Source organism: Rhinolophus hipposideros, assembly GCF_964194185.1.
Source record: "Rhinolophus hipposideros genome assembly, chromosome: 3".
Taxonomy (NCBI): domain Eukaryota; kingdom Metazoa; phylum Chordata; class Mammalia; order Chiroptera; family Rhinolophidae; genus Rhinolophus; species Rhinolophus hipposideros.
In genome coordinates, this window is record NC_138049.1 from 82,643,317 (window position 1) to 83,796,749 (window position 1,153,433).

The following is a 1,153,433-nucleotide window of genomic DNA, read 5'->3' on the forward strand; positions in this document are numbered from 1 at the left end:
TTTTGTCCCCAAAACTGTTTCTGATTAGTTCATTCACTTATTCTTTTCTTTAGTTTTTTTGATGTTCAGTTGTATGTTTTTTGTTTTTTGTTTTTTTATAAATTTTGGTTTTTAACCCCTTGTCAGATATATCATTGGCAAATATCTTCTCCCATTCAATAGGATACCTTTTCATTTTGTTGATGGTTTCCTTTGCTGTGCAAAAAAAAGAAAAAAATTAGTTTGAGGTAGTCCCATTTGTTTATTTTTTCTCATTTCCCTTGCCCAAGGACATATACCAGAAAAATTACTAAGATCAATGTCTGAAAATTTACTGCCGATGTTTTCTTCTAAGAGTTTTATGGTTTCAGGTCTTACATTTAAGTCTTTAATCCATTCTTACTTTATTCCTGTATATGGTGTGAGACAGTGGTCCAGTTTAATTTTTTTGTATCTATCTGTCCAGTTTGACCAACACCATTTTTTGAATAGACTGTCTTACTCCACTGTATATTTTTGCCTTCTTTGTTATAGATTAAATGACCGTATAGGCATGGATTTATTTCTGGGCTCTCTATTATATTCCATCGATCTATGTGTCTGTTTTTATCCCAGTCCCATGCTGTTTTGATTACTATAGACTTGTAGTATAATTTGATATCAGGCAGTGTGATACCTCCAATTTTATTCTTCTTTCTCAAGATTGTTGTGGCTATTCAAGGTCTTTTGTGGCTCCATATAAATGTTAAGATTCTTTGTTCTGGTTTTGTGAAAAATGTCATAAGTGATTAAATAAATAAGATGTGGTACATATATACAACTGAATATTACTTGGCCATAAAAAAAGAATGAAACCTTACCATTTGTGACAACATGGATGGACCTAGAGGGTATTATGCTAAGTAAAATAAGTTATACTGAGAAAGACAAATACCATATGCTCTCACTTACATGTGGAATCTAAAGAACAAAATAAATGAACAAACACAACAGAAACAGATTCATAGCTACAAAGAACAAATTGATGGTTGTTAGAGGGTTAGGGGGGTTGGGAAGCTGGGTGGAAAAGGTGAAAGGATTAAGAAATACAAATAGTAGTTACAAAATAGTCATGGGAATGTATAGCATAGAGACTATAGTCAATAATATTGCAACAACTATATATAGTTGCAGGTAGGTACAAGACTAATTGGGGAAAATCACTTCATAACTTATATAAATGTCTAACCACTATGCAGCATACCTGAAATTATTATAGAATGATATTGAATGTTAACCATAACAGAAATAAATAATTTTAAGAACTAAAGTAAAATTTCTAATTATTAAAAAAAGGAGAAAAAGACTTTTTTTCAAAAAATCAACTAAGAAAATTCATTACCAGCAGACCTACATTATAAGAAATATTAATGGAAGTTCTGCAGGTGGAAGAAAGATGATATGAGCCAAAAATTTGAAAATGCATAAATGAACATCTATGGAGATAATCCAGGATATATAAAGACCTCTTACAACACAGTAAGATTTAAGAAAAACTCTAATATAAAAAATAGACAAAAGATTTAAGCAGATATTCAAATTTATGGATGGCAAATAAGTACATGAAAAGTTGTTCAATATTTATTAGCCATTAGGGTAATAGTAATTAATTAAAGCCACAGTGACATATTATTACATACTGATTAAAATCACTAAAATTAAAACAACTAAAAATATCAAGTGTTGGTGAGGAGGTAGAGCAATTGGAACTCAAATGCAGCTGATGAGAAAGCTATAAAAATTTTAAAAACATTTGGATATTTCTTATAAAGTTCAAACCACACATTCCATATTACCCCAGATTTTACTTTAGGGCCATGAAAACATATGCTCACACAAAGATTTGCATATGAATAATCATAGCATGTATATTCAGAAAATCACCAAACTGGAAATAGCCCACATGTTCACCAACAAATAAATGGCAAAAAAATGTTCTGGTATATTGGTAAAATTGACTGTTACTCAAAAGAAAAAAAAATAATGAATACTGATACATGCAACAGCCTTAATGAATTTCAAAATTATGATGCAGAATGAAAGAAGCAAGACATGTAAGACTTCATACTGTTTGTACCCATATACATGAAGGTGTAAACAATTCGAATCTATGATGAAAGAAAGCCTATCAATAGTTGCCTGGTGTTTGGAGTGGAGGTGATGATTATTTGGGAAGAAGCACAAAATAACTTTCTATGGTGATGGAAATGTTGTATAATCTGACTGCCATGCTACTTACATTGGTATATAACTTATCAAAACTCATCAAAATGTATACCTAACATAATTCATTCCATTGTATTTAAATTATTATCTCTTAAACTGAATTTTAGTTTAGCTGATAAAAGAGATTTTATTTTATTTTATTTTTAATTCTTTTTCTGTTTTTAAATTAAAGTTTATTGGCGTGAAAATTGTTAGTAAAGTTACATAGATTTTAGGTGAACAATTCTGTATTATGCCATCTATAAATTGTGTGTTCACCACCCAGAGTCAGTTCTCCTTCCATCACCATATATTTGATCCACTTTACCCTCATCTACCCCTCTCCCCCCTTACCCTGTGGTAACCACTAAACTATTGTCTGTGTCTATGAGTTTTGTTTCTCATTTGTTTGTCTTGTTCTTTTGTTGTTTTTGGATAAAGGAGATTTTAGAATTTAGGAGTCTTAAAGAAATACTAGCTTGGGTAGGACAATTATATGATTGTCTTCATTTTACAGATAGGGAAAGTTTCTAAATTCTTTAACCTTAATTTCTCTAAGGTCAACCAGCTGATAGAGCAGAAGTACTAATCAAGAATTTAGAGGTTACTAAACACGTAAATTACAAGGAAACAATTGAAGATGTATTAGTATTTTTCATAATTTTGTGTAGAGTTATTTTGTGATATATAGCTAATTAATTTATTGCTATTATCAATTTCTTATTAATCACCTACAGTACATTTCAGAAAACCCTTCAGCAGCCGTCGAATCTTGAAATAAATAAAAGTATTTAACTAATGAAAACATTGCCATAGCTAATATTTTGGTACTTAATCTTTTGTGAGCAAACTACAGCTGCCTCATGGACAAAATCCAGCCTATTGCATGTTTTTGTAAGTAAAGGAACATAACCACACACATTCATTTGCATAGTGTTAATGTCTACTTTGCATTATAACAGTAGAATTGAGTATTTGAAACATAGATTATGTGATCCACAAAACCTAAAATTTTATCTAGCCCTTTACAGGAAAAGTTTGTCAATTCCTACTATAGAAGAGTTTTATACATATTTTTCTGTGATACAGCATATTTTGTAATATTTTCTAATATATGCAGTGATGACTTAAGAGACAGTATTGTGTCAGGATTGACAGTCTAACCTCTAGAACCAGACAGCCTAATTTTGCTTCCTAGCTTGGCCTATACCAGCTATGTGAACTTGGGCAGATTACTTCAACTCTGTGTCTTTCAGGTTTTTTCTCTATAAATGGTGACTATAACACCTAACTCATAGAAATGTTGTGAGGATTTATCGAGTTCATGTACATTAGCTATGAAGAGCAGTGACTGACACACAATGTCCAATAACTGTTAGCTAATATCATCACTGTCATCACCACCAGCATCAACTTCATTCGAAGTATGAAGAACAGGTCAGATCAAATTTCAAAAATTAAACGTCTATTAAAATATATTATAGTGATGATGATGAAGAGAAGAAAGACTTAAAATTAAGATAATATTTTTCATTTTTGAATATATTCTTCAATTTTAAATTTATTATATTTTAGTTTAGATACTTTCATATATGCCTTTTACTTCCTATTAGATTTTATGTTCTTTGATAACTCCCAAAGTTTAGACCAGTTCTATTTATGCAATGGTTATTCAATATTTATTGGCTGACCAACAAATGAATGAATAAAGTAACTGTTCTGATTTATAGTACAGAATACTGGAAATGAAACATCATTCATGTTTAACAGAAAGTCAATTGGAATAACTAGCTCTTTTTTTATTTATTTATTATTTTTTTTTAAATTATTTTTTCAATTACAGTTAACATGCAATATTATGTTAGTTTCAGGTGTACAACATAGTGATTAGACATTTATATACCTTACAAAGTGATCACCCTAATAAGTCTAGTACTCAACTGGCACCATACATAGTTATTATAATATTATTATTATTTTAATTTATTAGTTACAGGTGTACAAGACAAGGTAATACTTAGACGTTCATCATTTATATCCCTCACACTGTGAACCCCCCTCCCCCCATCCACTATCCCTCCGACCTCGCACGGAACCATCACATTATATATATAAAATTATAGTTGGCATTCATTAATGTTTGGCTTCCGGTGTACATGACTAGCTCTTTTTAAGGACGTTTCCCAGATATTTAAATCCTTTGGAAGCATTGAACTGGGCTGTGACATACAGGGGCTACTTCTGTTGTATGTATTAAGATACATTATTTCATATTACTGTATTATTATATATTAGATAAGGACCTTACCATTAGTAATTTTACTGAATTCAAATTACAGCGCTATTTAGAAAATGACTGTTGAGTTTTCTTCTTAGAAAGCCATTAAATGATGATCATCTCATTATATCTCTTAAGTTGATTTTTCATCAGTACTGTTTCTTATTTTGCTACTAATTTGAAAAGGCAAATTGATAAATTCAATCCATTTCTAAAAAGGGCTTTAAAACATTTTGTTAAAAACTGCCCTACATGATGAGAAATAACAATTTTCTTCTTTTTCTAATGAAATAAAATAGACATCTTTCCACTATTCATTTTGGTAATTTATGCTCAAAGTTCATGGAAGAGATATTTCCATAAAATATTTGGCATTAGTAGAGGACAGTAACTAGCTGATTCATATACTAATTCATAGAAAGCTACTCATCATATGAAGTTAATCTTTTAGAGTGAAGATTTATGCTGGAATTGTTACCCACCTGGGAGCATAATATGCCTTCTCTCTATATTCCTGCTTGGATAGTAAGAGTATATTCATATTGATTTGCAACAGTCAATGCCATAATAACATGAAAGTTCACTCTTTTGTATAAAACGATTACACTTTGAAATAATCTTTTGAGAAAACTGGAAGTCACTGAGGTGAATGTTCTTTGAGTGTAATGTTCTGTGCTGATGAAAAAAGTAAGTGACCGAAGCTTATAGTTTCAAAAATATTCTGTGTAGTAAAATTAGAGACATCTTCAATACTCTGGTATTTGCTTACTGATGGAAAAAAAAGATAGCAAGCATATCCTTCTTAAGCCGACACTGAGAGTGTATGGAAATAACTGCTATAAAGATCGAAAAGGCTGTGACAAATGGTACTTTATTATTTGAAAGTAGGAAGCAAATGTGTGAGTATAAAAGAGAGACTTGAGAAATGTCTCTTTGAAAACTTTAAAACTATATAAATAAAGTCATAAATACATATGAAAAGAATGAGCAGAAAATTAACAAGCTAATTTAAAAATAAATGTCAGAGCCTATTAGTGAGTGTGTGTGTATATATGCATTACTCTAAGAAATGTAAGGCTCTGTACATTTCTGTAAACTGTACAGCTGTAAACTGTAATTTAATGTTATTAATATGTTAATTCTGAAGTGTTCACTCCATTTGGATATCAGGTCTAGGTACACCTATACCTATGGATTTTAGAATTGTTCTACTTCTAATAGCTCCAATTCTAAAATTCTCCAAAAGCAATCTCCATCACTCCATTTCTTAGCTTATTGCATGTCTGTTCTTTTATGGGCTAGAAGCAGTCTTTACCTATCCCTGTTATTCTAATTCCTGAGCCTCTTTCTACCCTTTCCTGACTTCTGTTCCTTGAACCTGGATTTCCCCCATCATCATATTTTTTTCCCTTTGGTCTTGGGCTCAAGACCTCTCTTGAGATTACCATGAAATTATCTTTTCTTACTTGAGGAGAACCTGGTATTTTCTTCACAATGTTCAAATTGGTCTCTGTTTGACTTCTTGTTACATTGTTCTCAATGTCTTTTCAATCTTCTTAATAATAGTAATAGTAACAGTAATAATAATAACAATAATAATAATAATAGAAAACAGTTTTATAGTGCCCACAATGTGCCAGAGAGAGTTCGAAGGACTTTACATACATTTTCTAATTTAACTCTCATAGAAACATGAAGATGTTCAGGTGGGAGAATTTTAAAAAGAAAAATTAGCTTACAAATGCAGGAAAAGTAAGTACTTGTGGTGTTTCATGTGACCTTCTGATCCACTATTTTAAAGAAATGCTTCTGCAAAATCAATTATCTTCTCTCATTAACCTAATTCAACAGAAGCTTTACAAAATATAATTCCTGAGTACCTTATAAAATATAACATTTGATCAGACTTCTGACATTTTTTCCTTTCTTCTCTAATACTGCTTTGATTTAGTTCTTTTACCCCTTTTCTTGCACCCTTAATACGGGTACTCTACAGTTTATGCTTTAACCCATGGGATTGAAGCAGATGTCACTCATTAATGCATGCCATGCCCTCAGCCTTCCTCTGACTCAATGTGCATTCTGACGGACAGTTCACACTCTTCTGAGCTGTCTGTGTCCCACTTCGAGTGCATAGTTCTTTCAATATTCTGCTTCAGCACGTTTTGAATTGGCTAGTTCACACGTTTTGAACCTCTGGGGCAATCCTCTACCAATGGGTTATGGGAACTGGTGGCTAAAAGCTCTGGCCTCTAGCTTGTAGGTAAGCAAATCTAGGGGATAATTTTTAAGCTTTTTATAAGCTCCTCTGTATTATTTACAGCAGTCACCTTGATAATGCATCTTTATATTGGCTTTTCCTTCTTCCCTGTTCAACTTTCCCTGCTCCCTCTCTCTACTCCCGGGTCATCTTCCAAATAAATAACATGCATTAATCTTTGTCTTAGATTCTGCTTTCAGGAGAATGATGCAAAACTAAGATAAGCAGATAATTGTTTTGTGAGGCCTAGCACTTATTGAATTGGGGGGGGGGGGCTGCTCTTTCAAAAAAATAATAAAAAATGTTAGCTTTACAAATTTTACAAAAATATGTGACCCTGTGAAGATATTCTTAGGGATCCCCCATGGCCTTGGCAGGGGCCCATGTAAGTGATGGGCCCAGAAGTTTAAGCATCATTAATTTCTTGGTGTACATGGACACTCTTTGTCTGCTGCTTTTCTCTCTTCACACTGTCTTCCATAGCAGTGTTAGCTATTATTTCTATGTGTATTTTATCTGATTCTGAGCTACAGATATACATAAATAATGACATGCTGGACACACAATTTTGGGTATTATCTTGGGACTTCACACATAATATGCCCAAACTGAGTACATTTTCTTTATTGAATGCTTTTGACCCAAATCTTAATATTTCGTCCTCCACCTCATAATTGCAATTAGTTTTACAATATTCTTTAAATGATTCATCTCATTTATGGTTGAATCTTTTATAATTGAGAATAAGTTTCTAATACCTCTTGTCTGGATTTTTAAATTTTCCTAAGCATAGATTCTATCCTAATTGAGGTCACCAGTTACAATGTCCAACCCATTAATAGAGTCAGCATACTGATTCTAATCATGGTATATATTCATTTGCTTATATATATTTAGGTCTTCCCACTGCCTAAATTTAAATATCAATCTCCAATCCTATCTATCATCTATCTATCGATCTATCTATCTATCTATCTATCTATCTATCTATCTATCTATCTATCTCTCTCTCTCTCTATCATCTATCTATCTATCTATCTATCTATCTATCTATCTATCTATTTATCTATCTCTCTCTCTATCTATCATCTATCTATCTATCTATCTATCTATCTATCTATTTATCTATCTCTCTCTCTATCTATCATCTATCTATCTATCTATCTATCTATCTATCTATCTATCTATCTATCTATCTATCTATCTGCCTGTCTGTCTATCTATCAATCTACCTACTTACCTATCATCTGTGTAAAGCTGAGCTGACAGAAAAACATTTATGAGGCAAGAAACAACAGAAAAGGGGAAAACTAGAAAAGTTAAGTGTTTGCCCCAATCTTATATGATTGGTAAATAGATTTAGTATTTAACTTAGCCATTCTGGCCCCAAAAGAGTACCTTTCATTCTTAGGCTATTCTACTTTCATTAAATACCACTGAAAGAGAATTAGTTATTTCGGAGTCTATCAGAAGAAATTATACAGAACATAGGATTTCCAGACAAAGGGACAAACATACTAAAGAGATAATCAACAGCTTCACCATGAGATATCTAGCTATGTATTTCTTTTTATTTTTCCTGATTGATATTTGTTGGGCTTCCTGTATCTGAGAAGTGGTACCTTTTATTAGTTCTGTTTAGGAGTTTAAAACGTGTTCGGTGAAGTTAGTGGGGCCAAGTATACTAGAACTTGATTAGACTACCTAATTGTAAGGATAAGATGATTTGGCTGACTACTTGAGTAAGGGAGTAAGGAGAGTTATTGCTGCATTCGAATTGGCCTGACTTCTGGAACTTGTCCAGGCAAAATATCTGAGAGTTTTCTATATCAGAGGTAAGTGAAGCAGGAAAGAAAGACAAACTGAGTTTGTCTTAGAGTTTAAATCCTCTAAGAAGGTTGTCAGAGGAGGAATGGGAACCTAAGAAGGAGTGGAATAAAATTATTAAAAAGGACGATTCTAGGAAAATTCATGTTCAATGTTCTACTAAGTACAATCAAATATCACTGGTGGGGGTCCCTAAAGAACCTTTGAAAGTATCTATGAAAGAAAAAAATCATTTTTAAATATACACCAGATCTAGGGAACAGAAATTCATCTTAGAAACTTACCAATCTGTGTAAGGATGTTCCTTCCACTTAACTCCCTCTTCCTGGTTGGACCTGGTTTGAAACCACAGTTAGCAGTATCAGAAAGAGAAAAAGAAGTAGGATGAAACCTCTCTACTTCCACATCAGGTGGCCAGCCAACAGAGGTGTAAAAGAGAAAAGGAGTAAATTTATCAGTAAGTCTAAATCAAAGTTTTGATTATCATTGAAACTGTACATTTTTAATAATCACTTGAAAACTGTATTGAGTTTTAAATAACTATAAGTTTTTCTATTGCCTAACACTGATTAGAAAAGTCATAATGTACAAGCAAAGGGATACTGAGAAATAAAACAAAGTTCCTTTTACAAATCAATCCTATGAGTTCTTATTCAACATACCAGTTGCCTCTAAGCCATTGAGTCTCAATTTAATATATTTAAACTTGACATTAAAACCGACCTATTTATTCAACTGCCTAATCAACATCTACAAGATATTCACATACTGTGGAAGATAAAATTCTTCTCTAATCTGGAAATAATTATTTTTCTTTAGTACGATTGGAGCAAATTTTGTCATGTGTCCACCTCTGGACCGATACCATTAATCAGGAAAATGTCAATTACTGATTTGCTTAAAATTGGAATCCTGTACCTGGCAAGGAAGAAAGTATTAACATGATTCATTATGACTACTTATTATCAATTTTAAAAGTGAAAATGCAGCCAGCGTTTAAGAGTCAGATGGGTGAGGTGGGGAAGAGATAAACATAGAAATCAAAGCAGCATTATAACAGCAGGGGGACTGGTGAAATGGATGCTAGAACTATCAACCAGGTTCACAAAACTATTTTCCATTAATTTTGAATCCACTAAAATTCTGCCCACTTCTCCTCCTATATTTTTCTGTACTCTAAGTACTTCTCATTCCATTCACCATTAATATATTAGTCTAAGCTACTATCAGCTCTTGCTTTACTACAATTCCTTGCCTTTTACCTCAAACTGTTGTCCTTTCTTTTTGTTTATTTCTTAAATTTATCTTCTGCTGTAGTTATTGCCATTGTAGGATCCATTCCTAATGGAAAACATGTTGTGTTGTTCCATAAAAATTAAGGAGAACTATATTATCTAAATTATTCCCCTTTCTCTTCATATTTTACTACATTTTTCACCTTAACTGTATTAATATTCCATTCTCTATCTCTTGGATTGAGTCATATCTATACATAATACCCTAGTGGTTTCTTCCTTATGATTGCCCTTCTGTGACTGAAGCCAGCCACTTACTGAATAAGAGTGAGGGGACAGTGTGGAGGGAAGACATCTGGTGACAGCCACAGCTTTAGTTCAGGATTGTTGTCTGGAGCCTGAATCTCTTACCTCCATTATCCTTTAAGACATGGCCTCCCTAGGTTGTTTACATTCAGTTGGTTAATATGATACATAATAAAGCCTCTTAATTCATGGGGTCTTTATGTTATAAAGTAACTGTTTTTCTTCTCTACTTTGTTGTAATTAATTCATTTTGTCAATCTCCTTTGGTAAGAGCTTGTCTCAAATTGAAAAACAAAAATACTGATGGTTACTGTTGTCTCTCTTTCAGTTCTAATTTGCTCTGCATTTTAATGTGCCAAAGTGAGGCAATATCCATATTTCTTCTATGACTTACTATAACTGTATTGTAGAGAGTCTCTGGACAGATCTTTTAGGAACCTCATTGATATTTTTAGAGACATCTTAACCATCTTTTACCCCATGTATCTAAGGAGATACATATAAGATCTTTGTGTTCATCTACGTTTTGTTTCAATTCTCAGAGTACTTGACAGTTTTTGGTATAATTTATGCATTTAGGTTGTGAGCTCTTTTCTGCTTCATTAAAGAATGGTTTCTTTGTATATATTGTATTCGTTTTATTTATTTGATAGGAGTTAATGGAAGTAAAGAAAGTTAAAATATTCTGATGTTGTCAAGTTTAGACCTGTATTTACCATTACTTATTAATATCAGTTATTAAGAATATTTTTTATCGTTCTGACTTTTTTAGTAAATATAATTATACCTATATACAATATTTAGGCTCTTACAATATTTATTTTATCTTTTTGGAAACAATTACGGACCCAACTTTTTCAATCTCGATTCATAAAAATCTTCAATGCAATTTTCTATCTTACTGATAGCACAGCAAAGTGTCACAAATAAAATACTATGCAGGGAGTTGTACTTAAAATGTGGCTTCAAAATCCCGTTCTTTTCCTTCATTAAAGGTTTTTACATGTATTTACTGGGGTAAAATATGACGAGATTTATAGCTAATTCATGTAGAAAAATGTGTAGTCTAGCTTATAAATATTTGAGACAGTGATAATAGGAAGATATATAGAGAATATCATATCATATTAGTGGTCAGTAGTTCTTTTTACATTATTATACTATTGATTATAGTAGCCATGGAAAAGAAGAAGGTATTTGCCTTTTCAGAAATATAAGATGAATCCTAATGTTTCCCTTTTCTACATGTGTATATGTTCCTTGTGTTCTCAGGATTTATATTGAGAAATGGCATGTACCATTTTTGACATGCAGAACTTATATGAATATCTTAAATCTCTGTGTTCCATCTGAAAAAGTTATCATTTATAGCATTTTCTGTATATATTCAATTTCTAAATGTAAATTACCAAATAAAATTCTTTGTCATTTAACTTTGATGGAAAAAAATTAGATCTTTGTTCTAGTATGCTTTATTACTGTTTTTGGTAGAAATATATTTTTCTCAAATGGCTTCTAATAAGGATACATGACTGAGTTACCAAAATTATTTTATTATAAGGTAGTTTTGATACATGGATTCTAAAGGTATAGGAAGCTCCAGTGTGATTCTTATTTAATAACAATATTGTTGCTAACATCTATTAGAATATTACAACTAATAAAGTGCATTCCTTTCTGTAAGAGAGGAAGTATGCTAGCTTTAAGTTTACAGGCTTGATCCTACTTTCTGCTCAGCTTTTCCCCCTTTACAAGAACCATCCCTTCTCGCATTACTAACATGCCAGCTTGGTCGGCCTGTTGCTATGGTTTCTCAGCAGTCCCTGGCTATGCCCTTTTGCTTGAAATTATGCTTAGGCATGTCCTCATAGAATTTCATCTTTCTACTATGATTTTGGTTGTTCTCAGTTTTGCATAGCACAGTAATCCATTTTTCCACTGAGCTTATGTGATGGCAGCAGAATTGAATGTCTGAAAAATTTGGTTGGCTCAGGATTTATGGGGACTCATTTTGTTAATGGGAGACCTTATACTTGTAATATTCCTTCTGCTCATGGAGTCGAACAAAGGACATGATCCATGAAGTTGTTTTAATGCCCTCATGAATCTGCAACATACTATCTACCTACGAAGAATTTCAATGGTGACATATCTGTTGGTGTCATCTGAGGGCTTACCCTTTGTTCATTGTGACATGGTGGAAGTACTGACTTTTAGAAGCACCTCGGCCTCACAGTCAAATCACAGGTGTCATACTATTCCCACCATTCTATGGTCTACTAGTTTGACTAGGAGCATTTTGCTCTGCCGGTGTCATCTTTTGTCAGCTAGTCTTTCTAAGAACATGCTTGCTTTCTTTATTTTGTTCTCTAGTTTCTGAATGGCATGACGTTTAATGATATTTACCAAAATCCTAAAATTCAATAATCAGTTTTTATTTTTGGATTTCCAATAAAGTATTAAGCTCTTATGCTATGATGCAGTTTCCCATTTTAATGGATGTCAGACTCATTATAATTATTAATGTTATTGAATAACAATTGAATAACTCTTCTCTGAGTTTGCCCGCATTTTCCTCTGAAGTGTGTACTTTAATTTTCAATGAATCACTTTCACTTTCCTGCAGAAAAAATTACTAAACATTTATTAAAGTAAGAACCCTTAAAAAAGAGTCAAAAGAAAAGAGAATCTTGATATTGATTTTTTTCAATAAAATCATTCATTTTTAAAAAACTTTATTTTCCCAAAGTTAATTTTTACATGATACTCTTGGCAATGGTAGAGAATGAAGAGAAAAAAACAAACAAACAAATAAAAACAATGATAACTGTTTTTATCACTGTTTGTTATCACAACAGTGATAACATAGGGCAAATAAATTCAAGCTAAACAATGGTATTACTAGTCTGGATAGGATAATTAAATTTTATATAAAGTTATACACTCACATACTTTGCACATGTACATTTATATTAAATACTTACAAATGATCTGCTAAGACATTTCTCTTACTCTCAAATACATCTCCAATTCACGCTCAGCCACTCCCCAGAAGTAGCTTAGAATTAAATTTACAAAATTAGTTTTAGATGTGGACAGGCAAAAATCACAATTCCTATGTTCTTTAACTTGACCATGACCAGGAAGTATAATTTCATTATTGGTTTATAAAACACCTTGAAGGAATAATGAACTTTTGACATAGGTAATTTGAGAGGATGGCCCATAAGCTAGACAGTTTATTCTGTTGAAGAACAGTTAAGGAAGAAGTTATCAAATATTTACATATTACCTAAAAATTTAAGTTAAACGTAAATGTATTCTCTACCTTTGCACCATAAATTTGAGATTCCATGTAAGTCCATTTGTTAATCAGGACAGAGTTTTCCTGAAATGCTGAAAAAATGGTATTAATATTGTCAAAGATTATTGATTTTTAACCTCTAGAGAATGTTATAAGAAATTACATTTATTAGGATATTTATTATGTTAAATTATAATTATTCACTTAAAGTTTTAAATCATGTTTCTATAAAGGGTTTATTTTCACCACAAATTGGTGATAAATTAATTCAATTTAGCTGTAAGAAAACCCATCTATATAAAAAGACAGTACAGAATTTCTTTCAGGTAAGAACATGGCTAACGATCTATTTCTCCTCTAAAATATAATTACTAGTAAAATACCAAGATAAATAAAATAAAGATGGCCCTGAAAATGGTACAGATTGTCAATTTTTGATCACATCAGATTTTGAGAATATTCAACTGGATAAGGCCACTAACAGAGGACTTCTAGAGCTTCTAGATTCAAAGTCTAGCATTGATACTGCTACTGTTGATGGATTCCTGTTAATAATGCTACTTTGATCATGTATAACATTTTGTATTATTTTGTATAAATTTCCCTGCCTTTGCTAATTTGAGTCTAGGTGGTGTATAACACAAAATTTAGAGTCAGAAGTACTGGGCTGACCTTTCATTCTACCACTTGCTTCCTCTAATGGCCTCACTTCAATTTTCTGATTCTCTGTTTTATTATCTGTAAAATGAAGGTGCATTTTGTAAAAATAAAATGGGGGACATTTTTGAACTATAAGCTAATAAAACAAGTGTTAATTTAACAGTTGTGGAGGCTTACCTCATGTGTTTCTGAGGATGGCGTGTATTATAAAGTTGAAATTGCTTTCTGCAAGAACACATGATAATGTTTATTTTACTCTAAATATGAAAAATATTCTGTTAGTCACTACAGAAAGTGTATTAAATTGAGATTAATGAATATAACTCTTTTAAGAGAAAAATACCTTTTTTTCTTCAAAAATTTTTCTTTGTCCTTTTGCAAACCATATTCTGCTTCTACTTCCAGGCTCACAACATAACTCAATACTTTCATAGTTTTTATTATTTTACCTTAAACACATTTCTCTTCTTGAGAGTAATCCATAGTCATTACAATGACATAAAATATAAATAAGTGTAAGTAAGCTGAAAAAATAACATATTAGAAACAGTATGAACTAGAGTGAAATAGCTATAGGCTCAAATTCCAATAATACTATTTTCTCACTCCAAACTTGGGGAAAATTACTAAATAACTTGTGCCTCTATTTGCTAATTATATGATAAGAACAACAATATCCACTTTTTCAAGATATTCTATGAAAGTGATATAAGATAACACATGTATACTATCTTCCATACTGTATGACATATGAGTCCTTAATAAATGACAACTTTTATCATTATAAGACTCTCATTCCCCATGTGACTATTGTTAATATTCTTATTTCTTTGCTTAACAATTTAAAAGTAGTTTTTAGTTATATAAAAACAGAAAAATTTACTTTTGAAAAATGCTTTAAGGCTATTGATTCTCTAAACCTTCCTTTCATATTTCATGCCTGCTTAGTCTTCTAGTTTACACTTTCAAATACTTGGTGCTTAAATAACAGTTCCAAGGTATTTTTGCTTTACATATAAGCTTTTGTTTCTTAATTTCATGTTCAAAATGTAGAGCCCAGAATTAGATATACTATAACTTAAATGGTTGGACTCATAATTATTGCAATGGACCTAATCTCTCTTTGTCTGGATCATATGTTTCTATTAATAAACCTTCTTTTCTAACTTGCACTTTTATTCTTACAACCACAAGAGGGTGACTTCCAATTAAGCTTGAATTCCACCTAAGTGTTCTGCCTGCCATCCCTCAGAAAGCTGTCAGCCTTTTCTCACCTAACATCTATGTTTTGAAATTGCAAATACAAAAAAATATTGTTAATAAACCTTATCTGACTTGTTTTAGCTAATTATTCTAGCCTAATTTTATATATTTTTATTCTGAAGCTGTAATCAAATATTTTAACAATTGTTCTGTTTTGTAGCATTGACTGAATGTCTTTTATATATCTTAGAAATATTTTGACTTTTAAAAAAGTTAAATAGAATAGAGCCCAAGTACAATCCTATGATGTACCCCTAGAGCAATTCTTTAGATTGACAGTATGTAATTAATAAATACTCATTTTTAGAGGGTTTCTCAAATAGCCATTAATCCACATACTTAGAATATAAGCTAGTGTATATTTCTTCACCTTATCCATAATGCTATAAAAATATTTTGCTGAATATAAACTAAAATAAAAACATGCTATTTATAGAACAGTCACTTCATCCATTGGTCTAAAGACCAAATCAGGATATAGTAAGTCAACATAATTTTTACATATTTTTTAGCAAGAACAAAGTTATCAATATTATTTTTGTATTCCTTACCAAATCATTTATTTAATAATCCATTGTGGAATTTTTATCTTGATTGCAATCATATTGATTTGACATGATAGATTTTAAATTTTATTAATTTTTTTCTATTCAGTAGTATTTCCAAGTATTTTTATTGCCCCAAACATCATATTATCGTTTTCATTTTATACAATATCAAATATATACAGCATCAGCCATGTGCTAAGCCCGGTGGTGAGGCAGTGTTGAACTAGATAAATGATAAATAAGTTCCTTTACCTCCTGAAATGTTATTACAGGTATTTAGATAGACAAAAGCACCTAATACATACCAAAAGGAAATCTAGAAGGAAGTAGATTTGAAAGTAAATAACAGATTGCTATGTTAAAGAATAATAGAGGCAGTTTTTCATAGAAAAATGGTCAAACAATGTTTATTTAAGGGAGGAATGTCTTAGATTACAACAGGCCAGCTAAGTGAACAACCAAGAAAAGACTATTTCAGGCAGGGAACAATGCAAAGATCCTAGACAGAAAATATTTTATCTTTTTTTTGTAGTGGGCTAGAGATCCAGGTGACTAAAATGTGAAAAACAAGGGAAGAGTGGCATGAGACGAAGCTGGAGATGTAGTCAGGGGTCAGATCATGAAGGGGACAGAAGACTTATGACAAAGAGATTAGATTTTACTGTGCAAACGGAAAGTCCATTAATAGACTCAAAATGGGCAGTGATACAGGTGTGACAATTAAGTTCACAACCTCATCCTAGAAAAAGTGCTGCATACCTCGTTGCTAAATATCACTATGGTCCCCTTCGAAGTACTCCCCTTGGGAAGCTATGCACTGATGCCAGAGCCTAATCCACCCTTTAGAGCAATTTTAGAACTCTTTTTCTGGAATGGCCATCAGAGTTGTCATCCTGTTACCCTTGATGTCCTGAATGTCATCAAAATATCTTCCTTTCGATATTTCCTTTATCTTTGGGAAAAGAAAGAAGTCATTGAGGGTCAGATCAGGGTAACAGTTATTCATTTACTGGCTAAAAACTCCCTCACAGACAGTGCTGTGTGAGCTGGTGCATTGTCGTGATGCAAGAGCCATGAATTATTGGTGAAAAGTTCAGGTGGTCTAACTTTTTCACACAGCCTTTTCAGCACTTGCAAATAGGAAACTTGGTTAACTGTTTGTCCTGTTGGTACAAATTCATAATGAATAATCCTTCTGATATCAAAAAAGTTTAGCAACATCATGCAACAATTTCACAAACTTAGTTGTCCGACCTTGTATGATCATCATAGCATTTCTAAGTAATTATTCTGACTACTGTGAACAAAAGTGATTGGTAGAAGGCATAAGAACATAAGAAAGTAGACTAGTTTCGAAGACTTGTAACATTCCAAAAAAGATATAATGAATGACTGATTTCAGTTCTATTTGCCCAAGAGAAAACATACACCGGTTACAGAATGACATGGATGGATCTTGAGATTATTATGATAAGCAGAATAAGTCACACAGAAAAAATTGAGAACCATATGATTTCACTGATATGTGGGATATAAAACTGAAAACAACCATGGAACAGACAAATTAAGACAAACAAATAAAGAAACAAAAATTCATAGACACAGAAAATGGTTTAGTGGTTACCAGAGGGGAAGGTGAAAGGGGGTGGTGAATGAGGGTAAATAGGGTCTAATATATGGTAATGGAAAGAGAACTGACTCTTGGTCGTGAACACACAATGCGATATATGGGTGATGTATTACAGAATTGTGCACTTGAAACCTATGTAATTTTACTAACCATTGTCACCCCAATAAATTTTAGTTAAAAGAAAATTATTCATAAATATGCTAAATGATCAAGATACTGAATGGTCAATTTGTGAAATTTATCAATTTACTGGAAAATAGATTCATAAAGTTTAGAGATGTTTTGATCGAAATGGATAGTATTAATAAACTGAAATTTTCTGAGATGTTTTAGTCAAGCAATTTAAGTTTTAATTTGTTATTTTCATATTCAGTTTATTTTTTATTTATTATGAGCCATTTCACTCTGGCAAGACAACATCTAGTGTATTCTTGATTGTTTTACTATTCCTTGGTTTGGGAATGAGACTGTCCCTTGTATTTTCCATGACAAGAATTGGGCATATATTCAACATCGGGACTTTAAAATGAAAGAGTGAATTTCTCCCTTCCAATAAATTTATAGGCACAAAGTCATCAATAAGCTCAATCAAGTTACTGTTTCAGAATTTCTTAAGAACTGAAATGTGAATCATTCTTAAAATAATCATTTAAATAAACTTCATCAACGAATTCACTGCAAAACAGATAAAGATTTAGCTACATAAAACTACTGTGAATCATCTTACTGACAATTAAAAATGCCGAAAAATCTCTTGAAACCATCCATGTACTACAATATGCTGAAAACAATATAAACATATAATATAAATGCATTGGAGTAAATTTGCATTTTTTTGCTATTGGATTTTTATGAATGGGATTTTAAACAATTGGTTTTAAATTAATTTTTAAATTTTAAAATAGAAGGTTTTGTTAAATTGATCATTTGGCTTGAACTCTGATAATAGCAAGATACATAGAATGTAGTGGACATGATACTCTGATTAGAGGGACAACAAGATTTGATGCTAGGCTGGATTCGAAGGATGGGAAGAAAGGAGAGTTCAATAGTTACTCCTACAATTTTGGGTTTGAAGACATGGTAAGTGCTAGCACTGTTCACTGAGATAAGAAAATTGAAGGCACAATTGTGTTTGCTGGCAAGGGGAAGGAATATTTCCAAACTGATATTTTCTGTAACTAGGAATGTTAATATAATAACCATGTAAAGATGTTAAGCAGAGCCCACTAGGATCTAACACGATATGACTAATATGGAAATGAAAATTTAGTAGTCATCAAAATATGGATGACAATTAAGACCAAGGATGGGAGATGAAGAAAGAGACACTAGGATTCACCCCTGGGGTTCTCCAACATGTAGACTATATACTAGAAGTGATAAAGCTGGAAAGGAGTTTAAAAGGAGTAGCCAATGAGATGTGCTACTGTCAAAAATAAGAAAAGAGAGTTTCTCGAAAAAGGTAGAGTAGTCAATTGTATCCTTTAAAATAGTTTTATCTACACAATCCTCTTTGACTCACTTCTCTTTTTTTTAAGGTTTCCACTTCATTATTATTCATACTTTCTGTGCTTTATACATACATACATACACACATACATGCATGCATATGTACACACATGCAGCATGCACATGTGTGATTGTATCTATATTCTATTCATTCTTAACCATGAACTGTTAAAGGGCAGGTACTCTGTCATCTGTATTTATATGTCCAGTGCAGTATGTGGAAAATACAAAATACTCAGAAATATTTGTTGAATTGCATCATATTATCTCTAATAAGAACTTTGTCTCAGTCACCATCAAAATACAAATACAAATGCTGGTAAAACTTGCAAGAACATATTGTATATTCAAGCTTAAAACAAGAATATATTTTAATTCCTACTGGACATTTTAATCTTCACATCTGAAATCCAAGTCTACCTTTCTTGGTTGAACATATATTATTCCCTTTTTGTTTATCTCTAAAGTTCTTTTTTTGACTTTTTATGAACATCGCTTCAAGGCACACAGCTAAAACACAAACACTGAGCTCAGAGCAAAAAAAAAATAGCAAAAAGCTAATTGTTACACCAGCTAGTGATCTGAAACTGGGACCTGCATCTGTAGTGCTGAAATTGATTTTACTCATCTTTGCATATGTCATAAAGATCAGCATGCATTTCAAACTATTACTTCAGATTTTGTTATGAAATGTTGGAAGGTGTAGTCTGTGAGAATGATGGGTTTTCTGGAAAGCTTCTCAGCTCATGTGCAAATAGAAAAGGCCGTGTGTAAGCTCTGCAACAAAGCTATAAATCTGGCATTGTACCATTATCTGAGCAAAAATTCTAGAGATTTGTTTATTCCTGAGATTGAACTACTCACTGAAACACTTGTTAAAGAGAAAACCAGAGGCCCAAAATGGTCTCACTTATGCCAAAGCCCATGATACCAAACCAAGTTTTAACAATTGACTGAATTGCCATTACAACCTCTCCCAGAAATGTAATCTTAATCAAAGAGACTGGAATTTTCTGGTCAACACCAAAGAGGTAATCTGATAAGTGAGACTTCTCCATCCTCCCCATAGGAAGAAGAGCAATCTTCATGACAAAAACCCTTACTTACAGTTCCTTCCTTCCCCTCTCTTGCCCACCAGCCCAAGATGTCCTGGTCTAAAATTAACCCTTTCTTTTCTTTTGTTAATGGCTTCCTTGCCCCACACTTCTGTCTATAAAAAAACATATTGTACAATGCCCTGGGAACTCCCTTAGTATTGCTAGATGGGATGTTGCCTGATTCATGAATCACTTAATAAAGCCAATTAGATTTTCAAATGTACTTCCTTGAATTTTGTTTTTTAACACAATGAAATTGAAATGAGTTCCATTCCTCGAGCTAACATAATACAATAATAGAAGAATTGGAATGAATCTTTAAATCAATAAATATAATCCAAAGGATACCTGTTTAAATTGGCTTAAATCCACATGTGATAGATTTTGTACCATTTCAACCTCACTTGTCAGAGTTATATCATCATAAAACTGCAGAAAATCAGCATTAAGATGATTTTTAAAAATTTTTATTTATATATTTACTCCGTTTTATTTTTATTAAAATATAGCTAACATACAATAGTGTATACCATAGTTATTCAACATTTACATACCTAAAAAAGTGATCACCATGATAAATCCAGCAACCATCTGACACTGTACCATCTGACACTATCACAATATGGACTACATTTCCCCAAGACTTATTGATTTTATACCTAGAAATTTGAACCTCTTATTTTCCTATACCTTCCCCCCGTTTTTAAATTTTTCAATTACAGTTAACATTCCATATGATTTTATATTAATTTTAGGCATACAGCATAGTTATTAAACGTTTATATAATTTAAGAAGTGATCCCCCTGACTTGTCTAGTACCCACCTGGCATTATACATAGTTATTACCTCTTATTGACTATATTCACTATGCTTTACTTTATATCCCCATGACTACTGTGTAACTACCAATTTGTACTTCTTTTTTTTTTTTAGATGAAAGCATTATTATTGTTATTTTTATTTTATTGGTGAATATGGGGGAATAGTATGTTTCTCCAGAGCTCATCAGCCCCAAGTCATTGTTCTTCAATCTAGTTGTGGAGGGCGCAGCTCAGCTCTATGTCCAGTTGCTGTTTTCAATCTTTAGTTGCAGGGGTCACAGCCCACCATCCCATGTGGGAATTGAACCAGCAACCTTGTTGTTGAGAGCTCACGCTCTAACCAACTGAGCCATTCGCCCACCCCTCCAGAAGCTGAGCGGAAGCTCATTGTCTTTAATCTAGTTGTGGAGGGCGCAGCTCACTGGCCCATGTGGGAATTGAACAAGAAACCCTGTTGTTCAGAGCTTGTGCTCTAACCAACTGAGCCATCTGGCCATCCCCAATTTATACTTCTTAATCTCTTCACCTTTTTTACCCTGCCTCCCAACACCCTGCCATCTATCACCCTCATGTGTCTAGTACCCATCTGACATCATACATAGCTATTACAATATTATTGACTACATTCCTTATGCTATATCCTATATCCTCATGACTACTGTGTAACAACCAATTTGTACTTCTTAGTCCCAAACCCCTCCATCTGTCAACCATCAAAATGATCTCTGTATCTGTAAGTTTATTTCTGTTTGTTTGCTTCTTTATTTTGTTCTTTAGATTCGACTTATAAGTGAAATCATGACATTTATCTTTCTCTATCTGACTTACTACACTCAGCACAATACCCTCTCTAAGTCCATTCATGTTGTTGCAGATGGTAAGATTTCATTCTTTTTATGGCTGAGTATTATTCCATTGTATATATGTACCACCTCCTCTTTATTCATTCATCCATTCGGGGCACCCAGGTTGCCTTCATATCTTGGCTATTGTGAATAATGCTGCAATGAATATATCGGTGCACATGTCCCCTCAAAGTAATGTTTTGAGTTTCTTCAAATAAATATCCACATGTGGGATTACTGGAACCCTTTGGGTCCTTTTTTGTCTCTTGTTTGTCTTCTTTATTTTAAATTCTGTTTTATCCGGTGTAAGTATTGTTCTCACAGCTTTTTTTGTTTGTTTGTTTAATTTCCATTTGCATGACATATTTTATTCCATTCCTTTACTTTGTGTGTGTGTTTCAATCTGAAGTAAGTCTCTTGTAGGAAGCATATGAAAGGGTCTTGTTTCCTTATCCATTCAGCAATATATGTCTTTTGATTAGAACATTTAATTCATTCACATCAAAAGTAATTGTTGATATGTATGTAATTATTGCCATTTTATTATTCATATTTTTTTAATCTTTTTTGTGTGTTTTGTTTTCATCTTAAAGAAGTCCTTCTAACATTCCTTATTATATTGCTTTGGCTTTTTCTTGTCTGGGAAGCTCTTTATCTATCTTTGTAAATGATTACTTTGCTGGGTGGAGTAATCTTGGTTGTAGGTCTTTAGTTTTCATCACTTGGAATATTTCCTGCCAATTCCCTTCCAACCTGCAAATTTTCTGTAGAGAAATCAGTTGAGAATCTTGTGGAAACTCCCTGTATGTAACTAACTGCTTTTCTCTTGCTGCTTTTAAAATTCTTGTTTTGTCTTTAACCTTTGGCATTTTATTCATGATGTGTCTTGGTGTGGGCCTCTTTGGTTTCATTTTGTTTGAGACTCTCTGTGCTTTTTGGGCTTGGATGTCTATTCCCTTCACCAGGTTAGGAATACAGTCTGTCATTATTTCTGCAAATAGGGTTTCAATTCCTTAAACTCTCTCTTCTCCTTCTAGTACCCTATGATGAGAGTATTGGTACACTTGATGTCCCAAAGGCCACTTAAACTATCCTCATTTTTAAAATTCTTTTTTTCTTTTTGCTGTTCTGATTTGGTGTTTTCTGCTACCTTATCTTCTAAATTGCTGATTCAGCCCTCTGCTTCATCTACTTAATCAACTGTTGATTCCCTCTAATGTATTCTTCATCTCAGTTATTGTATTCTTTATTTCTGATTGATTCTTTTTTATGTTTCCTAGCTCTTTTTTGAAGTTCTCCCTGAGATCATTGAGCATCCTTATAACCAATATTTTGAATGCTATGTGTTCTAGAATCCTGTCTCCACTTTTTAATTATTTATTTATTTATTTATTTATTTATTTATTTATTTATTTATTTATTTTTAAGTTCTTTTTCTGGAGTTTTGTTCTGTTCTTTTGTTTGGGACATGTTTATTTGTCTCCCCATTTTGGCTGCCTTCCTGTGTTTGTTTCTATCTATTAGGTGGGGCTGCTATGTCTCCCGGTCTTAGGAGAGCAGCCTTATGGAGTAGGTGTCCTGTGGGGCCAAGTGGCAGAGCCTCACTGGTCACCTGAGACAGGTGTTCCAGATATGTTCCTTGTGTGGGTTTTATGTACCCTCTTATTGTAGTTGAGCATTGGTTGGTGTTTGCACATGAATGGGAGGGATTGACCTTTAGGTTCATTAGTTGTGAGGACTGGCCATAGCTACAGTGGAGAGCTTTGTTGCAGGGGCTGACCCGATGGAGCAGGATTTACTTTAGCAGGCCTCTGTTGCCTGCTCAGTTGGCCCTTTTTTGGTGTGTACTCCTTGGAGGTGCCAGGGAGGGTAATGCTCTAGCTTGGTCTAAAGTTTGTCACCAGGTGTGCCAGCCCTGGGCCTCTTTGGAGGAGACCACTGCAGTCTAAATTTAGCCCCAGCCTGTGTCCTACTTGGGGTACCTGACATGAGCTATAAAGCAATCTGCAGATGGCCACTGCCCACATTTGGCTTGGAGGTACCTCAAAGGCCAAGCAGTGAACCAAAACCAGCCGTCACTAGTGCCCAGATTGGAGATGCTCAGCCAGAGGTAAGGGACACACCTAAGCCAGATGCTGATGTTTGGGGATTGTGAACCTTTGAGCGATTTTAGGAAAGTCCACATCATGAGGAGTGGCAGTCTGTTTTTTGGAAAAACCACTGCAAGTGCCTTGGGTGGGCCCACAATTTGAGTGGGGTGGGGTCTTAGAATCATCAGGGCAGGAGGAATGGTGTTAGCCAAGTTGATGGAGACTCAGATGTGGCGGCAGCCTGTGTCTGTAACCCAGAAAGGGGGAGGACTCAACAAAGAAACAATGGCTTCTGTCAGTTCTTCTGCCCTTGAGAAAGCTGCCCCTCCAGCCCTTGTTCTGAAACCAGACATGTCAGTTCCTCTCTGTATGTCCTTGTCACCTTTCGATCTGCTGCCCCAGCACTGGAGCTCTGAGCAAGTGAGACTGTCAGCAACTAAGTCCTTGTGTGGACCCTTTAAGAGGAACACCTGGGATTGCAGCTGCTCTCATCTCACTCAGCCACAATCTCCACTGGTTTTCCTAACCAGACGTATGGAGATTTTTCTCTCCAGCATTGAAACCCTGGGTTGGAAGCCTGATGTTGGGCTGGGACCCCGCACTCCTCTGCAGGAGACCTCCGCAGCTGAGCTATCCCTTCTAATTTTAATGATCACATGCATGTGTGGGACCAGCTTGTTTCACGTCTCTGCCCCTACTACGAGTTTCAAGGTGGCTTCTGCTCTATGTCTGTAGTTATAGGGCACTGGTTAAGCTAGACTTCAGGTGATTCTCAATGATGGTTGTTGGGTAGTTTAGTTGTAATTTTGATGTGGTTGTGACATTAGGTCAGCAGTGTTTATCTATTCTGCCATCTTGACCAGAAATCTTAAGTAGACTCTTAGAGGTCCTATCTGAATCAAAGGAGGAAGACCATAGGATGTGAGTCAACACTGGGGCAAGAGACTGTGAAAAGCTGTGTTCATATATCAAGTTACATTGTTTTTCTACCAAACTACATGCTTTTCCAGGAAGAGATGAAAGCTTTTATACCAATTTCATTCAGTACCTTAAAGGTTTCCAGTAAATAATAACCTGATTGTTAGGTGATAGCCTGCTTTTAATTATACTTGAAATTCATGTAACAACAACAAAAAACTTTTCATATGGCCTTGTTATATATATATATATATATATATATATATATATATATATATATATATATATATATATATATATATATATATATATGACTAATAACAGCAGCCTATAAGTATATTAGGTTGGGGCTAAAATAATTGCGTGTTTTGCAATTACTTTTAACCTTTTAAACCGCAATTGCTTTTGCACCAACCTAAAATTAAAATTGCTCCTCAGTGGCTACCTACACACTGAGAGGAGTGGGAAAGAATGCCAGGGGCATATTGTTGAGAATTTAAAAATTAACGTTTGAAAATGATCAACCATAAAGAACATTATTTCACATAGTTATTTTTTTTAAATATTTGAATGGTTGATATTATCATTCTCTATGAATTTTGCAAAACAAATGGAAAGATTCATTCAAAGTGGATGAAATAGAAACGGACTTTTAGTTCATTATCTTTAAAGTATGAATCACCTGTAATAACTCCCATTAGCACTAATGGAAATTTGGGTGTGATAAATCCTTTTGATGCCTGAAGAATATACCACAACTCTTTTAAACTGTCTAGTGCTTTTACCCTTGGGTCTCTCAGAAGTGATGAGCCATCAAATATAGTGTTCCTGGAAGGAAGATAGGTAAAGTATCTCCAATTTTCTGTCTTTGCGTTTAATAGTCATTTTTTTTCCAGAAGTACGTACATATCTTAATAGTCCCTCCTACACAACTATACTTCAGAGAAGCTCAGGGGAAAAATATGCTCAATCACATGAGGGGGAGTATGGTAATTACTTATGATAATCTTATAAGACTTTTCTATAAGTATTACAATTGGTTATAAAAGGGGTTAGAGATCTTTGTAGCTATAAGTATATAATGTCTGTTTAACTTTAAAAGTGATCATTTGCTCAATTAACTTAAAATTGAAAAAAATCTACCAAGACAAAAGTCATACTTTAGTGCATCCATTCTTTGTTGTACAGGGAAATTAAATATAATCTAATTTTCACTCACAGGTTAGGACTGGGTCTATAAACACAAACTACTTTGGTTAATTTGTCAAGTGACTAACATAAAAATGACCCATAAGGAATTAATTTGATATGCCAAGAAGTGTATTAAGGCTGACAATTTAGAATTCCTTCTTTTTGGATACACTATATTTTTTTTTCCAATTTTTTATTGTAATAGAATATACCTAACGTAAAATTTACAAATTTAATTTTTTAAGTATACAGTTTGGTGGTATTAAGTACATTCATATTGTCATGCAACCTTCACCACCATCTATTGCCAATCCATTGCTCATCTTACAAAACAAAAAGCTATACCTATTAAATAATAACTTTCAATTCCTACCATTCCTAATCCCTAGCAACTACCATTTGACTTTCCATCTCTATGAATTTGACTACTCTATGTATCTCATCGAAGTGAAACCATACAGTATTTGTATTTTTGTGACTGGCTTATTTCACTTACCATAATATCCTCAAGGTTCATTCATGTTATATGTCAGAATTTCCTTCATTTTCAAGGCTGAATATATTCCATTGTATGTGTGTCACATTTTGTAATCCATTTACTGTATGTGGACATTTGGGTGGCTTCCACCTTTTAGCTATCGTGAATAATGTTGCTATTAATATGGGTGTCATATATTTCTTTGAGACCCTGCTTTCAATTATTTTAAGTATATATCCCGAAGTGGAATGTCTGGATCATAAGGTAATTCTATTTTTTAGAGTTTTTAAGGAATTCCTGTACTGTTTTCCACAGCAGCTGCACAATTTTACATTCCTACAAACAGTACACAATATAGTTTTAATTTCTCAGCATCCTTGCCAACACTTATTTTATGTTTCTCTAATAGTAGCCATCCTAATGGGTATATCATTGTGTTTTTGATTTGTATTTCCCTAAGAAGTAGTCATGTTGAGCATTTTTTTTAATAAGGACACACTAGGTTTCTAAGCTCCTTTATTTTCCCAACAATTTTTATACTTCTAGGGAGCTCCACCTGGCATACATGTTGACTTTAGCTCTGTATTTCATTTCTTAACTTTTCTTATGTCTCCAGTGTTTATTTTGAGACTTTATAATTTCAGAGTTTGCTGTAGTTCATATTTAATTGTTTCAGCTTTTCCCAATATCTAGAGGTTTTATTCTGTGATAAATTAAATGGTAATACTATAAGTGTAATAATATCATGGTATTTGTCTTTATTGATATAGTTTTTTACTAACAACCATAAAACACATTTATTCATAAATTTAATAAACTAAATGTGAACTTTTGATCTTTCCTAATAAACCTTCCCCAGTTCAATCTTCCTTAATGTAGCATCTCAATTCCTCCAATGGAGATCTATTTAGTAACATAATTAATGGATATCAGACATAGGTCAGGGCTTTGAAATTAGAGTGATTTGTTTTCAGTCCTTCTTTCAGAGCTTAATAAAACTAGGTATGTAGGAAAGTCATTAACTTCTTCTAGCTTAAGTTGACTCTGCTGTAAATGGGGATAGCAATGGAACCCATTTAGCTCTTATTTTGATTATATGTGTGGCACTAAGCACTGAATAAAAGATAGACATATTTAAAAAAATTTAAAGAAAGTTCTCATATAAGTTATTTTATTGCTGTCTGTATAAAAATATTGATATGTTTAAATTTTCTAACATTTTAGAATGTGTATTTCCATCATCTTCCTCCTCGAGAGAGATAATTTCCAGTGTTGAGGAAGAACAAAGACAATTTATCACTTTACATATTCCAATATTGTATCATAAAAACATAGCATCATATTTTTAATCAAGATAATGTTACATATATAAAGAAAAAATAATTGAAGTGAAGATATCAGTTAAGAAGCTGTAACAGTATTTCAAGTGAGAATTAAAAGGCCTAAACCAAAGAGATGAAATGGAGAAATAGGGGTATATCTGAAAATCAGGAGTAAACTCAACAGTATTTGGAGGTGATTTTACTTGGGAGACAAGGGAAAGGAGCATTCACTCGAAGCGTTTGCTATCATGTCTAAGTGTGCCTCTCACTTGGTAGTGCTCTAAAGAAAATAGACAAGAAAGGTACACTGACAGTTTTGGGAGAGATGGAAATGCACTACTTTTGCCCTCAGTGAGTTTGACATGCTGAAAGGATTTCTGGGAAGAGAAGTGCAAGACCTAGAACCTGGGGATGTTTCAGGGACCAGAGAATAGATTTGACATTATTTAATAATGAGCACTGAGACCATGAATGTACATGAAAGATAGGAAAAGTAAATACGAGAGAAGCAAAAGATAAGCCAAGCAGAGATTATCTTGTGACAAATTTAAGTGATAAAGAATAGAAGCTGGAAACAAGAGAAACAATTGTCAAAAAGGTCCAGGTGGCATCAGGAGGAAACACTGTCAGGAATGACAAGAGAAAAAGAGAGAAGAGAGTTTCAAGACAGAAGTGAAAAAAAATAATAATACAATGATAAAAAAAAAACCCTGAAAGACGTGAGGATTGATAAAAGATCTTCGAAATCAGTAACCAAACTGCAAAGAAGTTCAGTAGAGATAGAAGGAAAGTGCATGGCATTTCATACTCTCAATTTTTATTCATTCCATATGTACCAACCTTTATTGTTGCTTTTGAGATACTCTGAATAATCCATTCCCTGGATTATTGGATAATAACTGGACACCTTTCAAAATTACATTTCTTCAAGAAACTGAAATAACCCTTCAGATTGCTAAAGTTCTGTTTAAGAATACTGTGGCTCTATGAATATTCCACACATGTATGCTCTATTTGCCGAGTCGGGAAAATTTGAGTTAAACAGTTAATCACTTATTTATTTTAGGCAAAAATGATGCCCAAACTATTATAGTGTAAGAAACATTACTGGAAATTCTTGTACTTGGTAAGGAACATAAGAATATTCAATAATGTACACAATATATACACACAAATACAATTGTTATACATACTCCTTTTGTATATTGGCTCTTCTTTTTCCAAAATAGCCAATTTTAATAAAAATACACGAAGTAGACTTGGATACTCTTGGGCATAGCGGAGAGATGGTAGTGCCTTAGATATAAAGGAGTAATGGGCAGGTAATTTAAGGATGAATAGATGACAAAGTACTGAACCTTTAGGAACACATGGCAAGCAAGATTATTCTGGGAATCTACATGCAGATTCAAGGCAACTTTGGGAGTTTTAGGAAACAATCGTCAGCTGTTATCAGCACAGAGCAGACTGGAAATTTCAGATCATCTTTAGTCCTTGCCGCATCATCTGAGATAATGTGACCTGGAATGGCCCATATTTCATACTCTAATTTAGCCTGACCTGAACTTTAGTTTGTGTCTTAAGAAACAATAGATTAGGTGGATTTGAGTCTAATCAGTTTTAAAATGAGGATTGACTATTTCTAGTCAAAATAAAGAAGTCTTGCAGGCCCAACTTGTTTACTAAAAACTTTCATAAAAATTCTAACATCAAAAAGTTGTAAAAATTGTACTGATAGTTTAAGTAACAATATCCATGACTAATTAAATACAAAATAAAAAAATTGTGGAATTGTCTCAGTCTGTTCAGGCTGCCATAACAAAATAGTACATACTGGCGGCTTAAACAGCAGACATTTATTTTCTCATAATTCTGAGGATACTGAAGTCCAAGAGTAAAGTGCCAGCTGGGTTGGTTTCTGGTGAGATCTCTCTTCCTGACTTGCAGATAGCTGCCTTCTCATTGTGTCCTCACTCAGCCTTTCCTTTGTGCACTTGGGAAGACAGAGATGGTGTTTCTTCCTCTTTTTATCAGTACATCAGTTCTATCAAATTAGAGTACCATCCTGTTGACCTCATTTAACCCCAATTACCTCCTTAAAGACCCTCTCTCCAAGTATACTTGTTTTGGGGGTTAGGATCTCTACATATAAAATTTGGAGGCTAAAATTCAGTCCAAAACAGATGTGATACATCTTCTACAGAACTAGAATGGGAAGTTTCAAAGATTAGTAAGTTCTCCTTTATATGTGTTGTTAAGTAAGACTCTGGATAAAAGAAAACTACCAGTCAAAATACATTTAAAAAAAATTCAGTTGCCTAGGCAGACTGTTACCATATAATTCATCTTTAGTCAAGCATACAAAAGTACTGATTTGTATCGATTCTGATACAAATGGTAAATAGATAACAGCAATCCTAGATTTGTGTTAAGCAAGGCAGTGGTAGTTAACTTCCAAGTATTTATAATTGAGTCTCTGGCTAAGCAAGCAGTCAAATAAGAAAATTTCATGATGTGAAATCATACTTCCCAAATATGAATAATGCATTCTTTCCAATTAGGGAATAGTATTTATCCCCTTTAAAAGCATCATGTGTAGGAACATTCCTCTATATTAGTATGTCAATTCATATTAATCTGTAATTTTAAAAGGTATTTTAACGTTTACTTTTTAATAAAGTTATTGTTCCCAATAAATCAATCAGGTGACTAAAGAGCTTAAAAACAAGCTAGAAAATATTTATTTTAAAGGCAATCCCATTTACATGTGAACTTATTAAATATATTTAGTGACAATAAAATGATATTTAAATGCACTAACAAAGCTAACAATTTTTTTTGTAGAAAAGTCAGTATTCAAAATGAATACAGAGTGTTTGGTTTGTAATTCCAGTGGCCAGAGCAGTTTTCTAGTAATGAAATTATTTTTAAAACAACATGTTATATTATAAACTTATACACATACAAAGTCATAAAGAGAAAAAACAAAGCTATCTATTAGCCCATCATCCAGGCAACCTACACTGATTTGTTAAAATGAAAGCAGAGTCCATTTAATTAGAAAATTTAACAAAGTTTCCCAAAACTGTACCCATTTTCTCTTCCAGTCATAGCCACGTTAAGAATTTCCTATCATATCATACATAAGAATATGTCAGTTGGAACCATACAAAATTATTAATTGTTGACCAGTAATTTTATGTGCCTCAGAATAACACATGTGCTCCTATAGCTTGTTTTTATTCAATAATCTATTTTACAGTTCTTTCTATATTAAAAGATATAATACTGTATTTAGACTAAAAGTTATGCAGATATGAGATTTAATTTAACGTTTTTTTAATGAAAATTTATGGTTCTGTTTTACTACTGTAACCTTTATAGATGTATCTTTATATGTATACATATATATTTATAATTAAATATCTAATAGTGACTCTGTAGTATCAAAATGACATACATTTAAAATTTTTATAGAAGCACTTAAATTATTCCTCAAATTGTTGTGTAGTTTGCACTGCCAAAAACCCACAATTCTCCCTCATTGTACAGACACACCTTTACCAGAACCAGTTATGACTTATGATTGGTAAAACTCAGTATCGTGTTTCTTTTATAATGAGATAAAATATTTTTATATGTATTCATTTATCATTTGTGTTTCTATTTGTTTCAATATATTGCCTATTGCTACTTTTTGCCATTGCTACTTTTTATTTTTTTAGTGATTTGTATACCATTGATTTTCATAACTCCTTGTGAAGACAATTAATTAGTGATTTATTTGTCATATATCTTACAATTTTTCTGATTTTGTTTTCCACCATTAAAGTCACAAATAAATTTTTCCAGATTTGTTTTTAAAAATCTTGCCTTCATTTTCACTCAGAAATCTTTGATTAATGTGAAATTTGCTTTGATATAGAGGTGAAGTTGATAGCTTTATATTTCTTTCTTAAAAATCTGTTGTTATTATTGTAAATGACCCATCATTCTTGTTAGCACAGACCTGGATGGATTCTTTCATTGTTCTACATAGATTTTTTAACTTGATAGTTTCATGTTTTCCAAATAAACAATTATATCACAGATAATGGTAATTTTGGCAGATGAAATACTGTGATAAAAAAAAAAAGTAGTATCATATTAATTTAATGATAATGATTGAATTCTCTAGGGGAGAAAATTTATAAAAGGTATAGATCTAATGATTAACCCTTGGAGATCACCAAATATCCATTTACATTTAATATTGAATAAAAGAAAAGAAAAACAAAGTAGAAGTTTTTCTCATAGAGGTAGGAAGAGAACCATATGAGTATATTGTTGTATAAGTCAGAGAACTTGAGAAAGTGAAAGTTGAGACAGATTAAAACTGGCAAGAAAATAAATTTGGGTTCAGTTACATTCAGAGTTAACATTATAAAAGATAAATGAAGGAATGGTATGATTAAAGGATGCCTGAGTTGGTAGATTATTCTTTCTAGAAGTTTGAGATGAATAAAGAGAGAGAGAAAAAGAAACACAGTGCAAACTGTCTTTGAGTCAAAACTAATGATGTTTTTAATCTGGATCAAGACTTGTGCAATTTTTAAGGCAAAAGAGAAGCCAGAGGAGAGGCGGTGGGTGAAGGAAAGTTTGAGCGAGGAACGACTGACAGAGCGGAAATTCAGAAGTCAGGAAGGATTAAGAGCCATGGTATCACTATAATTTTGAGGATAATAAGGGTAAACCAAGGACAGAATGCCAAACTGAAATATGTTGTATTCCACTTCGGGGAATCAACTAATGTAAACATTAGCTGAAAGACATCTAAATTGATTCAAGTATGAATGTAAATAAATATTCCAACACAGTCCAAAAATATCAATTTTACTTACTAATTATCCATAACTTTCATGAGAAAAATAACATACAGTTAAGAGAAAACATTGGAAGTATTGCAAATGGGGATTTGGCAAAATTTAAACATACAGTTCTGCCAATTAAGTTCAGGAACTTGTTGCAACAATGTTGCTATCTTTGTGATATCAGAGGGATTATTCATTATGAATTTGTACCAACTGGACAAACAGCTAACCAAGTTTACTATTTGGAAGTGCTGAAAAGGCTGCATGAAAAAGCTACACAAAAATGACCTGAGCTTTTCATCAACGATTCATGGCTTTTGCATCACGACAATGCACCAGCTCACAGAGCACTATCTGTGAGGAAGTTTGTAGCCAGTAAACAAATAACTGTATTGGAACACACTCCTGACTCACCTGATCTGGACCCCCATGACTTCTTTCTTTACCTGAAGATAAAAGAAATATCGAAAGGAAGGCATTTTGATGACATTCAGGATATCAAGTGTAATACGATGACAGCTCTAATGGCCATTCCAGAAAAAGTTTCAAAGTTGCTTTGAAGTGTGGACTAAGCACTGGCATTGGTGCATAGCTTCCCAAGGGGAGTATTTTGAAGGTGACCTTACTGATATTCAGCAATGAGGTATGCAGTACTTTTTCTAGGATGAGTTTGAGAACTTAATTGTCTTGGGATAAACAATTTAAATAATTTAAATTTCCCTATATTCTATATTAGGGCATATTTACTTTACTTTGATTGGATGGAAAACTGATTTTTTGCTCTATTCCTGAACATTTCAAAGTAATTGACCAAATATATCTCATTAGTCTTTCCCTGAGCTGTAATAATTTAAACAATCCTATTTGTACTTAAACACAAAGGAATATTCAATCTAACAAAGACATGTGCAAGATTAAGGGCCAATGTATTTTAAGAATTATTTTTCCCCAAATCTCTTTGGCATTTAATTAAGTAAAGAAGACAACCAGACAATGAGGAACTTGGTAGTATTATCCCTTACATTTGACAATGCTTGCCATAAATTTAAGCTTTTTCCTGAATTAAAATTGCAGTTACTTTCAATTCTCCAAAAATCAATATAAATTATTTTGGGAGAACACTTGATCTCGTTTTAGTTTATGCATCCTTTGAAAGAGACCATGAGAAAACAAGAAACATTGATATATCGAGTATATGAAACTTCATCCTTTTATAATTTTATATTTGAAAATAAAATATGCTGCATTTATTTTTGAGTGTTTCTTTATATCAAGTTCTTGAATGTAAAGTAACTCTACTTTTGGTCTTTTATAATTTTTATGAGTTAGAGTTTTAAAATATAATAAAATGCCAACATCCTTTCTCTTGAGGCTGCAGCTTTCATGAGGACAGAGAGATACATTGCAGACCTATTAAAGTCAGTCTTAACTTCAGGAGTTCTTAAGAACCTTTTCACTGAGAAACAATATTTTTAAAAATAATGCAGCATTCATCTTTTACCCAAAGCAAACTTAGATTTTTTTAAATTAAAGTTTATAGGGATGACAATTGTTAGTAAAGTTACATAGATTTCAGGTGTACAATTCTGTAATACATCTTCTATACATCACATTGTGTGTTCACCACCCACAGTCAGTTCTCTTTCCATCACCATATATTGGATCCCATTTACCCTCATCTCCCACCCTTCTCCCCCTTTACTCTTTGGTAACCACTACTCTATTGTCTGTGTCTATGAGTTTTTCTTTCTTCATTTGTTTTTCTTGTTCTATTGTTTTCAGATTCATATACCATGTATCAGTGAAATCATATGGTTCTTGACTTTTTCTGTCTGACTTATTTCGCTCAGCATAATATTCTCAAGATCCATCCATGTTGTCGCAAATGGTACATTTCATCTTTTCTTATTGCAGAGTAGTATGCCATTGTGGTATATATATATATATACAACTTCTTTATCCAATCATCTATCGCAGGACACTTTGGTTGTTTCCATGTCTTGGCCACAGTAAATAAAGATGCAATAAACATTCGAGCACATATATCTTTATAGATACATGTTTTCAGATTTTTTGGGGTAGATATCCTGGAGAGAAATTGCTAGGTGATATGGTAATTCTATTTTTAATTTTTTGATGAACCTCCACATTGCCATCCATAGCGGCTGCACCAGTCTGCATTCCCACCAACAGTGTCTGAGGGTTCCCTTTTCTCCACAGCTTCTCCAACACTTGTTATTATTTGTCTTATTGAAGATAGCCATTCTAACTGGTGTGAGGTGATATCTCATTGTGGTTTTTATTTGCATTTCTCTGATAATTAGTGATGCTGAACACGTTTTCATATGTTTATTGGCCATTTTTATGTCTTCTTTGGAGAAATGTCTGTTCAGGTCCTCTGCCCATTTTTTAATTGGATTTTTGTTTTTTTGTTGTTAAGTTCTATGAGTTCCTTATATATTTTGGATATTAGCCCTGGAAGCGTTGTTTGCAAAAATCTTCTTCCATTTGGTTGGTTGCCTCTTTATTTTGTCGATGGTTTCTTTTGCTGTGCAGAAGCTTTTTAGTTTGCTATAGTCCCATCCATTCACATATTTCAGCTTTTACTTCCTTTGCCTTTCGAGTCAAATTCATAAAATGCTCTTTGAACTCAAGGTCCATAAGCAAACTTAGATATTAATGGTAGTTTTCAGATAATAATGACAAAGCAATTGGGCTTTATTTTTTTAGAGGACTAGTTCAGCTTAAGAGTTCTGTTTATTTTGTAAGAAATGTTGAAAACACATTGCTCTGATTGATAATCTCCATGAGCCTCCTAGGAACTTAATATGCAAGATCAGTTTCTCATTAACAAAGGATGTTCCACTTTTCATTTTAAATGTGTTTCATTATTTTCACGTATATGATGTTAATATTATAACACTTTGTCTTCCCTACTGAAAAGAGACAGTTCAGTGGTGGGCTTTTTCATTTTTGCCTTTGATCTTTATCTTAAAGAGTTCCTTGTAGAAGAAGCTTACTAACTTAGAGCCGTTACCTTGACAAAAATCAGGAAGAAAACTGAAAGTAGAAGAGAAGATAAAAGAGTGGAAATAAATAAATGCAGAGTTATATAGTTTTCTTTAATAATAAGTTCTCAGGAGTTCTTCGTTGAACAGACTGTGCTGGGAATGATAGGAGTATTGTAGATGATATTACTGCAGCTTATAAACTTCACAAGAAGGAGAAACAGCCTACTTTAGAATTGGGCCACATATGCCAATGTGTGGATGTGGGAAGTGCAAATAATGAGGACAAGGAAGAGAGGACAATACTACATTTCAGGAGTGGTGAACTGTTTAAATTCTTTCTTACAACTCCTATTCACCAATATCCAAACTAGAAACCCAGTTGCTCTTATCTACAATAGACAACTGGGAAGTATTGGTAGTGAGAAAACAGACAAAAGAAATCATCCAAAGCATGAGGTGAGGTGAGGTCAGGATGGCTGCTCCAAGGTAGATTTTAAAATTAAAGAGAATAATCTTTCAACTCAAAGATCTAATAAAAAGATCAACCTTGAGAATGGAGCTCAAAATAAATGCTTGGATTTTATGTACCACAAAGTTTGTTTAATAACCGGTAAATAGACAACAATAGAAAAAACGGAAATAGAAAAGGAAATGGGATTATATGATATACTTTGAAAAAATTATTTGCAGTCAAATAATTCAGTGTTGTGAATCCTATATTTTTTTAATATTTACCAACAAATGAGGCTAATAATCTTCATTTCTTGAAATATATTATTGACATTATTCCCTTGGTTAGTTTGTCTTTCTAAAAGTCTAGCAACTAGAGTAAATTACTTCTCTATGATACTTTCTTCTTTTTGAGTTAACAATCTAAATATTGTATTCAAATTTATATGGGCAACCCATTCTTTCAATAATGTATATGAGTTAATCATATTTTTCAGGAATCAATCATTATTCTTGAAATTATGAAGATATTGAAAGTTAATTTATCACATCATGAAGTAATTCCTATCATATACTGAAAGAAAAGAGAATAAAGAACTAGGACAAAACAAAATTTCTTGAAATTATATCCTTCTATCAACAAATAATCTTTAAGCACCAATTTAATGCAAGGCAGTGTGTCAGGTTCTATAAAATGTTAGAAAATGCAGCTCCAACTCTTAAAAAATATGGCCAGTGATCCAGTTCTAAGTCCTATTTTTTTCTGACCTTGACTGTTACCATAGATCTCTAACTGTTCTTTCTTGTTCCAGGTTTTCTCTTTTAAAGCCACCTGAGTTTTCTTGTCACATCCTACTGAAAAGTTTTCTTTTTAAAATTTTGTCCCTGAACTCATTAACATGTAGCCTGAGATTTTCCAATATGTAATTCCAGTCGGCCTCCCAGGTTTATATTTATTGACATCCTTTCCATGCACACTACACACTTATATCACCAAAATACTAATTTTACAAGAATTTTTTGATTTTGTAGGTATTCCTTTGACCTGTTATGTCTTTATCCATTTATAAATGTTTTCTTGTCAATAGAATTTAAATTAAATCCCATCTCTTCCAAGAAGTCTTCCCTCATCTCTTTCTACCTTGGAGGAAACATTTCCTGTTCTGTATCCAAATGCCACCTAGCATATTATGGTATTGTTTCATTCTTCTCTTGCATCATATTTAATTGCTTGTTTGTCTCCCCCTTGCCTTGAAACTATTTCAATTGTTATTTATTCTTATTATTATTTGGTATAAATGTTTTCCTTTGAGGACTTCAAACCCTTTTTTCAGGGATAAAAATATTATGTCAGTGAATAAATGCCTCTCCCTCTAAGTCAGACATTACATAAAGGCAGGACCACATTGTAGTTACCTTTGCTATAAACAAGAAATATGTGTAATTGATTTAAAGTTAATATAAATAGAATTGTTTTCAACAATTAAATAGAAAATGCTTCAGAAAGAATTGTTATAAAGAGGGAAACCTGAGGTTTGCTATGCAAATTAGTACTAAAAGTAAGACTCCTTTGAGTGATGTCACTTTGTAAGTTTCATGTTTTGTTGGTTATAATTCATATTTCAAATTATGAATGGACTAAAAGTTACAAGAGTAAGAATAATTTCTGGTACAATAAAACTTTATCAAAGTAAATGTTTATTTTACAACAAGTCACGGGTTGTTTAATCCTAGGTGCTTTTGTTTGAATATTACTGGTTCTGGCTAATGAATGAGAAAGTATTAGAGAGAAAATGAAGGAACACAAAGTTACGTCGGACATAAGAAATACTAGGATGAGAATGACTCACGGTTTATCTAATTAAATGTTCTAAACACACTGATGGCAGGAACCTTTGCCCGGAGGGCAATAATTCTTCATGACAATAATATGTAAATATATCAATATTATCAGTTTATTTATTTCTGATAAGTAATTATAAATCATCCGTCTATGTATTTTTCAAATCTTCCTTGAATCTAATTTTTTCATCTTGTATCATGGTTTAATAGATTCCACATATTGATTCAAGCCAATCAAATCCGATAATATCTACCAGTATCTATGATAAACCAGCCTCTATTCTGAGCAATGTTATACAGACATAATAGCCACCTATCTTAAGAAAGTTAGCTAACATAAACACTGTTATAAAATAGTGTAATGAAACAGTGGCAATTTTACACAAAAAGTATTATAGGAGCCCTAAAGAGGAGCACTTAACCTGCGTTAAAAGGGTTAGAGATGGCTTTCAGGCAGAACTAAAGTCTGTAAGAACATCTGAAGTAAACTTAGTCAGTTTGAAAAAGAGGAGAGATGGACGAAGAAATGGAAATTTCAGGCAGAGGAAAAAGTGTGAGTAAAAGCAGAGAGAAATATGAATCAGCAGTGCTGGAAACTATTGACAGAGTTGCTCAAAGATAAAGCATTCTCAAACTAATGTCAAAGGAATGACCAGTATTTCTAAAATCTTGGAATTTGGTGAATTAAATTACGGTTGCTTTTTCTTTTGAATTAATTTTCTTTAAAAAAGTCTGGCCTTTTAGAACAAAAACAGTCATAGTAAGTGTAATGCTGATGATGTATAATATATAAAAATACATAATATATAGATTACATTATATAACCTATAATCATATACAATATATGTATTATATATAACATACATACTGTAATACATATAATACATAATATGCATAACATCATATATAATACGTATATATTAATATGTAATATAATTAATTATAACATAATTCTATATTATAATATATTATATATAATATATATAATACATCACAACATTTGTTGAAGGCTTATGTGCCAGACATTGGGCCGAGTACTTTGCATCTCTCATCCAATTTTATCCTCACAAAATCATTTGAGGTAGTGTTACCAACCCTATTTTCCAGAATGAGGAAATATAAACAAAGATATAAAATTACTTGTCCAAGTTCTTATTGTTATCAAGAATTGGAATGCAGATAATTTTAGGTGACTTTGCTGAAGACTTAAAGTTTCTCACTTTCACCTTGAGATAATAATTAACCTTTCACTAATTGCATTTTCAAGCAAAGAACTTTTTAAGTGACAAGTTTTCCGTTCTAAGGAATTGCTTGTCATTTGCCCTGTTCTCCAGAATAATGTGGAATTTGCAATGGAAAAAAGAGCAACCCCAGTTGTCACTGATTTTCTTTGAGAAATAATTATTTTTCTCCCCAAAGTTTTTTTTAACTCTATCCCACAGTTTATCACTTTGTAAATTACTATTATTCGTTCAGTCATTCAGAGTTAGATCATGGTTATTACAGTTTAAAATCTGTATTCTCTTCTTTCTTTGAATTGGCAAATTTCTCTCCAAAAATAATGAAATTTTTTCTTTCTTTATCTTTTTTTTTGTTTGTTTTGTTTGTTTTTTTTTTGGCTTTTACAGAGATTTTGTACCTAGTACTAAGACAACATCAATACTATGACTTGCTGACTTTGATTAAATTAACTTTCTATTCTGAAACTACCCCATATCATGTTTCTCCCTTGGGCTCACACAAAATTAGTATTACTTTGTATTGTCCTTAACTTGTTTTGCTACCTTTAGAAACTTCAAATTATATTTTTGAACTTGAAGATAGAACTATGTCAACAACTTTAACAAATTCCCCTTTGATATGTTATAGTTAAATCATATCCAGGCCCCCCACAAAATCCTTCCTTCCATTTCTCAGTCTTTCTTAATTAAATCAAGAATATTTATTACATGTGAGGCCTTTACCTTCTGCTACAGGTTTGTATTATTTTATAAGGTATTTTGGTTTTGGAACTTGAAATAAAGTTATTTTTTATTATATGAATAAATTTATAATTGTCTTTCAATAGTTGATACAAATTATGGCACATGATGTAAAGAAATCCTAGTTGAGCTTAAAAATATCCAACTTTCCACTTATCCATAGCCCAAATCCTTAATATACTATATCATTAACCTGAATTATGTATCTCTTTTGACTAGGGGCTCTCAATTGTTAGCGTGAAAAGCAATCACTTGAAGAACTATTAAAGTGAAAATTATCTTGCTCCAACTTTAGATGCTTAAGAACATCTGTAACAAAGTTCATTATATAATACTAATGAAGAGAGATCCTCAGGCTACACTTAAGAATCACGGCACAAAGCTGACACAAAACACTCACTTTCACAGAGCTATGCTTTGGCTAGGGCGGTACTTTCACACATCGTCCCTAGAAGCTCACATAAGTTATTTATTTTGAAACAGTTTTATTGATATATTAATTTATATGTAGTAAAATGCATTCATTGTAAGAATACAATACCATGATTCTCAGTAAATGTATTAAATTGTATAATCATCACCATGCAACTTTGTTTTTTTATTATTTTTTTAATTTATTAGTTTCAGGTGTACAAGACAAGGTAATACTTAGACGTGCATCATTTATATCCCTCACACTGTGAACCCCCCTCCCCTCATCCACTATCCCTCCGACCTCGCACTGAGCCATCACATTATATATATAAAATTATAGTTGGCATTCATTAATGTTTAGCTTCTGGTGTACAATGCCATGATCAGGCATCCACAGTATCCCTGAGGTGGTCTTCCAAATAGGACGCATGTCCATCGGATACCCAACAAAATCTTTACAACATTATTGAATACGTTCCCCAAATTAATTTTAAAAAAACCCTGAGGCCATCTTGAAGTTACCAGCTGCTTCCTAATCCCTTCACCTTTCCCCTTATTCCTCCCCCCCGCCCATCTAACAACTCTCGGTTTTTTCTTTGTGTCCCCAAAACTGTTTCTGATTAGTTCATTCACATATTCTTTTCTTTAGATTCCGCATATAAGTGAGATCATATGGTACTTGTCTTTCTCTTTCTGACTTATTTCACTTAACATAATGTTCTCTAGATCCATCCATGTTGTTGCAAATGATAAGATTTCTTTCTTCTTTATGGCTGCGTAATGCTCCATTGTATAAATGTACCACAGCTTCTTAATCCAGTCATCTACCGATGGGCATTTCGGTTGTTTCCATATCTTGGCTATTGTGTAAAGTGCTGCAATAAACATAGGAGTGCATACTGATTTTTGAATTGGAGTTTTGGATTTCTCCGGGTAGATGCCTAGGAGTAGAATTACTGGATCATAGGGTAGTTCCATTTTCAGATTCCTGAGATACCTCCATACTGTTTTCCATAGTGGCTGCACTAATCTGCAATTCCACCAACAGTGCACTAGCGTTCCCTTTTCTCCACATCCGTGCCAGCATTTGTTGTTTGTTGATTTATTGATGATAGCCATTTTGACTGGAGTGAGATGGTATCTCATTGTGGTTTTTATTTGCATTTCTCTGATGGTTAGTGAGGTTGAGCATTTCTTCATATGTCTTCTTGCCTTCTGTATGTCCTTTTTAGAAAAATGTCTCCGCAAGTCCTCTGCCCATTTTTTAATTGGGTTGTTTGTTTTTTTGGAGTTGAGTTGAGTAAGTTTTTTATAGATTTGTGATATTAATCCCTTATCAGATATATCATTGGCAAATACCTTTTCCCATTCAGTAGGATCCCTTTTTGTTTTATTGATAGTTTCCTTTGCTGTGAAAAAATTTTTTAGTTTGATGTAATCCCACATGTTTATTTTTTCTCTTACTTCCCTCGCGTGAGGCGATATATCAGTGAAAATCTTACTCCGGGTAATGTCCATGAAGTTTCTTCCCATGCAACTTTAGGATATATCTATTAGTTCCAAAAATTTCCTGATGTCCTTTTGCAGTTTGCTTTCTGTTTCTATATATTTGCCTTTTCCGAACATTTCATATAAATGAACTCATTCACTGTGTAGTCTTTTTTATCTGGCTTCTTTCACTTAGCATAATGATTTGTGGTCTATTCATCCTATGGTATGTATCTGTGGTTTGTTTCCTTTCATTGATAAATAGTATTCCATTGTGCAGATTTACCACATTTTAAAAATACCTATTCACCAGTAGACAGAAATTTGAATTGTTTCAAGTTTTTGGCCATTATGAATAATACTGTGATGATTTATGTATGAATCTATGTGGACATAGAAATTACCCAATTTTTGGTAATTTCCCATAATTGATTTTTAAAACCAGATGTCCAACAAATATTTTATTTCCTTAATCAATGAGATATTAAAATAATTTTCATTCCTCAGAGATTATTTGTGCATATTGCTTATGTTACGTTAAGTACACAGTTTATGAACCATGTGCCAGAAATCAGTAGTTGTCTAATCTAGACTTCATTCTTCTTTCCTTCCTAAATAACAGAATTTCGATTTTTTTTTACTGGGTACATTGTCACTGACTTCCCAAATTCCATTGCAGTTAAATGTGTCATGTGATTAAGTTGTAACTAGAATTGTAACTAGATGCTGTTTGTAATTTCTGGGAAGGCTTCTTAGAGAAAGTTTACTTATGCTTGGAGAGACAGCCACCCACACGTATACATTTTATGCTTCTTTCAGTCTTCAATGATGATATAATATCTGGGATGCCAGCAGCCATCTTGGGCTAAAGTAACCTAGAAGATAGAGGCATATGCTTGGGTAGAAGAGAAACTAGAACTTGGGTCCCTGTCACAGTGGAGGGAATAGTTCATAAGAACATCACTTTTGACACCAATTGCAAAGTCAGGAGACTCAAAGTACAATCTTACGGTTGGATAATTTGCTAGATGGACTCACAGACCTCACTGAAAGCTCATGATTATGGCATATTATAATTAAAAACAGATGAGAACCAGCCAAAGGGAGAGGCACATAGGACAGAGCTCAGGAAACTCCCAAACACAGAGCCTCTAGCCTCCAACTGCCAGTTTTTTGTCTTGTCCTGATGGAGTTGTAGATACAATTAATTTCTTAGCACTGATGTGTGACAATATGCATAGAGTATTGCCAACCAGGAAATTCACCAGAACCTTGATGTCTGGCGTCTTTTTAGAGATTCAGTCATGTAAACCTTTTTGAACACCCATGTGGCTGACTTCACTCTTCAACTCCCCTGGAAGTCAGTGATAACACATAACCCAAAGTCCCCATCTTAAATCATTATCTGGTCTGGCCCAATGTCCCCAACCTAAATCACATTCTTGTTGTGGCACAAAGCTCTCACCCTAACTTACATTGTTACATATGACTGGCTCAAGGCCCTGAGGTGAACAAAGACATTTTTATCAGGCAGCGTGTTCTAAGAGCTTTAAATTACCTCCCTGGAGTCAAAGAAAAAGGCCAGAGTTCTCTTTGGGTAATATTAAATTGTTTACTGCAGAGACTGTCTACTATAGAGATTTAGAACAGTCTCTGATGACTACATGAAGCAGTAGTAACATACGTGGAATGCCTATCTCCATGCTTTCTTAACATGAGAGATTTTCATCTTATTTATGCCCCTATTGTGGAACAGATTTTTTTGCTATATTCAGCCAAACATCATCCTAAACAACCAACTTGGAAACATGTAACATTAGGTAGCACAGAGAATAGAATACACTTTATAACTTCTTACTAATAATATATAGAATCTTAATAAGAAAGAATGATTAGTATATAAAAATATGTTTTATCAGAACTTATGCAACTGTTGTGATAGCATGAAATTATATAATTATAGGATAGCTATCTAAATGTAAGAAAGTTATGTAAAAAATAACTAATTAAAGAATGGGTATCGACATTATAGAAGGGAGATATAATGATTTGCCCATGCATATTGAAATATCAATGATGTAAACATAGAGGCTATTATTTTACTACATTTTATGTTTTGCTTACTTTATTTCCAATAATCTGCTTTTGATATCAAAATATATATTTGTTGCAATTGATATTTTGTAACCAAAATCTAGCACACATATGTCAAAAATATCAGTTTTGTTTACAGATCATTTTTGTATTATTATGAATAATATAACAAAATTTAGCTGATCATCTATAAAATTTTAAGTTAGAACTTAATTTCCAGAGTGAATTGAGATGAAATGAGAGGGAAAAAGTCACAATATATACTATGTAGTATTCGCCCTAATTTGAATGCCTTTAGAAGTTTTCTAAAGTAGAAAAGTCTAAAAGTAGAAAAATTATGACTTAGCTAATATCAAATTTGGCTTTTAAATGAAAGTTTTCTCCCTATTTACATTACAACTTTCATAATTATTAAATTACTAGTGTTTTTCTTATTAACTAAAAATATTTCATCCACTAAATTTTTTTCAAAACATTTATGTCAGAAATGCTTCTCAAATTTATTATATATTGTGTTCACTTAGTAAAATAGTGAATGTAAGTAAATATTTTCACTTTTTAAGGCAAATTTTTAGTTTGGGATAATTTTAGGCTTACAGAAATTTGCAAAAATAGTAAAAATAATTTCCATAAACCTCACATCCAGTATCCCCCATGTTAACGTCTTATCTTACTAAAGTACAGTTTTCAGAAGAAATTATATTGTTACATTACTATTAAATGAACTCTGGACTTTATTTGAATTTCACCAGTTTTTCCATTAATGTCCTCTTTCTTTTCCAGTATTAAATTCTAGGTACCACACTGCATTTAATTGTTATGTCTCTCCCCTCTTCTCTGGTCTGTGATGTTTTCTAAGTCTTACCTTGGTTTTCAAGGCTTTGGCAGTTTTGAGGAGTCCTATACTGTGTCCTGTAGAATGTTTCCTTATCAGGGTTTATCTGATGTTTTTCTTATGGTCATTCTGGGGCTATAGGCTTTCAGGGAAGAATAACACAGAGGTCAAGTGCTTTTTTTTTCACATCACGTTGGGGCTACATGCTATCCACATCATATTACAGATGATGCTAAACTTCATCACATTGTTAAGGTAGTATTTGCTAGGATTCTCCATTCTAACACTATTGTTTTTCTCTTTCTCTATTCAATTATTTGAAAGCAAGTCATTAAGCCCAACCCACCCTCCCCGAGGTGGCGTATTTATAAATACAATTTGGAAATCTTCTGTAAAGAAGACTTGTTTTTTTCTCACATTTCTTTAGTCATTGTGAAGTTGATGGCAAATTGTTTTGTCTTCATTTTAAGTGTTATACAATATGATAACTTTAGAATATTATATGGTGTGTCAGGGTTCTCCAGGAAAATAGAACCAGTAGGATATACTTTTACAATAAATAAATAAATATATATATATATATATATATATATATATATATATATATATATACACACACACATACATATAATGTGCATATATATACAAATACACATACACATATAATACATATATAATATACATATACAAATACACATACACATACACACATATACATATACATATAATTAGAGACAGAGAAAGCATTATTTCAAGAAATTGGCTCATGACATTATGGGACCTGGAAAATATGAAATAGGTCAGGCCAGGAGGCTGGAAGAACTTGGGCAGCAGTTGATGCTAAAATCTTGAGGCAGAATTTTATTTTTCAGAAAACTTTGTTGCTTTCAAAGCCTTTCAACTGACTGGATGAAACCTATGCACATTATCCAGGGTAATCTTTACTCAAGGTTAGGTGATTGTAGATGTTAACCACTTTTACAAAATATCTTCACAGAAACACCTAGATTGGTGTGTGATTGTATTGCTGGGTACTGTGTCAAGATGGCACATAAAACTAACCGTCATGCATGAACTGTGGTTTAAATTTACGGTCACACAAAGGAACATTGGTACTAGTTGTTGTTTTTTTTTTTCCTTCTAAAGTAAATTTAAATCAACTTTATTTTCTATCATTTGCCTTTTTAAACAAATGGCCCAATCAAATGAAATAGGTAGAGCTGTACAACCACTTGGGCAAACAAACTTCAATCATTTTCTGAAAAAGATAAAGAATAAAAAAGACAAGATCTTACATCAAAGCCTAGGTATTCCCAAAGCAGAGCGTGAGACAGCAGCTTGTGTGTAGTTTATTAGATAATATAATCTTCAGATGCAAGAGTGACGGACAGATAAGGGAACAGAAGAACATAGCATGTGTCTACTGAGGTGCCCTATGCCCTGAGTGATGGGTACTCAATCTCATAAGGAGTCTCAGAATTTATTTCCATTGCCCATTGGTCTAGGGTAGCCACCCTGGCTAACACCCCAGTGAGTTCCAAATGTGTTCCTAAGGGACTGGGACACAAAGTGAAAGGACCTGTGCAGGCTCAGGTGAGGTGCTGTTATTAATAGATTAACCCTACAGTAAACTAGGTAAAACTTCGGCATTAGCTGGAGCAGTGCCTGGAGTGAGAGGTCGAGTGAACAGGTTATGAAGAGGTGCACAAGGAGTGTAATCATATTTAATAAAATTATCGACTTTACTGTCAGTAGAAAACCTATATCATTCAAAATATCCTATAATTTCTCACAGACGAACACATTCATTTCCTCATTAGCTTTGATAGGCTTAGTTCCAGAATAGACAAAAAATGGTTGGAGATATATGTGTTTTTAAGTGTTAAAAAATAATTTTCTCCTAGACATCGATGATTCATTATTTCAGCCTTGGGGATGGCTTCCTGATTGAGGCTCCTGATTGCAAGTTCTCTCCATTCAATACCTACTGCCTCCTTCTGTCAGACACATCTGTTTATTCCATTCTTTTTGAACAAATTGATGCATCTTACTGCAGAGTTTTTGATAACATTAGAACTAATTTTGAACCTGAGCATATTGCTTTCAGCATTTGGGTAATTCCCAGAACATATTTATCAATTTCTAGTGCTCTTCTCTCTGGGACATAAACTATTTTATTTTCTTGATATCGTGTTGGTAATGCCCATGGCCTATTGAATCACAGTGCCTCAATATAACAAAATTTCAAAATCATTTACTTTAAAAATTCATTAATCTTCCTTGGCTTGACATTATGTGCATAATCCGTTGGTCATAAAGGTATCCTGCATATATATATATATATATATATATATATATATATATATATATATATATTATTTTTATTTAAAAAAAACTTAGAATGTGAACAAACCTTTCAACAAACATTTTCTCTAAATTTCAACAAATATTTTCTCTGACAAATAATACTGTAAGAGAATAGCTCCTACATATAATTGTCAGGCAATGGCAATTAGAATGAAAATCCTTGAGTCCCTTTTAAATACAGAGGGTGCCAAAAAAAAGTATACACATTTTAAGGAAAGTAAACTGTTAAAATTGTAATACTCAATATATACCGATAACAAAAGATGCATAGAAGTCACATTTGACTTCTGAAATTACAAGAGGTGCTTGTAGAGGTTACTATCAGCGTCCAGACACTTCTAATTATGGCAAACTACTGCTTGAGCAATGTTGACCAACGCATCCACTTGTATACATTTTTTTTGGCACCCAGGTATTACTGCAAAATTATAAACTATAGCATGTATCTTTATTTGTCCATCTCTTGTCAAGTGGGTAATTTTTTTCTGTGAAATATTTTTAATTATGTTTGCTGAATTCTTCATGACCTCATCAAAATAACTGTGAAATGTTTCAGGGAAGTGTCAGCATTTCAGATAATTGTCTGATTAATAATGGCAGCAACATCCACATGTATCTACCATGTCCCAAACATTGTGCTAAGTACCTCACATATATTACCTCATTCAGTCCACACAAAACTCAATCAACAGATGAGAACACTGAGGCTTGTATGATGACCTAGCTTGTCTAGGCCAACAGAGTCAATTACAAGAGTAAAGTACAGGTTTGTCTGTGTCCATAATCAATGTGACAAGCCTAATTTTGGAGATCCTTCAGAAGCTGACACCAACCTTAAAATATTTTTCATTTTGGCTTGACACATATCATTCCACTTTAATATTTTGTATATTTCTCACATCTGGGCTTCTAAGCTTTATAACTTTGACAAGAGTTTCTGTAACTTTCTCACATCCCCAATGTCTCTCTTAATTTAAACATACAGTCTTCTTTCTTTTTACCACAGTGAAACATGTATCTTACCTCCCTATTACTGTTAAAATACTATTATGACTACCATTCCACCATTTCTTTATTGCTTCTGTCTCCCCGAATATACTTTGATTTGAATCCTTCTCTTTCTTACCTGTAAGCTAAATTTATTTCTTTTCTAGTTCCTTCTTTTCCACATAAAATTATGCTTAAATGTCTCCCATTTTTTATACTATTTTGAAACTAATGATATTCCATTTTGAAACTTTTTGGGATTGTAATAGTGAAGAAAAGGAGACTGAGCCTTTATATTAAAATATCTCTGATTCTAGCTGTGTGGAACTGATAAGGGCTGAGGCTGGGAGGCCAGAACGAACAAAAGCCATAAAACCAAAGTGGGGTTCATTAAGAGAGGGAAGTTGAGGGGTATTCTAGATTGAAGACGTAGAATGGGCAAAGGAGGACTGGTCCAGGCATGTCAAACAGATAGTAAAGTCCTTAACCTTTATTAACACACACAAAAATTAGACATATTTCATGAGAAACTTCAAATTCTATCCAAGGAGGTAGAATTAATTTCAAACACCTGGCATTCAAAAGCTAAAAATAATTCTGAAAATACTGTAGTGTAAACAACAGGAAAATAAAATACATAAATTAATAGTGGATGGAGCAGTATACAGGCATGATACAATAAAATATAATAAAACAAATAATTCCAAAACATCACAAATGATGGACCTGGAGTTTGATAGTCCTCACAGAATGGTATAATTTTGTGGCGGATCAAAAAGAAGTACTTACAGTCACATTCCCAAAAGGTAGAAAATTTCTAAAGTTCTCAGAAAAAAAAAGATTTAGTATTCAAAGGTCAGTTTCATAAAAGTTTATATTTTAAATTAAAATTCTAGGGGCATACACACCAAAATGTGAAAATTATTTCAGTTTGTGATACATTTAAATGCACTTAATTTGTGTAAATCACTTGTACATTCAAATGGTTGACCTTTTGTGACTAGATCAATAGTGTCAAGGTGATCAGCCTCATTTTCTGGATATCAAATTAGCTTTCCAATTAACTATTTTAACTCTTAGAGAGTTAATCTAAGAGAATGAAGAGCTATTGTACCTTGATCTTTGCTACTTACATATTTCTTTTTCCTAAACTTGTGTTTGGATACTGACCCCAATGCCTTAATTTGAACTGTGAATACAAGTAGAATCCAACATTTGAATATTTGATTAATAGATAAATATATCAACTTATCAACACAAGCCATGTAATCACCTACTCACTATTAAATTCACCAGAAATTCTCCCCTGTCTCTGATTTGGAACATGGCAGAAATTTTCCTTTTTATCACTTGGCATTTGTTAGTGTATTATTTATTGAGCACCTAAAAAGTAATAGCAGTATTAACCAAGCAGTAACACAGAATTTTGTGAAATTATATTCTAGTGGGTAGAAATTCACAATAAGTAAATAAGTGAGTAAGTAAATAAATAACTGAAAGAAAGGAAGGAACAAAAATAATCAACAAATGAATGAATGAATAAAACAATGTAAAATAAATAGTGTAATTTCTGATTATTGAAGCTGCTAGGAATGAAATAACTATGGTATTATAGAGAAATATGTGGAAAGGAAAGTTAACATTAGATTGAATGGTCAGTGAAAACCTTTCTGAAGACATGATTATTTTGAGGCAAGACCTGACCAATAAAAGTGATACCTACTATTAAAGACCTAAGTAAAGAGATGTATAAGAATTAAAAGCTAAAGCTATAAAACTCTTATTAAAAAAACAACAAAGGAATAAATCTACATGACCTTGGAATTGGCAAAGGATTCCTAGACATCACATCACAAGTACCATACAAGCAACAGCAACAACAAAAAATAGATAAATTGGACTTCATCAAAATTAAATCTTTTGTGCTTCAAAGGTCACAAGAATCATCAAGAACGTTAAAATACAACATACAGAATGAGAAAAAATATTTGCAATCATATATTTGATAAGGAACTTGTATATAGGGTATACAAAGAACACTAACAACTCAACAATGAAAAGACAAAATAATTAAAAATGAATAAAAGATAGTCATTTATCCAAAGATAACATGCAAATAGGAAATAAGCATATGCAAAGGTGTTTTGATATCATTAGTCATCAAAGAATTGTAAAACAAAATCACAAGGGGATGCCACTTCACATCCACTAAGGTGGCTATAATAAAAAAAGTCAGATAATAACTGTTATTGGCAAGGATATGGAGAGATTGCAACCCTCACACACTGCTTTGGGAATACAATATGGTGCAGCCACTTTGGAAGACAGATTGATAGTTCCTCAAACAATTAAACATATAATTACCATAGGACCCAGCAATTCTACTCCTAGGTTTGTACCCAAGAGAAATGAAGACATATGTCCACATAAAAACTTGCACACAAATGTTCATAGCAGACTTATTCATAACAGTCAAAAGGTAAAAACAAACGTGTGTGCATGTGCATGTTATAAGAAGTGGTGAGGAGCGAGAGCGAACCAAATAATGAGTGCTGACCTCCTGGCTTAGTTTGGATTGGAGGAGAGAGCATTTGTTGTTGAGGAGCAACTCTGCCTGGTGGATTGGAGGAAAAGGATTCTGAGATAGCCCTTCTCTTTCCCAAGTTAGGAGAGAGAAAGTTAATCTCAACAGGATCTAAAGGGTTTGGACAAACTGAAATTTGGGTAATTTACATAGTATTATATCATGAACTAGACTCAGACAAAATTATCTTGAATTTTTAACTCCTCAGCTCCTCATTCCAAAAGAAAGATGATACAAAGGCATACCTGGAGTTAATTTGTTTCTGCCATCTATTTGTGGACCGATAATTGGTCATACTAAGGGAATAGAAGTGACCCAAAGTCAAATCATTTCAGTCTCTTCCTCAGTGCCTGTCCCTGGGGAGCGGATGTGGTTATAACACTGAAGTTGGGGCTTTTTAAAGGTACATGTCAGCCCTGGAGATTCGGGCACATATCTTAGATGTAAAGGATGGCTCACCATATTGACTGACAGATTTTACTGCACTGCCAAGCCACTATTCTCAATACATATGATTCATAATATGAGTGAAAATAATGTAATGTACACTTTTGTTGGTAGAGGATCTGCATTAATTTTGGAGGAGCTGGTACTGAGATTGTGGACAATGTAATATAAATCAACATTAGCTACAAAGCCATGATGAGGTTTCCATGAGAAAAGAAATAATAACAATGCCTTGCATTTGTATTACACTTGACAAATTACCACATGCAATCACATAGCTGAGCTCATTTAATCTTCACAATAGCCCTGTAATCTAGGCAAAATAGCTATTATACTGTTTTAAGATTTTTGCAAGTCAGGATAATTCATGTATCAAAGTTGACTAAGTAAATAAGAAAAACCTTATTGAGTGCACATCTACTGCTCTAGCATACCATAGCTGTTTCCTGTAGCAGGTAGGATAAGAATGGAGGAGATGTGCGCTGTATTTATTACTGGGCTAGCAAGAGCCTCATCCCTTCATTACAACTGGCATTTTCTGTTTTCAGGTCTTAGGATTCTATTAAGGCAGCAACCTAAGGAAGGACATCCTAGGATAACTCTCAGAGGTGCTAAATAAATAATCAGAATCTTATCAAGGCAATGGAATTTCTAATGTCTCGCTGAATTTTTTGAAGTCCACAGATACAGTCATCTTTAAACCACTAGAACAGGGTTCTAATGCCAAAATTCAGCACTGGTACTAGGCTTTTTTGTGAATTAAAGAGACTTACTGAGATTATGAGACGGTCAATGAGATATTGAAGTTTAGGAAGAGCTTCATAAGGTAGTCTTTAAGCAATTAGTTAATTAGTGTGTGTGTGTTTGTGTTTAACCTTTGTTGCTCTTTCACAGTTGAATATAAATAAGCAAAAATACCAACACTCAACTGTAAATTTCATTAATAATTGGCTTATAAGCAACAGGTAGATGGCATTCTATAGATGCTATAATAATTTCTAAATCTATTTTTGAAATAAGTAAAGTAAATTAATTACATTTTCCTCATTTATCACTACAGGTCTTTTTCTTTGCTACAAATCTAACTGTAGAAAGTACTATGAATTGACTGCTTTCACTGGCTCAATAGACAGAATTAACATCTTAGTTTAGCGTGTTTTTTAGTATTGATTAAATATTTATTACTGAAACCAAGAATGTTTAGAAGACATTTAGAAGGCCACATGCATATTAGGTTGTTATTCGGGATTTTTTGATATACGGCATGTCCCCCTCTTTTGTTAGCCAAAATGGCATAAAACATTTACCTTAGGACACATCTTGCTAATGCATGTACAAAATAAACTGAGATTGAGCACAGATGCTCACAGACCCAGTTCAAAGCTGTGGCAGTTTGATGCTAAGAGGCTGAGTGTGCTTCCAGTGAAGGAGGTTGGCAGAGCCACTCTCACAGCTGGGGAGGGAGAGGCACACTGCCTCATAATGGCTGCTGCAAAACAAACTCTGAGTGCTATTTTCTCTTTTCACCTTTTTTCATAAAAGTGAAAATTCGCCTCAGATTTTTTTTTTTTTCTGTTAGCAAAAACTGGTACAAATACAAGTCTTTCGTTAAAGTGAAGTGATGTAAAACAAACTTCCAAAAGCAGGGATACCTGGATTTGTTGCCCCAGCACTGAACATGTATGTGCCTGGCACATAGGAAGAGTTGAACGAATGTGTAGTAAGTGGAATTGAAGGCAATAAATTACCATATTCAAGAGATTAGAGGTATGATGTTCAATTATAAACATTAAAGTATTCCAACTAAAACTAAATCCAAAAACAAAATCAAGTAAGTAATCATTAATGGTTAGCAATATATAACTACATATCTGTGCAAATCTTTTCCTTTCCTTTACAGCCATAATTTGAGTATCACCTTGTAAATGGTAAAATCTTATTGAAAAGCTAGGATTCATTCAAATTTTATTATATATTGTTTACCCTAGCAGACAGTGTGTTTCTTAATACTGAAAATTGTGACTGATCTGTGGATACAGTTTAGGCTTCTCTGGGTTAAGCTTCTATGGCAAAATTTGTTTCCCTCCACAGATTACCCGATAGGATAAATACACATATAAATTGCACATTGGACTACAATTCTAAGAAGTCAGGGACTGATTTATTTTGTCACTATTGTATATCAAAGGCCTTGTATATATTTGGTATATAGGAGGCACTCAATAAATATTTGTAAAATATTAAATTATAAAAATATTAATACAATTTTGTAGTTTATATCATCCATTGTAATAGTGTGTATCAAAGGTAAATCACTATGCTATTACATTTATTTAGCTATCATACTGTGTAGGAAAGTGAATCATACGCTTGGAAACAAAACAAAAGAAATATTTTACAATAAAGTTAAAACATATGGAATTACTTAAAAATCTTATTTGAACAGATGTTTTGGCATTTGCTAAGTATAATGTAAATAGATTATTTTTCTTTTTTAAAACTGAAGTATAATTGGCATAAAATAGCCTATTAGTTTCAGGTGTATATCACACTGATTCAATATTTATATACATTATGAAATGATCACCACAATAAATCTAGTTACCATCTGTCACCATGCATAGTTACTACACTATTATTGACTATATTTCCTATGTGCATTACATGCCCATAACTGGAAGTTTGTACTTCTTAATCCCGTTCACCTATTTCAGCTCAAACCCTACACCCTTTGGGAAACACCAGTTTGTTTCCTATATCTGTAAGTCTATTTCTGTTTCATTTTTGTTCATTTGTTTCATTTTTTTAGATTCCACATATAAATGAAATCATACCGTCTTTGTCTTTCTCTTTCCGACATATTCCAATTAGCAAAATACTCTCTTGGTCCACCCATGTTGTCTCAATTTGCAGGATTTCATTCTCTTTTATTGCTGAGTAATAATCTATCTATTTATGTGTGTATATATATATATATATATATATATATATATATATATGAATGTAAGAACACACATATATATATAATAATGTAAGAACACATATCTAATATATATATACACACATAGAGAGTCAAAAAACTGTATACACATTTTAAGAAAGGAAAAAAACTATTAAAATTATGCTGATGGTAACCACTTTGAGCACCTCTTGTAATTGCAGAAGTCAAATGTGACTTGTATTCACCTATTGTTATTAGTATGTATTGAATATTATAAATTTAATATAGGTTTTTTCCTTTCTTATAATGTGTATACATTTTTTGGCACCCTCATATATATATAAACCATTATATATATATATGGTTTATATATAAATAAACCATACCTTCTTTATCCATTCATCTTTTGGACATTTAGGTTGCCTTCCATATTTTGGCTATTATAAATAGTGCAGCAGTGATCATAGAGGTGCAAATATCTTTTCAAATTAGTGTTTTGGATTTCTTTGGATAAATATTCAGAAGTGGGATTGCTGAATGATTTAGTAGTTCTATTTTTAATTTTGTGAGAAACTTCCATACTGTTCACCGCAGTGGCTGCATCAATTTACATTCCCACCAGCAGTGTGAAAGATTTCCTTTTTCTTTCACATTTTCACCAACACATATATATATTTTTTTGTTTTTGATAATAGCCATCATTACAGGTGTGAGGCAATTCATTGTCGTTTTGATTTGCATTTATCTGATGATTAGAAATGTAGAGCATGTTTTCATGTGTCTGTTAATAGAGTATTTTTCTTTTACCCACTTTTAACAAAACTGGCTAGGGCAAAAAAAAAAAAAAAAAGGAACAAGGAGACCAAAATCAATTATTTTTGGATTCTAAAGGATTTATTTCATTACTCCTGGGACATTGTTTAGTCAAAAATCTGGGAACGCTTCTCCATTGTGCTATATATTCCTTTTTTTCTTCCCTTTTAATCCCAAGACAAGCAAACAGTATGCACAAAGAAGAACTGATATTGGGGCACAGAGTTTAACCTTTTGAAAGTGAGCTAAGCAAAATGCTGGCAATGGTTAGTCATGTCTCCCTTTTGTGTTTCTATTCCGCGGTTGAAACTTGACTGGAGCTTCAGGCTCTTTGTTAACCTTTGTTAACTATGTTGCTAATGACCCCTACCTCAGGCACAGCAACACTGCCCAATGTGAGAGTTGACACTTTGCTACCATTTGATTGCCTCACTTCAGGGCTAGGAGGAAAATCAATCAAACCGATATTTAGAAATAGAAAAATAAAGTTATAATTTGCAATGCACCATCTCTATACCACACAAATGCTCTTTGGAATCGTACAGAACTAACATAACAGATTTCTTAAACGTAAGGAAAATTCTTAAACTCGACTATTTAATATCTCAAGCAGACACTAACAGGACTTATAAAATCTCTGTATTTGCTAAATTTGATTTTAAAATAGCTAAGTAAACCTCTTAGAAATGCAAACTCTCAAAATATTTTTAATTTTCTTGTCTTTTTTAAGTTTTCCAGCCTCATATGACTGCTTTTGCCTTTCACCCAAGTTGCTAAGATAGTTTGCAACTGGTCTCCATGTTAAAAGTTCTCAATTACAAAGTGTCCCAAATATACATAGCTTATACAATAATTTTCCTCAATATTCAAATTAAGGCATTACAATTATTCCAGAGGCTACTTTCGTGGTGATAGACTAGATAGGTAGAGCAGACTAGATGCTGGACAGCCTGAAGTCCTGAGAAAATACTTTTGGGAACAGAAAAATAACAATCCTTACACTGAGGGAAGTTAAATGTAAGAACACATTCTTTTTCAGAGAGTGTGGAAGTAATCTGGGAGCTTACTCCTGGAAAGAGTAAGAAATAGGAAACAAAAAAACTGGGAAAATTCCACTGGGCCCAGGGGATCTATTTGAATTACTACACTAGAAATTACAGACAGTGACAAGCTGCAATCTGGAAGGGTGGAGTGTGATGAGTTTCTCCATGCTAATTGGGGACTAACAATGGACACCCTCAAGGATGTTCAACTTCCAAAGCAACAGCCAATGATATGTCACAGAGAAAATGAAATAAAATCCAGGGATCTATCAGATACAGAGAATGTGGAAACAGAATAATGTACAAGAAAAGGACTAAACGATTGGTGGTTTCTGATGCTCAGTGAAACATGGAATTCAGAGCAATGTCTTTGTATTAAGATTTGCTGTTAATCCTATAGCTTTTGATAGGTGTACTTACCTTTATGAATACAACTATATACACATGGTTTCATTTAAAAAACCATATTGTATTTAGGTATCTATTAATGTTTTATATAAATAAATAATTTTTTTTGAATTACATAGTTTGTAATTTAATTTTATTGTCATTTCATTGTATATGTTTTCTGACATATAATACACAATGTTAGTATCAGCGCTACACAATGAAGGTTCAAAGTGCTTCCCGAAACCACACTTTTAATCAAAACCTAGAATCGTTGGGGCCCTTGTTAAAAATAAAGTTTTCTAGGGATCTCTAAAAAAAAAAAATTATGATATGAACAGAATCTCCTGGGAAAATATTCATGACAAAAAAGGAGGTCTGCATCTTCTTTATCCAATCATCTATGAAAGGACACTTTGGACACTTTTGGTTCTATGTCTTGGCCACCATGAATAATGCTGCAACGAACATCGGGGTACATATATCTTTACAGATAAATGTTTTCAGATTTTTTGTGTAGATATTCAACAAAGGGATTGCTGGGTGATATGGTGATTCTATTCCTAATTTTTTGAGAAACCTCCATGCTGTTTTCCATGGTGGCTCTACCGACTTACATTCTCACCAGCAGTGTATGAGGGTTACTTTTTCCCCTACAGTCTCTCCAACACTTGTTATTACTTGTCTTGTCGAAAATAGCCTTTCTAACTGGTGTGAGGTGGAATCTCATTGTGGGTTTGATTTGCATTTCCCTAATAGCTAGTGAAGTTGAGCATTTTTTCATATATCTGTTGGTTGTTTGTATGTCTTCTTGGGAGAAGTGCCTGTTCAGGTTCTCTGCCTATTTTTAAATTGGATTTGTTGTTTTTTTGTTGTTGAGTTTTGTATGAGTTCTTTTTATTTTGGACATTAGCCCCTTATCAGAAGTGTTGTTTACAAATATCTTCTCCCATTCAGTTGGTTGCCCCTTTTTCTTGTCGATGATTCTTTTTGTTGTGCAGAAGCTTTTTAATTTGAAATAATCCCATTCATTTGTTTTTGCTTTGCTTTTATTTCCTTTGCCTTTGAGGTCAAATGCATAAAATCCTCTATGAACCTAAGGTACATAAGTTTGGTACCTAGCCTTTCTTCTATTCAGTTAATTGTTTCAGGTCTTATATTTAGGTCTTTGATCCATTTTAAGTTAATTTTGTTGTATGGTGACAGAAGTCTACTTTTTTTTCTTTTATACGTGGCTTTACAATTTTTCCAGCATCATTAATTGAAGAGGCTTTCTTTTCTCCAACGAGGTTTTTGGCTCCTTTGTTGAAAATTAACTGCTCATATATATGTGAGTTTATTTCTCGGTTCTCAATTCTGTTCCATTGGTCTGTGTGTCTGGAATATTACTTGGCCAGAAGAAAAGATGAATACTGACACTTGCAACAACATGGATGAATCTTGACATTATCGTGCCAAGGCAAATAAGCCAGACAGAAAAAGATCGAGAACTATGTGGGATATAAAACTGAAAAAACAAACAAACAAATAACACAAATAAACAAACAACAACTCATAGACACAGACAACAGTTTAGTGGTTAAGGGGGAAGAGGGTGGTAGAAGAGAGTAAAAGGGATCAAATATATGGTGATGGAAGAAGAACTGACTCTGGGTGGTAAACACACAATGCAATATATAAATGATGTATTACAGAAATGTATACTTGAAACCTATATTATTTGACTAACCAATGTCACCCCGATAAATTTAATAAAAATTTAAAACTAAATATATAAATGAAACATCTTAGTTCAATGATGAAAGGAAGGAAGGAAGGAAGGAAGGAAGGAAGGTTGGAGTATAGCATTGTGACTGTCATGTGAATTATTTTCCAGTCTATCTCCTTAGGATTTTTTCTGAGTGTGAAGATGAGGTTAAGCAAATCCTGAGAGTCATTTCATTGACATAAACTTATCTGGTACAAAGAAGAAAGGTGTCCTCAGTTCCTTCAATTGCTTTGTGCAAACACAGTCACAGAAATGCAGGTAGCTGGGTTTTTTTGACAGTAAGAGAGAAATGAGTTATGAGTGAACAAACTGTAGCAGATGTTACAGACAATGGTGGCACTACCACAGGGAAACCAAGAGGATTATCTTATGAAACCTATGTGAGAATCACAATTCAGAAGACAGCCTTAGGAGTGATTGAGGTATGGTGATTCCTGCATTCCTTGAAACAACCCTTTATTCTGTTAAGGATTTTCTTACCTCTCAAGATTTCAGCCTTTCTGTGCAATTCTAGGATTTATATTTCTATCCCTGATTTGTAAAATGTATTTTCAACTGCATAATAACTGCTCTACCTGTATGACCTATTTGTACCTTAAAATCAGCATGACCAAACCTAAATTTATTACTGCAGCTCCAAATGCAGCAACTCCTGGTGACTTGCATGTTTTGATTAATAGCACACGCAGTCTTCGTCTTATCCAGAATAAAACCTCTGAGACATCTTTGACTCTTTCCTACACCCACTTGGTAAGGTGAAAAATCCTCCGTTATCTCCTGAATGCCTTTTACTTCCCTATTCTGCTATTTTCTCTTCCATTGCCATCTTTTAGTGAATACAATTGATGATGACAATCACTGTGACTATTTGCTGAGTGCTTACTGACTAGATGCCAACAGAGTACCAAGGGCCTTTCATGACTTACCTTATGCAATCCTCAACAAATCTAGACAGCAAATACTATTCATATGATTTTGGTTTTCCAGATAAGGAAAATGATCATCTAAGAGATTTAATTATCTGCGTAAAATCACCAAACTAATAAAAAACAGAGTCAGGAGTTGAGCAACGACAGCCTAGCTTCAGAGCACAGAATCTTACCCATGTGCTCATCTGCCTTCCACAGAGATGTGTTGCTTTTATAAAAGAACAATTTAAATAGTCTCCTGACTGAATTCTGTCCTTTAACAGTCACTCTCAACATTAATTTATCCAAAACACTGCTGTCAGAAAATGTGGTGATAATGTGAAACTCCAATAATGTCAGCCTGACATAAAATGTTCAGTGGCTATCCATTACGTAAACAATGAGGTAAAATTCTCCTCTCTGCAATTCCAGAACTTTCATGTTTTAGCCATAATCTATAGTTTTCACCTTACTAATTTATATTTTCCTGCATAACAATTCTTAAGCAATCAAATTTTTTCTGACATTGTAGTTCAATTCCTGTCCTTCTATCTACCATGATTGCCACCCTATTGATTCCCTATTCAGTCTTTAAAGATATTTTAAAATAAAGTCTTCATGATTAATGTGTTCCCGAGACAACCTTTGTAAAGGGGCACTATATCTCTTCGTCCCCTGTTGTACTTGGTCTGTACATCACTAAAAACGATTAACTTACTTTCATGGTAATCACTTTTGTGTATGGGTACTATTCAATTTATCAAAGAGAAAATTCCCCTAGCATTTGGAACTTGGCCTCACTAGTCATTTCCATTTTTATTTTACACATTATTAATTAGTTAGCTAATTAATTGAATGCTGAATTAAACTGAGTTGACTGAAAGGTAAAGGAAAGGTGTTTGATGTGTGTAATAACTGAAAAGAGCCAAAGAGCAGCAGGACCAAGGGAAATGGTAACATTTAAAAGAGGATGGAATCATGAGTGGAATATGGACTCCAAAGCAAGAAGGGACAGATCTGGGGTGTAGCCCTACCCTGGTAGAGTCCTAGGCAATGTAAGTTGTAGGCTGGAGGAAAAGTGGAATCAATGACTAAAGCTACCAGTATGTTTTGTGGCAGCACAAAGAGTGTTAGGATAGAGATGTTTTGAGGGAAACAGAAATATGTGACATTCACAAACATCGGATGGCTCAATTTTATAAATAAATTGCCAACAAAGCCATCTTCTGGGGTTAAAGAAGAAAGAGAAAGATGACCGAAAAAGAAGGGAACAAGTTTACAGTATTTCCTATGGGGAAGGAGACTAGAATCCAACAAAAACGGAAGAAAATATTTGATCTGCAGCAAGGAGATCCAGCTGAGGGAAGGTACAATAAATTCTAGTGAACCTACTGCACATGATTTACTTACTTTTATCCACAGTACTTAGATGTTAGAGCAATTAAGAAACATTATTACATAGCACTGTAAAATTGCACAGAAGCAGTTAATATTGAAGTTTTTTAATAAATAATGTTTTGTCTATGTGTGTGTACACACACAGAGTCAATTTTGGCACTATGTAGCTGTTAATTCTATGAAAGTATATTTTATAGAGGTAAGGTATATATCTATAGATATATTATTAAATAGGTAATGTAATTAAATTATATACTTTAATTAACCATGACATATGCACATACTAATTAAATGCCAAATTACAGATAAGAAGAGACTGTAACTCACAAGTTGATACTTTTTCTAAGAACGTGTTATGTTAATATTAAAATTCAGCTGTTTGTAATAAAAATACATATATTTGACTAGGATAATAATGATTCAAATAGCTCAAAAGGTGACAATTTTTCTAGAATACAAAGCCATCTTCTTAATGATAACAACTCCCACCTGAATAGACTGGACTAGAATTTTGATCCCGTGTTCGTTTTCTATCTTCTAAAGTCTTTCCTTCTTTCAATTTAACATACAACGTTTGTATGTGCTTCAGTGTTTACAAAACTGTTTTCTATGTTACAGTTACATCTTTTGTCCTAACTAACATCCACCCATGCATGTAACAAACACTGATCAGACGGTGCCATTGAGCTCTGCTTTTCACCATCAAATAAACAGTGTCTTTATACTATAACATTTATGAAATGTTATAGTTATAACATTTATGAAATGTTATAGTTGAAACGAACTTCAGACTCTTAGCCCTTGCCCTCTTCTTTATCATGGCTTAAATCAGCTACATCTCTGCTTTGTCCCATCCTATTTTCAGGTAGACAAATTAAGAAATTTTCTAGTTTTATAGCACAATAAATCGACCTAAAATGAACCGTACCTTAATTCTACTCTGACTTTGGGCCCAAATTCTATTAACTAAATATCTGTCCTATAGATTATGTCTAATTTCTTGTCTGTTGTTCATTTTTTCAATCTTTCATTCATTTGTATTGGTGCACTTGACAGCCACTGAACTAAGCCCTCGGGAAACAAAGATATACAGGATCCCCTGCCCTGAGGAGCAATAGGAGAGAATATCTTCCAGTTTTTCCGGGCCCATGCCCTGCCTTCATGTTATAAACTTGCTTGTCCCATTTCTTCCTCAACCCAAACTAGAATTTTGACAGTTCTTAAATTCCCAGTTGAGGTTCCACAATCCACCCACATAAACTCTCCACTGGTCTGCATTGATGTGCTTTGATAATCCTAATTGGAATCCTCATCCTAGATATTCACCCTGACCACCAACCAATGTCATTTTCTTGCCCTTTCAACCTACATAAAGTCAGAACCTCAGCACTTTCCCAAAAATCTTCAAAAAATACTCAATAATTCTAGCAATTTGTAGACCCATCTCTCCAGGTCTGATTTTCTGGAATACTTTTCCATTGTTTTACTTTTAACCTATTTATTTCTTTAAATGTAAGGTTTATTACTTATAAAGAACACATAGTTGTTTTTTGTTTGTTTGTTTGTTTTTTACTTTTTATTCAATCTGACATTCTCTGCCTTTTGGTCAGCAAGCTTAATCTTTTCTCCTTTAATGTTCTAGGTATGTTTGGATTAACATCTGTCGTTTGCATTATGTTTATCTTGTGTCTCAGTACTTTATTCCTTTGATCTTCCTAGTTTGCCTTCTTTTGCATTAAGTGGGTGTTTTTAGTGGAATATTTTAATTCATTTTATGACTTTTTAATTATATTTTTGAGTTATTTCTCTCAGTGGTTGCTCTAGGGCTTGCGATATGCATTGTATCATAATATTCTTCAAATTTATACTTAGTTGTCGTAAAGATATAGAAATTTTACTCCTACATAACTCTTATTCCCCCACCATTTTGTGTTATTACTTTTATATAAATGGTCTATATATGTTACACATCCAACCATACATGTTTTAATGATCACTTTATATAATTTTACTGTCTTTTAAAGGAGTTGGAAAAAGAAGAGTAAGACTATATTTTAAAAGTTTGTTATATTAACAAACTTATTCATCAGGTCCCATATTCTAATATTTATTTCAAATATAGAAAAGTTATTTAAAATATTTTATTGTTAATAGCAAAACCATTCATAAACATATTACGAAAAGGAAGTAAACAAGGAAGGCTTCTCTTGGATTCCCGAAACATCCTTCATTGTTGTTCACTTATCTCTTGTTATTCTTCGTCAGGCTCTTAAGTCTTTTTCATCGCCCAAAAGGAAAGTTCATTGTATAAATAATAATTCTTGTTACTTTATATCATGACTAAAGGAACTCTCTGTCCAGACCATCGTATTCTTCTAGAACTTTAAAAAAAAAAAATAAATGAATTTTTTTGGATGACATTGGTAGTAAAATTATACGGGTTTCAAGTGTACATTTCTATGATATATCATCTATATATTGCATTGTGTATTCACCACCTAGAGTCAGTTCTCCTTCCATCACCACATATTTGACCCTCTTTTTTCTCTTTGACCATCTGCCCTCCCCTACCTTAGAGCTTGTTTTAAAGTATTTACCATCTTGTTTTGCCAAATTATTTTGCCTACAAATAGAACCTGGTTAACACTGTCCTTGAGTTCATATAATGAGAATTATTTATTAAAATCTGCCTGCTGTGTTCTAATTAACTTTCTATCTACAATTCTCTACAATCTTTGCATTCTTTACATCCACTGGTGATAGAATATTTAAGCACTTTTGTTTGTGTGCTTATTTGTTTCCTGTTTTGCTCTGAAAATATCAGAATTTTACATTCATTTATTTTATTTTTGATAAATACTATAATCCTGGGTTCAAAGGTTATTTTCCTCCTCTAACCATTTAAATATGTCATACAATGATTTTTGGCATCTATACTTGCTTTTGTTGCTTATTTGAAATAATGAGTCTTTTTCCTCTAGCTGCTTTTAAGGTTTTGCTCTCATCTTTGATTTTCAGCAAAATGAACATAATGTGCCTAGGTGTGTGTCTTTTAACCTGATGTAGATTTGTGGAGCAAGCAGAATCTATGAGTTGGTATCTTTCTTCCTTCATATTTGAGCACTTTTACCATTATTTCTTCAAGTAAGCTTCCATCCCATTCCTTTTCATTTTTGCTTTTGGGATTCCAATGATATGTATCCTAGATCCTATCAGCATGCCCCACATGTCTCTTATGACCATTTGCCCTGTGTCTCTTGTACTTTGCTCTATTTTTTTCACACATGCGCGTGCACACGGTCTGACAATTAAGTTTGCGAACTTGTTGCAATGATGTTGCTAACCTTTTTTTGACATAAGAGCGATTATTCATTATGAATTTGTACCAACTGGACAAACAGTTAAACCAAGTTTACTATTTGGAAGTGCTGAAAAGGCTGCATGAAAACGTTAGATTACCTGATCTTTTTGCCAATAATTCATGGCTCTTGCATCACGACAGTGCAGCAGCTCACACGGCACTGTCTGTGAGGGAGTTTTTAGCCAGCAAATAACTGTATCGGAACACCCTTCCTACTCAGCTGATCTGACCCCCCATTACTTCTTTCTTTATCTGAAGATAAAGGAAACATCGAAAGGAAGACATTTTGATGACATTCAGGACACCACGATGGTAATACAGGGTAATACGATGACAGCTCTGATGACCATTCCAAAAAATATTTTTAAGTTTTGTTTTGTAATGTGGTTACGAGTATATGACCGTCAGATCACACTAATTCAGACAAGGGTTGCTTTCTTGCTGTATTAGAGAAGGATACTTTGGGTTGCACATAATCCTAGAACATGATTCCTACTCTTATGTTATAGTCTTTATTTTTACAGTATGGCCTTTCGTCAATTTAAACTGAAAGCCTGGTGGGTTTAACAACGTCTGTCCATTCTGGTAGGGCTTAAACTCCAATCTGCATCTAATGGTTTCACCATTTTGCACCATTTTGCAGCCTCACAATCTCTTCTTTCTTTTGTAGTCTTTGATAGATGTCTTCCACTAGTTTTCCTTTTTTTTTTTTTTTTTTTAGAGATCCACCTTTGTAATCACAGCTTAGATGCCATTCAAAAGTGAAAGCTCTGAGTTAATTTTACAGATAATTTTAGGGCTAATATTGTGAGATTTCTGATACTTGCCTCCAACATTTTTTGGCATCCCTGAGCCACAATCTCTGTCTTCATTCAGAACACATTACTATTTTTGTATTGTTTTGTTTTGTTTTTTTGAGGGGGGGTGGTGAGGGCTAGTCTATTTACCTAAGCTGAAGTTTGTAAAAAGTCCTCCCAAAGAAATCTGGGAGGTATTCACTGTTAACTGTGTTTTCTTCTTTGTTCTAGGGATCAGAACTTTCCATTGTTTGCTGAATATTCATTTAAAGAGTTGTAAATATGTAGCTTGAATAGTTATTTAGCATGGGAGGGTTTCAATCATGGCTATAAATCAAAGTGGTTCCCCATTTTTTCTGGGTTTATGTCTTCCTCATATATTCCATTCCCCATGAGATTTACTCCCACACCCCATACCAGGAATTAAAGCAGCTTCTTCCTAATATTAATGGTCTGAATCACTGTCTATTGCCTATTGCCAAACCCACTGTACATTATCTACAATTACTTTTTCAGTAAACACACAAGTCTTATCTTGATCTCTACTTTTTCTGCTTTTCTCTTCATCTCACATTATCATTCCCCATCCTACCCAAGATATCTGTCTATGCATCAGATCCTACCTGCTCTAAATCTTTGAAACACATTATTAATTAAGTACTTTCTATGGCATTTGCCTTACAGTGAAAACTTTTTGATAATTTAGAACTTGACTTCCTAAAACAGATGAACTTGCCTTACTTGAAATTGAAGCTAAAAGCAAAATGCATAACCAATGTTTCCATTACCTAAGTTATATGTAACATATATTTTAACTTAATTGATAAAAGCCACTTAAGTGAAATAGAGAGAGTAAAGGTCACCTTGCTTTGTAATGATAAATGAGTGAGAAATGAAAAGAATTCAGTATAGATTACTCTTTGCAGATGTTGTTCTGTGAAGCATAGGCAAGAAATAGGTCAATAACTATAGCATTCAGGCCCTGAAATAATTAATTTATAATTTTTCCATTACTTAATTCAATTAATATTTATTGGGTACTTAGTACATATCAGGCACTGAGATATTGTGATGAAAAAGAAATGCATAAGGACTTGCCCCAATGGGACTTACTTTGAGTAGAAGAAGAGAGAAAATAAATAAGTAAAACATGAGATGCTCATAAGTACTATGGAGAAAAATAAAGTGGGAAAGGGCGATAGGAAGTAGGGAGAGGTGGTGCAATTTTCAGTAGGGTGGTCAGGTAAGGCCTCACTGATATAGTGACTTTTAAGCAAAAACTTCAAGAAAAGGAGGGGGCATCATTCCTATTGAGACCTGTGGGAAGCATGTTTACAGCTGAGCAAATATTGGAAGATATCTAAATGCTGATAAGAGTCAGTGCCAAGAAACAAATGGAAGATCTGAAAAAAAAGGTAAGAAAATTGAGAGAGTGAGATCCTTGATGTGGTGTACATTGATGGGAAGCAATATACAAATCCAACCGATTGATCTTAGAGAGAAGGGACAGACCAAGCATGTATATTTGATTTAATAATAATAACAATAACACTTGTAGATTGCTTCCTATATTCTAAACACTGCTCTCACCTTTTTAATGCATTAACTCAGTTATTCCTCACAAAATTGCCCTAAAGTAGGAGTTATTATTCACATATTACACATGAGGAAACTGAGATCTAAAGGGTAACTTGTCCAAGTTCACAAGCTAATAAGTGGTGGAATCATATGAAAAATCCAGACATTCCAGAAATAATTAAACTTTTGAGAGAATAGAAGTATGAGACAAATGTTGTGAGGGATGTATCTTCAGTGAATAGCAAACCACAATGGGAAGAGATGATGAAATGCCAGGTCTTGTAAGTGCACATCAGATTTTATCATTGTTGTTCACCACGTTGTCTGTTCCCTTCTAAACAGAGCAAATGACTTCTACAGACTGATTTAAATAAATGAAGTGTCATTTGAACAATATTTCTGTGTGTTTATTTGAGATAAAAAAGTCTCAAATAAATTCTCTGCAACCAAGGTTTTAAAATATTAAAATGCTACATAAAGTGTTTCATTGTGCACATAAAATAAAAATTGGATTAGAAATGAATTAATTGATGGTTCACTGAGCAATAAAGTGAATTAAGTATTGATCCTGAATACTTTAAGAATGGAAAACTAATTCACATCTAAATTTGATGCAAGGTAAACCTCACATAAGAAGTAGTCTTTTATTAAGAGAAATAATATGAAGATTAATAGAAATAATTCTTAGTGTAATGAGTGCTAAACAGGCATGAATTAGTTGAGATAGGACGATAGTAACGACCGTAACAAAAGATTGATAACATTTTCAGGATTAGATCAGGAGTTGTCAGGAGAAATTCATGAAAAATCTGCTTTAACCAGCTTTACATTATTTTGTATTTACTGTAACTTCCTCTTGCCCAAGATGGTGACAATGGTAGAAACCAGAAAATGGATCATCTTGAAATCCATATTTAAAAGCTTGAACAATTGGAAAATATAAAGGTGGGAAATGGTGTAATCATACTTGAATTAAAAAGAAAAAACAATCCCATTTGATTTATACATACTAGATAAACTGAAATGAAGGGACTAAAGCTGGAAGGTCAGGGAAGTATTTAAGAGGTTATGACAAACTTCAAGGAAACGTGGTGACAATACTAATTAAAGCAATGACACCAGTAAGTTGGAGAGGAAGCAATAAATATGTAGCATATTAAAAAGTAGAGCTTACAGAATCCATGGCCAATAAGAATGGGGAGGTGAGGGACATGAGAGAATCAAATATGATTACTGGGATTTTGTACAACTGCATGACTGTAGGAATGCTAAAAATATCTTGTGCTGTATATCTTATGTTTTCTTTGCAAATCCTCTCTGTTCTCTGCTCTATGAAGCTGAGCTGTGTAAATTGTTTTATACTCTCCCTTCCATTTGGCTTCTGATTTAGATTTCACACATAGTCAGAAGAAAGGAGGAATGAAAGAGTGAGGTCAGTATATTTCCTTGGTCCCTCCCCTCAGAGTCACTTCAGGCCATGTGTCTTCTCAAGGAAGTCTTCTCAACTTGATCCTCTCCTAAATCCCAGTAAACAGCTTTTTTCTTAGGCTGAAAGAGAATACAGGGTTACTAACAGCTATGCTGCTAATAGCCTAGGATTGTTACACTGTTTATTGTGGCCTTCCTATATGCCGCAAAAGCTCTGTGAATAACCTATTTGAATATAAATATTTTTAACTTTTTTTTTTTTGCTATCCATTTCTTTTGGGAACCTGACTGACATGGTTCCCAAACCATTCAGTTTTTTTATTTTAAAATTTTAATTATAGAATTCTGCTTTCCATCAAGATGGAGAAACAAGAACCATTAATAAATTTACCCTCTTGAAGAAACAATGAAAAACATTGGAGAACAGGTAAAAATGGGCAATGATTCCTGAGAGATAGGAAACAAAAAAAGGTGAGCTCTATGATTACTCCATCATTTTGACTGCTGTGAGGAAGCTTCTAACCCAAGGTATAAGGACAGCACCCAGCTGGAGATGGAGATGACAGTGCAGAGATCAAGGAAACTAGAGTTCGCAAGACAGAGTACCAAAGAGGAAAGCACTACACACAGAGAGAAATCCAGAGATCAATAGAGGATTTCCCTCCAGTATTCAATAAAGAACTGATCAGCCCATGGATGTGAGAAAACTATCCATGGTCTAGGGAAAGAACCATTTAGAAGTGTTAAAGGTAACAGTGCTCAGCATTCAGGAGGACCAGAATAGTGGTCCCAACCAACCACATCAAAATAAAAAAAAATCATAATTTACAGGGTACTGGGTAGAGTACTCAGGTACTCTCATCCCAGTAAGGAATGGAGAATACATAGTCTTAGATTTAGCAATGCTTCAGAACTACCTAACAAATCAAAGAAGAAAAATAAATAAGCAGGAAAAGAGGAAAAAAATAAATGGAATATGGAAAAGCAGAAAAGAACGAGCAAGAAGGTAGACCTGAATTCATACATATTGATGATTATATTAAACATAAATGGTGTACTTATTCCACTGAGAGTTTGTCAGAAAGAATAAAATCACAAGACAAAATTTTATGTTGTATACAAGTACCCTAACTTCAAATTTTAAAAATGTTAAAAGTAAAAGTTTGGAAAAGATCAACTATAAAAATCTAAATCATAAGAAACCTACAGTGGTAATATTATATAAGATGGACAGATATTACAGGGAAAAAGAAAAATCATTTCATAATGATGAAAGATCAACTTAGCAACAGGCTATAAAAATCCTAAATGTGTATGTACTTAACAACTGAGTGTTAAAAAACTGAAGAAATATTTATAGAACTTAAAGAATAAATAGAAAATTCTACAATTTCAACTCTCTTCTATCAACAATTGGTAAAAGAAATGGAAACAATATTAATTAAATATCTTAGCAACATTTTTCTATCTATTCATCATATATATTTATATTTATTATCTCTATTTGAGATATATATATATATATATATATATATATATGCATACAGAGCGTACCAAAAATGTATACACATTTTAAGAAAGAAATACTATATTAAAAATGTAATACTCGATACATACTGATAACAAAAGATGAATACAAGTCACATTTGACTTCTACAATTACAAGTGGTTACCATCAGCATCCAGACACTTCTGATTACCGCAAACTATTGCTTGAGCAATGTTGACCAAAGTGTCCACTTGCATACAGTTTTTTGGCACCCCCAGTATGTGTATATATATATATATATATATATATATATATATATATAACTCATATATATACGTATAACTCATATATATATATATATATATATATATATATATATATATTCGATATCACATATATGACTAGATTAGTAGAGCACATCACATTCCACCCAACAACAACTCAGGGAACATTAACAGAGATAGACCTTATACTTAGAAATAAAATGTATCTCAATAAATTTAATATGATTTACATCATATGTTATTTATCACAACAAAATTAAAATAGAAATAAATCGAAGAGGAATACTCCAATAATCTTCAAATACTTGGAATGTAAACAACATACTTCTATATAATTCATGAGTACAAGAAGAATTTTGAAGTAAATTATAAATAACTGAAATTAAATAGAAATGACAACTCAACATATACAATTTGTAGTGATAATATTCGGTAGCATTCAGTTAAAGTATTGCTTAGCAGGGTTTATAGTTTTAATGTTTATATTATAAAAATAAAGATTTTAAAATCAGTAAAATAAATAAAAACTTAGAACATGCACTTTTTAAATGAAGAAACACAAATAGCCAGTAAACATATAAAAATCCTCAACCTCATTTGTCATCAGGAAATGCAAATTTAAATACTCTTTCATTAAAATGCCTAAGATTAAAAGAATAACAATATCAAGCGTTGGCGGGGGTTTGGAGTTTAGCTGGAAGGAATATAAAATTGTACAAACCACTTTATAAATGTGCTGTCCTTTTCTTAAAAATTAAATGTATATTTTCCATTTTACTGAAAAATTCTACTTATAAGAGTATACCCTATAGAAATGAAAATGTATGTCCATACAAAGAATTGTACATGGATCTCAGACCAGTTTTTTTCATGATAATAAAGTAATAACTCAAATATCCAACAACAGGTGAATGAGTAACCAGTGGTATTATTCCAGTGGTATAATGGAATAAGAGCATAAACAGGAATAAACTACTAATATATCAACCATATGAATAAACCTAAAGAATTCTATGTTGATAGGGAGAAACCAAATACAGTGAATTATGGAATGTATAATTAAATGAATATCAAATTGTAGAAAGGTAATAAACCCATCAAACTGTACATTTAAAATGAGTGAATTTTCTTGTATGTAAATTTTACTTCATTAAAGTTGATTTAAAACAACAAGAAAACATTGAAATGACATATTTGAAGTGTTGGGGGGAAATAAACCCTGCCACTGTTGAGTACCATATTCACTGAAGTATCTTTTGAGACTAACAGCAATAAATACTTTCAAATAAGTACATACAAAATATCTGTTTTAGCACAAATACTGATGGACATCAGAAGCATGGTGGCATGAGGGATCCCCAGTGATCTCTCCCCTTGAAGTTACCACAAGTTGAATAGCTATAATTCTACAAAGGATTCCCTGCACAACACACAAACATGTCTGAGAGATCCACACATGTAAACATCTGAAGGTGAGCAAATCAGGTCAACAGGGGAGGAGGGAAAGGAGAACAGAGATGGGTACTGTGGATGCAGTCCAGAGCTCATGCAGAGGCAACTGGTCCTGGGAAAGGGGAAGATTCAGACTGCAGGTGCATTCTCAGTAGCCCTGTGCATTCCTGCATGAGTGATCAGCATATAATATGGTTGAACCCAGTGATGGAGCCGAAATCTCAGGGTAGAGACTGAATATAGAAGAGTGACAGCTGTGGTCTAGCACCCCTAACTGCCAGGCAGAAAACAAAGCCACACAATCTGGCTGGCTCGCCCAAAGCTCTCAGAGTTTGCTTCTCTTCTGGGGCCCAGAGCTAGCAGTGGGCCCCAGAAAAAATGTAGTAAGGGATGTTGGGGTAAAGAGCAAATTATCTACAGCCCTGAGAAGTGCAGAGACAGTTCCTGAGCAGCAGATGTACACTGTGGCCAATCCCAGTGACAAGGGTGGAGATACAGAGGTTAGGCAGCTGTGCTCTGGCAGTCACCATTACTGGGAGTAGAACAAAGACACAAACACATCAGCTGCCTCTCCCAGCCCACCCCGCCCCCACCCTTCATGACTGATCCCAGAGGGAGTACTCGGGACATTATGCAGCACAACGCTGTGTCTGGCAAGAGGGAAAACACTGCAATTTCAGGGGCTTAGAACTTCATCATCCACCACATTCTCCCATAGGTGTGGTGCCCTGAGACCCAGATGACATGATCAGAGAAGAGATACCCACCACCCCCAGGGAATCTACCCCTGGAGAACAGAGCAAGAGAAAATAAAACACTCCAGAGCCATCTAGTGAGGGCAGGGAGGAAGTAGGAAGACCTCTTATATCAACCTGTTGCAGAGCTCAAACTCATCAATGCCTAAAAGGAAAAATAACGCATCAAATACCATGAATAACCAAGATAACAAGGCAGCCTAGAAGGAAAATGAAAACTCTCCAGAAAATAAACTTAAAGACATGGAAATATGTGACTTAAATGAGAGAATTCAAGATTGCAGTTCTGAAAAAAACTAAATGAGATGCAAGAAAACTCAGAGAGGCAGTTTAATGAACTAAAAACCAGAATCAATGAACAAAATGAAGACTTTACCAGAGAGATTGAAATTTAAAAAAATAATCAAGTAGAAATTCTGGAGCAGAATAAATCAATCAAATAGATGAAAAATGAAATGGCGAGCTTAAAAAATAAGAAATAAAGATGACCAGATGGAGGAAAGAATTAGTGATATCAAATGTAGAAATCTAGAAATGATGCAGATGGAAGAAGGGAAAGACTTGAGAGTTAAAAGAAATGAAACAACTCTACAAGAACTATCTGACTCCATTAGAAAGAGCAATATAAGAATAATGGGTATACCAGAAGAAGAGAGGGAAAGGGCATAAAGAATCTATTCAAACAAATGGTTGACGAGAACTTCCGAGCCCTATGGAAAGAACTGGATCCTCAAATCCAGAATCAAACAGAATACATAATTAATTGAATCCTAATAGTTCGTCTTAAAGGCACATTATATTGAAGCTTTCAAAAATTAATGACAAAGAAAGAGCTGTCAAGTCAGCCATGGAAAAGAAGATGGTAACCTACAAAGGAAAGCCCATTAGATTATCGTCAGATTTTTCTTTATTAACTCTACAAGCCAGGAGGGTGTGGAATCAAATACTCAAACTATTAAAAGAGAGAAATTACCAGCAAAGAATAATATATTCTGCAGTTATCCTTTAGGTATGAAGAAAGAATAAAGATCTTTCCAGATATATAGAAGCTGAGGGAGTTTTTCACCACAAGGCCTGCATTACAGGAAATACTAAAGGGGGTTATTCTACCTGAACCAAAAGTATACAAAACTATGAGTAAGATGACTAACAGAGAAACAGAAACAGGAAATGGCAACCTCTATTCAGAATGGGGCGCTTAAAACTTGAATATAGCATAAAGGTTAAAAAAAAATTTAAAGAAGAAAAAAGAAAAAGAGAAGAACACAATTTGCTACTGCGACTTGGAAAAAACTGTCAGCATAAATAGGGATAATTTGTGACAGCAAAAATATAAAAGGTGTGGGGATAAAGATCTGAATTTTCAAAGGGGAATGGAGATAAGATACATGTTGAAGAAAAAGACTAGTGCATATATGAAACTTTCTTTTACATAAACTTAATGGTAATCACTTAAAAAATCCAAAACTGAGACACATAACATATAGAGGAAAGAGAGAGAAAAAAAATCACACAATACCACCAAACTAAAATAACAGACAGAGATACAAAGGCAAAGGAACAATGAACACACTGAGCTGCCAGAAAACAAGAGATAAAATGGCTTTAAGAAATTCTATATCAATAATCACCCTAAACATAAATGGAATGAACTCACCCATAAATATGCAGAGTAGCAGATTGGATCAAAACAAAACAAAACAAACAAACCAAAAACAACCAACCATATGCTACCTTCAAGAGATGCATCTCAGTTGCAAAGACAAATAGAGAATCAAAGAAAAAGGGTGGAAAATATGCTCCAAGCAAATGGCCTCCAGAGAAAAGTTGGTATAGCCATAATTATATATGACAAAACAGACTGTAGGATAACAACGTTAACAAGAGACAAAGGTAGACATTTCATAATGATAAAGGGGACAGTATGTCAAGAAGACATAACACTTATCAATATATATGCTCTCAATCCCAGAACACCTAAATATATAAAGCAACTACTTACAGAACTAAAGGAAAAAAACGACAAAAATACAATTATAGTAGGGGACCTAAATACACCATTGACAACTATATAGATTATCCAAACAGAAAATCAATAAGGGAATATCAGCCTTAAATGACACATTAAAACAAATAATTTTAATCAACATTTACAGAACACCCGACTATACATTTTTTTCTAGTGCACATAGAGCATTCTCAAGGATAGACCATATGTTGGGATACAAAACTAGCCTAAACTAATTTAAGAAGATTGAAATCATAACAAGCATATTCTCTGACAATAATGCTTTGAAATTAGAGATCAACTGCAAAAGGAAAGCAGGATAAACCACAAATATGTAGAGATTAAATAGCATGCTACTACAAAATGACTGGGTCAAAGAAGAACTAAAAAGAGAGATAAAAATATACATATAAACAAATTAGAATAAAAATACAATATCAAAATTATTGAGATGGTGCAAAAGCAGTAATAAGAGGGAAATTTATATCATTACAGGCCTATCTCAAGAAACAAGAAAAATCCCAAATAAACAACCTAACATTACATGATAAAGAACTAGAAAAAGAAGCAAATGTGAAACCTAAAGTTAACAGCAGGAAGAAAATAATAAAAATTAGAGCAGAATTAAATGAAATAGAGAACAAAACAACAATAGAAAGAATTAATGCAACAAAGAGCTGGCTCTCTGAAAAAGTTAATAAAATTAACAAACCCCTGGCTAGGGTCACTAAGGAAAAAATAGAAAAGATACAAATAAACAAAATCAGAAATGAAAGAGAAGAGGTTACAACAGATTCCACAGAAATACAAAGAATCATACAAGAATACTATAAAAGACAATATGCCACCAAATTCAATAACTTAGAAGAAATGGATATAACCTTCTTATAAGTCTAAGGATGGATTCATGAACTAGAAAATCTAAATAAGACAATCAACAGTAAAGAAATTGAAAGAATCATCCAAAACCTTCACAAAAGCAAAAGTCCAGGACCAGATGGCTTCACTAGTGAATTTGACCAAACATTCAAAGATGATTTCATACCTGTCCTTCTCAAACTCTTCCAAAAAATTGAACAAGAGGCAATACTTCCCAACTCATTTTATGAGGCAAACATTTCCCTGACACCAAAACCTGGTAAGGATACACACACACAAAAAAAAACTACAGACCAATATCTCTGATGCAAACAGATGCAAAAACCCTAAACGAAATACTAGCAAATCGAATACAATAATACATTAAAAAGATTATGCGTTACAGTAAAGTGGGGTTCATTCCAGGAGCACAAGGATGGTTCAACTCGCACAAATTGATCATGTAATAGACCACATAAACAAAATAACAGATAAAAATCATGATTATATCAATACATGCACAAAAAGCATTTGACAAGATACAGCATCCATTTACGATTAAACACTTAATAAAATGGGTATAGAAGGAAAGTATCTCAACATAATAAAGGCCATATATGACAAACCCTCAACTAACATCATATTTAATGGTGAAAAATTGAAACCTTTTCCTCTAAGATCAGGAACATGACAGGATGCCTCCTCTCACCACTATCATTCAACATAATATGAGCTAGCCAGAGCAATAGGGCAAGAGAAAGAAAATAAAAGGCAATGAAACTGAGAATAAAAAAAGTCAAATTGTCACTTTTTGTAGATGACATATTCTTTATATAGAAAACCCTAAAGACTTCACAAAAAAACTATTAGAAACAGTAGATATTTATAGTAAAGTTGCATGATATATCAATGTACAACAATTGATGTAGTCCTATATATTAATAATTAAATTTCAGGAAAAAAATTTCTTTTGCAATTACAACAAGAGAATAAAATACTTAAACTTAACAGAGGATATGTGGGACCTATACAGTAAAAACTATAAAACTTTAATAAAAGAAGTTGAATAAGACAGAGAGAAATGGAACGATATTCCACGTTCATGGTTCGGAAGAATCAAAGTAGTTATAATGGCCATATTACACAAAACAATACACAGATTTAATGTAATCCCCAACAAAATCCTAATGGCAGTTTTAAAAAAAAAATAATAATAATAATAATCAGATTTGTATGAAATCACAAAGACCCTAAATAGCCAAAGCAATCATGATAAAAACAAACAAACAAACAAACAAACAAAACCAAAAAAACATGGTCAGAGGTATATGACCACTTTCTGACTTCAATTTATACTACAAAGGGACAATAATGAAAACAGCATGGGAGTATCAGAAAAACAGACACAATGCCAATGGAATAGAATTGAGAACCCAGAAATAAACATATATATATATATATATATATATATATATATATATATATATATATATATTTATATTTATATTTATATTTATATTTATATTTATATTTATATATACAGATAATTGTTGATAAAAGGAGCCAAAAACGTGCAATGGAAAATGAAAGCCTCTTCAATATACGGTGCTGGGAAAATTGGAAAGCAAAAGAATGAAACTAAACTGTTATCTGTCACCATAAACCAAAATTAACTCAAAATGTATCAAAAACCTAAACATAAGATGGAAAACAATAAATTGCATAGAAGAAAACATAGGTACTAAACTTATGGACCTTGGTCTTAGAGAAAGTTTAATTAATTTGTCCTCAAAGGCAAGGGAAATAAAAGCAAAATAAAAAATAAAAAAAATTTAAAAAAATAAATAAATAATGAAACTACATCAAACTAAAAAGTTCTGCACAGTATAATAAATCATGAACAAAACAAATGCGCAACCAAATGAATGGGAGAAGATATGTGCAAACAACATCTCTGATAAAGGGCTAATATCCAAAATACATAAAGAACTTAGACAACTCAACAACAGAAAAGCAAACAGTGCAATTCAACAATGGGCAGAGGACCTGAATAGACATTTCTCCCAAGAAGACATACTAACAGCCAACAGATACATGGAAAAATGCTCAACTTCACTTGCCATTAGGGAAATACAAATCTAACCCACAATGAAATACCACCTCACACCTGTTAGAGTGGCTATTATCAACAAGGTAAGTAATAACAAGTTGTGGAGAAAAAGGAAAGCTCATACACTGCTGGTGGGAATGTAAATTGTAGAAATTATATGGAAAACAGTATGGCGTTTCATCAAAAAATTAGGAATAGAATTCTCATACGACTCAGCAATTCTTTTTTTTCTGAGTACTTCCATATTTTGAAAACATTTATCTGTAAAGATATATATATATATATACCCCTATGTTCATTGCAGCATTATTCATGGTGGCCAAGACATGAAAACAACCAAAATGTCCTTCCATAGACAACTGGATAAAAAAGATGTGGTACATATATACAATGGAATATTACTTGGCCATAAAATGAAATAGTCATTTGTGACCACATGGATGGATCTTAAGATTATCATGTTAAGCACAATAAATGATACAGATAAATTTGAGAACCCTATGATTTCATTCATACATGGGATATAAAACAGAAAGCAACAAAGGAACAAAACAAACCAACAAGTGACATTCATAGACACAGACAACTGTTTAGTGGTTACCAGATGTTAAGGGGGGTAACCGGGTGGTAGAAGAGAACAAAGGAGGTCAAATATGTGGTGATGGAAAGAGAATTGACTTTGAATGGTGAACACAGAATGTGATATATAGATATTATAGTATAGAATTAAATACTTGAAACCTATGTAACTTTACTAACTGTTACCCCATAAATTTAATAAAAATTGAAATAAAATAAAATAAAAAAAGGAAATACTGATGGGATTTTTCAGCTAGAAAAAAAATATTCCACATGGAAATAATGTAATGTGTGATAATATCAATCAAGCACAGATGTAGTAGCCTAAATTTATATTCATACAATAAATTAAATATGATTCAAAACATTAGAAAAATAGAACTAGAATTGTCAAGACATATTAACAAAAAATTGAACTAGGAAATTCAATCTTAATGACAATTTTAACATAATTTCTCGAGCTGATAGAGTAAACTGATAAGAAAAATCATAAAATGCAAGTGATTAAAATAAATTTGACATAAGTGATATGCATAGAACACTGAAACCATCAATGAAAATTCACACTTTGTAAGAATACGTGAAATCTTACTGAAAAACCATAAGCTAAGTGATAAGGGAGCCTAAACAAATTTCACAGTATTGGATTAATTCAGAGTGTGCTTTCATTTTTTCCTCAGCTTTATTAAGATATAAATACATATTGCGTAAGTTTAAGGTGTACAGTGTGATGATACATGTATGTATTGCAAAATGATCACCATAGTAGCATTGGTTAGCATAGCCATTGCTTCACATAATGCCAATTTTTGTAATGAGAATTTTTAAAATTTGCTATCTTAGTAACTTTCAATTATATAATACAATATTGTATAAGATAGTCACATGGTGTACATTAGATTTACAGAATGTATGCATCTTGTAACTGGAAGTGTTTCTTTAACCAGCATCTCCCTATTTCCCCCACACACCAACATCTGGCAAGCACCGTTCTACTCTCCTTTCTTATGAGTTCAGTATTTTTTAGATTCCACATACAAGTGTGATCATACAGTATTTATCTTTTTCTGTCTGGCTGATTTCACTTAGCATAATGCCCTCAAGGTCCAGTATTTTGTCCCAAATTGCAGGATTTCCTTTTTTTAATGTCTGCATAACATTTGATTAAATACATATTTGTATTTTTTGGGGGGTGTGCCATAGTGGAAATGGATATAAGAGGCACCGTGAGATGCTTAGGACAGGGTCCTGCTCTGCCAGGTACTACTGGCTGAACTTGAGCTAGTGCTTAACTATTCCACTTCCCATCTCTCATCTTTATTTTTTAAAATTTATTTTCATTGATAGTCGACATGCAATATTATATTAGTGTCAGGTGTACAATATAGTGATTCGATGTTTATATACTTTAGGAAGTGAAGAGCCTGATAAGTTTAATACTCATCTGACACCATACTAGTGTCAGATGACACCAGTATCTGACACCAGATACTGATACCACATATCTGACACCACACTAGTTATCGCAATATTATTGATTATATTTCCCTTCTGTATTTTGCATCCTCATGACTATCTTTATAACTGGCAATTTGTACTTCTTCATCCCTTTTACCTTTTTCACTTACCTACACAACACCCCTTTCATCTGAAAAATATCAATTTATTCTCTGTATCTATGAATTTGTTTTGTTTGTTCATTTATTTTGTTTTTTAAATTCTATATATAAGTGAAATCATACAGTATTTGTCTTTCTCTGACTTATTTCACTTAGCCCATCCATTCTAGGTCTATCCATGTTGTCTCAAATTGTAAGATTTTATTTTTTTATGGTTGAGTAATATTCCATTGTATATATGTAGCACATCTTCTTTATCCATTCATCTATCAATGAGTACTTAGGTTGCTTCCATATCTTGGCTATTGTAAATAATGTTTCAATAATCATAGTGGTACACATATCTTTTCAAATTATTCTTTTGATTTCTTTAGCTAAATGCTGAGAAGTGGGATTGATGGGTCATATGGTAGTTCTATTTTTAATTTTGTGAAAATCCTCCATACTGTGTTCCATAGAGTCTAAGCCAATTTACAATCCAACCAACAGTGCACAAGATTTTCTCCACATTCTCACTAACGCTTGTTTGTTGATTTCTTGATGATAGCCATTCTGACAGGTGTGCAGTGATACCTCATGGTGGTTTTGATTTGCATTTCCCTGATGATTAGTGATGTTGAACATCTTTTCATATGTCTATTGTCCATCTATATGTCCTCTTTGGAGAAATGTGTATTCAGGTCGTCTGCCTATTTTATAATTGGATTGTTTGTTTTTTTTGGTATTAAGTTGTATGTGTTCCTTATATAATTTGGATATAAACACCTAAGCAGATACATCACTGGTGAATACATTTTGTCACTTAGTATGTTGTCTTTTCATTTGATGATGGTTTTCTTCACTGTGCAAAAACTTTTCAGTTTGATGTAGTCCATTTCTTTTTTTTCTTTCTTTTGTTTTCCCTTGACTGAAGAGACATATCCAAAAAAATCTTGCTAAGGGCAATATCAAATTGTTTACTATGTATGTTTTCCTCTACTAGTTTTTTTGGTTTCAAGTCTTACATTTAAGTCTTTAATCCATTTTTGGTGTATTTTTGTATATTGTGTAAGAAAGTGGTCTAAATCCATTTTTTTTGCCTGTGTCTGTCCAGTTTTCTCACCATTTATTGAAGAGACTGTGTTTTCTTCATTGTATATTCTTGCCTCCTTTCTCGTAGATTAATTGACCATGTAAGCATGGGTTTATTTCTGAGCTCTTTGGTCTATTTGATTGGTAGATTTTTATATATTTTATATTTACCAAGACATTGTTTTTGTGTCTTGGCTAATGTGAATAGTGCTGCAATGAACATGAGGGTGCAGAGATATCTTTGATTAGAGATATTATTTCCTTTGGATATACACCCAGAGGTAGGATTGCTGAATCATATGGTAGGTCTATATTTAATTTTTTGAGGACTCTCCATATTTATTTTCATATTAGTTGTACCAATTTATGTTCCCACCACCAGTGGATAAGGATTCCCTTTTCTCTACATCCTTGCCAACAATTGTTACTTCTTGTTTTTGTGATAATCACCATTCTTCTAACAGGCATGAGGCAACTTATTGTGGTTTTGATTTCATTATCCTGATAATTAGTGACATTGAACATCTTTTCATGTACATATTTGCCATAGGTATGTCTTCTTTGGAAAAATGTTTATTGAGACTCTTCACCCATTATTTAAGATAAGACTGCTTGGTTTTTGCTAATATGTTTGTATGGATTTCTTATATAGTTTGGTCCCTGGGTGGGTAGGACTGGCTCTGGACCTTGGATTATTGGGGCTGGAATCAAGCCCCAGGGCTGTTTCAGTTTTCATAGCCAAGATTGAATACTCTAGACCCAGCTTTGGAGGCATGGATGGCCATGTTTCTTACCAGGTCTTTGGATGAGCTGGACTGCTCTCTGACTATGGAGATGAGTATGGATCTTTTGGGGTTCTCCTAAAACATAGATGTGAGTGTCTTTCACTGGGTCCCTATGCCAACAGTAGCTTGTGAACTTAGGCTGGGAGGCAGTATAGGGCCCTTTTAATATAGGACTGCTTTTGGACCATGGTTGTGCTTTGAAGGACTGGAATCTAGTATAGGTCCCTTCTGGATCTCCAGGAGACAGAGCCAGCAGTGTCTTCTGCTGGGTCCCTCTTCCAATAGGATTGCCAAGAACTTCTAGGAGAGACTGGAGACTAAGATAAGGGCCTTTCAGCATCTCCAGGGGTGCATATGGGACTGTTTACCACCTGGATCCTCAGGACTGCTCTCAGACTATCATGTGAGGGGGCTGGTATTGCATATGGGTCCCTTTGAGGATCTCCAGGGTTATGGATGGTAGTGTCTCCCACTGTGTCCCTAGAGACTGTTGGCAGACTGCTGCTGTGAATGGGTCGGAGTCACATATAGTATCGTTTCAGCATATCTGGGGGCAAAGACTGGAGTGTCTTCTGAAGGATGCTAGGCCAGTAGAACTATTCATAGGCTGTGGCTGGGAAGGGCTGGAGCCCAGTTACAGGGACTTTTCAAAAACATATGCATATGTTTACTAAGAAACAAGCAAAAGGATGGTCATAACAGAAAGATTTGAACAGCTCCAAGCTGAACGCCTCAAATGTCCGTCAACATCAGAATGGATAAATAGAGGTACACTTAAATAATGCAATATTATACAACAATAATAATGATTGCTCAGTTGCTACAGTAGTCAGCTGAAAAGTCTTCATTTAGAGTTAAAAATGATTGGGTTGTCAATATACAACGTTCAAATATGCCAATTGAGTGCAAATTGAAGACCATTTATAAAGATACATAATTTATTTGTATGTTAAATTATTGTTTATTTCTCTCACACTACTATTAACAGTGAACTACATACCAAGTAAGTTCATGAGCAGTGAAGCTTATTTTTTGACTTAGAAATATAGCATATCATAATGACAGCCTTCACTTGAATACAGTTATTTGTATATACATTATTTTCATACATAGCTGAGCTTTATTTCATTTTTAATAAAAGGATATACTAGTATTGATGATATAGATATGCATATATATGTATATATATATGTATATGTATACATACAACGTATATATGTTACTTTCAATGGGATATGAACTCCTTAAGGTAGAAAACTACTAATTTCTCTTTTGTATCCACTCATCACTTAGTGCAAATCCTTTCATATAATGAGCTTGCAATGAAACACAATATAGTTTGTGTTCTTACATAACCTCTTTACATTTGACTCTAACACTTAGGACAAACAAATTGCATGATGATTAACACTATATAGATCGTGAAATAACTAAACTCTAGGACATTGAGCAATTCATATACTCAAGAAAAGCAGGGCATTTTGAAAAGAAAAAAATCTAGGGGAAAGATCTCTCTATATTGCTAAATTATTATTTTTTGCTATAAAAATGTATTCCAGCCTTCTCTCCAGTGGATGCATTGTGATTTCTCCTGGCTAGAATTGGCAGTAACCTTTTATTTACTTCTCTTGCTTCTCATTTAAATATCATGAACTAGACTATCATTCCTGATTTTACTACATTTTATTGCCTATGGGCTTCTTTTCAACTCATTTAAAAGGCATTATGCTTTGATAATGGACTGTCTGAAGATGGAACTAAATTATAATTTTTTAAACTTCAATTTAATCAATGCCAGAGGCTACCCAGGGATGTGCGGTTTCTCATGAAAAGTTCTACTCTAGTTGAACTCTTTATATATTGCTCTTTATTGGAAAGTTTTCAGAGTATATATACATGAATATGTGTAAATAAATATGTAAATATATTTGCAAAAGTAATTTTCATCATTGTAACTAATTAGCATTAAGATAGTGTCTTTGAATTTATTTGACTTTATTTATAGGATGAACTTACAAGAAAGCAATTTTTAGCAGTAAGAACACAGGCCTTAGGATTTGGCAGATCTAGCTTTGAATTTTTATTCATCATTTTTTTTTTTTTTAGCTATATAACCTTGGTGACATTACTTAACTTCTCTGAATTAGCCATCTGGAAAATGATGATGACAAGCTCTATGACTAAGGTCTGCATTAGATAACATTGTAAATCACTAGCCTTCAAAAACATTAGTATTCCCCCTAGAGAAAATGAGAGAAGCTACTAGTATAAATATAGATCCTGTTTGGTTATATTTTTTTCCTTTTAGCACATACAACAACCAAAGGAAAATGACATGCTTACCCAGCTACTCAATCAACTTATGAGTAACATAAAGAAAAAACAACAGCAAAAAACCTCTCAGCTTCAGTGAGAATATCTAAACTAATGATAGATCTCCTGGTAAAAGTATAATTAACTATGAATTTTACCATGGATTTAGCAAGTATGTTTATTTCTGAAGGTATATAGGTATACATTGCTTGATGGATTTAGCACAGCTTTAAAACAAATATAAAGGAACAACTTAGTTATTTCTGAAATATATCCAAGATGAAGTCTATTTCCCCTCAAGTCTCTTCCTTCTCAGTTCGTTCCCATTCAGTAATGATGACACCATCCACAAGTGGTTGCTCAAGCCACTTATCTTGGATTAATTTTTGACATTTCTATTTCCCTCACCATGCCATATCCAATATAATATTAAAGCCTTTGTTCTCTATCTCTAAACTATATCCTGAATATGTCATTTACTCTCCATTATCGTGGTACAAGTCACTGCCATCACTCATTTGAACTATTATATCAGTCTCTTGTGTAAGATATTGGCTGCAATAACAGAAACAGACTAAGTAACCATTGCTTTAAAAAGTTAGTTCTTTCCTCCCTAAGATAAAGAAATGTGAAAAGTAATCCAGAGCTGTCATGATGGTTCTACGAAGCTGTTACAGAATGAAATTCCTTCCTGTTCACCATGTAGGTGGGATTCTCAAGTTCTCGGTCCAGAGTGATTGCAATTGCTCCAGTTATCACAAACAGCAATATGTAGGAAAGAGGGCAGAAGGGCAGAAGGGTGTGTTTCCTTCCCTTTAAAGGGACTATCTGAAAGTACCTCTGAAAAGTCAGTTTGCATAATATTGGCCAGAAATGAATCCCACGGCTCACAAGTGACAAGGGAGCTTGGAAGACATCTTTAAGTCAATGTGACCAGCTAGCAGTTGGGGTTCTGTTCCTACCTAGTTTTTGTCTACCTCTCTCCATGATGTTGCATATGCTCCCATTATGCCTCCAGTTGCCTAAGTAGATACTAAACTATATTGCACTTCATGGTCTTACTTAGTACACACTATTTCCTCTGCTTGGAGGGTTCTAGCTCCATTCCTCCCCTGGATAATTTCTTATCTTTCAGGTTTTACTTTAACATCATTTCTTTGGACAGATCTTCCTTGATAATCCAATCAAAATTTCCTCCTTCCATCAACCCCCTGTTACTGTCTCTCAGAGGACCAAACTTTTTTCTTCATAACAACAATTACCAGTGACATTTATTTATCTGTTTGTTCCTTTTTCTTGTTTGATTTCCGTCCATCTTATCCATTAGTCTAGAAAGTCTATGAGGATGAGGAATATGTTTATTTTTCATCAATGTTCAATGCCTGGTAAATAGTAGATGCTTGATAAGTATTACATTAAAAAGAAAAAGGAAGAAAAGGAAGAAAAGGACGGAAGGGAGGGATTAAGGAAAGAAGATTGAAAAAAATAAATTGTTTGAAAACCAGGGATGCTAACAACTTTATGGAATGATTGATGGTTCGACTTTCATCTTCCTATTAGGTACTTTTCTATTTTTCTTGTCTCACAGTTTACAGTTCAGAAAAAAACTACATTCAGTTCAACAAATCCTCATTGATATGAATAATTTAATCATAATTTGAAAACTATCAGAATGAATCCTAAAATGTTCTGATTTGACATAATGTTTTAAAACCCAGATTCACTGGATTCAGCTCTCCAAGTGAAAATGAAACAGAGTGAATCCAAAAGTTTTAAATCATGTTCAACACTGCCTCCCAAGAAATACTCTGAATAACTTTTGGAATCATATTTATGGATAAAGACTAACAGACCTCTCTGCAAGTCTAGGCACAAAATATAGGGATTAACTTCATGGATGCTTGTAATGTGCCCTGTCTGCTGCTGCAATTGTTTGTAAGTAAAAATACATTAAAAGGCCTTTTGCCTGTGCAGTAATGAGTATGAAAGCATTCTCGTGAATATGAAATCAGTTATTTTCCCTAGAAATCAATCTAATTGGATTAAGTGTTCCTGAATGTGGTATGAAAGTTTGTCAGTTTTAAACATCTCTCTTAAACTTGTTTTGTGTTCAATTGTCAATAGTAATATCTTGTTTTGCCTCTCCCTGAATGATACTTTTACCTTCAGTAATGAATAAAAAAAACACGAATTGAAACCAATATTCATCTTGAATAACATGAGATTATTCTCAGTGTTTGTAGTACCTTGATTCATTTTATTTAAACATTTTTCTGTCATATAATGTTGGTGCACCATTTTGATTTTTCTTTCTTTTTTTCCATCATTGATCTGGTTTCACTTGTTCTTTAGGTTTGTTTTGTAGGAAATTTAAATTCCTCCTCATTTTACCCTCCACAAGCCATCTTTGAGACTTTAGTACATTAAAAAGAAAAAAAAAAAACTTATGCCAAAGAGCACTTCATAAACATTAGTGAAACAATGCACTGCCAATATTTTTAGCAGAGCTATATTTTATTTTTAATGAAAGGATGTATTAGTATTCATTGGAGAATACTAATTTCATTGGAGAATACTAATTTGGACATAAGTTTTCAGCTCAGTCACATTTCCATTAGGCTGCTTTGTAGAAATATATATATTTTAACGGAGGATTTAGCAGGGAATTTTAAGAAGGAAAAGGCATTTGAAAGCCATTACCCCACTACTAGAAAGCAAATACATTTTGATATAATGGTAATCATCACACATGAAAATTATTTTCACCTAAATAGAAGACAATAGTTCAATGACTAATATAATTACCAGAAAAGATACTTAGTAATTCATTTGTCTAAAAATATGCGTGCTGTAGTGGACATAATGATACCCCACCAGAGGTGTTTACGTCCTAGTCCCAGGACTCTGTGATTATATTAAGGCTGCATTGTATTAGTTTCTTAGGGCTGCTGTAACAAATTACAACAGTAACTCAACACAATACAATTTTGTTTTTTTATAGTTCTGGAGGTCAGAGTTTTAAAATGGGTCTGGGAGGCTGCATTCCACCTGAGAGTACTAGGGTAAAATCTGTTTCCTTGTCTTTTTTAGCTTCTAGAGGCCACACTCATTCTTTGGCTGGTGGCTACTTCCTCATCTTGGAAAGAAGCAGAATAACAGCTTTAAAAATCTCTCTCTCTCTCTCTCTCTCTCTCTCTCTCTCTCTCTCTCTCTCTCTCTCTCTCTCTCTCTCCCTCTTTCTCCTCATTTTCTTTTCCTCCCTTTCTCTACCTCCTTCTCCATTCATTTCCTTCTCTCTCCTCCCTCTTTCTCCATCTTTCTCTCTCTGTCCATTTCTCTGTCTTTCTCTGACTCTCCTGCCTCCATTTTATAAGCATTCTTGTGATGACATTGGGCCCTTACTTGAATAATCAGGAAAATCTTCCCTTTTCAAAGTACTTCACTTGATCACATCTGCAAAATCTCCTTTACCATGTAAGGTAACATATTCACAAATTCTGGGGATGAACTTGCCTACCATACTTGCAGATGAAATTATGGTTGCTAATCAGCCAACTTCAAAATAGGGAGATTGTTCCGGATTATACAAATAGGCCCAATAAAATTACAAGAGTTCTTGAAAGTATAACAGAAAAGGAGGCAGAAGAGTGAGTCAGAGTGATGCAATGTGAGAAGCACATGATCTGCTAAAATAAGACCCGGTCTTATTTTACTATAAGACTTATATAATATATAAGTTATATGAGTTATATATATATAATATAAGGTATATATATTATATAAGACTTATATAATATATAAAATATATATTCCGGTATAATATAATATAATATAATATAATATAATGTAAGACCGGGTATAATATAATATAATATAATAAATATAATATAATATAATATAATGTAAGACCAGGTCTTATATTTATTTTTGCTCCAAAAGACGCATTAGAGCTGATGGTCCTGCTAGGACTTATTTTCGGGGAAACACGGTAGTTGCTTCACTTATTATTTAAAAGACTTGAGTAGCTCTGGCATCAGAAAAGAGATGACCTGCGTTGATGGATTTCTGTTAATAATCATTGTCTTGCTTTAAATATCATTCAAGAAGAATATGGTAACTACGGTGACATTCAATGCATTTGACATTTTTCAGCCATATTTAAGTCAAGTGCATGATCTTTGAATCGGTATCAGTAATCCCAGGCAATCAGAGAAAACATCTGCTTCTGTAATTCAATGATACCCTGAAATAGTTAAATTTAGTTAGGGAATGGTCTGTAATCCACAAGGTACATATCTTAATTTCATGTGCTACATTTTGAATACTCTTTTTATATTATATAGTTTAAGTGGTATTTAACTAATGCTAGTACTTAACAAGAAGTCCTGAGAAGACGGATGACACTTTCTTATCTTGAATAAAGTTTATCCATAGTGATGACCTTTACAGTAGCATTGGCTATAGGTACGTATTATAAGAACTGTTTACATTATTCACAAGTACTAGGAATTCTGTGTGTGACATCATCACTAGCCACATTCAATTATGTAATTTTTCACATTATGTGGTTCTCAGGTGCACAGAGTCTTGTGCCCAGTTTCCTGTATTTGAATGTTAATTATATTACATATTAAGTTTGAGACTTTGGGCAACTTAAACTTCTCATGCCTCATATTTTTTTTTATTGTAAAAAGGGGAAGATAATAATAATCCCCATTTCAAAGTTAATTAAATGAGCTGCAGTTGTAGCCAGCATCAAAGATGGCCCTGTATAATTGATCCCTGCCTTCTGGTATTTACACCCTGGTGTAGTCGCAGAAATCAGCTGATATTTATGTGAATATTATGTGAATATGCCTTCAAATGACTATAGCTCTTTTGGCTATTCCATATAAATGGATTCATAGATTATGTAAATTTTTTGCATCTGTCTTTTTTAACTTAGCATAATGTTCTCACAGTTCATCTGCATTGTAGCATGTATCTGCACCTTATTCCTTTTTATGGCTGAATAATTTTCCATGTGTGAATATATACATTTTGTTTTTCCATCCAATAGATGATGAATATTTTGGGTGTTTCCATCTTTGGATATTATAAATAGTGCTGCAAGGAATATATGAGTACATGTATTTGCTTGAGTACCCATTTTTTAATTCTTTTTGCATATATACTTAGGAGTGGAATTGCTGGGTTATATGGTAATTTTATGCTTACTTTTTGAGAAATTGTCAAAGAGTTTTCCATAGCAGCTATACAACATTACACTCCCGTCAGCAATGTATGAGAATTCAAATTTCTCTACATCATTGTGAAAATTTATTTTCCTGTTTTAATAAAATAATAGCCATCATAGTAAGTGTAAAGTTGTGACTCATTGTGATTTTGATTTGCATGTTTTTAGAGATTAATGAAGTTGAGCATCTTTTCTTGTGCGTGTTGGCTATTTGTGTCTCTTCTTTGGTTAAATGTCTATTAAACTCCTTTGCAGTCTTTTTGTTTTGTTTTGTTTTGTTTTGTTTTTAAATTGGACTGTCTTTGTGTTGTTGAGTTGTGAAATTTCTTTGCATATTCTAGATACAAGGCTTTTGTCAGATATATGATTTGGAACTATTTCTTCCCATTTTATTTTATTTTTTTAAATTAAAGTTTATTAGGGTGACAATTGTAAGTAAAGTTACATAAGTTTCAGGTGTAAAATTCTGTAATACATCATCTATATATCACATAGTGTGCTCACCACCCAGAGTCAGTTCTCTTGCCACCACCATATATTGGATCCCTTTTACCCTCATCTACCACCCACTCCCCCCTACCCCTCTGGTAACCACTAAACTATTGTCTGTGTCTATGAATTTTGTTTCTTCATTTGTTTTCTTGTTCTTTTGTTGTTTTCAGTTTTATATACCACATATCAGTGAAATCATATGGTTTTCTACTTTTTCTGTCTTATTGCACTCAGCAAAATAATCTCAAGATCAATTCATGTCGCAAATGATAGTATTTCATCTTTTCTTATGGCAAAATCTTATTCCATTGTGTATATATACCACATCTTCTTTATCCAATCATGTATCGAAGGACACTTTGGTTGTTTCCATGTCTTGGCCACTGTAAATAAAACTGCAATGAACATCAGAGTACATATATCTTTATGGATACATGTTTTTGTATTTTTCCCCATTTTGTAATCTGTCTTTTCATTTTCTTGATAATGGCCTTATCTGAACAAAATTTTAAAATTGAATAAAGTTCAATTCATCTATTTTTTCTTTTGTTGCATGTGCTTTTGGTGTTTTATCTAAGAATCCATTGCCAATCCAAGGTCATGAAGATTTACCCCCATTTTCTCCTAAAAGTCATGTTGCTTTACATTTTATATTTAGGCTGTTGGTCTATTTTGAGGTACTTTTTTTCAATATGTGAGACAGGTCCAACTTCATTCTTTTGCACTCAGATATCCAGTTGTTCCAGCACCATTTGTTGAAGAGGCTCTGTTTTCCTCTTTGAATGGTCTTTGAACAGTTTTCAAAAATCATTTGACCATTGATATATAGGTTTCCTTCTGGACTTCTAGTCTTTTTCACTATCTATATATTTATGTATATTCTAGTACCACACTTTTTTGATTACTGTGGCTTTGCAGTAAGTTTTGAAATCAAGAAGTGTGAATATCGTCATTTATTTGTCTCTTTCCTTTGTTGTTTTCAGTTTTATAACAAAAACTCATAGACACAGACAATAGTATAGTGGTTACCAAAGGGTGGGGGGAAGGGGAGTGTAGATGAGGGTAAAAGGGATCAAATATATGGTGATGGAAGGAGAACTGATTCTGGGTGGTGAACACACAATGAGATATATAGATGATGTAATACTGAATTGTACACCTGAAACCTATGTAAGTTTACTAACACTTGTCACCCCAATAAACCTTACTTAAAAAAACAAAACAAAAAACAAAAACAAAAGAAAGGAAGTGTGAGTAATCCAATTCTGTTCTTTTTCAATGTTGTTTTGGATATTTGGAGTCCTTTGCATTTCTCTATGAATTTGAGGATTAAGTTACATTGCTGCAACAGTGCTCTTAGAAGATTAACAGAGATGACATTGACTCTGTAGTTTGCTTTGGGTAGTATTGCCCTCTTAAAAATATTAAGCCCTCCAATTAATAAATATTGGATGTCCTTCAATGTATTTGGTCACTTTAATTTTTTTCAGTAATATTTCATAGTTTTAAGTGTGTAAGCCTTTCATCTTCTTGGTTAAATTTATTCCTATGTATTTTATTCTCTTGCATGCTAACAAAATGGAATATTTTTCTTAATTTACTTTTGAGATTATTTATTTCTTGTGTATAAAAACATTTCTTGTGTGCTGATCTTAAAATTGCAAATTTGTTGAATTTTTTATTAATTCTGTTAGGTTGATGCAAAAGTAATTGTGTTTTTTGCAATTATTTTTAACCTTTTAAATCACAATTACTTTGGCATCAATCTAATAGTAGTTTGCTATGTTATTTGGGATTTTCTACATGTAGGGTCATGTATCCATGAATATATATAGATTTAACTTCTTCCTTTCAAATTTGAATGTCCTTTATTGTTATTCTTGCCTAATTTCTCTGACTAGAGCTTCCAATATTAAGTTGAATAGAAGTGGTGAAAGCCGACAGACTTGTCTTGTTCCTGATCTTAGTGGGTGTTTAATCTTTTGCCCTTCATTATGATGTTAGCTTTTGTTTTGTCATACCTTTTACCTTTTATCATATTAGTAAAGTTCTTTCTATTCCTAGTTTTCTGAGTGTTTTTATGATAAAGGGGTGACTGTTCCCAAAGTTTTGCCATAGTAAGATGGCAAACATTTACTGTCCTTAAACATTTGCCACAACTTGTACCATACAACGTTTGTCCCATGTTCCATTACTTCCATTTTCCCCTTAGTTTTTGAACCAGGCAACTAAATGCATTTAGGAGCATGCAGAGCACATTATGATATAAAGAAACATGCACTTTGTCTACGGTTTCCAATAAACTGGATAAAAGTTCCTTGAAGACAGGGTCAAAACAGAAATACAGGGATGTCATGAAATGGTCAAAACCTACGAGTATACACAAGATGCGTGAACACTAAACAGTTTCTTCTTATTTTCCTTCCATACCATTAATATAGAACTACAGTTATTACTAGTATCTATTGAAAATATTTTTTTTATTCCTATAGCTCATTTAAAAAAATTCTTTAAATATGGCTAATTCTGTAGTAAATTGCTGAAAATTTCATTTTTTAAAGGAAATAAGTAAACCAACATAATTATTGGTATTACATATTTGTTTAGAAAAAAAGAGAGGTAAGTAGATAATATGTTTGCTTTTTCAGTGAGATTTGTGAAGTTATTAAGGACATATTTGGTAATTGGTGGCCAAATTCATGATTTCAGTGCATTTTATAATATAGGCCACATAATAAAAGTATGGGCTTATGCTCTCCATTGCTAACTAGTAAACTGAGGTTTGGATAAAATACTTTGAGGTTATTTTAGGTAATATCTAGATTTTTTAAAGTTTTAAAAATTTTTAAAGCAATTATAGATTTATGGAAAAGGTGTGAAAACAAGACAGGATAATCTAAAACTCCATTCATCTAAATTATACAAATGTTAATATTTCACCATATTTGCTGTATCATCTTTTTCTGTTTCTAAGTCTCTTTCTTTCTCTTCCTTGGTATATACATATATATTTTTATAATTATTTGAGAGTAAGTTGCAGACATGATATCCCTTTCCCCCTTAAATACTTAACTTTGTACTTTCAAAAACAGACACTCAGTTATATAATCACAATACAGTTAGCAAAATCAGTGAACTAAAACTATAGACCTTACCACATTTTTCCAATTATCCCATTACTGTCCTTTATAGTATGTAAAAACAAATAAAATAAAAACAAAATCTGGCCCATGATTTAATCTAGGATTGTACTTTATGTTCAGTTGTCATGTATTGAGATAATATTCATGTTCCTTATTAGCTCTTTGCTGGTTGGTCATGGTAGTCTATCACCCAATATCTTACAAAACGTCTTTATCTCTGATTTTTTATTTTGTTCTCTCTTCACTGTTGGGTTGATAAAATCTTGTCTCTGGAACTGGTTTCTAATTTCATTACCATTCTCTCCAAATGGCTTGTACTTACTTTGTAATAACTGTTTTATACAGTAGGATTTCACAGTGATTGTTTCCTGCATGGCATTATCATTTAATGTGAAAGACCAGAATAATAATAAAAAAAAATTATAGCAAGTATCTGCAGTATTTTAAAGCCTTTTATGTGAAGGTGGTCTCTTAAAATACTATTCCAATATTAACTGTTCTTTCCATGAGTGTTTAAAAACTAATACAACTGAAATTTATTCCACTCTTTCTTCCCTTGTTTTAGTCATGATATAAAACAATGGCTTATACATCTGCCTCTGTGGCAAAAGTTTTAGTGTACTTGAAGATTGTTTTTATTACCCCTTAGCCTTCATCTATTTATTTTATACTGAATACGACAGAGCTCAGATCTTCATTTGCTGTGCATGAAAACATTATATTTTACTGATGTGATATTTTTACCTTAATATATTGATCTCCAGTAATAATCAATATGTGAGCTACAATTCAACAATTCAAGGATTTAATTTGAAGAAGACATTCAATAACTTTCACCTTGAAACAATCACTTCATTCGCGTTTTCTGTAATGCAGTAACTGTTCCTCAGCAGCTATCAAAGTCAACCAAAGTGTGTTAGTGTAGTGATTGTCCGTAGAGATATATAACAAGATGAACTTTGTCGGTTTTCCAAACAGAGATAATTTCCACATCAGAAATGGTTTATTTGAGTTGTTAGGCCACTTTAGAATAGGAACAGCTTTGTTCTTGGTCTTCCTTCCTTACATTTGTGAAGATTCAGAATAGCAATATTCCAAACAAAATACTAGTAGGCTTTCAACCAATATCAGTCCTTTCTCTCCTGCTCTCCTTGAATTATACATTTGTGTCTGTTAAAATTCAATATGATAATTAAAAAAAAAAACTTTTCCAATTAGAAAACTTTCATATGTATATACGAAAAAAGTTCTATGCATATATATGTGTGTGTGTATAAATACCAGCTTTGAGTAGTGAATATTCATTTTGTGCTGTAGCGTATTAGCATATAGCATAAATTTTGGCTCTGAACTCATTACCTATGAGAGATTTCTCACTGCTGTGCTACTGTTGCTATTGGTTGTTGGCACAGCCAAGTCCTAATTCTCTTTTTTTCTACTTGCAACCCTAAAATATATCATAAAAGTTATAAAAGAAGCTGGAGCAATTTCATTTGTTCAGTTAGTGAAACTAAAATCAAAACATTAAAAAAAACACCTTCTATGTAATGGTCTCTGTCAGACTCTTCAGTAGATGAAAATGAGACATTCAATATTTTAGTCCTTCATTATACTCTATCCCAGGCACCAAGACATTAGAAAACTTAGTGTAAAGGATCAGGCTGTTACAATTTTATTAACCCTTGATTTTTATTTGAGTGGCTTCTAATGAACCCTTGGAGTAAGTAGTCAGGCTAGTGACATATCCCTAAAGTTGATGAGAACTCTGAAATAAAAACTGTGTGTTTTATGTAATATTATATGTTGGGTAATTTTTTTGTTAGTGTGCAAAGATAAGCCTGATTAAATACCCTTTATCCGGGCCTTTCTTATAAAGGTTTGTAAAAGTATTGAATACACAGTTTGTGCATTAATTATAGGACATAGTCTATAATGCATGCCTTATTTACCCTTCAGAACCAAGTTTGGTTGGTGCAAAATGTTCCATAATATCCCATTGTTGAAATAATAGTGCAGTAAATGGAATACCATTAAAAAACAAAAACAAAAACAAACAAAAAACAAAAACAAAAAAACCAAAACACCTTTCAGGACTAGAACTCGTGTTTAAAATGAGATAAATCTTTACCTAAGATATACAAATCAATTCAGTGGTCAATATGGTTAAGTTATTTACACCATTAGAAAAAGAGGCGGGTTTACCAGTAGTTATAATTTATTCATGTTTAGACATATGATACTATCTATTCAACAATTATCTATAGAAGGCTCTCAATTTATTTATATTTATGTTTATAAAATGTTTGTGTTAATAAAGTTATGCTGAGGATATCCACTATGTAATTGTGGTAACTGTAAAATATTCATATGTGAAATAAGCGGAGAACACATGGTGAGATAGAGTCAGCTATTGAAAATATAGGGATGTGATGTAGGATAAATGTATGTGCAGGGCATCTTTATTCACACAGTCATATCCTGTTTGAAAATGCATTTCCCCCTTTAAAGTGCAGTTTAGCCATTTGCTGAGAGTTTACCTGAGAAAATAAAATTATAAATATTTTTTGGTAATAATTAGGAATATAAAAGTTAGCTAGCTAATTCACCATATTTATAATGACATGAATATCTAGAGACATTGTATAATAAAGCCAATCCTTGGACTACTTTCCATGGTATCTTCTTTCTGCACCTTTAATCATGGAAAAGAGGACTATGAATAGATAATGTAATTGCTGTTGCTGGACGTAACAAGAATTACTGCATGTTTTTGATTCATGAAACTGGGTTTGTGCATGGCCCCATAAGCACTACATGCTTTTAATCTTTTGGTATGATGCAAAGCAAAATGTGATTACAATTACTGCACAATAATTTTTCTAATTTATATTCATTCCAAAGTGTTTACAATTTATTAGTTGTGTTTGGCATTTTATCCACCCTCCACTACAATAGCTTCTGGCCACCTCTCTGAAGATTGGCAGCATTCCTACTGTCAAAAAATAAAATTATCAATGAATCATAGTTCTCACAGCTTATTTCATAAACTTTTAACCATCTGATCATAATTGTTAGCCATATACTCCCTCATCATTGGCCCTGTGGTAGCATACTCTCAGCTTCCAGGTAGGATGAACAATTTCTGGTGCCAAAAGAAGTCATGTTTGTTACTTCTGGGTTACTGAACTTTCCTGTCTGTGCCTTAGTTTCCACATTATAAAACAGAAAGTAATACTTGAACCATGTTTCACAGAGTGCTTTTTTGAGGACAAATTGAGATCATGGATGTGAAGTCACATAAAAAATGTAAAGCATAAGTAAAAGATAATCTCCCAATCTTATCCTGAAAAATAAATAAGGAAAAGATTTGACTACATTAAGAACCTGGAAAAGTTTCAGCATGCTTTATTTGTAGGAAAGTTAGCTCCCATTCTTTCACACCAAAAATGGTGGGGGGAGAGGCAAATTGAATAAAATGATTGTTTATGAAAAGAGACAATAGTTTTGTAACATTTGAAGCATGCAAGCTGCATTATCACCTCCCATTGTTAAGAGAAGGATGGGAACTGCCTCGAGTGTTGATGATACCTGCAGCATCTGACTCTCCTTAAATAAAAGTGAGAGAGATACAAAGTAGCTCAGCAACGGTACTTGGTGAAAGACTATCACATCTAAAATAAGGAGAAAGGGGAAAATTAGAGCAACTGGGGTTACCTGTTTAACTAGTCTCTTCCTTTTTCCACATGTCTTCCTAATTCCTTCACTAATTGTGGCTAATTGTGTTCCTTTTCAGTTGTAGAATTCAGCCCTCTCCCGGAACCCCTCCCATAGATAGGGGTGGATTGGGAGAGGAGGGATGGATGGGAGAGAAACCAGAATCAAGTCAATACCCCAGTGATCCTACGCTGGAAGCGTATTGCTACAACACGATCGCCCCAGACCCGCTCTATTTGTTTATCAATGAACATCCTACAGCGTCCCCGAGATGTAGGTCAGGCTCTTTGGAAACACAAGCCGCCGATCAAACGCCGTCTTCTTTATGTTTCCAGACTCGGTGCGCTGCCGATTCCTGCACACTGGAGTGCGTCTGAGCCGCACGAGGGAGAGGAGACACCTGTGCCTTAGGGACTCAGGTGAAGTCCTATCTACCTTCCTGAGACTTTCCCTGGTGCTTTCCCTCCCGTCAGCCTTGCACTCCTCATCCCCATTTTCCCTGACGTCTTGGACCCGAGCTTCTCTGCTTAACGGGTGCTTTTCCCGCTCTCTACCCCCTCTGCACCTCTGCTGAAGACACAGAGGGCTCCACACAACTGGGCATGCCTAATAACCTGCGAAGGCTTGGTCTGCAAGAAGAAAGCGTTTGCACCTTCTGTGCCCCCCTCCCAGCGACAGCTGCCTCCTGCCAGTCAGGCGATCCGACGTGCGGCTCTGCCCAATGAGAGCCCGCGGCCTTCGCGGGGGCCCCGCCTCTCACAGCACCCCCACCAATGAGTGGTGGGTAGAGGTGGGACGGGTCCTGTTCCCGCCTCTCCAGTTAAGGCCGCCTGTGTGAGCCGGGACTGCGCGATCCAGGGACGACTGTACCGACCGGCAGGTGTGGGCGCTGGGCCGTGCAGCCCGACGGCTGGAGTTGCAGGTGCTCGGTGCATGGGCCAGTGAGGACGCGCGGAGATCCCCTCTCCCCGGCGGAGGCAGAGCAGCGCGGGAGCCAGGCGCTGCCCGGCGACCCCGCGTCCGAGCGAGCGGAACCTTGCGCTTCGCCCGGGGACTGTCCGAAGTCCGCGCTATGGAAGAGGAGAAATATTTGCCTGAGCTGATGGCAGAGAAAGATAGCCTGGATCCATCTTTTGTGCATGCCTCACGCCTTTTGGCGGAAGGTAGGACTTGCCTCTATAGATGGGCACAAACCGCCGGCCGCCCATCGCACCCGCGGCTTGGTTAAGGGGAGTGAAGTTGGGGAGGGACGACTGTCTCCTTCGTAGAAACTGTGCCCCTGAAGATGCTCGCGGACAGAGCATCGGAGCTCGGGCGGACAGAACCTATTCTTGGGGCGGGCAACAATGCTCCTTTTAATTTGGGGGAAGATCAAAGCTAGGAGATCTAATGACAGTGGTTATGTGACCTTTTAGAATCATTGATAGAGACACCATAAAGTGTAACGCGGTTCACAGGGATATTTTCACTTCGCAGAGGAAAGGGCAATCCGTTTAGAAGTAAATGATCACCCACGTAGTATTCTAAGAGCTTCTTATTTACATATCAGCATTTCTTTTCCTGCATTTGGGAAGTGATTCTGTTACCCTTTAGTCTAATTACAGTCTTTGCTATGGAAAGGCTTAGAATTAAACTATGCATGTTCGTCTATGTGAATGTGGCAGAGGCTAAAGTGCTTATCAATTTATTTGAAGTGCGATGATTGGGTTACTCTGCGAGTTGCTGGTCTCTGGGAACACTACACAATTGATCAACTGTTTTACCAAGTGTGCATTTTCTTTTGTGTACCTGTAGTGTTAATGGAGATTTCATCCCCAGAGAAACATATGTCTTGTCTTTTGCATGGCTTTGAAAGGTTATTTAAACACACACACAGACACACTCACACACACACACACACACACACACACACACACACACACAAACTTCTGTATGACAGAAACATTAGCCAAATTACATCATTTATCTTGAAATATTGCCTTTGGACTGCTAAAGATTTTCATGATATCTGTAGTAACATAGTACCTTAAAAAAATCTCCAGGCTGTTTTTTATTAATCCTTCATTATTAATGAATCGTTTCATCATTAATTTGACTACAATGCAGTTTTGTAGCTTAGGTTGTTATGGGCTTAACCTATAGCAGAACTAAAAGTGACAAGTTCCTCTTCCTCAGCCCTTCAGCATTAAAATAAATGTTTTCTTTTTTGAGACTTATGTAGTTGTACATGGAAGGAAAAATTCTGACCCTCCATGTATGATTCAAATAGGCATTCTGTCTAGTTCAAGATTATATTGATAGATTATTATTTATAACAATAATAATGTGTAGGTGTTTTTCCTTTTTTCATACTAAACAAGTAAAGGATTTATAATCAAAATATTGAACGTGTGAAACAAGTAAACTATTTTTCAAGGAACGAGTTGGTTTTGTGGAGTATTTGGGAAGATAAAATGTAATTATGCTTACTACTTTTTTGGTTACTGAATTAAAGCAAATAAAGTCGAAAAGTAAAGTCAATTAAAAAATTAAACTCTCTACTAAAAAACTAAGATAATTACATCAATACATAGGAAAAGTAATGAGTTAATAAATGCTCAGGATTGTTAAAAACGATTAAAAATGCAAGTAGGCCTTCTCAAATTGCTTACTTCAATATATTTTCCAGAAGTATCTTCATTTAGCTGTTAATATCTTTAAAATGCAAACAATACACTACAAATTGATGATTTTCTCTAACCTGCTCATTGGAGTTCTCTTTGGGGCTGCAGGTTCAGTGATTAATTCATCTTTCACTAATGAGAGTTAGTGTATTTTTGAAAACGGCCAAGCTAAAGAAATGCATGTGAGAAAGTCTTAATGGAGTGCAAAGTATTTCTGCGACTGGTGAAACAGTCAGAGAAGGCTGTGCACCTGGTTCTTTAAGCATTTTATCTTTCCCAGGAACTTGATTTCTTGATACTTAAGAACATGTTCAGATGTACCTTGTAATTTAATTTTTTCCCAGTAGGGGGAAGCATGTTCTGCTTTTGTAAAGCCTTAGGAAGAAAAGCTCCTAAATAGAGAGAAAATAATCTAAGTAAGAAACAAAGAGAGGTGTCCAAATTTCAGAGAAATCATAATGAGGAAAAGAGAATGGAGGAGGTGATGATAAAAATCTTGAAGGGTATAAAGAGGCGCAAACAGATGCATAAAGTTTAAGTTCGTTCTCTCATTGCCTGAGGCTCTTTATGTGTGCTTATTAAGGAGGGTAAGGTGAGTATCCTTTGGACTCTTTAATAAATCTTAATGTACATTTTACATTATAGATCTTTCATTACCTTTTCAAAGGCCATTTATTAAGATTTCCAGGATTTGGTTCACATCTGTATGAGAGAGTATTGTTGAGATGATTTTCCTTCTCATACCTGGAAATGCACTGATTGAAGGCAGCGGCTATAAATAAACCTGACATAGATATTCATTTGGAAGAAAGGTGCACACTGAAGTACATTTTAGTCAGTACTGTGCAGACAGTCTCAAGACTGAGTGAGTAATAAAAATGATCCAGATGATTCAGTTCTTCGGAATGATTTTTCCGGAAGCTTACATATATATACCGGAGTGCCAAAAAATGTATACACATGACTTGTATTCATCTTTTATTATTGGTATATTGAGTATTATACTTTTAATACAGTTTTTTCCTTTCTTAAAATGTGTATACTTTTTTTTTTTGGCACCCTATATTTTTGTGTGTGTATTTGGCACCCTATATATATTTGCATATATATATATGTATGTATGTATATATATATATATATATATATATATATGCAGTGATATACACCAATAAGCTTTCACAATGATTTGTTTTGCTTTTGTGATTAATGATAGATGCAAATTAGTGCTCTATTGTTATTATTATGTTTAGAATTGGAGGCCATGGTTAAAAGTACTAGTTTGTTGGTAATTTTGCTATGTGTGTGTGTGTGTGTGTGTGTGTGTGTGTGTGTGTGTGTGTGGTTTGTTTTATTTCAGTTGTTGCTGCTGTGTGTGTGTTTTCAGTAGGAATGATTCTGAGAAAGCTAATGAAAGAGCCCAGACATTTTATGAATTCGATTGCTATTTAGAAAAGATCTTGAATAGTATGAAGAGTGTTTATAATATGTTTGATTAAATTAAATGATTTTCCTCCTGTGATTATCATATTTAATTATCCATTTGTTATGGAGGGTGTTTTTGCATATGATGAAACAGCAAACTCAGCATGATCCTTCAAGTTCCACTCAGCCTCGGAATTTGCTTGCCAGATGAAATTAGATAAGGTTATTTATATCTATGCTACTTCTGGTAAGTGCACTAAACTGTGAATCCAGATACCTGGATTTTAATTCCACTTTTGCCCCATGTGAATCTTGATAAGCTTTCCTTCCTTGGACCCAGTTTCCTTGTCTCACAAGTTAAGGAGTTGGACTAATGATCTATATATTTCTCCATAATTCTAATTAAGTCTGGGGCTACTGCTGATGCAAAGGAGTTGGATTTGTGTATTCAGAACACCAAAATTAATGGCTGAAACTTTTTTTATTCTTTCCTACTTTAATGATTAATAATACATTTATTGCACTAGAATGATATTTGATGCATATACATTATTTTGGGTACTGAGGACAGATTTATGTTCTTAAATCTATAGAACCATTATCTTCATAATAGTTCAGGGCTACAAATGTATATATAACGAAAATATTCTTGTTTGCTGTCAAGCATGCCTGTCCGCTGACAGACATAGATCTGTTCAAATTTATAGATTCAAATATGGTGATTCTATACCTTTAGGAGGATTAATAAATTTTTGTCCAATTGAGAGTATTCCAGGTGCTCTGATTGGCAAGACTTGGTAACCTGAATTCTTCACAAATTTTGGTAGATTCATTGTTTTGTTTGCATGATCACATGATGAAGCAAAATATTGCCAAATATCTCAACAGTGGAAATATTTCTTTTTAGAAAGTCTAGGTGCTACTTTCTAATTTTAGTGAAAAGCTTGGCGGTCCATCTAGGATTGGCCTTCCTGTTTGCAGATATAGATGCACTTTTGATACCAAAAGAGAAACAGGGATTAACATTTATCACAAATACTGATTTCTAGTGACTTAACTACATTTAGATTCTCAGTAAGGATCATTTTTTAATTTAGATTGTGTTCCTTAAAATATTTTCCATAAAGCTTAGGAAAGATATTGGTATAATACCTTTAAATTTATAAAATTAGCTTCTGATAAAGTAACATTCATATGACTTTTCCTTTAACGTAATTCTTTTTTCTCCTCTCAGTATCTTTGGCATAGTCTTATTTACATTTCTTCAATAAAGAACAAAATTGTCAGAAAAACTAAATTTAAGGTGTCTTTGATCTGCTATTAAAACACATTTACAAAATCGTGGGAAGATTCTGCTTAAGCAAATAAAATACTTGGCACAGAATGTTGATACTTCTGCTTACTATGAAATATAGGATATATCATTTATTTCCTTTCTGATTCTCAGTTTCTTCATCTGTAAAACAGACAAATTAACATCTACTTGGCATGGTTCAATTAAGGTAAAAAAATGCTGTGTGTGATAATATAAGCAGTATTTTATATAAATAGAAGTTTTATTCAACTATAACAAAAATATAAGAAGAAATTATACAAATATCAGATGATGCTTTTAATATTTTCCTTAATATTTTAATGGTGTTTGTGAACTTGACCTCAACTTGAAGCTTGATTTTGTAAGAAAATAAGCACTGCCTTTTTGAATCACGGCTGAGTGACATTTGAACTCATAAACCAAATCATGAAATACATTGTTTTACAAAAAATGATTCCAATGAGGGTTTTTAAAATATCACATTCCCTTAGTCAATGGTTACTTGTCTTGATTTTACTTGAGCATGATTAGCTCTGGTTCTGTGTATTTAAGAGAAATTATAAACCTCCTCAGTCCTCTTCATAAACCCATATTCCTTTACTCTTGGAAGCTGATTTCATCCTGTTTTTGGGGGCGGAAATGGATATATCTTTTCTGACATTCTTTAACCTCCTGCCACCTAAAAACTTCCATCCTCATTCCCACTGTCTTTCATTCCCAAAGGATGAAATGGTTCTTTGTTTTCAAGGCTGACTTGTTCACCCATATTCTTAACTCTAATGCTCATCATCTCTTCCAGACTGGTTCTAAGTTATATCCTTTTCTTTAGTATCTCCAACGTCTTCCCTATGTACTTTTCCCTTGTAGCAGCCTGTTGCCATGACCCAACCCGAATAATTTAAAAAAATTAGCATACTTGTTTCACTTACCAAAAGTAATAAAAATAACCTCTCTTGACACTTATCCTCTTTTGTTTCCTTCAAGCTTTTGACAATACTAGTTCTATACTAGCTGCCTCACTTTCTCAATTTACCTCTTCAGTATGACCTCTGTCCTCATCATTTTCCTAAAAACAGTGACTTTTGTGACAGAATCATCTCCCAATTGCCGAGTCCAATAAAATTTTTCTGACCTCTCATCAGGTCTCTTGGCTGCACTTTACTCTCCATCGTTTTCCAGTGTTTTGGCTTCTCCTTTGGCTTCCAAACACTACACACTATTTTATTCTTTTCTATTTCTTACCCTCACCATCCTCCATCCCTCTCCACCCCACCTGAACACACACTTTGCTATCAGAGTGATTTATTCAAAATCAAAGTGTGACCATGTAAGACTTTTAATGACATTTTCCTTTAGCAGGCCTCCTCTGACATGTCAGCAGAGAGAGAGTGGGCACCACCTTGAAACTTCCAGATGGAGATGAAAGTCCAGACTCTCCACTCTGCATCTACTGACACCACTTTGTTCAAAAGGTGGAGGAATCTTTTGTTACTGCTCCCTGCATGGCCTCTAGTGACACCAAGAGGAGTGTGGAGGCCTCAGTCCCACTGGAGCATGCTGAAAGTTCTAGCAGGAGTGAGACTCCTGATACCATGCTGGCTTGAGGGAGAAGGGTGCCTTGTTACTTCTCATAAGGCTGGAAGTCCAGGATCTCCAAATAGGCTCATTGCCACTGTAGGAGGTGTCCTTACCGTGGGTGGAAATGAAATCCCTCGTCCCTTTTCAGTCTTCTCTGATTCCACTCAGGGGAAAAGGGTGCCTCTTTACACAGCTAGGTGAAGATGGAAGTCTAGACTCCCTACTTAACCTTTCTTGACAGGGGTGAGCATGAAACACGTTTTGTTGTTGTTGTTGATTTGCTTTTTGTTTTTTTCCGGTGTTGTTTAGCTGGAGAAGGATGTTTGTTGCTAAACGTTTTCTATTTTGCTAGCTTGCCCTTTTTTTATCTAGTCTTTTGGCCAAAGAAAGCAGGCTTTTCTTGAGGCTTTTATTTATTTATTTGTTTTGTCTGCTCTTCTATTGATGTTTATGGATTGCCAGCTTTTCCAGTACCCACTTTGGCATATATGAGGCACAAGAAAAACTAGGGCAACCACTGTTGCCGTATAACTCCTGGGTCTTGTAGTATCCAGTTAGTCTGCCTTCTTTTTTCCACTCTGTGGTTTGTTGATATATAATATCCTGTCCCCAGTCATTTGTGTATTTTAATTTATTTGTTTATGACGTTTTCTTATGAATGCATGTTAGGCCTTGTACATTAATATTTCATTTACTCGTTATATAAGAATGAGCATAACTTGGATAAATCCAGGTAGAGAGTGGACACACTATTTTTCACTTTATTTATCTTCTTTCAAAGAGATTTTGTGACATGGTATCTGAGAGTGGGAACACTGTGAGGTCTGATCATTATTCCTAGTTTCTGTTTAACACATTGTCTATATTGAAGCATTTTGTTCTCACAGGAGCTGTAAAAAGGAAGGAAGTTTTAGAGATAGTTTTTAGAAACCCTTGGAAATAACTCTGTAGTGTCATCAGCTTTTGTTATGTCCTTATTTACTTAAACACCTGATTTGATCTCCTTTTTTTTTGTCTGGATATTTAACAAATGTATCTTAATTGGAATTATATTCTGACGCCAGTTTGATTTTTAAAGCTATATGCAGAGTAAGTTTTAATGTATTCATAGATTGAAATATAACCGTTTTTCTCACAAAAAATGGAGAATTTCAATAAAATAAATATGATATGGAAATATATATTTTTTTAAAAATGAGTACTGATTAATAGCTGATCTCCCAAATTATTGTTAGTAAATACCCATGTTATATGACTTCTTCATTTTTTTTCAAATGGAGAGTTCTGAACTGATTGCATGTTTTATTCACCAAAAACTTGAGAAGTCATAGCCAGGCATCCTGTTGCTTAATTATTATTAACTATTTTGGGAAACAAGTCATTTATATCATGTCCTCCATTGCTCACCTTTGACTCATGAACACTACTTTCAAAAAAGATTTTGCAGTAAAGAGAGATAACAAACATTCAAGAACACCTAACTGACAAAATGTTAAGTCATTTACTACAGATACCCTTATAGGCTGGCTACAGTTTGGGGGATGAATCCCAGTGAGCTAAGATTCTATTGTATTTTATTGTGTAACACAAATGTCCTTGAAAGTGTGTTGGTAACACCTGTTTGTAATATGTGCTATTGGTATATGAAAATGTATCAGATTTTTATTGATATATGAAGAGGTATCAGATTTATTAGTTTTAAAATAATCTGAGGAGGATACAACAGTATCCTCATAAGATAAATAATAAGGCATGGGAAGATCTGGATTTTACAGACTGATGATTTCATAGGAATTAAGAGAAGGTCATGACTCTTGTTTTTCATGGTAGTCATAGATTCTTCATCATCATCATCATCATCATCATCATCATCATCATTGCTGTCAGTATTTATCGGGAGATTACTCTTTGTCAAGTACTGTAGTAGACACTTTGTATGTATAACCACAATTAATCCACCCACCAATCCTATGAGATAATTCTTAACATTATGTTTGTTTTACAAATGAGAAAAAATAAGAATTAGAGAAGTTAATTTATCTAAAGTCACACAGCGAATAAATTGTATAGCCGAAAATCAGGCTTTCTCACCCAGAGACCACGAGTAACCATTACGCCATATTGCCTCCTGCAGGATAGACACAACTTTAATTGAACTTTGAAGGAAGGCTAGGTACTAATATGCAAAGTATATCCAGGAGATCAACTTGGTTGTTGCCATTAACTTCCAAACTATGTTCCTGAACGCATGCCTTGGATGATTTATTACACAATATTGTTAAATAAGTATAGTATATGAAAGGCAAGTAAATTTATAAATAGGGAAATTTACCTAAGTACACAATTGGAGTAAGGATTATCGGGACAGTCTGACTTTTTTGTGTCTTATATTGAATGCTGTTTCTGAGATAGTTTGGTGACAAGGTGGCAAGGAACAGGACAATATTCCAGGCTATTTTTGTTGTTGTTCCAAAAATGGAGAAATTTGTGCGATTTGCAGAGGCATTTTTCTTTCCATGTTTTTCAGAAAGCTGCATATATTTGTTGAATTATTCTAGGAAGGAAAAACAACTATTAATCCTCTCATGTCTTGAGGCAGTGTCAGTTTTGTTTAAAATTTAGAAGTGAGTAGATTTCACATATGGTCAGAAGCAGAAAACTTGGTATCATGGCTTGATTTAAATGTTATCTGTAGGTTCTGAGGTTTTAGGGTTGAATAACTTTGAAACAGATTGGTTGGCATTATTATACCATTATCACACAGGACACAATCGATGCCCTTTCATTTAAAACATTAAATATTTGATTTACTTTTTGATAGAAAAGCAGAATGTATGTATTTTTTCTAGATGTGGATATATTTTGCAGATTCATATAATTGTGTATCAGAAAATGATGAATCATGACTAAAACTCAGGAGAAGGAGGCTCTGTGACAGAAACTTAGTAAAGAGGCTGAAGGAGAAGAAATTTATTAATTTTCAGAGAAAAAGGATAACTAAAGTAATAGCTACATTTATTGAACATGCACCCTGGCTCAGGTCCTTCCATTATATCAAAAAGGAAGCTAATGTCTCTTTTTTATGTGAAATGTTAAAGAGGCAGATTAGAGGGTAGCACAGTAAATGTGGATTTTTTTAGGCAATAAATCAGAGGTTAGGTAAATGTCCAATTATAATGTGAAAGAGCATCAAAAAGCAACCATTAAACACTGAAGCATTAAATAATATTGAAGAATATTACTTGTTTAAGGAAATACCAAGATCGTGCTTTGAAAAACTTTTATAAGAGTTAAATACCTGTTATTGCAGAATCGTTTTTTTTTCTTTAAAGTAATTTTCTTCAGGCAATTTATGGGATTTGATGTTTTAAAAATTTGATTTATAAGCACCAATCCACTCATTGTATAGAAGAAGACAGTAGATGAATGAATGCATAACAGAATACATTTCTTATATTATGTTTAGATATGTAAATAAGTGGGTAAACTTAAGTAATTGTTATATTAAAATAAAGATTATCTATGTCTACAGATGACTTTAAGTTTTCCTTTTTGGAAGGCAAAAGTTAGAAGCTGTCCTTTTATTCCCCCAAGATCTGATGAATGAGAGAGCATTTAAGGAATTGTGTGAAAATGAAAGAACATTTGGTGTGCTGAGGGCAGATGGCATCTTATTATGATATTGTTTTGGAATGGAATTCAGGATGATAGATGGCTATACATTAAGCTAGTATTCTGAAATTAGTGCAAAATTGGAAATTTTGTCATATCCATATAAGGAAAATCTGGTAAAATAGAGTAGTATGATAATGAAAAGCCATTTAATGGAATTAGATGAAGTTGTACGTATTTATAATGAGATGCAATAAGCCAAATGGTTTCTGGTTGAGTAAAATGAGGTGTGTGTGTGTGTGTGTGTGTGTGTGTGTGTGTGTGTGTGTTTATGTGTGTAGCATATACTAGACATAGGTAGTCAATAAGAAGCAATGCTGACTTGGTCCAATTGGTTGTTATGATCTGTACTCTGTATTACTATCTGAGACTTAGAATTAGGTTGAAGAGAGGAAAGGAATTACAGTCAATTAAATAAACAATTTCCATAGGGTCTGCAAAATGCAATGATAAGGAAAATTGGTGATTTTTAGGTGTCTCGGGTAGGGCATCTAAAGAAGTCTTCCAGGATCATGGAAGGCTTCAATAGGGAGGGGCATGTTAGTTGAGATATAACAAATAGGTGGGATATGGCCAGGATACAGTGAAGAGGGGTTATAATCCAGGATAATTATCTATGGATACAACAATGAACAGCTCCTAAACCTGAAAAGAAAGGTAAGATGTATTTGGATAAGCTGAGTGATGTGATTTATAATAAGACATACATATTTAGCCTTCTTCCCTGTTTTTGGCACAGACCCCCTAAAACACTTGGAATTCCCGAAGTGCTGAGAGCTATATGGGCTTTTGTATGTTAATGAGCTGAGTTTTGGACACCACAGAAGGATGGGTAGTGTTTGCCAGAATAACTAACCATGTTTGTAGAGGGTTGTCATTTTCAGTCCTAGCCCCCTGAACTCCAGGAAGGGGAGAGAGGCTGCAGGTTGAATCAATTGCCAATGGCCAATTATTTAGTTAACATGTCAATATAATGAAGTCTCTCTCAAAACCCCAAGGGACTGGGTTCAGAGAGCTTTCAGGTTGGTGGTTGGTGAACACATGGAGATTTGGAGAGAGTGGCCAGCTCAGAGCAGGAAGTCCATGCCCTTCCTGCCCTCAACCACTCCAACACTCCCCACCCACTGCCACCCTATGCATCTGTTCCATTTGGGTGTTTCTGAGATATAGCCTTTGTAATAAACTGGTAATCTAACAAGTAAGATGTTTCTGTGAATTCTGTGAGCTGCTGCAGCACATTAGTCAAACCCTAGGAAGAGGTCATGGAAACCCCTGGTTTATAGCCTGTCCATTAGAAGTGCAGGTAACAATCCAGACTTGCAGCTGGCATCTGAAGTATAAAGAAAGGGTCGTTGGAAGCCCTAGTCTATAGCTGATTGGTCAGAAGCACAGGTGACAACCTTAGCTTACAACTGGTGTCTAAACTGGACAGTGGGAACAGTCTTGTAGGACTGAATCCTTAACCTGTGGAATCTCATGCTGCTATCTCTCAGTCGATAGTATCAGAATTGACTTGACTTCTTGGACATTCTGCTAGTGTCAGAATTGCTTGGTGTTGTCTGTGATGTTTGTGGTGGGTCCAGAAACCCAAAGGATTAAGTATGCTTGGAAAGTACAGTACAAGGGAAAACATCAAGAAAAGTGGGTCTAAAGAGAATGGAAGATGCTTATCACACATATCTTGTATACTGTCTTAAAAGGTTTGGACTTCATGCAAAGGCAATGGAAAATCATTTAAATGTTTTAAAAGGGGGCAAGTGTGATATCAGAGTTTTAATGAAAGGATAATGTGGCTGCACTTTTGGGGAAAAGGATTTGACAGCTAATAAGACATGGGCAGGCCATCAGATAGTGAGAGCAGTGATCCGGGAGAGAAGTTATGGTGACTTGAATTCAAATAATGATAGTGCAGATGGGAAGTGGACAGAGCTAATAGACATTTAGCAACTGAAATATTGGGTAGAGGGGATGAAAACTGGTCAAGGCTGTTGTCTAGGATGCTCTTGGTAATTGGTTTAATGGTGGTGTCAGTAATCGAGATAGGAATTAAAAGGAGGTTAATGCTGAGTTCATATGGACAAATGTACATTGAACGACTTATAGGGTGTTGAAGCAAAAATGCAGGTGGAGAGTTGGGTCTGGCAAAAGATCTGTGCTGCAGGTAATGGTTTAGGTTTTATTAGCATATGGTTGGTAACTGACCTTGGGTGTAGAAGAGTTCTCTCCTGGAGAGCAAATGGAGTACAACAGGAAGGAGGCTTAGTATGAAACCCCGAGGAACATCAGCATTTAAGGGAAGGACAGGAGAAAAGTAGTTTGTAAAGCTGACTCAAAGGAGTTTCCTAGAATGCAGGTAGGAAAGATGAAGTAAGTTCAGTGTCAGGTAAGTAGAGTATTTGAAAAATGAAGGATTTGGTTAATATTTTCACATGCTGCAGATAGGCCAAGTAAGACAAAGATCAAACATTTCTAATGGATTTGGCAGCAAAGAACAAATTGAGAGAGGAGTTGGAGAAAATCCCAGATTTCTTCCATGTTGAGCAGTGAATTGTGAGACCATAAGATAATGAGGTTGGAAAACTCTTCCAAGAACTTAGAATTCCAGAGGAGGAAAGCTCTGAGAATTTAATTTGTTGAACTGTATGAAATCAATAATATTTAATCATTTTGTCCTACAAAAACAGCAATTTTGTATAGCTTTGTAACCTATAGAAGGGAACAATAGAATGAGAGAGGCATTTAAGTGTAATGGTTAACAGCATAGACACTTGAACTGGACCCCCAAAGTTACAATTTTGTTTCTATAGTTAAAGATCTGTATTATTTGGGGTGAGTTACTTTAACCTCTGTATTCCTCTTTCCCTCGCGTATAAAATGAGGCTACTATTAGTTCTAAACTAACAAGAACATGACAGCCATATATTGTTTCTTTTGCTTACTTTAAATTACAATGCAATTCTTTGGCTGCAACATCCTCTCTGCTCTCCCATTCCCTTTTCCTCCTTGCTAATGTTCTTAGTGTGATATGGAACATGCTTATTCAAAACTACATCTCATATAATAAAATTGTAAAATTAATCTCTATCCTTTTCTAGGATTGTCTTTGAACTTCTGAGGCTTTCCTTATCCCAAATCTATTGCATACATCTAATTTTTCCATTGACAGCTCTCACTGACTTGTTGGCATAAGTGACTTTGTTGATCACTGCCACTTCCTTGATACATTTTCCCCTTGAATTTGTGATTCTACAGCCAATATAGAAATTTAATGCCTTCATTCTGATCAATGAAGCTATGATCCACACTGAGCATGAAATGGGTACCTGAATTTGTTATAGTCTTAGCTCCTTAATGCTTGTAGTATGACCATTTCTCCATACTGAGTAACAATATTATGTGAAAAGATATATGTATTATCTTTCATGAGACTGGAGGAAATACTGACTTTGTTGGATCTGAAAGGAAAACATGTGTGAATGCAAAATTTTAATTATGTATTTTAAGGTCAAACATTATTTTATGAAATATTTGTGTGTGTGTGTGTGTGTGTGTGTGTATTATTTCTACTCTGAATTGTGTTAAAAAAAGGTTTGAAAGCTACTTGTATAGTATAAACTGCATAGTAGTTGAAATCAAAACACTAATGTTTGAATTATCTGCTGCTTGGTTGCTTTGTGACTGTGGGCAAATTTCTAAATTTCTTTGAGGCTTTGTTGTCTCATTAATTAAATAGACTCTTATTGACTGCCTCATATCAACTGGTCATTTCATGAATTTCATGGAAGTGTATGTGCAATATTTATTCAATGGTAGAAATCAATATGGATTCTTTTGTTACTCCACTTTGGTTTTCTTACTTTAAAAAAGAAAGAAAAAAAAGAGGCAAATTTTATGAACAATGAAATGCAGTTTTTAGGTATACAATTTGATGAGTTTGATAATTGTGTAATTGTGGTATAATCTCGTCTGAACAATACTCTTGGCAAGATGGAGAACATTCCCATTAGCCAGAGACTTTCCTTGTGCTCCTTTCCCATTAATCTGTATTTTCTTTGGCAACTACTGTTCTGATTTCTATCATCACAGATCTCTTTGACTATTCTCCAACATTATATGAATGGAATAATAGAGTGTATACTTTTCTTTCTTCTTAAGTTCAACATATTTTTGAAAGTCACCCATATTGTTTCATTTATCAATAGTTTGTTATTTTTTCATGCTGAGTAGCTTTTCATTGTATAAGCATGTCACAATTTGTTTATCCAATTTCTTGTAGATGGACATCTCAGCTGTTTTCAATGTTAGCTTAGAATGAAAAAGCTGCTATGAAAGTTCACTTACAAGGTTTGTGTGGACATACGTTCTCTGTACTGAGAGTGGACTTGCTGAGTTTTAGAGTGTGTACAGGTGATTAACTTTATATTATATGGGATTGCCAAATAGCTTTCTAAAGCGGTGGTGCTATTTTACTTTCCCACCAATGACATACAAAAACTATCTTTTTTTACTTCCTTCCAATATTTGAAGTTCTCAGTTTTTTTAACAACAGTGGTTTTAGTGGTTTCCCGTGGTAACTTACTGTGGTTTTAATTTACATTTCCTTGATGACTAATGATGTTGAACATGTTTTCATGTGCTTTCTGGCCCTTTGTATGTATTCTCTTATTTGAAATGATTGGTTATAATGTTGACAAATTTTAATTAAATTGTTGGTCTTATTTTTTGTTGTAGGAATTGTTTGTATGTTCTGGATTTGCATCCTTTGTCAAGTTTATATACTTCAAATGTTTTCTCCTGATATGTACCTTAGCTTTTAATTTTCTTAAATGTCTTTTATTTTCAGGACTGACTTTTAGAAACATTTTTATTTTTCAATTACAGTTGACATAAAATATTATATAGATTGTAGTTGTAAAACATAGTGATTAGACGTTTATGTAACTTATGAAGTGGTCACCCTGGAAAGACTAGTTCCCACCTGACACCATACATAGTTATGACAATATTATTGACCACATTCCCTATGCTGTACTTTACATCCCTGTATTTTTATAGCTAGCAATTTGTATTTCTTAACTATTCCCCTTTTCACCCATCCGCCACCTCCCTCCCGTCTTGCAACTTCAAAATGTTCTCTGTGCCTATGAGTTTATTTCTATTTTGTTTGTTTGTTTATTTTGTTTTTTAGATTCTACATGTGAGTGAAATTATGTTGTATTTATCTTTGTCTGTCTGACTTATTTTACTTAGCATACTACCCTCTAAGTCTATCCATATTGTCTGAAATGGCAAGATTTCATTCTTTTTTATGGCTGAGTAATATTCCGTGGTATACATGTACCAATGTACCTCATCTTCTTATCGATTTGTCTATCGACGAACAGTTAGATTGCTTCCATATCTTGGGTATTGTAAATAATGCTGCAGGGAACATACAGATGCATATGTCTTTTCAAATTAGTGTTTTGGGTTTCTTCACATAAATAACCAGAAGTAGAACTGCTGGGTCACATATTAGTTCTATTTTTAACTTTTTGAGGAGCCATCATACTGTTTTCCGTGGTGGCTGCACCAATTTGCAATCCCACCAACAGTGCACGAGGGTTCCCTTTCCTTCACATCCTCACCAACACTTGTTTGTTGATTTATTGATGATAGCCATTTTGACTGAGGTGAGGTGGTATCTCATTGTAGTTTTCATTTGCATTTCTTTGATGATTAGTGACATTGAACATCTTTTCATATGTCTATTGGACATATGTATGTCCTCTTTGGAGAAATGTCTATCCAGGTCCTCTGTCCATTTTTTAATTGGATTATTATTGCTATTATTATTATTATGATTCTTTGGTGTTAAGTTTTATGTATCAGTATCAAACTGCACTACATGGCTAGAGTAATCAAACCAGCATAGTACTAGAATAAAAACAGACACAAAAGTCAATGGAACAGAATAGAGAACCCAGAAATACACTCACACTTATATGGTCAATTAAACCATGACAAAGGAGGCAAGAATTTATAATGGAATTAAGACAGTCTCTTTAATAAATAGTGTTGGGAAAACAGGACAGGCGCACAAAATAAGGAAACTGGATCACCTTCATATACAGGAATAAACTCTAAATGCATTAAAGACTTAAATGTAAGATGTTTAAGTAGGCAGTAAGCTCTTTGACATCATCCTTAGTAATATTATTTTGGATATGTCTCATTGGGCAACGGAAACAAGAGAAAAAAATGAACAAATGGGACTACATCAAGCTAAAGAGGTTTTACACAATGAAAGAAACTATCAGCAAAATGAAAAGACAACCTACTGAACTGGACAAGATATTCAGCAATGATACATCTGATAGGGGGTTAATATTCAAAATACAAAAGGAACTCATACATCTTAGCCTTTTTAAGAGCAGAAGCTATTAATTTTTTAAAAATCTAATTTATCATTTTGTCTTTATAGCTAGTATCGTTTGTGTCCTCTCTAAGAAATCTTTGTGTACCTCCATGTCACAAAGTTCTTCTCAATATTTTCTTCTAGAGGCTTTATGGTTTTAGCTTTTAAATATAGATTTATAACCATCTAAAAGTAAGTTTTGTGTATGGTGTCAAGATAAGGTGAAAGTTATTTTAGATTTGAATATCCACCTGTTCCAGCATCATTTGCTAAAAAGATTTTCCTTTAATGACTGCCATACTTAAAAGTGTTCAAATATATAGTCTAAACAAAATGAACCTATAGTGTTTAAATGCATAAAATATAGAAAAATAAAGATCATAGTGTTTAAGTATATGTGACCTACCTTTCAATATTGACCATCCACATGTCTATTCCAATACAAAAGGAAATAATGATTGCCTTAGAATCATTAAGCATGAAATGTATTTATACTGTCCTTTTAAATTATATATAACTATATGAAAGTTTTTCTATTCCTCATAATTTAGAACATAATGCATGAAGAAAATATGAACACAGTTTTCTTATTGTGACTGAGGATAAGATCAGCCATTCTAGAGACTTCGGTGTTTAATGAATTTGACAAGTATAACATTCTACCAATAAAGAAGTAAGATATTTGCTGTTAATGAGCAGTAGGAGTATCTAGTAAAACCTGAACAATTTCACTGTCCTGAGTAGCAAAGTAGGTTGTTGTATCACAGAATAGTAGGGAATAGTTTACATATTAAGCATTTCAATTAGAAAAGACCATATCATTTTAGATAATAGGTTGTATGATTTTTCTATTTTTGCAAGAAAAAGCAACATATTGTACAGATTGACAACCTTATGCTGGGTAAAACTGATACACCCGTAGACGAACAACTGAGACCTGCATCCGCACCTGCAGTGATAGCCCACTTATATCTCTTGATCTTCAGCGGCATATGAACTGCCAGCATTGCTATCACTCTGAAATGCGACATAAGGATTTTGAAATTGACCAAGGGCATAAGTAACTAGTGGCTTTGCATTAATTCCTAAAACATGGGTACCGAACCATCATTTAGTAAACACATAGGTATTCATCATGTCAACAATAATAACCAAAAAGAAGATTAAACAGTGATCCAGACTGACAGAATACATCAGTGCCGGCATCTGACAAGCTAATTCTTGGGGCAGTGTGTTTACACAGGCAGGAAGGTTACTCCCCGAAGGAAAATGATTGTGTAATGGGGTTTAGAAGTAGGGGATGCAGTGGACAATTTCTGTTAGTGTTTGGACAGGAAAAAAATGGATGTAGATGCCATCAAATGAATATAGCGTGGTGAGGTACTGGAATGTGTTCTCATGGAGGTATTTAGAACTTCTTATAGAAAGTTATGAGAAAGGAAAAATAACTATTCTGTTTTCCTCAAGAGATATTTATTGATATTTCCTTGGAAATGGGCGTTTTGATTAGGTGACCTATGAATATCCATTTTATGTTACATTTTTAAAAATTCATAGTATTGGAAATAATTACTTATGTTACCATAAAGGAAAACTGCTCTTGAAATTTATGTCAATGTGAAATGTTAGAATGTCTCATTTGTATTAAATAATCACCCATAGAGATATTTACATCTCTGAAAGAAAAATAAATATATATATAATATATGTGTCAAACTTTTACAATACTAGATAGTCTAAGATCCACAAAGGGTGATAGGAGAGAATAAAGTCTCTGATGCATCTAATGTTGACACAGTAGCTCATTTTGACTACTCCTAGTTAGAAATGGAAAAATAAGTACAACTTTCTTAGGCACAATTCTCTTTCTAGTCCCTAATGACTGTATTATATAACTGGTATTTGAGAGGATTCTGTAAGTTTGTTTTGACTTCTTGTCACCTACCATTGTTCACCTGCCTGGAGCCAAATGGATCAGATAGTTCACCTGACACTTTCTGGTGAGAAATTAGCATTAAAACTGAGAAGAAGCGACCACTTAGGAGGAAACGTAAACTCCGGAATTGTGGGTCTGAACCACAGACTGGACGAAACTGATGCACAGAATGAGAGAGAGTTTCCTGAATTTCCTGTGACCCTCCAAGGAAGTTGTGCAAGGGATCCGGCTGACCTTAGTTCCTTGAGAAACCCCAGAATTTTTGCAAGATATGCACTTTTCTGATAATTATTTAAGATGGCTCCAATTCTTTTATTTTATTTGCAACAAAGAAAACTTTGACTTAGAGAAAACAGAATTGGTTTCAGGATAATAGCCACCTCTTGTAATAATGTTTTAGTTTGAGTTCCCCTAAAAGCACATCCTGAGATGAGGACTTGAATGTAGAATCTTAACGTGTACTAACACTGATTGCCAGCACTGAAATTAACTAAAATTCCAAAGCAACTGTATCAATCTCTAAAGAGTTGGCATTTTTTCGTTTGAATGCTGGTGAATCTAATTATAGTTATATCAAAATTTGAGTTGCCTATATTAATGGGGATGGAAATCCCCATTAGGGATTGGAAATCCCCCCTTAGGAGTTGGAAATAAAAGGAAAAGAATATAGCTATTAAGGTTGTCCTGTTCTTTGTTGACATCTACATTGCTGATGGCATTTAGAATATATATATATATATATATATATATATATATATATATATATATATATGTATATGTATATATATATTTGCTAAACTTATTTAGCAGATTTATTTAATAGATTTGCTAAACTTATTTAGCAAAAGGTGCATACTGTCTTATAATTTTCTCCAGAAGTAGACCTTGCAACAAATATTAGACTGCAATTAATTTATTTTGCACTCAAGGTGAACTCAAGAAATGGGGACGTTAGATATACAGGAAAGACAGCCAACAAAGTTTTTTGTTTGTTTGTTTTTTTCAAACAAGTTACTAGTGTAGGCAGTTGATAATTACATTGAGACTATTTGGGAGCCAGGGTAAAACATATACAAGCTAAGGGAAGAGGAAGTTAAGGTATTTACAGCAAATCCTTTTAGCTGTTGGTGGAGAGCATCTCTTAGAGAGCATTATTTCACTGACACAACATGCTGCTTACTTGGGGACCAGTAAAACAAAAGCAGGCTCTGACAGCCAGTGACAGCTCTTAGGCAGGAGATGTACAGAAGATAGCTGTTGAAGATGGACAGATGTACCTTCAAGTTAAAAGGCTGAGCAGAGGTAGAGAAGCAGAGACACTGCAATGCATAGGTTGCTATAATATAAGGTTGCTTTGATCCACTTTTTGACTGTCTAGGATGGACAAAACATGCGAGTGTCCCTCGCAAGTCAGAAAAGAGTCAACTAATTAGGAAGAATGATGGTTTGTCTACCCAGCCTTCTCTTACCCCCTCAACAAATGGATAAATGTGAACTAGGTTTGGAGAGTACCTCCCCTGAAATATTTCTGTATGAATGAACTTTAGAATAATGCTGCTTTTTATTGAACTGAGGCAAAATATTGTAGCTGCTTGATAACAGCCTGCCACATTACAAATCACCACTTGCAAGGTTATACAAGGTGCCCTTAGAAAAAGCTAAGTGAATTACTTCAAATAATGTGTTTGTATTCAAAAGGAAAATAGCTGGTAGTTTGGGTCTGACAGTTTTTTCTTTTGGTTTAAAAAGGCCCATTGCCATGCTCTGCCTTTCCAGTTGCTGCTGGGAGCTGAAAGCCTGCAGTGAACAGGTGAATAGAAGATATTCCTAATTGAGAAAGAAAATAATTTTTGTGCAACAATCACAAGGTCTCTTATTTTACTATCGTAATGTTTATAGACTTTCAGGTTGGTTAAACTAAATGTAATTGAAAATGTAACATTTAGCTAATTCATTTCCTTAATTCTTCTTCAATTATTTTTCTTGTTAAAAAATATCACATACTTTTTATTCCTTTTTTATGTGTTAAATCTGGTAGAGTCTATTTAATTTAATTACCAGTCATATATCTCAAAAAATGTCTACATGCAAACATATGTATGTGCATTCATACATGGCATAAAAGGGAGGTACACACACACACACACACACATGTCCCACGTCCTACACACATGTGATTTTTTGCTAAAAGAGTGATTTGTAGGAATATGAAAGGATGAAGGCTACAATAAAGGGAAAAAAAAGATAATATCCGGCATACACTCTTTAGTATTATCCATACCATAGATTCAAAAAGCAAACAAGTTGAATTTGAAAATCACTATGTAAACAAATAAACTGTGTTTTACTGAAATGATTATAACATCTGTATTAGAGTGAATAGAATAAAGAATTGTGCATATCTTTATTTGTGTATTAGAGTTTTTGATGAAGGGAATAAGTAATGAGTAGTTTTGGTATGGCATATCCCTCCAAAGAGAGCCATTTGGCAAGTTCCTGAAACACTGATAATTCCGATTTTTATAACTGGCATTAAAATTTGGGACGTAAAGGAAACAGTAAAATTTCCAGATAGTGTTTTTTTTCAAACCATGATATGATTCAATCACTTCTTATTTTCACTGATTTTTTTTACTACCCAATTTTAGATGATTATGTAAAATAAAGTCTCCTTTCCATTTCTTCTGCTTTATATACCCACTTTCCTTGTCATAGTTACTGAGTCAGAGTTACTTAAAATGAGAAATACTATTTTGTTGATTTTTGTTATTGCATTATGTATGTCACTATATATGTGTTTTCTGAGGAAAAAAGCTTCCCTTGGTGCTTTTATTTGGTAATAGGACAGTGATGCCTTACAGTTTTCATCCTCAGGGTTCAGATTATATAGCTCTGAAATTAAAGCAATTTATAAGTTGCAGAATTGTCAACCACTCATCTTAGTGCATGAATTAGTTATAAGTGTTACTCTATGGGCAAAGATATAAACCAATGAGTAAAGAATGTTTAATCTCAAGGCTTGAGAAAACTTTGCACGTTTTTGTAAATTATTGAATTTGAAGTAGTAATTAACAGAACTTAGTAAAAAGGCATTATTATTTAAACAACCCCTATGTCATAAGCAAAATAAGCCATTTGTTATGTACACTTGTAAAGAGATTCTCAAAATTTAATGTTCTAGAGCTAATTGAGGAAAATGTCTATATTTGAAGTGGTTTGAGCAGTGCAGTAATATTTTTAAATGGCAAAATATTAGAACAATTGCTATTAATTATTCTAGTTGAAATGAAGATATTATCACTGCTAAACAAAAATAACATGCCTTCATTGCAGTGGACATTAATCATGTGCCAGTCATATTTATTTGACATAATATGCTACAACTCATTTTTTAAAAATTTAGTTGATAATTTATGTCATGGAAAAAAAATGAGTTGACATTCCTATAAGCCTGCTGGATCCTAAAAATACCTAAAAATGATGTTGGGTTTTTAATCATGAAAAAGAATTCCACATCTTGTGCTGAATTATGCATTTATAAGAAATAACTTATAAAATTACTGTAGAAAGTTAATGGGATTTTTTTCTATGGACATTTTGTAGCACTGAATGTGCTTTTTAAAATTAGATTAAAGATAATATACTTACTTCAAGTGATGTAGGAAACGCAAATACAAAATTCTGAGTTGCCAGTGTGCCCTTTTTTTGAATTTTCTTGGCAAACAGTTACCAAGCAATTCTATGATGGTATATGAATATTAGGCTTCCTTTATGTAGTTTTTATGTTTATACTCATAGTCAAATTTTCATCTCTTGCTTTTTGCTCGCATGCCTGCAACTTTTAAATGTAGGCATGATGCAATGTCAATGTGACATAGGTAAAACTGAGCAAGGCACCAGTTTAAAGTATTTTTGATTTTAGAGAGAACATTTTTTTTTCCTACTAAGGTTAGTTCATTGTAATAGTGGTGTGCATATACTTATACTTTATACTTTTGTATACTACACATTCTAATAATTCAACTTAGTAGATATTTGTTGAGTATAACTGTGATTCAAGCACTGTACTAGATGCTAATAAACACAGATGATAATGCAATACCTGCTTAAAATAAGTCCCTCTACCCCAAATAAATAATAATTTCAGAATTTCACATAGTAGTAGGTATATTCCATTTTGAGATTTCAACAAACCTTTGTGAAAACCTGTATTTCAAGTTTTTGAGATTTTTTTTTTAGTTTTTAATTTTTTTCTACTTTTGTTATTTAAATATGTAGAGTAATACAGAGATGCTTGATTTTGCTGATAGTGATAGAAATGATTAACATGGTAACACAGCCTCAAATGGTATGGCTATGTTTAATGTAATTTCATCTGAAGTTAGTTTCACCTGGTGATTTACAAAACTATGACTTTTTTATAACGTGAATGATGAGATTAAGTTCTGGAAATATGCAATGGACCCGAGTCCTCATTTCTGATATCTTGTACTAAGAGTATTGTATTTCCAGAGCTATTCAGATATTTCAATCTAAATACAGGGTATGTTGTCTGCTATTTCTTGATAGAATAAACAAAATAATTATAGAAAAGTCAAAATTTTCAGTTTTGAAATAAACATACCAAAGCCGTAAAGGAAAAACACTAGTATGTACCTATGCCTTTCAACTACAGACATTTATGGGGACTTTGGCTAGAGGAAAAAATTTCATTGTTACATACATGTTTTCAGAATGATCATTCAATTAATGGGCTTTTTAGTACCCCTAATATGAGATAGTGATAAAGAGCTTAGAATTAATATTTAGTAATATAAAATGAATAAATTCCAAAATTTTTACATATTGTCAGCCAATTGCCCATGGAGCAGATGCATAATACATGCTTTTAAAATGTTATTTCTTATGCTCTAATTTGATTTATTTAACATGGTAACAAAAGACATGGCTTGCTTTCTGCTTCAGGAACCACTTGCTGACTAACTCTGCCATTAACAGGAAATGCTTCATTTGTCTCACTCAGAGGTCTCTTCACTTTTAGACAGCATTAGTAGGATTGTGAAGAACGTCTCGTTAGTTATGTCATTGTGCATAATGATTTTTGGTATAATTTAAGCAAGTAGTAACACATTTCACATATTGTAGAATGGCTGCTCTCTACGTAGTTGCAACTCATTGAGACAGGTGGGTTCTGTCAAAATTGAAAACATGCTAAATGATCGTGCTAATTCTGATCTAACTCTATACTGGTGAGTAGTTCTATGGAGGTAGAACACAGGCATATGTGGATCAGTTCAGACTAGAGAAGCTGACAAGGGCAAAATCATGAAGAAATTTATGACCTCATTAGTTGAGTATCTTTTCGGTAAAAAAAGAACAATTATAGATTTAAATAGAGAGTAAAATTATTATATTTGCTTAAATATGTTTAAATACTACTTAAATAAACAACTTTAACATATTTGTGGGGACAGAGCAGAGTCCCTGGGAGCAGTTTCCAGGCTCTCGGCTTCATGTGGAAAGGTACTGGCTCAGGTAGTAGACAGCCATCAGCTGTGACTAGTTGGCCATCAGCTGTTACCGGTTAGCCGTTAACCACTGATATAACTGCTGTGCCTAAATTAGCAAGCGCGGATTGTGGATTGCGGATTGCAGAGGTGGATGGCAGTTGGCAAGTGAGGTTGGTTGGCAGAGAAGCAGACGGCGGGTTGCGGATGGTGTGGCTCCTGCTTCCTGTGTCTCCAACCCCGCCGCCAGCGAGACTGTAGTGGTATGACTCCCCTCTCTATGGCCCCGTGGTGTTCCTTTTTGGCCTCACCATCTCCTGTGTTGTTATGTGGGGAGCGGGACCAGAGACCCTGCATTACACCCTGTATGACAATATTCATTTGGAATCCGTTATATTTTCACAATAAAAGCTATCATTATGGATTAATAAAAGCAAGTATATCTGTTTAATAATCTAGGATTAGATATGTTGTCAGTGAGTAAATTTCAGGAAGATAGAATGCTGACTGTGAGAAAAGAAAATAAAGCCCTGGAAACTGGATATTGGAAAACAAAGGCTATACTAAAGCTATTGTGAATTGTTACTAAGTTACATTTTTGTCTCATAAAAAGTATTTCTTAATTGTGCCTGGTTCTTCAATTTTTATTTAGGTATTATGTTTACTCATTATAATTAAAATAAAGGTGAAAGCAATAGAAATGGAAATGCTCAGACCTAAAAATTGAGGAAAACGTTCCTATAATCAGTGTTAGTAGAATGCACCACAGGGAGATTGAAGCTGTACTTGAAGTGATTTCCCATAGAATATAGTAGCTTCCAAGTTTGATACGTTCATCTACAAGTATCAGACTTAAAAGAGGTCGCTGAGCATTTCAGGTAAAAAGGCCAGATGCCTTTTCTTTGGACAAGAGAAGAGAAGCAGAGATCAAGGACTAGGTGAATAACTGCTTGAAAATAGTGGGGAATTTTTATTTTCTTTGAAGCACTAAAGAGTGACACACAAGTGGTGCTGTTTTAGGAAGAGTCACAGGGTAGCCGCCAGGGTGTTCCATTCAATCTAAATACGCAGCTTAGCTCAGACTTCTCTGACAATCAGATTTGGGTAATGAGACCAAGAATTGTATTTGATAAGGAGGCCATTCTTCCCTTGTATCTAGAAGCACAATGTACATACATCTGAGTTTGTATAAGGCCAAAGTTCATCTAACTTCATTTGAGCCTCTCACAGGGCTTTTTAAGATTCATAGTAGTATTTGCATGTTACTGATAACAGAGCCAAGGTCCATGCAGTTAGGGGCTGGCCAAACTTGACTCGAACCCCAGACGTTGCTCACAAGAAGCCTAGATTCCAAGAGTAACACTCCAAGGCCTGTCTGACAGCAGCTGGGAGGCCTAATCATATACCCACATTGACATGTCACAATGTATACCCTGTATAATGTCCACCACTTAGAGCTACTTGAAAATTAGACTTCACATCCAATATGATCCTGGTATCAATATTGGAACATATGAGAAATTCTCACTGAATTCTGGAATTAACCATGATTATTTTCAGTAATTCCCAAATTTTCTACAATGACTATTTATTTCTTTTAGAATCAGAAAAATATTCTTAAAAGAAAACCTGATCATGCTTTGAGTTGGTTCTTCTAATAGGCATAATTCCTCGTCTGTTGTTACACATCCATTTTCCCTTCTTCATCTATTAGAGCACAAGACTAGTTTCTCTCCTTGGCTGTGCTTTGGTAACTGGGACCTTGAGAAGGGATGCATTTCCCTCATTCCTCAATTTCTCCTCTGTGAAATACAGGTACTGCACCTGATCACCTAAGATCCATTTCGGAACTGATGCTGGGCACTTTTCAGAATGCTACCATGTATTTGCAGCCACCCTGATGGGAACATGGGCAGAACTGGAGCTTTCTGCCAAGAAGCACCAGCAAGAGCACTGCTTACTTCCATGAATTGCTGACTAATTAAGCCTCCTTCAGGCTTGAGGGCAAGCCAGGTCATCTCAGGCATTACAAGGTGAATAAGTTTCCTTTAATTGGGTTGGAGATAGATGGAAGTTTATGCTTGTGGTAAAAAAGCAAGGCACTTGCTCCATGGCTATTGTGTTAAAAAAAAAAAAAAGAAAAAAAAAACTTGTTAGAGGCTAGGTTGAGTGAGAGGTTTGCAACTCTTAAAGTAGGTCAGGAAAAGAGGGAAATAAGTGGCTGAAGATAGCAATTTAACTTGTAAGCAAGCAAAATGTGGACCAACTCTTATTGAGTGTAGGAAATAAGCCAAGGGTTGAAGTAGATAAACTGCCTGAAGGTTTTCTGGCACTCACTTAATATTCACAATGAGTTTTCAAAATAAATATGAGTTATTAAGGGACAAATAAGAATTAGTAATAAATGATTCAAATGCCTATTGTGGGAAGGTTAATTGCCTAATGTCGCTATAAAATTAATCTGCTTTCATAGTTATTTCAAATAGTCTCATGCTTGATGGTTTTAATAAATCCAAATAGACAATATACAACTTGTAAAACAGAGAAAGCATTAGCGTATGAAGCGTTGCTTACATGCTAGTCAATGTTCTAGTGCTTTACTTTTCCTTAAATGTAACAACCCAGTAATAGGGTTGATAATTGGGACAGGAGCAGTAATAACGATTGCTTTTCCTTGCTTACCTTATGTCCTGGAGAATGCTAACCTCAGGGGTTACGGCGGTGACTGAGGGTGTTGGTGTTCAGATCCCAGTGACAGTGTATGCACTCTGTGTTACCTTGGAAAACGTTCTCATCCTTCTGCACATCTCGTGTTCTTCTTCTGTAAAATGGAACTTCTATCTGTCCTAACATTTTAGGTAATTTTGAGGATAGATCCATATGAATCCCTGATAAAGTACATGACACACGGGAAGCGCTTAATGAAATAGCTGCTGCTGTTTCTCCTCCCCTGTGGCCTTCTGATTATTCCTTTGCCCAACAACCTGAAAAGGTTGATATTATTTTTGCCCCATTTGGGGCCGCTGAGGATTAAAGAACACAGATAACTAGCCCAAAGATCCACAGTTTATATGGACCCCAGATTTTCTGTCTCCATATTGCATATTATTTCTCCTCTTGTGCAAAAGGGACATCCTGGATAAACAGAAATGATTATTTTGGCCCCATTCCCTTGACTACTGGATTATAATTGCTGCCCCTCTGGCAGTGTTTGAGAAAAAATAAATTATTCAAAAGTAAATGTAGGTAAGAAACTGGGCAAAACAGTAATGGGTGACAAGTTCCCTGGATGTTGCAGTCTGGAGTCAGATAGCTGGGCTGCAGTGCACCCTTGTCGCTGGCTGCTTAAAGCCTAAAATTCTCCCTTAGCCCTGAGATTAAGTTTTTTGTGTTTTTTTTTTTTTTAATTTGTGTCAGTGAAGAATTTTATTAGTTAAAGATTCAGTTTACCTACTTACCACATCATGTGAAAGTATGGAAGGTGGTTGTACCTGGGAGAGTACAGCAGGATACATTGTATTCTGAAATGCAGCACCAAGGATCTAGGAATGCATTTTCAAAAGGGCTTGATAAGGATTCACAGGCAAACAATGACTATTTCTATAGGATTTTTTTAAAAAAACACGAGGAATGAGTAAATACACTATTGCACAGTTGTTAAGAGCGTTTAAAAGAAAGCAAGCGTGAACGGCCTGGATTTGACTCCCTGCTCTGCAGCGACTGACTGCATGGGTTAGTTGATAACCTGCATTTCTTAGTGTCTTATCGGTAAGATGGAGGTACCAGTAGTATTTCCTTCATGATGCTGCAATAGGCTTACATGAATCAGCACTTAGAGTAGTGTTGGTGCTCATTTAGTATCCAGTCAATAGTGGTAGTTGTTTATTTTCCCTTGAGTATAATATGGACCTCTGAGTCCTACACCCAAACAGTACACATTATAGATTAAATAGAACACTCTGGGCTAGCCTGGGAAAATAACTAACATGCATTATTTCTATGAGAGTGTGTGCTCTAGATTTCCAATTATGGACGTATGAGAGGTCTTTGTGGAAGATGATCCATTTGTCAATTGGAAACTGCCTGTATGTTTTTCTCATTTTGTAAAGTGCTACCATATGAAGCGATTACATTTGCATGGCCTTGAATGAAGTTTGCCTTAGCTTAAGTCTCAGGATTCGGTCATGATTCACATCCCAGACTTCAGTTGTCATGGGTACAATAACAATAAACTTTTATCACTAACATGTATTTAGGACTTATGATATGTCATGTAATCTATTAACACTTTACATGCATTATCAATTTGACAATAACTTTATAATAATAATATTATTATTTTATAATCCATCCATAAACCATTCCTTCAACTGCTTTCAGAGATAACGGAGAATATTGCCAACTCTCTATAAACCCAAACTGCCCATTGCAGTTAGAATGAAATGCAATGTCTAAATCATGCTCCCCCTTTTCTGGCCTTGTCCACCTTTCTGGTCTAATTCCACACCATTTTCATTCCACTGCACTGGTTTCCTTTGTCTTTCTTGACTGGCTATTGGCTCTCTCCTGTGGTATGGTCTTTGTGCTGTTTGCTTTTTTGGGAAAGCTTCACCCCCAGAACTTTGCATGGCTAATTGCATCTCATCATTCTTTCCTTACCTCAGTGTCTTTCTGTGGCCATTGTAAGTTGTCTTTTCCTCACCCTCTTCTGTCCCATTATCATCTTTTATTAGATACGTTTGTCACTAACTCACATTTATTTACTTATGTATATCTTCCTGCCTGTCTCTTTATGCATTGTAATTCAATGACTACAGAATCCTTTCTCCCTCTCCCTTCACTCTACCTAGAGAAGCACTTGGCATATATTAAGCATTCAAATACTTGCTGAATGAATGAGTGAGTGCAGTTTAGAAAGGTTCCAAAATGTGTCCATCATTTTGGGGCTAGTGATATGACAGAACTCAGTATATTTGAATCCAAATATACTCTCTCTCTTATCCCTCCAAATATACTGCTCTCTAAGGTAGTAGGACATATATAAGGCATGAATAGCAACTAAAACAACACTATAAAAGTTATGATGTAATAGATTTTTGACTTTTGTTTTATTGTGTCAACCTTTTTGCAAGAAAGAAATGTCTTGCTTTACTTCTAATTGAACCTTTACTTCCAGTGTTTATGAGTTTCTGTCAATAGTGATGTTCTCGGCCAGTCATTTCAGTCCCTGTTAAAACTTAGAATTCTTGCCTTTGCTATCCTGCTTGGCTGCCGACTAATGGGAAAATTCCCCAAATAAAAGAAGAACTCTGACATCTAGTCTCCATGGTGATGTGTGTGGAGGGAAAAGAACTCCCCACAGTTATATCAGAAATAGCAAAGTTTTATTTTTCAGAAAAATAATGCTAATTGCAATAGTTTTTAAATCCAACATTCAAGTAATTTAAAATCATTTAAGGAAAGATGGGGAGGCATTTGGATATCGGGATCAGGTGGAAATATAGACTCCAGGGACACAAACTGTTATTGCAATCATTAGTACAATTACAAATTATTACAAGATATTTTTGTAAGAATTGCTATACATTTTAGTGATAACAGGATTATTTTTGTCTTCCTCCTCCTCCTCCTCTTCTTCATGTGTCATTTTTTTATTCATATTACAGATCATTTTTTTAGGGGAAATAGGACCTGAATGTCAAACACCTTTCAAGTTGTACATCTTGCAGTTTTATTTGAGAGAGAGAGTAAGAAACAGGGAGAGAAACAGAGGGAGACAGAGGATGAGAGAGAGCAATTACCTTAATGATTTTTTTGATCCCCAAAGCAACAGTATCTCAGTGAGGGTCTCAATGACCAAGCTTTGTTTCAACCAGTTCTTCCCAGAGGAGGGATCAGAGGAAAACAAGGTAAATATCCCACAGGTGACCATAATTTTAGGGGAATGTGCACAAATTTTGTATAATTCATATTTAAACACATATAAAGCAAAACACCTATCCAGATTAAAATGTGAAGACAATCTTGATATTTGAAAGTATTACTCTGTACCAAACACTATACTAGAAATGACGTTGGGGAAATAAAAGTAGAAAATATTCACTGGTCTCAAAAGTCTCTGATGAAATTTCGGATGCATAAAACAAACAACAATTATAAAGCCAGAACATTATTTTTAAAAAGAATGTTAGATATGTACTGTGGTGTGTGTGTGTGTGTAAATATTTTTTTTTTCTTGGAAAAAGGAAGGAAGGAAGAAAGGAAGCCATGGACAAATTTAAACAAAAGAAAAACTACCCAGTGTTTCACTCTGAGGCTATTACTGATAATATGTTTATGTATGCCATTCTACTCGCTTTATAGTATAATTTGCTTTTTTCATAGTCACGATCATATTTTATATACACTTTTTGGTTTGTTGTTTTTGCTTAACATATTAAGTACAAACCTATGATTCAGATTCAAACTATCAACAGACAAACCAGGAGAAGAGAAGGGGTAACTTGAAAATTTTACGAAGCCTTCCTTTGAACTGAAATTTTAAGAAACTGAACATTTTAACTAGAGAGAAGAGAAAGAACGTGCATATTATTTGTTTCTTTTAACTAATCAAAAGTACCATCAAAGTTTAAAGTCACTTGAACTTTCTTTGTAAAACTTTGGAAAAATTAAAAATAAATTCAGTAAATAAATATTGAGTTGATTCATCTAGAGGAAATTAGGCATAATGATTAATGCAAAGATATCCTACATAGTCCCTGGTCTCAAGGAGATTATAATCAGTTTGGTTGGAAATAATAAAACTGGTAAAAAATAAATCCAATTTCTACAAAAAGATTTAAACAAGCTGTTCAAAGTAATGAGAAGGCGTACTAGATAAACTGCCTAAAGGTTTTCTGGCACTAACTTAATATTCAGATTGGTATTTATTGCTAAATGAATGAAAATATTTAAGTCTGAAATCGGAAATGATTTTTTCCAAGAGTTGAGATAAAATTGTTTTTAACAGATGAGTAGAGAACAAAGATGATATTCTGCCTGGCATGATGGTAGAATGAAAACATAGAGACCCTCAGAGTATGAAGCATTGCTGCAAACCCATCGACCGTGAAATGTTCTCCTAGAGTCAATCTAGCACTCATAATATTGAGTGGTATCATTAAGCAATGAATATGCTCTTTACTGTTTGTCAAAGCCTATTAAAAATATCAAAACCTGAAGGGAAGGACACATTTCTAAGAAATTTATTACACCTCTCCTCTTATAAATTCAGTCAATAAATATTATTATGTTGAAGTACTATGCCAAGAATGTTCTCCTCCTTGGTAATAGGTAAGCCATTCATGTTCACAAATGTCCCACTTTGAGATAATATAAATGGTAATGGAATTGGATTTTAAATTACTTTGAACATTTAGTCTGTAGGATTCATATTATTCTCACAATTTTAAACATAGTTTAGTCTCTTATCTTTAAAACTACATTTACTCTTTTTTGTCTTAATAATTGTGCATTTGAAATAAAAAAGGTGATGCCATGCATGGGCGCAGGAAACATCATAACTTTTTGTTGGCTTTGAAAATTATTTCCGTCATATGTGATTAAGTCAACTGTAAGGTGTTAGGGATATAGGTAGGTAAGAGTTTTAGTACCCGGAGTTGTTATCGAGTAGACATCCTCTAACCCATTTGTGGGGAAAATGATACTGCTTCATTGCCATCTTCATTTATTAAAATCCCTGAGATTTCTTGGCTTTCTACCAACTTAATATTTGATTTATTTAATGAAATATAGATCTGCATAAGGGTAGGAACTTTGGACTCAGACTCTAGAGGTTTGATTCTTGGCTCTGTCAATTATGATCTATTTAATTTAGGGCCAGTTGTAATCCTCTCTTTGTCTTAGTTTCCTTATTTGTAAAAAGAGGGTACGTATTTCAAAGGTGAATCATGAGAATTAAATGAGCGAATAGTTATGAAGCTACTTATAAAATACATGATAGATGATATATGTGTTTCTTAAATGAATAAAGACTGGACAAACATACTAAAAGTGCCAATCAACTTGCCATGACATTCTTTTAGCATTTTAAAGAAAACTTTAAACTTGTAGGGAAGTTGTAAAAGTAAAAATAGTATAAATTCATGTTTTTAATATGTATCATGTCTCTTTACCTCTAAGTAGGGTATGACCTAAGATTAGGAATATTGTATTTCATAACTACAATTCAATTGTCAATATCAATAATTTAACTTTGATGCAATAAATTTATGTGATATGCCATTCTTAATACACTTGTATCACTTGACATAATAATGTCTTTTATAGCATTTCTTCTGCAGTACAGGATCCAGCTTAGGATTAGGTATTCCACTGAAGAGAGAGTTATGTCTCTTTAGCCTCCTTTATCTACAACATTTCCATAGCCCATCTTTGTCTTTGATGACTGACATTTTTGAATAATACCATACCACTATCCCCTTAAAAGGAACAAACAAAACTTCCTTATTTATTTATAATTAATATTTTTTCTCACTTGCAACCAATAAGCAGTCTGTGAGACACTTCAAGATCCCTTTAGATTTATTATCCATTGATAATTCATGCCTGATACAATCTTTACTATGATGATTAAAAAACGATCGTTTCCCAACTCAAGCACTGTCTCTGCATAGACCAGCCAGCCCCTAGCATTCTACTGAAAGCCAGAGTCTCCTCCTTACCTCCGCCATTTTTTTTAATTGGAACTCTATTTTTCCATATTTGAAATGAAAATACATACAAATTTCCTAAATTAGATTGTAGAATATCTCAGAAGTTATTTATTTAAAAGAATTATAAGACACTTGTCTGATTACACTTAGACAAATCAAGGGTAGTTGTATTATGAAGTTTGCATTTTATGGTGTTATTTACAGGGAATATCATCAAGAGAGGGTATTATACACACGTACAAACAAGTCTAAACATGCTTTATAATTGCAGTATTTCATCAACAGTGGCTGATCTAAAGAAAGTGCTTTGTCCTCTTTTATAGATAAACCTTTATTCATCTGATAGGAGAGTCAATGTGCATTTTATATTCCCTGGGGTTTACTTTTGAAGGTTTTCTGAATGGCAGACCATTGCCCTTGGAACTACTTCCATTTATCATTTTAAGCGATAATGAAAGGATTTTCTTCTAATTTAATTCTAGTCCTCAGTGCAAGAACAGAGCGCTACAGTTAATAAAAAGATAATTAAGAGACAATATGTGGGTAAAATTGGTGCCTCAGTGGAACTTCTGAACATTTGAGAAAGCTGCCTCTTTAAATGTGAACTTTAATTAAATAAATTTATCATATTAGTTATTGGAGGCAAGGCTTTTTAATGGAAATGTGCAGCATGGACTTAATCATTAGTGGTGAGTGGAAGAGCATGCTCTTTTCATAAATATGAAAGTCACTTTTCTGGATTATCCACATGGAATAGAAGGCCTTTATAGAAAAATAAAACATATGTAGTGGTTTGCATGTGGAAAGCAAGGTGACAGTTTTTAATTTAGGTTAAATGGCAGCCTGCATCCCACAAACTATAGGGGGGCAACGTGAAAAATTAAACATTCTTTTCAGTTCTATTTTATTATAGTATATATTTCCTACATTAGTAATTGTCAGGTAATTTTATTCTATGATATGTTTATAAGTTGGGGGAAGAGAAAAATAAAAAAATATTTTCATAATATTGCATGTTTTCTTTTTTTTAATTTATTGGGATGACAATTGTTAGTGAAATTACATAGATTTCAGGTGTACAATTCTGTATTACATCATCTCTAAATCCCATTGTGTGTTCACCTCCCAGAGTCAGTTCTTCTTCCATCACCATATATTTGATCCCCTTACCCTCATCTCTCTCCCCCCACCCCCTTACCTTCTGGTAACCACTAAACTATTATCTGTGTCTATGAGTTTTTGTTTCTCATTTGTTTGTCTTGTTCTTTTGTTGTTTTTGGTTTATATACCACATATCAGTGAAATCATATGGTTCTCTGCTTTTTCTTTCTGACTTATTTCGCTTAGAATTATACTCTCAAGATCCATCCATGTTGTCACAAATGTTCCTATATCATCTTTTCTTAGAGTAGCCATTGAGCACACAATTATCAAATAAGATTTTGATACATTAATATGTGTGATTTATGACCAATATCTTGTAGTAGTCAATACATTTCCTTAGAAACTGACATTTAAAAATAACTTTCAGGTTAAGGTATGCTCTCAGTACTTTTTAAAATATACTTTACAATATACGTTCCAAAATCTACTGAGGGAGGCATACAAGTTGAGACCTTCCTTATATACGGATTTTCTGTATTTTTGACCACTGTTAGAACAAATTTTACACGTTACAAATGAATGTGTAATGACATTCACATATATAAATGATTATGGCAGTTAAACAATAGTGGAACACATACACTGAGAAATTTTACACATTTAACTTACCAATTACTTTAGAAAATTTATGTAGAAATGGCTGAATAGATGTTTAAAGCATCTTTTAAAACAGATTTTTCAGCACTGAGTTATAAAAGATTGATGAGACTGATTATTTTTCTACAAACATTTTTTCTAAATGCACATGATTAAAATGTAAAGGATTATTTATCCAAGAATATAACATTTAAGAATGATAACATTTAAGTTAAATTTGTTCTGTCTTCTCTCACTATCCCAAGTTCTTAAATTTAATTGTCCCCTTTCTCTTTTGAACAAAATCTCTACGCATCTATTTTAGTAAACTTCAGTTTTCTTGTGGTTGTTTTCCTATTTGCAGGTGCATTGGAACAGCATGCTTACTTTGTAATTATCTGGTAATATATCTTTTGCCCTTTGGTGTTTCCTCAAGGTAAAATCAAGCAATCCAATTGAATTTTGCACCCATATTTTGAAGTTGAAGACATAATACCATCAATAAAAATGACCCTAGATCAAACATCTTGCTGGGTCCAAGTAAAAAAAAAAAAATGTCCTTTCTTTGTACTAGTAATTTAATATAATTCTATTAGTTACCCATGCTCTTGTGTTAGTAGCTACCTGTTGTGTTTTGAATCATAGAGATAAATGGAAGTTAAATAGATGCTGCAACTATAATTTATGGCAATTTGATTAAATTTACCCTGTGACCACAAACCAGCTATAAAGTAGGGCTAACAGCTCTAATGTAGGCCAGTAACTAAGAATTATTAATTTATGAGTAACTTATTTACTGGTGAGCGATTCTATCTGAAAACAATTTAGAGATTGAGATTTGAAATAGTATGTTTGCTTCAGAATAGTATTTCATTAAAGAAGATATAAAGGAAGACTCATTTTGTAACACTAAGAAAATTCTTTGTTCTCACTGAAACTGTTGAATTTGAAAAATGGTGCTATTCTCTATAGAGTCCTTAAACTAGGAAATTAATGCCTACCTACAACGTCTTTATTGACAAGAGGATGGTAGTATTCTAATTCACTACAGTCATTCAGTAGTATAAGCAAAAAATTTTTAAAAAGTAAAAAAAAAATAAACACTGATATTATACCTCTTCAAAGTGCTTATACAATTTGCTCCTTTTTGCAGTGGTGATTGCTCTGTGTAGTAGGAATTAAGGTATCATTTGCTTTCTTCTACAAAGGAGAGATCTGCGACTATGAGAACCTAAAATGAAGTGGTAGTGAGTGGAGAGCAAGGTCTAGAATCCACATGTGCCAGATCCAGAAAACCTACATTCTAAATAACTTTGTTATGCACAATATAATATCTGTAAAATATTTAGTGCTGCTACTTTCTCTAAGATATTCCATATTATTTTTGTATAATTTTGCAAAATTCCTTTTTCTTATAGAGCTAGAAACTTCTTTTTTGTGTTAAATGACTTCAAATTTAAGAATTTGCTCTTTTTAGTGTAATCTGTACTGTAATAAAGGATAAACTTCATAGTAGAGTTGTGGCCCTGGTGGGTAGATTTAAAAATGTACCAGAAATATTAACCACAATACTACTCTTAAGCAAATAAGTTAGAATGGAAAGAGTTGCTATTTTAGAGGAAATTTCTTTCCCTTCTCTCCCTGGAGACAGTTTGTGTGGATGAATGTGTGTGGGAGTTGATCAGATAGACTTCATCTTTATAAGGAGTGTTGATAAAATTATTTCACCCAAATCTTTTGGCCTAGCACTCAGTGGTCTACACATTTCCTCAGAATAACTTTTAAAAATTCACTGTCAGGTAATTATTCAGTGTTCTCACTTTGCATGACTTGCTTCATAAGTTCATTTTCTTTTAGTTAAAAAATGTTTTATATTTGATTAGTATGTTTGATTGAATTGAAATCAGTTGAGGGGTTATGACACTGTAATCCTCTGCTCTACCAAATTAAGGAAAGTATTTAAAAAATCAGAAGTCACTAAGATAGATTCTTTTGATAGATAGATGATAGATAGATGATAGATAGATAGATAGATAGATAGATAGATAGATAGATAGATAGATAGATTTCCCTGAAAACTTCATTAAAGATACATGAGGGTTCCGTTTTCTTTTCCTATTTTGTCAGCATTTGAAAATGGCCCTCTCTATGTAGATTCTTCTGAGAGCTGACTTTGATTAAATGCCCCATATACTATGCACTGAAAAGTTTCTTACACCCTTTATTTTGTAAAGCAGGATATTTAAAGTTGTATGCTGTAGATTGCACAGGACAAGACCAGAATTCCTTTTATATATCCTTCCAGTCCAGTTAAGAAAATCTGGGAAACAACACTTGAAAAATGGACTGTTAGCAGGAGAAAAGAGAGAGGTGTACAAGTTTTTCTCATAGAAGTGACTCAAGTTTATTTTAGCTAAGAAAATATATTTTCTAAGGTACAAAATCATGTAACTCCAGATAGTTTATAAAATCATGTAACTCTTTAGTTTATATAACTAAAGAGTGAAAAAAGATCTTGTCCCCTGGAACTCCTTAGGCTGGCTGTGACTCTGTGTCCTGGTTCTCTGGCTGTTGAAACCTCCCTTGTCCTCTTTTTGACACAGTTCACTTTAACAGGAATCCCTTATTTTAAAATACATTCCTCCACTTTGACGAAATACTTCCATGGATCAAACAAGTTAATATTAGCTTATGGGAGTGGTTTTAACATTGATTTTTATACAGCCAATAAATACGTTAATAATTGTAAATTCTCCAATTATATATACACTCCAATTGTATATATTCTCCAATTATATATACATTCTCCAATGTATATACACACACACTCATGCTAAATAATATGTGTATATATACATACATATATATGTGTATGTATGTATATATATATATATATATATATATATATATATATATATATATATATAGTGACTGCCATATTTCTAGAAATTCTTCTCAACAGATATGTATTGACACATAATTTCCCTCTATTTTTTCTTTAAAATATAGATTGACTCTTTTAATGATGTAAATAGACATTGTTTGAACTGATCCTTGCCAATAGTTATTTCAATAATCACATATATTTAAGCCAGAGCTTTGTTTTCAACTGAAAGTACTCAAAGTAGAAACAAATAAAATCAAATGTAATTATTTGATGTTGGGTTTTCAAAAGATTTTAGCAACCGTTTTGAATAGAAGAAGGACATTTGAAATAATATTCAACAAAGTTCTTTCAGAGTAGTGAAACAAAGATTTTCTTTGTGTAGCCTGCAGGGGGTTAAAACCATTCAATTAGAATTACCTTTGTAAGATCTCTGAGCAACAGAAATGACATTTATGAGATTAAAATGCTAGTAAAGCACCCGAAATGTGTTTAAAAATGTGTGTTTAAAAGTAGCAGAGATTAGTAAAAACAAAGAGAATGTAGCAGACCTTCTTTTCTTCATCAACATGTTGAAGAATGTTTTTGAATTGCCTTTTCTACCGTGTGTTCAGATATTTAGTAATCGTTCTTCAAAACCCCTTCAGCTTCATGAACATGTTGGCTGTGTTTTTAGTTTTCTAGTATATGAGGATCTTGGGAATAAGCCATAGAACTCATAAAATACAGTAATTCCCATCTCCTCCTGCACAGAAAGTTACCTTTACGTCCTTGGTGTGAGCAAGGGTGGACCTTGCTATGTGGTCCTGATGATGGCGGCCCTGGGTTCCTGAGGTGCAGGTATTTACCTGGCTGACTCTGCCCATTGTTTCACTTAATAGGAACTGCTGTAGAAGCAAGTGCTGAAATAGGGCAAGGCAAATGCAAACTGCTGTCTTCCATAGAGATTATGTTCCAGACTCATGATTTGGATGCAGAAAGGCTTAGCTCAGACATCTGTAATGGAGATCTTTTGAAACAGATTAAATTTATTGTTTAATCTATTTCTACTTAATCAATCTGCTGTGAGACGTTGAATTCATGCCATGGTGACTCAATTCACCTCCCTACATAGATAAGGATATTAGAAATCAGAAAAAAAACACGTTTCTTCTTTATACCGGAGCTGTGCTTCCGCTGTGGTCCAGCCCATTGTTCTTAATTCATTCTCAAAATAGTCTTTTAATTGCCACTTGACAATGCCTGTGTGCTTTCTTTATTACCTCATAATGTTGATACTTGTTCAACTTCTCTGACTTTCTACCTTCGTTGTTTTTTAAGACAAACTGAGACCATGGAGAGAAGTAATAGGCAGATAGATTTCAATTTCCCTTAATTTTTAAAAACAATTTACAGTTGCCTAACAATGGAAGGAGCCATTTAAAAATAGCCAAATCCCACATAACTTTTCTTGAATTTAGGTAGGCTCTTTATGATATACTGGAGGTGCCAAAAATGTATACACATGACTTGTATTCATCTTTTGGTATCAGTATATATTGAATATTACTATTTTAATAGAGGCTTTTTTCCTTTCCTAAAATGCATGCATGTTTTTGTCTGTCTCTCTGTCTCTCTCTCTCTCTCTCTCTCTCTCTCTCTATATATATATATATATATATATATATATACACACACACACACACACACACATATACATACATATATATATATGTATATACATATGTATGTATATATTTATATACATATATATGTACACATATACATATACAATATATATACATATACATATATATATGTGTGTGTATATATATAGAGAGAGTTTCCTAAGATAGAAAAATATGAAATATTTCAGCTTGTATTTAGAGTAGCTAGCAAAACCCAGCACAGAAGACTGATAAGGCAAACAAAGCAAGAAGAGAATAATTTCATGTATAAATTTAGATGGAAAAATCCTAAATAAATTATTAGTAAACTCAGCAATCTTTTTAAGAGTAGCAGATGACAGGAACAAGTAATGTTTTGTTTTGTTCCGGGAATGACAGCATGATTCAATAACTGGAAATATGATTCATATAATTTATTACACTAATTGATTAAAGGGGAGAAGAAGGCGTGAGATACTCTTGAAATCTATAAAAAAGGCATTCAAAAACCTAATAGATTTTTAGTACACTGTGCACAGGATAATACCTTAATCTGTTAAAGACTCACATCCACCATTTAGTGAACATTTGTTGTATCAAGTTCTTGGCTTGACATTTTGCACACCTCTTTACCCAGTCTCCCAGCAGTTTGGTGAGTTCAGCAATGATATCTCTACTTTATATATGAAGACCCAAAGAATTATGAACTGAGATGTGGGGGTTTGAACCCAGAGTCTCAAAGTTCATACTTTCCCATTAGTCTCTTATTACAGCACTTCTATGTTTTTTTGTAGTTAAATTTTTTTTTCTATCCCATTCGAATTAGTTGGATTTTTTGTGGTTGTTGTTTTCAATTTTCAGGTAGTTCTTATGTCTTGTTTCCAAGTCTGCTGAACATTGTGCTATTTTTCACACTTCAAAGTTAAGGTGATATATGAGAAAACCACCCTGGAGGGTGAATATCTCAGTATAATCACTTGATGTCTGCAGTAGGTTTACAAGCCTGTCTGGCAGTGTGATTGTTTTCAGTTTAGATTCCTATGTTGAGGCCACTGAATCTTAGTGTGTCTACTATATTTGGAGCAATTTTGCATTATAAATTTGAAATTGACCCACAAGCACTTATAACTGCATCATGTCAGTCTTTTTTCAAGAGGTTCTCTGTTCATTCAACATATAGGGAGTGAATGTTTTCTGTCCTTAAACACTACAGTTTTTACAAAAAAATAAAAATCCCATTATGGTATATAGCTATTGTGTTTTATTAGAGCAACTTGTACCATGACCAAACAGATAGCAGTGAATTTTATATTTAGGCCACTGTGTCACTTCCATTTAATTTCAGACTCTGAGGCTAAACTGATGCAAAGCTCACAGGATGGGAAGGCGTTTCTAAAAATTGATCTGAGTACATACACTGTTGCTTCCATACCTTTTGTCATCCTGTGAAGGTTATGGTTGTGGCACATGACAAAGTATATAAAAGCAAAGAGGCATGTCCTGCGGGCATAACATGCAGGCCAGCTTCGGATTGGATTTTAAATTGTGTCAATGCCATAAGGGCAGGTGTCTTTAAAGAAACAAGAAAAGCATTGGTTTTCAGAAAGAGTACATTGTTCAGTTCTGTACTTGTGAGAATGTAATTTATAAAATAGATGTATTATTTTGTTTTTCTTCAGTGCTACTAACATTGACGTTCTTTTGGAATAAAATTTAGTCAGTTAACTCCTAAGGAAAAAAAGCTCTTTTTAAGTAAGAGTTTTCTTAGCTGTTATATCAAATGCCCTCCTATTTAAATTCAGTAAATACCATTTCTTTAAAGTTTTGGTTTTCAACCAGAGCTTTTGTATTAATTCTTGATGAGCATGTTCTTCTGTATCTTTATATGATGTATAGTCTCGTCATTATCTTTAGTTTTTCCTCATAAAGTTACCGTGAAAATACAAAGAAGTTAATAAAGCTATTTTTGGCATGCTTCCTCTTTAGTTCATTGCAAATACTGGCTTTGAGCAGTCTTATTCAGGATAACTGAGCGTTGTTGTAAAAAAAATATTACACAGAACTATGTGGACTATTATTGGTTTAAATATAATTTCCAACCTCAGCTGGTTTACTTAGTCATCTATTTTATTTTTTCCTTCTATTTTCAGATGAACTATTTTATGCCTTCAGCACTTTCCTAAAGTTTATCTAGAGCTTCTTACTTGAAATATATGGCCTTACATATTTTGTCACAAAAGAAAAAGTAAAAAGAAAAAAAAAAAAAGACAGTTATTGGGGTTTTCTATTAATTTTTGATGAGCACCTTCTTCTGCTTTCTTATGTGATATTTAGTCTCATCATTATATTTTGTTTTTCCTGATACAGTTATCATGAAGATACTAAGGAATTCATAAAGTAACTTCCTTCCAAAGAGTACAATGTGGGAAGGGAAGAAAAGAGTAACTTCACAGTAAGGAAAGCTCACAGATGCTATCTCCTCCGCTAGGTGGTCAAGGTCAGCATCAACAATGCTAAGTCATGTTGATAGTATGTATCCTTGTTATAATGTGATGAGAATGTCATTTTAATTTGTGGTCTTCCTCCCAAAAACACATTACCCCAGTCTAATCATGAGAAAAACGTCAGGCAAATGCCAGTTGAAGGATATTCTGCAAAATGGCTGACAAGTATGCCTCAAAACTGTCAAGGTCATCTAAAACAAGAAAAAAGAATCTGAGAAAATATAGCCAAGAGGAAGCTAAGTAGAGATTGAAAACCAAGTGTAATGTATTTACTACCATAGATGGGATTCTGAAACAGAAAAAGGACATTGGGCAAAACTAAGGAAATCAGAAAAGAGCATGGATTTAAGTTAATAATAATGTATCGGTTTGGATTCATAAATTGTAACAAAAATACCATACTAATATACAATGCTAGTAACTGGAGAAACTGGCTATGTGATATATGGGAACTGTCTGTACTATCTTCACAACTTTTCTGTACTAAGTCTATTCTAAAATAAAATATTTAAAAACTTAAAAAAATATATACCTGGATCTTCTGGGTTGACAGTATGCCACATCTGTGCTTTCAATGTCTGTATTAGAGAGTGTGTGTGGGTATAAATGTTTTTGATAACTGCCTGAAAGTAATTTACTGACCTAAAGACACTTCACCACTACCCTAAATACTTCAGCATGTATTCTTAAGTACAAGGATATTCTACGAAACAATACCACTATCACACCTGAGAAATTCAACATTGATTCAGTAATATTTAATTTATATAGTGTATTTGTAAAGAATCAAGATTCATGTTACATTTGGTTGAAATGTCTCTTTAGTTACCTTGATACTATGAGTTCCAACACCTTTGTCTTTCATAACATTTAATTTGTTTAACAGTTCAGTCCACTTATCTTATTGTTTTACGTTAAACTTTTTTGGCAAAATACTACATAGGGGATGTGAATTTCCTATGACATCTCAGTAGAAGGCACATGATTTCAGTTTGTCCTATTATTGTTTCTGCTAAGTTTGTTCACTTGATTAAAGTGTTGTTGATATGAGGTTGGATCATTAAGTTCGTGAACTCATTCTAGAAAAAGTGCTACATACCTCATTGCTGAATATCACTATGGTCACCTTCACAGTACTCCCCTTGCGAAGCTATGCACTGACACAAGCATCTAGTCCATCCTTCAAAGCAATTTTGGAACTTTTTTTCTGGAATGGTCATCAGAGCTGTCATTGTATTACGCTTGATGTCCTGAATGTCATCAAAATAAATTCCTTTCAAAATTTCCTTTAACTTTGGATAAAGAAAGTAGTCACTGGGGGCCAGATTAGGTGAGTAGGGAGGGTGTTCCAATGCAGTTATTTGTTTACTGGCTAAAAACTCCCTCACAGACAGTGCTGTGTGAGCTGGTGCATTGCTGTGATGCAAGAGCCATGAATTATTGGCGAAAAATTAAGATTGTTTTCGTCTTTTTCATGCAGCCTTTTTAGCAGTTCCAAATAGTAAACTTGGTCAAACTTGGTTAACTATTTTCCAGTTGGTACAAATTCATAATGAATAATCCCTCTGATATCAAAACAGATTAGCAACATCAGTGCAACAAGTTCGTGAACTTAACTTAATTGTCAGACCTTGTATGCTAATTTAAAATAATAATTTCCCCACTGTAATAATAAGTAATGTATGGGATTGTCTTTGAATGAGTCTCTCTCTCTCTCTCTCTCTCTCTTCCTCTCTCCCCCTCTCTCTGTACTTTTATGATCTTCTTTATTGAGGTATAGAGAGTGCTATACAGTAAATAGCTCATAAAGAACTCTAATGCATATGTTATTGTTTTCTTATGGTTTGTCAAAAATAATAAATAATCAAGAAGTCTTTTGAAAATGAATGAGTGGCCTATGCCAAGACGATGAACAATTTTGATGATTACTTCAAAAATACCAAAAAAATCAGAATGTTTTGTCTGTCATTTCTGTAGCTTCACAAAATATTTTCAAAGTATTAACTTGGTTTTCACATTTTGTAAATCTCTAAATTACAACATGAAGAGTTGTGGTATGTTGATTTTTTGAAAGAGAGTAGATGTGGCAAGGCATGGAAATTCTTCACTGATCTTGCCATTTATTTTGTTAGGTTTTAAATGGGCTCAGAATGTTTTTCTATTTTCATCTTTTAAATGAATGTCACTGAAAATGTTGTATTATTCCATCAAGTTCTCAGGGGAAATTTTGCATTTCCACTGCCTTCCTGGCAAAATCATTGGGAATATTCAGTGAGAAAACACAAGATAAGTGCACATAATATCTGATCCCAGAGGAAATAAATATAACTCTGGGGCCAGAAGATAGAATTAAAAACCAAACAAAATTCTATGTAATAATTATCCTCAGAAAGAATTGAGATGATAATGTAACTTCTGCTTTCCGGAATGCTAAAATAAAGGCAGAATATAGGCTGGCAAATAGGCAGGTTAGGGAATATTGGCAGGTTGTGGTACCAGTTGCCTGAACATCAAGAAGCAACGGAGAGAGAAATAAATGCAAGACAGATAAGGGGGAGGGCGGGTTGGAAGGTAGAAAAAGAGCAGCATTTCTTTAACAATTTACTACACTGTCTATTAAGTACGTGGTCATCTTTAAATTGAGAAACTTAAAATAGAAACATCATATGAGCATTATCTAATGTCTTGTTATTTTGAACTGGCCCAAAACAACCTAAAAGAAATGTAAACATCATCAGTTTGTAACATTATAAGCATTCTATAATTTCACGGGGCAATTTGTGTGAAATCTTTTATTAGGTGTTCGAGATTACTGACCAAACTACTTACAAATGAGGTAAACTAACATTTAAAAATTATCATTTTAGTTGAAGTTATTATTTTAGTTGGGTTTTGGTGCAGAAGGAGAACCTCATGGAGCTTTACCCTGACCCAGAAGCTCAGCTTTAGTCTTTATTAAATCTATTTTAGCCATTAGAGATGGTCCTAGATAATGGTTTCTGTGACAGTATTAGAAGCTCTGCTGGATGATTTATTTTCAAGCATTGCTGTGAACCGGTCACCTCTCTCTGCCCAAGTCAGAGAATGTGGCAGTCAGTATCAAAGGAGCGGTACGGATTTTGATGATGTTAATGCCTATTCTTTCCATTGAACATGTTGTCTCTGCTCTGTATTTATTGAGTTGGACTTTCCAAACTAGCACTTTTTACTTTAACTCAATATTTGGGAAGCAATATTTTTTAAGGTTGAGCTATGATGAGAACATTGGTATAATGTAATGATGCTTGTCTTTTTCATTGTGTCCTCCGTACCTGGCATATAAAAAATGCAGAGTAAATGTTTGTTGACTGAATTAATAAATTATTTGATTCATTTGCATTGATTTTTACATAGGCAAGCTACTTAATGTTCTCAGCAAAGTGTGTTGTAGTTAGTAATAAAGCTGTATTTCCTGAAGGAGTTAGAGGGCCTGTGGGAGATGGACTGACTTGCCTAAGGTCACCCAACTGATATATAGCAGACCAGGACTCAAATTCAGTCTGTGTCTGGAACCCTTTTCTCCAAACCTAGGTGCTAGTTTAGGAGATTGGTGGTCTAGGGTTCTATCTTAATGTCGCTTTGTATAAGTCTAAGTATTTTGAGTCAGACATCTAACTGTATTTTGTGCATTCTTTCATAGTGGCAAAATTGGAAATTTGGAATACATACATAATTTCTAACATAACTTTATCTTCCTCCAAAATTATAGAATTATATAACAGATAAACCCATGTTTAATTATTCTACAGTGCTTACATATATGTGGTGTGAGTCATGATACAATCCTCTGTTTTGTTCATTATGACTTGCTCTAAATCCAAATATAAGGCATTTATCTCCAACTTATTTTCTATCCTGGCAATTTTGCGTAACAAAATGTTCCACAGTAGAGAACAACTTTTCTCCACTCCTGGAGTTTGCTTCCTGTCGTGGATTTTAGTCCATTGGGATAACCCTGAACCTCTTGTGGACTCTGCCCCTGATGTGGACAGATGTATCTGTGAATGCTCTGTGCAGCCCCACCTACTTCATCCTGGGAGAGCAGAGCATAGACAGAGAGCACACAGCAGGATCTGCTTTCCCGGGGGCAGACTCTTTGTGAAGCTCCACCTGGGTTAAGGAGCATATTTAGCTAACAGACAGACCCAAATGGCATTCTCCACCCTGACCCCTATCAGCAATTAGGTGACATTTTGACCTTCATTTATAGTCTTTATTTTAATGCTCATCTTGATTATAACTGAGCATAGAAGAAAGGTGCTATTTTTTGAGGATCTCAAAGAGATCCCAACAGGACTTGATTTCATTATTATTATAGGCAATTAACAACCTGGAACCTAGTTTCCCGGGTCACATCTCACTTTTTGGGATTAGATTTTTGAAACTGCTATTTTATAAGATGCCATATATTACGTTTAAGTGTTAAAAGCTCAACAACTGACTGTATTGGTTGGATGTGAAAAATTGAAGCTTCAGTTTCTGTGATATTGATAGCGTTTAGAGAAAACTCTATTAAATTTCCATTTTATCTTTTCAAGAGTCTAGAAATATTGAGGCACTAATGGGATGGAGGACCTGAGAGGAGACTGTAGGATGATGTGTCTATATCGCTTACTTATTCGTTATGCATGCTTTCTTTCCAGTAGAAGCCAGATTTTGCTTTGGTATCTGAGCCCCTTTCATACATCTCTGTGCTTTCTCAGGAAACTACCCCTCTCACTAGCTTCAAGGGTGGGTCGCAATTGTTCTAAATCAGTCCTATGATATTTTCCTAGCAACTGTGGGCAACATAATACAGTCCAATGAAACTAAAATGAAGGACCATGGTCCTGGTTTCAAGAGGGGTTTCTTTCTCTTCTTGTAAGATGTGACAAGGAGCCATGCCTGTTAAGTGTTTCTCTTTGGTTTGATGATGGAGCAAAGAAAGTCAAGTTCTCTATGACCTAGTTCTATTTTGTAGGTGGACTCCATTCTCTGGTGGCTTGCTGTAATTCTTGGCTTCTTAATATGTCAAGATAGTCCATTTTCTTACTGAAACCCATTTGAGTTTGTTTTCTGTTATTCTCAGATAAAACCAAACTAACAGATCCTTGTAAGATGTTTTGAGAGGAAAAATTTTAGAATAGGAAACAACGAGCAAAAGAAGATAGGGGTTTATTTACCTGTTTCGATCTATGTAGGTGTGTATAAATGAAAAAATATTCCAGACAGTGCAGTCATTGGGTTTCAGGTTCGTGTGTTTTAGGTACCTGTGCATGTTTCAAATAAATGTGTGTATGTTTCTGGTGTGTGTGTTTCAGGTATGTATCTTATTTCAGTGGAAAAGTGGCATCTTTTTCTGCTTTGGACGTAAATTCCTTAATTTCATAAGTGGGCCATGGCTTGGTCAAGTGAATATAACAATTTCATTCTATACATATTGGTATTGGGTAGAATGAAAATCATTCTCAATTGCATGGAGAGAGGATGATTAGACTTATTTGTTCAACAGCTGTTTATTAAGTGACAATGTTTACTACATACTATTTTGAGCACTGAAAATAGAGGTCTTAGCAAGCCAGTTTTCTTCAAGGAGCTCATAGTCTGCATAGGCACAAATTCTCTGATATTACAGTGTTATAGTATCTGTAATATACATGTCAGTGTGAAATTTGTTTATATAAAAATATAAATTTCTCCCTTCTAAGAATAATAATTTGTTCCACTAACATCTTTTTTCTTAACTAAAAATAGTAGTGTAACCCAGATGCAACAGTGTAACCACCCTCATCGAATATAGCAAATGAACACATGGGGAAGGTAAATTACTTACAACATATTAATCTAGGAAAACCTGCGTCAATTCATTGCTATGAAATATGATAAATTAATGTTTATAAGAAATATCTCAATGGTGCTTCATAAGAATTCATTAGGAGGCAATCAAGACAGATTGATGTCTTGAGCCGTTCATCATCACTAGGTAAACCATTTCTTCCACTTTATCTCAACTAAACACTGCAAGTTAATACTTTCAGAGAAAGCCAATTTTTCGGAAAGCAAAAACAAAACAAAACACAAAAGATATTCAATATGTTCTTTGGAAATTAAATGTATTACCAACAATATTTTATCATTTTTGCCAGTTAGTTTTCAGCTGCACCTAGATATGCATAATTTATTAGACTTGATTCAAAGTACTGTTGGTAATTTTATTTCCCTTATTGTTGAATATTCTTCACATATTTGATATTGCTATTGATATTGATATTACATTTGGACCTCTCAAACAGTGATTGGATCATGAGGCATGACCATATGAGGCATGGAATTTCTATGACCTAGAATAGCATTTGCATTTGTGTTAACACAACAGCTAGTCAATTACAATCATTACACATTTTATATGAGCTGCTGATCATTTGGTGTTTAGGGTCCTAGGCTATTCAGGAAAAACAAAATAATTAAACTAATCAGACCCTTAACTTCTGTAGTTATTAAATGTGACAGTATCATCTGATTTAGTCAAGCTGAACACAGTTTGGTTTTTAGTTGATCTCTGAATTATGAATAGATCGTTCTTTTCTCTTACATTATTCAACTGTCTTTTGGCTTGTATTGCTGTTATTGAGAACCTATCTATCAGTCTATCTCATGCTCCCCTCCAGTAAAATTCCTTTCTTCTAACTGCTTATAATATATTCTCCTTATCTTTAACTTTTATTTCATGTTAACATAATCAGACACGTGAATTTGTTTTCATTTATATTTCTTGGGATTGATTGGAATATTGATTGTGTGGATTGATATTTCACCAATTTGGGGGAACCTCTTAGATATTATTTCTTCATCGTTTGCTCTTACTTTGTTTTCTCTGTTCTCTCCTGGCACTCCAGTTAAATTTATATTAGACCCATCCTCAGCTTTCGATATCTCTTATAGTCTCATGTATTCTTTTTCTTTATGTTTCTTTCTATAAAGTCTCCAAGTTCAGCAATTCTTAATTTAGCTACGTTTGTTTTCTAATTTCGTTGTTGAATATATTCTAAATATTTTTTTCAGATCTTTAAATGTTGCCAATTTCTATATGGTTTTTAGTTTTGAATTTTATCTCCGTAAATATTGGATGTCAGTCTACATCTGATAATTTTCACTTCTGTATTTCTTATTAGTCTGTGCTTGTTTTCTCTTGTCTAGGTTCTGTTCGTAATGTGCTATCTTTATCTACGTGCGTGATTTTCATTGTTGCTGCCCGTTGTTATTACAAATTACTTGAAGAAATCATTATTTTTCTAGGATGATATCTTATTCCAAAGAGGATATTCTTTTGCTCTGTCGGTGCCCAGCATACTAGAGATTCAAAAATCACGTTAATCATATTTCAGGGCCTGAGGTATTTCTGGAATATTCAGAAGACTAGCAGCCTGCCTGCCATCCACTGAGGGCTGCTTTCTTTTGATATACTCTTATTCCTTTTGCCCTTTACCCACCCTTAACTACATATAATGTCTCTGTAGCTGGAAAGACAATCAACATGCCAGATCTTCCTTTTGCTGTCTCTTCTGTGTTGGCAGATGCCCAAGGGCAAAAGCAAACCCAAATGCTAGACTTCCGTCTTCAAATTTCATTCTTTTCTTGGATCATAGCCCAGTAATTATTCTTTCTCTTTTGTTAGTCCTTATTGCTTTTAAAATTTTATAAGTATTAAGTCTAATAGAAGGATTGATTCAAATTATCCAATCTGCCATTTGTGAAAGCAGAATCTCTCCTCTAATGCCAATGAGTAATTTTAAAACTTCATTTACTTAAACTTTCAATATTCTATATTTTGATGTTTTATGGTTCTATTGCTATATATATATATATATATATATATATATATATATATATATATATATATTTTTTTTTTTTTTTTCCCCTTTGGCTTTTAAAAAGTAAGTTCTCATGATTATGAAAAGCCAATTGTGTTTCCATGTTACCTATTTTAAACAACTTGACACATTCTTTTAGAATCAAACTGTTCTAATCAAGACATCAGGTGGTCACTCTCCTAAATGTCATTTTATGAACATATCTCCAAATATTCTACCTAGTATTTCATTCTCTGCTCCCTTGGTATTTTGCTAATGCTTCTTAACACATTTACCACATTGAATTGCTAATTATGTGTTTGGGAACAGCTCTTCAGTAACAAAGAGTGAATATCATTAATATTTGTATCCACAGAGACTACCACAGCTTCTGGATTTAGTTAAGTTCACAACCAGTATTTAAATAAATTAAAAATACAAGTTTTACTTCTATGTCAGAAATGTTAATTGAGAATAATCAGTGATATGATATTTGATATAGGTATATACTCCCTGAATACAAAAAACACAAACCAGTTGTTAAAGGATCCTTGCTTTTTCAAGCTTTATTTTTTCTTGCCGACTTTGATCAGAAAGAATCTCATGTGACTTTAGTGTGTGATTATAGCTTTCTGAGAGAGAAAAATTTCCTTTTGAAAACAGCAAAGACATTTCTCCTTCTGCATTATTTAAGTACATGTATTATTCTCTTTGAATTAATTCAGTGTTCACAATAAATAATAATGTGGTAGAGATGTTGAAGACAATAAGCACATAGTCCAAATTTTGTTCTTTGACACCTTATTTTTTTCATCAGATCACTCTTTTTGTGAGGATATAAAGACCTGCAGGCCATATAATTTCGATAGTCTGTTAGTTCACCTGCTCTTGAAATCAGCTCCTATATGTACTGTTAGAGGATTTGGGTCCCTGATTTCAATAACAGTACTTGGCTCTCCAGAGACTGAAAATTAAAGATATCTGAAAGAATTTGTCCAGGTGCCTACTTCAGGCTCTTTATATCCAGCCAGTATTTAGGATTCCAGGCTCTAAACCTACTCAACTCTATTTTGCTTGAAACTTGTTCCTCTTCATTTGGGAGAAACTCTATAAACTCTGAATAATTTGAAAAAAGAAAGAAAAAGAAATATGTTCAAATTATTTGAAGATAGTGGATCAAACCTTAGTTATGTGACTTTTTTGCTTTGTTTCCCAAGGCCACCACATATTGTTCTTGACTTTTTCTGTCTGACTTATTTGCTTAGCATGATAATCTCAAGATCCATCCACGTTGTCACAAATGGCAGTATTTCATCTTTTCTTATGACAGAATAGTATTCCATTTGTATATACACCTCAACTTCTTTATCCAATCATCTACTGAAGGACACTTTGTTTGTTTCCATGTCTTCATCACCTTAAATAAAGCTGCAATGAACATAGGAACACATATATCTTTACGGAGAAATGTTTTCAGATTTTTAGGGTACATACTCAGGGGAGGGATTGCTGGGTCATATAATTCTGTTCGTAATTTTTTGAGGAACCTCTACACTGTTTTAAATAAGATCCCAATTTAGTGAAGATGAAATCAAAATTATAAAAAAAAAAAAAACATTCAATGTTTATTCAGTATGGCTTAAGTTACCTAAGAAAACATCAGTTTCTTATTTAAATATTATATATATTATTTTTGAAAACATATTTCCTTTTTTACTCTGTTTGGGAATGGCTTCTTCACATTAGCTAGTATTTCTTTTCATGTGGAAGAATCTTTAGTGACCTTACAAACAGACTGCTCTCCAATTCCTCAGTCATTTCTCTCTGGAAAAAGGAGGGACTTACATGTTGAGGAAGGAACTGAACAACCATAACCCAGCCCGTCTCCGCCTTCTAGAGATAGTTACTCTCCCATCGGAAATATGTGGTTTTCTTTGCTATTCTATGCTCTGGAATGTAATGGGCCACACTCCCCACCCAAGTGAGGAGATGAAGAAGCATAGCATGTGAATTGGTGAAGAGATAAGGTATGCTGAATTCTAGGGTTTAGAATTGGAAAATTCACATGCTTGTGTAAGTAGATATTATTGAATTTCTACTTTATCAGTAATTACATGATATTTTGGTCTTTGTACTAACTCATTTTTATTTATCAACTGGTTTTGAATTTCCATAGGGATAAAGAATGCTGTCTATTGGAAACCTCTTAGCTTTCTAAGAGAATAATGACAAGTGCAACTAAATTGTTGAGATTTTTATATTTTAGAAGTTACTTTTTTCATTTATATCTTGATTTGTGTGTATATATCTTACCTTAAATTAAGTTAATGAATAAACATTATCAGTAACAAATGAAGAAGAAAGTATTTTGGAGGTTGTTGATGAAAGTGATGAAAACTTTTAGCTGTTCAAGTTTGAAAGAAGTGGAACTGAGTGAAAATAAGAGGAAATGTATTTTTGTGATCTGTTAGGGAAGGGAGGAAAATTTAGTTGAGAACTACCTATTTGTAAATTAAATTTTGCCACTCTGGGTCAAATCTGTATGTGACAGAGACTGGCTAGATACTGCTCAAGCCAATTTCCTCTTTCTGGGCAATTAGAAAAAAGAAAAAAAAATACCTTCTGAGTCTCCCTTTCAGATGAGCTGCAGTCGTGTGAATGAGTTCTAGCCAAAGAGATGTGAGTGAAAATGATGTCAACCATTTCTAGGCATGCTTCTGTTCCTTTTGTAATACCTCTAATTAGCTGCTTTTCTGTATTATGTCCAGGATTTATTTTTTGTTATCTGAGAAAGGAGTGGTCTGCTAAGATCTCACTCAGCCTTTACCACCAGTCAACATTAAAATGGGTTTATAGTTCATGTAAGTTACTAATTCTAGGCAGTTTTATTGTCTGAAATGTCATATTATTACAGCTTTCTGGGATCACAGTCCTATTTAGTACTAAAAGAAGTCCATAGTATATTAAAATTTCATAGCAGCCTTTATATAATCATTCCTGCCTTTATATAATCCATTTCTGCATGATGGAATGTTATAAAATGGGTACAGTGGAGTTCAAAAAAATAAAGCAAATCAGGAATCACAACAATAATATATTTTACCCAAGGAAATTTTGCTATGGATGCATTTTCTGCAATATGAATCAAATCTCAAAAGTAAACAAGTGAAGCATAAAGGCATAAAACAGTGTTTGAATCTATAGAGAGAAAGATCTGCAAAAGATAGAATATAAGGCTGTCCCGTTTGCCATGGACAAAAACTTACAGTTTGATAGTTATTTTCTAAATGCATTTTATACTTAAACACCAAAGTGTTTCATCATTGTGTGAAATCTGCATGGCTTTGCTGTTTTTTTTTTCCTAAGTATCAACTACAGCTTGAACTTTGTAGTGCATTAGGGCATTATTAAGAAAAGTTCATTGGCTTGTTGATCTATACTGGGGCCTGATTTGTCTTCTATCTTCAGAGAATAATTCTGGGAGAGTTTCTTAACCTCATGTTTCAAATTACTGAAATAAAATTAGTGATTATGTTACTTATTGAATGAGACTGTTAATTTAGCTATTCATGTTCAGGCTTCTATGATAAAATAATTTATCCTGTGAATAACTCTTAATTGGAAACACATGAAGATATATGACATTTCTAGAAAACAAATTATTGGCTGAAGATTTTAAGAATACAAAAATAATAAGCTTTTTATTTTTCCATGGTGACTACCACATGTTAAGTGTTTGTCAGGAATTTATTAGTAGAGACTTTTTTGGAACATCATCTCTATTTTCTACTGTTCTACCCAATAAAAGTAGGTAGTCTGAGATTCTTTGATATTTTGATATTTATCTGGTAAATTTTCTTACCAGATAAATAAAAACCAAATTATTTTTAGTATTTAGATATTAGTTCTATATGGCACTTTGTTTAATATTCTCAGTATCTAATGGTAGGGTGTGTGCGTGTGTTTGTGTGTTTCAACGCACAGGCATGTGCATGATTTCATATACAAATGGGGTATGTAAGACCTTATGTAGTACTTTGAGGAATGGTCTGTAAATCACCGAAAATGAAGCTAATCCACTTTCACAAAATAATGTAACCTGCCTTTATCAAACTCTCTTTGATTCTTCTCTTCAAAGCTCTTTCCCTTTAGGATGATGTTCTCATATACCAGGAAAGAGAAGGGTAGGGGTGAGAGATGTTCAAAAGCACCTCTTCCAACCATGTCTTTTCTAAGTAATCATTTACTACTTCTTCCTGTCAAAATTCAGTATCTTTTAAAATAGTCTTTGCGTGGAATTCTCAAAATATAGAGATGGCATATGTTTATCAATATGAAAATCAATAGGGGTTACGCATGTCACAGACAGCTTACCCTCATGTAATGTTTAGATGGCAATAAAGTTTTGTGTATTTAAAAAATAATTCATTAGGTTTTTGTTATGTATACTTTTTATCTGTTGCAAAAGTTGGTTTGCATTTTAAATCTACTTTTATATGGATTTTTCACTTTGGCTTTAGGCAGTTTGTAAGATAAGTTGGTAGAGTTTTTATCCACTCACCTTCAGGGCTTAATAGGTATCAGGTTTTTTAATATAAGGATATTGGCTCCCATTTATTTCAAAGTCCCTGAGTTTATGGTGGGAGAGACAGCAGTCTTGCTAATCAAAATTGGCCTTTGAATTTGTGGATAAAATAGACATTTACAACACATATTGGAGTACATCTCTGGAAAGCAAATTATACCACTTAAAATAATTATTTTTTTGGTTTATTTCAGGCGTACAAAACAACAAATGATTAACCCAAATCATTTACACCCCTTACAAAGTTCTAACCTCAAAAGTCTACTACCCATCTGACACCATACATAGCTATTACAATATCATTGCCTGTATTCCCTATGCTGTACTTTACATCCATGTCTATATAAATATATTAAAATAATTAATTTTGATATTATTAATGCATGTTTATATATGTACACATAAGGTCAGACATTTAATTCGTGAACTCATCCTAGACAAAGTGCTACATACCTCATTGCTGAATATCACTATGGTCACCTTTGAAGTACTCCCCTTGGAAAGCTATGCACCAACGCCACTGCCGAGTCCACCCGTCAAAGCAATTTTGGAACTTTTTTTCTGGAATGGCCATCAGAGCTGTCATCATATTACCCTTGATGTCCTGAATGTCATCAAAATGTCTTCCTTTCAATATTTCCTTTATCTTTAGGTAAAGAAAGAAGTCATTGGGGGCCAGATCAGGTGAGTAGGGAGGGTGTTCCAATATAGTTATTTGTTTACTGGCTAAAACCTCCCTCACAGACAGTGGCATGTGAGATGGTGCTTTGTCGTGACGCAAGAACTATGAATTGTTGGCGAAAAGTTCAGGTCACCTAACTTTTTCATGCAGCCTTTTCAGCACTTCCAAATAGTAAACTCGGTTAACTGTTTGTCCAGTTGCTACAAATTCATAATGAATAATCCCTTTGATATCAAAAAGGTTGGCAGCATTGTTGCACCAAGTTCTCAAACTTAATTGTCAGACCTCTTATGTGATACTCTAATTTTTATATTATGGCGTACAGAGTCATTTAAAAATTGTTTTATTCACTGATGTGTCCCAATCATCTTAAACAATGCCTATCACATAACAGACACTGAAAAATGTTTGTTGATTATACAACATAATGTGTGAAATATGGATACATAGATAGAAGTTTGACAATTGCAGCTGTGGAATTATTTAAACTTTTTCTATTGTGCTCATTGCTTACTTGTGTTTTTTTTTTTTCTTTTTTTCTGCCAATAACATTTTTGTTACTTCTATAATATATGTATACTTTATGTATGTGTGGGTAGATAGATAAGTAAATATGGTTACATGGAAGTTTTTAAACTTGGTTTGTTAAATGGTACATACTATACTGCCTGTGTCCTGCCTTGGGTGTCTGGACATGGATAAGATACACCAATAACAGTGTGTCTACATATGAAGTTAGAACAGCTACACTTAGCAAGTCAGGAGGGGAAAAATCCCATCCTTCCATTCATCCATCCATCCATCCATCCATCCATCCTTGTCTATGTATATATGTGTCTATATATGTATCTATCAATTATTTGCATGTATCTATATATGTATTATATAATACAACTCTTCTTATTCATACTTGAATATGAATAGACCACGTAAGTATGCATGTATATACATATTTGTATCCTAAGAATATTTTTAAACGAAGCTGGGAAGATTGAGTAGTCTTAAATATATCTTAATGTCTTGGAGATAAATGAGATCAAGGGAGTTGCCTAATTTCTGTTTTCAGGTATGGACAGATTATGAATTTGAATTAGGAGATCAATTATTACTCAAAGTCGGTGTCAGAGTGTGAAGAGCACACTTACTATAAAAGTAACAACAATATTCCCATTCATTGATTACAAAATTTGGAAAACAGTATAACTATATTATGAAATACTATGTCTAACTATATTAGAATGGGTTGTACTAGATTGAAATGTGTAATCAGAATAAGCACAGGCCCTATAGTTTCTTTTTAAGTAAAATAATTTCTTAATTTCTTTTAATTAATTTTTAAATAAATTGATTTATTTTAATTTCTTTTTAAATAAATTTCTTTTTAAATAAATACAATTTCTTTTTTAAATAAAAGTATTTTCACATATTGCTTGGAAGCTGCATCTTAAAAAAACAATGATTATTGAATGTACATTTTTGTAACTATGTAGTTTATGACCTTAAAGGTCATTTAAAGATGACTTTTTGAATATATGCAAGAAAAAATATTTTTGAAATGAAGAAGATACATTATACATTCCCCAAACATTCATGTCATTAATTTTATGAAAGTGCATAACTTTAATTGTGTAAACATTGACATGATTGAACATTTGCTGTCTTTCATAAAAATATCCCCCTCCCCTACTAGTTTAAGGCATTATGCACAAACTTGTATAATAATGATCAATGTTTTAAGGTCATAGGGTGAAATATTTTAGTCTTGTAATCCATTTGTTCAAAGCAAAAATGAAAGTTTGATTCTCAATTTAATTTAGTTTTGTAAGAAGAGTGTATTTTCCCATGTGTACCTCATTGTCTTCTATTATTTATACTAGCTAGATGTCATTTCTGTGCTTTCTTAAAGTATCTTGGTCATTTTAACATGAACTGCCCACAATTGTTCTAAGCGTCATTTAAAAATTGCATCTTTAAAAATTCACAACACTTCTTAACCTTTCAAAATGTCTTTTCAAATATCTGCCACATCTGCCACATTTTAATTATACCTTTTCTGTTCTATTTTTGTATACGCTTCTTTCATTTGTTTACATAAGATTATAACTTTTATCCCTATACTAAAATTGGTATTTATAAATTCATGGACTTTGTCTCTACTAGACAAACTAGAGGGCTTTCATGTTTATTGGTCTGAAAGACCAGGCTCAAGAAAGCTCATTTTTAATGCTTAGTGTGATAAATACTTGAATTGGCAAATAGATGTCTTACGGGAAGAATAAACTCCTTCAGGACCCATTATTTTTAGAAGCAGCGTTCTTAGACTACTCAAAAGGAACAGTTTCTCTAAATGATGGTGATATATTGTATATGATACCAGTTAGAATTCATGCTGATTTGATTGTACCACAGTTTTCCCTCAGTAAAATACAGGGTTTCAGAAATACAGTTTGATCTATGTTCACAATTGAGTTTGCAAGTTTTAACTTGATATTATGGTACATATCTTTATCACATTTGCCTCAGATTTTGATGACATTTTAGGAAAAACATAACACTGTTAAATTTGCTTATATATCCAAGGGGCCTTGAAATTACCTGCATATGACAAATTCATTTATTATAATCTAATACCCATTTTTTGAGGGACATCTTTATGTTCTGAATCCTTGTTCTTATTTTTTCCCGTAAGATTAAAAGCTTAAGTAGTTGCTTTAATTATTGTACAAATTTTTTCATCATTGTGCTTTGTATCTTTCATGATGAAATTCATGAGGTTAAAGCAGATTATATAATAGAATCACCAACCTTGTACCTTCCTTATGACACCTGGGCTAGAGGGGCCCCTGCTCTGAACTCTATGCTTTACAGAAGCCCCAGTGGTTCTCCTCTGGTCGTGCTTTTCACGTGGGGCAAGTAGTCTCTACAGCCAAATGGTTCTGCCCATATAAAGTCAGTATTTCTACCCTCAGTGTTCTAGAGCATTCTCTTAGCAGCCCGAACCCCCAAATCCTTTGGCCCCGAGCACACTTCTAGGCCCTATTTAAATATGTTCCTTGGGTCCATCTTCCTGACAGCAGACCTCACTGCTAGTGTATGAGCATTTGGCCTGAAGGTTTCTAAGATGTGGCTTTATGCCTGGGACGTATGATTGAAGCTTGGCAATATAGTCTGGGTGTCCATCTTCCCATGGACTGACCACACCGTAGATGTGCATTCCCTGAGCTTAAAGATTATTTGCAGGGAATGTATGTGGGTGGAGCTTGGTGGTATGGACTGGATATCCATTCTTCCAAGTATAGACCCACACCAAAGACGTACTTACCCCAAATCTAAAGAGTTCTAAGACCTGGCTCTGTGCAAAAATGGAGTTTGGTGGTGTGGAATGGATGTCCACACAAATGTAAGCATGGCCTTTAGCAGTACTAGCTAAAGCTGAGACTGAGTCCTTCTCTTCCGTACTATTCTATTCTGGCACAGAATTTAGAGTTGTATTTATCTAAATTCTATCAGGCCATTCGACTAATTGAAGAGTACTAATTAAGAAGTAATCAGTACCAACATTAAATAAGATGGTCGGTGTGTCATGGTAGAAGAATAGAATGTATTTAACAGTTTGTTAACTTGGGTTATAACTTACTAACTTTTGGACTTACGATGTAGGGGCTTCTTTTAGCACTACCACCCCAGACCCTGTAAAAGGTAGCAATTGGGCTTATAAGAGTTTCCAAATTCTATTTTCTAAAAGCAACAATCTCTTTTTTTTTGAGACTTGAATTCTTTTTATTTATAGAATTTTTAGACCCTACAGGGAGCTTTGAGGTCATTTGGTCCACTTGCCGACATAGAATGGAAAATTGTTTTGTAGACTCCATGACAGATGCTTATTCTGACTCTTTTTAAATATTTTCAGACACAGATAGCTTATCAACTTACACCGTAGTGCTTCTAATTATTTCATTTAAATTAAAAAGGATAATTTCTAATGTTCAGTCCTTTATTTATTTATTTTTTCTCTCCATTTGTTCATATGACATAGGGTTCAGTATCCGTACTGTGCAGCCTAAGCCAGGAATCAGTGCTGGGCCCATCTTGTCTTCACTGAGACTTTTCTCTGGGAATAAAAATTCACTTGATCTTGGTTAGTTGAACTGTGTACACTTAATGTATTTTTCATACACCCCATTCATTTTTACGTTCATTCAATGAAGATTTATTGAGTGTCTAAGGCCCAAGGGCTTTTTTACATTTACATAGCTCAGAACAGATTCTCAGAATGCTGTCATTATTTCACGGTATTAATTTCAATTTTACTATAATAAGATAAAATCAATCTATGTTTTATAAGAAATGTGTTTATTTTTCTAGGGGAGAGGTTTTGTTTAATAACTAAGCAATTTCACATTCAAGTTCATCCTAAGATTTATTTTATTAAAAACTTGGCTGATGTGGAAGAATAATGTAATGATACTTCCTCTCCCAAAGAATCTATGTTGGGAAATAAGGTCGATAGATTGTTGAGAGAATGTAAATGTTAAAATGTATTTGATACAGAAAATCCTGCAGAATTTACACAAAAATGTTAAAACTAATAAAAATAGTTCAGCACATTTTCAGGATACAAGATCATACAAATATAAATTGTATTTCTATATCAGCAGTGACGGATCCAAAAATGAAATTGAGAAAATAATTTCATTTACTGTAGCATCGAAAAGAATAAAATACTTAGGAATGAGTTTTAAAAAGAGAATTGTAGGGCTTGTATGCTGACTATTATAAAACATTGTTGAAATATATTAAAGAAGATATAAATAGAAATTCATCCCATTTTCTTGTTTTAAAAGGCTAAATATTATTAAGGTGACAATAGTCTTATACTGACCTACAAATTTAATACAATTCCTTACAAAATTCTAGCTGCTTTTCTTTCAGAAAATGATACACTACATCAAAAATTCATATTGGAATCCAGGGATCTAAACAGTTAAAAGGATCATGAAAAAAATGAACAAATTTGGAAAACTCACACTCCATGATCTTAAAACTTACTACAAAGCTGCAATAATCAAGACAATACGGTATTAACATTATGACAGACAGATCAATGGAATAGATTTCAAAGTGTAGAAATATACCTTCATATTATGGTCAATTAATTTTTGACAAGGGCACCAAGAACATTACATGTGGAACAGTTTTTCAACAATTGGTGGTGAGACAATTGGATATCCACATGCAACAGAATTAAGTTGAACTCCTACCACACACTATATACAAACACTTACTCCAACATGGATCAAAGATCTGAATTTAAGAGCTGAATTTATACAACTGTTATGGGAGTAATTCTTTGTGGCCATGGGCCGGGAGTGGTTTTTAAGACATGACACAAAAGTTAGGCTACAAAAAAATAAATAAATTGGACTATATCAAAATTAAAACTTTTATGGTGCAAATGACACCATCAAGAAAGTGACAAGAACACACATAGGATCGGAGAAAATATTTGCAAATGACTTGTCTAATAAGGGACTTGTGTCAAAGAATATAAAGAACCTTTACAACTCAATAATAAAAAAGACAATCCAGTTAAAACCGGGCAACAGATTTAAGTAAACATTTCTCCATAGGATATGCAATTACAAGTAATCACATTAAAAGACACTAACTTCATTAGTTGTTAAACATACAAATTAAATCCATCATCAGATGCAACATTACACACACTAAAATGACTAAAATAAAGATAGACAATAACAAGTGAAGATGTAGAGAAATTGGAAGCCTCATGCATTGGTAGTGGGATATGAAAATGATACAGTAACTTTGGAAAGCAGCGTACTGTTTCTTCAAAATGTTAACCATATAGCTACTCTGTGGCTGAGTAATTCCACTCCTGGGATTCTATCCAAGAGAACTGGAAACATATATCCACACAGAAACTTATACACAGATGCTCAAAACAGTATCATCTATTTTATCAAAAACATAGAAACAACTGAAATGCCCATTAAGTCAGGAATGGATAAACAAATAAATACATCTGTACAATGGAATATTGTTTGTCCATAAAAAGGAGTAAAGTATTGTGCATGTGATAGCACAAGTAAACCTTAAACATTATGCTAAGTGAAAGAAGCTAGGCACAACAGGCTACAGATTGTATGATTACATTTATATGAAAAGTTCAGAATAGGCAAGTCTATACACATAAAAAGTATTAATAGATCAGTGGTTGCCAGGGGATTTTTTGATGAAGAAAATATTTTAAAATTAGATAGTTTTGATGGTTGCACAGCTATGTCAATATATTTAAAAAATACAATTGTAAACTTTAAAAGGGTGAATCTTGGAATGTGTGAATTATATCTCAATGAAACTTGTATACATATATATGTATGCATGAATGTGCAATTCAAGGAATTCTATCTAACCCACCTACCTTGTTGTAAATGTACAAAATAACTATTTTTGTAAAAGATTGTTTTGACTCTGGAATAGCTCATCTTTTACCACATCTTTTATCTTCAGGAATGAAGATTAAAAGTTCCAAATATCTAGATAGTCCCACTAAATCTGTGAACAGCTAACCAATAAATGCTGTGCAGGATACAGTGCCTTAGGTTGTCGCTCATCCTATTGACTCTTCCTTTAGCTATAGTTCTGATGAGTCTCCAGTTTAGGACTGTATTATGAGGTGGGTGTTTTCTCCTACAGAGAGATTCATGTAGTACAAGAGTATTAATAGCAAACATAGTGTACAAGTAATATTCTAAGTAATTTTGTTATTACCATTATCCCTCAAAACAAAAGTGTGAAGAAGTTATTATTTCCATTGGATAGATGAGGATATAGAACATAGAGTGGTTAATACACTCCTCTTAAGAGTTAAGAGGCCATACTCTTAACCATTACAATATAGAATCCAAGCTACAGGAAAATTGAATATTCAAACTGGAAAAGAGATAAAGTCACAAAAAGAAAAAAAACACACCTCAAAGCAAGTTAATAATCAAATATACAATACAGGTGCAAATAACTGTATTGAACCTGTCTCCCCTTATAGACACCTCATTCTAGTTTTGCATTATAGACAGACTTAACACATACCAGAATTGGAAAGGAACTTCAAATTCATTAAAGAAAAATGATCTTTTACAGCGAATGAAACTTAGAACTAGAAGTGTGAATGGACTTGTATAAATCCAGTAATAAGATAGTGCTGTATCTTGTAATTCCTAGTTTATGATCATGTATATTTGATAATATTGGTAAATTTTAGCTGCCTGTGTTCAGCATGGGGATAGTGATGAAACATGAACTTCATGTTCTAGAAGGCTGTCAAAACAATAGCGTGTAACAAAGAGAAATTAGAAGCTTTTAAATTCTTGTTTATATCTTCATGTTTTTAAAATTGGAGAATGTATCTGACAGGGTAACAAGGGGTGTGGAAAACAAGTGATGAAGTAGAAAGAAAATAACAAACAGTTACACCTTATCGGTTCCTCCTAAGGGGCTGGGGTACAGTTGTGTCTTTGTTGAGGAGAGAGGTCTTAAGATCTAAATTTCTGAGTCCACAATTAGCCACCTGTTCCCACTGCATGTTTCTGAGTGAGGCATGAAGAGAGATTGTTTCCTGGGAGTTGGCACAAAACACTTTCTAGTTTATCATATGATAAGGTATGCCGTTTCTGACACCTGTGGAATCTTTTTGCCCCCAAGCCTACCTTGAGATTAAATTTAGACTGAGTGGCAACCAGATACTGGCTCCTTCCCTTTAGAGTGAGGGCTTGAATTCATTCCTCAAGGATTCATTGCTTTATTGGTGAGGAGAAGTAGAGAAAGACGGACTCAAAAAGAAAGCATTTCTCACTGAATCTGAAGAAGGGCAAGCAAAGACAAACCCTTAGTGTACTTTCTGTCCAGTACCATACTATGGTGGTTAGGGACCCATTTATGTAAGATGAGGCCAGTCTATTTTTTCATATCAGTTACATGGGAATAACTGAAGAGAGGAACAGGAAAAACAAATAGTGGAGGGATGGATCCAAGAGGGTAAAAACATCATCTTTAAGTCCTAGAGAGACTTTATTTCCTAATATGGCGCTCAATTGTTTGATCTTGATTCGTTATAGGAGCTTCTGTCTTTAGAGTTAGGTAAAATGATTGGCGTCAAGGGAAAAGCTTGGTAAATTTTTCCTAAAGCTTAGAAATCACTATAAACATGAAGCTCGTAAATTATATACTAATTTTCAAAACAACACAACAAGTAAGAGTGAGTGTATATGTGCATAGAAGGAATTAAGATATTCCATATGTATACATATATACATCTTAAATATATATATATACATATATATATCTTAAATATATCTTAAATATATATACATAAAATATCTTAATTCCTTCTCTATACATACTATTGTCATAATTGTATATTATTTGCACATATTATATTATTATATAAGAACATTGATGCTAAGGAAGTTGGGCTTCCAATTTATATTTATACCACTCATAAATACTACAAACATATTTAATTAGTTTTTCAATTTGACTTTGATAAGTTTGACCTATTGAAATATACAGATGATAAATTAGGAACGGTGTGAACAACAATAAAATAAAGACTATGCATTATGCTACCTGCAATTATTGTTACTAGATAATTAACAATTGAAGGCAGAGTGTTACTTCTTCTTCTCCTTCCCAATGATTTATACACAATGACACTCTCCGTAACATTTGCTGAGTGAATGGAAGTATTGGATGAAGAAAGTGTGCCCTGGAGCATGTGAATGTGAAGCAGGTGTACCCATATTTAAATGCCTTCTGCCATTGACATATTAGTATTTTTTATCTCCAGTGAATAATAAGTTGCTCACCTTAATTCAATTCAGGAAAATCGATTTTTAAACACAAGGAATGCTTAATGCAATTAGGCTTTTGATCCTCTTGAAAATAAATTAATACAAATTCAAGCACATCTGGGTGTAGTATTTCTGTAAAATTCATCTAAGTGATGAATAAATGCTGATTTAGATAATTATCACAGTGAAGAGTAGGCTCAAGAAAAGGTCTTATAATTTGAACCTAGCACCTTGAGCTGCTGCTGATTTTAAATGTATTATTTTCTTTTTATTAAGCTAGCATATCTCAATGAATCTTTGGCAATTGTAAAATCTCTCACCCACCCATAAACATAAGACATATGTTCTGCTCATGGTAATAAATATGGTTGAATATGAGAAAATCAGAAATAACTTAGTAAAGACTGCAGACTGTTCCCTGTTACCATTAGTAATTCATTTTTAAAAAAATCAGACATATTGAATAAAATGCTGAGAGCTTATTTTTCCAAAAAAATTATAGTGCATGTCCACTCAAAAGCTTCAACTAATATCCTAAAATGTAACCAAAATTACAGTTAAATAGCAACATATAAGTAATAAGAGATATTTGATTGTAAAATGCTAAAAATATCACTTAATGACCACTGAATAATAAGGTTGTTAAAAAACAAAGTTGCTTTGAATGCTTATTGCCTCTTAGATGTTATTCCCCCTTTTTTTTTTTTTATAGTTTTCAAAACATGTACATGAGACCAAACCATTGCAAATTAGAAAAATATCGGGTTGCATTTTGTGGAAATGAAGATGAATTTTAAGTGTTGTATTTTTGTCTTGTGGCAGTAAATGTAAGTTTTCCATGTAAACAACAATCTAAAAATCATTGTATTGAAAGTCACATATATTCTGTGAAGTTTTGTGTTAAAAAACAAGAGACATTCTTTTAGAAAAAAATTCTTTGGACAGACAGTCTGATGAGTAGGCCTGATTTTGCGTTTATACTTGGAAGTTATCTGTTGTAATGAGTTCTGGGAGTAAAAAAATAATAAAAATGATGTGGTTTCTGATCTCAAGGAAGTCACAATTTAATGGGGAAAACACTTGTAAGCAGCACATTACAAAGTAATAAAACTGCTGTATTTAAACAGTACAGAATGCTAAGGTAGACCTGGGATGGGGTAATTATGCAACATGAGTGTTCATGGTGGGCCTTCATTAAATAAAGAGTTCTCCTTCCATGGTCAGAGGAAGGAGGAAAAATCATGAGCAAATGCCTGAGGACTTTGAAAGCACAAGGTTTGCTTACTGTACGTGTGAGGACAGAATGCCGTGTTTGCTTCAGGATGGAAAGAGATAAACTAGAAGGTGGTAAGAGACAATAAAGGAATGGTTGATCAATTTTTAGTGACAGGAAAAAAGTTAAGAATTTAACCTTCAGGCAGTGAGAAGCAGGTAAGTGTCAGAGTAGTCATATTCATTCATTCAATAAAGACAATTTGAAAGCTCAGTATAGCCAAGAAATAGAATACGAATACCACGTATCACCAGCAAAGGGGAATGTATAATGCTCAAGTCTGTGTTTTACAAGGACAGCTTAGATGTGAGACATAAGTCTTCAAGGAAAGTAATTGAAAGGTTCCTGCCATTGGTAAAAACGTATGACAAAGGGAACAGAGTAGTGGCAGAGCACCTGGAGTGGAGAAGCTGCATTTGAGAGGAGCTCCAGAGATGCAATCAACAGTACTGGATGGCTACTGCATGTAGAAAGGTGAGGGGTAACTAATATTTAAATAGCTAAGATTGGCGCTCTTGTTCTTGGTTGACTATGAATATTGTGGTGGAAGGAAACACAAGGAGTGAATAAGCTTTAGTGTTGAGTTCAGGTTGAAATGTATGAGTTTCATTTGTCTTGGACGAGTAAGAGGTTGAAGAAGAGATCTAAAACTCAGGAACGTAGTTTGCCCTTCGTGTCTGAAAAGAGGAGATTGTAGATAACTGTGAGAGTGGATGAAATCAACTGGATATGAGCTTAGTTCCGTTTACGTCAAAGAAAGTGATTTATTTCCTAGTATAGGAAGAAAAGGGAAAATGTTATCAGATTGAAGGAGCTGAGTACAGGTCGATCTCAAGGCGTTTAAAGCAGAGTTTAGGAAGGCAATGAACCAGAGTAACTATAGTAAGCTTCATACTGTATCCGCATCCTCTCCACCTATTATCTCATAAATCTACTCCAACAAGTGACTGAAATCATCGTTAGAAAGATCACCAGCATCCTTTACCTTGCCATGGCTTCAACAGTCAAAATTCAGTTTTCATTACAAGGCTTCTCAGCAGGATGAGTCAGTTGATTTTTTTTTTTTTTTTTTTTTAATTTTAAGGCATTTTATGCATGGGGATTTTGTCATCTTCATTCTTTTGGTTTTCTTCTTCATCACTGGTTGCCTCTTCTTACTTAATTTGTTGAATCCTCCTTCTCTTCCTTTCTTTTATTCCCTGGCTTCACTCTTTGGTAATCACCCTCTCTCAATTCCAATCCATAGCTGTGTATTAGCATGAACCACATGCTGATGACTCAAAAATTTTTATGTGAATCCCAGCTTTTTCCCTGGGTTCCAGAATTAAATACCCAACTCCCTATTACACGTTTCCACTTAGATACCACCTATATATAACGCAAGTAAAACTCATAGTTTTCCTTGCGAAGCCTGCTCTTCTGCCTATCATTTTTCATGTCTATAAATACGGCTCCTCTTCAGCTGCTTGCTCAAGACAAAAACCTAAAAGTCATTGTTGATTCCTCCCTTTATCTTACACTTTCATTCCAATCTACAATAAACCACTACCATCAGAATAATCCAACCAATTTTTAAACCTCCACCTCTATCACCTCTAATTCATTGTATCCAATCTGATCTGGTATAACTGCCTCAATAACTGGTCTCCCTGCCTCCACTCTGGCCATCCTACATAGAACTGCCAGAATAATCTTTTAAGAACACAAATCAGATTAAACTCTTCAAAATCTTAGAACATGAAAAATTCTGTATTGTGATGTATTAATTATCTATTGCTGCATAATAAATTATTTCAAAACATAACTACTTAAAGCAACATTTATTACCTCACCGTTTCTGGAGGAAAGTTCTTTGGGAGAAGCTTGGATGGATGGTTCTAGCTCAGGGTCTCTGGAAGAACTTGCTGTCACCTGAAGGTTTACTGGGGATAGAGCATCTGCTTCCGATGCAGGTACCTTACATCACGGTTAGCAAAAAGCCTCAGTTCCTCAGAACATGGAACTCTCTGTAGGGCTGCTTTAGTTTCCTCATGACAAAAACGGATAATTTTCCCGAGACACATGATCCAAGAAAGAGAACAAGGATGAAACCACAAAGTCTTATATAACCTAATCTCAGAAGTCATACACCATCATTTCTGCCATATTTTCGTCATTACAAAAATTTTACTATACCCACATGCAGATTACCAGGCCTTACCTCCTCCACTTCATCTCACACCATTTTCTCCCGTGTATACACCACTCTAACCACACTGCCCTTGCTACAGTTTCTCAAATATGCCAAATTCCAGTCTCAAATGCTTTGCACTTGCTATCCCATCTTCCTGGAAAACTCTACTCTAAGATGTTCATGAGTTTACCCCCTTACTTAATTCAGTTCTCTGATCAAGTATTAATCTGTAAGGAGCCCTTTCTTAATTACTTCTATCTAAATATCACACACTTCTCACCATGTTCTATGCCATTATCTTGCTTTGTTTTTTCTTCAAACTATTATGCCCATCCCGATTAAATTATAGTTTACTTATTCATTTATTTTCTACCTCATTTGTCTATAAAATTCAAGAGGGCAGGGATTTTTCTCTGTTTCACCATAGTGTGTCCAGTTCCTGGAATGGAGCCTGGCACAGAGAAGACTCAGTAAATAGTCACTGAATGAAGGTGGTAGGTAAGAAGGTGAATGATTGATGTCATGATGAAGAACCTGAGCTTTGGAATTCAAATCCCTGCCTCATTATTTTGCTAGTCCTTCAACCAGGAAATTAACCTTCAGGTTCCACTTTTGTATAGTGAAGGTGATAATTGTGTACTATCATCTTGGGTTAATATAAGGTTTAAATCACACAATGCATATTAATCACTTGGGAAATATCTTGCACCGAGTACAAAGTTGAGAAAACTCAGGAGTGGCACAGAACTATCTGGGTTTTCCAGTGTATTGTGTTGCCTTTGTCAGAATGATGTACTATGGAATTATGACCTGCAAAGTAGAATATCGATGTAAGATTTTTCTACTACATTTATTATAGGGCATGATTATAATTGCTCAGCAAGCAGAAATTTGTGTCCTATATGATTTTATTGTGTGCAAATTTGTGTGTGCCTAACTTTCTAAGAACTAAAATCAAAACACTGAATGCGTTCAGGAAAGGGGTCCCAAACCTGGACATCAACTTTAAAACTTAAGACTTTGTGTCTGACAATTAACAAGTTTGAAAAAAATAAATAAACTTGATCCTTCTGCCTTATGTGAAGTGCCACTGCTTGGTGTTAGATGACAATACTGTCCAAAAGGTTCAAAATATTTTTTGATGATGGTTTTAGCAAATTTATGCCATGCCCTATTCTTAGTATCACTGTGGCATCATTGTTCTCATTCTTTTCCATTTTTTCCTTATTTAAATCAATATGTTGCCATTTTTAACATAACCATAATGGTGTTAATCTGGTAAAGGAAACGCTGAGCAATAAGTCATGATGCGCCCTCAATAATTAACAATCTACTTAAAGACAAGGTGTAATCATGTGAAATCTAATAACATTGGCTGTCATGATCTTTGGTTTTAATAATGGAAAAGAGTCCAATGAAGTCTCATGTGCAGCCCCCGAATGGAAGTAAATAAGAAGATAATAGCTAATATCATACTCTTTATTATGTGTGAGGTACTGTTCTAAGTGATTTGCATAAATTGACTCATTTATTCCTCATAACAACTTTATGAGGATATTATACCTATTTTAAAAGTCAGCAATGTGACACAAAAAACTGAAGTCAACTGATTAAATGAACTAGCCCATGTGCAGAATTTGACCATTGCCTAGCACATAGAAATTTTTTTTCGAAAGCAATATTTATCATCATTTTTATGCCAACTGTCACACAACTAATTAGTGACAGAATACTATATCAGGAAGTCTGTGATCACAAGAATATACCAGGACACCCTTCATAAGATCTGATTACAATTTCAGGGTGGAATTGTGGGTGGGAAGAGGGAACAGATGAAGCCCATTATGCTTACGTGACTTTTCCAAGATCATAGAGTTAGGATGTTGCCTTGTGTTGGGACTGAAAGGTAGTACTGACTGAATATGTAATACAGGAATTAAGTGGTAGGAATTTATGAAGAGAAATCCCTGTGAGTTTCTCGACTCAGTAATTCCATAGGAGAGAGGAACTGTGAGCTGAGACTTTTACTGACTAGAATGTGGATAAGCAGTCAGGAAAGTGGGCAGGGTGGGTGTGATCTTCACAGTTTAAGTTGGTTTAAAATGAATTAGTAGCAACTAAAATACTTAATTCTCTGTGGTTAGTCTTGTTGAAAACAAATACTTGGATTATTTCATCAAGTGTAGCAGATTCTGTTTTAATCATCAAAATAATTACTTGTGTAGGTATTTGATATTTGCAAATTTTTGCTTCCAATTTACTATCAATGGATCTGAAAGAGTTAATTATGCCTTCAGTAAAACGATACATATTATTCCATGTTTAAAAAACAACTTCCCATCCCTTAAATGGTTTTGGAATTACACCTATATCCACTAGACCTTCAGACCTGGAGTCTGAGAAATCCATTATTCACAATCTCTTATGCTAGCATCATTGTTCACCCATAAGGTAACCCTCCTCATCATTTAAGATTTGTTTTGTAAGGACCTACCCAATTCATTTTTCTTTGGTGAAATACATAGGTTTAGAGCATAATTTCCTCTTCTACCTTGTTAATCACTGGGCTAGGTACAGGGGCTGTGAAAATGAGCAAAATAAATCTCCTGCTCAGAGATTGCAGTATAGAGGGAGACCAATCTGAAACAGTATAATATCAAAACAATGTGATAGTTATTGGTAGAGAGGTATAAACAAAATTCTAATTCCCATAATGTCGTTATCTGATAAATTTACTTTCTTTAAAAAGAAGGAACGGAAGCTAATTAATTTGCTTAAGATTATGTAGCAAGCAAGATACAGAGGGTGATTTTAGCACCCAGATTTAGTTCCAAAAAAAAACAAACAGAACTCTAAGAAATTTTGCATTAGTAGAGATTGTTGGTTTAATAATTAATAATACAGAATATTAAATAATTTTAAAATAAAATGGTATTTATCATTTATTTCTGAGTTGGAGTTGAGGGAGCTTATAATAAAATCATGTTCAAAATAAATATAAAAATATAATAAGAATTTTAAAAAGTTGGAAAGAAGGTGAAAAGTAAAAGAATTACATAAGAAATCCTTCTCCAAGGCAAGTTAGAACTTAGCTCTGATACTCTTAGCTCTGAGCTTCCTAGAAGCAGTTAAGGCAAAATGGAAACCTGAATTACACTCTCCCCAGAAAATATTTATACAGTTGTCCCTTGAACAACATGGGTTTGAACTGCGCGGGTCCACTTATACATGGATTTTTTTCAATAAGTACTGTAAATGTATTTTCCTTATGGTTTTCTTAATAACATTTTCTTTTATCTAGCTTACTTTATTATAAGAGTACAGCATATTATACATATAACATATAAATATGTGTTAATTGACTGATTATATTATAAATAAGGCTTCTTGTAGACAGTGGACTATTAAGTTGGGGGCGTCAAAAGTTACACGTGGATTCCTGACTGTTCAGGGATTTGGCATCCCTAACCCCTGTGTTATTCAAGGGTCAATTGTTCAAGGACCAATTTCTACATGGTATTTTTAAGCAAAGTCTGGCTCCTTTTCTTTTCATTTTTGTTTATGTTGTTAAATGTAAAGCTACACTGAGTAGTGCCTTTCTCAAATTTTTAATTCCTTTTCACCCTATTGTTTTCCTTCTTGTATTTATAATATGTTCCATTAGCTCTTCGAACTCCTGTTTATTTATTTGGAAAGTGGGATCACTGTTACTCCACAGGGTTTTGATGCTAAAAACAATTATATATGTCAAAGTACCATTGTTGCTTCTGCACCCATTCTTTGAGACTGAAATTTGGAAATATATGTTTCTGATCAATATCAATGAAGTAAAATTTGTGCTAAATCATTCCCTCATATTCTTGTATTGATGTTAGGTTTTTGTTTTATGACAAGTAGTTGTTATTGATATTTTTGCCCATTCATTCTGGACTTAGAAATGTTAGAATCCTACTGTATAATAGCATACTGATCTCTGAAATTTCATGTAGGGGATCTTAAAAGGAAGATGAAAATTATTTTACTTTGTTGCACTCTTTCATTCTATTAGCACTAATCATTAAAGGTTTGGTTCTGTAGTCAAATACTAAGAGCAGAAAACATTTTTACTTAGAAGCTAAAAGAATATAATTTGAAGGTAGAACAAGAAGGGTAACATTTGATCAGTTATATTATGTAAATATAAGTTGTTTGTGTTCCATTTATAATAAGGAATTCTAATCACCGGGCACTTGAACATCATTTTTATTACAAAGTCCCTTCTGAAAATGTCCATAAATAAAATAACTTTTTACAACCTCTTATTGACTTTTGGTTTTAGATGAGCATAAATTGTCAAAACAACTCAATACTGGCATCATTTCCTGTTGTTATATTTAAAGGTCACTTACATTTTATTGACAGTAACTGGTTTTCTTCTTAGTCTAATTCCATATTCTTTGCTTTGATACATTTTACAAGTATACATTGCATATATACATTGCATTTTCTCTCATTACAATTATACATTACATATATACATTGCATTTTCTCTTATAATGCAATGAAAATCATCTTCAAAGTTTACCTGGTAATTAAACGTATTCTTTAAAATCTCCCTAGAACTAGTGGTTATATTTACACATGTTTTAAGTTTGTTCCTGCTTTGTGTGTGTTGTAGAATTATTAGTACCTGGAATTGCATGAATTTCACTCTCCATGAAGAAATTAGGAATAAAGAGCTCTATGTAATTTGCTTGACTAGGAAGATATTTAGTATTCTTTAGTATACAGTTCTAACAAGTTGGGACATTATGTTTCTTGGTTAAATAAATAAGTGTACATAGTGTTGCCAGGATAAATGCTAACTAAATATGACTAAAATAAACCAAAAATTAAATAGCAACAATTAATTGCAAAACTAAAAAATATAATCAGGTGAATATTCTAAGCACACACACACACATACACGAGCACGTGTGAACTCAACTTTATTGCTAGGACCACTTAGCTAGGGGCTATCTTTTGTTCTTCTCTCCATCCCCTTGTCACTTCCTATCCATAGTTAGGATAGGATGTCTTACATCTAGATTTATCCCAAGTCTAGTTACTAGTGACTCTTCAACCTCAATTGTATAAGTGAAGTTTCCCTCATTATTCTCTGGCTTTACCTATTTCCCTTCTATATTCAATCCTCTACACGTGAAGTAGACTATAATTCAGTAGTATTTATTGAATTCATGAAATAATAAACTCATCGCTCTCATTGATTACCCTGATAGAATAACTGACATACAACATCAAGTTCCTGGATCATGCAAAGTATATTATCTTTGAAATGACTCAGCAATAAGTATTTATTTCAGAATGATTACTTAAAATATGCAAATTTTATTTTCATAGAGAATTTCATTTATTTTAAATACCTGATTTTCCCATCGAACCAGATAATTTTGATTTTTCTCATTGTGTATGTATAATTATATGTCAACTATGTTTAAAAATATGAACCTCTATAATGTGCTAATTGCAAAATTAACTATCACCATATGATCCAGCAATCCCACTTCTGGGTTTACATCCAAAATATTGGAAGCCATGTCTTGAAGAGATATATGTACATGCATGTTCATTGTAGCATTATTCACAATAGCCAGTACGTGGAAGTAACCCAAATGTTCATTTACTGATGAATGAATAAAGAAACTGTGGTATATACATACAACGGTATGTTATACAGACTTTAAGAAGGATGAAATCCTGTCACATGATACAATATGGATGAACCCCAAAGACATTATGCTAAGGGAAATAAGCCAGTCACAAAAGAATAAATATGAAATATATTCCACTCATGATGTATTTGAAGCAGTCAAAATCATAGAAAATAAAAAGTGAGGCCTGGGAGAGAGGAAAAAGAGAAATGAGTACTTAATGGGTCTAGGATTTCAGCTTTGCAAGATATGCCAGGGAAAACAAGATAAGTCCCTGAAAATCTCAGAAGGGTAAAAGAAGTATCAAAAATTTCAAAAGGAAAGTGTAGAAATGAACAGAAAAAGCAGTGGACGTGGTAATTCATTGAACTCTATTTCTTGATGTAAAAGTTATTGGAATTAATCATCTATTGATAAAATTGCAAACATCTAGAAATGTCTAAGGTGGTAGTTTTGTAGAGAGCAAATGATGTCAGACAAATTCAATTTATTTTTATTATAGAGTGACAAAGGGAGAAACTGTACGTTTACTAGATTGGGATTTGAGTAGGCTTCCCCAGTGTGTCCCACGTTACAATTGCCTCAGCAAGCTAGGAAGTATGATATCCTCTAGGTGCATATACCCGAAGGGCAGTGATCAAAAGTTCATTGTCAGTATCAGAGGATATAATGAATATTATTTCTTTGCATTTGTCAGAGTTCTGTATGTAATAATTACATAAGGGATTGAAAGACTTCAATAGAATGTTTCATGGTTTAAACAGACAGTCAATTCAAGTTACTTGTCAATATTCTGGAGTAGAAGAGTAAGAATCTGATGCCATCATACTAAGTAGAAATTATAGACATAATGCATATAACTGCTTTTCAGGCAGCTCAGGGAGATTATAGCATATAACTGAAAAAATGATTATAAATGACTGTATGAACTATGAAGTGTTGCATTTATTTAGGCATTGTTTGAGTAAGCAATGTAATCTAACTTCAAAAATATGTATATTTTTTTTAATTCCACATGGGCCAAATGAATAATATGCTGAAAAATTCTACCTGAACTGCTACAGGGATTTTACATAAGCAATGGGAAATAATTTTAGGAAAGATGCTAATTAAAAATAAAATAACAAAAAACAAAAATTGTTAGATGCAATGTAGTATTTCTACCAACCGAAGTAGACCTTTAAAAAATAGTTTCAAGATGTAATGTAAATTAATAATTTCCATGCCCAATAACTATCATCACATTATTTTTGCTCCAAAATAGCAGAAACAAAATGTTTTTTGTTTTATATCTAACAAAAACTAAAAAAACTGTCACATTCATATCTTAATTTAAGAAGTGCTTTGAAATAGTATAATTGGCCAAGAGCTAGGAGGGAAGAAATCTTTATAGATGATTTTATGGTAATAATAACTGAACAATAAACATAAAAGAAATAAGGGAAATGAATATTGCAAGATTCTCCAAAACACTGATTTTACGTAGTGGATTCCATGAAGTGACTCTAGTTACATACATGCTTCTCACCATTTTATTCCTACCTTGTTAGACCAAGTACTCATCATTTCTCAGCTAGACAGATACAAGTTAGGTTCCTTGCTTGTTCGCTTTCTGCTATGATTGGTTTTGCATATTACATCTTGTGTTACCTTTACAAATAAAATTAAAATATCGCTTCCTCCCTTCTGCACCAAAACCTACCAGTGGCTTCCCATTACATTCACAATACAAAGCAGAAAATGTCACTTATCCTACAAGGTCTTAACATGATTTGTCTTGTAACCACCTATCAAACCTCTTCTCTACATTCACTGCTCTTCAACCACATGGGCTTTACTGCTTCTAACTGTTCCAAGAGTAAGTGAAGCTGCTTCTCCAACAGGCTGTAAAACTTGATTTCTTGATCTTCTCATGTTTTATTCTTTCTCATTATTCAGGGTTCTGCTCAAATATCACCCTGTAAATATAAAGTAATACCACAACTTCTTGGGCTCAACTTTCCTTTATATTCTTTATAGCTTTATTGTATTTGTTTACCCCCACACATAAGTATGTATGTGCACATGTATTCAGCTTCTTTTTTATTTTTAATAAACCTTTATTGGAAAGGTTACAAACTTTCAGGTGTACAACATACTGATTAGATATTTACATAACTTTCAAGGTAATCACCCCAATAAATCTAGTACCCTTCTAGTCAGGGAGATCACTTTGTAAATTATATACATTTCTAAACACTATGCTGAACACCTGGAATTAATATAAAAAATATTGAGTGTCAACTGTAACTGAAAAATTAAAAAAGGGGGGGAAGATAAAGGGGAATAAGAGGTTGAAATTTCCAGGTGTAAAACAAATAAGTCATGGGGATGTAATATACAGCATAGAGAAATATAGTCAATAATATGTGATAGCGTGTACAGTATCAGATGGTTGCTGGATTTATCATGGTGATCACTTCTTAGCATAGGGAATAAAATCAATAATATGGTAATAACTATACATAATATCAGGGGGTTGCTGTTGAATAACTATAATGTGCACCTAAAACTAATGTGATATTGTATGTTAGCTATATTTCAGTAAAAATCTTAAACAATCTAGTACCCGTCTGTCACCATACACAGTTATTAAAATATTTTTGACTGTATTTCTCATGCTATGCTTTACATTGACATGACTATTTTGTAACTACCAATTTTTACCACTTAATCCCTTTATCTTTTTCACCCATCCCTTCAATGCCCCTCCCAGTGGCAATTATCAAAAAATTCTCTATAACAAAGAGTCTGTTTCTGTTTTGTTTCTTCATTTATTTTGTTATTTATGTTTACCATATAAGTGAAATCATATGGCATTTGTCTTTCTCTGTCTGACTCCACTCAGCCCAACACGCTCTAGGTCCATCCATGTTGTTGCAGATGGCAAGATTTCATTCTTTTTAATGGCTGAATAATGTTTCATTGTATATACTGCCATGTACCACATCGTCTTTATCCATTCATCCATTGAAGGACACCCAGGCTGCCTCCATGTCTTGGCTATTGTAAACAATGCTGCAATGGACATATGGATGCACATGTCCCTTTGAAGTAGCGTTTGGGTTTTTTTCAGATAAATACCCACAAGTGGGATTACTAGGTCCTTCTTTGTCTCTTGTTATAGCTTTTTGTTTGTTTTTAAGTCTATTTTGTCTGGTATAAGTATTACTACTCCAGCTTTTAAATTTTTTTTATGTCTATTTTCATGAAGTATCTTTTTCCATCTTATTACTTTCAGTCTGTGTGTGTCTTTCAATGTGAAGTGAGTCTCTTGCTGGCAGCATACTGTAAGGGAATTGTTTTCTTATCCATTCAGCCACCCTATGTCTTTTGATTGGAGCAGTTTAATCCATTTACACTGAAAGCAATTGTTGATAGGTATGTAGTTATTATTATTATTATTATTATTATAGTTATTAATCATATTTTTTATCTTATTTTCTTCTTAAAGAAGTCCCTTTAACATTCCTTATATTAATGATTTGGTGGTGATGAACTCCTTTAGCTTTTTCTTGTCTAGGAAGATCTTCACCTGTCCTTCGATTCTAAATGATAGCTTTGCTGGGTAAACTTGGTTGTAGGTCCTTGCTTTTCATTACTTAGACTATTTCATGCCAATCCCTTCTTGGCTTGAAAAGTTTCTGTTGAGATATCAGCTGATAGTCTTATGGGGTCTCCCCTGTAGGTAACTCACTGCTTTTCTGTAGCTGCTTTTATGATTTGCTCATTGTCTTTCACCTTTGTCATTTTAATTATGATGTATCTTGATGTGGACCTCTTTGGGTTTGTCTTGTTTGGGACTATCTATACTTCCTGGGCTTGTAGGTCTATTTCCTTCATAAGGTTAGGGAAGTTTTCTTTCATTATTTTTTCAAGTAGGTTTTCAATTCCTTGCTCTTTCTCTTTTCTTTCTGGTACCCCTCTGATGTGAATGTTGATATGCTTGATGTTGTCCCAGAGGCCAATTAAATCATCCTACTTTTTTTGCTGTTCTGATTGGTGTTTTCTACTACCTTCCAAATTATTGATTTGATACTCTGCTTCATCTAATCTACTCTTGATTCTCTCCAATGTATTATTGATTTCAATTATTGTATTCTTCATAATTCACTTTGTTTTTTTTTAAATATTTTCTATCTCCATTTTATGTTCCCCATCTCTTTGTTGAAGTTCTCTCTGAGATCACTGAGAATCCTTATAACCAGTGCTTTGAACTCTGCATCTGGTACATTGCTTGTCTCCATTTTGTTTAGTTCTTTTTCAGGAGCTGTGTTCTGTTCTTTCATTTGGGACATTCTTTGTCTCCCCATTTTGTCTGCATCCCTGTGTTTATTTCTGTGTATTAAGTATGGCTGCTGTGTCTGCTAGTCTTAGTAAAGTAGCCTTATGTAGTAATTGTCCTGTGAATATGAATGATAGCATTTACAGATTTAAACCTTCATATGACTTTTTGTGACCCCCTTTTTAATTGCCTTTAAGTTTGGTTAGAATGTAAAATAACATGGTATTTATCTTTACTGCCCTATCTTAGACAATGGGTTCTTACTCTTTCCAATTAATTTTTTTCCATAGGAATAGTTCTAAGTAAAAATAAAACATATAACCTTAAAGTATGTTTTCTTCTATTCATTGATCCTAGGAAAGTTACATTTGCTTAGATATTTTAAATAGTTAAAGGACATATTCTTCCTCTATTTTGTTTGAAGATGTTAAAAAATAAATGCATCCTATGCTTCACAGAAGACAATCACATCTTCAAATGTCACTTGTTTTAGCTGACAGAGATCATCTCATATACAGTAGCAGCATTCAAGTAGCTGTTAACTAGGTGCTGTTTCAGACCTTTTATCAAGTTTCTTCAAAATCTTACTTAATAAGAGAAATAGTAAGAACAATTAATGTATTCGATGATGACTTCTCATTTCATTTATTGTTTTGTGACTTTTTTTCAGAAATTGAAAAATTTCAAGGTTCTGATGGAAAAAAAGAAGATGAAGAAAAGAAATATCTTGATGTCATCAGCAACAAAAACATAAAGCTCTCGGAAAGGGTATTGATTCCTGTGAAACAATATCCAAAGGTACTGCATTATATTATTTGTTCTTAGAGAATTCAGAAAAAAAATGATAAAAATAAGACTTGATTATTTTATTCATTGACTGTTATGAAAGAAATATGCAAAGCTTCATTACATTAGTACACATAAATATATGTGACTGACATAGAGGATAGAAAGTTTTTACAGTAGGCTCACGAGAGTAGTTTTCAACTGAAGCATACAGCATTTTTGTTATGTGAATATGGGAAAAATAATCAGATATTTTAATCACTTTAACATTAAATGGTTCGACACTTTGTTCAAATATGCACACTCACTTGATTATGTTTTGCTTCTTGTTGATATATATGTTCTTATTATAAAAGTGAGTAGAATTAATGATACTAAATGTAGTATCATTAGGTATAGCATTAGCTTATCAAGGAAAGCAATATAGTCTTTTTTACACCCTTGAATTATAATCATTAGTCGTCTGTTGTTAGGGTTCATTTAAAAAAGTAATTATGATATTGTTCTCTTGAAAGTACTTTTTCACTAGTCATTTTATCTTATGAGGTTTATAATACCAGAATCAGAATGATAAAACACAGCATTTAATGGTATGATTCCATCAGTTATATTCATAGGTTCCAATGGGTCAAAAGAGGTTTTTAGATTTTTTAATGAATTTAGTAAGCTAAAAATGGAAACTCAAATATTCAGGCAGATAATTTGCTTTCTGAAGAGTGAATGTGGAGCAAGGACCATGTAATTATCCTAATAATAAAGATTACAGGAATAAATGCTTCAGTTTACCAATTGTCTTCTAATATGATAAATTTTAGTAAATATAATTAAGTAGAATGTTGTGTTTATAATTATTTCAAACAGGGATAGAACTGCTGCAGCCTACCAAACCATGAAATTTAACTTTCAAATGAAGTTTTTGGGCATGCAAGTTTCTGAGGTTTTTGTCTGTGTTTTTTTAGTTAGACTTACTCTATTACAAGAAAGGTGCATTCAATAGATAAAATTTTTAATTAAATTTTATTTAATCATTTTCTTTTATGAATATTAAATTGGGCAGCCATAGAAATGTACATGGTTATTTTTACATAGTAATGAAATATGGTAGAACTATGTTGGGATATTAAGAAAAATGAATCTTTTTTAAGGGACATGATTAATTAACCCATTATAGTCTAGAGTACAAGTTTTTTTTTTTCTTTCAATAATGTATTTAAATATTATATAACTTGGTACTATTTCTTGGAATAACACTTTTCTGTTCTCTGGATGTGGAAAATCCAGTGACAAACTCAATATGTTTCTCAGTTAAAGACAACTCTGTGTATTTGACCTAATTCGATTGTCAAGTACGGGAAGGCATTTAAAGTCCTGATGGGTCTTCAAGTGACAGTATGTGTGATTTTATGCTGAATATTACAATAGTCTATATTTGATTGAAAATGATGAATGTTCAAACAGTATTTGATGACATCTAAGTTTTGTCTGAGAGTTAATAATTTATAGTAAGATGATCAAATAACAAAACTGCCTATTCATATTGAAATACTCATAGATCATGTTTCACTAGCAAATAAATTATCGTACCTCTTAGATTTTTTCGAATCATAGAATGCTTAGGCTGGTACTAATTTTGAAAATGACAGAATATATAAAACTTTCATTTTACAGATGAGGTAACTGGGAGATTCTGAATTGCTCAAAGACATATTTGATACAGATAGAAATGCTTAGAGAGGTTGCTGTAATTCTAATTCTAAATTCTTCATTGTTTTTGAGCCATTACATTTCTTAACTTGACTGATAATGCTCACAGATTTGTATTATTTTTTCATGTAAAATATGGAAGAATGTGAAAATTGATAGCTCCTAATGATGAATAGTGTTATGATATTATCAAATAATAATGTGTGCCTTTTATTTACCATTTTTAATTGATGGATAGAATGCTAAACCACTTTAATTTATTTTTTAAAAGGATTTGCATTTCCTACATAAGGGAAATCCTTGAACACATTTACACATAAAGAATACTGAGAAACAATAGAATCATTTATTAAGTTGACCTGAATTTGTTTTTGTACTCTAATAATAAAATTAAAATCAATCTTTTGAAAACTATACTTTATTTCAAAAGTGGGGATTTTCTTTTGCTGAATGATTATTGTCTGCTTCTTACAAAAGTATCGGTTGGGTTTAATTTAGATATGATCACTAAATGTGATCCTTACTTGATGTACATTATTAGTAAGCTGTAAAATATGTGGTATGATACTATGAACTATTGATCAGAGCACAACAGTGTTTATGGATTTAAAGTTTAATCTTTTATAATAAAATGTGATTTATTCCTCAGGCGGTACATTGGAAGAAGATCTGCTTTTCACAGTGTTTTAGAGCTATCCTCTTGATGCCTGCTGTCTTTTTGAACTGTAATTAATGTGGTAGTGACATGGCTCTCTCTCCAATGAAAGGCCAATAAATAACTATGGGAATTCATGAGTAAATGACCTTCTCCTGACTTACTACATGACCTTTTTGGATAGATTTTATTTCAATTAGTCTCCAATTTCAAGTTAATTTGCTGACTTAATTGAATAATACTTGGAATTGAAAGAAGTTTAAGATTTAGAATTATGGAAAGTACGAGAATGCTGTTCAAACACATTAAGAGTGATTTATATAGCTTTAGTGCTTTATGTTTAATCAGTTAATTTAGGGAAATATGCCATATTATTAAATTATTTTAATGAACAGTTTTTCTTACTTGTTTTTAATATTTTTTGTAATCATATTAGTAAAGAAATAGGCCTTGTATATTGTTTGCATTTGCAAATGTTTTAGAATCAGAGCAATTATTTCTTGATAATCAAGTCTCCAAGGAGGCAACGCATGGCAATGTATTCCTCTATAATCCTAAGAGATTCTTGCAGAAAACCCCCGAGAGATTCATGCAGAAAACTCACAATCTTTAACATTAACTCTTTCTCCCTAAATCTACACCTACTATATTAAGTAGTCCAATATACATTTATTTTTTTTAATTTTAATATCTGTAACTAGTATGCATAATCAGAATAATTTTACAGTCTCCACCAGGCAGCCAGCAGTCATACCACATTGTTTTATGTGTAAACTTTGCACATGTAAACTTGGTCATGGCTTCTTATATTGAGTTGTTTGTAGTGTTGGAAATATGTGTATTGAGATTAGTTGCTGTTTAAGATATCTTTAAAGATTGCATTATGATGTAGTGTTGACATACAAAGCTATAACATATGTAAAAAAAGAATAGGACCATAACTTAGGGTATACATTTCATATGACTGAAGACAACATTCATTTTTGGAAGAATTAGAAAAATGGTCCTCAGTAAACATGTGCTTAACAGGACCGAAGAAACAATGATACATGTAAATGGTGGGAGGGTATTATGTTTTGTTACTGCTAGACCTGCAAAAGTATTGCCTATCACAATCGTGGGCAAACTGAGAGAGCATTAGAGGATGGGAAGGTAAATTTGCAGGAAGAGATTTACTTGTTGCCTGCTACTGTACTTATTTGTCATCCTAGGCAATTCAGCCTCTCAAAGTCTTTTGTTTTTTTGTTTTAATTAAAGTTTACTGGGGTGACAGCTGAAAGAAATTAATGAGACTATATAAAACTCAATGTCTTTTAAAAATATCTTTTTGATGTTGCCTTCAGAATCCTCTGAAATACATCCAACCTTTTTAAAATTAAATTTGCCCCAAGGTCCACTTTTTATTTCTTTCCTTGAGTTACTCCCAACTTTTTAAAGCAATAGATTGCCAGGAGTATAAATCGGCCCCAAATTTGGCCCCTTGTAAGATCAAACAAAGCCATGTTCCACCATGCTGCTTTGCACATCAATTCCTTATGTAGATTAATGCAGAAAATTAAAGTTCCAAAACATGTTCAGAAGCACCACACTCACTATATATTTCATCTTCCTCTGCTCAGTCCCAGAGAGAGGGGCTGCTTCTGTGCCTGGTTGGAAGCAATCTCCACAACGAAGCATGTCATCCCGCAGAGCTGGTTTCCTTCTTTATACCTTAACATGAAAATCCTTAATAGGTGTTATTTTGTCTAACTTTATAAGTAGTTTTCAGATCATTTAAGAATAGTTCATAGAAACCAAAGATATTAAATGTGGCAGCTATGACCACTTGGAAACACCTTTCGATTTTTCTAAGTAATGTGGTTATTCTAAAGCAGGGGTGTCCAAACTGCGGCCCGGAGGCCAACTGCGGCCCGCGATCCATGTTTTATTGGCCCGCAGCAATTCCAAAAACATATTCAGTTTACTTAAATAAACCAGGTGAGGCAATACGTACTTCACCTCCAGTGAGTGACCCGGCTGTTTGTGTATTTTACTGCAAATGGCCCTTGGTGAAAAACTTTGAAAAAAGTTTGGACACCCCTGTTCTAAAGCCACCCTATAGTTTACATCTTAAACCCATTTCATCTTTATCAGAGAACATTGCATAGGATCACTTTTCAGTTTTCTTTATTTTTTTTTGATTATTTATTTATTTTTTTAAATTTATTGGGGTGATAATTGTTAGTGAAATTACATAGATTTCAGGTATACAATTCTGTATTACATCATTTATAAATCTCATTGTGCGTTTACCACCCAGAGTCAGTTCACCTTCCATCACCATATATTTGATCCCCCTTACTCTCATCTCCCACCCCCCACCCACCTTACCCTCTGGTAACCACTAAACTATTGTCTGTGTCTATGAGTTTCTGTTTCTCATTTGTTTGTCTTGTTCTTTTGTTGTTTTTGGTTTATATACTACATATCAGTGAAATCATAGGGTTCTCTGCTTTTTCTGTCTGACTTATTTCGCTTAGCATCATACTCTCAAGATCCATCCATGTTGTCACAAAACTTTTTATATCATGCTTTCTTACCGCTGAATAGTATTCCATTGTATATATATACCACAACTTCTTTATCTATTCATCTATCAAAGGACATTTTGGTTGTTTCCATGTCTTGGCCACCATAAACAAAGCTGCAATGAACATTGGAGCACACGTGTCTTTATGTATAAATGATTTCAAATTTTTTGGGTAGATACCCAGCAGAGGGATTGCTGGGTCATATGGTAATTCTATTTCTAATTTTTTGAGGAACCTCCACACTGCCTTCCATAATGGCTGCACCAGTCTGCATTCCCACCAACAGTATATGAGGGTCCCTTTTTCTCCACAGCCTCTCCAACATTTGTTACTGTTTGTCTTGTTGATGATAGCCATTCTGACTGGGGTGAGGTGATATCTCATAGTAGTTTTTATTTGCATTTCTCTGATGATTAGTGATGTTGAGCATTTTTTCATATGTCTATTTGCCATTTGTATGTCCTTTTGGCCCCATTTCTCCTTTTTGGAGAAATGTCTCTTCAGGTCCTCTGCCCATTTTTCAATTGGGTTGTTTGTTTTTTTGCTGTTGAGTTTCATGAGTTCTTTGTATATTTTGGATATTAGCCCCTTATCGGAGGCACCATTTGCAATAACCTTCTCCCATTCAGTTGGTTGCCTATTTATTTTGTTGTGGTTTCTTTTGCTGTACAGAAGCTTTTAAGTTTCATATAGTCTCACTTGTTTATTTTAGCTTTTACTTCCTTGGCCATTGGAGTCAAATTCACAAAATGCTCTTTGAACCCAAGGTCCATAAGTTTAGTACCTATGTTTTCTTCTATGCAGTTTAGAGTGTCAGGTCTTATGCTTAAGTCTTTGATCTCTTTTGAATTAATTTTGGTACATGGTGTCAGATAGCAGTCCAGGTTCATTCTTTTGCATGTGGCTATCCAATTCTCCAGCACCATTTATTGAAGAGGCTGTCTTTCCTCCATTGTATGTTTTTAACTTCTTTGTCAAAAATTATCTGTCCATATTTATGGGGTTTTATTTCTGGGTCTCAATTCTATTCCATTGGTCTATGTGTCTATTTTTCTGCCAATACCATGCTGTTTTTATTATTGTAGCCCTGTAGTACAAGCTAAAGTCAGGCAGTGTGATACCTCCAGTATTGTTCTTTTTTCTTAAGATTGCTTTGGCTTTTCATAAGATTGTTTTGGCTTTTGTGGATCCAAACAAATCTGATGATTTTTTGTTATATTTCTTGAAAAAATGTCATTGGGATTTTGATGGGGATTGCATTAAATCCGTATATTGCTTTGGGTAATATGGCCATTTTAACTGTTGATTCTTCCAATCCATGAGCATGGAATGTCTTTCCATTTCTTTGTATCTTCTTCAATTTCTTTCAAAAATTTCTTATAGTTTTCAGCATATAGGTCCTTCATATCCTTGGATAAAATTATTCATAGGTATTTTATTCTTTTTGCTGCAATTGAAAAAGGAGTTGTTTTTGTATTTCTTCTTCTGAGATTTCATTGTTAGCATATAGGAATGCAATGGACTTTTGTACGTTGATTTTGTAGCCAGCAACTTTACTGTATTCGTTGATTATTTCTAATAGCGTTTTGGTGGAGTCTTTAGGGTTTTCTATATATAGCATCATGTCTTCTGCAAAGAGTGACAATTTATCTTCTTTATTCCCAATTTGGATGCCTTTTATTTCTTTTTCTTGCCAGAGTGTTCTGGCAAGAACTTCCAAAAGTATATTGAAAAGCAGAGGTGATAGGGGACAGGGCTGTATTCTTCCTGAACATAGAGCAAAGGGCTTCAGTTTTTCAACCTTAATTATGAGATTAGCTGAGGGTTTGTGATCTATGGCCTTTTTATGTTCAGTTATTTTTCTTCTATACCTATTTTATTAAGTGTTTTAATCATAAATGGATGTTGTATCTTGTCAAATGCTTTTTCTGCATCAATTGATATAATCATTTGATTTTTGTCCTTTATTTTGTTTATGTGATGTGTCACATTGATGGATTTGCGGATGTTGAACCATTCTGGTGCCCCGGGGATTAAACCAACTTGGTCGTGATGAATAATCTTTTTAATGCATTGTTGTGCTTGATTTGCTAGAATTTTGTTTAGGATTTTTGCATCTGTATTCATCAGAGATATTGGTCTGTAGTTATCTTTATTTTTGTTGTCCTTACCAGGTTTTGGTATCAGTGTAATGTTGGCCTCATAAAATGAGTTAGGGAATACTTTCTCTTCTTCAGTTTTTTGGAAGAGTTTGAGCAGGGTTGGTATTAGATCCTGTTTGAAGGTTTGGTAGAATTCACTAGTGAAGCCATCTGGTCTCGGACTTTTGCTTTTGGGATGGTTTTGGATGACTGATTCAATTTCGTTACTGATATCCATCAGTTTAGATTTTCCAGTTCTTCATGGTTCAGCCTTGGAAGGCTATATGATTCTAAGAACTTGTCCATTTCTTCTAGGTTATTGAATTTGGTGGTATATAGTCCTTCATAGTATTCTTGCATGATCCTTTGTATTTCTGTGGTGTCCGTGATAACTTCCCCTTTTTCATTTCTGATGTTGTTAATTAGTATCTTCTCTCTTTTTATCTTAGTGAGTCTAGCCAAGGGTTTGTCAATTTTGTTAATCTTTTCAAAGAACCAGCTCTTTGTCACATTAATTTTTTTCTATTTTGTTCTCTATTTCATTTAGTTCTGCTCTGATTTTTGTTATCTCCTTTCTTCTGCTGACCTTGGGTTTCGCTTGTTCTTCTTTTTCTAGTTCTTTAAGGTGTAACATGAGATTAGTTATTTGGGATTTTTCTTGTGTCTTGAGATAGGCCTGTAATGATATAAATTTCCCTCTTAAAACTGCTTTCCCAGCATCCCAAAAATTTTGGTAGGATGTATTTTCATTGTCATTTGTTTCTATGTCTCTTTTGATCTCTCCTCTAATATCTTCTTTGACCCAGTCGTTCTTTAAAATTATTTTGTTTAATCTCCATGTATTTGTGTTTTTTCCTGATTTCTTTTTGCAGTTGATATCCAATTTCAAACCCTTGTGATCAGAGAATATGCTTGGTATGATTTCAATCTTCTCAATTTTGCTGAGGCTGATTTTATGTCCCAATATATGGTCTATCCTTGAGAATGTTCCATGTACACTCGAAAAGAATGTATAGTCTGATATTTTACGATGAAGTGCTCTATATATGTCAGTTTTGTGCATTTCATCTAAAGTGTCATTTATGGCTGCTGTTATTTTGTTACTTATTTTCTGTTTGGACGATCTATCTATAGCTGCCAATGATGTATTTAAGTCCCCTAGTATAATTGTGTTTTGGTCAATTTCTCCCTTTAGTTTTTTAGTATTTATTTGGTATATTTCGGTGCTCCCTGATTGGGGACATAAATATGGATGACTGTTACGTCTTCTTGTTGTATATTCCCCTTTACCATAATGAAATGTTCATCTTTGTCTCTTGTTATCTTTTTCACTCTGAAGTCTGTTTCATCTGATATCATTATGGCTACACCTTATTTTCTCTGGGTACCTTTTTCTTGGAGTGTCAATTTCTACCCTTTTACTTTGAGTCTATCTTGTCCTTGTAGCTGAGATGTGTCTCTTGGAGACAGCATATGGTTGGGTTTAGTTTTTTGATCCAATCTGCTACTCTGTGCCCTTTTTTTGGTGAGTTCACTCCATTTACATTTAGGGTGATCATTGATGAGGATTTCCTGTCATTCTATCTTTAGTTTTCTGGTAAGGCTATGTTTCCATTGTTTCTTTTCCTTTTTGTTGTTGTCTATTATTTCCATGTGATGGTATTCTATGATATTTCCCTCTGTTTTTTTTTTTTTTTTTTATTACAGTATATATTTCAGTTCTGTATTTTTTTAAGTTTATGTAAAGGAAAGTTTGATATTTACAGTATTCCATTTTGTTCAGCACACTTACTTTCTCCATTCCCATATTCTGATTCAGGCCTTTACTCTCTCCCTTTTTATGTTTTGGTTGCCACAAATTGACTCTGTTGAGTGTGGTCAAAAGCCTCCTTTAGTATTTTTTGTAGTGCAGGTTGTGTACTAGAAAATTCCCTCAGCTTCTGTATGTCTGGAAAGGTCTTTATTCCTCCTTCATATCTAAAGGATATCTTTGCCGGATATATTATTCTTGTCTCATAATTTCTCTCTTTCAATAGTATGAATATTTGTTTCCACTCCTTCCTGGCTTGTACAGTTTCTGCTGAGAAATCTGATGATAATCTAATGGGCTTTCCTTTGTAGGTTACCGTCTTTTTTTCCCTGGCTGCCTTGAGGATTGTTTGTTTGTCATTGATTTTAGACAGCTTCCATACAATGTGCCTTGGAGAAGGCCTGTTGGGATTGAGGAAATTAGGTGTCCTATTTGCTTCTTGGATTCGAGGATCCAGTTCTGTCCACAAGTTTGTGAAGTTCTCATCAACATTTTGTTTGAATATATTCTCTGTTCCCTTCTCTCTTTCTGGTATGCCCATTATTCTTCTATTGCTCTTTCTGATGGAGTCAGAAAGTTCTTGTAGAGTTCTTTCATTTCTTTTAAGTCTCAAGTCTCTTTGTTCTTCCATCTGTGTAATTTCCAGGTTTCTGTCTTCGATATCACTGATTCTTTCTTTCATGTGGTCAACTCTACTACCTAAGCTGGTTATTTCATTCTTAATTTCTTCTATTGAGTTCTTAATCTCCAGAAATTCTATTTGGTTCTGTTTTTAAAATTTCAGTCTTTTTCATAAAATGCTCATGTTGTTCTTTGATTGTGTTTCTGAGTTTATTAAACTGCCTTTCTGTGTTTTCTTGCATCTGATTCAGGCTTGCATCAGATCTTTTTTTAGAACTGCAATCTTGAAATGTCTGTCATTTATGTCACATATTTAGATATCTTTAAGTTCTTTTTCTGTAGACTTTTCACTTTCTTTCTGAGCTGTCTTGTTGCCTTGGTTATTCATGACAATTACTGATTTATTATTTCTCTTCCTAGACATCTGCAGGAGTGGCTTCTGTAACAGGTTTATAGGAAGAGGTCTTTCTTTTGTTTTCCAGTACTTGTTGGTAGAATGTTTTATTTTCTCTCTGACTGCAGCCTTTTTTTTCTCTCTCACACGGTAGTGCTGTGTTTTCTCTGCACTATTCTAGCTTCTCACTCAATGGGGGGATTTCCTGGGAGTCGGGCTTCTCCTCTGTTAATAGTTCGCCTGGGTTACAGGGTGCAGTGTCCCTGTGGGTATGTGGAGAGGTTTTGAAGTTCCAAAACTCTTCCTGCACCAGATTCAGAGCCCATATGTTTCAGCAGTTCTGTTTACTCCTGCATGGATCTGCCCAGATAGGTGGGGCCAGGGCGGGGTGAGTTGTGAGAGGTGGCCCAGAGCAATGGCGGCGACGACTACCACAGCCAGTCCGGCTTCCACAGCTCCCTCTCCTTTGCCAGAACTACTTGGGCTGCGAATCTGTGTCTGCGGTCCACAGTTCTCAGAACAGCAAATATTTTGTTCTTTTGATCTGACACTGTTACTATTCTGCTTCTAGCACAGGGAAGATGGGGGCGGGGCGAGCTCTGGGATGGTAGGGAGGGGGCGGCTAGTCTCAGTGCCTAAGGCTTCTGTTCTCTGCTTGGCAGTGAGGGCTTAAACCACCGTTTTCAGCCTTCTTCCCTCAGTCTTTTCTCTGAGGTCTCGGCCGTGAGCGTTGGGTTCAGTCGTATTATATGCTGTCCCCTCAGCCCTGTGGGCCATAAGCGGAGCCCTAGCAGTCCAAGTTCTTCCCTCTCCCGCAGCTGTGGTAGTTCCGGGATGCAGCAAGCTCGGAGCCCTGAGCTAGGTCTGCGTCCTCTACCCACGCGGTTTTGTCTCCGCACTTCTCCCTTCCCTCCTCCCCCGCTCACGTGATTCTCCCACCTTTAGGTGTATTCAGTAGTGGGCCTCTTCGTCTTGCCTGTCTGCTGTGAAGGGAGTTCTTTGTGGAGTTATTGTTGTTTGATTAGTTGTAAATTCCAAGGGAGCTTTCCAGAGGCTCACCTCACATCGCCATTTTGATGAAGTCTCCCAGTTTTCTAAAGGAAATGGAAGAAAGGATTTGATGAGATTTATGATTTCAGTGTCATTCATATCAGTTTCCTAGTTTCTCACCTGTGAATTTCAATTTCAGTTGAGAAAATAATGACACTCAGATTCACATTGCCTACAAGAAAAAAAAATTCCAAAGTGCTTATTGATTACATTCTCTCCAGGAGAATGACACCTGAAATAATCCTGGTTTCTAGCAAAATTTAGAAATTTGTAGTGATATTATATCTAGTACTTATCTTTTCTGATACTTCTTGTATTTAATGCTCATTCCATGTATTTAAATATTGTTTTTCCTTTAGATACTTAATTTTTTGTGTGCTTTCATCTCACATTGACGTATGAGTTTCTAATTCTGAATTATGTGTATTCTCTCACATACTTTTTTATGAGCTCAACACCTCCTCACATGATATTTCCTCATACTTTCTGAAATAATCTCTCCTTCTTTTCTATATCTAGAACTCTTGGAGGATTTTCACTCTGTTTTAACCTTTTGTTTCCACTCTGGCATTTTATTGCATCTTTATCCTCAACTGGAAAGCTGAAAACTTCTTCAAAAGTATCTTTAAACTGACAGTTCCTTTTGAAATGTGTCCAAATCTGTATCTTTACTCCAGGGTCCCTTGAGAGCCAAAAGATCTCCCCCCTCACATTCCTCTAATTTTGCTGTTCTTTACTTTTTTACTTGTTCATTTATTTATTTAATTCAGTGAGCCTTCAATAAGTTTCTCTGTACCCATTATAGCACAGATTGCTCTGCTGTCATTTCTTTTGGCCGTCAGTGGAAATGGCTTTGAAATAGATAGATCTTTAAGAGACTAGAGAAGAAAGATAAATCACTCTTAAAATCAAGTGGTAGTATATTGCCAATTGAATAATGGATTTCTATATTATTAATGTCTTTGAAGGACTTAGAAGCAAGTGAATTCTATATAAAGTCAAGTACTTATATGTTTATAACTCTAGGAAGGATATGGGAAATAAAAATTAATGCATTGCCCACCCAGAATCATGTAGGTAAGGGATTATTGTTAGTTGGATTACTAATTTCGGGCCTGACTACACCCAGATTTTTGAAAGAAATGTAAATCCATGTAGAAAAGTTGTGAATGAATGTCTTTTATTTACTTTTTCAAATTTAAGTCATTTAAAAAAAAAGTAACATTTAGATTTCTATCATTTTGTAAGTATTAATAATTTCCTTAAGAATGTATGGGTTTCATAAGAATGTCACAAAAATAAAACACTACAACAATCTCAGTATGAATATTAATGTAAAAACTTAAAAATATTTCCAAATGTTGTGTATCAGTGTTCATAGCACCATTATTTACTATAGCCAAATGGTGGAAACAACCCAAATATCCTCAACAGGTAAATGGATAAACAAAATGCAGTATATAGATACAATGAAATATTATTCAGCCTTAAAGAATAATGAAATTCGGATACATACTGCAACATGAATGAACATTGAAAAAATTATGCTAAAAAATAATCCAGATACAGAAGGACAAATATTATATGATTCTACTTATATGAGGTACTTAAAGTGGCAAATTTATAGACACAGAAAGTGAAATAGAGGTTACCAGAAGTTTTTGTAGAGGGAGGAATGGATAGTTATTGTTTAATGGGTATAGAGTTTCGGTTTGGGATAATGAAGAAGTTCTGGAAATGGACATGGAGATGGTTGCACAACATTGTGAATATACTTAATGCCATTGAATTGCATATTTAAAAATAGCTAAAATGGTAGATTTTATGTATATTTTACCACAGTAAAAAATTATGTTATAAAATATTACAAAATATATTTCAACAGCACAAACAAGCAAAATAAATTACACTGAATGTTGTTTACTTCAGGGATGCAAGACTGATTCAATACTTAAAAATATATATATTAAATATATATCATTTAAAAATAAATATATATATATGTATATTTATATATAATTTGCTGAATTTAAGATCATTAAAATCAATTTTCTATTCCTTATAAAATAAGCATGAACACATATTATAAATAAGGATGTATTTAAATCACTGTGAAGAAACCATTTATTCAATAAATATTGGAGTGATAACTAGTGAGACATTTGAGGGCAAAAGAAAAGGAAGACTGAATTTCTAACTCATCTTTTACATTAGCGTATATCTCAACTGGGCTTAAAATTAAATTAAAAAAAGAAAAAAATGATAGAATAACTTGTGGGAACTTTATTTCATAATATTTAATTGAAGGAAAGCATTTTTAAGATAGATGGAAAATTCTGAAGTCATAAATAAGTTATTAAAATATTTTACAACATAAAACTAAAACTTCTGTAGAAGCAAAAATGATGATTGCCAAAATCCAATGGCACAAAAAATACTAAATTGGTGTGACTATTTGAGAAATGTTTAAAACACATGACAGAAAGTTCATTTTCTTTGTATACAATGAACTCAATTTTTTTAAACAAGAAGCCAGTAATATCAATAGTTATCACTCATGTACTGTTGAAGCACAACATTAAAAACAAATAGAAAAAGACCGTGCATCTCATTTATTAGAAAAATACAAGTTAAGATAAATATGTAATACTTCTGTTCTCTGTCAGACTAACAAATAAAAAAAGTTTGATTATAACCAATAATGTTGTCAGGGTATGGGGAAAAATAGAACTCTTAAGCTTCAGCCATTGAGATTCAACCATTGTGGGGGAGCAGTTATCAAAAATCAATGAAAATCACAAAGGCATGGGATTTTAGAAACAGTTGATTTATTTTAGAATTATGTATTTGCATACATAGAGCTGTATTATTAAGTGAAAGTATAAAATATTACAGTTCTTGTTGAGTATAAAAGGAATACACACACACACACATACACCCACACATATACACACACACACACACGCCCTGTGTTTGTAAGATGGTAGATAGATAAATATGAATTAACTTAGTTTGAATTAACTTAGTTACTATTAACATGTTGTTTTCTTACTAATAAATATATTTTAAAGTAGTTTGGGCTAATTGAAAAATTTAAAATAGAAAAACTTAGTTCAATTTAGATTTTTTCCCCTAGAATCCAGGAACAAATACTAAAAACTTAGGATCATTGATTATTTTTATGTATCAGGCACTTCATGTATTTTACATGTGTAAACACATGTAATTGTTCCAAAAATCCTAATAATTTCATCCTTCCTATTTTATAGCAAAAGAAACTGAGTCTCTTCAGAGGACCTGACTTGCCAAAATCACATGATTAGGAAATTACCAATTCGAGCTTCCTATCCAGCCACTCTGATTTCAGAGCTTGTTGTCTTTACCTCATTACACTCCACATTTCTATCATTATTATGTAAGCAGATGACCCTTAAAACGTAGAGTACAAAATTTGACCCCAAATATGACTCCTTAAAATGTGTTATGAACTTAAAAACCAGATGAAAATTATGTCTTCATGGAAAGAAATCACACTTCTATTTCTGATTTAAGGGTAAATAGAAGTGCTTAAATGAAGAGTATAGACTAAAACTCAAGTTTAGAAAAACAACTAAAACTCAAGTTTAGAAAAAACATCATAAAATAGTCCTTAAATCTAGGATCTCACACTTGGAGAATTAAGATTGTTTTGAGTACCCACCACATCAAAACACGGAGCAAAGCACAGTGAACCACTCTTTAATTCCCTTAAGAACACTATGACTGACTGTTATGAAGAAGAAGATAAGGTTTAAAAACATTTAAAGAATTTTTCTAAAGCCACGCAATGTACCAGTTTGCACCAAATGTATCTGTTTGCACCAAAGCTTCTCCTCTTTTCATTAGATCATTGTTATAATTTGCTTTCTTTTATTCGCAGAGGCATTTCTGAACACAGACGGCTAAGATTGCAAAGGCCCACAGATGGAAAGGCAGATGTATCACTCCTTGGGTGTTAAGTGAGGCAGAAATAATAGACTCATTAGTTGGAGTGTATCTCATAGGTCCTATGGTCTAATCTTTTACCCAATTCAGGAATCATTTCTACAAGATCTGTGATACTTATCAGCCTGTATATGAATATCTCTAGTGATTAAAGAGAAAGTTCACTGCATTATAAAACAGCTAGATCTAATATTGAGTAGATATTGTTGTTCCTTTTTTTTCTCATTGAAATAAGTTGCCATTGGTCCTGGGTCTGCCTGGTGCATCACTGAAGAACTCACTTGAAACATTTGAACTATTAGTGATGTGTTGTTTTCATTTGGTTTTTGGACACCACAATTTATTTTTATCTCCTATTACAAAATTGATTCTACTTCTCAGCTTCCTCTCCTGGTCTCTCATCTTCCACATAAGTTCTTTTTTTTTTTTTTTTCCACATAAGTTCTTAACATTGATGTTTTCCAGGGATTGTCCATGGTGCCCTCTCTATCTGTACTCATACTCCCTTGGTAATTTTACCCAGGGCCTTGCTGTGTATACCATATAAGCTGATGATCTCTCTCTAAGACATAGATATGGAGCTGCCTACTGGACATCACCACATGGATGTGTAGACATCTCAGCTTCAATCAATATTCTTCTCCCCTCATGCGTCCTTCACCTTAGTTTACCAGTCTCAGTTGTTGGCAGTACTGTTTCCTTACTTGGTTGGGTCAGAAATCCTAGACTACTCCTTGACTTCTCTTTTTCTCATACATCCTATCTAACCTGCAAGGCAAACCTGGTAGTCTTATCTTTAAAAACACATTGACAAATGCTTTCATCGCCTCCACTGCTATTACCCTGGGCTCATTCATCATCGTCTTTTACCTGAATTACTGTGATAGCTTCTTAACTCATCTCTGATTCTCCATGTGCCTTCATCTACCCTACCTAGGTACTCACAGTCCCTTTACGTTTCTCTAGTTTTTCTCTTTTTTTTTCATAGAATGTATCACCTTTTGAAATATTTTTGTAACTTACTTGTTATCTTTATGGTTTCTCTACACAAGAATGTAAACTGCAAAATGCCAAGTCTCCTTTCTTGATCGGTCATGAATCCCAATCACCTAGAGCAATGTCTAGCACGTAGTAGTAGGTGGTTAATAAATATCTGCTGCATGAATATAGAATAATTATACAGCCTCTTCTCTAAGACACTCTCACTGGAGGAAATGCAATTACTGTACAGTGGATCCAAACAAGAATATACTGATTCTTATCTCTTGCTTTTTCTTAAGGAATTTTCAGAGGACCTATCACAATTGCAGCAGTAGTGACATCACAGGTCCTCTGAAAGAAACCACAGTATCACTGTCCTCAGTCAAAGCCTCAATGATATTCTAATCTTGGCAGAGAATGTCCAATTACAAGAAAAAAGCAATCACAATGAAAACGTCACTCAATTTTAATGCCTAGATAATCAGTTACTTTGCTTAACCAAATTTTCTAATTAAAATGAAATTAAAAGGTTAATTCAGAAATTACTTTGACTCATTTCTGAATATCATGTTACAGTTTTTATTATACAATTATCCATTTTTAGTGACTGCAGTATAGTGAACATTATTTGACCTTTTACGAAAGAGCCTATGAGGTCTCCATATCATCATTCTGAATATTAATTCCAGTTAATTCATTCAGTCATCTAGGAGATACTTGGATCTATATCCAAGTATAGCTCCAGCTCATAAACGTGTTCATTACGAGCTGGATTTCAGCTCATAAATGTGAACATTAAAAAGTTGCTTTTGTTGGTCTCAGAAAGGTCTGTTGTACATTTAAGCAATTGTCCTAATATGGCTTTATACTAGGATGACTTGAGAAGCTTTGAAATTGTGTTAGTGTACACAATATTTACGTAATAAAAGCCTAAAGTCAGACTGTCTTTAACAATTTTCCTTAAACTTTATAGGCGAAGACGTGAAAAGAGGCAAGGGTATAAAAAAAACACCACTATTTGAAAAACAACAGAGAAGAGAAAGAGAGAGGGTATTGTTCAGGGTGCAGGATTAAGCAGAACTGAGAGGTAAGATCAATGAATATTTATCTTACTCTCAAGTCCTCTCAATAGAAAACCTTAATTTATTAGAATGTTTTTGTAACTTGGTAAGTTTTAGATTTGCCCTCTTCTGTACCATTTCTGTGTTTTGGAAAGGGATTTTTAAGAATGTAGCAGGATGTAGAGTTTCTTAAGATGCTAAAGAGAGCTCTGAAGAGACAGAACAACATAATGGGAAAATAATAGAACTTTGAACCAGAGAGACCTAAGTGGCAGTCACAGCTCCATTTTCATTCAACAACGACGGTGGTAAGTTCTGTTAAAACCTTTATCCTCAGTGTTTTTTGTTTTTTTTTCCTCAGTGTTTTTCAGCTGCAACGTGAGCTAATAACATGCCATGAGGCTTCATCGGGCATACATGAGAATATTTGTACATACTTGACATGGTATCAGCACATGTTGTAAGCTTGTACAAGAATAATCACTAAGTAAATGTTAGCTTTTTACTTATTTTTTTTTCACTTAACAATAACCTTTTTGGCAGGGAAGCACCTATTCTGTGCCACACTCTGTATGTATGATAAAACAGATAGTTGCAATTATTTCCCTAAGAGTTCTGTAACATACAACATCTGTAACCCTTTCTGAAAGGGACAAAATTAAGACATTGATAAAAAAAGGGATGAAATAAATGAAAGGTTGATACCGATTATATTGGTGGTAATACACTTTTATTATTTGTTGACTACTATGTATTAAGCATTTTTTCTGCGATTTTCTATTATTACGTAATTTAATCCACTTAATATCTCTGTGGAATAAGTATTATGCAGAGAAGGAAATTTAGACACAGATAGTTAAACTTTTCAAAGTGACATAGACATTTCATAATGCATCAAGACTGAAGAAAAGAAGAAAGCTTAGGCATGAATGTTATCTTAAATAATCACCGTGTTTATTTACAAATTAAATTTCATCTTTATTTATTTAAACAATAGTTCTAAAGTATTTGCATATACTCCACCTTCTTGTTCAAATCTTTGCCATTTGGGATAGAAATTTTTGAAATGTCATAAATTGGAAAATAAATATTATACATATCATATTGAATTTTGAAATAAATATGTTTATACAAACCATGTTGTTATTGTATTTTTGCATACTAGATCTTTGACTCATAATTATATACTGCTTTATATCCCTGCAGTATATTTTGCTTATTTCCTGTGTTCCCATCTGAAGACACATCTTTTAGAGATAGAAATTGATGCTGCCTCTAGTTTATTTCAATAACGGCATGTATGAATTAAATGACAGTGAAATGGTCTGTGTTTTAGTTAGTTCAATATTTATTGAATAGTTCCAGAACTGTCCAACAAATATTGAAGCTTCACGAAATTCTGCATTATCTTTTGTACCAATAGTAACTTTGTTTCACTTATATCTAGGCTGTATAATATGAAATTAGAAATGATAATCCATATTGGTTTTAGCTTACCTCATTTTAATCTTCTTTTTTAGAGTATGATATTATATTTAACCTAAGAAACTATTAATTTCATGGTGTCATAAAAAAGCTTCAAAATTAACTTTTTAGAAGGGTGACTCTCAGTGCCAAGAAAAATCTAATAAAATATTTTTTATTTGTTTTATGACTTCAGCAGTAGAGTCTAACAAAATGCTTAGAGGACTATTTCCCTTTCTGTGCTCTGACTTACTGCAGTTAAAATAGATTGCTAATATTAGGTCAAAATCAGAATTCATATTTTAAGGTAAAATTTTAATGAAGAAATTTTGATTTCTGAAGTGGCCAATATATATCTGAATTTTCATCAAATAAAAAACCCTCACATTTATGAACTTTTTTGATAGTTTTTATTTCTGTTGGAATCTAATTTTTAAAGTCTTGAAATAGGTTTTGATTTTATAGTTCCATAGTTAATCATGCAGTTGACTTTATTACTGACATTTGGTCATGTATCTCATTATTCCATCTTGCTTTAGTTCAATCTGAGCATACTGAACTCTTCAAAGAAATGCTTTATTGTAAGATTCAATGTAGTCTTCAAAAATTCTCTCTGAAATTGACTATTAAAATGTAACTTCTGGGTTGATAAAAAATATATATGTACAAGACAAAAAACGTACATAGTTTAGTTTACCTTTGGAAACATTTTTCACATGTTTATCATTTTTATATGTGTATCATAGAAGACTTGAAATTATTGAAAACTTCTTTAGAAACAGTGATTTTGTACCTAAGTTATCAGATATAATAGGATCAATGGCATTATTAAGAACTTTTTACTTTTTTGTTTATGACTACACCCTGGGAAACGTATGGGGAAATACATTAAATTAACATACAAAATTCTGCTGCCAAAAAATATATTGTCTAACTAGAGATGTTGCTGCAACCCTATTTCTCACGTGTGAGGAAAAGAATGAGGGTGTTTTGGCTCTGAAATTATGATGGGTATTTCTCCCCAACACACACCAGAGGGATAGAGCACTCTAGTCTTCAAAAAAAAGAAGATTTTTGAGAAACTATAACTTCCCCCTACCTCCCTTTTCCATCCTTCCTGCAGGATGACTATATGAACTTTCGATTTTTTTAAACTATGGGAGACAGATCTGGGAGTAGCTTATTCTGTGTGTTATAAAGCAATCATATGAGGAAAATTGTTTTATATTGTATGAATAGTGTTCACACATTAAAGAAAAATTACAACAATGAAGTTGAATAAAATGATGCATGCATATTTTGCTATTCTGGGCATTGTTGGGAACAGAGCTAAATCTAAAGCTAGTGGCCTTAAAGTCTACATACAAGGCAGAAGGCCTATGCTTTGGGATCTTGGCTCAGATTCCTTTTATTGCTCTGTACCAATCCCAGGTAATTCATCATTGCCTGCCATGGTCTTCAGAACCACGTAATTTCTGATGACTCCCAAATCAGTATCTTCAGCCAATGTCTTTTCTTGATCTCCAGATTTATATATCCAATACTGTGGTCATTTGACTGAGATGACATCTTCACCTAAATGTCCCTGAGGCAGCTCAAACTCAGAAAGATCAAAGCCAAATTAATGTTCTTTTTATTAGAATCTGCTCTTAGTTTTTGCTTCTGCTTTGGTGAATGGCACATTATCCTCCTTGTTGCAGTGATTGCAATTTGAAATCTGGGTATCATGTTTGAGTCTTGCTTTGGCTTTACAGTCACCTAATCTTGTACGTGTTTACTTCCTAACAATAGCTCAAGTCCATTCACGTTTCTCCAGCTTCACTGCCATCCCACTTTCGCAAGCTTCCATCTTTCTTGACATACATTTTTGTAATAGTCTTCTGTCTGGTTTTGCAGAATTTAGTCTTTCTCCTGAAATATTCTTTATAAAGGATCTTGAGTATTTTTAGATAATGTCATCCTCCTGCATAAGACCCTTCAATGTTATTCCACCTTCTCAGTCTCCATGAACTTCTTGTATGATTTGAATAGTGCCACTCTTCCTTGAATCCAGCTAGTCATTGCTTCCATCTTTTGGTATAGCTGTGGCATGACTAGGCTTCAAAACTCAATGCTTGTGTTACTAAAATCTAAATAAAATAAAGGCATGTAGTCTAATAGTTTTAAAACACTTATCCTTCAGTTGATATTCTTCTCTTCAATATCATTTGTGAAATTCTTATTATATTATATTTTTCATACCTATGATTCTTTTTACCCCTTTGTCTATGAATCTTTCATTCTTTTCTGTATTTTTTTCCCTCCACTTCTTAAAATGGGTAGGAGAAACTGAAGGGATTCTAAGATAGGAATCGTTCCACACAGAGAAAATTAGCAGAGATAGAGAGAAAATGTAAGTCAGAACACTTATTTTTTTTCAATATATCTAAAACCAGGGCTTCTATTTGCTATTTTTACTTAAAATTCAATATATTCTTAAAGTATTCTGGCAAGATATGCTATAAAATCACTATGGTGAAGTAATTTTACCGCTTTTCATTCCCATTTTCTTCGTGCAAATCTAGGTTTAAAAAGTAATGCTACAGACTAAATAAAGCAGAAAAAAATCGGAATGGAAGGAGATACTGAGAGAGAACACAGAATCCTAGTGACAGCTGGGTAGCTCTGTGTCCCAGGAGCCCAGACATATTTGTTTTACCTCTCTGCTAACTTTTCCTCACCTAGCACTCACTTGTACCTAAGTTTTCCTCGACAACCCCTCATGCAGCTTCTCATTAAAGCCATCAGTACCCTGCTTGCCTTCCCTCATTTTGTCTTGTCCAGAAAGCATTATGGTCATTTTACTACTAGGATGATTAACCTAGTGATAACAAATCTGCTGCTAGTGAAAGAAAGAAACCAAATACCCAGGATTCTATACCCTAATCTCATTAAGAGAGATCTGTTTTGTGACTTCCGAGCAGGTGCACGGGAGATGACAAAGTAGGATGGCTATGAACCATGTTTGAGATTGTTGCCTGTAAAATCTTACTGTTAAGGCTCTCGTCAGTCTGGACGGTAGATTTGTGGTGGTAACAAAAGAATCTCCCTTAGCTTATACTCAAGCTCAAGAGAACTGAGTCTAATTATGCCATGCACTTAAGAAAAGGCAAAAAAAGTATTCTTCATTAGGATTTGAGAATGAGAAAAAAAGTGACACCAAGTAGTGTTGAGTGGGTCTGACAGTAGCTGCTCTAAGATCCCAGCCACTCTGTCCAGTACATTATGATGTAGGCATGGTCTTCAGTGAAAGCACTGATCATCTTTTATTGTTTTCTCCCCATGTTTTAAATAATGTCAACAAAACAAATCTTGGAATGAATGTTTCTCTTTAAATGCATGCTCCTTTGAAAACGGGGAACCATTCTGCATAGTTATTATTCTTTGCTTTTTTCCCCCCTTAACAATATGAAGACTGACACCTCTTATCTTTTCAAGAGCCATGCATTATGCTTTTTATCATAACAGCACAATCATAGCACAATGAAAAAAGAAATTGCTCTTTGGCTATTTGTCATATGCATGGATTCCAAAAATGTGACTCTATACTTATTTTTTTCTTTATTACTGACCAGATTTTATTTTTACAATAAATAGGCAATAAGGACATTCATCTTTTACTCAGTATTAAATCTGTATAAGCAAATTTGGATTTGGAATTTGAGTGTGCATCATGTTCTGTTTAAAACATTAAGCAAGTTATTCCCTAATGTTCAATTCACTCATACTTTATGGTAATGAATTTAAGTCTTGGAAGAAGAGTGAAACGAATCCTTGAGATATGACCTTAAAATGTGAAGTTTAATGTTTATCCCACTGAGCAAGCTATAAACTGTGAAGTAATGTTTCAAAATCTACATTACTCTCCATACCCTTCATTCCCTGTGAGCCTCACAGGGGCCAAAACCTCCATGCTGTCAGGTGGATCCAGAACTCTGTATCTTCCCCTGCTGTGTTCATGAAATCTAAATATGCATTTTAAAGAGCGTGTAACAGGCTGAAGGTATTAATTTGTTTATTTCAGATCTGAGTTATGTTCCCTGAGGTTGCTTGTCATGCACAAGTTACTTCTCAGTCATTCCTAAGGAGTAATGTATGTGTGTGAATGACAACCACAGAACAGCCTGCAACAATTTGCGCCAGCCGTCTCCATGGAGCAAGCAGGTGGCAAAGGAAGAAAGGAACCCCAGAGAAAAATTTAGCCAGGTCAAGATTTCCATCATCCTCTCAAATTATATTTAGACAGTCTTCTACAAAAATTCTACATCTTCATCTGTTTTAATAACCTGATTAAGTGAGTTGTCACATAGCACAGTAAGAAGTGGTTTTTTGGGCTCAATTATATATATTTATCTAGTTAATGTATTATTAAGTAAATTAAGTTAACGTCTTTTCTAAAGGAAGACACTCAACCCCATTTGTCATAATATGCATGAGAATTAACATTCAGTGAATTCTTATTGCATGTCAGGCACTGTACTATCTGCTTTACTTATATTATCCCAGTTAAGCCTCACACAAGCCCCATGTGGTAAACACTACTATTATTCTCATTTTGTAGATGAGGACACTAAGGCATAGAGAAGCTGTCAAGGTATCGGTTTAGGTCTCAATCTCAGGCAATCTGACTCCAGAGCCCATTCTTATTTTAGCTGCTCTATACTGTTGTACTTAATTTCCCTCTCTTTTTCACCCATATAATTCATATTTGCTGCATAAAATATGTCTTTTGGCAGATACTGCCTTTTTGCTGCATGTGTTGCATGCCATCTTTATTTGAAATTATACATCAGCACTGATTCTTTGTTAGGCTAGTCTACTTACATTTTTTTTTAATTTATTGGGGTGACAATTGTTAGTGAAATTACATAATTTCAGGTGTACAATTCTGTATTATGCTACAATACTTGAGTGTGTGTGTGTGTGTGTGTGTGTAGTGGGCATGTGCATGCATGCTGTACGTGCACACATGCATGGGAGAACCATTTTGTTGTGCTAATAGGGACTTCAGTTCACCACCAACAGATTGACTATCCTGCTGCCACTTGCTTCATATTTGTTTAGTTAACTTGTGTCTCCGAGATTTGTGCCATTGTTCATCGTAGATTATACAGGCCTGAAGAAGATTAAATAGCATTTTTCTTTTCTATAGCTTTAGACATCTCTTTCTTCTTACTTAAGATAAATTTTAAAGGAGGCTCTAATTATCACTGAAGAAAAAATCTTAAATCGAGAAACAACCTTATTGTTTAATTTTCAAAAAAGCAGCATTTGAGGAAGAAATTAAAGAAAATTAATTTAAAAAAGAAAAAAGATTAATTCTGGGCCTGTGACTGTGAAACAGAAACAGATGGGTTTGATGTGACAGTATATGAATCCAGTTTGTTTTTCATGCTAGAGGAAGGAAGGGAGGTTAATATCTGTTGACTGAATAATAAGAGACAAGTTCTGACAGTTCTAGTAAGTTCTTATGTCCAATTTAGAGATGAGGAAACCAAAGCTAAGGGAAATTGATTAAATGTCTCAGGATTACATCAATAATATGTGGCTAAGCCAGAATTTGAGGGTCTGAGGCCAGAGTCCGTATATGTCCCCCTCCCTGCACCCTGTTGCAGGAAAAATCCCTGGGGGAGGCTGAGTGAAAGTTACAAGTGAAGCTGAAAGAAAGATTGTCTTAGGAGAATTGAGATCAAACTTAAAATCAAGCATGAATTATAAAGAAGGATTATCTTTGGTTTTTAACCTGATGTAAAAACAAGATAAAAATCTGTTAGTTGCTTACAAAACTATAAATTAAAATCATTAACACATTGATTTGACATCTCCTTTATAAATATTCACTGGGTGCTGGAAATATAGTCTTCTGTGACAAGTCCTAGACCTGAAAGGACTAACAAAATTTTTGTGGGAAAAACGACTTAAAAATTGAAGCAAAGTATACAAATAAGTGAAGAGAGAGGAACCATCATATTTTATTTGGGTGCTTGTCCATTTGGATCAAGTATTTTTCTAAATAATTCAGATTTCGATCTTTAGTGGAATATCATTTAGAAAGAAAGGACGAAATTATGGTTTGATGCTTAAGCACTGAAATAGAGTTGCTCTGAATTCAAATACCTCTCTACCACTTGCTAGTTGCATGCACACAGGCAGATATTGTTCTTTCCATACCCATGATCCATGGTCATCTCTAAATCAGGGAGACAATAGTACTGACCTCACAGGGTTTGCTTTTCTTTTGTTATTTAAAAAATAAATGAGATAATGCATATCAAACACTTACTACACCTTTTAGACGGTAAGTGAACTTCCAATATAATCTATGCTATTGTAAAAATAATCTGTTAAACATGATCCCTGTATCTACTGCCACCTACCATATGGTGGCAGCAAAAATATCAGGGCCATTACTGAAAAGAAACATTTACTCCTAATGATGAGACTAGAATATGGCAATAAATGAACCAGCCCAACATGACTGGGTTGTATGTCATGTTGCCCCTTGACTTTCTAAGACCCCTCCACTCCATCCTAGTTCTGATCACTTTTTACCATGTATTTAAAGTGAAGAAAGGAAGATTACTCTGAATTCAGGGTGTACTACTTACGAGCACAGAGTTAAATGCTTTACATCTGTTGTCTCATTTAATCCTTTTAACTAATTATAGCATAGACACTATAACTTCACCCATGAGAAAGAAAAATTGAGTTCAGTTAGATTGGATAGATTGCTTATCATCCACTGTTAGTTGTAACATATTAGATGTAAAAGGTTAGAACACAGCTTTGTCTAACTGCATAGGCTTATATGGAGAAAATGTTGGCAATAGGTATCCTTGTGTCACCAAGTTTCTGGTATACCTTGAATTGGGGTTATTATTATTATTTTTTTTAATGTGACTTTTTTAGTAAGTTCTTACACGCTGCACCATGTTATACTTGGCTATAAAAGAACTAATGTTTGTTGAATTTTTCTAAAGTTCTTTATTTGTATTACATCTGTTAATCATCACAAATGTATTCCATAAGTTTATTTAGTAAATATGTATAAAGTAAATTACTGGGTGTCATGCACTGTGTTAGGCCCATGGAACTACAAATAGCAGTAGTCATACTTGTTTTTTTAACGCTCACTTTTTCTTGAAAGAGTTTTTAGCTTGAGAAATAGACCTCTGCCTGCCACTACAGTAATGTGTGGACAGAGCCTGAGGCTGAACTGCTGGGTGGTCTAGAAGCAGAGAGATAGACTCTGCTGTGAACACCAAAATAAGGAAAGGCTCCTCAGAGACTCTGAAAGAGATTTAAGACATTTAGAAATTAACATATAAAGAAAATAGGACAGAAAAAGGGCAGTGATGAAGGAGTTAGAGTCTTCTAGGTGTTACAAGTGAATGCCCAGAGGCCTTTCTGTTGTTGCTCTGATGTTATAAGCAACCCTGAGTGCAAATGAGAGACTTTTGGGTGTTTCCTTTTTTTTTCCTCTTGTTCTACTTCTTATAATGGACCTTGTGCTGACTTACATCTCATTGCACTATAAATCTCTGTGAAAGGACACCATCTTGTCTCCAAGACTCATAGGCTTCTTGAGGCTAAGGACTGTCTTTTTCTTCCTTATTTTTGGTGCTGAGCAGAGTGCCAAGTTCATGAAGGACAGTCAAGAAGGATTGTGGTAGATTAACTATGAGTATTTACCTGGGGTGCCAAAAATGTGTATACATTTTAAGAGATGTTATCTATGTATTATTTTTCAAGGTTGAATTGAATTATGGTAACAATGTGTAGTATGATGTTCACTAAAGATGGCGTTAATAGAATGAATGTTAGCGTCATTCATTTATTACAATTTTATTACAGACTTTTCCTTTCTTAAAATGTGTATACATTTTTTGGCACCTTGTTCTTTATATTGCTAAATAATATTACGGGCCTTTTTCTTTATATTGCTAACTAATAAGAACTAGAAGAGTAGTCTATGGTCAGAGAATAGACTGCTTAAAAAGAGGGGACCAGGACTTTGGTTTTATTTAGATATTGGCTATAATCACTTAAAAATTTGACCAAACATAATCTAGTTACAAACAACTTTTTATTAATTTCCAAAGTCAATTTATGAAGTCAGTCTGTTCTATGTCAAGACAAAAGTTATCTTAACCCATTTTGACATAATAATATTTATAATTCCAGTTTGTTTGCTTCAGAACACTTAACTTTTTTTTTTTTTCTGTGTCTTGTGGAACACATACATATATCCTTATTTATTTGGTCCTAGCTCCAAATAGATAACACTTGTAAGAGCTTTATGTTATCCTTTCATATGCAGACATAATAGTGCTGAAATGAATTAAGTAGTCACTGGCTATTTGACCTCCTCAGATACCAGGTATTGGGAAAAGCAAAGAACCCTTGGTGTAAAGAAAAAAGATAATGTTTTCAGCATTATGACATACATACATACCCTTCCTAACGAGACGCTGTAAGTGGTTTAACAATTACATTTATCATCCCCTGCAGCCACTGCACTTTCTATTTTATTCCAGGGAAACCTCTCAGAAGTGTTGGCAATTCCTAGCGTTTAAAAATTATTTAAGTTCTTTGATATTACACATCCCTCTTCTAACATATGATTACAGTAAAAGAACTTTGAGTAATAGCTTCTTTTTTGGTGTTATATAAGAGACATAGCTATAGCCTAATTTGATTTTTAAAAGAGCAAGAAGTGCTGATGGAACTGAACAATGTGAAATTAAGCAAAGTCCAATGACCAGTGACTTATGGGAGGTGGGACATTTTCTCTCTTTAAAAGATATATTGATAATGTAATTTATAAAATAAGAAAATGCTAGCTTTCTAAACATTACTGTTATTTGGCAGATTTAAGCAAGATCTTCTGCTGAGTAGAGCATTTCTAGAAAAAAAAAAGCTTGCTTACTTCAGTTTGGGCCATATCCAAAGTCTTTGAATCCCTAATATTGGTTCTCCTAGGGAATTGAGGCAACACAGTACACAAACTGCTAAACTCATGAGACTAGGCAATTCTGTAAGCAAGAATTTCTGAGAGACAACTGAAACGTAATTTCTCAAGAGGAACAAATCTGAGGGTTAAATAATGTGAATGTCCTTTTGTAAGTCTTATGTTGTAAGCATTTTTGATAGTAAGAGATCTAAATAACGGAGTATAACTATAACTGCTGTGAGTATGGACTTGGGCATAAAAATGTAGTTTCTTACCGTGGGAGCTGTTCATTCCAGATCACTCAGTCAAAGGTTGGGGCCCCTTTGCAGGAGCCTATTCTTACGTCATTTTTGTTAAACCAAAAAATTTAACTTATAAACTAAGACCAAGTGGACTTCATTCTAGGCATGCAAGTGTAGTTCAGCATTTGAAAATCAAGAATGTATGTAATCCATTATATCAGCAGACTAAAAATGAAAAATTACCAGATCCTATCAATAGATGTAGAAAAAGCATTTGACAAAATCCAACAATCATTCATGATAAAAACTCTCAGTAAACTAGATATGGAGCGGAGTTTTCTCAATCTGATAAAGACTATCTATAGGAAAAACCTACAGCTAACATCATACTTAATGGTAGGAAATCCAAACTTTCCCACTAAGATCAGGTACAAGGCAAGAATGTCCCCTCTAACCACTCCTACTCAACACTGTAGTGTAAGACAAGTAAAAGAAATGTAAGATGTACAGATTAGGAAGAAAGAAATGAAACTGTCTTTATTCACAGATGACATGATCATCTATGTGGAGAATCTAAAAGAATCGACAAAAAAACTCCTGGAACTAATGGGCAATTATAGGAAGGATACAAGGTTAATGTACAAAAGTCAATTGCTTCCCTATCTACCACAACAAACAAGTAAACTTTGAAATTAAAATTGTAATACCATTTACATTACCAACCCCAAAATGAAACACATAGATATGACTTATAACAAAACACATATAAGATCCCTATAAGGAAAGCTACAAAACTTTGCTGAATGAAATCAAAAGATGCCATAAGTAAATTGAGAGATATTTCATCTTTGTGGATAGGTAGACTCAATATTCTGAATATGTCAATTCTTCCTAACTGGATCTATAGGTTCAATGCAGTATCTATTGAAATCCAGCAAGTTACATTATGGATATCGATAAACTTAAAAAAAATTACATGGAAAACTCAGAATAGCCAACACACTATTGAAAGACAAGAACAAATTTGGAATACTAATATTACTTGACTTCCAGACTTGCTATAAAATTACAATAATTAAGACAGTCTGGTACTGACAAAAGAATAGACAATTAGATAAATGGAGCAAAATAGAGAATCCAGAAATAAACCCCATAAATATAGTCAACTGATTTTTGATGAAGGAGCAAAGGCAATGCAATGGAGCAAAGTTAGTCTCTTCAACAAATGGTACTGGTACAACTAGACATCCAAGTCCAAAAATTAACTCAAAAAGGATTATACACCTCAATATAAAATGCATAACCATAAAATTCCTGGAAGATAACAGGAGAAAATCTAGATGACCTCAGGAATGGTAATGAATGACTTTATATAAAACATTAAAAGTATGATCCACAAAAGAAATAAATGATAACTGGATTTTATCAAAATTAAAAACTTGTGCTCTGCAAAAGATAATATCAAAAGAATTAGAAAACATGCCACAGCTGGGAGAATTTATTGTGCAAGACACATCCGATAAAGGACTCTTATTCAGAATGTAAAAATAACACTTAAAACTCAGTAACAACACAAACAACCCAATTAAAAAATGGGGTAAAGACCTTTGCAGACATCTTACCTAAGACGATATACAGGTGGCAACTGAACATGTGAAAAGATGCTCTGCGTCACACTTGCATGTTATCAGGGAAATGCAAAGTAAAACCATAATGAGATAGCACTACACACCTAGAAAGGCCAAATCAGGAATGCTGAAAACACCCAGTGCTGGAGAGGGTTTGGAGTAACAGGAACTCTCATATCTTGCTGATCGGAAAGCAAAATGACACAGCCACTTTGGAAGATAGTTCGGTGGTTTCTTAATAACAAAATATACTCTCACCATATGAAACAACAACTATGCCCCTTGATATTTACCCAAAAGAGTTGAAAACTTATGTCCACAAAAGCTTGCACAGAGTTGTCTATAGCAGCTTTATTCATAATTGCCAAAACTTGGAAGTAACCATGAAGATATTCAGTAGGTGAATGGATAAATTGTGGTACATCTAGACAGTGCAATATTATTCAGCACCACAAAGAAATGAACTATCAAGGTTTGAAAAGACATGGAGGAAATTTAAATGCATATTACTAAATGAAGGATGCCAATCCTAAAAGGCTTCATGCCTTATAATTCAAGCTGTCTAACATTCTGGAGAAGGCAAAACTGTGGAGACCATTAAAAGGTCAGTGGTTTTCAGAAGTTGGATGGGAGGGATGAATAGGCCAAGCACAGGATTTTTAGGGCAGTGAAAATGCTCTGTATGATACCGTAATGACAGATAGTTGTTATTACACATGGGGCCAAACCATAGACGGTACAACACCAAGAGTGAGCTGTAATATAAACTATGGACTGGGTGCCTATGATGTGTCAGTGTAGGTTTATCGATTGTAACAAATGCACCACTCTGGTTGGGCATGTTGATAGTGGGAGAGGCTATGTGTGAGATCATGGGCGTTTGGGCAGCCTCTGTACCTTCCTCTCAGTTTTGCTGTGAACCTAAACCCATGTGACATATTTATTCTGCCCATAATGCATTTGACCAAAGTACCAGACAAGACCAAGACTAACTCTCAAGGAGTCCATGAGTACAGTCTTAACACTGTGCCTAGAAAGAGGACTAGACTATTTCTAAACAGCTCCACTGACCACTACAAGAGCAATACGGGGCATTGAAAAACATCCAAATATCTGTAAGTAGGGGAAACAAGTGTTTAGTCTCATTAACAATGAAAGTAATGCAAATTAAACAGTACTCAAGTTTCAGGTTTTTTTTTTTTTTTAAGTTGGCAATATTAAAAAGAAAGTTAATTTCCAGGTTTGGTAAAAAATGTACAAATATGTTCATGCTTGGTTGGTAAAAATGCAAATTGGAAGAACGCTTGTTTGGTAGAAATGCAAATTGAAAAGCTGTACTAATACATTTAAAGGCCATTTAATGAAAAAAGAAAATAATTAGATAAGGGCAAAATGGTGAGTATACAAAGTTCTTTGTCATAATCGCTTTTTTTATGATAGAGTTTTTAATGAAGAAATGAGGTTCTGAATAAAGTACTCTCTTTGGCAGTATCTTAACAAGATCATAGTCAATGAATATGAATCATTAGTAAACTATGAAAAAACAAACACACACATCCAGATGAGAGTGTAGGTTGCTATGGATTTGCTAGGAATTCCTGTCTGTCATTATTTCTGACTTTTTACCATGTCCTAAAATCATTAATAGAGTACCCTGGTGGTCTAGTGGTTAGGATTCGGCGCTGTCTCTCATAATCGCTTTTAAAGTGAGGAGAAAATATATGAATAGCCAAGATGTTTAGGAAATTTGATAAATTATGATATAGCCATCAAAAGAAAGTTATGAAATTCTTAAAAGTAATACTGTAGGTATTTATTTATTGGCAAAGTAGGATGATGACAATGTATTTTTAAATGTAAAGAGTAGGTTACATAATAACTTATGTGGAACTTTTTGAAAAAATTCAGACAACCACGTTATCACATTTAAGCTGTAACAATGGACACCAAAAAGATAACTGATTTTTATTTTGTTATTTTAAAATATCTATATATTTTTAGGTTCAGTATTAATATATTATTCACCTTAATAATCATTCAGCATAATCAAGCACCCCTCTTGAAATCTTTGGATTTAACTTTTCTCTGTCTAACCTCGCTCCAAAATTATATTTATTATCATGGCCCCAAATATGACCCATATACACTATAGACACAAGAAAAATTGATTCCATTTGCTTCCATTTACTTCTACTCGCTTTTAGTATATCATTCAATCATCTCAAACATAATATACAACACTATACTACATAAATATTATTTCTCTCTATTCTTATTTTTGATTATGGCACCTCTGTTCTTTCAGTTGCTTGATCCAGATACTAGGTTGTTAATTCTTGACAACCTCTTTTTTCCTTAACTCTCACAGTGATTCTGCTTCCTCAGTATAGTTGAATTTGTCCATTTCTCTGTACTTATTCTGAGAAACCACAATCTTATATGTACTAACTGAGGTAACACTGGCCTCCCAGGTTTTAGTCTTGTCCCTCATTGTCATTGATCTTTCAATGCACTCAGGTGATCTTTTAAAAATATAAATGCAATCATGGATCCTGCTTAAAACAAATTGGTGGCTTCCCAAGGCAGTATGTTATTTTTTTAATTAAAGTTTATTGGGTTCCTCAAAAATTAATAGAATTACAACATGACCCAGCAACCCTCTACTGGGTATGTACCCAAAAAATCTGAAAACATTTATCTGTAAAGATAATGTTCATTGCAGCTTTATTTATGGTGGCCAAGACATGGAAACAACCAAAGTGTCCTCTGATAGATAATTGGATAAAGAAGATGTGATACATATACACGAAAGAATACTACTCTACCATAAGAAAAGATGAAATAGTGCCATTTGCGACAATGGATGGATCTTGAGATTATCATGCTGAGTGAAATAAGTCAGACGGAAGAAGTCAAGAACCATATTATTTCACTGATATGTGGAGTATAAATCTGAAAACAACAAAGGAAAAAGAAAGACAAATGAAGAAACAAAAACACACAGAAACAGACAACAGTTTAGTGGTTATCAGAGGGTAAGAAAAAGGAAGGTGATAGATGAGGATAAAGGGGATCCTATATATGGCGATGGAAGACACTATATTCTTAATGTCTTACGAGGTCTGTTACATGGTGTCCCTTCCTAACTTTATGGACATGCTACTATTTCTCTTACATTGTTATCAATCCACTGTACATTCTGTCAGGCACATTCTCATCTCAAAGCATTTATATACCCTGCATCTTCTTACTGGGATACTCTTTTTACTCTACCTTATGGTATTCTATGATGTGAGTGATATGCCTAAGAACTGCTTATCCTTAAGGTTTTAGACCAAATGTTATTTTTGCAAATAGTTTTAGACCAAATGTTATTTTTGCAAAGAAGACTTTCTTAAGTCCTCCAAACTAAATTAGTGGTGTCTGTCATTTATCAAATTAGAGTAAATATTGATTGGTAAAAGGAAACAAATCTAAATAGCTGAGTAAATTTGTAAAGAGCATGTAGCTATTTCACATGAACCCAAATCCCCTGAAATTACATATTCAGGTATTAAGGGAGACTGTAGATAATGTTATTGAACGATTTTCAATTCTTTTGAGAAAAACAAACATGAGTATTTGTGAGAATTCTGAGGCACCTGATGTAGGTAAATGGCTACTACTTTTTATAAAATATAAGAGAATAGAGTTTCCAAACTACTGACTGGTTGATTTGCTATCAATGCTGAATGTAATCTTAAAATAATTTATTTAAAAGATACATATTTGTTAGCATATAGAAGAAGAAAGAATGTGTGATTAGAAATAACAAGCATGGATCTCTATATGTAAATCATGTCAAACTAGCTTTTTAGGCAAGAAAATATGGTAGACTTAACATTCTTATTAGTATTAAGGCATTGTACTAATTCCCTCATGATATAAAATAGAAATATGGTACACAGTTACCTGGTTGTACTAATGTGCCTGGTATTGAATTGTCAGTTTTGGAAAAAACACGTTTATCGGTGTGCTTTAGAAATTCTATGTTCACTACATTTATAAATGGCTTGGATGAGACACTGAGAACAGGGTCATCTCACTTGGTTGTTGTTTCCAACTGCACAGGATGGCTGTTGTGTTACATAACTGAATTAAGAGGTATATTTTGTATCTTAAAAAGGACATTTCAAAAGTATAAATATAAGAACATGTATTTTGTTCCTGACACATGTCATGAGTACTGTTGACATGCATCCGTAATGTAGGACAGTATGCTATTCAGAATAAGTGGGTCAGTAATCCTCTTCTACACTACTTAGACTCTTAGAATATCACACTCTGTTGTAAGCCTGACATTCTAAAATAAAGGAAAAAAAATAATATCCAGAGATTTAACAGAAGACAATTACTATTATATGAATGAGAGTTGCTCAAAATCACCTCAAAAAAAGAGTGCATGAAACTTAACCTTAGAAAAGAGAAGACTCCAGGGGAAGGAAAACAAGAAGAAATAAAGAAAAGAGCAGTTTTTAGATATTTGAGGTTGATACCTGGGAATGGAATAAATGTGTTCTCTAAAGTCCTTGTGGTATATCTAAGACTAATGGGTGTTAAATACAGAGACATTTCAGCCCAATGTAAATGATGTGAGTGATATTGACTCTTGTCTTGAAATTGTAAAATATATGCATTAAAATAACTTACATTAATATTAAAATAACTTGCCTCTTGTAAAAACAATATGCCATATGTATTTATTATTTTAATGTAACAAAAAAACAAAGTAGTCTTTCAGAAAAGGAAAGCTTTTATGGGAGATATGTAGATGAGTTATGAATTACACCTATTTGCCTAATCACAATAAATTTGTATCACAGTGCTATCGTATAAGTTTTAATATCAGCAGATTGCAACATCAAATATATGCAGAAATTTTGCTAGTTTTTTTAAATGTATTTTCCCGTTTTTAAACCAGCATAAGTTACTTATGTGGTAATTAGCTTAAAAGTAATCCAGTTTTTGAGCTTGAAATTTCATACATTATTAAAACAAAAGTGATTTTAAGACTCAATAATTTACACAAACTTAATACTACTGTTATCCAATAGTATAATATACTTGTGATTTAGATATTAAGTAAGAATTCTCTGTTACTAATCATTAGAGCAAAAATAAAATCAATCATTTAAAAATGGAATGGCATGTTATATTATGGGTGCATATATATAAGTATATATGTATGTGTATGTATACACACACTGTGTGTATATATATATACATATATGTTTATATATATGTATGCACACACATACATATATATTCACTCTATCTCTGTCTTTATATCTTTATGTATATTTTAGTATTTACCTATAAATATATTTATTATATACTATGTATTTATATAACGTACATTTTACACATTTGTACATATGTATGTGTGTCCCCTGTTTCTCCAAAAATAAAACCTAGCCGGACAATCAGCTCTAATGCATCTTTTGGAGCAAAAATTAATATAAGAGCTGGTCTTATATTGCATAAGACCCGGTCTTATTTTACTATAAGAGCTAGTCTTATATTGCATAAGACCCGGTCTTATTTTACTATATTTTACTTATATTAATTTTTGCTCCAAAAGACGCATTAGAGCTGATTGTCCGGCTAGGTCTTATTTTTTGGGATACACGGTATATTTATAATGTTTTTCTATAGATATATTTAACCACCTGCTTGATTGTAATATGTAGATATTTAATTACAGGACTTCAGACTGCAGTTCTTTCACACAGTATGAACATATAGATAATAGGAGCTTTAGCCTTCCTCTGTTTCCTCCTAAATTCATGGACATAATTTATCCTGACTTAGAGAAGTCCTATTTCCTCTTTAACGTGAAATTTCTTCAAATATTCATGTTGCATTTTCCATTGTGGTGTTCTAAATGTTTACTTAAGTTTCCAGTTTTAGTGATGTTTACTTAAATATAATTATATTGATTATGTTTTAGATGGAAATAAATCCATATTTACATATAAACAAATACAATAGGTAGATATTTAGAATAACTAATTGTGTTTATGAACACTAGTATTAAAAAGTTCACTTTTGTCAAATATTTCTTTGGAGGCTCCATCCTGAAGCTCATGTCCTTTAAAATGATTTTGTGTTCTTGTAACACATGTATAGTTTCTGGGTGTTTTGCATGTCTAGTTTGGAAGTTAAATCAAATTATAATTTCACGTTAATAGAAACATATTTTCAGACATATTTTTTGGATGTTTAAACATAGAAATGGAACTACCTTTACAATTTGGGCTAAATGCTCATGTCTACAATTTGAAATTTATATTTCAGGTATAACCTAACTTACCCCCATACAATAGTAATAATGGTAGTAAAATAGGATCACTACCTACTCTGCAAAAAAGTGTGAATTTTCACTGTCTCTGTTCCCTGGTGGGATGTATTTTCAGAAAAGGAAAGCACAATGTTCACAGTTAAAAATTAAAAAAGCTTACCCACAGGTAAAACTACATCAAATAAGCAATAGCATAAACTTTTAACTACCTGAAACTATATGACTACATAGATAGAAAGGCAAAATATAAGAATCAGATCATCATACCTGAAATACAGCACCAAAAATTTTCAATATATGACCATCCAAGTATATGTGAATACAGTTCCCTCCTTATCTACTGTTTCCCTTTCCATGTATTAGTTACCTATAGTTAACAACCTTCTGAAAATGTTAAATGGAAAAATACCAAAAAATAAATAATTCGTAAGTTTTAAATTGCATGCTGTCCTGGATAGCATAAATAAAATCTCGCACCATTATACTCCTTCCCACCTGGGACATGAATCATCCTTTTATCCAACATATCTATGCTGTATATGCTACCCACCCATTAGTCACTTAGTAGCTGTCTCCTTTATCATATTGGCTATCAGGGAAAGAGAGAAAGACCACATTCACATAACTTTTATTACAGTATATTGTTATAATTGTTCTATTTTAGCATTAGTTGTTAATCTCTTACTGATTCTAATTTATAAGTTAAATGTTATCATGGGTATGTATATGTGTATAGGAAAAAACATATATACATAGGGTTTGGTATTGTCCACAGTTTGGGCACTCACTGGGTGTCCTAGAACTTATCCCCCACAGATAAGGAGGGACTACAATAAAATAGCATCCCCTATAAGTAGCTATAGCAGACACTGATTGTACTCTAGTATGTGCCAAAATGATATCCTACTTGAAGTACCTTGAGAATGCTATTTGAGGGATTTTTCTCAGTCCAAACACAGGTCATGTCATATGCGCCAACAAGTTAATGACTTTGTTAGCATCTCTTGGACAATGACAGGTGGCAGTTGGGGATAATTACCTAGTTTCTTCACTTGTTGGGTGTGACTCTGAAGGATGGTCTGTCCTGTCTCACAGAGGTTCCCAGACGGATTGCGCCACAGTGGCTTACAGCAATAACCTGATTAGTAGTAGCCTTTTCTTGGCTTTTTTACATTCCTTTTCTCAATTCCTGAAGTCACCTTCCAAATAAACTACTCACACTAAAACCTTTGTTTCAGAGTCTGCATTTAGTGTGATCCAACCTAAGACATTGCATATTGACCCTCCCAAATGTTCTCATTGAAATTCATGTAAATACACCCAAATAGATGTGAGGTTGGAAAGTTGTACACTCAGAGAATATTAATCACGAATCTTTCAGGCTACAAACACATCTATACCCATCAAAACACAAATAGAAACTGAAAACCAAATAACAGTCTGGAAGAAGGGAAGCAATTTTTCATCTTATTCCCATGTTGTGTACTCTGCGTAGACATTGGCCTTTGACAATGAGAAACTGACCTACAGTTTACTCACTGCTATTTTACAGTATCTTATCAGATCAGTCCTACTTTCCTGCCCTCACCAGTATCTTCTTTTTATAATACCCAGAAAGTAAGTGTAATCAGAAAAGTATAGAAGTTAAACAGAAGGGGAAATAGTATAGATGTAAAGAGCCCAAACACCTATGGTTGTCATTTTCCCCCTTACTTTTGGTGAGTTAAGACATATGGATTGTTTAAAATTACACAGAGAGATTTCCCACTCCATACATTGTTTGATAAAGCATTAGGAAAGGAAACATTTTTAGCCTAGGAAAATCACTAAAATACATGCTTTAGATAAAATACATTCAGCAGATCAGCTTTCCTTCTAACTTAATATCTGAGGGTAGAATTATTTTCATACCATGTAAATGAAAGACATCAAAGGAAATCCACCTACACTGAATGTTAGTATGTGACAGAGTAATGTGTAAGATAGAATAAATGTGCAGAAAAACATACAAGTAAATAAAAAATATGTGTAGTTTTATATACATATATATATATGCATATATATCAATATTGGCTATATAAAAAGATGAATATCATGAAGCCTATGACACAATTCTTTAAAAAGATAAAATTGGGGCATTTATTATGCACAGGAAAAAATATTTTGAAAAATTGATATGCTATAGTAAAACAAAGAAAAATTAAAAGCACCTGTTACACTGAACTTCACTTGTATTTTGTTGAGAAACTTGTGTCCATCAGGCAGGATCTCTCTCATCTGCCTTCTCCTCTAAAACCTAAGGATAACTTCTTCATCTGTCTCACATAGGGTGAACTGTCTTCCGTTCTGCTTAATTCCAAATCATCATTTTTTCCTAATTGTTACATTGTCCAATAAATAATCTCCTCTAGAGCGTTCTCTTAATAATATTGTTTATCAACATCACCTTTTCTATAGGCTTTTTCCTCTTAGTCAATGAGATACTTCAACCTTTCCCATTTTAAAAAAAGGAAGTATACATTTAGCTACTGTCTAGTGTCTTTTCCATTTCTCATTTTAGCTTCACAGAATAAATCTATTCTCACTATGTTTACTTCTACACTGCCATTAATTTCCAAGTTCACTCCATTTTGGCTTTTATGCTCATTTCTTCCTTATTCAGAACTGTTCCACACTCTTGAAAATGTTTAGCATCCCTTGATCCTGTGAATTAAGTTTCAGTAGTTATGACAATCAGAAACACTCCATATATTTCCAAATGTCCCCTGATGTAATGGTATCTTCCCTGATTGTGAATCACTGTTCTTTCAGAACTGCTCCTTTTTAGGGCCTCAGTGTAATTGTAAATGCCAATAGAATTTTTTTGTATGCAAGACTCCCATGCTGCATTGCACACAATTAAACTCATTATCCTTTTTAGAACTTTATATTTCTTTCAATTCTAAATCAGTGCAATTACCAGTTTCTCCTTATATTTCTCTCATTTTCTTCTTTGTTTTCCACCCCTCTATCTGCCCCTAAAATATCAGTGTTCTTCAGTTTCATTCTTAATTCACTGCATATAAAACTCTACTCTAGTGGTCCTTGATGCTCTTGGTTTTAATTAGTACATCTCTTTCAGAATCTATTGACAGCTATGGTGTTTTTGTCCCAAGAAGAGGTATAAGTCGGTGGCAACATGTATATCACACGAGCACAAGGAATCATTTATGTATCAGAGGGCTTACGGTTTCACTGAAGCCCATTAATGGACTTTTGATTAAGGACTCATGATCATCTACTCTCTTTACCTATTGAAAAACATATATATATATATATATAGTTTCTCTCCATGGTTATTACAGAAGTTACAGAAGTATCCTGACACCATCCCTGCCTCTGGTCTTGCCCCCACAAATGCATCCTTCATTCAGCTGCCAGAATTATGTACCTAAAATGGAAATCTGTTTGTAAAATCTAAGGTCCTTAATATCACATAGGATGTTTCCTATTATTTGTGTGCTATCCAGTCTCTCCTGCCGTATATCTTGTAATCTCCTGCGTATAAAATCTTTTCATGGTATGCTTGCTATGAGCCTGAAACTGTATCAATTATTTCACTTTGTTTTTCTCAAAAATTGGATCATTTTTAAGTATTGCTGAAAGATTTAGAATTCAGAACACTTGGATCTTAAGAGAAATGTGGAAGAAAAGTAATATTGAAGGAAAAGATTTCCTGGAAAATTGTACCTTTGTAATTTTGGAATAGTATTAATAGACCATAGGATTATTTTTAATTTATATCCAGATATTTAACATTTTCTAACTGAATGTTTGGAAGTAAATAAAATAAGCCAGGTGAAAGAATATCAGTTGTAAAGGTGAAATCTCAAAAGGCAAAGTCACAAGTTGGAACTGGCATTAGGGGGCAGTAGCAAAACTGTCCATATACAGAGAAACTGGGTTAATTCTGTCTAACACAGCCCTATGGTTGGCTGTTGTTTAGTGAATGGTTTGACTCAGGACATGTCCCTCTAATAGTTTAATAGCCAATGACCTTCTCATTGTTCTCATCAATATCAAATAGCTCTGATTAAGTGTATATTGTACTGATGAAGGTGCTATATAATGAGAACTATGCAGATTGAATATTTAGGACATGGGGCCATAAACTGCAGTCTCAGAATATATTTATGTTTCTTTCAGATTTGTCATATGTAAATGATAAAAACCTTTTTCACTCAAATTAACAGTCTTTTTTTATAAATAATATACATTCCCTCTCTTGCCTTGCTGCTGGCATCTATTAAATTTCTTTTTTTTTCCGAAAATTTTTGTCAATTGGTCTTTGAAAAGTAGTAAAATCTTAAGGTAAAAGTTTAAAAATGCTATTTTCAAATTGTTTTCCATCTTAAAAAAATGTCAAGCAATTTCTTTTCAGTACTGCCTATTTCAGGATAAAAAGAGCAGCATTGTATTGGCGAAGGGAAAAGTGCATAGCTAACAATTACGTATGACTTGCCAGTGGCCACTTGATACACTGTCTTGGAATAATTTAAAATATTCAATTTTATACTCTACCTGTAAAAACTTGCTGACAGTTTAATAAGATAAAACATCAAAGATACAGTTTTGTTTATATTTAACCTTATCTTTTCTTGTAATGGCAACACATATAGTTTTTGGTGAACTATCTGTGTTTTCCTTAAATTTTTCTTGAGGGAGTAATCTATATAAGTCATATCTTCAAAATATAATGCGTTCGTAAATTCTAGTTCACAGTCAGTTTCACAGGGAACCATTTCTGGGTTTAATCAACCTCGTAGATGATCTTGACAAGCTTCAGTTATTCTGTTCTTCCTTTGGTTTGGCAACAGACAGCTATTTTAGGATTAAGTGAAAATGCAATATGAGCAACTCACTGTAGAATCACATTTTTTATTAACGTTTGAATTGGCCACAGTTACAAGAGAACATTTTTGCCTAAATTTTGCATAAGTAGAAATTTATAGGCCCACTTCCTTTACAAATAGCAAGAATTTCATATAAATCACATTTGATAGTATAATTTTCTCCTGAAATATGGATCCTTTAAAACACCAAATTACTCTTATTAATATCGGTTTTATTGCAGAAGTGGCACTGCGTATTCAACTTATCTGATTAGTCAGAAGAGCAGGTGCATGCCAAGGGCTCAATTGTTGAAAAACAGATGTAATGACAGGAAAAATGAAGTTGTCAAGATCACCTAGATGGCTGAAGAGGAGTATATGATAATCTTTATATATAATATTGAAATCAAGAAAACAGAAGTGTATTGAATGTCTGTGCGTGCTATTGCTTTGACTCTAAATCTTATTCAGAACATGGTGATCAGTCATGGTTGTGCTCCTAGACCATAGGAGGGTCAGCCCATACATCTATCATTAACATCTGTCAACTGTGAGCCTGGGCAATGAAGGAATAAGAAGTGTGTAAGGGAACAAGGTCGCAAAACAAGCATGCAGAGCAGCAAACATGGGAAGACAATGCATTGTGAGTTTTTTGGTATGATTTTAAGATTCCTGCTAAATAAATCTCATCGAACAATAATTAAAACACTTAGAGGAAACTTTGTTCATTTAACTTTCAGAACATCAAGGATATGAACTCAAAGATTTTAAATAATTACTAAACAAACCGAAAAAGCAGAGAGCCATATGATTTCACTGATATGTGGCGTATGAACCAAAAACGACAAATAAATGAGAAACAAAAACTCATGGACACAGACAATAGTTTAGTGGTTACCAGAGGGTAAGTGGGGAGGAAGGTGGTAGATGAGGGTAAAGGGGATCAAATATATGGTGATGGAAGGAGAACTGACTTTGGGTGGTGAACACACAATTTGATTTATAGATGCTGTAATACAGAATTGTACACCTGAAATCTAGGTAGCTTTACTAACAGTCGTCACCCCAATAAACTTTAATTAAAAAAAAATTACTAAACCTTTAGTCAGAATTTCTAAAGTGACAGCCCATGAATTATTCATTCAATCCTCATAGAGTTTAAGAAACAGGAATTAGTGGATATTTAAAATCTTGGCATTTCACATAGAAAAATCTGTTGTTTCCTAAAAATCAATTTATGGAAAAATTAGAAAAGAGGGTAATTCTGGGCTTCTATAGCCTACTAAGGTCATTAACCAGTTGATGAGAAATGGAGATTCTTTGCGTTAGATGGGATATACCCCCTTTAGTTTGCCCAAGTCTTCAGCATTCCCTGTTGCCAACTGACACTGAGGCCAAATAACAGTTAACAATATAAATTTTACAGTACTTTTTGATTAATATAATACCTGACTTTTATACTCGTTATTAATACCCAAATTGGTTCTGAAAATCTTTTATTTACAATTCTGCCTTAAATAAGACTGAACTTGGAATTACATCACCGAACATGAGTTATCTCCAGAAGATTCTCTCTTAGATGCCAGAAATCTAGAACATATTCCAATCAGTCTCAGAATCTGAGAATTACATTGGTTTAAGAATCAACTAATTTTCATGAACAAATCAGACCAAAACGAACCATGTTAATCTGCATCTCATGTTAAATCAATAAAGCGACGTTTAGCCTCGAGAGGCGCAGACCAAACAGTACGAATGGGGTGGAACACATTCATTTTAATATTTTAAATCGGGAGACCTGGCCAACTTTGCAGGTGCTGTTACATATGTCACCAGAGAACTAGGAGCTTTGCCTCAGGGAACAGACCAAAGAGTGTGTGTCTAAATTGCTGTGCTTTTATTAAAGTGCTTGGCAGGCATTTGCCAGGCAGAAGCCAGATCTGAATCTGAAGTGATTGTGGCTGTTCACTGTGGTAAAGAAACTGAGCTAACCACTCACTGACATTTTAACATAGTGATCGTCTTACATTGTAATTGGTTTTCTAATGTTGTTTTTCATAAGGGAGAAAAAAAGTTAAAGCCTTACTATCATAAAACATAATTTCAAGAAACCAAATCTGTTATCTAAGCAAAATTAAGCACTATTTTTATAGTCATACAAAAATAGGATAATCTTGAATAAACTGTAATGGATAAAAACATATTTATATAATTATAGACTAGTGCTGAATATTTAGTTATAGTGATGTGGGGAGAGAGTCCCAGAGAGCAGTTTCCGGGCTCTCGGCCTCACATTGAAAGGTGCAGGCTCGTGTAGTAGATGGCCGTCAGCTGTAACCAATTAGCCATTGGCAACTGATATAACTGCCATGGCTGATCTAGCACGCGCGGATTGCAGCTAGCAAGTAGGGTTGGCTGGTTGGTCAGCAGAGAAGCAGACAGTGGATTTCGGATCGTGTTGATCCCACGTCCTGTGTTTCATCTGGCCGCCAGCCAGATGGGGGTGCAGAAAGACCTCTCGTTGGAATACTGGCAGATGTTTGCTCTTGTATCTCAACCAGCCACCATCGAGAATATAGCTATAGACTCCCCTGTCTATAGCTTCGTTGTTGTTCCTTTTCTGCCTCACCATATCCTGTGTTCTTGCGCTGGGAGCGGGAGCTGAGACCCTGCATGACAAGTGAGTTCCTTATATTTAAAAGAATGTATATTCTGATTGGGAATCATTTAGTGAAACTGCCTTTTATTACGGTATATGATTTGAACAAAATTCTCTGCTGGCTTTATTTCCATTTTTTATGTGTAAAATAATGTCATTAGATCCCGTAGTCTACAAAAGTTGACAAACTGTAGCCTGTGGACTAATTCCATGACCTGTTTTGGTAGTTTTATTAGAACACAACCATACCCAATTGTTTATGTACTGTCTACAGCTAATTTGTGTTACGACATAGTTGAGTAGTTCCAAGAGACGCTATGGTCTGAAAAGCCCAAAATACTTACTTTCTGGCCCTTCATAGTAAAAGAAAAATTGGACTATGCATTAGACACTCAACTAATTTTCATGAGCAGATCACACCAAAGCAGGCCATGTTAATCTGACTCAAAACTATTTGTATCTCATATTAAGATGCATGATTTCTGGTTGTGATGCTGAAATTTATGGAAATTATTTAAATTCCGTTGGAAGGGAAGAGAAGAAAAGGCTTCAGCCTTTTTAAACCCATTACAGTTGATGGCTTAATGATAATAGTACTATCGTGCTGTGTATTTCTACTAGGTATCTTCCTGGAAACAAAATCATAATGGTCAATAGGTTAACATGGTGATAGATGCTTCATTTTAAATCAGGCTCAAACTGTAAAAAAGTTCTCATCAGTACATTTTGGTTCCTTTCAGATACTCAGGTTTCAACTCTGGTGGCTGCCAGCAGTTAATTAAATGTAATCCATTAAAGGATTGGTTCTCAAACTTTAGTTGCACCAGAATCACCTGGACTCCACCCTCAGAATTTCTAATTAAATAGGGCTGGGGAAAAGGCAAGACTTTTCATTCCTGATAAGCTTCCAGGTGATACTGATTCAGCCGCTTGGTCCAGCGACCTCACTTTGAGAATCACAACTTTAAGGTACTACTTAGTGATGAGAAAATGAGGGATGTCCTACTTGACATATTCACTTGTACATTTTGTTATAAGATTGATTTTAGATGACAAATGGATTAATCATTTAAACAAAGGATATAAACTTTAAGACAACAATAAGGACTTGAATGGGAGTCCTGGTTCTTTCATGTATTCATCAGCATTCTTTCTGCTACCAAACGTTCTCAAATATTGATACATATAAGGATTACTTGGGGAGTTTGTAAAACATTTGATTAGTAAGTTTCATCAACAAAAATTCTGAATTTAGCGTATAGGCTAAATGTTAGAAATCTGAATTTTAACAAAAAGCACAGGGTTTTCTGGAAATAGTAATGTTAAAAATAGTAATCTTATTACTTTTATAAATACCACTACTAATTAACGCTTGTTATGTTCCCTATCAGTATCTTCATGATAATCCATAATTAAAAATATATCATTCTGATCATTTTTTAAGGTGAAGAAACTGGTGAATTTAGAATTTAAATAACTTGACTGAGATTATATACCTCAGTTCAGTGGCTCAAGTGTCTGATTATGAGCCCATGCTCTTGAATACCCCACTATGCACTGACCTTTGGACCATTCTTAGTAAACATGCTGCAAACTACCAGTAGGTCTCCAACTTCACTGTCTCTTAATTTTCTCACCTTACCATGTCTCTAGTTACTCTATAAAGGGTATGATTCCACCATGATATTGACCTTGAGTTCTCATGACTAGTGATTTCACAATATTTTTTATATTGGACATAGCTGGTGCATTCATATATCATACCAATCTTTCTTAGCCAATGGGTCAACCACTTTCTTCTTGGCTTCCTTTTTGCCGTCTTTCACAAGGCACTTGTTCTTGCCAATGACCATAGTGCTGCTTAGAAAGCCAAAAGACAATGGATTTAATTTTTAATGCTACTTAATTTCAATTAATTTAAATAAAGTGACTAGTGACCATTATATTGAATAGCACAGTTCTAGAAAGTACATTAAACAGACATTTTTGGTCACTTTTTTTAATTAACATATTTAAAGAATATTTTAAATTTAGTTTTGTCCTTTTTCAACTTGGAAGTGGTTAAGATATTTGTCATTAAAAAGATTTACATCTTCTTCATTAACGGCTCCCTTTCTATTGCTATTTATGTTTAACCCAGTGTATCAAAATCAGAGTTGCTTTATATGTTCTATGTCTAATAATTTATTCTTTTTTTGTTCCTGTGTAATATTTTCTATGACTGCAGTTTTTCCACTTTGGAACATCCCCTTCTGTAGTTGTGATGGATGTTGTCAGAGTACTCCAATATTGAACAGTTGAAATCATGACAGTTGCCTAGGAGAATGCAGTGTAATATGTCTTCCATAAATCTTTATCAAGTATATAACTTGTTGTGGGGTTTTAATACAGTTATAAATGTAGGAAATTTAAAGCCATCATTTTACACTGTTTTAATCCATAAAACAGAAGAGTAGTTATTTTAGCTATCTGCAGAAAAATAGAGTAATTTTAACAAGGCTTGGAATAAATATATTGAATAAGATACACATTTTTCAGTTGAGTCTGACATCCAACTTCATGAATAAAAATTGTCCTATTTATCATGCAGTGATAGTCACATATACAATATTTATCATGTCTATAAGGGAATAAGTTATTTCTTGTAACTCTGTTATGTTACTACATAGTAATTATATAATATAATTATACTCATCATGATAGGTAACATAAGCAGAATATAACTAATTCAAATTTGTCTTTAATTTTATATTAATATGTATGTTGGCTGGGATATGTTTTTAAAATGTTGATGTTCTTAATGTAGCTTTGTAATTATTTTCATCTGGGGGAAGTTACTAATTCTGTCATACTTATAATTATCTACAATAAAGATATATTTAGAAAGGTATCAATTTTAAATGTATTAAGCTAAATGAAAAACAAAATTAATGTAGTTCATTTATTGAACAGAATTGAAAGGCAGTTATTTTAAGTGTCTGGGATACTTCCACATTCTCGATAAAAGACATTAAGAGAAATGCAGAGTCTTTGGCTTAAATATAGTCTAACTCCTAAAAATTATCTCTCATACATTTATTTCCCTAAAATACTTATTAAAACACATCTTAGAAGAGAAAATTGTACACAATGAATATTTGAACTCACAATCTATGTATATCCAGAATCACAAAGATCTCTTTACCAAGTATAAGGCCAAAGGAAGTAGGCTGAACAATTCACTAACAGGAAACATTGCAGAAAACCTATGAGGTAGTTACTGATAATATCCCCATTTAACAGTTGGGGAAATGGGAGTATGGAACAATTTGATCAAGATCCTACAGGAAGTAAGGGGTAGAGCCATGATTTGAACCTAATCTTATGAGTTCGTGGTCTTAACCACAATTCTATATAAATAGTGAAGTGTCCTTGCCGTGGGCAAAATTGTAGACTAATAATAGGGCATAGATTCATAAGCACTTAAATGCAAGAAAATTACTAGTTGTAGGGTAGTCCCACATAAGCTGATATAAAAATAAAAAAGTTGTCAATTCTATAAAAGATGGGAAAGGTATAAGACAGAAACTTTTTTTTTAATTTTATTTTTTAATATCAGTGATTAGTTATTTTCAATGGCCTCTCAACATAACCCATAGTACCTAGAGTCTTCTAGGCACATAATTGCATGATTGAATAAATGAATTAATCAAACAGTTAATGAATGGATCAATTAGTGAATGAGAGACTTTGCAGAAAATCATAACCAAAGTGTTCAAGGATCTTGAAATATTATAAGGAAACTAGAAATTTTAGGCTTGAAAGATAAAAATAGCCATTTTACTAGTAAAAATCCCTCAGATAATTGAAGACAGGGTAAATTTGTCCTGTATTGCTCCAGAAGACAAATGTAGTAAAAATTAGTAGAAATTCCAACACAGTGAATTTTGACACAAAAAGAGAAAGAATTATCTAATTGCTGTTCCCATTTATATCTTGATTTTTGAAATGTAAGAAACCTTGGTGTCATAAATTTTTTTCAAATCGCATATATTTTACTATTAATTTGTAAGCTATTAATACATTTGTTAGGTTAGAATAAGGCTTTTTTTATTTAACCAATTCAGAGATAAAATTGGCCAGTTTTAAGTGCTTCATTTGTCTCTCAAATACTTAAATATTTTTATGTGTAAAGGGGAATTTAATGTTAGAGAACACAGTCATTTTGGAATACAGTTTGGTAATTTCTTACAAAACTAAATATATTCTTACTATACAACCCAACAATCATATTTTTTGGTATTCACTTAAAGAGGTTGAAAACTTATGTGCACTCAAGATCCTGCATATGGATGTTTATCACAATTTTATTCATAATTGCCAAAACTGGAAAGCAACCAATATGTCTTTCAGTAGGTGAATGGACTATGGTTCATCTAGACAATTAAATATTATTGAGTGCTAAAGAGAAATGAGCTACCAAGCCATGAAAAACCACGGAGGAAACTTAAATATATATTACAAAGTAAAAGAAGCTAACCAAAATCTCTATGATGCCAAATATATGACATTCTGGAAAAGACAAAACAATGGAGACAGTAAAAAAAATCAGTTGGGGTTGTGGTGGAGGGAGGATTAATTGGTTGATCACAGAGGATTTTTAGTATGGTGAAAATACTGTACACAATACTATAATAATGGATACATATCATAATATATTTGTCCAAACACATGGAATGTACAAGAGCCTGAATAGTCAAAGCAATCATGAGAAAGAAGAAGAAAGCTGGAGGCATCACACTTCCTGATTTCAAACTGTGTTACAAAGCTTATAGTAATCAAAATAATATGATATTGACATAAAAACAGACACATGGTACAATTGAAACAGAATAAAGATCCAGGAAATAAGCCCATGACTATATGGTCAATTAATTTACCACAAAGAAACTAAGAATTTCTTTTGGGAAAGGAAAATCTCTTCCATAAATGGTGTTGGGAAACTGGATAATCACTTGCAAAATTCTAAACCTGGACTCCTGTTTCACACCATACACAAAAATCAACTCAAATAGGTTTAAATACTTGAACATAAGATCTGAAAGCATAAAACTCATAGAAAAAAACAGGGAGCAAACAACTTGGCATCTGTCTTGGTGATGATTTTTTGGATTTGACACCAAATGCAAAGTCAACAAAAGCAAAAATAAGTGGGAATACATTAAAATGAAAAACTTCTGCATAGCAAAACAAAGCATCAAAAAAATGAAAAATGAAAAAAAATTAGGCAGAAAATTTGAATAGACATTTTGCCAAAGAAGACATAAAATGGCCAACAGATATTTAAAAAGGTGTTCAACATCACAACTAATCAGAGAAATGCAAATAAACACCACAGTGAGATATTATCTCATACTTGATACAATGCCTGTCATCAAAAAGACAAGACATAATGAGTATTGGTGGGGATGTGGAGAAAAGGGAACCTTTGTGCACTGTTGGTGGGGATATAAATTGGTTCAGCCACTGTGGAAAACAATATGGAGGTTCCTTAAAAAAATGAAAAATAAACTACCTTATGACTCAGCAGTTCTACTCTGGGTATGTGTCCAAAGGAAATGAAATCACGATATCAAAGAGATATCTGTACTCCCATGTTAATTGCAGCATTATTCACAATAGCCAAACTATGGAAACAAAGTGGATGAGTATGAAGGAAAAAAATTATATATATAAATATTATCTGGCTATGCTAAAGAAGGAAATCCTGTCATTTGTGACAATACAGAGGGGACCTGGAGGTAATATGCTAAGTGAAATTAGCCAGACAGAGAAAGATAAATACTGCATGGTTTTGCTTATATTGGAAACTAGACATAAATAAATAAATAAATAGAATAAAGTCAAACTCAGAAATAGAGAGTAGAGGAGGGATTGCCAGGGATTGGTGTGTGGGAGAAAGAGGGAGAGGTTGGTAAAAGGGTACAAACTTAGCTATAAGAATAAGTTCTGAGGCTCTCATGTAAAACATGTTGACTAGTTAAAACTGTGTTATCTAACTGAAATTTGCTCAGAGACCAGAACTGAAATGTTCACACTTGAACAGATTAAAGAAAATAAGAATAAAATCAAATGTTGAATATTTGTTTTTTTATTTCATTTGAAAGCCCATGCTCCTAATTGAGGTTCAATATGTAAATTGAGGGAACATTAATAGCAAACAGAATTATGAATATTTCTATTTTAAAAACACTTCCAGCATGCCCACAGTCATTATACATGTCTTAGATTCTATTTATTAGTATCTTAGGTTTTGAAATTTTAATTGTATCAAGATAAGATGACTCCCTTCTTACTATATCACTACTCTAAACGCTACCAAATGAAATTCCTCAACTTATAGTTAAACATACTTCTAATTACCATATACCTCCTCACCATTTGTGAAAGATGCCGCACGCCTATTTTATGACTTATTCATTTAGCCATGTAGACGAAGGCTATTTTTTTTTCTTTTCTCTTTTTTATTAATTAAAGTTTATTGGAGTGACAATGGTTAGTAAAGTTGCATAGGTTTCAAGTGTACAATTCTGTAATACACCATCTACACATCACATTCAGTATTATTTTATATTAGTTTCAGGTGTACAGCATAGTTGTTAGACATTTATATAATTTAATAACTGATCCCCCCAATTAGTCTAGAATCCACCTCACATTATGCATAATTATTTCAATATTATTGACTATTTTTCCTATGCTGTATTTTACATCCCCATGACTATTTTGTAACCACCAATTTGTACTTCTGAATCCTTTCACCTTTTTAACCCTGCCCCCCAACCCCTCTCCCATCTGGTAACCACCCGTTTACAGATCTATGATGTCTGTTTCTGTTTTGTTTGTTTAGTTTGTTGTTTATATTCACATATAAATAAAATCATATGGTATTTGTCTTTGTCTGACTTATTTCACTTAACATATTACCCTCTAGGTCTATCCATGGTGTCACAAATTGTAAGATTTTTTTATGGCTGAGTAATATTCCATTGTATATGTGTACCACATCCTCTTTATCCAATCATTTATTGATGGGCACTTATGTTGCTTCCATATCTAGAATATTGTAAATAATGCTGCAGTGAACATAGGTATACAAATATCTTCGAAATAGTGTTTTGGATTTCTTTGGATAAATACCCAGAAGTGGAATTGCTGGGTCATAAGGTAATTCTGTTTTTAATTTTGTGAGGAACCTCCACAATGGTTTCCACAGTGGCTGTACCAATTTGCTCCCACCAACAGTGCTCGAGGGTTCCCTTTTCTCCACATCCTCCCCAACGGTTACTGTTTATTGATGATAGCCATTCTGTCAGGTGTGAGATGACATCTCATTGTGGTTTTCATTTGAATTTCTCTGATGATTAGTGATATTACCTTTCCATGTGTCTATTGCTGTCTGTATGTCCTCTTCGGAGAAATGTCTATTCAGGTCTTCTGCCCAATTTTTAATTGGATTGTTTGTTTTTTGGTGTTGTCTTGTGTGAGTGCTTTGTCAATTTTGGATATTAACACTTCTGATGTATCATTGGTGATTCATTGTTCTAAACCTAGGTGAAGTCTGGCAGGTTCTTTCTCTGAATGGGAGTCCTCAAAACAGCAGCCTCAAGGACTCCAAAATGATGATAGAAGGTGAGGGAATCTGTTTAGCTCCAAGAAGAAAGGGAAAATTTGAGATGTGAAAGGAGAAAAGTCATTCTTAGTATATGTATGAAGCAAGATATGCAGAGGTCTATAGATAGTAATTGATACATTATGTTACCTTACTTGTTGTTAAGGTGAGGGTAGTAATGAATACTCTTGAACTATGAATAGAAAATTCATGAATCAGAGAAGAAGAGGGATGCAAAGAAACCATAAAGACAAATGTACTGATAGGTAACAGACTAGACTCACACTAAGGTATTCTTAAGCAAACCAATTTTTATGGATATCATAGCTTATGTGGCTGTTTATAAAACTCAAATATCATTGCTAAAATTAATCACAATGGACATTGTTCTTTGTAGTATGTAATACTGACCTACATGCTCTGATGAGGAAAAAAAAAAGCCCAGTCCTTGACCTTAAAGAGTTGCTATCTTTAAACAAGGGCACACACATGAAAATTTAAGAAGTACAATCCAGTATGATGGCTGCAGGGACAAACAGGAAAATGTGGTAAGGAGGAGGGTTCAGGAGAGATTTCATAATAGATCTGAATATTAAGTTGAGCAAGTTTCCATTGAATTGTGGAGATTACATTACAGGAAAAAAGATGAAGTAGGTTTTCATAGTAAGAAAATCTAAATCTTTTTAAGTTCATAGCACAGAGTTCAAAGTGTTGTAAGCTGAGAGGAACTCTTAGAGTGGTGTATGACTACCAAGTCATGCCAGAACTATGTGTCTACTATCTTTAAAAAAGCTTGGACTTTATCTTAGAGGCCATACAGAGTCATGGACAACCTGGACCTCATAGGAAGTTGCAAGTTGCTTGAGATTGATGTTCAAGTTGGATGTACCAAGTAAATATTTACTTGGTAACACTTGAAGTCAAAAAGATGAACAGAGTCACTCAGGTAGAAGCAGAAAACCACACTCAAATCCCTGTGGATACTGATATTTAGAATTTCCAACTCATTACAGTCAAGTGAGATGAGAACAGAGATGTGTCTGTCAAATTTTTCAATTTGGAAACCACTTGTAACCTTTGTCAAAGCAGTTTAAAGATGCACACACTGAAAAGGGCACGTACAGGGAGAAAAAAAATCAATGCACCATTGTGATGGTGTTTTATGTACATCTTATCAAGGCTCAAAGGGCAGTTGTTTTACAAAGAACGTACATAATCTGTTTGTATTTTCATTGATAAATGCAAATCTGCTAACAACAGAGCATAACAACAATAGCAAAGGGACAGTGTTCTTACATGTCCATAGGATCAACATGACCTGATGTTGTCAAATAGCAATGTAGGATTTACACGGCTAAACACAAGCATATAAAATGAATCTCATTAATAGGTACTGTCAATGATAAGATTCAAATGTCCGCCTTTATTGCCAAATGCTCCTTAAAAAAATAAATACAAATTGCAGCAAATGTAATTTATTGTGTGGTATAAAACATAAAAAAATGGTATCCATAATTCTAATGCATTAGGGATCTGGCTATATTGTTTTAAAAACAGAAAGCAAAATTAAAGGTTCAGAAAAAATTTGTAGCATGTTTTAAATTTTTTTTTAAATATATATGATCATGGCATTGTACACCAGAAGCCAAACATTAATGAATGCCAACTATAATTTTATATATATAATGTGATGGCTCGGTGTGAGGTCGGAGGGATAGTGGATGGGGGAAGGGGGGTTCACAGTGTGAGGGACATAAATGATGAACGTCTAAGTATTACCTTGTCTTGTACACCTGAAACTAATAAATTAAAAAAAAAGTTTATCCTCAATTAATCTGACGATGCTGATGAAACTGACCTTGTTTAAAATGGCATGGTCACAGTAATGAAAACTGGTGTTTCAAGAAAATAAAGAGTAAGGACAGACTGACTTAGAATCTGCATAGAAATAGCCTCAGAAAATAAGATCTTTGCTTATTTGAAAAAAAATAATTTATCTGGACTTTTGAAAATTGTATCTTTACCAATCACTTGTAGAATGCAAGCCGATTTATACATAGATATTTTCCCCCTCTGCTTGATTCTGCCATTATTCTGTTTTTTCATGAAAAACCATGTCACACTTGTAACATTAACTTAGTTCATCAAAGTGCTTAATACAGTGGCATTTGGTTTTTATCTTACTTTTGCTCTTTGTCTTTCTGACCTTGGAAAAGTTTTTTGCCCTGTCTAAGCTTCAAGAAAACTTCATCTGTAAAATCGAGATAATGGGAGCACCTACATTAAGCAGCATATTCTAATTTTGACATCAGGAGCAGTGAGCCTTGGGTGAGCTGCAGCATTAGTGTGTAAGGTACTGACCAGAATATACACGTTATCATTTAACTCTCTTCTCCAAGGCCTCATGTCGCAGATAATCTTAATATAAAAATTAATTATTACTTATATTTAAAGTCATCTTTTCTTGTAGTAAAACTGACTTTTGAATAGTAATCAAAAAATTAATTTTGGAATGGAGAATTTACATCTATTTATTACTATTTGTAAAGAAGGGAGAAACTGGTAATTCAGAACCATTTTAACACTTCAACTTGAACTACTCTTTTTTAATTAAAATTTATTGGGGTTACAATAGTTAGTAAAATCACATAGGTTTCAAATGTACAATTCTGTAATACATCATCTATATATCACATTGTGTGTTTATCACCCAGAGTCAGTTCTCCTTCTATCACCATATATTTGAATCCCTTTACCCTCTTCTATTGCCTCTCCCCTTTTGCCTTCTGGTAAGCCTTAAATTATTGTCTGTGCCTATGAGTTTTTGTTTATTTGTTTGCCTTGTTCCTTTGTTGCTTTCAGTTTTATGTTCCACATATCAGTGAAATCATATGGTTCTCAATTTTTTTTGTCTTCTTTAGCTTAGTGTAATCTCAAGATCTATCCAGGTTGTCTCAAATGGCATTATATCATCTTTTCTTATGGTAGAGTAGTATTCCATTGTGTATATATATATACCATATCTTTTCTATCCAATCATCTATTGAAGGACACTTTGGTTGTTTCCATGTTTTGGCCACCGTAAATAAAGCTGCAGTGAACACTGGAACATATATACCTTTACGGATAAATGTTTTTAGAATTTTTTGAGTATATACCCAGGAGATGGATTGCTAGGTCATTCTATTCTTAATTTTTTAAGGAACCTCTGCACTGTCTTCCATAGTGGTTGCACCAATCTGCATTCCCACCAACAGTGTATGAGTGTTCCTTTTTGTCCCCAGCCTCTCCAACACTTGTTATTATTTGTCTTGTTGATGATAGCCATTCTAACATCCATTTATGATTTAAAAACTTTGTAAAATGGGTATAGAAGGAAAAAAAACCTTAACATAATAAAGGACAAATATAACAAATTCTTAGCTAATATCATAATTAATGGTGAAAAACTGAAGCCCTTCCCTCTACGTTCAGGAACATAACAGGGCTGTCCCCTATCAACATTGCTATTCAACATAGTGTTGGAAGTACTCGCCAGAGCAATCAGGCAAGAGAAAGAAATAAAAGGCATCCAAATTGGGAGTGAAGTTAAACTGTCACTTTTTGCAGATGACATAATGGTTTATGTAGAAACCCTAAATATTCCACCAAAGAGCTAATAGGAACAATAAATAGTATAAAGTTGCCGGTTACAAAATCAACATACAAAAATCCATTGCATTTCTATATACCAACAAAATGTCAGAAAAAGAAACTAAAAAAAAATTTCCTTTTGCAATTGCAACAAAAAGAATAAAATACTTATGAATAAAGTTAAACAAGGATGTGAAAGACCTATACACTGAAAACAATTTTTAAAAAGAAATTGAAGGCCCAAAGAAATGAAAGACATACTGTGTTCACAGAATGAACCACTCTAAGATTGAATGATTGCAAATATATTGAGAACTGAGAAATAGTTATTAGCATATTGCAACCGACTTGCACTTATTGTAGATTTTTGTTTGTTTCTTTGTTTATGATTAATAAGATTGAAGTGGTTGAGAATTAAGAATCTGGAACGTATGTGTACTAGTTCAATTCTCCTGATTCCTTGTCTGTGAGGTGGGCATAATAGGACTGTTAATGAGTTAATATAGGTAAAGTGCTTAGAATAATGCCTAGGATATGAAAATGCATATAAAATATAAGTAATCATTGTCATTGTTGATAATACTAAGTATACAACTTCTGTCACTTAGATCATAATATAATTAAATATTGAATGATATTCATGCAGAGTTTTTAGGGTTTTAATTTTTTTACACATTTTATTCTATTTAATACACTTTACGATTGTTATTATCACTGTCCCATTGCTCTAATGAGGAACAAACAGGCTGAGAAAGGTTTAGTGACTTGCTCAACGTTACAAAACTATTACATTGTACTAGTAGGTCACTGAGACATGCTGTTTCTCCTTTTAGTCAACTCAGTTAAAGAAAGAAAATCTCAACTATCATTTATTTTCTGTTATGGAAAGTAAATATTTCTTGCAAATAACATTGGATTTGGTCATTGAAGCACTTTATGAGCCATAATAATTCCATGGAAAGGGAATCGCTTTAAAAAATTTTATTTGCGTTTATTGTTTCAAACTTTATTGAGGTATTATTGACATACAGCATCGTGGAAGATTAAGGTGTACAACGTTTAGCTTTAATACACTTATGTATTGCAAAATGAATGCAACCGTAGCGTTAGTTAGTTCTTTCATCACCTCACATACTTTTTTTGTGGTGAGAACACTTAAAATCTACACTCTTAAAAACATTCAAGTCATGTGCAGCATAACAACATTTCAGTTAATGACAGACCACATATATGATGATCTCATTAGATTATAATGATGCTGAAAAATTCTGTCACCTAATGACCTCATACATGTCAGAACATCATAGTGGAATATGTTACTCAGGTGTTTGTGATGATGCTAGTGTAAGCAACCCTACGGTGCTGCTAGTCATGGAAAAGTATAGCACATACAAGTATGTACTGTACATAATACTTGATAATAAATGACTATGTGACTGATTTATATATTCACTGTACTATACTGTTTTTCATTATTTTAAAGTATACTCTTTCTACTTACAAATAAAAGTCCCTGTAATACAGTATGGCCTATTAGGCTGGCAGCAGCCTTATGCATCTCCCATTTACTGCGTCTCTTGATTGCATCACTTTTTCTTATTTTTAATTTAATCTCATGTTATTTTATAGATTCAGTGCAGCCTAAGTACAGTGTTTATAAGGTGTACAATAATGTACAGTAATGTCCTAGGCTTCCACATGCACTCACCACTCATCACTGACTTACTCAGAGCAACTTTCAGTCTTGCAAGTGCCGTTTGTAGTAAGTGCTTTAGGTAGGTGTACCCTTTTCCATCTTTTATACTGTATTTTACTGTACCTTTCTATGTGTAGATATCTTTAGATACATACATACCATTGTGCTACAATTCCCTACAGTATGGAGCACAGTTACATGCTTTCCAGGTTAGTAGCCTAGGAGCAATAGGCCATGCCATACAGCCTCGAAGTGTCGTAAGCTCTAACATCTAGGTTTGTGTAAGTGCACTCTATGATGTATGCTAACTTCTCAGGTAGTTTTTCTCAAGTGATAAATACCAAATATCTAAGGGATTTTATGGTTCCTTAAAAGTCTCTAGAGAGTCAAATGTCCACAATATTACTCAGTTATGAGCAGAGAAGCTGTGTAATTATTTTAAAAGAGTCATTTGGAGAACTATGAAAAGTTGATAAGGTTTGTTATCGTAAACTAAAAATGACTTCTCATGATTCTTTGAAAGAGTAGAGTAAAACAAATCAGTATGTTTATTATGTTACTCTATATTTAATATTATGCCTAACTGTATATTTCTAAAATCATTTTTACAAAATAAAATTATTTAAGTTAAGTTTTCTCAGGGATTCATTTTATACATTCACACACACACACACACACTCACACACTAGATTAAAATTATATTCTCATCTGTCATCAGCAATTCAAACATGACTATAACACTATTTGTCCTCTTCTTTTAATTTTAGATCTTGGTTATCCTAAATTTATATAGATGTCAGTATATCCCAAGAAGTAATTGTTCAAACAGAGCCTGAATATTATGACATATCTGCTTAAAGAGTGTCCATTCCTAAAGAGAGGATTCTTCTAGCTTTCAGTATGTAGTGTACCATTCTTCTCATGGCACAATTCATTTGGCTTAATTTCCAAGTGAGATATCCACTGATAGCTTCATGGGCTTTAACCAAATTATCTCAAAGGATGTTGGATTCCATGTATTAGAAATTGTACTTAAAAAGTAAGAGCTAGCTATATAGATAAGGTAGGTGTGTGGATGGATGGATAAACAGATGAATATAGAAAAAACCATCACAACTTTGTCTCATGTTTTAGTTTTCCTGTGAAATAGTTCCACTTATAGTAGTCCCCCCTCATTCATGGAGTATATAGTCCAAGACCCTCAGTGGATGTCTTAAACTGCAGATAGTACCAAATCCTGTATATACTATGTTATTCTTTTTTCCATACATAAGTACCCATGATAAAGTTTAATTTATAAATTAGACAAAGAGAATGAAAACAATATATAATAATTAAGGAACAATTATAACAGTGCACTATAATAAAAGATACATGAATGTGGTCTTTCTCAAAATATCTTACTGTACTATATATATACAGCATGGATATGCTGAATAAAGAGAGGATTCATTTCCCAGGTAGGATAGAGTGAAATGGTCAAAGATTTCATCATGCTACTCAGAGTGGCACACAATTTAAAACTTACAAATTATTTAGTTCCGGAATTTGACATTTAATATTTTGGGACCATGGTTGACCATAGGTTACTGAACCTGCAGAAGGTGAAACCACAGATAAAGGGGCTATTGTATATAAGAATTCCAGTGAAAATTGTTGTTTGAAGATAATTTTTAAAAATATTTTATTTAAATATAGCTAACATACAATGTTATATTAGTTTCACGTGTACACAATAGTTATTCAACATTTATATACCTAAAGAAGTGATAATAAGTCCAGCAATCTGACACTGTACTATGCTTTCACAATATTAGTGACTATATTCCCCTTGAATTCTCATGGCTTATTTGTTTTATACCTGGAATTTTAATCTCTTATTGCCCTTCACCTTTTCTCCCCTTTTTAATTTTTCATTTATATTAGACATTTTATATTTTATATTAATTTCAGGCATACAGCATAGTAGTTAGACATTTATGTAATTTAAGAAGTGATCCCCCTGACTAGTCTAGTACCCACCTGGCATTATACATAGTTATTACATCTTATTGACTATATTCCCTATGCTTTATGTTACATCCCATGACTATTTTGTAACTACCATTTTTCACTTCTTAATACCTTCACATTTTTCACCCTGTCTCCCAAACGCCCTCCCATCTATTACCCCAATAAAGATAATACCCATCTGACATCATACATAGTTATTACAATATTATTGACTATATTCTTTATGCTATACCCTACCTCCCCATGACTACTTGTTAACAACCAATTTCTACTTCAAATATCTTCCCCTTTTTCACCCATTTTGAACACCCCTCCCGTCTGGCAACCGTTAAAATGTTGTCCATATCTGTGAGTTTGTTTCTGTTTTGTTTGATTATTTTGTTCTTTGGATTCTATACATAAGCAAAATCACATTGCATCTGTGTTTCTTCGTCTTACACGCCCCTCAGCACAGTACCCTTCAAGTCCATTCATGCTGCTGCAGGTGGCAAAAACCCATTCCTTTCCATGGCTGAGCAATATATGTACTACCTACACTTGACCCATTCATCCATCGATGAACACCCAGGCTACCTCTGCATCTTGACCATTGTAAACAATGCTGTAATGAAAATATGGATGAACAGGTTTCCTTGATGTAGTGTTTTGGGTTTCTTCTGATAATTACCCAGAGGTGGGATTACTGGGTTCTTCTTTGTCACTTGTTATAGCCTTTGTTTTAAAGTCTGTTTTGTCTGGTATAAATATTGCTACCCAGGCTTTATTTTTTTTTTCTTCATTTCCATTTTCATTTTCATGATATATTTTCCCATCTTTTTACTATCAGTATGAGTGTGTCTTTTGATCTGAACTAAGTCTATTGTAGGAAGCCTATGTAAGTGTCTTGTTTTCTTATCCATTCATATCACCTATATTTTGATTGGAGCATTTAAACCATTTACATTTAAAGTAATTGTTGATAATGTAGTTATTGCCATTTCCTCCTCCTCCTGCTGCTCATCCTCCTCCTTCTTCTCCTTCCTCTGCTTTTTTTTTTTGTTTGTTTTGTTTTTGTTTTTGGTGGTGAGGAAGTCCTTTACCTTTTCCTTGTCTGGGAAGCTCTTTATCTGTCATTTGATTCTAAACGATAGCTTTGCTAGGTCAAGTAATCTTGGTTGTAGTTCCTTGCTTTTCATTACTGAATATTTCCTGCCTATCCCTTCTGGACTGCAAAGTTTTGTTGAGAAATCAGCTGACAATCTTATGGGAACTGCCCTTTAGGTAACTAATGCTTTTTCTCTTGCTGCTTTTAAGATTCTGTCTTTGTCTTTAACATTTGGCCTTTGAATTATGATGTGTCTTGGTGTAGGCCTCTTTGGGTTCATCTGGTTTGGGACTCTATACTTCCTGGGCTTTTATATATTTCCTTTGCCAGGTTAGGGAAGTTTTCTGTCATTATTTATTAAAATAGGTTTTAAATTCCTTGCTGTCTCTCTTATCCTTCTTGTACTGCTTTGATGTGAATGTTGGTACACTTGATGTTTTCAGAGGCCCCCTAACCTCTCCTCATTTTTTGGATTTTCTCTCTTTGTGCTCTTCTGATTGGGCATTTTCTACGACCTTATCTTCTAAAGTGCTGATTCAATCCTCTGCTTCATCTAATCTGTTGATTCCCCCTAATGCATTCTTTATTTCAGTTATTGTAGTTTTTATTTCTGACTGGTTCTTTTTTTTTGTTTTCTATCTTCTATCTCCATTTTTATGTTTCCTTTCTCTTTTTTGAAGTTCTCTCTGAGATCACTGAGCATCCTCATAACCAGTGTTTGGAACTCTACATCTGGTAGATTACTTGTCTCCATCTTGTTTACTTGTTTTTTCTGGAGTTTTGTTCTATTATTTATTTGGGAAATGCTTCTTTGTTTCATTTTGGCTGACTCTCTGTGTTTGTTTCTAGGTAGGGCTGCTATGCCTCCAGGTCTTAGTAGAGTGGCCTTATGTAGTAGGTGTCCTGCGGGACCTAGTGGTGTAGTCTCCCTGGTCACCAGAGCTGGGTGTTCCAGGTGTTCCTTGTGTGTGTTCTGTGTGCCCTCCAGTTGTAGTTGAGCCTTGATTCCTGTTTGCATGTCAATGGGAGGGATTGTCCTCAGGCTGATTGGTCCTGAGGACTGGCTGTGACTATAGTGAAGGAGCTATTGTGCAGGGTCTGACCCTACAGAGTAGGGTTCGCGTTAGTGGGGCTTTGGTGTCTGTCCAGTCTGCCCTTTGGGTTTGTTGTTTTAGAAGATGTCTAGGTAACACGTTGGCCCAGTCTGAAGCTGGTCACTGGGCCTGCCAGACTTGAGACTCCCTGGGAGGGGACCCAGTGCATGCCAAGTTCAGGTGCATCTTGTTCCCTGCTCTTGGGCCACCTGGCATGAGCTACAAAGCAATCTGCAGATGGCTGCTACCTGTGCTGTGCTTGGATGTGCCTTGAGAGGCCAAGTTGTGAACCAAGGCCGGCTGTTGCTGGTGCTGGGTTTAGGACTTCTCTTCCAGAGATATGGGACATGCCAAATCCAAATGCTTCTTGTTTGCTTTTGTGACCTTTGGGAGATTTTAAGAAAGTCCACAGCTTGAACCAAGGTAGGCAGTTTGTATGGAAAAGCCACTGGAATGTGAGTGGGTTTTCCCTAAGGGTTGGGTCGGGCGTGGCCTCAGGAAATAACTGGGATGGGGAAGACAAAAGATAATAGCCAGTTTGATGGAGACCCAAATACAGCATCCATCTGCGTCTGCATGCAGGGAGGGAGAGCCCTCAATAAAGAAATAATGCTTCCACCAGCTCCTCCATCAGGAGAAAGCTGCCCCTCCAGCTCTCACCCTAAAGCTAGACAACTCATTTCCTCTGGGTATATCCCTGGCACCAGTCTAGCTGCTGCCCCAGTGCTAGAGCTCAGAGCAAGTAGGTCTATTGGCGAGTAAGTTTGTGTGTGTTCCCTCTAAGAGGAGCACCTGGGAGTGCAGCTGCCTTTGCCTTATTCAGCCACAATCTCTGCTGGTTTTCACAGCCAGAAGTTATGGGGAATACTTTCCCCAGCATGAAACCCTAGACTGTGGAAGACCTGGGACCCTTCACTCCTTGGGGGGGGGACCTCCACAACTGAGATATCCCTCCTGGTTTTCAATGGTCACACATAGGTGTGGGACCAGCCTGTTTCATGTCTCTGACCCTCCTTCCAGTCTCACTGTAGCTTCTTCTGTATGTCCGTAGTTGTAGGGCTTCAGTTCAACTAGACTTCAGGTGATTCTCAATGATGATTTTTCTGTGGTTTAGTTGTAATGAATGTGGTCCTGAAAGGAGGTAAGTACAGCATTTACCTACTCTGCCATCTTGACCAGAAATCTGTTTGAAGATAATTTTGATGCACTGGCTTCTCTGTTATTCTAAACATGTTTGTATTGCACCATTTTGCTAAAGGCATGGAATCTGCTGAACTTTTTGTTGGACAGTCATGTTTGTCACCAAAAAGTGGTCTATATTAGTGAGATGAAAACACACCGGAAGCTTACAAACTAATTTTAGGATCTTTATTAGGTTTTGATACCACCTTTTAATTATCTAACTCTTTTCATTTTTTGAAGGGATCATTGTATAAGATATGGGGTTGATTTAATTACTGTTTTCTGTTGCAGTCTTCTATTTTACTCTTCTCCTCATGGGAACTCAATGAATAGATTTGCTGGTATATAAATCCCAGTGCAGATTTCTTATTAATTCAATGTTGAATCTTTTGTGCTCAAAGAGTTTTTCCTAGTTCTATTGCTCCACTGTGATATTTAATTCTTATTGTAGAGATATAGATGACTCAAGCCACAGGAAGGCTCAAACATACAGTAATCATTTGCTCCATCAAAGTTATTTTATATATGTCTCTCTTATTTCTGTGGAAATCAATCAGATTTAAGGAGTATAGAAAATGTCTTTCCAATCTTGTGAATAAATATTGCAAATGTAAATGCCAAATTTAGGAATATTTGCTCGGTTTATCTGTAAACTTTCACATTTGTAATTGAGATACATTACTTAAGTGATATTTAAGTGAATAATAGATGTTTCCTATTTTTTTTCCTTGTTTTTCTATTGAGGCACCTTGCCTTTATTACTTCTCAGGTTTAAACTATATTCTTAATTATTCACATGACAATTACAAAATGATTTCTAATAAATCAATGCTCCTTAAGGTATGGTTCATGGGCCTACAGTATCAGCTTCACCGGAAAACTTATGAGAAATGCAAATTACCTCTACCCAACTCAGACCCCCTGAGTCAGAAACTACAGTTGGTGTTCTGCAGTCTGTTTTTTAACACATTTCCCAGTTGAATCTGATACGGCTAATGTTTGAGAACCACTTTAATAAACCATCTAACTTACCAGAGAAAAATTAGGTATGAGATCTGATATGTCTGAATTGCCTAAACATATTCTATAATTATACAGACTACTTGTTGGATCGCTCCATCAAATGATTTTGTATAAGGTATACTATGACAGGCTACACATAGAGCAGCCATTCAATAATATTTGTTGAATGAATGAGTGAATGAATGAATGAATTTTGTGCAGACCTAGTTCATGTAAGAACTTTATTTCAGAGTTTAAAGAAATGATTCAGTATGCAGCATATTTCAATGCCATTGTCTATATTTAAGGGGAGGGTTACTACTTTATACATTTTTCCTAAAATGGTAATAAACATAGATCTATTTGTGAATTTTAGATGTGTACATGGATATTTTAACTTCTAAAGGAAGCATAAAATATCTTCAAAGTATGTTGTATGAAAAACAGAATTAAATTGCAGCAATTAATCTGGTCTGAACTTGGATGTCATAAATTGTCAGCAATTGCTATAGTTCTTTAGCTATAGAAGAGTAGCTTCACTTAGAAAAATAAAATCCTTACTTCATATATTTAATGATGTTATTACAAGTATCGACTATACTTAGAAGCAAGTTCTAAATTTTAACACAGGAACATTAGTTCAGCATGCTATTCAAATTCACTTTACATTTTCTTTTTTAACAGTTTTATTAAAGTAAAATTGACATACATACAATACTCTGTACATATATAGCATTTACAACTTAGTAAGTTTTTACGTATACTGGGAGTACCAAAAAAAAACCGTATACACATGACTTGTATTCATCTTTTGTTATCGGTATGTATTATCACAATTTTAATACAATATTTTCCTTTCTTAAAAATGTGTGTTCATTTTTTTGGCACCCTCTGTATGTACACCAGTGAAACCATCAGTGAAATCAAGGTAATGATCATGATGACTTTCACCCTCCAAATTTTCCTGCTCATAAGATTCCATTGTAATCTCTCACTCTTACCCTCATTGGTCACTTCATTTCTAGGTAATCACTGTTCCATATTCAGCTACTCTAAATTAGTTTGTGTATCCTCAGATTTATATAAATGGAATCATACAGTATGAGGGTTTCTTGCGGGGGGTGCTAAGGTTTCTTTTTGGCTTCTTTCACTCAGCATAATAATTTTGATATTCCTCCAACTTTTATCAAGTATAAATAAATCATTCGTTTTTGTTGCGGACCAGTACTCTATTGTATAAATATATCTCAGTTTGTTCACCCAGTGGTTTATTAATGAACATTTGGGTTGTCCAGGTTGGGTTATTACAAATAAAACTGCTATGAACATTACTGTGCAAAGCTCTGTGTGGGCACAGATATTGATTTCTCTTAGACAACTAAGATTTGAATCGAAGGATCATATGGTAGGTATGTGTTGGCATTGTAAGAAACTGTCACATTATTTACCAAAGTGGTTTTATCATTTTATATTTCCATCAGCAGTGTAAGAGAGCTCTATATCATCACTGACACTTTGTATGGTCACTCTTTTTATTTGCAATTCCCTAATTACTAATGATGTAGAACAGATTTACATATGCTTACTTGCTATCTGTATATCTTTTTGACAACCTGTTCAAATTTTCGGCCTATTTTAAAAATTTTCTCCCAGTCTGTGACTTTTTATTCTCTTACACTGTGTTTTCTGGAGAGCAGACATTTTAATTTTGATGAAGTACAGTTGCGTTCATATCTAAAAACTCTTTTTTCTAACTCAAGATTATGAAGGTTTTCTCGTATATTTTCTTTTTTGAGTTTTAAAGTTTTAGGTTTCACATTAAGGCATATGATCCAGTTTTAGTTAATTTTTATAAGTAATGTGTAGTTTAGATAGAATTTTTTCTTTCTTCCTTCTTTCTTTCCTTCTTTCCTCTCCTCTTCTTCCTTTCTCCTTTCCTCCCTTCCCTTCTGTTTTCTCCTCTTCCCTCCTTTTCCTTCTCTCCTCTTCCTCCTCCTCCTCCTCCTCTCTCTCTCTCTCTCTCTCTCTCTCTCTCTCTCTCTCTCTCTCTCTCTCTCTCTCTCTCTCTTTGCATATAGATATCAAATGTTTCCAGCACCATTTGTTAAAAAGACTACTATCCTAGCTCCACTGAATTCACTTTAAACTTTTGTCAATAAAGCAGTTGTCCATATTTGTGTAGATTCATTCCTGGACATTCTATTTTGTTTCATTTGTCTATCTTTTTAATACCTTTATAATAAGCCACAAAATAAGTAGTCTTACTCCACTAACTTTTTTCTTTTTCACGGTTGTATTGGATATTAGTATCTTTGAATTTTAATGTAAATTTTAGAATTCAGTTGTTAATGTCTATTAAAAAATACTTGCTGGGCTTTTGATTAGGATTACATTGAATCTGTGGATAAATGTAGATGATTCAGATTTGGGAAAAATTGACATATTAATAATATTGAGTCTTCTGATTCTTAAACATAGTGCATCTTTCCATTTATTAAAACCTTCTTTCATTTTCCTCAGCAATATTTTTTATTGCTCTACATATTTTGCGAGATTTACACCTAAGTATTTCATATATTTTGATGCTACTTTAAATGATATTTTTTAATTTTAGTTTTCTATTGTTTGTTGCCATAATGCAAATAGATTTTTTGTATATTGTCTTATATTCTATAATTTTGCTTACTCTCACTTATTAGTAATTTTTTTTTTTTTAATCCATGGGCTTTCTACATAATTGATCATGTCATCTGTGAATAAAGAGAGTTTTGCTTCTGCCTTACAATCTGGATGCCTTTTGTATCTTTTCTTTGCCTGATGTCACTGGCTCGTACTTTTAGTACAATATTAAGTAGAAGTGGTAAAACCAGACATCTTTGTACAATATCTTTTATTTCATTATGTATGATATTAGCTGTAGGATTTTGGAAGATGCCCTTTATAAAACTGAGGAATTGTCCTCCTCTTCCTTGGTGATCATTTATTCCAGGAATAGATGTTGGATTTTCTCAAATATTTTTTTCAGAATCTTGATGAGATGATTGCAATAATTACATACTGTAATTATTTACATACTGTGTTTCCTGTAAAATAAGACTTAGCCGGGCCATCAGATCTAATGTGTCTTTTGGAGCAAAAATTAGTATAAGACCTGGTATTGCGTTGCACTAATGTTATATTATATTATATATATATATATATATATATATATATATATATATATATATATATATATATATATAATATTATATATATTATAATATTATAGACTGGTCTTATATTAAAATAAGACTGGTCTTATATTAATTTTTGCTCCAAAAGATGCATTAGAGCTGATGGTCTGGCTAGGTCTTATTTTCGGGGAAACATGGTAGTTTCTCTGCTTTAGAATATTAAATTATAAATTATATTGATTAACTTTTAAATGTTAAAACAAGCTTTCATTTCTGGAATAAACAACCCTCAGTCACCCTTTTTATATATTGTTGGTTCCTATTACCTAAAATATTATTTAGAATTTTTGAATTTATGTTAATGAGGCATATTGATTTGTAATATTCTTAGATTATTATTTTCTGTTTATGGTATCAGTAATACTGGCTTGATTGAATGTGTTGGGAATTACTTTCCCCTCAAATTTTCTGAAAGAGTTTGTGTAAAATTAGTATTATTTTTTCCATAAATGTTTGATTGCATTAACCCGTGAAGCCATTTTGACTTGATATTTTATTAATGTGAAAGCTTTTAACCAAAAAAATAAACACCTTAGTTGATATAGGACTTCACAAATGATCACTTTTTTTGATGAGAGTTATTAGTTTGTTTTTCAAGGAATTTATCCATTTCTTCTATGTTATCAAATTTATAGCACACCATTGTTTGTGATATGCCTTTATTTTCCTTTAAGTATCTCTAGATTCTGTAAATGATGTCTCTTCTTTTATTCTTGTAATTGATAGGTTGTATATTTCTCTTTTTTTCCTGACTACTGTTTGTAGGTTTATCAATTTTATTGATTTTCAACAAAAATGACCTATTTGTTTCATTGATTTTTTTTTCCTATTACTATGAATTTTTGCTTTCTGTTTCATTAATTTCCATTCTGACTTCTATTGTTTATTTTTCTGTCTGTTTGTTTCTTTGGATTTATTTTGCAATTCTTTTTCCAGTTTCCTAAGTCGGAATATGAGGTCATTGACTGTTTTGTTATCGGCACAAATTGACGTCAGTTTCATTTAAGGACTCCTTTCATGAGACCCCACAAATTCTGATTTGTTGAGTTTTAGTTTTTATTCAGTTTGAAATACTTTATGTCCCTTTGGATTATATTTTCAACCGTATGTTATGTAGAAGTATTTTATTTGCTTTTCATATGTTTGGGATAATAAAGAGTTCTTTGTTTACTGATATTAGTTGCATTTCATTGTGATTATAGAACAAACTTTAAATGACCTGAATTATTTTAAATGTAATGAGACAACATAATGTCTAACTATTATGTTGCTTTGTACACAATACCTAGACATTTACACCCCTCACAAAGTGATAATGCCCCTTCCCCAAGCTACTACCCCTCTGACATCTTATATAACTGTTACAAGACCATTTACTCTCTTCCTTATGCTATACTCCACCTCCCATGACCGTACATATTTTTTTCTTATAGTTGACGAGAATATTATGCTAAGTGAAATAAGTCAGACTGAGAAAGACAAATACCATATGATCTCACTTATGTGTGGAATCAAAAAAGAAAAAAACAATAAATGAGCAAACAAAACAGAAATAGACTCAGAGATATTAAAAAACAACTTGGTTGCTAGATGGGATGGGGGAGGGGTTGGGAGAGAAGGTGAAGGTATTAGAGTAATTTAGTAGACACAATATTGTCATGGGCACATAAATACAGAATAGGGAATATAATCAACAATGTAAAGATTATGTAAGGTGCCAGATGGGACTTATCAAGGGGATCACTTCATAGACTGTGTAGATGCATGACGATTGCTATTTCTTTTTAATTTTTTGCTCTACAATGTTTAATCTGTTGCTCATCCGATGCAGCGTATTTTTCATACTAGATATTTTAGCTTTCATCTCTAGAAGTTATTTGGGTATTTTTAAAGTCTTCTAAATCTCTAACTTTTTTGACGTATGGAATACAGTATTATAACTGTTTTCATGTCCTTGTCTGCTGATTCTATGATCTGTGTTAGTTTGGGGTCCATTTTATTTGATTGATAATCCTCCTTATAATGGATCGTGCTTTCTTGCTTCTTGGCATGCTTTGTAATTTTTGATTGGATGCCAAATTATAAATTTAACTTTGTTGGGTGTTGGGTATTTTTGTATTGTTTTGGATATCCTTGAGCTTTTTCTTTTTCTTTTTTTCGTCTGAGTTTTTGTTAAACTCTTTGGAGACATTTTTGATTCTTTCAGGTATTGCTTTAATGGTATGTTAGGCAGTCTTGAAGCAGTGCTCAGCTCAGTAAAAGTCAATTGTTCTCCACTACTGAGGCACAACCTTCCTGGAAACCATGTCCAGTACTTGTGAATTTTTAGTTTTTCCATACTGACTCATAGAAATTAGAACTATCCCCAGCCCTGCCTAAGTGCTACACCGTGTCCTTGAATCCTTTCAAATGGTTCTTTCTTGGCCTCAGGTACTTTCCTTGCTTTCATCTGCTAATCAATATTTTCCTGAATACTTGAGGGGAATCCTCTGCTAATCTCTGGCATTCTTTTTTGGTATAGCATTCTCACATCAATACTATCCTGTGAATTCTAGTTGCCTCGGTCTTCCTGTACTCTCAGCTTTATCTGTTAAACTCAAGGAATTCACTGAATTCTGCCTGGGGTTCCTCTCCCTACTTATTTATTCCCTAGAGATTATGTCAAGCAGTAAACTGAGGAAGACTTAGGTTTCACGTCATCCATCGCTCAGGGAGCTGTCCTTTATTGCACATTAACCAGTATCTTGGAAAAAAAAACTTTATTTCATGTATTTTTTCTAATTTATTTTCAGTTGTTTCAAGCATGAGGGTAAATCCAATTCTGGATTCTCCATCTTGCCTAGAAGCTGAACAGCCAGTTAACTTTAACTCTGATATTTCACTGGTCTTTCCCTTCTAAAAGTATTTGTTCAATATATAAGAAAACCCATATTTGAGACATCAAAAAATGTATATCATTTTCCTGTCTTCATTTGCTTAACTACTTTTGGTATACATTGTCTTACGCAATGGCTCAATGTTTGCCCAGTATTAATTGGTTGAAGTTGACTTTAAATGGTCTATCTCAAAATTACATTCCTTCAGCTGTAGGTAGTGAGGAGTTTCATTTTCACTTGCAGAAAAACAATGATTGCTAGTCCATCTTTGTGCACCTCATTAAATTATACTGGAAAAGGTTAAAAAATATTGACTGGATAAATTTAGTTCAAATGGTCAAACATTATTTTGCACTTGTGTTATCTCTGCCTTTGTGCTTGGTTGTTATTCTGTTAACTGACATCCTTGGATTATTATGTTTCAATATTATTTGTAGTGGTTATTGATTATTTTGGAAAAAGTTGAATCAAAACAATATACATTTATTTTCAAATTATCAATTGTTGAATCACATAATTTCTAAAAACAAAACTAAGTAGGGATATATATGTGTATATATATAACATATATAGATATACATTATATTAACCACTCAACTATAAATATTTAAATGTTGCAGTAATTTTTTGAGAATCCCTCTAATTATATTCAGTTTGTGGATTTATTATTTCATAAGGTTAAAAGATCCTGCATTTTCAGGCCCTATTAGATAACTGTTAGAATATAGTGCTTTACAATTATTTTATAAATATAATTGGAAAAAATAAACATAGGCAGATATTGATTTATTCGTTATTCTAATTAAAGAATATTGCTGAATACCTGAAACAATAACACAACTAGTACATTTCCTTACATTTCTAATCTTCAGATTCAGGGAAAATATATTAAAATCAGAAACTCCATGGCAGGGTTTTAATGCTTCTGTGTGCCTTTTGAGACTATGAAAAGATTGTGTTATGTTAATATTATTGTTTCTGTGACTTTCTGAAGATGTTTGGAATAAAAGAATAATGTAGAAATAAAGAAGAAAAGTCATGTTCTTGTATTGAATTTTAGGTCCTTAATTATGAAATTTAATATATGAGAATTAACATGCTGCTAGTTAATATGTCCCAAACTAAATTCCCAATATTTTACCCATCCCCAAAATTTTCTTTGCTCTTGAGTCTTCCATTTGCTCAGACCAAAACAACTCTGATTATTCTTTCTTTCATACCCCTTATTTGTTAGTCAAGAAATACTGTTGATTCTACCTTTAGTGCATATCAAGAATGCAACCATTTCGCCACGGCTGCTGCCCTGGACTGAGCCTCTATATTTCATGCCAAGATTATTGGAAGGGCCTCCTAACTCATCTCTTCCCTTCTCTCCTTGTGCCCCTACACCCATTCACAAGAAAACAGTCAAAGTGATCCGTGTTAAGGATTGTGTTAGATTGTAATAGATTGTGTTAAGGATTGAAGTCTTCATCCTAATCATGCTCTTGAAGATTTTTAGTAGCGGAGTGGTATTTTATTCTTTTAAAAAAATAATTGCGCTGAAAACCATGCATATTACAGATTTTAAAAAGAGAGAGAATAAGTGTGATGAAACTAGTTTGGCAGGCAGTCCAGTGTGCCAGGTAAGAGACAGAGGTTTTTGGGTTAGGGTGGTGACAGGGGAGATAGATAAAAGTAAAAGGAGGTTGGAAGTATTTAAGAGATAAAATCAGCATGATTGAGTATTGCTGCAAAAAGATGTTTCAAGAAGAACTTGTATGTTTGGACTTTCTACATGGAATGTAGAGGCTTTTAATATTTTAAGGAATGTTGAAGGAATTGTCAGCTGATTGTGAGCTCTGGTTTAGAGATGTTAAATTTAGACACTTGAAGATCAAAATTGGAGATGCTACTGGCAAATGGAAATTCACATGTGGAATATAGGATAGGTGCCTCTACTAAAGATGTAAATTTGGTGTAATCCTCACATAGATAGTAATTAAAATCATTGGTGTAGATAAAATGACCTATTGAATGAGAAAAGAGAATGTCTAGACTATAGTTTGTCCTGTTTTAAATATGAAAATGCTAAACTTTTCTTCCCCCAAATTAGGACCTTCTTGCACTAATTTATATTCTATTTTAAGAGTGTAAACTTTCTCTTCCACTGGTTTGTAAATCTGGCCTTTCAAGATAATAGTCTATGTGAGGAACAGACAGGCATTGAGCCTGTCTATTTTGTTATCGATCAGGGTGATACTGATGACAACCATGAGGAGAAATCTTTTATTTTTTTTAAAGCATACGCTTGTTTTTGATATTTACTGACTTCTAGATATGAAGAGGAACTGTTATTTGACTAATATGTGTAAACTTGATATAGCCCCTGCTTTTCTAGAATCTTAAATAATTCTCTTTAACTGTATAAAAATTTTTCATGTTTTATTTTGGAGTGGGGGGAAGGAGTGAGAATGATGCCGATGAAATTATAATATTTGGAGAGACACAACAAAAGAATATTTTAGCATATCTTCTTTTGAATCTGAACCTTAATGACTTGACTCTACTTCTGATGCTGAACAAGTGCCCTGTCTTTCTCCCTCTATTTACCCACATTCACTCCAGATGCCAGATACAGATTCATTTTCTTATGTTCATTACATCTTTGTTGCTTTCTTGGTACAAATTTAGCAGGGGTCTTACAAAGAATTGTATAATTGGCCTGATTCTTTCCTGGCAGAAAGAGTCATGCTTACATAAATACAATTGTTCCATTTATGTCTTATCATCATACATAGTAATAGCTGGGGTACCTTGGAGAAAACCAGAGCCCTATGGTCTAGGATTTAAGAGTGTCAGTCACTCTGTGTTGAAATGGATTTAGAATCTTTACAATATGAATGGATACTTTTTACATCCGTTTATAAACAGAAGTTTCTCTTTATATACAGATTTGGGACCTTATCAAGGTATTCATTTGTCTTTTTTTAAATTAAGAGAATGTCAACCTTATTTTCAGCTGTTAACCATGTTTTTAAAATGTGGCTCTGCCCTTAATTAGCAATCTAGACTATCCGAATTCTAGGTGTTTTTCAGACAATATAACCTCAGACTTACTGATATTTAATAACTATCAGAAGTTTGGTTGGGGGAAATGGCATTTATAGAAAATTTCTGAAAGCCTATCCATTCATGTAGAACCTCTAAATTTTATCCTGGGATTTAGTGAGCCATCGGGAAACTCATGTTTTTGCATGTTATTCTTTCTCTGGACCTTATCTTACTTTAACTAAGGTCAGAGAAGTTTCTCCATTTCCTTATTTTTATCCTGTTTTATAATACATATTGTTGAAAGTTGCTTTATGGTGTTTTTGAATGAGTTGTGCTTAATTAACTGAATAAGAGATGGTGAACCTTAATTTGTCAGTTGCTTATAGTTGAATGAGATATATAAATATGTAAATATCTACTTACACAAAGACGAATGCTATGTAAAATGGGTTATTCTTGCATTGATTTCTCAATATTAAATTGCCAATGGCTCTTGAAAAATGTACCTGCTTGATTGCCCATGGTGGTTTTCGCTAAATAAACAAACATGTGAATGAAAGCTAGAGGGAGGACACTGGATACTTCATTTTATCCTTATTTATCATTCACATTGCTTACAAAGTAACTGCTATTTGATCCTAAATGTAGAACTTCTTTTTCTGCAATGAAAATTAAATGATTTCCTTGCCTTTCATTGTTCAACGCATTTTTCACTTTTGCCTATAGAGTCAGAGAAATGTGATTAACATAAAGGACATTTATAAATTCATATGTATTCCAAAGAACAAAGGTTTTAGGAAAACGTAGTAGGAAAGGTAGAATTACAGTGAAATACTGTGTTCCCTTGAATCAGTTAGGTATTTTTTTTTAATTAATAAACTTGATTTTTTAGAGCAGTTTTAGGTTCACAGCAAAATTGAACAGAAAGTACACAGTTCCTGTATAACCCCGTCAGGGAGGCAAGTTTGATTAGCATGAAATATCTATTTTTCCCACAGGTAGAGGCCAGAGTGGAAATAAAATAAAATAACATACATTAGTTCTCACCATTCCAGCTTTATAGGAAATTTTCTTTAGAACACAGGAAAGTTGCTCTGTGTAATGTTTGACTCAGCTGTGACCAATAATTTCTGATATAAATCAGAGTGGAGAGAAAATGTTTGAAGCTGATCACCTATTTTGAGATGTTTATGTTTTTTTTAAAAAAGTGATTGTCTATTACTAGGTTGTGTTCATCAAATTATTCTCAGGAATAGGATTTTATAGGGCTTTTTGTGGTTACTGTTGCACAGTAAATGCCATTTGGGTGAGTCACGAGGTGGAGTGTCGGGTCAAACCCACATCCATGGAGTCTGGCATGATGGAAACGAACAAGGGAGTCTCATGTTGCTGGAAATTACCAAGAACAACTGGAATCGGACAGACAAACAAACAAAAGCCCTGGAGAACAAAAGAAGCACAAGTTTAGGAAATGCATAATTGTGAGAACAGTAACAATAGGTCTAGCTGTCGAGTAGAATAATTTTATATGATCTTTGCATTGTGCTCCCTACGAAAACCCAGCTCTGTACATCCGTCTAAACGATCCTTGATTTACAGAGTTTCCATTAATCTGGAACCTGGATAATAATTATAATTAGTAATATCTAATGAACATTGATAAGCACTGTTCTTAATGCTTTACATATAATCCTCATGACAAACCATAGTGTTGTTATCACCTTGCTTTATAGGAGAAGCAGTGGGAGTATAGGGAAGTTAAGTAATATGTTCACAGACCCAAGAAGCAGAATAAGGATTGGATCCAAGTCAGCTGGTTCCTGCTTCTATAATTTTCACCTCTGTGTTCTGCTTCCTGATGATATAAGATGATTTGTAAATCCTGGTACCTTTTCTAGTGAAAAATTAGTATCTATTATTAATTGGTAATTTTGACAGCTGACTTGCAACCATAAATTGCAATCATATGAGCTATTATGTAATTGTAGAAAAACACATTTTATTGAAAAGAGAATGAAAGATGTCACCAACTTTCATTTCTCTAAAATGAGTGACTTATTAAGTTAATTTGATAAATTTCTGTTAAATGCCAAGGGAAATAATAGTTTCAAATTACTATTACTTTGATTTTCTTCGTGAATAGCAGAAAGGTAATTAAGTATTGACATTTCATGCTAGAATTATTAGAAAATTAAATTTTTTTATGTATGTTGTACAACCTATCTAAAATACAGTATTTTGATGCAATTATATTATTAGCAGCTATGTGTTATGAGCTCAGCAACTTTTGAGGCCAATTCTAACTCTAAGTTTTTATGATCATACTCAAAGGTCCCCACCTTGATAGTATGACGTAAATGCATGATCAATGAGATCAGACTATCACACTTTTCCTTTTAGAAGGGTGTTGTACTGTCTAGTCTTCCAAACAGGCACCCAGATAGAATTAAAACTGTGTTCCCCATGGCAGAGCAGCAGCTGAATTGCAATGAATGATGTGACGTGTTCTGCCCTTCCCAATTACCGTGTCACCCAGAGGTTGTGAGAATGATATCATGCCTGTGGTAACTTTATTTCTCATAGCAGGACCTGCCATGCTAACCCTACTGAGTGATATGTAATGTGTTGGTCAGTGTTCTTTGTGACACTTGCTAAAAATCATGCACCTAAATATACTTCAATAGTATAGTGATGTTTCTCCCTTCATTTATGTGAGTTTGCAATAAGATTGAAGTCAGTAATATAGAACTTTTGAGTTCCTTGGAGAAAATTTCCGTTTAAATACAGGCTAATATTTGTAATGTGCATTTCATTTTTAGTAACTTCTATTTCTTTGAAAATTCAGACTCAGGAATATTAAAAATGGTACCTCTGTCCTCTCTGACACATAAACATGTTCAGGTCTCTTTGAAGCATCACGACTGACTGGTTCCTGTAGCCACTGGAGGTAACTGGCAGACACAGCACCACTCGATTATACAACTTGTACACCAAAAGGGGATTTGCTTTGACACTGAATTATTTGCTGATAAAATGCACTTACTGTGCCAAACACAAAGTTGTTGACTAGTATGTATGAGTAGATAATGGTTGTTAATTTATTTTGCTTTCTTGAGATATCTACCTTTAGAACCAGCCTTCCCCGAGGCCTTAAAACTACCAGCTATAAATGGAAGTATATGATCCCATTAAAAATTTCTAAACTTTCAAGGATTAATTTCTTGAGTATAGTTAAGAAGCTATTTCCTGTATGTATATATATATACGTATATATATGTATATATATACGTATATATATATACACACACATATATATAATGGAATACTATTGTGCCATAAGAAAAGATGAAATAGTGCCATTTATGACAACATGGATAGATCTTGAGATTCTAATGCTAAGCAAAACAAGTAAGTCAGAAAAAGCAGAGAACCATATGATTTCACTGATATGTGGTATATAAACCAAAAACAACAAGAGAACAAGGCAAACAAATGAGAAACAGAAACTCATAGACACAGACAATAGTTTAGTGGTTACCAGGGGGTAAGGGGGGTGGGGGGTGGGAAATGAGGGTAAGGGGGATCAAATATATGGTGATGGAAAGAAAACTGACTCTGGGTGGTGAACACACATTGTGATATATAGATGATGTATTACAGAATTGTACACCTGAAATCTATGTAACTTTGCTAACAATTGTCACCCCAATATACTTCAACTTAAAAAAATAAATAGGCTGTTTCCTTAAACAGTTCTTGTTGATCTTGTGGATATACACTCACGTACCAAATTATTTTAAAAATAACTTTCTGATTATTCTTGTTTTACTCCTGCTTTTGTTGTTGTCTTTGCTCTACTGTCATTTCTTCACTTCTTACTCCATATTCTACCAATCCTAGGCATCTTTCATACATTTAGTGACGCTTTTTCTACCTAGAGAAGTTTCGTATTCCGAAGTCCACTATCATTCTGGCAGACGTTTTCATCCAGGTGGATGTCCCAGTCAACATGAAGACTTTGTAGTTTCTTGAGCATCACTATTTACTCTAACTCAGAACTCTTATCTGTGCCCTGAATATGAGTTTTGGATTTTGCCTAAACCTAGAACTTCTCCACCTCTTTTCTTTTTGACTTTTACATGCACATTACACAAAAAATCGTCCTTGAAAAACATAATCACTGCAAAGAATGAAATAAAACATAGACACAGGAAACTGCACAAAAAATGTATAGTTTCATGAATTATTATGACTGAAACCTTTTATTTACCACTTAGATTAAGAAATAGAATTTTGCTACCATCTTTCTGCGGATCCCATTTCAATCAAAACCACCTGCCTCCCACCAAATTTAACCACTGTTCTCACTTCTATAATAATTTAAATTTATTTTACACTTATTACTTTCTCATTATTCTTTATAGTTTGTCATTCAGTGTTAATTCTTCAACACTAAAACCTTGCCCATTTTTTTTTTTGTTTGTTTCCTTTTCATTCCTGTCTTTTTATTACAGTTTAATTCTTGAGGAGAACTATTTGAGTTTTTCTCAGCCAGATGTTTGCATGCTTCTGGCACAGTCTAACATGTTCCTCTGACCCCTTTATTTTTGCAGATTGGCAACTAGACCCAGAAACTTTATCAAACTCGGGTTTAAGGCTTTTAGTAGGGCCACACCTATTGTTTTTATGATGTCAGCAGTTGTTGATACCCAATGCCTGAACTTAATTCATTGGGGGATACACATTAGAAATTTGTCAAATATATCAATGCTTTTTATTTATTAGCTGGAATTAGATTATAGTAAATGCTCTACTTATCTACTATGTGGCATAATATACGCTTGATTCTTTCAGTTAATGTAACAGTTTTCAAGATAATGAATTGACTCCCTATGATTTGTCAAAGTTGACAAATTTATATATTTTAAAGTATCTTCATGAACTCTTGGATTAAAACATATTTGAAGTTCAAGACCTTACTGTACATTACAGTTTTCACCCTTGTTGAAGTTCAAATTATTCCATCATAGGTTAGTGGGAGTTTTGTTCAGTTTTTTAAGTGGGTTCCTGAGTTCCTTTGATATCAACTTAGTTGTCTTTGATAACTTTCCATTATTTGCTATGGCAAGAATTCTGGTATTCCATATTCATCTTGTTGATTTTCCACTCCACCTCACCCCCAAATGCCATTTGTCCCATAAGCTCTGATTTGTTATAGTGGAAGATGGTGTACAATACCAGTCTTGGTGCCACTGATACCCATGTGTTGGTCATTGTTTCTGGGACTTTTTGTAGACAGCACTGAACCCTGGACAGAGTACTGTACTGATGTATAAATATCTCATGAGTTCCCACTGATACCCTCAATTCAAACCAGGACTATGGGATTTTTACTTAAGTTTTTCTATATAACACCTATATAACTTCCACACCACAAATGCTTGTTCTCCAGGAGTATCCCGTATAGTAGATAGATTCTAACATAAACTATTTTAGAATCTAACATAGGGTCCCCAGTGACCCTACCTTCTGTTATTCATCTTACCTGTACATTCCCTTTGCCCTTTACTGAAAGACTTGCGTCTAATCAGTAGAGTATGGCAAAGGTAATAGGATGATACTTTTGTGATTATGTTATGTACATAAGATACCATCTTTTAGCGGACTTTACTGACTTACTGGCTTTATTAAGTAAGTGACTATGATGGGGAAACCACATGGCAGGGAACTATGGATGGCTTCTGGGAATGGCAGTTGGCCTTTAGAAGCTCAGGGTGGCCTGTGGCTTACAGGGAAAACAAAACAAAACAAACAAACAAACAAAAAAAAAAAAAACACGCCAAGCATGAAGCTACCAGTTTTATGGCTGCAGAGAACCGAATGCTGCTGACAACCATGTGACTGTATAAGAGGATATTTCCTTAGTCAGGCCTTCAAAATTAGAAGCGAGTTGTGGCCATCCTCTTAACTTCAGTTTTTGGAGATTCTATGAGGAGGATTCACTTAGGTTGTGCCTGGGATTAACTGAGATAATGTGTATCGTTTTTGTTGTTGTTGTTTTTAATTTTAATTTATTAGTTTCAGGTGTACAAGACAAGGTAATACTTAGACGTTCATCATTTATATCTCTCACACTGTGAACCCCCCTCACCCCATCCACTATCCCTCCGACCTCGCACCGGGCCATCGCATTATATATATAAAATTATAGTTGGCATTTATTATTGTTTAGCTTCTGGTGTACAATGCCATGATCAGGCATCCACAGTATCCCTGAGGTGGTCTCCCAAATAGGATGCATGTCCATCGGATACACAACAAAATCTTTACAACATTATTGAATACCTTCCCCAAATTAATTTTCAAAACCCCTGAGGCCATCTTGTGGTTACCAGCTGCTTCCTAATCCCTTCACCTTTCCCTTTATCCCCACCACCCACCCCTGCCCATCTAACAACTCTCATTTTTTTCCTTTTTGTCCCCAAAACTGTTTCTGATTAGTTCATTCACTTATTCTTTTCTTTAGATTCCGCATATAAGTGAGATCATATGGTACTTGTCTTTCTCTTTCTGACTTATTTCACTTAACATAATGTTCTCTAGATCCATCCATGTTGCTGCAAATGATAAGATTTCTTTCTTCTTTATGGCTGCGTAATACTCCATTGTATAAATGTACCACAGCTTCTTAATCCAGTCATCTACCGATGGGCATTTCGGTTGTTTCCATATCTTGGCTATTGTGTAAAGTGCTGCAATAAACATAGGAGTGCATACAGATTTTTGAATTGGAGTTTTGGATTTCTCCGGGTAGATGCCTAGGAGTGGAATTACTGGATCATAGGGTAGTTCCATTTTCAGATTCCTGAGATACCTCCATACTGTTTTCCATAGTGGCTGCACTAATCTGCAATCCCACCAACAGTGCACTAGCGTTCCCTTTTCTCCACATCCGTGCCAGCGTTTGTTGTTTGTTGATTTATTGATCAATAAACAGGCTGATTTGTTATGTACGTAGCAACAGGAAATGAATATATCCCCATACTTACTCACTTGCTTTATCCTAATTACAGATGCAGTAGTCTTAAAATAATTCTAATAGTACCTACCAGCATGATTACTGAAAACAGTAAAAAAAAAATAAATAAATAAAAATATGTTCTTCCCTTATTTTAAGATTTTTAAAAATAGTTGTACTGTGCCTACATTGTCAGAGCATACAACCATTATATAATATATTTTCTTCCTTTTAACTCATGGATCCCAAATTCTACAAGTACCTACCTATCTATATCTGACTACCACTGCTTATTTCAATGGCTCATTGGTTATTTTGGTTATCCAAAACAACCTTTCGATTGGATTCTTTAGGAAGTGGCTTTCAAGCTAAAAAATTGCTGAGTATGAAATCCTTGCCTCATGTTTCTTTTTCCTTGAATACCTGAAACATGTTACTACATTATCTTCCGGTATAAAGTTTTGCTATTGAAAATCCTGATGATAATCTCATTTTGTCTTATTAGTAACTCTTTACTAGATCGCCAAAGGCTTTTTTTTTTATCTTTAATTTAAAGTTCTGTAATTTTATTAAACATATTTTAATGTTAATTGTATTTGGTTGATATTCTCAGGTACCTGTATGCACTTTTAACAATGTAACAGCTTCAGATGTTTTCTTTTTAATTTCAGGAAAATTTTCTGGAATTATAATTTTTAATATTTATTCCACACCATTGCTTTGGTTTTCTTCTTCATATGCTACTGAAAATATGGTCATCACTATCCCCCTCCCACAGTTTCCTAAGAGCTTAATTCCATGGACTTGATACCTTCACAGCATTGTGTGTGTGTATGTGTGTGTGTGTGTGTGTGTGTGTGTGTTTAATACAAGATTTTATATCACTTAATTGTTTACTTCTGTGGATCCAGCAATTCAAATTGTGTATTAAATCTAAAGGAACTGAATTTTCTATAACATGATTTTCCCTTCACCTTTCCTTTGTTTTGAAACTCTCTTTACTTCCTTAACACTAATGAATCTTCCCTTCTCTTTTCAGATCTCTTTTCAGGTCCCTTTGATGCTATTTTCCTTCCACTTTTACTCCCCACCCTCCCCCCACACACACACAATGCTGTGGTGATTCTTAACCTTTTTTCCTATGCTTTTCATATTCTCACCCTATATGTTCTTCCTGGTTTCATCCGTTGAATTCATGCCTTTTTTTTTATTTCCCATCCATATTCTTCATTGCTTTAATGCAGAACTTCATCTTATCTGGCTAATATAGTTTTACCTAGCAAGCCTCAGGACCTTTTGTTCCTCAAATAAATAACATAACTAATTCCTGTACATCTTAGTATTCTTAACATCTCAAACATAGGTCCTTAACAGGTCCTTAATATAAGAATAAATAGGTATGAAAGGATACTCTTTTAAAATCCTAAAGAATAGAGTAATATTGATATTTTAATTTCCAGAAACTTTATAACATGCAGATAATTTAATGATGCCACTTTATCATTAGATGTTCGAGTTTCACTTGTATGCACTTAATTGTTTTGTTGTGATGATTTGTATAAACACTAATGTTAATTCACATGTGATAGGATTAAGAATTTGCTGAATCATTTCTCTTGAAAGAAAATCATTGTAATTTAATTTGTCATGAAAATGTTGTTTCTGTAATGGGTGAAATCTATTTAATGAACTATTTAATGGGAGTGATTTTCTCAATTGAAGCAAACTTTGAGAAATGTGAGAAACCATGATTATAAATCCACACAATACTTCATTAAAACTATTTACAAAAAACACGTTTTTTATTTCTAATGGTGCAACATGAATAATTTCATGTATTTTTTCTTTAGTACTTTTTATTAGTTCAGAATAGTTGTATTGATTCCAGTGAAACCTTTAAGCAAATACTACCTCTTCTACTTCTTGTCATTCTAATCATGCTTTGGAGATAGCCGCATAAAAGTCTTTCATATTTCCAGAATTTGGTTGTGAGTTCAGATCTGCAGATTCTCCTGTCTATCTATTGTACCTGTGGACAAAAATACCACAGGGTTTTTCTCCTGGGTACATACAGCAATGTATGTATGTACTTTTTCTCTTTACTGGCACCAACGTGACAGCTCTGCTCTGTTCCACCTAGAAATGGGGAAAATGTCCGTCACCAACTCTGGTGCACCTTTATCAACAGATGAATGTACAAAAATCTCTTTGTATTTTTTATGGGGTCTTTTGTTCTTTAGAGGCTCAAAGTCAATCCATGAATTTAAGTAGGGGCAGACGTTAAATCATCTCCTTCATTTTCCTTCTCTTTTTCACAAATATTCCCCTCCTCCTTTAGCCAAACATGATGCAAATAAATACCAGAGGTAGACGGGAAGACTCTGCAAAACCCATTATGCAATATCTCTGTAGATTTGCACCTTATAGGACCATATGGACAAACACAAATGCATACTAATTGGAGGAGAGCAAGAAAGGAATGACAGAATATTTGGTTTATATCCTTCTTTCACATTATAAAAATTAAGAGTGGTTCTATTTACCATGGAATTTGGTCTGTGATTATATTTAGTATTTCTACATCTTTTTGGTGTTCATTTTTATCTTTTTCTTATTGCTTCCAATGGGACAATGTAAAATTTGGCAAACAACTGACCCGATGAAGTACTTTGGTGATAGAAAGTGTATTACAAGCCTACAAAATACAAGCCCCTATAACAGATAGTTTACCTCTATAGCAAAAAAAAAAAAAAAAAAAATCTACGTTTTTCAGGATTATTTTTATTGCAAGTGGCAGAAATTCAGTTCCTCAGTTTCAGTGTCACACAGTTCTATTTGAGAATTTTCAGGGAATTATTGTTTCCCCACATTTTTGTCTTTGACAGCATGTTCTTAATTTTTTTTTTTTTATATTTCCTGCTTTAATAGGAGATTTAATATGAGGATTCTGGGTCTTCTTATACTTGGGAGAAAGAATTGGAGATTCAATTCTGGGATGTGGACGGATCAGCTGGGACTCAGGAACAACTAGCAGACAGGACTGAGACAACATGAGAGCACACTATTCATCTCCTGTCCCTGTTTTTCTCTACATTTCAGCTCCAATCTCTCACACTATACACAGGCTTCCTACACATGGCAGGAAATATGGCTACTTTCAGCTCTGAGTTTAGTATTTAGAGCTTGTACCAGAGGATAGGCTCTCTTGCCCAATTCTATTTTTAAAGAATCCCAAAGAAACTACCATGACTGGCATGAATGACATCATGTGTCTACCCCTGTACAACTCAAGTATGGGAAGGTAGGTGGGTAATGAATGAATATAAAATAATTCTTCCAAAGGGAGAAGTCCGATGTAGAATAAAGAGGGAGAAGTGTGTTCACTAGACATTCTAATGTCTATTCTTTATCTTCCCTGTTTTTCAATTCTGACCAGGACAAAGCACATACTATGTGATGAATAAATATACAAAATCTTTCTAGCAATGTTGCTATAATATGTAGTAAATTTTGGTTATTACACACACACACACACACACACACACCCCATACTGTTCATTAGCTTCTTCAATAAACAAAGGATTTTTTTTTGGCCCTATTTCTTGTCTGAAGATGTATTTTAATAATCTTTAATGGTTCTGTTTAGTAATTTTTCTTAGAGTAGAAATCAGAATGGCTGGGCAATTTCATCCACTCACAGTCTTGGAATTCCATTAACTCCCTCTTAAGAGATGAGTCCAACATGGACTCAGTTGCCTCTTAAATTAGTTGTTTTAACAATAGATTACCAATTCCCTTTGAGTATACAATTATTTTCTTCATTCTAAATTCTTAATTGAGTACTCTCTGATGTTATGATTTATCTCAATTTTGCAATTTAATTTCTTAAGTTATTTCCAACCATGGCAATAGCAGTTTCTATTTATTATTGACATTATGTTTATACTAGGTGTTTAAATCTGATTCTCCACAGATAAAGGAAAAAGAGAATAAGTAACTTTAAATGTATATCGATATATTTATATAATGTTTTCTTTTTTCACCCCAAAAGTACAAATATCTGTTAATATCTAAATCTTCTCAAAAAAAGGAAAAGCCCTGATAGTAACTACAAATACAAAAATTTCAATCTAATTATGTAGTATTATCCTACTAGTCATGAAGATATTTATATAAAAATGTGTTCTGCCATGTTTCCCCAAAAATAAGACCTAGCCGGACAATCAGGTCTGATGCATCTTTTGGAGCAAAAATTAATATAAAACCCGGTCTTATATTACTTTATATTATGTGAGACTCGGTCTTATATTATAGTAAAATAAGACCGGGTCTTATAGTAAAATAAGACCGGGTCTTATATTATAGTAAAATAATTTTTGCTCCAAAAGACGCATTAGAACTGATTGTCCGGCTAGGTCTTATTTTCGGGGAAACATGGTAGCTTTAATAACTTGTTGAAATGCTTTCCTGCTTAATGCATTTAGCTGATTTTGGAAGGTCCCTGACTTCCTTGATCTTCTATCTTACTCAGTTCTAGTTTTACATTTCCATTTAAGAAGCTTCAATAAATTATCATTCCTCCAAATTACTGACATAGACAGAATATGTTTTTCATAATTTTCAAATGTAGTTCTAAGATACAACATGAATATACAAGAACAGTATTCTTTTCCATTGTATACTATTAGGGAAACATTTTGATCCTCTTTGTCCTGCAAGAATGAAGCCTTACTTTTCCTCTAGAAGCTTGTCCAAACCTCTTCAACTAAATACAATCTCATTTTTCTTTGATCCCAGGAGACTTTATTTTTACAATCCTTTTGCTGTTAATTTACTGTATTCTTCAGCACTCTCCGGGATAAATGTGATGGCCATGTATTAAGTGACAGCCTTGTTTAGGGATCTTAAACTTAAAAATATATCAACTTCTTATTGATTCTTTATGACTGTAGTATCAGTCAGATTCTCAAAAAGAAACAGCGTACTCAAAGTTGATGATTGACAAGTGTTTATTGAAGGTGATGTTTACAAAGTATGGTCCGTGTTAAGGGAAGCTAACAAGGAATGCGGAGCTATTTAGGGACAGTAACAATAAGTAACTGTGCCTCTTCAAAGTCTAAAGGGCCAAGGAAGAGAAAGAGACTTTAAACTTTAGAAGAAGTTGCCAGACAGGAGCTGTGTCCTGTAGTAGAGGAACATAGTCACTGCCAAACTCATCTGCAGCGAGATTGGTGCCAGGAAAATAAGCCCTCTACTTTCCCTGTCCTACTTGCTCTCCAATTACTTGAGTTGTGTCTCATTAGCCAAATGAAAGGGCTAGATACGCAGTAGCTACCAACATGATTTCAAATTCACATTCTGGAGATTATTAATTTGAATGAAGCCGTCCTTTTTTAATCAGAAGCCAAAGAGAAAGAGCATGGAGACATTAGTTTCCAGCAGCTCTGGGATACAGACAAGGTTAGTCAGTAGATCTGAATGGATCAATGGAGACCATCCAGAACAATACTAGTTAGTATATAATATCTCAGTCCAGTTTGTTACTACAAAATATAACTGCCAACATGAGGTCCCTGCTCAAGTTTTCTCACATGCTTGGGTGAAGAAAACAATATGCTACTTTATAGAACTTTGGGTTCATTTATACGTCTATAAAATCTATATGTTACCTCTAAATGAATCCTCATAATTAGGGAGACCATACTTTCTTGAATCCTCTTGACATAATTTCATCAAAGCTTGGATATATTACTTAACACCAGCATGTCAGCACTCTGTCTGTAAAATAGTATCTCCTCATAGGTTTGGTTTTAGAGTGAAATAAAATAATAAATACAAAACGTTTAGCATGGTTTTTCACGCATCACAAACATTCAATAAGTATTGGTTGTTATGTTTTTGGCTTATATTGAGGAATGCTACAGTAAACTAAATTATGAAACATATCACTGAATGTATTACTGTATAAAATTGAGAATATCTCAGTTTGTAAAGCCTTAAAACTTAATTTCACATGTTTTTTTTTTATATATTTTAAATCTTTATTTATTTATAAATATACACTTTTTTATCAGGAATGTCACAAATTTTACATCTCATTATCTTTCATTTAGCTTGGCCACAAGAAAGCTCATAGTTAAACGTGCTTCTATCTCAGAAACCTTGTAGTATCTCCATGTTTATACGTCTGTAGGCACTCATTTTAAAACTTTTATAAAGTTTTATAAACTAATTGTATGATTTTATTGGTAAAAAATGTCTTTAATGGAGTTATAAACATATATAAATGGATACGTCTTCCAGAGACGTGAATTTTAGGTACGTGCAGACTTGAGAAAATGTCTTATCTCCATTCTTCTAGCATAAACATTAGGGGTACAATTAATATTTATCAAATTGGATTAGATATAATTCTGTTAATGACACTAATTCTGTATTTTCAAAGTTCTGTCGGATGAAGGAAATGGAAGTAAATATTTGAAGCAAGTTGGATTCAATTTTCACTCTTGCTTTGCCAATGAAATGCCATTTTTTTAATTGAACACTGAATCCAGTACTATTACAAAGATTCACAAATGTTGTAGTTATTTTTCTAAAACTATGCATGCAGCATTTCATTTGTCTTAGATTTTTCTGCAATGACAAATATAAAATGCAATTTAATTTTTAAAATTCTTGATAAATGGTGATACATGATTCCAGGCTATACAATAGGGCTAGACATGCAGTAGCTGCCAACATGATTTCAAATTCACATTCTGGAGATTATTAATTTAAATTAAGCCATCCTTTTCTAATGGTTGTATTTTATAAGAATGATTAATGTGTCAATCCATAAATAATAGTATTTCATATATATATAATTTCAAATATATATAATATATATAATTATATATAATTTCAAATCCATATATAATAGTATTTCAAATATATACTTTCCACTTAAAATAAGACAGAGAAAAAAACATACTAATTAAAATTGTAGTGAAACATATGTCCTTAAACAGAGAAATCCGAGACCTACATTATTCACAGTAGACAATTATGGATCATAGTGAGTTACTGTTCATGCTTAGTTCATGATTAAAGCAATTGGTTTCAGATATACTGCACAGATTTTACAAGTAGACTTTGCTACATTGATTATCATCCTTTTGTACCAGTTGGGAATACAATTTGGCTATGGAGAAGTAAGACATGATAAAGATTTTGAGAATAAATTAGTTAAAAATATAGCTGGCTTCTCTATGAGCAAGTCCTCCAACAATGACATGCAAAAATGTTCCCTTTTAGTAGCAAATGCAAAAAATATTGATTGTCTCTAAAGTATGTCATTTGCCATTTTGCATCAAAGCACTTTAAAACCTTTTAACACCACGGAAGTAGAAACTAAAGTACATTAAATGTACTTTCTGTGGTATAATTTTCTTCAGAATATTAGATCTTAGGTATAAAATAATGATTACATTCCATGCACACTTTCATGAATTTAGTAAATTTTTCTTTTAGTTCCTGTCATGACTTCTATGGTATAAATAATCACAAATAAGTTTTCCTTTTCACGCTTCCCCGGATAATGTATAAATCAGAATTTAAGATGCTTTGCTTTTAAAAGTTAAGTCATCAGCACTTTCATCATTTGGGGGCAGAATTGTTAAAAATTCTTCAGCTACATAGAGATGAAATCATATTTGTGGATTTTAAAACTTGATAGTTTAAATAATCAAAACTACATTACAGGTTTAATAATATAAATATGTTCTAAATCTCCGATAAAGCTTTGCACATCCAATAAATATGTTAAGAACCTTGACAATACATAAAAGAAACTACACACACACATATGCAACCCAAAATAACATTATTTTGTATTATTATTTATTACTTGTATATTACTTTATGATATTGATCATAGGATACTAAAGAACAGTCAGAAATTTCTAAATTTCTCAATTGGAATTTACATTTAGGTTGTTTTATGTTCATGAAATATGTCAAGGTGTTATGTAGTAACGCTAAATTACAACACTGCTGAAGACTACTGTAGGTGATTTTACATGCAAATATTCTTAGCAACACATTAAGTTATTTTGCTGAAAAATAGCAATACCATTATAATTATGTGATGTGCATTTTCAAATGTATGGTAAGGTGCATTTTCCCTAATGTACTTAGATAAATGTTGTATTTCTTAGTTTCTTTTTAATCAAGGAGGCACTATGTCTGTTGAAATTGCGTATTACCAAATGTATTCTTTTTGTGCCCCAATCATATTGCCTTGTGGCATATTATGTCTCTTACTAGAACATTACTTACTCATTCATCAATACATTCCTTCCTTTAATTAATAGAGTATCTACTACCGTATTTCCCCAAAAATAAGACCTACCTGGAAAATAAGCCTTAGCATGATTTTTTAGAATGCATATGTGGAAAGGTATCTGGAAATTGCCTCTGTGACATAAGCCAATGTTGGTATGGTATCCAGGTGACAGCACCCGATTCTTAAATTCATGGTCATTTTTTCCCAATTATTTTTGCTCTTAAAAGCATTGAGACGTTGAGTATTCTTGTACATGTGTTAACAGTTCTCAAGGGAATGTACCTAGAAATATGATTGCTAAAACATAGGTTAAGTACATTTACAGATTTACAAGACAATGGCAAAATGTGTGCATCTATTTACATTTCCATAAACAGGGTATATGAGTCTCCCTGGCTCCATATTATGGCCAATGTTTGGTTTCTGACTTCTTCATTTCTATCATCATAGTGTGTGTAAAATGATATCTCGTTATAGTCTTAATTTTATTTTTGTTTAAATTCTAATAAGGTTGAGGTTTCAAAACTTTTTTCCTTTTGCCATTCTGTTTCTCCAATGATATATTCATGATTTTTATCTATTACCTTGTCTTTTTCTTAGAGTTTTAGTTGGATTTTTGTAAACTGATGCTTTATTGGTAACACGTAATGTGAAGCATCTCCAAATTTGTTATTGATGTTTTTACTTTCTTGTTGGTGTATTGTAATGAAAAAATATTCTTAATTTTAATCAAACTTTTATTTTACAGATTGCATATTTTTATGTCTTGTTATAGAACTCAGACATTATTTTCCTATAATTTTCCCTTACAAATTCTAAAATTTTACCTTTCACAGCTAAGCTATAAACCATCTATATTTACTTTTTTCTTATGTTTTAGGAAGTAATTTTGTTTTTCTTACTCTGGGTAGTCAGTTATGTTACATATTTTGTAATTCCTTCTTTCCTTTGTATATTAATAGTGTTTTATTATTGCTGTAACAATTAACACAAACTTGGTGGCTTAAAACACAACAAATTTATTATTTTACATTTACAGAGGTCAGAATTCTGAAATGGTTCTTATGGGCTAAAATTAAGTTGTCATTAAGGCTGCATTCCTTCTGGAGGCCCTAAGGAAGAATCTGTTCCTTGACTTTTTCAGTTTCTAGAAGCTGCCCTTATTCTTTGGTTCATGGCTTACATCTTCAAAACCAGCAATTGTATCACTCCAACCTCTGATTCTGCTGCCCACTTCTTTCACTTATGTGGATACTGGGCATACCGGGATAATCCAGGATAATGCCATGATCTCAAGATTCCTAATTTAATCACATTTGCAAAGTCATATTTGCAGGGTAACATATGTACAGATCCTGGGTTTTAAGCCATAAACATCTTTAAGGGGCCATTATTCTGGTTTTGAGTACAAATCTTCTTTTGGGTTGAGGAAGTTTTCTTCGTTTTTCAGATGATGTGAGTTTTATAATGATTGGATTTGAATTTTACCAAATTATTTTGTGTTCAAATAAAGCATTAACTTTTTTCTTCATTATTTGTTAATAGGTGAATTACAGTTGGGGATTATAGATTTTAAATCACCTATGTACCTGTGACAAACACAATTTAATCATGTATTTTTAGTATATACAGCTATATGGTTTTGTGACTATTTTGTTGAGTGGGATTTGTTTCATAAATGGATTTACTGTATAAATTCCCTTTTCTCTTCTGGCTTTTGTGTCAAATTTATACTAGCCTGCTATTTTCTCTGGCATAGTCTGCATGGAATGATACAGTCTGTGACAATCCTTTGTACAACTGCCTGGGACCAGTATTTCATAGTAGGGAATTTCATTATGATATATTAAAATATTTATATGTATTTTCAACTTTCTAATTTCTTTTTTCCCATTCTTAATTGATATACTATTTACATACAGTGAAATGAACAGGTGTTAAGTGTAGAGCTTGATGAGTTTTGACAAAAATATACTGTACTTTCAACAAAATATAGAACAATTTCATCACCCTAGGTATTTCCTTCGTGCCACTTAACAGCCAGTTCAACCCCAGCTTCTTTTCTCAATAGGAGACCACTGTTATGATTTCTAAGATCATATATTATTTTTGCCTCTAGAATTTTGTGTTAATGGAATCAACCACAACATACTCTTTTGTATCTGGCTTCTATCACAAAAGCATATGAGATACATTCATGCTTTTGTGTCAATAAGTGACTAATTCATTTCTATTTGTGTATAAATTTGTTTACTCTTCTTGGAAGGGCATTGGTTTATTTCTGGAGTAATGGTGATTTTAAATAACGTGTCATGCACATTCTTGTGCAAATCATTTTGTGACCATTGGATTTTATTTATTTTGCTTAAGCACTTATATTCAGAATTGCTAGGTCATACTGGGGCTCATGTTTAAGTTAATAGATAATTTATTTATTGGAAAAAAGATAACTGTCAATCTTTGTTCCAAAATAGTTGTTTCACTTTGTGCTGACAACAATGATTGCTTCAGTAATTCCCCGTCCTCATCGATATTTGATATTTTGTTTTAGTTCTAGCAATTTTGATATATGTGTGTGATTAATTATTGACTTGGTGGAGTTTTTTGTAGATTGTAGATACCAGTCATTTTTCAGATGTATGCACGGGGAGTATTTTCCTCCACTCTGTTGCATGTCTATTCAATTTCATAATGGTTTTAGACCAGCGAAAGTTTTAGTGAGTGCTCTGCTTCCTAGTTAAGTAACCTTTCCCAGCGTAAGTTTGCAAAGGCATTTTTGTATGCTTTCTCCCTAGAATCTTTATGATTTTAGCTTTTATATTTAGATCTATGCTAGATCTCAAAATAAGGTTTGCTTAAATGTGGGGTAGGGCATAAAATAGTTTTTGTTTTGTGCATATGAATATCCCATTATTCTAGCACCATTTGTTTAAAAGACTTTACTTTTCAAATTTATTGCTTGGCACGTTTGTTGAAAATCAAATGAACCATTTAAGTGTGGTCTTGCTGAACTTTATATTATTCCATTTATCTATTTGCTTATACGTACATAATCCACACTCCAGTACAACATTGAATAGATGTGGTAAGAGCCAATATCATGTTTATCCTGAACTTAGGGAAAGGCAGTTAGTTTCTCACTATTAAATATGATATATTTCTTACTGTAAGACATTAGATTTTAAAAAAAGGGGGGGAATCTCTGATTTAGAAGGCACTCACTTAATTTTATTTATGTTTGTTCTTCATGCCCACAACATATTTTTGATGCATTCTAAGTCCTGTGTATTTTTTTAAATCAATCAATGAATGATTATCTGAATGATTTGATTTGGCAGTGTTCCTTTTAGTAGATAACATCATACTCTAATAACTGTTTATAACCATGTTTCAGGACGAATAAACAAATTGGATAGAGCCCTCAGAAGTTTATATTTAGACAAACTGTTTTGTATATGTGCTCTATCTGTAGTATTTTAAACTTTTAGTGTCCACATTTTTAATATGCTGATCCTAAGAACAACTCTTTAACATAGAAAACATAAGATTGAAGAGAAGTTGAATCTCTGTTTTCCCAGTCATGAAATTTTCAATAGATTGTTATGGGCACAAACAATACTTAACAAACATGAATTTTAAATTTTATTTTAAAAATCAACTTAAAATATAAACTTCTTGCAATTTTGAAAGTGCATAGACATGTTAAAATTATTTCTTATTTTCATAATTTGATTAGAGAAAAAAAGCCTTTAGAAATTTTGTAAATCATATTTTTACTCCCTAATTTCTTTGTTAAAGAAGTGATTTATTTATTTAATAATACTAAATGATAAGTTTAACATATTAGTAATTTTGACATATGTTTCGCAAGGGGCATCCCTTTTAAAATGGATCCCAGATTAGATGGCTAAATGGTTTCTTGTGTGTGTGTGTGTGTGTGTGTGTGTGTGTATGTGTATATGTCAGCTCTTCTCAGAGATAGTTTGAAAAACCAGTAACCCATCAATTATCCTTGATGCAAATTATTACTTTTCTCCACCTTAAAACAGACATTCTATTGATTTTGTTTTCTAGTTCAATTTTGTGGGGAAATTGCTTGGACCAAGAGGAAACTCCTTGAAGAGGCTACAGGAAGAAACAGGTGCTAAAATGTCTATCCTGGGCAAAGGATCAATGAGAGATAAAGCAAAGGTACTGAACTTTGATATTTAAAACATACAGGAGGTTACCTGTACCACTGATGGCCAAATTTACAAGCACATCTCAACTGTGCTCCCGTCATATCCTATGAACTTCACCTTCTGGGACCACTCTATTATGCTTTCTGATGTCTCCTCTATTTTCATAAAAAAAATCAATTATTGGCTTTTTTTCAGAACATCTTAATTCTGTATTTTTATTCCCTTTAGTCCTTTGTGTATGACTCTGTCAAATCTTTTTCTTAAGTGTCGTCTGTGGAATGTTTCTACATGTCGATGTTCATTTTCTTTAATTCTCTGATTGGATCCCTTTTCTTTCTTCCACTGTATCACCAAATCGTATCCATTATATCCTTTTCTCATTTTATCTCTCTTCTCTATTTCACTTTTATCTTCTTACCTGAAGCAATTGTAAATACTTATCTGCAAATCTAAGAGAATTCCACTTATCTTTTGAAATATTTCAGTGGTATTAGACAACTCACCTGACCCTCAAAGACCAAAAAGCTAAGAAATATATCAACTTTGATGTTTGAAATGGTTTATTTCACATCTGAACTATATCATTTTTCCACTTTATAAAATGATACCGATTTTCTCTGTGTTTGAATTCAGTGCTTTGGAAGAATAACAACTATTTATAGGGTTTTATTCATAAAGGATCTTTTAAGATTCATTGAGAAAGGGTGAATGTATGATGGTATTGTTTGACTAGACCATACTTTTGTGTGACATCTTAAATGAAGAAATGTATAGTGAGATATGTCACAGAACTGATGAATGTTGCATACATAAAATATTTTACCTACATTGTACTAAGTCCATAGGTGGAATTTGAGGAATACTTTCTATATGGGTGCTTTTTAGAATGGATCGATAGTCAATTCTATAAATAGCAAAAGGGATGCTTCTTACTAGTCTTCTATTTTGGGTAACTTTTGGTTACTCTCTGCTGTATGTAATTTTAAAAGTAAGTACCTTCTTGCCAATCTTTGCTTATAACTCTACATATTCCCATTTATCTACCACCTGATTTATTTGCTTACCTTCATAGCAAAACTCACTGCAAAGTTATTTGCAATCAGTTGTTCTCATCCATTTGTAATCGTTCTCCACCTCAGTCCTCATGACTAGCTCCTTTTCCTCTTCCAGACCTTCAAGCTCAGGGCTTACTCTTCAGACTCTTTCTTCCCTTCATGATTTTATACCACCTCTGTGCTTCTAGACCCCAAATTTATGTTTACCATCAATATCTCCCTTATGTAATTATGCTATATGTCCATGTGGATGTCTATGTATTTGTGTGGGGAAGGGAACAGGACTTTATTGGGGAACAGTGTGTACTTCCAAGATTTTTTCCAAGTGAAGTTGTTGTCCTTTCAATATTAGTTATGGAGGGCGCAGCTCAGCTCCAGGTCCAGTTGCTGTTGTTAGTTGCAGGGGGCACAGCCCACCATCCCTTGAGGGAGTTGAACCGGCAACCTTATGGTTCAGAGCCCACTGGCCCATGTGGGAATCAAACCAGCAGCCATCAGAGTTAGGAGCATGGAGCTCCAACCGCCTGAGCCACTGGGCCGGCCCAAATTTAATGTTTTTATTTGTGTGTTTTTCTTTCTGAAAGTAGTGAGTAAACATTCCTTTTTATTTAGTTACATCTAGCCAATAACTCTGTAAGTAAAGAAAGGAAACCAAAAGCAAAACAAAATAAAATACAGTAATATCTAAGGTAACACTGGTAGCAAAATCATACCTTATATTGATGATTTCATTCCCATATTGTTTTGATTCTAGACTATATGAACTCATATTCTACCTAAAAACATCTAGGAATTCTTTTTTTTTTTTAAATTAAAGTTTATTGGGGTGACAATGGTTAGTAAAGTTACACAGAGTTTCAGGTGTACAATTCTGTAATACATTGTGTGCTCACCACCCAGAGTCAGTTCTCCTTCCATCACCATATACTTGACCCCGTTTACCCTCATCTACCACCCTCCCCCCCTTATTCTCTGGTAACCACTAAACCGTTGCCTGTGTCTATGAGCTTTTGATTTTTATTTGTTTGTCTTGTTCCTTTGTTGCTTTCAGTTTTATATCCCACATGACAGTGAAATCATAATGGTTCTCGACTTTTTCTAGATAATTTATTTTGTTTAGCATAGTAATCTCAAGTTACATCCATGCTATTGCAAATGGCATTATTTCATCTTTTCTTATGGCAGAGTAATATTTCATTGTATATATATACCACATTGTTATTCAGTCATCTATTGAAGAACACTGGTTGTTTCCGTGTCTTGGCCATCATAAACAAAGTTGCAGTGAACATCGGAGCACATATACCGTTTTGGATAAATGTTTTCAGATTTTTTGGGTATACTCGTCTACTGAGGAGAGGGATTGCTGGGTCACATGGCAATTCTATTCTTAATCTTTTGAGGAACCTTCACGCTGCTTTCCATAGAGGCTGCACCAATCTGCATTCCCACCAACCGTGTGTAAGAGTTCCTTTTTCTCCACAGCCTCTCCAACACTTGTTACTATTTGTCTTGTTGATGATAGCCATTCTGACTGGGGTGATGTGATATCTCATTGTGGCTTTTATTTGCATTCTTCTGATGAGTAGTGATGTTGAGCATCTTTTCAATGTCTGTTGGCCATCTACATGTCCTCTTTGGAGAGATGTCTATTCAGGTCCTCTGCCCATTTTTTAATTGGATTGTTTGCTTTTTGGTGTTGAGTTGTATGAGTTCCTTATATATTTTAGATATTAGTCCCTTATTGGAGATGTTGGAATTCTTGAACAGAAGTTAACTCTTCGATTGTGTTGATACAAAGTATTTTTAGAGAAATCTAGAAAGTAAAATATACAGGATATTTGCAGTATTTCAAAATAGCTCAGGAATTTAACTGGCAGTTTAGAAATTTCTTTAAAGTCGAAGTTCTTCATGTACCATATGGCCAGCTGGTTCTAAATAACCATGCATTTGTTGGCTTCACTAGCACTTTGTTCTGAGGCTTCTTCAGGGGTAACCTACTGGACATTCAGATAGAGTGTTGCTGTTTTCAATGATGCTGATGGCCAAGACTGGTGAAGGAGAACAGAGAAAATAGTGGTTCTACAGCCTTATCTTTGAAGAGAGTTAGGAATGACCATATTATCTCCAAGAAAGAAGGTTAGAGAGGTTAGAGAAAACCAATCAAGGGCTGAACATGCCCAGAAAACAGGAAAGTAAGAGCAGGAAATCATGAACACCAATTTCTTGCCTACTTATTTGTTGTCCTTAAATGAAAATCACAGATGGCCGTGTTAAATAAATCATGTTGTAAGGAAAGGTATTTTGTCACTTCTATTAATAAGCTTGGTTGAAATTATGGCATGTAGGCTTAAAACATACTAGTGAGTTAAATATATGTTAAAAGTGAAGTGCTATTTGGTAGCAATTTATTTGAAAATGTGTGATAATTCTCAAGGCAAGTCTGTTCCTCTTTGATGTGCTAACAACATGTGCAGTTTCTGTATTATATCTTCTGTATTTGGTGATGGCTACTTTAGTAAATCCTTTCTGATTTCATGGCAAGATTGATTTTCATCAAGAATAAAATCAGCTAAAAACCTTCAAAGTAATGCGGCTGCCTGGTGGGCAATGCGAGTGTGAATCCCACACCAGTCATCCTTTTCTCATTTGGCTTCTGGGCTGTGCCTCACATCAAACAGCAGGGGAGTCTTTCAGATCCTGAAGGGGCCAGGCCATGCCCACCGCTGTCAGTCAGGCTGGGATTGCTTTCGTTTCCATTTTTAAATATCCCTAACAACAAAGCAATTTGTAATCCCACAATGTCAACAGCCTAGACACTGATTTTAATTTTAGCTTTGTCCTTAATAAACTGCTCAGCAGATCAACAATATTTCTTTCTCAACTTTCCCTCCTTCAGAAAAGATTGCCTAACCTATCTTGACTTCCAGAGATAGAGGAATAAGCATAATACTTTGCTTAAATATCACTCAAAGAACAAGAAGTATAACATAAATTACAGATAGGTGAGATTTTATTTTTGATTTATTCATTGCATTCTTCTGTTTCTCTGATCTGAATTCTGAAAAATTAGAGTAACAGACTAATAGGTCACACCTGAACAGTAGCACATGCGATAAGGAACATTTCATTACAAATACATTTTTTATGAGGACACAATGAAACCTATGTTTTGATGGTGAACCAATGAAAGGTTATTTCAACGTATGCTATATTTGGACCAAACAATTAAAATAATTAGGTTTGAGTGAGAGTGAAATACATCATGGTATTGTGAAAAATCATTTTTCACCTTAACATCACCAACACTTTTATGTGTAATTTGTCATTCTCTATGCGGTGCTTTCATCTTAGAATAAAAAAGAAAAAAGCCATAAATCCATTCTTCGTAGGCTTCAATGACAAATCATGAGGTAGCATTTTTTATGTATTGTGAATCAAAGTTATATATAATTTGAAATCATTAATATCTTCTAGTCTAATTTTATTCATAGTAGAGATATTTATTTTAATTTTTTGTACTTAAGATTTGCTGTTTGAAAAATTTCAAGGATCTATGTCTCAGCCAAAAACCAAGGCTGATTTATTTACAAAAGTATGTATTTTAATATTACTAGTATAGTAATTTTTCCTCCATTGTCACTTGTCACTCAGTATTTATACTGCACCTTGGTTTCCTACGACGAGTAAAATGAGAGAATCACAGAATCAAGCTATCTCACACCATGTTGCAGGGAATTTTTATGTATCAAAGTATTACAAATAGAATGTATGAAGACAGAAGTTTCTAGGCATTTTACATTTTATAAATCAGAATTAAAACAGTGTATTTCGTTTCTACTACTGAGGAAGGCTTCTCTCTTTTTGTCCTGAGCTATATTTTTCACCCAAAATATTACAACCAAAATTCAAATGAGATACAATCAATATAGAAAGGGACCATGTATGTCTTGGAAATATTTTAAATTTTGCATTCTGTGGCAGTTTTAAAGATGGCTGCAAATTCTTTGACTTTTTTTTTTTTTTTTTAAGAAATAGATGAATAGGGTCTAATTCTTTTCCCCTTGAATCTGGATACTTTTAATGACTTGCTTATCACAGATAGACTGCAAGGGAGGTACTGTTTCATGCCTTCTTAGGGTTGGTTGGAAGACAGTGCACCTTCTGCCTCACTTGCAAGCACACTATATCTTGCAGCTCTACACTGCCTTAAACTGCTTCTGACAATCCTGAGGTTGCCCCTGAAAGGAAGTCAAAGTTACATGGAGAAGCCTTGGATAGGTACTAGTGGGAAGTCCCAGTTGAGCCCAGATTTTGAGTCATCCTAGTCCAGGCAACTACACATGCAAGTAGAGAGCTTTCCAGTTGTTATGAGCCTGTACACGTTTGAGTGGTCACTGGCAGCTTGAATTCTATCTGCATCTCTTGACTCAGGGAGCAGATACAAGTTATGCCCACTGTACTCTGTCTAAATCTCTCACCCACAGACCTCATGCACAATAATAAAATGGTTATTTTAGGCAACTAAGTGTGGCATGCTGAGTTATGCAACACTAGATTAGTGGAACACATTCCTACTACTTGATATATAAGATTAAATGGTTCTCAACATTGTTAGCAATTTTCCAAATGCTAGACTCATTTTCTTGCATGTCTACTGCCCTCTCATGGCAATTACTACAGACTTGGATAATTTCTGGGGTTTTCTGTGGACTTGTGTGTTTGGTATTTTGTGTTTTTGTTTTATTCCTTACACGTTATTTTCAATTTGATCAAGCCTATTCTCAAATCAAATGATTGAAGCACATGCCAGATTTTTATTTCAAAGTTCCCAGTAAGGGTAAGGCTTCCAAGAAAGGCAACTCAAAGATTTCTTCGTGGTGGAGGCATTTTATGAGACACTAGACACCAAAAATAGAACATTTTAGTTAAAAAGTATTAGGCTAGTCATGAAGCTGGTTTAAGGTCTTTTCACCTTTGAATGTCTGGTTTAATGTCATATGTTCAGGGTTAATTGGATAGGTAATTCTAATTTCTTTGTTCATCTTCTTTTATTACAACCTGACAAAGCAAGTACTCCGACATTTTAAGAGGAATGTTAGATGGATCCCAGAAGGGGAAGTAAATTGTACCATACCAAACGTACTGCCCCAGACCACAATGGGGACATTTGTTTAAATTAGTCCCTCTTTTTGACCAAGTCCGATTGTTGAAGTTTTGTCTTAGTCAAGAAAGGACCATATGGAATTTTTGTGCTGAGAACATGAACCAAATTTGTCACTTTATCAATTATTTCTTGTATTTCTTATAGATTGTGGAATTTAGATATGCGATCAAGTTATGGAATATATACACCATCAAGATTACCTACAATAGCTGTACCATTGACATTATTTCTTTTTTACCAGTTTCTTATATTAGGGAATAATTTCTAAGCAGAATCCCACAGTGATTCAGTTTATTTATGTACGTTTGTATATTATTAGTATATTTTATATTATTTAGTACTACATGTATAATACATTTTACATATTTAGGAGCCTATCTCTCTCACTATATATTTTTTTAAAATATTAATGTTTGCTTTATTATTATTATTTTTTACATTTGATTATCTCTTTTCATTGTCACATGCCCCATAACCAAAGCAATTAACCTATCTGAATATAATATTAATATAATTGGGTATTAGAAATGAACATTTCCTAAATAGCTTTATTTTGGTCATTGTAAGACATAATACATTTTACATTTTATGGGTAAATTTAATGTCAAACTGAGTGTGAATTGTTATCTAAAATGTCAAATAATAATGATATTTAATTTCTTTGAAAAACATTTGTTGAAAAAGTTATTTGTATGTTTTTAGAAAGATGCTGTTAAATGTTTGCTTTAAATTGTTGAAACTTGACCCTAATATAAACCATGTTCTTTGAGGAGAAACTTGGACAGCTTGTTCTAATACAGCTTAGGGAATTTCGAGATACCAGAATTTAGGTAGTTAAGAGGATAATGGGCCCAGAGTGGGAATGCTAAAGAGAAAAACCCTGCACTTAACTCAAGTACATTATCAGTGCTAATTTGGTTTCTGGATTTCATTAGTTGTACTGATGTTTATTTGGCTTAGTATTCTGTTGTCTCCTTATTGGTTAACTTTGCAAGTCATTTAAAAGTTGAATAGTAGTTTTCTCAGTTACATATCTGAACTTTTCCGTGGCTGAGGAGAGTTGTCATGAATACTTGAAAATGTGTTTGAGCTCTTGACAACTCTTGATAAAAAGGAGAGAGGTCTGTTTTCTGGTGATAGTTAGTGATGCTGACCAGAGCCCACAGAAAGAAAAATAAATCACCAGCTTCTCAGCCAGAGTAGTATTACTGAGTTCACTTTTGCTTTCTCTATGTATTGGTTCACCCAGAGTAAAATCAAAATGACTGAGGAAAATGAAATGCCCAGGATACAAATGAAATTTTATGTGTTTTGCTATGAACACAACTGATTGCCTCACTTGACTTTTCATAGCCCAGACAAAGTTTTGTACACTTCCAGGGATGCATTCACAAGGCATTCTCTGTAAACTATGCCCCAGTAATACCTAGGCTTCAGAGGTATTTAATTGTTAATGTTTACAATTCTAGCATCACTATGGAGTTTAAAAAAAAAAAAATGTGGTCCTTGATTTAGAGAATTTGGAATGTCTCCAAATGCTTTAATGTTCATGTTTCTAAGCTAATGTCCTGTATTTGCTTCTTTTTTTCTTATGGTAGGCTTGCTGTATTCCTTTTGTAAGTTTTGCATATTTTGAAAAATACTTTATTTCTGTCATGTGGCACTTTTATGCAATGTGTTTTCCAGTCTTTCTTAATTTTCTTCTTTTCATCTAAATTTTAGAAAAAAATAAAACTAAAGTATTTTAAAAATCAGAATATTTTTCCAGCTTTTGAATCCTGATTAACTTTTGTATATTTTAATTAATTAAGTTTTTATTTATTTTTAACATTTTAAATGTATTGAGGTGACATTGGTTAGTAAAGTTACATAGGTCACAGGTGTACAATTCTGTAGTGCATCATCTATAAATCCCATTGTGTGTTCACCACCCAGAGTCAGTTCTTCATCACCATATTTTTGACCCCCTCTTCCCTCTTCTATCACTAACCCACCCCAATTACTGAATATGACTGAAATGTGTGAAAAATGTTTATTTCTTCAGTAGCTCCACCAATATTATATTTACTTAAATAAAACTCAACAATCATCCCTACCAATCCAAGAGCACAAACAGTAAAGAATAAGTTAATAAGCAAAGAACAGACATATCCTACTTTGTCTTGAAGTTAATATTTTCAAGATTTTTTATATATTTTAGATTTAAAAGTTTTATTCACACTTTATTTAATAATAAGATTCATACCCTGGGGTGCCAAACAAATGTATACACATGACTTGTATTCATCTTGTGTTAGTATATATTGATTGCGACGACTTTAATAAAGTGTTTTCCTTTCTTAAAATGTGTATACATTGTTTTTGGCATCCGCTGTATGTAAATCTAAGTATGGGTGTATGACTTCACGATAGAGAATTTTGGAATTACTCATCAAAAGTTAAAGCACAGGGTCTTTATGTCATCTTTTTCATGAGTGTATGCGTCATGGGACTACACATTTAGAAAGTTAGAAAAGTACTGCTAATATATTTGTTGTATATTTATTCTCTTCCTCTCTCCTATTTTTTTTTTTTTTTTGGTATGGTTTACTTGACATTAGTAGCATTTATTCTATGAAAGACTCTTTTGTTAGTTATTCATTTTTCATTCTGCAGATAATCATTTCTACATTAAGGTTTAGGAGAACATTTTTCCTGCAATGCCTTATATTAAGAAACCAGAGTTCAGAAGCAAACTGGGATTCTGATTCCCTACTCAGAGAGATTAGATTTGTTAGATAAATGAAGCCATCTGCATCAATTTAAATAGTTCTACCAAATTGATTCATGAAGTATCTAATATTTCCATGTAATTAGCAGTGGCATTTTCAAAACGCTATAACTGAGAGGAAAATTTAACCTTCTCTGTAGAATTGCACACTCTGGGGTTGATACTTTAGAAAATTATATTGTTCTAAGGGAATACTCACCAAAGAATTACATCAAACTTTCAGCAGATGCTGCAAGATCCCTGTTTTATTGCTGGTGCACCAGAGTGGTGATATTAAAAGTCTTCATCTCCTCCCTCGCATCTGTTGTTAAAGCAGATTTTCCATTTCTCTGCTCTGACAGTTTAGTGGTGAATCGCTTTGTGGCTATTCTAAAAAAAAAAATAAAAAAAAAAATAAAAAATTACTGCCATCTCTTTTCTTTTATCCTCTACTGTAAAATTAAACTCTAGTCATTAAGTTCAATTTTGTTGGGACTCTAAGGAGTCTTTTCCTCTAAAGGAAGGTGAGGGGGGGCTTATTTCAGATGACAGAATCTGTTTTTCTCTTACTCAAAGAATTTTATTTCTTGATAAAGATATATCTACATATGCACATTAACTTAAAAATTCAAAACTTATGTGTGATATTAATAGAATTTTATGTATGTCATTATAATCCATGTGTTACGTATTTCATCTAATTGCTTTACCAAGGGAAATGCTAGAGATTGATTTATTAAGAAAAGCCACAAGTCTATTATTAATAATATGCCATACTCGCTTCTAATTTATCTTTGCTGCTTAGATTTCTGAACTTTTTCTCCTTTGTGCTACATTAGTGGTACTGAATGCAGATGACTCACTCAGCTATTTTATGTAATGAAAGATAGACATATGTAGATAATCTGGAGAATGTTTGTCTTTCATGAGTGTTACAAATTAATTTCTAAACTTAATTATGTTTCCTCATAATTTTATTTATTTACAAATATGTTGGTCTTTAGAGTAGATGGTAGGCATAGTTTATTCAATGAGAAAATATTTGATATATTTTGTTAAACAGTTTCATAACAAGGATGTTAGATAAATTGGCCATATACAAAAAGTTATTTGAAGATTTTCTTCAGTGCTATACATCATCCATGTTGAAAAATCAAACAAAAAAAAAACACAACTCCTCTCTCTCCAATATCAATTAATATATGCCAGTTGTTCATATTAATGTTGACAAATAAGTAATTATGGCTATTCCTAATATTTTATTGTACCTGTTACTAAAATTTGGTTATGAACTTTTTATATTATTAACATTCTTAAAGTATAAAATCTGCTATCAAAAATTATGTTTAGGTAATTATTAAATAAAATTTCTAAAATTTTAGGGACTATTACCCATACTTAGTGGAATTATACAATAATTTGGGACCATGGTTAATTTTTTTAAGTATTGTGTAACTCATTGCTTTAAGGATATAATTTGCCAGACCCATGTGCACATAAAAATAGTACCATTTTTATTGTTTGTTCAAATAACTTAACAGAATTCTAGTTGTAGATTGAAGAAGGTAACTTTAAGACACAAGAGAAAAATAAAAAGTTATTACCTCTCAATTTTGGTTATCTTGAAGATATTGCTGTTAATGCCCTAAGGCAGAGAGTCTTCTGAGTTATCTCATGTGTTCACAAGCAAATTTCCACATTCTGCCAAACCAATTAGTTGAGAGTTGAATATTATTTAAGCAGGTTATTTGCTAATATCTTTAACAAAACAATTTGTAAATAAGTGCTACTAGTTTGATATTGCACATACACACCCACATGCATACAAACTGATCTGATATTTTTCTTAAAGTATGATAAAATATACGACTGGAAGGTATATGACCAAAGATATATGGTAAATGTAATCATAGGGGTTTGGCAATTAAGTTTGTGAACTCATCCTAGAAAAGGTGCTGCATATCTTATTGCTGAATATCACTACAGTCACCTTTGAAGTACTCCTCTTGGGAAGCTATGCACCAAAACCAGCACCTAGTCTACCCTTCAAAGCAATTTTGGAACTCTTTTTCTGGAGTGGCCATCAGAGCTGTCGTCTTATTACCCTTGATGTCCTAAATGTCATCCAAATAACTTCCTTTCAATATTTTCTTTTTTCTTCGGGTAAAGAAAGAAATCAATGGGGTCGAGATCAGGTGAGTAGGGAGGGTGTCCAATATATTTATTTGTTTATTGGCTAAAAACTCTCTCACAGACAATGCAGTGTGAGCTGGTACATTGTCATTATGCAAGAGCCATGAATTGTTGGTGAAAAGTTCAGGTTATCTAACTTTTTCACCCAGCCTTTTCAGCAGTTCCAAATAGTAAAATTGGTTAACTGCTTGTCCAGTTGGTACAAATACATAATGAATAATCCCTCTGATATCAAAAAAGGTTAGCAACATCGTTTTGACTCTTGATTTGGACTGACGGAACTTTTTTGGTTGTGGAGATGGGCTAACTCTCATTGTGCACTTTGACGCTTTGTTTCAGGGTCATATTGGTACACCTATGTTTTATCACCAGTGATAACTTGGCGCAAAACATCTTCTTGCCTCTCCAAATGGTCTTGGCAAACTTTGATTCTCCTTTGCTTTTGTTCATTAGGTAGCTGCTTCATGACTGTTTTTGCCCACACCTTTCTCATGTCACGATATTCAGTTAAGATTTTCCTTTGCTCTATCGATGTTTACTTGGTCTGCTATGCTTCTGACAGTCAACCGACAATTTGGACGCACAATTTGATGAATTTTTGCAATGTTTTAATCAGTTCTGCTCATTACTGGCCACCCTGACCTCTCTTCATCTGTGACTTGTTCTATCCCCTCAGAGAAACATTTAATCCATTTGTATGTTGCCATTTTCTTCATGACATTAGCCCCATAAACTTGGACTCACATGTCCCTGATTTCACTTCCACTCTTGCCAAATTTAACAAGAAATTTAATGTTTGTTCATTCCTCTAATTCAAGCTCAAACATTCTTGCAATGGCACACAAACATGCACAACAATAATAAAGAACGCCACTCAGGAAGACACTGCCACACGTCCACATGAACTTTACTAAGTTGTTTGTACGGTGCTGCCAATGTAAGTGCATGGCCATGAGTTCGCAAATTTGATTGTCCAACCTCATATATGGAAATTAGTGGCTTTAGAGTAAATGTGGATTTTACATTGCATAACTAATCATATACTAACCAGAAGAATATTGCAATTACTATATGTAAGCACAAAGAGTCCACATAAAACAAGTAGTTCATTTTCAGGTTAACCAGATAATAAGGGTCAGATCTGTCCACATACTAACAGATGACATTTTATGGTATTTAGTTCTCAAATATTTTTCATTGAAATACCCTGTTCAAAGAAGAATTACTAATAGCCTTAAGTCTTATCCAGGTTTGATCTTGTTCAGCTTAGTATTCTTTGAAAAATATGGTGTTGTACAGTATATTTAAAAATAAAATATACATTATATATATATCTGTATTTCTCTAATTGATATTTAGATGAATACTTATTCAATTCAGTTGGAACTACAAAAAATCAGGTGACATTTTCTTATGGTTTTGTGAACTTCTTAATGTCCTTCAACACAGTGTCACCACACAAACTGCTGCATTCCAGAATTGATCCCTCACTCTCTTCATGTTACAAGGGGCAAAAAAACTGTTCAGTAGGCTTCTTATTTCCAAAGTGAATAGTTATTTTTTAAGTTACAGTGTACTAGAAATTACTGTGTATCTGTTATTCTAGACTATTCATTATTTTAATTAAAAAAATATATACTTAGTACTTCTGATATGGAAGACTTTTCATATGTGCTTGACATACATCAGTAACTTTAAAAAAAAGACAAAAATCCATACCTACTTAGAGTTTAAATTATCTTTGACCTATGTGGATATTAAAAGAAATAAGTAATATATGCAGAGAGAAAATAAATAGAGTACAAATAAGATAGAGAAAACGAAAACACGCATAAAGATATCAACACCTATACCAAAACTAAGTGAGAATTATCCCCCCAAACACCGAAGTGCAAGTTGGTAGGAATAAATCAATGACAGCGACTAGATCCTTATGCTATCACCATTTGTGGGTAAAAGCAGAAAGAAGGCAGTGTGATGTCTGGTGCCATAGAAACAGGAAAGTCCCCAAATAACAGTATTTTGTCAGGTAAATCTAAGAACAGAAACTAAAGGTGTTTTCATACTTTTATTCATAGGTGAAGTCATTGGATCCACTTCAATGTATGAAGGTCTTTTCTTTCCTAAAAAAGTCTGGATCCTATGAAGTCTTGAAATTCTAAGACAGAGCCACACATTGAGATAAACTGCTGGGAATATCCCAGACTTAGCAAGGGAGGAAACAAAAAAAGAGAGAAAAAAAACGGGCAAAATAAATGGGATATTTAAATTAAATGGGCCTTTGAGAAGAGAAGACTGATCTAAGAAAGCAGGAAGCTGTAATTTTTATCTTTTTAGAAAAGTAACAAAAGAGGGAGTGGTAATGCTTCCTCCACATATTAAAAGTGAAGATAATCTCATTTCACTTAAAAATAAACAAACAGAAGAGGATTTTATCTAAATTTTATGGGAAGTTATTTCAATAAAAAGATGGTGAAGCTTCAAAATGAAAGTGAAAACAGAAGGATATGCACACAAAACAAGTAAAATATGTAATTTTATACTTATTGGCAAGCTAAAAAAAGAAAAAAGTACTGAAATAGCTCAAAATGATTTAATTGGGGGAAAAGAGAGCTTCATAAAGAGAGATGATGGGCCTGATCAAAGAATTATAAATAAAAGTAAAACAAATTTCAGAAACACAGGCAAATCCACCAAATGTACAATAGGAGTTCTCAAAAAAGAAAATCAATGCAAAGAACAGAATAAAAAACTGTAATTGAATTAAATTTTCCTGGAACTAAAAGCAAGACTTGAAATTACATATAAAAGTGCTCACCATGTACTCTGTAATATTGACCATGAGGTATTAGATGTGTTCTAAAAAACACCATCAACCTTTAACAAAAGTCTTTGTGCATGAAGGCAAGAATACCTAGTTACTTATAAGGGAGAAAAAAACAAATAAACAAACAAACCACTAAAAGCAAATTACCTCAGCAGTTTTTGCCAGAGATCATCCAGTAACTTATATAAGATATTTAAGGAATGATGTCTGAGACAATAAAATTTAAATCTTCATTAGTATAGTATTTTGGAAGAATTTTATGTCATTTCCAGACTGTCTCTTAACGTGTCAAACTGGGACAGAGGACCCATCAGAATTAAACTTCAGTTAAATTAAGTACATGAATTTGACAATGTTGCCAAATTTTGAGGGATTTTCTCATTAGTTTATTCTTTTGATTTTTAGATATGGGAGTGATTAATTTTTAATATATTATTGGTATTTATATATATTTTTTAGTTGGATTATTATTTTTCTGGATTTTTTTTATATGTAGACAAATGGAGAGAGATTTTTCTGAATTATTTGTACTGATTATGTATCCCAGGTTTCTATTTGTTATTGGTACTTGTGAGGATCATGACAAATACTTTTAATATACTTTAATGGGTTACTGTTACAAGAAATTTTACACTGCCACAATAGAGACAACTTTTACATTAAATTATATTACAGGGCTACAATTAAATAGAATGATGAAAAAATAAAAGCTCAACGCAGCAATTCTTTAGAGCCCAGAGAAATTAGTTTCCTTGATAAACAACTCCAGAAGATGATGAACAGAATTTACATAACTAAACAAAATCATTTGATCTGTAATATCACTATTAAAGATTAATGCTATCTCTTTGAGAAAGATTGATAAGTCTATATATTAACTTGATAAATTGCTGTAGTTATATTTTTCCTTCAACATGTATCTGTGGTGAATTATTTTAATTTTAAAGTTATGACTTTAAGCATATGTGTGTGTGTGTGTGTTAACATGACACATATGGTGATGTGTTACATCATATATGTGTGTATACACACACACACACAAACACACACACGGCAAAAGTGCAGTAAGTTATGGTTTCCTTAGCAAAAGCATTTTGTGGAATTTTCATAGTCTGTGTTTTAGCTACCTGGCGTGTGCTTGGACATAGAATGGAATATGATTTTACAAAAGTAATGCAATGCATATATTTAAGAATAGTGTAATAAATTGTTAAGAATATTTATTTAGTTGACCTGCTTTTATCTCTACCTTAAGATCTGGTTCCTTTGTTTATTACAATCACAGGTCATTACTTAGTAGTAGTATTCTATGTAGGTGTACTGACATTAAGAGTTATACGAGATGATGAGCAGATGGAGTAGAAAGTAAATTCCATTCTTAATTTTTATGAGAATGATACTAATATTTACTAAAATAATATATTGAAATTGTATGTATACATAACTTATCTATGTATTTTGTTATATAAGGAGAACATGTTCAATAAATTATTCTTAGAGAGGCATATGATCAAAAAAATTCAGAAAATAATGGTCTAGTGCCTTGAAGATACAAATAACTACATAGATGCTAAAAAATAATGACATAATTTTAAAGAAAATAGAATATAAGGGGAAAAATATTTCTGTCTTTTAGCAATATTTACATTTTACAGAGTAAATTCTTTGCATACTTAAGTAATTTTAAGAATTACTGAGATATACAAAGAACAATGATTAGATCAAATATTATCAAATTTATTATGATTATAGTCTTACTCCAACTTCATTCATTTACAATATATTCATTGTAAATATATTGCTGACTGAAATTTAATTCACATAATGGTGTAAAATGTTATGGAAACCTTACATTTACATTTTTTCATGTTTTTTGTTATTTTACTTCAGTGGTAATTGTATATTAATAAACATAGTTTTTCCTTGCTCTCTAACAATATCAGATAGTTACTTATTTAGGCATTTCAAAGAGAATAATCACAAAATTAATAGTTTTTGAGTAAAAACATTTTTCAAAATAAAGTGCTATTTTGGGTCACATTTTTACCATTAAACAAGAAACAAAAATGTTGATAATGTCAAGTATTGAAAATGAAGACTGAGAATCAAAGTTGTCTTTATGATCAGTTTAGATTCTACAGCATCCGATGTTCCAAAATCCAGCATTAACTAAAGGCCATTTCACTCTGGAATGGCTATAAATTTTGTTTTGTACCAATTCCACAAAAATATATAAGCACATGCCCAGATTTTTTCTTGATATATATCTAACTTTCTTGATAAACTAATATTGCTTGACAATCTGACATACATTTCAATAAGCCAGTTTTTATGAATCTTTATTACATATAGATTAGCAAATAATTTTAAAAATAAGTTATTTTAATCTTATTTAGACCTAGCTTAAGATGAAATGAAAAATATTGTTTTGGAGGTATCTCATTTTTTCCTCCATGTTCTAAGCAAAGCATCCTCCAGTATTTCCAGGGTTTTAAAGGGTTACGTCTTTCTTGGAATTTAATTTTAATGATGGCTTTATGCTACTTAATTTCAAAAGTTGCTGCCAGCTTTCTGAGAGCTATCAACATATTATTTCCTACCATATGACATAATGAGATAATAGAAAAACAACAAAACTAAGAACTTGACTTCTGTAATAAAGCAAGTATTGTGTGATAGGATAAATTTTTATACTGTACACACTATGGAAAGATTACATTGATGACATGAGAATCCAAAAATTTCTTGAAGTGGATTTTGTGTTGAAGTTTCATTGTTGCTTATGGTGAATTCAAAATTAGAAGCTGAGGTAATAATACAAAAAAAGAGGATAATAAGTTTTGCCGAGATGAAATAAGTAATACAAAAAAATTCTAATGAAGAATTATTGAAAATAAGAACTGAAAATAAAGTACTGAAGTTCTTCAGTACTGAAGAACTGAAAATAAAGAAAGCAACATTTAGGCAATAATCTGAATTTTCTTTATAAAGATATCCTTTTTTTTTTTTTTGAAATATAACACAAATAATTTGCCCAGAATGTCTTCACCTAGTAAGAAAATCAATATAATATGTTACTTCTGGTTACCTAGAAACTGAAATACTGGAAGATAAACATATTCTCTAGATTTACTGTTTCAATATAGACAGATTGGTTAACTCAAACAGTCCTGTAGCCCTAGGCAAACCTAAGGATGCTTTAGAAAATGATAAATTCCCACTGCAGTTATCTAATTAAACATTTTCACTTTGTGAAGATTAATTTATTTACCTACCCCAATGGACAATGTGTTCCAAAGTGAAATCCTGCCGTGTTTCCCCAAAAATAAGACCAGGTCTTCTATTAATCTTTGCTTCAAAAGACATATTATGGCTTATGTTCAGGGCGTGTCATCCTGAAAAACCATGCTAGGGCTTATTTTCCGATTAGGTCTTATTTTCGGGGTAACTGTAACAGTTTATTGAGAGCTTTTCTAATACCTGATCTACTACATGAGCACATTTTGTTTTTTTCTCACAGAGAGAGAGTGTATGTGTAAAACTGATTTTTAAATATCGTTGATCTGCTTTCTTCAATGGCCTATCCTCCTCCAATGGACTATTTTGTTGCTTATCCCTTTGGTGCATTGAAAAGTTTCCTTTTCATTTTATGGACTCTAATTTTGTTTCTCTCAAATAGGACTGAATGAGTGTTGCAAGAATTATATGATGTGCTATGTTAACCCATTTTAGAATTTCACTTGTTTCCATCTACATCTTAACCTTCAAAATATAAGTGCAGTATGTTAATGCATTTAAGGTGACATCATTTTGGTGACATTAAAAAGTATGAATGTGCCTTTGGTTGGCAAGTCGAAGACTGCTATTGGTCATGACACATTATCCTGTCACAGACATGCTATTTCAATAGATTGAGAACCTCACACCTTCTATATATACAAATCATAAATTGTTCATTGCTCCATTTTATTTTCTTATAAATTGATGCTATTATTCATAGCTAAATTATGAGTTTTACAAAGTGCACTTCATAGTTCTCCCTGTTCAAGTGTTGGCAAGATGCATTATATTTTGAATTAAGGTAGATGGTATTATTGGGGAGAATTGTTTATTTTCTTATTGTTGTTCTCCTTCATGTTTATATTACTTTTTAAGTTTGAGTAAACACATTAAATATCTTTATATTTTTTTTAGTTTCAGAAGTCAGTGAAAAAAATGAATGATGTAAAATTTTTCTTTTTTTTACATTTCTAATTCTTTTTTTGGTCTTTATTTTTTTAATTTATTGGGGTGACAATTGTTAGTAAAATTACATAGATTTCAGGTATATAATTCTGTATTACATCATCTATAAATCCCACTGTGTGTTCACCACCCAGAGTCAGTACTCCTTCCATCACCATATATTTGATCCCCCTTACCCTCATCTCCCACCCCCCATTCCATTTACCCTCTAGTAACCACTAAACTATTGTCTGTGTCTATGAGTTTTTGTTTCTCGTTTGTCTTATTCTTTTGTTGTTTTTGGTTTATATACCACATATCAATGAAATCATACGGTTCTCTGCTTTGTCTGTCTGACTTATTTTGCTTAGCATCATACACTCAAAATCCATCCATGTTGTCACAAATGTTCCTATGTCATCTTTTCTTACCTCCTAATAGTATTCCATTGGACTTCTTTATCCATTCATCTATTGAAGCACATTTTGGTTGTTTCCATGTCTTGGCCACCGTAAACAAAGCAGCAATGAACATTGGAGCACACGTGTCTTTATGTATAAATGTTTTCAAATTTTTTGGGTAGATATACCCAGGAGAGGGATTGCTGGGTCATATGGTAATTCTATTCATAGTTTTTTGGGGAACCTCCACACTTCCTTCCATAACATCTGCACTGTTTGCATTCCCACCAATAGTGTATGAGGGTTCCTTTTTCTCCAGAGCCTCTCCAACACTTGTTACTACTTGTCTTGTTGATGATAGCCATTCTGACTGGGGTGAGGTGATATCTCATTGTGGTTTTTTATTTACATTTCTCTGATGAATAGTGATGCTGAGCATTTTTTCATATGTCTATTTGTCATTTGTATGTCCTTTTTGGAGAAATGTCTCTTTAGGTCCTCTGCCCATTTTTCCATTGGGTTGTTTGTTTTGTTGTTGTTGAGTTTCATGAGTTCCTTGTATATTTTGGATATTAGCCCCTTATGGGAGGCACTGTTGTGAAAATGTTCTCCCATTCAGTTGGTTGCCTCTTTATTTTATCGATGGTTTATCTTGGTGTGCAGAAGCTTTTAAGTTTCATATAGTTCCATTCGTTTATTTTAGCTTTTACTTCCATTGCCTTTGGAGTCAAATTCATAAAATGCTCTTTGAACCCAAGGTCCATAAATTTAGTTCTTATGTTTTCTTCTATGCAGTTTATTGTGTCAGGTCTTATGCTTAAGTCTTTGATCCATTTTGAATTAATTTTGATACATGGTGACAGATAGCAGTCCAGTTTCATTTTTTTCCACGTCGCTGTCCAATTCTCCCAGCACCATTTATTGAAGAGGCTGTCTTTTATCCATTGTATGTTTTTTGCTTCTTTGTCAAAAATTGTCTGTCCATATTTATGTGGTTTTATTTCTGGGTTCTCAGTTCTGTTCCATTGGTCTACGTGTCTGTTTTTCTGCCAATACCATGCTGTTTTGATTATTGTAGCCCATACGTATAAGCTAAAGTCAAGGAGTGTGATACCTCCAGCATTGTTCTTTTCTCATAAGAATACTTTGGCTATTTCTGGTCTTTTGTGGTTCCAAACAAATCTGGTGATTTTTTTGTTCTATTTCTTTAAAAATGGATTTTGATGGAGATTGAATTAAATCTTCATATTCCTTTGGGTAATATTGCCATTTTAACTATGTTGATTTTTCCAATCCATGAGAATGGAATGACTTTTCATTTCTTTTTGTCTTCCTCAATTTATTTTAAAAGTATCTTACAGTTTTCAGCATATAGTTCGTTCACATCCTTGGCTATGTTTATTCCTAGGTATTTTATTATTTTTGCTGGAATTGAAAAAGGAGTTATTTTTGTATTCTTCTGAGATTTCATTGCTAGCATATAGGAATGCAATGGACTTTTGTACATTGATATTATAGCCAGCAACTTTACCGTATTCGTTGATTATTTCTAATAGGGTTTTGGTGGAGTGTTTAGAGTTTTCTATATATAGCATCATGTCATCTGCAAAGAGTGACAATTTAACTTCTTCATTCCCAATTTGGATGCCTTTTATTTCTTTTGCCTGATTGTTCTGGTAAGGCTTCCATTACACTATGTTAAAAAGCAGAGGTAATAGGGGACAGCCCTGTCATGTTCCTGAACGTAGAGCAAAGGGCTTCAGTTTTTCACCATTAGTTATGACATTAGCTGATTGTTTGTCATATATGCCTTTTATTATGTTAAGTTACTTTCTTTTTTATGCCTATTTTATTAAGTGTTTTCATCATAAATGGATGTTGTATCTTATCAAATGCTTTTTCTGCATCAATTGATATAATCATATATTTGCTGATGTTGAACCATCTTTGTGCCTCGGGGAAGAACCCCAATGGTCGTGATGAATAATCTTTTTAATGCATTGTTGTATTCGATTTGCTAGAATTCTGTTTAGGATTTTTGCATCTGTATCCATCAGAGATATTGGTCTGTAGTTTTTTTTGTGTGTGTTGTCCTTACCAGGTTTTGGTATCAGGGTAATGTTGGCCTCATAAAATGAGTTATGGAGTACTGTCTCTTCTTCAATTTTTTGACAGAGTTTGAGCAGGATTGGTATTAGATCCTGTTTGAAGGTTTGCTAGAATTCACTAGTGAAGCCATCTGGTTTAGGACTTTTGCTTTTGGAAGGATTTGGATGACTGATTCAATTCCGTAACTGGTGATCGGTCTGTTTAGATTTTTCAGCTCTTCATGGTTCAGCCTAGGAAAGCTATATGTTACAAAGAAATTGTCCATTTCTTCTAGGTCATTGAATTTGGTGGCATATAGTCTTTCATAGTATTGTTGGATGATCCTTTGTATTTCTGTCATGTTTGTGATAACTTCCCCTTTTTCATTTCTGATTTTGTTGATTAATGACTTCTCTCTTTTTATCTTAGTGAGTCTAGCCAAGGGTTTGTCAATTTTGTCAATCTTTTCAAAGAACCAGCTCTTTGTCACATTAATTTTTTCTATTGTCATTTTGTTCTCTATTTCATTTAGTTCAGCTGTATTTTTGTTATTCTTTTTCTTCTGCTGACCTTTGGTTTCATTTGTTCTTCTTTTTCTAGTTCTTTGAGGTGTAACATGAGGTTATTTATTTGGGATTTTTCTTGTTTCTTGAGATAGGCCTGTAATGATATAAATTTTCCTCTTAAAACTGCTTTTGCCGCATCCCAAAAATTTTGGTAGGATGTATTTTCATTGTCATTTGTTTCTATGTATGTTTTGATCTCTCCTCTAATTTCTTCTTTGACCTGGGCATTGTTTAAAAGTATGTTGTGTAATCTCCATGTATTTGTGTTTTTCCTCCTTTCTTTTCGCAGTTGATATCCAATTTCAAAGCCTTGTGATCAGATAATATGCTTGGTATGATTTCAATGTTCTTAAATTTGCAGAGGCTGATTTTATGTCTCAATGTATGGTCTATCCTTAAGAATGTTCCATATATACTAGAAAAAAATTGTATAGTCTGATGTTTTAGGATGAAGTGCTCTATATATGTCAATTATGTCCATTTCATCTAATGTGTCATTTAGGGCTGCTATTTCATTATTTATTTTCTATTTGGATGATCTATGCATAGCTGTCAATGATATATTTAAGTCCCCTAGTATAATTGTGTTTTGGTCAATTTCTCTTTTTAGTTCTGTTAGTAGTTGCTTGGTGTATTTCAGTGCTCCTTGATTGGGGACATAAATGTTTATGACTGTTATGTCTTCTTGTTGTATAGTCCCCTTTACCATTATGAAATTCCATCTTTGTCTCTTGTTATCTTTTTCACCCTGAAGTCTGTTTCATCTGATATCAGTATGGATACACCTGATTTTCTCTAGATACCATTTGCTTGCAGCATCAATTTCCGCCCTTTCACTTTGAGTCTATGCTTGTCCTTGTAGCTGAGATGTGTCTCTTGGAGACAGCATATGTTTGGGTTTAGTTTTTTGATCCAATCTGCTATTCTGTGCCTTTTTATTGGTGTGTTCAGTCCATTTATATTTAGGATGATTATTGATATGTGAGGATTTCTTGTCATTCTACCTTTAGTTTTCTGGTAAGGCTGTGTCTCCATTGTTTCTTTGCCTTTTTGATGTTGTCTATTATTTCTGTGTGTTGGTATTCTATGATGTTTCCCTCTGTTTCTTCTTTTATTATAGTACATATTTCAGTTCTGGATTTTTTTCTTTTTTTTGAGTGGTTACCCTTAAGTTTATGTAAAAGAAAGTTTGATATTTAGAGTATTCCATTTTCTTCAGCACGCTTATTTTTTCCATTGCCATATTCGGTTCAGGCCTTTAGTATCCCCTTTTTATGTTTCGGTTGGCACAAATTGTCCCTGTTGATGGTTATCAAATAGCCTCCTTTAGTATTTCTTGTAGTGCAGTTAGTGTATTAGAAAATTCCCTCAGCTTCTGCATGTCTGGAAAGGTCTTTATTCCTCCTTCACATCTAAGGAACATCTTTGCTGGATACATTATTCTTGGCTCATAATTTCTCTCTTTCAGTAGTTTGAATATTTGGTTCCACTCCTTTTCCTGGCTTGTAGAGTTTCTGCTGAAAAATCTGATGATAATCTAATGGGCTTTCCTTGCAGATTTTTTCCCTGTCTGCCTTGAGGATTCTTTCTTTGTCATTGATTTTAAACAGCTTCCATACAATGTGCCTTGGAGAAGACCTGTTTTGATTGAGGTAATTAGGTGTTCTATTTGCTTCTTGCATTCGAGGATCCAGTTCTTTCCACAAGTTTGGGAAGTTCTCATCGACAATTTGTTTGAATATATTCTCTGTTCCCTTCTCTCTTTCTTCTCATTCTGGTATGCCCATTATTCTTCTATTGCTCTATTGCTCTTTTTGATGGAGTCAGAAAGTTCTTGTAGAGTTCTTTCATTTCTGTTAAGTCTCAAGTTTCTTTCTTCTTCCATCCATATAATTTCCAGGTTTCTATCTTGGATGTCACTGATTCTTTCCGCCATCTGGTCAACTCTACTACGTAAGCTGGCTATTTCATTCTTAATTTCTTCTATTGAGTTCTTAATCTCCAGAAATTCTATTTGGTTCTTTTTTAAAATCTCAATCTCTTTTGTAAAATGGTCATGTTGTTCTTTGATTGTGTTTCTGATTTCATTAAACTGCCTTTCTGTGTTTTCTTGCATCTCGTTGAGTTTTTTCAGAACTGCAATCTTGAATACTCTGTCACTGAAGTCACATGTTTCCATATCTTTAAGTTCCTTTTCTGGGGACTTTTCACATTTTTTCTGAGATGTTGTTGCCTTGGTTATTCATGGCAATTACTGATTTATTGTTTTTCTTCCTTGTCATGTACAGGAGTGATTTCTGCAACAGGTTGATAGGAAGAGGTCTTTCTTTTGCTTTCCAGTACTTGTTGGTAGAATGTTTTATTTTCTCTCCGACTGCAGCCTTTTATTCTCTCTCCCATGGTAGTGGTATGTTTTCTCTGCACTATTCCAGGTTCTCACACAATGGGGGTATTCCCTGGCAGGTGGGATTCTTCTCTGCTAATACTTCTCCTGGGTCACAGGGTGCATTGTCTGTGTGGGTATGTGGAGAACTTTTGAAGTTCCAAAGCTCTTCCTGCACCAGATTCAGAGCCCCTATATTTCAGCAGTTCTGTTTACTTCTGCAGGGATCTGCCCAGATAGGTGGGGCCAAGGCAGGGTGAGTTGTGAGAGATGGCCCAGAACAATGGCAGTGACCACCACATAGCCAGTCCTGCTTCCATAGCTCTCTCCTCTTTGCCGGAACTAGTTGGGCTGTGAATTTGTGTCTGTGGTCCACAGTTCTCAGAACTGCAAATATTCTGTTCTTTTGATCTGACACTGCTACTGTTCCACTTCTCGCACTGGGTAGGTGGGGGCGGGGCAAGCTCTGGGAGGATAAGGAGGGGGCAGCTAGTCTCAGTGCCTAAGGCTTCTGTTCTCTGCTTGATGTTCTCTGTTTAAGCTCATGTGAGGGCTTAAACCACCGTTTTCAGCCTTCTTCCCTCAGTCTTTTCTCTGAGGTCTCTGCCATGAGCTTTGGGTTCAACCGTGTTATGTGCTGTCCCCTCAGCCCTATGTGCCATAAAAAGAGCCCTAGCAGTACGAATTCCGTTTCCTGCAGCAGCAGTAGTTCCGGGATGCAGTGAGCTCGGAGCACTGAGCTAGGTCTGTGGCCTGCTCCAGCTTGACTCCGTCTCCAACTTCTCCCTTTTTCTTCCCCCTCTAGGGCGATTCGCCCACCTTTAGGTGAATTCAGTAGTGGGCCGCTTCGTGTTGCCTGTCTGCTGTGCAGGGAGTCCTTTGTGGAGTTATTGTTGTCCGATTAGTTGTAAATTCCAGGGGAGCTTTACAGAGGTTCACCTGTCGTCGCCATTTTGATGACGTGCCAAATTTTTCTTTTATAAAGAGGGAGTTTGCAAAAATTAACAACTGTCCTTTAATATTAACATGACTTTATTCATAAATCCAAATTTGACAGTTTTATCAAAAGATCTTTAGTTTTCCAGGGCAAATTAGATGGGACAAATTTTATCTTAAGAATATGATTAAGAATGGCCCAAAGACAATATAAGCAAATAGTTATCCTAATGAGTATAAGCAGTGTTCTAAATTAGACATTAAAATAAGCATTTTCCCAGAGCTTCATTATCTTTCAGAGAAAGAAGTAAATTCTATTAAATCAACTGGACATACACAATGGTAGTTTAACCAAAAAACTTGTAAGCATAAAATAGGGTTAATGAAAGGACAAAGATATGTGTAACCACTAAGATTTATGCAGTGAACAGTCATTAAATTTGATTTAGAAGAAAAAGAATTTCTGTTCCTATTCAGAATTATCCAAATCTTTAGCTCTGTTCTGTTCGTGAGGAAATCTTTAGCTCATGTTCTGTTCTATCTCCCATGATACCTAGACTGATGGACACCAGATTAAGTAAACAGAAGAATCATTTATTAAATTAATTTGGAATTACTTAACAACTTTCTTTATTTCAAAAATATTTTTACATTATTTAGTAATTTGCTTATTAAATACTACAGATTAGAAGGCATATGTTAAAATTTATTTAAATTGTTATGCTCTAAGTATTGTTTTAATAATATAGTTTGTTAGATTACTGAGTTATGAGTTTTTGACCATATGTATAATTTTTTTCTAATGTCAACTATTTATAAGTTCTTTCCTAAAATTGAAAATAATTTATCTGACATTACTGAACTTTAAGGACAAAGACACAATAAGTTATTTAAGTTAAATGGAGAGTATCATGTAATCTATTTTAAGGTAAATCACACTATGGTCATTGAAGATGCTGAATTACTATGGTATTTCTTTTCAGTTTTTATAACTGTGATACTTCTAGTGGAAATGAGCACTAGCATTTTAGAGAGATTCATTTTTAAGATTAATAAGTACTAGAATAAAATCATGCCTATCAAAACTTGTAGTTTTAATATTACAGTTATGAGAAACAAATTGATATATTAAAATATTTGTGATTTTACCTTCTATAATTATATACCTCAAATCAAATTAGTTTTGAACATGCTTGCACTTGGGAAGTATTTGCTTTTTGTTACTTACCTTGTAGCGGGGAAGAAGTTATAATCTAAAACGTTAACCAAAGTTACCCTTCTAAATTAAATTTAGACCTATTAAGCTCACGGTCTCTGAACACCATATAAAGCAAATTTCAAATTATGATTTCTATGGATTTTCCTTTTGGTAAAATGAAAAAAGGAAAAAAAAATAAGATAATCCCATTTGGTAGTGGTTGTTCAATTTGTGCCACTCAGGTTAATAGACATAGATTATCACCAGACCAGAATATAACATTTTTGCATAACATTTCCTTTCTTTATTTTCTATTTCAGAGATTTTGAAGAGAAAATAAGTGGGTTTCCCTTCCTGTCAAATAACAGTCTAATTTGTTTGAATACTGAGGATTAATGGAAAATAAAAATATTTCATTTCAGATTCACATTTCAACTATGAAATTTTGTGTTCATAATTAAAATTTTATGATATATGTTCCTTTTGCTGTCCCTTTTCATAATTGTATCATGTTTTGGTAACAAGTCTGCTTATTCTATCTTGTAATTTAATCAATTCCTATCTAAAGCTGTTTTTACCTTCAGTAAGAATTCCAGGGTGGCAGTGAAAAATCACCGTCATATGACTTTCAGCACAACTTCTAGGTGTGATCTATATTGTTGGCTTTGCTTTCTTATGTTAGTACAGTTCATTTACTCTACCTTATAAAATAGAAAACAGCGATGGAAAGTGAGAAGAAATTAGAGAATGAAAACTGCTTGGTAGAAAAGAAACAGATAAATTGGTTCTACCAATGTATAGTTGTTTTCACTTGATTCTTTTGCAGTAATTTGTCGAATATTTCTTCTTGGGACATATTCTTTAAGGAGTAAAATCTGAGTAAGAGAAACGAAGGCTGTACTCTGACTTCATATAATGTTGGGGTGGGAGACACTGCCTTAAGATTGGTAGCATAGTATCAAGGCTGACATTTATGAGAACACAGTTTACAGCCAGCATCTCTTTGGATTGCTCAGTGTCCAGGAATGTTTGGACAGTACACATCACTGACTGATCATTACCTATGCTCTACTGGCTCTTAAGTATTTTCAATACAACTCATTTTTTCTTTCATTTTTTTTTTAATTTATTCGGTTAACATTGGTTAATGATATTATGTAAGTTTCAGGTGTACAACTTTATAACACATCCTCTGTATATCCCATTATATGCTTACCACCCAAAGTCTAGTCTTCTTCTGTCATCATATATTTGTAAATGCCACTCTTGATCAGACATTCTCTAGTACACATACATATATACGTACATACAGATATAATATTACATATATATGAATGTGTAATATATAATTATAGTATATGTATAATTTTACACATATTTTTTCTTCTTATCCAAATACTTTATTAGGCCTTTGCCAAACCCATCAGTTACTGAGTATTTTCTGAACACTTATTATATAGTCAACAATATGTTCAGTGCTCTTGTATTTCTTCTAGTATGACCAGAACTAAATTTTCTATACTAGCACATGGGTGCAAATAACTGAGTCTCCCAAATTATTTCCAGAAATTATTGATGTGATGACACATTTTAGAATGGCTGAATGTGAATATACCACCTCATTCTATCATTTAAATATTACTGGTTGAAAGTTGTAATTCCCAAGAATAAGCAGTAGAACTACTGGAACCACTGGAGTGTCCAAGGGTAGAAAGTGACAGAAAAAGTAAAGATCCTTTCTGAGAAGGACTCCTCCTTAACTGTCACTATTTGTGTTCTTTGTTTCTGGGTCTGGCTGTTTAAATAATTAATTGAAAAACATACTTGAAAATCTAAACCTGGGTGAGAGATGAGCATCTTGAGGGAGTTCGGAAGATAAGCTAATGACTTTAAGCATACATGGTACGATGTGTCTTGGCTTGACAATGGAATGAAATTATTGAAGTCATCAGAGCAAGTTGAAAAATCCTCAAACAATTTAGCCTTTTTGATTTAAGAGGAAATACTTATTGTACTTACCCTAAGAGAAACTCAGAGACGACAATTAAATCTATCTAATTTTTTGATCTGTGGAAAATAGCTCTGGCTGTCATTATTAGGATTGGAAAATATAAAGCCTTTTTTTCTGTTTTCAAATACTTTAAATTGAGATGAAACTGCTTTTTTTTTGTCGTCTGTGTAGGCTCCCCTGTGTATCTCTGAGTACCTGATCATGAAAACTGGGATAGAATAGGTGAGTGGGGACATAAAGCTTGTCAGAGTTTTGTCTGGAGCTCTGGAAATTGTCACTGAACTCGAAGGAGGATCACAGGACCTTTGGATAAAAGACTAATTATGAAAAACTGATTTGATACGATGTTTTTACTAGAAAGCAGACTATGTGGTACTAATTAAGTACAGTGTAGCAGGGAGGGAAAATACCACAGCAGACATTATCAATGCACTGATGACTCCACTATGTTTTCTTTACATGTTGGAGAGCTACGTGGACCAAGAAGTGGGTTCTGAGAGGCTGAACCCTAGTTATTTCAAGTTGTGTGACCTTAATCAAGATTTCTACACCACTAGGCCTCAGAGACTTTATTGTAAAAGTCAAATTACATAAATATGAAATTCTTCTAGCTCTGTAATATTGTCATAGACACTCTATGTGTTTTCTAATCTATAATTTTAGCAGCTTTAAATATAACTGAATTAGTGATATAATAATGATTTAACTATGTACGTTTGAAAGATACAAGAAACAGGAAATAATCACTGTTTTAAATGTGCCCCTTATGTTAGTGTCAAACACATCCAACCCTAAATGCATTTCATGGTTATAATTTATCGTCATAAATGTTTCTAGCATTCCTGGAAAACATTAGTTGTGTTTTTTTCAAAAACAGGAAACCCACAGTCATAAAACAAGATTGGGAGACTGAAGGAGAATATATTTGCAAATATCTCTTTGTTTATTATTAAGAATCTTTCTAAATGATGCTAGATCTTACTGTTCTCCTGTGTAATATGATTCATACATTTCATTAAATATATGACACTTTTATGACCAGCTATCAAAAATTATTACATTCAAATGAAAATATTTCATCTATCATCTGACTAGACAGAAGTCTAAGGTTTTTCAGTTCAGGAAAGAAGTAATTTCAGAATCCAAATTAAGTGTTGATGTTAGCTAAGAATGAGAGATTGTTCAGTTAATCTTTGTTATGCTGGTAAAATTAGTTACGTCTCATGTTGCGTAAATTACAATTTTAGGTCTTTCATTACCATATGAATTAAATTGTCTCTACTTTTTCTGTCACTCATACTCTAGCGAATAATGTTATAAAATCTGCAAAAGGAAGGAGACGTAGCATTTTGTTATATCTAAACTTTCAGATAGCCTTACTGTCATTTAGTTATTCACAGAACAATTTGGAACTTACATTTTGACAAATTGTGTGTGGGAGTCTCTTGATAAAACTAAAACCTCAACTAGAATATTGAATAAAAGAAGCCACACCAAAAAGAACACTCCTTTTGCCCTAGGAAAACATGAAACAAGAACATTCTGTACCCTTTATTTACAAGAAACAATCAAAAAGAAAAGAAAGTATAATTGATTCCTATTAAACATGTTTAAAACGAATATATTGAAGACTGAGGAAAATGTACAGAATTCATTGAACATAGAGATACCACCTAAGAATTATATGGAAAAATAAGTAGTACTTATTTTATTATTACACATTATCAATTAGTACATACACCATGCATTTAATCCTGTTTTATCAATAATCTCCTAAACTATTAATCATTAGTGTCATTCCTATCTAGCTGCAAAAATTCACTTACTTTTCAGATCTTTCCATCAAAACTCTGTCCTGAGACTCTGGTCACACATAATGGCTTTGTAACCTAGGAAACAAGTATGCAGAGAAGGAGAGGGAAATACTTCTTTTCATGGCTGCTAGCATCTCTCTAGCCTGCTCCTAATTTTGAAACCTCGTTCTTATACTTGCTGCATCAGTGATCTTTGGTGAAGTCTTTACTATTTTCCTGCTCAGATCAGTGGAGGTGTTAATCGCATGGTGAGACTGTGTGAATGGTGCCTCAGCGTGAGGCATGTGCTGCCAGCAGATAGTGCCAGCCTCACTGAATCATGGCAAGATGTAGACAAGACAAAATTTGTAAAAGCACGTAGACAAGTGTCTGTTTGAAGGTCACTCCATAATAAATAAAAGCTGTGTCGTTGTTATACTCCTGAGAAGTTTGGACATTTGAAGTAGAAGGGGCAGCACAAGTGGAACCTGTCATTAAGGATGGGTTAAAAATGACTTCAAGCAGATTCTTGGGTGACAACTTTGAACAGAAAAAAGAAAGGGCTGATTAGAAATATAATGCATCTCTTGAGTCGCTTAGGAACATTTTGGTGAGGCAGAAGGAAGACAGATCTTACTGGAGGAGCCTCAGGTATTTTGTAGGTGTTAAGTATAGGCAACCCAGAGATTTTGGCCTCTTGCTGTTTAAGATATATTAAAGATACAGATTGGGAAAAATGGCAGGCAGCATATGTTGACTCACTCTACACCGTGCATTTCAAGCCCCTTTTGTCTGGAGGCAGAAAAGTTGCCTTTTGCAGACTCCCTTGCAGAGTGTGAGTCCAGTTCCTCTTATCACACATTCCTCAGGAGCTCTGAGTAAAGGCAGCAGTGGACATGCGGGCTGGACATTCTGGCAAGAGCAGTGTGATGGATCTGATGTGGGGGGCTGTGAAAGGGCTTCTGGCCACCCTCGTGAGTGTGATCAGAACTAGGTGGTGGACAGCAGTGGCAGTTTCATCAGGACAGTCCTGCCGTGTGGCTGCTTGCTGCTCATTGGTTCTCTGCCCGTTTCAGAGGATCACTGATGTAGCTTTCAGCTGCTTTAAAATCCCTTTGTCAGTAAATCACCTGGAACTCTGGTAATGAAGTCTGGAGAAATTTGTCATATTATCTACCTATCATCTACCTATCTGTCTGTCTGCCTGCCTGCCTGCCTACCTACCTACCTACTTATCTATCTATCTATCTATCTATCTATCTATCTATCTATCTATCTATCTATCTATCTAGCTATCTAGCTATCTAGCTATCTAGCTATCTAGCTATCTAGCTATCTAGCTATCTAGCTATCTAGCTATCTAGCTATCTGTCATATCTATTAGGTTGGTACAAAAGTAATTGCGGTTTTTACAATTATTTTTAACCTTTTAAACCTCAATTACTTTTGCACCAACCTAATTATCATCTGTCTACTTATCTATCTTTTTATATACAGACATAGATACGGTTGTGTTGACTATTTAAAAGTAGATATTTGTGTGATAAATTTTCACTGAAAATGAAAACCTGATTTAGGGTTTTGATTAATTGAATTTAGTATTAATATGCACAATATCTGGCTATAGCTTTTTGATGAAATTCAAAGCTAGAATCCTCCCCAAACAAACTGAATGTGATATATTGAGAAAAATAATTTATTTTACTAAATATTTGGATCATATTTTTGTTTCTCCTTTCAATAAGTCTATTTGGAAATTAATCTTTTTAGACTGAATCATCCAGATTATTTAAATAATGATATTGACTTGGAAATTAACCGATATATCTTGAAATTAAAATAATTTATTTTTAAGAAACAAATTTTTGGCCCCCGATTGTTCTTTTCCTTATTGCTTTCCTAAAATGCTCCCAACCTGTCCTCCCATCCTAAACTCCATTCCATCATAACTACATTCTTCTTTGGTTATTTCTCTATCTATGCAAATCTATGTTTTCTATTTTAGTTCATTAATACTCAACAGACGCATCATTTGTACCTTTTGATCAATTAATTACTTCTAAATTTATGCTAATGCTACATTTTATAATACAACAAGTTTATTGCATTATCTTAATTGAAGCTATTCATTAAATAATGTAATAATAATAGTAACTGATGTTTATTATGTGTTTGTTATGTGTCAGGGTCTGATGCATTTGTGTGTGTATAATTTTGTTTAACCCTCACAACCTTCTGCACATGTAAAAATTGAACCTTAGATGGGTTTAGAAATTTAATCATGTTCACTAACTAGTAAATGGTAGAATAAGTATGTGAACTTTGGCAGTATGCTTCAGAACTTTTATCCTATACTGTTTAATTTTCATAACAGTAATAAATACTAATAATATAGATAAGTAGGCTTTGCTATATTACATTATACTAAATGCATCATTTTTGGATCGTTTTTCCACAACACTGTCCATTCATCTCTTCAGCTAATATTTATTGAGGATTTATCACGTTCCACTAATATTCTGGAATGTAGATGCTGGAGATAACATGCCTGAACAAGACCAACAATTCTCCTGCTTTCACTAACCTTAAATTATATTTAGAGGTGTAGTGAGAGCAAAAGAAAACAGACCAGCAAGCCGATAAACAAGAAAGCATATCAGGTTGTTATAAGTGCTATGCAAGTAACTGAAATAGGGCGATATGATAGGAATGCTCTACTTAGGGTCATCAAGAAAGACCTGCGTGACAACATGGATGGATCTTGAGATTATAATGCTAAGTGAAATAAGTCAGACAGAAAAAGCAGAGAACCCTATGATTTCACTGATATGTGGTATATAAACCAAAAACAACAAAAGAACAAGACAAACAAATGAGAAACAAAAACTCATAGACACAGACAGTAATTTAGTGGTTACCAGAGGGTAAGGGGGTGGGGGGTGGGTGATGAGGGTAAAGGGGATCAAATATATGGTGATGGAAGGAGAACTGACTCTGGGTGGTGAACACACAATGGGATTTATAGATGATATAATACAGAATTGTACACCTGAAATCTACGTAAATTTACTAACAATTGTCACCCCAATAAACCTAATTAATAATAAAAAAAAAAAGACCTGCGGTTTGGCACTGATGGCTGAGATAATTAGCTCACTAACAAGAAGGAGTCAGGGGAAGAACATTCTGTGAGAGGGAAGAGTTAATGCAAAGACCACAAGGAAGGCACTTCCTTGCTGTGTTTGAGACACTGAAATAAGTAGCCCTGGAATGTAATGGATAAACTGGGAAGTGTTACAAGATGAGGTCAAGGGCATGAGTACGGATTGAGATCAAGTCGGAGGTTTAAGCCAGAAACAAGAGTTTGGATTTTACTCTAATTGAAATGGGAAGACTTGAAATAAATATCATTTATATTTCAAAACAAACTCTTTCTGTTTAGTGAAAATGTTTCTGGGTGAACCAGAGTGGGAATAGGGTAACTAGTTAGGAAATTGCTACAAAGGTAGTGAGTTGGAATAGGAACAAGAGAAGTACATGACAATTTAGTGTGTTTCAAGAACAGAATCTGCAGATCTTACTATTACACGTGATGTAGTTAGTGAAGAAGAGCCAATAATAAAGATGACTCCGGGACGCTTGGTGTAATGTGAACCATAGCTGTCTGGTAGGGCTGTGCTAACAAAGTTTAGTTTTAGGTGACTTGTAGTCATCCACCATGTCAACAATGGAGTTGTTATGAGTCTAAAGATCTGGGGAGCAGTCAGTTCATTGGTTCAAGTCAAGAGGCATTTATTAGATGCCATGTTCTATTTGCTTATTTTATGTGAACACCTCCTGCCACTTTTTTCCTTCTTGTTTATGTTAATATTGTCCTAAATCTGTTTCTAGGTCATTTAAAATCTGTGCTACTCTTAGAAACAGTTTTAGCAATTTGAACTATATTTGCTGAACTCATTTTCTCATAGTACATTTGAAAATGTATATAAAGAGACTGCAGATAGTGAACTAAAACAAATAGTAATAATAGTATATAGCTAACATTTATTAATCACAGTATGTGTCAGATATTACTACAAGTGCTTTGAGAGGTCTGTTAAAAAGTAACTTCTAATAAAAATAGGAAATCAAGATCATGAGATAAAGAAGGAGCAAATATGCTAGCCAAGAGTATTAATGGTATCACTGTCGTTAACCCAAAATGAAGTTAAGTTTCCTGTAACATATTTGGTGTAATTCTTTTGGTCAGAAGGAGAAAACATACTGGTTTTTCAAGGGAGACAAATATTTTCTTAGTACAATATACTGAAAGGATTTTCCCACATGGGATACTATTTAGGGAGAATTGTCTTGCCATATTTCTTCAATTTTAGCATGCATGCATTTTACCCTTCTACATTTCTAGTAGAAATGAATATTACATTGTTGAAAAAACCAAAAAAAAGCAGCAGGATAGAGGTGCCATTATCCATGCATGAGCTTCAGAAATTGCAGAATGGGGGTTTTAAAGAAAGATCTGGGTACAATAGTGAAAGACTTTTTAAAGAAATACTGATTCGTCAAATATTCCTAATGGCATGGAGATTAGGTTGTGTGGTGGGATAGACTATATCAATGATCCCAGTTCTCCATCCATCTCTATATTCACTCCCTTTAATGTACCTTTGCAGTGCCCTTCTATGATGGATATGTGGAACTGCCCCACACCTTGGCACTGGCCTGTGTTTTGACCAATGGAGAGTTTGTGTGCATGTTGTAAACAGAGACTTGAAAATGAGCTTATTCTCTTGCATATATGTCATCAATATGAGAATATTCTTATGGTAGCCTGCTGGATAATGAGACAGGTGTGGAAATGAAGCACACGACCAAAGCCAACCTTTATCAGCCAATAGCCAGTGAATCCCCACCATCTAAATAAACCCAACCAGTATCAGCAAAGCCATATAGCCAACACCCAGCTAACTGTAAATGCATGAGCAGCAAAGGTTTATTGTTTTATACCAGGGGTGTCCAAACTTTTTTCAATGTTTTCCACCAAGGGCTGTATGCGGTAAAATACACAACCAGGCCATGCACTCAAGGTGAAGTACGGATTGCCTCACCTGGTTTATTTAAGTAAACTAAATATATTTTTGGAATTTGCTGCGGGCCAATTAACAATGGATCATGGGCTGCAGTTGGCCCGCAGGCTGCAGTTTGGACACCCCGTTTTATACCTTTGAGTTTGGGGAAGTTTGTTACTCAGCAAAAGCTAACTCATACTTATGAAAAAAAAGCAGATATCAATGATTCTGAGTTGAAAAATGATTTAGAAAATTCATACTCTGAATGTGAAAAAAATTTGAGGACTACTTGAAGCAATTTGTTTTGCTCTTATTCTAATATTATACATTTGCATGAGATATATGATTTAAACAAATCTGTCTAAATAAGTGTAATAGGGCTCTGTCAATAATATAAAAGAAAAAATCTGAGGAAGAAGAAAGCAATAATTTCAGTTTAAATTACAGCATTGTTTTTCTTTCTTTTTTTTTTTTTTTGGTCTCTTTTAGTGGTGCATTGAATATAGTTGAGTCTTACAATTGATAGTATATATTATATGCAAGAACATGATTGTATCATTTCCTTGTTTGATTCTTACCCTAGAAAGCAGAGGCTATCTCATATATATATCATTGGATTAATCATACCTAGCATTGTGACTTGGACATAATTAATTCAATAAATATTACCCAAACTGTTTCTATAGGGCAGAACATTATTTATTAAGGCGCATGCCCTCCAGTACTGTCTCCTTTCACATGATTGAACGGCTTCAATGTTAAAGTGACAACTTATCAATTATTTACCGATTATTTCATCTACTTTTAATATAGAAGCATGATATGTAGGGAGAAGATTTGGGATGTTGGCTGAGAAATTTATTTTAATTATTTTAAGATATTATTTATTGGACATTCACTTTTAACGTGAATGGAAATCAATTTAAAAATGCATTCTCTCATGAAATGTTTATGTTGATTGAATGTCACTAAAATACATAATTGTTTACTTTCAGATGTTATTTTCATGTGCCTTGTGTTATGACTTTGTAATATTGATTCTTGGTATACTGTTCACAGTGAACAATATCACTGGATTTTTCATGACAGGTTTTGTCAGCATTACAGGAAGAATTATAAAATCCATTTCTACCTGACTCATTCTCATTCCAGGTGCTCCTTGAGTTGAGGATTTGTGATTCTGAACAGATGGCAGAATCCTGTAAGATCAATTGTAATAATTTCCTTCCCTTCTTTGTACGTTTTTAGAGGGAAGTATAAGTTATCAAAATGTAACAATCATAATATGCCTGCTTATTATTTAATAATGAGCTCTTGATTAGAAACCACAAAGTGAGGACCTGTGTGGGTAAATCAAAACACACAGCATCTTAAAATGAGAATCTGTAATAAGAGGGATAGATGTGTTTGCTTTTGGCATAGTGGAGGTGGAGTATTTAGGCCTCAATTTTCCTTTTTTATAGATTGTTCTTCATTATTTTTAAAAAGGTGCATTTCAAAAACTCATTATTTGGGGTGTGTGCTGTGTAATAGTTCAACAAAAACTCATACATTAATACCTTAATGAAAATAGTAAAAACTATTGGTCATCTTTGTCCTTTGTCATATCTTCCTATGTATTTTATTGATTTATAATTATCAGTGAAATTTTACATATACATTTGGGTGTAATTTTCTTTCATAAAATGTTGCACATTGCATAAAAGCCTAAGAATAAGCTATATTAGAAGTGTTGTTTTAATTTTCAAGAAAGACTTTCATGCCTTTTTGTAAGAGGTTTAGGGATTGCTAAATTTACCATAAAGTTAATTACATAAGATTTGAAAATCTCTACTTTCCTATTCTGTGAGTTCATGACTTTTATTTTAATGCAGAAAGATTGATACAGTTGATCTGGATTACTTCTGAGGAAAAATGATATAAAGTTCAGAAGTCTCCAAAATGACAGCTTTGCAGGTGGTAATTAATGAATTGATGTCTTGGTTTTTATGCCCTTCCCCTCTTCCACACTTTACAACATACCAGTCCTTCCAAACCATTACAATTCTGAAGCATTGGCAACATTCTTCCTTCTTTGATTTTCACCTTCTATAATTTTTTTCTTCATTTATAGACACTGTCACATAGTAGTTTCCATGTTACAATTTTATTTTGTCATTTAATTATTCCATATATATTTTAAAGTAAAGCTCTAAGCTTCTAGATTACAAAGGTTTATTTTAAAGTGTGAATTTTAGAACAGTTCACCCAAAATAAGAAGCTGTATTTAATGTGTGACAAAAAGAAAGTATCCCTTTTTTAGGCTAGGCACCATGTGGTAGGTGGCTGTTAGTCCGAGAATGTGAACTCTGCAGTTTTATTACGGATGCCTACCATCTTTATCTTTCCCCGAGTTGAGAATAATTATGGTGATGAATAATTATGATTGCAATTTTGTAATTATGTGGGTCATATACTATATTCCTGACAAGAAGGCCATGAGGCGGGAATGATCACTCTATGGTACAGAGGAGGAATCGGCGAATTTTCAAACAGTAAATAACTTGTCAAATGTCAAGTTATAGCTGTTGGAAGGCAAATGTGGGACTTAAAATCTGATGCGTTTAACTGCAGAACTTGTGTTCTTAGTTCACTATCATGCCATCAATAGAGCCCTCTACGCTGATAAAAAAAAATAGTTTTGTAAATCAGATTGGCGAATCATTATTTTAAACTGGAAAATTTAAATTTTCAAGTGAAGATTCTCTGTTGAACTGTCCTCCTTCAGAAACTTTATTTATGCTTTTGTTGTAATACTCATTAATGTGGCTTTCAATATTGCATTTCATGTATTATATACATTCTCTTGTTGAATCTGAGGGACAAGGGAAGTTTTCAGTGAAACACTCCATACAATGTGGGCTCATTTCTATCAGTTTCAACTATAAGAGATGAACATTTGATGATTCCATCTCCTAAATCACATACTATATGCTACTTAGAAATGGAATTCCTGGCCTTTTTGAGCATTCTTTTGCTCAGGGGTCCACTCCAAACCCTGTGGATTGTACTTTGTCTCCTAATAATGCCACCTTTGATCCTTTGTCCCCATTTTGCCTTTCCTTTGCTTGGGGCCCACTCCAAACTATTTGGAGTCTGCTGTGCCTTTTAATGATGGCCCTTGAGCCACTGCTTTCTGCCTGGGCCCTCTTCTATCTCTTTAAAGTGTACTTTTTATTCTAATAAGATGTTCTTTCACTACTTTTAAAAAAAAAAGAAATGGAATTCCTCTCTGCATTGATTACAGTTAAGATTTATAGACTTCTGATAAAGATAATAGATAACTATTGAGCACTATTATATTTTTTACTGCTCACAAAATTCCAGTGAGATGTAGTTACTATTAGTAACTAATTGTCAATAAGGAAATTAGTCTAAAATATATAAGGAGGTTACTCAAGGTCATATAACTAGGAAAAGACAGATTCTTTTGTTTGATAACTTTAGGCTTAAAAAAGTTGTTAATAACTGGCAAAACCTGAAGCATTTGATACTTTTTATTGTACCTTGCCAAAGCAGATTATACCCAGCTAAAATCTATATTTTATTTTCTATAAGTGACCCTGAATGCAAGCAATATTTTGGCCTAAATGAGAACTTTTGTGATGAAACAAATAGTAAAATTATGTGATATTTCAATCAACATGCATTACTTTTTTAACTTTTTCATATGAGGAGCTCGATTTCTATATATGATCAGTGCTTGGCATTTTATAATATACAAAATTAAGAATTCATTTCTGAACGTCTAAGTATTACCTTGTCTTGTACACCTGAAACTAATAAATTTTAAAAAAATTCATTTCTGTTTGGTATTTTCTTTAATTTTGTAGATTCTCTCTTGGATTTTGTCATTGTACAGCAGAGTTAACACAACAAACATATTCTAGTTTTATTGTTTTCTCAGCATCAAATATGCCTAAAAACATCACAAACATATGAAGACATAAAATGACAGTGTTTTGGTATTTTTAACATGTGATATTGAACATTTGACTTAAAGAAAAGCTTCAACAAAGACTATGCATTTACTTTTCAGCCACTTACAGTGAATTTATTTGGTATTCCCTAAAGAGTGGATGATGTGTGTGTTTGTTCCTTGTAATATTGCTGTATGAGTTAATGGTTTTCTTCAGAATGTTAATTATACTTTGTTTCGCTTCCAATTTTTGAGTGGTAATTATTAATTCAACAAATTTAAATTGCATGAAAATATAAGCATGAATAAAATGTGGTTGGTGGCATAAATTTTCATACCTCTGATGGGTTAGGAAGAGAAGTTTCATGCATTTTTTTAAAAGTGCGTAAAACATGTACATGACAAAAAACACAATATGTAAAAGCTATAAAATCTTTCTCTGGCACTTTGAATAATGTGACAGAGTAAACTAAACTAGTCATGAGGGCTGTCCCAAAAATATAATTGTAAAATCTGGAAAAAGTACTTAAAAAGCAACTACTTACGGTGCCAGAAGATATATACATATAAGGAGAAGCTGGAAGAGAATTAATTCTCAAGAAATTGCAACTGTAAGTAGAAAGAATCATGACTTTGTAGCTTTCTTGTTGAGTATGCTTCTCAATTCCTATGGCTGTAGTGGAAGAAATGGCAGCAGAAAGACAGCCTGTTATATTAAGGCAGCAACCTCTATTTTGTATTCTATTTATATAGATATGCAAGTTTTATTTTATTTAGTATTGCCTCGCATAACTTTTTATTTCTTTAAATGTTCTTGTATCCCTATGTTTTGGTTGGGTTTCTTATAAATATCACAAAGCTGGATTTGTTTTAACCCTATCTGACAACTTCTGCCTTGTAATTTGGGATTTTATATTATTTATGTGTACTGATATACTTGTTATTTATGTTTATGTGTTATGATATACTTATTGTTTATGTTTACTGATACTTTCTACTATCATTCTTAGTTATCTTGATTTCTTTAGCTTTATTACACTTATTTCCTTTCTTGTCTTTTAAATTCCAATTAAGAATATTTTATCATTCATTTTTTCCAAACTGTGTTTGAAAATTATATTCTCTATATAAAACTTTATGAGCTGCCTTTGAAATGTTTGTTATGCGCACTTAAAGGATAAAGTTTATCAATATTTTTACTGCATCTATGAGCAATAGAAGGAATTAGGACACTCAGTACTGCCTACTACATCTGTATTTTATGGGTTCCAGTATTTCAGTTCTCTGTGTGTGTGTGTGTGTGTGTGTGTGTGTGTGTGTATGTGTTTGTGATGTGTTCTAAACCATAATTTAGGCATTATTATAATTGTTGTTCTTGTTACTTTTATATAGTCTATATTCCATTAGATTTACCAATATGTTTGCATATTTCACTACTCAGTCCATTTGTATCCCTAGCCTTCATTTTGAGATCATTTCCTCCTCGGAGTATTGTTTTTAGCAATTTCTTTGGAAAAGTTGTTGACTTGGTTTTCATTCCCTGAAAATATTAACCTTATTCTTTATACAAGATCATTTTTTACATATATATTATTATATTCACAGTTTTTTATTTTCATAATTTCAAAGTTGTTATTCTATTTCTTTCGGGCTTCAATTTTTGCCGTTAAGAAGTCTGTGTTATTCTAAATTTTGTGTGTAAATAATAACCTTTCATTTCTCTCTGGCTACTTTTCAGATCCATTTTCTTTTTATTGTTTTTCTATACTTTCACTGTTGTATATCTAAGGAGATTTGTTTTATTTAACCTGAAATTGATTCATTTTGATTTAAGTCATTTGTTAGAGATCCTCAATCTTTAAAGTATTTCTTCTTCCTCATTCTATTGTCTCCTTTGGACAAAACAATTAAACATATGCTAGGTTGTCTCATTCTATACTTCATTTCTCTTAATCGGGCTTTGAAATTTTTTACCTCCTGGTATCTCTCTGTTGCATTTGGGATACTTTCCTCAGTGTCTAGTTATCTCTTCAGCTGATTCATCTTTTTTTTTTCTTCTTCAAATTGAGGTATAATTAGCATCAACATTAGTTTCAGGTGTACAACATAATGCTTTGATATTTGTATATATTGGAAATGATCACCATAGCATGTCTTGTTAACATTGTCACCATATATATTTTTTTTCTTGTGATGAGAACTTCTAAGATCTACTCTCTTAAGCAACTTTCAAATATTAAGTACCATATTGTTAACTATAGTTGCCATGCTGTCCATTTTATCTGCATGACTTATTTATTTTATAACTAGAAGTTTGTATCTTTTGTTTCCTTCCATCCACTTGGCCTACTCCCTCACAACCCCACATGTCTGGCACCCAACAATCTGTTCTGTGTATCAATGAGCTTAGTTTTTCTTTTTTCTAAATTCCACATATAAATTATAATATGTAATATTTGTATTTCTTTGTCTGAGTTATTTCACTTTAAGTAACATCCTCAAAGTCCATCTATGCTGTCACAAGTCGCACATTTTCATCCTTTTTATGACTGAATAATATTCCATTGTGTTTGTACATGTGTGTGTGTGTGTGTGTGTGTGTGACATCTTCTTTATCCATTCATCCATTTACTGAGTGTTAAGTTATGCTTTTCTCATTACTGATTTTAAATCAATGCTCTCCATTACATCTTTTGCCATAGTTACATGAAAAAGTTTAATATAACTTTTTATGGAGAGGTTGGTGCAGAGGGCTATACGGTTCATTCTATGAATGTTGTATTATAGATAATCAATACTAATAAATATAAATCTTAGCTCAGTGAACCTGCCAGAATACCTATTACTTTATTCACTGACAATATCTGGAAAAATTATTGTCTCCAGGGTAAAATTTTAGGTGAAATTAATATATTATCTTTCATATGAATAAACTGAGCAAAGTTCTAATACCCAAAGAGTATTTTAAATGATGATATAATGTATAAGAAGACTAGTGACCTAGTAAAATTATCAAGTGTTCTGTCATATTAATTTTTTAAATTATTTTATTCCTTCTGGATTTGGGAATTTCTTCTTTAATGTGAATTTGTTTTATTGTTTTTCTCTTTATATTTTAATATATTCAATAAATTAAAAGTATAATTTCACAAATATTTGAAGGAACCCAATACTTTGCGATAGTGTTATTATGATAGACAAGGACTCTGTCTTAATTTAAAGTATAACTACATGGAAAGGAAAATAAGTTAGCAAATCAGTTGAAAAATATGTGTGATTTATTCAAAATGAAAATGGATAAGATTTTATACACATTAGGTTTATCAAAATTTTACATGTGAATAGATGGTAGGAAGTAGAAAATATACTAAATTCTCAAAATGTTTTTTTAATTACAGAAATTATGAAATTTTAATTTTCTCTGTATTTCCACTTGTATAAGTTATAACATAATTTTGTAAATCTCATATTTTTAGTTAATATATAGGATATAAAAATAACTATAACAAAATTAAATAATAAGAATTTTATTTATGCTGTATTTTCCTTGTGTGTACATTTGTGACTAATGTATAATTATAGAAAAAACAAATTAAATGAGATTTATATAATAGCTATTTGTGTTACTTTATTTGTAACTTTTATTGAATCAATGAATTTTTTTAAAAAATTTATGATTTTTGTATTGCTTGATTACATATGGTAATTTAAAGTTTCAGATAATTTGTTTTAAAACAAAGTAATATATTTAATAAGTTAAAGCAGATGTGTGTATAAAAAAGTAAAATTAGGTAAAATTATGATTTTATAACTTTTATTAACATTGTTATAATATGTATAGACGTGGTCAAAAAGGTAGGAATTTATGATATTTAATTAGTAGATTTGCAGATACATGTTAATCAGAAAATTTCCACAATTCTAATTGAGTAATAGATATTTAAAAATAAATCTTTGGGTTTTATTATATTCATTATTTCTAGCAATAACAATGTACCAAGAAAAGCACTCACATTCAGTATAATCATCTCTTTTCACACATGATCCATTTTAATAATAGAAAATTTTGGATACTCTTTAAGAAAAATATTCAACACTTTTGGTTGAATTTTTAAAAAGTAACTCTGGTGACTATGATTTTTAATGCCCATAAAAAAGGGAACTTATTTTTAATGCCCATAAAGGGAATTTAACAGCAAATGAATGGTTTCAATAGCTTTCACTTTCTGATTATTCAATGAAAGTGCTCAAACTATTCTGCAAACATCTTACAGAGATCAGGGAACATTACACATCTTAAGCTTCATCTAAAGTGGATACAGTGCCGTAACATGCTGAAATTTAATTTCTCTTTGATCTCCTTTGCAACTTCACTTGCTTCATTTAAGTAATTTCTCAAATAGCCTTCTTTCAGTAAATGCCATGCTAGATAACACACATCTCTTCAACCTAAATATGAAATAAATGTGTCAGTGCATAAAGAAAATTGAAACAAAAATTCAATAACTTTTCACCTCTGAGATTTATTCACCCCACTGTCATTTTAATTCATCTTCAGAATGTGTCATTAATGTTTGCACAGATCCTGTTGGTCATGTTTTGTGGAAAGGACAAATTTTTCCATTGGTATTCAACAAATTTAAAAAGTACCATGAGTAGAGCATATAAATTACTTGCATTAATATTCAAAAGTGAATGCATTTACCAACTGTCAAAAATTTAACATTATTAAGACTGTAATCCATGATACTGTCACTGAAGCTTGCTTTGTTATTATTATTGTAAATGTGGTTTTCTGTCATTTTTTTCCCACCCTGGGCAATGTCTACTCCTCTTTTTTGTATTACTATCTCAAAAGTATCTCTTAGCTTGAAAAATATTTTAATTTTTCTAGTGCATTTATTGTTTCTAACCATGGTGTCTCAGTAAGCCTTGGTATATAACAAACAAATGATTGTAAGACCTTCAATTTTATACCATCAACTTAAGTAATAGATTTCCTCAGTGATCCTCCATTCATAGAAAATAATGTGTTTACCTCTTTTGATGATACTCTGGGTATATTTGATTATTACAAAATGGTGATTGACATAGCTATTCACTGAACTAATCCAATTGCTTTTCACTTTTAAAAATTGTCTTAATTAAACGGGTTTAATGAGTTTTATGTCACTCATGGTCTTTCATACTGTTGAAGTTTTCAATAAGCCTCTCTCATTCAGGTTTTGAATTTAAATAATTATATAAAAGACGAAATGTATCTCATTTAGAGTACCACTATATGCAGAAAAATTAAACTATTTGATGATGAAATATACCTATAATTTAGTTTTAAAGTTAATTACGATTACTGTATCTCAAACTGAGTTACTTTGTCAAACAGTAATTCAAACATTGATCGTATTTGATATTAGGCTCCAATATTTCCATCCAAAGCATTTTTCTTAAAAATGCAATGCATTTGTTCCGAATACCTAATGATTTGTGAATGTGCTATTGTCATTTGTCTCTATAATACCATGCATGTCTTGTGGAAGGGTACTGTTTATCTTTAGAACATAGCAACTGAATAACATTGGAGTTTGGGAAAAGAACGTAAAACCTGGCCTTGGTGTTAGTTGGGAGAACTAACATCATCCTTGAGAAATCATTCTCCAGAGTCAGTGATGTACCGACAATATTTTGCCACGTGTAATGCGCACCCGCATTTTTGGCCCAAACTTTAAGGGGAAAAGTCTTTTGCTCTAATTTTTTAATTCAAAATTTTATTTGTTCAGCTGCGTACTTGTTTTTTTGTATTATAAAGGAATTTTAGCATTTATTTTTTAATATTATGGTACAAGAAATTTTATGTAACAAATAATTACAAAACACAAAAACAGATGCAAGGTACAAGAAATTTTACGTACCATAACAAATTTATGATATTTACGCATCAGATAAGGCCAAGAACTCTTCCTTGTTGCAAGTTAGTTTTAAGTTCAACAAAACTGATTATCGTATTCCAGGGTATTATTTTATAGCATACAGATATTAATAGCATACAGATATTGCTATTGATTTCTAGAGTTACACTTTCAACTCATAAGCATAAATAAAAGAATTAAAAACATTTATATAGATACGGAATTACTATTACCCATGTGTAATACGCATGCTTATTTTTCCCTCATAAATTTGGGCAAAAAAGTGTGCATTATACACACCAAAATACAGTATGTTGCCTCTCAATTACCCTAAAGGCTTTGATTAGGCTTCGAAGGAGTCACAGCTAGTTGAATCCTCAATGTGCTAGTTTAATGGATTGGTGTTTAATTGGAAGAAGGTCCTAAATTGCAGTAAGATAGTTTTATCAGTGGAATTAGATGGGATTGTCAATATCATTCTCACCAAATTTGCAAAACAAACAAGTATAGATAAACTTGAATAATGGGCTGCATTTGATTGATTCTTTCAATTAAAAATTTTGACAGCCAATTTCAAATTGTCATTGATGTTACTTATGAGCATTTAGCAATATATGTGAGATAGTTCTAGAGATTTCTGTTGACTAGAAGTTGAAGAGAAGTTAAGGGTGGGACAGCCTATCTTACTGTGTTTTCCCAAATATAAGACCTAGCTGGACCATCAGCTCTAATGTGTCTTTTGGAGCAAAAATTAATATAAAATACGGTTTTATTTTAATATAAGACTGGGTCTTATATAATACAATGTAATATAAGACCAGGTCTTTATAATATAATATCATATAAGACCGTGTATACTATAATAATATAATATAATATATAGTATAATATAATATAATACCAGGTCTTATATTAATTTTTGCTCCAAAAGATGCATTAGAGCTGGTGGTCTGGCTAAGTCTTATTTTTGGGGGAAACATGGTAGCTGATATTTACAAGTATGTACCCTCCCATCCAAAACCAATAAGTTCACAATTATTTTATCTCTACTGTGATTTAAAAAAATACTAACAATAAAATCGGAGAACAGTTTTAAAACTACACTTTAAGAGGAATGTAAGCAATGTAGAAGTCATCAGAATGAAAGTCCAGGATAGTGACAGCTAAAGAACCATTTTAACTCAGAAAACAAATGATAGAAATATTCTAGCTTTTAAAAAATATATGTATATGTTTATTTATTTAATAGTTAAAAGGCTATTATAGAAGAGATACTAAAATCCTGTGTGACTCAAGGGAGCAAAAATAGCAGCTGATAGAAGTTTAAAGTTCTAGATTTCAACTTCATGTGGAGAACTGTGTAAGAAATAGGGGTGACTTGGATTAGAATAAGTTGGTTTTTCAGAGGGAAAGCATTTACAATTTTTCTGTCTATTAACCATTCCTTGATATAATTCAAAATATAAAGTGAATACCTAGTTTTCTAATAAGTTACAGAAAAAAAGATTTTTAGCAAAATTGATTATAAAGACATTTAGAAATGTAGATATAATAGCCAGATATCACTTATAAAACTAAGTTGGATACAGAGATGTAGAGTTTTTCATTTTTATTAGATAGATAGATAGAGAGAGAGATGATAGATAGATAGATAGATAGATAGATATCTGTGTAATCAGTCTTGTCATTAGTGTCTTCATTAGCCAATTTGGTGCTATCTAATAGCTTTCTTTAGCACATCATTTTTATTTCCATGTAATTTACATGTGAGATACAGCTCCTTTTGAATCTCTATGTGATGTTCTAATTGGAAATTACATGCCAAATCACAGATACCATTTTACAAGGCATTAAAAAAAAATTTAAGAATTTGCCCTGTAAGCAGATTTACCATAATACTATTGCTTTTAAAAATGATCTTTAAAAGGCTGTTTACGTATGCAGTTGTGAGATCAAAATCCCAGAAATATTATAGTTGTGCTCAGTTTTTGCCTCCTTTCTTTTTTAACCAATATTACTAGGTGACCTATAAGTCTCTCAAGCTAGTATGCATTGATGGAAGTCTTTATAGGCAAATGTATCTTTCACAAGCAGGAGTTTTTTGGTTTTTGTTTTTTTGAGGCAATTGATAAAACCCATATAATATGAGAATTTGAAAGAGATGTGTTTAAGGCACCTTTATTTACAGATAGATAATAGTTGTAAAGAACGGTAGTAAATCAACTTAAAACCAGACAGAGCATTTCATAAATTGCCTGCTGATTTCTTTTCCGTCAGAAGCATGGTACTAATCAACATTACCCTCCTTACATATCCCCCAAATCCTTTCCTAGATTAGAGAATTAAAGTCCAATTCCTCAATGATGACTACAGGGCCTACACTTTCAGATTCGTTCTAATCTTCTACATCCGCTCATGTTACACTCCTTGCACACCTACCTTGTGAATGTTGGCAGAAGCTTTTGCTGTTTTTGACTAAGTGTGTGGTTTCCATGACTTTGCTGGTGGTTAAGGCTGATCATCTAATTTGTTGTTCAAACCTAAACACTTTTGAAATTGAAAGGAAGTACTATTAATTATTAGGTAAAGGCAATGGTGTGAACTTGGACTTCCCGAGCAAACAAGTTAGTGAGATTACATTGGTGATATTCTTCTTGACCCACTCCCTTCTCATTTTCAAATCCCATCAATTGGGCTTCTAACATAATACTTTGTAGGTTATGAAGGTAGACATTGCGTGTGTTGAAAGTTAAAACAAAAATAGTCACTTCTAGCCTGAAGGAGTCTTTTCTAATGTATTGAAATATTTTATTGGCAATTTTATCACTGGAAAACTGAACAATTATTGCCATTCTAATCTCAATTAATTGCCCCTTTTGCAGTTTCACAAAATTTTATGGCTACTTTCACAAAATTCAGGGACAAAGTTTCCTTTCCCCTAAAGAGAATACATATACATATCCACTTCGAAAATATCTTGCCTGTTTTTAAACTTTTTACCATGGTCTACAAAGCCCTATATTAATTGCCTAAATCTTCTATTTCAGAACCCATTTGCTTCTACTTTCTATGTTATTCTCAGTGCTCAAGTCAGAGAATAGCATGTTCTTCAAACATGCTAACATTTTCCTGCCTGAAGACATTTTCTGTTATTCTTCCCTTTTCCTGCAATGCCTCTCCCACCTGCCCACTCTCCTCCAGTCTGTGCAGTCCAGTACCTTCTCCTTACGCAGCACTGAGCTCTGAGAAGACCCCCTGACCACCCTATCCAAATAATGCTCTCTCCCTTTTAGGTCCTCCCACCCTTCACTTTGGTTTCTTTTATTGCACTGATGATGTGAAATTATATACACATTTTTGCATCCTTTTATTACTCATTTCCTTTCACAAGAATCTAAGCTCAGTGGGCAGACTGACTTTGGTTACTGCTGTGTCCCCACATTGGACTAGTGCTCTTAAGGTGGAGGGGACCAGTAAACGTTGCTATGTGAATATACTCATATATGCCCAGGAGTAAACTCCCGTAACTTTTCTTCTGACCTGTCACTTACCAGAATGTGTTATGTGTAGACGCCTTATCTCTCCATGTAGACAATGAGCTCTCTGTAGTCAGGGACCACCCCCAAAGCTCACAGCACAGAGTCTTGGCATGAAGGTGGGTTTAAAATATTTATTACTTAAATGAATTAACATACATGTTAGTTAGAGCAGAACGATCAATGCAATCTTTCCTAATGCTTACTTTGCAGAAAAATATAGTTTGATTCAAGAGGGGAATGATAGAGGATTCTTAAATAAATGATAGATTTCCTTTTACCAGAGCTGGCCTCTGGAATAAAAACAATCCACCGTTAATCCATCCTGGCCCTAAAATATTCTTTTACAGATGAGTTCTATCTCAATCCTACTGCCATCCAAAATGTGGTCTTTAAGACTGGAGAGGCTATACCCTTGAGTTCCTCCTCTTTGCAGAAATCCTCCCTGGAGAATTAACGCATTGTTAGAATTTCTGTGACCATTGAGAACAGGGATCTTGTATGTTATGTGGTACCTTTCATTTAAGGACAGTTTCTCGTGTCCTAAAAGCCATGGCATTCCTGCCAGCTATTTTCTCTAAGAGCTGACAGTGAGGTAAACAGCAAAATATCCTGCAGATCAGAATCCAGCCTCTAGATTGACTTCACTCATTTTTGTTGTGTAGGATAAGACATGATTATTAAATGTGTGGTTGATAATTATCATGAGTCAATGTTTGAGTCAATCCATTTGTTTAAGATTTTATGTGGTTTATTCAAAATAATCTTCTGTTTCCTTAAAAGTTGAAATGCGGGTAACTGATTATGGATCATAAGTGATAAAATCAACAGTATAGTTTCAGTTCATTGTGTATAGTCAATGTATGTGTGTGTGTGTGTTTTTCACAGAGCCTTAGCTAGCAATGTTAGCACCTGGGCAACACAGCTAAATATATGGTCACTTCAAAAAACCATATATACATATATATCTTGGTTTGTTTTTGCTTTTGTTTTTGTTTTGTAGTTGAAAGAGTGGAGGGCAGTTGTAGCCCTCCTGTCTTTGACCTGTGTTCTCTGACTGCCACAGCCAAGGACACGTTTGCTCTTGGGCTGGCACTGGCAGGGAAAAGGCTATGCTGAGAAGACTTTGGATTAACATTTTGGAGGCTCTATCATAATTTTTATATCCATCCACTATCAGTGCTGTGGGATAAACACTGGTTCTTTAAACTATTATGATTGCACTTTTCCCTTCTGTTCAGACAGCATTCAAAGATGCTTGTTGCCCTGAAGTAAAGAGTGAGTCTAAACCCCATTTAAACAAAGGTGATGAGAGATTTTCAGATGATGCCATGAAAATAACACTTATTAATGTTAGTGAGAAAAGTTCCTCTTCTGGAGGAGATGTTTTCTGGGTGATATAAGGCAAGATGTACATCAACAAATAAAAGGTGTAAGGAGGTGTCCAAGTACAGCTCTTTAGCTCCTCTTTCCATACTCTTCCTTTCACTGTTTCCTAAAATGTCAATTTCACAAAGGTTAAGAAAACATTTTGAAAAGGGCTTTCCACATCCAAGAGAAATGTTTTAGTAGCTCTAGTGTCATATGCCCAAATTCAGGTTCCAGGTAAACAATGGCTCTTGAAACTTGTTTACAAAATGGCGCAAGTACACCCTTCCTCTGATGTGCTTTCTTACACATTTCTGGTATCTCTATTGCAGGGTTTGTATTTTCTAGTCCTGATAAAATATTCAGTAAGTCCGTAAAAACAATGCAGAGATGATCTCGTTAGGGGTATATATTTATAATATATATTTATTATATTATATATATATATATATATATATATATATATATATATATAAAGTTATCATTCCTTACTACAAGTTTAGTCTTTTCAGTGTCATTGATTTCTTTGAAAATGCAAAAATACCATCACTCCCCCCATCCTTTTGTCAATTGTATAAGAGAAATTTTCCTCTTAGACATTGTCAAATATGTTTTTTACTAAAACAGTGAAGGACAGAAAGGGAAAATGATCATGTGATAAGATATTGCAATGTCTAGAAGATCAAATTCCTATATCCTCCATTCTCACTGGAAAGTGTTTATTATCCAAGTAAAAGAAAACTTATTTATTTGATTAAAACAATAAATACAAAAGTATATGGTTATTATACATCTTACTTTCATTTAGATATGATCTAAGAAGCATCACTTAAGTGTACTCTGCCCTAATCCACACCTCCACACCTCCATCTCTCTCTCTCTCTCTCTCTCTCTCTCTCTCTCTCTCTCTCTCTCTCTCTCATACACACACACACACACACACACACACACACTACCTACAGAAACATGTACTCCCTGTTTAATGTGATCCATGAACCAAATATTCTGAGGGGGAATACCATAAATATTGATAATATTAATAATATAATGCCAAATATTAATGATACAATATTATTTGGAAGATGTTACAGTTAAGATTCTATGGAGCAATCATTTCTGCATTGCTGGCTCTGTGTAGTCTAGGTGAATATATTTGATCTGACCTTGCAAGAACAAAGGTCTGTAGGGGTTTGAAAGAGGAATGATGATTTCAGAGAAAGGTGAGGATTTTATCCATTAGTGATTGGAAAATAGTGTCTGCAAAGGGGATGGCAGAAGGTGAAACTGGCGAGCTAAACCAGTGCCAGATTAAAACGTCTGCAATGCCATGTTGAAATTGTTGAATTTTAGTTAAATGGGAAATCAGCAGAGGCTTATAAACAGGAACTAACAAGATCTGGAAACCCTTTTTCCAGAAAGCTGAAAATGGCAACAGTATGTACTTCTGCTCATGGCATTTACTGACCTTGAGTCTATGCTGTACATGTGGATGTTCTTTCACACTGATACCAGATATATTGTCAGTGGATCGCCACTTTATAGGTTCGAATGGTGTTTGCTTCTCAGTCTGGTTGCGTGGTGAACAGCATAGTGCATTTGTCCAAAGTAAAGTTTCGCATATCATGTCTTCAAGGACCCCATGTATCTGTCTGCTGCGGTTGCATTCCCAGGGGCAGCAGCTCTACAATTTTGCGGGAACTTCTTTAGCAGCTGTTGTGGCCTTTCTGTTGTTGTTTTTCCTTCTGGCTGTAGCCACTCCACCCAGGGTCAGAAGTGTTTTGGCAACCTGTTGCCATCTCCTCTCCAAACATGTCTGGTTGCAAATGATGTCCTCCCCCCAATTGATATTCCTACTCTAAATTTTCTGTCAGGGCTGGCTTTGACCTCTTACTCCCTCCCAATTGGGATTCACTAGTATTTGCTTTTCCATTGTTGGTTTGCAGTGACGACTTGCTTTTTTAGCATCATGAGGCGCAGAAGCAATTCTGGAAATATCTCTCAGGTTAAAGATGATTTTACTGAGATCCTCTTAGCCAGCTCACTTGTTGTCTTCACTTCTTAATTGGCTCATAGGTTTCTTTTCAGCACACCTTCTTCCACGTCCCTATTCCAAATTCAAAAGATGCCGGTCTCAGGCTTGAGGAAGTCTTTTCTTCCTGGAAAATGCATCTCCTTGAAATGGAAAACAGAAAACACCCTGAGAACCAGCATGCTAAGTAAAGTGATTCATAAAATACTTTCCATTTTAACCCATATTCTTGCTAAACATCTTTTGTTTTGCTTACTACTTTAGTTGGTGCATAGTCAGAACATTTTGAGTCTTCATTAATTCTAGACTACGGTGACTTCTAGGAAATAGGCCTTGTCTTCTTGCATTACTGAAATATTTTCATCAGACATAATCCCAGGCAGTCTGAACATTGTATTTCATGGAGGAGCATAACGAATGCCATAATTTGTAGTGGAATCACCTTCTTATATCATCAGTATCCAGAGCACTGGGAACTCTGCAGTCATACAGTGCTCAGTGCTTGAGAAGGGTTATTGAATGATATATACCATTTCTGGAATAGTAAATACAATTATGCATATAAAGCACTAAACACAGGGCCTGGTAAGTACTTACTGGTAATCATCCATATTTCTAAAATCAAAATTTTGTAGAAGTCCATTACCAGTGATATTGTTTTCCCTTTGTAGATCTAGCTCCGAAAGCTCTTAAGGGTTGTTTTTTTGTTTTGTTTTGTTTTGTTTTGTTTTGTTATGAATTCGTTTACTTGCTTTTGTTTTACTTAATGTTTGGGGATTTTACTGAGATATACTCTAATGTGAGTCTTTTTCTCTTCAATCTAGGATGGAATTAGGTGAGGCCTTATAATCTCCAGACTATGGAAATTTTTCTTCTATTATTTATTTATTTTTGATCTTCCTTATGTTTTCTCTTATGGAATTCCTATTATGTACATGTTAGCTTTCCCAGATCTATCCTCAATGGCTCTGATATTTCCTTCATGATTGGTATCTATTTATGTAGTTTTCTTTACATTTACTCTTTCTGGACAAAAATTCTGATTTCAATCATCCTCTGCATATTTTGTTTATACAATCACATTATATATATATATATATATATATATATATATATATGTGTGTATATATATATATATGTATATATATTAATTTTTATTGAGGAATATTGGGGAACAGCGTGTTTTTCCAGGGCCCATCAGCTCCAAGTCATCATCCTTCAATATAGTTGTGGAGGGCGCAGCTCAGCTCCAAGTTCACTTGCGGTTTTCAATCTTAGTTGCATGGGGCACAGCCCACTGTCCCATGTGGGAATCGAACCGGCAACCCTGTTGTTAAGAACTCGTGCTCTAACCAGTGGAGCTACCCCATCCTCTCCATATTTTGATCTACTGAATTGTTTTGGTTTGAGGTCCCCTAGAAAAGGAGACTGAGTCAAGATTTAATTATGTGAAGTTTATTTGAAAGTCGATCTGTGGACACTTGGTAGAGGAGTGAGGAAGTAAATTAAGAAAATGATGGAAACCTATGTGATGTGCATTCTCAAACAACTTAAACCTGTGAGCAACTGAACCTTATCTTCCTGGGGCACTCTGAGAAAGAAGAGCATGCAAGTTCCCCCATCTATGGGTTGAGGAAGCTGGAGTGTTTATAAGCCAACGCTCTCCAATCACTAGCTGAGAGTGGCCAAGCAGATACAACCTATTACATACTTATTCTCACCATAAACAATAACTAGTCCTCCAGTATGAGTTCTTGACACCGCCATTTGTCACACAGAGTTCATCCTAACTTTGTCTGGTTATTAGGGGTGACCATCTGTGTTAGCTAAAGGCTTCATCCAAAGGAAAACCAAACTTCTCTTATTTTGTAACAGGAAACAGATTTGCAACTTGGAGCAAGATATCCATCAAAGTTAGGCTCCTAGCCTCCCACAGAATCTGGGAAACAGGGATGTTATCTATCTATTTTGATGCTTACATTTCGAAGAGATGGTGTCCATGTCTTTGAGAAAGACATTTCTATGTAATAAAACTGACACAAGGTCCCTACATTTCTATGTGATAAAACTGACAAGAGGCCCTATATCTATCTTCAAAAGGACTTATTTCTATTTCAAAGAGAGAACTTACTTACAATCACATGTTTTCTAAAACAAGTGCTCTGAGAAAAAGGAGAGAGAAAAATCTCTTATTTTCAACAGAGAAAATTAAACCTCTTATTTTTTTAATTTGTGTTTGTTCTTACCTTGGAAAATATGTCTTTTAAAACTGTAAAGTTTCGTGCCTGCCATTTTATCCTCTCAACTGCTTCCTAAAATATGTTTATTCAAGTGGTCATCTTTTGTTTTCCGCAATTCAATTGGCATGCTCAAATAGTATATGTTCAAATGTTCCGCCTGAGTTTTCCGTCTATGGCTGCTAGGATTGCATGTTGTTTTATTTGTCATCTTAGATATGATTGTTGAAATTAACTAGTGAAGTCCTTTAACCACTGAGTGGGAGACAGAGGGACTCCCACCCCTATGGGCCTCTGGTTCCTGGATCCCCTAATTTCTCCTGCCTCAGAGTCAAAGCATGTTCAACCTACTTCTTGGTTTCTTCTCAGCCTTTGAGATCAGGAAGAACCATTACATTCACATGTTCTTCCTCCATGATGACCACAGAGCTCTGAGTGCCAGTTTCTTCCCAGAGTCTACTTCCGTCTTTCTGGATCCACTGGTGTTCTTGCAGTGGCTCCCACAGTGTTCTACAAGAGCTTTTCCATCCCTGTAAGTTCCCTGGACTGAACCTGAACAAAGCCCATGTACATCCAGGTGCATTTGTTAAAGAAGAGACTGGAGAAGCATATTTAGGTAATTTGTGTTCCCCGATTGTTCTATTCCCACAAAAGTAAATGTTTGTGAGTATCGTAATTACTAAGCAAATTACTTTTAAATAAATGTAGGGACACAGGTATTTCATATGTAAATTCAGGGGGATGACCTATAAATCTTCCTTTAAGTTCCATCTGGTCAAAATTGCTTTTCTCCTTCAGTAGTGAAATAGCCCTTTTATTCTATCAAGATGCTCTTTTAACTGTTGTGCATAACACACCTTCATAATTTGAGAAGTTACATCATCCTTGATATAACCCAGAATGTATGATTTAATTGTTCTGAATCGAGGTTCTTACCTTTGGTAAACCCTCAACTTCCAAACACAAGCATAAAGAAACGTCTGTTTGATAGCATCCACTGCTCCATTTTTAAAATATTGACTTACTTTTAAAAATATCATCCTTGGTTCCATTGATGCTTTTGGTATTTTACCCTCCATGAATCTGGATAGTGTCAGAATTGATGTGCCCAATGAAAATATTTCCTTCCCACAGCTGACCAGTTGGAAGAAGGATGGCTGTAACCTAGAAGTGTTATTGCCACATTCAATTCAAAGAGCAGGGATTTGTCGGTGAAGGTGACAAGAATCTGAGGTGCTCTTTAGGAGCAAGCCTTGATTCTCTATCATGTGTCTATGTATATCCATTTGTACAAATATCTTTTGTGCAGATAAATTTTGGAAAACTAATTTATACTGGCATTAAAGAATTTTCACATGTGTATTTAAAAATGCTTTTATATTGGTGATTCAGACAAATCCCATTCAGACCAAGGTATAAATAATAAATGTGTGTTTATTTGAATTCCTTGATGGAGAAAGCCATGCAGACAATAGACTTATTTATTTCTGAAGAGGATTTATGTTAAAAGAATGTTCCCTGTGGCATAAAGAAGAAAAAGCCTTCAAAAAGCACTCCAGTAAATTATAATTCTGATGATAAAACATGACAGTCATAATTGCTAAAGTAAAATCCAAAGTACAAAGCTTGCAAGTACTCTGTATCATGTGTTTTCAACTTAAAAAAAGTAGTTTGTTTCTGTCACTGGAAGAGCTACTCCTGGGACAATAACCTAGATCTTTGAATACATTAACTCTTTCTGTTCATATATAACTTGGTATATAGATTTAAATCATAAATATTTAGCATAATAATATTTAGCAATAATCATATTTAATTAGTGTTTATTATGCTATTACTGTTATTACTGTCATCGTTTTACAGGAGAAGAATTATAAGCCCAAAATGTGAGGTCACCTGCCCAAGTTTTCACACTATTAAAAGTGGAAGAACTGGAATTTTAACCCTGGACATCATGAATATAACCTGGGCTGTTAATTTCCATGATACATGGCCTTTCAATGTCATATGGCCCATGTGAACTGGACAATAAATTTATGATTCATTTGAAAGTTAAAATTCAAGAAAGTACACGTGGTGATGTAAATATTTCCTTATCTTTCTAAAACACATGAGATCTTTGGTTTAGAGTATTTTTAAATATACATTCTCCTAAAGTTATACATTTAAATTAACTTATAATAATAAGTAATCCAGTATTGTACTGATTCATTCTTGGTTACATCTCATTGAAACAACACTTAATTTGAAACTTTTGCAATCATGTTATTTAAAGTGAATTAAATGTTCATAATAAACAATGAACATATGAGTGTGGCTTTGGAGTCAGGCCTGCAAACCAAATTCAAATCTCTTACTTCCTGAATAACTGCAACCAAGTTACTAAACTCCTCTGAGAGAAAAGAAAACTTTTTCTGAGTCTTTATAATGTGCCAGGCACTGTATTTGTTATTTGTATACATTACCTTATTTCATCTTTACATGAGCAATCTAGTTTCCTTATTTTATACATTAAGTACCTAAAAAAAAATATAACTTTTTTCAAATACTATTGATAATAAATATCAGCACTGTTAATTCAAGTATACATCTCACTGACTCCAAAATCCTTTTTCACTTTTCATCACACTCTGCTGCTTCCAGTGCTTATCAAAGGTTCTATGAAGATTAAATTATATAATATGTATAAAATATGCAGTGGCAGCTTCATTACAGATGCTCAAAGATTAACATGATTAGTTGCCATTTTGAATTTTGATTTTTCTTAGTAATGTGACTTAGACACTATTTGGAAAGTAGCATTTTCTAATACTAAAGTTCTAAGTAGTAGGGTGAAGATGCCTTTGAAGGAAAGTCACACAGTGAGTCATAAAATTTTGAAGCTATAAGAAACCTAACACATTGTATCTACTGTCTATTGTTTCTAGTTTAGTGAACTCGTGAAAAAATATCCTCTTTCCTGATATATTTATACACAAGCAGGCCTATGTTGATCTGTAGTGGTTGAATGGGATGAAGGAGAAACCTCATTTTGCTCTAAGGTGGTCCATAAATCACCTGTCTGGAACCCTTTTGGCTTCATACATCACCATTTGAAAATTACCTCTCTGGTAACCTCCTCTCCTTTTTCATATGAAGAAACTGAAGGGCACCTGAGCAAGATATCTACTAATGTCTGACGTTAGTAGCAGAGCCATGAATAGAAGAGACACTCCACTTAGTACCTCCTAAGTCCTGGTTCAAAGCACTTTCCTGGACTCATGGCCACATAGGAAAGTATACAGGAAAGCACTGGTTGGTATTTGTTCATAGGATTTTTGAAAGATTTGTTCCTATACATAAGAGTGACAAAAAATAATTCAGTCTCTAAGATGGTGGTCATTGATGCACAATTATTACTACAGAGTTTTCAATCACTGGCATCTTTTCTCTGGACTCTACTTAAAAGTTTGCTAAAGTTGATTCCTGGGTGCAAAGAGTAAGCACTATATTTATACAGCTATTGATTCTGCTGAAATTGGAATAGCTTAACAAGAACTAATGCAACTGCCAATCCCATTATCCAAAAAGAAAGCAAGCAATAGGAAGGACTAGATAATAGAGGCCGTTGTCAAAAAGTTTGCTTATTCTAATTTGTTTATGAGCAGCACCAGAATACCTTTTAGGATTACTAGCTTGTTTTGGTTTCCTTATAAAGACTGTGTTTGTGCTTAAAACCACAGTGCAAGTACTTAATATGATGCAAATTGCAATTGCATCATTATTTGATTAGAAAATAATCACCAAATGTGCGTATATGTAATATATATGTTGTTATTCATTTAATAGGAGACATATTGAATATACTAATAATTTGGAGACATTTTTCTTCAGCTTAAAGAAAATCATGTTAGTAATTACAATTCACTCCATTCCAAGGTCTTAGGATAATAAGTGTTTGAGCATTTAAAGAAACCCTTAGAATGACTGTTAAAGATATGGGTTGATGATAGAAGAAAAAAAGCAGCATGATTTTCACTCTTAAATACTTCATTTAACAAAAATTTATTGAGTATTTTTCCTATGTCCTATTCAGATAAACTTGCATATACAGAATAATTTAGGAAATGAGAAAATGATGAAACAGACACGTATAAAGATTAATCATGAAATGGAAAGATGATGCTATAATTGATCTAGGAACAAAGTATTGTGAAAAAATGGAGTTAATTTAACTACAGAAGCTATTTATTATACAGTAAAATCTCTGAACCTACAAGTTTTTGGTCTGGAAGTTTTTTTTTGGTTTATTTATTTATTATTTATTTTTATTATTTTTTTAATTTATTGGGGTGACAATTGTTAGTAAAATTACATAGATTTCAGGTGTACAATTCTGTATTACATCATCTATAAATCCCATTGTGTGTTGAACACCCAAAGTCAGTTCTCTTTCCATCACCATATATTTGATCCCCTTACCCTCGTTTCCCACCCTTCACTCCCCTTACCCTCTGGTAACCACTAAACTATTGTCTGTGTCTATGAGTTTCTGTTTCTCATTTGTTTGCCTTGTTCTCTTGTTGTTTTTGGTTTATATACCACATATCAGTGAAATCATAGGGTTCTCTGCTTTTTCTGTCTGACTTACTTCACTTAGCATCATACTCGCAAGATCCATCCATATTGTCACAAATGCTCCTATATCATCTTTTCTTACCTCCAAATAGTATTCCATTGTGTATATATACCACAACTTGTTTATCCATTCATCTATCGAAGGACATTTTGGTTGTTTCCATGTCTTGGCCACCGTAAACAAAGCTGCAATGAACATTAAAGCACACGTGTCTTTATGTATAAATGTTTTCAAGTTTTTTGGGTAGATACCCAGGAGAGGGATTGCTGGGTCATATGGTAATTCTATTTGTAATTTTTTGAGGAACCTCCACACTGCCTTCCATAACGGCTGCACCAGTCTGCATTCCCACCAACAGTGTATGAGGGTTCCTTTTTCTCCACAGCCTCTCCAACACTTGTTACTATTTGTTTTGTTGATGAAAGCCATTCTGACTGGGGTGAGGTGGTATCTCATTGTGGTTTTTTATTTACATTTCTCTGATGAATAGTGATGCTGAGCATTTTTTCATATGTCTATTTGTCATTTGTATGTCCTTTTTGGAGAAATATCTCTTTAGGTCCTCTACCCATTTTTCAATTGGGTTGTTTGTTTTTTTGTTGTTGAGTTTCATGAGTTCCTTGTATCTTTTGGATATTAGCCCCTTATCAGAGACACTATTTGCGAAAATCTTCTCCCATTCAGTTGGTTGCCTCTTTATTTTGTCAATGGTTTATCTTGTTGTGCAGAAGGTTTTAAGTTTCATATAGTTCCATTCGTTTATTTTAGCTTTTACTTCCATTGCCTTTGGAGTCAAATTCATAAAATGCTCTTTGAACCCAAGGTCCATAAGTTTAGTACTTATGTTTTCTTCTATGCAGTTTATTGTGTCAGGTTTTATGCTTAAGTCTTTGATCCATTTTGAATTAATTTTGGTACATGGTGACAGATAACAGTCCAGTTTCATTGTTTTGCACGTAGCTATCCAATTCTCCCAGCACCATTTATTGAAGAGGCTGTCTTTCCTCCATTGTATGTTTTTAGCTTCTTTGTCAAAAATTATCTGTCCATATTTATGTGGTTTTATTTCTGGTTTTTCAATTCTATTCCATTGGTCTAAATGTCTGTTTTTCTGCCAATACCATGCTGTTTTCATTATTGTAGCCCTGTAGTACAAGCTAAAGTCAGGGAGTGTGAACCTCCAGTATTGTTATTTTTTCTTAAGATTGCTTTGGCTATTCAGGATCTTTTGTGGTTCCAAAAAATCTGACGATTATTTGTTCTATTTTTTTAAAGAATGCCATTGGGATTTTGATGGGGATTGCATTGTATCTCTATATTGCATTGGGTACTATGGCCATTTTAACTATGTTGATTCTTCCAATCCATGAACATGGAATATCTTTCCATTTCTTTGTGTCTTCTTCAATTTCTTTCAAAAATGTCTTATACTTTTTAGCATATAGGTGTTTCACATCCTTGGTTAAGTTTATTCCTAGGTATGTTATTATTTTTGCTGCAATTGCAAAAGGAATTGTTTTTTTCTATTTCTTTTTCTGAGATTTCATTGTTACTATATAGGAATGCAATTGACTTTTGTAAGTTGATTTTGTAGCCAGCAACTTTACTGTATTCGTTGATTATTTCTAATAGCTTTATGGTGGAATCTTAGGGTTTTCTATATGTATCATCACGCCATCTGCAAATAGTGATAATTTAACTTCTTCATTCCCAATTGGATGCCTTTTATTTCTTTCTCTTGCCTGATTGCTCTGGCAAGGACGTCCAACACTATGTTGAAAAGCACAGGTGATAGGGGACAGCCCTGTCGTGTTACTGAACGTAGAGCAAAGGGCTTCAGTTTTACACCATTACTTATGAGATTAGCTGAGTGCTTGTCATATATGGCCTTTATTATGTTAAGGTATTTTCCTTCTATACCCATTTTATTAAGTGTTTCAATCATAAATGGATGCTGTATCTTATCAAATGCTTTTTCTGCATCAATTAATAAAATCATATGATTTTTGTCCTTTATTTTGTTTATGTGATGTATCACATTGATGGATTTGCGAATGTTGAACCATCCTTGTGTCCCAGGGAAGAATCCCACTTGGTTGTGATGAATAATCTTTTTAATTCATTGTTTTATTTGATTTCCTAGACTTTTGTTTAGGATTTTTGCATCTGTGTTCGTCAGAAATATTGGTCTGTAGTTTTATTTTTTCTGTTGTTCTTACCAGGTTTTGGTATCAGGGTAATGTCCCAATACATGGTCTATCCTTGAGAATGTTCCATGTACACTAGAAAAGAATGTATAGTCTGATGTTTTAGGATGAAGTGCTCTATATATGTCAATTATGTCCATTTTATCTAGTGTGATTTAGGGCTGCTTTTCATTATTTATTTTCTGCTTGAATGATCTATCTATTGCTGTCAATGATGTATTTAAGTTCACTAGTATAATCGTGTTTTGGTCAATTTCTCCCTTTAATTCTTTTAGTAGTTGCTTGGTATATTTCGGTGCTCCCTGATTGGGGGCATAAATATTGATGACTGTTATGTCTTCTTGTTGTATAGTCCCCTTTACCATTATGAAATGTCCATCTTTGTCTCTTGTTATCTTTTTCACCCTGCAGTCTGTTTTATCTGATATCATTATGGCTACACCTGATTTTCTCTGTGTACCATTCGCTTGGAGTGTCATTTCCCACCCTTTCACGTTGAGTCTATGTTTGTCCTTGTAGGTGAGATGTATCTCTTGGAGACAGCATATGGTTGGGTTTAGTTTTTTGATCCAATCTTCTACTCTGTGCCTTTTTATTGGTGAGTTCAGTCCATTTACATTTAGGATGTTTATTGATATGTGAGGATTTCCTGTGTTTCTATCTTTAGTTTTCTGGTAAGTCTGTGTCTCCATTGATTCTTTGCCTTTTTGTTGTCTACCATTTCTGTGTGGTGGTATTCTATGATGTTTCCCTCTGTTTCTTCTTTTGAAACAGTATGTATTTCAGTTCTGGATGTTTTTTGGGTGGTTACCCTTAAGATTATGTAAAAGAAAGTTGATATTTAGAGTATTCCATTTTCTTCAGCATGCTTACTTTCTCCATTCCCATATTCCGGTTCAGGACTTTACTCTCCCCCTTTTTATGTTTTGGTTGCCACAAATTGTCCCTGTTCATGGTGGTCTAATAGCCTCCTTTAGTATTTCTTGTAGTGTTGTTAGTGTATTAGAAAATTCCCTCAGCTTCTTTATGTCTGGAAAAGTCTTTATTCCTCCTTCATATGTAAAGGATATCTTTGGTGGATATATTATTTTTAGCTCATAATTTCTCTCTTTCAGTAGTTTGAATATTTGATTCCACTCCCTATGGCTTGTAGAGTTTCTGCTGAAAAATCTGATGATAATCTAATAGGCTTTCCTCTGTAGTTTACCGTCTTCTTTTCCCTCTTTGCTTTGAGGATTCTTTGTTTGTTGTTAATTTTAGACAGCTTCCATACAATGTGCCTTTGATAAGGCCTGTTGGAATTGAGGTAATTAGGTGTTCTATTTCCTTCTTGGATTGGAGGATCCAGTTCTGTCCACAAGTTTGCAAAGTTCTCATCGACAATTTGTTTGAATATATTGTCTGTTCCCTTCTCTCTTTCTTCTCCTTCTGGTATGCTCATTATTCTTCTATTGCTCTTTTTGATGGAGTCAGAAAGTTCTTGTAGAGTTTTTTTTCATTTCTTTAAGTATGAATTCTCTTTTTTCTTCCATCTGTGTAATTTCTAGGTTTCGATCTTCGATGTCACTGATTCTTTCCTCCATGTGGTCAACTCTACTACCTAAGCTGGCTATTTCATTCTTAATTTCTTCTATTGAGTTCTTAATCTCCAGAAATTGTATTTGATTCTTTTTTAAAATTTTAATCTCTTTTGTAAAATGCTCATGTTGTTCTTTGATTGTGTTTCTGAGTTCATTATACTGCCTTTCTGTGTTTTCTTGCCTCTTGTTGTGTTTTTCAGAACTGCAATCTTGAATTATCTATCATTTAAGTCACATATTTTCATATCTTTAATTCTTTTTCTGGAGACTTTCACTTTCTTTCTGAGCTGTCTTGTTGCCTTGGTTATTCATGGCAATTACTGATTTATTATTTCTCTTCCTAGACATCTACAGGAATGACTTCTGTGACAGGTTGATAGGAAGAGGTCTTTCTTTTGCTTTCCAGTACTTGTTGGTAGAATGTTTTATTTTCTCTCCGACTGCAGCCTTTTTTTTCTCTCTCACATGGTAGTTTATGTTTTCTCTGCACTATTCCAGCTTTTCACACAATCGGGGGTTTCCCTGGGAGACAGGCTTCTCACCTGTTAATAGTTTGCCTGGGTCATAAGGCGCAGTGTCCTTGTGGGTATGCGGAGAGCTTTTGAAGTTCGAGAACTCTTCCTGTACTGGATTCAGAGACTGTATGTTTCAGCAGTTCTGTTTACTCCTGCAGGGATCTGCTCAAATAGTTTGTGCCAGGGCGGGGTGAGTTGTGAGAGGTGTTCCAGAGCAATGGCAGCAACCACCACCACAGTCGGTCCTGCTTCCGTAGCTCCCTCCTCTTTGCTGGAACTAGTTGGGCTATGAATCTGTGTCTGTGTTCCACAGTTCTCAGAACAGCAAATATTCTGTTCGTTTGATCTGACACTGCTACTCTTCCACTTCTCATACCAGGCATGTGGGGGCAGGGCGAGCTCTGAGAGGGTAGGAAGGACGCAGCTATTCTCAATTCCTATGGTTTCCGTTCTCTGCTATGCAGTGAGGGCTTAAACCACCGTTTTCAGCCTTCTTCCCTCAGTCTTTGCTCCGAGGTCTCTGCCATGAGCATTAGGTTCAGCCATGTTATATGCTGCTCCCTCATCCCTATGGGCCATAAGCGGAGCCCTAGCAGTCCGAATTATTCCCTCTCCCGCAGCTGCGGTAGTTCCTGTAATCAGCGAGCTTGGAGCACTGAGCTAGGTCTGCGTCCTGCGCTCCCACGGCTTCCTCTCCACACTTCTCCCTTCCCCCCTCCCCCTTTCGCGTGATTTGCCCACCTTTAGGTGAATTCAGTAGTGGGTCTCTTTGTCTTGCCTGTCTGCTGTGCAGGGAGTCTTTTGTGGAATTATTGTTGTTTGATTAGTTGTAAATTCCAGGGGAGCTTTACAGAGGTTCTCACCTTATGCCGCCATTTTGATCACCTTTCTCCTGGAAGTTTTTTAATCATTTTAAAAGTTGAAATGGGAATTATAAAAATATGGCAATGTACAAAAATTATAGCAAAAAGAACAGATATAATGATGTTGTGGAACAAATACCACTGACTTTTTGTTTATAAAATTGAGATGGTGGGAGCTCAGTCAATATATCATGGACATTTTCTGAGAGAATATATATTTGGTTAATAAATATTTCAGTCAGTTAAGTAAATGAGATTAAGTCTTTACAGACTCTTCTATAATTGGATATTTAATAGAAGACAACATTTATATGACATCACATATTATGTTCACATCTAGATGAACACATAGATATTTTTAAAAAATGATGAATAGGATATCAACTTGGCTATTCAGGTGTTCTCTCTACTGGTAGTGTTGGTGATGGCATGCCATTCAGGAGACTCCGTAAAGACAAAATACCAAAATGTGGCACAAAACCAGACATATAAATCAGTGGAACAGAATAGAGAACCCAGAAATGAATCCACTCCTATATGTTCATTTAATCTATAACAAAGGAAGCAGTGGGGTAAAGGCAGTATATTCAATAAATAATGTGGGGAAAACTGGACAGATACATGGAGGAAGAAAATGAAACTGTACTACCTTATACCATATACAAGAATAAACTCAAAATGGATTAAAGACTTAAACATAAGACCCAAAACCATGAAACTCCTAGAAGAAAACATAGGCAGTAAACTCTCCGACATTGCACTTTGTGATATTTTTCCTGATTTATCTTCTCGGGTAAGGGAAACAAAAGAAAAGATAAACAAATGGGACTACATCAAGCTAAAATGTTTTGCACAGGAAAGGAATCCATCAATAAAATGAAAAGACTCCCTACTGAATGGGAGAAGAAATCTGCCAATGATACATCTGATAAGGGGTTAATATCCAAAATGTATAAAAAATTCATATAATGCAACACCAAAAAAAATCTGCTTAAAAAATTGGCAGAGGGTCTGAATAGACATTTCTCCTAAGAGGGGATGCACATGGCTAATAGACATATTAAAAAGTGCTCAATATCACTAATTCTCATGGAAATGCAATTTAAAACTACAATGATGTATTACCTCACACCTGTCAGCATGGCTGTCATCAATAAATCAACAAACAACAAGTACTGGAGAGCATGGGTAGAAAAGGGAACCCACGTACACTGTTGCTGGGATGCCAAATCGATGCAGGTCCTGGAAAAAGGTTTAGAGTTGCCTCAAAAAATTGAAAATAGAAATACCTTATGACCTGGCAACTCCACTTCTGGGTATTTATCCAAAAAATCCAAAACACTAACTTGAAAAGATACATGCACTCCTATGTTCATTGTAGTAGTATTTACAATAGCCAAGATATGGAAGCAACCCAAGTGCCCATCAGTAGCTGAATAGATAAAGAAATTATGGCACATATATACAATGGAATATTATTCAACCATAAAGAAAATTAAATCTTACCATTGTGACAACATGGATGGACCTCGAAAGTATTATGCTAAGTGACATTAGTCAGACAGATAAAGACAAATACTGTATGATCTCACTTATATGTGGAATCTAAAGAACAAAATAAACTAGAAACAGACTCATGGATGCAGAGAACAAACTGATGGTTGTCAGAGGGAAGGGGGTTGGGGAGCTAGGTGTAAAAGATGTAGAGATTAAGAAGTACTAATTGGTAGTTAAAAATAGTCACAGGGATGTAAAGTACAACAGAGAGAATATAGTCAATAAGGTTGTAACAACTATATATAATTCCAGGTGGGCACTAGACTTATCAGGTTGATTGCTGCATAAATTATACAAATGTCTAACCACTATGCTGTACACCTGAAACTAATATGAAATAATAATGTCATCTGTAACTCAAAAATATAATTAACAAACACAACTAAAGTTTACATACACTTAAGTACCTGTACCAGCAACACAGCTTTATTGACTAAGAACTTCACCTTTGGTGTGAGATTACTTGGATTCTAATCAAACTTATTGATTCAGTTCTGTGTAATTCTTGATAAGTTTCTCTCTATGTTCCATAGTCTCCTCATCAATGAAATGAGGGCAATAACATTATCTAGCACAAAGTATAGATAAAATTAGATAACTCATAGAAAGTACTTTGTACACCTGTGACCTAAGAAGGCAAAGTTATGAATACCAAAGAATACCAAGGTTATGACCTCTATTCCATTTCTATTATCATTGTAAAAAGAGACTTGAAGAAAATACACTGAAAATGCTGAAAGTGTATTTTGAATTGTGTAGTTAACCTTTTAAAAAATATTTACAATTTGTGGATTTTTTTCAAGTTTTCTTCAATAAACATGCTATTTTGAATTATGACAAAAGTTTCCTTATTGTCAAATTATTTCCAAGTCTTTTGTAGAAGGTGAAATGCAAATGATAACTCCTATGAGAAATTTTCCTTAAAAATCCTTTCAGCAATTAAATGCATGAATGCATTTCCAATTAGACTCTATTTAGTGCCTGCTATTTTCTATAAAATAACTAATAAAAACTGATATGTTTTATTTATATTTTACCTTATAGTATAACATGGGTAGAATGGGGATATGCAAAAGTGGATTTGATATTTCCTAATGACTTTGTTTAAATCTGTTATGTTTAGCAACTAATTTTACTTAAAATTATTAACTTGTGATTCCTTTGTAATAATAGCGAAAAACCACAAATCATTTTGTGAAGCTTGGTGGTTAAAGTAAATAACCTCAATGAGATAAATGTACATTTTTCATAGAAGATTAAATATTATTAAGTGACTCTTTTAATCATAAACACTCTTTTAATCATAATTTTGAATCCTGTAAGTAGATTCACTTTCTGGTGTGTGCATCTTACATTCTTTTTATGTAATCACTGTAACCCTTTTCTGTGCCTTTATTAGATGTTGATTCAATCACCTGAAGTGTTAACTTTGGAACTGTATATCTCAATTTACACCCCGTACTTTTTTTAGCATTTCTAATTTTCTTAATTTTTTTTTCTTTACTCTTCTTGCTGTTAATGTTCCGTGCTCTATGTAGTGTAACCTCCCAGGGTACTGCGATCTTTGTTACAAAACATGCAAAATATAATTGGGCAGAAACATGAAAACCCTACTGACCCATTCATAATCAACTTATTAGATAATGCATTTGTTGCAAAGATAAACATTTTCCCAAAATATATTTGGAATTCTTTGATAAGAAATAGCATAATAGATTGTATTAAATTACTATAAATACACTTACTGGTGTCCAGGCACTTCTGTTGCTCAAGTGGCTGTGGTGTCTGCCTATATTCAAATAAAACTTGGAGCTTTGTTACAAATCCAACTGGGAAGTATAATATTGTTTTTGAAAATAAAATCTGATCATTCTGACAGACACTGCCTACCTGTTCATAGCAATTCAATTTAATAACCAAGTGTCATTTTAACCAGCCCTGAATGAAGACTGAATGGCAGGAACAACTCATTGTCACCCAATATCCATTCTCAATTTTTCCTCTCATAGAGGAAGCTCTCCCATATTAGATAGTTTTCTAGCCACTTAGTCTGAGACCATATTCACAGCTCCCGCATCACAGGCCACCATGTGACTACTTTTGCCAAACAGATGAGAGCAGAAATGATGTATGAATCCTCTGGTATATGTCCTTGAATATAAGATTTTTGCTGTCCACGTTTTCTTTATCCTTTTCATGGAGTGGAATTCAGAAGTGATAATGGACCTTCTCCTTCATCAACTCACATAAGAACAACATCGTAGGGGATCACTTGAGTTTGTAGGAACAACCAGGAGCCCTGGATAACAGGACAGAGAACAACCACTTGTTCCTCTAGCTACGTTCAGCTTATACTTCTGCTTGAGAGAGAAATAGCTCTTCTAGTTGTTTGAACCACATTTATTGTGGTCTCTGTTGAAACAAACATTACCTTAAAATACTACTTGAGAAAATAGAAAGTAGTATTTATTATAATCATAATAAATTTGTAATAGCATTTTATACTATACAAAATGGTCTTCGATTTTCTCAAAACACACAAAATCCTGTATGGTAAGTAATGTTATCTTAATTTCACAGGTGAAGAAACTAAAGCTTAGACTTTTGCTTTGTCAAAAAATCACCCCAATGAGTGAGTTGACGTATAACACACCTTTAATGATATAAGATCTTGTTTAGAAAATAACCAGTAATAACTCATGACAGGTTCAGTTGTGTTAACTTTTCTTCTTTGAAGTCCTTTTTACTGCTGTCACCTACTTTACTGAGTCCTGGCTGGAATTCTAACACTTGACCTCTAGGAAGTTGCTTAATCTCTAAGGACCTCAGTTTCCTCATCTATTTATATAAAAGTTTATAGGAAAGGTCAAACATGTTTTTAAATAACAAGCTACATTATTCATTAGCATCAGCCTATTGGCTCAACTGCAGACATATTATCAGACTCATTTTATTTGAGAATCTTTAAAAATGTTACAACTCTTACTTGAATTCCATGCCTCATAATACACAGATCTTATAAAATTTGGCTAACAAGTGCCCCTTAATAAAGAGCTGGAAATTAGCTTAGGAGGTATTGAGAAGGTGTTAAGATCAGGAAACCTGTGGTTTAACTAACCCAGCACTCATGCACAAAAAAAGCTCACTCTACAGTTAAAAAACAGCTTGCATCCCGCAGAACCAAAACATGAAAGAAATATTTGCTACACACATGGGTGCATATTTGTTTCATCAAACACTGCTTCTCTTCCCCAAACTGACAAAATTCGGCACTAAGAAAAACCCTTATAAGTAAAGACTCCTAGAGATAGAAAGTATGCTTAGGGGAGTGGAGAGTTAAAGTGTTAAAGCTAAAAAGTGTTGCTATTCAAGAACTTTGAGTAGGTGAGGGAAGTGCTGGAAAGCAGGCATACCTTCCCATCTCTGTCATGAATCCTGCATGTATTGAAATGATGGGCATTTCTAATCAGATAAACATGTTAATATGAGGCATACAATTAACCTGTATGAAATCAATAGCAAATTAGATTTTATTTGTCCATTTTGTTTACTCATTTCACTTTTCCAATTTAATTTCCATATAAAACTAAAAACTACTCCTTATTTTTTTTTTTATCCTTTGAAGTTTACTGAGACAACTGCTAGTTTATTGGGGGTCAAGAAAGTTAAAACTGACTCTGGGTGGTGAACACACAACGGGATTTATAGATAATGTATTACAGAATTGTACACCTGAAATCTATGTAACTTTCACTAACAATTGTCACCTTAATAAACTTTAATTTAAAAAAAAAGAAAAAAGTAAAGAAAGGTAAAACAATATTCTTTACGTTAATTTTTAAACCAAATTTTGCCTCCTTGAATTTGTAAAATAATACAAATATGGTTGCAAAATGAGGTGGGTTTGAATCCCAACTTTGCCAAAGCTTCTTCAAGTCTTTGGAATTCAGTTTCCTAATTTAAAATATGTGAATAAAGTGCAAGATTATTGTGATATTAGAGATGATGTGTGTAAAACACCAACCACGCATTAGCAAAATATATGGATTATACACTGATTTGTTCTGCGTCTGTACTTTTTATCAGGCTTCAATAATCACCTGGCACACTACTACAAAAAGACAGATCCAATAGAAATGCGTTGCTAGTTCAGCTGAGAATATGTAGCTTATAGAGAATCAGTGCCAACAAAACGCTTAATCACTATCCCTTCAATATACTCCTGTTGGCCAAAATGAAGGAGCAAATGATAGAAAAGGTGTGGATGTGAAGCTCTATGAGAATTTGGGCCAGTGGGAAGGTAGGCTGTGAGATGAACCTTTGTTTTGCATACTTTAATGGCAAACAAATAACCTTTCGCTGCTTCCTAAAAAGTGTTTTCCTAGAAAGTCCTTGATTTCTTAAAGAATGGTGATAACCTTTGGTTTATGATCTGTAAAATATTACTCATCAGACTCAAAAATAGTCCTTTTCTTTCAGAATGTAGTTGTGTTCACTGATGAGTTAACAGCATTTCTATAACGTCTTTTCAGGAATTTAGCCATTTTCATTTAGCTGATTAAAATCTGTTGTAGATGATAATTATCCCAGGATTCCTTTTTCTTTTTAATCATTCACTCAAAAATGATTTTAAAATCTTTAAATCACTTGTACCAGATTCTTATTTCTCAGAGGGTTTCTACTTATGGAAAATTTACTTAGATTATACCCTTTTGTCATATTCTTAGTAAAAGTTAAATCAATGTAAAATGAGTAGATTTGTATTTCTAAATATAACCTCTTTCACAGGAAGAAGAACTAAGGAAGAGTGGGGAAGCCAAATATGCCCACTTGAGTGATGAACTTCATGTATTAATTGAAGTGTTTGCTCCACCTGGGGAAGCTTATTCACGTATGAGTCATGCATTGGAAGAGATTAAAAAATTCCTGGTGCCCGTAAGTGTTTTTTTTTATTTTTTACCAAGTAATTTCTCATCAGTTTCTATTTCTTTTAAAGTGCCTTTGATCTTCACTGAGGTTTAGAAGGAAACTCATATTGAAAACTAGTTATTGTGAGTTTTTTTTTAGAGGTACAAGATGGGAAGAATTTATTACACTTATTTTTTAAAGTTAAAGTTATAGGAAACAGATTTATGAGTGTTTTCTGCAAAATCAGGGATTCATTTATAAAATAAATATTTGACTTAAATTTAAACTGAAATGCATATTATAAATTATGCTCAAATTGTTGTCACTTTCCAGGTTACCCATCAGAAGCATTTGCACTTAAAACAGTATATGTTTCAAATACAATAAATCTTTTCACTAGGAATACTATACACCTATTTCCTTCAGTTTTTTTTTTCTTTTTTCTTCAAGATTTTTATTAAAAATAGAGCTAACATAGAATATTATATTAGTTTCAAGGGTACACCATAGTTATTCAACACTTGCATACCTAAAGAAGTGATCACCATGATAAGTCCAGCAACCATCTGACACCATATCACACTGTCACAATATTATTGACTATATTCCCTATGTGGTACATTAAATCCCCGTGACTAATTTGTTTTATACCTGGAAATTTGGACCTCGTATTCCTCTTTACCTGTCCCCCCACCTCTCCCATTCAAGCAGCTTACCCACTGAGTGGGATCTGCCCCAGTGGGCTCTGGTGCCTGTTGACACTGCCTTTTGGGTGTGCCACTTCTGGGACTAATTAGGTGGTGCTCTGCTGTGGTATAAAGCCAATTTCCAAGTATGATGGTTCTGGGGACTCTTGGGAGAGTTTTCAAGGCAAACTTAGGTCACCCACTGCCTGTGATTGCCCAGAGACTACTTGGAAGGAGCTACAAACCTATCTGTGGTTGTTTGTTATCTGTGCTAAAGTTGGAGGCACATGGCCATGCTGTCAACTGAGGACAGCTGCCACCAGTAGCAGGCCTGGAGTAGCTCCGAAAAAGCCAGGATACCCCAATCCCTGTTGCCACCTGCTTGCTCACTTAAGGTTCAGCCACTAATAAACCCTCATGCAGTATGCAAGTTGGGTGAGGCAGGGTTTCAGGGAGTCACTAGAATGGAAAGAGTTGGGGTCACCAGGTTAATGTAGACTCTGGTTTGGTGCCAGTGCTGAACCTGGAGCTACTCAGCAAAACTCTCAGCACACTGAGGCTAGTCATTGTCTGCCAGGGGCCTGTGAACTCTGAGTTTTCCAAGAAAGATGCGGGCAGGGCTGGCTGCTCACTAAGAAAGTGTTTTCAGGGTTAGGGGAGTTGTGTGGGGCAGGGTCCATCGGTGTTAGCAGGGTGGAGCAAGTGGAGCTCACCAGACCAATGCAGACTTAGATTTGACCATAAGCATAGAGGGGAGCTCATCACAGGAAAGATGGTACACCCCTGCTGACTACACGGGAAGGGGAAGGGCCCTACAAGGGAAAATGGCGACGGTCCTCCAGCCCTCACTCTGAAGTCACACACCTCAGTCTGTCTTCCACATGCCTCCAATGCTCCTGGAGTCACTGACCCTCTGCTAGAACCTAGGGTTGAGTGCCTACAAGTGAATGAGTCTGTGCGTGGGCCCTTTAACAAGACCTGGGTTTCCTGCAGCCTTCTGTCCCACCCAGATGATCAGAATCCCCACTGTTTTTCACAGCCAGATGGTATACGGGCTCCTATTATGGGCACCAGTACTCTGGGCTGGAACCCTTGTGTGGGGCTGCAGTCCCTTACACCTCCATTGCCAACATATCCGTCCTGATTCTCAACTGCCACAGGGAGGTTGGGTGCCTCTGTTTTGTGTGTCTGCCCCTCCAACCTATCTCGACCTGGCTTCTTCTTTATATTCTTGGTTATAAAACTTCTATTCAAGCTAGATTTCATATGGTTCTCCAGGTTGATTATTCTATAATTTAGTTATAATTGTAATGTGATCTTGGAAGGACTCAGACACAGTGTTTATCTACACCACCATCTTGGATCTCTTGAAAACTAACTATTCATAGAGTTGATGTGACCATAAAATAAAATAGAATACAAAAAACACCTAGCACAGGACCTGGCATGTTGCCACATAATGGTTGTTTGACAACAGTATTTGTCTTCAATACAGTACATGCTATGAACCACTCATAGCCATGAAGAATAAGACAATTAACACATAATCACAAATACACAATTTGCATTGTATACATTTGTGTCTTAATCATTGGTAATTAACATGTATTATTGGAAATTTTTAATTAATAAAGAAACATTTGCATGTATAGTGGGAAGCAAAAGAGATTTGATATGTAATATTTGTAACAGGACATTGATGTTATTTGAAAATATCAAACATATTTTATATGATAGTATGCACGGTCCTGGCTCATTATCAAACAAAATGGAAAATAATCAATATTAATAGAACTAGGTATTTGTTGACATCAAGCAAAATTGAAAAAAAAATACTCATAGTATTATACGAAAGCAACAGAGAATATTTAGTTAGTAAGGCAGTAAATTCAGGATTGCATACTAAATAGAATTATCTACTAACTTGCTAAGAAATTGAAGAAGATTAAATGACTGCAGCTTTCCTAAAGGTTGACAATTTGGAAGAGGTCATTCAAATAGAAATCTTGGCATCTGGCTTACAGCAAGGAATAAGATCATCAGAATAATCAGAAGAGAATACTGAATAAGGTTTTCTGAAGTACCTGGGCGAAAGTCTTTGGCAGAGAGAGCGGTGTAGCGGAAGAGAGGAGCTAAAATTAATACGTGCAATGAAAAACACAGTAGATTTTTAAACTAATCAATAAACTCAGAGGAAATGGTGGATAAGATTCATTGATTGACGGTTGATTTTGAGAATGGGAAAAGAAAAAGAAAAAAAAAACAGAATTTCCAAATGTAAAATATCAAGATTTAAGCACATTATTTATATGCCCAGTTTAAAATTTTCTATCAAGACAAAGTTATAGAATAATCCTAAACAACTCTGATTATCCCCTAATTTCATACACACAAAGAATTTCTACACAATTTATTATCTGTTTTTTTCCTTTACAACTCCCTAAATAGATCCCAAATTTCTTAAGAATCAGGATGCTATGTTCTCTCTTGTTTTTGCTTCTGAACTAAATATCTAGTGCTATTGGATAGACAGTTTTACTGTATTTAGCTCAAACAAGACCTCTGATTATACAAGGGTATAGAAGAAGGATAGGACTGTATACGTTACTGATAAGATGGCAGTATACAAGTAATTTAAATTCCCAGAACTTCAGCTTATTCATCTTTAGAAAGAAGATAATTGTAACTGACTGATTTCAGTCACAGTTATTGTGACTATTAAATAGGGTAATGCATATGAAAGAACATAGAAATTATAAAGTAATATATAAATGGATATATTTAATTTATTTTACTGTTATAATACGTAGATAGTGTCTTGAAATGGCTTTTTGAGGTGAAAATGTAAGACAAATACTATTTCATTGCTACATCCGAAGTGTGTTCAAAATATACGGTGAATGTTTAAATAAAAACGTTTATACAGTAAAAGACACATTGCCATTAATCCCCCTCAAAATACTTCCCTCGCTTCAAACACACTTATCCTGTTGTCCGTGCCACTTTCTGAAGCATTGTAGAAGTCCTCTTTCATGAGTATCGTCAGTTGTGCTGTCATGGCTGCCTCAGTGTCCTGAATCGCTTCAAAATTTTTGCCTTTCATGGTCATTTTGACTTGGGGAAAGAGCTAGAAGTTGCAAGGTAACAGATCCGGTGAATAAAGTCGATGAGAACACACCATGATATTTTTAATTGACATAAATTGCCCTACCAGAAGCTATTTATGACACAGAGCCTTTCCACTGTGGTTAAAAACTATGGTGAATGCTGCTGCCAAGTTCCATCCAATGGAAAGGCAGGGATCTTCAATATGGGAAGCAGCACATCGAACCTTAGTAGCAGTGTGTGACAAGTTTCAACTTGTTGCAGTCAGTCAGGTGTGAGCTATGGTTGAGAGAAGGTGTGTTTTAAAGTGCGCTGTAAATCATCCTCCATCATGACAGTGCTTCGTGTCACACATCACTTCTGGTATACAGCAATTTAGTCAAATTAAAACATTACGGGGTGTCATCATCCATCTTGTTCACTAGATCTGGTACCTTGTGACTTCTGGCTCTTCCCCAAAGTGAGAAAGATTCAGGATATTGAGGCAGCTATGACAGCACAACTAAAGACATTCATGAAAGAGGACTTCCAGAACTGCTTCAGAAAGTGGCAAGGACGATGGGATAAGTGTGTTCAAAGCAAGAGGGGTATTTTGAGGGGGCTTAATGGCAGTGTCTTTTACTGTAATTTTTTTATTTATTTAAACTTCCATCATGTTGTTTGATCACACTTTGTACGTATTGGACGTAGGCTATAGGCTAGATTAACCTTATTTTATTATAAATGGCAGTAATCATCTTCTTATACTTCATGATACTTGTGATCATTTCATTTATATATTCTCCACTGAAATATAAACTCTGTGAAGGCAGAGCTAAAAGTGTCTCTCTTGTATTCCCATCATTTAGTATCTTACCTGGCACAATACGTAGCTTTTGATAGTTTGACTGATGAAATGGCTGACCAAATAGGTCCCTCACAAAGGGACAGAATAACTCTTCGGGTCAGATTTGGGGAATAATACCTCACCAACAAAATGCTCTTTTATAGATCCAGATGAAGACCAAAAATCTTACCTTATCCAGTGTCACCTGTTCCTTTCTATCTCTGGGCATTTATCTCTACTTATACAACTGCTCTCTTATTGTGCTAGCTTCTGTTTATCCAATACACCTGGTTCTTTCCAACACTAAGGGCCTTTGAAGATTTTTCTCCAATATATTGACATGGCTGTCTCCTTGCCATTCAGGTCTTGGATGATATGTTACATTGTAGGAAATGCTCTCTTGACCACACAATCTAAAATAGCCTCTCTACATTTGTACAGTTCTATTATATTTTGTTCACAGTATCACTGGCCACCAGGTTTAACATTACAATCATTGTCCCATCATGCCCTAGTTCTCTTCACTTATTTATTTTCCTCATAGCTCTTGTCACCTTCATATACATATATATCTTATTTGTTTGTTGTAGGTTTCCCTGCTGATATAAATGTCATGAGGGCAGGGATTATTGTTTAGTTTCTCTGCTTTAATTCCCCATTTTGAACTATGCCAGGCACATAGGAAGTGCTTAATACATATTTTTTTGTGAATGAATAAATGCTTGAATGAATAGGCTTTTACAAAATAAATATTCTGATATCTCCCCATGTTGTATTAGCAAATTTTACAATCAGTAAAAGTCCTTCTATTTGATAAATTTTTCCCATTTACCTTGCTTGCCTCGGTACCAAGCAAAGGATGCCATCTGTTTACTTCATCCATCACCACAACCACGAGTCGATAAATGAACTGCCAATCCTTTACTTATTATATGAAGTCACTTGGTGCACCAGATTTCTTTTGACATTTGATATTGAAGTCCACAGAAATGCTAACATTTTGGGACATTAACATTATGAGTATCCATCATAGGTGAAGAATTATAGCCTATGAGAGGCTTGCTGGAACAACATAGAAAGCGAATGAACTCTGGAGTTCCACTGATATCTAATTCCTCTACGAAAGGAAGTGTCTTTCCATGGTTAGAACATTCTCCTTCTTCCCCTTCCTGTATGCTATGCAGTGTTTATATATCTTGCCTGTTGTCCAGAGGCTGTAGTCATCTAAGACTGCCAACTCCAGAACATACACTTCTTCATGAAATGTCTGAATGCTGCCAGATGTTTGAAAACAGCAGTTTCAGTACTTTAAATAATTATTAAAGACAAAAGAATTATCATTGCCTGAGGAGAATTTCCACTAGCTGTCTCCACTCAGTCACAACAGTTTAATCAGACCAAGTAGAGTGGCAGGTCAATAAAACGTCAATAAATTGTACCTTACTAATTTTAAATCTTTAATGCTTTGTGCAGATGTTATATTAAAGTTTTCCTTATATTTGCTAATTTGTCTTATGGGTTAGGAATGTTAAATGAATTATTTGACAATGACTGAGGGGTATAAAAATCTTAAACTAATATATGTCTTAATGTTACTGTCCTTTTCTTCCCTTTACAAGCTGTAAAGGGGTAAACAAATTCATTATTATATTTTGTAATAATTCTTTCTTTTGCAGTTCAGGCACTAGGACTGCCACATATGGTTGTGCACGTTGTACTTTGCTAATAAGGGAGCAACGTGTACATCGTAGTTTGTGAATAGGACCTTTGGTATCCCTAAATACAACTCCTATTTTTCCAACTCTAATCAGCAGATTAACTTACAATAATGACACTGTATTTCTCTTTCCTAAATCGGTGGACTCTCACCTTCAATTAAATTTAATTAATAATTCAATTAAATAATAATTCAATTAAATTTAATTAATAATTCAATTAAATAATAATTCAATTAAATTGAATTAATAATTCAATTTAACTAATGCTTAATAATTAACACATGATTGAAACATGATACATTGTATTCTCATAATTAGAACTTCTGAAGCATTCAGAATAATTCTGCCCATTGAGTGTGAGTTTATACATACTTTAATCAAAAAGGTGAAAGGAGAGGTTTTCCAATCGGAAATTAGATTTAAGTCACAGATAGCAAATTGATACTTTGTTACCTCCTTCTCAAAAGTTAGTTATCAACAGAATTAAGAAATTGCAATACTCATCTACCAAGCTCTTCAATGGCCTCGATTCTTTCCCAGAACAGTATGCTACATAATACTTTAATAGGACTCAACAGAACTTGAAAAGTATTTGTCACAATTGGGTTAAACCTCTAAGTATCATCACTAGAGGTTTATATCATTGAAAGAAAGACATTCATAACTCTGAAGGGTCATTCACAAGTCCCCATGTTTTGTTCCTTCTAAATGGCAGGAAGGGAAACACTGTGAAGCATTTTTTTGTCTTCTGTAGCAAAACCAATATGTCATGAAAGAATATATATATATCAACACACACACGCACACACATAACTATGTAAAGTTTTAGATCTGTGTGTTGTGTGTGTGTGTGTGTGTATGTGTATGTATCTTTTGTTAGTCTCATCAATTTCACATATAAGACTTTAAGCCAATTCAACACAGGAAAAAAAAAACAAAACGTATCATTGCAGGTTGTTTATTTCTTTCCTGAATTAGCTTGGATGTATGTGTTGGTGACAGCCATGATTCTTGAAAGGGGCAATTAGGGCATATTATATCATTTTAAGTTTGAGGTATTGGAAATCTATATAGAAAACGTACCGAGAGTATGACTATGGAGCAAAAGTAAAACCCCTTTTCTCTTTATGGTAAAAGCAAATAAAGGACATTCTTGCTGTCTGTTCTTCAAAGACTGTAATCTAATCCTAGCTCTGAAATGGGAAAATTACACTGACTGCTAATAGAAATCATATGGGAAATAAGCAGATTCAAGGAAATTAGAAAAGAAAAGCAGGGTATTTTCAGCCTAGAAGATGGAAGAAGACTTAGACTTTCATACACTGAAAAAATAAAATGGGGAAAGATTTGGAAGATGACAAACATAAGACTATATCTCTGAAATGCATATCATAATTTGATAAGAAGTGAATATTTGGTCAGAGTCTTTTATGGAGATGAATATCTAGGGGAAACCACATATTAAATAACTCCCCTCACCCCCACACCTGCAGGCAAAAACAACAATGATAAATGGCAAGAGTCACAGGATGGGCAATGACAGATGCATTTTGGCTGGCTGATGGCAGGAGTTCAGCATGTGTTCTAACAGCATCCTACAACCAATCAGTAACAGTAAAAAAAATGAAGTTAAATGCAGAGAGGGAAACAGGATTTATAACCTGGATATCATTTCTTCATTGTTGTGGTTGTTGTTAAATAGTTTTCAAGAGTTTCCTTGCCCTGCTATCTTTAAAACCAATTAATTCCCTTTTCTTTCCCATAATTAACCATATTCTAATAGTGTGATAGCTAATAGCACTAGGGACAAAGCCACATCTATTTACATAATTATTACTTGCTCAAAAATGTTTCCTGGATTTCTATAGCGCTACTCTCATATTCTGATTGTACTTGGAGAAATTTATAATCATCTAATATTGAGTATTTCTTCTTATCTGATAAGATGTGATAGATAATACAGGTCTAAAATTAGATAAAATTATTAGTAGTTCTTAGGACAGAACTAATAATTATTATTATGTAATTAATTATATTGTGATAACATAATTTATTATTATTATTATTATTATCATCATCATTGAATCACAAAGCCCCTTTAGCATTGCTAATTGATTGAGATAACCTAGAAAACAGTTACAATAAGCAATGCATAACTAGTTGAGTGTGATTTTTCTACAAACCCTAATATATGTGTCTTCTTACTTCTCACCTGAATAGATAATCAGATGTTAACTTTATCAGTCTAGGGACAGGATGTGGTCATCTGCTTTCTATCTTAAAAAACAATGTGTCACTAATCATCTGTGGTCTCAATGGATGCCAGTGTTCTAAATTCTCCAAGACTACTCTTTTCATGAGCTTTTATTGTTTTTTAGATGCCAGCATGATTGTGTGTCTATCAGCACCTTGATTCCATCTTCATGAGTTACTTCTCCATTAATTGACATTATAATCAAGAGAACTTTGCAATACCATGTGCAGTCATTAACATGAAGGTTTAGCAGCATTCCTACAATGTTATCTATGTTGTTAAAGACCTGTGGTTCCTAAGGATAAAGGTTTGATCTCCAAGTCAATAATCTACCTCTTAACTTTATTGGATTCTTGTATGAGGGAATCTTAGAGGATTAACTAGAAATGTTACATTATATTCAAAACATTTACTAAATGCTAATTCTGCACTTGTCCATCATAAACATATGCCAATACTGGCCTGCAAATGCTTTTATGCATGGAGGTAACTCAAAAAGACTCATGATTAGTGAAGAATTTGGTACAACAAGGCATCAAGACAGAAAAGAAGGTCAATAGTCATAATCTGTTAAATAAAGTATATAATTTTAACTGAGTAAATAATTTAAATAAGTAAAATAAATGGTACCAATTAATGCAAGGCAAAATTTTGTTCAAATTAAATTCAAGAAATATTTCTAACCATCAATTATATGCCAGTCAAGATTCTAGGAATTTGTGTTACATCGACTACTGCCATTGTAGAATTTAAGAACCAGAAAACTATTTTCAATATTTAAAAGATAAATATTATGGACAAACATTTGAGAGCGAATAAAATGGGAGAACAGAATAGATAATAAGGACAATATGGACTAGGCAACACGTATCAAACAGAAAGTGATACTTCTAGAATCAAGAAAAATCAATTGCTGACAGGAAAATTATCCCCTCTCCAGCACCTTTATTTCCCTGGGCAGGTTTTCTGACTGTTCTAGCTCTCTCTGGATGATCTTTTTTTCTTTTGTCTTTTTTTTTAAAATCTCAACTTATGTGTACATCTTATGTACCTTTAGTGACACCAGTCCTCTAAAGTGTTTGAAAGTACAACATGGACCACGAATGCAAACCAGACAGGCCACCAAAAACTTGGTGAGAACTTGAGAAAAACCTTGCTCTTCTCCAGTCTCCTTTTTACCTTCCCAAAATTGAGGGCTAATCATTCTAGTCCTTAGCCTCTTGCTGGCCACGGAGAATAGGCATACCCAATGGTGTCAATGGTAAATTTGTACTTGGATGAATTCTAGATATTTGCAAGCCAAACTCTCTCCACTCTATCATTGCCATTCTAGAGTTTTCCAACACAGGGTTTCATGTACTCAGTCAGCCCACAGGTAATAAAGGCCTATACCAGGCCGTGGTCTTACTTGGGTCTCTCAGAGAACTTGAGTCCTTACATACACAAACTTCTGAGGATCCTAGCCTTTATTTCACCCAAAATGAGTTAGTGAAAGAGGGAAGGAGCTGCATTTAGGTCACTATCTTCCCAGAATTACGAACGTCTTCCACAGTTGATTTAATGGGTTCTCTTTATATTTAGCATGTGGAAAAAAGCATCCGAGATAACTTTATAGGCACTAGAGGTCTTAAATTTGAACTCTGTATATCATGTGACACTTCTAAGATGAGTATTTTGTTTTGTAATAAATCAAAACTTACATATTTAAAATAAAATAATAAAATATCCTCAAGAGAAAAAGAATAGTATTCTATGAATATCTACCTCTGTAAAAACTAGATAAACAGCCATTTCCATGTTTTATACAGGTGTTGTTAAGTTAATGTGCACAAATACTAATGATATTGTGATAAACCTATTTGCAAATTCAGACCATTCACATAAATGATAAATGTCAATAACAATTTCTATTTGCCATTAAAAGCCATTCTAAGAGTAATATCAATTTTAATATATTTTCAATAGAAAAATTAAAATGCTAATGGCTGATTTTTATTCTTTGTATACTCTTTACCTGATTTTTCTTTAGGGAAAGAACAGTGACATTTGTTTTGAATCTATGATCTACTAGGCATTCCGATAGGTAGCTTGTAGACATTACCTTTTGTTATCTTCAAAAAAAGTCTGAGATGGATGTTTATATTTGTATCGATGAGGAGATTGAGGCTGAGCAAGATTGTATAGCAAAATAAGTAGTTTAAGTAGCATGACATAACAGAGCCTACCTGTCTTTATAGCTCACAGTTTTCTCACAACAGCATATTGCTTCCCACATTAGATAATAAAAGAATAATAGAATGTCTAAGATTTGATCCGTTTAGATATCTATATTTAATTACAACACCAGTGATAAGTGAAACAAACTAGATTAGAATACACATTAAATATCACCTTTGCATATTTCCATTTGGTATTTACCATCAGATGTTTGGGTTTCTAATTTTGGTTAGAGATAAATATGATAAATAATTACTAGAGGATAATAATTTGCTGTTGTTGGAAGCTGATATTACAAGCTGATTTTTTTAAGTCTTCAAATCCTGATGTTAGGCATATATTTCTCTTACTAATGATCTCCTTCCCTATTTTCATACAAAAAAACTAGATTATCTTAGTTTTTTGTATGAAATGGCAAAAACAAGAAAGGAGAGGGTAAAAGCTAATGTAATTCAATAAATTAAAATATCTGGTGTTTGAAAGTATACTCTGACATGTAAACTGTGAAGATATAAAATTTTAATTAGCTTGTGAGAAATCAAGGCTATCTGGAATTTTTTTGTTGTTTCTAACATTAATTAAGAGGAATGGATATTCAAGTTTCTACAATAGTGAATAAAATTATGAGATTATTTAAAATGTGCTTGAGACAGACTGAAAATATAGTCATTTTAACTAGTAAATTTCACTTTATTCATGTCAACAAGAAACTTTTCTCCAAACAAGTAACATGGATTGAAATGTTGAATTATTGAGATACAATGGATGTAATAGTACCATTTTTGATTAATTAATCACCAGATCTGTGACACTATAAATATATAGAGAAAATAACATCTGGTATTTCTATTTATGTAATTAGTCAATTGTTATTGATAATGAATAACTGTTGAAACTGGTTCTTTTTCAGTGTAAACTTCTTTTGAGGTTCTTGAAAACCTATTTACTTTTAGATTGCTGTTATTTCTCCAATGCCCTTTGTTTCTTCACTTTTTTCTTTTTCTCTGTTCTGAAGTTTAGAATATTAAGGCTTGGCTGCTATAATATGGAAATTGTAGTTACTCGGTTATAACAAGAATAATAGAATCATAGAATTTTAAGAGACTCTGTATTGTTTTACCACATCTCTCATCTAGGAGTCCATATTCTCCAACTAGTATTTATCTTTGTGTAGGTCAACATACATTTCGAGCACACAGATTCTTGTAATAATTTCATCCAACCTTATTGTTCCTGTCTGTTACCCAAGACACATTGAAAAGATAGAAATCACCATCTGGTATTAGCATATTTCCCCAAAATAAGTTACACTTTATGTTGTTCTGTCCTTTCCTTCTTAGTCCTAATCTACTTCTTATTTTAGAAATTAGAGAAATTTGAATAAAACACATAAGCAAAGATGGATATCAGAATCAGAATGGAATTCTTTCAAAAGTGAAAGGAGACCTTCTAACAGGTACAAGGTGGATAACTACTCTCCTTCTTAAACCCATAAATAGAAAAGTTACAGCTAGGATAAAGTTGATGTTAAAGTAGTCCTCATGCAAAGTAGAAACATCTTATCCCAGATACATTTTTAACTGTGAAACCGACCTACTGTGTAAGAAATGAATAAAAGACCCACTGTATAAAAAATATTCTTTATTTAAAGTGTACTGAATTATTAGAATTAACTATTAGCTAGCAAGTACACAATTTTGTGACACAAGGTGAGTAGCCCTTTCTTTAGAACTTAGATGTCCGAAACAAATATGGCAAAATACAGATCATACCTATAAGATTGAGAATATCAACCTTAGGCTCTATAAGCAAAGGGTCTTGTTTCTAAACATTATTTAGACACCCTGCTACCCTGTGTCGACAAAAGGTTGCTGCTACCAATCCAATGCCAACAAAGGCATTCCGATAGGTATGGGGTGCTGTGAAGGGAGAAACTGAAGGAAACAGCTTGAGTGAAACAGCTCCAGTGAACAGCTCAATTGAAACAGTTTGCAAACTGGTGAAATGCATTCTTCAACAGAAAGGGAAAATGAGCTCTAATAAGACAAAGAGGAGGCAGGTTTATATAGAGAAAAGTTCCTGCCCCTGGTTTCTGCTTGGACTAATTTCATGTAAATGAGGACTCCAAATCCACAGTTTGATCGCACTGTCCTGATTGGTCAGAATCACTTGTTCTGATTGGTCATTATGGGATCACTCTGAGTGGTTGATAAAAATGGAGTTGAGGATATAGCTGCTCATCTTCATTGGACAGGACAAGTCTCAGTCCCATTGGTTAAAATACAATACCAGGAGTTTCTTTATGAGGGTCAGCTCAGATGGCAGGAGCACAGGTGTGGTAGCTCAGTCTACTGCTCAGTCTGCAGCTTTTCCCTAAGAATGCAGTGTGTGTTAAAGACCTCAGTAAACAATGGCTACTAGACTCTGATTATGAATCCGGGCTCTATTAACCACAAGAAGTCCTGGACAGTTATATTCTTTCTCAGGGTTGACACTCAGAATTAAATCCAGCCCACGTTGTCACAGAAAACATTTTCCATTTTAAAGCTTTTATCCCCACACCTATAAAGATACATTCATATCATTGTAGAGCTGAAATAATTTTTAAGCTCAGAGCAATTAATAGGTTCCCAAGGCAATTTAAATATTAATGGTTGGGAAGAAAATACTTGAAAAATACTTCATGTCTTGCCAATCCCCTAAGGAATATTCAGAACTATGGAGTTCCAAAGAGGATAGTCTGAAAATCATCGGTGGAATCCAACCGGCATTTTACTAATGAGGATATTAATGACTAGTATAGTTACTAGTCATTAATAACTATACTGTCCAAGGTCAGCCATTAATAACTGAACTGTCCAAGGTCAGGGAGCAAAAGAAAGATGGGTCGGATGTCTCCTCATCAGGGAAATTATAAAAAATGAAGGCCCACCTGCTATAACATCTCTTGTACTCTATTGGAGAGAACTAAACTTGCAGGTGGCAGTGGTTGTGTAATTAGCATTAGGCTCCTCCATGTTTAGAGCATCCTACATGCCTATTTCTTATCATATAGACAACTCTGGACTTATTATCAATCAGTAAGCATTAGCCAATATTGTTTTTAGTGATAAAGCAGGTGCAGTTTTTCCTGCTCAGTCTTAGATGTTCATTAATTCAGCAGTATCTTTATAAGTTTGTTCCACTTGGAGACCTCGTCGTTGCTTTCACTTTCTTATTTTCAAGGCAAAAATGCATTTCATCCTTGGTGAAATCACTTTGAAGTTCTTTGAAATATAGGTAAGGCATGTGTGACAGAACTTCTATGGAAGGGGTAGAAGCAAAAAAATAACATGTTGAAATCATACAGTTCCAGGCACTCTGGAATACTCTGTCATCTCTAACAGCAAGCTGATGCCTCCTTACATTATAATGTGTTCATTCTTACAGTTAGTAGCAATGGTAACTAATGCAAGACATTAAAAGATTTAGAAAGTAGAATGTAGAAGGCAAAAAGGGACTGTCACAATCGTGAGTATCTATCATTGGCTGTTCTCAGGAATAAAAAACAAAATAAAATTTGAAATGACCATTCTGGAACTTCAGGGTCCTCTTACCTGAGTGACAAAGTTACAGAATTCACCAATATTCCACACACTGTGGAGAGATTTGTTCTGTTATAGTTAGACCCTTTTATTTACAATAAAAAGTGATTTGTTCTGATTAGATCATAAAAGCCTGTGTGGAGGGAAGAGGGATTATATATTTTTTATAAGTGAAGAGAGAAAGAGAGGGAGAGGGTGGAAAGTAGAGGCAGATTCTCATGAAAATCTTTTTATTTTTATTTTTTTTATTTTTACATCCCTCACACCGTGAACCCCCCTCCCCCCACTTAATTCTGAACTGTCCAAGTGAACCCCCCTCCCCCCACTTAATTCCTCTCCACCATTCAGGATTAAATTATGTTACCAATATTGCTTTGGTTGTTTTAGATCAGATCTTTCTCTGCATTTCTTTTAAAGAAACAATATATTACAGATGCTGCTAAAGACTTTTAATATATTATTTTCTGCTCCTTACTCACTAGACAGAACCACTACCCAAAAAAGTTGTGTATCATGGAAATCTTAAGGGCCTCACAAAGAAATACATCCTGGCTGCCCCAGGCACAGTAGGGAATCTGAGAAGTATCTTTAGCCTTAAAACAATCCTCCTCTGTCTGTGTACCTGTTCACTTCTCCTGTTCTTCCCGACCACCTTCTTTACCTGCTACTTCCCTTGTCTTCTACTTCACAACTTCTCATCACTTCTAATCAATGCTTTGTGACTCCTCAGAACTTTGGTTTGCTATAAGAGGTCTCGCTCCCTCGCCCTCCTGGCCCTTAGAGCTCTCCTCTCAGCTATACTCCCTCCACTGCCCCTGGTTCTCATTCTTGTATATATCTGTGCTTACTGATTCCAGGCATACAGCTTGGAAAATTGTCTTAAATATCAAAACTTTCAAATAAATCTGATTCTTTTCTGCCTCAAATTTCATTGATACACACACACACACACACACACACACACACACACACACACACACACACACTATTATCAGAAGATACTTCTTCACTTTTCCTCCCTTCTTTCTTTTCCTTTCTTTACTTTTTAAAATTCAGAAATTTTAATTTGTCTATTTATTTTTGTAAACATAAAGGAAAGGAATATATCCTTGTCTAACAATTCAAACATAGTATAAATGTTATAATTATAACTTCATATGTGTTGTTATATTTGTATGACTGAACAGGATAATTTTTAAATTTTAAAAGAAAATAGCAGAAACTCTCTTTTCTTTTAAAATATGTACCAATTAAAAACACATAATTTTTATAGATATTCATAACACTATCCCAATCATTTAATAAATGTATATTAGGGATTGTTTGATAAATTGCCCAAATATGTTCTTAATATTGCTTCAATTAGCTTCATTTTTAGAAATAATCAAAATATGGATGAATAAATATCTGATTACACTACTATTTAGGGAGATGTTTTCTTTAAATACAGGATAGGAAGGGACAAGAAGAAAATAAAATGTCTGAACTAGGAATATTCATCTTTATCCAGTGGCCGCAGAGTCTCTTAGGTCTCTCAAAATCCACCTTCCAAAAATACTAATTCAGAGTTAGAATAGTTATGGGGTCCTCATGAAGCTAGGAACAATATTAAGAATTTGGGGAAAGAATTAAATTTGTGAGGTGATGGATATGTTAATTAACTCAGTGGGGATCCTTTTACAATGTTTATATATATCAAAACAAGACATTGTACCCTTTAAATATTTCACAATTTTATTTGTCAAATACACTTCAATAAAGCTGGAAAAAAAGAACTATGTTATTTATAAGACAAAAAAAAAAAAGAATTGTACTGTTGCATCATATGACATCATAAGGACTTTGGCTTCTTAAGATACTGTGTCATTTGCATTTTCTATTGCCAGGTAGATCACTAATCGCTTTAGGATCAGGTGAAACCTCCAGATACTCCCAGAAAAATATACAGGCACATTAATATTTTACACAAAAGTCCAGGGTATTCACTTCATGGATCCAAGATTAAGGGCCTTACACTAGAAACATCAAACTCTTACATTGGGAGAAGGAAATATTAAAAATGCATGACTGAAATTCATGAAAATGCTAAACTTATTCTATATTAGAAAATTAAATGATCTATATTGAAAAGCACAGGTCATTTTGCCTCAAACTACTTGAAGATAATTATAATAGAAAAGTAGTTTTTCTTACAGTTACCTTCTTAAACGAATGAATATTTTATCTTACGATAAGGTAATTTCAATACCAACTATACTTCATTACCTTTCAGCATAATTCTCATTTCCAAATTTAATGTAGGCAGGATACAAATGCTATATCATTTATAGTATATTTAGAATGTATTTTACTCGGAGACGTTTTCTGCCCAATATCAATCATAAGACTTTGTCTGATTGAGCATGAATAAGATTCTGTATGTACTGAATAAATATGAAGCTTTACTGTCAATTGCCAACTGGCCCTAAACTTCTTATCTAAGTAATGAAATCAGGAAATGTAGCTCTTTATAAAAACTATATACACAAGGGTGAAAAACTTGACTATGAGTTGTCTGTTACATTTTTGTTTAATTTATTGCAGTCACTCAAACTTCCACTTCCAATTAAAGTGATTCTCTAAACATTATCCATCACAGTATCAGTAGTCACATTGCTCTCTACTCTCCCCTGAAAGAAAATGCCTTAACATCCTCTAAAATAGGAATACGTTATCACAGTGCAGAATATTCATATCCAAAAATTGCATCTATTATTTATTTCTGATTCTTTGGGAATAAAAATCATTATATAATATTATAATGAAAAAGAATGCTTCCATTTATGCTTCACTAGAGTGAATGTTTTAGGATATCAGATTTTCCATTACCCCATATGCAACAAATCTTTAAAATATCTACTCTCCCTTGCTTTGCACTCTTCATTTACATGCATTGTACAGGGAGTTATAGGGGGGAAAAGTGCGGGAAATGATGTTGACCTGAAAATTAAACATCTCTTCAAATCCCATTTAACTTTTATTATCTGAGTGTAGATACTCAGAAACTGGGAAAGAGCAGGACGCCTAACGTCCTTTTGTCCTATTCCCGGGTCTGGCTCTGGGCCATACTAGCTGCAGTCTGGAATCTGAGTTCCCTTGCCTCTTTTCAAGACCTTTAAACTTGACACCCATAACGCTCTGATGGAGTAGGTGGGCAGATATTTCAAGTGCCTTCAAACTGGCCTCTGGCTCCTGGCAAACCGTAAACCCTCGGAGAGGGGTATAGAAAAAATCTCTGAGCTTTTGTCACTTGATTTCAGTATTTTCCCTGTATGTTTTCTGTCTCAAATCTAGTTAGCCAATATCAAACTTTCCTTTTCCAAACAACAACAAAATTTAGCTTACTCTCTTCATCCAAGTGCTAAGATAAACAAATTCTCCATAATGTGCATTGAATATTCATGAATTACATGTATAACGCAATATACAGTGAAACGTTAAAATACCTAGATATCTGTAAATATCCAGACGTTTACCCATGTGTAGAAAATATAAAAATACGCATATTTGACTAAAATGTTTTTATCCTGTTCTATTTTTGCCTAAACACCTGTGTGGAAATCTGCTTAAGTGGTTTTCTTTTGAAGCACATTTCTGCCACCGCTGTTTGGCTCAGTCATCTATTATTTATGTTATGGTTCGAATGTCAGATTCATTTGAAAGCTAGACCAAGACAATGATTGCTTAATTTATTTTTTTAAGATAATTCAATGTCTGTAAATCACATTAGCTAGTTAAATTCCTCGGAGTTACTTTAATAAAAAATCAAAATCCAGTCAAAACAAGTAATAATAGGCTGTTAATTTCAAGGAAGAAAACACAATTTATCTTTCAGAAATACTCAATCTACCTTTAGAAATGAAAATGTGATTGATTCCTGTGCTAGTGCAGATCTAAAATGCTGGAGAGATGTGTGAATTGACAACGGCTTTGCTATCTGCATGTGTTTCTATCCTCTTCCCTTCCTGAAGTCAGAAATCAGAGCTAGATTACACATTACAAGCCCCATGCTGCCTGATGCCACTACATACAGTGTCACCCTCAATAAATATGGATTGATGGAAGTAGCCTCTTACAATGTGAAAAGGTTTAAAATTATTTAAGTGAATATTTGCATTGGTCAGAAATTCTTCTACAACAATGTATGTGTATGTCATATATATGATGTGCATGGGTTTCTAAAGAGCAGCATTATTCCTCTAATGCACTAATTTTGATACAATGAACAGTAAACTATCGACCTTTTAGCTTCATTCTTGCTGTTCTCTATAAGTGAATCCATGTGGTAAATGAGCTGCACTACCAGGAGGTTCGATATTTTGTACTGCAGTATATTCAGAGGGAAAGGAGTACATTTATGGATCTATAGTCTATCTATCTTCAGGCATCTTCCATTTCAAAAATGAAGTGGAAAACAAAATTAAAATTGTCCATTCCATCAGGCATACAGTTTGAGGTTCTTAAAAGCTGTCTTTATTTATGAAAAAGCCCACATACTTAAGTATGAAAGAAGAAACAAAATTTCCTCAGGCGTATCCTTTAACAGTGCTAAGAAATTATTCTAATTTATAAATCACAGATGCAATTATTTAGAAGAATTATTTATTTGGGGTTTATCCGAGCTCATATACAGGCTTTCACATCACAAAATGTGGAGGATGATGGGGAACCTGTAACATCTGCAGCCTATGTACCCCAATCAGACTGCATTAGAGAACCTCCTTCATTTAGGTGGAGTTAGAATATCATTTCCCAAAATATTCTGTGGAATATTCATTCTACACAGTGGTCTATGGGAAAAGAAAAAGTTAAAGCGTCCCTACGGACAATTAAGTTTAAAAAATGTTGCTTTCATTATTTCCTTCTTAGAGATTCACAGCTGGAACTACCTCTTTACAGGCTCTGAGAAGTCCTGATGTGATAGATAAGCTAAACTAAGGTTTTAAACCAGGAGTCACAATATTTGTTTGGTCAAATATCCCTTTGTTCTGGAAGTTATCTCACTCATTCTTAACATACTTTAGAAAACATTATCTTGTATCAAGATCTTATGGAAAGTGAGTTCTTACAACAATGGTATTTACTTCATCCTGAAATTTCTGTATTCTCAGGTGTTTTCTTAGATTACCAAAACACCATTGTTTATTTTTCAAAACATATTACATAACACTAAATGCCAGGATTTATAACCTTTAACCATGTCTTTATCTTAGGTAAGGAAGTTAACATGAGCTATTCTCTGCTTTTGCATATATTTGACTGCACCAATGCCCCCCTCAGCCATGTTTACTGCCATGTTTTATTTCACTGCTTGGTGGTAACCAACTCAAGTGGTATTTGATAATTAACAAGTCTGCTATTACTTTTGTGTGAAGGTTAGAATGATTAACAAACTTGCCTGGCAATGCAATGGAACTGCCCTTCAGATCCTGCCTGAGTTTATAAACTCAAACCCATGTCTGCTCAATTCCTATCAAAGCTTAGTTGTGAGACATAATGTTTATTAAAGATTGCCTATAAGATATGCTTGTCTTTAGGTCATAAATTATGTTTCCTGGTGTTTTCCATGGAGCAGAGCTCCTAGTAGATTCTCTGCAAAGAACATACTCACACATACATGCAGACACACACACACATAGATGCCTACATACACGTCTGTATATGATCAGTGTCCTACACAGCAATGTGCTATTCTATTTATTCTATGGCCTCTACATAGTCTGTTTTCAACACTGCAGCCAGTATGATCCATTTTAAACTGTAAATCAGATCACACTAATCCTGTACCCAAAGCCCTGCAATAGCTCTCTTCTTCATGCTGAGTAAAAATTAAAGAATTTATAATGTCTTTCAAGACCCTACAGGATTGGACCACCCACAGTTTTTCTTTGACCTCATGTACTACGACTTCCCTTGGCTCTCCCTGCTCTCCCTGCTCCAGCCACTCTCACCTCACCTTACAGTGAGCCAGTCAGGCTTGCTACCATGGTCAGGCCTTTGAACAGATTTTTCCTCTGTGTGAAATCCATTCCCTTTGCTTCAGCATTAGACTTCCTCACGTTTTGCAAATCTTTGTTCAGATATCATTTTTTTCCAGTGAGTCCTTCCTAAAACTCCACTTAAATTCATCTTGTTTCCCCTGCCAGCACTCCTGAGTCTCCTTACCCTGTTGCTGTATTATCATTTTACATAGGTTAATAACCTTCTACATCAGAGGATAACTTGCTTCCTTATCAGGCCTATTTTTTATTGTCTGTCTCTATTAGAATGCAAGATCCAGTGACTTCTGTCTGTCATATTGACTAACACTAGAGCTAAGAAATGTGTCTGGCTCGGAGTAAGCACTCAGTAAATATTTGTTGCTTGAATCAATGAATGAAAGTTTATTGTAGGGCTGTTGTCTCAGCATAATATGCTGCTTCTCAAAAACCAATAGGGGAAATACCTGTCAAGTTTCTCTTTATCCATGATAATGCCCACTTCCAAGTTGTGCACTGACTTGAGTTCAGGCCTGGAAAAAGTAGTAAACTCACCACCAGTTTGGTATTGTTTCAAATGCTGGTTTTCTTCCTTAATCTGAGCGATACTTGTTAGAGTCCTTGAACAACTAATTCATGCGTTCTTTGGGAGAAATAGTGTGGAGTGTGCTAATTCCGTTTTACTCTGAAGTGGAATCTCAATATGTTTTTTCTATTATTTGCTTCATTAAGATTAAGGCTTTTGGCTCAAATTTGCTCTCAAATGTATACACATGATTTGTGTTTGTCTTTTGTTATTGGAATATATTGAGTATGACAATTTTAATACAGTTTTTTCCTTTCTTAAAATGTGTGTATTTTTGGCACTCTGTATAATTCCTATCAAAAATAAATGTATGTAATGGGAAGAAAATTGGTCATTTTCATGGAGCAAATTTGTTAAAATGCCTAGAATAGCTTATCCATAGCTGAATTTGGGGGTTTTATGGATACATATTATTTCTTGTTCAAAAGTTGCAGATCTGACTTTCATATTTATTTTATAAAACCCATTGGGGTAAACTGCTGGTGTTTTTATTGATCTGAGGTTCAGTGTGTCTATTGCTTCTGAATTATTCCACTTTGCTTGACCACAGTTTTGTGGAAAGCATCAAACCACACATAATTGTGATTATTAACAATCAGTAGTTGAGTATAAAAACTCCTCCCTGCATGAATGCTGTTTTTCCCTGTGTTACTTCTCAAGTATAAATTAGAAAAGCATCTTAATATTCTTATTTATAATTGTTCCCAAAATCAGTAGAATGAGATCAATGCTTATGATATTTCTAATTTTTTTTAAACATCCAAGCTTGAACATTTTTATAATGGTAAACAACCTTTTAGGACATGAAAATCATCACGGTGCTTCAAGTAGTTTTTTTAGGAAACATCAGCTCATAAAAAGCTCAAGATTTTTAGCAAATATATATTTAAAGTGAGAATTTCTTTTTAAAATACACATTCAATGAAAATGTATTCATGTTATTTTGCCTCTGAAATTGACTTAAACAGTTAAGCTACTTTCAAAATTATAAAGACAATCTCCAAGAATGCTGTCCAATATTATGTTTCCAATGGGTATATTAACATATCCTTTTTCTTTAAATTAATATTTGCAGCATGATATAACAATTAGAAAAATAATGAGTTAGTTTCTATTAATAACATTAATGTGAATATTTGCATCACTTGCCTAAAACTTTGTGTGGCCTGCAATTTGAAATATATGAAAATTCAGAGGGGAAATAAAATATATTTTTATTCTGGAAATGTAATGACTTAATACAAAGAAATGGATTAAATTAAGCTTGCAAATGAACTAAAAGTATGATTCTAAGTTACAGATTTTTTTTTTTTTTCTTACCCTGATGGAGAATTTAGTTGGTGCCTGCTGATTGTTCTGGGTTATCGCAAAAGTTTTTGGATGAAGCTACCATAAATCTTTTCTGGAATTGGGTAGTCTTGCTAGCTGTGTCATAACAATAGAAGGATATAGGTTTGAAGAGACTGGTACAGAGGGACTAGACGATATCCAGAGTTGATAGTTAAAAGGGCCACTTTATAGCCAGGAAAGATAAGTAAGGAAAAGAAAATAGGTACTCTAAGCCTAGGTGCAGAAGCAGACATCAGAGTACAGGATTCAGCTCTGACAGAAAAATACATTAATAGAAGGTCTAAAGGAGGATGTCCTCCAAGCCCTGGGGAGCACCACAAAGAGCCATGGTGCAAGGTGGCTGAAGAACACAGAGAAGCGCTGGGCAGCATGGGTCAAGAAACCAAGCACGGATTCTGGGCTCTACACTTCATCCAACAGTCTTGATCATGACAGATGTAGTGTTTTCTGAGATAAGAGCTCTTTATGTTTTTTTTTTAATGAAGTCAGAACCAAGTCTTTATTCAACTGAAAAGGAAAAACATATCCCTAGCTGGACTATAGAAATGAACCAAGAAGTTCCTTATAGTGGCATTAAACATATTTAATATTTTATCATAGAGCTAAAATTTACTCTTTTATTAGAACTTTCTGTTAATATAGCTTCCATGGATTGAAGATTTGACTTTTGTGGTAAATCTAATATTGTATTGTGTTTTACCTACCCCATAACATCTTCATATTTTTCCTTAGACTTGGCAGAGGCTACTTTTACACTTTATGTTTTATTTTCAGCCCTGGTATGTAATTAAGAATAGTAGAAGTATCAAAAATCTAGACTATATAATATCGTGAAACCCTTTATTGACTTTCCTATTAACTTTTCCAATTTCCCTGCAGAAATTGTTTCTATCGATATTTTAATTTCATGTGAGTCGAATGACAGGAAGTAAAGAGATTTCAGCAGATGGTTGCCACAAACTACATACTGCATTTCAGAATTGGGCTACAAAACTCTGCAGCTTGGCAGTGTGTGGTGGATCATTTTACTGCCTGTTAATGCCAAAAGAAATCTGGCTATGTGTGTTTTTTCCATTTAATTTATTCTCTGACTTTATTAAGTGCTACCAGACTTGATTTACTTGAGTCTGATGTATCCATAAAATTTAAATTCAAAAACTTTCACAAGTCAATATTTTCCATTTGCCTTAACTGAAATTTCATCGCATCTAAGATTAAAGTTTTAAAGAAATTACCGGTAGCTTTAAATATAACTTTAAATATTCTTTTCAATATGCAGTCCTTAAATGCAGGTATTTGAAAGCATTGGCAAGTGATGTGGTTGGTGACTAAGACTACAGCCTTATAATTTTAACCCAAGTCAATATTTCCATTCTTAAAGAGCCCATCCAGTAACTCCCTGTGCAGTAGGAAGCGGTGATGTCTGCTAAGTGTAAGGATGGAGATGCTGGGTCTGAAGACTGGGAAGATGTAAAAATCTTTTAAATGCTTGTGGACAATAGGAGACACTAGGCAACCACTAAAAAACTGAATGGCTAGATGCTGTTTGAGTGACGTCAGCTGAAGTTATAGTAGTAGTGTTGCAGATGTAGGAATGCGTCTTTTGGCAGCATTGTCTGTCCCCCCAGCTATCCACAGCAACCTGAGGATGGATGCTAAGAGGCAGAGCTTTGAAGTGACCCAGAGTCAGGTTTGTGTCAGGTGGGTTTGATGTAGGGACAAGAGCCAAGATAATTGAAAGCATTGTCAAGGGCAAGGTTTTCATTACAGATTATCGGGTCAAAGCTCAACAGAGGACGGAGGAAAGACAAGACATGAGAGCTACCATAAAAAGGAGAAAATAGAGTACTATCTATATTTTAAAAAGGAATAAGTGCTGTAGAAGTAAGAATTCCTTCGATAGAATAGAAATAAAGTTATGAGCAAGCACGGTGCTGCTTAAATGGAATATTTCAGGTAAAACAATACTAGGTAATATACAGGTAATGCAAAGTCAAGAGTGTGGCCATTAGAATGGGTCATTGAAATGGAATAGGAATAAATACCACTGTGATGAGAGCTAGGAAAATAGATGAGATCTTCATATGGCTATTTGAAATCATTTATATTAATGAATCTTTTGTTTTAGAATAAAGCAAAACTTAAAGTCACAAATGATTGAGGTTTCATCTAGACAGCTGACAGACAACAGTATATGAAGAAACGTGGCCAAATGGCCTTCTCTTCAAGAGTGCAGGCATTTTTTATCCCACCACACAAGAATTTAGACCTTAGAAGCAACATTGATGAGGATTAAAAACAAACAAACAAACAAAAAAAAAACTATTTGTGACCTGATTATCAGAATCGAGAGGTACAAAAACAGCCTACACTAACTGGATTGCAGAGGAGGAACAGCCAGGCTTTGGTTATGAAAATGAAAATTGTATCCACTGAGAGATGGAGAACATAGTGTATATATTGTTCTGTTCTGTCTTTTGTTGTACGATGGAATAACAGAGTGAAATGGTTTAGATGTGAATAGAGAAGTCAGAGGCTGGATTAAGGACTAGAACCAGTGAGATGAGGGACTAGTGTCCCTGAGACTGGGGTAAAAGGTACATTCTAGTAATGATGATGATGATGATGAAAAACACTAACAACAGCTGCATGCTTGCTATGTGCAGGGTGCTGTTCTCATCCACTTAACTCAGACCTCAAAACAATCAGGTGACGTATTACTGTTTTAAATTTTACAATGTGGTTGAACTGAGGCACAGAGTTGTAGAGACATTGGACACACAGCTAATATGTGAAGAAGCCAGGAAGATTGGTGGAGTGTACCTTTGTTTGCAGTAGGAGTATGGGGAGAATGGTGAATTTACCTGCTCTCTGGTTTGGTTTTGTTTTTTAAATACTAGTCTTGTTAATCTCTGATGGACTTGTCTTGATGTATGTGTGAAGACAGTGAGAGGGGCGTTGGGGGTGCTCTGTGATCTGTTCCCTGAGTGCTCATGGCAGCTCTGAGAGTGGTTGTAGCGGGCAGCAGCCTGCAGGAGCAGCAGCTGAAGCTTTTTGAGAGGACGCTACAATACGATGACTGTGATCCAGGATATCAAGGAGATGGAAGAGACAGGCAGTTTTGATTTTAATTCCATCAGTGAATCCCTACGACGTTTAACAGGTTATATGTTATGATGTTCTTTAAATATACTAGTTGATGCTATACAGTAAAAGTCATTCATCGTGATTCATGAGAAGCAGAATTACATACAGATGGTCTCTGATTTACGATGGTTTGACTTACAATTTTTCGGCTTTACTATGATACCAAAATGATATTATTCAGTAGGAAAAAAATGTACTTTGCATTTTGATCTTTTCCCATGCTAACACTATGTGGTACAGTATTCTTTCGTGACGCTGGGCAGTGGCAGTGAACCGCAGCTCCCAGTCAGCCAGGCCATCCCGAGGGTGAGCAACTGATATTCTGTAGTGTAGTCATTGTGTTAGATTATTTTATCCAACTGTAGCTAAACTAAATAATCTGAGCACACTTAGGGTGGGCTAAGCTAAGATATGATGTTTGGTACGTTAGGTGAATTAAATGCCTCTTAGACTTAAGATATTTTCGACTTAACGATGGTTGTATCAGAATGTAACCCCATCATAAGGTGAATAGCATCTGTCATATTAGAAAAGTGCATATATTGGCATGTTGTGCTTTGAACATATAATACCGTACTAGCATGTTGATAACATGAACTCTAGAACCAGACTGCCTGCATTCAAATCCTTGCCCCTTTGCTTACTAGCTATGGCTACGGAGTAAGTTAACTGTTCTGTGAGGAAGCGTCATCATCTATAAATTGAGGATAATTGTAGCGCTGACCTCATAGGATCTCCCTGTACATTTAGATAAGTGATTGGCACCAGACACTTAAAAGTACTCAATAAACATTAGTGATTATTATTTACATTATCATCTTTTTTTCTATGTACATATACATGCAAACATATGCTTACTCCCACCCCGACCCCACCCTCCAAACACATACACACACACATTTATGGGCTGATTTCTTAGACTAAAATAAACTAGTAAGCACTGAAGACGGTGCCAGAACTTGGCAGGTGCTTCCGGAAACAGTGACATACCACAGAAGCACGTGTTGTGCCTGGTGACACTCTGAGATGCCTGTGGAGTCTCCCTCTGCCAGGATATTTTTCTGTTACTATTTGACAGACCTTGGTTTTGTGGCAACTTTGTCTTGTTTATGCACTGTGGTGTTTCCACCACCATCTGTTTCCTTTTCTGGCCCCATTTATTTTTTCAGTTTAGAAACTTGTCGTAGGTCTTCTTTAAATTAGTTGCTCAGAATTTTCTTTCCTCTCAGCAAAGTTAACCTTCCTTGGGTTTTATTTGCTTGTGGCCCATGCCCTCCTCCCTTACTCTTTCTGAGTCAGCCTCTAAATCTGTCTCAGACTGCACTTGTATATTCTAAGAAGGCAGAGGGGTCATGGCACAATATTCTCCAACAGTATCAGCAAATCGTTTTGATTTCTAGAGCAGGGGTGGGTCATATGCTTTCTGCTTTCCTATAGAAGAATGACTTTCATGAACATGAAGACAGAGCTTCATTTATACAATTTTATGGCTGAGAGAAATTCTTAATCATTCTAGTGGCCTGTTTTTTTCTGTTGGTGGCTGAAGGTCATCATTGTCATCAGACACGAAAGCAACTATATCAAGATGCTACTGATATTAAGTGAAATTTGCACCTCTCTCAAAGTTGAGCTGGTACAACAGGAGTTTGTTTTTAGACAATTTAAAAAATTGTAATGATATTTCCAAATTTCTATGTCTCTCGATCGGTTTAGATTGTTCTAAGGGGGCATGTATATTAGTGCACGTGTGGAGGAGGGATGGCGGCAAGTCCCAAAATACTTGTCATGCCAGTCTTTGCTTTTCTAATGTTTATCAGTATGTATACCAAGGACTTACAGTATTTTTTACAACCCACAAAATGGTTTAAAAAGTCACAGGAAACTAGTCAGAGTCAGAATATAGGCAGTCTGTCTGAGTGGTATCACTATGTTCCTCATTTTAACAAAAGAAACGATAATAGTCCCCATGCCTTTCTCTGGGTCATTGTGAATCTCTAGTTACCTAACATTTTTTATATATATATGTATGTATATATATGTATGTGTGTGTGTGTATATATATATATATATATATATATATATATATATATACATATATATGTATATATAAATACACACATATATATGTATATATATATGTTTTTAAAATCCTACAAAATATCACATTTCATGTTTAATGAACTATTTAAGACATTTGGGAATTTTTTCAGTTGAATCATATATGAACAGTTTTTTTTGTTTGTTTTTTTTTTACCTTTGAGTCAGTGTCATTATTATACTCACATTTTTACAAAGATAACAAAAGAAGTAAATTCTAAAGTATGTTTTAGAGCAGGCAGGAGACCAATATTGTTGCAACACAGGTCCCATGAACACCATGTGAATGAAGAAGACAGTAGGAGATCTAACACAGGTGTTGTGAGATTAAATTGGCAAAATAATTAATAGAAAGGCTAAACTATTTGATGTACTTGATTTGTTTAGTTTTATTAATGACAATTGCAAGTCATGGTGACACTTTGGGAACATGTGAAATGTACTTTACATATTAGGCTGTGATCATCATTATATAATTTTCAGAGTTCTGCTTCCAGTATGTATTGATGTATAGGTAGACAATTGTACTTGGTTTGAGGATATAGTGTAGAATACAGGAGATAAATGGGAATCATGGGATAATCGATGGACTTATAAAAAATAGCTTAAATTGTATTTATTAATTTTTAATTTATGTTCAGTGTATTCAATGAATAGTCTTAAAAGTCCAAAGTAAGAAAATAAAGAATATTGTCATGGCAAGATGATAGAAAAAAGATTAGGTGGAAGATCAAGAAATGTTTTGTGCTTCTAGTCTTCAGTGTATTGACACCAAAGAAGTTATGTCTAGTCCAGTCGCCCTCATTCTGCTTCTGATTTGTGTATCTCCCAAATTGCCTTTTCTATATAGATTTTAACTGAAAAGCTCTCCTAACCCTTTAAAAATACTTGGCTTATGTCATTTCTCAAAAATGAAAAATGGAACAAAGTGCTCAGCAATGTACTCTTCTAATTAGTTGTAAGTAAAAATGAACTGGAAAATATTTATGGAGTCTTCTGGATTTTACCTTAGTCATGATTAACAAATTACAGACAGTATTACTGATGGCAGTTACATAATTATTCTCTAACAAGTTCTGGTAAACCGTTTGGTCCTTGGTCTAAGAAGTGATTTTCTTTGATTATACAGATAATGTTTTACTTCACTTTGCCAAGGTTATCTGAACTGTGAAGCTATAATTATAGAACCTCTCTAAAGTGTTTTTTGAACTTTAGTGACAGTATGCCAAAAAGAAAAAAAAATCCTCAACAAGAGAGTGAGGGATTACTTATGCTGACACTGATATGATAAATACCTTTTATTCACTTCAGGTTAAATTGTACATTTTAAACATAGCTGTAAATAGCTCTGTCAAGGTCACTTGATGGCCAAAGACCCAAGATTAGTGTATCCTATAAAAGTGTTCAATAATTTACATTGTATGCTGATTTTCTAATCCTGCCTTTGAATGTCTTAAAGTGCCTTCCTGTCAGACTTACACATTTAAAGGAATTGGATGAGTGAACAATCAAGATATTAGCATGGAAGGATGCTGTACAAACCCCCTATATTCTTGACCATTATGTTAGAAGACAAGTTTTCAAGTATCATCATTAAAAAAAAATGCTTTTGATTAAAAAGAATAGCAGCGATACTAGACTATTTCTAGCACAATGCTAGTATGGAAAAAAATGGTAATTTTTAAAAACTAAAATGTGCTGTTTGCATGTCACTTAAAAATGATTGATAGATTATGAACTATAAATTATCCAGTCACTCCCTCACCCCCAATATTTTTGAGAACCTCTTTAAAGTCACTCCAAAGACCTCATCTCCAAAGAGATTTACTTCCTATTTTCACATGGAGCCATTTGTCAATGTCAAGTCTACCTCTTTAGAGCAGCAAAGACACTTGTCTACAGTAATTGTTTTAGTATGAAAAATTTGCCCCCAATATATGCTCATTGATATGGAATGAAGAAATTTCTTTCTTACTAATTCTTCCCCATTTTTGAAGGATACTTACTGTCTTGTACTCAAAGAAAAGAACTATGGAACACAGCAGAAATAGCATGAATTTATGCCCAGTCTTCAGGCCTCTTCATGTCTCATGCTCCTCTGTGGTGGGGGGAAATCCAAAAACACGTACAATTTAGCTTTCAATATTTATGCATGTCTGTGGTAATGTTACTTCTGTCACCCTTAATTTGTGTCTGATAAGTATTGCCTAATCATTAAAATTATATTTGTGAGATTTCATCACTGTAAACATCACTAGGATTAAATTGACAACATAGAATATTTAAGCTTATTATATACCCATAAACAAAAACAAAGAACAATTAGCCAACCAAATGGCAGTGGAACTCAGATTCCTTCTCTTTTCTGAAGGGATGGTTGACATTGAGCCTCACCTCAAGGAAAATCAACTTTAAGAAAATCACTTAAAATCCTCAAGGGATATCTTGTCTTACACATTCTAAATCTTGTCCAGACAAACAATCCTTCTCCAGAGAGGGCAATAAACCAAAAGCTAGTGCAGTTAAAATAATTAAAGATTGGAGAATTTCATAGAAAATATACACTTTCCTAATACTCGATGTTAATTATATTAACTCAGAATCCAGAATCACATAAACATTATTGATTGATCAGGGAAACAGATGGTAGCTCTATCTCTATGAGAAAAAAAAAAAAGTCTAGAATTAAAAGAGTCTTGGAACATCTGGAATGTTAACTTTTAGTGAGCATTTCAACACTCTACTATCTTAATTCAGGAAATTCATTTCCTAACATCTGTTTCAGAAAGAAGTTGGTGATATCAGTAGTGATTACTATAGGATCATTTACAACAGAGTAATATATTGAATTTTCAACATCAGCACTTTCTGTTAAATAGTAAGCCCCTCAATTCTTGGAGTTGTACTGTATCCAAGGAAAATAATTAAGATGCGACACAGAAAGTCTTTTTCAGCAGTATACCAGCTATCATACAATAAACTTTACAAAGACAACTATTCTCCAATAATCAGAAATTTTTAGTAACACAGCCACCCACCTTCATGTTGATTTTGCATTAGGCTTAAAAAAAAAAGAGAATTAACAACAATCAGTGTATTTGATGGCTTTCAGAACTTTCAGCTGTAATAGAATACCACATTTAGGTTTTGAATATCGGGCTGATAAATTTTCTGCTAACTCAAGAAAAGCATTTTATTTATTTATTTTTTTTTACAATTAAACTAGCGATGTAATATTGCCTATTTCTATTTCAAATTTAAAACATGAGATAGAAGAATTGTCGATAAAACAATTTATAGGTATTTTGCCTTTAAGAAGATATAACTTTAACCTGGAAATTAGTGACACATGAGAATATAAATAAATCATTGGGAGTATGAGTTATTCTTTTAAAATTTAATCTAGATAATTTTACGTAAATGTACCAAAATTATTTGTCTTGCCTATAAACATAAATCTGTAAAATTATAATTAGTGATTATGAAGTGCTTACCATGCATTATTTCTAACTTAATCCTCACAATGATACTTTATGGCAAGAATTAGAATCTCTATTTTACCAAAAACAGAGCATGACAGAGTTTAAGGATGGCATAATTTAGTAAACTTGCTCAGAGGATATATAGATGGTTGGATATGTTAGCCTTACCTATTGCATTCTTCAATTACCAGGAATGACACTTTGGGAATGTAAAGAGAAGGCCATCAAATGACAAAAGTACATAAATACGTGTAAACATTATACTATATATAGACAGACTTTTATTAAGTTTTTCTTTAGCTAAAAACAAAACAAACAAAAAAGCCCCTATGTTTTAAATTATGCCCAATGCAATTATTTTTGGTTATAAATATGTAATAATGTAAGTCACACGGATGAAATAATTAATAAGACAGACTCAAAAACCATTTAGTTACCTTCATTTATCATTACAAATTCCATAATTGCTTGAATGATATATAATTTGCATTTGTTACAGTCATTTCCCTTCCCAGAGTAGTTTCTTCCCAATTATTTTCACAATATCAACTACAACTGAAATGTCTGCCTCCCTAGGCTTTTGTTTCTTGAATATTTTTCTTAGGTGTAATATTAGAAAATATTTTCCCTTAATGTACTGTAAAAATAGCCATGCTTATCTTTTTACAGCTACCATAGACTTAATTTTCTTATGGTTAGTAACACCTATAAAAAGGTTTTTTTGTTTCTAACTAAAATCACAGTGGACCTGTCTAGCTGCCATATGCCAGTTGTTTTTAAAAAAAAGTTTAACTGAGAGCGATAATAAGATGCATCTTTTTTTTTTTTTTAAATTGGGGAAGGGGAACAGGACTTTATTGGGGAACAGTGTGTACTTCCGGGGCTTTTTTCCAAGTCAAGTTGTTCTCCTTTCAGTCTTAGTTGTGGAGGGTGCAGCTCAGCTCCAGGTCCAGTTGCCGTTTCTAGTTGCAGGGGGCGCAGCCCACCATTCCTTGCAGGAGTCAAACCGGCAACCTTGTGGTTGAGAGCCCGTGCTTTAACCAACTGAGCCATCCAGGAGCTCAGTGGCAGCTCAGCTCAAGGTGCTGTGTTCAATCGTAGTTGCAGGGCGCTGTCCACCATCCCTTGTGGGACTCGAGGAATTGAACCGGCAACCTTGTGGTTGAGAGCCCACTGGCCCATGTGGGAATCGAACCGGCAGCCTTTGGAGTTAGGAGCATGGAGCTCTAACTGCCTGAGCCACCGGGCCAGCCCCTAAGATGCATCTTTTATCATGACTTAGTATAGTAATGTATACAAACATAAAATAATACATGTCTTTACTGTTTGTGCTGTAGACCGAAAATACACATTTTCCCATTTCATTATTTAAAGTTTTGTCAAGACCCACTACATTGAATTTTTTATCCACGATTGAGATGTGACCCACACTAAGACCACGATTTTTAATTCTGTTAGGGATGCTTGGATGAAAAGCCAGATGCCACATTTTCCCTTAGCCTTTCCACTCCTGTTTTGCTCCCTTTCACTGAAAAGCACATTCATTCATTAACAATACCTCTATCTCATACTACAGAACTCAACTCAATAAATATTATTGAGCTTTTCATTTCTGTTAGGACTGTGCCAAGATCTGGATCCATCAGAAGGTCAGTTTCTGTGCCCTGGAATTTAGTAATGAATTGGGCATTGTCATCACTAGTGAAATTAGATCACCTTATATAGTCTTCAAAATTATTACTTCAGGGCTGTTAGGCCCTGTTGAGATTTTCTTTGCCAATCCATATTAACTGGCAGATGAGCACCTGCCTCAATTTCGCAGTTGGCTTATAATAGATAGTGATAGAAATGGACAATTGTCAGCTGTCTAATATCAAGTGATAAGTTGCAATAGACAAGACTGCCGTATTTTAGCTGGAAGCTTTGGTCAGTCTTGATACTTGATCCCATTAATTTTGTTTAATATATAATTAAAACAAGAGTAGAATTTTAAGAGACTGGGTGTCTGTTAGATTTTTATCCATTTGCTCACCCCAGATCCATTCTCCTCTCTTTTCTTCTCTGTTCTAATACAGGAAGGCTGACCCCTGAATCTTATACTTCCCTCAATTCCTAGCACTCTGGCTTAGGTGGGATGCCTGATATGGCCAATGGGAGGAAATATCAAAGATGCAGAAGGTGGGAAGGGAGAATAAGAGGTCTGGATTTTCACCCTTGTGTTCTCCTTAGGAGCTACGTGTCTAGCAGTAGCTACATTCCCCTGGGACTAAACGCCCACTGAGAAGTCCCTCCTCCCTGCTTCCAGCAATCCTGTAGCTATTTCCTCCCCTTGTCCCTTCAGTACCTGTGATGGTCTGTCTTACCTTGTTGCTAGATTCAAGACGGCTTATCTCTTGCAGCCCACACATCTCCAAATAACACTTTCATTAAAAAACCATTCATACGAACCATCTGAGTGAATTTTTTATTCTTGCTAGGATTTGACAGAGACAGTATGTTCTTTTTCCCTTAATTTTAAAAAAAGGAGGCTTAAAGCACCTTAGGATAAGCTTGAATTTAGGATAGCTTTCTGCTATCCTGAAAGCAGTGGAGAAAGACTGTGTCCTATACACAGGTCTAGTGTCAAGTACAACAGAAGCATGGATGACCTGATGTTTTAACTCATTTGCTTTTAACCAGTTTTGAACTTGTTTTTGTCTTCACCATTTTGTCTTTAAATGTGAAAGGAGAGGGAGAAAAGGGTAATTCTGAAAGGTGGATTTGGTGCAATTTTATATGTGATATTTTTTCATTATGCTATTGCTAAAGGAATCTAACCTAGGTGATTACTCTAGCAGACATCAATGTGGACCTACGTTATAATAAGCACAGAAGTGAATCATCAACATGTTTATAACGTTGCTGTTTTAAATGTGGTAGAGCATATTGATTCTGTGATCTTTAAGTCTATTTCTGAATTGCAGCTGGTATCTATGCCTGGTACTGTTATCTACAAGTTTATTTCCTAGTACCTCTATAAAAGGATTCGCTTTCATCATCTCTTCTCTGTTTCTCCCTCCCTCCCTCTTCCTCAGACTCTCCTTCTACCTCTCCCTCTCACTGTGAGTTTGTGTGAATGTGTACTGAAGCACACACACACACACACACACACACACACAGATAAAACAGTAATGTGATTTATAGAGGCAGATTTACCAGTTCTTTATTTACTTAGGTTGTGCCATTCTGTGTGCAACTTCAGTGCTTTTTCTAAGTGAAAAGTCATTTTTCTATGAATTAACTGCTACTGCTTATTATAAAGGGATTATAAATGGATTCCACGTATTGATCTAACTATTCTAGGAATTTTTTTATTTTTGTGTGTATTTTGCTTGATGATAACAATTATTTTTAGGCACACCGAAAAAATTTATATTTTTTGAAAGGTGTTATTTGGCTTAATTTTATATGGACATAATAGAAAGAAAATTAAAATTAAGGAAAGACATTTAAATTAAATCCATGGAAATTTGGTTTCCAGGGAACAGAGAGAAACACATTGCTAAGAAAATGCTTCTAAATAAATGAAATGTTTCATGCAAATATTTCTATGTGCACTTGGGTATTAAATTCAGTCAAAAATAAAGATGTGGTTCCAGTGTATCTTTTGTATCTTGATACACAATATAAATAAAGCTTGTAGAGATGGAGAAACTGGTAGGGAAGGAGAAGTGGTAATATATCCTGCCTTCTGGATAAGCTTAGCACATTGTGTAGTACAATAAATATTTGAACATAATTATTTACTTGTGAAAATATTAACTTTGTAAATTTTTAAACAAATGGTATTTTAAATAAGGCAATTCTGTTTTATTTTCATGAAATGCATTCATCTTAAAATACAGTTTTAAAGTATTGAGATGTTTAGTGACCTTTTTAATTAATAAAATATGACCATTTAAAATAAACTTTAGTAAGATAAATCTTCTTGTGTATCTTTTATGATCTATAATGTTCCATATAGGTTGTTTAATATGGGTAATACATTCATTTTTTGAACATTGATTTATCTGAATACTATTATTAAAAATCTTTCTGTTATATTCTCATATTTCTAATATAAAACAGTTTTATTACTCCATTAAACATTTAATTGATAGCTACTCCCTTTACCTGTGATAAATTATAGTTATTATGTACATCAATGCTAATAAATTTAAATATATAAATAGATGTTTTTGCCAGTAATGTGACGATGAATTTTTGTCTTTGTTTTTTAAAATCATCATGAATCATATCACTTATAATTAACAAAATGGGTTCAGAGAAAGTGCCAGGAGGAAAAAGGGGAGACCTTCATTCTAGGTTGAATATGAGGGTAACAATACGTTCTGCTTCTATTTTTACTAGGAAAGTACTAGAATGTTTCTGCACTGAGGGAAAATCTAATTTTTCATCTACATAGTCTTTGACAGCTGTTGTCTTTCTTCCAATATCTAATGAACCAGTATTCCTTTAGTTTCTTCCTAAAGTTTTGTAATCACCATTAAGGAATCCCATCCATCACATTGGTTCTTTAAAGAAAGGATCTTCTTGGAGCCTAACATCCAGCTTCATTTAAAAGTATCAAAGAACAATATAAGACATGAGGAAGATAATTTACAATCATATCTACTATCCCTTTTTGTAAGTTCTTAATTTCTAAACTTCAGTGGCACTAGTTAAGGCCATTAGAAATCCATGCATTTTTTACTATCTTCATTCATTCATTTGTACAAAAAGTATTTAAGATTCTACTCTGTGCCAAGCACTGGTGATGGAAAATATCAGTGTGCAAAACTTACAAAGTTCTCTAAGCTGATGGAGCTTATGTTTGAACAATTGCAGAGGGGTGGGGAGGAGAGTGATAGGACATAAAAATACTGTAGTGGTTGTAAACATATTAAGTTGTCTCTGTCAGTTTTCTCTTTATTTTCCACTTCTATTACCAATCTACTAGTCTGAGCATTCATCCTTTTTTCCTTTCTTTAATTAAAATTTATTGGGATGACAATAGTCAACAAAATGATACAAGTTTCAGGTGTACAATTCCATAATAAATCATCTATATGTTGCATTATGTCTCCAACACCCAGAGTCCGTTCTCCTTCCGTCACCATATATTTGTCCTCCTTTACCCTCTGGTAACCACTAAACTATTGTCTGCGTGTATGAGTTTCTGTTTATTGGTTTTTTTGTCTTGTTCCTTTGTTGCTTTCAGTTTTATATCCCACCTATCAGTAAAGTTACATGATTCTTGATTTTTTCTGTCTGACTTGTTTCACTTAGCATAATAATCTCAGCATCCATCCATGTTGTCCCAAATGGCAGTATTTCATCTTTTCTTATGTCAGAATAGTATTCCATTCTGTATATATACCACATCTTCTTTATCCAATCATCTGTCGAAGGACTCTTTGGTTGTTTCCATGTCTTGGCCACTGTCAATAATGCTACAATGAACATCGGAGTACATATGTCTTTACGGATAAATGTTTTCAGGTTTTGGGGGGTATATACCCAGGACAGGGATTACTGGGTCATATGGTGATTCCATTCATAATTTCTTGAAGAACCTCCACACTACCTTCCATAGTGGCTGCACCAATCTGCGTTCTCCACCAACAGTTTATGAGGGTCCTTTTTTTTCCACAGCCTCTCCAAAATATGTTATTATTTGTCTTGTTGATGATAGCCTTTATAGCAGGTGCAAGGTGATATCTCATTGTGGTTTTGATTTGAGTTTCCCTAGTAGCTAGTGAAATTGAGCATTTTTTGATATATCTGTTGGCCATTTGCATGTCTTCCTGGGAGAAGCTTCTGTGCACGATCTCTGCCCATTTTTCAATTGGATTGTTTGTCTTTTTGTTGTTGAGTTTTATGAGTTTTTGTATATATTTTGAATACTAGCTTCTTATCGGAGGCATTGTTTGTAAATGTCTTCTCCCATTTGGTTGGTTGCCTCTGTTTTGTTGATGGTTTATTTTGCTGTGCAAAAGCTTTTCAGTATGAAATTACAAAAGACCCTGAACAACCAAAGTGATCCTAAAAAAAATAAAAAAATAAATGAAAAAAATAAGGCTGGAGGTATCATAATCAAAACAATAATCAAAACAGCATGTAATTGGCAGAAAAACAGACACACAGACCAATGGAATAGAATTGAAACCCCGGAAACACATCCACATAAATATGGATAGATAATTTTCAACCAAGAAGCCAAAAATATACAATGCAGAAAAGAAAGCCTTTTTTATAAATAGGACTGGGTAAACTGGAAAGCCACATGAAAAAGAAACTAGACTGCTATCTGTCACCTTGTACCAAAATTAACTCAAAATGGATCAAAGACTTAAATATAAGACCTGAAACAATAAACTGCATAGAAGAAAGCATAGGTACCAAACTTATAGACTTTGGGTTCCAAGAGGATTTTATGAATTTGACCTCAAAGGCAAGGGAAGTAAAAGCTAATATAAGTTAACTATATCCAACTAAAAAAGCATCCATTCTTTTACAATTGAATTATCACAGTGCTTTCCTGCCTCTGTTCTCCCATTCCATGATGTAGAACACTTACTCATTACTCTTCCCAGAGCAACAGTTTTACAACATAACATTCTTACTTAAAATATTCTCAATAAGGAAAGCTCAAACTCTTAAAAATAAAATACTTCAGAATCTGTTCCAGGTTTTTTATTTTCTGATATAATTCTGCTTAAGATGAGGCAGTAATACCATCCCACCATAAAAACTGCTCATCCTCACCTCCAAAGCATATCCTGTTTCTTTTTACTGGAAACATTTTTCCTGACTCTATAGCTTTCCTAAATCTTTTTTTCTAATGTTATTTATTTAGAGCAGGATTAGGTTCACAACAACATTAAGAGGAAGGTACAAAGTTTTCCCAACCCCCCCTATTCCCACATATGCACAGCCTCTCCTATTATTGGCATCACTCACTAGAGGGGTACATTTGTTACCAAGAATGCTGCATCAATGTAGTGTAATCATCCAAAGTCCATAGTTTAACCTTAGGGTTCATTATATATTTTATGCGTTTGGATTAAAGTATGATATATGTCCATCTTTGTAGTGTCATACAGAGTATTTTCACTGCCCTAAAATACTCTATGCTCTGCCTATTTATTCCTTCTCCACCACATCCTTGGTAACCATTGATCTTTTAATTGCCTCCAGAGTTTTGTCTTTTTCAAAATGCCTTATAGTTGGAATTGTACAGTATGTGGCCTTTTCATGTTGGTTTCTTCACCTAGTAATAAGGCAGTTAAAGTTCCTCCATGTTTTTTCATGGCTTGATAGCTCATTTCTTTTTAGTACTGAATGATATCCCATCTTCTGAATATACCACAGTTATTTATCCATTCACCTACTGATGGACATCTTGGGTGCTTCCAAGTTTTGGTAATTATGAGCAAAGCTGCTCTAAACATCCATGCGCGTGCAGGTTTTTGTGTGGATGTCAGTTTTTAACTATTTTTGAGTAAAAATCGAGGAGTGTGATTCTGCGTCATATAGTAAACATATGTATAGTTTTATAAGGAACCACCAACTGTCTTCCAGAGACAGTTGTACCGTTTTGCATTCCCACTTGCAATATATGATAGCAATATGTGTTGCTACACATCCTTGTCAGAATGTGGTGGTGTCAGTGTTCCAGATTTTGGTCATTCTAATAGGTGTGTAAGAGTATCTCTTGTTAATTTGCTTTCCCCTGATGAACTATTTTGCCGAGTTTCTTTGCACAGCTTATTTGCCATGTGTCTATCTTCTTTGCTCTGTTAACATTTTGGCCCATTTTTAAAATTAGATTACTTTATCATTGTTGGGTTTTCTTTTCAGTCTTCACCCAGATCAAAGATTGTCACTGCTTTATTGGCTTTTTTTAAATTATATAAGTTTAAGATATACAATATTATAATTTGACATCTGTGTACACTACAGAATGATTACGCCCAATGTTATTGTTGAGTTTTAAGAATTATTTGTATGTTTTGAATGAGAATTATTTGTCAGCTTTGTCTTTTGCAAATATTTTCTCCCAGTCCGTGGTTTATCTCCTATTCTCTTTACATTGTCTTTCACAAAGCAGGATTTTTAAAAAAATTTGATGAAGTCCAGCTTATCAATTATTTCTTGTTGTATCTAAAATGGCATCACCATATTTCTAAGGTCATCTAATATTTCTCCAATGTTATTTTCTAGGAGTTGTATTGTTTTGCACTATACATTTATGTGTCTGATTCATTTTGAATTAGTTTATGTGAAATATATAAGGTCTGTATCTAAATTCATTTTGTTGCAGGTGGTTGTCCCATTGTTTCAGAACCATGTGTTGAAGAGCCTATCTTTGCTCTATTTTTTTTGCCTTTGTTCCTTTGTCAAAAATAAGTTGACAATATATTTGTGTGTTTATTTCTGAGTTCTCTATCCTATATCATTGATCTATTTGTCTGTTCTTCTGCCAATATCATACAGTCTTGATTACTGTAGCTTTATAGTAAGTCTTGAAGTCAGGTAGAGTTCGTTCTCCAACTTTGTTCTTCACCTTTATTTTCTGTTGACTCTTCTGTGCCTTTTCCCTATTCATATAAACTTTAGAATTAGTTTGTCAATATTCACAAGGTAACTTACTGAGATTTCGATTGGGTTTGCATGGATTCTATAGATCAAGTTGGGAAGAACTGATATCTGGGTAATATTGAGTCTATTGCATGGACTATATCTACATCTATTTTGTTATTCATTCATTTCATTCATCAGAGTTTTGTAGTTTTCCTCATAGAACTGTTGTACATATTTTGTTAGATTTATACCTAAGTATTTCATTTTGGAGAATGCTAATGTAAATGGTATTGTGGTTTTAATTTAAAATTCCACTTCTTCATTGCTAGCATAGAGGAAAGTGTTTGAATTTTGTAATAGCATTGCATCCTGCAACTTTGTTATAATTGCTTGTGAGTTCCAGATTTTTGTCAATTGTTTTGGATTTTTTACATAAATGATCACGTCATCTGTGAACAAAGACTATTTTATTTCTTTTAAGACTATTTTCATAACTTTTATTTCCTTTTTGTGACTTATTTCATTAGCTAGGACTTCTAGTACAATGTTGAAAAAGAGTGGTAAGAGGGGATATCCTTGCTTTATTTCTGATCTTAGTGGGAAAGTTTTGAGTTTCTCACCATTAAGTATGATGTTAGCTGTAGGATTTTTGTAGACATTCTTCATCAAGTTTAGGAAATTCTTTTCTACACTTAGTTCCCAGATTTTTGTTCTTGTTGTTATTTATCATGAATGCACATTGAATTTTGTCACATGCTTTGTCTGTATCTATTGATATGATCATGTGATTTTTGTGTTTTAGTTTGTTAGTGTGATGGATTACATTAATTGATTTTCAAATGATAAATCCACCTTGCATACCTGGGATAAATCCCATTTGGTCATGTGTATAATTCTCTTTATATATTGTTGGATTTAATTTGCTAATATTTTATTGAGGAATTTTTGCATCTATGTTCATGAGAGATATTGGACTGTAGTTATCCTGAATTGTAGGATCTTTCTCTGCTTTGATATTAGGATCACTTGGTTTCGTAGAATGAATTAGGGAGTATTCCCACTTATCTATCTTTTGAAAGAGATTATAGAGAATTGGTATAATTTATTGCTTAAATGTTTAGGAGAATTCATCAGTGAACCTATCTAGGTCTGCGGCTTTTTGTTTTAAAAGGTTATTAGTTACTGATTTAATTTTTTTAGTAGATCTAGGCCTAATCAGATTGTTTCTTCTTGTGTGCACTTTGGCAGTTGTGTCTTTCAAATAATTAGTTCATTTCATCTAGATCATCACATTTTGGGGCATAGAATTGTTCATAGTATTCCTCTGTAATCCTTTCTAATGTCTAGGGAAACTGTAGTCATATTCCCTCTTTCATTTTTTATCTTAGTAATTAATGTCCTGTCTCTTTATTCTTTAGTTAGGCTGGCTAGAGGCTTATGAATTTTATCCTTTCCAAAGAACCAGGTTTTAGTTTCATTGATGTTGTCTATTGATTTCTATTTTCAATTTCATGATTTCTGCTTTAGTTTTCATTCTTTCTTTGTTTCTGTTTCTGTTTAATTTGCTTTTATTTTTCCAGTTTCCTAATGTAGAAACTTAGATTATTGAGTTTAGATATTTCTTTTCTACTGTATGTATTATCCGATATAAATTACCCTCTAAGGACTGTATTTGCTGCATCCTTCAAGTTTGGATAAGTTATGTTTTCATTTCATTTATGCCTGCTGGATCTGTCTGTTTTTTATAGTAAATTGAGGTTTAACTCTTCTGTGAAACCTTTACATACCATTCTCTCAAAGTGATGCAACACCTCTGGAATACATGCTAATCTTATTTAAGTACATTTTTGTTTTATATTTTAATTATTTTACTCTAAATGTTTAATCTCATTTGAGTCACCACTAGATTAGAAATATTTGAAAACAAATAGTGAGGCTTATACTTACTATTTGCCCAGCTTCCAGTACTGTAAACATAGAAAACATGCAATAAAGCATTAATGATTTGAATTGATTGCTTGGCATGGTAGAATGTGTACTGGAAGCATCTGATCAAAATGGTGAAGTTAGCTGACATGGCAAACAATCTCTACTATCTTACTCTTACTATATATATCTACTATCTTACTATATATATACATGTCATTGAAAAATTGGAGGTAACAAAATTTGAAAGTAAGAAAATGAAACCCTAGTTTCCAGAAGTTAAGAGGGAATTCACAGCACTATGTAGGAGTGGACCCATGTAGCTTATGAGTATAATAAAGCTTTCCCTATATAAGCCATAAAGGTTGGAGTTTAATTCTTTTTAGAGGTCAAAATAAACAAAATAGGGCTCTTGAATCTAAAAGTTACCGAATCTGAGCTTCCTTTATACATATAGTTACAAGGCCAAAAAAAAAATTCCCACTGGAAAACTATAGACTTGTTCCAAGGCTTTGAGTGCAGAATCAAATGGAAACACTGTGATTTCTAGACTTATAATACAAAAATGTGTGTGATTTCAATTCTTGCCCTATACACATATAGCAGAAATTCTTAAAGAAAAAAATTAATAAAAGCATCCAGTAAGATAAGGGAACATAAAGTACATCAAAACCCCAAATCAGTCAACAATAAAATATTACAAAACATATGAAATATATATGCAATGATATCAAACAACAGTCAGAAGTAATAACAGCTAAAGAACCATTAATATTAGAGAAATCTGAAAGATACTTTAAAATAAGAATAGTAAAGTCGTCAAATAAATAAAAGAAATATGATTCACACGGCAAGGAAAAAAAACATGATAAAAAAGAGAATGCTTTGCAAGAGACCCAAATACAAATTCTAGACAATAAAATGAATTGAAATTAAAAAAATAAATAAATAAACAGTTTCAATGGGATGAGTAAAAAAAGGTGGACCAAACACAACTGAGGAGAATGTTAATGTACATAAAGATGGATCTGAGGTGATTGCACAGAATGCAGCATCATGAGATGAAGAGAAAATCTTGGAAGAAGGAATGAGAAGTTCCTGCACATTTCTAGTAGGAGTTCAAAGAGAGAGTCAAGAAAATGGGGCAGATGCACTATTTGAAAACATATTGTCTGATAATTTTTCAAAACTGAAAAGAAAATTAAGTCTGACAAAAATAATTAGAAGTCCTAGAAGGACACATTATACATGTATTTGTCATACTATAGAATATCAAATAAACATTTTAAACTAAAATTCTTAGGGAACGTAGATTAACAAAGAAATAAAAATTAAACTGACAAACTTCTCATTGGCAAAGCTAGATAAAGAATATAAAGAATTAATATTTTTAAAACACTGACAAAATAATTGTTATTAACTTTTAGTTCAATTGACAATCAAGAATTAGAGAATAATAATGATATTTTTCAGCTCTATGAATAGCAAGAGTTTACCAGCTACATATCCTCATTAAAAGGACTACAAAAATACACTTTAGCCCAAAGTAAAATTAACATAAAAGGAAATAATCTGATGCAAGACACAAAGAAGAGTCCAAAACTGAGAAAGTGTGATGGTCAAATGTAAATAATTATTGATTCAAAAAGTAATAATGATAATATAAGGGGTATGGTTAGAATAATGAAGATTAAAATATAGGATTATACTAAAATGTAAAATGAAAATTGAATAACAGTTCAGGATCAAGTATAAGAGTATTTAGGAGGGAGAATAATGAAGGAGGCCCTGCGGGACAGATTACAGATATGAATGAATGTTATCCTTTTTGGTATATTTTGGAGTCAGTTTACATGTAAACTATGTAATGGAACATATAGTTTCCAAATTATTACAGGAGGAAAAGAAAGAAAACATGATCAATCTATTAGAAGGCAAAAATTGGGGGAGGGTGGGGGGAGCAAAGAATAAAAAGTAAAATCCATGTCTATACTGTAATTATGTGTCAATATACATATTTAAAAACAATGTTGACTGAAAACAATGAGTTGCTAAAAGATTAGCAGAGAATACATCATTTTTTTGTTTATGAGTACATAGGCAGATGATAGAATATACATAGATTACAATTTTAAAAACTTAAATCGGAAGAATACACACCCAAAAGAAGGAAGATGTAAAATGGAACTGGAAAACTGGAAATTTTCACTTTAACATTATTATTGTATAATGTACACTGAAATTAATACAATAAAATTGTTGTTCTCTGATGTGCTCTACAGTTAAATATTTAGAAAGTTACTCCTGAAATTCTCTGTAGTTAAATTTTGTTTCTAAAAATAAAGATGGGGATGAAGAGCTATGTGTTCTAGTTCCATCTTTGGCCTCAAATAAGTGGGTTTTTACTTACTGGTCCTCAGATTTTATTAATTTTAAAATTAGTAAATTGCACTAAATTGTCTCACAAGGCTGAATCAATCTCAGTACATTGTGTAGAATATAAATAATTTTGAGGAACTAGCAGCATTAAGACAATTTCACTCAAGGGAATTTGCTCTCTATTTATAGGATAATATGCATAATTTTTGTCAGAGTATTGGAAAACTTCAGGTGATATAATCTGTGACTTTGATTTTGTAAGTACTACAATATTAAGCATTTGTGTTTATTCTGCTGGTCTCCAACACAATGTGTTGTTCAGAAATGCCCTCTGCAGAACTCCCTAATTGGACATATCATCTGCATTTCTCTAGTTGCCCCTCACTTGCTCTCACGTCTTCTCTTTGCTAATTCCCACTGAGTCATCCTTTTGCTACCTGGATAGTTCTCAGTCATTATCTCCCTTCCTACCTTGTCCTAGTTGAAGATGGAATTGGCAGAGGAGAGACTGTCAATGGCAACGGGGAAAAGAAAGATAAATACACATAAAGAATATTTCTCATTCAAAATCCACTGACTTTTGCTAAATTCCAGGGATGATGACATTCATTCAACATTTACTGTTTCACTCCATCTCTTTAGAGGCCTGTTCATTAACTCCAGTCCTCAAGAGTTGACTAAATTCCTTTAATGAAAAAATAGTCTTAGCAAACAATAGAAGTAGACGTATGATATGCCCACTAGTTCACTCAATCTAGGTTTTTCTCAATCTCTTGAACCTGAGATAATTCCTGAATTCCAAGTTTCTATTCCCTAATTTGGAATTTTGAGTGAATTTTCCCATTCATAAAAAAATAATAAGAGCTCAGCCTTTCACAACTTGAAGTTAGACTTCTTTTAGTTTCTAATACAATGAATCCTCACATTCTTAGCCAGTTTTCTGTTAATCAAGACTAAATTTTAATAAGTAGATTTGTACTATGCAGGATTGCACAATTTATAGAGAAAACAGAAACTGTCTCTTTAATTAGATAAAAATTGTTGGATGTGTTTTGGTATGTCCTGGCGAAGAGATTGTGATGAATGTGTGCATTCTGATGGCTTGTACCAATGTGATATCTCACTTTACTGAGAGTCAAGAACTGACTGTTCTACAGTGCTTTCTCAAACACATGAAATTATATTTAAAACTCTTTATTACTAAAGAAAGTGGGCATATAAAACTACTGAAAATAACTTCTTTGATTTTATCTATATAGCTATTAATATATCTCTGTGATCAATATATATCCTTAAAATTTCAATCCAATTTTAAATCCAACATTCAATTATTTTTCTTTATAGTATTATTCTTTTAGCCGTTGTAAAACTTCTTACCTTTATAAGATGTTCAGTTAGTAGAAAGGTTCAGCAAATGACTATTAGCTATTTATGGATCTGTGATCACACACTCTAAATCAACTTTAATTTTCTCTTATTACATGATAATATATAAAGGAATCAAGCCATTTTTTCTCATAGTGATTTTCAATGAAAATGCAAAGGGGTGGTATTTCAGGCATCACTTTTTATATTTTTATTAACAGGTCTTCATTCCATTTAAAAGATGTATAGAAAAATACTTGATTGTTTATGTTTAGCATGATTTAATTTTTTGTTGATTCATATTATTATGTCAAATTGGGGAATGTTTATTTCAAATATGCAAAAGAGTTTCTCGTTTGAGACAAAAACTGTCAGCAGATATTTCTATCCACTTGAGTATAAAAATTGCATGTGTTAATTTTTAATTATCTTTCTTTGAGTACAGAATACATTACTAGGTTTGACATTGAAATGACACAAAACTCTATTGAAGACTGATACTTAGCTTCCTTCAGGCAACTCATGAACTAACCTGTTTTAGTTAACTCCCCCTTTATTTGTTTTCATTATGAGTCTCCTTTTTCTCCTATATATATTCTCATTAAACTCACAGATATTAGTCATCTTTCTTTAAGTCATTTATGGAGTCTATAATCACCTTCCAGTTCATTCAGAAAGCCCTCCAATGGCACATAATGGTGGAAATTACTCTCTTTGTACATTTCCTATAAGAATTTCCAATTTTAAGAACTTAGCCATCTCTCAGCATTTCTGTTTCCATTGCATTTACAAATAGAAATGGCAAATCTATAAGGATGTTAGATTTAGAGAGAAGAGAATTAAGAAATCAAATAATCTTGATCTTTTATTTAATGGATGAGAAGACTATGAAACCCAGAAAAAATGACATGTGTAAGATTATGCAGAAAGTTAATACAAACAATGGCTTCATCCAACAAATTTGAAAATATTTTATATCTATTTATAGTAAATGTAGATTAACTTTTCTGCATTTAAATATTTGTTAAAGGACAGTTATACCCTTTTTAGTTTGTTCGTTTTCTGCTTATCATCAAATTTAAATTCACAGTATGGTTTTAGTTATATTTCATGATGATATTCAAGAATTTAATAACATCAAAAAATTCTGCTACTTTAATCCATTTCAATAGAAAATTGTATCTCTCCCTGTGCCACATTCCAAATTGCTAAAATCTTTCCTGTATCTCTGGAATTCCACTCCTCCCGCCACCACCCGCCACTTCTCCTCAAGTTAAAAGTGAATGATTGAGGAGGTCTTGTATAATGTACACTGCTCTCCAGATGGTAGAAAATGGCCTTTAGGCAGACTCTTATTATATTGTTATTAAGATGACTAACTGATGGAAATTAGGTACTGTAATAACATGTTGTCTAAGCCAAATTCATGCAGATAGAAAAAATGATGTTACCGTAGCTTTTGACTTTAGTCTACACCCACACAAGTTAAAGACAGCTATGAAAAATCAGTATGAAGATTTTGCTTTTTTAAGGTGTAACTATCAGTAAAATTAGAATCATCTTCCAAAGTTGTTTTTCTGATAATTACTTGAGACAAAAAAAAAAAAAAAGACTTTACACACATCTTATTCAGATAGAACATGACACCAACTGGGTACTTTTAACATTTAAGATTGCTTTTTATACTTATTTTAACACTTTTAAAAATAAACACAGTGGAATATTGCAAAATGATGTATAAGACAAACAATGGAAAATAAATGTCACGGGTATGTAGAATTTGTATCACTTTGTAAAGGTTTAATTTAGTGAGGATGACTTAATATACTATGATTCTAGAATATTTTAAAAATAAATACCTCCGAGAAACAAACTAACAAACAAAAAGAATAATATTCAACAGTACTTTTGAATTAAGTATTTCAATAGAACTATCAGAACTTCATGTCAGAAAGCATTGCCATTCACCAAGGTGTTCTCTGATGACAGTTGTTACACACTTAAGCACAGAACCAGCATGTGTTCTAATTTCTAATCCCCCATGACTATTTTCTTGATGGCTTTCCACATTAGCACTTCTTCACACTCTATTTTCCGGTGACATTGACAACTCTTCAGGAGCAAAACTGCACCATATTCACCCTCGCCATAGATTGGTATTGTACTTCATTACCTGATGAGGAATGTTTATCAATCATCCTTAGGGAGAAGACATTTTCTTGTAACAGACTTGTAATTTTCATGTAATTGTTAAAATGTAATATTTTGTAATAAGTAGTATGATTTACTTTTCAATTTCACTACCAAAGAGCTGCCAGTGGTCAGCTTTTTACTGGTAGCAATGGAAAGAGAATAAGAATGAGAATAAATTTTATGGCCCCACAAGCAATCCTACTTTTATAACCTTTCCAAAGCATCATGAAATCTATGTTTCAGCTATAAATATGATATAGATCATAAATTATCTTTGCCTGAATCATAAAGGTAGAAATAGCAAGCATGACAAAACTTAAGAAAATATATATGCCCTGTATGAATAATTGTATATCTTATAGTGCAAAAATATAATGATCTGCCTGCAGTTTTGTTTTCAATCCATGTGATATGGTAGCTAACACTTCACGAAAATGTATATTTGTTATGCTTATATGACCTTAAAATATACCAAAAAATACATTGTGAGTAGAGTCAGATTAAATAAAATGAAATCATTGTATGAGATATTTGATCACTATGAGTAACAATATGCATAATTTAGAACTTAAAATATTCATACCTCAACAGAATGGGAATTATACAAATAACATACTCATATTTCTTCTTCACTAACCTGCTTTCACATAGCAATTTTATAATTTTACCATGAAAATAGCATTTTTCTCCTCTGGGGATTAGAGAATTGTAAATAAGGAAGAGGAAAAAGGAATGATTTCCTCTAGAATTCATTCAGCTTTGCTTAGTATTCTACACTAATAAGTTTTAGGGAGTACAATTACTATAAAAGTATAAATTTGAATGTAGAAGACAAAAAGAATTGCTGTATTATATACTGAATTTGAATAGGCAATCAAAATGTGAATTGTTTACAATCACATTGTTTTCCGTGGGAAATTTCCATTTTTCTGAGGAAGTTTGAGCATTTTGTATAATGAGGTAAACACAAGAACATGGTTTGCTCACCAATCAAGTAATGAGTGAAACCTAGCTTTTATTTCCTCTGACACCAGAAAACATCTAAGTGTAGGGAGTATCCAACACTGGGCAGAGCTCAATGAGGAAAGGTCAACAGTGTCAATCCCTTATCTGTGAAACAAACCCACTAATTAGCTGCTCTCAGAGCCTCCTTTATTTGTGACATAGAACTATCAGATACTACAATTTTATAGTTGATTGAAAAACTCAGCTATAAGATTTAAAATAATTTCCTCATCCTTGTGTGTTCCCATTTTTATTTTAAAATAAATATCTCATCCTTGTGTGTTCCCATTTCTGAGCAACAGATGTACATGATACAGTGTTATGTATTACAACATATTTTCATCTATTTATTGTGAATAGAATTGACGTGTGCTTTCAAAGTGATGGATTATGAATGGGGTCACAGGACTCCCTTGGACCACTAAATTGTTAGGGTGTTCAAGGGACACAGATTGCGGAGTTTGGGCAATCAATTCTTTAACGTAGTCACTTAAGGAAAATTTACTTTTGAAGTGGGGGGATGTAGTTCTTTTTCTAAAAAAAAGGTGTGATAGCCCCAAGATGTTCGACTTGGAGACTTACAAGGAGATATTTTCTATTCGCTATAAGGCTCCGGGTAACAAGCACCACTGTTTTGAAGTTGTTAGTACCTCGTGGAGTGTAGATCTCTAAATTCCATGCATAACATCGGTGTGACTTTGTGTTTTATAGGGAAGCTTATAATTGAGATATTTATGTTTTTAAGGGTAAACATGATAACTTCTTCATAATAATAACCCCAATAGTTAACATATAGCAGTCATTTCATTATTTTTTTGTAAAATAAGTCTATAAACTTGTTATGTACAAACCTAGTGTTTTACATTTATTATCACTCATCCTGCTAACAATTCTATTAGGTAAACTATGTTTTTATTATTTTTGTTATTGCTGTTGCTTTTGTTGTTATCATCTTGGATATTTTTAGCACATTTTCCTTTTGCCCAGCTATTCATTGACAAAGTCAGTAATCTCAAGTCTGTCCTATTCCAAATTTTAGGTAATTTCTCCTGAGCTCAATGTGTCAATCAGATACTGTCAACCAGATACTTCTGGAAAAAGCCCCAGATGATGGTTGATAAGGATGATGATGGTGGTGGTAAATGAAGTCAGAAAGCCAGAGACTTGTTTGAAAACCTTCTCCACAATTTTTATTTATACAAACATTAGCAATGACTTAAAAATAAACAAACAAACACAACAACAACAAAAACCCACAGACAAGAATCCAAGAAAATGGTCGTTAGTCTGCGGCCATTTGTTTTTCTTTCAAGCTTTTCTTTCTGGACAGCGTCCTCCACCTTCTTAGCTCTGACTCCCACATACTTGCTGACAACATCAAAAAATATTGCTTCCATCACCATGGAAGCAATATTTTTTGATGTTGTCAGGAGAACTGACTCTGGGTGGTGAACACACAATGGGATTTATAGACGATGTAATACAGAATTGTACACCTGAAATCTATGTAAATTTACTAACAATTGTCACCCCAATAAAATTAATTTAAAAAAAAATATTGCTTCAAATTCTCTCCTGAGTTTCAAACCCATAGACTCAGTGCCCATCCTACTTGATAACCAAGAATTTCCATGGCCAATAATCCCAAATTTCTGCTACCTCATAAGACCTCACAAATATCATACTTGAGTTTGCTGCAGCCCCTAGAATGCAGTGATTTGGACTTGAGCATCATTTGGTAGTACCACTCTTCCCGGGTTTGTATTTCCAAACTGGTACTTCGAGCCTACACTTGCTTGCTGTCCATCTCCTAGCCTGTCATATAGTTATTACTTCAGGAGAAACTTCTATACCTTTCCGATCCATTGTCTTACTAAAACGCTTATACTCTACTTAAAAATCCTTAGTAAATCCCTTGCCCACAAGATCAATTTCTTGCTCATAAGAATGGTACATTCACAAACTGCTTCCAAACTATCTTACGAAGCCCATTCCCTACTCCATCTAAGCTCACCCACTCCCATACTATAATCTAGCAATAATTAATACTTCTTATAGTTCTTACAAAAATGATAAATTGTCCCTTCACACATATGGTTCCTCCTGTCACACTCCTTGCCTCTTTTCTGTTACCCAGAATTCACTCCCCATGTTACTTCCTTCCTTCATTATAATTCCTATATACCCTTGGGCATCCCTCTGTAAACCTATGGTAGTTTAATATAAAACCAAAGTGCATTTTATAATTATTTCTGCATATATAATTATGTTTACAAAACAACCCTGTGTAATTATAGACACATCAAAACAACCCTGTGTAATTATAGACACATCATTTAATCTACTATCAGTTGTCTCTTTCTTAAAAAGGCAATAGTATTACTGCCTACTTTATAGGTATATGAAGATTGGAGGTACAATACTTGCAAAACAAAATGCCTGGCACACAGTAAGCACTCAATAAATATCAGAAGTTATACTAATGTGCTTATCTCTGTTAGAAATTGTATTACTCCAAAAAACTAATAATTTCTTGAAGAAAATATAATATTTATATTTGTAACTCAAGAGATCTCTTCATTACTGGCACGTATCATGCATTCAATACATTTTTACAAAACAGAATTATTATTCTTTAACACTTCTGACACTTCTGTGTCACTACTTTTGAACCTGCTTTTTCTTTGTAGGAAATGTGGATTGTACAAATATCGATGTAAACTGGGTAATATTACTATTAAGTAGTGATTTAAAACAGTTTGCAAACGACTGTACACAATACATACCTGTTAAACAGAACATCTACTCAATTGTTCCGCCATTTGTTGGAAATTTTAGTCATCACTCTTCCAGCTAGCTAATTTTGCAACTACTAATATCAACCACTTCAATTACAAGCCTAAATGTTGTTTGAGGCACATTTAAAAAAAAAAAAAAAGAAAAGAAAAGATGCTTATTTAAGTCAAAGAATTAAATGGCTTAAAATTAGTAATAATAGTTTTAAACCCAAGCCCATATAACACCCTTGGTTTAATTAATCCACCCCATTCATGTCTGACGATCCTACCTAAATACCACTATGGAGTTAAGGAGAGTGGTTTGATTGTAATTAGAAAAGCAATGAGTGGTTATTGACTACACAGGAAGGATCCTCCACCTGGTCTGGCTTTATTTCCATGGGTCTGATTTGTCTGGGTACCATGCTGCTAGGCTACAATAAACAGGCTAGTGTCTCAGAACTGCTCTGCTTACTTCCACCATGGACCTCCATCCTGTCCACAAGCCTATTCTCAGCTCAGCAGACCTAGGATCCCTTGAAAGCATACATACTATCATGGCACTTCTCTGTTTAAAACTTTCCAATGATTCCTAGTTTAGTTGGAGTAAAAGCCAAAGGTTGCTCTAGCCATCCTGGTGTCACTGATGTTTCATAAATAAAGCAGGTATTCTCCCACGACAAAATCTCTGCCTTTGCTATTTCTGTGCCCAGATCTCTCCATTCTCCCATGAGTCCTAGCTCACAAGTCACCTCATGAAGCCTCTTCTGATTTGACCCTATTTAAAAATTGAAATCACTACTGCCTTTTCTGGCATTTTTTGTTTTCTTTCCTTGTTTTGTTTTGTTTTTAACCTGGCACATATCTCACATATTATTTATATAGCAGAATCATGATATATTTAATATGAAATATAGCACATCAAAACATTTATTTTACATTTCTATTTGTTGTCTATCACTCTCCCATCACTAAATTTTTAGCTCGCTCAGGCAAGGGTTTATTTTCTGTTAGTTTACTCCTGAATCTCCATTGGTGATACATTATATAGGCTCTCAATAAATATTAAATGAATGACTTAATAAGTTGAGAAAGCAAACACAAGGATAATTAAGCTTAACTATTATGTTCCAAGTTGTAAGTTATCACATATTTATGTAGTCACTAGTAATGATAATCAAATGCATGATAACATATATTTAGCTACTTAGAAGTAATAAATTAATAAATTCTAATTTGAATAGAATATTAATAATATAATAATATAGTATAACATAATATAAATAATATACTATAAATTAGTATTTAAAATATCATAATTGAAATTTGAAGACCAATATTAGACTTCAAAATATAATGCTCATCACAGTTTAAGGATTAATATTCATACTATAAAAGGAATATCTAAATTTTTTAAATCAGATTTATTGTAGTATAATTGATTTAAAAATTGCACCTACTTAAATTGGACAGTTTGATGTTTTGGCATACGTGTGCACCTATGAAACAAGCAATACACTCAAAATAATGAATATTACCATCATGGGGGTGATGGTGATATTCATAGTCTTTTGTAAAAACTCCTTCCTCTCAACTATCCCCTTGGCACATTTACTGTCCCCAGGGTGACACTATAGATTAGATTGCATTAAACAAATAAAACAATTTGAGGAGAATTGACCACTTAATAATATTGAGTGCTCCAACACGACATGTTATGTCTTTTCATTTTCTTATGTTTTCTTTAATTTCTTTCAGCAAAGTTTTATAAATTTCCATGTACAGTTCTTTCACATCTTTTGCAAGATTATCTTTTTTCATATTTTGGATGCTATCATAAAGAATATGTTTTTGTATTTTCAATTTCTAATTATTTATTGCTAGAATAGAAATACATTTTATTTTTCTGTATGTATTTTAATCCAACAGCATTCCTGAATACACTCATTAATGGCTTATATCAACATTTTTAGTAAATTCTATTAGATTTCTTATATAGATGAATAGGTCATCTGTGAACAAAGGCAGTTTAATTTTTCATTCCAATCTGCATGACTTTTGTCTTTTCCTTACCCTATTCCATTAGCCAGAACTCCAGAACAGCACTGAATAGAAGTGGTGCTAATAGACTTGTCTTCTCCCTGAATTTAAGGAGAATAATTCAGTCTTTCACCGTTGATATGATGTTAGCATATGTTTTTCATATATTCTTTTCGTCAGCTTAAGCAAATTTGCTTCTATTCCTATGTTGTTGAGGTTTTATTTTATTTTTATTTTTGATCAAATATCCCATACTCCGAATTTCTGAAAGAGTTTGTGGAGAATTAGTATTTATTTCGTAAATGTTTGGTCAATTATATAAATGAAGACTTCCAGATTTGGATTTTTTTCTGTTGAAGTTTTTAACTATAAATAGAAAAAGGGCTCTGTGAGCTACCTATTATCTGTATCATCTTAAGTGAACTTTGATAGCTTTTGTCTTTCAAAGAGTGTGTGTATACTTCATCTAAATTGTTTAAGTTTTGGCATAAAGTTGGTCATGATATTCCCTTATTATACTTTTAATATCTCTAGAATCTGTATTGATGTTACCTCTCCTGTTACTGATATTAGTAATTCATATCTTCTCATTTACTGTTCAATTGTTTCTAATTCTTATTTATCGTTGGTGTTCGTTTTGGATAGTTTCTATTGCTATGTGTTCAAGTTCATTCATAGTTTTTTCTTCAGTATCTAATCTGTCATGATCCTATCTAGTGTATTTTTCATTTCACACATTGTAATTTTCATCTCTAGACATTTAGGTTAGGCCTTTATCCCCTGTGTCTACATTACTGTTTCATTAAATGGAATACAGTTTATAAAAGCTTTTTAAGTATCTTAGACAGTTAATTCTAACATTTGTATCCATTCTGGATCCGTTTCAATTCATTGATCCTCCCCTCCCGATTATTGATCAGATTTTGCTTTTCTTTGTTTATCTGGTAATTTTAGATCAATTGCTAGACATTGTAAATCTTGCCTTATTAAGTGCTGATTTTTGTTGTTGTTACTGTAAATATTCATCAACTTTATTCTGGAATGCTGTTAAGTTATTATAAACTGTTTGATTCTGTCATGTCTGCTTTGAAAAATTATCAGACAAGACCAGCTGTATAATCTCAGGCTAATTATACCCATGGACACAAGACCTTTTTGAGCATTATACCCAATGTCCCGTAAATTAAGATTTCTAGTGTAATTGGTAAACATCCATTCCTGGTCTAGTGTGAACAATCTAAACCATTCCCTCTAGTCTTTTCTGGTTTTTTTCTGCTTTTTTTCCCTTGCACCTACATAATTTGCATTCACATAAGCACTGAAGAGAACTGTGTTGAATACTCAAAAGGGGTCCTCTTCAGATTTTTAAAGTTGTCTATTTTTGTAGCTTTTTATTACTCTTTCTTGGGAGCTCTAGCAATCTTGGTCTCCCTGGATTTTCAACAATGTCCTCCACCTAGGAAATTTTCTGGACTCTGTCTGGATTATTCTTCTCTGTTTCATTGATTGGAGACTTTCTCAGTCCAGTAATCATAGAGCTTACCTTATTTATTTCCCGTCACTCAGGGATCTATCTTTAGTTTCCTGAAGTCCAGTGCTTTGAAATTATTGGAGTTTTTTAAGTTATATTTTCTACTTTTTTTTTCTAGGTAGGAGGGTAAATCTGTTCCCAATTATTCCATCTTGGTTTGAAACAGAAGTTTCTGCAAATAGATTCTTAAAAATTATAAATAACCAAATAGAAAAATGAGTAGGCTATTCAGAAAGGTGGAGATCCAAATGGCTAATAAAAAAAGTTATTCATCATGAGGTACAAATTTTTACCCATATAGATGGAAACTAAAAAAAGATGATGACTTACTATTGTTAGTAAATTTGTGGGAAATAACCACTTTAATATCCTGTTGGTAGTAGTGTGAATAACACAAACCATTTTTGGAAAGACTCACAAGGCGTATTAAAAATTAAAAAAACAAAAAAACCACACACAATCGTTTCAAATAACTCCTTTCAGAGTCTTTCACCTCAGTATCAAAAGGAACAATATAATAGCATGGTAATCATAACATTGTAGTCACAAAGCAGTGGACGACTCTGAAATATCCATAAATAGAAGAATAGGCAAATGTGTTTGTGAGCTACACATATGCTATGGAAAACTAATTAGCTACTAAAAAGAGTGAGTTCTGTCTCATTGACCTTCACAATGAATGGGCATGATATATTGTTTGGTTAAAAGAGAAAATTGCCAAGGGACATAAATAATATAATCATGTAAAAATGTAAAAAGAAAAATAATGGAAAAGTAAAAAGATAAGCACCATTCTATTTTTGTTAACCTGCAGGAGGGTGTGTCAGAGAACTGTCATGAAAGGTTATTATTTTTTATTATTTATCTTTGTATCACATTTCTTATACTAAGCAAGAAGTATAACTTTTGAAATTAAGAATTATATTTAATAGCAACTTAAAAATTCCAGTAATGTTGTCAACAAGTATCCAATGTAATTTGCTAATTTATGAACATAAATTAGGTCACTAAATGTGTGACCTAATGAACATAAAGAAGGTCACTTTAATGTGTATATAATGAAACTTGGGAAGTTAATAGAGTATACTGTTTGTCTAGAATTGCAAGGGAAGTTACTCAGTAAGTGAATACTTATAAGAATACTTGCTGATAGGGACAATTTAACATTTACTATGAAAGTAAGATACTGGAAAATACAGGAACATTTAAAATTACTTTAACATATCGTGTAGCTTTAACCTGTGTTGCTCATTGCCCAAGGATATTACTGCAATTTAAAATGAGACTACTGATTTGAACTAATGAACTGATACTTTATATTTTCCTTATTTATTTATCTCTCCTAAATGAATCAAATTTAAAACTTTTGTCTTGAGTATTTATTTTAAACTTTTCTTTGCCTTTTTAGTTTTGGGTTTTTTTTAAATTAAAAAATACCTATTATTTTCAAATAAGTAATGCCCCTACCCCTAATATCAATTTTGGTTTATTTTTATGTTGACATTTTATTCAATTTTGCTTTTACAAAGTGATTTGCATGAGTCTCGTATTTTATCACAAGTATTTCACTTACTCTCTTCCCAGCTGCATTTCTACAAACCCTTCTATTAAAAGTCTGTATCTTTGTATAATTCGTCTTCTGTGGAACTTCATTTTACACCAGTGATATTATGATCACTAAATCTAAATGTGCTCTGGCTGCATACTTTTTTAGGATTGGGTCTTTTCCAGATACTCAGTCTAGAATAGCTTCAGACTTGACTTTTGGTTAAATGTACTGTACGAGGAAGTAGCCCTAAATGGAGTCGTGTTTAAAATCTTCCTGAATTCATCAAATCAGGGTTTGCCTGTAATACATTCCCACCCAAAGCCTTAATCTTTCAAGAATAAATGGCCTAAAACAAATTTATCATATTTTATAATTTACTGTAGTTCGAAAATTTTTTATTTTAGGAAAATATGGAATAAAATGTACTCACATACATGTAACACTTCAAGATTCCCATTTATGCTAAAATTCTTCAAAGAAATAAAGTGAATATAACAGAATCACCCTATGATTTCAAATAAGGGGTATAGAATATAAAGGATCCTGTAATCTGCATGGGGAAAATAATAACTAACATTTATCATATGCTCAGCATGTGATAAATTCCATTTTAGCAGTTTACATATATGTATTTATCTAATTCTGCCAAAAGTCTTACTATTTTTATTGTGATTCAGAATATTAATAAGAATCCCATTTTATAGATTAAAAAATTGAGGCCCCAAAGGCTTAACGTTTTACATTAAACCACACAGATAATAAACGTCAATGCTTGAGGGCAAGGGGACCACACATTCACATTCATAATTGCTACAAAGCATTCTCTCTCCAGAGTCAAATACAGTCATGCATTAATACAATACAATGATATAACTTTTTATTTTTTCTCAAGGTTTTAAAATTTAATTTTCCTGAACATTGGCATGGCACCTAAAATTTCTTTTTTATCATGAAATTAAACAACTTAAATGTTACCACTGTACAGTAATGTTACAATCATGTTTTTATCTTTTTTCAGCTCTTTGGGGTCTTGTTTTTTTTTAAAATAGAAATTGATTTTTGTTTCAACTCAAATCACATAAAAATAGATTTTTCTCACACCACTCTTGGAATTATAAAAGGGGAGAAGGGCGAGTCTTCTCTTCTTATTTCTTATGTAGGCCATGGTTTTCAAAATTTGAAAAGCTGTGATAGTTTGGTAGTTATTCTTTTTAGATTTTACATCACAGTGAACATGGACAGAAATAATTCAAAATGAAAATTAGAAAAATGCCTACTTTTTAAAAGGGAGGGCCTAAGTGAAAGAACATGTCGTGGTCACATTTCTCCAAATAGAAGTTGTGCAAAAACTAGCCAAAACATAAGTGCTAAATAAATAAATAAATAAAAAGTCTTATGAGTTAGCTTGTTTACATGAATAATTTTGACATAACAGCTTTATCTAATCACACTGTGAATTTATATACCATCAAGCTTTGTAGTCGATTTCCAACATACTGACAAATGATTATGCTATCATTTATTGCCCATTTTGTTATAACGTAAGTACATTTTTTTTGTGCCCTAAATCACATTTCTGTTGCTCTTCCTAAGCCTTTCTTGACTGCTGTAGATGTATTTTGTATTTTTAAAAACTGTTTGCACAATCACATATTTCAAATAAACCTTAGGCTGCTGTGTGTTCTGCTCTTCCATTTACCTGGTCCTTGCCATCAGCTTTTTTTTTTTTTCTAATTTTATGCAGAAGCACATACATGCAAAGGTACATGTGTGAGAAAAAATATGTTACCTAGAGCCTCACAGTGTAATCTGAGTTGTCATCAAATATTCAAAAATGGAGTCAGGTTTTGTTTGTTTAGAGATGAAAAAAAATAGGTACTAGAGAGAAGAAAGGTGACTTGTGATATCATAAGGACAGAATCCAAACTAGAGCTCAGAATTCCTGTCTCCACGCCGAGAAAGCAGCCTATCCAATTTCTACATTTATCTGTCTCATTTGCTTACCTGGGCTAATTCATTAGTCAAACAACTAACATGAACACATTTTACACACATGCCAAACACACACATGTACTCCACCACCAACAACAGCAGCAGCAATAATACCAGTTTAGCAACAAGGCGATACAATATCTTTATTTTTTCTGTTTTCCAAAAGAACACAATGGTTAAGGTGGATAGCCCCCATAAAGCCCATTATAATGTGTATAGAGTAAGGGACTTGGAGTTCTGATTCAGAAATCTATGCTCTTTTGATTTTGGCATGCTTCATTCCCAAATAGGTCTAGGCTGACAGGATCTCAGAACAAGAGGAAAATGAAATAGTAATAATTTAACTGGGATAACGATGAGAAATGTAAGACATTTAAAATGTTTTCTACCACTAAATCCCTGCTTGTGATTTGCCTCCCATTCATCCTTTAACCTCTGAGTCCATAAATGGGGGGTAATAATCCGCCAGCCTTTCCTTCACTGAGGTGCCATAAAGAGGAATTCAGTGTGTTCCTGATGCACATGGGGCTCCTTGGAGACCTTCAGTGCGTATGGAGGACACTTGAGCAGCCTTTTATCTCTTATGATGAACAAAGGACTTGTCTAGCACCAAGAATTTTTAAGCTTCCATAGATTGTTTCAACTTGGTAAAAAATAGTCTTTATTTCATGGCATCATGCAATCGAAATCATATCCTAATTGATCTTTTTAGTGCATTTTACTTTTTAGAGCAGTTTTACGTTCATAACAAAATTGAGAGGAAGGTATAGAGATTTCCCATATACTCCCTGCCCTCACATGTGGATAGCATACCCCATTGTTAACATTCTCCATCAGAGTGGTACCTTTATAATAATTGATAATCTATGTTGACACATCATTATCACCAAAAGTCCATAACGTACATTAGGGTTCACTCTTGATGTTGTACATTTTTATGGATTTTGACAAATGTATAATGGCATATATTGCTCTAGAATGAGTGTTTATGTCCCACTAAAGTGTTGTAATCCTAATCCTCAAGGTATTAGGAGGTGGGGCTTTTGGATGATTAGATCATGATGTTGGAGCCCCCATAGGTGGAATTGGTTCCCTTAGAAAGGAGAGAAATCCCTCACCCGTTCTTCCATGCAAGGACTTCTGCCATGTGGGCATATGGAGAAAAAGAAGTCCATCCATGATCTAAGAAGTACGTTCTCACCAGACACTGAATCTGCCAGCTCCTTCTTCTTGGACTTCCCAACTTCCAGAACTGTGATAAATAAGTTTCCATTGTTTATACACTGCTTAGTCTGTGACAGTCTGTAATCACAGCCTGAATGGACTAAGACATGTATACACCATTATTGTATTAAACAAAATAGTTTTTTACTGCCCTAAAATGATCTGTGTTCCACCTATTCATCCCTCTCTCTCCTCTAACCCCTGGCAACCACTGGTTCTTTTATGATGTTCCTAGTTTTGCCTTTTCCAGAATGTCATACAGTTGGAACCATATGGTATGTAGCCTTTTCAGATTAGCTACTTTCACATGTATTTAAGTTTTCTCCGTGTATTTTCATGGCTTGAAATCTGATTTCTTTTTAGTGTTGACTAGTCTTCCATTGCCTGGATGAACCACAGTTTGTTTATCCATTCACCTACTGAAGGACATGTTGGTTCCCTCCAAGTTTAGGTTATTATGAGTAAACTGCTACAAACATTGGTGTGCAAGTTTTTTGTGTGTGGACATTTCAGCTCCTTTGGATAAATACCAAGGAGTACAATTGCTGGATTGTGTGGTAAGAGCACACAATGGTTTTGTACAAAACCACCAAACTGTCTTCCAAAGTGACTGCAACATTTTGCATTCCCACGAGGAATGTATAAGAGTTCCTATTGCTTTACATCCTCACCGCTATCATTTAGTGTTGTCAGCGTTTTGGGTTTTTGCTACTTTAATAGGTGTATAGTCCCTATGTCATTGTTGTTTCCATTTTCAGTTGACTAACAGCATATAATGTTGAGCACCCTTTTATATACTTATTATCAATCTCTATATATTCTTTGGTGAGTTATCTGTTCAGATCTTTTCTCCATTTTTTTTATTGTTGAATTTTAAAGTCCATTTTATATTTTGGATAACAGTCCTTTATCCGATATGCTTTATGCAAACGTGTTGTTTTTTTCCCCCCAGTCTGTGGCTTGAGTTTTAATTCTCTTGAAATCCTGATTGATTTTTAAATTTATCGTGCATTATTTTTCAGTTTTTTAGTTTTCAAATCAGTATTATATTGAGGGTGAAAATGAACATAAATATTTCTTTGTAATGCTTAGTTAGGCAGAACTTAACAATTTGTCCAATATTAGTTTGCATAAGTATACTACAATTACATACTAAATAGGGACAAAACAGAAGTTGATATATCTAGAAAGCTTGGGAAGAAACCCAAAACTCTATTTGTGTTGCAAATAATTTCGAGGAATTGCAAGAGTAATTTGGTGAGAGTTGGATTCTCTTCTTCACATGAACACCTCCACCTGTATAAACATCAATAACTTAGAACAGTATAGGTCTCTAAGTCAACAAGATTTTACAAATTTTTTTTTTTTTTTTTTTTTTTTTTTTTTTTTTTTTTTTGCTTTTTAAGAACGTGGCCAAATGAAAATCACTCAAGTTGTGTTCTGGGCCTCAAAATGGCTGATTTGCAAGTATCAGGCAATTATGTTTAAGTTTAGAATTAGGTCTGTTTTTAAAATCTGTGATCAGACCTTCTGACAAAATGTTTTTGTTCATTGTAAAAGCAATATCTGGGGATGTATTTCTAATCTATAAATTATCTGGGGGGTGATGGAGAAAAGAGAACCATAGATCTGCTCTGTACTTACTGATGCTTTGGAAGCAATATCCGTGATGGTGCAGAAGACAGCCAATTAATGGCTTTTGTGGTTTGCTAAATGCCTGAGTAAAGTTGAAGTGTTTAATAACCACAAAAGCCCTTTACTGCCATGAGCATCCAAAGTCTCCAGTTATAATTCATATTCTACACTAGCATTGATGCTGGTACAACAAACCAAAATGTAAATCTCTTTTTTAAAATATTCTCTTTCTCCTCTTGAGGGTTTGTTGATACTGTTTTTTAAATCTGTTTTTCTTTTTATTTCTTTCTCTGTTTATCTCAGTGACTTTGTAGCAAAGAAAAATATAAGACAAGATGACTTACAAAGCCAAGTGTTATTTGACTATGTGTTTTACGAAGAAATTATCATATAAATAGACAAAGAGACAGCACATTTCCATGTGTACATAGGACTTTAGCCATTTGTATTTTGATTCTACAGTGGCAAAGTAAAAATCCAGTGGCCTGAAATTCTATTGCTATCCACAGTAGCCTTCTTCATGAGAAAGTCTTGTGGAGACAACCTTTGGGATCATTTAGTTAGGTCACTACGCCCACTCTTTCATTTTCCAGGTAGGAAAATGAGCTCAGAAATGACGTGTTCAAAGAGACAAAACTAGTTAAGAGTAAAACTTGAAGTTTGTTCTTGTTCCAACCTTCATGGTTTCATGTCTGGACTGCTATAAAAATCTTCTACAATAATTCTGTTTCTGTACAAGGACTGAATGACATCCCTCCAACTCCAGCCCCTCATTCACGTCCCTGCGGGATCCTTCTAAAGCCTGTCCGTGGTGATGCCAATCGGTGAGGACTAATTGTCTTGGGAAGACAAGGCTCCCAACTTATGTTCCATCCACTCAGCCTTCTACTGTCCACGTCAGACATGATGCTTTAGGAATATTGGATTATTAACTATTCTCTAACCTTATCATTTTTCTGTCATGGCTTCATAACTTTATACATGGAAATCTGCCTGAATTGTTATTTTTGACCTCTGACTGACAACCTCTATCTGTTTGATCCCTAGATGTCTACATGTAAAGGTATTTATTTGTCCCTTTTAGGATTAACAGACTATGTCTTTTGTTTCTTTTATGTTTTCTTAAGCCGGGTTCTTAAAGATTTGCATGACTATCCAGAAGATAATCTACTCACATAGGAGAGAATCACATCACGCATTAGAAACCCCCAATTTAAAAAGTCTCTGTGTTGAGAGACGATATTTGATTTCTTTTATAAGAATAGAGAGAGACAAGAAGGAAACACATTCATTAACTTCCCATCTCAGTGATGACATCACTGAATCAGTTGCACAGAATGGAAATGTAGAAGTCACCTTGGAGGCCACCCTTTTTTTTTTTTTTTTGTAACTCTCCATATCTAATTTATGAGCAATCTCTGCCAGCTCTACCTCCCACTACATCCCCAGTTATCCCATGGGTCTTCCTCTCTACCATTTTCCATGGTGGCAGCAGAGACAACTGCAGGTTAAGGCACATGCTGCTGTAATACTGGCTTTACCTCTCTCCCAGGTTATACTCCAGTTCGATTTTAACCCATTTTCCTCATAACAGCTGGAATATCCCCTTTAAGGTATAAAACTGGTTGTTTCACTGGACAGTTAAACACTACCTAGGCCTTTTTATTATATTCAGCCTGAAGCCAGGAAGAATCTCCATGATCTAGCCCCTGCCTGCTTATCTGACCTAGTATCACTCTCTCATTTGCTCTCTAAATTCCTGATACACATGCCCTTGCATTCTCTGAGGTCCTTGAAAGAGGCTCAGCTCCTTTCTGGCTCATTGCCATTGCAGCCCAGCTACCTAGTAATCCACGTCGTCCCAGGACAGGCTCCTTTTCATTTTACAGCTCAGTTTTTATATTACCGCTTCAGAGAGACTGTGGCTGACTTCCCATCTAACCCAATGTCCACAGTGCCTCAATCATGCTGCTCTGGTCCTTTTTTTTCCCCACAGTATATTTCTTCCTGAAATGAACTTGCTTATTTTGTTCAGTGAGGAAAGCAATAAGAGTCCCAAATGCTCCCTTCTAGGTTCTTGGCCTTGTTATGTTCGTACAGCTTCAGTAGAAACCCTGCTGTCCATACCTAGCACTAACTGGTGTGAGCCTGTACTGCTGACACTCTCACGCAAAATAAGAATTCTATCTTCAGGCAAAGGACATAGTGTCCAGATGTTGCTTGGTGGTGTATTTTGTAGGAAATAAAGGAAAACTGAAGCTCCTTTGGCAGATCTCCACCTCTCGAGAGCCTATAATTTCTCTCATTGGGATGAAAACAAATCAGAGTATAACCTTAATAACGGAGCACAGAACTAATGCTGATGAATCCTAGAGCATGTTCTAATGAAACAATTAAGTGGTTACCTTCTCCCAATCAGAGTTTGCAGAATAAATTTTAAAAATAAGTGGGGAAAAGGGTTAGGGAAGGATAGTGACCTAAATGCTAATTCTTGATACCACTTCAACCATGTCTTTTTTTTTTTTAATTAATTTTTTTTTTTTAGTTTCAGTGTACAAAACAACATAGTGATTAAACATTTATATATCTCACAAAGTAATAACCCCAATAAATCTATTACCCATCTGATACTGTACATAATTATTACAATATTATTGACTGTATTCCTTATGCTGTACTTTATATCCCTGTGACTATTTTTTTAATTATAGTTGACATTCAATATTATTTTGTATTAGTTTCAAATGTACAGCATAGTGGTTAGACATTTATATAATTTATGCAGTGATTTGCCCTATTAGTCTAGTACCCACCTGGCACTAAACATAGTTGTTACAACCTTATTGACTATATTCTCTATGCTGTAATTTACATCCCTGTGACTATTTTGTAACTACCAATTTGTACTTCTTAATCCCTTCACTTTTTTCACCCAGCTCCCCAAACCCACTCTCCACTGGCAGCCATCAGTTTGTTCTCTGTATCTATGAGTCTGTTTCTGTTTTGTTTCATTTGTTCTGTTTTTTAGATTCCACATATAAGTGAGATCATATGGTATTTGTCTTTCTCAATCTGACTTATTTCACTTTGATGAAAGCACTTGTGTGAGGACAGAGCGAGGAGTGCAGTTTTGAGGCTCTCGGCCTCACATGGAAAGGTGCTGGCACGAGTAGTAGATGGCCGTCATCTGGTGCTAATTGACCATCATCTGTAACCAGTTAGCCAATTAGCCACTGATATAACTGCCGTGGCTGCTGTGGTGAGTCAGAGAGTGGAGTTGAGAGTGGGTCAGTCGGTTGGCAGGCAGAAAAGCGGACAGCAGGTTGCAGGTCCTGTGACTCCAGCCTCCAGTGAGACTATAGTGGTATGACTCCCCTACCTAAGGCTTCGTGGGTGTTCCTTTTTGGCCTAGTCATATCCTGCGTTCTTATGTGGGGAGTGGGAGCAGAGACCCCACAGGCAGCCTCGCACAACAAATGGCACAGCAAGCAGGATCTCCCGCATGACAGTGTGCCTTCTGCTTCCTGTTTCTCCAACCCAGCCGCAGTGAGAACATAGTGGTATGACTCCCCTATCTATGGCTCCGTGGGTGTTCCTTTTTGGCCTTACCATATCTTGCATTCTTATGTGGGGAGCAGGAGCTGAGACCCCGCATGAGTCCCTACATGACAATTTGATACACACAAGCATCTTGATAGGGAGACTGAATGGTCTTGAAGTACCTGATATTGGACATGATTCAAAGAAAGCAGGTGTTACCTTTACTCTTTGATGCAGGGTGAAAGACCTGAAAGGAGCCTTAGAAAAAGACTATCTATCCCATGTTTGTTAGAGGATCTGGTGATTTCCTGCAGTGATCCCCTTCTTCTGCATTTAGAATAGGACTGACAACCTGATGTGTATGTTCACAGTGTGGAGGAAGGAAAGAAGGGCTTCCTGATTCAGCCAACTCAGTTGCCCTGGAGGACAGCTCTGTAGATATCCTGTGGGATTGGAGAATCTTGAGGGAAGCCTGAAGACAGAGATATCCTATTCCCCAGAGTAGCCCAGTATGCCAACTGCTCTGCCTGGCCCACTCCAGGTCCTCCTAGCTGAAAGGATTGCCCCTGACAAAGAGGCTCCAGGACAACATCTGTTTTGGATGAGCCAATCCACATCACAGATAGGCAAAAACAGCTTCCTAGCCATTGAAGGACTTTAGCAAATTGAGGAAGAGAAACACTGCAATGGATGGTTCCTGTTGAGGCAAAACTAATGGAAGCAAGGGAAGGAATAAAGATCATACACCCAACTCTTCAAACTCCCAATCTGTGTTCTTTTCACTTTGCAATTATGACTTATTTCATGAGGTTACTTGGGAATTTTCAAATCATATTTTAACATGATTTTTTTTCTAATACCTATTTCACTTGTATTGCACTCATATATCATAAGTCCATTTCTTCAGTTATTGATCCTGACACCAAAGTTTTCACCAATTGTTCTTCCCTTCCCTTCCTAAGTATTCAGTAATGGGCATTCTCCACTTAACATTCTTCACCCTGTTTTGACACCCTGGGGACAGAGCCAGGAGAACAGTTTCCAGGCTCTCAGCCTCACACTGAAAAGGGGTTGGCAAGGTTATTAGATGACCATCAGCTGTAATCAAATGGCCATCCACTGTGGCTGGTTGGCCATCAGCTGTTGCCAATTACCCATTAGCCACTAGTACAACTTCCGTGGCTATGCTGGCAAGGAGTAGGTGGGTTGGTTGGCAGAGGATTGGCAGAGAAGCGGACATCAGATTGCGGCTCCTGCTACTGGTGTCTCCAGCCCAGCAACCAGCGAGAATATAATGGTATGACTCCCCTATCTATGGCTCCGTGGGCGTTCCTTTTTTTTATTAAATTTATTGGGGTGACAATTGTTAGTAAGTTTACATAGATTTCAGGTGTACAATTCTGTATTACATCGTCTATAAATCCCATTGTGTGTTCACCACCCAGAGTCAGTTCTCCTTCCATCACCATATATTTGATCCCCTTTACCCTCATCACCCACCCCCCACCCCCTTACCCTCTGGTAACCACTAAATTACTGTCTGTGTCTATGAGTTTTTGTTTCTCATTCCTTTTTGACCTCACCATATCCTACGTTCTTGTGTGGGGAGCGAGACCAGTGTCCCTGCATGACAGATACTCTCAGTCCTGTTTGCCTTTGCTCATCTTCTGTGCTATATTCTCCTTTCCCATCTGGCAATGATTTCACTCTCATCTAACACGTTGTTTAAAAAAGTGACACTTTCATTATTTTTAAGGACTACTCTATTCAATATGATTAAATATTCAGGAAGAATACTACGCAGATTTTTTTTTAAGATTAAATTTGGAGGTCACTAGAAGCTGCCAAATAAAAAGATAATTAAAAAAAATAATGCACAACATATTTTGTACTGTTTTCCAAGATTTTTTTAAAGGTTACCATGACTGAGTAGGTTGTTGTTTTCCTGATTAAATGATAGAGTCAGAAGGAATTATTGTAACATTTTCATTTGGGTGAAAGCAAAGGGGAACTTCTAGGAACGATTTTCTAATGAGCCATATATATATATATATATATATATATATATATATATATATATATATATCCTTATATATATCCTTATATATATATATATATATATATATCTCCTTAAGGAGATATATATATATATATATCTCCTTAAGGATATATATATATATATATATATATCTTTATTTAATACTTTCTAAAACAGAAATCTAGAGTTCAGTATTTTAAAAAATAAAACAAGAAAAGTAGCAACCGCCGAAATGTTAGTAGTGTTTAATAAACATTAGTAAAATTTTGGGAGTAAATTATTCTTTAAAGCAACAAAAAGAATCAAAGTTGACTTGAGTAGACACTGTTACAGAGAATATTTAAAAAGCTTCTCTCTTTGCCTAAGTATTTTATTGAAGTGTTGCTTGTTCTGGCATTTGATGAACAATGTAGGGATCTAGTCGTCTATATTCACTTCACTCAAGCTCCACTGGTTCAGTTTACTGTTAGTAGTTAATGGCACTAATTTGCTGCTCAAAAATACATTGAATAAGTAAAATGATTATTATAGCAAAACTCCTTTAGGCACTGTAATATATATATATATATATATATATATATATATATATATATATATATATATATATATATATCTGATTAGATTCATTACTATCTTGAATATATAAATTTCCCGTGTCTAGGAGAAGGGCTGGAGTTTCAAGGTTATGGATAAAAATCACTGACATGGGCCATATGCTGTCAATGTACAGAATTTACACTCTCCTCTAAATATATCCTTATGATTTCAGTTTTAAGAAGAATTTGAACCCATTGGATCAGTGTACCAATTATCATCACCTCTCTGTTAACAAAGCATTTATTTCTTGTACTTGTGAATTAAGGTAGATATAATATGTTGAAGTATTAAAATAATACCCGTTTCAATTTAAAATGCTGATAGAGCTCCTGTATCCTGTGCAAATTAACTTGGCAGGAAAATTTGCTGAACAAAACAGTCATTTTGACTCTACATAAAATATGTAACTTAGTATTTGTAAAACGCAGCCCAACTCTCTCATATGATATGATCTAAGTATTTATCTACCAGCCTAAATTTAACCTGAGGTAGTGACTGACTTGATAACTAGGATGGATGAAGGTACAACACCAAATACATGAGTTATCTGGTGCTCATTCAAAAGATCTTGGTTCCTAGAGCTCATACATCAGTGGCCAGTGTTTACTAAGTTAAAATAAGGTAGAAAACAAGCCTTTCTGATACTGCAAAATATCTACATGAAATCTGTATGGTTATTATCTTATTTTTGATGGTTGTTACATAGTGTGCAATATGACTTTAATAATGGGAAAAAAGGAGAAAAAATTCTTGAGTGACAGAAATTACCATAAGTAACAGTTCCATATAGAAAGTCCACAGCATTTTTACTTTGTGATATTCAATGTCCTTTGGTAAATAAGCTTTACAAAGTCTTTATACAGACCTTATGCAGAATCATGCACTGAGCTTAACAAATCTTAATTGACTGTATTTTGATCACATTTTATTAATAAGTTTTTCTGGTCCCTAGCCTGGGCTGATTAAAACTCAACCTGTGTTGGCTAAGAGATATTGTCTAATAGCCTAAGATATTTCACTAAATAATATTCAGGACAGCACTTGTTTTCTGGAAGCGCTTCCTACCCATTCCAACTCATCTACAGGTTTGATATTGGCATAAGACCCATTACCTCCTGGATGTTCTTTTTAATGCTCTGGTGAAAGTGTCCTAACCTAACTGTTTGTAAGGGCTGAGGAAATCTCAGTTCTCTTTGTCATGGCCCAGATGGGTTACAGTCTGCATATCATTCTCCCCTGATGTTGTCTGATAGTCTTGGCATTGATAGAGCCAAGTATATGTTCACATGTAACCAGTGGTTATAAACACAGTTTTAAAGTACAGCAACTGTGCCCATGATAGTCTCAGAGGAGGGAATTTGGCAGGAAAATGGTCCCCCCAGGTAGCCTGTCTACACCTGTCATTACCTGGCATCTATTCACAAGTGAAATAATCTCCCCAATTTGTATTTGGGCAAAATGCCATCGTAGCAGATGGACATAAGTGTATGTAACTGGGAAATTATGCATATACATTAAATATGTGGACTATGAGCATGAGTCCTTTCTAGGAACATCCAAACATCTGTCTGCTCTGAGCTTTTGTGGATACTGTTTACACCATATGCCATCACAGAGGGAGAGCCTTGTTGGAGATGCAAAAAGGAACACTCATGAATTTCATGAAAATTGTTTCATAGGCCGACTTTGCCTCACCCTGAGCAAAAAGAACATTCAAGTATTGTGAATATCTTTGTTATTATATTATTTCAAGATATCAAATTTTAAAATCTGATTTTGGTAGCAAAAATGAATCTTCAGGATATTACAGGAAAATTAAAGTTTGGATCAATGTTTAAAATGTTATTGTATGATATACTTGTGTTATTTAGGCCTTGATAGATTCATTTTATGGTTCACTATTACTTATTTAAATTGCTTTTGTCTGAAACCAAATCTGCATCAAACCAATCAGCATTTTTAAAGCAACTTTATAACTCATGTTGCAAGGCAAGGAGTATTTTTAGTGTGAGTATGTTTTATTTACTGCAGCTGTACCCAAAGTAGTAAAGCATTCTTTATTATTTGAAGGGTGGAATCTCAGTAATTTGAAATCCTATCGAAAATAATATTGAGGTTTATCCATAATTACAAGTTTCATTTTTTTTCACAAGAACATTATCTTCATAATGTGGGTATGCCTTATTTTTTTAATTTTGAAATATTCCAGTTTGCATACAATTTAAAGGAATATATTGTTGTATTTTAAGATTTATTTTAAATGATTGAAAATTATTTTCTTTTGTTTTATTCATCCTGAATTGTCATAAATGTACCTTTCTTTGTTCCTCATGATCTTTTACATGCTTAAATGATTATTTTTCTATCTCTATCTCTTTCTTTCTCAAAGGTCTTTTAATATTAAAGTCATAAATAAAATAATAATAAAATAATATAATTAAAGTACAAATTAGTAGTACTTATGAACTTATATTTTTACTTTTTAATGAATATCTATGTTAGCTAATTTACCATACAAATTTAAATTCCATAAAATTACAACCGCCCATTTATATGTATATTTCTTATGACTCCAGAATCTTAGAAGACAATACTACTCAAATGAACTAATATGTAGTCTATTTCTGATAAGATAACATGTAAGAATTTTATTATGGAACATGCTCTGTGACAAACAAATAAGGAAGGAGCCAAGGAAGGCTAGAGAGGCTTCGCATTATATCTGACACAAAGGAAAGACAGGAGGAAGCTCCTAAACTTGCTGGTGCAATGACATTAAAGAGAAGTTCTTTGTGATTATATAATGAATTAGGCTCCACCCACATTATATTCTCTGATTCTGGCATAAAAATATATATGCTCTCAATAATTTTTACATATATTGAATTCATCTACGGTTTGTTATTTTTTGTCCCAAACTTCAATGTTACCAATAATGAAAATCTGTCCCTTTTTACAATTCATAAGGACCCTGAGAGTCCATGGGTTTCCCTTAGATAAGAAGCTGCAAAGATTCCTTTTCTTATTAGGAATATACTATGGAAAAGTATGGAATTTTTCATTTTGATGTGGCCAGTCAGTTCACTCAGAAGTAGCAATTCATGCGTATTCCCTGATCCTAATAAAATAATAGACATGTTTATGCTTTAGTTTGGTTGTTCCCTGAATGTGAAAATACAGATGTAGAAATTAAGTAATATATGACTGGTTAGAAACTGTAATTTTCTACTGTATAGCTCTTCTGTCAGCAACTGTGTTGAGCCCATTATTATTATAATCAGGTGCTTAAGAGGATAAACATGAAAGAAACATGTTAAAGATAAGAAAATAAATGCTTTGGTATAACTAGTATTTTTGCTTGTAATCAAGGCAGTTTTTGAAGCATGGGGTAAAGCTATGCACTAGAAATCCTTGTAGGCTGAATGCAACCCTACAATTCTCTAGACAAAGGCGTATAGGTGAGTGTACACAGTTTTCATTTAATGTCACTGTAATATATATGAGCAGAACTAAACTGATATCATTTGATGAGATAATAGACTTGAATTTTGATCTAAGACTCAAATATTTCTGTGATCTTGCCCTTTACAATATTTCTAGACTAAACTCCTAGACCTCTCTTTAACACTGGGAAACCCACTAAATTGATTTGATTTAACTGTATGTTTACTGAAAAAGAATGTAATCAGATTGGCCTTTCGCCAAAAATCCATGCGGGGAATTTAGTCGTGTCCAAAATGTCCATAGGGACATTTGGTCCGTGCCCAAAAGATCCTTGATATTTATTCATGTATTAACACACCAGGAATCGTGAGATCCCATCCTCAACTTGTCCTTTGTGCATTTCAGTTACTGTAGGATTCTTCTTCAGTAATCATGGTTAATATAAGTCCTGCTCTTTTGCAGCATTTGAACCTCAACCATCTACCTACATAAACCATTACTAGCTAGGCTGCCAAGGCAAGAAGGATTGTTATTGTCAATACAGCCACAATACAATTATTGGACCAATAAAAATAATATTTTTGTGTTAATTCTGTAAACCACAAGTACAAATAAACATTATGGGTTATTTTTATCCAGGTACATTTTCTAAGCATGGACATTTTTGACAGGACCAAGTATCAAGGACCATTTGGTGTGGACCAAATAAACTCATGGATGTTTTGCACAGGCCCAAATTTCAAGAGTATTTTGGCATGGACCAAATGTCTCAGTGGATGTTTTGGACAGGCCCAAATGTTCAATAATCAGCAAAAATAGCCAGTTACTCAGTTTGTGGTGTGCAACCAGGTGCATGTGTGCTCATGTATTAGTAAAAGGTGAAACAATAAGACTGACACTTGTTTTGAAGATAACATTCATCTTTAGTGACTCAGATCTACTCTTTGGTCTTATTGAGATGACTGATACATTTTCACATTGATAGAGAGAGATAGTCCGTTTGACTTTGATTGAATCTCTGATTATTACTGTGATATTGGCCTTCTGCTATGGCTATCACTTTCCATCAGTCCAATGCTAGAACACAGAAAATTTTTTACATTTAAACATTGCCCATCCATTTGTTTGGTTGGATTTACACAGCTTCCCAATTGTGTGAAATTGTGCTCTATTATTTGTACTTTTTTTTAATGCTTTTAACTCATGTTCAGTATGTACTTTGGGACTTTAGAGTGCCCCCTTTTTGGTTTATACATCAGGAGCTATAAGAGTATCATACAGTCATTCAAGTTGTTTTTCAGCCATTCCTTTGTTAGAAATCATAACCTTGGTGCATTCCAAGACCTTGTTCTATATTGCTATTTTCTGTTTTCTGGCTAACACATCAAGTGGTATCCTAGCAAATCTCATGTGATTTCTTGCTGAGTAGTTACTTCCTTGATAAAAAAAGCAACTAAAATGTCTCTATATAAAAACGAGAATTTGAAGTATATACACTTTTACTTTATTTTAGATTTTTGTATACAATTCTCCAGAAAATAAATGAAAAATTTTCTTTCTTGCTGTGTTTGTTAAGCTCAAAGAACCCCATGCCCCATTTTTAACTTGTCAAGTCATGTTTTTGTTTTTGTTTTTGTGTTTTCCTTTTAGGACTACAATGATGAAATTCGTCAAGAACAACTACGTGAATTATCTTACTTAAATGGCTCAGAGGACTCTGGCCGTGGCAGAGGCATTCGAGGCAGAGGGATCAGAATAGCTCCCACAACTCCTTCAAGGTACATTAGTTTTCAGTTTAAGTAAATTAACAGCCAGTGAAGATGGCAATCTTTTTGCTGGCCTGCTCTCTCACGTAATCACAGCAAGGAATCAACAACAACATCAGCAATAACCACCACCACTACAAAAACAGTAACAACAAATGCTTATATAGCACATAAAAACTTTCCTAAATTAACTCATCAAGTCCTCCATACTGGGGTTAAATATTATTTACATGTGAGAAATTGAGGTACAGAAACACGTAAGGAATTTTCCCAAGGTCACACAGGTAATTCGACTCCAGAATTCACAGTTGGTGCTCTTAAAAACTGTTCTAAGAAAGTAAGAAGAGAAAACCTGAGTCTATGTTTTGGTTCTGTCTACAGGTTAAGGCATGCAGATGATGCAGTCATTTGTCTTTTGAACCAAAATAACCTTGCATGAAGAGAAAGTTATACATTTTGTCTGTGACTTAAGTGGCCCTTGAATTGACATAATCTTGCCAGATTGGTAGAAAGATAGGTGATAAAGATAGATATACAGATGATAGATAGATAGATAGATAGATAGATAGATAGATAGATAGATAGATAGATGATAGGTAGATAGAACGGAAGAAAAAAATAGATATTTAGATAGATAGGTAGATAATATATATTCCAACAGTACAGAAAGCTGGAAGCTCACTTCTTGCATGGAAGATGGTAAGAGTATTTAAAGTTTAGTTACATTTGACATTGCAGTGTCTTTGGTCATCAGAGAACATTTTTTTGGTCAGAGAACGTTCTGCATTTGTCAAGCTTTCAACAGGAAGCATTGGTTTGCAAAGAGGTAAAGTGAAAAATACTCATAGCCTTCACACATAGACTATGCAATTCCGTCATTCTCTCACCCTATTATAGTTGGCCTTCAAATCTCTAAAGGACATAGATCTAGAATATTATTTCATATATTGCATAAAAATACCTTTAAGAGGTTCCAAGACACTTTTCTGATTCAATTTATTTATTAAATTCTGCCCCGAATATTTTCAACCACCACTGTCAAAAGATTACTACTTTAATAAATATTTAAATCATAAGTACCTCAGTTTCAAACTTGTCATAAAAGAAGTTAAGAATAATAAATTTCCAAATAAAATACCAAGGCAGTAACAATCTAAAAGTAAAAAGTGGCAATTCTGGAAATTACATTTGACTACAGGAAAAACTTCTGAAGTGTTCGAGAGCTTATTTTCACATTTTTACCTTTAAAAATTGGAAAACAGACAGACCTCTCTAATACTATCTAGAAACATTTGTTTATTGCTAAAAGTTAATGTGACATAATTTTTTTATAAACATATTTTTTATGGAATCAGTGTTTTAATAAAACCTTATGCAGTTCTAACCTCATCATGATAGGTGGTGAAATGGCATAGCAGGTACCTTAACTGATTAAATCATATGGTTTTAATCATAAACTTATTACTCTTTATAGTTAAAAAAATGTATGTCTACAAAGGAGATAAGTTTGTTTTTACTCTGTATTATTTGAAATTGAGATCACTTTTAAAAATAATTCATTAACCTACTTATGATATTATAAAATCATTGTGTTAATAGATTTTATCTTGTTATTGATATTCCTTAATGTAATATTACATTTGCCATATTTGAGTGAACCATATAAGATTTCAATTTCAGTAAAGTTTTATATTAAAATTTTAATCTCTTTGATGATTTAATAAAAATAGTGCATTATGGACCAGATTTTTAATTATCTTAAAATAAAAATTTGATTGAATGCTTTTGTGTTTTTTTTTAATATCCCATGTATCATACAGATCTAATACTGCATCTATAAAAAGAAAGCTTCATGTCGAAAATTAAACCTTGCTTCCAATACTTCATTGACATCTTTAATGTATTAATAGTAATGGAAGTAAATGGAGCAGAACTTTTGTCTTCTCTACAAAACCACATGACGAAATGTATCTACAAATAAGGAAGAATAAGGAAACCACTAAACAGAAAATCATATTGATCAGAAAGCTCCTAAACACATAAGTTAATAGATGCTAACTTGTACATATATAGTAAATTACAAATTGATTATGTTATTCAATTACACTTATATTTAAAAAGGTTGGTACCTGGAATTTTTTTAAACTTATAATCTGTTGAAAATTTATTTAATTAGAGGAGTTTATGTTTCAATAGACACATCTATGAAAACTAATGTTGTGATAATAATACATACCAGAGGAAAAGTGTTGCATCTGTATATCATAATAATTTATATCACATAACTGAAGAATTAAGATATATGGCATCTCTAACACACATCACCACTATACTTTGAGTGAAAGCAAACAGTGGAAAATAAAACATTAAGGGAGGATTTTGAAGGCTTTTTTTTTATTATAATGAGAATGAATGCACAGAACTAATGGAGTTTATTAAGGAGGGAAGTAATCATATTTGTTTTCAAAGAAAGACTACTCAGTCATCGCTGTGGGTGATAGAGAAGAATTAGAGCAATGAGAGAAAGAGAGAGACAGAAACAGAGAGACACTGACTCCTGGAAGGGAGAAGACAAGTCCATTATCCAAAAGAGAAATGAACACTACTTGGAGTGTAGAAATATAGGAGTAGATCAGAGATTAGAATTTATAGGAAGTAGTGCCCAATTAGATGTTGGAGAAAAAAGATGGCCCAAGACAAGGATAACTCTGTGATGTCTGGCCCAGTTAGAGATTATTATATCATCAACTAAATTAGGTGAATGGCCAAGTTCAATGAATACTATAATTATTCCTGTAATTAATCCTAGCTCTATGAATGCGCTAGTGTGACCTTGGGAAGGTAACCTGTACTTTCTGCACCTTGGTTCTCAACCTTTAAAATACCTTAGAAATGGCTACATGACAAGCTTGTCAAGATTTTTCAAATTAGATGACGCTTAAAAGCAGGGAGGCTTCCAGACAGTCTGCATGTTAGAATCACTGAGGGCTTCCTGCCTCTAGAGATTAAGATTTAATTGGCTTTAGGTTGTGGTCTAGAATTTGGAATTTTTCAAAGGTCTTCAGGTAGCTGTAATATTCAGACAAGTTAAGGAACTTTTTACATAAAGCCCATGATTTAGATTATGGAATATGTTAGGAAGGAAATAAATAATAGCCATTATTAGAGTTAGGGACTGCAGGGTGCACCATGAGAAAAAAAAAAGCAGATAGAGGACAGAAAATGGGCACAGCTTATTCCAAGGTGGGACCAGGAATAGAGAAACCAGTGAAGGAGGTGGAGGAGTAAAAACGAGGAGGGAGGAAATGTGGAGAAAAGCTGAGACATAAAATCCAAAGAAGGCATTTTCCAGAGAGTAGTCCACAATGATAAATATAAGGGAGGTGCAGTGGAATAAGGATTAAATGAATCCAGTGCATTTTGAAATCAGTAGCCTACTGGAAAGCTCAGTCAAGAGTATTTCCAACAAAGTGGCAAAAGCAATTTTTACATTATATTCAATTCAAGAATGAGCAGAGGTTGAAGAATTAAAGACTGCAGACTTATAAGAAGCCAGAAACATGAAGGAAAAAAACACTGTGGTTTGGATTCAGTCAGGGACTCTATCCTAAAAAAAACATGGCATGAACCTTGAGTTGGATTGGAGAGAAGAGCTATGGGGTTAATATTCTAGGGAAAGGACATAGTTGAAAGGAGGTAATGAGTCAGATTCAAGAGACAGGATTGCTAGGACTCCATGTCTGGGAGATAGTTGACGAAGCAATTAAATTTGATTTAATTAAGCATCACACAATTGTAAAACAGGAAGAACTGTTACAGATTCAGAAATCTGATTTTACCCATTAGGAAAAATAAACCCCTCAGGCCCAGGGAGTTTAATACTTACCTGAGATCATACAATGGCATACCCCAGACTCGTGAATATTGTTTAACATAGGGTGACATATAATTTACTAGCCACACATAGATACTTTTGAAAGGGTTAAAATGCTAAACTAAATAGAAAGCTAGGATAACAGTTGTAAATCAGAACTATTCTGGGCAAAGCTGAACATATGCTCACCCGATTTATGAGGAAATAGGTGCTTGGCTTAGTGAAGGTCATGTTGCTCTTTGTATCCTTTGTTATATATGTGTTTTTATCTTACTGTGGTAATACAAAATATTGCATTATATTATGGTAATGTAGAATATTGTCTCTTTAGCTATGTTAAGCTTGAAGCAGTCACCTGGCCTTGTGGGTCTTTTGTATTTCACCTTTCCTCGATTTAATAGAGTGTTCTCTATACATTAGACTCACAAAAGTTCTCTGATAATTTCTCTATTCATCAACTCCGTAATCTATTTAAAACTTTTAAAAGCTTTACCAGCATTCTTACTATTCACTTGTAAAAGCTCATTTTCTGCAAGTAAGAAAGAGCCAGCTGACTGCTATTCATAGCAGAAAGCATAACCTACATTCCCCATCTGTGGGTTCAGCCGAACAGTGTGATTGTTGACATCCCAATGATCATTATTTTTCCCAAAGCTTTGGTGTTCCTGCTGAAATCAGTGCTTTCTTGAGGCCAGCCTTTCAGATATAATAAAAAATGAAATAACCACGCTTTTGACCAAAGACTTGAGACAAGCACTCAACCTTTCCAGAGGTCTCAGCATACCATAAAAGTTGGCTGCATCTATTTGATCTTCAGCTTTTAGTACATGTTACTTTTGTGTAAAGCATTGTAGTACAGAGTATGCAGTCTATTCTTTTTATTGCAGAGTCCTAATGTATTTCACTAGCACCATAGTTACTAGAGGAAAATAAATTATAGCAGGGACTATACCAGTTCAGAGGATTACAGGCATGATAATAAATCAGTGACAATGAGTTGTGATTTCAAGTGACCTCAATCTTAAGCTACTAAAATAAACAGAATAGTATCACTGTGGTTAATGTTCCACATTTTATTAAGTATTGAAGTGCAGACACATTCTCTCGTCTTCCGTGTGTGTGTGTGTGTGTGTAAATGACAGCACTGCACATCAATAACCTCCAGGATGGAGGAAACAGTGACGTTTAGTGGCTCAGTTTCATAGATAGTCCAGTGAGTCACATTGCAGACAATGCTCTCATTTGGGTCACGTTGGTAAGGTTGTAATAACGTGAGAGTGGATTCATTTTTGTTTGGTTGGTTTGGTTATGTTTTTTAATTTTATAAAGAAATGTATCAAAGTATTTTACATGGTTCTCATGATAACTAAGTCATAACCAATATTTACACAATTTATTCAACTGTGGAGGTCAAAGTATTTTACATACTAAAGCATCACACCACACACACACACACACTGGCTTCAGACCACAAGTCTGAAAACCATGCAGCTGCATATAAGGGTGACACACCCAAAAAGCAGAATGAGCAGGCACCAGATCCCTGCTAAAGTGAATCCTGTTCCGTAGAGTCAGCCCCTGTACAGCAGCTCCTCCACTGTAGTCAAGGCCAGTCCTCATAACCTATCCGCCATAAGGTAAATCCTTCCCATTGTCATACACACAGCCCATAGCAAAGTACAACAGGATGACACATACAACCCACAAAAGGGACACACCTGGGGTACCTGGCTCAGATGACCAGGGAGACTGCACCACTGGGCCCCACAGGACACCACTACATAAGGCCAGCCCGGGAGACATACCAACCCTGCATATACATTTAAAAAACAAACAAACAAACAAAACAGGGAGGCAGCCAAAATCGGGAGACAAAGAAACATGGCCCAAATGAAAGAACAGTACAAAGCTCCAGAACAAGAATGAAGCAAATAGAAACAAGCATTCTACCAGATGCAGAGTTCAAAACAATGGTTATAAGGATGCTCAATGATCTCAGGGAGAACTTCAACAAAGAGATGGGAAACATAAATATGGAAAGAGAAAATACAAAAAGAACCAGTCAGAAAAAAAGAATACAGTAACTGAAATGAATACATTAGAGTGATTAAGAAGAAAATTGAATCAGCAATTTAGTAGACAAGGTAGCATAAAACACCCAATCAACAGCAAAAAGAAAATAAGAATCCAAAAAAATAAGGATACTTTAATGGAACTCTGGGACAACATCAAACATACAGACATTTGTATCGTGGGGTACCAGAAGGAAAAGAAAGAGAGCAAGGAATTAAAAACCTATTTGAAGAAATAATGATGGAAAGCTTCCCTAACCTGGTGAAGGAAGTGGACATACAAGTTCAGAAAGCACAGTGAATCCCAAACAAGATGAACCGAAAGAGGCCCACACCAAGACACAAAATAGTTAAAATTCCAAAGGTTAAAGACAAAGAAAATATCTTTAAAGCAGCAAGAGAAAAGCAGTTAGTTGCCTAAAAGGGAGCTTCCATAAGACTGTCAGCTGAGTTCTCAAAAGAAACTTTGCAGGCCAGAGGCATTGGCAAGAAATAGTCAAAGAGATGAATTTCAGGGACCAACAACCTAGATTACTCTACCAATCAAAGCTATCATTTAGAATCGAAGGACATAAAGAGCTTCCCAGATAAGAAAAAGCTAAGAGTTCATCACCACTAAACCAGTATTTTAAGGAGTGTTAAAAGATCAAACTTATGAATAATAAAATGGTTATAACAACATATCTGTCAACAATTACTTTAAATATAAATGTATTAAATGCTCCAATCAAAAGACAGCATGGCTGAATGGATAAGAAAACAAGACTCTTACATATGCTGCCTACAAGAAAAACAGTTCAAATCAAAAGACACACATAGGTTGAAAGTAAAGGGATGGAAATAGATATTTCATAAAAATGGAGGGGTAAAAAGCTAGTAGCCATATGAATAGCAGACAAAACAGACTATAAAACAAAGGCTATTAACAAGTGACAAAAGAAGGACCCAGTAATCCCACTTTTGGGTATTTATCTGAGGAAACCCAAAACACTATTGCAAGGGGATGTGTACATCTATGTGTTCACTGCAGCATTATTTACAATAGCCAAGATGTGGAGACAACTTGGGTGTCCATCAATGGATGAATGGATAAAGAGGACATACATATAATGAAATATTGCTCGCTCTGTAGTGGCATGGATGGACCTGGAGGGTATTGTGCTAAGTGGAGTATAACAGACAGAGAAAGATAGACGCAATGTGATTTTGCTTATATGTGTAATCTAAAGAACAAAGCAAGCAAGCAAACAAAACAAAAACAAACTCATATTGATACAGAGAACATTTTGATGGTTGCCATATGGAGGGTCATTGGTAGGGTGGATGAGAAAAGGGAAAAGATTAAGAGTACAAATTGTTACACATTAGTCATGGAAATATAGGGTATAGCATAAGGAATTTATGAAATATAGTCAATAATATTGTAATAACTATGTATGGTGTCAGATGGGTACTAGGTTTATTGGGGTGATAGATGGCAGGGGGTTGGGGGAAAGGGTGAAAAAGGTGAAAGAATTAAGAAGTACACATTGGTAGTTACAAAATAGTCATTAGGATGTAAAGTATAGGAAATATAGTCAATAATGTGGTAATAACTATGTATAGTGCCAGGTGGGTACTCGACTAGTCAGGGGGATCACTTCTTAAATTATATAAATGTCTAACTACTATACTATGCACCTGAAATGAATATAAAGTAATATTGAATATCAACTGTAATTGAAAAAAAATTTAAAGGGGAGTTAAAAAGGTAAAGAGGAATAAGAGGTTGAAATTTCCAGGTATTAAAAAAACAAGTCATGGGGATATAATGTACAGCACAGGGAATATAGTCAATAACTTTGTGAGAGAGTGATATGGTGCCAGATTGTTGCTGGACTTATCATGGTGTATAAATTACATCTGAATCTAATATAATATGGTGTATTAGTTATAGTTTAATAAAAAATATATTTTAAAAAGGAAAAAATACCAAAGTATTTTACATTTTTATCACTAAATCATAACCAGTGTTTATAAAATTTATTCTACTTTGGAGGTCAAATTACTTTATATCCTAGAGAATCTCAATTACACATAAACATACACACACACACACACACACACACACACACACACGCTGTCATAAATTTGGTTTTCTCCCCATTGTATGGAGACTATAAGATGAGAGTTTTCTCTGTTCCAGTCCCTTTCTTACATCGCTTGTTTCTCATCTGTATGTATCCTGTTTTTCCTAGGGGCCGTGGGGGTGCCATTCCTCCTCCCCCACCACCTGGACGGGGTGTCCTCACTCCTCGAGGGACCACTGTGACCCGTGGAGCTCTTCCAGTACCCCCCGTAGCTAGAGGCGTCCCTACCCCGAGAGCCCGGGGGACACCAGCAGTGCCAGGATACAGGGCACCTCCTCCTCCAGCCCATGAGGCTTATGAAGAATATGTAAGTACCCTTGAGAAATCAGTTGGGAGGAAGAGTTAAATTAATTGGGTAACTAACTAAACCTCAAAGATGTTCATATATATTGAATATAGTCAATGATGTTCGTTGCCAAAAATGAATGTCATTTGCAACAGGGTTAGAGCAGTGCATTTAAACCTTAACATTTTGGCAAAAGCTTTCATTTTACAGGAGCCATGCTTGTTGTTAGTACCAATGAAATAGCTTGTGTTTTAAGAATCAAAGTATCCTGAGGATTTCTTATATTTAGAAGACTCTATCACTTTCAAAATGGAAATAATTGTGACTATAATGTAAATTATCATATATGTAGAAGCTTCTCCTGGGACATAATGAAAGTTAGTATAAACCTCAAAAATATTTGACAAATAAAATGTGGGTATATTACAAACTTTGATAATCATGCATGAGAATGTGGCTGGTCTTTCCTTTAAATATCCTTACACTCTCTTTCAGTATATAAAAGATATGGGATTGCAGATATGAAGAATTAAAAAAAAATGTAGAAGAAGTGCAGTGTCTATAACATCCCCCTCGCTTACCATCCACTGTGTTGCTTGATACACCCTTTGACCTTCCATCCAGGTTGCTACTATTCCACAGGTTGCATTGCATTCTAGTCCCTTTATCCATTTCTCCTACTAGATGATGAAAATTGTAAAAAGGGACAGTTTCCTCTTCACTTGTATAGCCATAGTAAGTCCACTCTAATTGTCAGGGTGTATTGATGCAAGCCACATCATCATCCAATGAAACAGATGCATGTTGCCGTTAACCTCTGCAGCACGTTACTCTCCCGATCTAGATGTTTGTTTCATTCAACAACCCACCAACATTATGTCGTCTGAGTGATTACTTACTAAATACAAACTCTTCAAGGACAGTTATTGTCACATGCTGGACACTCAAAACCTATAAATGTTCTATGGGCTGGTTAATCACCAAGTAAAATTTAAACCAATAATAAAATGAGCATGGTTGATAGGTGTCACCAAGAGTACTTTAATATGGAGATTAAGTTAGTTTTGGGGAATGATGTTACTGCTTAAATAGGAAACAATAACTAATTCCTGCGAGAGTGAGAAAAAAATATTGTTAGAAATCCATTTCTATTGGAAAAGTGTGGATGTGTTCTTCTAAAGTATCTTTTACACAAAATCAGTTCTCAATATTTAAAATCTTGGACAATATGGGAATTCCAAAATCAGAAGCAAAAAACATATTTTACTCCATAAACAAGCCAAGCCCACAGGTCATGAAATACAGAGTTGAGTCTTGGTTCTGCCACCCCTTTCCTGAGACATAGTATATACAAAATAAGTACTTGTTAAGTGAATGAATTAAAAATCTGCAACAGGGATAATGGGATCGTGTTTTAATCTCTGAAGAACCTTCTAGCTTTACCATCTTTATGTACATTGCCACTATGGTGTTCTTGTCTTCCAAATAGAGGCTTAAACAGTTACATCTTTATTTCAAAAATTAAAGAAAGAGAAAAGCTTTTTGGTTAATAGTGGTCAATACTGTTATTAATCAAAGAATTTATAAGGCACATATAGGACACCATGAAAGAGAACAAGATAGGCAAAACGTCGTAGCCTTTCACATACATTCCAGTTTATAGTCAGTAAGTCACCTGAATACAAGGCAAAATAAGAGTAATCTATGAAAGCATAAAGACTTTATAGGAACATGGGTAGAATAGGTTATATTCTGAAAGGTGGAAATCAAGGAGGACGGTTGGTTCTGAAAGTAAGAAAACATATATGTAAAGTCATGTAATCTGAATGTTGTACTTATATTTAAATTATCTAATCTTTTTTATTCATTCACTCACTCATTTAATGAACGTCTATCTTATTTCAAGCACTCTTCTGAAGCTCCTAGAGAAGTAGTTGTGAACAAAACAGACCACATAGCTGCTTTCAATAAAACTTGGATTTTAGTGGCAGGAGAGAGAAAACAAACATATATAAACAAATGAATAAAGTAATGTCAGGTAGAGAACAGAGCTCTCAAGAGAGGTAAAGGGAGGGCACTACCGCAGAATGGGCCCTTAGGAAAGGTTGCTTTGAACTGGAAAGTTTGGCAAATGAAGGGGAGAGTGTAGGCTAAGGGGCTGCCTCTAAAGAAATAGCTAACATAAATGCCCTGAAATGGAGCCCGTTTGAAATATATGGGATGAGCAAGGAGGGCACTGAAACTGGAGCAAAATGTATGAGGGGGGAGGTAGTAGATAAGGTCAAGAGATGGACAGGACAATTCATGTTACTCCTGGAAATTTTTGTGCAAGAAATGGATGACATCTTTCGAGACAAGAAAGGGACGATAAATGTATATATGTTTATATATATACACACATATATATATACATGTATGTATATACATATATATACACATATATATGTATATATGTGTGTATATATAGGTGTGTGTGTGTGTGTGTGTGTGTGTGTATATATATATATATATATATTCTTTTTTTTTAATTGGGGAATATTGGGGAACAGTGAGTTTCTCCAGGGCCCATCAGTTCCAAGTCGTTGTCCTTCAATATAATTGTGGAGGGTGCAGCTCAGCTCCAAGTATAGTCGCCGTTTTCAGTCTTTAGTTGCAGGGGACGCAGTCCACCATCCCATGTGGGAATTGAACCGGCAATCTTGTTGTTGAGAGGTTGTTCTCTAGCCAACTGAGCCATCCAGCCACCCCTCTGAATGCTCAGCGGCAGCTCGTTGTCTTCAATCTAGTTGTGGAGGGCACAGCTCACTGGCCCATGTTCAGAGCTTGCACTCTGACCAACTGAGCTATCCGGCCACCCCTGGATTTATATTTTTAAAGGTTTATCTTGGCTGCATCATGGAGAACAGAATATGGGTTGGGGTGGACACAAGTGAGACTGGTGAGTAACTCATTGCAATATCTCCAACTGACAAAATCATGGCTTGGAAGGGATGAGAAGAGGTTAGATTCTGAGTGTACTGTGAAAATGATCTGTTAGGATTTGATGATGGAATAAATGTAGGATGTGTGAAAAAAAGAAAGGAATAAAGGATAATTTTTGTGAAGTGAAGGTTAAACTGAACCTAGGTTAAATTGAGATGTCATTTATTAAAATGAGGAGTACCACGGGGTAAGTGGAAAGTTCAGTTTGAGATCCTATTGAAGGTGCTTGGCCTTCAGGGAAGTCTGTTGTGTTGCTGGGGGGACAGGACCTGACACTGGAAACAGACAGCTGCATCCTGATTTGGATTCTAGCTGTCTCTGTAGCTGTGTAATTTACAAACACTCCTAGGCTTGGATTTCCCTTCTATATATTGGACATAACCATCAGCCTCACAAAACTGCATTGATGTTAGAGATAATACACTATGTATATAACATATAATATATTAAAAATAACATTCATAGTACTTATAAGTGTGCCTAACTACCTAGAACATATAGACATTCAATAAAAGGTAATTATTATATAAAACTCCATCACGTAAAATATTCTTTAATTTCTGTCTGGGATAAGCTATGGACCCATTAAAGTCACGTTTGTGAATTAATTGGGCATCATTGGTTGCAAATAGCAAAACGCATTTTATCTTCTTTTTGTAATAAATAACTAAGTAAACAAATGAACAAACACACCTGGGAGGTGATATATGGCTGTAATATCATGAACTTCAATAATAGGAATGCCATCAGGCCTTAAGAAAGGTCTGAGCCATAGAACTAGAAACTATCAAGAGTTTCTCCCCATATCTCATCTCTTTTTTTTCTCAGCATCTATGTTTCTATTTCATTTTAATCTACAGGCTGGATTTTGGGGCTTCTCTAATCAACATGGGTCAGCACATGGTGAAATATGTCCACCCTAGAGCTGCCAAATTTACACGTCCGGTTCCTGTCACCTCCAGGGACTGATTGGCTGGCTGGCTCTCAGTCTTAATCTAGATCCCCAGGTAGGAGAATCATATTCACCCAGGCTCATCAGGTTCCTAATGCTAGTGAGTCAGCTATGGACAGTAGGGCAGGAATTTCTGGAAATGAGGTCTGGGATCAGCCACCAGCGTGAGTGTAGGTGAAGTTCACAAAATATAAACATGGTTCTTAAGGACCTAACCCCAAGGCTAGTGTGGGAGTGACACTAGTTTCAGAGAAGGAGAAAATATTATGAACTTGCAGGTATACCAAAATAAATGTATGATAACACTGTTGATCACAGGAAAAAGTAGATCCTGTTTTTAAAAAACTCTTTTATGCCATATGAAAATCTGTCACATATAATTAGTTTTAATTTTTTTTTCTATAAACAATCCAATGAGTACAAAGTTGTCTACACAGCTGTAAACTGCTGACAGCAACATTTTGAAGTCTCAGCACCAAGCCAGATTAACACTGAAGAGCTGTTACTATGCTCTAATTTTAAATGATTGATTCCTCTGGAAGGTGTAAGAAAAACAAAGTTTAAGTGTCTCAGTAACAAAATAATGGCACCGTGCTGAGTTGATGGTGAAAATCTCAAGGAGTTCTTAACTTTCAGATAAAATTTCTTAGAAAAGGTCCCTTTTTATTATAAATGGCACTACAAGCCAATTCACTCTTCAGACTCTTCCTTCTTCCCTGCTGAGTCTCAGCATTAACTTTCTGGCCACACAGACTGCATATAGGTAATCAAATCCACTCCTTGCAGCTTGCCTGACAAGAAACAGCTTATTGTAAATAAGATTGCTGTTTAAAACCATCATTAGTGTTACTAGCCCTAAAAAAAAAAAAAAAACGTGAATTTTCATTTGTTACACATCCTGATCCAGACTTTAAATATTTTAAATTTTCTTTGCATTGACCTTCTGTTAAGAAGTATACATTTACATTTTAGAGATCCATCATCATGATTGAAGTATATTGAGGGAATGGAAAAGTAGATTTCAGAAAAAGAACACCCCCACACTAAAATATGAAGTTGATTAGCTCTACGGTGTTAAAAGAGAGTAAACTAAAACTAATAGGTTCTAGTCACTGTATACTAATTAATCTCTGATAACACAACCAACCAGTTATTAATTAACTATTTTAATAGAAGAGGAAATTGAAGCTTGGAATTCAGACTTTCACCTCGTTTTCTGTCTCTAAAACTTCTGTATCTGTCACGTTAAAATATTTTACATAGTACTTGTCTCATGGAGAACTCACACATACATATACAGATCATTTGTCTTTCATACCTCCTATCCATACTTCTTCGCATTCTCTTAGAGATATTTAGGACATCGCCCAGCCCCTGCATGAACACCTCCAATTGTGGAACACCTCTCAATACCTCCAGAAACTAGGTGCTGGAAGTATAAAAAACTGTGATTAAAGAGACACTGTCTCTACTCTCACAAGTGTGCCATCTAGTGGGAAAGACAAAGATTAGTCTAACAACTAAGGCATGGGATTTCTGTATAGGGCTATCTTACTCTTTTCCTCTTTTGGAAGTAATTTTTGCTCGTATCTCCTCTTAGAAGATTAAACATCCTAAAGGCAGGAAGTGTTTCTTAAATGTGTTTTATCTTTGCAATTCTAAGTAAAGTGCTTGCTAATAGCAATTGAATTGAACCTACTTATGACATTGTTAGAAAGACATACATATTCACACTCACATACATATACATATTTTATGTAAATATCAAATGACTGAAAGTACAACATAGCATATATTAAATGCCAAAAAGAGATTATACTTGCTCCACAGGGGAATTATCACTACTGGCATGGGCGCTTTAGAGAAACCTCTAAGAGGGTAAGGAAAACAATAATAGCAAACTAAGATAAAGAAGTATAACTTTGAAAAATAGAGAGAAGAAAGACGAAGCGCTGTGCGAAAGGGATAATAAGTGGGAGGGCAAGGAAAAGGATGTTTCAAAGCAAATCTAAAAAATCTGAGAGGGCAATTTGGGGTAACAAGAATTCTTTTAAGATAGCACTGGAAATAATATGGAGTTGTAGATAACCTAAAATACTGACATCATAACTTTACTTATTATAATAGAAATCCATGTAAAGGTTTTTGAGCAGAGGATAAACTAAGATTTGGTGGAATTTTGTAATTCTCAATTGTTTAGTGGATTGGAGACACAGTGAAGAAAGAAGATTTAGGGATTAAATAAGAGTGAGGTTTACTGAGATGTGGCCTTGGCTATGAGCAAGGCCAAAGATAGCACTGAAGATGGAAACAATAGGGTTTAATGACAAGTGGATGTGGGAGGAAAAGAAAAAGCAATCAAGGCTCATTCCAAGGTATGTTCGTATATGGGTGGGGGTGAGAGTTGGGGGACCAAAGGAAGGGCGGTAGTGGGGAGGGCTAGGCAGGAAAGAAGCTCCTTTCAAAGACCCTGGGAGAGTCCTATCTGTGTGCTCAGAGGATGAAATCTCTTGTTGCAGAACCAAGGTATTTTACCTCCTATATGTTGAGATCACTTCCTCACCTGTCACACTTCTCATTTGGTCAGATGGTGTTAGAGGGGGCATGACTATTTGTGAGAGAGTGCTAAGTGAATTTTGTGTTGGAGATTCATTTAGTTTGCATTTAGGGGAATATTTTTATTGGTATAATTTAGGTATTCCTGACATTATTTTATAGAAATGATTCCAGGAATACTCTTACTCACTAACCTATTGTCATTTGTTCATGGACAGAAGACTGACTATTTGATTGTGAACTGCAGCACTGATGCAAAAAGTATGTATTTAGTGGTGAAAAAAAAAAAAAAAGAGAAAAAAAAAACGTTTTCAGTTGTATTGGGCCAGATCTGTTCTGTGTAAAACTCTTTCTATCACTCAGCTCAGCTATGAACGAAACGTGATAGAAGTTTCCTTCAATTTGACACTAATCCTAATAGCTTATAACAGAACCAGTAGTAAGTTGTGAAACTGAAAGAAACTTTTCAAAACTGTCAAAAAAAAAAAAAATTTTGTTCTATCAACCGTGCTAGAGAAAAAAAAAAAAATCCTGTATTTTCTGTTCTCGCTACAGAAAATATTGTAATTTTAGAAGGTGATCAAAAATTATGCCTCTAAAAAACATGAACAAGTAGTATGGGTATAGATCAGGCAGTTTAAAAAAATACTATATTGTTTTCTGGATTTTGAGAGATTTGTAGTATTTTCAGCTTTTAAAATTTGATGGTTGTGATTGTCTTTCTCATGCAAGATAAACGTTCACTGTTTAATTTGTATTCATAATTTTATAAGCTTTTTTTTATAGAATGCAAAATTGTGTAATCTTCAGGACCCACAAACTCTGGATCTGCCAAAACAATACCAACATTTGTAGGAAAGTGTATATGGAGTCCTGGAGGATTGGGATGGGGTACTGTTTAAAGAAAAAGCTGACTGTAACCTTAGTTTCTTTCTAGTCTTGAAAGTCTGTTCTGGACCATGTTTAACCATGTTGGTGCTGTTAATAAATAAAAGTTAATGATGTCTTTTTAACAAAGGCTGCATGCAAAATTAAATGTGCATCAAAAAGGCTCATAACTTCTGCAAGTATTCCTTCAGAACATCACACCCTATGCAAATATAGTGACAACATCAATATGTGCTTAAATAAATACTCTGATTGTTTATATGTTGCTTTAGCGCACACACACAAAAAACAAACCAACAAACAATAACAGAAAACCTTCAGGTACACAAAATAGTTTCTAGTTTCCTAAGACCTAGACCCAATTTATTTTTAAATCATCTCATGTTTTCTCCAATGATTAATTCTCAGATATCAAAGAGTTGTATGGGGGCACAACAATGCAAGAAGGGATGTGAGTTTAATGCTACATGAGAAATTTTGTTTAATCAATCATGTTAACCTAATTTATAAAATTCATTTTGACAGTGTTTTTAGAAGCATTTCTTTCCATCTGTCTTAACTAAGCCTATCGGCATTTCAGCCCATCTTATCATCTAATTCAGACTCTGAGGCATCCTTCCAGTAACAATGAGAAAACTAGAAAATTCACTGGTAAATCAATAGTCCTTAAAATTCCATAACTGAGTACAGGCTGCTAACCTTCAGTTTCATGTGTATGGAACATTTTTTTGACAAGAGAGGGAAATAAGTATTAAATGATAATTGAAATCAATTCTCATGCCATTTTTGTGGAAGGAAAGATTACAAGCCTGATCTGTAATGTATTTTGAGGGGAGCCACCTGTGATGGTTTTCTGTGTAATTGCCAAGAGTCTTCACCCAATGAAAGGAGATTTTTATTAGAGTTTCTAGATGAGATATTTGTATTCCATTAAACATTCTTGTTTGCATTTCATATTCTAGTCTCCTCTTAGTAGAGAGTAATTTACCAGAATGTATCATAGGTTTTTATGTTTTGAAATGTAAATAAATATTTAAAATAATCAAAACATGTGAGGTTAATGAAATATATTTTGAAACCAGAAGATGGGCGGAATACTGCTGTGGTCCAAGTCTCCATAGAAAGGAAATGATATTTGATCACTATTAAAATATTAAATTATTTGCCCCCAAAATATAAGATTCCATCTTTTAAAATTGTGTGCATTTTCTTCTGAAGTTGAAACTTAAAGAAACAAATCTTCTAGCATCATGTCTTGGATTTTTAAGTGACTTTTAGAACAGATGCAGATTCTTCTTTTGGCCACAACACAACACATTGTCAATCCTGTATCATAATTATCATGATACGTAATATCCTTTGTGACACTTACAGGATGAAAATAGGTTTCTTCTCTGTGCCTTTTTTTGGGATGACTATTAGCTGATGGAAAGTATCACATCATAAAGTATTTCAGAGTTTCCTCTAGGTGCTGCTAAGGGAAAATTTGCATAGTATTTTTGTAGTGTCTGCTATAGATATGGGGAGAAAAACAATAGCAAAAATGCCAAAAATCGCCTCCTTAGTCTTAGGGAATTCTACTATTTTTTTGTTTCTAGCATTATAAGTACATTTTATCTTTGGTTATTTTATCTTTGGTTCATACACATGGCCTAAAGATTAATAATGAAAGTGAGTTGAGCTTCAATTTACTTCTAGAAGAATGTTCTTAAGAAGCTATGCTGGTTATAAAGCAATAGTTTTTCTATTGTTGCTTTTTTTCCTTTCTGAGTTGATTACGATTTTGATGATTGTATCCCCATTGAAAAATCAAGACCTTGCCCAGGGTGACAAGTCATACTCAGGAATCCTAAGTTTTTTTTTTCTTTTTCTGGTTGAAACTCGTTGTTCTATATGTTTTGCCAATATTACCCTTACAATTTTCTGAAAACTTAATTAAATACAGTCGCCTAGCTAGATAGTCAATAGCATTTGCAGAAAACCAAATAAGAATGGGTAAATAGGATTGAGTCCTCGTCTAGATTTTGGCTCACTTCCAGTATGGATTCCTCATTCAGTGGAAAATAGTCGCTGCTAAACCTTTCCATCAGTCACAGATCTTTGTGATTATTTTCTGCTATATCTTATGAGCTAAAGGCTTTTACTGGGAAAGCTACAAATGTTCTTTGCAATAACTTCTAATAATCTCAATATTTGAATTAAGACAATTTCTCCTCATTGTAGAAGATGGGAAACTACACTTTCTCTGTATGTGAAACCATATTATGGATCTATTTGCTAGAGAAGGGACACAAGAAGGATCCTCGTTTACCCCTTCTGCTTGTATTTCTTAGAAACAAAATAGAGAATATGCTTTTTATTTCTCATATTCCTTCATGTATTTCCATTCACTCTTCATCAGAATCTGAGACTTCTAAACATCCATGTAAAGTGAGTTTGTTCTCTGTTTTACACTCACATGGATACTAACAGAGCTGGGGAGCTACAGATCCAACTGGTATGAGTGCTGGATAGAAGGCTAAGCATGCTGGAGGATGAGCAATTTGTTCTTTCAAGTGATCTTTTCTTTCTTCTTTTCTGCCTCTATGAATAAGCCTGAAATCTTTTCTGGTTTGTTTTGTTTGTTTATGTGTTTGTTTTTTCCTAGGAAAAAATTTGAAGCAACAAACTCACCTAATTTGAATCATGGGGACTGTGTGTCATAGAGATGAGGGAGATTTTTGTTTTTAATGTTCTTGCTGTTCTTCCTGTGAGCAACAGTACTAGATATAACTACTTGAAAATGAAAGCCAATGCCCTTTGCTGTAATTTTAGCCCACATTGTAATTTCTGATGGTCACTTGCATTGCGATCATTTTTATTAAATAGTAACAGCTTGAACTTATGCCTTTGCAGTATAATAAATAACCAGCCAGAATAGTAACTGGTACCCACCACTGATATATTCAGCTGTTCTGCACAAGTACAGAAAACCAGTTGGTCTCCACTCTGCTTAATCAGATCTCAGATCTAATTGGTTAGGGACTGAGCCATTCTGGCTGTTAAATATTGTACCACTTTTAGACTGGTGAAATTCTCATAGAAATACAGTATTACAGAATTTTACAAATAGACAAATTAAATCATCTAAGTTTAGAAGTTAAGAGGATTCCTTAGCCAAACCATTGGAGTAGTTGTCCAAGATAGCTAGTTGCACTGCACCAAAACCACTTTTGTCACAGTTACAGGTGATGACAGCTGTGACTTCAGAATTCGCTGTACTCTTCCTGCTATCATGCTGGTTTCCCAATGTATCCCACATCTCTGAAGAGACAGTTGAACATAACCTAATGGACCTCACTTACCATGCTGCATTATTTATGTAGAGTCTCCTGAATGCAAAAGACTGTCATGCACTTTGGGTTGTTATAAAATGTCTTATCCAATCTACTACTTTATTTTAATATGAAAGAAATTAAAGTTCTGAGAATGAATGATTGAACTAAAGTCACACACTTTGTAATGCCACTCACAGGTCTCCTGATTTTCGCTGCAATGCTTTTTCTAAGGAATATTACAAGGAGCAGGGGTGGGGTGCTGGGGGTGGGGAACCACAAACACACTCACTCCTGTGTCTTCCAAATAACTAGACTAATCATCTGGCACCCATGTGAAGCTGAGTTTCAAGCTTTTCTAAAATTTATAGGGAGTAGACTGAGAGGGTGACTTATGAAAATATTTGAGCCCTCACTCCAATCAGATCTACCAATGAGGTTTACGGGACTGACATTTCTCATTATCCTGTTTTCCTTCATCAGAAATCTAACGGCCTTCTAGAACTTTCTCTGTCTTTTATCTCTTTAAGTTAGTGACACTCCCAGAGAAACAAATATTTGCCAAGAGCAAACTGTAAACAAAAGTGGAAACCCTAGTTTTCCTTTATTTATCAGAGTAGTTCCTTCTTGGAAATAGGATTTATGGAAATCATGTAAGACCATCTTTTTCCCACGTTCTATCTTATTTCTTTCTAATGCTGTACCCAGCAGTCAGGAGTTACAGATGTGAAGACAGGAGTATTGTTTACTGTAATGTAGCAAGCACAACCTGGGGGCAGAAAAATGTTTTAGGAGATATCTTTGGGGATTTAGTAGGTAAAAAGTACTAAGTACTTATTAAGTAGGAACTGACTCCTTCTATATTTGAAACCAGATTTTCAGTAAACACATCTCTTCTGTTTTACATTCCAAATGTAAGTTAAAGCATTTTAAGCAGTACATTATAGAACAGGGTTATACGCTTAAAGGTCTAAATACAATGAAACAAAAATATATTTCACTCTATATCTAGATCTCATTTAAGATTTTCTTTTACATAAGAAGATATACTCTTAAATTTTGGACAACATAATATGATAGTTTTCATATGTAACTTAGGCAGCAAATGTCATCCCATAGTAAATCTACTAAATCCCCTCCCTCCCAGAAAGCAATCTCCATGAAAATAGCTTCCCAAACTAACAAAGTTTCATCAAATCATATTCTGCTTTTTCTATTCTGATCTCCTTCCAGAGCTAGCATAACACCCCATTTTCAGCTTTCATCTCCAAAACTACCATAAACCTTGACTCTCCTCTTAACCTATTTGTTCAAGAGTCTCCAGTTTTTTGTGGATCTTTCCACTCAAACAGTATTTCTCTTACATCCATGCATCTAAAACATTTATCAATCCAAGTTAGGATTCCCCTTGGTTTGTCTATTTCTATTTACTTGAACCTCAAAAATCTAAAGGTCATCTTTAAATTCTTTATTTTCTGTTTCCAATGCTAAATTCAGACTAGTTTTCCTAAAATCGTCAGTCTCTCCCTGTTGCTCAAAGGGTAAAATTCCAATTTCCTAATTTTTCATACACAATATTATGAGAATTATGAGCTTATAGTTAACTGTGTTTCATTTTCAAATGAGATTTTGACCAAGAATAAAAATAAATAAGCAAGCATCAGAAAAAAAAAATCTTAAATTTTTATAGCCAGTACAGTTAACAGAGATAATTCTTAGTACATTAAAATCTCTTGTGCTAGTTGATTCAATTCAATGTAACATTTATTGAATGCCCATTCTATATTATGTTATTTCCATGGGAAGAAACAATGAGAGATAAAAATGGTAGTCACCTTTAGTAGATGTCTATTGTTTGTTAGGCTTTGCCATACATAATCTCACAACCTTAATCAAAGGTAACAGGCATAGGCCTTTTTGTTCCCATTAAGAAATTTGGGGGTCAAAAAATTAGATAAATCTATCAGTCACCTATCTGATAGCAGCGTCAGACAAATCTGTCTTCAAAACTAACCGCCTGTTGGATATAAAGATGTAAAAGGAAAAGTTCCTGGCTTTAAAAAGGCAATGGATAAGATACCTAGACAAAAAACAAAGCCCACAGGTTCAGTGCAGAGTACATAATTTGTGAGGATGAACGCAGGACTTCCCTGTTAGATATATGCTGATGTTTTCCTGACCTACCTTACAAACTGGCTGTAGAGTAGTTATGACACCTGCTGGAAATCCCTTTAAACTAACTTTTTAAAATTTTCTTTGCTTCCATTCAGAAAGATCAAAGAACTGATTAGTTCTAATTCTATCTATTTGATATTGCACAAACATAGAAATTTAGGGAAAAAGCAACCAATAATCTTCAACTTTATAGTAGTCAGGATAGATAGAATAGGCTGGGACAGGTGGATGCATTCTCACATGCTTTGGAAGTCTAGAATATTAAAAGTAGCAAAAAATGATAATAATAATAATGGTATTGATAATAGAAACAACTAATATAATTAAGTACCTATAAGCCAGACACTATGCAAAATTCTTTACGTTCAGTATTTAATTTTTATAAAAACCTTATGTTGGTATTATTTCCATTTTACAGTTAAAGAAACTGAGGTTTAAAGAGGTTAACTAGCATGTCCAAAATTGCTGAGCCAGTAAGCAGCAGAGATAGTATTTGTAAGTTAGATTTCAAGGGCGGTGCTCAGTGTCTAAGCTATTATATAACAATATTGTACCAACACACTCAGGTGTTTGCCTAAGTGTTTTATACACATGGACTTAAGGTATCCTGTTGGCACCTTTATCAGTTAAGCACCATTACTGTCTGAGATACCAAACTTTACATGCAGAGAGAGATTGAGTAGCTAAGCCAATATCATCCCCGTGACCAGCAGCAAACTGGGATTTCAAGACAAGTGGTCTGGCCCAATCCACCCTGCTCTGCTCTCTCTGAGGATCTTGCAAAAACTCATATGTGTTTTGGACAATTAGTTTCAAATGATACCAATGAGGAAAGAATGAGTGAAAATCTTCAAGGAACCACTTAGTAAAATCTATACCGACTATAGTGAACATATACAAACGGGTGTGGGTGGGGGAGAGGGAAGGCTTGAAAGACAAGTTGGAGCAAAATAGTAAAGTGGCCTGTGGAAGAAATACATGGAAGAGAATTTAGTTATTAAGTCCATCGTTACTGGGGACTTGTTAAATGATTCTCTGACATGGAGCATTAATGTAAATGTGTGTACACGTCAGCCAACTGAAGCGGGTGGACACCAGAGGCAAGAAGCACCACTAAAAGCTTGTATAATAATCTCAATAGGAGGGAAATAGAAAAGAGGGGACACTGGGAAGCATTATGGGAGGTATAGTAAATTAATTCAAGAAAACTCTGGAACTAATTCCAGAATTTCAGTTGTGCAAAACATTTTAGGTAATCTGAAAATAGAACGCTATTCAAGATTCTTTTTTTTTTTTTTTTGGCTTGAAAATGGTTTATTCTAGAAAACATTTTTAAAATTTATATATATGGCAGTTAATTTCTTTTATCTATCTTTAATGAGACATTATTGTCATATAACAAGTTAGTATAAGGTATACAATGTGATGATTAGGTACATGTATACATTGCAAATTATTATTACGACTCTATGTGTGTGTGTGTGTGTGTTGGTGACACTGAAGTCTACTCTCTTAACTTCCAAGTATATAATACAGTATTATTAATTATAATCAACATGTTGTGCATTAGAGGTTATATTTATCTTAGAGGTGGGAGTTCGTACCCTTGATCAATATCCCCACATTTCCCCCACCCTCAATATTATTTGTTTATCACACTTCTTTTTATTGTAAACCCTGTTTTTCAATTTATGTACATCATTGTAAAAGCTTCAGTTAGGACACATTTTAGTCAATTGTTTATAAAACAGTGTCTGTAAATGAGATTTTATAAGATTTAGAAGAGAAAAATGGTTTTTATTGTTCTACTGTAAGTAAAATAGTGTAGTCATATCATGACTACAGATTTCTCTTCATCCAAGTTCTTGAACCACTTTCTAAAGAGATGTTTAAATATATCATCACTATAGCATAGTGAGCTTTACACTATTTTTTTTAGAGGCACCAATCTGTCAAAGGCAATTTTAGACTTTATTCCAGTTACATAATAGTAAGGAACACATATTTTTTGTTTGTTTTGTTTTGTTTTGTTTTTCTTAGTAGTTTTGTCTTTATTATCTGTCAGGAGTTACTTCCCTGTCTGCAGGACCTCTGCAGCCCCTGAGGGGAGCAATATAGGTCTGGGTAAGTGTAATTCCCTGAGGGAAGGACCAGTGGCTGAGTCAAAAGAGTCAAAAGAAGCACAAGGCCCAAATACAGTGCAGGGAAGGCAACAGGAAGAAAAAGCTCTCTTCCTCTTACATGTAGCTTCCCTTGAATTTTCTATTTCTACTCCTAGGAAAGCATTTAAACCACACTGTATCGGAATTGTGGAATGGTCATTATCCCAATATATTTTCTAGACATTCTTATCCCTACTAGCTTTCTACCTTTCTTCCTGTTCTTTCATGTCCTTTAGCCAGACACGAACCAGGACATCTAGAGAGTACACAAGACTGCTGGTCCAATGCAGGGGTCAGTAAACCTTTACTGTAAAAGTCCTGAAAGCAAATATTTTTGGCTTTGAGGGAAATACCATCTCTATCATGACTACTCAACTTTGCCACTTGTAGCACAAAAGGAACTGTACACAATAAATGAACGAGAGTAACTATATTCCAGTAAAACTTTAATTACAAAAACAGCAGGCAGGGCCATATTGTCTAGCATCCATTATATTTCGCGTTTACCTCACGACAAATATCAGAATCAAATTAATAAGGAACCTATTTCTGCAAAGGTGGCAAAAAAGACGACCAGGATATTTTAGCTTTTGTGAATTTCCTGAGGCTGCTCCTTTTCTCAGAGGAGATTCATGTCAAAGTGAAGGCATAGAATATTACATAAAACCATCAAATTTACTCAATTTGTTCTCAGAGATGATGGCTTGCATAGAATTGTTTTTATTTCAAGCCTCTCCCGCCCTTTTAATTTACAGATACATATATGATGCAGCATACTGCTAAATTGCTCACTGCAACAGCTGAATACCATTAAAGAAAAAAAATCTCATTTTCAGCAGAGCTCTGAAGGCTGGGTGACGGAGACATCGTGCAAGTGAGTGTCTGGCTAAATGATAAATGAGCTTAGATCCTCATTTTTTTTAGAAGAATGTAGGTACAGTAATACCAATATTCTATAAAGCTACCTATTTCTGATGATAAATTCTCCTGTGTCATCTCACTGGTAGTGCTATGTCTCTGCCATTTGTAATAATCTAGTATTGTAAGCTAGTGTCAGAAAAATATTCACACAAGTGCACTACTTGTTTTCTTCTGAAAGAACCTGTTAGCCATCATGCTTCAGACAGACTCAAATTTAACACATCCTTTAAAAAATGTATTTGGCAGTAAAAATGTTGTGGAAATTGATCTTGTTATAAAATTTAGCACCTTAGATTTGACATTAAGGCCACTTAGAGACTTCAGCAATCAGTAAGGCAGAGAGGGAACAACTGAATTTCAAGGTAATGGTTTGGAAGCCATAAAGTGAGAAATTGGAACAGGCCACAAAACCTAATCTTTCAAGTTGGTCATTTATTTGTCAACTACTCCTGGTCTAGGATACTCCATATACAAATAAATAAATAAATGTCTTCCTGTCATTTTTTTTAATCTGGGGAATAGAGCTGAGACTTTCAAGATTACTTCAGTTTCACAGAGGCTCAGCAGGAAAAATCACAACCATGCAACAAATGACAAAACTAAAATAATATAATAGTAAATTAATATAATATGTTGATTATAATTAAATTTAAATTTGGAAAGTTATAATCAAATATGCTAGTTTGACTTCAGAAATAAGGTATTATAGAATATTAACTATTATGGCCATGGAAATTAAATTAATAATCAAGTTGACAATAGAGGGTGAAAAGTCCTATTTGTATCCTATGCCTGTTATCCATTTGATTTTAATGACAGATTTTATATTCAGGACACAATTCAATAGAAGGATAGATGTAATATTTCATGGAAATAGGGCAAGTTCCTACTCAAGGCTCTCCCTAGTCTGTGAAGGACAGACAGTTATAGAGATGTAATTGCAACCTATTTCTCAGAGTTAAGCCTGGATCCATCCTGACAGTGTAGATTGTGCAATTTCTGAAGCGCGTCACCTTTAGGCGAGAGTAGGGCCTGAGTGAAACAGATTGAAAGGACTTCACTTATTGGCTCCCATAACATGCATATATTATATGGCATTTTTGTTTACCCGGGATCTGGGTTTTCATGGGCAAGCTTGACGCTTGACTGCCTACTTCATTTCCCCCACATACTGATTCTATAAACCTTATGTTCAGCCTGATCTATTTACTATCTCAGAACATCATATGTGTTTTCACATCTCCCTGTCTTTACTCTGTATATAATTCTTTACTTTTCAAGTGTGCACGTGAATACACACACACACACACACACACACACACACACACACACAACTTGTACATGACGGTATCTATTCAAACTTTCAGGTCCCCAACTCAGAATTCATACCCCATTCCTTAACTAACACCTTAAAAAGTGATGATGCTTGGTTCAGTCTACCTTAAATGTAGTCAATTACATACCTGTCTCTTCTAGAATGTAAGGGACCTCTTCTTTACTTCCTACATTATTTTGCAAATAATAAGTAGCCAATAAAAAAATCAGTTAAGTGTATAATTTAGCATTCTAGCCAGACAACTGAAAAAAGATGTGAAGCCTCTGCAGGGGATAGAAGGATATAAGAAATATCAGGAGGCTTTTAAATCATGGCATCAGGAGTTCTAACTAGACTCCCAGACTGACGCCTAGACAGGGGTCATGGTAGAGGGAACTAGGCCCCTTCCACCTAGCTACCCCTGTTATTTACAGGTGCTTGTTCAGATCTGTTTGGCCCTCATCACTGAGATCTTTCAGATGCATTTAGATGAGGTGCTCCTCTTGTCATCTTGAGCTGTATAAGACACAGCTTTCTCTACCAGGATTAAAGTTGTAGTGGAGACACAAAGAATAAAGAGTCACCAAAGGAAATATTGACTAGTTACTGATTAGAAAAATAAAGTATTTGCTTGGTAGTAATTACTGGTTTGGTTGGACAAGGAGGAAAAAGTATACTCATTTCGATAGGAGGTGGGCTAAATAACATCAATTAATTCCAGATCTAAATTAGATACTACCTTTGTGCTTGTTCTGCATTCTATTCTGTTTAATCCGTATGAATTTTATACATAAATGTACACATGTTCTAAACGAGGCACTTTGTAAAAAAAAAAAAAAGGTATCAATGATGAGATTTCTTAGAAAAAATTACTTCTCAGCATCAGTTTTTGGTGAAGACATTTATTATTAAAGTTATTTGTTAGTGTATGTGTAATGAATGTTAGCTACTATTTCTTATCTGCAAATTATCTAACAAATGAATCAGTTCCTCTGGTATTTAATATAAACACAATGGAGTATAGTTAAAGGCAATTTTTAACAATTAAAAATGTAATAATTTCATTATCCTAACAGTTGCTTTCATTATTCTCTATTGCTATGAAAAGTGTCATGCATATAAGAATTTCTATCATTAATATGTAGTTTAAAGAATAAAAATATTTATAGAATAAAAAAACACATAAAACTCACACATGACATGTGTGAAGCTCCCATGCATCGCCTTCCAGTGATATTTACCCCTATCATCCCTCTCAGATATGGTATCCTGAACTGAATGATAACCATCACTTTGCTTTTCTGTTATCACTTACATATGTATCTCAAAACAATGCTTAGTGTTTAGTTTTGTTTCTTTCAAAACTGTAGAAAAAGGGACTTAGACTATGTATATTCTTAATTTTAAGTTCATTTATATTGTATCTGTAGCTTGTTCATTTTCACTAATAAATATATCAGGTCTTTTAAAGTCCATTTTGTTGTATATAAACATTTGGGTGGTTTTTCATTTTTCGCTCTTGGGAAAAACACTGCCATGAACATTCTTGTTATTGCTGGGTTATCAGGAATGACAACATTCAATTTTCTGAGATAAACCACTTTTCTAAACAGACACACTAAATGACCTAGTATATTATTATAGTCCTTATTACTCCGTATTATTGACAACTAATCAAATATGAAATCAAGTTTTATTATGGTTTTAATTTGCATTGTATGATTAGTAATGAGATTCACTATATTTTCATAGATTTATTGGCTATTGCTATTTTCTTTTTTGGGAAATACTTGCTTGATCTTTGCCTGTTTTTCTATTGGGTAGTCTTTTGTGTTCTTTTGTAAAGGTTCTTCATATAGTCTAGATACTCCTTTTATCATTTTTTTTTTTCAAATCATCCCCCGGTTTGTTTCATCTCTCTTTAATCTTTTTTGTGATGAGTGCTAAATACAGGTTGTTCTTTGAATGTGATAGAATGATCAATTTTACAGAGTGTGATTTTTGTGTTTTATACAAGAAATCCTTTCCTATTCTGAGGTAATAAAAATCTTCCCATAAGTTTTCTTTTAAAAATGGTGACTTTTCCTTCCATATTAATTGACCAGGAACAGATTTTATGTATGATATGTGAAGAGATTTAGATTTCAGTTTTTATCACCAACTTTACATCAACTTAATTTTCATAGCTTCTTAACTAAATCCTGCTATCTAGTCACGCAAGGCCTTTTGTTTCTTCTTCCTACTCAGGATTATCTTAGTCCTTGGTCCTGTTTCCTTCATATAAATTGAATTGATATATTATTTGGAAAGGAATTAATATCTTTAGGAGACTTAGTTCCCTATCCTTGTACACGGCATATCTTTCTATTTGTTTGGCTCTTCCTTAATACCCTTCAACAAGTTTGATGTTTTTCTATATGTCTTTCACATCTTTTAAGTTTAGGTGTCTTATTGTATTTTTTGTTGCTTTTACATGTGATGCATTTTTTAAAAATTTAATGTAATTGTTCTTAATGTTTAATTTTATTGTAAGGAAATTAATTAAGTTTTGTATATTAATATCTCTTCTTACCAATTCTGATAATTTGTCTGAAGTTTATTTGAGCTGATAAATCTGGGCCCGAGTGTATCACATTTAGTTTAACAAAACATACAATCTGTCAATATTTTAAACCTCATTCAGAATAATACAATGGAACCAGAATGAATTAATTCCTGTATCCCTCTCAAATCATGTGCTAATATCCAGTCATTTTTCAGTTTGCTCCTGAATTTAGAGATTGAATTTATTGTTCCATATGCCATTTTCCTTTCAATGTATCCTGTCCTATTTTTTGACTTCTGACATTTTCTTGCACTCAAACCTTCTTCTTTGGATAAATTTTGTCTTCTCTAAAATATATTCTTCAGAATCTCATTTTAGAACCTCATTTTGTCCATCTGTTAATAGTAATTCTCTGTTATTATCTATCTAAACTGTTTCTATTTTGCCCTGTTCATTGAAAGATTCTTTCACTGGATATGTCGCAAAATATTTTCTCTCATTATGTTGATGATATTCAATTTGCTTTTATTATTGTTATGAAGTCAGTCTTGACTCTAAACTCTGTAGGGAATCTGTTTCTCTCTAAGACTTACTCTTCATCTTTGATATACTGCTGTTTTTACCATGAAGAGTCTATGTGTGAATTTATTTTTATTTATTCTACTTTGGAATTTTAAGATTTACTGAATTTGTGAACTAGCATTTTTCATCAATTCTAGAAGCTCTTGTAATATCAAAAATTTTCTTTTCTCATTTTGTCTGTTATATCATTCTCAAACATTGATTATAATACATTGAACTTTCTCATTATCTTCTATCTGTTTCTTAAAATACTGTCACTTTTTCCTCTCATTTGCAGGAATCTGATTTCTCAGATAGTTCTTCCAGTTTACTTTATGTAATCTGATATTTGACTTGTTTTAATTGTTCTATATTTAACATAAAGGTTCTATATTTTGATTCAGTCATTCTATTACCTCCTGCTCCTTCTTCTCAGATACCCTCTTATATATATATATGACATATTAAACACATATACATCCTTTCTCTAATTCCAATACATGAAGTCTTTTTTAATATTATTCTATACTTTGATATTCATATGCACATTCATACCTCTCAGGTTTGTGGAATCACTGTCAAACCGGACTACAGAAACAAATTTTTTGGCTTAAGAGACTTTGGGGTAATTAATATTATGAATATAGGCCCATACCCTGTGTGAATGGGAGACATTTCCTTTTCAGTTTCATGCAATGGTAACACCCTTACAGGAAGGTATTTCTATTGGTTTTCTCTGTTAGATGATTTTTTTCCCTACTTACCCACTAATGTGTCATTCAAAAAGGGGTTCCAATATTTTGTGGGATTTTTTTTTTACCTGATTTTTACCTTTCTAGAGCTAAAGTTTAAAAATCAATCATTTGTTATCATGGGTAAGTAGATATTCCAAGGAAAAACTTTGGTCACAGAGCTTTATAATTTTTCTAGAATAACACTTCCTAAATATTTGAGAGTCCTGAGGGATTCTTTTCTTTTATATTTGTTCACTTATATAATTAATATATATTTTTTTAAATATATTTTGTCATTCATGTTTTGATCTAATATATAAAAAAGCTTTCACTGAATTTTTCATACATAGTATTGCTGGGAATAACTTAGTTTTTATCTCTATTTTTTAGCCTTTATCCACATCTAGGCATAATCTTAAATTTATAAATGAAAATATATACAGGCAACTATATGATGAGTTGAATATTGATGAGGTAGATTAAATCACTTGCATAAGTTCCTAGAATAACTGTCAAATATAGTGGAATCTATGTATATAACATTATAAAGTTAGTAATTTAGAGACGATACATTTTGAATATGAAAACTAACCTCAGATTTTTATATGTACCGATTTCCTTAGTTGCAGACAAAAAAATCATTGTGGAAAAATCTATTTCTTTGTAGACCAGTAAAAAGAAAGCAAAATTTCTGATCTTTAGAAAGTTCATATGGGCCATCGTGTTCTTAAATTGATACAGTAAGATATGAAGCTATTGTTTTTTTCTCCAATTTTATTGAGAAATAATTGACATATATCACTGTATAAGTTTAAGGCGTACAGTATTATGGTTTGATTCATGTATGTGTGAAATGATTACCATACTAGAATCAGCTAATATATAGCATCTCATATAGACACAATAAGAAAGAAAGAGAAAAAAACACTTTTTTCTCCTTGTGGTCAGAATTCTTACGATTCACTAACTCTTTAAACAAATTTCCAGTATATCATACAGCATTAACTATAGTCATTACTGTTGTATATTACATCCCAAGTAGTTATTTATTTTATAACTGGAAGTTTGTACCTTAGGACCACCTTTCTCCAATTTACCCTCCCCATACACTCTACCTTTTGTAACAAGTCTGACGTCTCTCCCTCTCTCTCTCTCTCTCTCTCTCTCTCTCTCTCTTACATACACACACACACACACATACACACACACAGAGCAATGTCCTGTATGTGCATGTGTATGATATATCTAAGAGTTGTTTTGTTTGTTTTAAGATTCCACATATGAGTGACTTCATATAGTATTTGTCTTTCTCTGATTCCTCTTAGCATAATACCTTCAAGATCCATTCATTATGTCAGAAATGGTAGTAATTCCTTGTTTTTTTATGTCTGAATAATATTCCATTGTATATGTATGTATATGACATACATCACAAATTCTTTTTCCATTCATTTAGCAATGGACAATTAGGTTGTTTCTATATCTTGGCTATTGTAAATAATACTGTTATGAACATGGAAGTGCAGATATCTTTTTCATTTAGTGTTTTTATTTCTTTTGGATATATTCCCAGTAGTAGAATCACTGGATCATAAGGTAGTTCTAATGTCAATTTTTTGAGGATGCTACATACTGTTTTCTATGGTGACTACACAAGTAACTTGGTGCATAAGGGTCCCAATTTTTTTGCATCCATGCTAGCATTTGTTGTCTCTTGTGTTTTTGATGATGGCCATTCTGATAGGCATGTGATGTCTCATTGGGGCTTAAATTTGCATTTCTCTAAGGACTTGTGATGTTGAGCAACATATGTATCTTCTTTGGGAAAATGTGCGTTCAAGTTCTTTGCCCGTTTATTAATTGGATCATTTACTTTTTTGCTCTTGAGTTACAAGTTCTTCATATATTTTGTATATTAAGCCCTTATCAGACATATGGTTTGAATATATTTTTCCCAGGAAGCTATTGTTCATTAAGGTAAGAAACGGTCTTGAAACCATATATTGTAATAAATTAAGTAGTGTAAGTACATGTCTTTCCATAAAATTTCAAGTGGTTACATTTTCATAAGGGTGAAAAATAAAAATTTTAACTAAAATTTAAAATTATAGAGCAGGCATTGAAGGTAGTATATACAAAAAAACTAATATTGAAAATTAATAAGTAATCAATATTATGCCATATTCAGTTTATAAAAATAGAATATGAAACAATAAGATTCAATATTGAGCAGTATATTACCTTATGAAAAAATTTAACTTTTTCAAGTTATAAAGAAACAAAAATGGTGGCTTATGTTATATTGGTATTGTTTTTTGTTTTAATTGCAAAGATTCTTGGAAGTAAAATATTGCCTCAGATACAAATACTTACTAAAGGGAATGAAGAATAGAAAGTAGGAATAAATGCTTCTTAAGTTCTCATTTGGTTGTGTCAAAGTTAGAAAATCAATAAAATAAGTCTAGTTATTTGACAGGTGGGCTAATTTAAACTGATGACATGATGCTAATCTTGAATGCATTTAATTATTCACAGTGAGTCCATGTCACTTGACTTGAGTTTTTGTTGACTGGAATTTTTCAGATGTTAACCAATTATGATATGTGATATTTTATGACATATTGTGTCATAATGTGACATAACATAATATAAGCTTTAAATAATACATTTAGCAAGTTGAAATGATTTGTCATATACATAGAAGTATACCATTTACAGTCAGTGAGAAATTCACAGGCACTCCATCTTGTAATGAAGATCGTTATTGGATATCAAGAATGTCAAAGCATTAGAGACAGGGAGTTGCCACAAAAGATTGATAATCTCATCAGCATTGCCTTGCTTGAGGTTTATGAAGTCATGTTGGACCAATTCCAGAAGCTACAAAGGGAAGCTCTGTGTGTGTGTGTGTGTGTGTGTGTGTGTGTGTGTGTGTGTGTGTATGTTGCAAGGGACACTGGCAGCAATACTGGTATGTTACCAATATGACTTTTCTTCAAAGTGTTGTGACAATATCAATTATTTGTTTTAAAAATGTAATACATAGTTATATTTTCCATTATGCATGGAAGATTGATTATAGATTCTGTCAGATTCCCCAAAAGATTATTCTGAAGAGACATGAAAAGAAAATAATGCTATTATGCCAGACTTGACTTTTTATTTAATTGGGGTGACAATTGTTAGTAAAATTACATAGATACAGGTGTATAATTCTGTATTACATCATCTGTAAATCCCATTGTGTGTTCACCACCCAGAGTCAGTTCTCCTTCCATCACCTTATGTTTGATCCCCCTTACCCTCATCTCCCACCCCCTTACCTTCTGGTAACCACTAAACTATTGTCTGTGTCTATGAGTTTCTGTTTCTCATTTTTTTGTCTTCTTCTTTTGTTGTTTTTGGTTTATATACCACATATCAGTGAAATCATAGGGTTCTCTGCTTTTTCTGTCTGACTTATTTCACTTAGCATCATACTCTCAAGATCCATCAATGTTGTCACAAATGTTTCTATATCATCCTTTCTTACCACTGAATAGTATTGCATTGTGTATATATACCACAAATCTTTATCCATTCATCTATTGAAGGACATTTTGGTTGTTTCCATGTCTTGGCCACCGTAAACAAAGCTGTAATGAACATTGGAGCACACATGTCTTTATGTATAAATGTTTTCAGATTTTTTGGGTAGATACCCAACAGAGGGATTGCTGGGTCATAATGGTAATTCTATTCGTAATTTTTTGAGGAACCTCCACACTACCTTCCATAACGGCTGCACCAGTCTACATTCCCACAAACAGTGTATAAGGGTTCCTTTTTCTCCACAGACTCTCCAACACATGTTACTGTTTCTCTTGTTGATGATAGCCATTCTGACTGGGGTGAAGTGATATCTCATTGTGGTTTCCATTTGCATTTCTCTGATGATTAGTGATGTTGAGCATTTTTTCATACGTCTATTTGCCATTTGTATGTCCTCTTTGAAGAAATACTTCAGGTCCTCTGCCCATTTTTCATTTGGGTTGTTTGTTTTTTTGTTGTTAAGTTTCATGAATTCCTTGTATATTTTGGATATTAGCCCCTTATCGGAGGCACTGTTGGCAAAAATCTTCTCGCATTCAGTTGGTTGCCTCTTTCTTTTGTCGATGGTTTCTTTTGCTGTGCAGAAGCTTTTAAGTTTCATATAATCCCATTCATTTATTTTAGCTTTTACTTCCATTGCTTTTGGAGTCAAATTCATAAAATGCTCTTTGAACCCAAGGTCCATAAGTTTAGTACCTATATTTTCTTCTATACAGTTTATTGTGTCAGGTCTTATGCTTAAGTCTTTGATCCATTTTGAATTAATTTTGGTACATGGTGACAGATAGCAGTCCAGTTTCATTCTTTTGGACATGGCTATCCAATTCTCCCAGCACCATTTATTGAAGAGGATGTCTTTTCTCCATTGTATGTTTCATGCTTCTTTGTCAAAAATTATCTGTCCATATTTATGTGTTTTTATTTCTGGGTTCTCAATTCTATTCCGTTGGTCTATGTGTCTGTTTTTCTGCCAAACTATGCTGTTTTGATTATTGTAGCCCTGTAGTACAAGCTAAAGTCAGGGAGTGTGATATCTCCAGTATTGTTCTTTTTTCTGAAGATTGCTTTGGCTTTTTTTAAGATTTCTTTGGCTTTTGTGGTTCCAAACAAATCTGATGATTTTTTGTTCTATTTCTTGAAAAACTGTCATTGGAATTTTGATGTAGATTGCATTAAATCTGTATATTGCTTTGAGTAATATGGCCATTTTAACTATGTAGATTCTTCCAATCCATGAGCCCGGAATGTCTTTCCATTTATTTGTGTCTTCTTCAATTTCTTTTAAAAATGTTTTGTAGTTTTCAGCATATAGGTGGGTCACATCCTTGGTTAAGTTTATTTTTAGGTATTTTATTCTTTTTGCTGTAATTGCAAATGGAATTGTTTTTAGTATTCATTTTTCTGAGATTTCATTGTTAGTATATAGGAATGCAATGGACTTTTGTACGTTGATTTTGTAGCCAGCAACTTTACTGTATTCGTTGATTGTTTCTAATAGCTTTTTGGTGGAGTCTTTAGGGTTTTCCATATACAGCATCATGCCATCTGCAAAGAGTGACAATTTAACTTCTTCGTTCCCAAATTGAATGCCTTTTATTTGTTTCTCTTGCCTGATTGCTCTGGCAAGGACTTCCAACACTATGTTGAAAAGCAGAGGTGATAGGAGACAGCCCTGTCGTGTTCCTGAATGTAGCACAAAGGACTTCAGTTTTTCACCATTAATTATTAAATTAGCAAAGGGTTTGTCATATATGGACTTTATTGTGTTAAGGTATTTTCCATCTATACTTGTTTTATTAAGTGTTTTAATCATAAATGGATGTTGTATCTTGTCAAATGCTTTTTCTGCATCAATTGATATAATCATATGATTTTTGTCCTTTATTTTGTTTATGTGATGTATCACATTGATGGATTTGTGGATGTTGAACCATTCTTGTGCCCTGGGAATGAACCCTGCTTGGTCGTGATGAATAATCTTTTTAATGCATTGTTGTATTTGATTTGCTAGAATTTTGTTTAGGATTTTTGCTTCTGTATTCATCAGAGCTATTGGTCTGTAGTTTTCTTTTTTTGAATTGTTTTTGCCAGGTTCTGATATCAGGGTAATGTTGGCCTCATAAAATGAGTTATGGAGTACTGTCTCTTCTTCAATTTCTTGGCAGAGTTTGAGCAAGATTGGTATTAGATCCTCTTTGAAGGTTTGGTAGAATTCACTAGTGAAGCCATCTGGTTTAGGACTTTTGCTTTTGGGAAGGTTTTGGATGACTGATTCAATTTTGCTACTGGTGATCGGTCTGAGTAGATTTTCCAGCTCTTCATGGTTCAGCCTAGGAAAGCTATGTTTCCAAGACTTGTCCATTTCTTCTAGGTTATTGAATTTAGTGGCATATAGTCCTTTATAGTATTCTTGCATGATCCTTTGTATTTCTGTGGTGTCCATGATAACTTCCCGTTCTTCATTTCTGATTTTGTTAATTAGTGTCTTCTCTCTTTTTATCTTAGTGAGTCTAGCCAAGGGTTTGTCAATTTTGTTAATCTTTTCAAAGAACCAGCTGTTTGTCACATTATTTGCTTCTATTGCCTTTTTGTTCTCTATTTCATTTAGTTCTGCTCTGATTTTTGTTATCTCCTTTCTTCTGCTGACCTTGGTTTGATTTGTTCTTCGTTTTCTAGTTCTTTAAGGTGTAACATGAGGCTATTTATTTGGGAGTTTTCTTGTTTCTTGAGATAGGCCTGTAATGATATAAATTTCCTCTTAAAACTGCTTTCGCTGCATTTCAAAAATTTTTCATAGGATGTATTTTCATTGTCATTTGTTTCTATGTATCTTTTGATCTCTCCTCTAATTTCTTCTTTGACGCGGTCATTTTTTAAATGTATGTTGTTTAATCTCCAAGTATTTGTGTTTTTTCCTGCTTTCTTTTTGCAGTTGATATACAATTTCAAAACCTTGTTATCAGAGAATATGCTTGGTATGATTTCAATGTTCTTAAATTTGCAGAGGCTGATTTTATGTCCCTATATATGATCTATCCTTGAGAATGTTCCATGTACACTAGAAAATAATGTATAGGCTGATGTTTTAGGATGAAGTGCTCTGTATATGTCAATGAAGTCCATTTCATCTAATGTGTCATTTAGGGCTGCTATTTCATTATTTATTTTCTATTTGGATGATCTATCCATAGCTGTCAATGATGTATTTAAGTCCCCTAGTATAATTGTGGTCTGGTCAATTTCGCCCTTTAGTTCTGTTAGTAGTTGCTTGGTATATTTTGGTGCTCCCTGATTGGGGGCATAAATATTGATGACTGTTATGTGTTCTTGATGTATAGTCCCCTTTACCATTATGAAATGTCCAATTTTGTCTCTTGTTACCTTTTTCACCCTGAAGTCTCTTTCATCTGATATCAGCATGGCAACACCTGATTTTTTCTTGATACCGTTTGTTTGGAGTGTCAATTTCTACCCTTTTACTTTGAGTCTATGCTTGTCCTTGTAGCTGAGATGTGTCTCTGGGAGACAGCATATGGTTGGGTTTAGTTTTTTGATCCAATCTGCTACTCTGTACCTTTTTATTGGTGAGTTCAGTCCATTTACATTTAGGATGTTTATTGATATGTGAGGATTTCCTGTCATTCTATCTTTAGTTTTCAGGTAAGGTTGTGTCTCCATTGTTTCTTTGCCTTTTTGTTCCCTATTATTTCTGTGTTGTGGTATTCTATGTTTCCCTCTGTTTCTTCTTTTATTACAGTATATATTTCAGTTCTGGATGATTTTTGAGTGGTTACCCTTAAGTTTATGTAAAAGGAAGTTTGATATTTAGAGTATTCCATTTTCTTCAGCACGCTTACTTTCTCCATTCCCATATTCCAGTTCAGGCCTTTACTCTCCCCCTTTTTATGTTTTGGTTGCCACAAATTGTCCCTGTTTGTGGTGGTCGAATAGCCTCCTTTAGTATTTATTGTAGTGCAGGTCGTGTATTAGAAAATTCCCTTAGCGTCTCTATGTCTGGAAAGGTCTTGATTCCTCCTTCACAACTAAAGGATATCTTAGCTGCATGTATTATTCTTGGTTCATAATTTCTCTCTTTCAATACTTTGAATATTTGGTTGCACTCCCTCCTGGCTTGTAGAGTTTCTGCTGAAAAATTTGATGATAATCTAATGGGCTTTCTTTTGTAGGTTACCATCTTCTTTTCCCTGTCTGCCTTCAGGATTCTTTGTTTGTCGTTGATTTTAGACAGCTTCCATACAATGTGCCTTGGAGAAGGCCTGTTGGGATTGAGGTAATTAGGTGTTCTATTTGCTTCTTGGATTCGAGGATCCAGTTCTGTCCACAAGTTTGGGAAGTTCTCATCGTCAATTTGTTTGAATATATTCTCTGTTCCCTTCTCTCTTTCTTCTCCTTCTGGTATGCCCATTATTCTCATATTGCTCTTTCTGATGGAGTCAGAAAGTTCTTGTAGAGTTCTTCCATTTCTTTTAAGTCTCAAGTCTCTTTCTTCTTCCATCTGTGTAATTTCCAGGTTTCTATCTTCAATGTCACTGATTCTTTCCTCCATCTGGTCACCTCTACTACCTAAGCTGGCTGTTTCATTATTAATTTCTTCTTTTGAGTTCTTAATCTCCAGAAATTCTATTTGGTTCTTTTTTAAATTTTCAATTTTTTTGCAAAATGCTCATGTTGCTCTTTGATTGTGTTTCTGAGTTCATTAAACTGCCTTTCTGTGTTTTCTTGCATCTCGTTGTGTTTTTTCAGAACTGCAATCTTGAATTCTCTATCATTTAAGTCACATATTTCCATATCTTTTGCCAGCACTACTCTCTGGGAGAAAGCAGCCCCTCTAGCCCTTGCCCTGAGGCCATACAATTTTCCTCCCTGTGTGTCCCTGGCATCTTTTGAGTTGCTGCCCCAACACTGGAGCTGAGAGCAAGTCTATCAGCAAATAAGTCCATATTTGGGACCTTTAAGAAGAGCACCTGGAACTCCAGCCATCCTCTTTCACTCATCCACAATTTCTGCTGGTTTACACAGCTAGAAATATGGGATCTTCTATTTCTGACACTAGAACCCTGGGCTGGGAAGCCTCACTCCTCTAGGGGGACCTTGTAGCCAAGATATCGCTTCCAATTCTTAAATGCCAATTCTTAAATGTGAGTTTGGACCAGCCTGTTCCGCTTCTCCACCCCTCTTACCCATCTCTTGGTGGCTTCTTCTCTTTGTCCTCATATGTAGGACTTTTATTCAGCTAGACTTAAGGCAATTCTTAGTGATGGTTTTTCTGTAGTTTAGTTGTAATTTTGATGTGGTCGTGAGAGGAGACAAGCAGAATGTTTACCTACTCTGTCATCTTGACCAAAAATCCCCCAGTTTAATCATTCTATTTTGTCAGTTTATTACATTTCTTTACATTAGTTGAAATAATGAGTAGACTGTTATATCCAAAATTTATTCAGAATACATTTCTTCATATACTTCTAAAGTACATAATTTAGAAAATTGCTGGAATCCATAACTCTTAAAGAAAAAAAAGGGGGGGAGAGAGGGTACCACCAGGAAGCCTAGTCACTAATAAAAGTCTATTAGGCACTATTATCACTACTGGAATTACTATATTATTAAATGCGTCCCATAGCAAGATTGGAGCCGTGCTCATGAGCACAATATTTGCAGAAGGCAAAAACTTGCCTCTTATAATTGTTCTCATATTCTAGACAGAAAAACTCTTTCTACCCAAGATGTTTTTCCAGTACTATGTGTAAAAACACAGAAGGATTAACAGAACTACAACATTGTATTGCTGTCTCCACTCTGCCTCTGGCAATCCCATGAGTGTTCCTTAACCTCTTTAAATACCTGCATGTATTGAAAGTCCCTGCTATTGAATTCTTAGCGGAAAATACACCTATACACCTAGGGGAGAGCAAAATGGAAAAAAATGATAGTTTTACAAAATAAAACACTATCTCTGTAACCTGGGAAGAAACCTTCTAAATCTTCTTCCAAAGATCTAAGAAGCAAGAGAAACTCTCCAAAATAAAACTGACCTCTAAAATAAGAAATACTTCACAATTAACTTTCAAAATATCATAACTGTAATGTGAGCTTTTCACCATAGCCCACAATATTCCTCTATTTTTAGGTAAATTAAAGATTTAGAGAACTTTCTTTAAACCCAGTCATCTGCCCTGGGTAAAAATAAGTGACAATTACAAAGAGGTAAACATAAAGGAGTCTTTATTTCTATTATTAGTGGGATAATACACTAGCCAGCAGGTTTCAGACAAATCATTGTTATTTGTTCTCACCTCACTAGCAGTGAAACTTAAATATTGAAGTGTGGAGACACATGACAGGGATCCCAATGTTGATACTGAGTGTAATACAAGGGCCAGAGAAGAGCGGGTACAAATTAAAACACCGAGTGGAGAATGAAAGCACAAATGAAATTTTACAAGCATCGGAAAGATCGGGGGAAATAAACTGTAACAAATCTATACATAAGATAAAGAAAAAGGTGATGAGATAAAACTCACAGGTGGAATTCAAACTGAACCTAAGAATGGTAATTCATTTCTTAGTTTTTTGTTTTGACAAAAGCAGAGCCCAAAGCAAGGATTTAGATGCAGATGGTTTATTTGAAAGGATTTAGGTGCAGCTCCTTTATCTAAGACCAAAATTTAAGAAGTAGGCTGAGTGGAAAACAAAAAAAAGAAAGCATAAAGCCAATAAACAGTATGTTACTGAACTAGTTATTACTGTGGGAAATAGGGGCTCATTCTTAGGGGGACCCCCTAAAGAACCATTGGTGGAAGACACTTCAGACTTGTCCCATCAAAGGAAAGGGAAGTTGCGACATTTATTTATACACTGCTCTACCTCAGAGTATTGAATGCCTTTGAACCTCTGGGTTGTACCTGTGTGGCCTGAGTATTTTTCCCAACCTTCAGGAAAACAACAACAACAATAAAAACCCAGATAAATGCTTCTGGTTCAGAGCAAATAAGTTATAAAAGACATACATTAAAGGAGAGTAGAAAATGAATAAAATTCTAAAATAATTAAGAAATTCAAATCAAGATGATGTAGGCCAAAAGAGATGTTAATAGAATATGGAGGTTTAAGAAAAAAATGGAATGTATTGTCAAACTCCTATGAAGGAACACAATTTCACAACTTAAATGTGACAACTATATTTTAAAATTTGTGGAATTCTTGAGATTATGCCAGAAATGGTGAGTTTTCTCTTCAATAACTCTTCTCTCTATCTTCCATAGGAATAGATATTTAGCTGTGACCATGGAAATCCTGCATAGAGACTAGATGTCTCTGACTCCTTTTAGCTGAATGGAGACATGTGACTAGGTTCTGGTCAATGTAAAATGGTCCATAGAAGTTTCTAAAGATCTTTCTTAACAGTGTAAAATATCAATTTTATCTTATTCTCCAATCATTTAGTCAGCTGTCAGAAAAGCAGATTGCCACCCCTATGAGTTTTGACATCTAAGTCATACAGGGTAGAGCAACAATAATAGAAGGAACAGACGTTTAGAAAACCATATCACCCTAAACCATCCACCTGATTTTTAGGCAAAAGAGCAATGAAATTTCATCTTTTTTCAACTACCTCTATTTGGGGTTTTATATTTCCTGCTCCTGAACCTAACCCTAGTGGATGCAGAGACAAAAGTCAACAAATATAACATGTTGCTACTCTTTCTTCATATGCATATCATTGTATATATTTATATCTATATTTGATATATTTCAGTTATACATTAGACGCATTTGATATTTGTTGATATATATTTTACATATTTGATATACAGTATATTTGATGTGTATCATATTGTGTAAGTAACTTTGCTTTTCAATACATTTTTACATTCAGTAGATTGTTTATAGCAGGATGTAAAGAAGGAGGAAACAAAAGACCTTGTTAATATTTTTGTTCATTTCTTTCTAGTCTTTTTTCCAGTTCCTATGCTTTTGGTCATATAAATGTAGCCAGTTTATGCAACTTTTGTATTATTTTTCTCCAGTCTTACATAGTCTTAGCACATAATTTTTAGTGGCTATAAGTTTTTAAAGCATATGGCAAATACATTGAATGGTTATAAAGTGTTGAGTTGGTAACTAAGAATAGCTTTGTTAGGGGACAAAGTCAGTGAAAGATTTGTGGATAGTCTCTAGAGAGCTGTAGGTTAAGACACAACTCACTGAAATAACATGAGACCCAAGGAGCCAAGGATACTAAAGCTGAGTACATACAAGAGGGCTGTGGTAGGCAGAGTTAAGATTAAAGTGATCCTGTGTATTTGATGGTCATATTTGCCAGTGGCTTTTAATTTTTCATCATAAATAATACTTAAGTAAATTAAAGGAAACAGTCCAGTACATATACATATACACAAAATCACACACATACACACTCAATTTTTAAGATTACTTTCATAAATTATTTAGGAGAAGTCGAATTTCTGGGCCACGGTATATTCTGTTCTTGTTAAATATCTTTATAAAATTTTCTTAATTACTTTCCATAAAAGTTCTAGCAAATAAGACTGCCACCAGTAGTGGGTTTGATCACACTGGGTATTATCAGAAATAATTAAAAGGAAAAATATTTGGTAGGTGGTAAAAATCAATGTTATTCTGGTTTATATTTGTTTGATTACTACAGAAGTAGACTTTTCCTTATAATTATGTACTAAATTTAGTTCCTCAGTAAATTATATATTAGTATCCTTTGCCTGTCAAACACATACTCCATTCTAATTCACTGATGAAGTGGTGCATAAGGCATAACACTTAGTGAATGTTTCTTTGTTTAATATAAACATATCAGTTTTCTAGGGTTGCCCTTAAAAATAACCAGACTGGGTGGCTTAATCAAAATTTATTATCTCACCATTCTGGAGGTTAGAAGTCCAAGATTGAGGTGTCAGAAGATTTTTCTTTTTTTTTTTCCTGAGACCTCTCTCCTGGGTTTGCCAAAGACTGCCTTGTCACTGTGTCCTCACGTGGTCACCCCCCATACTGGGTGTTGACTGTGTCCCAATCTCCTTTTTCTATAAGAACACCAGTCATAGTGGATTAGGGCAACACGTATGACATCATTTCACGTTAATTACCGCTTTAAAGGCTCTAACTCCAAATACAGTCATTTTTGGAAATACTGGGCCATTTTAGGACTTTAACATATGAATTTTTGTAGACACACAATTCAGCCCATAACAATATCCAAATGCCAAAAAGCAGGATTTCCATTACATTAGAACAAGTAAGGTATAATTCTTGCTCTGTTTTCCAGAAGAGGTTTTGAGGCAAGGAAGTGAAACAACCACATTTATTTTGTGATAGTAATCCTAACAACATTGCAGAGGGTTGAACGTGTTAGAGAAAAAAAATACAAATGAGTGACTAGCTGAAAGACTGCCAGAACAGCCTGGGAGGGAAACCCTGAGTTCTTCAACCATGTTGTGGCCAGGGTACTAGATAAGAGGACCATTCAGGAGGCATCTTCTGTTCCTTAGATGAGTAGTTTACAACTTTCTCCAACAAGAACAGGACTATAGGATAGAACAAAATACTATTGGTTATGGTGGCTTGTGACAACAATAATGTGAAGGTGGAGGGGCATGTGTCAGTGTTCTAAAGCATCCCTGTTGCCCTGGGTTATCTTGGGCCTCCCCCATGGAGCCCATGACCACTCCCTTCAGAAACATCACCTCAGCCTCCCTTCAGCAATTGTCTGAGCTCGATTGACAGGAGCTTTGTGCTAGAAGCTGACAGTTTAAAATCAGGCTAGTGTCTGAAATTACAATGATTCAATTTTAATAAAAAGACCTCTGTGTGTTTTACATAAATTTTGTGTCAAATGACCCTGATGATTGACTCTGAACTTGTCAGAGAGCCTAGTCCTTTGTGCAAGTGTGATTAGGATAAATTATAGGTAAATTATTTTAAATAGCCTCTTGGGATACTGAGTCAATATGACATGACTAGCTAAAGTTGGAAATATTAACAGAAATCTACAAGCTAGGTTAGACTAATTTTTCAGGAGTAATTTTATCCTTGCTAATCACTTACTAATAATAAATACAAATGTATATCCCAATGGTATAAAAAATGATTATTTTACTCTAAATACTAGGTTTCCACACTTATTTAAGATAAACTAGTAATGACTTAGGGCTGGTCTAAAAGCAGGTGTTAAAATAATAGTTGAGCTGTATTGGAAGTCTGACCTGTGGGTACCAGATTTTGGACTAAGTATTTATATTAGTTTTCACATTTTATCCTCCCAGGGGATCTATTAAAATGCAGGTTTATATTCTCATTCTACCTGGTAGGAGGTAGGAGAGAGAATCTCTGAAAAAGTACCCAAGTATGGAGAGTTAGTAAGTGTCAAGGTCTGCATTTAACCCAAGTCTCGGGGTGACAAAACTTAGTCCCCCATTAGGCTGAGGAGCTTTGATTGTAGAAAGTATTCACATCTGAAAACACTGCTTTTCTAAGTCCAAACAGACAAAATTAACTGAGATGTTAATAAGTTTATTTACATTAGGATGGTTCATGAATGTTGGTACTTCCATCACAGCCATCGATCCTCCCAGAACAACAGCTGTGTAGCTATTTCCTGTTTCCACCATAAGGTTAAATTTAATTCTAATAACCTTTAAGCACAGGAAGATCTTAAGAGATATTTATCCACTATAATATTCTAAAGAGGCTTAATCATGGTCTATGATTCACATTAATAGCATTTTATGAATATCATTGAAAGATCCTTCTGTGTATTTGGGAAAGGTTTAGTTTAAAAACAAAACAAAACAAAACCTCATTTGTCTGAGGGACATTACTTGCCAGGCCATTGAAATCCAAAGTCAGAAGGTCCAAAATGGTAGAATAGGTAAACGCTACACCTGCTGCCTCCCAGGATCACATAAAATTACACCTAAATTATGGAAAAATCACCTTCAATAATCATCTAAAGATTACCTAAACAGAATCCTTATAATTAAGGATATAAACAAAAGGCCACATCAAGACTGGTAGGACGGTGGAGATGTGAAACAGGCTTACCCCAAACCTGTTTAAGAATGGGGAGGGACACGTCAGTGGCAGAGGCCCCCCCTGAAGAGTGAGGAGTCGAAGAGGTGTCCTCACAACATCTGGCAGTTAAAAACAGCAAGGATTCCATCCATCCATCCATCCATCCCAGTGAGACAAGATGACTGGAAACCCAGATGTCCTCTTCAAGGGCCCATGCATAAACTCACTCACAGGTACTCACCCTGGGCTCTGGTGGAGGCACAATGACTTAAGAGGTGCCAAGAACATACAGGGAAGGACTGAGTTATGTGGCTCCAAAGTGAGGGCTAGAGAGTTGGTCACCATTATCCCTCTGTGGAGCCCACCTCACGTGTAACATGCAGGAGGGCACCATCTTTCCTTTGGTGAACCCACCACCAGAGGGACAAATCTGAGGTCACATTGGGTCTGATATGATCCACATGTGCACCACCTTGGTGACTCCCTGCCCAGCTAGTGTGGCATTGCCCAAAGCACCCACAGTTCTTGGGTGGCCAGGCCTGCCCTGTGAGCTGCATGAAGCTTCTAAAGCAGCGGACAGCCCTCAATGGCCTGGGAAATTCTTGGTGGCACAGGATCAGCCCTGGCTTGCCCTGCAGCCCTTCTTGGGCAGCTCTCGGGGGTCTGGGGACCCAGGTGAGCAGTGCCTGGCTGCAGTGTCTCAGGGCATTTTACAGAGTAGCCACAGGTCTCTGCAATGGTTCAAGAGCTGAATCTGTGTTAGCTTCAGAAAAACCACCAGCCATACCCCGTGATCCCCTGGCGCCTCATCCCACCCAGCTATTGCAACATTCACAGGGGTACTCTTGCCTTACTTTGCCTAAAAATGAAACTGGACCACCTTTTTATACCATATACAAGAATAAACTTAAATAGATTAAAGATTAAATGTAAGACCCAGAACCATGAAACTCCTAGAAGAAAATATAGGGAAGTAAACTCTCAGACATTACCCTTAGTAATATTTTTACTGATATATCTCCTTGGGCAAGGGAAACAAAAGAAAAAATAAACACATGGGACTACATCAAGTGAAAAAAGTTTTGTCACAGCAAAGGAAACCATCAACAAAACAAAAAGACATCCTACTGAATGGGAGATACGCACCAATGATACAGGGTTAATGATAAGGGGTTAATATCCAAAATCTATTGAAAAAAAAAAAAAACTCATATAGCTCAACACCACAAAAAAAAAAAAAAAAAAAAAGAAGAAGAAGAAAGAGAAAAGAATGAAAGATCCAAATGTGCAGAGGTCCTCACAGCCATTTCTCCAAAGAGGACATACACATGGCCAACAGACATATGAAAAAATACTCAACATCAGTAATGATCAGAGAAATGAAAATAGAAACCACAATGGGATATCACCTTCCATCTGTCAGATGGCTACCAATAAATCAACAAACAATTGTTGGCGAAGATGTGGAGAAAGGGGAACCTTTGTGTACTGTTGGTGGGATTGCAAATTGATGTAGCCACTATGCAAAACAGTATGGAGGTTCCTTAAAAAATTAAAAATATGACCTATGACCCAATAAGCCATTCCTGGATATTTATCCAAAGAAATCCGAAACACTAATTTGAAAAGATACCTGCATCCCTATGTTCATTGCAGCACTATTAACAATAGCCATATTAACAATAGCCATATGTAAACAACCAAAATGCCCATCAACAGGTGATTGTATTAAGAAATAGTGGTACATATATACAATGGAGTATATAAACAAGAATGAGAATGAAAGATTTTCATTTGCAAAAATATAGATGAACCTAGAGGTATTGTGCTTAGTAAAATAAGTCAGACTGAGAAAGACAAATACCAAATGTTCTAACTCACATGTGGAAGCTAAAGAACAAAATAAATGAACAAACAAAACTGAAACAGAGCCATAGATACAGAGAACAAACTGATGGTTACTGAGTGGGAGGGAGGTTGGAGGGCTGTGTGAGAAAAGTGAAGGGATTAAGAAATACAGATGAATAGTTACAGGAGGGTCATGGAGAAGTAAAAGTACAGTATGGGAAATATAGTCAATAGTATTATAAAAACTGTATAGTGTCAGATGGGTGGGAGACTTACTGGGCATCACTTCATAAATTATATAACTGTCTAACCACTCCACTATACACCTGAAACTAATATAAAATAATACTGAATGTCAAGAACAATTCAAACAAAAAGTAACCGGGATGTATAGTGCAGCATGGGGAATATAGTCAATAATGTTCTGATAACTGTGTACAGTGTCGGGTGGGTAGTAGACTTGTTGGGGTTTTCACCCTGTGAGGTATGTAATATCTGATCACTATGTTGTTCCGTATGCCTGAAACTAATAAGAAAAAAAAAAAAGCAATCCAAAATCAGTGCTAAGAACAGATACAATTTCTTATACTTTGCAAGTTAATGATAAAAATAATTCCATTATTGATCATCCAAAAAAGGAAGCTAAATTCTTTACTTTAGAGCTCATTAAATAGATTTTTAGTTTGAATAAAATTTACATACTTCATAGATTATTTTATTAGAGAATTGTTTCAAAACAATAATTTATGTGAGTAACTTCTAGGTGATGCTTGAAAACAGAAATAGTTCATTTATTAAAGAATAATGTTACAGTATAATTTTTAAAGAGGTAAAATAATTTATCTCAGGCAAATATTATGGAAATCTGTGTCAAAGATTCTGTTTCACTCATTTATTAATGAGGGAAGCAGTGATACTGTGATCAGTTCAAGGAGCATTTAAGAAGTTAGGGTATTTATAGGCAATTTAACAAAGAAATGTTAAATTAGCATATAAACTGATTCATTAGATGCAAAGTGGTTGGGATCTAACAGGCCATCAATCTTGATGGTTATCTCTTCCTCCAGACAGAAATTTGAATCTCTACTAGAGATTTTCTACTAGAAAATCATTTTTCTATGAAAATGAATGGTGAGATGAACCAATTCATCCCTAGACAATCCTTGGGTAGCTGTTCCTCCTGTGTGTAATTAAAGATTGTGCCGCCCATCTTTTTGGTTTCTTTTGGCTATTTGAATAATTTTTCTGGCAACCAAATGCTTAAATATAAAATTCGGTTTAAATACATTTATTTAACCACTCAAAATTATACACTGTGTGTCTGCTTTTCAATTCAACATAAGTTGAAAAATATGAATAAGAAATTTACCATTTTCAAGGAGTTTGCAGTATAAAAGGGAAATACACAGGTATGAAATGTATTAAGATAAATATAATAAAAGAGATATGAATGAGTAATGGTAGGATTCTGAAGTGAGCCTGGGATTTCAGCTTTTGGTGATCAGGGAAATTCCTTGAGATGACATGAGCTCTATAGTACATTGAAAAACAAATCAAACGTATGAAACTTCTGGAAACCAGGAAAATAGAAAATACACATCCATCTTTTTCCATATATAATTTTTGGTGCATTTCCTTCTATCTTCATTTCTAGATGGGGAGTTTTATACATGTTAGTATTGAACATGTAACACTGTGACCTGCTTGTTCATTTATAATTTTCTATAGATATGTTAGGTTCTAGGAGTTTGGATGTAAAATAGAGGCAGGGTCAATTTTATAGTATTTCATAAAATGTGGGCTACACATCACCTGCATCAGATTTAGAAGACTTGTTAAAAAGGCAGGTTTCTGAGTCCACTTCTCCACAACAGCCTGTGTGTATCATCTGACACATAATTATACTCAAGCAATTGCTTACTAAACTGAACAGTAGGAGCTAGTACTGTAACAGATGGTCAGCTAAGGGGTTGGAGATTACCAAAGTGTGCCAGTCAGTAAATCAAGGAGAAAAGGTATTCCAAAGTATCTAATAAATACCAACTTTGGAAGAGTAGTGATTTCTCAACAACAATCCAGTTTATAACATTAAGCTGAAGCAATCATTTTTAATGTCTTTATCAAATATATTCTAATTTATAAAATACATTTATTCGATTGCATTTGTTGCTCTGAAATGACATATCTATATATGTTAATATAATAACAAATTATTGAGGGAATATATTTAAATGCAAAATCATCCAATCCAGAAATATACTCCATAGAGAATAAAAACCATTTTGTTATTGAATAAGCATTAAACTAATATGTGACTGATGTCACAGGCAATCCATTAAGAGATTGCAAAGACAGAATCTCACCCTTTTATATAACCAAGTGACTATAACCTTTTTCGTACATGTTTTCAAGATAAAAAATAACTAGTCCTCAAGAGGACTTTACAGTACCTTTTGTCACACAACTTTATCCTAAATTTATCTGGTAACTGGGTTGACCATCTCTTAGCTAATTTATTAAGAGGGGGCAAATAAAAACTTCTCATATCTTTATAACTGGACATAGTTTTGCAATTGGGAGCAAAGTACCCACCAAAGTTGGCTCCTATCCTTCCACAGAAACTGGGAGACAGGGGTGCTATCTCCCATGATGTTTACATTTCAATGGGAGGGCTCTCAGGTCCTTGAAAAAGACATTCCTAGGTCATGGGAAATGACAAAAGGCCTATCTGGTCTTCAAAAGGTTATATCTATCTGTATATCTAGATCTCCATATATTTAAAAGAGAAGAGAAAGTACTTACAATCACAAATTTTCTAAAGTAAATGCCCTGAGAAAAAGGAGAGGAGGGAAAGCTCTTCCCTTATTTCAACAGGGAGAATGTAGTCTCTTATTTTTAATTTGTATTTGTCTTTGCACTCTAGAAGGTAAGCACAGAGAGAAACATCACAAACTTTATATAATAGAAGATAAAATTATAACCACTTGTTTTCATTTAGGTAAAATTTTGTGGTTTGTATTCAATGACCATAATATATACTTTATATAAAATGAAATTTTTACTCAGTAAGATACATTTCTTAGGGAAAATTATGATAGTTATAATTTATTTACTCTGTCTCTGTAACACTGAAAACCATCATATATGAATTGTCATAACCACCCTTTTACTAGAACAAAATAACATTTTTTCTATTTTTAAAAGACATTGAAGCAAAAATGATTGTAAATGTAATTTTTAAAATACTTTACTGTTTTTATGCAACAAATTATATTGCTAGGGATCCATCTTATATTTTCAGAACTACCAGATTCTTCAGTGTTTATTTTTGGAGTCCTTACCTCATGTAACTATTTAAAGCCTGTAAGGAATGTCTTCTAGTTTTGAGAATTGAATTATAAATCTCTGTAATTATTACAGAACTTCTTAATGAATAGAGAAAATAGCATTTGCCAATACTTTACTATTAAATTACTTTAAAATATTATTAAATTAAAATTAGTATTTTTAAATTTAAAATCTAATTTCTAGATGGAAATATATTGAAATAGAAAAAAATTTCAAATAGAGGAAATCCTAGCTCAGCTCAGACTTTTCTGACCTCATTAACCAACAGGTAGTGACCAGCCCTGTACTGCGTAACCAATCAAGAAGGCAGTAGTAAAACATGCACATAGGACTCATTCGATGGAAACTATCGCCACTTTGGGGTAAATAAGGATGGCAAGTAGGGTTTTGATGTTCTATCATATTATGTGAGAAATTCACCTATAAATTGATGTATAAAGTATTCTCCATTCAGAATGTAATTGGATCCGCAATCTATGACTTGGTCTATATGACCCTTGCCTAGAAATGGTAGTTACAATAAAGTAAGGAAATAAAGGATGCACAGCTTCTAAGAAACACTACAGTTCCTTTAAAAGAATGAGAGATAAAGAGGCTTTCTCAGATTTAGTCTTTCTACGTCTACCACCATCACATTCCCCCAACAGCAGTTACTGAGAAATGTTCTCAAATTCCATTGGCATCAAATCTGTTCTCAGAGGTGAATCAGAATTGGGAGATGATAGCCTCTGCCATCAGCAAAGTAGGAAAATGCTTATACTATAGATGTTTACCTTCAAAAGCCCCAAGCTTTCAATGTTTTTTATTTGTGTGGGCTCATAGGTCAATCATACTTACTTGTAAAAGACACATTCTGTGAAAATCCAAAATTCCCAAACAAAATATAACACAGTGTATACCATTTAAATAAAAACTAAATAATTAAAATTCCTAGAGTTTACTTTGTTCATTGTTAAGAAAAGTTCTTCTATTTCTAAGCATGTAATATTTATGTATGCCAGCCTGCAGTGGAAAAAATACAAAGCAAATACAGTTTCCAAAGTGGGAATATTGAGCTATGTTGATTAACTTAATTCAGCCAATATTGACTCTACAGAGACTACACTGAAGGTGAGGTAAAATAAAACACAGGAAATAAGGAAGGGAGATAAAGATAAATATTCAAATAACTCAAACGTATGGCAGGATATTAAGTACAATTAAAGAGTAGTTTAACATGCTTTTAGCAGGAGAGAGAATTGGGGTACCAAGAAGGATATATAGAAGTTATTAGTGCTTTCATTTAACTATAAATTAGTTTTACTTATTAGCTTATTTATTGCTTGCATTTCTACTTTGTGCCAGGCACTGTTCTGGTCACTGGGGTTTAACTAGGGGATAAGGCAGAGTTCCTGATTTAATGAGATTTCCATGTTACTTCTCATTGACAGAAGCCTTAGAATCTGGATGGATTACCCATAGGGGTAAGTGAAATGCAGTCTTTCCAGGCAGTAGGATCTCACCAGGATGGTGGCAGTATGTATAAAAAAAAAAAAAAAAAAAAAAGGAAATAGTAAAGAATCTATTTGGCTGGAGTATAAGGTACAGGTAGAAATTACTGAGATATAAAAGAAAAAGCCAAAATACCATACCAAAAATCATACTAAAATCAACAGGAAAGTGATATTTAGTGAAGGTTTTTGAGGAGTGGAACGCTGTTATGTGCTTTGGTGAAGTTTAAATGTGTAGGATAAATTAGAGAGGTGGGACCAGAGATTGGGTGATGCCAGTTAAGGGAACACTTTTATAGTCCCAGTGAAAGGTAACAAAGTATCTTAAATCACGTAGTAGATTTTGAGAAATATGATAACTTGAGGTCTTTGTAATATATTTACTTGTGCCTGAGAGATAGAATTCTATTTCCAGTAAACTTCTAGAAACATAATCACAAAGTAGAAATAGCGTGATCATCTTCCTCATCCCCTTTATAAAGGCAACAGGATGAATTTAAAACAAACAAACAAACAAAAACAGCTCAAATTTTAAACCAGTGTGAATACTAGCAATGATTTGATTTTCATTTTTGGAAACATGAAAGATTGTCACATTAAGCACACTAAAGGAGTCCAAACAAAGAGAATTGCGGGTTCATTCAATGGAAAGAGGTGAACGACATCCAGTGAGATAGAGCAAATGATAATTAAATACATTAACAACTATATTTTAAAAACTACATCCTGAGCTTGTGAAAATAAATTAATCCAAATAAGTTTTCTATGAACATGTGGAAAAAGAATGGCCTAACAATGTCTACTATGAAATTTTATATCACAGGAAGACATCAGTAATTGAATTTCTTTAGATACAATTCACATACCATACCATTCAACCTTTTGAAATGCTAAGTTCAATGGTTTTTATTATATTTACAGTTGTGCAACCAACACCACAATCTAATTCCGAAAATGTTTATCACTCTAAAAAATGAACCCTATGCCCATTATCAGTCATTCACTCTCCATTCCACTCTCTCTCCAACCCCTGGCGAACACTGATCTACTTTCTATCTCTATGGAGTTGCTTGTTCTGGACATCTCATAAAAATGGAATCCATAGCCTTTTGCTTCTGGCTTCTTTCATTTAGCATAATATTTTCAAAGTTCATCTATGTTGTAGCATGGATTAGTACTCTATTCCTTTTTATAGCTGAACAATATCCCATTATATGGATATATTGTATTGTGTTTATGCATTCATCAGTTGATGGTGTTATGTTGTTTCCACTTTCTGGATATTATGAAGAATGCTGCCATGAACATTTGTGTTGATATTGTTTTTGTGTTGATATGTTTTCAGTGCTCTTGGTATATACCTATGAATGGAATTGCTGGGTCATGTTATAGCTATTTAATTTCCTCCAGACAGTTTTCCAAAGCAGCTGCTCCATTTTATATTCCCATCAACAATGTATGAGGGTTCCTATTACTCCAGATCCTCACCAGCACTTGCTATTGTCTATCTGATATGTGGATTTTGTCTGCAAATTTAAAAGCATATGTAATGCGGTTTCACACTGTGGCCTTTTCAGTTCTTCAGACACGCAAAACAGAGAGCTACTAAGGTCAGTCCTAGGATGCATTCAAAATCCTTCTCCTCTTTACTGTGGAATTTGGGTTACACGTGCAAAGGTAACATAGACTGTCATTATTCAAAACCAGTTTTGAATGTTTGTGTCTCGTTGAATAATGAAAACATGTCTCACACAGCTGGGATGCCAGGCCCCGTCAGCCAACACAGTGATAACCAATTTTGTTCTTCAGTATGGATGTCGCTAGAATACTGAATAAGTAACAGCTATTAGATCCCCATGCTGTACGGGTGCTCTGACCTTGTTTTGTCATAGATGGCAGCACAGAGAACCTTAGCAGCTTTCAGATTGGATAGCTAGGTAAACATTGCTTTTAGTTAAGATCCAGCAGGTAAGTAATAAGGCAGCAATTTCAGATGTCATAGAAGCCAAGAACACACAGGGCGAGGTACATTTTCTTTACACAGCCAACAATATAAAGGACAGACATTCTTCATGTGCCAGTGCTCTGCAAAAGGAACAGAAATGGCTTACCATTGTTTAACACTCATAAACTGCAATCATAAATCAGCAAATTAGCTAATGACCGCCTCTGGCTAGTGATACATGATGAAAAACAAATGAGGAAAGGTACTCAAGCATCGCACTTTGTAGTTACTGAAAAGATTAAAGTTCCATCTTCGTAAAAAAAAGAAACCGTTTAAGGGATTTTATAAAGGGCTGTGCCCTGGTAGCAGAACAATTACTGCTTCCAATGAGTATGTTTTATAATAAATGGTGTGTTTCCCACATCAGCACTGCTTTTCATTGCTAACTGTTGTAAAGGAGTCATACTGTTCCTAGGGAGATGCAAGTGTAGGGCTCATATGGGAAGACACAGTCAATCCCATCTCAACAGAGTGCATGGAAATATTAGGTGTTTAATCCGTAGTACCAAAACCAGGGTCATGTCATCAGTAAGATCCCAATAAATATTTATTAATGAGGTTACTGATAAAATCGGAGAGTAACATTAATCTTTGCAAAGCCAAGTTCATCTCCCAGATCTTTTACCCTTTATATCTACTCTGCTGCTTATTTTAAACATGATGATGAAATTTTTAAAAGTTGAATTCCATAATGTTCAAATGTATTCAAGAAATATTTACTTAATATTTTCCACATGCAAAGCACCATTGTAGGAGAGGAGGTACATTTAAAGACATGGAGTCTGCCTGAAAGAGGGCTTATAATCCAGTAACCATGCAAAATGATGCATAATGCATTTATTTTATTACCTATTTTCAGAGTATTTAAATAGCAGTCAAGGAGAGTAAGCCGGAAAAGAATGCTTAAACTGAGATTGGTTGCTTCCAGTTAGAGCTTGCTAAATGGTTGGTTTACCTTAAAAATAAGGAAACCACCATTTCTCTTGATTAGTACCAGCAGAGCTCACATGCCCTGAGATTTTGGAATTTCAGTTGTTTTAAGGCCTACTGGAAGTCCACAAATTCAGATTTATTTTGATAAAAATTTAACCCTCGAATTTAATTCCAGAACATAATAAGCACATAAGATAAAGATGGCTCCTAGCAGTCATAGAGGCCTGTTGTTTGGGTTGTATGTCTGTTTCCATTTCATTTTATAAAGATCATTTTCTGTGATTGGGGAATGAAAGATGGGAGCTTAGACTGAGTTGGAGAGCTCTTTTTCTCCTCCCCCAGAGAAGCAGGATAAGAAATGTATTTCTCCTTGGTTCAGACCTCTGAGTTTAATGAGCACAATCAGGCTGCCAACATTGAGGATTCGCTATGGAAAAAAGCTGAAGCAGAAACACCACTGGTGGCCAGTATCCCCATGTGCCGTGACACATGCCTCTTTGGATGAGAAGGTGACTTCTCCCTCTGTCTCAGTGGGCACCCATACTGGTACTGTCTCTCTTGCTGCCCAGGACTCCTAAGGAAAAGCCAGTCTAGCAAAGCTAGTTATAATAGAATCAGTTTGTGTGATTTACTATTATCTATTAGTATCTTCTTGTTGCAGGGAATTTTAAGCTTCAAATTTTCCCCTTTCCTTGTTTTCATTTAGTTTGTTTTGTTTTAGTTTGTTAAAGCACCTGTCCTAAGGACTGAAAGTAGCTTTAACTATGATTTGTTATATCAATTATTAACAGAAAATTGCTATTATTTAAAACATACTAGATTATGAGTTACAGTTGAACCTTGTAGTATATGAAGGAAGGTGGTGCAAGCAACCAAACAAAATCGTATTTATAGTGTCTACTTTTATAAGGCCACAAGTCACTATGTTTAATGATGTAAAGAAAATAATCCCTTGCAGCTAGCTTGATGTAGGCAAAACATATTTTTTTAAAATATGCAATTTTCTATCATTTTACACTGTAAATCCCAGTTTTTTGTTCAGGTCTCTGCCCATTTGAACTGATAATGATATTGTAAGATTTCTTTGAAAATGGCCCTTTGTTTTCACTCATACAAATTTTTTGTATGTTTTCTTGCCCTAGTAATAATTGAGGACAAATATTATTCCACAAAGATAACAAAAAAAAAAAAACACGGATAAATTATTTCACTGAAAATGTTTTGATTAAAATTAATGCACAAACAATATGTGGATATTTTCATTCTAAAATTTAAAAAAAGTCACTCTAATGGGGAAACAGCAAATCTAGACGCATTAGTCATGAACTTGTTCTTTTCTCCTCTGTGTTCCTCTATCATCCATCCTTACTTCCTTCTTTAATTATTCATATGATATGCTGTCTCCTCCTTTCAAGCAGTGTTTGTGCTTCTTTATAATCTAAGTCAATCCAAACATCTATGTTCTTGATCTTTCACCAACTTTCAATAACTTATGAACACAGTTTTCCCTACAGTCTCTTCACTTTTTATCTCTTTACTAACTTCTTATTCTACAGATCATTTCAGTTTGATAGTAGCTTGTCTTCCGGTGGTGGTGACAGGTTGGAGAAGGAAAGGCAGATGGGGTCTATTTCTATTCACAAGCGATCGCAGAGCCTGAAGGTCACAAATCATTGTGGCTACAGGATCTCCTTTATATCTTTCCTGGATTCTAAATAATATACAAGTTGAAAAAGGTAATATAAGTTAGAGCTTTGATTTCTTAGAAGAGACAATATGGTGTTTTGACAATAGTATATATAAATATTTTTGAGGTAAATTGTATATAGAAAGAAATATTACCAAAATAAATGAACTAATATTAAGAATAATAAAAGCATCATCATACCCTTTTTTATGAGACGGTTAGTGATAGGATGATATATCCTTTCCTTTCTTTATTTTATTATTATTTTTTTTTTTTGTATCTTTGGCTTAGGCCTGAATCAAATATAAGTGTAACATAATTTAAGGATTTTTTTCAAGTTTGAACATCTCAGAAATTAAGATTTACATAATATGTTTCACAACAGAAGCTTTTTAAAATAATGTTGGGTGTGTCACCAAATTTTAACTTCATAATACTTGTAACCTATATGTGTAAGAAGTATCCCGTGTCAACAATGAACTGAGACCATCTGTCATTAATCCCTATTGAAAGATTCACATACAGGTAGACAGACTTTAATCAAATTAATGTCCCCCTTTTGTGACTTTTTCAAATTGTTCTCCTTCTTTTTCTTAATTCTAAAGAAAAGTGTGCTGTGTTTAAATTCTTTCTGACTTTCATGCTTGTACCAGAAGAGAAACTTGTCATTGTTTAAAATTAATAGGAGTTCTCAGATGTATATATTTCGCTCCTTGGTCAGCTGAAGGGGCATCTGCTTCATCTTAGAGGTGTCCAGGTTCTTCACCTCCATTTCTGATTTGAATGATAGGCAGATGTTTTGGTTCCTGAGTTACTGAATGAGGTTTGGTCACAAAAATTGGTCAGAATGTGTGTTCCTATAAATCAAGCAACAGTTTGCTGTAAGCTGTTAATTAGTTGTTCCCACTAGAAAGAAAACATGAGTAGTAATTGTTCACTATCTCAGTTTCCATATGGTCTGTAGTGCTGGTGAAAAATAACATGTGGTCTTTTGACCCCTGTAATCTTTGAGTCAGGAGCCCTCCCTACTGGTGCAGTCATTTCTCACCTGTTCCCATCAATCATATAATCATATAAACTTTGAAGGAAAGGGAAAGTAGGGTGGAAATGTTTACTCTTAAAGTAAATGTTTGAATAGTTCTGTCTTACATAACGGCTGACTTTTTTATTTCATAGTCATGAATCCATTGCCTTTGATTTTTTATTTTATCATGACTCTTCCACCAAAAGGAGTAGCTAACTTATGTTTAGCGTTTGATGCCTAAGGAAGAGATAGTTTCCAGAGTAAAAATGTTTGGTGACAACAGAAGCAGAAAAGCCTGCAGAATCCTGTGTTAAAATTATATCCCACATACAAGGTGTGATCAAACAATACAGTAAATGTTTAAATTAAAATACAGTGAAAGACATGTTGCCATTAACCCCTCTCAGAATATTCCCCCTTGCTTCGAACACACTTATCCCATCCTTCTTGCCAGTTCCTAAATCAGTTCTAGAAGTCCTCTTTCGTGAGTGTCTTTAGTTGAGCTGTTGGGGCTGCTTTGATGTTCCAAAATAGATTCAAAATGTTTACCTTTCATGGTCATTTTGACATTGGGGAAGAACCAGAAGTCACATAGTACCAGATCCGGTGAATAAGATAGATGAGGACACACCATAATGTTTTTATTGGACAGAAATTGCCATACCAGAAGCGATATGTGACATGAAGCATTTGTGTTGTGATAAAAAATATGGTGAATGTTACTGCCAAGTGCCATCCAACAGAAAGGCAGGGATCTTCAATACGGGAAGTGGTGCATCGAACTTTAGTAACTGTGTGACAAGTTTCAACTTTTTTGGTGCAGTGAGTCCTGTGTGAGCTATGGTTTAGAGAATGTGCGTTTTAAAGTGTGCTGTAAGTCAGCCTCCATCATGACAATGCCCCGTGTCACACAGTGCTTCTAGTATATGGCAGTTTCTGTCAAATAAAATATTATGGTGTGTCCTCATCCACCTTATTCACTGGACCTGGCACCGTGTGACTTCTGACTCTTTCCCAAAGACAAAATGACCATGAAAGGTAAATGTTTTGAATCTATTCAGGACATTGAGGCAGCCACAACAGCACAACTAAAAACACTCATGAAAAAGGACTTTCAGAACTGCTTCAGAAAGTGGCAAGAACAATGGGATAAGTGTGTTTGAAGAGAGAGGGACTATTTTGAGAGGGATTAATGGCAGTGTGACTTTTACTGTATTTTTTTTTAATTTAAACATTCACCATATTGTTTGATTACACCTTGTATTCTGTATTATTTCAGTACCTACTAAACCGTGAAACAATAAGGTATATTTTGAGTAGTTGTGTGCCGTTCAAATACTTGTGCTTTATCTTCAGTTAGTGATAGAATAAAACATGTTCTGATTTGTGAATTTTATTTTCTTGTTGCTTTTAAACAGTTACACTTAGTATTAGCATATCCAATGATACTTGAAAGTTTGAAAAATATGAAACTTGCTTTAGGTGGAGTCTGCGTATAATGGAAATCTGGAAATGTATACAGAATACATGAACAAAGTTTCTTGAATTTAGGGTTAAAGCCAAAATGGTACTTTACATCCAGTTTGTTTAGTATATCTTATAATACATTTAAGATTTTCTTAACATTCTTTAAATCCCTGGTCTAGAAGGATGTGTCAAGGATGAATGAATTCTACCATTGCTCAATAGATAAATTCTTAAACTTCAAATAATTTATTTTCTAATGTATAAATGTTTAAAGAAAAATGCCATTCAATGTACATAATATGACAAAATAATTTTAAGCCTCTTTTCACCACCAACTAATTGGAGTATAAACACTCCAATTGGTGTCCTACAGGAAATAACGGTGGTTATGGTTTGCATGACCATCAGAGCTATTAACCTATTGTATGTATGTGTGTATTTGTGCATATTACGTCTTGATTTTCTATCTAATAGATGTAACACTAAATATAGCCACAGCATCATTACTTTTAGCAAATTGACTCCTCATCCTTACTAAATAATTGAAGAGAGGTCATAGACAACCATTTTATTTCTCTAGTTAGTTTTAGCACTGTTGTCTGAATACAAATTACATTCATCTGTTGCAAATAACACGAGACAGTCACAGAATTTTTCATGCTGCAGGCACATTTTTCTTATTTATTGAAAGCATTGAAAATAAGTCCCATCTAATTTTATCTGAGTAAATAGAAAACAAAATATGAAAATTTTCATAAAATTAAAAACAAAATTTAGGCTGCCTGATCTTCTTAACATTCTGTCGGCTTTTCAGGTCCATTCAATGATACATGCATCTATCATATGGAAAAAAGCATGAAACTTTCCTTATGTGGCAAGTGTACAAGGACTACAAGTAGTAAGTTTTCTGCACTGGCTACCGAGACATACATAGAGAGAAGAGGGTCCAGAGTAGTTCAAATAGCTACTTTGTGTCAGACAAAATGGTGACAAAAAAGGGACCATGCTAGTTGATATTATTGAGTAGACGCATAAGTCCCCTAATCATCTGTGATTCCATGTGATAGATAGTGAAAAGGACACATAGATTGAGAGTCAGAAGACATCATTCCAGCTCTACTCCTCCTGAGTCAGAGGTGTACTTAATTTTTCATGAACTTCAGGATTATCACATTAAAAACTAAGGAACACAGTTTGACATAGATGGTTTATTAAGTGGCTCACAATCAATGTTTGTCATCCTAGGAAACTTCCCCAAGTTTAAAAATAATAAACAACAAAGTCTCAATATGTGTATAAATGGCTGAAGAAATAAATGATGGTCATTAGATATGCAAAACTTATTAATTAATTCATTCATAAGGCTGTAGCATATTCTGAATCATCTTAGTACCTTAACTGTTCCTATTGGAGTTTGTCTTAAAGTGTTTTATATGTAATATATATATACATAATTATATATGTAATATATGTAATTATGTACTGTGACTGACAGTACATTTAAGTCTGTATTTTTGGAATCTAGACTTGCTGCCAATATAATAGTGTTTTATTCTAGGGGAGTAAACCAAATCCCTTCAAGGGTTTGGGAAAACATAACGTATATTCTGTGCTGAAATCATAAGGCCTTGTGTTTCTAATTTACCTCTACTGCTTGAGCGTTTTCATATTCAGTATTTTAGTAGATAAAAACAATGGCCATGTGGGATGGCTCCAGCTTGTGCCAATATCTCTATGCCATGGGAGAGAGAAATGCAAAACTGTGATTAAAGAGTTATGTCCAAGGTTCACACACCACAACTGATTAGTAAAATACCCCTGGCACTCAAAAACTCTTCTGCTTCACTGCTACTGCAATGAAAACACATTAATAAGAAACATTTCATACAGAATTACCGTGTTAGCATGAGAAGAGTACTTTTAAGGAAACTTCTGCAACTGATACAGCCTGAAGTTGTCATGTCCATCTGCATTAGTCATAATGTCAGCAATAGATTTTGGCTATATCTCTATAGACTTAAAAGGTCCAAAATTCAAATGATGAATTTTAAGCTTTTATTGTTTCCTAATCAAATTAGCAAACTTAAAAAATCTGATGACAGTAAAATCTGTGATATTGAAGGCATCATCTTGCCAAAAAAAAGAATTCCAGTTGCAGACCCTGCTTAATGCACTTTGCTTCCCTTTGCTTTGCTCATTGTGTACACTCAAGGTTTAAAAGGAGGGATGGAAAATAGAGGGAGAGAGACTGAAAGATGGTGGATGAAAAGAAGGAAAAAATGAATTGAAGATATGTAAATTTTCTATCAACATACATATTTTAAAAATTTGCATTTCAATAAACCTTCTGATAAGTAAATATGATTCAAGTTAATAAGTAAACATAAAATAGAATTGTACTATCTCTTAAATTATCTTTTTTCAAAAAAGATGCCCATGCATTAAGAGTAATCAACTTGACTTCTGTTCAATATGTCTTTCCTAAAGAGAAGAATTGAATAGTAAATGCTTCTAAAATTACAAGAAGGCAGCTGAGTCCCTACCTTGATTCTCATTCTAAGGATGTTGACACAGTGACACCTTCTAGAATAGCAAACATAAAAAAATGCAAATACAATAGATGCCCTTAAAATAAAAGGAATTAACTTTTAAGAATATCCTTTACTGTAATTATAATAAAGAAAATTAAATTGAAATTAGAACTACCAAAGGTGGAAAAACTCATCCTTTCTGCTGTTAATTAGTTTTACGATGTCACATGATTACATTTGCATGTTCACTTCATTATGTAGTTTCATTGTATCTTATATTTCTTATGCTGATTGAACTCATACTTTTGTTTTCAAATAACAAAAATGAAAAAAAATATTTTGGTTCCAAAAATGAGGAAAATACATTTGGCTGCACAAAATAGTTCTCTTTTACTTGAGTAATTCTAGCTTAAGAACATTTCTTTTTTTAAAGATAATTAATGTTTAGTAATATATACAAAAATAATATGACTAGTTAAATAAAAGCAAAACTGAAATACTCCTGAGGTTAATGGAAGTATAGGTGAAGGCTGTTTGCATGGAAAACGAAAGTAAAATAATTTTTCATTTAGAAAATCTACCAATAGATATAGATCAAGTCATCGGTATTTATCAGCTGTTTGTCCATTTCTGTTTTATGTCCATGTGTAATCTTCTGCTAAATTCTGGTTGTTGTATAAAAACACCGTAACAGTCTTTAAAAAAAAAAAAAAGCGGTATAAATGAGGGGTAGAGGAAAAGAGGGAGGTGAGAGAGAAAGAGAAATGAAGGGAAGAAGGAAAGAATGGAAGGGGAGAGAGAGAACGTGCCTTTTTAAAGAAATTGAGAAGTGCTCAGGGATATTATGCTCTTTCTATTGGTATTTTCAAAAAGCCCCAGAAATATAATCTACTGGAGAGAAACTGGGCACAAATTCAGTGTAACCATAGTATTTTTCATACCAAAATGTCTGGAGCTTTCTTGCCCTTGGAAGAGCTTTTCAACTCATTAAAGCCTGTCTTGTCCAACTACCCAGAATGATGAATGATGGAGAACTGTATGCTGGGGTTTCGTTTAATTTGTATCTGGAAGGAATGTTATAGCTCATGACCAAATGTCTTCCAAATAAACACCACGTTGATTGATGTGATCCATCATAAGACAGAAGGTTTTTTGAATTGGGAATATATGATAGAAACTGAACATATGGTACTGTATAGGAAAAGCAGCTCTTCCAGAATGTGTGAATGAAATAGCATTTTCAAAGCTATTTCAAAAATATTACATTTTGGAGATGTTAGCAATTGCCTGGCCTAGAATTTAATCAACAGAAAGAGCTTTGAAAAGACTCTGGGACAAAGAATGTAGGTAATGTGAAAAATGTCACTCAGGCCAGAAAGCATTACTAACAAATTGTCATGGCTCTGTGCTACAGGCATCATTCATACCAATGTCAATAATAGCTCCACAAATTGTAATTTCATAGATATACGAAGGAATCTAACGTAAACAGCCTGCTCGTTTTGTCGTTTATACATCTATTCTGGTAAATCCACTGAAATATTTAAAAAGAGAAGCTGCTTTATAAGAAAGCAGAAACAACAAAAAAATTATCAAATTGTGATCAGTGTGTATAATTGAGAGTCAGCAGAAATTGCGTATGTCTGATCAAGGTATTTATAATTTATTAAGATATTTATAAAATTGAATATCAAGTTACTATTTACTAATTTTAAATTATTGATTTCAATTACTTTTTTCAAGATAAATATATGGAACATAAATCTGATATTCAAAAGCATTTACAAATTATATTCTTTGCTGTAAGACTTCAAGGCAGAATAGCTAGGATTCAGTCATACAAGTCCCATTTAGACGTAAAAGGTTTTGAAACTCCCATCCCATAGGTCTCTGGATTCCAAATACACCAAAGATCAGGAACAGCCAGATCATGACGGCTGTTCAATCACTTATCTTTCTCCATTTAGACCACTCGTAAAGACTTTAGATATCAGTCAGCTGACCCTAATGCCAAACGAAGTGCGAGTTGCCAAATATGCCACTTCACACTTTAAAATACACTTTTATAGTCATTTTCTCCTGTGCTCCTCCCAGCAACCATTTGAAATAAGTATTCTGATCATCTGGTTTAAGGAAAATAAAACCAGGGCTTTCCCAAGGCAGAAATAGCAACTGAATTCAGATTTTCTGATGTCAGGTGACAGATTTTATTTACTTTATCATATTTTAATACTTTTGAAGTTATTTGAGGAGTTGAGACACACAGAGAAGATGAGGGAAGAGATTTTTAAATAAGAAGGTATGCAGATCACACTCAAAATCATAATTTAAGTAGCTTTATTTTGAAAACCAGCCCTGAGTGAAACATTTATTCATTATAATGTTTAGAAATTATTTAGAACATTCAATACTTCCCCACTTTATTAGTGTACAAATATCTTCATATAATGTGTTATTATACCTAATTATGCTAGGAGTTTGTTTACTGTTTATTATGGGTAAAAATTGCCCTTGGAAATTGTTATGGAAAATTATTATGTAATTAAATTATTTCTTAATTTATTCTATATTGGCATATTTTGAATAGCTAGATAATTTCATTTGTTTGCTAATAAGTGACTTTTTTGTTAATATTATCACTCTAAGATTGAAGAAGATATTTGAGAAATTATACTTAAATCTATTGACCATGTTATGTACTTTTAATGTGCGCTGAGCATATTAACCACATTCATAAAAATACAGGAAGCTCCCAAGTTTTAATTAAGCTATATTATAAAGTACCTTGTATTAAGCAGTTGCTTAGAATTCAATTTTTCACTGTAAAAGAATGTTGCAAATATTTACTACTATCTCAGGATATCCTTCAAAAGTCCCTTTAAGTCACAGTACAACTGAATGAAACACAGAAATAATTACAATACTTGGTAGAAACCTATAACATTTTAAAAATTAATACTGACAGTGCATTATAAGCTCTACGGTATATATAACACACGCGCGCTCACACACATATTTTTCTTTTTGTTGCCTTCAGGAATTGTGTGTTTGGTAATAAATTAAGTATAAATAGGTATGTTATTTTTTCTACTTTTCTATTATTTGTGTTTTTTAGTCTATAATGTAATAAAATATTAATAACAAACCAGTCATTCAATAACCTTCCAGAATTAAAATAGGAAAAAGATATTGCTAAATGTCCTGTAAGTTTAAGAATTACTTTGGTATAAAAACTGCTGACCAGGTCTTACCAAGGCTTAAGGAGCCTTAATAACAAATTTACCAAAGAGATCAAATATATTGTGCTGGAAGGAGACTTGACTTTGGGTGTTGAACACATAATGCAATATATAGATAATGCAGTATAGAATTGTACACTTGAAACCTATATAGTTTTATTAACCAATGCTACCCCAATAAATTTAATAAAAAAAGAGAGAGAAATCACTGAGCCTCTGACCTGTCATTGTGTTCAGTGCATTTTAAAGTATAAATTTGGAAAAAAAAAAATGTCTCTGGTCTAACTACAGCTTTTCCCAAACACTCAAATGTATATTTTTCACATTTTTACGTCTCTGCAAAAGAGTCAAGCATTTAACCAGGAGCATTTTTCTTTTTTTTTACTTTAGTGGTATATAAAATAATGAACTATCTTAAAACCATCTAAATAAATAAATTGTTTTAATAAATAAAATGTTATCAAGTGTCCAAATTATTCATATCCCTAATGTTATTTTATTTTGTTATTATTACTAGTAACAAGCCTTTAGAGTATATTGTTATCAATAAACAAGCATGTATTTCAACTTCTACTTTACCCTTTGGCTCAGAGATAGAATGGCAAGCAAACTTTAACTGGGAAATAGACCATAACATTAGACCTATACATGGGAAGCCAGGGCCAAGTTAAAACAGACTTAGAAGAGACAGGTAGACTGCTAGCCTCTTTGTCAATGAGAAGAGAGAGGGAAAGAAACTAAGAGCTTCAAAAAATAAATTCTGTACCCGATGCAGAAATGCACAATTCAAGAATAAATGGAAATTTCAACATTTATCTCTCTCCATAGCTTTAGAGAAAATTATAGATAGGCTTGCAAAATTTTGTATTGCTCACCAATTATTCCTTCCAACTTCCTTTCAGTGAGTTGAGGAAGGATACATTTGGAAAAGACTTGGATAGGTGTTAAAGAAAATCTCTAAAAACAACTCTTGAATTTTTAGCTCTCAATATATCATTCGCATACTTCACTCTGGTCTTGCCTGAAACAGGAAAAGACAACAAAACTAACCACTCAAAATCTGAATAGGGTAAGGGTAAGTCACATTCTTCTATCCTAAGAATTGGCCCCACTAGTATCATATATACTGAGCTTCTTGTATTATCCACTTCAAAAGTTTAATTAGAGAAGACATGAAAAGTGTGGTTTCACATTGTAAATATTCCATATTTCTTTGCTTTCAAGCTTCTCAAGATGTTATCTGTATGCCGCATGAACTTGTCTATTTTTTTCCAATTTATTTTAGAATAGATACAGAGTAGAAGTTAACTTAAGTAGGAATTATAAGAAATTCCCTTGCAATGTTTCTGGAACATTTATGTGTGAGCATAGGAAATAAGAGATAAAAGCAGATTTTGAAATGTGGCTCCTAAACTCCATGTTGCTTTCCAGCTGGACTCATCCAGTACAGGACGTTTTATTGACGCACTCTGGATGTACTTTCTATAAGGTTCCAGACTATAGGTCCAATATTTGCCCTGGCCATTTTTACTGCACTAAAGATTGAATATCATGTATGACTCTAGTTTTAAATTGATACATTGCTATGGGCCCTTAGAAAATGATTTGGTACACGAGTTTATGGGGACCACTTTATACTTTACTTCAGGCCTTAACTATAATGTAACTATGTAACTTTCTTTTCTACAGTGTCTAATAGATCTGTAGATAAATGTTTTAATAAATAATATCATTATATGGTTACTATATTTTCTTTTATTAGATCCTTTTGATTTCTGAGCTTCTGGATTTATGTTTCTTGATTTAGTTTATTTTTCTAAGTAAAGTCTGTAATAAAGACAACTTCTTAAAATCCTCGATGTTACATCATGGGTCTTATACTGTGTTTCCCCAAAAATAATACCTACCCCGAAAATAAACCCCAGTTAAGATCTTCGGCCAGAGGATGCATTTAGTTCGTTATGATGATATCCCTGAAAAAGATGACATGACTTTATTTGAGTAAATGTAGATTGTTGTACATGAAAAAATAAGACCTCCCCTGAAAACACACCCTAATGCATCTTTTGGAGCAAAAATTAATATAAGACCCGGTCTTATTTTCGGGGAAACACAGTAGGTAGGCAAGGAAGGTCAGTGTGATAAATGCTGCAGCAGAGGCACATCAAAGGGCAGGCAAGGGGCAGAGTAGAAGAGAGGGATGTACTAAAATGTGGAAATGGTTACTTCCCCACTCCCTGGGGGATACAGACAAGGTACCCAGAAGAGAGAAACTTTGAAGAATTAATAACACTGTTAGTGACTTAATTATCAGTTATGATGTACTCTTGATGTTGTGTCAAATGTTAAGTTAATGATGAAATAAAAGAAAACTGATAACAATTAAATATACAAATAACTAAAGAGAGTTTATAACACCCACCCCCATACCCAGCCGCTAACCCTTTTTGATAATCTGAAACTAACATTCAGGTCTTAATCCTGAAGTTACCGCTTCGGGAAACTTTAGTTGATACCTAAATCTAAATGTGATTCTCTTTTTATACTCTCTTAAGAAACCCTGCATTTTTCCTTTATAACTTTTATCAAAATTTCTAAACTAAAGGTTGCCTATGTGCTTATTTGTGCACTGCTTCCTCACTAGATCCAGGATCAGATTATCAAATTGGATCCATTGCTCAGAGTCTGTACCTAGCATGAAGGACACAGGCAATCCAGAGGATCTGGCAAAGGACAGAGTTCTGAGAAATCAAAAACATCTCCAGGCTCCTCCTTCCTGCATCAGACATATCCCAAAATAATCATGATCTCTCTAGGTGAGGTTCTTATGATTACCTTACAGAATGAAGAGCATTAATTTACCCAATACCTCCATTGTATATTAACTGTGGGCTGAATTGTGTCTCCTCAAACTGCATATGTTGAAGCTCTAAGCCCCAAAGTGATGGTATTTGGAGATGGTGCCTTTGGGAGGTAATTAGCGTTGGATGAAGTCAGGAGAGTGGGACCTCATGATGGGATGAGTGCCATTGTAAGTACCCTTTGATACAAGAGAGCTCACTCTCTTTCTCTCTGCCCTGTGAGCATACAGTGAGAAAGCACCATGTATAATCCAGAAAGAGAGTTCTCACCAAAACCCCACCATGCTGGCACCCAGGCTTCTGATGCCAGGCTGCTTCAGGATCTGGAGAGAGCTATGAGAAAATAAATTTGTGTTGTTTACACCACCCAGTGGATAGTATTTTGTTTGGCAGTCTGAGCAGACTAAGACAATATCCCAGAGAGTTGTCCAAGTTCCTGCATCCTCCAAGGAACATGCCTCACAAATCCATAGATTGTGGCTATACTGACCATATGCAGTCCTAGCATTTTCAACAGAGAAGATCTCTTCCTCCTAGCAAGTGTCATGCGTCTGCTTACCTGGAGGTCCAGGAGATGAAAAAAAAAAAAAAAAATACACTGTGTTTCTTTTTCTTCTCTCTTCCCAGGGATGGTAACCCACATTCCCACTCTCACAGAGGGAGCGAAGGGATCATAGGCAGGCTATTTCACAATTTCCTCCCAGCTTGATAAGGACAGAGACTTTGTGTATTTTGTTTACCAGTGTTTTTCCAGCACTTTGCAGAGTTGGAATGACACAGAACTACAGCTGGCTCAGAGCTATTGAAAAAATGAGTGAAGTAATGATGCGTGTTAACTGCTGTGTAAAACTATAACTTATATTTGTTTGTTCTCAATATGTTTCTGTGAAGCCCCAGAATGTACACTCTACTTCTAGTACTTAGTGATTGAATTCATCATTGAACTGACTGTCTATATTTTCTAATGAAGTAAACAATTGGTTTAATTTTATGTAGTCCCAACTATTTCCTTGATGAAATTATGTTCTTGGAGACAGGGTAATTAAAGGAAAGAACACAGGCTTTGGTGCCTTTTGTCTCGTAGTCAATTTTTATATATCATGTTATGATGGGTTCACTTTTAATATTACTTTGGGTTCTATGAGTCATGCTAGAAAAATTATGAAAGTACTATGTTTAAAAAAAATGTTAAATTTTGTAAGTTTTGTAAAAAAGGTAGAAACTGTCTCCTCAAAGAACCATTGAATTTTATGCAAATAAACTTTTTCACAGAAGATAGGAAACAATCAATTGTCTAATTATTTTGAAAATTGAGCATGACTTCCTTTAATGGCCAGAAAGTTCAGATATATAACTAATTAAGGAATACTGCATGAGTCTGTTGCCAGCATTGATCAGATGGCACACCCAGAGGCAATTGAAGAGAATGCAATGAAGGGACCACTTTAACTAGGGATGGTAAAGCAGCCAGGGGCTAATAACAGCAGGAAGCCTTTAAAACTCTGCCCTGGAAACCACAATGCTATTGTACTATGTACATCTATGAATTTGGCTTATGTTTGTTTATTTTGTTTGTTCATTTGTTGCTTTTTTGTTTTATATCCCAGTATGACAAAAGGAGTCAAATACATGGTGATGGAAAGAGACTAGACTTCAGGTAGTGAGCACAAAATAGAGTATACAGATGTCATATTGTAAAGTTGTACACCTGAAATTTATATATTGTCATTAATCTGTGGTGCCCCCAATAAATTTAATTTTTAGAAAATCTTCCCTGAAGGGGCAAACGGAAAGGCATTGTTACCGAATCTGTGAAAGTAGTAACACGGTGGGAAAGGGGCCACCCTACAAGAGCTACTATCAAACCTTGGTCCAGCAAAAGAGAGCATTTCTTTCTCTTCTTGTCCTTTGATTTCTTGCTAGTACCCCCTGCCGCCCCTTGGCCTAAACCAAGAGAAAGCCAGGTGGCAAGAGAGCCTGAGTGATGCAACCTGCATAGGTTAGCTTCCTGGGGCACAGAGTGTGGTAGGTAAGACCAATAATAGATATGGGAAGGCAAACAGAAAATAACCTTCAGAACATCCCTAAAAATGCCAGTTGTTTATATGAAGATCAGGGCCAAGGTCTGAAAATAAGTTAGGAACATTTGGAAAATAAACAGAATATATTTAGAAAAAAAAATCCTTTCTTTTATCGTGTGCAACACAGATGTCTTCTGACGTTGTTTTTTCTGGCAAAGGGTATTCAATCTCCTATTTTTGGAGGGAGAGAGACCTTCTAAGTGGTGACATCCTAATCTAGCATTGTTTCTTTAAAATGTTATTTATAATTGATTTTATAGTGAGTACATATATTATTTGGCTGGTGTGGCTCTAAAAAATTTTATGGATACTGATTTATTAATACTCAGTCATATGAATTAGACTCCATTGTCATTATCCTAATTCAGTATCTGAGGAAACTGAGACCCAGAGACGTGAAGTGGCTTTTCTCAGTTCACACAGACAATAGGGGGTGGAGCTGCCACCTTTACCAGGGGTCTAGGGCTGCAGTGCATGTACTCCTAGCTGCCACAATAGGCCACCTTTTTATGGGCACTTGTTACGTGACCACATCCCCAGTACAGATAAATTTTCAATGGTGATCATGTCAACTGATCAGACAGTGGTTTTTTTGCCCATGAATTTTCACATTCCTCTCAACTGTATTAACTTGTTTGTAAAACCTGTAGAGAAGATCCATCGTCTTCTCACAGTCAAACCTATTACAAAAACTATTTGAGATAATTATGGTGTAAGTACACACAGATTGGTGTACTATTTGTCAGAACTAGAAATTAAGAGGCACGTTAGAGGATTAAGTATATATTTAATACAGGATTATGGCAGCTACCACTGTGACCAAATCCAGCAGGTATATCATCAATCCCAAAGACTCTGAATGTGTTTCTCAATATGGAAATGCTATTTTAAGCTGATAATTCATTTATTTTCATAATAAAGAAAGATGAGAATTCTTTAACAAATATAATTTTAAAGACCTCAATGACATTTTATAAAAATACTCTTTTAATGTAAATGAATTCCATTTCGCAACCTAAATTATGTACTTTTCCATATGAAACAATTTATCCCTTGATTTCAACTAAAATAAAATGAGTATTTAAATGAATACTGAATTAAATTTGTAATAAAAAGATGAGGCTCTATGAAAATTGAGATAAGATCTGTGAAATTATAGATTTAAAACTAACTACCATAATAAATCTACCCAATTTTAATATTAGAAAAGTGAACAATCAGCCATTTGAATGATATGGCTATAATTACTGCACTACTCTAATTTTAAAAATATGTAAATTTTATTTTCAGGAATTTAGTAAAGGTCTGGCTTTTTTATATCAGAAGTCATTGCAGATAAGCTAGCAACTGAATCTGAATGACATCATAGTATCACCTAAAACACAAATGATTTGAATGTCTTGTTATTAAAATTTAAAATCAAGCCCCCTTCCCAGTTACGTGTGTTGTGTTGGTTTTCAGGATACCTTAATCTTTCAGAGGCATTTGAAATTGGAAATTCTAAAATTCATGTCTTCCAGTGCTCAGATTTTAGTAGAGTCCTATGCTTTCAGTAGATGTTGACTACATGAGATGAATAAAAATAGGAGCACAGGCTTTACTCCATTCAGAGCTTTTTGGCTGTAAACCTAAGTGTTTGGAGTTTTTAAAACACTCTTTGAACTTTTAAGGTCATGCATCTCTTATATTATTAAAATAAGGATAAAAAAAGCTGTCTTTTGGGAAAATTCCAAAGATAAAACAAATGCAAATTAAGAAAGGATCAATAGTAAACATTTCTACATGATTTAACTGGGATTACATATCTGATATTTTGGAGCATGTTATTTCCGGCACTATTTCTTCATTAGAGACCCATATACATGTTTTACTGGCTCCTACTTTCTTGGTTTTAATTTTGTAACCTCCAGATTTTATAGCAGTCACACATATCTGAAAACTGTAAATTTGAGCAAGCTTTACTTTCAACACAGTCATCCAAACCACACATAAATATTCAGGAGGCAAACTATATTATGAGGTAGACTATTCATAGATACTTTCTGATAGGAAAATGAATAATGGAAAACCATTGTAATGCAATAACCCTATTGATAAATAGATTCATTACATTAGTTTGCTTATAATGTGCATCACGTTCTGAGAGAAATAACCCATGTTAGGACAACATTCTGGAAGAGATACTCTGTTTCTGAGTTTGCTCACTTGGAGCATTGGACTGTTATCTGTAGCCATTAAATAACTTCTACCCAATCTCTCCATCTAGAAAAGGCTTCACTTTTAAAAGAGAATTTTATGAATAATAGCAATGATATGTTGCGAAACACTAAGCCCACATGCTTTATCAGAACAAAATGTATTTAAAATATTTTTAGCTTACTATAAAAGATTATATATAACTCTTGTGAAAGATTCCAATATAAACCCCCAATGTCTCCTCCCTAAAGAGCTCGGAATCTTAGTGAGAGTTATGGCATGATGACAATGTGGTGTATGTCTCACCAACTTCTTGACCATGACAGACATGAATGATCCATCCTCATGGTCCCATTGTTACTGCATCAAAGGCTTAGAATCTACCTCAACTCAATAAACCCAGCAAACAACACTTATCAGTTAGAATCACCATAGCTTTTGTCATTCAGCACATATATGTTAACCTTGGCATCTTGTCAGGCACTGGAGCAACAACAGTGAAAAAATAAAAAATAAATGGGAATGGTGCCTGTCCTCATACATCCGACCAACTGGTTGAACACAGACTTTCAAAAACAGCTGATTACAGTCAACTGTTTCAAGGATTGCAATGGAAATAATACAAGCAATAATGGATACAGAGAAAAGAGATAATGATCTCTGTGTACGGGGGCTGGGAAAGAGAGAATATTGTAGGTTGGAAGGAAAGAAGACCACGTCACAGTTTGGAAGATGAAGTTAGAGTCTGCGAGGCAGAGATTCCCTCTGTAAACCACAGTGCTGACCTGGTCCACTCAGAACAGAACACAAAAGCATGAAGTATGGAATGGAAATAGGTTAGCCTGGCAAGTTCATCTGGTGGCACATAATTATTCTGATTTAAGATGTTTTTAGGATATTTTAAGACTTTAGACATTTATTCTAAGAGTAGCAGAAAAAACATTAGAGGGTTTTAAAAATTTAAAAAGAGACTTCTGAGTTTTGTACGGAGAACTGGTGAATGGGTGGGGGAAACCATGTTAGGAGGCTGAAGCACTGATCAAAGTGAGAGAAAATGTGATGTAATAGAAGGCCCGTGGTACTGGTGATGAAGGGAAGTATATTTATGAGACATTTAGAGGATGCATTTGATAGGACTCAGTGGTCAACTGGATGTGGGAAAAGAGGAGGACAAAGAGTTCAGGGACGACGTCCAGCTTTCTGATTTGGGAAACTAGGTCAATGTTGGCATCATTCACTGGCATAGACTGACTACAGGGTGAAGAACCAATATGGGGAAAGAAGACGAACTCAGTTTTAGATGGACTGATTTTGAAGAGCCTGCATGTCAGCCAAGAAACGATAACTCATCAGCAATGGGAAATACAGATCTCAAATTCATCAGAAGAAGCTAAGTTGGCATGATGTAATTAGGTTTTATTCATAGAGATTGTTCCTGAAGTCATTTGCATTAATGAGGTCATTTGGGGTTGAGAATATTTTAAAGAAAGAGTAAACAAGGAAGAACCTCAAATAATAAAAACATTCAAGGGAATTCATGAAAATTCTTTGAAAATTTCATGTATGGGCCAACTGTGTCTTGAATGAAGAAAGTTTTATCCGGGGAGATCATCCTAGTAGATTAAAGCCTTAGACTACTCTAGGCAACTGTAAAATGTGGACTTTGCTAAATTGAATTTTTACTCTACCAGGAATCCCCTTCCTTGGTCCCTAGCTGTGGCACAGTGTTGTTCTGGGATTATATAAAGGTGTAGAGATTACTCTGATAGAAACAAACAAACAAACAAAAAACCGTAGTGATATGATACCTGCCATTAATGGAAGCAGTGTATAAGACATTTAAGACCTAGCTAAATGGAATTCATCTTTCCAAGACATTTAAGTGGGAAAAATTCAATGCAGTAGTAAAATGAGCTTCCAACTCCCATCACTGTAGCAACCTCTAGAGGGATAATAGGAACCTAATCAAAGAGAGGTGAGAAGAGTAAGCATGTCAATAAAATTTCCACATTCAATTCAGAGATAGTTGATCTTAGAACTGCCCTCTTACCTTTTGTATTCTGTCAGCATTTTAGGTCATGGAAACCTATCCACTAAAAAAGTTTCCAGCTGGATTGGGCTGAGTCCTCATTCATATACTTCATTAATGAGACAATACAACTACATGCATTCTACCAATTAAATAAAGCAGTTATTCTCAAATTTTAACAACAACAACAAAAAAGAATCATCCTGGGAGTTTATTAAAAATGCCCTTCCTATGTCCTAAATCTAGACTTTCTGATTTAAGAGGTCTTGTTAGGGCTTATGTTTTCATATTGTTTAAAAAGTGCCCCAGTAGATTCTGACAGTGGTTGTCTGCAAACTACATTTGAAAACCTCTGAAGCAGGGGAAAATTGAGAGCCAAATGTTCTAAGACAGAGTGATTCAAGTTAGTGAGGAGTGAACTTGTTTAATTAATAAGGAAATACATAGGTATCTAATAGTGATGAATCTTAGGAATCCAAGGGGAAATAAATAATGGGTTTAAATTCAGGTTCATTCAGCTTAAGTAGTCCATACAGATGTGCCAATTCTGAGTAAAATTCTCCTAATACGATCATTAGGAAGCTATTCATTCCCATAAGGGTTGATATTACAAAGTTGAGAGGCAGGGGTGGCAGATAAATATGGCTGTCTGGGTAGCACTTTGCTTCCCTCAATTATCTGGTGTTTACTGCCATTTAATTTATCTCCAAAAAACTGTTATCAAAAACCACAGCTCTAGTAAATAGTTTTATTAAATGTGTTAGACATGCACAGAAGAACCAACAAGATATAAGATCTCTTCTGCATGAATGGGTTATAAAAGTTTGTGATACACAAGTATCTATCAAAACAGTTGCAAATGTGACTGCCAGAGAGTTCCTAAGGGCAAAAATTATTCTAGACAGGATGCATGGATTGGTTTGACACTCTAAATAATTCATCTTTCATCAAACCTAAATTGATTTTCCAAAATTAAACTCTCCCCAAGATCCAAATTCCTGTCTAAAATCACTAAAACAGGATTTCTGTACTATAGCCTCAGGCCCTGTCTAACCTATCTCTGGTCCAGTATTCATCTTCCTTATAATATGTCTGTTCTCTTATTGCTGAAGCAAAAATTGTAATCATCTTGTATTTCCCTTTTTTTCACTTCACATATCAAATCTGTCAGAAAGTTATGTTGATTACACTTACTAAACACATACTGAACATCCCTTCCAAGTGTGGCCCAATCTGAGCCATCATCACCCTTGCCCAGAATTCTGTGAAAGTCCTCTAATGGATTTCACTCCATTAAGCTTCCTCTAATAATCCATTCTTCCTAACAGAAGGGATTATCCTTCTCAAATAGAAATCAGGTATCACTCAACCACTTACAACTCTTCAATGCCTTCCCATTGCAATTTGACAAAGCAAACAAACAAAAAATGCAATCTCTTCTCACAGGAAAACAAGGCCTCTTGCAACTTTTCCTAGCACATCTTCATTAATTGTCTTGCATGCTCAGCCGACTAATTATATGAATGTTGAGAATGACATTCTGGAAACAGGTTATCTGAGTTTGCATCTAGGCTTTACCACTTTCTAGCTTTAGTAAAACTTCCTGTGTCTCATCTGAAAATAAATGATAAAATGGAAAGTACTTCAGAGAGTGTTTGGGGATGCTTTCTGTTTGTGGGAAAGCTCACACATGTTCATTGTTCAGGACACCTGTTATGTTCTTTATAAGTTCTGCTCATTCCTAAATCTTGGCTTGGCCATCTCCCCCTTATCAGTTGGTTTTAGTTGAAGTCAACTCAGAGATATCTTCCCTCATCAGCCTACTGATTTCCCTCAGTTCTCATAACTTCAACAACTGTCAAGTTAATTTATTTTTCTGTATTTATTCACCAAAGTTTTAGAGGGATGGAAATTTGCTTTTTCTAATACTGAAAACAATATCTATTAGGAGAATCAAATATAAAGTAGTCCTATTGGAATAAAGAAGAGTGTTTGTGGATATCATTTAATCCCAGGAAAAGTAGTGCCCTCAATTACTAATCAATAAAATAAGAAATAAAATGTTAGAAACAGAATGTTGATATTATTCATAGATATCTCTGTACCCAGCATAAAATCATAGGCGGAGAAAAGACGTATCACACCCAGGATTTTGGATATCTTTCAGGAAGGAGGGGGGTAGGGGTGGAGACAAACATAGTAGGGACACGATGAAGTCCAGAATTTTGTTTTATTTCCTTAAGTTATATCATATTAGACAATATTTTGAAGAAATTTGTATAAAAAGTTTTCATTTAAATTATCCATTAAAACTGGATGGGAAAATGTCTGCTCTCAATTCCTTATTACCTTGGGCCTTTTATTGGCTTCATTGATCACATTCATTTCCCTAAGCTCATTTGTATGAATGAAATCCTTATTTTATATTTTGCAAGTTAAATACTGCCTACCTTACAAAAGGGATGAAGGTTTCCCAAATGTCAAAGTATTACAGGTAGAATGAAGATTTTTAAAAGAAAAAGATGTTGGGAAAAATTGAAAAGAGAGAAATTTAGAAGAAATAGTTAATTCAGTTATGCGTTTAATTACTATTGAGGATATTACAGATTTTCCCAAACCTTTTGAGATTCAGTAAATCAATCCATAGTAACATAGTCACATATAGAAGGATAAGTATTTACTTTGAGCTAGGGACATTATACTAGATAGTAATTGCAAAAAACAAGGAAAAGAAAAGAAAAGAAAAAAAAAAAAACATTGTTAGAGAGTGACAAGCCTGGGTGGTATAATCTTTTATGCTTATTTTGCTCACTTTGTGGATGTAGAAACCCTAGTTTCACTAGTTTCACTATCCTTCTAGATTTAGCCGGTTCAGGAGTAATGGCTTCCACTAATCAAACCCAGAAGAGATAGATGCGATATAATAAAAATGTCAAACTAGCAATTTACAAAAGGAGCCACACATTTTCAATGACCTTCATGTCATTTCCATTATCTAGTGTCAAAACTGTCTAGTGAACATGGAACAACAGCAAAGTAAGGTATACACTTTTCAAGTGTATTTCATCTAGACCTGATGAAATCATATGATTTCACTTTAGCCCAAACCAAACACACCTATCCAGAGAGCCAGGTCCTCCATCCACGGGATGCTAGTTCCTTGGCCTCCCAGGGAGAGTGCAGAGTTCACATTTCCAGCTTCTTGCTGTTGGAGCTTCCATTTCACTTCTTAGTTACATTATCATCATCTTATACTACTATTACAAAAACTTTCAATATCCTCTTAGTATCCCTAACATCCTTCTTTCTATCATTCTTTTTCCTCCTTGATCCTTCTGTTGCCTGCTTTCCATTTCTTTTACTTTATCATGCTTTCCCTGACTAGTATTCTTATTTTAACAGTGGGAATATCTTTTTGTTTTTTAAACCTAGCAGCAAAATGTCTTTTCTGAATGGGAACTGATATGAAGAACAATAGAATTCCATCTTACGTATCACAGTATATATTATCTTGGCACGAGGAATATGAACTACTAAGTGAAATTCCTATTGTAAATTATGTAGCATTTTTAGGAATTTTCACTATGATTCAACTCTCTGGGTTTTGAAATGAGGGAAAGGGGTAATGTATTTTTTAAAATGAATGCATTTAATCTGTGTACTTTGTCAGTCAAAATGTAGAACTGAACATAGACAGCCTTGGGCGTATCAGCACCCTAATTGCAGAAAGACAGGCTCATCACCAATGTGTTAACACTTGATTTATTTCCTGTTCAACTTGTTCAATAGTGCCAGAGTTCATTGGTTTTTCCAAATGGGTGTTAAAAATATAAAGATCTAGCTTCATTAAGTGGAGGCTATACTTATTATGCACCAGTGACTTGTAAGGTTTTGGAAAGGTTAGTAGGGTGAGCTTTCAGTGCATTGTGTACGAAACCACAGCTTGGACTTGGTGCTAATATGGCTAATAACTAATAAATATTAAAAGCTACAGTAGCTGGTAAAAATAGAGAGATTTTATGAATTGAAATTTCCCCCAAACTAAATTTACTTATTAAAGACTATATAAAAACGTAGCATTTTCTTTTCCAAGTCAAATACAATATAATGTATTGTATTTTACTTCCAGAAAGGGTATTTAGAATTTTCCTATAGAAAAAAAGGGGGGGCACCCCCCCATTCGGGACCCCCTCCCGCTCTTGAGCTGCAACCTCTTCTCCTGCCTCTAATAAACTATCCTCTTTTTAAAAAATAAATAAATAAATAAATAAATAAATAAATAAATAAATAAATAAAAAAGAACAACAACAACAAAAAAAAAGTCTATGAACCATTGGATATTTAGCATACTGTGAGGTTGTTTGTTTTTATTATAGTGCTTAGACTTTCAATAATTGCCTTTTTCTATAGTATAGCGGTGCATTTAATGTGATGTTTTGACACCATAAATGACAAATGGAGGACCAAAGAAAGCTAATGTTGATTGGGATGGTTTTGGACTTCTACACAAGCACAAGAAAATCATAAAGCAGTGATTTGCATCTTATTATCCAAAATAAGTGAAACAAACAAAAAAACTTGAGCACCATTATCAGTAACACTGGTTTTCATCACTGTTACATGTAAATATAAATATCAAGAAATATCATCATCACTTTGCAGCAGAACCATCATTAAGGGGGCAGCATTCCCATTCTTTGTTGAGAAACAAGAAAACTCAGGTTGTGTTTGGGGAAGTTTTCCAGAAAAGCTGCATGTTTTCCACAGGAATAAATATTAATTTCATACCTCTGTGCCTCTCCTTAGTGTTTCAGCAGCCATCTCCAGGTTTCTTGTTCCTGGAGACCAGGACAGAAATACCATCTGGAAAACTGACTTCAATAGAAGCACCAAAATTGAAATCTACTAACTTCTAGCTATGCCAGCAATTGTAGAAAACATATGATTTAAATTAGGACAACTCCCATAAATTGACAAAGGATATTTTTCACATGAAAATATTAGTATAACGAAAGTTCCTGTGGGAAGATGCTAAATGTCACATCATATGAATATGGTGAGTTAATTTTTTTATTATATAATTTCATGGAATTCTACATTCTAATAGATTTATGCTTTAAGAGTAAGCTGATTTTTCTCTGACAAACTTGATTGTCAAAATAGATAGCAGTGTTATATTCATTTCCTATGGCGACTATAACAAAGTACCATAAACTGGGTAGCTTTAAACAATAGAAATTTATTCCTTCATAGTTATGGAGGCTAGAAGTCTGAGATCAAGGTGTCAAGCAGGGCTGTGCTCTCCCTGAGAAACGAGGTCGAGTCCTCCCTTACTTCTCCCTAGCTTTCCGTGAGAGCTGTCAAGCCCTGGTGTTGCTTGTCTTATAGCTGCCTCAGATCCATGTCTTCCTCTGTGGACATATAGAATTCTCCCTGTGTGTTTCTGTCTTTACATGAAGTTTTCTTCTAAGGACACCAACCATATTGGATCAGTGCCTATCCTAATGACCTCGTCTTACCCTGATTAAGTTTACAAAAACTCTATTTCAACATAAGGTCACATTTACAGGTTTCAGGGGTTAAAATGTCAGCATACCTTTGGAGGAAACACAATTTAATACATAGGACTGTTTTGCCGAAGTATTTTCTAAATCAGATTATTATTTATCTAAAATTTATTTTGTTTTGGCAAGTGATAAAAAATCTCACAGAGGCATTGCTCCATCATCTAAGATTTAGTGGGATGGATGGTGAGGATGAGGATTGGTTCACTAACGAATTCTGATGTTTATTAGGAACAGGGTTGAAAAATCCTTCCTATAACAAAATTTGAGTATTGTTTATTTTTCTGCTTTGATATTAACACATATTCTAGTAGAACATATTAAAAAATACATTTAGCAGGGCTTTTCAGGGCACTGCTTATTATCAACATAAGGTTTTATGATGGGTGTCCACGGGTAACTTATACAAAGCCTAAAACTTATATAACCTAGCTAACAATGAAGAAGTCCCCGAAACTGAAAGTGGAGTCCAGAACTCATTTACTTGGTTGAGAATATTAATTATACATTTTTCATTAAAAGCAAGAGCAAAGTTTTTCCCTCAGTAATGACTTCAGGGATAGAAGTGTTCATGGAGATTGAGTCCATACTAGTCTTCTAATAATGGTCATGGAATTGAACACCCTGGGTATCAGGTAATATCCCTCATGTTCATGGCCACTGACCATAGGGATAATCTCAGCCAAACACTTGTAAATACAGAGTAAGTCTAGACCACTAACAATATGTGAATAGATCAGCAAGAACTCATAACCTAAAATTTCAAGTTGAAGTAGATACTTATGGGCAAATAATAATATTTGTAGGGATAGAACATTATTATTGTCATCATGTTAGTTATACTGGCTTTTCACCCTAAACTCGCATAATTCCAACTTTATGTAAGGCTAAACCATATTAGCAGCATGTGCACAGTTTTTAATGATGTTTATTTACTTCAGCCCGTGGACTAGAGTCATTTATTTTAATTTCAATTATGGTGGATTGTTACATTATATTATAATGGAAGGCAGCAGCAGCTCACAGTTATGATTTTTGTTGAATAAATGAACAACTATTTACCTTGAAGAACCCATTTGACATTTTTGTCCTAGGTCTCAAAGAATCATGGAAACTCTCATTTGAATGAATCTTGAAAGTCAGTTAGTGTAAATTTTCAGCCAGATCTCCATAAAGTAATAAATTAATTCAGTGCTTTATTTCATTAACCTTGCTGGAGTTCAACAAGACTAAACCCAGGAGTGAACCCTTTAGTACTAACATAAACATTGATGGGGTTATGATAGTTCAGCAGATTCTGGACAGCAGTGGAAGGTGAGGAAAAAGAGGAAGCAGTAATGGAGGGAGAGCGCCAAGCATGTGCAGCAGTACCACCTCTATGACCTGGGATGCCATCAAGGAGGAGAGAAATCTTCCCTTGTTATAATTAATTACGATGTAGTTACTTCCAGAACACGAGTTAATTTCATTTAACCCTTATGGAATTTGACTACATTGATACTGATAAGTAAAAGCAGTTCTGCTAATAGCTAAGTGATGAACAGAGAACTCAGAATTCAAATAGAAACCACACCTTACAAGACGTACTATGATTTGCAAAATAGATAAACGGCACCAAATAATGATATGTAAGGCAAAGGAAGCTCAAACTCTTTTAATGTAAATTCATTCAGACCCATCACAGATCTAAAAACTATTGGAAACAGTAACTGCCCACAGATTCACGTGGTTCTAGCAATTCCTCAGGTTTCAAATTCTGACCAGCCTTGCCATTTCGATGGTCCACCTAGTTACGTTGTTTTCCTTCCAAAAATAAGCTAATAAACCCAAATTTGTTTGACTGTAGTGGGGCTCCTGGTAGTTGGTAGGCTTTAATAATATAATAGCAAGGGTAATTATGAGTACAATATTGTCATATAGCTAGAGTGTGTCTACCATTTGAGTAGTATCTGACTCAATAACTAACACTAATCTTCTATTCTTGGTTCATCTTTTCTTTCCTCCTCTATGTCATTCTCAAAATACATCAATGTCTTTTCCATTGTAAGTCCTGCATTTGTTCTTAGATTTGATTTTCTTGCTATTTTTACTTCTCATTTCCTTTTCCATTAAATTGATTTTAAACAGTATTCACTCAAATACACTTACATGCACACATGAGATATGATAGTAGGCTCAAAATCTTTTATTGGGAATGTAAATCCTATTGATTGCAAACCATATTAGATTTTGAGTGGGTTCTCAAAATTAAACTGGATAACTTTAAGTAAATTAAAATATGACGATCATAACATACATGTGAGAAATATATAATATATGTATAAAAATGTGAAAATATGTTAAGACCAATGGTGAGTATATTAGAAAAACATAAATGTTCATATCTCAACTCTCAAGTTATTATCTATTAATAATATTTTTTATTTCTGGTTCCTTGGAGATTTTTACACATTATGTGTGGATTTTCTGTTTTCCAAAGTACTGATTTGTTTTATATTTTATCTTTTTATTGATAAAATTGACATTAATAAGGCATTTTAATCTAAGAGCTAGAAGGCTTTTAATTCAATGGTATTAGACCTGAAGTAAGAAAATGTAACCTAAATTGTACATGAAGAAACTTCACATTTGATCATGGGCTGAATATAAATCTCAAAGGAGTGAAAGTTGGAGTTTTGTGACATTTAGGTATCTGAACTGATAGAAATATAAAAGGCAATGAGAAAAATGTTAAATGGGTTTAAGCCCAGGAATAAATGTCATCCAAGTAGAAAAAATACAGATTGAGCAAATGATATTGAAGCTGAATTATCAGGACGCATGTTGGCTCTAGATGTCCTTCCCTCTGTACCCCCAAGAACCTTTATTCATTGCTCTTTGGGTCATAATACATTATTTTACTCTATTCTGATTAATAAGAGGAAGGTTATTATACTTAATTCTCAGACACTCTCTAAATAGTTTAAGAGGTTTTGTTCCTAAGTCAGTATTTTTTACCATATCTTTGTTCTTTTTAAATTTGTAACAAACAATATCTATTTAATAATCTATCCAATATCTATTATGTATATTAGTATTAGTATTCTTTTTAACATGAATTTTCTTGAGATCGTGTGACACAGCTATAAATTTCTCACCTATGACATGTTAAAAATTATTTACATTGCAAATCTTTCTTTACAATGATAAAACTAAATATATTCAATTACTGATACACCAGGATTTCCCCCATGATTAATACAGCTAAAATCCTAGTTACAGTATAAAGATTGATGCAGTACTTATTCATAGCTCTGAAGTGATTGAAAAGAAGAAGCTATCAGAGTAGGGTATTGATGAGAATGTGTCAAAGAAGCTCCATCACATTTGTTAGACAGTTTTCTGAGGCTGACATTTTCTGGGTGCAATAGTTAAACCTGACATGGGTTTTCAAAGCTTAATAAAAAAAATTTGCAAGCTGTATTAGTTCAGATATCAATAAAATATCGGCTTTAGGTTTTTTTATTGATTCAACATCAACTCAGAAGGAAGCAGGAGTTTGAAGGTCAATGTTTTCTTAAGATATTTTGCAGGTATCTATTCTATTAACTGACTCAAACAAAGCTAAGCAGTTCAGGCTTATGTGCAGTAATATTGTTTTGCATGAAAAGTTGCCCAAGTTTCTAGCTAACCAAATGTCAAAGCATATACTTGGGCAGTAAACTAATTGGTAGCAAACCTCATTAAGAATTCTGGATGCAGTAATAGCTTTTCTCCAATTGCCACTGCCTTTAATGAGAAACAGAACAACAGAAGCCACATTACTGGTCTGACAATTTGTTCTATTGATTTATTATGCCTGCTCTGCCGCCATCTACATGAAGGGACTACAAAACATTAGTCTGATATTATTACATTTTGACTTCTGCAAATACAGTAAAAGGAGGCTAGTACTTAAATGTGACACCACTGCTTGGTAGTTTATTTTTTTCCAGTGGAATCCACTGGCTACAACTGAGATAAGAAACTTAAATTTAGGAAATCATTATCACACATTATTGTATTTCAGTCCTAGAAATGAAGAAATAGATGTTGCATTTAACAAATTGTTTTATGTAGATTTTTATGCCAAATTTGATTAAATTTCATTTTTCTACTTTTTTCTTTCCTTTATTCCTTTTAGAGAAGAGGAATTTGTATGTTGCTTCAATCAATATAAACATCACAAATGAGAAAAAAATTAATTTAGAAAAACAGCTGAAAATGTATGAAATGGCAATCTGAATATTTTTTCACATTCCAATAATCTCTTACCTCATTTCAAATCTAAAATGTCCATTTTTTCCTTTAGTTACAATTACAATAATTGAAATATAGAAATTTAAACTGTAATTCATAGCCAACTTAAAAAAATCCTACAAAGAATACATTTCTCATTTATTTATTTTCAGTGTTTTCTCTTCCATGAGCACACACTACAAAAATAGGACTATGGAAATGACTCCTCTGGTGCCATTTTACAGAATTACACACAGGAAAAAAATAGATCATGTCATTGAGAGAAATCACGTTTGCTTTTTGCTCAATACTTCTTCAGAAACCTAATGCCGAAGCTCAATTTCATTGTAATTACACTGACTTCTAGTCAAAAAAAAAAAAAAAAAAAAAAAAAAAAAAAAGCCTGTTTAATGGAACTAGAACTAGAATTCTGGATATAGTTTCATACTTATAATCATACTTGTAAATCTACATGGTTTACAAAAAACATGTAAAGTCATGGTTTTTGTTTTAGGGCCCATTTTATTACTCCCATTTTAATACTTTAAAGTTACATTAATGGATTGATATTAATTTCTGTATCTTTCTAGCATACATACATGGAAACTAGGTACTTAATATGATTGTCCCCTGAAAAGAATTCTACACTTAAATATTAAAGATGAATCAATTTAATAGATTTAAACTACTAATAGTCGTTGAGTTCACACTCTCACATTTTATTTGATATGTATATTTAAATCAGGAAGGAAGGAAGTTTGCCAGTGGGAATATTTCTTCTCAAATAAGAGGCCTACCGAGTGATAAGATGGTGCCTACTGGGTGAGCACTCAAGCGGTTTCTTTATTTGAGTAATTGAATGGGAATTTAATTTCTTCTTCAAATCTTCCCCTAGCATGACAGTTGATTTAATATTGTTATCCAGTAGGGGTCTCTGACTATTTATTTTATACTGATCTGTGGTACCTTATTCACAAAGTAGAAATTATGTTTCACAAAAAGGATATTTTTTGCGGGAATGTAGAGTACATTTATCCTGAAGAAATGATTGGACATTGGAAAGACAGTAAATAAAATATATTAATTTCAGATGTTGGAAGTGTTAGAATCTAGTTACTATAGTTTCTATAGAGATTAACCCATCCTTGGAAATAATAGAACACAAAACAAAACTGATAACTGGATTAAACCAACTTTTGAAATGCAAACAATAATAGAATTATAAGAATATTTCTGTTTGGGAAACCAGTACATATACCAAGATATAAACTTACAATTTAAACACATTTTTAATTAGTACATACAGTAATTATATGTACTTCATTTTTAAGTGAATCCATCTGTTTTCTGTAGAAAAGGTGTTCCAGTTATCTGTTCCTACGTAACAAATCACCCCCAGAGGTGGTGGCTTCAAACATTAGCAAATGTTTTATTATCGTGCAGGGATTTTTTTCACTTTTTTGAAGTGGGTAGGTGTCAGGAATTTGGGACTGGCTTGCCTAAGCAATGCTGACTCAGATCTCTCATGAGATTGAAGTCAGATGGTGTCTGAGCTGGAGTAGTGAGGATACTAAAACAGCTGGGGGCTTCCTGGGTATTTTCCTATCTTCATGTAGACTCAGGGACTCTCTTTGTGGTCTCCCTTCTTATGGATTAATTTGGGCTTCCTCTCACCACAGTGACCTCAGGGATGCTAGACTGCTCACATAGCAGCTCAGGGTTACAGAATCAGCTGAAAGCTGTATCACCTTTTATGACCTGGCCTTGAAATTTACATAGTGCCATCTCTAACTTAGTCCCAAGCCTGCTTAGATTTCAGGAAAAAAGCACATTGAGGAGAAGTAAGTCAATATTAGATTGCAATAAAAACAGTTTGATATGAAATATTGTTGCAGGCATCTTTGGAAAATAAATTCTGCCACAGCATCAGTGGTTAGAGCATAGTCTCTGAAGCCTGACTTCCTGGGTTCACGTCTGAACTCCACCACTACTCGTGCGACTGTGCACAAATTGTTGAATCACTCTACCTCGATGTTCTTTTCTCTAAAACAGGAGTAATTGTTGTACTTACCCTACCATATCATTATAAAGATTAAATAAGCTGATAGGTATAAAAGTGCCATGCACCGTGCCTGACTTACAATAGGTATGATTAAGTGTCTGCTATTACAATTATTCAATCGTATTTGTCCAAATAAGCGTAAGTATAAGGACATATAGTCTATGGGATTCTTGTAATAAGTAGTGTGTCTAAATTACTACTATAGATCTAGGGTCACTAGGCTTTTAATATTTTTCCAGCAAGGGGTGCCCACAAGCATTCAGTCACTCTCTGGAAGGGGTGCTGGGAAGGACTTTGATTCTTATGCTCCTTAATAAACATTGTTTCCATTGGAACAAGGCTGCCTATAAAAGAATTGTGCATTGTGTCTGCAAACAATTGACAAATTGTTTTGTTCCCAATTTCCACTCATATTGAACAATTAAAGAATTGATTACGAAAAGGGGAGGAAGAAGCAGGGCAGTATGATTCAGTCTATAATTCAGAAAATACATTTTGAATCTGTGAAAACAAAGTCAAGGTTTAAATTAAGTCAGTGTTGTAGTCAAAAAAGCTCCAGCCAAGAAACCTGTCTAATTTCCGTTAAGGTTTTGAGAGAATTGCATACATCTTTATATCTACTACTGTTCATCAGGATATGGAAAGCCATAACGTTCTTGGGAGACATGAATGTAGCTCTCCTTAGGCTGCTCTTCCATGACCCACCCAGGCATCATTCAGGAGAAAGATCTGCCAATGAATAGATGAGAAACAGTAATTTCTGAAGTCCACATCTACAAATTGTACCTAGAGAAATATATAAAATTATGGGTAAAATACTGAAGAAAGGACATTTATGACTCCCTACCTCACCTTAAATAAAATTGAGAGTATTTTCTAAATAACGCCTTTTGCACTTCAGGACATGAGTCATTTCAGACTTCATTGTCCATGTTTAGAACTAGATTGGGGGAAAATACTGTAATATCTTGTGCACAGGTTAAGTAGGCAAGACTCCTTAGTCATAACATCAACAGTAAAACTAGTGTAACATGAAAGCATTATTTCACAATATGGAAGAAGTTCTGTGTTTTGCATCGTCAACCATAATAACACATGGTAATTTTGAGCAAAATTGGTAAAATTGTTAAGTTTCACTTTCCTCATCTTAAAATGATTATAATGATGCTATGGATTCATTGGTGAAGAAAATTGTATTAGTTTCTATGTCTTGCATCACAAACTTAGTATCCCAAATAGTACCCATTTATCATCTCACAGTCCTATAGGTCAGAAGTCTTGGTGGGCTCAACTAGGTTTTACATTCAGAGTCAAAGAATTCTAAAACCATGGTATTAGCCAGGCTCTGATCTCATCCAGGGCTCATGGTCCTCTTTCAAGCTCACGTGGTCATGGAGGAATTCAGTTGTTCAGTTTAGGAGATTCTGAGGCCCTTGAGTCCTTGCTGTTTGTCAGGGTCACTCTCATCCTGAAAGCCACTCACTTCCTGGCCATGTGACTTTTTCAAAGCTAGAAATGACACTGTGAATTTTCTCATGCTTTGGATCTCTCTGACTTCCTGTCTCTGACCTCTCTCTATGACCAGATTTAAAGGACTCATACGATTAATTCAGGCCCTCCTAGATAATACCCCTACATTAAGATCAACTTATTTGAGACCTTAAGTATATCTGCAAAATCCCTTCGTAGCAATATGTAGATTAGTGTTTGATTGAATATTGGGAGAAGTTGTACACCAGTCTGTACACCAGTGGCCAGAAGTCTTAGGGGCTATCTTAAAATTCTATCTACTGTAAGGATTAAATGGCATCAAGTATATAAAACTATAGTCATTTGAGCAAATTCCTGTCACATATGGATACTCAAGTGGTATTTGTTATCATTGTGACTGCTTTTATAATTATCATCATCAACAAAAGAGCAAGAACAGTAATACTTTAAATGACTTTTGGCTGAAATGCAGCCAAATTAAGTAAGATAAAGGGCTACTTATTGGTGTTCTTTCTTTATCAGTTGTAATGTCTATGAATTATCAACCAAAGTAGAGAAATGTGGAAGCAGATTTAATTCCATTGGGCATTGTCTTAAAAAATACTCTATCATTAAGTGTCAGCATAAATATTATCACCTCACTTAGAAAGTTCTAATTAATGCCATGTCCCCATTTCTTCCAACCAAGCTTAATTAGGGAACCCTTGTTGTTCTCTTTAGAACCACCTGCTTTTATCGTATTCTGTTCTCCAAGTAATCTTTTTATCCTTAAGGATAAAAAATAATGCCTATCATCCCTGAGAAATGTCCTAGCACAAGAACATACTCTGAAATCATTTGTTAACTAAAAAATATAATAATAATAATAATAATAATAATAATAATAATAACCAATGGAAATATCAGAAAACATTTGCTTTCATATATTGCACGCTGTCTACAATCAAAGCAAAAATAAAACTTGTTGATTCCCTGTAATATACAAAATATGTAAACAAATTAGAGGTGTGTTAAAAATGGGAATAACTTAGTATTGCTCCTGTTATCATCATTACACCAGTAGACTCATGTGACAGGTAGTTGACATGAAGGAAATCCAGCAAAGGAAACCAGGATATCCCAATAGGCAGGTGAGTGGGCTACAACAACACGGAATCTAGGAACTGCCGGTACTTAGATTTGCCCAAAGCAATCCACATTAGGAAGTAGGACCACAGTCACAAGTGTTTAGAAGCAGGAGTGTTGTACAAGTCTGAGGGATTGGCACAAACAAGGTGGTATCCCAATCTTGAAGCAAGAGATAGTATAGGTAGAAATCTAAAAGAGGAATTCAGAAAAGGTAAACAAATTTTAAAAAAATGAATTTCCATACAGGGGTACAGGGTGGAGATGCCTAGGTCAGAAACAAGGGTAACACATGACGGCCGTGTCCCCTACCTACAGCCAGGATGGGCACCATATCTGAAGAAACAAGTACTCATAGATCCAGCTATTAAGTAGAATCAGGAGAATCCTGAAAACAGCACATCAAAGTAAGATTTTTTCCAATTAGTTCATGTTAAAGAAGGTAAATATACCTGTAGTACTATCCACACTACTACACAGTTACTCTCCAGTGTAGACCATGTTAATTTAGCACATAGTGATTCTGAGACACATGGAGCACTTTCTTTGCTGCTCATGGGGAAGGAATTGGGGGAGCCAAGGCACAGCAGAAAGGAACAGTGATGATCACCTCACTAAAGCTCCTCGTGTTAATGGTGAGAGAAACTGCCTTTAAGGCATATTTTTAGACAGGACCACCCGACATTCTATTCTAATAATACAATATGCAGCTGTATGCAATTTATCTCCGTAGGATTTGCACCACAAAAACAAATTAGCTTCTTTTTTAAATTTTTCATTAAATGTATTGGGGTTACATTGTTTAGTAAAATTATACAGGTTTCAAGGATGCAATTCTATGATACATCATCTGCATATTTCATTGTGTGTTCACCACACAGAGTCAGTGCTCTTTCTGTCACCATATATTTGACCCGCTTTATCTTCATCGACCACCTCCCCGCCCCCTTTACCCCCTGGTAACCACTAAACTGTTGTCTGCCTCTATAAGTTTTTGTTTGCTTGTTTGTCTTGTTTATTTGTTGTGAGATTATCATGCTAAGTGAAACAAGTCAGACAGAAAAACATTGAAAACTGTTACGATTGCACTCATATATGGGATATAAAACTGAAAGCAACAAATGAACAAGAAATTAATGTCTTAATCATTCTCTTTGTAAAAGTTTTGCAGCAAGATTAATTAAGGACCAATAATTCTGATTCTTAGCTAAAAGGATAGAGAGCTTTGAGACACTGGCATTGTTACAATTCTGAACTTGAAATAAGGATGTAAAAAAAAAAGCCTTTTCAGTCATTCTTATAGGTATATTATAGAGGAAATCTTAGATGTGTGTGTGTGTGTGTGTGTGTGTGTGTGTGTATACCAGCATACACATAACTTAGATACTCATGTTTTGATTATACACATAACTTATTACTTTATAACTTTCACATGCAATAATCAATATCCATAAATACAATTTTCATAGCACTATTAAACCAAGTGGAATCATAATGTTGAAAGTAGAAGGAAGTGGTTGTAGAAGGACAAATAAAGATTACACCTTGAACACCTCTTTATTGCCATCCAGCTGTTTTTTTTCCTAAACATTCCATGCTTGAATGGATATAATAATATGGAGAAATTCAGAGACATAGTAGTGTTCATAAAGGTTTTGGTTTTATATGTCAAGAGATGTATTTGAGAAACTCTAATTAGAAGGAAGCTAACTGAAAAATAATCCACCAAAAACGGTTTTATGATTATGTGTTTCAAATTTTTTTTATTTCATATTAGAAATTCTAAGTCATTACTTTGTTTCACTAAAGTATCATAATGATGGTAATATCTCTTGATTATTTTATTGAAAATATACATTATTCACAAAACCATGAATTGTACAAAACAAAAGACTTAGTTTAGAAATAAGGACACTTTTTTAGGTTACAACAGTGGGATTCACAATGGAAAGCCCTCAAGATATTTAAAATGATGAAGAGAAAAAAAAAGACATCTATATAGCTTATATCTGTGCCTGCTTGTATCTCTGATTGCCTATTTCATGCTTTCTAAAAAGAAATATATAATGTCTTAGAACCAATACCTTGGGGACAAACACTGCAGCATTAAAAACTTACTGTACTATAATTCATGATTAATGCTGCAAAGCCTAGTGAAAGAATGCCAAGCCTCAGAGGATGTGTTTCAAGTCTGTACTAGTTTTTCACTCGTTCTTTTGACTCTATTTTTAATGGCTGTCAAAATAGACACTAAGGTATATTTTCATCATCAATTCTTTAATTTTCTATTCATTTTCAGTTAATTAACTTTACAACTGTAAACTATTATTTGAGAATTAAATACACTGAACATTTTTTGTCTTATACATACAGTAGTATATGTCTATGTGTATTATAGTTATATACTACTATAAAATGTATACAGTTTTTTTGTTTGTTTAAGAGAAAACTACAGAATAATAACTGAAAACATAAAAAGTATAGTTTCCAATTTTATCTTTTAACTATGAAATACACTAAAATGCCTCATTACGCAAGACATTAATGTAATAAGAAAAGAGTTATTTATTTGCTTTTATGATGATCGTGGTGGCCAAGTAGAATAACTATAAAATAATAACTTATAACTCATTCTAATATCATAAAATTCTGTACTACTTAAAATGTGTATGCTTTATACTTATGAATGAACTATAGTATTCTTTAACCAAACTAACTGTAACTAATTACCCTTTTCTAATGATGTTTTTAACATCTAATGATGGCTTTAACAAAATTCACTGGTATAAAATACAGCCTTGTATATTTACTGCTTTGGCAGTAAGAGCACAGATTAAGCAACTTCATGCTCAAACACATCAAGATGAAATAATTCACACTGCATAGGGTTCTTGTTTCTGCATTTGTATGTTTCTACTCACATGGAGAATGAACTGTGCACATAGGCTGCTCATAGTGTGATGCTAATACCTCAAAACGACCACTCTGGGGAGTGACTTCAGCAGCATAGCAGTGTATGATGTTCCTGCTTTTTATGTCCCTTTTTAAACAATGAAATAGATACCAATCCTCAAACAAAAGTGCCTTTGTGGCATTGTGGAATCTAGTACTATAGGCCAAGGAACTCAGAAGGAGTTGCACCCACCTGCACATCCACTAATAGGCAGACAGATGACAGTACAAGTTGTAGAACCAGGGAAGACAATGAACGTGCCCAGACTCCTCGCAACCTGGTTGGGAAAAAATCTGGAGAGTGCTCACCTGGGCAGATACCCACACGTGAGGGAGAATTTGCAGAAATCCAGTCTTTTCTTGGGGAGATTTGAGCACATCATTGGATAAAATAAAATAAGAGTTTGGTCACAGGCGAGGCAGCTGTAAGACGACATTTCCCAGCACCATTCTCCCTGCCAAGGAAATACTACATGGGGCTGGTCTGTCTGGCAGCAGTAACCTCTCCTGCAGAGGAAAAGGAGAGCAATAAGTGATTGCCTGCCTATTCCAGTTGTGCTGATGGAGAAACCCATTTCCTTCCAGTAGTGCACAGAGTATGAGGTGAGATATCCGAGACTTGGGGAGGGAGGAGATTGGGAAAGAGGCAGATAAGGGACTTGGTTTTCCTGCTGATTGTACTCTGCAAAATGTCTACCCAAGAGCCTCTGGGTATACCACACCTAGCGATCTCCCTCATAGGTACACAGGTCTGTGGGAAACATCCAGAGGACTATACACATATCTCCTCCAAGTGCTGTATCAAGAGAGCTCCGGTAGGCAGAGTACACTCAGGAAATGGGCCATGCTCTGTGGTGAAGAAAGAAACCAAAAAAATGAGCTATAGCCCCAACTTTTGGAAACAAAAAAGGTAACCAACCTGGTGACTTATAAGAACCAGAGAAGACATAAAAGCTTAAGAATCTTTCTATAAGACAGAGAAGGTTTAGAGAAGCAGGTTTACCAAAACAAGGACAGAAGAAGAAAAAGAAAAAAACAAAACAAAACAAAACAAAAAACATGTAATAAAAACATCACCCTTGAATAGAATACCCCATTTAAAGGCAACTATCAAAGATTTAAAAGGATGTCTGCTACTTCAAATGCGAAAAATCCAGGAGATTTTGGAACCAAATAATTCAATGAATGAAATGAAAAAAATTCAATAAAGAGCATCTGCAGTAGAGTAGAACAAATGGAAGATACAATAAGTGACTTAGAGGATAAGAGTTTTGAAATAAATCTATTAGTAGAAAACAAAAAATAATAATGAAAAAGGGTGAAAAATCTTATGTGATCTATGGGATTTCATCAAAAGAACAAATATTAGAATAACTGCAATTCTAGAAGGAGAAGAGAGGGAGAGGGGAGAATAAATTTTATTTAGAGACATATAGCTGAGAAATTTTCAACCTGGGGATAGAATTGGACATCCAAGTTTATATAACTAATATATCACCCTATTACCTCAATATAAAAAGGTTTCCCCAAGACACATCATAATGATACTGTCAAAAATCAAGGATAAATTAAAAAATCTAAAAGGAGCTGGGTGGGAGGCGGGGAGGGAATTATTGTAACTTATAAAAAAAAATAAAACCTTATTAGGCTATTAGGATTTTTCAACAGAAACCCTACAGGTCTGGAGAGAGTAGAATGATGTTCAAAGTGTTGAAAGAAAAAAAATTGGCAACCAAGAATACTCTATCCAGTAAAGTTATCCTTATACAAATTAGAAATACGTTCTTAGACAAACAAAAGCTGAAGGAGTTCATCAACACTACACATTCATGCAAGAAATGCTAAAAGAAGTTCTCCAACTGAAATCAAAAGACAATAGTCAGTGACATGAACACATATTAAAGTTTACAACACATTGATAAAGGTAAATATGTACTCAGAAAACTCTCAATCTAATAAGATGATATAATAGGTCAAAGGGAAAGAGTACTAAAAGCAATTATAGCTACTATAAGGTGTTAAGAGGTATATAAAAGAGGTAAATAATGACATAAAAATGTAAAAGGGAAGGAATAAATGGTGAAGATTTATAGACAAGCAAAGTTAATTTGCTATCAGCTTAAAATGGGCCATTTTATCTATGTGACATCGTATGCAAACTTCATGGTAACCACAAAGCAAAGAACTAGAACAGATGACTAGAAAATAAAAAAAGGGAAACATATAATACCATCAGAAAAAAATTACCAATTTATAGAGATAGGCAGGGAAAAGGAAATAATAGAAATATAAAATAGTTAATAAGAAACATTAAGCAAGTCTTCACATATTGATAACAATTCTAAATGCAAATGGATTGAATTCACAAGTCAAAAGGCACAGAGTGGCTGGATGGATAATAAAACCAAGACCTAACTATATACTGCCTACAAAAGTCTCACTTCAGCTTTAAAAATACACATAGGCTTAAAAACAATGGATGGAAATATATATCCCATGCAAGTAGAAACCAAAAAAAAAAAAAAAAGCAGGGATAACTATACTTACTTATATCAGAAAAAAATAGACTTTAAACCAAAAACTGTTACAGGAGACAAAGAGGGTCATTATGTAGTGATAAAGGTGTGAATCCATCAAGATATAACATCATAAATAGATATGCAATCAACAATCAACATTGGTGTACCTAAACATATTAACCAAATAGTAACAGATCTGAAGAGGGAAATAGATAACAATACAATAATAGTAGAGGGATTCAATATCCTACTTAGATTAATAGATAGACTATTTTTCCAGACAGAAAATCAACAAGCAAACAATGGACTTGAACCATACATTGAACTAAATGGATCCAACAGACATTTTAATTTATTTTTATATATTTATTTTTATTTTTTAATTACGGTTGACATTCAATATTATATTAGTTTCAGTTGTACAGCATAGTGGTTAGACATTTATATAACTTATGAAGTGATCCCCTGATAAGACAACAGACATTTTTAGAGCATTCCATCCAACATAAGGTGAACACAGGTTCATCTCAAGTGAACATGAAACATCTCCAGATTAGACTATATGATAGGCCACAAAACAGGTCTTATCAAAATTAAGAAGATTGAAATGATACCAAGTATCTTTTGCAGTCAATACATTAAAATGATTATGTATTGTGACTAAGTGAGACTTATCCTGTGGTTGCAACAATGGTTCAACACATGCAAATCAATCAGTATGATAAACCACATTAATAAAATGAAGGATAAAAATCATGATAATCTCAATATATGCAGAAAAATCATTTGATGATATAAAACATCTTTTCATGATTAAGACCCTTAAAAAATTGGGTATGGAAGGAACATACTTCAACATAATAAAGGTCATATATGACAAACCCACATCTAACACTATACTCAATGGTGAAAAATTGAAAGTTTTTCCTCTAAAATCGGGAATAAGACAAAAGTCTCTCTCACCACTCTGTTAAACGTAGTATTGGAAATCATAGCTAGTACAGTTAGGCCCCATAAAAAATAAATAAATAAATAAGTAAATAAATAAATAAATAAATAAATAAAATTGCATCCATATTGGGAAGGAAGAAGTAACATTGTCATTATTTGTAAATGATATGATCTTATATAAGGAAAATCCTAAAGACTCAAACAAAAATTTTGGAACTAATAAATAAATTCAGTTAAAGTTGCTGGATATAAAATCAATATCCAGAAATCAGTGGCATTTCTATAAACTAACAAGGAAACATCTGAAAAAGAAATAAACAACAGTATATAATTCATAATAGTTTCAAAAACATTACAATTATTTAGGAATAAATTTAAAGAAGTGAAAAATCTATACAATGAAAACTCCAAAACCTTGATAAATTAAATCAAAGTATACACAAACAAATGGAAAGATATCCTGTCTCATGTATCAGAAGAATTAATATTGTTGAAATGTCCATACCCCAAAGCCAACTATTAATTCAGTGCAGTTCCTCTCCAATGACATTTTTCATAGATACAGAAAATGCAATACTAAAATTTATATGGAAACACAACCTCAAATAGCCAAAGCAATTCTGAGAAAGAACAGGCCAGAGACATCACATTTTCTTATTACAAACTATAGTACACAGCTATAGTAATAAAAACAACATGGTATTGAATAAAGAATAGATTAGAATAGACATCCCAGAATTAATCCCCCACATATATGTTCAACTAATATTTAACAATGTGCCAAGAATACTAAATGGCAAAGTACTGTTGGGAAAACTGGATAACCACATGCAGAAAAATGAAATTGGACTCCTATCTACACCACTCACAAAAATTAATTCAAAATGTATTAAAGTCTTAAACACAAGACCTGATACTATAAAACTCCTGGAAGAAAACATAAGAAAATTCTTGGCATTGGACTGAGCAATAATTTGTTTGAATATGACACCAGAAACCACAGGCAACAAAAGAAAAAATTAATTGGGACTATATTAAACTAAAAGGCTTCTGTATAGCAAAAGATACAATTAACAAAATGAAAAGGCAACCTACAGAAAGAAAGAAAATGTTTTTTAAACATATATTGGATAAGAATTCATATAAAGAACTCATACAACTCAATGGACATTTTTCCAAGTAAGACATTCAAGTGACCAACAAGTACATGAAAAGATACTCAGCATTACTAATCATCAGAGTTACGCACATCAAAAACACAATGAGAGATCACCTCACACCTGTTAGAATGGTGATCACCAAGAAGACGAGGCAACAGTGCTGGCAAATATGTAGAGAAAAGAGAACCCTTGTATACTGTTAGTGGGAATGTAAATTGGTTCAGCCACTATGGAAAATAGTATGGAAGTTCCTTTAAAAATTAAAAAGAGAACTACTTCTGGTTATATATCCAGAGAAAATGAAAACAGGACTTTAAAGATATTATATGTATACTCCATTATTATAGCATAATTCACAATAGTCAAGATATGGACACCACCTAAGCTTCCATCAATGGATGAATGGCCAAAACATAGTATATATACACAATTGAATATCATTCATCCATGAGAAAGAAGGAAATCCTGTTATTTGCAACAGCATGGATGGACCTCGAATTCATTATGGTGAGATAAAGACATATACTGTATGATATTATGTATATGTCGAATCTAAACAAGGCTAAATTTAAAAACAGATGGTAGAATGGAGATTACCAGGCAATTTGGGATATGTTGTTTAAAGGTACTGGGAACTAGTAGATAAGTCCTGGAAAGCCAATGCTCAGCACAGTGTTTACAGTCAACAAAACTGTTTTATAAACTTCCAAGTTGCTAAGAAACTAGATCTTAATTGTTCCCAACACACACACACACACACACACACACACACACACATACACACACACACACAAGACATGACAATTATGAGATGATTTACAAGTGTTAGTGAAAGATAAAGTGGTAATCATCGTATTGTAATATAAAAATGTATCAAATCAATACAATGTTATTAAACGCAATGTTATTTAACACAACGTATTAAATTTACAATGTTACATACCAATTATATTTCAAATTTAAAAAATAACCACTCTGCCTGGAGATAGTTATGCTAATCCTACATGAGATATATCTCCTTTCAGTCAAAGGACTGAAATCCCCTTTACCAATGCATGCATTTTTATCTGAAGTAGGCACATATTGTGTGTGTGTGTGTGTGTGTGTGTGTGCGAGCACGCGCGCACACGATATCATTAGGCTATTTTGTGAGGTCAGTGAGTTGTTCTTACAACTCATTATGTTAAAATGGAGCAATATTAGGTAGTGTATGTGAGGTATAATTAATGAGGGAGGAACTTGGCATTTCCCAGAGGTCAGGAGTAGAAAGGAAAGAGCACTAATATATTTGGGAGCATTCCCAGTACTTGCTAACTGGTTAAAAAGATGTTTGGGGAATGAATATGTCTGAGTCTTAAAGGTAGTTACCATTTTTCTTTGAAGCCATACATGCTCATGCTTCTCTCCTCTCTTGCAAGTTAGACTCTGATCCTATGTGTCCTTGTTAATAAAGATGGAGACCTGAATGCCGATCTTACTGGGTGTGATGAAAAGTTTTGGAACAAAATATAGATCATGTACACTTACTGAGCTGTTAGAAAGCTGTTATGCATGGATGGGAAATCATGTAGCACTGTGTTTAGCATAGTATGTCATTTCATGTTCAACACACGTTTTCCCCTTCACTCAATTTCTTTCTTATTTCCCCTAATTGCAACATGAAACAGGATCTTCAGTTTTCCTTCTTTTTATGGTCAAAAACATGCTCAACCTGGTATGTTCAGTGATGTTTTCTTTACTTTTTTTTCTATTGATTTACAAAGAAACTGTAAGAGATGCTGCATTCAAGCAGAAGCTTCTTTCTATAAAAGACTGGACTTTTTAGTTTCGTTCTCTGTTATCACTTACTTAGAAAATTGTGATATTTTTCTGCATATTTTGTGTTGCATATATGTTTATGTGGAAACATAAAATACAGGTAGTTTGGAAACTCGAGTTCATTATCACCATTTTATAAAGTAATAAAGAATTCTCACTAAATAACGATGAGTCTTTATACTCCATGACATATTTTCAAGTGTGGACATCCATTCTTATAAATTATTGCCGCAGCATACAATATATGGGGTTAAATTGCATCCCTTGAAAGTCTATGAAAATCAAGTACACGATCCCTTTTAAATATAGACAATATACCTTTTAAGTATAAAGGAAATCTTTTACATAATCAAAATTACATCCATACTAGGTATTAAATATTTTTAAAATTTTTTAAGCAATTTGTGGGTTCATTTGTCATTATACATTATATTATTTTTAAGTTATCTATTTGTTTTTATAAAGCCATTCACTAGTGGTTTTAGTATAAACTTTAATAGGAATAGATTCAAAAGTACATTTTGTAAATATAAAACTAGGCTTGCTTTGTATAACACCAAACTGTCATCATTTGAATCATGCTTGGTTGATAATAGGCATTCAGTTAATATTTGTTAAGTAAATAGAACACTGAAAGATATGTACTGAATGCTATAGTTTAGTTCTCAAAAATTATTACATAATTTGAAGATTCTACAGGCTTTGCAATGAAGCTAATTCTCTAGTTACACTAGTGGAAAAACTAGTGGAAAAGAGTTGCATACTATGTTTCAAGTTTACTTACTTGTGTTAGTAATAAAAAGCCAATTATGGAGATCGCATAAGTGAATAAACGAAATTATGAAAGACTAGTATTTTCTGTCTTCCAGAAAGTAGAATTTTAAATCTCATTCAATCTTAGAACAACTTACTAATATTTTCATTTTCCACATGAGGAAACACATTTATCTGAGGTCACACGGCTAAAAATGACAAAATTGAAACTCCTATTCATTCCATCTTATTCCAAATCCCATATTCTTCACCACCAAACTATCTCATTTGTTCTTTTTCCTTCACTTCTCTTTGAACATCCTAACATTCATGGATTCTATGATAGAATAATGACATCCCTCACTATTTTAGAAATAATGTACTCAGGTCTGCTGAAAAATAAGATGATTGAAGTAGAGTGGATTAAATAAGCAAACCAAAGAGTATGTTAGTATATGTTGCTCAAATATATACTCTACAGTAAGAAGAAATAAATAAAATGTAAAAATGATTTTCAGGGGAAGAACAAATAAGTTGCATTGATCTGGAGAGGGCACACACAAATAAAATAGTGGCAAGCAAAACCTTCCATGAAACTAAAGGAAGAGAGATAAAATTGAAACAAAAGTGTCTTTCAAACCATCTTTTTCCTTTTACATTAGTGAATATTGATTTTTAAAAACATGATATATATCAGTGGATTCGTTATGGCTGCCTCAACTAAAGCAGTTTTAAAGATGTTCAAATACTTGTGTATGACAAATATAGCTCTGACTGTGTGTGGTCCCCATCAAGTTACAATCTGCAAAATGTTTTGCAGCAGGAGATTTAATTTTGTGTATAAATTGACATGCTTCCCTTCAGGTACTTTTTGTCTTGAGTGTCTGCCGGATTGTAAGCCAGGCCTAATAATTCATTTTCTTTCCCGAGAATTTTTTAACAGCGTGTCCTTCAATACATTGAGTTCAGCATTTCTAGTGCATAGACAAGACAATTTAGGTACATGATTGGAAGATAGTATAGGTAATGTATAAACAAAAATAACATTAAATGTTCTTTTCTGAATTCCTAGCAGAACTTCTCTGATTCACCAAACTTCTCTGATTAAATAATCTTCAGGGACATAGTTCAAAAATCATGCATTTGTGCCTATAGCAACTTTTTAAACTTGTAAAGAACTACTTTGGTTTTTACTTTATAAAGAAATCTTGACTATATTTCAAAGTTCCAGAGGTTTCATAATTTGCAAAGTTTCTGCAATTCTAATTCCACGTTCTTTTCATGTCACTTGATAAGGGTTCAAATATTTTTTGAGATAAAACACTATTTTAAAAAAAGTTTGATTTTTTAGTTAAATCTTATCTAACCATCGTAAAAAGCTATTATATATAACTGATCATTTTAAAATTTGATTTTGATAAAAATTCTCCACTAAAATGTATAGATGCTTCGACAGCTTAGAATACAGCTAGCTAACATGCCATAGAAAACATCATTTTCCTTTCTGGAGAAAACAACTTATTTGGTAATTATAAAGTTGTCATTACTGGCTAGGCCTTTGGAACGAGTAAGGACTGCATTTGTTGGGCTCTGCCACTTACTCTATGATCTTAGCTACATTACTGGTTTACTAAGCCTCAATTTCCCCATCAGTGCATTGGGTGATAATTGTACCTCCCAGGGTTACTGTGATCATCAAACAAGATAATATGTATAAAGTTTTTGATATTCTGCTCAGCATATAGTATGGTCTCAGTAAATTGAGTTATTAATGTAATATAAAAATATTTTAGTACTACGGAAATTCTCTAAACCTGGCTTATTCTTGTTTTGTAAATTTGTTTTAGCATTTTATATGTGTAATACTTCTTTGACCAAAGACATACTAAAAGTGTGGCATTGTCTTGGTAGCATGCCAAATTTGACTTATGAATCAATACTGAAATCATCATAACTGAGGTAAATTGACATTGCCCATTGCCCGGAGAATTGTCCTTATTATAATCCATGACGTTAAAACTGGCATAATTCAAAGGTAATGCTATGGGTGTTGATGATTGTCATCTCTGTATGAGGTGACATCTGGAAAAATCTATGAGTGCACTAGGAACAAAGGCATGTTTGCATATAAACATTACAAAATAATTATTTGATTTGGTTTGTGGCAGCTGGTGCAATTTGCAAAGCAAGTTTATATTTCTGAATCAACTTTTTAAAATTATGACATATTGGTAACATATTGAAAGATATGCAAGATAATATGACACACCTCCCTAGATTCACCAACTAATAATATTAACATATTGCAGCGTTTGATTTAACTGATTTGCTTTAAAGAAATAAGATATTACAGTTTTGTTGAAGCTCCCTTTCCATGTCTCTTCATTCTGACCTTCCCATTTAGAGGTCATTTGTTTATCTAACTTGGTGAATTCCTGTTTACATTTTCATATTTTTACTACATTACATACATTCATAAATATAGTGTTTCCTAATGATTTGCAGATGCAATGTCTTACTTAACAAAACCTGACCCTACATAATGACATACATACATATATTATCCTATATTTGTCAGTTTTTTACATTTCATTTTCTGATTTAGATCTTTATCTGGAATCTATTTTGTAAATCTTATGAGGTAGCATCCAAGGCTTACTTTTTTCTGTATTAAGCTTACTGTTCCGTTGTTTCACCACTGATTTGTCAACACTGTCATATACTATGTATATGTCCACACTGTCATATACTAAGTTCCTATATATGCATGGATCTGTTTCTCATCTTTCTCTTCTTTTCTTTTTATCCCTATAATACATTCAAAGATACCAATCACCAAAACTTTATAATAAGTCTTGAAATTAAGTAGAGAAAACCCACACTACTTTTCTTAATCTTCAAAATCACTGGCTGCTTATACCTCCATAAGAATTTTAAGAGGTGCATACACTCACAAAACCTTTTAGAATTTTGACTGAACTTGTATCAGATTGATAGTTAAGTTAGGAAGAGCTGAAACCTTTATGATATTCAGGAACATGATATTTTCCATGCAGAATAATCTATAAAAAATTCATACTTACTCCTAGATAAGATTAATTTGGGTAGAGTATTTTTATATTTTTATTATATTTTCTAATTAGTTGTCATTCATACTTTCATCAGCAACAATGGAAATAAGGTGGTAGGAATGATACTTTCAAAGTACCAAAAATAAAAACTTTTCATTCTAGAAGTATATGTTTCTTTTGTGATTGAAAGAAATATAAAACTTAAATAGAAATACAAATTTTTATATAAATAGGTACCATACGCATCAGGGCAACAGATGAGTGAATGAAATTAAAATGTTCAAATGTCCTACTTTTCAAGATGTTCATCGGATATATTACTTTTAGACTTTAGACTTTGACCAATTAAATATGCTAACTATAGAAAAATTAAAGACTTTAATAAGTTAGATAAATGAAGAACAGAAAGAGAAGATTTACTTTCCAAACTAGTGGAAAGCAAAACATAGAATGAGAAAAAAAAAATTCAACAGATTTAAGATAGAAGAAAAAAACAAAACACAGAACATAAAGGCCAAAGCAAGAAACAAGAGAGGATGGTGAGAAAGTTCTCTACTCTAATGTGTCACTGGTGTCTTCTATGAAACATTAAAGGAACAAATGCCAGCATTGATACAAACTATTCTGAATATAGAAATTCAGAAATCATTCACGAAATCATCTTTTGAAGCTACATGACTTGGACGCCAAAACCTGACAATGGCAGTGCATGAAAGGTAAATTTCTGAAAACTGTCACTCACCATGAGTACAGATGCCAAAAAATCCTAAACAAAAAAAAATATTAGTAAACTCTATCCAGCAATGATAATAGTAATTCAATAAAAGAAAATGCGTCATGGAAAAATTAGGTTTATTCCAAGAAGACAAGGTACTTTAATTTAAAAATCAATGAATGAACTCATGAGAAGAACAGACTAAAGGAGAAAATTCCAATGATTAATTTGCAGTTATTTTGAGACCTACGTGGAACACTGCAGATGAAGAGATTTGTAAGTGGAACTGCTGTTAAAGAATTATTCTTGCTGGTTCAGACTGTTCTTGTCTGGCTCTGCTTTTGTTTTAAAAACAAAATTGCAAGTAAGGTATATTGTGAGAGCTTTGATTAATTTCTTTAGCAATTGCTGCTTTACATTGCATTCACTTAAGCATCTTTCAAATCTAATGGATTAGAAATCTTGATAAACTAAAGGGCAGATACTGCAAAATAAGAAAGGCAAAAGAACACCTAATGAAGAAATCCTGGTAGTATTTTACTTTTATAAGGATTTCTATTTTATTTCTAGTAAAGACATCTTTTAAAAACCACCCTTAATGTGGAAAGTGCATTACTCATTTTGGTCAGGACAATCTATAGTCTTGCCCTGGATAAAAATGCCATTGATTTTACAAGGGGTATATGCTTGAATCAATTCAATAGTACCTAGACCATCATGAATAATAGATTATTCACCTTTCTTTTTTCTAAAGTATCATTTCCTAAGAATTTCAATTAACATTATAATTGAAAGTTATAATTCCTAATTAACAATGTGGCCTAAAACTTTTGGCTTGTGAGAGTGACTGATTATTATTTTGTTAGCTGCATTTTTGTTTTGTTTTGTTTTAGCACTGCTCTCTTCAGAGTTTGAAAACAAATGTGCCTCCATCTCCTGCTTTTTTCTTTCTATGTATTATTTCAAATGAAGTGTCTTTGAGATCTTCAGTTTTCTTTCTTTTTTAATTAAAGTTTATTTGGGTGACAATTGTTAGTAAAGTTACATAGATTTCAGGTGTACAATTCTGTATTACATCCTCAATAAATCACATTATGTGTTCACCACCCAGCCAGTTCTCCTTCCTTCACCATATATTTGATCCCCTTTACCCTCATCTACCACCCCCCACCCCCTTACCCTCTGGTAACCACTAAACTATTGTCTGTGTCTATGAGTTTTTGTTTCTCATCTGTTTATCTTATTCTTTTGTTGTTTTTGGTTTATATACCACATATCAGTGAAATCATATGGTTCTCTGCTTTTTCGGTCTGACTTATTTTGCTTAGCATTATAGTCTCAAGATCCATCCATGTTGTCACAAATGGTCCTGTTACATCTTTTCTTACTGTGGAATAGTGTTCCATTGTGTACATGTACCACAACTTCTTTATCCATTCATCTATCAAAGGACAGTTTGGTTGTTTCCATGTCTTGGCCACCATAAATAAAGCTGCAATGAACTTTGCAGCACAGTTGTCTTTATGGATAAATATTTTCAGTTTTTTTAGTAGATACCCAGGAGAAGGATTGCTGGTACTTCTATTTGTAATTTTTTGAGGAACCTCCACACTGCCTTTCATAGCGGCTGCACTAATCTGCATTCCCAGAAACTGTAGATGAGGGTTCCTTTTTCTCCACAGCCTCTCCAACAGTTGTTACTATTTGTCTTGTTGATGAAAGCCATTCTAACTGGGGTGAGGTGATATCTCATTGTGGTTTTTATATACATTTCTCTGATGATTAGTGATGTTGAGCATTTTTTCATATGTCTATTTGCTATTTGTATGTCCTCTTTGGAGAAATGTCTCTTCAGGTCCTCTGCCCATTTTTCAATTGGGTTGTTTGTTTTTTTGTTATTGAGTTGTGTGAGTCCCTTGTATATTTTGGATATTAGCCCCTTATTGGAGGCACTGTTTGCAAAAATCTTTTCCCATTCAGTTGTTTGCCTGTTTATTTTGTCTATAGTTTCTTTTGCTGTGCAGAAGCTTTTAAGTTTGATATAGTTCCACTCATTTATTTTAGCTTTTACTTCCCTTGCCTTTGGAGTCAAATTCATAAAATGTTCTTTGAACCCAAGATCCATAATTTTATTACCTATGTTTTCTTCTATGCAGTTTATTGTTTCAGGTCTTGTGCTTAAGTCTTTGATCCATTTTTAATTAATTTTGGTACATGGTGACAGATGGCAGTCCAGTTTCATTCTTTTGCATGTGACTTTCCAATTCTGCCAGCACCATTTATTGAAGAGGCTGTCTTTTCTCCATTGAATGTTTTTGCTACTTTGTCAAAAATTATCTGTCCATATTTATGTGGTTTTATTTCTGGGTTCTCAATTCTATTCCATTGGTGAGATCTTCAGTTTTCCTTTTCCCATTCCTTTCAAATTCACTATGATTCCTATGCTATCTACCCAATGCCTCCCTTTGAGTTTTATCAAGAAGGAAGATTTCCAAAGAAAAGCATTAGCTTAGAAGCTTAGATGTTAGGCAGAACTTCATGTCTTTTTTTTTTTTTTTTTTTTTTTTTTTTGCAATTTATTAGCCACTGGATTTTTAGCACGAGAAAAAAATAAGTTTGTTTCCTCAACAATAAAGTATGCGAGTGTGCATTTACTGCATACTTGTGAGATAAATGTTCTTAGGTTTCAACTGGCTACTAACGTAGATGTGATCATACATCAAATGAAATGTACTCCATTAACTAATTAAATTCTGAAACTCTAATCCTAAAGAAATATCTTGAAAATTATTCTCCTGGTCATAAGACATTTAAGACTAAAGGGATTATGGCAAACCCAACCCCATTGATTAATAGACATTTGGTCCTGTCTAAAATATCCATGGAGACATTTGGTCCAGGTCAGAATGTCCTTGATATTTGGTCCTGTTCAAAATATCCATGTATACATTTGGTACACACCAAAAGGTCCTTGATCATGTGCCATTTCCAGGTAAGCTACTGAGACAAATGGGTTATTATTGGCAATACAGCCAATGAATTGGACCAATACAACATGATAGTATTTTTTATGTATTAATCCTGTAAGCCAAAAATATAGATAAACATTATGGACTATTTAAACCCAGAGATGTCTTTTAAGCATGGACATGCTTGACAGGACCAAATATCAAGGACCATTTGACATGCACCAAATATCTCCACGGACGTTTTGGACAGGAACAAATGCAGTGTAATGGCACCATTCCTACAAGAGCAGCCCAAAATCCTGGACTTTATGTGTCAAAGTAAAATGTTAGACACTTAATTTACAGGACCTCTAATTTATTTGATTTTTTTGAGTTTCGTTTTGGCTAAAGATCATAAATCGATCTTTAAAACACGTTACCTACCTACACATATAGTTCCTTTAAATTACTAACACCACATTTTCCTTTTTCCCATGCATGTGTACTTAGCAATTTCAGTTTTTAAATATGTTTCTTTATCTTTTTTATATTTAATAATAAACCTGTTATTTAACTTTATTTTTTACCTTCATGGCTAATTGCCCAATAATTTTATCTACTTCCTCACAGTTCCCATGCTTACTTCCTACTACATTTTTAATCTTAGATACTCAAGATTTGCCTTCTCAATTTATCTTTGCAAATTGCTAATATCTGCACATACTAACCCAAGAATTTAGTTTAGATATCTCACTCACAACTTCAATCTACTTCCTCTCTAATTTATTTTCATCTTTTTTATTGTATCTTGGATTGAATGTGTAAAAAACTATTTAAGGTAACATTTTTCATGATATATGATTTGTATGTAATCAGTGAACATTTCACTTCTTACCAATGGCATATTCTGAATAAATTCCAGTTAATTTGGTTTTAGTAAAACTTCTCATTGAAATGATTCTCCTAGAATCAGCATGCTAGTTTAAGAAAAAAAAAATGTTGGGGCTTTTAGTTTAAATAAAAGTAGCCAATCTGAATTTAGTCTGTAACAGAGTTGTGCTTTATTAGATATGTGCTATCTATTTTGAGAACAAGGGAATATTACATTTGCATAAAATATTCAAGACTTTTACAAGTCATATAGAAATATGTGAGATAACTACATAAACATCTAACAATTAGATGTAAAATGTATACTAACAAATTGTTCTCTCACTGATATTTTGCATGATATAATAAAGCAATATTTGAGCTATAGCTGGAAAACACTATTCGTCCACTCTCATTAAAATTCAATGATGTTAAGCAAATAATTTGTTCAAAATGACAATAAGCCTAGAAATAAGCACCACATAAAATCTCATCAAGCAGCTATAAGTAGTAAGAGTTTTCAGTAATTTGTGTTCCTCAATATTTCCTTCTTTGGGCATAGGTGACATACGCCAGAGTCAAAATCAACCAATATTTCAGAGTATGAGAGTGGCTGAGTAAGGTTTTCTTCTTCCAACAATATCTAATAGAGGATTTTGTTTTTCAATAGCTTATGAGATCACTATTTTGCCTATATCCATAAGAAAACTATGTTTTGGCCAACATCAATTTGAGACACATGTAAAAAAAGATTATTTCCTGTAAATGTAGTAATGAAATTTCAGTAAAATATAGTACTTAGATAATAGATTACAGTGTCTCTAACAATGCTATATTAGGATGTATTGTGCATACCAGTGTGTTGTTATTCAGAACTACGCATAAAGCAACTTTTTAGGGAGCAGACTTATTTTGCAGGTTTCCTGAACTGAGCTAAGATTATAGTGAACTTTAATCACTTAAATCCAGTCTGCTTTTGAAACCCTGCACCTTTATAGTAAAAGTAACATCACACTGTCATTTCAAAGGAGGGAGAGAACAACTTTTCCAAGTGAATATGATTGAATGAAAGTGGGAAATGTGTAATTATTCAAATAGGCATTTGGTCAGAATTCAGGTTAGGACTTTGATGTTAGTGAAAAATACCAGGGCTTTTTGGATTGATGATAGGTCAGACCACTTTACAAAGTAAACAAAAACAAACAAACCAGAAAACTTAATAAGAGGAAGAATGCAGTGCTTCATATGATACCTTTTAACTTTTCTGTAATGAGGGACATAAATAAAACGGAGTAATCACTTTCTAAGGGAAATCCATGGTTTTCATCTGTAATGAAAAACCATAAGAGTTAAAATGTGTAAATTATTTATTGTCTGTAATGCATCTGTTATACAATTAATCTCAAAAATTATAAGAAGATTGAAACTGACCATGGTCAAGTCATATATAATCACTCATAATTTTATACTAAATAGAGATGGAGATTCTTTGGCAATTAGTTTTATTTCTAGAAATCTGCCCTAAGGTGATAATGAGAGATGAAGTCAGAGATTTATATGCACAGATGTTCATTATAGCATTATTTATAATAACTAAATATTGAAAACAAATTAAATGTCAAATATAAGAAGTGATATAATTTTTTCCAATTTTGCTCTGACAAAAAAAAATGTCACAAGTTTAACTGAATGTAATTATTCCACTACTCTTAAGTCATTGATTAACCAAAGTTCTCTGTCTAGTTCATGGATAAAAATGTACTGAGATTCCATCATGTATTCAAAAACACCTCTAATATATTGCCTGTTTTTATAGCATTCATAGAGAGTTAGTATACTGAACAGTAAAACAGGAGTGGAAATAAAGTACTACAATTTGGTGAGTTTCTTCTGTTTTTATTGTATCTTATAATCGAGTTCTGTCTATGAATGCTAAGCAATTATCTTCAGAGTCAGACAGTTGTGGGTTTAATTTCCAGCTTGGATACATCCGTCCCATGTGGTTTTGGACTTTGTGCCTCAGTTTTATGATGAGTAAAATGTAGATGGACATTACTTACTTCTTGGGGTTATAAACAGAACAAACTACAATAGTTAATGTAAAAATAATGTGCCTGCAATATCATATCCATTGAATGTTAGTTATTAATATTAATATAAATTTAATTCTAACTTACTTTGCACTGCCATATTTTCTAATGAGGTTGTTTTCTGGAGTGGTTTAAAAATAAAGCATTTTATACATTTTTTGGTTAAATGTTCTAATTATGCCTTTATTTATTTCCCAACTTAATCCATTGAAGAGAAGTATATTATTTGCTACTAATACAGGTTACCCCCATTTTTCTTCTTGTAATGTTAATTAAAATTTTCTTGAACAACCTACCCATCAAAAAATCAGCACTTTTTAATTTTTTTATTGAAATTTATTGGGGTAACAGTGGTCAACAAAACTATACAGGTTTGAAGCATACAATTCTATAATACATTATCTATATATTGCATTATGTGTTCACCACCCAGAGTCAGTTCTCCTTCCATCACCATATATTTGACCTTGTTTATCCTCTTCTATTTTAATACTCTCCTCTCCCCCCTTACCCTCTGTTAAGCACTAAACTGTTGTGTCTATGAGTTTTTGTTTCTTTATTGGTTTGTCCATCTTCCTTTGTTGCCTTCAATTTTATCCCACATACGAGTGAAGTCATATGGTTCTTGACGTTTTGTGTTAAAAACCAGCACTTTTAATTCAACCGTTCCAATAGTCTTCATCCTTGTGTTATTGCTACATTTCTTAAGACAAATGTCTAGCTTTTACTAATATATTATCCTACATCATTGCAACTCCACGGGATATATGCCTTATAGTCCCCATGGGAAGAGGTCTGAGTTGGGGAACTTAAGATATTAGTGGATTGTGAAGAAGTGAACCCAAGAAATATTATATAAATATTTCTGGTGTAACTAAAATAAAATAAAATTCTTATACTATATTAAATTTAAGTATTTAAATTAGTATAATTAGAGGAATTTGTTCCACTCGTGTTGACAGATAGCATGATGGGAGGATATTTAGTTTAGAAACTGGGATTATGATTAAGAAAATGTCTACCAAAATCCCAAATTGCCAAGTAAATTAAGTGCCCCCTTTCTCCTCTTTAAAGCAGTGAGAAGCTGGAACACATCTGGGCGATGAGCTTAATAAGGGGAAAGGAAATATCAATGTGGAAATGAGTCTTATACTGATAGAAGTTAGACAGGAAATGAGTGGTGGATTGTTAGTGAGCAAAGTAGTAGGAAATAAGGTTACAAAAGTAGATGGAACCAAATTGCTAAGGGTCAGAAATCAAGGCAGAAGAGTTTGGCCTCTAGTCAATAATCAATCTCTTATTTCTGATATCTTGTCCTTTAAAATGACTGAACAAAGAGATCAAAGATGTAATTCCTATTGATATTATAGGGTGGAGTGTCATTTAGAACTGCCAGTGGAGTGAAGGAAGGAATGAAAGAATACCCAGAAACTCAACTGTAGCATAGTAGCACCATGTCCTGTCAAAGAAGAGTCATCATTGCTGTGTATGACTTTAGAAAACTGTCCTTTATGCTACAATATGACCCTTCTATCCATCAAATCAGTCTTTTTTTTTTAACAGCTGATTTTATTTTATAATATTCTCCTGTGTAATCAGTTTGCTCTGCCCTCTGTTTGGAGAGATACATGGTACTTGAATTCACTGTCAAATTAACAAGCAATGTGGTCTTAGGTAAATTATGATCAGCTCTCTAAAATTCCTCAGCTGTAACTTCACTGATTTAAGATGGGTTGCTACACATGAAATTAAGCATGAGAAAGCACCTCATATAGTCCTGGACATAATAAACAGTGCCAACCTGACCCAGTTGCCTTAGTGTCAAATACTTTGTTAGTCCATGGAGTTAAAGAAATCCTCAAAAGTCTGATTTTTGGAGCTGGTGTTAATATATATTTGTAGTTGCTCATTGTCTCAAATACGTACTCTGGTAAATGGTGTTTTTGGTTTTTTTTTAATTAAAACATATGGCAGCTGAAACAAATCATTATTTTTAACTCTACGATCCTATATTCCATACCCTTAACAGAAGAGTGGTGAAATTCTGGAAAGATAGCAAATATATGTTTTTATGCTATTTACCACATTAAAGGGGGTATTTCTTTGAGGTTTCTATCACCAAAGACCATAGACATCAGGGTACACGGATATCTATTCTCTTCTACAAGTGGATCTCTCTGGATGCTTTCATTGTTGTGTCACTTTATAATTCCACTTCATTTTTTGCCAAACGAGTTAAGTAATATAAGAATTTTTAAATGCTTTCTCATGTTTTCTCGGCATTCTGTGCTTCAATATTTATTTGCAAATGAGAAGCAAAATAACTTTATTACTCTTCTTCTGTACTGGAAACACCATCTGGTGTTGCTGACTCTTGTCAGTGGGTTAATAGCACAGCATGGCAAAATGCACTTTTTCTTCCCTTTATTCAGGTCCTCTACTAAAAATAAAATGGCAAATTTATATTTTATCAAAACTAATATAACTTTTTAATCATAAATATTTTAGATGACCTCCACTTAGCATCAGCCTGAAATGCAACATCAAACTGTAAAGATGCTTACACACAGCATGTCTTTTATATGCAAATCTATCTTTGTTATACATAAAAAACATCAAAGACTCTGAAGAAAGACTAGAAATGAGTAAAGGTCTGCAGTATGATTCTTCACTTTCAGAGGACAAAGACACAGATATACTTTGTGTGAAAAAGAAAGCAGATTCCTTCTAATTCTTTGTAAATTGAATCAAATTGTAGAACTGATGAGTTCATCATTTTAAATTCTCTCTATATTTTTTTTCTTGACAACTGAGAAATAACTTTTGAAATTTAAACAATTACCTCTAATGGCTCTATTTTATTAATCTATATTTAATCATTTTTTGAGGGGTAGGGGGATCAAATATATGGTGATGGAAGGAGAACTGACTCTGGGTGGTGAACACAGAATGGGATTTAGAGGTGATGTAATACAGAGTTGTACACCTGATATCTATGTAATTTCACTAACAATTGTCACCCTAATAAATTTTTAAAAAAGAAAGAAATTTTTAATTTAATGTAGGCTATAAGTTTTTGACATTTTTAGAAAAAAATAAATCAAGGCACACCTGTAATATGATATATAAACATGAACCAAAAGATAGTTCCTGTTCACCCACCGTGCATAGCAATCCACAATCTGAGCTTATTTTGAAAAGATAACCATAAAATAACGTAAGGTTTGCATGTCAGTGGAAACAGTGGTGACTGAGTCCCCCATATACATTTAAAAAAAAATTGTGACTCTATTATTATTGGTTTGATCTCAGTACTGTATGACTCATGTACTTTTCATTGTATAAAACGATTCCCCTATGTTTGATTTTGTTTCTTTTTTTTTTTTAATTTTAGAAATTTGCTCCATTTTCAACTCTGAAAGTGTTCCTACTGAGTTCATATTTGAATCTGGTTAGAAATTCATGTTTACTGCCGCTCAGCACAAACTCTTCAGGAACTCTTGTCCTCCCATTATACTCCCCTCTTCTATCTTTGTTCAGACATTGGTCCAAATTCTCCACAACAAAATCTGAGAGAAGACCTACATATACTGCTTCTAAAGTATAGTATTTAGAGATATAAGAGTGTTAAGAATCAAAATATTAATGTTTAAATATTCATTTATTCATACAATTATATATCTATCCAACAAACATGTATCAAGCCTTTTCTATGAGCCACAGGTGGGAGAATACACCCATCTTTGTGAATGAAACAGACAAACATCCCTGCTCTTGTGAGGCTTCTAGTCTCAATTTTTATCCCTACCTCTAAGAGGTCCCTCTGATTTTTCTGCTCAACTCCTAGACTTTCTTTTGTTGTGACTGAGGTCACAGGTGAAAAAGGAAATTGGGAGGAGTTTATGCTAATATATATTAAGAAGAATTTGGAGCTCTTCGTGGAAAAGTAGACAGAATAGATCCCGAAAGCAGAATGTGGAGTGAGGAAAAGAGATTTATAGAAGCTGAGGAAGAAGAGGCAGAAGACCCAGTTCCCCTTCCAGTCCCTCACTTCAGCCTCAGCTGGACTGTTTTAGGAGTCTGGGAACAGGAAAGAAGGTCAGGTTGGCTTAATATGTGAGGGCTTTGAGAAGGGAGGCTGGTAAATAAGATTTGATGGAACCTTCTGCTCTGTATTATAGCCCCATTGCTACCAATTAAGAGACTTTAAATGTCAATTGTTGTTCAGGACCATTGGCATTGGATTTGAGCTTCTTTTTCTCTGACACCATGATGAAACCAGTTACCATGTTTCTCCGAAAATAAGACCTAGCCGGACCATCAGCTCTAGTGCGTCTTTTGGAGCAAAAATTAATACAAGACCTGGTCTTCTTTTATATTAAAATAAGACCCAATTTTATATTACATTAAAATAAGACCGGTCTTATATTAATTTTTACTCTATTTACTCTATTTTTACTCTAATTTTTACTCTATTTACTCTATTTTTACTCTATTTACTCTCTTTAATTTACTCTAGTGTCTTAATTTTTACTCCAAAAACCTAATTAGAGCTGATGGTCTGGCTAGGTCTTATTTTCGGGGAAACACAGTAAGAGTCCTCCCCATTTTGCTTTCATACATGATTCCATATAGGATTCTTCCCAGGATAAAAAAAAAAGAAAAAAATAGGGAGAAAAAGTGAACAGTTTCTCTATAACTAAACCTGAGAAATAGTTATGGAGAGGTTGTGCAGGATTTCATTTTTCTAGGGCATTTTCCCAAATTGCACATTTTTTTTTATTCTTAGGATTATGTCCTAGATTTATCCTAGGCTGGTCACTGTGATGTATGAAACATAACCAGTAAAAATTATCCCTTTGCTAGTTTAAATCATTTTCTAATGGCGTCTACAAATTATTCATTCGTAATAAAGAAAACCAAGAGTTTTAATTCTTTATTTCCCCTTAGACTATATTTGTGATAGTATATTTACATTATTTGGCATAAGTGAACTTATATTTTTGTTAGTAATAACATATATTACAAAAAAGTCTTCTGTAAAAGCTAATGGAACAAAACAAATATGGGAAAAATTCAGTCTTTTGTAACTGTAAGGCACCAAGGCATATGTGTTCAGTTGTGCAGATTAACCCCACCAATACAATGTATATACTGTTGTCAACATTTTACAAAATGGAGAAGTGTTAAAGCCAAAATTCAAATCATAGTTAAGCTGGTTTCAAATTCCATAGTTTTCTATTGCACCATAATAATCTCCCAAACTTTTTGTAACTTGCATATGTAGTGACAGTTCTATTGAATGCATAAATGTATTTATTTCATAGAATTGCCATCAGCAGGTTTAAAGAATCTGTGCTAGGTGACTGTTATTTGACATTTATGGTGTTAGTCTTCAGACAAATAGTACCAAATACGTAATGTAATGATCTGAAATTCTGTTTTATAAATATCCAGGGACATAGTTGGTGTGTATGAAATCTTCCAGATTAAAATGAACCATTATAATTTTATATGCTGATATCACCAGCATATTATTCTTATAATGGACAACACATAAAATATTATCTGTCACTGGCACAAAATCAAATAGTTTTTTATAGGAATTACTAAGCAGACATGCATGTGTTTTTTAAAATATATAATAGTCAAAAGTATCAGTTAAATTCAAACTCAAGTGCCTTGATTAATGCCAAAGAAGGCCAAACTCTGACAATATCTTTCTCTAATCTACATCCTTATTTGCATCAGACAGGCATTACATCTCTTCACTGACCCCACATTTTAAAACTTAAAAAAGTTTCTCTGAACATTTATCCATAAAGATACATGTGCTTCGATGTTCATTGCAGCTTTATTTACAGTGGCCAAGACATGGAAACAACCAAAGTGTCCTTCGATAGATGAATGGATAAAGAAGTTGTGGTATATATACACAATGGAATACTATTCTTCCATAAGAAAAGATGAAATAGTGCCATTTGTAACAACATGGATGGATCTTGAGTTATAACGCTCAGCAAAATAATTCAGACAGAAAAAGTAGTGCACCATATGATTTCACTGATATGTGGTATGTAAACCAAAAACAATAAAAGAACAAGACAAACAAATGAAGAAACAAAAACTCATAGACACAGACAATAGTTTAGCTGTTACCAGAGGGTAAGGGAGGATGGGGCCTCTAGAAGAAGGTAAATGGGGTCAAATATATGGTGATGGAAGGAAAACTGACTCTGGGTGATGAACACACAATGTGAGATATAGATAATGTATTACAGAATTGTACACCTGAAATTTATGTAACGTTACTAACAATTGCCACCCAATAAACTTTAATTAAAAATAAAATAAAAAAAACATAAAAAAGTTTCTCTGAAAAGCCTTACCTAAAAGACAACAGAAATACTTATTCTCTATAGCATATGAAACTAGTCCAAAAATACAGTTAGAGAAAATATTCTAAGAGTTGCTACAAATTTCATTTCAAATGCCTCTTAATCCTGACTTTCTGCCTGAATTTCACCGCTAAAAATATATTTAATATTATTAATAAACATGTGATACAAAAAAATTAATCTTTGCCATTCAGTTATTGATGAAATTTTCAAAACTACTCAAGCATTTCTCCACCTTATTTCCCAAAGTATCAGTAAGTCTGTGTGTATCTGCCAACATATTTAGATTTTATGTTTAATGTGAAGGTGCTCTACCAAATTATTAGTTTTCTATAAATTTCCACGATTCCTTATTTCCATTTCAAAGATGTTAAAACCAGGATTGTCATAAAATATTCCTAAAATGCATGATTTTGTATTCTATTTGTAATGGCTTTTTTATTAAAAATTCCTCTCCAGAGCGCTTCCTACTGGCCTACAGGTATAAAAAACAGTTTGGGGCCTTGCTCTTTGTTGTTTTCACACTTGTTTGCAAACCTTCTCTAAGGGAATAATACAAATGCTTTTAGAAAAACAATTATAAATTTATTGAAATTCTCCCCCTTCAGAATGTTTAGGCAGAACATGTATAATCAAATTTTCCAATTAAAAATAATACAGCATGCATTTTAAATAGCTCATCTCTTTTTAGATAAAGTTCAACATTAGGACTTAAAAAAATAAGTTCATGTTAATTTTTCAAGTTATTTTGTGAATAAGTAAACAAGTACAAATGAACTGAATTCTTCTCCAGTAAATCAAGTCTACCATTTAGTGCTTGCCCAAAGGCTCAGACCTTTACAAAGGTTTGGCCAGGCTTAAAAGACAGAGTGTTCCAGGCAAAGACAAAAGTTAATTAAAGCTGAAAAAAAAAAAATCATTTGCACACATTCTGGCTCCTTTAGTCTGCTAGTGTTCATTTAATTTTTGTTGATTAGCCAAATCCTACCATTATGATGCCCATCAATTATATCAGGCTGCAGCCTGTTCACCATAACTTGAGGCTGAAATGTGCTACTAGGAGAAATGAAAGCACTCATACATTTTTTGAAATAGTTTGGTGTCTTACAAAATGTCAAGGAAACAGCAATGCATTGGGAGCAAGTGGCTTAGTGAACTTGACATGCATAAAAAGTGGCTGACGTTTGGGGTACTCCTAAATCTAGCAAACCAAACACAATTCTTAACTCTCAAAAAAAAAAAAAAAAACTGAAAAAAAAGAGAATTAAGAGTAAGTCCATTTTATCCATTGGTTTTGTTTGCTGCTTTTTTTTTATATCCCACATACGAGTGAAATCATGTGTTCTTGTACTTTTCCATCTGACTTGTTTCACTTAGCACAATACTCTGAATATAATATCTTAAATTATGAGATGCAAAAAGGTTCTGAATTGCTATTAAAACTGCATTTTTGTGATGTGTTTAGAAAAGTACTATATGAGAAGAATGGACATAGTGTTTTAACTTTTGTATCTTTAAGAAGTACGTAAAGGATGGAGTCACACAAATGCATAAAGCAATGTGGCAGTGTAAGTACTGTGGGTATAGCAGTGTTAGGTAAGTCAGGAGTTGGTATCCATCCTGGTTATCAGGATTGCTAACCTGCATATATACGCAGATGTCTAGTTAAGAATGTTTTATTTGTTGTTTTGAACAAAGAAATAGTGACTATTCTCATTCTTTTATGCTTCTTCCATTGAATTCTTTGAAAGGATTGGAGTCCTTTGAACACCAAACTATCTATAAGCAAAATCATTGTTTTCATTACTATTTTAGATAGCTGCTGAGGGAATACTGTCTGTTACACAAACACTGAACTTTCATTTTGGCCATCCAACAATCATTTATTGAGAGCTAGTATAATTGCATCCATTTTATAGATTGATATAAACTGTTCATCACAGGTTGACTAAGTAATTTGCTTAAAGTCATACAATAGGACTGGATTTTATATTAGACTGTAACTAGTTTGGGAAAAGATATTAACTCTCACGGGCCATACTGGATATGTTATAAAATGTGGTGAGGGGGTGGGGGATACTAATTGTTCAATGTTTCTAAGTTAAGAAGTGTAAAATGTACATTTAACAAATCCCAATTTGGAGCTTTGATGAACTGTTCAAAATCAGCAAATATTTATCAGATGCTTACTACATACAAAACATTATGCTGGCAATGGGGTCATATGTTAATTTAAAAGCCCACAAAGAATCTACCAAAAACTCATGATCGAGTGGAGGAGAGAGATAAAAATCTGTACTTAGAAGCAGAACGTAAGTTCAGATAGCAAGTCCATCTGGCCAAGTGTAGTAAACATGAACTGAATTTACTCTTTCATCTAAAACAAAGCAAACAAACAAACAAGCAAAACCCCACAAAATAGATGAGATAATAGTTTCATGACACTAGATATCGGGCAGTGAAGGACAGTGAACTCTGGGAGGTGGAAAACGAATGAGATGAACCCTGCAACTCCCCCACCTGACAGCTTTGAGAGAGTTTCCACACTGTAATATAGTGAAGAGTGACTCAGGGAAATCAGCAAACTCACCTAACTGAGAAGACAGAGGTGAGAGTCCTGGGAGTCCAGGGCAGTTACAGATGATAAGAGTACTGGACAGGAGAGAAGTGCACAGAGAGTGAATTCTAGAGTCTGTAGGATAGTGATTAGCACATGTACTCATATGTGAATAAATATATGGGAAAATGATTACCACCCAGAAGGAACAGAAGTAACTGTGGCCAGCATTCACACAGGATTAAGAATAGTGCCTGTTCCCAATTTTCAGACTGGAAAACATCATTTATTATTAATGGGACATTAAGTAGAATGCATATCTCACTCAGTACGGTAGTAGGGAATGAGTCCTAAGCTGAGGACTTCCCTGTTCCCACCTAACAAATATTAGAAGCACTACTAGAAAGAAAAATTGGTTTCCATACAATTAAACTGTATCCCAAAACAAAGCTCTAGAATTTTACATTTGAAAACAATGAAATACCTAGAAAGGTAAAAATGCACAATATATGGCATCCAATCAAACATACCAAGCATGCAAGGAAGTAGAAAAGCATGACACATGATAAAAAGAAGATTCAATCAAAACTTAGCCAAAATTAACACAGATGTTACAATTAGTAAACAAGGACACTCAAATAACTGTTATAACTATATTCTAGTTGTTCCAAATATTATGTAGAGACATCAAAGATATGAAAAGACACAAATCAAACTTCTACATATGATAATTACAGTATGTAAGATGAAAAAGAAACCAGATGGGATTAATACAGATAAGACATTAAAGAAAAGATTAATGAACTTGAAAACTAGTGAGCTATGTACAATGAGGCACAGAGAGGAAAAATATAAAGAGATCACCAGTGAGCTGTGGGAAAATTTCAAGAAGCCAAGTATAAAGAAGCAGAAAAAAGGAAGGACAGAAAAATATTTGAAAAAGATTTTAGCTGAAATTTCTCAGCTTTCATGAATACGACTTAAGGCCACACATCCAAGAAGTGCAATGCATTCTAAGCACAGGAAACATAAAGAAAGCTATCCTAAGATGCATATCATTATCAAACTGATGAAATCAACAATAAAGAGAAAGTCTTCAAAACAGCCAGAGCAAAAGAACACATAATATGCCGGGGTACAAAAGTAAGGGTAATAGCAGATTTCTTATCAGAAATGGTACATGCAAAAAGACAGTGGAGCAACTTAATAAATGAGCACAATAATATCACATGAAAGTAGATTGTGATAACCTAATGACTTATACTACAAATTATAAAGCCACCACCAAAATAACAAAACAAAGAATTGTAGTTTATAAGATAACAAAGGCAATAAAATTGAATGATAAAAAATAGTGAATTAATCCAAAAGAAGTCAGAAAAGAGGAACAAAGAACAAATGGGACAAATTGAAAACAAACAGCAAAATGATAGTTTTAAACATAATCATGGTTATTGAATCACACAAAATGTAAATGGTTCCAAATCCCCTCCCCCAATTAAAGGACAGAGATTGTCACATTAAATAATTTTATAATACCCAACTTTATTCAGCTTATAAAAATTATACTTTAAATATAAAGATATAAATAGCTTAAATATAAAAAGATATAAAAATACATATCATTCTACCAATAATCAAAAGAAAGTTGATGGGGAGTGTGTGAAAAAACTGGGACTTTTACACGTAATTGGTGGGAATTTAAAATGCTTTATCAATATTGGAAAACAGTTTGACGCATAAACTACTAAACATAGACTTACCATATTATCTTGCAAGTCCAATCCTTGGAATGTATCCAAGAGAAATGAAAACATGTTCACACACATGCATGCACATACATACATACACACAAACACACACGTACCTAGTTATCCAATGCAGCATTACTCATAATAACCACGAAGTAGAAACAGCCTAAATACTCACCACTTGATAAATGGTTAAACAAAATATAGTATATCCATACAATGCAATATTATTTGGCAATAAAAAAGAATGAAATGTTGATGTATGCTACAACATGTATGATACTCAAAAACATGCTAAGTGAAAGAAGCCAGTTACAAAAGACTACATAATGTGTGGTCCTACTAAGATATTTAGAATAGTCAATTTTATAGAGATAAAAATTAGATGAGTTGTTGCCTTGAGTAAGTAAGGGATTTTCAGCGAGATGGGTAAATGGACAGTGACTGCTAATAGGCATAAGCTTTTTCGGGGAGAGATGATGAAAATCTGAAAATTAGATTATGGTCACAGCTGCATGATTCATTATAAACTAAAAACTAATGAATTGTATGCTTTAAACAAGTGAACCTTATGGTTGTAAATAATACGCAAAAGAAGCTATTAAAAAGTTAGGGTGGCTATATTAATGTCAAAGTAATTTTCAGAGCAAAGCATATTAATATGGATAAAGAAGATAACTTCAGTATGATAAAAGGGCCAATTAGCAATAACATCACATCACAAAATATAACAATTGTAAATATTTAACCTCTAATAAAAGAGCTTCAAATACGGTAAGCAAAAACTCATTGAATTGCAATGAAAAAAATGGATAAATCAGTAATTATATTGAGAGTGTCAGTACTTCTTCAATAATTGACAGAACAGGTAAACAGAAAGTTGGCAAGGATCAATTCAACCTAATTGATACTTATAGAACACGATGCCAAACAACAATAGAATATTCACGTTCTTCTCAAGTGCATATGGCGTAGATTAATGAATAAACAAGCTTATCCCATAGACTGCTACTCAAAAATAAAGAAGTGTGAATTTCGATGAAAGCCAAAACACAGATGAATTTCAAAATAATTATGCAGAATGAAAGAAGGTAAATGGAAAAGAGTACGTATACTCTATGATTCCATTTATATAAAATTCTAGAAAATGAAAACTAATTTACAGTAACAAAATACAGACTGGTGGTTGCCTGCTGGAGAGACCAGGCTTGGGTGGAGAGAGGAGAAAGAGATTGGAATTACAAAATGGCATGAAAACATTTCTGGAGATGATGAGTAAGTTCATCGTTTTGATTGTGGTGATGGTTTCACAGGTGCATGCCTATTTCAGAACACTGGTGCATACCTATGTCAAATTGTACACTTGAAAACTGTTTATGCAGTTTACTATGTTTTCATTATAGTTGAATAAAGCTGTTAAAATTCAAATAGCAAGATCTAAGAGTGACAGGAAAGAAAATGATATAATAACTATTATTCTTTAGAGTCTCACATTTCAATAAAATGCATTGCTCTTTATTTCCTGGTTAGCATTTCCATACATGAGTTATTTGCTAATGAATAGTATCCAGGGCTAGTCATATGTCAACTCTGAAACATACAAGAGTCATCATGTACTTCACATGTAGTAAACAGTCTGGAAATATTAAATAAATGAAAATTAGTTCCTAATTCAATTAATATATCCATAAATCTATTATACTTCTCAGAACTATGTGTCTGGTTTAGAAAACGGGTTACTGCATAAAATTTACCTGCCAGAGCCACTGTAATATGCTAGTTAGTAATGATGCTGATATGTTAAAAACTATAATCATATTATAGGTCATCTTTACCAATATTCTTCCTGAGAGCAATACATAAACCAGAAGTTGCTTAAGCAACTTAAAAGTATAGATGAGCACAGTTCCCAAATCATAGCATTGAGAGTCTCTAACTCCTCCTACTGGCCTAGTGAGTCTTTATTGTGCCCTCCTCCCATTCAGCTTATTAACTATTAAAGTAAATTTTTAAAAAAGAATCTACAGATATTTATGCATGCACTCAAGTTGATGACTTCAAGAGATTCCTACGTTCTTATGACAGTTATCATTTCTTACAGGCTTTGTTTCTTGTAGCCTGGTTTTGGCTTAGCCTCATAAGGAACTTCCCTCCATAGTCTAGGCCAAATAAGGTTCCAAAGCAGTTCTTCCGAAACCTGGTTATTAATTACTATCATCTGAGGAACTTTAAAAATTTACCAATACTCAGTCTCCAGTCTGAACTCAATTAAATCATAATCTCACGATGGGGCCAGGCTGATATCAAGAGATTGTATTAAGTAACTTATAGTGCTATCTAACTTCTAAAGCATTTCTTTAAAAACTACTTTACAGTGGTGGCCTGTTAGCTCAATTGGTTAGAGCGTGGTTTTAACAACACCAAGGTTGCCGGTTCGATCCCTGCATGGGCCACTGTGAGCTGCGCCCTCCTTAAAATTAAACATATATATATATGTGCTACTTTATAAACATATATATACATTAAACATATATATATATATGCTATTTTATAAATTAAACATATATATATGCTACTTTATAGTTAATCCTTATTAGTGTTTTATTATTTTCACACATCCTTGAACACAAAAATCATGTCTCACACATAAGATAACATAAACCCATACCTCTCAAAACTATTCAGAGAAGAGAGTACCTGCAAGTAACCTTTGCAAAATTCCATGAAATATTAACTTATAAGGTGAAAAATAAAGTGCCTGTATATCACTTGAGCTCAAAAGATGTTGTTATACTAGATTCTATTTTAAATTTGGTATTGACATCAAAATTGTAATGGAAATTTCTGGAGGAAAAACGGCAATGAAAACTTTCCATGTATTAACTCTATGGGTCTAAAACCACTGTTCTCATTTCCATTTTAGCCAAGTAACACCTTACACTGGCCTTCTTAGTTACAGTTTAAGAAACATTTCTTTAAATTTGTGCTTATGTGTTTGTGGGGACAGAGCCAGGAGAGCAGTTTCCAGGCTCTCGACCTCACATGGAAAGGTCCTGGCTCGGGTAGTAGATGGCCATCAGCTGTGACTAGTTGGCCATCTGCTATAACCAGTTAGCTATTGGCCACTGATATAACTGCCATGGCTAAGTTAGGAAGCTGATTGCAGCTAGCAAGTGGGGTTGGCAGAGAAGCAGACCGCGGGTTATGGTTAGCAAGCAGATTGTGGGTTGCAGATTGTGTGGATCCTACTTCCTGTGTCTCGCTCAGCAACCTGCAAGACTGGGAGGCAGGAAGACCCTTCGTTGGGGTACTGGTGGATGTTTGCGTTTATGTCTTAACCAGCTGCCATCGAGACTATAGTGGTATGAACCACCTACTTGTGGCTCTGTTGCTGTTCCTTTTTGGCCTCACCATATCCCGCGTTCTTGTGCCGGGAGCTGAGACCCTGCATTACAGTATTTGCAGATTTCTCTTTGCACTCATAACTTTTTCTTGCTTCTGTTATTTCTTGGCTTGCATCCATTCGACAGTCAGTAAATAGCATCCACACTCAATACTGATTTTTCTTCCAGTAATCAATTACAAAGATTTGGGGGAAAACCATGAGATAAGTGCTGTGTAAGGTATTGCATCAGGTGGAAAGGCTGATGCAAAGAAGCAAAAGCTATCATCCACACCTGATGGAGAGTTGCTTCTATTACTTCATAAAGTACTGCCCTTGTGTGGCTCTAAATGTAGTCCGAGCTTGTAACACCTGATTCTCAAACTTGTACCCCAATTAAGAGAGAAACAGAAATTCTGGGAAGTGATAATAGGCTCACCTGCTCACTTAGAACATTATCTGCAGCGCACGTAGGAATGAGGGTGGTGAGCACTCAAACCTGAAATGTTCTCTTGCCCCACTCGTGTATAACAGGACAGGTCACCACTTTTTGTTCTGCAGCCCCCCATCGGAATCCCTGAATCACATGTTTTGTTTCAATGTAGTTTCTAGCTTCTCAGCTTCCTGAGAATTCCGGTTAAATCACTGCCTTTTCACTCCTCCACATCTATATTAGTTATCTATGGCTGTTGTAACAAATTACCACAAATTTGGTGGAAACAATAGAACTTCATTCTCTAAAGTTCCAGAGGCTGGAAAGCTAATCAGCCCTGTTGTCAGGGCTACCTTCCCCTGGAGGCTCTGCGTAGAATCTTCCCCTCGCTTCTTACAGCTTCTAGCGGCTTTTATCATCCCTTCCCTGTGACTGCGTCACTCCAGTGTCTGCCTCTGTGGCCACGTCATCTTCTCGTGTGTGTGTGTGAGAGAGAGAGAGAGTGTGTGTGTGTGTGTGTGTGTGTGTGTGTGTAAAATATCCCTCTGCCTCTCTCCATTAAGGACACTGTGATTGTATTTAGAGCCCAACTAGACAATACAGGATAATCCCCTCATCTCAAAATGCTTATTTTAATTACATCTGCAAAAATCCTTTTTCTCTATAAAGTAACATTTACAGATCATCCCTGGGATTAGGATATGGATATATATCCAATATATATATATATATATTCTAGAGCCATTTTCAATGTACCCCACCATTTCACAACACACGGTAATTGCAGAGGTGGGTAACAGAGTTGAAGTCTTTTCTGTGTGTCTGCCATATCCTCATCCTCCCTCCCATCTCCATACTTACTTCTCTTTCCGTATAGCTCTGCGGAAGAAAATAAAAGTCCCAACACTACACACAAATAAGTAAAAGAGCCACAGTTTGTTTAGCATGATCGTTACTGACTAACTTTGTGGGGCTGACCATAAGTTACAAATTTCTCTCTGCTGAAAGAAAGAGTCCATCTCTCTTCTACTGGACAGTTACATTATCTGTTCAAACTATTACCCTCACCTTTCCAAGAAGTGCTCACAGAGTTTGGAGGATGCCGAGCGATTCGGATCATGATCCATTACTCCCCAGGCCAAAATGACAGGTTCCAAGAAAAGCATGTGTCCTAAGCTGGTCAGAGTTCCTCTTTGAAAGTTTGAAAACTTCAACTTCTCTCTTTGCTTAGCCACTGAATAATGTGAATATGGAGCCGTTGGTGGTTATGTTCCCTATCAAATGGAGATGCCTAAAAGAAAAAAGAAAAAAAAAAGGCGAGAAATTGAAAGAGTAGAAAAGAGAGGAGGGTGGGGCAGGGAGAGTGAGGAAGAACGACGTGAATGGTGTTTATGGTATCCCTAGAGCTGCCTTTCCTTCCATTCTATGAGCTACCAAGTCCAATGTAGTTTTAGCTGATTTTCTGACACATGCATGATCATGAATAAAATAGCCATGAATAAAACACCCAATGAAAGTTAGCTAAGAGCTTAGCTTCCAGTGGAAATCTGTGTCTTCTTTTTAAATTACTATTATTATGATGATTTTTATCCAGAACACACCTTCTCATTCAAACAGTGTTATATGTCAAACAGCATCTCAGAAGAGCCTGCCCTGACTACCTTTTTAAATTATACACATCCACTGCCTCACACTGAAAACTTGACTCTATTTTTCCCATAATATCTGTCTCCATAGCAGACTACATACTCAGTTTAATCACTTTTGTGTATTCTCTGTCTCCACTTTAAGCCACCAACTAGAATATCAGCTCAATTTTTGGATTTTTGTTCTACTTACCCATGTATCACAATCACTTGGAATAGTTTTTGGCACTTTGCAGGACTCAAAATATGTTTGTCAAAGAAAAGAATTAGGTTTTCATATTGTTAAAGTCTATATTCAACATTAAAATATTAGAGAAAGATAATGAATGTTTAAAAAGAATGTGTTTGAGTAACATACCTTTTGTATTATAGTTACGTTGGATATTTAGACAGAAAAACAGATTTAGCAGCATGATTTAATGGACAGAGACTAGGATTTAGAATGAGGCAAAGCTAGGTCAAATCCTGTCTGCCTTTATTAATTTGTAAGATCTTGAATTGAGCAAGGTACTTAAATTCTATGGACCCTATTTTTCTCACCTGTAAAATGGGAAAAGTAATCCTTACCTTGCAGAACAATCTACATGTCATCCAAAATGTTGAGTGGGACTCTGTCCCATGGCAAACTGACTAGGCTTGTCCCAAGCCTCATTCCTAGACCTTTGAGGTCTCAGGGTCTTCCCACCCTTTCCTGTGATTTCAAGTGCTTCGCTTCCTGTTATCACCTGCATTGTGTGTCCCCCTAACCCCCAAAATCCTATGCTGAAGCACTAACACCCAGGACCTCAGGATGTGACTGTATTTGGAAGTATGGCCTTTAAGGTGGTAATTAAGTTAAAATGGGGTTGTTAGGATAGGCTGTGTCCTCATACGAAGAGGAGATTGGAACACAGACACACCAGGAATGTGCACATACAGAAGAAAGACCAAGTGAAGACACAGTGAGAAGACTGCCATGTAAAAGCCAAGGAGAGAGACTTCAGAGGAAACCATTTCTGCTGACACCTTGATCTTGGACTTCTAATCTCCAGATCTTTAAGAAAATTATTTTCTGTTGTTTACCCAGTCTGTGCTATTTTGTTAGGGAAGATCTAGCCAACTAATACACTTCCTAGAGCATCTTTCTGCCCACAGGCCCCTCCATCCAAGTGTGCCAATTTGGGTAATCTCTAAAATTGAATCAGCAGCTACTTCCTGCTTTTCCTGGTGAAATCCAGCACTACTCTGTGTTTAGGTGTTATGTTTATTTGGCAAAAATGTGATTGATTGCATCGGGGACAGTTCAGCCTTCTGTCATTTAGCTGATGGCCCTTTACTCTTTTCTCTGAGCATCTTTCCCCTCTATGGGTCGTATTATAAAATTTGGGCTCCTGCAATAGGTTACATCCTGCTATGTATGACTCCTTAAGAAGTTTATTTCATACCCAATTCTTTTCTGTCATGGGCAGACCCCACTGCCACATTGACTGGTCACTCCCAGTTCTCTGCAACTGGGATGATTAAAAATGCCCACTTATTATCTTGGATGATTAAAAATGCCCACTTGTTATCCCTTATGTTAGAAAACTGAGTATAAATTTTGAAAAAATATAATGGAAAGTGTATGATTATTCTACAACATCAGAAGCTGAGCCACTAGTCCTTTAGGTAATTATGGTTTTACTTTATACAACATACCAAGTACTCTCAGTGGTAAAATGGGGATAAGTGTTAGCCTCCGAACAATAAAAGGAATACTTTATGGAACGTGTTTAGCAGAGGTCTCAGTGTCAATGTTTGTTTGTTTGTTTTCTATACTACTAGGATATATTACAATATAAAATGTTGTATTGGTTTATTTTGGGTTGTATATACAGTAATAATAGCGATAACACTATAATTACTATCATTGTTTATACTTGATACAGACATAACACCATTTCTATGCAAGGCTACTCAAGATAAAAATCAGAAACATAGGAATTGGACCTTGGAAAGATCTGTAACATTTGTAAAATTTGACTATTCCTGTGATGATTTATTGACTCTTATTTTGCTTTTTTCTCTCTCTCTTTTACTTGTAAATGAGAAGAGAGGCAGTTACTGCCTGGTAAAGAAGGAAAATATGAGAGAAGGGAGTAAAGAAATGTTAAAAGTTTAGAAAGGAGACACAGAGGCATAGAATCAGAAGATGGATTTGTCTGGGAACACTTGATTGCTTTTCAAAGAGTTGATGAGCAGAGCACCACCAGTGCACTGGTGGATTAGCAAGTTGAATGGGCATAACTGACAGTGGGTGTACGTAAGCGTCACAAACGTATAAAAAGAACAGGGGAGATTCAGAAAGACAAAGCTCACTATGCGCTGTGTGGCTAAAAGAGTCTGAATCAAGGAGGTCAAACAGAAATCCAAGCAGAAAGTGCCTGAATCCAGCAGACTGGCTTGATTTGTTCCCCTTCTTGTTCCCTGTATTACCAATCCTTGTACAAGTTTCACCACCATCATTCTGCTTCGTTTGTTATAATTTGTCACTGGAAAAAAAAAGTGAGCTTTTATTCATTGGCCTCAGATTTAAGCATATTACAGACGGTTAACAAATGACCTTTTATCTTTTGTGGTGCTCTTTTCTTCTTCTATGGCAAGAATGTTGTTTTGTTGTTATTCTTTAAAAAGATAACAGGGTACTATCACACATAAAATATTTCTGTTGTCTTCTATCCTTTTCCAAACAGTAATCTTATATACTCTTAAGATAACACTTTATTATCAATTTAATGAGTGTTGAAAGCCTCCTTAAGCATAAAACCCACAGGTCATTCTACTAGTTTATAAAGAAATAATATGGAATATAGCAGAACTGACAACATAACATGCTACTTTAAAATGGCAATCTTTAAATCATCAAAGATTCAAACACATGGATCTATTTTTTCCCCTCTATTATTCATTCTTTAAAATTATTGTAAGAAGGATAAGTGAAGAGTGAACAAGTGTTTTAATTTTCCCTAAGCTCATTGCTTTTGGCTCTTGTTAGGATGTCTGTATATTGAAATTTTCTCAGAGCTATCAAAGATTATTGTCATTAATGGTTTCTTTATTTTAATTTGAATATTCCCAAAAAGTAACTCTGTAGAATATGCCGTCCAAGTTTCTGGTCCATGTCATTTGTTGGAAAGCAAAATCACAAAAGAAAACATCAAGGGTAATTTCCACAATGAGACAGGAAAAGATGAAGGGGGAGTGCATGGCAGATTCAAAAGAAATATTCTTTTTTCTATAAAAATTCCATAATTTATAAAATCAGCCCTTAGACTTGTTCTCCCTCTATGGTTAAGTTTGAACTGAAAAAGACAACAGACATTAAAACATTTCTGGGTAGCTGAATATTTCATATACATTTTTTTACTAGTGCTTCATCGTCCAATATGGTAGCCAGTAGCCATACATGGCCACTTACATTTTTTTTTTAATTTATTAGTTTCAGGTGTACAAGACAAGGTAATACTTAGACGTTCATCATTTATATCCCTCACACTGTGAACTCCCCTCCCCCATCCACTATCCCTCCGACCTCGCACAGAGCCATCACATTATATATATATAAAATTATACTTGGCATTCATTATTGTTTAGCTTCTGGTGTACAATGCCATGATCAGGCATCCACAGTATCCCTGAGGTGGTCTCCCAAATAGGACACATGTCCATCAGATACCCAACAAAATCATTACAACATTATTGAATACGTTCCCCAAATTAATTTTCAAAAAACCCTGAGGCCATCTTGTGGTTACCAGCTGCTTCCTAATCCCTTCACCTTTCCCCTTATCCCCACCCCCCCGCCCATCTAACAACTCTCGTTTTTTTTTTCCTTTTTGTCCCCAAAACTGTTTCTGATTAGTTCATTCACTTATACTTTTCTTTAGATTCTGCATATAAATGAGATCATATGGTACTTGTCTTTCTATTTCTGACTTATTTCACTTAACATAATGTTCTCTAAATCCATCCATGTTGTTGCAAATGATAAGATTTCTTTCTTCTTTATGGCTGCGTAATACTCCATTGTATAAATGTACCACAGTTTCTTAATCCAGTCATCTACCGATGGGCATTTCGGTTGTTTCCATATCTTGGCTATTGTGTAAAGTGCTGCAATAAACAAAGGAGTGCATACAGATTTTTGAATTGGAGTTTTGGATTTCTCCGGGTAGATGCCTAGGAGTGGAATTACTGGATCATAGGGTAGTTCCATTTTCAGATTCCTGAGATACCTCCATACTGTTTTCCATAGTGGCTGCACTAATCTGCAACGGCCACTTACATTTAAAATTAAATGAATTAATGTGAAATAAAATTAAAAATTCAGATTCTCAGCCACACTTGGCACATTTGTGTGTTCAGTAGCTACATCTCACTAGAGACTACCATAGAGGATGGCACAGAATATAAAAAAATTCCATCATCACAGAAAGTTCTATTGGACAGCACTGCACTAGGAAAAATGAGGTCTCCATGCATGAAATGCAGCAGGAGTTTTATCATTATAAGCCCACACAATGTTAAATTTGGAAAGAAATGACTCACCACAGAGAACATCAGTAGTTAATAGAATAATACACCAATTTGAATGATCCTTTGATAGAAGTTTGAGTTTCTATATGACAAAAGGATGTTTTTCATCCAAATAGCATACATTTGGTAGAAACATGTAAAAATGTTTAATAAAGCAGAATGCTTTATACCAATGTATTTGAAACAATTATAGACTGAATTTTTCAATGAACTCTCAGGTAAAATTTAAGATATTGCTAAAAATTAAGATATTGCTAGTCTGGGCACAGTAAAGATGGAGAGGCCCTGCTTGCTCATCCAGTTCGACTCCAGGGCTGCTGGTTTTAGGTTAGCCCTGAATCAACAGCCCCGAGGAGAACCTGAGCTATCTTTAAAAAAAGAAAAAAAATTCAGGCCCTGACCAAGAGTAGGGAGAGAGTAGTTTATAAAGTAGAATATTAAAAATCAGAACTATTAATTCAGCTTTGATACCCCTTCCTATTGAAAGAGTATCAAAATAAATACTTTATTTTTAATAACTTAGTTAAGTTGGTTATTTACATATTCTCCACAATAATAAGCACTGCTTGAAATAGGAAACATTCCAGAAAAATAAAATTGGTAATGCTGTCATGACTAAGAAAAAGATCAAGTGTTAGAAGACAACTCATGTTTTTCACTCTTAAGTACAAAAGGTTAAAGGTGAAGAGAAAGGTTAAAGATGAATAGAAGATGAATAGAAGGGCATAGTCATATCTTAAGATATTTCTAATCATAGGAATCACAAAAAGCTCAGAAATGTCTTTTTTTCAGGATAATAAAGGAATTTTTGTGATATATGGTACCATATAACAACAAAAAATCTCCATAAAAATGAAAGTTACTTAACTGGTTTTTATAAAATTATTATTTATTTTTGAGACTCATTTGGCTGATGCAAATTAGAAAGTAATTGTATAAAACAAAATATCAAAATTGCTTTATTTATAAGTGTAAATAATAGGTTCTTAAATCACTTTCTAATTGAAAAATCTTATTAAAGATCAAAATTCAAATACTTTGGGGCAAGAAATAATGAAATATATTAAATAGATACATCATGCAATCGTACTCTAGTTTTACTAACTATAGAATCCCTATTTCAACAATCCGAATCACATTACCAAGCAGTGTAGCAGGAGTCATTAAAGGATTTTGAATTTTTGAATTCTGTTTTGTTTTGATTTTTTCTAATTTATCCCCTGCCGTATCATTCAAATAAGTTAGATCATTTGAATCAGATCAGCTACGATGATGCTAACTTTTAGGCTTTGGTTTCTTATAGCCTAAAATAGCAGTGTAAATATAAAACACAGAGCAGCAACCTCAAGACACAATATAGATTACTGCAGGTAAAAAGACCTTTTAAATAAAGCCTCTTCCTTTGTGAGGCCAGCCTATTGGATTCCTGTGATTAGAAATATATTAAGAGAGGACAGTTCCCTTCTAGTCATTCTTAACCTTTTGGTATTTACCAGTGAAAAACGACTTGTCTTCTAAAACTTCATCCTGTTCTTAGTCATGACAGGATTTACCAATTTCATCTTTTGTCTCTTGAGTGTGTTAGAAGACCTTAGAGATTTATGCCACTGTTTTTAGAGCATTTGCTTTGGGCTCTATTATGAAGTAGTAATGATGCCTACAATGTGAAGTACACAAAGCATTAACAACTTTAAAATGGGTCCATTAGCACACTAGCACTCATTAGCGCATCACTGTAAACTTCCAGTTTCATTAGTCATAGTTCTTTTCATTAACTAGATTAAACGTATTGCTGTCTGATTTCTAAACTTTTAAAAGGCACTTATAAAAAAAGGGGGAGAGAACACTACTGACAAATGAATCTTTTCAAAAAACGAAGCACATTTTCATGGCATCCTAGGGAAAATAACCGAAATATTAAAGGAGATCTAATTTGAATTATATTCTGGAAGTGTTTTGTAAATAGCTACTGCTTCCCACATCAGACAAGAAAAAGAAAACAAAAGGCATACAAATTATTTGCAGATGACATGATACTCTACATAGAGTCCCAAAGATTCCACCAAAAAACTATTAGAACGGATAAATTAATTTAGTAAAGTAGTAGGGTACAAAGCAATATTCAGAAATTGGTTGCATTATTTTCCTTTAAATTAAAGTTTATTGAGGTGACAATTGTTAATAAAGTTACGTAGATTTCAGGTGTACAATTCTATAATACATTATCTATATCTCACATTGTGTGTTCACCACTCAGAATCAGTTCTGTGTCCATCACTATATGTTAGACACCGTTTACCCTCGTCTAGAGTCCCACTCCCCCCTGTCCCCTTATCCTCTGATAACCACTATACTATTGTTTGTGTCTATGAGTTTTTGTTTCTCATTTGTTTGTCTTGTTCTTTTGTTGTTTTTGATTTATATACCACCTATCAGTGAAATCATATGGTTCTCTGCTTTTACTGTCTGACTTATTTCACTTAGCACTATACTCTCAAGATCCATCCATGTTGTCACAAATGCTCCTATTTCATCTTTTCTTACCGCCGAAGTTGTGTATATGTACCACAACTTCTTTATCCATTCATCTATTGAAGGACATTTTGGTTGTTTCCATGTCTTGACCACTGTAAATGAAGCTGAAATGGACATTTGAGCACATTTGTCTTTATGGATAAATGTTTTCAGATTTTTTTGGTAGATACCCAGGAGAGGGATTGCTGGGTCATATGTTAATTCTATTTGTAATTTTTTGAGGAACCTCCACACTGCCTTCCATAGCGGCTGCACCAGTCTGCATTCCCACCAACAATGTATGAGGGTTCCTTTTTCTCCACAGCCTCTCCAACACTTGTTACTATTTGTCTTGTTGATGATAGCCATTCTGACTGGGGTGAGGTGATATCTCATTGTGGTTTTTATTTGCATTTCTCTGATGATTAGCGATGTTGAGCATTTTTTCATATGTCTATTTGCCATTTGTAAGTCCTCTTTGGAGAAATGTCTCTTCAGGTCCTCTGCCCCTTTTTGCAATTGGGTTGTTTTTTTTATTGTTGAGTAGTATGAGTTCCTTGTATATTTTGGATACTAGCCCCTTATTGGAGGCACTGTTTGCAAAAATCTTCTCCCATTGAGTTGGTTGCCTCTTTATTTTGTTGATGGTTTTTTTTGCTGTGCAGAAGCTTTTAAGTTTGATATAGTCCCATACATTTATTTTAGCTTTTACTTCCCTTGCCTTTGGAGTCAAATTCATAAAATTCTCTTGAACCCAAGGTCCATAAGTTTAGTACCTGTGTTTTCTTTTATGCATTGTATTGTTCCATATCTTATGCTTAAGTCTTTGATCTATTTTTAATTGATTTTGATACATGGTGAGAGATACCAGTCCAGTTTCATTCTTTAGCACGTGGCTTTCCGATTCTGCCAGCACCGTTAATTGAAGAGCCTGTCTTTTCTCCATTAAATGTTTTTTGCTTCTTTGTCAAAAATTATCTGTCCATATTTATGTGGTTTTCTTTCTGGGTTCTCAATTCTATTCCATTGGGCTATGTGTCTGTTTTTCTGCCAATACCATGCTGTTTTGATTATTGTAGCCCTGTAGTACAAGCTAAAGTCAGGCAGTGTGATACCTCCAGCATTGTTCTCTTTTCTTAAGATTGCTTTGGCTGTTTGGGGTCTTTTGTGGTTCCAAACAAATCTGATGATTTTTTTGTTTTCTTTCTTGAAAAAATGCCATTGGGATTTTGATGGGGATTGCATTAAATCTATATATTGCTTTAGGTAATATGTCCATTTTAACTATGTTGATTCTTCCAATCCATGAGCATGGAATGTCTTTCCATTTCTTTGTGTCTTCAATGTCTTTTTAGAAACATGTTATAGTTTTCAGCATATAGGTCTTTCATATCCTTGGTTAAGTTTATTCCTAGGTATTTTATTCTTTTTACTGCAATTGCAAAAGAAGTTGCTTTTTTGTTTGTTTGTTTTTTTAGTTTCATTTTCTGAGATTTCATTGTTAGTATACAGGAATGCAATGGACTTTTATACGTTGATTTTGTAGCCAGCAACTTTACTGTATTTGTTTATCATTTCTAACAGCTGTTTAGTGGCGTCTTTAAGGTTTTCTATAGATAGCATCACATCATCTGCAAAGAGTGACAATTTAACTTCTTCATTCTCAATTTGAATATCTTTTATTTCTTTGTCTTGCCTGATTACTCTGGGAAGTCTTCCAACACTATGTTGAAAAGCAGAGGTGATAGGGGACAGCCCTGTCGTGTTCCTGTCGTTTCTGGTAAGACTGTGTCTCCATTGTTTCTTTGCCTTTTTGTTGTTGTCTATTATTTCTCTGTGGCGGTAGTCTATGATTTTTCCCTCTGTTTCTTATATTATGTTATGTATTTCATTTCTGGATTTTTTTTTTTTGAGTGTTTACCATTAAGTCTATGTAAAGGAAAGCTTGATATTTAGAGTATTCCATTTTCTTCGCATGCTGACTTTCTTCATTTTCATATTCTGGTTCAGGCCTCTACTCTCCCCCATTTTATGTTTTGGTTGCCACAAATTATCTTTATCGATGCTGGTCAAATAGGCTCCTTTGGTATTTCTTGTAATGCAGGTTGTAGTGTTAAAAAATTCCCTCAGCTTCTGTATGTCTGGAAAAGTCTTTATTCTTCCTTCATATGTAAAGGAAATCTTTGCTGGATATGTTATTCTTGGCTCATAATTTCTCTCTTTCAATAGTTTGAATATTTGTTGCAACTCCCTCCTGACTTGTAGAGTTTCTGCTGAAAAATCTGATGATATTCTAATAGGCTTTTCTCTGTAGGTTACTCTCTTATTTTCCCTGGCTGCCTTGAGGATTCTTTTTTGTCATTGATTTTTGACAGGTTCAATAAAATGTGCCTTGGAGAAGGCATGTTGGGGTTGAGGTAATGAGGTGTTCTATTTGCTTCTTGGATTCGAGGATCTAGTTCTTTCCACAAGTTCGGGAAGTTCTCATTGACTATTTGTTTGAATATGCTCTCTGTTCCCTTCTTTCCTTCTTCTCCTTCTGGTATGCCCATTATTCTTATATTGCTCTTTCTGATGGAGTCAGAAAGTTCTTGTAGAGTTCTTTCATTTCTTTTAGGTCTCAAGTCTCTTTCTTCTTCCATCCGTGTCATTTCCAGATTTCTATCTTAGCTGTCACTGATTCTTTCCTCTATCTGGTCAACTCTACTACCTAAGCTGGTTATTTCATTCTTCATTTATTTCATTGAGTTCTTAATCTCCAGAAATTCTATTTGGTTCTTTTTTAAAATTTTGAACTCTTTGGTAAAATGTTCATTCTGTTCTTTGTGTTTCTTAGTTCATTAAACTGCCTGTCTTTGTTTTCTTGCATCTTGAGTTTTTGAATGACTGCAATCTTGAATTATCTGTCATTTAAGTCAATTTTTTCCATATCTTTAAGTTTATTTTCTGGAGACTTTTCATTTTCTTTCTGAACTGTTTTCTTGCCTTGGTATTCATGGCAATCAATGATTTATTATTTATCTTCCTAGACATCTACAGGAGTGGGTTCTGCAACTGGCTGATAGAAAGAGGTCTTTCTCTTGTTTTCCATTAGGTGTTGGTAGAATGCTTTATTTTCTCTGTGACTGCAACCTCTTATTCTTTCTCACACTGTAGTGTTATGTTTTCTCTGCACTATTCTGGCTTCTCACATTTTGGGGAGATTCCCTGGAAGGAGAGCTTCTTCTCTGTGAACAGTTCACCTGGGTCATATGGCGCCACCTCCATGTGGAGATGTGGAGAACTTCTGAAGTTCCAAAGCTCTTCCTGCACCAGATTCAGAGCCTGTGTGTTTCAGCAGCTCTCTTTACTCCTACAGGGAAATGCCCAGATAGGTGGGGACACAAGCGGGGTGGGTTGTGAGAGGTGGCCCAGAGCAATGGTGGCGACAACACCACAGCCAATCCTGCTTCCACAGCTCCCTCCCCTTTGCCAGAACTAGTTGGGCTGTGAGTCAGTGTCTGTGGACCACATTTCTCAGAACTGGAAATATTCTGTTCTTTTGATCTGACACTGCTACTGTTCTGCTTCTAGCACCGGGCAGGTCGGGGCGGGGCGAGCTCTGGGCTAGACTCAGTGCCTAAGGCTTCCATTCTCTGTGGCAGTGAGGGCTTAAACCACTGTTTTCAGCCTTCTTCCCTCAGTCTGTGCTCCGAGGTCTCTGCCGTGACTGTGACCGTTGGGTTCAGCCGTGTTGTATGCTGTCCCTTCAGCCCTGTGGGCCATAAGTGGAGCCCTAGCAGTCCGAGCTCTTCCCTCTCCCTCAGCTGCAGTAGTTCCGGGATGCAGTGAGCTCGCAGTCTCGCAGTTTTCTCACCTTTAGGTGATTTCAGTAGTGTGCCTCTTAGTCTTGCCTGTCTGCTGCACAGGGAGCTCTTTGTGGAGTTGTAGTTGTTCAATTTGTTGTAAATCCTAGGGGATATTTCAAGAGACTCACCTCATGCTGCCATTTTTATGATGTCACTCTGAATTTTTATACAATAATGCATTTTATACAAAACTATTAGAGAAATTAAGAAAACAACCCCATTTACAATTTCATCAAAAAAAAAAAAATACCAGGAATAAATTTAACCAAAGAAGTAAAAAACCTGTACTCAGAAAATTGTAAGACACTGAAGAGAGAAATTAAAGAAGATACAAATAAATGGAAACGTGAAGTATGCCATTCTTATGGACAGGAAGATTTAATATAGGTAAATTACCCATATTACCCAAAGCAATCTATAGATTCAGGGTAATCCCTATCAAAATACCAATGGTATTTTTTATGGACCTAGAACAAATTATCCTAAAATTTATATGGACCATAAAAGACCCTGAATAGACATGGCAATCTTGAGAAAAAAGAACAATGCTCACTGTATCATGCTACCTGATGTCAAACTAGACTACAAGGCCATAGTAATCAAAACAGCATGGTATTTGCATTAAAATAGACACTTTGATCAATGGAACAGAACAGAGAGCCCAGAAATAAATCCATACTTATATGGCCATTTAATCTATGACAAAGGAATCAGAATATATATCGGGATAAAGATGGTTTATTCTATCAGTGGTGCTGGGGAAGCTGGACAGATACATGCAAAAATATGAAACTGGACTACCTTCTTATGTCATATACAAGAAAAAATGGATTAAAGATTTGAATGTAAGATCTAAAACCATAAAACGCTTAGAAGAAAATATAGGAAGTACATTGTCACACATTACCCTTAGTCATATTTTCACTGATATATCTCCTCGGGCAAGGAAAACAAAAGAAAAAATAAACAAATGGGACTACATCACACTAAAAAGTTTTTGCATAGCAAAGGAAACCATCAGCAAAACGAAAAGACAGTCAACCTAATGGGAGAAGATAATTAGCCAATGATACATCTAATATGGGGTTAATATCCAAAATTTATTTGATTACAAAATGAGCAGAGGACCTGAATAGACATTGCTCCAAAGATGACATGCACATAGCCAATAGACATATGAAAACATAAACATCAGTAATTATCAGAGAAATGCAAATAAAAACCACCATGAGATGTCACGTTACACCTGTCAGAATAGGTATCATCAATAAATCAACAAACAGCAAGTGTTCGGGAGAATGTGGAGAAAAGGGAATCCCTCTGTGCTTTTGGTGGGATTGCAAATTGGTGCAGCCACTATAAAAAATAGTATGGAGGTTCCTCAAAAAATTAAAAATAGAACTAGCTTTTGACCCAGCATTCCACTCCTGGATATTTATACAAAATAATCCAACATACTAATTCAAAAAAATATATGCACCCCTACATTTACTGCAGTGCTTTTCACAATCCCCAGCCTAAATATTGAAACAACCCAAATACCCATCAACAGACAATTGGATAAAGAAATACGGCTACATATGTAGAATAGAGTATTACTCTGCCATGAAAAAGAATGAAATCTTACCATTTGCAACAACACGGATGGACGTAGAGGGTATTGTGCTAAGTGAAATAAGTCAGACAGAGAAAGACAAATACCATATAATCTCATATGTGGAATCTGAGGAACAGAATAAACAAACAAACAAAACGAACACATTCATAGATACAGAGAACAAACTGATGGTTGCGAGATGGGAGGAGGGTTGGAGGGCTGAGTGAGAAAGGTGAAGGGATTAGGAAGTACAAACTGGTAGTTACAAAGTAGTTACGAGACATAAAATACAGTATGGGGAATATAGTCAGTAATATTGTAAAAACTATGTACTTATTGAGGGACTTATTGAGGGGATTACTTTATAAATTACATAAATGCCTAACCACTACAATATACACCTAAAACTAATAAAAAATAATATTGGGTGTCAAGTAATTTTTAAAAAGTATATAGGCATGGTATGTAAAGTACAGCATGAGGAATATGGTCAATGTTATTGTAATAGCTATGTACGGTGTCAAATGGGTAGTAGACTTGCTGGGGTTATCACTTTATGAAGTATGTAAATGTCTAATCACTATGTTGTTTTGTAAACCTGAAACTAATAACAAAGAAAAGAAAGGAAAGCCTCCCAGTAGTAGTAAAAATATTTTCACCGTAAAATACTTATATACTCCAAATGATTTTAAAATAATCATGAGAATTATATTTTGTCATTAATGATATTAGATATGTATAAACACTACAGATTAAGCACTAGACAGTTTTAGAACTGGGGTTGAATTCTGGCCAGTCCACTTTGACAGGCTATAGCCTCATGAAATTATTTGTTTCCCAATCTGTAAAATGGGTGTAAAGCTGCAGAACAGTCCTTATAGGGTTGATTTAGGTTCTTGATGACATACTATGTGTATAAACACTTCATATACTGTCACTTTGTGGCCTCCCAATACATGATTACTACATATTAATCCAAATGTTGTTCAATTGAATGGAATGTTATTAATTTTATCTTTTGATGTATGTAATCTCCAAATGTACATGCTGAGGTTTGTTATTTGATTTGACGGGGCTGCTTTCAAAGCTAGAATTAGCCTCCCCCAAGGTTGATTTTGGAGTGTAGAATATGCATATGCATGGCTGTCAGAGATAGTCTTGTAGCTACTTGAGAACTTTAATTTCCAAAGAGTTAGATCTCAGAAATAGGCGATTTTTAGCCTTCCCATTGAGTGTATATTTATATAAGGAAGTTGTTTAATAGCTACAATTTACCTATGAGTTAAAGGTGTAATAGAGTACCTTTCCCCTTATTAGGGACTTATTCATTGATGTTCATAGAAAACATTCAGAAAATTGAAGTATTTCCTCATTACAGAGCTAAACTATTACGTAGTGATTCCCCACTTACTGTGTGGGACCCCCATGCTATAGGATGGTTTAGAACAGATAATGACTTCCCATGGCGAGTGAGTGAGCTGACTTACTGCAACAGTAACAATAGCTACACATTGTGGGGGATCCATTGCCATGCTGATCCCAACAAGCCAGCAGTCTATAATAGGCAGCCATTCTTTCAGTGGGAAAAAGAGATGGAAGATACTGGTAAAATCCTTTCTATTTTATAAGAGGCTCATCTATAAAACATCAAGCAAAAGAGATATCATAAAAATATAGGGAAATATTCATATAAAACTAAAACTAAGGAAAAACACATAAGAAAGTATAAATAATTCATGAGCACATACTTGTCATAAGAATTGATCTTTTCCATCCTAAGGGAATACTGACTATTAAAACATGGGTATTCTGTATTAAGTTTCTGTTTTTATAATATTTCATTATATGTTTTAAAATGTGAATTATTACAAGGAAGTACTTTTGTAGTAACATGATATTATATATGAAGTGGACATGCTATGCATTTTGTGGTTTAACTAATTAAGAAAGGAACATATGTTTATAAGAATTCATCTCACTTCATAAAGAAAGTTATATGTCCAGTTCCTATCTGACCTAGTAATTATATTCAATAACATTGAAGGGCAGCATTTGCAAATTGTTTCTGTGCCTAATATTTTAGTGTTTCGGGACAAGTTTATAATTTAACCCTCATAATGAAATTACTTAATTCTAGAGTATTTTATGGTTCTTGGTTGCATACTTAACTTTTTTTTCTCAATTGTATTAGAAAACTCCAGATTATTTTCTTTTAATACTCATTGACCTTTTACAGAAAATAAAAATCCAAATGAGAATAATGACCAAATGCTCAATCTGTCACCAAGGGCTGCTAAATTTAAAAGTCTTCAAAGAAAGTGTGCGTAATATAACAGAGTCAAGATGACTTTTCATATAATTTACATTTTCATTAGATTTTCTTCTCAAAGCCACAATAGCTTACTAGCATCACAAGACATTTTTGCTTCTCTTTAGCTGAGAAAAGCATGTCAGTTTTATAATTTCTAATAGTAATATTAGGCTTAACTATATAGTTCAAAATATATATTATATTATACATATATTTATACATAAACTATATATATACATAAACTATATATTTATACATAAACCATATACATATACATATATATATATATATATATATATGTATGTATTATGTCTCAAATAAGGCCTTCCCTAAGAAATTCTCCTTAAAACCCTCAGAAAGATTTAGCCATTCCTTCCAATGTTCCCATACCACTTATTACATACTCTATTGAAACACTTTCCATTTGTATTTCCATTTTTTTATACCTCTGTTGGTCTCCTCTCGTAGGCCAAGGGCAGTAATATGTTAGAGCTGACTTTTGCTGACTCAGGAGATCCCTTGTAACATTTTCAGGAATTTTGTGAATTGTTTGTTAAACACAACTGTTATTAAAAATCAAATTATATAAATTTAAAATTAAGTTATATTAAAGACAAAGATAGTTAACACATAAAAAGTCATTATTACCTAATTATTTGGTACAGTCTATCTCTGAATTATATCTATTGTATCTGTATGCCAGAAATAATATATAATGGTGTGCTACTATGTCTCTCTTTCCAAATCTATTTTTAAAGACATCATGTTGATAGCTTGAAAATAGCCATGGAAAAATACTTATACCACATATACTGACAAATACAAGAAGCCAAGACTTGATCTTTTATTAGGATGATTATGTAGACTCAAGAAAATGATGGAGAATATGTTAAGAATGCAGATTTAACTTAAAAGTGTGTTATTCGATAGCCTTTGCATTGTGAATAGAACACAAAATTGAGAAAATATTCTTCGAGTATGTGAAAAACAATGTGCAGAACAAAGTGGTTCACATCACTCACAAGTGAGTACAGTTCTGACATACATATTTGAGGTTCCCTTTGATTTTACTTGCCAACATAAGTGAAAATTTCAAGGATTTCTCTCTATTCTGTGGATATTCTGTAGATAAAAGAAGCAAAGGTTTGAGGAAGGAAAATGTAATAGTCTTCCACAGACAAAATATTAAAGCTATCCTTCATAAATAGAGACAATACTACTATACAGTTATCGTATGAAATATTTCTATTTTAGTGGTGATTGATTTGAGTCAATCCATGTCTATACAGTCTCTGATAATTTAACAAATTTAATACATATTTATTGAGCAGATAATCTCTGGAATACACTATTCTGAGCTCCACAATGCATTAAAAAAAAAAAAAGGAAGAAAAAGAGATTATCATATAGTCCTTCAGGAGCTTTTCTGGATCTTAAATTTTCAAAAGAGAGAAAACTGTAAAAAAAAAATCAGTACATGTTTAGACATTCTAAGTACCCATGAGGAAAAAAAAAATACAGGCTGTTAGAATTCAGAGGGTAGAGCGTTGCCATATCCTTGGAAGGAGCAGGAAAAGCTTCCTAAAGATTGTGTGATATAAAATGGCTTTTAAATCAGTAGCATTTCAATAGATGGAAACTACCCCATATAGCAGAGCAAAAATACAATGAGATGGAAATCATGGATGCAAAAATTGAAGTCAGATTCAGAAAACCACATATATAAAAAATGGTATTTTATAAACAGTAAACCAGAAAGAGAAGTAATAAAGAAATAATATTTTAAAACTTTCTTAAATTGATGAAAAATATTACTCTTCAGATTAAATTATCTCAAAAGTCTTAGTCAAGATTAATGTGAAAACTTTCACATCCACACATTTCTGTTTACATTTCTGAATAAGATAAAGACAGAGATTTATAAGCCTCCAGTCTGAAATGAAATTATGAATTGGTGGGGTGGTATAGACACATCGGGAAAAGTCCAGAAGCAGAAAAACTAAAGATTTTTCAGAAGTAGGGAGTAATCGAGATGAATGGTTAAGGTGTGAAGCCAATGACCACAAAGGGAAATAAAACTAAATCATTCATGGTGATTGATAACTAGAATGTTATCAGTTGCTAGCTTGCTTGTACATTCTGCAATGACATATATGCATTAGCTTTGTTAGTGTTAATTTAGTCAGGTAACCAAACTCACCACACAACACTATTTTATTTATGAGATTTAAAAACCATAGAATGCACAACAAAATAAACGGTCCTTATTTTGCTTATTTTTCTTCCTTCCCTCCTCCCTCCCTCCCTCTTTTCTTCTTTCCCTCCCTCCCTTTCCTCCTTCCCTCCCTCCCTCCCTTCCGTCCTTTCTTTATTCTCTCTCTCTCTCTCTCTCTCTCTCTCTCTCTCTCTCTCTCTCTCTCTCTCTCTCAAGCAATAATGACTACATCTTTCTTACAGAAAGTTGAATGCAATTTAAAGACCCTGAATTCCATAGTTTCAATCTTAATTGTGATTACTATTAAAGAAAAAAATGTCCAATGGGGTTGTAAGAAATATGTTAGTACCACCATTAGTTATCACAATTGTTTTTATCCATGATATTTTCAAAAGAAAATTTATTTTGAATTTTTTAAATTGTCTTCATTAGTATCAATCAAAATTCTAAATACATGCTAGAGCAGATATTGCTACTTCAGTGACACACTGAATTTAATTATTGGACATTAATATCCAATCCATGAAATGTTATTCAAAGTTATGTGGAAATTGTTAATCTAGCAAAATCTGATGCAGTGTAACTAACCAAACATTAGAACTAAATCAAGGTCACCTTATATAAAATCTCATTAAGGAAAAACAGATCACAATCAGCTTTATTACTAATAGGTCTTTCTACCATCCTCTGCCTCAGGGGTATGATGATGGCTACGGGGGTGAATATGAGGACCAGACCTATGAGACATATGATAACAGCTATGCCACCCAAACACAAAGGTAAGCCAATTGCCATCTAAAGCTTCCTTCCCAGGGTTATTTCTAACTCTGCTATTTGTTTCTTGTATCTGAATATCAGTTATATTGTGTGAGAGATTTTAGTAGTGTTTTTTCTCCATTATCTTTCTGTATGAAGTTGCTAACTAGATTCTGAGTCCTAAAAGTAATAATCTTTCAATTCCTAATAATGGAATACTAGTGTGTTATTTTAAGACTAAATGATTATCACAACTAATCAACTTATTAACAAGTGTGTATTTAATGAAATACTGTAAGAGATATTTTAGTGAATTCATAATTAAGACAACAATAAAAACAAGTCACTTACTCAATGTAACTTTTTCTCCTAAAATGTAATTTTCATTTGTAATGCCAAAGATAAGGAAATGTTATTGGTGCTCTGAAAACAGGAAAATTCATAAAATACCTTAATGAATCAAGAATTCCTTACCTTTCTTGAGGTGTTTCTAAATGATTGTTGAATGTATCTCTTTAGATTGACTCAAAATTTGTGACATAAATTTTTACTTTTTAAAAATCAGATTTATTTAGTTATTACTTATATACAATGTATGTATCCTCATACATTGCCCATTTAGGATATAATTGTATGAGTTAGCAAATGCAAACTATCCTATAACCACCTCCAAAATTAAGATGTAGGACGTTTTAATCAGTCCAAGATGTTTCCTTATGGCTCTTTATAGACAACTTTTCAACCCAGGCAGTGGAATCCACGACCTGTTTTTTGTCACTACAGTTTTGCCTTTTTAAAATGTGATATAAGTAGAAGCAACACGATATGTGGCCTTTTGAATCTGGATTTTTTTATAATGCATTTGATAATTATGTTGTATGTGTCAGTGTTTTGTTCCTTTTTGTCATTGTGTAGTGTTTTGTTGTAAGGATGTACCACAGTTTCTTCATTTACCAGTTGAAGGACATTTGGATTGTTTCTATTTTTTTTTTTTTTTGGAGTTGTGAACAAAATTGATGTAAAAAAATACATTTTTAGGAAAATAAGTCATTTAGGTTTTGTTCTGAAAAAAAATAATTTTCTTTACTTAGTAATGAATTTCATTGAAAGTCAGAGTCCTTATGACATTAGTTACCTGATTGTCCCTATTTGTGATTGACAGAAAGAGTAGAACTCACTGTCACAAAATGATCATAAAATTGACCATTTATTGATAAACCATATTGGCACCCAAAGAAATCTGGATGATTTATTAAGTAATGTTTGGAGGAGAGAAGGTGGCAATGAAAGAAACAATTTTTACATGTCAGCATAGTGAAAGGGGTGGAGTGGAATTCTATTTAAAGAGAAGACTATTTAAAGAGAGATTAGTAGAAAGATGAGTATAAACTGATACCTTTAAAGCTAAGTATAACATAAGATATCAATATGGAAATAACCATCTTCAACTTTGACCAACTGGTGAATTTATAGTAGGTTAAATAGAAAAGCCGTCATGAACTAAAAGCTTTTACTGTGGGTAATATCTTAATTATGTCTACTGCATCCTGGAAAACAATACAGTTATTTAAGATTGGTGAAACGTTTGCATCACATCACAGATACTGAACAGAGTAGTAGATGCAACTTGGCTACATATTTAATACAACTCCTAGTATTTTCAATTAAATTGCTAGTTCATCATTGTATATTAGTACATAAAAATAGTGATGATAAAGTTCTAAACTTTTTTCAAAACCTATTTAGTAGAAAACACATTATCACACACTACAAACACAACTAGAGTAGAGCAAAATAATTTCTAGATGTCGCTCGGTAGAGGTACATTTAGCTTGTAGAGATTTTGGAATAATTTTCTGAAAGTGAGGAACTTTCTTCATCCTTCTTCTGGTTAAATTTAAATGGATTTAACTGACACTAAGAGACAAAGAAAAAGAAAAAGTTGGGAATTAGGAAAATTTGTCCTTGAATATTCTAAAAATGAATACTAGAATAATTGAACATAATTATGCATAAAAATAAAGGCAATATAGAATAATTTTGGGAAAAAATTATCTCGTTTTAATGAAATGTGATTTGTATGTAAAAGGACATTTTCTATGTGCTTCTGCCACCTTCTCTTTTCCTTTACTCTCCATTCAATTTTCTCTGGCTAAATTCTTACCATCCTTCTAGGTCTAGCTCAAAATTTAACTCTCCCAAAAAGTCTTTCCATAATTTATTTGGGAATAAGCTATTTCTGCCCTGATTTCCAATAGCACCATATCATTATTTCTCTACCTTCCACTGGGATCATTTGTGTACTATCCCTTATCTCCCTTACTACTTGCCCAGAGTCTGGTTCACCCTCACATTGTTCACATTCTCTAGTATTGAGCCTTTCGTAGGGTATGCACTGGTTAGATGATTGTTGAATACATGAATGTCAGGCCTAATGTATACCTGCACAATGAGGGTACAAAATAACAGCTTGCTCCCACAAGGAAAATACAATATTCAGAATTACATGTATCATATTTACTGACAAACTATATTTATGTGTTTCTGAGATATCTTAGTGATAAAACAGGAAAGGTAAAGAAAGCAGGTGATGACATTAGTTGTAATGATATTAATATTCTGTATTATAATAAACATAAAATAATATTCTGTATTACAATAATTATAAAAATACGTCTTTTGGCCAAAATATGTCCTCAATACTAGTATATGGTATGCTCGAGGTTGTCAGTAAAGATTTACTAAAGAAATAAAATAAAAATAAATGCATTAATGAGTAAATGAAATTAACACTATTATTTCAGAACACTCTGTGTGGAAGAATTCTTAACTATAACACCAATTTGAATTACAAATAGATAAACACTGAGAAAATTTCTTACATTATATATATATACATATATATACATATATATATATATACATATATATATATATATATATATATATATATATATATATATATATATTAGTTTCAGGTGCAGGAAACAATGCAATAGCCAGACATTTCACCCCCCACAAAGTGACAGTCCCCTCCCCCAATCTACTGCTCCCCTGACATACATGTCTATTACAGTTCCATTGACTCTATTCCCTATGCTGAACTCCATATTCTGTGACCATATATATAAAATAATGGTTGACATACAATATTATTCAGCCTCAGTTAAATCCCTAATTGTAGATTATTTCTATTGATCCAACTATGCCAGCAGAAGCTAAGATTAACAGTTCAGTTAAGTAAGCTTGTTAAATAATTATGTATATCAGGAAGTATACTCAACATACAGTGACAATACTTATTTTTAAATTTTTGAATATATTTTAATATTTCTCCTAATAATTTGTTTGAGAAGCAATCATTTACAAGCTGTGCATCTATTTAAATAAATATAAGCGAAATGACTACTATGAAATAATCAAGTATTAGGAATTAGAAGTGAGAGACAGTTCATTTCCTACAAGAATCAGTCTAGAATTGTTTCTTTTTCAAATGGTGGCTCTTTAATTGGGTTTTGCAAAGTATGGTTTGGATTTATGGAGGGAAATGGAGAAAGTGTCTAAAGAAATAGAATAAAGATAACTATGTGAGAATAAAACTTTTCCATCATTTACGAACAATATAAATATTATTTTACCATTGTCATGGTCAAAATCAGAAGAAATGCTGATTTAGAATTTTGAAGGTAAAACAATAGATTTTGCCAGTGACTTAGCAGAACTGAGATAAAAAATAAAAGTCTTTAGAGAAAATTGTCTTTAATTGACTACTTAGTCAGCACAGGTGAATACAGAGATTATAAAGTAGAATCTGGCAGGTGCTTAAATGGAATAATTATATCATCTTTAATAGAGAGTCTAAGGGAAGTTCACGAGGTAACAACCCTACAAAAAGGTTCACCTGAAGTTCAGAAGCTGTAACAATTTTAATTAATCCTCACTTGTCTTGTAATGTGTCTTTAGTTCTGGAAAAATTCAAATGGAACAGAAATGGAACTTTACTAGAAAGTCCTTAAGAGGCAGCTCAACTAAATGACATATTAAGAACTGGTCTCCAGCCATGATTTTCTCTTGCTTTGTGTCTATGAGGAGAAAAAGTAAAGAAATAGGTTGGCAAATTTATTATGCATGCTTGAAATGGCAAGACTAGTATTGCAGTTTCCAAGGGAATTCAATTACTTGAAGTCTGACTGAAGACAAGTTACATCCTGTGATTAACACTTTTAATTGGACCAAATATTAAATTCTGTTCATGTTCTGATACCCCATTTTTAATGTAGTCTTCAAAGTCATTAACATATTCAGAAATTAATCTTCTGAAATTATGTAAATTCCCAAAATTTTACCAACCATTTGGTTTTTCTCAATGTCCAAATTTTAAGCAAGAATTTATACCGAATCAAATCATAGATGCAGAAACAAGTGATTTTCATGAACAGTCCTTAGAAATAGATAGTAATATTGCAAATGAAAATCAAAAGACCAATTCTGATCTTTGATTCTAACAGTAATCTAATTTGGAAACAAAATGTTAAGAATTTATAATTTTCCAGTGTAAATTTTTTAACTACAGCTTGGTGTAATGAGAAAATTAAAAATAAATAAATAAATAGTTGTCTTTACTCTCCTTGAAGCATGAATCAGGTGAGAAACTCACACAACCTAAGAAGAGAATCCTCTTTTCTGCAGATTAATGAAGGAATATGCTAAGAGTGCAGATATATCTCCCTCTGATAGTTCTCAAAATTTGCAAGGATGAAGACCCTTTTTGAATATGTGTCTACACAGCAGGAGGAAAAAATGAAACCCTTAATTTTAGCATAATTTGAGGATAGTTTAATAGGGGAACTATTTTCAATGGCAGAGTATAGTGAAACCACAAGGGACAATGCAGTCCCCTGGGGCTAGCTTCCCTGGGGCAAGGTGTTTGCCACCAAAACTCAGAAGGAAAGGGAGACAAAGAAAGCTGTCAGAGAGGCCTCCTGTCAGGAGCTGATTCAGAATGGCAGCCATGGCCAACCCACAAGGAGGAAACTCCAGGGAGCTCATCCCCCGCCCTTACTTTACCTCTCCTTCCAGTCTTTTGCCATTGCTTCCATTGGCTGAACCCATTAACAGGCAGAAGACAAGAGACCCAGTAGATGGAGTTGCCATTCTCATCCCGAGGTTTTGAACAGATTGGAGAGAAGAGTAGAAGTGGGGAGGCAAATAGAAAAGATCCAGCACAATATCCAAAATTTTTATCACACACCCAACATCTAGTAATTATACATATTAGTTTCAGTTACTTGAAGATATAATGACACGAAATTGCTATGAAAACAGTAGTGCTTTGAAATCAATTTGTGTTTTGTTAATGAGAAAATATCTATACACTTAAAAAAAAGGCAAACTATGCAGTGAACAAATGGGTTCTTGGACCCCCTTTCACAACTTCTTAGCTCCTCAGGCATCAGAGCCCACAGGACAGGAACTGCTGCTCTGTTGTTCAGAGGCTAGTTGGAACTAATGCTTCATAATAACTAACATTAGTTTTGTGCTAGCTGCTGCTGATTATTTAGGCCACTTTATCTCATTTAATCCTTGCAACAACACTAAAGTCAGAGAAAATTTAAAGCTTAAAAATATTAAGTAACTTTCCCAAGTTAATTCAAGTAGTAAAGGTTGGATTCAAAATCACATCTGCTGATTCCAGAGGCCTCAGACATAAAGACTGATAAATACTGTCTAAAATCTAAATCGATTCATTACTTCAAAAGGTTTCTGTTATATACCCGAACATGCCAGAGAGAATATGCACTTAATATAATGAGAATGTAGTGAGTTATCTGTGTGCTTTTCAAAGGCTCTAACCAAAGTACATTTCTAAGCAAGAAAAAAAAAAAGAAATCATTTTACATTAACTACTGTTTTTAGGCTGTAAGTTTAATGTGATACTAAGAATGTACAGAAAGAAACCCTTCTCATGAAAACTTAAGTGTAAGGCCCTGCAGTTACCCAGTAATTTAATAAAAGTTATAACATTAAGTATATAACAGCTTGTCCTATTCATTTAAGTGGCACTATTCGCTATAAAGTGACTCACCGTTATTGTATAATTCAATTTTCTTATGTCTCAAACTATAGTCAACAGTGAGATTGAATTTACAGACGGTTATTGGATTTGAGTTATTTCCCACAGTTGTTCTACAAGTTAGCTGTGTTTTCACGCCATCTACAGACCTTTGCATGCATAAACAGTGGATTTGGTATTGTTTGAAGTTATCTCAACAGAGTGAGAATCCAGCTCTTGATACACAAAATTTTGTTGTTCTTGTCTGGCATATTTATTTTAGGCATGTAGGATAACTGTTGTTAGTTTTAGGAAAAAAACTATGTTTTTTCAAATTATTCAATATGTATTCATTGCATTTGTTAATTATTTTTATTAATTTAAGGTTAATTTTTATGATAACTAAAGTACTTGCCTAAATAGTTAATTTTTATTTAAAAATTATCATTAAAATACTTTTTATAAGACTCTAATGAGAAGAGTTAGGAAAACCATTTTCCCTAGTCATTTGAATGACGTGGCTCCCAAGAGAACTTAAAGATGTGTCCCAGTTAGTAACTGAAACCTGCTTACCATATATTAAGATCAGGTCATGTCAGCATGTCAGTTATTTCTCTCCAGCAGATTAGTTTAGAATTGGAGTCACCCCTCAACAGGAAACAGGAAGGTATTGAGCAAAATGTGGATGAGATATTTTATATTCAGAATTATTTGTATTTTTGAAAGATAATACAATGCATATTCTATATATTGCATATCACCTTCAGTGTCATCTGGACCAATTATATTGATATATATGAATAACTACACTCAACAAGATATACATAGCTATAAATAGCTTCTTATCATTTTAGATCAGAATTTTGTTGCCTAATGATTTCAGACATCAAATTAAAGGAAACAATTTTGGTTTCAGAACTTTTGGACTTGGTATCCAAGTATAAGTAATAGGCTTGTATTACATAATATTCAGTAAGATTGAGTTATAGAAGATGTGTGAAAGAAGCAAGAGAGATATTTGAAGGTCTAGGCAGGGAACACCTGACCAGTACTAACTGTAATCTGTTTCTAATAATAATGGCCACAATACAGAGCAGTTGCTCTATGCAGGTGTCTATATTAGGTACTTTGCAAACATTATCAAATGAGGTGGATAGTTTTATCTTCATGTCGTAAATAAAGAAACTAGGACTCATAATGTTTACCTTGCCCAGTACTTTCTATTGTAGCTTACTAGGTAAAAGATCCAATCTTTGAACTGATTCCTCTCAAATTCCAAAAACTGGGCTCTTTGTATTAATATCATATTGCCTCCCAAATGCTTCATTTTTTTTAACACTTCAGCTTATTAGGAAGCTTTTAAACTGAAGTAACTTCTCCTTCCTTGTAGTCTTCATTTACATACATTGATCACTACGTGATAGGCTTTGTGAAGCCACATATAATACATCCAGCTTTCTTCCACATATCAGCCTTTCTTTATGAAGATAATGTCCCTGTATCAATATCCATCCCAAGTGTGGTAGAGTACATTCTTGGCTATAATCCTTCACCTCCCTGTGTTCACACTGGGTGATGTTTCAGTCCATCTCAAAAATGCAGCTGAGTCTGTTTTCCTGATTCCTCGCCATCACTTACTTATATTGCTCTAGCTAACAGAATAACGCCCCTCCTAAACCTACACACGAAGAGGACTATGTGTTTCCCACTTGCTCTCTGGCCATTGCCGTGAGAAGAGCTTCCCCTGGTAGCTGCTGCACCCTTAGTCTGAGTTCAGAATGAACATATGGGGAGCCCCAACCTCATGGGGGCCAAGCCCAGCTCCATCCATAGCATAGAATAGAAACCCCAGCAAACCCAGCCTAGGCCAGTGAACCTCCAGTGAATCCACAACACATGACCTAAATGATTACTTATTGTTGTATCATGCAAGTATTTTGGGGTTGTTGAGAAACATAATTGTACCAGTAACAAGCCAACATCCAGGGTGAATGCCCACACAGACATGGTTTTCCTCAACTGTTCTTGGTAAATTGTGATTCCCATTTCACCAAATACTCTAGCTGCTGTCTTCCGAAACCATCCCAGTTATCCAGGCATCCATCTTAAGTTGTGGCACAGTGCACTTGAGGTGCATTATATCAGATGAGAACTGACCCGAGCAAAGAAATGGCATCCTTACATCCTGTGCTTCTTGTTTAAAGCCCTTCAACATCATATGACTGAGTGGTTTTCCAAAGTGGCTATGTCATATTATTGGGTTTTATTGAATTTGTTTTCAACTGAAAACCTAGGTTCTTTCTAAATGAACTGCTGGCAAGCCAGTTCTGATACCATCCTACATCTTCGCCATTGATTTTTTTGTTTTAACCTAAACACAAAAATGTATATTTAGTTTAGACCTTCTCTTGTTGATTTGGAGCTACTTTTTTGGAATACTAATTCTTAAAACCAGTATACTAAGTATATTTCCTAGGATATCTTATATTTCTTTATCAAGTGCTTTTTCTCCTTCTTCTCCTCTCCTTCTCCTTCTCCTTCTCCTTCTTCTCCTTCTCCTTCTCCTTCTCCTTCTCCAACAGAGAGTACCAAGGACAAAGTTCAATTCCATGAGAACAGTTGTTAACATAGTCACAAATCAGCATGGCTGTACTGTCAGGCAGCTTCAAATTATTTACAAAGAAATTATGTAGTATTTTATAACCATTCATTTATTCCACAAACATTCACTGAATGTCACTGTTGTGGACTTATGTAGTTAAAACAAATAGGACATAGCCCGGACATTGGTTTATTCACAATTCATGTAGTTTTTTACAGAGTATAATCCTGGATTTCAGCATCAAACTCCTGAAAATGAAACTGCAGATTTCTGGGTCTCAGCTGAGGCCAGCTGATTCAGAATCTGAAGAATGGGGCTCAGGAATCCACATTTTTAGCACAGTATTCTCGTGATGCTTATGCACACTGCATACTGAGAACCATTGTGCTAGAGGAAGGGACAGGTTTTTTTTGTTTGTTTTTTTGTTTTTTAAGAGTTCTGATACAATGAGCATTGTTATACATGATAATATGAGCAAGATCTTATAGAAGGCAGGGAAGGAGTGATATCTTGCCTGCGAAGTTGGGTAAAGCTTTCATAAGAAGCTTACCATTGAGCTAGTTCCCAGAAAGATGATGAATACCTTCCTAGGTGAAGAAGTAGAGGAAGTTCCGTCTAGATGGAAGGATAACCATGCTCAGGGGCACAGGAGACACTCCACCATGTCAGAGTAGAGGCTATAGTAATGAGGAGTGATAGGGAGGAGACTGGATGGGTCATTAGGACATAGAAAGGGGACTTGTGTGCTATATAAGGAATTACCACTCACAGTCTGAGGATCAGAGAAAAGGAAGACATTAAAATACATAACTACAAGCATGCCACAGTGGTGACACATGACAGAGCCTCTCCTGACTTAAGTTAAAAATTGAGAGCTTTTGAATGATTGTGGCCTTGTTTTTTCACATAAAGAAAAGACTTGTCAAAATGGAATCATTGTTATCAATTTATATATTCTTTCCCCAGACTCTAATTGATTTATTTAAATTTTCAAAGTCGGGAGCATGATAAATAATCCTTTAATAAGTAACAAGTTATTTGAACATTACACAGCACAGGTGAGATTCTATTTGTGATTTGAATGGAGAAGAATATAAATCACCATTAATGCTTAGCCACAGTGCAATTTGTACCAGTGAATTCAGTCTCAAAGTCAACTACAGTGTTGAAATAATTAGAAGTAATGTTTATATTTACAGCACTGAAATCTTACTGATAACTCATGAATTATGATTCAGCCAAATAAATACGTGCATGCAGTTAGAATTATGTCCATTTCAAACTAGGGTTCAATAGCTTCTATGTATTTGTACCAAAGGCACGTAACAGTTCATTTAATAATGTCGTGTTAGCCTAATTAATCAGCCAGTTGAAAGTCTTATTTATAGAAAATAATTACTATGTTCTAATGATAATTCTGCAGAATAAAGCAGAAGATTAATGTTTTTGTTATGAGATTGCTCACCACTCATTTATATAATGAAGGGTCAAAGTAAGCAAAAAATACAAACTGAATTACAAAAAAATTATTAAGGAGTATCTATAAAAAGAGACTATTTGCAGAAAGGTATGTGCAGTGTTGAATCCCAAAAAACAAAAGCATATCTAAATGTATTTCTATCTCATTTGGGGCATAAGGTTGCACTCTCAAAACATCCATTTTCTATAATGGAGATCATTGCAAAGCTGATCATAATTCTACCCAAGATGCCTTACATAGATCATCTATCTTGATCCTTAATCTGGGAGCAGAACAAATATGTCACTTCCCTCATGAATAATCAGCCTATATTTCATCCTGTAAACATTAAATACCATGAGCTGAGACTTAAGAGGTCAGGTATGGTGATGTCATGTTTCAGAATATTTCAAGAAGATGAAATCTCTATCAGCACTGCAACCTTTGTGAATATGAAAAAGAGGAGTTTTCTGTCTTTGCCTTCATTGTTTGGACAGTCACCATTATTAATATTTATTGAGTGCCTGCTATGTACTAGGTACTTATCATGGGGCTGTCATGGGTTATCTCGTTGACATGAGGTAGATATCATTACTGCCATATTAAAGATGAAGAAACTGGAGTTCAGAGAAATTAAATGATTTGTCCAAAATGACACACTCCATAAAAATAGCAGCTCTGAATTTAAGTTCAAATACATATCTGTCTTCTGTGTACCATTTTTAGAAGAAATACTGATTTCACTTTATATATATATGTCTGTTTTTTTCCTATGTTTTCCCTTATGACTGGATGTATCATACTTGTGTTTTATGTCTGTTTTAATACTTCAGTTTATTTCATTTCTAAACCATTGAAATTAATTGGTAGCAGCCCAATAAATATTGTCTTAATTTTTATCCACTTTTAGTATTAATCATGACAGTTGATTCAGAAGCCATTGCTCATTTGTACAATTATCAAAATTCAAGCACATTAGATAGCTTTCAAATAAATTAAGACTTCTAAATAACAGTGTTACTTCACATTTAACTAAAGTAATTAGCTTTTAGTATTTGGATGAAAAATGTACACCTTAACCTTTACAATATCACAACCAATAGGCAGTCATGCTATTTGCTGTTTACGTGAAGATTCTGTTATTTTTATATTGGAAATTTCTTTATAGAAGTTATACAGTTTGTGATCAGTGAAGTCTTGGGAATGGATCTGACTGTAAAGGTGCAGAATGTAGAGAAAGAGGGAAGTGACATCAAAATCCAACTTTGGGAAAGACAGCACTTAGCGGTAGGCATTGAAAAGAATCTGTTCTAGTCTCCCTCCTCCGCCCAACCTCATCTCCTGCAACTCACCTTTGCCTTGACACACTGGTTTCTTGCCATTCTTTGAAAACTCTAAGCACACACCTACATCAAGGTCTTTATGTTATCTCTCCTTTTTTCCCGGAATGCTTTTCCCCAAATTTCAGTGTTTGCTCCTTTATTTCCTTCAGGTCTTTGTTCAATATCACTTTATCAGTAAAGACTTTTTGACCACTTTATAATTTTACATTCTATCCCAAAACCTGCTGTTTCCCTTTCAACTTTAATCTTTTCTCTTAAGCACTTATAATTATTTAACTGAGGCTATATTTTATTTGTTTATTGTGCTTGTTTATTATTTTCCTTCTGAACTCCATGAGGGAAAGCATCTTTGTATATTTTGTTGATTGCCATATTCCCTACCAGTTAGAATAGTGTCTGGCACATAATAAGTTGTCAATAGATTTTGTTGTATAAATGGAGAGCAAGTAATTTTAAAATATTCACAATACTAATCTATTCATACTTCCTTGCAACACTAATATTTATCATTTTAACATATCTAAATAATAGATTACTCGTAAAAAGAATTGAATCAGTAATCAAAATCCTCTCAACAAACGAAAGTCCATGACCAGATTGCTTCACTGGTAAATTCTACCAAAGATTCAAAGAAAAATTATTACCCGTCCTCTTCTAAAAAATAGAAGAAGAGGAAACTCAACTCTTCCAAACTCATTTTATGAGGCTAGCATTACCCTGATACCAAAACCAGACATATATTGTTGATGAATATAGCATAAAAATCTTCAACAAAATATCAGCAAATTAATTTCAACAATACATTAAAAGGATGTCCCACCATGGTAAAGTGGGATTTACTCCATGGATACAACAATGATTCAACATCCTCAAATCAGTCAATGTGATGCCCCACGTTAACAAAGTGAAGGATAAAAATCATATGATCACCCCAATCATAGGTGCAGAAAAAAAATTTGACAAAATCCAACATCCTTTTATGATAAAAACTCTCAACAATGTGAATATAGAAGAAACTTACCTCAACTTGATAAAGGCTATCTATGACAAACCCACAGCTAACATCATACTCAAAGACCAGGAACATGACAAGGCCACTTTTATTCAAGGTAATATTGGAAATCCTAGGCAGAACAGTTAGGCAAGAAAAAGAAATGAAAACCATCCAAATTGGAAACAAAGATGTAAAACTGTCACTATTCGTAGATGACATGACATGATATTATATATAGAAAACTCTACAGACTCCATCAAAAAAACACTGTTAAAAGTAAAAAACAAAATCAGTTACGTTCCAGGACACAAGATCAATGCACACAAATCTGTTGCATTTCTATGCAGTAATAATAAACTATCAGAAAGAGAAATAAAGAAAGCAATCCAATTTACAATTGTACCAAAAAGAATAAACTACCTAGGAGTAATTTAACCAAGGAGATAAAAGATTTGTATATTGAAAACTGTAAGATGTTAATGAAAGAAATTGAAGAAGACACAAAAAAATGGAAAGATATTCCATGCTCTGGGATTGGAAGAATCAATATTATTAAAATGTCCATACTACCCAAAGCAATATACAGATTCAGTGTAATCCATCTCAAAATGCCAATGACATTTTTCAAAGAAATAGAACAAATAATCCTGTTTCTATAGAACCACAAAACAAAACAAAACAAATGAAAAAGCTTGAATAGCCAAAGCAATCTTGAGAAAGAAGAACAAAGCTGAAGGCATCATACTACCTGATTTTAAACTATTACAAAACTATAATAATCAAAACAGTATTGGCTAAATAAATAAATAAATAAATAAGTCAATAATAGAATAGAGATCCCAGAAATAAACTTATTAATATGTGGTCAATTAAGTTATGACAACGGAGCCAACAATATACATTAGGGAAAGGACAATCTCTTCAATAAATATTACTGGTAAAACTGTACATCCACATGCAAAAGAATGAAACCAAATGACTATCTTGCACCATAACAAAAATTAACTCAAAATGCATTAAAGACTTGAATGTAAGACCTGAAACCATGGAATTCCTAGAAGAAACCATAGAATTCCTAGAAAAAAACAGAGGTGGTAAACTCCTTGGCATAGGTATTGGCAAGAGTTTTTGAAACTGAGACCAAAAGCAAAAACAAAAAAAGCAAAAACAAACAAGTGGAAATATACCATACTAAAAAGCTTCTGCAGAGCAAAGGAAACCATCAACAAAGTAAAAATGCAACCTACTAAATCAGATAAAACATTTTCAAATCACATATCTGATAGGCTGAAAATTTATAAAGAACTCATACAACTCAATTGCAAAAAACCACAAATAATTACATTGGAAAATGGACAGAAGATCTAAGTAGACATCATTCCAAAGAAGGCATACAGATGGCCAAAAGGTACATGAAAAGATGTGCTACATCATTAATCATCTAGGAAACACAAATCAAAACCACAATAAGATATCACTTCATATCTGTTAGAATGGTTATTATCAAAAACACAAGAAATAACAAGTGTTGGCAGGGGTATGGAGAAAGGGGACTCCTTGTGCACTATTGGTGGGAATGTAGATTGGTGCAGCTACTATGGAAAACAGTATGGAGGTTCCTCAAAAAATTAAAAATAAAATTACCTTAATAACCTGTAATTCCACTTCTAGGTATTTATCCGAAGAAAACAAAACAAAAATGTTAATTCAAGAAATGTATGCACCACCGCCCATATTCATTACAGCATTATTTATAATAAAATTATCCAAGATATGGAAACTATCTAAGGGTCCATCGATGAATGAATGGATAAAGAAGATGTGCCATATACATATACATATGGAAATCTTGCCATTCGCAACAACATAAATGCACCATGAGGGCATTATGCTTAATAAAATACATCAGACAGAGAAAGACAAATACTGTATGATCTGTCTTATATGTGAAACGTGAAAACAAAGAAAGCTTATAGACACAGAGAACGGATTGGTGGTTGCCAGATGTGAGGGGGTAGGAAAAATAAAATTAAAACAAAATTTTAAATAAATATGTAATGTATCTTTTCCTCTTTGTATCCCCAGAATGGTACACAATAAACTTTTTTTTTTTAAATTTCATGTTGTCACAATTTTCTGGGTAAATAGAAGGCAAAGCTTTTGCTGTCAGTCCAATAAAAAGTTGAAAAGGAGAAAAATAAACTTAAAATTTCCATACTTTAAAGCCCAAAGCTCAGACTACCATAGCTTCAAGGATCTTGTCTAATTCCCCCAGCTCATTTCCTATTATTTTGTAGTTGAATAACATCTTTTATTCTGTCAACTGGAAGCTTTTAAAGTAAATACCAAATCTACTTTTCCTGATACAAACATATCAAAACCTTTAGCTCTCCCATACATTCCTTATATATAGTTAGAGGATTGACTCCATTTCTTACATATCATTACAAAGTTGACTTTAATTGACATGAAGTTGTAGAAGGAGCGAGGAAATTTGTAAAGGAAATTGGAGAGCTCATTCCAAATAGAACTGAATGCTAATGGCTCAGTGGAATAAGACAGCATTAGGACCCCAAAATAGGAAGAGGAATCCAGGGGAGGGTACACAGAGGATATATGGTAATCAATGCAATGGATTGTTGGATGATGTCTTCAGGTTCGAAGGTAGCTGTTTAGAATTGGAATGAATGCAAAGCTCATCAATTCCAAGACTTCAGTTAACTCATTTAGTCAATATATCTTGAACATCTACTATGTGTCACACACTAGGTTACTACCTGTAAATATAATGATAATCCAAATAGACCTGACCTCATAGAAATCATATTTTAATTGGGAAGACAGGTGACATTGCAACAGTAACAATGCTGTATGTTAGAAGTACATGGCATTATAAGAACGCATTATAGGATTCTTTAGGATCTGAGAAATCTTCCTAGAGCAAGAAATAATTCAGGAGGGAATAAGAGGGTGTTGAGAATTGTGTATGCTTTTGTCATGCCCTTGTTCTTTAAGGTAGCTGGATATTTCTGATAAAGAGAAGAGGTAAATGTAGAGAGGAACTCACAGCTCATCTGATCTTTCTAACACAGTTAGCCCAAGATCATACTGACTTTAAGTAAATCCTTTCCCATATTTTTGTCTGGTATATGCACGTAAAATTGAGAATGATTGTTTGAATACATATAATGGGCTACATGAATTATAAATTGTCCGTGTGAGTTCTATCATCAGATACACAAATGTTCAGATCCCAGATTCACCACTGAAGGGCTGGGTAGCTTAGGACAAGTAACTTAATCAGCTAAACAGGTTTTCTCTTCAGTACTTGGCCTAATACCAACTCAAAAATTGTTGTGATAATTAAATAAGACATCGTATGTGAAGCTCTTGGCAGTCTTTTCAAATATTAAGTGCTAGAAATGCAGTAGATATATGTTTTAATGGTTATTATAGCTATTATTGCTCCTGTGAGGAGAGAGGAGAAGAATTCAAAGAGACCAATGGTTTAATTTCTTGTTTAAGGTCCCTTCTTATTTAAAATTTTTCAATTCTAAAAATCGGATGGTAGAAGTGGTGAAGGAGTAGGAAAGAAATTTCAAATCAATACGGAAGTAGCGTTGAATAGATGTAGAGTCTGTCACTGCAGGCGTTATTAAAATATTAGCAAAAAGAGAATTAAGCAAATCATGCTTCTTTAGGATTTACACATTTGAGTCTGGGCCTCCGAAATATCAGACTTAATTCATGTATTCCTCTCAATATCCACCAAATCTTCAAAAAGTATGTTTTTGAATTGCTAACTAAAGTTAACCAGAATTATCCTATGTTTGTGTTGCCTTTTAATCTCTGCAAAGTTGTGGTGGTTGGGGTGCGGGGGGTAAAAGGCATTCAGCAGTTCAAACTGAAGATCATGAATGTAGCATCTAATAAAATGAAATATTTATGAGTTATGTTCACAAGTAATTTATCCTAACATGCAAATTATCTTATACATGTTTTAACAAAAAAGCCCAAGCTCATGGATATAAAGGAAATAGAAATGCAAAAACACAAGGGAGACAGCAATTATGAAGGGAAATATTCATTCTACACACATGTACGTATCCATTAATTTATCCAATAAATATTTATTGAGTACCTACTATGTGCTTGATGCTCTGCCAGGTGATGATGATACAGTAACAAAAAAGAAAGATCCCACCAATGAGGGATTTGTTTAAGGAAAAATGCAGTTATGTCTGTCCCCTTCTTAAATCCCTCATTGTCTTCACTGCCTCTAAGATAAAATCCAAACTCCTTACCAGGACTAAGACAAGATCCTTGCAGATGTGGCCCCTGCATCTTTCTCAAGATACAGTGTTGATTTGAGCCTCCATCTCCCTGATGCTAACCCCCTGGCCATTATAGAGGAGTAGTTGCCAAGGCCGTGCCTTTTCTTGCCTCTGACCCCTGCCTGTAAGTCTCCTTCACTCCATTTATCCAGGGAATTTATTCTTCCTCTTTTTCAGGGTTTCATCATTTGATGAATAAAAATAATAATGATGATAATGAATGAATCATGCCTTATCACTGGTTGAATGGCTTTTCTGCTAGCTTGTAATTTCCAAGAGGGCTTTTTCATTTCCACCTGCTTGATTTTTAATGTTTTACCAAATAGACAATATGTCTATATGTAGCTGTCAGATTTTTTTTTGGTTTTGTTTTGTGGTTATTATACTATTACTTTGTATAGCCAAGAATAAAGGAAGTGAAAGAATATGGTGGGAGAGGTAAGTGAGGAGAGATACGTGCAGCTAGTTTTTGTGGGAAGATAGGATTTGTTCTAGAAGGGCTAGACCAAAAGAAAAATAATAATTAAAAAAAAAACTGTTTGCAAATAGGTCCCATTTTCCACCACAACAATAAGGTTGGTCCGATGTTGGTAAACTTCACCCTTAGTGCTGGAAATAACAGATACCTCCCAAGGGAAGACCCAGGGATAAGAGGACTAACAGGTAACAGGACAGTAATATGATGTGGAAGAAAGCTGGGGAGCCTTGAGATAGTTGGTGAAGTCTCCCATTTCTCCATCCCAGCAATGTGTGTTTAATGCCCTGAATGATACGGAGGTTGTGGCTGGTGGTAAAAATGGATACATGTACCTGTTTGTTGCACTAATTAATCTACACACTCGGTTTACAGCTTAGTAAGTAGTACTTTCATGGAGCTTTATGGAATTTACCAGAAAGATTTGATCATCATATAAATGGATATAAAATAAAGGAGCTACCAATTTGTAATTTGAGGATGGGAGTTGGGCTGAAAATTAATCTTTACTTGACAGATATTTCTGGAAATGCAATGTAAATGCACAAAATAACAAGGTTTCAGCATAAATGCTTAAGAGAACAAATTTTAAGAGCATGCACTGAAGTTAAAAATTAGTTAGATGGCTATAAATATTTTATATTTATATTTTAATCAAGTTCCTTTATCCCTTCTACAATATTTTTGTATTTCTTACTTTTCTTCCATGGAGAAAATAATTAAGGAAGCTTTAGTTGAAACTCACTCTCATCTGGTCCTGGTATCATACAAATCTTCAGCTTAGTCAAAAATCAGGGAAAGGCTGAAAGGAAGGACAACACGGCCTAAACCAAATGCAACTGGAAATTATGAATGTGGGAACTTTAATCTTATAAGGGCCCCTACAAACTGTGGTGTATTTGTAATTTTTTTAATTATCTCAGGTAATTTTTATATCCTACCAAATCAACAGTGTTGATTTTTTTAAATTACATCCTCTATTTTTTCCCCACTTATAAGAGTCTAAATGGTTTGATTATATGAATGCATTGTATGAAGCAGCGTTATCATTTATATTGCTGCCAATCTCTATTTGTAATATTAGGATGTCCAAAAATTGTCCTTTACAAGCTGGTTAGTCTCACTGACTTCTGAACCAGTCTGCTCTACCATTAGGGTGGTGTCTCCTGCCACAGGAACATAAACACCAAAGGCTAGATTGTGAAGCACTATAGAAATGTAGGAGTTATTATGTCACAGGCAGGCTCACAAGAATTTGCTTGGAGAAATAGTTTGATGATGGTGAAGGTGTATTGGGTTTCCTAGAAACCAAATATCATCATAATTTCTTTTCTATTGTGCTCATGTCCATTTAATTAATCATCTTACTAAACTGCTAACATAGTCTACTTAGGGTAAAATGCTCCTCTATCCACCAAAAACAAAACAAACAAAAAAACCCTGAAATTTTTCATGTCTGATTTTTTTGTCCTGTTTTACACTTGACCATTATTAAATTAACCTGATATTTTTCCTGCCGCTTTTTTATTTATGATTATTTCCAGATATTAGTGTTTAAGTTCTTGATGTCAAAAGGTCAAAATGTTGTATACAATTTTATTAATATTTAGAGATTGTTTAATAAGTCAACGCACCTAACATATTATATGCTGATTGTATGTGTCATTTCCTAGGGTAATTATGTCTGCTATAACCACCAGAGTAATTGAGTTCCAAATTCCCAATAATTGTCATAGTTTTAATTAACACCTCCATAATTGTAACAGTATGTTTAGAAACCTAGATTGCTATATTTTCTAAAATATAAGATGAAAGAATAATGATTTGAAAATTAAATAAGCTGCTTGTTTTTATGCTGAATCCATTTATCCACTTTTACTCATATTTTAACATAATTAAACAACATGAGAATGAAATAGATGTAATAAAATAGTAATATTAATAGCTTTCTGAAATAATGAAATGAAAAGCATAGAGCCAACACCATAGTCTTCTTTCTCTAGCTGAGTCATATATGTTTTTAATGTTGGAAAATAATTTAACAGTGTAAAAGTCACACATGCATTTGTCAGTTACATTACTTCTACTTTTAATCTGGGTTTCACTCATGTTAGAAAATAAATGATTGATTGTTTTTCTTTTTTACGGTTTCCATTGCTGTCAATATAAGTAGACATCCTTACTGAAGCATACACAAGTTTTTATAAAGATATTTACAGCAAAATATTCTAAGATTATTCATGTTCAAATGTAGTCATCTTTTCTTTAAATTATTTTATTCAATCATTTATTCATCCAACAAATCTTTACTGAGTGCCTGTTCATGCTCAAGGGATTGCTTTAATTGTCAACTATATTATTTGGGGAATGCTAAGCTTCCATGATAAGGAGATCCACAATTTAGTGGCCCAAACCAGAGAAAGTTTTATCTCCTCACACATTATAAACTAGGACAAGTAGATGGGCTCTGCTTCATTACATGCAGGAATCCAGACTAGTTTGTTGCCATTTGTCTTAGTTGGTTCAGGCTGCTATAACATAATATCATAGGCTGGGAGACTTATAAACAACAGAAATTTCTTTCCTACAGTTTGGAAGGCTGGGAGTCCCAGATCAGGATGTCAGCATGGTGGGGTTCTGGTGAGAGCCATTTTCTGGGTTGCAGACTATTGTCTTCTGTATTCTCACACAGTAGAAAAAGAGCAGGAGAGCTCTCAGGGGTCCCCTTTTGTATGGACACTAATCCTATTCATGAGGGCATCACCCTCATGATCTAATTACTTCTCAAAGACCCCACCCCACAAATGGATTTTAGAGGGGAACCACTAGAAGTCTTCTATGGCCCAACCTCTACTCATCTAAATATGAGTGGTACACTCTTCATTAAACAAACAAAGATACACCTACCTTCTGCCCACAGGGAAAAATCCAAGTTCCGTTTCAATTATTGCAACCAGCTCAAAATACAGAATCTCTGGGAAATAGGCAGACCTCTACAATGGGTCTTAATATGGTACTTTTAAATCTGGCAATCTATAAAATAATAGACAGATTATCTTTCCTGCCCTCTTCCCCATAAAAAATATCCAATATAAAGGGGTGGAAAAGGAACATAATAACTACAATAGAAATTTATTTGGGGAAACACTGAAGACCCTATAGGAAATAACAATTACAAAATCTTGCTGAACAGAGATTAAATGACACCTAAGCAGCAGCATTGAATACGTTTTTTGATTAGTACATCTGGCAACCTCAGTTCTCTTTTCTGGAAATCACACTTGATTTACTGGAAGGTTCTTCCTTATCCTAATGGACAAAATGGGCTCACCCATGGCCACATGTGAGTGAAGTAAAGTAGAGCATGGCCTCACTGAGGACAGTTTTACAGCATGATTCCATCAGGTGCATGTTTGGGGGTCTGAGGACTGTTCTGGGGCTCACATGTGTTAGCAAATTCTAATGGGAAGATGTGAGGGAATCTTTGAGCAACATTCATTATCCCTTGCTACTGGAATACAGAAACAGTTGATTTCTCTAATCCTGTTAAGCCCCAAATTTCTGAACCCTCTGCCATTTTAAGTGATAGAACATAAATCGGGCATAGATAATTTTCCTTAGTAAAGTTCTGTTCACTTTTGTTTCTTCTGGAAAAATGGCTCATTCTCACTCAAGCTGATATATCATTTACAAACCTTTCTACAAGCAGCAAGGATTATTAACAGCAAAGATTACTAACAGGATTTGTCCAGCTTTTTTTTTCTTGTAGCGCCAAAGTATACACAGACCAATAGCCCATTGTCCATGTTTTCTCTGGCAATGGCATAACAAGTGTCATCAGCTTTCTATCCTACAGTATTTTTTTTTTCTTGCACTCTATACCCTCCCATGAAGTGAATGCCACAAGTTTTGGAATTTTAAGGGCAGTCTGCCCTTTTACATATTATTGGTTTCAGTATTTGATTCAATTGTTGTATCAGAGATTCAAAATCCACTGGCTTAAACAAGATAAAAAAAATTTTTTTTCTCATAATATCCCTGAGGTAAGCAGTAGTATAGAGTAAATCTTTTCCAATGTGATCAGCTAGGCACTTTCCTCCCATGTTGCAGTCTGTGATTTCCTAAAGCATTGTCCTTATTTACATGGTAGATGCCAAATCATCACTTTGAGTGCATTCTACCAACGGAGGAGGTGATGGTGCATAAGACCAAGATGAGGAGCTTCTCCTTAAATTGGAAATAACCTCAAGGTTGCCACTCTCCCTTCTGTGTACATCCCATGTTTCCTGACTTAGTCACAGGGCACATCTAGCTGCAAGCGTGGCGGACAAGTGTATTTTCTGTCCATGTAAAATATCTTCCTATGGAAGAAGTGAGAAGAAATAGTTGGATAAGCAAAAGTACAGACTCAGGAAGAGTCCATTACAATTATTATCCACTTTTTCCCTTTATTTTGCATTATCTATTATCTTACAAATGTCTTTTATGTTCCACTTTACCCTGTTTAGAGTTCTGAAAGTTAAATTCCATCTTGGTGTGTACGTATCATTTGCGATAGACAATAACTGTAGCTTCTTTGTCATGGTTTTTCTCACTACTGTTCTTCTTCCCTCTCATCTGCATCAATTCAAATTAAAAGGCCAATGAAAAACATAGTAATGCTATTAGACAGTGTTTGGTCGTCATAGAACACATCCTGGGAAACATAATCAGGCTGACTCACAGGAACATGATTGACCGTGAGGAAGGCAGGGAGAAGCTGCTGTCAATGCCCTCATTTTTCTCTTCACCCCTACAAATGGGAGTGCTGCTTGTTAAATCATATTCTCGGGACTGCCACTTCTTGATCATCCAGGATATCAATGTAACAACTTTCAGGAATTTGTTACACATACACCAGTGTTCTCAGTTGGGTTGCATGATTTCTATTAAGATACGTCTGTGAAAGAAGAGATGAACATCCAGCCACCAGCATGGCCTGAGACTTCTACAGTCTTGAGCCATTAGAAGGATGGGGAGAAGAACATATCACTATACATTTTTCTTAGGTAGTTTATCCTGGGCAATGATGGCTGGGCCAGTTAATCTTCCCCACCCCAACTTTACACAGGAATTGAATTTGTGCATTACCAATTGCCTCCTAGAAAGAAAAAGATGGGCAAACTTCTCTCTGTCTCTCTCTTTTATCTCTAATATGTAGACTTTTATTTTTTATTTTCTGCTTCTCTTTCCTTACTATCAATGAAATCTCAAGTATTTAATTTAATTAGACTTATAAAATTGCCTTGAGGGATAACGACAACCACATAATTTTGGGCTTTTCTGTCTTTCTTTCCACCTTAACCCTTTGGCTTTGATAGCCCACCTTCACCTCTTATGTAATTTGGTATTTGGTATAAAGCCATTTCCTTGCCACACGTCTATATACTTAAAAGGAATTGCTAATCTTGAGATAATTTGTAAGTATAAATTCATGTATATGTAAATTTATAAATTAAGATTTAGACAGAGGACTTTTAAGTGAAAGAGCTTATTTGAGGGAAAAATACAGTGTATCACAAATATTTATAGATCTCTCAGTAAGATTTAAAAAATGCATTCATTATCCAAATACTAAGCTCAATTAAAATAATTTCCATTTTTTGTATAGTATTTTTAAAAATTATAATTTAGTTACATTAGGCTACTCATGTAAAATGGTGTCTAGTCTCCCTATGAATAATTCAGTCCTTTATTCCATAAATATTTATTGAGCAGCTATCATGTACAAAACATTGTTCTAACCAATCATCCTGAAATCATGACAGCAAGTGAACAAAGGAGAGATCAAGTCCTATATCAGGGAGCTTTTACATTCTAGAAGTGGGAAATAGCCAATAAGTAAATAAAGAAATGTGTGTTTGTTTGGTTATATGATATGTACAGTGGTGATTGACAAACACTAAGATGAACAAAGCAAGGTACGGATGAGTGAATGCTAGTTTATATAGATTAGTGAGAGAAACCTCTCACAAATGACAATGGAGTGAGTTCTAAAAGAATGAGAGAAGAGACCACTAAATACTTAGGAAAAGCACGTTCTAGGTACTGGGAATAGCAGATAAAAAGGTGCTGAGACAGTCATGTGTTTGTCATATTCAGGGAACAGCAAAGTGCCCTGAGCAGACTGCGCAAAGGAGAAAGTGGTAGAGGTCTAAGAAATACTAGGGGCCAATGTGTGTAGGCAAAAACAAGATTTTTAAAAATTTTTTCCAAAAGGATATGAGAAGCTATTGATGGGTTTTGAGTAGAGAAATAATATGGTCTAATTTACTTCTATAAGAATTATTTTGACTGCTAAGTGGAAAATAGAAACCGAGGAAGCAGGGCCCAGAGATCAGTTCGAAGGATATTGTATTTGGTTAAGTGAGAGACGGTGAAACTTTAACCACATCACAGCTGTGGAGATGTTTACAAATGTTCAAACTCTGGATATGTTTTGTAAGTAGAAATGACAGAATTTGCTGTTTGATTAAAGATTAGATGTGAGAGAAAGGATAGGTCTCCACAGTTTTCAGCATGAGTAACACTATTTAAAGTGTTGTCTTTTATAAAGATGGGAGTCATTCAAAAGCAGCAAGCCTGAGTTGGAAAGAAAATCAAATTTTACATTTGGATATGTTATATTTTACATCCAAATGGAAATGTAGAGAAGGCAACTGGATCTATGAGACCAGAGTAGAGGCAAGGCGCCAAGACTGAGCCTATTTGGAAGTCATCAGAATAGAGATGGTATTAAAGCCATAGGATCAGATGAGATTGCTTAGAGAGTGAATATCAATAGAAAAGAGAAAAATTCTAATAACTGAGCCCCTGTGGCCTTTGGGATTAAGTGGCTGAAAAAGGAAACAGGTACCAGTAGAGAAGCATGAGGAAATGGAATGATCTAAGGAGATCGAAGAGAGGCCATCTCACCGTGTTTCCCCCAAAATAAGACCTAACTGCACAATCAGCTCAAATGTATCTTTTGGAGCAAAAATTAATATAACACCCTGTCTTATTTTAGTATAGACGGGGCCTTTATAATAATATAATATAATAAATATAATATAATAGATACTATAATATATAATATAATATAACACCAGGTCTTACTTTACTATAAGACTGGGTATAATATAATATAATATAATATAATATAATATAATATAATATAACATAATATAATACTGGGTCTTATATTAAATTTGTTCCAAAAGACGCATTTAAAGCTGATTGTCCAGCTAGGTCTTATTTTCGAGGCAACACGGCAGAAGCAATTGAAGTGTTTGAAAGAACAGGAAATGATCAACTGTGTTAAATGGTGCTCCAGTAAAATGAGGACCAAGTCTTGACCATTGAATTTGAAAATGTCAAGATACTAACAAGAGCTGTTTCAGTAGAGAAAACAGCCTAACTGGAATGTCTTCAAAAGTATATGGAAGGAGACACAGTGAAAAAGAATGAGAAGAGTCATCTCTTTTCAAGAAATTTTGCAGTAAAGAAGCAGAGAAACTGACAGTGGGACAGTTGCTAGAAAGAGATATCGGGGGTAGGGAGGGGTTTTTGAGGATGGAAGACATAGAAGATGCTTAGATGCTAATAGAAATGGTGCCTTAAAGCCAGAAACTGTTGTTGTGGCACAAAGTGATGACAATTGCAGTGGGGGAAGATTTTAAGTAACTCGAATAAGAAATAGAGGAAGAACACCTCTTTCTCAGTTACTAAAATGTGGAAGCATCTAAAAAACTGTTAAGTAAAAAGAAATAGCTTATATATTTAAGAAGTGCCTGAATGTACTGTGGAAGGCTAAAGAGGAGTATAAATATAATTTCAGTGTTTGAAAGTGAAGGTAAAATTGATGCATATTTCTTAAAGTAACAGCATTAAAAGCCATAGAAAATTGAACAGATGTCATCTTATATAGCACTTTTTTCTCGGAAATAAACCTTTTACAACTCTCCTCTTGACAAATTTTGAAGTCGTTATACTGGTATTTTAGGGGAAATTTGGTTAATAAATTGGAGGATAGAGATAAAGAAGTACTGAGGTGGCATGAAAAAATCATAGCGCTCCTTGTCGATAACCTGTATTTTCTTACTATTTCTTTAGGATTGTGTTTTATGCCTAGAGGTTCTTAAGATACTACCTTAGCACACACTTTGCTTTCAAATTCCATATGAGTTTCTGGGTTGTTCCCTCTTGATTACAGTAACATTGACTGCTGTCTAAATCTGTTGCAGTGTGCCTGAGTATTATGACTACGGTCATGGAGTAAGTGAAGACGCCTATGACAACTACGGTAAGACCTTTTCTTTACTAAAACCATGAAATCAGAACATCCATCTGTCACTGACAACTCAGAAATTACTTCTAGCTTTCTCCCCCTAGTTTTTACAGAAGTCTAGACTAAATTGATTTATGTAATTCCAGGGTGAGACTTGACGTACAGAGCCAGTGCTAGAAAATTGGACAGATCAATTTTGATCAAAATTTCAAAAGCAATTAATCACAATCATAAATCATTTTCAACAGCAACAGTGAGCATTCTGAATAGTGTCTTCTATGTTTCACTGTGCCTGTTGTCTGACTCATTGATTTCACAATAATCATATGTCTTTCCTGCTGTCACAAAGATCGTCAGAGTATTATACAGTTAAAATATTTAAAAATGTTTAAGGGCCGATACTGTAGCTTTCAAGTTATTTTCTACATTGTGCATAGTTCTTAAAATTGCCAAATAACACTTGGCTCATAAGAATTAATAGTCAATAAGTATATTAGCCTATAAAATTAATTAATTTCAAAATGCATTACTTAATTAAAAATACATATGACTTGAAATTAATTGTAATTCAATTCAGTAAGATTTTATTGAGTGCCTATGCAATATCAATGTAGTACATCACTTGTGAAGAGTGGTTTCTGGTTCCTTAAAATACATCTGCACCATCAACAGTAGACCACTTTGAAAAATGTACAGCTGAAAAATACTCATTTAAATGTACAGCTGAAGCTGAACAATAATGAATGCCAACAATAATTTTATATATATAATGTGATGGCTCGGTGCAATGTCGGAGGGATAGTGGAAGGGGGGATGGGGAAGGGGGGTCCACAGTGTGAGGGATATAAATGATGAACGTCTAAGTATTACCTTGTCTTGTACACATGAAACTAATAATAATAATTAAAAAAATAAAAATAAATAAATAAATAAAATTTTTAAAAAATGTTCCCAGTTCGGGAGTTTTAGAAAAATAATGCCAAGGCCATTCTGTTCCTCTTTATCGGGAGCAGTGAAGGAGATGATGCATGTTCCCTGTAGGGTTCCACATGATAAGAGTGCAGTGCTTCATTGGGAAGGAGATGGAAAAGGAATGATCCAGACATCTAGAGGAAAGGAAGAAATTGCTTCCTCCTTGGAACCAGAGTCACTAGATGGACTCATTCTCTCACTGGACTACTATTAGGCTGAGTTCATTACTAGGAATAGAAAAATGAACCAACACAATTGTCAATCATAAGTTGAACACATTATATATTTTTCCATGTATTTCTTTATAATAAATTGTAATATTAAGTACTTTTATCTTCATTTGATCATAGGGAAACTGAACAGAGGTTAAGTCAATATGAGAGTATAGCTGTGCAGCTCAACTTCTGTTTTTATATTCTCAGCAGTGCTTAGAATGCTATTACTTGGGGCTACCACACACGGGGTACCTATTATGGCTCTATGCTAAGCAATTTATGATGAGGATTAGAGATTATGAAGATAACGCTCATTACACATTATATGTATATTTATATAATCTAATTCCCATTAGAATCCAGCAAGGTTCACACTCATATACGCATCTGCATTTTACAAATGAGGAACTAAGGCTTAGAGCACTAAGTAGACTGCCTCAGTTAACAATTAGCAAATGACAAAGCAAGAGTGTGAATTCAAGTTTGTCTCATTTTGTAGATGGGAGTGGGGTCAGAGTTCAGTGGACCCTGGGACAAGGAACAGGATCTGGTACTTTAAACTTGAGGGTTTTTTTTAAGGAAAAATATTCAGCTTAGTGAGATTTCTCTAAATCCTGCCAGGTGGCGACCTACTAATCTGGGGGGATGAAGGTTTCTATAATATTCTCTTTCCCAGACTCCAGCTTCTCCAGCATCAATCAAATTGATCTAATCTTTTGCTGGTGTGAGAGATAGGGATATTCTCCAAAACAACTTAAACATATTTTCAGAAATTACTTCACAGAATTAACAGGTGATGGACAAGATTGCATGGGTCTGATTCAGTTAATAAAGCACAGCTTTAATTTTGTTCTCTCTAGAGTTTTCCCTCATTGAAAAGAGGGGGTCAAAGGCATCCACTGGTGTTTAATAAAAATACTAGCATCCAAAACCCAAAGCCACATCACTGGGCCATCCAGTCTGAGCTGAGAGACTGCCTAGCGCCCCAGAACACACCTAACTAGGCAGCATTCTCTGAGTTCCACACAGCAATAAGTATATGTCCATTGTTTCAGGCATATTCTTAATCAAGTGGGAGACAAGCCACATGCCTTGTATGATTAGTTACTGAGAATGACAAAGGAATAAGACACAAGGGCCTTTCTTTTATTCATTCGACTTTAGTGCACATCAGTACTGCCAGGCTCTAGGAATATGGTGGTGTACAAGACAGACGTTATCCCTCCCTGGTTCCTGCTGTCTGCTGGTGAGAAACATGGCTACATATAAAAAGTATGCCATGTTATAAAACATGTGATGCAGTATTTTTGTAGAAGGTCAGAAAACATTACTTATTTAACAAATATTTATTTAATGGCTAATACATATATTTAATTCATTGTTCTCAATCCTGAAGATACTGCAGGGAACAGTCTCTTGAAGCTTACATTCTAATGAAAATACTTATTATTTATAAATCACTTTTTTAAAAAGGAAATTTTACTTTCATTCCCAGTCATTGTTTTTTACACTTGACACATCAATTGAGGAAAATCACATCTATAAGCTTTACTTTACAGCATTATATGCACTGAATCAATGGCAGGGATGAAGTTGATGATATATGACTGGGTAGTTGGTAATGAGAAATGACATTTCTATTTCTAAATCTTTACATTTTTAAAGTGTTAATACCATGGAAGGCAGTGAGGAAAAGCATGTGAATGCAAACTATTGCCTCTCAGACCTTTTAATGGAGATGCAGAGCCACCTTTACCATGCAGGAGAGGTGAGCTCATCTCTATAACCCATGGATCTTACAGTGTTCTTTGTGGTTATTTGGTTGTCCTGCTACAGCAAAATCTGGAGACAAACAATTTATTTTACTTTAGAAGCTACACCTAGGTTTCATTCTGGGTCAAATTATAGTTTACCAACAAGCAATTCTCTGCACACAGAAAGCAGGTGATAAATTATTTTTAATAAAGTAATGAGGAAAATTCAGAAAGGGATTTAACTATTTGGACAGAGTAAGGAAGATATTAATTAGGCAGCGATTTTTACTTCATAACTTTTATTTAACTATTTTATTAACTAAAATATCAGCCAAACTCACTATATTCTTAATGTTGAAAGACTAGACACATATATGCCTAGAAAAAAACTTTTTCAGGGACCATGATCTTTTTTCCTTTGGCCGCTAGAATCTGTTGCCATTTCCTGACATTATTGACAAAACATTAGTTCAAGAATGCACCCCATAATCAAGGTGTTTTTACTCCTTGTTTGAAAATGTTGATAGGTCAACTCTATATGCATTCTAATTTGGGAAGTGCTTCTTGATTTTCATGACAGAAGGATGATTATTTAGAACAGAATTAATTTCAAGAGAAGATATTCCAGGGACTGAGGCAAAGAAATTTCACCAATCCATTACAATCCTTTTCCATGGTGAGGATTTCACTGAAAACAATATGTATGAGGAAATGAGTTAAGGAGGGAAGCTGCTTACAAACCAGGATTCCAGCAGCCCAAGGTCATCCCACTGCCCAGTAATCCTCTGGCTCACTGTGGCCCATCTGTGGTAAACTTTGGGCAACAGAATAGGGGTCAGGGAATTCTGAACAAGAAGAATGCCAATGTTTTAATGGGTACAGATGTGAATTGATTTTATTTTTTAAGAATTGTATTTTGCCACCTGTGTTTAGAAATCTAAGCAGATGCATAGGTCTGAATAACCTAAAAAACAAGTTATTTCTTTTCTTAGTCTAAAAATAATACACATAGAAATAATACACTATAAAAAACTTAGGTCAAAGAAAGAAGGAAATGTAAATCACTGTATGCTGTTATATTTGTTCATTTTTTACACTTTTTATAAGTTTTACCAATTTTTAATCCATCATGATACACATTTTATTTAAAAAGAGAACAAAACTGAGACTGCTTTATAAAAATTTCTTTACAATTTTTCTATCATAAAATGAAAAAGAACGATTTTCTTTCAGTTCTATATCATTAGGATTGTACCTTGACAAAATGCAGAGTTTAATGTATTTCCACATGTGCTGTCAGAATTAACTGCTAATATGCTCAGTTGAAAAGGGCTACTCCCTTCTTTTGTATATGCAGGAAATAAAGAGAATACTTGCATGTCAACAATATGTTCATAATTTAAATTTGGATAATTCTCATACTCATATTTTACATAGACAATAGAAAAAGGACTAAGTCAAGTGACAAAAAATAATGAAAGCTCAGCATTATAACCGTGAAGCCAAATTACGTGAATAGGCATTATATGTACTCAGCTTTTGTATTATTATATAGAGGGAGCTTTAAGTGCAAGCTTCCTGCTGTTATCTACAATATCTAAATGGGCATAACATTTAAATAGTGTGTTTCCCTGAAAATAAGACATGGCTGGACAACCAGCTCTAATGTGTCTTTTGGAGCAAAAATTAATATAAGACCCAGTCTTATTTTACTATAAGTAAAATATAGTAAAATGAGACAGGGTCTTTAATATCATATAATATAATATAATATAATATAATATAATATAATATAATATAATATAATATAATATAATATAATATAATATAATAATATAATACAAGTATAATAATACCGGGTCTTGTATTAATTTTTGCTCCAAAAGACTCATTAGAGCTGATTGCCCAGTTAGATCATATTTTCTGGGAAACACGGTATGCATGTAGAGCAGCGATTTGAGGACCCACTCATGTCAAATTGATTTTTTTAGTTAATTGTCCATACCTCACATATAACTAGCATCAATTTATATCTTTAAATCATTATATCTTTAATGAACAGTGCACAATCTTTTAAATCAATAATATTTATTCCAAAATATAAATGTTGCATCTCTACTTATTTGCTCACTTTCATTCTGAATTAGTAATTCCTCTCTGTCACATTTTGTTTGTGTGATGGGTAAAGATACTAAATCTCAATGGAATGTTTACATGTTTATTAAATAAGTAGCACCAATTCTCAGTTTCCTGGCAACACCCCAGACTCAGACAGAAAGAGGCTCAGGGTCAGTTGCGGCAGACTCCCTCCTCCACTGCTCAGGTTGGGAGGAAGAATTGTGGGGCAAACCGAGCTATAGCGAGGGTAGAAGGAATGCTCTGTGGGAAAACTGGGTCTTGCATTCAGAAACACTCATGGATGGCATCTCTCATCCAGGATTCCTTCTGAAATGATTTTAAATAAAACACCAGAAGTAAAATCCAATCATTGAGTGTGACACTTCTCTCTGAATCTTCATACATTGTGTTATGTATATCACCTGATTGAAATTGTGTTTGTCTCTTTTGAGCCCATAATCCGTATTGAAATAAGAAATCCGTTGACTTCCGAGAAAATCATGTACCCTTCTGGGCTTCATAGTAATTAAATTATTTAAGGTATTTACAGGTAATTTAATATATAATATTAAACTTTTTTCTTGCAGCAATGAAAATATACAATTTTAAATATTAATTTTTTAAAATAAATATTGGACTAAAATACAACATAATTATTATTTATTATATTTGATATTGATATTCAGTAAATATTTCATTGATGTTATTTAATTAATATTTAAATATTATATTTCTGATAACGAGTTTATTCTTGGAACATGAATATTTGACTTACAGGAATTCCAAATCAGTTTCTGCTTCTTTCAAATATTTCCTAATTTATCAGTCATTGTAATTGTTTCCGATAAGTCTGAATAGCTCATGAGTCAATAGGGTGCATTTTAAGTACAGTACATAGACGAGCTTGGCTAAGCAATGCTTCACATAAAAAATACCTCCTAAATTCTCTCTGAGACTGACATCTAAAAATGGACACCAATACTCTCTTCTCAGAGAAAAGAGCTGTTTATAAAAATGCATTTAATGTATCAACTGAAGAGCTAATTATTCATCCATTCTTTAGTGGCATTTTAGATGACAGCTGTGTGGAACCAAGGAGGATAATATTAATACACTATCATGCAATGTATAAAAGCAAAAATAATTTTTGTGCTGTATTCTAGGGCATTTGAGTGCCTCACTTCAAGTCGATTGCAGAACACGAATGTATTCCTTTTCTGTTGAGGAGCTGGAATAATTATTATCCCAGTGTTAAAATAAGCACTGCATTGATTAATCTGTAAAACAGCAAGAAAAAATGAAGCTAACTGGCCATCATGCCAGGCAAGTGATTCAAGAACAAAGATTGTCAATTCTTAATAGTAAATAAAAATACAAATTTGAAAAAAAAATAATTTTAGAAATGAAGATGAGTTTTCTTAAAATGGGCAAGAATTTATCAGTCGTTTTAAAAAACTAATGTATACAGCAATTTATTTTTTTAATAAATAGTAAGGTTGTTACATGATAAGTTATTGAAAACAATACTGTGATTTATTCAATTTAACTTTTCTGAACTTTGTTTTTACGGTGTTTCCCCCAAAATAAGACGTAGCTGGACTATCAGCTCTAATGTGTCTTTTGGAGCAAAAATTAATATAAGACCGGTATTATATTATACTATATTATATTATAATATAGTGAAAGACTAATGATACTGTGCTTTTAAATCATTTTAAAATTCATTAAAAATTTTCTATTGACTTAAAAATGTTCTATTCCTTACACTTTCAGAGGTTACAGTGAGATGGATATCTAATCCAACTAGTCTTGATAATAAATGCAGATTATGTTGCTTAGGCAAGAAACAATCAAAAACAGCATGCACCACTACTTCATGGCTTGCAATGCTAATTTTAAGTTAGCTGTACTGACAGTTTCAGTCTTGTTTTGAATTATGCATTACTAAATTAAACAGTTTGTGGCAAAACTGGAACCTGTTTTTTATTATTTTAGGTCAGAGATTCTTTCCCTAATTCAAGATTCATTTTAGAATCACCTGGTGAGTTTTGGAAAAATACCAAGGTCCAGTTACCACCCCAGATCAGCTATATCATAATCATTTTTTTTCCATTTTTTACCTTAGAAAGTTTAAACAAAAATTTAAGTTTATTGGAATAATATTTTTTAGTAAAATTATATAGGTATCAAGTGTACATTTGTATAATACACCATCTACATATTGCATTGTGTGTTCACCACCCAGAGTTTATTCTCCTTCCGTCACTGTATATTTGACCCCGTCTTACCCTCTGGTACCCACTAAACTGTTGTCTGTGTCTGATATTTTCGTTTGTTTGTCTTATTTCTTTATTCCTTTCAGTTTTATATTCCACATATGAAGGAAGTCAAATGTTTCTCAACTTTTTCTGTCTGACTTATTTTACTTAGCATAATAATCTCAAGATCCATCCATGTCGTCACAAGTGATAACAATATTGGAGAGGTTGTGGAGAAAAAGGAACCCTCATTTGCTACTGATAGGAATGCAAATTGGTTTAGCCACTATAGAAAACAGTATGAAGGTTCCTCAAAAAATTAAGAATAGAATTACTGTATGACCCAGCAATTCCTCTTCTGGGTATCTACTCAAAACTTCTGAAAACATTTATCCATAAAGGTATATAAATATAAACATATATATATATATATATATATATATATATATATATATATATATGCACATATATATATGTCCCTATGTTCATCGCAGCATTATTCTCAGTGGCCAAGACGTGGAAACAATCAAAGTGTCTTTCAATAGATGATTAGATAAAAAAGAGATGGTACATATGTACAATGGAATATTACTTGGCCATAAGAAAAGATGAAATATCATAATCTTTGAGGATGAGAACTGGGTATCAATTTTAAAAATTCCTGGGTGGTCCTGTGTGCAAGCTAAAGTTGAGAATAAGTTTTAGACAGATACATTCCTGGGAGCATGATGACAGTAGCCTGTGGTCCTAATATGAGAGGTCAAAACTGCTCCAGGTATTAGCATTCTCAGCAGTAACACACAAGTTATATGTAGGCTACTTTTAGAACATTAGGTAATTTGTAAGTAAACATTTGTATTATGAAACTGCATTTTAAATTCACTTTTACAAAAAACTTTAGGTAATGGAAATAGAATTTAGTCCCTTTTTGAAAATTGTGTGTTGAACAGTTACATCTCAAACCTGACTTTGTCGAAAATTTACCAGAGTGCACAAAAAAATATATTAATAGTCCACATGCAGCTAACAACTCTTGTTGAGACAATAAAAGGAGCCATAGGAAAGTATTTTTAACACTTTCTTTTCTGCTGAGATAATGTATTAAAAGTATATATGCAATATGGTATAGATTTATATTTAGAATGTAGAAAAAAAGGGAACTTTTTTAAACATACAAAGTACAGAATACAAACTATGAAGCTAGGAAAACATTTTCTTACCCACATAGAAATATACCAACCAAGAAACTATATATCCAAGATGTATGTATATATATATATATATATATATATATACATATATATATATATATATATGTGTGTGTGTGTGTGTGTGTGTGTGTGTGTGTATGTGTGTATATATATGTGTGTATGTATATATATATATGTGTCATACATATGTATGTATACATATATATACATATATATATATATATATATGTATATATATATATAATTTCCAGAGTTTGGGGAGATTTCTGTGTTTATTGAAAGAGGTCATGAAATAAACGTGCTACACTTGGATAATTTTTTACCTTTGCATGATTTTATTTTTATCCATACTATAATATATGTTATAGTGTACATTGGTTTATAATATACATTATAGTATGGATAAAAATAAAGTCAAGCAAAGGTACAAACAGTAACTAGGAGAGCTCAGTATTCTGGGAGAAGATGACAATGACTTGCAGTGAAATAGGTTTCCTGGAGATGGGAAGAAATGGATGGGTTAAATATATATTAAGGAAGAAAAAGATGAAGCTTGGTTATTGCTTAGATCCACTGGGCAAAGAAAAGATGAGATCATTAAGATGTGAAGAGGTTTTGGTGGGTAACTAGGTAGATAGATGGTAGGTAGTTGCATCATTTGCTCAAATAGGACATTTGGAAAGATTTATTAGGTAGGATGGAGAAAAAGATGAGTTTAGTTTTTGAAAAAGTTGACTTTGAGACACCTGAGGAGATGTCCCACAGGCAGTTAGATATGTATGTCAGAAGTTCAGAATGGTTTGTGACAACTAAAATGTGTCATCAGTATTAGATTAAGAGACTTGCTGCAGGGGTCTTTCAACAAGGAAGAGGAAGAACCAGAAGTCAAATGCAGCTCTGACTGCAAAACTCTTGGGACTCCCATTCAAAGGGAAGAGATCCTTCTGAAGGAAGCCTGTGGCTTCTTCTATAGATACAAAATTAAGATGTAAAATATTTAAATATAATTAATTTATTCAATAAAAAATTACTAAGTGTCTGCTATGTGCATCGTAAAATACTAACAAATTCCCTTTGTTATTCTCTAAGTGGATTATCCCCAGTGTTACTTTTTCTTATCAGAAAATATCTTTAAAAAAATTTGAAAGAGGGATAAAAGCTGTAAATGCTTCCCATAAACTGACTGGATTTCCTGACAGCATAACTAATGGTGAACTAAAAGTTAACTCTTCTTGGAACAAAATTCACTATGTTTGTCTGTGAAAACAGATGCTGATCATTTATAGTTCTCCTTCAGTATTTTCCCCTTTTACTATATGCTGTTTAAAACAACAAACTCAGCAATTAGAAATAGTGGCAGTACACATTGTGTGGATGAAGGGTGGAGCCATTCAGTTCCAAAATTCCATAAATATTTTTAAATGCTCAGAGCAGAGCAGATAACTCTGCCTTTCACTTTGCATGAGTGACGACCTAGATTTGCACCTTTACAATTCAGTTCAAGCAGCCACATTCCTCTTACTAAAAATCAAATTACAATCTCAGTCATTTAGCTAATTGTTTGTCCTTGGAATCACCAAGTATTATGTAATCTGAAAGGAGTAAAATAAAATGAAGTCCTATTTTCTAGGAAAGAAAAGGAAAAAGAAGGGGCAGTCCGGAGTTTCTTTCAGATGAAAGAGGTGGTGAAAAGATGATGAGACAGTTATAAATAAAAATTCTGGGTCTTCACAACATGTAAACTTTCTGAGCTAGTTTCCTTTTCTTAAAAAGGAAGGGAACATTAGCACTTATCTTGCAGGAAAATTGTATTTTCTAATAATATACATAAAATGTCTAGCCCTGTGTTTCTCCCTTAGAAGGTGTGATGGTAGTATCTTCCTTTTTTAATAGCATAGATATTTTAAAATTAAATGAGGAAAATGGACATTATTATTATAATGAATTACAACAACAACAATAAAATGTCTAACCTATTTTCTTTGGGAAGAAATATCCATAAAACAACATGTAAGTGTATATTTGAAAAATGCTTATAAATAGAATGATATTCCTCTGAAATATCAGAAACTTAGCTGAGACTAAGAAAATTAAGCGGCTTAGAGCCAGTGTAAATTAGAATCATCCTTGTTGTAATGCTCTAATATAATTGGAAAACCAGGCACTAGCAGCCTGTAGCAGTAGAGATTAATTTAGATTTCCTACTTTAGTTGTGGGTTTTGCTAACTGGTTTATAGTGTGTGAAAAATAAATAGCACGAGCTGTCCTTTTCCATTGTAGAGTGTTTAAAATAAATTATTTTGAGGGGTATTTGATTAATTACTTTTTTCAGTTACAATTGACATTCAATATTATTTTATATTAGTTTCAGGAGTATAGCTTAGTGGTTAGACATTTAATATATAATTTATGCAGTTATTCATCCCGATTAGTCTAGTACCCACCTGGCACTATACATAGTTGTTGCAACATTTTTTATTATATCCTCTAGGCAGTACTTTACATCCCCATAACTATTTTGTAACTACCAATTCCTATTTTTTAATGCCTTCACCTTTTTCACCTTTTTCCCCAACCCCCCTCACATCTGGGAACCATCAGTTTGTTCGCTGTATCCATGAGTCTGTTCCTGTTTTGTTTGTTCATTTATTTTATTCTTTAGATTCCACAAATAAGTGAGATCATATGGTATTTGTCTTTCTCAGTCTGACTTATGTCACATAACATAATACCTTCTAGGTCCATCCATGTTGTTGCAAATGGCAAGATTTCATTCTTTTGCATGGCTGAATAATATTCCATTGTATATGGGTTACCACCCTTTCTTTATCTAGTCATCTATTGATGGGCACTTGGGTTGCTTCCATATCATGGCTATTGTAAATAGTGCTGCAATGAACATAAGGGTGTGTATATCTTCTAAAATTAGTGTTTTGGATTTCTCAGGATAAATACCCAGAAGTACAATTGCTGGGTCATAAGGTAGTTCAGTTTTTAATGCTTTCAGGAACCTCCAAACCATTTTCCATTGTGGCTGCACCAATTTGCAATCCCACCAAGAGTGTAAAAGAGTTCCCTTTTGTCCACATTTTCACCAACACTTGTTGTTTGTTGCTTTCTTAATGATCGCCGTTTTGACAGGTGTGAGGTGATATCTTATTGTGGTTTTAATTTGCATTTCTCTGATGATTAGTGACATTAAGCATCTTTTAATATATCTGTTGGCCATGTGTATGTCCTCTTTTGAGAAATGTCTATTTAGGTCCACTGCCCATTTTGTAATCAAATTGTTTGGGGTTTTCTTTTTTGGTATTGAGTTGTATGAGTTCTTCATAAATTTTAGATATTAAAGCCTTATCAGATGTATCATTGGCAAATATCTTCTCCCATTCAAGTAGGCTCTCTTTTCATTTTGTTGACAGTTTCCTTTGCTGTGCATAAAGTTTTTAGTTTGACGTAGTCCCATTTGTTTGTTTTTTCCTTTTGTTTCCCTTGTTTGAGAAGATAGGGCAGAAAAAATATTTCTAAGAACAATGTCTAAGAGTTTACTACCTGTGTTTCTACTACGAGTTTTATGGTTCCAGGTGTTACATTTAAGTCTTTAATCCATTTTGAGTTTATTCTTGTATATGGTATATATGGTATAAGAAAGTGATCCAGTTTCTTTTTTCTTTTTTTTTTTCTTTTTTTTTTTCCTTTGGGTCTATCTGTCCAATTTTCCCAACCATTTTTGAATAGACTGTCTTTAACCCACTGAATGTTCTTTTCCCACTTTGTCATAGACTAAATGACCATATAGGCATGGGTTTGTATCTGGGCTTTCAGTTCTCTCCCATTGATCTATGTGTCTCTGTCTGTATGCCAGTACAATGCTGTTTTGATTACTATAGCCTAGTTTAGTTTGATATCAGTAGTATAGTTTGATATCAGTTAGTGTAATGCCTCAAGCTTTGTTCTTCTTTCTGAAGATTGCTTTGGCGATTCAGGGTCTTTTGTGGTTCCATATAAATTTTAAGATGATTTGTTCTAGTTCTGTGAAGAATGCCATTGGTATTATGATAAGGATTGCATAAAATCAGTAGATTGCTTTGGGTAGTGTGGACACTTTAACGATGCTAATTCTTCCTATCCAGGAGTGTGGTACATGCGTATGCTTCCATGGGTTTATTTATCTCCTTCAATTTCTTTCTTTGTTGTTCTGTAGTTTTCCAAGTACAGGTTTTTATCTCCTTGGTTAAATTTATTTCTAAGTTTTGTTTGTCTTTTTTGATACAATTGTAAATGGGGTTGTTTTCTTAATTTCTCTTTCCAACAGTTCATTATTAGCGTAGAACAAGGCAACCAATTTCTGAATGTGAATTCATTTATCATTTCTAGTCATTTTTTGGTGGAATCTTTTGGGTTCTCTATATGGAGCATAATATCATCTGAAAATAATGAGTTTTACTTCGACCTTTCCAATTTGGATGCCTTTTATTTCATTTTCTTGTTGATTGCTATGGCTGGGACTTCCAGTACTATTAATATGTTGAACAAAAGTGGTGAAATGGACACCCTTGTCTTCTTCCTGATGTTAGGAGAATGGTTTTAGCTTGTGCCCATTGCATATGATGCTAGCTCTGGGTGTTTTGTGTATGGCCTTTATTAGGCTGAGATATGTTCCCTCTATTCCCACTTTGCTGACAGTTTTTATCGTAAAGATGCTGGATTTTGTCAAAAGTTTTTTCTGCATCTATTGCTATGATCATATGACTTTTATCTTTCATTTGCTTATGTGGTGTATTACATTAATTGATTTGTATATAATGAACCAAGCAAGAATATATCTGCTTGATCATAGTGTACGATCTTTTTAATGTTTTGCTGAATTTGGTTTGCTAATATTTTGCAGAGGATATTTGCATCTATGTTCATCAGGGATATTGGCCTATAGTTTTCTTTTTCTGTAATGTCTTTGTCTGGTTTTGGAATCAGGGTAATGGTGGCCTCATAAAATGTGCTTAGGAGCTTTTCCTCCTTTTGAATTTATTGGGATAGTTTTAGAAGGATAGACGTTAATTCTTCTTTGAATATTTGGTAAAATTCACCTGTGAAACCATCTGGTCCAGGACTTTTGTTTCTTGGGAGTTTTTGATTACTGATTAGATTTCTGATTACTGATTAGATTTTGATTACTGATTAGATTGGCTAGTAGTAACCAGTCGGTTCAGATTTTCTGTTTCTTTTTGATTCAGTCTTAGAAAATTGTATGTTTCTAGGAATCTAGCCATTTCTTCCAGATTGTCCAATTTGTTGGCATGTAATTGTTCATAATATTTTCTCATAATCCTTTGTATTTCAGTGGTGTCCATTGTTACTTCTCTTTCATTTCTGATTTTATTTATTTCAGTCCTCTCTCTTTTTACCTTGATGAGTCTGGTTAAAAGTTGATCAATTTTGTTTATCTTTTCTATGAACTAGCTCTTGGTTTTATTGGTCTTTGTATTCTTTTTTACTCTATTTTATTTATTTCTGCTCTAATCTTTATTATTTTTTTCCTATTTTCACTTTGGGCTTGGTTTACTGTTCTTTTTCTATCAATAATCCCTTTAAGTATAAGGTTAGATTATTTGAGATTTTTCTTGTTTCTTGAGGTAGGCCTGTATTGCTATGAATTTCCCTCTTAACGCTGCTTTCTCTGTGTCCCATAGATTTTGGGTCATTCTGTTTTGATTTTCATTTGACTCAAGGTATCTTTTGATTTCTTCCTTGATCTCATTGTTGACCCTTCACCATTTAGTAGCGTGTTATTAGGCCTCCATGTGTTTGTGTGTTTTTCATTTTCCGTTCCTTGTAATTGCTTTGTAGCTTCATCCCTGTGGCCAGAGACGGCACTTGATATGATTTCAGTCTTCTTAAATTTATTGGGACTTGTTTTGTGGCCTAACGTGTGGCCTATCTTGGAAAAAGTTCCCCGTGCATTTGAAAAGAATGTGTATTATGGTACTTTGGGGTAAAATGCTCAATTAAATGTCAATTAAATCTATCTAGTCTGGTGTGTCATTTAAGGCCATTGTTCCCTTGTTGAGTTTCTTTCTGAAAGATCTGTCTATTGGTGTCAGTGGTGTGTTAAAGTCCCCCACTGTGGTTGTATTACAGTCAATCTCTCACTCTATGGTGGTCTATATTTTCCTTATATATTTAAGTTCTGCTATGTTGGGTGCGTAAATGTTTACAAGGCTTATATCCTCTTGTTGGATCGATCTCTTTATCATTATGTAATGTCCCTTTTTGTCTGTTATTATAGATTTTGTTTTAAAGTCTATATTGTCTTATATAAGTATTGCTACCCCAGCTTTTTCTTTGCTTGTTTGTTTCCATTCTCATGAAATATCTTTTCCCATTCGTTTACTTTCAGTCTGTGTCTTTCAATCTGAAGTGGATCTCCTGTGGACAGCATATGTATGGGTCTTGTTTTATTATCCATTCAGCTATCCTATGTCTTTTGATTGGAGTGTTTAATCATTTACATTTAAAGTGATTATTGATAGATACATAGTTATTGCCATTTTATTATTCATCTTTATGTTTTCTCCCCTCCCCTTCTTCTTCTTAAAGAAGTCCCTTTAACATTTCCTATAATGCCAGTTTGCTGGTGATTAATTCCTTTAGCTTTTCCTTGTCTAGGAAGCGCTTTATCTCTCCTTCAATTTTAAATGATTTCCTTGCTGGGTAGAGTAGTCATGGTTGTAGGTCCTTGCTTTTCATCACATTGAATATTTTGTGCCAATCCCTTTTTGCCTGCAAAGTTTCTGTTGAGAAATCAGCTGACAATCATATGGGAGTTCACTTGTAAGTAACTAGCTTTTCTCTTGCTACTTTTAGGATTCTCTCTTTGTCTTTAATTCTTGCCATTTTAATTATACTGTGTCTTGGTCTGGGCCTGTTTGGGTTCATCTTGTTTGGGACTCTCGGCACTTCCTGGGCTTCTATGTCTATTTCCTTCAACAGATTAGGAAAGCTTTCCGTCATTATTACTTCAAATACATTCTCAATACCTTGTAAAATAAATTATTTTTGAGACTCTTTTTCTGATCTCAGAAACATAAACAACTAGCTATGTTGGTCTAGCAAAGTGTGAACATAAGAGTTGTGCCCTCAATAATCTCTATGATTTCCTGCATCCTTTCTGAACTGACTGAAAGTTAATTTACTCTGAAAATGGCATTTTAAACCTACTTCTAGGAAGATAAACATTAAAAGTTTACTTTCCAAGTACTTAAATAATGCTGACTTTTCCTCAATTGGTGCTTTGTTCCTATACTTCATTTCCCCCCGCCCACAAATCTAAACATTTATAGTATCTCTGGAACAATCATACAACATGGTTTTGCAACTTTAAAAATCATCCAGATTTTTCTTTCCCACTCTGAATGCTCCCAAAGTACCTGGCCCCATGGCAGGAATAAGAGCACACTGAGAAATGAACACCACTTAATAGACCTGATTCTGCTGAGAGCAGAGGATTTGAGATGCAGAAGATTTTTAAGTCACTAGAGTAACATTTAATGCAGAAGAAGAGATACCAGGGTAATTTACACCCCTTTATCAAAGTAAAATGTTCCTCAATGATTCTTATGAGCATGTAATGGAGATGTACTCTACGGCATTCTGTGAAACTTGACTCAACTGGGTAAAAAAATCAGTGTGAGTTTAATAAAAGAGAGGTGGAGTAATTTTTAAAAGAAACATTGATATATTTCAAATATATGCAACACTATAACCTAATTGCTAATAGTGTGCTTCTGAATAAGAATCTTGTTTTACTTGTTTTGCATAATTTATTTTAAAATTCCTTTTTAGTTAGTAATATCATTTATATGCAGCTTACAGGTATTTATGGTATTCTTACTAGGCATCTGTTAACTTAGAAGGTATCTTTTCTCATAGATCTTAGAATCCAGTTTAAGAAACAAGACCAGATGATACAAAATAACTAATATAGGAAAATCTTTAAAGAAAGTGAGTTATCTTACATAGGTTAAACATCTGAATTCTTAATTATGCTACATATTTGCTCAGAATATTACTTCTTTGAGAAAAAACAACAACAGAGAATAAATGTTAGAGTTCAATCCAAGTTCATTTAAATGATGGAAGTTAGTATCTCCCTTACTTAGGCTTTCTTCAGAATTTTCTTCAAATATCAATTATAATCAATGAAATTTCATGTTAGCTGTGTTCTGTGATCTCCTTAAGGTCCCTTAAACCATCCTCAGATGCTGGGGTAAGTACAGTGACTGGCATATATGAGATCTTTGGTAAAGAAAAAAAAACAACAATTTATTTAATAAATGCTTCATTTGCCCCATTTCCTTCTTCTTTCATATACCATATGGTACATTAAAATCTAATTGAGAAGTCTAGAAATGTTGGGAATATGATCAAGTAACTTAAGCAATGTTTGCCATATCCTCATTTGCTATTTCCAGATCCACAGTTCTGTAAACCATTCCAGTAATTTCAACTGGCAGACAGTTATTTTGTACCTTTTCTAAGTAATAATTTATTTGCTTGATTCACATGCATAGTCTAGCTAATACTTCTGATATGACAATGATCCTGATATTGAGAGCATCTTACTTCCTTTATCATTTTCCAGAAGGACAAAGAAAGATTATCTCTAAAGTTCATTGTCTGCAGTGATTTATTTTTCTAATGACATTCTAGACCACCTCATGGGAATAGAAGCAATTGGCCAGGACTCCAAAATTTGCATGAAGCCAAAAAATATTTTAAATCTACCTTGTTTGCTGAAAAGAGAACCCCAAGAAAACATATAAATTCTAAGGCCATTCCTGGGCATTTATAACTTCAAATTTTAGAGAATTCCCACCATGAGGACCATATGTTTGGGTGTTTTCCATGTGTAAGTTTCCATGGTGGACTGCAGTTAGAATTCCTTGTATTTTTAAGAATCACTTCTATCTTTGATCCTTATAGTGAAGAAATCCAAGAGGTTCTTATGAGCAATGAGGTGATTAGCTGACAATATAAGGCTCAATTACACACTATATGATGACAAAAAAAAAAAAATATTCATTGAATCAGTGCTCCGGTCCAGATCAAAGACCATCACTTCACTGAGAGATGCTGGCTTATATTATCATATGGAGATTGTAAATGTGTGGCTACACTGTATACAAACATTATGATATTAGGGAAAATAGAGACCAAGGAAATTTGGCACAAATAGAAAAAAAGTTTTCTTGATCTCAAGAAAAATATTTTCTTGATATTATGGAGAATATGTAAATAATGAACTCAAGATCTGAATTAAGTGAATAAATCCTTGACTTCTCTGCTAATGGTAAGGAATCCTAGGAAATCTAAAGCTCACCTTGCCTGGGTATGAATTCATTTTGGCTGTCTTTCTTGTTACAATTATGGAAGACTAATAGTATTTCCCATTTTCCTAGCCTTTTCAAGGAGGAAAGAACAATAGTATCAATACCCATACAAACAGAATTATGAAAGAGCACATTTTTGTGCAGTGAAACATAATGTTTTTATTCTTTTTTGTAATGGGATTCTGCTATGATTGTTTCATTGACTCCAATAGTGAATACTTTTGGTATTAGCTAATTGACCCTCTTCAGTAAGAAGTCTGACTTCAACTCCATAACAAATATATGATTTCTCGTTATAGAGCTTTCAAAATTAATGTTGAATTTCTTCAGCTCAATTGTTACTGTTTTCAAGGTTGTTACAGGGAGCTCTTTCTGCTTCATAGTTTGTAGAGTTAATCATTCATTCTTCTAATCGTTCCTTGCATTCAAACCCCTACGAGGCATTGTATTTTTTCCAGTCACTAGGGATAGAGCAGTGAACAGGGACATTTTCCATTTTAATGTTGGCCAACAGTTAAAAAAATCTAAGGTTTTAAGTCCACAAATTAGCTGTCTACAGCTTTAGGTATACAGTGAAGCCAAATCAATGAGTTGTTATTAAACACTTACGTTTTCTGTGGCAAATTCCCAGGATTATTCCAGTTTAAAAGTTCAGGCAAATCGGGGGGTAGATGAAGCGGTATTGCTGTCCCTCTGCTCGAGGTTGTTTCGCTTTTTTACAGAACCTACCAGGAATATTCAGCATCTGAGAAAGGATCCAGAACTTCCATTCCCTGGAAATCTTGAAACCTGTTATTTCAGCTCCTAAACCCATAGACTGCAACCCAGGGATCTCTAACACCCTAGAACAAATGGAACAAAAAAGGGGAACATTCCCTTTGTTAAAAACAATAATAAACTGGAATAGATTTGAACACTAGAGGAGAAGGACATTGCATTGACGTATTCTTGATTATTCATAGACAGTATAAAATTTATGTTACATAAAGCTAAGAAGGCACTTTCAAACTTGTAGCAAAAGTCCATTTTCCTTTGTAGTACATCAAAGAAAGTGTTGTTTAATTACAAACAAGTACGCACATAAAATTCTGCTCTAAATCGTCTATGTTGAGAAATTCTGGAAGCTCAGGGGTACATTTCTGTCCTTAAGGGATCACATCAGAAATACCAACATCTACAATCTCCCACCCAAAAAAAAAGACAGTAGGATCTAGAGCAGAAGTCTGTAAACCTTTGCTGCAAAAGCCCACAGTGTAACCATTTTAGGTTTCTCAGGCCGCAGGGTCTCTGTCACATTACTCATCTCTGCCTTTGGAGAGTGAAAGCAGCCATAGACAGTGTTTGTAAATCAGCATGGCTGTCACATGCTGTGACATGCCTGTGACAGGCAGATGGCCGCATTTTGCTTACAGGCCATAGTTCACCATCCCCTGATCTAGGTAGTTCTGTATTCTGGGTAAAGGTAACATTTGTCATATTTATTTTGGTTATTATTTCTATTTTATGTCTCATCACATAATGAAATAAACATAAGTACGTACCTTAAATAGTGTAGGAAATATCATTTTCCGTATATCACCAGATATGATTTATAATAAAGGATATCCTCAGAAACCTCATGTCTATTCATTTAAGTGCTATTAGTTTCTACATTGATAAACTTTTGATCATTTTTCTATATTATAGATCATTAGCCCTTGCCTTATCATATAGTAAGTGCAATTGAATTTTTTCTTATTGTTTTTGCCAAAGATATTCTTTTTTTTAAGGATAAATAAAGGTTTTATTGGTCAGTTTGGGTAAGCTTCTAGAGATATTTTTAGGGGGCATGTACTCTACATTAGTTGGCCCCAGTCTGCAGGGATTTTCCATTTGATATTGTCATTACCAGCACCTTTGATATCAGCTATCCGCAGCAATGTGTCTCTCGTAACCCCTTTTCTTATGTCCGTACTTCCTCCCACTGTAGCCCCACGAATAAAATCTGCTCTCTACTGAAGAACTAAATTCTGATTGAAAGACCCAGATAACCTAGTTTCTGGTATCAAATAAGTCATCATAAAGCCAATGTTAAGTCCCTGGCCCTTTGAAGGAAGGCTGCATTTCTTTTCTGGGGTAATAAACTTTATAAATGCTATTTTCCATAATACTCAAAAGTTTGGGTTTTGGCTAGGTTCCAAAACATTGAGGTTATTGGTAGTCTGATGAACAGGTAAATAAAGAAATTTTCCTAGTGTGCTAACACCTCTTTATTTCTAACTTGTTTATTTGGAAAAACTAATATATTGTTTTTCTTTACTGATTTTGCTACTTAAAATTTACTCTACTCCATATCTTGCTTATCTCTGACCAATTTTGTTTTGCACAATGGATCTCAACTGTGGGCCACATAAGAATCTTCTAGGGAAGCATTTAAAAAGATGCCAGAATGTAGGTCCCGCCTTGTAGAGTTTTCTAGTCATTTGGTTTGGGAGGTAGAGAACAGGCATTAGTCATTTTTTGTTTTGTTTTTAATTTGAAGATTCCCTGGAGATTCTCAAGTTAATCAAGGCCTAAGAACCATTGGTTTTCTATATCCAATTTCTTTTAGGAGTCTATATAAAGGATTAAATATGGAGTAGTTCGCATTGATACTCCTCTTTCTATTTGTGGCATAGAAATTTCACACATAATAGATATGGGGTTATCTAAGAATTGTCTGTTTTTGAACAGTGCCCTGAAAGTTTATCTAAGTGGCTGCATTTCAACATATATCCTTTGGGGAGATGATCTCATCATGTGGAAAATGCAGTAAGGCTTGAGTTGTTGAGATCAGTGTTGAGATCTTTTATTTCCTTTTGTTTCTGAGACTACTGTGTCTTAAATAACTGTTTCTGATAACTGTGAAGCCATGTGAATGTTACTGTCTTTCTCTTGTTCATAGCACCAGAAGAATGGTCCACGACCCGCTCCAGTCTGAAGGCGCCACCGCCAAGGTCAGCCAGAGGGGTGTTCAGGGAGCACCCCTATGGTAGATATTGAAGGTCCTCCCCACTGTGACCTCACCTCAAAGACAATTCATAGCCTGTGGTCTCCACAAAAACAGCAACAATACAAGTAATAGTCCTTTTTTTTATTTCTTTTTCCTATTCTAGGGATAACTGCTCATGATTACTCCCATATATTTCTTGTATTTCCCCTATACTGTTGGTGTGACATTGACACTAGTATTATTTTACAAAACAGACTAAAAGAGTCATTGGCAAGCATTGTCTATAAATCATTCAGTAGGATGATATTCTCTTGGTTGTTTTTCATTGTTGTGTGTAATCTTTTTTATTTCTTTTTTCTTTTCTTTCTTTTTTTTTAAGAAAGAGCATGAATCTGTTAACAGATTTTGAGTCTCAATCAACTAGCAAAAACTTTGTTTAGGGTTGCTAAAAGACTGTAATATGATTTTTTGAACTAGATGATAATAAAGTTGTAGATAATATGTTTTAACCTGTCTTTTAATATCTGTTAGTTAGATGAAGACGTTCGATATTAAGTTTGTAAATTTAATTTTAAATGCTGTTTTAATGGGGTTGAAAATAGCAGCTACTGTATGTACGTAGCTAACTGAATTTGTTCAGTGTTTTAACCTGTATTTGTTAAAAAAGAAAAAAAAACACACACATAAAGTTCCATGTGTAAGCTTCTCTAAATAGGAAACCACAATTTGTCAAATATGTTTGCCATAATTTGTCAATAAAGCTGAAAACTTTTGTAAAAATTAAATTTGGAATTACTTGTTTTCTAGCTTTAAATGCCTGCTTTATTTCTTCTTCAAGAGATGCCTAAAATGTTTTCTATTTAAAAATTACAAAAATGAACCCAAGCCTGTTTTAAGATATTTGTGTAATACTTAAAAATGTATTAATAACTTATGGTTGTTAAATAATTTAAAAGTTAACAAACTAAACTGTTACATGAATCATGGTTAGTAAACACTAATGTATAATATGTTAATGGAAAAAATGGATTTAGAATAATAAATGGATTTTAAACTATCCTCTAAGCTTTATCTTGCTAAACACAAATTCTGATTGACTTGTTTGCATTAGCATGTCTCTCGTGAGAAAGAGTAATGGAGTATAAAGAGGTAAGATTACCACTTACCACTGTCTAAATGCCTAGTTCTTCAACCTTTGAGTTTCCCCGCACATTAAATATCCCATCCAACATGTAAGCATTGCGTAGATTCACTTTATTGTTTTCACTCAAAGGAGTGTGTGGACTTCATTTGCGTAGTTTATAACAATTTGTTTTGACAAACAAATCATCAGTGTCACTGGCCAGTTGTTGCTATTCAACCTCAAAAACTTTATTTGTAATTTTCAGTGCTAAATATCACCGCCCTTGAAGGCAGTTTAGAGGGCTGATATTTCTTTTGAGACTATCAGACTTGATGGCTGATGATTATTAAGGAAATATGTCGCAGGACTCAAAGGATGACTAAACGTTAAACAGGTAACACTAATAGTAACTCTGTAATTTTGCCTATGCAACAGTAATGTTAAATATTCTCAGTTATTAAGTTCCTGATAGTTAAAAAAGTAAACCTACAAAAACATAACAAATAGGTCTATAGGTTATTAAAACAACTAATTAACATTAACTAGAGGCACCAAAATTATTTTACAATATATAACCCTCAAGGTAATAAACAGAACTAAAATTAACAATAATAGTAATGCAACTCTTGCTAACATCAAACGTAAGCTAAATTTTGATGGAAAAAAAGAAAGTGAAAGACTGGATGGTAGGGACGAATGCCAAAACTGTTAATCTTTTAAATACAGTTTTTTTGTTTATGGTGGCTTTTGTCAATGTGACTGGTTTACTTTTTTGCTGCGAATCAGCTTAGGCATATTGCTGTTCAGTTTTTACAGCTGGAGTTGCATGCTAATAGTTTTATGAAGTGTGTGTGTCTGTCATCAATTAATTGTAAATATTTGCCTTTCACAAAACGCTATTGAGTTATATTTAATTTTCTTTTTTTTTATTCTTTCTCACTATTTCAGGTACACACTAGCAAAGAGCACGTAATTGAATGGAAGAAGTGATGGGCTAAGAAGAATAAAGGTAAGCTTATTTTTTATTTTTTCTAAAGTAGATAATCTTTACCAAAATGAACCCATGGCAGTGAGCTACAACACCAAATGCCACTTGTTGAAATATTGAAAAGGCTTAGAATGTTATCAAGGAACTGAGTTATTTTTATCTTCTTTGAAATAAAGTGATCTGACGTGGTATTTACCTGGCAAGGCTTTCTGAGCTTATTCAGAAGCTTGTCAAGTGAAAAATGAATTAGTAGTTAATATCCAGCCCTTTTCTTTACTATGAACGACTACATATCTCCTTAACTATACAAAGAAAGAATATTAAGAACTTTTGCTCTGCAGACATAAGAGAAGGAAATCACAACTGTTGGCTGAAATGGAGGGATAGGAAAGGGAGGCCCACAATCAACCCCTCACCTATCCCTTGTCAATGAGATAATATTTATTAACATTAACATTTACTTAGTCAAATAAAGTAATTAAACTTACCATGATTTTCCCTATTTATCCCACTGGATTTAGCAAATTCTATTAGATTCAGCAAATATTTACTGAATACAAAGCACTATTGGAAATTGAGAGATGATTTCTATACACAAGGCTTTCAAAACTTTAGCCAAAAAACTCACACTGAAAACAATACAAAGGCAGTTACGGAATCCACAGACTGATCTGACATACATAGAATCGAAATGGGTTTTACATGATATTTGACACAGGGTAAAACCCAAGTCTTCTCCTTCTGGGCCTGGTGCTTTGTCTACTAAACAAATATCCAAATATCTGCAACACAGTGTAACCTTAAAAAAGTGTCACAGAAGAAGTAGGAGAGATTCCTTAGGAGCAGAAATAGGGCAGAGACTGAGGGAACCATGGGGTGAAAGGGAGAGCCTGTTTGTTGATGAGGAAGCGAGTGTCACTTGGTGAAGGGGACAGGATGCATCAATTTATGGGGTCCCGGAAGTTCAGGAAGAGTTTGAAAGGAATGGAGGTCAATGGACACTAACGGCCAGATTCATGAAGGCACAGAGCAGAAGCCAAGCCTGAAGAGGTGGGTTCCAGTCAGGTAGGTCCTGGCTGCCCCCAAGTACTGTGTTCAATTGTTCAGATTTTATTGGAAAAATTAAAGGAAGCTGTTGTAGGTTTGAAGTAAAGAATCAGAATTATTCCTCTAACGAAATCACCCCAAGTAACCAATGCCACCTCACATTTAGTCAACTTTATAGTCACTCATGCCTCTTCATCTGAGATAGCTCTTCTACAATTAAAATCATTTAAAAAAACCTGTTTAATATTGTATGTGCCTCAATCAAGTCCCTTTGTTAAGCTACAGCATCAAAGATCAAAAGTTAGAGAAATTTTATCAGACATTCCATATCTCGTTTGACTCTTTAAAAAAGTTAGTTTTTATAAACCAAAGGGAGAAAAAAAACCTCTAATCCAGATATCCTGTGTATTTTTCTCCTTTGATCCTTTCAAACCATTGGCTTGCTTTTGGTTTGCGAAACCAGTCACAGTTTGTTACTATTTTGGTATGTTAATCAATGTTTTTTGTAATTACTGTTGCTGTTGTTGTTTTATAACCCAGTGGCTTGCTCACCATTCAGACTATTATCTTCAAATTCATTAACTCAGGGCAGGGCTATTACAGCAGAAAGACTAGTGCTAAACAAGAGAAGCTGTTTAAGTTCTTGGCTGTTAAGTTTAAAAGTAGAGTTTTTAAAGCTCAAAAATTATGATTTGTAAGAAAGGGGATTTGGTGTTTCAAAAGCGTGCTTTTGAATAGGCTTTAAGTAGGACATAAAGTTTATGTGTTAATAGATTTAAAAGGCTCCCATCCATTAATGAATGAATGAGTGAATGAATGTCTCCCTTCCATCCACCTGCCTCCACACATCTACAAGATAATATTTGCCCAGGCTGAGAAGAAAGCTTATGAGGCAGCAATAACTAAGGTATTAGTGGAAGACATTAGAGTGGCCTTAACTATAAAGTCTGTACACTGTATCAATTATCCAATAAAGCCTGGGATAGTTTTGGAACACAGAGGGGACCTTTGTCTAAAGTGGAGCCTGGGGAGGCAGCAGGCTTCACCGAGTTCCCCACGTCAGGGTGTTCCAGGTACAGTCCTGTAGAAGAATGTTTCTCCATGCTGGCGAGAGTGCAGCAGGTGAGACAGAGAGAGGCGCACACACAGTCACCTCTGCAGGGAGGCAGGACAGGGCGCAATAGCATCCACATGGACCCACACTCGCTAGGATGCAGGTTATCAGTGGCTACAACATGGAAAAGGGAGAAGATCAGCTGCTCCCTGCCACCAACACCTGCAAAACTGAAATCCAACTAGGAAAAAGAGAGGGGGACAATAAATCCCTGAGTTGACGGAGGAACTCCTGACTAAAATCCATCTGAATTGGCTGAGATTTATTTTTCTGTGCCTGGCAGTATGAGGACTTGAGATTGAAATCAAGTTGAGGTATAGAAAAATATAATTATATGTACGTTGCAGTCACTTATTGCATAACTTGTCTGACTCTTACAATACTCAGAAGTGAATACAGTCAGCTTCTCCGGCAAAAGGGAATGAGAATTTCCTTAAGTTAGTGGCCTCTCAGCAGAAACCTTTGCTAGAATAAAAACTGTTCCGAGTGGCCCTAATTAATGAACGTCTGTCCAGTCAGAGGGTTCCTTCTCTTGTCGGCATCAGACAGTGATGCCGGGTCCCATTTGGATTCCTTCATGATGTAATGTCTGCTCTCGCTCATTTCAAAGTGCTGCAGAACAGTTATCTTGCCAGTACACACATTCTCACATCTGGCATTTTACCTGTGCAAGTCATGCAAACTTGCTCGACAAATTAAGGTTTTTAAATTACAGTGCATTCCATCCAAGTGTACTTGAGGTTATCTGTGTGCAAGCGCCATACATTCTATCAGACAAGGCTGTCACTTGGTGCACTGATGATCCTACAACAAGTAACTCACTAAAACACCAAAGGTAGCTAGCTTAGTGCACTAAACAAAGTACTTAAAATAGTAACAATAACATTAATAAGTAATAAATAATTATTGTGTCTGCATATATTTGTCTAGCAAAAAGGTTTACTAAATTCAAGTATGAGTAAATCAGAATCAACTTGATATTAGTCAAGAAAAAAAATAGTGATGTTAGGTTGTATTTGTAATATTTAGATACCTATTACTTTCAGTATATTAATGGAACTAAGGTCATTTAGTTTAGTAAAATGAAATACTAATAGTTTTTAAGTAAATTTGGAACAGAAAGACATATTAAAGGTTCTCATTAATTATCTTAAAGGAAATTGTTTTTTTCAACTATATTATTAAGATATTACTTTTGTCCTTTTAGTTCTTCACTTAAAAATATATAGACTGGTACTTTGAAAACCACAAATGTTCCTTTAAAAAGTAATCCTTTAATTATGTACCATTCTTTATCTATCTCTGTGTTTCTTGGTCAATGTAATATAGAAGCTTATAGGTTTTGTGTGTGTGTGTGTGTGTGTTAAACGGAATAGAGAACAGTGATTAGTAATCTGACTTGGCTGAAAATCAAATGTCATTTTTCAGTATGAAGGGGTTGCCTGTTACTGAAAACTCCATCTGTTTGACACTTGCAGATTCCATGGGAAAGTTTAATATTTACTGCAATAAACTATGTAGTAAATGATTGAAAATATACAATTGTATGGTAATTTATGAAATCAATGACATGGTTTATGTTTGGTATGAGGGCAGAGTAATAATAATGATAATGCCATCTCTTTTCTGAACATACTTGGCAAGGTACTAGCATTTTCACATAAAAACTTACATGAAATATCTGTAATCCTTACAACAAGCTTGCAAAGGAAGTATAATTAACCTCATTTTACATAAGAGGAAGTTGAAATTCAGACATTTAACTAATGTCACACTGCGAATACATAGCAAAACAAATATTTAAAACAAAGTTTGATAACCCACACATTTTCCAAAATGCTATGGTGATTCCAAGCTTTTAATGAATCTGATTGAAAAGAGAATCTAAAATCTCAAACAGCCTTAACATAATTTCTATTCTGTAGTAATATGATGAATAATAACCAAAAAAATGGATGAAATATTATAACTTGAAGTGCATCTTTACTTTGATCTTTCCTCAAATTTGTCACTTTCAAAAGTTCTAATTTCATGATAGAAAAATCTAGATGAAAGTATCCTGCATTTGTCATAGAGCATGGCCACAGTTCTACAGAACAATGAATTCATTTATAATCTAAACTCTATCTTGACACTGAAAAAATACATGATTAAATAAGCATGAGAGCAATTTCAGGCTTTCATTCTTCAATCTATAAATCAGAACTTTGCTTTCAAGTATGAGAGTTAATTTCAAACCAGAAATATCTTCATATAAGCCATGCAGTCATGTGTTAAGAACACAAAGGGAAGGTACCATTCAATATTAAATATTTAAAAACAAAGCATTTCCTGTTGCCAATATCCTGTGTATCATTTCTGGACATCCTAGAGCCCTATTAAAGCAGCTGAGTTAACAATAAGATAACTGTTCTTGTTGACTGCCAGGAACCAGTCTCCCAACCATCATAAAGTTTAATTTTCTAGTCTCTTTACATAGAATTTATTAATTCATATTCAAAAGATCATTTACACTGAGGGAAAAAGATCACTCTACTTTACATGCCCTCTTATATATCCGTTACTTACACTTCCTCGTGAGAGAGATTGAGGAAACAGGAGAGAGAGTTGTCTGATTTGTACACCACTGGATGCTTTCACAACAGCTAGCTTATTATCGGTCTTTACCAAAAAAAAGTGCAGAATTGGTAAAAAAATTACTAAACACTAATCTTGTTCCAGCTTCTGTTCTACCACGGTTCATGTTTCACAGTGGGATATAGTGAATGATGGATTTCCAAAAGACAGGTGGGATCCTCTTCTTAGAACCTCTCTAGAAGCAAATGTCACCACTAGACAAGGGTTTCCTAACACCTGATGCTTCTAAGGATGACTTATACCAAGTAGGAAAATGTCCCCTCGCTACTGTCTCATTCTCTGTCTGCCCTAATACAGGTGTTCTATATTTCCTATATTCTAACCTTATAACTGACTTTTTTAACATCAGGACAATTTTCAATTTCTCTGATACACCTTGCCTCTCCTTTCCCAATGTCTTCTGTCATTTTCCCAATTGCACATGGGAATGTGAGAAGACGAAAATCATTCAGGTACAAATAATGGTTATCTTAGAATGTGGCAGAATTGCCAGTGAATTGGTATTTTTAGAGGGAGGATTTTCTTTTTTAATATATACTGTCTCCTTTTTTTATTACAAAAGTAATCCATACTCAGGGTTAAAAAAAATTAGAATGTATAAAATAAATATGCAATCTAAAAATTCAGTCTATAATCCTTTTATCATTTCTAGAGTAGGGGAAAGAGTACTACCATTCCTTCCATTCAGTAGAGCCCCTACATTAAGAAATGTTTACTGTGTTAATTATGAAACCAATACATGTCCATTGTAAACCAAAAAGTATGAAAAGAAAATCACATTTAATTAAAACAGAAATAACAACTGTTAACATTTATATATAATCAACTGGTCACAAAATTTTGATTTCTTAGCTATAGAGTATAAGGGGATCTGATAGGTGAGAAAATATCTCCAGTTAGTCTAAGTTCTCTATTTCAAAATATAAAACTTTAAAATTAAAAACAAATAAACTTACTTATGGAATTTACTAAGATCAGTATATAATATTTGTGAATAGGGTGAAGCCAGTTTTAAATGTCTTTACACAGGGAATGGTGTATTTACATGTTACATGAAGATGATCTTCACAATGGAATTAATGTTGAATTTTTAAACTTTTTCCAATTTTCCTTTGGGACATTTAAGAATATAAGTTTATTTATTGACCAATACATAAAAATTTAGAAGTAATATTAGGAATGCTGCTTCATGCTTTCTAATAAGGCATAATTTTTAAAATAAGTAATACCACATTCCATTAGATAAACTTTTCTGGAATCCTTTTATATCTGATAACCTCAAACAAAGTACAAATTGGTATAACTTTTCTAAAGATTTTTTTTTTTTCTTTTCATTTCTAGAGAGTAAATCATTCAGGTAAAAATAATGGTTGTCTTAGAATATGGCCGAATTGCCAGTGTATTGTGGGTGTTTTTTGTTTTGTTTTGTTTTTGCGGGGGAGGAGGGTTTTAATATATATTGTCTCCCTTTTTATTACAAAAGTAATCAATACCCAAAATTAAAAAATTAGACTGTATATTGTAAATTTGTAACCTAAAAATTGAAAGTCTATAATCCTTCTCCTCAAAGATAATTCTGTTAACAGATTGATCTATATTTTTTCTGATTTTCTTTCTTCTTTTTCTTCTTTCCTTTCTCCATTCCACAGCTGCTTGTTACTTATTTATTCATTTGAAATGGGATTCTGCTATATACATATATGCAATTTTAATTTTCAGAAGTGAGATGAATTTTGTTTCTTTGTGAATAGTCATTCCATAAGGTTGATTTGTGTGTGGAGGATTAAAGTTGCATTATTACACTATGAAACTTTAAACCATACTACATACTCTAAAGTGTAAGCAAAGTTATTTTTACTTTTCAAGCTTCAGTTTTCTTATAGGTAAAATGGGGGTCATAGTAGCACCTACGCATAGAATTGTGAGGTATTTAAAGTAAAATCAAACAGGTGTGCATGTGTCCGCTGCAAATTTAGTTAATATTCTCCCCCAAATTATTTTTCCTCGACTAAAATGTTTTACTTTAAGGTATCTTTATGGTGTGTATCAAATGTTTAAATAAAAGCTAGTATAATCCATAAAAAAATTTATATTATCCTAATCAATTTGCAGCTTAGACATTTTAAAATTATTTTTTACTAAAATATTCATCTAATGTAGGTTTTAGAACATGGTTGTAAACATGTTCATCATGATATTCATAAGCAAGCATATATTGGGTATCTTAACAACAGGTATTGAAAGTTATGTTTATACACAATAATCTTATACTAATGTTGCATATATATTGTTCGCATTGAAATACTCAGGGCTTAAAAATGAAAGTAAGCTAGCAATAATTTTATGCAATTGTTTCAATAATAATGTGAAGAAAGGCATTTGCAATAATGGCATGCATAACACATGTCAAGCACTATGTTAAGTATTTCTAGTAATGACTTCATGTATTTTCTCAGCAACCCTATGATATAAATTCTAGGGTATCCTCATTTTCCAAGTGGGAAAACTGAGCCTGGGAGAGGAGACATAACCTACCTCAGGTCACATCACTGGGCAGCGGGGTGGACTCTTAAACCCAGGCAGTCATAATCAGAGACCTCATCCTTAACCCCTGCACCCCACTGTCCCCTCGGACTCTAATGACAAGTTTTGTAGTAAACTAATTTGAGAGAAAACCAAATGCCTATGTGTAATCCATTCTTCAAGCTAGTAAAAAGGAATTAGAAGAAATCCTCTTACTATGAATACTTCCAAGATCAATACTAACTTTAAAGTCTGATGATAGATTTCCAAGCACCTCTATACGCATAAACCAAAATATTCAGAATATCTCTTTTCCCTGGATTATCCAAAAAGTGAGTCTTGAATAATAACCCTAAACTCTGTATATGTTGTGCCTGAGTGTATTTATTTGTGCATCTTACCACCGATTAAATGGAAGCTATGTGTATGTAAGTATAGAATTTACTCTTCATGGTGGTTGAGCTATCCTAAATGAAACCACATAAAACTCCAATGAAAAACGAAAATCAACTATAAGAATACATTTCTAGAAAAAGAAGTCATGGTTACTTATTTGTTTAATAATGGCATATTGTATTAATTTGTCCCAATCAGTGTGATTATAAAAATAAAATGTAGGGTTTTTCTTTTTACTACCATTTGTCCTATAGATGCTCCACACTATTGAAATGCATTTTATACTTTATTATACTTAATAACAGTACACCAGAATGAAGGTGAACATGAGAATAGGAAAAAAATGATTTAGAAAGAAAAAGAATTTAGCTAGAAGGGTGAGAAAGATCTGTTAGAAGTGCTAAGATGAAAATGGTAGCAACATGAGAAAGAAGACAGCCCACCCCTTACCACCTTCAAGAAATATAATGTCCTGAGGTGTAAAAATTCTCATAAATCATCATGTGCAACGTATCATATAAGGCAATAACTTTACAAATTAAAAATCTGTTTTCTGTTTACAGCAAATACAGAACATTCGTCTGTTGAATATATCTGGAACTTCTGTTGTGTGTCCAGAACAATCACTTTCATAGGCCATTGCATTTTCCCTTCACGTCCACCAGAAGATATTATTTACCACTTCGGAAAATTTCTGTGTGTCCAATATTGGGTAATGAACAAATGTTTACACCAGCCTCTCACAGTGTATGTTAATTCAAATTTGTGCTTTTAGAAAATTACAAATTATTGCATATCTTATATTGATGTTTGAGAGATACAGTACTCCAAACTGTATTTGAAGAATCCTGTAGTTTTGTATACTATGTACTATGAGTAAAAAACAGACCCTGTAGAATCATTAACTGTATAAAGGTTCTCGGTAAGTGTTTATTTGTTGTATTTGGATTACCAGGAAGATGTCTAACATTGGATATAAAAGGTTAGTTACTGGTAAGTGAAAGTGGGTGATGAATTGATTTGATTGCTCAGAAGTAGGAGAGGTTCGTTAATTCTCTGAGGATTTAATTTCAAGGTATTAGTGTGTTTTAAGTAATATTCAAATGATTTATTTAATCTACATAGTTTCCCATCACTAATTCTACCAGTTCATTGTATCATTCAGGGAAACACTTTAATTTGCAAATGAGACTAGAAGTGATAGCCTAATCTAAGCAAATAGCCTTAGCTTTTTATATAGTAGCAAATAGCTACTAAGCAAAATAGATTCAAAAGAAAGTGACCTTATGACAATTTACAGCTAAAACATACTCAGTGGATGCCAAATAGCCTGCTGAGCTAAATACATTGCTAGCTGTCACCTAAGAGAAAATGTCATCAAGAGCAGCATCTTGGTTTAAAGATATTCAAGAAATATTTAGGGAAAGAACAGCCAGGCTTTACCTTTCTAATAGCAAAATTAGGGCTCTCATGGGAAAAGGCTTAACTTTTTTTTTTATCTTAACTAGTATATAGATCCAGATTGATGGGAAGCATTTATCAAGTATAACTAAATGAACAAATATCAATTTGCCTCTATCTTTTTCTAATCTTACATTTCTTATGTACTATTTACAATATACTTAAATTATATTGATTTGTATGTAAAATACTAATATTGTATATCTACCTAGCTATCTATGCATTGACACTTTAAAAATCTTCAAAGATCATATTGTTTTAATTATCACAACAGCTCTATGAGGAAAGAATGGCAAATTTTCTTAACTTCATTATAAAGATAAGGAAACAAAATAAAGATAAGGATTAAGAGATTGTCCAAAATCACATCAATTCTAAATGTTAGGACTTGGTCTGAAACCTTAACCTCTCCAAAATAACTAACCACCTTGTTTTTATAAATGATAGCATCCGGTGGTGGAAGAGAGATAAAGGTTGTATGAGAAAGAACACTGTTCAGGTTCAGTAATTATTAAATATCTTTTAATAAAAAAATACTCTAGGTTGACCAAAAGTTTTAAGATTTACTTTCATGTGTGTATAAACATTTATTCATTTAGGTACTTCCTAAAGGCATGCCATGATATTGAATATTTTTAAAAACACCATTGGTCTTTTAAACACCATATGCAATTCCTCAAAATGAGGAGCTTAATGATTACAAAAATGTACACTAAATTCATAATATCTAAGTTAAGTAATATTTTTCTGATTTAGCTGGAAGAGAATGGTATTAAAATGAATTAAAAGTGTAAAACACTAAGAAATTATTGGAGGCATTCTAATTTTGATTTATAATACATCAAAATTGAGACTTCATTTCTATATCTATGATTATCAGAACTTCAAAAGAAAAAAAATCAGGCAATCACGTTACCACTGGATAAAAATTAGCATAACTTTGGCCATCAACTTTTTATACATATATTAGTCCTTCCATCTTAAAAAAAAAAAAAAAAGGACTTCATGACTATTGGATAATTGAGATTTTTAAATGCCCTGTGAGTTTCAAAATCTAATCTTGGCTTAGTTTGCAAAGGCCAAGAAATGTCACTGCAATTTCTTAATTTTAAGCCAAGCACTCCGTCTTGAGGAAAAGATCTTGGAAGGTTTGAGTCTAAACAGATCAACAGTTGATCTTAATTTAATTTACTAAACAATTTCATGTAGCAGTGTAGAGACAGGTTCTTTCTATAAGGGTGAACTCTTCTGGAAGATTTCTGCTAATTGGTCCAATTTTTCTCTGTTCACCTTTATTATTAAAGTACATTGCAAGACTCAGAAATACTTATTTGTCACAAACCCACTGTTGAAACAATACATGGCAAATCAATAGAGATTTTATTGTTTTACAATTCATCTGCTGTATTATACTGTGCAGAAAATATACTAGCTCATTTTGCAATGTAAAAGCACCATATTTGAAAGTCTTAGGCTTACTCAGTTTCCAGGTCTAACCTCATTCCTGAATTTGACATGAGTTCCTGAATGTGACGTGAGTTTTTTCTCCTGTGGTCAGATAACTATACTGTGCTATGCATTTTAGGTTCTGGCATGCTTGGAACCTCACAGATTTCTGGTTAACTTCTTAGATCAGGAAATGCACTTTTTGTGTAGCATAGGTGACTACTGAAAATATTAGGGTTCATTATATAAATAAGATACAGCACCTAAGTTTCAAATAGTAAAACAATTACATATATTTGATGATGAGTGCATTCCTGCTGCCTCCCTCACCCTATGTAATGGAAGGGTGGGTCCAGAAAGGCAGTATAAATGAGAGATGATTTTAATTATGTTTACGATGTCCACACCAAAAAAAAACAAAAAACAACAAAAAGCAAAACAAAAAATAGTAAGATTTCTTACTGCTAGAGAGTATTACTAGAGCTTGTATTTATTTATAAAGATAAATTACTTAATAAAGATATTTGCTAAATACCTAATTTAGTAAATATCTAATTTCCTTCTCTCCTGAGGATGGTTTGTTTTTAGCAATGTTAAAATATATTATAAATGCTTTATTTCATTTCACTTATTTTCTTATTTTAATTTTCTAACTAGATTTCATTATTACTGCAGTAGAAGCATACCTTATTTCTCAAATTATCGTTAATGTCTTGCAAATTTTATAGACTTATCAAATTGTAGAAAAGATACATACCATAGTTCTCAAATGATTTGTATACATAACTAACATTTTTATTCTTAATAAAACCAAAGACAGATCAAACTATAATTATTTAACTTACCAGATTACTGGTTCCTAAATATAGTAGTTGTTTTATTTATTTTTAATTGCCTTCAATGTTGAAATAGAGAAAACAGAATTTGAGACCAGACATTTCAGACAAGATACAATCTGTTAATTTCTCAATGACTATATATTATGATGGAATTAAATTTCAAAATCAAATTACTGGAGCACAAAATAAATTATGAATGAGCTTTATGATTAAAGAAATAAAAACAAAATAAGGTTTTACTTATATTGTATAGAATATTGATTTCATAATATCTTTAATGCTGGATATACTATCCCTTCAAAAGTTAGTCCTGCCAGAACTTAAGTGAATGAAAAATATTCTTATTTCATACTTTAATATGTGTAATAAATGTGTGAATGTGTAACGTGTAAATTTTCTACTTTCCATATTTCATACTTACCCAGCCTCTAATTTTATTGATTAGGCAATTTTGAAAGTTTTTTTTTTCCTACTTTAAAATAGTGAGGTTAAGAAATAAGTATTATCTATTGAACTGACAATCAATCCAAAATAGGACATTTGCCAAAATTAGCCACCAGACTGTCAACTCTCCCTTCCACTTTGCATTTGTGGAGAGTGTAAGCCTTACTTATTATTGATGTGGTTCCTTTCACATTTCAAAATATACTTTTATAATGGAGTTAATAGAAAACAATGTGTAACAAAAAACACTTAAGTATCATCTAATAGTTCTAAATGCATTTGCTCAGTAGCTTCAAAAATATACTAGACATGAATTAGAATATTAATATATAACAATATGTAGAATTACAAAAAAGTATATCCAGTTTAAGTTGCAATGAATTTAGTTTTAATATCAAGTAGTGATACATTTAAAAATTATAATCAAAGTCAATTGTTCTGCTAAAATGTTTCTTAATGTGCTATAACCATATAGCCACCTTTATTTATTAAAATAATAAAACTAAATTGCAAAACTTATCAAATTCAAATCAATTCAATGACATACATCTCAGTGAAACAGTGTTTAAGAAACACAAAACAGACTGAAAAATGGAAAGGTTTATTGCCTTATAATCAAAAACAGTTAGCTTTAAACTTCAAGCAGGTAACACATTTGTCATTTCTCAGTTGTCCTTGTAGTGGGAAGTTTTCAAGAACATTTGACATTCCTTAAACTTGCTATCTCATTTGTCCCTGTTTACAAACCTCAAGTTGAGATGCGAAACCATAGGACAGGAAGAAGAGGACAGCCAAAGTTCCATAAAATATATACAGCAGCATTGGCAAATACCCTGCATGATGTGAAAGGATCCTTAATTTCCAAAAGGAAATACTATCATTTCCTCAGTTCTTCTTTTCCCTTTTCCTTTCTACCTCCTTTCCTCCCTCCTTCCCTCCCTTCTTTCCTTTCTTCCTTTCTTTTTTCCTTTGTCCAAAGGTGCAAACTAATTTGGGACAATAAGGGATACTATTAATTAATTGCCCCAGTAGAGACATCAGAGTTCATATATCAGAATGAAAAAACAGTGAATAAATAAAATACTGCTATATCCAAATAACTACGAAAGCCAGAAATCATTTTTCTCATAAATTCAAGAATGAGAATCTTTCAGTCATTTTTTAGCGTTATATGAAATATAAACATATATTTTCAGTAATTTCACAAAACTTTACCTAAAGGAAGGGTGTTGAATTGATACATTCCATCAGCTAGTGCTTTCTGCTAAACCTTATATAAGGAAATTAGAAGTATCAATAGGTGTAGAGTTCCAAGTTAAGAAAGCAATTGAAGTACAAAAACTGAGCCTTTCTAGTATAATACACCAAGTCTCACCTTTCGACTTGGTCTGACCGGCTCCTTTCTGTTCTAACTCTGTTTTGATCTTCAATTTGAACACAGAGGTTCAAATTGTTCCCCCACAGAGGTTCATTTCCTTCCAACGTTTGATTTTTGTCTTTCTTACAGGAAAGTAGAAGATATTTTAGTGTCAACATATGTTCCATATTACCTAGCTGTGATAATTTGAGCTACTGTAAGAATCCTGGGAATTTTTAATAATAGTAGAGGTCCCATTAAACTTAGTTCTGAAATAGCTTCTTAGAGTTAATTCATCAAATAATTCAGGGTATAAAAGTAGCACATAAACATTAATTGAACAGCCATTAAGCAGTATGATTGTTTGTTTTTGGTTGATAGAGGGCATAAAGCTTTGTACCCTGTGGTGAAAAACAATTAGGTCTTATGAGGAACATGCCGTTGAATATACTACTACCAGACTTAAAGCAGTTGCACTTTAGAAAATAGCAGTCAGCTGTAGTCAGAAGACTGCCTGAGTTATAGGAAGTCATATTTTCACTGGGATGGCTTAGCTGCTTATAAGTACTGTAGTGTGCCCTCTGCCTTATGCTAATGCAATGACTGACTAATGGTTGTCATTACCTTCATTTGGTCTCATAAAAAAACTTCCTCAGGAGAGGCTGCTCATAGCTAGAATGCTGCTTAAAGTTAAACGGTTTTTCTAAAACACAGAATATAAAGAGCACTTAAGTACAAGAGGTTGGTTGAATAATTTATTTTGTTTTGAGTATGTCTGACAGCTGCTACTTTGGTTAAATTTGCCATGAACCGACTTGATATCCCATATGGGAATGGCTTATAGATGCCTGTATGTGTAATTGCATAATGCTTCAACATTGTTCTGCTCCTCTGGGACTATAGGTGAAGATGTGAGATCAAAAAACCGAAAGCTAGACTAAATCGGACACTGTTTGGAGGGTCAATGTTTTTAACAATGGAGGTGAGTCCCCTCATAGAACAGAAACCATTTGTGATTTCATTTATGCACTCTGCTTACTAGAGAGGCACAGACCATTTCATTATGAGCCTGAAAAGAAATGCTTACCTGGATGAAGCAGCTCTTTCCACCTCTCAGAAACTAACTGGGACATTAAATTAATGCCAAACAAGTGAGAAACTTTTAGTTTTATTATACGTGGGAGCTGCGTAGCAGTAATGTGTTGATTCTCCAATGCACATGCTTTTCATGTCTCATATTACCAGAAGTTAATGTTATGAATTTCTGTGTTACAGAGTAAAAACCCAAACGAAAAATCCATGAATAAGAAAACTATATTAGGTTGAGAAAATGTGATAAATATTCACACTATTTTTTATAAGAAGGGGAGCAGGGGACAAAAAGTTCCTGAGAGTAAATGTCATCCGCCATCCCTGAATGGATTTTTAAGGAGCCTCTGTCTGTAGAGAGTTATGATAGTTGTCCTTTCTAATATCACCTTTGTGTATTAGTGGGAACATCCAGTCCTATCAGCGAAAGGGCTGATGTATACAGTGGGTTTTCAATAAATGTTTGCGGAGTGAAATGGGGTGGAATGGAGCAGAAGGGAACAGACTATGACCGTGAGCATTTGCTCCCTCCTAACATTCTAATTGGGTCTGAAACAAAAGGAGGAATAAACGTATGGCTGCATGAGTGGTCAGGGATATAGATGAATCAGAAGTTTCTGTTTCCTTCTTTGTATACCCTTGTATTTAAAAAGGACTTAGAGTGTATACATGACAAAGTTATGTTTGTTTAATGAGACAGGAATTGTATAAGAGATTTCAGTAAGTGTCTCTTAAATAACTTATTATTATGTTTTTTTTAATGAAAGTTCATTTCCCAGGGCCTTATCTTCAGAGCGAACTTAGGAAAGACTTCAGCTAAGTCACAAATAATACAGAAACACCATGCCTCCTTCTATTTTGTCTCAGATGAGCTTGGAAAAGGCAGCACCATACTTTTCTGCCCATCTTGAATCTGACTCCTACATAACATGTTTCCAAAGAGTTCCACGTAAATTCTCCACACACTATACACTCCCTTGGGAATTTGCTTTCCGCTAGAAAATATATTGTAGATAAGGTGACCACACATCCTGGCTTATGCCTGTTGTTCCTGTGTAATCATTCATAGCATTCACTGTCAGATGTGTCCCCAGTATGGATGACAAATTATGGTAACCGTATCTATAAATAATAATGAAATGTTAATAATAAAATAACCTTCACTGGAAGCTTGCTATTTGTCAGAGACTTTGAAATGCTTTCGTGTATAATGAATTATTCACAATAACTCAATGAGGGAAGTATTTTATTGTCCCCATTTTACAGTTGAGAAAACAGAGAGAAGTTAAATAGCATTGTCCTACTCTCATAGTGGGCACATCTGACTCCTAACAAAGGTCTGATTCTGTAACAACGTATGCCAGAAGATGATATACTATCTTCTGATTTGCTGGTCAGTATGATTAACTTGGTCTTACTTAATGCATGCAAAGATTATCGATAGTAATGTGTTATTCTTCCTAGCTGTTATCAACTATATTTTTATAAAGACTGTGCATTTTAAGAGGCAGGAAAAGAGCACTGAACTGAATTCAAAGTTAGCTGACTTTTTTACTACTACTTTAATCATAATAGCAATGGTGTATTAAGTGATTAGTTATGTGAGTAACTGTCTTTGGGGTTCCGTGGGTTCTCTCACTGAACCTTAAAATAGCTGTGTAAGGCAGTACAATTGAACCCCACAAAAGAATATAAATTGCTTTAACTACAAGTCCTAAATTGGTTCAGAGGTTAAAAATGAAGACTGTGGAATTAAATTATTTCAGCAGGCCTCTCCAACTCTGACTGTGTATGACTAGATTCGATGTCTCTGGGAGTAACTGATAATCAGGATATAAGGCATAGAATCTGGACTCTGAGGAAAAGTCCCAGGGGCAAAGAGACTTCCCAACACCTCATTTTAAAAAAAAATCTCTGATTATTATAATAATTACTGTTATTACTATTATTTATTAATTTTGGGTGTACAGAGCAACATACTAGTTAGACATTTGCAGCCCTCACAAAGTGATAACCCTCCTCCTCGAAGCTACTGCCTCATATTTATTTATATTAACTGTCATGCACTGAGTGCTTACTAAGGGCATATGCTTCACAAACATTTTTCTTTTGCTTTTCTCCTCACCATAGGCCAAATAAGAAGAGAATTTGGATTTGAACCAATGTAAGTTGAACTGCACTATGCTAGTGATAGCATGCTTCTCTGAAACTGTCTGGGGATTGACCTGACAAGGGAGGGGGGGAGGGGAGAATGTAAGGCTGAAATTTAGGGAATCCATAATGCAGTTAGACCTAGCTAGCTTGCAGTTTGATCCACCCTGATATTCAGCTGTTTTCTCTTTTTCTCTCTTGATTAACTTAAGGACTGTGTTTTGTTCCCTTTCTCAAGCTACCCATACCTCACTAATCCATTTAATTAACAGAATCCTGACCTGAAAAAAACAATTTCCTACTCTTCAGGCGCCTGGACACCTGATTCCTTTGCAGTTTTTACCAGTGACCCATAAAGCCCCAGGCCACGATGGCCAAATCCTAGTCCGGAGAAAGAATTACCTTAAAACAGACCCGGGAGCGATGTCAGCCCTGGGACCTGCCTGACCGACTCCCCCTTTCCTTTGTTCTTCTTGTGTACCCATCAAACCTGATAGATCTAGAAATGGAGAGATGGCCTTTGGACAGGAGTCCGCCATCCTCCCAGATGCTGCTTTCCTTTCCACCAAGTCTCTGGATAGTTAACTTTTTCAAGTGGCATGAAGCCAGAGCCTTAACATGGAACCATCTGAATAACAATCCCTAGATTAAAATATATGTGGAATGTATTAATATGTTAAGTAAGCAGATTTAAAAAGAGGAGGTTAATTTAGGCTGGGATTGAAAAGGATAGCTTCATAGAAGAGATTTGAATGAAAGATCAGATATGGACAAAAGGTAGGTGAAACAGAACTTTCTTTTTTCTTTTCCTTTTTCAGCTCAAAATTTAATCTTGCCATTAAAGATGTTTTTTCTGTGTTTCAGATTCCTAATCAGATTGGTATGGAATAGATAATAAAACAACGATAAATACCTGGAAATGTTCGATTACCTTCTATTATATCTATGATATGGCTACATGCCACTCAGATTTAAAGCCTTGCTTGATAGATTTCATATTATAGATTAACATTTGTATCTGAAATAAAGAAATTTAATCACAATTAGTAAATTGTGATTAGTAAACTATTGACTAGTAAATTAAAACTGCAAACTGCCAAAGGGCAGGATCTGTGTTTTATTCAAATTTGGATTCTTATTACCTGTGAAGGTTTGGGTTTGTTTGTTTCTTAACCCAGGAACAATGACCTGGCAATATTTTCAACATCATTAATTTATAAGAGTAAGGTTTTAAGCCTTTTCTTTCCCTACAAAAATACTGAAGGGAAAGGGGAAAAAAAGTGGAAAAGGCAAAGGAGTTGCAAAGGGAATTCTCCACCCAGGTTCATTTATGTCCAGAACAGCTGGCAAATCCCTCTTCTCAGACCAGTCTCTTCAGAGGGAGGAGCACGCAGGCACCAAACCAGTGGGTGGGAAGAAAAGCCTTCACAAGCTTTCCCAGTCTCTATCTGCTGACCTGTCTTTTTGTAGAATGAGGTTGTTATCGTTTTAGTTTGAGTTATTAAGAGATTTTTAAAGGCATGACTATCAAAAAGATCACTGAAAATTTTTGTCTTGCTGCATTACCTATCCCCAGAAACAATCAAGCCAAGCTTCTTTAACAATTTTTTTAATTAAATTTATTGGGGTGACAATTGTTAGTGAATTTACATAGATTTCAGGTGTACAATTCTGTATTACATCGTCTATAAATCCCATTGTGTGTTCACGAACCAGAGTCAGTTCTCCTTCCATCACCATATATTTGATCCCCCTTACCCTCATCACCCACCCCCCTCCCCCTTACCCTCTGGTAACCACTAAATTATTGTCTGTGTCTATGAGTTTTTGTTTCTCATTTGTTTGTCTTGTTCTTTTGTTGTTTTTGGTTTATATACCACATATCAGTGAAATCATATGGTTCTCTGCTTTTTCTGTCTGACTTATTTCACTTAGCATTATACTCTCAAGATCCATCCATGTTGTCACAAATGCTCCTATATCATCTTTCCTTAACGCCAAATAGTATTCCATTGTGTATATGTACCACAACTTCTTTATCCATTCATCTATCGAAGGACATTTTGGTTGTTTCCATGTCTTGGCCACCATTCATTGCAACAAAGCTGCAATGAACATTGGAGTACACGTGTCTCTATAGAGAAATTCTTTCAGATTTTTTGGTTAGATACCCAGGAGAGCGATTGCTGGGTCATATGGTAATTCTATTCGTAATTTCTTGAGGAACCTCCACACTGCCTTGCATAGCAGCTGCACCAGTCTGCATTCCCACCAACAGTGTATGAGAGTTCCTTTTTCTCCACAGCCTCTCCAACACTTGTTACTATTTGTCTTGTTGATGAAAGCCATTCTGACTGGGGTGAGGTGATATCTCATTGTGGTTTTCATTTGCATTTCTCTGATGATTAGCGATGTTGAGCATTTTTTCATATGTCTATTTGCCATTTGTATATCCTCTTTGGAGAAATGTCTCTTCAGGTCCTCTGTCCATTTTTCAATTGGGTTGTTTGTTTTTTTGTTGTTGAGTTTCATGAGTTCCTTGTATATTTTGGATATTAGCCCCTTATCAGAGGCACTGTTTGCAAAAATCTTCTCCCATTCAGTTGGTTGCCTCATTATTTTGTCAATAGTTTCTTTTGCTGTGCAGAAGCTTTTCAGTTTCATATAATCCCATTCGTTTATTTTAGTTTTTACTTCCATTGCCTTTGGAGTCAAATTCATAAAATGCTCTTTGAACCCAAGGTCCATAAGTTTAGTACCTATGTTTTCTTCAATGCAGTTTATTGTGTCAGGTCTTATGCTTAAGTCTTTGATCCATTTTGAATTAATTTTGGTACATGGTGACAGATAGCAGTCCAGTTTCATTCTTTTGCAAGTAGCTATCCAATTCTGCCAGCACCATTTATTGAAGAGGCTGTCTTTCGTCCATTGTATGTTTTTAGCTTCTTTGTCAAAAATTATCTGTCCATATTTATGTGGTTTTATTTCTGGGTTCTCAATTCTATTCCATTGGTCTATGTGTCTTTTTCCGCCAATACCAAGCTGATTTGATTATTGTAGCCCTGTAGTACAAGCAAAAATCAGGGAGTGTGATACCTCCAGTATTGTTCTTTTTTTTTTTAATATTGTTTTGGCTATTCGGGGTCTTTTGTGGCTCCAAACAAATCTGATGATTTTTTGTTCTATTTCTTTAAAAAATACCATTGGGATTTTGATGGGGATTGCATTAAATCTGTATATGGCTTTGGGTAATATGGCCATTTTAACTATGTTGATTCTTCCAATCCATGAGCACGGAATGTCTTTCCATTTCTTTGTGTCTTCTTCAATTTCTTTCAAAAATGTCTGATAGTTTTCAGCATATAAATCCTTCACATCCTTGGTTAAGTTTATTCCTAGGTATTTTATTCTTTTTGCTGCAATTGCAAAAGGAATTGTTTTTTCTATGTCTTTTTCTGAGATTTCATTGTTGGTATATAGGAAAGCAATGGACTTTTGTACGTTGATTTTGTAGCCAGCAACTTTACTGTATTCATTGATTGTTTCTAATAGCTTTTTGGTGGAGTCTTTAGGGTTTTCTATATATATAGCATCATGTCATCTGCAAAGAGTGACAATTTAACTTCTTCATTCACAATTTGGATGCCTTTTATTTCTTTCTCTTGCCTGATTGCTCTCGCAAGGACTTCCAACACTATGTTGAAAAGCAGAGGTGATAGGGGACAATCTTGTCGTGTTCTTGAATGTAGAGCAAAGGGCTTCAGCTTTTCACCATTAATTATGAGATAAGCTGAGGGCTTGTCGTATATGGCCTTTATTATGTTGAGGTATTTTCCTTCTATACCAATTTTATTAAGTGTTTTAATCATAAATGGATGTTGTATCTTATCAAATGCTTTTTCTGCATCAATTGATAGAATCATATGATTTTTGTCCTTTATTTTGTTTATGTGATGTATCACATTGATGGATATGCGAATGTTGAACCATCCTAGTGCCCCGACGATGAACCCCACTTGGTTGTGATGAATAATCTTTTTAATGCATTGTTGTATTCGATTTGCTAGAATTTTGTTTACGATTTTAACATCTGTATTCATCAGAGATATTGGTCTGTAGTTTTCTTTTTTTGTGTTGTCCTTACCAGGTTTTGGTATCAGAGTAATGTTGGCCTCATAAAATGAGTTAGGGAGTACTGACTCTTCTTCAACTTTTTGGAAGAGTTTGAGCAGGATTGGTATTAGATCCTCTTAGAAGGTTTGGTAGAATTCACTGGTGAAGCCATCTGGTCCAGGACTTTTGATTTGGGGAAGGTTTTTGATGACTGATTCAATTTCGTTACTGGTGATCGGTCCGTTTAGATTTTCCAGTTCTTCATGGTTCAGCCTTGGAAGGCTATATGTTTCTAAGAACTTGTCCATTTCTTCTAAGTTATTGAATTTGGTGGCATATAGTCCTTCATAGTATTCTTGGACAATCCTTTGTATTTCTGTGGTGTCCGTGATAACTTCCCCTTTTTCATTTCTGATTTTGTTAATTAGTGTCTTCTCTCTTTTTATCTAGTGAGTCTAGCCAAGGGTTTGTCAATTTTGTTAATCTATTCAAAGAACCAGCTCTTTGTCACATTCATTTTTTCTATTGTCTTTTTGTTCTCTATTTCATTTAGTTCTGCTCTGATTTCTGTTATCTCCTTTCTTCTGCTGACCTTGGGTTTCGCTTGTTCTTCTTTTTCTAGTTCTTTAAGGTGTAACATGAGGTTATTTATTTGGGATTTTTCTTGTTTCTTGAGATAGGCCTGTAATGATATAAATTTTCCTCTTAAAACTGCTTTCGCGGCATCCCAAAAATTTTGGTAGGATGTATTTTCATTGCCATTTGTTTCTATGTATCTTTTGATCTCTCCTCTAATTTCTTCTTTGACCCAGTCGTTCTTTAAAAGTATGTTATTTAATCTCCGTGTATTTGTGTTTTTTTCCTGCTTTCTTTTTGCAGTTGATATCCAATTTCAAAGCCTTGTGATCAGATAATATGCTTGGTATGATTTCAATCTTCTTAAATTTGCTGAGGCTGAATTTATGTCCTAATATATGGTCTATCCTTGAGAATGTTCCATGTACACTCGAAAAGAATGTATAGTCTGATGTTTTAGGATGAAGTGCTCTATATATGTCAATTATGTCCATTTCATCTAATGTGTCATTTAGGGCTGCTATTTCGTTATTTATCTTCTGTTTGGATGATCTATCCATAGCTGTCAATGATGTATTTAAGTCCCCTAGTATAATTGTGTTTTGGTCAATTTCTCCCTTTAGTTCTGTTAGTAGTTACTTGGTATATTGGTGCTCCCTGATTGGGGGCATAAATATTGATGACTGTTATGTCTTCTTGTTGTATAGTCAGTTCCCTTTACCATTATGAAATGTCCATCTTTGTCTCTTGTTATCTTTTTCACCCTGAAGTCTGTTTCATCAGAAATCATTATGGCTACACCTGATTTTCTCTGGGTACCATTTGTTTGGAGTGTCAATTTCTACCCTTTCACTTTGAGTCTATGCTTGTCCTTGTAGCTGAGATGTGTCTCTTGGAGACAGCATATGGTTGGATTTAGTTTTTTGATCCAATCTGCTACTCTGTGTCTCTTTATTGGTTGAGTTCAGTCCATTTACAATTAGGGTGATTATTGATATGTGAGGATTTCCTGTCATTCTATCTTTAGTTTTCTGGTAAGGCTGTGTCTCCATTGTTTCTTTGCCTTTTTGTTTTTGTCTATTATTTCTTTGTGGTGGTATTCTATGATGTTTCCCTCTGTTTCTTCTTTTATTACAGTATATGTTTCAGTTCTGGATGTTTTTTGAGTGGTTACCCTTAAGTTTATGTAAAAGAAATTTGATATTTAGAGTATTCCAGTTTCTTCAGCACGCTTACTTTCTCTATTCCCATATTCCAGTTCAGGCCTTTACTCTCCCCCTTTTTATGTTTTGGGTGCCACAAGTTGTCCCTGTTTATGGTGGTCTAATAGCCTCCTTTAGTATTTCTTGTAGTGCAGGTCGTGTATTAGAAAATTCCCTCAGCTTCTGGATGTCTGGAAGTTCTTTATTCCTCCTTCATATCTAAAGGAGATCTTTGCTGGATATATTATTCTTGGCTCATAATTTCTCTCTTTCAATAGTTTGAATATTTGGTTCCATTCCCTCCTAGCTTGTAGAATTTCTGCTGAAAAATCTGATGATAATCTAATGAGCTTTCCTTTGTAAGTTACCGTCTTCTTTTCCCTGGCTGCCTTGAGGATTCTATCTTTGTCGTTGATTTTAGACAGCTTCAATACAATGTGCTTTGGTGAAGGCCTGTTGGGATTGAGGTAATTAGGTGTTCTATTTGCTTCTTGGATTTGAGGATCCAGTTCTTTCCACAAGTTTGGGAAGTTCTCATCGACGATTTGTTTGAATATATTCTCTGTTCCCTTCTCTCTTTCTTCTCCTTCTGGTATGCCCATTATTCTTATATTGCTCTTTCTGATGGAGTCAGAAAGTTCTTGTAGAGTTCTTCCATTTCTTTTAAGTCTCAAGTCTCTTTTTTCTTCCATCTGTGTAAATTCCAGGTTCCTATCTTCGATGTCACTGATTCTTTCCTCCATCTGGTCAACTCTACTACCTAAGCTGGATATTTTATTGTTAATTTCTTCTATTGAGTTCTTAATCTCCAGAAATTCTATTTGGTTCTTTTTCAAAATTTCAATCTCTTTGTAAAATGCTCGTGGTGTTCTTTGTGTTTCTGAGGTCATTAAACTGCCTTTCTGTGTTTTCTTGCATCTCTTTGAGGTTTTTCAGAACAGCAATCTTGAATTCTCTGTCATTTAAATTACATATTTCCATATCTCTAAGTTCCTTTTCTGGAGACGTTTCACTTTCTTTCTGAGATATCTTGTTGCCTTCGCTATTCATGGCAATCACTGATTTACTATTTCTCTTCCTAGACTTCTACAGGAGTGGCTTCTGCAACAGGTTGATAGGTATGAGAAGAGCTTTTAAAGTTCCAAAGCTCTTTCTGCACCAGATTCAGAGCCCGTATGTTTCAGCATTTCTGTTTACTCCTGCAGGGATCCGCCCAGATAGGTGGGGTTGGGGCGGGGTGAGTTGTGAGAGGTGGCCCAGAGCAATGGTGGCGACCACCACCACAGCCAGTCCTGCTTCCACAGCTCCCTCCCCTTTGCCGGAACTAGTTGAGCTGCGAATCTGTGTCCGTGGTCCACTGTTCTCAGAGCAGCAAATATTCTGTCCTTTGATCTGACACTTCTACTTTATCGCTTCTAGCACTGGGCAGGTGGGGGCGGGGCGAGCTCTGGGAGGGTAGGGAGGGGGCGGCTAGTCTCAGTGCCTAAGGCTTCCCTTCTCCACTTGGCAGTGAGGGCTTAAACCACTGATTTCATCCCCCTTCCTTCAGTCTTTTCTCCGAAGGTCTCTGCCGTGAGCGTTGGGTTCAGCCGTGTTATATGCTGCCCCCTCAGCCCTGTGGGCCGTAAGTGGAGCCCTAGCAGTCCGAGTTCTTCCCTCTCCCGCAGCTGCAGCTGCGCTAGTTCCGGGATGCAGCGAGCTGGGAGCACTGAGCTAGGTCTGCGTCCTGCGCCCGCGGTTCCGGCTCCGCACTTCTCCTCTCCCTCCTCCCCTGCTCGCATGATTCACCCACCTGGAGGTGAATTCAGCAGTGGGCCTCTTCGTCTTGCCTGTGTGCTGTGCAGGGAGTCCTTTGTGGAGTTATTGTTGTCCGATTCGTTGTAAATTCCAGGGGAGCGCTACAGAGGCTCACCTCACGCCGCCATTTTTTACCCTTCCAACAATTTTTTTTGATGTAGAAAGTATATTCGGAGATATTCATATTCCCTCAGTGAAATTTTATAATACTTACGGAAACAAACAGTTTTGGGGTTGTGGGGACCTGGGGGAGGGATAATAGGAAGAAAAAGAGTATAGTGAGCTAATGACAGAAAGCTTTCATTTTATTATTCATGGATGTTGTGTTTTGGAGAAGAAAGGGAAAAGCAGAATGCATCATAATAGTGTGTACCTGTGTACAAGTACTTGTAAAATGTTTTTAGTGGTGAGGCAGCTTTGATAATAAAGACAGTCACTTATGTTGGTAGTAGAGAAGGGACAGGTAGGACCCAGAAAAGGGAGCTTGGATAGAATAAACAGTACAGAATGCCTGGGAGCTCAGCCTGGGTGCCAGCCTGAGTCACACCCTGGGGATGTCCTGCTTGCCTTTCCCCATTGTTTCTGGTTCAGTTGACATGGCTCCTCTAAGGGGGTTTAAACAAATGGGCAGTCCTCCCTAAACGCCTAATGAATGAACTCTGGAGGTGACAATATTCTGTAAGAGACACAGGAAATTCTGATTTGGATCAAAACCCAAAACTTCCAAGTTGCTAAGTGGCATCTTAGTAACTCTACTGACTGCAAAATAGCCTAAGGAACTATGGTTTTGAAAATGGCTGGTATCTGATTCACCACATTTATCTATTGGCTATCATGAGTGGTTGCACTTTTTCAGCCTCCCCTCTCTCCTCTCCAGCTGCTGTCTGATTACCTCATTCCAGACAAGCCTGATTATCATCAGTGAAACACATCCCCAAAATAAATATGACTACATTATTCTTAATATGCAGTGATTGAACATGAACATATCTAAAACAGTTTTAATTCACACTGAGTTTTATAAAACAGCTGAAAATAAAATGACTTCATGGTTTAAGGCTATTTCAAGAGTGGATCATTACCTCCATGGCGTTCATGTCACCTGGAGCACAACAGCAGTTTTCCTCAGCCAGCGGTGTGCTGGAGCCACAGGCTCATGAGATCTGAATATGCTCATGTCTTCTCAACTAGGTGTTTGGTGACTTCACTTTGGTAGCTTGTAGTGGATGCTGGTGGGGCTGTTTTTAGCACGGAAATTGAACAAGGCTATATCTTAGTCTGTTTAAGCTGTTAAAGCAAAATAGCACTGGCTGGGTGGCTTATAAACAACAGAAATTTAGTTCTCACAATTCTGCAGGCCGGAAGTTTGAGATCAGGTTGTCAGTATGGTCAATCAAGGGCCTTCTTCCAGGTCAAAGACATCTTCTATGCTCACATGGTGGATTTGGCTGGGTTGCCCCGTGGGATCTCTTTCATAAACACTCTAATCACATGCAAGAGGGCACTACTTTCAAGGCCTAATCACCCCCAGTTTCTAACTCATCACACCGGGCATCAGGATTCCAATATGTGAATTTGTGGCAATGCAAATAATCAGGGCTTTTTTTTTTTTCTTTCTTTCTTTTGCACAGAGCCAGTGAGCCAGTTTACCAGCACGCCAATGAGTTACATGCACATTGAAGGAGAAGAGATCCCATGTCTGTGATTATGTCTCTGGGACTAAGATTGTTGCTTTCTGGGTAAGTATTTAAAGAAGACACTGCATAAGAGAGACTGTAATTTGTTATTGTTACACTCATATCTTTCATTAACTGTAAGGTAACCTCCCTGTGCCTTAGTCTCCCTATCCTCAAAATGAGGACATAATAATACCTACTTCATAGATTCGTTCTGACGATTAAATGAGTTCATATGTGTGATATACTTTTAAAATGCCTGGCACAGAGAAGGTGCTCAATAAGTATTTTCTATCAATATCAACAAAAGATGAGACTAGGTCGTGTTTTACAGTCTTCTAAAAGACGGCCTAATTTCAGTGTTGTTTTTCTTGTTGAGCTTTTATATCGTTCAGAAGCCCATCCCCAACTTCCACAGGTTCTATGAAGAACGGTTAAATGAAAGCAGATCAGATCACTTTGAAATGCATAAAGCACTACGTAAATGAAAAGTGGAATAATTATGTTAAAGTCTTCATCTTGAATTTTGTTTATACTGCATCTTTGAAATAAGGATCAGATTTTTCTCTAGGCAGTTACTGCTCCTACAGAAACAAACATAGATGGCGCCCAAACCTCCCACTGAACAGTTTTAGGCAATGGCATTTATCAAAATACCGCAGGTCACTAATGTACAAAGACTCGAAACAAACCCCACATCTCAGTGTCAGGGCAGCATGGTAATTTAGAGTTACTAAGATGCCACTTAGTCAAACAAAATAAGCCTTTGTTTGACAATTCAAGGATTTTCTGATTTCTAGAAAGCACAACAGAAAATCTTACATGTTGCTTAAATTTTACAAGATAGGATATTAAAATGCAATTTCTTTTAGAGAGAAAAAAATCAGTCTGTCTTCTGATGAGTGTTTCTAGCCAGACTAAAACTAATTTGGGGGCTGTGCATGCAGATGTTCCCATTTTAGGATGAACTGGCCAAGCAAAGCAGACAAAGAGGGGAAACATGTTTTGAAGATATTTTTCTTACACTCAAACCTTCTAAAAACCAAGACTTTAAAGTGCAGGCTTCCTTTTTCCAGCAGGGTAGTCCTGTGAATTCTGTACCTTAACTCTCGCAGTTGGGTCTTGGGTCAGTTTGCTCTTGGATCCATTCCTTGTACTTCCTTCGGCTCCATGGCAGAGAAGGAGATCTGACCCTGAGGCTTCCTTTCCCTGGGCACTTGCAGCTGACTTCTGCCAGTGGGAGCTTGGAGGTGGGGCAATGGCAGAAGACTTGAGGTTGGGGAGAAGGGAGGGGCCGGGGCACTTCTCCTGACACTCAGTTTGCTTCCTGCACCTTCTCAGGGAGCAGTTTTGTCTCTTCCATGCTCCACCTTCCACCACGGAAGCCGTCCACAGCTCCAGTTCTCACCAAAGAACCCAAGGCTCCTGTGTTACGCTAGCTCCTCCTGGTCCTTGCGTCCTTCCAGCCTGGGGTTGGTTGTGACTTGCTTCTGTTGCGAAATTGGGCTGCCTCACTTTTCCCTATTTGGCTTAGTCGTCTCTTTCATCACCTGTTTTGTGCTTTCATCAAGCCCCTGTGTGAGAGTCCTCCATTTAAATATTCCAAGTGAATCCTGCTTTCCTTGATTGGACCCTGACTGTTCCAAGGTCTAACGCAGGCTACTGAATTCTTAGGCTAGTAACACTGTTGGAAGTGCACTTACTCTGTATTCACCCCAAAGATCTCAGAGGACCTTCCGGAGTGTGAACTCCTGCTATCGCTCTTCCCTTTGCAGTTAAATGAAGATTCTACCTTAAGCCTGCTCTGTGCCATGGTCCTAAGATGGAGGCAAAGAAAAGTTATTTTTCTTAGTTTCTGTTAACAGTAGGGTCACAAGACACTCAGCCATTACTTGTTAGCCTAGCTGTCCCTTCTTCTGGTGACACCCCTCAAATTCACTGCAGGGAGCTGATTTACAGCTGGTTGTTAGTAACTTTCCTAAAACATCATAAAGGATGATAGGGTCCCCAGATTATTTCCACATATATGACTGATAGGATTCAATATGGATCTGTGATCTGTTAAACACTCTAAAATGCTGTCACTGCTGCTTTCTTTCCAAGGAAGGAAATTTGGGCCACAAAAGAACCAGTTTTAAAATGGTTTTAGGGCATTGATAATAGTTTTAGAGATATATTCTTAATCCAAAAGTATCAAAGTAGGGTTGTACACCATGTGTTTTTGTTAAAATTATTTTGAAATTTGAACATTGAAATGCACATTAATGCTGTGGGGACAGAGCCAGGAGTGCAGTTTCCAGGCTCTCGGCCTCACGTGGAAAGGTGCTGGCTCAGGTAGTAAATGGCCATCAACTGTGATTGGATGGCCGTCAGCTATAGCTAGTTGTCTGTCAGCTGTAACAAGTGAGTCATTGGACACTAATATAACTGCCGTGGCTACTCTAACAGCATATCAGGGCTAGCAAGAAGATGGTGGCTGAGCTAGTAAGCACAGATTGCAGTTAGTAGGGTGGATTGCAGCTAGCAAGTGAGGTTGGTTGGTTGGCAGAGTAGCGGATAGCAGGTTGTAGATCGTGCAACCTGCTGTGTCTCCAACCCAGCCGCCAGCAAGACTATAGTGGTATGACTCCCCTACCTATGGCTCCGTGGGTGTTCCTTTTTGGCCTCACCATGTCCTGCGTTCTTATGTGGGGAGTGGGAGCTGATACCCCACTCCGCATGCCACCTCACGAGACAAATGCAGTTTCTAAAAATATTTTATTAAGATTGTTCACCTTTTTCAGCACACCCCATCCTATTGCATTGCCCATGCTGCTTCTCCTTCCTGAAACGATTGTTTTCCTACGATTTTGTTTTCTTCTGTTGTGAATTCTCAAATAACCACATTTCCAGAAATATTCTCTGAACTTTCCTACTCATTGTCTGAGCGACTCCGCTTGTCCCGTTTGTGCCTCGATACTGCGTCATATGAAATACTCTGTTTCTTTGTCTCATGTTAGTCTTGGAGCCCCAAAAGGAAAGGACTGGGTTGCATCTTTGCAGCACAGGAGCTCCGTAACTTCCTTGGCACTTAGAAATCATTCAAAATATATACTTTGAACTGATTCTGAATAGCACTTTGAAAATTCCAAGACCTCTCATGCTGGACAAAAATTAGTATTAGGGTCATGAAATGAAAGGTTTTTATTGGTTTGGTTTCGTTTTTTTTAACAAAGGATATTTTAGTAACAAACACGTAGCAGACACTGGTTGTTTCACAAATGCCTAGTGTTTGTGCCCCGTATATACAAGTGCTTATGTTTTGTTGAACAACATTGATCCATAGGGAAATAGGCACACAGAGGAACCATGGCACTTGAACAAGTTTAGGACAGAGCTTCTCAGTTCTTTACCTTGTTTGTGTTGTCCTTCACTGGTAGTTGCACCCTCTTTCTGTGTCTGTCTTCCTAAATTTCAGTGTCCATCTAAATATATTCCCACTGCCTTCACCATCAATTAAGTAAATGCCATGTCTGTAATTCATTTCCCTTGAAAAGGATGAGCTCAACTGTGCTCTGTTTATCCCATTTAGGACGGCTCCTTTTGCACATTTTGGTCCACTGCCTCTGGTGTCATTTCTCATGCATCTGTTTATTCTACCTAATTAGATTCAGAGCTTTTCAGTCAGAGGTACTTTTGCTATCTCTTCACAGCATGTTCAAAATGTAGACTTGTGAACTAAGTATCTTCTAGATTTCACCAGTATCTGTGCTAGTATTTTTAGTTCCTTGTCAAAGGAACACATTACTCTGCAGCTGGAACCCTGGGCATTTGGGTCCCCTGGGTGGTTCCTTTATTTCAGACCGGGGCGTCTGTGGGCTGGGCTGGGCTGGGTAGCACAGCAACGTCAACCTTTGGCCAGACACCTTTGGCACTTTTCTGTAGAGCCAGGAATATCCCTAAGCTACCTCCCCTGAAGGACTCACTTGATAATTGGTTCCCACCCTTGATAATTGGTTCTCTGTCACTGAAGATATTCATTTCCTTCATAGCACTTAGGATAATTCGGAACTACAAGTTCAGACAATTAAGTTCACAAACTCATCCTAGAAAATGTGCTTCATACCTCATTGCTGAATATCACTACGGTCACCTTCGAAGTACTCTCCTTGGGAAGCTATGCACTGATGCCAGTGCCTAGTCCACCCTTCAAAGCAATTTTGGAACTCTTTTTCTGGAATGGCCATCAGAGCTGTTGTCACATTACCCTTGATGTCCTGAATGTCATCCAAATATCTTCCTTTCGATATTTCCTTTGTCTTCGGGTAAAGAAGTCACTGGTGATAGATCACGTGATCAGGGAGGGTGTTCCAATACAGTTATTTGTTTATTGGCTAAAAACTCCCTCACAGACAGTGCCATGTGAATTGGTGTATTGTCATGATGCAAGAGCCATGGATTATTGGCGAAAAGTTCAATTTGTGTAACTTTTTCACACAGCCTTTTCAACACTTTCATATAGTAAACTTGGTTAACTGTTTGTCCAGTTGGTACAAATTCATAACAAATAATCCCTCTGATATCAAAAAAGGTTAGTAACATCATTGCAACAAGATCAGAAACTTAATTTTCAGACCTCATATATACATACATATAAAATATATGTAGACTGAGCACATGAATAAATAAGTTAAATGTATACAAATAAGTAAAATATATAGTAGATATAAAGTATATGTATGTATATGTGTAAGCAATATATGCAAAAAACACCCACATGTATGAGCATACATATGTGCGTGTTTTATGTTTTCATTCTCTCTTTCCGTCCACAGATTTTCTTTACCACAGCTTGCTTTACCACATAACAGCCAAGCCTAACACAGAGCCTGGCACATCATAGGTACTCAGAAATATTTGGTGAATAAATAATATGTGAATGCATGAAACTACAAGAACAAAGAATTCTTTCCAATCTTAGTCATGTCATCCTAAGTATTACAGTGAAAAAGTGAAAGGAGAGAAGTAGAAGCATAGAAAAAGAAAGGAGTCAATGTTCTCTCTAATCCAAAATTTCACAGATTTGTAGTCTGGCTCCTCCCAGAAAGGGGCTCACAGACTTCTCTGTTTTCACCTGGAGAGGGGAAAGAGGAAGACAAGAAAGTCTCTGCTGTCCACTCTTGGTGCTATCCACTAATAAAATCTACAGATATGTTAGCAAAAAGTTATCGATATCCAAAAAACAAATTGGACATCCCTACATTTGCTGTTTCAACCTTCTGTTTCCTCTCTATGAGAGCAATCCTGCTCTCTTTAGAAGATATCCATAGCATGTCCACTCCTTTAGCTTACATAAAAACTCTGATCACTAAAAAGAAAGAGTGGGACATAATTAGGAGTACGCAATGGAGAGCAGTGGTCGGTAAATGACTGTGAGCTGGACTGCTTGGTTTTATCTCCCGGCTCCATTGCTTTCTAACTGTGAGATTGTAGGCAACATTGGTAAAGTGGAGACAATACGAGTACCTGACTCGTACGGCTTCTTATGGGATCAAGTAAGTTAGAACATGTAAAGCCCTTAGAATCATGCCTGGCACAAAGTAAATACTCAGTAAATGTTCAATAATCATATTCTTAGTTTTGTATTACCAGTTTTGCTGCTATCACCGAATTAAGGCAGGTTTACTTCAATGCAGAATGATTAAATTCCCATTCTACAGACAGAGAATGCACACATAAGTAATAGTAAGTATGAAAAATGAAATATAGGTGTAGATGCATTATAAATGTAAAAACACATGGTAGAAGGTCAGAATTCTAAGATTTTATGTCCTGTTGATAAAATTTTTTCTTTAATTCTTACTCCTGATACAAAATGTTATTTCATACACCTTTTAAATACCTGAAGATAATGATTACTCTTATTTCATCTCCCACGGTCTAAAAGATTTAGAGAACAGCTGACAGAATCTACTTTTTAATAACCCCAGCCTTGTTAAGGAATTATAAGCAATACAATTGTCAAACCTGTTCATTCAAAAGCTATTCATATTCCCCAGAGCTGCTTGAATTCCTTTATTTCATCAAGAAAGGCATTAAATTTTCCATATGTAACACAATAGCATCTTTAGCCCTTAAAAAAAAGAAAAGAAAAAAAAAAAAAAAACCTTCCCATCTAACTGCATCCCTCCCTGCTTATTTGTTCTTTATGAACATATTTATGTATTTCATTTGACAAATATTTATTTACTTTCTATCATGTGCCAGGCATTATATTAAGTGCTAGGTTAACAACAACAACAAAAAGCAATAAAACAAAAAAAGGCAGTGAATAAGACAAAGTCTCTCATTTCATAAAACCTACAGTCTAGAGAGGGTATGCAGCAATAAACAAAAACATAGTATGTCACTTACGAGTTAAGATCATTATTATGCCAGCAATAAATGGAGCACTTGAGGCAGAATAAGAAGAATAGATAGCAGGGAGGGTGAGGGCTATGTTAGGCCAATTACAGAAGACCTCTCTGAGGAAGAGACATTTAAGCAACACCTAAAGGAAGGAAGGAAGCTGTCATTCAGATTGCTGAGAGTTCTGCTGCACATTCGAGCATAACGGACAGCAGTGCAGAAGTCGAGGTCGCGGTGTGGCAGAGAACATACACACGGCACTGGGTCTGTGATTGGCCACTCGTTAAGCAATGGGGGATGGCGTGAGAAGAAGGTGGAGGGCAGGGACAGGTCACATCATGCAGGGTTTTCTGACTTGGGGATTCTCAATGTGGAGCCGGACACTGTTAAAAGGTATTTAACAAAGGGGGCAGAATGAGCATGATGTATGTTTCAAAAGATAACCTTAGTTGCCATATGGGGAATTGAGAGAAAGAGGATATGAGTAAAATAGGAAGACAACCTAGCAGACTCTATTAAAGGAATCCAGGTGAGAGAGATTTGTAGCTTAGACTTAAGTGTTGGCGATGGGGGTGTGGAAAACTAGATTCGAGAGGTGCTTAGGAGGTAGAAATGACACAATGTGATGATGGATTAGATTGGAAAGGGAGGAACCATGTGTGACTCTTAAGTTTCTGCCTCAAATACTAGATGATAGTTCATTTACCATGAAGGAAAACTTGGAGAAGCACCATGAGTTCTGTCTCAATCGGGTTAATTTCATGATATGTATGTGACACCCCAATGGAGATGTTACATAAGCATTTGGTTATACTGATATGAAGCTGTTATACAAGCGAGCCAAAGATGGCCTCTGTGTACTGGCCCCTAGATCTTTTTATTTTTTCACTGCAGGCCCATTAGCTCAAAAGCCTGCCAAAAACAAAATCAAATTTTTACACATCCATTTATTTTTAAAATAGGCCAAACAAGCAGATTTTTTTTTTTTTTTTTTTTTTTTGCCATTTAGAGCCTGCCTGTTTTTTATACCTCCACGAAATCTCACCTCACATCTGCTAGCAATAGATAAACCCTGGGCCATGAAGACCCCCAGCCACTGCTGCCCTTCTGAGCTCTCTGACCCAGAGGCTGCCTGCCACGCATGTGCGCAATATTGCCTATACACAAAAGCCCCCTTTCCAATTCCCGTCTCTCCCAGAAATACCCTCATCCTCCTCGGCTTCTGAGTAGCAGCCATGAGCCTTTGTCTCTAAACAGACTCCTGTGAGGGACTTCCCCAGTCTGTCACAGCTGCTCCCAATAAAGTCTGTGTACGCTACTGCCACCTTGTGGTCAAATCTTTTTCCTTGTTCAGCCACAAAATCCCGTGAACCCCTTGCAGAAGCTCAAAGGAAAAATCTGCCCTCAGATGTATGAATGGAAATAATTAGCATAGAGATGGCATTAAGGCCATGAGAACGAATGATAACATTCCAGGAGGAGTGTATAGAAATCAAGCAAAAGGGCCCAGGACTAAATCTGAAGTTTCAAAATGTGATCTCTAGTGAAGAGGGAAAACATGCACATGTTCTATAGACACTGGCTCCTCTAGACAAAATCCTGTCTCCCCCAGACTAAGCCAAGCTGTGTCATAATGACTGCCCTTTTTTCTGTTCCTGGATATTTCTGTATTACTGCTCTACCACACATTTCTGGAAGTATCTGGTTGTTAATTGTCTACCTCCACAGGAAGCTGTCTTTGAAGGTAGAATATGTGTTCGTCTCTAAATTCCAGAACTCCACCACAGCACCTGACGCAGGTTGCTAGATAAAGATTTTCTGAATGAGTGAGTGAACAAATGATAAATTATGCAATCTACTCTATTAAAATGGGTATAGAAAAGGGTAGCGCTGATAAAGTGGAGATACAAGTTTTCAAATGGCTGGGGAACATGTGGGCACCTTTCGCTTTCCTGATGATGATATTACTATCCAGTCCTCTTTCTCAGTCTGAAGTTAGATTCTACTCTCACTGTGAACAGAGACTGTGGGACATCGGGCTCACATATTGTACCGTAGGAACCATACGTAGAGATAATGGAATAATGTGAAAATATTTCAAGTAATTAGAAAGGCAGCTAGTTCATGATGTCGTAATACTGAGGGTCATTTTAAAGTATATCTTTTAATATTATACTAATTTGGTTTTGCTTTCTTTCAAGAAATTTAAAATAAAGAAAAAATGGCATTTAGGTCAAGTTGTATGTAAGATCCGAATCTGAGTCACCTCTGAGGCAATTCTCTATTCTTAATTAGAACCTGTTTTGTGATTTCAGCTCTGTTATCTTTTGAGTTTAATTTAAGGGAGCAAGGCTAGTCCAAGAACGGCATGAATGTGTTAGAGCATCACTTGCATATATTTTTTTAAATAAGATACATATTCCTCTTTCACAATTTGTCCTTTGAAAACAAAAACTAATACTAGAGAAGTCTGTGACCTCTACATCAGAGCATATAATGACTAAGGTAGAATAATCATTCATAAATACTTCATAGGAAGTCTTTAAATATCACGGAGGCTAATACTGTAATATAAATTTATATCCACAAAAAGTTTCTGACATGTGGTGGTACAATATTCTCTACTTCCTTAACTATGAAACAAAATTGATTGTAAGACATTATTAATGAAAGCTTTACAGTATAAAAAATAGTCAGCAAGTTTTTGGATATTATGAGAAGTACCCTGATTTCAAGATTTAAAAGTGTAATAAGTGTGTCTTACAATTGACTTTTTAAATAACTTGTGTGTTACACCTAATAACTGAACTGAATTAATTTCTATGGCTGGGGGGAATGGTTAATGAATGTTTTAGAATTCTGTATTTATGTTATGTAATTATCTGTGATTATATATAACTGTAGATAATTACATATTAACTTACATAAACATTATGTTTTACTGACTTAGGAAAAGCTGTGAAAATACTAAGTGAGGTGGTCCCTCCTTTGACATATAAACAACTAAAATTATAGGCCTAAGTATGAAAATCCCACATACCAGTTTATTATTGTTGCTCTCAGTAAACATATTTCCATAATAATTTACCATTTACAGAATGCTTTCAGAATCATTTCTCAGTGATCTTATTTTATCATTAGATTCGTAACAGCAGGGGATATAAACACAACAGAGGTTGCACATTTAAATATGCACCTTAAGTACTCATTTCCTACTTGTTCTTTCCTGATAAAAGTTGGGGGGGGAAAAGGCCAAAAGTTAAAAAAAAAAGGGCCCAACATCTGGACCGGCTGGTGGCTCAGGTGGTTGGAGCTCTGTGTTCCTAATGCTGTGGTTGCCGGTTCATATCCTGTTTATGCCAACTTCTTACTGTTACTCTCAGTAAATATATTTCCATAATAATTTACCACTTACAGAATGCTTTCACAATCATTTCTCAGTGATCCTATTTTATCATTAGATTCATGACAGTAGGGTATATAAAGACAACAGAGGTTGCACATTTAAATATGCGTCCTAAGTACTCATTTCCTACTTGTTCTTTCCTGATAAAAATTGGGGGGGGAAAGGCCAAAAATTAAAAAAAAAAAGGCCCCAAGTATCCGGGCTGGCTGGTGGCCCAGGTGGTTGGAGCTCCATGCTCCTACTTCCGAGGTCGCCGGTTCGATTCCCACAGGGCCAGTGAGCTGTGTAAGCTGCCGCTGGGTGCTGTGAGCTACCGTGTGCTGCCATGAGTGGCCGGCAGCTGCCCAGCAGCCACCTTGTGCTGCTGCGCCCTGTGCCAAGGGCCAACCACTAAGACTGAAAACAACCGCTTGAACTGGAGGGGAATCTGGTTGAATGAAGACTGTTTTTCTGGAAGTTGCAATCAGGAACATTTTCTGAACGTGGAATTGAAATGTTAAAAGTTCTAGGAAGGTTTAGGCAAACGAGAAAGTCTAGGACCATTTGGCAGAAACTGGAGAGTATATTTATGAGAGATGCATGGATGATGAGAGAGAGAAAACAATGAGAGAGGGAAAACAAGTGAAGAAGTAAACTCTACAACGTGCTTCTACATTTTTGTTTCAATAGTTTTCTCATAATAGACACTTATTAATAGAGCTGCTTGGCAGGTGTGCCCAGATTCTCTGGCACTCTATGAACTCTGTGAAGTGGAAAATTATAACTGATTTTGCAGAGCTCGGAAATCAAAGATGGTACTATTCTCAAAAGCAACTTTCCAATGACACAGAAACTAGGAATCCAAGAGTTTAAATAATCTTGTTGAAGAAAAGCATTCAATTTAAATTCCAGGCCTTGCATGAAGGTTCTCACCGTACAAGCAGACTTTTCAAAGTCTCCCCATCTCTCATGCCTTTTGAGAGTTTTGATCTAAGTTTACCCTCATTAGGACAGGACATAATTTCATGTCATTTGTAACTCTAATACTGAAATCTCTGAAAACCCCATCTACAGAATTATGTGTATGCTTAGTAAATTTACTCTTGATTGGTAACTACACTGTTCATTTGAAGCAACTGTTAAAGAGAAAGTCCCAGTGAGTCACCACTTCTTTTATCCCCACACCTTCTTCCATTCTTGCCCAAATCACCTCTGACTTTGATCTAAGAAAGGGGCATTTTCTGAAATCACAAAGACCTTCTATCCTTTGTTTGCCAACAGGCTGGTATACTATTTTAGAAATTCTTAAACTTACATTGTTTTAAGATTACGACATTCCAAATTTAAATTTTTGGTAGACACTCCCCACCCCCCCACCCCCAAAAATGTGTTCTTTGAAAAATATAGATGCAGTGAAGTAATAGGAGATTAACTGAATAAAAAGAAATGAAAATCTAGGGAAAATTGGTAGGCAACATTTAATCTCAGGCACAAGAGTGTTTTTTTGTTTGTTTGTTTGTTTTGTTTTTGTTAAATAAGCAAACTCTAGCTGCATAAGCAGGGAATTAAATATTGGTGGAAATTCAAGACAGGGTTTTTTTTTTTTGTTCATAGCAGTTAGATATAAAATAGATAATAACTGGAAGAAACCTGAATAAGTGACACAAGTTAAGAGGCTGCTGCAGTAATCCAGATGTTCATTTATTAAAAGCAGTTTATAAGTATCCACAGTATTAATGGCACTTTATTAGAGACAAATTAATGCTTACTTGAACTAAGGCAGTGACTAGACATGGAAATGGTCCTATTGAATATTAATGAAATGATTCAACCAACTCAGTGCCCATTTCTTCTTGAGGCCTTTATTCCTAAGTTTGCTAGACTTTACGTATTTGAAACAAATCCACAGTTTAGGATGCTTGCCTAAACTAAACTGCATTAAGAATCACGGGGAGAATTTTGCTGATAGTTGCTGATCAACTGCTTCTCAGTCTGTACGGAGATACAGAATCTCTGTACGGAGATTCCGAGTTAAACAGCACCTGGGTGTACAGAAGGGGGTAGGAAAGATGGTGGGGAGCAGTGCAGCTTCCTGCAGGTTTTATCAAAGGCTCTATTTCTGTCAGTCACCAGAGAACTGAAACCCATCCCAGTCCTGCAAGAATGCTTTTAGTGAGTTGTGAGGTCTGTTCATTAAAAGAAACGAATGAACCAAATAGGCACGATTATTGATCATTTCTTTCCTTATGGCTGTAGACCGGAAGTGGTTTTCAAGGGTCCCAAAAGCTATCTTCAATTTTGTATTTTTTAAAATTTGATCTGCAGCATTGAGGACACAACTCATTCTAGCTACATCTGATATGTTCTATCAGGCCGTTTGGAATGATTGTTAATGAATAAAGGAACATATTTGAAAGCCTTTTTAATCCCTCTATATACTTTAAAATTTATATCTAACTAAATAAAAGACAAGACACCTAGATTGTTAGGAAAACTAAACTTTAGTCCCATTTCTGACTTTGGCTTAAAGCGTGGATCTAAAAAATCTAAAAGATCCAAGAAATCTAAAAAGGTGGCTGAGAAGTGAAATCTCTCAGACATTCTCCTTCTACCTTATTCACATAATATTCACCACTTGGAATGTTTAAAGTAATATTAATTACAATCACTTGCTTTTTGGTATTTTTATAAAACTGTTGAAGTGGTGTAAATGAGTTTTCTATTAGGTAACTTCTTTTCGGAAGTATAAGATATTCAAACATACTCAGTGACCAAATCGGCAATTTTAAATACTTGATTAATATAAAAATACTCAATCTATACAGTAATATATACCCTTTTCATAAAGAATTGTCCAAATGATCAGGTTCCCCCCCCCCCCCATTTTCTCACATTCGGCAAGCATTTGTTGATCCATCTTATGTGTTAAGTGCAGTACCAGGGACTGGGCACGTGGGGGTGTATAGGACAACTCCCCATTCTCAAGGAGTTGACAGTCTAGTAGAAGAGACAACATAAACTGGGACACACAGAAAATGTAAAAAGTACGACCACCGAGATGAGCACTTAGGAGAATATGTAAGTCAGGGTAAGGGTTTGTATTGTAATGTTGTTTATTCTTTTTCCAGCATATTTAAAATCCTGACAAAAATCTCAGAAGTTTCCTATGAAAAACGGCAACGTGAACATGTGACTTTTATAAACTCGTCAGTGTCTTCACAGTCTTTAAAAGGCTTAAAGGGATCTACTAGTTTCTTTTATCTAAATTCACCAAATATTTTCCACATTTTGACATTCCTAGGAAATCTTTTAAAGCCCACCACATTTTATTTTGGGAGTATCATTCTGAGTCAAAATTACTGTATTTGTCCCCCACCCCGCTTCTCTCTCAATTTTTCCCTAAATAAGTCTAGATGCATTTCTTTTCTTTGGCTTGTAAATATGATTTATCTGCTTTTAGAAGGAAAAAAAGGGAAACACTGGAAAACCTGTGGTGCATTTTCCGCTTCAGTAAATGGGTCACACTTTGTCAAATACTGAATATATTAAGCTTTTGTGAAGTTCTATTTTTTCTCAAATACTGGTTTGCCACACTGGATATCAAAGGGTAATTTATTTTGTTCTAAGTAAGCTTTTACTCAGTCCTTTTTTTTCTTTTTTTTTATGTCAAATCACGAATACTTCAAAAAAGATAACTCAGATAAATTAGAATGTTTAAAGAAAAAGAACATTGTTTTTGACTTACATTTGGGCAAGTGCACACTGCCCGTCATATTTGGAGATGATTACTGCAAACAAGGATTCAAAAAAATATCTGATTTATTAATTTTCTTTTGGCAGTGATGAATTTGAGGTGATCAATCCCTGAGAAAAATGGCCCTGTCAAAAAGTAGGTTCTACCAACAGGAAGATCAAAAGTTGCCATCCTCTTGGGGACTGAACCTAGAGCACACGCACCAACAACTATAATTACATAGAAACAAAGGTACGAATTACGTATAATCAAGAATATGCCATTTACATTGTTTGTAACTGTTTTTAAATTGATATGAACGTTTACTTTTTGACTCTAAATTATTTTTAATTGTTTATTGCTATAACCTTATTTATTAGGATGAATTCAATGTCATTCTATTAAACTTCTCAAGCAAAATGATAAACTAGGACATGTACACATTCAAATTCAAGAAGTTTTTTTGTTCTAATAAAGCACCTCGCACAGTGTCTGGAATAGCATAAGTGCTCATTAAATTTCTTCTTCCTCCTTTTCTCCATTCTATTTATCATGATAAATTATTTTAAGTGGGGCTTAATTCTCATCCTAAGACTAACCCAAATGTCACATAACACAATCTTTTCCAAAAATCATTTTGGTATTAAAATAATATTTATCCATTGCTAGATATAGTAAAATTTATTTTAATTCACAAATTTCTGTTGGCCATACTCACATTATTTGGCCAATCTTTTCACAAACCTAGGCATTCCTGTTTTCTTTTAGAACATTTCATAATGTTAAACAACCACCGCAGCACTGTTAAAGGAATAAATGGGCGTGCAAATGGACACTAATACCTTCATCTTGGAACCAACTTTTACCTTCTTCCCTGTTTCCATCTATTTTCATTTCTCTTTCAAATCCTGTGTTTACATCTCACAAGAGTTTCATAATCTTTGAACCAGTAATCAGTTGAGTGCCCTCTGCCTTTGTTGATTGATTTATGGCTTTCTTCCCTCCTGTTTCAATCAAATGACTTCCTCCTGACAGGGGGAAAAAAAGAAAAAGAAAACAAAATTTGAGACAAATTCAGATCCTGACTCACATTTTGACAATTTGTGTTTTCCCTATAACCGTCATCCTAGATTCAGGTCTCCATGACCTCACACTTAAGTTGTTGACAACACATATTACCTTCCTGCCTCCAATCTCTTTTCATCTGATTGCCCTACTGAGAGAAAGACTTAGAAGCATTTCTGCCATATTGTTGCTTCCAGCTTAAAATCTTAGATGATCTCTTATTTCTATCAGATCAAAATTCTCCAGTTTGACAGTCAAGGGCCAAAACTAACTCGTCTTTGATAGCACTGATATATTACTTGTCACAACTCAACAGATAGCCCTGTCCACAGTCACAAGCACATGTATTTGATATTTAAACACGTCTCAGCCACTACTTTTCTGAAAATATTTTCTGACCCTTCCCCCTTGTCCTTTATGTCGGTTAGGTATATCTCCCTTCCCAGAGTACCTCCGGCAAACACGATTTCCATCAGAGTGGAACATACTGTAGTGTCATTTTTTTTGCTTATCTGTCTGTATTCCTCCAGTAGGATGTAAGTTTCTTGTGGGCAGAAACATGTTCTACTCATCCTCATAGCCTGTAGGAAATGCTCCAAAATAATTGTTGAATAAACATTTCCTGAATTAGATATTGTGTTTCTGATGCCAAAAAACGTACTGATGTGTCTCTTCTGGGTAAAATGCTGCCTTTCTCTTACTTTATCCTTTTTCTACCTCCTAAACTTGGATCAAATTTAACTTCTTTGAAAATAGATAGTCATCAAAGAAAGGGAGAAATGTGACTTGGGGCTTCCAATATAAAACCTAAAATAATTTGTTTCTAGCAATACTGCTTCTCACTAAGGAGCTTAAAAAGCCACAGAATTGAGAGACAAATAGGCAGTGTATGCAGAATCATGAAATTCTGACATACAGCTTTGGCACTCAGCTTGGCCCCTGGAAACATTCATCAAACTCCAAGATATTATTTGGGGCATTTTACGTCCTCCATGCATAGAGCCCCAGCTCTTGGTGATATGATCAGATCTATTCCCTGTTTACCTCTCTGGCCACTGTCTCCTGGCCACTCTCTTCTCTGGTCCAATGTCTGAGGACTACTAAGAGAGGAAACCCAATACATCAGTACTTATTCTAACATTTCCTCATTTCAAGCACAATTTCAGAATTTCACTCTCCTCTGTAAGCATATACCACACTGTTGCCATAACACAACCTTTTATTGCATGTGAGAAATTTCCCAAGAAGCCTTTCTCAATCCTGTACCTCTGGTTTGGTTTCAGATATTCTACTCCAAAGATAATTCCCGTTCACCATGGAAGACATTGGGACTTCCAGTACTTGGAGCTGGGGGCCTTCACCAGAAAGCAGTCATCCATCTGTGTTTTTGCTCTTCCGTTTCTGAAATCAATTCAGGTCCAAGTATGAGCTTCAGTAACCAGATCTTGTCATACATCTGTAAAATTGGGAAATAAAGAAGTGTTTAAAATATGTATATGTTTACATTTCTTTCTACTAGTCTGATTTCTTGCGGCTCAATATAATGCTTAACAAGTAACTGAAGAAGCAGAAATAAGACAGTAAAAATAACAGAAATTTTCAGTTGTCATCTCATTTTATAGAGCATTATGTCAGTACATAGTTTTGCTATCGCTTTGAGTTGATGGGAGTTCATTTTAAAATTTCTTACTGAGGGTTTTCAAATGTGGATTGACCCACAAACCTGTAAATTGTTGCAAGTACTATTTGAGAGAAACCATTAACTCAGGTGTAGGGATGGAACCACTACAAGATTAGATTTGACAAAGCAAGATCTGTAAAAATGTATTTCCATTGACAGTAAGTAAAAATAATGTGGACTCTTACAAGGAAATTTGAAATTTATTAGATAACACTTACCAGAGAAGTAAGTTTTCACTATATCTCTTCCCTTTATCTTTATTTTCAAACACATTCATCTTTATTCACAGATTAGATGTGCTGTACTTTAAAATTCAGCTATATAGCATCCTAGTATTATTATCGATCAGAGAGTTTCAGAACATCTATAGCTCTTTAAAACAAATGTAGACCTAACACCCCAAAACCCATTTGCCCAAAAGGCTTAGTAAATTCCCGGAAGTCACTTTCAGGATTTGACTTTTTTTTCCAAGGTTGCTTTTTCTCACAGAAAAGCTATTTCTCCCTAAGGCATATCTCTATTAAATGAATGCTGAATCGTGTAGCCTTCTTGATTAGTGAGACTGGATTCTTGTTTTTCTTCTCTTTGCCATAAAATAAGAAACTTAAAGAATGGCAATATTTAGTCTTCGATTATATGTGGGCATGCAGGTAGTGGGAGAACATATGCCAACTTGAGGACTGCAAAGCTGCTGACGAATGCTGGAATGCTTAAATAGTGTTTGGAGCATGGTGTCCTCCGTGTTCGGAAAATAGTGAAGGCTCCTGTATTATACATATAAGTGCAAGCAGGATAGTAAAGACACTATCACCTCTAAGATTTCAATGACATTAAATTATTGGGTTGATTAGAACAGCTTCAGAATTAGTTATTTTCCCCATCTCCATTATTTTTACAGGTCAGACTTGACTGCTTGTGCTGATTAGATAGAAGAAAATTTATATAAAAATGGAAAACTTTATGCACTTTTACATCTTAGCCCTTGAGCTCACACTCAAAAAAATTATACTGCATTTGCCTCTTTTCAAATTACCATGGCACAGTTTTCAAAAGAATCTGGAAAAAAAGTAAAATACAATTTTCAGGTGGTCTACTAGACTAAGAGCCAAATGAGAACTGCATACAATACTTACAATATGCATACATTATGTGCTAGGAGAATTCAGAAGTAAGAGCAATCCCTGAGGAATGAAAAGTCCAAGAAGGCTGACGGAGGTGGAGCTTAGACAAGCAGAGAGGGAAACGGAGCATTTCAGTCATGCAGTTTGTTCAATAGAATGGAGATGGACCCATATTGTTGGGGAGCAAAGTAATAAGTAATTGGATTGGAACAAAGGATTCATTTTGGAAGTAAGAGAAGATAGAGTTGAAGAGATGCGTAGGGACCAACTTATGGGATCCTAAAGAGTTTGGACAGCAGAAAGACATTTATTCAACAAATAAATGAGTGCCTGCTATTTGAGAAGTATTACAGTGGACGCTAAACAGACATCTCTGAAAAAGGTGTTTGAGCTTGAGCGGAGTAGTAGGATACGGACTAGATTACAATAAGGATAGACCAGTTTAACTTGTATTGAACTGAAGGAGAAGCATATGAGAACTGTCATGGAGGAAAAAGAAATTGGATTGAATGACTGATAATGTGGGAAGAGAAATAGAAAGTTCAGCAAATAAGTTGGTTGGACATTAGAGAGGATTATGCTTTGCTTTAGGATTTAAAGAATGGGCAATGCAGTTCTGATGCTAACAACCAAAGTTAGGTCAAGTGTGACCTAAGTTAGGTCAAAGTTAGGTTAAAGGTCAAGACCCTCTCAACACTGCCCTCACTTCAGACTCCAGGCACAATATCTAGGGTTCCCAGACCACCCACACTTGGAACCAACTGGCTACAAAGTTGGGGGTTCCCTCAGATTTTATAATTCTCCAGAATTACTCACAGAATTCAGGAAAGTGCTAGTTTTATTACAAAGGATTAAAAATCAGAACCAGCCAAATGAAGAAACATATAAGGGAAGATCTGGAAGCTTCCCAAACATGAAGCTACTGTGTCCTCAATGTGAATCACCCTCTCAGCATATCAGTGTACATCACCAGCCAGAAAGCTGCACTAAGCATCCTTGTACAGAATTGTTATTGGAGTTTCATTATAGAGGCATGATTGATTCAATCATTGGCTATGAAATTGAACTCAATCGCCAGCTCCCTCTCTCTCCCCGCCAAAGGTCACACTGATATCACAGAACTCAAATCCCCAAACCTCTAATCACGATTGGTCTCTCTGGCACGGCCAGTCCTCATCTTGACTCCTCTTGTTAGTAAAAACTATCTAGAGGCACTCCATAAGCCACCATTAGCATAAATTTAAGTGTTGCCCAAGAAGCCCACCATAAATTAGAAAGACACTCCTATCATTTGGGAAATCCAAGGATTTAGAGGATCCCTCCCAAAGCAGAGACAAAGGCCATCCAAATTTTTTGTTAGACAATAAAATGAATTTGAAGTAACCCTAGCCTCTTTCAGGTGGAATCTCCAGCAGATAATTGAAATTCCAAAGCAAGCTAGAGAGAGAGAGAAAAGAGGACTTAGAGATATGACTTGGGTCAGAAAGTAAAAGGTAACACAGTATAGATAAGTGTTCATAGCTACTCAGCAAGAGGTACAATTGGGGGCCAACTCCTTGACAAGAGGATACACCTGGGAAAGCAACCCAAAGGCATACAGTGTATTTTTCTAAAGAAATCAATGCTTAGCCTGATATTAACATTAGCTTGGATAGAAACAATTCTTTTTTCATCTTTCTTGATCAGATGTCTAAAATGTAGCTTTTACAAGCATATTACAAAAAACAATCCCTAATGAAAATGTGATAAAAAATACGTAAATCCAAAATTGAAATTGCAGGCATTTAATATTTTATTCTTGTTAGACAAATGCAAAAGTGATGAGGTCAGCATTATTAATGCTCCCTTTATTTAGAAAGTCCTACATAGGATTATTAGGAGTAATGGTAGATGGTAAGTGGCACCACTCTTTTTCTACCTCTTGGTTCTTGGGCCCATACAGTCTTTCTATTCAGACCTATGACTTGGTGTGCGTAGTATGTCCTGAAGTATGGTAACCTATCTATGCACAATATTGCCATCAAGCTAGCATTCCGTTAGAAGGTTATTCCAGCATTCTGCGACATCAGCTACCTCTGTATGGTGCAGTATGTGATTCAGTCAATGCAGCCTGTGGTCATCGGTCCATTCCTGTAGTGAATTTGTTGTGAAGTGGATTCCCTGTCGGATGACGTTATGAAAGATTCAATGCCTATAATAGAGCTTCTAATAAGCTTCCACAGTGTTGCTGACTAAAGCTCATGGGAAGGTAAGTCAGAACAGTAAGTGTACCCATACTCATGACAGATAGCTAGCCCTGTGAGGATGAACTCTTGGCCCTTTTAATGAAGCAACCCAGTGTAATGGAATTGTTAACAAGTGTTCACTTGGTATCTGTTGCTGGAAGGTTGAACCTTCTAGTAGTTGGATCAGCTTTGGTAAGTGGGAATCCATGCTGTAGGGCCAATGTATATCCTCCATCTCTGCTACTACTGGGTTAGTATACCCATTTTGCCAATTCTGGCTAAGAAATCACTAGCCAAATATTTTATTTATTTAGTTAATCAGTATCTCTGCAGTAGGAGATGGTTTCTGGTTGACATTGACTTATAATACAAAAATCTTCAAACTCTGTGTCCTCTCCTATTTGTCTTTCCACATACTTCTACTCCAGAACACCTTGTTCTCCCTGTTCTAATCCTTTCTTTTCCAGTCTTAAGCCATTGGCCTCTGCCCAAGAATGTGCATGCATTTTCACCTCAGACCACTCTTCTTTCTCCACAAAGTAGATAACCATGTGAATTGCTTGCAGCTTCAACCATTGGGAAGGATTTCTCTCTCCACTGAATTTCGAAGCCACTCCTGAATGTTACAATAATGCAGCCAATATCCATTTCCAGCTCACATCCACGTATCAAACTGACCTATGCATAATCCAAACTGAGGCTTTTTTCTTTCTTTAGCTGGTCATATCAAACCCATCCTCCATCAGACCATATGTGCAAACTGAGGGAGGGCCACTGGTGCAACTGTGGTGGGTGACAAAGTGGTTTGGGCTATCTGCTTATGTGTCATACTCATTCTCTCTGGTCCTGCTCAGGTTCATCCAGGATGTACTATTTCCATCTTATGATGGAAAACTGATGAGCCTGTTCAACTTTGACTTGGCAGGTCCAACAGAGCTCAATTTATAATAGATAGTTCTGAATGCATGGTCATTCATTACCCACGGACAAGGTTTCCACTCTGTCTGTACCAGAACTCAGTAGTACTTACAGCAGGAGTGGTTTCTCAGAATGCATATACCCCTCTGCTGCAGATGGTGAATTGCCTTGCTCCAGAACCCCAGGGACCTATGTTGTAATTTTCCCCACTAGGTCTTATAAACTCCAGACTGCATCATTATCTGCCACTGACATCTCTTACACCATAAAATCTGCCACAAAGACTGAAGGAGTCTTTCCAGTCTATACTTGCGGTATTGTTGCAGTATCCTTACTGTTAGAACTCCCATCTTCTTAGTCAATGGATTTCATATCAGAAAATTTGTTCAGGTACAGGAACTAAGCAAGGAATCATGTCTTTTATAGAGGTGACTTTTTTCAGACTCATGATTTCTCATTTTTACCTTCTCCTCTTGTACATGTTAAGCAGCTCCCTTGTTGACCACACATCTGTTTTGACCTTAGAGAAGCCACTAAACACCCTCACAACTCCCTGCAAATCCCCATGGCTGCCCGCCATCATTACCGTTGCCATAGTGTTAAATCCTATATTCCTAGAAAACACACACAATATAATGAATTCTTGCATATTGCGACTTACTTTCTGGCCTACTTGATGAAGCAACCTCAAAATCCAATCTTAAGGGCATTCCTTTGGCTCCAGGCAGTACGTGCTAAGTAATTTTTGCAACCCCTCTGAATGTATTCTCTTTCCTCCATTATCAGGCTCAGCTTGTCTCCAGCCAGATTATACTGAGATGTAAGCCTCATTATTGGCCCAGCAGCCAAGAGAGGAGATAGAGCAACTCCTGAATGGGCATCTGTCACCTTGCTGGAGACCTTTACAGTGTCTTTACTAATGGGGAACATGCTATCCCTTAATAAAGGGCAGTTTCTCTTGAACGGAGATCTAAGCATCACAACTCCAAAACTACCACATTTAATTTAATCTTTAAGAGGTACATATTGTTTCCTCTTTGCAATGGTGAAATTTAGCTCAGAGGCACTGACTAACTTCACAGAACCACACATCTTGTAAGTAGCAGATCCGGAATGTCAATTCAAGTCAGTCTGGTTCCAGAGACCATGTTTCCTCTTCAATAACAAACTATAATTCCTAACTATGTGCCTTCTAGTTCAGCACAGGAACTTTGGGAAGAATAGATACTGCCTTAAATGTGTAAGATATAAATATGAAAGAAATCTCAATTAAAAGTCATTAAATTTATTAATGAAATAGGCCCTTTGAGTCTATTTGTATAGTCACTAGTAGAATACATGAAAAACAAAACAATTTTAAATTACCAAAGTAGGAGAGAAAGAATGAGTGAAAGAGATGAGAATAGAAGCAAACTTCTCAAGGTATAAATTTGCATACAGTTTTGACTTTTGAATCATATTGTGTATTTTAAAAATATGTTTTTAAATTTGAAAATAAATCAGGTAAATAAAAATACTACACATGATGTTTGGGAGACAAATAGCTAACAGCAATGGAATGATTGCGTCAAGCATTTTTCTAAGTGACTCATAATAATTTTTTTGATCCTTAAAACAAACCTTACAAAAGTAATATCATATTACAGAGACTTGAGGTTTTAATGCAAAATAACTGACTTTGATTAAAATTTCAGTATTTTTAAAACCACAAATTGACAAAATCTAGCTCACCTACTCACCTACTCTTCAGCATTACAATATATATACATATATATATATACCATATATATACATATACATATGTATATATACATTATATATATGTGTGTGTGTGTGTGTGTGTGTGTATATATATATATATATATATATATATATATATATATATATATAAAATGACTGAGTTCCTTACAGACAGAGATAAGTTTTCATTTATCGTGCTGCTGAAAATGAAATAGCATAAAACAAAGACAAAAACTTTTGCCTTCATGGAGCTTACATTCTAGTTTGAGAAAACAACAATAAACAAAGGAAAACATAAACAAGTTAAGGCATTAAAGAAAGAACATGATATATGTGAAAAAAAAAATACTTAGGATCAGTTATATAGATGTCAGCAGATGCCCACTAAAAAAACTGTGACTTCCTGAGGGGGTGGGTATAACTCAAAATGCTTATCCACATTAAGACCAATCAAAATGTCATGTGAAAATGAAAGTATTTTCAAAATTCCTTTAAAAATCATCCTCTTTCCTGAAAATTGTCTATGTTATGCATGTATTCTAAACAAACAAAAAAAAATTCTATGTATAACAGCAGACCGAATTCTAGAACTTCTAGGTAACTGAAGCTCTCCACCATGTTAGAGAAAGCTGTTTCCCAAAGTTATAGCCCCTGAGGCAACCAGGTTCAAAATACTGTTCACAGATGGTAGAGTCAGTATTTCTTGATTGCTGGATTCAGTAGCCTCTATAGGAAATACTTTCCTTCAAAAATGTTATAATTGCTAAAAGAACATCATTACTTATTATTATGACTTTCTACTCAGGTTCAAATTCCTCCCTAACTTCAAAAATTTACAATGTGATATGAAATTTTATGAAAATCTTGGAAAGAAAAAGGAAATAAATAGCAAATTGATTTGAAATAGTTCTAGATTTTCTTAGAAAAGATAAAAATTGGGGGGCGGGGTAAATTAGGATTTATTGCTTATTTTTTAACCTTAATCTTATATAGTATTCTTGAAAATCCAAAGGTTGGGAAAAACAATGAAATTCTGTAATTATTTCTAGGAAATATGTAGAAATTAATGATTACCCAGTATCTAGACATGGACAAACTCTTTCTCATACAAATTCAATTTTATTTGTGCTTTTATAAGTTATTAGCATTCATTTGAATACAGTGGTTTTTTTTGTTGTTAAATTGCCTTACTTAATGAGGTGTGCTATGAACATGATATTGCTGATGCTAGATACTCAAAATAGATTAAAAAAAAAGACTTCTCCAGTTAATAGGCTTTCAGAACAAAATAAATTAACATTCTTTTTAATTTGTATTTTTAATATTTAATTCTAATCACATACTCTGGCTGTCTAACATACAAAAAAATGTGGTCTGTAAGACACTGGAATGGTACGAAGCATTGCTGCAACAAAATACTCAGAGGTAATTCTTTAATAACAGGTAGTATTTTAGACAAAAGGTCATCAAAATAAGATGATGGCCAGGACAATGAAATAGATAATCTGGATGAAAGTATAGCTATCCTTCAAAATCAATACCCAGAATATATGCAGACATCCACGCTGGTCATTGAGAAGGCTGAAACGAATCCATTTTTCATGCATCAGTCTTTAAATTCCATGTTTACAGACATGCAGAGAGACTACAGTTTAAAATGTGGTATGGGATTAGTTTCCATTTCTAAGTTTAAGAAAAAACCCAGCAGTTATATATGTATCTAGATAGGTAAGTTATATTTTTATGCATTTTAAAATCCCAATAGTCCAATTATTTCGGGGGAAAATACTTAATTGCTTCACATCTGCATCTACACCTACATTCTTGTTTTCTCTTGTTTTGAAATTGGCCTCAACTGGCACTAAGTTTGGTTGTGATCTCCATCTTATTTTCTGCATATATAAAAGAAAAACCAATAGCTACTCAATAAAATAACTTGTCCCTCAGAATTAGAATAGTCATCGTAACATTGATGCTTTCAGTAGGTTCAAACCTAGCCTAATAAGAGATTCTTCCTGAATGTTTTCAATTTTTCTCCACTTAAGTTGGGAAGACAGGGAGGAAAGCACCACTGAAGAATGCAGGGAGCTGGGCTATTCTACGCCTGGTATCAATGGCCAAAGTGAGCCTTGCAAGACACTGGACTCCTGTGAGCCCAGACTTCTCATGAGTATGCTTCTCAGCAGGATTGTTAGGATCAAGCAAAAGGAAATAAGACAACAGGTGACACTCCACATGTTTAATATATGCAAGTTTATCATGCATATTTTGTTCTCAGCAAACGCCAAGGATCCATTCTAGAGTATCAGTCAAATTAATTAAATCACTTGATCAACTACAAATATTACAAAATAGTTTAGACTAGAATTCACTAGCATTTAAAAATATATGTTTTCATCTCATAGCTGAAATGATGTTAGAACATATTTACTATAGGATCATCACATTCCGTGTTGCTAGATAACTACTTGCCAACAATCCTTCCCTCAACCTCACACACAGCCATTGTGTTCATGATGAAACACTACAATAGTGTTATAATGTGATCATGTCCTAATCTTCCAGAAAGGCATTCAAATGGGGGAGGCTTTCATGTATTTTAAAGCAAACAACAGCTTTGTCACATTCTTAAATCATAAATATTTGCACTTAAAACTCTCACCCTCATCCTTCTATCCATTCATACTCAATGTTTCTGCTGCTGAATAGTTCAGGGAACACAGGAATAAACATTTGTCTATAGTCAACTCCTTTCAGGAAGGAAATGCCATTTTTAGACAGAACCATAATCTATCCAACTCAGGATTCTGTCTCTTAACAGAAATAAAAGTGACACTGAAGGAAAAAATGACTGTTATCCTTTATAATATACCTGGAACAGCACTAAATGTCCTTTTCATAGATTTTCATGGATTGGTCAACTTTGAACATATCAAACTGACATTATAAATGCTTATAAAGATAAAACAACAAAGATGAACCGATTTGAGCCATTTCTCCAATTTCTTTGGTAAGTAATGTGTGTAGTAATGTGTGTAGGCTATAATCAATCAATGACATTTAGGGATTCAATGATTCCCAAAGAAAAAGATGAGGGTATCTGAGTTTAGGGATGGGATGAGACAAAGTATGAAGAAGCTGCACTGTTGCTTGTTTCTTCATTTGTTTTAAGTTCCGATTTTTCATGTTTTAAATTTTGAATTATGTCCACCTACAATTTTTCAAATAATATGAGCAAAAATGAAGGTTCAGCAGACTCTTCGCTGGATCAAGTTCACCAACTAGTATATATACTCAAGGCTTACTGTGAACCAAGTACTGATATCTGCAGTAACCATTTAATCTTGATATTAAGCATATGAAATACATTGTTGTTGTTATTTCCGTCTTGAAGATAAGAGAACTGAGGTTCCTCCAGGCTCATGTGCTAAAGTACACTGAGCTCACATATTACAGGGCTAAGATCCAAACCAAAGTCACGCTGCCTCAGAGTCCTGACTTTTTAACATTGATGCAAAATCCCAAAGTCATGGTTTTAAAACAAAACAAAGCAAAAACTCCATTTTAGTCTTGGAAGAAAATAAAAGAATCCAATGCTCATGATGATGCCTCTATTGACAATAAAAATGTTAGTGGACTAAATGGGTCCATCTCACCATTCCTTTTGTCGGAATATAGCGCAGAATGTCCTTTATGGGCAATTTCAGTCCTACCCTGAAAGACTAAACAAGAAAGCTCTGAAAAGATGAAACTATTATCATTCCACAGATTAAGCCATTAAATTTAATCAGAAGAAATAACAATAAAATTCCTTTATCTGGTACTGCATTAAGATTGTCACACTAGGAAATGTTTGGAAGCATTGTTATCCCTAGCAAGGAAGTGGAGGAAAGTAGCAGAGTGTGGATCTATTCTGATAATCATGGCAGGCGAATTCACAGCTGAGTCAGCTTGATTATTTATGTTATCACCAGAATCAATAGTGATGTCTGTACTCCCCACCCACCCCACAAGCATACAGGAAAGAGAGGCCACAACATGTTCAGTAAAAAAAAAAAACACAGAAAACTGGCTTCAAATCCTGGCTTTCCTCTTAATATGCCATTGTGGGCAAGGCATCATTTGGGAGCCTCAGTCTCTCCTACCTAAAATAGGGCTAATGGTACTGCTGAAGAAGTGAGTGAAGTAATGTATCTTACAGTGTCAAGCACCGCCTCTGGGTTGAAATCCATCTGACTTGAATCAAAATAAATGGGAGCATAAATTGACTTTATTATCTTGGGTCAAGATGATGAAATAGCCATGAGGTAGGCTAGTTAATCTAGGAAATGGAGAGTTGACTCAAAACATCATGTGATAAACTGCTTGAGTAGAAAAAGCCCAAATATTGTTGTCTGTTTGCAAGTTCAAGGGAAGAGATTATACTATAGGTCTCTCTGATGGTAGTTGTTTGGAATGCACATCAATAGTTTTCCTCTAATTCTTTGAGACACAAATTTGCATTATCCAGTAGAATGAATACTGACCAGAGTCAAAGAACACTTTTATTTAGAGTTATGTACAGTGAAAATAAACACTGAGGGTTTCTTATAGCTAAAGAAAGCAAGATAATAATGACTGCACAGATAATCGTAAGGAATGGGTGTAAAAAAAGCAGGAAGAAATGTAAACAAGTAAGAAATACCTTAGTCTAACAGACGTAGAATCTGATTCTTCTTCTAAGTGCTCTAATAATTGGTATATGATTTTCCACAACTAATAATCTCCCTCTGGGCCACAGCTGCCTTATTTGAAAAATGAATGAAACAGACTCACTAGGTTGAGGCCCAGGGTCTCAAGCATTCTATGATTCTATCAAGTTTTGACAAGAGCTGTTATAAAATTAAATGTTACTAAACATAAACATTCACTCACTTAAACATAAAAGGAAAATTTATTGAGCAACTATTAAGTTCCAGACACCATTTTAGGAAGAGAGTTTATAGCAGTTTATGTTTTCTTTCTCATGTTTAACATAGTTCCATATTCCCTCTTTTTCTTGATAAACTATTCCCAAGGCTTGTCTATTTTAATCATTAAAAACAAAAACCCAGCTTTTTTCCCCTCTCCATTCTTACATTTAATTATTTCTTATCTGAATTAATTTCTTCTTTTACTTTTATGTGTCTATTTTATTGTGCTACATATTCCATTCTTTTCTTAGTTTTCTTGAAATTTTGAAAAATTTCCAGATTAATCTCCAGGCTCACAAAATATTCTCTGTAGTTATGTCTATTTTACATTCCCTCCCTCTATTTTTTTCCAACAAACTTTTAGTGTCCAAAATTTCTAACTTGTTCCCTTTTATGATCATAATATTCTTTGTAACTTCTCTGAACTACATTAATTATGCTTATCCTGAGGTTTTTATCTCCCTTTTCTCAATTACTCTATTTTGTCAGGTGTTACTGGTACATATGTTTGTTTTGGTGACTCTTTTTCACATTGTTAATTCTGTCATATATTTCGTGATTCGTGGTGATTCATATATTTGGCTCTTTGATCATGTCTACTTTGAACAATGCCTGACTACTTTGATGACCACATCTTGCCCCTCATACTGACAGGACAGAAGAAGCAAGGGCTGTGGTGAATTTGAGATGTGAGTTACATTTTCTTGAGTAGAGGCAATTCTGTCTTTCTTGGATACTGATAGCTATCTGGTGTCTTGCCTTGACTGTATAATTCTTTTCTGGCTTTCTGCTTTATCCTGTGACCAAACAACACCAAAATCACTGCTGGGTGCAGTACAGGGGAAGGGGAGGGGCTTAGTTGCTCTGGGAGCACAAACTGTAACTCAGCAATGAAACCGTCTGAGAAATATCCCAAAATCCATCCAACAGTTTATATTCATTATGTCCGGCCAAGATCAATCAGGAGTATTACTACCACCTCAGGCATAGCCTATTCATGTTTTGTAGTTTGTCTTCCTCTGGTTTTACTCTTCAAAAATCTATTCACATTTGCTTTTTATCTTTCAGGAATTGTATGCGAGTTCTGGTTTTCTAATGACCTCCTGTACAGCTTTGGCATAGTCGTGGATTTATTTATTGAATAAATGAACCTTCTCTTTCTTTTCATTGGCTTTTAGAGGGGAAGATGAGCAAGCACACGTTCTCAGTTTTTCCATTCGGGTGCAATATTCCCACTACTGAGAGTTTTTGTTGGGAAAAAAAATGAACTTTTATGAGAAAAAAAATTGAACTTCACTATATCAATAATGAAGGACTTCACTCATTATTTCCCCCACAATTATAAATCCCTGAAGCACAGAACGAGAAACAGTGATCTGATTAACTCTCCTTGTTCTGATTTCATTTCCACGCAGCAACATTTTTTGCATGTGGTCTGGCTTCCCACAAAGGTCTTCCAAGAAGGGAAGAATGCATAAATAAGCACTTCAATGTGCTAATCTCCACAGTGGCAATTTCTTGTAAATTATAAAGTAGACATTCTGGTTTGAAACTTCAGTCTCTTGATTTTATTTAAGGTGCCTCCAACCCTACAGATGAAGCATCCCATGACTTGTAAGCAGAATCAAGTTTCTAAAAATTCAAGGTTTGAGGACAAACCTTAATATGTAGTGATCAAATAAAATGCCTTTGGCACCAAGCTACCTGAGTGTGAATTCTGCCTCTTAACAACCACAACATCTTGTTATCCCAGCTTCCTCATCTAAGAAAGTAGCTTGGCATATAGATAGCACTTTCTAAGTGTTGACAAAACAAAACAAAATCATCAGAAAGAAAATAGACCCACTAAGTAAACCCACAGGGTATTACTCATTTCAAAAAAAGAGAGATTCCACGATGTGTCACAAAGTTAAGCAGGTATGTTTAATTCATGGCTTCTCAGATCCCTTGATGTGTTATGTGCAACATCTTTGAGTCTTTAGTGGGATTGATGTAGAAACAAACTTATTTGACTTCAAAATGATTTTATTTCAGAGTACCTCACAAAATTTATTTCCTCAAACAATACTTTGGGAAAAGATGCATCAAAGGGAACTGTCACTCTGATGGTCTCTTGGGAGACCTTAGGCCTGTTATATGTCCAAGAGACAATACCAAGACATCCCCACGCGTCTGGTAATGATCAGTTTTCAGTAGTGATATTTTTCTGGAGTACATACTCCACACCGAGAAATTCTGTGTGGCACCAGTGCTCCATATTTTTAGTAACCCCATCTTTATCTAACATCACAACTTATTTTTTAAGATTCCAGTCCCCCAGGCCTTGTGAAAATAACTGGTCCAGCAACATAAAAAAGTGGATTACAAAGAAGATTTGCAGGTTAAACTCTTAGGTTTCCTTAGTGAATATGTGTTTCTATTGTGGCTGCTATTCTGTTCTTCAGCAGCTACTTCTTGGACACATAATACCTTGCCCTTCTGGAAGCAGGCACATCCAATGGTAGGGTTTTCTGTTACCGCAGTGGAGCTATTTTTGAGCGGTTGAACCTTTTGGACTTTGAAAGGATACCATAAGCTTTCCTCCTTCCACTGTTTTTGGTGGGATTGACTATAACCCCTTCAAAGGATGTGGGATGGATTATTCCTCTGTGTGGGGGCAGGGGGAGAAAAAAAAAAAAACTCCAGGCAAAATGTAAGTATAATGATTATTTCTCAACAGCCACAAACTTTTCTCCGTGCTAAACAAATTTCTCCCCTTCTACTACCAAATTCCTGCTGCACAGAAGACACAGAATCAGAGCATCACCACGTCTGGGGTTGGAGGCCTTACTTCCTTAACTCTTTCTACTCAGGTTACAGCTTGTTGTCAACTTATGTCCAAATAATGAAAAAGGGCATTTATGCATAAATTTTAGTTCTATAAAAGCTTAGTTAAGAAGGCTTTTCAGGTTGCACTAACCTAAGAAATTTGTTAACAAAGAAAATAAAATGTTATTATTGATGAGAAAATTAAGAACAACAAAAAACTTAGTAGAACTTAGTTGCTGAAATACACACTTCTTCTCGACTATAGGAAGATATTCAGGTGTTGTCCCAAGATAGGCAACCTGTCTCCCAAGAAGTCTCCCCAATAATTCTCATTCTCAGGCCTCAAATTATCTGAATCATCTAACTATTAATACAATCATGAAATTAACCAGGTATCTGTAAAATCTCAGTATCTATTTTTTCAAATGTTACATCTGGGTATAATTGTGGAGATTTCCAATTTAAATCACAGTGATTTGTAAATGATCACTCTCATATCCTCAGGCAATGCAACAATAATCACAGATACCAGAGTGTCTGTTAGAGAAATTTTAATTTTTCCCTAAATTTGTACAACCTCAAAAGAAGGGAAAGTGGAGGGAAGGGGAGAGAAGAAAAATACAAAATAAACATCAACAGCTGTAATGAATGCCCTCTTTATCTCCTTGTTGCTTTTAGTTATTGACACACTTACTTATATTTGTATACAGCTGTATAATTTGTAAAGTGTGCACAAACAGTAGCTATATGAATTAGAACTGAAGATGCATGAAAAACCCTAATAAATGGATAGTTGACTAAATGGGAATAGAAGTAAGAGCACCTCAACTCATCTTTCATCAGCTAGTTTGATGACAATAGGGTGTGGTCTTTTCTTGTTTGTCATGTTGTCTGGCTCATAATATTCACTGAATACATATCTGTAGATTAAAAGAACTAGAAATTGATAACTACGGATGAAGCAGTCCATTGTCTGAAATACAGTTTCTTAAGCATTGATTTGGATGCAAGAATAAGAAAGATGTCAACAATTAGTTTTCTAAGCACTTGTAACTAGATAGTAACACAAATCTCTATAAGGGAGAGATTGTTCATTCAAAATGATGTAAGTGCGTGGGACAGTGGATGGGCAATTGGAAGAGGTATATAGTCAGAGAAAAGGACAGGGGAAGTTTAAAGATAGGTACTATAACCAATGACATTTTGAGAGTTAACCAGCCCATTGTTTTGATACAGTTAAAGAACCACCATTTGTCAAATAAAGTATACCATCCATTTGGCCTCAATTGTAGTTCCCTAAGTACCAGTACTGTATTAAACTGACCCCAGGTTAAGGAAGGGAGGGCCAGCCATGCCAACCTTAGGGCCATTTCTGAATATCTAGAATTTTTAAAAAAAAATGTAAGTTGCCCATTAAAAAGCGAAACAAGGATAAAATGCAATATCAAGCTAAACCTATGCAAGGTGATGATTGAGACTGGATATTTCCACTCGTCTGGGGATGTGCTCTGATAGCTGGCTCTGCCTCAGAAACCTGTTTGCAGAGAGATTAAAGTGCTGTGTCTTCACAGTCTGCCAGCACCAGCTGACTATCACTAGGCAGAAGGTCAGCAAAATGATGGTGAGATTTCAGTTCATCAATTCATACGCAAGCCAGTATGTTTTATTTGGCAGCTCCAAATGCAATGTCTGCTAAGTCTAGTTGATATAAGGCTCCAAGTAGTGATTCAAAAAGCCTGCTATGGCTGTTTCCTCCTTAGGAGGCTTGCTGTCAGGAGAGGCAAGGGCAGCACAGAGTGTGGGGAGTGAGTAGGGAATGCAATCAGTTTCCCCAACACGATGAGTACATCAAATGCTGAGAAAAGACAGATGTTAAGGAGAGAGTGAAATAAGCATGTGTGCAGCTGAATTAGTCAGTAGGTATCTTTACGTACACAGAAGTGTGAACAAGCTTTGCTACGTGTTACTAGCTAGGTTTTGAGAAGTGCAGAAACCTTATTCATGCTATATTAACCTCAAAAAGGAATTTATTGACTAAAAGAAATGAGAAGTTCAAAGATAAAGGTAGCTTCTGGCATGTCAGGAATAGTGGTCTTGAATGCTATCTTCTGGGCGCCCTCTCTCCCTCATTTCTGATTTTTTCTGGGCTGGCTTCAATCTTTCTAACTGCACATGAATTTCCATTGAGAGAATGAGGACAAGGCTGTTGGGAGCCCCAAACTCAAATCCTCCTGGCCTAGAACCCCAAGCAGAAGAAAGGTCTCCTCTTTCTAAATGTCATAGGTTGACATAAAGAAAACTGATTGCTCTATTGAGACACATGTTCAGCCTTGTACTAGCCACTCTGCCAAGAATGCTGGATTCTTTGATTGCCCTAAGCTAGCCCAGATAGCTTGGAGATTGTCATTAGAAGCACCAAAAATACACAAAGAGTCACATAGTGCCCATAAAGGCAGTGAAGAAGAAGTGGGGTGGAAAATAGGGAAGATATTCCCAAAGGAAATGGGTATGTTTCATAAAGAAGGGCGATGGGAAACAAATAACAAGTGCTGGCAAGGATGTGGAGAAAAGGGAACCCTCGTACACCATTATCAGGATTGTAAACTGGTGCAGCCACTATGGAAAACAGTAAGAAGATTCTACAAAAAGTTAAAAGTAGAGCTGCCATATGACCCAGCAATTCCACTTCTGGGTATTAATCCAAAGAAAACAAAAACACTAATTCAAAAAGCTGTATGCACACCTTTGTTCATTGCAGCATTACTTACAATAACCAAGATATGGAAGCACCCTAGGTGTCTATCAGTATACGAACAGATAAAAATGTGATCTATGTATACAATGCAATATTACTCAGCAGTAAAAAAAAATGAAATCCTGCTATTTGCAACAACACAGAGAACCTAGAGGGTAATATGCTAAGTGAAATAAGTCAGATGAAGAAAAATAAATTCTGTATGATTTCACTTATTTGTGGAAAATGAAAACGGAAACAAATAAATAAAAATAAAACTGAAACAGACTCATAGATACAGAGAACAGCTGATGGTTGACAAAGGGGAGAGGGATGGGAAAATGTTTTTTAATTTTTTTAATTAAAAAAAGAAGGGGGGGTGGGAAATGTACTGAGCAGGAAGATAAATCACTACTAAATGTACAATATACTGATATTGGGACAAACACACACACGGGGAGACACACGCTCTTTGAAGCCTGACCACCTAGTATGTTCAAAACAAAGCATTTCCCCAATTAATATTAGCAGGACGTTTTTTGATTATAAGTAATAGGTACCCAAAACAAACTAGTTTAGAGAATAAAGGAATTTAAGCACCTGAAAAAAATCCAAAGGTTTTGGTGTCTTCTGGCAAGGCTTGATTTGAAAGCTTGAACACAGTAGCTGAGACTCTGATCTGGCTCTTCATTTTATAGCCTGTCTCAGTGTCAGCTGCATTATCAGCAAGCTTCCCCTGTGTGGTCCTGAGACAGCTGAGGGCAGGTCCCAAGGTGTCCTGCTTTCTCACTCATGATAAGCACAGAAATCAATCTTTCTCTCATTTCTAAATAAGAGATTTGATGTAGATGAATTAAAATATGAAGTCTAGAGAAAAACAAGACCAAGAAAAGGTGATTACAAATATGCAACCATATGTCTATTTGAACTTTAAATTTATGTTTGTGCTTCTAAAATACCAAGTTACACACTTATCATAAGGAATGTAAAAAACTTACCTTTGTCAAATTGTGAATTTTATGCTAGCCTTATAAAATTGTAAAAGTAAGCTATTTTCTTTTTTTTTCTACATTTTGAAACATTTTCTATGATACGGGAGTTTTGTTCTTTAATGTTTGAGGGAATTGCCTATTAAACCACCTCATTTGTGAATCATTTTATTAGTAGTACTGTGAACACTATCTTAGTTCATTGTCTGCTTAATGGTCTATTCAGGCATTATACTTTATTTTGAGTAAATTTAGGTCATTTATATTTTCTCAGAAGTATGTAATTTATTTTTAATGTCTGCTGTATCTATTTTTATATCATTTTTTTTTTCCTTTCCTGCATTAGCCTTCTAGATTTTTTTTTTCATGTATTATTTCCTAAGAAAAACAAAACCAAAAAATAACTCCTGGACTTGCCCATCTTATTACATCGTCCATGTGAAATATTATTTTTTGCTTCTTATTCCTTTCTACATACTGTTCTTATGTTTGCTTTCTTTCTTTCTTTTTCTTTTTTCTTTTTTTGGTCTAACTAAGCTGAATGCCTAGCTCATTTAGTTCCACTTTTTCTTTTTTAATATAAAATCCTGTAGGTAATTAATTCACTACTGATTCAATAGGTTTTTCATTTGGTTTTAACTTATATAAGTTGTAGTATTATCTTTTTAAAAAAAAATCAAGATTCTTTTTTGAAAAATGTCTGAGTTTTGGGACATTCCCCCCCCCCCATACCTATGTTATTCATGTCTAGATTTAGTATTGGAGAATATGGTTGCTACAATTCCTAATTTTCCTTTTATTATGAGTTTTCAGAGGATAAGTTTTAAAGATGTTCCCTTGACATTTGAAAATAACATATATTCTTTTTGATTCTTGGGTGTATCTCTTTCCATTTATCTTTTCTCAACCTTCTAAATGTTATTCAGATTCTCCATTTCAATATATTTTGGTTTAATTGAGCTATCATAAAAAGAGTGATGTTTTTAGATTTCCCACATCAATTATATTTCTGTTTACGCATTTTTTATTATGCTTTATTTCACCCATAAGCTTCATAGATTTTATGTCTTCACTACTTGACCCTTGGCTTTTAATTAAATTTTACATTAATCTTGGTATTTTTTATCTTTTACATATTTGGCTACATATATTATTTAAAAATGATAGTCACTGGTGTCAGAAACACAGATTAAACAAGATAAATCAAAAAAAAATGTTTCTTGGGTAATATTGAGGCTTTTCATAGAATTGACCGCCCAAACCATAGAAAGCGGCAAGGCAAACATCTCACGTTGAGAGCACAGAACAAGGACAGAGGCAAAGGAAGAAAATCTCACATGATTTGGAAAGTACATGCTCAATAGCTTGACTGAGGCAGACAGTTTCTATTGGGAATGAGTGTAAAATGGGGGTTATGACGTCAATCTTTGAGTCTCAAGAGGCCTGTGGTTCAGGCCTGTGGTTCAGACCCGCAGCAGCCTTCACAAGAGAAAGCTCGCTTTGGCTCCCCAGTATCTTTGCACTATAACCACACACGTTTTCTAACAAGTTTTGATCTGGTATTCAGAGTCTATGTGTAAGGACTAACGTTTCCATTGAGTCCATACCGTCTCTCCTTCATTACCAAGGAGGGGTTGAGCTGAGGCCGAGTTCCATGCATAGAACTGAGCTGGGCACGGAATTAAGAAGGTAAAGCGAAGGAGTGAGGTTCCCAGCAATGGTAGGAACAGTTCTCTTTATTGCTGCCAGTGGGATCCTGCACTTGTACTTTTCCAGCCTCATCCCCACCCTCATCCTATTCTACATTTAAACTGAGCACTGACAGCCCACCTCCCTTTCTCCCTGCTTCAGAGACCAACTAAAACTAATATTTTGTGACATGCTGTCACACTCCGAGCTTGTTTAAGTTGGGATAAAACTATTACTCATCTTACTCCCCGGCTGAGAGAGGAAATTACCAGTAACATGTAAATCCCATGGAAAGTACAAGGTGTTAGATGAAAATGGAAAGTGCTAGCTAAATGTTAAAGAGGACGAAGAGGAAAGAAAAAGAAAATCCTCTTCTCATCGCCTTCAATACACTGGAATTTCTTTATTTAATTGGTAAGGATAGTTTCATTGTCTAAGCATCTGACTGTAATAGCTTTACTACCGACAAATGTGTAAATTGATTTTATCTCATTAAAAATATCTTATCACTACAACTATGATACAGATGCAATGGAGCAGCCACATTTCTTATTTGATGAATCCAATTTGGTTTTTATAAGGCACATTTTTACCTGCAAATAAAAGAGCTTTTAGATGAACTGTAGAATGCAAGGGCAATGATATCAGCAACATTTTATCTGGCTGAAAGCTTTACTGCTCTGGAGATACAAGCAGCTAACCTAGTAAACCAGAGACTTCCACAACGCATCTATAAAAGTCAGGGATCGTACAGCCATATTGCCTTTTCAATTTCATAGGCAATCATGACCTGTAGTTGGCAGGTAGTGTAACTGACACTATAATCACTCACACACATATTTTTGACTACTCTACTGTTTTTTCTGAATGATCAACTGAATTCTTAAGTAAAAATAAGTAAATAATACCAGACGCTAGACAAAATGTTAATGCAATGTGCGAATAATGAACTCTAAAGACAAACTTTTTCCCATTGTGACCTGCCCCCCACCTCCACCATTTTCCTCTGCACTCACTGCCTTACCCCAGCCGGGGATTCTTTACATTCAGCCTTTTTTCCCAGGAGTCCAATGTACTCTACCCTCATGAGTGAGAATTCTTTATGATTCAAAGGATAAAAATACATATTTGTTTAGTAAAATAGTAAGAGTTAAATTTTATTAACGAAAACAGACTTTTCTTTATAAGTTCTAAAATATCTGCCTATTAATATTAATTTTGCTGTCAAATTTAACTTTGTGAAATAATCACTGAAATAAAAATTCTGGGGGAAATATTCTCATGCCTTGAGTAAGATTTTCACAACTCCCCAGCTATTCATGTTGAGATTATATAAACAAAAGAAATGTAGCATTTAGCCGCCTCAGAACAGTTACTCTAAAATGTTAGTAGACATTTTATTATAAGAATATTATCTCTATATTCTTAATTTTATAAAAAACATACATTGTACAAAGAGCATTTCACTTATTAGTATAATTCTGATTTTAGCATCACTAACCTGTATGTACAGTCTGATTACAAGATATAATTTTGGAAAATGTCTTGGAATATATGATTTCTGAAAAAATGCTCATATCTGTCATGTATATCCTTCAAAACCTTAGAAAGTTTGTGGTTTTGTTTTGATTTTATTTTTCCTCAATATCAAAATTCTGTGGTCAGGCAGAGGGAGGGAGGTTTGCTGGTGTTGGGTCAGTGACTCTGTAGCAGCATTGTTAATGTCTCTGCCAGTCTCTAGGCCTGTCCCTCACGGTCACAAGATGGCTGCCATCGGTCAACATTTATTTCTCCAGTTGAGGCTGAGAACTCAAGAACTTACTCTGGACAACCTTTTTAGTGCAGGGAGGCAAGGAAGAAGGTGATTTGGATGTTGTCGGTGCTGGGTGCACCAACCCACAGTGTATACCCTACTGATAAACCAAATCACTACTTTATACAAAAACTAGTTAGAAGAATTCATGGAAGAAAGGCACCATATTTACAGAAACAATTCAACTATTAATATCTAGAAATAAGCTTAAGAAAAATATGCAAAACCTAAATAAAAAAAAGTTAAAACACTACTGAAAACATAACAGAACACAATTACATTGAAAAGGCTTATTATGATTTGAATAGAATGACTCAACATTTTCCAGATAACAATGCTTTCAACAAGAAAGAATATGTGAATATAATTGTATGAATATAATATGATTCTAACCATATTTTGCATAATTGACAAGATGTTTCTAAATTCTACATAAAAAGTAAATAAGCAAAATTAAATAAAGAATTTCTGACCAATTGAAAATAACAATTCTGGACTAATCCTATTTTATCGGGTCACAGAAGTTAGAACAATGTGGAACTGGCTCATGAATAGACCGCACTTGAGTAAATAGGTAGCCAAGAAATATACCCAAATGCATACTGGAATTTAGGATATGCCAAATAGCTATATTAATAAATGATGTTAAGACAGTTAAAGAGCTTCAAGTGTTTGTGTGGGGTGGGTGGTAGTAGGGATGCTGGCTCTACACTTCATATTTTACTCCAAGATGAATTCCAGAAAAACAAACAAAAATACTGAAGAAAACATGATGGTTCAAAAAGGAAAAAAAAATCTGAGCATGGGAACCAACTACCAGATTCCACAAGAGAAAAAAAGAAAATGTAACTTTGATTAAATTAGATTCTATCTTAGATAGAGTAGCAGGGGCTAGATTTATCCTCCCATCTGAAAAGCTAGACATAATATGTGAAACAACAGTTTTCTGGACACTAGAATCAGGTAACAAAGCACAATGATCCCTGAGAAATGTGAAGCAAACTAGGCAAGCCTTAATTTCTTCAAAAGTAAAATTAGAAAGTATTTTTAACTGAATAAAAATTAAAATACAACATATCAGATTTTGTGGGAGGCTGCTAAAGAGTACTTACAAAGATTGTAAAAGAACATGAGGAAACTTTTGGGGTGATGCATATGTCCACTGTCTTGACAGAAGTCATGGTGTCACAGGTATAATCATATGTTAATCACAGGTATAATCATATGTTAAAACTTACCGAATTGTATACTTTAAATATGTGCAGTTTATTGTATGTGAATTATACTTCAATAATGTAAAAAAATGCAGTTTTATTCCATAAAGATAAAAATGTCCTTATAAAAACGACAGTTAGAGAAACTCCAAGTTTCAAAAACAAAATGCATGCAACTGATATCACAATCATAGTCTAATTTCCTTAATATATAAAAAAGCACTGTAAATTAATCAGAAAAAGACAAACAGACAATGGTAAAAATATATGAACAGATGGCACAAAGAATAGGAATATGTTAAATAAGTGAAAATATACTCAACCTCCTTCACAATAGAAAAATGCAAGTTAAAATTACCAAGCAATAGCAATCAGAAAATTTGACAGTACATTATGTTGATAAAGAAATAAGAAAACAAAGATCTTCATATATTGCCGTTTTGTTGTGGAAGTATAATTGATACAACCCTTTGGAGAATAATTGAGTCAACACATTTTAGATTTTGCAATGCTTTTATACATATATGTATATACTATATAAACCCTATAATGTCTAGAGTATTGATGGGATGATAATGTATGGATGGCTAAGGGAGAGGGCTATACCCTATTGAAAGCTTGAATATTTTTACAGTTTGCAGGTATAACTTATTCAAAAACTGTGATAAAGAATTGTTTTTGGAATCCTCTGGGTTTTTGTTTTTTTTAAAGTAAATTTAAACAATCTGGGAACATTTTTTAGTTTACATAGCAATTAATATTTTATTCTGTATATCACAAAATTATGTAGCAACCCTAAATATAATAAATGTTACAACGATAAAGGTAAAAACTATGGACAAGTATAAAATGCAACTTTAGCAATCATTAGCCTCAATTCATATTTTTAGTGGAAAAAATAAAAGTAATTTCCTTGTTGTATTAAAATGAATGTAAGCAAAGTATCTACAAATATAACTGGGAATAAATAAAAACAATTTGTGAAGATGCTTCAGAAATGGAGAGAGGAACTGGTATAAAATTACGCTTTAAACTAGTAATCAAAGATATTGCGAGTGACAGAAAATAATTCTAAAAATTTCATCAGTACCAGTTTAAGGTCTTTTAGCTTGATGGCTTAACTAGCAGCTAAAGTGGCAGACAACAGTGAGAAATTTTTGTTCTACGGCCAATTTAGTAAGAATGTGCAAAAGAAACTTTTGTGCAACTTATAGAGCCAGGGTCATTTTTTTTCTAATTACTTTAAGCCACTATTAGCTTCTAAAGTTCTGAAGACTTCTTATTGTTTTTTGGTTTTAATTTAAACTGTGTCTTTCCACTAAATCTCCTATTACTCTGCCACTGGAAGTCTGGAACATTCCGGCTTCTGTGTTACTGCATGTATCTCCTGAAATGTCTTCCCCACTTTCACTCACCTATTCAAATCCTGTCCACCTTCAAGGATCACCTGTAAGCACCTTACTTTTTCCTTTTACTCTAAAGGAAACATTGACTCACCTGGCAATTTAAACCATGAGATCATTATTAAGGGTGATAATAGCCACCATGTATTTTTAGCTTTTTCATCATCTTTTCCCAAACTGTGGGATCATAGATGTGAAGTTTTAATAGTTATAAATATTAACAATTATTTTTACTGTTTAATAAGACTTAGCAAGTGAATAAAATATTTTTTCTTACTATAAAGCCAGTCATCAGTAAAATATAGCTTGCATTGCTCACTGTTTAATGAACTTTAAAAATAATTGTGATAGGTTTTCTAGGAGTTGAGAGGGGAGAATTTCTATTAACATGAGGAAGTTTCTTCTACTTCCAGAGTTTGGGTGTACATTAAGTGCAAGGTTTAGGAGTGTAGACATTGTCCTACAGGCAATGCGGGGCCGTTGTACTTTAATTAGACCAAAAGGTAATAAATGAAATTAAATTTAAATAAGGATGGGGAGGTGCTGGTACAAAATGTCCAAACTTTCCCTAGATCCTCTGAAGACCAAATTGCATATTTGGGTGACTTATAATGGCTAGAGACCTCATTTAATATCCACAGGCCAAGGGTAAAACATCTTTATTTTGTGTCAGTGGCTACCTTGACAAATACTCATTAAGCATCTATTATGTGCCAGGCACCAGGCTAGAAACTGGAAGCTCTCAGCAAAGTTCCTGTATAGTAGAGATGACTTTTTGATTGGTACGTGTGCCACTGCTAGCACCATATTTCACTCTGCCCTCCCCCATTAGCCTGGAAGCTGCTGAACCCATCTGGACTCTAAGGACTGCCACTCTGTAAGATGAGACTTCAAGGGCCACCACAGCACAGAACTGGAGGTGAGGGAACAATATCCATTTCCTAGGGGCACAGAAGTAAATAACATCTTCCTATGCCTGCCTCCCCATGTTATCAAGGGGTGGGGGGCAGCCTATCTTTTTTTATGGAGTTTACAAAGAATTATAACAGCTTTTATCCACCTCTCCCTTCCCCACTCCCACTATACAGAGCGCTCATTTTATAATGAGACTGAAGAGAAGTACATTTGGGGGCTGAGGTTTGGGCACCAGCTTCAAATCTGAGCTGTTAAGAAAAACCAACGAAGAAACAATGGAGAGGTGGCTCCTCAAAGTCTGCTTTGGGATTTTATGATGAGGAAGGAGGTAAAGTGGGGTGAGGGGTGGATAAGGAAAAAAGATTTCCTTCCAACTACCTTGCCCTGTTCCTGGAGTAATTTAAGTAGAATTCTGGGCAGTGGTCCTGTTCATGGAATTAGAGTACATTTGGCCTAAACATCCCTTTTGGTATTTATTTTAGAACATGGCAGGGTGAAGGTCACAGGTAATCAAGTACTAGTCCTGTCTTTCCTTTACCCATCCCTTTCCCCCAGGCTCCATACTGTGTTTTATTGTTTTTATAGGTAAGTACTTACCTGAAAGTTAGTTGTACAACTTAAAAGTTTCCCGTGGAGCACAGTGCGCTCTTAAAATGAGAGGTGTTATATCAATTCAATAATAAGTAAATATTTGATGATCCACATGCTGTTTGTCAGCAGTACTCTGTCAGCATGAATAAAATAAACAGGTTCAGAAAACAACTGGCCCAAAGGAATAACTACCAATCTCATTATAAATATGAAGGACTCAAGTCAGCAATAATGACATCATCCTCTACCATACCCTGAGTTCCCGCCTTCCCCGTTTCTTTTTATTAAATCATCTCCTTTGAGAAACAGACAGGTACACTTTGATTATCAGTGTGTATGCTTTCAATTCTGTTTCCAGGGCAATCATTGTACAGCAGTTAACACAAGTGGACGGAACATCCATCTTCTCTTCTTTCTGACGGAAGAAGAGTTTTTTTATGCCCTATGTTTCCACTGAAAGTCAAGACTACAATTTATATGTGTTGTGCCACCAAATCTTGAGTCCTTCTCCCTCCCTGTGGGCACATTAAATTCCCCAAGATGGGGGAAAAAAATGTAAGTTATAGCTGAATTTCTATTAACATGAGGAATTTTCTTCTACTTCCAGATTCGGGGTGTACATATGTTTAAAGAAACATAGCCACAGTGTAGAAGGATATAGATGTTCACATATAGAAAAGTAGCTAGGAATACTTCTTTTTATTCACCTGCACCAGAATTGTGATACTTTAACAACAAAAGGGTCTCAAAAGATATAATTTTTAAGTAACTAAAAAGTTCTGAGGGGAGAAGGAGTTCCAAACTACTGTAATGAGGTCTGACAATTAAGTTCAAGAACTTGTTGCAGCGATGTTGTTAACCTTTTTTGATATCAGAGGGATTATTCATTATGAATTTGTACCAACTAGACAAACAGGTAACCAAGTTTACTATTTAGAAGTGCTGAAAAAGCTGCGTGAAAAAGTTAGAGAACCTGAACTTTTCGCCAACAGTTCATGGCTCTCACATCACGACAATGCACCAGCTCACACGGCACTGTCTGTGAGGGAGTTTTTAGCCAGTAAACAAATAACGGTATTGGAACACCCTCACAACTCACCTGAACTGGACCCCAATGACTTCTTTCTTTGCCCGAAGCAAAGGAAATATTGAAAGGAAGACATTTTGAAGACACTCGGGACATCAAGGGTAATATGATGACAGCTCTGACGGCCATTCCAGTAAGAGTTTCAAAATTGCTTTGAAAGGTGGACTAGGCACATAGCTTCCCAAGGGGAGTACTTTGAAGGTGACCATACTGATATTCAGCAATGAGGTATGTAGCTTTTTTTTTAGGATGAGTCCGTGACCTTAATTGTCCAACCTCGTATGATTAAAGTGGTTACTCAGAATAGCTATATCCACGAACTGCTGGGACACAGGGGGAGCACAAGAAGTTTACTCCAGAGTGACCTATTCCAGAGACGAGATGCCCAAGACACGTAGGAGTGTATGAAAGATGACAGTAAATCAGGACAGAGTCCAGAAATATACCAAAATTCAATGTTGGAATCAACCATGTATCAGAAACTAGTCTGGCAAGACAAAAACCATGATGATTCCAAATAATTAGGAAAAGTGGTATTGCAAAACTTCTGATAGATAAGCAATGGCCAGGATATTTACAAAACTGCCCCCCAAAAAAGACAGGACAAAGAAGGCAGGAAACCAAATATGAGGACCCTTTAAAATGAGGGTAACACTTGAAATTGTCAAAGGAGCTTTTATGCACTGTGCAAAAGTGAAAACAAATTCCCAGGCATGGTGAATGTTAGGGGTTCAGGGAGAAATCTGTAAGTAGAATCATTGAAACAAAACAAAACTAACAAAAAGAAGCCCTTACAGTTACTGAGTGGTTCTCACGTGCCAATCACACTTCTAATTGCTTTCCATTTATATTATGCCTATTGAATAACCTTGACTCCTGGGACATAAATCAGAATGCAACTTTTTTATTCCTTTTCTCTATGAAATGTAGTCAACTGGGAAATTTCTTCTCCTCTGGAAGAAAATTTGGGTAGCCCCTATGAGTTTTCTGTCACTGGCAATATAAAATCCTACCATCTCTTTACATTATAAACCATCCTCAGTTTAATAAATTACAAAATTCACCCCTTCCATGTAATAGTCAAATCTCCCAACTTAACACGGGAGGGAGATGACACAGAAAGATACGAAGGACAGGAAAGTTCTCACACAAATAAGAGTCTCATAACATGATGTCCTATTCTCTGTGCCTACCAGGTCCCCCTTCCTGACCCTTCTCTCATAAGGCTACTAGGGTCACTACTCCAAAGGTTCACAGTCTCCAGGAAAATGGACTCTCTAAGATCACTTCCTCTCTCCTTAGCTCCCAGAAACACTATGGTCCACATTCAGCTTCTCCCATGTTGAGGCCTGATGGTCCTCCAAGCAGCCCCTTTGGACACATCTCTCAAAACACATCAAGTCCACATATGGTCCACAGAAAGCACCCATGCATTTATTTCTAGAACAAATGTCAGGAGTGCAGGATGCAGGACAAAGCCATGGAGCTCAATTTGGCTTCACTCTCACAGCCAAGTTCCCCAGATTTCTAGGGTAGGAATAAGATGTCAGTATACCATATCCACTAAGTTAGATGACATATATTAAGCTCTCTTAATGTGATCATTGAAGCGCTCTCCCCTGACCTGAGGGAAATGTATAAGCATCCGCACTCCTATACCTCCGTATGGTGGTGATGGGCAGGTAAAGGGCAGTAGCTGTTCTCTTGTCATGTCAATCTCTAATAATCTGCCTTTTTTTTTTACATATGATATGTTTTTATCTAACTTAATTTGAAATTTCTAGAGAATGCCTTATTTTTCAGAATCACTTTAGCATCTTTTTTTCCCTATTGGTGCTTAAGGTGAGATTTCCAATGTGATATCCTGTAATTACTTCACTTAGTCTTCATACAAACCCTGTCTTGTGGGTACTTTTATGTCCATTTTAAGAGTTTAGGAAACTGAGGTTAAGTAACTTGCCCAGGTCATGAAGTTAGTAAGTAGTAGGGCTAAAAAATTCATACTCAGGCAGTCTGTCTCCAAAGCCTGTGCTCTCATACACCATATCATTTTGTCTCCCAAATATCCACTTGAAAGACAAAATTGGGATGTGACAGTATCAGAGTCTTCCCTGATGTCACTTTTGATAAAACAAAGCTGCATTTCATTGCTCTCCGCTTTGGCCCAAGGCACTGACCATTTTAAGAAGGAATTGGTCAAGATCCTAAAGACAGGCCTATGCCTAGTTCTGTCAGTTAATATTAGATTGGTGCAAAAGTGATTGCAGTTTTTGTAATTTATTTTTAACCTTTAAAACCACGATGATTTTTGCACCAACCTAATAGATTACCAAAGTGAATTCTGGCCTGCTAAACTTAAGCTTTGTTACACTGAAAGTTCTACTCACTCCATAGCTTTGACTGTTTTTTTCCTTGTAAAACTGTGATTTTTGTTTTGTTTTGTTTTGTTTTGTTTTTCTCAGCTTTTGTAAGTAAAATTCTTTACCTGGCTTTTGACCATAGCATTTCTGTGGTTGGATTCCTCCTGATTAAAATTTTACTAATAGGCAACAAATAACCTATTATTGGCTCTGTAAGAACCAATAGAGAATCATATGTAATCAGCTTACCTTTGCCAGCCTTAGAAAATAAAGTGGTTAATAATCATCCAGGTCTTGGCTGATTATGGATTATTACATTTTTTTATTATGAAGATCAATAGAGGCTAGAAACTATTTTAAACTGGAAAAAATCATTTTCTTTGAGAATGTGTACCTGAATTTAAATGAGCAAGTCACACAATAAAATTAATTGGAGCCAGCATTGTGGGGGAGGAAGAAAGTTTCCTCTGCCCTTCAATGTTGTTTAGGCTGGTCTAATAATGAAATCTATACGAGAAAGATTTACATGAGAAAATAACCAAATTTAGTTACATATGTATGCATGGGAACCCTACATAAAAACAGTAGGTGTTTAGTAATTAGTAGTTTGCCCTGCCATATAAATATATCACAAAAGGTCACCTCTGATAATCCCTTATTATTGGTAAGACATATAATTTAAATTTTTCTAGGTAGGTAAGGAGCAGAAGTGTCTCTTAAGCCTGCATGGTTTTGGTTGCCTTTAGCTCAAAATGATCTGTACACCACAAAAGCATATCGTGGGGGGACTTATTCTGATCTCTACAGTGTATATGATAGATATCTTGGAATATAATTTATTGAAATAGTTGCTTTGACATTAAATCTTTTTTTGGAATCTCAATCACAATTTTTATAGTTTAAATATGTTTTAGTCTTTCATATTAACACCAATAAATAAAATGTCAAATATTCTATATATTTAGGAAAATAGATCTATTTCCATAACAGTAGCTTACAGTAGCTTTCACAAATTATATAACCAAATACATATATTCTGTACATGCTAATCCAAAGCCATTAATATTATAAAATAACCAAAATTAGTTTAGGGCATTTAAAAATTATGCAGGTAATGGTGATTTTGTTTATATTCCAAAAAACACTTCAAGGATCTAATGAATGGCAAATCACTTATATTTTGTACTGTGATAAAAATATTTTATCACACTCTAATTGAGTATTGCTATATTTCATCACACTCTGACTATTGCTATATGTATGATTATCATGATTATTTGCTCTTGGTGTTACTGCTAATTATCAGATTATACAAGTTAAAAAAAGTTAATATACTAACGTACATTACTGTGGTTTCATGACTAGAAAGAAAAAAAGGAAGAGAGGCTGGAAGAAAGGAAGGAAAAGAAAGAAAAGGAGGAAGGAGAAATAGAGAGACAGAGAAAGAGAATGCGTGTATGATATTTACACAAAGAGGGAGAGAAGAACATAGGAAGCAAAGAAAAGAAGAGAAAAAGAAAGGAAGAGAATGGAAAAAAGAGAAAAAAAAAACTTAGCCATATTTCATACTTGTATGTCATCAAAATGGCCTTAACATTGCTCTCAGCTTGACTGAATTTTTGACAGGAATTGTCTTTCTTAGAACATTTAATTTCTTAGAACTTTCTTAGAACATTTAATTTAAAAAAATCTGCAATTGTAGATTACTTCTCAGCCCCTTTGAAATATAAATATTCTACAACCCATATATGTCTATCTCAAGGACCTGAGAGTTATTCCTTTGAAATGTAATCATGGAAGAACAAAGGGCCCCTTTCTTCCAGTTCCTGTGAGAGAGTAGGAGTCTAACTTCAATAAGCAACAATTAACAAACACATATAGTTTAATCACATTCACCAACCTCTCCACTGCCCCAATCTCCATTTAAAAATCCTAGCATTTAAAAATCCTCCCATCTTTTGTTTCAGAGGAATTGAGTTCAATCTCCCTCCTTTATTGCAATAGCTTTGAATAAAGTCTTCCTTTCTTATGCAACAGATCTGGTACAATTTTTCTTCTACATATGTCATTACTCTATTTAGCATATATTTAATGAAGACTCTAACAAGTTAGTGTCAGGACCCATTTATTCACCCAGTAGCTGTGGCTCCGTAGATCCTTGAATAACTTATTGAAGAGGTAGTTTGATTGGCTCAAAGAATCAAGTTATTTTATGACTGCATGGTATCCATCGGTGGTAAGCCTGATCTAGAAAGGAAATGTGTCATGGCTAATTGAGAACCCCATTCAAAGTTAAAACATTTTAGACAAGAGTCCCCTTAACTTGCTGGGCTCATCTCCATCTCTACAGCCTTCTTTTCCCTTAATGAACAGAACAAAAGAGATAGGAGTAGACATTTCTTGCTTCTATCTTTAACTTTTCTTCTCTCAGGCATCCCAGGGCTGTGATACTGTCCTCACCTTTCAGGAATCAACTTCAGTTTTATGCTTTAGAAAACAAAAACAAAAACAGATCACCTATATTTTTCATAAGGGAGGAAGATACTCATCAGAGAGCCATAAAATACAATAGACAAGCAATTACTTGGGACAACAGAAGGAACAAAAGGAAAGCCATTACAGAAATGTTAAGCCATTTATAGCTCACACAGCTCAGAAGAGATAATGTAAATTACTACTTTATACACCAAGAAAGGTTGTAAAATTATTTCTGGACTTTTGCTCAGTTTATTCCAATTGTTTGAATATTGCATTCTTTTAAGAATAGGAACTACATTTACTGCCTTTATAGTTTTCAGAGCACTTGGCAAAGGTGTACAGTAAGTGCTTAATAAAATGCCCATTAAATGGAATTTAAATGAATTGTCATGTTTATTAAAGTCAGACATGCTGCAGGGCTGATTAGTGCTTTTAAGCTTTTGACAAACATTTGTTTTGTGCTTGGCCAAGGTATTTAACACAGACAACTACTTGTTTTCCCCAAGCTGATGATTTTACACCAGTAATCACAGAGGTAGAGAAAATCCTTTTACTTGACCTGACTTTAATGACCATCACATGGAAGATAAGATGGACTACCTGCTCTAACAAACAGTCGAAGGGCATAATCAGACGCCCATTTCTCTTCTGCTGCATGTTTCAAAAATTTAACAGGCAGTAGTGGAGAAGCAAGCTCTTCATTTATGTGCAAATGACTTTCAAAATGCTGTTTCATGTGCTGCAGTGGGCTTCTTTGGCTCAAGTTAACTATCCCTTTTCCTTTTAAGCTCTAATAGACACTGTATAATGTATTTTCTATGACTGGGTCTCAGTAATAATAGCTTTTGAATCTATTTTAACAGATATTTTTTCTGTACTTAGTTTGTCTGAAAACTACAACTGAAAGTCTGTTTAGAAGGAAGGATTTTTGGAGGTAAAAAGGGCTGTGACTTAGATTATCCTAGATTCCTGTAAATCCATATTCTATTGACTGTGACTCTTATTTGGAATGCCTGTACTTTCCTTCCATTTGTTAGTAAAGTTATATTGATCCTATCAGTGTTAATAGAGTAAAGGTCAGCGATCTTAGTTAAAATTCAAGCCAAGATTAGCAATTAACATTTACCCCTTAAAACTAAAGTCAGAGAACTTTAGAAGTTATTCTTTTTCTACCTAAAATTAAGGAGGTTTAAAAGTACCTTCTAAATAAGGAATGTAAAGATGGGATTTCGTGCATGGCACTTGCAACACATTTCCATTGAAAGTAGAACCTCTTGAAGTCCCTACATTTGCACAAGTTTTCTAGTAGCAAAGAGAAGTCGATGTGGCAAGAGCAATGAAATATAGATGAGAAAGTGATAACTTTTAAGACAGAATTTGAGCAATTTCAGACAGAACACTAAATAGTTATTATTGACAAGAAAGTGACCAGTCTGGCATCAACAAGTATAGGAAAAGATTTCTGGAGAACCAGTGCTGGGGAAATAGAATTAAAAGCAAAATATTCTCCCATCCCATAAATCCTCTCCACAAAGGTAGTAGAAAAAAAAAACACTTTCTTATTGAATAAGCATTAAACCAGAATGTGATGTGCATCACAGGCAATCGGCTACAGGAGTGCAAAGACGGATAGAAATCTCACCCTTTTGTACAGCCAAGCCAATAAAACAATTACATACATGTTTTCAAGATCAAGAATAACTAGTCCTCAAGTAAGAGGACTTGACAGCACCATTTGTCACACATAATTCATCCTAACTGCATATGGTAATTGGGGTGACATCTGCGTTAATTGGCTTTACCCAGAGGAAAACCAAACTTCTCATATCTTTATCACAGGAGGTAGTTTTGCAGCGTGGAGCAAGGCAGCCACCAAAGTCAGGCTCCTACCCTCCCACGGAAACTATGGAATAGGGATGCTATCCCCATTGATGCATACATTTCAAAGATATGTAGGTCCTTGAAGGAGACATTCCTGGGTCTTCAAGTTGACAAACGGCCAATGAAGTTTTCTAAAGGATTACGTACATTTTAAAGAGAGGAAACGGTACTTTCAAAGTTTTTCTAAAAGACAGGCCAGGCTATAAGAAAAAAGACAGGAGGGAAATTTCTTCCCTTATTTGCAACAACCACACACAATAAACATATTTGTACTTGGCCATACACAAGAAACATATCTACAAACCAGCCAACAGTTGCAAACCAGACTGTGAGGAGACCTTCCCTAAAGGACCAAACAGGGGCATCACCTTAGTAACTCTTTGCTGCTGGATCCACCAATGCCCAAAAGAGGTAAGATTGAATTCCCTCCCTCTTTATGATAAACCTGACATATCTTTCTAACCGGTTTACATGACTAGAAGATTTGAGAAAAAAGAAAATTTTGATTTCTTTTGTCCCTATACATGTGCAAGAAAAATTACTGAATACACCCTGCAGATAATATTATGGGAATTTTATGTTTGTATGAGGTCAACAATCTCAAGATTTCATTATAGTTGGTTAAAACATGGTGCATTTGGCCATTTTGGTTTTGTTAAAGAAAAATCTTTGCAGCTGAAAGCTTTTCTGAAAACAAAGGTTTATTGAGCAATATGCTAGCCAAAAATAGGTCTCAGGACATACAGTCTAAAGCACCACCAGCATGGCTTGATGGAAAAGACCAACATGTCCACCATCCTGGAGCTGACAGGGCTCTTTTATACAATGAGTTTGGGGAAGAAAGATGTAAGTTGTTTTGAAAGAATTACATTGGCCATAGATAAGGAGGGCAGGAACAGGTGAAGTGAGGTCAAATCCAGGATAAGCACATAGTTTGAAAGGAAGAACTATTTCCTGCTTCTGGATTGGTTATGGGCAGCAGTCCAAAGAAATGTCATGCATAAGCAGGATGTGGTGGCACCTGGTGGTCGGCTAATTTTCAGATAGCTACCTGAAAGGTGATTCAAAGTTTTAACATACATTTAGAATGTGAGCAGTCCTTTGTTGGTTTCTGCCTGTGGCTGTTAACTGAGTAACCTCTTATCTCTTCCTCCCAATCTCCTGCCTGCTGTAATTTAATTTAGGAAGGCTAAGAATTTTTCCCTTATCTGTTTATAAAAATTATATCTGTGAAGGCATTTTGTGAAGTGTTTGGCCATAAAATAAGTGGCAGTATTGTACTGGCAAAAGTAGTGAGTTTTACTGGCGGAGCTCGGTATTTAAAGAGCTGAGGGTGGGGGTGGGGAAACCTATGGATGTGCACACAGCCTGAATCAACACCATCATTCTCACCAAATGAACCAGGAACTTCAGTAGTGCTTACAATTATCAGCTTAACTTAGAGCCCCATGGAACTGTACATTTTGTAAGTGGAAGTTGGGTTGTTGCCTTTGAATTTGAAAATCCTTTATTAATCATTTATAATTGTTATTAATCACTTACCATTTTTAAGAAAAAAGCACTTTGCCTCAAGGCCAGAAAAAGAACCAAAAACAAAAACAAAAGACAATTTCTGGTTTAAAATTCTTATTTTGGGCCAGCCCCCTGGCTCAGGCGTTTGGAGCTCCGTGCTCTTAACGCCTAGGTCACTGGTTTTATTCCCACATGGGCCAGTGAGCTGTGCCCTCTACAGCTAAGATTGTGAACAACAGCTCTCTCTAGAACCGGGCTACAGTGAGCAGCCGGAGTTGGGCGTGAGCTGCTCTGGGCTGCGGTGTGCTGCCATGAGTGGCCGGCAGCCATGGTGAGAGGCCAGCAGCCGGTGAGAGCTGCTGACGACCGACTGCTTCATCCGGGGGGAGCACAAGGCTCATAATACCAGCATGGGTCAGGGAGCTGTAGAGGCTTGAACTGATGTGGGGGGGGGAGGCAGAAAAAAGAACAAAAAAAAAATGCTTATTCCTCTCTCAACCGTGATTATTGGGGGAAAGTGATAGGGTGAAGGTCCCGAAATATTCTTTTAGTTCCTGACTCTCCAGGTGTGGTTAAATGATTGATATTCCATATTTCCTACAATCCATACTCAACAACAATATTTGTAACATATTGTAAATGCTGTGTAAGAAAAGAAGGGTGTGTGATAAATTGAGAACCTCTTATTTGTGTCCAATCCAAATTCATTTGTTGAAGCCTGAACCTCCAGTGTGGCTGTATTTGGAGATGGGACCTCTAAGGAAGTAAATAAGGTTAAATAATGGCCTAAGGGTGCAGCCCTGATGTGATAAGACTAATGACCTTATAAGAGAGACACCAGAGATCTCTCTGCTCTCTCTCTGTGCACACTTACCAAAGAAATGTAAGCACACAGAGAGAAGGTGGCCAGCCATTGGCAATTCAAAGGGAGAACTCTCACCAGAAACTAACCAGGCTGGCATCCTGATCTTGAACTTCCAGCATCCAGAACTGTGACAATACAGATTTCTGTTGCTTAAGTCACTCAGTCTATTCTGTGGTCTTTTGTTATGACAGTCTGAGCAGACTAATACACTCTAAACGTTTGTACTATTAACAAATATATAATGATATAGGACATTGAACTGAAAAAACGTAATCTATTATCACTCTGATTTAACCTGAGGATTTTAATCATGAAAAGTTTTCTGATGAAATTTTAAACATATTAATATTAAAGTATCCATTATATTTTGAATTATGTACTAATAAGCAGGATATATATTTCATCATATATTAAATATATTTTTATACACCTAAAGAAGTGATCACCATGATAAGTCCAGCAACCATCCGATATCGTACAATGCTATCACAATATTATTGACTATATTCCCTATGCTGTATATTATATCCTCACAACTTATTTTATACCTGGAAATTGGAACCTCTTATTCCCCCTTCACCTTTTCACCCCTTTTTAAAATTGTCAATTCAATATTATTTTGTATTAATTTCAGGTGTACAGCATAGTGGTTAGACATTTATATAATTTAAGAAGTGATCCCCTTTAATAATCAAGTACCCACCTGGCATTATACATAGATATTACCATATTATTGACTATATTCCTTGTGCTTTACTTTACATCCAAATGACTCTTTTGTAACCACCAATTTGTACTTCTTAATTCCTTCACCTTTTTCACTCTGCCCCCCAACTCCTCTCACATCTACCACCTTAATAAATCCAGTACCCATCTAATACCATATGTAGCTATTACAATATTATTGACTACATTCCTCCCTATGCTATACCCTACATCCCCATGACTATTGTATAACAATCACTTTGTACTTCTTAATCCCTTCCCTTTTTTCATGCACTGCCATAACCCCTCTCATCTGGCAACCACCAAAATGTTCTCTGTACCATGGTTCCCCAAAAATAAGACCTAACCAGAAAATAAGCCTTAGCATGGTTTTTCAGGATCACATCCCCTGAGCATGAGCCCTAATTCATCTTTTCGAGCAAAAATTAATATAAAACACAGTCTTATTTTCCGTGAAACACGGTATCTATGAGTTTGTTTCTGTTTTGTTTATTTTGTCCTTTAGATTGAAATACAGTTATGACTGTTAATTATTCCAATCCATGAATACAGAATGTCTTTCCATTTATTTGTGACTTTTTAAATTTCTTTCAAAAATGTCTTATAGTTTTCAGTGCATAGGTCTTTCACATCCTTGGTTAAGTTTATTACTAGGTATTTTATTCTTTTTGTTGCAAAAGCAAAAGGAATTGTTTTCTGATTCCTTTTTCTAAGATTTAATTGTTACCCTGTTTCCCCCAAAACGAGACCTAGATGGATCACCAGCTCTAATGTGTCTTTTGGAGAAAAAATTCATATAAGACCCGGTCTTATGTTAGATAAGACCCGGTCTTATTTTACTATAATATAAGACCGGGTCTTTATATTAATTTTTGCTCCAAAAGATGCATGAGAGCTGATGGTCCTGCTAGGTCTTATTTTCGGGGACACACAGTAGTATATATATTTATATAGGAATGCAACAGAATTTTGTATGTTGATTTTGTAGCTGGCAACTTTACTGTATTTGTGTATTGTTTATAATAGCTTTTTGGTGGAATCTTTGTGGTTTTCTATAGGTAGCATCATGTCATCTGCAAAAAGTAACAATTTAACTTCTTCATTCCCAATTTGGATGTCTTTTATTTCTTTCTCTTGCCTGATTGCTCTGGCTAGGACCTCCACTATGTTGAAAAGCATTAGTGATAGGGGACAGCCCTGTCTTGTTCCTGAACATAGAGAGAAGGGCTTCAGGTTTTCATCGTTAATTATGATATTAGCTGAGGGTTTGTCATATATGGCCTTTATTATGTTAAGGTATTTTCCTTCTATACCTATTTTATTAAGTGTTTTAATCAAAAATGGATGTTGTATCTTGTCAAATGCTTTTTCCACATCTATTAATATAATCATATGATTTTTATCCTTTATTTTGTTTATGTGGTCTATCACAGTGATCAATTTACATACGTTGAACCATTCTTATGCCCCTGGGATGAACCCCACTTGGTCGTGATGTGTAACCTTTTTAATGCATTGTTGTATTTGATTTGCTAGAATTTTATTTATGAATTTTGCATAGTATTCATCAGAGATATTGATTAGTCTGTAATTTTCTTTTTTTATGTTATCCTTACCACGTTTTGGTATGAGGGTAATGCTGGCCTCATAAAATGAGTTACAAAGTATTGTCTCTTTTTTAATTTTTTGGAAGAGTTTGACTAGGACACGTATGAGGTCTTTGAATGTTTGGTAGAATTCACTAGTGAAGCCATCTGGTCTTGGACTTTTGCTTTTAGGGAGATTTTGGATGACTGATTCAATTTCCTTACTGTTGATTCTGCCATAAGAAAAGATGAAATAGTGCCATTTGCGACTACATGGATGGATCTTGAGAATATTACGCTAAGTGAAATAAGTCAGACAGAAAACGTCGAAAACCATATGATTTCATTGACATGTGGGATATAAAACTGAAAGCAACAAATGAACAAGACAAACAAACAAAGAAACTAAAACTGATAGATATAGATAATAGTTTAGTGGTTACCAGAGGATAATGGGGGAGGGGTGGTAGATGAGAGTAAATGGGATAAAATATATGGTAATGGAAAAGAAGGAGAATTGACTCTGGGTGGTGAATACACAATGTGATGTATAGATGATACATTACAGAATTATAAACATGAAAGCTATATAACTTTACTAACCACTGTCACCCCAATAAACTTTAATAAAAAATATATACAAATATACATTTATATATGCATATATATATATATATGTATGTGTGTATATATATACATATATATTCATGAAATGAATGAAAAGCTGACATGAAATTTTAAGAAAATATAAAACTTCAAACAACTGCAGGTTATTGTACTGGGATAGTTTGTGTTTATGTCTTTAGGATCAATTGAGATTGTATATTTACATTCTATGTTACATGGAGAACAAGTTTGAGGAAATTGCCATATATATTTTATTCTTACATTCTTTTTAGCTTGATGCATATAAATTTATCTTTAAATTAGCTATTTATTAAACTTTGTACGATTTATCTCATAGTCTAACCTCCTGGTCTTTGCCTGGTTTTTTTGCTGTCTTCATAAAGATAGGTTAAAAGCAAATATTTCAGTAATTCTTAAAGATTTGTAATTAAACTTGATGGACCCAGCTGACAAATTTAATCACCGTACTAGGGCACTGGATGAGTAGACCCCTTAAAAGAAGCGAGTGCTGTCAGTAGGGTACCCACCCAAGGCACTTGTTTATTTCTGGCTTTGCCACTCTGTGGAGCCACTCAGTCCCTCGTTTGCACCATGTGGAGAGGTTTTTAAAAATACTGACACATGGAAATAACACTAAATCAATTAAACCAGAGTCCCTGGGGAGGATATCCAGTCCTTCGGTTTCTTAAAAGCTTCTGGATAATTCTAAAGTGCAGTCAGAGTGAGATCAGTTGCCTTAGAGGGACTTGTTTCAACTCCTATAAATGTGTTAATACACTTGATATGTATTCTTCTTTCAAAAAGTGTCCAATTTCTCTGTCAAGCTCTTGAAGTATATGACAGTAAATTATATTAGCCTTTATAGCCAACGGGTTGGGGACGATTCACAGAATTCAGAGGCACAGCATTCTAACACTTTACTAATCTAGTAACACATAAATGTGAATCTCCAAATCAAGAGATAAAAAGTATGTACCAACTCTGACTGATCCACTGATTCCACTGAGCAAAGAATTTATTTATACATCAGGATTTTCAAGGAGGCAGAAATCTAACAGAAATTGAAGTGATGAATCTGATGCTTCAAAAGAGAATAGACATTGTTTTAAAGGAAATGAATTATAATAATACACAGAAACATTCCAGCATTTGAAATGAGACTTAATTTCAATTAACTAGGGGAAAATAACATTAAGGACAAACTTAATGTTAAGAAACAAGGCGGATGGAATATTTTGACATTTTATGAGGGCTGTATTTATATAGTATTTGCCAATATAAGGCAGCAAACTGAGATCACTAAGGCTCAAATTACCCTAAATCAGTGCTCACAAACCTTCAGTCCACAAGAATCATCTGGAAATCTTGTTAAAATGCAGATTTTAATGAAGTTGGGGGTGAGGCCTGAGAGTCTGCACCATCAGTGTAAGTGTCGACACAATAAAAAAAAAAAAAAAAAAGAAAAAGAACGTCTCTATAGTACTGTGAAAATCTTTTGACCCCATATGCCACTGAAATAGTCTCAGGATCCCCAGGAATCCGCAGCTACACTTAGAAGACCACCTCTCTACAGTATTGAACCAGCCCAGGATTTTTAGTACAATCATCATAAAACATCATTGTATTTGCTTATATTTTTGTTATAGTATTTTGTAGTTTAAGAAGGGTCTTCATGCATATTATTTTGCTTTAATTACAGTGTAATAATATAAAGTTTCCCGCTAATTGTTCTAGTAAATAATAACAATGCAAAAAACTGAAATAAAATGTCCAGAAGTACAGGGAGTATATACATAAATTAGCTCTCCTGCTATGTCAGAAAGACAGTCTCTAAAATATCAGTGTTGTTCCTTGAATATTTCCAGTAGGTATAATAAGATCTTTCTGGAAGTTTCCATTACCTTTCTCCTACTATTTAATAAAACACTCTTTGCTACAGCCTCAATACATTATACCATGTTCTGTCCTTATCAACTAATAGAATAATTTTTATTTAGCTATATAACATGCCTCTATATACCTGAGAGTTTTCATGTTTTCCTTTAGTGTTGTTTTCTCTGTCCATCACAGCCAACTCCTAAACTCTATTCAAATTTTCAGAACTCTGTGAGCTTTGCAAATTGTGAATTTTGTGGTGAATGCATATATACATTTCCCTGATTAATCTGTAGATGCCAAGTTTTCAGTTAGAAATTCCCCTTGGAAAAGATAAAATTGCCATGTAACTGTTAAGGGCTTTGGTGAGAAGTTGTAAAATAAATTCATAATATCACATTGTGGAAAAACTTGAGTCCTTAGTAGCATACAATTAAGAGAAAAACAGTATCTGATTTTTCACAGTTATTTTATTGTATATATATAATTATACGTGGATACATCTAAATAAATATGTGTGAAACTTAGTTATAAACTAAGTATGAATGATTGTGTATAAATTATCTGTAAATAATATATGAAGGCATATATACATTAAATGTTTACATACTATATACGTTAATGCAGCACCTATGTGTATAAACGATTGTGTTGCCTGTTGGAATTTCCAAGCATTTTTTATGTCAGAAACAACTTGTTAGCTAAGCTTTATTTTGTATGTTTCTTTTTCTAAATAATATTTTATTTACTCATGTTTATTTGAAATTACTCAACCCTGTACCTATATTGTCATTTGATTTCCTCCACAATACTGAGACAGGATGTGGCTGTTAACATTTTCTCTATCTTTATTATCAGGAAATAAAATTTTACAGTGGCAAGGTAGCAGTACCATAGTTTAAAATATTTTCCCAGACTCCTTTGCAGTTAGAAGTGCCCATGTAATATGAATATGATCTATGGCCATTAAGATGTGAGTTTACATCTGTTGGGGATTTCTGAAAAAGTTTGGACGCTTCTCTAAGCTTGGCTCTTTTTCGTTGTCTCTTTCTCCTTCTTCCTGCCTAATACATGGATGTTTTAACTGAAGGTCTAGCAATTATCTGTAACATGAGGGAAAACCACAGGAACACAGTGATCTTGACCTATACATTCTTGGGCCACTCTATCTGTTCTGGATTATCCTTTTAGTTCTTATTTAAACATTACTATAAAACATTAAGCCTTTTCTGTTTTTGTTGTTACATGCTGCCAAATTATTTCCTAAAAGACAAAGAAGGTAAGTATTCTGAATTTATTTTTATAGATAAGGAAATTGAGACAAATTTGTTTTACAGCTATGTAATTGGTATATGGCAAATGTCAAACGGGAGAAATTTTTTAAAAAAGGAAAAATCAGCCCCGTATACTTGAAAGACACAAAAAATTCATCTAATAAATACGTGAGATAATGTGAGGGAATTTGTTAACCTTAAATCTGATCTGGATTTAAAAGTTTTACGAAACTTTCCTGCTCTTCTTTCCCTTACCTTTTTAAAAAGGTAAAATTACTGACACATCTAGAACATAAAAATAGTTGGTTATGTATGAGTTAGTTGGTAACTTTCTATCAATATTTCTGACCACTCTTCTCTTAGAACACTTTGCCATCTTCATACCCACCATAAACTTGCATGTCTTTGAGAATTTTTTTATGCATTTCTTTCTTATGTTTCAAAATCTTATTATGCATTATCATGACTTAGTTTAAGCATCACTTCCGTGGGGAAAGCTTTACAGTTCTCCTTCAGCTTTTATACTTTTCTTATAGGAGCTGTCTCCATATGTTTCTTTTATATTAATTGCGTAGGGATTAACCTTGGGCTTTTTATATGTGTAATGAAACTCTATAATTATTTTACAACACCAATGCTAACACACATCTAGCACACAGAAGAAGTTTAAATATGTTTATGATGTTTTAATAGGGAAAAAAAGCAGAATCAAGGATTGAAAATAATATTGTTTTCACAGTCTTCCACTTGCTTCTAAATTATAGGTCATGAAATAAATTTAGAGGGTCACGGTTAGCACTTTACAAAATGAAACGAAATAGAATAGACTAGAAATATCAAACAGTATCATACAATTTTTGTCAATGAATATATTCATTCATCCACTCAACAAATATTTATTGAGCACCTACTATGTTCTTATACTCGCTATGTTTGCATACATATACTGAGTCATATAAAATGCACTTTATTTGTAGTTTCACTGGCATTTATTTCAAATATCTGAGATCCCTCCCTGTCAAACCTATCTATCTGTAGGTGAGAATTACATCCCCTGCCCATGAGACAGTGGGTTTGGTCACATGATTTTGTTTGGTCAATTAAATATGAGGGAAAATGTATGTGATCTTCTAAGCAGAAAATTTAAAAGCACCTGTGCCCTTTTGCCTCTGCCAAAAATTTGATAATATCCTGATAGAAAATGATCCATCAGCTTGGGTATTTAAGAAAAATTAGTATAAAGTGGAACTATAATTAACCCCCAGTGAACATATAATAGGAGCAATAAACAAAGCTTAAAAAAAAAAAGGCATAAACTTAAGAGTCATTTGCTACCACAACCTCACTAATTATTATCTGCTGGACAGATACTGAAGAAGAACTTGATTTGAGGAGAAAACAGTATGAGTGTGAGTGCATGAAGGAAAAAAGTAGGAATTTTATTCCCAGGGTGTGGGACAAAGGGGCTCAGACAAAGAAAACCCGATATAGAAAATAAGGTATATATAAATACAAATATGTGTGTTAGGGTGTGACAAGTTGTCACAAAGGAATATTGTCATCACCAATGTTAATTATGGATATGTGCAAATAAACTGAGAAGAAAACTATTCTAAAATTAACATCTGTTTGTATATAAAAATTCAAAATAAAGTTATTTATGTAAATATTTTAACATATTTGACTACTTAGCTACAGAAATATGTCAGAATAAGTGTTGCTTTATTTGATAACCAAAATAAACTATGAACACATGTGTGCACTGGTTTGCACTGCCTGTACTTATGGTTAAAAAATAAGAAAAAATTTATAAGGAATAACTCAGCTCTGAAGTCTCAATATACAAAAGCCTGTTATTTCTTCTCCATTGAAACTAGTGACATGTCTATTTAAAAGGCTTACGAGGCCAACTTTTTTCAATCTAACAGTCTCCAAATTTGGCCTGATATAAGAATTCAGTTAATAACATTTAAAGCGGTCTCATTTTTATCCCTTTTTTAAATCCAACTATGTATTAGAAATTTGGCCGAGTCTTCTGTCAAATTGAACTATTGAACTTAGGGCAGTAACAGTCCCTCTGCAGGCAAGAGATTTAAATCATTTTCATAGTTAATTTCCTGCTCCCAGATGAAGAACAAATCTAATCAGGTTTACTTCATTCTTCAGATGAACAGGAAAATGTCAGTTGCATACTCATAAAGGAAGAAGAAAATCTCAGGGTATGCAGTGTCTAATCTACATCACAGCAAACAAAAAAAGTGATTCTGAATTTGAATGTATTGGGTAATTTTGAATCTGAAAGGAAATCTGAATTGAACCTAGACAAATCTCCAAGTTTACTTCCAACCTACTTCTATTCAAAAATTGTGCCTGTTTACACCAGAAATACATACATATTGCCTTCAAAATCATTCAATTTTGAGGGGAAAACATGGTTTCTGGTCCAAAGAAGGAATCTGAGTGAGGTTTCCTATCTTCATGTGTGAAATGAGCTTAGGACCTTTCAAAGCCCTAAGTATGGTAGGGAAATTTTATTCTGTATTGACTATAGCTTAAGAATAAGATAGATGAGTTAACATTCGAATCACAGAATAATGGGACTATAGAAAAAATAAACTAAATATTATTGTTATTAATTTAAGAGCTGCTGGTTTCTATATAAAAGTTTGTTGCTATGTACCTGTTAGAAAAGATTCACATCTGCTGGCAGTCAGACATTGAGTACCTACATCTTGCAATTGTGTTCTTTCTTGGTAACTAAAGCATTCTCAACAAAAAAGCAGGTATATCATTAGATCTTCATGAAGCAAGTTAACACAGCTGGGTTCCTCTCTATTTACCCTACCACACATGGCTTTGCAGAGAGCTTCCAGTGCAAAGCAAAGCAGTAGGATGCATTCTAAAATGGCAGACATTTTCCTAAGGAACCTATTTAACTCAGTCTCTGTTTGAAGGAGAAATTATCCCCAAAGTCAACAATACAAAGAAATTTTTTTCTGAAGAATTTCAACGGACTTAATAATACTAAGGTTCATCTTTTCCTATGAACACAAAGCAGGAAAACAGTTATGCTTCTAACTGACGGGAAAGAAAAGAACTTTAGAGATTAAATGAGTAGTTCATTTACACTTTGTTGTAAATGTCAGTTCAAGTTGTGGGATTCCAATTTATTGTTTAAAGTAAGTCTGTTTGTCTTAAGTAATTGCTTAATCCAAAGTATGCCCGAAAAGTTAAAGGTAAACTATGTCTACTGAGCAGAATATTCAAAATCAATAACATAAAATTGATAGCTTAGAAAGAAGACATCAGGGGAGAGATGTCATCAAAATGGCGGCATGAGATGAGCCTCTGTAAAGCTCCCCTGGTATTTACAACTAATCGGACAACAATAACTCCACAAAAGACTCCCTGCACAGCAGACAGGCAAGACGAAGAGGCCCACTACTGAATTCAACTAAAGGTGGGAGAATCGCGCGAGTTGGGGAGGAGGGAAGGGAGAAGTGCAGAGACGGAGCTGCGCGGGTCAGGACGCAGACCTAGCTCAGGGCTCCTAGCTCGCTGCATCTCGGAACTACTGCAGCTCTGGCAGAGGGAAGGACTCAGACTGCTAGGGCTCCGCTTATGGCCCATAGGGCTGAGGGGGCAGAATATAACACGGCTGAATCCAACGCTCACGGCAGAGACCTTGGAGAAAAACTGAGGGAAGAAGGCTGAAAACAGTGGTTTAATCCCTGACTGCCACAGAGAATGGAAGCCTTAGGCACTGAGACTAGTCTTACCCTCACGACCCTTCCAGAGCTCGCCCAGCCCCTACCTGCCCAGTGCTAGAAGCGGAACAGTAGCAGTGTCAGATCAAAAGAACAGAACATTTGCTGTTCTGAGAACTGTGGATCACAGACACAGATTCGCAGCCCAACTAGTTTCGGGAAAGGGGAGGGAGCTGGGGAAGCGGGACCGTCTGTGGTGGTGGTCGCTGCCATTGCTCTGGGCCACATCTCACAACTCATCCCGCCCCTGTCCTCACCTATTTGGGGGGATCCCTGCAGGAGTAAACAGAACTGTTGAAACATACGGGCTCTGAATCTGGTGCAGGTAGAGCTTTGGAACTTCAAAAGCTCTCCGCATACCCACATGGACACTGTGCCTTTTGACCCAGGGGAACTATTAACAGAGAAAAAGCCCGTATCCCAGGAAATCCCTCCATTGTGTAAGAAGCTGAAATAGTGCAGAGAAAACATACCATTACCTTGTAAGAGAGAGAGAAAAGGCTGCAGTTGGAGAGAAACTAAAACATTCTACCAACAAGTACTGGAAAACAAAAGAAAGACATCTTCCTATCAACCTGTTGCAGAAGCCACTCCTGTAGATGTCTAGGAAGAGAAATAATAAATCAGTAATTGCCATGAATAACCAAGGCAACAACACAGCTCAGAAAGAAAGTGAAAAGTCTCCAGAAAAGGAACTGAAAGATATGGAAATATGTGACTTAAATGACAGAGAATTCAAGACTGCAGTTCTGAAAATACTCAACAAGATGCAAGAAAAACAGAGAAAGGCAGTTTAATGACCTCAGAAATACAATCAAAGAACAACATGAGCATTTTACCAAAGAGATTGAAATTTTAAAAAAGAACCAACTGGAATTTCTGGAGATTAAGAACTCAATAGAAGAAATTAAGAATGAAACAGCCAGCTTAGGTAGTAGAGTTGACCAGATGGAGGAAAGAATCAGTGACATTGAAGATAGAAACCTGGAAATTACACAGATGGAAGAAGAAAGAGACTTGAGACTTAAAAGAAATGAAAGAACTCTACAAGAACTTTCTGACTCCATCAGAAAGAGCAATATAAGAATAATGGGCATACCAGAAGGAGAAGAAAGAGGGAAGGGAACAGAGAATATATTCAAACAAAGCGTCGATGAGAACTTCCCAAACTTGTGGACAGAACTGGATCCTCAAATCCAAGAAACAAATAGAACACCTCATTACCTCACTCCCAACAAGCCTTGTCTAAGGCACATTGTATTGAAGCTGTGTGAAATTAACGACAAAGGAAGAATCCTCAGTGCAGCCAGGGAAAAGAGGACAGTAACCTAAAAAGGAAAGCCCATTACATCATCAGATTTTTCAGTAGAAACTCTACAAGCCAGGAGGGAGTGGAATCAAGTATTCAAACTATTGAAAGAGAGAAATTATGAGCCAAGAATAATAAATCCGGCAAAGATATCCTTTAGATATAAAGGAGGAATTAAGACCTTTCCAGACATACAGAAGCTGAGGGAATTTTCTAATACATGACCTAGACTACAAGAAATACTAAAGGAGGCTATTCGACCACCATCAACAGGGACAATTTGTGGCAACATAAAGAGGGGGAGAGTAAAGGCCTGAACTGGAATATGGGAATGGAGAAAGTAAGAATGCTGAAGAAAATGGAATACTCTAAATATCAAACTTTTTTTTACATAAACTTAAGGGTAACCACTCAAAAAACATCCAGAACTGAAATATATACTGTAATAAAAGAAGAAACAAAGGGAAACATCGTAGAATACCACCACACAGAAATAATAGGCAACAACAAAAAGGCAAAGAAACAATGGAGACACAGCCTTACTAGAAAACTAAAAATAGAATGACAGGAAATCCTCACATATCAATAATCACCCTGAATGTAAATGGACTAAACTCACCAATAAAAAGGCACAGAGTAGCAGATTGGATCAAAAAACTAAACCCAACCATATGTTGTCTCCAAGAGACACATCTCAGCTACAAGGACAAGCACAGACTCAAAGTGAAAGGGTGGAAATTGACACTCCAAGCAAATGGTACCCAGAGAAAATCAGGTGTAGCCATAATGATATCAGACTTCAGGGTGAAAAAGATAACAAGAGACAAAGATGGACATTTCATAATGGTAAAGGGGACTATACAACAAGAAGTCATAACAGTCATCAATATTTATGCCCCCCATCAGGGAGCACTAAAATGTACCAAGCAACTACTAACACAACTAACTATCTGCCACCAAATTCAATAACTTAGAAGATATGGACAAGTTCTTAGAAACATATAGCCTTCCAAGGCTGAACCATGAAGAACTGGAAAATCTAAACGGACTGATCACCAGTGACGAAATTGAATCAGTCATCCGAAACCTTCCCAAAAGCAAAAGTCCGGGACCAGATGGCTTCACTAGTGAATTCTACCAAACCTTCAAACAGGATCTAATACTGATCCTGCTCGAACTCTTCCAAAAATTGAAGAAGAGACAGTACTCCCTAACTCATTTTATGAGGCCTACATTACCCTGATATCAAAACCTGGTAAGGACAACACAAAAAAAGAAAACTACAGACCGATATCTCTGATGAATACTGATGCAAAAATCCTAAACAAAATTCTAGCAAATCGAATAAACAATGCATTAAAAATATTATTGATCATCACGATCAAGTGGGGTTCATCCCCAGGGCACAAGGATGGCTGAACATCCACAAATCCATCAATGTGATACATCACATAAGCAAAATAAAGGACAAAAATCATATGATTCTATCAATTGATGCGGAAAAAGCATTTGACAAGATACAGCATCTATTTATGATTAAAACACTTAATAAAATAGGTATAGAAGAAAAATACCTTAACATAATAAAGGCCATATATGACAAGCCCTCAGCTAACCTCATAATTAATGGTGAAAAACTGAAGCCCTTTGCTCTACGTTCACCGCTGCTTTTCAACATAGTGTTGGAAGTCCTCGACAGAGCAATCAGGCAAGAGAAAGAAATAAAAGGCATCCAAATTCAGAATGAAGAAGTTAAATTATCACTCTTTGCAGATGACATGGTGCTATATCTAGAAAACCCTAAAGACTCCACCAAAAAGCTATTAGAAACAATCAACGAATACAGTAAAGTTGCTGGCTACAAAATCAATGTACAAAAGTGCATTGCATTCCTATATACTAACAATGAAATCTCGAACCAACAAATGCAAAAACAATTCCTTTTGCAATTGCAGCAAAAAGAATAAAATACCTAGGAATAAACTTAACCAAGGATGTGAAGCACCTATATGCTGAAAACTATAAGACATTTTTGAAAGAAACTGAAAAAGACACAAAGAAATGGAAAGACATTCCATACTCATTGATTGGAAGAATCAACATAGTTAAAATCACCATATTAACCAAAGCAATATACAGATTTAATGCAATCTACATCAAAATCGCAATGGCATTTTTTAAAGAAATAGAACAAAAAATCATCAGATTTGTTTGGAACCACAAAAGACCCCGAATAGCCAAAGCAATCTTAAGAAAAAAGAACAATACTGGAGGTATCACACTCCCTGACTTTAGCTTGTACTACAGGGCTACAATAATCAAAGCAGCATGGTATTGGCAGAAAAACAGACACGTAGACCAATGGAATAGAATTGAGAACCCAGAAATAAAACCACATAAATATGGACAGATAATTTTTGACAAAGAAGCTAAAAACATACAATGGAGGTAAGACAGCCTCATCAATAAATGGTGCTGGGAGAATTGGATAGCCACGTGCAAAACAATGAAACTGGACTGTTATCTGTCACCTTGTACCAAAATTAATTCAAAATGTATCAAAGACTTAAGCATAAGATCTGACACAATAAACTGCATAGAAGAAAACATAGGTACTAAACTTATGGACCTTGGGTTCAAAGAGCATTTTATGAATTTGACTTCAAAGGCAATGGAAGTGAAAGTTAAAATAAACGAATGGGACTATATGAAACTTAAAAGTTTCTGCACAGCAAAAGAAATCATCCACAAAATAAAGAGGCAACCGACTGAATGGGAGAAGATTTTTGCAAACAGTTCCTCCGATAAGGGTCTAATATCCACAATATATAAGGAACTCATGAAACTCAACAACAAAAAAACAAACAACCCAATTGAAAAATGGGCAGAGGACCTAAAGAGACATTTCTCTAAAGAGGACTTAGAAATGGCAAATAGACATATGAAAAAATGCTCAACATCACTAATCATCAGAGAAATGCAAATAAAAACCACAATGAGATATCACCTCACCCCAGTCAGAATGGCTATCATCAACAAGACAATAGTAACAAGTGTTGGAGAGGCTGTGGAGAAAAAGGAACCCTTATACACTGTTCGTGGAAATACAGACTGGTGCAGCCGCTATGGAAATCAGTGTGGATGTTCCTCAAAAAATTACCAATAGAATTACCATATGACCCAGCAATCCCTCTCCTGGGTATCTACCCCCAAAATCTGAAAACATTTATATATAAAGACATGTATGCTCCAATGTTCATTGCAGCTTTGTTTACAGTGGCCAAGACATGAAAACAACCAAAATGTCCTTCGATAAATGAATGGATAAAGAAGTTGTGGTATATATACACAATGGAATACTATTCGGCGGTAAGAAAGGATGATATAGGAACATTTGTGACAACATGGATGGATCTTGAGAGTATAATGCTAAGTGAAATAAGTCAGACAGAAAAATCAGAGAACCATATGATTTCACTGATATGTGGTATATAAACCAAAAACAACAAAAGAACAATTCAAACAAATTAGAAACAAAAACTCATAGACACAGACAATAATTTAGTGGTTACCAGAGGGTAAGGGGGGTGGGGGGTGGGAGATGAGGGTAAGGGGGATCAAATATATGGTGATGGAAGGAGAACTGACTCTGGGTGGTGAACACACAATAGGATTTATAGATGATGTAATACAGAATTGTACACCTGAAATCTATATAAGTTTACTAACAATTGTCACCCCAATAAATAAAAATAAAAATATAAAAAGAAGACATCAGGGATCTATTCCCTTTTCTGAAACACAGATGCTGCTCAGTTAAAACAAGGTAAGTTTTAAGGCATAACCATGAGCCATAAATCATCACAAGTACTTCTGCTGGAGGAAGAATACCAGAGCAGAGAGATGGAAATTAACTCAGTATTCTTGAGAACCTCATTCTGTGCTAGGTAGAGGGTGAAGCAATTTTTGGCTGCAAAATCTCATTTGGTCCTTATTGCAATCTCTATTATACAAAATTCTGAGAGAGAGGCTCTAGAGTCATAAAATAACAAATGGTGAATGAAGTCTAGCTCCATTCACCATAAGAAGCAGTTATACTTTGGATGGTACCATAACTTTTTCAGGAAGACTGAACAAGAATATTTTGATGTTCAGGAAACAGTCAAAGGAGCAGAAATGGATAGAACATACTGAAAATTTTAGTTGTGAAAAATATGATACAAACACATGAATCTTAGGACTATAAATTAAATAGAAAACATGACTTCCCATGCCTGAGGTTCTAATTCTGGATCTGCATTGGATTATGATAGCTCCTCTAGTTTTTTGCATGCAAATTAAGCTATCACTAACCATTTAATTAATACAAAATATTTATGGCAATAGATAAAAAGTATGAGAATTTTGTTAACTTTTACACTTCTATTACTGAACCATACAGTATTGGATTTTGAAGGTATAAAGTTGCAGAAATAATGACATTAGTTCTTCATTAGTGAGTAGAGTGGAAGCCATTTATAACATCACGATTGTCTCACTATGTGTATTATCTCAGATTTTTACTGTGTGTAGTTATAGTTTAGTATTTTACTCTTATGTATAGCCATGTGATCCAAACTTGTTTGAATGGATATCATTTCAACTAAAGCAACTGTCAAGATACCTGAAATTTGGCACTAGCTTTGTCACAAGGAGGACCCAGCCATTAAGTATGACTAATAAGAAATAGTGTAATTAAGGAAAATATTTTTTAAGTAGACCCGTAACATTCCCGATGGCCACATTCCAAATCCTTTGTAAATACTTGGCACTATTGGCATTCAGGCAGGGTAGTTCTCTGTTGGTGGTGCACAGAAATCCTGTTAATTACACGACGTTTGTGTCTGGCAGAATCCCTGGCCTCTGCACACTAGATCCCAAAGCATGCCCTCCGGTATGATAACTGAAAATGCCTCCGGACATTGTCAATGGCAAAGGTGCCCTCAGTGGAGAACCACTACTCTATATGTTTGAAGATCATTCTTTAAAATAATGTGTAATCACTTAAATGACTTTTGTGGATCCAGCTATGAGTAGACAATAGCCAGACTATTTTGAAATTTTGAAAAGGTTGTATTCAGCCAAGTTTTCTGGAAAATCACTTACATGCATCCAAAACATAGATGAGATATATAATTCAGTTGTTTCCCTTGAAATCATTTTTAAGATTCTACTTATGCACTATATGCCACTGTAATTATACACTGAGAGCAAAATTATGTATCTGAAAGATCTCATTAGAAGTATCCAAAGTATTCAAAACGATGCCATTCTGTATTCTTTAGCAGTCACAGGATGTACCCAAACTGTATCACCGCTCAGTGATGTCATTAACAGACACACCCTTTCTATTTCTCTGCCCTGATGAGTGTGTTGGCTTTTATCCTCAGTCCTTCTCAAAGGGTGGCTGTTGCATGAGACTCACATTCAAAGAAGGCAGAAAGATAGAAGAGGGCCGAGGCTATAAGACAATTCAAGCCATAACTGTCCCCTTTTACAAAGTAATTAAACATCTTCTCAGAAACTTCATTAGAAATCTTCTGCTTAGATATTATTGGCCTTACTTGGCTCTGTCAGAAAAATAATAATAAATGCAGCTACTTTAAAATGGAGCCAGAGCTGCCATGCCATAGGAACTTGCCCAGTCTGTCTTATGCCTCAAGTTTTTGGAATTTTAAAGGCAAAAATAACCTTTGGACTAGGCCTAAAGCAACATTGTGTCCCAAAGAACTGTTTGCAAGGATAACAAGAAAGCAGGTATTATGACTACCAGACTGCTACTGAACTAAAAATTAAAAACATTCTTTAGAATAAACATCATTATGTTATATTATCTACATCAATAAAAATGCCTTCTTTCTATTGATTTAATTGTTCCCCTTCCCTTTATCATAAATACCCATTGCCTTTGTCTCCTAATGAAAACATTACTTGGGCTTCCCTAGTAGCTATTCTTTGATCTCAAATAAATGTTGCTGTCTCCTACTTTGAAAAGCCTTTTATTCGTAGGTTAACGGGTCTTTGGCTGCACTAACTGCAAAGGATATTGGGAAATTAAGAAACAATGAGAAACGGGACCGTTATTACTATCTAAGACTAATCACGGCCCAATACCTGAGGTGAACACATCATTGCTTTGATTCCAAATCCAACTCAGTTAGCCAGGAAGGAGAAAATTTGTAGCAATCACCTACACTTGATAAAATAAACACAGCAACCATAACAAGAATAACTGCAGTATTAGAAGGTATTTGTTGAAAGTTTATGGTGGTACAGGCATTCCTCTTGCAAAAGTTTAATTTAGATTCTATTATTACCTTCATGTTACAAATAAAGAAGGAAGAGCCCTTAGTCAAGGAACTTGTCCAAGGTTATACAACTGGTCTGTTTAAAATTCTTTGAATGTCAGTTAAGCAAAGGTTACTTTATAAAGAACTGATTTTGGTGTTTCATCACTAATAAGCTTCTCACTTGTTACATAACTTTATAAACTGATAAATAATGTTTATATATATGGGACATTTGTTACTTTTTTAATAAGTAAAAATAAATGTATGTATTACAAAGAGATGTGAAGAATATATGTAAGCAGACAACAGATAATGCTGTTACAATGTAAAAGCACACACGTTTCTCTAATATTATTTGAAAACAATTTTGGAGTTTTTTAAAATTGAATGGATTAAAGCAGGAGAAACTATATTAACTCTACTTAAAGATTAGCATTTTAGGCTGATGTACCCAGCGTGAAAACTGCTGATTTATACTTCATGTATATAATTAGTTGGTGATTGAATATGAGACAAGTGACACCCACCATGTGTGTCACTGCAGTAATTCAAATGCTATAAAGAAAATTCTTCTAAATCTTAGAGAGGAAAGAAAAAATGATAAATTCATGAGAAAGAAATATCTCTTGCAGCAGACAACACTGAATTAGAGTAAAGATTTTTTGAAGTGAAAATATCTTGTCAAAATGGGGAGGGCCATCTTGGGGTTCAATTCTATTTTAATAATAGAGCTAATGAATAGAAAATCAATTTTGCCAGTGGGAAACGTTAACATGATTAAATTTAAAAGAACTAAATTAAACATACTATACTTAGGTAGAAAGCAAACAACAGAATCTCGAATACATCAAATCAGAATGGGAGATTGGATTGAGACCAACAGGAAAGCAATTCATATGAAAGCCAAGAACTTTCACTATGAGCTCTGTATTAGTCAAAAGAGTGAAGAGGCATGAAAAAAGCTAATGACATCATGGCGGATTGTATAATTTGTGGGGCCCAGTGCAAATAAAATGACAAAAAAAAGTGAAAAAATGATAACAGAAGTATTAAAAAATAAACTTCCTTCTATGATCTCTCATGACTTGTCATATGCTCTGTTTTGTCTTAATTTGTTCCTTATTGTCATTCCAAGTAAAGAAAAATTAGAAATGCTCATTATCAACATGAATGTACCACTCATCTTTTAAATAAAGCGATGATAAAATTAAATGCAAATTTAACTAATACGCAGAATCACCGAAACTACACAACTTGTATTTCATAGTTCCTATGTGCATATGTACTTTGCTCTAATCAGACAGAACGTTTTTAGTTCAGTTCTTGATCTGCACATAATCTACAACACTCTCTACCACAGTCTTACTGGTGAGTAAGGAAGGACTGAAAGGAATGAAGCTGCATGGGTTGCTCTTTCACTTTTCTTTTATATCATTTTTATCATAGATGGTTGGCTAATGTAGGAAAGTAACAAGAGTAAGAAAAGATAGGGCAGCATTTTGTTGTTCATAGAACACCATTGACTTATTTCTGCATTTGAAGCAAGTTCTGGTTCAAACAGAAAGCCTAGCCTCCCTTTCAGTGCCCCCTCTCCCACTTTCAGTGCCCTTCTTACTCAGTGATGTAACATGTTTCTTTGGAATTGCTTTGAGTCTCTGAACACGTATGCATCCTAAAAGTCCACAAGAATTTTGTGCTCATGGGACATCATGAATAGTATACATGAATGGGTTAACAAGGAATGGTGGATAAATATATTGCTAGAAATGTATCTCATCTACTGCTGCATGTGCTCCCTTGTGCCATTGGACTTCTCTTACAAAACACACAAACATAAACACCTGAAACCTATGTAACTTTACTGGCAGTTGTCACCCAAATAAACTTTAATTTAAAAAATTATATATATTATTTCCAGAAAATGATGAGTAAGAGCAGGGAGTAAAGTTCAGAATCACACCTTATACTTTATGATCTAATTTTAAAACTTTCTAACCCTTCAATTCTACTTTTCAATAATAGAATTGGGTACATAACTGTATTTTTAAAATCTTTAAAGGTGTCATTCACCATAATAATTTTCTAAAATGCATGTGGAATCAGTGTCCAAAATTCAGGGAAGAGCCAGGATTAGAACTCAGAACTGTTTGCTTTCCTTAGTGCGTCTTGCCCCTGAAATATGCTATAAAATCAACAACAAACCAATAATGGACAAGGAATTCTGAATCATTTATAAAGACCAGTGGTTATGCTACTTTTGAATAGATTATGACTCAATTGATTGGTTGCCATTTAATTGATTTAGTAATTTAAAAATTATCTTCCTGTTGTCTATTCCTATTGCAGTAATGTTAATCAACAGAATACCCATATAGTCAATTCCCCCCCACACTGTCACCACTTCCTCCCTGGGAAGGCACTAATTGGAGAAAATGACTAAAATTTTTAGGGATCATTACCCACAGTGCTTCAATACAAAATATTTTCCCTGCTTCTGAAAGTAGCAACGAGATGGAGTCATAGTGGGAAAAAAATGCCTACATGGTTGTTATTCAGGGATAGTTGTGAATCTTTTACCTTGCAAATATAACACTAATTTTTTTTTTAAAAGTCACTTATGGAAATTGGAACACTGAATACCTATTATTTACAACCCTATGAATGTAAGCAGTACACAAATGCAAAAAATAAAGATACGTTTTCTATATAAAATCTAAGTATATCTAAAGACATTTTATTTCTTTGTTTAACTAATGACAACTGTTACAAATAGCACATGAAAATATGTAACTTAGTGAGCACATGAAAATGGATTTGCGTTTCCAATGGAGAGTCAGATCTAACAGGAGGAAATGAGATAGGTCACATAATAAAAGTAATGAGAAGATTCAGGAATCAAAAAGTACAGGGACCACTGTCACAATTCAAAACTTCAGTCATTGGGTCCCATGGCCACCTTGGAATAGGTGGAGTATCTCTGCCCTTTCCACTCCTCATGCTCCTACTTAGGGACAAAATCGTTGGAACTAAACAGCTAAAGTAAAACTAAAAGCCAACTGTATCAATCAGGGTTCTCTGTAGAAACAATTAATAGAATATGTGATTTATGTTCAGGATTTGGCTCACATAATTATGAGAGCTAGGAAATTCAAAATCTGTAGGGCAGACCAGCAGGCTGAAAACCCAGGCAAGAATTGATGTTGCCATCTTGAGTCTGAGTATAGCATAAGGAATATAGCCAATAATATGGTAATAACTACGTGTAGTGACAGGTGGGTCCTAGACTAGTCAGAGGAATCACCTGTTAAATTATATAAATATCTAACCTCTATGCTGTATACCTGAAATATAAAGTAATATTGAATGTCAAGGGTAATTCAAAAATGTAAAAAGGGGGGATAAAGTTGAAGGGGAATGAGAGGTTGAGATTTCCAGGTATAAAACAAGTTTGGGGATGTAATGTACAGCTTAGGGAATATAGTCAATATTATGATAGTGTGGTATGGTGTCCGGTGGTTGCTGGACTTATCATGGTGATCACTTCTTTTAAGTATATAAATGCTGAATAAGTAGGGTGGACACCGAAAACTAATATAATATTGCATGTTAGCTGTATTGTAATAAAAAATCTTTTTAAAAGTTTATGGTTTATGATCAGCCCTAGAATTGGGACTGCATAGCTGTAGGAATCAAGAGAGAACTAGGGAGTCCCACTACACCTAGTTCTTTTTTCAGATGCTCTTTCATTGAAAGAGCAACATGCAACATGCTCTTTCAATGAAACAATGAATATCAATTACTTAGCACATTGCCTGGAATTTAGTAAATGCAAAAATTATGAACCAATAGTTGGCCATTTTATATTTGGGGCAGCCTTTGGGATGTCCAGGCAATAATACTGAGTTGGATAAATGGCTCTAAAACTCATACCAAGATGTTAATTTAGTCAGTTAAACCAGCTTCCTCCAAGATTTGCTGTATATTATGGAATATGGAAAGGATAATTTTGTTATAATGAAAGAATAACAGAGCCAACCTATATACAAAAGCAGAGATGACATTATTTTGTGCTGGGGATATAAAGTGGAATGTACAAGAAAAGGACAAAATTGGGAGACTATTAGGAAGACTTCACAATCTTCACACCTCCTTTCCCCCACCTCTTATATTCATTAGCTCAAAGAATGGGGCCTAACCTCCCTCAAATTTGTCTATCTCCTCTACCACTTCTGGAATAATTCCAAAACAAAAATTCCCCATGTCATTCGCAGTTTAAAACCCACCAATTACTATCCATAAATTCTCTTTCAAACTTCATAATATGAAGCCTTTGTCTGTCAGACCCTGGCCTACTTACATGGCCAAATTTCCAGCCATTTCTCCCACCTTTTGGATGGTTTCAGTTCCATTTTAGGAACATGTGGTACTGGAACTGTCCAAACCACCACACAGCTTCTCAGCATTCCATAGAGACTGTGTGTAGAACAAGTCTGTAGACTCTGCAAGGTCAGGAATTTACCTTTCTCATTCATTGTTCTCTCTAGTGCCTGGTACTAGGAGGGGCTCAATAAACACTTGTTCACTAGGAAAGGGGGAGCTGAGAGTGTACATGCTCCCAAGTAATATCAGTCACTGTCAAAATACTTAGAAGAATAAAGGTTATGGCACTTAGTCACAAACAAAACAAAATAAAACAAAACAAATATTATGTTTGCATGAATCCTTCAACAGGTAAGGATTATTCACAGGAAGGAAGTGGGATGCAAATAACATTCACTGTATGACAACAGAATCCCAGTACAGACATGTACCTGATGTTAGTTGGAGTAAAACGAACAGAAAGAAAACCCAAACAATGATAGATTAGTGCATCAATCCTAAAATACATATTTTTCTATAATTTAATATAATTTAATACCTCCAAAATACAAAATTATTTTAAAATAAACAATTTTCATTGAAATCAACAAGATCTGAAGAAATAAAAGGTTATTGTTCCTTATTACCTAAATACAGCAAGAAAGCAAGCCTCTGAAAACCTTGATTCAAAGTCAGTATATAGGGAAGTAATTTTATAGTTATTTGAGGGGACAGAGCCCCTCTCACAATAAGCAACAAAAATTCTAAGAATGGCAAGCAGTTTCAAGCACTCTAACATGTGAATTTTCATCAAACAGGATGTTTGCTATGAACAAGAAGAAAAGGAGCCCTGCAGTTTTCCTTGAGAAACACACTAGTGTCTTTTCTCAGTATCCTACCTTTAACTCAGGGATAGGTGGAATTCTCCAGCTTTGGTAAACAAGGCCTGGAGAAAGTGTTACAAGAACAGGAGATTCAAAATATGGTTTTTCACATCGGATTGTCATTCTTAACCAGGTGGCAGGAACGACGCACATGCCATTGCTTACACATAAACAAATGTGGTCATAGCTGTTCATATTGTCATTTTAACAGAGTTATGTAAATATTACAGGTGTTACATTTAATTACCATTTAAAATGACTTTAAGAATTACATTGTGATTCTGCACTGAAATGAAAGTTCTGTGTTGAGAAAGGCACAAAAACCATACAGCAGGAGATACAAATTTCCATCCTAAAAGGATTGAATGCAAATATTTATTTTCTTGGACAGCAAAAACAAAGTAATTTGTTGGAGCTAAAAAAGACTCTACAACAAGATAAAAATGTTATCTTTTCCTTCTATTGACTATTACATGCCAAGCAAGAAAGTGCCAGCAAAAAATTTTGCAGGACAGATGTCAGTAACTTGTGAGAAAATCCCAGAGACTATAGTGTAGCACTTTTTAAAGAAACACTGCATCACTGATGCTCTTGATGTTACAGAGGGCAGAATTTTGTGACAAAACACAGACAGATATCAGTAACTCCAGGTTTAAAAGGGATGCAGAAAAGTTGCACTTTGAATGCGAAATTATTTTAGAATATGCTAAGCAATTTATTTCACCAATTTAAAAATATATACAAATATGATGAATGGTAAAACATCTTTAACAAAAACATCTTTCAATAAGCATAGATAAAAATTCTAAGAGATATAATTTGATGTCACAGTTAAATGGGAAACCTGTGTTTTTCTTTCTTTGTGAGTCATAATGGCATCTTACATTAATAAACGTACATTCTATTTTATATTAATGGGGCTGGATTCTGAACTATTTGGAAAATCTTGGAGGTGAGCCAGGATAGATGTGTTCATCAAAAATACAGAATCTAACCTTGGTGGTAAGAAGAAAGATGAATGAATTATAAAAAGACGTTAAGAAGAAATGTTCCATGTGACCTAAAAACAAAAACAAAAAAACATTGTCATTAATATAGTTAAAAAAACAGCATAAGCCGGTCTCCAAAGCACTTCCAAGTTTGAAGTTCAGTCTTGGAGGTGTTTACTCTTGACTGAAAAACAGCCTGAAAGAGTGTGTCCATCCCCTCAGTAGAACATTGGAGGAGACACATGAGCCAAAGTGGGGAGAAGTGAGTGCATACCCAGGCAACTGGATTATCTCAAGCAGCCCTGTTGCCTCTTGGAGTGGTAGCAATTGCAGCCATACTGTGATTTTTTTTTTTTTTTACATTTAAAAAAATGTTTATTAAATGTATTGGGGTGACACTGGTTAGTAAAATTATGTAGGTTTCAAGGGTACATTTCTATAGTACGTCATCTGTATATCACATTGTGTGCTCACCACCCAGAGTCAGTTCTCCTTCCATCAACATATATTTGAAGGCATCTCTTGCTGTTCTGTCCCAGCACTCAGCCCAGGGATGGTACTGGATTTGCATAAGAATGGACTTCATCTGAGGCTGGCTATGGTATGTAGCTGGTTGAACCATTCATCTTAAAGAGGTAAAATATGTCCATTGCAGTGGTTTTGGATCTCATCCAATACCTGGAACAGAATTTCACTGTGCTACAAAATTAACTGAGACAGACTTTCATGATGTGACATTTTTCATTTTCTTCTAGGTTGCCACACCTCTGGGGAATCAGTCTAGCTCTAAATGACTGGGCAATGAGGCTTTCATTTCTTCCCCAGGGAAACTAATGTACAGTCTAATAGACTGTTAGGAAATTGTCTTGGATATTCAGCCTACATTTTCTTTTCCCTAATTGCATCCCATTACTACATACCAAACATTTTTTCTTTTTCCTTTATGTCCTACAGATTCTTGTCTAGGAGCATTTCAATTTGGCCAAGCTTTATAAATTGAATTGTGTTTTTTTTCTCTTTGTTTCTACTGGAAGTCAAACTTTTGTGTTTCTCATTTACTTGCTTGATATTTTGCAAATTCCCTTGCTGCTGGCTGTTACTAAGATAGTCAAAAGACTAGCAGTTAGTAAGGATGGGCTGACCAGTCAAGCATAGAAAATAGTATTGTCTTCTTATTTGGAAAGCAAAAATTCAGTTAATATCACGTTGGCTGTATATTACAATTCCAATTTATTTTTAACCAGGCAGCCCACTATCTAGATGTTTTCCATCTACATATAGGTTTTAAAATTTGACATCATTCAAATTATCCTCCCCCCAAATCATATTTTGATTTCTTTTACAGTTTTTATCTTACATTATATTATTGTTTTGTGTTCCTGCATGCCTTTTAATAGATCCAGTTTACCAATAAGCATAGAACAAATATACAACTTAGTGAAATTTTATGGTATAGTTTGTAAAGAACAAAAATTCACTTTAAAATAAATATCACTAATCTTAATAATAAAAAGCTTCTATTTTCTATTATTTTTCGGTAATAAATATACCAAAAATTTATATAACACTTTTTAATATCTACAATCACTTTCATATCTATTACCTTAGCTAATCTGGATCTTAACTCTATGATTGATTTCGATGATTTCTTTGAGCCCTAAGAGTTAGTAAATGGCCATGCTGCTGACATGCTGACATTCACATTCACACACAAACACATACTCACACACACACACCTCTTTCAACCTCTCTCTCCCTCTCCCTCTCCCTCTCCCTCTCCCTCTCCCTCTCCCTCTCCCTCTCCCTCTCCCTCTCCCTCTCTCTCTCCTTCTCCCTCTCCTTCTCCCTCTCCTTTTCCCTCTCCCTCTTTCTTTGTCCTGGCAACAAAGTGTTCTTTTCACTATATCTCACTTTATAATAACACATTAAATATCATTTATGGGGAATTAAACTTGAATTTGGGGCATGATAAATAATGGGATAAAGTATGCTTAGATTTCAGTTATCCTCTAAAACTGATATGGGGGGAACAAGTAATGAAAAAGACATATCTACTGAAGGGAAAAAAGGGGGGTGGGGAATTTTGTTATATGTTGTTAATGGCCCCACAGTCTCTCCAGAATCTTATTAAAAAGAGAGAGGACAATTTTGAAAAATCTGCCATCTAGCAAATAATATTGTAAGGTGTCAAAGACAAATGTGTGTTGGTTACTGGAGGGTGCTAATCTGACTTAAGTCTAGGAAAAGTGCCATGCAATGAGTATTTTTCTCTGTACGAATATAACTTTGTTTGAAATATTGACAGTAGCACTCACATTGCAAGGCTTCTCACCACCTGTTCCCTAGTCTCTCTCATCACCTTTGTTGCATAGCAGTGGGTAAGAACACTGGAGGCAAGATCCTACAGACCATATTCCTCAGAATTAAAGTAGCATCTTGTAACCTTATGAAGTACCACGGTCCTTTAGAGAAGAGCTTTCCTTCAGCTTTCATTTGTTCTACTTGCCTTGGAGGACAGTAAATAGGGGAAGAATCCATACAAGGGAGTCACTCAGTTTAACGAAAAACAAAATACATTTATCACCTCCCTCTTTCTGTTCCTGTTGACACTGTCACATTTTGATGATGACTAACTGCCTCATCCCTGTTTGGGGAACTAAGAGGATTTTGTAAAAAAAATGAATAAAATTCATTCTATTACAATGTTGATGCTTTTTTGACATCTTAAATGGATGTACATTATAAATTCTCATCTTGAGTATGAGAATGAATAAATAAAATGTATAATGATGGCACTTACCTTACAAAAACTCAACTGCATAAGTCAGAGGAAAGAAAGAATGAGAAAGGGAAGGAGAATTAGTAGCATTGCTGACCTTTCAGTTCATCACAGTGATCAGAATATGGAGACCTAGATATGCCTTTCTCTGAGTTTTGGCTCACTGACATAACGCATCTCATAGCAAGAGCATGTCTCTGTGCCAAATGTTATAATAAAGTTTTATACCTCTTTACCCTACCTGACCAATCAGCTATGACTCCATTTGCAGCAAAATTCCTCCAAAGAGTGGCTTATACACACCCTTTCAATTTCTTTCCTCAAATTCCACTTTTTAATATTTTACTTTGAATGAATTTCAGGCTTGTTTATAGAAAAGGTTTAAGAATAATACAAGTATGTCTTGTATACCCTTCATCCAGATTCCCTAATTGTCACCTTATTATCATTTGCACTATCGTTTCTCTCTCTTACTCTCATATACACATACAAAATTATTTGATGTGTCCCTTAACACCTAAATACTTCAGTGCGTATTTCCTAGAAATAAGATTTGTCTCTGACATAGTGTTATGTGCCATTGAGTCAGTTCTGGCTCCTAGTGAGACTATGAATGAATGATGTCCACAATATCCTCTCTTCAACAGCCCTGCTCAGCTCCTGTCGACTCACACCTATGGCTACTTTTATGGAGTCAATCATCTCATACTTGGTTTTCTTCTTTTCCTGTTGCTTTCTGTTTTTCCTAGCATCATTGTCTTTTCCAAAGGATCCTGCCTTGTCATGATGTGTTTCAATTAGAACTGAATCTGTTTTGTCATGTTTGCCCCCAGTGATGGTTCAGGCTTATTTAGCTTGAGGACCCACTTGTTCATCTTTCTGGCAATCCAGGGTATCCATGGAACTCTCCTACAACACTGTACTTCAAATGAAATATCAGTGTCCTTCACCATCCAACTTTCACATCCATACATAGTAACTAAGAATATAAAAGTGTGGATGATCTTAGCCTTGGTCTCTAATGACACATCTTTGCTGTTGGTGGTCTTTCCTAATTCTTCCATTGCTGCCCAGGAAATCAGTCTTCTCCTTATGTCCTGGCTACAGTGTCCATTTGAATTAGTGACTGAAACAAGTTAGGTAAAATCTTTAACAATTTCAATGCCTTCATTGTCTATGATAAAGTTGTATATTTCTTCTGTAGTTATAATTTTAGTCACAAGCCCTGGCGTACAGGAAACCATTCTGTCTCTCTATAATTGGGTCTGACAGTGACTTCCTGTCCACAAGGTATGTGCATCAGGACAATCAAGTGCTGCTGAGACACGCCCATTTCTCTCAGAGCAACCCAAAGCTTTCCATGATACAGGCAGTCAAAGGCTTCCCTGTTGTCTGTAAAACATAGACTAACCTTCTTTTGAAATTCTTTGGAGCACTCCAGTATCCAAAGAAAGTTCACAACCACAGAATAATTATCAAAATCAGAAAATCAAATTTTGATTTCTAGAGCAAATACTAATAATTGTGGTCAATAATCCAATCCAGTGGGATTTCCTTTTTTTTTTTTTTTTTTTTTTTTGTAATCTCAGTTACCAATTTTCTATTGCTAATAGTTTTGGAAAAGTAATTGGTTTTTGTATATTGATCTTTTATCCTGCAACCATCATAACCTAACTTACTAGCCTAATATGCTTTTTGTAGATTCTATCATATTTTTACATAGATAGTAATTTTGTCTTTGAATAAAAATAGTTTTGCTTAATCCTTTCCAAAATTGATGCATTTTAATTTCTTTCTTACCTTACTGCACTGACTAGAACCTTCAGTACAGTGAATAAAAATGCTGAATTAAATGCTGAATAAAAATGTTGAGAGTGGGGAAACACAGCCGGCATCTGTGGAGGTGGAAACACCACTGACATCCACAGCTGCCGAAATGCAGGGGATCCCAGGAGGGAACAGAGAACACAAAAGCCAGGAGGTGGTCTCTTTCCCTGCGTCCCACAGCTGATCTCTCCCGCTGAGGGGGCAGCCAGTCGGGCCCTAGGTCGGACAAAGGACACAAACTCCATACCTGGGACCTTCCCTCTCCTTCCAATCCTACCCCTGCCCTTCCAGAGTCTTAAATTGGCCCCTGAACTGAGAAGCAGTGTCAGATTACAGAGGAGCCTTAGTGCTCAGGCTGTGGGAAGACGGGCGTGCAGCTCTGACCCAGGGAAGAGGCTGGGAAGAGTGTGATTTATGCTGGGCTAGGAGAGAATAGACTCCTCCAAACCCAGCCCCCACCCTTTCTGGCCTGCCTAGGGCAGGGCAATTACAACTGCAGAGGCACACCCAGGGATCAGCAGTAGGCTGCAGACGCAGCTCTGGGCTTTCAGCAGCTCAGAAATCTCCCGCCTGACACATGCATGGAAGTGCACTAAAACTCAGGAGAACTGGACACAGGGCTGGTGGTGCTACTATCAGTGAGCATATGTGCAGGCAAGGGCAGAAACTGTACTGACTTTGTAGAAACTACATCCAAACCCCTCAGCCCCACGCATTTAAATCTGTAGTCACAACATCACTCTGGGCATCAGATGACCGGCTCTGCCTGCAAAATACACAGAGGACTCTTTGGTACAGCAGAGGACAACGTGGAGATTACTTGGGCCCAGCTTAAGAGGCACAAGATTCAACACACCCAGAGGCCAACACCAGACCAAACCAGAGTACTACTGGGTTTGACACACCCAGAGGTAATTCTCTACAGGCACAAGAGTCCATAGAGGACAAACCTCATTTAAGTGGTCAACCCACAGGAAGCAGAACACCCTGTGGTGGGCAGAGCCAAGTCTCACAACTAGTCAGCCTGGGAGTTAAGCCCACCTACTCACAAGCGAAAAGCAATTAAAGATCTTTTTTAACAGGACAACATACACAACACAAGAGTCACCTTTGGAGCACATGCAGAGGAGAAGAATGAAGTAGTGCAAGTCAAATATAAAGGACACATACTACATAAGATAACCCAACAAGAACTAAGAACTCTAGGGGATCTACCTAATACATCGAAGCAAACACAGAGAGTCAGCCAGAATGGGGAAACAAAGAAACATGTCCCAAATAAAAGAACAGAAGAAACATCCAGAAATGGAACCAAATGAAACTGAGGTAATCAATCTATCAGAGACAGAGTTCAGAACACTGATGATAAGAATGTTTAAGGAGCTTAGAGATGACATAAAGACGGATACAGAAATCATAATGAACCAGTTAGAAACAAAGAACACAATTACCGAAATAAATAACTCACTTGAAGGAATTAACAGCAGGTTAGATGAAGCAAAGGATCGAATCAGCAACTTAGAAGACAAGTTAGCAGAGATCACCCAAACCGAACAACTGAAAGAAAAAAGAATAAAAAAACAATGAAGACGGTTTAAGAGACCTCTGGGATACATCAAGTGCAACAATATGCGCATCATAGGAATACCAGAAGGTGAAGAGAGGAAGCAAGGGATCGAGAACATATTTGAAGTAATAATGCCCGAAAATTTCCCTAACCTGATGAAGGAAACCAACATACAAGCCCAGGAAGCGCAGAGAGTTCCAACCAGGATAAACCCAAACAGGTCCACACCAAGACACATTATAGTTAAAATGGCAAAGGTTAAAGACAAAGAGAGAATCCTAAAAGCAGCAAGAGAAAGACAGAGGGTTACATACAAGGGAACTCAAATAAGACTATCAAATGACTTTTCTACAGAAACATTGACTGCCAGGAGGGAGTGGCCGGAGATACTCAAAGTGATGGAAAACAAAGGCCTACAACCTAGATTGCTTTATCCAGCAAGGCTATCATTTAAAATTGATGGAGAGATAAAGAGCTTCCCAGAAAATAATAAGCTAAAGGAATCTATTACCAACAAACCAGCACTGCAAGAAATACTAAAAGGACTTCTGTAAATAGAAGAAAGATGAAAACAATCTAACTACAAATTTAAAAATGGCAATATGTACCTATCAATAATCACTTTAAATGTAACCAGATTAAATCCTTTAATCAAGAGACATAGGGTGGCTGAGTGGATAAGAAAGCAAAACCCTTGTATATGCTGTATACAAGAGACTCACCTCAGATCAAAAGACACAAACAGGCTGAAAGTAAAGGGTTGGAGTAAGATATTTCATGCAAATGGAAATGAGAAAAAATCTGGAGTTGCAATACTTATATCTGACAAAATAGACTTTAAAATGAAGAACATATAAAAAGACAAAGATGGGCACTATATAGTAATAAAGGGATCGATCCTACAAGAAAACATAACCCTAGTAAACATCTATACACCCAACATAGGAGCACCTAAATGTATAAAACAGATATTGACTGACATAAAGACAGAGATCAACAGTAACACTATCATAGTAGGGGACTTCAGCACACCTCTGACAACAAGGGACAGGTTTTCCAGACAGAAAATCAATATGGAAACAACGGCCTTAAATGACACATTGGACCACTTGGATTTAATCGATATTTTCCAGAGCATTTCACCCCAAGGCTGCAGTATATACGTTCTTCTCAAGTGCACATGGAACATTTTCCAAGATAGACCATATGTTAGGCCACAAAACAAGTTTTGATAAATTTAAGAAAATTGAAATCATACCAATTGTCTTCTCTAACCACAGTGCTATGAAATTAGAAATGAACTACAGGAAAAAAAACTGGAAGACACACCAATTCATGGAGGCTGAATAACATGTTACTAAATAATGAATGGGTCAACCAGGAGATCAAGGAAGAAATCAAAAGATATCTCGAGACAAACGAAAATGAAAATACGACGACCCAAAATCTATGGGATGCCGTGAAAGCAGTCCTAAGAGGGAAATTCATAGCATTGCAGGCCTAACTAAGGAAACAAGAAAAATCTCTAATCAACAGTTTATCTTCACACTTAAGGGATCTAAAAAAAGAACAGCAAAATAAGCCCAAGGGGAGTACAAAGAAGGAGATAATAAAGATCAGACCGGAAATAAATGAAATAGAAACCAGAAAAACAATACAAAAGATCAATGAATCCAAGAGTTGGTTCTTAGAGAAGATAAAATCGACAAATCTTTAGCCAGACTCATTAAAAAAAAGAGGACCCAAATTAATAAAATCAGAAGTGAAAGAGAAGTGACAACAGACACCACAGAAATACAAAAAAATTAAGAAATTACTATGAGCAACTATACGCCAACAAATTTGACAATCTGGAAGAAATGGAAATTGTCTAGAGGCATGCAATCTTCCAAGGCTAACTTGAGAAGAATCAGAAAACTTGAATAGACTGATTACCAACAGGGAAATTGAATCAGTAATCAACAATCTCCCAACAAACAAAAGCCCTGGACCAGATGGCTTTATAGGTGAATTTTACAAAATGTTCTAAAAAGAATTACCACCTTTTCTCCTCAAGCTCTTCAAAAAAATCCAGAAGGAAGGAAGGCTTCCAAATACTTTTTATGAGGCCACTATCACCCTGATTCCAAAATCAGACAAAGATACCACAAAAAAAGAAAACTACAGGCCGATATATCTAACGAACATAGATGCAAAAACCCTCAACAAAATATTAGCAAACAGAATTCAGCAATACATTAAAAAGATCATACACCATGATCAAGTGAGATTAATTCCTGGTATGCAAGGGTGGTTCAACATCTACAAATGAATTAGTGTGATACACTACATTAACAAAATGAAAAATAAAAATTATATCATATCAATAGATGCTGAAAAAGCATTTTACAAAATCCAGCAGCCATTTATGATAAAAACCCTTAAGAAAGTGGGAATAGAGGGATCATATCTCAATATAATAAAGGCCATATATGATAAAACCACAGCTAACATCATACTTAATGGGAAAAAGCTAAAACCATTCCCCTTAAGATAAGGAACAAGGCAAGGTTGTCCACTTTCTCCACTTATATTTATCATAGTGCTGGAAGTTCTACCCACAGCAATCAGACAAGAAAAAGAAATAAAAGGCATCCAAATTGGTAAGGAGGAAGTAAAATTGTCATTATATGCAGATGACATGATACTACATATAGAGAACCCTAAAGACTCCACCAAGAAACTATTAGAGTTGATAAATGAACTTAGTAAAGGAGCAGAATACAAAATTAATATTCAGAAATCAATTGCATTTGTATATGCCAATAATAAACATTCAGAAGGAGAAATTAAGAAAACAGTCCCCTTTACAATTGCTTCAAAGAGTATAAAATACCTGGGAATAAATTTAACCAAGTAAAAGATCTGTACTCAGAAAATTATAACACACTGAAGAAAGAAATGAAAGAAGATACAAATAGCTGGAAACACATACCATGTTCATGGATAGGAAGAATTAATATAGTTAAAATGTCCATACTGCCTAAGGCAATGCCTATCAAAGTACCAACGCAATTCCTATCAAGGTACCAACGATGTTTTTCACAGAAATAGATCCTATAATCCTAAAATTTATATGGAACCATAAAAGACCCCGGATAGCCTCAGCAATCTTGAGAAATAAGTATAAAGTGGGAGGTATAACAATACCTGACATCAAATTATACTACAAGGCTACAGTAATCATGGTACTGGCATATAAACAGACACATAGATCAATGGAACAGAATAGAGTCCAGAAATAAATCCATGCCTATATGGCCATTTAATCTACAACAATGAAAGCAAGAATGTACAGTGGGGTAAAGACAGTCTATTCAAGAAATGGTTCTGGGAAACCTGGACAGACACATGCAAAAAAATGAAGCTGAACCACCTCCTTACACCATATACAAAAATATATTCAAAATGGCTTAAATACTTAAATGTAAGATCCGATACCATAAAATTTCTAGAAGAAAATATAGGAAGAAACTTCACAGACATTACCTGGAGTAAGATTTTTACTGATATGTCTCCTCACGCAAGGGAAGTAAGAGAAAAAATAAACATGTGGGATTACATCAAACTAAAAAGTTTTTTCACAGCAAACGAAACCATCAGTAAAACAAAAAGGGATCCTACTGAATGGGAAAAGATACTGGCCAATGAATATCTGATAAGGGGTTAATATCACAAATTTATAAAAAAACTCACTCAACTCAACTCCAAAAAAACAAACAACCCAATTAAAAAATGGGCAGAGGACATGAAGAGACATTTTTCTAAAATGGACATACAGATGGCAAACAGACATATGAAAAAATGCTCAAACTCACTAATAATTAGAGAAATGCAAATAAAAACCACAATGTGATACCACCTCACCCCAGTCAAAATGGCTATCAATAAATCAACAAACAACAAGTGTTGGCGTGGATGTGGAGAAAAGGGAATGCTTGTGCACTGTTGGTGGGATTGCAGATTGGTGCAGCCACTCTGGAAAGCAGTATGGAGGTATCTCAAAAATCTGAAAATGGAACTACCTTATGATCCAGCAATTCCACTCCTAGGTATCTATCCTGAGAAATCCAAAACTCTAATTCAAAAAACGTTATGCACTCCTATGTTTATTGCAGCACTATACACAATAGCCAAGACATGGAAACAACTGAACCCATTGGTAGATGACTGAATTAAGAAACTGGTGGTATATTTATACAATGGAGTATTATCCCCTTAAGATAAGGAACAAGGCAAGGTTGTCCACTTTCTCCACTTCTATTTATCATAGTGCTGGAAGTTCTAGCCACAGCAATCAGACAAGAAAAAGAAATAAAAGGCATCCAAATTGGTAATTATGCAGCCATAAAAAAGAAAGAAATCTTACCATTTGCAACAACATGGATGAACCTAGAGAACATTATGTTAAGTGAAATAAGTCAGACAGAGAAAGACAAATACCATATGATCTCACTTATATGTGGAATCTAAAGAAAAGAATAAGTGAATGAACTAATCAGAAACAGTTTTTTAGACATAGAGGAAAAACTGAGGGTTGCTAGATGGGAGTGGGGATGGGGATAAAAGGGAAGGTGAGGGGAATAGAAAACAGTCACTAATCACAAGATAGCCACGGGGTTTTGAAAATTAATTTGGGGAATGTAATCAATAATGTTGTAAAGATTTTGTAGGATATCCTATGGACACTTATCTCATTAGGGAGACCACCTCAGGGATGACGTAGATGCCTGATCACTGCACTGTACACCTGAAGCTGAAGCTGAACAATAATGAATGCCAACTACAAGTTTGTATGTGTGTGTGTGTGTGTGTGTGTGTGTGTGTGTGTGTGTGTGTGTGTGTGCTTACAAGAAGCGGAGTACAGCATTAGGAATAGAGACAGTGGAAATGTAATGGCTCTGTGTGATGTCAGAGGGATAGTGGATGCGGGCAGGGGATTCACACAGTGTGAGGGATATAAATGATAAACATCTAAGTATTACTTTGTCTTGTGCACCTGAAACTTATAAAAAAATTGAACTAAAAAAAATGTTGAGAGTGCATATTCTTGTCTTTTTCTAGTTCTTAGGGGAAAAGCAGTCTTTCACCATTAAGTGTGATGTCAGCAATAGCTTTTCTGTAGACACCCTTTTTCGGTAGATGGAAATTCCCTTCTTTAGTGGGATAAATTGTGGCCCCTTAAAAAATAGGTTTATGTTCAAATCCTTGGGACCCGAGAATATTATCCTATTTAAAAACAAAACAAAACAGCAACAACAAAAAACAGTCTTTAAAAATGTAATTAAAGCTCTTGAGATAAGAGTATTATGGATTACCCAGTTGAGCCCTAAACTCAATAATAAGTGTTTTATAAGACACAGAAAAGAAGACACAGACACATAGAAGAGAAGGCAATGTGAAGAAGGAGGAAGAAAATGGATGATGAACCAAGAAAGCCAAGGAACATCAGTAGCCACCAGAAGCTGAGAGAGACAGGAAAGGATTCTCCCTTACAGCCTCCAGAGTGACTGCAGCCCAAGCTGACACCTTGATTTTAGACTTTTGACCTTCAGAATGGTGAGATAATAAATTTCTGTTGCGTTAAGCCACCCAGTTTGTGATGATTGATTATAGCAGTCAAAGGAAACTAACACTCTTTCTACACCTACTTTGTTGAGAATGTTTTGTTTTTTTCAATCATGAATGGATATAGAGTTTATCAAAGGTGTTTTTCTCCAACTGTTTTTGTCCCCCCTTCAAGTTTGTTAATGTACACCACACTGATACACTGCATTGATTGATTTTCAAATGTTAAACCAACCTTTTATTCCTGGGACAAAGCCCATTTGGTCATGATGCATTCCCTTTTTTCCTGTACTGTTGAACTCAATTTGCTAAAATTTTGTTGAGTATTTTTGCATCTATGTTTATGAGGAATATTGGTTTGTAATTTTCTTGTACTGTCTTTGGTTCTGGGATCAGAGTAATGCTGGCTTCATAGAATGAGTTTGAAGAATTCCCTCCTATTATGTATCTGAAAGTATATAGAATTGATATTATTTTTTCCCTAAGTATCGATAGAATTGATCAGTGAAGACATCTGTGCTTTGCATTTTCTCTGTGGGAAAGTTTTAAACTAAATATTAAAATTTTAAATAAATATAGGGCTAGTCACATTAGCTATTTCTTCTTGACAGAGCTTTGGTAGTTTTCATCTTTCAAAAGAATTTTCCATTTCACCTGAATTGTTGAGTTTATTTCCATAAAGCCTTCCATAACAGCCCTTTATCATCCCTTTAATAATGTACAGTCTGTAATGATATTACCGCTCTCATTCCTGCAATTGGTAATTTGTGACTTCTTCCTTTTCTGCTTGATCAGTCTCGCTAAAAGATGATCAGTTTATTGACATCACAGAAACAGACATCAATTCAATTGCATAAATTATATAATGTGTAACCATTATACTGTACACCGGAAACTAATATGAAATAATATTGAATGTCAACTCTAACTAAAAAAAATAAATAATTTTTAAAAACTGGATCAGTGGTGACAGCTTGATCTCTGTATTGAAAAGTTCCCCAAGAAATTTCACTTATTAATGACCACTGTGTAAATAATTTATTTCATTCGAGATCGCAAAACTGCTATTTTTCTACTTGTATTATTCTTGCTGCACAAATCAGCTGAAAAGCTTATGCATTGAAGAATTTACCTACTAATGCTATTTAGTATTTACCCTGAAATACAAGTTTTCCTGTAAAGGTAGCATAGCTGCTTATTTATTTTATTTTAATGACCAATTTTCAGGACACTAAGTGGGTGCTCTGGCCACATCCAAAGAGGTACAATAATTTTTGTCTCTCTGCTTTTGTTGGTTTGTTTCAGTACCATAATTAATCATGACTTTTTATATATGCAATATATTTGAAATAGCTTGCAGACATTACTCATCTTGATGAATAGCTATCTCCATACTTTTTATTTTTAATATTTAGTAATCATTTGTTTATGTTTCTCTCTTGATAAAGCAATAAAATTTAATACTACTTTGTTGGCCAATCTAAAAGTCTATTTTTAATAAGTTAATCAATTTGAATTTATTGATATATCCAATATATATTATATGTTGTCTATCTCCTATATTTACAAATTTCTCTTAAAACATTTTACTCTACTGTGTTGTTGTTCTTATTTTTGTTCATTAAAATTACATTTCTCTATACCCTATTTCCTGTACGACTCCTTTTTTGAGTTTACGGCTAGCTATATGTTCTGTATTTCTTCTCTTTTACAATGTCCATTTCTAAAGTGTATCTTTTTCTAGGTTTTTCTAATTCATTTCTAACTCCTGTCTCCTCCCTTTTCAGATTCTATCATTGTCTAGCAACCTCACTTCAAAGCTGTTATATTACTAATACGTGCTTTTCTTGCAAAGCTTTGATCATTTTCTTAATTTCCTATACTATTTAAAAATCAGAGAGTATTATTTTTATCTACTTTGTAGCTACATTTTTTTCTGGTGTGACCTCATTGTCTGTTGTAACATTATTTAACCTATTTACATAATGTTTTGCAATTTATATGGGGTTTGATTGTAAATATTTTCTTTTCTGTGTTTAAAAGACTTTTTTTTTTTTTTTTGGTTTAACTATTAGGAAAATGTTCCTACATAGGAAGTAGAGAAGAACCAGAGTAACTTCCACAAATTCATGGCTCAAGAGCTTTGTCTGTCGTTACCACAATGTAGTCAGAAATATAACTCCTTTTTGTTTCCATTTCTGTTTGGAAGCTATGTTTGACTCAGAAAGTTGTCCTGACTCTACCTCTGAGAGAACCAAAGACCTATGGCCTTCCATATCAGTGTTCTCATGTCCAAAAGTGTGTTTTGTGGTTAAGGTATATCCTGAACTTTCTCTTTTGGTCACTTCTGTTGGGTTCCAATTTGCTCAATTTAGATTTTGTTCTCCATAGTTTTTTTCTTCAGTTCCCTCTCTGTCCTTCTAAAAGGGAGTGTTTGTTGAACGTTTTGAGATTCTTCAAGGCATAGGTTGCTTCACTACTGCATGAGATTCTGAGAAAGTGCTTAGTGATTTTTTACAGCTTTTCCTCCTTGTCTGCAGTTTAGAGTCTGTGTAAAATTTTCTGTTTTGTTGGTTCTTCTTTATTTGCCTAGTTTCCCATGTAGTGTTAGCTATATCCTCCTATATTCTGAGATTTGTGGGAATTCTGGTCATCTAGCTTTGCTGAAAACAAAACTAGTTAATTTAACTTGTTCTTAATAAGAGGATCATTTTGTTTAAATGTCACTACTGTCATATTCTTTCTATCAGAAAAGAAAGCTTTAAATTTAAATAATTCATACCTTTTAACTTAAATAATATGGTTGGTCCATAAAAGACAAAGTATAATGTCCACAAATTTGACAATGAAGTCAGAAAAACTTATCTACAGAATTGAAAAATAATAAAAATAATTTCATATTATTAACGATTAGTTTAATTCAATCAAAGTACATTTTTGTTAATATTACCTATGAAAAGAGTTAATGAAAAATAAAATTTCCATAAGCCACATTTCAAGTTGCTTATGTTTTAAACGTAGAGAATAATATACATAAGTAACTGCTAGACAAAGCATGATCTGCTATTAAAGACAATTCTTTAGCTTTTAATTAATCATTAATTAATATCTCATGTAGGAGAGAATTATTCTGAAAGGATAGAAGAAGAAAGAAGGGTTCACGGAGTTAGTAGCACTTCAATAAAACCTTGAAAATGAGTGGAATGCTCTAATTTATGGTTTTGAGAATATGAGAGTAGTAATCCCCCAAAATGAGGAAAGATAAAGAGATGAGAAAAAAAGATGATTGGAATTCTTGAGTAGTAGCTATACACAGATATAACTTGCTAAGAAATAAAAAGCCCTTTAGAAAGTGTTACTCCAGGTACTTCAAACTAAGATACCTTTAAAAAAATGGTACATTCTTTATTTACATTATAGGAGAATGGTGGTTTGTCCTCGTCCCATTAGAATGTGGGGGTATAAATATATTATTAGGTACTGACAAAATTGCTAAAATTTTAATGGAGACTTGTTAATCAGCTTAGAGATGAGAAAAAGAAATCATTGTGAATTTCAGAGCTGTCATTACTTTTTTGCTGTATCTCTTTTGGAAGAGTATACAGACAAGTTAAACAGTTAATCTGTATTTCAAATACCGTTTATTAAATAAATATTTATTGAACACTTACTACTTTCATACCACTAGCTACATGGCTTATATTTTTCCTCAAAAACAGAAATCTGCAATCTTTCCCTTTTCTAGCTCTTAAAACAGTGGTTCTTAAGCTTAGCTACACATTAGAACAACTGGGGACCTTTTCAAAAAATACTGATGCCTAGAACACCACTCTATCACTTAAATCAGAACCGTTAGGGGTAGTAGTCTAGGTTTAGATATTTTGTAAGGTTTCCCAAGATGATACTAATGGGAAGCCAGGTTTGAGAACTGCTGTTAAAGGATAGAAACAAGAGGAAAGGTGAGTGTTTTAGTCTATGTATATGACTAATGTTCGTGGCTTTTATCAGTCTTTTATTATCAGTCTTTTATCAATACTTTTATTGGTATTTGCACTACTGTTTTATAAACACACCTCTTTTTCAAATATCAGTGGCCCATCTTCTCTGAAGTAGCTAATTTGGTTTAGGAGTACAGTCCACAGTCATGGAAGAGGGTAAAGATCACTGGCTCCACCCTTTGCCTTATTAACTAAAAAATCTGACTGATTAACCCAGCTGAATAAAGTCCAGCTTTAGAACAGTGCTAATGAGGCCTTGTCACAATCTTTACACAGAACCACTGACTTCATTCTCTCCCATGGCCACAGAATGCTCCCTCAGCCTCAAAATGTTTCTTCTTGGCCATAAAGCTTGGGTAACAAACAGGAACAGACAACTGCAAATCTATCGCTTCTACTAAGCCTGCTCAGTTATCATCAAGAACATAATGTTCCTATATGAAGAACAACACAAACTGAAAAGCTACTACCCAGGTAATCAGTTCCACAGAAATTCACTCCGAGAAAGAATCAAGTATAAGTAATCTCTAAGCCAGCCTACCCACTTAGAAAGTACAATCCCTCTGTGCATTGCTACGCAAAGTATTATGCACCAATCAGCAGCATTGACTTTCCTGGAAGTGAGTTAGAAATTCAGAATCTCAGCTCCCATTCCAGACACACGGAGCCGTGTCTGAAGTAGGATCCCCTGGTAATTTGTATGCACATTAAAGTTTGAGAAGCAGTTGACTAGACCCATAAATTTGCAGCATCAACTCTTACATTTACAACATATCCAAAGCCATTACATTGTTTTAATAAGAGAAAATAAGTATCTTCCTGGAACAACACAGTCAAATTCTCCACTTGGTGAGAGTATTATAACATCCCATGACAAATTAATAAAATTAAAAATGGATTACTATTTTTTAATTCACTATCCTCTTTCTGTTAACCCTGTTTTCTCTTGCACTATGATATGTGTTTCAATTGTTATTTACGCATGTGTCTTCCTTTGGCTCTATGTCGAAGTCAAAAAAATTTTTTAATCTTAATTCTGTTTTCTCCTAATACCATAAGATTTAAGAAAATAATTCTCAAACAGCTTAGTTTAACCTATTACTTAATTCATTTAAATATCTAGATACAGTAGAATGTTGAGCCATTCCACTGATAACTATATTTTACTTAATACATAGAGTTATCTACTGAGCTACCTGTGCTATTCCCCCTTTATTGGAGAGGCGCCAATTACTTCCTTTTTCATTGATTCATATTATTTTCTTATTAAAAGTTACTTTTAAAAAGCAACATTATATCTCAAATATTTTATTTCCTAATTCAAAAGGAATTTTCTACCATATTTGTGTAAAAAAATTAAAATAACACCTTACAGAGTGATATCAACAGCTTGTTTCCTTGGGACAATGATGAGATTTCTGCAAATTAATTGACCCTCATTTGTTATCACTTTAGGTGATGATGCAAAGAGAGCAAAACTCTGTTTTTACACCCTTCTGTGTATTAGTTCAGCTTCTATGATAGCGAGCTCTAAAGACATTGATGTCTTCTTTCACATGGCTTGTTAATAGGAATGTTTAGCCTATGGTTCACCCCCACAGCACAAAGTATCGGTCAGTGCTGTCACTTAGCGTGTAGACCTTTGCCTAGAACCCACACCTATTTTAATATTTTAGTATTTTATAGATTAATTAATAATCAGTTATATTCTCATTCTCTCTCTCTCTCTCTCTCTCTTTCTCTCTCGCCACCCCCTCTCAATTTGCTTTTGTTTGTCTTGTTTTTGAATAATTATTTTTGTACTATAGGGACTTCAAGGTTAGTAATCAGCTATATGAAAGGTGAAAAGAAGGCATTTCAGTGTAATGGCTGTGTGATGTCAGAGGGATAATGAATGGGAGGAGGGAGGGTTGTCACTGTCTGACGGATATAAACGGTAAGTGTCTAACTATTACATTATTTTGTGTACATGAAACTAATAAAAAATATTATAAAAAAAGCATTTCAGGAAAGGGTTAATCAATGACTTTCTTATTCTAAAACCTCTTGGTCAATTCTCGGTTCTCATTTTACTCACCCTCTTAGCAGCATTACTGCATCTTACAATTCCCCTCTTCCTGAAACACCTTCTTCCCCTCTATGATGCTCTGTCTTAGGACACTTCCTTCCTTACTTCTTGCTCCCTCCAGTACCATAGCTAATTTCTCATCTCCCTTACCTTGACATTTTGGAGTTCCCTGAGGACTTAGTCCTCTGATCTACTCCCTCTTCTATCAGCATGTACCCTCTAGGGGAGCTCATCTATCTCCATGCTTTAAATGCCACCTGCATGCAGAAGACTCCCGATATACATTTTTCAGTCCTCACTGTTCTCCCAACTCTAAACTCAGATATTCCATTGCCAATTCAATCTCTCTATTTTGATGTCAGATAGTTAGCTCAAAATTAAAACATCCAAAACCAAACTTTTTTTTTGTGCCACCCCCCACCCACATATCTGCGCTCCTGCCAAAGTTCCTCATCTCCTAAATATAAAGTCCATGCTTACAAAACACTTGGCAATATCATTCACTCCTCTTGTTCACAACTGACATCCAATCCATTAATACATTCCATCAGGTGTACTTTGCAAATTTATCAAGAAACCTCACCACTTCTCTCACGTGATAGCTGTCACTACTGCTCAAGCTACCAGTATTTCCATCAGGTCTACTGCCAGAGCTTTCTAAATGTCACTAGCTTGACTTCCTAAATTCTAATCTCAACATATCAGAGATGTTCTTTAACAACACAAGTCAGATCTAGTCATTCCTCTTCCCTATCTCACACAGAGTAAATCTAACGTCTAAAAGTCCTTCTCCAACAAAGCCCCTGCTACGTCTGCAACTTCACACTATATCACTGTTTGCCCCTCTCAATGTCAACCAGCCCCGTGGCCTCCTTGCTGTTCTCCGGATGCATCTGGCACACTCCAGCCTCAGTACCCACACACTCGCTGTTCTCTCTGCCTGAATGCTCTTGGCTTACTTCCTCACTTCATTCAGGTCTCTGCTCAAATATCATCTTTTCAAAGAGAATTACTTTGACCAACTTCCTCTCTCTTACCACGATCCCTCTGCATTCTCTTACACTGATTTGTTTTTCTTCTTAGCTCTTATGACTACTGATATATATCCTGATATGACTGCATTTGCTTATTGTCTATTTTTCCAACAGAATGTAAGGCTTCATATGTCTTGTTTACTACTGTACCCCTAGTATCTAGAATCTTAGATCGTAGGCTCAAATAAAGGCAGTATAGAGGAAAACCTGGATAGATAAATGTAGAACATATATGCAAAGGATCCTTCTGAGGGACATGCATGGAGTGGGAAGCATGTGACTACTGGACAATTCTGGCCACGACTGGTGGATTTCTGTGAACATGGGTTGTAGTCACTGGGCTTCTCTGAAAATGCAACTCAGTAATATCGGAATTATATTTATAAACAGTGCCATCTGAATGTAGGTTAAATAACTTTAGAAACCATTAATTATACAAACATCTGTTAAGTTTCTTCTTTGTGTTAAGCACCACCACTATAAACAGGGAATCTGATGTCATCTGACAACAAATCTGAGGGGACCAAAGTTGAGGGCTACCTAGGACAATGTAAAGAATCTATATATGGCTTCGCCACATAATTCTTCTCCCAGCCTGGTTAAATACTACCTTGGCTCATCCCCACAAGTGATAAGAGATGAGCAGCCTGAGTGGGGTAAAGACATCAAAGCTGGAGGTCAGGCTGGAGTCTTCTGTAAAGTGGTGTTACTTCTAGCCTGAGAGTGAAATCCCTACAACATTTTTAGAGCAAAAGACAGTGCACTGAAGTTTGATAGAACCTGCTATATCATTTGTCTAATAATAAAATAGACCCTGTGCCATTGTTGTCCTTTTATATGTCTATGTCGTGTCCCATAACACTGCACACCCTTGGAGGGCAGATTGGAAGCACGGTACCCATATAACCCAGCACTCAATATATCCTTGCAGCTTGATTGAATTAAGGACTTGACAAAATAATGCAATAAACTAGTAGTGACACAAACAACATCCTGGGTGAATCATTATCATCAGACATAAAACTTCCTCCTATTATTTAGAGTCTCTCATGATGATCTTCTCTCCCCCAAGTGAGTGAAAATCTTTATAGATTTGAAAAACCGTAGAAGACTGAACTAGAATTCTTAAGTTTTTTCAACCCCAGTAGCTTACTAAGCTAAGGACATGCATCTGTCAAAATGACAGGTTGGGTATGGACTTCAAATAATACTGTGTTCTCATATATTTTTATCTAACATCATCCTCCCACATCAGACTTTCTGTAAACCAAAGCCTGGGAGGTGAAGTAGCTCATTCATATTTTAATTCAGCTAAAGAGAATATGAACTTAATCTGAAACTTCTATATAGTTGTGTTATGAATTTATAATAGAAGCTCCATAATTTATAGGTCGGTGGGACATATTTCCAAAACAACCTAATATAACTAATGATACCTAATGTCACAGTTCAGCAACTGAATGATAATGTGGCTACAGGAATTGATTTCTAAATCACTGAACTCACCATGTAGATAGGAGAGCCTGAACACTCTATGATAAAAACAAAAAAGAAGGAACATGTGACATGAACTCCAATGGCATTAGAGTTGAATAGCATGTACCAAATTCCTATTTATGTTTGAAAAGAGATACATGAAACCATTTCTAAATTTTCACATTTGGCAAATATCATCAGAGAGAGATTCCTCAATTCAAATAAAAATGATGATTATAATAATGGCGTCATTGATCGAACATTTACTAGATGCCAGGCACTGTTAAGAGTATTAACATATTTGTTTTTCTTGTTCTTTTGTTGTTTTCAGTTTTACATACCACATATCAGTGAAACCATATGGTTCGGGACTTTTTCTCTGTCTGACTTATTTTGCTTAGCATTATAATCTCAAGAGCCAATAAACTTTAATTAAAAAAACAAGCAAAAAAAAGTATTAACATAAATACACAATGATACTCAAAAAACTAACAGCAAGACTTGTTACTAGCTCCCAGCTCCATTTAGACATGAAAAAAACTTCCTGCTTTTCATCCAACTAACCTCCTAGTTTAACAGTTCTTCCATTCACACACACTCTTATGTGTTTAACTTTGGCTTTGCTCTTATATTTAGAGCTATGACTTCTTTTCCTAACCTTACAAAAATTTCTGAGTTCTGGCTCTGGTTCTTACATTTCTTCTTCTCTCCTAGCAACCTCTATTGCCTCCCAAACCCTAATAGAACAGTAAATACATTACACTTGAGAACCCACTATTAACTTATTCTTGCAACAGAGTCCTCAAGCTAACCGCAACTGGAAAGATGATAGTTTTTCAGTGTAAAATGAAGAGACACATAAATTAACAAGCTTTTCCCAGTTAAGGCACATATCATAACATAAAATGTAGTATATGCTCTCTGCTCCCAAAACCAGCCCTCAGGCCAGAATCCATGTAAAGAAATATATGGACCTATCAAGCAAAACCTTGAAGATCACTGAAAAGATACATAAATCTTAGAATTCATTTGTGATCCCATGTAGATCATATGTAAGAAAGACCACTTAATAAATAAGGATAATATCTGTCCTTAGGTAAATCAAGTAATTTAACCTATTTTGATAGGGGTCCCATAATGCCTTTTATCAAAAATCACACTCAAAAAATGTTTCAAGCTCCCAAAGTTTGTGTTGGTCTCCATCTGAGGAAGCCCGTGAGGAACTTGCATACCAGATTCCCCAAGCATGTCTTTTAGAGTCCTATGTTATAACTGAGCAAATAGAAATAGCTATCTAATCAATGATAAAATACATGCTTCTTGCAAAATATCTCCTCTTTCTTACACGTGAAAAATAATTGTTCATTTGAGAGGCAATCTGAAAAAAGTCCCTTTTCCTAGAGTGTTGACCTCTAATTAGAAGGAAAATATGTATTGTTATATAAAGGAACAACAAAACCTAAGATTTTTTTTAATTAGTAATGATTCTCATTAAATTACTTTGTGCCGAACCTCCAAATGCAAAGTCATCACAGTGAAGCCAACAGAAACAGCGTTCAGAAAGCCAACTATAAATCTAGAGAAGAAATGTGAAAGATGCATAAATCACCAGATGTTCATAATAGGGAAAGGATTAAAATAGGGGTACAAAGCTAAAAAATACTTAGTAGATGTCTGTTTTCCATAACCAATTAAAAGTTTTATAAGCCAATGGAGAGGTTAAAAGACTTGTAGTAATAAGTTGTTTATAATAAATTCAGCCTTAAAGGTTAAAGGAGGAAATGAAAAGGAAAGTTGAACAGTCTTTCAAATTTTATGGCCATAATTGAAAAATGCGTTCTTGTAATAGTATTAGAAGTGCTAGATTTACAGGATTGCAAAGGGTTCTTCTAAAGGAAATAGTGACAATAGTAAAATAACATGTGTCAGGCACTATGCTTGACTCTCCATTCATCATCTCCTAACAATGGACACACAAGCTAAGGGCAAAGCTTTATGTTCATTCCAGAGAGGAGGAAATAGAGACTGGCCAAGGTAAAGCAATCAAGGAATAGAAAACAGCTGAGTTGGGGGCACAGCTAGAAAGTCTGAGTTCTAACCTCCACAATGATTCTGACGGCAAGGAGCTCATATTTCACACGTATCAGAACTGGAGTAGAGAAAGTTTAAAACAGGAGGCAAAAAAACAAAAGACAACTGCATTCACATAGATGGTGGGTTAGCAACCAAGTAAACAGTCAACCAAAAATTGGTCAAGCAAAATTGAGCTCACCTAACAAATTCTTTAGGTGACAGGAACCTGAGATGGTAGATTTCATAGCTTCTAGGAAAGCTAAGGATTTAGGTGGACAAAGTAAATAGAACAGGAGAATTTAGATGTAGGGCACTAAAAATAGAGAAAAACTTGCTTCTCACACATGAAGGCAGGATTCATGATACAGGACCTGTGTCCAGAGCTCTGTGCTCAGAACTATGTTTGGTTTAACGCTCTACTGCCAATGTCTTGAAAAATCTCAGTAATTTTATGCTGAACTAGTATGTTGTAAGTGAAGTGCAATGCAGGAACGGGGTAAGCACGGGGACAGAGAAGACACACACGGGCAGTACGCTTATCCACGGTTTGTTGATGACTTGTTTGTATATGATGTCCCAATACCCCAGGCACACAGAACTCTTGCAGACTCATGATGAGTGGAAGCTCAGCGAGATTATAAGCAAGGTCAAGGAAAGCATGTTACATCTACAACTGAAGAAGCAGGGACAGAGAAAGCCTTAAGAGACCAGGTCTTCCACTTGAACCTGAACTTGCTTCCAATGCAGAAAGAAAGGAATGGAGTTCTAAGAACTCAGATAATCAACAAACTATCATATCCTTTCTTACTCATGTTACTCCTCTGTATTAGCTATCTCTAATTATGCTCAAAATGACATAGAAGGAAAGAGAAAGACTGAACAACCCATAGTTCCCTTTCCTTTCAGTTTTAATTTACTCACCAGTAAGCCAAAAGTGAAGTGTTGGTAGAATATATGTATTTCGAGAAGTAAAATAAAAACAGTTGAGGTAGTTTTGTGTAACACTTCTACTCTTCTGGTAAGAATGAAATCCATATGCATGCATAAATTGTGCACTTTTAGTGATTCGACATATGAGTTAAATGCTCTTATATTTGCATTAAAACTAGCATGAATATACATCTGGATGGTAAAATTTATGCTAATAACTTAAAATTTTAAGTTTACTTAGAACAATATTAAATAGCAAATTTTTTTTAAAAAACAGCATGACAAGCTGAGGGAGACTGAAAGAAAAGAAAAAAACTTTATATTTTAATACTTTTAATACTTTTAGTATTACTTTTCCTGCTTTACTAAAGTATACTTTAGTATACTTTTCTGCTTTTTTCACTTCTCAAATTTGCACTGTGTCCACAAGTTATGTAGTTTTCAATGTCCACAGAATTTTTAAATTCTAAAACATGGCAGCCCAGCTCTAGGTAACAGAAAATAGTGTCCTCAGCTGAAAAGCGCTGCTTGCTGCCACAATCATCTTCTTCAGTCCCCCCTTCCTGCACACATCTATACTCAGAGCTTATTACTGTAGTCCGTATGTAATAGGTGCTTTAGCAAATGTGCATGGAAAGTTTTCCACACCGACATTCAGGAGAGCTGCTCAGAACACTGCGCTCTCTCACCTCTTACCTCTCTTGAGCATCACCAGCCATACGAGGAGAGAGACGACCTGTGAACAGACTTCAAGTTTTGTGATCAGAAACTATTCACTGTATAAAGTTGAGCATATTTCCTGAGTCTCTGAGTCTCATTTCCCTCTAATCTGAAAATAGAGGTTATAGAGGCAAACTGAAGTTCTAATTGGGATCGTATACGTACATTTTTATGTCGCCCAGCCATCTGGGAAACCTCAAGAAAAAAATATCTGAGCCCCTACAAGAAACATTTCTGTCTGAGACACAACAAAAGCAGATGTGTGTGTGTATGTGTATGTGTGTGTGATGATTGCCTGACTTTTGTAATTTATTATAGTATCAAGGGGTTCCAAAATTATGCAAAGCAAAATTCCTAGCTCAAGACTACATAAACTGATTTTAAAATTTCAGTCTTGGGAGTAAAATGGGTGGCTAGCAGTGACTGAAAACAAATTCATTTATTCAATCAATCACTTAAACAAGCAAAAAAGATTTACATGGGTGGAACTATTAATAGATCAGATTCTGGAACCATTAACTCTCTGGGGCAGTTAATGGTGTTAAATGGGAACGCAAACTCTGGAAAAAGTTCAGAAATCATGGTGTGAGACTGAAGGTACAAATACCAAGAAGCAGAGTGGCCAAAGATAAAACAGGTGTGGTAAGATTCTTATGATTTCAAAGATGGAAATTTTCTTCTTGCTTTTCTTAGGAAGGAAAAATGACATCTGGTTTTAACTATTGGAACTTCTGAAATAGAGCATTAAATATATACAGAAAGAACTGTATTTCCACTTCCGGGAAAATGGAGCAAACATACTTTTCTCTGTTTTTTTGTTTTTTTGTTTTTTTTTTTTTGCAGAAAAGCTCTGGACATTATATATAAAACAAACATAAGAAGACTCAGAAAGGTAGAGAAAAGAAGGCAGACAGTCTAGGGACAGCCAGACCTGTGGAACAACACATTGGTGAGTTTTCTGGGTTTTCCTTTTGCTTCATACATCCCATACGACTTGGAACTGAAGACGCTGGCAAATCAGAAACAACGAGTGCAGACAAAAAATAAAAAAATAAAAAATCATAGCAAACGCCTGCTCTTCCTAGACAAAGAACGAGGAAATGGGCACACTAACAAGACTTTTAGACAATAACTGCTCTCATCCATCTAAAACCATAGAAACAAGTATAGACCCACCCTCACCCATGCCAACGAAGTCTGAGTGGGGCTCCTTGACTTTCACCTTTACCAGGCTGTACTGACGCATCGTACCTCCTTAGGATTGGTGTTGGAGACCGAGAAGAGAGCTGTGACTTTCATTCCCACCAGGCAGTAACTAGGCTTGAAGACCACATTCACCCTCATCTGACAGTAACAACACACCCTTCCCTGTTCTCACTGGGATGATGTCAGAGGGAACGTGATGGAGAAGCAGGACTTTCACTATCACACAGTGATAACAACGCCACCCTTCATTGTCCCCCCATTTCCACAATGCTGTGTCAACAGAGGTAATTTGGGGGGGGAGCAGTAACAAGGCACTTCTATGTCTCCAAGCCAGGGAGGTATCAGTGGAGGGTAGTGGGGAGCTGGAATTTCCATCTCTATTCAGAAAGAATGAGGAGCACTCCCCTCAGAACAGAGGACAGTGGGGAGGCTTCTATACCCACTTGGCAATAACAAAGGCAGTGCATATTCTCTTGCCCCATCAGAGCAAGTTTAGAGGAAGTCAGCTAAAACAGAAAGTTTAAATAGGAACTAATATCTTTATAACTGAAAAAGAAATGTCCAGTCAAAATCAAAATATCTGGCCATACCAAAAATCAGGAAGATCTCAAGTTAAATGGAAAAACATAGTCACAGATGCCAATATCAGATGACTGAGATGCCAGACTTATTTGGCAAAGAGTTAAAAGTAGCCATCAGGAAAACGTTCATAAGCAATTATGAACATGCTTGAAATAAATGAAAAAAATAGAAAATCTCACAAAGAAATGACAATTTAAGCAAATAGAAGATATAATGAAAAACCAAGGGGAATTTTTAGAACCAAAAAATACACAACTGAAGTTTTTTAAAAAATTCAATGATGGGCACAGGAGCAGAATGGACGGGACAGAAGAAAGAATCAGTAAATCTGAAGATAGAAAAATCAGCCAATCTGGACAAAAAAGAGAAAATAAACTGAGAAAGACAGAGAGAGACAGAGAGAGAGGAGAGAAAGAGCCCCACAGGGACCTATGTTATTCAAATCCAAAGAGCAAAGGAAAAAGATAGCATGGCAGAAAAGTTATTAAATAAGTGATAGCTTAAAACCTTACAAATACAGCAAAAGACACATACCTAGAGATTCAAGAAGCAGAGCAAATCCTAAACAGGAAAAACGCAAAGAAATTTACACCAAGCAAATCACAGTCAAACTTCTGAAAACTAAAGGAAAAAAAAAAAAAACAACTTGTGGAAAAAATGAAAAAGCACCTTACCTATAATGGAAAACAATTTGAATTACAGGGGATTTCTCATTAGAAACCATGGAAGTCAGAAAAAGTACAGCAATAATTATTTAAGTCTGAAAAAAAAATGAATTGTGAAACTAAAATCCAGAACACCCTTCAGGAATGAAGGAAAAAAATGAAGACGTGCTCAGATGAAGGGAAACTGAAAGGACTGTCATCAGCAGACTTACTCTAAAAGAACGGCTAAAGGATGCTGTCAACAGAAAGGTGTCGATAAAAGGACACTTGGAGCATCACGAAGAGCAAACAAAAATATGGGTTGATTAAGTTGATTTCCTTCTGAGAATTATTTTTTCTCCTCTTAATTATGTTTGAGAGAGCAAAAATGATCACAATGATATGATTTGAAATTTATGTGGAAAAATGTTTAAGACAATTTTATTATAAATGGGGAACAGCAACAGGCTTTATAGGGAAATTTCAGTTGAACTGGTAAAATGACACCAGGTCATCAATATTAAGACCATCATAAACAAGGAAATTCTGAGAAACTGTCACAGCCTAGCGAAGCCTAAGGAGAGATGGCAACTAAGTGTAATGTGATGTCTTAGATGGTATTCTGTAATATTAAAAAGTCATTACGTAAAAACTAGGGAAATCTGAATACACTATTGATTTTAGTTAATAATAGCACACTGACATTGGTTCATTAATTGTGACAAATGTAGCACACTAATGTAAAACTATAATAATAAGGGAAACTGGGATGGGGTGGGGAATATATGAGAGGTCTATATTATCTTCTCAGTTTTATGTAAATTGAAATCTTCTAAACATAAGTCTATTATTTAAATAAATAAATAAATAGTAACAATGCCAGATACTGAAGAGGTTGTGGAGAAACTGGATCACTCATACATTGCTGATGTGAATGTAATATGGTACAGCCTCTCTGGAAAACAGTTTGGTAGCTTCTCAGAGAATAAAACAAGCAACCACTATACAACTCAGCAGTTGCAAGCATAGTCATTTATTCCCCCAAAATGAAAACCTGTGTTCATACAAAAACTTGTATTCAAGGATTTATATTAGCTTTATTCATATAGCCCCAAACTTGGAAACCACCCAGTGTCCCTCAGTAGGTTTGTGAGACATCCATGCTATGGAATACTACTCAGCAATAAAAATGAATGAGCTTTTCACACATGCCAACAACCAGGATAAATCTCCAGATGATTATGCTGAATAATAAAATACAACCTCAAAAGGTTAAATATCATGATTCCATTTATATAACATTCTTGAAATGAAAAATGATAGAAATAGAGAACAGGTTGCCAGGGATTAAGGGGGAGATAAGGATGGGAAGGATGCGGGTGGTTATTAAACTACAAAGGAGGGATCCTTGTGGTGATGGGAATGTCCTGTATTTTGAGTGTGTCAATGTCAAAATCCTGACTGTGATAAGGACTATAGCTTTGGAAGATGTGCTGTCAGGGAAAACTGGACAAAGGGTCCACAGAATCTCTCTGCCCTATTTCTTACAACTGTATGTGAATCTACAATTGTCTTAAAATAAAAAGTATAAATTGAAACAAATAGATGGAAGCATCTCCTCTCTTTCTGTGAACACTTAAGCTTATATGAATACAAAAATGTTCAGAAAATATATTCTGTAATGTCTGAAGAGAGTGATAACGCATACTACTTTTAAAAACTTCATTAAGTAGGCTATACTACAAGATATTAACTACTTTACAGCCGAGTATCAAAATTACAGCAAGTCATAAACACCGGTCCTCAAGGTACAAGTTGGGCTGTACCCTTTGACTCCTGATTTTTCCAAGTGATCAACCCTTGAAACAAACATAAAGATTTAAAATAGGTAGAGATGTAAAAGGTCATCTAGATAAAATTTCTCATATAAAAGATAAAAAAACAGAAGCCAAGAGAGTTTAAGTGAGGTGGCCCCGGTTCCATGACTAAGGTGTGGCGGAACTGTGTCTGAGACCCCAGGGTCTTGGTTCCTAGACCATCGCTCTCACACTCTATTATATTAAACATTTTTATTTCTCGCATAAATGGTCCTTATCTGAACCATATGAATAACCATGTTTTGTGAAGTTGGCTTGCTTGTTCATTTATGTAATTGTGGAAATCTGTAAGAATATTTTTGTTAATAGTTTAACGAAAAGAGACTGTCAAATTCTTTCTTTAAATGTGTCTGCTTTTTGCCCAAAAAGCATAGAATTACTAGAAGGATAAAGTTGGGTTAATGGTGACAATCAAGTATAAATTGAACATGTAAATGAGCATTCAAAATTGTAAGACTGATTTTAAATGGTCTTAAAGTATTGTATGAAGCCGGGTAAATAAAAATAACAATGCTAAAGGACACATTGTCTTATTAACTTCTCAAAAATGGTTCCCAGTTTTGTATACACCATTATATTAGGTGTATATAAGTGTAACTCAAATACAACTTGGCTGTTTCTGCCACTTCTGGGGCCAGCTACATATATTGCCACATTAAAAAAAATAAAAAAAAATCAACTCCAAAAGCCTTTCTTCTACAGAGATCTTAGAGAAACCAGAGTTAGAAAAATCTTAAGAAAAAGAAGTTACAGAGCACCTACTATTTCTTATTGACTACTTTGTTTGCTATCACTTTTCCTGAGGTTTCTTAACCCTTCAGACTTGCCGAATCCTGTTTCTGATTTCCATTGTCTGCGTTCTGTCTTTCTATTTCTCTAAGTATCTCTTTATCTATCCCTGTTTCCCTCTCTCTTTTTCACTATCCCTATTTTTACCTCTCCTTTCTCTTCCCTTCTCCCCCCATCCCTCTCACCTGCTCCTTTTCCTGCTTTTTCTTTCTCGCCCTCCCTCTACCTCTTCAGCTCCTCTTTCTCTTTAGCACTCTTCCTTTCTTCTCTCTCTCTCCCTATTCTTCCCTCTCTTCTGCACTCTTCCTTCACACTAGACACTTGATCTAACCTCCTCTAATCTCCACACAGTCTATTGCCTTCCCAAGGCCCACTCCCTCCCCCCTTTGCATGGTTTTCTGCGCTTACCACTATTCTTACAGGATTGCATACTTCTGGACTTCTGGAAAACATAATTTTCCACATTGCAACGTAAGAAAACTTCAAAATCAAATCAGTAATTGGTTGGTTGACATAAAAGCACCACTACAGGATCACAGAAGTGTAAATTGGCTTTGCTCTCTGGCTGACTGCATGCCTTTGATTAGACACCACACAATGACTTATTGGATATTTATGCAGTGAAGTCTGATGTACAAGGTTACCCAAAGCACCCAGAAAGCATACACATATCTTCATCGTGTAAACACAGTAACGGGCACTAAGCTACACAACCTGGGTATTCTAGACAAAAAATTACTTTGGTTCATGCCTTTAATGATTTTGTTTCTTTTTTTCTTACTATACTGTTTAGTAGGACCTCCAGACTTAAAATAGCATTATATTAAGAAAATTGCTACCTCCTCCTTGCCCCCACATACATCAATTACATTAGAACTTCAGGACGATAGAGATTTTCAACCATAGGAGTTGCACACCACGGGTGATCTGATTCACGGTGATTTGGTTTAGAACACAGCAAAATAATTTTTCCATGAAAATAAATCAATAGCTACCAAACTCAGGAGAAGTATTGTGTAAATTCAATAGAGTATGCTGGTGAAGGAGCTTTACAGAATCCACCATTGTCTGTCTATACATATTCTTGACAATCCATTACCAATCCAATTTTCCTCCTTAGTTGACAGTAGCTAGAGAGGACTGTTCTCTCCTCATTTTTCTGATTATTAGGAGAAAGAATTAGAGCAGTGTAGAGCACTAGGGAATGGCCAGTGCAGCTGGAACTTAACTGAAATAAAGAGTGGAGGGACATGAATTGTGGTCACGACTAGAGAGAAGCAACTGCCCTGGGCAGGTACACAGAAAATGGGATTTACAGTATTGGTAGAAAATATGTGCTTGCCAATGCTTTTACTTGATTTTTTTAATGCGATCCTGGGCATGATACATATGCCAAGTTCATTCGACTATACAATCTTTATTCAAGTAATGTTAATACAGTTGATTCACAAGAATATGACTCTTTTCAACGTACTTTCAGTGGGAATGAGAAAACTATTCTCTTCCAACATCCAACATCCCTCTCCCACACATGGTTCTCAACTTTCTCGGAGATGATATGCAAACTTATGCAAAGTTTAGAGACTCAAGAGCTTAATTTCATTTTGACTCTCTCTAATACATTCAGATAAACTCAGCAGTTTTTTTCCTGTCATTATATAAACCATTTAAAGTGTCATTAGATGAGGGTAAACAGGGTCAAATATATGTGATTGAAAAAGTGACTCTGGATGGTGAACACACAGTGTGATATATAGATAATGTATTACAGAATTGTACACTGGAAACCTATGTAATTTTACTAATCTCTGTCACACCAATAAATTTGAATTAAAAAAAAAAGTGTCATGGGGCCGGTCCGGTGGCTCAGGTGGTTAGAGCTCCATGCTCCTAACTCCGAAGGCTGCCAGTTCGATTCCCACATGGGCCAGTGGGCTCTCAACCACAAGGTTGCCAGTTCAATTCCTCGAGTCCCACAAGAGATGGTGGGCAGCGCCCCCTGCAACTAAGATTGAACACAGCACCTTGAGCTGAGCTGCCACTGAGCTCCTGGATGGCTCAGTTTGTTGGAGCGCATCCTCTCAACCATAAGGTTGCTGGTTCGACTCCCGCAAGGGATGATGGGCTGCGTCTCCTGCAACTAGCAATGGCAACTGGACCTGGAGCTGGGGGTTCAACTAGCAAGGGCAACTGGACCTGGAGCTGAGCTGCACCCTCCACAACTAAGATTGAAAGGACAACAACTTGACTTGGAAAATAAAAAAGTACTGGAAGTACACACTGTTCCCCAATAAAGTCCTGTTCCCCATCCCGAATAAAATCTTAAAAAAAAAAAAACACACGTGCTTTTGTTGTATCCCCCAAATTAAAAAAAAAAAAGTGTCATTATTGTTTATATAGTTTTCCTTTAAAAGAGGTATTAACATGGTTTTTGCATGTATGTGCATGTGTGTCTATGTTTTTCTTTCCCACTAATTTTTCATCAGGAAAAAAATTATTTCTTGAAAAAAAAGGTAAAGAAATTTGGGAAATTATTTTCTTGTTATAGATGTTAAAATTTGGAGACGTGATCTGAATTTCTCATTTATCCAAAGCTCTGAAAACATTATAGATCATTAGAAAATGATCATGTCTAACAGACTTCCTCCAAGTTGTCATAAAATGAGGACTGATAACGAAAACACTTTGCACCGTTAGATAATGACAATTGTTGGGGTTAGTGGTTTTTAAATAATGTGTTTCCTTTAGCCACATATGGATTTAACATATTCTGGAATATAGGGGAACTTTTCATCAAAGAGTGAAACAGATTATCACCTAATGACGGTACAATTTATTTTCCAGTTTACTGCAGTGTTTAAATAAATCTTTGCATTAAAAGTTTAATATTATATCTGTTATGTACTGAAGAGAAAGTGTCCTAAAACAGTAACAAAGTTTTAGTCTAGAAAATGGCCTAAACCCCAGAGCTTCAATTCTTTCATCAAAATGCCTTGGAAAATGTTGGGACTAATTTACTCAAGTGCCATTCCCATATATTGAGTTTGGAGGGTGTTTTGGCCTTCTTTTTTTCCTAAAAATTTCTCTCATTCTTGGAATACAAATACATCCAAGAGACTTTCAAAGACTGAACATTGGTGTAATGACTTCCTTTGACAACTTGAGGATTAAATTCACATTTTTTAATTCAATCCACCTTTCCTGACCAAATCATCATTGCTTAAATTATTATGATTCTTTATGTTAAACTACTTTGTATTTTCTCTGGTTTATTCTCTGAACTTTAATATATTATTTTGGGTAAATTCTTTCTTTTTAGTTGTAGTAAAATATACTTAACATAAAATTACCATATTAACCATTTTTAGGTGTACAATTCAATGGCATTAAAAGTTGCCATTGAAAAGGCAACAGTCACCACCATCCTTCTTCAGAAGGTTTTTCATCTTTTGAACTGAAACTCCATATTTCCCCTCCCCATTATCATGAAACAGTAACTCCCCATTTCCTCTCCCTCCAGCCCCTCCTCCTGCAACCACCATTCTTTTTATGTCTATGAATTTGATCACTCTAGGTACCTCATGTAAGTGGAGTCATGCAGTATGTGCCTTTTTGTGACTGGCTTATTTCACTTTGCATAATGTTTTCAAGGCTCATCCATGTTACAGCACATGCCAGTTTCCTTCCTTTTTAAGGCCAAATATTTTTACATTAACCACATTTTGCATATTGATACATCCACCGATGGGCGGGACAGAGACAGGACCATCAATGAAATGTCAATGAGGAGTGGGGTGAAGGAAAGAAGAATAGGCTGGAGGAGGGGAAGAGAGATAAAACTAGGGACAGAGCTAGAAAGAAAGAGAGGCAGGAAGAGATAGGGAAACAGAGAGAAATATACAGCGATGCAAAAGGGTTGCTTCTGCCTTTGGGCTATTGTAAATAATGCAAATATGAAAACATACAAATATCTCTTAAGAGGCTTTGCTTCCAATTCTTTTGTGTGTACACTGAATTGAATTACTGGACCATATGGTAGTTTTATTTTTAACTTTTTGAGGAACCATCACACTGTTTACTATAGTGGCTGCACCATTTTAGATTCCCAATAATGCACAAGGGTTCCAATTATTTACATCTTTGCCAACACTTGTTATTTCCAACATTTTTAATAATAGCATCCTCATGTTTATGTGGTGCAAGAGTGAAGTGGTATCTCATGATTTTTATTTACATTTGCCTAATGATTACTGATATTGAGCATCTTCTCATGAGCTTATAGTCAGTTCGATATCTTTAGAGAGAAATGTTTATTCAAGTTTTTTGTCCATTTGTTAATCAAGTAGTTTTTTGTTATTGTTGTTGCTGTTAGCAATTTTTTATATAATCTGGATACATGATTCGCAATTATTTTCTCCCATTCTACTGGCTGTCTTTTGGCTCTGTTGATATTGTCCTTTGTTGCACAAGTTTTGTTTGTTTGTTTGTTTTGTTTTTTAATTTTGATGTAGTTCAATTTGTCCATTTTGTTTTCTTTTGTTGCCTGTGCTTTTGATATCATATCCAAAAAATCATTGCCAAATCCAACATCAGGAAGTTTCCCTCTATGTTTTCTTCTAGGAGTGTTAAAGTTTTAGCTCTTATATTTAGGTCTTTGATTCATTTTGAATTAATTTTTGTATATGATGTAAGGTTGGTTCCAACTTGATTGCTTTGCATATGTAGATATACCATTTTCCCAATACCATTTGCTGAAAAGACTGTCCTTTCCCCCACTGAAGAGTCTTAATGCCCTTGTTAAAACTCATTTGACCATATGCAATGATTTATTTCTGGGTTCTGTATTCTATTCCATTGGTCTAATGTATTTTTAATGGTAGTAACATACTCTTTTGATTAATTTAGCAATTATTAAAGTTATTAATGTTTTTAAACTGGGAAGTATAAGAACTCCAACTTTGCTTCTCTTTCTCGAGATCGGTTTGGATATTCAGAGTACCTTGAGATTCCATATAAATTTTAGGATACATTTTTCTACTTCTGCAAAAAAAAAAATGTTGGGATTTTGATAAGAAACACATTGAAGCTGTAGACTGCTTTGGGTAGTGCTGATATCTTAATAATATTAAGTCTTCCAATTAATAAACATGGGATGTCATTCCATTGATTTATGTCTTATTTAATTTTCTTCATAAATGTTTTGTAGTTTTTAGTGTATGTCTTTTTGTTTGTTTGTTTTGTCTGTTGATTTTGTTCGTTAGATTCCACATGCAAATTACACGCATCTTTCTTTCTCTGTCTGACATACTCCACTCAGCACAATACCCTCCAGGTCCATCCACACTGCTACAGATGGCAAGAACCCATTCCCTTCCATGGCTGAGTAATATTTTATTGTATATATGTACCACCTCCTCCTTATCAATTCATCCATCGACGACACCCAGGCTGCCTCCACATCTTGGCCATTGTAAACAATGCTTCAATAAACATATAGATGAAAATATCCCCTTGAAGTAGCGTTTTGGATTTCTTCAAATAAATATCCAGCAGTGAGATTATTGGATCCTTCTTTTTCTCTCATCATAGTCTTTGTTTTAAAGTCTATTTTGTCAGGTATAAGTACTGCTGTCCCAACTTTCTTTTGTTTTGTTTTGTTTCCTTTTTCATGAAATACATTTTTCCATCCCTTTACTTTCAGTCTGTGTGTGTCTTTCAATCTGAAGTGAGTCTCTTATAGACAGCATATATAAGGGTCTTGTTTTCTTATCCATTCAGCCAACTTATCTTTTGATTGGAACATTTAATCATTTACATTTAAAGTAGTTATTGATATGTAGTTACTGCCATTTTCAATCCTCTGCTGCATCATCAGATTTACTGTTGATTCCCTCTAATGAAGTCTTCATTTCAGTTACTGTATTCTTTATTTCCTGAGGTTTTTTCTTTTCTTTTCTATCTCTGTTTGCATGTTTCCTATCTTTTGATTGACGTTCTCTCTGAGATCACTGAGCATCCTTATAACCAATGCTTTGAATTCTGTATCTGGTAGATTGCTTGTCTCAATTTTTAGTTCTTTTTCTGGAGCTTTGCTCTATTATTTTATTTGGGACACGTTTCTTTCTTTCCCCATTCTGATTGCCTCCCTGGTGTGGCCTTGTGTAACAGGTGTCCTTTAGGGCCCAGTGGCACAGTCTCCCTGGTCACCTGAGCCAGTTGCTCCAGGTGTGTCCCTTGTGTGGGTTGTGTGCACCCTCCTGTTGTAGTTGAGCTTTGGTTTCTGTTTGCATATCAATGGGACAGATTGACCCTTGGGCTGATTGGTTGTGAAGACTGCCTAATTTCTCTGGGGAGGACTTTCAGTACTATGTTGATAGAAGTAGCAAGAGCAGGCATTCTTGTCTTGTTCCTTATCTTAGAGAAAATAATTTTAGCCTTTCACCATTGAATATGTTAGCTGCAGGTTTTTCATATCTGGTCTTTCTTATGTTGAGGTAATTTCCTTTATTTCTAGTGTGATGAGAGTTTTTATAACATCAGGTGTTGAATTTTGTCAAATGCTTTTTGTGAATTGAGATGATCCTATGTTTATTTTTCCTTCATTCTGTTTATTTTTCCTTCATACTGTACTATATTGATCAATTTTCATATGTTGAACAATTCTTGCATTCCAGGAATAAATGCTGGTATCCGCAGGAATATTAATCTGTAGTTTTCTTTTCTTGAAATGTCTTTGGTTTTTGGTATCAGTGTACCATGGGCCTCATGAAATGAATTTGCAACTGTTCCTTTCTTTTCAATTTTTTGGAAAAGTTTGAGGAGGACTGGTGTTACTTCTTCTTTAAGAAGTCATTACGGAAGGTTTCTAACCTGGGCTTTTTGTTAGGAGATTTTTTATTGCTGATTCAATCTCCTTACTAGTTATATCGTGTTTCCCCAAAAATAAGACCTAGACAGACAATCAGCTCTAATGCGTCTTTTGGAGCAAAAATTAATATAAGACCGGTCTTATATAAGACCTTAAATAAAAATTATATAAGAAATTTTTTATATAAAAATAAAAAATGTGTAAGACCTTATATAAGGTCATATATAAGACCTGGTATTATATTATATTATATTATATTATATTATATTATATTATATTATATTATATTTATTATATCCAGTGTTGTTATGTTATGTTATGTTATGTTATGTTATGTTATGTTATGTTATGTTATGTTATGTTACACCCAGTCTTATAGTAAAACAAGATCTGGTCTTATATTAATTTTTGCTCCAAAAGACGCATTAGAGCTGATTTTTGGCTAGGTCTTATTTTCGGGGAAGCACGGTAGGTCTACTCAGATTTCATATTCATGATTTAGTTTTGGTATAAAAAATACCAAAAATTCTCAATGGTATCTGAGAATTTTACCATTTCATGTAGGTTATCTGATTTGTTTGGTGTATGATTGTTCATAATACTCTCTACAGACCAATATCCCTAATGAATATTGATGCAAATATTCTCAACAAAATATTAGCAAACAAAATTCAATAGTATGTTAAAAGGATTATATACCATGACCATGTGAAATTTATTCCTGAAATGTAGGAATGGCTCAACAAATGAAAATCAATCAATGTAATAGACTACATTAACAGAATGATGGGAAAAACCATTTTATCATCTCAGTTTGTTCAGAAAAAGTATTTGACAAAATTCAACATCCTTTCATCATAAAAATTCTAAAAAAAAAAAAAAACTAGGAATAAAAAGGAAACTACTCTCCATTTTTTATTTCTATAAAATTAGAAATAAATGTACCCTCTTTTACATCTGATTTTAGCTATTTGATTCCTCACTTTTTTCTTTGTCAATCTAGCATATGGTTTGTCAATTTTATTGAATTTAAAAAACAGCAACTCTGTTTCATTAATTTTCACTATTGTTTTTCTACTCTCTATTTTGTCTCTATTCTATTCCTCATTATTTTCTTCCTCTGCTAGTTTTAGGTTCAGTTTGTCCTTCTTTTTCTAGTTCCTCGAGGTGTAAAGTTAGGTTAATTTGAGATATTTCTTCTTTTTTAATATAGGTATTTACAGATGTAAATTTCCCTTTCAGCACTGCTTTCACTACATCTCATACATCTCAGTATATTGTGTTTACATTTCATTTGTCTCAAGATATTTTCTAATGTCCCTTGTGATTTTATCTTTGACCCATTGCTTGTTTAAGAAAGTGTGATTTAATTTCACATACTTGTGGATTTTCCAGTTTTCCTTTTGTGATTGATTTCTAGTTTCATTCCTTTGTGATCAAAAGAGATACTTTGTATGACTTTAATCTTCTAAAATTTATTAGGCCTCATTTTTGGCCTAACATATGATCTATGCTAGAGAATGTTCCACGTGCACTTGAGAAAAATGTGTATCCTGCTATTGTTGGGTGGAATGTTCTAGATACATGTTACGTCCAAGTGGTTTATAGTCTTGTTCAAGTCCTATATTTCCTTATTGATTTGGTTATTCTATCTGTTATTGAAATTGGTGTGTGGAAGTCTCATACTATTATTATAGTGCTCCCTGTTTCTTCCTTCAATTCTGGATATGGCTGCTTATATTATTGTGAAGTTTTAAGTGTGTGGACAGTGTATTTATGCCTTAAAACACATGAAGCGAAGTCAGAAAATGTATTTACACCTATGGCAGCCATGAAGATGTCTCACTCAGATGACCTTCCAAGAGAACTTTACATAAGGGACATAGTTGATAACAAACCCAGCCACTGTACCTTGGGATCAACTATTATGTTCAGTCAGAGCACACTCTTCCTTTGGGCTGTCCCTAGCCAAAACATTAACATGGCAAGTTTTCTAGAGCTGAGCTACTCATGTCCAATGGAGAAATTCTTACTGGCTTGGCTGAGGCTTTTTCAGAAATGTACTCCAGAGTTATTTCTACCCAATTACTCTTCCTTCTGTTTCTCATTTCACAAGTATCAGGCCTACATTGCAATCTAAAGGCTTTCCCTCCCTACTCCGATTGCCTTTATATCCTACAGGTGTTACACTCAAATCTCCTATACTGTGATACCATCTTAGAGTTTCTTTTCAGAAGAGTTGAACTGGCACAGTACCTCACTCTGAAGGGAAAAGTAGTAACTTTTCTAGGACGAAGATAATCTTACTTACAAGTCCTTGACCCTCACTTCCCACCATACTGGGGGGTAAGGGGAAATTTAAATGTATGTCTCTTTTTTTTTTTATTTAATATTCCTTCTACTTAAAGTTTAAGTCCCCGACTGCATTTGTTTAAGCAATATCTTATGGAACATTCAGTCTTTCTAGGTAAGAAAGGATTCTATGTCATCTCTCTTCTCCCAAATGATTATTACCTGCATGTTTGAGGACCCTTTGCTTATCCTCAAGGAGATAATGATAATGGTGACACTAGTAGTAATTGTAGCAGTGCTGTTAGTAGCTAACATTTACTCAGAGCTTCCTATAAGCCAGGAACTATTACTATGACTGATTTAATCCTTCTAATTACCCATGAGGTATAGACCCTATGAGCTTGCCTTTTCAGTGCTTTTATGTAAATTAGAAAAATGTGCTCCTTCCTGAAGAAAATAATTTCCATCTGTCAGAAACTTGTTGCTTTATGCTGATATCCTTAGAATAAGACATTTTACTGCCACCTGCTGGGAAATTTTTGTTGAAATAAATATACAAACTATATTGCCTAGAATGTGACTAGAGCCTTGCTAGATATGGTACCCTCATGCAGTATACAATGTCTATAAATATGTGGCAACTCAGAGCTAGCAACATTTGCCTCCTAACAAAGCATTTGTTTTCCCCTGATGCTGTGGCTGCAATGGTGATAGAGTGCTGGGGAATGTGATTTATAAGGACAAGAAATGAAAAACAAATATACAGTGGTTTCAAAAATATTATGCTAATTATTATGCTTAATTAACTTATTATTGGTTATGACTCTGGGTATGGCTAAATAAAGGAGCTTCTGATTCACTAGCTATTCTGCATACTAGAAAGTTTTAGCTGAAATGAATGCTTGCATTGCAGCACATTCAAATATCTTACAAGTTAGATCAGTTCCCAATTGAAAATATGATGAGATCTATTTTCTCCGAATTAATAAAGAGTGGAATGCAGTGGCCAACTTATTATGCTAGTTATAAAATATTACTATATACTTTATACATGAATTACCAGTTTAAGAAGCAATTTAACACAAGAAGTATGCTGGACATATTTAATTCATTGCTTATGCTTCAGTAGGTAGTTCATTATCCTTTACTGCATAAAGTCATGTTTATATACATAAATTAAAATTAGACAGGACTGTGTTAAACATACTATGCTTGAGTTTTATGGCTGCTATGGACTAAATTGTGTTCCCTCAAAATTCTTGTTGAAAATATGTTGAAACCCTAATCCCTAATGTGACCGTATCTGGAGATAGGGCCTTTAGGAAGCAATTAAAATTAAATGAGGTCATTTAATTAGGTTGGGTTAGATTAGGTTGGGTCCTAATCTGATAGGATTTCTTACCTTATGGAAAAGGAAGAGAGAGAGAGAGGTCCGTGAATGCATAATGAAGAGATCTCACTGTGACCACACAGGGAGAAAGTGGTCACCCGCTATTCAAAGGGAGAGCTCTTACCAGACATCCACCCTGCTGGCACCTTCATCTTGGACGTCTAGTCTCCAGAACTGTGAGAAAATAACTTTTTACTGTTTATGCTGCCCTATCTATGGTATTTTGTTATGGCAGCTCAACCAGAATAATATAATAGATAATTAGATTCTACATTAATGTGATTTTACTATTCACTGCATCTAGCAAAAATGTCAATTTTTATGTGAGATAGGTAGTTAGATATATAAAGTGGCTAAAACCAAAATTTAAAAGAATTTTCAGTTTCGATGTATGCTTTTGAATTACAATCGAAGCAAACAGGTGATGTATGTGGAAATATATAGCTGTCCCTTTTTCGTCAGTTAATTTTTCTAAGAACATATATCAAGTGTATTTTATGTTAGAACTCAAATTAGCAGAGAAAATATTTCTGTAGGACAAATCAGATCTTTCTCCCAAGCCCTGATCTACTAACTAACAGAAACAAGTAAACAAGCAATAAATAAACCCAGTTAGTCTTAGTAGATTTAATGCTTAATTACCTAGTCTGATATAATTTTAGCATAGTCTTTCTGATCACCTCTCTGTTCCCCTACTCCTCTTCCTAAGGTGACATTCAGGTACATGATGAGAGAGGAGTGTGGCATACATTTCCCCATGGTGTGGGGAAGAAGGGGATCTGCACCTTGCATGCTTCTTGAGGGTGTTCTGGCTGGCATGCCCCGGGCACTGAGGCAATGCCCATTCACCACCAAATGACACTGTTGGCGTCCTATGCTGAAGTCTTCAGCAGATTGTTCATGGTTCTGCTCTTGGCCCAGGCAAGGCTCCTGGTGGCGTTCCCTGTTAAACTTGACCTCACTTTTATTTTTGTCATTTTGTTTTGACTCCCATACACTCTCAGCTAAAGGTGTCTCCCCTGTGGCACATTTCAGGGTTACTCTGCACCAACATGGTTTCGGCCTCTGTCAAGTTTACTAGCTAGACCGTCCGTTACTTCTGGGTTTGTTCAGTGTCACTTAGAAGACAATAGCAGCTCCACTTTAGATCTTTCCAACCTTTCTCAGATGCCAATTTTATTCCATGTAGCTGTGGTCCAAACTGTTGATTGCAAAATAGCCTCTTTTCAGGGCCCCAAACAGGAAGCAAGAGAACAAGAATCCTATCCCTTTGAGGAACAAACTTGGAAAAACAAAAGCAAACGAAAAGCCCATTTTGTAGTTCTAATTTTCTTTCTCCTTTTTCTGCTCAAAATTCCCTCATCAGAAAGAGAAGACTTTGCCTCCTTCTCCTGATCTGTGTCCATTTTATGTAAAGCTCTAAGATGTCACCTGCAAAGTCTGTCCCATGTTAAGTTGAATGGGAGTTAAAGAAATTTAGACAATCCTTCCTCGAAAGAAGCATTTTGGATAGAATCCATTGTTTTATTGAGAAGTTACATTTTTGAATGTCAGAAACTAAATATTACTTAATCAATCTTTGAACTCTTTCTGTAATTTATTCTAATCTCTCCCTACGCCAGGGAATGCCTCATGAATCTAGAATGAAGATCATGTACTTAAGCAAAAGAAACAATTCCCCATCCCCCCAAAATAATTTTCTATAGGTTTCCTTAAGCATGATAGCCAAGAAATAGCTTAGTAATGTGTGTGGGAATGAATAAGCATGCATGTGGGTGAGTGTGTATGCATTGCCATTTGTCTAGCGTGGGACCCAAGTTTTAAATTTATTTAGAAAAGCCCCACAGTTAATTCTGATGTATAGCTAGGGTGGAGAGTGTGTATGCATAAAGAAATATGATATTGGTACTTAAAAGCTAATACATCGTGTCTTCTGGAGAACAGTTAGTCTTTAAGGGACTGACTTCCAAGCTTATGTTTAAGGTATTTTCACCTGTTAATTTCATTTACATGAATAAATGATGACTGTACAAATGCCTCTATTTAAACATCCAATCTAGCACCAGATTCCATAATAGGGACAGCTTTATCCCATGTGGCTGAGATAAGAATGGCTTGAAGTTTCCATAATTCCCAAATGTCAAGACTTTGAAGGCACCTGATTCAAAATAGAATCTAAATGCCTAGTAAAAATTCTCACTTTTAAATATAATTAACCTGAATTAAAAGTGTGAAACGTTTCTGTTTCTTCATCAGCCAGTATCAGTAGCCTCTGTAATAACGCCAGACATAGCAGTTATTGACAAAATAATATTATACTGAAAATATTCAATTGCATGAATTAAATTTTTGTATTGTAATCATTCATTCAGGAAGCACACAGAAAAATGATGGAGCACTGAACATTCCAGAGCAGTCTGAAGGCCAAGGACTGAGACCCTGGAAGAATCCTGCTGTGGATCTACGTCCAGGCATCCACTGGACAACGTACGCAAAGCAACAGCCCCAGCACTGCCAATATTGACTTTCCCAGCCCATCACTGAGAGATAATCACTCCTTAAATGAAAACCTGCAAGCGCATGGGAACTCACCAAGAGCTTGGTTCTGTTATACCCTGAGAAACCTATGCATTTTCCCTGAATGACCTTTATGCTGCCATGTCACTTTAACTTGTTCTCAAAAGTAAAACACAATCAACAATCAGGTTGGAAAAGAAGAGGCTAAGAAGCATGTAATTCTGCTCACAATGGATTTTTACAAGCCTCACTGGAGTTAATTACTGAAAACTTGCACATGTAGTAATTAATTTTATGCAATTCAGCACCATCTGCAGATACAGATTTTCATTCAAAATTAATATAACCTGATATAAAATTGAAATTGTTGGGAATTTTAAGAAAGCCAAAATCTTTGCATCTTTGTTTATGCTAACCAATTAGATAAGGAAATTACAATTTATAGTAAATTGTTCAAAAAATACCAAGTAGATTACCTTTACCATGTATGTCAAGAAGAAAACAAACTACAAATTCCAAATGTTGACCTTTGCCTCAGAGGTTACTAATCTAACTTAGAGTTGTAGGCCATACTGATGCATTCCTACTACTAATAATATATAGTTTTCAAAACTCTATAGATTCACGAAGTTTTATACAGCTTACAAAGTGTGTATTATTGCCATCCACATTAACAATCCACAGCCACTGCTCCCATAACACTGGTCTATAGAGAACTAGTAGCTTCTCATCACACATACACTCCACATTTTGCTCCCCAGAGCCTGATAAAAAAAAAAAAAAAACTAATCAAAAGAGTGTGAAGGGGAAGTAGAGTATATCACCCTGCTCTGTAGGCTCCCGGACTGGGCCTCTGTATTTTGCTATCTCACCCTTTTCTGGGCCTGTCCTAACTTATTTTAGGCATTAGACATGTAAGTCACACTTTGGTTTTTCATGACTGGTTTAAATATGCAGATAAACCCTGCTAGAATAAAGTCCACTGTGCCAAGATCTGGATTTATCAATCAGAGAGTGTGGGTTGGTAGATTCCCTGATATGCAAACCTTGACACTATCCAAAGCAGTTTAAAGCAGCATCCTGTTATAAGCTCCTCAGGAAGGATTGTGAGTCATCAGTGAGACATCCAGAAACATCTCTTCCACAGAATATAAAACATCTGTGTAACATTTGTGCTCTCAAGATCACTCCATGGCAGAACAGTTGGAGCATGGTGGGGCAAGGTGTGGGGTCCACCTAGATATGCTCCCTGCCATTCCCTGTGTAAGAAGCACACATGCAAATGCATTGCACAGCTGGGTAGGCATTCTAAGCCTCAATCACAGAAAGTGTTTTCCTTTTATTAGCAGTATTCACTTCTCTGATAGGAATAAAAATATTTGTAGGCAGAGATACACATCTTTACAGGTGTAAAACATGTAACCCTGAGAACTTGTCTTTAAAAGTATAAATGAATTATTTAGTTTTTAAATTACTTTCAAAGGTTGTTTTGTTTTGTTTTTCCTCTTCCACATGTTTCTTATCTGGTAAGATATACCTGCCTTCATATGCTATAGAACGAGTTGCCAAAGAAGCAACAATATATAGCTTTTACCTTTTTTTTTTTTTTAACACTGCCATAAACTCATCACAGAAAATTATAAAAGCCATTTCTTTATGGCACAGAGAGAAAGTCATGAAACAAAATTAAATGATTGGTTCTGGAAATAAAATTTTGTAAGAGACTATTTATAACTTCCTCTGTAATTATATGTCTAATGCCTCTGTGAGCCATTTCCAATCATTTTAATTAAATAAATCTCACTCCTAAATGTATAAAGGTGATAACAGAACAAACTCTGGAGCTCTGTCTGTAATTTAGTCCCACAGGCAAAGTAATTCATAGTGATTCTACTGCCAGTCTTAGTCAAAGAAAAACATGTTGTTTCAGATACTTATTTAACTGACATTTATGGTAGGAAATTTCACCTAAAAACCTTAGGACACACAAACATGGTAAGTCATCAATTTCTCTTTCTTGTGCAGGTAATTTGATCTTTATTGCATTCTTTCACGCATCAACACTGGAATGCAGTGTTTGTACTTTCTAAACTAAGTGATAAGACTGAAAGTCAAGAGGCTCACGAGACCAATTCACAGTGAGCACTAGATAAAACCATCCCGGACTAAGTGCTGTTACGGAACTAACTTGGCACAATTTAACACTGATTTTGCCATCAGGAAACTCAAGTTCATGAAATATTTTATCCTTTAAAAAAGAAATTTAAAATCTTTGCTGAAAAAGTTTGATTTTTTTTTTTTTTATCAATGCCTTACTGATCCATATTTTTTAAACTACAGACTATGGCTGTAGAAACTAATTATAGATTTTCATTAGTATATTTTGACTTAGCCTTTTCAACACCTTAAGATAAACTAGCAAGCTATATTTTGGAATAAAAATGTGTATATATGCATTATTTAAAGTATTTCTGAACTAGGTGAACAGCAAAAATGCAATTTTAAAAGATACTCATGTATTTGAGGAGATTATTTATCTCCCTTTTCGTACTTTAAAATGTAAGGTTGTAGTTTTATAATTGTAGAAATAGACTTTCCAACACATGTGGCAAACGTATCCCTTTTTTTCTCCCGCAGAGTTCTACAAAAATGAAAGCAAAGGATTAAAATAGATGTAAGCCCTGAAGGATGACATGAAAAGAGTCAGCATGAGATGTCAAGAAAATTTTGCAAGACAGAAAACTAAGAGACAACTGCAATAGCAGAGAAAAGGAAGTTGAAAATCTAGTCACTGTTCACCTTGAACAAATAGATAGCCAGATATTTCTCCAACAAAATTCAGGAACAACTGAGAATTGCAATTTTTGACATGCAATCTAATGGCAAACCATATGCAAGTCCAGAGAAACAGGTGAATGTTCTTTTATGAAATGGTTCTTTTATGGATGGTTTAGGAAACCAAAAGTTCACTGGCGGAAACAAAGTTTGAAGTACAGTGACTTTTATTGGCTGAGTTGTGGCACTGTCCCATTGGGTGAGCTGTTATTGGGCAAGAAGGAATCTTTTCTTCATCTTGCTGGGGTAGTAAAGCAGTGTCACTTCCTGTTGGGGATACAAGGTATGTCTCTTCCTGTTGGGGTCAGTAGTGCGTATTGAGTGGCAGGTGTGTGCGAGTTCTCTCTTCTAGCCTCCGGACTCCATTTTAAATGAGGTTTCTGTTTCTTAATTTTCACATCCCCAAAGAAAGAGGTGCATCAAAGAGAGACAAGCATACATAAATATTTTTTAAATGTTCCCAATATTAAATCTAAAAATTTCCAACTTTAATCACAGCACCAATAATTCCATAGTGCATTTTATCAATCAGAATCCAAACAGAAAAAGGACAGTTATTAGTATCTAAAACAGAAAGGAGTTAGTACCAGGAATTGGTATGTGGATGACAGAATTGCTAAGGAGCCAAACAAACGTAGTGAAGCAACCCAGAGAATATTAATTACAGAAGACAGAATCTCTAAATTGCAGATGCAAAGGATGGGTGGTGCTACCAGAGCCCAGGGTCCATGGTGGAAGATGAAGTCCTAATGGGCCTGTCCAAAGAAACTAGAGCCGAAGAGGAGATGCAGCTAACACAGAAGATGCCGCCTGAGACAGAGAGCAAGAAACACCCTAGCTTCTCCCTTCCCCCAGCTCTCCTGTCTTCTTCAAAGATCTCCTATTGTCCAAACACAGCTGAAAGCCAGTGACATGAAAGCCTGGGAAACATAATCTGAAGGGATCAGCTCCAGAATACAGGAAGAAAGAGGAAGAAATTGATCTGAAGGCAAATAGGTCAAGGCTTAGATCAGACATTAAATGGAAGACCTTTTATAAAATGTTGGGTTTGTGCAATAACTTCCTTCTAATGAATGTTGTATCTTATATATTTTCCAAAGCTCTTAAAAATTTCAAAGGAGTGAGTTAATTAAAAAACTGTGATTCTCTGATTTTATGTGATGAAAAGCACAAATTAGAACTCTGGCATAAAACTTAGAGTTTATATGCCGGGGAGAAAATTTTATATCAAATATCTTCTATGCACATAGAATGAAACTTTTCTCTCTCAAAGCCTGGATATAAATATACATGTATAACCCTTAAGTATGTGTCTTTCTTGATTGAGTCATTCATTTGTTTATCCAACATATTTCTATAAGCACTTCCTATAGGAAAACAAAAACACATATGTAACTCAAGAGCCAAAAGGGAACGAAAATGCAGGTGGAAATGCACGAGAAGAAAAATAGAATAATGGTCAAGAATTTGGATCTGAAGTCAGATACATGTGGCTTAGAAGTATAGACCACTACTTATTCACTGTGTGGTGCTGGAGAAGTCTGTGAACTCTGTGAGCCTTGGGTTCCTCCCACGGAAAATAGGGTAAGAATATTTGCCTCACAGGGCAGTGTTATAAGCTCTAAATTTGATAATTCACATCTCATATTTAATGGAGGAGTTAATTTAATCATTCTTTAGTTTTATTTCTTAAGTGGACTCTCTTTTTATTCAGTAATCTTTACTGCCTAGTTTTATTAAACTTACTCAAATAACAGACAGCCCTCAATAAATATTACCTATTGTTATTATTATTTCAGTAATAAATAAGACACAGATTTTTTTCCCTAAGATTTTTAAAGAGAACAGGACTTACGTTCAATTGTAATGTTACCCTAGAAAGTAGTAAGCGTATGTAAAGAGATACAGATGCGTGGTATTGCTACGTTTTAATGATTAGAAAACAGCAAGTTGGTGTGTGTTTTTTCCCTCAACTTGGAATGCCAGCAGGTGGAATTTGGGCTAAAGTTTGAAAGAGATGTAGGATTTGAATATATAGAGGGAATCATGTGAGCAAAGACATAAATGTGAAAGTGTGGCATGCTGGTGAGGGGGTACATTTGGGACAAAATACCCAGTGGGTGATGAGGGGCAGTTGGAGTCAAGTTTGGAAAGAACATATAGTCATCATGGACCAACTATTGAGTTTGGGCCTTTAGAAGGCAAACGGGGTGCTGGCATGTAGAGCAGGGCTTAGAGGCCTTAAAGGCATCATTTGGAAGTGTGAACTGAAATAGAAAAAAAAGAAAGGCAGAATCAAAGGAAAGATAAGCTAGGTAGTTGTTGTAAAAGTCAAAGCTGGGATGATAATGAGTTGAATTAATAAATTCTGCGCATGTGCCTGGAGTCCTGTTCTTGGCTAAGAAGAAAACTCCAGAAGTACTATGGACCAACCCTAAAATTCAAGGGAGGTGGTACCCACAGATGAATATAGATTACCCATCTGATTCAACATTTCCTGATATTCCACAATCACATTCTTTGACCCCCTACTTTTCTCAAACAGAAACAATTTGGCAATTCTGTTTCTAACATTATTGCTGTTATGCTCTTAAATTCCATCCAGACCTCGTTTTACAGAGCGTCAGCCTACTCACAGCTCAATCCTAGAGCATAATAAATTATCGAAAATTTCCTTCAAATCTGATGAAATTAAAAAATAAAAAAGAACTTTCTCAGGATGTACAATGGTGAGAACGATTTCTGACTGTAACTTACAGCATCATCAGTCTTTAGGATCACCAGAAGCCTGAACCTGGCTCTTCCTTTGTTTGATACGCAGAGTTTGATATGCGGATGAATGAAATTGAGAGATTGAGCGGATGAATGTAATTGAGAGATTGAAACAAAAAGGCTCAAAAATAATAACTAAGGATGTTTTTTCATAAGATGAAGTAAAAGTATGTTTCCTTTTATCATTAAAGAATCTAGATGGGCCTCATCTTTACATATAGCCAAGACAGCCATGCTACATAGGAGAATCAAAGTAAGGTGATTTACTCGTATGTTTTAAAGGAAGCAAAATCAAGTCTTCCGGCCCTATGCATTGCCACATTCCTATATATGACATAGCATTCAACATGTTGACATTAATTAATTTTTACTTGTCTGTGTCTTTTTACTAGATTTTGGTCTTCTGAAAATTGGGAACTATATCATATTCTTTGTTTTCATTTTGTACTATGTTCCAGTGTCTAATGAATACCTAGCAAACAATGAATATTAGACAGTGTTTCACGAACAAATCAATGGAATAGTAGGTTTGACTTAATTCCTCTATGTTTCCTATACTGTGTGTTTCATTAGCTTTTAACTGCAGATTTTAATTATCTTGTTTAGGTGTGTCTTTATTAAAAACTGCCTAAAATATTTTAGAAAGAAAATGAGGTATGAATTATGCATTATCCATAAATGCTGATTCTCAATGCAGTTTCACATATGGAAGGACTGAAAATTCCAGGAATGTTTCTTACATAATGAGGCCAATTTTATAACCTCTCCACCAGCGATACAAATGACCTTGTGAGATTTTACCAAGGAGAATTCAGTTCATCTGGATGAGAGAAATTGGTGCAAGTTTGTTCGGGATATTTTTCATGTGTTTTTCCCTGACCTCATTTTTGTGGATTTTGATGCTACCTATAAATTGGAGAAGAAAGCCTCTAGCTGAAAAACATATTTCTTTATGGCACTTGAAATAAATCTGATAAAGCCCTGGGTATCATATTTCCCAAGGCGTCCATTGACTAAAAATCGGGAGGTAATAGCTGCAACAATAATTTTATGCTAGAATGAGATATTAAAGGAATAAAATCTCGAAACGCACACACAAAAAAATCTAATAGGTGATAAAACAAATATACATGTAGAAATACATACATAGTAGAATGTTGTGCTACTTCTGGAAAAAATATAAGGAAAAACATAAGGACCTGGAGGTCATTTCATTGGTGAAATAATAAAATTGGATGAAAAGGAGAGATACAAAGGAAGGGGGGAAGATTAGGGTAATTGTGAGAAGAAGGAGGAAACAAGGTTGACAGATACTATATGGAAAAGGGTAATTACAATGACTAAGATAGATTCAAAGGGAATCTGTGCTAAATATTATGAGGACTCAGAAAATGAGACCTTGCAAAGAAGTTTATTTATGTGATTAATAGAGAAAGGCTAAGATTGATGAGAAAGAATTGTGGGTAATAAATTTACTATTCAGAAATGTCACTTTTTTTTCCCACCGAATTACTGGGAAAATTTAGTCTTTGTTAGATTTGATAAAATGACAATCAATTTTCAAGCAAATCTCAAAGCAGGAATTAAAATAAGATAAATTTAAAGTCTCATTTTGGAAATGATTAGACAAATGTTCTGTGCATTCAAATGTGAAAGGTTTGATATGATCTATCCTTTAATTCAGACCCTAATAGCTTATAGAAAAAAACAGTTTATCTTATAGCTAAGATTAAAACATAATTAGATTGAAAATCCCTCAGGTAGAATACTTCTGTTTTGTTTGTTTTTGTGATTCCTTACTATCCTGGAGACATTTGAAAATCCTGCACTGGTAGTCAAACATGATGCCTATGGTTATTTGCCATGTAGCCACTCTTCCTTCACCAGTGTAATAGGTTCTACAGATTCTCACTGTAATCCCTAGAATGTGATAGCACAAGGCTTTTAATGCTTAATTCCAAAAAACATTTACTCGTACTTCGTTTCAACAAAGGATGTAAGTGAAAGTATAACATGTTCTACAAAATTTTTATATATTTCTCTGTGTCCTGAAAAATTATGCATGGCTGTAATGTATCTATTAGGAAATAGAGAAAACTAGCCCATTAGTTTCCCAAATGAGAAGACAAATATTGGATTTGCCTGTCAACACTTTCATCATCATAGTTATAAAGACAGAATTGGCTCATCTTGCCTTTCAGAAGCAGTGATTAGGTCATTTCTAACACTCTGATCTCTGATCTCTTTAACCACTCTTTCTAAAACAGCAGGATGAATGGAGGCGGTGAAACCTTTTGTATAGAATTACTTTCTATACAAGATAGTAACCTCACCAGTAGAGGGCTGAGACACCAGTAAAGTCAATACAGTATATGATTATTACTCAGTATTATTTTGAGTAGAAAATAAAAGAGCATTGATAAAAATCCTTTAGATCTTTACTACCCTTAAGTGTTAGAAATGCAGCCTCTGAGTTCTGCCCCAGACCTACTGCATCAAAATTTCTGTTTTAACAAGATTCCCAACTGATTACTATGTACATTAAAGTCTGAGAAACACTTTTAATTTGTCTCTTTCAATTCTGAATCATTGCTTAAGAAAGAGAACAAAAAGCACTGATTTGGGCAGGGAAAGGAGAAGAAATTATCTCTTAATCTCTGTTCAAAATTTCCCAAGCACAACACAGTGGACAGACAGCAGATGCTCAATAAACACAATTCAATGCAGCAGACTTTACGTTACCACCTACCCCAGGTCCTGGCCCCACTCGGGGTTACTCAGGCAACTTACCAAAGAAAGGATTGAATCTGAAAGCATTTCTGTCATTTAAAAAATATTCACCTACCCTGTCTTCCCACCCTTGGATTATACATGGGTATTTACAGAAATTCTTTATGATGCTGTCAGAGGAAAATAAAAATACCCATTTGTTTAAGCTGTCTTACATCAAGATTTTACTGGATGTAGTTACATTTCAGGAGACATGATCTGAACTGCAGTATATCTGATTTTGTAAAACAGCATTTTAATGAGATTTGATTATTTCTGGAAAGTATAAAGGGAGACATATATAAACAAGGGACAAGAAAGTGCGATTATATAAAATAAATAACTGAAAATGCCAGTTGAATAAAAATGGAAGTTAAAAAATATTGTGATTTATACCAGCATCTTTAGACACGCAAATCAAAGAAAGTTCATGTATATTGAACAAATCATGATTGGAATTAACGTGTTCATCTATTAGAGTTTATAAATCAGACATTTTGATTAACAACAAAAATAGTTTTTATCTGATATATTAAAATTTAAATATTTAGGTTTTTTTCCCGATGCAAACTTAACAAAAGATTTTATCTTATTGTATATTACTAGACGAAAACTACAATATCTTCCTTTAAAGTGAGATAGTTATATTTAACTATTGAATGAAGTAATTTATCTCATATTCCGGCTTTTTTTCAAAAACAGGCAATATTAGTATCTCCGTTAGTGTCATCATTTCTAATTATGGCACTGCAAATCTAAGTGATAATATGCACAAGATACTAGAAAGAAATACTTATCTGCAAATAATCATGCAAAAGTCAGCAGCACTAAAAATACAAATGCCAGAAAATTAAAGTTTCTAATATAAATTAATGTAAAGGCAATTGCAACCTAATAGATTAATAGCTAACCCATAATACTGACTCACTCAGCATGTCCACAGAATTGGAACTTATGAAACATTAGTGATTCCAGGAAAGGATTTATGCTAACATTTCTTTATAAATTTCAGTATGGATCATATTTAAAAAGAAAGACCCATATTTCAGGAAGCAAGAAAATCTTTATCTCAAGAAAGAATTTCCAGTCCTAGAATTCTTCACGCCCACCCCTTGAATTTCCTCTCCTAAAAAAATCTATGATAATAAGGTTTACTCTGAGCTTTTCAAAGGTAAGTAAGGATCTTATTGAATAGTCAGGAAGCCAGAGAATTCTTTAGAGAATTACTTTGTCCTCCAGTGTACACATATCCTTTGGGTGCTCAATATACAGTTGTTAGAAGTTACTATTATTGACTTGTTCCTAATAAGACTGAAAACCACAAAATAACAATTTAGAATTTAACAGGGACAACTCCATTTTCTTAGTCAGTTAGTTGAAATCGTATTGACTTTTTAGGTTTTCCTTGAAAAGATACATTGCTGAAAATATTCTTTACATATAAGTTATGTTGAATTGAAAACATAATAATAGAAGCAGTCCTGGGAATTTATAAACAAGTATTTACACAGGATCTTATGGTGTATATGATTAAAGGTTAATTAATATTTATACTGAACCCTCAAAAAGCAATGAGCAAATAATTTTTTTTAAAAATGACAATTCACCTGCATTAGAAATTTCCACACACACATAATTTTTAAGGATTGTTGTAAAATAAGAGGAATAAGATGGCTCTAATAGTATGCCATTTTAAAAGTCATCACAGGGGGACAAAATGTAACATTTAAAAACTACTGTCATTAAGTAAGTTAATGATAAGAATAAAAACAATTTGAGTATGAATAGACTAGAAAAGCAAGACATAGTACCAACAGTATTTGAGAATTAAGTATATCATAAAAATGGCATTTCAAATTAATGGGAAAGAGATATATTACTCAATAAATAATGCTGTCTCTCCATCCATATAAGTAAATGTACACTATAAAAATATATTACTGGCAGATAAAAGATAATAATATAAAAAACAAAACTACCAAAGTAATTATATATAAATAGTTTTAAAAAATATTCCTGAGGTGGGGACAGTTTCCTAGGAAAGGCATAAAGACCAAAAGCCATTAAATATTTTGACAAATTTGACTTTCCAAAATTAAATTCACTCATTATAAGAAATAAAACAAAAAATGTTAAAACAATGCATTGAGAGAAAATATTTGCAATGTATTTAATACTTGGTTAATATCCCAAATATACCCAAAACTCCTATTTACAATGAAGAAAAAAATACAGTACAGTAGAAAAAAATGAGTCATTGATAAGAACAGATAATTCATATCAGAAGACATAGTAATAACCAGTAGATTTTAAAAAACTTTTTACCCTCACATCTAATTAAGGAAATGAAAATTAAAACAATTTAGGTTTCATTTTAAATCTATTCAAGTACTAAAGTTTCAAAAGGTGCATTATTGTCACCCCAATAACTTTTAATTTAAAAATAAAGTTTAAATAGGAGTAATCTTTATAGAAGATAGTTCTATTAATATTTTTAAAATGTGATGCTCAGTAAATATTCTTTTAAGATTTAGCCTAAAACATACAAAGAGCAACACACAAAAATGTATGTAGAAGGACAGTTAATGCATTATTCTTCTCAATATTAAAAATTGGACATATATAAATATATAATAACAGGAGAATAGTTAATTGGCTACATTCATACCATTAAACTATCATATAGCAGTCATAAAAAATGAACTGCTAACTCATAAGAAAATCTATGATAGAATTGGTAATTGAAAAATTTAGGTTCATACATAAAAATAATTACTTTTTCCAAATAAATGCATACATAAATTAACTGTTCAATTATTATCTTACTATGTATGCACATGTGGGTATCTGTGTAAGGACTCATTGTCAGTAGTTCCTTTCTAACAGAGAATTGGAAGAGAAGGATAAGGGAGAGGGATTGACTTTCTATTGTCTTTAAGTGGTAAAATTATGGGGAGATTTTTCACTTTTTTGCTAATTTTCAAATTCTGGAAATAAATAAATATATAAATCTCTAGCAATGGAAGTTCATTTTCTTTGAAAACAATACATCACATCTAACAAACTTATGCCTTTTCAGTATGAACAGAACTACCCACTTTTCAAAAAAGTTTCCTTATTTGACTTGAAAAGAAACATTAAATGCAAAGATTCTCATAATTAAAAAAATATTTTTTTCAGAAAAAGCATGTAAAAGCTAATAAACTTTGTTGATTATTCTGCTAGGGATTTTGGGAGCTAACTTCTTAAAACTTCACACCAGCGTGTGCCAACTACTGATATATTAATAAAGGTATTGACATAAAGCAAAGATCAAAAGCAAAACATAAAAATCATTTTTCTTGAACACAATAAGCTCCCATAAAAATCATGAGACATTTGTCCAATTTTATAAGCGTTAAGGTCTTATACTTCTAATAACAATATATTTGGCCAGCATACACAGGTTTATGATTTACATTTTCAGCATTCTTAGTTAATTTATGCTCCTTTTTCCTTCCTTGGACCACTTGTGTGTTATGGCATGTGTTTCTTGACGTACTTCTTAAATATGATTGAATGGCAATCAGCATTCTTTTCCAGATGTTTCTAGTTTGCCTTATTACAGTGGTTCTCACACTTCAGTGTGTATCAGAATCACAGTCTACTGGGCTACATCCCCAAAGTTTTTGATTAGGTAGGTGAAGAGAGAATCACGAATTCGCATTTTTTACAAGTTCCAAGGGGGTGCTGATGCTACTACTATAAGGACCACACTTTGAAAACCACTATCTCATTGTACTGCCAAGACTGGAAAGCAACAACTAAATTTTCCAGGTTCCCTTGCAGCTAAGGATCTGGATGTGAAATAGGTTCCATCGATTAAATGCCATCTCCTGTGAGCTGCAGAATGAATGAAAAGCAGAAGCTAATTTCATGTTACTCTTGGCTGTTTTCTGCTGGCAAACCAGTGTATAGAGAACTGAGATTTTCCAGTATCATCTGTGTCAAGCTAGCAGAGGTGGCGGGGACAGCAGCTATAGCCGCAGAGGTGGCCCAATTTCAGCTTCATGATCACTGGAACACAGCATCAGCACTGAGTTTCTCACAGTGGCCTTCTGTGTTCTCAACTTCTGACTCGGCAGGAGCGGAAGCTCCCCCTGGTAGGTCAGTTCCATGGTGTTTTGGGAGTCACTCTTAAAGGTGCAGCATAATCCTGGCTTCTTCCAGCTCTTCCAATGATTTCATAAGTACCTAATTATCTTTCTGCTTAAAATTCCTAGAGTGGTTTTTGTTCCGTGTCGTGAATCCTGACACTATGCAAAGATGTTAAAAGGTTCAAAGTCAAGAAATCTCATCTGTGATTCAATCCTGTGTAACCATGAGCAAGTTATACACTTAGTTTCTATAAATAGACACCTCAAAAAGTTTGCCATACTACCTAATAGAAATGGCAAGATATTTAAAATAAGGGAAAGTTCCCCAACACCTAACTAGACTGTAGTTTGGAAGCTCCCTATTTATTATGGAACATGTACTCATCCTCAAATGATGAAATATTAGAGCTAGAAGATAACTTTGAAATTATCTAGCCTCACTGTTCTTCCTGCCACTTCTTTCCTTGCATAGCAGAAAACTTAAATGACAGCCTATACCAGATCCCAGGATTCCAAATCTAACTCCTAACAATAGGATAAGTGCATTACATGATTTACTGCCAGAAATAGTTACCACCTCATATATCACATGTCCATAATTTTTTATGTTAATATGTTTACCATACGTTAATGCATTCTGGTATTAAGGCACCGTGTGTTGTATCAGGTGATGAGAATAGACTGCATGGATATTTGAAATCACATGCACATTATAGTTTATGGTATTTTTACATTTATCTCATAAACTCAAATGATATTTTTTTCAGGTGGTCCTTTCTACTGTCCTGTGGACAGTAATTACTGTTGGGGTGCACCAGAGTGAAATTCAGTGTACACTGTACCTTGTTATTAAGGCCCCCTAATGAATTTGACTAATGCCAAAAAGTTTGTTGAGCTTCTTGAAAGAAGGTATCCTGTAAGACAGTCATAGTGATGCAAACTTATTTTTTACACTGTGTTATATATATTTGTGAAAAAAATAACTATCCTAAATCTTTGGAATCCACATAGGAAAAAAAATCAGAAATACAAAATTGTCTGAGTCCACTGAATTAATGTAGCTGGTGTCTATAAGATACCCGTGGGCTCAGAAATTATGTGCTCAGGAGAGAAAGCATACTTCTAGAAATCAGGGCTTTGTTCTCCAGAAACAGTACAGGTAGTGATCAAAATGAAATAAAGGCACCCAATGAAGAGTCCCATAGGTAAAACTGCTTCCTAAGTGGATGTTTGATTGCTCTCAGCTTCTCTTTTTATGCTCATCTTTCTACCACAAAAGCCCATTCTCTGTGGCATTTCATAAGGTTGCCAATGATTTACTGTTGGAAGATGCAGGAGTCTAGAGAGGAGATACACAGAAACAGCACGTTTTTTTTAAAAGTAGGAGTGTTGGACAAAGATAGATTTTAAAATTCTTGTTCCATTACACTTATTCATTTATTTGTAAAAATAAAACAAAATAAAATAAAATGCCTTTCCCCACATTTTTTCTGGTTATCTTAAATCTGTTTGTTTATCTTCATATTTGAGTATGATTAGTACATGGATTACTATAGGCAAACAAGACTGTTTACCTCGATCTGTTCTTAGTTCACTTTCATCTATTTCTTTTCCCTAAAGGCCCTCCTGTGGGGTCACTATCAGAGATGCTATTGTTATTGGACTTGACTCAAAATCTGTGGCTTTGTTAACACTCTCAACTATTCATTGTGCCTGATTTTACCTACACGTTAGAAGAAAGGTTATCTAATAAGCAAGAATACTAAAGTATGAATGACTAATGTCCCCCACACATTTCCACTTTAAAAAAAGTCACTTATTAATCAAATGAGTTTCTAAATTGTGACATTTTAATCTGGATGGGAGAGACTGAAATTTTACTCAAAGTGCAGTTTTTGTTTTTTTCCTAATCTTATGAGGGGAAAAATTTACCCAACCATAATCAGTGTATATAACTTGTGCTTCTCAAAAGTTATTTTTGGTTCAAAATATATAAACAAGAAAATAAATCAATTTTAACTGATAACAACTGGCAACCAAACATATTAACAGTGTTGATAGCCTTTTGAGTTGATTGCCAGCCATGCGGTGTAAGGACTAACATTTTAATGGAGATTAATTTTCAAATATGACCCCAAGTCACTTCTTACATTCCATATCTTAAGAAAAGAAATAGTAAAATTTAAGGCTACTTATAATAACATTCTTAAGTGAAAAAATCAAAGGTGAACCCAACTTTCCTCCTTACAGTTTGGGAGGTTATGAGTCTTAACACACTCGCCTTCCCAGATTTCTATTGAGTAGATCATGTGACCTTAAAGAAATGGATCCCTTTAGTTTGACATTATTCTCAAATATGAGGGAGATGGCTTGAAGTTTTACTTTGTGGGGCATTTTCTATCTCAAAATCATGACTCATCTCTTTTTGGAGGTCAAAGTACACACTCATGAATCCTTAGATAATATTCTTGGTGAATGTGGTGATGCTATTAATAACTAAATCTAACAGGAGACCATATACACAGAGTATCAGATACATTATATATGAAACCTGTGCACATCTGAGGAACTGGATATATATTCAGTGGGACTGAATGTCCTTTAACATTCCATGGAAATGTGTATAAACCAGAGGGGAGAATCTATTCACTGGCTTCTGAATCTGCTAGCCCTGAGCTCTTTTCTATCCAGCTGGTTCCTCTCTCTATCCAAGGCAGATGACTGCTGCTCTTCTCTGGGTCTTCACTACCTTGAAAAGGACCCTTATGCATACATTCCCCAAGTGGTTGTGCCCCTGGTCAGACTGTCACTGAAGTTTGAGGAGTTACAAAGAGAAGGTGGGCTTGGGAATAGCCAACCAAGAGTTTGCACAACCAGGAGAGTATTATGGGAAATCATATATTATGTTTATAAATCCTCATTCAAAACATGCTCATTTGCCATCACACTGGGAAGCATTCTGACTTTCCTTGAGTTGCTGACCTCCTTTCACGTCCTTCCTTTTAGTGACACTCTCCCTCCTACTCTTCCCCCTTTTCAACGTGTTGTCAGGAAATTCGAGAAGTCTCATTTTATTATGAAGAGCAATTTAATGTTTGCTTGTTTTTCTCCTCTCATAGCCCTTTGAGCTATATCTAAGTCCCATTTTTCACAAGCGTCTCATCAAAGTATCTGCCAGGCAAAAAAAAAGGAAGCTTGAGAAAAATTATTCTGTTCCTCTAACCTATAGAAGCAAATATATTATCTATATTTGCTCTCAAATATGTGTATATAAATATATTTCTAAATACATACATAGATACATATATGTATATTTAAACTAAAAGAATTAAATTTGGTTTAGGTTTAACATAAAAAGTTATTGTACACAAGCCAAATATTATGTAATTAAACTTATTTATAAATTTTCATCCCCATATGTTTGACTGATTCATTGCTATGGTAGATTCAACTTGTGTTAGTGAAAAATTATTAAGGATCTGTGTTTCTAATAGGTATACCCATAAATGTATATTTTGCTATTAATAGAAAACAATTTTTACTGTATCCTGAGATAAATTCTATAGGTCAACCTGAAAGAAAACTCAATAAATAATTTTGAACTATTAGTTTATGATTAAATGTTCTGACTAGCCAAGAGAGTTGTATTTGAGGTATTAGGCAAGGGCAGAGGCTGGAAATGCTTTCAGTGTTATGTTCTCCCCACAGAATGACAGATAGTTATAGCAACACCCATTGCTTCTGCCTCTATAGTAAGTGAGAAAAAAGAAAAAAAATACGAAATTATTGAGAAAAAATATGAAAGTACAAATTTTACCAGAAAAATTTGTATATCATGGAACTTGAGACCCAAAACTACAATGGAGATACTTAGAATCTTAATTTTTCCTTCCTTTTTGACGATTATGTATCAATGCAAATAGCAAGAAAAAATCATTTTAATTAATGTGCATATTAAAGGGAGGAAGAAACTATGCCTTCATGACGGATGTTCTCTATAAGAATAATTACCTCATTAACCTTACAGTACCAACTCCACCTCATTATGAAGGTCAAATAAATGGATTTATGTATTTCTGAGTAGCAGAATATCTTATACAAAGTATTAAAAGTGCTACTAATACATTTGTTAGAGATACAAAATTTAAAGGACAATTCAAAAATTTAAATGAAACAGGCATAAAGTTATAAAATATAACATATACAATTTCTATCCTTTACATTATTTGTTCAGAGAAAGAATGATGTCTCAGGATGGCTTTTTAAAGACTCTTCAATCAACAACCATAAAGAGTACGCATTCTAAGAATAAAAGATGATCAAAGCAGGAAGTGTTTTCTCTATATAACACCTTAAAAGTGCAAGGGCATGAGTCCTAAAAATAGAGATTAGAATATAAGATGAGAGATAACCATGGCTCTGGTTATACAAAAATTGAGTAGTGTACTATTTTTAGTACATCGCTTCAAGAAGTGTCAGGATTCCTGGCCTATGCTAAACGACCATATCAATATTGTTTCCCTAAAATTTTAGAAGTAATTATCCTTCCCATTTATTTTAACTCTCTCTGCAACAAACTGAGCATGAACAAGAATTTTTTTTACTGTAACTGCACTCCCACATTCATAGACATTGCCGAATAATCAGGAACCATCGATTTAGTTTTAAAAGGCTAGATTCTTATTAAACCGTCTAGATTTTCAAAGAGAAATAACCAACCCAAATACTAACACTTATCATAATCCAAAATTCTATAACAGCATTAGTCATGATAGTAAAATAGCACAAGAATCCATCTTGGCTTCCAGGTATTCTTGAGTCTGAATGAAAAAGTACATTCCTGTAGTTGGATGATTTTTGTTATGTTTAAATACTTTTTTAATTTTAACTTTTACAGAAAAGTTGCAAGGATAGTACAGAATTCTCATATACCCTGCACTCAGTTGTTCTTATTATTGACTGCTTATGCCATGTTTCCCCCAAAATAAGACCTAGCTGGACGATCAGCTCTAATGCGTCTTTTGGAGTAAAAATTAATATAAGACCCAGTATTGTATTATATTATATCACATTAAATTACATTGTATTATATAAGACCCGGTCTTATATTATATAAGACCGGGTCTTATATTTATTTTTGTTCCAAAAGATGCTTTAGAGCTGACGGTCCAGCTAGGTCTTATTTTCAGGAAACATGGTGTTAGTATGGAACACCTGTCACAACTAATGAGCCAATATTGATACTGTTTTACTAAAATCCACACTTCACTTTAATTTCTTTACTTTCTCCCTAATAAACATTTTCTGTTCCAGGATCCCACTCAGGACTCCACATTACATTTAGTTGTCATGTCTCCTTCGGCTTCTCTCAGCTGTGAAAGTTTATCAGAATTTCTTTGTTTTTGATGACCTTGGCAATTTGAAAGAGTACTGGTCATATATTTTATAGAATGTCCCTCAATTTGGGTTTGACTGCTGTTTATCTCATTGTTAGCGTGTAGATATGGGTTCAGAGGAGAACGGTCCCACAGGTAAGGTGTCATTCTCACCACCTTCAGGGTACAAGTGACCAACATTGACTATTGATGCTGACCTAGATTACATGGGCGTAGTGACATGGTTTGTCACCTTTCTTCACTTTAACGCTTGCATTTGAATTTTTAATAAATGCTAGTATGTGTTACAAGAGTTGAGTTTTCTTCTTTTGAATAATAGGACACTATTTCTGCCTGGAGGCAAAAAGTTAAAAGGTCTCAAATTCTCTTCCAATTCTAGAGTTCAAAACTCCCATTCTCCCTATATTTGCTCTTGCTAATAGAAGCAGAGTACATGCAAGCTCTGTGTTACAAAGAAACCGAAGAATGATCCTAAACACATGTCTTAAGGCCAAACACTAATTGGGACCACATACTGAGAGTGCTTGGATCAGGCTGAATTGATTTCACTTTTTAAACTTGATTTTTGGAATGATTTCCAGATTTCAATAGCATTTTTATGCTGAAAGGCGTATGACACAGACAGAATGTCTAACTTACATTAATAGATAGTCTGCAAGCTCCAACACATCAATAAAAGAAAACAAAGCAGTGTGCAAGCAGAAAACTTACAGGAAAGAATTGTGTGGCAGGATCGGGTAGGGTGATGTATGCGGGAGAAAGAGTTGTCAGAAATGTATTTGCAAATAGATCAAAGTCATGGTCCCACAAATATTAAAGTTCCTCAGACTTTAATAAGTGAATTGGAGATTGCTTTTAACTTATATAATTGCACTAGTTTAAAAGCTCCTTGTCTTCAAAGGCTTAGAGTCTAATAAGAAGTACAAGGAAAGACTAAATAAACATAACAATCACAGTAAGAGCTGTTACACTAATCTGACAAGAAGAAACGGGTCTAGAAAGTCTCCATAAAGGTGCTAAGGCATGAATACATTTCAGAAAGAAAGACAAATTAGATAAAAGGAGAATATAATGAATCTCTTGAAAAAATTAATGTCTCCAAAACATCCTCTGATGCCCTGTCACTTTGAGCAGATGTTTTACACACAAACATACACACACACACACACACACACACACACACACACACACACGCACAATTTTTGTATTCTTTATCAATACACCTCACTATGGTTTGGTGGTGGTACTTGTATGTGTGTCTGTGGTATGTGTGTACTCCATTTGGAAAATATGCCCCAGTATCTCTTAGCAGGAATCGAAGGCAAATAAAACAACAGCAAACATGGAATAGAATAGCCTGATTTCTCCAACAATACAAAGCTAAAATCAGTCAAAAGTGACCGTAACTGAGATGATCTTATAGTTATCTGCCATTTTCCAAACAAGTCAATAGAACAGAAAATAAGAATAAAGGGAAAGAAAAATATGAAACAATTGTTTCCTTGGCCTACTTACTGGTCACAGGGCAATCACACAAAAACCAGAGAAGACAAATGAAAGCTAAAAAGGAAACCAGCAAGTCATATGGTAGCACTTGACGTTGTCCGCATAGTTTAGAAGATGATCACGATCTCCTAAGAAAGAGTGTGGGGGATCAAATCCCAGCTCCACAACTTCCTTCCTATATGACCTATCTGTTACTCCATTTTATCACCTGTAAAATAAGGATAATAATAGCACCTATCCCACATTCATAAGGTAGTTATAAGAATTAAATGATTTAATATCTCTAGTGTACTTAAGATGAACTCTGACATGCAGTAACCACGTGTTAACTGTTGTTATCATTTCTTATAGCAACTAAGGGTCGTATCCTACAGCTGCTCTGTTAGCACTCTGGAATCAATAAATATAAGTTTGAGTTCTTACCAACTATGTGTAACCCGAGGCAAATCATTTATCCTCTCTATATTTGTTTCTTCAACTTTAACATGGAGTTTCTGAGGAGTAAATAAAACCATGCATATATAATCCATAAGATACCAGCTTATACATTAAAAGGAACCAGTAATAGTGTTTGTTGTGATGATTAACATGCCAATAACACCGGCCAAATAGAAAGCAGCAGTAAACTATGTGAAGAGAGGTCTCAATGGAAAGTGTAGATATTATCACTAGCTATAAATGACCTAGAAAAGTCCCACAAACTTAAGGAGAGGGGGCAGTGCCCGGCTATTTTCAAGGCCACAGAAAATGTTGCTTATTGTTTTTATTAAAATGTGTTTCATGACTTGAAGTTTAACTCTGACAAGAGAGCACATGATTGTCTAGCAGGTTGATTTTCCCAGATTTGGGGGATATGGACTACATGCAAGAGAAAATAAACATACAGGAAATTATTCATATACTTCATGCCCTAAGAATATATTTGAGCAATAATTATCATCACTAGAGACTAATCTCTATTCTGAAGTTCCTTCTCAGTGGTGTATCTTGTACAGATACAGATTAAGCTACTTGTAGACAGAGGATATGACTACATCTACAAAAACATAATTTTCTCATTCCTACTAAATCACTGTATGTCATGTAGACAGATACACAGTAAGGCCTTATTAGATGAACACATGAGATTGGGGTGGATTGCAGACTACTGTTATAGAAGGATGTGTGGGTTTAGCAAAAAAGCAATTACCTTAATTGTTAAATAGAATGGTTAGTGAAAACGAGTAAGCTTCTAGACAAGATGGAAAAATAAGAACCATATATACTCTAACACATGAAACCATGAAAAAAAACATGGACAAAATATAGAAGCAGTGGTTTACAGGCAACAAAGGCAGTGGTCCAAAATATAGAAGCACTGGTTTACAGGCAACAAAGGCAGTGGTCCATAAGAGACTGGAAACAAATAAGGCGAGTCCTACAATTGCCCAAGCTCACTGCCTTGCCTGAATTTCCAGGTCATGGCATAAGCAGGGGGGACCCAAGTGGAGCCAAATGGACTCCTTGAGTTAAAAAGACGGAACTGAAACTCCAAGGAGACCAAGGCAGCTGGAGTTCTCAGGACAGAGTCCCAGAATGAAGAGAGCTATACAGAGAGAATTCTAGCATTCTTCAGAGTGTTCTATTTGAGCACTGATTCCCACATGTACGTAAAAAAACTAAGACTAGGGAAAGAAACATGCAAAATGATTAGAGGTAACAATGCCTGATGTTAACAGACTGGAACAGTATTTGTTCCTAATAACTAGATAAGATAAACTACAATTTATGCAGCTTTGTGTAGAATACAAAGAAGGAGCTAGACTCAGAGTGGGGAGTAACTAGCCCCAGAATGAGTACTACTATACACACATCAAACAAATAATGAAAGAGGAAACATGATCAAATTGGATTCCAAATAATTATATTTATTGTAGGACAAAGCTCAAGAATATTTATGGGAGTACAAACATATCCAAATCCCTAGAAGATAAAATTCACAATGTCTGGCACCCACCCAGAACTACTAGGTATTCAATGAAACAAGAAAATATGGCACATATTGAGGAGAAAAACCAATCTTAAAACTGAACCAGAATTGAAACATATATTAGAATCAGCAGTCAAGGATTAACACAGTATTCCACACTTGCAAGAAGTTAAGACACAGAAGATATAAAAAAGTCCCAAATCAAATTTGTAGAGTTGAAAACTATAATTTTTAAGATGAAAAATATACTGAAAGGCATTCATAGTGAAATAGATATTGCAAAATAAAAGATTAGCAAAGTTTAAAATAGCAATATGGTTATCCAAAATGAAACATGTAGAGATAAAACAATGAAAAAAGTAAAAAGGAACATGATAAGCTATGCATAACTCCAAAAAGCCTAATATACCTGTAGTAGGAGGATTCCCAAAGAATGAGGGAGGCAGAAAAATCTTTGAAAAAACAATGGTCAATATTTTCCTAAATATGGATATCCAAGAAACAACAAATCCTAAGCATTAGAAATATGATGAAAATTACACAAAGGCATATCTTACTAAAATTGCTCAAAACCAGTGATAAAGAGAAAAATCTTAAAAAGCAACCAGTGTAAAAAGATACATACATTACCAATAAAGAAAGGGAGATAAAAATGACAGCAGATTTTTGTTGAAAACAAGTAAAACAACAGATAAAATGACAGCAGATTTTTTGTTGGAAACAAGTAAGAAGATATTAGAGCAACATCTTCAGAGTAAAGAAAAAAATTGTCAACGTGTAGTTATAAATCAAGTAAAACATATTTCACAAATGAAAGTAAAATACTTTTTTCACTTCTGCAGGCATACAAAAGCTGCATGAATTCATTAACAGCAGGCCTGCACTAAAACAAGACTTAAGGGAATTTCTATAGAAAAAAAAAAAATCCAGTTGTAAATATGGATCTACACACAAGGATAAAGAGCACTGGCAAAGGGAATTAAATAAGGTATGTTTTTCTTATTAATTAAATCTCCCTTAAAGATAGCAGAGTATTTTTATTTTTAATAGTGTATTTGGGAAAATATCACGTAAGTAAAAGTAAAATGTATGGTAACAATAGCACAAAGGTCAAGAAGGCAAAAATCTTGTAAAGTTCTTATTCCATAAGTGAAGTGGTGTAATTTCACATGAAGGTTCATTGTAATAAGATAAACATGTGTATGGTTTCATTTATATGAAATGTCAAAAATTTGCAAATCCATAGAGACAGTAAGTAAATTAGTGTTTGCCAGGGCCTGGAGGGAGGAGGGCAAGGGACAGCGATAGCTTAATGAGAATGAGGTTTCTTTTTGGAGTAACGGTAATGGAAATTAAACTGATTACACATATTCCTGGGTCCTACACCAAATGCAATGAATCAGAATTTCTGACGATGGAGATTTGAAATACTTCTTTGAATAAGCATGTCAGATGATTTTAATATATTCAAAATCATATTTTTTTCTTGGGGTGTATATACATATATATTTTTTTTTTTGGAGAATATGCCTTAACACATAACATAACCGAATACGAGTATAATAAAATGTTTTTTAAGTAAATTTTATCATTTATCAAGAAGACCTCCAGGTTTTACTAAACATTTTCAAAAAAGAGAGTAAAGTGTATATGCAGAGAAGAGCATGAAAAGGATCACAATAATGACCTTCATGCTCCAAATACAGAAGTGATTGTCAGATACCTCTGAGTTACATTTTTCAATTTTCATTTCATGGTCTAGGCAATCTAGATATCCTCTCTGTTTCTGTTTTCTCAAATGTTAGGATGAGAAAAATGTGATAAATGACATTAAATAAAATACAGAAGATGACAAGCAATCTATAATTCAAGAAATTAAGCTCTCAATAAAGCCTTCCTATCCTCAAGTTCTCAGGAGCTGACTATGGAGCTTGCATTTCTGGTCTGCTGCATTCCAGTGCTCTTTAGCACTCACTCCTGAGACTGGGCATCAAAGTGAGAATGTGGAATTCATGTCAATCAACTGTGACACTTCTTATTAACTCTGCTCATTTCTCACAGAGAGAGAAATATAAGGAGGATGAGACAGAACATTTGTGATTATATAAAATTGAAAAAATATAGTTTGCCAACATGTTCGTGGTGAATATGCTTACTCTTAGCATGCTTATTAGCTAAATGAATAGGTATAAGGCTTTGACACATGCCAATGAAGTAAGTGATAGGTTTCAGGTAACCTTGAAAAACAATGGAATTCCATTTGCTTGCAATTATTCTTTTCTTTTTCTGCTCAAAAATAGTTTAAATGCTGGTTGTGCTTCAAGAAGACATGAAGATTACCACAATGGGTTTTCTAACATGATGTATGGGAACTATAAACAGATACCACTCCATTATCACAGCCCCATGTCCTAATATTGGGGTGTTATTCTATATTACATTTATATAATTAAAATGTAAGGTTAGGGCTCCAGAATCTTGGGTTCAAATTCTAATTGTGCCATTGCCCAGGTTAATTTGAACAGTGTGCTTGCTTTCTGTGTGCTTCAGCTTTCATATGTATCGTTGAAAAATCATAGGGCTCCAGCAGAAATTAAATGAAGTAATGTATGTAATGTACTTAGGCATAGTTAAACACATGAGCTATTATTAATGTATACTACTTTACATTTTAAAAATAAATATTATCTTGTGTGATACCTTTACATTTAAGGGAACATGATTATTTCTTCTAAAGTTTCTCCTCTAATTATCAAAATAGTTAATGACCATTCTCTCTACCTGGAAAATATAGTAAAATATAAAGAAACAGGAAGAAGTAAAATATGAAGAAAACAAAACAACCCTAAACTCCTAAAAACAATCACTTTTAATGGTTTTGAGTTACTTCCTTTGTCTTTTCCCTTCACTTCTGTGTCTATTTTCATCTCACTGAGATTATAAATTGAAACGTGAAATGGCAATACTCAAATTTTTCATTTACTATATAATGTAGCTTGTATTTTTGTCAATTTATTATAAACATCAGTAATAAACTAGAAAAATTTATATTATTCCCACTTTATATTTTTTAGAAACTGAAACTCAGTATAATTAAATAATTGAAATTAAATAAGAGAGATGATTTATGAGTGTTGCAGGTAATAACAGGGTCTAGATCTTTTGATTTAAAAAGCACATGTACTGGCTAAAGCACAGTTAGGGAGGGAGGGAGTGGCAGCAGATGCGGTGAGGGCTGGAGGCAGGGCCAGATCTCGTAGCACTTGGTAAGACTCAGTGAGGTGTTTTCAATCAATTTTAGAAACAACAAAGAGCAGTTAAGGGGCGATAAGCAAGGGGATGACATGGTTTCTCTTTTTAAGTAAAATCTGCCTGGAGTTTCTGGTCAAGATGGCAGAGTAGGTGAATGCTGTGCTTGTCTCCTCTCACAAACACTTCAAAATTACAATTAAACTACAGAAAAACTATCACTGAGAATCACCTGAAGTCTAGCTGAACAGAAGTCCTATAATTAAGGATATATAGAAGAAGCCACCTCAGGATTGGTAGGAGTAGTAGAGATGAGGAACAGGCTGGTCCCACAACCATGGGTGGTGGTTAAAAACCAGGAGGAATATCTTGACTGCAGGGGTCCCCCCTAAGGAGCAAGGGGTCCGAGTCTCACACCAGGCTCCCCAGTTCAGGGTTTTGGTGCTGGGAAGAAAATTCCCCATAATTTCTGGCTATGAAAACCAGCAGAGATTTTGACTGGGTGAGATGGAGGATGGCTGGAGTCCCAGGCATTCCTCTTAATGTGCCCTCACACAGACTTATTCAATGATGGATTCAGTCACTCAGAGCTCCAGAGCTGAGGCAGCAGATCGAAAGATGCCAGGAACACACAGGGAGGAACTGAGTTGTCTGATTTCAGGGCGAGGCCTGCAGAGGAAGCTTTCTCCCAGACAGAAGTGCTGGCAGAAACTAATGTTCTTTTGTTGAGCTCTCCCCCGAGCCAGCCAGCATGCACAAGTGAACAAAATATCTGAGTCTCTATCAACCTGACTGATACTGTTCTCTCTGCGTGATTCCGAGACCACACCCACTCCTGTGGCTTTTCCATACAAACAGCCTCACCTGGCTCATGTTTAGATTTTCCTAAAATATCTCAAGGATTCACAAACACTAAACAAGAAACATCTGGCCTTGGTGTTCCCTGTAACTTTTGCTAAGCAGTCCTAGCCCAGTACCTGTGCCACCTGGCTTTAGTTCTTAGTTTAGCCCATCCCAGGCACCTCCAAGCCCAGCACAAGTGACAGCCATCAGCAGATCACTTTGTAGCACAATGAAGTGGCCCTGGACAGTGCATGGGCAGCAGCTAACTTTGGTCTGCAACAAAGCCCCTCCCAAGAGGCCCCAGAAACAATACATCCAGCTTCAGACCACACCAAAGCACCATCGAAATGCCTCCACAAACAACATACCCAAAGGGCGGACTTGGGGCACCAGATACCCACTAAAGTGATTCCTGCTCCACAGGGTCAGCCCCTGCACAACAGCTCCTCCACTGAATTAACGGCCATTCCTCACCACCAATCAGCCTGAGGGTCAATCCCTCCCATTGAAATGCAAACAGCAATCAAGGCTCAACTACAACAGAAGGGTACACACAAGGGACAATCCTGGAGTACCCAGCTTTGGTGACCAGGGAGACAGCACCACTAGGTTCCATAGGACACCTACTACATAAGGCCACTCTACTAAGACCAGGGATATAGCAGCCCAACCTGTTACATAGAATAAAACACAGGGAGGCTACTGAAATGAAGAGACAAAGAAAAATGTCCACAATGAAAGATCAGAACAAAGCTCCAGAAAAAGAATTAAAACAAAATGGAGACAACCAATATACCAGATGCAGAGTTCAAAATACTAGTTATAAAGATGCTCAGTGATCTCAGTGAAAACTTCAACAAAAAGACAGGAAACATAAAAATGGAGATAGAAAACATAAAAAAGAACCCGTCAGAAATGAAGAATACATTAGAGGGAATCAACAGTAGATTAGATGAAGCACAAGATCAAATCAGCAATTTGGAAGATAAGGTAGCAGAAAATACCCAAACAGAACAGGAAACAGAAAAAAAGAAGTCATAAAAAAGACGATATTTTAAGGTGCCTCTGGGAAAACATCAAGTTACCAACATTTGCATCATAGGGGTATCAGAAGGAGAGGAGAGAAAGGAGCTGAAAAATCTACTTGTAAAAATAATGGTAGAAAACTTCCCTAACCTGGCAAAGGAAATAGGTATACAAGATATACAATAGAGAGTCCCAAACAAGATGAACCCAGAGGCCACACCAAGACACATCATAATTAAAATGTTAAAAGTTAAAGACAAAGAAAAAAATCTTACAAGCAGCAAGAGAAAAGCAGTTAGTTACCTACAAGGAACTCTCCCATAAGACTGTCAGCTGATTTCTCAACAGAAACTTTGCAGGCGAGAGGGTTTAGCACAAAATACTCAAACTACTGAAAAGAAAGGACCTACAATCAAGACTACTTTACCCAGCAGAACTATCATTTAGAATTGAAGGACAGATAAAGAGCTTCCCAGACAAGAAAAAGCTAAAGGTGTTCATCACCACCAAACCAGTATTACAAGAAATGTTAGAGAGACTTCTTTAAGAAGAAGGAAACAAAGATAAAGAAAAAATGAATAAAATGAGAATAACTACATATCTATCAATAATTAAATGTAAATGGATTAAATGCTCCAATCTGTTAGGTCTCTGTACGTTAGGTCTCAGAGACCTTGAAAGTTAATGAGAGACAGAGAAATCTTTTAAGACTTACTTTTGTCAAGTTCCTGAATATAGAGTTGGTGTACAAAATAATTTTAATTTCAAAAAATGGTATAATAATTTAACGACCCATTGAGAGGCTACCTTTCATTAGAATTTAGAATGTATATGAGCCAAACAGTGTTACAATAAAACTTCACTGGCTTATAATTGTAAGTGGACAACTTTGTTAATACATGACTTAGGGGCCTCACAGGAGGTATAGATACAGAGCTCCTGATCAGCTTGGTGTCTAAGACACAAATAGAAAACGAAAAGACAGACTAGAGGTAAATAAAACAAATAAGCTACATAAACCAGAGTACTTATAGAACCAAATCTTCCTGAAATGAGGAGCTAGGATTCAGGGGAGAAGGTTTAGGCTGAGGGGATAGTAGGGGCGGAGGAAGGGGGACCCAATGGTCAGCTGGGTCAGAGGAGGGAGTTTTATTATCTGGAGGAGGAGAAGGCTTACAGTGGGCTAGGAGGATCTGAAAGTATGGCAGGTTTGGCAGAGGGAGGTTCAAGCACAAAGAGTAACAAAGGCCTGGACATAGGAAATTTCTAAACCACTTTCCATTTCAGTGACAGAAGTTATCTAAATCTCTGAGAATGTTGAAATTAAAGGTCCCATTTTCAGGCCATTGAGACTCATTGTCTAGTTTGTATTGGGGACAAGCCTTGTTACAGTAAAAAATAAGTCATGTGGGTCGGATCTGTCTCTTGAGCCTGAGGGTGTGTAAATTGAGGAGGAGATAACTGAAAGGAATAGATTTAGAAGGGACCCAATATGAAGTCCCCATGGTTTGAATAGAATCAGAAGGGCAAGGAGAGAGCCTCCTATTAGGAGAAGAACAAGGGGATGAGGCGGCCCACAGTCCCCGTGTTCGTCCCCCACGGGTACGAGATCACTCCTCAGAGTGAGCGTCCTCAGACTGGGAGGACCTGCGCCCACGGTGCCAAGGGGAACCTCTGGCCTGACGCTATGTAGGCCTTGTCAGAAGGTCTGAGGAGGAGAGAATAGGATGGGAGGTCTCACTCACCTGGTGTGAGAGTCTTGCCTGATGTTACTGGGATGTCAGCAGTGGAAGGGAGAAAGTCCCGAGGTGCGTCCTTACTGCAGGTCCGGGAGGGTAGCCAGAGAGCGGATCAAGCACCGGAGGAGGGAGAAGAGAAAGAGAAGGGGCGATCCTGCATTCTCTGGCCTAAACCCTCCAGGGTTTCCGCATCCAATGATAGGTCAGCCGACAAAGGAGCATGCATGGTCAGGCAAGTTAAGAAAGTTTATTGTAAGAGAGAAAAGTTTATAGGACTGAGCAAAGATGGCTACAGCCTGGTCTGAGTCTACAGCCTGGTCTGCAGCCCCGAGGGAGGGGTGAGGAGGGTGCCTAGGGGCTGTGCTGACAGGGTAGCATTGTTTGAACAGAAAATGCTGACTGCCTGCAAGCCAGTAGCTGTTTTGTGACATATTCTGTTATTACAAGTTTGGCTCTGTCTGCAGGTGCAGGCCAACAGAACTTCTGGTGTTTTCTTGCAAACATGGCTCTGTCTGTAAGTCAAGGTCTCTGAGACCTAACATTCAGAGACCTAACTAACACTACCAAAAGACACAGAGTACCTGAATGGATAAGCAAATAAGACCCTTCCATATGCTGCCTACAAGAGACTCACTTCAGATTGAAAGACACACACAGACTACAAGTAAAGGGATGAAAAAAGGTATTTCTTGAAAATGGAAACAAACAAAAACTGGGTTAGCCATACTTGTACCAGACACAATAAACTCTAAAACAAAGGTTGTAACAAGAGACAAAGACCAACCCAGTAATGCCACTTCTGGGTATTTATCTAAAGAAACCCAAAACACTAATTTGAAAAGACATATGCATCCATATGTTCATTGCAGCATTAATTACAATAGGCAAGATATGGAAGCAACTTAAGTGTCCACAATAGATGAATGGATAAAGAAGTAGTTTATATATACAACAAACATTACTCATCCATAAAAAAGAACGAAATCTGAAACAACATGGGTGGATCTAGAGGGTACTCTCCTGAGTGGAGTAAGTTAGACAGAGAAAGAGAAAGGTCATATGATTTCACTTATATGTGGAATCTAAAAAGCAGAATAAATGAAGAAACAAACTCATGGATACAGAGATATATAATATAATATAAATATAATATAATATAATATAATATAATATAATATAATATAATATAATATAATATAATATAAATGTAATATAATATAAAATATACCAGGTCTTATTTTAATATAAGACCAGGTCTTATATAATGTAATATAATATAATATAATGTAATATAATGTAATACTATAATATCGGGTCTTATATCAATTTTTGCTCCAAAAGACACATTCGAGTTGATGATCCAGCTAGCTCTTATTTTCGGGGTAACACGGTAATATGTGTGTTAACTGTAATTGAAAAATTAAAAATATATATATTTAAAAAAAAAGGTAATGTAGTTTCCCTTAAAATAGCTCACCTTTTTAAATTGTTAGTTGAAATAGGTGTGATAAAGACACAATTCTTCCTACTTCCAAATAGCTTCCTATCATTCTTCTGTTATTATAAACTACCCATTTTCTTATTTCATTTTTTTTGTATTTAACACAGTTCCACAACAAGTGCGTGAAGTCTCTTCATTGCCAATTCACAAAAGGCTACATATTAAATGCCTGAAAACTAGTTCTAGTGTTTTTATAATCAACACTACAAAGACAATAGTGATCTCATCACCAGGATTATCAAAATAATTTTTCTACTTGTTTTACATGTCCCTATTTTTAGCCAAAATATTTTAAAGCCAATCCTGTGTCATGTTATTTCACCACTTATTTTAGTATACACGTCCAAAAATTATAAACATTCTCTCATATGACTGTAATGTCATTATCATACACAATAAAATTAAAATATCTCAGTGAGAATAATATTCAGGTAATGTTCAAATTTCTTTGATTGACTCAAAAAGGTGTCTCACATTGGTTTTATGATTTACAATTGAAATAAGGTCCTTGGTGTTGCCATGTGGATGTTATACCACTTAAGTCTCCTGGGAAGCATTAAGATGACATTACGGTGGTGTATTATAAGTATTAAAACTTCAGATTTTTCTACTGCCTCAACATCCCCACAAACAGGCTGTGAAAACCCCACCCAGGTGACCAGAAACTACAGCGAGACAAGGCTGGCAGCTGTTGGAAGTTCCCCTTCTGGCCCTCCCTTGACTGACCTAGTGACACTCAAACACACCAATGAAATCCCCTCCCATCTTTTGCTTGTGAACTCCACACTGACCCCCAATAAAGACACTTGCCCATGGGTTTTCTCCCTCTCCTCTCCTCTCTTCTCTTCTCCTCCTTTCCCTCACTTCTCTTTTCCTCTCTCTCTCTCACAAATCCCTACCTGCTTGGTCAAGTCTGCTCCCTAGGTGCTGCCCATGTGGCCTATGTGTCCCCTGGTGACATGTGGCGACTCTCTTTAGGAACTGTGAGTATAATAAACTGTTTTCCTATGCCTCTCCTGTGTCCCATCCTGTGGTCACACCTGACTGAAAAGCTCATGAAAGAGTATAAAGCAGAAGCCATTAAGAAAACGAGGGGTTTATAGAGACTAGGAAAAGGGAGGAAGCAGGATTGGACAGGGGAGTCATTATGCAATTGTAACAGAATTTCTGTTAACACAATCGAAGCTCTGGAGCAAAGATGGCCTTTAGAGGCACCCCAACTTGGGGAAATGGCCAGGCCCTTGCACCACATTCTTTTCACTTATTAGCTGGAACAGAGAGAAAAATGAGAATATCCTACAGAAGGAGATCTCACATCTGGAGCCTGTCAGCTTGCCACACTGCTCACAGCTGGGCAATACGTGTTATCTTGAAGGGGGATCTAATAGGCGCAGTTCTGTCTGCCATGGTTGTTATCTTTTAAGTCTCCCTTTTTCTCTCCTTTTTTATGCTACTGGTTTATCGAAAGAACTGATGAAGTTTCCTTAGACTATCATATTCTGAATTTGTCAATCCTCCCCCATTTGTGGTGTTCTCTAACCTGTGTTTTTATCCTTCATACTTCTTATAAACTAGAAGTTACCTATGAAGGTTTGGTTGGACTAAAGTTCAACATTTTTGGCAAAAATACTTCATAGATATTGCTTAAATCTCAAATTCTATCTATCCATATGTTAGGAAACAAACCCCTGTCTTGTAAAGTTACCCATCCAACTTTTTTTTTTTTTTTAAGTGTGTTTTTCCAGGACCCATCAGCTCCAAGTCAAGTAGTTGTTCCCATCTAGTTGTGGAGGGCGCAGTTCACAGTGGCCCATGTGGGGATTGAACCAGCAACCTTGTTGTTAAGAGCACCACACTCTAACCAACTGAGCTAACCGGCTGCCCCACCCATCAACTTTTTAATCACTTCATGCAATGAAGAGTATTATTAGGAATGGAAAAATCATGATTATATAATTCTATCCTTTCTCCTACATTTATGATCATGGATTCTTCTGTAAAGAATAACTTTCTCTTATCAATATAAGCTCCTCGGTTACCCTACAATGGGAAGATTTACAGGGAAAGAAAACACTTACTTCTTTTCCTTCAAATTGTCGATTTTCACAGTAAGGAATTGTGTCCTAGTTACTCCCTATGACCAATGAGTTGTTGAGTTTGGTTTTGTGTTTTGATTTATATTGCTTTTGGTTTTCTCCATTTTGTGTAATATGAACACCTGGGTTTCGTTTTGGCCAATATTTAAGAACAGAATTTATTGAATAAGAAGAGTTCATTTAAGTATGAAATTAAAAACGTATCCATCTGTTCTAAATTACTCACTCTTGAAATTTTAATAAAAGTAATGAACTCTCTTACCATTCCAAATTATTAAATGCACAGATAAACATTTAATCCTTCCCCTCATATTAAGATTAAAAACTACTGTTCAAAATAATCTTTACTATTTTTAAAACTCATTATGTTTCCTTGGCCATTGTATAATATATGTCTAATTAAAATGGTGCCCACCTCTCCAGCTAAGAACCCCTCTACTCCTCTGTATTTTCTAAATATTTTTAACTTTTCACTTTTAAATAAATTCAGGTTTAACCAACACTACAAAAAAACAAGAGAAATAATTTCTGAATACCCTTCTTCACCTAACTTCTTGGAACAAAGGCTCGTGGCTATTTTGGACAACATGTCAACCTTGAGGAGTGATGTCACCAACTATGGATGGTAGAGTAACAGATTGAAGGACCTTGGGTCTTGGATGAGTATGGAGCTGCCAAGTAGCTGAGTACCTCTCTTCTTAACTTTTTTTTTTTTTAATTTATTCCTAGGTATTTTTTTCCGATGCAATTGTAAATGGGATTGTTTTCTTAATTTCTCTTTATGTCAGTGCATTATTGGTGTATAAAAACGCTAACTTATTAATGAAGAGAAAGAAACCTCTATTTTGCAAAGTTGCTATTCTAGGGTTTCAGTTATATGCAGGATAATTTAATCCTAACTGATACATAAGCCTTCTCATATCCCATCCCCAATACTATCATTCCCATAATGTCCTGCAATATATACTTCTACTGAATATTGAACTTTTCCATGTGGGACTATTCCATAACATTGCTGGTCAGAAATTATGATCTGAAATATGGCTTCTGTATAGTCACACTAAGCAGTCACTAAAACATTTTTACATATTTATGCAGTTTACACACTGTCTTAACCCAATGCATAGAGACTAACTTTACTTTGATTTTATGTAATCACTATCCCAAAGCTTCTTTGAACCAGAATACCTACTTTTTGCCTTGAAATCAGATGTGCTTTGACTATTAATAGTTCTCTATTTAATCAAAAAGCATCATAAATTCTCTATATTTTAATAGTATCATTTGATCATTAATACCAGGTTTTAAACTACACAGGATGGAAATATTGCAATTTAATAAGTAAATAAACTATGACTAAGAGATATGAACATTATTTTCTCATGGTCTCCTGGCTGGCAAGTTACAGAATCAGAATTAGAACACAGGGTTTTTGCCTCCTGTTCTACATGTCTACTATTTTAATGCATTATATCATATTTAATTCAAAATTAGCAGTGAAGTTTTTAACATATATTAAGCATCTTTTCAGTAACAGCAAAGAAATAACATACTGCAACTTAATCTACATTCTGAATGGTTACTAAAGATAAGCCACATTATTTTTTATGGTGATAGCCAAGTTGATTTTGTGATTTCCTCATTTCTGCAAGTTAACTGTTCCTGATATAATAATATTACTTCTTTCATAGAAAATGTTCACACCATGAATGCAACATAATTTTAACAAGAATTACTGTGGCTTATGTTTAGTTTTTTTCTTCCTACCACAATTCATAAATCATACAGAACATTTAAAATAGATTCTATTTGGCTAATTTGCAAAAGCTGTTTAGCCAAGTATCCAAGGTAAGCTGTAATAATCATACAAGAGTATTTTCACTAACAAAAAAATGCATAGGCTGTTTTTATTTTAATTAGATACACACATATAATCAGAATATACTGTAACTAAATCCAACTATATATGTTTACTGGGAGATGAGATAATTACTCTTGAATTGCCATGGAAACAAGGACATTGTAAGGCAGTCATCACTGAGTCTTTATGACCATTTATGTGACAATCACTGTTTCAAATTTTCTCTCACAGAAATAAGCTAGACTTCTAAACCAATTCAAAAAATGTTATTACCTTGCTTTTGATTCACAGAATTGCAAAGTTCACCTGCGAAGAATATATGTGAACGTTTTTTTCTCATTTACTATTTTCTTGGCAATGCAGTAAGAACATTATTAGCATTTAGAAATAGGAACATATAATGTAGAATACACATGACTTTCCTCATTCGTTGGTTTTTCCTCTTTTTTCTCCTTTTCTCTCACATTGATCTACATCTAGCAAAATAGCTTAACTGAGACATTAATTAATTAATTAATTAATTAATTAATTAATTGTGTGGGATTGCAAATTGGTGCAGCCACTGTGAAAAACAGTATAGAGTTTCCTCAAAAAAATTAAAAATAGACCTACCTTATGACTCAGCAATTCCACTCCTGGGTATTTATCTAAAGAAATCCAAAACACTAATGCAAAAAAATATATTCACCACTATGTTTACTGTGGTGCTACTCACAATAGCCAAGATAAGGAAACAACTGAAATGCCCATCAATAGACGACTGGATAAAGAAATTGTGGTACATAATGGAGTATTAATCTGCCACAAAAAGAGTGAAATTTTACCATTTTCAACAACATGGATGGAACTAGAGAATATTATGTTAAGTGAAGTAAGTCAGACTGAGAAAGAGAAATACCATATGATCTCACTTATATGTGGAATCTAAAGAATAGAATAAATGAACAAACAAAACAGAAATAAACTCATAGATACAGCGAATGAACTGATGGTTGCTAGATTGAAGGGGGCATTGGGGAGATGGGTGAGAAAGGTAAAGAGATTGGGAAGCATAAATTGGTAGTCACAAAATAGTCACGGGGATGTGAAATACAGTATAGGGGATATAGCCAATAGTGTTATAAAAACTATGTATGGTATCAGATGGGTAATAGACTTACTGAGGGGATTGCTTCATAAGTTATATAAATGCCTAACAGCTGTGCAGTACACCTGAAACTAATATAAAATAATATTGAATGTCAACTATAATTTTTTAAAAAATTATATATATAGTCACAGGATGTAAAGTGCAGCACAGGAAATATAATCAATGATATTGTAATATCTATGTGTGCTGTCAGATGGGCAGTAGACCTGTTGGGGTTATCACTTTGTGAGGTGTGTAATCATTATGTTGCTTTGTACATCTGAAAGTAATTTTATATATATATATATATATATATATATATATATATATATATATATATATATATATATATATATATATTTAAATAAAGAAATTGACCTTGTCTTTATTTTCACTACTTTGAGCTAAGCATGAAAAAATAAAACTGTGAGAAGTTTTCCCATTCTCATTCTCTCAAAATGAGAAGTCAGGACTTTAGGTCTTAGAGAGCTGGGGTTCCCTTGACCCAGAGTAGATTTTTTTTTTATATAAATACGAAATTCAGAAAGTATTGTGAATGAGAGGAGAGTAAGGATATTTAGTGTTAAATGAGTGATAGTAAATCTCCTTGAAGGGGAGGTTTCTTGAGACCATCACCATTTCATTCTTCCTGCAGCACTCAAGTAGCAGAGTCTCTAAGCAACCTAAGTGTGTATGTCTGGCACTAAGCATCATGTTTGAGAATCATGAAAGAAACTCTGTATCAAAATTAGACAAAGATAAAGTGGTGGTTGCCACCAAAGGAACTCACTCTCAAATGTATCACATAAACTGAAGAATCAGAGAAAGCAGACTGAGGCCAGGAGAGCTGCCCCGTTTAGCATGTAGCCACCACTCACATGTGCTTATTTCCAATCAAATTTAAATGTATTAAAATTAAATAAAATAAGAAAGTCAATTCCTCATTCATACTAGCCACATTTTCTGGTTTCAAACTGCATTACAAAGCCATAGCAATCAAAATAGTATGGTACTGGAATAAAAACAGACTTGAGAGGCCAGAAAAAAAACCCATATACAGTCAACTAATATTTGACAAGGGAGCCAATAATTCTCAATAAGTAAAACATAATCTCTTCAATAAATGGTGTTAGGAAAAAAGAACACATGCAAAAGAATGAAACTGGATCCCTATCTTATACCACTCACAAAAATGAACTCAAAATGCATTCAAGATTTAAATGGAAGATCTGAAACCATAAAACTCTTTAGAAGAAAACACAGGGTAAAAGCTCCTTGAGACTGGTCTTGGCAATGATTTTATAGATATGACACCAAAAGCACGAGCAACAAAAGCAAGAATAAACAAGTGAAACTACAGCAAACTAAAAAGTTTCTGCACAGCAAAAGAATTCATCAACAAAATGAAACGGCAATCTACAGAATGGGAGAAAATATTTGCCACATAGACAGTAGGGTATTAATATCCAAAAATATATAAGAAACTTATACAACTCAGTATCAGAAAACCAAATAACTCAATTTTAAAATGGACAAAGGTCCTGAATAGACTTTTTTGCAAAGAAGACATACAAATGGCCAACACATACATGAAAAGATTCTCAACATCACTAATCATCAGGGAAATGCAAGTCAAAACCACAATGAGTTATCATCTCACACCTATTAAGATGGCTATTATCAAAAAAACAAGAGATAACAAATACTGGCAAGAACGTGAAGAAAAAGAAACCCCTGTACACTATCGGTGGGAATGTAAATTGGTACTGCCACTAGGTAAAATAGTATAGCAGTTCCTCCAAAAATTAAAATAGAACTATCATATGATCCAGCAATTCCACTCTAATATGAAATCACTAAATATATATATTTCAGTCATAAAAAAGAAAGAAATCTTGTCATTTATGATAACACTGTTGAACCTTTAAAGTATTATTCTAAGTAAAATATGCCATAGAGAAAGACAAATAATGTATGATCTCACTAACATGTGGAATCTAAAATTTTTTAAAAAATTAACTTATAGAAATAAAGCAGATTGCAGTTGGACAGTTGATGGTTGTCAGGGCAGGAGGAGGGGGAAGATGGGAGAATGGGTAAAGGTAGTCAAAGGACACAAACTTCCAGTTATAAGATGATTAAGTTATGGGGTATAATGTACGACATCATGATTCTAATTAACAATACTATATTGCATATTTGAAAGTTGCTAAAAGAGTAGATCTTAAATGTTCTCAACACACACACACACACACACACACACACAATTCTAATTATGGAACTTGATGGACATGTTAACTAACCTTATTGTGGTAATGATTTCATAACATATATATTTATCAAATCAGTACATCATAAACTTTAAACTTACAGAATATGTCAATTATATCTCAATATAGCTGGGGAGGGAAAAAGAAGACAAAAGCTCTCTAATCAACAGGCTACCCTTCCATCTCTAAAGCTAGGAAAAAAGGGGAAGGCGCAAAATAATCCTAAAGGAAATGGAGGAAGGAAATAATAAAGATTAAAGCAGAAATTAATGGAATAGAAAATAAAAATTCAATAGAAAAAAAATCAATGAAACCAAAAGTTGATTCTTAAAAAGATTAACAAAATTGACAAGCTTTTAGCTGCACTTATCAAATAAAAATAAAGAGAAGATTCAACTCACTAAAATCAGGAATGAAAGAGAGGACATTACTACCAGCCTTAAAGAAATTAAAAGGGTTATACAGTAATATTATGGAATTTTGTATACAGAAAAAAAAAAAGATGAAATGGAAATATTCCTAGAAACACTTAAATTACCAAAACTGACTCAAAAAGATAGAGAAAATCTGATTAAACCTATATCAAGTAAAGAGAATAAGTTAGTAATCAAAACATTTCCCACAAAGAAATGCCCAGGCCCAGATAGCTTAACTGATGAACTCTACCAAACAGTTAAAGAATAATTAACACCAATCCTTCACAAAGTCTTCCAAACAATAGAAGAGGGGGAGGGTGATATCCCAACTCATTCTATGAGGCCAATATTATCCTAATACCAAAACCATACAAAGACATAACGAGAAAGGAAATCTATAAATAATATTCCTTTTGAATGTAGACACAAAAGTTATCAACAATACACTAGCAAAGCAAATCCAGTAGGATATAAAAAGGATTGTACTTTATGACCAAGTGGGATTGATTTATCCCAGCAATTCAAGTTTGGTAAACATACTAAAATCAGTCAATGTAATACAGCATATTAACAGAATAAAGAGGGGAAAGACACATGATCACACATCAATAGATGCAGGAAAGTAATGGACAAAATCTAATACTGTTTCAAGATTAATATACTCAAGAAACTAGAAACAGAAGGGAACTTTCAAAACCTGATAAAGGGCATCTGTGAAAAAAAAACACCAGCTAATAACATGCTTAATGGATACTTTACTCCTGAAATCAGGAATAAAACAAAATCCATTCCTACCATTCTATTTAAATCCATTCTATGTTAAATCCATTCTATTTAACATTGTACTAAAGATATAATCCAAGGCAATTATGCAAGAAAAAGAAATAAAATATATAGAGATTGGAAAGGAAGAATTAAAATCATTATTTATTTTCAGATGACCCAATCTTAAGTAGAAAAACTTTCACAAAATATACAAAAAAATATTAGCACTAATAAATAAGTTCAGTAATATTGCAGGACAAGACTAACATGCAAAAAAATGTTTCTATACATTAGTAATAAACATTAAAGCTACAGTAATCAAGACAATGTGGTACTGACAAAGAAAAATATATAGATCAAAGGAATAGAATAAGGAACTAAGAAAAAATCCATACAATTATGGTGATTTCTGACAAGGCTGTCAAACCAATTCAACAGGGAAAGAATAGTCTTTTAACAAATTGTACTATAACAATTGGATATCTACATGCAAAGGAATGAAACTGGACACCTACCTCAAGTCACGTACAAAAATGTACTCAGAATAAAAGTATAAAAATCTTAGAAGAAAACATAAGACTATATCTTTGTGACCTTAGATTAGGTAATATTTTTTAGATATGATACCAAAAGCAAAAGTGGCAAAAAAAGATAAATTGGACGTCAGCAAAATTAAAAGCTTATATGCTTCAAAGGATACTATCAAGAAAGTGCAAAGGCAACACAGAATTGAAAAAAATACTTACAAATCATACATCTGATAAAGGACTTTTATCCAGAATATATGAAGTACTTTTACAACTCAAAAATAAAAAGACAAATAACTGAATTTAAAAATGAGCAGTGTGGTGATCATTTTGTAATATATACAATATTGAATCATTATATTGTGCACCTGAAACTAAATAATGTTATATGTCAATTATAACTCAATTTAAAAAATGAGCAAAGGATCTGAACAGATATTTCTCCAAGGAACATACACAAATGGCAATGAGCAAAGGAAAAGATTCTCAATGTCCTTTGTAATTCAATAAATGCAAATCAAAACCATAATGAAACACCATGTCATACCCCCTAGGATGGCTATAGTTAAAAACGTAAATGAAACAGTACTGGCAAGGATATTAAGAAATTAGAAATATATTGCTGGTGAATACGTAAAATGGTTCATCTTCTTTGGAAAACAGTCTGGCAGTTCCTCAAAAAGTTAAAAATACAGTTACTATATGTAATCCAGCATTTGAATATATATATATATATACATATATATCCTAGATATATACCCAAGACAACTGAAAACATACCCACAAAAAACTTGAACACAAGTGTTCACAGAAGAATTATTCATAATAGCCAAGTGGAAATAACTCTCAAATGTCTATCAGTGGATCAATAGATAAACAAAATGTGGTATATCTATGCAATGGAATACTATTCAGCTAAAAAAAGAAATGCAATACTAATACATGCTACAACATGAATGGACCTTGAAAACATTATGCTAACTGAAAGAAACTGGTCACAAAAGGCCCCATATTGTATATGAACTGTTCGTTTATATGAAATGTCCAGAATATGTAAATCCATAGTGACAGAAAGTAGATTAGTGGTTGCCAGGGGAGAAGGGAGTGTGAAATGTGGAGTGAATGCTAAGGGGTACGGAGTTTCTTCTTGGAGTGATGAAAACATTCTGAATTAAACAGTGGCAATGGATGAATATACTGAACATACTACAGACCATGGAAATCTGTGTTTTAAAGGATTGAACCTTATAGTACATAAATTTATCTTAATAAGGCAGTGTTTTTAAAACTTGTCTACATAAAAAAATACAATGCACTACGAGAGAAATTAGAGAAGATGTACATAAATGGAGAAACATTTTATGTTCAGCGACTAGAAAGTTTTATATCAAACATGAGTAAATGCTCCTTAAATATGTCTTTAGAGTCAATACAATGCCAATCAGTTACATGCTTATTCCAAAAATCATATAGAAATCCAAAAGCCCAAAAAGATAAAGATATTCCTGAAATAGAACACAGAAGGTAGTCATATTTTGAGACATGAAGATTATTATAAAACTATGTTAAGACACTGTGGCATTGGCACAAAGTTAGAGAATAGACCTGCCACTGTGGTAGGGGCCCCAGCAGCCCACAGGCCTCAGCATTGTTTCCACAGAATTTAGGTGGAGGGGACAAGGAAAAGCAGAGGATATCATAACTGAGAAAGGACACTTGTGGGTCACACAGCAGGACCTCCAACTGCCTTCCAGCTAGCTGCACAGGCTCCCCCAGAGATTTAATTAACCTCACAATAACATGACCCCATATTGTACACGCTTAAAACTTTTGAACCCCATTATCATCTCAGGGCAGATTTTTTAGGGACTCCTCAGAGGCACTTAGGGAGGAAGTAATTACGGAGAGCTGAGTGGGTCTGGTGGCTGGGAAGGCACTGCATGTTAGCATAGTTTCTGTTTAGTGTAAGCATCTCCCAGAAGGCCCAGCCTTCTAACCTAATTTATTCAGGAATGAGCTGCACCTCTGGGGAGGCTTCATTCCCTTCAGCTATACATCCACACATTGCTGAAAACGCTTGCAGTTCCAATATACAGGAGAAAATACTCCATCATTGGCCCAGCATCAGCCCTTATATTTTATGTCTCCTGCCTGACTAGATATTTACATACTGTATATTCTTGTGTCATACCTTACTGCCTTCACTCAACTTCTTGCCTGTCACAAGTTGGCATTTGCTAATCTTTCAAGTCCGGTAAATCTATGTTGAATTTGACCCTAAGCCTCTGATAATATTACTTACTTAATTCCTTCATTTGAAAATGGGTATAAAAATATATCACAGAAATTGTAACCATCAAGTAAGTATGTAAATATGTTTTGTAAAGTGTTTTCAATTATAAAATTTCTATACTAAAGAAGGATGACTGCTGTAACAAAGAAACCCCAAGACTTTATTGACTTAAAACGGTACAATTTTGTTTCTCATTTATGTAACAGATGAGACCGGGTTCAACTGGTAAGGGCGGAGTACAGTTATTCAGTGACCCAGGTTGCTGCCATTTTCCCATCCGTAAATGACTTCCTGAGTCCCCCCCTAGGTATTGGAGTTTCACTGACAAATGATGAATGAGCACTGAGGCTCACTTGGTGGGTTTTATGGACTAGTCCTGGAAATGACTTACGTTATTTCCATTGATTTCTATTGGCTAGAACTTGGTCACATGGATGGACTTAAGGGGAGGCTGGGAAATGTAGTTTTCTAGCATGCCCAGGAAGAAGAGAAACCACTCTGATGATATGCTAGCACCACAATATTAAAGCTCTCTATTTCCCTGATCACTTTGGCTATTACCATTTATATATAATCTTTTAATTTGCAGTCAAGTTAATTCAGAGAATGGGAACAAGTTAGTATGAATAAATTGTTTGAAAACCAAGAGGTTACTGCCTGCCATATAGCTTGGCTGAGAAAGAGTAAAAATGGAATTCTAAAAAAAGGGTTAGAAGTTGTTACCTGCCAAGTGGTAGTGAACAGGTTGGTAGTGGGGTAGGAGGGAAGGAGTGGTAGGAAGCCTGGGAATCCACCTGGAGGATGGAGAACTACTGCAATGATATATTTCTGAAAATTACAAATACAGAAATCACTTGAAGGACCAGTGAGGAAGTGAAAGCAAAAGCAGTGGAATTTAAAATAGCAAACAAAAATGTAAGAAACAGTCCAAGCTATAAGCCACTCTAAAAAAAGGTGGGGGGGAAGGAGGGAGAAAACAAAACTAACCAAACACAAAATAATGACTTTCCTTGCCAAAAGACATAGTTTTTCAACCACTAACCCAGTCTTGAATAGCCTCCTTTGGGGGCATGGAGTTGAGGGGGAATGCTGCTTTATGTCTAAACAATAAAAGAGATTTCAAAAATTATCTAAAAAATGTTTTTCTCCAGGACTTCAGCAACTCAATAAGCTTGATCACATTTTTACAAGATCAAACTTATGTGAATCTTACCCTTCCTCTTGTCCCTTCTTTTGAAGGATGTAGATAGAAATTCCAGATGATTACAAACAAAATGTCTAGTATTTATTCTAAGCTTGGATACAGATGGGAGAATAAATATACAATCTTGTACCTTAAAGCCAAGCTTAAGGTCGTATACCAAAAAGAGGAATGAAGTAAATGGGAGTCAGGTGACATGGGATCCAGCCCCAGTTCTGGCATTAAATGACTGCATGAAATTGAATAATACTTCCACTAATATCTTCTCTCATTTTTCAAATGAAGGAACTTCCTAAGAGCTTACACAGTACCAAATCTGTCAATTACATAATACATATTTGGTATTTAAAACAATTCTATGTGCTTTTGATGCCCCACGTCCCTTGGACCTAGCTCTGATTCCTGCTGCAGCTTTGGGGGGCAGATTTATGTGCACTAAGAGATTTTGCACATGCCTCTCCTATTCTGCCTCTACATCTTCAGGAGCCGGCTGAGATCATTTACAAAAACAACCTGAAAACGTGGGGGAGGTAACACCCCTGGGAACAATCCTCAGTCGGTGGGGACAATTGTCCCAACCTCCTGTCCTTTGCAGCAATATTTCTAGGAGGTATTCTGGACTCTTCTCAGAAGCCCTGGTGGGATCAAGAACCTGTTACCTAGAATAGCAAACTCAATAATAAACCCTTCCGCTCTTGGCTTTGCCTCCTTCTTAGTCTCATTTTCACTCCTGCACCCTGGGATTTTGTCTCAAATAAGCTACCTGCACCCAGATTCTTGACTCGGGCTGTACTTTTGTAGGAACCCACTCTAAAGAGAGTGTATTTAAAGAATTTCGTTATATTTTGTCTAAGGAAACTGAAGCTCAGTCCAAAGTCACACAGCCAATAAATGATGGAACCATAATTGTAAACTTAGTCTCATGCTTCGAGGCCGTACCACTCCAGATGATTGCTGAGTGTTTTCAGTTCTAATAATTCCTGAATCTCTACATATTCAAGTGCATTATTTTTTATCCTTTGCATTATGTTTTCAACATTCATAAGGGGCTAGTGCCATAACCAGTATCAACGGTAAAAAAAATAAAAAATAAAAAATCTCTATCTGTATTCTAATAGGCGCACTATTTAAAACAGAAAAGAAAAGCACACACTGTTGTATTTGATTATTCAATAGCAACTTTGATGGCCTACTTATTTTTTTTTCATTAGTCTACTGGAACAGTGCCACATTCTCAGTTTCTAGCATAAACAAAAGGACAACAGATTCTTGTAAGCTCAAATAGATACCTTAAAGTTTTCCTCTGTCAACAGTGAAAAAACTGATATTGGATATGAAATCCTCTGAGATTTACATCCTGATTTAAACACTGACCTTGCCCCAACTATTATTTGGGCTTTTCTATAATTGTTCCACATTTGAGAGATGAAGGATATAAGAGACGTATCACTAATCCATTTTATTTCAGGAAAAATGGTGTTAGTTAAATATCATTTGAAACACTCAAATCTCAATCAAGTCTAATTTATCACTACCACAATTAGCCTGATGGTGCCGTTGGAAAACCCGGATATCATTCTGTAAAATAGTGAAATAAAAATACCCATCATTGACACCATTTCTGATTTATTTAAAAATACATGGCCACTCAGGAAACAGATGCCATTTATTTTGATGTTGTTTCTCTATAATGTAAAATACTATATTGGGTGTGTTTTACATGTGTGTATACTAATAGTTCTGAGCAGTTTCCAACTGACTTTGTTGAGATGAGAAAAGTAACTGCATGACCTTGGTATGTATTACCAACAAAGAAGGGTGGTATTAAATTTACAGATCGCAACACATTTGGGCATAATTTATATATAGCTTAATTGCCCACTTACTGCATTCCTAAGCCTAGTTTTCAAATGGATATATATTTTTAATTTCTGCATCACACACTTTGCCTCACATTACTGCTTTGTTCTAGACTTCTCTGTCTTTCAAACAATCAGTTATTCATCTTCACCTAGTTTGTTATCACTCTTGATAACTTCATGTGTTTCTTTGTCAAATTATTGTCCCCTTCTCACTGGTGGTTGTTAAAGTCTGAGATATTTTTTCCTGGATAAAGTTCCCATGTCCCTCTGTTTATGGCCCCCTTTCGCCTACTAAAGTCTTCTCTGGTTTCCTTGAAGTGGCAACAGCTAGAGGAATGTGGCTGCAGACAGGAGAAACCGTTCATTAGAGAGCCAAAGGACATTTCTGCCAGGTTAGTTTGTAGAGAAGCTTTTATTTATTGAATCGTTAGCTGAAAAAATAGCATTCTCATGTAAAGAAACTCTTTTTTTTTTACATGCGTCTCTAATATGGAATTGAAGTGGTAACCGGAACTACAGCATAAAAGACAACAATAATATCATGATATTTCCATATTTTATTTCTTTATATCCCTACCAACTTCCAAAAAGAATCATGAAACTTATAATAAAAGCAGAATGTGCACAGGGTATTTAAAATAAGGATGAAACACAGACCAAAAACCTTACAGACACAGGAGTATTTTCATGTACAAAGTAACAAAAATTGGTATGCCATATCCTTCATCATTACCCTCTAGAGAAACCTGAAAACTCCTACTAAATAGATTCTGAAAGCACATATCCTAACTAAAGTCAGATCACTACACATGGTTGGCACAGCCAACTGGTTAGCAATGGATCAGAATATAAGTGCAGTCAGAAACTAATCTACCACAAAGGAACTTGGCACTGTTTGAGATCTGTGGGTTGAGAAAGGAAAGCAGGTACTATCATCAGAGCAGAATCAGCGAGAGAACTAACCTTTGGAACAACCTACAAGGAAGCCCTCCCACCCAAAAAGATACATTCCCTTTCCGCTCACATGCTCCCTGCTTGATATTTTTGTCTATAACAGTAGCTGGAGTTCCAGAATAGTGGTTCATTGGGATTAATATGCACCACCTTTAAAATGCAAATAGTTAAGGAGTATTAAATAATTATCAGTCATTTATACTGTTGTCTCACTTGTTGACTTGTGTTCAAACTGGAAGAATTTCCTATATTTTCTAATAGAGACATGAAGCTGAATGGCGGGAGTAGTAGTGGTAAAGTATGGAGACTGGAGTTAAGTAAGCATAGAACGCACTTCAGTTCCTCCGTCCTTGATTCAGCACAGCGTATTACATCAGAGTAATAGTACAAAATGAACCTGGCCATGTCACTGGTGCTCCTTTAAACACAAACCAATGTAGGGGGCGGGTGCCTATAAGGCCCCATCACATAACTGAGAAGCATGAGATAGAGGAAGTTACTTGGGTCTTTAGATAACACCCACATTTCTGTAGGGGGTGTCTGGATGGCTTAAGATGCTAGCCTGCGTCAACCCTTCTTATGTTAATGCCCCTCCACCCAGCAAAAGAATGTATATAACCCCTGATTGAGCTGCAATAAAGAGAGACTTGATCAGAACTCCTGTCTTGTCTCAAGTCTTTGTGTCTCCCATTTTCCTCCCTTCTAGGTGCTTCGGGGTCCCTCGTGTAGTGTCCCGCGGGTCGGGACAAACCAAAATAAATACCTATATACATATATACATAAAATAAGTCACTACTTCGTGGTATGAATTCAGGTCTTCTGTAATTTGTCCTCATATATGTACCAACACTTCTAGGTGTGGGGACCTGGCCTACTGGCTGATGAGTGAGTAAGCAGTCAAGGCCGCTGGGCTCCTTGGGACGCTGTGTAGGTGACAGCAGGCCTGCAGAGCCTGCCAGGTGATTTCTCCCATGGAATGCTCTTTGTTTTCTGTGCCTGTATAACTTGGCTTCTCAGCCTGCATGCAGATCACTACCCTTCCAGCCGGCGCCACCGGAGACTCTCCCCGGTCTGTAAGTCTCAGTAAACCTATGTCTCACACTCAGCCAACTGGGGTGTTCTCTGGGCTTGTGGCTTCTCAGGCACAAATCCTGGAACAACTCAGACTCAGTCTGAAGACTAGGTATTTGTTTACCATCAACCTCTCTCACACACACTATACCAGTGATTCTCAAAGTGTACTGTGTTTCCCCAAAAATAAGACCTAGCCAGACAATCAGCTCTAATGTGTCTTTTGGTGCAAAAATTAATATAAGACCAGGTATTATCATATATTATATTTATTATATTATATTGTATTATATTATACCCGGTCTTATAGTAAAATAAGACCAGATCTTCTATTAATTTTTCCTCCAAAAGACGCATAGAGCTGATTGCCCGGCTAGGTCTTATTTTCGGGGAAACACGGTTGTGGGGACAAAGCCCCAAAAAAACAGTTTCCAGGCTCTCGGCCTCACATAGAAAGGTGCTGGCTCGGGTAGTAAATGGCCATCAACTGTGATCAGATGGCCATCAGCTGTGGCTAGTTGGCCGTCAGCTGTAACCCGTAAGCCATTGGCCACTAATATAACGGCTGTGGCTACGCTAGCAGAAAGAAATGGGGACTAGCAAGAAGATGGTGGCCGGCAAGCGCGGACTGCTGTTAGGCAGATTATGTAGATCCTGCTTCCTGTGTCTCCAGCCTAGCCGCCAGCGAGAATATATTGGTTTGACTCCCCTATCTATGGCTCCATGGGTATTCCTGTTTGGCCTTACCGTGTCCTGCGTTCTTGGGCGGGGAGTGCCCTGCACGACAACAGTAGTCCCCAGATCAGCGGCATCAGCACAACCTGGGGATGTATTAGAAATTCAATTTCTCGGGCTCCACCCCAGATACACTGAATCTGGGGGTAGATCCCAGTGTTTAAACAAAGCCTCCAAGTGACTGGGATGCAGATTAACTTTGAGACCCACTTCCTTGCTCCATGCACTATTATCCGTATTCACCTTATTTTCCTTTGTCCTTGCTTTAGTTAATGTTCTTCCCTCTGCCCTGCACTAATTTTCTTCCCTTCTCCTACCTGCTGACACACTAGTTACCTTCCAAGGTCCCACTAAAATGCCAACTTCTCCATGAAGGGCTCACTTGTAAATGGAGTTCAAGGATTATTGCGATGTAAGCAAAACTGCTTAATCAGTGCCAGGCACACAGTAGCCATTCAATTGATTGGCCTATAGCATCCTCTTCCCAGGAGGAGAAAATCCAAAAGCTGTGTTTATATATTATTTACAGAGGCAATGGTAAGTCCATTTTTAAAAGCTGCTTGCCTGCCATACAGTCTAATATCTCCAAGTATTGACCCTTTTTACTTTAGAGTTGTTGTAGGGAGGCCCAGGTGTTATTCTGCAGTGGAAATTCCGAAATCTGTAGAAGAGTGGTTCCCAAACTTCAGCCTTAATCAGAATCACCGATAGCTGGGCCCCACTCCCAGAATGACTGTCCCAGTAGGTCTGGGATAGCCTGAGACTCTGCATTTCTAACAAGTCCTCAGAAGATGCTGAAGCTCCTGGTCCAGTAATCACATGGTAAGAATCATTTCTATGGAATAAAACCTAATAAACCCACATTTTCAAACTGACTGATCATATAATTCACCAGAGACATTTTTTTAATATATTAATTCACCGCTGTTAGAGAACCTGATTCAGTTAGTTTGGGCTGGAACCAGAACTTGGTGTGCTTAATAAGAGCCCCATGTGATTCTAATGATAAGGCATGTTTGGGAAACTGCTATATACTGTAGCAGTATATGCGGCTTTCTACTTCTGCCTGTATTTATATAACTTTTACTTATTTACATAAACATTGACAAAAGCATAGCATTTTATTGTTATTATTTTCCGATCCCTCTAAGGCTTGAGGTATTTAATCCTCCTGACTGAATATATCTCACAACGGGGTAGATGTTTGGGGAGGTACACAAAGGGAGGTGCTTGACTAGACTGGATGTTCAGAATCCCCACTCCTCTCACATATCTTCATCTTATATTTGACAATGGAGACATTAACTAACTTCCACCGCAGAAGTAAAAATTAAATGATCTTGGAATTCGCAGAAGTTTCAATCCAACACATGCACACACACAACAGGAGGACCAATATCCCTCCAGCAGAATCATGTGATGGTCTGCTTCCTGCCCCGAAACTGAGAATTAAACCATCCTTTCTCTAATAGACCTCATCTAACGCTCTGAGTTATGCATCCAATCATACTTTCCTTGAGTCCTTTATTCTGCAGGCATTGCCCTGTGGCAACCCGTGCCCTCTAAGTCTCCCACAGCCTCACCTTGGCGGGTATAGTTCACTTCACTGACTCTTGCTGTTGCCAACCATGGACTGCTGAATTTCCTTCTTGGGGTAGGGAGATCCTCACTCACCCCAGGTCAGCCTGGTTCCACAGTCAAGTCCCACTCTAAGTATCACTTCCATTGTCAAATATTGTTCATTGCTTTAAAGGTATAGAATTAGAAGTTGTCTGCATAGAAGTAATACTAGAAGCAACACAAGCCCATTAAAGAACACTTGGAAGTCTTATTCAGATATCAGTCAGCTACTGCCACAGTGATGCTCTGTAACAAACCACCTCAAAACTCAGTGGCTTAAAACACCAAGTATTTATTTCTCACTCACAGATCCATGGGTTGGCTTTAACTGGACAAGGCTCTGGGCTCCAGGCCTCAGGATGGATTCAGGTCTGCTCCACATGCCTTCTATCTGTTAGGCCAGCAACTACCCAAAGCATGCTCTTCTTACAGTGAATGGTAGGGGTACAAAAGCCAAGTCAAACCATACAAGCGTACTTAAGACTGCTGCTCATATCACGTGTTAATATCCCATTGGCCAAAACAAGGTACACGGCCAGGTATAATTAAAAAAAAATAACACTGTGTTTCCTTACTCCATGTAGCATCTCTAATTTGTAATAATTCATTTATTTGATGATTGCCCTTCTCCTCTACTAAAATCTAATCTACATGAGAACAGTAAAATCTGTTTTTCAACAGTATCTATGACGTAGCCTCTTAGATGGATGGACTTAAGAAATGTGCATATAATTCATGATTTAACAAGTACTACCACAAACATACATATTTACACAAATGTAATCATACCATCCATGCTTTATTAAGGAAGAATTATTCTGACTGTAAATAACCAAGAATGTGACTAACATATCATGAATCACAAGGACACTTATTGTTTACTGAACAACAAGTATAAACATAGGCATTCCATGACTTAATTTAGCAGTTCAACAAGCATCCTGAGACTTCATTATTTTTGTTCTGTCTTCCTCTACAACTTGGCTTTTCGTCATTAGTGTTTTGGCTTCATTGTCACAAATGGGGGCTGTGGCTCCAGCTATCAAATCCTTGCTCTAGTACTTAAATCAGGAAGCAGAGTACAGTGGAGAGCAAAGAAAGGCCTTCTCAGCCTGGTCTCATCTTTTATCAAGGAGTGGAAACTTTTCCAGATTCTACATACTTTTCCTATAATGTCTCCTTAGCCTGAATTTGATCCATATCCATTCTTGGAGAAGGTCCAGCCCACTTCTCTGAGTCCAAGTAAGATTCTGCATCCAATCTCAATGTCTGTTTTGTGGAGTAGATGAATGGGGATTGCCATGCCACCAAGAAATTCTCCAATACCAGTTGAGTGTCTCACACTTCAAGTCTGACACTACCTGGAGGTAGCATCAGATTCCACAGGTTAAGTGCTCAGTTCTACATCATCTCACCCCAACTTCAGACATCAGTCATAAGCCCAGGTTGTCACCTATGCTTCTAACCAACCAGCTATAGATCACAAGGTCCAGCTGCCCCCTTCTTGGCTTCAATTAATTTGCTACAGTGGCTCACGGAACTCAGAAAAACATTATACTTACTAGGTTACTTGTTTATTATTTAAAAGGGGGGGGATGTGGAAATTCCATGCTCTCTGAGTTCACCATTCTCCCCAAATCTTCATGTGTTCAACCTGTAAGCTCTATGAATCCCATCCTTTTGGGTTTTCATGGAGATTTCACTACAGACATGCTTGACTAAATCATTGGCCACTGATGATTGAACTCATTTTCCAGCCTCTCTCCCCTCCCTGGATGTCAGGGAGGTGATATGAAGTTCCAAGCCTCTAATCATATGGTTGGTTCTTCTAGTAACCAGCTTCCATCATTAGGTGCTGTCCAAAAGTCACCTCATTACCATAACAAAAGACTTTATCTCTCTCATCACCTAGGAAATTCCAAGAGTTTTATGAGCCCTGTTCCAGAAAAGGTACAAATAACAAATATATATATGCATATATATATATATATATATATATATATATATATATATATATATATTGCATGCATGTACGAGCAAATAAGGTGGACAAGCAATGATATACTGATTGTCTATGCAAATTCATGTAAACTACTATAGAATGATTTAAGTGTGCATGCATGTAAGACTAATATATATATATATATATTATATATATGCAAAATATATATACAATATATATTTAATTATATATATAATATATATACTTATATACATATGGAGAGAAAGAGAGAGAGAGGTATATATATATAATATATGTATGTATATATACATATCATATATAATACATATAAATATATATTTGTTATTATAAATCACAATATCACACCAAGAAATCTTGGCTCAATTCCTCCTCCATATAGTGCAACTTGTTTCTTCTTCCCAAATAATATGTCATAAATATTCCCAGAAAAGAAATACAGATCTACTTTTTTCTTTTCTACTTTTTTTCTTTCTAATTACTTCACAGTATTCAATTAAATGGATGTACTACAGTTTATATTGTTTCTGCTTCTTCTTTTGAATATTTTACTTGTTTTGTTGCAAATGAGACTATGTGAGTTTATGTTGAGGACAACATCCTAAAAGTAGAATTGTTGAGTAAAAGACTGAATATTTTACTGTCAAATTACCAAAAACAATGTTGTATCAATTCATATTAACTAATAGTTTATGAGAATAATTGTTTTCACACTCATCAGTATTAAATATTATTAAATTTTTCAATATTTGCTAATCTGATGGGTGAAAAAAGTATACTGTTGTATAATTTGCATTTACTTAAATTACAAATTACACTTAACCCCCTTTAATGTTAATTTTTTCTGTGAAATGCTTATTCTTACATTTTGCTGGTTTTCTAATGTCTGTGTTCTTATTAATATATAGGAACTTTTAGAACACCATAGAATAGAGTCCTGATTATAATACAGGTATCCACAACTTTTTGAAAGTTTGCTTTACACCTCTTCACTTTCATGAAAGATCTACATTAATACTTGTTTTCTCTAACCAAAAAGAAATCTGAAGAGGAGTTTCACTTTTATGAAAAAAGCTGAAAAGTGAAAATATTAATAGCATTCAGCATTTGCTTTGCAGTGAGCCTTTATAGAGGCAGCAGTGAGAGTGGCCCCGCCAGCTCCTTCCCCAGGACCTACACTCAGCACCTCAGTATGAAGCCTCCAGAGCTTTGAACTGTCTGTGAGCATTTGTGCTTCCTCAATTTATTTGTGCATCTGTTGACGAGATGTGTCCTAAGGTAATTGTTTCTTTACACCATTCTGGCTTAAGGATGATTTCATAGGAACACTACTTTTGGATAACAGGGGAAACCTGTATAGTCATGCCAATTTCATCGTAAAAATTTGGGGGGAAATATCCCAGAGTTTGGGACCATCACAGAAAAGGGTATAAGGAGAAGGGCTCAGGGGAGTGATGGGGATTCCAGTGCTAAACAGCACTGGACATTTAGAACATAGATGTGGATGAAAACAGCGAGTGGAGGAATAAAAGAAAAGTTTCTACTAAGTATTACATAGAACTCAGATTTATTAATTTACCAGGCAAAATTTGTATTAGATAAATTTCACAGTGGGAAATAAGCCCAGAGAGTATACTGATGCTTGTCTTTAAATGTTCTACTTTGTCGACTATTTGAATACATTTAGTTGTTTGTTTATGTAGGCTAGTTTAAAAGGAGCCCTTTAAACTTTTAAAAAGAGCAGAATAGGCCTCTAAATGTGGTGTCATTGATGGAGGCAAATATTACATTTCTATATGGAGAGGGTCCCTTCTATATGGAGAGGGTCCCTTGAAAGAGCAGAATTCACTGGCTTAAAATATCTACTTTGACAAAAGATTTTCAAGAGTAGGCCTGTTCCACAACTAATGGCTGTATCCATATGCATTAGTTAATACCTTTCCTCAAAGGAATTAACTAATGCATTAACTGTTTTTTTCTTGTAGTTGGATGGACCAGGACTACTGCTAGTAATGAACTGCACAATAGGATGCTCTATTTAATTCATCATATGGACTCTTTAATATGGTTGGTAATAAGCAGAACAGTCATTATAATTACGAGCAAATAAGGTGGACAAGCAATGATATACTGATTGCCTATGCAAATTCATGTAAGCTACTATAGAATGATTTGATTAAGTGTGCATGCATGTAAGACTAAGTGAAAAGAAATCCTGTCCACTTATTCAAAAGCCTTACTTAATGGTTTCAGTTTGTAAAATAAAGCTAAGTAGTTTTTCTAGGAAGAAAAGCAATATGATGGAACCTATTTTCCATATGTACTCTGTCATACAGTGCTGAGCTATATTAATTTATATCAGAACACTTTTTTACAAAAGTTAAATTCTATTACAGCAAAGGTGATTCATGGTTTATGCCATTTTGAACATTAAATTATGAGAAACTTCTAACAATGTGAAATGCTTGTTGAAATTCATCATTTGTTCAGACATGATAATAAATTCGTAATACAAATATGAGGTAACTTACTAAGATAATCCTTGTGAAAATTCTAACTAGCTCATATTATTTTTCAGTTAACTGAGAACACTCTTAGTAAACTATCTTTTTTTTTTTAAAAAAAAGAGCTCCCTCCCTCCATTACCCAGGCTCCTCTCCCCAAAACTGCCATGTCTTTCATTCTCATCTTTTCATTTGGTCTGTAGCTCACTGTGTACCATTAGCTTGAAATACTGGACTCACGTCTTCCTAGATTATTTTTCTTCATCAACTGAGACTGCAGACTTTTCCTTCAGAAAAACTTTTCCTCCAGAAACTCCTCCCTGACTGCATCAAGACTGAATTAAATGTCCATTCTATGAGTTCTCTTACCTCTTATCATAGCACTTAATGCACAGAATGTGTTTCCTTCTTTGTCTCTTTCACTAATTTGTAAGTTCCTTAAGGGAACAGACTATGCTAACCACACAGTAGGTCCTCAACAAATATTTATTGGAAGAACAAATAAATGTCACGAAGATAAAAAAAAAAAAAACTTAGTAGACCTGTACTGGTCACCAGCACAAAGATGAGCAGTGTCTCTTGGGACTGAAACAGAAGAAAAATTTCAATAGGAAACCTTTTAAAGCAATATAATGGGAAGATAAATTTAGGAGTAATTAAAAGAAGAGAATTCCGGTATACATGTTTTAAGAGAGGAATCAAGCAGATGAATTATGTCTTTACCCCAACTACAGACTAGAAAATCTTTGGCTCCAGATATTTAAGGATCTTTCTGGCAAATGGTTTATATGATGAGATAATTCTACCAGCCTGAAATTTTTTAGTGAAGTTAACAGAAAAGAGAGACAGATTTCTTGGCTCTATCATAGTAAAATGATCCAAGATTGCAATAAAAACTAATTAAAATGTTCCAGTTTTCCTCCCCTCATGTAATTTATTCATGCTGCGCTTGAGTGAGAGAGCTCTGACAAGGAGGGAGAAAGAAAAGAGAAAACAAAAAGTAAAATAAATTGGGTGATTAGCTCAATTATGATTGACTACTATTCATAGCTAACCTGTTGTCTTCCTGCTCTTGAACATAAACGCAACATTCATTCCTTCAAATAGTTTTGGCATTCAAGGCAATTCAAACATCACATATAAAGATCCATTTGATTTGTTCTTGATCTCAAAGAAATCGAAGGTGCCAGCTAATCCAGCTAAAGCAATATAGTTATGGAAAATAGCAATGTTTTCCTTTGTCAAAAAACTCTGAATTAACAGCATAGAGAAAAAATGATAAATAGCTGATTCTTGCCCACTTGCAATAGTATGTATTTTGTTTTCTATGGTCTTATATATAGAAATGTCTGATCCAGCAAATCCTCTCCTGGGTATCTACCCCAAAAATCTGAAAACATTTACCTGTTAAGATATATGTACTTAGATGTTCACTGCAGCATTATTAACAGTGGCCAAGACATGGAAACAACCAAAGTATCCTTTGAATGATGATTGGATAAAGTTGCAGTATATGTACACAATGGAATACAACTCTGCCATAAGAAAAGATGAAATACTGCCATTTGGGATAACATGGATGGATCTTGAGATTATTATGCTAAGTGAAATAAATGAGACAGAAAAAGTCAAGAACCATATGACTTCACTCATGTGGTATGAAGGCAACAAAGGAATAAGACAAACAAACAAAGAAACAGAAACTCAGAAACAGACAACAGCTTAGTGGTTACCACATGGTAAGGAGGTAGGGGGGATAGTAGAAAAGGGTAAAGGGGGTCAAATATATGGTGATGGAAGGATAAGTGACTCTGGGTGGTGAGCACACAATGTAATATATAGATGATGTATTATACAAAAGTACACTTGAAACCTATGTAATTTTACTAACCAGTGTCAACCCAATAAATTTAATTTAAAAAAAAATTACAACAGTTTACATCACTTTTACTGGTCTTCCTTCTATTGTGCATGCAACTGTTCAATATGTGTACACAACTCTCTTTTCTATCCTTGGGAATATTTCTATCTGAGTGTTATACCATAAACAACAATGGGAAAAGGAACAAAGATCAGACCATGTTATCAGCAGAATATAAATGACTTTCAGCTCCTTTTACTACAAACCAAACATGATTCAATTAAAGTCATTCTGAAAACCCGGGAGTTCTCAGTTTGGGAAATATGGAACACCTGAAGTCTGAGTTTCACAGCTCCTCTGAGATGGTCTCAGTTTCAAACAATACACTATCGCTAAGAAAGTTGTGATCATCCTGGTAGGAAAAAAAAAAGGGAAAAAAAGCAAAAAACTTTTCAAAGCAAATAGTTGGAGAAATCTATATATCTTACATTTTTCAGAATGTGTATCTATAGAAATTTCAATATTTAAATAATTTCAATAATTTGTACAAGACTATGAATGAATGAAGAAAAATGGCATTTTGTCTTCCACTAATTTAACTGTTTTGAGCTGAAAACAGTTTAGAATGTGGCTAATACATTCAGCTGATTAGAAATCTGAATATAGATAACTGGTAAAATATGCTTCCAAGTCCCGTGGTTCCTTTAAGATGTCTCAAAAGTTTAATGCCACCCCACTTAAGGTTATTCTATATGTGTTCACAGTGTGTAGTCAATTCTCAACATACAATCAATGTGTATGACGTCCCATTTCAAGAATGAAATATTTGCACATACAAATAACAGAAATAATGACCTTCAATTATTCAATTTTATAATTGTGATGACCTTTTACAAATGGTGGAAGAAAGGACTAAAAGGAAGGAAAGACAACAAATACTTATTTAATGCTGATTATTTCTAAACACTACATTAAGCACTTAAATGGGTTATTTCCTGTACCACTTACAATTCCTGGAATTAAATACTAATATTCCATTTTTTAAATATCGAAACTAACAGTCACATTTTAATTAATAAGTCCTATCTCCCATAGGTGAGATTCAAACTCAGGTCTGACTAAAGGCCATGAATGCACTCTTTATACATGCTGCCCCCTAAATATCTGCTAAATAACATTACTCTTATGTCATTCCTTTCAAATAATCCTTCCTGACAAGTATGGGTATCACTTCATAAATTTAAAGAGTGAAACATGACACACGCTCCAATTCAAATACACATTGACTGAAAACTGTCATGGGTACTCTTTTTCTTCTCCTCTGTTGATCTAGTAAGCCTTCCAGATCCAGTCAAATCCAAGATGACATACTGTCCTCTCTTTGTTTACAGAACACTCAAAACTCTTATTTTATAGAAAACCCCTAATTTATTTCTGTTGGGTTCTTAATTTTCATCTTCATAAATTTTGTCTTGAATGCGCTAGATTTTCTGGATCCGAGAGAGATTTCTATTCACTCACAGAAAATAGCATTGAAACAATTCTTATCTGGGGTGATGCAGTGAACACCAGATCAAATGTCTTATACATACAAGTGGAGTCTACTGTAGGTAAGGAGTGTCTAAAAATAAATTTCCTCTAGCTTATTTGGACATACTGTCTCCTATCCTTGTGAGAACATTGAAAATGGAATAAGAGGACGGATCTTAGATTCTAACTATAACCTTTAGTATGCAAATAAATCTCTTCACCAGCCATATAAAACCAGTGTCTCCAGCTTTATAACCCAGAGGGTCGCCAAGGTCCCTGCCCTTATCCCTCCTTGAAATGTAAACACAAACCTATGGAGTTAGGTTTGTGTTAGGAGTTAGGTAAATCTCTCTAGAATTTTCACTAGACAGTTGTAAATATATTTTCTTTTAGCACAAGTTTCAAGTTTCAGAAAAATTTGTTTAGATGGCCCCCAACTGCACAGGGACACAAAAAATATTGTCTCCATACAAAATTTTCTAGGAGAGTGATGTCATCAAAATGGTGGCGTGAGGTGAGCCTCTGGAAAACTCCCCTGCAATTTACAACGAATTGAACAACTATAATTCCACAAAGGACTCCCTGCACAGCAGACAGGCAAGACAAAGAGTCTCACTGCAGAATTCACCTAAAGGTGGGCAAATTGCACGAGCGGGGGATGAGGGAAGGGAGAAGTGTGGCGATGGCAGAGCCCCATGGGCGCAGGACGCAAACCTAGCTCAGTGCTCCAAGGTCGCTATATCCCGGAACTACCGCAGCTGTGGGAGAGGGAAGAACTCAAACTTCTAGGGCTCCGTATAAGGCCCACAGGGCTGAGAGGACAGCATATAACACGGCTGAACCCAACGCTCATGGCAGAGACCTCAAAGCAAAGACTAAGGAAGGCTGAAAACAGTGTTTTAAGCCCTCACTGCTGCAGAGAACAGAAGCCGTAGGCACTGAGACTAGCCGCCCCCTCCCTACTTTCCCACAGCATGCCCAGCCCCCACCTGCCCAGTAATAGAAGCAGAACAGTAGCAGTGTGAGATCAAAAGAACAGAATATTTGCAGTTCTGAGACCTTTGGTCCACAGACATTGATTCTCAGCCCACCTAGTTATGGCAAAGGGGAGGGAGCTGTGGAAGCAGAACTGGCTGTGGTGGTGGCTGCCACCATTGCTCTGGGACACCTCACACAACACACCCCACCTGTCCCCACCTATTTGGGCAGATCCCTGCAGGAGTAAACAGAACTGCTGAAACACACTCACTCTGAATCTGGTGCAGGAAGAGCTTTGGAACTTCAAAAGATCTCCACAATCCCCACGGGGACGCTGTGCCCTATGACCCAGGCAAACTGTTAATAGAGGAGAAGCCCGCCTTCAAGGGAATCCCCCCATCGTGTAAGAAGCTAGAATAGTGCAGAAAACACATAACACTACAGTGTGAGAGAGAAAAAACAGCTGCAGTCGGAGAGAAAATAAAACATTCTACCAACGCGTACTGGAAAACAAAAGAAAGACCTCTCCCTATCAACCTGTTGCAGAAACCACTCCTGTAGATGTCTAGGAAGAGAAATAATAAATCATTAATTGCCATGAATAACCAAGGCAACAAGAGAGCTCAGAAAAAAAAAGTGAAAAGTCTCCAGAAAATGAAGTTAAAGATATGGAAATATGTGACTTAAATGACAGAGAATTCAAGATTGCTGCTCTGAAAAAACTCAACAAGATGCAAGAAAACACAGAAAGGCAGTATAATGAACTCAGAAACACAATCAAAGAATAACTTGAGCATTTTACCAAAGAGATTGAAATTTTAAAAAAGAACCAAAATTAATTCAAAATGGATCAAAGACTTAAGCATAAGACCTGACACAATAAACTACATAGAAAAAAACATAGGTACTAAACTTATGGACCTTGGGTTCAAAGAGAATTTTATGAATTTGACTCCATAGGGAAGTGAAAGCTAAAATAAATGAATGGGACTATAGGAAACTTAAAATCTTCTGCATAGCAAAAGAAACCATCGACAAAATAAAGAGGCAACCAACTGAATGGGAGAAAAGTTTTGCAAACAGTGCCTCTGATAAGGGGCTAATATCCAAAATACATAAGGAACTCATGAAACTCAACAACAAAAAACAAACAACCCAATTGAAAAATGGGCAGACAACCTGAAGAGACATTTCTCCAAAGAGGACATACACTTGATCGTAGCCAAAAGGCCAAGAAGCGATAAAAGAGGACATACAAATGCCAAATAGACATATGAGTAAATGCTCAACATCACTAATCATCAGAGAAATGCAAATAAAAATCACAATGAGATATCACCTCACCCCAGTCAGAATGGCTATCATCAACAAGACAAATAGTAACAAGTATTGGAGAAAAAGGAACCCTCATACACTGTTGGTGGGAATGCAGACTGGTGCAGCCGTTATGGAAGGCAGCATGGAGTTTCCTGAAAAAATTACCAATAGAATTACCATATGACCCAGCAATCCCTTTCCTGGTATCTACCCAAAAAATCTGAAAACATTTATACATAAGACACGTGTGCTCCAATGTTCATTACAGCTTTGTTTATGGTAGCCAAGACATGGAAACAACCAAAATGTCCTTCAATAGATGAATGGATAAAAAAGTTGTGGTATATATACACAATGGAATACTATTTGGCGGTAAGAAAAGATGAAATAGGACCATTTGTGACAACAGGGATGGATCTTGAGAGTATAATGCTGAGCGAAATAAGTCAGACAGAAGAAGCAGAGAACCATATGTTTCACTGATATGTGGTATATAAACCAAAAACAACAAAAGAACAAGACAAACAAATGAGAAACAAAAACTCATAGACACAGACAATAGTTGAGTGGTTACCAGAGGGTAAATGGGGAGGCAGGTGGTAGATGAGGGTAAAGGGGTTCAAATATATGGTGATGGAAGGAGAACTGACTCTGGGTGGTGAACACACAATGGGATTTATAGATGATGTAATACAGAATTGTACACCTGAAATCTAAGTAACTTTACTAACAATTGTTACCCCAATAATCTTTAATTAAAAAAAAATTCTCTACAACAAACTTCACATTTATTATCTATTTTTTTTTTACTCTATGTGATGATATCCTTAAAAGAAAAAAAAAGTACCTTAGCTTTATGTCTCTAGAGACTAGAATAGCTCTTGGTAGACAGCAACATGATTTATAAACAGTAATCTTATTTCATGGTTTGCCTGGCACAGCCCTAGTTTACTCTTGTTTTCCTAATGTAAACTTTTTCAATATTTTTTTAATTTGAAAAAGTTTAAATCTTCAGATAAGTTGCATAATTAGTACATTGAATACCTCTTTCTCTTACTATCTTTGTATATAAACACAAATGCATATTTTTTCCTGGATCATTTGAAGGTAAGTTATAGACATCATAACAATTCAAGTTTGAATTCTTCAGCATGTTTTCCCAAGAACAAGAACATTTTCTTAAATGATCTCTGTAAGATTATCAAATTCAAATTTCAAAAACTTTAACCTTGACATATGGTATCATCTACTACATAGTACAAATTGAAATTTTTTTGTATTGTCCCAATAATGTCCTTCTCTGAAATATTTTTTTATTCATTTTTCATATTCAGGATCCAATCTAGATCACACATTGAATTTAGGCAACATGTCTCTTGTTTTTCTTTCATCTAAAACAATTTCTCGGCATTTCTTTGTCTTTCATGATATTTTTCTGGCACAATAATATTAATAATAATAATAATAATAATAATGACATACTTTTCACTATCACAAATGTCCTAGTTTGGACAATACATTATATGTGTTGGGAGAAAATAGTCCTTGATTATTGTCATGTCTCTCCTCTTGATTACAGCTTTCTGAGCAAAGAGTATTGGCACATGGATTGAAAGATGATTGGACAGCAGCCCTAAAGATAGAGACCTCCGGAAAGATAGAGATGTAGCTCACCACAATCTTTTGTTTATGCTCCAGGATACTGACCTTTTCTTCCTCTGCCAGGAGAGGATTTGTCTATATTCCACAACAAAAGTCTTTTTTCTCCTTCCAAAGAAAAAATAGTCAGACCTACCAGACACCTTATATAAGCTCCAAATTTCATATTGCAGGGTTCTTCTCCTGTGGTGCAAATCTGCCTGTCACTGCATGACCAGAAGGGATTTGGGACATGAGATGAGTGCAAAATGTACTTAAATAAAAGTTCTGTCTGCTGATGCAGAGGTCTCATGTTTGGGTGGCATGCTGACTCTTAGCTTGCAGGTAGGGTAACATCCCTGACCCTTCAGAGTTTCACGCTTAATTCATCATTACCATTTAATCGGAAAGTCATGAGGGACACTAAAGGAGAAGACCTGGTCCCTGATCACTAAGAATTTATAATCTACTGAGAGAAACAGACTTAAATTACACTACAAGGAGGAAAATACGGTGTGTGCTATGGTCAAAAAGTGGACTGTATACAGAATGCAGAGCAAAGCGAGACCAATGCTGTCCAGAAGGATAAGGAAGGGCCTCCAGGAGAGGGAGCCGTGGAGGTTGGATAGCCAAGGAGGGTCAAAGTACTTCAGATACATACACAAAGCCACAAACAGGTTAGAGTCTGAGTTAGTATTATTTTTTCTTTCTAACTCTCAGTGACATTTTATTTACATTAACTAAAGTTCACAGTTGCTTAAAAGAGAATGAGGAAGTAAAAATAAGTCAGTTAAGTCTCACTGTCTCAGAGAAAAGTAGTTTGTAGTGCATAGTATTTGATGGTGCACACATACATTAACTCAAATATTTAATTTAAATATCTGTGCAAAGTATTAGCCCTCATAACATCAAGTTGCATGTATTGTTATACATTTTACATTAATGAGATGTTTACATATACTTTGAGAAATCTATGTCGTTAATTTGTATGCAAAAGCAACACTGCACAATAATTGGGAAACAGTTTGTATTTTAGTCATAGGTTTAAAAGGTAGGCATATTTCAGACAGGTAAGTTCCCAGAAACATCTATATTTGGAAAAATATATATCATCTTACAATGCAAGAAAATTGAGTCATGGTTTCAGATAGAGAGGCTAATTAAAATTTTCATTATATCAAGATTATAAAACGCTAATGGACAAGGGAACTATTTCATATGCATATGGAGAAAGAAATGAATAATAAATTCAGATAAGCAAGTGTAGCGTGGAACACAGATTAAATCACTGAAATAATAAAATTTGATGTGCATAAAATATTCTAATACCTGTCTTGGATATTATTACATTTCCTTTTTTAACTACATAAAAATTAATGTTAGACAACTCTCAATTTAAATGCAATTATTGTGAAATATCATTATATCTCACATCGTATAAAGTTTTGTAAGTAAATTAAGCATTTTGTAAAGGTAATATTGTACCACCAATATTTCAAATGCAAATTACATAAATGTGATGGTTAATTTTGTATGTCAACTTTACTGGACCAAGGGATGCCCAGATCTCTGGTTAAACATTATTTCCTTGTGTATCTGTGAAGGTGTTTATATAAGAGATGAGCATTTGAATTGGTGGACTGAGTAAAGCAGAAATCCCTCCCCAGTGCTGGTGGGCATCTTCCAATCTCTTGAGGGCCTAAATAGAACAAAAAGGAGAGGAAACGAATTCTCTCTCTGCTGACTGTTTAATCAGGACATCAACCTTCTGCTCTCGGTGCTTTTGGTTCTCAGGCCTTGAGGTCTGGACTGGAATCCACAGTATCGGTGCTCTGGCTCTCAGTCTTTCAAACTACAACACTGGCTTTCCCAAATCTTCAACTTGTAGGTGGCAAATCGTGGGACTATTTTAACCTACAAAATCACATAAGCCAATACCTTATAATAAATATCCTTCTATATAGATATAGATAGATATAGATACAGATAAAAATATAGGTATGTATTAGGTTGGTGGAAAAGTAATTGCAGTTTAAAAAGTTAAAAATATGCAAAAAACGCAATTACTTTTGCACCAACCTAACAGATATATCGTATTGGTTCTGTTATTGTACAGAACCCTAACTAATACAATAAATAATGTTACAGAAATAAAAACTGAGAAATATAGTCCAAAACACTATATTTATTGTGAAAATAGAATAGTGTTTTGGAAACTGGACTAAAAATTCCAGTGTATATGGTTCTGAGATGATTTATCATAAAACATTGGGGCTTTACAGTTTTATCTGTAATAATTCTTAGCTATCAAATATTTCATTTTTCAAAACTCCAGTTATTTTTTCCATTGAAATAAAACATCTGTCATGGGCAGAGTGTACTCTTAGGTACCTTCCAGGTCAACTTCTTACGAAAAAAAAAAACACACAGATAAGCAATCTTTGTGGCATGAATAGCTACTTACATTCATATTTTATTGGGGTGACTATATACCTGGGTGATGATACTGGTTATACTTAGTCAATAACCTAAGTATAAGAACAAAGACCAAAAAGACTGAAAAGCAATCTTTTGAAACATCTTGTGAAACATTGATAAAGCTTAGTAATATCAATGGCAAGAAGATGGTTAAAGAAAATGATGGACAAGAACCATCTCCATGGTTTCATCTTCTAAAGCAGAGAAATTACTTTTCTGAAAGCAAAAGGCAATGGCTGTGGAATACCAGAAAAGGAGACTCTTTTATAAACCTAGAAAGGGAGTCAAAGGGATTCAAAGGGCTGAATGAAAAAAAAAGAAGGAAAGAACAAAGGAGGGAAGGAGAGAGGACGGAAAAGAGAGAGGGAGAAGGGAAAGGAGTATCCCCCCTATATCTTCCATTACATTAAGGAAAGTTCTATTTTCTAATTTTAAACTTGATCAGGACAGTTCCATTCAATTTCAGGTTGTTGTTTACTGTCTTACACATTCACTCCAGTGCTTTCCCTGATCACCTGAATGGAGCTAGAACATATGGAATCAATCAGCTTCAGCTCCAAACAATTCCCACCACCGTCATCACCTGTGCCCCTAGGGAGTCTCACTCACCCTGTTTCTTCCAGATCTCTCTGACAAGAAGGAACAGCAATGATGAATAATTTTTAAAGTGATAAGTAAATTATAATAATAATTGAAATAAAAAAGGAAAAGTGTTTTCTCCGTCTGTATTACACTGGGAATCACTCAATGGCTATTTTAAATGACGTAGCATAAACCTGTTTTATAATACTTTGCTGTGTAATTTTCTTTCTGTTTGTTGAGAATCAAATACCTTGAACATACCATGTTTCCCCGAAAACAAGACCTAGCCGGAAAATAAGCATGATTTTTCAGGATGACATCCCCTGAACATAAACCCTAATGCGTCTTTTGGAGCAAAATTAATATAAGACCCGGTCTTATTTTCGGGGAAACACAGATGTGCATTCATTGGGTGATTCTTTAAAATGTATTCCGTTATCTACCAAGTACCTACCATACCAAGACACCCTGTTGAGTATCATGAGAGGGGTCTAAAAGATGTACACAAAATTAAATGAGAGTCTGTGAGTAGTTTTTTTTTTCTTTTTTAATTTATAATAATGTAATTAAAATAAAGATTTAACAATCAGGCAGAGTCCAGTATGTGTTCTAAGGGAGGAATACTTCTTATGAAAGAACTTTTCCATGCTTAGATTAACTATCCATTTTAGATAAGCAATGCAAAACCCTCTAATTAATAGTAAGAATACTTCTGTAACATATTTCCTAAGTGCTTTCTCCTGCATTACCTAATTTAATCACAAGAAACTTAGTAGACAGGCAAGGTCTTATTACTGCTGATTATAGAAAAGGAAAAATGAGAAAATGAGACAGGCCTTGTAAATTGTTTAAGATCACACAGAAAGTCACTGGCAAAAGCAAGATGAAAAAACAGGCCCTCTTAACTACTTGCCCATTGCTTTTCCCACTACCTCACTGTTTTATTTTTGTACTATGCAAAATCTTCAGCCTGGTTGCCTAAAAAGAATGCAACAAGGTAACAAAATAAAGACTAAATTTTTCCTATGACTTTAGTGCTTTTTAAAAGAGATGACTTAAACATCAAATACCCAATTAACATTAAGGTAAAGAACTTGAGTTTTATTAAATCTCCTTACCCCTTCCTGTCATCTAGTGAAAACATTAAGCAATTACAATTCTGCCCAAAATCCAAGACAGATAATTGACCATTAAATAATTATTATTTTTATTGTTGCAGGACAATGGATATACTAAGTAATTGTGATGGTGATGTAACAGGGTTTGATCAAAGTCAAATAAATAACAAAGCAAGAACTTAAGTATGTTTAAGGTATAAAATATCAATTAAGTGTAAGTTAATACTGATTATTGTACTGTAGAATTGCATATGAATACTTTAAGTTTATTAGGGTCATATTACTCAGAAAATAATATAAATGGATATTTCTACTTACTTTTTATTCTGGTCTCTCCACAGAATATTACTCTGTCATAATAGATCAGTGATAGAACGTAGTGAACAATAAGAAACCTCAGCAAATGCATTGTTCTCAACTCTGTGCTGATATAATATTAACATTTTTCAACTAACGCAGAACACAAGTAGATTTTTCAAAAATTGCTGTAGAGGAACATACTGCCTGTAAAACAGAAACAAATGAAAACAGTACAGCGAGGAAAGTCTCTCAGTGAGCAGTGAGAGCAATAGAGACAAAAGAAAAGAAAGCACAACTCCTAACTTCCTTTGACTTCTTTGTCTATTGTATGTGTCAAAATTCCAAGGCGCGACTGCCTGATAGTTACACCTGCCAGCAGATGTGCAGATGTGCACACCTGCAGGATCCCTTGGCTGCTGCCTGTCAGTGCTTGGATTTAAGTCAGAGGCAGGTTCTGCCCTTCAGCACCAGCACAAGAATGACTTGACTTATGTATTTTCAATGGATGCAAATGTCAACCTTATCACCAAAGAAGACATATGGTACCCAGTTCTGAAAGCTGAATTGTATTTCATAATATGTTCAAATCTCCCGCTGCGATCAGAACGCAGTGGAGGGAAAGGCCGAGGCCAACGAGCGAGAGGGTTGCTTCCGTGCCCCACGTGGTGCCTGGAGCTGCCTGAAATGTCAGTTTTCAGAACATGTTTCTGCAAGTCGCTTTTACAAAAGTATGCAGCTGAAATAAAACTACAGATGGAAAAAACAAACAAGCAAACTTTTTTTTCTTTTTTTTGCAAAGTAAATCATATAATGCAGAAGTCATCCAGTTAACGAGAAAATGTCTTCAGCTTTTTCCCCGATTTCTTTGAATTGTGCAGGGGAAAACTGCCAGAACATAAATTCTAGTTAACATAATCATCACTGGATTTCAGGTGTTGTGCTTGGATAGCTACTCAGGTTGTTTCGTTCTACGGAGATGATGACCTGGACTAAAGCTTTCTTCCCACAAAGTCCACTGGTGAACAAACTTGTTCAGAATGCCTACTCTGCCCGAGGTCCAGAGGTTCTGCTCCAAACTCACAATCCCCATCATATAAGTTGGCGGCTTACAAAAAAAGAGACTTATTTTTTCATAGTTCTGGAGGCTGGAAGTCCAAGATCAAGATGTCCATAGGTTTGGTATCTCTTGAGGCCTCTTTCCTTGGCTTGTGGATGGCAGCTCTTCTTGTCCTCATATGTTCTTTCCTCTGTACCTGCACCTGTCTTACGTATTTCTGATTCCAAATTTCCTCTTCCTATAATGACACCAGTCTGACTAAAGAAGGACCCACCCTAAGAGCCTCATTTTTAACTTAATCACCTCTTTAAAGGTTCTATGTTCAAACACAATCAAGTTCTAAGATGCTGGGGGGTTATGAATTTTAAGAAGACACAATTCAGCCCATAACAGGCATCACGTCACGTGGTTACTACTATAATGGATCCACAGGCAGCAGTCATGTTCAGTCTTCAGGTTTGCATATCATGTTTCTGTTTTCATCATGAGTAATAAGAAACTCAGAAGTCTAGTTTGTAGTCCTTGCACTAGTTTTCTGGTACAATTATTTCTCTCTACTTCCTATGTCTACTTTGTTATCTGAGATTTTTATTTTAATATGCCTACTGCATAATGTCCTGAACTGGCAGATAATGCAGTACAGCAGTTAGCCTAGCTCCACCCATTGCATACTGTGTGATCCTGGCATGTCTCTATGCTTCAATTCCCTCATCTGTAAAATGGGTGTAATAAAAGTATATAACTCAGAGTTGTTATCCCTGTTAAATGAGTTCATGAATGTAAAGCTCTTTGCACCAGACACACTGTAGGCTGTATGTGATTGTCATATGTATTTGTAAGCTAATTTTATGCAACACAGCTGTATAATGATTTTTCAAATATATGAATAAATGCATTTGTGACAAGTGATACGTACTTTTAGAATACCACCAGAAACAAATTATAAATGCATACTTGTATTTAAATACTTAAATCTTACAGTCTATCAAATCAATCTCATCCACATTCCATAGCTATTTCCTTTGAATATCCTTGTTTTCACACTTAGGATCAATGCTCATTGTCTCACTTATCCCTAGAAGCCCCCTAGCTGTTCTGCTTCACCTCTCCACGCCCTTCTCCAAGATGCTGTGTTATCTGTGTTTCATGTATGGAAGCACAAGCTTGAGAATCATGCTGCTATTCCTCTCTCACGGCCAGCAGGTCCATTCCTCCAGCCTGATCCCCTATACATGCTTAACTCTCAGTATCTAAGATGATTTATACACTTTGGGATCTGTTTTTCATTTCACTTTGGGCTACTCAGTGGAGATGGTGTGTGGAGATGATCTCCAGGCTTTTGTAGGATTTTCTTCTTACAGCATTGCTGACCTCAGCCTTTTTTTCTATTCCTGGGGCTGTGCTTCCTCCATAAATCAAGCAACTCAGACTTCATACTGTGATTTTCAGAACAGGATAGACAATGCAATAGATTCAGTGCAACTCACTCCTGTACTCTTGATTATACCCCCTTGTCCCTCCTCTCAGTTGATAAACTTGCTTATTTCACTGAGAATAAACAGTTAGAGATGGCCTCCCTTGTTTTCCCAGCACCGAAACCACCAGCCTGCACCTGTGCCTGGGTCCTCTGGCCTCTTCTGTTACCATAAGCGTCCACCACTCCTGTCTGCAGATAACTTCTCCACTGGTGCAGGGATCCCAGCCAGTCCCACCTGCTTAAGGACCCTGATACTCCAATCACCCCACCCTCCATATCATCATTTCTTCCCTGTCTACTGGATCACTGTCATCAAGAAACAAAACAAAACCAAAAATCCTTCCTTTGCCCCAAGTCAGTGTCCAGTCACTGCCCTATTTCCCAGATTCCCTTTGAGGCCAAATTCCTCTAAAGATTTGTCTGTAATCAGTGTCTCCACTTTTCACCTCCCTTTTGCTCTGGAATCCATTCTATCGAGAATTCAGCCTCAACAAAACTCTGAAACTGCTTTTCTTAAAGCCAGCAGTGACCTTGTTGTCATCTCCAAAGGTCGGTTATCAGTCTTCTTACTTGACCTCTCAGCAGCACTGAACATGTTTGACCACTGCTTGTTTCTGGAACTTTCTTTATGTGGCCTGTGCAGTATGAACATCCTAAAAATACCACAAGCTTCAAAATCAGGCAGATATAAACATAAATTATGGATTTTCTATACTGTAGTCGTTTGGCTTCAGCTAAATTATTAAACCTCTCTGAGACTCAACTTTTACATTTCTATAGAACAGGAATAACAATATCTCTCCTATAGGATGTAGTAAGTATTAAAGATGGTGTTATAACACTTTGACTTAATTTTTGGCACATCACAGGTACTCAATAAATACTATCATTAATATTATTATTGCTGTATTTACCTCCTGCTTTCCCACTTCTCCTTATGTCTTTACATCTGTGTTTCTCTCCTTCTTTCCCCTGTAGAAATACTAACCCAGTCTTCAGACCCATCTTCAATCTCGTCTCTTCCATGAAGCTTTCCTAGTATGCTTCTGAAAGGTAAGGACCCTTCCTGTGAACGTTTAGTTACTCATTTTATCTATGATTCTTCTAGCATCTGCATTATATACTATTATTCACGAACATGTTTTCTTTCTCTTACTAGCTTTAAGTTTCCAGCAGGGAAGACCAGCTGTGTAGAAGAAATCAGTTAAAAGAATCCTGGTAGGTCTCATAATTTGGTAATGTCTGAGATTTGGAAAATTTTTTAAACATTTGGCCAACATAGTAATATTACATAACCAAGGACCTATAAAATTGAGATTAAAAGCAAATTTTATCCAATAGCTATTGGAAACCAGCCTATAAAGGTCTTTGCAACTCTTCTCTGCACACTCCCCATGTAACTGGCTCTCACTTATCCAAGTTAAAGGAGAGAAAGGAATAGAGCAGGTAGCCCACAGAGGTGAGGGCTCCATGAGAAAGTGAACAAAGGAGATCACTGAAATGTGGCTGCCTTTCTGCAGCATTTCCCTCCCTTTTTTATGACTATAATGGGCTTTGTGAATTTTCAAACATTCTCCCTATAACAGGAGCATCGAGGCATTAGTCTGACATAATTTCCCTCTCCACAAGTGTGTTTGATCCCGGTTAAGTTCATACCAGAGTTTTTATGGTCATTACAAAACTATTATGTAGTGTTACTTCTTTCTGTTTAAGAAAGTAATGACTCGTATGTCTATATGTGTTGATATTGTATAATCTGCACAATGTATTACTAAGTGAAATAAAAGCAATAGGCTAAACAACCTATAGGGTGTGCTCCTATTTGTGTATCTAAGGGATCTATGTGTATCATGTCTACGTGCAGAGATAGAGATAGATACCTATCTCTTGGCTACGCACAGATGATCCTTGGAAGGATTCAAGAGAAATTGTTGATAGGGATTGCCTGTGAGTAAGGTTTAAAGGTCCAGGAATGAAACTCATTTTCACCATATTCGTTTTATTCTGATGAGCTTTGACAATGTAAGCGTATTGTTTTTCCATTAACAAAAATGTGGTTAAGGATAAAAATATGTATTACATACTTTGGTTGGAACTTAGAGCAGATCTGAAATGAATGGATACCAGGAACAGGCACGAGGGGGTTGTGTGTGAAGTTCCATGAGGAACATTGAGTGATTCCTCAGCTACAGACCAGTCTGGTCTCCAGAGTCTAACCTGAGTCTACCTTCAGAGTTTGAGCTGCAAATGAATTCAACGATTGTCTTTCATATTCTTTTCAACTTCTAAACCTTTGCTTAGCCAACATTTTTCTAACAAATATGTTCTTTCTTCACTTTTCTAAGTGCCTCAATTCTACAAATGTTATCAAGTCCAGTGTGGTAGATTGTTTCCAAAGAATCCACCAACAATTCTTCCCACACCTGTACACACATGCTAGTTCCCCTCTTCTTAAATAAGGCCTACTCTTTTGATTTGATTGACCAGTAGAATGTGGAAGAACTCAAACTTTGCTGGATCTGGGCCTAAGCCTTCCTAGGCTTGGCAGCTCCCATTTTCGCCTCCTTTGAATCCAGCAACCATGTAGTCTGATTGCCTTGCTAGAGAGAGAGGCCATGAGGTGAGAATGAGAGACTTTGAAGGGCTGGAGAGAAAGGCCAGTCAACTCTGACCATCCCAGGAAAGATGCCAGCCATGTGGATGAAGACATCTTGGATCCTCCGGTTCTAGACAAACAACCCTGGACAGCATTAGTTGAAGCAAGAAAGAAGCCATTTCTGTTGAGCTCCACCAAAATTGCAGATAAATGTTTGTTTTTTCTAATCCTCTAAGTTTTAGGAATAGTACTCTCAAAAGGAAATGTTCCAAACTCTATTACTCTATTACTCTGCAAAATCCTGTGGAATTTTCTTACTTTTTTTTTTTTTTTTTTTGGTGGCGCATCACTTTCTATACTGTGTAGAATAAAATTTCTCAGACTATACGTAACATCCTTGAGAGAAATTTACTGCATCTTATCATGTTCCCCCAAAAATAAGACTTCGTCGGACCATCAGTTCTAATGCATCTTTTGGAGCAAAAATTAATATAAGACCTGGTTTTATATGATATTATATTATAATATAATTGCATATATTGTATAATATGACATATTATATTATACAATATTATAATCATGTTATATTATATTATGTTATATTATATTATATTATATTATACCCAGTTTATATATATTTAAATAAGACCAGGTCTTATATTACTTTTTGCTCCAAAAGACACATTAGAGCTGATGGTCCGGCTAGGTCTTATTTTCAGGGAAACATGGTAGTGATCTTTTTATTTCCCAGTTAGGACAATATTTTCTTCTATGGGACTCAAAAAACACATTCATACGTGAATAATTCTGTGTATGTTCATATATGCCAGTCACACACATAAACTCTATATAATGCAGTTAAATAGGGACAATTCCCTCCTCACCTGAGGCAATCAATGCCTCTTATAGAATCTTGGAGTACTGCTGCATCAACCTGCTCAGCCCAAGGTGATGCTGAACTATTCCAAATAGTATGTGTTTGCTGCATAACAGCTTGAGTTACTGAGATATAATCAACTATTAGAATGCATTTGTTTTTGGTTCACATTCCTGCAGATACATTTTAAATTAAAATCATTTTAAAGAAAATGGTCCTGAGTCCATTTTCTACTTTTTTACACACATTATCATTTTCCTGTGGATTTTCACAGTGAAATGCATATTGTTTCCCTCCCAACATATGAATCCTCAACAGTTACATTGTCTCCCAGGAGAGGTTTATACACTCCACAGCATGATGTAGGCCTTGTGGCATAGACAAGTAAAATGGAGATTATGCAGTGGTAAGGAGGCAAGTAAGACATGGGGCAAACATGGGCAAGATGGAATTTCAGCCCAAAGTTCTAGGGATAATAGTCCAACTCTAGTCTGACCATGAACACTTGTCAGGAATGGTGAGTCAGAGTAAAAGAGCAGGGACATAGCTTGAGGAAAGTGGTCAGAGGACAAGCACAGCGTCAGGTAGTCTGTGTCATTAGTTGGTATGTCGGTTATAAGTTAGCGGAAAGATGTGGAAGGCACAAGCTGAGCCCGGCAAAGAGCTGGCAGGATCCTCATGACTGAAAGCAGGTCAAAGCTGGCCACCTGGGTCACAGACCTGGATCTTCCAGAGATGACAAGGTCTCTAGGTGAAGGCACACTTGACAAGCTACTGTCCTCTCTGGGAAAGAAGGAGGAGGTCAAAAATTGAGCAAGCTAGCTTTTTAAAACAACCTCCAAAATAGAGTTTTTGTATCAAACTCCAGGTCCCTCAGCCCTTCTGGCATGAAAGGAGAGAAAACTACTTTTGAGTATTACAATTTGTTATAATAACTAGCACTTATTGTTGATTACCATATCAACCCAATAGGTAGACAATATCTCCATTTCTAGATAAACAACAAAAACTGAGGTGAGCTACCTGCCCAGGATTTGAACATAGGCCTGTGGACACAAAGCCGAGGCTCAACCCCCAAGACCTCCAAGGCCCTGAAACTTTTGTTCTCTGCATGATGAGGCTCCAAGGTGTTGGAGTTGCAAGCCTGCTAGAGGAGAGGAACTACTGCTAAGAGAGCTTTGTTAAGCCTGGGGTAGGGACCACCATCTACATCAATATGAAATATCTGCTTCATACAAGTGGAGATCTACCATGCCCCAATTACGTCCAATTATGAATTGAAGGGAGAAGGGACAAAACTGACACTATGAACTTGAAAAACAGCTTCATTAAGAAACGTACACAAGATGAAAAATATATATAAGCATATATACATACAAAACACTTTTTACATCTGATTGCGACTAGTTCTGGGTATATAACCAGAAATGTGTGACCTAATTCTTTGTTTTGGATTGAATGTTGTATCCTCTCAAAATCCCCATGTTGAAGCCCGAACTCCCGTGTGGCTATTTAGAGGCCTAACAGTGTGGGACAAGCCTCTAAGGAAGCAACTACACCTAAACGGGGGCATAAGGGTGGGGGCCTGATCTGATAGGATTAGTGCACTTGTAAAAAGAGATGCCAGACAGTTCACTCTCTCTATTTGTGTGCACAAGGAAGAGGTTTTATGAGTACACAGCAAGATGGCAGCCACCTACAAGCCAAAAGAAGAGCCTACAGAACGGAACTTATCTTGCCAGCACCTTGATGTTGAACTTCCCAGCCTCCAAAACTGTGAGAAATAAATTTCTTTGGTTTGTTTCAACCACTCAGCCTATTGTATTTTGTTACAGAAGCCAGAGCTGACTCATATATTCTTCAGATCCCAGAGCAAGAAGAAATTCAAAGAACTTACCTAATTAGCACAAGGGCTCTTTGTATCCATCCAACTGCTAATGTGTAAGTTCCTGTCTCAGATCTGACTTGCAGTGATGTGGACAAATATCTGTAAAATGTGTGCGCTCTTTCTCCATTCGGCGTAGTATGGCATCCGGGGCCTTCACAAGGTACTCTTCTTCACGTCATCTGACATATTCCTGCCCCTTCAGAAACCAGCCTGATATTAACTCCTTTCCGTGTTTAAGATCTTGGACTTCGGAGTGAGATGCCACTGGGTGCTAATGACGGCTCTGGCACTGCTGGCACTGAGCAAGCCCCTGAACTGAGTTCTCTAAGACCTGATTTTCCCAGATTAAAAAAGAGACTGATGATACTGAGCTCATTTTTGCACTGTTACCACTCCTTATATGCTACTACTCCTGTTACTGCCACTATTGCTCCAACAAGAACAATTATGTAATATAATGCACTATATATTGAGGGTTTACTATATCCTGGACACTAGACTGTTATCTACACTCTGACTAATCCAAACGCCAACTTTTCGACGAGGTAGTATGGCTATCCCTGCTTTACAGATGAAAAGGTTTGAAGGCTAAATACCTCAAGTAATGCAACTGGTAAGATCTGAGAAACTAGGACAAAATTCCAGGTTTGTAGGGTTTTCAAAAAGTGTACTCTTAACCAGCTGGCAATACTGCCTATGATAATGGACAGACCTAGGGCATATACAGGGTTTGGCACATGCCTGGGAGAGAGAGGGAGCTCTATAAAGCATTCCTGGAGCTCTTTCCCCCCCACACTGAAGCCTTTTCCACTTTCTACACACAGTCATTCACTCTTCTGTGCTCTCAGAGTACGTAGCATCTGTACATATGTACATACCTTTATCTTTCCGGACAGATCTTTATTGAAGCAACTTTCTTGTTAAAATCAAGTGTATACCTGCTTCTCCATCAGACTGGAGACCAAGCACCCTTCTGCAAGCCTGTCCTGTTCCCCCATCACCACAGCTTGAGTCCTCTTCCCAGAAAGAATCGTTATTTATTGCTTTTAAGACCCTCCTTTGCTATAGGTATTTCTTACATACCTGTATTATAAAGCTTATCACAATAATTACTCACTTTGATACCAGTCTTTACACAATAACATTATATTTAACTTTGTCCTTGGACAAAGGACATTATATTTAACTTTATACTTTAAGTACCTTTGTATTGTAGGAACATAATAAATATCAATGAATGAATGAGCTGATAAGCGCATGAATAAACGTTATTTCAATTTCCTTATAGTATCCTTTCTCTTGCATTTATTCAATAGCGACAAGCTGTAAAAGCCCTAATCTGAAATTCATACCCCATGGCTTAAAATATAAATTGGAATGAAATCAATCAGTATAAAACATTGTTTATATAGCTATAGCAACTTTTATTTGAGATCATCATATGTGAAATAACAAACCCCAGAGGATAAAACAAAAATCTCTTCCATTTATATCATGCTTTTAATTTTCCCCGTGATGCTGTGGGAATAAAGCTCTTGTTTCCCTCTGGTCCATGAGTAAAGGAAGGATTAGAGAAAGATGAAGTGATTTGCCCAACGGCCCAGGGCTGACAAGTGATGCAATTTGTCCTCAAGTCCAATTCTGTGAGCTGAAGTCTGGTTTCTGCATAAACTAATTCTACCTTCCTTCGTATATTAGATGTTTAAAAAATCCTGAAAATGGTTACCAAAACAAACTTGATTTAAGCTAAAAAGCTAAATCACTACAGAAAAAGTCTTTTTTTTTTTAATTTAAGCTGTCCGAGTAAAATCATCAAATTTATAATTGTGTAATCAGCAGTTCTGCAAACAAAGAAACTTTCTTCTTCCATCCATGTCTTGGTCTGGGAAACGGATGCCTCATGCCTTTATTAACAAACTCTGGATATCCCCTAAGTCACGTGGACTGTGTCTGGGCATAGCTTACTGTGACTGAGGGCAAGTAAGCAGCCACATACGACTAGTTATTCTCCAACTTACAAGGTGGTTACTTGATAACAGAAAACAATTACTAAAAACTGCTCTCCAGTCATAAAAAACAAACAAAACAAAAAAAAACCCACTTCTGGGTCTACCCAAAATACTGACCAAATTTTGCATTAATGTTACTTCTAAAAGAGCAATATAGTTAAACTTATACTATAGGAGAATAAATCATTCCCAAGAGGCATAAATTTTATTGACTAGTAAACTTCATCATCTAAAATTATTCTAGAGCAAAACCATTCTGAAATTTGGTACCTGAAAAGAATTGTATCTTAATTCCTGAAGACTAGCTAATGCAGCTGTCTGGCAATGTCATTTGGATATTTCAAAATGTATTATGGAGAACAATTAACTCATTCCCCTATAAACTATTTCCAAATAAATTAACCCCAAAGCCATTAAATGCACTAGCTGCTGCAATTAACCAATACTTTCAACCTGCTGATTTGGCAATTTGGAATAGAGGGAGAGAAATAGTGAAGCTGACAATACCATAGTGCAGAATTGTGGAGAATACTGTAGAGAGATAAAGCTCCATTTCGAAATTCAGGGTAGTAGGAAAAAAGAAGCACCTTACACCACTATGTAAGCAAACACAGAGCACGCACACCTCCAGGATTTCCGATTCCGTTTACGTTTGGAATTCAGAATGGCTGGGACCTTAAGACATGCCTGGGGCGTGTGCTGCCACATCGCAGTGGGTTTACTATGTTAATCAACGAGGGGGACTGCAGTGCTCTGCAAAGTTTCATTCCATGTTTCACACCATAAATGTGCTGCACGGAAACAGCATGTTTCTGCCTACGCTGTAGTTCTTGCATCTCTCTTAATGGGCTGCTTCCAGTCTGTAGCTCCATGTAAAACAATCTGTTTAGTGCTTCTGGGCTGCTAAGACTCTCTAAGTATGTACTGGATTTTCTTGTTGTTGCTGTTGTTGTTGTTGGGTATTGCATTTCTCCCCTTTGAACTCATGGTCTGCCAAGAACTGCAGCTAAACTTACACGTGTAGAGATTAAAGCAGGTCTACTGTAGTTTTTAAATATCAAACAGCCAGAGTTGTACATGACTCAAGTAAACTGCATGGTGCTGGGTCTTCCCTCCCCCGCCCCTTCATGCTAGAAAATCCTTCATTATTCTTGTTGTGACTGCTCCCCTCCATTCTCCTGGCGATGCCAGATAGCCATTAGAAGTGATAAACACCCTATCTCCAGAGAACGTGTTCTAATCCACAGCACAGGGGGAGGTGAGAAACAAAGATGGGAGAGGAGAGGTAGAAGCAGCACCTACAGGACAGGGAGAGACAGGGGAAATGTGAACTAACTAAAGCTTTTCAGAAAAGGTCACATACATTTCCTGACAGATAAAGATTCTTTGCAGAAACAGTTCTGCTCTGAATCCTAAAATCTGACTATAAGTATCATCTGAATTTGATGCAGTTACTCCATATTAAAGAACATTTCCTGTGGAGATTGGGCCTTTGTTGGAAAGAAGAAACCAATGCTGAAATGCAGCTGCTTCAATCGGATATGATTTATTACTTAGCTCCAAGAAAAGCCAGCCCAAGTAACAAAAACTAAAGAAGCCTCATCTGACCCAATCTTTGGAACCTTGAAGCTGAACCACAAAATCAGTGAAGTTGCTTCTTAATGAGGTCCCTGATGTTGTCAAACTTGAACCTGTGTCTGTTCTCAAAAACCTTCATATTCAGTTTCCCAGACAAAACGTAGTGAAGGATGTGTTGTTCTGTGTACAGTGAAGGCTCAATGAATGCTGCCGACTTACCGGTTTAACAGAACATTGTATCCTGTGAGTCCAATAGGGAGTCTAAAAATGTGAAGGCAGAATGTATTTTCATGCTGTAGAAGTTCCCAGAGTTTAAACTTTTTCTAATTAGCACCCAACTGGCAGGACACTAATTTGAAGTCATTGAATTAAACTGCTTATAGAAATCAATTGTTTTCTTAATATTTCTGAGACCTTTTGTTTCCTTTGTGTGCTCTGGATTTTCTATGAATCCTGGTTTAGTCTTTCTGGTTTTCATCTTCTTCAGGGAGTTCAGAGCATCCTAACTTCATCTGTGTATCCACCCACTGCTCTAGTTCCTGGCTGTGTCCATTTCCACACAGGAAGGAGGGAGAGTAGGTGCTGCTCACGATCTCGGGCCTCCTCCTGCACCCACCCACTCTATGTCTTCTCTGCTTCCCACGGCTTCTGCATTTGCTCTCCCCATCTCAGGAGGCACAGAAGCCTCAGGATGGGATTGTTCCTTTCTCTAAGCATGTAGGTCTGATGTGCTTAGAGCAAAATTCCATGGGCTTATCTGACTGCAAGCAGACACTAACATAATTCCAGAATATAGCTGTTGCTTCAGTTTCCCTCAGGAGAGTAGTTTCTTAGAGACAAACGAAAAATGACTTGAAGAGATAGATGAAGATGAAGGCAAACAAAAGACGCCTTTTATTAGCATCTCCCCATGCATACACACTTAGCCAAAGATGATTGCAACCCTCTGTTAGAAAAACGGCCTCCATGATCAGCTCTTACAGTCCATCCTGGAGAACCCTGAGCAATGGTCCACCTTATTCTCAAAGCCCACAGTTGCCACGTTCTGACGTTTTGCTTATGGCCTCATTTCAAGTTTCCCAAACACACTTGAGGTGAATGTAGTAGACAAGAACCACTGAATTCTGTCACATGGTGGTTTCCTAACCTGACTAAGGAAAACCAGTCATCCATCCTGGGCCCCTGACCTCCTTAGCCAACCAGCACAAACATCTATCCCAGGCCTAGCTTTGCAGCAGTCAGAATCTACAGCTGCAGTCAACATTTTGGAAGAATCACAAGAGAAGCAATGTTCAAAACAGATCTGCCACAGATTCAACAACTCTTCAAGAAACGCTAAAAATGAAATTTTCCTAGGAATTCTGTTTTTTCATGTTAATTAAAAATACATTCTAATTAACGAAGGCCTAGAGCAGAGATTTTCTTAAACTGTAGTACTATTATTGCAAAAACTATCATGTGGGTGTGCCGGAAGTACAAATTCTAGCTATTATGGGAAGAGCACGCTATTCAAGTCACGCTATTTTTGTCATTCATCTTTTTAAAAAACTGTACAACACATTAGTCTCTACAAGGATTCACTTTTAAGCCTAACAGAAGCTGTTCAGATATCACTGGCAGTAACATTTAAGTGCTTACTGCTGAATCTGTAGCGTTTGAAACATACTGAATTATGGCTCTGTCAGAGATGCACGTCCCAGCCAAAGGGCAGTCAGGGGAGGGAGCCGGGGGAAGCAGCAAAGTACCCCATCTATATTCATTTATTTGTTTCTACTTAAGCTGATTTTAACGTCAAAGTTTGCTTACACTTTTTAAACTGTGCAACATATTTCGAAGAGACAGGCTCAATTTTCAAGTCAAACAGCAGATAATGGCATCAGGGATGCCTGCAACCACAAAAGAACTATACATGAGAGGACAAAACACAAGTGAAACGTTTGCATAAGCAGCCAGATGGAAATGAGATTTCAAACGGTCCCCTTACTACTTGGACTCACTCAGCACTGTATATTTTTAGGATAGAGAGAAGGGGAGAGGGCCTGAGAGCCCTGCCTATATAGAGATGGGTAGAAGTAGGAAGAGAAGGGTAGAAGTAGGAAGAAAGGGGATGAAAATGAAAATGGATGAGCACAAGAAGGAGAAAATTGTGGCATGGAGAATAGTGAAGAAAATAAGACACATCTAAAGACATTTAGATTGGATTCTTAATATTGTGGGTCACAGAACCCTTTGAGAATATGATAAAATTATAAATATTCAACCCAGAAAAATGTACCTATAAAAATATCCTGCATATTGCTTCAGTTCCAAGCACCTTCTCAACGCCATCCTTACAGGGGCCGAGAATTTCTGCACCAATATCCACACAGACAACTCCATCTCTAAAAGCTATGATTCTATAAAATGTATTTTTGACCTGATTGTATTTCCAAGATGTCTTGAAGTTATATATATCACAAGTTGTTATTCCTCTTAAAATGCCAGCACAAAATCATTTTTCTGTCTTACATTTGCTTCTCAAAGCAAATCTGGAGATTTCCTAAACATAATTTAAGCCAAACATGTCAAAATTCCTAAGTCATCATGGAATGGTGATTGAGAATGAAGACTGTTGTCAGATGGCGTGAGGTTGAATCCCACTATGTTACGATATATAACTTATTACTTACTCTATGCCTCCTCCTCAGCCGTAAAATAGAAATACTGGAACCTATTTCAAGGACTAAGTAAGCTGTGATTACGAAATGTATTCCTATCTGTCAAAAACTTAGAACAATGTCTAATATATTATGAATTCCCCACGTTAGATTAAGCATCACATTCACCATTGTTTTGCAGTGTTTGGGATCACTGTGTTTGAGCCCTGTTCAGGGGAAGATGCTGTCTGAGGAGCCCTGGTTCACCTCTCAGCCAACATTTTTTGATGGCTCAGTATGTTGTACCCAGAGAGCTGCTCCAAAGCACTCTTGCTTGTCTGACCATCAATTCCTGCACTCTCTGTATAAAACTTTGGGTTTGAGTACCACCCCCACCCCCCCCCAGTCTTTCTGCTACTAGAAAGCCTGACTTGGAGCAAGCTGTGATTGTAATAATCATGCCCGTGTCCGTGCCATCCTATGGCAACACCCTGCAGTCTAATTAGTGTCCATTTAGCCACCTCATGTATCACGTTAAATATACAGGGTAAATGACCTTGGTACCTTTTTAAATTACTTCTCTGCTCCCTACTTTACATTAGAACAGTTTTAGTTACTTCCTGGGATTTCAGGGCAGCGCAGAATTCATTTCACAGTTGGAAGGATAACACAATGTTGAACACTCAGAAGGTGTAAGACACTGCGAATATTGGCTTCACTCTAATAGCTCCAACCCCTGGAACTGAAGCACATGACCGAAGCATTAAGTCATTTGCTGGAATCCTACTGCTACTAGCTGACTCCACAAACGTGCGCTTAGTAGTGTTCTCCCTGGGCTTGCCACTCTGTGGATGTAAACAGACACCAATGGAAGCTACATTAACTCTTTCAGCTACACCCCCCATGCTTGCCACTGAATAGAAGGTATAAAAGCAGCAATTTACTAAATGGTTTTGAATTATCCTCAACACTGTCCTTGGAAAATGATGGTAAGTGTTAAAGGATTTCAAAGAGAAGGAGTATGAAAAAATTGTAACACTCAGAATTTGTGTTAGCAGTAAGAGCAGATATTGAATCTATACAAGCTTTGCAGCAAAACATGCATGTTTGCTATTGTAAAAATAACCATATGGAAGAGTTTATGGGAGGAAGAGTCAAATGGCACTAGTTAGATAATTTGCTCAATGACATTTTTCTCCAAACCAAAATTGTCAATTCCTATTTTATTAGTTTTAAGTATGAATAAAGCATTAACCATGGCATTCGATTCCAAGTAACATAGATGACTTGTTGACAATTGTAAAAATTAGCAGGATATGGTCAAATCCTCAAAAGTATATATGAGCTATATAATGAATTAGGACAAGAGCAGACAAACGTTCATATGGGAAATCAAAAATTGCTCTCATGGTTGCTGTTACCTCTTTCTGAATGTTACTTGAATCCTTACAAATAATTACATCCCAGGTTTCTAATTCCCAGCTCCATAATTTGGCTGATTTGTGGTATTTGAAAGACCTTCACTTAGTATCTTGGAAATTTCATTAGAATGCTTTCACAGTTTCTCCCAGCTCATTAATAAAAGCATTCTAGGAGACCAACCATGTGGCCTCACAATAACCACTTCCTCCAGACTCAATAGAGGGTTATTTATCAGCAAGCTTTGTGGTCTTTCAATCCTTTTTTATAGGAGTTTTTGAGCCCTAGTAACTTTTGAACACAATGAAACCAAGAAAAATCCTCAAATAGAGAAGCGGTTTATCTCCGTTTAAAACAGACTTTAAAATTGCCAAATTTTGTGGTTTCTTTGATCTTTTCCATCTTTCCTAAAGAGAGCTCTATAAAACAAGAATGAGTCTTACATTACTAACAAACTAAAAAGCATCAAATGACAACAGAAGAGAATTTTAGACCACAGCTAGTTAGTCCTAACAGGTTTTATATTTAATCGTTTTCCCAAGGTCAAGTCATTAAAGCTGCTCACAAATATAGTGGTTTCTCTTCAGATTGTATTTTTCCTACAATATTATAATATTCTAGTTATCTCTACGGTAAGCATACGTTTTTAAGATAAAATAATACATGAGTTCAAAATTAATATTGCTTGCAGAAAAAGGAATTGCTGAAATCCTTCCCTTTCCCAATGCTTGGCACACAGTTGTCACTCAGTGAGGTTTCTTAAACAAAGCAGATCTTTTTGACATACATATATCTAAATAATAACAAATGAATTACTGCCCTGAAGTTACATACTGCATTAATTAATTTTAGGACATTATTATGAGTCAGACAAACTACACAGTTGACGGAACAGTCTCCACAAAGACCACCTTCACTTCAGGCACTAGCCACAAGTTTGAGGGTCCCCAGGGCCTCTCTCACTTCAGACCAGCTAGCACTATACTTATAATTGCTGTTCTATTATAATAAAAGTAGTAAAAGGTTACAAATTAGAATCCGCCAAAAGAAGAGATGCAAGGTGGAATCTCAGAGTGGTACAGACACCAAGCTTCGAGCTTCGGAGCAGCATTTCCCGTGGGGCCCTGGACGGTGGATGTTACCTCCTCCTGGCTCTAGTGTGCTTCCAACTGGGAAGCTCACCTGAGCCTTTGGAGTCAAGAATTCTTATTGATCACATACTGCCCGTGTGGCAGAACTTTAGCCACCAGCCCTTCCTGAAGACTCGGCTAATATCTTTATTAGTCCTCAAGAAGTTCGCACAGATTTGGCATATTCCAAAGACTCCATCATGAATCACACTGCTAGACTGTCCTGTGGCAAAAGCCCCCAGACAAACAAAGACCCTCCTATCAGATAGGACATTCCAGAGCCCTTAGAGATCTCCTCCCAATAGGAGGGCAAAAGGGCAAAAGCCAGCTCTCTATTTGGGTCAAGTTAATCCTCCACTACATAGACAGACATCATTATTGTCTAATGGAATGTTGGATATTGGATAAGAAAAGGATACTAGAATAAGGACTTGTAAAATAATCTTCCCCGATATTCAAGAATTACATGCATAGGGTATTATATTCAGTTTCAGCCAAGGTTCAAATCAAAAGGAATAAAAGATGAAAAGTAGAAAAAAGCAATTAAAATTTGTTTAAAAATCAAGCACATGATTAAAATGGAAGGAGTTAAAGGAAATTGAGCCTGGAAAGATAAAATTAAATGTGAGTCAAAAACCTTCCTTAAACCAAAATTAATTTTACCCAGCAGTTATTAATGAATTTATGCAGATCACACACTTTATGAGGTATTTCTAATACTGATCAACATGAGAAACAGTTTCAGGGCTTGAGTAGAGAAAAGCAAATTGGCCCATGTGAGAATAAAGCATATGACTGTAGCTGGGCCTTTTAACCAACTAACTTGGATAGAATCCCAAATGTGTAGACAGAAAAAGAAAATTCATTTAGAAATTAATGTATTCTTTGAGTGAAAAGATGATTCAACATTTGGATAGCACTAAAATATGTAATACAACCTCAACTTACAGAAAACTTTTAAAATAGGATAAAGTTTTTTTGTTGTTGTGTGCGCGCATGTGTTTTGGCAGGGGGATAGGTAGGATAAGTAAGAACTGAATGAATTTCAGATCTAAATTGAACCACATAACTCTCTGGAGATCTTGAAACTCCACAAATTAAAAGTAAAACTCTCAGATTAGACATAAAGTAAGCACTACTAAATAAACTGTCTAGATTAGAAAAAAACCTGTGTAACAAATTTCATAAGGAAGAATATTAATAAGTATTTAATTTTAACATTACTTCTTTAATAAAATTTTTATAAAAAGACATGCAGGCACTTTAGGACAACAAAATAATAACAAGCAAGCAAAATAAATGTTGAATTGATATTTTACAGTTATTGAGGAGTCTAACTAACCCTCCCACATCTTTTATTAAAATTTTAAGCAATTGAATAATTTATGCATTTTTCAACATTTTCTCAAACTTATCCAAGACACTTGATAGTTAGAAAAATATTTCATAATTTAGTAAAGTTAATGTGAAAATGTCAGCAACTGAACATAACAAATGTGTTTCTTGGCTTAAAGATGTTTTCAGATGATAAATGCTCTCTCTGCTCTTACCATACAGAGAAACTGGGTATCACTTTATGAGTTTATCTTTACGTGGCATGAACTATAAAGTTCCATAACTTAAAAGAGAACACAATTTTGCTTTAACCAAACCTTCTACCACTCCTCATCTCATACTCCCAAAAAAGCTCAAACGAGTTTTAAAAGTTCAAGAATAATTTAATAAATGGAAAGATATACCATGTTCCTGGAAAGAACGACTCAGTGTTATGAAGGTCTCAATTCTCTGTAATTTATTCTATAAATTAAATTTCATTCCATTTAAAATTCCATTAAAATTTTTATAAATTAAATGAATTAATTCTGCCATTATTTTTCTAGAGGAATCAGGAAATTTGTGAAAAATTAGAATTAAGAGGAAAAGGGCTCTTATGGATAGCAAATCAAATGGTATCATGAAGCCATAGTAATAAATTCCAGATTCTACTTTTAAAAAATTCTATAAATTTTGCATATGTTTTTTTAATGAACATGAATTTACTTTAAAATAAAAACATCAATAAAGACTATTTTTAGGATAAAAATCTACATCCTATATTTGATATTTTGCCCTACAGATTAATTTTAGGTAAGAATAAGCTCTACAAAATTAGTTACAAAGAAGGAAATTTTTTTCTTAAAAAATAGTTCTTGTCTTCTGGACTGTATAGAAGTACACAACTTCTATACAGAAGCAGCTATCTCTTATGACCAAATATGTTTCCTCATTTTATACATTGAGATATGTAAACATAAAATCATTTTTCCAGACTGACCTTAGCTTTCCTCCTCCATGATAACCCCCTCACACTGTGCAGAATCAGTCACTGCCCCCTTTTTCATCCGGGTGAATTTCATATATGATTATATTACCTATAGCTGTTATTGATAGTGCAGGGAACATACTATAATTAATGGTGAAAATGTAAATTGTGACTGTCCTTTTGGCAAACTATTAGTAGGTAGCACTGTTAGAATTTTATATTTTGATACAATGATATCACTTCAATCTGTAAATCTAACAGACCTCATATAAACTTTATATATTCAAGCATGTTAAACATCATTCTAGTGGCGAAAACTGGAAATAAGTTAGATTTCCAATAGAATAAAGGTTGAATACATTTTCACATAAATTTTATATAAATTTTATATATCATCACCATGGAATATTATACAACTGTTAGAATAATAGTTACCACAATTGCCTAGGGGAATTTCCATGAGAATATGATGAATAAAAAATGTGAGAAGCTGAGAAAATAGTATGATATTATATTTGTAAAGCAAAGAAATGATAAAGTATATCAGTGTCCATTATATGTATATTTTCCATGGATATATAAGTATAGAGAAAATTACTGAACACTACACAACTGGTTGTTAACATGGTACCTGAAAACAGCAAGAGCGACATGGGGAAGGAGGCAATCAGACAGACAAAGAAAACAATAAAGACTGCACTTAAAACAGCCCTTCATCTATTCATGTAGTGTACTGCATTAATTAATTTTCCCATTGTCAAATCATCCTTGAGTTCTTGTGATAAATAATATTAATAATATACTAGCATTATTATTATGCAGTGCCAAATCCAGTTTGCTAATATTTTATTAGTTGCATATCTTTTTTCATAAGTGAAATTGGTTTATAATAGTGCTGCCCAATAAAAATATATGAGCTACATATATAATTTACATTTTTTAGTAATCAAATCAAAGATATAAACAAAAGAAATTAATTTCAGTAGTATATTTAATCCAAGTAACTAAAATGTTATATAAATGTAATATTTCAACATGTAATCGATAAAAAAATTAATGAGATAATTCATTCTTTATTTGTCCTAAATCTCTATATTTGTTTGTATTTTACACTAGAGCTCATCTCAATTTAGATGATAATATTTCATCAGAAATACTCATCTACATTTAGATTCCATAAAGCATACTTAAGGTCTTCCAATAATTGAATCAGTGTCAGTTTAAATTAATCAAAATTAAAGAAAATTAAAAATTCAATTCCTCAGTAGCACTAGCCACATTGCAAGCGTTCAATAAACACAAAGGGAAATGGACAGCAAAAGTCTATGTCCTTATTTTCTTTTATTGCCTCATTCTTTAGGGGTATCAGGGTTATGCTTGCCTCACAAAGCGCACTATATAGTTCTGCCTCTTTCCCTGTCTTTGAAACAATTTGCAAAAAACTTGTTAGTACCTATCCCTTGAAAATTGTTACAGCTTTCCTATAGATAGTCAGGGCTACTGTGTTTTTTTTTGTTGTTGTTTTTTTTTGGGGGGGGGGTAAGGTGTGGCACATGAGGGAGAAAAAAGTTATTAACTGTAAATTCAGATTTTATAAATTTGCATTTGCTTGTAACACCTATATTATCAGTAGATTTAAGCATGGTTCTACTACCGGTAGCTTTTTAAAAATCATTATTATGTTTATTCAACCAAAGCACCTAGTATTATAATAAATAACTTCTGGTCATTTCTGTTTAGTGTAAGAAGTGGCATATTGTTTTTATTTTTCCATCTTACTATATGTTCATTATTGTTGCATTTTGTTCTTCATCTCTTTTCATTTTCCCTATCTTTGCTGTTTTGATCAAGCTGTTTTTCTTCCCCTTGTTAACTTGCAAATTCCACTGTCCTTTTCTCTAGCTCTTACCTTTTCTTTCCCAAAGTTTTTATACGTATATACCAGAGATGGCAAAAAAATGTGTATACATGACTTGTAGTCATCTTTTGTTATCATTGTATATTATTACAATTTTAATACAGTTTTTTCCTTTCTTAAAATGTGTATATACTTTTTGGGCACCCTCTGTATGGTGTGTGTGTGTGTGTGTGTGTGTGTGTGTGTGTGTGTGTGTGTGTGTGTGTGTGTGTGTCTACTACTATTAAGACATATGACTTCTGTCTTATTTTTAACTCAGATACTAATACTCTATACTCTAGCCTTTAGTATTTTATCCTTTTGTATTTTTAGCATTTACTACATCTTTTATTTTGGCTTCATGTAAAAAGCCTGTACATATTTGGAATGTGTGCTTTTATTCTTTACTTAAAGTTTAAATCACTATTGTCTTATTTCACATTATTTCAATATCTACTGATAAAATTTCATGGTCTCTCATCATTCATTTACTATAATAAAAAAAAATAAGTTAAACAGTTTACCTAGTGTTGACTAATACTTAAATTGCTGAAATAAATTACACTTTTTCATGGTGAAGTATCATTTAAACACATTGCAGATTCTGATTTCTTTCAAAACAGAAACAACTTTACAAGTGAACGTAGTACACCTTTTACTGCCTCCCTGGAGTTAGGTTGTGACTGAACTCTGGACGATGGAAAGTGGGTGGAAATAAAGTCATATCACTTCCAGGCCTGCTCCCTAAACCTTACAACAGTTCTCCAAGCTCTCTGTATTCCATTCTCTGTCTCAAGGTGGCAGAAGAATCAGATGAAGATAGCTTAGGCTTTAAAAGAGAGATGAAGGGGCTACTAGATGGGAGTATCCTAGATCCATAATTGATTAAAACAGTCCCCCTACTTATTTGTACAAGATGCTGCAACTGGCATTTTGATTGTTTTTTTTTTTTTTATAGCCTTACCCTATCTTGACAATCCAGGCTTTACTGTGCAACTAATCATAGAAAACTGAATCAAGAAACAATGTCCACAACTATATATTGAATAAATAAATCACGTATATTGTATAATTACTGCAAAATTCATACTTTTAGAAAGCATACAGTATAAGTAGCAATTTGCTGAGAAATAATTGTGTATATGAATCATTCAAACTTGATATCGATTGATAACAAAGACATAAGAAAAATGCTTGATTCTTTTTACTAATTATCTACAAATGGGAAAAAAAAAGTTATTTCTCTTACTTTTTTCTTTAAGTGAAAAGGTGAGAAGAAGAAAGAAAGAAATGAAGACATGAATCAGCACTTTAGAAGTTTTCAGCCAACATGAATTACAGCAGTTCTATACTTGGATCAAATGAACAATTGTCTGGAAGATTTATACCACCACGTACATTCTCATCTCCTACCACCTCCCATCCCTGCTCATCATGAGAACTCTTTTTCCCTTCCTGCTATATTGACTAAGAAATTTTGGGGGTATTTTGTTTTTGTTTTTCCATTTCCAATAGCAACTGTAGATCCGCTGCTACCCTTTTCTAAATTATAGTAATTCTTATCCATTTTACATTATAAATAATTCTCAGTCTGTCTGTTTCTCTCATGTACATCACCTACAGCCTTGTTCAAGGTACCATTTCTAGACCTATCCAGTGGACCCTAGTGGGTCTGGCTGAAACCACTAAAGTCCCTTCCAATCGATTATTTTATGTTCTAGCCAGAATGTTCTTTTAAAATTGGATTTCTGATTATTAGATCAGTTACCCTGGCTTTCCCAATTGCCCTCCCCAACACTTGCCAAGCTTTAGATAAAGACAACATTTTTTAAATAGTTCATTAGACTTCGGATGGACATATTTGGTTGTTTGTTTGGTTGGTTTCCTTTTGTAACAGTTATTTCCCTGGCTAGAATGTGCTTCTCTCTTCCCTTTTCACTTAAGGGTTAATTCCTTCAGATATTAACATAATCATCACTTACTTTCCTGACCTCCTTGACTACTTCAAATTCCCCCATAGTGAGTTAATGTACAGTGTGAGTCACAATTGTCATTTTACATGTGCTTAGAGATTATTTTGATCTGTATCTGTAAGCCTGTTGGACTGTAAGCTTTGTAAGAAAACAAACTTTTTTTTGTGGGGAAGTGGGGGTAGTTCATATATCTGTGATCACCGCCTAGTACATGATGGTAAAATAATAAATATTGGCTGAATGAATGAGTGAACCCTAAATCTTGATCCTAAAATTATCCAGGGATTATCCATGTTCCTGAATGTAGCCTGGAATGGAAAAAAAAAAAGAATGAAAGTGACAAAAAAAAAGGGAGGGGGAGGAAAGAAGACCATCTTGACCAAAGTATAGCTCAGCTTCAGTCTCATAATCAGGATTCCAAATGTAACTATTCCACCATTCAGTGTCATCAAAGAGATTCAGTTCTCTTAGCTTCTGATCCAACACCCAATTACATTTCTTATTTAAAATCCCTTAATATATTTAAAATCCTTGTAAGTGTATGTGAATGGTAGTTAAATTATTCATCTACAGAAGGAATAATTACCTAGATCATGTTGTCTTTTCCTACCAGTTTTAAGTGAGTAAAATGTAACTCCAGGTTTTGCCTTGCACTAGTTTCTTCTCAAAGCTGTCCAAGATACATACTACAGTCACTGTTTTAATGGGGAAATAAAAGGAAGATGCTTAAAAAAACAAACTAAAAGAACACTGCACAAAGCCATTCGGCTAAGGAGATGAACTCTTAAAGTCCAAAGTCTCTGCTTTTCACTGAATTGCCATTAAACAACCTCTATAGTCTCCCCAAACTGTACTAGAACTACATGCTTGCCTAGCAGGTACAGCGGTAGAAGAAAAGCAAAGAGACTGTCTTCTGTACTATGGGTAAGAAAAAAATGAATACAATTTTCCACAGTAGAAACAGGTAATGGCGAAGAAAAAATAAGTGTTTATGTGACCAGAGGCTACATAGAACCTAATTCCCACCTTTCATTTCCCTGCACCCACCTTTTTAGAGACTCACATCAAAAAGTTACCCATAGTAGCTGAACCCTGGCAGGTGTAGAGTGGGGAAAGGTGTGTTTCTGTTATATCAAGGGAGATCTCCAAACACATTTTCCTTTCTAAATATCATTATTCACAGTGATTAAGGTCTTAAACTATTTGGAAAGATCATCAGGTACAGAACATTGAGTTGAGAAAGTTTTATTGTCTTATCCTGAAAATGTAACAATCATATAAAATATTTTATGTGTTGAATAATACAGTCAACATTTTTAAAAAATAGTTAATTTAAAAAATTATTTTGAAACACAACATTATGAATGTCAGCCTGTGTTGAAGGTTTGAAAATCAGGGCCAGAATCCCTGGTTACAGCAGCAGCTCTCCCACTTACTTAGAATTCATTTTTTTTAATTATTATTAGGAAAACACTCAGAAATTGCTAGCTTATTTTGTGAATTCCAGAAATATATTTATGTACCTGAACTACAATTTATTTTATTATTGATTTAATTTTTAAAAATTTACAAAGTTGTAGTAACATTCCATATAGCAAGACAAATGTAAATACTCATGTGAAAGGATGGTTTTTCTGAAGAAAGTTTGTTCTAAAATCAATCAAGAATATGTGTAGTAGCTTGATGTATTTTAAATTTCAACAGTTTGTGTTTATGTTCAAAATAGATACATATTAGCCCCCAATTTTTGTTAGATTAGATAAATTTCTCAGTAACTATTTGCTCTCCCCGTAACCAATGATATTTTTCATACCTAAGTATTCTATTCATGTAGTCTGGCCAGTGGAGGATTTAAAATTTTTCCCAGAGATATGAAATATTTATGTGTCTCTCAGTTCACGTGTGCTTTCTTTCTTTAAAAGAAAGTTGCAGGTGCTGTGCACAATTCAAATTTTTATAACCATTCTGTATGTGGTATACATTTTCCCTACTTCTTTTGTGGCACTTAAACTTAATTTTCCTTCCTAGATTATAATATCTGTGATTGTGTGAATGTTGGGGAGAGGTAGACAAAAAGTCCTGTCTACATACTTGTCTCATCAGTAGCTGGCAAAATACTTTTGCACAGTATCAACTCATATTTGTTAATTAAATTAACGACTCAGTAATCACCAAATCTATTTGCATTCTGTGTTTTTATGTTTTCAGTTCTGAGTTTAGATAATTTCAAAAGAATCCTTATTCAGTGAGATCCTTGTAATCATTAAGTGCCATTTTCTCCCCCCCCAGGTGTTCCAATAAACACTTCATACCCTGAAAATAAGACCTAGGTGGACAGTCAGCTCTAATGAGATTTTTGGAGTAAAAATTAATATAAGACCCGGTATTATATCATGTCATATCATATCATATCATGTCATATCATATCATATCATATCATATCATTTTAGACCTGGTTTTATAGTAAAATAAGACTGGGTCTTATATTAATTTTTGCTCCAAAAGATGAATTAGAGCTGATTGTCCGGCTATGTTTTATTTTCGATGAAGCACGGTGTTTCTTAGTCCGTAATAATATCATTAGTAATAATGGTATCATTTCTTTGGGGACTTTTATTTCAAAAATGTTAGTAGTAATTCAAATATCCTAATTTCCAACGATCTTCAAAAGCAACTACTTTTCTAAAACCAATATATCGAACAAAATGCTATAAAGTAGAATGTTTTTAATATTAATTTATCTCAAGTACATGAAGATAAAAAGGACCCACATTTACTTAATTTTGACCCCAGCCTCTTCCTATAAGCAGTTAAACCACAGAAGACATAAAACCTTTTACAATGCCACCTTTGATTTTTTGAAGTCTTTTAAGAAAAGTTAAGAGGCAAGACAAATCAATTGCTTTATTTCTGGCCAACTGAGCAGTGATAACCAGAGGATGGTCATTAATCATCACGAAATTACAAAGAAATTACCATGCCAAGTCAAAGGCCAAATTAATTACAGTGACAATTAAAGAAATCAAACATCAAATTCAACACCCCTACTGTTAATAAACAGCCTAATATGACTTTATAGGGAATTCAAGCATAGAATTTTCCATAATGCTAAAATACAAAACTAGATTTAATGAAAGGATATAGAAAAATCATTTATATGGTAAGATGGGGGGAAAAGCCTCCTATGGCAATAAAGTGGACAATCATTTGATCCCGTTTTATCAATCAATTATTCATATTGTAGAAAGTAGTGGTGAGTACATATTGATTACAGTGCTTTTGCTGCAATCAAATCTTTGTGAAGAAAATTCCATGCATTCTTCCTTGATGTTGCCATCCAGCACCAAGACTCAATAAAATAACAATCTCACAGTTATAGGACTAAAGGACAATCTTATCACCGTATGCTGTCAACTGTATCTTTGAACTCTTTGCTGACCTTCAGATGAAATCACCCAAGTGAGTAAATCCAGAGAACGGGAGAGTTTTACAGACCTCTACGCTTTCCCAGTGAGTTATATTTTCATTCACATTTCTCCCACAGTCCACCAACATGAATATTTCTTCTAAGTTTCTGAAATAAGGGAAACTTCCACCAATGAAATCAGTACAAAGAAAGGCACTTGTTCCTGCCACCCCTAGTTGTTTAGGAGCAGGCTGGAACATTAATATTCCTTTATCGTAGTGGAAAGATGCTGTCATGTTTCTTCCCCTTAGTCTACCCTATGTAAGCATTTTCCTAAAAGAAATTAATAACATCTGGTGAGATTATCACACTAGATACAGATCTGGTAAAGAAATCAAAATAGCTGTGTTTTGATGCCAGTCTTGTTACTGGCTGAGTGACTGATACTGGGTTAGTCATTTAACCTTTCTTATAATATTTTCTAGCTCTAAAACTGAAAAAGATAGTTTCCATGTATTATTCAGTGAAGTTGAACAGATACCTAATTCTGAAAAAAAAAAGATCTTAAGATAATTAAAAAATACTGTATAAACCAAATGCATAGTACATGTAAACTTAATTGAATATATCACTAATATAATAATACTAAATTTCCAAATTATCAACAGCCAATTACACATGATTCAAAAACTCTCTTTCAGTTTCTGAAAAGGGCTGTTGTCGTCCTCCTCATTTTCATTCATTTTGTAACTTGGAAACTCATTGCATGGATCAAGTTGCTTTTAAAGACAAACCTATCCTCAGATTCGGTTTACTGAGAACTTAGCAATGACCCTGACATTCTCAGTTCGTCACTACATCTCTGACTCAGTGATCTATCCACTACCTGCAAATCTCCACACTCCCTCAGCTCTATTCACCCACTGTGAAGGTAATTTCACTGTTTGAGTGATGAACAGTTTGCAACAGTTTTCATCTCTTTTTCAGCTACTCATGAGAAGAGAATGTGTTTGAAAATATCTCAAATAGCAGCAGAAGTAAAGATCAAGCATCTCTTTGTCCTTGTAGAAAAGAAGTCCACTTAGCCACATTCTGAAACGCATTGGATGGGAATTCTGTTGGGTTCCATAGCACTCACGGACTAGGTATTTTACACATATTAACTCACTGGTTTTAACCCTAGGACGTAGCTAACATTATCATACTCATATCACAGATGGCAACACTGAGGCTCACAGACGTCCGAAGTCTTGGGCAAGGCCATTCACCTCAGTAAGTGTGAGAGGTGGGTGTGGAACTCAAGTCTGACTAACTCTAAAACTCATTTTCCTTCTTCTATCCAAAAAGTTCTCATAGTAAGAATGAGAAATAACCACTTTTAGGCTTTATTAGGAAATACTAACTCTGGATGGTTTAAAATAATTCTCAAACTCTTTCTATACTTAGAAAAAACCTGATACCAACTTGAAATTTGTTTATGTAGATAGATTGGGCACAAAATTACTTCCTTATAAAGGCCTTTAAACAGGCAGTTTATCAACGGGGTGGGAGTGGGGTGGGTAACATAAACAAACCTTTCAGTCATGTAAGAGATACTGATTGCCTACTAAGTGCCAGGCACTATTTTATAGCACAGGGGGATGAGCAGTACACAAAACAGAGGAAGATCTCTGCACTCATAAGGCTTACATTCTAACAGTGAAAAGCAAAAATAATAAACAAAATAAATAATAAAAAATAAATTACATCATGCGTTAAAAGATGATAGGTGCTATGGAGTAAGGAAAAACAGGGCAAGGTAAGGACTGGAGTGGAAGCGGAAGGAGCAGGGGAAGGGCATGATCCACTGTGCTTGGTCAGAGGCTGGGGTGGGGGTCATAGGGGAAAAGGTCAGAGAAGAAGCAGAGACAGTCAGATCGCATAAGGCCTCCTACACTTTGGCTTTCACTCTTAATGAAGTGGGAAGTCATTTCAGGGCTTTGAGAAGAAAAGTTACAATCTGACGGACATTTCTAATGATCACTCTTGCTGTTGAGAATCGATGGAGGGGAAGCAGAGGCAACACAGGGAGAACAGATATGAAAGTGGGTAAAAGGCGATTGCAACAGTCCAGAAGATAGGGGATGGTACCTTAAGTCAGAGGGTAAGAGTGGAGGTATTAAAAGGTACTTGGATTTTGAAATAATGTCAATAGAATTTCCTGACGGATTAAATATGGAATGCGGAAAAAACCACCTAGCAGATGACTCCCGGGTTTCCTACTGATCAATAGGAAAGATGAGTGCCATTAAATGAAATGAATGCACACAGACCAGTTCTGGAGCATAGATCACGTGCCTAGTTTGGGTGGTTCAGTTTAATATCCAAGAGGAGATACTAAATTGGGCGGCACACAAATCAGGGGTTCTAAAGAGAAATCTGGGTTGGAGATCGAAATCTGTTGAGTTATCAGCTTAAAACCATGAACCACAGTGAATTAATGAGTGAGGATATTTAAAAAAGAGAAGTAAACTTCTTTGTCTTTTTTATAGTAAGCATATTGCCTCCTTTTTATACAGATTTAAATAAAAATAGTGTTTTGTTTTTACAAAATGAGATGAAAGTTTGTGATTGGGGACTCACTATATAATTATTTCTAATTTTCCTTTGGAGTAAAAATCTTCACAGCTACTGTTGTTCAATGATCTATCACCTCCTAATTGAAAACTCCAGCTCTCTTACATACTTACGTCAACATCAATGAGCTAATAATGTATTAATACCATTCTGAGAGTAAAAATACAAAAAGCCCATTTCCAAAATTTGTCTCTCTATTTCACAGATGCTATTAATATCCAATGGAAGTATTTCTAAGAGTTTAGCTTCTCTGCCTATAAAGGAAAAATCCTATAATAATAAATTGAAACATAATAAAATTGAACTCTGGAGCAAGTCTTTTCATTTTTCCAGTAAAGGAAAAACAAAAATAATGGTGATTTAAACAACTTAATATTTAAAAAAAAAGCCTTTTAACATGCAAATTGGAAGTGAAATGTAGAGTAAATGCTAATACCTCACTTTTTTTTCTTGACTAGCACTTTCTCCCATATTTACTTTTAATGTCAAAGAATTCATGGAACTAAAATCTTTATTCTAAACTTCTAGAGCTTGCCTAAGAAAGTAACTGTAGGTATTTATCAGAAACTGAACTAAGAGCTTTAGGAATTTAAATTCGTATAGAGAATACAGTTACATAGATTTCATCATGCCCCCTGTTTCCCACCCAACCCTCCCAGGGTCAATCATCACTTACAAAGCAATTCTGGGCCGCTTTTCCTTTAAGGATCAGAGATAGGGCTAGGGCAAATTACAAAACCCAGTGAAAGTAAAGATGCGATGGAACAGCTATGCAAGTACCATGCTTCCCCAAAAATAAGATCCAGCCGGACAATCAGCTCTAATGCGTGTTTTGGAGCAAAAGTTAATATAATTTTTATATTATATTATATATTGTATTATAATATATATTATATATTATAACATTACATATTGTATGTTACATATTATATATTATATTGTATTATGTTATAGTATATAACATTATATTATGTTATATAAGACCCGGTCTTATAGTAAAATAAGATGAGGTCTTGTATTAATTTTTGCTCCAAAAGACACATTAGAGCTGATTGTCTGGCTAGGTCTTATTTTCAGGGAAACACGGTATATAACTGGTGGGCATATAAGTTGATTCCAGCTTTGGGGAGGAATAGATATTTTTCTTTTTTTAGGTAACTATACATATATCAGTCAGGGTCCCTACAAAAAACAGATGGCACATTCAAACTGGATAATTTGAGGAAAGTTTAATAAAGGAACTTTAGAAACCACATGAGCTGTGGTTTTGTCTAGTGATAATATCCCAGCCTCACTTCCTTCCCGCCCTTTTATCTCTTACCAGTGCCTCCCTTTGGCTAAAACAACCTGAAACCAAGGAGACTGACCACTGATGCCAAGCAAATGGGTTAGCTGCTCAGACAAGACTGGCTACATAATTTACAGGGTCCAGTGCAAAATGAAAATACAAGGCCTCTTTTTTGAAAAACTTGAGAATTTCAAGGCAGTGACAGAAGACCATTAAACCCAATGGGAGGCCCTTCTGAGTATGGGACTCTGTGAGACCGCCTCAGTCCCTTGCTCACAAAACCAGTCTATTCCCAGGACTTACAGAAGCATCAGGATACAGAGGAACCTGAAGAGCAAATGAAATGCAGCACACCTTGTGTTGCCTTAGTTAGGTTACTTAGATATTCTAAACTGCAGTTTACTTGTCTGTGAAGTGAGGATGACAATAATACCCGTATAGCTATTCTGAGGATTAAACGAGACGATACATGCAATTTGTTCAGGCCAATATAAAGTGTCAGTAAATATCAGCTACTACTATTAGTATTAACATTCCCCATTTAACATCAATATGCAGAGAAACATAGTCATATGTAGTTGCATTTGTACAAGCTATTCAATTTCCAACATTTTAGAAAAATCCAAATGTACTTTTCTTCTGGGAAAATTTTGTATTTAAAAAATTTTGCAGAACCCCTGGATATATGACTAGTGAATATACAGTCTGTTAAAATGAAAGTTTTCTGTCATTCTGCCATCTTCTTAAAACTGAAGATATTAATGTTCCATATAAGGATTGTAAGCTTTTATGGTAATTGGTGGCTGAAATCTGGATAAACTTTACTCTCCCTCCTCTTACGAAGATTCTCTTTTTATGAAATCTATAAAAACTTCTGTCTAAAGTTTACTTTTTCTCTTCCCTCCAGCCCAATTAACCTCCTCCCGTGGCTACTCTTGAGGTCTTAGCTGTGCATTTTCCATAGGTGGGTAAGTCTGGCCATGCATGTCCCTGGATGTGCAGTGGAAAGAGCAGGGATTTTGAAGGCAAACAGCCTTCAGTTAGAGTTCTGGTTTTGCTGATCATCCGTTGTTTAAATACAGACTGAATTTTATGTTCTTCATCTGTAACACAGTAATTCTTGAGAATCAAATTCTTTAATTATATTGAGCACAAAGCCTGACTGACATATGAGGTACCTGATAAACTAGTTCTTTCCTTTATTTTAGTCTTTCTTACTTTATTTTAAACTCATAGAGGGAACCGTAATTTGTCTTATATAAGTGTTCTTATTCCATTCAACTCAGCCTTTCAAGATAGGCTATTTTTACAACAGTAATATATAAACAAATGTAGATAAAATAATGTTCTGTCTTTATTAAAGTTGGTGAAAAAAAAAGGAGACATGACAAAATAATGTTGAACTAGTAATAAGGAGCTGAGGTCAGTTTTACTTCTGTTACTGGGTGTGTGTCATATGGCAATCTAGTTCTAGTAATACTCCTATGAGTTACACACCATTGCCATTAAAGTCAAGTTATGAACTGACTTTTGTCTACAAACTATTTTTCCCAATAAAAAATATAATGATTTATGAGAAAGTATAATATTGTTAGTTGCTAGTACAGATGTCACAAAAGAAGAATGGACTGTGTCATAGCAAACTCTGGCTTACCAAGTTCACCCTGCCTTAACTCAAACTACCGTAAAATCATAATTATTCAGAATCTTAGGCCTGAGTTAAAATATTTTACATTATATTTTCTAAAAAATGCAGTTATGACTACACATTATTCAATCTTTTCTAGATGACTCAAGCTGGGAGGATAAGCATAAATGATTGTGCAGTGCTATAAACCCTTGTGCTCTTGGGAAATGTAAGATCATTAGGTCCTTTTGTCCTATATGAAAGGGCTCACTAATTAGTTTTGGTGTGTGTGTGTGTGTGTTGGAGGAAAGGTATCTCCTGTTTGCTGCCTTACTATCTCCTCACTATGTGTGTCTGTTTATAGCAGTGGCAGTTCAAAACATGTAAATTTCCCAACAGTAAAGTATCCATGTCTTAGTATTATGTATTATCAACTTCGGCTGTTTATCAATTACTTCACATCTGGTTTTCAGGCCATATGCTGAAGATTTAAATGTTTGATATGATATGTAATTAAAAATAAATTTTAATTACATATGCAAAAGATTATGTTCTATTCAAAAATTTAAATAAAGCAAAGGAACATCTCAAGTTAAAATTTAAAAACTTAAATCCTGCTAAATCACCAATTTAATCCTAACTTATTGCTTCTCTCTTCAATTTAGGTATCTGAATAATAAATGGAATGGTTTTCAAAGACTATGCAAAAAAATTTGATGATTAGAAAGCACTAAAATAAATATACCCGTGTATTGATTTATATATTATATTCCACACAGTATCTAAGATTACTTAAGAATTCCTAGCTAAAACAGGGACATTTTCTACCTCATTGTTGGAAGCTTCCTAGAAGAGATACAATATGCTTTCAAGTACTATCTGATTTTTTAAATGGTAGGTTACAAGAATTTTACATTGTAAAGATTCTTTTTACTTTTCCTTTTTACTAGCAGCCTTACAGTAGACCTAATATATTACACCTGATTCTTTTCACTGTTGTGATTCAAGGTCACTCCATGAAAAATTTGCATTGCTGGAGTACAAAAATTTGAAGGTGATTTTTGTCACCTTAAATAATTTTGCACATTTTTCTTCAAAAACATAAAATGTGAAGTAGCAATAACTTTCGTTTGTACTAGTCTACTAAAGATTAATACTGTACTCTGACATTCTTGAGAAAACCTATTTTCTAAAATGATTCTGCCTTGTTACAACAACAACAACAACAAAATCTTTCACACTACACAGTAAGTGCAGATGGACAGACATAAGAAAGCAGCACTTGACCTCAGCAGCAGAGCGTGGGCACCTCCAAAGGGAGGTTAAAAAGACAGATGGTTAGTTAGTCCTCATGTCTAAGAAACATGTGTTGCTTTGAGTTAAGGGGGGGTGGAGGGGGAGGAAGAGGAATGTTACGTGACAGGCCACTTTTGTCTTTAGGCGCTTCAAATTCTTCCCACTCAAACGTCTCTTAAAAATTTATACAACTATTCTTATTTTACCTTCAATGCTTCACAACTGATTGCATTTTACTTAAGAGATAAACTTGACTGTTTCACTCTCAACCCCAAATCTGTGTACACTGCCCTTTCTTGGGAGCTCAATTTACACATGCCAGCATTCAGTGTCCCACCCTACTGCCATGCTTCACTGGGAGCACTTATTTTCACCATATGTGAAATGAAGCACCTTATAGGCTATTTTCATCGGATTCCAGAACTACTCTGTTGACCCAGGACCTGGTCACACTGTTTCTTTTCTTCATCCCTAATCTAAGGCTCTACTATCAGATAAAAAGCCACAAAAATTATTTTCCTTTAGCATTAGTGTTACTACACAAGTTATCTATTAAAAAAATATGTATCCAATTCAGAGAAGTTTAAAAACCGATGGTAAGTTCCAGGCACTATATTAAGAACATAATAAATTATACCACAAATTTTAAGTGAATGAAGTTAAGAACCGTTTGTACAAACTATTAATGGAGCTTACCAGTGAGGACCTAACCCAACGTGGAAAGAGGAAAAGGTATCAGAGAGGGTTTCTTGGACATGGTAACACCTGGATTTTAAGAAGAGTAGCAGTTTGAGTCAAAACTATAAAGATGCGATTCTCTGCTTTTCCAGCCTCCTCTCTTATGCCTCCTTTCAGTGCACTCTATGTTCAGACAATATCAAGCTATTTGAAGTTCTTTGTACACATTGCCCTATTTCATTGCTCCAATTTCTTGTTTGGGGACTATTATCTCTACTTGTAACTTTCTTCTTAGTCCTCCTTCCATTATTCCTTCTTAAGCCTACTTTTTCTTCAAGGTTCTACTGAGATGATATGCTTAATACCTCAAGTTAGGATAAAAATGACAGCCCTATATTTTACAATAACATCCTGTGAAAATCACCTTTATGGTACGTATTACAATGCATCATATCATTTTTAACATAAATTGAGGATACAAGCCATGTGATGTTCTTTTCCCTAGAAAAGTGCCTGTGTTCAATAAATGTAGCTTACAAATAATAGTCAGACCTACTGAAGCATCAAAAATACATACACATACATGCATACATACATACATACATACATACATACGTACATACATACATACTAAGGAATAAACTTGACCAAAGAGACAAAGTAGTTGTACACTGAAAACTACAAAATGTTAATGAAATAAATTAAAGATATAAATAAATGGAAAGATTTCTTGTGTTCATGGATTAGAAGACTTAATTTTGTTAAAATGTCAATACTATCCAAGCTACCTACTGATCCAATGCAATTCATATCAAAATCCAAATAGTACTTTTTGCATGAAATAAAAAAGTCTAACATAAAATTCATATGGCATCTCAAGGAACCCTGAATAGCCAAAACAATCTTGAAAAGTGGAACAAAGTTGGTGGTCTCACATTTACTGATTATAAAACTTATTAAGAAGCTACAGTAATCAAAACAATGTGGTACTGGCATAAAAACTATCAACTAACAAAATGGAGACTAGCAATCTACCAGAAACAGAGTTCAAAATACCGGTTACAAGGGTGCTCAGTGATCTCAGGGAGAACTTCAACAAAGAGACAGGAAACATAAATATGGAGATCAAAAATATAGAAAGAACCAGTCGGAAATAATGAACACAGTTACTAAAATGAAGAATACATTAGAGGGAATCAACAGTAGATTAGATGAAGCAGAGGAATAAATAAGCAATTTAGAAGATAATGTAGCAGAAATCACCCAATCAGAACAGCAAAAAGAAAAAAGACTCCAAAAAAGGAGGAGAGTTTAAGGGACTTGGGGGACAACATGAAGCATACTAACATTCGTATCAAGGGGTACCAGAAAGACAAGAGAAAGAATGAGGAACTGGAAACCTATTTAAAGAAATAATGACTGAAAACTTCCCTAACCCAGCAAAGGAAATAGATATAGAAGCCCAGAAAGCACAAAGAATCACAAACAAGATGAACCTAAGGAGTCCCACACCAAGACACACCTTAATTAAAATGCCAAAGATTAAAGGCAAAGAAAGAATCTTAAAAGCGGTAAGAGAAAAGCAGTTAGTCACCTACAAGGGAGAACCTAAACGGTTGCCGGCTGATTTCTCAACAGATACTTTGCAGGCCAGAGGGATTGGCAGTAAGTATTCAAAGTGATGAAAAGCAAGGATCTGCAACCAACATTACTCTACTCAGCAAAGCTATTTTTCAGAATCAAAGGACAGATAAAGAGCTTCCCAAAAAAGACAAAAACTAAAGGACCAGGATTACAAGGAATCTTAAAGGGACTTCTTTTAGATGAAAAAAAAAAAAGATAAAAAATATGAGTAATAAACTGGCAATAACTACATATCTCTCAACAATTATTTTAAATGTAAATGTATTAAATCCTCCAATCAAAAAACAGGGTGGCTGAATGGATAAGAAAACAAGATCCTATGCTGCCTACAAAAGACTCACTTCAAATCAAAAGGCACACACAAACTGAAAATAAAGGTATAGGAAAAAGGTATTTCATGAAAATGGAAACACACAAAACAGCTAAGGTAGCAATACTTATACCAGACAAAATAGACTTTAAAACAATGGCTATAACAAGAGACAAATAATGACCCATTTCTGGGTATTTATCTGAAGAAACCCAAAACACTACTTTGAGGGGACAAATGCATCCTTATGTTAATTGCAGCATTGTTTATAATGGCCTAGATGTCGAGTCAGCCTGAGTGTCCATGGATGGATTAATGGATAAAGAGTAGGTGGTACATATATATAAAATGGAAAACTGCTCTGCCATGGAAAGGAATGAGTTCTTGCCATCTGCCGTGGCATGGACGGACCTGGAGGGTATTGTGCTACTGTGTTTCCCTGAAAATAAGACTTAGCCAGACAATCAGCTCTAATGCATCTTTTGGAGCAAAAATTAATATAAGACTCGATATTATATTTATTATATTATATTACATTACATTATATTATATTATATTATATTATATTATACCCATCTTATATTATAGTAAAATGAGATCAGGTCTTATATTAATTTTTGCTCCAAAAGATGCATTAGAGCTGATTTTCCAGCTAGGTCTTATTTTAGGAGAAACATGTTAGGTGGACTATGTCAGACAGAGAAAGACAGATGCAATGTGATTTCTCTTATATATGGTATCTAAAGAACAAAACAAACAAACATCACAAAAACAAACCCATAGATACAGAGAACATTTTGATGGTTGCCAGATGGGAGGGTACTTGGGAATGAGTAAAAAATGAAAAGGGATTAAGAAGTACAAATTGGTTGTTACAAAATACTCATGGAGATGTAGGGTATAGCATAAGGAATACAATCAATAATATTGTAATAACTATATATGGTGTCAGATGGGTACTAGCTTCATTGGGATAACAGATGGAGGGGCAGTTGGGGGAACACGGTAAAAAAGGTGAAGGGATTAAGAAGTACAAATTGTTAGTTATGAAATAGTCAATGAGGATGTAAAGTAAAGCTTAGGGAATACAGTCAATAATATGGTAATAACTATGCACAGTGCCAGGTGGGTACTAGAGTAGTCAGGCCAATCACTTCTTAAATTATATAAATGTCTAACCACTATGCTGCACATCTGAAATTAATATTAAATAATATTGACTGCCAATATAAATAAAGTGAAAAGAAATGAAAGCAGGATCCCAAAGAGATATTTTGTACACCCATGTTCGTAGCAGAATTATTCACAGTAATCAAAATGTGAAAGCAATTCAAGAGTCCATCAGTGGATGGGTGGATAAAAAAAAAAAAATGTGGTCTATATACAATGGAACATTATTCAGCCTTAAAAAGAAAGAAAATCCTGACACATGCTACAACATGAATGAACCTTGAGGACATTATGCTAAGCAAAATAAGCCAGTCACAAAAAGATAAATGCTGTATGATTCCACTTACAAGAAGAATCAATAGAATAGTCAAATTCATAAAGACAGAAAGTAGAATGTGTGTGATGGTTAATTTTATGTGTCAACTTGACTGGGCTGCAAGATATTTGGTTAAACATTATTCTGGGTATGACTGTGAGAGTATTTCTGAATGAGATGAACATTTGTATCCCTAGATTGAGTAAAGCAGATTCCCCTCGTCAGTGTGGGGCCTCATCCAATCCATTAAAGGCTTGAGTAGAATAAAAAGCCTGAGTGAGGAAGAATTCATTCTCTCTCTGCCTGTCTTAAAGCTGAAGCATCAGTTTTCTCCTGCTTTGGACTAGACTCGGACTGGAACTTACACCATTAGCCCTCCTGAGTCTCCAGCTTGTTGAATGCAGATCTTGAGACTTCTCAGCCTCTATAATCATATGAATCATTTCCTTATAATAAATCTCCTTTTCTATTGGTCCTATTTCTCTGGAGAATCCTGACTAATAAAAATGGTGACTAGGGAGAGAAAGTAATGGGGATTTACTGTTAAATGGGTACAGAGTTTCAACTAACAAAATGAAGAGTTCTGGAAATTAATGGTTCTGATGGTTGTACAACAATGTAAAATGTATTTAATATCAGTAAACTGTACAGTTAAGAATGATTAAGATAGTAAATATTATGTTATGAGTTACCACAATTTAAACAAATTTGAAATAGTCAATCCTACTGAGCAAAACATCATTTGATTCTGCTTAAACCAACAATTCTCACCCTTTACACTAAAAAATGAATGAGGATCCCAAACAACTTTTGTTTATATGGATTATATCTATTGACATTTGTTATATTAGAAATTAAAATTTAGAAAATTTAAAATATTTATTAATTTATTTTAAATAATAAACCCATCACATGGAAACATAACACAGTTTATGAAAATTATATTTTCCAATATATAAGTAATATATATGTAATATATGTATATATATATATTTTCCAATATACAAGTAATTCAGTGAGAAAAATGGAGTTGCTTCTCATTTTTTTAAAATCTTTTTAATATCTAACTAAATAGAAGACAGTTACATCTTCATATTTGCTTCTATATTCAATTTGTTAGAATATGTTATTTTGGTTGAAGTATATAAAGAAAATCCAGCCTCATGCAGTTATAGAGTTGGAAGGAGAATTTAAAAGTCCTTTGAGAGAAGTCTGGATACTGTTCTTTGATACTACACTCAAATTAAACCAGTAATAGTTTCCTAAAGGTAAATTACAATGTGTTATAATGTGGTAATGAACCATACCAATGAACTTTTTATACTGTTAATATTAACTCCATTTTTGAGGTCCAATATGGTCCTTTTGTCCTTGTATGGTAATATCATGCATTTTTTGTTTAGAAAATATTTGTTCACTGAGTTATCACTGAGCTCTTTCAAATGCTGACACATTTCATTATTCAACATTAACAAAAAACATCCATTAATATCACCACTGATCTCATCAAAAAATCTTTAAGTGTTTAGGAAGTGGATACAAATTTTACAAATTTCTACTTTTCACTTGAAAACTCATTTTATCTTAGCAACAAATATTGACAGTGGTGTTCTCTGAATTGACAGGTTCACTTTGTTCAAATTTGAAAAATGTCTGCCAAATACCCAAGCCTGAATAACCACAGTTTGTCTGTCATTCTTTCATGTAGAAAAATAGTGTTCTATAAAACAGTGGCTGGTTCAGCTTGCAACTCAATCACACAAGTTCTTTTCTTCTACACAATCACCATACTTTGGTACTCTGAAATTGAGTAGAAGTGTTTTATACCTGTTTCCCCATTTAATATGCAGAATATCAAGGTGTATACTCAAAGGTAAAGAGTTAACACATTTAATAATTGTTACTGCTTCACTAAGAGCATTCTTAGATAAAAAAAAAATTCAAATGTGAATATATTTTTTAATATCTTGAAGAATGCAGTAACTATTTGTACACTTTGGGGCCATTACTTTGATTTGTGCTAAGGTGCTGGTAGTTTTTGCTTTTGCACCATCAGTATAAATGTCAATATGGTGAAAAAAAGACAACCAAATTATTAATATTTTTTAAATGTGCTTTTAATCTCACAGACCCTCAGAAAGTGTCTCAAAGTGTCTCAGAGACCTCCAGAGATCTGCTAACTACACTTGAACACTACTGGCTTAGACAATCTAAGAACTTTCGGGATTTCTTAATATCAAACTGACTTCAGATCTAAAATCATTTATCTTTCAAGTAAAAGATAAACTGAAATTAAATCCTCCAGGTCTCTTCCTTTATGTGAGAAGAAATGAAAAGTCAAGAAAGAGATGAAACAACTTTCTCATCGCCAACCAGTATTAGAACGTGGACAGCATGACTAACTACACTGAGTGATATTTTCACCCTTGTAGCTCAGTGTAGACAACTCTCCAACATCACAAAGAAAATTATTCAAGAATCTAGTCTTTTCTAAAGGTGATACGTGGCGATAAACCTACCAGATTCGTATTTCCATTTACTGGTAAGGCCAGCTATGACTCTGAATTGTAATCTTTAAATCATTCTCTATCATCCACATATGACAGGATGTAAGGATAGGCACCATGAAAATACATAATTGATAATTACCAAGGAGAGTTATGGACAGACAACAACTCATAAGATGGTCAGAGAAGGCATCGTTGAGGAGATGGTATTTTATTTGACCCTAAATGACGAGACAGTGGCAGGCATAGCAAGACCATGGCAAGAATGTCTGATGCAGAGGGAAGAGGAAGTCCAAAAGACCTGAAGCAGGATCAAGTTTAGACTATTTGAAAAACCAAAGAGTGAACGAAGTTATTAGACATACATGGGGGGAGAGCACAATAGGTTGAGATTAGAGATTAGAGAGGGGTAATTAGGGTCCAGTTCATGAGCCATGAGAAAAAGTTTAAATTTTATTCTAAGTACAATAGTAAACTACTACAGTATTTTAAGAAAATGAAATAATCTACTTAAAATAGGATCTAAAAAGCAAAGAGACCACGCTAAATATCATGTATCTTCTTCCAGAAGACTAAAAACCTACATCTGATAAGTATGAAGGATTAGGGTTGGAATGTATTAGGAAATTTTACTACCTTCTTTAAATATGTATGGTAGGTTAAATAATGACCCCCAAAGATGTCTTCATACTAATCACTGGAACTTGGGATTATGTTTTATTCTATGGCAAAAGAGATTTCACAAGTTTAATTAAAGCTAAAGACCTTAAAATAGATTATTCTGGATTGTGTATGTGACCCCAATGTAATCCTATGAGCCATTAAAAGCGGGGAAAATTCTTGGCCGGAGGCAGAAGCAATACAGCAGAAAGAAGGTCAGCGAGATTTAGAGCATGAGAAATACTGAGAACACCATCTCTGGTTTGAAGATGAAAGGGAAATGTGATGAGAAATGTAGGTGGGCCGTAAGGAGCTGAGAGAGTCTCCCACATGACAACCAGCAAAGAAACAGGGGCCTCATCCCTAAGACCACAGGAACTGACTTCTGCCAACAGCTTAAATGAGCTTAGAAATGGATTTCACCCCAGAGCCTCCAGATGAGAACCCAGACCAGCTGACACCTTGAGGTTGACCTTGTAAATCCCCAAAAGAGAACTCAGTCAAGCACAGGCTGGTTTACAGAACTGTGATATAATAAATTAGTATTGTTTTGAAACCTATTAAAACCATATTCATTAGTTTTTTTTTTTGTTGCTGCAACAGAAAACTAATGAATATGGTTGTAATATGTAGAGAAAAGTTTAAAAACATAAAATTTGGCATTTTTATTATAAAACTCAAGATGATAAAGTAGGTGATTTTACTCATCTCCCTGAATCCTAGTTTGTTAAATAAAGTGAAAAAGAACCTCTATATTCAATAAGACCAAGAAATATTGTTAACACCAAATCACAAACTATAAAGTATATAAAGAATATATAATAGTGAAATTTGTACCAAATTTGGGAATATTGTGACAGTTGCTAAAATTACTGAAAAAGGTACAGGTTTCTCTTAAAATAAGTTAAGCTGTCCAGGAAGGCCCTTTCAGCAGTTCTTTACTGGAGTCTCAGAATGCAAAGGTAAAAATGGGCTGAGGGACAATCAGCATGAGTCTATATAAATCCTCTTCTACTCCAAAGGGTGACCATCTGATCCCTTGCAAAGTCTAAAAGGATCCATCATTACACTTGTGGTCAAGTCCTACACTAGCAACAGTAACCACCAGGACCACGAGAAAAGTATAACAAAAACAAATGAAATACTTATATCAAAAATAGAATTGGAAAATAAGAAATCTCGAGAAAAAATAATTTAGGAGGTTTAATAATGGAACAAACAGAAGAGACACTAAATTAAGAATAAAGAAACAATGAAAAGAGATATAAAGTTACCTGGCAGAACTAAGGCAAGAAATAGATGACAATAAACCACACAGAAATGAAGGGAATATTAAAAGTTGAAATAAATTGACTGCTGCTGAAAATAATAAAGCATAAGGCTAGAAAAAAACAGAAAATGAAATAGAAAAGAACAAAGATATAAAAGAAAGTAGAGAGAATATAATAAATATGAGAAACAGAAAAAGAGCTATAATTTGTGTTTCTAAAGAAGAAATCTCAGCAAATAGAAATTTAAAATATTATTAATATTTTTCTAAAACTATGAATATGCTAATTAAAAATAAATTTTATATTCCACTTAAAAAGCTATAAGAATGAACAATGTCAAGTAGAGAAAGAAAGGAAAGAGATAAAGTAGTACAAGCTTATGGTTTTATTAAATTTCATAGGACGGAACCAGTGGGTGATGTTCAAGTTTGACCAAGATATTAAAGAATAAAACTAGGGATAATACAGACACATGCATAATTACACACACACACCCCAAAGAAAATATTGACAATCTAGGAAAATATATTTTTTAAAAAGGAGACTTCCATTTCCAACAATTTAGTGGCACAGACATTATGTAAAAGTCAATGAAATATTCATAGATGACAAAAATAATTGTTACAAATATTACTCTAAGTTATAATAAGTTCATATGAAAATAAGGGAATATCTCAGTGGCCACAAAAGAAGGAGCCAAAACCACAGAACTAAAGTAGCTCTGGAACCATGAGTGCCCTAGATATTTCTGGATACAAGCAACCTAGAACCTGGGTTCTAATGTCCATGTCAGGGACAAATGATGAGGTTTGGGCCCATGTAAGGTGGGAGACTGGGCTCCTGTACCCCTTTACTGAGCCAGCTCTTTTAAGAGTAAGCTAGCATTAAATCTGCCTGCCAGCAAAGGGAATGTACGAGTAAATGTGTCTGTTTCAGCCACATACATTTAGAAAACAATTTCCAGAGAGATTCATAACCACAGATCTGCACCCGAATTGGTTTAGGGTTCCCAAACAAGAATAGGAAGTTAAAGTGATACCGAAACCTGAAGGCAACCAAGTCTGGGGCCTCCTGCTGCCTGCGCCATTCAGCCAACAGACTGACACAGGAGTTGGGCTATAGGATGAATGTGTATTGTCAGAGCACCGGTGATCCCAGAAGGCAGCAGGTTAACACCTTCAGAAAATGCCTTAACATTCTCAGACCGGGTTGGTATATTTAAGGGAAAATCTGGGTGTTCCTCCAGAGGCCACATGAAGGTTCCCGGGGTCAGTATGGGGCCTTCCCTCTGGCTTCTCCTGTGGCATCAGCAACCCAGGAATACTGATGGGAGTAGCCTGGAAAGAATGCTAGAGCACAGAGATTGTGATCAATAAGCCTAACGGTGTTAATCATAATTTTCGGGGTAATTTTCTAAAACAGGGAACAGGGTGGGACAGGGGACATTCCAAGCTCAAGCTGCATGGGGTGATCTATTCTTAAGCTACAGGTAAAGGAAAAATGAGGCCAGGACAAGGAGAGACCTCTACTATGGGGGTGCCAACAGGGCCCTGCTTCAGTACAGGGACTAGATACAAAACGAATGTAGGAATATACCTTCACATCAGACCTTCAGTGTTCTCAGAATCCAAGATTAGTCAGAAACAAGTACAAAAAGTAAGTTTCTATATGTTTTATATGGTGGAGCAAGGTGACATCAATGAAAGTCAGTATAAATAAAATTACTAGAATTATCACCACAAAGATTTCAACTATTGAAATGATCCAATCAGAATGCAAAAATAACTTTTAAAAATATTTTAAAAAATAAAAAAGGAAACAAAATATTTTATTTCCTTTAGGTTCAGGTGTACAAAGCAACATAATAGTTAGACATTTACTCCCCTCACAAAGTGATAACTCCCATCCCCCAAGCTACTACCCTTCTGACATCTTATATAGCTATTACAATACCATTGACTATCTTCCTCATGCTTTACTCCACATCCTGTAATTATATTTTTTATAGTTGACAGAGAATATTATTCTACCTCAGCTTCAGTTGTACAGCTTATTACTCATGCATCTACACAATCTATAAAGTGATCCCCTTGATAAGTCTAATGCCCATTGGGCACCTTACATAATCTTTACAACACTGTTGATTATATTCCCCATTCTTTATTTCATATGCACGTGACTATATTGTGTCTACTAATTTGCTCTTTCTAATCCCTTCACCTTCTCCCCCATCCCTCCCCTGTTCCCATCTAGCAACCAATATTTTTTTTTTCTATATCTCTCAGTCTATTTCTGTTTTGTTTGCTCATTTATTCTGTTCTTTAGATTCCACATATAAGTGATATGGTATTTGTCTTTCTCAGTCTGACTTATTTCACTTAGTACAATATTCTCAAGGTCCATCCATATTGTTGCAAGTGGTAAGATTTCATTCGTTTTTATAGCCGAATACTACAGTTTCTTTATCCAGTCATCTATCGATGAGCACTTTGGTTGTTTCCATATCTTGGCTATTGTGAATAGCACGGCAATAAACATTGGGGTGCATATGTTTTTTTTCAAATTAGTGTTTTGGATTTCTTTGGATAAATACCTAGGAGTGGAATTGCTGGGTCATAAAATTTGTTGAGGTACTTCCATCTGTCTTCCAGTGTGGCTATACCAATCTGCAATCGCACCAACAATGCATGAGAGTTCCCTTTTCTCCACATCCTCACCAACACTTATTTGTTCATTTATTGATGATAGCCATTCTGACCAGAATGAGGTAGTATCTCATTGTGGTTTTTATTTGCATTTCTCTAATGATTAGTGAGGTTGAACATTTTTCATATGTCTGTTTGCCATCTGTATGCCCTCTTTAGAGAAATGTCTCTACATGTCTTCTGCCCATTTTTTAATAGTGTTGTTTGTTTTTTGGTATTGTGTTTATGGGTTTTTTATAAATTTTGAATATTAACTCCTTATCAGATGTATTGTTGGCAAATATCTTCTCCCACTTGATAGGACGCCTTTTTGTTTTATTGATGTTTTCCTTTGCTGTGAAAAAACTTTTTAGTTTGATGTAGTCCCACATGTTTATTTTTTCTTTTGTTTCCCTTGCCTGAGGAGATATCTCAGTAAAAATATTACTACAGGTAATGTCTGAGAATTTACTTCCAATATTTTCTTCTAGGAGTTTTATGGTTTCGGGTCTTACATTTAAGTCTTTAATCCAACAAAATGTCTTATTTGACAAATATTTTCATAATCTTTATTTTATAGCAGGCACTGTTTTGATTACATTATCTATATATTTACTCACTGAATCTGCAACAACTCTATAAAGTGGGTGCTATTAGTTTTATGAATGAGAAAACTAAAGCTTAGAGAAGAAACTTGCCTAAATGTACACTGTATTAGTTGTGGTGCTAGAATCCAAATTCAAGGAATTTAGCATCATAATCTGAGCTCCCAATAATTATATTGTAAGCAAAGATTAAAATATGTCAATAATTAACTGGTCTATTTAAAAAATGAAAGAAAAAATAGAATTGCTACTCTGAAAGTATAATAGCTGAAATTGAAATCTCAAACTCAGTTAAACTGCAGATTAGATACAGTTGAAGAGAGAATCAGACCTACAAAACAGAGTTAAAAATCATTAATCAGATTACATTAAAGAAAGATAAGGAAATGGAACCCAAAGTTTAAGAGACTGGAAGAAAAGATAAGATTTAATTGTCTAGTAGCTATGTCAGTAGGAGAGAATCAAGAAAGTGAAAGAAAAACACTATTCAAAGAGATAACCACTGAGACTTGTCCAGGAGAGGTAAAAGAAATAGATTCACAGATTCAGGAAATGCCAAAAATGTCAAATTGTATAAATACAAATAAAGAGACAAAGAGAATGACAAAAGGCTAATTGTTAAGCTAGGGGGAGAATTGGGGGCAATGATGGATTTATTGTAGTTTTCTCTTTTATTTAGTGTATGGCTTGATAATTCCCATAATGAAAATAAAAATTAGCAAACATTTTGATTAAGTTACGGAAAAATAAGCCCATAAAAGCACCCAAAGTAAAAAGACTGGTAATTTAAACAATGATCAAAATGAGGGCTAATTTCTCCACGGCAAGAATGAACACCAAACATGTGCTATAATAATATCTTCAAATTGTTGACACAAAACAGTGGTCCCCAAGAACTTTGCACTGGTTTCTCTGAGGAGGAAATTCTGCCTCAAGATTGCAATAGCAGCGTCTGTCCTAGTTTCCATCCTGCCATACAAATTTCAGACTTGCCAGACCTCACAATCATGTACACCAATTCCTTAAAAGAAATTGTGTGTGGGTATTTGTTTGTGTAGTAGGTCCTCATTGTTCACAAATTCTATGTTTGAAATTGCTTACCTGCTAAAATTTATTTGTAACCTGCAAAGCAATACTCATGGCACATTCATGGTGATTCCTGGACACATAAATGGTAAAAAAAAAATAAAAATAAAAAATAAGTCACCAGCTGCATAGGTTCCCAGTTGAGAATAAATAACACAATGCTCTGTCTTCCTGTTTTAGCTCTCAAACTCTAAACAAGTATTCTTCGCAGTTTACTTAGTGCCAGGTTTTTTTTTTCTTTTTCATTTTTGTGCGTGTGGTTGGTGCTTTCACTGTTAAAAAATGGCCTTTAGTGCTGAAGTGTTCTCTAGCATTCGTAATCATAAGGAGGCTGTGATGTGCCTTACAGAGAAAATACACGTGTTAGACAAGATTCATTCAGGCATGAGCTTTAGTGCCATTGACCATTCGATGTTAATGAACCAACAATATATATTAAATAAGATGTCTTTAACACAAACATGTATAAAACAAGGATTGATTAGTTGACAAAAACGTTGTGACTACAGGCTTGCGGAAACTACCCTGAATTTCCCCTTGGAGTAATGGCTCATTATTCACTGATTCATTGTTTGTAGACTCTATAGCACTTAAGCATAAGAAATAGCAAGAATCAATTGTGTGTGTCTACATAAAATCCTACTGGTTCTGTTTCTCTTACAGAATCCTAACACACTCACCATCCTTCTGGGAAATTCTGGGCCCTTGGTTGAAAATTACTATCAACAATGAGATACTGTAACAAAGAGGAGTATCCTGTATTCCTCTAGAACAGGGGTTAACAAATTACAGCCAGTTTGTTTTAATAAATAAAGTTTTACTGGAACACAGACACACCCATTCATTTATGTACTGTCTATAGCTGCTTCCATTCTACACTGGCAGCATTGAACACCTGTAAAAGTGACCATGTGGCCCAAAAAGTCTGAAAATATTTAATATTTAGCCCTTTATAGAAAAATATTACTGGCCCCTGCATTAAAATGTTAGAGCATATAAAAAATTGATAAACATTGGTATGTACTGAACTTGATAACAAAAATATCTGTCATCAGATAGTTTATTAATCTTTCAATTAAAAAATTGTTGTTGATTCAGTGTTATTTTTGTTATTTTCTAAGTTACATAAAATCATTACTAAAGTTCTTTGGCAATGGAAACAGACATTATAGTGCTCTATGCAGTTCAAATTTTGCAGAAAGAAAAAAGCAGAATAAAAAGACTAATATTTCTCCTAGAAATCTCCCAGATAGGGTAACTCATTATCTATAGTTAACATGCGCAGTAATAGAAGAATAATACTATTGTTTCAAATGGTCAACAATGGAGATACAAAATTTTTCTGAATTTTCATCTTTTCTGAATCTTTCATTGCAAGATTCATCTTAAGAAACATCTGTTTTGGTACTGAAATAGAATCAAATGTGTAATAATTTTCTTTAAAAAAAAAGGTATGCAAAGCACAATTGTCACTTCCAGTTTGTAGAAGCTAAAAAATCTTATAATTCAACTGTATTCAAGAATTTGCTTCTATTTGCTCCCTTTAAGGCTAACTGTTGCAACATTCTAAGCCTTTAGAATCTTAGTTGCTTAACACAATTAAGGTTTACTTCTCATTATTATAAAACATGGTGCAGTTCAGACAGCCCTCCTCCATCTTTAGCTCTGCCATGTGGAACATGTGACCTCGTGATTATAATATGGGAGAAGAAGATGGAGGGAGCACCTTCGCTCTTAAATTTCTCATCCCGGAAGTAACACATATCACTGGCACTCACAGTCCACTGATGAAGACTATGAGATAGGAAGGGAAAGGGAGCAGCAGAGCTCACGGAGTACTCACTGCACACTACTCACCTCTACCACAGGAACCAACCCAAGTAAGAGATGAGCTGCAAGGCCTTTGGTACAGTATGCTTCATTATTTTGAGTCACCCCTTATAAGCTTTGATGTGCCTAACGCAAAATATGCAAGATGAATCAAAGGTAATTCATTGTATCGGTCCTTACATATCTGAGATTTTCTCTTAATTCAATAAACGTTTTTAAGTGCTTACATTAGGACATTGAATGCACTGTTCTAAGTGCTAAGTGCATAAAAACAAAAAGCGATCTCTAAATGTGAAGACACTTGTGGGAGAAGAATAAAATAAAGAATTAAAAGATAATAAAATGGCATGATATATATTTTTAACAGGTTTTGTTTGTGTTCTTTCTTCAGGTTTATTGAGACATAATTGTTACACAACACTGTATAAGTTTAAAATGTAAAGCACAATGATTTGGTTTATAGACTTTACGAAATAATGAACACAATAAGTTTAGTTAACATCCATCACCTCATATAGATGTGAAAAAAGAAAAAAAATAGTTTTTTTTCTTTGTGATGAACACTTTTAGGATTTACTACTATCTTAGCAGCTTTCAAATATGCCATACAGCAGTGTGAACTACAGTCATCAGGTTGTACGTTACATCCCTAGTACTTATTTATTTTATAACTGGAAGTTGGTACCTTTTGACCACCTTCATCCAAATCCCCCAACCATACCCTAGTCCTCTGGTAACCACAAGTAACCTAGTCTCTTTTTCTAGAAGTTAGGTGAGGTTTTTTGTTTGTTGTTATTGTGTTATTTGTTTGTGTGTTTTTATATTCCACATATAAGTGAGATCATACAGTATTTGTCTTTCTCTGTCTAGTATTTCACATAGCATAATGCTCTCAAGGTCCACCCGTGTTGTTGCAAATGGCAGAATGACTCAACATATTAAAGGTGACAATTACTCTAGAGAAAAAAAGAAAAGCAGAGCAGAATAAAGTCAGAGAGTGCTGAAGGGTTGCAGGTTACATATTGTTTGCTTTCCTACTGCTGCTATATAAATTACCACAAACTTAGTGAGAATGTGTTTCTTCTTTCAGCTTCTAGAGGCTGCTTTCATGGCTGGATAACTCATACCTCTGTCTCAGTCTTTTCTTACTTTGACCCTACTACCTCCCTCTTGTAAGGACCCTTATTATACTGGACCCATTCAGGTAATCCAGAATAATATCCCCATCTCAAGACCCACAATTTAATCACAACTAAAAAAAATCCATTTTTCCTTGGAAGGTAACGTATCCATAGCTTCCAGGGATTAGAATATGGACATCTTGGGGTGGGGGAGGTTATTATTCAGTTTACCACATCCATTAGATAAAGCTGTCAGAGTAAGCTTCATTGAGGAAGTAGTAATAAAACCAAAATTTGAAGGAGGAGATGGCATTAATCAAGTGGATCTTTAGGCAGAAAGGCAGATCCAGTGAAGGCCCTGCAGTAGGAACATCTACTGTGTTCCAGGAATGCAGACAGACCCATGTGGTTGAAGCGGAGTGAGTGTGAGACATGTAGGACACGACATCAGAAAGGTAACAAAAGGCAATTTTGAGTCACGCTCTACAATTTTTATCAGACTTTGGTTTTTCTCTTTGAAATTGAGAGCCATTAGATAGTTTTGATTAGAGGAGTCACATGATCTTACCACTCTGACTGCTGAATTGGGAATAGAATCCAATAAGGCAAAGGGGACAGAAGCAGTGAGACAAAACGAAAATTGTTTCAAACAACATTAAACAGGCAGGGAAAATTTCTTTCAAGACTACTGCAGTAAGTAAGAATTGTCAGAAAACAAACTGAGCCAAATTCTGCTGAAACAAGAAGAAGGGTTTTTAAGAACTTTTAAAGTCTGTTTGGGTTTGCTAATTAACTTTTCCCAAAAAAAACAGTAAACATACACATATCTTTAAAATGGGAGGTGGCTTCACAACTTGGAGCAAGGTGCCCACTGAAGAAGGTAGCTCCTCCTCTCCCACACAGGCTGTAAGTTGAAGGTGTTATCTCCCTTGATGGTTATATCCTGAAGAGAGAGCTTGGAGGCCCTTGAGAAAGGTATTGCTGGGTTGTTAAAACTGGCAAGAGGCTGTTAAAATGACTTACATCTCAAAGAGGCAGAGAAAGAATTTACAATTAGAAGTTTTCTAAATGAAACGCTCTAAGAAAAGGGAGGCTGGGAATTTTATTATTTCTGAAATAAAGAAAAATCTCATCTAATGTTTAGTCAAGCTGAGGGGAATGTTAAGGCCATCTTGCTCAGAGACTATTTCCGTAAACTAAACAAAAATAATGGTAGTTTGGGCCAGGCTGGTAGCAGGAGATGCAGTCAGAAAGAGATTTTAGACACATTTTGAAGGTAGAGGCAAATAATTTGCTGAGGGATTAGATGCGGGGCTCCAGAGAAGGAGAGAAGGACAATGCCAAAGTCATTGTATATAATATCCTCACCTGTAAACAACAAGTATGTGGCCACCTAGAGCTGTGGACCTTCTTGGTAAGGTATTCTCCACTAAGAGGACACTCATTGTCCTGAGGAGGAAATAAAATAATGCCTGTGAAGTGCCGAACAGTGTCTATCACTTATAAGTGTCCTCAGTGATACCTCTGGTAATTTCTATAGGAGTCATTTTATTATCTTTTGATGGTATCACAGAGGAGTAATCTGATGTTTCTACCTCTTCAGGTAATTTGCTGGATGTTAGTAGGAACGTTTCTGGCATCTCAAAAAATTGACAGGATCTTCTCAGTATATTTCTCCCTTAATTGATTTCTCCTGAAAAGTCAGATTTCTTTTTTTTTATATGTGCTTTTTCAGATGTATAGTTAATGCAGGAAACGTCTATATAATTTTACATTTATTGTTCTTTATTGTACTTATTAGTTTTTTGGAAATACAGAAAATCATTTTTAGTATCATCTCCTCATCCTATTTACCTTCTCTTCCTTTTAGGAAGAGAATATATGTATGAAGAGAATACATATATGTATGTATGTATATATATATATACATATTTTATATATATACATTCCTATGTGTATGTATGTATGTATACATGTATATATGTATATGTGTATATATGTATGTATGTATATATATATATATATACACATATTTTATATATATACATTCCTATATATACATATTTAGGAAGAGAATACATATATGTATGTATGTGTGTGTGTGTGTGTGTGTGTGTATATATATATATATATATATATATATATATATATATATATATATAAACTTTTATTTATTTTAAGTGAGTTTTTCCAGGACCCACCAGCTCCAAGTCAAGCAGTTGTTTCAATCGAGTTGTGGAGGGTGCAGCTCACAGTGGCCCACGTGGGGATCGAACCAGCAACCTTGTTGTTAAGAGTACCGCACTCTAACCAACTAAGCTAACCGGCTGCCACTCTGCCTTTATTTTTGTGTTTGTCAATGTTATTCTCTTTGGGAGATCCTGTCAAGTTCATCCTTCAGATCTATAATTGATTTAATTTTCCACAGGGTCATCTCTGCCTTTTATTACTTCACTATTACTGCATTTTCGATTTCTAGAAATCATTTCTTACCTTATCAGTCCACATTTTCATCTCGTCCTAGTGTCTTCTTTCTCAGCATGTTCTTCTGTTTCATAGAAAACATTCTTCTTGCATCTTATAGAGAATGACAAACACTTTCATCAAGGTTGCTTTGGATTCTGAAATAAATCCTTGGCTGGGATTCACTCTTCCTCCGTGTCTTCAAGATTATGTTCCCTTTCCTGAGTCCTACAGTACTTTTTCCAAAATCTCCTCATTGACTATTTTCTGTTTATTCTTTCTCATAGAGGGAAAGAGCTCTCTTCAGTTTGTATTTCCCAAACCTGTAATCTTCGCATTAATTTATGTTCATGTAGAGTGAACCCTACATGAAACCCCTTCTCAAATTCAAAGCTACATACAGGATGCTGTTTTCAGCTATTAGCCCAAATTCCAGTGACTGGTAGGCTTTCTTTCAGTGTAACATTCTATGAAGTGAAGGATTCCCTCCTAATCCCAGTGTCTTGTTCTCTAATACACTAAGAAGATACATCGCAATGCATTACCAACTGACCCCATGCATCTTGCAGTGCTCCACACCCAGGGCTCTCATTTTTTTCATCCCTATGCATTTTTTTTTAGGATTTTAGTTTCTTAATACATGTATTAGGAGTATTGGTGGAGAAGCAGCACTTCATTCTATGACATTCAAGAGGTATTATGGGACATTAAAGAGGACTTATCAAGATCTGCTGGGCATTTTGGAACCAGTATTCTCATGCCTCATGTTTGTCTTGGGACAGATCATTGGAGACATGTGGAGTTGTTTCCATTTTCGATCTGCTGCTTCCTCTTGGTCCTGTCATCTCCTATCATCCACCTGGACCATATTCCATGCCAGAGGTTTTAATTTCTGTGTGGGAGGCTCCTTAGCCTTTTAATTATTCAACGTTTCTTCCATAAATGTTGCCAGATCTGGGTTTGAAAATATTTTACATCTCTGCTCATCTTTTAGCACTCATCATTATGAAATTGTAGGCTTTGAGCAGAAGAATACAATGATGAAATGTGTTTCAAAAGATTAGCCTGGTGGTATGCAGGATGGACTGAAATTGATGAGGTCTGTAGTGATTTAAGTACTAATGAGAATGGAAAGGGCAAGACAGATAAATATAAATGGCATTTTGAAAGAAGAATCAAATTTCATAGGGTAAATAAAGATAAAAGATGATTCAATTATACAGCCAAGTAAATATTAAAAAATAAAATAGAAAGGCTATTAAGAGTAGAATACTTATAAAAAATGTTGGCTGCAGTGTAAAAAAAAAAATTGACTCAGTAGCCAAAATAAAACAAACATTCAAAACATAAAGATGTATTGAAGTAAAAGAGAGCATTACAAGTAAAAACAAATGGCATTCTTGTCACTGAAAACTGATCAATGACACACTCCTTCTCAAGAATATGAAGAAGAAAAGCAGAATTGAATCAGCCAAGAACAGATGGCATAGTCACATGGAAAGAAACTCCCAGAATATGATCAAAACAATTGGTTTCTATCTCACACTCAGGATGACCGATTTTTTTAACCTCAGCCAAGTCATTTAATCTTTCTGAGTTTCAGTGTTCCCTTCTCTGTAAAGTGAGGTTAAGAAACTAAGTTGTAATTTGGAGGCAGTGACTCTAGAGGCCAGGGTTGAAAAACCTAGACAAGGGTGAATCTAGTGCTGTAATGGAGGGAAAAACAAATGAACAAACAAACAAACAAACAAAACAGCAGACTCTTGAAAGGGAACCCAAATGATTTCCTCAATAAATTTCACCCTAGTCTTCCAGAGTTTACAAAAATGAGAGCATATCCTCCTGGTAAAGCATTGCTGGCCAACAAATAAATCCTTGACTCTTGTCTCCTGGAGCCAGGATGGTGGAGGATTTAACAAGAGGTAAGAACCTCCATGGTAAGAGTCAGGGGTTTTGGTCCAGCTAACCATTCTCACCGGGAGATTCCCATTTCATTGCTAATCTCAGAGTCTTAGTATTCAGTTATATTAAAGGACTCTGCTGTTTTCCTTGCAGTTCTGCTCCATTCCTCTGAGCTCTCACTAACTTGTGGAAAATAATCATTTGAATGTACAGAATGGTAGTGTAGGTACGACACAAGTAAGACTGAAGAACCGTTTTCCCTGCCTTCCATGAGTTCAGACCCTAACAGAGGAGATGACTCTGTTCTAGATCAGTACAAGAAATTACACATCAGTGTTTTGAATAAAATATTTGAACAGGTATGAAAATGTGGCTTATAGCTGAAGTGCAAAACCGGTACCATTTATTGTGCCTACCATTTGTTTCAAGATGTTTCTTTTTGCCCTTCTCAGTTACCCTGCAGTTCATTTTCCCAGTCATGGACTTGTAATTAACTGTCAACGATGCTAAACATATATTTGCATGACACACATCCACCCACAGCACACATTCTGAGAACAGGGCTTTCATACACACCCAATAAACCTCCTTCTCAGGGATATTCATTATATACTAAATTATAATATTGGAAATTCTCCAGAAACAATAATTACACATTACCCACTTGAGAGCATTGTATCTCTTTTAACAGCATGCCCCTTCAATAGAAATTATAAAAAAGGAATATCAAGGAAAAGAATCATGTTTTCTTTAGGTTCATAATAACAATTTTATAAATATCATTACTTAAATCAAGGATATCAAATTGCACTACTTGTTATCTGGCATAAAGTTAAGCAAGAGGAATGGTAGTATTGATAAAGTAAGTATCAGCTGATACAACAGCATTATCGGGTGATGAAGTCACTGATATCTTAGTTGAAATTAAAATATGCAAGATCCTCCCAGTGCATTCTACAAATGAAGCACTTTTAGAAAATGAATCATTTAATGAATTATTACACAAACATTAAATAGAAAACTAGAAACAAAACTTATTGATATAATTTTCATATATCTTCAAATAATTTCATGTAAGAGTGATTTTTTTAATTGGAAGAATATAGAATTAAATATTTATTAACTATCTGGTGAAACAAGGGCATTCTTATTTTTGAAGCAATAGAAGTCATGAAAAAATAAAAAGACATGACTACATTTAAACAATCCAACAAAATAAGCACAGTAGAAATTAAAAAGCAAACAAAAAAATAGGAAAACTATTTCACAATATATTTTCAGAAAACCACACAAACAAGTAATATTTCTGTATTAATGGTTCTTAACCTTCATTTTTCAAGCTGTTTTGAGTTGGTTGAAAGCTACTACTGTCCCTGAACTAAAAAACAAAATAAAACAAAATGCTTATATTAAAAAAAATGGCCATAATATCACTGATCATACCATAGTGAAAGTGGAGTTGCTAAAGGTCCATGGACAGTATTCCCAATAACTTGGTCTTTTTTTGCAGAGGAGAAAAGAATTAGTTTATCAAGATTGGCGCCAATCCAGAGAACTGGTGAGCTCATGCTCCAAAAAACCCAGCTCCCCAATGGCTTACAGACTGCAGGCTTTATAGGGCAAAAATCATCGTGAGTCAGGGGCTTGGGTGGTGGGTCTTGTAGATTGGTCAATAGTGAAGTAAGGACAATAAATCATTGTTTCAGGTCTTGAGGTCACCTTTGGGGTCCTTTAATCTGGTTTCATAAGGATGTGGACAGAGATCATGACAATAACCTGGTCTTTATAGCACATAATCATATGTATTTTTCAAGTCCTGAGACCTCAAATAAATTATCAAAGGTCGTGCATACATAATTTAAAAACTAGCTAGGTAACTGATATACGAAGAAATGCTCAAGCATAGGTAAAACAAACATGCAAATGTGCATGATAACAGATAAAGGGATTACAGGAGAAACTCACTCTTACATTGCTGGTAGCAGTGAAAATTAGAAAAATCTATAAAGCAATTTTTCAGTGTTTTAAGTCTCACAAAACTAAATCTCTTTAACCCAATAGTTATTTGGGTTAAATGGATTCATGAGGCAAAATCATAAATAGGAGAAAAAATGAATACACATGTGCACAGAAACACACGCAATGTTTATAAACAAAGTTGCTTACCACAGTATTATTCATAATAGCAGATAACTGAAAATGACCTAAATTTCAGGTAGAAAAAATTCTGACAAATTTTAGAGCATCTACATGAAAATACACCATCAATAAAAATATGTTCAAATAATTAGTAATAGCATAGAAAATACTTAAAATGATAGTTACAATCCAGGAAAAAAAAACATAAACATTGGGATATGACTAAAACTATGACTAAAAATATGACTAAAACGATGTAACAAAAAATTTATATATAGATAAATTCCTGGAAGTGACTTTTTTTGAGTGTAGGAATATACATTTTTTAAATTATCTTCGTCCTATTTTTCACATTTTCTAAACTGCATAACTTTGCTGTTGGAAATTCATGAAGAAAATTTATAAACTCATGGAGTCATATGATCTTAGCATTATAGGAAATTCGGATGAATTTTGATCAATAAGTTCAATTCCATTTATAAGCTTTCTAAAAAGTGGCAATTAGCTCACCGAATATTGTCAGCGAATAGTTTTCAACAACCCACAGGGAAGACCAATCTGTTGCTAGATTGCTCTAGTTGTCAGAAAGCTGAAATATCTTTTTTTGAAGCTTCTTTTGCTTCTGAAGTGAGAAAGATAGAGTCTATTTCATGTTAATTTCAAAATAATAGCACTAGCTTGTCTCTTTGTAGATTTTTCCAGGCTAAATACCCAAGTTCAACTCAACCCTTTCAGATATGTCATATTTCTAGTCATGCTCAATGGGACATTTTCCGAACACTGGAACAGAAACACGAATAGAAAGCACTGTATAATCCAGATGTGATCTGATCAATACTATAACATCCTGTGATCTGAACTGATATGCGATGACTCACAGGCTAGTCATGTAACCAAGGTTTATTCCTAGTGCCATAGTTTGGTTTTGGAAACCACAGAGGATAGTGGGAATTGGACTCATAATTTATTAAATATTTGCCTATGGGAACTGAAGCGAAAATCAAGACAAGTTAACAAAGCACTTTCTATCATCACTTCTGACACTGTCTTTGATTTTTGTTGTTGTCTAAACTAGAATTAAAAGCCACATTATGTAAGCTATTCCTCTGAGTATTTTATTCTCTATAAATGTGATAAACATTCCTTTCTTAGTTTCCTCCATATTACTGATTAAAAGGGAGGTCACATAATTAAATAGCAGGCTCAATGCAATATAGCTTCCAGATTCTGTATTTTTATCGGCGTTTTGAAAAGTGGGAAATATATATATCCATATTCTTCAAAATATGCATCTTAATTCCATGGAATATTAATGTAACTAGAAGTTTAACAAGCACAGCATGTATAATTAAAACATGATTGTATTTTTATTTTCCTCTCCCCTGCAAACTATATTCAGTACAGAAAACTTTCCCCTTCTGTGGAATGAAAACAGCTGGTTCTGTGACTTTTCTGCAGTTAGATAATAGTCCTAGAGTCATTTGAAAACACAAGCCAGAATCATGATGCAGAAATTCACAGTGCCATATCCAAGATATTATGCAACACATTAATGTTTGTTTAAAACAAATTTCTCCTTTCTCAGATATAAGGCATATAGATAGTGAGCTTCATGCTGTAGAGAAGAGAATGTGAATGTTTATTCTTCCTTCCTGCTCCTCTTCTACTCAACAGCTGCCCATTGAAGAATGTAGAGTAGTAAAAATATGATTTGTACACTGATAAACCTATCGTTTCAAGCTGGCTCTTCCTTCTCCAGGAATTTTCATCTATATTCTGTCCAGACTTCCCATAACATGGGCCACACCCTCAGTTTCTAGTTTTCTGCTGGTTCTCTGAACATAATCTCTCACCTTTGGGGTCTTCCTGCCATCCCAACTGGGGATTAAAATATTGTAAGCCAATTGTCTCCCCTGCATGTTTTATATTTGATTTGTGGTAAACATTTTCACATGCTGTGACACACCAAAATGAAGACAGTAGTTTCTTCTCCAGTATAGAACACATCTTGTCTTGATTTTGTTCAGGAGTCCAAAAGTTGTAAACTAGTTTGAACACTTTTTTTAAGTTGTTTATTTTTATTTTTTATTTTTATTTTTTATTTTAAGTGTGATTTTCCAGGACCCATCAGCTGGAAGTCAAATAGTTGTTTCAGTCTAGTTGTGGAGGGCGCAGCTCACAGTGGCCCACGCGGGGACTGAATCGGCAACCTTGTTATTAAGAGCACTGAGCTTTAACCAACTGAGTAACCAGCCGCCACCCAGTTTAAACATTTTTTTGTAAATCTGCCATTTGAGCTGGCACGTCTTTTAGTATGCAGATTCTATAATATTTCGGTACATTAGTGGGAACTGCAAGTTTTCTGTTTCACCTTATTTTAGTTGAGAAATAAATTACATATAGAAAAAGGTGTGACTGTTATGTAAAGCTCAATGCATTTTTACCTATGTATATGCTCATAGAAACACCGAATAGATCATGATACAAAACATTTCCATCATCCCAGAACATTTCCTCATGTCCTTTCCCTGTCTATACTGTCCCCCAATGGAAACGGCTATTCTGATTTCTATTCCCACAGGCTAATTTTAGCTGTTCTTAACTTCATATAAATGGGAACATAAATACACATTCATTTGCATCTGGCTTTTGCTCAGCAAAATGTAGTACAGACTTATTCATGTTTTTGCATGTGTCAGTCAACATTTTGTTGCTTTTAATGCTGAGTAAGATTCCAGAGAACAAATATGCCACAATTTGTTAATCCATTTTCCTTCTTATAGACATTTGATCATTTGATTGTTTCCAGTGTAGGACTTTGCACTTTAAATTGCTTGGCACTTCTGCTAAAAATCAAGTGTCATTATATGTGTCTCTTTCTGGACTTTCTATTTCATTGAATTATTTATCTATCCTCATGGCCAAAACATTCCTGTCTTAATTATTACAACTTCATAGTAAAACTTGAAATGTGTTAGTGTATGTTTTCAAACTTTCTTCAGGATCGTCTTACTGTTGTAGGGCCTGTGTTCTTTGCACTTCCATATTAATTAAGGACTTATCTTGTCACTTTCTACAAGAAAAACTGCTGGGTTTTATAGTGCTAGCATTGAATATACAAATCAATTTGGAGTGAATTAATATCAACAGTATTGAGTCTCCAATCTCTGAATATGGTATAATATTTCCATTTGTTTAGACGTAATTTCTCTCAGCAATGATTTATAGTTTCCGGTGTTTCTACTTGGCAATAGCTTCCTACATTTTTACCATGTGTAGTGCTTTTAAAATATGTCCACAAATTCTTTGACACTCCTCACTTCAAGAGGTAATTTGTTATACAATAATAGATAAATATACCATGCATGAAAATGAAATTTTATGTGTGTGTGGTGGGGGTTGTGGAACGGGGCGGTGAATGTATTTAAATATTAATGGTTATTACTTACGTAGGTGGTGGGAATATAAACCATTTAAATATTAAGTTTTATGTATAGTGCTGCAATAAACAAGGGGTGCATACATTTTTTCGAAGTAGAGTTTTGGATTTCTCTGGATAGATATCTCAGAGTGGAACTGCATTTTCAGATTTTTGAGGTACTTCCATACTGTTTTCCATAGTGGCTGTACCAATCTGCAATCCCACCAACAGTGCACAAGGGTTCCCTTTTCTCCACATTCTCGTCAGCACTTGTTGTTTGTTGATATACTGATGATAGCAATAGACAAGACATGGAAACTACTGAAATGTCCATTGGTAGACGACTGGATTAAGAAACTGTGGTGCATTTATACAGTTACAGTGGAGTATTACGCAGCCATAAAGAAGAATGAAATCTTACCATTTGCAATATGGATGGATCTAGAGAACATTAAGTGAAATAAGCCAGACAGAGAAAGACAAATACCATATGATCTCACTTATATGGGGAATCTAAAGAAAAGAAGAAATGAATGAACTAATCAGAAACAGTCTCCTCAGAGGCATAGAGGAAAAATTGAGAGTTGCTAGATGGGAAGGGACGTGGGGATAAGGGGGAAGGTGAGGGGATTAGAAAGCACAATAGGTAACCACAAGATTGCTACTGGGATACAAAAGTCAATTTGGGGAATGTAATCAATAATGTAAAGATTTTGTAGGGTATCCAATGGACACTTGTCTCATTAGGGAGACCACCTTAGGGAAGATGTAGATGCCTGATCACTGCACTGTACACCTGAAGCTGAACAATATGAATGCAAACAACATATATATATATATATACATATATATATATATATAACTATATATACATGTATATATAGTTATATATATGTAACTATATATATATGGTTACAAGAAGTGGAGTACAGCTTTAGGAATAGAGGCAGTGGAAATGTAATGGCTGTATGCGATGTCAGAGTTGTAGCAGATAGGGGGAGGGGGTTTTCACTGTGTAAGGGATATAAATGATAAATGTTTAACTATTACATTGTTTTGTACACCTGAAACTAATAAAAAAGATTAAAAATAATAAATAAACAAATGAATATGTTTTATATTTCTATATGTAAAAATACATAATAAAATGGAAAAATAAACCATGATACCTTTTCCTAAGAATTCTATCATTAACCAAGGAAGTTATTTTGCAAGGAGGAAAACTATAAAGTATAAACTACTTACTGGTCTTGATCACACTAGGTCTGTTAGTGCTGAGACATTATCATTAGGTTAAATTTGTAACAACAACAACAAAAACTGAATAGTTACATGATTTAATTTTCAATTGTGCTTAGTAAACAACCATACTTTTATCATTTAACTATTTTACAAATCCATCCAAGCTTTGTAGCATAGTAGGTATTGGAGGAAAGTGGTAGAAAGAAAGAATTGAATGACTTAGATCAAATCTTCCCAGATTTTGTAGATAATCTATAAATAGAATGACTTTATAATTTATCATCCATATCAAGAAACTTTTGAGAGTAAAGGAGGATGATAGTATAATCATAATTAAACTAAAACAACGGACATAAACTGGAACCGTGCTGGGCAAACCAGGACAAACCTTCACCCTGTCTTTGAATCTTGAACAATATTTACTCAGAAAGTAAAAAATATATAGATATATTTATTTTATATTTTATATAATATAAATATTATATAAAATATTTATATAATATTATAATAATATATAAATATTATTATAATAAATATATAAATAATATATAAAATATTTTATATTTTATATAATATTTTTATATAATATATAATATATTTTATATAATATTTTTATATAATATTTTATATTATATATGTTTATTATATATAATATATATATATATATATTTTATCACCTCTCCTCTTTAAACTCCTGGTAACTCATATCTAAGACCATTTCTAGAAATTTGATGATAGAATTTAGTCTGTTATATTTAGACTTTCCAATTTACAATACTTATTTTTTGTACTTGCCAATACACTTTTCAATACACTTTTAATGAGATTGATCTTTTTAGTGTGGTTATGAACAAGATTACTGACATCAAAATTAAGTACATCCCAGCTTTACAAATGAAACTTCTACAGGCTTTACAGCATTTTTGAAAGCTAGTACCCCTGCCAGTGAATGTAATACTAAAGATTGGTACAGCACTTGAAAAGTAAAATTATAGTTGCTAAATGGCATGAAATCTGAGCTAGGAAAGTGAGTAATTCTGTGAATGCAGATGTTATAACTGTGATAGAACTCTAATGAAAATTTAGGAAAAATGGATGGTACATCAGAAAAAAGCCAAATACAAAGTGTTTACCAAACCACTCTACACAGATGTGATTCTCACCAATAAACACACACAAATATACACAAGAACACACACACTCATCACGGAGTTTCCCATGGAAAGTATTTAAAATGCCACCTGGTATAGGTAAGGTACAATTTAACTTCCACCATCTGAAATACCTTTCCTTCTAACATAGATTTCTGAACTGCTTATATTAATCTATTTTCTAAGACTTAGGGTGAGTCTCATCTAGTTTAATTTTGTTATGAAAAACCATAGTTCTTTTTTATATTTAGTGACTTAAAACATTTTGAAACTATTTAAAAACTATTCTTGGAGGGTTAGGATTGCTTCCATCTGGCAATTGCACTGAAATGTGTTTCAGGTTTCATTCAGGTTACTATTTTAGTTTATTGTCAGCTCCCTGTGGACAGTGGAATTTGAAAATGCAGATTACATTTAAAAACATAATGGCACAGGTACTCTGTTTCAGGAAAGTCACTCTAATCACCCTCATGGGTGAGAGTTAAATAAGGGTTAAAATGGTGACTATTTGGGGCATACTATACTGTAGGCAAGGTTTTAATTTTTCTTATTTCATCCAGAGTCATGCTAAACATGGGTTGGGGGGGTGGGGAATTCAATCAATCTCAGAAGGAATTTACTTCATATTTTCTTCAAATATAAAATTCATTATATAGTGACATTCCAACCACTTGAAATGGTTTATTGAAGTTGTTAAAGAAGTGTTCACCTTTTCGGATAGAAATGAGATAAGAAGCAGATAGGGTAGATAAGTTTCCAGAGCAGAGCGTCCCAAAGTATTTTCTACAGGATATTGATTGCTTAAGATGCTTTATGAAAAAAACAATTGTGTACATTAGGAAAACACTGCATACCCCAACTTTATCTAAGAGATTTACATTGCAGATTTGCAAGTTAAGTGCCAGCTCCCAGTGGGCAGTGGAATTCTGCATCAAGGAAACCTGTTTCACTTTGTTTAGTTCTGTTTATCAAACCATGCAGTGCTTGAATCCAGGTTTCGTGGAACCTGAAACTTACAGTTTGGGAACTCTCTTTATTAAATAAATAAATAAGAAAATAAATAAAATAAAGTTAGGGACATAGTATATATTTATTTACAAGTCACTTTGAAGTTCTTAGAGATTTGTATTTCTTTTCTTCTGAGCTCTCTGTGGTCATATACCAGAAATGCTTCCTCAGAAATATTCCTGGTGGTAACCTTTCTTGCCCATGTAATTAGAACACTCTACAACTCTCAGTAACTCACAATATTCTCACTGGTCTGTACAAGTGAGAGCCCTGAGGCTTATGCTTCATTACCTTAGTAGTAAACTTAACTCTGTGACAAGGTAACCCTTTTAATCTGGCTGAAATAATGGTTTGGGGAGAATGCTCCAGAAAATGCCAATATATAGAGTTTTATCTAGCTCCACACCTTAGAAAGTTGAAGCTGAACAATAGTTACAATATATCAGATAGGGATATTGCTATGGGGAAAATTAATTTAGGGAAGAGAGATAAGAGTGCCAAGCAGGGGACAGCAATTTAAAAGAAGGCAATTAGGGAAGGCCTCACTGAGAAAGTAAATTTGAACAGAGGTCTAAAGAACATGAGGGAGCCTTTCAAGCTGATGTTGGACAAAAGAATGTTCTGGTCTGCTGAGAAGTTTTGCTCTGACTGGGGATCAGAGATGCGGGCCAGTAGATAGAGCAGCATTTAGGGATGAGAGAGCCTTTTATTATATGGAAGAAATTCTAACATGTTTGAATGCTGATAGGATTTTCCCAATAGTGAGGGGACAATTTAAGATGCAGGAGATGGGGAAATTGCTGGATATATTGGAAGAGCTGGTCTCAGGAGCCCCACAGGAGTAGCTCAGAGAGAAGACAGATATATGTACAGATATGAAGACAGGTAGGGATTTGTGTTTGTGGGAGAATAAAGAAGGCTCTTCTGATTACTTATATTTCCTAGGAGGCAGACTGCTCTTCAGATAAACAACTGCGTGGGTGGACTATGTCTTTGTGAGAAAAAAAGGGAGCGTCTCACTGTAGGAAGACCCCACTCTGCATTGAGGCACAGAGCTTGTTGAGAGGAATGTAGCCTGCATTTCCATGCACATTCATGCACTCAGCTGGGTATTCTTGTGCAATGCATGAGCTGTTCAACCATATGCAGCGGTCCTGCCTAAATACAAATATAAATCTCCATGCTTTATCTCCATGAAACACTGAATAGTGTTGAGGTAAACTAGTAAATGATTGAAAGGATATCCTTCTGTTTCATTATAGGCAAATCCCCTATCCCCCAACCCCAATCCCCACTCCAGGCCAATTAAATGAAAACAACTCCACACAGACTATTTAAATTTTTAAAAATCAAAAGAAAATAATAAACCAATAAAAAAATACAGCAACAAAAAATTCACACAAAAGAAAAATGAAGAATATACTGTCAATATGAGAAATGTCCAAACCTGTAGAGAATTTTTATAAGAGTTGATTTGAACTCAAACTGATGACATTGCTGGGAAGCAAAATCTCAAATCCTCCAGAGAATGAGTTTTAGGGTTTTTTTAATGCATTTAAAATTAAAAAGAGAATGTAATGAAGATTATACAAAGGTGGGAGAAAGCAAAGCAGGGACTGGATTACAAGATACTGTCACCACAATAAACTTTAATTAAAAAATAAAAGACAGTTAACAAGATTGTGTGCCTTCCTGAGATTCCTTATGCTTATTTCAAAGGTGTGTTAACCTAGATGCACAAGGACACTGGACAGCGCTTGCTTAAGGCAAAGATAAACCTTTTACTAAAGAAGTTATGCCCAGGGCATGACTACCCATCATGACCTGCCCAGGTAGGAATTTATAATCAGATGACCCTGCAAGGTTACTTTCCGTAGAATCCCTCCTCTTTTTTTTCAATAGAGTAGAATGTAAATATTACCTTCCCAATATAAATACAGATGCCAGAAGTTGAGAGAAGGAGGGGAGGGAGAAGAGATGAAGCCAAATAAAACCTAAAAATTTTTCATCTTGCCTAGTGAACCAGTTTCTTAAACTGACTAATCAAGAAATAAAGATCTACTTTTCCAAAGTAAAGACAAAGAAAACTTATCAATCATTTGTAAGAAAATACTATCCAAATACCCAAACCTGGCATAGATCATCCCCAAAGATAAACACTACACACAAAATCACTTAAAATTACACACGTAAAACTATAAAAGCATTCCTCAACCAAATAACGACTATATAACCAAAAATGGTTAATTCCAGGATATTACAATACTAGAAAATATATTTTGTAATCTTTCATAATGGTTAAAATAAAACCAGATATTTCCATAAATATTAAAAATGGACTTATACAAGTAATACTCATTCTTGAAAATAAGCTCCTTGGAAAATGTAATTAATCATGTTTAATAACAAAACCGTTGAGTTATTTCCACTAATAGGAATATGACAAAAATTCCTACTATCATACTAGAATTTAACCTGGTACTCAAAATGTAATAATTGCAAGTCACCAATAACAAACATAAATACTGGTAAGGATTAAAAAACTATGTGCATGAAAAATTCAAGAAAATCAACTGAAGAAATGGTACACATAGAGTAAAAAAATATAAAAACATAGAAATAAAGTAACTAGGTCTAATTAGCTTTCTTATATAAAAATAAATAGCTATAAACTATGCTAAAAGTATCTATAAATAATCACAAAAACATATATAGGAAGAAACTTTAATAAATATTCAAGAATACCTGGTAAAGATGATAGACTGAACGAATAAACTTAGCTTGTTTTTTCTAGAATATAAGCTCCAAATAACTGGAACTTCCCTAAAGAGAAAAATGAAAAACAAATGGGTAAAGATCGGTGATGTAATTCAAAATGAATGAGAATAGATTTGCATGAAGTCACTTTGTTATAAAATTTTAGAACACTGAGATGAAGAAAAATATTATAGAAACTGCTAGGGAGAACAAACAGGTATGTACAAAAGATCAGGAGTCAGAATCACTTCAGATGTCTCAGCAACAACCATAAAGAATAAACAATGATGAAGCCCTTAAAATTCTGAAGGAAAATTATTTGCAATCTGGAATTCTAAATCCAACCAAACTATCAATCATATGTCAAGTTGGACCATATAGACATTTTTATACATTAGTTTAACATTGATATTTAGCCCCCATACTCCCTCACCCAAAAACTTGAAGAATTTTCACATCTGGCTATTTTGGAGTAATTTTTGGTAGAACAAGAATGTTCCCACTGATAGTAATTATGGGGAAATAATGATTAAGAAGAAATAAATCTATTTAAAGCATTGGAAAGCTGCCCTACACAGCCAGGACTTACAGAGTCAAGATCATTTTTTAAAAAAGAAAATAAAGAATAAACAGAAAGTTTAGATCGCATACCTTGAGCAGGTTTTTCCCTCTGGATAATTGCCAATTTTTGTGAGTGAATTGGAGGCTAAAGGGCATTAAGAGTTATAAAAGCCAGTAGAGCCCAAAGAAGCCTCCAGGGCTATACCGACAAAAACTAGAATCTGTGGATTCCAAGGCATCCAAGATTTCAAGTGCCAAGATTATAGAGAGGACAGAGGTGAAGAGAAATTAATGTATTATGCAGCAACTTTCCTCCTCAATTCCTTTTTTCCAATCACTGAACTGCACAAAATACAGGCTAAGAAGGTAAGTAGAAAGCCCTGCAAACCACAGCAAAGATTTTGGCTTTCTCATAGTACCGAGGAATTAAATTTGGAGTTCGGAATTATCCATGAAAGGGATTCTAAGATGATCTAAATTTTGTAGTTATCAGACAGTCTTTAAAATACTGTGATGAATATGTTCAAGATACATGTTCTAAGCCAAGAAGTTAAATAAGAATTTAAAGAATTTCATCAAATAACTGAAATACATTCAGAAACCTAATCAAAATTATAGAACTAAACTATGCAATAACTTTAATTTGGAACTCAATAATAAACTGCTTCAATTGAATATCAGACATAGCAGAAGAGGGGATTATTGAAATGCAAGTTAGGGACAAAAGAAAATTCTAATATAAAAAGTCTAACCTATGTGTAAACTGGATCCCCAAAAGAGGAGGAAAAATATAATAAGAAAAAAAATTTGAAAATGGTAAATGACTATTTTCCATACTGATGTAAGACATTAACTCACAGATTCTAGAAACTCAGAAAATGAAGATCAAAATATATACAGCAAAAACCATACCTAGAGACATCATAATACAATTGCAGAGAAGAAAAGGTAAGAAAAAATATTTAAAACTCTTATTAAAAAGTATTGCCTTTGGGCCGGCCCGGTGGCGCAGGCAGTTAGAGCTCCGTGCTCCTAACTCCGAAGGCTGTGGGTTCGATTCCCACATGGGCCAGTGGGCTCTCAAAAAAAAAAAAAAAAAGTATTGCCTTTAATAAGCAACAATATTACTCACAGCTGACTTCTCAATAGAAATAATAGAAAACAATGGAATAACGTCTTTTAAAGTGCTGAAATCTAGAATTTTGTACACCACAAAAACATTCTTCAAAACTTAACATGAAATAAAAACATTTCCCAATAAACAGAAACTAAGACAATTCATTGGCCACAGTCTTGCTCTGAAAGTATTCTACAAGTTCTTTAGTCAAAAAGAATGTGATCCCAGACAAAAACAGAGTTATATAAATGAATCAAAAGCAATATAAATAAATCTAACATAAGTATTAGATTATATTTATACAATATTTAATTATATAACATGAACATACAAAATAATCATAATGTTTTCTTGAGTTTAATATACACAGAGAAATAAAACATAAGCCACAGATAACATAAAAGACCAGGACATGGTAAATGGAGTTAAAGCATTCTAAGGACCTAGCACTGTCCTTTACCAAAGTGAGATTAACACAAGAGAAAGCAAGCCATGGGATATAAAAAGCAGAGGGTAGAAATAGAGAAATAAATTGGAAGAATACAGGAAGAAGCTGAAGATGTATTGCCAAATGACAGCTATATTTACATTTTGAATAGTGACAACTAACCCCAAATCACTCACTTGGAAGGACACTGTGATGCATGCACAAAGCAGAAGACCACAGAAACTGGAAGTGACAGGATTTTAAACAAGGCATTTAGAGATATGGAGGAAACTACCAAAAGGATTAGCTAAATGGTTTGAAGGTCATTGACTCTTGGAAAAAGAGAAAAGTATAGGAAGAGAAGGAACTACTGTTTCAGTCTAGCCATACATACATATGCACATATATATGCATACATACAATGCAAACCCAATAAACATGCAAGATTTATATGAGTAAAACCATAGATCATTATTGAGTCATACAAAAATAAAGATTTGATAGAGAGCTTCTATTCGTGTTACATGAAAAAAATCAATGCTATAAAGTCATTATTTGTCCTCAAATTTTATACAATTTTAATCAAAACTCTAAGAAGACATTTTAAAATTTTGACTAAATAATATTCAATTTTATCTGGAAGGATCATCATGTAATAACAGGCATAAATAATATGAAAAGGATATTTTCACAACAGATGAAGAATGGGACAATAAAATACTAGGAATTAACATCCTATTGTACCAGTGAATACAGATCAAAGAAAATAAAACAGATACCAGAAAAATACATACATGTAGTAGAATTCAGTGATGTTCAACCAGTGAAAAATATAAGCCATGTTGTGAGATCTAACTAACCATTTAGGAGAAACGGTGGTTGGAAAACATTATATTGTTTGACATCAGAATAAATAACATATGAACAAAAAATCAAATGTAAACAAAGAAAAGCAATACTATAATCATAACTAAGTACATGTTTTTATAATTTTGAAGTAGGGAGGACTTGCTGAGTAGGAATCTAATTAAATAAAAAAGTTTATAGAGTTGCTTACTTTAAAATTTTAAATAGGGTGATATCAGCATCATGGCAGAGTGAGAAGATTCTACTGCTTCTCCCCTTGAATTTACAAGTTGGACAACTATAGTTCAGCAGAGGATACTCTCTCTGCTCAATACACAGATACACCTAAAAGATTCACGCATCAGTACATCTGAAGGTGGCATACTGGAATGAGTAGGGGAGGTGGGAGAGGAGAATGACAGAGATGGTGTCCACAGATGCAGTTAGAAACCAACTGTGGCTCCAGCAAGCCCAATAGTGGGAGAAGAGTCAGGCTGCAGCCACCACACTATAGACTGGAGCGTAAGAGGGGCAGAGCAGTTTTCCTCCTGGAAAAGGCATCTCTCTTCCCCTTTCCCCATCATAGCAGACCAGGTAGAGGTAACTGGAAAGTTTAAAAAAAAAAAAAAACAGCAGAGCTCACAGAAAAAAAGTTTGCAGACCTGCTCCTCTCCCCTACATTCACCCCACAGAGCCCAAGAGAGCCAGGAACACAATGAAAAAAAGGAAGTAGCTCTAGGAGCTCACAAAATTGGTTCTCCAGTGCCCACTGGATTCTCCCACCACAGTGATAGTGCCCCATAGCTGAGTTGAGCTGGTCATAGAGAGGACTCCCACCATCCTAGTAGGTACAGGCACTTTCCTTGGCTGAAGCAAGGCTGCTCCACTGTGATCCCAGAGGCACAAATAATGCATGTAAGAGAAAACAAAAACTCTGGAACACCATATACTGAAAAACAAAAAAAGTACTCTACCTATCAACCTGCTGTATTGTTGAAAGCAAAGAGAATCTACACAAAAAAAGAGATCACTACCTCAAATGTGCAGATAGAGACACAATTCACCAAATAACACAAACCACCAAGGTAACTTGGGAGCACCAAAAAAAAAAAAAAAAAAAAAAAAAGAAGTTTCCAGACCCAAACGCAAATTCATAGAAGACTAGGATTTAAATAACAAAATAATTCAAGATTGCAGTGATGAAGAAACTCAAAAATATAAAAGAAAACTCAGAAAGACAGTTCACTGAAATCAGGAATAAAATTAATGAACAACAGAAGTATTTTACCAAAAAGACTGAAACTATGAAAAAGAACCAAACAGAAATTTTGGAGCTGAAGAGCTCAGTAAATGAGATGAGGAATGCATTAGAGAGGATTGGAAATAGAGCAGTACAGATGGAAAACAGAAGTAATGAACTTCAAGACAGAAACCTACAAATGGCCCAGAAGAAAGAAGAGAGAGAACTAAAAGTTTTAGAAACAATAACGAACTATACAAGAACTACCCGACTATATTAGAAAGAGCAACATAACAATAATAGGTATACGAGAAGAATAGAGAAAGAAGGAAACAAAGAGCCTACTCAAAGTGAGAATGGATGAGAACCTCCCAGGCCTATGGAAAGAAATGGACTTTAGAATAGAGGAAGCTAACAGAACATCTAATTATATCAACAAAAAAGACCTTCCCCAAGACACATTTTATTGAAACTGTCAAAAACTAATGACAAAGAACGTATTCTCAAGGCACTCAGGGAAAAAATGACTATAATCTAGGAAGAAAGCTCCACCAGTCTATCATCACATTTCTCAGTAGAAACATCACAAGACAGGAGAGAGTAAAAGAAAATATTCAGGGATGGCCGTTTAGCTCATCTGTTTGGAGCATGGTGCTGATAGCACCAGGGTTTCTGGTTCAATCCCTGTATGGGCCACTGTGAGTTGTGTCCCCTTAAAAAAAAAGAAAGAGAGAGAGAGAGAGAGAGAGAGAGAGAGAGAGAGAGAGAGAGAGAGAGAGAGAGAGAGAGAGAGAGAGAGAGAGAAAGAGAGAAAGAGAGAAAGAGAGAAAGAGAGAAAGAGAGAAAGAGAGAAAGAGAGAAAGAGAGAAAGAGAGAAAGAGAGAAAGAGAGAAAGAGAGAAAGAGAGAAAGAGAGAAAGAGAGAAAGAGAGAAAGAGAGAAAGAGAGAAAGAGAGAAAGAAAGAAAGAAAGAAAGAAAGAAAGAAAGAAAGAAAGAAAGAAAGAAAGAAAGAAAGAAAGAAAGAAAGAAAATATTCAAAATACTGAAAGAAAGGAGTCATCAGCCAAGGAAAATATGTCCAGAAAAGTTATCCTTCAGATATGGAGAAATAAACGTTTTCCCATACAAAGAAAAGCTGAGAGAATATGCCACCACAAGATTTGCATTACAAGAAATGTTAAAAGGGGCTCTTCTACCAGAAATAAAAAGACAAAAGTATACAAAGTTTAAAGACAATTAACAGACAGACAGAAACAGAAAACTGCATGTCTACTTCAGAATAGGTTATTAAACACTTAAATAGAACATAAACTTTAAAAAGAAAAGGGTACTAAAAATAACTACAACTACAGCAATTTGGTGATGAATGCATAACATTAGAAGGGAAAATTTGTAGCAACAAAATCATAAGAGGGAAGAAGAAAAGGACTGAACAGCTACAATTAAATACAGATAAGAGGCATTCAGAAGAAAAAGAACTATTGTGTGTCTGAGATATTTTACACAAACCTAATAGTAACCAAAAAATAAAAATCCAGAGAAGAGACACAAAACATAAATGAGAGTAAATGGAGAGAAAAAAAAAAAACACTAAAATAAAATAGCAAACTAAAATAGCATACAGAATCATAAGAAAAAAGAAACAATGGAGATACAAAAGCAACAGATAAAATCACTGTAGTAAGTCCTCATATATCAATAATCATCCTAAATCAATGGACTCAACTCACCAATCGAAAGGCAGAGAATAGTGGGATGGATTAAAACACAAGACCCAACTATATATTTCATGCAGGGGACTCATCTCAGCTGCAAAAATGAACACAGGCTCAAAGTGAAGGGGTAGAAGATAATACTTCAAGCAGTTTTTATATCAGACAAAATAGATTTCAAGACAAAATAAATGCAGAGAAAAGCAGGTATAGCAGTTTTTATATCAGACAAAATAGATTTCAAGATAAAATAAATGCAGAGAAAAGCAGGTATAGCAGTTTTTATATCAGACAAAATAGATTTCAAGATAAAATAAATGTAACAAGAGACAGAGATGACCATTTTATAATGACAAACGGGACAAGTCATCAAGAAGCCATAACACTTAAAATATATGAACCCAACCCAGGAATACCAAAATACATAAAGCAATTACTAACAGACAAAAGAAAAAAAAAAAAAAAAAAAAAAAAAACCTGACAAAAATATAATTACTGTAGGGGTCCTAAATACCACATTAAGAGCATTGATAGATCATCCAAACAGAAAGTCAGAAAGTAAATATTGGCCTTAAATGACACATTAGACCAAGTGGACTTAATTGATATTTTTAAAACATTCCATACCAAAATTTATTTTCTCCTCAAGTACACATGGCACATTCTCAAGGATAGACCATATAATGGCACAAAAAATAATTAGTCTCAATAAATGTAAGAAGACTGAAATCATACACTAAAATATTTTCTAATCACAATGTTATGAAACTAGAAATTAACTACAAGAAGGAAACTGGAAAAAACACAAAAATGTGGCACTTAAACATGCTACTGAACAACTGTGAAATTAAAGAAGAAATTGAGCTACATAGTCAAATGAAAGTGACAATACAACATATCAAAAATTTTGTGATGCAGTAAAAGTGGTAATAAGAGGAAGTTTATACCATTACAGCCATATCTAAATAAACAAGAAAAATCACAAATAAACAATCTAACATTACAGCTTAAAGAACTAGAAAAACAAACAAAACCCAAAGTCAATAAAAGGAAGGAAATAATAAAAATTTGAGCAGAAATAGATTTCTAGTCAAGATGGAGGATTAGGAAAACACTGTCTTGCATCCTCTCATGACCATGTCAAGTTGACAACTAAATTACAGACCAACATTGAAAATCATCTGAAGCCTAGCTGACTAGAACTCCCTTCACTAAGGACATACAGAAGAAAACACGTGGAGACAGGCAGGAAGGGGTGGAGACACAAAGCAGCTGGTCGCACACTCACGTGTGGCAGTTAAAAATTGGGAGGGATATTTCACCTGTGGAAGTTCCCCCCCGGAATAAGGTGTCCCAGCCCACACTAGGCTCCCCTGTCCAGGATTCCAGTGCTGAGGAGAAAGGTCCCCGCAACTTCTGGCTGTGAAAACCAGTGGAGTTTGTGGCTGTGAGACAGAGGGCGGGTAGAGTCCCAGTTGCTCCTTTTATGGGGCCTGCATGTGGACTTACTCACTGACTTTGAGTTCCAGTGCGGGGGAAACAGTTTGAAAGGTTCCAAGGTCATATAGGAAGGACCTGAATTGTCTGGCTTTAGGGTGAGGGCTGGAGGGACAGCTTTCTCTGAGACAGAAGCCACTGTGCTGGCAGAAGCCATTGTTCCTTTGTCGAGTCCTTCCTCCACCTGGCATGCAGACATAGGAGGTGCTGTATCTCAGTCTCTATCAACCTGAGTAACATCGGTCACCCAGCTTTTCTGGTGCCCTCCAACTTCACCCCATCCAACTGTGGGCTCACCCAAGACCCTTCCTGTGGCTTTTCCATACACATGGCCTGTCTTATCTCATGCGGCAAACTTTCCTAAAACCTCTCAAAAGTTCACACACCCTAAAGAAACAGCATCTGGCCTTGGTGTGCCCCATACCACTTACTAAGCAGCCCCACACCCAGCACTAGCAGTAGCTAGCCACGGTTTGCAGCTTAGCCTATCCCAAGCCATCTCCAAGCCCAACACTGGTGACAGCCATCTGTGGATTACTTTGTGGCTCATTCCAAGAGGCCTGAGATAGGGCACAGACTATGGCTGAAATTGGCCTATGGAAGGACCCACTGCAGGAAGCCCTACAGCCTACATGCCCACTGAGGTGCTTGCTGCCAAGCCAGAGCACCACCCAGCTATCATGCAGATAATACACCCAAAGGACAGACTGACTGGGCAGCACCAGAGCCTGGTAAAGTGAATGCTGCTCCATAGGGTCAGTCTCTGTACAACAACCCCTCCACTGTAGTCATGGCCAGTCTTTACAATCAATCAGTCTTAAGGTCAATCCCTCCTACTGGTATGCAAATAGTAACCAAGGCTCAACTACAAGAGAAGGTCACTCACAACCCACACAAGGGACACACCTGGAGCATCTGGCCACTGGGCCCCATAGGATACCTATTATATAAGGCCACACTACTAAGACCAGAAGACACAGCAGCTCTACATTATATAATGAAACAAATACAGGGAGGCAACCAAAATAGGGAGACAAATAAACATGTCCCAAATGAAAGAACCAAATGAAGCTCCAGAAAGTAAAAACAAATGGAGACAAGCAATCTACCTGACATAGAGTTCAAATCACTGGTTATAAGGATGCTTAATGATCTCAGAGAACTTCAACAAAAAAATAGGAAACATAAAAATAGAGATAGAAAACAAACAAACAAACGAAAATGAGAAATAAAGAGTACCATAACTCAAATGAGTAATATTTTAGGGGGAATCAACAGATTAATGAAGCAGAGAATCGAATCAGCGATTTGGATGATAAGGTACCAGAAACGTCCAATCAGAAGAGCAAAAAGAAAAAAAAAATTCAAAAAAATGAGGAGAGTTTAAGGGACAACATCAGGCATACCAACATTCACATCGAAGGGTTACCAGAAAGAGAGGAGCGAGAACAAGGAATTGAAAACCTATTTGAAGAAATAATGACTGAAAACTACACTAATCTGTTGAACAAAATAGACCTACCAGCCATGAAGCACAATGAGTTCCAAACAAGATGAACCCAAAGAGTCCCACACCAAGACTCACCATAATTAAAATGCCAAAGGTTAAAGATAAAGAGAGAATCTTAAAAGCAGCGAGAGAAAAGCAGTTAGTTACCTACAAGGGAGGGTCCATAAGGTTGTCAGCTGATTTCTCAACAAAAACTTTGCATGCCAGAGGGGACTAGCATGAAATATTCAAAGTGATGAAAGCAAGGACTTACAACCATGATTATTCTACCCAGCAAAGCCATCATTTAGAATCAGAGGACAGATAAAGAGCCTCCCAGACAAGAAAAAACTGAAGGAGTTCATCACCACCAAACCAGTATTACAAGGAATCTTAGAGGGACTTCTTTAAGACAAAAAAAAAAAAAAAAAAAAAAAAAAGAAAGATAAAAAAATATGAATAATAAAATGGCAATAAGTATATATCTATCAACAACTTTTAAATATAAATGCTTTAAATGTTCCTATCAAAAAAACATAGGGTGGCTGAATGGATAAGCAAACAAGACCCTTACATATGATGCCTACAAAAGACTCACTTCAGATTGAAAGACAAACACAGACTGAAAGTAAAAGCATGGTAAAAGATATTTCCCGAAAATAGAAAGATAAAAAAAAGCTAGGTAGCAAAACTTATAGCAACAAAAATAGACTTTAAAATAAGGGCTATAACAAGAGACAAAGAAGGACCCAGTAATTCCATTTCTGGGTATTTATCCAAAGAAACCCAAAACAGTACTTCAAAGGGACGTGTGCATCCATATGTTCAGTGTGGCATTATTTACAATAGCCAAGATATGGAGGTAATCTGGGTGTCCATCAATGAATGAATGGATAAAGAAGAGGTGTTACACATACACAATGGAGTATTACTCAGCCATAAAAAAGGAATGCAACCTTGCCATCTGCAACAACAGGGATAAACCTAGAGGGTATTATCCTGAATGGAGTAAGTCAGACAGAGAAAGACAAATGCTGTATGATTTCACTTATATGTGGAATCTAAAGAACAAAATAAACAAACAAAACAGAATGAAACTCATAGATACAAAGAACATTTTGATGGTTGCCAGATGGAAGGGAGTTTGGGGGGATGGGTGAAAAAAGGGAAGCTATTAAGAAGTACAAATTGATAGTTACAAAACGGTCATGGCAACATAAAGTATAGCATAAGAAATATTATCAATAATATTTTAGTAAATATGTATGGTGTCAGTTGGGCCCTAAATTTATTGGGATGATCACCTCATAAATTATGTAAATGTCTTATCACTATATTGTCTACCTGAAATGAATATAATGTTGTATGTCAACTGTACTTGAAATTTTTTTTTATTTATTTAATAAATTTGGATAGAAGTAAATGAAGTAGAGAACAAAAAAAACATAAAAAAATAATGAAGGATTGAAGAGTTAAAAAAAAAAACAGCTTGTGGCTAGACTCACTAGGAAGAAAGAGAAAAGACTCACATAAAATCAGAAATGAAAGGGGAGAAATTACAACAGACACCACAGAAATACAAAGCATTATACAAGGATACTATGAAAGGCAACATATCACCAAATTTAATAACCTAGAAGAAACTGACCAATTCTTAAAAATATATAACCTCCCCAGACTAAATCATGAAGAATTAGAAAAACTAAATAGAACCATCACTAGTAAAGAAATTAAAACATTAATCAAAAACTCTCCTCCCCCACCAAAAAATGTCCAGGACCAGATGGCCTCACTGTGAATTCTAAGAAACATTCAAAGAAGACTTAATACCAATACTTCTCAAACTCTTCCAAAAACTTGAAGAGGAGAGAATACTTCCTAACTGATTTTACAAGTCCAAAATTGCCCTTTTCTGGTTTTGGTATTGGTAACACACACATAAAAGAAAATTATAGGCCAGTATCTCTGATGAACATCGATGAAAAATCCTAAACAAAATACTAGCAAATCAAATACAACAATACATTAAAAGGATCACACATCACGATCAAGTTCGATTTATTCCAAGGATGCAAGAATAGTTCAACAGCCACATAACAATCACTGTGATACACCACATTAACAAAATAAAAGACAAAAATCACATGATCATGCAAATAAATATAGAAAAAGCATTTGATAAGACATTACATCCATTTATAACGAAAATACTCAATTAAATGGGTATAGAAGAAAAGTGCTTTAACATAGTACAGGCCATATATGATCAAACCCTCAGCTAATACCATACTCAATGATGAAGAACTAAAAGTTTTTCCTTTAATATCAAAAACAAAGACAGGGACGCTCACTATTGCAACTGTTATTCAACATACTAAATAAAAGTCCTCGCTAGAGAAATTAGACAAGAATAAGGAATAAAAAGCATCCAAATTGGAGATGAAGAAGTAAAATTGTCACAGATGGCATGATCCTACACACAGAAAATTCTAAAGACTCCACTGAACAACTATTAGAAACACTAAACAAATACTAAAGTTGCAAAATACAAAATCAATAAACAAAAATCCATTGTGTTCCCATATACTAACAATGAAATATCAGAAAGAGAAATGAAGAAAATAACTCCATTTTCTACCACAACAAAAAGGATAAAATACCTAAGAGTAAACTTAAAGGAAGTGAAGGACCTGCACACTGAAAACTAAAATGCATTGTTGAGAAAAATTGAAGAAGACACACAAAAAAATCAAAAGATATTCCATACTCATGGGTTAGAGTTATTAACAATGTTAAACTGGCCAAGTTACCTGAAACAACGTACACATTTAAAGCAATCCCCATTAAAATCCCAGTGGCATTTTTCACAGAAATAGAACAACAAAAGCCTCGAATTTGTATGGAACCAAAGAGACCCTAAATAGCCAAAGCAATCCCAAGAAAAAATAGAACAAAGCCAGGGGTATCACACTTTCTGACTTCACACTATACTACAAAGCTACAATAATCAAAAGTATGGTATTGGCAGAAAAACAGACACGCAGACCAATGGAGCAGAACTGAGAGTCCTGAAATAAACACAGACATATATGGGCAACTAATTTTCAACAAAGCAGCCAAAACAAAACAAAAAACAATAGAGAAAGGAAAATCTCTTTAATAAACAGTGTTGAGAAAACTGTAAAGCCATATGTAAAAGAATGAAACTAGACTGCTGACACCAAATTTGTTTAATCCAAAATGAATATAAGGCCTGAAACAATAAAACATATAGAAGAAAATGGAGGCACTAAATGCATCAACCTTCATCTCAAGAGGGTTTTTAGTGAAAATGAATCCAAAGGCAAAGGATGCAAAAACAGATATATGATTGGGACTACATCAATCAGCTTCTGCATGGGAAAAGAAACTACCAACAAGACAAAAAGGAAACAAACTGAATGGGAGAAGATATTTTCAAATGGTCGTAGCATCCAAAATACAATAAAGAATTCATATAACTCAACAACAACAAAACAAACAATCCGATTAATCAATGGGGAGAGGACCTGAATAGACACTTTTCCAAAGATATACAGACGGCCTACAGATATATGGAAAGATGCTCAACATCACTAGTTATAAGGGAAATGTAAATCAAAACCAAAATGAGATACCACCTCACACATGTTATAATGGTTATTATCAATAAGACAAGAAATAAGTGTTGATGTGAAAAGAATGGAAAACTTACACTCTGTTGAAGGGAATGTAAATTGGTGCAGCCACTATGGAAAACAGTATGTAGACTCCTCAAAAAATTAACATAGAACTACCATATGACCCAGCAACCCCTCTTCCAGATATCTACCTGAAAAATTAGAAAACACTTATTCATAAAAATATATGTATCCATATGCTCATTGCAGCATTATTCACAATAGTTAAGACAAGGAAACAAACCAAGTGTCCTTCGACAGATGATTGGATAAAGATGTGGTACATACCTACAGTGGACTACTACTCAGCCATAAAACAGATGAGATATTGCTATTTGCTACAACATGGATGGATCTTGAGTGTATTATGCTAAGTAAAATAAGTCAGAGGAAAAAGGACAAAAACTGTATGGTTTCACTAATACGTGGATATAAAAGAAAAAGCAACAAATGAAAAACAAAACAAACATACAAGCAAACAAACAAACGTGCAGATACAGAAAATAGAATGGTGGCTACCAGAGGAGAAAGGGGTGGGGGAGGAATGAAGAGGGTAAAGGGAATCAAATACATGGTGATGGAAGACTAGACTTCAGGTGGTGAGCACACAACAGAATATATAGATGTCATTTTATAAAGTTGTATACCCGAAATTTATATAACATTAACCAATGTTACCCCAATAAATTTAATTTACTTTTTTAAACAGCATGAACAAAGTTAAAATAAAAAAATTGTAACAAATGCTTTACATCAATTTTCAATATTTCTTATATATAAATCATAATTATGAATCAATAAAAGACAAACATCCCAATGTGTGCAAAGGGTAAGAAAAGGCTAAAATACAAAAAGCAATAAGCATAAAAATATGTACAATTTTACTAGTAATCAAACAATTCTCATTTAAATGACAATGAAATCAGATGACGAATGTCAAAAATTTGATAGTAGTAGGTGTTGGTAAAGATGTCTGGAAATAGGAAATATCACATATTATTGTTGAGAGGATAAGTCAATAAATATTTCTGGAGACCAATCTGAACACAGGTTTAAATTTCCAAATATTGATAACCTTAGGTGTAGAACTGTATTTTTAGGAAATTGTTGTAATAAAATAACAGGTAAATCGCATAAAGATATACCAAGTAGGACATTTTTAGCACAGTTTACAATAGTGAATAATTAGGAAACATCCCCCCAAAAAAGCAATAAAAGTATGGTATAATAAATTTTATACCACATGTAAATAATTTACTTATTACCACAAAGAGATGTCTATAACATATAGTTAAGGAAAAATTCAGGTTAAACTTTGTATACCTACACTGGTCTATGAATGCACATGAATACCATTATTTCTCTCAGTAATAAACTGACACATTTGTTTATTGTTCCATCAAGTATAAGCAGCATCTCTTGGCTTCTTATCTTACAATGATATCTGCACCTCTGACTTTCCTTCACCTTTTCCCCACTTTCCACCTCTCCACTTCTGTCACCTGTACTTTTATTTTATCAAGGATAATTATATTTATGTCCTGTTTTGTAACTACAACCAATTATTTCACATTTTGTCTTTATTGAAAAACGAGAGTGCTTGTATTATTATGTCTTTGTAATTACAGCCTCTTCTGTGAACAATAATTCAAAATCATAAAACTGCAAACACTATATTACTGTTTTTCCTGCAATGTCTAATGGCTTTTTAAATTGCCTTTGTTTTTTCTTGCACCCTTATCATATCCTTAGTTTCTCTGGAACTATTCCTTTACATCAACTCTTATAAACTCCTCCCTTCTCCCCCACCACAGAATCCCCCGCTTTCATCTTCTATCCCTACACTTCACCCTGGATGGCTGCTCCCCAGACTGCCCAACTATCTCATAGAACTTCTGGTCTCTGCTCTTCTAGATTGGATCACCTCTTTCTGGATGTCACTTCTTTCCCTTTCTTGCTTATTTTTTGGAATATGTCCTCAATTAACTTCCTAAGGAAAGGTGCTTAGGAAGTAGAGTTTATAAATCCTTGAATGTAGGATGTGTTTTTATTCAGCTCTCTTATTTCACTTATTCTTTGGGTATTTTTAAATATATTTTTCATTCTTTCATAATCTTGAAAGCATTTCTATTACGAGACTGAATATACAAATTGACAGTGTCCAGACCATATATAAAAATAGAATTCTGACCAACAACCTGCAGCAACCAGACTGTGACACCAACCCATTATCTACAGTAAGCAGCCCAGGAAGCCAGCCTACTATCTATACGTGAGACATGTAGGAAGTCACATCAGTATCTCCAGCAAAAAATCCGGAAAGATCAAACAATAAAGCCTGAAAAAGTTGGCCCAAAATGGCCAGAACTTCACTAATAACTGGAAGCTTCTCTAATTTTTGTTTCCACTTTCAATTTAGTACCAAAGAAAGAAAGCCAAATACTCAACCCAAACTAATCACATAGGAAGTTCAGCTTCCGGTTAGCCCGCCTAAAGCTTCCCGAGGCCAACAGCCACTAATCAGAACAAACCTGAAGCCTTCCCCTTGTCCCACTATAAAGCTATACCACTCCCCTGTTTGTCTTGGAGTTTCTGAGTTTCTTGCCAACCTAAGTGATGTTTTTTGCCAAAACCATGTGATGGTGGCTGACTGCCTTTTTATAGAAAGGTATGAATAAATAGCTTTTGATTATGTAATCTAGGTGGTCTTTATTTCCAAATTATATAGAGACTTCTAGAATGTAAAGCCGCTAAGAAGCCTGATAACAGTCTGACTTAAAAAAAATAACAATAGCTTTGTTGGGATATAGTTCACACAAACCATACAGTTCAGCCATTTAAAGTGTACAATTAAACAGCTTTTAGTATAGTCACACAGCAGTGCAACCATCTCCACAAAAATTTTAGAATGTTTTCATCTCCCAAAAACAAACCTGTACCCATTAAACACTCCATTTTTTCCCCAACCTCCACCTCCCTGGCTCCTACTAATGCAGTTTCTGTCTGTATAGATGTGCCTATTCTGGACATATAACGTAAAGGGAATCTTAAATATATGGTCTTTTGTACTGATATCTTTCATTTAGCATATTTCCAAGGTCCATCCATGTTGTAGCATGTATGAGTATTTCATTCCTTTTCATGGTCAGATAATATTTCATTGTATGGATATACTACATTTTATTTATCCATTCCTCAGTTGGGTTGTTTTCACTTTGAGGGCTATTATGAATAATACCACTATGAACATTTATATACAACTTTCGTGTGGATCTTTGTTTTCATTTCTCTTGGCTAATATACCTAGGAGTGGAACTGTTGGGTCATATATACAGTAATTTCATGTTTAACCTTTTGCAAAACTATCAGACTGTTTTCCAAAGTGATAAACCATTCCACATTCCCATCAGCAATATCTGAGAGTTCCAGTTTATCCACATTGTTGCCAACACTAGTTATTATATGTCTTCTGGATCATAGACATCCTAGTGGGTTTCAAATGCCATCCCATTGTGGCTTTGATTTGGATTTCCCTGATGACATCTTTCCATGAGATTACTGGTCATTTGTTTATATTATTAGGAGAATTCTTTGTTCAGCTATTTAGTCCATTTTTTAATTGGGTTATTTGTCTTTTTATTGTTGAGTGGTAAGGGGTCCTGATTTTCAACTTCATTGTTTTCTTTCCAGAAACTTTAGCATCTTCTCTTTATCTCTGGCATTCTGAATATTCATAACAATATGTCTAGGCAAATGTCTTTTCCTTCACTTTGTTGAGCACATGGTAGACATTTCCAACAGGAAGACTCATACTTTAGCTCAGGGTTTCCTTTCATCATTTCTTTAATGGTTTACTGCCTGCTGTTTTCTCTTTCTGGAACTTCCATTATTTAGGTAGCAAACCTTGGATGGATCCTTATGTCTTTCATCTTTATTCTCATACTTTCCTTTCTCGCTTTTTGTTCTTTTTATTCTATTAGGTTGGTGCAAAAGTAATTGCGGTTTAAAACGTTAAAGATAATTGCAAAAACAGCAATATCTTTTGCACCAACCTAATATTTCTAGGAGATTGTCTTTTTCTTTATTCTTCTACTGATTTTTCCATCGATTTAATTTTTATGTGTTCCCTTTTTTACAGCATATAGTTATTAATAAATGCAATATCTCTTTAAAATATCTCTTAAGATAGTAGGTAGAGAGACAATTTTAAAGATCTCTTCCGTTTCTCTGGATATTGTTGCTAATTATTAATCTTGATCTTTCTCTGACATTCCTCATTTATCTGATCATGCTTGATTTCCTATTTGAATTTAAGGAACAAAATCTAGCTGAGACCTTTGTATTGATGGGCAAGAGTTTACCAACTGCAGGTTTCCTCTCATGTTGAGTCAGGAGCAAGTCAACCACTATGATTGGCTGAAATACTGAAAGCTTCACTCTAGTTTGCCAATTCCCACATTAACTGTCCTAGCTGTGCCAGACCATCCTTTTTATTCGTGTAAATAAGAAGCTTCCTTTCTTTCTTTCATTGTGTTAAATATGTACAACATAAAATTTACGCTTTTAACCATTTTTAAGTACATAGCACAGTGGCATTAAGTACATTCACATTTTATGCAATCATTACCACTATCCACCTCCAAAACTTTTTCATCACCCCATACTGTAACTATAACCTATTAAACAATAACTTCCAATTCCCCATCTCTCAAACCTCTGTTAACCACTCACTACTTTCTGTGTTCATTGTTATCCAATTTTCAGTTTTTGTTTGGAAGCATTTTTTTCGGTTTGATTTTTGTACTTGAAAGTAAGATGCATGGGAGGAGAACATTATCCAGCTATATACTTTCCATTTACCTACACCCCCTTGCTTTTGATTGTTGTAATCTGAGGACTACAAGTCACAGATGACCTCCCAGGGTTTGTAACATAAGCCTCTTATTTTACAAAGGCTCTGATATGCACCCCACTTTGGGCATTTCTAAGCTGTGGTTTCTTCCATCCTTTTGAAATAGTCTCTACTGCACCTCCATCCACTCTCTACCTCACATTAGATTAAATAAAATCTTTCACACACCGTTGACGCTCCCTGCATTTCCTATTTCTACATTTTTATTCCTATTATGAGTTTGGGAACACAGTAGTAGATATCAGCATATGCTCAACCTACCATATTAAAACAAAAGGCTGTAGTAAAAGTTTTAACCTCTTAAGTGTTACTCGGTCTATTTAAACAGAAATGAAATAGTTTTAATCAGAAATCAGTATCACAATGCAAAGAGGTATTTTGAAAATAAGAAAAAGCCAGAGAGGTACCAACAATCAGTATATGGGACATATTTTAATGCAGTTTTTCATAAATAAATTTAAATCCTAAACTACTGTACATAGTTCACAATAGGCATAAATTGTTTTAAAATCAACTATTTTTGTGACTAGCATAGTAATTCTTTACTATTAAAGTCTCAGCAGAGTAGCATCTTGTAATTAAATGGATATTGGCCATTTAATAAAATAGATATTTTATGGATTCATAAAATATAATAAAAAACTGGATTCTTCCTGTTCATGATGATGATAGTACAGGAAAGAGATCATATAGAGTCGTGATCGAAACATAGCATATAAAATCCAAAAGACCTATTTTTAAGTCCAAGTTTGGACACATTGAATTAAGCTGGGCAATTTTCTCAACACCTCAAGTCATTCTTCAGCTGTAAAATGGTTTTAAAAATACCTATTCATAGGACATCTGTGAGGAATAGGTGAAGCGAGTGTAATCCTGGTCTCATAGTAAATGCTAAATAAGTATTAGCTATTATTATCCAAAGTTGGACTCCAGTATCAGTCCATGTGAGTCCAGTTCCTGGGTCTAATACCAGTTCCCTAACTTTGGCCATGTTACTCAACCTCTCCGTGCCTTGCTTCCTCATCTCCAAAATGGAGATGATACTGAGCCTAAGTTAAAGGGTCATTTTGAGGATTAAATGCAACAATATACATTAGGGTTTGAAACTTCATGAATGGTGTAGATGCCTGACCACTGCAGTGTACAGCTGAAGCTGAAGCTGAATAATAATGAATGTCAACTATAATGTAATATATATAGTCACAGGAAGTGGCTATATATAGGGAATAGAGTCAGTGCAATTGTAACAGCTATATACAATGTCAGAGGGGTAGTAGATTGGGGGAGGGGGTTATCACTCTGTGAGGGGTGTAAACGTCTATTACATTGCTTTGTACACCTGAAACTAATAAAAAATACAAATAAAAACACAATGATTTTATGATCATTGCCTGAATTATATGATTGTTTGATCTCTAAAGCATACTGTATTACTGAGTCTAATGCATACAGAGTCACTGTGAAAAGATGGATCCAAACATTGTTTTGTTATTGCACCACTTTATGACACAGTCTCTTCCCTGGCTGCTCTTTCCTGCATCCCACCTCAAAATAAATAAAATAATTTTTATGCTTATATTTTGAACAATTGTTGTATTTAGAATATTCCATTCTTGAATCGTCACCAGTGACAAATAGAATCAGTAGTCGTCCTTGTCATCTTTAAAATCAACTGAAACCTACAAAAAATGTTTCACCTTTAATTTCTACTGAGTCTACATTTCACTGAATTTTAAGCATGCCTCTCCTGAATTGCTGCCATATTATTTTCTTTTTCCTTCAGTAACTAAAAGTGTTAAAATTCACTGAAAGGCCTTTAAAAGCTTTCTAACATTTTATCTTAACAACTTGACCTAAAAAAAACAAATCGTCATTTCTGCTATGGGATTTTCTTACAAGTGGAAACCACAATTCAGTTTAATAGAAATTGAGTTATCCAGGATAAGCTGCACTGGCCTGAGCCTAAGAAGTGGAATTCAGTGTGGGGTTCTTTCTATATCTCCAGTATTTTATGATCAATATGTCTGTTGATAAAAAGAACTTAACAAGTAGCTCCATTGGAAGACATCAGTTACTTGCTTTTGCTCAGCATCTCCTCCTTGGGAAGAACTATGCCCAGACTCACGCATATCCTCAGATACCCATCAGGTGATACAAAGCTTGCTTCCAAACATGGGTAAATGGCCCAGGAAGGGACAATCAGAGAACTCAAAGTACTTCATCCCACTGGCCACTGTAAATGAGTCAGGAAGAGGTGTGTGATGCAGTCTGGGCCAAGCAGGGTCATTCCCGAGACTTTTGCAAGGAAAATTTAGAGAGATGTACTTTCTTTTCTCTTGGACCACTAGATGTGAGAATGAACTAAGCCTAGAGTCGATGACGGCCATCTTTGCTGCCACATACACAGCTCTTACCAGAATGAAGTTGATTTAGAAAAAGTCAGAGCTAAGTGACGACTCAAGATAAACTTCTGCCAACATCATTTTAGCTTCAAATCCAGACATGCCTGGAATTCATTCCTATCCTTTCCAGTTTCATGAGGTTTTCTTTGTTTTGTTTTGTTAAACTAGTTTGAGTGTCATTTCTGTCAATGACAATAAAAAACAAGTCATGGAAAAACAGTTACTCCTTCAAACAAGGACATGAACTTTTAAAACCGTGGAATGAAAGAACACTATTGTTAACCACATAGGTATGTGACATATTTTTGAATTAAGTAGCATGCCATTGTAAATAAGCTAACCCACCAACACTTTTACAAGTACAAATAAACAATATTTTTTTATTTTTTCTTTTTGAAACCCTGTGACAGTTATCCTATTAAAGTATATGTTCATATGTTAAAACAAATATATTGTTATTTTTCTTGTTAACTTGGCCAGTGAAAGCAAGGGAATGAAGAAAGTGACATTAGGAAAAGTATTTTTCGACTGTAACTATTATTCTTATCAAGGTTTTTGCCCCAGGTATTGCACAAGGAGGGTTATTTTTTTGGATATTTGATAACATAAAAATAAACCATGGTTACATACTACAGACCCAATCATGAATATTTACTGCATACATCCTTGAAATTTAATATGTATAGGAACTATCTAAAGGTACTTGTTAAACATTAGGATTTAAGGGGTGCCACCCCAAAGATTCTCTGATTCATTATACCAGAATTGATTTCAAACAATCACACCAAGTCAGTCTGAATTTAATGGTGTCTTGCTCTCTGAGGTAAGGAGAATCATAAAAGATTGTAAACCTTAGCGCTGAATCCTTGACAAGGTGAAAAATGAAACGAGTTATCACAAAAGAAAAAAAAGAAAAAGAGAAAGTGTTAGTATTCAGTGCATTATTTCCTTAGATCCCACAGGGCAAAAGATATTGAAGGCCTCTTTTGATGAGAAAATGTAAAGCCCTATTTCTATTCCTTTCCCATTCAGGAACTAGTTTGTTTCTTTATTTTTCTACAAAATGGGGCATGGTAAATTGCTTAGAAATAATATGGCTTCCTGAACCTTATATCTAAGGCATACAATTTAGTAGGTACACCCTTAGAAATAACGTAAAATGTTAGATTTCAGAGGAAACTTACAGGTCATTTAACCTAACCATTATCAAATGTTGGACTCTTCTTCACTATTCCCTAAAAGTGGTCATTCAATCTCTACCTGAACACTGCCAATGACCCAGAACTTACTACTTCATGAGAAAGCAAATTTTTCTCTCTGTGGTAAAGGTTTGTGTTGGTTGGTTGGTTGGTTGGTGATTGGTTTTTCCCTTCCACTAGGCTAAAATATTCTTCCCAATATAGTATTGTCATTGGCCTTAGGTCGGCTTGCTCTGTTGACACACAAAAATAATACAGGTCCTATATGAAGAGTCTATAATTATTTGAAGTTACCAGGATACCTCCTAAATCCTCTCTATTCCAGATTAAACAACAACTTTCTTCAGCTATTTCTTTTCTGGCTTGGTTTTCTAGAGACTTTCTCTACCTGATAACCCTCTGTACTTCTTCTCCTACCTGTTCAATTTGTCCCTTAAGTTACAGAATTTATTTTTTATTTTTTGAGGTCACCCACCCAAACTAGGTCTTGGTCTAGAGAGGTGGAGGATACGGAATCAAAGAGCTCAAGTCCAGAAGCTCACTATCACTATCCACCTTTGTAAACGAGGAATCTAAGTTTCAGAGAGTCTAAGTCACTTCTCAAGGTCACACAGCCAAGTGACCAAAATAGGATTTCAATTCTTCTGTTCTCTTCCCTATAGCTTGATACCCCACTGGTCATCTCCTCACACCACCCTATGCCTGAATAAATTCCACTTGCACATCGCCATGTCAGAGATGGCTTTGTCTGATAGAAAATTTTTCCTTGCATTGAACTGAAAACCACTTCCCCCTTGTACTTTAACCAGTGGTCCTGGCTGCACCTTGCAGGGCCCCCAAAACAAAACTGCTCCCACTTCCATTTGATAGTCACATATAGTTCTGATTCTGAACTTTTATTCCCACTTTTGCCTGCTGTGACTCTAGCTATGGCTTGTTCAACACAAGCCTGATTCTGGAAAGATCTACAGTGGCTGACTGAAAGGTAAGCTTTTAAACTTTACTTTCAGGAAAGCACCTCCCAGGAACCAAGGTTGCAGTAACTGATTGATAATAGCATTTCATCTTTGTATTGACCAACCCCAAATGCTAACCCTAAGGCATGATGGGAACTATGCATGGTCCTGATAACGTCTGTGCACTAAGACAGTGGTTCTCACCCAAGCATCAGAAACACCTGGGCAGCTCTGAATATGTGATATTTATTATTGACCTCACAAAAACTTGCAATGTTTGCATAATCATTTTAATGGATTCTATTACGTTTTCCAGATATATTTATATCATATACAAAACATAAGCTGCCATTTTTTTAAGTTTCTTTTTTTTATTCCCATCCCCATTGCCCCCCTTTGGCAACCAGTGGCTTATTCTCTATATCTGTGGGTCTATTTCTGTTTTAATTATTCATTTCTTTTTATTTTGGAAACCACATATAAGTGAGATCATACGGTAATTGTCATACTATGACTTATTTACTAAGCATAATACCCTCTAGGTCCATCTAGTTGTCCCAAATGGCAAGGTTTCAGTTTTTTTATTGCTGTGTAATATTTCATTTTATACACACACACACACACACACACACACACACGTATATGTACCACATTTTCTTTATCCATTCATCTGTTGATGGACATATGAGATGCTGTCATATCTTGGCTAACACTAGTAATGCTGCAGTGAACATAGGGGTGCAAAAATTTTGAATTAGTGTTTTTGTTTTACTCAGATAAATACCCAGAAGTGGAATTGCTGGTTCATATGGCACCTCAATTTTTAATTTTTTGAGGCATCTTCATACTGTTTTCCATAGTGGCTGCATTAAATTACAATCCCACCAACAGTGTACAAGTGTTCCTTTTTATCCACATCTCTGCCAGCATATGTTATTTGTTGATTTATTGATGATAGCCATTCAGGTGTGAGGTGGTATCTCATTATGATTTAAATTTGCATTGCTCTGATTAGTGATGGTGAGCATCTTTTCATGTATCTATTGGCCATCTGTATGTCCTCTTGAGAGAAATGTCTATTCAGGTCATCTCCCCATTTTTAAATTGGAATGTTTGTTTTTTGGGGATTTAAGTTATGTGAGTTCTTTACGTATTTTGGAAATTAACAGGAGTCAATTTCCTCCCCATCTAACGAAACACATGCGGACTTTCATAAATATTCTTCTTCCAGTCCCCTCTCCTATCCCTTGCTAACCCTCGCTTACCTTTCTTCCAAAAATAATAATAAATGATTTTTTTAAGGCTGAAATCTTCAAAAGCAAACAGGGTAAGAATGAAGTCATCAGCAGGTCTGAGGTTTCAAAATACAGAAAGTAAATGGAAGAGGAATGACAAAAGCTGAGGATAGAAACCATGGGATAGAATATTTCAAATACGCACATAAGAAAATAAGGTCAAGGGGGAGCCAGCTTAACGTACAGATCCTTGGAGAGGATCCAGATTCAGAGGAAAGAAATGATACAGGACAAACTGGGGCATGAGTTGATGAGAAACGCCATCAACTTTGTGAGGGAGAATATGCTGACCTTCGAATTCTTTAGCTTACATAGTCATCAATCCAGTGCAAACTTAGACTAAATACTTTTAGCTACACATGACTTTAGAATTCCTTTTTTGGAAGTTACTTGAGAATGCCCTTCAGGAAAAGAAAGAAGTGAAACATTAAAGGAAAATATTGGATTCGGGAAACAGAGAAGGCTAACTAGAGGGGCAGTTAAGGAAAGAACCAAGATGACAGCTGGCATCAACAGGTCCACACAAGAGCATGAAAGCAGCAGACTCCAGAGGAAGACACACAGAAAAGAGACAACACAGACTACATGGCATGAATGATAACCTGGAAACCAAAGAATATTTTTAAAAAGCACAAGATGCTGGAGAAAAACTCAATTGTTAGAAAACCAACCACTAAAATAAAATTACATTTGAAATATGAAACAACAGTTAATCCAAATTCTAACAGAAAATCAGTGAGTTTCAAGAAGAAAAATGCAATGAATTTTAAGCAAGAGCCAGAATGAGTGAGAGGCTGAAGACATTAGGTTTTGATGAAAAGGATGTATGATTATTTTTCCAATAAGAAAACAGCAAGATAAACCAGCATGGGGTTTGGGGTAATAAGGACTGTAAAAGTAGGCACAGTCCAAACATGGGGCAAATTCTAATGTGGAATGATTGATGGAGTGTAGAAAAGAACTCATCTGAACAATCATCTCTGAGTGAAACAGAAGTTGTGATATTGGAACCATAGAGAAAGAAAAGAAATCTTAGTACATCACTTGACTTTGCAATGAAGATTATTCCCACAGTCATAATAATATAAATGTTAATTATTACCTTTCAACTTTGAGAATCAGTGGCAAAATATGGAAATATTAATTGTGGTTAGAAAATAGGAAATGCTTTCAAACTTACCATTTTAAAAGCAAAACTAGGTTGACAGGAGTGGGGAGTGGAAGCGGGGGGCGGGGAAGAACAGGTAAAGACACTAATATTCTCATCTGACAAACTAAGCAATCAAGAGATACTGACTCTAGTTAATGAAACAAGAGATAGGGGTTAAGTATGGTACATATATTATGTATATGACTGATTGCATGGATAAGCAACTTAAGAACTAAAATAGAACTATTAGGCTAGGTAAATAAAGTTGGAAGGATTGAAAAATGAGCTAAATCTGATGTATTATTACATACAGTTGACAGACTCTTCTATAGTTGATAAGAGTGGCATAAGTAAACTGTATTTGGAATAGAAGAAATGATTTATTAGAGTCTTGGCTGCTGGGAGCAGGCTGGGATGGGAATAGGTGGGAATAGGTACATTCAGGAGCTACTGTTTTTCATAACCAGTCTTTCTGTGCTATTTTATTTTCCATTCAAGCACTTATATAAGTTAGATAAAATAATATAAATAATGAAGACAACATAATTTGCTATGTAGAGTCAATGTTTCTTAGTAACAAAACTGAAATGATTTATGAAATTGTTTATATTGTTGAAAAATAGCAATAAACACAGAAGCCAATTTTTGTGTATTTCTAATTTATTTTGAAAAGCATTCTTCATGGGTGACTGTTATGCCGGGTCTCAGCTCCCGCTCCCTGCACAAGAACACAGGACATGGTGAGGCCAAAAAGAAACAACAACGGGGCCATAGATAGGGGAGTCATACCACTATATTCTAGCTGGTGGTCAGTGGAGACACAAAAGCAAACATCCACCAGTACTCCAACGAACCCCGTAGCATAGCCATGGCAGTTATATTAGTGGCTAATGGCTAACTGGTAACAGCTGATGGCCACCCAGCCACAGCGGATGGCCATCTGATTACAGCTGATGGTCATCTAATAACCCAACCAACAGCTTTCCACGTGAGGCTGAGAGCCTGGAAACTGCTCTCCTGGCTCTGTCCCCACAGTGACGGTTTCTGCCCTGGGAGTTTGAATTTGAATAAAATATAAAATGAATTAATAGTTATAGTTCAGATAAGGGGGTTATGTCTCATGGGACTCAGGTTTCTTGATTGATTGATTGATTGATTTCACTGCTCAGTCTTGGCTTAAGATCAGTCTTTTTTCTGATGGGTTGTCAGTGCAATAGACTCACAGAATAGCTATGCTTATAAAAGCACCTCAGGGAAGTTACCTGGTTATAAAAAAGAAAGATAACTGTTCCAAACAAGCAATGTACAGAAGAGCACACAAAAGTGAGATTAGGGGACTCCAAAGGGACATTCCTGTTAGGTGTCTGGCTCAGGCACAAGCCAAGATGATTTCTGTTATCAAGCTGAACACAGAACCATACCGAAGATTGTTTGAGCATTAAAAATAAGTCATTGCTTTTTCATTCAAGTATTTATTCTTCTTTTCGGCTAAAGCTGCTGAAGCAAAGAGACTTTAGAAGCTTAAAATCTGTTTCACTTTAGTTACTTCACACAGCGTTTCTCTGAAAGATTTTAGTTTTTCCCAAAAGCCCTTTTTCATTTCTTTCCATATTAAACCATTCTTTAGATAAAGCCATTATACTTTATAATAGTTTTCTGTATGTACATACACAACTTAAGCACTGAAGCAAGTGTCCAGTAAACTGGCACTAAATACCAACATTCACTTGAATTTACCTCAGAAACATAAAAAAAAACATTTGGGGGGGTCCAATTTTTGAATGAACTTTTCCATTTACGTGGTGTACGCAATTGTATAACTAAAGTCAGAATCATAGTTGAATTTTAAAATCTATAATGATTTTCCTCATTGGACAAAATTGTCCCACTTATCAGAGATAATTTAGCCATCTCCATGGATCTGAATTTGCTTTCAAACTTTTCTTAACAAAAAATCTCATTATAAATAAGAATCTCGCCATTCAGTTGGTATAATTAGCAGGTAAGGTTAAGTGGGCTGGAGAGGCTACTTCCTTCTACCCAAACAAAAGATGTGTAACTTGTCAAAATGCAACTGAACTGAATATATTTGTCCGTAGTTACTGCTCATAAAATCTGCAAACTCTCAGAATGTTCAATAAGTCCTTATGTTTTCTGCTAGATATCTTTGTTTTTTTGAAGGGAGAGTTTTTTTGTTGACTGTATTTTTATGAGAAATGCTAATTCATTGAATAATACAATAGTATCAATTTTTAGAAAAATCCCCCAAACTTCATGTCAGAGAAATGAATGAGAATTGACACCTGTAATAATAAATAGAACTAAGTGAGGACTAGTACAGTGTAAGAAATTATTTTAGCAAAATAGGGCCAGACTCTTATTCTTATTAGGAAATCATCACTTTAATATTTTATAGATATCACTTTATTCAAAATTATATTCTCTGTATCAGAAAATTTGATTCTAAATTTTAATCAATCAATTTTTCATTATACTATAATATAATAATCAGCTTGAAAAAATATCCATTTCATTTTGAAGTTGTCCATTCTTTTAATTTAGTAATATAAAAGCATCCCTACCTTAAATTACATATTCTTGGAAAGATATTTTGAATTCAGTTTAGAAAACATTTATCCTATAGCTACTACAAATAGGAGCTGTATTAAGCATGAAACTCTCAAACAAGAAGCAAAGAAATGCAAGAAAGTTGAGATATTTTTCTTATAGGTACTGACAGGAATTTAACAGTGAAGTCTTTCAGAAGAACAATTTTGAGGTTATGCATTAAAAACCTTAATACTCTTAGCTTAATTGGAGGTATTATATATGCACCAAGTATTCACTCTATGGTACATTTCTAATTTTCCCTTTAAATGCAAATGGCAATATATATTTTTTTTTTATTTTGCTACTCTCTTCCCTATGGGGTCACGTGTGTAACATGGCTGTAAAATAGAAACTTACTGAGGGACAGAGTAGTTTAGATGACTATTTTTAAAAGGCCCTCAGAGAATTACTGGGGAAAAATTCTGAAAGTCTCAGTAAAGAAAAAAAAAGTTTATGAAAGAAAAGAGGAAAATATCATTAGATAGTGGAAAAAAAAATCCTCCTCCCTATCCCCCACCGACAGATGAGCTGTAGACGTCACAGTATATAAGGATCAGATGCATCTGAAGTAACTATGTCTGCACTGCAGCTCACAGGTCACTAAATCACAGAAAACACAACAGCTCCAGCAATTACAGTATAAACGTTAAGAAGATATGCTGAAGTTTCCAGCCAATGCAAAAGAAAACAATCTCTCACATATTCAGGACTAATAATTAAGTTTTAAGAAAGCAGTTGGCATCTTTATATACCGTGTTGCCACGAAAATAAGACCTAGCCGAACTATCAGCTCTAATGCATTTTTGGAGCAAAAATTAATATAAGACCCAGTCTTATATTAAAATAAATATTAAATATTTATAAATATTAAAATAAGACTGGGTCTTATATAACATAATATAAGACCGGGTCTTATATTAATTTTTGCTCCAAAAGACACATTGAGCTGATTGTCTGGCTAGGTCTTATTTTCGGGGAAACAGGGTAGTTTTATGTTCAATAAACTACATGTTGCTTTCACAATAACTGTGTTTTTCATTTCTCCTTTTATATCTAATAGTTTGACTTTTTAGATGTACATATCTTTTTCTGTGCATTTAAATACACATGATCCATAATTTTATTGTACATTATGCTCTTCGTAAATACTGTATTTTAATTTTATTTTGCTTGAAATGACTAATGTTACATTTGCCTTATTTTTGTTAGTTTTCCCAATAAATCTTTGCCTATCCTTATTTTTAATTTTAAAACATTTTTACTGTTTCCTTTTTAGTTTTTCTCTAGGAACATTTAACTTTTAACTAACAGGGACCCCATAAATAAGATCAAAAAGAGTAAAAGGAAGAGAATAAAGGAAATGACAGGAAAAGATAGTAAAAGAGTTAAAGAAATGCTACATGAGCACAAGTCTTTAGACTAAAAAATCTCCAGAGCAATGACTGACAAAAGGCCCACACCTAGATATGTATCTATAACATTTTAGAACCTCAAAGGTAAAACCTTAAATGCTTTCAAGCAGAGAAAAAAAGTTACTACAAAAAAGTAGGTATCATTTCAACATAATATACTTCATTAGTAAACTGGATTCCAGATAATCAATCAGTAGTTTTCAAGTTCTAAGAGAAAATAAACTGGGGCCTAGAATTCAGTATGCAGGTGCATACACGGAATTAAGTGAAAAATAAAGACATTTCATGTATGCAAGAACTCAAGAGTTGATCTTCCACTCCAACCACCTGCCTCCGCCCATCCCACCCCATCTCCAACCCACCCCACCCCCACACCACCGTCCTTTCTTAGGAAGTTACTTGAAGTCATTTGGCAAAAGGAAGAAGTAAACCAAGGAACAGAAAGATATGGAATCCAAGAAAAAGTGGATTCAACCATGGAAACAGAAAGGACTTTCTGGATGATAACCAGAAGCTAAGAGTTGCTGAACAACCAAGCTGACTTGGGGGTATGACGGCAGGAAATAAAAGGGGCATTCTTGTGATTGCTAGCATGATTGAAATGGTTAAAAAATAAAGGAACTAGAGTTAACAACATAGTATTGAATATATGAAAGTTGCTGAGAGTACATGTCAAGCACTCTCATCACATACACATAAAAACATATTTTTAAACAGTTATGTTACAAATTATGTGAGATTCTAGATGTGTTAATCATCTTGATCTTGGTAGTCACTCTACAATGTATATGTACAACAAAGTATCATGCTGTACACTTCAAATATATACAATTATATGTGTCAATTATTCCTTAAAATTTAAGAAATTAAAAATAATAAAATAAAAGACCTTAAGAATATGCTTCAGGAGTAAACAGAGCTGCTAAAACACACGGGCTCTGAGTCTGGTGCAGGAAGAACTTTGGAACTTCAGAAGTTCTCCACATCCCCCCAAAGAGATGGCGCCGTGTGAGCCAGGCGAAATGTTCACAGAGGAGAAGCCCACCTTCCAGGGAATCCCCCTATTGTGTGAGAAGCTGGAATAGTGCAGAGAAAACAGAACACTACAGTGTGAGAGAGAATAAAAGGCTGCAGTGGGAGAGAAAATACAACATTCTACCAACATCTACTGGAAAACAAAAGAAAGACCTCTTTCTATCAACCGGTTGAGGAAGCCACTCCTGTAGATGTCTAGGAAGAGAAATGATAAATTATTAATTGCCATGAATAACCAAGGCAACAAAACAGTTCAGAAAGAAAATGAAAAGTCTCCAGAAAATAAATTTAAAGATATGGAAATACGTGGCTTAAATGACAGAGAATTCAAGAATGCAGTTCTTAAAAAAACTCAACTAGATGTAAGAAAACACAGACAGGCAGTTTAATGAACTCAGAAACACAATCAATGAACAAAATGAACATTTTACCAAAGAGATTGAAATTTTAAAAAAGAACCAAATAGAGTTCCTGGAGATTAAGAACTCAATAAAAGAAACAAAGAATAAAATAGCCAGCTTAGGTATTAGAGTTGACCAGATGGAGGAAAGAATCAGTGGCATTGAAGATAGAAAACTAGAAATGACAGGGATGGAAGAAGAAAGAGACTTGAGACTTAACACAAATGAAAGACCTCTACAAGAACTTTCTGACTCCATCAGAAAGAGCAATATAAGCATAACGGCATACCAGAAGAAGAAAGAGAGAAGGGAACAGAGAGCATATTCAAACAAATAGTCGATGAGAACTTCCCACATTTGTGGAAAGAACTCTATCCTCGAATCCAAGAAGCAAATAGGACACCTAATTATTTGAACCCCAACAGTACTTCTCTAAGGCACATTGTATTGAAGCTGTCAAAGATCAACGATCAAAGATAGAATCCTCAAGGCAGCTAGGGAAAAGTACACGGTAACCTACAACGGAAACCCTATTAGACTATCATCAGATTTTTCAGCAGAAACTCTATAGGCCCCGAGGAAGTGGAACCAAATATTCAACCTATTGAAAGAGAGAAATTATGAGCCAAGAACAATATATCCAGCAAAGATATCTGGTAGATACGAAGAATGAATAAATACTTTTCCAGACATATAGAAACTGAGGGAATTTTCTATCACATGGTGTGCACTACAAGAAATACTGATGGAGGCTATTTGACCAACATAAATAGGGATAATTTGTGGCAACCAAAACATAAAAAAAGGGAGAGTAAAGGTCTGAACCAGAATATGGGAATGAAGAAAGTAAGCATGCTGAAGAAAATGGAATACTCTAAATAAAAAACTTTCTTTTACATAAACTCAATGGTAACCACTCCAAAACAACAAAAAAAAAATCCAGAATTGAAATACATAACGTAATAAAAGAAGAAACAGAGGGGAAAATCATAGAATACCACCACACAAAATAATAGACAACAACAAAAAGGCAAAGAAACAATGGAGACACAGTCTTACCAAAAAAAAAACTAAAGATAGAATGATAGGAAATCCTCACATATCAATATTCACCCTAAATGTAAATGGACTAAACTCACCAATAAAAAGGCACAAAGTAGCAGATGGGATCAAAAAACTAAACCCAGCCATATGCTGCCTCCAAGACACATCTCAGTTATAAGACAAACATAGACTCAAAGTGAAATGGTGGAAATTGACACTCCAAGCAAATGGTATACAGAGAAAACCAGGTCTAGTCATACTGATATCAGATGAAACAGACTTCAGGATAAAAAAGGTAACAAGAGACAAAGATGGACATTTCATAATGATAAAGGAGACAATACAACAAGAAAACATAACAGCCATCAGTATTTATGCCCCAAATAGGGAGCACCGAAATATACCAAGCAAACACCAACAGAACTAAAAAGAGAAATTGACCAAAACACAATTATAGTAAGGGACCTAGATACATCATTGACAACTATGGATAGAATCCATAGAAATAGAAAATAATTAAAGAAATAGCAGACCTAAATGACACATTAGACGAAATGGACATAATTGATAGTTATAGAGCACTTCATCCTAAATCATCAGACTATACATTTTTTTTCTAGTGTACGTGGAACATTCTCAAGTATAGACCATATATTGGGATATAAAACTAGCCTCAGCAAATTTAAGAAGATTGAAATCATACCAAGCATATTCTCTGATCACAAGGCTTTGAAATTGGACATCAACTGCAAAAAGAAAGTAGGAAAAACCACAGTTACGTGGAGATTAAATAACATACTTTTAAAGAACGACTAAGTCAAAGAAGAAATAAGAGGAGAGATCAAAAGAGACATAGAAACAAATGAGAATGAAAATACATCCTACCAAAATTTTAGGGATGCAGCAACAGCAGTTTTAAGAGAAAAATTTATGTCATTACAGGACTATCTCAAGAAACAAGAAAAATCCCAGATAAATAATCTCAGGTTATACCTTAAAGAACTAGAAAAAGAAGAACAAGTGAAACCCAAGGTCAGCAGAAGAAAGGAAACAATAAAAATCTGAGCAGAACTAAATGAAATAGAGAACAAAATGACAATAGAAAAAAATGTGACAATGAGCTGGTTCTTTGAAAAGATTAATAAAATTGACAAACCCATGAGTAGACTCACTAAGATAAAAAGAGAAACGACACTAATAAACAAAATCAGAAATGAAAAAGGGGAAGTTATCACGGACACCACAGAAATACAAAGGATCATCCAAGAATACTATGAAGGACTATATGCCACCAAATTCAATAACTTAGAAGAAATGGACAAGTTGTGAGAAACATATAACCTTCCTAAAATGAATCGTGAAAAATTTGAAAATCTAAATAGGCCGATCACCTGTAAGGAAATTGAATCAGACATCCGAAACCTTCCCAAAAGCAAAAGTCCAGGACTAGATGGCTTCATTAGTGAATTCTACCAAACCTTCAAAGAGGATCTTATACTTGTCCTGCTCAAACTCTTCAAAAAATTGAAGAGACAGTACTCCCTAACTCATTTTATGAGGCCAATATTATCCTGATACCAAAACCTGGTAAGGGCAACACAAAAACAAAGAATTACAGACCAATATCTCTGAGGAATACAGATGCCAAAATCCTCAACAAAATTCTAGCAAATTGAATGCAACAATGAATTAAAAAGATTATTCATGACAACCAAGTGGGGTTCATCCCAGGGGCACAAAGATGGTTCAACATATGCAAATCCATCAATGTGATACATCACATAAACAAAATAAAGGACAAAACTCATGATTTTATCAACTGATGCAGAAAAAAGCATTTGACAAGATACAACATCCATTTAAGATTAAAACACTTAACAAAATATGTATGGAAGGAAAACACCTTAACATAATAAAGGCCATAAATGACAAACCCTCAGCTAATGTCATAATTAACAGTGAAGAAATGGAGCCCTTTGCTCTTTGTTCAGGAACACGACAGTGCTGTCCCCGATCACCTGTGCTTTTACAACACAGTGTGGAAGTTCTCGCCAGAGCAATCAGGCAAGAGAAAGAAATAAAAAGCATCCATATTGGGAATGAAGAAGGTAAACTTTCACTCTTTGCAGATGACATGATGTTATATATGGAAAACCCTAAAGACTCCTCCAAAAAGCTATTAAAAACAATAAACGAATACAGTAAAGTTGCCCTCTACAAAATCAACGTACAAAACTCCATTGCATTCCTATATGCTAACAATGAAATCTCAGAAAAAGAAAAAAAATTCCTTTTGCAATTGCAGCAAAAAGAATAAAATACCTAGGAATAAATTTAACCAAGGATGTGAAGGACCTATATGCTGAAAACTATAAGACATTTTTGAAAGAAACTGAAAAAGACACAAAGAAATGGAAAGACATTCCATGCTCATGATTTAGAAGAATCAACATAGTGAAAATGGCCATATTACCCAAAGCAATATACAGATTCAACGTGATCCCCATCAAAATCCCAATGGCATTTTTTCAAGAAATAGAACAAAAAATCATCAGATTTGTTTGGAACCACAAAAGACCCAGAATAGCCAAAGCAATCTTAAGAAAAAAGAACAATACTGCAGGTATCACACTCCCTAACTTTAGCTTGTACTACAGGTCTACAATAATCAAAACAGCATAGTATTGGCAGAAAAACAGACATGTAGACCAATGGAATAGAATTGAGGACTCAGAAATAAAACCACATATATATAGACAGATAATTTTTGACAAAGAAGCTAAAAACATACAATGGAAAAAAGACACCCTCTTCAATAAATGGTGCTGGGAGAATTGGAAAGCCACGTACAGAAGAATGAAACTGGACTGCTGTCTGTCACCATGTACCAAAATTAATTCAAAATGGATCAAAGACTTAAGCATAAGACCTGACACAATAAACTGCATAGAAGAAAACATAGGAACTAAACTTATGGACCTTGGGTTCAAAGAGCATTTTATGAATTTGCCTCCAAAGGCAATGGAAGTAAAAGCTAAAATAAATGAATGCTAAGAAAAGAAAAAGAATTTTAAAAAGCTTCTGCACAGCAAATTTAAAAGCTTCTGCACAGCAAAGGAAACCATCGACAAAATAAAGAGGCAACCAACTAAATAGGAAAAGATTTTTGCAAACCGTGCCTCCGATAAGGGGCTAATATCCAAAATATACAAGGAACTCACGAAACTCAACAACAAAAAAACAAACAATCCAATTGAAAAATGGGCAGAGGACCTGAAGAGACATTTCTCCAAGTAGGACATACAAACGGCAAATAGACATGAAAAAATGCCCAACATCAATAATCATCAGAGAAATGCAAATAAAAACCACAATGTGATATCACCTCACCCCAGTGAGAATGGCTATCATCAACAAGACAAATAGTAACAAGTGTTGGAGAGGCTGTGGAGAAAAAGGAACCCTCATACACTGTTGGTGGAAATGCAGACTGGTGCAGCCGCTATGGAAGGTAGTGTGGAGGTTCCTCAGAGAACTGACTCTAGGTGGTGAACACACAATGGGATTTATAGATGATGTAATACAGAATTGTACACCTGAAATCTATGTAATTTTACTAACAATTGTCACCCCAATAAATTTTAAAAAGTTACGAATAGAATTACCATATAACCCAGCAATCCCTCTCCTGGGTATCTACCCAAAAAAATCTGAAAACATTTATCCATAAAGACAAGTGTACTCCAGTGTTCACTGCAGCTGTATTTATGGTGGCCAAGACTTGGAAACAACCAAACTGTCCTCCAATAGATGAATGGATAAAGTAGTGGTATATATACACAATGGAATACTATTCGGCGGTGAGAAAAGTTGAAATAGGACCATTTGTGACAACATGGATGGATCTTGAGATTATAATGCTAAGCAAAATAAGTCAGACAGAAAAAGTAGAGAACCATACTATTTCACTGATATGTGGTATATAAACTGAAAACAACAAAAGAACAAGACAAACAACTGAAAGAACAAAAACTCATATACGTAAACAAGAGTCTAAGGGAGGAGGGGGGAGCAGTGCTCTAGAAGAGGGTAAATGGGGTCTAATATATGGTGATGGAAAAAGAACTGACTTTGGGTGGTGAACACACAATTTGAGATATAGATAATGTATTACAGAATTGTACACCTGAAATCTATGTAACTTTACTAACAACTGTCGCCCCAATAAACTTTAATTTAAAGAAAAGAAAAAGAATGTGATAAAGACTCATTTCACCTCCATGCTAGCAATATAATTCTTCAAGAGTTAAGACATCAGTGGCTTCAAGAAATAAAAAAAAAAAGCAACTGGTTTTCCAGTGAATAATATTTACAGTCTAAATAATGCAATCATTGTTTACTGGTTATCAGCTTTCAGGAATGGATCTGAATAAACTGTGTAGACTTATTTTCTCTAATACCTCTTTATGGGTTCCTATTGGTTAGATAAAAGACTGCCTGGATGGGCCACTACGGGATCTGTTTTATTTCACTTTTACTATCACTGCCTTTTTACTCTACCTTCTGGGAGAATTCCTCCAGCCCTTCTGATTTTCCAGCCCTTCTAAGGAATTGTTTCCACTCAGTTACATTTTTTCAGTTTCTAAAAGAGAGAGGAGAGCTTGTTGAAAAAGTAAAACGTAGCTAACAAGCTGGAAGGTGAAAGTGGGGAAGAGAAGGTAGAGGGAAGGGTGGGAAACTCATATTCTCAACTCCTATAAAAAAGTATGAAGATGTGGGCTACAAATGTTGGAACAGAAAATAGAAGCATAAGCAAACAATTTTAAATTAGGTAGTTAATCTATATATTTTATAATATATAACCAATAAACCAGGTTTAAGTTTGATTAATTAAGAAATAGAGTCCCCCACCCATTTTGTGTTCATGTAAAAGATAAATAACTTGATACTCCCACCAATAAAGTAGAGTTAAAGGCATATTATTTAGCTATATGCAGGCAACCACATAAGGACTTACAAGCTTCGAAATAGTTTACGAAGTATCTTGAGTACAGAGAGATCTATGGGGTGGGAGGCGGGTGGGGGACTATTGCGTTTCAGTATAACTTATATTGGATTAGAAAAGTTTTACAGTATTCATTATTTCTTTGATTAAAAAAAGAATAAAAAATAATTTTGTTTCATTCTTTCCCTTAGTAATATGCATTTAATATTCCTCCCTGTCTATTCATGCTGAACAACCATTGTCTGAATGTACCATGGTTTATTTAACCAATCACCTACGGAAAGACATCTTGGTGACTCCCAGCTTTAACGATTATGAATAAAGCTACTGTAAACATTCATATGCAGGTTTTTGTGTGGATAGTTTCAACTCTTTTGGATAAATACTGAGGAGCACAATTGCTGAAAAGGTTAGATATGTATGACTGCAACCATCTGACATTCTAGAAAACCATAGACACAGTAAAGAAAAATAAATCAGTTGTTACGGGGGTTGAGGGAGGGAGGAAGCACAGAGGGCAGTATGACACTATAATGATGGACACGTGTCATTATACATTTGTCAAAATCCATAGAATGCACAACACCAAGACTGCACTAAACTGTACACCTGAAATCCATGTAACTGTACTAACATTTGTCACCCCAAAAAACTTTAATTAAAAAAAAGCATAATCCTATTGATGAAAAAACAACAACACTGAATCCTAATGCAATCTATGGACTTTGGGTGATTATAATGTGTCAGTGTAGTTTCATCAATTGTAAAAAATGCACTACTCTAGCAGGGATGTTGATTAAGGGGGAGGTTATTCATCGGTGGGGGCAGAGTACATGGCAAATCTTTGTACCTTCTTAATTTTGCTATGAACCTAAAACTGCTATAAAAAAAATAAAGTCTTAAAAAAACTGCTCCTAAAGAGTTGTAAGGATTAAATAAAATATTATAAAGTACCTTACTCTGATAATTGTTTAAATAACAATAGCTATAATGTTCTTTTTGTTGAACTCAAAGGAAAATAGAAATGAGTGAAGGAGATGGACGTGTACACAAATAATTAAAATGTGGCAATAGTGAAAGCTATAATACAGGCATATACAACAAAAGTTGGAAGGAGCTAGCTCCGGCCAGATCCTCGTGGAAGAGGTTACATTTCAAAGAAGTCTCCAAGAGCATGAGAAAAACAGAAATCCAGGGAGTGGGCATACCAGGTGCAACGGTGGGGTAAGATAAAGAATGTACTAGTTATAGTGATAACTTAATAATTATTTAATATCAGCAAATAGTAAGCCATTACACCACAGTACAGTTAAAATGCATAATTGTATATTTTCTGAGACTCAGAAACATTTACATGCAATCTTGAAATGTAAAAGGTTTCTTTCTGGCATTAAAGAAAGCCCAAACATTTTCTATAATCTATCCTAAATCAACTTTTCCTTACTGTCCTATGATTCCTATAGATAAACAAACAGGCTCTTACCCACTTCCCCCATAAAACATCTCATACTTTTCCTGCAAATGAAAGTTTTCTCTAGTCATTTTCCTAAACGTAATTTTCAGATACATCATCCTCTTCTCAACAAAGTCTATATACCTTTCCAAGTCTGTATTTAATCTGTTTCCCATAAAATCTTCTCAGTCCCAGTGAGTCCTACAGGATTCCAAATAAGTTGCCTTCACCTGTAACTACTTAGTCAGTAGATGAGCAGAAACTTGATCATTTCAGCATCACTATTCAGTCATGCACCATGTAACAAACAACATTTCGCTTAACAGCCCAAATATATTCGTACAATAGTGGTCCTGAAAGATTATAATGTAGCTAAAAAATTCCTATCACCTAGTGACGTCAGAGCTGTCCTAAAGTTACAGCAGAACGTATTATTCATGTGTTTGTGGTGATGCTTGAGTAAACAAACCTGCGGTGCTGCAAGCTGTATAAAAGTATAGCACATACAATTATGTATAAAACATGATACTTGATAATGATAATAAATGACTATGTTACTGGCTTATGGTTTAATATTTATTACACAGGCATACTTTGGAGCTGTTGCTGGTTCCATTCCAGACCACTGCAATAAAGCGAGTATCACAATAATAAAGAGAGTCATACTATCTTTGCTGGGAGAGGGTCTTGCCTTCAATTTGTAAAAAATGCAACATCTGTGGAGTGTGATAAAACAAAGCACACAAAACAAGGTATCCCTGTACTATATTGTTATTGTTATTTTAGTACTCTTTGTACTTATTTTTAAAAAGTGTGCTGTAATACAGTACGCCACGTTATGCAGGCAGCAGCCTCATGCGTCTCGTGTTTACTGTGTCTCTTGATTGCACGATTTTCTCTTCTGCTTGATTTAGTCTTGTGTTGTTTTGTACAGTAACATGCTGTACAGGCTTGCAGCCTGGAAGCAACAGTCTACACCACATAGCCTACACACGTAGTAGACCAGTCCATCAAGTTTTTTATCAGTACACTGTGATGTTCACATGACGAAACTGTCTAACAACACATTTCTCAGAACACACCTGTCATTAAACAGCACATGACTATACTGGTATTTTCCCCTTTTATTTTTAACATGTTACACATGTAATAACTTATGGATCACATTTGTTTCCTGTTGCTTCTGTAACAAGTTATCACAAACTTGGCAGCCTAAAACAAGGTATTATCAGGGCTACACTCCTTTCTGGAGCCTACAGAGGAGAACCCATTTCTTTGTTTATTTGTATAGTCAACAGAATTCAGTTCCTTGTGGTTGTAGGACTGAGATCCTTCTTGTCAGCCAAGGGCCATTGCAGGCTTTTAGAGGCTACTCACATTCCTTGACTATGGCCCCCTTTCTCCAATTTCAAAGCCAGCCATGATGAGCTGAATCTCTCTCATGCTTCAAACTCTCCTTTTATCTCATCTCTCTGACCCAGCCAGAAGTTGTCTGATGTAATTAGATTGAACCCACCCAAATAATCCTGGGTAATCCCCTATCTCATATACCATAGCATTAATCACATCTGTGAAGTCTCTATTGCAATGTAAGGTTAATATATTCACAGGCTCTGGAATTATCGTTTGGATATCCTGGGGGCTGGGGAGGGGTGCTATTCTGTCTACCATATAGACTGTAACTACAGACAACATTATACAATAGTCTCAAACCTTCCAGTACTTCACATAAGGTCTTGAACATTGTAGTAAACTATACAATATTTATTATACATTGTATAGAGACATACTATAGACTATACTATTCTATATTATAGACTCTGAGATCCATCCAGTTATTAACACAGGGCCATACATATCGGTTGTACATGTTCCGTTAACATTTACAGATTACTTAGAATGTTATCAGGAAAAAATTCTTCATCATCTTTTCCAGTTCAAATACTCTCCCTGTTGTTTTCCTCGTTGTTTCTGTCAAAAATACTATCACCTACTTTAGAGAAAATGTAGTCCCGTGATGTTCAGAGCATTTGTCAACCTAATGCTGTCACAACTCCTCCATCCCCCTATAGTTTCTCGTTTAAAAATCACCCCTATTTTCTGTTTTTCCTTCTTTTAACAATATTTACAGTCTTTTCTTCATTTTCTTTTTCTAATAAAATTGTTATCCTTGTCATTCATGCCTCCCCGTTCTTCTTTGCAACCTACCTTTTATAACATAAGATTTCAGTTCTTTGTAGAAAGCTTACACAGATACCAAGGAGTTAACAATGGAGTGCTATTTGCTGTATCAATTTCATCTGAAACACAAGGACAATGCTCCCAGCTGTGGCATCTGGCTCTTTGGCAATTTCATCAGACAGTGCCAGCCGTTATTATAGAGTTTGGGGCTTGTCACAAGGATTAAGCTGTCGTGCAGCTGTTTCTGCCACCTCAGTGCTGTAGAGGTACAAGTTGGCTTTCAATTTTTCCTTTGAGTAATCCCTGTTTTCCTTTCTATTCATATTTTGTTAAAATACCCAGGAGATTTGTGTCTAGATAAAGTCTGCATTCCGACACATGCCTTCAGAGGTGAAGAAACACCACATTTACTTGCGAAGCAATTTCAATATTTCAATGTAACTTCCTTTGCAAATAAAAGGAAGTTCTGTTCTAAAGATTTTTGTTTATGTGCAACTATAGCTTTTTAAAAATAGCAAATGAAATATGAAAGGAGTGCATTCCTCTGTTAAATAATTTTTCAAATATGCAAGTTATTTGTTTAAGTAACTTTTTAATCTATTGTTACTGTCAACACATAAAATAGAAAGTGTTATTTAATAGAGTGCATTTGGTGAATGTTCTCTTTATCTTTCTCATGAATTCATTTACTAAGTATGATTTTTAAATTGCCAACTAACCATCAGTGTCAAAAGGATTGATCTATTGTGTTCATTTTCAACTTAATTCTCATGTTCTCTAAAAAGCCTCATTCCTTTTGACAGTATGTTGGCTCAGAATAAGACATAGCATAGAATCATAGATTTAAAACTGTGATGGAACTTAGAAATTATTTGGTGCTTCCATTTATTGTTACCAAAGACAAAACTGACAGCTAGTAAAATTAAATAATATACCTAAAGTCACACAAATAATCAGGTGACAGGACCAAGCCCAGAACCCAGCCCTTAGGTCCTAGTCCAGTGCATTTCCCATAATCCTTCCCCCAAGTCCATAGTATGTGATTCTTAGTTCCATTCTTCTGTCTGAAACGGACCTTTTTACCCGTGACTCACTCCCACCTCCTATATACTATCTTCTCAGGACACCATCCTCACCAGGCCTTGTTCTCCCTCTATACTGTTTCTGCCTCTTAACCTTTGGTTTCCCTGGCCTGATCCAAAGGGAATGCCACAGACACAAAAGGCTATCTCAAACCTTCTATGGAGAGTACTGTTTGTTAGGGAGCTGAAACAACTAACAAATGCCCACCTACTAATAATGAAAAACAAAACACTTATGGCCTCAGAAAGTTCAGCAACTATAATAAACTTCAGTGTCTTAGACCATGTGAATCTTGAGATAAGGGCTCTCTGAAAACAAAGAAAGGGTGCTATATGCATATATACAATTTCCCATCTCATTCTGCCTCCCACCCTGGGAAAGACATAATATGAAGAATTTCTCACCCCATTCTGCTTTCTACCCTGATCATTTAAGTCCAGCCTTTATTCTGAATGCCAGCTTGGCTCTTCTCTTTGAAATAGATGATTATTATCCAATGTCTATGCAATGAGTTTGACTAGCTCTGTACCTTACTCACTTTCCTACTCAGGATATATATATATAACATCTATAATTTCCTTTGCTTCAGCCTTGTTAATTAAAAGTTTTGCATTTCATTTTGGAAGGTGATTAATTGTTTCATTAGTTAACTGTTCTCAGGGAACAAGGTAAAAATATTTCTCTGCAGGTTAGGTGTCATGGAAAAATTAGGTCAGAATCCATCAAAGTGTGGCACAGCCCTACAAATGGAATGGACACGCTGATAAATTATTTACGTTGAGAAACTTCAGAGCAGTGACATCCACACTCTTCACTCCATGAGGCACTGAGTTGTAAGGTGAGGATTCTGCACTTTTGAATAAGGGAAGAATGATATCTCTTGAGATGAGTGTCAACAGAGTAGTTAATAACCAAAAGACAACCTGAAAGATGACCTGGCTAAAAATAATGGAGTAATATCATTGCTAACAGAGAAAAAGGTTTTCTCTGCCTAAGAATGGAAAAAGAGAAATAAAATTCTCATAAAATCAGAATTCTTCAAAAACAAAATAAGTGTAAGAAAAAATACTTTTCCTATGGATTCCTACCTCTTTCGTAGTTTATATAATACCTCGAAGTGATAACAAGGAAAATAATGCATTTGAGTAAACAGAAATACGTTAATGGGTAAAAATAGTGGCTATATATTAAGGTTTAATCACATGGCATTGGACAAAAGTTAAAGCTTACATCACTCTTGTTCACTAAGAGTTTATGATCTAAAACAATAGTGCCAACGGCATAAATTTGAAAAAGTCAGTCTGATTTATGCAAGGGAGTTTTTCTGTAGTAGTTTTGTTCATTGTACTATATGGGAATATTTTCAAGTCATACTACACTGCTGATGAATTACCTCAGGGAAAGAGAATGTGAAGGAAAATTCAGGATGGTTGAGAATTAAGAAGTTACACACTGTTAAGGACACCAAAAAAGGAAAGGACAAAAAGTCAATGCATGATGTGGCATCTTTCTTAGAGTCAAGGCCTAAAAAAATAAAGCAATTACATTTAATGACGGAGGTCTTGAGGCCAGTCCACATCTCTTTCCCTCCCAAGTCTGTATTATTATCCTAGAAGTGGGACAATTAAGGCCATGATAGTAGAGACCCACGTGTCCTCCTAGGCATGAACCAGAAGAGGCCTGACAGCCCAAATAGGCCCGCAGACTCTCAGACTCCCAAATACCTTCCAAACATGGACTCCTTCTGCACCAGATTTGTTCTCTGTACGTTAAACAAGAATTAGTTTAATTTTCTGGAGACTGAGGATGGAGTGATTTTTTTTACCTTACAATATGGTTTCTCTACAGAGTAAGTTTCTACAAAAGGACCTATCTCATCCATTTATTAGTGTCAAGAAAGAATAAATGACGATGAAATTCTGTAGCCTAAACATAAATAAGCATGTATTTCAACTGCCTATTACTGAATCAAATTTGACTAGGGCTTTTAAAAATGGAGGTGGACCTCTCATTCCAATCAACACATTTGGACCTATCTGGTAGCACTAATGTGTGATGATCAGACAGCTGGGTCCTAACCGGTCAGCACGCAGGCTGCATTTCATAAAAGTCTACTTTTATAGTAGAACAAATGAGAAAACGATATATGAAAGGCTGACCTAGAAGTTGTTAAATAAATGCAAGAAACCTAGAACTGAAAAGTAAATTGGGGAAAAAAAGGAAAACCCTCTACCTTAAAAGACAGAATTTAAGACAAGATGAATCATTGTTCTGTTTTGTCCTCCTATGTAAATTCACTGTTAAATAAAATACCATTTTTGATTTGTTACTTATTATTGGAGACTGACCTTTTAAAAGAATGTACAATCTACATTAGGGTTTTTTGTTTCTCTCTCCCTGTCTCTTTCGTTCTAGCAAACCCAATCCTTTACTTTTTTTTGCACAAATAAAATTGTCAAGATATTTCAAGTGTGCATTGAGGTGATTTCATATACATATACATTGTTGAAAGTATTCCCACAACCTAGTTAACACAAACATCACTTATGTATCTTTTTTTGTGTGAAAACAATTAAGTTCTATTTTGTTAGCAAATTTCAATGATATAATCCAGTGATATCACCCACAATCACCATATTTCACATTAGATCCTCAGACCTTATTCATCTTATACCTGAGAGTTTGTACCCTTTTCTTTCTCACGGCTGGATAATACTCAAAGATATAATAGATATAGATATAGATGATATAGATATAGATATATATACATATACATATATACATATACATATATACATATATAAATACATATATCACTTAATTTATCCATTCATTCATTGATGGACACTTAGGTTGTTTCCATATTTTGGCTACTGTGAATAATGCTGCAGTGAACATGGGAGAACAGAATTTCTTCAATATCCTGTTTTCATTTCCTTTTGGATATATACCCAGAAGTGGCATTGCTGCTTTGCTTGTCCATATTGTTTTCCATAGCGGCTGCACCAGTCTATACTCCTACCAAGAGTGCAAAAGGGTTCTCTTCTCCACATCCTCACAAACACTATTTCTTGTGTTTTTGATGACAGCCATTGTAACAGAGGTGGTACCTATCTCATTGTGGTTTGATTAGCATTTCTCTGATGATTAGTGATATTGAGTGCCTCTGTATGTACCTGTTGGCCATTTGTATAAATTCTTTGGAAAAATGTATATTCAGATTATTCTGCCCATTTTTAATCAGATTGTTTGTTTTTTTGCTATTGAGTTGCATGAGTTCTTTATATATGTTGAATATTAACCTCTTATCAGATACATGATTTGCAAATATTTTCTCCCATTCAGCAGGTAGCCTTTTCATTTTGTTGATGGTTGCCCTTGATGTGCAGAAGCTTTTTAGTAGCTATAGTCCCACTTATTTATTTTTGCTTTTGTTGCCTTTCCTTTGGTGTCAAGTCCAAAAAAATCCCCAAAACCAATGGCATGGAGCTTACTGCCTATGTTTTCTTCTAGGAGTTTTATGGTTTCAAGTCTTACATTCAAGTCTTTAATCCATTTGGAGTTGATTTTTGTGTCTGGTATAAAATAGGAGTCCAATTTTACAAATATAATTTATCAATGAGACAATCCTTTCCCCATTGAGTATTCTGGGCTCCTATAGTCATAAACTGACATTAAAGTGTAGGTTTATTTCTAGGCTCTCCATTATGTTCGATTGGTCTATGTTTCTGTTTTTATGCCAATAACATACTGTTTTGATTGCTACAATTTTGAAGCATAGTTTGAAATCAGGATGGAAGCATGATGCCTGTAGCTTTGTTCTTTCTCAGAATAGCTTTGGCTATTCAGGATCATTTGTGGTTCAGAGAAATTTTAGAATTGTTTGTTCCATTTCTGTGGAAAATGCCATTCGAATTTTTAAAGGGACTGCATTGCATCTATAGATTTGGGTAGTATGGACATTTTTAACAACAGTCTTTCTTCTAATGCATGAGCATGGTATAACTTTCCATTTACTTGTGTCTTCTTCAATCTCTTTCATCAATGACATAGTTTTCAGTGTGCAGGTCTTTCACCTCCTTGGTTAAATTTATTCCTAGGTATTTAATTCTTTTTGATGCAATTATAAGTGGGATTATTTTCTTAATTTCTCTTTCTGATAGTATGGAAATATGACAGATTTTTATATGTTGACTTTGTATCTTGCAACTTTACTAAATTTATTAGTCCTAACAGTTGTTTGTGGAGTCTTTTGGGGTTTTCTATGTTATCTGCAAACAAAGACAGTTTTAATTTCTCCTTTCTGATTTGAATGTTTTCTTTCTTTTTCTTTTCTAACTGCTCTGGCAAAGACTTCCAGTATGATGTTGAATAAAAGTAGTGAGAGGGGGCATCCTGGCCTCGTAAACCCAATCCTCTTAAACTGAACATCCATCATACTTTATTTCATTTGATAGTTAGGCCTACTCCCTGAATATGAAACACTCTTGGAATATGAAATATACGTAAGATTTGAGTAAAGGACAGCTTAGACAGCAACCAATAACAGGTCATTTGAATAATACAAACAAATACTTATCAGATCAAAATAGGTATAGACCGTAACTTCTAGTGGGTCCTAGAGAACTGTGCACATTCCATAGTTGGTGTTTTTTCTGAGTCACAAGACTATCAAAATACTTTCTTGTAATATGCATAAAATGAATTGCTTTGGTCTGAGAGTCAAAGACATTTGCTTAGGTTGAGCAAAACTATTTGGTAAGCCAAGGCTAGTTTGTCCAACCATTTTCAGAAGCACATTTAAATGCCCTAACATCCCTATAGATTTTTTCCCCTCCAGTGAATTGAATCCAAGTTAATGGGAACCATTAAATCAACTTTAGTCGAATCTCTTAACTGAGTTTCTTCAAGTTGTTTCTTTTTCAGATGCCTTCTCAGATTTTTTATTTGTTCCATCAGAGTCACTTTGAATTAGCCCTGTGAAATGCATGATAAAATAAAAAACCTAACAATACTTAGAGGTAAGTAGATATGATCTGTGGGCTGACCATGTACAGCACTGTATGAAAATGCATCTCGATGCAAAGTCTAATCTTCTGTGATATTAAAGTGATGCTCAAGGAGATGGAAGGATTCACTCTGCATACATCCCAAGGTGCACTGGCCTTCCGTCTGTTAACTTGCTAATGAACCATGATTGAGTAAAGTAATGAAGAGTTTACAGAAAGCCCCAGGAAACCAATTTCCAATTTTGCAACCAGCAGGCTCTAACTTCACTGCATCCTTTGCTAATTTAGTCTGGAAGAGGGCTTGGATACTGAATGCCATCCCTGCCCCGTGACTTGGGCAGACTTTTCTAATCCCCATATACTTGCCCATTAACCAATGTCTCTTCATACAACCCATTTTATTTCTGTCTTTAGTTGTTATAAATAGGCTGAGAAGCTAAAAATTATTACGATGAAAACCAAAATTTTAACCACTTTGAAAATCAGAAACATTACAAAACACTGACCTCATGTCTGACCTATAAGGCAAGAAACTAAATGTAAGAGCATTGCCTCAAATAATGTACGATAAAATTAAGCAAAAATTGTAAAAATCATTGTATAGTGTTTATTTATGTGGTTTAAAAGAGATTATTTTTAATGTCATTCAGTGTGTACCAATTCATTCACTATAAATTTGACTTATAATAAACTGCAACCTAATATTTTTTAAAATACCCTTTACAAACTGAACAAAATTCCTGTAAAAGAAGCATAAAAATTTGTGCAAATTAGAGGTACTGACAGGGAAAGACGTATAGCTAACAATAATACCTTCACACAGTAACACACATAGAATTCCCTGGCCATAACTTCAGACACAATGGGATATGCTATTGTGTCACTGAGTAGTCTTAGTCTGTTTAAAAAACATTGAGCTCCATATAAATGTGTGGTAAATGTGAGTACATCCCTCTCTAATTCCAAGGAAATTCTCCATTTTTTTCTTCTGGTTATTAGAGAAGCACCAACGTACAATTCATTTCTACAAAGACTTTTTAAAATTGCTCTCACTTAAAGAAGAGTAGGAGAAAACCCTTTTAAATCTGATTTTAATGACTCAAAAAAAGGGAAGTGTTCATGAAGATGAAGAAAAAAAAGGCCACTTTAATGCTGGTGTGGTATAGATGTGAGTCAGTATTCACTGATAATCACCAGGCAGGTGATGGAGGCAGGTTTCCTTCAGACAAGGCTAAAAACCTTTTAACTGGAAGGCATACTAAAAAACAGAAATAATTTCTTCTTTTATTCTCACTTCCATTAACTCCTGCCTTTAAAAGTATCTGTAAATGATAGCTTATTATCGAGAGCCCCTTCTGGTTAAACATATCAAAGAAATGGGAGTCTGTCAATACCTTTTCAAGATGTGAGCTATGCTACTCAATTAAAAAAAAAAAAAAGCAAAGCTCTTTTTTTTTCTTTCCATCTTAAAGGTGTAAAACACATCATCCAGATGAAAATGACTCTAGACATTCTGGCTCTAACACTGTTATCTCTGAGATCCTTTTCCACTTGTTCCAGCTGAGTGAAGACTGCAGGCCTCTTGGGGATGAAAATCTAAATGCTTCAGTGGCACTGAGAGACCCACACACCCATTAACATTAGCAAAGCTGGACATTTCTTTTGCATTTTCCTTGTTTGGGGACAGATGCCTATTTTAAATTATAATATATAAGAAGGCAAGGTACGTAAACCTCAAAGTCTATGCATTTTCAATAACCTTTCAGAAACTTTAAATTCTTTTTTGCTTTCACAGTTCCATGCTTGTCCAGAGTCCAGACTAATAAATGCTGACACTCTTGGCTCAGTTTAATTAACAACGAGCAAGCTGTGTGAAAACACAGTGGGAGCACTAAAACAGGGCCATGAAGTGCTCCAAGCACGCTACTGCCAAACAAGGATCCGAGTCCAGCTTTCAAAGGAGCCCTGGGTAAGACATTCTGGCAAGATCTCTGCTGGCATGACATTTTTATTGAAAGTGCTTTTCATTTGCTCCATAATAATAACTGCCTACACATCTCATAATAATTCCAGTATTTTAAATTTGGGAAACTCTCTAATTTACAAATGCTTTTTATGCATTACCTCACACAACCCTACGATAAGCATACTTGTCTGTTTGTGTCATAAGAGAAAATTGAGGCTCAAGAAATAAAATGGATTTAATCAAAACTATAAAGCTGCAAAGAGTCAGAGTCTGAATTTGAACCCAGGTTTTCCAGCTCCACGCCTACATCTCTTTCCGTTCTACAAGAGTTGCCTAGAAAGTTCAAGCCCAGGAATTTGGCAGCTCAAACCATGGTTGTAGTGTCTTGCACAGAACTTAAGTGGCACACAGAAATGCTATAATGTTTACTGAATGAGCTTTAGTATATGAATATAGCAAACTGTCATATTATATAAGATTCTTTCTCACATCATGTAGCATGAAACACCAAACAGGTATCCATGAAAGTACTCCGATTCTTAATTGTTCCTAAACTTGCTCACCTATAATCACAAGCGCAGCACGTACAACTTAGTTTTTTTCAGTGGAGGTGGAGTGGGTACTAACAATTAATGCTTATTACAAAATATCACTAAAGTCCAAAAAATCAGAGCATGATCTCTAAATAAAAAAATCACTACCCAAAATTGCAATATACTACTAAAAAGTGATGATATTAATCCAACAATGCTTTCTGCTGAGGACAATTTCAATCAATACCATGGCTTTTTCCAACAATGAGCTCCATGAGACAAAATCTCCATCTCTCACGTCACAGCAAATGGATATAAGCAAGGAAAAGATGTTATCTAGTTCAGTAATACAAACGGCACTGAAATCAGGGGAATTCTTACTTTTACTAGAAATAACAACAGGCACACTATGCGGTTGGTGCTATTTTAGATATTTTTCACATAGAGACAGGCAAACAGCGTTAAATTTAAAACATGTGGTATTCATAAACATATTTAACAAGCACTGAACAGGCACATTCCTTATGACAGGCCAGAGGAGAAAATGAAGATACATAAAACAGACTATATTCACCAGAAGACACTCAATCCTATGTGACTCTGAAGCTAAGCGTGATTGTGCACAAGGTACTACAGGAAGTGAAAGCAACACATGGTGAAGGAAGACACGGACCCTCGCCCTGCTGGTCTTTCTGCAGCACTGACCGGCAAGTAGTTCAGTGTTTAATTAAAATAGAGGTATCTTGAGTGATAGCCCTTCTCCACACGTCCATGGAGTGCACATACCTAGAGCAAGCTATTAAAATCTTTTAACTTCAATTCCAGCCAACTAAGGCATCAAAAATATGAATTTCTGCAATAGGTTGCACGATGATTCACTCATGGAGACAGAACAGAATCATGGCTCCTTTCTTAACTTTCAATGAAAAATGAACAACTCCAAAACAATAATTATGCTAATACAGGGTTATGAAAATCATTTCCATCAATGCCCTCAGACAGTCACACATGAAGTATCTTTAACTCATTGGTGAAATTAATAGAAATTACTGTTAAATGGTATCCTGTGGCAAGCAAAAGGTCAAGCAGAGGAAGTAGAGTGAATTTCTAGGTAAACACCAAATACTGCAAGAAAATCAAGTTTGTAAAAGCAGGTGGACACGATATTTGACCCACTGAAAATGAACACAGATACAAATATTCATAATTTTAGGTTTTCTTTTATTCATACCACAGTCTATTTTTTGTGTAATTTTTTAAAGAGTGTGTTTTGTACACAAAAACTCTACTGCTAATTGAAAATGTATTTTGAAGAAAATGCATCAGTGAAACATTTTATTCATTTCCAGTAACAGATTCGATGACATTTGCAGAAATAGCTCTCCATTATCTACATTGTATTACTTGGTAAATTTAGCAGAAAGAAGGGGATGGAAAAATATGAAAACGCAAAATGTGAAAATAATGAAACTTTAATGTAGCACAAAAACTGTGACAGATGTAAAGCCACAAAGAGTCATTATATTCTTCCCATTCCATCTCCTTTTATCTCCCTCACCTCTTCACTATCAATTACTCCTGATGACGTTCCTTTTTCCTATTAGACTCATGGAAACAACAACTTACGCAATTTGTTTGTTGTCTCTCCAAATAAGCCAATCTCTGTCACTACAAGTATGACCTCCAAATCATGTGGCGTGGAATTTCTCTAAGTGATGAAAATTACAGTAATTCTACCAAAGGTGTTTTTAACCATTCTAATAGTGATAGTGTTTATTCTCACATTCATCAAAAAAAACAGCTACATTCAGGTAACTGACTCACCATAAATTTGTCAATTGTTTCTCAGACTCACAAAAGCAGTAAGAGCTATACTGGTGTTTTTTTAACATGGATCAATGGATATGAAAAGAGCCTTAAGCTGTGCTCATTTGTCATCGTCAACTATAGATCATCACCTAAACACATTTAAAACAAAATTATACTGGAATCACCTAATGCTATCAGCTTTATTTAAAGTAATAAGAACTATTAGGTCTTTATGGCCCAGTTTTAAATGGTGATAGCTGACAAAGGTGGTCGTTCCCCCACAGCATTACTTAAATCTATTAGTTTATACAATATATAAAGAAGCAGATACCTTATATCAGAAGGCTCCTTTCTTTTGAAGATTCTCAATGCCATTATCGTGCTTTCTTATATTTCAAATATGACTCCTGGTCCTACAGAATCACAAGAAAAATCCAGGCAGGGACAGTAAGGACAGGTGGTTGGTAGTTACATGCTTATGAATAATGGTAATATCCAAGTATTTTACTCTCTAGTGGTCTTGGGACTGGGAATAGGGCAGAATCAGATAGAAGATGAATACCTAGAAAGAGTAAGGAATGTAGATAAAGACTACAAGCTTCCTTTATTTGTATCCTTCCTTTGGACATATTGCTAATTTTAAAATGTGCTTCCTGGAACAATTGTGGCAACTGTCCAAAAATCTAGGATCACTTCAGGAGGCAAAACAGGAAAGTAGTTGAGAACATGTGTCTTGGAATTAATCTTGGTTCTGGCGTGTATCTATTGTGACTTTAGGAAAATTACTCAAATTGTCTCTGATAATATGTACAGTAGTCACAGCTTACATGAATAAATAAGCTTTTAAACTTAAGAGGCAAAAATCCCTGACTAAAAATTACACTTGGATAGCCCTAATTTACTCTTTTATACTTTATAAATTATTTCCATAAATTCTTCCTCAAAGATGCTGACAAAGCTTTCCTGGACTATGAAATACCATGTTTCACCTTTTGTCAGTAGTCAGGGATTGCAGTTCATTATTAGAAGTTTTGTTACAAATAGTAGACACTTACACAAACTAATTAAACACAGGGAATTCTATAATAAGGACACAGGAATAGTTTATGGAACTCATGAATAGTTGAGTCTCATGAGGGTCTAGAACAGGAACTAGAAAGTGTCAGGAAACAAAATCACTGTCTTTGACTTTAAGGGACTTCAGGGATTTGAGTTTGCTTCTCTCTGTATAATCTGTCCATTCTTTCTTTCTCTCTGTAAAGTAGGTTGCCCTCTTTCTGAGGAGATTAAGAATCAGTGTTTCTCCAAAATTACCATATTTTGCTGTATATAATGTGCTCCTGTGTATAATGTGCACCCACGTTTTTGGCCCAAACTTTCAGGGAAAACAATTTTCCATTTTAATATTTTAATTCAAATTTTTATTTGTTTACATTTCAGTACTTGTTTTTTATATTACAAAGGAATTTTAGCATTTATTTTTTAACATATTATGGTACAAGAAATTTTATGTACCGGTAACAAATTTACGATATTCACACACATCATAGAAGGCCAAGAACTCTTCATGGTTGCAAGTTCTTCATAAATTCAACAAAACTGATTATCGTACTCCAGGGTATTATTTGCATATGGATACCACTATTGATTTCTAGAGTTACACTTTTAACTTATAAGCATAAATAAAAGAGTTAAAAACATTTATATACAGAATTAGTACTACCCGTGCATGTATAATGTGCATCCCTATTTTTCCCTCACAAATTTGGGCAAAATGTGCGCAGTATACAAGGCAAATATGGTAAAAACTCAGCCAATGAAGACTGCAACTGATTACTATATCAGAAACTCAAGTAATAGAAAGAGAATTTTATTAAGCTGAACCTCAGTTCAGAGGATAGGGATCATGTGAAATAAAAATGGCTGCAAGTGTTCAATTATATAGAGCAGAAAGATTTTGCAAAGGAAAAAAGCATCATGGGTGAGGCAGATGCCCCCAAATATCCATAAATAAAATGGTTCTTTCAAAATACCATCAATAGCAGGTACTCGCATATGGAGTAGGTTGGAATTCTTAGAAGAATTTCTCTAGGATTAATTAGCAAAAAAGAGGTAAACCAGATGATCACAAGGAAAATAATTTGAGGTATTTAGAAATTAAGGGATTAAGATTTAGCTTTGTGATTCCTTTGAATATAATCACCCAAGAGCAATTAAACTCTTGTATCTATATGAAGCATATCAAAACATGGGGGGCGGGGGGATTATGCATTTGAAATTACCTAAATGACTTCTTGTCAAACTTCCTCTGAGGTGCTTTTCAAATATAGCCTGGTTTTGTTTATGCTTATATAACATGGAATACTTATTCTGCTAATGACAACATTGGTATTAAAACCCAAAGCAATCAGAAATAATAACTCGTTTCTGAAACAAAATAAGAACCTTTAAAAACTCCAAATGTATAATAAGTTGTCTATCATGCCTACAGAAAAATGTTTCATTTTGATAAATTGTCACAAGAATGTAAGAGGAAATTTTGGGGGGATTTATGGCAACAATTTTTTACCCTGTGAATGGGCTGCTGAATGTCTAGAAATTACATTTTCATATAAATTGCATTTTTCAAAAAAAAAAATCACATGATTTATCCCATTTAAGCAAATCAAGAAAACACTAGGATATTCTATTCAATGTATGCATTAGGTTTATTCCCTCCAGTAGCTGACTTGCAGATTTACTTAAACAGTTAATATTTTCTCAACAATAAACTATATCTGAATATAAGAAAAACTCATGCAGTAAGCCATTAACACTTCTCCATCTGTGGCTCTAAAAAGTGGGGAGAATGCCATAAATGTTTTAATACAACAGACAAATTTTACTAAAGTTTATAACAATGCTTTAGTGATGAATTTCAAAATAATGTTTCCTCCTACAATTTTATAACTATCTTTGAGAATCTACATTACTTTCATAGAGTATTCATTGTATTTGCATAATTGGCATAACACTCTATGAAAATTTCTTATTCTTCTTTTTCCATCTGTGATGGGACTGGATAAAGAACATAAATAATCTGAAAGTCCTCCTAATAGGAGTAATTGCTGCAGTTACTTAGCTTATTATGTGCCTTTCACTGAGCTAAGTTCTTTATATTATGAAGTCATCTCATCCTCCCAGTAACTGCATGAAATAAATAGTATCATTACCCCCATTATAGAGGTGAAAAAATGAGGCTTAGAGAAGTTAAGTACCGTGACCAAGGTCTAATGCCTAATCATTGGTAGAGCCAGGATCTGACCCAGATGTGTAGGACTCTAAAGGCCTGTATTGACCTACTACATTATCATTCTGTGGGCCCTACAAATTGGTTTTAGTAAGATGAATAATTAATTACCCTTGGATTAAATGGAGCCCAGAAATAATACCTTGGGTATTATTTGCCAGGTTCTCCCCCTTCTCAACTAGGTTAGAAGAATTCCACTATGAGTCACAGAATTTGCACTGGGTCTGAGATAATGTGCCTCTTTGATCAATGAGAATCTGTGTCATCAGATTACCCTTTCCCTTAAAGTTGTGCTTTCACTCTTCTCTAGAACCTAGAATCCACTTCTGCAGGTAAATAAACGTGTCTGGCTCTGGATTTGATCTCTGAAAATCAAAGAAAGTGGGGGAACGGGAACAGAAATACTGGTCTTCCCTGTAAAAGCCAATCGGGGCAGTTCCTTGCTGCCAAATTTCTGTCTTTCATGGAGCAGGACACATTACCAGGCCACCCAGACCTCATTAAGCCCAACTCCCAAAGACAGCTGGGAACATTTTCGTACCTTCAAAGCCTCGACTTTAACTCAGAATATTTTATATACTTTTGAGGCAAATTTGAGAGCATTTTCAGCAGAAACATTTACTTCATATTTTGCAGCTATTAATTCAATTCTTGGATAGACATCAAGCACTTGCAATTTAGAATATCTCCTTGTAATTCCTGGATTTATTTTTCTAAAGCCTGACAAATTTAGAGTACCTTCATTTTAACAGAATATTTGAGTCTTAATGAAGCCGTCAAAATGACCTCTTAAGCTCAAAATATTCGCACCACATTGTCAACTGACCTAGTTATCATCTTATCCTACAAAGACTAATTTCCTGCCAATTTGGATTAAATTTCTATTGCATAATTACTAAGAACCTCAGGAATCTCTATGCCCTTTGCCGTCTTAATCAGACCTTACATTTTGCTTCATCACTTTTGGTCCACAAGGATTGAGATGTGGGATATCTACTTTCTATCCTTAGAATTTCTCTAACTTTTTTCCCTAATGCATGAATGAGGATTTGTTATACTTAGAATATTTTAATCTCTGCATTTGCAAAATGCTAAAGAACTTGCGAGTCTTTCAAATTGAGTCTGGGCATCAGTGACAAACAACAGAGAAACTGAAGACACAGCATACCGAGTCTGAGTTTTTCTCTCATACCAAGTCATAGCTAGATTTATATATTCTTCTTTAAATCAATACACACTGATCCAAGCACAATGCTGAAAACCAGAAAAAAAATAAAATCAAAGAATACTGAAAAATAGAATTGCCATTTTTTTCATTTCTCTTTCACACTAGTCTTCTAACTAGCCTTCCCCCATCCATTTTTACTTTCCTGTAAACTCATCTCTACACAGAGTATCCTTTTTAAAACATAAACCTGATCACACCATACTTATGCTTAAAGTATCCAATAGTTTCCTATGATTTTCTGGCAAGACCAAATATTTAAAAGGCCTAAAAAAACATAATCTGATTCTCACCCCACCAACATTACTGCACTCAAATGACTTCTTGTTTCAGCCTCATTGGTCTTATTTCAATTCTTTCAACATGCCATGCTCCCTCTTACCACGGGACTTTTACACATGCGCTCTCTGCATGGAATGCTCTCTTTTCATCTCCACCATCCCAGCCTGCTAATTTCCAGTCATTCTTCAAATTCCCATAAAGATCCTGCTTCTAAAAAGAAACCTTCTTTGAATACCTCCCCTCAACTAGGTTGAGTAACCAATTACATGCTGTGACTTTTACTGAAATAGGTCTTTTATCATTCATAACTGTAATTTTTTTATGACCATCTGATTTAATATCCAATTCTCCCCACTAGCGTGTAAGCCCTAAAGGGACACAAAGCAAGTCTGTTTTTGTTTACCATTTTATCCCCATCACCTGGTAAAAGTCCAGGCAAACAAATATTTTTGTTGGCTGACTAAGCGAATCAATGTTTGGGGGTCAATCTTCTCTAAAAAACAGGTGAGTAGAATCGTTATGTTTCTTGTGATCTACATTTAGCATGCCAATAACCCAGCCTGAACTCCTCATTCTCTTAATTCAGCTAAGAGAAAATAAGACTTTTCAGACCTGCTGACTATACTGTTTAGGTTTATTCACATTATTATTTTTCACTATGCCATAATTGTAGTCTGGAGTCAAGAAGCATAACCATATCGCAAAACACCTAGGATAGGCAGGACAGAAAGAGGGTTGGGAAGCAATCACTGTCCAGGAATATTTATAGACTGACATTTATAGACAATATGAAGCCAGCCACTAAGTTGTGGTCAGCATCAAAGCAATGGTGAGAGCAATTCAGGACTACAAGAACCAAATGGTAACACAAAGCCTCCTAATTGGAGAATATATAATAGAAAAGATATGTAATAAAAACAGCTGGGATCAGGAAGGGAGTTTTGGTTTTACATGGAACCCAGTGATTACCACTGTGGAGCGGATTCTGCATCTAGTTATCCAAAAAGGACACCCTGGGATTAATATGAAAGCTAAGGGACCAGTTCCATGTTATCGAAGTCTTATATGACAACAAAAGGCAAGTCCCTTAATATGGAAGAAAAGAAATACAATTTTTGAGCAGTGTCTTTCATAGCTTGCAGCATATCAATGCATATCTAATACATTTATTAATGAGAAAGAAAGTCCATTTTAAACTTCTCATCTCAATAATATCTGCAGGCCAGAAAATGCTGACAAAACAGAGAAACTCTAAATTTTAGAAAATATCCCAAGTTGTGGACAAGCAATGGTAACAAACACCTAATCTAAAACTTACACAAATTCTAATGCACAATTCCACACAACACTAAATCTATAGTCTGCAAGTTTCACCTTTGTGTTTTGTAACATTCTGGTTCATAAGCCAAATTGTCCCCAAATTTACCAGTTTAGATTCTTAATATTCTTAGTAAAGAATGTTGCTAATTCCTGAAAAGCACTGCTGTTAATAATGTAGGTGATGGTATTTTTCTATTAAACATCCTGGTAACACTTATGTGGTAGGCTGAATAATGGGTCCTCAAAAGATACCTGCCTTCCAATCCCTACAACCTGAGTATTATTTTATATGACCAAAAGAAAAAAAGAAAAAGAAAAAAAGAGTTTTGCAGATGTAAACAAGTTGAAGATCTTGAGATGGGGAAACTATCTTGGATTATCAGGGTGAGCCATAAATACAATCACATGCAACCTTATAAGAGAAAATCAGAAAAGATGAAATACTGCCATTTGCAACAACATGGATGGATCTTGAGATTGTTATGCTAAGCGAAATAAGTCAGACAGAAAAAGTAGAGAACCATATGACTTCTCTCGTATGTGGGATATAACACTGAAAGCAACAAAGGAACAAGACAAACAAAGAAACAAAAACCCATAGACACAAAAAACAATTTAGTGGTTACCAGAGGGTACGAGGGGTGGGGGAGGAGGTGGTAGAAGAAGGTAAAGGGGGTCAAATATGATATATGGTGGTGGAAAGAGAACTGACTCTGGGTTGTGAGGGCACAATGTGATATATAGATGATGCATTATAGAAATGTACACTTGAAACCTATTAATTTTACTAACCAACGTCAGCCCAACAAATTAATTTAGAGAGAGAGAGAGAGAGAGAGAAGCAGAGAGAGGTTTCAGTACAGACAGAAGAGGAGAAGGCTATGTGACCACAGAGGCAGATTGGAACGACGCAGCCACAAGCCAAGAAATGGCAGTAGCCACCAGAAGCTGGAACAGGCAGGTGCAGACTCTGCCCTGAGGCCTCCGTGCAGCCGTGATTTGGCCCCTATGAAACTGATCTCAGACCTTTGACCTCTAGAACTATGAGGGAAAAAATGTCTGTAATTTTAAGCCAACATAAATTTGTGGTAATTTGTTATAGCAGCCTCAGGAAGCTATTACAACTTGTCAAAGTTGTGTTATAATTTCCCGTGAGGTAAGAATCAACCAATATCATATAGGCCACCATTTGGTCAACTAGAACAGATAGTGTCTTCTCTGTTAGCTAGTGAGTCAGTTTCCCCAGAAACCTACGTCAGGACACCTAAGAAATCTTTGACGTTTGTTTATACTTTTGTATCAGTTTCATTAGACAAGAATTACAATGATTTGAGGGCTCAAACTATAGGAGTATCCCTTCAAGTAAGCATTTATACACTACAATTTAAAGCAAAGAACATGATTATTCAAAGTGTCTAGTCATTTACTGTAATACAGCATGTTCATCAGAGCACCTGAGAAACACCACTGCAGAGAATATAAAATGATTTTGTCTTTCTATACTCATTTTACCAACAGACATTAGGATGAAATAAGCCAGTTAAAGATAAGCCCCTGCCCTCACTTCAATGGAACAGAACTGGAAGCAATGGTCCTGCGAGGCACCAGCCCCAAGACACACAGCAGCTAAGGGAAAGCACGATGAAAGGGCCTGAGCCCTCTTCACAGACTGATGCTGCTGGGGTTACATTATACGTCTCTTGTACCCATGATGATTTGGGATGCAACCCAATCCCTCTCCGCAGGACAGAAGAGATGATCCACAATCTTGAATGTCACATTCACTGGAAGCTAGATCCATCAGAGGAAATAAAACCTACACTGCCAGACATCTTCCCTGGACCTGGTTTTGAAGAGGTAGAATCAGCAAACTGGTATCACCTCCCTATTTGGTGATTTTTAAAAGACAAATGGGCCTAGTCTGCGTTAAAGTGTCTGATAAAAGCTTTCTCCATTTAAACGTAATGATGCTAAGAAAGACTATGATAAGTTGGTCCAGGAACCAATCTATAACGCCAAAATATCTCACCACTTTAGTTACCTTGTTTGTCTCCAGGACTGACTCCCATATCACATCCTTTTCATTATTTTTACTTGGACATACTGCTGCTCAGAGTCATGCTTACTATGCAGCATTTCCCCCCCCCCCCCTGAATTCACACCATAAGCTAACATACTCCTCAAATCAATAGACAGACGCAATGACTGTTAAGGTAATTCACATGTCCAATGCCTACTTTTCACCATTAGGGGTAAGTTAAAAGAAAGGCTGGGAAAGGCAGGGATAATATATATGTCTGGAAGAGCAGAGAATCTAACATGCAACATAGTTTTTCCAAATATATAATTACTTCAGGTGAAACACAGTATAATTAATGGCAAAATCACTTCCTAGTCTCTTCTGCTTCCCCTTTGAACAGCTGGGTCTAGTTATTCTGATAGATGACTGGTATAAACAGTTTCATTTTTTTCATGCTAAAGCAATAGCTAGGCCATAGCACCAGTGGGAATTATGACTTGCATTACTTACAAGCTATCAGGAGAGAGAGAGAGAGAGAGAGAGAGAGAGAGAGAGAGAGAGAGAGAGAGAGAGAGAACACAAAACTCTTCAAAACTACTGAAAACTCTTCTTCAAAGGGTCTTAGCACTAGGGTAGGGACATTTTTACCAATTATCTGTTGTTTCCAAATATCCCATTTGTTTCAAAAGGCAGTAATAATAAAACCGTTCTTGAACATGAAAGATGTTCCCAAGGAGAAATGTCACAACTGACTATGAATCTTTCCTATCAAGAAAATGAAACACGTAAGAATTTATTTATAGGCTTATTACTAGCATCTCTGTGTCACTACATTTGTGGTGAGTGACCTTACAAGAAAATGAATTTGATTGTTTTTTCATAAATATAACAGCTGTGGAGCTGCTAGAGCTTGTTTGTATGTTTCAGTAGGACAAAGTATTATACTCTCGTCTAAAGAAGGTTCTGTTTTGTGAAGAAAGGCAATCCTTCTTGATTGAGTGAACTGTTTCAAATAAGACACACATGGTATGGAGAAGAAGAAAACCAATCAGATTAGTAAAAAGAATGGAATCTGGTGATCAATGAGGTGACTGACAGATGTCAGGTCATCTAGCAGGTGTAACATGCTGAGCACAATTATGATGGTGATAATTATAGTTACCGGGTGTTTGAAACGTGTCAGGGCCTTGTGGATCCAAAGCAACAAAGACAAGCACACCCTTGAATATAATCTACTACTAATGGAGTCTGGGGCAGTTGATGACCAGAGAATGAGGGAAGGTGGAGTTTCCTGTTGACTGAGTAGTTCTAGCTGTGGAAAAGACCATAAAAATTGATACTCACTTCTTAATTGGTATGAGGGACAAATAACAACAGAAGAAAGTTAGGAAATGAACTAAGGTGACGATTAAGTACCTGGGAGGAGGTTCAGCTAAGGAAAAATCTATTTTCAGCAGTTCTGTGTCTGCGTCAAAGATTACTTGCATAAGAAGCACCTTGTACAGCGCTGGGGAAAAGCAGGTCTTGGGGAATACGCTGGAATGAAACAATCAGGATGACTATTTTGGCTCAATTGCTCAAGGCTTGAATAACAGTGAAGAGGTCCCAATAAACCAAAAGACCAAAAGGTGTATAAAAGCTCTTATAGTCTGCCACTGAGATCAGCTTCACCCCGCCACACCCCACCCCAACCCAGACATGCATATTTTTGCAGTAGAATAAGCAGAATTAACAGAAGCTCAAATGCCAACCAAAGGGAAAAAAGATATGCGGTATGCTTATACTGGAAAAAAGCCTATTAAGCTCTGCTTTGTTCATGGTCTTTTACTTCTCACAACCACACTATGGGGTCATCATTATAATCCTCATTTTACAAAGGAAAACTGTCAATGATGGGCTTAAGATCACGTAGGCCATGAGCTGCCATCAGGATTTGAACCTAGGTCTGGGCTACTGCACTTGTCTTCTCAGCAAGGATACATTTAAGCTCACCGTCTCCTGCAGCATTCATTTGCACTGTTACGGTAACAGGGCTTCACAAAAGTTTTCAATTCTCTCCGTGCCAGATTAACTGAATTCTGGCCTGGAATGTCTGTCTTAAATTGATAGTAAGGCTTAAATCTGAAATATCAAGACCCGTTTATCAACTTTGAGGTTGAAAATTAAATGCACTGTATTGGTGAGAAGTTTTTCTTCCAAGTGATTTATTTCTGAAATAAAGCTGTTATTAAATGGGACATGTTGTAGGAGACACAACTTGGTGTGGTTGCCTTGCTCATGATAATGTCCAGCTGGTCGTGAATGTGCTGAGCTCCCTGTTCAGGTCGTGGACTCCACTGCTGGCTACAAATGGGCAGGCCAGGCCATCACAGTGCCTCTTCCCGGCCCACAAGTGACTGTAGCATCAGAAAGGCGGTCCTCAATCAAGCTCACACCTAAACAGAGCATTTGCAGGGAGAAAAGACAAGGAGTGGATCTGACGTCCCATATTGGATCCAAGAATTCAAATGCCACCTGGAAGCTCTCTCCTCTTTAAATTTCAGCTCTACTTCTCTAGGGCCAGCTGTCACCAGGGCCTGGAAATATGACTGGAGGCAGCTCCAAGCTAACATATTACTGCTATTCACACGAGAAATAAAAAAATAGGAGTTCTTTCTCCTGTTTACAAAATTCCTAAGCAAAGACTGATCTGGTTTGGATGTTATTCCCACCTTTTGGAGTCCCGCCTCAATGAGTCTTTACCAGAAAGGTACTGCACCCTACAGAGGGGTCAGTTCATATTTACTGCAACTCTGGGTGTGCCAAAAAGGCTTGGGAAATTGGGAACACCGGTTTTCACCCTTCATCCCCTCGCCATTTAGCTGGGCCCTCGGCAGCACTGTATCTCTAAGACTTAAGTTGTCTTCATTCCTCCACTCAACAAATATGCCTGAACATTTGCTTAATGCAAGGCTCTTCTATTGGAATATATATGGCCATTAGGTTTGTCTTCACAAATTTCAGTCCTTGGCATTTTTCGCTTCTTAGAAGTTTGTGCAAATGTTATTTCAGTTGATTCTTCTTTGCCTGAGTCCTTGCGTGTAGCTGCACCATTGGAATAAACTACATGTAGTTCTTAGCAACTATGAAGGTAGAGTTTAAGTATCATAAAGTTCTCTGACTTCCCTCCGGCCCCTCCCCGCCAGTCCCCCAAATGCTTCTCTTGCTGGCTCACGAGTACGGTTCTTCTGTTACTTTGGAATCATTTATGTGACTCAACTTTTTCTATTTTTAACCAAAACTTCAGCCTATTATTTTATTTCATGTTAATTCACCGAAGCTCTGATAGATATGGACCCATTTGACTTTGTGTACATTTATAAACAGAAGTAATGACTCAGTAATTATTAATACTTTTTGTAGGCAAGGGTGCTCACTACTGGGCTCTTGCACTAGTGATACACACACACACACACACACACACACACACACACCACTAATAGATACTAGGAATCAACTGGGCCAGGAAAAAAATGTTAGGGAATAGAAGGAGCTTGCATACAAACCCATGCAGAATAATAAGTAATGATGCACTAATTTTAAGAACTAGTAACAAAGAGCCATTAAAACTCAACAGCAATGCCAGTGGGTTTTGAGAGAAGAGTCATAAAAATGCAAATCTGAAGTTGCCTATAAAAACAGAGGTGGAGAAAAATCAAATCTTTTAGACAAGCTCTATTTCCACATGTAAGAGAACCAGAGGGCGAATAGAGGGAAAGCGGATAGCTCAGTAGTCTGTGAGCTATGACAGCTATCTCAACATCAAAGTTGGAGTGGAGGTTATGATTTCAGGTGATGCTGAACTGCAGACTTGTGAGAGAATTTATAAAAACGCTAATAAAACTGAATTTAGAAACCTATGTGAATTTCAGAGGAAAAATATATTTGGATATTAACTTTCCACACAAATCCCTCATGATTCTCCTGTGATTGCTTTGAACTATTTTACAAGTAGGAGTTTCTGATATTTTTCAAACTCGAGATCTTTGAAGTATTCCTTTGATTCCCCTAAGCTAAAGCAGGGTGAGGTGTTTTGAGACCTTTAAAACTCTCAGCAAAAAGTCCCAAACTACTTCAGAATTTTGAAAAAGAACTTGCATTATTATAGTAAAGGGAGTTTTAAAAACAACTAATAGTTTTCAGTTAATAATAGATTTTAGGTATCCTATATCAATCGGTCCAGAAAGCAAAGTCAGTTCTCCCGAGAATTTTAAAACTTCAGCGGACTAGAGAATTTGTAGAAGAGCACTGCACTGAGTTAGGAGGTTAGGGCTCAAACCTCATCTCTTCAAATAATCAGCTGTATGATCTTTACAGATGTGTGTAGCTATCACAGCTTTCTGGGCTGTACCTTTCTCCATAAGACAAAGCAAAGCAGAGAAGCAATTATAAACTGAATGTTCAATTATTCCAATCTCCAAAGGAGGGACTGTCAGTGACAATCTTTTCATAAGACGAAAAAATTTCCTGCACATGGAGAGTCACAGACGTATAAACATTAAGTCATGTGATCAAATGACCTCAAAACACCAGTCTTGCCACAAACACATTACAGAAAGTCTCATTGTCTCTCTCAAACAGGATGCAAGATAAGCACTGGAATTACTTTGCTTGAATGTTAGGTAGTAATATTTTTAAATCCAAACATTCCGTGGAATACAACTTTCAAACTAAGTCAAGAATTTGAATGCACGCATCTATCTGTTTAACTGAACGATGACTCAAAATGACATCCCCTGTCATACATTCTTTGAAGACACAGTAAAATGCCATTAGGAAGTGTCTTGCTATTCCACAGATTCACTTATTCTCCAGGTTGCATCACACCCTCTGTGTACTCAAAGATACAGAGTGCATCCACTCACCGTAAACATGGAAAACTCTGTCAGGCGTCCTCATTAGCCCTGGACCACGGCAGCAATGCTGAATGAGTGCATCTGTGCAGGAGACTGCATGTTGCTGATAAAAAAAAGAAAAAAAAAAACAGTGAAAATCTGGAATCAAAAAAAGTAAAAACCCTTAAAAAGGAAGAACCAGTAACAATAATCAACTTACCTAAAATAAAAATAAATATATAACCACCGTGTTTCTTACCAAATATCAACCACCCAAATTTTGGGAAAATCTGTCAAACGATGAAAACCTTGGTATAAACAGATTCTATTAGGCACTGAAAATCCCATTATGCATTCATTTGAGAAAAATTTGTTTTTCATTACTTTTTGGACAATAATGGCATTTGTGCTTAATACGCTAACATTAGCAGGACATTAAAATAATAGAAGTATGAAGCTGAGAAAACTGAAACATTAATTATATACAAAGGGTTTTTTTGTACTTATTTCAAATATGCGGCAGTTTTTCTTTATGATAGCATGGAACAATTTAGAATCACATACTTTATAAGCTGGAGAAAAACAAAAATAAGCTGGAGAATCTACTTCAACTTTAGTATTTATTTTAAGGAAATTCAAGCCAAAAGTGAGATTTCTTGGGTCACGCAGTTAATGGCATTTATTTATCACATATGTGAGTGCCAACTAAGTTTAAGGCAATAACATAAGGAGTGCAAATAATATCAAGATGATAAAAATCCAGCCCAACCTTATAAAACTTAGGTACATTGAGCAGAAATAAGACATCTGGCCACATAACAGTAATAACAATTGTTATAAGAGCAACTAGAATGCATAGAATATCTTAAAGGAGACGAGAGCCCTGGAAAATCAGAAACAGGACACAATCTTCATAAAAGGCAGGTTTGTAGTTGCGGGGTGGAGGTGAGGAAGACCAGAAGAAAAAAAAAGGAACATGAGCAATGGGCAGAGCAGAAGATAGATTTGACCGAGTTTGGTTGGCTCAACAAGGTACATAATGAATTCAAGGACTGAAGCTGAGATCACATCACGAAAAGTCTAGAGCACCCTGCAAATAAAGATTTTTATTTTGTTAAAAAATGAAGAATCATGGAAGGTAGCCAAGCAGGAGTGAAACAGAATCATAAGAAATGGTGCTTTAAGAAAATTAATCCAGCAGCAGAATATCAGATGGTTTGGACAGTCAAGATCTAGAATGGAAGATTATGGCAAAAGCCCAAGTGAAATGGTATGTACAAGGGTCCTCATGTTAGCTTTGCCTGGCAAGGGCTGAATTCAAGAAGAGAGAGGGGAAAGTCACAGTTGGTCCTATTGACTGAAAGAGGGTCCACAGGAGAAAAAGTGGGTCTGCAATAATATCACTTTATTTATTAACAACAACCATATAGTGCTTATAATGTCCCATATATTGTTCTAGCTACTTTAATTTTCATAGCAATTGAGTATTATCCCCATTTTGCAGATCAATAAACTGAGGCACAGGGAGATTAAATAATCCAAGTAAGGACATGCAACTAGTACCTGAGACAGTAGGATTCATAACCAGGGGCGGTCTGGATTCAGACTCTATGCTTTCTTTCAACCACTGCATATGCTGCCACTCAGAATCGTCCTAATGAGATTGTGATGTTGCTTTCCTTTCTCTAGCTAAAATGCAGAGGGTTAATTAGACTTCTCTCTCTCTCTCTCTCTCTCTCTCTCTCTCTCTCTCTCTCTCTCTCTCTCTCTCTCTCTCTCTCTCTCCTTCCTTTCCTCCCTCCCGATCTCCTTCCCTCCTTCTCTCTCTCATTCACTCCAAGAAGCCCCCACAATCCATCTGTCCAAATGCTGCATGCAGTAATCAGTTTTCCTCAAGCTTGGCCTAGTATACTGTCTTACCCATCTTTTTCCCTTTCCTTTTCAAATCATACATTGGAAAGAGGTATAGTAATGAAAGGTTAAGGGAATGTGAGTGAAGATCATTTCCAGAAATCCTCTTTCCTTCATGTGATTAGTTAACTACCTTAAACAAATATTTTGAAATATTCCATTCTCCTTTATCTTAACATCCTTGATTTCTAATGATTCACTTCATCCCACCCCATATACATAAGACCATAACATTTGGGGTTTCTATACCATAGTCAATTTTAATTTCATCCTCCTCTCTCCTACAAATCCTTTATTAAAAACTAATAGTGTCAAGTGCATTTAATTAATTCCATACCAACTTTTGAGTGAGTGCTATATATTTAAATTTTATTATGTTCCCTTGTGGTTTGTATAGTAAAGGTGAGGCTACTAAACACAGCAAGCTCATTAACAAAGATACATTCTTTAAAATCTATTGAAAACCATGCTGACATGATTAACTATGGGTTATTCAATTTTACATACTGTATATATCAGATAGCTTCTTGAATCATCTCTGGAGCTGGCTGTAATTCTTTAATAGGGAAGAGCCAGATCTTCCAGAGATGGGCATAATTACTTCTCTGCCTTTCAAAACTCCACGGTACAACAGGAGATTAAATTGAATATTTGCAATAAGTAGCCCATAACAGACTTATCAGAAGTTGAGCCCTATTTCTAGGTATTTTTTCCTGTACAACACAAATTCATCGTTCTTTTTAGTACGTGATACATGATTAACAGTGTGAGCAGTTTACTAATCTGGTGTTTCTAATCTTCCTTTTCTCCTGAAAAGCTTTCCTTAGTTATCTTGCCCCGTTTCTCTCAGGTACCAAAGTTTGAGAACTCACAATGGTAGATTACATTGGTAAATGCTGTAAAATACCAAAACCCATCCATGATGCAATTATAAACACTTATGGAGAGTGGAGATAAGTGAGAGAGAATATCAGCCTGAGCCCCATGCCTCGTGCTAGATTCACTGACTGCAGATCATCTGTAAAGTAGACCCCAAGGCACAATAATTAGCAGTTTAAAGTACTTTGCACTCACTAATTATTTAATTCAATCACCTCCCTATGGAGAATAGTTAATAACTTGCTGACCTTAACATAAGAAGATTGTCCTGCTGAGACACCTGCCTCCCCCAGTGGGTGCCACGGATTGTTTTGCTAGTCTCCTAAAAGAAGCTGATTGTCTCTTTCTCATGCAAACCGTTTCCCTATAACCAACATTGGTAACCTCATTGGTTGATGAAAGGAAGGACCACAGGTGCACTTTTTGGCTAGGGATAAAGCCCAGACAATGGATGGTCTTAGGAAGTGAGACAATGTTGTTGGTTTCATTAGCTCTCCCCAATAATCAGCTTAGCTACTACCACAACAGACAAGTGTGAATGCTTTTCTGTACAAGCCATAAAATTAGCATTAAACATTTAAATAATCTGGCTAATGTGCCTGCTGATCTCACCTTCTCAAATTTTTCTAGCATTGACTGAATGAGAGAAATTATAACTAGTATTAATAGACACAGAAGAAACAAATCCCTGGCAGCTGACCAGAGTTCACAGACACTGATTATATGGGTAGGTACCATGTTTCCACCAAAATGAGACCTAACCGGAAAATAAGTCCTATCATGATTTTTCAGGATGACATCCTCTGAACATAAGCCCTAATGAGTCTTTTGGAGCAAAAATTAATATAAGACCCGGTCTTATTTTCAGGGAAATACAGTACATGCAGGAGGAGAAAGAAGAAAGAAATAAAGTCCGCAATCACAAACTGAAGAGTAATCAGGAAGAACAAACTCAGGGAAGAGTGGAGACAAAAATGCAAAAGCAACAAGAGATATATTGGTAAATTCACTTGGAGAGGAAAATAGGAAAACTATTTTAAGCTAGGTATTGTAAAAAAAATAGCTTAAACCTGGCATAGCATTAAAACCTGTATAGGTAGATGTCCATGTCACCTAGACTTTTGCAAGAAATAGGAGACACTATTAACAGTCAGGACAACAAGAATTACCAAATCTCTTATCCTGGGTAACTAGGATCAATGCTCATCCTACGTATAGGTAGCTTTAAGAAATAGCTGAGCACAGAAATGAAAACATTACTCATATTCAGAAACATTATTTGTGATGGTTCATTTCATGTGTGAACTTGGTTGGGCCACAAGGTGCCCAGATATTTGGTCAAACATTATTCTTAGTGTTTCTGTGAGTGTTTTTTGGTTTGTTTGCTTGTTTGTTTTCTACGAGATTAACATTTGAATCGGTAGAATCACTAGAGAAGATTGCCTTCATTAATGTGAAAGGTCCTCATTCAATCAGTTGAAGACCTGAGCAGAATGAAAAAGCTAACCCTTTGTCATGCAGGGTCTTTGGTCCCGCTCAGTAAGAGAACCAGGATATGGTGAGGCCAAAAAGGAACACCCCGGGAACCATAGATAGAAGAGTCATACCACTATATTCTCGCTGGCAGCTGGGCTGGAGACACAGGGAACAAACATCTGCCAGTACCCCAACAAGGGGTCTTCCTGCACCCCAGTCTTGCTGGCAGCCGGGCGAGACACAGAAGTAGGAGCCACACGATGCGCTTTTCTGCCTGCAAACCAAACCCCTAGCATAGCCACAGCAGTTATATCAGTGGCTAATGGCTAACCGGTAACAGCTGATGGCCATCTAGTCACAGCTGATGGCCATCTACTACCTGAGCCAGCACCTTTCCACATGAGGTCAAGACCCTGGAAACTGCTCTCTAGGACTCCGTCCCCACACACTCCAATGAGGAAAAGGAAACCCCGCCTGCCTCCTGCCTGGCTGCCTTGGGCTGGGACATAAGTCTTTTCCTGTCTTTGTACTGAAAATAAGACATCAGCTCTTCCTGGGTCTCGAACCTGCTGGCGTTTGGACTGAACCTTACACCACTGGCTCTCCTGGTTCACAGGCTTTCACACTCAGACTGAAACTAAAACATCAGCTCTCCTGGGTCTCCAGCTTGCTGGCTCACCCTGCAGATCTTGGGACTTAACCTTCATAATAATAGGAGCCAATTCCTTATAATCAAACTCTACATAAAAAGAGATTGTATATATAAAGAGATGTATAAATACATCCTATGGATTGTTTCTCTGGAGAACCCTAATACATTACTTACATTTACTCTTAAGTGAGTAAAATAAGAGAAGCAAGTGTCTCAAGTCATTTTTATAAGGTAATTCTTTCTATAGAGTTTTTTATTTTTTTTTAACTTCCTGCAGTGAAAGAAACCTACACTAAAGGTTATTGTGACTTGTCCAAAATAACTAAAGGCTTGGATTTAGCTGAACATGCATATAGAGAAAAACAGATAAAGATGGACTTTGAAGTTTATGTCATGCTTTCTACTTGGATAGGTAAGTGTTTAATTGCATCAATAAGAATAAACAACTAATTCAAAGCATCTTCTATGACCTCTGTTTCTGTCCTTGCTGTACCGTCAGAACTTCCCAAGTCTCATGAGGCGGGTGAGGAGAGGAATGGAACCACAGTGACCCCCCAGGAGAGCAGACACCTGAGAGAATGAGAAGAAATGTGGAATGGGAAGGAGTCAAAATCATAACAATGAAGGCTTGCTGTAAATTTAAAGGAAGGCCAAGGCTGAGGTAAAGCCAGCAATGAAGAGCCATGAGTTAGCATGCAGGGCAGCTTTGTAAGGGGGTCTGGGCCTGTGAATGGCTCTCGTGTGCAGGCAGATTTGGTGGATATAAAGCATGTGTTTTTGGGAGACCTGGAACTCATCTTCCTACACAAGGAATTTTCTACAGTCTATCTGCCAGAGATTGGGAAATAACAGAGCTCAGTGCTCAGGAGCCTAGTTGTTAACTGGATCAGGGTGCAAATTCTGATTCTACAACTTCATGTGTGATCTTGAATAAGTGGTTTATTCTCTCTCAATCTCAATTCCCCAATATGCAAAATTGGTATAATACTTTTATTGTTTGTCTGTTTTAAGAAAAGTATTACTTGCTCTCTTTTAAACAGCCAGTATCCCCGGGATGAATGAGGAAGAACAGATGTCACTCTGAATCACTAACTCCTTAGGTTTGCTTTAGTCTTCTATTAATTCCTTATACAAAAGAATAGGAAAGGTGAGAGTACTGGTGTGTATGAGTCTGTGGGAAGAGAGCGGATTAAAAAGTAGAAAAAAAGATACAGAAAACTATTGAGAGAAGAATACTTATTTCGTCTATTACTAACTTAAGCAAATTTTGTTGGATCCAGCTCTATTTGCCAAAATACCCTACAGGTAACAAACATTGACTGACTGACTTGGGTAAAAACTTCTTGTGAACAACGAGTCCTTGCTGGAGTTAAGGACAATGCTTCTAACCAAGACACAAATAAACCTAATGGCGAACTCATTCTTTGCTTCCGTGACTGAGTCTCACTCACAGAGTCCTACGACAGATAACCAATCACTTTTACGCACTAGACCATTCTCATGAAAGGCAATAGAGCCATGCTTTTTTGTCTATGGGACTAGAGTTCTGTATTACTTTAGGAATCCTCCTTCCTAGGAAGCATTTTAATATTGATTACCATTATTGTATTTTATCATGTGCCAGAAAGGAAAAAACAAGCTTTAAAATCAATTTGCGCTCTTCAGTTCTTAATAAAGATTTTTATTTACAGTAATACCTTTCAGATTTTTGGTACACTTACCTCTTTATTGAAAGGCCAATCTGAATCTATTATTTTATGACCATAAGTGGTTTCATTTCCCTGAAGTGGAGCACTGCCTGCTTTAAATGTAGGGTTGAACATACAAAGTACTTAGAAAATTTAATTTAAAAGCCTTAGGTAAATGGTCTCTGGAATGAGCTATTTGTATCCTGAACTGTCATTAAAGACAACCTGTCATAAATTAATGCAATATTTCATTTTATATCATAAGTTCTATTAAATTTTCATAAGAAACTGGTAAGCCCTTTCAAAACCATATGTAAGCCACAAGCAAAGTTTCCTTCTTGAGAATTCTTACTCAAAAGTATATATTCTATCAATGTCCATCACGGAAGCCAGGCCTGTTTATGAACTTACATGCCAAAAGTAACAGAAGATTTATCCTATCAGGTAAGAACCTTGTTCCATCCTATTTAATATTCAGTTACTGATAATGTAGCCAAACAGTGGATAATTCAGGGAAGCCTGGCCTAGCTGCCCGAAAAATGCTCACCAGAGTCAGGAGCTCAATAAGCTACTCACTAGGTAAATGTTTTTATTTCCTTTTTGGGGTCCTATACTTTCCTTATTACCATTTTAATGGTTGCCTGTGGTATTAACATGTAATTTAACTAATGAGGCTATATTTACACATCCAATTCCTTAATCATACTCTTCACTCATCCTTTCCCATCATGATTATATTTGAAACTGAAATTATAAGAAATAAACTACTGATTAAAATCAACTATTACTTATATAATAAACTACCATGCCAATTAGTTTTAAAAGAATGTAAGGAAAATAATCCAAAAAAGGTATAGCTCTGTTCTCACATAATTCCTATGTAAACTTCCTTTCAAACCTAAGAGAAATATAGTGTATTTAGTATCTCTATCAGTGATCTAGATGTTTAAACATATCAAATCTGGTCATCCAGCCAGGATCAAAGAAAGCTAAAAGCCATGTGGGGTTAAACAAAGAAGAAACCTCTCTCCCCACAGTTGGATATATGGACTCAAGGAAGGTGTTTATTGTTCACAGTCATGAGGAAAGCATATGGTCTTTTTGAAGACCATGAGTTCCTAGGAAATTTATTTCCATAGGCAGTCCACTTACTTGGAAGCTAGCACATGGATTCTACTATACACTTAATAAAAATGTGAGGTAGAGCACTTGTAATGTCTATCATGGGAAAAGCACTGCTTGGCTCCAGGCATAGATGTTCCTATGTATATCATAAGCCTATCCTGAGCTCTTCATGGTAACAACATATTTAGGCAAATACAGTAAAGTTGAAAGTATCACTTGCCTAAAATCTAAATGTAATTAAAATTATTTCATTTTTTAAAACAATTTTGATTGCATTTTTTTTTTTTTAATTTCTGGTCCCAGGAGAGGGGAGGAATCAGGTTGCCATACCCTCTGTGGCCCCAAGCCAGCTTAGGAAATAGAGCTGAGCAGATGGAGGAAAGAATCAGAAGATAGAAATCTGGAAATGACACAGATGGAAGAGAGACACTTGAAAGTTAAAAGAAAGAACTCGAGGGCCAGCCCAATGTCTCAGATGGTTGGAGTTCCATGCTCCTAATGTCGAAGGCTTCCGGTTAGATTCCCCCACATGGGCCAGTGGGCTCTCAGCCACAAGGCTGCTGGTTTGATTCCTCCCACAAGGGATGGTGGGCTGCACCCCCTGCAACTAACAACAGCAACTGGACCTGGAGCTGCTGCGACTTCCACAGCTAAGATTGAAAGGACAACAACTTGACTTGGAAAAAGTCCTGGAAGTATACACTGTTCCCCAATAAAGTCCTTTTGCCCTTCCCCTATAAAAATTGTTACAAAAAACAAAAAGGAAAGAAAGAAAGAGAGAAAGAAGAGAGAGAGAGAGAGAGAGAGAGAGAGAGAGAGAGAGAGAGAGAGAGAGAAAGAAAGAAAGAAAGAAAGAAAGAAAGAAAGAAAGAAAGAAAGAAAGAAAGAAAGAAAGAAAGAAAGAAAGAAAGAAAGAGGGAAAGAATGGAAGAACTCCACAAGAAAACTCCATAAGAAAGAGCAATATAAGAATAATGGGTATAGCAGAAAGAGAAGAGAGGGAGAAGGGCAGAGAGAGCCTATTCAAACAAATAGTCAATGAAAATTTCTCAAGCCCATTGAAAGAACTGGATCCTCGAATCCAAGAAGCAAAGAGAACACTCAATTATCTCAATAGTAAAATGCTTTCTCCAAGGCACATAATATTGAAACTGTCAAATATTAATGACAAGAAAAGAATTCTCCAGAGAGCCAGGGAAAAGAAAACAGTAACCTACAAAGGAAAGCCCATTAGATTATCATCAGATTTTTCTGTAGAAACTCTACAAGCTAGGAGGGAGTGGAATCAAATATTCAAACTACCAAAAAGAGAAATTACCAGCCAAGGATAATATATCCAGCAAAGTGATCCTTTAGATATGAAGGGGGAATAAAGACCTTTCCAGATATACAGAAACGGAGGGAATTTTCTACTACAAAGCCTGCATTACATGAAACACTGAAGGGAGTTATTCTGCCTGAAACAGAAAAACAAAAGGATACAAAACTCTGAATAAGATGACTAACAGACAGACAGAAGCAGAAAAAGGAAACCCCTACTCAGAACAGGGCACTATACACTTAAGTATAACAAAAAGGGTAAGGGAGATAAAAACATAAAAAAGAAAAAGAAGAAGACAATTTACTACTGCAATTCAGACATGAACTAACAGCATAAACAGAAATAATTTGTGACAACAAAAGCAAAAAGGGGAAGGAGGAGAGGTCTGAATTTTCAAAGTGGAATGGATATAACATGCATGATGAAAAAGGACTACTATATATACAAAACTTTCTTTTACATAAATTTAATGGTAACTACACACACACACACACACACACACACACACACACACACACACACACAAATCCAAAACTGAGACATATAAAAAAGGAAGAACAGAGGAAATAATCATAGAATACCACCAAACTAAAATAATTGACAGAAACACAAAGGCAAAGAAACAATGAACACCAACATAACAGAAAACAAAAAATAAAATGGCTATAGGAAATCCTCACATATCAATAATCACGTCAAATGCAAATGAATTGAACTCACCAATAAAAAGGCACAGAGTAGCAAATTGGATCAAAAAACAAAACCCAACCATATGCTGCCTACAAGAGACACATCTCAATTGTAAGGACAAATATTGACTCAAAGTGAAAGGATGAAAAATGATGCTCCAAGCAAATGGCATCCAGAATAATAGTGGGTGTAGCTACACTTATATCTGACAAAATAGATGTCAAAATAAAAAAGGTAACAAGAGAAAAAGATGGACATTTCATAATGATGAAGGGGACAATACAATAAGACGTAATACTTGTCAATATATATGCTCCCAATCAGGGAGCACCAAAATATATATAAAACAACTACTAACAGAGCTAAAGGGAGAAACTGACAATAACCCAATTAGAATAGGGGACCTAAATACCCCATTGACAGCAAAGGATAGATCATCCAAATAGAAAATCAATAAGGAAATATCAGCCTTAAATAACACATTAGACCAAATAGATGTAACTGACATTACAGGGTCTTTCATCCCAGAACATCAGACCATACATTCTTTGCTAGTGGACCTGGAACATTCTCAAGGATAGACCATATGTTGGAAAACAAAATGAGCAAGAACAATTTTAAGAAAATTGAAATCCTTAACAAGCATATTCTCCTTTGACAATACATTAAAATTGGACATCAACTGCAAAAAGAAAGTGGGAAACACCACAAATATGTGGAGATTAAACATGTCAAAAAAAACCAAAACAACTGGGTCAAACAATAAAATAAGATCAAAAGATACATAGAAACAAATGAGAATAAAAATACATCATATCAAAATAACTGGGATGCTGCAAAAGTAATAATAAGGGGGAAATTTATAACATTACAAGACTTTCTCAAGAAACAAGAAAAATCCCAAATAAATAACCTAACATTACATCTTAAATGTTAGTTAAATTAAAGAACTAGGAAAAGAAGAACAAATGAAATCCAGTCAGCCGAAAAAAGGAAATAATAAAAATTAGAGCAAAATTAAAGAGAAAATAAAAAGACAATGGAAAAATATTAATGCAACAAAGAGCAGGTTCTTGGAAAAGATTAATAAAATTGACAAACCCCTGGCTAGATTCACTGAGGAAAAAAGACAAAAGACACAAACAAAATCAGAAATGAAAGAAAAGTTACGACGAATACCACAGAAATACAAAGACCATACAACAATACTATGAAGGACTGTATGCCACCAAATTTAATAACCTGGAAAAAATGGACAAGTCCTTAGAAACATATAATCTTCCTAGAATGAATCACAAAGAACTGGAAAATCTCAATTGACCAAGGAAATTGAAACAATCATCCAAAACCTCCACGAAAACAAAAGTCTAGGACCAGATGGCTCCACTAGTGAATTCTACCAAATATTCAAAATGATTTAATGCCTGTCCTCTTCAAACTCTTCCAAAAAACTGAATCAGAGGCAATACTTTCAAACTCATTTTATGAGGCCAACATTACCCTGGTACCAAAACCTGGTACAGATAACAAAAAAAGTGAAACTACAGACCAGTATCTCTGATGAATACAGATGCAAAAATCCTAAGTGAAATACTAGGGAGTCAAATACAACAATACATTAAAAAGATTATACATTACAATCAAGTGGGGTTCTTTCCAGGAGCATACGGATGGTTCAACATATACAAATTGATCATGTGATACACCACATAAACAAAGTAAGAGATAAAAAAATCATATGATTACATCAATATACAGAAAAAGCATTTTACAAGATACAACATCCATTTATGATTAAAACACTTAATAAAATGGGTACAGAAGGAAAGTACCTCTACATAACAAAGGCCACATACGATAAACCTTCAGCCAATATCATATTTAATGGTGAAAAACTGAAATCATTCATTCTACAATCAGGAACAAGACAGGAATGCCCCCTCTCACCACTGTCATTCAACATAGTATTAGAAGTCCTAGACAGAACCATCAGGCAAGAGAAAGAAATAAAAGGCATCCAAATTGGAAATGCAGTCATCAAATTGTCACTTTTTTTAGATGACACGATTCTTTATATAGAAAACCCTAAAAACTCCACCAAAAAACTATTAGAAACAATAAACAAATACAGTAAAGTTTCAGGATATAAAATCAATGTATAAAAATCCATTGTGTTCCTATATACTAACAATGAAATTTAATAAAGAAAAAAATTCCTTTTGCAATTGCAACAAAAAGGAAAAATACATACTGTGTTTCCCTGAAAATAAGACCTAGCGGACCATCAGCTCTAATGCATCTTTTAGAGCAAAAATTAATATAAGACCCGGTCTTATTTTAATATAATATAGGACTGGGTATAATATAATACCAAGTCTTGTATAATACAATATAATATAATACTGGGTCTTATATTAATTTTTGCTCCAAAAGACACATTAGAGCTCATGGTCAGGCTAGGTCTTATTTTTGGGAAACATGGTAGGAATAAAGTTAACAAAGGATGTGAAGGACCTATACACTGAAAATTGTAAGACATTTTTTAAAAGAAATCGAAGACGACACAAAGAAATGGAAAAATATTCCCTGTTCATGGATTGGAAAAATCAATATAGTTAAAATGGCCATGTTACCCAAAGCCACATACAGATTTAATGCAATCCCCATCCAAATCGCAATGGCATTTTTTAAAGAAAAAGGACAAAAAAATCATCTGATTTCTAAGAAATCAGAAAAGACCCCAAATAGCCACAGAAATCTTGAAAGAAAAGAACAAGGCCAAAGGGATCACACTCACTGATTTCAATTTATAATACAAAGTGACAATAATCAAAACAGCATGGCATTGGCAGAAAAACAGACCAATGGAATAGAATTTAGAACCCAGAAATAAACCCACATATATATGGGCAGACAATTTTTGACAAATGAGCCAGAAACATACAATGGAGAAAAGAAAGCCTCTTCAATAAATGGTGCTGGGAAAATTGGGAAGTCACATGCAAAAGAATGAAACTAGACTGCTATCTGTTACCAGGTATCAAAATTCAGAATGGATCAAAGACCTAAAGACTTGAAACAATAAACTGCATAGAAGACAGCATAAGTACTAAACTAATGGATCTTGAGTTTAGAGAGGAATTTTACCTCAAAGTCAAGGAAAATAAAAGCAAAAATAAATGAATGGAACTATATCAAACTAAAAAGCTTCTGCAAAACAAAAGAAACCATCAACAAAACAAAGAGGCAACCAACCAAATGGCAGAAGATGCTTGCAAACAATACCTCCAATAAAGGGCTAATATCCAAAACATAAACAACTCATACAAACACAACAACAAAGACAAACAACCCAATTAAAAAATGGGCAGAAGACCAGAACAGACACTTCTCCCAAGAAGACAAACAAATGGCCAATAGATATATGAAAAATGCTCAACTTTACTAGCCACTAGGAAAACGCAAATCAAAACCACTATGCGGTACCACCTCACAACTATTAGAAGTCTGTTATCAACAAGACAATAAATAACAAGTGTTGGAGAGGTTGTGGAGAAAAATAACCCTCATACATTGCTGGTGGGAATGTAAGTTGGTAGAGCCACTATGGAAAACAGTTTGGAGGTTCCTCAAAAAAATTAAGAATAGAATTACCATATGACCCAGTAATTCCTCTTCTGGGTATCTACCAAAAAATATCTGAAAATATTTATTCATAAAGATATGCCCTATGTTCATTGCAGCATTACTCACAGTGGCCAAGACATGGAAAAAAACAGTATCCTTTGATAGATGACTGGATAAAGAAGATGTAGTACATATATACAATGGAATATCACTTGGCCATAAGAAAAGATGAAATACTGCCATTTGTGACAACGTGGATGCATTTTCAGATTATCATGCTAAGTGAAATAAGTCAGACAGAAAAAGTCAAGGTCCATATGATTTCACCCATATGTGGGATATAAAACTGAAAGCAACAAACGAACAAGACAAACAATCATACAAAACTCATAGACACAGACAACAGTTTAGTGGTTACCACAGGGTAAGGCGGGGAGGAGTGGTGGTAGAAGAGGATGAAGGGGTCAAATATATAGTGATGGAAGTAAAACTGACTCTGGGTGGTAAACACACAACACAATATACAGACGATGTGTTATAAAAATGTAACTCGAAACCCAATAATTTTATTAACCAATGTCACCCCAATAAATTTAATATATATATTTTTAATTTGTAATATATATTTGTAAATATATGTGTTATACATATATATGTATTTGTAATTTCTGACCTGGAAGTTATTATAAGAATAAGGGAGAGGGGAAACTGAAAATGAAAAAAGGAATAAACTAAGTGAGAAGAAGTGAAAAGAAAAGAGTAAGACCAAAGAAGAAACTAGTATGTCAGAACACTGGTAGAAGTGGCAACTACTACCATGGCCAGTGGAAAAATTTCCTGGACTCTATTTGAGGAGATTGCATTCTACTCCCAACTTGGTAATAGTGGTTAGATGAAAACAATGAGTAATATTATTGTCAGGCAAAAAATGTGGGGTTTGAATGAAATCAACTTCCAAAAATACCTCCAATTCTACTAATCACTATGATTCTAAAAAACACGCATGTGTGTGTGTGTGTGTGTGTGTGTGTGTGTGTGTGTGTGTACAGGCATATATATAAACATACATATTATTAAAATATTTTAAAACATATTATGGTTGACTCCCTCATACTTGGAAGCTTTGGAAAACTTAATGTAAAATCATAAAGGAAAGAAACATATAGGACAAATCATACAGTCTCCCAGCGAAAACAGAAACTGGATGATTTCAATAACCATTATCTTTTCTAATACCAATAACTGTTTGAACACAAGGAAGACATTAAAAAGGACCTAAATATCATGTAGAACTTTGTATTTGAAGCAATGTTACCAGTCTGGATTTATAGCATGGACTTTCAATTACTTTCTTATTTTTCTTTCCAATATTCCTGTGATAACTGTAGAGGATAATGTTACAAAATTATTTTATAAATGGGGAAATAAGACAAAATTTTAAGTGATTTATCCAATCACAATCAACTAGTGCAAGATAAGAGTTCAACTTGGTTTCCAATTTACAGTGCAGTGCTGTATATCACAAATGGTAATAAAATCTTAATCTTTTCCTATGGATTTTCATGCAATTGACTATGTATAATTCTTACAGCATTAGTTAAAATGTTTATTTGAAGTGTTCTGAACAAGTTCACCAAACTATTAAGTGGATGAGATAAGATATAAGATGATGTCTTATCATTTTAAGATTAATATTCAATTACTCCAGAAGTATTTTATCTACATGGTTGAATTAGGCCCAATATATTCATGCATCTCTGTTGTATTTATTAATTCATCTCTCCCAAGTGAGTCAAACTAGTTTACATATAGACATGAAGTACTACAGAATAGTTAAAAATGTGGGCTCTGGAACTAGACGGCATCATTTATTAGCAGTATCCCTGGTTCAATAATTTAATTTATTGTGTCTCAGTTTTCTCATCTGTAAGTGTGGATAATTTTAGTACCTACCTCAGTGTTGTAATGCAAATAAATTGTTTAGAATAGTTTCTGGCACTATGTATAAACTATAGCTTATATATGTACGCACACACACACAAATATACACACACAAGTAAATGGTGGAAAGAACATAAAAAGAACCTGGTTGAAAATCACCAACAGAGTTGATGCGTTATTTATCACCCCTCCCGCCAGACGTCTCCTAACAGTTCTTTAAGATGAAGGCAGATCCAGCCTCCTTCCCCTTGATCAGGCTGCTCAGGCCTGGCCATGAGACCTTTAGTTTCTGCAGGGTCTCAGCTCTTGGAGTGATATCCCCAGTCTTGGCTAGTTCCAGGCCAGGCCCAGAGAGAAACAGCCTAGGTAGGCAGCCAGCCTCTCTCACTGGATGGAGCTGTAGCTGCTACCAGTTCAGATATGCTGGGAACTTATCAAAGGCCACTCAGAACAGAGGAGCCAGCAAGAGCTGCTCAGAATACCCACTCTGAGGAGGTGTCAGGCTGAAGCAAACAGATGGTTCCCAGCATGCTTTGCCTGCCCTCAGCTCTCCTGCACTGTTGTGGTTTTGTGATCTCCTCTCACAAGAAATTACTAAAGACTCCCCTCTTTCCAGGGAGAACAGAGCCAACTCCCCCTGCCACATCTCTCCAGCTGGAGCTTGGCCTGCCCTAAGCTAAAACAATTATGAATTCTGACCTCCCCATTCTGCCACTTAGAAGCCCTGAGACTTTAGGCATGTCACCTGACCTCTCTGAGGCCCTTTCTCATCATGGGGAGGGAGCTGGGGGTAGTGGGGGTGCCATCCCATCTACTCCTAAGTCCAGTCGCTTTTGTCTTATAGACAGGCTTTTTGGTGTCTTCTGAAACTCTTAACTTTACCTAATGCTGGTAGTTAGGAGCCTTGGGTAGGGCTTGAAATTTAATCACTGCAAGCTTTATGACCGCAGTCCTGGTCTCATGTTAATACTTATTAAGCACTGGAAGTTTACCAGGACCATGGGGAACACTGTTGGCCTTTAACAAACAGACAACCAGGAATTTGTTCGGCAAAATGGGCTGATATGGAGGCAATAAAGAATTGCAGTTGGAGGCATGTGGTCCAGTTGTGGGAAAAATACTCACCTACATGGTCATGCCAAGAAAAGACAAAAAGGGGCTATCACTGCACTGAAGTTAAGTACCAACGTCTGAGAAATAGAAATGCATTTGAACATTAGTACTTCTGCCCTAATTGACTCTGTAGGGCTAAAGTAAACTGCGATGTCCATGAATTATTTTTTTTTGGGGGGGGCGACAAAAAATGAGGCAATTTCAGGGTTCCTATACTCTAAGAATCACAGAAATTCACAGAAAAGTAATGAAACACTGTTAAGTGCAGAATGCCTTTAGGAACTCCTCTGGCCTTGCATATTATCCTTAATTTGGGCTGCTGCTCCTTTTTTCTCATCACCAAGAGGTTTAATTTTTCAGTCTGTGGCACTACTGGTATAAAGCATGCCTCATTAGCTTGTGGAAGGTAGCCAGTCTTCATTAATTCAATTCTCACATCATTTGCTTTGCACACAGTCATAATTAGCTGCCAAATAACTTAGGTAACTTCAATAGATTTATGACTAAAATTTTAGTCTGTATTTGCTTTTTTACTCCCTTTTTTCTTATTTTGATATTCTACAAAGTTAAAATTTAAAAAGATAAAGCTACTTTGGAGAATGACTCAGTGTTAAAATTTTTGGGATTCAGTTGTCTTATGTAATTAACACAGTAATTTGGGTATTTTAATAATTTTCTTACCTTAGAAACTCTGATAAAGAGGCAAACAATTGACTTTTTACAAAATCTGTTGGGAAATGTTTTAAACTATAAATTCAAACAAAGAAAATAATCCAAGCCTCATGCCATTTCAGGAGCCTGCATTTACTGCATCTGTCTATATAGAACACGTTAATGTTATTTTTTTGCAAATACTGTTTTCATGTGGGACTTATGCTACATCAACAAAATCAAGGCCATCAGTTTATACAAATGTTGTGGTAGATTGAAAACAAAACAATAATCATAGTAGTTTGCAGCTCCTTCCATGTAGAGAAAGAACCTATTTCTCTTTCTCCTGAATCTGGACTTAGCCATGTGACTTCTTTGGCTAAAGAATCTTAGCAATTATGAGACAGAGACATAAAGAATGCTTGCACACTGCAGCATGCCATTCCTGTTGCTTTTGGAACAATGTCGAGAAGTCTGGGCTAGTCTGCTAAAGAGTAGAGCTAAATGACCCAGTAACTTTGGTCACCCAAGCCTAATGCCACACTGTGAGTAAAGCCATCTGGAACCACCCAGATCCCAGCCTACCTGCCAGGTGACTCCAGCCACAGGCGTGAACTCAAGTGAGACCATCAGAGGAACTGCCCAGCTGAGCCTAGCCCAAATTGTCAACCCACAGAATCATGAGTGAATAAGCTAATGATGTCTCTTTAAACCATTAAGTTTTAGGGTTACTTGTGACACAGCAAAGCCTCTTAATAAGTTGATATTTTCAACAGCATTACAATATATCCCAAGGCCTCTCCATAATGTCCATAATTCTAATACTGACTATAATTTTAGAATCAATCAGTAAAAAAATTAGTTGATATCATCATGGAAACTGCCCTGTGATATAACTTGAATGAACCCACCACAAAGCAACTAATATATATATATATATATATATATATATATATATATATATATATATATATATTAGGTATAGGTGAATACTCAACATAATAAATGTATAATAAACAACCAAAGATGGCCACTCCACTTGAGAAATTTATACTGCAAAATCCCACTTCTACAGAAAAGACCATCAAGAAGTCTTACCTAGCTCCATGAGTAAAAAACAAAAGTAAGCAATATGTTTGACATGTGAACACCATCCATACAATAAAGCTTCCTCTCTTTATCCATAGGTAAGTCCCTTAGGCCTTCACAAGAGCTTACTTAGTCTAAACTTATGCATAACTCTAACAAATTGGATCACCTGGTTTCCAAGAAAAAAATCAGATTAAGACATTAAGTTAGAAAGAAAACTGCTTACAGACAGGCACACTGACACCAAAGAGAAGAGCTGCTATTAACAAAGGAATTGACAGAAAACATTTACATAACATATCCAATAACTCAGTAATTTAGGCACCTAAGACCAAAAGCCCTATCCTCCTCAGTGGTTCCCAGTGCATCGTACACACAGTGCATTAGTTCATGCTCCCTGTGATGACTTAAGTTTTTAAAAACCTGTTGAACTGTTTTGAGCCTATGCTGTTTAAAAGGTCCTCACCAAAAAACAAACAAACTATCCAGTCCAAATATAGGCAAAGGACTTGAATAGACATGTCTCTAAAGAAGATATAAGAATGGCCAATAAGCACAGTAAGAGATAATCAATATCACTATCATTAGGGAAATACATATAAAAAGCACAGTGAGATACCACTTCAAATCCATTAGGCTGACTATTATCCAAAAAAGTGGAAAATAAGTGTTGGCAAGGACATGGAGAAACAATAACCTTCGTATATTGCTCGTAAAATGCTGCAACCACTACGGAAGACAGAATGACAGTTTCCCAATAAATTAAGCATAAAATGATCCACAATTCCACTTCTGGGTATAGACACAAAATAATTGAAAGCAGGGAATTGAACAGATATTTGAACACCAACATTTATAGAAATATAATTCACAACAGACAAAATGTGGAAGGAACTCAATTGTTCATCAGCTATTAATACGGACAAACTTTGAGAATCTGATGCTAAAAAAAATAAGCCAGACACAAAATATCATATGATTCTAATTATATGAGGTATCTAGAATAGTCAAATTCATGGATAAAGAAAGTAGAATGGTAGTCACCAGGGGCTAAAGATGGGGAGGAATAGGAGTGATTGTTTAATGGGTAAAGAATTTCAGTTTAGGATGATGAAAACTTTCTGGAGATGGATAGTGCTGATGATTGCATAACACTGTGAATGTACTTAATGCCACTGAATTGTACACTCAAAAATGATAAATTATAAATTTTAGGTTATGGATATTTAATCAGAATATTAAAAAGGTCAGAAGTCAGTTAGTTGAATGCATAAAAAACACTGGTAAAGGAGTATTGCAGACATAATTAGTTGGCAGGCTTTCATATAACTTGGATTGGAAACTTCAAAGACAAAAACAAAACCTAAATCATCCCGGAAGGATGGGTGGGGAAGAAGGAGAAGCATGCTGGAAGAGGGGAACAGTGCACACAAAGGCAGGGAGGCAGGAATAAACAACCCCAACAACAACAAAAATCCTCCTTCCTGAGGTGAATATACCGTGTTTCCCTGAAAATAAGACCTAGCCAGACAATCAGCTCTAATGCGTCTTTTGGAGCAAAAATCAATATAAGACCAGGTCTTATTATATTATATAAGACCCTGTCTTATTTTACTATAAGACCCGGTCTTATTTGATTATATTATATTATATTTATTATACTATGTAAGACCCGATCTTAGAGTAAAATAAGACTATAGTAAAATAAGACTGGGTCTTATATAAGATAAGACCGGGTCTTATAGGTCTTATATTATTTTTTGCTCCAAAAGACGCATTAGAGCTGATTGTCCAGTTAGGTCTTATTTTCGGGGAAACACGGTATGAGGGCTACCGGGGAGCAGGGGGAAATGTTCTTGTAATAAAGAGCCATAAAAGTGAGGAAACATATTAGGACATAATATAAATTAAACATTTATGAACCTGTCAAAATTTTCTTCTGTTGTTGAGAGGAGGGATATGATTTTTAAAGAAAATAATCCAAGCAATATAATACACCTCAAATGGAAGGGGGTTAACCTGCTGTCAGAGACACCTGTCAGATGCTGCTCAGTAAACCTTGCATGAGGTGGTAATGATGTAAACTAGACTTTCAGTGTTAGGAAGATGAAGAGAAATGGAAAATAGAAAAGGAAAATTTCAAAGGAAAATAACGGAGTTGGAGATTTACTAAAGTTAAAAATAAATACATTTTATCCCCCATCATTGAAAGAGGCAAGTCTAAGTATATAATTAAGAAATGAAGACACAATGTGATATGTAGGTGAAGTATTACAGAATTGTACACCTGAAATCTATGTAACTTTACTAACAATTGTCACCTCGGTAAACTTTAATAATAAAAAAGGAAGGAAGGAAGGAAGGAAGGAAGGAAGGAAGGAAGGAAGGAAGGAAGGAAGGAAGGAAGGAAGGAAGGAAGGAAGGAAGGAAAGAAAGAAGGAAGGAAGGAAAAAAGGAAAGATAAAAGGAAGACACTACAATTTTAACCCTACAACACTTGGTAGGAAAAGACAAAAATCCAGAATTTAAAGCCAAGACTTTGCTGTTGATTAGAACTGTGTAGCAAAAAGCAAGGAGATACTCTGGGAGCCACCGTATCCCAGTTCTTTAACATCAGTATCAGGGCTTCTTTTATTTGACCTTTACAGATGACAAAACTGAGACTAAAGGAACACAAACTACTTGTTCAATGTCTTTCAGTCAATAAATGGAAAAGCGTGCTTTTGCGTCAGTAGTGAAAAAATGCAAATGAAATAAATAGTTCCTCAAGATACATTTTTGGACAAAAATGGAAATTTTTTCTCAGCTATACAGCCCCAAATTAGTGCAAAAAGAACAGAAACATGAACCCTAAATAGATGTATTAATATTGATATCACAACATCCCACAACACTCCAATAGTGTTCCCTATTCTGAAGTTTTTTAAAGTTCTGAAGTACAATAACATGGCATAGGGAATGTTGAAAACCAGCCATTGTCTAGCTAACATATCTCCGATTTTCAGCATAACATACTAAAATAAAATGTGCTGTAATGCTGGATTCCAGCACTAGGTAAATAAAAACATAATTGTAATCTTAATTTTACTATCAAATAAGTTATCTACTAGTTTAATATGTAATTCTTAAATTCTGAAACTGAGAATGCAATCTTTTTCAATAAATATAGATACAATTTATGTTACGTTGTAATAATGTTGGGCAATTGTTTCTGAACTACACATTCCTTGTCTAATTATTAAACTCATTAATATGCAGAGACATTTCAGAAGTTTGAACCCAGACTGTGAAAACAAAATCATATTAGTGAGTATCAGTCAGGCATTGTTATATTTTTTGTTTGTTTTTTGTACTAGACGCACATTAAAAAAAAAAAAGAAAAGAATAATCATGATGATTTTGAAACTCTATAGATGAAGATAACGTGGATATGTCCAGACCTCCCCACACTCTGGAGAGAGCAGGAGCATAACACCAGATGTCCAAAATTCACCTGGTGACTGTCCCTGATGTCTCCTGGAAGAAGAACCCCAGTCCCCAGAAGGGGCCCCTGCCCAGGTATCTCTGGGAGTCTCTGAAAGGGAAAAACCAAATCTGCTGTGTTATCTGCTCCCAACTTTTCCCTCTGGCAGCTGCCTTCTTACATGAAAGCTCCTAGTCGCTGCCGCTGCTTCAGGTGCCCTGTGAAATGTCTGTGCCCACGTCAAGGTGCCACCTCCCTGTGTTCTCAAATTAGCCAATTTTGGAAGAGCCCAAGTTCTGCCAATTGCAGCCTGAGGTTGGAAAGAAGTTCCTCTCGCATACTTTGTTCAGTGCTCTGTCACTGTCCTTGGAGCAGCCCAGCTCCTTTCACAAGTGTCAGGCAGCATCACAGCACTTTCTGTAAAACAGCTCCTTCAGCTTTTTCTCCTACCTCGCTCTGTCAAGGTTCAAAAACCCAAATGGGCTATATCTATTCTGCTCCCTCCCCTGTTCATGTTTTCCCCCAATTCACCACCATGTGCTCCTCAATTAAAAAAAAAAATCCTTCCTGCTTTAGCCTAAAACAAAATATCTTAGGCATAGCCATGTATGCTAACAGACGTCCTTATAGGTCATCCGCGCAACGCCTCAGCAAACAGTAAGACACTTATACTCAATTTGAGCTCAGTTAGTAGCCGCTTCGAACGGTTATGGACAGAAATTATTTTTATAATTTAAATGTATTAGGGTGGTGCAAAAGTAATTGCGGTTTAAAAGGTTAAAAATAATTGCTAAACCCACAATTACTTTTGTACCAACCCAATAACAAAACAAATACTCGAACCATAAGTAGAAGCATAGTTATATAACATGCTGATACATGCCAGCATCAACAGATTAAATATTAGTCAGAAATACTTCTTTATCCATTTCTATTAACTAAAAGAAAACGAACCACTGTCTGAAAGCAGCTAAAGGAGGGCCACTGGCTATTTCAAAAGCATAGTCTGGAAGTGATGAGCTAACATATTTTAATAAACCTTTTTTATTCTCTGAATTTGGAATTTATTCCCTGCACGGTTAGTTGGTCTCATATAAATCCTCTTTTCTTTGGATTTACTTTCAGAATAAATGCTTTCTACTTTGTGCGAGAATCCTAAAGTTATTGGATGTGGTTTGGGGATAAACTACAAAAAAGTCATTTCTCTTATATCCCTTTTTATAAGACAAGTGCAATTTGTTTAAAATAGAAAGAGGTATTTTACAATGAGGCAAATTATGAAATTATTAAAGTGAGTTGCAGTATAAATATGCATATATACAAACAACTAAATAAAAGCCTAAAATATCAACTTCTCAGGAAATGTTTTTCGCATTACACACACACATAGTATACATGTATACACAAATTCACCAGGGCTCAGGATTAAGAGAAGGTTTTCTTGAGTGTGTGATATACATATACATTTCAACAGTATAGTTTATATATAATGCCAAAATTTAAGATAGTCACTTATTTTCCTCATTTGGATTAATGACTCAACTTCAATAAATTCAAATATGCAACATTTTGCACCGATTGGGTCAATTAAGGTATCCAAGTATATATTTGCTACGAAGGTTTGAGAATCTATCCTCCAAATGAAAATCGTTACAAAGAAAGTATCTGCAAAATAACTAATTATTCTAGGTAAAGAACAGAGATATTATTTTTAAATAAAAATTTAATAAGATTCAAGATATACATCATATAACAAAAGCAGACTGTGGGTCTATTTATTTGAGATGCTTCAAGGAACTGGGAAAAAAATATATGACTTGTCAAGTCCAAAATTCTAGAACTAAAAGGAAATGGAGCTTGCGGTCATACACTCATCAAAACTGACTAAAAATGCTATATTTAAAAATAAAACAACAGTGTTTCATAGGAACCATTTATTAGGGAGTTTGTTATTAGAGGCAGAAGTTGATACACTGTTTAAGGCATCATAAGAGACATCAGATAAGGCAAAGTTTGTGGTCAAGAAAATATTAAAAATTAATTTTAAATATGCTTTAAAAATACTGATTCTCCTGAAAATCCTAAACCAAAAAAAGAAAAGAAAATATTTAGGGAAAGTGAGAGATGTCCCATCTATCCTGTCCCAGGAAAGAAACAGTACATTGCGGGGCTGCACCAGGGCACAGTTGATAACTAGACCTAAGTCCCTCTATCACCAATAACTTCTAAAATAGGACACAAATAATTATTCCCATTCCACATGGAAGAACTAATTAAGGTATGTCCAACAAACAAAGATTAAAAGTACACCAGGATCTACTCTGTCTCCTGAGCAAAGTGCAAATGATAACATACTTCCCTAATATACATCAAAACATCTTGAACAATCCTTTCACTGTCACTTCCCCCATCCATATTCTTTCAATGGACAGCATTCATTTTCCTGGAATTTTTCCTTTTCCTGAGTTTCCAACCCTCAAACATGCCCCAAACCTTCCAAAAAGCATTCTCTCCACCTCAGTCCTCCCCACTTCATGCCCTCCATCCTCACATCATACCACACCACCCTTCCCAGACAAGATCATGGGGATTTCCACTAGAACCCACTAGGCCAAAACTACGAAGGAGAGCAGAACACATCCTTTCCTCCATTCTTACCAATCATTGCTGCACACAGAGGGAAGACACGGAGAAGCCTAGCAGGTACAGTTGTTTTTTTCCTTTGACTGCCTTCCTTATGAGAAAGTCCCATGAAGAACTTGGGTGGATTCAATTTCTCATCTCAGAATCAGACTTCTGAACTATAAGTGTTCGAAAGAAACCACCACCATTTGGTTGCAGGGAACCCTTCTCTTCTCCATTTCCATACATGCTTAATGATGTCTGAAATCAGGGTGGGGGAAAGGTCTTTCTTTTGATAGTGAAAATTAATGTGCATGTGCTTGCTTTATGAAGCTGATTCGAAGTCAAGCAGGCAACTAGCACCTTGACAGGTACTAGAACCTTACTTACTTTTATAGGGGAGAGTGTAGGGGAAGGATTGCCACAGAAAAGCCTAATGTGTCGCATATCTAAAAGGAAGAAAAGTCTCTACTAGAATGGGAAGGGATTCGGAAACGGGCTACTGGAGAGCGGGCAACAATCTCTGCAAAATTCATAACCCCATCTAGAAACTGCATGTTAACTGGGATCTCTCTCGAGAAAAAGGTTTTCTGTTATATTCAGCTGGAAATGCATACAAAATCTATTTGAATGATTTATAACCATTTGTTGCTGCTATTTTTAAACACATTTTTGCTATACAAGAACTTGTTTTAAAAGAATTTATTAATCAAAGTATCACCAAATTTACACACACACACACACACAAACACACACACACACACACACACACACACACACACAGAGTTTTCAATAAAGTCTTAAAGCCTGAAACTTGAGGGCAGGGGTGGCAGGCGACATACAGACCCAGATGAAGGTAAAATTAAAATAATAAATTGGGATTGAGAGACAAACTGCTCTCATGTAACCCATTCATAAATTTCAGTGACTAAATGAACACGACGAGCATGTATCCTTCTGAATTGTTCACTGAGCAGATAATATTCTTTAAAATCGTCAGTATACTTGCTTTTCTTTTTCTTACATGAAAAACTCAACTATTTATTGGTCATGTAAAAAGCATAGTCCTTCATATATAGAATACTCCAATAAAGCTAAATGATGCTTCTAAATATAATGATTCTTTATTTCACCTCAGTGAGGCCAATCTAAATATTTCTTCTAATACAGTGGCTGTTAGTATGGGGCGATTTTGCCCCACAAGGACCATTTGGCCATGTCTGAGGCCATTTCTGTTTGTTTACTAGCATGAACTGGGTAGAGGCCAGAGATGCTGCTAAACATCCTGCACTGCACAGGGATAGCCCCTTATAATGAAGAGGATCCAGCCCAAATGTCAATAGTATTGAGTTTGGGAAACCCTCCTCTAGAAGAATGAAGAAGGTATGCTCATTTGTGAACATTCTTTCCCTTTTACTTCCCCATTTTCCCATCTCCTGCTCCAAATCCACTCAGTGGTCTTCATTTAGAATGTTATAGTCCACGATTTAACATGGTTGGTTTGTACTATGTCAGCTTGTGTGGTCATTTTTATGGTCCCATACTACCATCCAAAGGGAGCACTGCTGGTTTTCATATTTCTGATCATCTATTTCAGGCCGGATGAATGTCTGGGTAGATCTGTGCAAAGAGCATCTGCAGAAATCATGAGCTACCAAAAGGCCAGACACAACTTGGCAGGAAGCTCATACTCAAGGAATAATAAAATTCTTTTTAAAACACTGAGTTGCGGTAGAAGTCAACCAAAAGCAAAAGTCTTTATTAAGATTAGGTTTTTTAAAATAGACTTAGCTTTTAGAGCAGTTTTAGGTTCACAACAAAATTGAGAGCAAGGTATAGAGATTTCCCAAATCTCTCGATTTCCCAAATTGCCTCCCAAATGAATACTCCCTCCATTAGCAGCACCCCCCACAGAGTGGTGCTCCTGTCACAAGTGATGAACCTAAACTTATATACCATTTTCACCCAGAGTCCATAGTTTATATTAGGATTCACTCTTGGTGTTGCATGTTCTCTGCACTTGGACAAAATTTTAATGACATGTATCCACCACTGTAGTTTCATGTAGAGTATTTTCACTGCCCGAAAAATCCTTCGTGCTCCACATATTCATCCCTCTCCATCCAACTCCTGGCAACCGCTGATCTTTTACTGTCTCCATCGTTTTGCCTTTCCCAAAATGTCATATAGTATGTAACATTTTCGATTGGCTTCTTTCACTTACTAATATGCATTTGTTTCCTTCTTGTTTTTTCATGGCTTAGCAGCTCATTTCTTTTTAGAGCCGAATAATAGTCCATTTCCTGGATGTACCAGTTTATCTATGCACCTACTGACGGACATCTTGGCTGTGTTGCTTCACAGTTTTGACAATTATGAATATTAACATTGGCTTTTTAAGAGCAAAATATTAATAAAAAGTCTATGGGGAAAAACAGCCATTAGAAGTATAGGAGAAAAATATTTACTCATATTTTGGTGAAAATATTTATCAAATAGTACTGTTCTGGTCTTCTTTTCTTTCTCCCAATTGAAGCCATAAAATCTAGAAACAATATTTTTGTTTTTTGTATTCCTAGTATGGTGCATGGCACACAGTAGGTCCTAAGTAACTATCTGATGAATACATAAATTGAGCTTGTTTCCTCAACTTAAAATAATTAGATTTGATGAATGATATTTTAAAAATGCATTAAGTGATTTAAAATTGGTAATTCTTTTGCTAGAAAAATAAAAGACAAAGTTACTCATCTCCTTCCTATTTTAATTGGGCATATTTTCTCTGCCTCATAAGTAAATGAAATCTACAGAAAAATGTCACATGTACTGTTAATTTTTAACATGGCAGGCATAGAAGCAGGACAGGTGGCAGGTGCTCTTGCATCGACCGCCTAAGAGCCACGCTATAAGAAGCAACAACCTCTTCCTCTCAGCCATCCACCCAGCAGCCGCAAAGCAGCAACCATGCACGAGTGCATCTCCATCCAAGTTGGCCAGGCGGGTGCCCAGATCGGCAATACCTGCTGGGAGCTCTACTGCCTGGAACATGGCATCCAGCCCGATGGCCAGATGCCAAATGGTAAGACCACTGGAGGAGGAGATGACTCCTGCAACACCTTCTTCAGCGAGACAGGTGCTGGCAAGCATGTACCCAGGGCAGTGTTTGCGGACCTGGAACCCACGGTCATTGATGAAGTTCGCACTGGCACCGACCGTCAGCTCTTCCCCCCCCCCCCCCAAGCAGCTCATCACAGGCGAGGAAGATGTTGCCAATACCTGTGCCTGGGCGCACACCGTTGGCAAGGAGATCACTGACCTTGTCTTGGACCGAATTCGGAAGCTGGCTGACCAGTGCACAGGTCTTCAGGACTTCCTGGTTTTCCACAGCTTTGGTGGGGGAATAGGTTCTGGGTTTACCTCTCTGTTGGTTACGTCTCTCTGTCGATTATGGCAAGACATGCAAGCTGGAGTTCTCCATTTACCCAGCCCCCCCAAATTTCACAGCTGTAGTTGAGCCTTACAACTCCATCCTCACCACCCACACCACCCTGGACCACTCTGATTGTGCCTTCATGGCTGGCAGTGAGGCCATCTATGACATCTGTCGTAGAAACCTCGATATTGAATGCACACCCTCTACTAACCTGAATAGGTTGATAGGTCAAATTGTGTCCTCCATTTCTCTGATGGATTTGAATAAAGTATTCCCTGTCTTAAATGAAAAAAAAAAAATGGCAGGACAAGTTAGGATACACATTGAGGTGAAAAACCTCCTGCAAAAGGCTAGGGAAAGAAAAGAATATTTTATTAAGCTCTAATTTATTGCCAGGTACTGTGCTGAGAAAAAAATAAATAAATGAGTAAGATATTATCTCCTTTCTGAGCAACCCACCCAGGGAAACCAAGGGACAACCCAAGAATGCTTTGAACAGGTTTTCCCAGTGAGGGTGGGTTGAAGAAAGCAGAACTACCCAAGAGGCTTTAACACATTCCACACCCCTCCTCTTCATGTCACCCTAATTTCTGCCACCTTAGAGTGACTGCCAGACTAAGCTGCTCAATGAGGAACCTAGGCCATATTCCTCAGGAACCAAGAAGATCAGGTTGGTTATAAAACTGAGAATCATTACCAGATTGAGTTGGAGAAAAGAACAAGGTACCAAATGATCTTTTTTTTCCATTTCAAAAGATGCCATTGAAGTAAAAGGATAATACTTCTCAGAGCACTACAAATTCGTACTTTGAATATAAACAGATTTTAAACACTTACGACTATGGTGCTTTGTAAAATATTGCTAAAAATAAAGTGGTTCCCAAACTTGGGTCCGTATCAATCACTCGGGGGACCTGGCAAAAGTACAGAGGCCCAGGTCCTGTCCTACCTGTCACAGTAAGAATAGACTGGACGTTTTTTAAAAACAGCAGCACACTTTTATTTGGGCTACTGCAGTAGGGGAGAGAGACCTCAGTACAGGACTGAGCTCAGCTCTGCTGAAACAAAGGGTAGGAGGGTTTTTGAGCACTTGGATGACCTAGTAGAATGTACTGAAGGAAGGTAGGGGGAAAACAGATCAATGGGATTAGGGCATCTGTGTTTGTTAATTGTCTATTATTGAAGGTAGACTCCTGCCCTTCCACAGAAAGGGGATATAAGGACACTATCTTCCCTAATTGCATTTCAAAGGGATGTCTCCCAAGTCTTTGAAAAAGACAATATGGGTTACAAAAGTGGCAAGAGGCTAGGAGTTTTACATCTCAAAGGGGCAGACAAATAATTCACAATTGCAAGTTTGCTAAATGCTGAGACAGAGAGAGAGAGAGAGAGAGAGAGAGAGAGAGAGAGAGAGAGAGAGAGAGAGAGAGAGATAGGGAGAGAGATAAGGGGCCTATAGTCAAGAAGCCTGTTTAAAATTTAGTCAGGCTAAAGGGAAACATTGTAAACCTGTCTTGATCATACCTCAATGACTTTTATTAGTTTTCCAGGTAAAAATCTAATAGGTACTCAGATTTGAAACCACTGCTTTGAAATATTTAGGAAAACTTTCAAAACTGCCCCGAACTAAATTAAATGGAATGTTGGCAAAGGAACATAATCATATCAGCTTGACTTTCATTTGCGTTGTGTTCATGAATCCCTTTATTCATTGTGACAAAAAACAAGTGCAACTTTTATGTTAGATTTAAAAAGAAAAGAAAAAACATCAAATGTAGGATTTCCAGATAAAATACAGGGCACATGGCACTGGCAGAGTGGGCAGGAAGGTGGACTTGAGCAGAAGGAGGAGGAATGAGAAGCCCCCCTCCCCCCGAGGTAACCCAGTGATGTCATCAGCATCCTGTTACAGACCCACTGAAGCCAGGAGCCAGAACAGAGACCTGGGCTGGAGTAAACACACCAGGATGAAGGAGACAAGCAGAAGGAGAAAAAAACCAGGGAAGGGGAGTAGCAGAATATCCCATTCTACAGGATAGAGGCCAGGGATCTCAGAAATGTGAAATGTTGGGCTGTTACCCACCCTCCGGTCAGCCCGCTCCACGATGAGTGTACTTGCTTTGCAGACAAACTTTGCTGTCTGCTGCTTACTTGACTCCTGTCTCTTGACTGAATCCTGTCCTTCAGGAAGACAAGAACCAAGGAAAATCATCATTTCCGATGACAGCACATTTTTGTTTGCTGGAATTCAAATTTAACGGGGCATCATGTATTTTTATTTGCCTAATTTGGCCACCTTTTGATGGAGATCATGACTGCGCTCCCCCTAACAGCACACAGAAAGTTCCTACTTAAAAATCTTAAAGCTATTGCCTCAGTATTTTCATAGCGAAGATATTTTTAAAATGAGTCAAGACAGACAGGAGTCTTTAGCCAATAAGTACAGTAACCTTTTAAGAATTGCCATTTCCTGAACATCCATTCTCCACAATTCAGTTGGTTTAACAATGCAGTCTCTTGATGTGCCTGTCTATGGTCTCAGCCATTGTTTGTGAGACAAACCTGCTGCCTGGGGTACCTGGATTTGTGGAAGCCACTTATTCTCTTTCAAATGTGAGAGGCTCAGCAGGTTAAAATATAACCATTTTTTTCAACCAGGTTCAAAGAACATGAACAATCTACAAAAGACATAATCAAATACCTTCCAAATTACAAACCCATAGATTCCAGACCCCACCAGATTTTGGTTTTGTGAATATTTTACCAACCATTTGAACAATAAAGAGTGGCTGACCTGCTTGGCTTAGTTATGAAAGGGATCTGTTGTTATCCTGTAATGACAAAAGCGGGTCTACATGACAATTTAACAGCAATAATCATTTCTTTCAATTTTATCTTTTAAAAAATGCTAGGTAATTAATTTCACAGCCGTATTGTTGGCAAAGTAATACTACAAATAAAATGAACATTCATTAATAACTGACTGTGAAACTGTAGTTAAATACTGTTGAGCTAATGTAATCACTAACAGAAGATAGAGCAGAAAACTGTGAGTTGTTGCAAAGGGGAAGTTATCACAGAGTGTTACAGCTCCAAAGAGCTAAAATATAAAGAAATGGGAGGTCAAGAACCAGAGGTAAAAGCATTATTTACAATACCAGTATTTTCACATATGTATGGGCTAAACAAATCACACAGTGTTCAAAGCCCAACACGAACTCCCTGTTAAAAGACAATTGAAACGAAGTCTCTCATTTGTGTAAAGACTCAAATAAGTAAGAGAACACACAAACATGATAAATAACCAAAAGCTCATCAAAGCACATGAAATACCCAATTAAGCCAGTGATAACAATTCATCAAAGCAAGCACTTAACTTCCACTTTAGGGCAAGTGCTTTGTCCATTTTACTGTCCTTTAAATGCTACTGACAATGACTTTACTCTCCACTTAAACTGTGCCTATTGTTTTTTACCCCACACATAATCTTCTAAATAACTGTCCAAAAAATGGTATTAGTTCAAAGGAATCCTTATATAAATAAAACCTTTCATCTACAAAATACTGGTAATTTCTTTTATCCAGAAAACTAACAAAACAAAAGGCAAAGGAAATAATTTCCTCTCCCTCAAAAGGATGTATATCTCAGCTTCAGTATCTAGGTTACCCGTGCATTCTGAGCAAAATCATAGAGTGCAGAGACTAACCTCATACTAAAGATAATTTCTTAGCCATTACACTTGTATGTCGTTAAAATCATGCACGTTTATATTGCTTTGATCTGAAGATCGCTAAATAACATCAAGCCTTTCCTACCAATAATTAAGTATCTTTGAGGATAAATAATAATTAAAGTTCTAATTTTTGTAATAGGGATATCCAGATACTGAACTTCCTACTAAACTGCTATGGGTAAAAATCAAAAGTGAAAAATGAAAGTTTCCATTTTTGTTAATCTGTTCTAAGCAGCAGACCACGTTATATCCTCGGATATTATTTTTAATAAGTTCTTAAAAATGAAAAAGCAATAGTGTTGCAGAAAAAGGATTAGGGCAAGGATATAGTCACAAACAAAAATCTCCACTGCAAAAGACTTTTGTGGCACCTATGGTGACATTAGAAAATCAACAATCTGTTTTGAACTGGTCCATAATTTCTGGTGCAATTCAGAAATCATTGCTAATGTGCTTTTTAACTTGCAATTTTCAGAGCCATAAACCTTAAAGTTCACTCTGGAAACACTGGGGGTCTTTATTTTAAAATTTGAGAAAGAAAATGTCTAATGTCTTTTCTGTGTGTTCTTGTCCAAAGACAAACAGCTTTCTGAATGTGTAAGAGGAAGGTAATGATTTGGTCCATTACACAAAGAATCAAGGGAGAAGGGGGAAAAAAAAAAAAAGAAAAAAAGGCAAATAGAGATGAGTATTTGCCTGCGACTTATCAAATATACCAAAAAACATGATTTTCTGATTAAAAGATTTTAATCACCCTCCGTTCCTGGGTAACAAGAACAATATATTTGTTTAAGTCAAACATAGCCCAGTTACTTGGCTTTGAGGTGAAACAAATCATCTCATTTTTAAGCCAAAACATAATTTATGAATAAACATTACAGGTGGATAGCTTGATGCTAATCCAAGAAAATATTTTATTATGAATAATTTTTTAGGTTTCTTTTAAAGAACTCTAACAATATACTTACTGCACATTATTTTATTTCCTGTTTAAACTGAAGTCCTTTTCACAAATCTGAAGCAATTCTGGCTGTGATTATGCCATTTCATACATAAGCCTGGAAAAACCATACTGATTAAATTTAAAATAAACTTATAAGATAAATACCAAAAGTGAAACGCTTTGCAAATGGCTCTTCAATTTCCAGCCCAATCAGCTTCTTTAACTCTAATGGACTGACTTAAGAAAACTGCTACATCATTGGCCTCAACACAATTACAAACCAGTTACCTCTCTGGGGCTTCAAGGCTCTTTCTACTCTGGGCTCCTATAACGCCAATAATGGATTGGCTGATGGCTGAGAGTACTGTGGCATGACCTTCCTACTTCCTATCCTCACAGAGCTGCACACTTGGGGACATGCCATCAAAGGCAGCTTGTCTTTCACAAACTATCTGAGGCACACACACACACACACACACACACACACACACACACACACAGAGGCCCATGTGATTGTCACTGTAAGAGACTCAGATATACTTCTGGCCTCTCCTGCTGTGAGGTTTTCACATTAGAATGAATAATTTAGGGTTTTATGACCAGATAGCTTTAGTTAGATACAAGCGCCCAGAAGGCCAAGGTCTCCCTGATGAGTCTGGCCCCACCTCACTATCCCACACAGGCACAGATCTAGCTCAAAACAGGCTCCCTGACAGCTTTGTTCCTAACTAGATACGTACCTGTAGAAAGGTTCATAGACATGTTCATTGTCGTCTGTAAAGCTGAAGAAAAAGATCTCCAGCTTTCTGTATTTTATCATTTTGACAGTGCAAAATCTTTGAAAACATTTAGTTTCTAATCAATTATTTTGAAAACATGTTTTATTTCTAAATATTGCTCACTTCGTATCATTTATTTACTTTGTTCATCAAGGCTGAATAATGTCACTATCAAAGATTACTCAAATCATTCTGTTTCTAAAATTATATAATAAGCTCCTTAACTCCAGTTTCATATAATTTCATATTATAGGTGAATCCTTCAAAATAACTTATGAATAAAAAATCTATTGCACATGTTAATGATTCTAAAACTTAGCTTTTGCTATAAACACATGAACATAAACACGAAACTCCAACACCATCCCTTTATATCGCTTTCGGTAATTGCAAGTGGATCATAGGCTAGGTACTGATTTCCACAAAATTAGCTTACAGAAAATGATAAGTTTACTGAAAGTTTTCATTTGATTATAGTTTACAAAAACATATTTTCCTTCCATCAAAATAAAGTTTGAGATGTATTCTATACCAAATCATTGAAATAAATATTTTTTGAGCTATTACTGAATTCAATAGGCCAGGATTCTAAATTAGTGTATTTATTTCCAATGACAGACAATATGCTGTCCATTAGGCTACAAATGCTTTTAAAAGTTAATTTTATGAAACAGAGAAAGGGCTACTGAATATTTTTTAGGGATTTAGGATTTTTTTTTTTTTTAACTTGCCTGGGAAATAAACAACTGATTTTTATGGCTGGGTCTGGATAAAAGGATACAACTAAGAGAATAATTCATATTTCCCACCTGTCCAGAGTTCTGCATAATTTACCTACACATGGCTCAATTGTAAAATCATGCTACCTCTCTAAAGGCTTAATGAGAAGTAGAGTTTTATTTGGTTTTAATGGTCTAAAAATAATGTGGCCTGATGAGCCTACAAAATATTTTACCAGAATTATATGCTGTGTTTACAAACAAATTATATATGCACACACAGGACCACAACATATTTACTTCTGTATCCCCAAAACCTACAATGTTTATTATACATCAGGTTACTAAAGGAATGTAAACTGAATTGACATTAAACACCTATCAGGTCAGAGGAAGGAAAAGAATGAGAGGAGAAGAGACCTATATACACAGATGATACACGTTATGTAATCATGCACCCAGTAGTTAAAACATGCATACAGAAATGTATTCTTGATGTAGGAAATTTCTATGAGGGCTGGGATTGGAGTCTTGCGAAACTGAAGAATGGAAGCACAGACCATAGAGAGGCGAGGAGATGCAAAAGAGAATAGTCTATTAAAAGCAGAGTCAGCAGCTCTCGAACGAGGGGGTCCCAACTGGGGTGCTCCCTGACTAAGGAAAAAGGCTCTTATTCTTATATCTTCTCTTGCCCACTTGGAGAAGGGAGCTGGCACCTTCTAATGGGATTTGTCTATCAGCTTTGCTCTGTTTGTCTGTCCTGAAGAGATTAACGAAATAACCCATTTTTATCTTTCAGATATGCTGTGTCTGTCTGGCCTAAAGGGATTTATGAGATAATTTATTAACCTCAGGGCGCCATTACATTTTTGTCCTGGAGTGAATGAGTTATTTCAGAACCTGTAGTTTCGGGATATAGCTGCCTTTGTTTATTCCACCAGGGACCTTCCCATCTTCCCAACAACATGCTAACTAACCTGTCTCAATCTTATGTGCAAAAGTGAAACATGTTCCTAAAGTTTCTGAAAAACCAAAAATATGTATTTTTTCAAACATTCACATGGAAAGTCTGTTTTAGGGAATAAATATAACCTCATCATGCTCAGGAAAATATAATGAGAGGAGGACAGAGCCCAGGGTGCTGATTTACTGGTCTCTTAGGTGCCTTTCCTTACTGATTTATTGAGGCGCCTTGGAAATGCCTTTGGAAGACGACTGTTTCCTTTTTCAGGTAATAGTTACTTCTCTGACACTCAGCCAAGGAGAAAAAAAGAGAAAAACAAAATATAGAAATCACGATGATAAAAAGTAATTTTTAAAGTAAAATATGGATTTTTCTTCATGCCCCATTAGTCTTTTATAAATCAGTAATATTTGGACAACAGAAGGTTACACAAAATTATACTCTAAATCTTCATTGCCAAAAATAGTACCTCTCAGTGTTTGTAATGTCATTATGTTCTGACATTATTCCAAATAAAGTTTAGGTGACAAAAGCCTACAAAACAGACCTAATAAAGAGTAGAGAAAAATGTCAAGGGGTGAAATTGAGTGACATTTTTGTTGTTAAGAAAAAAAATACAGAATTTTTCTGAATAAGAAGTGGTCCAAAATTCATAACATAAAATCTACAAAAATTGTATTACCAGTAACAAACAGGAATGGCCATTGCTAGCACTGTGTGAAATTCTGGGTATGTGGGAGCCCTTTTCCCTCCTCTGGGAGCTAACACAACTGCTAATTACAATCCATCTCCACCGGAGCAGCTGCTGCCTCCCCCCCGCCCCCACCAACCAACAATTGCCCTTAACATACTATACAGCAGCCAGAAAGAGACCTAGCAGACCGGACCTACCATGTGAAACAGAACTGCCAGAGGCAAAGCCGACTACCGAACCAAAAAATAAGCAGACATAAGATTGAAAGTCAGCATGACAAAAGATTTTCTAAAAATAAACAACATGATTTTCAAATTAAAAATTCAGTAAATGACTTTAAGAAAAGGATGGACATTTTTAAAAAATCTTTTGGGCCACTAACTCAGGTCCCAAAAGGACAAATATCAAAAATAAATACTTCAGGGAAAAGATAAGGGACTTCAAGTGCAGATCACAAAAGACACATGTTTGGGGGGGGTGAATAAAATGTGATAATGACACAGATAATAGATAAAATTTCTCTGAGAGGCAGAAAATCTTGAGTCCCCTAATCAAAAGGGCTCACCAAATTCCAGAAATGTTTGGCACACAAGTAAGCAAATGCTAGCTAGCACTTTACCAATTTTTTAATGAATTATTCAAATTTTCAAGAATTTAGCAAAAAAAAATCTTATAACCTCCCAGCCAGAGAGTAAGTGACACTTTACAATACAAAGTAAACCATACCCAAATCAAAACAGATACTTCAAGACAGGAGAAGATGAAAAGCAGAGTAAACAACATTAAGAAGAGAAAAAACTCTATAATAATATAAGCAATATAATTATAAATTGAAAGACAACAGTCACTGAAATACTAAGTAATCTCATTAAAACTTAGGAGTTAGGTCTCATATGTGCAAGTATTTCATATATCCCTTTTTAAAATATATGGCATGGTAGACTTGGGTTTACACCAGATTCATGGACTTATCATAATACCAGTATAATCTAATCCTTCACACAGCACTGAAGTCTGCACTCTGAACCATTGGCCTTTGGAGAATCTGAAGGTGCTGATTCCATGTCAGGATATATTAAGATGGATAGTCAATGAAAGAAAGACAAATCTCAACTTCGCTATATTCTCTGAGTGCTAGATTAAGTACACCTCTTCTGTGATCTGAACTTGAGATATTACTGTGATACACATTATATTATTATTGACCATTTGTGGCTTATGTTGGCCCTCAATTTATCTCTCCTTTTTAATGACAAAAAGGGGGGGGGAACAAATAAAAATATTTGTGGGGGGGAGAAAAGGCAATGAACAATGTAAGCAGAGGTCAGAGAGAAAGAAACTTGAAAATGCTGTGATGTATAACTTTCTAGGAGCTGAAAAAGTCAAGGAAACGGATTCTTCCCTAGGATTTCCAAAAGTAATGCTGCCCTTATGACATCTTGATTTTAGAACTTCTGGCCTCCAGAACTGTAAGATAATAAATTTGTGTTGTTTGAAAAAAAAGTAAAAATAAAATAAAATAAAAATATTTGGTGACATAAAATTTAAAAATGAGTCAGTTACAGGAAGCAGAAGTATGTGTCCTCTTTATGTCCTCAATTTTTTTTAAAAATGTAAATGACTCTAAAAAGAGAGGAGATCAAAGATGAACTGATTAGAAAACTGCTAAACTGAAAGGCTATGTTGCTGAGAGGTAGTGGAGCTGAATGACATAAAGATCTGAAAGACATAAAACCATGGTCACTGAATTTAAACTGAAGGTCTTAGAGGCACCGAAGATTAAAATCAACAGCGCAGAAAATCTTACTGGAAAAAAACTTTAGAATGTTACCTGTATTGCAGAGAGAATAATTAAGAGATAAAAGTCATAAGAGAAAATAGTAGACATGCAGGAAAGTGATTCACCATTACATATAATTGGAGCTACTAGACAGGGGAAAGAAACAAATGGAATCAAAATAGTACAAAAAGTTACAAGACAAAAAACCTTTCCAAAACTTAGAAAATATACATGAACCTATATTTTAAAAGGAACTTATCACAGGTAAAGCGAAAAAAAAATGAAAATAGGCCAACATCTCGACATGTCTTAGTAAATTTTCAATTTTAAGAATAAATATTGATTCATGTATACTCAATGAGGAAAGAATAGATTTCATGTGAAAAAAAAGAAAAATCAAGCTATCTTCATTGAAAAGTAAGACAAATGGAGAAATGTCTATAGCATTTTGAGAGAAAAAAGCTGAACCCAAGAGGTCTGTACTTAATCCTGCTGGCATTCATATATGAAGTCAACAGAAATGTATTCCTCAGTCATATTGTGGACTCGGAAAGTGTTTCACCACATACACCAAAATCGATTTGTAATATATTAAAAAGTAAAATGTGCAACAATGAAATCACAAAGCTAGAGAAGAAAATGTCAGGTACTATTATTTTGATCTCCTGATAAGACTTTTTAAGCATAAACACAAAGGCAGAAAACATAATGAAAGAGGTTGATAGATTTTACTTGCAAAAATTAACTTGTACATATGAAAATCAAAAGCCAAAAGCAAATAAACTTAAAAAGTTAAGCCCATATATAAGAAAACTAGGGGGATATTATCCTTAATACATCAGGATATTTCACACAACAGTGTGAAAGAGAACAATTCAATTAAAAAAAAGGTGAAAAATATGATCAAGTAAATTATTAAAAGAAAATTATAAATGCATTAAACATGAAAGCTAAAATGATCAACAATGTTTTTAAGCAAAAAAACTATGAATTGAGACTAATGGCAATTACTTTTTTATTGTTGCCTAGAGTATTGGGAAATAGATAGTTTCATATATTATTTCACGCAATATAACTTGATACAACTTTCCTGGGGAGCTTTTTGACAACATATACTACTATCTTTAAAATACGGGCATACCTAGGCAGAGCAATTCCAATTTCAGAAAATCACCCAGCATTGTGTATAGTGGCCCAAAATGTGATCACTAGAGAAGACCAATATTATTTGGCTGTTTGAACAGATCACCATGTTCCTACAAAATGGAATACCATGCAGTTCTAAAATGTTGTAGAGGCCTACTTAAACCGATGAGGATTTTCAATAAATACTTAGTAAATTAATGAATAAATGAATGGCTTCCATGAAAACCAAAAGAATACAGTACATGCTACTAATTTCATTTAAATTGCCAATATACTTGGAGAATATGCACTGAATATGTAATTGTGCGAAAGATCTGTGCCAAAATACTTATCATGACTATCTTTGAGTGATAGTTATTGGTGATTTTTGCAGTCTTTACTACATAGTTCCACAAAATTTCCAGAATTATTATAAGAAGTATGCATTAACTTATACAACAGAAAAAAGTACTGAGAACAGAGTAAAAAAAATCAATAAATGCAGCTATTTTAAAGAATTAACTATACTATTAAAATACTCATTTTTCTCTTTAACGAAAAGCATCTCGTCAAATCTAAGGGCAATGACAGCTAATATTACAATAAATATTCACTGAGCATTTACATTTTTATATTAAACCTCATAAGATCATTTTAGAGTCCTTTCCCTCTTGTACAGAACAACTACATTATATGTGAGAACTGTTTGTGCCCCGTATTTGAAACCACCCTTCTAGAGTTTGTCCAGGGCTTGGATGCTAGTTCATTTATGGGGATGTTTCCAGGGCACAGTACAGTCCCTCTGGTTCATAACACATAGGGTTGATTGATAAATGTTATTTTAACAGAACTGATCTGCTGAACTAAATTTATCACAGTCAAATGATGGCATAAGAATTGATTTTTATATAAATCATCACCCTAAACCAAAAGGAATGACACTTTCATCATGAGAATTTTTTAAGTTATCAACCAGAAATTAGGATAGGGCAGGGTGAAGAGAACGTCCCTGCTTTCTCCGAACTGCTGAACACCATTAAAACTCCCACTTTCTGTGTGCTACAACCGTTTCTTCCCTATATAGAAACTATTTTCTATGTGTAAGCCTCCAATTGTATGCACGTGTGTTATTCAGGCTGTAATCCAACTTCCTAGGGAGAACTGGTATGAAAATAATTAGTTTTACAGAGCAAGGAAGAGCTAGCACTAAAATTATATGATGGCAATAATAGAAATCAGAGTGATCACAAAGGCAAGCATACATCAGACACAACATAAAATCAGCCACCACCTTGACAGATTTATCTAAACCCCACAGACAAAACAAATGAAAAGGAAGTGAAGGAAAATTATGAGGGGAAATTGAATATCCATCAAGAAAAAATATCTGGAAATAGGTACATGTTGTTAAAATAAGCAGATAATGGTCTTTCGGTACCACAAACATCCCTTATCTTCCTAATTCGTGAGCTCATGTTACATCAAAACTGATAAAATCGGTGTTCTCCATCCAAGGTTGGAGTCTGTACATACTGTACAGTTAGCCTGGAGACACGGCAGGAAATGGAAGAATGTCAGACAGAATGAATGTGTCTGTCAAGAAAGAAAGAAAAATCACAGTTTCTCCCCATCTCTTGAGCTTCAAAGTAAATGGATTTCTACATTCCTCTGTGCTTGAGACAGCATTATTGTATATACTGAATTTTTCTATAATGTGCATTTACAGATAAACAGACTACTTACTACACAACCTATAACCTGAGCCAGTGACATACAAACACAAAATATTTAAAACAATCAAAATGTCAATCTGGGTGGAAACATCATACAGAAATCAAAAATATAAACAGTGCCAAAAAACATATACACATTTTAAGAAAGGAGAAAACTGTATTGAAATTGTAATACTTAATATATACTAATAACATAAAACGAATACAAGTCACGGGTATACATATTTTTGGCACCCCCAGTATTTACACTCATTTCTCTATTATATAGTACAAATTGTGATCCTTTTATGGAACTATAAACTTAATGAAAGCGTGTTTTAAATTAAATCCAAGATACCTGAAAAGAGTTTTACTTTATTAACAATTAACAATATGATTTTATTAAGTATAACTTAGGTGTTACTATTTATAATCATACGAGTATGTCACTGAATTTTTAGATAAAAACTTAGTATTACTGTAATATGTTATAACTTTTTTTGTGTCCCCTAAATGAGCTACTGTTTTCCAAATAAATACCCTAGGCTAACACAAAATGTTTTGTATTCGTAAGACATTTTTTGCAATTATAAAAATTAAATCAGTCACCAAATGTTAAGAACATTTGGATTTCAACAATACAATATGTAAAATTAAAATAGTATGCATTTGATTAAAAAAGCAATATCTCCCCAATTCTAATTAATACATAAAAGTAACAGAATTACATAGTTGGCTTGCTCTCTTTTCCAAATTTAATTTACTGTCATCTTACTGTTTTGAAAGCAGCAATAACTAAAACAAAAATAACAATTCAAGTAATTTAAAGTAATGAAGGGAGAGATAAAATAGTTAGAGGCCTCAGTAACACAGTTGAGTCCCAAAATACATCTACCCTAAAATAAGAAAGAAAATTTCATACAGTTCAGTCTGAAAATATTTTAACCAATGCAACAATGTAGGAAACAGAAATGAGTGGTATCATTATTGTAAAGATAAATACTCATTTTAATTGTTTCAGAAGTTCCAGCCAATACAACCAAGATGGAAAATCCACTTTTGGAAAAAAAAAAAAAAAATGATCACTATTTTTAAAAGAATTCAGTATTCTACCTAGATAATATGAGAATTAACTGAAATATTGTTGGAATTCATAAAGTAAATTACTTAATATAAATATACAAAATACAATAGCTTTCATATATTCTTGCAATAACCATTTAGAAAACAAAATAGAAAAAGATCCCACTAACAGGATAAAATATAAAACAAACATGAAATCTCCAGGACCTAAATAAAGAAAACTACAAAACTTTATTGGGAGTAATAGATAAGACATAAACAAATGAACAGACATGTTTATGTTCTTGTATTTCTAGATTTGAAATACTACAAAATTTCAAATCTCCCTAAATTAATGTAAAAACTTAGAACTTAACAAAATGATTTTGAAACTTAGCTGAAAATTAAATGACCCAGAAAAAAATAGCCAAGAACAATTTGAATACAAAAATAATCAGAAGTGTCAATTACCAGATACTAAAATATATTATCAAATTCTGATAAAATAAAAGCTTATTAATGAAAGACTAATAGGATCTCAATTCCCTATCACTGAAAGTATTCAATTAAGAGATGGAATAGATCCCCTTTACCCTCATATACTACCCCCCTTCCCACTTCCCCTCTGATTACCGCTAAACTATAGTCTGTGTCTGAGTTTTGTATCTTCATTTGTTTTTCTTCTTCTTTTGTTGTTTTCAGTTTTATATACCACAAAAATATGTTGATAGAAAGAGAAGTGACTCTGGGTGGTAAACACACAATGTGATATCTAGATGATGTATTATAGAATTGTACACCTGAAATCTATGTAACTTTGCTAACAATTGTCACCCCAATAAACTTTAATTTAAAAAAAAAGAGAGATGGAATAGAAAGAGTATAATAAAGAGAATGTCCTTATTGGAACATAAGCTGTTCTACATCATTTCTAAGTTTCCTTCAACAACTCTAAAATTCTGTGTCTATATATGTTAACAATGATGACATATCAGATATATCTGAAATACATACTGTTTCATAGTGAAAACTTCAGAGTTTACCTGCAGTCACAGAAGGTAGACATATGCTGAGCCTGCCTGCCTGTAACTAAGGTGCCCCAACAAAGCACAAAATGCAAACTACACATCCCCAGATGCTACTAACAGCAGAAGGTCCAGAAGTCCAGTCTATCAACTCCGAGGTTCCTACCGTCTATTTATTATTGTCCAGGGGTCCCTGATTGCTCATAAATATCTTGGTGAGAGGGTAGGAGAAAGGACTCCCAAGTTCATCCCAGTTGCTTTCTGGTTGAATATTCTGAGTTTTAGAAAGAAGCCTAGAAAATCCTGTATGAAGCGCAGAATCTAGACAAAGTCTTCAGCAACTCGGCAGGTATAGCTGCTGAGGTGTTGGCCACCTTCAGAGTGGTGAATCTTTGAAGATAGCTGCCCAAGCCCCTTCTGTTACAGTTCATTGAATTCTGTCATCTAACAGGTGTGAGCTTGTGATAAAGGCTGCCGTGCAAGACACAGGCTCCTTGGAGGTGAGATCCTGTGTATTACATGCCATTGAGTCAGCTCCAACTCCTGGCGACTCTATGAATGAGTGATGATGTCCATGTCCTGTCCTCAACCGCCCTGCTCAGCTCCTGTAGACTCACACCTATGGCTTCTTTTATGGAGTCAGTCATCTCATATGTGGTCTTCCCCTTCTCCTGCTGCCTTCCATTTTTATCAGCATTACTGTCTCTAAATAACGGCCTTCTCATGACGTGGCCAAGGTAGGGGAGCTTTGGTTTTGTTATTTTTGCCTCCAGCACTGTTTCAGGCTTATTTAGCTCTAGGACTCACATATTTGTCTTTCTGGTGATCCAGGGTATCCGTACAGCTCTCCTCCAACACCATATTTCAGATGAATCTGTTTTTTTTTCCTACCAGCCTTCTTTACTGTCCAACTTTCACATCTGCACTGGGATGCAGTGCAGATAGTAACTATAGTAACTGGGAATACGAGGGTGTAGATGATCTTAGCCTTGGTGTCCAATGATACGTCTCTGCTGGTGGTGATCTTTCCTAATTCTTCCATTGCTGCCCTTCCGAGTCTCAGCCTTCTTTTGATTTCTTGGCTGCAGTCTCCATTTGAATTGATAACTGACCCAAGGTAGGTAAAATCTTTAACAATTTCAGTGTCTTCATTGTCTGTGTTAAAGTTGTATATTTCTTCTGTAATAATGATTTTTGTCTTCTTGTTCAAATGCCATCTTGCTTCTTTGGCACTTTCTTCTTTCACTTTCATCAGAAGTTGTTTCAAATTATTGCTACTCTCTGCTGTGAAGGTGGTGTCATTTTCATATCTTAAGTTACTGATATTCTTCTACCAAATTTCACTCCTCCTGCCTCTGAGTCTAGCCCAATTTTTCCTACAATATATTCTGCCTACAGATTAAACAAATGAGATAAAATGCACCCTTGTCTGACACCTTGCCCTGTAGAAAACCATTCTGTCTCCATATTCTGTCCTGACGGTGGCTTCCTGTCCACAATACAGGTTACACATCAGGACAACCAAGTGCTGGGGCATGACCTTTCCTTTTAGAGCAACCCATAGCCTTTAATGATCCAGGCAGTCAAAGGCTTTACTGCAGGCCATGAAACACAGACTAACCCTCTCCTGAAATTCTTTGGAGCCCTCTAATCCCCAGCAAATGCTGGTGATTAGATCTCTATTGCCTGTTTCTTTTCTAAACTCAGCTTGAACACCTGGCATTTCTTGCTCCATGTAAAGTAAAAGGCTTTGTTACATCACCTGAGCATCACTTTACTTGCGTGGGAAAATAGAGCAATGGTCCTATAGCTACTGCATTCCTTGCTATGTCTTTTCTTGAAGATTGGGACGTGTATGGAAAGTTCCCAATCTGAAGGTCATTGTTTTGTTTTCTGTATTTGTTGACATATCCTGGTTAGGACTTTGACAGATTCAGCATCTGTGGCTTGAAATAATTCTATTAGTATCCCATCTACTCCTGATGATTTATTTCTTCCTAATACTTTCAAGGCAGCTTTTACTTCACTTTCTAGAATTACAGATTCTTCCTCATAGGAGTCTTCTTGAAGGAAATCTGTCAACCTTTTGTCTCTTGTTTATAGATCTTCAGTATACTGTTTCCACCGTCCCTTTATTTTTCTCCTGGTCAGGTAATGTGCTTCCTTCCCTGTGGGTCGTTCAGAATTCCTAATCTAGGTTTGATTTCCCTTATATTTCTTGAATCTCCTGGAAGCAATCTCTTCTTTTGCCTTTGTTGTTCTCTTTTGTCTCCTTATATTTACTATTATAATTATTTTCTTTATGAGATAGTTGTTGAAACAGTGAGTTCAGGATTCTAACCTTGCTTTATTTCAGGATTCTAACCTTTGTCACTTTTTAATTTTTTTTTTTTTCAGTTACAGTTGACTTTCAATTTTGACACCTTTTCCTTTTGCCTCTGTCTGTCTCTAAGTTTTAGTGTTTCTTCTGTCACCCATGTTAATTTTTCTTTCCTTTTTACTTATGGTATTTTCTTTTTGCATTCTTCCCTAATAATATTTCTAGTTTCAGTTCACAGTTCTTCTGGTTACCGTCAACTAACTTCAACACTGCAAGTCTACTTTTTACGTGGACTTTAAATCCAACAGGAATGCTATTTACAGTATATTTTGGCACGATGACTCTTTTAGTGCTGCCTTTTAGCTTCACTCTAATGTTTAATATCAATAGTTCATAGTACCACAATCTGTTCCTGGTCTTGTTTAGCAGAGAGAATACAAGTTCTTCATTTCCTGCTTCCAATTACATAGTCTATTTGATTTCTATATTGGCCATTTGGTCATGTCCATGTTTACAGTCATCTGTTCAGTTGTTTGAAGCATGTGCTTGAAATGGACAAGTTCTCGGCTTCCCAGAAATCCATGAGCCATTCTCCTGCTTCAGTTCTAACCCCTGGTCCAAATTTTCTGAAGACATCTGATTCTGCTTTACTTCCTACTTTTGTGTTTTAGTCACCTATAATGTCAGCATGTCTTGTTTAGGTGAGATCCTGCCACACTAAAAAGCAATTCCTGAAGGCTAGGCCCAACACACAATGGCAGAGGCTGTGTCCCCCACTTTGAAGCCACTGGCAACGCTGAGACAGAGCCCACTGGCACTTGAGGCAAAAGAATATAGTTAATGTCAAGCTCAGAAATGGAGTCTTCTCATTCTATCAAACTGAAGCACAGTGTGTTCGACTTCCGGTGTGCAGTTTATCTCTCAGACACATTCTGGGTGCAAGCCAGCTCCCAGAGTCCCTGATCCAAACACCCTCTAATACCTTCTACCTCAGAGTTTGAAAGCCTCACTTCCCCTCACTTCCCACACTTCACTTCAGGTCTGGAAACTCTTTCCTCCCAGGATAGTCAGGGCTTCTCCCTTCACTGAAAGATGTCTTCAGAAATGATAACTGACAGATGTCTTCCACCTATCCTCTAAAAGGAAGACAATGCTCTGCGAATTCGGCAGGTTTTCAAGTTCCCAACTTCACTGTGATACAGAGGTAACTTTTCTCACTGAAGAAAATAAAACTAATGCAAATTAAACCTCTGGGAAACCTTTGGTTTCCACGCTCATCCCTTACTAAATCCCACCATAACATACCATTCGAAAAGACTTTTCACAATTTCCAATGCCTAGAGCCCGATCCAGATCTACTCAATCAAACACTTTGGAGATGGAGTTCCGGAATAGGCACGTTTTAACAAGCTCCCCACTGAACACCTAAATATTGAAATTTGAGAATCGCCACTCCAGGCTTTAATTACTTTACACTTATCTCTTTCCTGTTTCATTAGCGTAAAACAAAACTACACAATTTCAGTTATACTTTATATTTCTGTGGCTTCAGCTAAGACACTTTGTCCAATTTGAAAGAAGAGGAAGGAATAGAAAAACATAATGATGGCATTGCTGGTGGAGATAGCTATCAGAAATAGGAATAGCACATTACGGACTTTCCTTAGAAAAGGAAAGTTAGCAACAAGAAGAAAGGAGAGAAGGCGGATCCATAAACTGCAGAGTAGAGGCAAACCAGCATCTTGTAGATGAAGCCCCTCAGCCCTGCAAGCACAGAGAAAACCTGTGCATCTCCTGCCCCTATTCCCCGCACATTCTCTTCACTAATTCACCCATTTAGCAGGTTATGCCCGGTACTGTTTTACATTCCACTTACTCAACAGAAACAAAACAGACAAGGTCACTATCACTACGGAAGTCACTTATTTACTATGGGAGATAAACACTAAATGAACAAATACACAAAATTCAAAAAGCGCAATAACTTCTAAAAGCAAAGGAGGAGTGGATATGATAAAAGAGAATAGTGGTAAGGTACAAAAGAAGGCCTCCATGAAGAAGTAACATTTAAACAGAGTTGTTAGATTGTAGTGAACTAGGTAGGGAATGTGGAGGCAGGGACACAGTGTGTTAGGGAAGAAATTTGGCTCAACATCACTAATCATCAGAGAAATGCAAATAAAAACCACAATGAGATATCACCTCACCCCAGTCAGAATGGCTATTATCAACAAGACAAATAGTAACAGATGCTGGAGAGGCTGTGGAGAAAAAGGAACCCTCATACTCTGTTGGTGGGAATGCAGATTGGTGCAGCCCCTATGGAAGGCAGTGTGGAGGTTCCTCAAAAAATTAAAAGTAGAATTACCATATCACCCAGCAATCCCTCTCTAACCAAAAAATCTGAAAAAATTTCTCCGTAAAGATATATGTGTTCCGATGTTCACTGAAGCTTTATTTACAGTGGCCGAGACATGGAAACAACCAAATTGTCCTTTGATAGATGATTGGATAAAGAAGCCGTGGTATATATACACAATGGAATACTATTCTGCCATAAGAAAAGACGAAATAGTGCCATTTGTGACAACATGGATAGATCCTGAAATTATAATGCTAAGTGAAATAAGTCAGACAGAAAAAGTAGAGAACCATATGATTTTGCTAATATGTAGTATATAAAACTGAAAACAACAAAAGAACAAGAAAAACAAATGAGAAACAAAACTCATAGACACAGACAATAGAGTAGCGGTTACCAGAGGGTAAGGGGGTAAGGGGTGTTAGATGAGGGTAAAGGGGATCAAATATATGGTGATGGAAGGAGAACTGACTCTGGGTAGTGAACACACAATGTGATATATAGATGATTTATTACAGAATTATACACCTGAAATCCATGTAATTTTGCAAACAATTGTCACCCAAATAAACTTTAATTAAAAAATAAAATATCTACAGTTAAATTGTATAGGTTAAAAAAAAAAAAAAGGAAATTTGCAGGCAGGCAGTAAGTAAAGCCAGTACAAAGATCCTGAGGTGGAATTGAGCTTACTGTGTGCGAGATGTACAGAGTAGTTAGAGAAAATGAGGAAGGGGAAGGATGAAGATTAAAAATGTTGAATATTTAGAGATCAAATCATGCAAGGCCTTAAAGCCATTGTCAAGCTATCGGCTTTATTTTATGTACTACTGGAAGTTATTAAAAAGTTTTAAGCTAGGAAGGTTAATCGTTTTCTTTTTTAAAGGTCACTCCAGTTGCTGTGTGAAAAATGGATGGAGGTAGCCAAGACAGGAAATAACATATGCTGTCTAGGCAAGGGATGATGGTGGTTTTTATAAGGGTGTTTACTTCTGTGAGAAGCTGGAAAGGGAGATGGCAGCAATTACTAAATGGAAATAGAGCAGGTTTGAGGAATGGAACTCAGTTCAGTCTTAAACTCACTATATGTGAGATGCTTGTGAAAATATGAAAAATGTAATGTAGACAGTGTAAAATAAGCATCTGGAGAATGAAACTATAGACTGAGCTGGCAATATGAAATTGAGCTGTTTGCCTAAAAGTGGTACTGAAAGCCATGGAAATGCATGAAATCACTAAAGGAGAGTGTGCAGCTGAAGAAAAATAATAATAAGGCTAAGATGGAGCCTTAGTAACCCCAACATTAGACCTCTGTGGACAGATAGCCATTTCTCTCTAACTAGTCCCAAAGAATTTATACCAGTGAGCAATGACAACTACAGTCAACCAGATGAGAGGATTAAGAGCCCCTACTGTAGGACAAACTGTAAACTTTTCAGTTGTGTGTCCCATAACTTTCAGACAGATACATTCACAGTTCTACGTGCATCGTAGCCCAGTAAATGTGGTTCAAGAAGTTACCAGTTATTGGCTGATTATCATGTACCAGACATTATACTAGGTCATTTGCACACATTAGTAGAAGTCACTGAGCTTTAGAGAATAATGACTAAGCACAAAGTGCAAAGGTAAAAAAGAGACCTACAAGCTTGGCTGTAGCAGCACTCATGAGAAACAATGACAGCAGAGATTATCGGATTCCGAATCTCTCTGTTCAGCATGCAGAAGACAGACTTCTCCCATTTCCCACTTTGAATTAAATTAAGATTACAGGGTTCACTGGCAGTCCTAGGATGGGGAAGCCTCAAGAAGAGGATGCTAGGTTTCAGCTAAAAGGACAGAATGGTACTCAAATGTAATATTATCAGAGATGTACTCAGAGCTGATAGAGTGATTCATATGAGTCAAATGTATGTAACTAGTATATTAAATAAGCTTATTCAGTATGGTACAACCTGAAAATATTCTTTTTTTCCTCTTTACCATTGTGTTTCAATCTGTTCCACAGTATCTCCTAGCCCTGATGGCGGGGTGCAGTAGAGGCAAGCTCCTGTTTTACAAACAGTGGGACAAGAGTGTTTCCTAATGGCCAGGGCTGATATGCAGGAGGTACAGACAGATTCATTTTAATAACGAATCTGCCCTTTGAGGGCTGCCTGCCAGAGTGAGGCCACAGCATCAGAGAGAAGCTATATGGGATGTATCAAAACAGGAAGTCAGGGTCAAGCCTTCTAGGCTAACAAATCTCTTCAAATAAATCATTTGTGTAATCAGTCCAGCCTGTAGATCTTCTATTATACCATTATGTCTCAAGCCAGCTTTCGCAACTTTTTAGTAAGTTATTCCATTTGGAATATTTGGTATCTTGTTGCCTATTATTTTCAGCATTATGTATCCATCCAGACTCCTACACAACAAGATCTAACCCATTAAACAAATTATTTGTCATAGATGATATTATCCCCATTTCCCAAGTGAGAAAACTGAGGCTCAGAGAGTGTAAGTGACTTGCCCAAAGTGAGTTATAGAGTGGGTTCTGCTCCAAATCCTGTTAAATCCCTAAATTGTTTCCACTGCAGTGGTCCATGTTTAAGAAATAAAGCCAGACAAAATATAATTTAGAACCTACCTACCATATTGAGTTAATTTGTTAATTTGCAAAGTAAAGTACTCATACCTACACACACACACACACACACATATATACATATGTTACATATTTGCAACCAGGTCATGGATTAGAACCACTTTTTAAAATTAGAGCTGCCAAAACGCCATCCCAGAACTCTGATTTAAAAGTCTGAGACAGGATTTGTTCATCTATATTTACTTTCATTTTTAATGTGGAAGCTCCTGGTTTCAACGTTCAGCTTTTACTTATTATATTATCTGAAACTGTCTTAAGAGTCTATTGAGGCTTTTAGTTACAAAATCTGTTAAGAAATCTGTACACCTAGGAATAGAAGCAGATAAAGGATATTTGTTGAAGGTAAAATGGAGAAGGAAATTATATTGTTGGAGTACATGTCAATCGGACACACAAAGAATAAGGGGCTCTCCTTCTATAAGCAAATTACAAAACCAGCACAGAGGCAAGTAAAGCGGTGATTATGGACCTCACCTACCCTAACATATGCCTGAAACCTGTCTATATTTGACCAACGTATACTACAGGTAAATTCCTACTTTACTTTGCTGACATCTTCATCTTCTCAAAAGGAGAAGAAACAACCAGCAAAATTTCTTATTTAAATCAGTACTTATTAACATCCCCTAATCAGCTTCTCTTACCTTTACACGAAAGTACTTATGGAGACATAGGAAAAGATGAACCCACACCATCAGCTGACAGACAACTTAAGGCAAACATCTGGAAAGAATCCCTACAAAGCACAGGACAAAATTTAGTTTCTCCTCAAATGAAAGCCTGAGTACATTTATTTTTCCTCAACTTGACCTCCAAGTATAAATCTAGAAAGTGAATTCAGTCATGACTCAAACAGATAAAGAGACTGTAAAAGACAATCCAACATCTTGTCTACTGAAAAATATAGTCTGGCTAGATAGCACCTCTTTCAAAAGTAAGTAGAAAACAGCCAACATAAAACCTATAAAATATTATTTCTTAATAAACTTACTTAAGGTCATAAATTCTTTTTCTGAAAACACTTTATCAGCATCCCACAAGTTTTGATATATACTTTTATTACTGTTCCATTCTAAAAAGTTTAAAACCCAGAGGTTATTTTGGGAATATGTTTTTCAGTTTCCAAACACATGTTTTGTTTTGTTTTTTTATTCCATTTTCCTTTTATTGCTAATTTGTAATAAGAATGATTTAAGATAATGGAAAATGCTCTATATGATGTCTATGTTTTTAAATTTATTGAGACTACTTATAAGCCAGTGTGTGGTCAATATATACTTTAAAAGAATGTGTTTTATATTGTGTATGCATGATTTTTGTGATTTATCTCAGATCAATATTATTGACCTACAGCTAGTCTAGAGATAACATAAACCAGAAAAATTATAAAATCTCACATTATTAATAATGAACAGGAAAGTTAGACCATGACCTAGATAAACGTGGTCATCCAGACACTGACTGAGCCTTTTGGTGATTGTAGGCTGCATAAGAAGACCAATGTTTATCATCTTCCAAGTCCAAAAGATGCTACCAATAACTAAAATCCTCTCTTGCGATATAATTAAATGGAATTCTAAGATAAAGACCCTGTATATTATATTTTCTATTGGATATTAATATTTTGCATTTGGGGGAAAAGAAAACAAGTTTTTGAAACATTCACAATTATGCTTAGTGAGAAGCAAATAGCCTGTCAGCCAGCCCATACTTTCATGATGACCACTTCTGGATGGACAATTGAATAATGACTTGTCCACATACAAAATAACAAGAGAAAGGTCTGCTTTCTTAAACATAAAGAAATAACTTTAGTTTTTATATATTTGTAGTGACTGTCATTTCTCACTAAAAAAGCAGTGTTTCTGCAACGATAATTACCATTGGGCAGCACTATACAGGACATGGTTCATTTGGAAATAAGACACAGACTCAGGTTTGTACCTGAGTAAGAGATTGTTACGGTTAAATTGTGTCCCTCAAAAATTCACATGCTGAAATCCTCACCCCCATTGCCTTAGCATTTGATTTTATTTGAAACAGGATCATTTCAGATGCAATGTTAATATGAAGTTATAATGAAGTAAGGTGAACACCTAATTCAATATGACTGAGGTCCAGACCATGTGAAGCGAGAGAAATGGGAAGAATGCCATGCAAAGACAGAGAACTAGAGTGATGCATCTACAAGCCAAGGAATATCAAAGATTGCCAGCAAATCACCAGAAGATAGGAAGAAGAAAGAAATGATGCCCCTCTAGATTTCAGAGGGAGCACGGCCTTGACAACACCTTGATTTACAACTAATAGCGTCCAAAATTAGGACAATAAATTTCTGTTGTTCTAAGGTATCCATTTTGTGGTACTTTTTAGCATCACCCTAGGAAATTAATACAGAAAATTTTACAGATATTTCTTAGTAGACCTAATGAGGAGTTCATAACAGCATCACAATACAAGAAAATTCAAAATAATATTTTTAAAAATAAAAGGAGAAAAATCGAACTGTAAACAATGAATGAATTTCACAATAAAACTGAGTGAAAATTGCTAGTTCTGCTCAAAATGGCAGAATAGGTAAACTCTATCCTTGCCTCCTTTCATTACCACATCAAAATTACAACTAAACTACAGAAAAAACATCATTGAGAATTTCCTGAAGTCTAGTTGAACAGAAGTCTTATAACTAAGGATATACAGGAAAAAGCCACATTGAAACTTGTTCAAGGAGTGGAGACACAGAAAAGGATGGTCTCACACCCACGTGGGACAGTTAAAAATAGGGATGGATATCTTGGATGCAGAGGTCCTACTGAGGATTGAGGGATTCCAGTCCCTCACCAAGCTCCCCAGCCCAGGGTTCCAGTGGCAGGAAGAGACGTCCCCATAACTTCTGACTGTGAAAACTAGTGGAGATTGTAGCTGAGATGTGGGAGGCTGCAGTCCCAGGTGCTCCTCTCAAGTGGCCCATGTACAGACTTACTTGCTGATGGACTCACTCTCTCTGAACTCCAGCTGTGTAGCAGCAGCTAGAGAGGCACCAGGGACACAAAAACAGTAATTGAATTGTCTGGCTACAGGGCAAGGGCTGTAGGGGTAGCTTTCTTCAAGACAGAAATGCTGACAGAAGCCATTGTTCCTTTGTTGAACTCTCTCTCCACCCAGCCTGTACGATAAGGCAGAAGCTATATCTGAGTCTCCGTCAAACTGGCTAACATTGTTCACCCTGTCTGGGTGATTCCCTGAGACCCCACCCCACCCAACTTGCAGGCCCACCCAAGCTGCTACCAGTGGCTTAACCATACAAAAGTCCTGTCTTGGCTCATGCTACAGACTTTCCTAAACTCTCTCAAAGGTTCACAAAACCACAACAAGAAGCATCTGATCTCAGCATGCCCCATACCTCTTCTAAGAATCCCCAAGCATGGCATTAACAGCAGCCAGCCTTGGTTCACAGCTTAGCCTCTCCCAGGAAACTCCAAACCCAGCAAAGTGGCAACCATCTGCAAATAACTTTGTAGCTCATACCAAAGGACCCAGGCAGGGCACAGATAGCAGTTGAACTTGTCCTGCAACAGAGCTTGTCCCAAGAGGCCCCCAGAACCAACAAACCGAGTGGCCAGCCTCAGACCATACAAGAATACCACCCAACCACCTCCAAAAATGGCACACCAAAAGGGCAGAATTGGCAGGCACCATAGTCCAACTAAAGAAAATCCTCCTACATAGGGCCAGCCCTTGCATAACACCTCCTCCATTACAGTCACAGCTAGTCCTCAAAACCAATCAGCCTGAGTGTCAGTTCCTCCCATTGAAATGCAAACAGCAACTAAGGCTCAACTATAACAGAAGGGTACACCCAACCCATACAAAGGACGCACCTAAATCACCCATCTCAGGTGACCATGGAGGATGTGCCACTGGGCCCCACAGAACACCTACTATTTAAGGTCACTCTACTAAGACTAGGAGTCATAGCAGCTCTACCTAATACAAAAACAAACAGGGTGAGGCAGCCAAAATCGGCAAAGAATCATGTCCCAAATGAAAGCACAGAACAAACCTCCAGAAAAACAGCTAAACAAAATGAAGACAAGCAGTCTACCAGATACAGAGTTCAAAACACTGTTTATATAGATTCTCAATGAGTTCAGTGAGAACTTCAACAAAGAGATAGCAAACATGAAAATGCAGATATTAGGTTGGTGCAAACATAACTGCGATTTAAAAGCTTAAAAATAATTGCAAAACTACAATTACCTTTGCACCAACTTAATACAAAGCATAAAAAAGAACCAGTCGGAAATGAAGAATACAATAACTGAAATAAAGAATACATTAGAGGGAATTGACAGATTAGATGAAGCAGAGAATCAAATAAGTGATTTGGAAGGTAAGGTAGCAGAAAACACCCAATCAGAACAGCAAAAAAAAAAAAAAAAAAAAAAAAAAAAAAAAATCCAAAAAAATGTGGAGAGTTTAAGGAGAATCTGGGACAATATCAAGCACACCAACATTCGCATCACAGGGTACCAGAAGGAGAAGATAAAGAACAAGGAATTGAAAACCTATTTGAAAAATTAATGATAGAAAACTTCCCTAGCCTGATGAGGCAAATAGACATACAAGTTCAGGGAGCACAGAGAGTCCCAAACAAGATGAAAACCAGAAAGGTCCATACCAAGGCACATCATAATTAAAATTCCAAAGGTTAAAGACAAAGAGAGAATCTTAAAAGCAGCTACAGAAAAGCAGTGAGTTACCTACAGGGAGCTCTCATAAGACTCTCAGCTGATATCTCAACAGAAACTTTGCAGGCCAGAAGGGATGGGCAGGAAATATTTAAAGTCATGAAAGCAAGGACCTACAACCAAGATTACCCTACCAAACAAAGCTATCATTTAGAATCAAAGATAAAGAGCTTCCCAGACGAGAAAAAGCTGATGGAGTATATCACCACCAAACCAGTATTACAAGGAACCTGAGAGAGACTTTTTTAAGATGGGGGGGGGGGGATAAAAATAATGAATAACAAAATGGCAATAACTACATATCAACAATTACTTTAAATGTAAATGAATTAAATGCTCCAATCAAAAGACATAGGATGGCTAAATAGATAAGAAACCAAAGCCCTTACATATGCTGCCTTCATAGGACCCACTTCAGATTAAAAGATACACAGACTGAAGGTAAGGGATGGAAAAGGATGTTTCATAAAAATGGAAATGATAAGAAATCTGGTACTTATATCAGACAAAATAGAATACAACAAAGAGACAAAGAAGACAAAGAAGGACCAAGTACTACCACTTCTGGGTATTTATCCAAAGAAACCCAAAATATTACTCCCAAAGGACAAGTGCATCCATCCATATGTTCACTGCAGCATTATTTACAATAGCACAATATGGAGGCAATCTGGATGTCCATCAACAGATGAATGGATAAAGAAGAGGTGGTACATACAATGGAATATTACTCAGCCATGAAAAAGAATGAAACCTTACCATCTTCAACAACATGGATGGACCTAGCGGGCATTGTGCTGAGTGGAATGTCAGACAAAGACAAATGTTATATGATTTCACTCATATGTGAAATCTAAAGAACATGATAAATGAACAAACAAAACAGAAACAAGCTCATAGATATAGAGAACAGTTCGATGATTTCCAGATTGGGGGAGAGGTTAAAGGGATGGGTGCAGAAAGGAGGGGATTAAAAGGTACAATGTGGCAGTTGTACAAAATAGTCATGGGGATGTAGAGTACAGCACAAAGAATATAGTCAGTAGTATTGTAATAACTATGTATGGTGTCAGATGGATATTGGATTTATTGGGGCGATCACTTCATAAGTTATACAAAAGTCTAATCACTGTGTTGTATACCTGAAACTACTATAATATTGTATGTCAACTGTAATTGAAAAATAAAAAAGTAAAAAACTATATATATAAAAAAAATTGAGTGAAAATCTAAAATTTATTTTAACTCATTTTCAAAGCTCAGTCCTGAAAAGTCAATATCTAGAGAAATATTTCAGCATCTTATAATTCCTAAATTAAGTATAATGGAATGAAAATTTTGTGGTTTTTGTCTAATGTATGTCCTAAATGCTTAGAAATTTCTAATGTATTAAGCTATAGTTATTATTAAATTCGTACCCTTATTAAATCTCGAATTTCCTGGTGAGACTACATATATATATACACACACACACATATATACATGTATTCTAACCACATGGACTTTGAGGAAGGTAGCTATGTTCCACCCTTTCATTTACAAACCAACTTTAAAATGAAAGCTGCTCTTTTTATCTTTAAATCTCACTCCGATACAATACCAAATCCAGAATGTATTAAGACAACACATTTGTCCTTTCATTATCTCATTCAATCAACATAACTACCTAGAAACCTCAACTCTCTCTCTCATCAAGAAAGAATCTAGCATTTCTTCTTTCCTCAAAAGAGCTAGGCAATTAATTATAAAAACTGCTTTCTTCCTTTAGCATTTTTCATGTGCCAAAGTGAGAAGAAGTAAGATGGTGCAAGTTTCAAACTGCCTCTAGCTAGAGAGGAAAAAAATGGAATTGGCCTTTTACGGGCTTCAACGGCTTGGAGAATTCACACAACAGGTCACAATTATTTGATTTCCCCTTTTCTTTATAGCAATGAGTACTAGGTACAGGAGATAATAAGTATGTCAAGGTCATGTTTGCCTAACTCTAATGAAGCGAAGCATAAATCTCAAATTGTTTACCATATGCAGGGAATGACTGGATCTTTTTTTTTTTTTTTTTTTTGCAGAAGCCAAGTGATTAAAATGGAAAAATCTGTTTAGTATTAAAAGAAACCGGAATGTTACTATATTAGCTAAGGGAGCAGTCCATGACCACATAATATCATTAAAGTGATCGGAAATTATGTGGTCCCTTAAATTGCTTTATTTCCCTCAGCAGAATATTAATTTCAGGTGAGTAATTTAAATTGCATTAACAGCAGACTCCTTAAGATGACACTTCATTTAGTCTTGAAAGTTGCTGCTATTTAAGATATCCCCCCAGCCTGCCATTTCACACTGGTGCTAACTTGTGACAGATTGTATGTTGTTTTTTCAAAATACCATGGGGATGTCCAATGCTTTATGGCAAACCTGCTATTTTATAGGAATATGCAATGTAAATAAACCAGAGAGACATTTCTGTAAATTGCCCTATTTTAGATGAAAAACATTTCAATTAGATGTGTGAAATCGACAGTTTTATGAACCAAATCATTTTAGAAATATCCTTCACCTGCACTGGATATCATCATATTTTTAGAGACCATCTGGTATGAAGTAGATCCACGAGATCTTCAAGGACAGGCAAACTTACACTCAGCACGATCTCGATTCCAGTACCTGTGTCTCCTTCAGTGATAAATGTCTAGGTGAGACAATTTTCAAAGCTGCTAATTTGGTGGAAAGGAAGTATCAAAAATACTTTTATAAGAAATTAGTTATTGTGGTTATTTTCCTTACAAAAACAAGGTAAATGCACATTCCTTGCCTCTTCCATGGGCCACCAATCCAGTAACTCAAACAGTGACAGACCAGTAGAGCCTAGGCCAAAATAGGTGACAAGGGCTATAGGATTAAGTATGTGTTTGTACAATCATTGCTTTGTTAGAACCCTTGCACATCAACTTGTAACATGAATAATCATTTGAGTGAGAATAGGTTTCATGGATGACTGAATGAGATTACTAAATGAGTCTAAAAACTTTAACGTAGTAGCTAATATATTACACAATTTAAATTGACCTTTGACCTCCAAGCCGTCCTCAAATAAAGGGAAGGATATGTTCTAAACTGGGTATGACAAAATCATTGGTTCAATTCCCCTGTTTTTACCAAATAACTCTTTCTTCTACTTCTATGCCTTCTTTTCTAGTATTACAGAAGGGATAAAGGACCTTTGGAGAGATGTAACATTCATTTTATTACAATACAGGGCCTTTGCTTTCTCAACTGTAAATCCTGTTGCTGTCCTTTTCTCCTATAAGCTCCCTGTTCTAATCTGCAACACCTCTGCTATGACTTGCAGATGCACTCCTGAATTTTGCTTTTTGGCTGCTGCTATCCTTGGCACCACTGCTTTTTGCTCTTAGGCGACTCCCATGCTGTTCAACTTGGTTGCTCTGATACTGCACTGTCCCTGAGTGTCAGTGCCGCCTGCATCAAGCTCACATATTCCAAGGCTATCTTCCCACCAAGGAAATTTCAGAGCGTAAATCCACCCCAGCCTACCACTCATTTGACTGAGCACATCTTTCTAATTCTCATTCTCCACAGGATGGAACAGATTCTCTCCAGAAACCCTAGATTTGGAAAGAAAAGCCCAGCCTTCCCAGAAGATCATCAGCAAGAGTAACATTTCCAAACGCTAACTTCGTACATGCTTCCTATTAGCTCCTGGAGAGTAATCCTTGCCACCACCGTGAAACCACCCAGCCACAGGAGGTAGCAAAGCTTCCTGCCACCCAAGGGGTTAGGAGGCATAAGCAGGCATTCTCTAACATATGTCCAGAGAGAAATACTCAAGTAAATGATGACAAAGAAGGATCTAAGTTACACAGCAGGAGATCAGTCTCTAGGCAAGGAATAGATGGCTATCTGGGCTATTATTTAAATTATGGGTAATCCAAAGTTAGTCTCTGTTAAAAAAACATTAAAAAAAGTAACCTAGAAAGAAGGAAACACATTTTCTTTGCACATTAGCCTTTAGAAGTGCTTGTCAGCTAATGGAATGCACGTTCCTTACTTTCTTACTAAATTTGTTTAATTATAAGTTTCTCTAACCGTAGGAACTTCATTGCAGTTAGAGTTTATGGATGTCCTAGTCCAGCTGTCCTGAGGAAGGGAGAACATCATTAAATAGTCAGCTAGATACACAGAACGATAACAGTATTTGAAAAAGAAGAACAGAATTTGGTGAAAGTTGGGATGATGGATTAGGCATTACTGAGGACCTGTTTTTATAGAGGACACTGATTTCTGTTATCCCAGTTCTTAGGCCTTGTATACTTTCATGTACGAAGTTTTTAGCTTTCTTCAGAGTTATAGTCATTTAGGCCAATAGGATCATCAGGGATACTAAGGGTAACTAATAGAGCTTCTGTGGCGCTATTTCAGGGTAGTGTTGGATAGTCAAAGTCAGTCTTCTGCCTTTTTTTTTTTGGTATTTTTTATTTACTTAATTTTTTTTGAAATGAGATATTAATTATACATAAGAGAAAATATAGGAGAAAATATTAGCAACCTTGGGTTTAGCAAATATTTCTTAAATACAGTGCAAAATGCACAAGTTACAGAAGGGAAAAATCAAGAAATTGGACTTTATCAAAGTTGAACATTTGCTTTTCAAAAGGTACTGTTAAAAAATGAAAAGACAAGCTACAAACCGGTAGGAGAAAATATTTGTAAAACATATCTAACAATATATGACACATGACATATCCATTGTACGATACAGGTGATAAATCTATAAAATCACATATCTTTCTTACAACTCAACTGATAAGGCAGAAAATGATCTAATTAAAAAATGCATAAAATATTTGAATAGATACATCCCTGAAGTAGATATGCAGATGGAAAATGAACACATGAAAAGATGCTCAGCATCATTAGTAATTGGGAAATGCAAATCAAACCACAGTGAGGTATTACAGTACTCACAGTAGAATGACTAAAATTTAATATACTAACCATAACAAATGTTGACAAGAATATAGAGAAACTGGAACTTCAATAAAGCTCTAAAAAGAAAAGAAAAATAGATAAGTGCAATTAAAAGTAAATGAATAGTCATACATCTGATATATCAGATTCTCAGCATTAATCATCAGAGAAATGCAAATCAAAACCACGGTGAAGTATAACTTCACACCCGCTAAGATACCTATTACCAAAAACAAACAAATAAAAAATAGAAGACAAGGAGTAATAGTAACGATGTAGAAAAATTGGAACCCTTGTACATTGCTGGTGGGAATGTAAAATGGTACAGCCACTGTGGAAAACTGTATGGCGGTTCCTCAGTAGATGAAACATAGAATTACCATATGACCTAGAAAGTCCACTTGTGGGTAGGTAAAAAATTGAAAGCAGAGACTTGAACAGGTATTTGGACACCAGTGTTTATAGCAACATTATTCACAATAGCCAAACTGTGACAATAACCCAAATGTCGATCAAAGGATGGATGGATAAAGAAAATGTGACCCATTTGTTTATGGATATACAATGGAATGTTATTTAGCCTCAAAAAGGAATGAAATTCTGGTACATGCTGCAAAATAGATTAACTTTGAAGATAATAAGTGAAATAAGCCAGACACAAAAGGACAAATATTGTGTAATTCCACTTATATGTGGTGAATACTCAGATTCATAGAGAAACTAAGTAGAATAGTGGTTACCAGGGGTTGGGGCGAGGGTAACAGGGAGTTACTATTTAATGGATGCAGAATTTAATTTTGGGAAGATGAAACATTTCTGGAGGTGAATAGTGGTGACAGTGAATAGTGCACAACAGTGAACATACCCACTGCTATTCAACTCTACACTAGAAAATGAGAAATAGTAAATTTTATATTATGTGTATTTTGTCACAATAAAACTTAAAATAATCTGATATATCAAATAGGATCCCTAAGAGGCAAGCAATCTTTGTCTGAACTGAATGAGATTTATAAGAATTAGAAAATGCCCTGGGGGGAGGGAGGGCACACAAAGAAAAGCTGCATTCATTTGGAGAAAGAATTTTCTGAAAGTCTGGATTATAGACTGACCATAGTTGAAGAGATGAGCACAAACCCCTTTAGGTACCATCTCAGGATAAAAACATTCTATGCTAAAGAAGGAGAGGGAGAGTCTTGGTATAATGAAGGCTCATGTAACTGTTCATCCTGCCAGCCTGGGGTCCGTCTTAAAGCAGCAACTTCTCCTGTGCTGGCCTGCTAATGTAACTTGAGTTCCTAACCCCTTGGCCTGCAAATGGCGTCATTCACTTTGTTTTTTTCTGAAGTCTTCTTTTCCCTACTTGTCACGCTATGATGACAATATCTGCTCGCCTACAACTTTATAGTGTCGTTAGAAGATGGGCTAAAATTAAATAAGCCTGTAAATTGTGTTTAGTTCCTCAGAGACTGAGTGGCTGAGTGGTGTTATTTCTGTCGGCTGCTCAGCCCATGTGAGTTCAGCATCAGTCATTGGAGTCCCATTGCTTTTTACTACAAAGTGTGTCAAGAAGACAGCGACAGATGACCCAGATGATATTTACAAGAGTTGGGACTTTAGGCTTTCTCATTTAGATTCCTCATCTCCACAATCTTTAAAAAAAGAAGCATCCTAAAAGCAACATTGAAAAAAGCAACAAATTGAAGGAAATAGAGTAATGATGCCATAATGTAAACAGTCTTAAAAGGATTCATTATTTTCTTCTATTTCTTTGCATCATTTCATTATTATAAAGGAAACTACCCAATTTCTGAAGCATTTTGCTAGTGTTTGCTGAAGGATAAAACATGATTGTGATTGTGTTCACTATCAGTGTAGGAGAGGAAAGAAACGTCTCCTAATATCCTCTTAAATTCAGTAGGAGGGGCCTATAAATTAAACTGACAAAAGGCAAATTAAGAGGAGAAAGTTTATTATGCATGCACTCAGGAGCTTCACAGAAAAGAAGTGAAAACTCCAAAGAAGTGATTAGGCCCAGGAGCTTATCTACCATTTTAATACAGGGCAATAAATTGTGGAGAAGTGACATAACAAAGGAAAATGGATTTGGGATTCTAGGGGCAGTAAGTTGTGGGAAGGTAAACACTGGTGTGCCAAAAAAATGTACACATTTTAACAGATGTTATCTATGTATTACTTTTCTAAGTTGAATTGAATTACAGTAGCAATGTGTAGTATGATGTTCCCTCAAAAGATGGCATTAATCAAATGAATACTAACGTCATTCATTGTAATACAATATTAATACGTTTTTTTCCTTTCTTAAAATGTGTATACTTTTTTTTGGCACCCTCTGTATATACATATATGAGAGAAACTAACGGAAGATAAGTGTTATTTTAGTAAGGTTTGTTTATTCAAACTCAAATCAGTGCCATCTTCAAGATGAGTCATGTCTTCTTCCTTGTAAGGGAAAGGTGAGGAGGGGAACTTTCACACAGGGAAATTAATTCCCTGCTTTTAGACAGAAAGAGGGAGGGCAGAAAGTTCCTCCTGTCTGCTGTTTCTTAATTGCCTTCCGCCAAAAATAATCATTATGGCAAAGGGGCATGTTTTGGGGGGAGCATATTCTGATCCTCATCATTACAAAGAGAATGTGTTTCCTTCTTTCTAGGTTATTTTTTCTTATATTTTTTAACAGAGACTAACTTTGGATTATCCATAATTTAAATAATATCCCAGATAACCCTATATTCCTTGTTTGGTCTCCTGCTGTATAACTTAGATCCTTCTTTGTCATTATTTACTTGAGCGTTTCTCTCTGGGCATATGTTAGAGAATGCCTGCTTATCCCTGTGTGGAATCTTGTAGGCTAATGGAATGCACTTTCCTTACTTTTTTACTAAGATTCCATCACATCTTTACAAATAGGAAGTAGAATCAACCATCAGATACAATAGAATCAAAACAATTTGCCATCTTAATCTTAAAGTGTTAAATGAAAGCCATATGGAGTAATGTGAAAATTTTACTTATGTCTTTATTCCAAAGGACCAGAGTTAGTTAATAATTAATACAAATTTTCAAGTATGACTGGGTGCCTATGCGCTTCTAAAGGCTAATGTGCAAACAAATATGCAAGTTTCCTCTTTTCTCTGAAATTCATTCTGATTCTCATTATCACTCTGTCTTCAATAAGTTCTGGTGATAAGTAAGAAATATGAGTCAAACTAGCTTAGGCTACAGAGAAATTTATTATAAGAAAATAGGAGTATCACTCAGGGCCCAAGATAGACAGGAAATGTCACTGACACCCACGGCTCTTACCCCCTCTGTCTCTGTCTCAGGCTATTTGGTTTCATACATCTGCTTCTCTCAGAATGGCCACTTCTTCATTGAGAACCTTTCTCTGATTCAGCATGAACACAGCAGATGATAGCTGCCTGACAACTGTCAAGGTCACTTATCTTTAAGACAAGTGACCGACCGATAGAATCTTAGTATCTTTCAATCCCAATTCTTAATTTGGAGGAGAAAGAACCCCATCGGCTCAACTTTGTCCATCCAAAGCAACTATGGCCCAGAAGACAGCATTACGAGACATACACCTGGCTGGTAGGGCCCTTCTTTGTGTATAAGGAGTGGGTAAGAGAAAGTTCGCGTAAGAAGAGGGACTGATAAGCGGAGGAGACAGCGCAAAATGTGTCCACTATATATATTAATAGATTGAATTATAAAGTTAAACTAAGATGAGTAGAGTGTATGGAGATCTGCAATTAATCTAGAGATGAGGATTTCTAGCTGTCCATAATTAATGAATGCTAAAAATTTTAAAGCACTACTCACACACTCTATTAAATGGTTCCACCCTTTAATAACATCAAAAGAGATTATACATAAGATACAAAAAATACTAACCACACCACTAGTGGGTAAAGATTAGTTCTCCTATCTATTGACTTTACCAGGAAGACAAGAAAATTAAAAATATCCTAGGAAATTTGGCAAGAGAGGACTTCAAAAGGAATTCAGCAGGGACTTCCAGCCAGTTTCAGCTCTGACATATAGAGTTTAGAAGCTGTCACTCTCATTCTCACAACAATAAAAAACTGAATAAACTAAAAATCAATAACTTCCTGGACCTATCGGAAAACAGGTTACACAGCAAACCACCACCCCAAAATCTGGAGTGACAGGCACATCCAGAGACACAGCAGCTGAGATCCATTTACGTAGAGCAGAAGCCACTGGAACCATAAACTGGTAGAGGTACTTAAATGGTAATTTTGATGAATTGCTAGAGGCTGACTTTGGACTTAGTGTGAGTAAGAATCTCCTGGGGACCCCACACTTTCATTAGCTTCCTCTCCAGGAATAGCATCAGGCTCTCGGTGAGGATTCAAGAAGGGTCACCTCCTGGCTCTGGCAGTGGGAGGGAAGAGTAACCACAAAGCTTTCTACAGAAAATAGGCTTACTTTGCAGGGTAAAGGGCTTTTCAGAGATCAGTTCTGCAACCCTATCCCAGCTGGGCAAAGCAAATGCCTCTTTACTGTAGGCCTTCCATCCAGCTCTAGCTTCTTGTTTCACTGAAGGGGGAAAAAGAAACCATGCTTAATAGGGGTCAGGGCTTCAAGGATGTAGACTGGAAACACCTCATCTAAAAAAGGAAATAGTGGACAAATTCTCCTTTACACTGAAGAAACATAGGAAGACACAGGCTTTCAAAAGGACTGAGATTACGGAATGCTCCCTTGCCCCTCACCTTACCACCACAACAGGTCTCCAGTGTAACAGTGGATTATAGCTAAAAGAGCTGTGAGACACAAACTCTATCTGAGGTGTTTTTAGGGAAACCCAAAGACAACAGGGGAGACCAAAATAAGGACACTAGAGGAATTGGGGCCTCTAGTATCTATAGCTATAACAAACACTAACCATAGCCCAACTCCTAGCCAAATTAACATATATCCTTATGATAAATGTCTATTTGCTTTAATTTCTATTTTACCCAATACAACATGTCCAGTTTTCATGAAAACAATTATAAAGTACGCCAAAAGCAAGAAAACACCCCAAAGCGACAAATCAATAATCAGAACCAGATTCAGATAGGACACAGATGTTATAATTTATCAGACAAGGATCTTAAATAACTATGATTAGTAGAATTAGGGCTCTAATGGAAAAAATAGACAGCACGCAAGAACAGATGGGTAATGTAAGAAGAAATACAGAAACTAAGAAATAATAAAAAGAAAGTGCTAGAAATCAGAAATACAGTAACAGAAATGAAAAATGCCTTCAATGAGTTCAACAGCAAACTTGACATAACTGATGGATCAGAGAAATTGAAGACAGCTTAACAGGAACTTCCCAAACTGAAATGCAAACAGAAGAGAAGAAACACAGTAACAAAGAAACGCAAGAATTATGGGACAAAATCAAGAAGTATAATGTATGTATAATTAAAATAGCAAAAGAACAAGGAAGAGAACAAAGCAAAATAATATTTGAAATAATAATGACTGAGAACTTTTCAAAATGAATAACACCAAACTACAGATATAGGAAGCCTAGAAAATACCAAGAGCCTAAATGCCACACAAAAAAAGTACACCTCTGCAGATTATATTCCAACTGCAGAAAACCAAAGACAAAGAAAAAAGTCTTGAAAGAAGCCAGAAGGAGTGTGTGTGCTGGAGGATGTGGGGGAAAGAGTGTCTCAACCTACAGAATAACAAAGGATAATAAGTACAACCAACTTATCAGAAACCATGTAAGTAAGAGGAAAGTAGAGGAATTCAAGTGTTGAAAGAAAATCACCAACCTAAAATTCTATATCCAGAAAATTTATCCTTCAAAAGTGGAGGAGGCATGAACACTGTCTCACACAAACAAAATGTGAGGGAATGCGTCATCAGCAAACCAGCGCTGCAAGAAATGCTAAAAGAAGTTAACAGGCAGAAAGAAAATGACACGTGTCAGGATCTACATAAAAAAAGAAAGTACGTCAGAGAAGTGATTAATGAAAGTAAAATAAAATCTTCTATTTTCTTATTCTTAGTTGATCTAAAAAAACTCTTCAAAGAAATAATAGTAACAGTGCTTTGAGTGATTATTGATTATAACATATGAATAAGTGAAATGAGTGACAACAATGCCACAAGGAACAGAAGGCATTGAGAACACACTGTTAGAAGGTAACTGTACTATGTATGAAGTGGTATAGTGTTATTCAAAGATGGATTTAGATTAGTGTAAAAAATGTGTATTATAAACTGTAAGGCAATCACTAAATTGTTTAAAGATATTGATATACTAAGAGATGAGACACAGTGAAATTATACAAAATGTTTGATTAGAAACAGAGAAGGTAGAAAAGGAGAAAAATGTAAGAAAAGAGTTACAAACATGACAGACATTAATCCAACTATATTAAAAATCAATATAAATATGAATAGCTAACTGGGTAAATGCTGATTCTCTTACCTATCAACTTCACTGAAAATTTTGGATGAGGATTATATGGGAAGTCTCTACACTACCTTTGCAACTTTACTGTAAATTTTAAAATATTCTCAAATAAATATTTTATTTATTCAAAACTAAAGAAGTTATTTTGAAAAGAAACTCAGCTAAAACCAAGAGTCCATAATCTTAGATACTTGTAAATACCCCCCCCCAAAACGCATTGTATTAAAAATCAATGGTATTTGAGTTCATCATCATCAGATTTAAAGACATTGAATAACACTGCCCAATAAAACTTTCTGCATTGACAGCAATGTCCTACATCAGTGCAATCTAATATGGTAACAACTAACCACATGTGGCTATTGAGCAGATGAAATGCAGCTAATGTGATTAAGGAAGCGAATTTTTAATTTTTTAAAGTAATTAAATTTTAAATTTAAATAGACAGATGTGGCTACTGTCTATCATATTAGCACAAGACTCTTGTAAAAGACAAACACAACTCTTCATTTAGACAACGAATTCACTCTTAACCAGTTCTAGCATCAATTTTTTTTTTTTTGGTATTTTATAGATTCTAAGATTTTCATAGTTGGTATTCAATGACATCATGAATTTCAAAAGACATTATGTCAATCTTTACCAGCCTGTCTATATAATTTTGCAAGTATAATATCCTAAAGAGAAAAAGATTAATTCCAATTTTAGAAATACCTGTTTTGTCCCCAAATTACAGACTTCTATTTTGCTAGATCATCTCTAACTCCAACTTTCATCCCAATAAAAACTGTCTATGAGATAAGCTGTGTGACTGTAGAATGGATTCTAAGTATTACCACATCTTTAAAGCTTATATGATAGTACTACTAGCTTTCAGTGAGAACAGAATCTCAAATAGGGTAACCAAATTCCCATTAAATTATCTCAAGGCAGAGACAAAGACTATATAAAACAGCACTGAAAACTAGAACTGACTTCACTGGAATTGAAAAGAATTCCAAGGAAATTGAAAGAATTTTCATTGGTCATGAGGCCAGTGGAACTGGATTGGGAAACATAGGCTTTATCTTATATCAACTTAGTCATAAGAAATATGCAATTTATCTGATTAAAGCAGAGCAAATGGCTTTTAGTCCTCCAGGCATTACCTCCACTTCATGAAACTAATCTTTATTTACCATTCCTCAAAAGCAGCACTAGTTAGTACTTGTCTTTCTTTATATATTAAGGAACCAAATTTTTTAACAACAACAACAAAAAGGGGGCTACAAATGAAGACACTGCAGGTGACACCAACCCCAGGAGGAAGAGCTATGCCCAAGAGGTGGAAGACGGACAGCCCTGGTGACACACGGTGGATGGTCCTGTCCAATACAGCCTGAGGTGATATGGAGAAAAACATCTCTGTTGACAGACATATTCAATGACATTGGGAACTGAACCAGGACAGGGAACATCGACCTACTCACTTCAGAAGAGGGTTCACCTGGCATCAAACGGAAAATGAATTATAAATATAAAATACTATAGGTTGTTCAGAGATTGATCAAAAAGATGACGGGGGCAGCTGGATGGCTCAGGTGGTTAGAGTATGAGCTCTCAACAACAAGATTGCTGGTTCAATTCCCACATGAGATGGTGGGCTGTGCCCCCTGCAACCAAGATTGAAAACGGCAACTGGACTTGGAGCTGAGCTGCGCCCTCCACAACTAGATTGAAGGACAACGACGTGGAGCTGATGGGCCCTGGAGAAACACACTGTTCCCCAACATTCCCCAATAAAATCTTTAAAAAAAAGAAAGATTTGAAACCCACAAAAAATAAAAAGTGATAAAAAACAATGAAAATCTGATAGATGTGGAATCCAATCAATGAACAAACCAAGTTAAGAATAACAGATTTTCCCAAACTTGTAACCTTAAAACATAAAACAGAAATAACAGTCAGAGACAGAATTGAAGAAAACCTGTCTAAACTGATAAAAGACCTTATAACTTAGCATAAAAGCCCAGCTATGTTCCAAGTAAATCTCAACTAACAGATGAAACATCTGTTTCATATTTTGTCTAAGTGCCCAATTAACAGGCTAAAACAAAGTCCATAAGACTCTAGGCAGAAAAAGCAAGTAAACTGGTTTCTCTACCAAGGAATATTAGGCTGGCCTGAGGTTTTTGCCTTTGCAATGCTTAGTTACCACACAGTGACATTTTTAGGGCAAAAAGACTGTAACCCTGCCAAGTTGTCACTCACATGTTAAGATTCTGACATTTTCAATTACAAGGGGATTTGTATGTTCAGAAAACGTACCACTATTATACCATTAGTTTTTAAAAGATAAAGAGCAGTTATGTTGGTGGAACGCTTTTCCTTCACTTTTCACATTCCCTTCTCAAACTACAAAACCATATTCCTGCTCAGCCCAATGTCTACCTTCCTGGGGAGGCCGGGGAGAGAGTGCCCTCCATCCTTCTCTCCTCTCCAAGCAGGAAGCAGCTGCTGATCTAAGTAGAAGAGCCTACGCTTCCTTAGTCCTCACTTCTGAGGGGCAGTCACTGCGCCTCAAAGCAAGAAATGAGCTCCAGCACTCTCTCGGCTCCTCCTCTCTGACTCTGCTGTAAGGGCGTGCTCTGGTGGAAAATGCTCTCTTCTTCCTCTCCTCCAGTAGTAGGCCACCAGCACAGAGCCTCCAGGTTTGGGAAAACAAGGCTCGCAGTACATCTCTGCTTTTGACTGAAAAGATAAATTCATTTCTGGACGATGTATCCTCAGCTTTCTCAGCTATAATACTGTGATACACAAGAGATTTGGCGTTGGACATCCTTTTTCTAGAGAATATTCCTGTAAAGCAGAGACTGAAAAACTAAACAATTCAATCCGTAGGCTCTTTTGCAGCTAGAGTTTCCAGGTATGAGTTGGGCTGGACCAATCAAATACACTCGCAGGAGACTTGGAAAAGAATTAGTGTTGCAGAACCCACCTTCTCGAGCTGCTATTTCTGCTGGCAAGCATGGCCATGGAGGCCCCTGGTTTTTCTGGGGCAGCATTAGCAGTCCGTTTCTAGCTTCATGGCTGTCAAAGGGCAGGCCACAGGCCATCCTCATTGCAGGCACATTTTGTAACAACTAGGACGAGGTTGTGTAGCCTGCAGCAGCAGCAGTTCCCTGATCACGGCCTTGATAGGATCACTCGGGAACTGAACGCTTCCTGATTATACCAAAGGGAGAAGCTCCCTAGGGGCCTGGTTCTGGAGTGTGGCTTGGGAGTTGCTCTTGTAAGTTAACCTAGAGTCTGTTTCTTCAGCCTTTCTGATGATTTTAGACACTATTTAATATCTTATGACTTTTTCTGCTTAAACCAGCAGGAGTGAATTTGTTTCTCTGCCACTGAATTCTCTGTCACTGAACTCTGACCAATATAGCCAGAGAGCCATGTACTGTAGGCATTATTGGTCCCACTTGGCTTCCTGTATCTGTTATCAATTCTTTAGAACTTAGAGAGGATGGGAGGTTAGGCTCTCACCTCCAAAGGTAGTCAACTGAGAATGGCCTCAAAATTAAGAACCCAACATTTTAAACAACACTGTTGTATAAAAGGACTGGTGGTGAGCTCTGATATCAAACAATGATTAACTATACAAAATTATTATAAACATGATTACATTAAAATGTTGTGTAAGAATTAATTTAACCACTCCTATGACCTACTATTCCATATAAAACTAATATGACCTACTATTCAAGATAAAACTAATCAAGTTCAGGAATTTAATAGTAGGTCAAAAATAAAAGTGACATACAGGGATATCGAAGAAATGCAATTTCTTACTAAAGTAAAGATTTAAAATGTAGATGGAAAGTTGTTTTTAAAAACAGAGTGAACATCTCAGATGCCTCCCACTTGTTGGAGGAGAAAAAAAAGCAAATAAAACATAGGCCATTTATGGAACAAGTTGCAAAATTAGAAAATACTAATCATGACAAGGGAAGATAAACCATAAAATGACAATAGTTCAAACACTTTAGATCATAAATATAAATAGTATAAATTTATTAATTAAATGATAAAGACACTATATACTGCTTACAAAAGAAACAATGAAATTAAATGATTAAAATGGGTTAAAAGTAAAAGCCTTGTGGGAAACATATCAAACTCAAACCAAAAAATACCAGGGGCAGCATATTAATTTTAGACAATGTCACATTTAAGATTCAAATTATTAAGTGGGCAAAAATTGTCATTTTAAAAATCTAATCCACAAAGAAGTGATATATATTATCATTTGATGAAATCTATGAAACAAAAAATAAGAAGTACCAGGAGAAATGTACAGGCACACAATTGATTGGGAAGCTCATAAATTCAAGTTGTAGCAGACCACATTACTGTTTACATAGAAAAACACAGATATTTGAAATAATACATAGAGGGAAAGAGAAAATGTGTTCCTATAAAAGGGGTATAAACTCTCTTAGGAACACTCATCTGTAACTGGTTATAATGGAAAATGAAAGATACTCGGTTTCAAATAAAAGTTAACACTTTATGTTAGGAATCTTAAAATGTTGATAATTCTACAGTTACCATTTGAGTGCTTATAATCCCATTCATAAGGGCTCTACCTCATGACTTAATCACCTTCCAAAGCCCTACCTCCTAATACCATCATATTGGGGGTTAGATTCCAATATATGAATTTGGGGGGCACATAAACATTCCGTCTATAACACTTACTATCTACAAGGCTAAGACAGGCCCGAAGACAGGACATAAGAACATCCTGATTTTGTCAGATACCCCAAATAAAGACTGCACTCTTACTTAATTTGCCACTAAATGAAAACCTACACAAAACAAACGCTACATCAGTATACTATTACCAAGGCTTATCTTTTAGTCCAAACAAAAGACCCACCCCAAATATTCAGATGAAATAATGTATCTAATTACAAACCTAGCTGTAAAGATATATCCTTTATAGATGTCCAGGATTGTACTATAAATCCCATTGTAAATAGCTTTAGTTTTTTAGTATGTATATGAATTTTTAGTTGGGGAGGTGTTGGGGTCAATTAAATTAAAAGTTATCTTACCAGATCAGTCAGTATGTTTTTGGTTGCAAGATACAGAATATACAAGTGAAATTGTTTATTTTTGTGTGTTTTTTTTTTTTAAAAAAAGAAGGGGGAATTAATTGGCTCATGGAACTTAAGAGTCAAAGGGCAAGAATGACTTTTAAACAAAGCTAAATCTAAAGGCTCAAACCATGTCACCAGGACACAGTCTCTCCCCAGTCCTGCTGGCCCTGCTTCCCTCTGTACTGTTTCCAACCCCAGGAAGTCACTCCTATTAAGGTGACAGTAAACACGATAAAATGGCTGCCAACAGCCTCACACTTATATTCTTTTCTTCTCAACCAAAGCAACATAGAAGGGATTCTCTCACCCAACAGATTGAACAAAAGACCTGGAACTTGAATCCGTTGGCCCAAACTGGGTCACATGCCTATTCCTAAATCAGTGCCTATGGTCACGAACATGTAAGTTATACTGACAGGCTCAGGCCTCATGCCAAATTCAGCCACATCCCAACAGCATTAAAATAACACCAATAACAACAACACTAATAAAAGGAATGGAGGTCTAGCAGACCCATAAGAATGTCTACTACTGCCAGATTTCCTATATAAAAAACCATATAGGAAATGAATTAAGATAAAGAAATGAGCTTAAGAAAACATCACCCAGCTTTACTTTTTAAAAATCTTGGTAATTGCTAAATACTCTGCCTTCCTTCAGCCATGCAGCACTAATACTTTACTTCAGCTGTCTATGCAGCTGAGAAACACAGCCAAAGAATACTGACTAGATCTGGCAATGCACAATGTCCTGAAAATTTTCAGCTTTAAAAAAAAAACCTAGTAGTAACCCACAAATTTCCAATCATACTTCCAGACAGATCAGCATTTGCAGGAAAAAATGTTCTCAATTTTTATTAAAAACCTCATTTGCCGCTAGCCTCACATATTTTTAAAACATCTGACCTAATTTCTTCAAATCTGCACATATTACATATTTTCTTGGCTGTAATTAGTCATTAAGACTTACTAGCACAGAAGGAACTCCAAGAAACTCTAATTTACAGGTCAGCACTGATACCTGTTTTTTATGTTTTGCTTGACTCTCGGGAAAAGGGTTTGCTTCCTCCTACTGGAAAAAGCCACCACATTAGGTTTCCTCTTTTTACCCTCTGAGAAGAGCTATTATTATTAGAAGGGAGCATTAGTATAAACTCTTAAAGTAACACATCAGAAGCATTAGGTAGAGTTTAAGCGGTCTCTCTCAAGTCTGTGACTACTGTGCAGCAAAACTTCCACAAGTCAGGAGAAAACCCAGTTAAAACCAACACTTTACCAGCTGCTACATGTGGGATGGATCAATAACACTGACAACTTTTCATGCGAAATTCAGTCTGAAGTTTCCCCTTTCTATTCCCTGAATATCTGTTCTCTCCATTTTAAGGACTGTCTGCTGCTAAGCAAGGAGAGGTGGCTGATACACAACAGCATCCCTCTTCCGTTTAAATTGTAACATCCCTCAGTCTGGGAGGCCAGGCAATGACAAAGGGGCACAGGGCTGACTGCTTATTCCTCAGCAGTGACAGCACAGGAGCCCTGTGAACACTGCACAAGGTTAAGACTCAGGCAAGGCTGGGTCCTAACCACAGCTCTGCCACCTACAGTCTTCTGTGTGACCTTTAGCAATTTATTAACCTCTCCGAGCTCCTCTTCTCCTCACCTGTAAAATTAATATTATAAAAATAATATTTATAGTTCTTGGTTGGTAGGAGAATTAAGTATGTGTTGTGAAGTGCTTAACCCAAAAATTGCACTTTAAATAACAGCTAATATTTACTGAGCATTTATTGTGTACCAGGTGTAAGAACCACCCAATTCATGTATTTATCCATTAAACAAATATTATGAGTACTTACAATGTACCAGGTACGGTTCTAGAAGATTAGGATATCTCAGTAAAGAAAATAAAGATTCCTGCCTGGAGCTTAATTCTTCTTGGATAGCTATTAAGATAATGAATAAGCATAATGCACATAATATATAAAACCAACAATAAACTTGAAAATGAAATTCCTAAGTTAATTCATAAGATGGTGGCTTGCCTAAAGTCCTTAAGAGCAGTTGGCCTCTGCAAACACTTGAGGCTCAAATCTGCTGTCGGGAAACAGAGACTCTCCTGCAGCAGGGGTTCTAGTATCATTGTGCAGTCGAGTTCCTTTTGACTGGAGATAAATGAAAATGAAACCAATATGGAGATTTTCTGCAACGCTGAAATGCTACAAATGTTCTGAAGATCTAAGGAAATGGAGTAGACTATTCATTCATCTTTCTCAGTTCCTACAGGAGTTTTAGGATAGTTATTGCTATCCCACATTTTCAAATTATAGCAAAGGGCCATTTAGCAATAGACTAAGGTTGAAGTGACACATGGAGCAGAGCTGTGACTGTCAGTTTCTATTTACTGGTATCTGCTCTCACACACAGAGTTAGATTTTCATTTTTGGACAGTACTCCTGTTTTTGATCTAGAATATATATTAAGCATCAGCCATCCAAATCAGGAACAGGATCAGTATTGTTTAAAGGGAAGCTGACACCCATTGTGTTCATCTCTATTGGTGGTTAGATGGAAAAGGACAACAAGAAATTTAACTTGACAAAAACAATGGAACCACATCTCTGTGGCAAAAGGAGGACAGTGCAAAAAGTGCTGGGCAAGCCATCAGGGAAATGCAAATCAAAACCACACTGAAATACCACTTCACGCCTACCAACGGGGCTATATTAAAAGAGACATACAAAAACAAGTGTTGGAGAGGATGTGGAATAAATGGAACCCTCACACTTTGCTGGTGGGAATTTAAACTGGTGCAACTGCTTCGGAAATGGTCTGGCCATTCCTCAAAAGGTTAATAAACATAGTTACCAAAAGACCCAGCAATTTCACTCATTAAGTATATGGATACCTAAGAGAAATGAAAACATACGTCCACACAAGAATGTGGACAGAAATGTTCATAGCAACAGGATTCAACACAGCCAAAATGTGAAAACAACCCATATGACCACCAACTGAACAATGGATAAACAAAATGTAGAATAGCCATACAATGGAGTATTGAACAATAAAAGGAAATGAAGCATCGTTAGCTGCTACAATGTGGGTGAACCTTAAAAACATGCTAAGTGAAAGAAGCCAGTCACAAAAGGTCTCATATTGTATAATTCCATTTATATGAAATGATCAGAATAGGAACATCCATAGAGACAAAGTAGATTAGTGGTCACCAGGGACTGGAGGGAGGGAAAAAGAATGAGGCATGACCGCTAACGGGTACAGGATTTCTTTTTGGGGTGATGAAAATGTTCTAAAATTACAGAGTGGTGATGGTTACAGAACTCTGTGAATATACTAAAAACCATTGAAATGTACACTTTAAATAGTTGAATTGTAATGGTCTATCAATTACATTTCAATAAAGCCTTCTTTCAAAAAGCATTGAGCACTATAGGCAGAATAAATTGTCTTTATCTAAAATACCTTTTTGTCCTTAGTCAGTATTTCCCTCCCTGGTATGCTTTCACACATGAAGGAGAGCTGTGTGTTCCTGCAATTTCTCTTGCTCTTGCCCTACTCGTCTCACTAAGCTTGTGAAATGATACCTTATTAACTTCACACCTTTGGCTTAAGGCTTTGCTTCTAACAAATACTCAAAACAGATCTGGGAAAGATTTCTCATAGAGCTTTATCAGTCATGTGCTGTGTAGTATGAATGAGTTTGTCACATCTTTTGCTGATAGAGGGATTTGGTTGTGGGCAGAGGATAAAGTGCCACAGGAAGGAGGAAGAAGTCACAAAGAAAAGCAGGTTGGGGACACGCACATGTTCATTTCAATATTTTAACAGTATTGGTCGTATTGTCTCTCTTTGCTAATGCTCGGACACATCTCCTCTTTTTCTTCCTGTTTTCATCCAGTAATCCATAAAACCTCTGCATCCGGCAGGGCCTGATTCAAAGGCCACTTATACCAAAAAGCATGACTGCATAAAATTACTACTCATATTTCTATTTTCTCTGTTTTTGGTCCATATCTTTATTGATTTTCATTTGAAATTATGTTGATTTTTTTTTTTCATTCTGCTTCCTTCTGCTCTTAGTGTAAAAACTTAGTTCTGTAACACACCTATGTCATAGAAGGCATCTAGGCTTTCTTCAGAGGATCAACTCAGCTGTAGCCTGGAGTTCTTTGCCAAGGACTCCAAACCATATCCACTTTCAGCAAGGAGTATGCTGTGACCAATTAGCTAAGTCTGCACTGAGCATGGGAGGGGGTGAATGTCATCCCTGACAGTTGTCACTGCTTATGGAGCCCTTTGTTATTTCTCTGTACCTTAAAATCAGATTTTTACCTGCACAGCAGAGAAACTTTCCTCACTGTTGCATGCAAGTATGGGGTGGTTTGATAGTGATATCATGGTAATATCACTAATACTCTGTAGTCTAAAACATTGTATTTCATCTTCCCACACTACCTAAGTGACCTAGATCTTCTGACCTCCATGAATAAGAAAAAAAATGTAATATATAAATTTCACATATTGTGTAGCAGATACCATTGGTTGCCTATACAATCCATCTCCTTGCCCTTCCTACCTTCCTCCGGACACAATTACAATGTTATTCTATTATTCACCCATTTTCCACGGGTCCATGTGATTCAGAGAAGGTTGGTGCCACTACCACCCAAAGAGTTGAAGCCTGTTTGGACGAAGCCAATCATGACAGTCCTGTTACCTTGCCTAGGATTTGTTGAAACTAGTATGTGATGCAATTTGGACAAAAGAGGAAGTCTTCTGGGCTAGGTGGCATTTGGGAAAGTCCTCTCCTCTTTTCAAGACTCACAGAAATAGATGTTCTTTCTCTGGATATTGTTGGGTCTGGATGCTATGCAGAAATGCTACTGCCATCACGCTGTGAGTCTGAAAACAAGTTGTACCCACAGAGGAGGGTAAAAAAGAGAAAATGACTAAGAGGCAGAGCCAAAGTCATGTCAACCAGCACCTGGAGCTGGCCCTACCATTGGACTTCTCGTTAAGAGAGTTAATAATCCTTGTATTTTTTAAAGCCACTTGAATATCATTTACTGATACTTGATACATTTACTGATATGTAAATTTGTATGTGTGTGTATATGTGTGTATACATATGTGTATGTGTGTGTATGTATATATCTCCATATATGTACATAGTGCATGTGTATCTCTTTCTCTGTATGTATGTAAATGTGTGTGTGTATGTGTGCGTGTGTGTATCTCCATATACAAAGGGTGCCAAAAAAAAAGTATACTTTTTTCTTTTTTTTAAGGAGGGTGCAGCTCACAGTGGTCCACATGGGGATCGAACCAGCAACCTTGGTGTTATTAGCACCATGCTCTAACCAGCTGAGCCAACTGGCCACCCCTTAAGAAAGGAAAAAACTGCATTAAAATTATAATAATATATACTGATAACAAAAGATGAATACAAGTCATGTGTATACATTTTTTGACACCTCATATATCTCTCCATGTGTGTCTTTGTGTGTGTGTGTGTACCTATTCATTCCAAACTATAGCTATACCTATATATTTGACAGCACAGACATAAACATTTGTCATTAATCAAAATATCTTTATGTGGTGTGTGTGTGGGTATGCGTGTGTGCGCACATGCACATATAAATGTACTTTCTAACACTTCTATAAGTAGCTATTTTACAGAAATTATCATATTCACTTCAAACCAATAACTGAGAACCATATGTGCCAAAAATCACACAATTGGTTAGTGGCATTCTTCATTCATTCCTCAAGGCCATCTGGCCTGAATCTAAGAGTGGCATTATTGAACAACACAATTAATCGGGGTTCCATCCAAGAGAAACAAATGCATTCTTCATGCCAGAAATCAACCTAAGGACTGGTGATACACGTGAAAGAACCAGGATTTCATGGAGCTTTTAATTTGTAGTGAAGAAATATATTAGTCAACTAATGGGAGAAAATGTTATGCAGTTAAAATTGTAGTAAGTCCTACAAAAGAAACAATTAAGAGTGTTTAAGAGAATATGGAAGTGTATTAGAAAAACCTAATCGAGACCAGAATGTCAGAATGCCTTCCCCATGGAGCTGAGCTTTAAACTAAGATCTGAGGATAGGAAGGAGTTAGTTCAGTGAGGTGGAGGATTTGGGGGCAAAGCATTACAAGGAAGAAGGACAGTATGTGAGTATGTGCAAGGCCCTAAGGCAGGAAGGAGCTTGGGTTTCTCTACGAACAAAGAGAGGGCCAATCAGTAGGAACATGATGCTCATGGGTATGCGATATAACCATGTCTGAAAGACAAGGTTACATGGAGCAAGAATGTTAAGAAGAAACTGAAGCCATTCTAAGTTTTAATTAGGTAAAGTAACAGGATTGGATTCACACTTTTAAAGAATTGCAGGATGGATTAAAGAGAGGCAAAAGTGAAAGGTGCATTGAAGAGTACGCAATAAATGATGGAGGCTGAGAAATTAGTCTTTCTCTTTACGAAGTGCTTCTGACACTCAAATCTTCCAGCTCTCCAAAGCACTGTGTCTCCTACCCTGAAAACAGAACAATCCACAAACATTTATGGCACTGGGATTAAATTGCCTTTCAATCCAAGATAGGGGATAAGAGTCATAGAGACGCATCTCCTTGGGGCCTGAAGTATTAGTTACAAAAGTGGGTATCAAGAGTTACAGGTAGCACTGTGCCAGTGCTTGAGCACATGTTCTTATAAATTCATTTTCCATGAGGTTGTTGTATGGCTCCTCTCATGCACAGAACTTGCGTCAGGGGCCTCTCAGGCTTGGGTGTAAGGGAGCCTTTTTGAGTAACACAGTTTCCTGTCTTTCACCCAAGATAAATCAATTACTAAGTGCATGCCTAAGTAACTGAATGGACTGAGTTGCTAATAAGAACAGGATTGTTAAATATAAGCCGGTTAATTGTTGAGGAACGACTATCACAAAGGACTGCCTAAGACCTGCAGCCCTTCCCTTGGTTACTTGTATGGCAGATTCAGTTTTATAGGAAGGATCCTGCTGAGACAATAAACGTGGGGGCGGTGAGAAAGGAGACCCACCCCTGTCCCTTGGACAGTCTCCCAGGCCCGGCCAGAGGCACCGCATGTGAGCTGGGGGGGCCCACGGCTACGGAAGGACGGAAGGGCTGAGGCCTAATGGCCGCGGAGACCTCGCGGCCCGTGCGCGCGGGTGCCGCCATTTCATGGCCCGGGACTCCGAGAGGCGTGATTGTGTGCTCACCTGCAGCCTTCCTGCCTGCAGCCCTCTGCGGGGGAACTTCTCAGGCGGCCCAGGGGGGCGGTGGACACGAGTCGTGGGTGGAGAGGAACCGGCCCAGGAAGCGCTGGCGTTGCCGGCGTCATGGGGCGCGTTTCTCAGGAGGCCTGAGGAGAAGCCCAGGCCGCTGGCCTCACCGTCCGCCATCTCACGGATGGGCCCGGGCGTGGACGCGGGGGCCCTGCCCACCTGAGGGACCAGCCGAGGCCGGGGCCTCCGGGCTCAGCCTCCCGAGGCGCAGCGCGTCCTGCCGGGCGCAGCGCAGAGGCTTCTGGGCCATGGGGAGAGCGAGGGCGGCGACGGGAGGTGACGTCCCTAGCTATTAAATGGTACATCCAAATTGTTACTAATTCTGGGGATTTCATCTTGAAGGCATGCGTAAGGCAAAAGACTGGAAGTTTTAAAACTCTGGAAAGCCACATAATTGGATTTAACATGTCGAGCAATAATTAGAAATAAATGAAAAAACAAAATGCAGAATTACATTTTGGAAACTTCGTGGAACACTTTTCAATCAAAAGCCCAAAGGAAAGAATACCTACCTTATGTCTAAACAATTGGAATTATAGCCACATCAAAATGGCGGCATGAGGTGAGCCTCTGTAGCGCTCCCCTGGAATTTACAACGAATCGGACAACAATAACTCCACAAAGGACTCCCTGCACAGCAGACAGGCAAGAGGAAGAGGCCCACTACTGAATTCACCTCAAGGTGGGTGAATAGCGTGCACGCCCATGCAAGTGGACGGAGCTGCATGGGCGCAGGACGCAGACCTAGCTCAGTGCTCCGAGCTCGACACATCCTGGAACTACCGCAGCTGCGGGAGAGGGAAGAACTCGGACTGCTAGGGCTCCGCTTATGGCCCACAGGGCTGAGGGGGCAGCACATAAAACGGCTGAACCCAATGCTCATGGCAGAGACCTCGGAGAAAAGACAGAGGAAAGAACGCTGAAAATGGTAGTTTAAGCCCTCACTGCTGAGCACAGAATGGATGCCTTAGGCACTGAGACTAGCCGCCCCATCCCTACCCTCCCAGAGCTCGCCCTGCCGCCTACCTGCCCGGTGCTAGAAGTGATAAAGTAGCAGTGTCAGATCAAAAGAACAGAATATTTGCTGTTCTTAGAACTGTGGACTGCAGACACAGATTTGCAGCCCAACTAGTTCTGGCAAAGGGGAGGGAGCTGTGGAAGCAGGACCAGCTGTGGTGGTGGTCGCTGCCATTGCTCTGGGCCACCTCTCACAACTCACCCTGCACCTGGCCCCACCTATCTGGGCGGATCCCTGCAGGAGTAAACAGAACTGCTGAAACATATGGGCTCTGAATCTGGTACAGGAAGAGCTTTGGAACTTCAAAAGCTCTCCGCATACCCACAGGGACACTGCGCCCTGTGACCCAGGCAAACTATTAACAGAGGAGAAGCCCATCTCCCAGGGAATCCCCGCATTGTGTGAGAAGCTGGAATAGTACAGAGAAAACATAGCACTACCGTGTGAGAGAGAAGAAAAAAAAGGCTGCAATCGGAGAGAAAATAAAACATTCTACCAACAAGTACTGGAAAACAAAAGAAAGACCTCTTCCTATCAACCTGTTGCAGAAGCCACTCCTGTAGATGTCTAGGAAGAGAAATAATAAATCAGTAATTGCCATGAATAACCAAGGCAACAAGACAGCACAGAAAGAAAGTGAAAAGTCTTCAGAAAAGGAACTTAAAGATATAGAAATATGTGACTTACATGACAGAGAATTCAAGATTGCTGTTCTGAAAAAACTCAACGAGATGCAAGAAAACACAGAAAGGCGATTTAATGAATTCAGAAACACAATCAAAGAACAACATGAGCATTTTACTAAAGATACTGAAATTTTAAAAAAGAACCAAATGGAATTTCTGGAGATTAAGAACTCAATAGAAGAAATTAAGAATGAAATAACCAATTTAGGTAATAGAGTTGACCAGATGGAGGAAAGAATCAGTGACCTCGAAGATAGAAACCTGGAAATTATACAGATGGAAGAAGAAAGAGACTTGAGACTTAAAAGAAATGAAAGAACTCTACAAGAACTTTCTGACTCCAACAGAAAGAGCAATATAAGAATAATGGGCATACCAGTAGGAGAAGAAAGAGAGAAGGGAACAGAGAATATATTCAAACAAATTGTTGATGAGAACTTCCCAAACTTGTAGACGGAACTGGATCTTCGAATCCAAGAAGCAAATAGAACACCTAATTACCTCAATCCCAACAGGCCTTCTCCAAGGCACATTGTATTGAAGCTGTCTAAAATCATGGACAAAGAAAGAATCCTCAAGGCAACCAGGGAAAAGAAGACTGTAACCTACAAAAGAAAGCCCATTAGATTATCATCAGATTTTTTCAGCAGAAACTCTACAGCAAGGAGGGAGTGGAACCAAATACTCAAACTATTCAAAGAGAGAAATTATGAGCCAAGAATAATATATCCAGCAAAGATATCCTTTAGATATGAAGGAGGAATAAAGACCTTTCCAGACATACAGAAGCTGAGGGAATTTTCTAATACACGACCTACACTATAAGAAATACTAAAGGAGGTTATTCGACCACCATCAACAGGGACAATTTGTGGCAACCAAAACATAAAAACGGGGAGAGTAAAGGCCTGAACCGAAATATGGGAATGGAGAAAGTAAGCATGCTGAAGAAAATGGAATACTCTAAATATCAAACTTTCTTTTACATAAACTTAAGGGTAACCACTGAAAAAAAAAAATCCAGAACTGAAATATATACTGTAATAAAAGAAGAAACAGAGGGAAACATCATAGAATACCACCACACAGAAATAATAGACAACAACAAAGGTGGCCAAGACATGGAAACAACCAAAATGTCCTTCGATAGATGAATAGATAAAGAAGTTGTGGTATATATACACAATGGAATACTATTCGGCGGTAAAAAAAGGTGATATAGGAACATTTGTGACAATATGGATGGATCTTGAGAGTATAATGCTAAGCGAAATAAGTCAGACAGAAAAGGCAGAGAACCCTATGATTTCACTGATATGTGGTATATAAACCAAAAACAACAAAAGAACAAGACAAACAAATGAGAAACAAAAACTCATAGACACAGACAATAGTTTAGAGATTACCAGCAGGTAAGGGGGGTGGGGGAGGGAGATGAGGGTAAGGGGGATCAAATATATGGTGATGGAAGGAGAACTGACTCTGGGTGGTGAACACACAATGGGGTTTATAGATGATGTAATACAGAATTGTACACCTGAAATCTGTGTAATTTCACTAACAATTGTCACCCCAATTTTAAAAAAAAGAAAAAAAGGATAGCCAGCCACACAATTCATGGGGCTACAAGGCCCAAGATTTACGCAGCAGCAAACTGTGTGGACAGACTGAGTACTAGCTTCCAATCTTCAACATCCTGGCACTAAGATATCAGGATTGTGGCACTGCCTTGGTGGTAGATGGGTATAGGTCTGAAATATTATTACTGGTGACATAGGGGTTCGGGGACACAAATTAGGTTGAATTATTGAAAACAAAGCTTTATATTTATTTCACATGAGTTTGTGGATGGAGATTAATACTATCTACACATATATAGCTTACATAATTAAACCCATATTTTTGAAATAGATAATACATTCACACGTGATGGTGGCATTTTATGCTTACTGTTCTGTACTTTGCTTTCTTCCCACTAATATATCTTGCAAATTATCCCACATAAAGTGTTTGTTTTTTAACAGCTGCATTTTAGTCTATTGTATAGAGATACCACAATTTGTTTAACCAGTACTCTGTTAGGTTGTCTCTAATATTGGCAATGAGTAACCTTACACATCATTTTACATGTGTGCAAGTATATATGTAGGATAAACTCCTACAAAATTGCCTAGTATAAGTATATGCATATGTAATTTTAACCAATAGCGACTAATTGCTCTACACAGAGGCTGTGTTTAATAGTTACCACCAATATCTGTCTGTCACAACCTCACCCCTATGGTGACTTTTTTTATCCTTGCCAATCTGATATATCACACATAGCGTCTCAACTTAGTCTTAATTTGCATTTCTCTTTTTATGACTGAGCTTGAGAATTGTTTATGTGTAAGAGTCATTTTTTTTCTTTTTCTGTCAACTATCAATATTCTTTGCCCATACTTTTGTTGTGGTCTTTTACATATGGATCTGTAGGAGTTCTTTGTATCTTAGAAAAATAAGCCCTGTATGATATAAGCTGTAACTATTTTTCACAGTTTGTTATCAGTCTTTTGGCATTGCTTATAGTGAGTTAGAGCAATAAATCACACTTTTATTATGAAATATTTTAAATATGTTTAAAGGTGCATAGAATAATATAACAAATTATTATATTTTATATTATTAAATTAAAATTAATACACTTTATATTATTTTATATTATAACAAATTATTATATAACAACCCTGAATTTTGTTATTTGGACATGTTTACATAAATTTTCTTTTTAAATAAATAAAATGTTACAGATACAAAAAAAAAATCAAGTGAAATTAATCCTGTGAGATTAAATTGGCCCCAAGGTGTTGGAACTATAATGAATAAAACAAGAGTCTGAATCATGACTGAAGCCTGAAATTAAGAGGAAAGTACAACAGAAATGTCCCTGTAGTACATATCTGTCTTCTCTGTCTTCTGCTTCAAAAGTCTGTTGGTCTTTAATGATTGCCTTATTTTGTTCAGTGATGATTACCACAACAGGACTAACAGAAAAGAGAACATAATATCCTGAATCAAATAATTAGCATGTTCTTCCGTAGAGCTGAATCTGCTGGAAAAGTAGAAGCAGGACTAAATGAAAACACCTACAGAGTAGGGCATGAACTCAAAACCATTACATCGGATTTGGAGATAAACAGTGTAGTGCGGGGTGGCCTGCGGGGTCTCAGCTCCCACTCCCCACACAAGAACACAGGATATGGTGAGGCCAAAAAGGAACACCCACGGAGCCATATGTGGGGACAGAGCCCCAGAAAGCAGTTTCCAGGCTCTCGGCCTCACATAGAAAGGTGCTGGCTCAGGTAGTAAATGGCCATCAACTGTGATTGGCTGGCCATCATCTGTGGCTAGTTGGCTGTCAGCTGTAACCAGTGAGCCACTGGGCACTAATATAACCGCCAAGGCTATGCTAGCAGAAAAAGGGGGGCTAGCAAGAAGATGGTGGCTGAGCTAGCAAGAGTGGATTGCAGAGAGGCGGATACCGCCAGCGAGAATATAGTAGTATGGCTCCCCTACCTATGGCTCCATGGATGTTCCTTTTTGGCCTCACCATGTCCTGCGTTCTTCTGTGGGGAACGCGAGCTGACACCCTGTATAACACCCTTCACGACACCATAGGTAGGGGAGTCATACCACTGTAGTCTCACTGGAGGCTGGATTCAGATGACGTGCGACCTGCTGTCCGCTTCTCTGCCAACCGACCGACGACTTGCTAACTGCAATCCAAGCTTGCTAGCTCAGACACCATCTTATTGCTAGCCCCCATTTGTTGCTAGTGTAGCCAAAGCAGTTATATTAGTGGGCAATGGCTCACTGGTTACAGCTGACGGCCAACTAGCCACAGCTGATGGCCATCCAATCATAGTTGATGGCCGTTTACTACCTGAGCCAGCACCTTTCCACGTAAGGCCGAGAAACTACACTCCTGGCTCTGTCTCCACAAACAGTTATGTTACCATGGAAAACAAGAATCAAATCACTAGTTTGATAATTATATTACTAACACATCTTTAAAATATCATAAGTGATATCTCAAGAAATTTTAATTGATCTTATATCTTGAAGCTGAAAGCACTTTTGAAAGTGTCATTCTAACTTGAGAAAGTGTACCTATAGGAGTACTCTTCTGACAAATTATTAGAGCCTGTAATTTTTTGTTGAGATTTTATTAAGATACAGCTACAGGAACCAGAAAATCATCCTGTAGATATTACTTTAAATACCTCTAGCCTAACTAAATGTGAATGGTGTAAAGTCTGAAAATTACCAGTAGTGTTTCTACGGATGGTACCAGCAGTTTATAAAAGGCTCAGAATAAACCTACAAAGATAGAGTTTGGAATAACTGCAAAGGGATAAATGAGTTAACAATTCTAGAAGAACAAACATATTGTTTTAATTTTTCAAACTGGCCTTGATCCTCTGGCAAATATGGAGTTTGAAATTATTACTAACATTGATATAAGAAATAATGTTTCTAATTTCTCTGTGAAAATTTCCTTTGAAGAAGCCAATAGTAGATGTGTTGTCTGTGAGGGGAGCATCAAAGGAACGTATGTGCAAAAAGAAATCAAAATTTTCAATGTGTTCTTTGAATCTAAAATACAACTTTGAAACAAACTGGAATTCCAGTGTTTTTATGAGAAACTTGACAGAGCCACACCATTTCCACTGGTCCTATAAAAAAAAATTGAAGGTATATCAAGTACCTCCAATTTAGGGAGACTGTTACTAATGAGGACTTGTACTGCCTTATCATTAAAAACAAAACAAAACAAAAAAACCAACAAATAGATTTTTGTGTTTTGATTTGTTTTGTTGGTGTTTTTTTAAGTGATATTATCACAGATTTTTATTTGAAGTAAAATTTTCACTAAGCCTCTACCAAGTCTTCAACTTTCTATCAGATTCTATATGCTTTCTGGTGTCAAACTGTCTGGGTTTGAATTTTAACATTTTGTGACATTTGAGAAGTTAATCTGTTTCTACCTGTGTTTCCTCATTTTAAAAATGGGAATAACACTATCTCTTTAAAAGAGCTATTATGAGAAATGAGATGATCAAGCCATAGTCCCTGGTACACGCAAAGTGTTCAACAAATACAGTCTATTATGTTATTTTTGATATAGTGTTTTAAACCTTTTACAAAAAATGTGGGGTACTTTTTAGATTAGGTGATAAATTGTTGAGCAAGCACAAAAGTATGATTTCATTCATTTCCTTCAATAAATATTCTAAGTGCCCAAAAAATATTGTCACCATCACTATCATTATCACATTTATTATTTTATGTGAGGGTATGCTTCTAGCTAATCCAAAACAACTATCAAGATATGGTAAAATTATTGAGAGGGAGAATCAGAACTCTGCCTCTCTTTTCTGTACCAAAGCAATTGTTATCTGATTAATCATTACTAAAGATCATCACTAATAAGCCCAACTCTCACCGTAATATTTAAGGCACAATTTAACATAAACATTAATAACTGGGGGAAATATCAATTTAGTTTTGCCCACAATCATGTCTCGCCCACAAATTAAAGGTCAATTAATTCTTGTCTACAATGTCAAATTGCAAACAAACTTACTTTATTGTGAAAACATTTCTACAGGGTATTATAGAGTATGATGAGTCAATAATGGAACAGCCATACTTAAACCTTGACTGTTTCTTAGGAGAGACATTAACACAAGAAATCAAATTTATAATTCATGTCCAAGAAGAACATGGCTTATTTTGCCAAAGGAATTTATTACACATAAACATGTCTGCATTTTTTTTCCTTTAAAAAACAAACAGATGGGCTATACTTAGGTAAAATCTGACATTAACAAACAAAAAAATTGACAAGGATAGAACACCCCACATGAAGTCTTTGAACAATTCAAAAGGCATGAAACCTTTCACAAATATCTTAAACTCTTAAATCAACTATAGACTATGAGAAGGCACTGGGAAACAGTTCAGTACAAAACTCAAGGCAGATGATTTTCTTTTGTAAAGCTGGCAAATACAAACATGTCACAAATCCACCAATCCTCTGCCTCACTTCCCAAAATTCTACCTCAAGTAATTCTATTTCAAAATTGATTTTAATGCTCATTTTGATGGAGCTTTCTACATAGTTGTATTCCACTGGAATTTCTGGAAGGTTTTAGGATTTAAATTTGATGAAATCACAAGTGGATCCTTCTACGTCAAGTACTAACTAGTTTCTTTTTGTTATAGCTTTATATTGTTTTGTTTGCCACCCAGAAGTCTTTGCAAAGCAAGCCCTAAAAGGTGATTTCCACATTTTCTAGGTTACTAATGCTCACATCACTTTTAATTTATCAAATTTTTGACAGAAAATAAGAGTAGAAATTTCTCTTTAAGCTACTGTCGTGAATTGTGGTAACAGCAGGTAACCGATATACCTTAACGCCCCTCTGTTCATCTTAGTCTTCTCTGTCCTTTAATCTCATTAACCTAAGCATGGGTAATATTGGTTCTGGTTTTTGTTTTTTTTTTCCCCCTCAAGATGAAAATAAGGGATACCATCTTTTAATCTACTGCAATCACTCCAGGAAATGCTTTGTTTAACTTGACATCAGTCCTGATAATCTGTGGCCAGTGATTAACTCAGGCAGGTGTGTAAAATTAATAAAAATTAAATCATCATCAAAAAGAGTACCAACATGTGCCCAGAATAGAGAATGCACCTAAACTGTAGTAGTGTTAAGAAAAATCCCTCTCATATGAGCTCAACAGCAAATCCAATCCTAATCTCAGCCAATCTTTTCACCTGTCAGCAGCAATAATAAAAAAATCTAAAACATTGAATATTGAGAAGTGAATGCTCTAACTTATTTTATAGTTGTATAACATAAAAACTCAAGTAAAGCCACTACATTAGTGTCCTTTCTTTCATTATCCCAACTGGACATATTTCATTTTACAGGACAGCTAATGGATCTCAAAAGGTACAACCAGGAAGCTTAACATCCATCAAATTTATTGTTCCAGTTGCAGAACCTTGTCTCAGACCTTAAAGGCTAACTCATCCAGTTCAAGGTAGAAGCTTACAGGCTTCCAGGGACAATTCTTGTGTTTCAGATGATGTTGTTAGTGAGAGAGACAAATTAGGAAGAAAAACTCTCACCATGAAGACTAGGAAAAAAATTAATGGATTAAAAATACATTAAGAATAAGGCACAAATAAGAATCAAGCTAAAAGAGATTTTTACAAAGTAAGAAAACGAAAATCCCAATTAGGATTAAATATTAGGTGTTAAAAATAGTGAGATAAGAGAGGAGATGTGAGATGAAAAGTCTCAATGCCAACAGAATTTTTTTTTAAGTATGCAAAAGATATAATGGATTTTATTAAATGTGAGTTTAAAAATTGAAAACATAAAAATATGTGGGATTAAGGTTTAGAAACAGAATTAAGGACTTAAAAAGAAAATAATAGAACTGTAAGATAAAAGGAGAATGGGAAACATATATCTTAAACAATGAAAATCGTGTTTGAGAATTAGGAAAAAAAAAGGAACACAAGAAATAAAAGTACACAATTAAAATAGCAGAAATAAAATCTTCGAAATACTAATAACCAACTTTGCAATTTATTAGTGTTCCTCTTGATCTTTTCTGGACTATGGAGTGAATTAAAGTTTTTATTTCTTCCTGTAGCTACTGTAATTCCCAGTTTACGAATGTTGCTCCTAAGTAGCTGATTGGTTTTAACCTTGATTGTCTCATCTACAAAATGGGGATGATAACAGTACCTCCTCATATGGCTCTTGTAAAGCTCAAATGAATTAACTCCTATAAAGAGCTTAGAACACTGGGCAGCCCAGATTCAAGGAGAGAGGCAATCGAGTCTTTCTCTGAATGGGGAGTGGCAACGTCACACTGCAAAAGAGCAGGTGGGATCTTTGAGTGCCCAGCTTTGCAAACCCAATCTGCCACAGAGGAATACTTAAGAAACTTGTAACAGTGGCTACTACAGGGAGTGGGTGAACATAGGGTTTTAGATAAGAAGAAGGGGGGAAGAAATACGTAACTATATATATACATATATATACATATATATATATATATGTATACACATATATATACATATATATACATATATATGTATTTTTTAAAAATGTGTTTGTCAAATAAAACTGTTTCAAAGAAGGCATAATTTCTTTGAAAAGTAAAACAAATATTGATTACATGGGCAATTTTTTCCTTGGATCTATTGCCAGCATTATTTATGCTCCCTAATCTCCATGCCCAGAGAACGCCTCACTCCACCTTCAGGTTTATGTTTCCTAACGCTATGACTGAAATTCCACCGAAACATCCTTGTATTGTTAGTCCATTCATTTGGAACCGCACCACAGTTCAAATATGAACATCACAGTGTTTATCCTAATATACTTGGTATATTTCTTATAAGTTATAAGCGGAGGTAAGAATTTAGAAGCTTTTACTCATCTTTATAAATATGTCATATATATTCTTTATAAATATCTCCTATATATTATTTTTAGATACTATTAAAGTATCTGTATGCTTAAATTAAATATATTCAAAAACAAACATATTGCCACTGTGAGTTGTTAACGTCTGGGAAGATGGACACCTATTTGCCCCTTGCACAGAAAAAATTTTGAAAAGATCCCCTCTAAATTTTCATAATTTAACAAAAATTCAAGATTTAGCAAAATTCATGATTTAGCAAAATTCAAGGCCATAATAACCTTCTGCCCCCACAATATATGAAACAAAACGTCAAATATAAAACCACAACAACTCTCACATTTCCTTTCAGGGTAGCAGAGTAGCTGAGCCATGCTCTCTCTCCCTGGATAGTACTAGCCTTAATCCTGGATAGTACTAGCCTTAATCCTGGATAGTACTAGCCTTAATCCTACTCAGTTCAAAAAGCAAGGCTCCTGGGACAGTGGCCAGAGACTGTGCATTCTGGGACCCATCATTGTCTCTCCAAGCCCTCCTCCCAGGGGCCTCTGCTGCCCCTGCTGCATGCTTAGATCACATATAATTTTTTTTTTGATAGCTGGATTTCTGGCCCGTGTATTTTGTTGTTTTTTTGTTTTTTATCAGAAATCCTCTCAACAGGCTCCCTAAGGATGCCACGGAGAAAAACAAGCAAGTCGAAAAATCAGGTTGAAATTAGCAGCTGTTGCATAACAGAGCATCTCATACAGAGTCCATCTCCAGAAAATTCGGTTTGCAGTGAAAGCCCACTTTGGTTCTTTTGATATGATTTGAAGATACATATGCACGTTACTGAGTTAAGTGACATCAGTGTTACCCGTATTTCAGGATATAATGAATTTGGTACATTAAATGTTAATATAAACCCTCCAGTTAAAGTAGCCTCCCCAAATATATGCCATGTTAATTAGAACGCTGAGGAAGAGTTTTTGGTTTGTTTTTGTTTTTCAAAACTCATTAAGGGTGCTCTCTCAACTTAAGGATGAGAGTAAAAGTCATTTATATATGCAAAGAGAAATTTGCATATATTTCAGCAAAGAAAACTATCTCTCTGTGTAGCCTAAGAAATTCCACGTTTTTTTTAGCAGTCACATCTACCACTGCTGAGCTGCCATCCCTTCTATAGTATCTATCTTTTCAAATACTTTTGTTTAAAAGAAATTCCATCATTTCCAATACCTGGGCTGAATCAACCACTGCAGTGTATAATAATTTTTCCATATTTTCTGACAAGTGCATTTTACTAGGACAAACACTGCATCCAGTATTCAGTTACAGAAACCAGTAATGTAACAATCTTTACAACATCTCCCAAACTAATCAGGATGCTTAATGGCTTTTTGGATACATACTGATGCAAGATCATGAATGTCACAATAAACTCATATGGAAATGTTTTCCCTTTTCTTTCTAGCTTTCTTCTTAAAAAAAAAGAAAGAAAAAAATATATATATATATATATCGGCCTCAAAGTTAAAACCTAAAAATTCCATCGAAGTGTTCTAGAAAAAAAGCCACATTATCAACCATTTATTAGGTCTAAATAATATGCCTCTATTGTCCTCCCCACCTTGAGAACAGACTCTTGAACAAAGACAGGAGGAAAAAAGAAATAGGTTAACCAGGAGAAGGGTCATGCCTTGTCTGTTGTAATATCGTCTGACCACCCAAAGTGATTGATTTCTTAAAAGAATCCATATCCATGACTCATATAGACATCCTGCCATCCTGCAGCCATCTATCTGCAAGGTAGCTTGCACTTCTAAGGTCATTCAGAGTGCTTGAATCCCTGTGGCTCTCTCAGGAAATCCTGTAAATGATTATAATCCTGTAAATGATTATTTATTTATTTATTTACTTACTTATTTTGGTGGGGGGTGGAGTGAGGTTTTTCAGTCTCTTCTTTACCCCCTCAAAAAAAAAAAAGCTATGAAAATAGAAGTGTTAAATAAGAACGATTTAACAATACCATGTATTTTTGCATATCTCTAGTACGTTTGCCTCCATTCTAGAAATAAAATCAAGGAAAACTATTTCCCCTACAATAATCAATCAATCAATTTCTCCCTCTCCTCCTCCATCTAGTTGAAAACACATGTGGTGGCAAAACCTAAACATACTTGGCCCCTGACCCAGTCATAACAGAGATTATTCAAAGAAACCACTGGCAATTTGACTGCTTTGTATAAAAATATAAACCATTCTATGACTTCTCCCCTCTCATCTAGTGCAGTCTTTCTGCTCCTCAGGACAAGATTCTTTCTCCTCTGCCCCAAGAAACACAATAATTTAAGATTCCTAATACTGTCCTAAAATAAGTGAAAATAATAAACACTGAGCTTGTCCCATAGTAGCTGCCTCATTCATCTTCCTCCTCAAATGAAACAAGACAATAAACCAGAAATGGAGAAAAGTCAAAAATGCACTCACACAATGTTACTTTTCTCCATCTATTTTGTGATCTTTTTTGTAATTACAATTCTTCACTACCATTGTTACTACACCGCCACTACCAGCAATTATTTAACTTGGAAAAACCAAAACTTCGTCCAAGCTTAGTTTGATCTAAGCTTTCTCATCATGTAACTCAGTCTCTGTTTATATGACTCCAATAAATCTTTAATGTTCCATTCATCCTTCCCCTCCTCTTCACGATGGTATCAGGTGAATGGGAAAGGGGTGTGGCATACCCTTTTCACATCAGAGGTTGTGAAGAGGGGTGTGAATATAAACTCTGCAAAGCAGCTGGTCTGGTTTTCACGTACTACTCAGATGAGTATTTGATCACATTTATTTTTATTTTTGGTGGGAGGTAGGACTTTGCTGGCTCTCATCAACAAAATTCTTGACCTCACCCACTTGCCTCCAGTCATATAGTATCAGAGTACTGTCACCTCTGGGCGCCACCTCCTGCTAGCCCTCTCCACACAGCACAGCTCTCCCCAGGGCACAAAAACATGTCCAAGTCCCTTTAATAACCAGCGTATATGAAACTGGTGTATTGAACCAACCCAATGTGATGAAAATACTTTTTTTTTAAATCCCCCTTCCTTTAAACATTTTTTTAGATTAAGAAAATATTCCTCCTGCATTTAAGACTCTTTCACACTTACAAGCAATCCTTCAGTCATTACAATTCACAAAGCAATCTAATTTGGTGAATTAAGCTATTGTATGTGATAATCAAAACTCAAAATGTGACTTTATCATCTCCTCTCCTCCCTCTTGCTGGGAGCTAGCCACTTGCTGTAAGAAAGGAGGGGCAGAGTCCTCCACTTTTCATGCTTAATCCTACTCTTCTTCCACTAGTGTAGACTGAGAACTCTGGAAGGTTGGACCCAGAGGGAGAAAGGATTAAGGGAAAGGGCCCAGACAATGGCAGGTACCATTGTTGTCTCCTAAGGCAGCTTCCTGGGGAGTGGTTTAATACTGACTCTTTCTCACAGGGGATATCATCGGCTCCTTGGAGATTGCATTCACTGAGAACTTCCATTTCTACCCCTTTGACATGTGGATCACTGCCCTTCTGGAGCCCGAGAGCTTCGCAGTGGCTCATTCAATTTGGACTTTCACTATTAAAAGACCCTTCATCCTCTCAACTCTGAGCAAGATCTTCTTCTCACATGGGCTACATGGAAAACCCTCATACATCCTGTCCCAATGAGCTCCAGAAGCGTTAGCCACCTCTACCCTGCTATCCCAGAAGGCACAGTTCTCTGTGGTGCCCAAGTGCTGGGAATGCCTTTCAAACTCTGAGTGGTCCCATTGAAGCCTCCTCCCAAACTGAGTTTGAAGAGGAGATAGGACTCGCCCCACCTCCCCACACACAATCCCTTTCCCCTTCTCGACAATCTCCCTATATATACTTTCTGTACCTGTTTAGTCTTGATGTAAATGAGGAACCCCTAGATGAGAGGCCTATGGAGTGTAACATTTGCTATTTTCCATTTCTTTTGAAAATTCAGTATTTGATAATCTAGCACCTCACTTTGGAATTTCACATAATTTTATGTGTAGGAGACCCAAAACTTGAATTTTAACCTCTTGTTACATTCTAACTGTTCTTCTCTTTGATTCATGTCATGGCACTGTGTTAGGCACTGAACTGAAGGCTGGTTTCCTCCTAAGTTCCTTCAGTCTTTCTCATAAGTCCAGATAAGCTGGCCACACACTTCCATATCCCTGGGCTGCTTCCAGCAACTATGTGGTTGTACCAAAGTAAACCTCTTCCACATCAAAGTTTAATGAGGATAAGGGAATTAGACACACTGTTGATTGACATTTCCATCTCCCTCTGTCTTCCTGCCCACAATCCACCAAGATCAGAAAGGGTGAGCTTTCTTCCAGTTCTCTTTCCGAGGGGCTGTGACTATCTTCTCACATTATTTCATTGTCTGCCAGGCTTTGTCATCTGAAAACAAAGTCATATGGTTTCTGCCAGGAATATTGTAATAAGCAACAGACCCACTGATGCAAATGTCCTTTATTACATGTATTGATATTGTAATTACCTGAAATTCGACCCTTCTAAAAACATGAAGTTTCCCCCTCACCCCTTTTCTGATTGCTGTAGTAGGAGATCCGGCCATCTCTATACTTAAATCCAAATCTGACTTATTACCAGAATCACGTGGCGAGAGTGTTAAAATACTGATTTCTGCCCTCCCAACCCACACCAACATATCACTGAATCAGAAATTCTGAGGGTGGACCTGGAGATCTTATGATTCTGATGGTCAACCAGGGCAACCATTATTTTTATCATTAAAATTGAAATGTCTCTACAGAGGTTGCAAACTATTCTATACAAATATAGAAAAATTAGTTATAGACAGAATCCTCTGTAAGACTATTACTTTTAATGTCCTCCATATTTCCAGCAATTTCCAGAATATAAAGATTCATAGACATTTCTAAAGTTTTGCTACTAATCTATAATCAATATAAGCCTATTAATTAAGCCTTACTTTTGGGAAAGTCAAACACGTGCTTTTATTCGACAGTAGTTCATACAATACTTTCATCACAATAATTTGAATTGATTTAATGGGGATAATTTTTTATTGCCTTACCTTCATCTGTAGAAAAGTCATAGAAAGCATTAACAGATTTTGATAGAATTTTTTTATAAATGCTACAGGAACAAAAGCTGACTAGCACTCTGACAAAAAAAAAAAAAATAGATGTAATTCTCACACTATAAGAGAATTCAAAATCTGCCTGACGTTCAAGGGATACACAATATGTGAAAGAACTACATCCAAACTTTTTAATGCCTAAGCCTCACAACATAAGTCAATGAAGATAATGTTATTATCAAGAAGCTTTTGAGAATAAGAGTCCTTATTGTACCTATTCCAAAACACACTTGCTGATTTTACACAATGACATAAAAAGAGACTCAGGATACAAATTTAACAGACTTTTATCTTAAGAAGTTAGACCGCCTGATGCTAGCCTCTTTTGTACAAATAAATTTGAATAGTTTGGATACATTTCAAAAATTCATAAATCACAATCTGAAGATAGCTTTAATATCCATTGTTCCTGCAAATAATATCAGGGCGGCCTTTTGGTGTTTCTATAACATACAGTCACTGCTTCTACTATGTCTAATGCTTCAAAAATTAGAAGGCAATTACAAAATATTTAGAGGAAAAAATAGAACAGATTGTTTCGTATTTATCCCTGCATTAGAGAAAGCCATTGTTATCTTTCCAAGAGTTAAAATGTTGTAACCTAAAGTTTTAAGAAAATGCTTACAAAGAAATTAATTTTAATCCTATAGTTCTATAGACTGGTGATCTCCAAATTTATGTAAGAAACAAGTTATTTTAGCAATCTAAAATCAAGGGGAAGTAATCAGTTTTGTTTTTGATGTTTTCTGTCTCCAAAATAACATCCTTAATCTCTTTTAAGCCTAATTTTCTTGAACCGGTCTTCTAAAATCAGTAAATGTTTCAGCTCTTCAACAGTCTCAGAGCATTTGTAGCTGTATCTTCATTAGAGCTCCTTGCAGGTCACAAACTCAGTTACGGGGTATTTTATGTGATACATTAGATCCATAAGAGACTGATAACACTTCTCATAGATGTTACTTAATAGACTTAACACCATACCTTAGCAAACGCATATTTGAGTTAACCTGTACTTTAAACAGCTTAATTATAACATACGTGCTGGACTTTTCTTTCCTAAAAAGCTACTCTTAATGAAATTCAGACAGAGTTAATTCTGAATTGTGAAAGGTGATTCTGAATTGTGGTCAGGAATTGTAGCTACCTTATTAAGGACCTACTGAGATTTCTTTACTATGACACTGGTCTTTATCCATTACCATAAAATAAAACACCCCTTAAACGGATATACAGTTTTTATTACATTATCAGCTCTATCACATTATTTAAAATAGTGGTATCCAAGATAGTGTCCCCATTATCAGGAAGTACACAAGGCAAACCATGTGAGTTGAGAAGAAAATATTAAAATTTCTATTTACTTTTTCATTAAAAAAATCAGGCTGTATCAATTTTCTAGCACTTAATACTCAGACGAACACCCACATTCCCAACCATCCATGTATCAGGTGGTTGCCACCACAAATAGAAGATGAGGTATCTTGAGAGAAAAGAACTGCTCTCCAACGTGGAGGGGTTAGAACTGGTGCCTCAGACACCAGACAAGCAAACTTGTCTGTTTGCTTGTAGTGTAATGGACAGTGAACTTGAAGTGTGACAAGCTATGTAGATTTATGGATTTTTCTAGTGTTAGTAAAAGAACTCTTATAAACTGTACAAGTAGTTTCAAAACACTCCTGCAAAGACTACAGATTGAATACCATACTAATAAGGTAAACATGGACAAACTATAAATACCAGAGCTGATACTTATACTCCTTACATGAAATTTTCCTTATAAAGTAAAAACAATTAATTTGGCCACCAAAAGTAAGTTGAATTTATCAAAAAGATGATTTGAAATATGGAGTTACATTTACTATGGTTAACAATTACCCGTCTTAACTCTTTGGAGTGCCATAAACTATTAACAAATAATACGATCACCGATTGGTAACATGTTTTAAATAATTTATTAATTTGTGCTTAACTTAGTGTTTCTTTCTGTGTATGCTTTTTAATGCACAATATGTTAGTGTAATGGTAAATATGTTAGTGTAAAGGAAATAAATATATAAAGGTATTTGGGGAGTGCACACTAAAAATATTTTACCAACAGACACATTACTAAAATAGTTTATAAATCATTGGCTTACAAAAATGGCAGAAAGAAGAAATATAGTACAAAATATCAAGTAACTCACAAATAAGGTTTATGTGTACACAGGCACAGGCACACACACACACACACACACACACACACACATACTGTCTTGTGGGTATGTGGGGGACCCTGCTCGCTGTGCCATTTGTCATGCAAGGCATCAGGCGGGGTCTCTGCTCTCGCTCCCCACATAAGAAAGCAGAATATGGCTAGGCTAAAAAGGAATACCAACGGAGCCATAGATAGGGAAGTCATACCACTATAGTCTCACTGGAGGCTGGATCCACACGACCTGCAACCTGCTGTCCGCTTTTATGCCTGCCAACCCACCGACTTGCTAGCTGCAATCCGCCCTGCTAACTGTAGTCCGCTGCTCTTGCTAGCTCAGCCACCACCTTCTTCTGATAGCATAGCCACAGCAGTTATATTAGTGGCCAATGGCTCACTGGTTACAGCTGACAGCCAACCAGCCATAGCTGATGGCCATCCAATCACAGTTGATGGCCATTTACTACCTGAGTGAGCACCTTTCCACATGAGGGCGAGAGTCTGGAAATTGCACTCATGGCTTTGTCCCCACACTCCACCCATACAGCATCTCGCTTCACAATCTACGCGACAAGTGTCTTCTGCGAGGGGCCCTGTGCAAGAAGCCTGGAAGTGAATGCAATATCCTGGACACAGCCAGGCTCCCTGGGCACAGCCAGGGCCTCTCAGGGCACTGCCACTCTCTCTGGGCACAGCCAGAGCCCCTGGACACAGCCAGGCCTCTCAGGGCACTGTCACTCTCTCTGGGCACAGCCAGACTTCCTGGATACAGCCAGGGCCTCTCAGGGTATCACCGGTCTTTCTGGCTACAGCCAGGGTTCTCACATATTCTCGATGGTGGCTGGTCGAGACATAAAAGCAAACATCCGCCAGTTCCACTACTTGGTGGTACGTTTCCAAGCCAACAGTCAAGCGGTCCATTAAATTAGGGATGGAGCCCATTCCCCATAGTCCACAGTCCTTCAAACTGGACTTCTGGCTCTGTCCCCACACATATACACACAATTGGGATGTGTTTTCCTGTTTTCATACTTATTCCGAATACAAGTGTGTTTTATGTTTTGGGAATACACACAAAGCAAAAAGTTATAAGGCTCATCTCAAGATTTGACTTAGAGAGCTTAAGATGTCTAAATATTCCTTTTATCTTCCCTTCTTCAACATATTTCTTCATTGCCCAGTTCAGATTGAATGAGGAATTGCTCCAGAGAGCTAAGAAAAACAGCAGCCTGAGTATCAATACAACTAGGTTCTTCTGTATGTTTCTGGTTTCAAGAAAGCCACAGTTATTTAATCACAGATTAAAATATTCCCTGAGGAACTAAGGAAGTTGTTGGGACGGAGTCCCAGAGAGCAGTTTCCAGGCTCTTGGTCTCACGTCGAAAGGTGCTGGCTCGCTTATGTGACCCCCACAAGGAAGCACTTATGTAACCGTTAGCCATCAGCTGTAACCAGTTTACCACCAGCCACTGTTGTTCTGTTTGCTATAAAGCTGGTGGGGCTGCTCCAGAAAGCATGGATGGTGCGGATCTTGCGGGTCCTACTTCCTGTGTCTCGACCATCTGCCCTTGAGAATATAGTGGTATGAACCCTGTACCCGTGGCTCCTTTGTCGTTCCTTTTTGGCCTCACCTTATCCTGCGTTCACCTGCCGGGAGCTGAGCCCCAGCATTACTAATTACAGAAGTATTAGCAAGAAAATATCTCTGCACTAGTTTCACTGGCCATGCTTGCAATTATGACGCACAGCGCCTGGGGTGGAGGGAAAGAGTTTTCACCATATTGACACCTCCAAGGAAGACTGAGACAATGGTTGCCATCACCTGTGAGCAGAAAAAAAAAGATGTTATGACTAAACGACCAAACATTTTGGAAAGAGCAAAAACTCCTTTGATTATAATGAAATTTAAAAACAAGACACTTGTGAGCCACTTATCACCTGATCAAACGTCTCATCCTTTTACAGAAGTCAAAATATTCTTAGTCAGTTGCACTTTTCACTTTACTATGAGTTTCCCTAAAGGTAAATCTTGAATACAAATAATTTGATTGAGGTTCCTATTCCAAGGGTGGCAAAAACCTAAGAGAACTTCTCTTGCATATGAAAGCTATCTTTTCTTGTCTCCTATAATTTTAAAAGGTATTTTAAAAATGTTCCTGGAATCAGACTTTATGTGCAACATGTCATGAGAGAGTGAATATTTATGATCAACTTGTTCTTCTAAAACGTATCATAAAATCAGGTTTATAGTAAATGTTCCTCAGACCATTAGCTACCATAATTCTCTAGCCCTTTTCTTAGCGGTTTTATTAATAGTGTACAATCCTCATTACTACTAACTGTTGCTTATTAAATACAGACCTGTCCACCATAAGCCAGAATCTTGTCCTGATGCCTGTTTTACCAGACATTATAAACAGATTCTAACTTCATCTGTCTGGGATTGTTGAGGGCTTTCTCACATAGAGGAAAGGGGCTAAATGGCCTCTTCTGGACTTTTCTATTACTGGAACTTAGTAAGCCTCAAAACAAAACCCAGACTGTAATTATAACTCATTTGGTGACATTATTTTTAAAAAATTAATGAATCGCCTGATAACTTGCTGTGCAGGAAAGAAAAAGGAAATTGACATTCAGAGCAAAGAAAGAAGACGAAAAGCTAGAAACAAAAGATTAGTCCTTTCCTTCTTCCATTATGACTTTTGATGCCAGTGTCACATTATAAAGTCCACTTAGTAAACCTGACAGGAGTGGGTATGCTTTGCCTTCAGGCTCCGTCATGTGCTATCGGGAGTAAATGGAGGCACCTTCTAGAGGCATCTGACAATCCCTGAGGAAATCTTTCTGCTTCCTCATTGAAGCCCAGTAGAGAAAGCTCAAGGCAGTTCAGCTGAACCAGGTAACTCATGAGATGAAGACGGACAGCAGGAGGATACTGAAACCATTCTGCCGAGTGGATAGCAAATAATCAAAGAGAAGACAGATCTCAGGAACTTCAAAGACTCAAGAGACACCATCTGAAGCAAAGTGACATTGATATCAACATCTAGGAAATGACAGAGGCAGATAAATTGCTTGGGCAAGTGAAAAAGAGATGGGATGACCCAGTTTAAGCAAAAAGTAATTTGCTAATCACAAAGCAAAGAAATAATACAATAGACTCCTCTCTCCACTCACACACAGCAGGTAGACAGATACAGCAGTAGACACTAAAGGAGATCAACTCAGATGTGACTGGTGCTCAAACCACAGAGGGATTCTTTGGAACAACAGCTCACCCCAAAGAAAAATTGGCAGCCAGTGCCACCTGCAGAGGAAAGATATATCTTCTGCAGGCACCAGCTCTCCAAAGCTGACAGCCTGATATATTCTATTGAATAAATTGAAAAACTTTCAAGTGGTCTAAAAAAAATAGTGTGAAGTAGACTGCACTGCAGGGATCCAATCAAGCTAAGACTGTCAGGAGCCTGTGGCAACATCCACACCAGGAAAAAGGTCCCAAACTCCGAGTTAAGTGCAAATGAGAAAATATCATGGTGGGTTTTGCTTCTTTCTGTATGTTTGAGATCTTTTTTCCCAGGGTTTGTATGTTGTGATTTTTTAAAAGACACAAAACTGCAAACTGTTCTTTTCATATAGAAGAAAAGCAGGCACAGAAAGTACTTTTTTTCCTGGAACACAGAGCAGGTGTTCCTTTCTCCTTGAACTTTCTCTTCAGCTTTTTGACGCCACCTAGAACTGATTTTCCCTTCCTCCAGGCTCTCTGTTCAAGCCCTGCCTCTTCCATGAATCTCTCCTGAATGAATCTAGCCCTCATTGAACTCTCCTCTGTCTCAACTTGTAATTTATTTATTGCTTGAACCATTCAATGTGGAGCTTAATTAAATAGTCATGCCTCACTTAACAGGTACATGTTCTAAGAAATGCATCGTTAAGTGATTTCGTCATTGTGTGAACATCATAGAGTGTACCCTCTCTATGGTACAGCCTACTCCACACCTAGGCTACGTGGCATAGCCTATTGCTCCTCGGCTACAAATCCGTACAGCACGTTACGGTACTGAACAGTGTATGTACTTTTAACACAGAGGCAAATATTTGTGTATCTAAACATATCTAAACATAGAAAAGGTACAGTCAAAATATGGAATAAAAGGTAAAAACCGGCATACTTATGTAGGGCACTTACCACAAATGGAGCTTACAGGGCTGAAAGTTGCTTGGGGTGAGTCAATGAGCAAGCGTTTAGTGAACGTGAAGGCCCAGGACATAATTGCACACCATTGTAGACTTTATAAACACTGTACATTTCAGCTATACTAAATTTATAAAAATTGTCTTTCTTTCTCCAATAATAAATTAACCTTAGCTTGCTGTAACCTTTTTGCTTTATAAACTTTTAATTTTTTTTAACTTTTCAATTACTTTGTAATAACAGCTTAAAACACAAACACACTGTACAGCTAAACAAATGTATTTTCTTCCTTTATATCAGGGGTGGCCAAACTTTTTTCAAAGTTTTTCACCAAGGGCCATATACGGTTAAACACACAAACAGCTGGGCCACTCATTTGAGGTGAAGTATGTATTGCCTCACCTGGTATATTTAAGTAAACTAAATATATTTTTGGAATTTGCCGCGGGTCAATTAAGAATGGATTGCGGGGCGCAGTTGGCCCATGGGCCGCAGTTTGGACACCCCTGCTTTATATCCTCATTCTATAAGTTTTCTCCGTTTCTTAACTTTTCAAAAACTTTTCTGTTTAAAACTAAAACACAAACAGACGTTAGCCTGGGCCTACACAGGGTCAGGATCATTAATATCCGGGTCCTCCACATCTTGTCCCACTACAAGGCTTTAGGGCAATAACCTGCATGGAGCTTCCACCTCCTATGATAACACTGCCTTTTTCTAGAATACCTCCTGAAGGACCTGCCTGAGACTCTTGTTAAGGTCATGGCACTCTTTTCAGAAATATGTCCATGGTGGTTTGTTGGTTTGTCTCTTTTCATCATACATTTGCTTGTAAACAAATAATACTCCATGACCCAGGTTTTCAATCTTTTCAAGGAGCTTACTGAGGTCTGCAAAAGAATTTGCTAGACCCTTCACTATGGATTTTCTTGGGGTTCTTGTTCATTTTTTCCTCCTGCAGTTTCCTTTTCTCTTGCCTCTTCCCCAGTGTGCATTCCTGTTCCAGTTCCAACAAGTCTTCGTTAGTCAGTTCCTTCACTAGTCAATCACCTGTAGGAGCTCCACAACGTCTAACTCACGCACTCTCAGGTTAAAGTTGTTGGCCGTCTCAACCACAGCGTTTTTGAGTTTTGCAACCTCCTTATCCTTGGCCATTCTTTTGAAGCCATAGATGAACTTCTTGAGTTTCTTCTTCCAGGTGCCATTCATCTACTTCTTGGTGACATCACCCTAAGCCCAAACAAAGTTCTTGATACAGTCATCGATGTTGTAATCCTTCTACAATTTCATCAGTGTCTTTCTCAGTTGCAGCAATAGCCTGGGCAAAGGTCTTCCTCAGGTAGTAGACCTTAAAAGCTGCTTTAACTCCTTGATCTATTGATTGGATCAAAGAGATGGTGTTTAGAGGGAAAAAACCACTATGATATTAGGATGAAGCTCACCAATAAAAGGAGGATGTCCCGGAGCATTAGCAACAAGCAAAATCAATATTATTCTCCAAATAATACTTCTCTATTTCACTGGCACAGCAATTCAGGAGGACATCCTGCAAGAGGAACTGGGTCATTCATGACTTCTTATTGCTCCTGTGGTACACTGGCAGTGTGTGCTTATCGATATGCTTGAAAGCCCTGGAGTTCTCACTGTGCCAGATCACAGGGGTTTCAATTTGTAGCTTGCAACATTGCCCCCACGTAAGACTGTTTTCCTGTCCTTCAAAGCCATGAAACCTGGCATTGACTTGGCCTCCTTATGGATGAAAGTTCTTGCAGGTATTTGTTTCCAGAATAGAGATGTTTCATCCATATTGAATATGTGCTTTGGCAAGTAACTTCTCTCCACAATCAACTTATCTAAAGTTTCCAAAAATTCTTCAGCTGCTTCACATCAGTGCTTGTCGACTCATCACTCACTGTCACATTATGTAATGAATAACTATTCTTGAATTGTTTAAGCCACTCAGAGCTTACTGTTATTATTATTGTTAACAAAGCTAATACTTACTATGTGCTTACTATGGGCTAAACATTACATGTATTTTTTTTTCTTTTAGATGACACACAATCATGAGTAGAATCTTACTGCCCCATTTTGTAGATCAGTAAAACACATGGAGATGTAAATAATTTGCCAAGATCACATCATCAAGAAGCGATGGAGTCATGAGTCAAACCCAGGTCTTGGAATCCAACAATTACCTTTGCATATCTTTACAGAATAGTTCAATTTACTGCTAGCTCTGGGTTTAAATCAATGTTAATCCTTTATTGGCTCACCAACACCTACATTCTTCATCACGGCCCCTTCTACCTCTCTCGCCTTGCCCTGATTGCCACCCTTTAGGCACTGCACAGTCCTGACCTACACTGCAAAGTTTCCTCAGAATATACTAGTTCTTCCATTCTTTCTTGCCTTCTCACAGGCTCTAACCTCTGTCCAGAAAGTACTGTCTCTCTCCTCCTACTCCTGCTCCCCACTCCCTAGTCCTTTCTTAAACCATCTTCAAGGCCCACAGGAAACATTAACTCCTCAGGAATCCTCTCCTGGGCAATTAAGTGCTTCTTCCTGTGCAAGCACCTGGTGCCATACGCATCTCATAACAGGTATGCAACCAATACACTGCTTTAATTATTTGTTTCTATCTCTCTTTGACATAAATCTTCATAGCTTGTGAAACCCTGGAAGGAAGGGGCAATATCTTATTTTTTGCATATTTAGTGCTTACCACATAATGGATATTTTATAAATGTTGGGTAAATAACTTTCTGGCTGAATAGATGGAAATTATTCAAATAAATTTTCCAATAGAAGATAACTTCTAAAAGGAAACATATTTCTTAATCCCAGTTCATCTAGTATCTTAATCTCTTCATTTAAAACACATGTACACACATGCACAATAAGAAATTGCTCTAAAAGGACATTACAAAATATGCTAAGCATTCACCAAAGCCATTAATCCTAAAATATTTAAAGGACACTTAGCTAACAATAATTCCATTTATGGAGTGTTTACTATGAGCCTCATGTATCATACTAGGTTGGTGCAAAATAGTGGTTTAAAAAGTTAAAAATAATTGCAAAAACCGCAATTACTTTTGCAGCAACCTAATACTTAACACCCTGTGATGTATGTATTATTATTCCCATTTTATAGATGAAGGAACTGCCTTTTAGAGCACATAAGGACACATGGCTAGGAAAGTCCAATGGGGATCTGAAACCATGAATTCCTGACCCTAAAGTCAATGCTTTTATCCACTACTAGACTCAGATCGTCACAATTGGACAATACAGTTACATAGGGTGTGACTTTCTTTTTAGTAATTATCTAAACAGCATTAATATATTTTGGGGGCATGTTAAAGATAGGGTTTAACCAACAGCTCCACCATGAGTACAGCAAGAAAGCAATAGCAGAATTGGTTAATATGAAAATTAATTTTATACCACACAGTTTACACTGCCCCACTTACAGGTTTTTTTGTGTGTGTGTTATTTTTTTAAGACAAGTTTGCCAACAATAATCTGTAATTATTTCTGCAATGAATATGAATAAGACACCAATGTTCTGTTTCAGGCCATGTTCTCTAAATTATTTTCAAACAATCCAAAAACACACCTGGCCTAATTCTCAGTAAATATTGTCATAACTTTCCAGTTTTAAGAAACGATGTATTTTCTATTTTATTTCCCCTAATGAGAATAAAGAACACAAATAAATTGGAATTCGACCACTCTGTGGAGAACCTTTTGTATAGAATTTGGTTTGCTCAGTTTTGTCTTATATAACTGCTTAAAATATTGACAAATACTAAAAGTTCAAAATGTGAAGAAACACATTTACCTTATCTTTAAAAACACTGTGGGAGGCAGCCTCCAAGGTGACACCCCACCAATCCCTGCTTCCTGGTGTTCACACCCTTGTTTGGTTCCCTCCACCATCAAGGTTGATCTGTGTGAATAACTGAATACAGAAGAAGTTACATTATTTACAAAGCTAGGTTATGAAAGTTATTTTGGTTCCTCTATCTTTTTCCTCTTCTTCCCAGTTTCCATACTCCCTCTGAGGGAAGCTAATTTCCATGACATGAGGTTAGCCTAGCTGCCTCTCAGACCGCCCTATTGAAAGGTGCACATGATGAGGAACTGAGGCCTCCTGCCAAGAGCCAGTGAGAACTGAGGCTTCTGGCCAACAGCCATGTGAGTGAGATGTCATGGAAGTAACCTTTCAGCCACAGTCAGCTTCCAGATGATGGTAGCTTTTCTCAGTATCTTGACTGCAACCAAACGAGAGATTCTGAACCAAAGTCATCCAACTTAGCTGCTCTCAAATCACGACTCTCAGGATCTGTGCAAGAAAATAAATGTTTGTTGCTTTCAGCTGCTAAATTTTGGAGGTAATTTGTCACACAGCAATAGTTTCGTGATAAAGACACTACTCAGCAGTCACACACAATACTTCTGCTTGAATCCCACTGTAGCTTTCCAACCACAATTTGATGAGTGTTAGGGTAGAAATAGTCTTAATTCTAGGAGGCAATGCATCTCATCGAAAATTAAAATTTTAATTACTAAGAAAAAAGGCCATAGATACAGATATTAGGAAGTAAATAGCAACCTGTGGGAGACTCTGACATTGGTAGCCCCCAATGAACCACACTTCCCAGTATTCACACCCATGTAAAGTTTCCTCCCATTTGTACTCAGTCATGTGATTTGCCTTGGCCAATGGAATGTTAGCAAACATGATGCAAGCAGATGCTTACAGATTGGGTCTTACTCTTTTGACAGTTAATCTTAAGAGCCTGGCTACCATTCTCTAAGGAAGTTCCAGCAATCCTGCTGGAGAGAGAGTTACTGTGAAGAATCCAGGTGTCCTAGCCAGGCTTCCAGCTGACTGCCACTACATGGGCAATCCCAGCTAATACCATGTCCTACACAAAAATCACTGCAGAACCATGATAAAGAACCAATGTTTTTTAAAGCCATCAAATTTGGAGATATTTTGTTATACAGAATAAATTACTAAAACATATAAATTAATTTACCTGAAAACTCACTACAAACTATAAAGTATTTTCTAAAAGAAAAGCATTTTTTCTTCTGTCATACAAAGGATGTCTGCTATACTTGATTTTAATCAGCTAAGGCAATTGACTTACACAATTGAATCACACAATGAAGGGTTCTACACTAGAAAGAGTACATGTTATGGATTATAGAAATGAGCTATTCTTATACTAAGTCTAGTGTTTAGTTTTTTTTCCCTAAAACATCATTTCTTAAACTGTGGCATGGGATCCATGGATTGATTTCGGGGACCACATGAAACAGATACCAAACTTTTTTGTCTTTAACTTCTTCTAGGTAATTTGAAACTTGACTTTGTGATAAATATTCCACTTATGACAAATTGTTATTAAAATATTATTGACTCCAGATAATACAGAATAGCAGTATATATCTGTACTGTACATAGTCAGTTAATTTATACTCATCACTGTTTCCTTGCTAAGATATACAGAATAATTTTCTTTTGAAAAGAATCAAAGAGACCCAAAATTGTCATTATACTTCTGGACAATGTGAATTTTATAAATTTGTTTTAGAGAACTTAGCTGTAAAGTGGCAAAGAAAATATAGTTTGATAAAATTTCTATATTTTTAGATTTTACTTCTATAATTGAACATAAATTAAAAACAAAAATCTCAGTGTTTAGGTGTTATAAATTTTGTTTCCAATAAAAATATGAAGCCAACAAAATTCAAAGAAGTGCCTTATGTCTGTCCACGATACGCTAGACAATGTGAATCTTTGTGAAAAGAAGACTATACTTGAAAAAGCTGGGATTTTGCTAACTCTTGGATTTGCCCCAACACAAAAGTCTTGTCTTGAAGCATTTGAAAAGAAGCCACACCTGACTGAAAAGATCTCATTGAAGTCATGTGTTCTGTTTTGTGATTTGGAGCAGAAAACTGACACTGAAGCAGTGTCCTTGTCAAATAATGTCCCTAACTCCATGAAGCAGGTCATGAATTATAGGCAGTTCTGCCATTTACCTCCACCTGAATGAAACCATCCAGAACTCAGTGCTGCCAAAATCTTGGTTTCTTACATTAATGCACACTGATTTGGTGAGGTTCTTTGGGATGTTGCAAAGGCTAACTTAAAAACAGCAAAAGATTAAGAAAGTATCTGACTTGAAAAAAATGATCATCTTTCAGAGACCCTGAGCCACAAAATTAAGTGTCCTTTGTTAGAGAAAACAGCTCTACACATCACCTGGACACACTGCTTCCAATTACCACACACTCTGGTATCAAAGACTCTGTCAACATCCCTGAAAAAATTCAGATCTCTTTCTGAAAACCATTAATATGAACAGAGCCAAGGCGTCTTCTCACAAAAGTTCACCGGCATTCAAGAGGATATAGTGTAAAGAGGCCAACAGAACTAGATTTCAGTCCCAGATCAGTCAATTACTAGTAAGGTGATCTGGAACAACTTCTCTAACCCCTCTGAGTCTAGAGTTTTCCTGTCTGTTAAGAGATAATAATACCTACTTAACAATAATGCTAAGGATCAAATAGGATTAAATGTAAATAGATCTTGTACTGTGCCTGGCACTCAGTAAATTTTTGGTTGCTTTAAGCTGAATAAAGATCTCAAAATTCCTCTTGTTCCTTCTTCTGAGGCTCCAACTCTAAATTTTCCCAGTGGGCTAAAAGGTTTTTCCCCTTAGTCCTCATCACCATTACCTGCAGCGCTTCCAGGACTGGCAAAACAAAGAGTTTCTCCTAGATCCTCCAGCCAAGAGAGCCCTTTGCTCAAGGTCAGCCTACGCCTGCCCTGACAAGACTACCAGGTACAACGTCTCTCTGCTCTCAGATCTAGGCACTATTTCCACCCACACCCATCTGTGCTCTTAGCTGCTCTTTCAAGGTGTATAAGAAACCCCATCTGTTTAACAAGGCAGTTTTTCCTCTGAACTATGTATAGCCATCTCCTCTCCATGAGCAAGACTGCTTCAATTCTACATCTGTCATTTTCATTTTTATTCATTTAGCAGCTGACATCCATTAATCAAACCATTCTTTATGCATATGGATATTGGGTTAAGGTAGCATATGACAAATACAATACTCAGCTGAACCCTTAATTTACTTTAGGTTTTAGAACTCACCATTTGACAATTGTGTAATGCTATTATTTTTAACTAACACGCATTGAGTATTTTACACTTCACCAAACACTTTCAAATACTTATTTGATCCTCACAAAAATCCTATGTGGTAGGTAAGCCAGATATTATTAATCTCATTTTTTAAAGATAGAGGACAGAAAATGTAAGTCAACTAGCTAAAGTTACTTAGCTAATCCACTGTCAAATAACCTAGATCCCAGGTCTTATGGATTAAAATTCACGCCTTCCCCACTGTATTATACTGTCTCCCAAGTCACTGAGTATTATCTTTTATCTAATTGATAACACAAGTAGTTAAAACAAAAGGAAATCTCTGAAATTAGCATCAGGGTATGTGTATCAAACCAAGTGATTAAAGAAAGCAAAACTGCACCAAGAAATGCTTTATTTAATGTGTATTTAAAATGCTATATCCTTTATACAAGCAAAAATGTAAAACCAAATTGTTTTCTGGGTTATACAAATTATACATGGTAATTATAGAAAATATTGAAAATGTAAGTAAGAAAATTAAAAATCACCTTTGAGTGCACTCGGTATTTATTGATCGTCTGGTGTACGGGAATGATGTGAAGTCACATGATTTAACGTATGCCTATGGCTGCTCTGTGGAGAGTAGTTGAAGAGCACAAAAGGCAGAAGAGAGACAGTTAGGGGGCTGCTGCAGATCCAGCAGAAAAATGAGGGAGATTTGGACCAGGTGGGACAATTGTAGGTCCTGACATGTGATGTCTGGAACTGGGGTATATTCTGAAGGTACAATTGATGGAGTAGATGTAGGGTGTGGGCAAAAGAGAGAAATAAAGAATACCTCCGGATTTTGTCGCAATAGGAAATAGGAGAGGAGTAAGTTTTGCAGGCAGATATGAAGAATTCTGTTTGAATATGTTACAGTTGAAGTATCTTTGGGTCATTCATGTAGACTATCCAGTGGGCAGTTAGTTGGATGTATGAGCCTAGAAAGCAGGGGAGAGCTGGGGCATAAGATAGAAATGCAAATGTATTATTATTACACCATACTGTCTCAGTGCACTGATGCGGCATGAAATTTGTCTCAAACAGTGTCTATATGATTTGAATAGCCGAACAATCAGCACAGTTATTTCAGTCATCTAAAAAGGTCGATTTGAATCAACTCATTTAAATTAGTAAACGACATGGCTGAAGTATTAAATTGATAATCCTACACTTGACCAAGTTGAGTAGAATTCATATGAAGCCATTTACCTCTCTAATAATAATTTGTTTATTGATTATTATAGGAAATTTTTCCAAAACCACTCACTCCCACTTGCTTTTTAGTTTTGTTTTCTTGTTCTGGAATTTAGTACATCCTCATCCTTTGTATTTATGAGGCAGAGAAAGTTGTAAACACACATAAAACAATTTTCTTCTATTTTTATTTTTAAGTTATTAATTTTAAGTAGATGCAATTGCATACCCGTTAGCTGTATGGTTTGATATTAACTCAAAAATAATTTCTGAATAACAAAGTACTTTTATTCTCTCAAGCTTGCAGCAATGATGGCTGAGACACACAGCTGTGTGTGTGTTTAGGGGGGAAAGGGGCTGTGAAGGACTCATCTTATGTCTCTTACACTGATTCCTGGATACCAAGCATCCTTCTGATTATAATTTAACTTCCTATCTTACGCTGGTAAGAATACGCTGGTCTGCATGAGGGTTACAATTCTCACTGAAATTATCACATTAGTCTAAAATACAATACATACATATATATACATAACATTTGACGTGAGAAGTTAAGAAGGAAAACACATGTGATTTGAAGGAAATAACAAAAATAAAAGCTCAAGAGAAAATAGACTCAAAGGAGCAGTTTCGAAATCAGCAATTAGAAAAAACAACAGGGATTTGACAGCTGATAGTGGTGATAGAGAAGAAAGAAGAAAGGTGCACAGCAGAAGGAGAAAATTTTAAGTAACTTTAAAGCCTAAAAGCCTTAAAAGCCTCTATGGACACCTGGACTAAACTTAGGTGAACGTCATTGAAGAAATGACGTATTGCTGTTGTGGGTTAATATCTATCTCCCTGAGCCTTGTTGGTCCTTAATAGTATCAGGGTGTCATGAAAAGGGCAAACCGAATGGTGTAGTCGAGTGGCGGACGAGGAACAAGGAGAAACTGCTATACACAGCATAGTCCAGTGACAAGCTAGGCTGCTGATGATACAGTACTGGGTCCACAACAAGTTTTTCTAATGTGTACTTTATGACAAGCACCATGCTAAGTGCTTTACATGTATTTCTTCATTTGCTCCTCAAACAATCTTGGATATAAGTTCCATCACCCTTTCACCGCTATGGCAGCAGAGTCCCTGAGAGATTGTCTAAATCTGTTTATAAAAGCATTGTACCTAACCCAGCAGAGCTGCTTTAGGCTGGGTATCAGTGATAGACAACCAGCCTGAGCAAGCTTAAGAAGAAACAGAAAGTAAGCTTGATTCATATAAGCACATCGTGTTCACGAGGGGCACTGGCGCCAGTGAAAGCTGCAGGACTCTGCCACTCCTCTCACCTTTCTCCACTGTGTTGACTCAACTCCCTCTTTCTGCAAAGTGGCTTGCTCTTTACAGTGAAAAACAGGGCGGCCAGCAGCATCTAGCTCACATCTCCCAACGTCACCACCTCTTCCCAAACCTGAACCAGTTAACTGACTGGCGTGGGCTGCCTGCTTAGCTCGGCTCCGTAGGTGTCTCTAACCTCTGCTCAGCAGTCATGCCAAGGGCCAGAGAACAGCACACACAGGTCCCCGGGGGATCCTAGAGCCGGAGACCACCACAGACGGAGTGCGCTACACTGTCCTAAGACATGAAATCACTTTCCAGACAAAGTCAAAGAGAAGCAGACCATTAAAGGAAAAGAAATGGCACCTCACCGCATAACTTCAGAAATTTAGTTCCAGAACTATCATGATAGGTTAATTGTTGGTGTGTCCACATTATGTGATACCTGAACCCACAAAAATGAAATACAGTTGACCCTTGAACAACACAGAGTTTAGGGGCGCTGACTTCTTGCAGTCAAAAATCCACGTATAGTTTCAGGTCTTCCAAAACTTTACTACCATGTTTCTCCTTAAGTAAGACTTAGCTGGACAATCAGCACTCATGTGTCTTTTGGATCAAAAATAATATAAGACCCAGTATTATATTAGATTATATTATAGATCATATTATATCCAGTCTTATAGCAAAATAAGATCGGGTCTTATATTCATTTGCTCCAAAAGACGCATTAGAGCTGATTGTCCAGCTAAGTCTTATTTTGGGGGAAACACGGTAATAGCCTACTGTTGACCAGAAGCCTTACCAGTAACATGAGCAGAAAATTAACACACGTTAGTATTTCATGTGTATTATATACTGTATTCTTGCAATCAAGTAAACTCAAGAAAAGAAAATGTTATTACGAAAATCAGGAGAAAATACATTTACAGTATTTATTTTTTTAAAAAATGTGTATATAAGTAGATCTTTGCAGTTCAAACCTGGGATGCTCAAGGATCAACTGCACTTCAGAATACTCAGACATTCATTTATCTTTACCTCTGAAGCAACACTTCCATACATAAAACAATCCTCTTCCCTAAAAATGAAGAAATAGAGAGGAGAAGTTTTAACTTTTGGAGTTACAATGCCTTTTAAGAATTGGACACCAGATGGAGGAAAGAATCAGTAACATCGAAGACAGAAACCTGGAAATTACACAGATGGAAGAAGAAAGAGACTTGAGACTTAAAAGAAATGAAAGAACTCTACAAGAACTTTCTGACTCCATCAGAAAGAGCAATATAAGAATAATGGGCATACAAGAAGGAGAAGAAAGAGAGAAGGGAACAGAGAATATATTCAAACAAATTGTTGATGAGAACTTCCCAAACTTGTAGACGGAACTGGATACTCGAATCCAAGAAGCAAATAGAACACCTAATTACCTCAATCCCAACAGGCCTTCTCCAAGGCACATTTTATGGAAGCTGTCTAAAATCAATGACAAAGAAGAATCCTCAAGGCAACCAGGGAAAAGAAGACGGTAACCTACAAAGGAAAGCCCATTAGATTATCATCAGATTTTTCAGCAGAAACTCTACAAGCAAGGAGGGAGTGGAACCAAATATTCAAACTATTGAAAGAGAGAAATTATGAGCCCAGAATAATATATCCAGCAAAGATATCCTTTAGATATGAAGGAAGAATAAAGACCTTTCCAGACATACAGAAGCTGAGGGAATTTTCTAATACATGACCTGCACTACAAGAAATACTAAAGGAGGCTATTCGACCACCATCAACAGGGACAATTTGTGGCAACATAAAAAGGGGGAGAGTAAAGGTCGGAACCGGAATATGGGAATGGAGAAAGTAAGCATGCTGAAGAAAATGGAATACTCTAAATATCAAACTTTCTTTTACATAAACTTAAGGGTAACCACTCAAAAAAAATTCATAACTGAAATATATACTGTAATAAAAGAAGAAACAGAGGGAAACATCATAGAATACCACCACACAGAAATAATAGACAACAACAAAAAGGCAAAGAAACAATGGAGACACAGCCTTACAGAAAACTAAAAATACAATGACAGGAAATCCTCAGGTATCAATAATCACCCTAAATGTAAATGGACTGAACTCACCAATAAAATGGCACAGAGTAGCAGATTGGATCAAAAAACTAAACCCAACCATATGCTGTCTCCAAGAGACACATCTCAGTTACAAGGACAAGCATAGACTCAAAGTGAAAGGGTGGAAATTGACACTCCAAGCAAATGGTACTCAGAGAAAATCAGGTGTAGCCATAATGATATCAGATGAAACAGACTTCAGGGTGAAAAAGGTAACAAGAGACAAAGATGGCCATTTCATAATGGTAAAGGGGACTATACAACAAGAAGACATAACAGTCATCAATATTTATGCCCTCAATCAGGGAGCACCAAAATATACCAACCAACTACTAACAGAACTCAAGGGAGAAATTGACCAAAGCACAATTATACTAGGGGACTTAAATACATCATTGACAGCTATGGATAGATCATCCAAATAGAAAATAAATACTGGAATAGCAGCCCTAAATGACATATTAGATGAAATGGACATCATTGACATATACAGAGCACTTCATCCTAAAACATCAGACTATACATTCTTTTCGAGTGTACATGGAACATTCTCAAGGATAGACCATATATTGGGGCATAAAAGCAGCCTCAGCAAATTTAAGAAGATTGAAATCATACCAAGCATATTCTCTGATCACAAGGCTTTGAACTTGGGTATCAACTGCGAAAAGAAAGCACGGAAGAACACAAATACATGGAGATTAAACAACATACTTTTAAAGAACGACTGGGTCAAAGAAGAAATTAGAGGAGAGATCAAAAGATACATAGAAACAAATGAGAAGGAAAATGCATCTTACCAAAATTTTTGGGATGCAGCGAAAGCAGTTTTAAGAGGGAAATTTATATCGTTACAGGCCTATCTCAAGAAACAAGAAAAATCCCAAATAAATAACCTCATGTTATGCCTAAAAGAATTAGAAAAAGAACAACAAGTGAAACCCAAGGTCAGCAGAAGAAAGGAAACAACAAAAATCAGAGCAAAACTAAATGAAATAGAGAACAAAAAGACAATAGAAAAAATTAATGTGACAAAGAGCTGGTTCTTTGAAAAGATTAACAAAATCGACAAACCCTTGGCTAGACTCACTAAGATAAAAGGACAGAAGACACTAATTAACAAAATCAGAAATGAAAAAGGGGAAGTTATCACAGACACCACAGAAATACAAAGGATCATGCAAGAACACTATGAAGGACTATATGCCACTGAATTCAATAATCTAAAAGAAATGGACAAGTTCTTAGAAACACATAGCCTTGCAAGGCTGAACCATGAAGAACTGGAACATCTAAACAGACCGATCATCAGTAACAAAATTGAATCAGTCATCCAAAACCTTCCCAAAAGCAAAAGTCCGGGACCAGATGGCTTCACTAGTGACTTCTAACAAACTGTCAAACAGGATCTAATACCAATCCTGCTCAAACTCTTCCAAAAAATTGAAGAAGAGACAGTACTCCCTAACTCATTTTATGAGGCAAACATTACCCTGATACCAAAACCTGGTAAGGACAACACAAAAAAAGAAAACTACAGACCAATATCTCTGATGAATGCTGATGCAAAAATCCTAAACAAAATTCTAGGAAATCGAATACAACAATGCATTAAAAAGATTATTCATCACGACCAAGTGGGGTTCATCCGCGGGACACAAGGATGGCTCAACATCCGCAAATCCATCAATGTGATACATCACATAAACAAAATAAAGGACAAAAATCATATGATTATATCAATTGATGCAGAGAAAGCATTTGACAAGATACAACATCCATTTATGATTAAAACACTTAATAAAATAGGTATAGAAGGAAAATACCTTAACATAATAAAGGCCATATATGACAAGCCCTCAGCTAACCTCATAATTAATGGTGAAAAACTGAAGCCCTTTGCTCTCCATTCAGGAACACGACAGGGCTGTCCCCTATCACCTCTGCTTTTCAACAAATTGTTGGAAGTCCCTGCCAGAGCAATCAGGCAAGAGAAAGAAATAAAAGGCATCCAAATTGGGAATGAAGTAGTTAAATTATCACTCTTTGAAGATGACATGATGCTATATATAGAAAACCCTAAAGACTCCACCAAAAAGCTATTAGAGACAATCAACAAATACAGTAAAGTTGCAGGCTACAAAATCAACGTACAAAAGTTCATTGCATTCCTATATACTAACAATGAAATCTCAGAAATACAAAAAACTATTCACTTTGCAATAGCAGGAAAAAGAATAAATTACCTAGGAATAAACTTAACCAAGGATGTGAAGGATTTATATGCTGAAAACTATAAGACATTTTTTAAAAGAAATTGAAGAAGACACAAAGAAATGGAAAGATATTCCGTGCTCATGGATTGGAAGAATCAACATAGTTAAAACGGCCATGTTACCCAAAGCAATATACAGAGTTAATGCAATCCCCATCAAAATCCCACTGGCATTTTTTTAAAGAAACAGAACAAAAAATCATCAGATTTGTTTGGAAACACAAAAGACCCCAAATAGCCAAAGCAATCTTAAGAAAAAAGAACAATACTGGAGGTATCGCACTCCCTGACTTTAGCTTGTACTACATGGCTACAATAATCAAAACAGCATGTACTGGCAGAAAAACAGACACATAGACCAATGGAACAGAATTGAGAACCCAGAAATAAAACCACATAAATATGGACAGATAATTTTTGACAAAGAAACAGAAAACATACAATGGAGGAAAGACAGTCTCTTCAATAAATAGTGCTGGGAGAATTGGATAGCCACATGCAAAAGAATGAAACTGGACTATTATCTGTCACCATGTACCAAAATTAATTCAAAATGGATCAAAGACTTAAGCATAAGACCTGACACAATAAACTGCATTGAAGAAAACATAGGTACTAAACTTATGGACCTTGGGTTCAAAGAGCATTTTACGAATTTGACTCCAAAGGCAATGGAAGTAAAAGGTAAAATAAATGAATGGGACTATATGAAACTTAAAAGCTTCCGCACAGAAAAAGAAACCATTGACAAAGTAAAGAGGTAACCAATGGGAGAAGATTTTTGCAAACATTGCCTCTGATAAGGGGCTAATATTCAAAATATACAAGGAACTCATGAAGCTCAACAACATCAAAACAAACAACCCAATTGAAAAATGGGCAGAGGACCGAAGAGACATTTCTCCAAAGAGGACATACAAATGGCAAATAGGCATATGAAAAAATGCTCAACATCACTACTCATCAGAGAAATGCAAATAAAAACCACAATGAGATATCCCCTCACCCCAGTCAGAGTGGCTATCATCAACAAGACAAATAGTAACAAATGTTCGAGAGACTGTGGAGAAAAAGGAACCCTCATACACTGTTGGTGGGAATGCAGACTGGTACAGCCGTTATGGAAGGCAGTGTGGAGGTTCTTCAAAAAATTACGAATAGAATTACCATATGACCCAGCAATCCATCTCCTGGGTATCTACCCAAAAAACTTGAAAACATTTATACATAAAGACACGTGTGCTCCAATGTTCATTGCAGCTTTGTTTACGGTGGCCAAGACATGGAAACAACCAAAATGTCCTTCGATAGATGAATGGATAAAGAAGTAGTGGTATATATACACAATGGAATACTATTTGGCGGTATAAAAAGATGATATAGGAACATTTGTGACAACATGGATGGATCTTGAGAGTATAATGCTAAGCAGAGTAAGTCAGACAGAAAAAGCAGAGAACCCTATGATTTCACTGATATGTGGTATATAAACCTAAAACAACAAAAGAACAAGACAAACAAATGAGAAACAAAAAACTCATAGACACAGACAATAGTTTAGTGGTTATCAGAGGGTAAGAGGGCTGGTGGGAGGGAGATGAGGGTGAAGGGGATCAAATATATGGTGATGGAAGGAGAACTGACTCTGGGTGGTGAACACACAATGGGATTTATAGATGATGTAATACAGAATTGTACACCTGAAACCTATGTATTTCACTAACAGTTGCCACCCCAATGCATTAAAAAAAAAATTAGTAAAGATACAAACAAGCCATTACCTAAAGAAATTCAATTGACAGATAAATGAAAAAAAATTTAACTTTACCAGTAAAAAGAAAAACCACTATCATTTTTTTCAACAATTTAATTCATTAAAAAAATGTAAAAATTATTACCATATCCAGTTATGGGTACCGGAAAATGCGCATTCTTATACATGACTGGTGGGAGAGTAAAAGGGTACATTACAACTTTTCTGAAAATATAGAAATAGGTTTCAAAAGCCTTAAAAAAAAGAATTGGATTAAACCTATGGACCACTGGGTCTAGCAATGAATCTATTATCTCAGATCTTTAACTCTACCCAGCTTTGTAATGTTGCAAACCACATCTCTGCTTTGCCAGCTGATGCCTGTTAGAGTCCACCAATAGGGCGTGCTTCAGGGAGACTGCAAGATGGGAAGAGGAACGGTCTTTTTTGTTGTTGTTGTTGATGTCTTGCAGGTTCCTTGAGCTCCACCCCAGCAATGCTTTTGCACCCAAAAGAGGCAGTTTGTTTCTGAAGTCACAGTTGAGTCTAGTGTAAAGAGATTCCAACACTCTCAGAAATAGCCCCATGGCGCCCCTTAGCAACCTCAAACTGCCCGATGTTCCTGCTAAGAGATCTGGGTCTTAGCATCACTGAGATCTTAGTTTCAGGTCTGTAGGGACCCTTCCCCAAGGGTCTAAATTGTAATTATTTTAGCCCCTTTCCTTTGTTTCTCCAACTCTAGGAACAGCAGCAGCTTCATGCAATTGCTACTTCTGTGATAACTTAGAATTCTCTTTTTGCCTTTTCAGTTACCTTGTAATAATTTCACATTTGGTTAATAGTTCTTTGTATTAAATTCTCTCTACTAAAATAACTGGTGTTGTTTCTGTCTCCTAAATAGATACTTATGGCCATATTCCCAGAAATATGCACATATTATATCCATACACTCCATAATAATTTTAATGTGTTCATTGATAAATTAAAATTCATCAACAGCCATTTATGGAATGAACCCAAGATTAAGTATCTGATGCAGGACATGTCCAATAATGGTTCTTACAAAACAATTTGAAAGTGCTGTGTTCTAGGCTATCGCTCCCTAAAATGTCCAAATAATTTTATAACTAAATGTGGTTACCAGTGTTGTGTGCTGTTTCCTGAAAGGTGGCCTTGGCATTTCCAGAGACACATTAGAAGACTGCATATTCACCAATGAAAAATGGTTAATAAATCATGGTCCTGAAGGGGAATTTCATGGTCTTGAGGAGCTTTTGATCATAGTTTATTCTCTGAATAAGTTTAAAGAATTGATTTTTTAAAAGTCTGTTCTTGTAATGTTTCACAACTTTTATTTTGGCAGGTCACAATGAATCAAGTTCCTTTGCTTTAAGTAAACTTGAGGTAAAAGCTGATATTAACATCTTCTAGAAAATTATAGAGCTGGTGTCATGTGAGAAGTGTTATCTTTTTCTTCAAATAGAGAACTACAAGATGAAATGTAGATTCCCCATGAAAATGGCAAGATGATCTCCTGAGGCACAGAAAGAACTAGAGCTTTTTATATCCATATTTTATCTCATGTTTTTTACGTTTCTATTTTTGCATGTTTTGCAATGTACATAATTCATTAGTTTAGTAAAAATGTAAATATTTTATAAATAAAAATCAAGGATACATTCTCAAAGCTTTTAATAACATGAGTTCACTTTTTAAAGTTTTGGAGACCATTGCTTTAATGGTAAAGAACTGAATGTTCCGGAGCAAGGATCAGCAAAATTCAAGCTGCAGGCCAATTCTGATCCATGGTCTATTTTGAATAGCCTCCAGATAAGAATGAAAGGAGGAGGAAGGGGAGAATATGTGACAGAGACTGTATGTGGCCCATGAAGACTAAAATACATACTTCCTGTCCTGTACAGAAAATGCTTGCCAATCTCTACTTTGGAGTAAGCCTACTTAGAACATGTCCAAAGGTCTCTGAAAGGGTGAGGAAGACTCCCCTTCTCACTTCATTCAGGAAATTAGTACAAATGAGAAGGGAGGATGGATGCAAGATCGTAGGTTAGTGCTTATGGTCCAACTAAGATGTCACAGACTTAAAAAACCATCATTGGAAGTGTGATAAACAGTCAAGAGCATCTGGAACAACAGTGAGTGAAGACACTGGTAACGTCTCTGAGGATGACAAAGGCCCTTGCAGGGGGTCTACTCCACAGGCCCACAGTTAGGCTTCATTCTATGAGAAAGAAGCAAGGAAGCAAAGAGTAGTTACCATTGGAGTTTTATGTCAATATCCATGACTATAAAATTTCATAGCAACCGATGCTTAAGAGGTGAGTGTAAATCATCACAATTAGGATAAATTATTTTCGGTATCCTGTCATTATGTGCAAAATACATTTTAACATGTATACCAGAGAAAGTAGCTGAAACCAATATTCCTGACCTTAACAGTTTAATTCACATCCAAGAAACTTGGCTACACAGAATGACTTGGTACCCAGTTGATCAATTCTTGATAATATAAAGACGGAAACAGAAGCTTAAAGCCAAAATGCTGCGAGCCAATTCATTGAAGACGCCCCTTAGTACCTGTTAATGAAGAAGAGAAAATTAAAATATAAAGTCATTAGGCTACCTATGTTAGGGGCAGTAAGGCTTTTCCAGTAGGCCTAATTAGCTTTGATATGTTAATTCTGTTCCATTTTTCGAGTTCACCAAATAAGCTATTCATAACATCTAAAATCTGGAAGCTGGGAATATAGCTATCCTTTGAACACTGAATCAAGTAGAATTAACCTCTCCAAATTTAGATATAAATGTCTAATAAAAAGCATGCACCGACTAGAGTCTGTGACCGCCCAGATGGAAAGTTTTTATTGCTCACTGAAGCACCATATTAGGATGTGAACAGCTTGGACACAGGGATGCTGTCTGTGGCACACACCGCCAGTCAATGACCAGTATCCATTCCACCTTCTTCCTTTCTAACAGAACTTCAGTTTTGTTTGGGGCAACTGTGTAGCTAACTAGAAATATCCAATCTCCCAGTAAGAGTGGCCATGTAACCCAGAGCCTGCTAGTTCATGGATGAAGTCCCCAAGGAGGGCATTCCTTCCAGAATAAAAACGCAGAGCTTGCAAGCAGAAAGCTTTCAATCCTTGCACCTCATTTTGCTCTGGAATGCAGATTTAGGCCTACAGGAACAGCAATCATTTGCCACCATAACAGGAGCCACATTCTGCGACAGAGCAGCGAGAAAGGAGGGCAAGCCTGTCGCTGGCAACACTGGTGAGGAGCTGGGCCAATTCGAAGATGTATCTCTGGCCTTGTTTTTAATGTGAGAAAAGAAAACGCCTTAATTTTTTAAGTTACTGCTGATCAAGTATTCTGTTACACTTGACCTAATGCAGTCCTAACTTTTACAATGTGTTATTATTATTGTGCTTAGTACAGTACTAACTACTTTAAATATCTAATTTCATTTTTTAAATAGCTCTAGAAGGAGAAAAATATCATTCCTCATTTTACAGAAGTGTTAAAAAAGACCCTCAAGATGGCCCAACTGGTAAAGTACCAGAACTCAAACTCAAGTCCAGAAGTGATGGGTCTCTATTGCTCCTTCCCCATGTTGAACGCAGTGCATTGCACATAGATGATAGTGCAATAACAGTTTTATTGGGGGGAAGTTTACGGAACAGTCAGCCCTGGAAGCTACAGAGAGTGTCACTCCCCTGGTTGGGGAGCACATTTATTTATTCACTCCAGGATAATAAAGTCACTCTTCTTTCCTCAGAGGAGATCTGCTTACATTCCAAGGTAATAAAAATAATGTCTTCCTTGGGAGCAAAGATTGGGCAGGTTCGCCAACAGCCTCTTATAAGCTTAGCGGTTTCCTAAGCTCGGGGTTCCTCAGCTGTAACACGTACCCCAGTAAGCACAGTACCCACTTGGGCCCACATCTGCACCACACAAGGACTTGGAGGCAAAGAAAACTGATGTAAACATGAAGTTCATGCATAACTGACCTAAACACACTTGGGCTGTTGTCTCTTTATGGAAGGAACCTATGGAAGCAACTGCCATAGTCCTCGCTGCGCGGAGTCCGCTTCACCTCTTGGCAACAGACAGGAGGTACTTAGGTGATCCCATGAGATAACCTCTTTTTGGCCCGAAAGGATGCTGTTGTAAGAATCAAGAGCCTACCCTTCAGGAGCCTCGCCTGTATTTTTGAAGATTATACTCTACCAAAGCAGTAGTTCTCAGCCTTTTGGAGTTTGTCACTGTTGAATTCTACAATTTTGGCAACATACTTGAAGGGATTTAATACCAAAATCATCATCATCATCGAGTCATTAATCATAACACAAATCACTATTACAACATAACATCTCACAGGTTCCATAAAGCTTCCCTAGGATGGCTTCATTCATTCCCTGTAGACTTTCTATGGGGGCTGTTTGAGCAGAGCCATCTCCTTCCTGACCTTACCCTTTTATATCCTCATGGTGCAAAAGATTTCACATGTCCCAATAAGCATATGCTCTTTCTTTAATGCCACTTTTATATCAACTAAACTGTATCACACAACCTATTCACTCTACATGACATCTCACAGAGCTCTGAGTGACAGTATTCCATTGTAGCAAAGACAAAAATGTTATACTGTGATAAGAATGTAATTTGGTGGAGATACGGTACACCTCTGTGCCTAGCACCGTTCTGGAGGCCCTGGACAGTACATCGATATTTACTAATCACTCACTGTGTGCAGAGAGTGATATTCAAGGCACAGTGCAAGATGATGACAGACCTTTTAAAATATTCCTTGCCATCAGAGACATAATCTACTTTGGAAAACAGGACATATGTAAAACATCCAAAGAACATATTTGTAAATAATATCATTACAAGAACCAATCAGCGTAGTGGGTCTAAATCCCAGTCCACAATCCAGGTACACAGAACACACTGAATTTCTTCATTATCTTTAAATAAACTAAATCCAAGTCCAAATACCCAGCCTCCTCGGTTTTCCCTCCTTCCAGAATGCACAGAGGCTGTGTGTGCTAGAGCACCAAGGGGAGCCAGGAACCCTCTCGCCCGCAGTCCTGGCTCATCCATCTAATCACTGCTGAGGCCTGGCTGAGATCATCCTTTCACTGGGACGTGGGAGTCTTTGGCAAAGCTGTGAGGCCCCACTCCCAAGGTGAAGCCTCCCTGTGTGAACCATGCAGACGTCTTCTTCAAGAAAACTCTCCCCCCAGTGAGAGCTCATTTCCAGGGAGGAATGCTAGGGAAAGCACCCGCTGGGACCCACCAACCTCTCTCCCCTTCCTTGAGGGGGAAGATGTTCTCTCTCTCGCCTTCCCTTTTCCTCTCTCTCCTTCTCTCCACTTATCTTTTTTCTTGGACATTTAGCATTATCTTAATTACAATTATACAACTATTATATGGTGCAACAAAAACTAACAATTAGATGACGCTTATTAAGTGTCAGGCCTCTTCTAGTGCTTTATTATATTTACTCATCTAATCCTTATACAACTTTCTGAGAAAGCACTGTTATCCCCATTTCGTAGCTGAAGAAACTAATGCTTGATGAAGTGCTTTGTCCAAGGACATATAACTGGTAAAACTAGCTGATAGCTAATTTTGACCTTTGTACAGAGAAGTGGAGCCACTGACCTCAAGAAGTTTCTATTTTCAATATACCCCTCCCTGTTCACAAGTGCTGTAGAAGCTTCCTTATATGATGACAAAAAAAAAAAAAAAAGACATATATTTCCCCTTGGTGTGTTTTTTTAACTGTAAATTAGAGTCAGCCATATCCTAAACACCATTCTAAAAACCTACAGAATAGGAGTTTCCTTATGATAATTTTTAAATTTAGAGTGGGTTTGGATTTGAATAAAATTATTGGGCATAAAATGTTTAACTTAATGGTTAAAAACAAGGAACATTTAACTTTCTGAATTTATTACTCAGTTTTATTTGGATTCTGGACAGCTGGATAGCTATACTGTGGTGATGAATTCCAGCAATATTCATTTGTGGTTTTATAGGAAGCAAGGTCAGAATGTTTAGATCGAAGGTTTTTCAGATCCACCAACCACAGGAAATTTCAAATAATACTCAAGTGAAAAACAATCTCCTGGAATCCCAAAAAGTACTACTTTGAGAGATCCTGACCCTCTGGGATAGAGGAAACCTAGAAGTAATGATAGCTCGCTCTCTCTCTTCTCTCCCCCTTCTCCCTCTCTCTTCTCTCATTTAAAATGGTATAGTCTTAATACTTATTTTCATAAAGTTGTATTTCTGGGAATCTGAAATTTGTTCCCATCTAAAAGAACACTGAAAAACTCAAGACTTATTTTCCCCTTACAATTCATCCAATATGATAAAATGTGAAAATGATATAAATTTCTTGTGTCATATTTTTCTTACTCCCGATAGTAACTATTAAAAAGGAGCCTTCATTTTTTAAGGAGAAGTACAAAGTCTGATGGGTATTTCAAGAAGAAAAAACCAACAATAATTGATTCGCTCTATCACAGCCTGTCATGTAACAGCTGAGCCCAGGCACCACCAACAACAAATAAATGTGCCAAAGATAGCAAGATGCATTAGGGAGATAAAGCACAGCTTCCTTCTTGCCAAAGCACCCTCTTGAACAGATGAAGAGATGGCACAAATACTGCTTGAAGGTGGATGCAGGGAAGGTAGTAGTGAGAATGCAACACTGGCCAGTAATTGAGAACTTCAGTCTCATTACAGACCTCTGAGATAGGGCAACTGCAATGTGTCTTTTGACATTGCCACTTGGAACCAAGTCATCCTTCTCATTACGCTCTTTAAATGCCACCTGGTCATGCTGAGAAACCTGCAACACAAAGATGCATTTCAATGTTTACCAAAGAAAGCTGTAAAAAGCTAAACAAAGACAATGTTAAAACACAATGCAAAACTCTAACCTGTCACTGACATTATCCTTCAGTGTTGTCACAAATTATGGCAGTTCAATCTGAAAACCTAAGTGCAAATTACAGAGTGATTTGGCAGTTTCTCCCTTCTATCATTGCCTAGAAAATTATTCATGTGCTCAGTCTAACCAGGCCTACAACTAAGCTCTGAATGTCATCTTTTAAACTCAAATCAAGAATTTGGTGGCTGCCCTCTCAGTTCCCAGATGTAGGGCAGCCAGAATATGTTTTCATCCATTTCCAATGTATTACCACAAAGCATCCAAAAAGCTTCCCAGTAAAGATACTCAGAGAAGACCTTTGTGAACTTCCTAAAACACAGAAGGATAGTTATCACAAACGCCCTGACTCCATCTCTACCTCCTTGGCTATCTTACTACTCTAGAAAGAGTAAAGAAAAGAAAAAAAAAAAATTAAAACCTAAGCTAAAATAAGGTTGAAGTGATTGCTGTTATGCATCCTCTGACAGTGAAAAGCATGGAAATGCTAATTATTTAACAAGTAGCAATGCTGTCCTTTTAATTAGGAGAAACTTGGGCAAAAACTTCCAACTTTATTAAGATGGTAGTGGGCCTGAGGGAAAAGGATGGAATCAAGAAACTTTTCAATAGCAGAATCAATAAACCTTGGTGATTGATTACATACGGAAGGCAAGAAAAAGAGAGAAATCAAAATAGATTTTCTATTCAGGTACTGGATGGATGTAATACCATTTACTAAGACAGAGCAACAGCGAGTATGCAAAATCATAATCCACTTGACGTTTGTTCAGATCAATGAACAAAGAAGCATTTCCGGTATACTTACTATATGCAAGACACTGGCTAGAATTGTGTTTTGCATATAGTAAGTAAATATAAAACTAAGGAAAATAAACATGCTGAAGATAGAATAACAGTACCCCCAAACATGTCCATGTCCTAATCCCTTAAGACTGCAGCCTTACGTGGTATGCAGAAGAGAGTTAACACAGCGGTCCTAAACTGCTATACTTGAAATGACCTACTTGCAAGATTAGCTCTTGGCTAGCATCTGGGAATTTTGGGTCTGTAGAGTCACCACCATTAACTGGTAAGAATAGCTCACTACCTAAAATGTGCAAACAACATGGTTTATGATGAACACCTACTTACCTTCTGGGATTCTGAAATTTTGGTATATGGCAGGCAAAGAATGCTTACATGACCAGTCCCAATAATAACACTGGACACTGAGTCTCTAATGAGCTTCTCTGATTAGCAGCATTTTACACGTGTTGTCACAGCTCATTACTGGAAGAACTAAGCACATTCTGTTACTCCCCTGGGAAACCACCCTTGAAAGTCCGTGCCTGTTTTCCCTCCGACTTTGCCCCATGTCCCCTTTCCCTGGGTTGACTTTGCTGTGCATTTTTTTGCCTTCATAAATCATAGCTGTATGACTATATGCTGAGATCTCTGAGTCCTCCTAGCAAAGCATCAAACCTGAGGGTGCTCTTGGGGACCCCCAACACAGAGCGATTTTTCAGATGTGATGAAGAGCCTTGATATGAGATTTTCTCAGATTATTTGGGTTGGCCCAATGTAATCAAAATGGAAGTCAGAGCTATGTGATTGCCAATTTTAAAGAGGAAGGAATGGGTCATGAGCCAAGGAATACAGGCAGCCTCTAGAAACTAGGAAATACAAGGAAATGGATTCTTCCATAAAGCTCCAGAAGAATCCTGCCAGCACCTGGATTTCAGTTCAGTAAAACTCATTTTGGACTTCTGACCTCCAGCACTGTAAGACAGTAAATTTGTGTTGTTTTAAGCTAATAACGGTGTGGTAATTTGTTAGAGCAGCACTAGGAAACTACCATAGATGCCCTTACGGATTATGAATATTGATGGATGAGACAAATACATAAACCCATAACAGTAATACTTCCCAATTTCAATTACAAGTTTTAACTGTTGCGCACTATTCAGTTTACTGTTAACTATTCTCTTTTCCAAGGATAATGATAATATTTATAAATAATCAGAAAGCAAAGCCTTTCTGAGAGAGGGGTCCACAAGGTGTTGTTCTCAGTTCCCCACGTAACTTAAAGGGAAACTTCCGTAATGTCCAAAGCCCTTGATGTCCTGCAAGTGAAGGAGAAGGATGTCCTTAAATTGCAGCAGGAACCCACTTAGGTGGTACCCACCTTGACTTCCCTATGCAAAAGGAAAAGTGATGGCATCTACATCATAAATCTAAAGAGAACTGGGAGAAGCTTCTGCTGCCTGCTTATGCCATTGATGCCACTGAAAACCTGACTGACATCAGTGTCATATTGTTCAGGAATACCGGGCAGCGAGCTGTGCTGAAGTTTGCTGCTGCCACTGCAGCCACTCCTATTGCTGGCGGTTTCACTCGGGGGACTTTAACTACCCAGATCCCAGCAGCCTCCGGGAGCCACGCCGCCCTCTGGTGGTTATCCAGCCTAGAACAGACTACGAGCCCCTCACAGATGCGCCCTATGTTAACCTGCCTACCGCTGCTCTGTGTAACACAGACTCTCCTTTGGGCTATGTGGACATTGCCAGACTGTACAACACAGGAGAGCTCACTCAGTGGGTCTGAGATGGTAGATGCTGGCCCGGGAAGTCCTGCACATGCTTGGAACCATCTCCCACGAGCACTTGTGGAGGTCATGCCTGGTCTCTACCTCTACAGAGATCCTGAAGAGACTGAAAAGGAAGAGCGGGCTGCCGCTGAAAAGGCTGTGGCCAAGGAGTTTCAGGGTCAGTGGATTACCCGAGCACCCAAATTTACTGCTCTTCAACCCAAGATCAGAAACTGATCTGAAGGCAAGCAGGTGCCCTGTGAGCTTACCCAGCGCTCCCTACTGAAGCCCTAAGTGCTCAGCTGCCCCTGAAGACTGGTCCACAGCTCCCGCTGCTCAGGCCACTGAGTGGGTAGGGACAACCAGAGGAGGCTTAAGCTGATCTTCTACAGACTCTTAAACAGAAAATGGAAATAAGGTTGTTGGAAAATAAACAGTATGTGAGAAAGGGAAGGAGGGAGGGAAAATTTTAAAAGAACAATTTGTTATAGATTAAGAAAAGTTAAATAAAACTGGCTCACTGGACATCCAACTCATCATGCACAACAAGACTGTGCAATACAAAAGTTTAAATGACAAGCAGGTTTATCAAATCATGAGCTAGAAAATGTAATATATAGGCTTTAATGCCTGCTTTAAACATTTTTTTAAGGGGTGAGAAAAAAATCCTAGCTGGCAGTGTTATCAGGTTAGAACACTCTGGTAGGTTTTCATGATATAAAGTAGAAAGCAACATGATATTAAATTGTTGTGAGACCGATAATTGATGAACTGGTCGATAATACATATAAAAAAAGGTTCCACTACCATGAAAACAGGTGTCTGCTTGATGAAAGGCAAAGTTAGACAATACAATCACCTTTAATTTCACAGTCTGTGATTCTTCATAAAAATTTTAAAGATCAATTATGTCCCACCAATGTTAGATCCAAGCCAAACTAAGTGATTTATGTACAAATACCCTCACACATGGATTGTTGACTGAGTAACTTATCTTTATTAAATATGAACTCAAGAGATTATATTGGGAAGCAATTTACACTTATGACTTTCTCTATGCTTTTTAACACATCTCCACTTTCTGTTTAAAGAATATATCCCTTAAATAACAAGTGGATAAGAGATGCTGCTTTTATTTCAGAACTAAACACTTTAGTTTAATGAAGTGATTCAGATCTGTTCATAAAATTTAGGTGATCTTATATTTAATCCATTGTTTCCAAATAAGAACTTTCAATGGTGCTGCACAGTGATGAAAATTCTAGTCCCCAAGAGTTGGCTTCATTTATTCATTATACAAACATTCATACAGTACGTACTACTACAATGAAGACACAGTATTAGGCACAGATGAGTAAAGACCAGCCTTTTATCTCAAGTTGCTCATAATCTAATGGTGGAAACTGACACATGACCAGATAATTATAAACATGGGATGGAAAAATACAGCGATAGAGATATGCAACAGACAGGCACCTAATCAAGCCTGAGGGTAACAGAGAAATGTCATAGAGTCGAAAACACTTGCTTCTAGCCTCAAGAACTGAGCAGGAGTTATGTAGGCTCCAGCCGATGAGACTAAATCAGTAAAGACAAAAGGGATTAAAACCACCTCATGTGTGCAGACAACCACCAACAATTGAAGCTGCTGGAGGGTAGATCATGTCTTTGATCGCTACAGATCTAAGTTTGATTCGTCTCACAAATTATGTAACATTAATGAGCAATAGCTGAACTGCCATAACATAGCACACAATTGGTTAGGGAAAAAGACATTTGAAACTCATTTTTGTTTTAATAGTACCATTTTTGATAGATCCCTCTTACACCACCCAATCCACTAAAAACAGTTAATGTCTGGAGTCAGTTTAATACTTTTCCCAATTTTTATTGCCTTTCTTTTTACTGTATCCTGAGTGGTTTTATATTTAAATATTTAGTCAAAGAAAATCCTATGTCTTTTGTTGCTATGCTTCTTAACAATCTTAAACACTGAAAAAAAAATCCTTTAGAACTCATATTGTCTGAGAAGAATCTGGGAAAAACCCACCTGCAGCCTAACACACCAACAGCATTACTAAATTTTATTGTCCCCCAGCTCTAATGTCATTCTCAGCTGCAAATGAGTTGAAGTGTATCTGCAAAATCCACCCTGTGGAGACAATTGGATTGCTAGGAACATACTCCTGGAGCAGACTGCAGCAATAATAAACTTACCCACGCATCACCCCACAATACCCAGAACTTAAAAGGAAAACCCAAAGCTTCACAAAATAACTGGACTCAATAATCCTACCATGAAAAATGGTGATAACAGGTTATATAACCACTTTATGAATAAATATATAAATAGAATAAGTAGAATTAATGATATTCCTTCCTAATTATTAATATGTTCTCAATAACCTATGTAAGTAAAAAAAGAAAAAAGTAAAAAAAGAAAATCATATCTCTATTTTGTATTTTCTTCATTAAAGTGTAAAGTACAACATTAAGAACAACGTAGGATAGACTCTAAAGCAATTATGCTTTGCAAAATTTCAAAATGGTTTCAGTTCTTTTAACCCAGCTGCCGAAAAGCTGAGGCAACCGGACTATCTCAATCTTTCAGGTGCAACTCCTCTATCACAATATACTTTAAGAAAGAAAAGCCCAGAAATATGAAAACAATGAATTCTCTTTCTAATTGGCAGCTAAATGTAAATTCAGCAAGTCAAAGCTCACATTTCATATTTGCATTTACATCAATTAAATATATCAACTGTTCAACAATTCAGTTTTTGCTAAGGTTAAAATAAGTTTTCAAGGGTCACATAGAAACAGAGGCTTAGATATAAAAGTGTGAGAAACTTTGTTTATTCAGCAGCCAAAAAAAAAAAAAAAGAATTGATCATCTACTCTGCCAGACATTGGACAAGTTCCGGGGAATACAAAAACCATATGAAAAGTGTTACAAGAGAAATATTAAATAATTGGTAGATATGGAGAATGTGGAGAATAGCTTCACAGATGAAGGTCTTTCACAGGAGAAGAATCTAGGCCTTGAAAAGTTCAAGCACATGGAGAAGGAAATCCCAGTCTCAGATGTCAACAGAGGCACCAAGACATGGAAGACCTGAGAGTATATGGGAATTCTGTCTAGTCTGATGCTGCTAGGGCATAAGTGCATGATGAAAATGGTGGGAGACAACATATGGAAAGATTATGGGCTGTACTGAAAGTAAGCAGAAGAACAAGATGCATAAAAGTATGAGTAGAAAACAACTCTGGAGTCATGTGATAACCTGGAAGCATGGACACAATTAAGAGGCTACTTAATGGGGAAGAGGCAATAAGGGGCTTTATGAGTGGAAATGGAGAGAATAAAAGGGACCTGAGAAACTTAACAGAAGCAGAATAAACAGGAACTAGCAACTGAGTAGATACAGAGAGGAAGACAAACTTACTAATATGGAAGCATGGGATAGCGCTATTAGGTTGGTGCAAAAGTAACTGCGGTTTAAAAGATTAAAAATAGTTGCAAAAACCGCGATTGCTTTTGCACCGACCTAATATTTAATAGAGAAAGGAAACACAACGCATTGGTTTACAGGGAAAGAGAATGAGTTCAGCATTTTTCTACATTGGCTATGCAGTGCCTATAGGACTTCCACACAGACGTGCTGAATATATGATTTGCGGTTGAGACTGCAGAGGTGAGAAACTAAATACAAGTGATTGTCAAATTTGTGAGAAGCTAGTCTTTGAGACCAGGGTCTTTGCCTTTTACCTCTTTTTCCCAGTGCTTTGCATACTGTCTGCCAATCTAGTAGGCACTCAATTAACATTTAATTGTATTTCTGAAGGAATGAACATAAAAGAAAAAAGATAAGGCATTAAGAATACAACCCTATAAATATAGTTGAGACACAACTATATTCAAGGGGCAGACAAAAATAGAGATTCCAAAAAGGGAGAACAAGAAAACATCAGAGAAAAGGGGAGAGACCCAGGATAGAGAAACATCTTAGAAGCAAGACAGAGAACAATAATGTGTAGGGAACAAAATAAGGGAGATGCAGTGTAAATGTTGGTAGCAAATTACAAGGAAGAAAACTGACACCAAAATGCAAATTAATTCATCTCTAGAACACATTTAAGCTTTGTGGGCAGATATCTGCTATGAACTAGCTTCAGGGCCTGCAAAACTTTAATCTGGTAATTATTTAATATTTACATTTGCAAATTTCTCCAAAATATCCTTTACATTTAGCACTACAATCATGCAGAGATAGTTTCATTTAATCCCATTTAGTTAATAAGATAACTGGGACCTAGAGAAACAAGTAACGTGCTGGAGTTCCAACAAAACAGAAATTCGGCAAAATTGAAAACGCAATTGTTGAACAACTTATTACACATCCTTCATTACATCAGTTTTCAATACATGTATTTTGTTCTGAGCTATTTATAAAAGTCTGTCAGAAAACCACTCCCATCCCCACTCCCTGTTAAGGTAAGTGCCCTCAAAACGCATCCTCCTCTGGGAATGCAGTTGAGATACTTTTTTCTCACATTTCTCATCCTCAAAGGGTCACTGCATTTGTTGGAAATACTTCTCCAAAATGCAGTATCTTTGGCCAGAAACTAAACTTAATCAAATAAGTATTCAGAGAAAGAGAAAGATACTTAGGCATCCAAGAATCAATGAAACAGTGGTTTGAAAACCTGTAATCATCACGTCCTAGATTTCCCAAGCCTTACTGCTTCTCGGAGTCACCCAGGGTATTATCTATATACCTATCAGTGCTTCCTAACTTTTTCCTACCACATTTGCATCAAACCCTGAGGAGCCCCAAAGAAATTGATCATGGCTATGGCACCTGGCCTGGAGGCCATGGCTTCCTGAAGGCTGAAGGGATCAATTTCTCAAGCCATATCTGCAGCCTGTACAATAAGGGGTTAACTCAGCAGGCCTAGGTGGCTCAAACATTGGGCTTTCCAAAGAAAAGACTGGCTCTTGACTGGTGACTGGGTGATAACTTCTGAGCAGTTAGAGTAAACCAGATGAGAATGTTTTTCTATGCCTGAGATCCTGGACCACGCTGTGATCAGTTTGATCTCAGGGAGCTGGAGACTAAATAGCTGAGATCAGTTGCTCAGGTGCTGAATGCTTTACTGACCCCCAATAAAAACCCTGGACACCAAGGCTTGGGTGAGCCTATCTGGTTGGCAATACTTTACATATGTTGTCACACATCACTGCTGAGAGAATTAAATGCATCTCTATCCAAGCAATTCCACTGTGAGAAATACCTAGACACTTGCACCTAGTTTCTCGTGGACTTTGCCCTATGCACCTTTTTTATTTGCCCTTGCTAACCTGTATCCTTTCACAATAGACCATAATCATGAGTGTAACAGCTTTCCTGACTCCTTTGAGTGCTTCTAGTGAATCAAGAGACTGGAGGTGGCTTTGGGACCTCCAACACAAGCCCATTCGTGGCACACCACATAACTCCCATTCATAAACTCTGTATTATGTATCTCTCCCAAAGCTCACTGAATCAGAATCTCTACCCAGAAATATTTATATTTTACACACTCCCTGGGTTAATCTAACACAGTTTGCCACTAGTTTTAGAACAGGCTTTTAGAAGCTTTTGATCTGGCCAACAGGCCATGTGCTGCTTAAAATAACCTCAAAAAAAAAAAAAATCCCTGTCATTTGATTTGATAATTTCTAGAGATAGGAAATTCAGTTTCCCAAGACAGCCCTCTTCAATATTAAGTGGTTCACATTGTTGGAAAAATTTCCCTTATGTGTACATAAAATATCTCCACATGACTTCTAATCTTTGCTTTTAGTTACACGCAATGAGGCCAGAGTAAGTTTCTTCTGCCTCCCACGTGACAGTCTAAACACTGTAGTTTTCTTGTTTCGCCTAAGTCTTCTTGTGTATTATCATCCAGAGTCTCTTTAATCAAGCTGATGAAATAGGAGCTCTCCAGCAATAGTCAATATCAAGATCCTCAGGACAATACAATGAAACATGAGGATATAACATATATTCATTGGTCAGGGAAAGAGGTCACCATTTTTAAGTAACACAATCTTTATGCTAAAGATTTATTTTCATACTTTTAACACTATCAAACACAGAAAAACTAGTGTAACAAAACTATATATACATTCAATATGGGTTCATGCTAACATCACAAAAATGTACAGATTTAAAGAAAGACAAATGATGCTGTTTGCTCATTTGCTTGGCTGCAGAGAAATCAACTTACAGTCCATTAAAAATAGAATAAACTCTGAGCAATACTATTGGGCAGGTAGGTGGGGGCGATATATATTTCCAAGGGAGAAAAAATTACTTTTCTAGCCAGTGAACTTTGAAGAAAGCAATAAGCCAGTGTTGTACAGCACCTTCTGGCTTTCTTTCCTAGCTGCCTGCCTGCAGACAGTAGGCATTTTATCTGCTCTCCACCATGCGTTAAGGCCCTGCCTCTGTGGAGTGGAGCCTGTGGTTGCCCAGCTCTTCCAGTAATGGGCAGCTACTATTGTCTGTGTCAGCAGTCAAGTATTGAAATGAATGCAGCCAAACATCATTCATGTCCTCCAGTTGGGCTTCTATCAGTAATAAAACTGATAGCCTCCCCAAGTGTCTCATTCCTTTGTCTTTCCTCTTAATGTTTAAGCTTCAGAGGACAAAAAGGGTACTTATTAGGCCCCTAAAATCCATCTTCTTTTTCCATCCAGGCTTCATCTGGGTCACAAGCTTCTGTGTTTGCACAACTGCTGAGTGTAACACAGAACAAATATAAATTGATCCCTCCAAAATTAAAGCTCCAATCCCACCTATTCCTAGAAGATATCTGGACCCCTCTAGAGTACACACAGAAGTTCCTCTGTTACTCGTGTGGAACCTTCTTACTCTCAGCGAAACTTTATTTCCATTTTATATACATACATTGTGGGGTTGCAACCCTGGCTGGACACTTCCCAGGTGTAATCTGAAATTGGCCCCTATATAAGGCAGGCAGGAAGAGACCAAGAAAAAGGCAGACCACTCAGGATTGGTAGGTGGCAGGTTTAATAAGGGAGGGAACTTACGGGGTTTGTGTTGGGCAACTACAAGACAAGTAGTTTGCCACAACCACCTACCAAATCTTAAAACTCTGACACCTTAACTGGTTTCAATCACATACCCAGTCCAGATGGTCTCAATACTACATTTCTGTCTCAAGGCTGTATCCTTGGAGCAGCTTCTGGAGCAGGGAAGCAAGTAGAGAACACATTGCAAAACACAGGGGAAGGAGTGGCGAGCCTTCAATTGTCGGGCTCCAGCTCCTGAGTCCAATTGGAAGCCACGTCCTCCTCATGGCCTTCCCCAACATATATGTATTTCTCACATGTGACATGTGACTAAGTTTTCAGGGGAAAGGGTATAATGTTATACTTCTCCTTTCTGCCCCTTGGCTGCTTACACAGTGCCATACACAGAGGAGGCAATCAGTAACTGGATGGCCAAGCAGTCCTTCCAAGCAGCTCAGACACCCACGATTGAAATGTTTTATGGGTCACATTAATCTCAGTATACAAATAACTAAATTCTCCTCTTTTCCAATTTGATCCATGGCAGGATACAAAGCTTATTGCCATGGATTCTTGTCTCTCAAGAGGGCTGCTGTGCTACTTTAAGTTAGGTGCCAGTGTACCCTAAAGCATTTCTTCTTCCATTTCCCATGCAATTACATCCCCTTAATTCAACACACACCAAGGGCCCTGGCATCCTCGTATCACCCACTCTCACTGCATTACTGGCCAAGCACCGTGGAATTGTAATAAGCTTGGCGTGAATGCCTGTGGAAGGCCTCTGTTTCCAAATCTCTTTACTAAAGACATTTGATGTGAAATAAAGCAAGCAGGTGTGGCGATGCACTCTTTCCTAAAGCAGAAAGAGTATCGGCTGCTATGAGGTCCAAATGTCACACCCATACCATAACTAGAGCAAATATTGCTTTGTTGACCTTTGCATGCTTTAAAACCCAAGCTCTCTTCTCTGCTATAAAATCTGTTAGAAAATTGCCTCTTGGAGCCAACTTTAAAAAACAAATGTTTCTGTACAGTGTGGAGCCTAGGAAAAAAGTGTTAGGTAATCCCAACATTTTTTAATCTGCCTAATATGTTCCCAATATTTTTTTGTTCTGTTCGGGGCAGGCAGTTGGGCATAGAACCTTCCAGCTGAGCTGCAAAGGCATCAAGATGCAGAATATAATGTAAGATAGGCAATAAAGCTGACAGACAAAGGCGTTAATGGAGATTTGGGGGTTAAATAAGCTGCTGGAGTCAGAAACATCAGGATCTGCATGCAAAGCAAACAGTCAAGGTCAGGATGTAAGCTGAGGACAATACGGGACAGAGGCTCACAGGAGCACAGTCACCAAGAAGCCAGTATAAGCAGAGCCTGGAAGGGAAAGGCAAACCAGCAGGGAGGCCTGGCTCATCATAACCAAGGTGGCTAGTTAAAGCCAGCCTGAAATACCAAAGCCAACATTTACACAGCAATGCTTCTAAAACATTGCACTGACGTCAACAGGAAGTTGGTTGAAATGCAGATTCTGATGGTGTAGCTCTGGAACAGGGCCTAGGAATCTGTATGTCTAATATGCTGCCACTGATGCTGCTGGCCTGCAGACCACACACTTTCAATAGCACCTATGTGCAGATACTGCCTGATGCTCTCCCTATACATTTCCTCATTCCATCCTCATTCCAGGGATTCAGCTGAAATAACCACCAAGCAGCACAGCTCTGCCAAGGCTATGCAATGGGTACTTCTCAATATCCCTGAGTAGAACTAGTGCTAAACTGAATCTAGATCCCCTGGCAAAGTTAAATCATTGTAACCATCACTCTAGTGTCCAACTTAATCCAACAGGAAGAGAAAGTGACTAATGATATTCAGTTAAACAGGAGTCAGGTTATCTGCAGTGTGCTGGCTCCAGGCTTGTTGCACAAAATGGTGTGTGTTTGCACATACATTCTCCCATCATTTATTTGGTGTATCATTTCTACCTGACTTTGTCCAAGTTTTGAAAATAGTAGATTAGCACAGCGAACAATACACATGGATTTGCTCTTATTTTTTCCCTCTACAAGAGAATCTGGCTCAACTTCCTCCTTAAGACCTTTTATCTTACCAGTTTCTGTATACAGTTTGGTTTGTGTTTGTGAGGCAGAGAAATACTGGCATCTCCTATGGATTAAAATAACTGTAAAAACCCTGATATGAAAGGACCTCTGAGCCTGTTGCCTGGCTGCTCCAGGCAATTAAAGATTTGAATTCTATTGAATTATAATCTATGGTGGTGGTTGGAGGCTGCCACAGCAAGGGAGGGAGTGCCAGGCTGGCCACCTAGTAGTAAAGCTGCCCTGAGCCTTTACACAGGTTGCCAGAAGCTCTCCAGTCTTTAGGGAAGCTACAGCCAACAGCCAGGCGAGGGCTCCGGGCTCCATCTCTGAAATGGCAACTCTCAGAGGGAGGCTAAGCTTGGTCCATGCATTCCCAAATGTGCCCAGAGAGGCTCTTCTTGTTACCACAGGCAGAAAGAGTAGGGCCTTGGGGAGAGGGGGGTTAGGAAGGGAAGGAGGAAGTGTGAGAGGAAAGAGGAGATGAGATCATACCTCCTAGGTGCAGCTGCAGCTAATTGTAATAGATTATAATACTATTAGCATTGTGGGCAGGGAAATATCTCCACCCTCCCTCCCCCGCACCCAGTGTCTCCCTGCGAGTTCCAACAAGGACCACGTGAAAACAAGGGAATCCCACCTCCCCATGATCATTGAGGACCCACCTGGGAATGCCTGTGACGCCACCCCTAAATCTTGAATATTTCACACGCTCATTCAAATAAAATCCTAAGCTTCTTTGTTCTTCGGGCAGTCGCCCAAATATTTCACACGCTCATTCAAATAAAATCCTAAGCTTCTTTGTTCTTCGGGCAGTCGCCCTCCTTCTGGCCTGCCCACACCCATCATTTAGGGAGTGGACTCTTTCTCTACTTCAATAAATCCACTACTCATTGGCTACTTGTTCACGTAGCTTGTTGCCACATTCTGGAATGCCTTCCTGCAACAACACATGAACCCCTCTTCTCTGGTGACACTCTTCGTCACACTTATGCGTGGAAGCAGAGTGACAGAGCATGGCAGCAAGAAATCCTGAAATGGCGCTGTGTGTTACCCTGCAGAGGGAGAGGAAGAAATGAATATTTCCTTATAAATAAGTGGAAACAAAATTGCTCCCCTCCCCCTTGCATGAGAATACTCTTTAATATTTGAATTTTTTCTGATAAATGTATATTTTGGGCACAAAGTAAAAAACGTGGAATTGGCAAGAAGCTTACGTGTGGAAAATGGTATGTGACTTCAGTCAGTGTTAACAACAGACAAATATGGGATGATTTGCCTTTTACTGTGATGCTATCAATTGCAAAAAACGGAAGCAATTTTCTTATATTTTTTTAAGATATATTTGAATTTTTGAGGTAATTTAAACTTAATGTGTAACATTATATCAGCCTGTGAAGTATATTATAATGCCTAGAGACTATCCAATTTATGTCTCTAACAAATGTCAAGATAAAGTGCTTTTTACTTATAATTGATTCTTTAAGAATAAATGGATGTAAATATAAATGCATGTTCAGATAACACAACTTTTTTCCAATTAGCTGAGAGTTTGAAATGTAATGAAATTTTTACACGGTTTTCTTTTTAGATTTTCTTTTAATTCATTAACCAGTATAGCAGAATGGCAAGTATTTAACTCAAATTAATTCAGATGTGCAAAGAAACTGTAATTTCTTAATCTGTCTATAATTAATAAGTCTTCCTTTCAAGCTGGTTAGCAATGAAAAAATAACCTACATGTCCAATCTGTTTATTGGAGGTCTGATCCTATAGTTTAAATAGTGCCTTTGAGTATTACTCAGTCTCTCTTGGATAAAAGTGCTTCTCAGAGGCCTCCCCTCTTTCTGCTCCTCTCCATGATTTTGCCTCTAGGAGTTTGGGAGTGAAGTGGGACATGGGGCTTTGGGACTAGCTGTGGTCCTTGGATTGGGGGCTAACTGTGGTTCTTGGATTGAAGGCTCGTTGTGGTCTTTGGATCCACACAGAATCTTAGGTCCCTCTGGTGTCAAGGACGGCATCCCTTGTCTGACTGAAAATTGTTGGCACTTGTGTCATTTAAAGCTGACGCTATAACAAGTATGAGTTACAGTTGATTTTCTTTAGGTCAGGGCCCTGAGTGACTCAGCCTCACCTTAGTTGGTACTCACGGTACGGACTCCTCTGAGGTCTAAATTGTACTTACCAGTCATTGTGCTAAGTGAAATAAGCCAATCACAGAAAGAAAAGCATGATTCCTCTTATATGAGATATGTGTGAATGTTAAAAAACATGTATTGATCTCTGCCCCTAATTCCTGGCACAGAGATCCTGAAACCCTTGTCATTTTTTGGGTGATAAAACTGTCTTTTATTCTGATGAAGCAACTCTGGATGGGCTCCTGGCAGCTCCTGGGTGAGGGGTGCTTCATCAGAAAGAATAAGCCATGATTAGAAACTTAGAATTCTCAGCCCCACCCTCACATTCTCTTGAGAAGGGAGAAGGGCTAAAAATGGAGTTATTGATCAATCATGCCTATGCAATGAAATCCCATAAAAATTCCAAACACATGGGACTCAGAGAGCTTCCAGGAGGTGATGTGCCCTAACTCCATGGGGACAGAACATCCTGCATTCAGGACCCTCCCAGACCTCACCCTGTGTATTTCTTCATATGGCTACTCATCTGTATCCTTTACAATATCTTTTAATAAACTGGTAAATGTTTCCCTGAATTCTGCTAGCAGAATGTTAATAGCAAATTAATTGAATCCAGAGGGGTGGGGTTATGGGAACCTTGTAGATAAGTCAGACAAAAGTTGTGGGTAACCTGGGGTCCTACTATTTGTCCTTAATCGTGGGATCTGCTGCTCTCTCTACCTAGATACTACCAAAATTGAGTTAAATTATTGGACTCCCAACTGGTGTCACAGCTAATTACTTGGTGGGGAAACCCACACACATTTGGTGACCAGATGTGTCAGAAGTGAAGTGTTCTATGGGAGTAGTAAAAGATACACACAGGTAGAAAAAGGAATTTTTCTAATACAGTATTAAAATAGTCAAATTCATAGAAGCAGAGAATACAGTAGTGGTGGCCAGGAGATGGGGAAAATGAAGGTGCAGTGGGTATGAAGTTTCAATTATGCCAGATGAGTAAGTTCTAGAGCTCTGCTGTACAACATAATGCCTATAATACTTAGCAATACAGCACTGCACCCTTCAAAATTTGTTAAGAGGTGCTAAGTGTTCTTACCACAAAAACAAACAAACAAAAGGACACAAGAAAACGTTTGGAGGTATATGTTATGTCTATTACCTTGATTGTAGGTGATAGTCATATAGATAGATGTATGTATATGTCCAAACTCATCAAATTGTATACATTAAATATGTGTACTTTTTTATATCAATTTTACCTCAATGAAGGCTTATACAATTAAAATAAATACATAAACTGGACCTTCCTTTTGCCCTTGGCTCAGCTGCTCCACTTCGTAGCCCTCCCTGCCCGAACCCATTTCTAAGCTAGACTCAGCTTCTAAATCCAACTATGCCATAGTAAAATCAAGGGTAAATTAGGAAATCTAAACTTGAAAAGTCAAAATTTCCGAAGTCCAAACAGAAAAATCCAGATATTAGGGTACATTAGGGGAAATGAGGGTACATGCCTGACGAACTCCCGTACTTCTGTCTCATCTTCCATGGATCCCCTAACATTTGCTTTGAAAAAATTTCCCCTAGCCTTCTACTCCTCATATCATCAAGCAATAAGACTCATGGTGTTTCTATCAATGATGAAAATGTTAAATTATAACAGAATTCTATGCACATGAGTCTTTCATATTTGATTATTAGATATTTCATAACAAGCAATAAATGAATTTTTAAAAAATAGATGCTAACTGGATCTCAAAACTTACTTGAAAATCCCATTTTGCATGTTAAAAGTACCTTATTATTCCTCTCTGCATTTCCTCTGCAACAAATACTGCACTATTCAAATAGGCAACGTGGCCTTGAGCTAAATTGGGGGGAAGGTCTAGACCTCAGAAAAGCAAAAGAAAAAAGGACATTAATAAAATGTAAAAAATCCTATTAATGGCTCCAAACAAACATAGACTGCATCAGAAAATCACTGTACCTATACTCTACATCTTTACTGTTTTACGTAATTATTATCAGCTTCTTAAATTCAAAACACATTTATTACTGGCCACTTGGTAGGGAATCATGTGGCAAAAAGAAAGATCACAAGAAAGGAAAGTTTTTTTCAGAAAAATAAAATGTAGTCTTTGTCTTCAGGGACTTACCTTTTATATGTAATAAGTATAATACAAACAGGAGTCTTCCAATCCTATCCAAAACAGCCATAGGAAAGAGGGCTGCTGAGCACTAACTTCCTTCCCCTAGGCCTCTGTTTATAGACTGAATTTTTATGCCTTCCCCAATTCAAAATACACATGTTGAAACCCTAATCCTTAATGTAATAGTATTAGGAGGTGGGATCTTTGGGAGATTATTAGATCATGAAGGTAGAGCCCACCTGAATGGGATCCGTGCCTTTACAAAACAGACTCTAGAGAGTTCACTCCCTTCTTCTACCCTATGCGGACACAGTGAAAAGACAGCTGTCTGTGAACACAGAAGTGGATTCTCACCAGACACTAAATCTGCCATCTCTTTAATCTAGGCTTTTGCAGTCTCCAAACCCTGAAAAGAAAAATTCCGTTGTTTATAAGACAGCCAGTCTGCAGCAGCCCGAAAGGACTAAGACAGCGTCCTCAGTTTCAGTCTCTGACAAAATCTATAACAATGAAAGCTCTTCTGCTCCACATCCAACCAGAGTAGACTGTGGCAGCACTCATTTGCTTCCTTGTAATTATAGGCATCATTCCTCCAGTTCTGTGAAACAGCAGGACCAAGACCATGAAAGCAATGAAATTCTCAATGTACCTTGTAGAATGACTCTTTTCTGGAGCTTTGTCAGTATGGTGGTTTTTCAAACAAGAATTACAGTTTTAAAAAAATTATATATATATATATACATTATATATATGTGTATATATATACATATATATATTTATATATATATATATATATATATATATATATAATCTAATATCCTAGCCATAAAACTGAATCATTAGAAGCTTCTGATTTGCCTGGATGAGCCAAGCACATTAAGCTGTTGAAGAGTGTAATAGAGACTGCTAGAGCCCATAATATCCTTTTCTCTTCTTCTGGGCACTCAGCTAAACTACATTTTCAAATCTCTTGCAGTTATGCTAAGACCATGACACTCATTCCTGGCCAACCAAATGAGTGGAAGAAATATATGCTACTTATATGTCTGAATCATAAATAAATCAATCCCACACAAGACTAGTCTAGCAGTCAGCAAACTACAGCCTGGCTAAACCTAACCCACCATGTTTTTGTAAATGAAGTTTTATTAGAACAAAGCTACAATTAAAGTTGCTCCTCTGTTACAATGGCAAATTTAACTAACTGCAACAAAACCATGTGGCTGGTAAAACCAAAATAATAACCACATCGCTTTTTACAAAAGAAGTTTGCCTTCTCTCTTCCCATTATGCAATAATGTTAGAGGCCATATTTGAAAGTGTCTCACAGTATTAAAAAAGTCTGAATTCTTGAATTAATTCATGTAACAAAGCTCTTCCTACCCTACTGGACTTTATGTGAGTGAAAAAGATCTTAAAATGCTTAAAATCTCCCATAGAGATCTTAGGATTTCTGTCACAATCTCTGTTCCAAGCTAGCATCATTTCTGAAAACCCCAAAGGCCATCATACATATACCTGTGTGCTTTTAGTTAATCATTTTAACACTTAATTGGCCTGCAAATTGGAAATATACCAATCTACCAAGGAATTACTGAAAATATCTTCCTTATCGTTCTCCATGACAGCACACGAACTCTCATAACCTTTAGCTCCACAGGATCTAAACCAGCAGGTGACTCTAGAAAAGATACAGTCATCTCTGTGTTGTCTGTCACGGCAAAAGTCAAACATTCTACCCGTTTAGGGCAGGACTAAGAGAACAGGTAACTGTCACTCTCGAGTTGGCAGTGAGGATGCACAGTTCCCACGCATTGAACAAGACAGTGAAAGTGCACAGCTCGCAAAAGGAGCACGTCACAACACATTCCAGCAAAGCTGCTGACCTGAAAGACCACATGGGAGATGTTGATGCTGCTCCTGTTCTCTCTCACAGAAGACTCAGATGTGATAGACAAGGGTAGAACCTTTGCAACTATGCATATGGATTGCCCTAGTCAGACCAACTCCTGCTCTCCTTCAACAAGGCAGAAATTTCCAAGATTTTTAGTCACATCATCTGATGTACACTTTAGAACTATAATTTGGATTCTAAGGGTAAAGAAGAGAGCATCTTAATCAAGACCCAGAGACTTCATGATGCAGAGAACATGGAAAAGTAAAACATAAAATGACTCCAAGATCTTCATTACCTCATTCTTGTGCAGCAGGTATAGCCAGAAAAGGCACAAGATCACTTTCAATGGAACCAAGTAACCCTTCTGACAGTGGGGCACCAATAAGTGGTTAGTCCTGAGAACAAGTTCTCAATAGGACTAGTATGTCTTGATGATGAGAATAAACTTCCTTCTGTAATCTGGTGCCAGGAAAGTCAGAAGAGTGAAACAAAGCAGTCAAGAGGATAAGTACATTTCAGATTTTAATTTGTTCCTGATTGGGTGGTTTGGCAAAAAAATCAAAACAAAACAAAGCAAAAATCAGGAAAGATGGCAAAACAAATCTGAAATTGTCCAATCCAAAAAAGAAGGAAGAGATTCCAGATGCTCCACAGCCTGTACTAAAGACGATTAAATCATTCAAACTCTCTCCAGGACTCGTTTTCAGCAGACATGGTATATGTTATGCACACATTGTTATCTGTGAATTGCAGCATAAAGGCTAATCTAAGCAGATTAGTTTTTAACCAGAATTGTACTTGTAAAAAGTACACTGAACATTTATCCTGTATACAAATATCCTTACAGGAAATCTCTTTAAAGTGTATTTTTTTTCCCCAGAACCTATATAGATAAAAGCAATATCTTACCTCAGCAAGGTTTGGTGGTAGAGATCCTCAGAAGAAACCATTTATTATCTTTTAATCTTACCAGGAGACTAATCAGAAAATTATGACAATGCAAAAAAACAGGTAAATAAACAAGCACTTTATATCAAAGCATATCCTCACTGTCACCCTCCCCACTTATAAGCACCACCTCCCTCTATTATTTGGGGAGAGAAGAGGTGGGTTTTCTGTGAGAACTTCCTATACTGCCTGTTCCACAGTCTCCATCACCATCAGGGGCTGCCCCTGACACTTAGAGGACCAGTGTGGACCTCAGGCCTGTCATGCGGGGTGGCCTGCGGGGTCTCTGGTCCCGCTCCCCACCTAAGAACGCAGGACATGGTGAGGCCAAAAAGGAACACACATGGAGCCATAAATAAGGGAGCCATACCACTGTAGTCTCACTGACGGCTGGGTTGGAGACACAGGAAGTAGGAGCCACAGGATCCGCTACTTGCTGTCCGCTTCTCTGCAATCTGCAATCCGCACTCTGCCGCTTGCTAGCTCAGCCACCATCTTCTTGCTAGCCACCATCTTCCTGTTAGTGTAGCCACGGCAGTTATATTAGTGGCCAATGGCTCACTGGTTACAGCTGACGGCCAACTAGCCACAGCTGATGGCCATCCAATCACAGTTGATGGCCATTTACTACCCGAGTGAGCACCTTTCCACATGAGGCCAAGAGCCTGGAAACTGCACTCCTGGCTCTGTCCCCACAGGCCCCTCAAACTGACATTGTTCCTTTGTTGTATCTTTGGAGAGCTGATGTGACACAAGTCACATTTCCCTTTACTCTCTCACTTTATTCTTAACAACACAACCACAGCTGTACAGGAATATTGAACCTTACTCAAAGATTGGAGAAATTAAAGAGACATATGCATGGAAGAAAACTGAACTGTATGGTAAACATGGCTTTTCTGAGTCCAAAAGAAAAACATCCAGAAAAATAAACCTTCCCTGGAATCTCTGCATGGTCACATCTCACTCATAACCTTTCTCTGTTGACCCGGGGTTGGCACTATTCTACCTCCTCCTGTCTATTGTACTCCCAACCCCACGTGTGGCTGGGGACCACCTCATGGTAAATCCACTGTATGTCCACAGGCACTGTTTTCAAACCAGATTCATGTCTTCCTCCCAAACAGCGCATTTCCCCAGATCAGATTAATTTGACCTAGAATAAAATCTTGGAAGGCCTCAGCTGTATAATCAGTGGTGGTATTTGGTGTCCTGCATCTAAAGAATAGACTTGAGGAATGAGGTTTAACCTTGATACTCTGAAGTCCTCCAGGACAGAGAGGACACTTTCAAGCTTTGTACGTTTAAAAATTTCGCCACCAGGTGACTTTCAACAATACCTTTTATTTTCCCAACCACTGAAATAGTTGCTCAGCTAGACATACAAATACATACACAATCACAAACATTACACAGACCTCTTTATAAGACAAGGATGAAATCTCTGAGACAGTATGTGCTAAACAATACTGAGTCATTTTTCCTTTTCTTTTTTTTTAAATTTCCCTGATATCAAATTGTGTTTGCTCAAATCTGTGGAGAAGAATATAAAGTGGCCATGGTTCAGCTATCCTTCTCTTAATAGTGTCTCCCTTAATAGCACAATGAATGGCCATGGGTCAGTTTCCAAGTTTGGCAGCAGTTAACTAGCTGGGCCTGATTCACCATCCCTGGCCTTGCAATTAAAAGACCCATGAAAACAGAAAAGGACTTGAAGTTGTAACAATTTAAGTAAAGAATTATCAATAAAGGAATTCCTCAGTTTGGAAAAACAATTTATCTCTAAATACTAAGCAGATGAATGAATCTGAGAAATGATTAGAAACTGAGTCATTTCTAAAGCACTTCAACATGTAGAGATAAGAGGTGGGTAAAGCCTTCCACCCACCCAATTTATACATTTGAAACTGCAATTATATCCCAGACAGCTGAGAGTTGCTCTTCACCACCCCATTCTACAAAAAAAGATCTTTACCCAAAAGGAGATTTTATATTAGTGCCTCTTTGTATCCATACAGACCACAGCTCCCCATACTATAATATACAGCAGCAGTGCATTATATCCTCAGCTGTGACACCAACAGTACAGCTCTGGTGGTCCAGAGCCATAATTCACTGCATTGGTTGACCACTGTGAAGAAGGCAGTATAGCTTAGCAGTGAAAATTATGAACGATAGAGTCAGAGAGATGTGAGTTCTAGTCCTTCTTATTAGCTGTATGACCTTGGGAAAATAATTTAAACTGCCTGTCCCTTTTGTTTTTCTCTGCAAAATTAGAATACATCATGTGATTGTTTTGAAGATGAAATAAGAAATTGTCACAGTGTCTGGCAGATAGTAAGCACTTCTAGGTGCAATTAAGTTCAGCTAGGTATAGCTAAGCTCTGGCCAATTGGACATGAGCAAAAATAATGTGATCAGCATTTGGATTATGTATTGGAAAAGGTATTCTCTTTCCCTTTTTCTTTCTGCTGGATGAAATGCAGACATGGTAGTGAATACAGATTAGGACAACACACTAGACATAGTGAATCAACAAGACCTCTATCATGCTCCAACTTAGATGAGTACTCTCTAGGCCTTATGTACAGTTGTCATTTTGAGACTGAATTTTTTCTCTTTAGTTGACTCCTTTTGTTCCCAGATCTCAGGTCCTTCTTTTCATTTCATTCCCTCATTTTGCTTCATTAAAGAAGAGTACATGGAAGGTAAACCTTCTATGTCGCTGCATGTATAAAAATGTATTTTCTCTTCATGTTGGGTGATAGTTTGGCTAGGTATAGAAGTTTAGATAGAAATTCATTTTCTGTCAGATTTTTTAACATTGTTCTGCTGCTTTCAAGAATTAAATATTTCCCTTGATAAGTCTGATATATTCTTTAACTTACTATGCAACAGTCCTCTTACATTTGAAGTGTCATGTCATTCTTTAGCTTAAGAAACTACATGTTTTTATTCTTTTTAAAACTTTCTTTGTTGAATCTTTCTGTTCTCTTTCTGGAAGACCTATTATAAGTTGAAATTTCTGAAATTATTCTCAATGTCTCTGAACTTAAGATCATAATTTCCTTTTACTGTTTTCTTATTTTTACATTATATTTCTTGAACTTTTTCTTCCAATTCTTCTGTTGAAATTTTATACTGATACACATACTTGCATTTACCAAGTACTCTTTATTGTCTATAAGCATTTTTTTTCATTGCATACTGCTATGTTTTCTTAAATTATCAAATTATGCCAAATGCTACATGAATTATCTTATTTCTTGGAATGACTCTAAGATGAGAAATACTTATTACTTTACAGATTAAAAAAAGCTTAGCAAAATTAATTTTTAAAATCATAAGAGAAATTAATCTGATAGAATTAGGAACCCCCCTCAAGTAGTCTAACTTTAAAATTAACGTCAATTACCACATTATAATACCCTCATTTCTTTATATAGATTACAGTAGGTTGACTAACGAGGTCCCAAAGATTTCCCCATCCTAATCTGGAGAACCTTTGAATATGTTACCTTATATGGAAAAAGGGACACTATAGGTGTATTTGAGTTCAGGAATCATGAAATGGGGAGATTATCCTGGATTATCCAGGTGGATCCAATGTAATCACAATCCTTAAAAGATGAAAGAGGGAAGCAGAAGAGTCTGAGAAAAAGCAGAAGTTGGAAGTGATGTGACTGCTGTCTTCGAAGATAGAGGACCTTTCCATAAACCAAGAAATGCAGGCAGTCTCTAGAAGCTGGAAGAGACAATGAAATTTATTCTCCTCTAGAGTCTCCAGAAAGAATGCAGCCCTGTGAACCCATTTTGGACTTCTGACCTCCAAAAATAGAAAGACAATAAATTTGTGTTGTCTTAGTGCCTTAGAAAGACACTAACTGTGGTAATTCGTTACAGCAGCAATAGGACACTAAAATGTAGATCTTGCACATTTTGCTTAAATTTATTCCTAGATTTTCTAAGCTTTTTGATTATCTTAAAGGACATCCTTTCATCAATTCCATTTCTAAATAATGGTACTTTAAAGTATATTGATTGTTGTGTGTTGATTGAATGACTAGCCACCTCCTTTAATACTTTTAGAAGCCCTAATAATTTTTGGTTGAAATTTTGAAAGAAAATTATAATGTCTGAAATTACACATATTTTTTCATTATAATCCTCACACTTTTTCTTGTCTTTGATCTATTTATTGATTCTTGTGCTATTCATTGGCTGAGATCACCTATATGATATTAACAGTCATGATTTCTGATTTTAATGACAGTGCTCACAATATTTCAAATTTAAGTATATTTGAGGGACTTGACTTAGCAATATATTATTAGAGCTATTGGTGCATATGTTCAGAAATAAAACAGGTCTGCTTATCCCTTTCTGTGGTATCCTTCCTCAGTTTTATTATTAATAGCTAAGTCTTGCAGAATTGGAAAGCCTTCCATCTTTTTCTATACTCTAAAATAGTTCATATAACATAAATTAACTGTTTCCTTACTTTTAACTGAAATTGCTCTTAAATTCTTCTGGACAAGGTACTTTATATATGGACAAATCCTGACTATTTTATCAATGTTTCTATCAATAAATATTTTTGTAAGAGTTAGCAGCTGTTATAATTTTAGTTAAGCAGCATATTTTCTTTGAAAATATTCCATTTTATACAGATTTTCATATTTCTTAGAAGAGCATGATATATAATGGTGACTGACTAGTTCTGGGAAAAGAATCCCAACATTTTGCCTATTAAATCTGATTTAAAATTGATCAGTTTAACTAAATATAAACTGTATTTATATTGTTACTGTAATAATTATTGTAATTATCAAAAACAGAAGAATTAACAATTTGGTCAGGCCATATTAGTCTGATCCAAAGTTGCTAAAGTAACGATAACCAGTCCACAATAAAGATATTTAGAGAAAAAATTTAATAAATAAAAGCAAACAAAAAAAGCATACCTAAAATAATACTTTTGTCAGAACTACTTTTTTTTTCAATAATACTAACATGAATATTTAAAAACATTTTGCAAGAGGATAAATACAGATTTTTACTTTGAAATGAAAGGTGTATCTTTTCCAACCAGCATTTTTATACTTAAACACTAGTAATACAAGTTCCACATTGAGATCTACTCCTACATGACTCTATATAACATCTATTTTTTGAGATCATGCTTTCTATACTATTAATATAAGCATCTTGATGTCAAGGAATTCCCCAATGTCTAGAAAGATATCTAGAGCATAAGAACTTAGGTTGAAAGTTAAATGAATGAAAGAATACATGTATGGAGATCACAAGTAGCATTTATTCATCATTTCACTGTAGCTTTCTAAATGCAAAGATCTTTAATGAAATAACCCCTTCTCTCTTATTTTAAGACACTAAATTTAAGACTAAATCTGGTATTATTTTCAATACAAAAACACATTCAAAGAAAACTTAAATTTTGAATTTCACTTATAATTGAGAGAATTTTCTTTCTTTGAAAACTAAGAAAACAGAGAATGTGATTCTTGCCTATTTAAATAGGGCAAGATTTCACATATTCTTATATACAATATCTCATTTTACAATTGTATTTAATAATTATTCTAGTCTTAAACCCTTCACATGACCAAAGAAATCACCAGTGTGAATAACCTACATCTACATGTATTTAAGTGTATAGTACATGAATGCCTTGAAAATAAGAATTATGCTTTGTTCACCATTTTTATCTCTAGCCTTAGCACCCTGCTTGGCAAAATGGAATGGAGAATAGAGAAAAATGAGGAACATGAAGATATGGAGGACAAACAGCAGAAAGACATAAAGATAACACTAAGCATTGTCTTAGAACATAGTAAATGCTCAATATTTAAAGAATGAAAAATAAACGATGAGAAAAGAAACAAGAAAAAAAGGAATGAACTAGAAGTCTAGGTTTCTGGGTATTGACTTGTGGGAATTTTATTAACCAATGAAACACATAACTTTTTATAATATTGCAAGACAAATGTTAAACTATTTTGTTTTTCATGTTTTGCTTTTGTAAAGACCTATGAAAGAAACTACTTGTCAAGGAATTAAATGCTGTTCCAGAAGGGAATGTCTGAACCTTAAAACACTAGCAAAATAAAACTTTATGTTGTTTTATTTAAGAGTGAGGAAAAAGATACCATAAAGCTTTTATTTTTGTGTCTCAGAGAATCTTCAGGTTTCAGAAGCTCATGTAAACCTGAGCAGTGAGTTCTTAGAATTAAAAGAGAGATTTTTTTGTTTGTTTTAATTGAAACCTAAAAAGCATGTTTCATTCCCATGATTCCTTAGAAAGTATTCTTAATAACTTACATTTCTTTCTTTAAAAAACATGAAAATACATAGGGTAAATTACAGTTTATTTGTGACAGGTACGAGATGGAAAGAGGATTCCCCAAAGTATCATCTTTGGTTACTATTTATTGAAATGATACCTTTAATTCAAATGTATATCTAGAATGATTCCATAAAAGCTAAGTTTAAATGAGATTCAATATTGACATGAATTTACTTCACAAGTTTCAGTATGACAGGTTATTCTTCCATATAATTTGTTTAGTTAAGGTAAACCAATCAAAAGTATTTGGACACAGACAAAACTAGGTATATCTCTCCACTCCGCATGAAGAACTCAGCATTAATATGATATAAAACTAAGTGTTTTTAGGTACAAATCTTTTATTTATTTATTTATTTATTTATTTATTTATTTATTTATTTATTTATTTTGCAACGGGTAGGGGAAGGGTAGAATCTGGCCTAAGGCACTGCCTGGACCACTCTTTCCAGAGGAAGCCCAGTCTCTCGGGTTCTCATGAGTTCTGTGAGGTTGAGCAGGGGAGTCCTAGGATAAGAAACACACCTGGCACCACAGTTGGCAGAAGCCTCCCTCCCCCCCATACTCATGGTTAAGGTGTCAGGCTCAAACTACCTATCAAACAATCATTTGCACATTAGAACACTTAGCTCTGTTCTCATCATGCCCAAATGTAAACATGTACTTCCCAATTTTTTTTTCACCAATTCTAAATTTTACAAACAGACAGACCCAAACAAATGTTCTTCCTTTTAGATCCACCAAGCCCCGTCAATTCTTTATCTAGCACCTCTCTGGCTCCTTCTCTCCATTCCCATTGCCTGAATTGTGGCATCTTCATCACCCCAAACATTACCACAAGCTCCAAACTGCTCTCCTTAACTCTAGGCAATCCACCCTTCACATGCAGCTTAAGTAGGTTTTCTAGAAAACAAACTATAATAATACTTTCATGCTTAAAACTCTTGGTGGTTCTCCTTTGCCAAGACGGGTAGAAAAACCTGTCAGTCCCGTCATACAAGGCTGTTTTCAATCTAGATACTAGGTAATTTTCCAAATTCATCTCATGCTCCCACCAAACCATAAGCTCAATTAACTGTCCTTATAACCAGCTTCTTAGTTTTTTCAATATTACAAATATTTTCAAGAGCCTGCATTAGAAGGCTCATTTCTCGATTCCATTTGGAAGACTCCTGTTCATCATTCAAACTCTTTTACTTTCTCTGTGAAGCCCTGTTAAATCTTCCCTCTGTCTTCTCCTGATTAAACCTCTCCTTCCTCAACTGGAAACATCACGTTATCTATTATTATTATTATTATCATCATCATCATCATCATCATCATCATCTAGTGCCTTACTCCACACCCCTCCTACAACACCGTGGAATGGAAGCATTTCAAATTCAGAGACCAGGTCTGAATCATCTTTGTATTTTGAGGTGATGCAATCTGTAGTAAACACAGAGATGATTCAACAAACATCATACTATTAACTCTTATTTAGGCGTAACAGGGAGTGGGGAAAAGAGAAAAACTCAAAGCTACCATTAAAACAAAACACCTGACATTTCCTACTCCCTATCTCACTTTGCAAGATGCAGCCGTTGGGGGAACATACCGTTTCGGAGCTGGAGCCGCCGCGGCCACGGCCATTTTGAGTCTGTGGAAAAGGAAGCTTCTGCGGAGGCGGAAGTGGGTGGAGATCTCGCGTGAGACCGCGGGGTTTCATACTGGCGATTTCCGCTGTGCAGCCTTCCAACCCTACTTCGGGTCAGCACGTGGTGCAGCAGGAGCCCGCAGAGACCCGAGAGCAAGAGTCCTCTTTAGGCAGGCGGGGTATCCAGAGGGCCTTCAGCTGCGGCTGCAGCGGCCCTCAGAGGGGCCTCCCAACCGCGGCGCAGTGTCAGGGCAGAAACCGGCTGAGGCCCACAGGGACACCCCACCGGATGTCTGCAAGACCTGACCTTCAGTAGCAAACCACATATCAACATGCTGACCATTCTAGCCAAGGAGAAGCTGCCCTTCAACAGGATTGACTGTCTCATTGAGGCCCGAACTGTCAAACACCCCGCAGCCTCCTAGTCTTATAGTCCCTGCTTTTTAGTATCAGCCGAGGGCTTGCTTCTATCCAAAGGGGGACTGTGAACCTCTCTTCCAGCCCTCCCCCTCCAACTCTAAAGAGCGGATCCCCCTTCTGGGTACCAACGAACTCCCTATTTAGGCCACTGCTTTGTATGTCCCAACACTTTGAAGAGAGCCCTTTGGGGAGGAGAGACTTAAAGGCAGTTTGTGGTGTGGGGGGAAAGTTAAAGCCATTTCAACCCCCTGAGAAGGTAGGGAGTGTGTGTTCTCCCCACCTCCCGCCCCAAGTCCCCTTTTGGGGAATTGTGCTCTGTGGGTTGGAAGGAGGTGAAGGGGGGGACCTGGGAGCAAGCTATTGGTGGGTGGCAATAGGGAATTGGCCCCCAGTGGAGCAGCTACCTGACAGGAGCCAATATGGAGCTTGGAAAGCACTTGCTACAAAGGGCAGGGAGGAGGGAAGGGAGAAGAATTGCTTCATTGCCAGTCAAGCAGCTGCTCACACCTGTCAGCCCTATTTTGGGGTGAGGGCCCTTAGACATAACTTTTATTCTCCTATTGGAGTGCCTAATTTGTTCACAGAATATGGGAAATTGGGATTGAGGTTGAGGTTTGGGTGAGGGGAGATCTTATCCAACCTGTAGCTAGAGAATTGGCCCACTAGGTAACAAGTACATGTAGTTTTTGTTTGTTTATTTTTGTTAGTCAAATGTTTCTTTATTTAAACTGAGAAAAATAAATAAAAAATAAAAATAACTAAAAGGGTAGAAATTAAAGTGAGATTCAAAAATAATTTCCATATATATATATATATATATATATATATATATATATTAGTTTCAGGTGTACAAAAGAATGTTATAGTTAGACATTTCACCCTCAAAAGTGATAATCACCCTTCCCCAATCTATTACGCCTCTGACATCGTATATATATAGATGTTATAATTCCATTAACTCTATTCCCTATGCTATATTCCATGTCCTGTGACCATATATATATATATATGTATATATATATACATAAAAATATATATAAATATATATATATATAAAATTATAGTTGACATTCAATATTATTCAGCTTCAGGTGTACAGTGCAGTGGTCAGGCATCTACACTGTACATGACATGGTCTCCCTAATAAGACAAGTGCCCATTGACACCCTACAAAATCTTTACAACATTATTGATTATATTCCCCAAACTATCTTTCATATCCCCATGGCAATATTGTGAATACCAATTTGTACTTTCTAATCCCCTCACTTTTTCCTCATCCCCTTCTGCCTCCCAACTAGCAACCATCAGTTTTTCCTCTATATCTCTGATCAGTTTTTCCTCTATATCTCTGAGACTGTTTAGTTTGCTCATTTATTCAGTTCTTTAGATTCCACATATAAGTGAGATCAGTCAGACAAAGAAAGACAAATACCATATGATCTCACTTATATGTGGAATCTAAATACTTGTAGTTTTTAGAAAAGTTCAGTCTCTCCTCTTCCTCCTCTTCTTTTTTTTCCCTCCCTATCCTGATAGTGAACACATGCTTTTCTTCACCCTTTGATAGGTGTCCTCTGCCATCCTATAGTTCCCTATACCCTCCTCTTCTGTGAATTCATGTGGGAACGATATGTCATTTAAATAGAGTTACTGTTACACTTAGTTATCATAATAGTTTTAATAGATTCCCAGCAGTATTTTTAAAGTTATTTTTCAAGCTTGTACTTGTGTTTTATTTATTTATTTATTTTGGGGGTACTTTTCAGTGATTGAAATTATCAGGATGAGCCTCTTTTTCGCAGAGTGAACCCCTTTTAAAAGACCACTTTAACAACCACCACCAACATATTGCAGTTTTTTTGTAAATATATTTTCTCTTCCTTATGATTTTCTTTTTAAATTTTATTTATTTATTTGTTTATTTAAGTATAGTTGCATACAATATTACCAATATATTGTTTAGAGGTGATTTCTGTCAGTGTAAAACTGAGTGGTCTGACTTGTAATACACGATTTTGAAATGTGTGACTGGTATTATAGATTTGTGAACATAAATTTGTTTTAAAAATCATCTCCTCTGAAATAGCTGGGGGTATGTCACCTCTGATTGGGTTAGGCACTAACCAGTGGCTCATTAGAGCTGTTAGGCAGGGAGTGAGAATCAGGGCAGAGGAGTAAGATTGGAGCCAAGCAAACACAGAGTAACTGGAGATAGAAGAATGCTGGGAGCCGACCTGGGTCTAACTACATTCCACTATAACAGCTCCTGGAACCAAATTACTCCTCTCCACCCCCATCTTCTCCAGCAATAAGCAGCCACTGCTTCTCAATGTAAGAATGTTCAAAACTGTAGAGAATTTTTATAAGAGTTTATTTGAGCCAAACTGATGACAATTTCTGGGAAGAAAGATCTCAAATGATCTGGAAAATGACAGTTTGCAGTTATTTTTGTGCATTTGGAATTAAGGAAGGAATTTAAAAAAGGTGGGTGAAAGGAAGGCAGGGATTGGATTACAGGACAGTTAACAAGGTTATGTGCTCTCTCAAGGATGTTGATCCTTCCCAGGGATGTGGAAAAGATGATTACTTCTGGTGTTTCCTATGTGTGTTAACCTAAATACACAAAAACAATGCATAGCACTTGCTTAAAAACCTTTTATTAAGAAAGTTCTAGGCCAGGAAGTTGACTATCCACCATGACCTGCCCAGTTAGGAATTTATGATCAGATTACCGTATGAGTTTACTGATTTATTACAGCACCCCTTTTGAAATTATCTTGGAAAGTAGGACTTTCTCTAATTCTTACTGAACTTTACATCAATTAAATTTAAGTAAAGAGAGAAAGGGAAAGAACACTCTTCTCTCTTCTTAGAGGGGCACTAATCCCATCATGAAGGACCCACCCTAATTACCTCCTAAAGACACCCTCTTCAAATACCAGTGCATTGAGCTACAGCTTTAACATAGGAATTTTGAACAGAAACATTCAGTTCATAATAGCCTACGATGCACAAAATAAATTGCATGTAGTTCCTTGCATGACTTGAGCTATGTGAATCATGTATTCTTCACTGGAAAGTATTGCCACGAGCTATATTACTTCCCCAGTTTGGGGTTATATAATAAAAGATTGTATTATCCATAGTTCTTTTTGTATTGTGTTTTGTCTTCCTTCCATTTACTACTGTTGGCTAGACCTGTCACACTGACATTAACACAGATGTTTTCTTCAATTAAATAACTTTGTTTATGACTTCTAGTCACCAGCATAGTCTATCTACTAATGTTTGTTCACAATTACCAGCATATTGGTTGAACTATTTCAAGTGTTGCATCAGTGGCTATTTCTATCCTGAAAAAGAGAAGCCAGATATTTGCAAAAATTCTTCATGCAGGTGTATAAAAAGTCCACCTGAGGTAGAATGTATCATCATCCTGAGTATTATACAAATACATCGTACTCTTAGCTATTCAAACACAAGGTGTCAAAACATTCTTATATGAAACAAAGTTGACTGTTACAGATATTCTACAGGGATCATATTTTTATAAATATTTTTATGGAAGTTATAAATTCCCTGAAGCATAAAGGTAATTTCTGCTTGGTTTATTTTCAGAAAACAAATATATATATATATGTGTATATATATATATATGGACTCCTATAACCCGCTTAGAAAAGACAAGATGGAAAGGAAATTGGTGAAAACAGAGATGAGCAGAAGAGGAGTCCTTTGAACTAAGCAGAGGAACAAATCCTATAGTACTAAAACATAAACAGAAAAATCCATCATTGACAAAAGAGACTGTCTGAGGACACCGGTCTCCTTCGAAAGTCTGTAGAAACAGTTCAGAATGACAATGATGGCCATTGCAATGACTACAATTTTTGCATTATAAATGGTATGCTTTTAATAAGTTCTTACACTGCTGTATCTCTGTTAGAAATATCCTGTTTCTTTCCAAGTCATTTTTCATGTTCTTCTCCCTGAACATAGCTTCCTTTTTCTAGCAATGTCTGTATTATTGCTATATTATGGTTCCTAGTGAAAAACAAATTGTGTGATGTAGCTGGAATAATAGCTCTGTCCCTGTCAATTGAACTGCAGTTGACCTTGGAGGGAAGGTTAGGCGTTACATCCCTAAGGATGTAACTGGAGCTGAAAAATGCTGACTGTGGAGGTGAACAGTACACCTAGGGAGACAGAAGGAATGACACATGTTTGTTCTGCAAATACAGATATTGGTAGAACAGTCGTGAGCCATGGAATTGCTCCCCCTTGAAAACAAACTATCCCTATTGAAGAATGATAGTAAACCATCTGTATTTACAAAAGCTTTGTAACTAGATGTCACTGTGACTGGTTCTTTAACAAACCTAACAAACATCTATATCTGTGGATTCACCATCCTCAGATCCTACCAACTGTGGATCAAAAATATTTGGGAAAGAAAAGTTACATTGTTGCCGATGTGTAGATTGTATTTAAGCCTACAGTAGTTATCCCTGTACTGAACACGTACAGACTTTTTCTGGTCATTAATCCCTAAACACCACAGAATAACAACTATTTACACAGCATTTACATTGTATCAGGTATTATAACTAATCTAGAGATGGTTTAAAGTATATAGGAGAATGTGCTTAGATTATATGCAGATATTATTTTGCTTTATATAAGGGACTTGAAGCCATCTATGGATTTTGGTATCCACAGGGATCCTGGAACCAATCTTCCATGGATGCTAAGAGATGACTCTATATCCAAATGTGTGCTGTTTTTCAGAGGAGCCAATTGGGAGCTTCATACTTTTGTTCTAGTAGAGACACCACAATTCAAATCACTTCAGGATAAAATGAGACAAGGCATTCCAAGTAGAGGGGAGAACAGTGAGACACACTTAATGTTTAAAGAGCACCAGGGCCAGCATATGCAGAATGAAGTGGGGGATATTGGTGAAAGAGGCAGGCAGAGTGGCAGGGACAACAACATATCCGACTGGGCCTGACAGTTCATGAAATATAGTTTAGAATTTATTTTCAGTACTAAAAATATTTAACCATGGAAGTGATAAGAGAGATTTAAAAATCATTCTGGATGTTATGTAAAGAACAGACAGACCATAGAAGGGCAAGAGTAGGAGCAGAGAGATTATTTGCTAAAGTGCAGGTGAGGTCCTGGTGGCTTCAAATATGGGGGCAGCAGTGGTTAGATTGGGTTTGTGATCTGGATATAGATGAAAGAAAAAGAACAGTAACTATGAAAAAAGTAATGTGCGTAAAACAACAAATCTTTTATTACTCTTCCAAATACTGACAATATGAAAATAGAAGACTCTGACTCCTGTGTTTATTTACAAGCATGTACCTCTACCTTTCTTAAAGAAATATTAAGAAAAACATTAAATTAATAAAAATAGTGCTGTTTTAAGTTTAAAGTCAGTACACTTTTGTTCCAATTCTTCTAAAATTCAGAGTATACATTCGTTTACTTATTCCACAATTATTTACTGGCCACTTACTGTATGTATAGTGCCACGCTAAGTAATGGAAATTCAAAGATGGATAAGATACAGTAAAATTTAGCAACAGTGTCAAAACCACAAAATTGTTTTAGAGCTCACACGTATAAACACACATAAACTCGTGAGTGCCACTTCATGGAGATATCTACCACCTCTAGGTCAAACTGTACCTCCCTAAGAGGTGTTTTTTCCCATGTGATATCTATATATATTGTAGTAAGGATTATAATCATGTGCTTTGGTTTTGTTTGGTTTGGTTTGGTTTGGTTTGGTTTGACTTGGTCATAGTTGTATGAGAAAGGAACAATGAAGGGGCCTCAGAGAAGGTATGGTCAGCTCCACTCCAGCAGTCAGGGGAGATATGTCTGAAAAGTAGATTATTTTTCTCACAAGACTTCAGTGTCCTCATCTTTAATACCTACCCAAATACCTCATGGGATTGTTACATGGTACATGTAATCTTTTCTATACCTGCATAATCATCCTATAATATTCCAATTATGGAAATTTACATAATTTGTCTCATTTTCTCATAAATCTCAATAATCATTCCTATCATTATTATGTTGTGGCTTGACTCTCCCACTTGACAAAAGTTTAGAAAAGGGAAGATTTAAGTTTCAGCCTCATGCATTTCCACGTTAGCTATCCTCGCCCACTTATATATTATTTTTGTATTTGAGTTCCAATATTATATATCTTTTGTGACATTAGATTCAAGTTTCTCCAGGCAGGAATTTGATTAATTAGAATATAGCTATGGTGCCTCTGTCTAGAAGCCTTAATGTATATTAAACAATAATCATTTCAATATCAGAACACATCAAAAGAAAGCCCAAACTATTAACATTGTCCCTCTGGATAAATTGTCTGTGTAAAAAGAAATTTGCACTCACCTGTCTCCTTATGCACACCTTTAAAATATTATTTATTCTTCTCTAAAAATAAAATGTTAGAAAATTAGTTTTTGGAGACCTTTACTTCTATGCAAGATAAGATAATGCCCTACCTAAAATAACAAAACAACAACAAAACCCTCCCCCCAAAATAAATAAATAAATAAATAAAGGAAGCAAGGTTTCAAGGCACTGGACGTGAGGAAAAAAGGACAGTCATCCCTGAGAGACAGGAAACAAATGGAGTAATCCCTACAATTGCCCCAACTTACTACTTGAAAGGGTTTTCAGGCCTCAGTACAGAAAGGAGAACCCAGGCTGAGCCTGATGAACTTTCTGAGGAGACACAGTCGAGAGTCCAGGAAGACCAAAGAGGCTAGAGTTCATAGGACAGAATCTCAGATAGGAGAGAACTACATGGAAAGAGCAACACAGAAACATGCAGATGGTCCCTCTTGAGTATTCAACTATTGATTAGTACCTGTGTGTGAGGAGACTACTGAAAGCCAGGGGAAGAAACGTCTGAAATAACTGAATGGAACAGTGTCAGATGTTTACACAGGACTGGGAATAGTGCCTATCCACAGCAGTCAGTCTTCAAAACCTAATTCACGGAGCATTGGGTATAGTATTTAGAAGGGTCTTGCCTCAGTGGTGGGGAACATTTAGTCCTGGATTGTGAATCACTCCAGAGCCATGTAACAAATCGTAAAAATCAAACCTGAAAGGATCAAACTAATTCTAAGTCAATTAACTGCATCCCAATAAACCTTGAGAAGATTTACAGAAACACAAAAATATCCAACACTTAATAAGGCAAAATTCACAATGGCTGGCATCCAATCCAAGATTATCAGTCATGCAAAGAAGCAGGAACATACATACAACCCATAATAAAGAGAATCCATTGACTCAGAATTGACACAGATACTAGAATTATTAGACAAGGACATTGAAACAGTTATAACTGTATCCCATATGTTCCAAAAGTTAAATGGAGACATTGAGGATATAAAAATAGATCCAAATTAAACTTCCAGAGATGAACATTATAATGCTGGAGTTCAAAAATACACTGGATGGGAGTACAAGCAGGTTTACATTGCAGAAGAAAAGATCAGTAAACTTGAAGGCATGGCAATAAAAAATTAACAAAATGAAATACAGGGAGAAAAAAGATCTTTTGAAAAATGAAAAGTGAATCAGTGACCTTGGGACAACTTCAAGTTTATGTGTAATTGGAGTCCCCAAAGAATCACACAGCAAGGGAATAATAGAAAATATATTTTAAAAAATAATGGCTGAGTTTTTTCCAAATTTGTTGAAAACTAAATCCACAGATTCAGGACCTCAACAAACCCCAAGCACAAGATACATGAAAAAAGAATTTTTAATACGGCACATCATAATCAAATTGCTCAAAACCATGATAAAGAGAAAATCTTACGATCAGTTAAAAGAAAAATGCACGTTATTTTTAGGGAAATAAAAATAAGCATAATAGCAGATTTCTTAAATATGAGCAGAAAAAAATACAGACCACAAACCAGGAGAAATTATTTGCAAAGCCTATGTCTGATAAAGGACTTGTAACTCAATAATCAGAAAACAATCCAATTTTAAAAAGCAAAATATTTTAACGGACACTTTACCAAAGAAAATACATGGATGGCAAGTAAGTACATGGAAAGATGCTCTACATCATTAGTTGCTGGGAAATAAAAATTAAACTACAATTGGATACCACCAACCACTGGAATGTCTAAAATTAAAAAAAAGACTAACCATACCAAGTGTTGGTAAGCATGTAGAGGATCTGGAACTCCATAACCACACTACTAGTTGTAATATAAAATTGTACAGCCACTTTGGAAACAGTTTGGCACTTTATTAAAAAGTTAAATATAGACACCTCATATAGCTCGGCCATTTTACTCATAGGTATTTTCCCAAGATAAAAGAAAGTATATATGTAGGCAAAGACTTGTACACAAATGTTCATGGCAACTTTATTTGTAATTGACAAAAACTGGAAACCTAAATTTCCATTAACAGGTGAATGGGACAACACTCTGTGGTACATCCATACAATGGAACACTAAGCAATAAAAAAGAAATATTGAAAAATGCAACAACATAGATGATTTTCAAAATAATTATACTGAGTGATAGAAGACAAAAAGATTACATACTGTATGAGTGCATTAAACACTTTAGAAAATGCCAACTTACCTATAGTGACAGAAAGAACTGAGATCATGTGAGAGAGCAGGTGGGATTTCAAAGGAGCATGAGGAAATATTTGGAGATAATAGAAATGTTCACTATCTGGATTTTGTTGATGCTTCCACTGGTGCATGTAAGTGTCGACACTCATCAAAATATGTACTACAAATATATGTGCCAATTATACCTCAAAAAAGCTGTTAATATGTTTAATATAAAAACAAAAGAAAATGAGAGCTTTTAAAATCTATTTTCATTTTTAGAGCAGTTTTAAGTTTATAGCAATATCGAGCAGAATGTGCAGAGATTTCCCATATCCCTCCTGCCCCCACACATGGCTCCCTTATTATTATATAATTAATATCCCTCACCTTATTAATATCCCTCACCAGAGTGGTGTACTTGTTATAATCAGTGAATCTACAGACACACATCATTATCACCCCAAGTCCATAGTTCACATTATTCACATTATGGTTCACTCTTGGTGTGGTACATTTTATGAGTTTGGACAAATGTATAATGACATATATCCATCATTATAGTTATCATACAGAATAGTTTTGCTATGCTAAAACTCCTGTTTTCCACATAAAAATAAATTTTTTAACTTATTTTAATATTTTAATTTTATGTGATAATGATTATAAAATAACATTTTTATTATTTTTATTAAGTGCCTTTTGGAAAATTAGTAAATGGTTGAAGAATATATATCTAGGTGCACTTGGAATATTTGTCTTTAAATAATATATGTGTTTAAGTACATTATATGTAAAACTTTATATGCAAGTGTCTAGAAGTTCATGTTTCTATTAAGAATTTTGTCATTGCTTGGGTGATCTCCGGCATGCTTTAGGCTTTCTGACTCAGTGTTGAAATTATTTTGATGCGGAAAGATTTCATACTGAGACTCCCTGGTGGACACAATAATGAAAGTTATTTAATTTATCTGTTTATTTTTTTCAAACTTTATCATTGCTCTGACCCCCAAATATTAAATCTCAGCATGAAGATGCTTCCAAGTTACATTTATACAACATAGTCATCCATAACACTTATATTATAGTGTCGAGGTTATCTCTCTTAGCCACTGTAGTTTTTCATAATCACTGGACCCTAACATTATGACTGCTTATAGAAAACTGTGTTTTTAAAGATTTTTCTTATCAAGGTTATGTCTAACATGAATATTAGTACAAATTTTCTTGTGTCATTATAAAGTGAAACCCTTTATTGCCTAATGTTGTTCCCTGACTAGCTGGATGTAGACACATGTTGTTTCATAGCTCATGGAATCCTCCAACTATAGCATTTACTGACTTGAGAATTTTAGGGGAAAAAAACATATTTCAGTTGTATTTTGATCAATATATTACTAAATTGGTTTAAGTACTGGATTTTTATCATGCTAATTATATGTGTTAAACAATGATTCTTCATAATCCTTCACGTAATGAGAAAGAATGGAATGAAGGTGTTCTCTAACAAGTCCATACAACAAATTTATAAGCACGAACCACCTTAAAATTCAGAGGATCCTAGGCTAACCCTCAAAAATACAAAATCAAGTATTACAATATATTTGATTTTTTGTTAGAAATAAGGTAACACAAGTTTTCAGGAGACTTAAAAATTGTGTTTTTATTTATTTATTTTTTTTTAAATTAAATTTATTGGGGTGACAATTGTTAGTATATTTACATAGATTTCAGGTGTACAATTCTGTATTACATCATCTATAAATCCTATTGTGTGTTCACTACCCAGAGTCAGTTCTCCTACCATCACCATATATTTGATCCCCCTTACCCTCATCACCCACCCCCCACCCCCTTACTCTCTGGTAATCACTAAATTATTGTCTGTGTCTATGAGTTTTTCTTTCTCATTTGTTTGTCTTGTTCTTTTGTTGTTTTTGGTTTATATACCACATATCAGTGAAATCATAGGGTTCTCTGCTTTTTCTGTCTGACTTATTTCACTTAGCATTATACTCTCAAGATCCATTCATGTTGTCACAAATGTTCCTATATCATCTTTCCTTAATGCCGAATAGTATTCCATTGTGTATATATACCACAACTTCTTTATCCATTCATCTATCGAAGGACATTTTGGTTGTTTCCATGTCTTGGCCACCGTAAACAAAGCTTCAATGAACATTGGAGCACACGTGTCTTTATGTATAAATGATTTCAAATTCTTTGGGTAGATATCCAGGAGAGCGATTGCTGGGTCATATGGTAATTCTATTCGTAATTTCTTGAGGAACCTCCACACTGCCTTCCATAGTGGCTGCACCAGTCTGCATTCCCACCAACAGTGTATGAGGGTTCCTTTTTCTCCACAGCCTCTCCAACACTTGTTACTATTTGTCTTGTTGATGAAAGCCATTCTAACTGGGGTGAGGTGATATCTCATTGTGGTTTTCATTTGCATTTCTCTGAAGATTAGCGATGTTGAGCATTTTTTCATATGTCTATTTGCCATTTGTATATCCTCTTTGGAGAAATGTCTCTTCAGGTCCTCTGCCCATTTTTCAATTGGGTTGTTTGTTTTCTTGTTGTTGAGTTTCATGAGTTCATTGTATATTTTGGATATTAGCCCCTTAACAGAGGCACTGTTTGCAATAATCTTCTCCCATTCAGTTGGTTGCCTCTTTATTTTGTCAATGGTTTCTTTTGCTGTGCAAAAGCTTTTCAGTTTCATATAATCCCATCTGTTTATTTTAGTTTTTACTTCCATTGCCTTTGGAGTCAAATTCATAAAATGTTAAAAATTGTTTTGATGTCTTTTCGCAGTGTTCTTATAATGGTATAATTTTTCACAGTTTTGGTACAAGTCACAAAAGGTAAATAATCCATGCCTTTTTTTTTTTTTTTTGGTAGGTGCAAGGGAGAGGCTATGCAAATATTGGTATGATTAGAGCTGCAGTAGCAAGAAGATTGTGTTGAAGATCATCTTAGTGATATTATTTTATTCTTGTTATAAGGATTCTGTAATTTATCCAACAAGCCTAAGAATGAATTACAACAGGAAACTTTTATTCCTCTTTCTGGTAACATCATGATTGTCGAATACATAGTTTAGCATAGGTAAACAATTTTAAAGGGGGAGTCTAAAGAATTCCTGGGCTAAGGTTAAGTAAGAAACAGCACAATGAATTGATACTACTCTTTTATTCAGGCCCAATTACATATCAAATTCTTGGTATTTTTAACTGTTACTGTAAAATGTAGTGCTTGATGTTGGTATTTCTAGTGGTACAAACTGAGGACCCGGATATAGCCTGAAAGTAGGAAAACATTAAATAGCTTAAGGTAAAAGGAAAATTAGATGCATTTTATTCCATAAGAAATCTAGAAGTCAAAAGTCACTACCAAAATTTACTTACAAACTTGCTTCATCAGGCTGATTAATCAACAGTGATGCTTTATCAGGCTGATTAATCAACAGTGACGTGTGGCACACTATAGGGAAAGGAAACTAAGATTGTTGGGAGGGAAGAGGCTTTCTCTGGGTGCTGGAAATTTCTATGTTCTCTGGCAGTTAAAATATGGAGCAAGAAACATCTATGAAATGGACATCTTCATAAGAAGAAGAAAAGTTGGGGATTATAATTAAGGAAATTAACTTGATCTCTGATTGTATTAGCCAAAGTTCAATACATCTAAGTTTTAGATTTCAGAGTAAGTTACATAATTGAGGCAGCCAGGAACCACTGTACTTAGAGTCCAGGAGGGCAGACAATAAGCAACAACTGGTATCAGAGCTGAGCATCAGGAAGATATTTGAGTCTGTCAAGAAAGCTCAGGTGACAACACTTCATACATGGTTAGCCATCATAAACAATTAGACTTTTGGGAGTAAGCATATCACTTATAATAGAGAAACACAAATTATAACTAAAATGAGATACCATAGGTTATATTATATCAACTTGGAAAACATTTAAAAGTTTGATGTTGGTACATTGCTGATAAAAATATAAATTCCTACAACGTCTAAGGAAAGCAATTTGACAATATATGTGTCAAAATTACAAGTAGCCACACCCTTTGACACAGCAATGTCACTTCTAGCAATTTTTTTCTTACAGATGTACTCACAAATGTGCAAAATGCTCTATTCATTTAATAAGTACACTGTGTGAGCACTAACTACATACCAGCTAGCATTCTGGGCACTGAAGATAGGGCAGCAAACAGTACAGTCTCATGAAGCTTATACTGGTTGGGGAGATAGGCTGTAAATAAATAAATATGCAATGTGTCAAGTATGGGGATAAAGAAAAATAGTGTAAGAGCAGTGGGAAATAATGAGGGAAAGATGCTGTTATATAAGGTAGGTAAGGAGGTGACATTTAAATGAAGATCTGAAATGAGATGAAAAAACAAGCTATGCAGATACTTATCGGAAGAGTGTTCCAAATACACATCATTGCAGCATTGTTTGTGAAAAATTGAAAACAACCTAAATGTCATCAATAGGGGCCTGGTTAAATAAATGATAGATAGATGATAGATATAGTATAAATATATAATATATATGTTTCATATATACATGAAAATGATAAAGTGGTTACAAGGAGTACTGGGTGGCTGGGGATACTGACTTATTTTTCTCTGCATCTCTCTTTATACCTGCCTAATTTTGTAGTACAATCATGTATTCTTGGTTGCATATATGAAATACCGTAAGACATGGTTTATGTTAAATGATGTTGAAATTTGAGGTTAAAAATATCTAACCTATTTAAAATATTTCTGGGAGTTCTGGAAATCCCAAATGATAATATTCTGCAATCTGAATTACCTGGAGATGTTTACATACATGTCACATGTTACACCAAGAATATTTCTGGACTTTCTGATAAAGACATGTGTTGAACTAAGAATATTACTGGATCTTTTTTTTTTAGCAGGGGGAAATAACTGTACCTTTGGAAAGAGCAATTCAAACAGTATTACCATCTGTATCACTAAACAGGACTGAATATCACAGAGCCACAGTATCTCGTCAAATTTTTAAGAATTTATATTACCACTCTCTCACACGAAAAAAAAAAAAAAAACATTCCATGTATTTTTCCCTTACACATTTTAATGAAAAATGATCATAAAGCAAAGGCTTCAAACAGAAAACAAATTCAAGCCCAAAACCTAGCACAAGAAATCAGAACAAACACACCAACCCTGAACTCAAGGTCCTCAGTGCTACAATACACTCAACACATTCAAATTTCTCTGTATTCCCTTGATTTTTTTTTTTGTAGGAATATGAATTTATCAGGAAACCACAGGTTTGCTGTAGGCAAATTTCCATTATGTAACTGATAAAGCTTGTTTGTGCTGCCTTTCTCTTATTGACTGGGTGTACCATATCCTGATGGCGGTAATCCCTGCCCCCTGTTGATATCATCAACCACTCAGGTGTGCTACTGACAGGAGCCGGTGCTGGAAGAAACGCCAGCAGGCACAGGGCGTGAACGACGGTGGCGGCTGCACACCAGTGGATGTGGACGCTTCACCTCCCAGCACTCTCCGCCAGTGTCTGGTGGCACCCATCCCCCCACTGCCAATGACCAGGTTGAAAAGACTCTGCATTGAACAGCCACGTTATGCAGAATTTCTGGGGTTGTATTTATTTACTAACTTGTTTTCAAATCTGAGGTCTTGAGGCTAGGGTGGGAGTGGTAGGGTGGAGTACTTTCTCAAAATCTTTTATCCCTCAAGCTATGCCTTTGTGGAGATCAAGGATTATACTAAATCTGGATTTAGGAGACAAGTGTTCGGCAGCAAGTTCAGAATTTTCTGCCTTTACTACTTTTATGTTTCTGTTACATACATGTTCATCTTTTCTGGTGTTTTAGCACACAAAACATTCCTACTGCGTGTTCAAATCAATACAAAGAAACATACAAAGTAGCTACCTACCCTTCGTGTGGCATTCCCTGTAATTGGCAGGAATGTCGTTTGTATTTTTTTGTTCATAGTCTTAGAACATTCTCATCTTCCTTCAGTTAGCTCAAGCCACAGTAAAACAAGCCACCAAAATCAGTCTGAGACACTTTAAAATAGCATCCTTTCCATCTATTTTTCAGAGCTCAAAATATAGTAGCATGACCCTGTTTTGTACGGTCTGGTAACCATAGAATATAGCCAAGAGAATGATGTGTTCAAGTACAGATCTAATCCCAAATCCTTTTCAGATGTCAGAGAAATCAGTGAATCATGAATGGCACGTATGGCTGTCATCTTGTACATGTAATAAACATTACTTCATAATAGCATTAGCCAAAACTGCTACACTAGTTGTATTACTATGTAAATACACAGCAATACCAGGTTTGTATGTGAAGAGATGAGTGGAGAGGAGACAGAAAAATTGACAGTGATAGTGGGGGTTGCCTAGAAACAAATAGTGGAAGATTAAAAAGGCTCATCTAAAACCATCCATCTGCAACCTTGACAGTTTTAATGATGAAATCAACATTATGTTAAACATTTTCACCCTCAAAATTCCTTCCCAGCCTGTACCGCACAGCCAGCAGATAAGAACGTGAGAGACCAGAGACAAGGGGATCCCCAGTCTTGCCCATTGCCCCTGGAAATGACAGCATGAAGAACACATCTAGCTGCACTGCAAAAGCATTATTGCTTCTACAGACTCCCATGAACTGTTTCAGTATTTGGAAGCTTGTACTGTTCTGGGCCTTTTGGTTTCCTGCGTAGATGTAGATACACATGGTGAATAACAATAATCCCTGTGCTGCAAAACTGAAGTTGTAGCTTTTTTCAGACTGCATTCTGCATAAATTTGTTTCCCAAACTCAAGAACACGAAGTAGAATCTTATTGATGGAGATTTCATCTTGGGTACAAAGTCTGAGGTCCTAAAAAGGGATGTAGGACACTTATCAATAAAAGATCAGGATAAGCTTGTTGGATAAAAATGGAACATAGCTGTGGTAAGATCTAAGCACGCCCTCTGTTCACAGCAAAGAATTTGTAGTGCTGATACAGGAAAGGACAAGAGGAAAAAAGGATGTGAAACTCTGATTGACAAAGAACTGTGACCACTGGTGAGATAATCAGTTGAGTAACTGAAAGGTGCACCGTGAATGTGGCTGCTAAGGATTAAAACACCAGACACAACAGACACAGTTGCTCGTAACAATTAAGTGTTAAGTGTGCAAGGAATGCAATGAAAAATAAGTTTCCAAACATAGCATGGTAAATTCTGACCATATATCCAAAACCCTGCTTTTACCAAGCAGAAATAACAAGAGGTCGTATGCAAAGAAGAAAAGAACAGGGACATATATCAGAGCCCAGTTTACACAATGCCCATCATCGATTTAAAATCAATTTATTTTTCTATGAAAAAAAACTCTTCAGTTTTTTTTAATACTCTTGATTCAACTTAAACAGTGGTATCTGGGGATGTGGATTGTAGAACCAGGAGACTCTTATCTTACTAATCCATCATTATAGGAAAAGTATTAGTCTGTTCCGGGTTATAATACCTGGTTTGTGCAAAATAAACACAAAAATATTTTAAGAGTAATCAAAATAGTAAATGCCAAGTACTTTACATTTCATCTTCTCAAAGGACAAGTTTTACTTTCAAGTTAAGATTTATCTGCTCTTACTATCTTACACAGTCATTACCACTTCAAATTTTTCCTGAATAGAAGAGCAAAAACAAACAAACAGAAAAAAAAAAACAAAAGAACAGCATTCCCACAGTAAGATGAGCCCTATTGTCCTCCCAACACATTCTCTGGGTTTTTCACTTTCCCATCTATGAGAAGTTTTCATTGATTTGTCATTGAGTGCTCCCTGGAGTCCCATGAAAGCATGGAAAATGCGACCATATGTTTCAGCCGTGCCCTTGGTCAGGGAGCTGCTGACACCTTCATTGTCCAGCCTTCAAGATTCTTTAGTACATTTTATGTCTTAGAGACAGAAGTTATTTTAAAGTGATTGACTGAAGCAGAGTTTCTGGAATTAGAACAGGTGTGATTTGCGTACACATCTGTTTGGTCATAAAATATTGGCAAGTAAGTGGAATACCCAGGTTTGCAGCTGCTTTCCAAAAGCTCTACATTGCAGTTAATACCCTCCTAAGACAACGAGAGTAGGGAATGAAATACTCTCTCATTGCAAACAACAAATACTAAATTATCTATGGTTTGCTTACAATTTATCCTATATTTCTAAATTTCTAATAAAATTAAGTCATCTAAATTCATTGAATCTAATTTATTATTATTTTTTTAAAATGTCCATTCTGCTTTCCAGTGGAACCCGTAGTCAGAAATGAAAATATTTAAGAAAATAAATAATTTGAACCACATGTAAAGGTGTGGTTTCATCACTCCCTTAGAATAAACCACTGAGGAATGAGGATAAGTATTCTTCTGTAGAAGGAAGAGTAGCACCAGAGACATACACTTGGAACCAATTAGGCCATTCCACTGATATATTTCTCTTCTTTCCTCTTGTAAAGATATATTTTAATAAGTATTGACTACTTTTGAGATGGAGATTTCTAGGAATACTTTACTAATGTAAAATTCAGACAGACAGACATTTACATTTTAATAGTATTATAACACATGTTCAGAGAAAATGCATTTTAGCTCTGCTTCTGTAATTCCCTTTACACATTTATACGCAAATATTTTCTCAGGCCAGGAAACAAACTACGGAAGGAAGAATCATCCTGCCTTTCACATCAAGATGTAAGTTCCCCTTACTTTCTCTGTCCACAAGGCCAGTATTTCCATTGAGATAGGTTGCTTATGGCAAGATTTTATATTCATTAGAAAATCGTGCCTTGGAGGTTATTTTCATTTGGTTGGCACCTCCAAGGGAACTTGACACATAAGCCATTTGATTTTAAGTAGCTTAAGGCAAAGAAAAATACTTAGCTAGCACTAGATTCCTCACATGCCATTTTTTCCCTAGACCCACTATAAATGTTGTTCCCCAACTGTCAGCCAACTCCCTAGTGAGCATCAGGACCCTAATTGAAATTACCAGGTGTTTCACATTGTAATTTCCTAACAGTTTTGAAACACATGTAAAAAACTGAACACAGTGCCAAGTGTAAATTAAGCCTAGCAGACAGCGTGGGCCAATGCCCACACAGAACTATTGAAAGATAGGCCCTCCCAACCCTCTTCCAAGGGCAACCTAATACTGTTGCCCAAAAGGAAGAGAGGAGGCTTCCAAAGTCTCACAGATAAATCAGGAATATGAAGGCTGGAGAGAAGCTGATCTGCCCAAATGCTCCACTCAGGCCTCAAACAGTGTAAGAATCGAGAACCCTCTGAAGATCCAGGTCAGTAACTAAGAATATTTTCTTTGGCTGTTTCCCAGAGTCCCTACCAGAATTCTGACCAGGACTGCATTAAGATTCACTATCCACACTGTCACGAGGACACACCACTGGAATGTTCTATCAGTCAAGTTGGATACCAAATCGGGTGACAACTCTCTCTCTCTGCTCCCTGTGGATCCCCTTAGTTTATCATTTGCTTTGGATTTCAATCCATTGCCTTGCCTGTTCACAGCTGCACAAGGGGTGTGTGAACCAACCTCCACCAGCACTCACTTCATTCTTCACTGGATTCAAGTATGTGTAAGCTGAAGCTCAGGTTGTAGGACGTTATGCGTCATGCATAGCTGACCGTCAAAAACTGAAGTTCCTTCCTAAGCCTCTCTCTATCCTACACAACTTTGATATGATCAAATTTCTCTACAAAAGCACATATGCTCCTCCACCAGTCTTTCTGCTTCCGCTATTTCCCCCATTAACCTCCTGATTAATCCATCTGTCACAAATAGAGATTCCCTGGTCTTTCCACGTGAATCCAGAATATTCTTCATGATCATAAATGCCCATTATGTTTAATAAGAAGGTTTAAAAAACCAGAATGTAGTGATAACATTGAGAATAAACTCTTGTGAGTTACTTAGGCAGTACATTTAATGCTGTAATCAAATATTTTCCTATCCAGAGTCATTATACGGAATAGGTGATGTCGTTCTTCACAAAATGATGTCTGGCATTGGATCTACCTAAATAATTATATGAATCAGCTTGAACACATAAAACACAAATGCAGACATTATGGAAGTTTTATTTTAGGATGAAGCTCTCTTTAATTTTAGCACTCCTGTTTTGTTGCCTTTGTTAGCTTATTTTCTTGCCTGAATCAATCCTTAGGCTCCTGTTCTTATCTTTTGAAACTCTTCAATACCACGTTAATGATAAAGACTCAAAATTCTATCTCCAGCCCTGCATTTCCATGTGTGTTCTATTGTTATGCTAAATACAACGCAGCCAACATTATCTTCTTCACAAAACCTAAATGCAGAGCTCAGGGTTCTCTGCTTCCGGTTTCTGTTTCCTCATCCTTTCATTTAAACCAATACATTTTAAATTCCCATAAAATATTCTTTCATCAAATTATCCCACTGCCGAACCTCCTCTAAAGACTTCTGTTTACCTTCAGGGCAAACTACGAATATGTGATATTTCTAGCTAAGATGCCCTATAATTTATTAATATCTCTACACTACCTTTTTCTGACTTCTCCCCAAGATTGACCCTACCTCCTAGACTATCTGTTATTTCATTCTTTTGATAACATGTTAAGCTTAGTCTCTATTTTAAGCTTTTAATCATAATCATACAGTTCCTTTTTCACACAGAATGTCTTTGCCTTCCTTTCTATCCAATTTCTGCCCATCTTTTTAAAAGCAACTCATTTAACATAAGCATCCTGGCTTTATTAACTTTCACCTAACTACACCATTCATTTTGGCCACTTATATGTTATCATCCATTCTTAGATACACGTTTATGTGTATGATTTATATTTCTAATTATATTGGTTCTTCCTAGAAAAGAGGTAGTGTTCTTACGTTTTCCCTTAGCACTGAGCATAGTAGACACTTTATAAATACAGAAGATGAACAAACGAGCCACTGTGCACTTTGATTTTACATGGAGTGAAGAACTGGGAAAAGGTCAGAACAGGAGTTTAAGCTGAGTCAGGTCTGCATGATTCCTCTTAACCCCTAAATGGCCACTGCTAAGTGTCCATGTTAACTGCAAATCTTTAAATGCATTGTAAAAGCCAATCAAATGTAAAATTACTTCACAGAAAAAAAATGTAAGAATAAAAATATCACTTTAGCATCAGCTTCAATCTAATATGTTTGAAAAAACTAACTTTGGCATATATATGTATAAATATAAATCTATATCTATCTATCTATCTATCTATCTATCTATCTATCTATCTATATCATGGTAATAGTTCCTGATATTATATATTGGATATTAAACAATTGCATGTGACCAAAATAAAACTCCTACGACAATAGATACATAAATGATGTTTGTTAATTATATTTTCATGTCACAAGTTTAAAAGCCTAGTGTACATGGGCAGTAATTTCTAGTCAAGTCATCATGGTATGGAAATAAGAAAACTGAAAGGTCAGTGATATCTGTAAAATATAAACTATTTTTAATTCTTCAGCCATTTGAGAAATATCTCATTGACAAAATAGTGTTTAAAAAAAACCAACTGTTTATTATATACAAGGCCTGTGCATTCTCACTTAATCTTCTTAACAAACCTATGAATTAGATACCATTATTCCCATGTTACATCTGAGGAAACTGAAAACAGAGCAGCTAAGTAACTTGTCCAAAGTCACACAGCCAGTCAGGAACAGAGCAGGATATGGACCCAGCAGTTCAGCTGAACTTCGAGAACAATCTTTGTATCACACAGTTTTCTTTCTCCAGGCAGGTGGTACTAATACATAATTATGTGTGACATCATGATCCATGAGAACCCATAGTTGGAAGATGAATCCTTGCTAATACAGGGGCAGAAGAGTCTGTACATTTTCAAAACTTAAATATGCTAAAATCTGTTTTAACACTTGCTTTATTGTTCATTTCAGCATCATTATCACCTATTCAATAGATCTAATAGACTTCCAACTGCTTCACCGTTTATGAAGAACTGGGTTAGGAAATAGAAAGCATTCCAACTGATATTTTAATCCCTAATGAAATGTGAGAGGAAAAACAGCAGATATAAAAAGAAGAAAACAAAATCTTTGATAGTACTGTTTTCTCTGATAAAGTGTAATACAATGAGCTTCCTCAAGCCAACATACTACGAAGGTAATTTAAAGTATTCAAAGAACCATATGTGATTTTCAATTGCTGTATAAAGCTCACAGAGATGGAATCTTACACACATTAGTTAATTCATTCGTGGGTCTAAGTCTTCATCTGTCAAGTAATGAGACAGATGGTTTCTACGTACATCATTTATACTTTAATGTACTCGTGTATTTATTTTTACATTTGCCTTAATTTATAAAAATTTAAAATAATTGCATGATCTATAAATATTCCTATATATCTAAATAATGATTTAATGATTTGATGGTGACTTTTTTATTTGCCTTTTATTCCTCTACTATTTTAATTTTGAAAAATTGCAAAGCTATAAGAAATTGAAAGAATAGTAAAGTGAACACCATATATTCTTCACCTAGTACCATCAGTTGTTAATGTCACACATACAGAAACATATATACTTTTTGACAAACCATTTGAAAGAAAGTTATAGATAGCATAAAAACTCACTATTAATTACATTCCATACATCTCTTAAGGACAAAAACACTCTCTTAGCTAAACACATCATTATCATACCAAACAAATTGAACACTGAAGCAACACTGTTTAATATTACAGTCCATATTCAAATTTCTCTGATTGTCTACAAAGATGTCCTTTCTAGCTGTGTTTTATAAATCCAAGATCCAATCATGCAGCCCATATTTCATTTAGTTGTCATGTGTCTTTAGTCCTCTAACTTGGTACCTTTTCTTGTTTGTTATTTTTTATATGGTATTCACGTTTTTTTGAAGACTCTAGGTCTTAAAAATTTTTTCCGTATTCTGGACTTTTCTGATTCTTTCATCGTCATTATTTTTATATTCAATGAACTATAATCCATTTGTCATTATTTTTTTTACATTCATATTGTCTCAAATTTAGCCAGTCAAGTAGTGTTCCTGTGTTCTTTTGACATGTTCCCATCACTCTGTCAGCACTTCCTTGCTTTATGACTTAAGCTATTGTGAATACCGTGTTTCCCCAAAAATAAGACCAGGTCTTATATTAATTTTTGCTCCAAAAGATGCATTAGGGCTTATGTTCAGGAGATGTCATCCTGAAAAATCATACTAGGGCTTACTTTCTGGTTAGATCTTATTTTCGGGGAAACATGGTAAGGCTGCAATGAACATAAGAATGGTAAAATCTCTTTGAGATCTTGATTTCAATTCTTTTGAATAAATATTCAGAAGTAAGAGTGCTGGATCATATAGTATTACTAGTTTTAACTTTTTGAGGAACTTCAATACTGTGGTTGCACCATTTTACATTCCCACTAACAATGTACTAACGTTCTGATTTTTAACATCCTCACTAAATTAAAACTGGTTGTCTTTTTAATAATCATCATACTGACAGGTGTGAGGTGCCAGTATCACATTCTTTAAAAAAAAAAAAAAAAAGCCCTCATAAATAAAATTAGTTCATTAAAAAAAAAAAGAAAAGAAAGAAAAAAGAATGGGGCTCCCGAGAGATCCCTAGCCCCTTCTACCACGAGAGGATACAAGAATTCCGTGACTGAAAGAGGGCCCTCATGTGACCGTTCTGGCACCCTGATCTTAGACTCCCCAGACTCCAAAACTATAAGCAGTAAATTTCTGCTGTTGATAAGCCAGTCTGTGGTATTTTGTAATAATAGCCCAAACAGACTAAGAAGGTAGATATCTTCTGATTTATAATATTGCCTGTCTGACAGATATTTCGTTTTGGTTTTTTCATTGTAATTTCCTAATCACTAGTAAAATTAAGCATTTTTTTCAAATATTTATTGGCTACTTGTGGTTCCTCTTTTGCAAATCACATTTATTTTTTTTCATTTTTCTGTTGGATTGTTTTGGCCTTTTCTATTAGTATAAAAAGGATTCTTTTACTGTTTTTACCCCATGGTCCAGATGGATACAAGCAAGTGTCATTTTCACCTACCTTTGCTATCAGATGGAAATTTCTAGCATCTCTTGTCTCACTGAAGATGTACCACAAGGAACTGTGTTACTTGGAAGCTCAGCTCCAGTTCCCATCCTGCATAAGCCCAGGGCCTTGTCTCCTATCCCATTTCCAATTTCTGCTATAAACAAACACCCTCAGAGCATTCTTGGACTTGCTTAACATTCTGGTTTCCTAATTCTTTTTTTTGGCCCCTGTGAATATTTCTTACTTTCTTGCAAGTTTAACTGTACCTTCAAATGGATATTTGTTGTATTTTATCCAGCAAAGGGTTTTTCACGATATCTAATTATTCTAGGTTTTAGAAACTTACTCAGAAATTATTTTTGTGTGATATGGGGCAAATGTCAGTTTTTTAAAAAATATCAATAACTAATTGCTCCAACATCATTTAATGGTCCATGTTTTCCTCATTGACTTGAAATCATTTATACAGTGTATGAGTGACTGTGTGTGATGCAGAATTTTTTTACTCTACCTCTTTAATCTATTTGCCTTTTCCTAAGCCAATACCAGACTGTTTTGAGTATTGTAACTCTATAATACGTTTTGCTATCTGGTGGGGTAAAAATCCCCATCAAAAGAGAAGCCTCCGTTCACAGCTCTCTTGGCTATCATTGTCAACGTCCAGGTGAATTTTGGAATCACTATTTTGTCAAGATCCCCCAACAGGATTTTGTTTTCTGGTTTTCTAAACAGACACACACTTTTCTTAAGTTGCGTGCTTAAAGAAATAAAAAGCAATAACAATAAAAACACCCATCATAATCCCTTTTCTTTCAAATCATAAACATAATCTCATTTCTTCCTCTTAACAACCTGGTATGGATGTTTTGTTTAACTCATTTTATCAGTGAAGAAACTGAAGTTTAGGGAGCTTTACTAGCTGTGAGGCTACCTCATAGGGATTATAGCTGATATAACTGACTCTCAGACTACAAAGCTTAAACCCTGTAGTTTCTCTTATCTCTACAGCAAGTGCTCTCCCTGACCAGCAGCATCAGAATTGCCTAGGAACTTGTTAGAAATGCAAATTTCCTGGCCTCACCCCAGAGCTACCAAATCAGAAACTTTGGGGATAGAGTCCAGCCACCTGAGTTATAAAAGCCCTCCAGATGTTCTGATGCAAGTAAAGTGTGAGAACCACTGATCTAGAATCTAAAGACTGTAATAAGAGAATACAAGAAATATTGTGTAGAGGAAAGAAACAAAAGAACAGCATTCGTTGAAATGAGCAGAAAGAAATGTTAGAGACATTCCAGTTTTTTGTTGTTGTTTGTTTTTTATGATTATTGTGTTGGTGATAACAACACTTTCTAATACATGGCTGAGGATGAAAAGCAAAACAAAAAGTGCTTAGTTAGCTAATGGGGTCCATTATACTTTTCAGATCAGAAAAATACTGAGAAACCATTGAACTAGAGCATACCGTGTTTCCCCGAAAATAAGACCCAGCTGGACAATCGGCTCTAATGCGTCTTTTGGAGCAAAAATTAACATAAGACCCGATCTTATTTTACTATAATAAAATTTTATATTTACTTATAGTAAAATATAATATAGTATACTATAATATAGTATAATATAATATGATATAGTATAGTATAATATAATATAATATAATATAATATAATATAATATAATATAATACCAGATCTTATGTTAATTTTTGCTCCAAAAGACTCATTAGAGCTGATTGTCCAACTAGGTCTTATTTTTGGGGAAACAAGGTATAACCATCCAAGACGGATCATTCCAGTTCTCTGAGATCTGCAATTGAGAAGGCATGAGTAACCCTTTGATAAGACCCAAATGCCTATCCAGGTGAATGTTGATTTCCTTCAGAGGTCAGACCATAAACAGGTCTGGGACCTGAGTGAGGAAGAAGTTTGGAAAAATCCTCAGAAGAGAACACACTGACAGAAAATAAGGGGAAACTGTGGAGAAAAACCAGCATAAAGCAGCAGTGCAGCTGGAAGGCTGAGTGAGAGCTAAGGGAAGGAGTGAAGGCTGCCAGAATGGAGCTCGGGGAGGCTGAGCCAGCAGCACCATCTGGGTCTGCCAGGTGAGCCATATGCCCTGTGCATTGGGGGCCTTCCACAGTCGCCTCTGTGATTAAAAGGGAACAAAAAAGAACTTTTTCATTATTATTTTTTAATTGGATACATTTACCATTATTTGCAACAACATACAGTTTGGCCAAATTCTCATTTAGTGAAATTAGCACATAGAACCAGCAGGATTTGCCCATGCAGAAAGAACTTGGGTAGGTTCAGGTGTTTAGCCTCTTTGTAAGAATTACCTATTAATTAAGTGATTAAAGATAATTAGCCTTTCGGCTGGGTATCCAGTCAGGATTAGAGATAAATTCTTGGAGAGGTCTGCCTGTAAAAGGCACAGGCTTGGAATGAACACATTTAAAATACTGTCTGGGTCTTTTATTCAGTAGTGAGGTGCCTGCTGGGCCTAGAAAAATTCAGCACACAAGATTTTTGAAATCACTGTATGAACAAGACTGTTACTATAGCATATCTTTGCTTTTTGCTACCCTCTTGGAATTTAAAGCAGCATTTTCAAGGTTTATTATTTGTATTGGTTTTAATAGGATTCTTTTATGAACCAATTTAATGAGGAGTATTCAATTATTGCTTCAGAAAACACTGCTGTAATATCAGACTCCGTGCTGTGAGGCCTGTTTCAGCAAAAGTATGTGTGATCTGAATGGAAAATAAAAGAACTATTAAATAGCCATTCCTTTCCTTTGCTGTATCAAGCCCGCTGTCTGCCAATGTGTGTGAATGGTGGGTAATGTATGCAAATATTCTGTCGTTCTGGTTTGGTAAAGTCACTGCTTTTAAAAAGAAAATGTGTTTGAATTCTGAATTCCAGATGATGTGACACTTATCAGATAAAGACTTTTCCAGACTAAGAATTTCTCTGTCTCCTTTGACAAACCAGAAAGGATTGGGCACAAGTTTTCTCAGCCTGTAGGATGATTAATTAAGAGGGTGCCACAGGCAAAGCTCAAGAACCCAATATCACACATGCACATTGAATATATAAACCTCAGTCTGGAATCTTAAACTGGACCTAACAACTTGGAACATGTGCCCCAAGGCATGGCTCACAGTCTCTGCTAAAGAAATGAGATTGATATTCCTGAAGGAAGAACCTCAAATTGTTAATCCACTTTTAATCACCAACCAGGAGAACCTTTGTAATTGCTTGATAAAACAAACCAGCATTCAACTTGAGTTGCAAGTGTTCCTTGCCTTTTATGCCGACTTAATTACAACTATGAAAGCTCTCAAGAGCTAATGTACATAGTAGATAATATTTCATTGTTAAGAATGATGACTGGGGATACTTAAAACCAGTTTAAGAGGTCCTAGAATAAGGCCATCATTGACATAATGGTTGGGGCAGAGAGAACACATTTATCCAGACCAAATGAAGACCATTTTCATCCTGCCCTAATTATTGATGTGTAATACTCAAACTTTGAACTCTTTTATATATGGAAGAGTATTAACCCCTTGTCACCCAAATATTTATTGCTTGATACTAGACAATTTCATATACAATATGATGTGTATCTCACAAAAGAATTTCATTAGCTTCCATGGAGACCTTCCTTTGGCATTTCAGTCTTACACAGATTGGCATCATCCTCTGAGACAATGACATGAAATAGAAATTACAGAACAAATAAAACTTCCTTTGAACAAAGACAACACAAGGATTATGTCTGCAGTAGGTGTACTGATGTGAATAAATTATTCTGAGTTCTGAAAAGGCAAAGCACCATGTATCAGCCACCATCAAGGAGCAGCTCCTCGGAAATGAAGACAGGGAGTGAGGCAGCCTGACACCGCCCCATGCTCAGGATCCCGCATCCATCCAACAGCCCCATCCCCATTCTTTCATTCTTAGCAGTTGTCATTTTCTCAAATTTAGGTGAAGTGCTATGCCAATGCAACCTCATGACAAGCCTCCTAGCCTCCCCACTTCTTTTCAGCTAGACTGTCACCCTCCTTCTATATAGAATTTCTGGCCCTGGTCTTATATAATGGTAAGCACTATTTTTTTTTACCACTATTATTATTATGATTATTATTGTAATTATTCCCAGGTAAGGCTGAGGAATCTCAGAATTTTCTGTCGCAGGTCTCTCCCTTTTGAGCTGGAGATTACCACCTCATTATGCTAAGTTTTTATGCTGAGCATTGTGCTAAGTTTTTATTCATCACCAAACAGATGCATTGGTGTGGGGATATTTTAATTAAAATATTTTTCATAACAGCCTGATGATTTGGTTAATATTACTATACTACTTAATTGAAGGGTGCACAAAAAAAAAAAAAAAACTGAGGCAAAGAGATGCAATGTACTTTCTTAAAGTTAACCTCGAGTTAGAATTTATATGTCCTGACTTTCTCACTGGTAGTCAAGCCAATTATAAAATGAAAAACACCACTAGCCAAAGAAGTGTTTATCCTGGGGTAAGGCATATTGATATAAATAAACTTACCTTATTAGTTTGTGGGAACACTGCACTTTAGCACTCGTTAGACAATTCTATTGCTATTGAAAAACCTTAACAGGGAGGGAAATGCCCCATCATCAAGAATGTAGCCCAATTTAAGCAGCCTTTATTGAGCACACACCAGTAAAAATGTACCAAGTCCAGAGGCTGTGCAATTTTCAAAGTTTAACAAAGCTTGCCGCTACATTTAAAGACTTTACTTTGGTCCCATGGTTTTCTTTCTCCCATCATTGGAGCAATTCCTGCTAATTACTCACTGGACCTGTTGACACCTGCAACAACACCCCCTCAGGTACCAGGTTATGTGATTCTTATAATCCACTCTTCAACCTCTGTGACACTGATCTTTATCAAATTAAAATTTGTGAGCTCATCCTTTTCTTTTCCCCACTTGGTTTTACTACAATAGGAGCCACCAGCCAATCTCATTAAACTCGTTAGCTTGCAAAAAATGTTCGAAATTATCATATACACAGTTACCCAGATCCTTGCTTCGTATAAGCAGTTGACAAGTAGTTTCTAGTGGTGATACTTTTTGTATCTCTATTGCCAGATCAATACATGGATTATCATTGATGTCTTTACTACTAGAAATAGTCATTAATGTCTTTAAAACTAATCAGATTAGAGAGTCAATTTTGGAAACCCCAGAACCAATTCAGAAAACTCATTCTTCAAATTCTGTTCCTCTGGAACCACTCTTGTTACCAAAATCTGTATTAGTCAATATTCTCCAGAGAAACAGAACCAATAAGAGATAGATAATAGACGATAGACAGACAGACAGACAGACAGACGACAGACAGACGACAGACAGACAGATAGTAGATAGATTTATTATGAGAAATTGGCTCACCTGACTATGGAGGCTGACAAGTCCCTAGATCTGCAGTCAGCAAGCCCAGGAGAGCTAATAGTTTAATTCCATATCCAAGCCTGAAGGCAGGAGAAAAGCAATATCCCAGCTCCAAGACAGTCAGGCAATGAGAGATGTTCTCTTACTCTGCCTTTTGTTCTATTCAGGCCCTCATCTTGGATGAGGCCCACCCACATTGGGGAAAGCAATCTCCTTTACTCAGTCTACCAGTATAAATAATTTTATCTGGAAACACTCACAGACACATCTAGAATACCATATTTCCTCGAAAATAAGACCTAGCCAGACAATCAGCTCTAATGCATCTTTTGGAGCAAAAATTAATATGACGTAGTAGCATATCACATCATATATCGTGTCATATCATATCATATCACATCATATCATATTATATATTATATTAGACTGGGTCTTATAGTAAGATAAGACTGGGTCTTATATTAATTTTTGCTCCAAAAGACACGTTAGAGCTGATTGTCTGGCTAGGTCTTATCTTCGGGGAAACACGGTAATGTTGAACCAAATTATCTGGGCACCCTGTGGCCTAGCCAAGTTAAAATTAATATAAAATAAACCACCACAAAACCTTTTAGGGTCCTCCCAGTAAGTTTAGCCTTTACCAGTTCTGCTATCTTTGTATTTTCTTCTCTCAAGACCAGCACTACAGAAAGTACCCAAATATTACAAAGAACGTTTTTAGATTGAATTAAAATAAAGTTAAGCAATAATTTTGAGTGCCAGATATGCTATATGGATTATTAGAAACCACTTCTGTGCTGATTATATAACCATATACTGTTCAACTTGAGGTTTTATATCATCTCTGTTCAACTATGTATTTACTCATATAACACTGAAATCACATCAAGATATGCCTCTTCCAAGAAGTCTATGCCATTCAGTTTTATTCCACATGCATCTTTGCTTGTTCTGATGACCGATTCTCTTCCTCACCATTCTAGAAACTCCTTGAATGTCTTACTCAATTTAAGTCGCCTTTAAATTTCCAATATCCTAAACAGAAATTGGCATACCCTAAATGCAAAACTAAATAGTTTCCAACTTGTATGTATATAAAGTGTACGTGCATATGCAGTCATGCACTGCATCACTCCATTTCAGTCAACAATGAATCATATATGATGGTGGTCCTACAAGATTATAATGAATTATAAGCAAAAAGTTTGTTCGCTATGTTGAAAGATCAATATACTACCTACTATGGTTGGTTTAAACAGAAGAGGAGGTTCACCTGACCTGGGGCTGGGAGAGGCAGGCAGGAGGGGAGTCCACCCAGGGAAAAGTGGAGTCCATCCCCTCCCATCCCACCATGCATGCTTGTGTGCACAAACTCACTTTCCTTTCCTCAGTTTCTCTTTATGGCTCCTATCCCATCCCTCCTCCCTCCCTCCCTCCCTCCTTCTCTTCCTCTCTATTCTCTCCCTCTCTATTTTATTATTTCTGGGCTCAAGCTTTATCTCTGGTTCTCTTTCAATCTCTCCTCTCCCTTTCTCTCACGTTCTCTACCTTCCCTCTCCCTCCCTTCTGATTTCTACAAAACCCTTCCCCTGCCCTCCAGCTTGGGCACAGGCACGCACTCACTTTATCTTTTATATTGACTATATTTTGACTATACCTTTTCTATGTTTAGATATGTTTAGATACACAAATACTTACCATTGTGTTCCACTTGCCTAGAGTATTCAGGACACTAACGTGCTTTACAGGCTTGTAGCCTAGGAGCAATAGGCTATGCCACATAGCCTAGGAGTATAGTAGGCTCTACCATCTAGATTTGTGTGAGTGTACCCTATGATGTTCACACAATGACAAAATTACCTAATGATGTATTTCTGAGATACATCCTAATGATGTATATCCCCATCGGTAAGTGATATGTGACTCTATGTGTACATATATACATGTATACATATACATATATATACACACATGTACATATATATATATATATATATATATATATACATATATACTGGTGGTGCCAAAAAAATGTATACAAGTGGACACTTTCGTCAACATTGCTCAAGCAGTAGTTCGCTGTAACCAGTACTGTCTGGTCACCGATGGTAACCACTTTGAGCACCTCTTGTAATTGCAGAAGTCAAACATGACTTGTATTCATCTTTTGTTATTGGTAAATATTGAGTATTACAATTTTAATACAGTTTTCCTTTCTTAAAATGTGTATACATTTTTTGGATATATATATGTATATACATACATATACATATATGTATATACATACATATATACATATATGTATGTATATACATATATATCACTAAAACAGTTTTTTACTTGTGGTCTGTAACATCTGTCTTATGCCTTACTGACATGCCTTATATGGAGTATTAGATTATATCTGCTTTGTAATTGGCTCTCCAGTTATTTTTATGGATTTATTGTCTTTTCAACAAGATAGTTCCTCAAATGTCAAGGATCACGACTTCTTCTTCTTTTGAGTCCTGTTTATGAGCTAAAACTGTAACTGCACAATAAAAGTTGAATAAATCATACACCTTTGTATTCTTGCTTGAGTAAATAAAAGAATAAATGACTGCCAAATCCTCTGATGTATCTATTGTATCTGATCTTCTATGGGAGGGATGGTAGAGGGCATCTCATGACTAGCAATAAAGAAGTTGCTCCACATAAAAAAGCTGAAAAATTAATCTGTTCTTTTTTTAAAAAAAGGTTTACATTTTAAAACAATGTAAATAAGTGTTCCTGAAAATGGCATTCTTTAAAATGCTGCATTATTCAAATCAACTCTCAGTTATTCAGGAGTTAATTATTCAGGGGTTGTAACCCAAGAATTCAATAGTTATCCAAGTGGGCTTTCACTGAAGATGATCAAATGCAAAGTCTCTAGGAAGCTGTATCCTTACACACTTCTTTAAAAAATTATTTGCAGACAGAAGAAATATAATTAACAGTTCAAGAACAGAAAAGTGGACATAAAAGAATAGGCAGTGAACATGTACACCAATTAAAATGAGATATTGAAATAATTGTAAATCTGGTTATAAAACTAGAGGCAAATGTCAAAAAGAGGAAGTTTCTTAGTAGAAAAAAAGTCTTAGTAATAATATAGATCTAAACCCCAAAATTTTATTAACAAAGACTTAGAGGTAATGAGGGAAAAATAGAAACCCTCTTAAATAAAGTAGTTTCAAAATAATCCATTTCATTCCTGATTTTGACAATTATGGGAAACATTAATGATGCTTTAGAAAAACGTAAAAGTAATTCCACATAAAATAAAAAGCAAGATATATACCTTTAAAACATTGAAGAAAATTAAAGTAAAAGAAATAGTTTATTTATTCACTTATCAGATATCTTTTGAGCAACCACTGTTTGCTAGCACTGCTCTGGTTTGTGGGTTGACAATAGCGCTTTGCAATCAAGAGACCAGGTGGTAGGTAATATCTCTTAAATTGGGTCTAAACATGATTTAGAAAAAAATATTCTATTCATGAGAAATTGTCATACAACAAAACAAAATCAAGAGACTAAAAAGTTAAAGGTTAAAAAGTAATGCAAAGACCTACTAGATCCTAAGGAAGGAAACTGCAGCCCTTTTGCCCTTTGACCATCCACACTGGGTTGTAGATTTCCTGAATGCCCCAGCCCTGATCATCTCTCCAGCCTCACCCTAAGCGTCTATCTCAGTTAGTCATAACGCTCTACTCTAGTGGTTCTCAAGGGTATGGCACATTCCCTGGGAAGTACAATTTTATTTGTGGCAGTGATTGGAGGCCATTTTCAACATTAATGTATGGAGCTAGTATCGTAAAGAAATTTCCTGCATATCACATAATTTTAGAATATTTTATCAGATATTTTTGTAAGTAATACAATTTTTTTTGCAGTTTATTATTACCTAATTATATTTCTATCTATGGAAACTAATTTTTGCAGGATTTTAGTATAAACAACTTCTGTTGATCAAGGAAGTGGTAGATTTGTTTGGAATTTTACCAAAAGTTGTCACCATGTGGGAATATTATGTCATCAATAGCAACTCAACTCATAGAATGTGAGTTATCAACTAATACTCCTAAAACAATCTGCATCTGTAACTCTAGCATTCATGGAGATTTGTTATTTGGGTACAAACATCTGAAAACTTTATTATACCTTCTAGCCAAGAGTTCACACATTAAAATCTTATTAATTTAGAGTATATTCATTTTCATTTGTTTCTTTTTTGTGTTCCAGTTAGGGCATTATATTTGTTTAATTATGTATGTGAGTATATTATATGTGAACTTCATTTTAGCATGATAAAAGTGATTCTGCAAAATATTTGTTATGAAAGGGTTCCATATTGGCCCCTGTTAAGTTATTCCAACATGCCAAGACTTTTGCAAACTCTGAGATTTCATACAGGTGAAGTTCATTGTCCTCCACCTTCCTTCAAATCCTAAAACCCCTACTACCTCATCCAAAGGCTGACTCTTTTCCCCTCTTTCCTCAGCTTTTCCATCATGGTGGAAATATCACTTCTGCTGAGAAGCCTTCTCTGACTTCCTTAGTAACTGGATTTTATATGTTACCTTGCATATTTTTATATCTTCATCTTGTTCATTACTTTCAGAGCTCCTGTTACCATTTGTAATGATTGTTTTACTGGCATATGTGTTTAATATCCATGTCCCTCAATTAAATCAAGACAAAGTCTTTTTCATTGATGTTCACCACTATATAGCCAAGGCCTAGTACAAGGTCTGAGGCATAGTGAGAGCTCAATATATATTAGCTGAATGAATTAAAACTGTTAGAAATGAATGGAATGGGTCCTGGAAAAACACACTTAAATAAACAAAAGTGAAAAAAAAAAAAGAAATGAATGGAAAAGAAAAAAACCTCCTTTCAACTTTATAGGCTGAATTGAAATACAACTTCAAATCTTGAATGGAAAATTGTAAAATAATAAATAAATAATAAATAATATTTGTAATCTACTGGATATATCTTTATCTGTGATCTTAGAATATTTTGAAAATATATTACATAAGAAATCATTTTAAAAATCTCAATTATTTCCACACCGGACTACCCATAGTCTGGTCATGGTGCAGTAAAGCTAGAAATTATTTTTTCATTCAATAAATATTCACTATGGGCCTATTATGTGCCAGGTCCTTCACTAGGCATTGAAAATACAGCAGGGAATAAGATAAGCAAGATCCTCATTTTAATTGTGTGTATCTACTGGTAGAGAGGGACAGATAATATACAAACAAGTTAGTAAAAACCAAAAAAGTAATTTTTTTAAATAGCAAATGATTTTTAAAAACTCAATAACTTAGAAATTTAAAAACACTGTCCTAAGTAACTCCTATACTAAGGAAGAAAATAAAACTGTCAAGATGCTGGATGAAGTAAAACAATCAGAATATTACACATCAAAATTTTGGGGATGCTGCCAAAATTGTGCTTAGAGGACAACTCTTGATCTAAACTGCTTTTATTATTTTAAGAAAGAAAATAATTGATGAAAAGTACGAAGAATTTGACTCAATGGGCAATAGAAGAATATGGATAAATTGAACAAAAATAAAGTGGAAAGATTAAAAATAAATGAAAAAAATAAAGAATTAGAAAGCATAAAAATTAGTATTCTAAGATGTCCATGTGATCATAAGTTAAACCAAGTGAATTTGGAATTTTGTCAGAAAAATTTTTAATAAAGCATTAGTTTATGCACATAACTTCAAATAATAGTAATCTCTCCCAAATTAAAAATGTATTAAAGAGTACACGATTTCAGAGCAAAAATTTTTTAAGAATATTTTTATTTGTTTTTTTTACTTTTTTATTTTTTTATAGTTGGTATATAATCTCTTATTTGCTATATTAGTTTTCAGGTATACAATATGGTGATTTGACATTTTTAGACCTTACAATGTGAATACCCCACTAATTCTAGTACTCATCTGTTACCATGTAAACTCATCCCAATATTGACTCTATTCCCCTTTTCCCTTTCAACCATCCTCATCTCTTCCCTTCTGGTAACCATCCCTTTGGTTTTTGTTTCTATGAGTCTGTTTTTGTTTTGTTTTTAGATTCCACATATAATTAAAACCAGATGGTATTTGTCTTTCTCTGCCTGACTTACTTCACTCGGCATAATACCCTCTAGATCTATCCATGTTGTCCCAAATGGCAACATTTCATTCTTTTTTATTGCTGTGTACTATTGTGTGGATATCTATGGACATCTAGGTTGCTTCCATATCTTGGTTATTGTAAATAATTCTTCAATGAACATAGGGATGCACATATCTTTCTGAATTGTTAAAATGACCATATTACCCAAAGCAATTTATAGATTCAATGTTATTCCTATGAAAATACCAATGTTATCCTTCTCAGAACTAAAACAAATAAACCTAAAATTTATATGGAACCACATAAGATGTCGAATTTCCAAAGTAATCTTGAGAAGGAAGAACAAAGTTGGAGGCATCACACAACCTGATCTCAAATTATACTACAAAGCTATAATAATCAAAAGAGTATGGCACTGGAACAAAAACAGATACATAGATCAATGGAACAGAATAGAGAGCCCAAAAATAAAGCCTTGCTTATATAGACAACTACCGTGTTTCCCCAAAAATAAGACCGGGTATTATACTAAATTTTGCTCCAAAAGATGCATTAGGGCTTATGTTCAGGGGATGTCATCCTGAAAAATCATGCTAGGACTTATTTTCCGGTTACGTCTTATTTTTGGGGAAACACGGTAATCTCCAAAGGAGGTAAAAATTATACTGGACTAACAAATGACAGTTTTTCAGAGTAAAGTTTAATCCATTTGTATTACTGCTACATGGACATGCCATGTTGCACTATCCACAATCCTTTTCAATATCAGTCTTGACATTATGCAAGTTTTGAATTATGGGAGATTTTCTGGAATAGCTTCATCCTTGAAAAAAACATGATAACTTTATAGATTGCATGTATATTATACACAAGCATAGAGAAAAGACTGGAGGAAGACTCCTAAGAATAAATAATGGTTCCTTCTGAGTAGTGGAACTATAGGTGATTACTGAATATGTCTTTGTGCTTTTTGGTCTTTTTCACATTCTTCACAATAAATGTGGACTATTTTGTTCAATTAAAATAAACAAATATTGAAGCATAACTAATTTTCTATCTTCAGGTAACCTGGGGAATTCTGCTTTTCATCCTCTTCTCTGCAGGCTCAGATTTTACTCTATCTGTGTCTAGTTGGAAGACAGAGGTTATGAAGTCCCAATCATCTTGCTACAGTGACACCATAACACAGGGGTGAAGACAGGCTCTAGAGCCAAGGCCTAGCTTTCAGTGCTGGCTCTGGCTTATCTCTGGACTACCCTAGGCCTCAGTTTCTTCCTTAGTAATATTTGAATAACAGTGGTTTCCACATCATGGGATTCTTATGAAGATTAACCTGCCTCTTGACATCATTATGAGTATTAATTGAAGTAATATAAGCATATGTCAACTACTTGAAATAATACCTGTTCATAGTATAGACTACCTAAGAGTAACATGGTTTTTAGAAGGGAGGCTGAGAAATATGGTCTTCATCTGGCTGACCATGGGCCCACTAACAACAAAGACCTTATATTTTAAGTGAGGAAAGGGAGAACACACATTGGTCCTCTGGCAACAGTCTTAACTTCAAGCTACAAACTAGGTAACATGTTGCTAGATAATCCAGAATTGCTTTTACTGTGATTATAGATTTTCTTCTCAAATTTTATTAATTTAGAACTGATGTTAAAATCTCACTCCCATTTTACATATGCAGGAACTGAATCATTGAGATGTTAAGTCGTTTACCATAAATCACATAGCCAGTAAGTAGGGAATGTAGGATCTGAATCGTCTCCTTTTCGACTCCTATAGTGATGAGAGAAGAAGACATACTCCAGAAGAGCTCTGGGATCAGTGACAGGCATCAATACTGGTTAATGATGTATTCCTGAGAAGGTAATATTTCCTATGATTATAATAAGTGAGTGTTCTCTACAGAGATTTCAAGATAACGTATAAACAATAGTGAAAATGTGGAGAATATAAACAGTATGTCTTTTGAGGTTACTAAATTAACAACTGGAAGCACTTTTCTAAAAAACCAGACGCTGGTAACGGAAGCCAAAGAATTTGTTGAGCTGTCAAAATTAGGTTTCATACTTGGATAGCTCAGCAAATTTTACATTCCGGTTGCAAATAATAGAAACCCACTTAATCCAAGGAGCAAAAAGTACAAAATGTTATGAGGACATTGAGATGCATCATGGAACCAAAGGTCTGTTGTTGGCATCAACAAAAGACTGGAACCAGAAAAAGAAAACCGATCAGAGACCAAGACAACTGCTTTCCTAGAATCTAATCCTTTCTTGCTCTCACTCTCTCCATTCATTTGGTCTCATCTCTATATCACTCAGCACGTTGGCTTCATTTTTCTCTTTCTCTGAAAATCAGTATAATTCAAAATGGCTACTACCCCCAATAAGCAGCTTTTGTTCAGGAATTTGTGTCACCTCAGGCAAGACAACTGAAGAAATTAACTAGTAGCATTTCTTAAGTCCAATTCCAAATTTCCAGTAAAAGACTAAATTGACCCAGCTGAGTTAAAAGTTTATCCCTAGTCCAGTCTGTTATGGCCAAAGGGCAAGAGTCATGTACACACACTGTAGGCAGACGGTTATAGTGTAGCTCTCAGGGGAAGAGTGCTGTGGATTGGGCAGATGCCCTAAAAAGGCATCTACTAGAGTGAGGCTTTTATTAAAAACTATAAAGTTAGAGAATAGGTCAAACTTCATTTTTGCAAAGCAAATTAGCAGGACAGGACTATTTCAAAACTAAGGAATAATAATTTGCCTTAAGTTGCCTTAAAAATAAAATACCTCATTATAAACTGCAGCACCAGGGGCTAAGAAGACTATGGAGGAAAATGTGGTGTCTGTATTGATTTTTAACATCAGCACTTCTTCATTTGAAGAAACCTGGCATGCAATTAGAAGAAAACTCTAAGTCCATTTCCAGAAAGTTCAGGATCATCTAAAAAAGGAAGAGGGGGATAATTCTTCATCTCTTTTTCTACTCCTTGACTTTTTAAATCTTTATTTTATTATTATTTTTTTTTTTTACAAGTAATAAGCTAAGTTCAGCTAGAAAACCTTTTATAGTATTCAGTGTCTGGAAATAGCAACAGAGGAGCTTTTCAAAATAAGAGACTTCTCACAGTCTCCAAAAGGTATTTCCTACAGAACTTATTTCTGATTCTGATGAGTGTGCTAGACTGTTACCTTGTCACTAACTCTGGGAAGTTGTGCCATATAAGAAGACTATTATGTCCATTGCCCACATGTGTTAGTTAAGAATTAATCAGATGGTCACTGAGCATTCAAATGTGGTCCATACTATGAGAGAAGGGTCTGCCCTCATTATCCATAAATTATTTAGGAGATATAGCTTCCAACTTTATAGCTTCCAACTTTCACCTACATTTGTGAAAGCTAGAGAAACACCTTAGTAGCTAAACTAATAAGTGTGGAAGTAGGACCAGAAAACAGTGTAGAATAATGTGGAACTTTACATTAGCTTCAGCCAACAGTTATTATAAAATAAGGTGAAGAATAAAGGACTGAAAAGCACCGACAGTGAACACATTTATTATATGGCATATTTTATTTAGCCCTAATTTCATACCCACCACCAGTTTTTATAATTAAGTCAAAGAAAGCTCTTCTATTGGAAAGCTCTTCTATTTTTAGGGCATCTGCCCAATCCACAGCCCTCTTCCCCTGAGAGCTACACTATAACCATGGACAGCTTTTGTGGACAGCTCCCATGGTTACTAATGTCATCTTAGTAATAAATCCTGCAACTTTCATCCACAGGTCCTAACACCATCCTCTGCACAGTCATTATATTGAACAAGTAAGACTCTTGAAGTGTAATGGAAAATGATGTTATTCTTTCCCCCTACTGTCCACTTAAGCCTACTCTGAGGGTCTGGTTCTTTTCTTTTCCTAACTCTATAAACACTTGGGAAATCTCTATGACTTTTCTCTTTACTCCCCTATCATAAAATATATAAAAGCATTATTCTAATATTATGCATTGTTTTTATTATTTGAATATACATACACACACACATAATAAGAATAAACTTACAACTTCATTTAGAGTTAAAGCTTTGCTCCTCCTTTGCCTCTGCCCCCTGCTTTATGCTGGCAGTTTGCAGTGGGGAAGGGGATGTTGTGGTCATCACCTTCTCTCTCTCCCTACCGGGCACTTCTCCTTCCAGCCACCCACTAGGCTACCTCTGCCTCCTTCAAGTCTCGTACTATACTTTTGGTGCTTTCTGATCTTGGCAGATATTTAAAGCTGAGCTTTTTTTTCAATGGAAGGAACACCCCAATATCCTTCTCTTGTGACTCTCTTGGGCCAGATTCATTATAACACTCTTCTGACTCCTCCATGTGTGACCTCATCCAACTCAGAGGAGACACTCCTGCAGACTTTGCTACACAGACTCTGGATGAACAATTGTAATGGTCTGATCAGTTATCATTAAAATTCCAATTTCTGAGTTTACTGCACTGTATCTACCTCTCTTCAATCCACAGTCACAGCCGGATGGCCCTTGTCTTCGGCGGAGTAGATATTTTTCAGGAACAAGCAGACATCAGCTACAAGTGAGCATATGTAGCTCTCCACAGGGGTTCACTGAAGCTCCTTTCCATAGATTTGAGAAGAGAGAAAAGCACTCTCTTTACTCCTACCCTGTGTCATCAGGGAGAAGGAGATTCAAAACACATTGAGAACCCTCTCCAAAAAAATCATCTTTCAGACTCCAACTCAACCCTTCTAGATCCTTAATGAGGAAGAGGAGCAAACAGTTGCCTGATTGAAATTTTGAACCCTCCTTACAAGTCTCTCATGATGGTTTAATACCTCACCCTCAAATGCAGAGTAGCTAGCCACTCACACTTGAGACGACAACTGAAAGTGAAATTGATACAGTTCCGTTTAAATCATGCTACCTGTGAGAACACAGACAATATGGACAACCTTCCACAGGAAAGCCTTTCAAAGGCCCTTTGAAAGGACCCTCAGTGCTCATTAGAGTTTTCATGTCCTTCACATCTATTATGGCATTTGAATTTCCTCTGTAAGGTAGGAAGGATGGGTACTAAATGAGGCCTCCAAAGAGGTAAAAGTAACTTTTTCAAAGTTCTGTACTAGAAAGTTCTTCTGACCACAAATCTAGTGCCCAATCATAAGCTGAAAAAATCTTGAAGTGGAACTGTCTGGTCAAATAGAATTAAAAGCCAAGTTATTGAAGATACTGCCACCCTATCTACCAAGCTAGGAAGGGCCTCTGAAAAAACAACAACCTTCCTAATCCCTATTGGCGATGTCTAGGTATGTGTATTTTGAAAAAAAGTTTTCCAGGTGATATTATTTCTGATGTATACCCCTCCATCTACTTTCTTCTACTTCTTTCTTCCTTACCATCCCCACCTTACAACTTCCTCAAGAAATACAACCCTAATTGGTTGGAGGAAAAAATGGTGACAGTGCATTAAGACAGTTAACCACAAACTTGTTGAGATAAAACAGTATTTGCAACCCAGGAACAACTAGTTTTTTTTGATACACAGCCTGCATTCACTTGCTAATCTCTCAGCCTTGCCCCTCTATTAGGTTGGGAGATGTGTAGAAAATGGAGAACCAAGAAAAAGGCTAGAGTCCATGCTATGGCATTTATCATGATATACTTACCTACCAAGCCCTTCTTAAAGTATTACTTAAAGAGATAGCTGTCTGTGACCTTTCTCTTGTCCTTATATTTAATTTCCCTGTGTTTTTTTCTTTCATTTTTTTTTCCTGTCAAGTAACAGTATTAAAAGAGATTGAAGAAAGCAATCCTAGGAAATGATTTAGCTATAAACAGTTTTATTGGACTTAGGGATTATTTAACACACAAATCTTAACTCAGTCAAAATATTTTGAATACATGGTCACTGTAGCAGAAGACCTAGGAGAGAGAATGAGAAACGGTACTTTTTAAAATAGTGTGTGTGTGTGTATGTGTGTGTGTACGTGCAGTAAAGAGAATGCATCAAGTTGTGGGAGGAGATAGGTAAAAGGGAATGATGTCAGTAATTATGCATTAAATATAGAAGATATATAAAATTTGGTACCTGGAAATGGGATGCTGGCCTAACAAAAATGTAAAACATGTGGTATTGGCTCTGGGACTAGGCAACGAGGGTGGAGACACAAGAGCTTGGGGAGACTGTTGGTGAGGGTTCAAAGGAGGTGAGGAAGAGCATACAGTATGTAGTGGTGTGAAGTTTGACACCAGTGGTCATGTGGAAAATAGAAAAGATACCTAAACGAACTCCTGGATCTGGCTAGGGAAATGGCCAGGCAGAATGTAGAGATGACAACTTGCCCCCAGGTGCCAGTGACAACTCACTGGAAAAGTAGATGAACTTTGAAAAGAACTATTAAGCTTTCAAGCAGAATTTAGAAAAAATGTGAGGAAGCCAGGACTCACTTGATTTGAAACTAAAAATTATTTCATATCCCCAGTCTCTCCCAGCAAAATATCCTCAAGGAAATAGCTTCAAGGCAAAGATCAAACCAAGGATGCCATCAGTAAAGGATGACTTTGAGGTAAACATTCCCAGGCATGGCTGTGAGACCATTTGCTAAAACCTCTGAAATATTTAAGATTATGTCGAGGAGAATTTGTAAGACTCTTAAGGGTATGCTTCAAAGACCTCAGTGAAGCAGTACGGCTTTTTAGAATCCTAAGCACATGATCCCATAGTAGACTCAGAGGAAGCCAATGACAGAGAAAGGACCTAAGAAAGAAAACATTGGTGTGGCCTTTGCCTAAAGAAATGTATTGTAAATTAATACCTAAGAAACCCCCAAAATTTATAAAATATTTTATTAGCTTGGACTGAACAGAACAGAGACACTTCAAAATAAAAAGAGCTTTGGATCTTAACCTTCCATGAGAAGGAAGCAGGTTGAGAAAACTACTCAGCTTCAAACATGGGACATGTAGAAAAGGGAGGATAAATTTGGTAGAACCAAAACCCCAGAAAGTGGAGCCAAGAGCTTGGAAAAGCCTTCCCAGAAAGCTGGACTGGGCCATAATCAAAGAACTGGCAAAATGTGGAGGCTGGATTTTAGAATTGGACTAGTGGTTGCATATTCCTTTTTGAATGGGAATGTCTACTGGGGTGACCCTCTCTCTGAACTGCCATTATGTGTTGCGGATATGTGGGGCTGATAACATGTCTCTTGAGCTCAGGAGTCTTCAAGTAGAAAGTAACTGTACGAGAACTGCACTTAAAGAGCCACATCTGCACCTGGACTTGGAGCTGACAGCAGGGTTTGGCCAGATAGTAAATATGTTAGACTTCAGGTCATAAGGTCTCTGCCACAACTACTCAACTGCTGTTGTAGCAGAAAAGTAGTCATGGACAATCTGCCAATTAATGAGCATGGCTATGTTCCAATAAAACGTTGTTTATGAAAACAGGCAGTGGTCCCTACTTTGCCAAACCCTAATGTAATGGAACTATATATCGGTGATCTTAGATGGAATATTTTGCATGTGAGAGGAAAATAACTTGTGACCAAATTATGGCCCATTAAAGAGGGCTGCAAATTATTTGACACTCCTCCTTGCAAACCTGGGCAGACTCTCTGGCTGCTGTGACACATAGAATACAGCAGAAGTGACACTGTGCTAGTTTCCTCACCCCTAAAACTGGCAGCTTCCACTTTTTATCTCTGGGAACTTTTGCTCTTGGCGTCCCGAGCCACCATGTAAGAATTGCAATTACCTTCTGGAGAGACCATGTGAAGACTCGTTGACTATCTGGTGAGGGAGAAGGGTTCAGTGGAACTACTGTAGTGAAGACACCAAGTGAATGAGTGAAATTATCTTGGACCCTCCGGATAAGGCTAGTCAAATACTACCAGTCAACACTACAGGGAGCAGAAGAATCACTCAGCCAAAATCTGCCAGAACTCCCGACCCACAAAATCACAAGACATGATAAAGCAGTTGTTCTCTTAGCCACTGAGTTTTGGGTTTTTTTTTTGTTACATATAAATAGGTAGAAAACACACACACACTCACACACTCACACGCTCACACACATACATGCACATACACACACCAATATTAGGAACAGCTTAGGGATAATTTAAGCTTATAGTTTTCTCTTGTGTTTCATGATTTACTACATTTTTCAAGTTTTTAAAAATAAGCCTGAAAATTTTCCCATCAAAAACAAAACAAACAAACAAACAAAAAAAACTGAAAGGCAAACCTGGACTCAAATAAAGAGGAATGACATGGTCAAATTGATCCTTAAGAGAGAGCAATTATTTTTGCTGCTCCAATAAAGGGTCATGCAAGAAGGCTGATACAGGAGCTTTATCGGATCCAAAAGGAAAGTTGATTAGGATCTGGCAGTGAAAATGAAGGAAAAGAGGCAGATATTTTTAAATGCTACACAAGAATAGATGGAACTTGCTTTTCTTACTTTTTGCATTTACCTTCACAGAGATATGAAAAGGTCGCAAGAATTATACCCAATGGCAACAAGACTGTATCTCCATTTTTCTGTTTCCATCTAAATTTAAGGAGGGGAATCAGTGACTTTGAAAACAGAAACATTTTTGCATCCCATCGGACTTATGGGGACAATATTTGTGTTTTGGTTCAAAATGGATTCCTTTGTTTTAATAGTCTTTAAACACTGGAGTGGTCCTTAAAAGTAAGCCTCTGCTCTTGACCTAGAACAGCCCCCTCTTCCACCCCCATTTACCCCTTTGCTTTATTTTTTAAATTAAAGTTTATTGTGGTGACAATTGTTAGTCAATTTACACAGATTTCAAGTTTTCAAACACAGATGCCAAACTGGTATTTTTTTTTATAGACGTTAAGTATTTCTGCTACATACTGTCAAAGGTCACAGGCTGCCCAGTAATAGATGTTTTAGGGACATACAAGTTGTCTTCAAGGTGATTTCTTTTTTTTTTTTTTTTGCAAGGGAAGTCACTGTTTTCTTCAGCAAAACGTCCAGGCAATCTGTAGCCCACTTACTATATCCTAATAAGCCATCTAGGACACTTGTCATTTAAGTCATTTGCATTCTAAGACATTATTTTTTTTAAAGTTTATTGGGGTGCCAATTGTTTGTAAAGTTACGTAGGTTTCAGGTGTACAATTCGGTAAGGACATTCATTAACTTTTAAAGGCAAATATTCAACCCAATTTGTGGCACCCCAATATTTTTAAATGTTGCATTTCTGTTTCTGTTTTTGTCCTCACTCTGCCCTCACACTGGAACAATATGAAAAACCTGTACTACAGGTAGCCTATTGATGTCCCCCGGAAATTTAAATTCCTGTTTTGATTCTCCAGAAAGAGACAGATGAGATATCTAAATTCAGGACAGCAGAATACATAAGAAAAACTAATGAAAAGAACATGATGATCCCCAAAGGTGCCTAATATATTGTGAATTTCATTATAAATAAAATCTGATCATTTTTAGTTTCTTATCCGATGCATCCTCTAAGCTTGTCTTTCAATCTTGCGGCATTCAACATGCAAATTGAATGCATCAAAAATCATTCTGATGCAAGACCAGAGCTTTGCAACTCCTTTTTTTACAATTTCAAAATGAGTTTCCTGCCCAAAGGAAAACATAAGGCACACCAAAGCTGGAGAAATAGAGTAACCACTCTAAAAGGCTTAGAAATTTCTCCCAGCCTGATGAACTGCTTTTATTAAAGAGTTTACTGCTTTTTTTTCCCCCAACTCTGAATGGATGTTTCTAAAGATAATGAAAGGTGAAAGGGAAACAGAAAAAAGTTGACAAACTTGTAACCACAGTAGTATCCAGACTCAAACAGGAATGGAATAAGAAACCAGGAAAGATGACATTGATATAATAATGATGGCAAATAATTACATAGCGCTTACTGCATGCCAAGCACCCCTGGAAGCCCTTTATGTGTAGTAATTCATTCAATCCTCACAACAGGAGTAATTTTAATTTCCAGGTTACAGATGAGAAAATTGAAACACAAAAAGGTAAGTATGTTGCCCAGGTGGTATAAACAGGCTGTTCTAACTCCAGATCCAGGCTCTAAGACCACCCAAGCCTGACAAAAAAAAAAAAAAAAAAAAAAAAAAAACATCTAGTGGGTCTGGAAGAAATTGCTGGACTGTTTTCTCAAGACAGCAAGGCTACAGATGGAGAGAGTAAAGACTCCATCCTTCCTTATCTCTTCAAAAGTCTTCAGAATTTCTTAAGGGTAGTGAAAGAAATATTTCCCAGCGAAAGAAATATTTCCCAGGGTAAGTTGGTGTCAGGGGAATGATAAAAACCACAACATTGACTAAATCTCTATAAATCATCTGCCAGGAATTCCATAAGAAAGAACAATAATGGTCTGGTTTCAACGTCCCCTTCCCCGGCCCTCGGCTACTTTAATAGACCAAGATGTTTAGATATATTTCTTTCAAGTTTTTATAGCAAAACTAGGTTTACAGACAATTTGTTTGGAGGATAAAACAAGAAAGAACATTCCTGTGTTTCAGCGGTAAATGTATTTCTAGTTGATACAGGAATTTTTGTCGTTGAGAGTCAGTAGGGAACCCATGAAAGTTATTCAACATCTAACAGGCCCATTGAGTTATCATATAAAAGCGGTAAGTCATCAGGGCAGACTAAATGTGCCAAACTGTGTACTGTACTTGGGGTTTTTGTCAACATGATGAACTTAGAAAGATGTCTGCCTGAATAGATTTTGTTCTCATGGCTAAACAGAAATCACAAGTTACTTCAAAAGGAAAATATACCTACATCTATCTTTTTACGTGGCAAATGTTTGTCCCAGGATTTCATTTGTTTCAAATTACTATTTTTCTGGGAAGGAGAGATATGAAATCTAACACTTCATTATTGGAAAAAATGTTGTTTTTACCTTAAAAATTTGGCCGCATATTTCTCTGCCTTAAGTTAACCTTGTCATAGAATTTTAGAGCCTCCTGGAATTTTAAGTAGAAAGTATTCATTTACCTCAAACATTCTACTTACTCCTGAAGCCCTCTAGGTTCTTTGGGGAGAAGACAATCAGCGTTTACTGAGCACCTACTCAGGGCCAGGCACCATGTTAGACAGATCACTCATAAGATAGTTCTGTTCTCACAGAATATCACTATTCTCAGTTTGCCTTTAGGAAAAGAGACTCACAGGTAATAACCTTTTCCAAGGTCATATAGGTGCTAAGTATCAGACCTGGAATTCAGTCCATGGTTCTCTGATAGCATAACCCAAGCTCTTCCCATAGCAGGACACAGCCTTCCTTTACAACACATGCAAGCCAACTGGCATTTCCATTCCCCAGTCAGAGCAGAGAGGTGAGATGGAAGTTACAAAGGAGGCTGGACAGTGGTAGCTGCTGTGCACTGCATTTTCCGTTTCCTCTAGAACCAAGGCAATCTGGGAAAAAGCACTAAGCACCATGTAATATTATGGCTGACACTGCTCTTCTCCATGCTGTTTATACTCAAGGCAAAAGTGCGTTTTGGTATTTGTGGTATTAGTCTCTTTCCCCTACTCCTAGAGAGGTGTATCCTCATTTAATTGATGTTGGATTTGGTCATGTGACTCACTTTGGCCAATTCTCATTGTTAGCAGAGAGGATATTAGCAGATTTAACACAAGTAGAGATTTCAAACGTGTTCACATGGTTGGGCTTGTTCTTGTTTGGCTTTCATCATCACCCTGGGAAGAACATGATCCAGCTAGGATATGAAAGACACATAAACCCTCCCACAGAGAGTAGCCAAGATTCAAAAGTAAACCATGTTATTTTGAGCTATTGAGATTTGGGGCGTTTTTTATGCAGGAAAGTTGACTTACTAGGTACCTCAGTCTAGCCCACTGAGATTTACCTCTAAAAGCTTCAGTTGCTTTATAAAACTGGATTTTCCGTTGTAAGGCTATAGTCTAAGGTACCTTAGGCTCTGGGCCACTCTTCTCAGATATTAACTTTGCCACAGAGGTGACTTGAAATAAATAAATATAGATAGTTAGGTAGATGATAGATAGATAGATAGATAGATAGATAGATAGATAGATAGATAGATAGACAGACAATATAGTTGGAGGTGAGTGGCATAGTGGTTTTATGTATATGCTTATGTATATGTGGTTTTAACAAAAACTATAGCATCTATAATATTTGCCTCACTTTTGTAAATAATGTGCTTTGCTTCACAATTTTAGGAACTATACTCAATGACATTTTTAGGAACCACACTCAATGGCAATTTTAGGAAGCACACTCGATGACAATTTTAGGAACCGCACTTGATGGTACCTAATATGGTGTTTCTATAAGGAAATATTCAGCTGGTGTAGAGCTTTCTTTATCTTAAAGAGCACTTATACTATCTAATGACTTTTTATTTCTTGCATTTATAGGACCCCTTCCCACCAGAGAGCTCAGATGCTATTTAAATTCTCTTTTTATCCTTAGAGGGATTTTGAAACAGAAAGTCACTTACAAGTAACTGTATGATATAGGGATATCCAGGGAACACCTGGAGCAATCATTGTCCTGTTTTGTTCATTTCATTGTTCTTTACCAATCTCATGTTATTTCTCCAAAATAGCCAGGGAAAATTCCATTTCCCTCACATAATGGTAAAAAGGCTGAATCTCACAATTGTTTATTTTTATTTTTACTTAAATTCCACTAGATTTGTCTATGACTTTACTCCATATTATAATTTTTAAAACTCCATGTATAAAGAATAAGTCATTAATCTCTTCCCCCTCTCTCCTTTGGATAGAGAACTTATTAAAGTATAGTCTATAGGGATTCATGATTAGAGTGCACTCTTGTGAACAAGTAGAATTTAAAAAAATAAAAAACCACTTTGGGAATAATCTATTCCAATTATGCCTGTGTTAATTCTCTGATACACAAGTATTACAAGACAGTGGGAGAACAGTTGAAATAAAGGATACAAAAATTTGACAAAGATAATGATGACCTGACCCTCTTCTTAACTGGGCTGCCAATTTCTACTCATCAAATAGTGTCCTATCTCTTTTTTTCAGCTATTTCTTGCCATCCATCCTTCTGTAATTGCCAATATTTCACTCCAGGCTTTAAATCTTGCCAGGCAACATTTGTCAGTGTTTTAATGCTTGCATTGTACAAGGCTCAAGAAGCCATAATTAGCCTGATTTTTACAGAGCTAACTCCATAGCAGTTATGCTATAGCAAATCTATATTGTCTAAAAACTATGGGTGTTAAACTATAGGACAAAAAGAAAAAAAGTCTTCAAAACTCTACCTCTTATTTTTCACTTTTCCCCACACAGAGCAATATTTATCCTATTTAAAGTCCAATGACTGATTCAGCATTAAAACATTTTCTAAAGACTTTTTAAAATTTTTTTTAACTTCTTTAAAAGATTTTTAAAAAACTTTTAAAAAACAAATCTCTTTCTACGAAGTGAATTTGTCACTATGATGATATGTAAAGAATATTTGCTTAGAAATCAAAAGGTTTTGGCTGATATCATTGGTTTGCTCAAAGCTTTGATTTTGGGTAAGGCACTTATCTTTACTCTATGTCAGTGTTCTCTTTTATAATATAAAGATAATACCAGTTATGCTAGCAATACAGAATTGCTGGGAATATGAAATGACATAATGCCAGGATTAATCTAATTTATGTTTAAATGATATCAGAAATTTTTAAAAATCAGTTTAAAAATAAGGATTAAGAAAAATAATGAAAATTAATAATGATTAACTTAAATTTAGTGATACTCAATTCTTAGATAAAGCATTATTTAAGCTGTTTAATACCCATTTCAAGGATGGTTTAATAAGCGTACTGCGTCTCATTACAGAGTCTTAGAATTCATAGTTTTTGAAATCCTTATGGGGGGGTTGAAGCAGGCTGAGAAATGACGCCTCCCCCAAAGATATCCGTGCCCTAATCCCTGAAACTGGTAAAAGTCACTTTATATGGACAAAAATTGTTCTTTGCAGATGTGATTAGATTAAAGATGTTGAGATAGAGAAATTATCTTGGATTATCTGGCGTTGAGGGAGCTAAATGCAATCACAAGTATCCTTATTAGTGAAGGGAGATTTTTCACATAGAGAAGAGGTCTACGTGACCATCGAGACAGAGCTGGGACTGATTCAGCTGCAAGCCAACGAAGGGTGGCAGCCACCGGAAGCTGAGAGGCAAGGAATGGAGCCTCCTTTAGAACACCCAGAGGCAGCACGGCTCTGCCAATCCCTTGATTTTGACCCAGGGAAAATGATTGCAGAAATCTGGCCTCCACAATGATGAGAGAATAATATATTTTTTTGTTATTTTAAGCTACTAAATTTGGGATAATTTGTTATACCAGGCTTAGAAAATGAATACAGTTACTTTAGCCCCACAATTACCAGACCTTCTTGTATAGGAGGGAAGACAAACCTGCTTTATATAAAACACTGCTTTATAAATAAATAAATTATGCAAAGTGGCAGGCAGAGAGTAGGTGCTTATTAAGTATAAGTCTTTATTCTCCTATTAAAAAGTATAAAAACAAGGTTTTATCAAATGGTTAACTTTTACTGAGAACTTAATGTAAGCCAAGTACTTTTTTAGATTTTTTTTTTTTTTGGTGTGTGTGTGTGCATTAACTTGAATTCATCCTCACAATAATAATGTACACCCACTTTTCAGATAAGGACACCAACACACTGAGAGGTTTCATAACTTGCCCAGGTCATGCAGTAATTGGCAGAGCCAGAACTCTGATCTGGGCAGTACGGTCCAGAATCAGTACGGTATATATTATATAACACTGAGTCCCAATGTAGCAGAACAAGAGACAAATGTGATTCTCAAAGTGGGTAGAGTCAAGAGACATCAATATAAAAACAATGCAGATACTTTATCAATTTATGTATTATATAATATTCTCAGTTGTCCAAAAAAAAAAAAAATCACAGGTAGCCACACTTCTTTTGGAACTCATTCAGTCCAGAGCCCTTCAGGTAGCAGTGACAACTCCTGGCTTCAGGATGTACTACGTGTCTACTCTGCCTCTCCCAGGGAGACAAGGTGCAGAGATAACGACTCTACAAAATTCCACATGGCATATTTTACAGCCCTAATTAACATGGCCTGAAGCCTATCCCTCATCACTGTAGTCAGTGGTGTCTTTCATTCATCCAATCAGATATGGTTATTGAGCGAAGAACATGATCTGAGAGCTCCTGCAGGTGATGCAAAGGTGAATACTTCCTGCCCTAAAGGAACCAAGAATGTGGCAAGAAATCCAGGCTGCCATTTCCTGTTGCCAAAGCTCGTAATGATCCAGTACTGCACATCTAAAATCCATCTGCTTTTCAGTGCTTATCATAGATCGTAGCAAGATAAATATTATTTGGTGCTGTTTGAATCGCTATTATTTGTAAGCATTGCCAGAAGTCTTATTTCCATCTAAGTAGAGTTTTTCGTTGGAACATTTAGAATGATATTTTAAGGACAGCTGTTCTAGGGTACACTGGTTCTATTTTGTATTCTTCCCTACAGGCACAGAGGTAGGAAAATGACCCTGTGAATATCAAGAATGCATGTCATCCTGTTCACATACCAGTCAAGATCTGAATTTTAGAATTCTATGTTACTCCTTTAAGAGCGGGGATATTAGACGCATCTAAAGCAGAGTTTTCTCCTGCACTGTCTGTGAGTCTTCAGATGTTGAGATAATAAACAGACACTTGCTGTGTTTTTCCCATGTCAAAGAGAGAAGACTGACATCTCAATTTTTTTTTCAAGACAGTCTGAATCCTCTTTCTCAGAGCAACATTAGAACACTTTGACCTGTTTTTTTGAAACAGACTGCATCGGTCAAGTTCCACATAGTATGTAGAAACAGCCCATCCTAAGCCTAGAGAAAAGAAATATGCATTTCACCTATATAGATCATCTTTTATCCAACTTTAGAAACATTACCCAAAAGTTCAAAATACTCTTAAGAGAAATTAAGAAAATTATTGCACGCAGTTTTCATGAAATTTTATAATCTCTACTCTAAACTATGGATCCAATTTTCAAGTTATTAAAATATATCAATTTTTGAATACCAACATAAACATTTTCTTCTCACAAATATTGTACATACACACAAAGGAATTTTTAATTGAGAGACTTTTTGTGACACTGTGTTATGAACCAGTGCTAGGAGCAGCAGCTTTTCTTGTTGGACCACTGTGAATTCCTCATATTTAAGGACCAGTATCCACAGCTGACTGTGAAATGCCATGGAAGAATATATGCAATACAGAAAATGAATAAAATATAATTTTTGTATCTGTCCACAAAAACAATTATAGAGCACTATATGTAGGACATTATGCTCAATGTCTTCAACATGTAATAATACATTCATAAGATGAACATGTAAACAGATATAGGCCTTTTTCCAAACTCCTACTATGTGCCATGCTTTAAACATATTATTTCCAACTCCATAACATTACTGAGAGGCAGATAATGTCTGTCCCAAATTTACATATAGGATTCTGAAATGTCACATTGTCAGTATGTTGAATTAGAACTCCATGCTATGACTCCAAGCCATTTCTGTTTCTCAGTGTAAAAGCCCAGTGTGTGACAAGAAGTATATGAGTGCTACAGTATATATCTAGAAGTCTCTTCAAAGTCCAACAGATGAAGTCTTTCAAACCCTAATAAACTTTATCAAGCAGAAGGGACAGCAGTGGAATTGCAAAAGTACAACTGATTAACAAGATAAACCAGATGCTATGTATATGTGTATAGTTAGGTTCTGCTAACCATTTCTAAAACTACCTGGGACACGTTAAAAGTCACTGTGTTCAGTTGGCCAGGATTCTCCAAACACCAGTTCAAAAACATAACATACATATACACACAAACACACACATTCTCACACATTTACAACTCATCCTTTTCAGAACCAGACTAGCAATAACCAGCGATAGAGGTGATAGGAAATACATGAAATGAACCATAATAACCTTTTCCCCTACTCTAGGCTGTTTGTCTTGGCAGAATCCTTTGGGACCTTGAACGCAGAGGTATAGGCTAGTTCACCACAAAAAATCTACTTCAGAAATGACATTGGCATTTTTCAGGACCAGTAGGGGCTGACTTCTCTCACACAAATGGTATGAAAATGTGTTCATTCACAACTTCTTTGATGCATTCATACAACCTCCTCCCACTTAATCTGTAAATGAGATTACTTACATCAGAGGATAAATACGATCCTTTGTTGAGGTACTAATAAATGAGGAAGTGACAAGCCCAGTGTTTCAGACATAAGAGATGCTCAATAAATTAAAATACAGTATCTGCGAGTACACTGCAGCTCACAATTTCTACATAAATCTCAAAAGCCTAATCAGCCTTATGAGAAAGCAGCAGTTTATTTAAATATGATTTTGGAGGTGCTGAAAATGTTTTCTCACATCTTACTATCTATCTCCCCATTACCTTTAACTTCCCCTAAAACTAATCCTTTCAGCTTTAAAGCCATTTTGGCCTTTAGAAGACTCTTATTAAAATGCACCTACCACTAGGGCCTCTATTGGCTGATATGTAGAAGGAATTCTTTTCAGCTTGTGTTATCTACCACGACAGCTGGCAAAGAATAACATTCTCCAGGAACAAAGCAGGGGTCTTCTAACCTGGGGTAACTGTAGAGCTTGGCATTGACTGGTGTGGAGGGAGAGAGGCAAAGACCAACCTTGCCTATTTCACAGTATTGCCCAAGAGCAGTTCTGTTAAGTGATTTTTATCAGAAAGATATTTTGCGTGACAATTTCAAATCCCATGCCATGCTACTGTGCAACACTCAGTACCGCTTTCAGGCTACTAGTCAACTATTGGTTCAGTGCACTGAATGGTGGCCCAGCTGACTGAAGCAGGGACTACAATTCCCGGAAGAACACAACTCATTCCAAAGGAATTATTTTACACCCTAGTAGAGTCTGACTCAGTAACATCTGTCTTTTAATGGCCCACTGGAAGCCAAATTTGAGTCAAGGTATTCCCATATTGGTGCCAAAAAAAGACACATGTTCTATCACTATAGTCACAACTGTTGGTTATTTACTATTACCATTTTACTCACATGCTCTAAATTCTAACAAAGCTTGCATGCTAAGTATTATCATGCCGATTCTGGAGACACTGAAATTGAGAAACATAAGTCCTGGTCACAAAACTGGCAAGGAAGAGAGCTTGAATTCGCTAACAGGTGCCAGCATGTTCCAACACACTACACTGACTACGTACAAGGGGACTTTGCATTCTCATTATTTCATACTGCTGATCATTGTCACCCTTATCATCAGACAATATTGAGGGCCTACTGCTCATCAACAGGGCACAGAGAAGCAGCTCCTTAGAAAACACATAAACTGGTTGGGAATCGTAAAGAGATGATTGACAGTTTAAAACAACATGTATTATTGCTTGAAGAACAATACAAACAAAAGTGTTCCAAAAGGTTTGGATGACTAAGAACTGTGATGATCAGAATAAAGAACATGAGAAGGATAATCTTATTAGTACCTGTTAAAATCGTGTTGTAGTTTCTTAACATTGACACTATTGACATTTTGGGTTGTATAATTCTTGTTGGGGCTGTGGCCTATATGGCATATTGTAGGATACTTAGCAGCATCCATAGCTTCTAACCACTCAACGCTGGTAGCACTGCCCATTTATGACAATCAAAAATGTCCCCAGACAGTGCCAAATGTCCCCTAGGAGAGCAAAATCACTCTAGTTAAAAACCTGTGGTAGAAAAATATTTAAAGATATGCAAAGTTTTACAATATATTAGTTTTAAGTGAAAATGGTTATAAAATACACTATATGACCTAATTTTAATTTTTTGAAAAAAGTGTATATGTATACACAGAATAGAACTTTAAGAACATCAAAATGGTAAAGTGGTCAACCTAGTGGTAGGATAAAAGTAATTTTTGTCGTCTTGGTATGTTTTCTAGATTTTCCACATTTACTACAATAAATTTCTTTTGTAGCATATTATAGCAACCTAGGAACTCCAGGCATTGATTTATTTTAAATCTACATTGTAAGACAACAGAGAAACTTGCCTAACTCTGGGCTGAAGGTATAGAAAAAGAGGAAAGAAAAGTACTCCCTGATAAATATAAATTCCCTGATAAATATAAATTTGGAAGTCACAGTTTTGTAATCTTCATGGCTTCTACCTTTGTAGCCTGGAAACCTTTAAACTGAGAAATTACCACAAAACCAGTCTTTGCACAGTGGTGCCCCTGTATTATATAGCAAAAGGAAATACAAAACTGCTCTGGAGGAATTTTTACACACCCTAGGCTTCAAGGGGAGATTTTCACCAAAAACAAAAGCAACTAACAAATCTCCCCTACATCAAATCACAATTACCTAGGGACACACTTACCATGGGAAAGTCAATAGACATAAACAAGAGGTTAAAATTGCAACACCATGAAATAAATAAAAGACAATGTGAAGACAATGCCAGCATGACAAAGACAGTGCCAGTGAAGACAAAGACAGCATGTCTGAAGTGATAAGAGAAGGAATTAACCACCCTACCCCAAAAGGTAAGACATTGTGAAAATAAATACTTAGTCAATAACTCTGAAAAGAAATCAAATGGAGTTTTGAGAAATGAAATCTGTAGTTGAAAAAAAAAATTAGAGAGCTGAAAGATCTGAAAAAATTACTGCGCCCCAGAGACAGAAATCATAAAAGACAGCTTAAAAAACATGGAAAACCAAGTCCAATATATCTTAGATAGAAGTTTCCAGAAGAAGAGAATTGAAAGAATGAAAGAGAAGCAACATTTAAAAATATAACAGCTGAGATTTTTTTTTAGAATTGACTATATCTATGAATTCTAAGCTTCAAGAAGTGCTAGATAAACAAGCTAAAAAGCCATAGCTACACACATAGCAGTGGATTGATAGACCTTGAGAAAAACAACTAGATCGATACCTGATTTCACAAAAGCAACTGTAGAAGTTAGAAGGCAATGAGGAAATAACCTCAAGATCTTATGAAAAATAACTGTTAGCCAAGTATTTCATTCCCAGATAAATATTATTCAACAGAGTATGCCTATGCGTATACACACACACACACACACACACACACACAAATTGAGACAAAGTTTCAGAGAATTCACAGAGGCACAACCATTCGCTTTTGCTGAAAGAACTACTAAAAACATCTAGTTTGGAAAGAAGAAAACTGAACCCAGAATAAATTAATGAGATGCAAAATGCCAAAAAGCGCATAAAATTGATAGATGTGTGGGTAAATCTAAACAGGTATTATTGTAAATCTAAACAGGTATTATTGTAAAACAACAATAATAACTTGAGGGAATACAAATAAGGTGTAACTAAAATATGGATTACTTCTCTTTTAGATAATATATACAATTATTTACACCTAAAATGATATAATGTCTTGGGTCTGCTTTAAAACATCCAATAACAAGTGGAAGGGGTGGGGAGAAATAAAGAGATATGGATGAAACAGGGTGGGATAATAATTGAAGCTGAGTGAAGACCACATTGGATTTATTATACTTTTTGTATGCTTTTGTGAATTTGTGAAAATTTCTTTACGAAAAGTTAAAAATAAAATACCGAAAATGATAATATATAAGATAGAAGGGTAGATTAGGGTCCAAGTATTTTCTGTCCTGAGATGTTTTGAGAGGATTAGAGAAATACTGATTACCCTTAGACTTTGTTAAGTCATGTAGGATATGTTACAAATGTATGGATAGCTACTAAAAGAATAAATACAAAATATATAACTTCCATAACACTAAAGAAAAATAATGGAATAAAGAAAAGTCATCAACACAGAAAATAGTGGAAAAAAAACAGCAGCAAAACAATGACGTAAAGAAGGCACAAAGTAAGGTGACAGAAATAACACTAATAATTATAACTGTAAATAGACTACCTTATTAAAATTTAGATCTTCATCTGGATTAAAAAAATAAATCCAATTATAGGCTAGTAAAAAAGGCCACAGAAAGGTTGAAAATAAAAAGCAAATATTTAACAGCATTACTTTATAATAGATTTTAAGGCAAAATAAATTATTAGATACAATGGGACATAACACAATGAAGGGATAAAATCCTTAGGCCAAAAACCTAAAGTAGTTCTTGATATTTTGTTCTTTTTCATTATAAATCCAAACCATTGGCAAATTCTTTCGGCTTTATCTTCAAAAGAAGTCTCCAGAGCCAAACCACTCCCACTACCTCCAACTCTATTATTTTTCCCCTTTATTATGACAATAGATTCCTGACAGTCTCCTGCTTCTGCCCTTGCTCCTCTTCAGTCTATCCTCAACACAGCAGACAAAGTGATCCTGTTAAAATACAAGGTATATCATATCATTTTCTGCTCAGAACTTCCCAATGAATTCTCATTTCACTCAAAACAAAAATCCAAGGGAATTAAGATGGCTGTCAAGGCAATACTCTATCTGTTCGCACTGTTACTTCTATGATTTGTCTCTTACTAGTTTCTCTTATACTCCACTCTAACCACACCTTCTTGCTGTTCCTAGAAACATGCCATCCAGGACATTTGCTCTTGCTGTGCCTTCTGCCTAGAATTTCCTTCCTCCAGATATCTACATGGCTAATACTCTTACCTGTTTCAAGTCTTTGATGGAATATCACCTTCTATCATCTTCACTGATCATCTTCACTGAATATCATCTTCACTGATCACCTTATTTAAAATTACAACCATCACCCACCAACGTATCTTGCCATCCTTCCTGGAAATTTTTTTCCTTATTATACTTACCACCATCTAACATATACAAGGTCTGACAATCAAGTTTGCAAACTCATCCTAGAAAAAGTGCTACATACTTAATTGCTAAATATTGCTATGGTCACCTTCCAGGTACTCTCCTTGGGAAGCTATTCACCAACACCAGTGCCTAGTCTACCCTTCAAAGCAATTTTGAAACTCTTTTTATGGAATGGCCATCAGAGCTGTCATCGTATTACACTTGATGTCCTGAATGTCATCAAAATGTCTTCCTTCCAATATTTCTTTGATCTTCGGGGAAAGAAAGAAGTCATTGAGGTCCAGATCGGGTGAATAGGGAGGGTGTTCCAATACAGTTATTTGTTTACTGGCTAAAAACTCCCTCACAGACAGGGCCGTGTGAGCTGGTGCAGTGTCGTGATACAAGAGCCATGAATTGTTGGTGAAAAGTTCTGGTCGTCTAGCTTTTTCATGCAGCCCTTTCAGCATTTCCAAATAGTAAACTTGGTTAACTGTCCAGTTGGTACAAATTCATAATTAATAATCCCTCTGATATTAAAAAAGTTTGGCAACATTGTTGCAACAAGTTCATGGATTTAACTGTCAGACCTAGCACATATATGTATACATGTAAATAAGTAAACATTCATGTACATGTATACATGTGTGTAAATACATAAATGCATATTATATGTATGGGTATATCTATACATATATACACATATACATATTACTTTATATTGTTTATAGTTTTTCTCTCATCAGTAGAATGTAAACTCCATGTAAACAAATATTTTTTTCCCTTTTTTCACTGGTAGATCTCTAGTTCCTTAGAAAAATCTCTGCTACTCAATAAAATTTGTTAAGTGGATGAGGAATGAATTAATTTACCTAGAAAATATGATATTTCTGAAGTTACATGTACCAAACAACATAGTCTTAAATATTTAAAGACAAACTAAAAATATTTTCAAAGAACAAATACTTGAGAATTTAAAAACACGGCTCAACAAAAAAGACATCTTATTGGGTGATAGAAAAATTTAGAACCAGATAATAAGGAAGCAGAGTATGTCAAAATTGGTAACACACACAGTCACCTGACTTACAACAAAGGTGCCAATGCAACTATGGTAAAAAGAGTGGTCTTTTCAATAGATAGTACTGAAGCAGTTAGATGTATCTTTGAATATTATAACCATAGACAAAAATTAAATTGGAGATAGTTATAGAACTAAATGTGAAAGCCAAAACAATCAAGTTTCTCGAAAAAATTATGAAGATACCTTTACGATTTGGAGATAGACAAGGATTTTTTAAGTCATGAAATGAACTAACCATAAAAGAAAAAAATTGACAAATTGGACTTCATTAAAATAAATAACATCTTTCATTGAAAGATACCATTCAGAAGGTGAAAAAAACTGCTTTTTGAGAGAATGCATTTATCAAAGGATTTATATTCTACAAATCAATTATATTTGTGTCACATAACTATATTTTCAATTATTTAAAAAAAAGACAATCCAATTTCAAAAAGAGCAAAATACTTTAGCAAACTCTTTACAGAAAAAAATATCAATATAGCAAGTAAACATATGAAAAGGTACTCAAACATCATTAGCAATCAAAGAAATGCAAATTAAAACAACAGGAGCTATCATACATCCACCAAATGTCTAAAATTTGAAAGACTGACAATATCAAATGATGGCAAGGATGAAAAGCAACTGGATACAAGATCATAATCAAAAGCAAATGTGTTTCTATCTACCATCACCAATGCTTAGAAAATTTAATATTTAAAAGCTACCATTTATAATAATATACAGAGATGATTAGCTCTCTATTGTACCCAATATAAAAACTATCTATAAATAGATCTATAAAAACTATCTATAAATAACTCTAAATTTATATATAAGTCTATGAATGAATCAAACAAAAATATAAATGAGAAAATTATAAAAATTGTATTACTGAAGGACATAAAGAAGACCTAAATTGATAGAAAAACATACCATAGTCATAAAGGAAACTTAAGCAAGGCAATTCTGTGCAAATTAATCTATAGATTCAATGCTATAAATTAAAGAAGCTTTTCCCCAAACTTAGCTATACCTACTGCTAAAATTCATAAGAAAGAGAAAAGGCCAAGACTAGACAAGACAATTTTGAAGAAAAATAATTAGGGGAGCTCTTACCCACAACATATTAAAATGTTCTATAAAATTACAGTAAGTTCAACAGTAACATTGGGACAGTGATAGCTTCCATATGTCCACAGATAGGTTTTTAGGCTATAATATACACATATTAAATTAGATTTATTCATAGCTAACTAATATACTAGTATACACACAATTTCATCAACAATCAGGAATATACAAACCAAGGAGATGTCATTTTAAACCCGTTTGTATGGCAAATTTTTTAAATCAGATAATCCAAAACCATGCCAGAGATGTTAGGAAGTGAATTATTTTATACAATAATGGAGATGTTCTAAAGCTAATGCAATCAATTTAAAAGAAACTTGATAATACCTAAAAAAGTGGAATATGTGTATATCCTGTGAGCCAACAATTCCACTCTTACTTACAGCCATGTGTCCACTGGAGCACTGTTGGTAAGATATGGAAACAACCTAACTGTCCCTCATTAGAAAAACAAATTCATAAATTGCCATATTTACATAATGGAACATTATGCAGCTATTTAAATGAATGCAGTACTATATGGATAGACCTTGAAAAACAATGTTAAAAGAAATAAAAGCGAATTGCAAAAAAGGCATATGATGCTCTTTATGTCAATTTTCAAAAACATGCAAAGTAAATCAAATATTGTTTTAAGGATTCATATATAATAAATATTTATTAAAAATGCATAGGAATGCTAGACACCAAATTCAGGAGATAGGCTAACTCTGAAAAGGGAAGGGGTGGAATGGCTTGAAGATGGAGATAGAGATATGGTATTCACTTATGAAAGACTGATACATATTAAGCAAATTTGGCAAAATAAAATGTATTAACGTAAGCTCAGTGATAGGTATGTAGATACCGATTTAGCTTTCCATAGGTTTCTATTATGTTTGAAGTGTTCTACAATTTGAATATTTTGAGTAGTGGCTAGAATCATCTCTGGCATTAAAAAATGTGTTTCTCCTCAGTGGCACCCATGTGTTTCATCCCATGGCACCATTATATAGTGCTTTATTGAAATCTCAAAGGGAAAGAGTCCTTTTGAAGACTTTCCCATGTCTCATAAACTAAGGCTTGTCTACTTGAATTATATTTTAGACTCCAAGCATCTGCACCATCCTTTTGCCTCATCACCCAATCTTTATCTGCCCCTCTCTTACATCACACTTCAGAGTTTTATTGAAATGTAAGGTGAGAACATGACAACAGGAACCTGCTCTTAAACACTCTTCTTAATAACAAAGTAGATTTTTAAAAGTAACACATAGAACCCATTTAGGCAATTAAGGCATGATTAGTCATATCCTCACAACATGCCAAGTATGTCTCTTCAAGGTTTCTAGTCCAATTACCCTCCTATAACTTAATCATTTATCCAGTTGCTATTAAAGATAGACTTCACTTCCTTCTTTACTGAACAAAAGGGAGAGGGTGAAAAACAGCACCCAGGAGCTAACTGCTGTCTTCAGATGGTATCATTCAGATTCCAATTCCTTTTAGCTTAGAAATTACTTTTTCTGATAGAAAAAAAAAATGGCGGCGTGAGGTGAGCCTCTGTAACGCTCCCCTGGAATTTACAACGAATCGGACAACAATAACTCCACAAAGGACTCCTTGCACAGCAGACAGGCAAGACAAAGAGGCCGACTACTGAATTCACCTCCAGGTGGGTGAATCGCGCGAGCGGGGGAGGAGGGAGAGGAGAAGTGCGGAGACGGAGCCGCGCGGGCGCAGGACACAGACCTAGCTCAGTGCTCGGAGCCCACTGCTCCCGGAACTACCGCCGCTGCGGGAGAGGGAAGGACTCTGACTGCTAGGGCTCCGCTTACGGCCCACAGGGCTGAGGGGGCAGCATACAAAACCGCTGAACCCAACGCTCGCTCACGGCAGACCTCGGAGCAAAGACTGAGGGAAGAGGGCTGAAATCGGTGGTTTAAGCCCTCACTGCCGAGCAGAGAACGGAAGCCTTAGGCACGGAGACTAGCCGCCCCCTCCCTACCCTCCCAGAGCTCGCCCCGCCCCCACCTGGCCGGTGCTAGAAGCGATAAAGTAGCAGTGTCGGATCAAAGGACAGAATATTTGCTGCTCTGAGAACTGTGGACCACAGACACAGATTCGCAGCTCAACTAGTTCCGGCAAAGGGGAGGGAGCTGTGGAAGCAGGACTGGCTGTAGTGGTGGTCGCCGCCATTGCTCTGGGCCACCTCTCACAACTCACCCCGCCCCTGGCCCCACCTATCTGGGCGGATCCCTGCAGGAGTAAACAGAACTGCTGAAACAAACGGGCTCTGAATCTGGTGCAGAAAGAGCTTTGGAACTCCAAAAGCTCTTCGCATACCTATCAGCCTGTTGCAGAAGACACTCCTGTAGATGTCTAGGAAGAGAAATAGTAAATCAGTGATTGCCATGAATAACCAAGGCAACAAGATAGCTCAGAAAGAAAGTGAAAAGTCTCCAGAAAAGGAACTTAGAGATATGGACCTTTGTGATTTAAATGACAGAGAATTCAAGATAGCAATTCTGAAAAAACTGAACGAGATGCAAAAAAACACAGAAAGGCAGTTTAATGAACTCAGAAACACAATCAAAGAACACCATGAGCATTTTACAAAAGAGATTGAAATCTTGAAAAAGAACCAAATAGAATTTCTGGAGATTAAGAACTCAATAGAAGAAATTAACAATAAAATATCCAGCTTAGGTAGTAGAGTTGACCAGATGGAGGAAAGAATCAGTGACATCGAAGATAGGAACCTGGAATTTACACAGAGGGAAGAAGAAAGAGACTTGAGACTTAAAAGAAATGAAAGAACTCTACAAGAACTTTCTGACTCCATCAGAAAGAGCAATATAAGAATAATGGGTATACCAGAAGGAGAAGAAAGAGGGAAGGGAACAGAGAATATATTCAAACAAATCGTCGATGAGAACTTCCCAAACTTGTGGACAGAACTGGATCCTCGAATCCAAGAAGCAAATAGAACACCTAATTACCTCAATCCCAACAGGCCTTCACCAAGGCACATTGTATTGAAGCTGTCTAAAATCAATGATAAAGAAAGAATCCTCAAGGCAGCCAGGGAAAAGAAGACGGTAACTTACAAAGGAAAGCCCATTAGATTATCATCAGATTTTTCAGCAGAAACTCTACAAGCTAGGAGGGAATGGAACCAAATATTCAAACTATTGAAAGAGAGAAATCATGAGCCAAGAATAATATATCCAGCAAAGATCTCCTTTAGATATGAAGGAGGAATAAAGACCATTCCAGACATCCAGAAGCTGAGGGAATTTTCTAATACACGACCTGCACTACAAGAAATACTAAAGGAGGCTATTAGACCACCATCAACAGGGACAACTTGTGGCAACCGAAACATAAAAAGGGGGAGCGTAAAGGCCTGAACTGGAATATGGGAATAGAGAAAGTAAGCGTACTGAAGAAACTGGAATACTCTAAATATCAAACTTTCTTTTACATAAACTCAAGGGTAACCACTCAAAAAACATCCAAATCTGAAATATATACTGTAATAAAAGAAGAAACAGAGGGAAACATCATAGAATACTACCACACAGAAATAACAGACAACAACAAAAAGGCAAAGAAACAATGGAGACACAGCCTTACCAGAAAACTAAAGACAGAATGACAGGAAATCCTCACATATCAATAATCACCCTAAATGTAAATGGACTGAACTCACCAATAAAGAGACACAGAGTAGCAGATTGGATCAAAAAACTAAACCCAACCATATGCTGCCTACAAGAGACACATCTCAGCTACAAGGACAAGCATAGACTCAAAGTGAAGGGGTGGAAATTGACACTTCAAGCAAATGGTACCCAGAAAAAATCAGGTGTAGCCATAATGATTTCCGATGAAACAGACTTCAGGGTGAAAAAGATAACAAGAGACAAAGATGGACATTTCATAATGGTAAAGGGGACTATACAACAAGAAGACATAACAGTCATCAATATTTATGCCCCCAATCAGGGAGCACCGAAATATACCAAGCAACTACTAACAGAACTAAAGGGAGAAATTGACCAAAACACAATTATACTAGGGGACTTAAATACATCATTGACAGCTATGGATAGATCATCCAAACAGAAGATAAATAACGAAATTGCAGCCCTAAATGACACATTAGATGAATTGGACATAATTGACATATATAGAGCACTCCATCCTAAAACATCAGACTATACATTCTTTTCTAGTGTACATGGAACATTCTCAAGGATAGACCATATATTGGGACACAAAATCAGCCTCAGCAAATTTAAGAAGATTGAAATCATACCAAGCATATTCTCTGATCACAAAGCTTTGAAATTGGATATCAACTGCAAAAAAAAGCAGGAAAAAACACAAATACATGGAGATTAAACAACATACTTTTAAAGAACGACTGGGTCAAAGAAGAAATTAGAGGAGAGCTCAAAAGATACATAGAAACAAATGACAATGAAAATACATCCTACCAAAATTTTTGGGATGCCGCGAAAGCAGTTTTAAGAGGGAAATTTATATCATTACAGGCCTATCTCAAGAAACAAGAAAAATCCCAAATAAATAACCTCATGTTACACCTTAAAAAACTAGAAAAAGAAGAACAAGCGAAACCCAAGGTCAGCAGAAGAAAGGAAATAACAAAAATCAGAGCAGAACTAAATGAAATAGAGAACAAAAAGACAATAGAAAAAATTAATGTGACAAAAAGCTGGTTCTTTGAAAAGATTAACAAAATCGACAAACCCTTGGCTAGACTCACTAAGATAAAAAGAGAGAAGACACTAATTAACAAAATCAGAAATGAAAAAGGGGAAGTTATCACGGACACCACAGAAATACAAAGGATTATCCAAGAATACTATGAAGGACTATATGCCACCAAATTTAATAACTTAGAAGAAATGGACAAGTTCTTAGAAACATATAGCCTTCCAAGGCTGAATCAGGAAGAACTGGAAAATCTTAACAGGCCGATCACCAGTAAGGAAATTGAATCAGTCATCAAAAACCTTCCCAAAATCAAAAGTCCTGGACCAGATGGCTTCACCAGTGAATTCTACCAAACCTTCAAAGAGGATCTAATACCAATCCTGCTCAAACTCTTCCAAAAAATTGAAGAAGAGTCAGTACTCCCTAACTCATTTTATGAGGCCAACATTACCCTGATACCAAAACCTGGTAAGGACAACACAAAAAAAGAAAACTACAGACCTATATCTCTGATGAATACAGATGCTAAAATCCTAAACAAAATTCTAGCAAATCGAATACAACAATGCATTAAAAAGATTATTCATCACGACCAAGTGGGGTTCATCCCCGGGGCACAAGGATGGTTCAACATTCGCAAATCCATCAATGTGATACATCACATAAACAAAATAAAGGACAAAAATCATATGATTCTATCAATTGATGCAGAAAAGGCATTTGATAAGATACAACATCCATTTATGATTAAAACACTTACTAAAATTGGTATAGAAGGAAAATACCTCAACATAATAAAGGCCATATACGACAAGCCCTCAGCTAACCTCATAATTAATGGTGAAAAGCTGAAGCCCTTTGCTCTACGTTCAGGAACACGACAAGGTTGTCCCCTATCACCTCTGCTTTTCAACATAGTGTTGGAAGTCCTCGCCAGAGCTATCAGGCAAGAGAAAGAAATAAAAGGCATCCAAATTGGGAATGAAGAAGTTAAATTGTCACTCTTTGCAGATGACATGATGCTATACATAGAAAACCCTAAAAACTCCACCAAAAAGCTATTAGAAACAATCAATGAATATAGTAAAGTTGCTGGCTACAAAATCAACGTACAAAAGTCCATTGCTTTCCTATATACCAACAATGAAATCTCAGAAAAAGAGATAGAAAAAACAATTCCTTTTGCAATTGCAGCAAAAAGAATAAAATACCTAGGAATAAACTTAACCAAGGATGTGAAGGATTTATATGCTGAAAACTATAAGACATTTTTGAAAGAAATTGAAGAAGACACAAAGAAATGGAAAGACATTCCGTGCTCATGGATTGGAAGAATCAACATAGTTAAAATGGCCATATTACCCAAAGCCATATACAGATTTAATGCAATCCCCATCAAAATCCCAATGGCATTTTTTAAAGAAATAGAACAAAAAATCATCAGATTTGTTTGGAACCACAAAAGACCCCGAATAGCCAAAGCAATATTAAAAAAAAAGAACAATACTGGAGGTATCACACTCCCTGATTTTTCCTTGTACTACAGGGCTACAATAATCAAAACAGCTTGGTATTGGCGGAAAAACAGACACATAGACCAATGGAATAGAATTGAGAACCCAGAAATAAAACCACATAAATATGGACAGATAATTTTTGACAAAGAAGCTAAAAACATACAATGGACGAAAGACAGCCTCTTCAATAAATGGTGCTGGCAGAATTGGATAGCTACGTGCAAAAGAATGAAACTGGACTGCTACCTGTCACCATGTACCAAAATTAATTCAAAATGGATCAAAGACTTAAGCATAAGACCTGACACAATAAACTGTATAGAAGAAAACATAGGTACTAAACTTATGGACCTTGGGTTCAAAGAGCATTTTATGAATTTGACTCCAAAGGCAATGGAAGTAAAAACTAAAATAAACAAATGGGATTATATGAAACTGAAAAGCTTCTGCACAGCAAAAGAAACTATTGACAAAATAATGAGGCAACCAACTGAATGGGAGAAGATTTTCGCAAACAGTTCCTCTGATAAGGGGCTAATATCCAAAATATACAAGGAACTCATGAAACTCAACAACAAAAAAACAAACAACCCAATTGAAAAATGGACAGAGGACCTGAAGAGACATTTCTCCAAAGAGGATATACAAATGGCAAATAGACATATGAAAAAATGCTCAACATCGCTAATCATCAGAGAAATGCAAATGAAAACCACAATGAGATATCACCTCACCCCAGTCAGAATGGCTTTCATCAACAAAACAAATAGTAACAAGTGTTGGAGAGGCTGTGGAGAAAAAGGAACTCTCATACACTGTTGGTGGGAATGCAGACTGGTGCAGCCACTATGGAAGGCAGTGTGGAGGTTCCTCAAGAAATTACGAATAGAATTACCATATGACCCAGCAATCGCTCTCCTGGGTATCTACCCCAAAAATATAAAAGCATTTCTCTATAGAGACACGTGTACGCCAATGTTCATTGCAGCTTTGTTTACGGTGGCCAAGACATGGAAACAACCAAAATGTCCTTCGATAGATGAATGGATAAAGAAGTTGTGGTACATATACACAATGGAATACTATTCGGCGTTAAGGAAAGATGATATAGGAACATTTGTGACAACATGGATGGATCTCGAGAGAATAATGCTAAGTGAAACAAGTCAGACAGAAAAAGCAGAGAACCCTATGATTTCACTGATATGTGGTATATAGACCAAAAAGAACAAGACAAACAAATGAGAAACAAAAACTCATAGACACAGACAATAATTTAGTGGTTACCAGAGGGTAAGGGGGTGGGGGGTGGGTGATGAGGGTAAAGGGGATCAAATATATGGTGATGGAAGGAGAACTGACTCTGGGTGGTGAACACACAATGGGATTTATAGACGATGTAATACAGAATTGTACACCTGAAATCTCTGTAAATTTACTAACAATTGTCACCCCAATAAAATTAATTAAAAAAAAAATTACTTTTTCTAAACTTGGAGTTTTCAAGATTGTGACAGTCATTGGGTTAAATGTCTGAGCTACTTGACACTGCGGAACCACCATCACCATTGTCTAGGAAAAAAGGGAAACTCTACCGCGCTATTTGTCTAATTAGGTAATAAAAAGTCTAAATTCCAAACAAATGAATTTGGATTAGGAAAGCAGTGAATAGTAGATCTGAATCTGATCAGCTATCAGTGACTTACTCAAGAGAAGCAAATATGTACTTCAATTATGTACATCATAAATATGTACTTCAATTATGTACATCATAATTTTATATATAACACAAAAGTCAGCTGGAAGTCAACACAATCAATGGGGGATATGTGAGTAAAGAAAATAAATAAAACTGGCACTTTTAATCTAGTTTTCTCATTACATAAATTTCAAAAAATTATTTAAATTTTGTCTACAGAGTGAAGCAAATTGATTATTTTAACTCAACACTTTATTTTAAAAAGCTTTGATTAGCTTGTTTGCATCAAATTGACGAAGTTTTCTTTTTTTAAACACTGAATAGACCAAATTGAGAACATCGTAGGTGGACAAAACAATTATCTTTCTTTATATTAGACTGATACAGTACTTATGGCCTGTGTTTGCTTACATTTACCACTGACTTTCTAAATCAGTCAGCAAGTGCATTTTTGAGTGAGTATCCTATATTACTATTTCTCTTTTTGTACTACATAACTTCCAACAAGCTGGTGACTCATCAAATAACAGCACCCTTCATAAATACCCAACTTCTTGGGAAAACAATGACAAAGTGTTCAACAATTATCTGCTGGACTTTTGTCACAAGAAAAAGTTGGCCCTAAAAGTCTGTCGTACATATTTCTGCCTCAACTTCACTATGTGAAAATCATATAATACATTTTTCATTTTTTTTAAAGCAATAATCCAGCTGGAAAATGGGTAAAAAGCAAGAGTTATTACAGCAAGGCCAGAAGCTGCCTGAAAACAAAGCTTTCTAGGCTAAGGGAAATTCTGTCTGTTCAATATGTGTAGGGAAAAATGTCAGGGAGTAATTATATTTTCTAATAGTTTTGATTTGAATTTGCATATATGAATCAATAACAGCTACTGGATACGTTTCAACATTGTGTCGGTGTGATTTTTTTCTTAAACATTTACAATTGCCAGAGAAACTTGTACCTGGCAATGTACCCTCATTTCTGTTGTATTATTAAGCAAAAATCAATAGGCTTTCCCCAAACGTTTTTTTCTTTTCCCTTAAATTCTCCAGTGAACACAAACATGAATTTCTACTGGATAAAGGATATGTTAATAATTTTTTTTTCCAGCTTTGCAATCCATTGAAATCCTTGCAATACATTTTCTTGTCAAAACCATTCACTGCTGTGATTTCTGTAAATGGGAAGCAAAGAACACATTTTTAAAATGTAATAGCAGTTTAACCTTGACTGACACACTTAAAGCATGTCCCTTATTTTTTTTATTAAGAGAAATTGGGAGGGGAAGGAGAAGGAAAGGAAATGTTTGCACAGTTACTTGAATAGTTGCATTTCTAAAGAGTAACACAGGCATTTAACTGAGACTCATTTATAAAAGCTTAGTATACTTTCTACCTGTTTTCCTTCCTTCATCTTTTTCTTATTTCCTTTGATTTAGAATTGGATTAAGTCATAAGAAGATCAGCAAGCATTTGGCCAAGAAATTAGGCTACAGGAAATAAATTAGGCTGAAGGAAATCTTCTTGGAGCTATAAAAGATTCTCTAAAAGTTGTGTGACAGACACACATACTGAGAAAACTAGATAAACAAAGCAGTTTATGATAAGAATCAAATGAGGAGATATATGTAATTAGAAATAAAGAAATATAATTAGGAATAAACTAAGCCTTGCATGTAAAACACTTACCCTTTGGTATATATAGTAAGTGATCAATTAATACCTTAGAAGTGGAGCTCAAATCAAACATCAGGTCTAGAGAGATCAATATGGAACCTAAGTTTAAAAACTTGAGTATCTCTTAAGTCCTCAACATATCCTCAGCAGCTATAGGGACTAATATCAGATGGCTAGAAACGAATCTAGTTCAGACAATATTAAAGATGAAAAACAGGAAGCTTTTCACTTTCATCTCATTTATGCCCTATTACCACCAATGAGCCCCAACTTGTACTTTTTCTAATAATAATAGATACCATTTACTGAACCCATTCTACACATTGGGCAGCGTGTTGGGTCTTTTACATTGTCTCATGATTTCCTACATTCTGGAAAGGTACAATGATTACCATACCCATTTTAATAATGAGGGAACAGCTTCAGAGGAGTTTAATAACTTGACCAAGGGCACAAAGCTAATTTTTAACAAGAAAAGGATTTTAACTCAGGTCTGTTTGAGTTGAGAGCCTGTGCAACTTTCCCATCACACTGCACTGACTCCTTTTTATCTCCCATTCCCCTCTTCTCTGTTCTCACAGACGTGACTCAGGATTTCATCCTTTCTTGCCCAAGCAGTATCCGCAGCCTATTAACCTGGCTCCCTGTTTCTCGCCACAAAATGACACAGCAATCTTTTTAACTTGCAAGTCCTATCATGTCATTCCTTTGCATCAAAATTGCAATGACTCCACATCATCCAGGATGAAGTCCAAGCTTCTGAGTTTACACAACCTTTTCCTAACTCTCTGCCTCATCTCTTCCACTTCCTCACCTGTACTTTTACTCCAAACATTTCCATCTATTCACACTTTCACCAACAAAAAGAAGTTGGGCTTCTTCTTGCTTCCATGCCTTATTCAGGCTATTCCCTGATCGGTATGTCTCACTCATCCTTTCTTTTCATCTAGCTCATCCCTAAAGAGTCCCATCAACTCTAAGCTCAAGACACCTTTTCAGAAAACCCATCCTTGACTCCCTTTCCTGCTTCACATTTACTGAAAGTCTCCCCTTAAGCCATACCTCCTGAAGCCTCCTCTCACTTCCCAGCCCATCTCTCCACTGGAATCTCAGCCACTGTATGGATTAGCAACCAGGTGGCTCACAGTCTGGTGGGTATCAGAATCTCCCCTAAAGAGCTAACCAACACCACAGGCTAGTTCAAGGGCAGTAGGGCCTGGGTCTTTCTATCAAGTCCCCCTGGCAATTCTGATACTGACCAAAAATTGAGAGCCACTGTAATACAGCACCTTGAATCACTCACTAATGGTTCTATACAGGCACGTGTTCTCTTTAATACAATTTAAAATTCCTAAGAAGGACAGCACTTATCCTTTGTATCTCTCTTCCTATGCCACTGTAGCCCTCCATCATCAATATTATTCATTAATTATGAAAACCTGAATTCTCTTATATCAGCTCTCTGCAGTATTGCGATTCTTGATAAATTAGGGTAGGGGAAGATAAAAATCTTAATTTGGGCTGATGAGAGAAAGAACTTATAGTGAGTAGCTATGTATCACTCAGTGATTAAGTCCATGGTGTGTTTGTATATGTTATGCCATTTGCTGTTTGATGCTTTCAAGCATC

The 1,153,433-nt window shown here is 35.0% G+C and overlaps 1 protein-coding gene and 2 pseudogenes across 9 annotated transcripts; all 3 read left to right on the forward strand.

Annotated features, from left to right (window-relative positions):
* The first annotated feature begins 96,332 nt into the window (after positions 1–96,332).
* Positions 96,333–639,172, forward strand: KHDRBS2 (KH RNA binding domain containing, signal transduction associated 2). 7 transcript variants are annotated; one of them, XR_013993122.1, is made up of 17 exons: positions 96,340–96,653; positions 173,604–173,731; positions 264,799–264,915; positions 334,725–334,871; positions 407,403–407,530; positions 415,702–415,900; positions 548,627–548,709; positions 574,207–574,265; positions 595,091–595,263; positions 597,210–597,270; positions 605,530–605,713; positions 611,417–611,495; positions 612,869–612,995; positions 613,733–613,766; positions 623,073–623,180; positions 636,730–636,874; positions 638,971–639,172. XR_013993122.1 is itself a non-coding variant. In XM_081044942.1 (9 exons), exons 1-9 carry the CDS (start codon positions 96,563–96,565, stop codon positions 595,186–595,188), a joined length of 1,050 nt encoding a protein of 349 aa, XP_080901068.1. In that variant the 5' UTR covers positions 96,333–96,562; the 3' UTR covers positions 595,189–596,197. The 7 variants fall into 7 exon arrangements, 2 of the variants coding, with proteins under 2 accessions (XP_080901068.1, XP_080901069.1); XR_013993123.1 differs by having other exon boundaries at positions 605,530–605,678; XR_013993124.1 differs by having other exon boundaries at positions 595,091–595,142.
* Positions 639,173–960,761: 321,589 nt separating this feature from the next.
* Positions 960,762–961,615, forward strand: LOC308494387 (tubulin alpha-1A chain-like; annotated as a pseudogene). The gene has a single exon. The product of its transcript is annotated as a tubulin alpha-1A chain-like (transcript).
* Positions 961,616–1,058,494: 96,879 nt separating this feature from the next.
* LOC308494391 (small ribosomal subunit protein uS2-like) lies at positions 1,058,495–1,059,361 on the forward strand (annotated as a pseudogene). The gene has a single exon. The product of its transcript is annotated as a small ribosomal subunit protein uS2-like (transcript).
* The last annotated feature ends 94,072 nt before the right edge of the window (positions 1,059,362–1,153,433 follow it).

What these genes read in the sequence shown, in the direction of transcription:
- KHDRBS2 (XM_081044942.1), top strand. Translation starts at nt 96,563, where the DNA reads ATGGAAGAGGAGAAATATTTGCCTGAGCTGATGGCAGAGAAAGATAGC. An exon ending in CAATGAGAGATAAAGCAAAG is followed by an intron (nt 264,916 to 334,724) that starts GTACTGAACTTT and finishes CCTCTTTCACAG; the next exon opens with GAAGAAGAACTAAGGAAGAG. An exon ending in AGACGCCTATGACAACTACG is followed by an intron (nt 574,266 to 595,090) that starts GTAAGACCTTTT and finishes TCTTGTTCATAG; the next exon opens with CACCAGAAGAATGGTCCACG.